Source organism: Bubalus bubalis, chromosome 17, assembly GCF_019923935.1.
Source record: "Bubalus bubalis isolate 160015118507 breed Murrah chromosome 17, NDDB_SH_1, whole genome shotgun sequence".
NCBI classification, from domain to species: Eukaryota; Metazoa; Chordata; class Mammalia; order Artiodactyla; family Bovidae; genus Bubalus; species Bubalus bubalis.
In genome coordinates, this window is record NC_059173.1 from 24504335 (window position 1) to 25657767 (window position 1153433).

Sequence of the window (1153433 nt, forward strand, 5' to 3'; positions counted from 1 at the left end):
TGATATTTCTCCCGGCAATCTTGATTCCAGCTTGTGAGTCTTCCAGCCCAGCATGTCTCATGATGTACTCTGCATATAAGTTAAATAAGCAGGGTGACAATATACAGCCTTGACATACTTCTTTCCCAATTTGGAACCAGTCTGTTGTTCCATGTCCAGTTCTAACTGTTGCTTCCTGACCTGCATACAGATTTCTCAAGAGGCAGGTCAGGTGGTCTGGTATTCCCATCTCTTTCAGAATTTTCCACAGTTTATTGTGATCCACACAGTCAAAGGCTTTGGCATAGTTATTAAAGCAGAAATAGATATTTTTCTGGAACTCTCTTGCTTTCTCAATGATCCATCGGATGTTGGCAATTTGATTTCTGGTTCCTCTGCTTTTTCTACCTGGTTAACCAAGCTTAGACTCTGAGCCCACCTGCTGGCTGGGTGCCCAGTAGAGATAGGAGTGCAGTCACTCAAGAACTCTCCAGGTGACCTCTGACCTCTGTGGCAGAAGATCCGCCACCTCCCTATACTGTTGACCAAGAATGCAGACAATGTGACCTCCCTGGTGGTTCAAGGGTTACGAATCTGCCTTACAATGCAGGGGACATGGGTTTGATTCCTGGTCAGGGACCTAAGATCATGCATGCTGCTGGGCAGCTAAGCCTTCACGCCACAACTGGAGAGTCTATGTGTTACAACGAAAGATCCACACGATGCAATGTAGATCCTGTATGCCACAACTGAGCCCTGATGCAGCCAAATAAGTAAACTAAAAAAAGATAATAATAAAATAAAACTTAAAAGGATCTTAAAGAAAGTATGCCCACAATGGAGTAAGATAATTGCAAAGGAGTTTGGAGTCACAGTGCGAAATGGGGTTGAATGCTATTGTAGCCCTAACCAATGATTCATGTTAGGAAGTCAAGAGAGGAGATTCAACCACTGGCTTTGCCACTTCCTAGCCATGTGACTCCGAGAAAATTCCTTTGATTTCTTGGGGGCCTGATCATCAAGACTAGAATCTCAAATGATCCACATCCTCCAACTTGAAGTATCTCAGATCCACTCAAGCAAGTGCAAAAGATGATTAATAGCTGCTGGTAATAGATTACCCTGCTTGCCAAGATCTATATATTGACACCTAGAGCTCAGGCATTTGTCTATTCAATTACACATCCAAAAAAAGGGAACATTTTAATTGATTTTGTCTCAGAGATTTGAGGGGCCTGGAGACAGACTGGGAATTTTCTTCAAAGCCTTCATGTACTTGAAAGCATCTCAGAATTTGGGAAGAAGCAGAGCAAGGTCTCCTGTGCTGTGAATAAGCCATCTAGCCATAGAGAGGCAGTGAGGGAGTCTCATCATCCCATTCTTGTGCTTAGGGACTTCCCTCACAGCTCAGTTGGTAAAGAATCTGCCTGCAATGCAGGAGACCTGGGTTGGATTCTTGGGTCAAGAAGATCCCCTGGAGAAGGAAGTGGCAACCCACTCCAGTAGTCTTGCCTGGGGAATCCCATGGACAGAGGAGCCTTGTGGGTTACAGTCCATGGGGTCACAAAGAGTCAGACACTTTTATCCTACTCTAAACCTCCTGAGTTTGAACCACAGATGCTCATTATCACCTTGGACTGTGTCTAATCACACAGCCCCGAGAATTGTGGACTTTCTAATGCTTCTCAATGACACAGATCTTCCAAACGAGATTGTCTAAGATGAATGTTGGCCCATCCAGTTCTCATTAAAACCCTTTCTTCTTGGCATGGTGATTTGGTTTCTGTTTCCATGGAGGAGGCAATCAAGTCATAGACTCATTATTTAACTCATGCTTTCTCTCGCTCGCTCCTCTCTCTGTCTCTCTCCCAACCACAGTTATTTTCAAACACCTTTTTTGAGAACACTGAGTTTTGCATATTCCTTGAGGCTTTTTTAAACTTGGAGGATTGAGATTTTGTTTACTTATTCATGGAGAAAAGTACAATTTGGGAAATCTTCTCATTTGTCGGTGCCTGAGTTCTGCCCCAGGGGCCCCTCCAGGCTAGGTGTAGAGCTCTCCTTTGTGGTAAATCATAGGTGACAGTCATGTCTGGGAGAACAGCTCTTGGAAACACAGAGATTCACACCGAGAGCAGCAAGAACTGCCTGGTGTAGTGTCAGAGGCAGCCACGGATGCCAGAGCAAGTGATGGCAGGGGACCAGCCAAGGAGGACCAGGAGATTACCCTCTTCAGAACAGAGGGGGCCCAGAATCATCCCAAATAGTGGAAATGGATGGTTCCATTCAGAGCAATGAAGATTTTGAAAAATTTGAAATATCAATGGGATATTAAGCTTAACCTGGTGACTTGATAGATATTCTTGGGTCTATATTTTCCTAAGATGGTGTAGGGGAAAGATAGGGCTAAAAGAAAAGCAAGGATTTCATCTTCTAGGACCTCCATCAATCTACTGGGAAGTTACAAAACTCCCCTTCCACCAGGGTCCAGGTTTCCTGGGCTGCAGCACTCTCTCACTGTTCTAAGGCTGAAAAAACCCATATCTGTTTTTGTAGATGATACAAGATTCAAACAGGTGGTTGGTTGGAGACCATGACCTTCTATAACTTCAGCTCTTGAAATATCTGTGGCGAGAGTGGTCAAAGGGAGAAAGAATTGGTGACAGGCTCATGGTCAGTCAAAGAGGATGCTACCTTGCAGGGTCCCCAAGGATACTCATGCCCCGTTCAAGACACTCCCCTTCATCAAGGGCTATTGATGTCCTTGTTTTAACAGCTCTTTCTGCATCCACATCAAGAAGAGCTTGCTACTCATCAAAGATGTCATGGATAACCTTACCAGTTCACCCCAATCATCTTAATGGGGCAGCTGTGGTCTTCTCATGACAGCCTTGCCTGTTACAGCAAGCCTTTGCATCATGGAACAGGAAGCACAGGAGAGGGAATGGAAAGAAAGGAAGCCTCCCACACTGTTGGTGGGAGTGGAACTTGGTGCAGCCACTATGGAGAACAGTATGGAGTTTCTTTAAAAAACTAAAAAGAGAGTTACCATATGATCTAGCACTCCTACTCCAAGGCGTGTAACTGGAGAAAATACTAATTTGAAAAGATATGTCCACCCCTATGTTCCCAGCAGCATGATCTACAATAGCCAAGATATGGGAAAAACCTAAATATCCATGGATAAAGAAGATGTGGTACATATATACAATGGAATATTGCTCAGTCATAAAAAAGAATGAAATGATACCATTTGTAGCTACATGGATGAACCTAGAGATGATCATACTAAATGAAATCAGGTAGAGAAAGCCAAGTATCATATGATATTGCTTATATGTGGAATCTAAGAAAATGATTACAAATGAACATGTTTATAAAACCAAAATGGCTTCCCTGGTGGCTCAGTGGTAAAGAAACCACCTGCAATGTGGGAGACACGAGTTCAGTTTCTGGGTTGGGAAGATTCCCTGGAGAAGGAAATGGCAACCCACTCCAGTATTTTTGCCTGGGAAATCCCATGGACAGAGGAGCCTGGTGGGTTACAGTCCATAGGGTCACTAGAGTTGAACACAACTTAGACACTAAACCACCAACCACCATAAAACAGATATAGACTCACAGATATAGAAAACGAACTTATGGTTATCAAAGGGGAAAGTGGGGAGAGAGGGATAAATAAGGAGTTTGGGATTAACGGATACACACTGAATGCATGTGTGTGCTCAGTTGCTCAGTCATGTCCAACTCTTTGTGACCCTATGGAATAAATTAGATAACCAACAAGGACATACTGTATAGCACAAGATACTCAATATCTTGTAATAACATAATGAAAAAGAATCTAAAAAGGAACATATATGTATTATATTCACATATTCACATGCACATTGTGTGTTGTGCTTAGTTGCTCAGTCATGTCTGACTCTTTGTAACCCCATGGACTATAGCCCACTGGGCTCCTCTGTCCATGAGGGTTCTCCAGGCAAGAATGCTGGAGTGGGTTGCCATGCCCTCCTCCAGGGGATCTTCCCAACCCAGAGATGGAACCCAGGTCTCCTGCATAGGAAGGCAGATTCTTTACCACCTGAGCCACCTGGGAAGCCTTTGGTTTTTTTATATGTAAAAAACCAAATCCTAATTTTAAAACATACAATTAAACAAATTTTAAAAAGTGAATCACTTTTTCTGTCCAAATGAAACTTTATAAATCAGCTATATTTCAATGAAAATTTTTTTAAATAAAAAAACTAAAAATAAGCAGAAAGCATAGATTCCAATCAACTAAATGGGGTCAGCTGAGGTCAGTAGGCAGGAAGTGAGTTTCTCTGGCTCCATTATGAAAAGGGTGGTCCCTCAGAAAGCAGCAGTGGGCACTAAGCAAAGCACAGGAGTGGGGTCCACAGAAACTCTTCCAGGCAGGACCACTGCTATATTGCCAGAGATACAGGGGTGCAGGCAAAGAAGTGGCCCTCAGCCAGGTGGCATCCTCTCCATATTGCAGGTCAGATGCATTGAGGCTGGCTGTGTCGGTTCCCGGATACCTTACAGAATCTGATCTTAGCAGCATGAAATGCTTCGAACAGCAGCAAGAGCGAGCTTCCCTGGTGGTTCAGCGAAGACTCTGTGATCCCAATGTAGGGGCCTGGTTTCCATCCCTGGTCAGGGAACTAGATCCCACATGCTGCGAATAAGAGTTCACATACCATACCTAAATATCCTGCATGCTGCAACTAAGACCCGGCACAGACAAATTCATTTAAACAGACAAACAAACATCCACACGGAAACACAGGAGATTTCAGGCAACCTCAGCTTTCCTCCCAGCAACTGAGGCCACGTGGAGATCTAAGCCTGGATGTCTGCCCACATCCGCCGCTTATAGGAGTGGGAGTTGGACCCAAGCTGCCTTCTGCTGTTTCCTGACCTTAAGCTGCTTGGTGGGTCTGAGCGGCTGGGACAGGAGCTGGGAGGGATGGCTGAGCAGAACTTGCCTCCTTAGGACTGTAGTACCCACATCCCCATGTATCACTGATATGTGTGCTTCAAACAGCAGCTTGGGAGCGCGGCCACCAGTGGAGCTGGGACAATCAACCAGCACAGAGGCCTTTGGGGAAGGTCAGGCTGCTGAGCGACGCTGTCACAGACAGAGCAAAGCAGAGACGCTCCTTTCTCAGCCGCCTAATTAGTTCACACCAGCCACGAGACACAGGCAAGAAAGTCCCTGGTCGTTTCCCTCAAGTTGGTGATAAGAAGCCCAATTAGGCCTCGAGAGACCTCGTCCCTCTCAAGATGCTATGCTTGTTCCGCTCCTTCAGGCCAAGCCTGCATGAGCATCCAAGTCACGTGGACCCTCAAAGGGGAAAAAGAACCTGGTTTGGCATGAATCCGGTCCCCCTCCCTCTGTGCTCCCATCTTTACAGGAAGGTCAGCTCCCCGGAATCCAGCCACTCAATAAGTCAAGAAACTTCTACCGAATGGCTAGTGCATTAATCAGGCAGGAGTAGGTACTGCTGTAAATAAACCAGAACAGCAGTCAGTGAAACAGAATAAAAGACTGTTTCTTGTCCAGAAGGGTCTGGGAGGGTCCCATCCTCTCTAAGGCCATGAACCTCCCATGTGTCCCTGGGTCCTTGGGGACCTGGGCTCCCTCCAACCGGTGGCGCTACATATCAGCATGTGTCTTCCCCAAACACCATAGGATGCCACTTATATGTGGAACCTAAAATATGACAGATGAACCTACCTAGGAAACAGAAACAGAATCGTGGCCACAGACAACAGACTGGTGGTTTCCAAGGGGTGAGGGTGTAGAGGGAAGGATTGGGAGTTTGGGGTGAGCAGATGCCAGCTACTATACATAGGACAGATAAACAATAAGGTCCTACTGTAGAGCACAGGGAACTGTATTCAATACCCTGTGATAAACCACCATGGAAAAGAATATGGAACAGAATATACATACATATATATATCTGAATTACTTTGCTGTATAGCAGAAATTAGCATTAGAAGTCAACTATATTTTAATAAAGAAAAAGTCCCCAAACATGTGTCTTCCCAGTCACTGAGGCAGGATAAGGGAGAGCACACACAGGTCACTCACCCTGGCTCCTGACTGCCCTGCTGGGAGCAACCTGTCATCACTGTTCACAGTCCTTGCCAGAGCTGCTAGTCATGCAGACCCAACTGAACTGCAGGGCTGGTTGGGAAATGTATTGAGCAGGTGTCCAAGCATGCCCCAAGGATGTGGGGGCTCTACACAAAGAAGGTAACCCCATTCCTTTCCTGGGGGATGTGAAAAGGCCAGAGAGATGTCATGTGTTTTTTTCACTAGACTCTGGAAATTCTGATTGAATGGAGCATGACTGGCAAGATTTTGACTCAAGTGAAGACCTCCGCACAGTGAGGTTGATCTGGGAAAAGGGGGGGGATGTTTTAATTCTTACCATGCTTCACTCGCAGAGGGCTAGGCCTTGATGGCAAGCCAGCAAGGTCTGTATAGAAACAGAGGACAAGGAGTATTGTCTTCTCTGCTCCTCTTGAGGGCAAGAGTTGCATCTAACTATTTTTATTGCCTCCAGAGTGACCAAATCTACAGACTCAGGGGAAGATGCTGGTGTTACATCCAAGTGGAAGCACACCCCCACTGTATTAAAAAAGCCTCTGGCATCAGTTTAGTTCCTGGTTCCCACCAGGTGCCTAGCTTAATATATCAGACTGTGTTTTTGTCATTCATGCTCTGCAAACCATTCATTGTCTCTTGCCCATCCATCCATTCATTCGAACATCCATCCATACATCCAAACATTTGTCTATCCTTTCAAGCATCAAATCATCCATCTATTCATGTGTTTATTCATCCAAACATCCACTCACTCAACCAACCATCAATCCATCCATCCATTCACTCACCCATCCAAATATCCACATATCCATCCATCTCTTTTCATCTATCCATCCAAGCATTCATCCATCCACCCAAACATTCATCAATCCATCCAAGAATCTAATCATCCATCTGTCCATCCATCCATTCAAACATTTGTCTATCTATTCAAACCTATAATCATCCATCTTCCAACTGTCCAAACATTCGAACAACCACTCACTCAAGCATCCATCAATCCATTCATCCGTTCACTCATCATCCAAACATCCATCCATCCAAACATTCATCCATTCTTCCAAACATCCATCCATCCAAGTATTCATCCATCTATCCAAGCATTCATCTGTCCATTCAAGCATCTAATCATCCACCCGTCCATCCATCTGTCCAAGTAAATGTTTACTGATTGCTGACTCTTGCTAGGCATGGCTCTAGTCATGGGGTATATAGCAGAAGACAGGTAGGACTAGATCCTTATTCTTCTGGAACTTATCTTCTACAAGGAAACACATATAGCAAACAAAGAAGCAAATACTTGGAAAGGACAAAGCCAGAGTTGTCTAGGAGATACAAAGACTGTAAGATGGGATGATAACTGGGGGGTAGGGGGGAGGGGAGGGACTTAAATGGAGGGGATATGAAGCTATTCTCAGGTGGCTAGAGAAGGCCGCACTGAAGAAGCAACCTATGAGCTAAGACCTGAATGGTGATGAGGAGTCCAGCCTGTGACAATCTGGGAGAACAGAGTTCTGGAAAGAAGAGGGAAAAGGGGCATAAGCTCCAAGGTGGGGATGGGCTTGTTTTGCCAGAAAAATAGACAAAAGCAAACCAGTGGGACTAGAGTTAGTGACCAAGTGTGGCTGTGGTGGGAATTGAAGGTGGGGTGATGGGCAGTGCTGGTAACAAAGTCCGGATTTAATTCTAGGATTTATGATCATCTATTGGAGAGTTTTAAGAAAGGAAGTGACCTGATGTGAATTATGTTTTTAAAAGGTCCCTCTGTTAATTTTCATTTAGCAAACATTGAGTGTCTGCTTAGTAGATTTGTTTAAGAGACATGAAATGTTCTGGAGGTAGGGGAAGCAGAGGAGAACAAGACAGAAGCTTTTAGAGTTATAAAACAAACATTGGCCATCGTGCTTTGAGTCCATCAGCATCACTGGTGGACTTGATTGAACATCAGGGGAAAATGGTCATGAGACATTCAAAGTCTGAAAGTCCTGGACAGAGGAGGTGACCCAGAGCCTGATGCCCCCAGGACTCTCTACTGGGCACCCAGCCAAGGGTGACAGATGGGTTTCCACGGTGGATTCACACAGTTTGCTTGTGAAGGGTGTTTGCTGTCTCTCCTTCAGCTTGGACCTCAATCTTCTGGGGTCCTGTACATGCCGTTCCAGAGTCTTCCTCAATGTCCAGAAAGCAAAACTCATGGGAATGGAATTGGGGTTGGGGAAGCCAGGAAAAGGCAGTGAAAGGAGGAAGGAGATCCATTGCTTTGCAGGGCAAACATCCATTTTTATTGCAAAAATATCTTGATTTTCCCTTGGAAGTTAGTCCTTTCTCACTTTACTTTTTTTAAACCAAGATTTAATGTACATTTATTCTGTTTACTTAAAGCTGAATTTTATTTATTTATTTTAAAATTTTGGCTGTGCTGGGTCTTCATTGTGGCATGAGGGGTTCTCTAGTTGCGACACTCGGGCTTAGTTGCCCTGAGACATGCAGGATCTTAGTTCCTTAACCAAGAATGGAACCCACTTCCCCTGCATTGGAAGGCAGATTCTTAACTCCTGGACCACCAGGGAAGTCCCTTATACATTTATTCTCAATGTGTGGAACATACAGTATAAAGGTTTCATACTGAATAAAAGATATTCTTTAAGCCAAAAAGGGAGGAATTCACATCAGGTTTTAGTTACCTTGTTTGCAATACAAATATGCAGATTTTATCACTGAAAGAAATCTCACTTGTGTTTCTTCATCAGAAACTTCAACTGAACCTAGAACTTTTCACACCTCAATCAGAAACAAAATAAAACAAAGATACAGGAAATAAAAAAATGTAAGTTGATTGTTGAGACAGCAAGGCACTAATCTCTCCCCCTGGCACTAATCGGGCTCCAGGGTTGGAGGAAGATGCCTGTGATGGAGGCCTGGACATTACATCTTGCAGGTGATAAATTTGACTTCTGTTCAGCTTGTGACTCCAGCCAGCCAATAGGGATCAATTGAAGGACTTCATCTGAAAGTGTCAGGACACTTACTGGCTTTAACTCAGAATTTCTTTCATGGGAAATTACCAAGGCTAGAGTTTCTGGAGGCCACTGTATGCAAGAGCTTTGCCTGAGCCTGAAGTCAAATAAGCAAAGACTGGGCCAAGAGTGGGAGAAGGGAAGAGATAAAAGCCTGGATCCAACCACTCCTGAAGCCAGCGTCACCCCTGCTTGTCCAGTCCTATGCTGTATGTGCTTGCTGCTGCTGCTGCTCAGTTGCTTCAGTCGTGTCTGACTCTGTGCGACCCCATGGACTGCAGCCCACCAGGCTCCCCGGTCCCTGGGATTCTCCAGGCAAGAACACTGGAGTGGGTTGCCATTTCCTTCTCCAATGCATGAAAGTGAAAAGTGAAAGTGAAGTCACTCAGCCGTGTCCAACTCGTAGCGACTTAGTCACATACAATTCTTTGAGGCTTCATGGACTGTATGTAGCCTTCCAGGCTTCTCTGCCCAAGGAACTTACCAGGCAAGAACGCTGGAATGGGGTGACATTTCCTTCTCCAGGAGATCTTCCTGACCCAGGGGTCAAACCTGCATCTCCTGCACTGGCAGGCGGATTCAATACCAGTAGCGCCACCCGGGAAGCCTGTTGTCCAGTCCTAGGGAGAAATAAATTCTGTCCACTGCCCCTATTATTCTTCCTGAAGTTTGGTTACAAAGTAATGCTTAAAATCACTTGCTGCAAAGATTTTCTTCAAAGCAAATACCAAAAAAGGACTTCTTCCCTCCTAACAGGACTACTTCCTCCCTGGAGTGGGTAGAATTGTCTTCCTGAAAAGATATGTTGAAATCCTAACCCTCAGAACCTGGGACTGCAGCCTTATCTGGAAAGACCATCTTTGGAAAGAGCTAAAGGATTCCAAAAATTGCTAGTGACCAGCAAAACCCAGGGAAGAAGCATGAGACAGATTCTTTCATAGCCAAGAACCAATTAGATTAACACCTTGATTCTGGGCTCCAGATTGGGGAGTAAATACATTCCTGTTGTCTTAAACCCCTAGTTTGTGATACTTAATGATGGTCACTCCAAGAAAAAAAAGTACACCTCTCAGAGGACATGTAGCCTTAGTCCTTTCAATTCTCTTATCTATAGGAGGCTAGATACACAGCTCAGCACTTTCCCCCATGTCTTGTGATAGACACAGCAACTGGAGCCAGGTGTAGGCAAAGTGTACCATAGAGAACTTAAGTGGAAGGCCTTTGGGGGCCAGGCAGGGGTCAAACTTGCATCTGGAACTCTGGCCATAGCATGCTCTTCGCTCCAAATCCCCTGTCCATCACCCCTCAGGTCATCAATGACAGCTGGGTTTGAGGAGCTGGTCCACCCTGTCAGAATACGCTTGCTTCACCCACATTTCTGCCAGAATCTCCATGGCTGCAGCCACAGCAAAGAGGGGGAGTGGTCCCCAGTGAGGAGCTAATGACTGCTAATGAGTGTGCCTTGGGAAGTGACACATGGGGTAATTAATTCACAGTTCTGAGCTTCCCCAGAGGGAAACAGAGAAACTGTTCCCTTGCTCTCCCAGGGTGTCCTTGCACAGCCTCATTTGTAAAGTGGGTGTGAAATTGAGGATGAGGTGAAGCTTTTCAAAATAAGACAGTTTCCTGGAAGCCCAGTGCCCTGGTTGGTCCATGGAGCAGTCAATTGCTCTCAGTCTGCTCACGAGTTTAGCTCCTTATACCTCTGGCCAGAGGCCAGTGCTATGACTTTATTTGTGCCCCTCACATTAATGGATTGAAGTCCTAACTGCCCAGTAACTAGACGTGACCTTGCTTGCAAATAGGGTCTTTGTGGATGTAGTTAGTTAAGAGGAGTCTTCCTGGAGCAGGGCGGGCTCAACTCCAACTTGCCTGGCGTTCGTTTATAAAGGGGAAATTTGGGGACCTTCCTGGCAGTTTAGTGGTTAAGACTCTGCACTTCCAGGTTTGACTCCTGGTCAGGGAACTAAAGGGGTTGCCCTGGTAGCTCAGATGGTAAAGAATCTGCTTGCGATGCAGGAGACACGGGTTTGATCTCTGGGTTGGGTAGATCCCCAGGAGGAGGACCTGCAACCCACTCCAGTATTCTTGCCTAGAGAATTCCATGGACAGAGAAACATGGCGGACTACAGCCCACAGTGTGGCCAAAAGTGGGACAGGATTGAGCGACTAGCACTTTCACTTTCAGGGAGCTAAGATCCCATGTGCCTCGTGGCCAAAATAAAAAACCCTGGTGACCAAAGAACCCGCAAAGCAGCTCTGAATGCAGACCTTCAGTCCTCTTCCCTATAAGAGAGAAATACAAATAAAAAATAAAATGAGGAAATTGGGACACGCACACACGCACATGATGTGGAAAACGCCATGTGAGCATGGAGGGAGAGATGGGGTGAAGCCTCTGCAGGACAAGAGCCACCACCAGGAGGCAGAGAGGGGCTGGATCAGAGCGCCGTAGAGCCTCAGAAGGAACCGACCCTGTGGACACCTGATCTCGGACTTCCGGCCTCAAGACTGTGAGCACATTTCTGTTGTTCAGGAGGCCGAGCGTGTGGAACTCTGTTCAGGCAATGGATCGTCTAACTCTGGGGCACTAAACGCTGCAGGAAGCCACGGGGTCCACCAGGGGGCGCTGATGATCCTGGTTTTTGTGGGCTTGGTGTTAAGTCTACTGGGTCGGAACTCACCAATTGGCGGGATGGGGGGCCCACGAGGGGTGGAAATGAGCAAGCAGGTCAGGCTAGGAGAAACTGCGCAGCATCCCTTATTTTATTCTTACCCCAAGACACCCTGTCTAAAAGTCAATTCGTTAAGGTGTTCATATCATTTCTTTCTCCGACTCTCCGGGCACACAGATCACATTATGAGCTGTGTGAGCTGTGTTTTGTAAATCAGCGGTCCCCAGCCTTTTTGGCACTGCTGCTGCTGCTGCTAAGTCGCTTCAGTCGTGTCCGACTCTGTGCGACCCCATAGACGGCAGCCCACCAGGCTCCCCCGTCGCTGGGATTCTCCAGGCAAGAACACTGGAGTGGGTTGCCATTTCCTTCTCCAATGGATGAAAGTGAAAAGTGAAAGTGAAGTCGCTCAGTCGTGTCCGACTCTTCGCGACCCCATGGACTGCAGGCTACCAGGCTTCTCCGTCCATGGGATTTTCAAGGCAACAGTACTGGAGTGGGGTGCCAGTAGGGACCGGTTTCGAGGAAGACATTTTTCCGTCGAAGGGGTGGGGATGGTTTGGGGATGTGTCAAGCGCATTAACATTTACTGACTTTTCTATTATTGTCAGCTCCATTTTAGATCATCAGGCATTAGACTTCTGAGACTGGGGATCCCTTTAGACAACAATCTCTATTTTCCTACCAGACACCGAGGATACTCTCTTTAACATAACAATATACTTCTCCTAATTTTGTCTAGAGAACACACAGCTCCCTCCATTTATTTTTGTTTTCAGCACTTCTGGGTAGAGACACAGCTGGGGAGAAATATTTCCTTATTAGAAGAAAAATGGTGAAATAGATGGCAAATGAAATTTGCCCTCTGGGTCAGGGAGACAATCTGGGTGTGGAGGGACCTGCAGGGGTGTGGAGGCGTCCTGCCTGGAGGCCACAGCAGTAAATTCAGGATGTCCAATTAGGGCCAAGGTGGATTCTAGGACCCATCTCACCAGAGTCTGAATTTTCGAGAGAAGACAGAAATTCAGATTTTTTTTAGGTGCAATGGCCAAAGTCTTAAGCATTGACCCAGTCTTTTTCTATACCATAACCTATTTTATTATCCTTCATGCAATGTATGATGATCTGAAAATTACATTGTTTGTTGTTAATCTCCTCCACCCCACACTAGAGGTCTTTGAGAGTAGGTATGGGTCTATTTACCACTCATCCTTGGCCTGCAAGGAGATCAAACCAGTCACTCCTAAAGGAAATCCACCTTGACTATTCATTGGAAGGACTGATGCTGAAGTTGAAGCTCCAAAACTTTGGCCACCTAATGCGAAGAGCCGGCTCATTGGAAAGGACCCTGATGCTGGGAAAGATCGAGAGCAGGAGGAGAAGGGGGTGACAGAGGATGAGATGGTTGGATGGCATCACCAACTCAATGGACATGAGTTTGAGAAAGCTGTGGGAGATGGTGAAAGACAGGGAAGCCTGGTGTGCTGCAGTCCATGGGGTTGCAAAGAGCTGGACATGACTGAGCGACTGAACAACAACTAGCATATAGTAGGTGCTCAATAAATACCAGTTGAATAAGAGAATGGTACATCACTTGATATTGCTTGCATGAAGACAAAGATTTCATGCAACTTCTTTTTCTGTGGAATCATCTTGGGACTGCAACTGATTATCAGAGGAATCTGAAAATCAGCCTTTAAAAAATTATTTATTTGGCTACATGAGGTCTTAGTTGCAGCACTTGGGATCTTCACTCTGGCAGGCACACTTCTCTCTAGTTGAGGTGCAAGAGTTCAGTAGTTGTGGCATACAGGCTTAGTGGCCCTGCGACACGTGGGATCTTAGTTCCCCGAGCAGTTACCGACCCCAAGTCCCCTGCACTGGAAGGCGGATTCCTAACCACGGGGCCACCAGGAAATTCCCTGAAAAAATCAACCTTAAAAAAAACAACAACAAAAAACCCAGCCCACAGTCACCGTGGGCATATACATCCTTCAGGAAATTGACCTCTGAACGTACAAGAGCGATCCAAAGAAATGACAGAGCCCGTTCGTTCCCTCCCTCCAGCCCAAAGGGAGACTGGGATACACGCTTGCCTGCCTGCCGTGGTTCTCACTTACCGCCATCAGTCAGCAGGCTTTTAGCAGAGAATTGCATGTGTGATTGATTTGCAAATCCTTTCAGGTCCTGAAGGAGAGATGCTTAGTACACAACGTACTTTGTCATCGTGTGTCAACATCGCCTCGATGCGGAGAGCGGCATTACACGATGTAAGCGTGTAATTGGATTGTTGCTGGGATCTTTCCATCTGCATTTTCATTTACCCAAAGCCGCAGCTTTGGAGGGTCATTTGCTGAGGATGCCAGCCACTGGGGCGGGGAAGGGGGTGGTGTGAGTGCGTAGAAAGACAAAGGACAGCCATAAGCCGCAGAAGGCAAACTTTATATTTACAGTCAGTAAGTTTATAAATATATATTACATTCTTATAATCTACAATACATTCTGCACGCAGACAGATTGGAGAGGGGGCATCAACAGTGGTATGAAAATGAGGGAAAGGCTGAAAGGAACAGGAGTGGGTTACTGAAAGCAAAGGATTCTCATTGAAAAAGGGTGACTGTTTAGTCACCCAGCCAGACAATGTAAGTCAACTTGGGGACAGGAGCAGGTGGCTGATGGCTCCTGGACTCTGTGTTAGGGCAAATGGACAGCACCTTAGTTTTAGAGAGAGTGCTGAAGTTGAGAGGATGAACTGGTGGAATTACACGCTTGATCTCAGGAGAATTCAATTATATGCACAGAGAGAGACTGAGACACAGAGAGAGAGGAAGCAGAGAGATAGGTTCAGAGAGACACAGAGACAAAGAGACAGAGAAAGAGAAATTGACCTTAGAACCCAATGCTCGAATAACCCAGCTCTCTGCCCCATAGGCAGGTACCATGGGTCCCTCTATCCCTCCAAGTTGGAGAAGCAGCAGCCTCATGTTCCCCCCACATGTGAGGGGGGCCAGATTTCCTGCCCGACCCTTGTCACACACACTGAATCTCAATTCTCCTCACCCTGTACCCCGCTATGGGCATGCCCAGATTTATCTCAGCAGTCTTGGGCCGCAGATCAGATGGGACTGTTGAAAGACCCATCACAGACCATCCCTCCCTTCTTTCCAGAAAAGCCAGGAGAATGAGCATCCTTGGGTGTCGTATTCCTTGTGAGCACTGCTGACCCCCAAAGACTAGCCTTTTCAAAGCAAGACACGTGTGAAGTTGGCCCCATGGGGCTTCAGTGTAGACTGATTGACACAGAGGCCACAGTGGAAGAGACTCAGCAAACAGTGACACGGCTCCCCACTGCCCATGAGTGATTAATGACTTTTGCAAAGGTGGCGATGCAAGGAAGGGTACAAATGTGAACAGATTAAATTTGCTTTAAAAAAAAAAAAAAAAAGCCTGGTTCTTTGAACCTGATTGAAACTCTATGCCCAGGATCCCTAGTTTACCAATAAAGGGATGCTCCGAATGGCTCAGAGGGTTTAGTTTCCTGGGTGTTTGTTCTTGACATCTAGTTACAAAGGTATTGGTGACCTGTTTGCCCTCTTGTTCCCTTTCAACCCCTGGTCAACAATTGCCTTGGTTTGTCAATAACCCGGGTTTACCCTGACCCAGCCTGTGGGAGATAATTGGAAATCATACTTCCCAAGAGCTGACTCTAGGTGGCGCTAGACTCCGCTTCTGCTCAGGCTCACAGCCAGGTGAGTTTCCATGACGCACTTCCTCCCATCCATCCCGCCCAACCTGAGTCTCCTTTTTTTCCTGTGGTCCGCAACATTGAATATTGCAGCCGTGTGGCTTTGGCTGTATCCAAATTGCTTCGATTAAAGAAAGAGAGATGGCAAGTGAGGGACAGTTTTTTCCTGGAGGCTGTCGGAAGCTCAGTGACTCAGAACTCATTTTTCTTCCAAGTTGAAAAAAAATCTCACCATGCGTGATAAACCTCTTTTCATCAACTGAGACATCGGACCCTGGAATGTGGACATTGATTCCAACTCGGGGCCTCCCTGGGGGAGCCAGGGTCGTTTTCTGGGGCTCTGTGGATAGTGTCAGCCTGATCGTGTCCCCCTTTTTTTTTTTTTTTGCCACGCCTGGAGGCATGGGGGACCTTAGTTCCCTGACCAGGGATCAAACCCACGCCCCCTACAGTGGAAGTGTTGAGTCCTAAACCATTGGACTGCCAGGAAAGTCCTCCCTGTCTTTGCATTCCCCCCACTGCGGTCCCCGTTGCCCCGAATCCCCAAGTTAAAGGCCGAAAGGTGAGTGAGAACCAATGTCTGCAAATGCCAAGTTTACACATCTTCACGTAATCCTTCCCTGTAGCCATGTGACTCTTGGCCTCCCCCAGGGTCCAGATCCTGGCCGACCCAGTTCACGGTATCCTCCCTGCTGGCCGCTAGGGAGTTCACGGCAGGGCATCCATCCTCCGGAGAGAGGGTGGCGAAAGTGGTGAATTTGACTCTTTTCCTTTTTGAGGTAGGGGACGTTGGGGGCTCGCTTTTCTGATCTTTACCATCCATGAGGGTGGGTCCTGAAGATCTGAACAGCTGCCCGTTGATGCTCTTTTGGGAGTCTGTGCAGAGCAGATACTTACTCTCTTCGAAATCCATGCCCCTGTCGATGGCGGTGATCTGTTCCTCTTGGGAGGAGGCAAAGTGGAGCTGGTTCTCCAGCAGTTCCGTCCGGTGGCTCAGGCCGACCCAGTCGTGGGAGTGAGTCATCCCTTCCTGTTCTTCGAAGGGGACCTGTTTGTGCCTGTACTTTAATGCAAAGGTCACACAATTGATGAGGAAGACCAAAATGGCCAGGCAGAAGACCCCCAGCAGGGCATACATTCCGATCTCCAGGTCGCTCAGCCCTTTGGAGGACTGGGGGTCATTCTCCTCTGTCTCCCCGTGGCTTCTGGGCAGGTCCACCTGGGCTGGGAAGCTGGTGAGGTCGATGGAGATGGTCTGCAAATGGCTGCCACCATCCAGAAGGCTTTCCTGGCCCCTGTTCTTCTGGAAGGTGGACCTCTCCGTTGTGGAGCCCCTGCCTTCCATGAGGCCCATGGAGGAACTGCTGTAGTACTGTCCCTCCTGACTCCCCCATTCCTGCAAGGGCTTTTTGGGTCTTCTGTCACTGATGTTATTATCCAGGGGACCTCCTGCCCCTGTGTGTCTGCTGTCACTGGTGTTGGGGGTGGCATCATTTTGGCCAAACTTCACTTTGATATTGGCTGTCCCCACAGCCAGCACGCTCTTCCGCTTGGATTTCTGGCACGATTCGCAAATGACCATTTCGACCTTCACCAGGGCCCCCTGTCCTTCAGCTTCAGCGGCGATTATAGGCCACTTGAATTTGGGGTCTTGGTGGATGGAGACCACCTTCTCATCCAGGGATGTGGCCATCAGGGAGAAGTCTTTTGCATCGTAAATATCCAAGGGGGTGACGGAGCCATCACTGAATTGGACCCAGCAACTGATGGCTGCTTCCTGTTGAAAAGAATAAGTAAGCTCATCAAAGATGGACAGAGAGGGGGAAGGGGAGGGTGGAACAAACTGAAAGAGTAGCGTTCACATATACACACTATCACGTGTAAGAAAAACAGCTGCTGGGAAGCTGCTATATAGCACAGGGAGCTCAGCTCGGGGCTCTGTGATGACCTAGAGGGACGGGATGGAGTGGGGAGGGGTGGGGGTGGGGTCCCAGAGGGAGGGAATACATGTATACTTATAGCTGATTCATATAATTGTACAGCAGAAACTAACACAACATTAACATTGTAAAGCAATTATACTCCAATTAAAAACTAAGGTAAAAAAAATGGGTCCCAAAGCTCATTGCACACAAAGACACTCTGTAGCAAAGAGAATGTTACAAGAACAAAGGGAAACCTGTTACATAGTATAGAAGTAAGAAGCACAAAAGGTATAAAATAGAATGAATTCTTGTAAAGACAAGAGAAGCTAAAGAAAACCCACAACAGTAAAATGACAACCACGAAACACAACCAGGAATAAACACCTCCTAATAAGATTTGCTTTCTTTCCCGAGGTGTTGAAAGAAAGATTTTTTTTTTCCCCCTTCGCTGGAAGATCTACTTCTGCACAATAATAGATTGCATGTCAAAGGAGATTTACTGGCTAGTGGGTCATTCACAAGTGTTACACGTTTAAATGAAACATATTTATTACATTACTTTTAAGTTGCTTTAATACCCAGTCTCTGAACATTACTCACAACACAGATGAAAGCCCTTGATCTACACAAGGGCGCCTCAGAGGTCTGGCTTTAGGCTTTAGTTGTTTCAGGTCCTGCCACACAAGCATCTAAGGATAGGCTTGTATTGGCTTGCGGACACAGTCCTGGCTTGGAGGTGAGGGGTAATGCTGTCCAGGCAGGGAGAGGGGTTGGGGTGAAGATTAAGGTTAGGAAGCTCTCTGTTGGGAGAATCTTTGTATTCTCATCCATCCTCCAACCCACCCATTGGGGGAAACTGGGAGACCAAAGAGTAGCCAGGGCCAAGGTTTCTGTACATCTCAATTTCTTTTCTTTTTACTTTGTTGCTTTAGATCTGATTTCCTAGGGACTAGTCTGACCAGAGAGATCATAAGAGATGAGATAATTTCCAGGCCTTCCAGTTCAGTGAAGATGTCATTGGCCTTGACAGCGAACTGGCAGGCCCGTTGCTCCCCACTTCCTCCTGTCTCCTGGAGAAGCTGCTGCATCCCAAGCCCAGAGGGGTGCTCAGCCCCAAGAAGCTTATGCCCCTGCCCACCTGGCCATAGCTGACCTAACCTGGAGAATGGCTGGTCAGAGCCATTCATCTCAGCAGCTCTGAGCCGGCTGGCATCTCCCCCTCCAGTTTGAAATAAGAAAGACAGGACTGAAGCACTTAGCTGTGGGCAGATGAGTGGGAGCTTGTATGAAACTGGAGAATGAAGTCTCACTTTGGAGAAACTGCAATGGATCGAGTACAAGCAAATGTCTGGGCTCAGCATTTATCTAATGAGATAATGGGTATGAGAGAGACTGCTGAACCTGTTTGGCCAAGTTCTTACAGCTGGGCTTCCCTGGTGGCTCAGACCATGGGGGATATGTCTGCAATGAGGAAGACCTGGGTTTGATCCCTGGGTCGGGAAGATCCCCTGGAGAAGGGAATGGCTACCCACCCCAGTGTTCTTGCCTGAAGAATTCCATGGACAGAGGAGCCTGGCAGGTTATACAGTCCATGGAGTTGCAAGGAATCAGACACGACTGAGCGACTAACACTTTCACAAAAGCCTTGCTAACCTTGTAGTAAATCCAGTGTTATTTCAACTTGCTTGAATGGATTTCTCTTTCTTGAAACCAAGGCACCCCCAACCACAACAGAGTAAGTTTTCCTGGTGGTATCTGGTCTTTGGAAGTGAGAAGGCAGCTTCTCACATGAGACTGGGCGCTTCTGCTCCTTCTTCCACTCAGTCGGTAAATCCTGACCTTGTTAGACATTGGCTTGGACTGGCTGCTGGGTGGAAAACACCACCATGAGACAGTGCAAAAGCCACTGGGCCATAACCCTGGTTTACAGGGTCAATTTTTCTTTTAAGCTGTGCCGGGTCTTAGTTGGGGCATGTGAACTTCTTAGTTGTAGCATGTGGGATCTAGTTCCCTGACCAGAGGTCAAACCCTGGCCCCCTGCACTGGGAGAACAAAATCTTAGCCACTGGATCACTAGGGAAGTCCTCTACTAGGGTCTTCCAATTGGCCATGAAATCATAGCAGGAAAGTCAATGCACACTGGATTTCTTGAAACTGAAATGTCAGAGCCAAGTTGCAGGCAGAGGCCAAGCTCCATCCGAACCAAGCACAGAACAAACCTCAGGGTTGCATAGCTTGCTCTGCTTGTGGGAAATGGATCAGCTCTGTGGCCTTATTCTAACTGTGTCTTATCGCTTCCTTAACTCCTCACTGGCCATCATCTGATTGGATCGCCCCAGGAAGACAGGAAGAAGCCTCAGGTTATTTCTCCTTTGCTATCTGGAATTTGCGTCCTGGCTGGCATTGTGCCCTGAGAAGAGGGAGGTTTGCCTTTGGCAAGAATTCATATCCGTTTCTGAGCTCACCCACTTTCGAGTGCTTTGTAGTCCAAAGCCTTGCACACAGAGACCAGAGAGAAAGGGCAAGCAATTAGCTAACGCCTGATGGAGGAGCATTCAGTGATGGATATGGGCTGGGGAAACTGCAAGACTGACTCTGTGCTTCCAGTGGAAGGTCTGGCTTAGCCCACCTTCCTGCCCGAATGTAGTCACAGCCTCAGCGGGTGCACAAGGGGGCCCAAGTCGTAACGCACCTGCTGAGCATAGAGCTGCTGGGAAAAGGGCTCTTGATTGACAAGGGAAATTGCCTGAAAACTCCCCACAAGGACTGGAGGTCTTCCAGCATCCCCTCGGGAGGACTGTCTGTCTCATGGGGCACAGAGAATCAGCAGCCTGAGACCACCGTCCTTGGGTGTTTGGTAAACAAGGCTCCTGAGAGTCACAATCCAGGTTATCTCTAAGAAATAATGTTTCTCCACCTCTGATGAGGGAGGAAATCAGATAACATTTTCAAGTGCCCTGTTTGGAAACCATGGCATCAACACACAAACATGCGCTGCACGATACACACAACATGTGCACAACACACAGAAAACACACACAGCACACACACACTTTCTATTAGCACATGCTGTTTTCCAGTAAAGAGAAAGAACTCCACATACAACGTAACCAGCAGTTTGTTACTTCTGCTCGGAGCTAAACAATAAATGTGGAAGCAACTCCTCCATTCTCCTTCTGACCCCCCTGACCTGTGGCCCTATCATAGAGGGGCAGGGACTTTACAGGAGTTTGGACACCTCCTTAGGGTCTGTTCCTGCCCTTGCCTTCACCCCACTGCTCAGGGAGGTCAGTGGGGTAAAGAGCCAGGACCATCATGATATGGAGAAACAGCAAATGCGATGTCCAGTGGGATGTGGAGCCTGCATTGAGCCCCTGGATTCTGCCTAGAATCCATCACGCATGGCAACCTTGTTGTTCAGCATCTCCATTTAGGGGGTAGGAAGCCTGAGGCTGAGCAGTCACTTCTTCACAAACCCTTTTCAAGACTAACAAGGACCTACTGTATGGCACAAGGAGCCCTACTCAGCACTCTGTAGTGACCTAATGGGGAAAGAATCTAAACTAAAGAAAAGAGTAGGTATATGTATATGTATAGCTGATTGACTCTTCTGTACACCTGAAACTAGCACAACATTGCAAATCAACTATAGTCCAATAAAATTTAAAAAAAATAACAACAACTGAGGAACACCCAATGTGCAAGCCCACTCTTTTGTGGGACCCCCCCCCCAAACTGGTGACTCAACCAGATGGGCAACCTCACCTGCTATGTGACCTCAGCTGGTGTGTGACCTCACTTGATGTGTGTGTGTGACGTGCTCAGGGCAGGACCCCACTCAGTGAATAAACCCACCGGTGTGTGACCCAAGCCCACCACGTGGCTCTGAGACACATAGGGTTTCACCCTGGTGTGTGACCCTCCCAGTCGTGTGACCTCCCCGATAGGTGACCCCTCCCCACGGTGTGCTGTTCCCACTCCCACACCTGTTTGGGCCTTTGCAGAAGTTCTTGAGCCACCGCGGTGGCGAAGATGGCTCTGTTGCTCCCTGGGCTGAGTTGCAGGGAGAGGGACAGTCCCGTCACCAGCTGGACCCCAAGGTCCGTGATTGTCACCTTTTCGTCCAGCACGGTGACCGTCTTCTCGGCCAAGATAGCGTCTGACAGAGGCGACAGGATCTGAAAGGCAGAAATGACATAGCTCTCTGTGGTTTCAGAAAGCCCCCGTCCTCCATGCGGGGAGGGAGAGAGAGAGACAGATGAGTGGGTCAACTGCAGGAATTTAAATCTTTTTTAAAAAAATTTATTTATTTATTTTAATTGGAGGTTAATTGCTTTAGAATATTGTAGTGGTTTTTGCCATACATAGACATGAATTAGCCATGGGTGTACATGTGTTCCCCATCCCAAACCCCCCTCTCACCTCCCTCCCCATCCCATCCCTCAAGGTCATCCCAGTGCACCAGCCCTGAGCATCCTGTCTCATGCATCAAACCTGGACTGGTGATCTATTTCACATATGGTAATATACATGTTTCAGTGCTATTCTCTCAAATCATCCCACCCTCGCCCTCTCCCACAGAGTCCAAAAATCTGTTCTTGACATCTGTGTCTCTTTTGCTGTCTCGCATATAGGGTCATCGTTACCCTCTTTCTAAATTCCATATATATGCATTAATATACTGTATTGGTGTTTTTCTTTCTGACTTACTTCACTCTGTATAATAGGCTCCAGTTTCATCCAACTCATTAGAGCTGATTCAAATGCATTCTTTTTAATAGCTGAGTAATAAGGAATTTAGATCTTTTGAGCAAAAGTCAGCTGTGAAGATTGCAAGCGCTTGTCTATGGGGCAGGTATGTTTTGTTTGATGTAGTACTTTAAAAATGGGATGAATGGCCATCCTTAAAAAATAGAGGATTTCATATTAACGATAGCTTTCTAGCTTTTCTGGAAAACTGGTAATATCTCTCCATGCTGGGCTCCCATTTGCCCTTTGGCAGCTTTTGGAGAGGAATAGCAGCCTCTTCATCACACTCCTCACCACTTCCTATTGTGCTCCTCGCATTTAGGTTCCAAATCAGTCATTGTCTTTCATCTGACACCCATCCTGATTTTCTCACTGATGGCTCCTTCTCAGCTTTCAGAGAGCATTGAACATGTGACTCCTGGGTCCCAGTTCAAAGCAATCTATTTTCCTCCTTGATAAAATGATCTCTTTTATTTTCACTATTTTTTTCCAGTGGAAAAAGTACTTTATTAAATTATATCATTTGCAAGTGGTTTCATAAGAATATCTAAAAGGAAAGTTATAAAACATTTTCAAAAAATATAGGGTTAACAGCAAAATTACATTTTCTTGATAATATAAATAAAAACATTTTGTTTCAATAGGCTGTCTGAATATTTTATAATATATGCCCCAACTGACAGCTGCAATAAATCTATTTTAATGAGAAGTCCCATGGTTAATTAAGTCATTTGTTAATAACGGGTTCAAAAATGATCTCTTTTAAATTCAAGCCCATTTCCCAGAGTGATTTAAATTTTCCACAATCCAATATAGTTTCACTTATAAGTCTTTGCAATGCCCAAATATTTTAGAAACCTCACTTGTTGCTTAAGAGGATGATCGCCTCTCCTACAAATGGGGCAGCCACTGAGGAATATTATTTGGTCTCAGACAGGAGGAAAATGACTAAACCCTAGTGGCCCTCCTAGAACCATGTCTTGTGAAAGTGTTTGCTTCAAAACTCCCATTCTGCACACTGGTCTACCCCATCCATTCCCAGCAGGACGTGCTCACAAGACCGGTGGAGTCACAGTAACTGTGTTCCTTCCTTCCGCACATTTCTGGAATGTGTGGGAGCTTGTGGCCTGGTGAGTGCAGCTGAGCATCACGGCAGGATGCAAAGCTTTCAGGTGACAAGGGTCAGTGAGGTAGACCGACAGAGCGAGAAGCTGCTGGCCACGCCCCGAATTCTAATGAGGTTAGTTCATCTCGAGGGCTTTTCAAATTTTGTTTTTGATTTAAAAATTAAAAATTTTTATTTTATATTGGGGTAGAGTTGATTTACAATGTTGTGTTAGTTTCAGGTGTACAACAAAGTGATTCAGTTATACATACACATACATTTATTCTTTTTCAGATTCTTTTCCCATGTAGGTTCTTACAGAGTATTGAGTAGAGGTCCCTGTGCTATATAGTAGGTCTTTGCTGATTGTCTATTTTATATATGTAGTGTGCATATTTTAACCTCAGATTCCTAATTTATTCCTCCATCTACCTTTCCCCTTTAATAACCATAAGTTTGTTTTCTATGTCTGTGAGGCTGTTTCTGTTCTGTAAATAAGTTCATTTGTATCATTTTTTTAGATGGTACAAATGAACTTAATATCATGATATTTGTCTTTTCTCTGACTGGCTTATTCCATTTAGTATGCTAATCTCTAGGTCCATCTATATTGTTGCAACTGGCATGATTTTGTTCTTTTTAATGTCTGAGTAATATTCCAGTGTATATATGTGTGTGTATATATATATATATATATATACATCTTCTTTATCCATTCTTCTGTTGATGGACACCTGGGTTTCTTCCATATCTTGGCTATGTAAATAGTGCTGCTATGAACACTGGGGTGCACGTATCTTTTCGAATTAGAGTTTTTGTCTTTTCCAGATATATGCCCAGAAGTACAATTGCTGGATCATATATATAGTGGCTCTATTTCTAGAGCTTTTGTCCCAAGATGGTAATGTCCACTGTGTCTTACAGACAAGTAATGTCTTGAAGTTTCAGACATGATTCAACCCAAGAAGTCAGCCAGTGTTGCTCAAATGAAAGGAATATGTGAGGAATTTAAAGACTTGTCACATTATTATACCATTCATGGTATTTACTTGACAGTTCCTTTCAACCTACTCACTCTGAAAATGGGCGTTGTCAAATAGTTACCTCATGATCCAGGGATAGCATTCCTGGGCAAACATCTAGAGAAAACTCTAATTTGAAAAAATAAATATACCTCTATGTTCACTGCTGCACTATTTGCAGTAGCCAGGGCATGGAAACAACCTGTCAACTGACAAATCAGTGGATAAAGGAGATGTGGTACATGTATGCAATGGAATACTACGCAGCCATAAAAAAGAATGGAATAATGCCATTTGCAGCAACACGGACAATCTAGACATTATCAAACTAAGTGAAGTAAGCCAGATAGAGAAAGACAAATAACATGATATTCATATGCGGAATCTAAAATATGACACATACCTATGTACTTACTACTACACACTACTATATATAAAATTGATAAACAATAGGGACCTACTGTGCAGCACAGGGAGCTGTATTCAACATCTTATAATAATCTATAAGGGAAAAGAATCTCAAAAAGAATAGATACATATGTCTGTATAACTGAATCACTTTGTTGCACACCTGAAACTAACACAATATTGTAAATCAACTGTACTTCAATTTAAAGAATGGATATTAGTCTAAGAGACAAATAACAGAGTTCTCCTCTGAGCTGTCTTACCTGAATGGTGGTCATCCCCAGTTCCTGGCCAATCAGGACTTGTCCCCCTTGCAGCTTGGCGATCCGGGGCTCCTCCACCTGCATGAAGTCATTTACCAGCTCCGTGATGTCCACCTGCCAATCGGAGCCTAGCAGGTGGGCCAGCTGCCCCCCGGGCTCAGCCGCTTCCGCCACAAACTGAGTCAAGACCCGCACCATGGCATGCTGGTATTGGAGCGTGCAGCCCCTGTTCCTCTTCTCGTCTTCATCCTCCTCCTCGCTGTCCTGAGCTGGCCTGTCAAAGGGGCGGTTCAGTTTAACAGATGCTGATTTGTTGGGTCAACGAGGGGGCTGGGTGTGAAACATGGCAGGGGCCGCAAAGGTGAGTGGGTGTAAGTCCTGCTGTTATGGAGTTCATAGCCTGGGGTGGGCTTTGACAGACATGCAGGGGTGATACTCAGAATATTTGACCACTGCTGTGGCCTGAGGACAGGCTTCCCCAGTGGCTCAGCAGTAAAGAATTTGCCTGCAATGCAGGAGATGCAAGAGACTTGGGTTTGATCTCTGGGTCAGTAAGGTCCCCTGGAGGAGGGCATGGCAATCTGTTCCAGTATTCTTGCCTGGAGAATCCCATGGACAGAGGAGGCTCGTGGGCTACAGTCCATGGGGTCACAAAGAGTTGCAACTGAGCACCCACCCACACTTATGGCCTGAGTACAGGCCTCCCTAGTGTCTTGGCTGTAAAGAACCCATCTGCCAATGCAGGAGACACAGATTAGATCCCTGGGTGGGGAAGATCCCCTGGAGAAGGAAATGGCAGCACACTCTGGTATTCTTGCCTGGGAAATCCCATGGACAGAGGAGCCTCACATGGCTACAGTCCATGGGTCACTAAGAGTTGGACGTGACTTAGCAACTAAACAACAACATGGCCCGAGTACTGACCAGTCAGAATGGACTGGAGTGGCAAGCAGAGGTCACTAAAACCCCCTCACCTCCTAGTATTCATTTTGTGAAATCCCCTTCTCCTTGAGTGTGGGTTGGACCTAATAAATTTCTCCTGAAGTAAGATAACTAATTGAGTTTTGCCAAGAAAATGGACTGGTCATAGCAAACACCATCTTCCAACAACACAAGAGAAGACTCTACACATGGACATCACCAGATGGTCAACACCGAAATCAGATTGATTATATTCTTTGCAGCCAAAGATGGAGAAGCTCTATACAGTCAACAAAGACAAGACCAGGAGCTGACTGTGGCTCAGATCATGAACTCCTTACTGCCAAATTCAGACTTAAATTGAAGAAAGTAGGGAAAACCACTAGACCATTCAGGTATGACCTAAATCAAATCCTTTATGATTATACAGTGGAAGTGAGAAATAGATTTAAGGGACTAGATCTGATAGATAGAGTGCCTGATGAACTATGGACTGAGGTTCATGACATTGTACAGGAGACAGGGATCAAGACCATGCCATGGAAAAGAAATGCAAAAAAACAAAATGGCTGTCTGAGGAGGCCTTACAAATAGCTGTGAAAAAAAGAGAAGCAAAAAGCAAAGGAGAAAAGGAAAGATATAAACATCTGAATGCAGAGTTCCAAAGAATAGCAAGAAGAGATAAGAAAGCCTTCCTCAGCTATCAATGCAAAAATTAGAGGAAAACAACAGAATGGGAAAAACTGGAGATTTCTTCAAGAAAATCAGAGATACCAAGGGAACATTTCATGCAAAGATGGGCTCGATAAAGGACAGAAATGGTATGGACCTAACAGAAGCAGACGATATTAAGAAAAGGTGGAAAGAATACACAGAAGAACTGTACAAAAAAGATCTTCATGACCAAGATAATCACGATGGTGTGATCACTCACCTAGAGCCAGACATCCTGGAATGTGAAGTTAAGTGGGCCTTAGAAAGCATCACTACGAACAAAGCTAGTGGAGGTAATAGAATTCCAGTTGAGCTATTCCAAATCCTGAAAGATGATGCTGTGAAAGTGCTGCACTCAATATGCCAGCAAATTTGGGAAACTCAGCAGTGGCCACAGGACTGGAAAAGGTCAGTTTTCATTCCAATCCCAAAGAAAGGCAATGCCAAAGAATGCTCAAACTACTGCACAATTGCACTCATCTCACACGCTAGTAAAGTAATGCTCAAAATTCTCCAAGCCAGGCTTCAGCAATACATGGACCGTGAACTTCTAGATGTTCAAGCTGGTTTTAGAAAATTCAGAGGAACCAGAGATCAAATTGCCAACATCCGCTGGATCACCGAAAAAGCAAGAGAGTTCCGGAAAAATATCTACTTCTGCTTTATTGACTATGCCAAAGCCTTTGACTGTGTGGATCACAATAAACTGCAGAAAATTCTGAAAGAGATGGGAATACCAGACTACCTGACCTGCCTCTTGAGAAATTTGTATGCAGGTCAGGAAGCAACAGTTAGAACTGGACATGGAACAACAGACTGGTTCCAAATAGGAAAAGGAGTTCATCAAGGCTGTATATTGTCACCCTGCTTATTTAACTTATATGCACAGTACATCATGAGAAACGCTGGGCTGGAAGAAGCACAGCTGGAATCAAGATTGCCGGGAGAAATATCAATAACCTCAGATATGCAGATGACACACCCTTATGGCAGAAAGTGAAGAGGAACTAAAGAGCTTCTTGATGAAAGTGAAAGAGGAGAGTGAAAAAGTTGGCTTAAAACTCAATATTCAGAAAATGAAGATCATGGCATCCGGTCACATGACTTCATGGGAAATAGATGGGGAAACAGTGGAAACAGTGTCAAACTTTATTTTTTTGGGCTCCAAAATCACTGCAGATGGTGATTGCAGCCATGAAATTAAAAGACGCTTACTCCTTGGAAGGAAAGTTATGACCAACCATATTGAAAAGCAGAGACATTACTTTGCCAACAAAGGTCCATCTAGTCAAGGCTATGGTTTTTCCTGTGATCATGTATGGATGTGAGAGTTGGACTGTGAAGAAAGCTGAGTGCTGAAGAATTGATGCTTTTGAACTGTGGTGTTGGAGAAGACTCTTGAGAGTCCGTTGAACTGCAAGGAGATCCAACCAGTCCATTCTGAAGGAGATCAGCCCTGGGATTTCTTTGGAAGGAATGATGCTAAAGCTGAAACTCCAGTACTTTGGCCACCTCATGTGAAGAGTTGACTCATTGGAAAAGACTTTGATGCTGGGAGGGATTGGGGGCAAGAGGAGAAGGGGACGACAGAGGATGAGATGGCTGGATGGCATCACTGACTCGATGGACATGAGTCTGAGTGAACTCCGGGAGATGGTGATAGACAGGGAGGCCTGGCATGCTGCAATTCATGGGGTTGCAAAGAGTCGGACACGACTGAGCGACTGAACTGAACTGAACTGATGGTAACAGCAGAAGTTACAGGATGTCACTTTCAAAATCAGATTTTAAGATACTTTCTTGTTTGGCTCTCTTTCCTTGGTTCTTCTCTCTTGCTTGCCCTGATGAAGCCAGCTGCCATGCTGTGGGAAGCTCTCTGAGGACATCCCACAGCTAGAAACTGAGCAGCCTCTGGCCAACAGCCAGTGAGGAACTGTGGCCCTCAGCTCAATAGCCTGTGAGGAGCTAAGACTGGCCAGCAACCATATGAGCTCAGTTGCAGGTCCATCCCCACAGAGCCTCATAATGAGACCACAGCTCTGACTGACAACTGGATGGCAGCCTGAGAGAGACCCAAGCCTTGCCTGGGTTCTTGATGCAGAACTGTGAGATGACAGGTTTTTCCTTTAAGCCACTTGGTTTTGGGATAAGCCATTATATCATGTCGTGGTAGTCAATACAATAAGGCTCTGGATGACCAGTGTAGCCCTATAAACCAGTACACAAGGAAAGTGAGCATTTCACTCAAGGTGTTTGGTGATGATAAATGTTGAAAGAACAAGGATGGCGGCCAGGAAGCAGATGTTAGTTGTTCCCTCATCATCTGATGCCTTATGCGCTCCCTCAGCCCTTCCCAGCACCATCACAATCGCCATCAAGCCAGCTGTTGATTCCTTGAAAAGTTCTGTGGCTGAAAAGTTGTGACAGCATCTGGACTGTCCATAAAGAGACTCAGCCAGTTCTTTCTTTTTCCTTTTTTCAGCCAAACAGCATGTGGGGTCTTAGTTCCCCAACCAGGGATTGAATCTGCACCCCCTGCATTGGAAACATGGCATCTTAATCACTGGGTCATGAAGGAAGTCCCCAATTCCTTGGTGAGTCTCTCTCTGCAACTGCCTGCCCTCAGGAGCATCAATAACCATGCTGAATTCCATTCTCCCAACTCAACATTAGAAACCCCTGTGGTTAAGAAAAAGATCATGTCTGAAACCATCTTCCAATTGCACATGGAACCCAAACCTCCATTTCTGAAGTCACACCCTCTCCCAGGGGCCACAAGAACTCAAAGGGGTGGACTTCCAAGGGTAAGAATGTGAAAGCTATCCCTCACATAAGTACCAATTCTCTCCTCTCTGTTGAGTACCCAGACTCCAGGAATATTTCCATGTCTAATTCTGCACTTTTGCCTTTCTACAAGTCACTTGTATGCGATTCTTTGAGCATGGGTCTCTCTGAGATGACAAAGTTCTCTGAACAAAATTCTCTTTTTATCTGATGCCCATTTATTTGCCTCATGTGGATAGTGCAGACTTGTCATTCCATCAAACACCATCAGAGTGATGCACCAGGCACATAGATGACAAGCTTTGGACTTCATCTCCCCAAGGGAAAGTAATGCCAGAGTTTCTGGGCTGGGGCACAAAAAGACTGCCCAGGTCAGGCAGCATCTGTTCAGACAGGTCTCTAGTGAACCTCTATGGCTTGGGTCCTCCCAGATCAATTCTCCCTTCTCCTGATATTGATCCCTTGGTTTAGGCAGGGTTGACCTTCTTTCTTTAGCTCCTCTGGCTCCAGCCAGAGGAACGTGGTTGCAGCCTAGCTGGCCAATCAGTTTATTCTATCTACCCCCCTTCTCCTCCTCCTCATCTACAGTGATTAGATCAGGCATGGACACACAACCCAAGTAAGAATAACACTTAACTTCAAGTCTCTAGTAGGAATTATTGGGGAAGAAAGGATGTACTTTTTGAAGAGTCACAAAGAAGGTAGACTAGAAGTTTGGAACCTCAGGAGCAAAACTTGATAGGGAATGAAGCTGATATAAAGCAAATTGGAGCTGAGAAGGGGATAGAGACACACACCCCTAGGCTACCCCTGAACCCCTGGAATGAGACATGCCTGAAGTTAGCGATCCTGTAAATTTCCACCTTTAGCCTAAGCGTACTTGACCTGGGCTTCTGCTGTGGAGCCTAATCAGCACACCCACCTCTTGTTGGAGACGATGGGGACTCTCCAGCCCTTGATCTGGTTGAGCTCAGTGTCCGAGATCTCGATCTGCAGGGGCAACCGGGGCACCCATACCGTCATCTCCAGAGGAGTGTTCAGGTGCTGGAAGGTGAAGTTCACCACCACGCCCACCTTGCCCTTCATTTCCTTCCCATTGACAAAGATGTAGTCACATCTGTCAGAAACCTGGAAGAAGAGAGAGAGTGGTGGGGGACCCATGAGTGAGTTTTTATCACACCACAAAGTGGTAGTGGAGAAGACTCTTGAGAGTCCCTTGGACGGCAAGGAGATCAAACCAGTCAATCCTCAGGGAAATCAACCCTGAATATTCATTGGAAGTACTGATGCTGAAGCTGAAGCTTCAATACTTTGGCCACCTGATGTGAAGACTTTGATGCTCGAAAAGATTGAGGACAAGAGAAGTGGGCAACAGAGGATGAGATGGTTGGATGGCATCACTGACTTAATGGACATGAGTTTGAGCAAACTCAGGGAGATAGCGAAGGACAGGGAAGCCTAGCATGCTGCAGTCAATGGAGTCACAAAGAGTCAGACGTGACTTGGTGACTGAACAGCAACAACACAGGAACAGCAAGAGAAAGCAGAGGAGAAACCTGAAGTGCCGTAGCTCTTTTGGGGTCCCGATCATGAGAAGTAAGTGGACACTGCTTTTTTTTGGCCACACCACATGGCTTGTGGGATCTTAATTCCAGACCAGGGATCGAACCACGCCCTTGGCAGTGAAAGTGCAGAGTCCCAACCACTAGGCTGCCATGGAATTCCCTGGATACTGGTTTTTGCTTTCTGATACAGCAGAGGCTACAACGACAGATACCATGGGCCCCACCCACCTCTCCTTCGAGCTCTTTGACTAGTTGAGGTCACTCATCCCCACCAGATGCAGGTGTTCTGCTGATAATTTAGGCTGCACCTCCTCTGGGAGACTGCTTTTAGGTGATGGAGCCTTACCTGCAGAGTTACTTGTGTGTTACATACCATCCATCCCATCCCATCCCATCACATCTCTTTGCCCAGTGATGACTCCCTGGTTTGCCTGAAGGAGGAACAAACTGCGTGTTAACACATCCAGGCACATGTTAGCTCATTTCATCCTCAGAACAACCCCAAGATGGGTGTTAGTCCCATATTCCAGATGAGGAAACCGAAAGTAGAGGAGTTTGACTATAGTCCCCTGCTGGGCAGGAGCAGCCATGAATCAGCCCTGGGGTCTGGTTTTGGAATCCACATTCTCCCCTTGTGCTCATGTATGGGACGGCTCCTCTCTGCCAACGTTTGAGAGAAGAGCCAAGTTCAAAGCCCCTTGTCCCCTCATCTTTGTGTCCCAGCTCTGCAGGGGAGCCCATGCTCGTCCTAAACAAGACTTGGGGCAAAGCTCTGGAGTTGTGCAGTAGGATGAATGATGGCCCTCAAAGATACCAAATCCTAACTTCCGGAACTGGTACATTAGTTTATTTGGCAAAAATGACTTTGCAGGTTTGATGAAGTTAAAGGTCTTGAGATGAGCAGGTAGTCCAAGATTATCCAGGTGGTCCCTAAATATAATCCGAGTGTCCTTATAGGAAAGAAGCAGAGGGAGATTTGAGAACCTCAGGCGGAGGAAGGCTGTGTGTTGCCAAAGCAAGATGCTACGTGGCCAGCTCTCTGAATGGAGGAAAAGGTCAAGGAGCCCAAAGAAAGCATTTTGAGGAACTTGGGGAGTCAGGGAACAGTTCTCTCCTCTAGAGTTTCAGGGTTCGGGAGGGGAGTGCAGCCCTGCTGACACCTAGTGAAGCTGATAAAGGGTTTCTTCTCTCAGAACGTGTGGGAGAATACACGTGTGTGGTTTTCAGGAAACTTTTTTTTTGACTTGTGGCATCTTAGTCCCCCAGCCAAGGATTGAACCTACGCCCCCTGCAGTGGAAGTACAGAATCTTAACCACTGAACCATCAGGGAAGTTCCTCTACATGGCTTTTTTTCCCCAAGATTTTTTGATGTGGACCATTAAAAAAATCTTTACTGAATTTGTTGCAATATTGCTTCCTTTTTTACCCCTCTGGCCACCAGGCATATGGCATCTCAACTCCCTGACCAGGGATCGAACCTGTATACCCTACATTGAGTCGTGAAGTCTTAACCCCTGGACCACCCGGGAAGTCTCACATGTATAGTTTTCAGTCATCAGATTTGTGGTCACTTTTCCCAGAAGCCACAAGAGATGGACACTGAGAGGGAGAGGAGGACAGAACCAGAGGCATGAGGGTGTCTTCCCTGCTCGGGGATTGGCTGGTTGAGCTTGGAGCAGGATATGAACTGGAGTGAAGCCCTTGGTTTACTGAGCACCTAACCTAATATGTGCCCAGCCCAGCAGGTGACCACCTCCCACATATGGACCCAGTTACTAGTCAGTCACAAGAACCCAGGAGGTGGAGCCATTACTGTCATTTCACAGTCCAAGAATTAAGTACCAGTTCCTAAGGACACTTCCCAGGTGGCGCTAGTTGTAAAGAATTTGTCTGCTAATGCAGGAGATGCAAGAGATGCAGATTCGACCCCTGGGTTGATAAGATCCCCTAGAGTAGGAAATGTCAATCCACTCCAGTATTCTTGCATGGGAAATTCCATGGACAGAGGAGCCTGGTGGGCTCCTCCATGGGGTCACAGAGTCAGACATGACTGAGCACACACACCACACACACACACAAAGGATGCATGGCTGGAAAGTGGAAAAGACCAGATTCAACACAAGTCACCTCTCAGCTGCCTCCTGCTTCAGTACAGGCATCATTCTTGCCTGGATGCTCTGTTGTGGTCTGTTTTTTTTGTTTGTTTTTTTTTTTTAAAGGACATAAACCTCCTTCCAGCACTTGGAGGGGCATGAAGAAAGCAAATGCAGAAATGACTAGGTTGTTCAAACATCTTAGAAACATCTTAGAAAGGATTGCTGATGATGGCTCCTTGATCTTCCTGGTGAGGCAACAAGGGGGCCAGGGAGGCTCATGGAGGGCTCGGCATCCAGGGGATGGTCAGTGACTTGGAGGGAAACGTGGGCTCGGGTCCATTTCTGAATGGAGCTGGTGGTCCTCCTAAATGTCCGCCTATAGTGGGAGTACTGAAATCTGATTGGAAAGTGGAATGGAACCAGCCCAGGTAGTTTTATTGTCATTTGTCCTGATCACTGACATTTCATCTTCAGGGCTGCCAAGTCTTGAATCTTAGACATTTTCTTTCTTTAAATATTTTATTCTTTTTGATGCTTTTGTAAGTGGAAATATTTTCTTTTTAAATTTTATTTTGGCTGCACTGGATCTTTGTCATGGTGCTTGGGCTTAGTTGCCCTGAGGCAGATGGAATCTTCACAGATCAGGGATCAAACCTGTGTGCCTTGCAATGGAAGGTGGATTCTTAACTATGGACCATCCGGGAAGTTCTAGCTTTTCGCTTTTAAGCCTTTCAATTCTGAATAAGGCTGAACTGCCAGAGGTAAGCTGAGAAACAGAGAGACTGAGAGACAGAGGGAGGAAGAAAATACTGAGAAGACTTGCTTTCAGAAAAAGAATCTGGGACTTTCCTGGTGGGCCAGTGGTTAAGGATCTGCCTGCCAATGCAGGAGACACAGGTTCGATCCCTGATCCAGGAAGATCTCATATGCATTGGAGCAACTAAGCCTGTGTACCACAACTATTGAGCCTGTGCTCTAACGTCCGGGCACCGCAACTACTGAGCTTACGTGCCACAACTAGAGAAAAGCCTGTGAGGCAACAAAGACCAAGCACAGCCAAAAATAAATACATAAATAAAAATTTAAACAGGCGTTAAAAAAAAAACAAAAAAGAAAAAGAAGCTGTTTCATGACTTTAATTTTATGGGCCCTTTTGTCAAATCAGGGCTTCTAAGGAAAGGTGCGTGAAGCTCATTGTGGGCAAAAAGCCCTATATCTTCCTGTGGATGAGAGATGCTTGGTGTGTTAGCCAAAGCTGTGAGTGCAAAAAATGAAGTCTGTGTGTGTTTTTTTTTTTTAAACTCAGTGTTTCCCCCCTGAAGCAATGAGGAAAAGTGGGATTTAGACTTTGATACAAAGGACAAGGAAGGAGAGCAGAGGGAGAGCAGGGTTTGACACCTAGAAGGTCACTCTTAGTAGAGATGAGTGGAGGCAACTGATGCTCGGACTTGGAACAGGAGTGCTAGGTAAGCCAGGCTGAGCACTGAGATAGAGACGGGGTGTGTGTGTGTGTGTGTGTGTGTGTGTGTGTATGTGTGTGTGTTTACATCAATGAATAAGGACAGCATCTGCATTTGATAAGAGGTTTGTAAGTTTGATTTAAGAGTAAACTCTAGTTATTAAGTACTTTTAAAAAGAAATCCAGAAGCAGCATTTTCCCCCCTGTGCAATCAAGTTACAAAGTTCAAAAGTGTTTCTTATGTTTTACCACTCAGTTTTTAGATGACATGTACCCCAATGTGCGAGCTTCCCTGTGGCTCAGACAGTAAAAAACCTTCCTGCAATGCAGGAGACCCAGGTTCGATCCCTAGGTTGGGAATATCCCCTGGAGAAGGGAATGGCTATCCATTCCAGTATTCTTCCCTAGGAAATTCCATGGACAGAGGAGCCTGGCAGGCTATGCGGTCTATGGGGTCACAAAGAGTTGGACACGACTGAGCGATTAACACACACCTGGGTGTGCATTGCAGCACTGTTTACAACAGCCAGGACATGGAAGCAACCTAGATGTCCATCAACAGATGAATGGATAAAGGAGATGTGGTGTATATATACAATGGTATATCACCCAGCCATAAAAAAGAATGAATTTGAGTCAGTTATAGTGAGGTGGATGAATGTAGAGCCTGTTATACAGAGTGAAGTAAGGCAGAAAGAGAAAAACAGATATAGTATATTAATACATTTATATGGAATTTAGAAAAATGATATCGATGAACCTGTGCAGGGAAGGAATGGAGACAGAGATATAGAAAATGGGCTTGTGGACACAGGACGGGAAGGAAAGAGTGGGATGAACAGAGAACGTAGCATCGACACATATACACGATCATGTGCAAAGCAGATAGCTGGTGAGAAGTTGCTGTATAACTCCGGGAGCCCAGCCTGGTGCTCTGTGATGACGTAGAGGGGTGGGGGGGGGGAGGGAAGGGAGGATCAAGAGGGAGGGGATATATGTATACTTAAGGCTGATTTGCATCATTGTATAGCAGAAACCAACACAACATTGGAAAGCAATTTTCCTCCAATTAAAAAATAAAAAAGATAGTAACTAGAAAAAAATCTCAGTTTTTAACTTTGTAAACCACATCTGAGAGACTTGGCACTTCTGCATTATCATGTTTAATTTCTTAGTTTTTTTCTGTTTTGGTTGAGGACAGTAGAAGAAGATTTTCTGGCATTCTTGTTCAGTTGGTTACATTTGTCTAAACTTAACGATTGCCAGTTGCTCAGATACCAAGTGACAAGGGAGAATTCTTTAAAGTGTTCAAGTTCCTTAAACCTGAGGCTAAATCCTGAATACAGTATTGAATTCTTTAATATTATGATGGCTAGCATTGACAGGTGCACATGCGGCATGCTTTGGTGTTCGGTTCTTTTTGGACTTTATTTTTCATTGCAGGTTTATATGGTAACTTACAGTAAATTTTGTAAACTTGCATCAAGTTTATGAATAAAGAATCAGTAAAAAAGCAAACGGCCCTTCTGGTTTTCCATACCCAGCCCCCGTCCTTGCTCTGGGCGTGGAGGCATCACTAAAGTATTTGCCAACCACACCTGGTTCTTCTTTGGTGACACAGTAGGGGAGGGAGCGGGGAAAGGAGGAGGAGGAAGGAGGCGGGGGAGAGAGAACCTTGGAGAATTCCTCTGGCTGGTGGGGGATGCCTGGTGGGGGTGGAGTCTTCCCACCCCTGCTTATCCCCTGGGCAGCCTGTGGCCAACCACTGGCTGTACGAACACACCTCAGGACAACATCTCTAGTACATTTCAAACTCCAGAGCTGGCGTGGGGCAGCAGGGTCTCTTGAACCGTATCCGTGGAAGACTGAATAATGGTTCCCAAAGATGGCAGATCCTGATCCTTAGAAACTGTAAATGTCACCTTCTAAGGTGTAATTAAGTCCAGGATTTGGGGATGAGAGCATCCTGGATTATGGGCCCTGAATGCAGTCCCAGAGTCCTTATCTGGGAGAGGCAGAGGAGGCTGGACATGGACAGAACAGCAGCCTGTGTGGAGAGGAGCAGCGGTGTGGCCACCAGTGAAAGCCGGCTGTGCTGCCACCAGCAGTTGGAGCCACTTCTCCCCTGGGGTTCCCAGAGAGAGCATGGCTTCAGTCTTTGGCCTCCAAGACTGTGAGAGAAGGCTGTGTTTTTTTAGTCTTTTTTTTTTTTTAAGAGTTTTATTTATTTGTTTACTTATTATTGGTGCCACTGTGAAGCATTTGAGATCTTAGTTCCCTTCAGTTCAGTTCAGTTCAGTCACTCAGTCACATCCAATTCTTTGCAACTCCATGAAATGCAGCACGCCAGGCTTCCCTGTCCATCACCAACTCCCGGAGCTTGCTCAAACTCATGTACATCGAGTCAGTGATGCCATCCAACCATCTCATCCTCTGTCATCCCCTTCGCCTCCTGCCTTCAATCTTTCCCAGCATCAGGGTCTTTTCCAATGAGTCAGTTCTTTGCATCAGGTGGCCAAAGTATTGGAGTTCCAGCTTCAGCATCAGTCTTTCCAATGATCAAACCCATGCCCCCTGCATTGGAAGGCAGAGTCTTAACTGCTGGACCACCAGGCAAGTCCCAAGGTGTGGTTTTAAGACTTCAAGCCTGTGGTCATTTGTGACAGTGGCCACAGGAATCTAATATACCATCCTGGCCCATCTCTTCCCTTGCCCTGTTCTGCCCTCTCACCCCTCATTCCCTTATTTCTTGGGGGGGGTTTCATCAATGGGTCTCATACACACAGTGCCTCAGCTACAGGGAATCTGATCTAAGACTTGGTGACTGTCAGTTGGGAAGACACCAGTTTGGTTTCCCAAGGGCAGACCTGGCCCCTGACCATTTCCTTGGCGTCTGCTCAGGACAGACGAGCTGAACTGTGTTCTCACAGGAGCTGATGGGGCAGAACTGGTCCTTCTACCTCGATATCCATCTTTTCCTCCATCTCCTTGGCCACTGAATTCTAGCATTAATTCCTCCTCCCCGAGGAGCTGAACCAGAGAAATAGGACAGTCTAGGTGAGCTGACAAGACCTATTCATTCCCTCTTGTTTAAATACAAATGACTGTACATGTCCAATAATTCATTAACTACCACTTTACAAGCTGAAGGTTTGAAGGAAGGATCCATTAAAACTCTTCAATCCCTCTCATAATACATTTCCAGCCAGCTGCACTGTTCCGTGACGGGAAAATGGTTAATATTTCTGACTCTGGGTGTGTACAATCTGGCACTTTCATGAATTTAATGCCATTTGCTTTTTTTCTGTTTAAATGCTGTACAAATTTAAATCTTATTTAAATATCACCAACATTTGTGGTGAAACGTATGTTCTTCTGATGTTTTTCTTTATTTTTTTTTCAAGAGTGAGAGCTAAGGATATTAAAATTCCATCCCCCTTCCCTTTAAATTTGGCAAAACGACACCGTCTGCAGGAGTATTTGTATCTAATTCTCAAGTTAGGCATTACCTTCCTGAGATTAGTGTTTATCTTGGACAAAAATGGTACCATTAATAATAGCAGTAACAAGAAAAGCAGTGACTGGTATTTACTGAATGCTTTTTGTATGCCAAGCACTGGGTTAAGCATCATTCCATTTAATCCTCATGATAAATCTGTTAGGTAAATGCTATTATCCCATGTTTCAGAGGAGAAACTTAGGTGCCGTGTCCTGCGGGCTTGAGGAACATTTAGTGAAGTGACAGTCACTCAGTTGTGTCTGACTCTTCGTGACCTCATGGACTGTAGACCATAGGCTCCTCTGTCTATGGGATTCTCCAGGCAAGAATACTGGAGTGGGTTGCCATTTTCTTCTCTGAGGAACATATAACACTGGGCTAATTAATGGGAAGAGAATTTCCCAAGCTTGTGACACTGGTTAATTTATTGGGAGACAACTTTGTCTACCTCAGCAGTGTCTATAAATGCATAATAGACACTTTTCTGCCAAGAGAAAAGTTCTACATGAACACACTGGAGGAGGAAGAGCCAAGGGAGGGAGTATATGCAGGTCCTGAGGCTGACACTCGGGTGGATGGAGGTGCCTGGTGTTGTTATTGTTTATTCAATAATTAGAGTCTGACCCTTTGCAACCCCATGGACTGCAGCATGCCAGGCTTTCCTGTCTTGCACTGTCTCCTGGAGTTTGCTCAGATTCATGTCTTTTGAGTCGGTGATGCTATCTAACCATCTCATCCTCTGTCATCCCCTTCTCCTCCCACCTTCAATCTTTCCCAGCATCAGGGTCTTTTCCAATGAATCAGTTCTTCACATCAGGTGGCCAAAGTATTGGAGCTTCAGCTTCAGCATCAGTCCTTCCAATGAATATTCAGGGTTGATTTCCTTTAGGATGGACTGGTTTGATCATCTTGATAGCTTGTAGGAAAAGGTTTTTAAAACAACACGAGGGGGTGAAGGTTACAAGGGTGAACATTGCTTGGGTCATTAGGTAACAGGGTGGTGTTTCAGGAATTTCATTCATCAATTTTATGGCTCTAACAGGTCTGGGGTCTATGTGCTGGTAGTTAGCATACAGTCAACTTTTTCCACCTAGTGGGGATTTTAGTAAGGATATGGTTCAAGGAAATGGCTCAAGATATTATCTGTAGCCCTTGAGAAGGAACTGAAGGTCATTGACTTGCTTTATGGATAAACCATTATTATTCTGTCTTGCTTGACTGCTTTCCTTGGTTTCTACATTTCTCTCACTTCTCTGATTAAATTTGCTCTTTGGAGATTGGGGAAAGACTAGGAGACTAAAGCTTTTCTATGAAGAGGCCAGGGATGTGGTGGAGTCTGCCCCCAGGAAGGTCCTGTAGGGTCCTATTTGGTTCCAAGGGTCCTATTTGGACAGAGCATCTGAGGTCCCTTCCATGTCACCACAATGAACCTCTTCTTGAACAGGGATATTTTTCACATTTTTGGAATCATTTATATTAGATCCTATTTTTCTTCCATTAATAAAACCCTAAATTTAAGTTCCCAAGAAGCTCTGTTATTTTTAACTCAAAACAGAACATTTTTACACAATGCTGCACTTTCCCTCTTTCCTGGGTCAGAAGGAATAACACATTCAGTGAACATTCTCTTTTCTTTGTTCTTGAAATTACCCCATATGGTCTGGGTCACCATTGTTTTCTCACAGTTGCCAATAAGCACTCTGATAGAAAAGAATTTTCATACCAACCCACACAAGAAGCTCTTGGCCTGTGCCAGTCTCGGCATTGTCAACATCTGGGGATGGATACTTCTTGTTACAAAGGGCTGTTTCGGGCATGCTAGCGTGTCTAGCAGCATCCCTGATCTCCAATAACCACATGCCAGTTATGACAATAATATTGTCTCCAGTCATTGTCAAATGCCCCCTGGGCTGAAAAGTCACCCTCAGAGAAGAACTGTCATTTTGAGCACTTCTAAATGATTCCTTTGAGCATCACAAGACCCTATGTCACAGATTGTGCAACTGTGTACAGAGGGGGGGACTCTTTCAATTACAAAACATTTACATGTTTCTACATTTTGCTTTTTAAAACCATGTGATAACGAATGTCCTTGTGCACCCTCCCTGTGCCCCGGTGCATGCTTGGCTCCAGGGCAAACTGAGAAGCTTGCCCTAGGGAATTCCACTAGGTCCTCCTGCCTTTCCCAGCAGTCCTGGGAGGTTGATGTGATGAAACTGATTTTTTTTTTCCTGGGTAGAGAACTTTGAGACTCAGGGATGTGAGGGAATGTGGTAGATTGTATTTCCAAAGGTGGCCACAATTTCTCACAGCTCACATGCTCTTCCCCATGGGGCCTCACTGTACCCCACAGAAGAGGTGGAACCCAATTCCTCACCTTGAGTTTGGACTGGTCTTAGTGGCTCTCTGGACTTACAGGATGTGACACGAGTGGTGACCTGTGACTTCTGACGCCAGGTCATGAGAAGCCGTCCACCTATGGTTCCTGAAATACTTGCCCTTCGGATGTTCCCCCTCAGAACTCATGTGCCAATATCCTAGGAAGCCTAGGCCAGGTGGAAGGCCACCTGTGGACTCTCCCATCTACAGCTAACACTGGGCTCCCAGCTAACCACCAGCACCAGTTGCTATATGCATGGGTGCTCCACCTTGGATGTTGGTCTGGTTCAACCTTCAGGTGGATCCACCCAGGAGCCACTGATAGCAACCACATGAGGTCATGAAAACCACTCAGCTGTGCCCAGTCAACCCACAGAACTGTGGTCTGTTGTGCAGATAACCAGAACAAGAAAGTATGTGTGGAAACCGAGAAACTGGCCTTGAACCAAGATGTGCCTTCCAATTCTTTGTTCTCAGAACCCAGGACAGCCATCAGCGTGGCTCCTGTCCTGGTTGTATCACATGCCTAAGAGAGCCTGCTCTCTTGGCTCTCATGGATAATGTTTCAGGAGCACAGAATCTTTGTTCTGGCTTTCCGTCCCCAATGTGTTCAGCACGTTGCTTCACCACATCCCACTGCGTCAGAAATTCCAGATTTCCCCTTATATGAATGCTGTCTAGTGCCTTGGGTTCTTGTCAGCTCTGCCCTACTGCCCTGTCTGCTTCAGAGCTCAGTTCCCCAGCCAGGCCTCACCAGTTACAACTCTTCATTGAGACTTCTGAAGCCAGAAGATCTAACATTGATACGTTCCAATGTCACGGTCTTTGTAGACCAGGACCTGGGGACTGGAGTCGACGAGAAGGATGCAGGGGACCCAAGTCTTGAGTGAAACAAGGGTGCTTTATTTGCAGAAATGCATATTTATGTATCTTCATACATGGCAGCTTTACGCAGTAAAAAAATTGAGCAAAAACAAAGCCAAGCAAATAACAATCTTCAAAGGGCCAGAAAGCATTCCATATCCTGAGTAAGAGGGGTATAACTGAATAGATTACCTTTAAGTAAAAAGTCACTGAAGGGGGTCACTGAAGGGGGTCACTGAAGGGAGTCACTGAAGAGGGTCACTGAAGGGGATCGCTGAAGGGGGTCGCTGAAGGGGGTTGCTAAAGGGAGGCACTGAATGGGGTCACTGAAGGGGGTCACTGAAGGGGGTCACTAAAGGGGGTCACTGAAGGGGGTCGATGAAGGGGGTCACTGAAGGGGGTCACTGAAGGGGGTCACTGAAAGGAATCCAAGCAGGTGCCCTTCTCATGATCTCAGTCCTGAGAACTGCATGCAGCTCTGCTTGTTCCTGCTTTCCAGGAACTGATAAGGAATAGGGAGTCCTTGAGAAACGACACACAAAAGAAGAAAATAACATACTGGATCCCTTAAAGTTGAATGTCCCCTAACATTCCAGGCTCTGCATTAACCAACTTACATACATTCACTTACATCTTATGATAATCTTCTACATAAACAGAGGAGCAGAAAGGGAGGCCTCATTGCTGAAGAGTTGCAAATTAAGAATACAAAATTTCTATATACTTATGGTTACCAAAGGGAAAAGGGAGGGGAACAGATCAATTAGGAACTTGAGGTTAACATATACACACTGGGCCTCCCTGGTGGCTCAGATGGTAAAGAATCTGCCTGCAATGCAGGAGACCTGGATTTGATCCCTGGGTTGGGAAGATCCCCTGGAGAAGGGAATGGCTACCCACTCCAGTATTCTGGCCTGGAGAATCCCATGGACAGAGGAGCCTGGAGCGCTTCAGTCCACAGGATCACAAAGAGTTGGACATGACTGAGTGACTAACACCATTGAACTTTTGATATACACTCTACTATATATAAAATAGATAACCAACACAGGGAACTATACTCAAATCTTAAAATAACCTACTATGGAAAAGAATCTGAAAAGAATATACATATACATACAAATACACACACATATAAACAAAACTGGATTGCTTTGTTGTATTCCTGAAACTAATATAAGATAGTAAATCAACTATACTTCCATAAAAATTAAAACAAAAAGAATACAAAATTTCTTTTTTTCTTTTCAAAAAAATTTTTTGAAGTATAGTTTATTTACAATGATTCAGGATTACAGCAAAGTGATTCTATTTTATATATTATATATATGTGTTGTGTGTACATATATATATATATATACACACATATGTATTCCTTTTCAGATTCTTTTCCATTATAGGTTAATACAAGATATTGAATATAGTTTCCCATGCTTACAGACTTGTTTATCTGTCTTATATGTAATAGTGTGTATCTGTTAATAACAAATTCCTACGTGCATACATGCCAAGTCACTTCAGTTGTGTCTGACTCTTTGCGACCCCATAAACTGTAGCCCGCCAGTCCCCTCTGTCCTTGGAATTCTCCAGGCAAGAATACTGGAGTAGGTTGCAATGCCCTGCTGCAGGGGATCTTCCCAACCCAGGGATCAAACCCATGTCTTCTGTGACTCCTGCATTGAAGGTGTATTCTTTACCGCTGAGCCATTAATCCCAAATTCCTAGTTTATTCCTAATTTATCCCTGTCCCTACTTTCACCTTTGGTAACTACAAACTTTTTTTTTTTTAATGTCTGTGGGTCTACTTCTTTTTTTAATAAATAAAAAAAAGAATTTTATAAATAAATTAATTTGTATCATTTAATCTGTGCTGCTGGGTCTTGGAAGAGAGCCCAGGTAAGGGAGAAGCCATCAAGCTTAAGCTGCATTAGCTTCACAGTAGATCTGCCTCTGGGTAAGAATGATTAAAGTTATGACCAACCTAGATAGCATATTCAAAAGTGGAGACATTACTTTGCCAACAAAGGTCTGTCTAGTCAAGGCTATGGTTTTTCCAGTGGTCATGTATGGATGTGAGAGTTGTACTGTGAAGAAAGCTGAGCACCGAAGAATTGATGCTGTTGAAATGTGGTGTTGGAGAAGACTCTTGAGAGTCCCTTGGACTGCAAGGAGATCCAACCAGTCCATTCTAAAGGAGATCAGTCCTAGGTGTTCGTTGGAAGGACTGATGCTAAAGCTGAAACTCCAATTATTTGGCCACCTCATGCAAAGAGCTGACTCATTGGAAAAGACTCTGATACTGGGAGGGATTGGGGGCAGGAGGAGGAGGGGACGACAGAGGATGAGATGGCTGGATGGCATCACTGACTCGATGGACGTGAGTTTGGGTGAACTCTGGGAGTTGGTGATGGACAGGGAGGCCTGGCGTGCTGCAATTCATGGGGTCGCAAAGAGTCGGACACGACTGAGCAACTGAACTGAACTGAAGAATGATTATTATCTCCAGTTTACAGATGAGGAAACTGAGGCATGGATTGTTTATTTGCCTTGAAAATATTTATGTAAGCTAGAAAATGACAGAGTAAGAACTCTGTCCCTAGAAGACTAACAAGCTGCCAACACCGAGTCACACCCCTTCTAGGCAGTGGTCTTCTAAACAGTGTTGGTCCCCAGGCAGTGGTGTGCTGGTAAGTGTAACAACTGGCTCTCTGTGAAATAAAGACAAGCCTTATTTATAGCGTGTGATTTCCATGGCATAAATGCTCCTGATGCTACGCTATCAACCTAAAGTCACTGGATGCAGACTTGAGAAGAGATGAGCAAGGATGAGTCGTGCTAGATTTACAAGCCAACTCCCATGTACCTCCATCCCCAGCACTCTCCGGTTCATGGGGTCCCACCACCCCCTATTGTCTTGCCACTGACATTGGATTGGCATTCCCAAAAAAGAGGGCATCACAAGAGGGAGAGAACAGCGATGCTACCAGACTTCAAACTCAGTTTTCCAGATGAGAGAACTGTCCAAAAGAGGAAGTCTTCAGGGCCATGAAGAATCACATACATTTCCCAGTGTCACTCAACCATTAAAATGTAGATACGAGATCTGACCCAAAGGTTTCCCTGGCCCTGGTGTCCTTGCTCATTTCATCATCTCATGCTGCTTTTCCCCCTTAGCCCTATCAGTGCAGTCCTTCCATCCATTTATCAGGAAAGAGCTATTCCAGAGAGAACAGCATTTGTACTGACAGTGAGAAATCGGAGGAGAAATGCTGATGGCAACCTAGATCCTTTGGCAACTTTCTGGTTATAAATGAGAACCAGTAAATACAAACAATGCTTACAAAAACACAGAGCAAGAGCTGGTCTTCTGGGCATGTCATTCATAAACCTCATGCAATCTCATCCTGTGCAAGTGATGAGGTCTGTGGATCAATGTCACTGCCTTCATTCCCCATAGAATGGAATGGACATGGGAACAAGCCAGCTTCAGGGCAGTGGAGGCCTTGAACGTGAGACTAAGAGGGTGGCACAAGAAGCTCTTGTCTGACTGATGGAGCTCTTGACTCCAACCTCATCGCCAAAGAACACAGAAAAGTAAACCGGTGATGTGTTTGTGAGTCGAACCAATGAACTGTCAAGAGCCATGCATCTAGAAAGACTCTGACCCATCTCTTTCTGGGGTATGTATAGACACACACTCATCCTTAATCACACACACACACACACACACACACGCAGATGAAAATATAGATAAAGAGGGGAAATTGGAAACCTTAAATCTCTAAATGGACAAATGCTTCTTTTGCTACCAGCTGCTGAGTTTTGTTTCCCTCCCTTGCTAAACCTTTCCTTAAATACCTTTATAAAAAATTATTCATGTATTTGACTTTGATGGATCTTAGCTGCGGGACTCGGGCTCTGGAGCACATGGGCTCAGTAGTTGCAGTGTGGGCTTAGTTGCTCTGCAGCATGTGGGATTTTAGTCCCCTGACTAAGGATTGAACCCACATCCCCCACATTGCAAGGCAGATTCTTAACCACTGGACCTCCAGGGAAGTTCCTAAATGCCTTTTAATAATAGCCCTTGAGTACAAACACTGCAGCCCACTTCTGGAAACCACCGCTCCTTTCTTTTCTTTTGGATCATACAACATCCTTGACATTGAAGCAGCAGCACAAGTGAACAGGGAGTTGATGGATGTTTTGTGTTTGGTCCAAGGGTCCATTTTCTATTTATGGTCTCTGGAACTCATGGAACCAAAGCCAGGTCTTGGGAGGACAGAGCCTGTGTCTCACAGCACATTTACTAATCACAAGAGAGAACACGCAGCACAGGAGAGACCAGCAGGTGCTGAGTTTTGTTTTGTGAAAACGAGATACAGGAGAATGTGAGGATCAGTGCATTGAGAAATGAAATGTTTTGGAAGGTGGTTATTGTTGCTGAGCTCAAGCTTGCCCTTCCATGTCCTGTTCAGGGATTCTGTAAAGTCAGCTGTGCTCTTTTATAGGTTTAGCCAATAAGATGATGAGAAGGCAACTTCCAGGTTGGTGGAGGAAGAGCTGGCTCCTTCCTATTTTCTTCCCAGGAGCCTGTCCTGTCTCCTGCTGGACCTGTGAGCATCACTGTAGCAATGCCTCAGGCCATAGCAGCTGTGCCTCCTCTGGGGCATCCAGCCCACAGCTCCTTTAACATTTCCAGAACCAGCCTCATCACACCTCTTCAAAGACAAGAGCATTAGCCAGCCAGCATGCTCTCCTCCAAGCTCTGGCTTTACAAATGAACTTATTTGCAAAACAGAAATATACAGACAGACATAGAGAACATGCTTATGGTTACCAAAGGGGAAAGAGAGGCAGGCATAAATTTGGAGTATGGGTTTAACAGATACACACTACTTTTCAGACTGTGGCCTGCCAGGCTCCTCTGTCCATGGAATTTTCCAGGCAAGAATATTGGAATGGGTTGCCATGCCCTCTTCCAGACACAGGGATCAAACTTGCATCTCTTATGTCTCCTACATTGGCAGGCAGGTTCTTTACCACTAGCGGGGAAGTGGGAAGGCCACTATATATACAAGAGATAGAAGTGGGAGGCTATTTTACATATAAAATTGATAATTAATAAGGACCTATTGTATAGCACAGGTAAGTCTACTCAGTACTCTGTAATGACCTATATGGGGAAAGAATCTAAAAGAGAGTGAATATTTGTATATGTATAACTTGGGTTTCCCTTGTGGCTCAGCTGGTAAGGAATCCACCTGCAATGTGGGAGACCTGGGTTCGATCCCTGGGTTGGGAAGATCCCTTGGAGAAGGGAAAGGCTACCTACTCCACTATCCTGGCCTGGAGAATTCCATGGACTGTATAGTCCATGGGATCACAAACAGTCAGACACAACTGAGCGACTTTGACTTCACTTCATAACTGATGCACTTTGCTGCACACCTGAAACTAACAACACTGTAAAGCAACTATACCCCAATTAGAAAAAAAAAACATAGCATCTAAAAAGGGTCATAAGGAGTAGACAAGTCTGCACACAGTTAGGGATGGCTACATCTCTGACCTCCTGTCTGGATATTAACTAAAAGCTTTCACGCTAGAGTAAAATTTTCAAAGATGGTTTTTGGGGACACTGAGTCCACTATCTCCCCCAGATTGCTGGCTTTCTGATTAAAAGCATCTTTCCTTTCTACCAAAATTTGTTTTTCTCGAGTGTTGATTTTTGAGCAGCAAGCAGCCAGACCCGAGTTCGGTAATACAGGTAGAGACCTTGTTTCTAGTTCTCATTTTTCTTTTCATTCCTGACACTCCCCACCTCCTTGACTTAAGCGTGGCTGTGAGATTTGCTTTGGCCAATAAGGCAGGAATGTGTTTCACTTCTGATCAGAAGCATTTAGGAACCAGTGTACATTCTCTGAGTCCTTTTCCCTGTCTGGGAGTCCCAAGATGCAAGTGCCCCCAGTGGAAGTGGTCTGGGAGGCTGTGCTGTTACTCCATGAAGAATACCTCCCCTGGGGAGCTGCCAGCTGCTGCCTCTGAGAGCGAGAGGAAAAGTCAACAGTGAAAACCTGCTGAGTTTCCGGTGCTGTTTGTTATCTCAGCATCTTCTAACCTATTCTGACTAATTGCCTGTTCATCCATTGTATCCACCGTGCCCAGAATTGCACCTGGCATGTCATAGGGACACAAGACAGAATTGTTAAATGAATAAATAAAAGAGAACCACTTTGCAAGAAAGTCTTAACTGCAGCTAAGATAAAGCACACACTTCCTAACACCACGGTTTTCAACCTTATCAGACATAATACCTCCATTGTTCAATGAATATTTTATAACGCCTTCAAAATTCCAAAGTGGAATTCACCGATAATGTAACCCATCTGCATGATCTTGTTATTAAGATAAATATAATGCCCTAACTGGATGTCACGTAAAACAAAAATTAATTTATAATAGAATGATACACATTTCAACAAGTACCTTCTTGTTGAAAGTATAATTTGCTAGGAAATGTAGAGAAGGCAGATTCTCCCTCTTCTCCTCTCCTCAATCGAGCCGTCATAAATGCTATGAGGGTGCTGGTACAGAAGGTGGAGTGGTTGGTGGGGAAATTTTCCCTGGTGGGCACACTCTTGGTAAAGTTACAAACCAACACAAAATATTCTTTTTAAAAACAATTTATTCGTTTATTTTTGGCACTGCTGGGCCTTTATTACTGCATGTAGGGCTTTTGCTAGTTGCAGCGAGCAAGCGTTACTCTCTAGTCGTGCTGCTTCTCACTGCAGTGGCCTCTCTTGTTGCAAAGCACGGGCTGTAGTCAGTATGCGGGCTTCAGTAGTCGTGGTGCACGGGCTCAGCTGCCCCTTGGCATGTGGGATCTTCCCAGACCAGGGACTGAACCTGTGTCCTCTTATTGGTAGGTGGCTCCTTCACCACTCTACCACTAGGGAAGTCCAAGTATTCTTTTGATTTACCCTGAGTTTGCATTACTGAGAAATTCCCAGTTGTGTGTACTAAGCTACTGTACAGATAATAACAGTTCCTCCCCCCACAGTTTGGAGGGACATCTAAAAGTCAAGAAGGTATGGAATAATTTTCTATAGTGCGGAGCTGTCCTGGACGTTACAGGACATTAGTACCTCTGATGTTTGCCTACTAACTATTGGTAATCCCTGATCCTTATGAACAATAACAAACTACTCTCACAAATGTGCCAGACACCCCTGGATCTCTATCACAATCCAGGGCCTCAGACTGAATATTTTAACCCTGGACCATGCCCAGTCACTGCCCCCTGCTGGGTCCATGTCTGGCACTCCATGACCATGATGGATGTGGCTACTTCTACTGTCCTTGTCCCAGTGACCAAAAGGAAGATGTAAGTGGATGTAAGGGGAAGAGGACCATCTCTTTTGGGTGCGTGGGCACAGGAGTTAGCAACAGTGCATTTTCATTCACCAAGTTCTGGGGGTGTGGAGGAATGGGCCAGGTGGAGCACTCCGTGTGCCTTATGTTTGGGTGGCAGGAAAAGAAAGAAAAAGAAGCTTCTGGGAACTGCAGAGAAAAAAACACACATCTCTCTTCCATGCAAACAGGAACAGGGCAAAGCTTTCCTATTAATGGCCATCCTCTCTCCATCACTCTCATCCTGACCTCCTCCTTTGTGATGTGATTGGCACAAAGCAACCACAAAATGGTCTCTTTACATTCAAGAAGCCAGCTCGGTCCCCTTCCCTGGATATCAGGAAGTGGCTGCTTCTGGCCCCTCTATTGGCAGAGGGTGCCCAGGTGTGACCCAGGTCACTGCTCTGAGTTTTTCTTCAGGAAGGAGAGGAGGGTCTGCTCTTCAAACCAAGGCATCCATGTGAATGACACCCTCCCACCAGAGTTCTGCAGTGCACAACCTATTCAAACATACACTGCAATTCCAGAAGGCAGTTCTTGACTTTATAACACCGGAAAACAATATTAAGTCATCCCATCACTGGTCCTTTTGCCAAATGCATCATGGACTCTTCTCGGTCACTTTCTTTCCCGGTGATGAGTCCTCCCACGCTAAATGTGCTGGGCATCCCCTGCAGTCATTCTGGCAGCTGCAAAGCACAGGGTTTCTGGGGCTTCTGTGTAGGATATGTTTTGGTTAATATTTACAAGCAAATAGAACTGCCCACTCTTGCTCCTGAAACCATACAGACTTTTTTTTAATCAGTCAACCTTTATGAAATAATGCCATTTGCAGCAAGATGGATGGGCCTAGAGATTGTCATACTGAGTGAAATATGTCAGACAGAGAAGGAGAAATATCATAAGGTACCCACACATGTGAAATCTAAAAAGAAATGATACAAGTTAACTTATTTACAAAACAGAAATAGACTCACAGACTTTAGAGAACAAACAGGGTTGGCAGTAGGGGTAAGAATGGTGGGAGGGGATAGTTAGGGAGTTTGGGATGGACATGCACACACTGCTGTATTTAAAATGCATAACCAACAAGGACCTACTGAACAGCTCAGGGAACTCTGCTCACTGTTATGTGGCAGCCTGGATGGGAGGGGAGTTTAGGTGAGAATGGATACATGTATATGTAAGGCTGAGTCCCTTTGCTGTCCACCTGAAACTATCACTACATTGTTAACTGGCTATACTCCAATATAAAATAAGTTTCTTTTTTAAAAGAAAAAAAACCATCCTTTGATGTTTAAAGGAGGTGTGGATGCAGAGCATAACCGATGTTGAGGGGCACGGCTCCAGAAGCGAGGAGTAATCAACGCAAACCAGACAGTTTACACCCTTGAACCAAGGGACTCTACCAGTCACCGAACAGCAAGACTTTCTTAGTTTTCCCCATGACTTTTCAGACTTTTAGGGGGAGAAATCCCACTAACATCCCAAAGAGGGCAGCAGTACAGAGAGGCAGAGTCGGGGCTCTGAACCCGCTCACAGATCTGGCATCACAAGCAAGTGCCCTCCCCTCTCTGCTCCTCGTCTGAGCTGATATTCACTTCAGAGGGATGGAGAGTCACATGGTGCCCTCATGGCACTTAGAGCAGGTCCAGAACATGGTGAAGAGCATACATATATTAATACTCAAAACTATGAAAACTCAGGCTGATCACCAACAAATCCAGAAGCCTCTGGCTTCCCCTATATCTTTACCCCAGGTAAGGCAGCTTTTCCTGAAGTTGAAAGTCTAGCCTGAACCCGTGTTGCTGCAGAATGTATTGATACCTACCTCGCATGCTTGGCCGTCATGTACCATCTGTGTTGTGCTTGGTCATTCAGTCGTGTCCGACTCTTTACGACCCCATGGACTGTAGCCCTACCAGGCTCCTCTGTCCATGGAGATTCTCCAGGCAAAAATACTGGAGTGGGTTGTCATGCCCTCCTCCAGGGGATCTTCCCAACACAGGGATCATATCTGGATCTCCCGCATTGTAGGCGGATTCTTTACCATCTGAGCCACCAGGGAAGCCCCACATATTGTCTCCCACACAAAAATGCCACAAACTCTCCAGGGGTCCTTCCTGCGGCCCTGCATTTGCCTTAGACTGTGTGGCTTCGAGGAAACTTTCTGCGAGTTCATTTCGGCTCTGATTTTGGCAGGTGGGCGTGACTCAGGCTGCTTGTCTCACATCCTGATCTGGTTTTTGGCAGCATTACTGGGTTTGGGAAGACGGCTCAGATCTCAAAGCCTTGGACAGTCTGTTTGAGTGACAGCTGTGTTGTCCGCCGGAAGAGGGGAGACCACACTGGTCAGGTTAATGTTCCCCCTTCCCCCTGAAGCTGAAGCTCCCCAACCCCCAGTCAGGTCCAGGGAAAGCCTGAGCTGCTTGGTTCGTGCAGGCTTTTCTGTCTCCTCTACCATTTGGGGGAGGACCTCTCTAGCCATCACTCACAACTGTACTATTTTCCAAACTCCAGCAATGCTCAATCCACCCACAGAATGACTACCAATCACACATCACCTACAGTTTACGGTTTTGATTAAACTGTTGACCTGCTGTTTTCAACCATTTGTTATGACAAATTTTAAACAAAAAAGAATGAAATCATACAGCAAACACTCATACACCCACCACCAAGCTTCTATCATCAACACAATCTGGATGGGCTGTCACACATCTATCCACTTCTCAGCCTGTAGTCCATTTCCTTTTATGATTCATTTCAAAAGAAGTTGCAAACAATCAGTTTTCCCTAGATGCTTCAACCTGCTTGTTAATAACTTAAGTTCAAGAATCAATTTTTTTCACTTAAACTTTGTACTATTGTCAGAGATGGAAAACTATCATCAGAATGCATAAATAGAATTAATTCCTCTTAAATAAGGATAATGAAAATACTACAGGGCTAGAAGAAACAAGAATTTGTTTAGAACTTTTACACGATGGAAAGGTCTGTGTGAGTTTTTACTTCTGGGTAAATCCCAAGGCAGTCGAGTTATCACTAGGTTCTGGATCCAGATGTTCTGGGCATTTTACATTATACCAGCTCCTTCATTCACTGGCTGTGTGATCTCGGACAAATCACTTAACCTCTCTATGACTTGGTTTCCTCACCTGTGAAATGGGAGTGGTGAAGGGTTCCAGCTTCATGCACAGTTTGAAGAGTAAATGAATTAATATACATGCAGTTCTGAGGCTTCTGCAAGCATACAGCAAACAATAAAACTATCGACCCCTGTTTGCCTTAGGGTCTACTCTGATGACGGTGGCAGAATAGATGCTCAGCAGTGGTGAGGAGTGCCCTTCAGATTTCCCTTCAGTGGGAGTCCACCATCGGGACTGTAATTTGCTGACTCCATCTGCCTGCAGGGCCCCCAACATCTGCCAGCCAGTGTTCAAACACCGTAATGGAACAAGGATGACCATTTTGACCCAGCGTCAGTTTCCCAGGTCATCTGCTTAATGGCCTGAGAATTTTGAGATTTGCTGCAGGCAGGCTCCTTCTCCTCTTCCTGTTCCTACCCCTCTCCTTTCATAGGGATCAAACCCTTACTGCATTCTGAAGCTCACTCTGCTAACGTCCACTCCTTCCCCACTTTATCCTTCCCTTTGATTAATCTCTTACACATCTAGCTCTGCCTGTTTGTAAAGAGGTACACTGATCTTGAAGGTGACCCACATGTTGGGATCTGAAACCTAGAGTCAAGAGAGGAAAGAGGAACCTCTTCCACCCTTCCAACCTCATTTAGAAAATTCACTATTAGTGATTCATTCCTTTGGCTATAGGGCTTATGGTCCATATTAACCACAGAGAGAGTCACACTTAAATCTTTAAAAAATTTTTCACATCATTTTCTGTGTAGTTGTAAATATAACACATACAAATGAATATTAAACACACAAATAGGGCTGCATGAATAATTATGATGCAAATTAGTATACTGCCAAGACAAGAAGTAACTATTTGTATATAAGCACCCTCATAATTTTCTCAGGTGGTACAGTGGTAAAGAACCCAGCCACCAATGCAGTAGATATAAGAGATGCATTTTAATCCCTGGGTTGGAAAGATCCTCTGGAGAAGTTAATGGCAACCCACTCCAGTATTCTTGCCTGGGAAGTTCCATGGACAGAGAAGCCTGGCAGGTTGCAGTCCATGAGGTTGCAAAGAGTCAGACACGACTGTGCTTGGACACACACATCCTCGATGGTATAATAACAATGCTCTGCCTTTTAGTCTTATCAGAGGTGTCTATGTAAGAGGAGAAGAGGGAGGGAAATGCTGACAGAGGAATAGGAGGACCAAGGATGTGCTCTGCCTGCTTCCTGACTCTGCTCAGTATCTCCCTGTTGGCACAGGTAATATGAGGGCCACGCTGCTCGGGTGGACCTGTGACCTTCTATTGAATCACACAGGTGCTAGCTGGATGTACACCTTGTGGGCTATGGACACAACACTGGTAGAGCAAGGGGCAGGCTGGTGCTCCGCCCACTGAAGTGAAGGGATCCAGGATGCATCCCGAAATGAGAAAAGCCAGTGCCCACACAGAGACCATCCTGGCTGACAGATCATCGAAAATCTCAACTGGATTCTAAATCATCACTGTCCTCAGTCTCCAGGTCACCCCTGCCACCCCTGGGATTCCTAGGGCTTCTCCATGGCAGAGCGAGGAAGGGGTTTCTCTGTCTTGAAAGGAGTCTTGGGAGTGAGATAAATTGGGAGATTAGTATTGACACATATACACTATGTATAAAATTGATAACTAATGAGAACCCACTGTGTAGCACAGGGAACTCTATTCAATGTTCTGTGGTGACTTGAATGGGAAAGAAATCCAAAAAAGAGAGGATATATGTGTATATATAGCTGATTCACTTTGCTGTACAGCAGTAACTGACACAACATTGTAAAGCAACTGTATTCCAACAAAAAATTTTTTAAATGACCAAACTGGTGGTTTATAAACAGCAGACATTTATTTCTGACAGCTCTGGGGATGGAAGTCCAAGATCATGGCTCCATCAGATTTGGTGCCCACTACCTGCTGCATAGATGAACGTCTTCTCTGTGTCTTCATGTGGTGGAATAGGCCAGGGTACTCTCTGGGTCTCTTTCATAAGGGCACTAATCCCAAAGTAAGGGCCCCACCCACCTGACCTAATCACCCCCCAAAGGCCCCACCTCCTGCCACCATCACATTGGGCACCAGGTTTCAACGTATGAATTTTGGGGAGGACACAGACCCTCAGTCTAGAGTATCACCTATGATAAGAGCCTATTTTTTAAAAAATATTATTTATTTATTTATTTTTGGCTGTGCTGGATCTTCATTGCTGGGTGAAGCCCTTCTCTAGTTTCAGAGAGCAGGGGCTTTTCTCTAGTTGTGGTGCATGGGCTTTTCATTGCAGGGGCTTCCCTTGTTGGGAAGCACAGGTTCTAGGTTCACAGGGTTCAGTAGCTGCAGCACGCAGGCTCGGTAGTTGCAACGTGCAGGCTCTTGGCATGCAGGCTTTAGCAGTTGCAGCACGTGGGCTCAGTGGTTGTGGTGCCTGTGTTTGGTTGCTCCATGGTATGTGAAATCTTCCTGGACCAGGGATTGAACCTGTGTCCCCTGCATTGGCAGGCAAACTCTTATCCACCGCACCACCAGGCAAGTCCCTATAAGGGTTTCTTAGTGTGTCTTTTCCTCCAGGAAACCTTTGATTTGTCTTGCTTTAGTGGAGAAGCGGAGAAGGCAATGGCTGCCCACTCCAGTATTCTTGTCTGGAGAATCCCAGGGACAGAGGAGCCTGGTGGGCTGCTGTCCATGGGGTCGCACAGAGTTGGACACAACTGAAGCGACTCAGCATGCCTGCATGCATTGGAGAAGGAAATGGCAACCCACTCCAGTATTCTTGCCTAGAGAATCCCAGGGACAGAGGAGCCTGGTGGGCTGCTGTCCATGGGGTCGCACAGAGTTGGACACGACTGAGGTGACTTAGCAGCAGCAGCAGGGGAGAAGAGTTCATATCAGCAGGTTCCTCACCTCAAATGGTCATGGACCAAGGTCATGGTTCTGATGGCTGAGTTTCCACTAACAGGGGGCTACATAAGATGAGGACTGCCTGAATGTCACTGTTATTTGAAGTCATGTGGACATATACCCAGATAAGGAAAAAATATATAACATATACAAATCCCTCGGATCTTTTGCAGATCTATGGTAGTGGATTGAATCCCTCCAAATTCCTGTCTACCCAGCAGCTCAGATTGTGACATTATTTAGAAATAGGGTCCTTGCAGATGCAATTAGTTAAAATGCAGTCAGACTGGATTAGGGTGGATTCTAAATCCAAGGAGAGTGTCCTTGTAAGAGACAAAAAAAGGAGACACAGGAAAGCAGGCCACATGAGGATGGAGGCAGAGACTGGAGGGATGTGGCTGTGGGTCCAGAATGCCCAGAGATGCTGGGAGCTGGAAGAGGCAGGAAGGATCCTTCTCTGGACCCTCTATAAGGAGCACAGCCCTGCCCACACCTTGATTTTGGAATTCAGACCTCCAGAATTGCGAGAGAGGGAATGAACTGATCCAGTTAGTGGCGATTTACTACAGTAGGCTCAGAAAGTGAGCAGACTTCCTAGGCGAGCCCTCCCAGTTAAGCCAGTGAATCTTCATTTTGACAGATGCTGTGGCTGATTCTCATTTAGTTGACAGTTGAGAGCTACTGATGGGAGGGTGTCCTGTGCCCAGAGAAGGGATAGTGATATTACTCTCTCGCTCCACAAAGAATGAGCTAATACTAGTAACTTCTTTCACAGATGAAATCCACCCCTCTGTTCTGAAAGGCTTGGGCTTTGATTACAAGTTCTATGGTGAATAAGGACTGATGATAAAAAACCTCCCTTCCTCTCAGTCCCTCAACAAAAGCTGTTTCCCTGGCTGCTTTGAGCTGGAAGATTCTCTGCTTAATATCCAGTGATGTTGGACAATAATCCTTACAGGGCTAACATGAATGCCATCTAAAACATGCAATGCAAATGCAGCCTGACGATGCCTCTGTCAGCTCAGTGTTACCTACTCAATGTGTTTACACACTGCCTCTGTAAGTGATGTTACTGGTGGTCCAGGGGCCCTGGACCAGCAGTTTAGGGGTGGAGATGGTGAGGTGGCAGTGCTATGGCTAGAAATGTCTGCTATGTCTCTGACATCCATCCATTCTTCCCTTGATCCATTCGTCCACCCCTCCCTCCATCCCTCCCTCCCTCCATCCATCTCTCCTTCCATCTAATCATCTCTCCATCCCTCTCTTCCTCCATCCATCTCTCTTTCCATTCATCCTTTCCTCCATCCATTTATCTCTCATTCCATCTATTAATCTCTCCAACCTCTTCCCTCTCTCCCTCCCTTAATCCCTCCATCTGTCCCTCTATCCATTCATCATCCCTCCATCCATCCATCTCTCCTTCCATCTAATCATCTCTCCATCCCTCCTTCCAACTCCCTCCCTCAACCTATCCATTCATCCATCCATCCATCCTTCCTCCATTCCTTCCCCTCCCCCCCTCCTTCCTTCCTCCCTTTATTATTTAAAAAATCTTGGGACACCCCTGGTGGTCCAGTGGTTAAGGCTCACACTCCCAATGCAGGAGGCCTGGGTCTGATCCTTGGTCAGCAAACTAGATCCCACATGCCGTGACTAAGAGCCTGCATACCACAGTTAAGACCCAGCACAGCCAAAGAAATGAATTTATGGAGAACAGTGTGGAGATTCTTTAAAAAACTGGAAATAGAACTGCCTTATGATCCAGCAATCCCACTGCTGGGCATACACACCAAGGAAACCAGAATTGAAAGAGACTTGTGTACCCCAATGTTCATCACAGCACTGTTTATAATAGCCAGGACATGGAAGCAACCTAGATGTCCATCAGCAGATGAATGGATAAGAAAGCTGTGGTACATATACACAATGGAGTATTACTCAGCCATTAAAAAGAATACATTTGAATCAGTTCTAATGAGGTGGATGAAACTGGAGCCTATTATACAGAGTGAAGTAAGCCAGAAAGAAAAACACCAATACAGTATACTAACGCATATATATGGAATTTAGAAAGATGGTAACAATAACCCTGTGTACGAGATAGCAAAAGAGACACTGATGTATAGAACAGTCTTTTGGACTCTGTGGGAGAGGGAGAGGGTGGGATGATTTGGGAGAATGGCATTGAAATATGTATAATATCATATATGAAACGAGTCGCCAGTCCAAGTTCAATGCACGATACTGGATGCTTGGGGCTAGTGCACTGGGACGACCCAGAGGGATGGTATGGGGAGGGAGGAGGGAGGAGGGTTCAGGATGGGGAACACATGTATACCTGTGGCAGATTCATTTTGATATATGGCAAAACCAATACAATATTGTAAAGTTAAATTAAATAAAATTTTAAAAAATTAAAAAAATAAAATAAATTAAAAAAATCTTTTTAGGAGCTCATTTTCTGTTGAACTTTATTATCTACAGATAAGTGTACACACCATGACTGTCCGCTCAGTGACATCTCACAGTGAACAAACTCATAACCTGAACCCGGCTCAAGAACCAGAGCACTGTGATTCACACTGGAAGCCCCTCGCACCCTTCCAGTCCTGCTCCACCCCCACCACCGGAGTAAAGGCGAACCTCTTTACTGATATCATAGCTTGGTCTTCCTTGTTTTTAGTCAGGAATAATGAGTCAGCACTGGGTGGACGCCAGGAGCCTGTAGGCACACCGACTTGGCAGGAAGGGTGAGCACTGTCCACAGGCTTGTGGAAGCCAGAGCCCAGGACAGTCAACGTCACAAGCACCAAGGTGGCACATGAGCACCACCTTGATGAGCTCCCGTTACTTCCTGGCAGGACTGGCTGCAGGCTTTGGTGCAGGGGGCCCTGCACATGGCAGGTGAGGGCAGCCACACCTCCTTTTGGCTGGACACACTCTTTTTTTTTGTTTCTACTTTTTATTTTCTACTGGAGTATATCTGATTTACGGGCTTCCCATATGGCACCGGTGGTAAAGAGCCTGCCTGCCAATGCAGGAGACTTTAGAGACGCAGGTTTGATCCCTGGGTCAGGAAGATTCCCTGGAGAAGGGCACGGCAACCCACTCCAGTATTCTTGCCTGGAGAATCCCCATGGACAGAGAAGCCTGGAGGGCTACAGTCCACAGGGTCCCAAAGAGTCGGACATGACTAAATAGACTTAGCACAGCACAGTACAGGACATAGCCGATTAACAGTGTGTGATAGTTTCAGATGAACAGCAAAAGGACTCAGCCATACATATCCCTATATCTATTCTCCCCCAAATTTCCCTCCCATCCAGGCTGCCACATACATAACATTGGGCAGATGTCCCTGTGCTATACAGTAGGTCCTTGTTGGTTATCCATTTTAAATATGGCAGTATGGACATGCCGATCCTGAACTCTCTAAACAGCAAAAACCAACCCTTGTCATTTATTAGTGAGAATGGCATTAGAACACTGCAAATCTAAATTTGCGTGACTGATAGAGAATAATAGTAATAGCAGCTAATGAATGTTCAGACAAGCAACAGGCTGGGAGAAAATTTTTGCACACATCTGATAAAGACTGGCATCCAAAATATACAAAGGATTCTTAAAACTTAACAATAAGAAAAAAAATTTAAATCAGTGAGAGATCTGAACAGATACCTCACCCAAGAAGGTATCCAGATGGCAAATAAGAATATGCAAAGATGCTCCATATGTCATCAGGGAATTGAGAATTAAAACAACGAGATGCCACCACACACCCATTAGAATGGCTAAAATCCAAAACATTAACAACACCAAATGCTGGCGAGGATGCAGAGCAAAGGAGACTCTCCTTCACTGCTGGTGGGAATACAAAACGGTACTCAGCCACTTGGAAGGCCATTTGGCAGTGTCTTACAAAGCTGAGCACATTCTTACAATATGATCCAGCAATTGTGCTCCTTGGTATTTACCCAAGCGAGCTGAACAACATATGTCTACATGAAAACCTGTGCACAAATGTTTGTAGCAGTTTTATTCATCATTGCCAAAATCTGGAAGCAACTAAGATGTCCTTCACAGCAGGTGAATGGATGACGAATACACTATGGCCCATCCAGACAAAGGAGTATTTAGTGCTCAAAAGAAATGAGCTACCAAGTCATGCAAAGACATGGAGGAAACTTACATGCATATTGCTAAGTCAAAGAAGCCAAACTGAAAAGGCTAGGTACTGTATGATTCCAACTCTGTGACACTCTGGGAAAAGCCAAACTGCAGACAATAAAAGGATGAAGGTGAGGAGGGAGAAGGAATAAGTAGGCAGAGGACTTTTAGGGCAGTGAAATTATTCTGTATGATACCGTGAAGGCAGATACATGTCATATTGTTATTGTTTAGTTGCTGAGTCATGTTCAACTCTTTGTGAATACATGGACTGTAGCCCACCAGGCTCCTCTGTCCATGAGACCTCACAGGCAAGAATACTAGAGTGGGTTACCATTTCCTTTTCCAAGGGATCTTCCCAAACCCAGAGATCAAACTAGAGTCTCCTGCATTGGCAGGCGGATTCTTTACCACTGAGCCATCAGGGAAGCCCACACATGTTACATACATTGGTCACAATCCACAGAAGCCACAATGTAGACGTTTCACCAAAAATGAAGGGAAGAAAATGAAATAATGTGATATGCAGCTACATGGATGGACCTGGAGACTATCATCCTAAGTGAAGTAAACCAGATAGAGAAAGACAAATATCACATGAGATCACTTACATGTGGAATCTAAAATATGATACAAATGAACCATTTACGAAACACAAACAGACTCACAGGCAGAGAAAACAAATTTATGTTTACTAAAGCAGATGGAGGAGAGAGAAATTAGGAGTTCAGGATTAGCAGATACACACTACTATACAGAAAATAGATAAGCAACAAGGTCCTACTGTACAGAACAGGAAGCCATTCACATATTCAATATCCTGTAATACACTATATTGGAAAAGAATCTGAAAAAAATGTGTATAAGTATATATAACTTTGCTGTATACCAGACACTAACACAATGCTGAACATCAACTATACTTCAATAAAAAAAGAGTGGAAACTATGGACTTCAGTTATTAATAAAGTATCAAGATAGGTAGAAAAAGTCCCCTAATGTTTATTATAGTATTTTCTATATTGCAGGCACTGTTTTAAGTGCTTTCCGTGTTTTATTGAATCTTCATAACAACTCAGTGAGGTAAGTATTTTTATCATGATTTTTTTTCATGATTATTTTTTTGAGAGAGGGAATTAAGCCCTGCATGGCCCACGTCACAGCTGGCAAGAACCTAAGCACTCTTGTTTCCTGGGGTTGTACTGTTAGGCTCTCTCCTATAACAGCCTCAGAACACACCAGTCAGTTCCCAAAGGACAGTCTGAGCTCGGACTCCACAGCCATGCAAAGAAACACGTCTATCCATGAGTACAGGTTTCCCTTCAGTGACTTTTTAAAATTCATAAAACTTGGTCATGTATTCTAAACATTTCAGACTGGGTTTTCAAGTTTGAATACCTCAATGGAGATTTTCAACTGTTACTTATTTTTCAGTATAAAAATGGAAAGTTGGTACAGGTTCATGGTTTAAAGTAAAATAGAACAGGAAGAAGCATTTGCAGTGAAACAAGCATAAATCCCTCCCCCTCCCAGCTGGAGCTCCCCCTACTTCCCACCCTGAAAGGAACCATCGTCAGCAGTCTCTTCAGCCTCCTTCCAGAAGAGTCTATGCATGTACAAGCATTTAAGTATATATACTTTTCTCATTTTTAAAAAATATGATGGCCAACATTCTATGTTCTGAGCTTTTCCCTTAAAAATACAGCGTGTGGGTAGTTCTAAGTCATTATCAGTCCATTTCATATTTCTAACATTCAGGAATCTAAGAATCAAAACCATACTTTTGAGTTGCCATATATCCCACTCCTGGGCATACGTCCAGACAAAACTATAATTCAGAAAGATACATGCAGCCTTATGTTCATAGAAGCACTATTCTCAATAGCTTAAGACATGGAAACAATCTAAATGTCCATCAACAGATGAATAGATAAAGATGATACGGCATATAGACACAATGGAATACTACTCAGCCATAAAAAAGGATGAAATAGTACCATTTGCAGGAATATGGATAGATCTAGAAGTTATCATCCTAAGTGAAGTAAATCAGGGAAAGACAAAGGTCATATGATATCACTTATATGTGCAAACTAAAATACAACAGAAAATGAACTTATCTACAAAACAGAAGCAGAATCATGGACAAAGAGAATGCACTTGTGGCAGTCGAGGAGGAGGTGGGTAGGGAAGGGATGGACTGGGAGTTTGTGGTTAGCAGATGCAAACTATACATATAGAATGGATAAACAACAAGGCCTTACTGTAAAGCATTGAGAACTACAGTATCCTGATAAACCATAATGGAAAAGAACACTAAAACAAAGAATGCATATATTAATATATGTATAACTGAGCCACTTTGCTGTACAGCAGAAATGAAACACTTTGAAGACTAATTATACTTCCATCAAAGACTTCATCAAAATCATACTTTTGAAGATGATGGTTAAATGGAAAATGGACACTAACTTTAATGCCCATGGTGAAGCCCCTAGCCATCTCACTCCCCTGGGGGAGGTCACTGCACCCCTTCATCACCTGCCCCTCCTGTAGCCCTGGTTCCCAGTACCCTGACTGCTCTGGTTTCCAGGGATGCAGAGATGCAGGAATGTCAGGCTGCCCAACGGCCCATTGGAATGGTGTGTGTTCTCTAACACCTTCTTTCTTTTTTATTTTTAATTGGAGTATAATCGCTTTACTATGCTGTGTTAGTTTCTGCTGTATAACAACGTCAATCAGCTATAAGCATACATATATCCCGTCCTTCTTGAGCCTTCCCCCCACCCATCCCAGCCCTCTAGGTCATCACTGAGCACCTAGCTGAGTTCCCTGTGTTAAAGAGCAGCTTCTCTGGTAACTTCTGCATACAATGATCAACCTCAGGGCCTTTGAGAGGACATGAAGTTAAACAGTGCTGCTTGCAATGAATGTCAAAGCAGAGTGGACTTGGGTGCTGCTGTTTGGAGATCAAACTAGATCTTTGTGAGATGCTCTGGAATGAGACAGGCCATGGAGTATACTCAATGATGTCCTGGCAACTCCAGGCAAGGGTCCATGTCTCACCAGCATCTCTCCTCTGTGGTGAGAGCTCTGATGCGTCATATACCACAGCTCGCACACAAGGGTGCCGCAGAGAAAGGGACTCAGGGAGAGCACAGCACCTACGTCTCTGCTGCTCAGATGCTCATAAAAGATCCACTTCTCTTTTCTTCTGTCTGCAGAGGCAGCCTCGCTGCTCTTACAAATGAGCTGTCCTAAAAGCAGGCTTCCTGAACTAACGCTGTCCCCAGAGAAAAAGAATGCAAACCACATCATCCTTGCTTTTTTTTTTAACTTTTAATTAATTTTTATTGGAGTATCGTTGATTGACAGTGTTGTTAGTTTCAGGTGTACAGCAAAGTGAATCAGTCATACATATATTCCCTCTTTCTTAGATTCTTTTCCCATATAGGTCATTATTTCCTGGTGGCTCAGAGGGTAAAGAATCTGTCTGCAATGTGGAAGACCCAGGTTTGATCCCTGAGTCAGGGAGATCCCCTGGAGAAGGAAATGGTAACCCACTCCAGTATTCTTGCCTGGAGAATTCCATGGACAGGGGAGTCTGGCAGGCTACGGGCGAAGTCACAAAGAGTCGGACACGACTGAGCGACTAGCGTACACACACACATACACACAGGTCATTACAGAATACTGAGTAAAGTTCCCTGTGCTGTACAGTAGGTGCTTATTAGTTATCTATTTTATATATAGCAGTGTGTATGTATGGATGTGAGAGTTGGACTGTGAAGAAGGCTGAGCGCCGAAGAATTGATGCTTTTAAACTGTGGTGTTAGAGAAGACTCTTGAGAGTCCCTTGGACTGCAAGGAGATCCAACCTGTCCATTCTGAAGGAGATCAGCCCTGGGATTTCTTTGGAAGGAATGATGCTAAAGCTGAAACTCCAGTACTTTGGCCACCTCATGCGAAGAGTTGACTCATTGGAAAAGACTCTGATTCTGGGAGGGATTGGGGGCAGGAGGAGAAGGGGACGACAGAGGATGAGATGGCTGGATGGGATCAGTGAGTCGATGGACGTGAGTCTCAGTGAACTCCGGGAGTTGGTGATGGACAGGGAGGCCTGGCGTGCTGCGATTCATGGGGTTGCAAAGAGTCGGACACAACTGAGCGACTGAACTGATCTGATCTGATCTGATATGTCCATCCCAGTTTCCCAATTTATCCCTCCCTCCTTTCCCCCTTGATAACTGTAAGCTTGTTTTCTACTAACGTGATTCTATTCATGTTTTGTAAATAGGTTCATTTTTTTTAGATTCCACATATTTTGTTTTAAATAATAGCTTTATTGAGACCTTATACTATACAATTCAGTTATTTGAAATGTACAGTTCAGTGGTTTTTAGTCTATTCAGAGTGGCACAATCATTGTTTTAAGCTATTTTTGTCTTCTTGTTGCCAGTGTTTTTTTTTTTTAACTTTATGTAGTTTTTAATGTATGTATTGAAGTCTAGTTGATGTACAATATTATATGTTACAGGTATACAAGAGAGTGAGTCACCATTTTAAGTTATACTTCATTTATAGTTATTGTAAGACATTGGCTATATTCCCCATGCTGGACAATATATCCTTGTAGCTTACTTTCTGCCTAATAAATTGTACCTCTTCATCTCCTACCCCATCTCCCCCCCCCCTTCACTGTCCCCATGAGGCATCACTAGCTTGTCCTCTGTATCTCCAAGTCTGTTCTTTGCTGTTATATTCACTAGTCAGTTGCATTTTTCAGATTCCACATGTAAGAGGTTTGATACGGTATCCTTCTCTGTCTGATTTATTTCACTCAGCATAATGCCTTCCAAGTCCATCCATGTGGCTGCAAATATGTTGCCCTTGTTTTTAAGCATCTTCCATAAGTTGTTCCATGACAGGAGACTGACCACAGTAATTGAGGGGATGCTGACGGGGGCCATAGGAGAGGTTGAACTTAAGCAATTGGTATAATTCCAGTGTGGGAAGACAAGGCTTAAAAAGGGTGTCTCTTGATCAGATTTTATAGGAAGGCATTATGTTATCAAATCTGGAGGTGCTAGAAGTAGGGGTCCCTTGGAGTCTGAAAAAGGTTGTTTGAATCGAGGAAATGAACTACTTGATCTGACGTTGGCTAGAGCTATGAACAGGATTAAAGGAATTCATTTATCTAACCAATGTTTTATGAGCATCTTTTGGGGGCCAGGTACTGTCCTCAACACCATAGATAAAGTGGTGAATGGTAAGTCAAACAGAGAAAGACAAATATCATATGATATCACTTATACATAGAATCTAAAAAAAATACAAATGGATTTATTGGCAAAACAGAAATAGACTCACAGAGAAAACAAATTTTTTGGTGTATATATGCACACACACATACATATATATATAACACCAAATTCACTTTGCCATAAACTGGAAACTAACACAATATTGTATGTTAACTATACTTCAAAAAAAGCAGTGGATGGTAGAGATTAAGCGTTTGATTTGAAGAAGCTTATAGTGGACTTCCCTGCTGGTCCAGTTGTTAAGAATCCACCAGCCAATGCAGGGGACACAGGTTCAATCCCTCGTCTGGGAAGATTTCACATGTAGCAGGGCTACTAAACCCATGCACCGTAATTACTGAGCCCACACTCTAGAGACTGGGAGCCCCAGTTACTGAAGCTTTCGTGCCCTTGAGCCTGTGCTCCACAGTAAGAGGAGCCCCTGCAATGAGAGTAGCCACTGCTTGCTGCAACTAGAGAAAGCCCACACGCAACAAAGAAGACCCAGCACAGTCGAACATAAATAATAAAAAGAAGAAACTTATGGTATCATCAGAGCAAAGACATGCATTCAGATAATGGTGGGATTTGAGAAAATGAAGTAGAACCCCACACTTGGCCACAGAAGAATGAGAAAGGTAAGAGAGATGGGGAAGGAGGCAATACTTTAACTAAGATCTGAATCCTAAGTCATAGGTCAACCATGAGAGGACCTGAGCAGAGGGTATTTAGGAAGAGGGAAAAGCAAGTGTAAAAGTCAGACAACAGAAATGAGCATGAAATCTCGAAGAAATAAACCAAATACAGAATAGGATGACTGAAGCGGAAGGGAGAGAGGCAATGTGGGTGAGAGGAATTTGGCAGGGCCAGATTATACAAGGCCTGAAAGGTTAAAGTGAGGAGGTTAGATTTTAGTAAAACCATACAAAACCACTGCAAAAGGCCATCAGGATGCTTTCTGCATGGGAGTGATACAGCTGACTTACATGTTTAAAAGCCATTTTGACTACTTGGTGAGGTGTGGATTGTGGGGAGGAAGGGCTGAAGGCAACATCCCTGGGTGATGTTAACGTCAGCGGGTGAACATCTAAGGAGAAATGGGATATTTGCATGGTATCAGGATACTACCCCGAGATTAATTGCAAAGGGAAAGAAGTAACTTCACGGTGGAGAAACCTGGCTGACACTACCTTAGCCACATAATCAAAGTGAACATCGCCGGGAAGAAAGCATACTGAAATCACATCACCTCATTTCTGTGCTGTGTTTGCCAGAAAGCAATAACCTCTAATCAGGAGAAATCATCAGACAGACCCATATCGGGAAACTCTCTACAACGTTTCTGACTGGGACCCTTCAAAAATGCCAAGATCATGAAAAATAAAGAAGGATGGAGAAAAAAAAAAAAAAAAAAAGAAGGATGGAGAGATTGTCCAAAGTGCCCACCTGGCCCCAGGAGGATCAGTGTCATCCACATCTTGGACCTCCACGTCTTACCTGCACACACAGGTAGTTAAAAAAAAAGTTGAGTCATAACTTACTACCTGAACATGCACACATCTTACCTGTACAACTCGGTGGATGCCTGCGTGTGTACACACCTGTACAGCCTCCCAACTCCAGATCACCGCAGCCCTCTCAAAGTCTCCCTCCACCTTCTCTTCATCACTCCCCAAACCGTTCACAATTAGTTTGGCTTTTCTTCCCAGGGATTAGTTTTGCGTCTTCTAGAACTCCCCAGAGAAGAAAAGATGCTGCGTCTCCTCTCTTCTTTCCAGCTTCATTAGCTCACCTTTAAGCCTGTGGGCTGTGTCCATGCTCACTGCTCTCTTTGAGCAGTGTGTTGTATATGAACCCACAGCTGTGTGTTTATCTATCCTCCTAAAGATGGGTGTTTGGCTCATTTCCAGCTTTGGGCAATCACACGTGATGCTGCTGAGAACATTCTCGTACACAACTTCTTTTTTCATCTCTTTTTTAATTAAATTTTTTTTTTTATTGAAGTGTAGTTTTACAATGCTGTGTTAGTTTCAGGTGTACAGCAAAGTGTTTCAGATTCTTTCCCTACATGAGTTACTACAAAATATTACACCATACAGTGGGGCCTTGTCATTTATCTATTTTATATATAGTAGTGTGTATGATGCTTTTGAACTGGGGTGCTAAAGAAGACCCTTAAATCCCTTGGGTAGCAAGGAAATCAAACCAGTCAATCCTAAAGGAAATCAACCCTGAATATTCATTGGAAGGACTGATGCTGAAGCTCCAATGCTTTGGCTACCTGATGCGAACAGCCAAGTCATTGGAAAAGATCCTGATGCTGGGAAAGACTGATGGCAGGAGTAGAAGCGGGTGACAGAGGATGAGATGCCTGGATGGCACCATCGACCCACTGGACATGAGTCTGAGCAAACTCCGAGAGACAGTGAAGGACAGGGAAGTCTGGTGTGCTGCAGTCCATGGGGTTGCAAACAGTTGGACGCGACTTAGTGGCTGAACAACAACAGTGTGTATCTGTTAACCCTAAGCTCCTAATTTATCCCCCCCTCCATACTCCTTCCCCTTTGGCAACCATAACTTTGCTTTCTTTTATTTTTTAAATCATTTTTTTTATGGCTGTGCCAGGTCTTCACTGAGTGCATGGGCTCCTCGTTGCAGTGGCTGCTCTTGTTGTTGAGCACAGGCTCAGTAGTTGTGGCCATGGGCTTAGCTGCTCTGTGGCATGTGGAATCTTCCCAGACCAGGGATCAAACCCGGGTCTCCTGCATTTGTGGGCAGATTCTTAACCACTTTTGGGACATCAGGGAAGTCCTATAAGTTTGTTTTCTATGTCTGTGAGTCTGCTTCTGTTTTGTAAAGTTCCTTTGTATCACTCTCTTTTAGATTCCACATTTAAGTGATATCATATTACATTTGTCCTTTGCGGTCTGACTTACTCAGCCATAGAAATGAAGGAAATAATGCCATTTGCTTCAAGATGGATGGACCTCGAGATGATCACACTAAGTGAAATAAGGGGTCTACAACTTCTGATGACATGCATGCCCTCATTTTTCTTGGGTGGATTTGCTCAGTTCTGGACAGGCCTATGTTTCATTCTGCAAACACCTTCCCTTCTCGTTTGGCCAATAAACTCAGTTTCTGCTCTGAGAGGAAGTCTGGTGCCCCCTATTAATGTAATTACATTTCCCCATCTCGTTACAATGACGTGGCTGCCACTGTAACTAATCCCAGGAGGAAGACAAGAGGAGAATGGACCGTTTGCCTTCGGGATGAAGCACATCCCGACAAGCCTGGGAGAGACGGGGAGATGCCTGATGTTTATTAATGATGCTTCATGCTCTTCTGTCGGTTCCCAAAGAGCGATAATGCGACCCAGCTCAGAAATAATGGGACGTGTTCCTGGAAGTATGCTCATTTCTAGAGGGATTACGTATGTTGATATTAGAAAAATCTAGACCCACCATTAAGCACTCTTCTGGGACATGATCTCCCAATAGAAATTCTACCAGAGAAGTTGAGAGCCACATCCCGTAAACTCGTCCCCAAAGTTTAGCAAGAAACTAGCTCAGTGGGTCTGAGCTGTGTCAACTCAGTTCTTTCAGCTCAGGGCTCCTTCATCTCTGTGTGATAAAGAAAGTTCATTTTTTTTTCTTTGATTTCCAATCTAGCACAGACTGACATTTTGGTAAAACACAATGAAAATGTATTTGGAATCTAAAAAGAAATGATATAAATGATCTTACTTACAAAACAGAAACAGACTCACAGACTTAGAGAAGGAATTTATGATTGCTGTGCAGAAGGCTGGGGGGAAGCGATGGTTAGGGAGTTTGGGATGGACCGGTACATACTGCTGCATTTAAAATGAACAACCAACGAGAACCGACTGTATGGCACTGGGAACTCTGCTTGGATGGGAGGGGAGTTTGGGGGAGAATGGATACATGTATATGTATGGCTGATACTCTCTGCTGCCCACCTGAAACTATCCCAATACTGTTAACCAGCTATACTCCAACATACAACAAAAAGTTTTAAAGAATGTGTTTGGAGGATGTGATGATGCTGAGTTGCTATAGCCTTACTGAGGCAAGATATGTGATGATGTCTTCTTGGCCAGAGAGTTCCTATGAAAACATCATTGACACGGTGTTCCTTGCCCTTCCCAATCTTCTGCTAATTTACACAGTGTCCGGGGCAGGTGACCCCCTGGAGGACATGCCTGGCTGCCCAGCTGTGCCCAACCCAAGCACACCCCTCTGTGAGGTAACAGGAGCTTGGAGCATTGAGTGCATCTTAACTTTCCTTTTCTTTTGCTCAATGAGAAGCAAGAAGTACATGGGCTTTAAAGTTATCCCAGGCCAGACATACAGATAGAATATTGAAATGCACTGATATTAATATCTATAATCGCTCTCTATATTTATATCTATATACTTTTATTCACGGGCTTCCCAGGTGGCACTAGTGGTAAAGAACCTGCCTGCTGATGCAGGAGACTAAGAGACTAAGTTCAATCCCTGGGTTGGGAAGATCCCTTGGAGGAGAGCATGGCAACCCACTCCAGTATTATTGCTTGGAGAATCCCATGGACAGAGGAGCCTGGTGGGCTGCAAAGGGTTGCAAAGAGTCGGACACAACCGAAGTGACTTAGCACACACATTCATATTCATGTAAATATCTGTGGTATCTATTTCAGTGGCACTCCAGAGCCAATTAAAAATCTTTGTATTCAGTCATAAAAAAGAATGAGGTAATGCCACTTGCAGCAACATGGGTGGACCTATGGATGGTCATACGAAGTGAAGTAAATCAGACAGAGAAAGACAAATACCATATGGTATCACTTATATGTGGAATCTTAGAAATGATACAAACGAACTTATATACAAAACAGAAAAAAGAATCACAGGCAGAGAAAACTAACTTATGGTTATCAAAGTGGAGAGGTTGGGGAATAAATTAAAGAGTTTGAGATTAACAGATACAAGCCACTATACACAAAATAGATAAACAACAAATAAGGTCCTGCTATATAGCACAGAGATACATAATAACCTATAATGGAAAAGAACATGAAAAAGAAGACATATACATACATATATATCTGAATCATTTTGCTGTACACTTGAAATTAACACAAGAGTGTAAATCAACTATGTGTTAAGTCGCTTCAGTCGTGTCTGACTCTGTGACCCTCTGGACTGTAGCCCACCAGGCTCCTCTGTCCATGGGGTTCTCCCTCCCGCATTGATAAGGATACTGGCGTGGGGGGCCATGCTCTCCTCCAGGATCTCCCTGACCCAGGAGTCAAACCCACGTCTGTTGCGTCTCCTACACTGGCAGGCAGATTCTTTATCATTAACGCCACCTGGGAAGCCCCAGCTATACTCCAATAATAATAATAATAAATCTTTGGGTGGTTCTGAGACCTTGGTTTTCTCTCTGTTGTTTCTACTTTTGCTTTTTCCAGCAAGATCTTGTTGCAGTTTCTGGCCCCCAGGCCTCTCCTCCAGCAGAAGCATTTGAATTAGGAAGGGACAGATCTCAGAAACAGCAAGAAACTCTCTGGTGGGTTTCTTCTATCTTAGTTTAATTAGCGTAGATAACATCTCGAGTATAGGAACCCACTCAACGCTGTAAGCCTCTCCGCTGTATCTAAGGGATCTGGCTAATTGAAGAACAAAAATATGCCAGTGCTGTCGGGCTGGTGGGTGAATGGTATGGGAATAACTACATCACAATATGTATGCATGTGGCAGGAATTTATATTAGGGAGTGAATTAGCATTCCTTGAATTAACTCAGGGTTCTAGTTTAATACATTTTCAAGACTCTGATAAAATGAGCTAGAACAGGGAGTTTTTCCTCTTAACAGCACTACATTTTTAAACTTAATAAAGAGCTTTTCTCTTCCTTATTAGCATCAGGCAGTTACAAGAGAGGACCAAGTTGTACATGAAAAGATGTGTCATTAAGGCTAACAGATCTGTCACTGGGATGCTGAGATGCCAAGAGTCATGAGAAAGACATCGCATCTGATTCTGGGGTGTGGGATGCCCTGTAGTTGCGGATGACATTGGAGGGAGGCAGTCTGAACTAACCTGGTGGCCTCAGAGAAACATTCAGAGGAAAAACATTTGGCACCGAGGAATGACAGACCTGTCCATCCATCATGAAGCCAAGAGGGAGAGGGACTCAGAAAACGAATGACATTTGCATTATATCCTGTCATACTCCCTAAAGGTACTGGTGTGCATGTGTACCAGAGCGTGTGTGTCCTTGATGAAGTTTTTCATATTTCCAATCACTTGCATGCCAAGAACACTTGTTCTCCACAACTTAGGATTTTTTTTTTTAAAGAAAGACTAGCTCATGGTGTGAAACAGTGCACAAACGTCTCCTGCCTCCTCATGCCAAATGCCTCACTAATCCCAAATCCAAACAGCCCCGGAGCATCTGAGGCTAATTTCATTATAGCGGTTGAGATTCAACAATTGTCAGATGTGAGGAGACTTGGCCTGTGCAGGTGGCTTCCAGCAGGTCCGGAAGGTTTCCCAGGAGCCAAATTTTGGTCCTTATGCATACATAGATGAAAGCAAATAAGCCAAATGCCCAAGAAAATTGGCCCTTCAAGGGTATGTAAACAGCCTACGCTCTAGGCATCTGCTAAATACTGGGGCTTTTGAAAATGCTTCTATTTTACCCTAGGTGCTTGGCCAGGTTGAAGCAGAAAGCCACAGAAATGGTCCTTGTGCCAAAAGAGCAGCAGCTAATTCAAACACAGCAAAACACATTTTTGCCTAATTGGTGCATCTAAGTTTAAAGGTTCATATAGTCAAAGCTGTGTTTTTTTCCAGTCATGTATGGATATGAGATTTGGACCATAAAGAAAGCTGAGTGCCAAAGAATTGATGCTTTTGAACTGTGGTGCTAGAGAAGACTCTTGAGAGTCCCTTGGACAGCAAGGAGATCAAACCCGTCAATCCTAAAGGAAATCAACCCTGAATATTCATTTGAAGGACTGATACTGAAGCTGACGTTTCAATACTTTCGACTCCTGATGGGAAGAGCTGACTCACTGGAAAAGACCCTGATGCTGGGAAAGATAGAAGGCAGGAGGAGAAGGGAATGACAGAAGATGAGATGGTTGGATGGCATCACTGACTCAAGGGACATGAGTTTGAGCAAGCTCTGGGAGATGGTGACAGACAGGGAAACCTGGTGTGCTGCAGTCCATGGGGTTGCAAAGATTCAGACACAGCTTAGCGACTGAACAAAACCAATACATTTCTAAATGAAGATGTCTGGCTGATCAAGAGGAAGGGTAAGAATGGCTGGTGTTTTGTACTGGACACATCCTGTGTCCTGTCTCATATGTTCTTGCCTGCATTTTAACCTTGGTGGTTGCTGCTGGAATCAGCATCCTGTAGGACTAGCCCAAAAGCTTCTCTCTGGTTGCCACCTGGTGCCTGGAGGAATCCATCCAAGGGGTGACCAATCATTCTGGGTTGCCCATGATGGAAGAGTTTCCTGGGATGTGGGACCTTCAGTGCTCAAACTGGGGCAGTTCTGGGCAAATCAGCTGGTCACCTCCTGTTTGGCCTTAGGAAGGCACATGCATACTTGAAGTGCAAGGGAGCTAACATTCCTGGTGGGCCCTGGACCAGTGGGGGAAGGAAGCTGGTAGGGAATTACTCCACTTCCTGGAGTCATGAACACATGATTCTCAAATGTCTTCTGCATGCCTCCTCTGAGGGCTCTGAGCAGGACGGAGCCCTGTGGTCCACAGCTTGTTGTGTTGTTTTAGTTATTAAGTTGTGTCTGACTCGTTGCAAACCTATGGACTGTAGCCTGCCAGGCTCCTACGTCAATGGAATTTCCCAGGCAAGAATACTGGAGTGGGCTGTCATTTCCTCCTCCAGGGGATCTTCCTGACCCAGGGATTGAACCCACATCTCCTGCTGATATGAATAAATGCATCCTTCACTCTTCCCAGTCCTCCAAACTTGTTCCTTGGGTTAACTCTCCAAGATGAAGTTCGTAAGTTTGAAAATCAAAGGTCTGTTTTGGGGTATGGGGAAACAGTTACTTTCTGAAGTAGTTTTGAGCACTGTGGTGCTTGCTGTGATGTGCCCCCCGACTCAGATCCCCATCTCCAGGAAGGAAGGAAGGGTGAGTTTACTCAGCTGCCAGTGATGCAGCTAGAAGATGGTCCCTCACTGTCAGCCCTCAGGGGATGGCTGCAGCCGAAGAAAACCAGCTCCCCCAAGGTGGCTCTCCTTCCAGGGATGCCTGTACCTGGTGACTGATCAGTGTGGGGGCATAGAGGTCCAGCCATCTTGCTCTAACTTAGCCCCAGGTCCTCCTGGGGGCCCATCACTGAGCCCTCCCGGGGGCTGCAATGCACCCAGCTTCTCCCTCCTCCCCACTGTGCTTCTGTCCCCTCTCTTTCACAGGTGTGGATCCCCAAGGAATATTCTGCAGGCTTACCTCCATCTTGGGGTCTTCTGAGGGGAGCCCAACCTGCTAAAGCACTTTCTAGAATGTTCTAGACACTTGAGACATAACAGCTGAAAAGTCCTGGCTTCATGGAACTTTATTCTAGGAAGGGGTGTGGGCAATAATCAGAGACAGACAGATTTAGGGGCTTTCCTGGTGGTCCAGTGGCTAAGACTTCGCACACCCAAAGCAGGGGGCCTGGGTTCGATCCCTGGTCAGGGAACTATCCTGTGTGCCATAACTAAGACCTTGTGTTGCCAAGTAAAGAAATTAATTTTTTTTTTTTTTAAAGAAAGAAATAGATTCAGAGCACAGTGTCAGAGAGTGAGAGGCTCTACGAAGATCAGTAAAGCCTGGTAGGGTGTGGAGAGTAATGGCTGTTCTAGGCAAGGTGATTAGGAGGATGTTCTGGGGGAGGGGCTATGCTTTAAAGAATCAGTGAGGCAACGCCTGCTACAGAAATTAGCAAGAGTCTCACACCTGCCGGTTATCCTGGATGCGTGCTTGCTGCTGCTGCTGCTGCTAAGTCGCTTCAGTCGTGTCCGACTCTGTGCGACCCCAGAGACGGCAGCCCACCAGGCTCCACCGCCCCTGGGATTCTCCAGGCAAGAACACTGGAGTGGGTTGCCATTTCCTTCTCCAATGCATGGAAGTGAAAAGGGAAAGTGAAGTCGCTCAGTCGTGTCTGACTCTTAATGACCCCATGGACTGCAGTCCATGGGATTTTCCAGGCAAGAGTACTGGAGTGGGGTGCCATTGCCTTCTCCGGATAAGTGCTTAGACACTGACTAAGACTAAAATGCTGGGTCTGAGCCCAGAGTGTGTTTTCCCACCCATTAAAATCATCTGGGCAGCTTTAAGAAGGCAAATTCCTGGGCTTCCCCAGTGGTCCAGTCATTAAGACTCTGTGCTTCCACTGCAGGGAATTCGGGTTCGATCCCTACTGGGGAACTAAGATCACACATGCTGTACAGAGCAGCCAAAAAAAAAAAAAAGCCAATTCCCAGGGCCCATGCCAACAGGTTCTGATTCAACTGGACAAGAGCGGGGTCCAGGCATGAGCATCGTAATGCCCCCAAGTGTTTTATGTGCATTTGGGTTGATACCAGTCACCTAAACACTTGTTCAGTTGATCTACCAGGAAGAGTGTGACATACAGATAACAAAAATTGCTAATGAGAAACTGAAACACAAATTGTGTCTTTCCATGGAATTACATTATATTTATAGTCATATTCATCACATGTATACATGCTCAAGTTACTTCAGTCATGTCCGACTCTTCGTGACCCCATGGACTATATGTAGCCCATCAGGCTCCTCTGTCCATGGATTCTCCAGGCAAGAATACTGGAGTGAGTTGCCATTCCCTTCTCCAGGGGATCTTCTGGACCCAGGGATCAGACCCATGTCTCCCGCATTGCAGGCAGATTCTTTACCGTCTGAGCCACCAGGGAAATCCATGTGTCACATACACGACTGCATAAGTGTGTATGAACTCAGAACACATTGGAACGGTATTCCAGATTCCAGTGCATTTTCCTGCTTTTGGGGTCCAAAGATGCCTGCTTTGAGAAGAAACTGGCACCCTCATGTTCGAGATTCTCCTAAAAATTGCAGGTGGTGAGCAGGTGTCAGAACCCAGCACACTCAAAATATGTTTAATGAAAAAGTCATGAAAAAGAAATCACCAAGCAACGCTGACAACTTTATGCTTAAATAACAACTAGCTCTATTTTCCTGAATTTTCATGGAGTCAATTAGACCCCAGTAACTTGCTCTAATAATTAAATTCCTACTAAGAGCACATAATCTTTGCTCTTGGACACTTTCAATGAACTAACCAAAATTAAAAGCAAATATTTTCTTAATATTTTCAAACTTTTGCAGGAGGACAAACACTGAATTTTTAGCTAGGCTTCACTTGAATGCTTTCTCATTTAGCCACCCCAAATTGTTGAAATCAAGACTGCAAAGATTCATGGGTATAGAGCAATTATGCTCTGCGTACAAAAGAGTTGAATTCTAAGTTTTATCCTATCTTCACTCTCGTTTTTACTTGCAATGAGTAATTTAAAAAGGATTTTTAAGAGAAAGAAAAGCTAGTATAATGCTATTGCTCTTATAGAAATGCTTTCCTTTAAATATGTTTGCCAGGAATCTGTTTGCAAAGTAATAGGAAAAATATGTACACACATTACTAATATATAATATATATATTATATATAATATACATTATATTGGGACAAATCTCTTTTTGTCTGTTTATTAAATATCAATGAAAATGAAAATTGTTGCTTTTAATTGACAAGAGAAACAATTACTCATAATTTAACTATTTTAAAATTGTAACTATGAGAACTGCATCCTATTTCCTTAAGACTGACTGCTATAAATTTAGGAAGTTGTATATATGGAAATATGTGTGTGTGTGTATATATATATATACACACACACATATTTAACTATGTGTGTGTTAGTCGCTCAGCCATTTCCGACTCTTTGCTACCCCATGGACTGTAGCCCGCCAGGCTTCTCTATTCATGGAATTCTCCAGGCAAGAATACTGGAGTGGATTGCCATTCCCTTCTCCAGAGGATCTTCCTGACCCTGGGATCAAATTCTAGTTTCCTGCATCGCAGGCAGATTCTTTACTGTTTGAACTACAGGGAGATCTCTCTATATATTACTATATACATGTACATATAAAATGTATAACATATCATATACACATAATATACATATAATAAAATATAAATTATATACTGTGTATATAATTGCATAATGTAATAATAATATAATAATATATCTCTATATAATACATTTATATTATATATATCTTACGTTCCTAAATTTATAGCAGTCAGTCTTACGGAAATAGGAATGCAGTTCTCATACTTACAATTTTAAAATAGTTAAATTATGAGCAATTGTTTCTCTTGTTAATTAAAAGCAACAATTTTCATTTTCATTGATATTTAATAAACAGACAAAAAGAGATTTGTCCCAAGCAAATGGTGAAAGACAGAGTAACCTGGCGTGCTGCAGTCTGTGGGGTCACAAAGAGTCAGCCACGACTTAGCGACTGAAAAACAGACCTTGAGTCCAAGTCTCAGTGACTGCACGTCCCATATTATATTCGCCCTCTTCAAGTCTGGTGTTCACCCCTTTCTGCCCCTACAATGCTCAGTGCCGCAGTGTGTCTTTCCACCTTTCTAATCTTCCTTGAAGATGCCTGCGGCTATGTGATACCTTTTGGACAATAAGAAGCAGGCTGTTCAGTTCTGGAAATGTTTTGCTTCCCTGATATAGCCTGTGCCCCTTCCTGCTTCATTCTTTTTCCTACTTAGAATGTAGACTTGTGGCTGGAGGTGTGGCAACCATCTTGTGACCACGAGGCAACAGACCTGAGCAACAAAACCATCATGCTAAAGACGGTGCTGCAAAAAAGGAGAAAGAGATGGCTCCCTGTTATCATTGCTAAACAGCTGCAACTCTGGACTCGAACCTCTGGACTCCTTGTCACAAGTCCAGCCCTAAAAATAGAACTTGGTTCTTCTACATGTTGCTATTGTCAGATCCTTGTTATTTCAAGCCACGTGTGACCCTAATCTGATCCCCAAATACAAATACAGCTTCCTTCTGTTTCAGGAATGCTGGTTTCTAAATTTTTCCCTAAAATTTTTAATTGAATTTGGGGGTCACCAAAGTCCAATAACTACAGAGAGTATATATACATAATATAAATAGACGAGTTAAGTGTAAACTAAAAAGCTCTCTCCCAGGCAGAAGAAGAATAGCTGTTAAGATTATCTGACTGTTGCCCTGTTAAAAAAAGGGGTCACTGTTGCCAGCTATTTTATTTTCTAAAAAAAGCTATAAATCCCATTTTAAATGCAACTTTTAATATAACAATCCCAGATTTCAAAATTTTGGCCAATATTAAAAACTTTAAGGCCGAACATGATGTGTGTATTGCCTGCACGTAACCCAAGGACCTCAAACCGGCAACCTCTGACTTAGAATATAAAGCTGGCATCGTGACATTTATTTAGTTTAGGATATTGGAGAAGAAAAGAGCCATAAGAAAGCAGGCTGGGACTCTGTGATCTCTGAACCAGCCGTAAAAACCAACAGCAAAAATATGTTGACAAATAGAATCTTCTCACACTGCCATTGTTCATCACCATCAGCACAGAGACTGGGAACCGTGAAATATTGTGATGGGAAGCCCCTTCTTCAACTTCTGCTGTGTCTCTAATCACAGCACCCACACCAGTGACCCCACCTTCATTCTGAAGACAAATGGCTGCCCCCAGACTTAAACTTGGGTGCTGATTTCTAGAGCTGTAAACAGCAGCCCTGACTATTTAAGCAAGAGCACATTAAAATCCTCCCCTTGCCCAAACACTGACTTTTTTTTTTGCATTATTGCTGAAGCTTGCAGGAAGCAGGAAAGATGAGTCCCAGTTCAGTTAGGAAAAGAGAGAGGGGAAAAAAAATATCAACTTTCCAAGGTCCTGCAGGAGGGAGTCTGATGCTGCCTGGACTTGGTTGCATGACTTAAAAAAAAAAATATATATATATATATATATATATTTAAATTTATTTTAATGGTAATTAATTTCTGTTGGAGTATAGTTGATTTACAACATTGTGTTAGTTTCTGCTGTAGAGCAAAGTGAATCACTTATGCATACACGTGTATCCACTCTTTAGATTCTATTCCCATCTAGATCATTACAGAATATTGAACAGAGTTCCCTCTGCTATAGAGTAGGTCTTTATTAGTTATCTATTTTATATACTGTAGTGTGCATATGTCAATCGCAATCTCTCAATTTATCCCCTCTGCCTGCCTTAGTAAGACAGTCCCTTGGACAGCAAAGAGATCAAACCAGTCAATCCTAAAGGAAATCAACCCTGAATCCTCACTGGAAATATGATGGATGCTGAAGCTGAAGCTCCAGTACTTTGGCCACCTGATGCGAAGAGCCCACTCATTGGAAAAGACCTTGAAACTGGGAAGGATTGACGGAAGGAGGAGAAGGGAGTGGCAGAGGATCAGATGGTTAGATAGCATCACTGACTCACTGGACATGAGTTTGAGCAAACTCCTGGAGAGAGTGAAAGGCAGGGAATCTTGGCAGGCTGCTGTTTATGGGGTCGAAAAGAGCTGGACATGATGGCAACTTATCAACAACCATAAGTTTGTTTTCTACTTCTGTGACTCTATTTCTGTTTTGTAGATGGGTTCATTTGTACCATTTTTTTTTTCAGATTCCACATGTAAGTGATATCATGATATTTTTCTTTCTCTGTCTGACTTACTTCATTTAGTATGATAATTATGTCCTCGCCCACTTTTTCGCTCCCAGAGGAAATTCCCTGGACATTTAATTTGGAACTATCCTGTGACAGCTGAGCGGCACTCCATTCATTATTTAGCTTTTCTGTTGTTGGACCCTTATCTACTCAAAGAGCTGATCAGTGGCCTGAGGGCTAAGATGGTATCTTCTCACCTTGCTTGGTACCCTCTCCCACGCCTAGCATCAAGGTTTCCTCGCCGAATTTCAATTAATGAAGAAGAGAAGTGGGCAGAAAGGAAAACAGGGATGCAGCAGGGTGAAGGACAAGCCTTAAAACTCCAGAACAAGCAGAGCGTGGAAAAGACACACCAGGAATTACATACGAGTCACGCTACAGCAGAAGTTGTGCTAATGGCCCCTAATCACTCACGCCCCCGGTGGCCAGATCCTTGGGCTTAGGGTCCCTTTCCGTATTGACTCTGGGCTTCATGTCAAAATGATGATTTTCCAACTTGTTCTGGCCAAAGTAGCATCGGCGAGCACAACACAGAGGCTTGCTAGGTGCCTGGAGAGGAAGCCCTAGTTGGGCAAGCGGAGAAGCCTGGTGCAGGAGAACCAAGGCCACCGGCTGACAGTCTGGCTGATGCTCAGACCTGTGAGGGGGCATCTGGGACCACCCAGCCCTGACTGGGCTGCTGGACGACTCTAGCTACCTGTGTGTCCACAGCAGAGGTAAGTCCAATTTGCAGTTATACCCATATTTATACAACTTAAGAGACTGAACAACAACAATATATGTAAATATATTTACATATAAATGATTTGTTGTTTGAAACCACTCTGGCTTTTCTGCAGTAATAGATAATTGATGCACACTCCATTTGCAATGATCTAAGGCAGTGTGTGTGTGTGTGTGTGTGTTTATATATCTGTATATATAAATACAGGGCTTTGCTGGTGGCTCAGAGGGTAAAGAATTTGTCCACAATGCAGGAGACCTGGCTTCGATCTTCCCATGTCGGGAAGATCCCCTGGAGAAGGAAATGGCAACCCACTCCAGTATTCTTGCCTGGAGAATTCCATGGATAGAGGGGCCTGGTAGGTAACAGTCTTAGGGTTGCAAAGAGTTGGACATGACTGAACAACTAACACACACACATATAAACACATATAGGAATTTATATGCATGCATTATTTTATATGCATATAGGCTGAAACACAAGTGTTCATATATAAGCACATATAACCAAAATGAAAGTTGTAAAAATAAGACTTGCTTCTGTTACATGCATGACAGTATTTTCTATGCCTTTCCTTTCCTTTATTCCATTCTTTCATTCCTTCTCTTTTTTCTCTAATTCTGGTCAAAAACCCACTGAATCGATTTCATAACCCACTAATGGCTCATTACTCACACTTGGAGTCCCTGACCTTGAGAAGAGCTCTTTAACTTGGACAAGGAGGGAGGGGCTTCAGGGATGACCTTCCAGGGTCATTCCTTAAATTTACATGAATATTTTTTAGTGCAAGTGGGCTTCCAGGAAAGAATTTCAGATTTCATCAAATGAAAAGAACCCGCTACTGATCTTCAGAGTCACCTTACCTGGTGATGTCATACACAACAGCATTGTCACCAAAGTGACGGTGATAACTCTGAGTCTCTGTCTCTGACACTGAGCTCTGGGTTCAGCCAACAGACCACTGGACATTTCCATCTGATGTCCTTCAGTTCAGTTCAGTCACGCAGTCGTGTCCAACTCTTTGTGACCCCATGAATCACAGCACGCCAGGCCTCCCTGTCCATCACCAACTCTTGGAGTTCACTCAAACTCACGTCCATCAAGTTGGTGATGCCATCCAGCCATCTCATCCTCTGTCATTCCCTTCTCCTCCTGCCCCCAAACCCTCCCAGCATCAGGGTCTTTTTCAATGAGTCAACTCTTCGCATCAGGTGGCCAAAGTATTGGAGTTTCAGCTTTAGCATCAGTCCTTCCAATGAACACCCAGGACTGATCTCCTTTAGGATGGACTGGTTGGATCTCCTTGCAGTCCAAGGGACTCTCAAGAGTCTTCTCCAACACCACAGTTCAAAAGCATCAATTCTTCGGCGCTCAGCTTTCCTCACAGTCCAACTCTCACATCCATACATGACCACTGGAAAAACCATAGCCTTGACTAGACGGACCTTTGTTGGCAAAGTAATATCTCTGCTTTTCAATATACTATCTGAGTAAGTGAGTGAAGTCGCTCAGTCGTGTCCGACTCTTTGCGACCCCATGGACTGTAGCCCACCAGGCTCCTCCGTCCATGGGATTCTCCAGGCAAGAATACTGGAGTGGGTTGCCATCATAACTTTCCTTCCAAGGAGTAAGCGTCTTTTAATTTCATGGCTGCGGTCACCATCTGTAGTGATTTTGGAGCCCCCCAAAATAAAGTCTGACACTCGTTTCACTGTTTCGCCATCTATTTCCCATAAAGTGACGGGACTAGATGCCATGATCTTAGTTTTCTGAATGTTGAGTTTTAAGGCAACTTTTTCACTCTCCTCATTCACTTTCATCCAGAGGTTTGATGTTCTTAGGGCACCCCAAATGCATTGTTTCCAAAATTTTTCAATTTTTTTATTGTGCAATTTTTGAAAGGAATTTAATACATTCAATTCTTTTTCTTCCATTTACGCTATTCATCCACTATAAAGTATTGTCCACTTAACAACATAAAACCATTTCCAGATAGTTGTTGGCTGTATCAAGAAGTAGGTAAGCTAAAACCAACAAATCTGTACAGTTGGGAGAAATGATGATAGCCAGGACCCAGCAGAAGCATTTTGAACCCTTCTGCCTCCACACTGTGGGCCAATGGAGTCATCTACAGCCTTTAGGACTTTTCAGGATGACAACTGGACATCCTCCACCCCAAACCAGCTCCTCCTGCCATTTTCCAAGCCAGAAGCCTGGAAAGGCATTCATTTAAAAAAATTACTGAAGTATAGTTGATTTCTCACATCATGAGAAATGCCAGGCTGGATGAGTTCCAAGCTGGAATCAAGATAGGCAGGAGACATATCAAAAACCTCACATATGTGGATGATACCACTCTAACAGCAGAAAGCGAAGAGGAACTAAAGAACCTCTTGATGAGGGTGAAGGAGGAGAGTGTAAGAGCTGGCTTAAAACTAAATATTAAAAAAAACGAAGATTCATTACTTCCAGCCCCATTACTTCATGGCAAATAGAAGGGGATAAGGTGGAAGCAGTGACAGATTTTCTCTTCTTGGGCTCTAAAATAACTGTGGATAGTGACTGCAGCCATGAAATCAGGAAATAATTGCTTCTTGGCAGGAAAGTTATGATAAACCTAGACAGTGCGTTGAAAAGCAGAGACATGACTCTGCTGACAAAGGTCCATACAGTCAAGGCTATGGTCTTCCCAGTGGTCACATATGGGTGTGAGACCTGAACCATAAAGAAGGCAGAATGCCAAAGAATTGATGTCTTCAAACTGTGGTGCTGGAGAAGACTCCTGAAAGTCTCTTGGACAGCAAGGAAATCAAATCAGTCTATCTTAAGGGAGATCAACCCTGAATATTCATTTATTGGAAGGACTGATGCTGAGGCTGAAGCTCCAGTATTTTGGTCATGTGATACGAACAGCTGACTCATTGGAAAAGTCCCTGATGCTGAGAAAGATTGAGGGCAGAAGGAGAAGAGGGCATCAGAGGAGGAGATGGCTGGCTGGCATCACCGATGCAATGGATGTGAACTTGGGCAAACTTTGGTAGATGGTGAGGGACAGGGAGGTCTGGCACGCTGCAGTCCATGGGGTCGCAGAGTGGGACATGATTTGGTGACTGAACAGCAACAATAGCTGATTTACAATGTTGTGTTCATTTTAGGTGTTCAGTTATGTACACATTCTTTTTCATATTCTTCTCCATTCTCATTTATCACAGAATTATTAAATATAGTTCCTTGTGCTACAAAGTAGGATCTTGTTTATCCACCCTATATATACTAGTTTGCATCTGCTAATCCTAAATTCTCAATCCTTCCTTACCCCTTGGCAACCACAAATCTGTTTTCCATGTCTGTGAGTCTGTCAGTTTCATAGATAAGTTCATTTGTGTCACATTTCAGATTCTACTTATAAGTGATATTCTATGATATTTGTCTTTCTCTTTCTGACTGACTTCACTTAACATGATAGTCTCTAGGTCCATTTGCTTTGCTGCAAATGGCATTATTTTGTTCTTTTTTATGGCTGAGTAATATTCCGTTGTATGTCTGTACCACATTTTCTTTATCCACTCATCTGTTGATGGCCATTTAGGTTGGTTCCATGTCTTGGCTATTGTGAACAGTGCTGCTCTGAACATAAACTTGCATATATCTTTTTGAGTTACAGTTTTGTCTGGATATATATGCCCTGGAGTAGGATGGCTGGATCATACAGTAACTCTATTTTTACGTTTTTTAGGGACCTCTGTCAGAGAAGGAAATGGCACCCCACTCCAGTGTTCTTGCCTGGAAAATCCCAGGGATGGCGGAGCCTGGTGGGCTGCCGTCAATGGGGTCGCAGAGAGTCGGACACGACTGAGTGACTTAGCAGCAGCAGCAGCAGAAGCAGGAACCTCTGTCTGTTTTCTACAGTGGCTGTATGAACCAACATTTCCACAAACAGCATAAGAGGGTTGGGCAGGCATTCTCGATGTTTCCTCACCACCCACCAAATCACATCACTCAAACTGTGCAGATTCTACTGACTGTATCTACTAGATATCTCCAAATCCTTTCCTCCCATTTGGTCTTCCTGCAGTTTCCCTGGCTCCAGTTCTCATTATCTGTTCCCTGGATGGTCACCATCCCTAACGACTTGCTGGCCTGTTATTTCGATTGGTCAGATCCATTTTCTACGATGGCCACCAGGGTGGTCTTTGAGAATTACAAATGTTATGCAACCACTCACCTGTGTGAAGTGAAGTGAAGTTGCTCAGTCGTGTCCGACTCTTTGTGATCCCATGGACTATAGCCTACCAGACTCCTCTGTTCATGGAATTTTCCAGGCAAGAGTACTGGAGTGGGTTGCCATTTCCTTCTCCAACTCACCTGTCTGGACCTACATTAATCACTCAAACGCTAACCACACTACAGAACAAGTAACAACCTTCCTTTGTGTGGGTGAGAGGCACTTCATGGTCTGGCTGCTCCTCACCTGTCCATCTTGTGCCACATCCCACCTCTCACTGTAGTTTTCAGCAACATTTCTTGCAAATCGGCAATGCTCTTATTGCACGTAGCCAGCTGGCAAACTTTGACACATCCTCCAGATCTCAGTTAAATGTTACCTTTCCTGGGGATAATAACACAGGTAGTAGCAGTTCTGATGAGCACAGAATCCTCTTCCAGAGGCTTCACATGAATTAGTTCATCTGAGCTGCACACACTCCAACCAGGGAGGTGCTGTTGGAATCCTTATTTTACAGATGGGTAAACTGAGGCTCAGAGGAATCACAAAATGGGCTGAAGTTAACAGAGAGAATGAGAGGGTACAGCTGAGACTCAATCCCAGGCAAGTCTGAGGTCTGAGTTCACACTGTGTTCATTAAAAATTGCTTTTCATTTGGAAATAATGTCAAGCTTATAGGAAAGCTGCAACAGTAATACAAAGAGGGCTTCCCTGGTGGCTCAGTGGTAAAGAATTCACATGCCAATGCAGGAGACACTGGTTTGATCCCTGGTCCAGGAAGATCCGACATGCCGCAAAGCACCTAAGCCCCTGCACCACGTCTACTGACCCTGTGTTCTGAGCCTACGGCTCTAGCCGCACTCTGGCAACAAGAGAAGCCACCACAATGAGAAGCCCGTGCACCCCAACTAGAGAGTAGCCACCACTCTCTGCAACTAAAGAAAAGCCTGAGGAGCAATGAAGACCCAGCATAGCCAAAAATAAACAACTAAAATTAAACAACAAATGATAATACAAAGAGTTTTCTTGACCTACATTCATCTACTGTCAATATTTCACCCATTTGCCATAATGTGTTCTAACCATGACTCTACTATCTATCATCAATTTATTAATCATCTCCTATTCATCTATCTATAATCTAACATCTATCCACAATTTCTTTTTGAACAATATGAGAGTGAGTTACATACATCATGGCCCATTGCTCTTAGACACTCAAGTATGAATTTGTCAAGAGCAAGGATATTCTTGAGAAATTCATATTTGAGTATTTAAGAGCAATGGGCCATGATAACTATAGTTATCAAATTCAAGAAACCATCTTTCACTTAAATTCATCTGATCTTCCATTCATATCCCAAGAATGTTTTCATAATTCTTTTTTCTCTCCAGGACAAGAGCCTGGAGTCTTAGATTGGGCATTGCTTTAGGTGTCATAGTTTTTTTTTAATTTGGAACATTTCATCATATGATATCACTTAAGTGTGTGTGTGTGTGCATGTGTGTGCACATGCTCATTTGTATTTGACTCTTTGAGATCCCATGGACTGTAGCCTGCCAGGCTCCGTTGTCCCTAGGACTTTCCCAGGGAAAAAATACTGGAGTGGGTTGCCATTCAGAATTTAAAAAATTATACAAATGAACTTATTTAGAAAGCAGACTCAGCAAATGAATGTATGGTTACAGGGAGGGAGGGATAGTGGTCGGGAGGGAGTATGGGATGGACAGTATACACACTGCTATGTTTAAAATAGATAACCAACAAGAATCCACGGTATAGCACAGGGATCTCTGCTCAATATTCTGTAATAACCTAAATGAGAAACGAATTTGAAGAAGAATAGGAACAACTTGGAACATTTCCTTGACCTTTTGTTCTCTTTCACAATATTGACATTTTTGAGGAATCTGCCAATTTTTAAAAATAGGATGTTCCCCATCTGGGGCCAATCTAACAGTTTCCTCATGATTAGATAACTCTACGCCTTCCCATCTGGGATGCTGCCCAGGGGATGCTGTATCCTTCTTGGGAGAATTCCATCCACAGGCATGGGATGTCCATCTGCCCCTCATTAGTGATGTTAATTTCAATCACCCCTGGTCAAGGTGTGGTTTGATTTCTTCACCCCAGACTTCCTACTTTTTCTTCTTCTTGTAACTTATAAGCGTTGTGAGACATGTAAGACCGTGAGAGTATCCCACTCCATCCAACACCCTCCTACCACCCTAGCTTTAGCGTGACTGACAATTGCTGTCAGAACTAACTTGAATGTGATCATTTCGAAATCATGACTTTCCATTTCTAGCACTGTCTCCACATTTCCTGGCCAGCACCTGCACAGATGCCATGATTCCTTTCATTCTTCCAGATTTAGGCATCCCATATTTACATCCCCGTGCTACTATGACCGTAATTTACTGCTTTGTGATTGCTTTGTTGCCCTAGCCTTTTCTCTATTAAACCTCTGAGCTGACTGAAGGCAAACACCCCACCTTTCCCTTTTTGCATCTGCAGTGCTTTTAAAGAGCCTGTCCTAAAATAAGCACTCAGAATTTGTTTTTTAAGAAACTGTTTATTTTTATTTATTTAGCTGTGCTGAGTCTTAGTTGTGGCACATGGGATCTAGGTCACTGTGCAGGGATTGAACCTGGAGCCCCTGCATGCGGAGGGTGGAGTCTTAGCCACTGGACCACCAGGGAAGTTCCAGCATTTGCTTTTGAATGAGATAAAATCTGTAGCCTAGTAGGGTGGACAGACGAATGCCTCCCCACCACCCCACAAGATGTCCACATCCTAAGCCCCGGAACCAGAGAATATATTGCTTGAATAGGAATGGGAACGTTACAGATGTGATTCAACTAAGGATCTTGAGATGGACAGATTATCTGTTTGGCTACCCCAGACCCCTTCCTGGGATCCTCCCTCTAGACATGCCCATTATACAGCAACTAAAGGTCCATCCTAAAGGAAATCAGTCCTGAATATTCATTGGAAGGACTGATGCTGAAGCTGAAACTCCAATACTTTGGCCACCTGATGTGAAGAACTGACTCATTGGAAAAGACCCTGATGCTGGGAAAGATTGAAGGCAGGAGGAGAAGGGGACAACAGAGGATGAGATGGCTGGATGGCATCACCGACTCAATGGACATGAGTTTGAGTGAACTCCGGGAGTTGGTTGATGGACAGGGAGGCCTGGTGTGCTGCGATTCATGGGGTCACAAAGAGTCGGACACGACTGAGTGACTGAGCTGAACTGAACTGAAAGGGAAGGCCAGGCTTCTGGCATTGAATCTGCTGTTGGCCTGTGCTTGGTTAACAAAGGCACCTTTGTAACATATCTGTATATCATCAATCCAAATCCATATGCCTTTAATTTCATTATTTAGTTACTCTGTGCCTTTTGTAATTTCCAGCTTTATCGAGGTATAATATTATAAGATATTAAAAGTACACATGCGGTGATTTGATATACATACACATTGTGAAAGGATTCTGCAATCTAGTTAATTAACACATCCATCACCTCACATATTTATCTTTGTTTATTTATTTATTTTTTTGTTGTGACCATTTAAGTTTCTACTCTCTTATCAAATTTCACGGATACAACCCCGTGTTGTCACCTGTAGTCACATTTTACCTTCAATCCTCACATCTCATTCGTCCTATGTACCTTTGAATCAAATTACTTTTGAAGTCAATTTGCTTTATGAATTATATGAAATATTTAAATTGCTACATAGTTTTCAAAAAATTTTTTTAAATATCTTTTTTTAGCTGTGCCCCCGGCTTGGTGAGATCTTATTTCCCTGACCAGGGATCTAACCTGTGCCCCCTGCAGTGGAAGCACAGAGTCTTAATCACTGGACTCCCAGGGAATTTCCTTAATCAATTCACTTTAAAGCAAACAAGCAGTGCACTCTGGGCTTCTGTAGATGGGCTGGGACTTTTCCTGTGAGGTGCTCCAGTCTCTGTTATGGGGTGACAGGGTGTTGAAATAGAGCATTTTCCCATATTCCTGCCACCTTGAAAATACCATCAGCTGAGGTGGTGATGCCTTGTCAATCTGCCTTTTGATCAGTGTCAGGGGAGGGGAAGCAGGGGCAGTTGGGTTGTTAATTCTGCAGTCCTCTTAACCTTCTGCCCAGTAAGGCAGGAGCACCGAGAATGTGCTCGAAAATCCCCCAAGTGGGGCCTGAGATAGGTCTGGGCTCCAGTGGGAAGGCATTGCAGTCGCCAGCACTTTGTCTTGGAATGGCTGCCCTTGTGAGACTCTCCAACCATTGCTGCAAGGGCGTTTTCTAACCAGGAGGTGAAAGAGGTCTCCCAGCCAGAGGGGTTCTGGAGCATCCAAGGGGGAGAATCAGGATTCTGGGAGGAAGGCTCTCTCTCTCTTGTGTAATGTAGAAGTTATATCCTGGGTGCCTGGAATTTCCTCCTATGACTCACTCCCCTGCTACCCCCACCAGCACTGCTCTGAATCACAGGTCTTTGCAAACCATTCCCAGGCTTCATGGTCAGCTGGCTTCCAAGTAGGTTCAGCCAAGTGGAGGCACTGGTGGGGTTGGAGAGGGATGGGGATACTGGGGGAGATCCAATAATATGATACAGGATTGTAACCTATAGTTACATTGTACCTCAAATCCTCACACCTCACTCTCTCTGTGCTCAGGACAGCATCTCTGGTAGGGGCTGGGTGACTCCGTGGTTCTGGAGATACCACCTCATCCATTCATCCTTCCAGACCTACTACTCATGGTGCTTGCTGCCCACAGCTGCTAATGTCTCAATTCTTTTGCGATCTCTGCTTGGCCCTTTCAGCTATTTGACAGCAGTCCCACACCTTAAATTCCCTCTGTGGAGGCTTTTGCCTTGGTTTCTGGTGTCCTGATTGCATGTGGCTTAATGCACCAACTTTGTATCCAGCCTGGTGCCCAGCACGGGGAGAGAAGAAGGATTCAGACCCGATGATGTATAGACCACAGAGATGGCTGTACAACATCCTTGGGAGAGTTGATGATCACCAATCGTGGACTTTAAATGTGGTGTTTCCTGTAGTATACAGAGTCTGAATATGATGGAATCAGGGATTTCTGCCTACATACATGGAAACAGATGTTCTGAAGCTTTTCTGTCTCCCCCTCTGAGGCTGGAGCTCAGCATTCAGGTCCCAGTGAAATGCCACAACCTCCTAGGTTCTGAAGGCAAGATTGGAAGGACAGCTGTGTATACCAATTATTTATTTCTACCTTTGACTTTTCTGTGCTTTCCTTAATGATTCTCAGAAGCTGACCTGGTGAGGAATTTTCACACTTGTAAACAGATATGAAAAGATTGCATCTGAAAAATTAACAAATGCTTTTCAAAACTGCCAAATCAGAAGGAAGGAAGGTGACTTTTCAAAGAACCCCAGGCTTGGCTGGTGGTGACCATCACTGCCAGCCAAGAACAGGAGTTCCTGGGAACCCGATCATTTTAGTTGAGAATCAGTGATAGAGATAGAGATATCAGGTGGAGTTTATTGGGATGACTCTGGGGGTGGGGATGGTGGTCCTGCACCTTCTCCTGTGTGCCCAGGATGATGTTGGCTCTTATTTCAGTTGGGAGTCATTTCACAGACTGGAAAGTGACATAGGAAATGTATTTTGCAGGAGTGGAGCCAATTAAAAGTCAGAAGATGATACATCACAGCTGCCCATTCTAGGCAAGACTTATTCAGAATATTTACTAAGTTTCTGGTTCTTCTCTCAGTGTCACAATTTTCTCTGAAAACCGTAATTCATCTTATATTTAAAATGCATGACGTCTGGGCTTCCTTGGTGGTCCAGTGGTTAAGAATCCATCTTGCAATGCAAGGGACACTGTTTTGACCCCTGGGCCTGGAAGATCCCACATGTTGCAGAGCAATGGAGCCTGAGTGCCACAGCTACTAACCCAGTGCTCTAGAGCCCTCAAGCCACAATGACTGAGCCCATGTGCTGCCACTACTGAAGCCTGAGAGCCTAGAGCCTGTGCTCCACAAAAAAAGAAGCCTCTGCAATGAGAAGCCCACACACTGCAATGAAAAGTAGCCCCTGCTTGTTTCCACTAGAGAAAGTCCGTGCGCAGCAACAAAGACCCAGCATGACCAAAAATAAATACATCTAAAAAAATGCATGACATAGTCACATGTCATTGCCTCCTTCTCGACAAATAGGGACAGTGTGATAGATTCCTGGGTGGTCCACAGACTGCAGTTTGAGACGTTCTGGGGATGCGGTGAGAGACAGTGAGTGAGAGACAGTTCTCCGGTGGGATTACAGTGTGGTAGGATAGTAGAGAGACAGGCTGGAACAGCATCCAGAGGACCACATGTATCATTCCCATCTGAGTACTGCCTGCCTTCCCATTTTTAGAAATCGTGGAAAATATGCTTAAGTTTCCCCAATTTTGCAATGTACATTAAAGAGCTAGGATGAGATGATATAGATTGATTCATTAATTCCACAAATATTGACTCTTTAGCACTGATGATGATTCAAGATATACAGAGTTGCATAAAGGGTGGGTTTTGTTTTGGGGTACAGTGTCTTCAACATTTGGCATCCTCAGATCATTTAATCAGTGTTTGGATGCAGAGTACAAGTTTATAAATAAGACATAATCTTTTGAGATTTAATAATGATGATACTAATATTACTAAGAATGATCATATTTCTGATGATTACACCTCTGAGTCAATGACAGATAGCTTACACCCTAAGCTTGCTTGCTTTCTTTTGCTCTTTCTTTCTTCCCCTTTTTCTTTCCTTCTTTCCTCTCTCCCTTCCTTCCATTCTTTCTTTCTCCTGGCTCATTAGAGACAGCAGGTAGAATGAATTAGTTCTAATACTTCTGGATGTCTGAAGTGACCACAGACTCAGAGCATTTGCTGTGGCTTTTAATTGCCACCTGCTTCCTGAGAGTTATGTAATTCCTGCCCCTTTTGCTGCACATCCCTTGAATGGACACATTCCCATTCCATCTTTGATCATATCTACACTTCTCTGACATTACAGAGTCAAGATCAGGTAGCATACTGTTGACCACAAAATAATGAACAGAATATGAAGTCATCTAATATTTCTTTCTGATACACGTGAGAAACAGCACATGCACTGAAAGCTGTTTTGTATGAAACATGCATTTGTAAAATAAAATATTTGCGAGAACACATTGATACAAGTTGCTTTTCTGCAGAGAAAGTTGTCTGATAAAGGAACTTACCAATACTGTACTGCACTCTCTCTCCAAGTATATCTGGTATTCAATTCGCATCTGACTTTGAAGCTTTCTTAGAACTAGTGTGCAAGGTACTCGTTTTATGCTACAAGGAAGACATACGTCTTTGATGGTGATTATGTAATTTTGATTTCTTTACCTTTAACCATGATGCTAATTTGGTATAAAACGCATTATGTTGCTTTTGCTATAAAACGATTATTAGAGAACTACTTCTTTTTTGAAATGTCACAAACATTTCCATGGCTTCCTGTCAGTTAAATAAAATCCTATTTTCAGGGAGTCATTATTATTCTTACTAGTTATTCTTTTCTTCTTCATGAAAGCTCATCATATTTTCAGATTCACTGGCCTCAGTACATTCAGATCTACATTTGGGATTTGGCCACTCTTTATGTTCATATCATCATTCTAAATAAAATACTAATATTACTATTTTAATCACTAAGTTTGATACTTAGTTAACCTGTGTGGAGTCACTGACCTGTTTTTATGATTTGGAGTATAATGACAACACGATAGAAATGATCCACCGTGCAAACTTAACAAATGCCAGCAAAAGCCACAAATTATATAAAAATACATCAGCTGATATTAATTCCACCCTGATCACTGAACATTCAGTGCAAACAAAACCCCAGACCATCTGGTCTTCGCAATGCCTATACAACTTTAAAGTTGTAATGATTATTAAGAACATAATGTAGTTTCTTTGATAATCACATTTCATCTTACATTTAAAATTTATGACATCTCTAACTCCATTGCTTTTTCCTCTGCAGCTGTCAACGCACTAGCTAGATGGCTGGAAGTAATCTACTAGGAGAAGAGGAGTGAAATTTATAGCACAGTGTGTTGGTGGAAGTGTAGTTCAGTTTGGCTGGAAAAATACATTTTGACAGGTGAATGGGGACAAGGTGGGAGAAGGGAGGGAAGCAGAGGCCAGATCGTGACATACTTTAGTGGCAGGGGGGGATAGGTGAGGTTTATATTTTAGTGGCTTGGAGAGGGTAAAACTGGGGACCCAAGAATGATGTAGGAAGTTGTTGTAGGTGTGCAGGTGAGAGGTGACGGTGGCTTGGTTGAGGAGTGTTGTGATAAAGAAGGAGAGAAGGACTTCCCTCGTGGTCCAGTGGCAAAGAATCTGCCTTGCAATGCAGGGGATGCAGAATCTATCCCTGGTTGGGGAACTAAAATTCCACCTGCCACAGAGCAACTAAGCCTGTACATTGTAACTACTGAGCCTGTGCACTCTGGAGTCCGCTTCACAGCTGTAGAGCCTGTGTGTCATAGCAGAGAGTCCATGCGCCACAAGGGAAGATCCCATGTGCTGCAACTAAGACCCAATGCAGCCAAATAAATCAATAAATAAAAGGAGGGAAGAAGACAGCTTGAAGATATATTAAGGAAGATAAGCCTCAAATCAGGGGTTGACTCCCAGTGATCAAGTACGTGTATGTTTTGCAGGTAGGAGGAGAAAACTGAAGAAGAAGGAGGAATCAGGAATGACTCTCCTTCTGAAACAGAAAATGCAGTTGGATGAGGAGGTTGGGGGGTGTGTGTGCACTTTTGATTCTGGACATTTTGCATTCAAGCGGTCCACGTGACAAGTGAGCAGGTATGTGGCCCAGACACTGGAGTTCAAGACAAGCAACTGGGTTGGAATTCATACTTGAGGATCACCAGTTGATGTATGACCATGGAAATGAGTGGGGACTCTCAGAGTGAGTGACACCATGAGAAATGAAGAGGCAGAGGATGGGACATCAGTCTTTAAGTTGCCGACTGAAGAATGTTGCCTGGCCACCGGCTCTATAGGGTTGAGTCATTTGCCACTGTGGTTGCTGACTTTCAACACACGCTGAAAGGAGTTCAGGGTGGAGATCAGGATTAGGGTCCTCTGTGCTCTGGAAAAACTGGCAGAACAGACCTTCTGATAGATATTTTCAGGATAAATTTTTTGTAAACCTGGATTCTTGCACCTTCCCCTACATTGAAAAGTACCAAAACCATTAACTAAGACATCTGTTCCTTATGACTAGCAGAAACCTTCTATCGAGATGTATGACTGATTGTTAAGTATCCCCTTCAGCAAAGTCACATATATGTTGACCTCCCCCCTTATCTCTTCAGACCAGTTTCTCAGAGGTACCTGAGAGGCTGTCTCCCTGGCTATAGTCCTCAGTACAATGCTGAATAAACTTTGCTCACAGCTTTTACATCATGTATTTTTCTTTTTAAGTTGACACAGTCTTGGTCAGGAGGATAAGAGCCAAATGAAGGACAGGAGAAAATCTGGAAGAATGTATCATGGAATTTCAGGGAAGATGGTTTTTCAAGGAAGAGAGAGTGGTCAGTTTTACTAAATGTTGTTGGGAGTTCAAGCAGGATGTGGATGGAAAGTGTGTCTTTTTTTAACAGTAACTATTTGGTTCTGTGACCCTGGCAGGAGCATTTTTAACCCAGTGACATGACAGATGACAGTGAGTTGGGGGTTGAGATTGAGTAGGGTATACGAGAGGACCTCGTGGGTGCAGACGATGCCTACAAGATTCTAAGCTATGAAAAAGCCCCAAACTGGCCACTAGCTGGAGGACACCCTACCTAGAAGGTCACTCTTTTCTCCCTTTTAACATGGAAGGAACTTAAACATGTTGATGTCTGGGGAAGAGAGAGAGATGAGAAAGACATATATCACATGACACTGTCTACATGTGAAATCTAAAAAAAAAAAAGATACAAATGAACTTATTTAAAAAACAGAAATAGAACCACAAACATAGAAGACAAACTGACGGTTACCAAAGGGAAAAAGGGAAAAGGATAAACTAAGAGTTTGAGATTAACAGATACACACTATCATTATAAAGTAGATAAACAATAAAGTCTTACTGTATAGCACAGGGAACTAAATTAAATATTTTGTAAGAACCTATAAGGGAAAGGGCTTCCCAGGTGGTGCTAGTGGTAAAGAACCCGCCTGCCAATGCAGCAGATATAAGAGAATCCAGTTTCATCTCTGGGTCAGGACTATCCCGTGGAGAAGGGCATGAGAACCTATTCCAGTATTCTTGCCTAGAGCATCCCATGGTCAGAGGAGCTTGGTGGGCTACAGTCCATGGGGTTGGACATTACTGAAGTGACTTAGCGCACATGCATAAGGGAAAAGAATCTGAAGATTTCATATGTATATTCGTGCTGTACACTTGAAACTAACACAACGTTGCAAATCAGCTAGACTTCAATGAAAGACGCAAGAGATGCAGGTTCAATCCCTGGGTCAGGAGGAGCAAATGGCAATCCACTCCAGTATTTTTGCCTGGAAAATCCCATGGACAGAGGAGTCTGGTGAGCTATAGTCCATAGGGTCTCAAAGAGCTGGACATGACTTAGTGACTAAATCACCACCACCACCCACACACAAAAAAAGCGCTACATGTGATATGCAGAATAGAAAAGGAGAATGAAAAAGACAAGGATAGTTGGGATTCAGAGAGAAACAGGTTCAACTACGACTCTAAGCAGAGGACGGCCAAATCATCCCTGTGACGAGGGAAGGAGGGTAGAATGACGACAGATGCAGGTGGGTGTTTTGATCTGACTCTTTCTGGTTTCTCTGTGGACTAAGTACTGAGTTGTTGCCTGAGAGGGGTGAAGTGGCAGAATCAGAGTAGAAAAGTGTGGGTCACATGTAAAATATCCACAGTTGTACATGAGGTGAACTGTCATCAATTAAAGAGTATATCACAGTTGACTGTGTTTCTGAAGGAATCTACACTTTGCTAGAGCATCAGTTCCTGGTGGATATTTGCTGGGCATCTGTTGTTTCACTCTGTACCAGCCCCACTGCATCCTCTCTTAGATACAGAATTCCTATTCCCCTTGGGGAATCACCTTTCTCCCACTCTCAGGCTAGGTGGTTCAAATGGCTCACTTCAAAAGTGGCATGCACCCATGTCTTGCCAGTCAATCAATCCCATTCTGTATGGTCACATGGATTGGCTCAGAGATGGGTAAATAACTCAGAATACACAAATCAGACTCAGTTCCAGGGTACTAGTTTGAATTATTGGAGAAAAGAATGTCTCTGTCAATTGTACTGCTGACTGTGTGGATCATGTAACTGAATCTGCTGACATCCATTTTATTTGAGAATGAGGCTGACCTGTGGGCAGCCAGAGTCGAGAGATGGGTAGAGACTCATACTGATGAGAGTGTTTGAAATCCTAGTTCAAGCCGTATCTGAAAGAAGCACCCCTGTATTTTCAGTTACACAGATTAACAATTCCATTGGGAATAAGTTTTCTTATCTTCCAAAGGAAGGGTCCTGGCTACTACAGAAGGATACGGCCTGATAGATTTGGGCACAGAATGGAAAGTTATCCGAGAAGAAAGAAACAGGACTTGATGACTGACTGGATATGAGAGATGGCAAAACGGGAGTTTTCCAGTGTGAGTGCCTGAAAGAACAGAGAGATGCTATTTACAGCAATGCAGATCACGAGTTGAGGGAGATAACAGATTCGGCTTTAGATCAGCTGGTCTGAGATGTGGTCGGATCACTGTAGGCAGACAAGTTCATGCTAACACAACTTGGAGAATTCAGGGGATGCAGTGTTTAATGGAAAAATTTGGTTCATTTCTCTTAGAAATGAGAAGTGAAGCTGCAGGAATGGATCAGTAACCTGAGGGAGAGAAAGAGAGAGGGAATAAGGCTGAAGACAGGACTTTTCGAGGTGTCCAAGTTGCAGGATGAATGGATAGATGCAGTTATAGAAGCAAGTGAGAAATCAGGGGTCCTGGCAAGTGGAAGGATGTGAATGCAGGCAGATATTATGAGAAGAATAAACAATTTACCAACAGCACCCAGAAAGATGGGAGAAGACAGATGATGGGGATGGTCTGAGGTGGGGGTATGGCAAAGAAAAGATTTCATTCGATGGTCGAGACAGCAACTGGCTGAAGGAAAAGAATAGGCTGAACTGCTGAGCAGAGGGTGTGTTCTGGGATCAGAGAGGCATGTTTAGAGTTAAGGAGCTGAAAAGTGGCACAGACTAAACAATAAGTTCAATATGTATAGAGGTCCTCTGCTGGGTTTTTTTTATTCCTCCAGCTTCATTGAGATTTAACTGACTTGCAGCATGGCAGAAGTCTAAAGTGTAGACTGTGATGATCCAACTGGTGTTTGTGTTGCAGAATGATGACCACAATACAATGAGTTAACATTTCCATCCCCTCATACAGGTGTCATTTCTTTTCGTTCAAGTATATGATACATTATTGCAACTATAGACACTATGCCATACATTAGCTCCCAGGACTTAATCTTCTTGTAACCAAGCTTGTCCCTTGGTCCCACATCTTCCCATCCATCCCTTGCCCCATAACTCCTGGCAAACACCATTCTACTCTGTTTCTATGAACTCTTTCTTTTTTTTTTTTTAAACAAAGAGTTTCCATGTAAGTGATTTCATGCAGAATTTGCCTTTATCTGATTTGTTTCACTTAGGGTAATGCCCTCAAGATTAATTGATTTTGTCTCAAATGGTGGACTTTTTATGACTGAATAATATTCCCTTGGATATATATACTACATTTCTTTATCTGTGCATGCATACATGGGCACTTAGGTTATTTCCACACCTTGGCTATTGTGAATAGTGAACATGTGGATGCAGCTGGGTCTTCAAGAGAGTGCTTTCCTTTCCTGAACACATGATGAAATGTACATTTATTTCTTATGCTTACTAATACTGAAAAAAAAAATCAGAGTGGAAGCATTTAACTGAGTACCTTAGACTTTTGGAACAGGCTTCCAAATATAAAAATCCAGAACTTTCTGGTGAGCAAAATTTCTGTGGACATTTAGCAGGACAACCGATTTATCTCAAGGTGCTATTTCAGAGGGCTGAGAAAAATTATAATAGATTCTTTTTTTGTTAACAAAATGAAGCATATAATATCTCACTTCTAAACCAATCCTTTATGCATTTCCAGTAATTTTGCAATCTCTTATGTAACTGTTCATGTGTAAGAAGTTAGATCATAATCCTACTCTTCTCTTCCAGCTTCTAGTAAAGCATTACTTCCTAAGAACTTGCTGGTTTTCTATCGAACTGCTAAGTTCTTCCTATATTTACCTTATCGTTTGGACAATTTCACTTTTTCCCTGACTTTTTATTTTTCACAGCACCAGCAATGCCAAGATTTTTGTTAGGATTTTGTTTAAAAGCTAAAACTTTAAGCAGCTTCTGAGAAGAAACATATTCTTCTTCCTTCATGTGTTCACAACTAGCTCCTTTTTTTGGGGGGCGGGGGATGAGTTTAATGTGTTACCTTTACCTTTTTAAAAAATTATTTATTTTTAATGAAAGATAATTGCTCTACAACATTGCATTGGTTTCTGCCATACATCAACATGAATCAGTCATACAACTAGTTCTGTCTTGTTACATCCTAAAGCCCCGTGTCATAAATTTCTCTTTGCTTCTCTCTACAACCTGGATTGATCTGACCTGGTGGGTACATTAATATGCTGGTTGGCTTCTGTTCCAGTTATTTGGTTTGTTGTTGCTTAGTTGATGAGTTGTGTTTGACTCTTTGTGACCTCATGGACTGTAGCCTGCCAGGCTCCTCTGTCTATGGGATTCCCCAGGCAAGAATACTGGAGTGGGTTATCATTTCCTTTTCCAGGAGATCTTCCTGATCCAGGGATCAAACCCATGTCTCCTGCCTGGCAGGCAAATTCTTTACTGCTGAGCCATCTTGGTACCTTGGCCATTTGGAGTCAGACGTGCTACCTTTGCATGGTGAGGTCCTGGTACACCTGGCCATTCTGGACCATGAACTGTTTTTAAATACCAGCTCTTCTATATAGGAACGAGCTAATCAATCCCCTGAATCCTCTGTCCTCTTCTTTCTCCTCAGGTCCTGGAATGAAAAACTTATACTCTCCTTTTGAAAATAGTTATAATAGACAGGAAACATCGAAACACCCCTCATTAAGAAACTGATTAAATAAATCATGATGCATCCATGCCACTGAATGCTACAGAGCAGTTACAGCAGAATGAGGCAATTCTATGCATGCTGGTATTGTGATTTATAAGAAATCACATTAGAAATATACATTTGGTCTTCTCCATGGTTCCTGGCTCATAGCCCCCCAGACCTTTGAGATGTCCTCAGCTACAAAAACAATGGGAGCATCTTTTGCTATAACACTTGGCCTCTTGTCCTCAGTTCCTGAAAAACTGCTTAAGAACCATGAAGATGTAATGAGTGTCTTATTATTCATAACAAGCCCCTCTCAACCTCAACAGTGTTCATGCTAATGAGGCAACTTTTGGAAATCCTTTAAAGATGGGGAAGCTGGTTGCCAGGGGAACCAACCTTGAATAGAAGGTTAGAACTTTCAGTCCCATCCTCTGATTTTCTGTAGAAAATGGGAGAGGGGCTGGAGGCTGAATCAATCACCAACAGCCATTGATTTTGTCAATATTGCCTGTTAAATGAAGCTTCCATAAAACCCAAAAAGGATGGGGTTCAGAGACCTTTCAGGTTGGGGTATCAGAACATGTTTTTATGCCTGCTGTTGGGGCTCAGACTCCCCTAGGACAGAAGCTCCTTTGTTTGGGACTCCACCTTAAATATCTCTTCATCTGCCTGTTGATTTGTATCCTTTAATACCCTTTGTAATAAACCAGTAATCCAGGGAATAAACTGATTCCTTGAGTTATGTGAGCCATTCTAGCAGAACAGTTGGACCCAAGGAGTAGGTGCAGGAAACTCTGACTTACAGACAGTTGACAAGAAGCACATGTGATGACTCAGTTGGTGTCAGAAGTGGGATGGGGGTGTCTTGTATGATTGAACCTTTAACCTATGGGATCTTATGTCCCCGGGTAGAGTGTGTAAGAATTGAATTGAAATGCAGGACACCCAACTTGTGTTGGAGAATTTCTTCCTGGTGGGGAATTCCACCCCACTCCCCCAACATGTACACACATTTGAACTGATTCCAGAACTTTTAGTATGCTAATCTGATGTGATCACTGAGTTTTAGGGTTGAGTAGAGAAAGCAAGATGCAGGACCCTAGAAATAGTGTTACACACTTTTGTATCAAAAAGGAGGGGGCTAGATATACAGAGGTCTAGAAGCTCACTGAGCATTTGAACTGGATGCTACGTAGAATGGGTGTCTCATGTGGATGAGCTGGGCACCTGGGTTCAGGTGTGTCTTTACATCATTTCAGTCATGAGAGGGCATTAAAGTCCTATACATGAGTTGATGTTAACACATGAGTCCTAGAAACAGATAGCTTGGGTACCAATCCCAGCCTCTTACTTACCATGAGTCACTGCACACAAGTTATTTAACCTCACTGAGGATCAGTTTTTCTATCTCTATAGTAGAGATAATAATAGTACTTACTTTATATGGTTGTCACAAAGATTATATGAATTAATGCATGATTTTTTAATTGGCTCATATTAAGTGCTATATGAGTGTTAATTATTATATGATCCCTTGCTGGAATGCTTTATCATAGACATGTAAAGCCTTTGTTAAATTAGAGGAAAATGTGTGAAAATAGATGAAGGCAAAAAAGTAAAACATTTCACACATAGACTTTGATTGGACTCAAAAGGACCTCTTGTCAAGCCCAGGAAATAAGTGATCTTTTCTCTTCACTGCCTGCCACCTCAGCTCCCAGCTTCACCAAAGATGAAAGCAGAGAGAAGCAAGGCTGCCCAGAGAAAAAGACAGCACTTTTGAAAAGGACTGAATAACTGTGTCCAGATGCAGTAAATGCCAAAGGAGATGGAACCCAGAGGTTCTCAAGTCAGGGGGCTCCAGTTGAAAGTTGACTTGAAAATTCAAATAAACTGGTTGGAGCCTCCATCCAGTCTTCTACGGTGAAACCTTCCTGGCCTGAGAAAAAATATCGAGGTCTTCACACTCTCCTGGTCAGTTCCGTTCTGAGCCAACTTCCTCTTTACCTTTTGGCCACGGCCCTGTGGTTCTTTTGTACATCCTGTCACCCCTGCGGAACAATGCCAAATTCCCTTCCTCCTCCTCCAGAATACCTCCATGAGGTAGCAAACACACCAGACTTTTTACTGATCTTTTGGAGTAAGAGCGAGGTCTGCTGGGCAGAGGACAGACCTTTACCCTTGCATCCTGGACATTGGGCCAGCACATGTAGTTCCAAGTCCAGCCACTGGGGGGCGTTGACTGGCCACCGAGCTCTATTTGTTTCTTCCTAGTCCTTTTTCTTCTCTTCCTTCCAAATGCCAGTCTCCAACCTCCACTTGGTGGCTTCTATGCTTACAGCACTCACTTCATATTCGTCCCCTCCTTCTAGACCATACCTTGTCCTTAGGGTTAAAGATGGTGGCAGGGAAAACAGTGCAGGGTGGAGAGGGGCACTGGCTTCTTTTCTGCCCTCTACCAGCTATTAAAGTGGTTTCTTAAATCTATCAACACTTTTCTGAACACATCTTCTCTGATATAGCTTTGCCTCTTTCTCCATCCCTCTAACAGGCAGAGATGTAGTTGGAGGACCATTGAAATGGTCATGGTACAAATTAGGCCAGCCTGTCCTATGCAATGAGTAGTAACCACAGGCCCCCTTGAGGATGACCTACTTTGCTGTATCAGAATCTCATCATTCTGAAAATGGAGCACTATGAAGCATCTGTTGTCCTGGAGAAAGCAGACAGTAAAAATTCTTGTGGGCTTCTGAAGCCGAGCCCTCCTAACACTCCTTTAGGAAGTGTTAGGAAGTGCTAGGAAGGAGGCAGATTTTTAAAATCAAGTGAGGGTATTGAATGATCAAAAGAGGGATGTTAACCAGTAAGGACAGCCTGACTTGGTGACTCAGGATTAGGACAAAACCTAATGGTTTGGGGACTTCCTTGGTGGTCCAGTGGTTAAGAATCTGCTTTGCAATGCAGGGGACCCGGGTTCCATCTCTGGTTGGGGAAGTAAGATCCTACGTCACAGGGTAACTGAGCCCGTGTGACTCAACTAGAGAGAAGCCTGACACAGCCAAATAAATAATAAAGTTTTTAAAAAGCCTAACGAATGATTTTGTTGCAGAGTATGTAGTCTCACCCTCTGAAGTGTCATGCTTTGAAGATTAACAGTTTTACCTTTAGACTACATTGTATCTTTCCCCCACCTTAAGTTCCTATATTGAAGCCCCAACTCCCAATATACTTGGAGATGGGTCCTTTAAGGAGGTGATTAATGTCATGAGGGTGGGATTCTAATTCAATAGGACTGGTGTCCTTAAAAGAGAAGGGGGAGACGTCAAGTCCTCCCGCCCCGCCCCTTTCCTGAATGCACAGAGGGAAAGCCATGTGAAGACACAGCAAGAAGGTGGCCCTTTGCAATGCAGGAAGAGAGAAAAGGGAAACCAGCACTGATAGCACCTTGATCTTGGATGTTCAGCCTTCAGAACAATGAGAAAATAAATTCCCGCTGCCCCGTCTCGGATATTTTGTAACATCAGCTTAAGGAGTACCGGCAGGGAACATGTGAAGTGAGTATTGATCTTGGAGTCTGTGCAGCCCTGTCTCAGCTCTGGGTTAAAAAGGTCTCCACCCCAACATCAGTCACCTCGCGGCTGACTCTGCGGACGCACTACTCGGCAGTGCCGCCAAGTGGCCGCAGGATGCAACGGCAGACGTGAACCCGTCGCGCGGAAACCTCCCCCGTGCTCCCCTTCTCCCATCCTCCTTGTTCTCTGCAAGCCCCTGTAGTTCTTGGACAATGCATGAGTGGGTGGCCATTGAAAGGAAGATTCTAGACATCCTGATAATAAGGCAGGTGCGTGCTTAAGAAATTAGTTTGCAACAATACAAGAGGTAAATTAATTGTATTTGTGTCCAAATTGGTGAAGCGTTTCATGAGATAACAATGCTAAAGCAGCTGCAGAAGTTATTGTTGCAAATAGCATTTTAATTTCTTCTTCCTACATCGAAGTAACAGCTTCTATGATTTCAATGAGCTTTGGGATTGCACCTTTTTTTTTTACTCTCTACCTCTCCTGATACATTCTCTGCCCTTCCCTTCCCTTGTCTTCCCTCAGGAAGTCAACTTCCATGAATCAGATCAATAGATTTCCTTTTTAAAAAAAATATCATTTTATTTATATATTTATTTTTGGCTTTGCTGGGTCTTTGTGGCTGAATGGGTTTTTATCTAGTTGCAGTGAGTGGGGGCCACCCTCTAGTCCTGGTACATGGGCTTCTCATTGCGGTGGATTCTCTTGCTGTGGAGGCTTCTCTTGCTGTGGAGGCTTCTCTAGTTGTGGAGGCTTCTCTTGCTGTGGAGGCTTCTCTTGCTGTGGAGGCTTCTCATTGAGGTGGCTTCTCTTGCTGTGGAGGCTTCTCTTGTTGTGGAGGCTTCTCATTGCGGTGGCTTCTCTTGCTGTGGAGGCTTCTCTTGTTGTGGAGGCTTCTCTTGCTGTGGAGGCTTCTCTTGCCGTGGAGGCTTCTCTTGCTGTGGAGGCTTCTCATTGCGGTGGCTTCTCTTGCTGTGGAGGCTTCTCTTGTTGTGGAGGCTTCTCTTGCTGTGGAGGCTTCTCTTGTTGTGGAGGCTTCTCATTGCGGTGGCTTCTCTTGCTGTGGAGGCTTCTCTTGTTGTGGAGGCTTCTCTTGCTGTGGAGGCTTCTCTTGCCGTGGAGGCTTCTCTTGCTGTGGAGGCTTCTCATTGCGGTGGCTTCTCTTGCTGTGGAGGCTTCTCTTGTTGTGGAGGCTTCTCTTGCTGTGGAGGCTTCTCTTGTTGTGGAGGCTTCTCATTGCGGTGGCTTCTCTTGCTGTGGAGGCTTCTCTTGTTGTGGAGGCTTCTCTTGCTGTGGAGGCTTCTCTTGTTGTGGAGGCTTCTCATTGCGGTGGCTTCTCTTGCTGTGGAGGCTTCTCTTGTTGTGGAGGCTTCTCTTGCTGTGGAGGCTTCTCTTGCTGTGGAGACTTCTCTTGTTGTGGAGGCTTCTCTTGCTGTGGAGGCTTCTCTTGTTGTGGAGGCTTCTCTTGCTGTGGAGGCTTCTCTTGTTGTGGAGGCTTCTCATTGCGGTGGCTTCTCTTGCTGTGGAGGCTTCTCTTGCTGTGGAGGCTTCTCTTGCTGTGGAGGCTTCTCTTGCTGTGGAGGCTTCTCTTGCTGTGGAGACTTCTCTTGCTGTGGAGACTTCTCTTGTTGTGGAGGCTTCTCTTGTTGTGGAGGCTTCTCATTGAGGTGGCTTCTCTTGCTGTGGAGGCTTCTCTTGCTGTGGAGGCTTCTCTTGTTGTGGAGGCTTCTCATTGCGGTGGCTTCTCTTGCTGTGGAGGCTTCTCTTGTTGTGGAGGCTTCTCTTGTTGTGGAGGCTTCTCTTGCTGTGGAGACTTCTCTTGCTGTGGAGACTTCTCTTGTTGTGGAGGCTTCTCTTGTTGTGGAGGCTTCTCATTGTGGTGGCTTCTCTTGCTGTGGAGGCTTCTCATTGCGGTGGCTTCTCTTGCTGTGGAGGCTTCTCTTGCTGTGGAGGCTTCTCTTGCTGTGGAGGCTTCTCTTGCTGCGGAGGCTTCTCTTGTTGTGAACCATGGGTTCTAGGCCATGCGGGCTTCAGCAGTTGCAGCTCCTGGGCTCTAGAGCACAGCCTCAGTAGTTGTGGTGCACAGGCTTAGTTTCTCCATGGCACGTGGGATCCCCCCAGATCAGAGACTGAACCCCTGTCTCCTGGATTGGCAGGTGGATTCTTTATCACTGAACCACCAGGGAAGTCCCACCAGATTTCCTTTTCCCACTAGATCCTGGGCTGGGTTTGACTAAAGGAAGACACTGACAGGAAGTTTGACTAGTGGTGGAGAAAGGCTGGACATTCACTCTCCCAGCTCCTCCCTGCCAGGCTGCTGATTGGTCCCTGCTGCCTTACTTCCTGTATCCACGTGCACAGCTGCTCCTGAGCAGTGTCTCTCCTGCTCTGACTTTGTCTGGGGCTCAGCACCAGCAACCTTTCCCTGGCCCTTTCCCCCAGGAGTTAACAGCTTCTCACTGTTACTATTTCCCAGGTTCTGCATCATGTTTGCCCATGCCTGTGAAAATGTCCTTCATTCAATTCTGTTCAGTTACCTCTGCAAGTCTCCTGCTAACCCTGAATGTTGTTCAGTCACTCAGTCGTGTCTGACCCATTGCGACCCCATGGACTGTAGCACATGGGGCTTCCCTGTCCTGCACCATCTCCCGGAGCTTGCTCAAAGTCATGTCCACTGAGTCGGTGATGCCATCCAACCATCTCATCCTCTGTTGTCCGCTTCTCGTCCTGCCTTCAGTCTTTCAGGGCCTTTTCTAATGAGTCGGCTCTTTGTGCATCAGGTGGCCAAAGTATTGGAGCTTCAGCTTCAGCATCAGTCCTTCCAATGAATATTCAGGACTGATTTCCTTTAGGAATGACGGATTTGATCCCCTTGCAGTCCAAGGGACCCTCAAGAGTCTTCTCCAGCACCACAATTCAAAAGCATCAATTCTTCAGGGCTCAGCCTTCTTTATAATCCAACTCTCACATCCATACATGACTGGAAAAACCATAGCTTTGACTAGACAGACCTTTGTAGGCAAAGTAATGTCTCTGCTTTTTAATATGCTGTCTAAGTTCTTCCAAGGAGCAAGCATCTTTTAATTTCATGGCTACAGTCACCATCTGAAGTGATTTTGGAGCCTGTGAAAATAAAGTCTGAAAATAAACCCTGAATGGTACAGGATAATTGACTCCTCATTCTACTCTAGTTCAACCATCTTTACTCTTTAATCTTCTTCACCCAAAATCTACTCTGCAGGAAAGAGAAATGTTTAGGTGAATCAACTGGATGGAAAATGACACCAAATGGATGGTCTGTTCTTTGTCCAAGCATGTGGTTTCTGTGACACTGCATGGCTTCCTGTGTGACTGAGGATCCCCAATACTGCAATCTTCTCTGGCAAGTTTCCCCATGGCAGCTGGATTGATACACAGTCAATCAATTGTGGGGAAAACCCATGATGCATGCCTAGGGCCTGGAAGCTGATGGGGCATTGTTTCAGCTTCCAGCTTTGTGTCCCCAAGAAACACATTCCCCGGTCAGCTGATGGTAAGAACTGGATATGATGCTTTTGTTCTGAACCAAGTCAAGCATTGTTGTCCCTGATACCCACAGCTCTGCTCTGTTCTGGTGGCTCCTTCACCACCAGATCTGACAGTGCACTCGCTGGAGTGGCTGCAATTAAAAGAGCTAAGAGCATCATTTAAATATTGCTTGGATGTTGGCAAGAACATGGAGCAACTTGAACTCAGACTTGGTGGGTGGGGAGTTTGGTTCTTTCTAATTGTAGGGCTTATGACCTAGATATTTTACTCATATTTACAGGAAAGCAATGAAAATCTTGTCCACATAAAGATTTCCATATGGGGCTTCCTTGATGACTTGGTGGTAAACAATCCACCTGCCAGTGCAGGAGACATGGGTTCCATCCCTGGTTCGGGAATCCCATATGCCTCCGAGCAACTAAGTCCATGCATCACAACTATTGAGTGCTTTCTCTAGAGGAAACCACAGTTACTGAAGCCTGAAGTCCCTAGAGTCCATACTCCACAACAAGAGAAGCCCCAGCGATGAGAAGCCCATGCCCCACAGCTAGAGAGTAACTCCTGCTTGCCGGAACTACAGAAATGTCCACATAGCAATTAAGACCCAGCACAGCCAAAAATAAACAAAGAAAATTATTCTTACAAGGATTTACATATGAATGTCCCTCTGTCCATGGGGATCTTCCAGGCAAGAATACTGGAGTGTGTTGCCATGCCCTTCTCCAGGGGATCTTCCCAATCCAGAAATCGAACCCAAGTCTTCCACTTTACTGTCTGAGTCACCAGGGAAGCTCCAAAATTATTTTAAAAAGGATTTACATATGAATGCCCATACCAGTACTCATATGAGCTAAAAACTGGAATCATCAACAGGAAAGACACAAACAGTGGGATATTCAGAGAAAAGAATGGAAAACTATCCAGCCTTAGAAGGAAAGAATTATTGATTCACATGATAACATGAATAAGCCTCAAAAGTATTGCACTAAATGAAAGAAATATTCCATACACGATTCCATTTATGTGAAATTTTCAGACAGGGAAACTAATCTATTGAGAAAAATCTCAGAATAGTGGTTGCGTCTGAAGAAGGCTACGGTTGACTGGAAAGAGGGATAAAGGAACATTCTTTTTTTCCTAATTTTACTTTCGTTGGAGTATAGTTGATTTATAATGTTGTGTTAGTTTTAAGTGTTCAGCAAAGTGACTTAGTTGTACAAATACAAACATTCACTCTTTTTTAGACTCTTTCCTCACATAGGTTATTCCAGAATATTGAGTAGAGTTCCTAGTGCTATACACTAGTTGAAGGAACTTTCTTAAATGGTGGGAATGTTCTGTCCTGACAAGAGTTTTGGGTACAAAGGTATATGCTTTTGTCAAAACCCATCACTTAAAGGGATGTTCCTGGTGTTCCAGTGGTTAAAAATATGCCTACCAATGCAGGGCACATTGGGTTCAATCACTGGTCTGGGAAGATCCCACATGTCATGGGACAGCTAAGCCCATGAGCCACACCCACTGAGCCTGCACTCCAGAGCCCAGGAGCCCGCATGCTGCAACTGCGGAAGCTTGCCTGCCTAAAGCTTTGCAACAGGAGAAGCTGCCACAATTAGAGGTCCAAGGACTGTGGTGAAGAGTAGTCCGCACTTCCTGCAACTAGAGAAAGCCCACGTGTAGCAATAAAGACCCAATGCAGCCAAAAAAAGTAAAAATAAAATAAAATGACTGTTTCCTTTAAAAAAATCACTTAGTAACAAAAACCTAAAAGCAAAAATTAAAAATCTAGAGTAGAATTTGGAATTTCAAAAATACAATGTTAAAGAAAAGAAGAAGGAAAAGAAAGAGAGAAAAAATGAACAAAGAAAAACAAACAAGGTCGCGAAAATTATAAAGAAAATACAGGTACAAAATTGATAACTAATACCAAAAAGCAAAAATTAAAAATCTAGAGTAGAGTTTGGAATTTCAAAATACAATGTTAAAAAAAAGAAGAAGAAAAATAAAGAGAGAAAACAAACAAACAAACAAAAACAAACAATGTCACAAAAATTATAAAAAAAATACAGGTACAAAATTGATATCAAATGCCAAAAAGCATAAATTAAAAATCTAGAGTAGAGTTTGGGATTTCAGATATACAATGTTATATAAAAGAAGAAGAGAAAGAAACATAGAAAGAAAAAAAGAAGTCACAGAAATTATAAAAAAAACTATAGGTACAAAATTGATAACATATACCAAAAAGCTAAAATTAAAAATCTAGAGTAGAGTTTGGAATTTCAAAAACACAATGTTAAAGAAAAGAAGAAGAAGAAGAAAAAACAAGGTCAAAAAAATTATAAAATATATATATATGAAGTTTGCTGAAGAAGAAAAAAATAAGGTCTTTTTTTTGCAAAGTATTAGGTTATAAACGTGAAAATTAAAGGAACAATAGAGGACTTAAAATTAAAAAAAAAAGAAAGAAAGAATGATCATAAAAATAGTAAAAATATATCTAGGACTTTCTCTGGTTTTGTTGTGAGTATTGTGGGTTCAGTTCATTTTTGGCTAGTTCCTTGGTCCGACTTATATTTCTCAAGATCTATAGGCCCCTTCCTATGTAGCCTGTAGTAACCACAGGGTTTTAATCTATTGCCTGTAGCTTCCAAGGCGTTTCCCTCTGTTATAGCTTCTTCTGTTTGCTGGTCTCTTCAGTGTCTGGTTTCCGCCCTGACACAAAGGGGACGGTGGAGGACACTTTTTTTTTTTAGGCTCACTTGTTCAGTTGCACTGTGGGGAGGGAGGGAGGGATGCTGCAAACAAATAACTCTGACGTGCGCTCGCAGTGCCTCAGCCACACTGGGTCTGCCCCCGCTCACGGCACGTGTAGCCTCCCTGCCCACACTGCTCGGGTTCTAGGTTGTTCCGCCGGGAACAATCCAAGGTCGGCCCTGGGCTGCATGCACCTCCCAGGTCCAAGCCACTCAGGTTCAGGCACTCGGGTAGTCCTCAGAGGCACAGGCTCGGTTGGGCCTGCGTTTTGTGCTCTTCCCAGGTCCGAGCAGCTCAGGTGATGAGGTGTTTGGCGAGCGCCAATGCTGCGACTTATCGCCTCCCCGCCACTTGGTTATCTGAGTGTAAAACCAGCGCACCTTCTCAGGCAGATGTTGACCGTCCAGACCCCCAAGAAGTTTTAGTTAGCAAAGAAGCCTGCTTACAGTTTTATAGATAATGTCTCTCTGGGGCTGTGATTGCCCCCTTCCGGCTCTGGCTGCCTGTCACCGGAGGGGGAAGGTCTGCAGCCGGCTATCTCTGTTCAGTCCTTTGTTCCGTGCGCGGGCCTGGCGGTGTCTTAGGTTAGGGCTGGCTTTTCGCGTGGTAGATATCCCACAGTCTGGTTTGCTAGCCCAAATTATTTCACTCAGATAGCGCTCAGGATATTCAGGCCAGATTCTTACTCTAAGCGATGCTGCCCGCGCCACGCCTCCCTGCCCAGCCCCCGCTTGCTAATGGTGTGTGCAGGTGTCTGTGCTGCTTCTCCACCGGGGGAGTTACCATAGGGCTCACAATCTGCGAGTTTTAATTGTTTATTTATTTTTCTCCCTGTTATGTTGCCCTCTGTGCTTCCAAAGCTCGGCACAGATTCGGCAGTGAGAAGGTTTCCTGGTGTTTGGAAACTTCTCTCTTTTTAAGACTCCCTTCCCAGGACAGAACTCCGTCCCTCCTTCTTTTGTCTCTTTTTTTGTCTTTTATATTTTTTCCTATCTCCTTTTGAAGAGTTGGGTTGCTTTTCTGGGTGCCTGATGTCCTCTGCCGGCATTCAGAAGTTGTTTTGTGGAATTTACTCGACGTTTAAATGCTCTTTTGATGAATTTGTGGGGGAGAAAGTGTTCTCCCTGTCCTACTCCTCCACCATCTTGGCTCCTCCAAAGAAACTAAAGACCTATATATAGAAAACTATAAAACACTGGTGAAAGAAATCAAAGAGGACACTAATAGATGGAGAAATATACCATGTTCATGGATTGGAAGAATCAATATAGTGAAAATGAGTATACTACCCAAAGCAATTTATAGATTCAATGCAATCCCTATCAAGCTACCAACAGTATTCTTCACAGAGCTAGAACAAATAATTTCACAATTTGTATGGAAATACAAAAAACCTCGAATAGCCAAAGCGATCTTGAGAAAGAAGAATGGAACTGGAGGAATCAACCTACCTGACTTCAGGCTCTATTACAAAGCCACAGTCATCAAGACAGTATGGTACTGGCACAAAGACAGAAATATAGATCAATGGAACAAAATAGAAAGCCCAGAGATAAATCCACACACATATGGACACCTTATCTTTGACAAAGGAGGCAAGAATATACAATGGATTAAAGACAATCTCTTTTAACAAGTGGTGCTGGGAAATCTGGTCAACCACTTGTAAAAGAATGAAACTAGAACACTTTCTAACACCATACACAAAAATAAACTCAAAATGGATTAAAGATCTCAACATAAGACCAGAAACTATAAAACTCCTAGAGGAGAACATAGGCAAAACATTCTCTGACATACATCACAGCAGGATCCTCTATGACCCACCTCCCAGAATAGTGGAAATAAAAGCAAAAATAAACAAATGGGACCTAATTAACCTTAAAAGCTTCTGCACATCAAAGGAAACTGTTAGCAAGGTGAAAAGACAGCCTTCAGAATGGGAGAAAATAATAGCAAATGAAGCAACTGACAAACAACTAATCTCAAAAATACACAAGCAACTCCTACAGCTCAACTCCAGAAAAATAAATGACCCAATCAAAAAATGGGCCGAAGAACTAAATAGACATTTCTCCAAAGAAGACATACAGATGGCTAACAAACACATGAAAAGATGCTCAACATCACTCATTATCAGAGAAATGCAAATCAAAACCACTATGAGGTACCATTTCACACCAGTCAGAATGGCTGCGATCCAAAAGTCTACAAGTAATAAATGCTGGAGAGGGTGTGGAGAAAAGGGAACCCTCTTGCACTGTTGGTGGGAATGCAAACTAGTACAGCCACTATGGAGAACAGTGTGGAGATTCCTTAAAAAACTGGAAATAGAACTGCCTTATGATCCAGCAATCCCACTGCTGGGCATACACACTGAGGAAACCAGAAGGGAAAGAGACACGTGTACCCCAGTGTTCATCGCAGCACTGTTTATAATAGCCAGGACATGGAAGCAACCTAGATGCCCATCAGCAGATGAATGGATAAGAAAGCTGTGGTACATATACACAATGGAGTATTACTCAGCCATTAAAAAGAATACATTTGAATCAGTTCTAATGAGGTGGATGAAACTGGAGCCTATTATACAGAGTGAAGTAAGCCAGAAAGAAAAACACCAATACAGTATACTAACGCATATATATGGAATTTAGAAAGATGGTAACAATAACCCTGTGTACGAGACAGCAAAAGAGACACTGATGTATAGAACAATCTTATGGACTCTGTGGGAGAGGGAGAGGGTGGGAAGATTTGGGAGAATGGCATTGAAACATGTAAAATATCATGTATGAAACGAGTTGCCAGTCCAGGTTCGATGCACAATACTGGATGCTTGGGGCTAGTGCACTGGGACGACCCAGAGGGATGGTATGGGGAGGGAGGAGGGAGGAGGGTTCAGGAAGGGGAACACATGTATACCTGTGGCGGATTCATTTTGATATTTGGCAAAACTAATACAATTATGTAAAGTTTAAAAATAAAATAAAATAAAATAAAAATCACTTAGTACTGTTAAGATCAGTGCATTTCATGCCATAAATTTCATGGAAATCAATTGAAACAAATACTGAACTCCAGTTAATGATAGACATACTTAAGTGTTCAGAGGTGAAATGGACGGATATCTGCAACTAACCTTGAAACATACAAATAAATAGGTCAGTGGTAGTAGGTATGAATAGATAATTAAAAGTATAATGAAGTAAGTTTAGCAAAATATTAATTGCAAAAATTAGACCTTTCCTAACATGGTTTCTCCAACATTATTCTCTAAATGTACTCCTGTGCTGTATGCTGTTTGAGTCGTGTCCAACTCTGGGTGACCCCATGGACTATAGCCCTCCAGGCTGTTCTGTCCATGGGATTCTCCAGGCAAGAATACTGGAGTAGGTTGCCATTTCCTTCTCCAGGGGATCTTCCCGACCCAGGGATCAAACGCAGGTCTTACAAATTGCAGGCAGATTCTTTACCATCTGAGCCAAAATTATGAACTGATGAAATGTACTCCTACCACCCTGCAAGTGGAAACAGACTGGCATCACAAATGTAGATTTGGCCACGGGCAGGGCAGTGTCAGAGCTTTCTACCCCTGCTCTTTTTTTTTTTTTTTTTTTTTGCCTGCAGAAGACATGCATGTTAGACAAAGCATTAGAAAAAGTTAAATAATGACACCAAGAACGCCATCCCAGAGAGCCTTGAATTCTTCTGGCTAGATGTTCCCTAGGTTGTTTCTCTTGGTGTGCAAGTACAGGAAAAAAAAATCATAAAACTGATGCCTGTATGATCACTGGCAGAGGCAGGCACTGCCATGGGATGCATAATTTATGACTTTTTCTTCCTTTAGAAGAATCATCCTACAGGGTCCTGGTAACTTGACAACAGCTAATGCTGCAGAGAGAAGTCAATTCTGATTCTGTGTCAAAACTGTTTCTTTGACTTGCTTTCTGTTGCTTTTGTTATAATCACACATAAAGGCCCACCTCAGAGAATCCTGCCCCTCTGCCTGATACTGTTAAGCTAAAGTGCCTTTGTCATGACCCTGTCTACCTGTAGATGGAGGGAAGGAAGAAATCAACACATCCCCCTGCCTGAGGCTTGCCATTCTAGGAGATATTTACAAGATTAATGGGCTTTTTCATTCATTTTCTCCCCTCCCAACTCCCATCTCTGATCCATAAAAGAACCTGGAATCCAGACCATGACAAGATGGTTATTTTGAGACTTTAGTCTGCCATCTTCCTGGTCAGTCAACTCTCCGACTAAAGCTGTATCCCTCACCTAACACCTCATCTCTGACTCATCAGCCCATCAGGCGGTGAGCAGAACTTGGACTCAGTAACACTAAGACCAATATCTGAAGCCAAATGATGATGTTCTTGATTAAGGGCTGAATATTTACATCCTTTCAAAATTCCTATGTTGGAGACTTATCCCTTAACATGTTGATATTAGGAGGTGGAGGCTTTAAAAGGTTTAGCTGAAGTCATGAGAGCAGGGCCTCCGTGATGGGATTGGTGGCCTTACAAGTAGCGGAGAGTGACCAGAGCTTGCCGTCTCTGTCCCCCAAGTGGAGACACAGTATGAAGATCATCTGCTAGCCAGGCAGAGGGCTCTCACCAGGACTGAACCTCCCAGGCTTTGATCTTGGACTTACCAGCCTGGAGAGCCTTGAGAAATAAATGTCTGTTGTTTATGCTGCCAGTGTATAGTATTTTGTCACAATAGACAGAACCAACTAAGACATTCATGACATTATTAATAGCGACATTCATTTTATAGCTTACTTTGAGCTGGGCACTGATTTATCTTATTCACATGTATTCTTTTTAATTCTCACAGCCACCATTTGAAAGTACAGTTAGTATGAACATCATTTTAGGAGTGATCAAAACGAGGTTCAGTGAGGTTATGTAAGTAGCTACGTCACACAGTGAATCATTAGGAGACTGGGATTTGACAACTAGTCTTTAGGATTTAAAACCCGGTGTCAGAAACTCAAATGCCTGCAGGGCTCAGGCAGGAAAAGAGAAGCAGTGGGCTTTGTGCAAAGCAGAACGCCAGTTCACTCTCACTTGATTCAGCGTTGGGGTTGAACTGGGGTTGGTGGGGACTGCAGCAAACCAGACCCCCCCGCTCTGCTTCTGTTTAAAGGGCCAGATTGATTTCAGCTCTAGTTGATGTCTGATGAGCATGTATGTATGTGGACTGGGTCTTGCAGGCTTTTTGGTATCTCAACTGATGCCAAATCTATATTCTGACCCAAAATATCTAAATACTTAAACATCAGAAATGAATTAAATATTAAAGTGCTGTAAATTAGCCAGTGTTACATTAACCTTGAAATACAGTATTAAAATATAGAAGTGTACATGCATGCATGCTAAGTAGCTTCAGTCGTGTCCGATTCTTTGTGACCCTATGGACTGTAGCCCGCCATGCTCCTCTGTCCATGGGATTCTCCAGGCAAGAATACTAGAGTGGGTAGCCATTTCCTCCTCCAGGGGATCTTCCTGACCCAGGAATTGAACTCTCATCTCTTACATCTCCTGCATTGGCTGGCAGGTTCTTTACCACTAGTGCCACCTGGGAAGCCCAAAATATTAAAGCAAAGAATAACAAAAAACTAAAACTTCTTTCTAAGCAGAACAGGGAACTTCTGTTGTAAGACTCTGGATGTAACTACTACATAAATTGCCAGGCATTTCTGGTCCTATGCAAAGGCCCACTTACGGTGGGTAGTGGCGGTCAGTGGCAGAGACACAAGGGACACCATGCTGTTGCCTGGGATTGCTGGGCAACCACGCCGACGCTGAGATGGGTAGCAGGCAGAATATTTCTTAAGTGACCTCAGGAACTCCATGTGTTCCTTGGCTAGCAGACTCACTGGGGCCCGTGGTTCTGGCCATTGCACAGTGGGAGGCACGCGGTAAACTCAACATCTTATGAGATCAAGGGCTTGTGCCCCCTGCCAGGAGGGGCGGCAGAGTCACTACCTACTAGGCAGCTCGATTCCCTGACAAGTCCTATAAATAACTGACTTCTAAAACCAGACTGCTTCTGTCTAGGCTGTCTGCTGCTCTACCAGCTGACTAGGTTGCCTCTCACCTGCCAGGTAAAAAGCACCTGCGGCAGCAGGAGTCAGGGCCCCTCTGCAGGTTCCCGCAGCCCTTGGTCTCAGCACATCTCTCCGTGGAATGAGGGAAGATCGGGAAACTTGCCTTCTCTAGCTGCTGCTTCTTTTTTTATTTTTTAATTTTATTTATTTATTTTGGCTGTGCTGGGTCTTTATTGCTGTGTGTGGGCTTTCTCGAGTTGTGGGGAGAGGGGGCCGCTCTCCAGCTGTGGTGCGTGGGGCTTTTCACTGTGGTGGCTTCTCCTGTTACAGAGCACGGGCTCCAGAGGGTGTAAGCTTCAGCAGTTGTGGTGCATGGGCTTAGTGGCCCAGCAGCATGTGGGACCTTCCCGAACCAGCGATCGAGCCCTTGTCCCCTGCACTGGCAGGCAGATTCGTATCCACTGCGCCCCCAGGGAAGTCCCTCTCTTGCTGCTCCTTGATTCATGACTTTCCCCATGAAAGCCCACCTCTGAAATACACAATGTGGAATTTCCACATTGACACTGTGGAATTTGCCTTAACCCATTTTGCACGAGAGTAGCCATAACATAGGTCTACAGGATAATGCGAGCATTTATGTAATGTTTAAATAATTGAGTTTTGAATTCAGATGGCAGCTGGTCAAACTGGGAGCCAGCCCACGTACTGCATTTGGAGTTACTAAGATATGCAAGCCTGGGGAAGAATTACCTTGACCCCAAATACTACAGAGGCTGCAGTGAGCACAAAGGGCTCCTGCACTTCTAGCTGCTTAAGGAAAGCGTGAGGATGGGTGGAAGAAGAACGCTGTCGAAAATAGTCTTTTTCATAGCGATTACCAAAACAATCAAGCTTTTTGCAAAAAGTAAAAATAATAGCCATATTCACAGAGATAAGATGACATATTCAGAGCTAATAGAAGGAAAAGTACCCAGTCATGATGATTCTTGGGAAAATGTATTCTTTTTTTGAAAAAAGCTAGGGCATTAGCAGCGGGAAAATTGCAGCTTTTTCTATGAGATAGCACCATGGTTTCTCAACAGAAAGAAAAGTCTTCAGCACGGGAAATGGTTTTACTAAAGAGTTTTCGGTTTAGGCTTTTCAATTTGTGCCCCCTTTTTCTTCCCCCCAATAACAGCTTTATTAAGATATTGTTTCCATTCCATGAAAATAGTCCTTTTAAGTGCACAATTAAGTAGTTTCAACCATATTCACAGAATTCTGTAACCATCACCTCTTCCAGTTTTCATCACCCTAACAGGAAACCCCCAGACCCATTAGCAGTTAATATTCTTTACCCTTCCTGCCAACTCTGGGCAACCAATAACCTACTTTCTTAAGGATTTGCCTCTTCTAGATCTTTCATGTAAATGGAATCCTACAACACGTGGCCTTTTGTGTCTCGCGCCCTTCGCTTAACAGAATGTTTTCAAGGTTCACCTGTGTCGTGACATTCCTAGAGCCATCCCAGGGTTCCCCAGCCTTACTATTGACATCTGGGGCTGGATAACTCTTTCTTTTGCGGTGCTGTCCTTTGTACTGTAGGCTGTTTAGCATCATTCCTGTCTTCCACCCCCCTAGATGCTAGTAGCGTCTCCTCTCATTTTAATGGCAACCAAAAACATCCCCAGATACTGCCAAAGGTCCCGTGGTGAGAGGAATTGCTCCTGGTTGAAAACCACTGATCTGATCAAACCTCTTCTCAAAACTCCCCCGGCCCTTGCACTCCTATCACCATTTAAATAAATGAAATTTGGGAAGTTAACTTAATTCCTATAACCACACAGTTAGCTAGTGACCAAGAAAGGGACCAGAACCCTAGCACTTGATAACCTACTTTATGTCTTTTTAGCATCTACCTTTCAAATTTAACTTGACTAAAATCAGGCTGCTTTGTACCCAAACAGCATTTTTCTAAAGCAGTGGTTTTTAAACTTCATAATGCAACCAAGGGTTTGTTAAAATACAGATTACTGGTCACCACCCTCAGAGTTCTTGATTCGGTTGGTCTGGGGTAGAATCTGAGAATTTGCATCTGTATGCAATTTCCAGGTGATGTTGACACTGTGAGTCTGGGGATCCTACTCTGAGAATCAGTGGCGGAGAGTAAACTCATCCTACCCTTTTATGGACAATCACAAATATCACACACAAATATCAATCACAAATATCTTCTCTGGCCGGGCAGGAAACATAACTATGGGACATGGTGGTGTGAGGATGTTGTGGTTGGAGCTGTAGCAGCCATTATGTAACAGTGAATAAAAAACCGAGAGAATCACTGGAAGCCAGGTTGAAGCCCCGATATCAGGGGCTGCTGACACAGCTGCATCTGGAACTGGCAACCTCTGAACATGCTGTCTTGTAGAATGGATTATCAGTTCAGTCAGTTGCTTAGTCATCTCCCACTCTTTGAGACCCCATGGACTGCAGCATACCAGGCTTCCCTGTCCATCACCAACTCCCAGAGTTTGTTCAAACTCATATCTATTGAGTCAGTGATGCCGTCCAACCATCTCATCCTCTGTGGTCCCCTTCTCCTCCTGCCCCCAATCCATCCCAGCATCAGAGTCTTTTCCAATGAGTCAACTCTTCGCATGAGGTGGCCAAAGTACTGAAGTTTCAGCTTTAGCATCATTCCTTCCAAAGAACCCAGGACTGGTCTCCTTTAGAATGGAGTAGTTGGATCTCCTTGCAGTCCAAGGGACTCTCAAGAGTCTTCTCCAACACCACAGTTCAAAAGCATCAATTCTTCTGCACTCAGCTTTCTTCACAGTCCAACTCTCATATCCATACATGACCACAGGAAAAACCATAGCCTTGACTAGACGGACCTTTGTTGGCAAAGTAATGTCTCTGCTTTTGAAGACACATTAGGTTGGTCATAACTTTCCTTCCAAGGAATAAGCATCTTTTAATTTCACGGCTGCAATCACCATCTGCAGATTTTTTATTATCTCTGTGTTTCCACTATCTAGAAGAAGGTCTGACATTCAGAGGGTATTCAAGATGTACTTACTTAATGAATGAATGAATTTACTGCTTACCCTTGCCATGCTTCAGTCAACCATGTATACCATTTTTACTTTTGCCATGTATCTAAGCACCATTTCTATTATTACCATTTTCTTTTTCTATTTTTTGGTTGCACCCTAGGGCTTGTGGGATCTTAATTCCCTGACCAGGGATGAATCCAGATCCCGCTGCAGTGAAAGCATAGTGTCTTAACCACTAGAGCACTGGGGAAGTCCCTATTACTATTTTTTTTTTTTACCCTAATCTTCTTCCAAGTAAAATATTTGCAATCCCAGTTTTGATATGTTACTTACAGTTTCTAAGAGATTAAATGAAACACATACATATTGTGCTTCAAAAGCATCCATCTATGATCTATGTACCCCTAGAATTCTTACACTAGCTATGAGTTGAATCATGTCCACACTTAGGGATACCCTGCTGGACTTCAGCCAGTCCTTAATTGGGTCCAGGGTGGTCTGACTTTTTCATGAATAATAAGGAAGTCTCCAAATCCCTTTCTCACTTAGAGCTGCTCTTTCTAGGTTAGGGGTGAAGCAATGAGGGGAGATTGTTTCTCGAATGCTCTTAGCGTATGCAAACTGTGAATAAATAAAAGATGATGACATCTGAGGCTGACAGAGAAGATCCTTGAGGCAGTAACTAATCACCAACAGATGTGAGGTACAAATTACAGTGAAGAGAGCAAGCAAATATGCCCAGGATTTATTGCTATAAAGATGAATAAACCTTGCCTCCTCCAAAAGTCTCTAAAATGGACTGTGTTTTAAGAAAAACTACTTGTGAGATGAAGGGCATGATACTTTGTGTCCCTGGACATTTCTCCTACATTGTACCTAAAAAATTGTAAAAAAAGGATGTTCTCTAATGAGACATCAAGCAGCCTGTTTCTAGCTGCCTCCTTTTGGTCCAAACCCTGCTTATTTCTCACCAAAGATTCCCAGCCTGGGGGACTCTTCATCCCGTGAGTATATGATCTTTTCAACATCAGCAGGACAGTTTCTGACTCTCACATTGCATTAATGCAACCTTCTTTTGTGATTTATATTTATGCCAATGTTCAATTCTTCCACTTTCTCCTTCCCACAGCCTCAATTTCCTCTCCAATTCTTTTCATCTTGATAATATCATTTTTGTAGCTAAGTCATAGGCTGTCACTTTGCATTTGTGAATGGAGACAGAGATGTGCGTGATTATTTTTATGAATGCCCATAATGACTAATGCATTGAGTGAATTCTGAGGGAGGGGCTTTAACTTCTGCCTAATGGACTGTCTCCTCCCCCCCATGAAATGCTCAGCTTTTTAACAATCTGCCTGTGTGGAACAGGTGATGAAAATCTGTCGTTCTTTTTCAGGGTTTTCAGAGATTGTGAAAAAAGCTAAGCCTATCTTCCAATTGCTTGAATTTCAGAATCACTTTAAGTTGTGGTTCAAAAGAAGAGGGAAATGCACTTCTATTTTAATAAGAATTGGACCAGAATGAGCTTAGCCTGGCTATATAAATACTCCTTCAAAGTCATAATTAGGCCATCTGAAAAAATGATGATCTGTTTTTCAAGGGAAAGCAACATGGTGGGCTAAGACGACCCCAGCACATGATATCCAGAGCTAGATTTCTATGTCACTTCTGACTTGGCTATCAGATACCAAGAATGTCATTTAACATTATGTGTTTCTGCTTCCTCATCTGTCTTACAAGTTTCTGTAAATGAGGAGAATACAAGAAAGTATTTGGAAACCTATAAAGTGCTATATAAATGAAATCATCCTAATAAAGCAAGGCTGCTTAACAAAATTGATTATTGTTACAAATGCAATGATGCTTTGTCTACCTAACATCCTGGAATTAGGATCCTTAGCCTTCCAAGTTTGTCCTTTTAAAAGAAATAATTTTATTTATTTTTGGCTGTGGTGGGTCTTTGCTGCTGCCGGGGCTTTCTTCTAGTTGCAGAGAGTGGGGGCCACTCTCTAGTTGTGGTGCGAGGGCTTCTCATTGTGATGGGTTCTGTTGTTGCAGAGCATGCGGTCTAGGGCGAGAGGGCTTCAGTAGGTGCGTCTCCTGGGCTTAAGAGCACAGGCTCAGTAGTTGTGGTGCATGGGCTTGTTGATCCACCACATTTGGGATCTTCCTGGACCAGGAATTGAACCTATGTCTCCTGTGTCGGCAGGCGGATTCTTTATCACTGAGCCACCAGGGAAGGCCCCAAATTTGTTTTTGTCATGCCCAAGAACCTTCTAGACTTAGCAGAATGAAATCTCCTATGGGGTGAGGATGTAAGGCAAAACATTTTGTAGAACGTACACCTCCCCTCCCCACTCATTGCAAACTCCTTTGAGAAGCATTGCATTGGACCCAGAGACTGTCTCAGTAATTCCAACGCGGTCCAGCACCCTCCCAGCTCTAGAATTGGTCATCATTTTTCGGATGAGCTCTGGATCCAGTGAGGGGGCTTGGGTCAGAGACCATGCTGTGTGAAACTAGGCATTTTCAGAAGCTACTGCAGGGAGATGCTCACATTCTGAGAACTGTCTGGGGAGGGAGATCATCGGGGAAGAGTAGACTCTGGCTCCCTTTTCCCCATTGCCCCCAGGAAGTGCCTCTGCATGTGGAAGGTGTGAAATCTTATTATTTGATTAAGACTTCTCTTTTGAGGGACTTCCCTGGTGGTCCATGATTAAGACACCAATGCAGGGGGCACAGGTTTGATCCCTGGTCTTGGAACTAAGATCCCACAGGCCTCATGGCACGGAAAAAAAAAAAAATTCTCTCTCTAAGCTCATGTGTGTACTTGAATTTCCATGACAAATTCACACATGATATGGTTCTACTGGGCTCAGATGCAGCTGCCATTTATAACTATGCTGCTGCTGCTAAGTCGCTTCAGTCGTGTCCGACTCTGTGCAACCCCATAGACGGCAGCCCACCAGGCTTCCCCGTCCCAGGGATTCTCCAGGCAAGAACACTGGAGTGGGTTGCCATTTCCTTCTCCAATCTATAACTATAACTCCTGAATATTCATTGGAAGGACTGATGCTGAAGCTGAAGCTCCAATACTTTGGCCACCTGATGTGAAGAACTGACTCATTAGAAAAGACCCTGAGGCTGGGAAAGATTGAGGGCAGGAGGAAAAGGGGGTGGCAGAGATGAGATGGTTAGATAACATCACTGACTCAATGGACATAAGTTTGAGCAAACTCTGGGAGATAGTGAAGGACAGGGAAGCCTGGTGTGCTACAGTTCATGGGGTCAGAGAGTCAAACACGACTTAGCAGTTGAACAACTTGAACTTCAGAAAATCTTCCCACCACATGGCTAAAGCCATAGAAGAAAGCAGGTCTCCAAGAGAAGTCTAAATATTAATTTAATTTTTAAAAGAAACTTATTATTTTTTTGGCCACACCAAAAGGCATGCACGATCTTCACTCCCCAACCAGGGATTGCACTTGTGCCCACTGCGGTGGAATCATGGGAGTCTTAACCAGTGGACTGCCAGGGAAGTCCCAAGACATCTAAATATTAGAAACATCACTTTTTTGTTCTCTGTGCTAGAACTAGGTGAATCCTGGTCTTCTGGAACTCTCCATCCCCTATTCACTTTGCTTGGATGACTCTTTCTGCAACCCTACAGAGAATACATTTCTTTTCATTACAGGCATTAAAATCCATTTTGAGGCTTTTGCTGGGGCCTCTGAGAAAATGTGAAGATCTCACTGTCAGTAATTAGCTTTGCTGAAGGGCAGACAGTGATGGCAGCCTGGCCCTGCCCATCACAGGTATGAGGACCAAATTCAGCAATGAGTGTCTGAGAAATACAGCTACTTTCCTAGACATGCATCTTGGGCATTGCCCAGTCCCAGCTGTGACCAAGCAAAGTGCCAGGCACGGAGGTGTATTCAGGCTGAGAATAAAAGCTGCCATTTGGGAAGCAGTCTGTCAAACGCATTGGAAGGGAAATATGCCAATAAAGCCAAGGGTTGCCTTCAGTGGCTTTGCCCAAATGCCATAGCTTTCTCTCTCTCTCTTTTAATATGTATTTATTTATTTGGCTGCATTAGGTCTTAGCTGTGGCAGGCAGGATTTTTCCTTGTGGTTCGTGTGCTCAGCAGTTGTAGCGCATGGGCTTAAGTGGCCCACAGCACGTGGGATCTTAGTTCCTGGACCAGGGATCAAACCCATGTCTCTTGCATTGGAAGGTGGATTCTTAAGTGCCAGAACACTAAGGAAGTCCCACTAGAATCTTCTCTTTAACATGGCACATGGTTTGGAGATTCCAAAGTCCTGAATATTATCTTGTTGGCAAAACCACAATAGGTGATATTTAATTCTCACAAAATGGGGAATTAATAGGATGAAAGGAAAAAAAAAATATCATTAGATACTTACAAGTGGAATCACAAGGAAGGGTTATTCTCACTTGTAAGTTGTCAATGAATTCATTCATTAAAACAAATATTTTATTGAGGACCTAATGCTTGCTCAATGAGAAATGTTCCTACATGGGCTCCATCAGTCAATAAAACAAAAATTCCTGTTCTTGTGGGGCATATATTCTAATGTGGGTAGAGACAATAAACAATCAATATGATAAATATGATAAATAAGTACACTATGTAGTAGGTTGGAAAATGATGAATGATATGAAAAAATCAACCAGAAGATGGAGAGCCCACGTGGTTTTAAATGAGTAGGGATTCTCTGGTGGTCCAGTGGTTAAGAATCCACCTTCCAGTGTAAGGGACACGGGTTTGATCCCCAATCAGGGAACTAAGATCCCGCGTGCCTTGGGGCAACTAAACCCACACACAACTACTGAGACCGAGTGCCACAACTCAGAGAGCCCTTGCACTGCAACGATGTCAGCGTCGACATACTGAGCTCCTACTGTGTGCTCTGCACTGTTCTAGGCATCCAGGAGATGCTGAAGCCAAGGAAGTCAGGTCTTTGCTTTCATGGATATCACAGGGAAACTTTTGGATAGCATGGCAATAGATGGGAAAGCAATGGAAACAGTAACAGACTTTATTTTTTGGGCTCCAAAATCACTGCAGATGATGACTGCAGCCATGAAATTAAAAGACGCTTGCTCCTTGTAAGAAAAGCTACGACCAACCTAGACAGCATTTTAAAAAGCAGAGACATTACTTTACCACAAAGGTCCATCTAGTCAAAGCTATGTTTTTCCAGTAGTCATGTATGGATGTGATAGTCATGTATGGATGTGAGAGTTGGACTATAAAGAAAGCTGAGCCCTGGAGAATTGATACTTTTGAACTGTGGTGTTGGAGAAGACTCTTGTGAGTCCCTTAGACTGCAAGGAGATCCAACCAGTCAATCTTAAAGGAAATCAGTCCTGAATATTCATTGGAAGGACAGATCCTGGAGCTGAAACTCTGGTACTTTGGCCACCTGATGTGAAGAACTGACTCATTGGAAGAGACTCTGATGCTGGGAAAGATTGAAGGTGGGAGGAGAAGGGGACGACAGAGGATGAGATGGCTGGATGGCATCACTGAGACGATGGACGTGAGTTTCAGTAGGCTCTGGGAATTGGTAATGGACAGGGAAGGCTGGCGTGCTGCAATCCATGGGATTGCAAAGAGTTGGACACGAATGAGCGACTGAACTGAAAGTGAACTGAAGGTCTGTGAAGGAAATGATGGGAAAGATTAAGTAGAGTAATGGGACTGCTTAAGATGGGGGTGGTCAGGAAAGGTCTTTGAGAAAATGACATTTGAGAGTCGAGTGATGGGAAGGAGGTAGCCAACCCCAGATGTGGGGTAAGAGCATCGCAGACAGGAAGCAGAAAGGGCAGAGAGCATAACTCCCTTCTGTTGTCTCCTGGCTCATCAAGCACTGCCCTCCAAAAGAAAAGGAAAGCAGACCAGGGCAGTCATAATCCGGTAAGGGGAACATGGTAAGAGTTAGGGTCAGATGACATCGAGCCTTATAAACCATGGAAAGGAGTTTGGATTTTTTTTTCCTGGGGGGGATGACAAGATACTGGAGGGCTTCAGCAGAGAGAGGACATGATTTGATGGACTTTATAGGATCATGGAAGGAAATATGGAGACCCATAAGAAGGATGTTGCAATTATCCAGGTAAAGGATGATGGTGCTGGACTCAGGTCATAGCAGTGCGAATGGGATTTGTGAGCTGACACAGGAAATGCTGCAGGCAGCACATATTCATTATAAACAAACTAAGTTCATTTCTCTTCAGATTTGTTTCTTCTCTTGCTTAGAGGTCAGGTGCTACTCTCCATCCAGAATTGTGGAAGCCATCTGAAATTCCTCCTCCTCCTTCATTTCCGATACCTGATCAGTCATCCAAGCTGGCAGACTCCATCTAAAATAGAGCCTCTAAAACACGTCCTCTTCTCTGTATCCCTACTTTATCATGTCTCACCCAGACTATTACAATGACCTCCAGATTGATCTCTCACCTCTGATTCCTCACCCTGTTTTGATTGATTCTGCAACATGAGGGAGAGTTTTCTGAAGTGGAAATCTGAGGATGCCATTGCGTTTCTGAAATCTACACAATGGCTCCCATCCCTGCAGGATAAAGCCCAAACTTTAGCAGGGCACATGTATTGCTCTCTAGATGATCTCCTGCCCGATTTCCCAGTGAGGTCCTAGCTCTAACTCTAGGTTAAACTGCCGGATGTAGGATCCAGGCTGTTTTCCCCTCTGCCTTGTGAAAAGCCATTTCCTTTGCCTAGGATGCATCTCTTCTAAACCACACACTGGATGAGACCCTGTTTAATCTCAGCTGATCCAGCTTCAGAGTCACTCTTTGATCACCCTCTTCCTCTGTGCAGCTGTGACCATTCCCTCCTGTGTGGACCTGTTACGCTCCATTCATTTTTCTATCATCTCCCATGTAATACTTTAGTGCACTGATTTGAAAAGCTGTTTTCCTTTTAGTGCAGACAGATTCCTCTGTTTCTTACTGCCACCATGTGTTCCATTCATCTCAGTGTCCCGAGCACCTAGCAAAGCTTCTGACACACATCAAACACAGAACCTAGCAGGGGTGGGCATGAGCGAAGGTATGAAGGATTTCTCTGCCGCCATATGAATGAAATGTGGAGCAAAAGCAATCGACCTTCCTGTTGAATAGTGGGTGCATCCTGCCACCACAAAATAAGCAAGACCAAAACCACCCACACTTGCCTTGGTGGGGTGGTGTATCAATCAGGGTTCTCTAGAGAAACAAAACTAGTGGGGTGTATGAGTGTGTCTGTGCACGTGTGACTCTGTGTGTTTGTATACATACATTCACATCTACTTCTATAGATATCAGTGGATATCTATATCAGCTCTCTATACCTTGTATGAATGCTCAGTCCTGTCTGACTCTTTGCGACCCAATGGACTACAGCCTTCCAGGCTCCTTTGTCCATGGAATTCTCTAGGCAGGAACACTGGAGTGGGTTGTCATTTCCTTCTCCTGGAGATTTTCCCAACCAGGGATCAAACCCATGTCTCCTGCTTGGCAGGTGGATTCTTTAGCACTGAGCCATGAGAAAAGCCCACCAATAAAGCTGTTACCCACCAAAAGAGAAAGATTTTACTCAATAACCTGGATTTCTGGTTTCTCTTGAAGAGTTACTAGCTCTGGCAGTACTGGGCCAGCGTCACACGGACAATTATTTGGGGCCGGGTGGTAAGAGAGTCAATTCCTAGGCAGGTTGATAAAAAGCCTGGGGGTCCTTGAGGAGAGAGGGGTTTGGGGTTCTCGAGGAGGAGATAGGGGTCTGGAATTCTCCAGGAGGAAAGGACAAACATTTTTTTTTTCTTTACATTCCTTAGTCTTGTCACATTAAAATGTTTTTTTTTCTTTAAGCCCGGAACTGATGATTAACAACAAACAACTTGGTTTAAACTCTGTACTAAGGATTATATAACAACAATGTATCCTGCTTGCGGACAGTTGCTCCTTCCTGAAAACCTTCTGACTAATCCTGATATCTTAGAACGTATATTATGGGAGTGGGTCTGGTAGGATCTTTCTATTGTTGAGTTCTAATCCTGTTATACTAAAATGTAAATTGTGGGAGTGGGTCTGGTAAAATTTTTACAACCTTGAGACATTCTTTTGATTTATTGTAACAACTAAATTAAAAAGTATGTAATTCCTTTCCTTGCTAACTCTAGCAAGGGGGCATTCTCCATCCCCCTGCTGATGTGTATGTCAGAAACTTTCTTTGTCCCTTTTCACTGTAATAAAACTTCTGCCACACAAAAGCCTTGAGTGGTCAAGCCTGGTCTCTGGTCCCGAAACTAAATCTTCTTCAGAGATGATGAATCAGACGTCGTTCACTGTAAGCTATCAGTGGTGGCTTCTCCCCTTTAGTGGGGACCTTCTCCCCAGTTTTACAGAAAGCCCTCCATGTTTTCCCTCTTAAAAGAAGTTACATGCTGGTTGCCATTTATTGTTGAGCTAAGGTTGATGTTTTTCTTTTCATAGAGGTAAATTTCCCTGTGGACATGGTTTTATTACAAGAGAGACAACAAAAGCTGCCTTGGGAGAACTGTGCACACACATACCCTCCACATCCCCACTCCCCAACCGCTCATGTCACCATGCTCCCTGCCACCACTGAGTCTGTGGTCCTCGGCAAGGCAGACTCTAACAGAGCCAGGCAACCATGCATCACGCCAGCAACAGGGCAGGGAAGACAGAAGGATCTGGATGGGCTCCAAGAGGACTAGGGATGCCCTCCTATCTCATGCCTCTCCCTGTGAGAATTCCTCACGTCCCACAAATAACCAGGACTGAACGCAGAGGCTGACTGTGTTTCAGGAGTGCCCGTCTGCTGTTGCATTTCGGTAGAGGACTGAGCTCTTCTGAGCTCCTCTCCTCTGTGGGCTGTGTTCTGTATGGGCTGTTCCGAAGCAAAAGAGAAGAGTACTGGCTGATGGGGTTTTGTGGGGCCAAAATGCTTACAGGAATGGGGGCTCAGGGGCTATGTCAGTCCTGGGCATATTCATGGCATCCCCATACATACAGAAGAGCTACACTTCATGTTAGTCTCTTCATGGCTTTATATGTGAAGTTCAAGACCATCCATCTTCAGGCACAATCCATTCTAAGAATATACACATGTGATCATATCTTTGGGACTATTTTTTTTTCCTTCTTTTTTCCCAATGACTTGTTCTCTTCAGCCCTGTATTATCTGGTGATCGAGAGAAGGTGCTAAGTCTGACTCAGAGGGGGCTTCATGCCCCTCCCCTTAACCTACTTCCTCTTTCCTATAAAAATCTCCTTTGGTTGTTCCATCAGAAATGTTTCATGCATTAAATTAGGAGGAAAAACAGGACAAGCGTTTGGGCAAAGCCAGGAGGTGGGAGCGTGTACTTCTGCTTCAGGTGACCTGAGCTGACCCAAGGCTGAGCCCCACAGGAGAAGAGGGGACTAATTTGCTAAACAAAGCAGAACCTGGGTGGAAATTATTTCACAGAACCTCAAGTCTAACACCAATGAAGGTGAGCTGGGTTGAATCTGGGCTGAACTTGTTTACTTTCTAAAACTACAGAATCGTCTTGGAATTGAACTTGAAGCTGATCAGGTTAAAATTCCCACTTCTACCTCCAGAGAGAGAAGATGCAGGAGCTTGTTGACACTGCCGCAAGGGAAGGATCAGAGGATACACATTGCATGGAGGAGGGTAGATGATCACCTACAGAGGAAAAAGCGTTTCTAAGGTTTCAAGAAGAGACAGTTTCTATTATCTGTCAGCACTAGGCAAAAGGGTATAGCAGGACAGAAAAAAGAATCGCATTCTCAATCAAAAGAGCATTTAAAACAAACAAAGGAGGACTTCCCTGGTGGTCCAGAGGTTAAGAATCTGCCTGCCAGTGCAGGGGACATGGGTTTGATCCCTGATCCAGGAAGATCCCCCATGCCACGGGATAAGTAACCCCATGCACCAAACAACTGAGCCCACATGCTGCAATACTGAATGCCGTGTATCTAGAGCCTGCCCTCTGCAACAAGAGAAGCCACTGTGGCCTATGCGCTGCGACTTGAGAGAAGCCCCTGCTCGCCACAACTAGAGAAAGCCTGCTCAGTGACGAAGACCCAGCAAAGCCAAAACTACATAAATGAATAGAAGGAACTGATGAAGACAAGTCATCACATTGCAAATTCTTGATGAATTTCTCCACCTAGAAAGTGAAGCTTTTCCCCCTAGTCATTTCCAAATATATCAACAACTGGGAATTTAGTATGTACAACATTCTAAGTTTGCTTCTCAAAATCGGTTGGTTTAAGACTTCCCAAAGGAATGCTTACACTTTCTTTCTGTCTATCTATCTAACTAAAAGAAAGTGAAAGTTGCTCAGTTGTCTTTGCCACCCTATGGACTATACAGTCCATGGAATTTTCCAGGCCAGAATAATGGAGTGGGTAGCCTTTCCCTACTCCAGGGGAATCTTCCCAAACCAGGGATCAAACCCAGGTCTCTTGCATTGCAGGTGGATTTTTTACCAGCTGAGCCACCAGAGAAGCCCAAGAGTACTGGAGTGGGTTGCCATACCCTCCTCCAGGGGATCTTCCTGGCCCAGGAATCCAACTGGGGTCTCCTGCACTGCAGGTGGATTCTTTACCAACTGAGCTATCAGGGAAGCCCATCTATCTATCTAATCACCTCCACATTGCTGAACTTAAGCAACTTCATTCTGAAGTAGACTGCATAGGAGGTTTCCCAGGGGCTCTAGTGGTAAAGAACCTGCCTGCCAATGCAGGAGACATGAGACACAGGTTCGATTCCTGGGTCAGGAAGATCCCCTGGAGGAGGGCATGGCAACCCCCTCCAGTATTCTTGTTTGGAGAATCCCAGGAACAGAGGAGCCTGGCAGGCTATAGTCCATGGTTGCAAAGAGTTAGACATGACTGAGGTGACTTAGTATGCAGCCATGCATAGACTGAAACAATCCAGAGGCCTTGGAAATGTGTCCTGTTTTAATAAATGATTTTCCTCTGACAACACTATGAAAAACCTCTCAATGGAGTTGCCACTAGAAATGCTCAGACCTGTGGAGGGTTGCACTAAAAAGTCAAGATTAGGTGTTGAGCCTGACTCCCATAAACAGCAGGGTTCAGAGAAGCTTGCAGTCTGCAAAAGGCCAGACCCTTCTGCAGGGTCTTGAGGAGCTGCTGGGAGCATCTTGGAGGGGCAGGGAGTAAGTCCAAGGGGGTTCTGCTTGTTCATCTATTCAGAGTGCAGAAACCTCTGCACATCTGAAGTCCAGGTGAGCCAAAGGCCCCTGTCTGGTGCACCTCTGGTTTAGGTCCTGCTTGTCGAGCCTGATTTGGGCAGTTGTGTTTTGTAGCCACGTTCAGGAACCCTCTGGGTGCACCTGCCTGTGCCTCAGCTTCACCTGCTCTTCTGGGGCTGGACTCCAATCTTCATTGCTCCCAGGCCTCTGCATATGGTCGTGCTCCACTGGAAGGGGTCCAGGAGTCTCCTGTGCAGCACAGGGGTCTGCTTCCTCCCTGCCCCATCCTTTGTGTGATCATCCACCCCATCCCTCTGCCGGCTGCACTTACTGCCTCCCCACCTCCTGAAAAAGGCCTCTCCCTTCTGTCTCCTCCTTCATCACAAACTGTCTTCATCTGTGATGAATATCCTGGTGAAGCCTGGGGCCAGACAGCCTGAGTCCAAGCTTGGGCACATACTCCCGGTTCCTCATCTATAACACAGGACCTTCCTTAGGGGGACATTCGGAAGGCAAAGTGAGCGATGGGTCTGAATGCTCAGGACAGTGCTGGGACCAGCAAGACCATGAGGGGTTAGTGTGTACTCATCATTACTTGCTAAACTGCAACACCAACTGCAGATTCATTGCAAAGGGACAACTTTATTTCTTCACAATTGATTTTGCATTTATTAGTATCTTTTTTTTTTTTTTGGCTGCACCATGCAGCATGTGGAATCTATGCTCTTAGACCAGGGATCAAACCTACACCCTTGCATTGGAAGTGTGGAATCTTAACCACTGGATGGCCACAGAAGTCTTAGTATAATATTAGTATCTTATGAAGGTTCAGAATTTATTAAAACCATGTTTATTCACAGCAGCACTATTTACAATGGCCAAGACATGGAAGCAACCTAAATGTCCATCAACAGATGAATGGATAAAGAAGATGTGATGTATATACACAATGGAATACTGGTGGTTTAGTCATCAAGTAATGTCTGACTCTGTGCAACCCCATGGACTATCGCCCACCAGGCTCCTCTGTCCATAGGATTTTCTGGAGAATACTGGAGTGGGTTGCCATTTCCTTCTCCATAATGGAGTATTACTTAGCCATAAAAAGGAATAAAATAATGCTATTTGAAGCCACATGGGGGGACCTAATGATTATTATACTAAGTGAAGTAAGCCAGACAGAGAAAGACGAATATATAATATCACTTATATGTGAAATCTAAGATATTATACAAATGAACTTATTTGCAAAACAGAAATAGACTCACAGACATTGAAAACAAACTTGGCCACCAAAGTGAGGGTGGGGGATAAATTAGTACAGGATTAACATATACACACTACTGTATAGAAAATAGATAATCAACAAGGCCTTGCTGTATAGCACAGGGAACTATATTCACTATCTTGTAATAAAGTAAAATGGAAAAGAATCTGAAAAAAAATATAAACACACACATATATATGTATATATACATGAATAAAAGAATCACTTAACTGTACCCCTGAAACACTGTAAATCAACTATACTTAAATTTAAATTTTTTTAAATGAATATTTAATACATTTTAGATATCATATTTTTATGTGTTATAAAAATCTGTGGTAACTCATACCTTTCTAACATGACACGTGTCAATTTAATATAAATAATTAGCTGCCTACAGGCTCTCCTACTTCTTTAGACCTGAGTCCCCTCCTCCCAGAGAACTTCTTTGTCAGTACACACCTAGCCTCCCTTGCACTTAGGTGAGACCATGTGACTGTGTTCCAGCCAATGACAGGAGAGCAGAGGCACACCACGCTCAGGCCTAGCCATCAACCACTGTGCGTGATTCGCCACGCTCCCCGCAGCTCCACCAGATGGCGCTAGAGGAGGCCCAGGGGATGGAGAAGCCACAAGATGGAAGGAGCTCCACCCTGAATCACCACGTGGAGGATGACAACCAATGCCAAGATTGTAGAAAGGAAAGTAAACTCTGACTGTGTTGTTGTTGCTGCTGCTGCTGCTTCTGCTAAGTCGCTTCAGTCGTGTCCGACTCTGTGCGACCCCAGAGACGGCAGCCCACCAGGCTCCCCCGTCCCTGGGATTCTCCAGGCAAGAACACTGGAGTGGGTTGCCATTTCCTTCTCCAGTGCATGAAAGTGAAAAGTGAAAGTGAAGTCGTGTCCCACTCCTAGCAACCCCATGGACTGCAGCCCACCAGGCTCCCCCGTCCCTGGGATTCTCCAGGCAAGAACACTGGAGTGGGTTGCCATTTCCTTCTCCAGTGCATGAAAGTGAAAAATGAAAGTGAAGTCACTCAGTCGTGTCCGACTCTAGTGACCCCATGGACTGCAGCCTACCAGGCTCCTCCGTCCATGGGATTTTCCAGGCAAGAGTACTGGAGTGGGCTGCCGTTGCCTTCTCCAGTGCATGAAAGTGAAAAGTGAAAGTGAAGTCGTGTCCTACTCCTAGCAACCCCATGGACTGCAGCCCACCAGGCTCCCCCGTCCCTGGGATTCTCCAGGCAAGAACACTGGAGTGGGTTGCCATTGCCTTCTCCGCTGATTGTGTTAGGCTTCTTAAATATGGAGCTTTATTTGCTACAGCAGCAAGTTTTACTGTAACAGATACAGATGGAGAAGGGGAGATAGGAGAATACTATTAATAAGTGAGTAGCATCAAGGTTCAAGCTTCAAGCTGCAAGGAGATCCAACCAGTCCATCCTAAAGGAAATCAGTCTTGAATATTCATTGGAAGGACTGATGCTGAAGCTGAAACTCCAATACTTTGGCCACCTGACGCGAAGAACTGACTCACTGGAAAAGACCCTGATGCCGGGAAAGATTGAAGGTGGGAGGAGAAGGGGACGACAGAGGATGAGATGGTTGGATGGCATCACTGACTCTATGGACATGAGTTTGAGCAAGCTCCAGGAGTCAATGATGGACAGGGAAGCCTGGCGTGCTGCAGTCCATGGGGTCACAAAGACTCGGACACGATGGAGCGACTCAACTGAGCTTCAGGGTCTTGGAAAATGGGGCTGGAGGGATTTAGGCAAGGGTGTCAGGGATGTGGTGGTGGTAATGGAAGGCTGAGTAGGGAGAAACTGGAGTGAAAGTCTCAGATTGTATTACTTAAAAGTATTTTTTAAATTTAGCTTAGGTTATAAACCTCTATCATAATCATGAAACTAGAACTTTTAATTAAAAAAATATATATTTATTTGGCTGCCTTGTGTCTTAGTCGTGGCACACGAGATCTTCAATCTTTGAGGCAGCAAACAGGATCTTTAGTTGCGGCATGTGGGATCTAGTTCCCTGACCAGGAATCGAACCTGGGCCCCCTGCATTTGGGACTGTGGTCTTAGCCACTGGGCCACCAGGGAAGTCCCCAGAGCCTTTAGTTTTTAAAAATACTAATAAAGTCAGCTATACAAAGTGGAGGTTTCTTTTTTGTACCACTGCATCCTCATAATTAGAATGATGACCTATAGTTCTGGCATTCTAGGAAGTGATGACGAATCATTGTATAACACTGGGACCTTACCCGTGTCTTTTCCTATAGAATCATACTTTTAATGAGTATGCAACAGAGCCATCTCCCACTTCCATGAAGAGGGTTACTCACGCTTATTGAAGAAAGTAACAATTCCTCCACTTTAATGCAATCGTATGTCAAAGTGGCATCATCTGATCCCTTGTGTACCACCTTCACTGTTTGTTATTCTTCCCACTTACCACCTGTATTATCATTTACTAATATGTTTCTTTACATCTTCTTTATACTAACAACTTTTTAAATTTAGTCTGGTCCCAAGGAAGAATATCCGTAAAATCACAGTTGGATGTCCCAGACATATGTTAGCCTAGTAAACATTAAAATAAATAGAAACTGCTAATATAGAAAGTGTTCTTCTCACCCTCTAGAAAAATGTTATATATTCTACCTTAGAAAACACTGCATGAAAGGATCCAGGACGTGAATTTTCCTTAAACTGAACAGCTCAGCGTGTGAACCCCAGAGGCCTTCCAGAATCGCTATCGTGTTCCTTCCAAGTCTAACCTCAAGGGTGACTTTTTCTTTGGAAATGGCATTCAATTATAGATTGCTATTCAGTGAGAGACTGCTTTCCGGCTTTGAGCCACAGAAAACACATCAGTGCTCACGGCTCAGAATTCTCGCCCTAAATATCAGATGCACCCCACCAGTGAAGCAAGCACAGCCCTTGGCTCCTATATGGGGTCATTGCACACCCTGATTTGCCTAGGACAAGTCAGCTTTACATCTTTAATCATGAGTACCATCTCCCTCCATTCTCAAAACTGGCCCAATGTAAGAAATATGCTAAATTACATTCTACCTATTAGCTGTCCTGATTACACTATTCCTTCAGCATCTGAAATATCAAACATGGCGTGGCTATACTGTTTGAACTTCACATCTCCTCCTGTCCCCACGAACCTGCTTTTCAGTATTTTGGTGAATGGAAACACTGTCCCCCAATAGGCTCAGGTCAGCCATGGATGGTCAATGAGGGGATTGGGATTGCAGAATAAAGGGTTGTTTTATTGTGGGAGGATAGTGTTTCTGAGAGGAAAATCTCTCTGGTCCTCAGGCCTCCAGGAGAGAGGAGAGGAAAGTCCTTGAGAGGTTACTGCCCATCAAACCATCAGAAGGAAGCCCCCCAAATACCTATAGCATTTGGAAGCATCCAAACTATCCCCCTTCACAATGTCAGAGGCTGGTGACCCATACTCTGAAAGTGTGGGAGCCCTTGAACCAACAAAGTGTCTGATATGCTTGGAGATAATGAAAGTGAGACTAAAATCGTGGTTTGAGGTGAAAATTCTCAAGTCTCCAACTGCTGAGAAGTAAGGGAGAGAGTTCCTGCTCAGGCTTTGGAATTAAAGCCCAGGGATTAGGTGATGGTGGTGGTGAGCTTGCAAGAGGCAAGAGGGACATGCAAAGGAATATGGCACATGGCCACCACCCACTCCTTCAAAGTGTAGCTGGATATGGAGGGCTGGGCTGGGCTGACCCAGTCCCCACTACAGATGGATAAAACGTGTGATGTTCAATCTGGAGGAAGGTGTGCATGGCCATCGCAAGCCACAGGAGACCATGTTTGGCTTTTCTCTCTCCTGTTGTGTCACCTTTAAGCCAGAGATGTTCAGGAGAAAAGGGTGTATGTGACACTTCATCGTCTAAATATCAAGAGAAGCACATCAGGTTGGCAGAGACGTTGGCAAGGTAGCCTGTGTTGGGCAGCACAACGTGCCCCCAAGGATGTCAACACCCTGCTTCCTGGAAACTGTACACAGATTGGGTTTCATGACAGAGGTTGTAGATGGAACCAAGTCTGTGATCAGCCAACTGTGAGACACAAAGACCATCCTGGGTGATTCAGGAGGGCCCAGTGTAGCCAGGGGGCCCTTGGAAGTGGAGGACAGAGGCAGAAAAAGGGAATCAGAGTGAGCACAGAGACGCAACTCTGCTGACTTCACAGATGGAGGGAGGAAGGGGCCACAGACAAGGAGATGAGGGTGGTCTTTAGCTACTTCCTTAAAGGCAGATTTTCAATTTTAAGTGGGGACACCTTTGAAGTATTAGCCAATATGACTCCTGCTTTGAGCATTTAGACACACCTTCCCTAAGGATACTGAAAAGTAAAACAAACAAAAAGAACCCTTTTAAGAATCTAGCATTTGCCTAAAGCAGACTTTGCAAGCCTAGTAGGATTCTGTCCCTAAGAAAAGGACTGAATTTCATCTGTCCTTAGACTGTTCTCGCCTTCTCTCTGTAACATCACCGAAACCAGGACACGCTTCACAATCAACAGTGTCAGCCTTGGGTCACATTTTACCTCCAGTATTTTTCTTTCTTAGCGGTATTTGAAATCAGTGTGAAAGTCAGCAAAGGATTAAGTCGGATGAAATATGAAAATTGATTTATTCTTTCATTTTTATAAGCATCATGAAGCCTTATTTAAGTTTATTGTACTTTATTACTTTGTTATTACAGCTATCGTGATCCTTCCTGTTTTTATGCATTTTGTTTTCACGGAGACAAAAAACCAGAATCACCCCTGGTTTCAATATTAGACTTGTTTTTTGCTCGCTTTCCCCTCCTTGCTTTAATGAGATGTACTCAACATGTAACACTGTGTAAGTTTAAGGCATACAACCATGATGATTTGACACATGATCCCACATGCCACAACTAAGACCCTGACTTAGCCAAAAATTAAAATTAATTGATTAAAAAAGATAAACTTTCTATAGGATGTAGATAGATTATATCGAATATATATATAAATATGCAATATGCATCTGTAAATAAACAATATGCAAACAGGATATTTACATATATATCCTATTTTTAACCTCCATGGAGAAAACCATGTATGTGAAACTACATATATATGAAAGTATATATACAGGATATATATCTGCCTATGCGTGGGTGTGTGCTAAGTTGCTTCAGTTGTGTGACTTTTGTGACCCTGTGAATTTTAGCCCACCAGGCTCCTGCTCATGGAATTCTCCAGGCAAGAATACTGGAGTGGGTTGCCATGCCCTCCTTCACGGGATCTTCCCAACTCAGGGATCGAACCCGTGTCTCTTATGTCTCCTGCATTGGCAAGTGGGCTCTTTACTGCTAGTGCCCCCTGGGAAGCCCATGTCTGCTTATATATGAAACTATATATTATAGGTTGTATCAGATATAAAATTTATAAGAAAATACCTCCTACTTTACTCCTCTGTAAAGTATATGAAATTATATTTGTGAAGAAATATGTATAAGATATAGGGGATATAGAATATATACGTGAAAATAGGATTTTCTTTTTTCCTCTTGAAATTATGGGGGCAGGACTCTGTTTTGCTCACTCCTGAATCTACAGCACCTGAAAACCATGCCTTCTGTGCATCAAAAACTCAGTAATTATTTGCTGAATGATTTATGTTTATAATTAAGCTCTTCATTAGACTAGTTATAAGCCTTTCAGTGCAGATTTAATTTTGAATACCATATGGTAGCCTCCACAATGTTTTCTGAACTTTGGGCCTCTAGAGTCTTAATCTGACTCTGGAAAAAAAAAAGATTTCCATGGGGAGTGGTGGCCTGAATGCTCACCTCTGGTTTTCATCAATACTTGAGCATTACCTGGGCTGGCCTCTGCTATTTCTTATGGCCTGAGTTGTGCCCAGACTGGAGAAGTCTGGGACCTGGGATGGATCTCTGAACACTCCAGCCAGTTCAGTGTTGCTCAGAGACTTGAGGGTCCAAAGAAGGTCTGCATGTGGGATCTGAAACCACACTGATTCTTCTCCTTGACTGTGACCACTGCCTCCAAACTGAGAAATCTGACTCACTAGTTTTACTTGCAAGGGCCCCAAGCTGGGTTTTTGTCTCAGTCACAAACACTCATTATGCTCCTGGCATTTTCTCTCCTCTTCTTGGATCAAAGATCATTCCCTCAGGGAAAAGCCAGCAGAAGCTTCTGTAACTCACCCTAAAATTAAAGTCAAGGCTTTGTGTCAAGTTCTTATAAGGCAGAAACCCTCAGTGCCAGGCCTGGAAAGACAAATAATGGAAAAAAAACAAAAAACAAAAAACAAACTTTACAACTTTTGGCTAAGTATAATATCAAATGTCAGATTTTGTATGTACATTTTTGCCGTTATTTCCACCCTCTATTAATTTTAACTCTGTAGAAGCAGAAGGTAAAGATGTATTGATGGGTTGGTACTAATTATCTCCTGCTGTCTTCATTGATGAGAGTTTCTGATGTGAGTTGGGGTTTGAATCACAGCAGTGTGTTGTACACTCACATCCATTTTAGATGTGATGTGAGAGCTGCTAGCTGTATGCCTCATTTTACTACCAATGGAGGTTTGACTCCTAAATCATCACGCAAAACACCATCGTTCTTATGTTGGGTTTCAAAAGAAGAGTGCAATGGCTCTGTGCCAACAACATGCACTCTGTACAGGACAGTGTTTAAATGTCTGAGCATTGACTCAGAGGATTTAAAAGGGCTTAGGACCTATAACTCATGCCTTAATGCACCTGTTGTCAATATGTTTTCCTTCTTCATATAACAATCTACTTTCAGTCACAGAATTGTAAGTCAAAGTAATAATATCTATCACAGAAATGGAGGGAGGTTGAGCCAAGATGGAAGAGAGGGAAGACACAGGGTCAGTGTCTCCCCACACCTAGGACACTCGCCAGATGCTGGTGGGGGACCTCTGACAACCATGTGGGCACGAGGAACCCCTGAGTGACCAGCACTGTTTACAATAGCCAGGGCATGGAAGCAGCCTAGATGTCCACTGACAGATGAATGAATAAAGAAGATGTGGTACATGTACACAATGGAATATTACTCGGTCATAAAAAGGAATGAAATCAAGTCCATTGAAGTAATGTGGATGAATCTAGAGCCTGCCATACAGAGTTAAGTAAGTCAAAAAGAGAAAAATAAATATTATATATATATATATTATTGCATATATATGGAATCTAGAAAAATGGTACCGATGAACCTATTTGCAGGGCAGGAATAGAGGCACAGACACAGACAATGGACTTGTGGACATGGTGAGGGGGAAGGCAAAGGGTGGTGAATTGAGAGAGCAGCATTCACATATACACACTACCATGAGTAAAACAGATAGCAGGTGGGGAGCTGCTGTATAGCACACAGGGAGCTTGGCTCAGTGCTCTGCAATGACCCAGAGGGGAGGGATGGGAGGATGGAAGGGAGGCTCAAGAGCGAGGGGATATGTGTATACATATGGCTGATTCACGGTGTTGCATGGCACAAGCTGACACAATGTTGTAGAGCAATTATATTCCAACTAAAAATAGAAAGAAATGGAGGGGAATTAGTTACTCTCACCCTTCTAGGCATTTTAGAATCCTGGAAGGTACTATGCTTGCAGCTGGGGCTTCTGCCTGACCAGGCAGTGCTCACCAAGAAACTTTAGCTCATAAAGAACATCTGGCTCCAGGTGTAGACAGATGATGCCTCTTGGCATCCAGCAAACAACACATCCAAAATCCAAATTTCATCAAGTATGTGTGTTCACAAAAAGACAGTGTAACAGAAAATGCTATGGCAAGGAAATGGAGAGGATCTGATACTTTGTGCCTCACTGGATGTTTATAATGCTCAATCCAAATCTATGTTTATTCTACCATTGATTCATTCCATTTATTTATTAAGAAACTGCTACATGCCAGACTCTCAGTTAAGTCCAGGAAGACAGAAATAAGTCAGAAAAGTCCCCGACCTAGAATGTGTCCAAACCTAACATGTAAATAACTGAGGATAACCACATTCCTCACAGAGTCACATCTTACCTAAGAGTTAAAGTCTAAAGAAAGGTGCATCCACCTAAAGTGAAAATTACTCTTGAAAATCTTTTAAATTGGGTTTTTTTGGACCACAAATGTATTGCTTGACTTCTAACATCTGACTTCTGTCATTTTGATCTTTAGCATCTTGGAAGTAACAGTGTACAATTCTCCTGCACAGTCTAATTGCCTACCCAGTGTCTGAGAAAGAACGCTCAGCCCCTGGCTTCTTGTTACCATTTAAGCTGCCAAAGAATCCTAATTAGCTGTCACAGTTCCTCCTTCATGTAGAAAACAGAAAATATGGAGGAGTAGCAATGGAGCTGGATCCCTTTATTTCTGACCTTGCCTTTACAGCCAAGGTATTATTCTCTCTGTAGCCACTCTCATCATATCTTTACTGTTTGCTGAGTCAAACTAACAGAGCCATTTAAATACAATTCTGAAAGCTGTCCATCAACTCATTATCCATCATCAATTGGAACTCCTGCATGTTTCCTCTTGGTCCTGGAGAAAATTCCCACCCACCATCCTTTAAATGATCTTGCTTTTTCATATAAAGGTTTGGAGAAATTCTGCTGCACAAATGAATATATAGGTGTCTCTTCACTTCAAAGAGGAGAATGCTGAGCTGGGTTACTTGCTGATTTTTTTTCCTACTGCAGGGAAGTTTCCCTTGGATATCCGAACCTTCCATGTCACAACCAAGAGAGATGGAGCTCTTCTCCCTCATCCACTTTGTGACTCCGTAGATTAGACCCTTCCTTTCAACAGTTATTGACAAAGCAGCAGGCATTGCTCTAGGCATTGGAAAATCATCAATGGTCAAACCAAGAAGGTCTTGGCCTTATAAAGGTGGACAGCGAATAGATGAACAAGATTATGGTGATTAAGTTCCAGGAAGAAAAATAAACCAGGAAAGGGTGGGGTGGAGAGTTGGGGAGTGATGGAGCTAGCTTATTGCCCTGTAAACTGGGGACTTTGGAGCTAAGTCCTGAAGGAAGTGAAGGGGTGAGCTGTGTGTGGATCTGGTAGAAGAGACAGCAGATGTTTGAAGGTCTTAGGTGGGAGCATGCCTGCAAGGTCTCTGCAATCTTCAGAAGGCAATCAGGCTGAAGGGAGAGGCAGGAAATGAGGTCAGGTGGTGAAGATCCATGGGGGAGGACGGGGAGATTGGATGGTCTTAGTGGCAATTGTAAGGCATTTTAGCTTTTATTTTGAGAAAATGGAGAAGTGACAGGACAATTTTGAGTGGAGGAGTGATGTGATGTGCCTCACATTTCTAAAGGAATGCTTTCACTGATGAGTTGAGAGTAGTGTTGGGGGTATTTTTGGAGAGTAGTTTTAGGACAAAATCAAGAGCAGTAACATGCTTGAGGAAGTTGTGGAAAGTTTATTTTACCTTCTAATCTTGACCCCACTTATTAAGTTCTAAATGAAACTTGAAAAGATTTTGTGCAGATACTCCTGAAGTTAAGACTGTAGCTCAGAGGCAAATCCCTACTTATAAAACAAATATACAGGTGATCAAAGTGGCTCTAATAGATCGCTTTCCCAACACAGTGCAGAATCAAATTTGTCATAAGAATGTTATATCCATCTTACAACTGAAGAAACTGAGGAAAAGGAAGTTTAAATATCCAGACTCGATCTCATTTATAAAGAGCTAGGATTTAAATCCAGACAATCTGACATGAGAGCCCAAACTCTTAAGCACCATGTGTCCACCATGCAATAATCGCACAGGATGTGGCATTGGCTGCACCTTTAGACAGGATATATGCTGCTCAGTTTGCTGAAGTCTCTACTACTTCCTATCTCCTTTACACGTTTTAAGTTATTGTGTGGATCCTGTTTTCTGTGGTGACGATCCTTGGTCTAAATGTTTTCCGAGATCCTTTGTGTAAATTCTAGGTCAAAGATGAAGAAGAGGTTTCATCTCTTAAATCCATGATTGATGGTGTTGAGAAGAGTTCCCAGGAATGTCTGAACATAATAGAAAGATGTGCTATATTTGACTGGTGATGCTGAGTATTTTGTATGAGGTATGTTTGCTGATGCTGCTCTTGGCTAACCCAGGATGGAAGGCAAGGTTGGTTTGCCCTCTCCGACCCAATCTATCCCATTTCCCCAAAAGGCGGAATATTTGCTTGTCCTGATTTTGACTACCAAAGAGCAAAATTGATCTAAGCAAGTTCATTCTGACAAAATTTTCAGGAAGGGATATATACACAGTCTCTCCCAGAAGTATGTTCCGTTTGACAAAGGAGTGCAGGGAGAATGAATGGTTAGTCCAATAATATGATGTCTTGTTGGAGGGATTGCAAGCATCCATGTGTGGAGGAGTTATTTTTGGCTGGGAGTGTGGGCTTTCCATGTGCCATGGTAAGTGATCACTCACAGAAGGAAAGCCTGATCAGAGTCCTTGAACAGAGGTGGGCAAATATTTTCTGTAAAGAAGTGGATGGTAAGCACTTTTGGCCTTGCGGACTGTGCGATTGCTCTCACAGCTACTCAGTCTGCCACAGCAGTGCTAAAGCAGCACTGATTAATGGATGGTACATTCCCAACTTGTTACCATGGCAGCCATAGTTTGCCAACCCATATTCCAAATGATGAGCGATAGAAGCAAAAGCAAAACAGGCCTTGGAAATGGGTATCATGGATCTCGGTTTCTGATGATGTGTTAAAATTCTGTGCATTCATCTTCCAAGAGAACTTTGCAGGCAGAAATCTTGCCCTAGCCCACTCCCAACAAAATCCATTTAGAAATACAAAAATCCAACCAGATTTAATCCAGTTTTAGAAAATCCTGAGCATATACAATTTTAAACATGTGGTTTCTTTAGAGAATATCTCAGGGTGGCACTAAGTACCTTCAGTTTCCTAAATACCTTTAATCTCTCTGCAAAGGGAAGTCAATATTCAATAATTAATGCTTTAGTATCTTATTTCATTTGGAAATGACCTACTCATTAAAAAAACTCCCCCCCCCCCAAATCCCCCCAAGAACAAGCAAAAAAACTGTGTGTTCACAGCAGCCAATTGACAAAAGGCTGAAGCAACCCAAGTTCCCACTGATGGACGAATGGATAAATGGTCTATCCATATGATGGAATATGACTCAGCCTTGAAAAGGAAGGAAATTCTGACCCATGCAAAAACATGCATGAACCTTGAGGATGTTACAGTCGGTGAAATAAGCCAGACACAGAGGACAAATACCGTATGATTCCACTAATATGAGGCACCTAGAATGGCCAAATTCACAAAGACAGAAAGTAGAATAGAGGCTACCAGGAGCAGAGGGAATTAGTGCTTAATTGGGACTTAGTGTTTAAATGGGTACCAAATTTCAGCTTTGCAAGAAGAAAAGAGTTCTGGAGATGGATGGTGGTGATGGTTGCTCAACAATGTGAATATACTTGACAATACTGCCCTGTACACTTTGGAATTGTTAAGATGGTAATCTTATATGTATTTTGTCACAGTTTAAACAAAAAACCTCTGGGTGCCTCAATATTCTTATCTGAAATATAAGATAAAAATAACACTATTTCTTGGGGTCATAGTGAGGATCAAAGAAATGCTACCTGCTGTGTAATGAACACCCAGGATACATGAAAACATTGCTATTTCTATTATTATTATAATACTTCTCATGTTTAACCTGGATCAGGAGTCAAGACCTACTGACAACTCTGAAATGATGCTTTATATATTAGAAACTGGCAAGTGGATAGAAAGGAAGAGAATCAGGGTCTAAACACTGGGTCCAGGTTTGAGGAAGAGAAATACTGTTTTCTCTAAGCTGAAACATTTACTCTCAATCAAGCAATAAAAATGTTCTGACACTAGTAAGTCAACTTCAGGGAAGGAACACCGTTATTTGGTGTCCAAATAGGATGCTGCCACATGAAGAGAGATGCCAGTAGATGTACATGCAGTTGATGCTGTGCAGCCTATCGGCTCTTTTTCTGCTTCTGCTGCTTCATTTGCATCCATGAGTGTCTCTACTGATGGTGGGGGGTGGGGACAAATATGAGGTCCAGACATTGCATCCAGCAGGTGGCTTCACCCCACTCTGTAGCTACAGATTCTATTCCTATATGTGAGGTTTATTTATTTTTTTGTTTTTTTTTTAATATAAATTTATTTATCTTAATTGGAGGCTAATTACTTTACAATATTGTACTGGTTTTGCCATACATTGACATGAATCCACCACAGGTGTACATGTGTTCCCCATCCTGAACCCCCCTCCCACCTCCCTCCCCATCCCATCCCTCTGGGTCATCCCAGTGCACTAGCCCCGAGCATCCTGTATCATGCATCGAACCTGGACTGGCGATTCGCTTCACATATGATAATATACATGTTTCAATGCCATTCTCCCAAACCATCCCACCCTCGCCCTCTCCCACAGAGTCCAAAAGACTGTTCCATACATCTGTGTCTCTTTTGCTATCTTGCATACAGGGTTATCGTTAACATCTTTCTAAATAACCACTGATACAATCTAAATGTTCATTGACAGATAAATGGATAAAGGTGTGGGATATTTATACAATGGAATATTACTCAGCCATGAATGAACTAATGCCATTTGCAGCAACATACATGGACCTAGGGATTATCTTACTAAGTGAAGCAAGCCACACAGAGAAAGACAAGTATCATATGATATCACTTATAGGTGGAAGCTTAAGAAAACAGATACAAATGAATTTATACACAAAATAGACCCACAGACATAGAAAATGAACTTATGGTTATCAAAGGGAGAAGGAAAGGGGGAGGAGGGATGAATTTGGAATTTGTGATTAACAGATGTGCATGCTCAGTCACTCAGCCGTGTCCAACTCTTTGAGACCCCATGGACGTTAGCCCACCAGGCTTCTCTGTCCGTGGGATTTTACAGGCAGGAATACTGGAGTGGGTTGCCATTTCCTTCTCCAGGGGATCTTCCTGATCCAGGGACCGAACCCATGTCTCCTATGTCTTCTGCATTGACAGGTGGATTTTTTACCTCTGAGACACCCGGGAAGCCCAATTAACAGATACACACTACTATATATAAACTAGATAACCAACAAAGACCTACTGTACAGCACAGGGAGCTATACTCAATATTTTGTAAAACTCTGCAAGGGAAAAGAATCTGATACACACACACACACACACATACACACACACACATACACACGTATACATATAACTGAATCAGTTTGCTGTACACCTAAAACTAACACAACATAGTAAATCAATTATACTTTGATAAAGATAAAATTAAAAAAGAACAAATGCTAAAAAATGATATTGAGGAAACAACAGCAACAAATAACTACCCATTACGTGCAAGATGGATTGAAGAAGGGGAATATTGAGAGGTTATTCTAATCTAACAGCCTTGCTCAATAAAGGAACTCAAGGGATATGTGTTCACCAAATGAAAAGTGCGTCGCCTCTATCAGTGCCTGAAAAGCATTACGCTCCTTCTTGGAGGATGCCATGTCCTACAGCCAAACCGCTTCCCAGGAGCTCTTCCCCTGCAAGTAACACAGGGAGAGCCTACAGAGGAGGCAGCAGGGCTGATCGAACAGGCATAGTCCACACGATTTCCCGATTCCTTGGTTGGTATTTAAGGAACCACTTGGGGGACTTTCCTGGTGGTCCAGTGGTTAAGAATCCACCTTGCAATGCAGGGGACATGAGTTTGATCCCTGGCTGGGGAGATAAAATCATACGTGCCATGGAGCAACTAAGCCCACACACAACTAGAGAGAATCTTCATACCACAATGAAAGAGCCTGCATAATGCAACAAAGATCCCATGTGCTGCAACTAAGACCCAAAAGAGCCAAGTAAGCAAATAAATAAAACTAAAAAAAAAGGAGCCACTTCTCTCTGGGAGGGGACAAAAATGATGAGCCCCAGTAAAAGATCAGCAGACTGAGAAAAAAAAAAAAAGAAGGGACTCAAGAGGATGCCCTCTCCTCGTGGCTCTCTCTGTGGCTGATCAGGTGACGGGAAGTTCAGCAGGGGTCCCCAAAGAGGGCTGCATGGGGGGCAGGACCCCCACTGCCCCCCTCTCCTCCTCTGGAGCCAGGCCACCACCAGGACAAGCCATAGCCTGAAGCCCACAGCACAGCGCCCCGCTGGGGAGGCAATCTCTGCTACTCCTTTCCTCTCTTGGAGTTGTTAAGTGTCTCATTCCAGTCCCGAAATCACCCTCCTTCCCCTGGCGGAGGCGGTCTGCTCCTGTGGCAGGAACACTTCTGTCTGGATCAGCCTTGGGAGAACATGTCAGGCTTGATTAAGCCCAGCTTCCAACCCTTGTGAGTTTCTGCTGGAAGCAGGGTAGGTCCTGATGCTGCCAGAGTGTCAGAAGGTGCTGAAGCAGGTTCACTGGATCCAGCTGCGATGTGCAGGGGCTGACCTCCCTTCACTGCTAACAGAGGACTTTTCTGCCATTTGGGGAAGATACTTGTCTGTTTAGGAGCAGTTAATGAACGCTTTAAAAACAACTCAGCAAAAAAAGAAACCTCCTACACTATTGGTTGGAATGTAAATTGGTGCAGCCACTATGGAGAACAGTATGGCGGTTCCTTAAAAAACTAAAAATAGAGCTACCATATGATCCAGCAATCCCACTCTTGGGCATATATCCAGAGAAAAATCTAATCTGAAAAGATACATGCACCCAAATGTTCACAGCAACATTACTTACAATAGCCAAGATATGGAAGCAACTCAGTGTCCTCCAACAGATGAATGGATAAAGAAGATGTGGTATATATACACTGAAGTGAAGTGTTAGTCGCTCAGTCCTGTCTGACTCTGTGACCCCTTGGACCCACCACGTTCCTCTATCCATGGAATTCTCCAGGCAAGAATACTGGAGTGGGTTGCCATTTCTCTCTCCAGGGGATCTTTCCAACCCAGGAATTGAACCTGGGTCTTCTGCATTGCAGGCTGATTGTTTACCTTCTGAGCCACTGGAGAAGCCCATATATACACTGGAATATATTAAAAAAAGAATAAAATAATGCCATCCGTAGCAACATGGATGGACCAAGAGATTATCCTACTAAGTAAAGAACTTCTACTGCTACTGCTAAGTCGCTTCAGTCATGTCCGACTCTGTGTGACTCCATGACGGCAGCCCATTAGGCTCCACCGTCCCTGGGATTTTCCAGGCAAGAACAAAAAGAGAAAGATAAATATCATATGACATCACTTATATGTGAAATCTAACTTTTGAACTTATTTGCAAAACAGAAACAGACTCACAGATAGAGAAAACAAATTTATGATTACCAAAGGGAACATGTGGGGTAGGGGAGGGATGAGTTAGGAGTTAGAGATACACACTGCTGTTGCTGCTGCTGCTAAGTTGCTTCAGTCATGGCCGACTCTGTGTGACCGCATAGATGCCAGCCCACCAGGCTCCCCCATCCCTGGGAGATACACACTACTATATATAAAACAGATAAACAATGAGATCCTACTGTATAGCACAGAGAACTATATTTAATATCTTGTAATAACATATAATGGAAAAAATGAAAAAGAATCTCTCTCTATATATCTATAAAAATATGTATCTCTCTATAGTCTATTACCATATATCTGAATACCTTTGCTGTACAACAGAAACTAACTCAACATTGTAAATCAACTGTTGTTCAGTCATTAACTCATGTTCGACAAGTTGTGTCCGACTCTCTGAGACCCCGTGGACTGCAGTATGCCAGGCTTCCCTGTTCTTCACTATCTCTCGGAGTTTGCTCAAACTCATGTCCATTGAGTTGGTGATGCTATCCAACAATCTCATCCTCTCTTGTCCCCTTCTCCTCCTGCCTTCAGTCTTTCCCAGCATCAGGGCCTTTTCCAATGAGTCAGCTCTTTGTGCATCAGCGGGGGTCAAACTATTGGAGCTTTAGCTTCAGCATCAGTTCTTCCAATGAATAATCAGAGTTGAATTCCTTTAGGATTGACTAGTTGGATCTCCTTGCTGTCCAAGGGACTCTCAAGGGTCTTCTCTAGCACCACAATTCAAAAGCATCAGTTCTTCAGTGTTCAGCCTTATTTATGGTCCAACTCTCATGTCCGTATTTAAAGTAAAAAAAAAAAACAAAAACTCAGCAAGCCTTTCAGGAGTGACTCTCGAGCCCAAATCAGTCTTCTTTGCTATGTGTAAAAGTGTAGTTTGGCTTTGCAGTACAGCCACTTCCCACAGGGCAACTTTGGGGCTCTTAAGGGTCCCTGACTCCGTAGCTCTGCCAGTCCTAAGTGGTTGCATGCTGCTACTGCTGCTGCTAAGTCACTTCAGTCGTGTCCGACTCTGTGTGACCCCAGAGACGGCAGCCCACCAGGCTCCCCCGTCCCTGGGATTCTCCAGGCAAGAACACTGGGGTGGGTTGCCATTTCCTTCTCCAATGCATGAAAGTGAAAAGTGAAAGTGAAGTCGCTCAGTTGTGTCCGACTCCTAGTGACCCCTGCTGTATATGCTGTTTCTGTTTCTCGGAGGCCCCCACCATCTTCAGTGGTAAGAGCAGGCAGAGTTCCTGGGGCGGGGGAGGGCCTGCTCCTCTCCCCACAACCCCTCCTTTTTCAGTTCGTGTCCTTTGGAGTGATGTAGGAGAAGGCAATGGCACCCCACTCCAGTACTCTTGCCTGGAATATCCCATGGACGGAGGCGCCTGGTAGGCTGCAGTTCGTGCGGTTGCTAAGAGTCAGACACGACTGAGTGACTTCACTTTCACTTTTCACTTTCATGCACTGGATAAGGAAATGGCAACCCGCTCCAGTGTGCTTGCCTGGAGAATCCCAGGGACGGGGGAGCCTGGTGGGCTGTCGTCTCTGGGGTCGCACAGAGTCGGACACGACTGAAGCGACTTAGCAGCAGCAGCAGCAGGCTTTGGACAATTGGTGTTTTAGGCTCTCTGAGCTTCAGGGATAAGGAGGTGACCTAAACAGGTCCCATGAGAGCATATCCCAGGACTTACACTGGACTGGCCCAGAGGACGTAGATTCTTTCCTGTTGGATTTGAATCGGTTCTGAGGCATCCATTTTGCTCCCACAAGGGCAGCCTCTGTCAGAATGAAACTCACCCACAAGAAAGTGTGGCTATATGTGAGGGGGTGGGAAAGAGAGAAAGAATGTTCTTGTGGTTCTGAACAAAACCCTCAGAAATTAGTTCTGACTGAACTCTCCAATGACGTCAGCCACACTTTTTTCCTATTTAAACTTAAGTCAGTGTGAGTGGAATTTCCTGTTATTTCCAACTCCTAAGAATCACAATAGATGTTCTCATCAATAACTGAAATGCATCCGTGAGGGACCTGCTGCCTTCTTAAAAACCCAGCAGCCTTGGGAGACACAAGGTAACATGCCTTCATGTAATTTATGATTCAGACCAAATGAGTTTTCCAGTGGATCTCCTGAGAGGTGGTTTTGTATGGAAGGAGGAGAATGCAAGAGCTTATTGGGCCTCTGACTAGGGAAGGAAGATAAAGCAATGAAAATAAAAAGATGTGGGGGACGGGGAGATGGGCTTTAAAGACAGACCTACTGCTCAGAGATTTCCCAGGAGCCTCTGAGCAGGTGTTGAGATGCTTCTCCAAGGATTCCTTGGTTTTCTTTCTCAAGGGCCTCCGAATGGCACCAAAACATTATCTACACCAGGTGATTCTCTTTCAGCACCTGTGATTCATAGAGCAGCACGGTGACAGCTGTGCAGGCTGTGGGGTTTGATTTTCAAGTTATTCACCAGGTGGTGAGGCCTGCGGATGGACGTGAAACTGAACACAGGAAGGTTTTGCACTTTCCTTGAGCCTCTGTATTTCTGACATCGATTTCATGGACTCCCGAGACGACCCAAGTCATCCTGTACTCTTTAGGGCACAAATATAAACCCGGTCTTCTTTGGTGACGGGTATTATAAGATAAACAGAAATTGCTTTACACAAAAAAGGACTCCATTGGTTTATATTTAGGCAGTAGTGCAGTGGGATTCGAGGTCTTGAGCAGTAGCATAAGTTCCTGGTTTTTTTGCACAGTGGTTCTGACTTCCTCTATTGTTTCTAATTCCCTGGAAGTTTCCTTTCTCAAGATGGAATCCAGACATCCCTGGTGGTACAGTGGATTAGAATCTGCGTGCCAATGCCGGGGACATGGGTTTGATCCCGGGTCCAGGAAGATTCCACATGCTGTGGGGCAACAAAGCCTGTGCACCACAGCTTCTAAGCCCACAAGCTGCAACTACCGAACCCATGTGCTGCAACTATCGAAGCCTGTGTGCCTAGACCCCGTGCTCCGCAATAGGAGAAGCCACTGCAGTGAGAAGCCTATGCACTGCAGTGAAGAGTAGCTTCCACTTGCAGCAACTAGAGAAAGTCTGCACACAGCAACAGAGACCCAGGGCAACCAAAAAAAAAAAAAAAAAAATGGAACTTAATAACTCTGGCATACCCTCTCAAGGATAAGGAGTAAGAACAAAAGCAGAGAAAATGTTCTCTTACAGGAGTTTCAGCCAAAGTCTCAGGATTGCCTCCCATTGATTGGGATTGAATACTGTGTCTCCCCCTGAGCCAATGAAAGTCTCTGGATGGATGCAGCGCTTTGATTGGCCACCGTGGGTCACATGGCCACTGGAAGCTGGGTTGGACACCATACTATTTAAATTGCATAGATTTAAAATAAATGAGGCATGGTTATGAAATACACAGCATGGGAATACAGTCAATAACTATGTAATATCTTTGTTGATGACATAGTGACTAGACTTACCGTGGTGATCATTTTGAAATATATAGAAATCTCAAATTACTCGGCTGCATAACACAAACTAATATGGTGTGGCGTGTCAATTATACTTCAAAAACAAACAGACAGAAAAGAGATCAGATTTGTGGTTATCAGAGGCGTGGGGTGAGGTGAGAGGGAATTGGATGAAGGCAACCAAAATACAGACTCCTAGCTATAAGATAAATAGGTGCTAGAGATGTAATGTACAACATGAGAAATAGAAGTAACACTGCTGTATGTTACACATGAAAGTTGTTATGAGAGCAAATCCTAAGAGTAAGCATCACAAGAAAAAAAATTTTTTTTCTATTTCTTTATTTATGTATCCCCCTGGAGTGAGAAGCAACTCACTCCAATATTGCCTGGAGAATCCCATGGACAGGGGAACCTGGCAGGCTCAGACCGACTGAGCACACAATTATGTATCCACATGAAGTGATGGACATTCACGAAACTTATCATGATCATCATTTCGTGACGTACGTAGGTTAAATCATTATGCTGGACACCTTAAACCTATACAGTGCCATATATCAATGATATCCCAATCAAACTGGAAGAAAAAATTTAAATAAATTTTAAAAAGCAAAAAATTCAAGACTCTCATACAGTGAAGTTAAGTCACAAAGAGGAAAGCAAATACCGTATATCACTTATAAGTGGAATTTAGAAAAATGGTACAGATGAACTTACTTGCAAAGCAGAAATAGAAATGCAGATGTAGAGAACACACGTATGAATACCAAAAGGGTGGGTAGGATAAATTGGGAGACTGAGATTGGCATATACACACTACTATGTATAAAATAGATAACTAATGAGAACCTACTGTATCGCACAGGGAACTCTACTCAGTGCTCTGTGGTGACCTAAATGGGATGGAAATCTAAAAAACAGCAGATGTAGGTATACATATAATAGATTCACTTTGCTGTACAGCAGAAACTAACACAACATTGTAAAGCAACTATACTCCAATAAAAATTAAAAAAAAAAAGAATTTGGTGGACAAAAAGGAAAAAAAATGTGTATGAATTTGGTGGAGGGATTTTTAGAGAATATCCAGTTATTGTTATCAGAAAAAAGGCAAATGGGAGCTGCAGGACAAAGCTCCCTGTCCACTGTAGGAATCAGTAGTACTTCCTAAAAGCGGCGCAAACAGGAAGAAACTCACAGTGGATGATTTACCTAATTCATAATAAATAGCCAACAAAGACTGTCTGGAGCATAAAATGCCACCCACAACGTTGCAAACTGGAAGCTGGTGCAAGTTTAAGCAGCAGACCTCCCCAGGGGTACTTATGGTTTCCGTGATCTTCCTCTTCTGTAGGTTCATCTTCAGAGTTCCCTTAGTGTTTTCCTGGAGCCATGATGGAGAGGACCCTTAATAATAATAAGCTAAATAATATGCTTAATAAATATAAGCTAAATAAAGTAAATAATGAGCTAGATCGAATGGCATATGATTTTTACAAAATTTTACAGAACTTACTCAGGGGGCTTCCCTGGTGGCTCAGTGGTAAAGACTCTGCCTGCCAATGCACGAGACACAGGTTTGATCCCTGGCCCGGGAAGATCCCATGGGCTGCAGAACAACAAAGCCCCTGCCCCACAAATCCTGAGCCTGTGCTCTAGAGCCTGAGAATGGCAAATACTGAGCATAGCCTGCAGGCCCTAGAGCCCACACTCCCCAAGAGAAGTCATCACAATGAGAAGCCTATGCAGCACAACTAAAGAGTAGCCCCTGCTTGCTGCAACTGGAGAAAGCCGGGGCACACCAACAAAGACCTAGCATGGCCAAGAATAAAATAAATGATATCATATATATCAAATGATATATATATATATATAATTTATTTATATATAAATATATATATATATATACATATATATATATATAAAACTTGCTTAGGAAAGACTTTAGCAAGAAGATAAAGGGGTGAGCATGCCTGAAAACCATCGAGGGGAAGAGAGTTAGGAGCTTGCGGAGCAGAAGGGTATCTGAACTGTTAGAGGAAAAGTGAAGTCTGCAGGGTGCTTGGAACAGAGGTGGTGAGAGGGAGCATGACCAGAGTGAGGTCTGAGTTGAGGCAGGCATAGCCAGCTGGGCTGTACTTCCCCTGTCCTGGTAAACCCTTTGGCTTTACCTTTGAGATGGGAGGAGGCCAGTGGATGGTTCTGAGCTAAGGAATAACATCACTAGGCTTCCACATGAATCACCCCAGCTGTCTCAGGAGACCACTGGGAAGCCAACAAGAAGGCACTGCTTTGATCCAGGGGAGTTATGGTGGCTGGGGCTGGGGAGGTAGCTGTGAGGACTGCTTGGCTCCTGGGTGTGTTTAGAAAGCACTGCCAATGGGATTTGCTGAAGGACTGGATGTGGGGAGAGAGAGAGAACAAGGAATATGGGATGTGCTAAGACACTGGTTTAAAGGATGTGCCAAGATTCTGGTCTGAGCCACTGGGAAGATGAATGTGCCATGTACTGAGGTGAAGGGAATGAAGGGTGGGATGTGTTGTATAATGTGTCACACGGCTCGGTCATTTTCTCACAGCACTGCCTTCTCTCTGAGAGACTAAAGACAGGGCTGTGCCTCTAACTTGTGGTCCCAGCATCTGAAACTGGACCCAGCGCTCAGCGATGACTCAATCTGCGTTTGTCCACTGCCTTCTCGTGGGTGGAAATGCTTCCCGGGGTTCAGGTGGGGTCAGAGAGGCCCTTCAGTCCCTGAGCAGAACAGGCAGGAAGGTTGGTGGGCTCTGACGAGTCCTGGGACCACAAGGATGGGAGGCCCCCGCCCTCCCCACTGCATCCCTCCCAGGATGGGGGCGTTTGCTGGGAGGCTGGCTCAGAGGAGGTGCCAGGAAGCTCTGTCTGCACAGTGGGTGGCAACAGCGTGACAAACCCTTTCCCCTGCTGACTGGCATCACACTGCAAGCTGCTTGGCAGAGCAAACTAGGCACCCCCTTCCTCCCCAGGCATCGCATCCCCCCAAAGGCCTTTGTTTTAGATCACTTTTGCATTCAGTTTAAAAGGTGAAAGAAGCAGCCAGAGAGAAGGAGGGAGTCTTCAGCATTTAAACCAGGGATGGGGGAGCTGGTCACCCCGTCCCTAACTCATGGAGAATCCTACTGGTTAGTTAGGGGAGTGGAGCTGCTTGTGAATCCTCACTGATCCTCCAAAAATGCTTTGTGCTATGAAATCATCCTACAGCGTGGCCGCATACACATCAACCTAGTTTCTGATGCTGCCTTCTCTCCCCTTCCCAACCTGTGCGGTCAGCGGGGGGTCAGTAAGCTCTATTTGGATGGTGGTCCCTCATCCCTGGGGGTGCAGAAGAGGTCACAGCATTTGGAAACACAGACGGTCAGGATCATCACTGACCAGGACTACCATTCCCCACCACCCCCTGAAGCACCATGTCCTTCTCATCCTGATCTAATCTCGGGCAGGGAATGGAAGCAGCAGGATAACCAGAGTGGGATGGGGGATGGGGGATCTCGGGGGACTCTGTGGTCCCAGCCGGTTGACGAGCACTGATGCTGACTCGACAGTGGATTTCTGCAGGGAGCCGGGGGTGTCAACTTGCCTTAATGACGTCTTCATCAGACGATCGACACTCCACAGACTTGAGATCTGTTACCGCGCCATCCTCCTCCACAGAGACCACCTTCACGGGCACGGCCACCGTCTTCCCAGTGAGGATGGCTGTGTTCAGGATTTCCGCCTCCTGGAAGAGCAAACATATTCTGCCATCACATTCTGACACGTGCTGACCTCCTTCCCTCAGGCACCCTGTGAAGAAGCTGTCCCCACTCAGGCTCAGGAAGCCTGGCATTCTGCACCAGCTGAGGGGTCACGGCGGCCCAGGTAATGTTCCTCCATCACCCAGACTTTCGAGGGGTTGAATATGATGGAGAGGGGGTATGGGATGCAGAGGGGGGGGAGCAAATTCATCATGAATATTGTATTTGACAAACTTCATCATGCACCAAGAACTGTCCTAGCACTGTATAAGTATGGACCTATGAAGTCTCACAGAATCATTTAACGTGCATTCAGATTTGCTCTACTATGTGGTTGGCACAGAGAGGTTTTGTTACTTGACACAGCTAAGAAATGGCGAAGGTAGAGGTGGAAGTAGAACCCAGGATGTTCAACCCCTGAGTCCACGTGTTCATGTTCCAATTGGTCTAAATTCACACAAAAGGATTCTGATGTTAACAGTCAACTGTTGGCCAGGGAACAAGATGCCTAATGTGCAGGACATAAGGAGACTGAGAGACTGTCACTCTGTATGCTGTGGCTCTTGCTTTCTTTCACTTCCTGTCACTTTTCCAAGGTTATCCCGGCCTCTGTATGTGTCTGGAATGCTATGATGACCTCAGTGACACCCCCAGAGCCCCATCAATGTGACACACACATGTACAACACTCACACACACACATTCACCCCAACGTGCATTTTCCCTGCTAAACACCTCCTCCAGAGCTCAGCTCAACATGTGTCCTTTGGGACCTCCCTGTTTGCCTCTGTTATTTGCTTTCAGAGCCAAGAACATGACAGTCCCCCAGGAAAGAAAGGCATGGGCTCTCCTTTGGGGCATCTGACACCACTGCGGTTTTGCTATTCCTTATAGTTGTTCAATCCTTTCATCCTTCTAGACGGTAAGCTCTGTGGGGCTGCCTCTGCTTCCTGCTCAATAGAACCTCACCCAGAGCCTGTGGAAAGCATGGAGAAGGACCCAGCAAGGGAGGAACTGGAACCCACACTAGCATCTTCATCTCCTTGTTCTGTATGTTAGCCTTCTGTGCGTAGGTCCCTTCCTTTTAATTTTTTATTTTTTACTGACATATAGATGCTTTACAATGTTGTGTTATTTGTGATACATGGCAAGGTGATTCATATATGTATATATATATATTACTTTTCAGATTCTTTTCCATTATTGGTTATTCCAAGATACTGGATATAGTTCCCTGTGCTATACAATAGGTCCTTGTCATTTATCTCTTTTATATATAGTCGAGTGGAAAAGGAAATGGCAACCTACTCCAGTATTCTTGCCTGAAGAATCCCATGGAGAGAAAAGCCTGGAGGGCTACAGTCCATGGGGTTGCAAAGAGTCGGACACGACTGAGCGACTAACACACACACACACACACACAGAGTAGTGTGTACCTGTTAATCCTAAACTCCTAGTTTATCCTTTCCCTGCCTTCCTTTTTGGTAACCACAGTTTGTTTTCTATGCCTGTGAGTCTATTTCTGTTTTTGTAGGTAAGTTCATTTGAATCATTTTTTTGGACTCCACATATAAGTGATATCATATGACATTTGTCTGCCTGAGTTCTCTCTTCTTGGCAATGGGTACCTTTTCTCTGTGTTGGGAAGATCCCCTGGAGAAGGAAAGAGCAATCCACTCCAGTATTCTTGCCTGGGAAATCCCATGGACAGAGGAGCCTGGTGGGTTACAGTCCATGGGGTCGCAAAGAGTAGGATACGACTCAGCGACTGAGCACACACGCGCCTTTTCCTGGACACTGAGCAAGAATCCTCACTCTGCACTTCTGCCTCCAACAAGCCTATGCCTTCTAGGGTTACTCTCACACTCTTGCGGTTTGTGAACTGGCCCAGTCCTATGGGATCCTGTGAGCCTATTTCTCAGGTGGAGAACACTGAGCCTCAAGCAATAGGAATCTCATTCCTCTCTGCAAGGATCGCCTCCTCTAACCACGTGAAGATAAAAATTCCCATATAAGCCTCAATCTTTGTACAACAAGACATTCGAGTTCTGTTCAATCCCCATTCATCACATGTCAGTTGTTCCTAAGAGATCTTATGTCAGCGTGCACGCCGAGTTTCTTCTATTCATCTGAACTTGACCGGCTGAGCCTTGGTACAGCAACACCACATCTGGACGGGCCTCAGGACCTAGTTAGGAAGCCTTTTACGTCTTTTAGAGACAGGCTTGCAGAGATTCTTGTTAATTTGGTTTTCATGTGAAATCAAAAACGCCCATTTAGCTGTATGCCAGAAGAAGGCGTAGAAGTTTATCAGCTTAAAATTATATAACCGTTTTCCTTATGTTAACTTTCTGTTTCTTATGTAAGATTTTACTTTTCCTTTATAGGACTCAGTTCGTTTTATAATTAGTTCATTTGGCTTAGCCTTTGGATATGATAATATATATATATATACACACACATACATGGATATATATGTGTGTATATATATATTGTGTCTTTAATTCTAAAAGATAAGACTACAGTTTGTAATGTTCCTGAATTTCAAAGACTATGCCTCAAACTGTCTGAATATGCATAGGCCTCCAAATGCCCCATTGCTTATGCACCTTTTTTCCCTCCCCTGTGGGTTTCCAGCGGATTTTTATTTTATTTTGGGTACAAACATAGTAAAAGAATGAAGGAAGCCAATCAGCATGGTGTTGCTATTTCCTGCTGCCTCTGGGGAAGAAAAAGGCCAGCCATATTTTTCCACTCTAAAGGGTAGAGATCAAAAGGAACTGCTCACACTTCGAGAAGAAGTGGAAAAACGCAATTTAACTCTTGGGCCCAAACTGGCTCATCTCTAAGGGAAAAAGCAGACTAGAGAAACAGCATTAGAACATCAGCTTCAGGGAAAACAATTTTGCACACCAGTGGTAGAAAAGTAAAGAGCATCTCTGCCCCAACAATAAAACTCAAAAGGCCTGGAATGCATTGCAGTCAGGTCAGCATTGTGGGAAATGACCCTGGGATAACCACTGAGCAGCTGTGATCCCACAGATCTGGGATGTTTTCTTATCCTCTAAACAGAATGCATCAGTCCATCTGCAAGATCTCAGTGGGGATTAGGGACCAAGCTTTCAAGCCTGGCATTTTCCTGCCTCCCCTGTGTGATTATTTGATATCAAGAAACTTCTCTTCACTCTGCTTAATATTCAGCAACAATCTAAATGGGAAAAGGATTTGAAGAAGAACAGACACATGCATATGTATCACAGAATCACTTGGCTGTATACCTGAAACCAACACAGCATCGTTAACCAACAATGTGTGTGTGCTCAGTTGCTCAGTCTCGGCCGATTCTTTGTGACCCCATGGACTGTAGCCCACCAAGCTCCTCTGTCCATGGAGTTTTCCAGGCAAGAATACTGGAGTGTGTTTCCATTTCCTATTCCAGGCTATCTTCCTGACCCAGGGATTGAACCTGTGTCTCCTGCATCAGTAGGCAGATTCTTTACCACTGAACTACCTGGGAAGCCAACTTCAATATAAAATAGAAATTAAAAAAGAAACCTAGATCTAATCCATGCAATAATTCATGGACTTCATGGTTATACAAAGCAATATATTCCCTACTGCTTATAAAAAAAAAAAAAAAACATTTTGAATTAGTTAAGTTTGGTTCTTTTGCTTGTATTAGTAAGGTTCTGAGGGACTTCCCTGGTGGTCCAGTGGTTGAGGATCTGCTTTCCAGCGCAGGGGATAAGGGTTCGATCTCTGGCCTAGGAAGATCCCACATGCCATGGGGGCAACGAAGCCTGTGTGCCACAACTACTGAGCCCCTGCTCGAGAGCCCATGCTCTGCAGCAAGAGAAGCCTGAGTCCCACAGCCAAGACCCAGCATAGACAAGAAAGAAAGAAGGAAACATAAAGAAAGTTCTGAGTAGCGCAAAAAATTAAAAAAAAGATGAAAAAAGAAGAGAGCCTTCTCTTGTGCATTGCTGACTTTCTCCAGGAGGTGACTGGTGTGTGGATGGCTCACAAAAGTCTCTGGACAAGAAGATGGTGGTGAATGTGCCTGCAGAGGCCTGGCGTGGGTTGAGATGTGATCCCATAAAACCCTTGAAGGCCCAGTTGCCTTATTGCCATTGAGTTCCCGTTATCACAGCCCCCTGAGCCTAGGATACAAAGGCAGGCATGTCTTGAGAAAGCCCTGTCTCAGTTCTTACTGGTAGCTCCATGCTTGTCTTCTGCCATCTGGACACTGTGTTCTTGCCAGTAAGTCCTTTCTGGGAATTGGACCACACGGCTGCAGAACTTGAGGGTCACCAGCGGCTAGGAGAGGGCAAGAGGGGGCAAGAGACGCTGACTGTGGCACCGGGAAAAGGGACGACCTCGTGAGTAAGGGTGCAGATCCTTTTTTGAAATGTAACTCATTATCCTCTATTGTCAGGCAACAATGACTGTCCTCGTTTTACTTGAGAAACGATGACCCGCATCTTAGTTTGGAAAGGCCCCAGAAACAGATGCTGGAATGAGGATTCAAGAGCCATTTGTTTCAGAGACTCAGGAAACTTCAAGAAGGGAGTGGGGAAGTGATACATGGAAAAATGGACAGCCAACAAGGATGCATGTCCTGCCAGCGACCAGAGTTGGGGGCTGGAGCTTAATCTTGCAGGGGTCGATCCCTATGATGAAACACATTGGTTATGTTACATATTTTAATATGTTGAAATGTTTTATCATATATTTTCCTGCGGGGGAAGCTATCTAAAAGACACAGCTGAGGGGCTCCCCTGGTGGTCCAGGGGTTAAGATTCCATGCTCCCAATGGAAAGGGGCCCAGGTTCAATTGCTGGTCAGGGAACTAGACCCCATATGCCCCAAACTAAGAACCCTAGTGGCGCAGCCAAATAAATTAAACACACACACACACCCCCCAAAATAAACAGCTAAAAATAATTACAGGGAAGGGAGAGGGAGCTGGAGTTTTACCCATCAGCTCCTGCAAGCTGACCATTCCCTGGCTCGTCCAGCTTCTGTGTGTGCAGACAGACAATCTCAACAAAAGATCCTGGCAGATGGTGATGCTAGGAATTGGTCTGGAGCACTCTAGCAGGGTGTAAGGGAAATGCACACAGCCCTGACAGTCTGCTGTGACGTAAGTGTGAAACACTTTGTCATATGGAGATCTGACGGATTGGAATCAACGTTAGAGTGTTTGTTTGTTTTTTTAAATTTCCTCTTGTTTCTAGGGTTCTGATTTTGTGTATGAACACAGTCATTTCTTCATGTGCACTCTTGAACATTATTTTTAAAACAGAGAAGAGGAAGATAATGGATACAGGAAAACACTACTTTTGAAGGGGGACCCTCTAAAACATGTCAAAAACAGAAAGAGACTCACAGGCATAGAAAACAAACTCATAGTTACCAAAGGGGAAAGGGGGGAGGAATAAATTAGGAGTTTGGGATTAACAGATACACACCACTATATGTAAAATAGATAGTCAACAAGGTCCTACTGTGTAGCACAGGGAACTATATTCAATATTTTGTAATAACTATAATGAAAAAATATTCTAAAAGAATATATATGTATGATTTAATCACTTTGCTGTATGCCTGAAACTAACACAACATTGTAAACTAATTCTATTTCAATAAAAATTAAAAAAAAACACATCAAGAGATGGATCTATGTGTTATAGGCGGTTTGTAACTCATCCAGTGCATATCCTGCCTTCCTGCTTACCTAACAAAATGCCAATTTCCTTTAAGGCTGTAAAATGCCCAGCTAAAATTATTACATCTTTTTGGCTGCCCTTAATCTGTGATATGGTTTTGGTCCATGAGATATAAATGGCAGTCTCTGGGTGAAGTTGCCAGGGAAGTCTGTTTTAAAAAAGCAGATTCTGAAGGTTTGTTTTGCATTTTCCTTTTCTTCCAGCCTACCATGCACAGTTGGGGCTGTCTCTTGCACCCCCAAAGGTGGAGCTTGCTGTTAAGACCCACATGGTTCATTGTAGTACAAAGGTTAAGAGCAGGGAGACTCTTGTAGGACCACTGGGTTCAAATCTCACTTTAGACACGACCCACTGGGTAACCTCAGGCAACCTATATAACTTTTTTTTTTTAAATCTCTTATTAAGTATGCTATTTTTTTCTTTCTTTTTCTTTTAACATTTTGGCTGTGCTTCACAGCATATGGGATCTTAGTTCCCTGAACCCACACCTCCTAAATTGGAAGCTCAGAGTCTTAACCACTGGACCGCCAGGGAAGTCTAACTTAACTCTTGGTGCCTAAATTTTCTCAACTATAAAATGAGGATAACAGTGTCCACCTCTTGCTTTTGACCTGGGTTTCAGTGGGTTAAGAATTGCCCGGTGCCTAAGAAATTCAAGTTGCAAACTTTCAAAGATGCTAACGTGCATTCCATCAATGTTAAGTGAGAGTGAAACTGCAGTTTGCCCTCCATCTCCTGTTGCTGACGATCTGCAGCTCTGCTATCTCCCACCTTCTCTCCCTCCTCCAGCCAGTAGCTCTTCTTGCCCGTTCACTCGATGCCAGCGCTTGTATGCCAGCTGTTGTACTATACTACTGTACTTTTCAAGGTCCAGTCCTGTAAGATTAAAAATGCTTTATTTTTTGTATTTTTTTCACATATTATTTGTGTGAAAGGTATTATAAACCTATTATAGTATAGTACTATATAGCCGATGCTGTTAGTTGGGCACCTAGCTGCCTTTGTAGGACTCAGGAACAAATTGGACTTAGCAATGTGCTCTCAGAACAGAAGTCACTCATATGTAGAGAACTGACTATACCCAAAGGTGCATGATGACTGCGATGGGGTGAACAGAGTCCCCCAGAGTTCCTTTCTACCCAGAACCTCAGGACATGATTTTATTCGAACAGAGAGTCTTTGCAGATATAATTAGTTAAAATGAGGCCATGTTGGGTTTGAGTGGGCCCTAATCCAACAACCAGTGTCCTCATAGGAAGAGAAAACACAGTCAAGAGGCACAGGGAGAATGGTCCTGTGAAGACAAAAGCAGAGATGAGAGGGATGCAGCTACCAGCCAAGGAGCATCAAAGATGCTGGCAGCCTGTGGGATCTTAGTTCCTCAAACCCACACCTCCTAAATTGGAAGCTCAGAGTCTTAACCACTGGACCGCCAGGGAAGTCTAACTAACTTAACTCCTGGTGCCTAAATTTTCTCAACAATAAAATGTGAGAAAGTGGAGGAAGCAGGAAATGTACTCTTCAAGAACAATCAGAGGGAGCGTGGCTCTGTCAACACCTGAATTTTGGGATTACTGAACTGTGAGAGCATAATTTTTTTTTTAATTGAAGTACAGTTGATTTACAACATTGTGTTAATTCCTACTGTATGGCACAGGGATTCAATTATACATATACGTACATCCTTTTTCATATTCTTTTCCGTGACGGTTTATCACAGGATACTGAATATAGCTCCCTGTACTATAAAGTAGGACCTTGCTGTTTATCCACTCCCTATATAGTAGTTTGCATCTGCTAATTCAAAACTCTCAGTCCTCCTTTTTCCTCTGCCTTTGGCAACCACAAGTCTGTTCTTTACATCTGTGAGTCTGTTTCTGTTTCACAGGTAAGTTCATTTATGTCATCGTCTAGATTCCACATGTAAGTGATATCGTTTAATTCATCTTTCTCTTTCTGACTTACTTCACTCAGTGTGATAATCTCTAGTTGCCTCCTGTTGCTGCAAGTGGCAAGATTGCATTCTTTTTTATGGCTGAATAATACCCCTTTGTGGGAGAAGGCAATGGCAACCCACTCCAATACTCTTGCCTGGAAAATCCCATGGACGGAGGAGCCTGGTGGGCTGCAGTCCATGGGGTCGCTAGGAGTCGGACACGACTGAGCGACTTCACTTTCACTTTTCACTTTCATGCATTGGAGAAGGAAATGGCAACCCACTCCAGTGTTCTTGCCTGGAGAATCCCGGGGACGGGGGAACCTGGTGGGCTGCCGTCTGTGGGGTCGCACAGAGTTGGACGCGACTGAAGTGACTTAGCAGTAGCAGCAGTAATACCCCTTTGTATACACGTACCACATCTTCTTTATCCATTCATCTGTCGATAGACATTTAGGTTGTTTCCGTGTAAATTTCTGTTGTTTGAAGGCACCACGTTTGAGGGACTTTGTTACAGCAGCCCCAGGAAACTGGTGCCATGACTGAGTCTCAAAGAGAAGCAGCCTGATGGTAGATGCCTCACAGCATGAAGCTCGGACTGCTTCCTCTGAACACATCTGGAGAGAAGACTGAGGTCCTGCCCTTTTCATTTTTTGTGTGTGTCCCTGTCACTCACAGATAATCACAGTCCTATCTGACACACCTTGGAAGGAAAAAATATTTATCAGTTTTCACAGCTCTTGGGCTGAAAGAACTAAGTTAAATTGCCTGTTGTTCCTAATGAGAAGAAAATGATTTGGGAACTTCAACATTACCGTGGCTTTGGGAAATCATGTTAATACGTGGTTTTGAAATGATACCACAAATGTTAACTCAATGAATGAGGTTGGAATAGAATAAATGTGGTGTTAGCTGGGTTCATTCCTTCTTTTCTAAACAGAAGCATCATAGACAGGGCTTCGAGTGCCCCATTGGAGGAGGGCAGAGAAGGGCAAACATCCTATAAAACAAACAGGATGAAGCACAAGTGGAAGCCGGCTCTCAGCTGGGATGTGGGAAGCCTGGCTTGGGGTCAGCATTTGCAAAATCAGAGGCTTATCTGATCAGAGTGCACAGGATCCCATCCCCTTACCTCCAAGCAGGGCATTTCACATCTTTTTAACTCAGTTAGAGAGAAATTTGAAAGATGGGCGTTATGAGGAGGTGGCAATAAAAGTGAACTGGCACACTCAGCTTGATTTTACTTAGATTTGCACAAAGATAGCATTTCCTCTGGGGGCTCATGAGGACAGAAGAAGAGCGTGTAAGCTCTCCAACAAATGGGGTTTGAGTGAAATATCAAAGTCAATTTCCTTATATTGACAAAAAATTTGTTCGGATTTTTCTGTAACATCTTTCGGAAAAAGCCAAATGAACATTTTAGCCAATGCAGTAATATTTTTAAAGAAATATAATGAGTTTCTGGGATGGACAGCCTTGATTTTCACCTGCCCCAAGTCCTTCTGCATAGTAGGACTTCAGTTTTCTTTTGGAAATACAATCCCTTCCTTTTTTTACAAAAAAAAGTATGAACATGATTTATTCTGGAGCTTCATACTGTGGATTAGCACTGACATAGGGACTGACAAGTACATCTATGTAACACACTAGAGAGCCTACAAACAGATTTCTATTATAAACAGCAATTTATAGTATTAATATAAATAAATTTCTATTTACTAGAAATTGGTACATGACATGGGTCGATTTAGAAATAGCCAGGGAATGGCTAGACTGGCTGAAACCATCCCTCTTTTTAGGACTGAAAATCAGCATAACCCTCTGCCCCCAGTGATCTCTGAAGCTCTGACAATCAAGCCCTCTAACCCTGGGATTTGAATTTCATTCAAGGAGACCGAGGCAAGAGTCAAGAATGTTTGGATTCTATTTGTTGCACTGGGGGCACCTGGAAAAGTCTGTCATTTGCCCTGTTATTTGTATTTCCACTAAGGTCCTGGTTCCTACCTTCTAAACTGTATTATCCATTCTCCAATGGAGCTGTATTCATTAGGTAATTACCTTTTTAGAGGGTAGTGAAAGTGAAACCAAAAGTGTTAGTTGGTCAGTCATGTCCAGTTCTTTGCAACACCATGGACTGTAGCCCACTAGGCTCCTCTGTTCATGGAATTCTCCAGGCAAGAATACTGGAGTGGATTGCCATGTCCTTCTCCAGGGGATCTTCCCGACCCAGGGATCAAATCTCTTGCACTGCAGCCAGATTCTTTACCATCTGAACCACCAGAGGGTACAGCGTGTGTTAAATGTCCTCGCCACATACATGAGTAATAATAATGACAATGATGACAGTAAAGGGGGAGGAGGAAACACTGAGAGGTGTTGGCTCTGTCCATGATCTTAGTGGTGTCGATGGCTTCACAGGTATATGTGTGCATTCTAAGTTTCTTCAGTCCTGTCTGACCCTTTGCAACCCTATGGACTATAGCCTGCCAGGCTCCTCTGTCCACGGAATTTTCCAGGCAAACATACTGGAGTGGGTTGCCACGCCCTCCTCCAGGGGATCTTCCTGATCCAGGGAACGAACCCACATCTCTTTTGTCTCCTGCATTGGCAGGCTGGTTCGTTACCACTAGTGCCACCTGGGAAGCCCTCACAGGTATATGTGCTGTGCTGTGCTTAGTCACTCAGTCATGTCCAACTGTTTGTGACCCTATGGACTGCAGCCCGCCAGGTTCTTCTGTCCTTGGGGATTCTCCAGGTCTGAATACTGGAGTGGGTTGCCATGCCCTCCTCCAGAGGATCTTCCCAACCCAGGGATCATACCCAGGTCTCCCGAATTGCAGGCAGATTCTTTACTGTCTGAGTCACCAGGGAAGACCAAGAATACTGGAGTGGGTAATCTATCTCTTCTCCAGGGGAACTTCCTGACCCAGGAATCAAACTGGGGTCTCCTGCATTGCAGGTGGATTCTTTACCAACTGAGCTACCAGGGAAGCCCAAAAGTACCGGAGTAGAATGTCTATACCTTCTGCAGGGGATCTTCCTGACCCTTCCAACCAGGGTCTCCTGCTTTGCAGGGCCATCAAAGGCATATCAGTTCAGTTCAGTTCAGTTGCTCAGTCGTGTCTGACTCTTTGTGACCCTATGGACTGCAGCATGCCAGGCATCCCTGTCCATCACTAACTCCCAGAGTTTACTCAAACTCATGTCCATTGAGTCGGTGATGCCATCCAATCATCTCATCCTCTGTCCTCCCCTTCTCCTCCTGCCCTCAGTCTTTCCCAACATCAGGATCTTTTCCAGTGAGTCAGTTCTTCACATCAGGTGGCCAAAGTATTGGAGTTTCAGCTTCAACATCAGTCCTTCCAATGAACATTCAGGACTGATTTCCTTTAGGATGGACTGGTTGGATTTCCTTGCAGTCCAAGGGACTCTCAAGAGTCTTCTCCAACACCACAATTCAAAAGCATCAATTCTTCAGCACTCAGCTTTCTTTATAGTCCAACTCTCACATCCATACATGACTACTGGAAAAACCATAGCCTTGACTAGATGGACCTTTGTTGGCAAAGTAATGTCTCTGCCTTTTAACATGCTGTCTAGGTATATGCTGCTGCTGCTGGTGCTACGTCGCTTCAGTCGTGTCCAACTCTGTGCGACCCCAGAGACGGCAGCCCACCAGGCTCCCCCGTCCCCGGGATTCTCCAGGCAAGAACACTGGAGTGGGTTGCCATTTCCTTCTCCAATGCATGAAAGTGAAAAGTGAAAGTGGATATCCCCAAACTCATTGAGTTGTATCCATTAAATATGTACAGCTTTTTACATGTCAATCATACCTCAAGTGTGGTTAAAAAAGAAAAATTAACCATCATTTTCTTTTGGTTACAAAGAATCCTAATTAATAAAGTTGACCAGGAAGGTAGTTAGATGAAAGCACTTTGGTTTACAAAGTTTCCTTCTACTTCTTATTGAGATGCAGACTTGGTGTTTCTTTAACCATTATCAAGCTCACTTTGCCAATGTGCAAACTGGATATTGCATTAGTCTGAGTTTTCCCCAAAGCAGAGCCTGAGCCAAGGCTCTGGATGAAGTTGATTTATTTGCAGGGGGCAGGAGTGAGGGGCGAGGCATGGGAGGTAGGAAAGAAGGGAAAGCTGACTGTAGGGTGTGTGGGGCAGCTTCCAGCTGTGGGTAGGGGGAGCAGAGGACTGGCCTCCCATAATTGGCTACTGGAATAGAAGCATATATCCCCCAGGGTTATAAACTGAACACCTGGGCAGAGGCTCCTGGGATGTAAGAAAAGCCCTGGACCAACCTGTGGGAAGTTGTCTGAATGACTCAAGGTGGGACCAGGTCCAGGGAAGTGCCCAGAGCAGGGCTGAGGGCATGTGCCAGGCCAGCAGAGGCAGCAGATCCAAAATGGACCCAGCTGTTAGAAAGTTACTCCCAGGTCGGGTGAGAAATTTCCCAGGATCAACTGTGGGACAAGCATTTCACTTCATATTTTAAAAAAGAAACACACCTGGACATTCTCGTTTGCATGGAGATATGTGTCACAAATTACGCTAATAAAGCTGAGCACCGAAGAATTGATGCTTTTGAACTGTGGTGTTGGAGAAGACTCTTGAGAGTCCCTTGAACTGCAAGGAGATCCAACCAGTCCATCCTAAAGGAGATCAGTCCTGAATATTCATTGGAAGGACTGATGCTGAAGCTGAAACTCCAATACTTTGGCAGCCTTATGCGAAGAACTGACTCATTTGGAAAAGATCCTGATGCTGGGAAAGATTGAAGGCAGGACGAGAAGGGGAGGACAGAGGATGAGATGGTTGGATGGCATCACCGACTCAATGGCCATGAGTTTGAGTAAACTCCGGGAGTTAGTGATGGACAGGGAGGTCTGGCATGCTGCAGTCCATGGGGTCACAAAGAGTCGGACACAACTGAGCGACTGAACTGTACTGAACTGGAACAGCAGGTTTCAGAAGTAAAACTCCTTCACTTGTCTGCTTATCACCCTTGGAGGGACTAACATATTCAATAAGGCTGTATCAAATGCTCCACTGAAGCAAAGACACAAACAAAATGGCGTCCCTATGGGTCATCAGGAGACGAAGAATTCACACACCCTGAATTAAGGATCCACACTGGGAGCCTTGGCACCATCTGAGGAGTTGACATGGCTCCTTTTGGAGTACAGTTTAGATCTACCTACAATATGCAACCTTCTTACTCTCCTCCTGATACTTCTGCAACTTCCTATATTGCTAAGAAATTTTTAAAACAGGTAGTTGATGTCTTAAAATATTTACCCATTCTTCAAAGTATCTTGGAAATGATGTTCAGTTTTGAGAAGTACTATGTGAGTCAGGGATCTTAGCTGCACACAACAGAATCCAATATAGCTCAATTCAGCTGAAAGGGGTTTGTTGAGTGTGGACAGAGCCCTGCACTGTTGACAGGATTGAAGGAACAGACTCCAGCCCCACCTCTGAAGCTCAACGTCTGGAAACACAGAGTTGGCCCACTTGCTGCTTCTGCCTTGATTAGGAAGCTGACAAATCAGGAAAATTGTTCTAGAATCTCACTGACTCTTAAGAAATCTCAGGCACACATCCTTTCTCATCGCAGCATTGGAAACAAAGCATCACAGGTACATCCAACTGGCAGAGACTAAATCATGATGCTAAATCCCCATGGACAGTTTGAGTGCACGCGTGCTCTCTCTCCATCTTTCAAGGGAGGCTACATGAAGCAGGTTTCAGAAATTTACCCAGAGAAGATGAGATTTACACTGTGGGGTACAAAGAGGGTACCCTTGGGGCAACTACAAATGATAGCTTTCCACACTACATGCACTGGTATTTTCCTGATGTTAAAATACAAAGAGTATTCTATTAAGTCTGTTAACACTCTTAAATTAACATTCTATAAAGGCATGATTCACCCTCTGCTCTTGATGATACCTCAAATGACACAAACAAACAGTATCTTATGATTCTTTGTCCAGAGCAGACTGAATTCTAGGACCTCCAATGTCAAAGGATATAAGGACTGAGAATTTAGGTTACACACTAAAATAAGCACACTGTTGAGTTAAAGATGGATGTCCAAATCAGGTATAGAAATGATTTTCCCCTTCTGCCAAAACATATCATATTCAAAAGTGACAAGTAAAATATGGACTGGGGCAGGGGTTCCCAGCCTCTGGGATCTAATGCCTGATGATCTGAGGTGAACCTGGTGTAATAATAATAGAGATGAAGTACACAGTAACTGTAATGAACTTGAATCATCCTGAAACCACCCCCTCCAACCCCAGTCCACGGAAAATTTGTCTTCCATGAAACCAGTCCCTGGTGCCAAACAGATTGGGGGTCACTGGGTGGAGGGACCCTAAAACACTGGGATGGCATGGGTACCAATTAATCAGAAGGGATGCCTGGCCAGTTAGACTGGATGTTGGTAAGTATGCCATGCAAGTGAATTCCAGTTTATGCCAGAAAAACAAGGCTCAGCCAATATGTCATTTGCTCTTTTATATTTTCTTTACTTTCTACCCCTGCAGATAGAGCTATGCGAACACTTACAGCCAAAAATGCGAGAGTCAATGTTATTTGCTACTTCTGGGTTGAGGCATTAAAGCTTTCATAAACAATTATCTGTTCTTTCTCATCACCTGCCCTGATGACTGAAAAGGCTACGCTTCCCAGCTGGTTCAGCTCCAAGAAGGCAGAGCTTGTTAGATCCAAGTTAGCATATGGAGAAGAGTTTCCTAGTGCCCCATGTAAGACATGAAGCAGAAGAAAAATGCTTTCCTTGTCTTAAGGCAACGAGATGGTGGAGCAACTCATTACTGCAATATAACGCAATCCACTCTGACTAATACACAACACTTCCCAATGTCATTTCAAAAAATATATATTCATTGAGTTCTGGACTGTGCCCCAGGCCGAAGTATTTTAATAGACAGCTCAGGTATGAAAACTCAACACTGCTGGGTGGCTGGCTCTTCATCTCCTGGTTGACTGTCCTGATTTTTGTTGAAAGGAGCTGGGGCAGACACAGAACAGGAACCTAACATCACCAATGCCATGCTTTTCCTCAATGTGATTCCTTCACTGTAGTTAATTTCTTACATCTTTTCAATTCACTTCCCAACAAAGATCAACAACCTAATAAATACAATAGTGACTCATCATCTTGTTGATCTCTTGCTTGCTTGGACAAGGTCTGTTATTCCAGCTCCCCCACCTGCACCCTTAATGAATACCAAACAGGCCAGTTCATACCACATTAAACAGAAGAGCCATTAGATGACCATGGAAATACTCTATCTCATTAGTGATAATGCTGCATCATGATAAATCACCTCTGTGCTTCTTTTAACAAGTGGGAGCATCAGTCAATTTGGCACCTGCTTTGCAAGCAAATTTATAAACCACTCTGCTTTTGAAGGTACATCAGCCCTCAGGCTTAATGGTATAGCGTGGTATGGAGAATTATTTTAGCAGCCATACAGACTGCTAAGAAAATAAAAATTTTCTCCCTCCCAGGGGGAAGCAGAGAAATGTCATACCACAGAGCCCACAGGAGACTGGCAGTCTGCTCATGCCTTTCACAGTTAGGCTGTCTTTCAGATGACATTAAGATGCAAACCCAATGCATGGTGTGTTTACTTTTTTATGTGAATTAAAATATCTTATCAAGGTTATATAACCTCATTGTTAAAATTTTGCATTTGTGAAAAGGTGTATCATAAAATACCATAAAAAGTCATCTCATCCATCCCACTTTCAACTCTTCCACTGTGTTAGGAAGGCTTTTCCCCTGTATATCTAAATAACAGTTTCTTGACATAGTACGCTCAAATATTATCTATTGATTTTTCTGGGATGACATGGATGAAATCTTTCTCCCTCTGCAATTTCTCCTGTCCCAGTCCACACAGCTAAGTTTCTGGTTTGATTCTTCTATTACCTGTCTTTTTTCTTTTCAGAAACAGAACCTTGCTGTATAGCAACATTAACTTCTTTTTTAAAAAATATTTATTTATTTGACTGTGCCAGGTCTTAGCTGCAGTATGCGGGGTCTTTGATTTGGCAAGTAGGATCTAATTCCCTGACCAGGGATTGAACTCAGGCCTCTGGCATTGAGAATGCAAAGTCTTAGCCATTGGAGCACCAGGGAAGTCCCTTGATAAGCTTTTTTTTTTTTTTTTTTTTTTTTTTCATTTTAAGCGAAACATACCTCTCATCAAGAGACAAAGTGTTGATTCCCAAGTGGTTTAAAAGTCTGCCTGCTCAGTTTTTGACTCTGCCTATGCAGAAGTGGAGTCTAGGGAGCCTCCCCTGAAGTACAGCCTGGACTTAGTGACTCACGTTCTGAAGCTGAGAATGCAAAGGAAGTTTTATGTTTTTTCCTGAGAGTCAGTCATCTAGAGCAATATAACTTCTAGTTTCTCCCTGGGGATCCTTGTTCTTGGAACTCAACCGCCATGCTGTGAAGGAGCCCAGGCCACATGGAGAGGGCACTGGCATGTAAGTGGCTGCCGCTGCTGCTAAGTCACTTCAGTCGTGTCCGACTCTGTGTGATCCCATAGATGGCAGCCCACCAGGCTCCGCCGTCCCTGGGATTTTCCAGGTAAGAACACTGGAGTGGGTTGCCATTTCCTTATCCAATTCATGAAAGTGAAAAGTGAAAGGGAAGTCGCTCAGTCATGTCCGACTCTTCACAACCCCATGGACTGCAGCCCACCAGGCTCCTCCATCCATGGGATTTTCCAGGCAAGAGTACACTGAGTCAGCAGCAAAAATCCAGCAGTGACCCACCAGCTACATGAGTGAGGAAGCCTTCGAGGGCACTCCCCCAGCTGAGCCAGATAGCTGAGTCCTGACAACTCCCAGAACCAGGACAGAAACAATATAAATGACAATCACCATGTTATGCCACAACATAACACTGTTCTTTCTAATGCAGAGAGAGGTAACTGAGACCCCACACACTTTATAAGATGAGAGTGTTAGCACGGCTTAAAGCCCCTTCAGCTCGTAATACCACATTGACCTCCAAGTTTTTTCATTTCTAACTGTTCCTTTTATCCTCTTCAGGTTGATAATATCTTTGTTGTGTCCTGAAATATAATAAAGCCTCCTTTGCTTGGCACAAAGGTTGAATCTAAAAGTTGAAAACTGGTAATGGATCTATTACACTCATACAAATATTGTTCATTGGGGAGCAGAAATTCTCCGTCTAGACTGTTGATGTTTGGGGCTAGAAAAGTCTTTGCTCTCAGGCTATTCTGTGCACTTTATATATTTAGCCACATCCCTGGGCTCAGCACACAGCATCATTCTCCTGTCGTGATGACCAAAAATGTCTCTAGACTTCTGATGTCACATCAGTTGGGAACCGTGGAACGGAAAAATACCGTACTACATTTCATTGCTTTCCATGCTATTGGTAATACTGGGTTGGCCAAAAAGTTTGTTTGGGTTTTACATAAGATGGGATGGAAAACCCAAATGAACTTTTGGGCCAAGCCAATATTCACAGATGCGGGTGTCTCTGAGTGCCTATTTCTTCTCTCGCCTTTCACAATTCTCTTTATCATAGCCTTAATTGTTGTCAAGCTCTTCACTGACTTCTCCATTCTCCTGGGAGTGTTCCCAGCAGAACTTTCCATGCTTCTGTTCCTGCTAACACATTCTCCAAGCCTACTGCATAGATTTAATTTGGGGACTTTCCTTTCCTAGATTCAGGCTTTAATAAATACATGCACCAAAGGATAGAAAAAAGTTTATTGTTAAAGCAGGAGGGAGGGAAATCCTTGATTTTCTTCATGTCAGCAACCATTACAATAGCACTGCTTATCTGTGGGAGATGTGCCTTTGAAAACTGAATATAAATTTGAAAAATCATACTTTTTGTGCCAGTGCAGCTCACTGTTAAGAGTGATCCTAAAATGCTAAGATCAAGGTCCAGCTCAAATGGGACATCTTTCTTAATCTCTCTGGGTAGAAACAATCAGTGTGCTATTGTGTAAAGTTTATTACAGATACTATAGAAAATAAATTATATATGGAGACAGTAGATCAAAAAGTGAAGAATACTGGCTCTGAAGCCAGACAGGCTGACTTTGAACCCCAGTTGAGCTATTTCAAATCCTGAAAGATGATGCTGTGAAAGTGCAGCACTCAATATGCCAGCACATTTGGAAAATTCAGCAGTGGCCACAGGACTGGAAAAGGTCAGTTTCCATTCCAATCCCAAAGAAAGGCAATGTCAAAGAATGCTCAAACTACTGCACAATTGCACTCATCTCACATGCTAGTAAAGTAATGCTCAAAATCCTCCAAGCCAGGCTTCAGCAATACGTGAACCGTGAACTTCCTGATGTTCAAGCTGGTTTTAGAAAAGGCAGAGGAACCAGAGGTCAAATTGCCAACATCCACTGGATCATGGAAAAAGCAAGAGAGTTCCAGAAAAACATCTATTTCTGCTTTCTTGACTATGCCAAAGCCTTTGACTGTGTGGATCACAATAAACTGTGGAAAATTCCGAAAGAGATGGGAATACCAGACCACCTGATCTGCCTCTTAAGAAACCTATATGCAGGTCAGGAAGCAACAGTTAGAACTGGACATGGGACAACAGACTGGTTCCAAATAGGAAAAGGAGTACGTCAAGGCTGTATATTATCACTCTGCCTATTTAACTTATATGCAGAGTACATCATGAGAAACGCTGGACTGGAAGAAACACAAGCTGGAATCAAGATTGCCGGGAGAAATATCAATAACCTCAGATATGCAGATGACACCACCCTTATGGCAGAAAGTGAAGAGGAACTAAAAAGCCTCTTGATGAAAGTGAAAGTGGAGAGTGAAAAAGTTGGCTTAAAGCTCAACATTCAGAAAACGAAGATCATGGCATCGGGTCCCATCACTTCATGGGAAATAGATGGGGAAACAGTGGAAACAATGTCAGACTTTATTTTTTTGGGCTCCAAAATCACTGCAGATGGTGACTTCAGCCATGAAATTAAAAGACACTTACTCCTTGGAAGGAAAGTTATGACCAACCTAGATAGCATATTCAAAAGCAGAGACATTACTTTGCCAACAAAGGTTCGTCTAGTCAAGGCTATGGTTTTTCCTGTGGTCATGTATGGATGTGAGTGTTGGACTGTGAAGAAGGCTGAGCACCAAAGAATTGATGCTTTTGAACTGTGGTGTTGGAGAAGACTCTTGAGAGTCCCTTGGTCTGCAAGGAGATCCAACCAGTCCATTCTGAAGAAGATCAGCCCTGGGATTTCTTTGGAGGGAATGATGCTAAAGCTGAAACTCTAGTACTTTGACCACCTCATGCGAAGAGTTGACTCATTGGAAAAGACTCTGATGCTGGGAGGGATTGGGGGCAGGAGGAGAAGAGGACGACAGGGGATGAGATGGCTGGATGGCATCACTGACTCGATGGACGTGAGTCTGAGTGAACTCCGGGAGTTGGTGATGGACACTGGCGTGCTGTGATTCATGGAGTCGCAAAGAGTCGGACATGACTGAGCGACTGAACTGAACTGATCTGTCCCTACTAGCTCTGTGGCTGTAGATAAACCAGTGCCTGCACTGTGCCTCAGTTTCTCATCTGTACAACGGGAGTGACAAATATTTCCATATTATTGAGTTGCTGTGAGGACTGTATGCATGAAAAGTACTTAGATCTGTGACTGGCTTGTGGCCAGCAAAAATGCATGCTAACTATGTCTAAACACAACTCTAATTCAAAAAGATACATGCCCCCCTATATTCATAAGCAGCACTACTTAAAATAGCCAAGACATGAAAGCAACCTAAATATTCATTGAGAGATGAATGGATAAGGGAGATGTGGTGCATAATGGAATATTACTCAGCCATAAAAAGAACAAAACAATGCCATCTGCAGCAATGTGGACAGAGAGGTAATCATATTAATTGAAGTCAGTCAGTCAGAGAAAGACAAATATCATATGATATCATGTCTATGTGGAATCTAAGATACGACATAAATGAACTAATTTACAAGACAGAAATAGACTCACAGACATAGAGAACAGACTTTTGGTTGCTAGGGTGGAAGGGGTGAGGGAAGGATGGATTGGAAATTTGGGATTAGTGGATACAAACTATTATATGGAGAATGGATAAACAATAAGGTCCTATTGTATAGCACAAGGAACTATATTCAATATTATGTAATAAAACATAATGGAAAAGAATATGAAAAAGAATATGTGTGTGCTTAGTTGCTCATTTGTGTCCAACTCTGTGCAACCCCATGGACTGTAACCCACCAGGCTCCTCAGACCATGGAATTTTCCAGGCAAGCATATCGGAGTGGGGTGCCATTTCCTGCTCCAGGGGATCTTCCTGACCCAGGGATTGAACCTGCATCTCTTGCATCTCCTGCATTGGCAGGTGGATTCTTTACCATTGTGACACCTGGAAAGCCTATGTCTATCTATCTATCTATCTATATATATATATTTTTAAAATTTATTTATTTATTTATTTATTTTTAATTTTATTTTATTTTTAAACTTTACATAACTGTATTAGTTTTGCCAAATATCAAAATGAATCCGCCACAGGTATACATGTGTTCCCCATCCCGAACCCCCCTCCCTCCTCCCTCCCCATTCCATCTCTCTGGGTCGTCCCAGTGCACCAGCCCCAAGCATCCAGTATCATGCATCGAACCTGGACTGGCAACTCGTTTCATACATGATATTTTACATGTTTCAATGCCATTCTCCCAAATCTTCCCACCCTCTCCCTCTCTCACAGAGTCCATAAGACTGTTCTATACATCAGTGTCTCTTTTGCTGTCTTGTACACAGGGTTATCTATCTATATTTGAATTGCTTTGCTGTACAGCAGAAGTCAACAAACACTGTAAATCAACTACACTTCAATACAATTTTAAAAAATAAAACAGTTATGTAAAGTTTAAAAAATAAAATAAAAAAAAAAAATAAAACAAAATCGTGAATTTATGGCCATATTTATTCTTCATGCAAATCCACATCAGGTTTATTCCTGGAGAAAACATCTGGGCAGGACTGCAGAACCATGTGCTCAGACCTGGAGCATTTTTACTCATGTCCATTTTTCCTATTGAGATTTTTCAGAGCCTCCAAGTGAGAGCTCACACATCTCCAGGGACAGGGCAATTCTTATACAGTTTGCTCTTACCTTGAGTGACATTGTCTCTTGATCCAGACATATGTCCCTGGACTTGGTAACTCAGGGTTGTGTGTGTGTGTGTGTGTGTGTGTGTGCTCAGTCATGTCCAACTCCTCTTGACCCCACGGACTGTAGCCCACCAGGCTCCTCTGTCCATGGGATTTTACTGGCAAGAATACTAAAGTGGGTTGCCATTTCCTACTCCAGAGGATCTTCCCAACCTAAGGATCAAACCTGGGTCTCTGGCATCTCCTGAGTTGGCAAGTGGGTTCTTTACCACTGCACTACCTGGGCAGCCCTGGTGTCTCAGGACATGGTATCAAAGCTCTGGTTTCAACCAGCCTGGGAGGTGATGATGGTGACATGAGGATCCTGGTTCTCACATCTGATCAAAAATGGGCAGTTTTAGCTCCAGCTAAGGGCTATCATGTAAAAATGTGGACCTGGGGTTTGCATGTTTTCTGATTTTCCAAGAGACACCAAGAATCAATATTTTTATGTATTGTTGTTGTTCAAGCTCTAAATCATGTCCGTATCTTTGCAATGTCATAGACTGCAGCATGCCAGGCTCCCTTGTCTTCCACCATCTCCTGGAGTTTGCTTAAATTCATGCCCATTGAGTCGGTGATGCTATCTAACCATTTTATTCTCTGCCACCCCCTTCTCCTTCTGCCTTCCATCTTTCTCAGTATCAGGGTCTTACCCAGTGTGTTGGCACTTCGCATCAGGTGGCCAAAGTACTGGAGCTTCAGCTTCAGTCCTTCCAATGAATATTCAGGGTTGAGTTCCTTTAGGACTGACCGGTGTTTATGTGAGATCTGATTTTTTACCTTTGGTGAAAACCACCAGGAAGCCCAAACAAAACACATTTACCAGTTATGTTGACCTATGGGCTCCAATTTGTGACTTCTGTCCTAGTAGATAATAATCATTCCTAACAGAGAAGTCCCTTTGGGATAAAAAAGGGGAAAGTTCGAACTCTATACTTGTCCACACTCCCCAGTGGGGTAAGCATTTTCCCAGGACCCCAGTTCATCTCTCTGGGTCACCCCATGACCCCTACTGGCTGTGAATAAGGTCCCTTTTATTCTGGGCCATGAGAAGAAATCCCCTGGTATCACAAAAGCACTGCTTATTTTTGCATCACTAATTTCAAATCTCATTTAGCATCAAGATTCAGAATTAAGAAACTAAGTGACAGCTGTTTAATTAACTCCTTAAGCTGATTAGACAGCATTACTGAAATCCCCTCAAGGGGGAATGCATAGCTGTATGGAGAACGTAGGACCATGCTGCCGTCACTGTTTAAATTTTGAAAGATGCTAAAATTGGCCAAGCGTTCTTGACATCCCCAAGGATGTGGTCAAACAGAGATTTTTATTTATTACATTAAGTGCTACAGAACACTCCAAATGATAACAATAACATGAACTTATTTATATCTGCTAAGCAAACGTGTCTTGCATGTGAAAAAGAAAAGGAAAAGGAATGAATTGGGGGTTTTCAAAAAGCACTTTAAGACGCAGAGAAATCCCAAGTGTTTAGTTGTGTTGTTTAGAAGGATTTGGATTAACCCTTGGTCCTCACATAATGGGCTGTATATCCTCCTCCTGATTTATAAGACAAAGCATATTAATGAATTTAAGACTTTAAGCCAATTTTGTCCTTAAGATTTCTGTTTCTAAAGTGAAATTTTCAAGGAAGAGAAGAAATCGTCATTTTTGCCTGATTTTACATGTGAGTCTGAGGTTGGTTGGACTTCCTAGCCCTGGAGAAAGGGTACAAAACAATGGATCCCCCCACCCCATTTTCTAATCCCTGTTTGGGCAACATTGAGCAGATGACAATGAGAATGTCAAAGATCTTGCAGACAAGAGTCTAGCAGAATAAACTGTCATTTGCCTAAACTTTTCAGAAATAGATAATTTTAGCTTCAATTAAAAAAAATTTTAAATTGAAGTATAGTTGATTGACAATGTTGTGTTAGTTTCCGCTGTACAGCGATTCAGTCAGACATGTATGCATGCAGGCTCAGTCGCTTCACTGACTCTTTGTGATCCTCTGGACTGAAGCCTGCCAGGCTCCTCTGTCCATGGGATTCTCCAGGCAAGAACACTGACATGGGTTGCCATGCCCTCCTCCAGTGACTCTTCCTAACCCAGGGATTGAACCACGTCCCCTGTGGCTCCTACATTGCAGGCAGATGTTTTACCGCTGAGCCACCAGGGAAGCTTTCTACATGTATTCTTTTAAAAATTCTTTTCCATTATGGTTTATCACAAGACACTGGATATAGTTCCCTGTGCTCTACAATAGGACCTTGTTGTCTTGTCTATCCATTCCATATATAATGGCTTTTATCTGTTGTAAGTTTAACTTTTGAATTGAGTTTTAGAAGGATGTTCCCAAGAGGCTGAGGACACGTGGTATGATGCAGATATGGTGGGCTGGTTTTGTATGCTGAAAATTTCAGTTCCTTTTTCAAGGCAAAGAGGTTTTTGTTGTTATTTATTTTATAAATGGGCTTCCGTGGTGGCTTAGTGGTAAAGAATCCACCTGCCAATGCAGGAGATGTGGATTTGATCCCTGGGTCAGGAAGATCCCCTGGAGCAAGGCATGGTAATGTACTCCAATATTCTTGCCTGGGAAAGCCCATGGACAGAGCAGCCTGGTGAGCTACAGTTAACAGGGTTGCAAAGAGTCAGAGAGGACTAAAGAACAACAATTTTTCAGACAGCTTCATGGAGATGTAATTCACATATTATACAGTTCACCCATTTAAAATGTACTATTCTTTAGTTTTTAATATATTCACAGGTATTTGCAACCATTACCATTTCAGTCAATTTCAGAACATTTCTGTCACCTCAAAAAGAAACCCTGTATCTTGTAGCTTTTTTCCCCCACCTCCTCCAATCACTACCCCTACTCTGACCCTAAGCAATTACTAACCTACCTCCTGTTCCTATGGATTTTCCTGTTCTGAATATTTCATAGAAAGGAATTGAATTATGCAATGTGTGATCTTTCATTTCTGCTTTTTTAACTTGACTTTTATCCTTTTTAATTTTTAAGAATTGATGTACAATATTACATAAGTTACAGGTGTACAATATGGTAATTCATAATTTTTAAAGGTTATACTTCATTTCAGTTATTATAAAATATTGGCTATATTCCTCATACTGACTCATTGAAGAACTGACTCATTGGAAAAGACCCTGATGCTGGGAAAGACTGAAGGCAGGAGGAGAAGGGGATGACAGAGGATGAGATGGTTGGATGGCATCACTGACTCAATGGACATGAATTTGAGCAAGTTCGGGAGTTGGGGGTGGACAGGGAAGCCTGGCGTGCTGCAGTCCATGGGGTCCCAAAGAAGCAGACATGACTGAACGGCTGAACTGAATTGAATATTCCTTGTAGTGTACAATATATCCTGGTGGCTTATTTTATACCTAATAAGTTTTTTTCTTAATCCCCCACCTCTGTCCTACCCCTTCCCTCACCCCACTGGGAACCACTAGTTTGTTGTTTATATCTGTGAACCTGCTTCTTTTTTGTTACATTCACTAGTTTGCTGTATTTTTCAGATTCTATATACAAGTGATACCATATGGTATTTGTCTTTATCTGCCTGACTTATTTCACGAAGCATAATATTCCCTAGGTCCATCCCCATTGCTGCAAATGGTAGAATTTCATTGTTTTTTTAATGACTGAGTAGTATTTCATTGTGTATATGTATCAATCTTCTTTTTCTATTCATTTGTCAGTGGACACTAAGGTTGCTTCCATATCTTGACTATTGTGAATAATGGGGCTATGAACATTAGGGTGCACATATCTTTTCTTTCTGCTTTTGTTTGGATAAGTACCTAGGAGTGAGTGGAGTTGCTGAATCATACGGAAATGCTACTTTTGGTTTTCTGACGACCCTTCATACTCTTCCCCACAGTGGTTGCACCATTTTACATTCCTACTGACAATGTATGAGGGTTCCCTTTTCTCCACATCCTTGCCAACATTTGTTGTTTGTGTTTCTTTTGATGACAGTCATTTTGACTGGCTTCTTTTACAAAGCATAATGCCATCAAAGTTCATCTGTGGTGTAGCGTATATCAGCAAGTTATTCCTTTCATGGCTGAATAATATTCCTCAAGGCATGGAGTTTTACTGTCTTCCATTTTGTAAAAGTTAATTCTGAAAGTGAAGTTGCTCAGTCATGTTTGACTCTTTGTGACCCTGTGGACTATAACCTACCAGGCTCCTCTGTCCATGGGATTCTCCGGGCAAGAATACTGGAGTGGGTTGCCATTTCCTTCTCCAGGGGATCTTCCCAACCCAGGGATTGAACCTGGGTCTCCCGCCTTGCAGGCAGACACTTTAACCTCTGAGCCACCAGGGAATGCTGTTCAAATTAGAGTTTGTAAATTTGGGCTCTGTGGACTGATTCCAGCCCACAGATATACTTTGCTTGGATTATACATATTTAATTCTTTTTAATAGATCACAACATCTAAAAATTGGGAGATATGCAGAAGTCTGAATTTCTGATTTGTCTTGAAAAATGAGACGTGCAGGCAACTCTGGGGCATCTTTCAGTGGGCATCAAGTAGTAACTCTCCATTTCACTAAGGTCCACTTCTCCTTTGTACAACATAGCTGGCTGCAGGAGGCTTTGAAGCTGGGCTCACTTGTTTAGATGTTTGGAGACTGGCAACATGTGTATAAATCCCCAATGCCAGGATACAAAAATTGCCCAAGCCCAACAACTAAAGCTAAAATGTATAGGAAAGTATGAAAGGCACAATAGTTAAGCACTCAACTTCCTTTATAACACTTTTTTGAAAAGCAAATGATAAATCCAGTGATTCATTGCCCTCTCTGGTAAGACAAGTCTGACATATGACAAAAATACTACGGAGTGTACTTAGCAAAGATTGACAACTCTGGATGTTGGTGAGGGTTCTTCTAAGAAACTTAAACTTCATTTACTTCATTTATAGCCTCCAAACAGCAATTCCATGAAACCTGGCATGAATATTTAATTTATGTCTGTTGATAGAATCCTCTTGATATCATAAAGAATTTGCTTTTTGAAACTAGGGGAGTTTTTGCCTGTAGCCCTGAATGAAACCAGCTGTTGGACCATTTTCCCTATCGCTACAGAGAAATGCATGTCAAATTGTCAAAGGCAACAGAATTTTCTGTAGGCTGGAAGAAGCCTACTGGTTTTCTGAAACTAAGGAATTAATTCAGTTAGTGTGGAAAGGACATACAAAATTAAGAAACATGAAAGGACTTCATTTCACTGAGTGGGTGCACCTAAAAGTGGGTCTAGAATCTCAACCCTCCAGAGGGACTGTGAGTGGTTCTGAGTGCTTTTCTGACCTGCAAGCTACAGGGATCTCAACAAGACTTATTGGTGGGGCTTGGAGCCCAGCCTTGATGATCTATGCTAACGAGGATTCAGCGGTACGCCTAATTTGAGATGGTGTAAAGTCCAAAAGTCATTTGCAGTTTGGCCCCAGAATACATTATGTGCTTTTTCTTTTTTTCCAGCAGACAACTTCTTAATTATGTTTTTCTTAGGCTAATATAAAAATGAATTTTCATGTCTTGAGCCCAAACTAATTAGGAAGAGAGGGATGCAATTAACATTATTTTGGGAGGCAGGGGACACTCCATTTGGGATTTTTAAATTGGCTACAGTCACCCATGCATTGACTTCAGTCCCATAATGTCTTGGCCCTGAAAATGCTTCTCAGGCATTGGTGGTGGCAGTGGTCGCTGCTACCTTTGAGAGGGACAAAATCAGTATGCTGTCATTTTGTCTTTGTATCTTTCAGTCTTTTCTCAGTATGTAAGCCTCGGATTCTATGATTCCTGGGTGTGGCTGCCCTCAGATCAGAAAGACAGATGAGGATCACAGGAGCTAGATGCGAATAAAGATGCTTACAGACCCTATTTCAAAAGGAAGCTCTATGATCAAGCTCATGAACACTGATCTTACTCTCAACCTGTTTGAAAATACAGAGAAATGTGTGATCCTTTGTGGGCCACATTGCCATGGAAGACAGCACCGTGGAAGGTGATGTCATCCAGCCCCAGGATATTGAAACCAAGCAGGACCTTGTGGGTCTCCTGATCGCAAAAGCCCTTCTCTGTTCCCTTCCTTAAGTTCCAAAGGGTAGGTTCAAACAGTTGCCAACCAGGAAAGGAAGGGCATATAGAGGCACGGGAAGGGCAGTCAAGAAACAGCAGTGCAGCCTTGGGGCAGGGTCCTGGTTACACCTTAGAGGATACACAGAACAGTATCTTTGAGCTCTTCTGCAGAAATAAAACCTTCCCCAAGTCGGGTTAAGAGGTTAATTTCCTGATGAAGCATTCTTCAAGCCAGAAACCATCACAGTTTGAACATCACCACCCGATACCCAATGATCTCGAGATTGATCAGCAATCCTGCCCCTGGACTATAAAACTCCTGACAACCACCTCTCTACCCGAGGTGTGAACACACAGTTTTGAGGGCATTAATCCACTGTAACTGCTTTTGTTTGGCAAAGCAATAAAACTATTCTTTTGTATTTCACTGAAACTCTATCTCTGAGATTCAATTCGGTACTAGTGTACGAAGGCTGAATTTTTGGCTACAATATTCACATTCTGTTTATTTCCAGATTATGTCTCCAGCTCTGACCTCTCCCATGAGCTCCAGACTCAGATGTTCCCTGGCTATTCGACCTCTCTCCCAGGGTGTCTCAAACTCTCTGTGTTGTAGAAGACAGATCCCTTCCTGAGCCCAAGAGTGGGCTCTTGTCTAACACTTGGAAATGAATTGTCTGAGGAGACACACATGGTGACAAAGCAAGAGACTTTATTGGGAAGGGTAGCCCAGACAGAGAGCAGGAGGGTAAGGGAACCCAGGAGGACTGCTCTGCCACGTGGCTCACAGTCTCAGGTTTTATGGTAATTCGGTTAGTTTTTGGGTTTCCTCTGGCCAATCACTCTGACTCAGGGTCCTTCCTGCTGGCATGTGCATCGCTCAGCTAGGAGGATTCTGGGAGGTTAGAAGGACATTGAACTGGCATCTCCTCTCTTTTTTTAATATTTCCTGAATTCTCTTGGTTGGTATTAACTTATTAGTTCTGCAGTTCTTACCAGGATCTCCTGTTGTAAGATAACTAATGCAAATGGTTACTATGGTGCCTGGCCAGGGTAGGTGGTTTTGGTCGGTGTTTCTCGTAACATCTGGGTCCAAGATAGAACTCATGATAGCCTCCCTCAAACCTGCTCCTCTTTCAGTGTTCTGAACAGCAAACTGTGCCACTGGGCACCTGGATGCTCCAGCCAGAAACCTCAGAAGTCATCCTTCACTTTCTTCTTTAGCTCATTCCCATACCTCATCCATCCGTGAGGTCCTGTGAGCACTGTCCCAACACGTTCTGTCCGCCCAGCCACTTTCTTCCACTGCCATCACCTTAAATTAAGCACCATGATGTGAATCCAAGGTTATGAGAAAGTCTTTGAAACCACTCATCTTGTTTATTTCACTCCATTTAAGAGAGTATTTGTCCCTCTCAGAAATTGTTTTTCCCCCTATGAATTTATTGCCTGTTTGACCAGATCAGCATAAAAGCTCCAGAAGGGCAGGGCTTTTGTGTGACTTCACATGCAACCCAGAGCTGACTCCAGGAGGCAAGTGGGACTCACATGTCAAACTTCGAAGCGTCACATGCTTAACGAGGGACTCATCAGTATACCTGGAGTCAGCATCTGAAGTCCTTCCCTCAATCCATCTTCAGCAGATACTCTGTATTACAATCAGGTTTGCCGCTCCCCCTCTCTTTTGTCTTTTAAATGATGGGTATTTTAAAATTTATTTACTTATTTATTTCTGGCTGCCCTGGATCACCATGGCTGCGCACCAGCTTTTTCGAGTTGTGGTGCATGGACTTGTCCTTGCAGTGGCTTATCTTGTTGTGGAGCACAGGCTGAGGATGCACAGGCTTCAGCAGTTGTGGCACGTGGACTCTAGAGCATGCGCGGTATGGTGCACAGGCTTAGTTGCTCTACGGCATATGGAATCTTCCTGGACCAGGGATCAAATGCATGTCCCGTGCATTGGCAGGCAGATTCTTTACCACTGGACCACCAGGGAAGTCCAGCCAGATTCTCTTTGCTATTTTGTTCCACAGTGAACACTAAATACATCCTTAGTGGACCCTTGTAGAAACATCTCTAGCTCTCCACAGTTCCTGGCTGGACTTGGGAAATCCTGTCACATCCATACACCTCAAAGTGAAAAATGAGTCACACATTTAAAGCAACCAGACTTGGTCCAATTCAGAGCAAGAACTTAAGGCAGGGTTACCTCATTTGCTGGAATCACCATATTATCACCAGTGTGTGTCATCATTATTATCATTATTTTTTATTTAATTGAGCTGGACTTTGGAAGAAGTCTTCCAATTGATGGGCAGCCAAGGAAGCATCTGTCGCTGATGAGTTCAGCTGGTCAGAGCACGGTGTTAATGAGTCCAAAGCCACGGGTCCATCCCCACCTGGCTGTAGGTTTGCTTAAAATCAGCCAGCTGAGATGATAACAGTAACTCTGGCCAACAGCTTAATGCATAGAAGAGGAAGCATGGACACATAAGAGCCAAACTGTCTTGTCTTTAAGGCTCTGGGGCACCTGAAGTTGGGTCCAGAACACTGCTTCTCAACCAAGGCCATGGAAGATAATCCTGCAGGGAGGCGTGAAAAATACCAAAGCCAGGAACCTATCTCAAACCAATTATATTACCATCTCTAGGAAGAGAGGGACTTCCTAGGTGAATGGTAAAGCAACCGCCTGTCAATGGGGGAGATGCGAGTTCAATCCCTGGGTCGGGAGGATTCCCTGAAGAAGGGCATGGTAACCCAGTATTTTCCAATATTCTTTCCTGGAGAATCCCATGGACAGAGGAGCCTGGTGGGCTGTAGACCGCGAGGTCACGAAGAGTCAAATATGACTGAGCACAAGCATGAGGGACAGAGACTCAGACACCAGTCATCTTATATCTTCATGGGTAATTCTAACCTAATGGTCCTCAAACTTTGCTGCACATTAGAATCACCTGGGGAGACTAAATATACTGATGCTGGATCCTGTACTTAGGGATTCTGATTTAATTGTTATGGGTTTTGGTCTCAATTTTGAGAGGTTTCAACTCCCCCCAGAGTTCTCATGAGACCCGCTGAGAATCATCTCTGTCCATAAAGGATGGTCACTTCACCAGCCCACTCCATCCAATGTATAAAACACATGCACACACCAACATGGCCCAAGACAAATGACTCGACAGAGAGGGCAATCGGCAAAGCAGTGTGAGGCAGAAGGTTTACTGCTCAATGCTCAAGGAATATTAAAAGAGAGTGATGGTGCCATAAAGGAAACACAGAAGCAAGGAAAGTTGGCTGAGCATACAGCTAAATTCAGGAAGAATCATGTGGGCTCGGACTTGCCAGTCCCACCCAATCTGGTCCAGAGATTCCAAGATGTATCCTTGGGAGGCAAGATTTCAGGGGCGAGGCACTGCTTCCTTCCCCCAGTCCTTTATTCATGTTTTCATTCAAATATCATTGCCTCAGAGGGGCTTCTCAAACTGATCTACAGTTAGTTGCCTCTGTCTCTGGCTCACAACCACCACCTCTCCATGAGGATGCCTCCTTTTTTGTTTTACCTTGAAAATAATCTTATTTTTACATATATTTAGTTTTAAAATGTAATTCATTAAATTAAATATTATTAAAGGTCCATCTAGTCAAGGCTATGGTTTTTCCAGTAGTCATGTATGGATGTGAGAGTTGGACTATAAAGAAAGCTGAGCACTGAAGAATTGATGCTTTTGAACTGTGGTGTTGGAGAAGACTCTTGAGAGTCCCTTGGACTGCAAGGAGATCCAACCAGTCCATCCTAAAGGAGATCAGTCGTGAATGTTCATTGGAAGGACTGATGTTGAAGCTGAAACTCCAATACTTTGGCCACCTGATGAGAAAAGCTGACTCATTTGAAAAGACCCTGATGCTGGGAGAGATTGAGGGCAGGAGGAGAAGGGGAGGACAGAGGATGAGATGGTTGGATGCCATCACCGACTCAATGGACATGAGTTTGGGTAGGCTCCTGGAGTTGGTGATGGACAGGGAGGCCTGGCATGCTGTGGTTCATGGGGTAGCAAAGAGTCAGACACGACTGAGTTACTGAACTGAACTGAAGTGACTGAAACATAAAAGTAATTTAAATGATCAAATAATTCATTAAGATGAATTATTTGAACTTTGAAAGTTGTCTGCCTTCTATGCTAGACTTCAAAATGTGTGAGCACAAGGATGGTGTGTGTTTTGCTCACCGCTCTGATCCCATACAGGATGTAGTGACACCCAGTGCTGGCTTTCAATCATCCTTGTGTGAATGGATGGATGAGTGTTCCCACAGTTTTTAGAAAAAAAGATTCTTTTCCTCCCTAGGCTTATGCTTCTTTTTCATACTCAGATCCCCCAAACGGTAATTTATCTTTTAAAAATGATGTCCTGTTTTAGTGGTTTTGAAAGCTCTTATATCCGGTGTCATTATAGGATATATTTTTGGTGAGAGCAGGATTTATCCTATGAAATATGCTTCCTAGTGTACTGGAGAAACTGAAGCAAACCAGGTGATAGAGGGAGGTGTACCTTGGGAGGACAGACTGAAACCATAAAGTGATAGATAGTACTAATTTTATTTTAACGTGATTGGGTCTCTAGATTTCCAAGGGTCAGTGGATTAAAATTAAAAGAGCAAAGTACATATTTTAAAAATCATGACCTGGCTAATTGTTGCAATAAGTAGTCTAAGCAAAACAGAAAGAAAGAAAATGACACTGGATATAAATGTGTCCCATGACTTTCAAGCCAAATCTTTAATGAGGGTTGTAAAGGGGTCTTTATTTTCCAGACCCCTAAGTCAGACCCTAAGTCAGATATGTGCATAAATACAGGTTTTGAAATGTAAACTCTGTTCAGCCTGTGGCAAAACGTGACTTTAGGAGTTTGAGGGTTGAGACGAATTTCTAAAAGTGATTGTAGAAGAAAATTAAACCCACTCCATATCATCTCTATTGCCATGCAGGAAGGTTGCTCAGAAATTAAAGAATGGAAATTAAAACAAGGGAAAATTATGGAGATCATGCTGCTGGTTATTTGCAAATCTAGGGAGGTTTGGAAATGGGGAATTGGAGAAGCCATTATGAAGAGACAGAATCTGTCTTGCAATAACATTCTTAGAAAGTCCTGATAAAGGCTTGCAAGCCTTTCTCACTGTAGGCTCTGCAGCAACAGTTAACCAGCTCATCTTTTCCGACTGCTTCCAAGAGAATTTATGTTAATGCTCACTATGTGCTCAAGAAAATAAATCTGAGCTTGACTTTGGCTTTCAAGCCCATGCCTTGAAAAATCTACATTTCTCCAAAATCTGATTTATAATGACCTGTAATCTTGTTCTCACCTGCCCTGAACACAAAACCAGTATTTCTTTTCTGATCCTTTACCAGAATGAAGTACATTTTGTGAAATATCCTACTTTATCTAAATCTCTTTAAAATACCATAGGCACACAGAATCACAAATCCATAAAGAGAGCCAATAGTAATGACTTCTTGTTTTAATTGGATAGGTTTTTAATAACTGATAGAAATAGAAGTACTATTATTATGGATGAAATAATGATTTTTATTCACAAAGGCAATCTATGTGAGTGAAATCCATTATCTTAGAAGTATTTTGATAAGAATAAATCTATGGAGAAAGGGCTATGTATCTTGCCTGCAATTGTTAAACTCCATTAAACACGCTTAATAATTAGTTGGCCAAAGAATCTCATTAGATGTACATTAAATGTGTATTTAAGGCCTATTTGAGACACTTCATTAAGAGTGACATGGTAAACTTTACTGCAAGACTTTAATAAAAATTCTAGTCAAATTAAAACTTGAATTTATGGTCAGTCTTACTATAGCTTTGAGAACAGAATACTGCCTTGAATTCTGTTTTTTTTTTTCCCTCCACAAGGACCAGTCCTGGCCATAATACGTATTTCATAACTTCTATATTTAGATATAATTTACATATGATAAGGGCTTCCCTGGTGGCTCAGATGGTCAAGAATCTGCCTGTAATGCAGGACACCCAGGTTCAATCTCTGGATTGGGAAGATCCCCTGGAGAAGGAAATGGCAACCCACTCCAGTATTCTTGCCTGGAGAATTCCATAGACAGAGGAGCCTTAAGAGCTATAGTTCTTGAGTCAGACACAACTGAGGAACCAACACTTTCACTACATACAATTAAGTCAATGACTTTAAAGAATTTGATGTTTTTGTAAAGTATACAATTTTGCAACAATCACCATAATCAATTTCAGAACATTTCCCCAACCCTAAAAAGTTCCTTCAGCTCCCTTAGTAGTCAATCCTGACTCCCAACCCACCACTCTGATTTTTTTTCACTAGCTTTGCATTTTCTGGAAATTTCTTATATGTGTCTTCATACAATGTATCGCCTTTTGTGACTAGTTTTATCTTAGTGTAATATCTTCATGTAATCTGTGTAATGTAACTTTTGTTGCTGTGTATGTCTGAAGGTCATTTCCTTTTTCACTGCAGAGTAATATTTCATTATGAGGCTATATCACAATTGGTTCATACATTTGTCAGTTAATAAATATTCTGGCTGCCTCCTTTGGCTCTGATAACTTTTTTGTGGGGGGAGGGGGCCTGTGCCATGCAGCATGTGGGCTCATAGCTCCTGACCAGGGATGGAACCCATACCCTCTTCAGTGGAAGTTTGGAGTCTTAACTACTAGATTGCCAGGGAAGTCCCTTATTTGGTTATGATGAATAATACCTATTTGAATATTCACATACAAGTCTCTGTGTGAACATATGCTTTCATTTTTTTTTTGTTTGTTTTTGGTTGGGTAGAAATGCTGGATCTTATGGTAGTTTATGTAACTTTAAAATTCTGCTAACTCTTTTCCAACAAGGCTATACCATTTACATTCTCACCAGCAAAGATATGGGTTCTAGTTTCTTCACGGCCTTTCCAACACTTGATATTGTCGATCTTTCAAATTTTACCCATTTTAGCAAGGGTGTAGTTGCATCTCATTGTGGTTTTACTGTGCATTTACCTAACAAAAATGATGTTGAATATGTTTTTGCATACTTATTGGTCACTTGTATATCTACTCTCATGAAGTGTTTATTCAAAAAGTTTGGCTATTTCTATAGGATTTTTTGTCCTGTATTCTGATTTATAGGATTGACAATGAAAAGTGTTTTTAACACACACTGGATACAGGTTCTCAAAAAGATGTCATTTTCTGAGTCCCTTTGGTGTCTTTGTGTGGCTACAGTATTAGTAAAATCCTGGCCTTGTAAAATAAAATGGAAAATTATTTTTAATCTTTGTAAGGATCACAGATTGGTATTAATTTTTTTTTTAATTAAACATCTTTCTTGGGGTGTATATGTCATGTTCCTGTGTGCTAAATCACTTCAGTTGTATATGACTCTTTGCATCCCTATGCAACCCCATGTAGCCCACTAGGCTCCTCTATCCATGGGATTCTTCAGGCAAGAATACTGGTGAGGGTTGCCATGCCGTCCACCAGGGGATCTTCCCAACCCAGGGATCGGACTTGCATCTCTTGTGTCTCCTGTGTTGGCAGATGGGTTCTTTACCACTAGCACCATGGTCACTTGTTTATCTATATATGTCATGAAACCAACCACATATATTTTAAGTCCACTGTTAAGTGTTGTATGTATACACCAGTGAAACCATCTCTACAAGCAATCAATACAATGAACATATCCATCAGCCTCAAAATTTCCTAGTAACTGTTGGTCATTTTTAACTTACACCTCTCTGCTACCACCTCTGTTTCCCACCCCATCTCCTGGCAAGTATATCTGTCCCTATAGATTAGTGTGAATTTTCTAGAGTTGTATATAAATGGAATCATGTAGTATTATTGTACCATGAAACTGAGTTTGAGAACACCCCCCAAAAGATATGTCCCAATCCTAATCTTCAGTTATCTATGAAGCTTATTTGGAAATGAGGTCATTTTTATGGAATTAAGGTGAGTTCCAACTGAATGAGAAAAAGTGAGAAGTGTTAGTTGCACAATTGTGTCCGACTCTTTGCAATCCCATGGACTGCAGCCCACCAGGGTCCTCTGTCCATGGGATTCTCCAGGCAAGAATTCTGGAGTGGGTTGCCATGTCCTTCTCCAGGGGATCTTCCCAATCCAGGGATTGAACCTGGGTCTCCCCCATTGAAGGCAGATTCTTTACTGTCTGAGCTACAAGGGAAGCCCTGACTGAATAAGGGTGGACCCTAATCCAATGACTGGTGTTCTTGTGATGAATGGGAAATTTGAACACTGACACAGAAAAGGGGGAATATCACGACAGCTTGGGCAGAGACTGGAGTAATGCATCTACAAGCTGCTGCTGCTGCTGCTAATGCTGCTAAGTCGCTTCAGTCGTGTCCAACTCTGCGACCCCATAGACGGCAGCCCACCAGGCTCCGCCGTCCCTGGGATTCTCCAGGCAAGAACACTGGAGTGGGTTGCCATTTCCTTCTCCAATGCATGAAAGTGAAAAGTCAAAGTGAAGTCACTCAGTCGTGTGCGACTCTTAGCGACCCCATGGACTGCAGCCCACCAGGCTCCTCCGTCCATTGTAGTTTCCAGGCAAGAGTACTGAAGTGGGTTGCCATTGCCTTCTCCGAACTACAAGCTAAGGAATGCCAAAGATTAGAGTCAGGGTTAGAGAGGAAAGGAAAGATTCTTTCCTAGAACCTTCAGGGAGAAAGCATGGCTCCACTGAATTCAGACTTCTTTCTCTAGAACCTTCTGTTGCTTTAAGACACCCAAATATGCAGGAATTTGCTAAGGTAGCCTTATGTGTGTGCGTGTACATGTTCAGTCATGTGCAACTCTTTGCAACTCCAGGGACTGTAGCCCTCCAGACTCCTCTGTCCATGGGACTTTTCAGGCAAAAGTACTGGAGTGGGCTGCCATTTCCTACTCCAGGAGGTCTTCTTGACCTCAGGATCAAATCTACATCTCCTATATTGGCAGGCAGATTCTTTACCACTGAGCCACCTGAGAAACCCAAGGCAGCTTTAGGACACTAACATACTTCATTTTGAACAATTGTGGTTTCATTGCTCTGGATCTGGACCCAGATTTCCTGAACATACTTCCTCTCAATAGCTTAACAAAATTGGTCTTGTTTTAGCCAGAAGGGAGAAATGACCATTAGGTCAGTGATCAATGATGCCTGCCTTCCTGTCCAAAAAGATGGACATCCTGTCTTTTGCATTAGTGATAAAAGTTGACTCAGCATGAAAATTGTAGAACATTTGGAAGCTACATAGAAGCATAAAGAAGAAAACAGACATAAGCAGGAATCCATCCTGACAGAACCTCTGTTATTTGCCACTGCATATCCTCCAGGACTTCCAACATGTAAGAATATTTGTTGGTTTCATGTATAAAATGACTCCTTAGCCTGGTGTGTCACGTGGATGCCTCTCATTTCCTATTCTATTGCTAACGTACATTTCTTCAATTCTGGTCCAGTAAATTGGTTTGAATTTCCCCCAGGGTAGTAATGATTATGACACTCAAGTAGAGGTTATATCACAGAGAGACTGAGCTAGCTGGGACCTCGTCAATTCTCAGACAATTTGTGTTGAATGAACAAGAACTTTAGAATTGTTCCAAATGACTTCCCTGGTAGTTAAGTGGTTAAGACTACACATTTTTAATGCTGGGGGCATGGATTTGATCCATGGTTGGGGAATTAAGATCCCACATGCTGAGCAATCAAAAAAAAATTAAAAAATAAAGAATTGTCCCAAATGAGAATGTATGCACTTAGACAATGTAATGTCTCTAAACTATAATATCAAGAAGCAGAAGAATGAAGGGAGTTATCAGAATCAGCATGCAGAATAACCTCTTGATCCACAATTTTTTGAAAAAGGCTTTGTGATCTGTGAGTATTGAATCCACCTGTGTCTTCATTATATTTTTATGGGTATTTTCTCCCCTAGACTGAACTCTTCAAGGTCGAGGCAGTGAGCCTTGTTTATAATATTTACATGGATGCCCAATCTCTAAGGTACCTACATCAAATTCAATATATGCATGCCTATGAACTGCCCCCATAAACTTAGTACACTTGAATTTTTCTCATCTTTGAGAAGGACATTCCCTTCTCTCCAGGTGTTCAGGCTATCAGCCTAGGAAGCTCAAAGACATCCCTTCACCTCCCTGTCCATCCATCACTGTGTCCTGTCTCCATTCAACCTTCTGAATCTCCCCCTATCCCATCCCCTTCTCCCCATACCCATCCTATCCATCCCAACCCACAAACACCAGCATCCAACCCCCATGTTTTCCTGCCTGGATTTGGGCAATAGAGTGGACTCAGTCATTGGCCCACCCACCTCTAACCCACCCATCTCTAGCCTCAAAACCCCTTCTCATCTCCTGGTTCCCCGTTCCCCTGCCCTTCTGCACCTCCAGCCACAAACCAACTTCAATACGTTCAATTGCTCCTGGAACAGAAAATCTTCCTTGATCTGATCCACAAGGCTGTTTATGACACTCTCCCTGCTCTCTGTTCTCCAGTCTTAGTCCTGCTTCCAGCAACCCTGTAAGATGCTCCCTCCTGCCTCAGGTTCTCTGCATATGGTATTTCCTCACCCTGGAACATGGCACCCTGCTCTGGGACCCTGGTTCCTTCACATCCACCCTTCAGATCTCTAAGCATCGCTTCCTTGGAGAAAGCTCCTCCGACTTCTCTTAACAGGTCGGTTGACCTGAGGTTTCAGTACTGTACCTCTTCTAGTACATTCTCTCTCTCCTTTATAGCACTTGTCAGAGATAATTTTTATATTTCTTTGTGTAATTATTTGATTAGGATCTATATAGATCATCGAATTCTGTGGTCCCCGGGGGCAGAGACTGAGCATGTTCTGTTTTCCATTCTATCTTTGGAGTGTAACAATGTGTTTGGAAAAGGGCAGATAACTAAAAATATTTCCTGATTAGATGATGCATGTCCTCAGTTGTGTCTGACTCTTTGCAACCCTTTGGACTATAGCCCACTAGGCTCCTCAGTCCATGGGATTGCCCAAGCAAGAATACTGGAGTTGGTTGCCATTTCCTTCTCTAGGGGATCTTCCTGACCCAGGGACTGAAACTGCATCTCTTGTCTCTCCTGCTTTGGCAGGCAGATTCTTTAGCATTGTGCCACCTGGGAAGCCCCCATACAGATGATGCATATAAGGTGCCAATAATAATAAAGAAGGATGCATGAAGAGAGAAAACCAAACTTACTTAAGGAAAGAAAAAAATCCATTATCCCCTTCGACCTCACTATTCTGAGTGAGAGAGAGAGAGAGAGAGAATAAGGGAGAGAGGCCTTGAAGACTGATCCATTGATCCTGAGCTGTGCTCTGTGACAACCATTCCTAGTGTTCAAATGGGTCTCAATTGGGACACTAGGGTCTTTCAACCAGAATGTCATTGAAAAATGGCTGTCAGCTCTATTCTTTTCTTTTTTATTAATTTTTATTGCAGCATAGTTGATTTACAATTTGTGGTAGTTTCAGGTGTACAGCAAAGTGAGTCAATTTTATATGTATATATATATATATATATATATGTATATACACACACATATACAGATAGTCACTCTTTTTTAGATTCTTTCTCCATATAGGCCATTACAGAGTATTGAGTAGAGTTCCATGTGCTATTCAGTGGGTCCTTATTACTTATTTTATATATAGTAGTATGTATATGTGAGAGGAGGGAATGGCAACCCACTCCATTACTCTTGCCTGGAGAATCCCATGGACAGAGGAGCCTGGTAGGGTCACAGAGAGCTGAACACAACTGAAGTGATTTAGCAGGCAGGCAGGCATGCAGTGTGTATATATCAAGCCCACTCTTACAATTTATCCTTCAGCTGGTAAAAAAGTTTGCCTGTAATGAGGGAGACCTGGGTTTGGTCCCTGGGTTGGAAAGATCCCCTGAAGAAGGGAATGGCTTCCAACTCCAATATTCTGGCCTGGAGAATTTCGTGGACTGTATAGTTCATGGGGTCACAAAGAGTCGGACACGACTGAGCGAGTTTCAGTTTTCACTTTCACTTTTCCCTTTGGTAACCAGAAGTTTGTTCTCTACATCTGTGATTCTGTTTCTATTTTGTAAATAAGTTCATTTGTACCTTTTTTTTTTTTTTTAAAGATTCCACATGTAAGCGATATAAGCCCATCTCTGGAGAGTGGGGTTTTATAGCCTCTCCCATTGACTTGTTCTGGAAAATCCCATGGATGCAGGAGCCTGGAAGGTTGCAGTCCATGGGGTCTCTAAGAGTCGGACACGACTGAGCAACTTCACTTTCACTTTTCACTTTCATGCATTGTAGAAGGAAATGGCAACCCACTCCAGTGTTCTTGCCTGGAGAATCTCAGGGACAGGGGAGCCTGGTGGGCTGCCATCTGTGGGGTCACACAGAGTCAGACACAACTGAAGTGACTTAGCATAGCATAGCATTGACTTGTTCTAGAGTTTAATCCTCCTCCACTTCAGGAAGGTTTCCTTATGTCCAATAAATTTGCTTTTCATCCCAGGAGAGGAATAAGGTTTCAGAAGACTATTATTTTTGATGAAATATATATGAATGCAGAAAGGGTATAGAATGCATATATGTGGGTACATAGATGGATAGATAGATACATCTACTTACACTTTTTGCTACAAAATCTATTCATTCGATAGTTATATACCCATACTAATTTTCTTTTAACTAGAATTTGCTTTATATATAATTTCCCAACCATCTACTTTCAATCTTTCTTTGTGTGTATATGTTGAATGTGGGTGTTCAGTAAAACCATATAACTGGAGTATTATATTTTTTTAGGTAGTCTTATAATCATGGTCTTTAATGGCAGAGTTTAATTCATTTTTATTGGTTATAATTATCTATATATTTGAATTCATTTATTTCATGCTTTGGGCTTCCCAGGTGGTGCTAGTGGTAAAGAATCCACCTGCCAATGCTGGAGACACAAGAGATGCGGGTTTGATCCTTGGGTTGGGGAGATCCCCTGGAATAGGAAATGGCAACCCGTTTCAGTATTCTTGCCTGGAAAATTGCATGGGCAGAGGAAGCTGAGGAAATGGCAACCTGCTCCAGTATTCTTGCCTGGAAGATTGCATGGGCAGAGGAGGCTGAGGAAATGGCAACCAGCTCCAGTATTCTTGCCTGGAAGATTGCATGGGCAGAGGAGGCTGAGGAAATGGCAACCTGCTCCAATATTCTTGCCTGGAAGATTGCATGGGCAGAGGAGGCTGAGGAAATGGCGACCCGCTCCAGTATTCTTGCCTGGAAGATTGCATGGGCAGAAGAGGCTGAGGAAATGGCAACCCGCTCCAGTATTCTTGCCTGGAAGATTGCATGGGCAGAGGAGGCTGACGGGCTACAGTGCATGGGGCCACAAAAGTTGGACACAACTGAGCAGAGCACTTTTGTGCTTTATGTATTTTGTGTTTTCTATTTGCCTAGGCTTTTAAAATATATTTGATTTCTAATTTTTCCTCTTCTTGCTCTTTTTTTTTGGTTGATATTTTCTCCCTTCTTTCAATTTTTTCCCCTCTATTTTCTATACCTTTATCTCCCCTCATTCCAATTTTCAGTAATTACTCCAGAGATTTTATTTTTAATGGTCCACTGATTTGTTCTTTAATCATTTAATTGTTACTGAACTGTGATGAAACGCCAGACCCCGGGAATGTGAAAATAAATAAAGCATCCTTGAAGACACGATCATTCAGTGAGAAGGGCAATAGTTTTAAATCAGGGTCTACAAGGATGGCATGGAGGCTGGCTTTCCCAAAGCTTGTGTATGGAAACACTATTTTTAACTTTTTATTTGTTTATTTTTAGGCCACACCATCAGGAGTGCAAAATCTTAGTTCCCAGACGAGGAATGGAACCTATGCCTGCTGCAGTGGAAGTGCATATTTTAATCACTGGACAACCAGGGAAAGTCCTTGGAAAACACTGTTAATGGGATGCAAAATCTAGACTTCCCTTCATGATTCTCTTAAAAACCAGTGGTTGGATTTAGCCCTTCAGCATAGTCTGAAGAAGCTAAGCAAGCACATGGATGCACCTATTCACACATTTACACGCGTACTTTTGCCACCTCTGGTCAGAATGGATAAACCATAGTGCAAATCACTAGATGCTTTTTCAAATATGATATAAGCATATGGAGCCTTACAGTTGTAGTTAAAAGCACTTTTACTTGCTCACAGCTTTTCCCCAAGGTTGATAATTTTTTTCATTTTCTATCCTTTTTCTTTAACTTTATTTTTGGCTGTGTGGGGTCTTCTTTGCTGCCCATGGGCTTTTCTCTAGCTGTGGTGACTGGGGGCTACTCAGTTGCAGCGTGTAGACTTCTCGTGGCGGTGGCTTCTTTTATTGTTGAGCACGGGTTCTAGCCACGCAGGCTCAGTAGTTGTGATGTGCAGGCTTAGTTGCCCTACGGCATATGGGATCTTAGTTCCCCAACCAGGCATTGAACCTGGCTCCCCTGCCTTGGAAGGCAGATTCTGTTTCACAGAGGCTTCTGATTCCATTTTACAGATGAGGACTTGCGAGGTTAGTAGTCAGGAGAGATGAACCCAAGATTTATGAACAACATGGCCCTCTTTCTATTCTACTGCAGTTGTTGGATAAGCATAATTTGCATAAAGACATATTTAGATGATATTTGCCTTGTTGTGTGTAGGCTGTAAAACTGTATATGGGTTTGAAGCCCCTAGGGAGGGGGAGCTGCAAATCTGGCTCAGTGGAGTCCTACTCTTCGCATACACATGCAACTGCCGAAGCAATATGATTTTGCACCCTAGATTAGAATAGCTGGAAAGATTATGACCTTTGGCTGATTTCTTTGTCAACACAGGGCTTTATCTCCAGGTATTTTGTGAGTCTCATTCTTGTCATCAGGTGAGATTTGATTTTCATTCTTGTAAAGGTGAGTTTAATGCAAAGTAAATTAGATTCTGTAATGGGATTTTCTTTAGCATGAATGAGAAATAGAAAAATGTCAATATCAAATAGCAAATTATTCTTGATTAATTTTTTAATGGGTTTAGCTAACAGCCGATTGAATACATCTTAGATAATTACTTCTATGACTCCTGCATCTTGGAATTTTAATTAACTGTTGAAATGCTCTCATTTTGATGGATTTCATTTTTTTGTTTTTCCTTGGGTAAATGAAGCAGGTACCTGGCTTAGTTCTACATCTGGAATCTTAACACCCCTCAGCTAGGGAGTACTAGGGACTCCTATAGTCACAGTCACTGTTCCCCCAAGGACAAGGACAGTGGTGAACAATGAGGGGGATGGTCACAGAAAGTGACCACCACTGACTACAAAACCAAGGACAAATATTTCACTGTCTGCATGCATTTTGAATCTACCATGGAGAAATTAGAAAAGGGCAAGAAATGAACTAGAAACTAGGAAAAATGAAGAGGGTGAGCTTAGAAAGATTGACTTATTGTGCCTGAAAATAAAAATCTTAAGAGCAACTTAATATTATAACTCTCTCTTAAAGCACTGAATAGTATTCCATTGCCTGGATGTGCCGCGGTTTGACTTATTCACCTGCTGAAGAATATCTCGGTTGCTTTCAATTAGGGGTCAATTATGAATAAAACTACTATAAACATTTGTATGCAGCTCACTTCTTATTATATTAGAACATATTTCTGGATAAAGAAGTTTTTGCCCTCGGTCAATTTCTGATGTCAGCTTGTATATTAATAACTTACACTTCCCATATTTTGGGGGGGTTGCAGTTTGTTTATAAAGGACAATGACAGTGAGTGAAGTGGGAAACTGGGCATTGATATGGCTACAAAGCCAGTAGAAGGCAAAGTGTCAGAGAGAGAAGAAAGTTGACACAATATAAAACAGAATGTGAGAACTGGCATCCCAGAAGGCAGACCTGGCCTGCAGACGGGTTCTGTTTAGCCTGCCTGGTTTTTTTTTTTTTTTTTTTTTAATAAGAGAGTTACTTGCCAACTTATAAAAATTAGGAAGTTTCACAGAAAAATAGAAAATTGGGACTTTTATTGAAAAAAAACTGGAGAATCTGTCAGCTTGAGGTACTCTTCTGGAAGGACATTAGCTGACTGATTTGAGAGGCAGCTGTCTCCTCTTAGCTAGAATATGTATTGGTGGACTGGTCATCTTTCCTGCGTGACCCTTTTCATAGCATCCACTGACCTCTACAGGCATTTAAGTTTTTCATTTCACAAAGCAGGTTACCATGTTCATAGACAACTTCAAGCAACTCTAAGTCCTTTTAGAGGGAAGATCACTAGAAAAGAAAGAATGGTGTAACCACAGCAAGACAGCACCAAGCAGAATCACCAAGGCTGCTTTTTCTTTTCAACATACAAACCTGAGCTGGTAGAAAAAGACATGGAAACCTATGGAAAGAGATCAGGTAACAGCTCAACAAGGTCACAACTGAGGAACTTCCTGGTTGTCCCATGGTTGAGTCTCTGTGCTTCCAATGCAAGGGGTGCAAGGTTTCATCCCTGGTGGGGGAACTAAGATCCCACATGCTGCATGGCCAAGAAAGGAAAAAAAAAAATGAAGAAATCGGATAAAAAGATGCTCTACATCCAAAGACAAAGAAGAAGCTGTCTTCATCATGACTTACTTCGTTTGTCTTTGAATGTAGGGTATCTTAAAAAAAAAAGGTCACAGATGAGACTGTACATAACAGGATCAAAAGTTCTCATGCCCAAGACGTGCCAAATATATTATTAGTGATAGGCCAGTTCTGTTTATTTACTGGAGTTGAAGGGTCTTTTATGGTCTAGAATAAATTATATATTTATGCAACCATTTTTTTCATTAAGTTGGTATCAAAGGTGAGAAAACTGTAACTGCTATCATATGGATTTCCTTTGTTTACATCCCTTGTTCCTTAATCAAAAAGATGCTTCAAAAACTTTCTAAGTAGCTCATTTTACTTTCTTGAAAAATGTTTATTAGCAAATCGCTAAAGCTAAAAATCTGGAGGTCAAGGTAGATTTTCTTCGGGAAGTGGACACATTGTTATCAATTTATATGTCTCTAATTCTTCAGATTTGGGCTTAGTCATAGAGGTTTTTCTGCATTTCAGGCCAGACATAAACGAACAGACCTCACATGAGCAGAGGGCAGGGATTGGGGTCAACATGTAAAATAATGACATTTAAAAGAGATATACAGACCAGATTGCCAGTTTCTCCCTCTCTGGTTTTCAGAATTACAACATATATTAAGCTATCAGCCTCCTAAAGTATTATTGAAATAGGTCATGCTCTGGATTTGGCAACTAAATGACATTTTCTGGTATTTAGATGACCACAAAAACCAAATCCTGAACTGCTTTCTCTCCTGTAATATTTTTCTGTGCTTTCACTCTTTTTCACAAACAGGGAACAAAATTTTAATGTAAATTGTCCTGATAAGATTCATACGAATGTGGAACAAAGATAGACACGATACTATTGAATATAACTACACACAGTTCTATCTAGAATAATGGTAGATAATATTGTCTAGAATAATGAGGCGGAATATTATCTAGAATCACTGAAATTGTCACTAGCTCTCAGGAAAGTTTCCTCATTGTGGATGAGATGTTTCAAGTCAAGGTATGGGGTTGGCTAATGTGGAAACTGAAAATGGTTTTGCCTGGTTAGAAAGGTGTCACTGAAATTGGAGGCTTTCGGCCTCAAGGAGCAGTTTTTTAAGATAAACCTGAAGAACAGGAAACTTGTGCTTTTAAGCAACAAATTTCCAAGCTAGCAATGACATCTTAATAGATAAATACAATTATGTAAAGTTTAAAAATAAAATAAAATTAAAAAATTAAAAAAAAAAAAATAATAGATAAATAAGATTGCATTGATTATTTACATACCTATAACATAAAATTCACGTCAAATCTTTAGTTATTCTCTATCTCAATATCATGGACAACTTCTGCAAGTCTCTTTGCAAAGAAGGGCAAAATGTCTTCATATCAAATTCAAATGCCTAATAATTCAAATCACTTTTGACTTGTGATTTTGAGACAAAGGATGATTGCTGAGGAATCTACCCATGTTGAAATGTTTGCTGAAAGAAATAGCATTTCTTCACTTAATGCTGAAACTGTGTCACAGGTGGTTGATTTCCCCTTCAACTTTGTGCCAGAACTCAATATAATCCTCTGATCTCACACTAATTAACTCAGCTATCACAAAAGGCTGCTGCAGATACTCTTAATATTATAAAATAATGAAGATGTTCTGCCTTGCAAAATCCATTCTACAAGTGAAATGAAGACAACTCTAATGGATTCATTTAAAAATCGAATTCAGAATCCTCATTGTGGTGTAGCATAGAAATCACTGAAAGTGCTAAACGAGAACCAAATAAGTGGCTATTTACTGCCACACAAAGGACTTAGAAACTAATGAGAAGAGAGGGTTGTTTTTTTTTTTATTAAAATGTCTGTTTTAAATTTCTTTTCAGACAAGATCAGTATTACGGAAGCTATCTCATCTTTAAAATCCCACGATGCTATAAGACAGCTCATTAAGCATAATAAAATCACCTTACGATCATGGAGGTACTTTGTCATGTTTTAGAATACTGAATTAACTTGAAAAATCATGATTATAATCAGTGCTTCCTGGGGAAGCCCTAAAATGCTTTCCAAATCTCTGATTATCTAAAGTACCGTGTCACATCCAGGCGTCATACAGTTGCTTAAAGAAGGTCTTCTTAGCATTGAGAACTACTCTCAATTAATATGTTCACTTATAAGTTTACTCACTGTCCTGCCCCCCGAAGGAGGCACCAACAAAAAGGGGCTGGAGAGTACACTTGTTTGTGAAGGGTGGAAGCATGAGGTCACTGTGGGACAGAGGTGTTGCTGTGGTCCTGGCTGCCAAGCCTCCTTCTGGCTGCCTCCACTGGCCTTCTCCTATGCCCCCTTCCAGATGGAATCTCCCTTCTTCTGTCCTTGCTTGGTGACCTGGGTAGTGACTTGTATGGAGTCCTTTTGCCTTACTGGCTTCTGGTTTGGTTCCTGGGTGGGTTCGGCCCATGGGAAGCACCAGAGAAGACCTGATGGAGGGAAGTTAGCACCTGGTCCTCCTCCTTGCAAGGTGTCCCTGTTGGCTCCATCCTTTTTACTGAAGGTCTCAGTAGTTCTAAGTCATCTTTGACCACACAACTCTCTCTGTCTTCCAATCCTGGTAGTTATTTTCTCTTCTCATCCAGTCAAGTCTCAGGGGTCTGTGAACATCTTTGCTAAATTCTTTGTTAAACTTGCCTCAGATCCTCCTAATGTGAGTGAGCCATCTGTTTTCTACTGGGTCTGTGAATAATCCGCTGTCCAATTTCTAAATGTGGTTCTAAGTTTTCCCTCTGTGATTCTTTGAGCCATTCAGTATCTTTTAACTTAAACTCCTTTTCTGTCTCTATCAGCCAGGGGGAATATCTGTTATTGCAACTGAGAGCCCTGATGGACATAGAGATTGGTCACTCCACATGGGCAAGACCCTGGCCCATATTACCTGCACCTGTTATGGGGACTGCCAAATAGAAGGAACTCAGTATATATTTGCTGAATGACTGAATGAGTGTGGCCAATGAAAGAAGACTGAGGGTTCAACATATGTCACAATTATATGCAATGCATTCTGGGACCTTCATAGTTGTTCCTTTGGAAAGTCATCCATTTATTTCATTGCTCAAAGTATTCTTGGAATATGATGTGACTGACAGGGTTTAATTCCCAAAATATACAAACAGCTCATTCAGCTCAATAATGAAAAACCAAACAAGCCAATCAAACAATGGGAAGAAGATCTAAACAGAAATTTCTACAAAGAAAACAGATAGATGGCCAGTTAGCACATGAAATGCAAACCAAAACTACATTGAGATATTAGCTTATGCTGGTCAGAATGGCCATCATTAAAAAGCCTACAAATAACAAATGCTGGAGAGGGTGGTGGGAAAAGGGAACCCTCAGACACTGTTGGTAAGAAGGTAAATTGATGCAGTCACTATGGAAAACAGTATGCAGGGTCCTCAGAAAACTAAAAATAGAATTGCCATGTGGTTCAGCAATCCCACTCTCAGGCATAGATCTTTTCTTGGGAAAAGATTAAAACTCTAATTTGAAAAGACACACGCACCTCAATGTTCATAACAGAGCTAGTCACAATACCCAAGACATGGAGGCAACCTAAATGTCCACTGACAGTTGAGTGGATAAATAAGATGTGACACATATATACAATGGAATATTACTCAGCCATGAAAAATGAAACAATGCCATTTACAGCAACATGGATGGGTCTACAGATGATCATACTAAGTGAAATAAGTCAGAAAGAGAAACACAAATATCATTGTCTTGATATTCTTTATATGTGGAGTTTAGAAAAATAGTACAAATGAACTTACTTACAAAATAGAAACAAACTCACAGAAATATAAAATAAACTTGTAACAAAGGGGAAAGAGGTAGTTCAGTTCAGTCGCTCAGTCATGTCCGACTCTTTGCCACCCCATGAATCACAGCATGCCAGGCCTCCCTGTCCATCACCAACTCCCGGAGTTCACCCAAACTCATGTCCATCGAGTCGGTGATGCCATCCAGCCATCTCATCCTCTGTTGTCCCCTTCCAGTAATGCTGAAGAAGCTGAAGTTGAATGGTTCTATGAAGACCTACAAGACCTTTTAGAACTAACACCCAGAAAAGATGTCCTTTTCATTATAGGGGACTGGAATGCAAAAGTGGGAAGTCAAGAAACACCTGGGGTAACAGGCAAATTTGGCCTTGGAATATGGAATGAAGCAGGGCAAAGGCTAATAGAGTTTTGCCAAGAGAACGCACTGGTCATAGCAAACACCCTCTTCCAATAACACAAGAGAAGACTCTACACATGGACATCCCCAGATGGTCAACACCGAAATCAGATTGATTATATTCTTTGCAGCCAAAGATGGAGAAGCTCTACACAGTCAGCAAAAACAAGACCGGGAGCTGACTGTGGCTCAGATCATGAACTCCTTATTGCCAAATTCAGACTTAAATTGAAGAAAGTGGGGAAAATCACTAGACCATTCAGGTATGACCTAAATCAAATCCCTTATGATTATACAGTGGAAGTGAGAAATAGATTTAACGGCCTAGATCTGATAGATCGAGTGCCTGATGAACTCTATGGACAGAGGTTCGTGACATTGTACAGGAGACAGGGATCAAGACCATCCCCATGGAAAAGAAATGCAAAAAAGAAAATGGTTGTCTGGGGAGGCTTTACAAATAGCTGTGAAAAGAAGAGAAGTGAAAAGCAAAGGAGAAAAGGAAAGAGGTAGAGGGAGGGATAAATTAGGAGTTTGGGATTAATAGATACAAACTACTATATATAAAATAGATAAACAACAAAGTCTTACTACATACCACAGGGAATTGTATTCAGTATCTTTAGTAAACTATAATGGAAAAAATATATATGTGAGCATATATTCACATATATTATATATATATGTGAATCAGATTGCTGTGCACCAGAAACTAACACAACATTGTAAATCAACTATACTTAAATAAAAATTCTTGGAAACTCTTCCTTTTGGAATTATCTTTAGAGTAAAACGGTTCATCATTTGTGTAAGTTGCATGGAGGCAAATGCTTACTTCAATTTGTTCAACAGCTCAAATCCTTCTCTACTCCAGTATTTCTGGATCTCTGATAAGGGTCCAGAGCAGACAGAGTACTTCTGCACAGATTAAACAAAAAAAGAGGCAGTTCAGTTCAGTTCTGTTAAGTCGCTCAGTTGTGTCCGACTCTTTGCAATCCCATGAATCACAGCACACCAGGCCTCCCTGTCCATCACCAACTCCCGGAGTTCACCCAAACTCATGTCCATCTAGTCGGTGATGCCATCCAGCCATCTCATCCTCTGTTGTCCCCTTCTCCTCCTGACCCCAATCCCTCCCAGCATCAGGGTCTTTTCCAATGAGTCAACTCTTCGCATCAGGTGGCCAAAGTATTGGAGTTTCAGCTTTAGCATCAGTCCTTCCAATGAACACCTAGGACTGATCTCCTTTAGGATGGACTGGTTGGATCTCCTTGCAGTCCAAGGGATTCTCAAGAGTCTTCTCCAACATCACAGTTCAAAAGCATCAATTCTTCAGCGCTCAGCTTTCTTCACAGTCCAACACTCACATCCATACATGACGACTGGAAAAACCATAGCCTTGATGAGACGGGCCTTTGTTGGCAAAGTAATGTCTCTGCTTTTGAATACGCTATCTAGGTTGGTCATAACTTTCCTTCCAGGGAGTAAGCGTCTTTTAATTTCATGGCTGCAATCACCATCTGCAGTGATCTTGGAGCCCCCCAAAATAAAGTCTGATACTGTTTCCACTGCTTCCCCATCTATTTCCCATGAAGTGATGGGACCAGATGACATGATCTTTGTTTTCTGAACGTTGAGCTATAAGCCAACTTTTTCACTCTCCTCTTTCACTTTCATCAATAGGCTTTTTAGTTCCTCTTCACTTTCTGCCATAAGGGTGGTGTCATCTGCATATCTGAGGTTACTGATATTTCTCCCGCAATCTTGATTCCAGCTTGTGCTTCCTCCAGTCCAGCGTTTCTCATGATGTACTCTGCATAGAAGTTAAATAAGCAAGGTGACAATATACAGCCTTGATGTACTCCTTTTCCTATTTGGAACCAGTTTGTTGTTCCATGTCCAGTTCTAACTGTTGCTTCCTGACCTGCATACAGATTTCTCAAGAGGCAGGTCAGGTGGTCTGGTATTCCCATCTCTTTCAGAATTTTCCACAGTTTATTGTGATCCACACAGTCAAAGGCTTTGGTATAGTCAATAAAGCAGAAATAGATGTTTTTCTTGAACTCTTTTCCCTTTTCCATGATCCAGCAGATGTTGGCAATTTGATCTCTGGTTCCTCTGAATTTTCTAAAACCAGCTTGAACATCTGGAAGTTCGAGATTCACATATTGCTGAAGTCCGGCTTGGAGAATTTTGAGCATTGCTTTACTAGCATGTGAGATGAGTGCAATTGTGCAGTAGTTTGAGCATTCTTTGGCATTGCCTTTCTTTGGGATTGGAATGAAAACTGACCTTTTCCAGTCCTGTGGCCACTGCTGAGTCTTCCAAATTTGCTGGTATATTGAGTGCAGCACTTTCACAGCATCATCTTTCAGGATTTGAAATGGCTCAACTGGAATTCCATCACCTCCATTAGCTTTGTTTGTAGTTATGCTTTCTAAGGCCCACTTGACTTCACATTCCAGGATGTCTGGAAGGCCCCAAATGCTCTTAGACCAATGGTCACTCTTAGACCAAATGTCTACTTATGTAGAAAATGAGTGATTCATTCATTCTCTTTTTGGGGTGGTTGAAAACAATTTAATGATAGAGCTGCCCAAGTTTCCCAGGAGTATTCCCTGATACATATAGGCTGCTGGTGATGGCTGGCCCTGGGGAGAATGACCAGATTCTCCAAGGATAAGAATTCAAGCCTAACTGGAGTCAGGCTCTCGTCCATTGGGGAAGGATCATGCACCCCATGTTCATGAGTGGGAAGACAGTGTAAGAGGCTAACTCATAGATTTCCACCCCCAGATTTCCTCATGCAGAGGGGTTATATTTTACATAAGAGGTAGTTTTGTCAGCAAGTGCATAAGGTAACGCTGTGTGTAATCAAAAGAAGTTCAGAAAATCAGCTTTGTTGCCCATAAATTTCAACTTCTAAGGTTTAATGTGTGCAACCCTGCACAAACAATTCTCATGCACACTGAAGTCTGGAAGCACTGAACAAGACAAAAGGAAGGAGTGGAAAGGTAGCTCCAATGTCGTCATTGAAATTCCTCTGCCCTGAAGTTAACTATCAAATCCCTTGCCTGGACGAAGGATGTACAAATATTTCTTAAGTGTTCTGCTTGTCAGCAGGAAGTCCTTCATTTTACCTTATTATAAGCCTCTACAGAGAAGGCAATGGCACCCTACTCCAGTACTCTTGCCTGGAAAATCCCATGGATGGAGGAGCCTGGTGGGCTGTAGTCCATGGGGTCGCTAAGAGTCGGACATGACTGAGCAACTTCACTTTCACTTTTCACTTTCATGCATTGGAGAAGGAAATGGCAACCCACTCCAATGTTCTTGCTTGGAGAATCCCAAGGACAGAGGAGCCTAGTGGGCTGCCATCTATGGGGTCACACAGAGTCGGACACGACTGAAGGGACTTAGCAGCATAAGCCTCTAACTTTTACCTATTTACATTTTTCTTGAACACTAGAACTGAATATGGTGTTAAAGTGTTAAGGTCAGTGTTTTGGGCACAGATTCTAATCACCTACCTTCACTCTCCCCTTTTTTCTAGGACACAAGGCTGGACTACATTTCCCAGCTTCCCTTGCTGCTGGGTGTGGTCATGTGACTTAGATCACCAATGAATGAGTTGAGATAGAATAACTTCATGGGACATAGATGGGGAAACAGTGGAAACAGTGTCAGACTTTATTTTTCTGGGCTCCAAGATCACTGCAGATGGTGATTGCAACCATGAAATTAAAAGATGCTTACTCCTTGGAAGGAAAGTTATGACCAACCTAGATAGCGTATTCAAAAGCAGAGACATTACTTTGCCAACAAAGGTCCGTCTAGTCAAGGCTATGGTTTTTCCAGTTGTCATGTATGGATGTGAAATTTGGACTGTGAAGAAAGCTGAGCGCTGAAGAATTGATGCTTTTGAACTGTGGTGTTGGAGAAGACTCTTGAGAATCCCTTGGACTGCAAGGAGATCCAACCAGTCCATCCTAAAGGAGATCAGTCCTAGGTGTTCATTGGAAGGACTGATGCTAAAGCTGAAACTCCGATACTTTGGCCACCTCATGTGAAGAGTTGTCTCACTGGAAAAGACCCTGATGCTGGGAGGGATTGGGGTCAGGAGGAGAAGGGGACGACAGAGGATGAGATGGCTGGATGGCATCACCAACTCGATGGACATGAGTTTGGGTGAACTCCAGAAGTTGGTGATGGACAGGGAGGCCTGGCGTGCTGCAGTTCATGGGGTCGCAAAGAGCTGGACAGGACTGAGCGACTGAACTGAATTGAACTGAATGAATGTTCTTTGGAACATCTCGTTTAAGAGAGAAAGGGTGCCTATTCCATGTTTGTTATTGACCATTGTGCCTGAACACTGGATGTGATGACTCCAGGGACATGGCAGAGACACAAGATAGAAGGAACCCAGGCCCCTAAATCTCTACTTGGATGAGAGCTCCTTGGTAACTGGAAGTGTCCACCTGTTCACCTTCTACGTTTATGCAAGTGAGAAATACTTCTATCATGGTTGTGTTGCTGCATTTGGGGGCTTATTTGTTTCAGCAACTTAGTTTCCCTCACTAATACAAAGTAGTCAAATCATCCGCCTATTTACTAAATATCTATGTATCTCCATTTGATTTGTAGCACAGAGCCTCCCTGACTCCTCTATTTCAAATTTACAAAATCTTAGAAAATGAGAGGATTGTTTAGAAAACAAAAGGAGAGACATAGGCCTAAGATATCAGGTGAATAAAGAAAGAGAAGAACCAGAATATGGATACAGTGTTTTGTCCAGAAGTAGAGGACTGGGTGTGGGATCTGCTTGTGCCCCTGAGATGGAGGGCTGTTTTCCTGGGTGTGTATGCTTGGCTGTATCTTTCGGTAAGGAGGCAGGGGGCAGGAGGATGGGGCACCAAGAGAGAAGCTGATTTCTGACTTCAGGCTTCTTGCTGACACTGCTGTGGAAGCAACAGGAATTCATAGACCCGACTGATGGCGAAGCCAGGCAGAGGACCACGGGTTGCCCCCTAGAAGGATTCCAGGTTCCCAAGCAAGGCCTGGAATCCTCAGAGAACCCCCAGTTCATGCTGCCAAGATGACTGAGGCAATGGCCACCCAGAAGCACCCTCACAGGGCAGTTGATCTGAGGATCTTATGGGCCCACACCATCCAAAGTCCCAGTACTCTCTGAGTTCATTCACCACACATTTCAATGACCTCAGAAACAAACCAAAAGACACCAGGGTTAACTTTCCTGCCAAACCAAAAATAATGGGGTCTGGGAAAAGTAATTAAGTTGAGTTACAGAAAAACAAAGAAATAAATATTTCTTGATGACTTGAGCCTGTCCACTGAGATTTATAGCCACTGGAGTCGGACTTTGGGTGTTGAAGAAGACCTCAGACCTACCAGCCAGGAGCGAGTTTTCTGTTGCACATCTCAACTGAACTCAGCCTGTTGCAAATGGCAGGTGTCACAGAGCAGGGATACATTGAACAGAAGTGCAGATTTAGCTGACTCCTTTCTGGAGCCTTCTGAGGACTACCTCCTATGTTTTCACTTCTCTTTGTGGGAGGTGGGGGGACCGAGTTTCCTGCAAACTCAAAGACTCCTAGCTGAGCATCTGCACTTCTAGGTGAGGTGGGATCTGGTGATTCTTCCCACGGTAATAATTAGGAAGAGAAATAAAGGCGCAGTTGTGAAAAATTAATTTCCTAGTGAAGCCATTTGAATCAAAAAGGCTCTTTGAAAAGAGGTGGGAGTCAGTGGGCAATATAAAAGCTGCAAACAAAACCCATAGACTCTCTTAGAGTCATAGATTCTCTTAGAAGTGATCAGACTTAGGGACGTTGGCTTTCTTGTCATAAGTGGAGGAACCGATGTCGCAATGAGGCCAATTATTATTGTACTGTGGGAGGTGTGGTGCCCAAAAGATCTGCAGGCACAAATCCTTCAGCCAGGGCATCCTCATCCTCTGGGAAGTTGTGGGAAACTCCCCAAATGAGAAAGTTGCATAACGAAGCTATACTCAAAACTGAGGAGGGTTTTTTTTTTTTTAATTTAATGTTTTCGTTATTGTGGTAAAAGTCATATAATATTAAAAATACTATTTTAACCATATTTAACTGTACATTTCAGTGGCACTAAGTACATTCAAATTGTTGTGCAACTGCTACCATCATCCATCTCTCGAATTTTTCACCTTCCTAAACTGAAACTCTGTCCCTATTGAAGACTAACTTCCCATCTTTGTCCCCCCATCTCTCACCCCCAGCCCCTGATATCTACCAATATACTTTCTGATTCTATGCATTTGATTATTCTAGGTACCTTTTAAAAAAATTTTTTACAATATTGTGTTGGTTTCTGCCATACAACAATGCGAATCAGCCATAATTATACATCTCTTCCCTTTCTCCAGAGCCTCTCTCCCTTCCCCCCTCCTATGCCTCTAGATCATCACAGAGTGCCAAACTGGGTTCCCTGTGCTACATGGGAGGGTTTTTAAAATGGTGCTGATGCTTCATAGCATCCCTTAGAAGAACAGAGAATTTACGGAGGAGCATGGAGTTAGGTGGTCTGGTTCAATCCCACTCTGCCACTTGCTGTATCTGGGACTTAGCAAATTAATCTTCTCTGATTAATCTATCAGATCCCTCAGTAATCAAGTGGAAATAAATAAGAGTATCTAAATTGTAGAGCTGCAGGGAGGATTCAGTGAGATCACGTCTGTAAGGAGCTTATTCGCAGTGCTTGGAGCATTCAAAGGCTCAGTGAATATTATGGAGCTTTGTTTTTCCTCAGAGGGCATGCCTGTCAAGGACAAGGCTCTTCTGACCACTTCTGGGATGGGTTCTACTCAGGGACACTTCCGCGAATCCCTTTTCTCATTCTCTCCCACCACCTGCCTCCCCTTCCCATTTATACATATCTTTATGTTGTTGTGTGTGTTTAGTCACTATACAATATTTGAACATACTTTTCCTAAAAAAATATTTTTTTTTTATCTGAAATTCAGTAAATTTTACTTGCTAACCACTTCTGGGATGGGTCCTACTCAGGGACACTTCCGTGAATCTCTTTTCTCATTCTCCCCCACCACCTGCCTCCCCTTCCCATTTACACATATCTTTATGTTGTTGTGTGTGTTTAGTCGCCATACAATATTTGAACATACTTTTCCTAAAAAAAAATTTTTTTTTATCTGAAATTCAGTAAATTTTACTTGCTAACTCTTGCAACCTTATAAAGCTGATACTTGGAGATGGAGAAGAATCAGGTCCCTACAGAGGGACAGTTTGAGCTCCTGGATCAAGTCTTGCCTGAACACATTCATTACAAAAACAAAAAATTCCCTTTCAGGTTAAGATTGAGTTGGGTTTTCTGTGGCTTGCAGCCAGAGTCCTGACTATTTTACACAGATGATGTAAAGGGAAAGGTGAGACTTCTAGGCTAAAATGACTGGATTGCAACCTGGTTAAGCTCAGTGGTGAAGAATCCATCTGCCAATGCAGGAGACATGGGTATGATCTCTGGTTCAGGAAGATCCCCTGGAAGAGGAAATGGCAACCCACTCCAGTATTCTTGTCTGGGAAATTCCATGGACAGAAGAGCTTGGTGGGCTACATACAGTCCATGGGGTCTTAAAGAGTCTGACATGACTGAGTCAACACACACGCATGTGTATAGGTAATATGCAAATACTACACTAATACTACATAGGCAATACTACAGATGGATATATGACCCAGACAGAGATATCGAAGTGTAACGATTTTGATTTTCTAGGAGATGATTTTCTGGAGTTTCTGAGAGAGGCCACTGGAATTGAGTCCAGGAGGACTGAACTTGAACTACTGTAGGCATCCTGACACTACATAGCTATGTATGGAGCTATCTGAGAATGGAGCTGGCTCAAGGGATGCAGAGAAAGCAGATCCTAGTGACCTTGTTTGAGCTCCTGGATCAAACCATATCTGAAGTCAGTGCCCCCAACTGTCCTATTACACACTATTTACATGAACTGTACAGTTATGTGAGCCTTTTCTAAGCCATTTTGGGTTAGGTTATCAATCTCTTCCAGTGAACAAAGTCCTAACTGAGACAACAATTAAGACAGGGTGCACAGCCTTTTCACACCCCACTGTTTAAATAGAACACTTTTTTTTTTTTTCATAAAACTAGACACATGTGTTTGAATTCTATTCTAGTCCCTTCTGGATGGCTCATCCTGGCCAAGTCATTTAAACTCTCTGAGCTTCAGTAGTCTCACTTACAAAGCTGGGCTAGATCCCACTTAATTTACAGAGTTGTTTTGAAGATTAAATGAAGTCATCTATGTAAATCAGATAGTACATACATGAGCCATTGTCAGAACACTCTATCAAGGGTAATTATTATTATCAATGTCATTATTAATAGTAATTGAAATATCCTACATACATGTAGGTAGGGTGACTATTCTGGATCTTCTCTGCAAAGATGGCACACTCCATGCTTACAAGCTGCTTATTCTCAAATTAAGGAATAAATCATTCCTAATATATATTGGCTTATAGACAGCCATTGGGAGAAATCATTTCTGAATGGGAAGCTATGTGATGATCCTAAATGAATTCCGACTGACATCTGTAAGGGGAAGGATAATGACCCCAGCCATGTGTTCACTTTTTGCCTTGGTGCCAGAAGCCAATCAATTGACTAGTCAGTCACGCAAGACAGGCTGTCTGCTTTGCATGGGCTCATTTGTTCAATTTTTCATTTTCTCATGTAATATTTCTGGGCACCCATTATCCACCAAGCACTGTTCTGGGCTTGAATGGCATTGGACATGGATCTCCTCCTTTCACAGAACTTACAGTGAGAGAAAAGGACAGGAAATAAGCAAACAAATAAGTCAACTGGATAAATTCAGAATATGATCAGTGATTCCCAGTGGCTCTGCTGATAAAGAATCTGCCTGTCAATGCAGGAGATACAAGAGTCTCAGGCTTGATTCCTGAGTTGGGAAGATTCCCCTGGAGAAGGAAATGGCAACTCACTCTAGTATTCTTGTCTGGAAAATCCCATGGACAGAGGAGCCTGGTGGGCTATAGTCCATGGGGTCGCAAAGAGTTAGACACAACAGAGTGCACGTGCTTGCACACCCGCATAAAGTAAATAAATAGGATAATGGGATGATGTGTGTCTTGGGTTCAGTTTCCAGAAGCAGAGATAAGGTGTGTGAATTATCAAGGGTGTGGTCTTCTGGAAATGCCAAAAAGTAATGAGGGAAACAGGTGAGCAAGAATGTGTTTCATGTAGAGAACGGACCTGTGGACCCAGAGAGGGAAGGAGAGGGTGGGACGAATTGAGAGAGAAGCACGGACATATACACAGTACCACATGTGAAGTAGACAGCTAGTGGGAAGCCGCTGTATTGCACAGGGAGCTCAGCTCAGGGCTCAGTGGTGACCTAGAGGGGTGGGAGGGAGGTCCAAGAGGGAGATGATATATGCATACTTATAGCTTATTCATGTTGTACAGCAGAAACTAACACAACACTGTAAAGCAATTATCCTCCACTTATTTAAAAAAAAGAATGTGTCTCAGGTGGAGTCTAGGATTGGTAGAGCCTCACGTGCTCTTGGGGCATCAATCATACAGCATGAGTGTCCACAACTGAGATCCAGACATCAGCCATCCATTGACTCTGAGCCACCTTTGGGAGGACCACTGCCTCCCAGGTTAAGTGAGACCAGATTGTGAGGGGTGGGGATCAAAAGTCTCATCTGGCCATGCTGAGTCTGAAATGCATCTGACATCCTCGAGGAACTATCCAGTAGGTAGTTGGAGGCAAGGATATGAATGTCTGTGGAGAAGTCGGGCTTAGATTTGGAATTTCAAGCTTAACAATGAAAGGAGAGAGCTGTGGATGGATGCCTGAGATGCTCTAAATTGGGGAGCTGAGCAAAGCTATCCAAGGAGACTGAGAAGGAGTGGTCCTGAAGGTGGGAGGAGAAAAAGCAGGAAAGCCTGAGGATAAAGATGCTGAGACAACAACAAGTGTCTGGAGGCTGACGGAGGCATCCACCATCTTAATTCCACTGAGAGGCGGGGTGAGATGAGAACAGAGGAGCCACCACTCGACCAGGCACACTGGAGTTCCTTGGCGGCTGTGAGAAGAATGGTTTCAGTCAAGTGGTTGGGGTCATAGCTGACTCAGACCACATAGAAGAAAGTAAGAAATGAACAAGTGATGGGACTTCTCTGGTGATCCAATGGTTAAGACTTTGCCTTCCAATGCAGGGCGTGCATTGTTGATCGCTGGTTGGGGAAGTAAGATCCCCACATGCCTCAGGGCCAAAAATCCCAAAGTTAAACAGAAGCAATATTGTAACAAATTTAATAAAGACTTTAAAAATGGCCCACCTCCATAAACCTTGAGAAAAAAAAAAAGAAGTGAGCAAAGGATTTAGATATTCATTTAAAAATATTTCCAGGAAGGTGGCTTGTAGCTTGAGGAAGAGGGGAGGTCTAAGGGAGGGTGTTTTTAAATTGAAGTCTAGTTGCGGCACCATATTATATGTTTCAGGTGTACTATAGATTGTACTATTTATTGACTGCGTCAAAGCCTTTGACTGTGTGGATCACAACAAACTGTGGAAAATTCTTCAAGAGATGGGAATACCAGACCACCTGACCTGCCTTCTGAGAAATCTGTATGCAGGTCAAGAAGCAACAGTTAGAACTGGACATGGAACAGCAGACTGGTTCCAAATAGGGGAAGGAGTACGTCAAGGCTGAATATTGTCACCCTGCTTATTTAGCTTCTATGCAGAGTATACCATGTGGAATGCTGGGCTGGAAGAAGCACAAGCTGGAATCAAGATTGCCGGGAGAAATATCAGTAACCTCAGATATGCAGATGACATCACCCTTACGGCAGAAAGAGAAGAAGAACTAAAGAGCCTCTTGATGAAAGTGAAAGAGGAGAGTGAAAAAATTGGCTTAAAGCTCAACATTCAGAAAACTAAGATTATGGCATCTGGTCCCATCACTTCATGGCAAATAGATGGGGAAACAATGGAAACAGTGAGAGACTTTATTTTTCTGGGCTCCAAAATCACTGCAGATGGTGACTGCAGTCGTGAAATTAAAAGACACTTGCTCCTTCAAAGAAAAGTTATAACCAACCTAGACAGCATATTAAAAAGCAGAGACATTACTTTGCCTACAAAGGTCCATCTAGTCAAAGCTATGGTTTTTCCAATAGTCATGTATGGGTGTGAGAGTTGGACTGCAAAGAAAGCTGAGCACTGAAGAATTAATGCTTTCTAACTGTGGTGTTGGAGAAGACTCTTGTGAGTCCCTTGGACTGCTAGGAGATCAAACCAGTCCATCCTAAAGGAAATCAATGCTGAATCATTGGAAGGACTGATGCTGAAGCTGAAACTCCAATGCTTTGCCCACCTGATGTGAAGAACTGGCTCATTTGAAAAGACCCTGATGCTGGAAAAGATTGAAGGCAGAAGAAGGGGACAACAGAGGATGAGATGGTTGGATGGCATCAATGACTTGATAGACATGAGTTTGAGCAAGCTCCAGGAGTTGGTGATGGACAGGGAAGCCTGGCATACTGCAGTCCATGGGGTTGCAAAGAGTTGGACACGACTGAGAGACTGAACTGATATAATGATTTACAGCTTTTAAAGGCTAAACTTCATTTATAGTTATAAAATATTGGCTATATTCCCTGTGTTGTACAATATATCCTTGTAGCTTACTTTATATAAAACAGTTTATACCTCTTTCTTCCCTACCCCTATTTGCCCCTCTCCCAGCCTATCCCCTCTGGTAACTAGTGGTTTGTTCTCTATATCTGTGAGTCCTCTTCTTTCTGTTACATTCACCACTGTGCTGTATTTTTTTAGATTCCACATATAAGTGATCTCATACAGTATTTTTCCTCCTCTGACTTACTTCACTTAGTATAATGCCCTCCAAGTCTGTCCATGTTGCTACAAATGGCAAAATTTCATTCTTTTTTCGATTGAGGAGTATTCAACTGTATATGCATCGCATCTTCTTTATCATTCATCTGTGGATGGACACTTAGGTTACTTCCATATCTCGGTTATTATAAATAATGCTGCTGTGAGCAATGGGGTGCATGGATCTTTTTGAATTAGTGTTTTCCTTTTTTCAGATACATATCCAGGTTTGGAACTGCTAGGTCCTATAGCAGCTCTATTTTTAGCTTTTGGAGGACCCTTCATTCTGTTTCCCACAGTGGCTGCACCATTTTATACTCTGTATAAAATGTACAGCATATGACAAGGGCTCAAAGGGAGGGGTTTGTAGTAGTCTGTGTCAGTGAAGCTCGACTTCAACAACACAAACGTGTGTTCTCGCAATTCTGGAGGCTAGAAGTCTATGGTCAGGGTGTCGGCAGGGCTGGTTCCCCCGAGGCCTCTCTCTTTGGTGTGTAGACGGCCGTCTTCTCCCTGTGTCTTCAGTTGGTCACCCCTCCGTGTGTGTCTGTGTCCTCATCTCCTCTTCTCGCAGGGATACAGTCATCAGGGTGCGTCATCAACTCAATCACCTCTTTAAAGCCCCTATCTCTAGTTACATCATCTTCTGTGGTGCTGGAGTTAGGATTTCAATATATATGTTGAAATATAAATTTGAGAAGATACTCTTCATTTCATTATAAGATACTAGAGCCTATTCTCTTGATGAATAAAAGGGAGAAATGGATGATGCAACAGAGAGGAAATTGTCTCAGGTGGCCATGTCCTCAGGTGGGTCAGAGGGGATATATCCAGGGGCACCAGTACAAGGGCTGCTCTTTTCCTAGAATCCATTTCCTCCAAAGCCTATGCTTGTATATCACTGCCTGTCATGGCTGCTCATGTACTATTTGTTAAAAGGATTCACCAATAATGCAGAGTTTCAGCTAATTTCTTATGGTGATCAAGGCAAACGACCTTAATTGAATAAGCAATTAGCTTTGAAAATATTAGTGTGCACAAAGGCATAACAAATGAGTTTTCTAATTATTCTTTCCTGCCAGAAGCATCAGCTATTTTGGTCTTTGACAGGAAGCTTCTAACTCGTGTAGGTAAGATATTAGCTTCTAGGTAGCTACTGAGTTGGAGAAGGCAATGGCAAGCCACTCCAGTACTCTTGCCTAGAAAATCCCATGGATGGAGGAGCCTGGTAGGCTGCAGTCCATGGGGTCGCTACGAGTCGGAGGCGACTGAGCGACTTCACTTTCACTTTTCACTTTCACACAATGGAGAAGGCAGTGGCAACCCACTCCAGTGTTCTTGCCTGGAGAATCCCAGGGACGGCAGAGCCTGGTGGGCTGCCGTCTATGGGGTCGCACAGAGTCGGACATGACTGAAGCAACTTAGCAGCAGCAGCAGCAGCTACTGAGTTCTGGGCATGAAAAAGCTTTAAGGCAGATGTCCCAAACTCATGTGTCTGCTGGGTTGGGAAGGTAGTGATGGGGTGAATGACCACAGAGAGTAAGAGCTATGAGATTCGAGAAAGTACACATTGCAACTAAAGAAGTAATTGTGGCAGAACGTGGGCTCAGGGCCACCTGTTGAGTCTTTCACAAAAAAGGCTGCAGGACCCAGGTAAACAATGAATGTATACTCATTGATATGACCCTAGAAGCTCCAGTGTGCCATCTCTGATCTGGGGTATCACCACCCCTTTCAGAGGTTTATGGTCCAGGTGGGGAAGGTTGGGGTGGTTAGCAAAGTCCATCCATGCACAAGGTGTTCTGAGCACAGATTAGGACGAGACCAAAGAGTAACAATAACTTCTACTCATGTTCTAGGTACCTCATCCTCCAGATTAGTCCTACCATTCCCCACCATGCTCAGTGACCTGAGGCTGACCAGTATGGGCTATCCATGTCTCCTTGATCTTGGGTTTCCAGTTGGTTAGTCCAATGGGGAGCTCCAGCAGCAGACCAGAGACAAGGGACAAAGTAAATCTGAAGATTCATTCCCCATTCCCCTGAGCACCTGTTCTCTGCAGGGTCACTGTGGGCTGGCTCTGTCTTTTGTCTGAGGCCACTGCTCCTGCCCAGTGACCCTCTCCACATAGTGTCTTTCTGGGTTTGAGTAACTGCATCCTCTACTCATTTCTTGAGATATATGTATGGAAATGGTTCCATGTTGTCACAAATCCTGATACATTACACTGTGCTTTGTTGTTTCTCTACATCCCTTTATTATACTCTTCTCAAATGCCCCAATTTGGTTATTCTTTCTTTTTTCTTTTCTGATGGTGTCTTAGAAAATACCGGCAATATGGTTGACAATGTTCTAACTGGTTGGAACTCACTTCATCAAATGTTGTATCATTCCTATATTGCAGATGTTAAGCCCGAGGTGTAGATTTGCCCAACGTCACACAAATGGTAAGTGATGGAGCTGGAGTTTGAACCAGGCAGTCTGTCTCTAGATTCTGTGCTCTTGACTGATATTCAGAAGGCAGTCATTTACACCAAGATAGCAGGAGGTCACAATGATCAGGAAAATCTTAAAGATCAACTATTTTAACAGTGTCTAGAAGGATGGATATATAGGCAGAGAGGGAGAGAGGGAGAAGGAAGGAAGGACATACCAGACATATGACTGCTGTGAGCAGAAAAAGGGATTCTGTAGATGTGTCAAGGTGCTGATGAAGCACCTCTTTTCACCCAGGAGTAAAATACCAATCCTTAAAGAGAGGAAAAGGAAGCAGAAGGACAGGACATGTAGGGCTCTTCAGAACAAAAAAGAAGGGTCTGAATCTAAGACAGGGAGTGTATATACTCACCGTTGTATCAGATTCAAGTAACAGGAAGTCAGTTGAAAATAGATTAAGAAAAAGGAACTTGTGGACTCATGTGACTGGAAGTCCAAGAGGAGGCTCAGCTTTGGGGTGTGGGAGTCAGGATCTGTTTGAGAAATAAGCTTTTGTGCTGCATGTGATGTGTAGAGGTCTATACATGACTGATAATCTACAACGTTGCCTAAAACATCGGTATGCCCTTCCTCACCTTAGTCCTTCCCCATCTCCCTTGGAGTCACACCCAGTGATGTTCCTATGACCTGCGTAGCTAAACATGATGGGTCATGCTCCTCCTGCATCTTCACTGCTTCCATGACTCCATCTCTACTCTCCTCCCCTTGGTACCTAAACTCCAGCCACCGTGGCCTCCTCTGTGAGTCTACATCACTCTTGTGCAGCAGGTGTTTGTACTCAATACCCTCTCTGTTTGCAGAGCTCTTCCCCAAGAAACCCAGATGCACAATTACCATCTTCTATCAAACATCACATTCTTAGTGAGGTCTCCTTAGACCACTCTAACCAAAAATTGTAACCCCTCCCCTAGCTCCTTGGAAGAAAGGCTATAACAAACCTAGATGGCATATTAAAAAGCAAAGATATCACTTTGCCAACAAAGCTCCACACAGTCAAAGCTATGTCTTTTCCAGTAGTCATATGTGGATGTGAGAGTTGGACCATAAAGAAGGCTGAGCACTGAAGAATTGATGCTTTCGAACTGTGGTGCTGGAGAAGACTCTTGAGAGTCCCTTGGACAGCAAGGAGATTAAACTAGTCAATCTTAAAGGAAATCAACTTTGAATATTCATTGGAAGGACTGATGCTGAAGCTGAAGCTCTAGTACTTTGGCCACATGATACAAAGAGCCGATTCATTGAAAAAGACCCTGATGCTGGGAAAAATTGAAGGCAGGAGGAGAAGAGGGGTGACAGGATGAGATGGTTGAATGGCATTACCGGCTCAAATGACATGAGTTTGAGCAAACTCAGGGAGATAGTGAAGGACAGGGAAGCCTGGCATCCTACAGTTCATGGGGTCACAAAGAGTCAGACGTGACTTAGTGACTCAAAAACAACAACCCCTCCCAGACACTGGTGTCCCACTTGCATGCTTTATATTATTATTCTCTTTAACGTTCATCACTAATAGAGCATGCTGCTAAGTCGCTTCAGTCGTGTCCAACTCTGTGTGACCCCATAGATGGAAGCCCATGAGGCTGCCCCGTCCCTGGGATTCTCCAGGCAAGAACACTGGAGTGGGTTGCCATTTCCTTCTCCAATGCATGAAAGTGAAAAGTGAAAGTGAAGTTGCTCAGTTGTGTCCGACTCCTAGTGACCCCATGGACTGCAGCCCACCAGGCTCCTTCATCCATGGGATTTTCCAGGCAAGAGTGCTGGAGTCGGGTGCCATTGCCTTCTACATCTACTTATTTATCATAGTTATTATGTCTTTCCAATGATGATGTAAAACAAAGACATTTTGTTTGTTTTGTCCATTGCCTAACCTGGAATGCTCAGTTGTGTCTGACTCTTTGCAACCCTATAGACTGTGGCCCACCAAGCTCCTCTGTCCACTGAATTTCCCAGGCAAGAATACTGGCGTGAGTCCATCTCCTTCTCCAGGGGATCTGCCCAACCCAGGGATCAAACCTGCATCTCCTGCATTGACAGGCAGGTTCTTTACCACTGAGCCTCTAGGGAAGCCCCTCATCAATTCTTTACCTGGTATCATAATGAACTTTAAATAGCTACCCCACCCTCATTTAAAAACCTCCAGTGGCTTCTGATCACACTGTATAATCAAATGCAACTTCTCACAAGTCCTGAGATAAGGAACCTCCGAACCTTCTTGGATGTCCTGTTTCGTCCTCTGGATCATCATATTCCAGTCATAAGGGCGTTCCTTCTCTCTTCAAACAGGCCTGATTCCTGTTTGGGTTTTTCCATCAGCTGTGTCCCCTTCTAATTACACCTTTTTCCTTATCTTTGTATAACTGGCTCTTTCATCTTACTCAGATCTCAGACTACATCAAAGGGAAATTTCCCAATCCTCCAGTCAAAGGGCGTCTTTTGTATTTCCTTAGTTTATGTCCTTTCCCGAACAGTACTTATTCTAACATTCTTTACCCACTCCTTTTTTCCCTCCCTCCCCTCCTTCCTTCCTGATGTCTGTTCCACTGGATTGTCAGTTACACGAAAGCAGGGATTTTTACATGAAAGCAGGGACTTTGCCAATCTTGGACTGTGTTCCATTTTCCCAACCCTAAAAAGGTACTTCATATGTCAGACACATCAATAAGTATTTGTTGAATGAATGGATGAGTGTATGAATTCCTTAGGTGTTCATGGACAACATGGCAGACAGAATGGGGAGGTGGGCTATCAGCATAGGATGACGGCAAAAGGAGAAGAGATAAGACTGGCAACTCCATACTTAACAGAATCCTCAGGGATCCGTGTTCTCGGCTCTACTTCAGCTCCTTCTCCTCAGTCCCACTGCCAGTCTGGTCCTTTGTGTCTCGTTATTGGGTCAGAGTTAGAGCAGACCTCCTCTGAGCAGTGACTTGATCTAGTTTTCATGCTGTATGCAGAACCCAGCATCTTGTTAGTGAAAGTGCCAGAACAACAGGGCTTCAGCTAGTGCCACTTAGTGATGGATGGTATGTGACCAAGCTCCTCCAAAAGGGAAGGTGGAGGCATGAACTCAGGGGGTACCATCTGGTGAATGAATGACACTGACATCTGGGTCAGATTGGGACAATCCAGCGAGCCAGTCAGGGAAAGCTGAGGAGGAGAGGAAAGGGTCTCATAGGAATCTGATGCACTTTGGCTTTTTGGAATCACGATTTGTTAAGTCTTGATTTCTGTTCTCAGTGCTGGTGTCCTGTATGCAGACAAGGTCATGCTGGTTCTACGTCTGCTCTGTTTTCTCATTTTTATTCCAGCAATGATTTATCATCTGTGTCTCTGCCAGAAGGGTAAGTGTTGTCAAGAGCAGGTCCTGTAACCAAAGCTGAAAAGCAGCATCAGGACAAGAAACCAGGCCCTCGCCTATCTGGCCTTGTTACCATAGAAACCGCCTAGAACATAGGGTACCACCTGAGTTTAAATTCTCAGAATTGAAGAGACATGGATGACTTCTGGAAAATGAAAGTATATAGACAAGCTATTCAAGAACTGTCTGCATCATTAAGCAAGGTGGCACAGCCGACGCATGTCATCTTGTATTTCCTGTGAAAACAAAGCTTTGCAACATACCCTACTTAAACGCCATTAGAATCCAGTCTAGACAAATCTCCATCAGGTGACAGAATGTGAAATGCAATTGCATATTTAGAGGGCTTCCCTTTGATCTTTGGAAATGCCTTACATCCTTCATGGTCAAAATCCCACGTGGTTGGCGTGAGTGTGAGAGTGTGTGTCGAAGGAATAGGTGTGTACAGCCAACGGCTCAAGTTGCAAAAATACATACTTTCTGTTTTGCTAGGCAAGTGAGAGTCTAAAGTGTTCAGCTAACAAAAGGCTGTGATGTTTTCAAATTAGTCCTCATCCTCCAAGTTGGTCACATGTCAAAATATTAGCATCCCTTTAGAATTCATCAGAGATAATTATAGGCATGACAAGGTTTAATATGCATTTTAAAACTGGTTGTTGTTGAGTATCTTACTGGAGCATCTGTGGGCCTGGCTTTCTCATAGGCAGGGATATTTTTGACCTACATGGTGGTTCCCCATGACAGCTGCCTCAAAGGCTTCATTGTTGAGAGCAAATAAAGGACTAATGCTCATATTTTATAATGTCACAGAAGTGCACAAAGGTTTTTTGTTGTTGTTGTTGTTGTTGCTTTGTTTTTGGAGTGTATTTTCCTTAAAGCTGTAGCTTTTGAGTTGTGTTTGTAAAGCTGATTAAAAAAAAAAAAAGACCAAGTCATGTTTTGCTGATACTGAGTGATGCTGTCAGGGAAAACAAGACAAAAAAATACAGCCAGCCTACTCTCCGAAGATTGGGAGCTCTTTTAAGTGGGTATTCAAGAGGACTGTGATTCTTAGCTTTGTAACATCACAGCTAAAAGCAGGGTTAGAGAGCTTTCTTGCAATAATCTGACTCAAAACATTATACCTCTTCTGTGCAAAGAGAGATCTCAGGAAGATTTTCCTTCTCCAAAGTTGGGATAGTCAAATGTCAGGTACTAAAATATCTCAGGGGTGATAGGACCAGAAAGCAAAGGCCACCTCAAGTCATGTAGCAGTTGGCTCTTCCAAGGAAAGTCCTTAGGGCACCAGAGATAACACCATCCGGGAGTTTTCCAGCAATGCAGAGTTCCAGGTTCACTCAAGACCAACTCCATCAGTCTCCAGTGTAACCAGATGGCCAGAGACTCTGTCTGCACATCAGATCTGGGAAGCACTACTCTAGTGAGTCAGGGGATTGAGTCACCAATAACCCTTGGTTGTAATGCCAGAGGATCAACTGCCAGCTTCATTAGATGAATTCATTGGCAACATGATTCGTGACTAAATCTGTAACAGAAATCCCACAAATCTTAACGTTGGGGTCCCACGAGGCTCTTCACAAATTGGATATTTCTTTTTTATTGAGACACAGTCTTGTCCTTAGGCATGTTTGCATCTGACTTCTAATACAGGACTGACCATGTCTTTATTTTGCCAGGTATGGAGACGTGAAAAGCACACCTAATTTAGACACATCCTGTATCTGCCACGTTTAAGAAGATACATTCTCTGCTGTGCTTCCTATCACTGTGGAATAAAGGATGGACTTTAAATGGCCAGTTTTCGCCATAAAATTGGGAGCTGGGTATGAATATTAGAAGGAATGGGGCCTTGTCTGTCCATCCCATGGGAATAATTTTACTCAAAACAGTGGACTCTTCAAGTGTATTGAAAATAGGACAGAAAATTACCATGAGATATTGCCTCACACCAGTCAGAATGGCCATTATAAAAAATGCTACAAACAATAAATGCTGAGGAGGGTGTAGAGCACAGGAACCCTCCCACACTGTTGGCAGAAATGTAAATTAATTGGTGGAGACATGATGGAGAACAGTACAGAGATTCCTTAGAAAACCAAAATTAGAGCTACCGTATGATCCAGCAATATGGGCATATATCCTGAGAAAATCTTGGTTTGAAAGGACACTTGCATCCCAGTGTTTGTTGCAGCAATATCTATGATAGCCAAGACATGGAATCAACCTAAATAACTATCAACAGATGAATGGATAAAGATGTAGTACACATATACAATGGAATATTACTTGGCCATTAAAAAGAATGAAGTAACTCCATTTGCAGCAACATGGATGGACCTGTAGATCTTCACACTAAGTGAAGTAAGTCAGACAAAAATAAATATATGATATAACTTGATATATGATTTGTTCAGAACCTAAAACAAATGAAACAAATGAACTTATTTACAAAACAGAAATAGACTCACAGACTTAGAAAACAAACTTATGGTTACCAACAGGAAGACGAGGTAGGCGGGATAAATTGGGAGTTTGGGATTCACATATATACTAAGCTATGCATAAAATAAACAAAAAGGACTACTTTTTAGCACAGGGAACTTTGCTCAATATTCTGTAATGACCTAAAAGGGAAAATAATTTGAAAAAGAATAGATAACATAATGTATGTATAAATGAATTACTTTGTTGTATACCTGAAACCAACACATCATTAATCAACTCTAGGCCAATATAAAATAAATGTTGGGAAAAAAAGGACAGAGTCTGCTTCTGCAACAGATGTTCCTGCAGCAGAATTCTTGGGTTTAGAGTTTCTCAGATGATGGCACTGGGCTAGGTTTCAGCATGCATGGATGGCAGGAAAAAAACAGAAAGAGATGTTGTAGGGTCCACCTCTTCAACCACCACCCCCAGTGGTTCTGGGGACATTACAGAGTTTGATGCTGGTGTGACCATCCTTCAGACACTGCCAATTCCTTCCCCACATTTTTTTTTCTTTTAACAAAGAGCAAGATGCCTTTTCCTGGCAAGGAGATGCACTGGGATTGTTTGCTTTATAATAGCATTATTTTTACAGTTACCTTATTGCAAGCAATCAGAGCAATAAAAACAATACAAAGTATCTTTAAAAACATTTGTTAAATGAAGAGTTGAGTCTGTGTGAAGAAGAGCACAAAGCTGTTAGCAGAAGTAGGAATACAGAACCACCCAAAATCATGCAGGTTGAACTTGCATAGCTGAAATTGGGGCAAGGCTGCTGTGATTTAAGCAATAACGGGTTTATTCATTATTTGGTATTGGTTTATTTCAGTACCACTTGCCAGATTTGAAAAGAAGCTAAAAATGCAAACCACATGCTCAGAAAACTCAAACCCCACATAGAGTGGAGTTTCCAAAATAAATTGTTCAAGAGGGACACAGAGCAGCTGAAACACCGCACCCCAGGGGTAGGGAGGACACAGCGGTGAAGGGCAGAGGGATTTGTGTTCCATCTTTGTTCATTCTACAGCTGCTATCAGACCCCCCCCTCCCAAGCCCCAGTGAAACGGAGCAGGGGCCTAGGGTTCTTCCCCCACCATGTCCTCCACCTGCCTTCTGTCTTCAAAAAACTTTAGGCAAAGAATAAATTTAATCGGAGAAGTGAGAAAATGCAGGAACAAAGGAAAATAGTCCAACAAGACTAAATAATAATTTAGTACATAAGCAAACTCAAGGACCTCTAGTTCCTTCTCAAGGGCTAAAGATAATATTCTGAGCCATCTCTTGTGAGCCGTCTTATAGATACTGAAACCCCCATCCAGGGAGAAGTTAACTACATGATGACCAGACTGTAGCCATGATGTAAGCTGCCACAATTCCAAGAAATGGTCTCAAGGAAATGGAAGCAAACTGAAGATGAACTGTACTTCAGCAAGATGATGCTGGTCAGATCACAGATGACCAATTTTAAGAGGACTGTCAGAGCTGACTGTGCTGCTTCTGCACATGGCCCCCTCCCTCTGTCTAGAAAAGCTCTTGTCCACTGACTGACTGGGGATGGCGGTGGCTTTTGGATAGGCGTCTGCTCTCTCTGCAGGTTACCAGCATACAAAATAAAACAAGCATTTCTTTCTACCAAACTTCCCCCTTTAATTGCTTTTGAGGGGCAAACAGCTGGACCCCACTTTTGGTTATACCAGGTCCCTTGTAAGTCACTAAAACCATTCTTCAGATCAGGGACCTTTCTTGACCAAGAGGAGTAGCATCTATAAGAGTATGAGCCTAACCATTGACTGGCTTTTTTAGACTCTGTCCATTTAGGAATATAATCCCTGATCACTCTTCCAGGCAAACTTTCTCTTTGAATTGCTACTCAAAGATAAAATGTTTGCTACCCAAGGCACCATTTCATTGAATAGCACCTTTTATCGGGAACTAAGTCATTGGCAACTCTGAAAACTATACTGTTAATCTGTGGGGAGCATGCAAAATTTTTTTTTTTAGAGATAGCTTTCAAGGACACTGATGATAAATCTATGAAAAGAGCTCTTACAAGCCAGGGATTTATGGAATTTGCCAGTTATTTGTGTCTTTGCTTTTGTCAATAACACTACAATCTGCTGTTGGTGTGGAATTATCCACTGACCCAAATCCTAGCAAGCTATCAAAATCTGTTTCTCAGCTAAAGTTGTGCAGGGGGGAGATACATTTATCAGTGCCAGGCAGGTGGCCACTCCACAGAGGGGGCTATTTGTGACTCTTTTCAGTGCCGGTCGAAACGGAGAATAAGGGATAAATCACAACCCACTTATACAAATAGTTTTCAACCATTACTAAGCACTCATTGTTTCAAAAGTACCATCACAGAAAGGCTGTCTCCTGGTTTCCTATGAACTTTTAAAGGATAATGCACCCAATTTGTTTATCTAATGCACAGCCCTGAGAATTACTGACACGGCCAACATGATTTATTGTTCTCACATTATGCAAAGTGCTTTGGGGAGATCATGGCTCATTATGCAAAATCAAAACCATTGCTGTTCACTTCAATGAGTCTCAATGTGTCACTGCCAGGTGCCCTCCTTGACTGACGACCGTGTTTGTCAGCGACCTGGTGCCTAAGAGTTCAAGGCAAGACTGAAATGCCAAGTATAGAGTCTTATGTGGGGAGATGCCAAGTTGGACCAAAATCTGGTCCAAATAATGAAAGGCAGCACATAGGTGCTCAAAATGAAAAGGTGAACCTCAGGGTCTTAGAACACAAATCAGAGAGAAAACAGTGGCAGCGTTTGACACAAAAACTTGAGAAAAAATGCTGGCTTTCTCCCTTTATTTTTCTGGCTAGAGAGAAGTGGACTGTGTGCTTCCGAGTCTCTCTTTCTTTTTAATTATTTATTTTTAGTTGTACTGGGTCTTCATTGTGGTGTGAGGGCTTCTCATTACGATGGTTTCTCTTATTTCAGAGCACAGGCTCTAGGCACGTGGGCTGCAGTAGCTGTGGCCCATGGGCTAGTTGCTCCATGATATGTGGGATCTTCCTGGACCAAGGATTGAACCCTTGTCCTCTGCATTGGCAGATGGATTCCTAAGTACTGTACTACCAGGGAAGTCCCCAAGAGTCTCTTTAAAAAAAGAAATTTATTCTTCTCAACTACCAGACCCGAGTCTTAGTGGTATCTATGTCAGATTAGAGCTTCATTGTTACTTTGAAATAGTTACTATAAAATAGTTCTATTAGTTTAGAGATCTACTCAGATTATCACAAGAGATTTCAGCATTCAATTTGTCAAGAGAAAGAGACATAGTTTCAACTGATGCAAATTTTTGAGTGCTTGTAAAAATGATTAAATGTATTTTATTACCTATTTATCAATGCTGACTATCAAGAATTTGAAAGGCTCATTAAAAAAGGGTTTGATGCGACCATTTCAAGAATGAAACCAGATAGTTAAAAGTTATGCACAGGCACGTCAGCTAAAGTTTCTCATTAACAAATTTAAAAGGTTGTTATTTGGAAGTTATAAACAAATTTAGCACCTAACTTTTAAAATTGCTTGTATTGTGTTTTTTTAAAATCATAATCAGATCATTGTAAGAAACACACCACTTTTTCACGGGCCCCCATATATTCTCTGAATCCATATATTCTCTCAATGCCCCAGAGCTGCTCAAATTTGTGTGGATGATAAAGTTTGGGATGTGTTGATCCCAAGAATGATTCCATAGGGTTAAGAACACTTCTCTCTTTGTATCATCTTTGAAAACTCCCATCTCTATGTAGAGAGAAATGTCCAGACCTTAGCTGAATATCAGCTTTCTGGTCAACCCTCTTCCATTGCAATGAGAGAATCCAAGCCAGAGTGAGAGATCAGAGAACTCAGGAACAAGTGGGCCCAACAGGTAAGAACTCAGATACAAGGTGGGGTCAACAACTGGTCCTCCTCAAGACAGATCTGGTCTTATACCAACTTGAGTTTTCTTCTTTTAATTTTATTGGGTTACAGTTGATTTACAATGCTGTGTTAGTTTCAGGTGTACAGCAAAGTGATTCCATTATATATCCATTCTTTTTCATGTATGCATATATCCATACACATATCCATTCTTTTTCAGATTCTTTTCTCCTATGGGTTATCACAGAATATTGAGTAGAGTTACATGTGCTATACAGTAGGTCCTTATTGGTTATATACCTTATATACAGTAGTGTGTGTATGTTCATCCCAAGCTTCTGATTTATCAGTTCAGTTCAGTCGTTCAGTCATGTCTGACTCTTTGCGACCCCATGAATTGCAGCACGCCAGGTCTCCCTGTCCATCACCAACTCCTGGAGTTCACTCAGACTCACATCCATCGAGTCAGTGATGCCATCCAGCCATCTCATCCTCTGTCGTCCCCTTCTCCTCCTGACCCCAATCCCTCCCAGCATCAGGGTCTTTTCCAATGAGTCAACTCTTCGCATGAGGTGGCCAAAGTATTGGAGTTTCAGCTTTAGCATCAGTCCTTCCAATGAACTAACCCCTCCCAAATTTCCCCTTTGGTAACTATAAGTTTGTTTTTGATATCTGTAAGTTTTTTCAATAAGTTCATTTGTATCACTTTTAAAAAACTTAAACCCCACATATGAATGATACAATATGATATTTGTCTTTGTCTGATGTGAATGTAAATTGGTAAAACCATATGGAGAACAGTATGGAGGTTCCTTGAAAAACTAAAAATAGAACTGTCTTATGACCCAGCAATCCCACCACTTGGCATATATCCAGAGAAAACCACAACTAGAAAAGACATATGCATCCCAATGTTCATTGCAGGACTATTTACAATAGCCAAGACATGAAAGCAACTGAAATGTCCATGGACAGAAGAATGGATAAAGAAGATGTCAGTTCAGTTCAGTCACTCAGTCATGTCCGACTCTTTGCGACCCCATGAATCACAGCACACCAGGCCTCCCTGTCCATCACCAACTCCTGGAGTTCACCCAGACTCACGTCCATCGAGTCAGTGATGCCATCCAGCCATCTCATCCTCTATCGTCCCCTTCTCCTCCTGCCCCAAATCCCTCCCGGCATCAGAGTCTTTTCCAATGAGTTAACTCTTCGCATGAGGTGGCCAAAGTACTGGAGTTGCAGCTTTAGCATCATTCCTTCCAAAGAAATCCCAGGGCTGATCTCCTTCAGAATGGACTGGTTGGATCTCCTTGCAGTCCAAGGGACTCTCAAGAGTCTTCTCCAACATCACAGTTCAAAAGCATCAATTCTTCGGCGCTCAGCCTTCTTCATAGTCCAACTCTCACATCCATACATGACCACTGGAAAAAACATAGCCTTGACTAGATGAACCTTTGTTGGCAAAGTAATGTCTCTGCTTTTGAATATGCTATCTAGGTTGGTCATAACTTTCCTTCCAAGGAGTAAGAGTCTTTTAATTTCATGGCTGCAGTCACCATCTTGCAGCGATTTAGTACATATTAATAGATACAATGGAATATTACTTAGCCATAAAAATGAACAAAATAATGCCATTTGCAGCAACGTGTATGAGCCTAGAGATTATCATACTAAGTGGTGTAAGCCAGCTTGAGTCTTAACTGTTCTCTCCTTTACATCCCATCCCTGCTCCTCCCAAGCCCTCAACTGTAATGCAAACTAGCAGCACATTTCCTTGAGATCCCTATTGCCTCTGTGGGTTCAAGACAGCAGCAAACTTCGTATCACAGAGATGGATGTCAAATGAGTAATGAACTCAGATCTGGGGTGGGGGATTCAGGGACTGTCATTCCTGGGAATGACCCAATGACAGTAGCTGGACACACACAGCCCCTGGGTCATGCTGCTATATTACTGCTGGGAGAAGGTTAGTGAAAAATTTGGAGAGGAATTTTTCAAAGAAGGGAAGGGATTAGTTCAGAAGGGAGCAGTAATGATTTCATTCCAAACCAAGCACTCCAAGGCTCCATTTTAACACTAATCTTTCATCTGGGTCACAGCCACGCTTGGCTTCTAGAGGACAGAGCAACTCTGCCAACTTTCCAGGGTCAAGTAGCCATTTTACTGCATTTGGATTCCTCTTCAGAAAACTAGATAACCACTGCTGTTTGAAAAAGTCACCTGTGGCACAAAGGCTTCTGTGGATTTTGGCTCTGGGAAGAATAAAGAGAATTTGGTTTTAGAAAGAATCATGCTTTCCTTCCTTCAAAGAAATCTATTATGTGGTCATAACGGCCAGCCCTGAATGGTATATAAATAAGCAGAAGGCTCAATGAATGTTGTGTACATGAACAACTTGCTCAATCTGGGACAATATTTATTTAGACATCATTTTGCAATTGTTGCTGTTTAGATCAGAGGTATCCCACAAATGGGGCCAAAATGGAGTGGATTGGGTGGGTCCTGAGGTCAACTGGAAAATGCAGTTCTGAATTGGAGAAGCTTCAGCAGGCTGTGACCAAGCAGGGCTCTCATCTGCCTGTCAGTTTCTAGTTTTATAAGAGAACTCAGAAATCCAGAATTGACATAAAGTTTGCTGATGTTAAACCTAGCAATAAAATTTACATATTTTTCTTTTAGAAAAAAAATCTCTGTGAGTAATCAAGATAACCTTCAGTAGGTGAATGAATCAATAAGCTGTGGTAATTGTTTGTAGATTTTTAATGATGGCTGGTCTGACTGGTATGGGGTGATACTTTATGGTAATTCTGATTTGCATTTCTCTAATAATTAGTGATGCTCAGCATCTTTTCATGTGCTTTTTGGTCATGTGTATGTCTTCTTTGGAGAAATGTCTATTTAGGTCTAGCGCCCATTTTTGGATTGGGTTGTGGTTAATAATGAAATATTGCTCCTCTGTCCATGGGATTCTCTAGGCAAGAATAATGGAGTGGGTTGCCATGTCCTCCTCCAGGAGATCTTCCCGACCCAGGGACTGAATCCATGTCTCCTGCATTGCAAGTGGATTCTTTACCGTTGAGCCACCAGGGAAGCCCATGAAATATTATTCAGGAATTTTTTAAAAAAGAGCTATCCTTGCATCCCTGGGATAAAGCCCACTTGGTCATGGTGTATGATCTTTTTAATGTGTTGTTGGATTCTGATTGCTAGAATTTTATTAAGGATTTTTGCATCTATGTTCATCAGTGATATTGGCCTGTAGTTTTCTTTTTTTGTGGCATCTTTGTCAGGCTTTGGTATTAGGGTGATGGTGGCCTCATAGAATGAGTTTGGAAGTTTACCTTCCTTTGCAATTTTCTGGAAGAGTTTGAGCAGGATAGGTGTCAGTTCTTCTCTAAATTTTTGGTAGAATTCAGCTGTGAAGCCGTCTAGACCTGGGCTTTTATTTGCTGGAAGATTTCTGATTACAGTTTCAATTTCTGTGCTTGTGATGGATCTGTTAAGATTTTCTATTTCTTCCTGGTTCAGTTTTGGAAAGTTGTACTTTTCTAAGAATTTGTCCATTTCTTCCACGTTGTCCATTTTATTGGCATATAATTGCTGATAGTAGTCTCTTATAATCCTTTGTATTTGTGTGTTGTCTGTTGTGATCTCTCCATTTTCATTTCTAATTTTATTGATTTGATTTTTCTCCCTTTGTTTCTTGATGAGTCTGGCTAATGGTTTGCCAATTTTATTTATCCTTTCAAAGAACCAGCTTTTGGCTTTGTTGATTTTTGCTATGGTCTCCTTTGTTTCTTTTGCATTTATTTCTGTCCTAATTTTTAAGATTTCTTTCCTTCTACTAACCCTGGGGTTCTTCATTTCTTCCTTTTCTAGTTGCTTTAGGTGTAGAGTTAGGTTATTTATTTGACTTTTTTCTTGTTTCTTGAGGTATGCCTGTATTGCTATGAACTTTCCCCTTAGCACTGCTTTTACAGTGTCCCATAGGTTTTGGGTTGTTGTGTTTTGATTTTCATTCATTTCTACGCATATTTTGATTTCTTTTTTGATTTCTTCTGTGATTTGTTGGTTATTCAGCAGCGTGTTGTTCAGCCTCCATATGTTGGAGTTTTTAATATTTTTTCTCCTGTAATTGAGATCTAATCTTACTGCACTGTGGTCAGAAAAGATGCTTGGAATGATTTCAATTTTTTGAATTTACCAAGGCTAGATTTATGGTCCAGGATGTGATCTATCCTGGAGAAGATTCCATGTGTGCTTGAGAAAAAGGTGAAATTCACTGTTTGGGGGTAAAATGTCCTATAGATATCAATTAGGTCTAACTGGTCTATTGTATCATTAAAAGTTTGTGTTTCTTTTTTAATTTTCTGTTTAGTTGATCTATCCATAGGTGTGAGTGCAAATCAATCAATGTAATACACCACATTAACAAATTGAAAAATAAAAGCCATATGATTATCTCAATAGATGCAGAGAAAGCCTTTGATAAAATTCAACATCCATTTATGATAAAAACTCTCCAGAAAGCAGGAATAGAAGGAACATACCTCAACATAATAAAAGCTACATATGACAAACCCACAGCAAACATTATCCTTAATGGTGAAAAACTGAAAGCATTTCCCCTAAATTCAGGAACAAGACAAGGGTGCCCACTCTAACCACTACTATTCAACATAGTTTTGGAAGTTTTGGCCACAGCAATCAGAGCAGAAAAAGAAATAAAAGGAATCCAAGTTGGAAAAGAAGAAGTAAAACTCTCACTGTTTGCAGATGACATGATCCTCTACATCAGATCAGATCAGATCAGTCGCTCAGTCGTGTCCGACTCTTTGTGACCCCATGAATCACAGCACGCCAGACCTCCCTGTTCCTCACCAACTCCCAGAGTTCACCCAGACTCACGTCCATCAAGTCAGTGATGCCATCCAGCCATCTCATCCTCTGTTGTCTCCTTCTCCTCTTGCCCCCAATACCTCCCAGCATCAGAGTCTTTTCCAATGAGTCAACTCTTCGCATGAGGTGGCCAAAGTACTGGAGTTGCAGCTTTAGCATCACTTCTTCCAAAGAAATCCCAGGGCTGATCTCCTTCAGAATGGACTGGTTGGATCTCCTTGCAGTCCAAGGGACTCTCAAGAGTCTTCTCCAACACCACAGTTCAAAAGCATCAATTCTTCAGCACTCAGCCTTCTTCACAGTCCAACTCTCATATCCATACATGACCACTGGAAAAACCATAGCCTTGACTAGATGGACCTTTGTTGGCAAAGTAATGTCTCTGCTTTTGAATATGCTATCTAGGTTGATCATAACTTTCCTTCCAAGGAGTAAGCATCTTTTAATTTCATGGCTGCTGTCACCATCTGCAGTGATTTTGGAGCCCAGAAAAATAAAGTCTGACACTGTTTCCACTGTTTCCCCATCTATTTCCCATGAAGTGATGAGACCAGATGCCATGATCTTCGTTTTCTGAATGTTGAGCTTTAAGCCAACTTTTTCACTCTCCTGTTTTACTTTCATCATAGGCTTTTCAGTTCCTCTTCACTTTCTGCCATAAGGGTGGTGTCATCTGCATATCTGAGGTTATTGATATTTCTCCCAGCAATCTTGATTCCAGCTTGTGTTTCTTCCAGTCCAACATTTCTCATGATGTACTCTGCATATAAGTTAAATAAGCAGGGTGACAATATACAGCCTCGACGTACTCCTTTTCCTATTTGGAACCAGTTTGTTGTTCTATGTCCAGTTCTAACTGTTGCTTCCTGACCTGCATACAAATTTCTCAAGAGGCAGATCAGGTGGTCTGGTATTCCCATCTCTTTCAGAATTTTCCACAGTTTATTGTGATCCACACAGTCAAAGGCTTTGGCATAGTCAATAAAGCAGAAATAGGTGTTTTTCTGGAACTCTTGCTTTTTCCATGATCCAGCGGATGTTGGCAATTTGATCTCTGGTTCCTCTGCCTTTTCTAAAACCAGCTTGAACATCAGGAAGTTCACGGTTCACATATTGCTGAAGCCTGGCTTGGAGAATTTTGAGCATTACTTTACTAGCGTGTGAGATGAGTGCAATTGTGTGGTAGTTTTAGCACTCTTTGGCATTGCCTTTCTTTGGGATTGGAATGAAAACTGACCTTTTCCAGTCCTGTGGCCACTGCTGAGTTTTCCAAATGTGCTGGCATATTGAGTGCAGCACTTTCACAGCCTCATCTTTCAGGATTTGGAATAGCTCAACTGGAATTCCATCACCTCCACTAGCTTTGTTCGTAGTGAGGCTTTCTAAGGCCCACTTGACTTCACATTCCAGGATGTCTGGCTCTAGGTCAGTGATCACACCATCGTGATTATCTGGGTTGTGAAGATCTTTTTTGTACAGTTCTTCTGTGTATTCTTGCCACCTCTTCTTAATATCTTCTGCTTCTGTTAGGTCCATACCATTTCTGTCCTTTACCGAGCCCGTCTTTGCATGAAATGTTCCTTTGGTATCTCTGATTTTCTTGAAGAGATCTCTAGTCTTTCTCATTCTAATCCTCTACATAGAAAACCCTAAAGACTCCACCAGAAAATTACTAGAGCTAATCAATGAATATAGTAAAGTTGCAGGACATAAAATCAACACACAGAAATCCCTTGCATTCCTTACACTAATAATAAGAAAATAGAAAGAGAAATTAAGGAAACAATTCCATTCACCATTGCAACAAAAAGAATAAAATACTTAGGAATATATCTACCTAAAGAAACTAAAGACCTATATATAGAAAACTATAAAACACTGATGAAAGAAATCAAAGAGGACACTAATAGATAGAGAAATATACCATGTTCATGGATTGGAAGAATCAATATAGTGAAAATGAGTATACTACCCAAAGCAATCTATAGATTCAATGCAATCCCTATCAATCTACCAAGAGTATTTTTCACAGAGCTAGAACAAATAATTTCACAATTTGTATGGAAATACAAAAAAACCTCGAATAGCCAAAGCGGTCTTGAGAAAGAAGAATGGAACTGGAGGAATCAACCTACCTGACTTCAGGCTCTACTACAAAGCCACAGTCATCAAGACAGTATGGTACTGGCACAAAGACAGAAATATAGATCAATGGAACAAAATAGAAAGCCCAGAGATAAATCCACGCACCTATGGACACCTTATCTTTGACAAAGGAGGCAAAAATATACAGTGGAGAAAAGACAATCTCTTTAACAAGTGGTGCTGGGAAAACTGGTCAACCACTTGTAAAAGAATTCAACTGGAACACTTTCTAACACCATACACAAAAATAAACTCAAAATGGATTAAAGATCTCAACATAAGACCAGAAACTATAAAACTCCTAGAGGAGAACATAGGCAAAACACTCTCTGACATACATCACAGCAGGATCCTCTATGACCCACTTCCCAGAATATTGGAAATAAAAGCAAAAATAAACAAATGGGATTTAGTTAAAAGCTTCTGCACAACAAAAGAAACTATAACAAGGTGAAAAGACAGCCTTCAGAATGGGAGAAAATAATTGCAAATGAAGCAACTGACAAACAACTAATCTCAAAAATACACAAGCAACTCCTACAGCTCAATTCCAGAAAAATAAATGACCCAATCAAAAAATGGGCCAAAGAACTAAATAGACATTTCTCCAAAGAAGACATACAGATGGCTAACAAACACATGAAAAGATGCTCAACATCACTCATTATCAGAGAAATGCAAATCAAAACCAAAATGAGGTACCATTTCATGCCAGTCAGAATGACTGCAATCCAAAAGTCTACAAGCAATAAATGCTGGAGAGGATGTGGAGAAAAGGGAACCCTCTTACCCTGTTGGTGGGAATGCAAACTAGTACAGCCACTATGGAGAACAGTGTGGAGATTCCTTAAAAACCTGGAAATAGAACTGCCATATGACCCAGCAATCCCACTGCTGGGCATACACACTGAGGAAACCAGAATTGAAAGAGACACGTGTACCCCAATGTTCATCGCAGCACTGTTTATAATAACCAGGACATGGAAGCAACCTAGTTATCCATCAGCAGATGAATGGATAAGAAAGCTGTGGTACATATACACAATGGAGTATTACTCAGCCATTAAAAAGAATACATTTGAATCAGTTCTAATGAGGTGGATGAAACTGGAGCCTATTATACAGAGCAAAGTAAGCCAGAAAGAAAAACACCAATACAGTATACTAATGCATATATATGGAATTTATAAAGATGGTAATGATAACCCTGTATGCAAGACAGCAAAAGAGACACAGATGTATAGAACAGTCTTTTGGACTCTGGGGGGGGGGGTGGTGATTTGGGAGAATGGCATTAAAACATGTATAATATCATATAAGAAATGAATCACCAGTCCAGGTTTAATGCAGGATACAGGAAGCTTGGGGCTGGTGCACTGGGATGACCCAGAGGGATGGTATGGGGAGGGAGGTGGGAGAGGGGTTCAGGATGGGAATCACGTGTACACCCATGGCGGATGCATGTTGATGTATGGCAAAACCAGTACAATATTATAAAGTAAAAAATAATAATAATAATAAAATGTATTTTGTGATAACCTAAAAAAAAAAAAAAGAGCTATCAAGCCATGACAAGACATGGAGTAACCTTAAATGTACATTACTAGGGTGAAAGACTCAACTTGAAAAGGCTACATACAGCATGATTCCAACTATATGATATGAAAAAGGCAAAATGGTGGCGAAAATAGAAAGATCTGTGGTTTCCCGGGGTGGGATGGCGGGGGGGATGAACAGGGAGCACAGAGGATGTTTAGGGCATACTAAAATACTCCATATGAGACCGTAATAATGGATATATTTCATTATACATTTATTCAAACCCATAAAATGTACAACATACAAGTGAACCCCAATATAAATTACAGACTTCAGGTAATAACGGATGTCAGTGCAGACTCATCAGTTCTAACAAGTGTCCACTTTGGCAGGGAATGTTGACAATGGCGGTGTGCTTATGTGGGAGCTGGGGGGTGAATGGGAAATTTCCCCTCAAGTTTGCTCTGAACCTAAAATTGCTCAAAAAAGTAAAAAAAAAAAAGGTCCTGTGTAGCCCAAGCACCCACATATCTGACTAAGAGGACACCAATTTGCAACTTTTGATTCAAAGGGAGCAGTTACTACCATCTATTTGGGGGTTTCTAAGGTGGTTCTGGGGCTTCCCTCATAGCTCAGTCAGTAAAGAATCTGCCTGCAATGCAGGAGACCCAGGTTCGATTCCTGGCTCGGGAAGATCCCCTGGAGAAGGGAATGGCAACCCACTCCAGTATTCTTGGCTGGAGAATCCCATGGACAGAGGAGCCTGGCAGGCTAGTCTATGGGGTCGCAAGAGTTGGAAACGACTGAGTGACTAAGCGCACACGCAAAGTGGTGGTTGTGGTAAAGAAACCACCAGTGCAGGCAGACATAGAAAACACGGATTTGATCTTTAGGTTGGGAAGGCAACCCTGGAGGAGGGCATGGCAACCCACTCCAGTATTCTTGAGTGGAGAATCCTATGGACCGAGGAGCCTGGTGGGCTGAAGTCCATAGGTTGGCACAGTTGGACAAGACTAAAGCAACTTACCACGCATGCATGCAAGCCCTACCATCTAATTAGTATGTAATTAAGACACTTAAGAAAGTAGGATTTTCTCTTGCTAATAATGGACCTCGGTAAAATAATAAATGTTGTGGCAAAGTGGCAGATGTTTTTTCCACTTCCTCTGCTTCCTAAAGAAATTTTTAGGAATGAGAACTTTGTACTCATTTAGGAGAGAATTACCAGACAGCTCTGGCAATTTGTGAAACATCATCTTAAAACTGCAAACCTGGAATAGAAATCCTAACCATGCTTTGCACTGTTTGAAAAAAAAAAGTGTGAAAATTCCCTAATGGCTGCAGTCTTTAATATTTGATATTTTTACCTTGAATTTATTTTTTTTTTTTTTTGGTAGAAAAGCCCCAACCTAGAAAACCTTTTACCAAGAGTTTAAATAATGAATTAGAGCCAATCCTTTAAGGGCACTAAGTCACTGGGAATCCCACCATCTCTTAAAAAGTGGAACTCCTGGTCTCATGAGTGAAAACTGAGAAATTGTGAAAAAACAAATGTTTGGTCCACCCTTCCTCATGGCTCTGTCACATGACTAGGAAAATCAATAACAGTACAAGCATCCAATGATGATCTCATTTTTTTTTTTTTTTTTATGGAGCTGCGTCAATTCACTGCTAAATGATGGCACTTCATAAAGGACACAGTCAGATAATTCCATTGTATCTGAAGTCGAGTACGTTAATGTAGCCTGAATTAATTTCCCTGGTGTTAAAGTGCAAACTGGGCTAATAAAAGTGACACATTGACTTTTCCAGAGAATAATGTGCAGCTTATGAGGAATGGCAGCGTAAATGAAAATTAGCCTCAAGACAATGTTAATTATCCTCTACCCATTAGCAGAAGGGGAATTGAATGACTCATTTTACAGCAAAGAAAACCCTGCTGGCTTCGTAAAGGGAAACTATAGTATTTAATGTTCTAATTAAGGCTAACAACGTGGCTGTATAGAGAGAAGAAATAGTGAAATACACACAGTACATTTGAGATACAAACTGTGAGTGCCGTCTTGTTGAGTTCTTATAACACGCTCATCTTCCCTCTGATTTCTAAGAAACTGCTTCATAAAAAGCATTCAAGACAGGTATTGCGGACTTCCCTGGTGGTTCAGTGGTTAAGAATCCACCTGCAGATGCTGGGGACACAGGTTCTATCTCTGGTCTGGGAAGATCCCACATGCTAAGCCCGTGCACCACAACTACTGAGCCTGAGCTCTAGAGTCTGGGAGCAGCCAGTACAGAAGCCCTCACACCTAGAGCTTGTGCTCCACAATAAGAGAAGCCACCGTAATGGCAAGACCACTCACCACAACTAGAGAGCAGCCCCCGCAGAGCAATGACGACCTAACACAGCCAAAAATAAATAATTTTTTAAAACATTTAAAAAATGAGAGGTACTGTGATGGCAATCATTTCCATGACACACATTGACCCTGGGAACACACAAAGCTAGTATATTGTTGCAGATACAATTGAAATCAAGTAATTGCATTTACAGTGTACACATAATACAGTATCTGTTTTTTTCCAGAAAAAGAATATAAAATGATTGATTTTTATAAAAAACAGACAGACATCTCCTTAGTTTTTTTTTAATATAAGCAAGAGGTTCACTTTTAATTGTTAACTGTTGTCCGACATTTTAGAAAATAGAATACAAAGAGAAAAAATTTCAGAAAGTATGCCATAGCTCTAATGGGTAGAATAAGAAGCAAATAGTTAAAAATTTGGAGATCTTACTCTAAGTATTATCATTTTAAACTTTTTCTGTAAAACTCAGTTACTGCATGCATGCCAATGAAGTTTAAAAAGAGAGAGTAAAGTTTAAGCAGTAAATGCTGTGAACATTTAAATAAATATAACATGTATGTACATATACAGCTTTCTAGTAGGTATATATCATTTCTGCCTGGTAATTTTCTCCCTCCCCTCTGTGTCTTCCACTTCAGCACAATACAATATGACAAAACAACAGCAATGGAAAAAGAAAAAAAAAAAAAACTAAAAATAGAACTACCATATGACCCAGCCATCCCACTGGGTTTTCCTTAGGTCTTTCACCAAAAAGTGGAAGTGAAAGTTACTTAGTAGTGTCGGACTCTCTGAGACCCCATGGACTATACAGTCTATGGAATTCTCCAAGCCAGAATACTGGGGTGGGTAGCTGTTCCCTTCTCCAGGGGATGTTCCCAACCCAGGTCTCCCGCATTGCAGGCAGATTCTTTACCAGCTCAGCCCCCATGTCTTCTATCAACTCCCTACTTTGCTGTAGAACTGCAGGAGCTGGCTTAGATGGGTTCGTGCCATAGCTGCTGATGGATACATATAGACTTCCCACTAGCTTGAGCCTGAATTTTGTGGATGGAGAGGCATTTGTTTTACAAAATTTGAAATCATGTGGCTAAACGAGATTTTAACTCACTGAGTATGGAAAGAAATTTCTTTTATTTCCCTGTTTTTATTTCATTCTGGAATATTGCCAATTAACAAAGTTGTGATAGTTTCAGGTGGACAGCAAAGGGACTGAGCCATATAAATACATGTATCCGTTTTCCTCCAAACTCCCCCTCCCATCTAGGCTGCCCCATATCATTGAACAGAGTTCCCTGTGCTACAAGGTAGGTCCTGGTGGGTTATCCATTTAAAATATAGCAGTGTGTACACATCCATCCCAAACTCCCTAATTATCCCATCCCCTGCTTCTGCCAATGGAAAGATCTTCCTGATGCTCAGTGGTAGAGCATAGTGCTCAGATGTATCCAGTTATCTTCTATCTTCTTTGTCTAAATAAACAGACCGTTATTGACACCCCCATCCCAACTCTGAATCTGCTGCTGGGGTTGATGCTAATAGCTTATAGTTCAAGAATCCTGAGAACTACCTTTGGACAGTGGGAGCTGCCTCCCCTGGTATTATCTGCAAGATTCTGCTTTTCCTGAAAACCACCCCAAACCGTGGCCCATGCCAGACTGATGGGGAAGACAAAAGACCGTCTTCCTTGCCCCCTGGGGGCCTCCATTTAGTGACGCATTCGCTAGGACAGCAGTCCCCAACCTTTTTGGCACCAGGAACTGGTTTCATGGAAGACAGTTTTTCCCCGGACTGGAAGCGGGGAGGTTTGGGGATGATTCAAGCACATATGTTTATTGTGTACTTTATTTCTAAACTAATGCTGCCAATATTCTGACAGGAGGTACCAGTATGCCACCTGGAGGTTGGGGACCCCTAACCTAGAGCTTCCCATGGGGTCAGGCTGAGGATCGGCTTCCACAAAGCTGATATCAGATAACAGATAGCCCGGCTATCTGTTCCCCTCCCGCTTTCCTTATAGTTCTCTCCTGAGAGCACCTCCTCAATTAATCACTTATTTGAGAAACTTCATCCCACTTCTAGAAAACCCAACCTAAAACAGAGTCATAGCTGTGATACCATAACTCAGAAATAAAGTGAACAGAAAGCTGAGGGTTCCTGCAACCTGACTCCATCCTGGGCTGAATTGCAGAAGGAATAATAACACCTTCAGGTAAAGTGATGGCCCAGATGGTAAAGAATCCGCCTGCAACGCAGGAAACTCAGGTTCAATCCTTGGCTCAAGAAGATCCCTTGGAGAACCAAATGGCTACCCACTCCAGTATTCTTGCCTGGAGAATCCCATGAACAGAGGAGCCTGGTGGGCTACAGTCCACGGAGTCGCAAAGAGTCGGACATGCCTGAGAGACTAGTATATTACTATATTCAGGTAAAGTTGGGACTAGGAGAGCAGAGGGAACACAGCCATCTGCCTAGTTTTGCCCCACAGCATATACTGGGAACTGACATGGTTACCTTCTGAAGACAGCAGCTGAAGTATTAAAATCTGCACGAACAGACTTACAGACTTAGGAAACAAACTTATGGTTACCAAAGGGAAAAGGTGGGGGAAGCAATACATTTAGAGTTTGGGATTGACAGACACACACTGCTAATATTTAAAAGATAACCAACAAGGACCTACTGTATGACGCAGGGTACTCTGCCCAATATTCTGTAAGTAATCTAAATGGGAAAAGAATTTGAATAAGAAAGGGGCCTTCCCTGGTGGTCCAGTGGTTGAGAGTCCAGCTTCCAATGCAGAGGATGTGAGCTGGATCCCTGGTTGGCTGGGGAACTAAGAACCCACATGCTGTGGGGAAACCAAGCCCGGGTACTACAACTACTGAGCCGGAACGCCATAACTAGAGAGTCCGTGCGTCCTAACTAGAGAGTCCGTGCGCTCTAACTAGAGAGTCCGTGCGCCGTAACTAGAGAGTCCGTGCATCGTAACTAGAGAGCCCGGGTGCTGCAACAAAAAATCCCACGTGCTGCAACCAAGACCTGATGCAGCCAAATAAATGAATAAATATTTTTTAAAAAGAAAGAAAAAGAATAGATACATGTATAACTGAATCACTTTGCTGTACATCTGACAGTAACACAACATTGTTAAACTATACTCTAATATAAAATAAAAATTAAAAAAATAATCTGAGTGTAATTAAGGTTTGAGACCGCTTGGGAGCATGCTACATCTCCCTGTGGTAAGGCAGTAGAAGGGACATGGGCATGGCTCAGGACCATGGCATCTCTATAGACAGCAGTGGTCCAGACGAAGACCAGTAACACCTGGGTTGATTCACAGCCCCAGGAGGAAAAAAGGACTGATACAGAGGTTCGAGGACCTCCCTTGAACCCAAGGCATGACATGGCAAATAAGAAAGTCCCTAGAATTTCTGTCAGATCCTGGAGAAAGAGAGAGTTGAAACTTTGGGTCACCTGAGATATAGGAGGAATGCAGGAGAAATGAAAATCAAGTGGAGAATTAATAATAGAATAATAGATACATTTACATTTCTTGCATGGGTAAGGTACTGAGATGATGGTCACACCTGAAAAAAAATTGAAAAGTGAAAGTGTTGGTTGCTCAGTCATATTCGACTCTTTCCAACCCTTATGGACTATAGCCCACCAGGCTCCTCTCACTCTTCCCTTTCTACACCAGCAGTATTCTCCCTTCTGATTCTCCAGTTTGTCCCTCAAAATCTTCTCGTCTAATCTAGATTTTTCTTTAGCCATAGTGTGTTATAGAAACAATGTAACTTTACTAACCACATCTCACAGTTTCACATTTCTATTTATTCAGATCAGATGCTTGAAAAAAAACCATGTTATGAAAGCCTCTTGTTTTCTTATTGCTGACAAGAGAGTTTTATTTTAAATGAACAGTTTATAGAAGGCTGTGGCCACCAACTCCTGAGTCCAATTATGGAGAGAAGGTTTCTGCAGTTTGGGGTTCATTCATTAGGAAAAAAGTCAAACTAAAAATAAAATAACTAGAACCTGAGTTTCAGACATGCCAGCTTGCCACAATCCACTTTAGATTGTTTTACAGGGAAAACAGCTGACGACACACCCGAAAAGAGTGCAGAACCCAAAATACAAGTGGGCCATGGTGTTTCACTTTTGGTGGTCAATAAGATTCAGAAAACATCACCATGGCCAGATTTGAAGCTGTCCTGATCTCCTTATGGATCAGCTGAGATATTTTTTAGTGACAACGAACATGGATAATCTACTGGGACTGTGACCAAGGAGACAGGCTTGGAGGATTACATTGCAGGGTTATTTTTAAGAGTGAAAAGTTGGAAGCCTAGGACATGGGTAAATGCAGAGGGCTCAGCACACTCAGCGCTACTGTAATGGCAACAGCACCACGTGCTCATCACATTGCATCCTTTCCTGGGTATTGAAAATGTAAGATTTCTCGGTCTCCCTGATCTTAGGTTGGGAGTGTGTGACCAAGAGCCAGCAACTGGGAATGAGAGCAGGGGATGAAGCATTGTGTCTGTCCCAAGACAGCACATGCCCCTAGAACCCAGATCTTGGAGCTAAAATAACGTCTTCAATAAAAGGAACCGGGATCCTTGGAGAAATGGCAGATGCCAGTCTGCAACATGACAAGTACACGATGAGCCTGAGATCTCTTCTGAAAGTGAAAGTGTTAGTAGCTCAATCATGTCCGACTCTTTGCGACCCCATGCACTGTAACCTGCCAGGCTTCTCTGTCCATGGAATTCTCCTGCGTTGCCATTCCCTTCTGCAGGGGATCTTTCCAATGTAGGAATCAAACCTGGGTCTCCAGCATTGCAGGCAGATTCTTTACCATCTGAGCCACAAGGGAAGCCCAGGACTCTCAAGGTGGCAGGCAATTTAAAAAGTGCTCAAAAAAAGAAAAAAAAGGATAATGGCATCCTGAAAGGGCACAAGGACCAACTGAAGGAGTTTTAAATGGACAAATCTGGGATAATTGGAGCAAGAAACTAAATCTTGAGAAGGACGGATTGTATTCCACAGAATAAAACAAATATCCATGGTTCCATAGCTGATATAAACACATAGTGGGATACATAAATGAACTGCAGTTAATAAAGATAGAAAGAAGGATGGAAATAGAAAATCAGCAGAGGTGAACACTATAGTGGTGACTGTTCTGGAGTTGAATCAAGGGGTGCCACAATTTGTAGGCAAAGTATGACAATTAATAGGATATTTACATAGTCTCCAAGTATCTCTATAGTTGTTTAATACACAGGAGAATACAGAAAGGTCACAGTGCATAAGTCTGGAAGATGCTACCTTAACCAAACGCTCCAAGCTAGCCTCCCCCGTAACAGGATATAATGATGCCATCCACCTGCCAGTACAACTCACCAAGAAGGGCACAGATAATTTCCATGGTATTCATGCCAGAAAAGGACATCCTGAATTTAACCACAAGGAAACATTAGCCAAACCCAAACGGAGGCACATCCTACAAGATAATTGACCAGTACTCATTGAAGGCAAAAGGAGAAGGGGGTGGCAGAGGATGCCATGGTTAGACAGCATCTTTGACTCAATGGATGTGAATTGGAGCAAACTTTGGGAGACAGTGGAGGACAGAGGCGTCTGGCATGCTGCAGTCCATGGGGTTACAAACAGTTGGACACAACTTAGTAACTGAACAACAACAACTCATTAAAAATGGCAAGGTCATGAAAAACTAAGTATAAGGAATTATCTCAGAGTAAGAGTGTGTGACTCATGCCAGAAAAGGGCATTAATGGGACAATGGCAGAATCCAAATAGGTCTGTATTGATTCACATTCCCATATCAATATTTATTTCCTGGTTTTGATCAATTGCACTGTGGTTATGTAACATGTTGACATTTAGGGAATTTCAGCAAAGAGCCTATGGGAATTCTTTCTATTATTTTTGCAACATATTTTTAAGCCTAAATGTATTTCAAAATGAAAATGGAACAAGTAAGGCCCATGTGTTTCCTCCACCCCTCTCTTTCCTTTCCATGCTATTCTTGGAAACGATGCATTGAAGTGGGAGCATCACAAAATGGAAAAAGCCTGGATCCCCAAGTTAGCAGATAAAAAAACTCCTTGCCAACCTGATGGTAACTCTACATGAGTGAGAAATACATTTTTGTTGTGCTAAGACCCTGAGATTTCCAAGAACATTGGTTACTGTACTATAACCTACATTATTTTGGTTAACATAACTGTGTGACAGGTAATGGGAATAACTGGTTTTATGTGCAGAGACATGGGCAGATCACTAGAAATGTTGCTGCTGCTGCTAAGTCACTTCAGTCGTGTCCGACTCTGTGCGACCCCATAGACAGCAGCCCACCAGGCTCCCCCGTCCCTGGGATTCTCCAGGCAAGAACACTGGAATGGTTTACCATTTCCTTCTCCAATGCATGAAAGTGAAAAGTGAAAGTGAAGTCACTCAGTCGTGTCTGACTCTTAGCAACCCCATTGACTGCAGCCCACCAGGCTCCTCCGTCCATGGGATTTTCCAGGCAAGAGGACTGGAGTGGGTTGCCACTGCCTTCTCTGAGAAATGTTACTGGTGAAGAAAAAAGGAAGTTGCAAGGCAATAACTTCAGAATGACAGCTTTGATGTGGAAACAGAATCTCCAATGTCCACTATAGATTTCACATGTGCATGAATGTGTATGTGTATAAGATGTGGACTAATGTATATGATATGTGTATATTCTACATGTGCATGAATGGGCATATAAAAGCCTAGAACAAGGCTGAAAAGGACACATGGTTAAAAGAGTGGTCATTCCTGACTAGGGGGAGGGGTAGAAGACAGTAAGATGGGAAACTTCTATGCAATACTTTAAAGGTAATAATATGTTCAGCCATCATTCTTACAATTAAAATTCACAATAAAAGCAGGCCATTAAGTTGTTGACCTCAACCAAGTGATGTGTCAACCCATAGCAAAGATGTATTTTCCTAGCAGACATCATTAGTCTGGTAGGGTCAGACTCTCTATTTATTGTGTAATGAAGTTGTGTTTCCCTAGAGGATTAAGCCTCAGAGTCAGAGCAAGACAGAAATGGCATAAAGTTCATTACTTTAAAAATTTTCCTTAATTGTCCATAAAGTATGGTGTAGGTGGTTTAATGTGTCCAATCAACACAGTGATCTTTACAGACTTGAACGTTGAAAAATCACTGGGCTAGGACTTCCCTGGTGGTCTAGTAGGTAACAATCTGCCTGCCAATGCAGAGGACATGAATTTGATCCCTGGTCCGAGAAGATTTTACATGCCTTGAGGTAACTAAGCCCGTACTCCACAACTATCAAGCCAGCGTGCCCTGGAATTCACGCTCCCCAACAAGAGAAGCCACCACAATGAGAAGCCTGTTGCATCACAGCTACAGAGTAACTCGAGCACAGCAACAAAGACCCAGTGCAGCCAAAAAGAAATAAACCAATAAGTAAAAGTTTTGAAAAATCATCGAGCTAAAGAGAGAAACCAGACCAAACTCCAGGTGCAGACATCTAGGATAACACCCTCCAATGTTAAGTACACAATTCCTATGAGCCAATGGCTGGAGAAACATCCTTACACGATTTCTTCTATTCTAATATTTTGTGTCTCAAGTTCAAAGCATGCGAAAAGATATGTCTAGTGTTGCAGAATTAAGTAAAATAACAAAGTTTCATCTTCCTGGGGTTCATTTCCAAAGATAGTTCTTAAATTAATTACAGCCCAATTTCATTTTACAAGGCTTTCTTTCTTTTAAAAAAAAATTTTTATTGGAGCAAAGTTGATTTACAATGTTGTGTTAGTTTCAGGTGTACAGCAAAGTGACTCAGTTATACATATACATATATCTACTCTTTTTTAAGATTCTTTCATCATATGGGTCATTACAGAGTTTTGAGCAGAGTTCCCTGTGCTATACAGTAGGTCCTTATATTAGTTATCTATTTTATATATAGTAGTGTGTATATATGGAGAAGGGAATGGTACCCCACTCCAGTACTCTTGCCTGGAAAATCCAATGGACAGAGGAGCCTGGTAGGCTGCAGTCCATGGGGTCGCTAAGAGTCAGACATGACTGAGCGGCTTCACTTTCATGCATTGGAGAAGGAAATGGCAACCCATTTCCCAACACTCCAGTGTTCTTGCCTGGAGAATCCCAGGGACAAGGGAGCCTGGTGGGCTGCTGTCTCTGGGGTTGTACAGAGTCGGACACGACTGAAGAGACTTAGCAGCAGCAGCAGCAGCATTATGTATATATCAATCCCAACCTCCCAATTTATCCCTTAGTAACCAGGAGGCTTTCTCAACAGAGACTACATCTTGTCTGTAATCTTTCCATTTGGCTCTTCCTCACAATGATCTGGAATAATTACAATTCTCTTGTTTTCTTCTTTTTTTTAAATTTTATTTTATTTTATTTATTTATTTTTTTTAATTTTATTTTATTTTTAAACTTTACACAATTGTATTAGTTTTGCCAAATATCAAAATGAATCTGCCATAGGTATACATGTGTTCCCCACCCTAAACCCTCCTCCCTCCTCCCTCCCCATACCATCCCTCTGGGTCGTCCCAGTGCACTGGCCCCAAGCATCCAGTATCGTGCATCGAACCTGGACTGGCAACTCGTTTCATACATGATATTTTACATGTTTCACTTTTTGTCTTAATCTGAACTGCTGAATCCAGTCTGCCATCTCTCCCCACCTCCCCTACCTGGAGGGAACTATTTTTAAGAAACATATTCATTACTTTTATACCAGCAGGTAGGCAATATAAGAAGATGCTTAGTAACATTTGGGGGCTTAGGCTATGAAGTTGGAACTCAAGATCTTTGCAGGGTTGGTTTTGACTTGACTATTAAGATGGTCTGGGCTTCCCAGGTGGCTCAGTGGTAAAAGAATCTGCCTGCTGATTCAGGAGAAGAAAGGGATGCAGATTTGATTCCTGGATCAGGAAGATCCTCTGGAGGAGGAAATGGCAACCTACTCCAGTATTCTCACCTGGGAAATCCCATGGGCAGAGGAGTCTGGTGGGCTACAGTCCATTGGGTCAGACACAACTGAATATGCAAGCATGATTAAGATAGCCCATGGGCTGCAGAGTCCCTTCCAGTGGCTCTAAGACTCCCTCTGGGGTCTTGTATCACTGGGAAGTGGGAGTTGGAGGGGCGAGAAGATCTTTGGGAGAAGGGCTCAGAAATGGCTATGAGGTTATGGTAGAGCAATGATTCATGGCCTGAGAAGTGGCTGGGAGGCTGAGGAAGGTCAAAGTAAGTATCACATCAGAGGAAGAAGGTGGAAGAATTTGCTGCAGGGAATCAGAAAGACAGATTGAATGGGTTTGGAGAAGCCCAGGTGAGAAAACCAGAATGTTAGGGGAGATGGGGGAAGAAGGTCTTTAATATGATTCCACAGTACAGCCTGTGGTGGGGAGGAAGAAATGCAGCTGAGATGATTAGAGCATGCCTGTCACACAGGATGGGGTTTATAATTAGGATTGACTTATATACACTACCATGCGTAAAATAGATAGCTATTGAGGATGTATATCACAGGGAGCTCAGCTCGGTGCCCACTGGAAACCCAGTGGAGTGGGATGGTGGGGGTGGTGGGAGAGAGGTCCAAGAGGGAGGAGATAAATGTATACATATAGCTGATTCACTTCATTGTACAGCAGAAATGAATACAACATTGTAAAGCAGTTACACTTCAAAAAAGGAATGCAGGAGTCACAACATTGTAAATCAACTATGTGCACGCTCAGTCGCTCAGTCTTGTCCGACTCTTTGCCATCCCATGGACTGTAGCCCGCCAAGCTCCTCTGTCCATGAGTTATCCCAGGCAAGATTACTAGAGTGTGTTGGCCACTTCCTCCTCCAGGGGATCTTCCCGACCCAAGGATCAAACCCGTGTCTCCTGCATCTCTTGCATTAGTAGGTGGATTCTTTACCACTCCATCACCTTGGGAGCCCCCAAATCAACTATACTTCAATAAAATTTTATAAAGAGACATGGGAGAACATTAATAAAGGGCAAACTTATTTCGACTGGTGCTATTCACATTCTTTGTATGACTCAGCAAACAAACTCATTTTCATCAGTGAGAGGAGAGATGATGCTTCCTCTCCCACTTCCCAAACGTAGCCCTAATGTGGTCAGCAGAGCAAACAATGGAAGAAATCCATCATCATCTTCCCCCTGGCCCGCCTCAGCAAAGCAGATAATGATGCCTGGGCAGACAAAGCTCCTCATAAAAAGAGGGAGCTACCCACATACGCCTCTTATTGCCAGTCAAATCAAACCCATGAGAGTGAATGAGGGTGATCCATCCTTTAAAGAGATTCTTTAACTAGAGAAAGGCAGGGTTAATTACCAAAGGAAAAGGACCAGCAAGCACACTTCAACCTTATTCTTGAGCATCTCAGTTCCAGACTCAGATTTATAAACTTTACTTCTGGTTCCTTATATCCTGCACCACTTGTCCTTGGTATAGACAAACACAGAAAAATGCAAGTAGAAACACTCAGAGAGTTCAGTTGGTATTAATGAGGATTATAAAGATATTATTTTTTAATAATGTATAATTATGAATAATAGAGACACACACGGACTTCCTAGGTGGCACTAGTGGTAAAGAACCCACTCGCCAATGCAAGAGATATAAGAGATAGGGTTTGATCTCTGGGTCAGGAAGATCCACTGGAGGAGGGCATGGCGACCCACTCCAGTATTCTTGCCCAGAGAGCCCACAGACAGAGGAGCTTGGCAGTCTACAGAGTCTGGCATAACTGAAGCAACTTAGCACTTACACAGGCATGCATAGGCATACACATGATTAACTATGGCATTGTGTGGAAGAGATGTGCAAATAAAATGTAGAGAAGAAAGCAAAATAAAGAGAGACAATTTTTTACTGACTTCTGATTTCCAAAAGTCTACACTGGAATAGAAAAAAAATACAGCCAATGTTCAGGTTTGAAGGAATACTCAGTGAGTAATGTCAAGTGTCCTTCAATTTCCTGAATTTGCTTCCTCTAGCCAAGAAGAGGGGAAGACAGTCAGTGACGAAGTGGGGTGGGTTTCACACAGAGTCTTAGACTTCAAGCTAAGGAGAGATGAGTGTGAGAGCAGTGAAGTGGCTCCATTTCTTGCTTCCTGAGGCAGTTCCCAGGGATGTGAAGAGTCTCCAAAGATAAGATTTTCTTGAGATTTCACTAGGCTGACAGAGTATCTTGGACATGTGCCATGCCCTGGGTTGTAGAGAAGCAGCAGAAATATTCTCATGTGCCCAGGAGTAGCTTGGAAGTAGCCAAGGGAGTTTCTGGACCTGAAAAGATGCTTCACTATATAGATGAGGGTAAAAAGCTTTTCCTAGTGGATTGTTTGCATGGAGACATTCATGGACCAATGTGTAAAAGCCAGATGGGAGAGTTGGCATCTCAGAAGATGCTTGCAAGAACACGTTCTATGCATTCAGATGTCCTCATCTCCAGACACTTTGGAATATATATTCTGGGACTGGAATATATATTCTGGGACTTCCTGGTATGTCAACAACCCAAGAAGAAAAGGGGAGGTTGATGAGATCAGATTTCTGATAACTAGCCTAGCAGAAACTTGAAAAAAGATTGCTTATTGAAAAGCAATAAAAAATATTGATCTTGCATCTTGACGTTTATGGCTCAGGACACTATTTCCATGGATGGATCATGAACATTTATGTAATCAGAATACAGTGAGTGATATGGATCCAAATTCAGTGCTTCTACCATGATTTAGAACACACTGTAAGATTTTCAACACCTTGAATACAAATTATATATATGGGGAAATCAACAGCTGGCAGATCTTTATGTCTATTTCCTAATCTGTAAAACAAAGTCATTAGAGGAAATATTTTATGAAGTGAAACAATCCAATCAAGCTTATCATAAAATTCATCAATTGCCTGCCGTGTGTTAGGGACTTGGGGCTCAAACAATGAAGGCATCATGAGGAGGCATAGGGCCAGAGTTGTTCTCACTAACTCTGTCCAGACAGCCAACCTTTATTCTCACCATGGGGGCTTGGTGGACAGTTGACATGAGCAAGGACTACAGGAGGGACTCTGGGAGAGCTGAGCATTTCTCACAGAAAACACAGAGTTTTGATGTGTTTTCCTGCTCTCAGCACCACCTCACACTGATTTCTGAGATGCCTGGAACATCTAAGTCCTAAGCAATTTTATTCACTCTCTCTCTCCACCCTGCCTCTCTCTCTTATCAATATATCCCCCGGCCCTTCTGCAGGTGGTTGGCTATCTCTGGTCTGCTAATTCAGTTAGCACCTGACAGTCATCTTTCCACTTTTCAACATTTTGTGCAATCTCTCATATGACTGTTTACCTTTTTCTTCAGTTTGATGGGTTTTTTGAAAAAAAAAAAAAAAAAAAAAAAAAAAAAAAAAAAACAACAACTTAACTGTTGTGATGGTTAATTTTATGGATCAGCTTGATTGGGCTTTGGGGTCCCCAGATAGTTGGCTAAACATTATCCTGAGTGTTTCTGTGAGAATATTTTTGGATGAGATTGACGATGAAAGCAGACTGCTCTCCATAACATGGTGGGCCTCATTCAATCAGTCGAAGGCGTGAATGGAACAAAAAGAACGGCCTCTACTGAGCAAGAGAGAATTCTCTTGCACACTGCCTTCAGACTTCATTTGCAACAACAGCTCTTCCTGGCTCAGCAGAAGACAGCCTCTAGACTCAAACTGGAACACTAGCGGCTTGTATCCTCAGTCTGCTAGTCTACCCTGCAGATTTCAGACTTGCCAGACTCCATAATTATTCTTTATTATAAGTCTCTTCATATATATGTGTATATATACATATATAATTCAGTGTGTATATATATATATACACACACATATAATACAGTGTATATATATACATATATATATACACACACATATGCATATATGTATAAAAGTAAAAAGTATACGCAGCCACACCTCATTTCATTCTGCTTTGTTTTATCGTGTCTTCAGATACTGTTTTTTTTTGTTTCATTTGTGTGTGTGTGTGTGTGTGTGGTTTTTTTTTTTACAAATTCAAGGTTTGTGGCAACCTTGTATTGAGCAAGTCTGTCAATGCCCCCTTTTTCCAATAGCATTTGCTCATTTTGTGTCACTGGGTCCCCTTTTGGTTAATCTCTCAATATTTCAAACTTTTGCAGTATTATTATATTTGTTACATTTATTTGTGGTCAGTGATCTTGGATGTTATAACTGTGACTTGCTGAAGACCCAGATGACCGTTAACATTTTTAGAATTTTATTTACTTTTGGCCGTGCTGGGTCTTCACTGCTGCTCTGGCTTTTCTCTGATGCAGCGAGCGTGGGCTACTTTCTAGTTTCAGTGCACAATATTCTCCTGGCTGTGGTTTTCCCGGTTGCAGAGCGCTGGGCTCTAGGGTGTGGGGGCCTCAGCGGTTGCGGTTCCCGGGCTTTAGGCCTCAGGCGCAATAGCTGTGGCGCATGCGCTTAGTTGCTCTGCCGCATTTGCGATCTTCCCAGACGGGGGACTGAACCCGTGTCTCCTGCATTGGCATGTGGATTCTTTACCAGTGAGCCGCCAGGGAAGCCCCAGAATTTTTATTAATAAAGTATTTTTGAATGTATGTTCAGTATTATTTTAGACATAATGCTGTTGCATACAGTAGACTACCATATGGGATAAATATAACTTACGTAAGCACTGGGAAACTAAAGAATTCATGTGACTCACTTTACTGTGAAATTTGCTTTATTGCAGTGGTCTGGAACCAAACCCACAATATCTCTGAGGTGTGCCTGTATATATACTATTCGGTTCTGTTTTGCTGGATCACCTTGACTAATACAATAGTAAATGCAAGTAAACAACCTGCCATAGAAGTCTAGATTTGGTAACAAGAAAGCCTTTGGATTGCATTGTATGTGTTGGGAGAATCTGAATGCATTATCCCACTTAAACCTCCCAATGGTGTTGTAGAGAGATGCTTAGATTGGATAACTGGTTTGCCAAAGGGAAAATGGCAGTACAGATATTTTTTATATTAAAAATGTTTTCAGCTGTATTGAAGTATATTGAATATAACTACAATTGTAGTTATATTTAAAGTGCAGAAAATGATGATCTAATGTATATATAATTGTGAAATGATTATCACAGTCAAGCTAACACATCTATCATCTCACACAGTTACCTTTTCTAAAAAAGGATACTTTAGATCTATTCTTAGTATAGTTCAAGTGCACAACACATAATTATTAACTATAGTCACCCACTGTCCCCAGAACTTATTCACTTAATAACTAGAAGCTTGGACCCTTGGGCCAACATCTTCCCATCCCCCACCCCTAGACACTGGTAACCACCATTCTACTCTCCGTTTCTATGAGTTCAACTCTCCTTTATTTCAGATTCCACATATAAGTGATAGCAAACAGTGTTTGTGTTTCTCTGTCCAGCTTATTTCACAGTCTCATACCCTTGGAAGGAATGCAAGTTGGTACAGCTTTTATGAAAAACAGAATGGGGGTTCCCCCCACTCCCCAACTTAAAATAGACCTACCACTTCTCTCCAGTGATCCCACTTCTGAGTATACATCCAAAGGCAACAAAATCAATATCTGGAAGAGATATCTGCACCCCTGTGTTTACTGCGGCCGTATTCACAACAGCCAAGGTAGGATGCAACCTAAATGTCCACTGACGGATGAATGGATAAAGAAAGTGCACTATATGTACTCAGCCATAAAAAAGTAGGAAATTCTGCCATTTGCCACAACAGAACAGATATTTTAAGCTAAGTACACCACACCTGAGTTACCTCTCTGATCACCTCTAACTCACCTTTACGTTCTATTCTAGGAGCAACAAGATGTCATTTGGGCAGAATCAAAGAATCTCCTGTGTTATGTACTTTGACTTCATGCTTTTCACAGCCATGCAGCCTCATTAGCGGACAAGTATTAGAAGCTTCCAAACCATCCTACTGTTTCTACGGCTGAGGTGACTCTGGATAAAACCTGTAACTTTGTCTTACTGAAGTTCCCTACACCTTCCCCAACATTCGATAGTGTCCTGGGTGTGTAAGGTACTTTAAGGTGTCTGAGAAAGAAAAGGCATCCACTTCTTCCAAATGAATCATAATCATTCAACCTGTATTCTACAGAAAACCTGAGGCAGAGGTTATGTGCTGTGAAACAAGAGAGTATGCTAGCCCCTGGACAGGAGTGCAGAAAAAGGGGGAAGAAATAGGAATGAAGGAAACTGGTATGAACATGCATGATGGAGCTGGTCAGTGTTTGATGTCAAGCATGACAAATTGCTCAAAGTTGCCAGCCTCTCTTCTGGGACCAGACCCATGGATGCTTCTCAGATCCATCCATTTGGGGAGCGATTTATCCACTGGTTTCCATCTTTTATTGGTCAAAGATGTGTCCTGAAGGATGCTAACTCCTCTTTGCTTCTGGGTACCATGTGTATACTTGAATACAAAATCTTTTACATTTCAGAATGAACAAGACAGTTCTAGGGCAGGACAGCACAGGTCTAAAGTCAGAGGCTGGTCTGTGTGTGTGTGTGACTCTCTGGAGTCACTAGGGAGTTTGTTACTACTGTATCTAGAAAGAATGGCCCAATGCCCCTGCATCAGGTAGAGCTGAGAAGATCTGAAATGGCACAAAGATATACAACTGATACAAATTCTTTAGTCCAGCTCTCATTCCCTGTTCACCGAAGCCCATGCTGGGTGATTCTGGCCTGGCTAAATCTCCTGGTGGGTACAGAACAAGCATCCTGATGATACTGCTTAAGCTCCTGGATCAAGCCATACCTGAAATCTATGTGCAGACTGCTTCTTAAGAAAGTCAACCAATATCTGTCTTTGGTTTCACCCAGTTGACTGGATTTCTGCCACACGCAACAAAGAGTTTTGACAGCTTAACACTGGACTGATGTTTCTCCAAAGCACATTTTGATCCAGAACTATATAAAGAAAAACTTAGAGAAAGCTAGGGCAGCTCAGAAAATGTATTATACATGACAACTCCTCTCGATTTCCCCCACCCCACCTCTCATCAAACTGGAATTACTGAACAACTGACATTTTTTTAAACTCTTGGAACACGCAGACACTATAAATAAGAGATCATGTTCACATCTTCATTGACACTAGATTTAATTCACTGCTAAGACAAAATGGAAGCATTCGCTACATCTTTCTCAGATGTCCTCCAGGATGGTCTCACAGTGGTGCTAAAGAAGAGGAAGCCATCATCTCTATGAACCTTTTGGTGCTGTAAAGTTAAGCAGGTTTCTCCAATGAACCATCCCATTCTGACAGCTCTCCAATCGTGCTCCATCATTTTCATAGGCAAGTTTCAGACCTCAAGCACTTTCCTTGTGCTTTCAAAATCTGAAATTAGTCAAACACACAAAGATAACTTGAGCTCTTTAAAGGTTGACAAAAAAAAAAAAGAGTGCAAAAATGAAGAAAAAAAAATAAAACCTCACACCTTTTCTCTTTTTCAAGTCTGTTCACATTTGGAGTTTGGGCACAAAGAAGATTCATAGAATAATGACTGCTTTAATGGGCCTTTCAAGACATACGGGGGAGCCAGCTAATCTCAGAGGCGATGGTGAATACTTGAGCAGCTACTTAATAAAGATGCAGGCATGTGTGGTGTGAGTCCAATACTCCCAAGGCCAATCAATGCTCAGAGAAACTATCAACCTACAGAGCAAGGCACTTTGCCACACAGTTATCCTGTAAAAGGAGAGAATTCTAAAAGTCATAAAAACAGGAATGTGGGACTTCCCTGATAGTCCAGTGGTTAAGAATCTGCCTTGCAATACAAGGGACCCCTGGTCCAGGAAGATGCCACATGCCGAACAGAGCAGCTAAGCCTGTGCACCCCGACTGCTGAAGCCCATATGCTCTAGAGCCCATGCTCGGCAACAAGATAAGCCACTGCATTAAGAAGCCCATGCAGGACTAGAGAGTAGTCCCCCTCGCCGCAACTAGACAAAGCTCATGTGCAGCAACAATGACCCACCACAGCCAAAATAAATACATTTTAAGAAAGGAAAAAAAAAAGGGAATGTCATTGATTCATTCAAATAAAAAAGTCATTCGATGTTGTTGGTAGCCAGGGCTATGAATGGAAGAAGAGTGCTACAGATAACCCCAGGGTACCTGCCCAACTTAAGACCTCACTCAGTTGAGTCTGACTCTTTGTGGCCCCATGGACTGCAGCCCGCCAGGCTCCTCTGTCCATGGAACTTTTCAGGCAAGAATACTAGAGGGTTGCCATTTCCTCTTCCAGGGGATCTTCCCGACCCGGGAATTGAACCTGCATCTCCTGCATTGGCAGGTGGATTCTTTACCACTAGTACCACCTGGGAAGCACCACTTAAGAGCTTACACACGTACAAGCACCTGTTAAGGTCCCTGTATTACTTTGCTGTTGCTGCTGTAACACATGGCCACAAGCCTGGTGGCTCAGAACAACGCAAACAGATTCTCTTTCATTTTCACAGGTCAGAAGTATAAAAGCAAAGTGTCCACAGGGCATGTTCCTTCTGGAGGCTCGGGGGAGAATTTGTCCGCTTGCCATTTCAAACATTAGAGGCAGCCACCATTCCATGGCTTGTGGCTCCATTCCAACACCACTCCAACCTGTCGCTTCCCTCCAGCCTCCTTTTGAAAAATCCCCACATCAGAGTCCTCCTGTAGCCAAATTCTGCTGTTCTCTTCTATCAGGACATTTGTGATCACATCCATACTGATGATCAGGGCAAACCCCCTCATGTCACTTTCTTAACAACACCTTTAGAGCCCCTTTTGACACAGAAGTGTACATTCTCAGGTTCCAGATCCAAGGACGTGGATATCTTGGGGCCATTAAGTCCACACAGTCTTTTTTTTTTAAGTATTTGTTTGTTTATTAAGCTGTGCCAGATTTTAGTTGCAGCACATGGGATCTGGTTCCCTGACCAGGGATTGAACCTAGGCCCCCTGCATCGGGAGCACAGAGCCTTAGCCACTGGACCACCAGGAAAGTCCCTCCCACACAATCGTGAAAGTAGATGATGGAAATCAATGCACAAACTCCCATTTCAGAAAGGACTGTCCCATTGGAACAAGCCCTGGGTTTTGCTGTGTCATTTATTCAAGCTTCTTGCTAATGCTCGATTGTTTTCCAGAGTTTGGTTTCTTAGGTCCCTGTATTAAAATTTTTAATATCTGGATCCTCTTTCACATGTATACTGCATGACCCTGTATAGAGCTTGGCGGGTGGGGCGGGGTCGGGGGTTGGCTCATGGCATTGTTGCAGTTCTTTTCTAGCTTAACATTTATTCAGTAATGTTGAACAAAGACCTTTCATGAGATGTTGAAAGAAAAGATTCATACAGGAGACTGAAGTGTCTGTGGTAATTTACTTCCTCATCAAATTTGTTTCCAAAGCACAGACATTCCTGGGACTTTCCTGGTGGTTCAGTGGCTAAGACTGTGTGCCCCCAATGCAGGGGGCCTGGGTTCAACCCCTGGTCAGGGAACTAGATCCCACAGGCCACAACTAAGAGTTCGCCTGCTGCAGTGAAGACAGAAGCTCCTGTGTGCTGCAACTAAGGCCTGGTGCAGGCAAGTAAATAAATATTTTTTTAAAAGCACAGATGTTCTTCTTATTCTCCAGACTGAGAACCAGAGTGCCCCTGATGTCTGAGGCATGGTTCTGGGGGCTTTTGTGCATTGTTTTGCTGTCATTTTTAAAAATTCTTATTTTATATTGGAGTATTGGGCTTCCCTTGGAGAAGGCAATGGCACCCCACTCCAGTACTCTTGCCTGGAAAATCCCATGGATGGAAGAGCCTGGTAGGCTGCAGTCCATGGGGTCGCTAAGAGTCAGACACGACTGAGCGACTTCACTTTCACTTTTTCACTTTCATGCATTGGAGAAGGAAATGGCAACCCACTCCAGTGTTCTTGCCTGGAGAATCCCAGGGGCAGGAGAGCCTGGTGGGCTGCTGTCTATGGGGTCACACAGAGTCGGACACAACTGAAGTGACTTAGCAGCAGCAGCAGCAGTTACAATAAAATTCAAATTCCAGATCATGCTCCAAAAGACCCCATCTTCCCCAAGGTCCTGCCAACCTCTCTCATGTCATCTTGTCACCATCTCCCAACCTGACTTCGTGTCCCAAGCATACCTGCATCTTGTCTTTTTTTTCCAGCTCATGACTAAGTTATTTATTTAAGCCATCTCCTGCTCTAAGCAAAGGGAAGATCAGTATAAAGGTCATCAAATATGTGTCCACGTGCATGTGTGCTAAGTCACTTCAGTTGGGTGCAACTCTTTGTGACCCTATGGACTGCAGCCCACCAGGTAATGATCATCAAATATAATGGCCATCACTGGATATAAGAAGCTGAGCTATCGATCAGATAATTAAACATTTCCAATAAATATCTTAAACAACAATGAAAAAGAAGGTAGGCTCTAGGTCCCATACATTCTTCTGGCTCATGGGTGCAGAGCAGTGGTCCAGGTTAGCACTGTGGTCCCCACTGGGTGGTGGTCCAGGTTATCTTTGTTTGTCTTCATAGCTTGGATCTGATGTGCCCATGAAGGTTGGTGATGGACTCGGGTCTCTCCTCCTCTCCGCAGTGAGACTTCAGGAAGAGTTCAGGTTGCTCACTCCCACCCCTGGGAGTGCAACGGAGTAGGTGAGGGCCTTCCACACGCAAGCTGAGCCCTCCTCAACATGGGCATCATTGGAAACAGGCTGACCCAACTGCAGCCCAGAACGATCTAGCAGCTCAGAAACCAGCTGCCACTGCCACCTTCCACCTCCATCACCGCCTACCTGGGTTTTCTAATTTGTTGTTAGAACTTGCTGTGCTCTTTATTTGGGGTCACTGTGACCCTGGGTCTTCACACTGCTAACCCCTTGATATCCACATCTCTTGAGGGCTAACTATGGTGGTTCAGTGGTGAAGAATCCGCCTGCCAATGCAGGAGATGGAAGTGGCGGTCCTTGGGTCAGGAGGATCCCCTGGGGAAGGAAATGGCAACTCACTCCAGTATTCTTGCCTGGGAAATCCCATGGACAGAAGACCCTGGTGGGCTACAGTCCATGGGATCGCCAAGAGTTGGACATGATGGAGTGACTAAAGAACAACAATGGTACCTGCAAAATCACACCCCCCCGCCACAACCCCTTCAGACTAAACTGTTCTTATGTTGGTATTATTTGGTGGTGCCAGTTTCTTCCTTAGAAAGAAACTTAACAGAGCAGGGACCTTATCAGCCCAATTTACACTGTGCCCCAATAGCAAGCACAGTGCCAACTTATAATAACAGCTCCCTAAATACTGTGTTGAACTAGAAAAATGATCAAACAGAGACATCAAAACAAGAAACTCACACGTGGAAAGTTGCAGAAAGCGATGCTTCGTAGAGATCACTGGACACTAAAGGAACATTGCTCCAAGTCTGAGCTGCTCATTAATGTCGGCTCATGCTTACACGCACCGCTGATATTTGGGAAATGGAAGTTTGATTGAGTTTCACAGAGTTCAAGGGCCACTGTGCTTTCTGAGGCTTGGTCAAGGGTCTTACGTAACCCCCAAAGAGTAGAACATCAAGATCTGTGTTAGTTACGAAGTCAAGGTAAAGTAAAAATGCATTCTGATACAAAGTAGGTACAAATACTCTTCAATTCCCCCTTGAACAAGATACCCAGAGTAGTCAAATTCATAGAGTCAGGAAGTATGATGACAGATATCAGGGGCTGGGGGTGGGGTGGGTGGTGGGGAGTGGGGGTTAGTGTTTAATGGGGACAGAGTTTCAGTTTAGGAAGGTGAAACATTCGGGAAATGGATTGGTGGTGAGAGTTGCAAGGCAATGTGAATGTAGTTAGTGCCACTGAACTGTATAGTTAAGTATGGTTAAAGGAGTATGTTTCATATTATATGACTTTAGCCACAATAAAAATCATTAAAAAACAAAGTCAAGGTCATGTATGTCTGAGGACAGACAGTTACGTGATGTACTGCTAAGCTGATGAAAGACAGCCTGATAGGAGTCTGAGCTTTGGAGCTGACCGTCTGTGTCAGAATTTGGTTAGTTTCTTCCCTCTCTTAACCTCAGTCTCAGCATCATTAAAATGAGGATAATAATAGCCCCTACTTCCTAGGCTATCATGAAGATAAAATGGGTTAGTTCATGCAAAGCCCTTGTGAACACTGCTTGGTACATAGTAAGCAATCCATCTGGGTTGGCTATTATTAGTATAAATAAATATTAATTTGGATCAAATTGTAGATACAAAGTGGGGAGAGAGAGGGGAAAAAATCATAATTAGAGCTGTTAAATAACACTTGTTATAATTTGCCTGTGGTGCCTTCTCAAAATAAGGTCCTCTGTAAATGCCACTTCAAATCTCAGAACTCAGCAACTCACCCACCAGCCAGCTGTCGGAAAATGGGTTTAACTCGTAAAAGTGGTTCTGTTCAGCCATTTCTTTTTCTCTGACAATGTGATCTCAGGGTTACCCAGCAGAAAAGTTATACTGCTTATTATAACCATAGTACAAACAAGGCCTGGGATTTATGTAACACCTCGGATACCAAAAGCTAAAAAGCCCATCTAAGTCAGCCAGTCCTGTCTCTTTTCACAACATCCATGCAAAATCAAGAGCATTTGATAATATGGTTCCCTAAGCAGATAAAGAGATCAAGAAGAAATCAAAGAACTCCTTCCGGGTGACCCAGGAGAGAAGTTACATAGCTGAAAAGAGGTCTGAAAACCAAGGTTAGCATTGCAAACCTTCTGTAAATTACCTGACTTTACATTTTTGATGTTTACTTATATTTCATCTCTTTCCAAAAAAGGAATGGGGACTTCCCTGGTGGTCTAGTGGTTGAGAATCTGCCTTCCAATGCAGGGGACACAGGTTCCATCTCTGGTCAGGAAGATTCCACATGCTGCAGGGCATTTAAGCCTGTGTACCATAATTACCGAGCTGCACTGTAGAGCCTGTGCTCTGCAACAAGAGAAGCCACCCCCACAAGAAGCCTGCACACCACGACTAGAAAGTGGCCCTGCTTGCTGCAACTAGAGAAAGATTGCAAGCAGCAATGAAGAGCCCGGGTGCCACAACAAGCACCTGATGCAGCCAAATAAATAAGTAAGTATATTAAAAAATAAGAAAGGAATTGGAAATATATTTAATATGTCAAGTAAGATACCCCAAATTGCATCCTATAGAACAATTACAGATGGTGGTGATGGTGACTTGGGAAAAATCCACTGGCAAATAGGATTCCATGGTGAAGAACATCTTAATCCCCTTCATACAGAAAAGGGTCATTATTTACAGTTCTGAGTCACCCGACTGCAGAGAAGCCTGCTAACTTTGGTTAACCCAGCATTTTACATCCCTGGCAAAGCATTTTTTTAAATACAAAATCAATACTCTGCAGAGTGCCAGTGTTCCATGGATCATCTGTTTGGAAAATGCTGACTTGAAGAAATCATGGTACAGAGAAAAATAAGGATGATAACAAGAAATCCAGGGTTGGGCAAGTGCATGAGTCCAAACCACCACTGCCTTGGCATCCAGTGGCGATAAGCAGGCTGCAAATGTGTCCATTAGCATCCTACAGGCCAAGGAAAAGGTAAGAATATCAGCGATTCTAAGCATCAGGTTATGAACAAAAGATAAATCTTGAAACAGCTCATTTTGGGGTGTTTGGTGAGCCTTTAACCCCGGCTTCTTCTTCAAATATTTTAAGATTTGAAATAAAGAAGCAACACAGGACAGTGAGCAAAGACTACCCTGGCTTTCTTTTTCCTAAATAAATTTAGCAATTCCAAGTGCAACGCATGACATTCATAGAGGTACTATTTAAACTTGTTTTAAAATTAGTGCTACTAGTTTGAAAATGATAGTGTATGTTAATGCAGAAAATTTTCAGACTTCCTAGGAGAATTAGAGAGAAACTTGGAAACACTATGGAAAGGATAATAATTTATACAAATAACAGTAACTATGCTGCTGCTGCTGCTAAGTCGCTTCAGTCATGTCTGACTCTGTGTGACCCCATAGCCGGCAGCCCAACAGGCTCCCCCATCCCTGGGACTCTCCAGGCAAGAACACTGGAGTGGGTTGCCATTCCCTTCTCCAATGCATGAAAGTGAAAAGTGAAAGTGAAGTCGCTCAGTTGTGCCTGACTCTTAGCGACCCCATGGACTGCAGCCTACCAGGCTCCTCCATCCATGGGATTTTCTAGGCAAAAGTACTAGAGTGGGGTGCCATTGCCTTCTCCGACAGTAGCTATAAGTCATCTATAATGCACCTAACAGAGACTGGGTATTTGGCAAATGACCCCCTGACATTATTATTACTGCTATTAAAAAAAAAAAACTAGTGGAAATGTTGTAACTGAAGCTTCAGTGTTGTGTTTAGTTGCTAATTCAAGCCTAGAGATCCTTTTTGGCAATGAATGCATGATTTATATAAAGGTTGTAACCTTAACTCATCTTCCTATTGAAATGGAGCAATGAAATGGTCCTTGCCCACCATGGCCTCCACCTGCCTTCTGTCTGTGGAAAAACTTTAGCCAAAGAATAACTTTAATCATAGAAGTGAAAAATGTAGAAACAAAGTAAAACAGTCCAACAAGACTACATAATAGTAGTTTAGTCATTAAGTATGTCTTCCCTGGTGGCTCAGATGGTAAAGCGTCTGGCTACAATGCCGGAGACCCGGGTTCGATCCCTGGGTTGCAAGGACCTCTAGTTCCTTCTCAAGGGCTAGAGATAATATTCTGAGCCATCTCCTGTCCACTGTCTTATAGATGCTGACACCCCCACTGGGTAGAAGAAGTTAACTACATGATGACCAGACTATAGTCATGACATAAGCAGCCACAATTTTGAGAACTGGCCTCAAGAAATGGGAAACAAACTGGCCCTGGAACTGAAGATTAACTGCAGTTAAAACAATCAATATGACACTGGTTAGGCCACTGATGACCAATTTTAAGATGACCGTCAGAGCTGACTGTGCTGTTTCTGCACGTAGCCCCCTCCCTCCATCTATAAAAGCTCTTGCCCACTGATTGTCAGGGAGAGGAGTTGGCCTCTGGACAGGAGTCTGCCCTCTTCCCTGGTTGCCAGCATCCAAAATAAAGCAAACTTTCCTTTCCATCAACCTGTTCTTTTTAACAGCTTTTGAGTGGTGAGCAGTTGGACCACATTTTTGGTTACATATTTTCCAAGTACTCCCAAATTTACATATCAATAACTAAATTTTTGATTTCTCCTTGAAACCATGTCATCTGCTTCTTCACCTCTCCAGTTTGCAGCAACACCTCCTTATTTCTATTTATTTGAAATCAGACACGGACTTCTCAGGATCCTCTTTTTTCTCTAAATGCCCACATGATCATCCACCAGCAAGGCTCAATGGCTATTCCTCTTATGATAACCTCAGGTATCTTGACTCTGCCCCCTTCTCTCTACCCCACCCTCTTCCATCGTTTCTCTGCAGGACGCTGTAAAGTAGTCCACAGGTGGTCTTGCTGTCTCCATCTCTGCTCTGCTCCAAAACAATCCCCACTCACAAAGTATTTAAAATCCATAATATATATATATATATTTATATTTAAAAATTCTCTAAATGACACTCTCAAATTCTAACCACTGCACTTGAGATAAAATCCAGATAGTCATTTCAAGATCATTTTGAGATACTTTCCTCTGATTTCTTGCCTTCTGGCCTCGCGGGTCACCTTGAGTCCTTTTTCACCTTAGACTCCACTTGCAAAAGTTTCCTTCTGTCTGCAGTCACATTCCTTGCACTATGCAGGAGTAACATACTTTTATCCTGTAAGCCTCAGTTTTTTAATTTTTACTGGAGTATATTTGCCTCCCACTGGGCTTCCCTGATGGCTCAGCAGTAAAGAATCTGCCTGCAGAGCAGGAGCTGAGGGTGTCAAGGGTTCAACCTTGGAGTCGGGAAGATTCCCTGGAGGAGGGCATGGCAACCCACTCCAGTATTTCTACCTGGAGAATCCCATGGACAGAGGAGCCTTGTGGGCTACAGTCCATAGGGTTTCAAAGACTGAAGTGACTGAAGTCCATAGGGTCGGACACGACTGAAGCGACTTAGCACACATGAAGTATAATTGCTTTACAATGTTGCGTGTGTTTCTGTGTGTACAGCAAAGTGAGTCAGCTACCCGTACACATATATCCATTTCCTTTCAAGTCACCACAGAGCACTGACTAGCATTCCTGAGCTACAGAGGAGCTTCTTATTAGCTATCTATTTTATACATAGTATGAATAGTGTATATATATATCAATCCCAATCTTCCAATTCATCCCACTCCCACTTCCCCTTGTGGTATCCAATATGTTTCCATAAGTCTTAGTTTAAACACCACCTCCTTAAGGCTGATTTTCGCTAATATTCCAAACTAAGTACCCTCCCTTCCACAATCCTGAATTCTCTATCATGATATTCTGTTTGATAGTTTATACTATGCTGTCTGATACTCACAATGTTTACTTATCTGTTCTTTACCTGTTGCCTATGTCTTTACTGCTAAATTCATGGGATTGGGATCTATGTCTGTTTATTTACCAAACCTTACACTTACCTAGTATATTTAAGGCATGTAAACACACACACACACACATTTGTAGAAAATATGCATGATTGAATGAGTGAGGAAAACACCACAAAGGATTCTTTATGAAAAAGGAATATAATTTGAATTCATGGTACATTATGTTGATGATTTGCAAAACATCCATGAAAGGCCGATTCATTAATTAATTCCATTTTTCTCTGCCACAAAACCCACTTTGGCCAGCATATCAAAACACAAGCAGACCTTGCTCACTATCATTTCCCTTGAAAATAATCAGTGACCCTTTGCCTTGTTTAGAAATCATAAATTGATTGCAGCAGCAACATAAAATAATTCTCCAGAAAGAGCAGAATACTGCTTAGTTAACTCTCAAGTGAATAATAAAACATGATAAACAGCCTATGTCAGTTGGATGGATTTATTAACTAGGGTTTATGGAAAGAAAGAGCACTTTTAATTCAGACATTCTTTCTGGACCAATCCCAGCTACACATGGGCAGATAATATTTGATGGAATGAAAATGTCCTAGGTAAGTGGTCTCTATCTGCCAGGACGGGACCAATAGTGGACTGTAGGTGGATACTGATTAATTTGCCATTTTAGATGTTAATCTAAATGACATTCTTAAAGGTACTATCAATATAATGGAAGTAGGTAGTCGCTAGGAAGGGAGTATCTGTAGCTTTTGGGCAAAATTTGCAAGGAAAATTACATAAGGGTAAGTAGCTAATGCTAACTTACTCTAGAATACACATGGTCTTGGCAACCTCAGTTTCCCCATCCACTGGAGGAAGATCAGCCCTCCTTCTCTCTATGTCATTCGTGTAACCTCCTGAACACACACATTCAGAAGCCAGTTATAGAGTATAGCCATTAATAGCAAAATCTATCATCAATATCGTCTCTAAAGATTGAGAAAAATGATACAGATGATCCTATTTGCAAAGCAGAAATAGACATAACAAATCAAGGGGGAAGTTCATCTGACTAGAGTGGGATGAACTGGGAGACTGGGATTGACTTAAACACACTACTGATGCTATGAATAAAATAGGTAAGTAGTGAGAACCTCTTGTATAGCACAGGGAACTCTACTTAATGCATTGTGGTGACTTGAAGGGTGAGGAGGCCCAAAAGGGAGGGGATACATGTTTGTGCCTAGCTAGTTCATTTTGCTGTAAAAACTTTTGCAGTAGAAATTAATACAACATTGTAAGGCAACTATACTCCAATAAATTTTAAAAAGTAAACACACACACACACAAATCTAACTTTTCCTGGGTTCCTCATCATACATTCCCTCCGGTTCTTTCTGAAAGTTGAGTTGATTTTTCTAATGTTCTTTTTGTGGTTGCTGGTGACATATTGTTGTTGTTAAATGCAGAGGAAATAAACTGTCCAATTACCTATTTAATTACTAGTCAGTAATTACTTTATCACTACTTAGGTACCAAATTATCTCAATAGCTTGTGTTCCAAGATCTGTCTTGGAACAAATCTTCTGGGATTTGTCTCTTTAATACATTGGGTTGACCAAAAAGTTCATTCGAGTTTTCTTTTTTTTTTTTCCTGTAACATCTTATGCAAAAAGCTGAAGGAGATTTCTGGACAATACTTGTGGCGCTCTCTCTTTCCACATGTTAATGTGGATAGAGTCATTATGGACGAAAGTAGGACTGGGATTGAGGTGTTCTGTGACTGAAGATGCTTCATAGGCGACGGTCCAACCTGCTGTCCAGTTTCAGAGGCACTCCCAGCCTGACCATCTAGGGGAGAGCTGGACTTCAGGCAGGACCCATGAAGTCTGACCCTCCTCTTTGTCCATATTTGTTAATTAGTCCACACCCATTAAGAGGACAAGGAATCCTACAGCCTGAACAATTAAGATGTGCTCAGGGGCTTCCCTGGCGGGCTCAGTGATAAAGAATCCACCTGCCAGTGCAGGAGACATCAGTTCTATCCCCGGTCTGGGAAGATCCCACATGCCTCGTAGCAACTGAGCCCATGTGCCACAACTACTGAGCTGCATGCTGCAACTCCCAAAGCCCACACATCCTAGAGCTTGTGATCTGCAACAAGAGATGCCACTGCAATGAGAAGCCCGTGCCCTGCAACTAGAGTAGCCTCCGCTTGCCACAGCTAGAGGAAGAGGGGGAAAACTGAAATTCTGCATTCAAAAGGCAAATGACTGATAGAGGAAGAAAAGCCACAAACATCTGAAGGTCTAAGTTTGACCAAGGAAGGGACAGGTGGGAGTCTTGTGGTGAGAAGTGGGTCTTTTTAAAATCTTTTATTTCTTTTTCAAGGTGAATATTTAAAAAATTATTTATTTATTTATGGCTGTTCTGAGTCTTTGTTGCTGCACAGACTTTTCTCTAGTTTTGGTGAGCAGGGGCTACTCTCCAGTTGCTGCACACAGGCTTCTCACTCCGGTGGCTTCTCTTGTTGCAGAGCACAGACTGTAGGTGCAAGGGCTTCAGTAGTTGTGGCTCCCAGGTCTGGAGCACAGGCTCAATAGTTGTGGGCAAAGGGCTTAGCTGCTCTGGGACATGTGGGATTTTCCCGAACCAGGGATCAAACCCATGTCTCCTGTATTGGCTGGTGGATTCTTTACCACTGAGCCACCAGGGAGGTCCAGATCTTTTTTTAAAATTAAATTTCTATTGGAGTAGAGTTGTTTCACAATATTGTGTTAGTTTCTGATGTACAGCAAGGTGAATCAGCTGTATGTATACATATATCCACTCTTTTTCCGATTTCCTTCCCATTTAGGTCACCACAGAGCACTGAGTAGAGTTCCCTGTGCTGCAAAGCAGGTTCTCATTAGTTATTTTATACATTGTTGTATACATGTCAGTTCCAATCTCCTTGTAAGAGGATTCCCAGGGCGTCAGTCAGGGTTCCAATAGAAAATAGGACAGGTTGAGAAGGGTTCATTTAGGAAGGTGGTGACACAGAGGGACCATAGAAAAACCATCAGTAATCTGGAGCCAGCACCAGGCTGCAGCTGCCACCCGTTGGCTAGAGGGGAGGAGGGATGTTGTTGGGAGGACCAGAGATGTTTGGTAGATGGACCCCCTCCTCCAGGGCCTGCCCCAGCATCCTGGGAAACTTGAAGAGAGGCAGTCAGGAGGGAAAATATTGATACGACTCTGCCTCCCTTCACTCCTGCCATCTGGACTCCTGCTGGAGCCTCCAGAGACTTCTCTCTGGCCAAGCCTGGCGACAGACCAGAGGGTCTTGAAGTCCTTTAATGTAGAAAAGGGATGACAAAAACAAATGGGTCTGCAGAAGCAAAAAGATTCCAAGCGCACACATTCAGGAAAAGGAAGGCTTTCAGAAAACAGTATCAGCTACCAAAAAGCCTCATTCCCATTTGTGCTTCCATTCTGTTGTCAGAGAATCGTCAGAGCAGAAGTGAGAGTGGTTAAGAAGGAACTGGACTCCCAACTGGATAAATAATTTGCAAGCCATCACTGAACCTTTTTTTTTTTTTTTTTGGCCCCCACAGTGAGCCTTGTAGGATCTTAGTTCCCCGACCAGGAATCAAACCCAGGCCCCACGGTAGTGGACTCATGGGATCTTAACCATTGGACAGCAAGGGAAGTCCTTCACTGAGCCTTTTAAAATGAGATAAAGCCTTCATAATTGAATGTACCACTCTGGAGGACAGACAGACAGACTTTGTAGTGTTTTTACTGAACTTTGAAGAATCATAAAGAGGCAGAAAAACCCCTGAATAATTTCCAGTGAATAAAAATGTACAGGACAGAAAGTTGATTATGAAAACTGCAGATAAGTAAGCCTGAAGTCAACAGAGACATGGGTGTAGAACAGGTGATCATGGATAAAGAAAGCATGGTATGTATAAACAATGGAATATTACTCAGTCATAAAAAGGAATGAATTTGAGTCAGTTGTAGTGAGGTAGATGGACCTAGAGCCTGTCATACAGAGTAAAGTAAGTTAGAAAGAGAAAAACAGATATCATATATTTAATGCATATAAATGGAATCTAGAAAATGGTACTGATAAACCTATTTGCAGGGAGGGAATGGAGACACAGACATAGAGAACGAACTTGTGGACATAGTGAGGGAAGAAGAGTGTGGGGTGAATTAAGAAAGTAGCACTGACATATATACACTACCATGTATATATACACATATACATGGTAGTGTATATATACTACACTATATATACACTACCATGTGTAAAATAGATGGCTAATGGGAAGCTGCTGTATCAAACAGGCAGTGTGGCCATCGGTGATGACCTGGAGGGGTGGGATAGAGGCTCAAGAAGGAGGGGATATATACATATATATGTAGTTATGGCTAATTTGCATTGTTGTACAGCAGAAACCAACACAACACTGTAAAGCAATTTCCCCCCAATTTTAAAAAAACCTGACAATCAGTAGAAGTTGCTATGGCTTCATAAGGACATGCCATGTCTGAATAACCTCAGGTATTAATTGGTTGGATGTTATATGCATCAACATTTAATCATCCAACAAATATTTTGAGCCCCTACCATGTGAGAGTTAATATTCAAGATGTGTGGATACCACATCAATCAACATGGACAAGCACCCTGAGCTTAGGAAGTTTAAAACCTGTGTGTGTGTGTGTGTGTGTATGTGCATGCATACTAAATTGCTTCAGTCATGTCTGACTCTTTGCAATCCTATGGACTGTAGCCCACCAGCCTCCTCTGTCCATGGGATTCTCTGGGCAAGAATACTGGAGTGGGTTGCCATGCCCTTCTCCAGGGGATCTTCCCAACCCAGGGATCTAACCCGCATGTCTTGTGTCTCCTGCATTAGCAGATGAGTTCACCAGTAACATCACCTGGGAAGCCCTTAAAACCTAGGAGGGGAGAAACAAACTCGTAAGTCGATATAAAAATAGGGAGGATAATTTCAGACAACTAAAGATAAAACAAAGCAGATAAACCATGGGATGGAATGTCTTGATGGTGGTGGAGGCAACACTGATTTCTTCACTGATTGAAGAAAGCTTATAAAGAGAGGACAGGTTGAGTGATGAGTCACCTGGAGACATGCTTATGATTGAGACTTCCAGGCAGAAGAACAGCTAGTGCAAACCCACTGAGGTCAGAGTAAGTTTCAGGAAGACCAGAGAATGGGATTGTGAAGCTTACCAGCAAGCGAGTTGGTTTTAGGAAATGAGGTCAAAGAGGCAGGAAGGGATCAGACAATGAAGGAGTCTTTAGTCTTAGTAAGAACATCATGACTCAGATAATCACGATGGTGTGATCGCTCACCTAGAGCCAGACATCCTGGAATGTGAAGTCAAGTGGGCCTTAGAAAGCATCACTATGAACAAAGCTAGTGGAGGTGATGGAATTCCAGTTGAGCTATTCCAAATCCTGAAAGATGATGCTGTGAAAGTGCTACACTCAATATGCCAGCACATTTGGAAAACTCAGCAGTGGCCACAGGACTGGAAAAGGTCAGTTTTCATTTCAATCCCAAAGAAAGGCAATGCCAAAGAATGCTCAAACTAACGCACAACTGCACTCATCTCACACGCTAGTAAAGTCATGCTCAAAATTCTCCAAGCCAGGCTTCAGCAATATGTGAACCGAGAACTTCCTGATGTTCAAGCTGGTTTTAGAAAAGGCAGAGGAACCAGAGATCAAATTGCCATCATCTGCTGGATCATGGAAAAAGCAAGAGAGTTCCAGAAAAAACATCTATTTCTGCTTTATTGACTATGCCAAAGCCTTTGACTGTGTGGATCACAATAAACTGTGGAAAATTCCGAAAGAGATGGGAATACCAGACCACGTGACCTGCCTCTTGAGAAACCTATATGCAGGTCAGGAAGCAACAGTTAGAACTAGACATGGAACAACAGACTGATTCCAAATAGGAAAAGGAGTACGTCAAGGCTGTATATTGTCACCTTGCTTATTTAACTTCTATGCAGAGTACATCATGAGAAACGCTGAGCTGGAAGAAGCACAAGCTGGAATCAAGATTGCCAGGAGAAATATCAATAACCTCAGATATGCAGATGACACCACTCTTATGGCAGAAAGTGAAGAGGATCTAAAAAGCCTCTTGATGAAAGTGAAAGAGGAGAGTGAAAAAGTTGGCTTAAAGCTCAACATTCAGAAAACTAATATCATGGCATCTGTTCCCATCACTTCACAGGAAATAAATGGGGAAACAGAGGGAACAATGTCAGACTTTATTTTTCTGGGCTCCAAAATCACTGCAGATGGTGATTGCAGCCATGAAATTAAAAGATGCTTACTCCTTGGAAGGAAAGTTATGACCAACCTAGATAGCGTATTCAAAAGCAGAGACATTACTTTGCCAACAAAGGTCATCTAGTCAAGGCTATGGTTTTTCCAGTGGTCATGTATGGATGCGAGAGTTGGACTGTGAAGAAAGCTGAGCACCGAAGAATTGATGCTTTTGAACTGTGGTGTTGGAGAAGACTCTTGAGAGTCCCTTGGACTGCAAGGAGATCCAACCAGTCCATTATAAAGGAGATCAGTCCTAGGTGTTCATTGGAAGGACTGATGCTAAAGCTGAAATTCCATTACTTTGGCCACTTCATGCAAAGAGTTGACTCATTGGAAAAGACCCTGATGCTGGGAGGGATTGGGGGCAGGAGGAGAAGGGGATGACAGGATGAGATGGCTGGATGGCATCACCGACTCAATGGACATGGGTTTGGGTGAACTCTGGGAGTTGGTGATGGACAGGGAGGCCCGGTGTGCTGCGATTCATGGGGTCGCAAAGAGTCGGACACAACTGAGAGACTGAACTGAACTGAAAAACTCTTAATTTTATTTTAAGTGTGGATGGAAGTGCATGCAATGATCTCAAGCAGAAAAGATAGGTAGATGTCTTGTATTTTATACAGATCTTCCAGCTGATATGAGGAAAATGAATCAAGTGGGGGTAGGGGTAGAAAGAAGTGGAGGAAAGGAGACCATGTAATTAGGGCAAGACATTGAAATGTCTTGAACTTAGGGAATAGCAGAAGAGATCAAACTCAAGGATATACTTTGGAGACAAAACAAAAACTGGGACTTCTCTGGTTTGATCCCCGGTTGGAGAGCTAAGATCCCACATGCCTTGCAGTCAAAAAACCAAAACATTAAACAGAGACAATATTGTAACAAATTCAATAAAGCTTTTAAACATGGTCCATGTTAAAAAAAAAATCTTAAGAGAATAAAGTTCTAAAAACTAACGTGGTTATTGCTTGGCTTGTCAGATAAGAAAAATCAGTACCACAAGAACTCAGGTTTTGTGTTGAGAACAAGGTAGATTGAATTATAATTTATTGGGATGCTGAAGCCAGGAGAAGAAAAGGTTTAGGGAAATTTTAATTAATTTTTAGAATATGATAGGCATGTTTTACCTAGGATATTGGTCTGACTGTGATAGAATAACTCACTGTGTCATTTTGGACAATGAGAAGTCATATGAAAACCCTATGGGCAGAGGAGCCTGGTAAGCTGCAGTCCATGGGGTCACTAAGAGTTGGACATGGCTGAGTGACTTCACTTTCACTTTTCACTTTCATGCATTGGAGAAGGAAGTGGCAACCCACTCTAGTGTTCTTGCCTGGAGAATCCCAGGGACGGGGGAGCCTGGCGGGCTGCCATCTATGGGGTCGGACAGAGTTGGACACGACTGAAGTGATGCAGCAGCAGCAGCAGCAGCAGATGATGATATTTAACATCACAAGAAAGGTGCAGTCATCAGAGGAGTCAAAGTAGCCAGGAAGGAAGGCTGAAGACTTCCCAGGAGCAGAGCAGGTGGGTAGATGAGAAGGAATGGTGAAAAGGGAGGGGGGAGGTCAGGAAAGTAGCCCACAAGTCAGGAGGAAAAGCTGGCACGTGTGCTATCGCAGAAGCTGTGGAATTCCACAGAGGGTGCCGTCCTCATCCCTTTTCTGATCAGAATTCCAATTAATGAACTAAATAAGGATACTGACAGAAAGCTAATTACAGTCATACATGACATTAAGCTGAAACGTATCATCAAAATGCTCCAACACAGATTCAGAACCCTAAAATATTTCAAGGGGCTGAAATGATGATGAACTGCATCTAATGAGGTTAGATTTGAGAAAGAAATGCCACTTTTAGCTTCCTGGATCCAAACCCTCACTGATTCAGAACAATCATAGATAAGATGCGCTGAGGACCCATTTGTGAAAAGGACAGAAATCTGTGTAACTAGGTGTCAGCAATGCCATGAAGCTTCCCAAGAAAGGTCATGGCAAATTGGCCATGATTCATGGGGATATGGTGACCCCAAATGAGATATTAGAGCCAAACTCCACTCTCTTGCCAGCTCACGCCCTGAATGCTATTTTCAGTTCCAGGACTACAAATTAGTCCGGGATCAAAACTGAGACTCAAGCATAATTGAATGCTGAAAAGAAGTGGAGCAGTCATCTCCAAGGACACTAATAACCCAAGGGTATTTAGAGAAGAATGCCTGACATAGTTAGAGATTAATAACAGTTGAAAGAACTGAGAGATATTTAAACCCGAGAAAGACTGAAGACTGTGCTGTGGATTTGCCAGCTCCTTCTTAGGCAGAGAAAACTACAATTTCCAATTCTCTTGCAGAAGAAAACGATGTCAGAAGAGACTGGAAAGGTAGGTAAGACGTAGGTCACAGACAGTAGGCTTCACGTGCCATGTTAAGCAATTTGGTGTCTCTTCCCAGAGCAATAAGAAGTCATTCAAATGTTTCAAGCAGAAGTAGTGACATCATCAAAGTTGTTTCTAAAAGATTACTCTCTGCAGTGTGGAGAGTGAACTGGAGAGGGATTAAAAGTGATGAAACATGAGACTTCCCTGGTGGTCCAGTGGTAAAAAAATCGCCTTCCAATGAAGAGGATGCAGGTTAGATCCCTGATCAGGGAACTAAGATCCCACATGCCTTGGGATACCACAATTAGAGAAGTCTGCACATTGCAAAGAAGAGCCCACGAACTGTAACAAAGATGCAGCACAGCCAAAAAAAGAAAGAATAAATAAAATATATCAATAAAAAGTGATGATTTACTGTATAGCATAGGGAACTATAGTCAGTACTTTGTAATAACCTATTATGGAAAATAATTTCAAAAATAATATATGTATATTTGTATAAACGAATCACCATGCTGTGTGCTGGAAACACTGTAAGTCAATGATACTTCAGTAAAGTATTTATATGAAAAGAAGAGTGATGAAATGTAGGTGATGACTAGAAATGAAGGTAATTTGATACAACGGTGGCAGTACATATGGGAAGAAATGGATGGTTTTGAGAATTAGGAGGTAAAATAAAAAGTTCTTGATATTGGGTTAAACATGAGGATATGGGAGAGAGGAGAGTTGAAGATGACTTGAGTGGGTAGAAAAATGGCAAAGAAGCCATCTACTAGGGGTTGAGCATTACAAACCTCTCTCTGTGTGTCTTCATCTGTGTATCACTTATAGCTAAATTATCTCTATCACCCATATTCATATTCATACTTTACCCATGTCTTTCCCTTCACCAATTATGTCTGTAGATGGGTTTTCCTAAGACATAGTGCATTACTCTCTATACCCAGAGAGGATCAATAAAAGCCTATACAGGTCCCTGGTGAGGAGTGCCGTAAGGGAAATTCTATCTTAATATGAAAAACTCACAGGTTGTTGTGAAACATACTACCACGGATCTAACAAAATGTCAAGAATTCTCTTCAGTGGATGGGCTCAGTGTGGCATTATTTCATAGATAAGGAAAGGGAGACACAAAGACAGAAACTTGCCAAAGTTACTGTGAGAAGAGGTGAGAGTGACATGGGTTTTCTTTCGTGGGAGTCCCATTTATTTCCTCCTGTCATTCAGAAAGCTCCCAACATCATCCGTCTACCATTTAGCCATACCATAGCTTTGCTTTCTCGTCTTCTATTTTGAAGAGAAACATATCTGGGACCATTGCATGAAGTACGCCTTTACCACCCATCCAGGTATGGGATCGATGTTTTACATTTGCTTGTCCTAAGGCACATAGGTACATCTTATGTCCCATGTCCCCATTCAGAGGACAAGGGATGTTTCTGCATATTCTTAGTGGCATAATTCCACATTTAAACCCTGCTGGTTAACAAGTGCCGGACTTTTTCTAACTGTGTGACTTTTGGTAACTTATTTTCTTTCCATGATCCTCAGTTTTCCCATTTGAAAAATGGCCATGATGCTTCTCATGGTATTGTGGAGCATAAATAGGATCTAGAAAAATGGTACAGATGAACCTAGTTCCAAGGCAGGAACAGAGATGCAGATGCAGAGAGTTGACATGTGGACACGGGATTGGGGAGAGGAGACGGTGGAACAAATTGGGAGATTAAGACTGATGTATATTCACTACCATGTGTAAAATAGAAAGCTAGCAGGAAGCTGCCGTATAACACAGGGAGCTCAGCTCACTACTCTCTGATGACCTAGAGAGGTGGGGTGCGGGTGAGAGGGAGGTCCAAGAGGGAGGGGATATACGTATGGCTGATCTACTCTGTTGTACAGCAGAAACTAACACAACATTGTAAAACAATTATATTCCAGTTAAAAAAAAATAAGTTTTGTAAAGCGCCTACATGGTGACCCAGGTAATAGAACACAATATAAATACTCAATAAATCAGAGTCTTCTTCTTCTTGCATGATTGAGCTCTTTTCTTACTAATTGAATTGCATGCTTATTATGATTCTGCAACTTCATTAGCACAAAGGGAATTTAAAATCAAGGACAGATTTTTCTAGAAAGACATGGGAACTAGGTTCCATCACTCTACCTGGATTCATAGACTGGAAGGCTAAATTTGCCTCCTGTCTTGTATCTCAGAAATGAGTTCAACCTTTTTCCGTTTTTTAAAAAGATGAATCTGGTATACACCATAAGAGGTAGGTAATACCTAATGCTCTGATAGTCGTTAAAAGAATTAACTGGCTAGTCACACACACATTTTCAAAATGGAGAAAGACAAGATTTACGGATAGAACTTGCAGATCTCTGGTAACATGCCTAGCAAAATCCTTTTCTTAATTATTCCATTGCCTTTCCATATGTTAGCTTATTATACTTGCATATAACTACAAATTCATAAGGACTGATGGCCTCCATTTCCATTTCACATTGTCAGGTAAGCAGATCTGCCTGGAATGCACAGAGCAGTTTAAATACTTCCTGTCCCACAGTTTGCTGCAGACAGGTCTAGGAAAAATAAGTTCTGTTAAAAAAAAAGTCACTTTCAACTATAAGTACCACATCCCTCAGATAGTAATTTTGAAGAATTTTGCTGCAGGGCAATCATTGTGATGTTTTATGGTGTAGCTCCCTTTTTAGACAAGGCGTGCAAAAGTCCCTTCTTCCTATTACTGTTAATATTTCTCATGTTTTTTACAATTAAAAAAGCTTAAAGGCTAACTTCTTCCATCTTTTCTGATCTAGTCATGATTGTCTCTGACACATATGATCATTCTATTAGTACAAAAATGAATACACACCCACTTGCTATGGCCCTGGAGATGAACACCAAGCTTTGCGAACATATTCCAAACAGAGAAATAAACAGACAAACACGATCTAGCATTAGATGAATTAATAAACCAAAGACTTACCCCTGGTGAGCCATAGAGAATTAAATTGATTCTGAAGAAGAGTGCTGATTTATTAGCAAAGTATGCTTAGAGGCAGTTTGGACTGGAGCTTAAGATGGTCAGCTTACTCTGCTACGTTTTGCTAAAATCCCTTTTGATGGGAAGTTCACAGATCATAGATAAATACATTGCAAAGCTTTAAACCTTGGCTGAAGCTCAATCTTCAACTATTTTACTTTTTTAATTGAAATATAATTGATTTACAAAGTTGTGTGTTTCTGGTGTATAGCAAAGGGATTCATATATATGCACATATTCTTTTTCAGAATTCTTTTCTCTATGATATATAGTAAATCCTTTTCATTTATCTATTTTATGTATAATAGTTCATATGTATCTGACAATCCTGAACTCTTAATTTATGTCTTTCCCCACTTTCCCCTTTGGTAACCATAAGTTTGTTTTCTATGTCTGTGAGTCTAGTTCTGTTTTGTGAAAGTAAAATTCACTCAGTCGTGTCTGACTCTTTTCGACCCCAAGGACTATACAGTCTATGGAATTCTTCAGGCCAGAATACTGGAGTGGGTAGCCATTCCCTTCTCCAGGGGATCTTCCCAACCCAGGGATTGAACTGGGGTCTCCCGTATTGCAGGCGGATTCTTTATCAGCTGAACCAGCAGGGAAGCCCAAGAATAATGGAGTGGGTATCCTACCCCTTCTCCAGTGGATCTTCCCCACCCAGAAATCAAACTGGGGTCTCCTGCATTGCAGACAGATTCTTTATCAGCTGACCTACCAGTTCTGTTTTGTAAATACATTCATTTTTATTCTTCATATCCCACATACAAACAATATCATGTATCTGTCTTTTTCTTCCTGACTTACTTCACTTAGTATGATCATCTCTAGGCCCATCTGTGTTGCTGCAAATGGCATTATTTCATTCATTTACTATGGCTGAGTAATTCAGTCCTCAACTTTTAATATTACTAACCAAGCATTTTATATCAGCTATTGTGATGAACTATAGCAAGACCCTTATGGTTGCTTCATTAAGGACCACAGTACCATTGGTGGTATCCCAAAGGTGGGGACTAATTTGTTTCATACTGTACGCAGGTGTGTTTCACTAATGAAGGATGGTGTGTGGGTTCTTCCTTCACAAGTCTATCATTTTGATTTTTCAAGCACCTTCTCTATTGAAAAGTTTTCACTGTTTTTGGTTCTAAGATGTGTTTTGTACATGATATGGAAAGATAGTTTATCTCCTTTCACCCAGAACTCTATGTGATAATATTTGTCCTGTGTTTTTGTGCTGGAGATTTTCCAGGACACCTCCATGTCACATGTTCCCATTCTTTCTTCCCTCCTGCTTATCAGAAACCTGGTTTTAGTTGAATACCCATCCTTACTTACAGCTAGTGGATTCAGAGAATGCTGACATCAGCTTCCATCATAGCCAAGCATCGCAGTACTATTCCCTTGGCTGGAATGAGTTTAGACAGTCAGCCTCAAACTTTTCATAGTATCTGGTGATTGTTTCGGGGGCAAGTGATCAAGATTGAATCTGGCATGGGCTGATCCAGAGGAAGAACTTCCATTGGATAGCTGCAGGAGAGCTGCGCTTCTTTCTCTGGCTGAATGTGAGCAAAGAATCCCTTTGCCCAGGGGTTTCATGATACCCATGAAGGCTGCATGGAGGACGAGCAACAGCAGAGCAGGACTGAGAGAAGTACAGTGAAACAGAGTGCGCACCCTGGACTGGCCACCGCCCCAGAGACTGCTGCCCAAGACTCCCTGGGAGGTGGCATGAGACATTTGATCGTGGTGTTTGCATGTGTGAACTAGGTCCCCTGATTCTCGCATTCTGAAATCATCTCAACTGATGACATACTGATACCTCGTAAATGCAGTAATAAGGTCCTTAGGTGGCCCACAATCTGTTTAAGCTGGAGACCTGCGAGAGCTGGCGGTATAAGTCCAGGCAGGGTCCATAGGTCTGAGAAGCAGGGGAACTGGTGGTACTAATCCTAGTCCAAAAGCAGGATGAGATGAGATATCCCAACTCCAGCAGTGAGGCAAGAGACAAGGCAGTAAATTTCCTCCTTTTCTTAGTGTATAATGTAATATTGATATAAAGAAAAGGAGAATAATAATATAATTATATTACATATATACACATATGGATATAGATATATATCTATGTATCTATTTCTCTATCATCTGTCTAATATCTATTTATCTATTTACCTATCATCCCCCTGTTATTTATCATGTTATCTATCTATCTGGGTGTCCTGGGTAGCTCAGTGGTAAAGAATCCACCTGCCAATGCAGAAGATGCAAGAGACATGGGTTCGATCCCTAGGTCGGAAAGATCCCCTAGAGAAGGAAATGGCAACTGACTCCAGTATTCTTGCCTGGAAAATTCTATGGACAAAGGAGCCTGATGGGCTACAGTCTACAGGGTCATAAGGAACTGAACACAACTGAGCAACTGAGCACATTTATCTATCATCTACCATCCATCTATTGTCTATCTACCTACCTACCTACCTATTTATCAGGTTTTCTCTGGAAAACCTTGACAAATACAGGAGGAGAGAAAGGAATAGGGGAGAGAGAACAGGAGGAGAGAAAAAGGGAAAAAATAGTCTCTTTCACCAAAATTAGAATCAAGAAAGCATGTCTTCTGCATTTGTATTCATAATCTCTTTGAAGCAAAAGAGAAATTGCATTTAAGGATAAATCAATCCCTTTTGCTTAGGCTAAATTTAAGGAATAATTTAACCACACAACTGAAAAGACTGGTTTATTCCAACTGAAAAGACAGATTTTTTTCCCCTAATTTCCCCATATTGCAAAGCTCTAACTCTGCATTTACCACCCGTCACACAAAGATTAATAGAGCAAAGAGCTTGTGGAAATGTTACTTAAAAAGGAGTTTTCTTTAATTCTACACCAACTCAAATTTTCAGCATCTATTGAAATTTCCAGTTTTCTTAGCATCTGTCAAGAAAATAATGCTTTTTGGTGATCACTTCTGAGTTAAAGAACACTGGGAAAATAGTTAAGCCCCACATGAGAAAACCACTACTTTTTGAAAATACATATTTTAATGTGCTCTTTAGAAAAATTTTTCAAAAATTTAATAATATTCTTTTTTTTTTTTTTTTTTTTTTTTTTTTTTTTTTTTCTGCTGGGGAGAAGGTTTATTTTTTATTTTTTTTTTTTTTATAAATTTTATTTTATTTTTAAACTTTACATAACTGTATTAGATTATTCTTTTCTCATGACTGACACATAATTACCAGCATGTTTATATTTAGACTCTATGTTTTGTATGAGAGTTCTCTGCCTTCCCTTATGCTTTACAGCCAACACTGTGAATGCAGAATGACTTCTTATTTAAGATAAACATTATCTAAAAGAAAGAAACTAAGGTATCCTCAGTTCAGTTACTCAGTCGTGTCCGACTCTTTGTGACCCCATGAATCGCAGCATGCCAGGCCTCCCTGTCCATCACCATCTCCCGAAGTTCACTCAAACACATGTCCATCGAGTCAGTGATGCCATCCAGCCATCTCATCCTCTGTCGTCCCCTTCTCCTCCTGCCCCCAATCCCTCCCAGCATCAGAGTCTTTTCCAATGAGTCAACTCTTCGCATGAGGCGGCCAAAGTACTGGAGTTGCAGCTTTAGCATCATTCCTTCCAAAGAAATCCCAGGGCTGATCTCCTTCAGAATGGACTGGTTGGATCTCCTTGCAGTCCAAGGGACTCTCAAGAGTCTTCTCCAACACCACAGTTCAAAAGCATCAGTTCTTCGGCACTCAGCTTTCTTCACAGTCCAACTCTCACGTCCATACATGACCACTGGAAAAACCATAGCCTTGACTAGACGGACCTTTGTTGGCAAAGTAATGTCTCTGCTTTTGAATATGCTATGTAGGTTGGTCATAACTCTTCTTCCAAGGAGTAAGCATCTTTTAATTTCATGGCTGCAGTCACCATCTGCAGTGATTTTGGAGCCCAGAAAAATAAAGTCTGACATTGTTTCCACTGTTTCCCCATCTATTTCCCATGAAGTGATGGGACCGGATGCCATGATCTTTGTTTTCTGAATGTTGAGTTTTAAGCCAACTTTTTCACTCTCCTCTTTCACTTTCATCAAGAGGCTTTCTAGTTCCTCTTCACTTTCTGCCATAAGGGTGGTGTCATCTGCATATCTGAGGTTATTGATATTTCTCCCAGCAATCTTGATTCCAGCTTGTGTTTCTTCCAGTCCAGCGTTTCTCATGATGTACTCTGCATATAGGTTAAATAAGCAGGGTGACAATATATAGCCTTGATGTACTCCTTTTCCTATTTGCAACCAGTCTGTTGTTCCATGTGCAGTTCTAACTGTTGCTTCCTGACCTGCATACAGATTTCTCAAGAGGCAGGTCAGGTGGTCTGGTATTCCCATCTCTTTCGGAATTTTCCACAGTTTATTGTGATCCACACAGTCAAAGGCTTTGGCATAGTCAATAAAGCAGAAATAGATGTTTTTCTGGAACTCTCTTGCTTTTTCCATGATCCAGCGGATGTTGGCAATTTGATCTCTGGTTCCTCTGCCTTTTCTAAAACCAGCTTGAACATCTGGAAGTTCATGGTCCACGTACTGCTGAAGCCTGCTTGGAGAATTTTGAGCATGACTTTACTAGTGTGTGAGATGAGTGCAGTTGTGAGGTAGTTTGAGCATTCTTTGGCATTGCCTTTCTTTGGGATTAGAATGAAAACTGACCTTTCCAGTCCTGTGGCCACTGCTGAGTTTTCCAAATTTGCTGGCATATTGAGCGCAGCACTTTCAAAGCATCATCTTTCAGGTATCCTAGAGACTCTCTTATTTGGGGCTGTTCTTCACATGCTATTCTATTACAGGAAATTTGTATTTTCAAGTCTTGAGTTCTTATTAAAAAGACACCAGATGCATACTAAGTTAACCTTAAAATGCATTCCAATATATAGTACATGCCAGAGAAGGCAATGGCAACCCACTCCAGTACTCTTGCCTGGAAAATCCCATGGACAGAGGAGCCTGGTAGGCTGCAGTTCATGGGTCGGCAAAGAGTTGGACACAACTGAGAGACTTCACTTTCACTTTCACTTTCAGGCATTGGAGAAGGAAATGGAAACCCCCTCCAGTGTTCTTGCCTGGAGAATCCCAGGGATGGGGAGCCTGGTGGGCTGCCCTCTATGGGGTCACATAGTGTTGGGCATGATTGAAGTGACTTAGCAGCAGCAGCATATGGTACATGCAAATGAATACTGTTTGATTCCCCTTACATAAGGTATTGAGAATAGTCAAATCCATAGAGTCATATAATACACTGGTAAATGCCAGGGGCCAGGGGGTGGGGTGGATGGGGAGTTAGAGTTTAGTGGGGACAGGTGAAAAAGTCAGGTCATGGATGATGGTGAGAGTGGTACAGCAATGTGAATATCCTTAGTGCCACTGAACTGTACAGTTAAATATGGTTAAATTCGTATGTTTTATTTTATGTGACTTTTACCACAATAAAAAAAAATTTTAAAAGACAACAGATGCCATTTGTCATTCATGTCAAATGTCAAATGTCATTCATGTCTTGACAATATTTTTGGATGGTAGCATTACTAGGTTTCTTAGAAGCTATGCAGTCAGAGATCTGAATACTCAGTCTTGTCTAATGGATTTGCATGCTTCTTTGAAGAGTAAGTTTTCAAAATCTATGCGAGTTCACTTTGCCTGAGCAACATAAAGAGGCACAGTGGAATCCATGTGTGCCCCTGACAGCATCTGTGTCTTTCTTCTTGCTTTAATAGTCAGAGACACTTCTTCGAAGAACCATTTCTCATCCTTGGGAAATGGACTTGGGAAAATCAGGATTTGAGGCCTGCATAGTCCTCAACATTGCGCTACCAAGAGGAGATTAGCCTGAGGGTGAAGCTGGTTCCTGGGTGAGAACCAGTACGAGAGAATTTCAGGGAAGCAGACTCAGATCCTGGGTGATATCACATAAATTTTGGAGTAAAATTGGTCAGAAGTCAGTTTTCTTTGAGTTTGAGGTTATGTATTTGAAGTTAGTATTTGAGGTTATGTGTTTCCAGAAGACTTGGCTCATTGCTAGGGACATCTGGTCTACCCATTTCCTCAGTACTGGAGCCTCAGTTTTATTTAGGTACAGACTTGCCATATATTGCACACCCCCAGAATTGTACTATAATGCAGCCCTCTTTCAGAACCCCTGGACTCAGCCCAAAGACTTCATTTCCCAGTATTCCCAAATATGACCATATGATTATGTTCTGACTGAGGAGATATAAGCAGAAGTGTAGGGGGAGGCTCCTTACAGGAAGCAGATTCTGATATTCGGTGAATTTTTGGTTCCTTTCCTTCTTCCTCTTTAAGTCTGTAACTCAGACTTGATGGCTGGAGCTTCATTAGCTGTTTTGGATCATGAGGTGATTTGAGAATGCAGTCACATGGTAGAGGGACAGATTCAGGTGGCTCCTGGAGCCCTGATAACCAGGAAGTCACCATATGTGTCTCAAAATGCCTACCTCTGGACTTCTTTCCGATGCAAAAGAGATAAACTTCCATTGCTGTTATAGTCACTGTGTTTTGAGGTTTCTTGAATGCAGCCAAATGAATCTAATTTTATACAGTGAGTCAATCAATTATGATTTCTGCATAAACCAATTTGGACTGAATTTGACTATGTCCTAACAGATTCATCATTGTCATCCTGTGCCCACATAACTGTTTACTTAAGTCTCCATGTACAGAACTTAGCTATTATTACTTACTATTTTTTTCTTATTTTTTAAATTGAAGTATAGTTGATTTACAATGTTGTATTATTTTCAGGTGTACAGCAAGTGATTCAATTATACATATATATTTGCTTATGGCTTAAAATGTTAAAGTCATTGCATTTAAAATTGAGTCATTTCATCTCTATAGGACATTCAAAGCTTCTTTTCCCATAATTTCTTGGAAAACTTGTAGAAGAATAATATTGAGAAAATAATAAATACTTCAGTATTTTGTGCTAATATCCACAAACGTACCTTCTTATGATTATGATTCTTAATAGTAGTGAGATTATTTATTGTACAGTCACTAAGTGCCAGATCCTGTGCCAAATATTTTATTTTGACTCATTAAATTTTACATCACCCTATAAGGTACCTTCATTGATGAAACCATCATTATCCCCACTTTCTAGATAAGAAAAGTGAGGTGCAGAGAGGTAATTTAATTTGCAAAGGGTCCACACAGTTATAAACTCTCATGCCTGGAATACTAATTCAGCTCCATCTGATTCATTCTATATCATAAGCATGTTTATAGAGACTCTACTGTGGGCCAGACACTGGTCTAAGTGCTACAGATCCAGCATGAGCCCCACAAGCCATGCCTCTGTTTCCTTGGTGTTTGTAGGTTGAACAAAACCAATCTATGATATATTAGGTGTCAAGAAATACCTTGGAAAGAAAGAAAATAAAGATAAGGAGGTCAGAGTGAGAGAGTATGCTCTTTAGATAGGGTGGTGGTGGTTGCTGTTGTTTAGTTGCTAAGTCTTGCTTGACTCTTTGTGACCCATGGACTGTAGCACACCAGGCTCCTCTGTCCTTCAGCATCTCCCAGAGTTTGCTCAAATTCACCTCCACTGAGTTACTGATGCTATCTAATCACCTCATCCTCTGCCTCCCCTTCTCCTTTTGCCTTCAATCCTTCCCAGCATCCAGGTCTTTTCCAATGAGTTGGCTCTTTGCATCAGGTGGCCAAAGTATTGGGGCTTCAGCTTCAGCATCAGTCCTTCCAATGAATAGTCAGGGTTGATTTCCTTTGGGACTGACTGTTTGATATCTTTTCTGTCCAAAGGACTCTTAACATACAGTGGTGGAGGAAGCTTTCCTGATGAAGTTGGATTTTATGGACCACAATCTGGACCATGTGGTATATAATGCCAAATTCTGACCCTAACATATAAGCAGGTAGCTAGTATCTCAAAAATACATGGATCCTAATATCTTCCAGGAGTCCGAGTTGGGTTTAGGTCATCTCTTTTGTAAGAAAAATATCAAGATTCACAGAGAGACAACAGTGGCTTGGCTGTTGGCATAAATGTCTGAAAAGCCCATGGATCATCTATGCAATCCTGTTTTCTGAGAGGTGTTTTCACCTTCTTTTAATTGCTGCCAAGATTGTGGGGGTCCTGGAGTGAGCCAGCCCTTAACAAATAATTCAAGAGGCAAGGAAATGTTGACGCTGAGATTTAGTGGCAAGCATGCCCTTAGATCAGTTACCAGCTCTCTTTTTCCTGTACCACCTTCAACTCTTGGATAATGAGGTTAATTGGAAGGTTAATGGAAGCAGTACAGCCAACAAATTTTGATATCATCCAGTGGAAATCACCAGAGGAAGACGATGAAGTTAACCAAAGAATGTGAGGAATATTAGGCAGATTTAAGAAGAATAAACATCATGAGTGTGGGGTGGGGGGTCTCCCAGGATTCTGCAAAGATGGAAGGCATTCATTTGATTCTAAGTGTCAGGAAGGTTTGTTTCACTCAGGAGGGGAATTAACAAGTACAAGGCCAAGTAGTCAAAATTGAGATGTTGAGAGTGTGATCATGGCTCAGACTTCCTGCTCTGGTTACCCTGAACCTTTTGGAAACTCTTTATGGAGTGGCATATGGTGGGAAATGTATCCATGTTTACTGTAGAAAATACACTTTGCTTATGTTAATGTTACTATTTAAATTTGTTTTTATTTTTAGGGAAGCTTTCATGCAAAGTGGTTTAGTCACTAAGTCCTATTTGACGTTTGCGACCCCATCAACTGTAGCCCTTCAGGCTTCTCTGTCCATGGGACTTTCCAGGCAGGAATATTGGAGTTGCCATTTTCTTCTCCAGGGGATCTTCCCAACCCAGGGGTCAAACCCTGGTCTCCTGCATTGCAGGTGGCAAAAAGGTCAAGCCTTACAGCATAACTGGACTCCAAGGGAGGGGATGTTCTCAACTGGCAGAAGAAGAAACTGAGACAAAGGTAAGAAGAGACTATGTCTACATTAGATCAGCAATGGGCAAATTATGGCCAGCAAGCTATAGTTTTTGTACAGCCTGCAGCTAAGAATAGTTTTTATATTTGGGAGAAAAAGACAGTTTTTACATTTGGAAAAAAATCAAGAGAAGCATACTTTTTTTGGTGACACATGTACATTACATAAAATTCAAATTTCAGTCCCCAGAAATAGTTCCACTGGAACTCAGCCACGCCCATGTGCTTACGTGTTATGGCTACTTTTGAGCTACAAGAATACGGCTGAATTGTTGCAAAAAGACCGTATGGCCTGCAAACCTGAAAATATTTACTATCTGTGCCCTCACAGAAAACATTCGTCAGTGCTATTGTTTTTGGCCCTTTTGAGCTATTGCTCCTTTTACATAACAAATATAGTAGTGCTGACTTTATTATCCAAAATAAGAACCATAATGAATATAATCTTCCAACACACATGCTTAAAAAATACAATATAATGTTGTAACTGAATTATAAAAGCAGAAATAAAAGTGAATTGTTTATAATAAAATAATATGTACTTCAATGCATGCATTTGAGGGCAGGAACTATACAAAAAGACATAATGGTGCATTCAGGTTAATTTCACCTAATTGTTGAAGGAGTGTGAATAAGACAACTATTAGTGCAGATGGACACTGATGCCTGTATTTGCAACACAAACTCCACAGCTGGTATTGATGCAGTTCCTTAACCACACTTTTGACTGACAGGAGCTGGTGCTATTGATAGAACAACACAGTCATTGAGAAATGGTGGCTCATCAGGGAAGGAAGTAAGGGAAAACAAAAGCCAACCTTTCTTTTCACCCAATGATCTTCTTCCATTTACTGGACCCAACCAGTGGACAAGACAGCCCGCTGTCTTGGGGTGATCCATACAAGAAACACTCCAAGAGCATAGCGCAGGGTGCAGAAGAGTGGAGTGTGGGTCCACAGACCATGTGGAGAAGGTACAGAACACCATCTCAAAAAACAGCATCATGGCCCTCTCAGTTTCCCAAACCAAAAGTTTAGCACTGTACTGTCTAATCTGATAGACACTAGCTCATAGGAGTATTTAAATTAATTCAATTACATGAAATATTCAGTTCCTCCATGATACAAGCCACCTTTCCAGAGCTCAATAATCCCATGTGGCAATGGCCACCATATTAGATGGCTCATATTTTAGAACATCTCAGGGCTTCCCAGGTGGCACAGTGGTAAAGAATCTGCCTGCCAATGCAGGAGAAGTAGGTTTGATCCCTGGGTTGGGAAGATCCCGTGGAGGAGGAAATAGCAACCCCCTCCAGTAATCTTGCCTGGAAAATCTCATGAACAGAGGAAACTGGCGGGCTACAGTCCATGAGTCACAAAGAGTTGGACACAACAGTGACTGAGCAACAAGAGAGTCCTATTGGACTATAAGAAAACAGTGACTAATCTAGGCTGTTTTTTCTCCCCATCCAAACACACTCCTTATCTATAAGCAGTTTCTGAAGGCTATACTGAGAAAGGACAACCCAAGACCTTCCACTTGTCTTCAATATCGCCATTATCCTAGCCCATGTCCTCATCCTTTTCTACCTGGACCATTAAAGTAGCCTCCAGTGTGATATTTCCATTTTCATTGTTGCCCCCCTTCCAAATTTGTTCTCCCCTTGGTGTTCAGAGTGATATTTTAAAAACAGATCATGAATCAGATGACATTTAAACACAGAGAAATCAGAAATCCTACTGCATGCATCATGGCTGATAAGGTACCTACTCCAGTGTCTGCCTGCCCTGACCTCATCCCCCCATCTCACTGTTCTCCAGCTTCACTGGATGCTCTCTATTCTAAGGCTCATCAGGCTGGCCTTGCTTTGGGCTTTGGCATCCACTTCTCCTTCTATCTGGAAAGCCAGCTCTTCTCAGATCTCTCCATTTGGGTCCTTTTTGGCAGCTCAAATATCACCCCTGCAGAGATGGCCCCATCTCAAAGAGCTTGCCCAGCCAAACCTTCTCCTTCCCAAACTTCTGTTCTATTTTCTCCTAAACATAGATCAGTTCTGAACTCACCTTGGTCAATTATTTTTTACTTATTTTTTAAATTGAGCTATGCTTGGTTTGAGCTTCCCAGGTGGTACGAGTGGTAAAGAACCCTCCTGCCAGTGCAAGAGACATAAGAGGCATGGGTTTGACCCCTGTGTTGGGAAGATCCCCTGGAGGAGGGCATGGCAACCCATTCCAGTATTCTTGCCTGGAGAATCTCATGGACAGAGGAGCCTGGCTGGCTACAGTCCAAAGGATCTCAAAGAGTCGGACATGACTGAAGCAACTTAGCATGCATGCTTGGTTTACAAAGATGTCTTAGTTTCAGGTATACAGCCAAGTAATTCAGTAATTCAGATATTTACATATAAATATAAAGAAAATATCACTGACCTAGAGCCAGACATCCTGGAATGTGAAGTCAAGTGGGCCTTAGGAAGCATCACTACGAACAAAGCTAGTGGAGGTGATAGAATTCCAGTTGAGCTATTCCAAATCCTGAAACATGATGCTGTGAAAGTGCTGCACTCAATATGCCAGCAAATTTGAAAAACTCAGCAGTGGCCACAGGACTGGAAAAGGTCAGTTTTCATTCCAATCCCAAAGAAAGGCAATGCCAAAGAATGCTCAAACTACCGCACAATTGCACTCATCTCACATGCTAGTAAAGTAATACTCAAAATTCTCCAAGCCAGGCTTCAGCAATACGTGAACGGTGAACTTCCTGATGTTCAAGCTGGTTTTAGAAAAGGAAGAAGAACGAGAGATCAAATTGCCAACATTCGCTGGACCATGGAAAAAGCAAGAGAGTTCCAGAAAAACATCTATTTCTGCTTTATGGACTATGCCAAAGCCTTTGACTGTGTGGATCACAATAAACTGTGGAAAATTCTGAAGGAGATGGGAATACCAGACCACCTGATCTGCCTCTTGAGAAATTTGTATGCAGGTCAGGAAGCAACAGTTAGAACTGGACATGGAACAACAAACTGGTTCCAAATAGGAAAAGGAGTACGTCAAGGCTGTATATTGTCACCCTGCTTATTTAACCTATATGCAGAGTACATCATGAGAAACGCTGGACTGGAAGAAGCACGAGCTGGAATCAAGATTGCCGGGAGAAATATCAATAACCTCAGATATGTCGATGACACCACCCTTATGGCAGAAAGTGAGGAGGAACTGAAAAGCCTCTTGATGAAAGTGAAAGAGGAGAGTGAAAAAGTTGGCTTAAAATTCAACATTCAGAAAATGAAGATCATGGCATCCGGTCCCATCACTTCATGGGAAATAGATGGGGAAACAGTGGAAACAGTGGCTGACTTTATTTTTCTGGGCTCCAAAATCACTGCAGATGGTGACTGCAGCCATGAAATTAAAAGACGCTTACTCCTTGGAAGGAAAGTTATGACCAACCTAGATAGCATATTCAAAAGCAGAGACATTACTTTGCCAACAAAGGTCCATCTAGTCAAGGCTATGGTTTTTCCAGTGTCATGTATGGATGTGAGAGTTGGACTGTGAAGAAGGCTGAGTGCCGAAGAATTGATGCTTTTGAACTGTGGTGTTGGAGAAGACTCTTGAGAGTCCCTTGGACTGCAAGGAGATCCAACCAGTCCATTCTGAAGGAGATCAGCCCTGGGATTTCTTTGGAAGGAATGATGCTAAAGCTGAAACTCCAGTACTTTGGCCACCTCATATGAAGAGTTGACTCATTGGAAAAGACTCTGATGCTGGGAGGGATTGGGGGCAGGAGGAGAAGGGGACGACAGAGGATGAGATGGCTGGATGGCATCACTGACTCCATGGACGTGAGTCTGAGTGAACTCTGGGAGTTGGTGATGGACAGGGAGGCCTGGTGTGCTGTGATTCATGGGGTCACAAAGAGTCAGACATGACTGAGCGACTGATCTGATCTGATATATATTCTTTTCCATTATATGCAATTATAAGATATTGAATATAGTTCCCTGTGCTATACAGAAGGTCCTTGTTGTTTATCTATTTGATATATAGCACTGTGTGTATGTTAATCCCGAATTCCTAGTTTATCCCCCCCTTCCCCTTTGGTAGCCATAAGTGTGTATTCTATGTCTGAGTCTATTTCAGTTTAATAAATATGTTCATCTGGATCATTTTTTTTTAGATTCCACACATTAAGAGATATCATATGATTTTTGTCCTTTTCTGCCTGACTTATTTCACTTAATATAATGTCTAGGTCAATCCAGGTTTTTGCAAGAGCATTATTTCATTCTTTTTTATGGCTGAGTAGTAGTCCATTTATTAATACAACACACACCACACTTCCTTTATCCATTCATCTCTTTATGGACATTTAGGTTGCTCCCATGTGTTGGCTATTGTGAATAGTGCTGCTATGAACATTGGGGTGCGTGCGTCTTTTCAAATTACAGTTTTGTCTGGATGGATGCCCAGGACTGCTAGATCATATGGTACATTTTTTACCAGCCACATCCCATGAGTGTGATGCACGCTCTGTTATCCCCTTCTCACAAGGGCCAGTGCCTGGCACATAGAGGGAAACTCAGTAAATGCTTCTTCAATGGACTGCCTTTCTGGGGTACCTGCAAAATGAGTTACATCATGAGCATTTGTTCACTGAGAACAACCAGTTGTACAGTCTCTGGGGCTGTAATAACCACACGACTAAACAACAATAGCAGTAAGTCTCCCGATTTGTTTTGCACCATGTACCTTTAAAAGCACCGAGGTGCAGCTGCTGCTGTCTCATTATAAATCACCTCTGGAGAGGACAGCTCATTAGCGAGCATCAAAGGTGACACAGTGGGCTGAAAAGAAAAGGCAGTGGCTTTGTGCGTAATAAATAATTCATTTTCAGATGACTTTTCCTATTTCAGTTAAGACTTCTCAATTTCATATTTTTACAAGTGCACATTCTTGCATTTGCATTTTCCAAAGATCTTTCCACATATTGAACTGATCAACAGCCTTAACTGTTTTCAGGGAGGTGCAGCGCACAGGTTGCGAGCACAGACTCCGCAGCCCATCTATCTAGAATCTAATTCCAGCTCAGTGTCTCAACTGAATCGCTTGGCGCCATTCTTCAAACACTGCGTGCTCTCATCCATCTGTGAAATGGGCATAAGAGTAGTCCAGGGACATCCCTGGTGATCCAGTGGTTAAGAATCTGCCTGCCATTGCAGGCGTGGACATGGGTTCAATCCTTGGTCCGGGAAGATCCCAAACCTGTGGGTCTTAGACTAAGCCCATGCGCCGCAATTAATGAGCCCGTGTGCTTAGAGCCTATGATCTGCAACAAGAGAAGCCAGTGCAATGAGAAGCCCGCACACCACAACTAGACAGCATCAATGAAGACCCAGCAGGGCCAAAAATAAATAATAAAATAAAAGTAAATAAAATTTGAAAAAGAGCAGTACCAACATCAGTGGGTCTCTTAGAACTGAATGAGTTAATCCCTGCAAGGAGGAACCTAGAGGCATATCTGGTACATAATAAACAGTAAGGACCTAGAATCATTATGATTGACGGTGTTTTGGGGAGTCAGTGACTCAACAGACACACAAAGGAAAGACTGCGTCTTGGAGCAGAGATTTTTCTCAAGGCCTGTTGCAGCATCTTAATTTGCACTTGGTTGAGAAAGTATAAAAATGAAAGCAGTGCTATGCCATCCAATGTGATTGAATTTTCAAAAAGTCTGAGGAAAACAACAGAGGGTATCTGGCATATTAATTAGCAGGCTGACACAGGAAAAGGATATCATGAAAAGTCAAATAAAAAAAGAGCCAAGAAATCTGCTTTGATGACAAAAATAAAAAGAAACTTCATTACTGGAGCCAGGAGAGAGAGTTTTTCTTCCATAATTTGGGAGCCTTATCTCAAGTTCAGATCTCAGAAGGTGACGGTCAGGGCACATGACCTGTGCTAAGTTCACAGTTGATGGGGGATAAAGCAGCTGGTGTGACCCTACAAGACCCGCACGGCTCTAGTGAGTGGTAAAACTGTTCTCCAGGCTTCTACTATGGGTGGTACCATGCCTTCAGCCAGGAATACAAATGTGAAGGGCACATGGTTTAATAACAACCACAGTGTTCGCAGATCATCCAGGCAAGGTGGTGTGCAAGAAGATTAACTCCTGAAGATCCTAAAACCAGGGGAAGGTATGGGAGATGAAAGGGCAGTTCTTTTGCTTTAAGGAGACAAATGTATTCAATTCAGGAAAGCTTACTTAAACTGCATTTATTTCATCAGGAGCTTTACAATAGCAAATTATATGGTAATGAGCGTGGGGGTGAGTTTTGTCTCTAAGGTTTACAGAAATGGAATTTTGCTGAGTCCTGGATTTAGGAGGACATGCCTTGATTGGTAAGATTTAAGAAGATGCAAGTGAGATCAGGAGGGAAGAGGTTATTTGATGATTACTTTCTTGAAATCCCCAAAATTGTAGAAGAAAGAACTCAGGCCTCAGTCAAAGAAGAGAAGGATCTGGCTACGTCTAAACTTCATGGTTCCCTGGGACTTCCCTGGTGGTCCAGTGGCTCCCAATGCAGGGGGCCCAGATTCGATCCCTGGTCAAGGAAGTAGATCCCACATGCTCCAAATAAGAGTGTGTGTGTCACAACTAAAGATCCTGCGTGCCGCAACTGAAACCCAGCACAACCAATATATAAATAACACAATTTTTTAAATGGCTGCTACCTGCTCTTGTCTGTCTTATGAGGCCCTTAACTAAGGCAAACTCAAGAGAAGAAGGCATTTGGTTTGGACATAAATGGTAAGTCAGGAGTGGCGCCCTGGAGTCTTGCTCCTACTTTGGAAGAGGGACCTGGAGATCAGAAGGATTTAGGTGGAGTTCAAACAATAAGATGACATAAGGAAGGACTTTGAAGGTACATAAAAGGACATTCAGAGTTTATGTCTTTCCAAGCATCTTGGGTACAGCTCTTGCTCCCAATGGTGTGATCTCAACCCACAAAAAGAACTGAAGAGTGTTTGAATTCCCCAACTTGATTGTTACCCTCACAAATCACATGGTAGTCACAGCAGAAGGTCCAATAAGAATCATGTCGGGCTGTGACGATCCAGGAGGACTCCCTGGAGGAGGTGGCAGGGGAAATGGGTTTATACAGAGAATTCTGAGTGATATCTGTTCTCCCATGAGTGTCATGTTTGAAGAAAGGTTTGGAATATATCAAATTGCACTTCATAAAGAACACATGGCACATCTGACTGTTTTTGCTTAAAAACTCAGTTGGCCTTCCCCAAGCATCTTCAGGGCTGGGTCTGGCAGACACATCTGAACTCTTATGTCATCTTATGTAAATGCCATGGAACATCACCATCACCAAGTCACTTTTGGTTATTTTCAAGGATAACTGCCTGTCCAGACTGTATCTCGTGATTAATTTTTATCTAAACTTCCAACTCAATTCTAATAACTAAAATTCAGGGACTTCCCTGGTGGTCCAGTGGCTAATACTCCATGCTCCCAATGCAGGGGGCATGGGTTCAATCCCTAGTCAGGGAACTAGATCCCACATGTGGCAACTAAGAGTTTGCAAGCCGCAGCTAAAGATTTCACATGCCTCAGTGGAGATCGAAGATCTCGTGTGCCACAACTAAGACACGGTGTAGTCAAATAAATAAATAAATATTAAAAAATAAAATTCAGTGGTCAAGGCTGAGACACAGCAAAATCAGAAACATCAGAAGCTCAGCATTAAGAGGAGGGTGTGCCCTTACAATCCAGAGGAGAGCTGAGTCACCCACATGCATCCTACATTCAGAACAGCCATCACAGTTATGGTACCCAAATAGCTACCGCCCAGCATGAATGAAAACACTGTTTGTTTTATATTAAAATAAAGAACACATGTTAATAGGTTTGAAAGGATATTCAACTAACTGATACGGCATTCAAATTGATGAATATCAGTCTCATCATCTTTGAATCCCCACAGAAGTTCAAAACACTTGTTTTAGCCAAAACACAGGAGGCAGATAGGACAGAATGATAAAGAACCTTGAGAAACTGGGTGCCCACTCCCCACCCCTGGAAGAATATTTTCTGACAAGAAATGCAAGAAATGGAAGAAATGCAAACATGCTCCCCAGAACCCAACAATGACATGCAGTTACAGACAAACACTAATTAGATTAATGGCAATGCTCATTTACTGACCTTTTCTTCAGAATTTTCTCCCAAAGGACCAAAAAAAAAAAAAAATAGATTTACTCACGAGATAGTAAGGGATCATTTACTGAACAGAAAAAATAAATACTGTAATAACAGAGAGATACACGAATGGATTTAGGAAAAAGAAATATACAGGTTTTAAGGCCATAGACATCAGGAAAAAATATGCAAAATATTGAGAAAGAAATAAGCATCTTTTGAAAAATGAACTTTGAATGGAAGGGGTTAACTGCGTGTCATCTCAAAGCTTTCCTGGAGATGAAGTTACACATCTCAGAAAGAACAGAGGGGCTGTGTGCTCACCCCATGTGTACAGGAGTCACAACTGCACTTACTTTTAGCATTGTTTTCTGGTGGGGGGACATTTTAATATTTGGAGGTTTTATAAGAACACAAAAGACAGGCACGATTTTTCCTCTTGGTTACAATTAGGGAGAGAGAAAAGATTTCCACTATGGAAAAGATCAGTAGATTTGACTACACAAAAATTAAACAAATACCCACAAACTTCTGCATGCTATAATATATACAGTAAGTGACACCAGAAGACAAATGGTAAACTGGGAGGAATATTTACAGCACTATGATCAAAAGGCATGAAAACAGAAAGTAGAAGGCGTTTCTAACGGCTGGGAGGAGGGCGGGGTGGGGCTAGTGTTCAGTGAGTTGCCAGGTGAAAATATTCTGATGATCTGTGGCACAACAGTGAAAATATTAAACACTAATAAACTGAACAGTTAAAAGGGACTGGGGTTTCCAGGTGGCGCTAGTGGTACAGAACCTGTCTGCTAATGCTAGGGACATAAGAGATGCAGTCTGTGGGTCCCCTAGAGGAGGGCAGTTTGGTGGCTCTTATAAAAAAATAGTATATAGTACTGCAAAGTTTTTGATTCCCATCCTTTGATTCAAATGTATTTCTAAAAGTTTATCAGAAATGTGGGCAAAGAATTGAGGGTGAAAATGTAGACCACAGGAAATTTTATAATAGAAAATCTTTTTAAAAAAACACTTTTAAGTTTTTGTGGTGCTATCATATAATTACTGCAGATGGTGATTGCAGCCATGAAATTAAAAGACACTTGTTCCTTGGAAGTAAAGTGATGACAAACCTAGATAGTGTACTAAAAAAGCAGAGATTTCACTTGGCCAACAAAGGTCCATATAGTCAAAGCTATGGTTTTTTCAGTAGTCATGTACAGATGTGAGAGCTGGACATGAAGGCTAAGTGCCGAAGAATTGATGCTTTCCTACTGTGGTGTTGGAGAAGATTCTTGAGAGTCCCTTGGACAGGAGGGAGATCAAACCAGTCAATCATAAAGGAAATCAAACCCTAAATATTCATTGGGAGGACTGATGCTGAAGCTCCAATACTTTGGACACCAGATGCAAAGACCTGACTCACTGGAAAAGACCCCGATGCTGGGAAAGATTGAAGGCATGAGGAGAAGGGGACGACAGAGGATGAGATGGTTAGACAGCATCACTGACTCAATGGACATGAACTGGAGCAAACTCCTGGAGATAGTGGAGGACAGAGGAGCCTGGCATGCCACAGTCCATGAGATTGCAAAGAGTCCGACATGACTTAGTGATTGAACAACAATCATATATAGGGAACTTTAGGGTTGGGTCTAAAATCAGACTCATCTTTCCCCCCACATCCTTCCTTCACACCTATAACCAATGTATTGAAAAGTCCTATCATTTGCCTGCTAAGATGTATCCTAAAATGGTCTACCTCTGCATCTTTCCATGGAGATCACCGCAGTCCACTGGGGTGGTCCAGAATAACCTCAGTGTCTCCCCATTATACATCTACATATATACATTCCCCATATACATTTTCACCAAATATATCTATAGCTGGACACAGGGGCTCCTGTGATAAAACTCACTCTCCCAGCCTCCCTTGCTCTGGACGTGATCGCTCAGCTGAGTTCATAGGCTGATGGGATGGGAGCAGAGGTGGTGGATTCAGAGAAGGGTCATGTCCTTCGTGGAGAGGGGCACACCCTCCCCTTGCACCCTTGTCCTAGTCCTGTTGGCTGCCACATGGACACATCTGTTATTAATCTGAGGCCATGGGGATAAGGTCAGTGTCTTTGGTGTCACTTGGCAAGAGGATAGAAGGATGCTATATTCTACCCCTTGGGGCCACCTGGTGACGCTGCTCACATTCAGATGGGAGAGGTGGGGACAAGCAAACGCCGCGGTTCTTAAGTCACAGTTATTTTACAGCAGCCAAAGTAGTCCTCTCTGATGTCCCTTTGCTCTCCCAAATCCATTCTCTACATACAGCCAGAGTGCTTTCTAAAAACATTCATCAGCACAGCGGCTGCTGTGCTGAAAGCCTTTCAGTGACTCCCTATCACACTGAAATATCCACCTCTGTTCTCTAGCTTACAAGCCTCCATATGACCTTGAGCTCAACTCAAAGTATTCTCTCCTGATGGACTCATTATGGTCCAGGTGAGCTGGCCTTCCTTCTGTCTCTAACATCTCAAAAAAGGTAACACATGTAAGTGATATTATATGGTCTTTGTCTTTCCCTTTCTGGCTTACTTGACTCAGTATGATAATCACTGTGTGCATCCATGTTGCTGCAAATGGCATCATTTCACTCTTTTTTAAGGCCGAGTAGCATTGGCACCCCACTCCAGTACTCTTGCCTAGAAAATCCCATGGACAGAGGAGCCTGGAAGGCTGCAGTCCATGGGGTCACTGAGGGTCAGACACGACTGAGTGACTTCACTTTCACTTTTCACTTTCAGGCATCAGAGAAGGAAATGGCAACCCACTCCAGTGTTCTTGCCTGGAGAATCCCAGGGACGGGGGAGCCTGGTGGGCTGCCGTCTATGGGGTCGCACAGAATCGGACACGACTGAAGTGACTTAGCAGCAGCAGCATTCCGTTGTATGTATGTATCACTTCTTCTTTATGCGCTGATCTGTGGATGGACATTTAGGCTGTTTCCATGCCTTGGCTGTCGTGAATAGTGTTGCTGTGAACATAGTGGGGCGTGTATTTTTTTGAATTATAATTTTTTCTGGTTATATTTCCAGGAGTGAGACTGTTGGATCTGGCACAGATGAACCTATCCATAAAACAGAAACAGACTCACAGACATACAGAACAGACTTGTGGTTGCTAAGGGGGATGTAGGGGAGGGAGAGGGGTGGACTGGGACTTTGGGATTGGTAGAGGCAAAGTACTGCATTTGGAATGGACAAACAATAAGGTTCTCATGTACAGCACAGGGAACCATATTCAATATCCTGCCACAAACTATAATGGAAAAGAATATAAAAAGAATGCCTGTATGTACATAACTGAGTCACTTTGCTGTGTAGCAGAGATTGGCACAACAGTGTCAATCAAACAAACTTCAATAAAAAAGAATATGCAGCACAAATGAGTAGATGACAGAATGATATCCGATTTCAAATACCTCTCAACAAACATGTAATGAACAAAAATAAAGTAAAAATAAAAATATACAGCAAAAGGTCTATTTAATGACCACTCCTCTAAAAACAAGTAAAGTTTTTTCCAATCAAGTCAAAGGTGAAATGATGCAACTTTCTCTGGAAAAGGGACTCAAAACGCTCCAAATACAAAAACACTGGGGAGTCAGGACCATGAAGACTTTAAGTTCCAGAGGAAGATGCTCAGAAGGTACTAGCAAAAAACTCTTCAGACCACATATGTTTTAATGCAATTTTAATGCAATTCATTCACTTCCATTCAAGAATTAGAGAACATCCCCCAATATTCAGAGCAGCATTATTCACAATAGCCAAGACACGGAAACAACCTAAGTGTCCAACCACAGATGAGTAGATAAAGGAGATGTGGTGTATATAAACAAAAGAATATGCCTCAAGACACAAAAAGGAACACAATTTTGCCATTTGCAGCAACACAGAAGAACTTGGAAGGCATTACGCTAAGTGAAATAAGTCAAACAGAGAAAGACGTATATTGTATGATATCACTTGTATGTGGAATCTAAAACAATACAACAGACTAGTGAATATAACAAAAAAGAAGCAGACTCACAGATCTAGAGAACAAACTAGGGTACCAGTTGGGAGAGGTGGTGAACAGGGGATATAGGGGTAAGAGAGAGGGAGGTATGAAGTATTGGCTGTAAGGTAGGCTCAAAGACTTACTGTTACAACATGGGGAATATAGCTGATACTTTGTAATAACTGTAAATGGAGTGTAACTGTTTAAAATTGTTAAAAAAAAAAAAAAAAAGAATCAGTGAGCATATACACACTGCCTGCTGCTGCTGCTGCTAAGTCGCTTCAGTTGTGTCCAATTCTGTGCAACCCCATAGACAGCAGCCCACCAGGCTCCCCCATCCCTGGGATTCTCCAGGCAAGAACACTGGAGTGGGTTGCCTTTTCCTTCTCCAATGCATGAAAGTGAAAAGTGAAAGTGAAGTCGCTCAGTCGTGTCCGACTCTTAGCGACCTCATGGACTGCAGCCTACCAGGCTCCTCCATCCATGGGATTTTCCAGGCAAGAGTACTGGACTAGCACTCTTCTTATCTTGGGAAACATGGGGACTAGGAACATTCCCTTTCCTGAAAGATTTTACAACATAATTGCTAGAGAATTATTTATCTTTTGCATTTAGTAACTAAGTGATTGTAACAAGAGCAAACATTTATTGTATGCTTGACTTCACTGGGCATTCTTCCAGGCCCTCTTGAATTATCACTGTCTCTTACATCAACCTTATGAGTATTATCTCTTTCACCCTTTGTAGATGAGGAAACTGAGCCAGAGTGAAATGAAGCATGGATGCATAGCTAATAATGGCAACTCACTCCAGTATTCTTGCCTGGAGAATCCCAGGGACAGAGGAGCCTGGAGGGCTACAGTCCATGGGGTTGCAAAGAGTCGGACATGACTGAGCAACTAAACAACAATAGCTGGTAAGGGAGACTAAGATATACGTATATTTTCTTTTGCTTCCCAGGAGGCTCATAAACATGAACACAGAATGGAAAACAGGTGCCAGGATGAGGAACCTCTCTGAACCTCAGTTTCCTCATCTGGAAATGGAGAAGGATTGTTTCAAATACTGCTCATTGCCTTGCAATATTTAATCTCTTGTTGTTTCCTTGTAACAGAACCTGAGCAAATGTGCCATGCTAAAAAGTAGACTTCCAACTAAGTATCCATATAACCAAGTTCTTGTTCATTGGATACACACAGAAATATTACATTGGCTTCTTATGACGACTTCTTGAAAGGGAAAAGGAATGAATCCAATTCTATATCTCTTCCTTTTTCTGGCTGGCAGAATATGGATATGCTGGCTGGCATCCCAGCAGCCATTTTGGACCATAAGGTAACCATAAGGATAGAATGTATGCCTTCGAGTGCTAAAGCAGAAATAAAGATGAAGACTGAGTCTCAGATAGCATGGGGCAACGTACCAGCCCTGCACTACAAACCTTAAGAGTTCTTTTACATTAAGGAAAAACACACTTGTATTAAAGTGACTACTGGCCAGGGCAAAGTGGAGTGAGTGGGGAGGGCTAGGTTTGGGGTTAAGGTTAGGGTGTGTTTTCAGCCAAACGCAATTCCTAACTGATAAAAACTGAGATTCTTCTAGCTCTGCCATTACACACACTTCTACAATTACATGTATCGTAGCCAGAAAGGGTGATGCAAGATGAGAACAGTTTCAGAGACCAGGAGAGGACAGAAAGTGGATTCATGTGAGCAGGGATTCATGTAGGTTATGAAAAACAGTGGGGTCTGAAACAGGCTGACAGTCTAGGCAGAAGAAATGCTGAACTCAGGAAACCAAGCAGTCTGTCTGATGCTGAGCCAAGCAACAGAAGCCGTGCAGTGTATGGCTAACAGCTCATCAGACTAAAGGTGCTGAAAAGGGGAACAAATTCAAATAATTACTTATTCAAGACAAACGGTCTTGCCGTTGCCAGTAACAGAACCACTAACAGCCTAAACTAAGGAGTGCTGCTGTTACATATGAAATAATGTACCAGGGGAGATCTGGCGCCTTTAAAATATAATAAAAGAAATAGTTAATAAGAGCCCTTATCAACTGAAGGAACCCAACACCTTTACATCGCCTAACGAACAGTATAATAACCAACTTAGTGTCACTAGGCAACTGTCCATGTTACCTTGTATGGAAAGATTGATTCCTGACATCCTTTCATGGCCCCATAATAACTCTTGTCAATAATTCCTAATAGATGGTGAGGGGGAGACATGAGGCTGTCAATCCTTCACTTCCAACAGTAAAAGTACTTTTGTAACACGAGGAAGCTCAAAGTACTCTCAGCAGACTCTCAATCCCAAGCATTTGCACTGTGAAAACTCACATCAGGAAAACGTATTATTCCTTTGTAGAGAGACCCTGGGAAAAGGTGAGGCTAGATAAGGCATCGGTGTGTTTGTTGAGCTCAACCTGGGTGCTTAGTCTTCCCACAGGCAATGTGGTCCATTGCATAGCAACCGGGGGCGGGTCCTTCTAAGGATGAAAACCCATCTCTGTTCCACAAATCCTAGGAAACACATGGACTGACTTAGAGACCTAAATCTTTTACAAGTTGCAAATAGATGGCCTGTGAATGGATTATAGCTAACCCTTTCCTAGACAAGCTTGATTTAAAATAAAATTAGTTCTAACAAGAAGTTGATGGTTCACACTAAAACTATATGGATGTTTTCTGTTGAAAAGTCAGTAGGTCTTAAGAATTCAGACTTTTCCTTAGCTTTCCTTGAATTTCCTGCATGGCTTTCCTGTTGGCTAGGCCTTTTCACTGGGTAGGTATTTGTCAAGTCACTTGTCACCTTTCACTTAGATGCTAGATCTGTTTGGTCTCTGCAGGTATACATGTTTAAGATCCTTGACTAGTCTCCAGTGTATCATACAAACACCTTGATAAAATCATCATTACTTTTCTTATAGTGGAAGACCCAAATCTAATGCCTGGATTTTGGTTATTTTCTAAATAATATTTTAAAGATATATATAAGTATGTATTTAGAATCAGCAATTTGAAGTAACTTTGTCAGTTTTCCCTGACCCTGGTTCTGGGCTCACTGACATTTTTCCCATGCGTTTAGGTCATGTGTGTGATGCTTTGCCTTTCCCTGAGGTCTGTATTAACAGCCCAGGGCAGGGACTGTCTTACCATGGCCAGTGGGATGACTCCGATCAAGTCTTTCTGACTCACGTAGATCTTGGAGACACCCAAGTCAGACGTGATGTCTCCTGGATATTCAACCTGCCATGTGACAAGCTGTGTGGCCGGCGGGTCACCGGGTTCTTCTATTTCTACGTCGATCTGCATGACTTCATAGGAGGCACCGTTAGCACTGGACAGAAGGAGAGAGAAGGAGAGAACAACACTGAGGCCTGGGTGGGCTTGCCTGGAAGGCAATAGACAATTTCCACGCGCACTTATACTATCGTTCAAAGAGTCTGTCGGAAAAGTAACCTTCGATGACCATGGACAGATGAATGGACAAAGAAGATGTGATATATGCACATATATAATCTATATGATATATACATATATATTATACATATATTTATATATAATAGAAAATTACTCAGTCATAAAAAATGAAATAAATGCTATTTGCAGCAATGTGGATGGACCTAGAGATTATTATACTAAGTGAAATATGTCAAAGACAAATATCATATGACATAATTTATATGTGAAATCTAAAAAAAGATATAAATGAACTTGTTTACAAAACAGAAATAGACTCACAGACATAAAAAACAAACTTATAGTTACCAAAGAGGAAGGGGTAGGGGATGGAGGAGAGATAAATTAGGAGTTTGAGATTAACAGGTACACACTACTGTATATATGATAGATAAGCAATGTGGATTTACTGTATAGCACAGGGAACTATACTCAATATCATGTAATAATCTATAATGGAAAATAATCTGAAAAGAATAGACACACATATATATATGTATAACTTAATCACTTTGTTGTACACCTGAAACTAATACAACATTGTAAATCAACTATATACCAATGAAAAAAGAAAGGAAAAAAAAAAGATATTCAGTATCCAAAAGAACAGCCTTTAAGAAGATTCACAGCCTTGGCCTGGCCTTAGACACCATTGCTCAAGCTTCCCAACCCTTGTTTCTTGTGAGCTGCTCAGAGTCCCCAGAACAGGTGTTTGTGGATGAGTACATGAAGTGCTGATTTAATTTCCTAAATATTTCTTCCCTGAGCTCCATCTAGGAGGACAGGATTCTTTCTCCCACTCCCAGAAATCTTTTTGCTGCCTATATTAGATTTTCCAAAGCCACAGTCCCTTCAAGTTGGATGGACAGAATTTTAAAGGTGTTTGAGGGTGATGTGGCTTTTTATTTCTGGTGGGAATGAGAAAGAAGTGCAGAGAATCAGAGATGAGCCATGAACAGAAGACTGGGGCTATGGGACCCACACGGATGAGCAAGGAGAAGTAGCCAGATGTTACCTGGAAACAGGAGTGATTATGACAATGATTAGTTTTCAGACGTCTTGGGTTTTCTGTAAACACGTATCTGAAAATGAATCCAAGTCAGAATATCAGGATGATTTTTTTCAGCTATTTTGGTTAGTTTAATTCACTGGCTACCTCTTCTTCTTTTTTACAGTCAGCTTTTATAAAATGTCTGCTTTTCTAAGTGACAGGCGAAAAAGATGCAGATGTGGTGCCAGCCACTCCCTGAGGGAAGATGTGAAGAAGTACAGGTGAGGGTTCACCAAGCAGGCAGCAAGGAGAGATGCTTTTTAACCCTACGTGACCAAAGCCACTTCCACCTATCAGATCTGTCTCTAGAGATCGGAATTTCATGTAACTGCAAAAATGATCACTGACCTTGACATTTAAGAGGACAAGAATTGGCCTTTAAGATATGAAAAAGCTATTGAAACATTTATCATACCATCAGATCCATGCAAATGTATCAATAAGAAGCTCGGAGATAAATGGTGGGGAATTTGGAACATGAGGAGGAGGAGGGCAAGAAGGAGAAGGAAGATCAGAAGATCTTCCCAAAGAGAGAGCACCAGTCACAGAGGTAAACTCCCTGCATGAGCAGCGGCCTCTCACATGGAACAGGAGTAGCTACAGTGAACCGTGGGCAATGGTGAGAGCAAAGTGGCACTGGCTTTTATTTTATGTAATTAGTTAATTTATTCTTTGTTTAAATTTTCTAGTTTTTAATGGAGTATCGTTGATGGACAATGTTGTGTTAGTTTCGGGTATACAGCAAAGTGAGTCACTTATAAATCCATAATTCGAAAAGTTACAAGCACTCCAGTGTTCATAGCAGCACTATGCACTAGAGACAAGACACGGAAACAACATGAATGCCCGTTCATCACTGGCAGATGAATGGATATGTGGTGCATATATACAGTGGACTATTACTCAGCCATAAGAAAGAACAAAACAATGCCATGGCAGCAATATGGATAGACCTAGAGAAGGCTATGGCACCCCACTCCAGTACTCTTGCCTGGGAAATCCCATGGACAGAGGAGCCTGGTAGGCTGCAGTGCATGAGGTCGCTAAGAGTCGGACACGACTGAGCGACTTCACTTTCACTTTTCACTTTCATGCATTGGAGAAGGAAATGGCAACCCACTCCAGTGTTCTTGCCTGGAGAATCCCAGGGACGGGGGAGCCTGGTGGGCTGCCGTTTATGGGATCGCACAGAGTTGGACACGACTGAAGTGACTTAGCAGCATCAGTAGCAGAGATGATCATACTAAGTGAAGTAAGTCAGAGAAAGACAAATATGTATCAGTTATATGTGGAATCTAAAAAAAATGTTACCAATGAACTTATTTACAAAAGAGAATAGCACCTGGTTTTTAAATCCTACAAGAATCACTCTCTCTTGGCTTCTGAAAGAAAGACGATGAACTCTTTAAGAAACAGTGGCTGTGATAAGAATTAGAAACAAATTGTGTCAGCCACTGTGGATTGATACCCTGTGTAGATTTCTTTTCCTAAGACGCATGCCATTGCCTTTTTGGAACTCTGAACGACAGTTTCCACAAGCATAGGAAACTTGGGAAAGTGATACTAGAATGCATCTTGGTTTTTATATTTGGAATTCGCAAGCATTCCAGTATTCCTCTCCCATTCATGAAATGGGATAATCCTTCTTTTGGCTGTTCTGAGCCTTGCCTTCTATGTTTAGTCACAAGGAAAGGGAAATTCACAGAGCAGAATTGGTAAAAGTTGAATTCAGAAACAACTCCACAATGAAGGCGCTTGGGAATTCCTTCAGAGTAGTAATTCCTTGTATGCAGTATCGTGACCCTTCTCCATACTTTATACTGTTCTCTTTTTTTCCCCCCCTTCCAGGTGCCCTAACCTCAACAAAACTGAACAATTCCAGATTCCACTGGAATATGGGACTTTTCTTACTGCCACATCCCCAACTTTTACTCACAGAGTTCACTTTATCAGAAATACCTTTATAAATCTCTTCATTTGGTCAAATTCTTCCCATTCTGCAAGACCCATCTAAAATAACATCAGATATATATATATATAACTTATTGGGATATAGTTGTTTTACAATGCTGTGTTAGTTTCTGCTATACAAAGAACTGAATCAGCTATAAGTATACATACATTCCCTCCTTCTTGTATTTCCCTCCAACCACCCCCCTCATCTTACCCATCTAAGTCACCACAGAGCACCAAGCTGAGCTCCCTGTACTATATGGTAGCATATAATTAGTCATCTATTGTATACATGGTAGTGTATATGTGTCAATCTCAATCTCCCAATTCATCCCACCCCTTTTCCCCCAACCCCATGTTCATCCATCCATTCTCTAGGTCTGCATCTCTATTCCTGCTCTGCAAATAGGTTCATCCATGCCATTTTTCTAGATTCCACATATATGCACTAAATATTTTTCTCTTTTGGACTTACTTCATTCTGTATGACAGATTCTAGGTCTATCTAGAATGAAATGACCCAATTTCATTCTTTTTCATGACTGAGTAATATTCCATTGTATATATGTACCACATCTTATCCATTCTCCAAAGAAGACAAGCAGCACATGCAAAGATGTTCAATATCACTAATTATTAGAGAAATGCAGATCAAAACTACAATGAGGTACCATTCCACACTGGTCAGAATAATAATAATGTTTAAAGTGCTCTATTTACTTCTTCTAATTTTACTCCTTCAGTAATCTTGCACCATTCTCCTATCAAGTCTGATTTTCTTTTTGCCCTTAGATCCCTTGCCTGGCCAAAGGGTAAAGCAAACAGTTTCTTTTGAGCTAACTTTCGTCTATTTGATTTGCTGATGAAAACAACCTACGTTGGAAACTCTTAACCTGGCAGCCAGAGCAAACTCTAGGAAGGTCACGTTTTCTGAAATTGTGTGTTTTTCTTGAATGGTTCCTTAGCATGCAGGAGCTTCTCAGTATTTCTGATGCACTAGGGTGTGCACCAGGTCCCCGACAGTTTCCTCTGTAAATTCTGCATATGGTGATCTAGCTTTGGAAGAACTCACCTTGTGTGTCTTAGCAAATCACTGGAAATTTGAATTTTAATAACTTTTTGTAAATATTTAGCACTTGAGAGTTTCCAGAACTCTTCCATATTTGGCACTATTTATCACTTCTTCATGTTTAACTGGAAAGCTAAGGACTGTATCTTTGCAGTTGGAGTGTTTGGGTGTTAGCCTGAAATACTCTGAAAAGAGTAGTCATCCTTAGGCTGTTCCCAGAATGCCTAGTGCAGAGGACAATACATGGTACCTACTGTGTTACAGGAGACAAAGTACTGTGAAGTAGAAGCTTATGAAATATGTCTGCATATATCATATGCAGTGTTTCTCCACTTTACCCAGGGATTAGAAATACCTGGAGAGAACTTCACAAATAAACTAATGACCAGGCAACACTCTGAGTTCTGATTGTTTCTGAGTGGGGTGAGGCATAGATGCTGTTTTTTCTTTTCTCTTCTCCTTTCTTTCTTTGTCATTTCCCTTTCTTTCTTCCTTCTCCTCTTCCACCCCTTTCCCTCCGCTTCCTCCTTCTCTCTCTCCCCTCCCTTCCTTCCTTCCATCCTTGCTTCCATCTTTCTCTCTTTCCTTTTATCCAGGTCATGCTATCATACCACCAGATCATGAGCAACTATGTTAGAAGTTTTAAAATTTAATTATATGGATACCCACACTCTTGGAAATATTTTGTATATAATGGTATTTGAAATGGAATGTCCTAACTGAGCAGATTTGGGAAATATGATCAGTAAAATCTGTGAAGACACAGATGAACCAATGAAGAAGAAGGAACATTCAGGGTTTCCAATGTCCATCAGTGAGAGAATGAGGAAGGAAAAGAACAGAGCTCCAGCCAAGGGTGCCTGGGGGTCTGGAGCAGCGTAAAGCATTCAGATGCCACTTTCAGTGGCCCTAGACCCAGCCCCAACCATTCTTCCTCCTTCTTCTCCTTCCCTCAGTGTTAGCCGCTCAGTCGCATCTGACATTCTGCGAAACCATGAACTGTAACTTGCCAGTTTCCTCTGTCCATGCAATTGTCCAGGCAAGAAAACTGGAATGGATAGCCACTCCCTTCTCCAGGGGATCTTCCTGATTCAGGGATCAAACCAGGGCTCCTGCGTTGTAGACAGATTCTTTACCACCACCAGGGAAGCTCCCTCCCTGCAGAGACCAAGTTAAATAATTAGCAACAGGGATGGGCAATGCTTTATGCGTGAACTCCATCTGGAAGGCAGTATCGCAGTCGAGTTTGAGCAGAGTTTGCATGGAAGACAGTGCAGTCACCCATGGAGAGGCTCAGTTCTGGATCGCAGACCTCAGAGCACTGTGGGCATGGAGCTGCCTGCAGGTTTAGGTTCTTCCACTGGTGTGGCTCCTACCAGCAGGGGAAGCCAAGAGCAACCTTCCCGCCCTGTCTTGCTTGTAGCTGTCCTTTGCACACAAGACAGAAACGGAAGCAGCGGTGTGGTAATGCACCCTCTTAGGGACTCCTCAGATCCCTACTGACTGGTTCCACCTCAGTTGGCTTGGAGGCATCTCTTAATAGTTCTCTTTCACAGAGAAGTTGAATAATATATCCTTGATTTGAGGAACTCTTCTTATTTGCCCATAGCTTCCCCTACATGGGCCACTTGGTGCATTGGGTTCAAAATCTCAGCCTTTAATTTCTTAATTTTTAAAAAGTTTTATTTATTTATTTATTTTTGGCTGTGTTTGGTCTTCACTGTCACACTCGGGCTTTCTCTAGTTGCGGTGAGTGGAGGCTACTCTTTGTTGCAATGCACAGACTTCTCATTGCAGAGGCTTCTCTGGTTGCAGAGCTTGGGTTCTAGTGCATGGGCCCAGTGGTTCTGGTGCATGGGTTTAGTTGCTCCTCGGCATGTGGGATCTTCATAGACCAGGGATCGAATTCATGTCCCCTGCACTGGCAGATAGATTCTTCACCATTGGATCACCAGGCCAGTCCCCAAATCTAAGCCTTTTAGATAAGCAATAAGGACCCAATGTGTGGCACAGGGACTGATATCCACTATTTTGTAATAACCTCTAATGGAATCTAATTTGAAAAACATTGAATCGCTATGCCGTACACCTGATACCAACATATTGTAAATCAACCATACTTTAATAAAAATCTAAGTGTTTTTCACCTTTAAAGACACATGGTTGTTGACATAGCCTGCTGTTGCTCAGTTGCTAAGTTGTGTCTGACTCTTTGCAACCCCATGGACTGTAGTCCGCCAGGCACCTTTGTCCCTGGGATTTCCCAGGCAAGAATACTAGAGTAGGTTGCCATTTCCTTCTCCAGGGGATGTTCCTTACCCAGGGATCGAACCCACATCTCCTGCATGGGAAGGTGATTTCTTTACCTCTGAGCCACCAGAGAAGCTCTGCCATAGCCTGAGGCTTCCCCAGATTTAAGGAAAAGAAAACACCCTTTCAGAAAACAAGGCTCTGGGTCAGCTCAGACAGTCAATGACCACATCCTCCAGGATCAAATGGAACGACCCCAGTGCATCCCAAGGTCAAGGAAAGGCATCACTTTCAAGCAAAAAGAAAATCTTCTTTTGGATGGACATGCTTCTTTTCCCAAAGTGATGGAATAATTACCACTGAGTATTTTGAATGTGAGCTGTTTTAAGGGCATTTTATGTCCTACCTCTTGCTATCCTCACAGTATTCCAATAAATAGCTATTATTTACTCCCAGTTGGTGGATGAGGAGTTTGGGGTCAAGGAGGGTAAACCATCTTTCCAAGGTCACCCAGCTACTGAGAAAAGGATCCAAGAGATCTGGGTACAGGATGCCCAGTTTGCATCCGTGGGTTATAAACCCCTATCTCTTTTTCCGCTGCCAGGACAGGTATGCTTATTAGCAATAAAGATCAGTAAAACAACTTTTCAAACCCCGAGAGAAACACAAGTCAAGGCATTACACAGCACTTCCTCAAGACCCCAAATTGGATGCTTCGAGTGAATTCTGTATAACCAAAGCTGGAACATTTTTTGTAACAAGATGCTTTGAGATGAGCTTGCCTTTAGGGTCTTCAGCCAACTATTTTAAGTTCCACAATGTGTCCATAAATCAGAACAGAGATGTGGAAACAAGAGTATTAGATACGGAGGCCTACCATCATCATTTGGAGAGATGAGAAACCATGCAGACACGGACCTCCCAGCATTAGAACAGTTAGGAGCTACGTATTTGAGATGCAAGTCAATGCATGTTGAAGTTACCTGTATTTTTTTTTTTTCCAGCTTAGAAAATCAACATATTATGGTAAAAAAAAAAAAAAGTGTGCCAACGATCAGAGTGCATTCTGTAACCAACCACATGGACAACTGGTTTCCACCACAAGTGTGAGGGTGATCTGGTGGGGTGGATGGGGGGAAGCAGAGAGTGGCATTTCATTTGCAACTTAGGTTTCTTTTTCCCAGATGGCACTCTATAAGATAAATAGGTAAAACTGCTAGAAACAAAGGAAAGCTGGAGAGAGAGCACATCTAGTATCTGAATGACTGCCCTTAGGAAAATTGTTCCAGATGAGTTCTAAAAACTTCAGGACACTTTCTAGAGGTCGTGTGAATGACAGCCACTTATGACCGGGGAGCAAATGGTGATGGACAGTGTCAGGGTTCCAACCAAGTCTCCTCATATCTCTTCATTTCTACATGCCTTACTCCTGGCTTCTAAGTACTTTTTCTTTTTTAAATTATACTTTTTTTAAATTATTTACAGAATTTTTAAAGGTTACTGTCTATTTATAGTTATTACAAAATTATCAACCATATTCCTTGTGTTATACAGTGAATCCCTGAGCCCATCTTCCACTCGATAGTTTATACTATCCACCCCCTCCCTCTGTATTGTCCCCCCTTCCCCCTCCCCACTGGTAACCACTAGTTTGTTCTCTATATCTGTGACTGCTTCTTTTTAAAATTATATTCACTAGTTTGCTGTAAATCTTTTTAGATTTCAGATATAGGTGATATTATATATTATTTAGGAGAAGGAAATGGTGACCCACTCTAGTATTCTTGCCTGGGGATAGAGGAGCTTGGCGGGCTATAGTCCACAGGGTTGCAAATGAGTCAGATACGACTTAGTTACTGAACAACAACAACATACAGTATTTGTCTTTCTTTGACATATTTCACTAAGCATAATACCCTCTAGGTCTATCCATGTTGCTGCAAATGGAAAAATATCATTCATTGTTATGACTGAGTACTATTCCGTTAGGATTTTCCAGGTGGCACACTGGTAAAGAATCCGTCTGCTAGTGCAGGAGATGCAACAGACATGGGTTTGATCACTGGGTCAGGAAGATCCCCTGGAGGAGGGCACGGTGACCCACTCCAGTATTCTTGCCTGGAGAATTCCATGGACAGAGGAGCCTGGCGGGCTATAGTCCATGGGGTCTCAAAGAGTCGAACACAACTGAGCACGCACACTTATACTGTACCATTCCACTGTATGTATGTACCACATCTTCCTTATTCATTCATCAGTTGAAGGCCACTTAGGTTGTTTCCATGTCTTGGCTATTGTAAACAATGTTCCCATGAACATTGGAGTGCATGTATCTTTTCAAATTACTGTTTTTGTTTCTTTCAGATATATCCCCAGGAGTGGAATTGCTGGGTCATATGGTAGTCCTATTTTCATTTTTTGAGAGCCTTCTATACTCTTTTCCACTATTGCCGCACCAGTTTACATCCCCACTCACAGTGTAGGAGAGTTCCCTTTTCTCCACATCTAAGTGCTTTCATTTGTAATGATATCTACCTGTGACTTTCCCTGGATGGCTTTTCTTGAGTTTCTGGAGCCAACTTGCCCACAAGTACAAAAGGCTGCACGTGCTGTAGAGATCACTACCCTTGGAAGCTGCCCTTGGGCAGAGCTTGATGGTGCAGAAGGTGAGCCCTCACCTCCAGCTGAATCAGTTGGAGGCACTGAGCATGCTCCATGGGCTCCCTATGGGGTTAGGCTAAAACCACCCTGCACGTGACTTCGAAAACAGCACGAGTGCCTGGGCTCTTCTCTCCTTCTTCTACTCTCCCTGACCTCTTATTGATTTATGGGGGACACTTCCTTTATAAATCACACACAGTCTTGGCTCAGGATCTGCTTGTTGGGAAACTGAAGGAATTTTTCAAGTAAAGAAGACACCACTGGCAAATGACAAATGCTGTGTGGATGATTCTATCAATGAAAGAGACATGAGGAATGAGTGAAGGGGTGGAGGAGCCATTAGTCCAGGCACTAACCCTTCCCAGCTCCACCTGCAGGTATCCTTTTGACCAAGCCAGTATTTGTCTGCAGTGGCATTTTGGAACTTTGTATCAAATCCAGACATGGGCAACCAGATGTCTCCTAAATGCAAGTGCCATGGACTTCTTTTTCCTTCCCTTCACATCTCATGTTCAAGATTAAAATAAGGCTATTATTAAAAAAAATTGCTTTTCTCAAACATTATCACAGGATGAAGGTTTTCTATTACTAACATCTTTTTTCTAACTTTTTCATTAACATTTCAGAATAAAAACCTCTCTTTAGGAGGAAAAATAGACACGATCCTTTTAATGTATGTACTTTATAATTAGGGCTTCCCTGGTGGCTCAGTGGTAAACAATCCACCTGCCAATGCAGGAGATGTAGGTTTGATCCCTGGGTTGGGAAGATCCCCTGAAAAAGGAAATGGCTACCCACTCCAGTATTCTTGCCTGGAGAATTCCATGGACAGAGGAGCCTGGCGGGGTACAGTCAGGGGTCACAAAGAGTCAGACAGACTGAGCGATTGAGCTTGCACACACTTTATAATGAAGTTTTTGTCCCCATAAATTTGTCTTCTCATGTCCTCTGTTTCTACCTTATAATACTCTGAGGTTGGGTAACCAGAGTACTTCTAGAGAAGCAAAATTGAAAGCTTGCAGCTTGAATCAAATTATGCTGCATTTCCTCCTTTTATCTATGCTTAATTGCTTTCCCTGCCAATATTTACTTTATTCATTCATTCACTCAAGTGATATGTCAGGAATTCTTCTTATTTATTGGACACTGCTGGGTGATAGAGATGCAGATACAAAAGTTAGCTTAAAAAGATGGAGATACAGTGGTTGCCCAGGCCAAGCTGATTCTAAACATCTCCTTCTACCTCCACATGCACCGACATATTTTAGTAGCTTGACTTTGACTGGAGTAGAAATACTTTCTTTTCTAAAATTTTTTATTGGGGTATAGTTGATTTATAATTTTGTGTTACTTTCTACTGTACAGCAAAGTGCATCAGTTATATATGCATATATATCCCCCCCTTTTAGATTCTCTTCCCATATATGCCATTACAGAGTATTGAGTAGAGTTCCCTGTGCTGTACAGTAGGTGCTTATTAGTTATCTATTTTACATATAGTAGTATGTATATGTCAATCCCAATCTTCCAATTTAACCCTCCTCTGCTTACCCTCTGGTAACCATAGGTTTGTTTTCCTCATCTGTAATTCTATTTCTGTTTTGTAAATAAGTTCATTTGTATCCTTTATTTAGATTCCACATGTTCAGTGCAGTTCAGTTCAGTCGCTCAGTCATGTCCGACTCTTTGCGACCCCATGAATCGCAGCAGGCCAGGCCTCCCTGTCCATCACCAACTCCTGGAGTTCACTCAGACTCACATCCATCAAGTCAGTGATGCCATCCAGCCATCTCATCCTCTGTCATCCCCTTCTCCTCCTGCCCCCAATCCCTCCCAGCATCAGAGTCTTTTCCAATGAGTCAACTCTTCACATGAGGTGGCCAAAGTACTGGAGTTTCAGCTTCAGCATCATTCCTCCAAAGAAATCCCAGGGCTGATCTCCTTCAGAATGGACTGGTTGGATCTCCTTGCAGTCCAAGGGACTCTCAAGAGTCTTCTCCAACACCACAGTTCAAAAGCATCAATTCTTCGGCGTTCAGCCTTCTTCACAGTCCAACTCTCACATCCATACATGACCACTGGAAAAACCATAGCCTTGACTAGACGACCTTTGTTGGCAAAGTAATGTCTCTGCTTTTGAATATGCTATCTAGGTTGGTCATAACTTTCCTTCCAGGGAGTAAGCGTCTTTTAATTTCATGGCTGCAGTCACCATCTGCAGTGATTTTGGAGCCCAGTAAAATAAAGTCTGACACTGTTTCCACTGTTTCCCCAACTATTTCCCATAAAGTGATGGGACCGGATGCCATGATCTTTGTTTTCTGAATGTTGAGTTTTAAGCCAACTTTTTCACTCTCCTCTTTCACTTTCATCAAGAGGCTTTCTAGTTCCTCTTCACTTTCTGCCACAAGGGTGGTGTCATCTGCATATCTGAGGTTATTGATATTTCTCCCAGCAATCTTGATTCCAGCTTGTGCTTCTTCCAGTCCAGCGTTTCTCATGATGTACTCTGCATATAAGTTAAATAAGCAGGGTGATAATATACAGCCTTGACGTACTCCTTTCCCTATTTGGAACCAGTCTGTTGTTCCATGTCCAGTTCTAACTGTTGCTTCCTGACCTGCATACAGATTTCTCAAGAGGCAGGTCAGGTGGTCTGGTATTCCCATCTCTTTCAGAATTTTCCACAGTTTATTGTGATCCACACAGTCAAAGGCTTTGGCATAGTCAATAAAGCAGAAATAGATGTTTTTCTGGAACTCTCTTCCTTTTTGCATGATCCAGCAGATGATGGCAATTTGATCTCTGGTTCCTCTGCCTTTTCTAAAGCCAGCTTGAACATCTGGAAGTTCATGGTTCACATATTGCTGAAGCCTGATGGTGTCATATGAGTATTCATCTTTATCTGTTTGATTTATTTCATTCCGCATGACAGTCTCTAGGTCCCTCCATCTTGCTGCAAATGGCATTACTTTGTTCCTGTTTATGGCTGAGTAATATTCCATTGTATATATGTACCACACCTTCCCTGTCCACTGCTCTGTCAATGGACATTTAGGTTACTTCCAGGTACTGACTATTATGCATAGTGCTGCAATGAACATAGGGGTGCATGTATCTTTCCAAATTATAGTTTTCTCCAGATCTATTGCAGAAGCAAATGATGACCCACTCCAGTATTCTGGCCTGGAAAATTCCATGGGCAGAGGAGCTTGGCAGACTGCAGTCCATGGGGTCACAAAGAGCTGGAAACAACTGAGCACACACACACTTGATACAAGCCCAGGAGTGGGACTGAGAGATCACATAGTAACTCTATTCTGTTTTTTAAGGAACCTCCATACTGTCCTCCATAGTAGCTGCACCAATTTACATTCCCACCAACAGTGTAAGAGGGTTCTGAGGATGGGGGGAATAGTCGAGCCATGGAAACTGGCAAACGTCATAATCCAGGGTTCCCTCTTAGCCCCCAAAGAGCAGATGGATAAAGATTCTTGCTTTTCCAGAGCATACATCCTAGTGAGGAAGATGGATATGAAATAAATGATCCAGTCAGAAAATGTAATTAGCCACTGTAAGAAGAGGTGAGAGACAGAAGCAGCTGGTGAGATGAGACCAATGTTAGAGGACCCTCCTGTACTCAGGGAGACAAGGATGCATTTCCTGATGTAACAAGCCTTGGCCTGTGATCTCCAGGCCAAGTTCCAGGCCGGTTTCCAGGCAGAAAGAACTGCACATACAAATGCCCTGAGCTCGGAGGGAGCAGGGTGGGTTGAAGAAAACAAAAGAAACCAGTGTGACTGGAACATGTAGAGGGCTTGGAATTGAGGCATGAGAGATACAGCTGAAGGGTGAGTAGAGGGAGAGAGTCTTTGTAGCCACATTCAGAGTTGTTGTTTATTTTTTTTTTTTTTCAGAGTCAGCAAACTATGGTCGGTGGTCATATCCAGCCAAAGCTTGTCTGTGCATAGATCCTGGGCTAAAAGCAGCTTTACCATTTTTAAACATTGTTTAAAAAGAAACAAGATTATGCAGGCTAGAAAGCATATGGCCCACAAAGCCAAAAATATTTACTATCTTACCCCTTATGGGAAAAGTTTGCAAATCTCTTTATCATAAGGGAAATGGGAAATTATTAAACCTTAAAAAAATAATAAGCTAACATTGATTTCAATATGTAAATGCTTGGAAATAATCATCAGTGGAAGATATTAGGGGGTGGGGAAATATTTATTCCCAAGGATGAAAAATAAATTTGGATTTAAGAGTTGATCTGAGACTGTTCGGAATCAGAAAAACAGGAAACGAAAAAACACAAGTGTATGCACAAACCCTGGAATAAAAACTGTATACCTAGGATAAGAATTCACAGACCAGATTTATTGTTATAAGAGAACTAAAAAAGTACAGAATTACACAGAGAATTATTTTCAATACCCTATGATAAACCATAATGGAAAAGAATACTAAAAAAACAAAGAATGCATATGTATGTATACCTGAGTGACTTTGCTGTATAGCAGAAATTAACACAACCCTTTGAGTCAACAATACTTCAATTAAAAAAAAAAAGTACAGAATGATCTTAATTGAACTAGGAACAATAAGTCAAGCTAAACTATAGATCTCTGAAATAGGGAAAAGTGAAAAAAGTCACACTCTTTCAGATGAGCTATGAGTCCTACAAAAATGTCTGCAGAACATTAGAATTTCAAACTGTGTAAGGGACATTCTTCATTGTGTGGAACCATCTGTCATTCTGGGCCCCACCTACAGGTGCTGAAAGCAAGCCCCAATCATCATGATGACTATTACTATGCTAAACCACACTCAACACTCTCTAAAGAGAAGTACAGGCCTGCTGTGTGTCTACGATCCTTCCGTATTTTTTCTGTCTTTAGGAAGTCCTTCTGTAAACCCGGTGGGGTTCAGAAATGGTTATTTCCTTTCTTTTCTTCCAGTTGCACATCCTGTTTTTAGCACTGAGAGCCTTGATGTAAAAGTGTGAGTGTAGGGAAGAAGTTGGGGAAGGGATGACACAAGAGGAGGCCTTTGGATGGGGGAGGCAGTGATTACTTGCTCATATCACCATGTGGCAGGGGGCAGGTTCCCCTGAAACTCATGACCACTCCTATCCTCCATCTGAGCACCCAGGGAAGGTTCTTGACCAGAGTATGCTGGGTGGGTTTGCAGTGGGAATGCAGATGGAGGGTGCTCCAGATCAGTCGATGATGGGTGGGGGTCAAGAGAGCCTGCCATAAGGAAGTCAATCCATGAAGTGAGGACTCCCCCGGAAAAGTGGCCACCACCTTCTTGATCAAGCCATTTCTGATCCCTCACCTGGATGCCTCCCACTGTAGAGTCTGGCTTTTGTCTTCATTGTTCTGATGACAAAGGTGACTTGTAGAGTCTGCATGTCAGCATATAGCTCCTTCTTGGATAGGCCTATTGCTGGGGTCTGATGGAAGGGACTTTGGGGTCAAGCATTCAAACCATGAATGGGTTTGTCTTTGTCTAGAAACACAAGTTTCCATGGTGGCTCAGATGGTAAAGAATCCACCTGCAATGCAGGAAATCTGGGTTCAATCCCTGGGTTGGGAAGATTTCCTGGAGGAGGGCATGGCAACCCACCCTAGTATTCTTGTCTGGAGAGTCCCATGGACAGAGCAGCCCGGCAGGCTACACAGTTCATGGGGTCACAAAGAGTCAGACACAACTGAGTGACTAAGCACACACAGAGAAACACAAACGAAGTTTTGTAGTCAGGGCATCCGGGGGCACACCAGGACATTACACCTGCCAAAGCAGCCCTAGAGTCCCAAGTCTAAATAGGATTCCATCATAAGGGGGGATGGTTTGAAAACACCACGATGGCTACAGTGCTGAGAATGGATCACAGGTGAATCCGAGAATACCAGGTAGACATTTAAAGAAATAAGGCCATGGAAGAGACACACTTAAGCTTGGGTGGGCAGTGGGAATTTGCAGAACTGAGGCTCAGGGTGTATATATATGAATTTCTGTCTTGAATTTTTTAGTTTTTTTCCATTTTATTAAACTTTTTTAAACTAAAATTTTTTATTTTGTACTGGAGTATAGCCGATTAACAACGTTGTGATAGTTTCAGGTGGACAGCAAAGGGACTCAAGCCATACGCATACACGTATCCATTCTCCCCCAAGCTCCCTCCCACCCAAGCTGCCAGCTAACACTGAGCAGAGTTCCCTCTGCTATGTTGTTCCCTGGTGGCTCAGTCAGTAAAGAACCCACCTGCAGTGCAGGAGACCCGGGTTCTATCCTTGGGTCAGAAAGATCTCCTGGAGAAGGAAATGGCAACCCGCTCCAGTATTCTTGCCTGGCGAATCCCATGGATAGAAGAGCCTGGGAGGTTAGAGTCCATGAGGATGCAAGAGTTGGACACAATTTAGCAACTAAACCACCACCACCACCCTGCGCTGTACAGCAAGTTCCTGTTGGTTATCTACTTTAAACATAGCGCTGGGCACCTGTTCATCCCAAACTGTGTTGATTTTTTAAACTCCTGTTGATAGAGTCACGATCTTCCTGCTCAATGACTGTGAAGACACTAGTTATCACCTACGATTGCAGGTTTGCCCGTAAAAAGATACACCACAAATACATTCACTGCTCCTTATAACCACAAACACACAAAGGCATACAGACCAGGTTTCCCTACAGCAAGGAAGGGAAAATGAGAAAACAGAAGGCAGGGAAGATAGCAGAAGAAATATAGGGGCTCCTTGTATCTGGACAAGGGCTCTGTGATGCCATTGATGGAAATGTAGACCTCATTCGGTGATCTTTCCACACTCAGCATCTGCATCCTAAATGTCCATCATAAATGTCACTGTTGTGTGAACTCTTATATAGAGAATGCATAAACAACAAGTTCCTACTGCACAGCACAGGCAACTATATTCAATATCCTGTGATAAACCATCATGGAAAAGAATATGACAAAGAATGTATAAATGTGTGTAACTGAATTACTTTGGTATACAGGAGAAATTAAATCAAATTTTGAAGTAAAACATTAAATGTCATCACTGATGGCTATTTGTATATAGAACACAATCACATGCAAACACCATGCAAATCTACTGCAAAGGGATATTTTTAATTTTTTAAAAACTGTCATATTTAATCAAATCCACCAGTGGAATTTTGAAGACAATTTCTTGCATTACTTGATTCACACATGAAATGATTGACAAACAAAGGCTTGGTAGAGTTAAACATGTTAAGAGAAAATACACAAGGATGATGACAATTTAGGAATGTTGAAAACATACGATGTAACAAAGGCACAAGTCTTTGAGAAAAGTTAATGAAAACCTAGATTACTTTTTAAAAATTGATCAAAACTGAAAGTTCCCCCTCCCCCAAAGATTACTTCTCCACTCAAGGAATACTGGTTTCAGTCTTTATCTGAGAACAAGACCATAATTCTAACTTTTGCATATTTAAGGTGAAATAACCTGATCTTCTGTCTTAAGCTTCATTTATAAATTGTAAGTTCCTAATCAAATGCATTTTAAACTACTTTTACTATGACATTTCAACCTCTATTTGACATAGATGGACTTTCCTGGAAGTAGAGTTTATTTACAAGGTTGTGTTAGTTTCAGGTGTACAGCAAAGTGAATCAGTTATCAGATCAGGTCAGATCAGATCAGTCGCTCAGTTGTGTCCGACTCTTTGCGACCCCATGAATCGCAGCACGCCAGGCCTCCCTGTCCATCACCAACTCCCGGAGTTCACTCAGACTCACGTCCATCAAGTCAGTGATGCCATCCAGCCATCTCATCCTCTGTCATCCCCTTCTCCTGCCCCCAATCCCTCCCAGCATCAGAGTCTTTTCCAATGAGTCAACTCTTCGCATGAGGTGGCCAAAGTACTGGAGTTTCAGCTTTAGTATCATTCCTTCCAAAGAACACCCAGGGCTGATCTCCTTCAGAATGGACTGGTTGGATCTCCTTGCAGTCCAAGGGACTCTTAAGAGTCTTCTCCAAAACCACAGTTCAAAAGCATCAATTCTTCAGCACTCAGCTTTCTTCACAGACCAACTCTCACATCCATACATGACCACTGGAAAAACCATAGCCTTGACTAGATGGACCTTTGTTGGCAAAGTAATGTCTCTGCTTTTGAATATGCTATCTAGGTTGGTCATAACTTTTCTTCCAGGGAGTAAGCATCTTTTAATTTCACGGCTGCAATCACCATCTGCCGTGATTTTTGAGCCCCCCAAAATAAAGTCTGACACTGTTTCCACTGTTTCCCCATCTATTTCCCATGAAGTGATGGGACCAGATGCCATGATCTTCGTTTTCTGAATGTTGAGATGTAAGCCAACTTTTTCACTCTCCTCTTCACTTTCTGCCATAAGGGTGGTGTCATCTGCATATCTGAGGTTATTGATATTTCTCCCCGCAATCTTGATTCCAGCTTGTGCTTCTTCCAGTCCAGCGTTTCTCATGATGTACTCTGCATAGAAGTTAAATAAGCAGGGTGACAATATACAGCCTTGACGTACTCCTTTTCCTATTTGGAACCAGTCTGTTGTTGCATGGCCAGTTCTAACTGTTGCTTCCTGACCTGCATATAGGTTTCTCAAGAGGCAGGTCAGGTGTCTGGTATTCCTATCTCTTTCAGAATTTTGCACAGTTTATTGTGATCCACACAGTCAAAGGAGGAATAGAGGGTCAGAATCCATGAATAGGCCCTTCCTCATTGTCCAGCAGCTAAGACTTCGTGCTCCCAATGCAGGGGGCCCAGGGTTGATCCCTGGTCAGGGAATCAGATCCCACATGTGGCAATGAAGACCTGGCACAGCCAAATTAAATTTAAAAATAAATACTAAAAAAAAGGAGCCATTACATGTCTCTGCTCAGAATTAGGAAAGAAAGGCAAAATTCTCTCTGAAAGTGAAATGTTCTTGGAGTGATCCTAGAAGCACCTCCCCCACCCCTCCTCCCATCAGAAAGTATTTTCCACACATGAGTTGGAAGTGCTGCTGCAGACAATACAGAAAGGAAAATACAGTAAACTCTTTCCTCTCCATAGCCTGACATTTTCTTAAACACATTCACTTGCAGAGGGAGAGATATTTTATGTATATATTGTTGTTGGGAGTATTATTTTTTACTTAAAAAATCCGATTTGTAGGGCACAGACACATTAGCATCCTCGCCAGGACTGCAGACGGGTAGAGATCACAACTCGTCTGCATACACAGGTAATGAGAATGCCATCAACTCGGTCTGCTCAGCATCTCCGATGAAACCCTAGATGCGCTTTGGGCAGAACACACAGAACCAGAATACGGCGGAATTGGCAGGGAAGGGAAGCAACACAGTTAAGTGCAATTAACTCTAAATGTCTCATTCTCTCCTCTTCCGGGGCTGGGAAGAGGATCCATCTGAAACACCAGCTCTGTGCGCAGGTTCCTTCACCCTTCTAAGTCAGACTGACGACGGTCCACGGTACAGCTTTCTCCCTCGTCTTTGTCCTCAATCATTTAAAAAAAATCTGTATATGTAGACCATTTTAAAAGTCTTTATTGAATGTATTACAATATGACTTCTGTTTTATGTTTCTTTGGAATTTTGGCCACGAGGCATGTGGGATCTTGGTTCCTGGACCGTGGATTAAACCTGAACCCCTCTGCATTGAATGGCGAAGTCTTAACCACTGGACCACCAGGGAAATCCTTGCTCTCAATAACTTTCAATGAAAAATATTTCCGCTTCAATCTACTGTATAGCACAGGAAACTAGATTCACTATCTTGTAATAATTTATGATTGAAAAGAATCTGAAAAAGAATACATATATAATATATATAACTGAATGACTGAACTACTTTGCTATACATCTGAAAGTAACAAATACTGTAAATCAACTACAGTTCAATATAAAAAAATTTCAAATTAGTATTTCAAAAATTTAAAAAAAAATTCCTCTAATTCCTCCACTTTAATGCATTTATTTGTTAAGAGAGCACACTAAGAAAAAACTGTCTATTAAGACTCTGTCTCTGCAGGCTATGTCACCAGACGGGTCAAAGGAAGACATTTTGGGATGAAATTCTTTGTGTCTTGACAGGGCTTTTAGTAACTCATCTTAGGGGCAATGCTACAGCTCAGAGGTGATGGCCAAAGAACTGCTTCATCAGAAAAGCAAGGTTGGACTCTCTAAACAAGCACCTCTGACAGTTACATTGCATGCAAAATCTTAGCGGAAAAATCTAACAACATCAGCTTGATCCTGGAAGTCACGATAACCAGAGAAAAATTTTCATGATCTCTTTAAGCATGCAGCTGAATTTGTGGAGTAGAATCTCCATTCATGTGAAAATGTAAACAGGACTATTAATTGATAGAGACTGGCTCTCCCAGTGGTTTTCTCAACTCCCATCTGACATGACAAATGAAAGGTGAGAAGCTCAAATGTTTTATTCTTTCACAACAAAAAATAATTCAAATACGTATCTAGTGAATTTCTCCTCTGCAAGCAGGGGGTCTGTTTCTTTAGGCTTAGCCAGTCGATTCCCACATGACCAAGCCACACCACATCCCATGATCAATTTGTAACTGTGCTCCAGCCCCTCACATGCTCTAGGTCTGAGGTTGAAGAATTAATTTGCTGATCGAGGTTAATAGAATGTCAATGAATTTCTCAGTATAAATGTCAATACATTCAGTTAAGCTTCATGATTTAAATATAATTAAAGACAAACTTTAAGTCAGTGTTGCCTTTCTGGTTTGGGGCATGATGGGGGATTTGCTAAAATCTCGCAAAGCTGCCATGAAGGAGAATTTCATCAGGAAATTTGTTTTTCTCACAGAAGCACTTAGATGTGTTTGTTATCAGTTTCATTTGAGGAAAGAAAATCACTTACATTATTTTATCAAAGGCTTCAAACATCCACCTATTAACCTTGACAGTTGAGGCCACTCCCAGAGGGATTTTACAGCACGAAAGTTTATTTTGTCATTGTGAACATTCTCTAGACAAGATAGTAGGCAGGCAAATATAGTAGTTGACAGAATGGAGTTTGGAGTGAGTTACACTCAGAAAAGAATCCTGACTGCTATTAGTTACGAGACCTAATTTTTAATCTCCTTAAACCTCAAGTTTCTCAACTCTAAAATAGTCAATAATCACAACTCCCTCTGCACACATGATCCCATTTAACCAACATCACCAGTGCTAGGGTTGCCGCATACATCGGTGCAGGTACCGCCCAACTCAAAGACACACCACACTGACTGTGAATGATGTCCCTAGAATAGTTCAGTGCACATCTGCACACTGCATTCTGAGGGCTGATCACCACACCAAGGGATAGATATGAGGTTGATTAATTACTCATTTACATATCCATTTCTCATAGCAGAGAGTGAATGTTTTGAGGACAGGAAGTATTCTTTCCTCTTCTCGTTTCCTTCCATCTTTCATTCCTTTCTTCCTTATCTCTTTCCTCTGTCAGTCCCTCCTTTTTTTAAATTCCTTTCATTTTCACTGTTGCTGTTACTCAAACCTTATAGATCCCCATAGGTTCTAGGTACATGAGTATTCAATAATGGAATGATTCAATAACTGTGTGACCAATGTTGGATCTACAGTAAGTTCCCTACATACAAATGAGTTATGTTCTAAGAGAGCATTCGTTAAGTTCAATTTGTTCATAAGTCCAACAAGGTTAGCCTAGCAGGGATGGTAAAGAATCTGTCTGCCATGCAGGAGACCCAGATTCAATCCCTGGGTCGGGAAGATCCCCTGGAGAAGGGAATGGCAACCCACTCTAGAAGTCCTCCCTAGAGAATCCCATGGACAGAGCAGACTGGCTGGCTACAGTCCACAGGGTTGCAAAGAGTTGGACATGGCTGAGCGACTAACACACACAGATACCCAACAAAAGCAACCAGCTATATAACACTGTACTGCAATAGGTTTATAATCCTTTTCACACTAATAATACATAAAAAACAAACAAACACGAAAAATAAAGAAAACAGTTTTGATCTCACAGTACCTTGAAATGCACAGGAGTACAGTACAACAGCTGGCATACAGGGGCTGGCACTGAGTGAATAGGCGAGAAGAACTACTGACTGGAGGAGGGAGGGGGGGTGGGAGATGGTAGAGCTGAAGGACTGTCATGTGTATATTTCTGGAAATCTATTTTGTATCTTCCAGGAAACAAGATTTTTCCTGATAGAGAGCTGGAATGTCAGAGGGCATATACTTTTCACCTTCCCCACTTTCTCTTTCTTGCCTGGAATGCACATGTGATGCCTGGAGGTGCAGCTGCCCTCTTGTGATGGTGAGACGGCACAGCAGGAAGGTACAAGGAGGAGCCCTCAGTGGGTCGTGCAGCCATCATATCAGGCACAGAGTACCTAACGACATCTTTTTGTTATTTGAGATACACAACTCCAGTGTTTTAACGGTAACTATCTCCTCAATCAACAACCCAGTTTTAAAAAATCTAACTTGATAAAAATTATCTGTTCCTCAGGTTTTTTTTTTTAATTCAGATATCAGTCTTGCTGTATTAGCAATTCTATATCTGAGCATTGTCAGGTGAGTTAGATAGGAAATTCAGCAAATGGCACACTACACTAATCTTTGCTAGAATTCTGGAGAATACAATCACAAGATCAGCCCATCGAGTCTAAATGCTCACAGGTAGCTGGATCAGATCCACAGGGGCCAGTGCCCCTCTTTCATTTATTCTTTAAATGTCCCACCTCACTGTTCAGAGGCAACTTGGGGCAGATCTAAATAGTTGGGGCTCTATCTGCCAGAAGGCTAATTTGCAAAGATCGCTGCAAGATGAAAGTGATATGAAACATGACAACTGAATTTTCCAGCAGCAAAGAGAATAGCCAAAGGCACGAATAGCCATCTTAAGCTAAAAACAGAGAAAGGGAGGGGAAAGCTTCTCTTAGGAAAAGATTAAAGCCAGGTGAGATCAAGTAAGTTTAGCGTGCTTGTAAGCTCCCTTTGTATTTGACACATATAAGGGTATCGTATTGGGAAAAAGAACTCCAGTTTCAAACACTACAAAGACCAAACAGGTCACACAGTGAGGAGGCACAGTGAGCTAAAGGAAAACAGTAGTGGTAGAGACTGTTGACAACTGGAGGAGGTTCTGAAAAAAAATGCAGTATTGGTAGATCTTCTAATCCTTTTAAAAGAAAAATCCATTAAAAAAATTGAAAGCTCCTTATTATTAAACATGGATAACTTATTAAACATGTATAACTTTTTTCTTTTTTAATTTCTTAAAACCAACATGCAGGCCAAACAAATACGTCTTCAGACCAGGTTTGGCACAAATGGCTTGCAATGTCTTCAAGGAAACTTAGAGACTGGATGTTTCACTCTATATTGCTATGAAGCTGGGAAAGTGATAAAGGTTTCCAGAGAATCCTCCTGGCCTTTGACATCTTGGGCTCTGAGCAGAGCTGGTCTGTATGGCGCTTGTGTGAATTAGTGCACTGCTCCCTCTCTCTGAAGTGACAGCTCATGTCAGCCACGGCACTGGCAATAGAATGAAGTTGGGGTTCAGAGCCCCTTCCTGTAGAACAACTTAAACCATCAGCCTTGTCCATGAAGGGCCTCCATTAGGTCTTTTTTTAAAAAGAACTGGAGTGTAATTACAATGTTGTGTTAGTTTCTGTGCAACACTGTGAATCAGCTATATGTATACATATATCCCCTATCTCTTGAGCCTCCCTCCCACCCCAGGTCTTAATCTTAGTAGACGAAGTATATGCTCTTCCTTCCAGATTTTATGAGTTCGCTTTTCTACATAAAAGTTTTACAAAATAAAGTAACACTAACCATCTGATCTTTTAAAAAAAGATGATTTTGATCATGACAATGATGATGACGAAGGTGGTGGTGATGATAACTGATAACCGTGAATATGACGATGATGGTGGTGATGATAACTGATAACCGTGAATATGACGATGGTGGTGGTGATGATAACTGATAACCGTGAATATGACGATGGTGGTGGTGATGATAACTGATAATCGTGAATGTGACGATGATGGTGGTGATGATAACTGATAACCATGATTATGACGATGATGGTGGTGATGATAACTGATAATCGTGAATATGATGATGGTGGTGGTGATGGTGGGGGGGCACTGATTAGAAACAGAAAAATACTGGAGTCTGTACGTCTCTATACTTAGCTGCTAAATGTGGGTATCAAGAGACATTGAACTACTTATCTGCCCCCACATTATCTTGCCAAGTCATGATCATGAGCAGTAGGGCACTTCCTATTGGGCCAACATACATTCTGCAGCCCAGACTCTACTACATGTTTGTTTGGGTGGTAGTTAATGTATGGGCCACTGTGAGCATGTGATACAATGTATCCCTCAGTGGTTGAGAAGAAAGAAAGGGGCTGTTGCTTTCAGCCCCTTGGCAGGCTTCGGGAGCAGGGAAGGTCTGCTGCTGGCTGGGGCCATGGATGGATGGGTGTCACAGGCAGAAATGAAGATCGTGGGGTATGTAGAAAAGAATGCATTACTGCTTTTCACTTTCTTCTCTATCATATCCCCAATATTTCTTTCAACTAAGAACCAGTGTGGTCAAGCTGAATAACAACCCCCAAATATATCTACATCCTAATCCACAGAACCTGCAAATGCTTCCTTATATGGCTAAGAAAGATTTTGCAGCTGTGATTAAGTTAAGGCTCTTGAGATGAAGAGATGATCCTGGATTATCTAGCCAGGTCCTAAATGTCATTACAAGTGTTCTCCTAAGAGGGAGATTTCCCCACAGAGAGAGAGAAGGCCATGTGACAATGAGAGAAACAGGAACTGGAGGGGTGAGCTTTGAAGATGGATGGAGAGGTTATAGGCCAAGAACACCGGGGCCTCTACAAGCTCAAAAAGACAAGGAAACGGTTTCTCCATCAGACTCGCCAGAAGGGACCAGCCCTGCAGACACCAGTGAGACTGACTGCAGCCTCTGACTTCTGTGAGGTCTGTGAGAGAATAAATGTCTATTGCTTTAAGTCTCACTTTAGTGGTAACTGGTTACAGAGGCCATAGGGAACAAATACAAAGGAGGGACCCTCTCACTGTTAGAAAAACCAACCTATGAAGGCACCATTCCATTGCAAATATTTAGAAAGTCAAATGCCAAGTGCTGCAGACTGAATGTCTGGGGCCCTCCAAAATTCATCTGCTAAGCCCTAACCCTTAATGTGATGGTTTTAGGAGATGGGAACTTTGGAGGTGATTAGATCATGAGGGAAGCCCCCCATGAATGGGATTAGTGCCCTTTTAAAAGAGACCCCAGAAAGCTCCCCGGCCCCTACCACTGGTGAGGACACAGCCAGGAGAAGCCATCTACAAACCAGGAAGAGAGTCCTCACCAGACACTGAATATATTGGTGCCTTGATCTTAGTCATTCCCATCTCCCAAACTGTGATAAATAGATGTTTATTGTTTAATCCCAGTCTTTGGTATTTAGTTGGAGCAGCCTGAGAAAAGTAGCACACCAAGTTTTCTTTAGGTTGATACATGTATCTGAATGTGGAAAATGACTTCATCTCATCACTTATGTGAACAAATCCTTCCAGCCTTCCACCAGCTTCCCTGGTGGCTCAGATGGTAAAGAATCCACCTGCAATGCAGGAGACCCAGGTTTGATCCCTGGGTCAGGATGATCCCCTCGAGACGGAAATGACAACCCACTCCAGTATTCTTGTCTGGAGAATTCCATGGACAGAGGAGTCTGGTGGGCTACAATCCATGGGTTTGCAAAGAGTTGGACAAAACGGAGTGACTAACCCTTTCCTTTTCCTTCCAGCCTAAATTATTATCCCTCCACTACCCCATCTGTCAAGCCTCTTTCCAATCATAACTGTATTTAAATGATAAACATTTGGGCCTCATAAAAATAGAGAAATTTTATAATGAGCATCATAAATTTGCTAAAAAAAAATTAGGTAGAAACTTCTTGGCATGTAATAAACACTTCCTATTTCTTATTGGTGTCATCTAGGTCACATTTATATTAACTCTAGAAAGCAAAGATCTGGTTCATCCATTTTTTTTTTTCTTTAAATAGGCTTTAGTTTTTAGAATAGTTTTAGATTTACAGAAAAATGGAAAACACATTTCAGAGAATTTCCATGTATTCAACACTGAGATTCCCCAACAATTAACACCTTAGATTACTAAGGTATATGTGTTACAATATACCATACTGGGAAAGATCAAAGGCAAAAGGAGAAGGGGGCAGCAGAGGATGAGATGGTTGGATGGCATCACATACTCAATAGACGTGAGTTTGAGCAAACTCCGGGAGATAGTGAGGGACAGGGAGGCCTGCATGCTGCGGTCCATGTGGTCACAAAGAGTCAGACCTGACTTAGCGACTGAACAACAACAATAATTTGTTACAATTAATAAACCAATATTGATACATTATTATTAACTGAAGTCCATCTGCTAAGTCACTTAAGTCCTGTCCGACTCTGTGCAACCCTGTAGACGGCAGCCCACCAGGCTCCCCCGTCCCTGGGATTCTCCAGGCAAGAACACTGGAGTGGGTTGCCATTTCCTTCTCCAATGCAGGAACGTGAAAAGTGAAAGTGAAGTCGATCAGTCATGTCCGACCCCCAGCGACCCCATGGACTGCAGCCTTCCAGGCTCCTCCGTCCATGGGACTCTCCAGGCAAGAGTACTGGAGTGGGGTGCCATTGCCTTCTCTGAACTGAAGTCCATAGTTTCTCCGTATTGCAATCTAATGTTCTTTTTCTGTTCAGGATCCGATCCAGATTTCTACAAAATATTGAGCTTTTGCATCTCCTTAGCTCTTCTTGGCTGTAAGTTTTTCAGACTTTTCTTGCATCTGATGACCTTACCAGTTTGGGGGCATACAGGTATAATATTGTGTAGTATATCTCCACTATTGAAATATGTTTGACGTTTCTTCTCATGATAAGACTAGAGTTTTTGATTATGAGGAGGAAGACAGATTGTTTTATACATTTGTAATATAGTTAACTTGTCTTGTCACACTCTGCATTCCTTCCTGAGATGCTCTGACTTCCTACATGATTTAAGGCTCACTGTGCTGTAAGGCTCTATAGGTTCTGACAAATGCGTGTCATGGATCCACTCGGACAGTATCATACATGATACTTAAGGACTACAAGGTACAAAATGAAGCCAAGCCACCTGAGGATTATGGTAGGGTAACATTTTTTTTTTTTTTTTTACAAGTTAACTGGCTATTTTCTTGATTTTTCTCTTTCCTTCCTTTCACTCTATCAGGCAGAGAGACTAGTGAGTGCTCAGTGCTTCTGAGAAACAAGAAAGAATGGAGTTTCCTTCCTGGCTGCTAAATTTCAGAAGTCTAGAGTCTTAGGGAAATATTTTAAAAATAAATGAGTAAAAGAAAGAAATGAAAATCTTAAAGAATAAAACAGAATGTGCACGAATGCGTTTCCCCCAGTCCCTGAAGAATTGACCAAAGACAACTAACCCTGTCAGATGAGGGCTCTACTCTTATGACCTTACTTGACTTTAATTACCTATTAAAGCGCTGTCTTCAAGTACAGTCACAGTGGGACTGAGGACCTCATCATGAATTTTGGAGAGGGAGGGACATCATTCTGTCTAGAGTAGATGCTTTGAGCTGAGAGTAGAAGGGGATTCAGAGATGGTAGGAACAAGAGGTCTCTAGGTGAGAAGTGAGGACCAGTGCTGGGGAGAAGAGAGTCATGGAACAGACTCGAAGCTTTGTTTTGAGAAAGTTAAATTGTCACTGGGACCCAAGAGCTGTGCTGGGCATTTTCAGGTTGCCTGTGGTTATTTCCTTTGGATGACTGCATCATAAAGCCTGATGAGTGACAGCAAGAAGGACACTCATTTTGCCTCAAGCCTGCTTACCTAGTTTGGCTTAAGAGATGTAAACAACCCACTGACTCAGTATTTCAGGAAGCATTAGAGAAGAAGATAGAAGCTGGTAGGGTAGCAGTGAAGTGGAGTATAATACTTCAAAACCTCTACTTGGGCGGGGCTTCAGGTCACCCCTGGGGAACCACTAAAATGTACCCCAGCTCCAGGAAATATCATAACAACTCCTACCTGGCACTCCCTCTACCTGGGCAGACCAGCAGTACTCCAGCCACTTAGAATAGCTATGCCGGAACTTCCCCAGTGGTACAGTAATTAAGAATCAATCCCTGGTCAGGGGACTAAGATCCCACATGTTGTGGGGCAACTAAGTCCCTACACTCTGGAGCCCATGCACCACAATTTGAGAGAAGCCTGCATGCTGCAACTAGAGGAGCTTATTTGCTGCAACTAGGGAAGCCTGCATGCTGCAACTAGAGGAACATGCATGCTGCAACTAGAGAAGCCTGTGTGCTGCAATTAGAGAAGTCTGCATGGTGCAACTAGAGAAGCCTGTGTGCTGCAATGAAGATCCTCAGTGCCTCAATCAATACCCAACACTGCCAAGTAAATAAATAAACAAATAAATATTAAAAAAAAGGACAGCTTTGTCCTTGCATGGCCAACCAGAGGAATTCTCAAAGTGACATAAATGTCAACCACAGTGCAATGCACAGGGAATGTGGGTGCCCCTCAGCTTCCTTTATCTCTCATCATTTCTGCCACAGTCGTTTGCCACTTCATGTAAAGGAGATGATAAATCAACATCAAATGTACTATGCTCAGCCTTATAATAATTCAATAAATTATTCAGTACAGCAGTCAGTAAACACAGAGTACTTTACAAATAGCCCAATCATGAGAGACTGTGATTCAGGCCAAACATCTGCAGTTGTGTCTACACTGCAGACTCAAGATGGGTGTCGTTTCAGAACAGAGGTTTATGACGTGGGCCGCATGTTGGGGATCACCTGCATCGCCAGGTAATACTGATGCCTCCCATAGAGTTTGATTTAATCTTTCTGGAGTGTGCACTGGGCATGTCTCTGGGTTTTAAAAAATTGCCTTGCATCAATCAAATATAAAGTCATGATTAAGAACCACCATTTTTGAGTACAAGGAAACTGAACTGCTTGGACCACTTAATCCAATCAGATTTGTGAACAAAGGGTGGCAAAGGGGCCACTTAAACCAATGTCCTGTCCTGAAGAGCGTATTAGAATCACCTGGATCAGTTGAAGCCTCACCTGAATTGGAAGTCAGTGTCCTCTTCTCCCATCCCCTCCTCCCCTACTTTCTAATAAATGTATTTCGCAACTGGCTCACCAGTAAAACTTCTGCAGTCAACTCTTTTCCTTAAAGTCCATTTCCAAGGAAACCTATCTAAGAGAAAAGCTCTGAAGAATACATAACAAAGGGAGGGGATAGAGGCCCCACTTTTTATACGGTAGGCATAGAAGATGCTATCACGATCACAGAAAACTAATCAAAATGATCACATGGATCACAGTCTTGTGTAACTCAAGGAAATTATGAGCCATACCATGCAGGGCCACCCAAGAGGGACAGGTCACGGTGGACAGTTCTGAAAAAACGTGGTCAACTGGAGAAGGGAATGGTAAGCCAAGCTGAAGCTGAAGGTCCAATACTTTGGCCACCTGATGTGAAGAGCTGACTCTTTGGAAAAGACCCTGATGCTGGGAAAGATTGAAGGCAGGAGAAGTGGATGACAGAGGATGAGATGGTTGGATGGCATCACTGACTCAGTGGACATGAGTTTGAGCAGGCTCCGGGAGATGGTGAAGGACAGGGAAGCCTGGTATGCTGCAGTCCATGGGGTTTCCAAGAGTTGGATACAACTTAGAGACTGAACAACAAAAGATGTTATGAGCTGAATGATGTCCCCTCAATTTTTGTATATTCAAGTCCTATCCTTCCCACTCCCCAGTACTTCAAAATGTGACTCTTTGGGGAGATATGGTCTTTAAAGAAGACATTAAGCTTAAATGAGGTCTTTAGGGTATTCTAATCACTGCAGGTGGTGATTGCAGCCATAAAATTAAAAGACGCTTACTCCTTGGAAGGAAAGTTATGACCAACCTAGATAGCATATTAAAAAGCAGAGACATTACTTTGCCAACAAAGGTCCGTCTGGTCAAGGCTATGGTTTTTCCAGTAGTCATGTATGGATGTGAGAGTTGGACTATAAGGAAAGCTAAGTGCAAAAGATTTGATGCTTTTGAACTGTGGTGTTGGAGAAGACTCTTGAGAGTCCCTTGGACTGCAAGGAGATCCAACCAGTCCATCCTAAAGGAGATCAGTCCTGGGTGTTCATTGGATGGACTGATGTTGAAGCTGAAACTCCAATACTTTGGCCACCTGATGTGAAGAACTGACTCATTGGAAAAGACCCTGATGCTGGGAGGGATTGGGGGCAGGAGGAGAAGGGGACAACAGAGGATGAGATGGCTGGATGGCATCACCAACTCGATGGACATGGGTTTGGGTGGACTCCAGGAGTTGGTGATGGACAGGGAGGCTTGGTGTGCTGCAGTTCATGGGGTCACAAAGAGTCGGACATGACTGAGTGTCTGAACTGAACTGAACTGAATCCAAAACAACTTGTGTCCTTATAAAAAGAGAAGACTGGGAAATAGACACACTCATTTAGAGGAATGACAACTGAAGACAGAAAGAGAAAATGGCTGGGTACAAATCAAGGAACAAGGCCTCAGAAGAAATCAATCACTGAGTTCATATTTCTAGTCTCTAGAACTATGAGAAAATAAATTCATGTGGTTTAAGCCACCCAGTCTGTGGTTCTTTGTTATGGTAGTTCCAGGAAACTAACACACAAACCTTTTCTGGACGTCAGGCATTTCAAATAAATCATAATTCTAGAGAGATATGAACTATGGGACATCTGAGAGAATAGCATTCTGGAAAAGAGCAAATGCATTACGTTCTCACCCTACATTAAGAAATGTTAAATGAAATGGTAGAATTAAAAATGAAATATTCTTCCAATATTTGAGATGTTGCCAAGGGCACGGTCCACCATATTCCATAGTGTCCCTTCTCTGAAGATCAACATAAAACCTCCACCCAGATCCTGTTACCAAGAGAAGTTGTGCATCCCTGAGTTACTGGTTTGGATTCATTTTGTGGTCACTTTGAATCTTTTACTTGATTACATTCTTTTTTTTTTTAATTTTATTTTATTTTTAAACTTTACAATGTTGTATTAGTTTTGCCAAATATCAAAATGAATCCGCCACAGGTATACCTGTGTTCCCCATCCTGAACCCTCCTCCCTCCTCCCTCCCCATACCCTCCCTCTGGGTCGTCCCAGTGCACCAGCCCCAAGCATCCAGTATCGTGCATCGAATCTGGACTGGCGACTCGTTTCATACATGATATTATACATGTTTCCATGTCATTCTCCCAAATCTCCCCACCCTCTCCCTCTCCCACAGAGTCCATAAGACTGATATATACATCAGTGCATTCTTTGATCTGTTGACCATTAGGATTTTTAGAAAGAAGCTCTGATTTACCACCTGCAACTGTGAAGAACCACGTGGTGTTTATTTCCATTATGAATCCCTACTTAACTTTTCTGTTTCCATCTGTGTTTTCCTTTCACTCCCTAATTCTTTATATTTTATCTTTTCTATGATTAACTATGGTCATCAAGCCACTTTAAGTCATCTTAAAGTGGGATGAAGTAGGTATAAATACATGAACAGTGAAGTGTTCACATTATAAGAATGTCTGAACTATAGTCACCATCTTCAAAGTCAACATTATTTTGCAAACTTATCAGTTTCTGTTCCTGCTGCACAGTGTCCTGAAATATCTACACACGTCTCTCTTCATGACATTTAACGATCACTACAATCTCTTTTCTTTTTCAAGTTCACATCAAAATAATCATTTTCTCAAAGTGAAACTTTAAAATATAGTGGAGAACAATCAGGTGCCCCAAACCTCAAAGGGTATTTTAATTAAAATTGGTGACGGTATTTTAAGGGCAAGACCATGCACATCATATATTCAGTTCTGCAGAGGCAGGCAAGTCCAGCCTTTGAGGCCATATTCTAGGTCTAACATGGATATTCCAAAGTTGATCAAAGCAACACTACTTTCAGTTATCCAGCACTTTGAGGGCAGTTCTGCCACCCAGCACTCTTCAAGCTAATTGAAAGCTGTGGTCAGGCTGTGTCCTGATACACACACACTTTCAAAGTTCTCCATAGCTAAGAGTCTATTTTTCAGGAGCTAATCAAAAGTTTTGGGGGGAACCTGAGACAAATAATGTCAAAGGCAGCTGAAAGCTAAAGAGCTTCATCTGAAACAGAAAATGAAATAATAGGGTCTCTCTATGCTCTGCTAGCTATCCCTGAGGGCTCTCTGCCCTGAAGCAGAACAGGCCAGCTCTAAATGGAAGAATGCCGCCCCCTTTCTCCATTCAGCTATGTGCAGGATCCCATTTCCTCCCTATAGAGGCTCGGTGAACTGTGGCAGAATGGAGCTATTTTCAAAGGTAGCCATCAGCACCATTATTGCTGGCTGAATATTTTCAGTGAGGACTTGCATGCCTTTGGAAAAGTTCAGTCGACACAAACAGCAGAGGTGGATGGAGTGAATTTTGAAATAAATGTCTTAAGCAGCTTCAGAGACAGAAACAAATAAAAGCAATGAGTGTTAGTTTCAATCGCAACATGCCTTTGGATTAGCAGGGAGCTAATTGCCTGGGAACATTGGTGCGCTCAATCTGATAGGTCTCCTCAGAATACGCCTTTAATTCAATCAATGGATTACATTTAATAAACCTGATTATGGGTAATAAATGATGAAAATGCGTTATCCTGGAGATGGTTTTCATTGCAACATGTGATTTAATGTTGTGGAAACATTCTTTCAGTCCTGTTCAGTCCATATCTGAATTTGTTCACAGCCCTGCACACAATTACACGCAGACACACACACAAACACATGTGGATAAGTGTAGGCGGTTAAATTACAGGCTTAATAGTTTGCATTCAATAAGAATAAAAAGAAGGTAAGCCATTCTGCACAGTTTTCAAACCTGCACCCCCTGCATCGAAAGGTGGAGTCTCGATCACTGGAAGCAATTTTGATATAAGTCAACTGGCCTTTTAATCACCCATGTAAGGTGATGAGAGGTGGAAGATACAATGGAAACTCATGGTTAATTCCAGAAGCTTAATGTGTGGGAAAGAGTCCAAAGAAGACCCAAGAGATGCAGGTTCAATCCTTGGGTCAGGAAGAACCCCTCAAAGAGGAAAAGGCAACCCACTCCAGTATTCTTGTCTGGAAAATTCCAAGGACAGAAGAACCTGGAGGGTTATAGTCCATGGGGTTGCAAAGAGTTGGACACAACTGAGTGACTGAGCACACACACACACACACAGAGACACACACACACACATACACATTGTGTTTGAAATCATCTTTTGAACACCTGTATTTTATTTTTGCAACACAGTTATCTCTAAGCCCAACTATGCCTTTTGGTATTTGACTTCTTGTTACTTTCCTCATAGAAACTCATAGACAAACCAATAAACAGTTACCCAGATAAAGTTACCCAGAAAACCTAGCAAATGCGGGCGATTTGGCTCTGGATGACTCACAAAAGGATTATCTGCCTCTGAGAACACTGGAAATCACTTCTATCCTTTCAAACAATCACCTGACTTGGAATTACAGCTTTTCATTACAATTAGGTTGCTGACATTCTGTTGTTGTTTTTTTTTCATTGTTGTTCTTTTTTTTTTAATAATTTATTTGCTTCTACAGTGCTTGCTGCCATCTCTGAGGTAGATTTTGCTTACGACTCCCATTTTGCATGTAAGCAAATGTAAACCCAGCACGGTTACAAGAGTTTCCTCAGGTTCTGTGGCTCTGAAGTGAAAACCCAGTATCTGATTCCAGGCAGTCTGGCTCTGGTGTTGGTTTGATTCCCTTACAATTGTTTAAACTTTGTCACGAAAGTCCACATGGCATAGAGGCAGAGCCTGACAAATTTTCATAAAATTAGTCAGGTAGTTAGCAACTGAATCAAGTAACAGGAAATTAACAACATCCCAGAAGTTCCTCTCCAGAAACTGCCCTTTTGCCCAACAGTAATCATGCACCTGGCCTTTCAAGGGATGAGTGTGTACCTGCTACACCACTTCAGTCGTGTCCAACTCTTTACAACCCTGTGGACTGTAGCCCGTCAGGCTGCTCTGTCCATGGGATACTCCAGGCAAGAACACTGGAATGGGTTGCCATGCCCTCCTGCTTCAAAGCATAGATTCAGTTCCCCTGTTTCGGTACTTCATGTAAATGAAATGACAGAGCGTGGACTCTCCCATTAACATGAGCTCATCCCTACTGTTGAGTACAATCATGGATCGTTAATTCTCATGGTGGTATTGTGTTGCATTGTGTGACTACACTGGAATTTATTCATCCTACTCTTGAAGGGTATTTCAGTAGTCTCCCAGTTTGGGCCATGTTCTATGTACCTTCTAGTCCATATCTTCTGGTAACATACATGCACCCATTTCTTCTGGAGTATAATTCACTCAGGGGTGTAATTGATGGGTCAGAATCCATCATCTTAAACACGGCACCATGTTCTTGGAAAAACTTGTTGGTGGTTGAAGTACTGTAAAAGCCTATGAGATTTCAATAACAATCAAAATTTCCATTCTGCTAACTGAAAAATAACTTCTATGCTAAAATATTCAAGAGTCAGTTTAAATATCAAACCCTTCTAGCTGATAATCAAATGTCAATTCAGAAGCCAGTTTACAAGACTCTTTCTTTGAAATTTACCACTTTTCAAGCCACTATCATTTAAGTCAAGGTTAGAACATCAGATCACAGTTTTTTGAGCACTTAAATTCTTTCCAGCCCATTAAACTGAAAAGGGGTATTCAATTACCAAGTATTACTGTAATCATCCCTGAAAAATCATTTCTAGGCAATACTTACAGTATAGAGACTTGCTCCAGCAAAAATAATAATTGTCACTTGTCCATCATATTGACCAGTAGTGCTGGACTCGAGATCCCTTTAGCAGGGCAGTTTACAGGTAAGGTGATTTGTGAAGTGGAAAAGTACAGGCTACCCACTGTTGCACTGTACTGCTTGATAGTAGAAAACATAAAGTCCTAAACCTCAAGTATTAAACAAAATATTGATTCAATTGAACCAGAAAGAAGAGGAGACCCTAATTATTAACCCTAGGAAGCACTATTAACTAGAAATCATTACTTTTCCATGATTATATGCATCACGTTCATTGTAGGTAAAAACGCTAGGCTAGGTCAATTTTCACACCATGGCATCTTGAGTTTGTCAACCTTGTATGTAACTTAGAAAATTGGCCACTTTTCACGATATGGAGTTTTTTGAAAGAGTGAAATATGAGAGTTCAGGTGAAGACATGTTTAGACTGTACATTCCCCCAAAAGCCAGGTGTCCAGGGACAGAAGAAATTCTAGTTTTCAGACTTCCCTGGTGATCCAGTGGTTAAGAATCTCCCTGCCAACACAGGGCACATGGGTTTGGGCCCTGTCCAGTGAAGATTCCACATGCCGTGTGTCATGGTTCGGGTGCAGGTTGGAAAAGAATTTCCAGACATGAGACAGAATGACAGGGAATAAAGTTTATCAGTGTGGGAGACACTGTTAAAACAGCTGCCCAGCTCAAGGAAGAACTGACATTGAACACGGGTCCTTAGTCCACTTTTATAACCAGGGTACAAGGAGTGGGATGGGGTCTTGTGGGTCGTTTGCTGATTGGATGAGGCACGTATACTGGGTTGGGGAAGAGTAAGGCAAATACCTTCTCCCTATGGGATAGGAAAGGAGACAGGTTATACTGATCAGGAGGACATGAAATCTGTTAATAGTTACAGCATGGGGGAGGGAAAGATGATAAGGGTCTGGTTTTTTTCCTGCATTCCAAGACCCTCCTTGGTTTTATCTGCTCTTTCATCCTTGGGTCACTACCCCATGGAACAACTAAGCCTGTGCGCTATAACTTCTGAAGCCCATGCTCTAGAGCCCGTGCTCGAGAAGCCACCACAATGAGAAGCTTGAGCACCACAACTAGAGAGTAGCCTGCATGCTGCGATGAGGATCCAGCACAACAGCAGCAAAACCAACAAAAGTATAGAATTTCATAGAATCAAACTCCAGACCAAACGGCAAACAGAGATGACACACCAATACAGAGATTCAACAACGTGCTCCCAACACCACATGCTCATCCCGAGAAACACGGAGGTGCAAAGAGTTGTACTGAAAGAATTTGGGGGATAGCTTGATTAGTAAAACCTCATGTATGAAAGAGCAACATTCAGGTGCCAAGTCAACTACTGAAAATTTAACAGAGCTTATTGAGACTTTAAGAGTGACTTAAAACAAAAAGGAGTAAAACAAACAATGGAAAATAGACAAAAGACAGCTGGCAACAAATTGCATCACAATAGGAAGGGCTCCACAAAGCTGTCTGGGTGTAAATCTCCAAGAAATTAACATTCAGTAGAACTCATGGGGATTTGGACCATGCTTTTGTCTTTTCTGCAGGACAAAATGTCTCAAAAGTCAAGGTGATCGGTGGGTTCCTAGAAAACAGATGACATGGCAACACTTTGTTTACCTGGCTCTATTTATGGATAGAAGGTACACATCAGGTCATCATTCCACTTTTTCCTCAAGGACGAACCTTGGCTACTCAGTGTGTGGTCCACAGACCAGCATCTCTTAGAACTGGTTGAAAAGAATATTCTCAAGCTTGCTCCAGACCTCCTGGATCAGAGTCAGCATTTGAACACAATCTCTTGGTGATGTGTACATACAAAACAGTCTTAAAGCACTGGGAAAAAAGTTCCTATATTTCCTGCCATGTTAGAGTGCAAGTGTTTATGCTTCCATTTTAAGGTGTCATGTTCTATCTTAAATTCTTGGAAAATACAAAAAAGAAGCCAATTATCGCTCTTTCCCAAGACAGCATGTGTAGATGGACTCATAGTCAGAAACCATTCCACTCATCTCAAATTATCTGTAATATACATACATCATCTGAAACTGCAGCTTTGTCCCTCTCTGCATCCCAATGAGCATTTTAAATGGTTAAAGGGCTTCTTAAACTTACTGGATTATAGATTTAGTGGGACATTTGGGGGAAAACAGTTTTGTATCTTTGTTATTCCCAGCGACCTGAAAATAAACAGATTATTCATTCATCTCCTACCCACCAGACTATCTGGTTGGTTTTTAAGAGAACAAGACTGCAATCTCCCTCTTCTTTAAATATGCAGCAAGAATTAGTCGAAAACACAAATCAAATTTCCCAGGCACTGACGGGAGAGTTAGGAGACAAGATTAACTGCTAAAAATGTCTCTCTTTCTTATTTTCAGGTTTAATAATTTAGAGCTTGAATTGTTTGCTCAGAAGGCAAACAATATCTTCTGTTGCATATTTTATGACTGTGTATTACAGAGAGCAGCGGGCCAGCAGCCAAACCATTGGTGCATACTTAACAGACTCCCCGGAGAGAGAATCTCTATTAGGAAAAGAAGAGGAAGAGGCTGGGATCAACCCTGACATGCTGGCTCAGAGGCTCAGAGAGGATCAATGATGCATCTGGGTGAATTTTAGAACCTCTTAATTAATTTCCACCGGAGACAGGCCACTATGCGGTGTACACAGTTCCCACACTGTTCCTGCAGGTCTCTGTCTCTGATGGTCTCCCTACACAATGGCCAGTTAGGACAACCCTTCCTGATAATTTACTGTGGCTCAGTCCTGTGTAATGAACTGATTTATGAGATGCACACAGCCCTAAATCCCCTGTTACAAGAGGGTTTCTGATGCTTGCAATGGAACATGCTCCTGACCAATCATGGAAGCAGGAACCAAAGTGTAGAGTGACTGTTTCTCAGGACTGGTGCCATAATACTAATATCAATACCTACTTAATACTGACCCTGACTCCAAACCCAACACTGATACTAATACTGACCCTGGCGCCAAATCCAACGCTAATGTTAATACTAACTCAGACCCCAAACCCAATACTAATACCGTCACTAAACTTGACCCTAAACCCAAAACTAACACTAATGCAAATACTAACACTAATTATGATACTATAACACAAGTACTCAGAGAAGGCAATGGCACCCCACTCCAGTGCTCTTGCCTGGAAAATCCCATGGACAGAGGAGCCTGGTAGGCTGCAGTCCATGGGGTCGCACAGAGTCAGACACGACTGAAGCAACTTAGCAGCAGCAGCAGCAACACAAGTACTAACCCTAATACTAACAGCAACACTAACCCCAACCCTAACCCTAACCCTAACATAATATTAACACTGATTCTGTTACCAAAAGAATGTGTGGGGGTCCAGCTACTCACTGCTCAAAAGCCAATAAACAGGCCAGGCTGGTGGAAAGGAAAGTTTGCTTTACTTCCGATGCCAGTGCTGGGGCAGGGGGAGGGCAGATGTCTGTCCAAAGGCCCAGTCGCACCCTGTCAACCAGTGGGCAAGAGGTTTTCTAGAGAGTAAGAGGGGGCTACGTGCAGAAACAGCACAGTCAGCTCTGAGAGTCATCTTGAAATTGGTCACTGGTGCTCGGATCAGCATCATCTTGGTTATTTTAGGTACAGTACCCACTCAACTATCCTTGCCTGGAGAATCCCATGGACAGAGAAGCCTGGTGGGCTACAGTCTGTAGGGTCACAAAAGAGTCAGACCCAACTGAAGCAACTTAGCACGCACACAATCTTCAGTTCCAGGGTTCATTTGTTCCCATTTCTTTAGGGCCAGTTCTTAGAATTGTGGCAGCTTCTGTTATGGGTACAATCTGGTCATCATGTAGTTAACTTCTTAAACTTTTTCCACCTGGGGTTTCAGTATCTATAAGACAGCACACAGGATATGGCTCAGAATGTTATCTATAGTCCTTAAGAAGGAACTAAAGGTCCTTAATTACTACATTATTATTACTTGGTCTCCTTTGACTTGTTTTCCTTTGCTTTTGTATGTTCCCATTTCTCTGATTAAACGTATTCTTTGACTAAAATTTTCCACAGACAAAAGGCAGGCAGAGGACATGGCCGGGGGAAGGGGCAGCAAGGACCCACAGGGCCCTGCTGTGTTTAAATTCCAACAGAACACAAATTCTAATACTAACCCTAATACTGATATGAACCCTAACACTAATATCAACTAACACTAACACTATATACCAACACTATCCCTTACTCTAGTCCCAATACTAATACTAATGCTAGAGTTCATGCTAATATTGTACTATATTTATACCAACACATTCATTAATACCAGGCTTCCCTGGTAGCTCAGCTGGTAAAGAATCCGCCGGCAATGCAGGAGACCCTGGTTCGATTCCTGGGTTGGGAAGATCCCCTGGAGAAGGGATAGGCTACCAGACTCCAGTATTCTTGGGCTTCCCTGGTGACTCAGATTGTAAAGAATCCGTCTGCAATGTGGGAGACCTGGGGTTCCATCTCTGGGTTGGGAAGAGCCGCTGGAGGACTGCATGGCAACCACTCCAGTATTCTTGCCTGGAGAATCCCATGGACAGAGGATCCTGGCAGGCTACAGTCCATGGGGTTGCAAAGAGTTGGAAATGACTGAATGACTAAGCACAGTGCATTTATTAATACCATGTTAATATTGGAACTGATGATATTCTATAAATAAAATTATAAGAGCTAACAAAGTTTGAGCATTTACTATCTGCTCTATGCTATACAAAGTATTTGATCATTTAATTCCTAAAAACCTCTTGGAAGTAGAGATATTACCATTTCCAGGAAATGCTGAAGAAAATTAAGCAGAGAGTGGCTAGGTTACTTGTCCAAGGTCAAAAGTATGAAGAAAAAGGATGTAAAGACACACAGCCTGATGACATAATTGAGGATTGTAATTCCTCTTCTACTACAGGAAATTTCAAGAGTAAACCCCACCAACAAGTTTCCAAGAAATGTTATATTCAGTCTGAATGGGAGGGGAGTTTGGGGGAGAACGGATACATGTTTTCCTATGGCTGAGTGCATTCGCTGTTCACCTGAAACTGTCACAACATGGTTGATGGGCTACAAAATAAAATAGAAACTAAGAAATGCCATATAGGGACCATTGCCATCAGCGACTATCAAGGCCTCCTCCTGGAGCATCAGGACCACATCTCCCACATCTGAATCTCACCACCAGCTGTGATGCTGGAGGACCAGCTGAGGAGGAAAATGACTGTATGACAGGGATTATCATGCTGTGGAGGCACGGATGCTCCTGTACATTCTAACACCAACAAACTCCTCTAGAATATAGTCTACACCAGAGGCTGACAAACTAGAGGCAAGAGCAAATCAGGCCTCTCTCTGTTTTTGTACATAAAGTTCTACTGGAACACAGCACATGCACCTGTTTACAGAGTATGTGTGAATCTTTAGGGTCACAACAACTGAGATGAGCAACTGTGCATTTCTTTTTCTTTGTGATGGTTCTGGTCACTGCCTTCTGTACAACGTTAAGAACCTCTGTCCACAGTTCTTCCAATACCCTGTCTGCCGGATCTAGTCCCTTGAATCTATTCATCACTTCCACTGTATAATTATAAAGAATTTGATTTAGGTCATACCTGAATGGCCTAATAGATTTTGCAATAAGGAGCTCATAATCTGTGTCACAGTCAGCTCTCAGTCTTGCTTTTGCTGACTGTACAGAGCTTCTATATCTTTAGCTACACAGAACATAATCAATCTGATTTCAGTACTGACCATCTGGTGAGGTCCATGTATAAAGTCATCTCTTGGGTTGTTGGAAAGGGGTGTTTGCTACGACCAGTATGTTCTCTTGACAAAATTCCATTAGCCTTTGCCCTGTTTCATTTTGTACTCCAAGGCCAAACTTGCCTGTTACTTTGGGTATCTCTTGACTTCCATCTTTTGTGTTTCAATCCCCTGTAACGCAAGGGACATCTTTTTTGGGGGGTGTTAGTTCTAGAAATGGAGAAGGAAATGGCAACCCACTCCAGTGTTCTTGCCTGGAGAATCCCAGGAACAGCCTGGCGGGCTGCCGTCTCTGGGGTCGCACAGAGTTTGTCATGACTGAAATGACTTAGCAGCAGCAGCAGCAGTTCTAGAAAGTCTTGTAGGTCTTCACAGAACTGTTCAGCTTCTTTGGTATCAGGGACTGGGGCATAAAGTTGAATTACTGTGATGATGAATGGTTTGCCTTGGAAACGAACAGAGATTATTCTGTCGTCTTTGATGTTGCACTAAAGTACTACATTTCAGACTCTTTTTTGACTGTGAGGGCTACTCCAGTTCTTCTAAGGGATTCTTGCCCATAGTAATAAATATAATGATCTTCTGAATTAAATTCTCCCATTTCTATCCATTTTAGTTCACTGATTCTTAAGATGTCAATGTTCAATCTTTCCATCTCCTGCTTGACCACATCCAATTTACCTTGATTCATGGACCTAACATTCCAGGTTCTCATGCAACACTGTTCTTTATAGCATCAGACTTTACTTTTACCACCATACACATCCACAACTGGGTGTCATTTCTGCTTCAGCCCAGCTGCTTCTTTCTTTATGGAGTTATTAATAATTGCCCTCTGCTCTTCCCCAGTAGCATACTGGACACCATCTGACCTGGGGAGCTCATCTTCCATTGTCACATCTTTTTGCCTTTTCATACTGTCCATGGGGTTCTCCAGGCAATAATACTGGAGTGGGTTGCCATTTCCTCCTCCCATGGACCAGTTTTTCAGAACTCTTCACTATGATCCATCTGTCTTAGATGGCCCTGCATGGCATGGCTCATAGCTTCATTGAGTTATGCAAGCCACTTCACCATGACAAGGCTGTGATCCATGAAGATGAAATCAGATATATGTATACATAGATCACCTTTAAAAAAATGTTTTCCTTTTCATTTAGGTCACTGGAGATCATTGAGTTGAGTTCCTTGTGCTATACAGTAGGTTCTTATTAGTTATCTATTTATACATGGAAAATACATAAATGTCCATCAACAGATGAATGGATAAATACAATATGGTACATACATACAATGGACTATTACCCAGCCCTTAAAAGGAATGAAATTGGGTCATTTGCAGAGATGTGGATGGACCTAGAGATTGTCATACAGTGAAGTACGTCAGAAAGAGAAAAACAAGTATCCTGTATTAACACATATATGTGGAATCTAGAAAAGACAGTATCGATGACCTTATTTGATGCTGATATTATGTGTGGAAGGAATCAGAGATTCCTGATGTCCTCTCTTCTCTCCATGGTTGAGCCATGAGTCAAGGCAAGCCTCCAGAGGAGAACTCAGGTGTACTCACTGGCAGGGCAGGTACAGATGCTGGAAGGAAATCCAAATGACTGTCCATTCTCACCTCCTATTTTCGGATTTCAAAGGACCATCCTTGGTCCTCATGCTTCTTCCTGGTGATTCTGTGATCACCAGTCCCTAACCCCTATGTCACTCGATCTCATCTGGGTCAACCTTTTCTATCTAGAGTATAGTATAAGAGAAGAGGGGGGGGACTTCCCTGGTGGCTCAGTGGTAAAGAATCTACCTGATAATGCAGGCGATGCGGGTTCGATTCCTGGGTTGGGAAGATCCCCTGGAGAAATAAACAGTAACCCACTTCAGTATGCTTGCCTGGAAAATCCCATGGAGAGAGGAGCCTGGTGGGCTACAGTTCATGGGGTCACAAAAGAGTTAGACATGATTTAGTGACTAAACAACAACATCAGAGCAGAGTACATCTGTTGAAGATAGGGATCAAGGAGCCAGGCTGTGTTCTTAACCTCAGCTCCAAACTAGTGTTGGGGTGTTGAGAAAGTTACTCAAATTCTTCTTATCTTAGCTTGTTTATTTGTAAAATGTGGGTCTTAATATCACACTATGGTGTGATTTGTGTGAAACAATTATTTAACATGTCCTAAGACTCAAATAGGAACAACAGACTGGTTCCAAATAGGAAAAGGAGTATGTCAAGGCTGTATATTGTCACCCTGCTTATTTAACTTCTATGCAGAGTACATCATGAGAAATGCTGGGCTGGAAGAAGCACAAGCTGGAATCAAGATTGCTGGGAGAAATATCAATCACCTCAGATATGCAGATGACACCACCCTTATGGCAGAAAGTGAAGAGGAACTCAAAAGCCTCTTGATGAAAGTGAAAGTGGAGAGTGAAAAAGTTGGCTTAAAGCTCAACATTCAGAAAACAAAGATCATGGCATCTGGTCCCATCACTTCATGGGAAATAGATGGGGAAACAGTGGAAACAGTGTCAGACTTTATTTTTGGGGGCTCCAAAATCACTGCAGATGGTGATTGCAGCCATGAAATTAAAAGACGCTTACTCCTTGGAAGGAAAGTTATGACCAACCTAGATAGCATATTCAAAAGCAGAGACATTACTTTTCCAACAAAGGTCGTCTAGTCAAGGCTGTGGTTTTTCCAGTGGTCATGTATGGATGTGGAGAGTTGGACTTGGAAGAAAGCTGAGCACTGAAGAATTGATGCTTTTGAACTGTGGTGTTGGAGAAGACTCTTGAGAGTCCCTTGGACTGCAAGGAGATCCAACCAGTGCATTCGAAAGGAGATCAGTCCTGGGTGTTCTTTGGAAGGAATGATGCTGAAGCTGAAACTCCAGTACTTTGGCCACCTCATGCGAAGAGTTGACTCATTGGAAAAGACTCTGATGCTGGGAGGGATTGGGGGCAGGAGGAGAAGGGGATGACAGAGGATGAGACGGCTGGATGGCATCACTGACTTGATGGACATGAGTTTGAGTGAACTCCGGGAGTTGGTGATGGACAGGGAGGCCTGGTGTGCTGCAATTCATAGGGTTGAAAAGAGTCGGACACGACTGAACGACCGAACTGAACTGAATACTCATACACCCATATGTACCATATGTGTGTGTGTGTGTATATTCTAGCACATTGTAAGTTCTGTATACTGTTGATTATTATATCTGTGGATTAATAAGACCATTATTCTTTCCATGGTTACTTTTTTCTCTTACCCTACGAAAAGTGAATCTCAAGGTTCTGCCTTAGCATGCTTCTTGTCATTTCACTATTTTCCTTCAATGAACTTATTTCTACTTGAACACTGACACAATAATGACATAATAATATTATTATTAGCAGATGATATGGTGTGCTTGCCACTTGTCTATGTGCTCAGTCACTTAGTCATTACAGATTGTTTTGATTTTTCAAGATGCTGGAAGCCTAGATTTTCATCTCAAAGCCCTTGATTTTTCATCTCAAAGCCCTTGATTTTTCAAACAAGGTGTGTAATGAATTTTCATGAATCACATCCTGGTAGCAACCTAAATGTCCATTGACAGACAGATGAATGGATATAGGTGTGGTGCACGTATATGATGGAATACTACTCATCTAAAGAAGAGAATGAAATAATGCCATTCGCAGCAACATGGATGAATCTAGAGACTATCACACTAAGTGAAGTAAGTCAGAAAGAGCAAGACAAATACCATAGGCTATCACTTCTATGTGGAATCTAAAACATGTATAAATGAACTCATTTACAAAACACAAACAGACTCACAGACATAGAAAACAAACTTATGGCTACCAAAGGGGAAAGAAGGTGGAGGAGAGATAACTTGGGAGTATAAACAAATACAAACTACTATTAACATATATAAATAGATAAACAACAAGGTCCAATGGTATAGCACAGAGAACTATATTCAGATCAGATCAGATCAGTCGCTCAGTCGTGTCCAACTCTTTGTGACCCCATGAATCGCAGCACTCCAGGCCTCCCTGTCCATCACCAACTCCTGGAGTTCACTCAGACTCACGTCCATCGAGTCAGTGATGCCATCCAGCCATCTCACCCTCTGTCGTCCCCTTCTCCTCCTGCCCCCAATCCCTCCCAGCATCAGAGTCTTTTCCAAGGAGTCAACTCTTCGCATGAGGTGGCCAAAGTACTGGAGTTGCAGCTTTAGCATCATTCCTTCCAAAGAAATCCCAGGGCTGATCTCCTTCAGAAGGGACTGGTTGGATCTCTTTGCAGTCCAAGGGACTCTCAAGAGTCTTCTCCAACACCACAGTTCAAAAGCATCAATTCTTCAGCGCTCAGCCTTCTTCATAGTCCAACTCTCACATCCATACATGACCACAGGAAAAACCATAGCCTTGACTAGATGGACCTTTGTTGGCAAAGTAATGTCTCTGCTTTTGAATATGCTATCTAGGTTTTGAATATGCTATCTAGGTTGGTCATAACCTTCCTTCCAAGGAGTAAGTGGACTATATTCAGTATCCTGTAAAAAACTGTAATGGAAATGGCTATGTATATATAGAGATATTCATGTATATCTATTATCTATATCTATATATACATTGTTAGTTACTCAGCAGTGTCCAACTTTTTATGTATGTATATATACATATGTGTGTGTGTGTGTGTATATATATATAAAACCACTTGGCTGTACACCAGAAACTAACACAACATTTTAAATCAACTATACTTCAAAAGAAGAAAATCTCACTGGACAACAGAAGTGCTATCTGTGGGACACACTCAGCCAGTGGATGCGAGTTTCCGATTTCTGATCTAGATTGTCAGAGTTTCTGGAAGGAAGGGCTATGTCATATGGACCATTTTTGCCCAGGGTGTGTGACTGCAGAGGTACAAAAGTGTATCTAATAAATGAGTGAATGAATCAATGCAGGTGAGCGAATAAACCAACCAGCTCTGTGTTGAAAATGTCCATCAGCCCTGCTGTGTCAGTTTGTTTCACTGGTCAGCATTTAGATGCAGTGACTTCCGGGGATGTTTCCTGTCTTTTTCCAGGAGAGTGGTGGTTGTGTCTGAGGAGTGGCTCCGAGTATGTTACAAGGTTTGCTGAGAGCATACTTAACCTTCTTCCATTGGGATGGCACAGGGCCAGACTGCAGCCTTCATGTTCTCTTTTTGAGGGGAGCAAAGTTCACATACTTGCCGTAGGCTGCTTCTCAGAAACTTGGCTAAATTGAAAACTACTTTCTTTTACCTAACCCTGAAAATCTTTTCAAAAGCCCCTCTGGAAGAGTCTTGAGTGGCTATACTTTCATGAAGATAAATAAGACTCCAGCTGGCTCAGAACCTCAGCCAGCAACTCATGGCAAACTGAGTACAGTAACATCCATCACTCAAAAATGCCCATCACAACCCACAGTGACACGTGTACACGGAAGGAGCAAAGCAGCACTCTCTAAGTACCAACCACGGTCACGCTCTTCCCTGGGAAACATAAATTGTTGTTGTTCAGTTTCTAAGTCATGTCTGACTCTTTTGCAACCCCATAGATTGTAGCCTGCCAAGGTCCTCTATCCATGGGATTTCCCAGGCAAGAATACTGGAATAGGTTGCCATTTCCTTCTCCAGGGTATCTTCCCAACCCAGGGATCAAACCCATGGCTCCTGCATGGCAGGCAGATTCTTCACCACCAAGCCACCAGGGAAGCCCTGGAAACATAAATATCATCCCAGAATTCAATCACTTATCTGTCAGGCTTCTCCAAAGAGACATCCACCTCACAACCAAATAGAAATACTTTTCTTGACAGGACCATCATTTAAAATTAATATTGAAATAAGCAGCAAGGCTTTTCATCATCACCTCGTTAACAAGGCAGAATTACAAATTGAATTAAACGGCTTCCATCTCAAAGCAATTTTGTGGCACTGCACATTTTTCAGTAACAAGCCGAGAACGCTAAACCATTGATCAAACTCTGCCATCTCGGAATGATGGGCGGGGAAAGAAATAACACTGGCCTCTGAGCTGGGAGTTGTAGCTATTACTGTCAATTACGGTTTCTGCTGAGAAACATGAAGAGATTTTATCCCTGCTGGCTGCTGCTTCCTTCAATACATTTTTGCAAGAACTGGGGATACAAACCCGGAACATGAAAAGAGGTGATTACGACTGCCTGCTAGGCTGAAATACTACTCAGAAACTCAAGGATTGGACCCGGTTGGTCGATAAAATTATTGAGATCAGTTGGCTCAGAAATGACAGTAAGTGTTTTTCTCCCTGATCACTAACTAAAGAAACAGATACATCTCTGAGAGTGTGCATTATTTCTTGGAAACTTCTGTGGAAGATTCTAGGGGTGATAAAGAACTCCCAAAGCTGGGTCACTCCAGAGTTGGAAGAAGTCAGAAGGAGTTTCCCAGGGGAAGGAGTTTAGAAGCAGGGAACAGCATTTGATGATGTTTTGAGCTTGGTGCCTCTGTTGTGCTAAACTGTGCACATAAGATGCCCTAAAGGAACTTCCCTGGTTCCAATGGTTGAGAATATGCCTGCCAGTGTAGGGAACCTCAGTTCAATCCATGCTCAGGAAACTAAGATCCCACACGCCTCTGGGCAACTAGAGAAGCCCATGCACTGCAGCGAAGAGTCTGTGCAGCCAAAAAAACTTTTCTTTTAAAAATTAAAAAATTTAAAACGATGCACTAAACACACTCAGTGACATGTCACATCACACCAGCTAGAAACACAACAACATTGAAAAGACCACATATTATGTGATTCCATTTATATGAAATGTCCAGAAAAGGCAAATCTCTAGACAGAAATTAAATGTGTAGTTGCCTGGGGCTGGCGGAGAAGAGGGAGATTGGCTTTAAAGGCTCCCCGTGATCTTCTTGGGGTGATGGAAGTGTTTTAAAATTGGATTGTGGTGATGGTTACACAATTCAGTACATAAGCCAAAATGTACACTGAATTGTACACAAAAACAGGGAACTTGACAGAATGTAAATTATACATCTGTAAAGTGTTTAAAAAACATGACACCGAGGACTCTGTCATCTATTCACTGTCCTCTATGTAAGCACCCCATCGAGGGTATGAGTACACCAAATCGTCTAAGAATTTCTACCACCAAGTAGAACAGGAGATTCAAAATAGAAATTAACTTTTATTATGAAATATTTGAGGTACTATTTTTTTATCCATTTGCATAGTGTGCATGCTCAGTCATGTCTGATTCCTTCCCACCCAATGGACTGTAGCCTGCCAGGCTCCTCTGTCCATGGGATTTTCCAGGCAAGAATACTGGAGTGGGGGCTGATTGTGACTTTTGACAGTAAGGAGAGCAAGAATGAGGAAGTGGTATTCTAGTGTAACTTGGCGGGGTAGTGAGTTGCTAAGACCACACTGGGGAGGAATTATGAATATGTGTTATATGCTAAGTCACTTCAGTCATGTCCAATTCTCTGCGACTTTATGGACTGTAGCCCTTCAGGCTCCTCTGTCCACCAGATTCTCCATGCAAGAACACTGAAGTGGTTGCCATGCCCTCATCATATATGAATATGGGTATGGATTAATCTCAAAAACAAATTCAGTGAAAGGAAAAACTGCAAAACACTATGTTCAGTATCATTTATGTAAAGTGAAAATTAATTCACATTCGCATAAAAGAGATGCACACCAAACAAAGGACAGAGGTGAGTCATGGGACGGTGGGGAAAAGGATGAGGCTGGAGGAGGTGGTTGTGGAAGAAACTGCTAATTGTCTCCTCCAATTCATTTCCCTTTTCCTGCTAATAATAGGACCTTGATTCATAAGCTGAGTTTATGATCTGCTATATTCATAACATCAGTTCAGTTCAGTCGCTCAGTCATGTCCAACTCTTTGCGACCCCATGGACTGCAGCATGCCAGGTTTTCCTGTCTATCACCAACTCCCAGAGATTGCTCAAACTCGTGTCCATCGAGTCAGTGATGCCATCCAACCATCTCATCCTCTGTCGTCCCCTTCTCCTCCTGCCTTCAATCTTTCCCAGCATCAGAGTCCTTTCCAGTGAATCCATTCTTCACATCAGGTGTCCAAAGTATTGGAGCTTCAGCTTCAGCATCAGTCCTTCCAATGAATATTCAGGACTGATTTCCTTTAGGATGGACTGGTTGGATCTCCTTGCAGTCCAAGGGACTCTCAAGAGTCTTCTCCAACACCACAGTTCAAAAGCCTCAATTCGTCAGTGCTCATTGGTTGTGAAATGGCCAAACCTGAACAAACTTTCTGGCCAACCCAATACCACTTAGCTGTAGACATGTGACTAAGTTGCATCCACTGGAAGATGAGAAAAAAATCACCTGTGTAACCCCAAGATCACATCTATAAGTGGAATTTCCTTAACGGCCACCTGTTCTTTCCTTTCCTTCTAACTGAAAGAAGGACTTGATGGTGCTGGGCCATTTGTTTCCATTTGGACAAGGGCACTGTCCTAGAAAACAAGACACTAGAAAGAGTCTAGGTCTTGAACAACCATGTAGTGTGCTTCTGCCTTCCTAGCCTGGGTAACTAGGCAGCTTGGATTTCTGTAGAAGAAAAGAATAAAGTCTTTATCTTTTTCACATTACCAATGATTCTTTCTTAAAGCACCTCAACTCAACACACAACATAAGGTCCTATTTAAAAATGATGTTATACCTGAACATTTTTATTTCTTAACAAATCCAAGAGCAAATATGATAAAACCATATTGTTGTTCATTTTGATGGAAATAAGCTATGTCTACAGAGTTATTTCTACAAATGTGTTAGTTTTTATGCTTTCCTGAAACTTTTATCTTTGTCCAGGAAAATATAAAGACAGTCACACTGCTTGCACACTCAAAATTGTAATTTAAGATCTGTTTCCAGGGACCTTCCTGGTGGTCCAGTGGTTAAGAATCCAAGCTTCCACTGCAGGAGCCTGAATTCAATCCCTGATTGGGGAACTAAGATCCCACATGCTCTGTGGTGCAGCCAAGAAAAAAAAAATCTGTTTCCACAAGGTATCTAGGGTACCTATCCCATAAACACACTTATTTGACTCTTTTGTTTGTGGGTTGCTGCTGTTCAGTCGCTAAGTCGTGTTCAATTCTTTGTGACCCCATGGACTGCAGCACACCAGCTTACCTTCACTATCTCCCAGAGTTTGCTCAAACTCATGTCCACTGAGTTAGTGATGCATCCAACCAACCATCTTATCCTCTGTCACCCCTTTCTCCTCCTGCTGCCAATCTTTCCCAGTGTCATGGTCTTTTCCAGTGAGTGGGCTCTTTGCATCAGGTGTCCAAAATATTGAAGCTTCAGCTTGTGGGTAAGTTTATTTAATAACTCATATCTTCTCCCAAGCCCTGATCAGAAGAATAAACCGATTCTTAATCTTATAGGAATATTGCCAATATACTCTTAGTTTTTTTAGTACTCTGGGGTGTAAGAACCTGTATTCCACTTTGAGCATCTCACCTCACACAGTGCGTCTCAGTATAGAAAATGCAATGAATGTTTATTGACCTCTCCAAGTGGCCTTTAATAAATTCGTCTTTGCCCTGTGAGCTTTCTGAGGAGTCTTGCTTGTCTGGGAGATGGAATTTTCCATGCCCATCACTCACCAAGTGTGTGGCTGTGTTATTTAGGGTCAGAAACTAGATTAATTGTGTTCTTGATGAACAGCATTCTTTACAACAGAACCGATCCTTAACTGTGTTATGCATTTAACCTTTCCAACAAACACCATAAAATATAATGAAAAATAGCCCTAGAAGGCAGTCAGAGTAGTATCTATCAAAAACTTGGTTGAACATTTTCTCATTTCTTGATTCTATTATGCCTATCCTGGGACTGAGGATCAACAGAGAAAAGAATCTGGAAGCTGAGAATTCAGGAAAACTGCAGTGTCAATATCTTCATTCATCTTTCTCCATGTCTGGGAATGTATCTGATGCAATCAGTGATCATTCTGGGGTGGTTGAATGATTTCCCACTCAACAAATAATTCTACTCTTCTGTCAGCCAACATTCTTTTCCCTAAAATGGCCTTGAATGGAAAGCATAGCTTAATAGTGGCATCCAGTCTGGACAATCCACATCTGGCTTCACTGAGCTCTACTTTGATTCATCTCAGCTTGTGGAACCAGAAGTCTCGCAAGAAGGCAAAAGTCAACCCACAGATGTGGAGTTGACAGACCCCTGCAATCAGGGCCTTTTATTGAGGGCCAAAGCTTTGGTTCCTGCATGGGAACACCTTAGGGAAATAGTATATGTAATACCTGAAAGTCACAGAGGATGAGAGGAGAAGGGACTGGGGAAACTTGTACCTCAGGAGTTATGAGGGAAACCCAGAATGCAGACTAGGTGAAAAGACCAAGTTCAGGGTTAGTGGGAATAAACTGCTGCTGCTGCTGCTAAGTCGCTTCAGTCGTGTCCGACTCTGTGCGACCCCGTAGACGGCAGCCCACCAGGCTCCCCCGTCCCTGGGATTCTCCAGGCAAGAACACTGGAGTGGGTTGCCATTTCCTTCCCCAATGCAAGAAAGTGAAAAGTGAAAGTGAAGTTGCTCAGTCGTGTCCGACCTCAGCGACCCCATGGACTGCAGCCTTCTAGGCTCCTCCATCCACGGGATTTTCCAGGCAAGAGTACTGGAGTGGGGTGCCCTTGCCTGAAACAGGCTGGGACTGGGAAGCTTTGCTGCAGTGCTTGTACCTGGACAAACAACTCCTCGAATAACAAAATACAAAGAAATTATAAGGGACTAGAAATAACTCTGTGCATGTGCAGTTGGAGAAAATTATGGACAAGATACAAAATGATCAAAAAATCCAACTGCTGCTTCTGAAGAGCTGGGAGCTAAAGCAAAGGTTCAGGAGCTAAAGGAGGGTACTGCATAAGCCCCCTGCAAAGGTAGGCAAAATACCTAAGCCACCTCTCCAGCTGAACCTCAGGACACATCCCTCCCCTCTCCCCATATGAGGAACCAGCTCACCCTGACTTGGGAAGTGAGAGCACAAGGGAGCCTGTTATTTGCTCTCTCTCTCCACTGCTGCAGGAGGGGCCCCAATAAAGCCCTGGCTGAATTTTTTTTCTAGTCTCTGATAAGTTTCTATTGATTAAGGAAGGCCAAGAACCCTGCTTGGTATCACAGATGCAGGCACATTAGTTAACAGAGAATCCTTTTAGTTTGAATCTGTAACCTATGCTGGGTTGAACCATAGTCCTGCCAATGAGTTTACGTGGCCCACACCTCTTTATATGCAGGGCCACCTGGGCTACTTCGGCAGTGAAATTGATTCATTTTGCATCTCCAAGTTCCAATCAATGGACCGCAGGGTGCAATCCACTCAACACTGATGTTTTCAAATCAGTATGATGGGAAGGGAGTTGTATAATTTGCACTTTCTGGAAGAAAAATTCTTGGGTAAAATATATAATCTGGATGCCAAGTTACATATGTAATATTTTTTGCATTAACTCTCAGTTGTTCCATTTGAGTGGGAAAACTACCAAGAACTTTGTGGGAAAAACGTGAGTCACAGCAGGTTGGTCATTTAGAAATTATTCAACGAAGGAAAAAATACAGCATAATTTCTTTTAGTCTGACTTCCCAAACATGAGCAAAGTTCTGAGCATGCGTGCAGTCCTCTTAGGCTATTTCTCCATCAGATAGATCTAGGGTGATGCTTCTCTTCCATTACACCCCTCAAGTTTTCACTGAAATCCACTGTTGGTTTAATTTTTCTGCACTGAGTTTGGCTGTGAGGGAGCTGTGTGATTTGGGCTGCAGAATGACAGAGGGACTCAGAGGGACTCTTATAGCTCATCTTCTTTTTGGTCCCCAGAGAAAATGTCATTGAACTGGAGCTATACAGGCAATATAGCTATACAGGCTATTGAAGCCCCAGCTTCTGGCTTGAGTCTGGGTGCCCTTCCCTCTACTCCTCCACCTCCTCTGTCCTCTTCAATCTCAGTGACCAGAATAATCTGGCTCTCTATAGACACCCGCAAGTGTTTAAGGATGTGAACTGATCCTGTGAAGTCAGCCTGTGGACTCAGTTTGTCTTCTCTTGATGGGTCCACTAGCTCTGTGATGGTGGATGCATCAGTCTCAGTACCACCAGCGGAAGCGAATGGAGGGAGATGAGTTCACTGAGAAGCCCAACCACGGAGGCTCCAATTCCATCCCCTTCTACAACCCAGCATCTCCAAGGGCAGAAAGCAGCTACCCTCGACTCCACGCGAGGCAGGAGAGGGCGGATTAGTTTCTTGACTAGCCAGGTTTCCCATGTGTGCATTTACCATCTAGTTTTGGAATTTGTTGTTGCTGTTGTTTGTCTGGAGGATGACCAAAGAGAGAAAGATTAGAAACTCTTAGGGGAGTCTTGACAAACAGCTTTGAACAGATTTCCTAGAAGTCTGCCCCTAAGGCTTCATAAAATAAATCAAACTCATGGTGGTAGCTAGAATCCAACATTCATTTGAGCCTGTACAGCTCCAGTTCAATGACATTTTCACTGGGGACCGAAAGGAAGATGGGCTATAAGAGTTCCTCCGAGTCCCTCTGAGAAGATGTCTGGGAGGTAGAGCTCACTGCCTGTCACACGGGTCTATGAGCTTTCTTACTGGGGTTCTCAACCAGAAATGTTAAATCTCAGCTAATCAACATGCCTCAGCCCTTCAGTTCAAGGACAAGAGGTGATCCATCCATTTCATTCTGTAATTGATAGGGTAAAGAAAGTGTTTATTTTCCACCGGCCATGAGGCTGAGAGGATGGCTGGGGAGTCTGGTGGGACAGCTGGTGAAGAGCAGAGAGATTGAGGATCTAGTCCTGGGGGTGTATTTCTCTCAGCATCCGGAGGCAATCTTATTTCTGAATGTCCACGTACTTACATGGATGAATTCTCCTTTGTTTACTAGTTTGAATTGTGTTTTTCAGCCATGGGTTATCAAAGAAGACCCATCCCATGGAATCATTTACCAGGATTGTGGTTGGCTCCTTGAAAGTCCCAACTGAGTGCCAAATACAAATTATTAAAGGACTTTGTCATAAATAAACAATAGTCTTCACTTAGCAGTTCCCTCCAAGTCACCTCAATTACCCAAAGGATAAAGTTCCCATGGCTTGAGTAATTTTACTGCTTGTTATCAAAGACTTGTCAGGCAAGGTGACTGCTACAGTGAGTCTCCGTGTGATTATTAGATTCATCTGGAATGCTGAAAAGCAGCAAGTGGCTTTAGAAAATGCTCCCAGGCATGTCTCTCTTAGAAGAATGTAGACACATCCTTTAGAATACACACGTATCTCCTTAAAAGGAGTGTCGTAAGGAGGAAATTCACAAAACAGATGTTAGGATGTGATGGCAGAGCATTCACGTGAAGTGAATGATCTCAAATAGAAAACTGCACTAATGCATTTTAAATAGATTTTCACCTGCAAAAATTCAGCTCATATGTAACTGCTGAAGAACACATCTGCTGTGGAAAGTGCAATGCACTTGTAATGGGGAAAAAAAATCAGACAAAAGCAAAGACCTCTCCTGAACAATTTGTCACTGTTCATTTATGTATTCAATTGCTATCTTTGGAGCATCTACTACTTGTCAGGCAAGGTTGTAGCAACTGTGGATATAGAGGAACATGAGAGGGAAAAGGTCCCTGCTATTGGCATTCTGCTGAGTGAGTGACGTTGTATTAGTCTTTATTTTTAATTAAAATTTTTAAAATTTAAACTTTAATTAAAAAATAATTGAAAATAAATAATTGAAATATAATTGATTTACAATGTTGCTTTAGTAGCAAAGTGATTCAGATATATATATATATTGTTTAGTCGCTGTCTGACTCTTTATAATCCCATGGACTGTAGCCCGCCAGGCTTCTCTGTCCATTGGATTTCCTAGGCAAGAATACTGGAGTGGGTTGCCATTTCCTACTACAGGGGATCTTCCCAACCCAGGGATCCAATTGGCATCTCTTATGTCTCCTGCATTTGCAGACAGATTCTTTACCACTAGAGCCACCTGGGAAGCCATATATTTGTTCTGGACAAAAGATACAAAGAGACAAAAACAAACAAACACCTAACTGAAGAGCCTGGAGCAAAAATCGGGGTGTTGGGAGCAAAAGTAGAATACTGCCCATGCCCTCTGCACACAAAACCACCAGAGGGGTGTGCAAACTACCTAAGCCACGCCTCCTGCCTGACCCTTGCACACACCCCTACCCTCTCTCCATTTAAGGAACGAGCTCACTCCCTCCTTGGAGTGAGCAAGGAAATCTGTTGTTTATTCTTCCTACCCACTGCTGCAGCAGAGGCCCCAATAAAACCTTGCCTAAACAATTTTTTTAATTGAAATAAGACTGATGTACAATATTGTTTTCATTTCAAGTGTATAGCAGAGTGATTCATTCATATATATATATATTCTTTTTATAGATTCTCTAAAACTCATAGGTTCATGATGATATGTAAAGTAGATGGAGAATAAAGAGAACATTAATTAGAAAGATTGATCAGCAAAAGCTCTTTGCAGAGGTCACATTCAAGAAAGGGGCTGGATGAAGTGTAAGAACCAGCCAAGGGAGAGCAAAGAGAAGTGTGTTCCAGGTGGGGGGCAGAGCACGAGCAAAGGCCCTGAGGTTGGTGTGTGCTGGGCATGTGTGAGGGATGGTAAGGAAAGAGAAAGTGGGCCAGAAACTGTAAGGGCTTTCTCTCTGATAAAGATTTTGGATTTTATTCTGAGTGACACAGGAAGTCACTTTACTTCTTTAGCACAGAGGCTCTCTGATTTGAACGTTAAAAACAGCACTCATTTTTTTTGAAATGTAAAAATGGATGGAATATAAAAATAAAGGTATAACATTCTAATTGTGGGACCATGGTGTGGCCGTGAATGAAATGGGGAGAAGACATCTCAGTCTATATATTTCCATGTCATTTTGTTATTGGCGTCTAATTGCTTTACAATGTTGTGCTAGTTTCTACTTTACAACTCATTGAATCAGCCACATGTATACAAACAGCCCCTTTCTCTTGGGCCTCCTGCCCACACTCCCCACATCTCATCCATCTAGGTCATCAAAGAGCACTGAGCTGAGCTCCCTGTGCTATACAGCAGGCTCCCACTAGCTGTCTGCTTTACACATGGTAGTGTACATATGTCATGACCCAGAAATCCTGGGCATATATCAGGAGAAAACTCGAATTTGAAAAGTTACATATACCCCAGTGTTAACTGCAGCACTATTTTCAATAGTCAAGACATGGAAGAAACCTAAACGCCCATCGACAGAGCGATGGATAAAGAAGATGTGGTACATATACCCATCATTTTGATTTTTGAAAAACTTAAATGTTAGTTATTGAGTAAGACCAAACATACGAGATTTACAAGAATCTCCCTGGATGTCGGGTGAAGAGGAGGCTGTGGGGACAAGGGAAGAAGCAAGGAGTGATGTTGGGGGAGGTGAGCTGACAAGTGGCCAGATTCATGGTTTCTTTCAGAGAGTAGACCCAATGGCATTTGCTGATGGATTCAGAGTGGGCCTTGGGTGAAATAAGAACATCAAGGATGACTCCTTCAAAGACCGCCATATTTCTTTATGAAGATGAATCCCTCTTCCCCACCTCCCATCCTCCCACAGTTCATCACCTGTAGGGATATAGTGTAAGTAGATAACTTCCTTTGAATCTTACAAAAGAGGAAAAATGAGAGTTCGTGAAAGTGGGACTTCCCTGGCAATCCAGTGGTTAAGACTGTGCTTACATGTCACAGGGCATGGGCTCAATCCCTTGTCAGGGAACTAAGATCCCGTGTAGCCAAAAAAGAAAGAAAAGAAAAAGAAAATTTCTTGAATTGAATAAAAATGAAAATACAACATATTGACTTAAAAATCATTTAAAAAAAGAATTTATGAAAGATACCAGATATTTTTCTTTAGAATTTCTTTTTTCTTCTATAAGGGAAATTTAATCAAGTTCTCATTTTTTTAGATAATGGTTTATTAGACTAAATAGTCTAATAATTTGTCTAATTAAATTATTAAAATCCCCAAATTTCCATAGAATCCAATTAGTTTGATTCACTCAGTTCAGTTCAGTCACTCAGTCATGTCTGACTCTTTGCAACACCATGGAGCACAGCATGCCAGGCTTCCCTGTCCATCACCAACTCCCAGAGCTTGATCAAATTCATGTCCGTCAAGTCAGTGATGCCATCCAACCATCTCATCCTTTGTCATCCCCTTCTCCTCCTGCCTTCAATCTTTCCCAACCAGGGTCTTTTCCAATGAGTCAGTTCTTCGCATCAGGTGGCCAAAATATTGGAGCTTCAGCTTCAGCTCCATCATCAGTCCTTCTAATGAATATTCAGGATTGATTGCCTTTAGGATGGACTGGTTGAATCTCCTTGCAGTCCAAGGGACTCTCAAGAGTCTTCTCCAACAACACAGTTCAAAAGCATGAATTCTTCAGTGCTCAGCTTTCTTTATGGCCCAAATCTCACATCCACACATGACTATTGGAAAAACCATAGCTTTGACTAGACGGACCTTTGTAGGCAAAATAATGTCTCTGCTTTTGAATATGCTGTCTAGGTTGGCCATAGCTTTTCTTCCATGAAGCAAGCATCTTTTTATTTCATGGCTGCAATCACCATCTGCAGTGATTTTGGAGCCAAGAAAATGAAGTCTGCCATTGTTTCTATTGTTTCCCCATCTATTTGCCATGAAGTGATGGGACCAGACGACATGATCTTCTTTTTTTGAATGTTGAGTTTTAAGCCAGCTTTTTCACTCTCCTCTTTCACTTTCATCAAGAGGCTCTTCAGTTCCTCTTCGCTCTCTGCCATGAGCGTGGTGTCATCTGCATATCTGAGGTTATTGATATTTCTCCAGCAATCTTGATTCCTGTTTGTGCTTCATCCAGCCCAGCGTTTCTCCTGATGTACTCTGCATATAAGTTAAATAAACAGGGTGACAATATACAGCCTTGACAGACTCCTTTCCCAATTTGGAACCAGTCCATTGTTCCATATCCGGTTCTAACTGTTGCTTCCTGACCTGCATACAGATATCTCAGGAGGCAGGTAAGGTGGTCTGGTATTCCCATCTCTTTAAGAATTTTCCATAGTTTGTTGTGATCCACACAGTCCAGGAAGGCTTTGACATAGTCAATAAAGCAGACGTAGATGTTTTTCTGGACTCTCTTGCTTTTTCTATCATCCAACAGATGTTAGCAATTTGATATCTGGTTCCTCTACCTTTTTAAAATCCAGCTTGAACATCTGGAAGTTCTTGGTTCATGTACTATTGAAGCCTAGGTTGGAGAATTTCAAGCATTACTTTGCTAGCATGTGAGATGAGGGCAGTTGTGTGGTAGTTTGAGCATTCTATGGCATTGCCTTTCTTTGGGATTGGAATGAAAACTCACCTTTACCAGTCCTGTGGCCACTGCTGAGTTTTCCAAATTTGCTGGCATATCGAGTGCAACACTTTCACAGCATCATCTCTTAGGACTTGAAATAGCTCAACTGGAATTCCATTACCTCCACTAGAATCACTCAGAAACCTCATTAAAAAGAGGAGCATCCTTCTTCATAAATACATTCATTAATATATTATAAATACATTTTTCATGATGGTTATACAAAATAAAATTTCAGAGTTGTCAAGAATTTAGTCAAATATTTGTGTTTTAGAGTAATTCAACTTTAGTCTTACAAACTATACTTTTGGAAAACAGTGTTTGTTTATATACTTTAACTGAAAGTGAATTAGGAGCAAAGAAAGTTTTTAAAGCAGACTTTTATGTATATTTTTACAAAATATGTCCACATATACATATTTATACACAAATATTTATACATATGGGCTTCCCAGATGGCTCAATGGTAAAGAATCCACCTGTCAAGACAGGAGATTCGGGTTCAATCCCTGGGTTTGGAAGATCCCCTAGAGTCGGAAATAGCAACCCACTCCAGATTCTTGCTTGGGAAATTCCATGGACAGAGGAGCCTGGAAGGCTACAGTCCATAGGGTCCAAAAGAGTTGCACAATGACTTACGAGACTAAACAGCAGCAGCATTTATACAGACATATACAAACGTGTAATTACACATGCATGCGCCTATATGCATACATATGTCTTGTATGTATTAATTCATACATGGATATTTATGATAAGTAGACACACATGTCCATACACCATATACACACTGCACATTAGGTTTGAATCTGAAGTTTCAGCAGTGAGGCAAATGAGACCATTGCTTCCTATGCCTCACAGGTGGTGGGTCGTATATTTAGACTCTTGTGTGAAAGCATCCTACTCACCTCAAACTGTGCAATATACCAACTATGGTCCCAGGAGTAGCGTTCTCAGATACAGACACAGAATACAGAGTTCTGTTCAAGCCTATTAATTTTTCTCCTTGCCTCTATTCCTCCAACACACACTGCATGTTAATAACAGATTAATTTTCTTTTAACATGTCCTTATTAGATAAAGCAAAGGTCCCCTTGATATAAGAAAAATGCTACCAGAAAAGGCAACTTGAAGTGACTTTTCCTAAATCAGGGTCCAACTTTTCAAAATCAACAATGAATGAAAAAATTAAGCCTTGATTAAGACCTAATTTAGGAAGCTAAAGTTATTAAAATGTTTGCTATATATCACTTTAGCAAAATTTGGGTTTTAATTGCAATTACAGAGTGATTCGCAGGAAAAACAGAATGCAAGCCAAGTCATTTTCTAATTAACACAATTTTACAGAGGTTAAAAATGTTAATTTGCTAAGTATAAACCTTTAAAATACAATATGACACTTGTAACTGTCTTTGCCATTTCTTCATCAGTTAGAATCGTGGAATTCTTACAAATGGGAAGTGACCCTGGCACTCTCTGTCTCTCAGAAGCTCAGAGAAAAAGTCGTAAGATTGAACTTTAAATTCATGTATTTAGGTATAAATGGTCTTGTCTGCAAAGCATAAATAGAGACCCAGACACAGAGAACAAATATATGGACACAAAGGGAGAAAGTGAGTGTGTGTGGCATGAATTAGGAGACTAGAATTGACATATAATACACTACTGATACTATGTATAAAATATTAAAAGATAACTAATGAGAACCTACTTCATAGCACAAGGAACTTTACTTAATGCACTGTGGTAACCTGAATGGGAACAAAGTCCCAAAGGGTGGCATACATATACACAGATAGCTGATTCACTTTGCTCTACAGTAGAAACTAGCACAACATTGTAAAGCAACTGTACTCCAAGAAAAATTAAGAAAAAAAAGTCCCCAGGGAAACCAAAGGTAAAAATAATGCCCCACTTAACCATATAATGTGCCTGGACCTTACTTAGGGCAAGGCTGATTAACCCAAAAGGCAATGAGTATATGTATATCAATTCTAACTTTTTAATAATAATCAATAATACTTATACTTATTGAGATTTTCTAACAAGATTTGTTCTAAATATTTCGTACTTTTCTGAGTTTTTAGTGAATAAAAAATTTTCTTTACAAAAAAATCATGTATTTATTTTATCAGAAACAATTACAGAAACATCTAGACAACCATGGTGGGATGATCTGAAATATCACCATGAATAGATGCTAAATTACTAAAATAAACTAGTTCATTTCTGGATTTGAAAGAAATTGACCATTGTGCCATTGACCTATTGTTCTTAGAGAAACCTTTTCTGGCAATCCATCCGATTTTAGCATTGTATTTTTCCTGAAGCACCACCCTTTACACTGTTTTATTTTTACCATCACTCTGTCTATAAGATAGCATTTTCTCCTCCATTTCCACACACTAGAACATAAAGGATCTTGTCTTTCTTGCTTAATTTCAGCACTTGGACAGTGCCTGGCATCCTGTATACTCACTGAGTATGAATTTTTCCATTCTATTTTTTTCATGATGTAGTTATTAGCATGTAGGTTTATAATTTATTTGCAGGATGTATCTTCCTTTTTTGAAATATTTTGGTTATTTCATTACTTCTCTTTTTTGAAATATTTTGGTTCTTTTAAGAATTCTTTTTTCTAGATGAATTTGAGAATTATTTGGTTATTTTTTTGACCACCCTGTAAGGATTTAAATGAGCATAATACTGCATTTATAAATTAATTTGCTGTGAATCTGCCACTTCTTGGTATCAACTTTTTTTTTTTTTAATCATCCAGGAACATGAATAAGACTTCAATGACGGAAGTCTTATTTCTTATCCCTTAGTTGAGTTTGAGGATTTTTTTCCATAATGCTCCCAAACAACTGTTCTTGAGTTTATTCTTGGGTGCCTTATATTTTTACACACGGTCATTTAATACCATTGAGAGATGGTCAGAGGAAAAGTAATAAAGCATGCTCTGGTCAGTGGTTCTAAAATTTTGGGGTCACTAATTTCTTTGAGAATATGAAGTTCATGACATTTATGAACTCTCTGTACATATAAATGTGTTTATGCGTGTGTGTCTGAGTTTCATGGGTTCCATGAACATAGGTTGACCATAAGTAGGTAAACCTTATGACTTTTAAACGAATTTTTATTTATTTTGCTTTACTTGGTCTTCATTGCTGCATGTGGGCTTTTCCTAGTTGCGGCGAGCAAGGGCTACTCATCATTGCAGTGCATGACTTCTCATTGCGGAGCACAGGCTCTAGGCGCATGGGCTTCAGTAGCTGTGGCTCTCAGGCTTAGTCACTCTGCAACATGTGGGATCTTCCCAGACCAGGGATTGAACCTGTGTCCCCTGCATTGGCAGGCAGATTCTTAACCACTGGCCCACCAGGGAAGTCTTGTAATGACTTTTTAAGTACAGAGACTGATAGACATTCAGAGAGAAATCCACTTTTATTTAAAGGAAACATTATGTCTGTATGTCTCTACTCCAACTTACCTATGTCTTTCTTGGGAAAAAAGAATGTGTAAGAAATAGAAGTGAATTAAGATAGAAAGTCTGTCTGTCTGATACACACACATACACAGACACGTTTTCGTGAACACAGGTTCAGAAGAAGACAAGCAAAGCAATATGAATATTTTACTGGATTCTCTTGGAGAAAACATAAACATTTTCTGTGTCTTTAATCATTTCTGTTCCAGTGACAAAAACACCACGGGAGAAAATTTTTCATCCTGTGGATGCTGAGAACCTAGTGGGTGAACCACCTGTAGGAAATGTGAATGACAGTGGTCAGCAGTTCAGGAGATTATTTTGCCAGCAATGTTCTGACATTTCCCTATATTGTTCCAACTTCTGTAAGATAAACAGAAGCATTTCTTTACACATAGAGTGTGAAAGCACTGGGTACCTATCAATAGTAAATACACATATTTGAACACTACATTATTTCATATTTATATGCCACAGAACTCTGATGGTAGAGCTTAATGCATATAAAATAGTAAACATCATTCACTCACTTTGATACAAGCACAGAAACACAACTGAAATGCCTGAATGGCCCAGAAAGTCAAGCATGTTTATAAATGGATAGAAAAAAACAAAAACAAAAACTAGAGGAATGTAAAATCTGCCAACCTCAGTAATACTCTGGGAAGTGGACATGCTTTTAGAATAAATCTTTGGTTTTTGAAAATATTTATTTATTTTTGGTTGTGCTGGGTCTTTGTTGCTGCCCATGAACTTCCTCTAGTTGCAGTGAGCGGAAGCTACTCCCTAGTTGTGGTGTGTGGGCTTCTCATTGCGGTGGCTTCTCTTGTTGCAAAGCACGGGCTCTCGAGCTTGGTAGTTGCAGCGTGTGGCTTGGCTGTTCAGAGGCATGTAGGATCTTCCCTAGACCAGGGATCAAATCCACATCCCCTGCATTGGCAGATAGAGTCTCCACCACTGGACCACAAGGGAAGTCCCAAATCTTTGAGTTTCTTAATACATTTTTATTAAAAGTATTTTTATAATGAACATACATATAAGAAAAATCATAATCATCACAAGCAATACAGCTATTTCCACTTGGAGAAAAAACATAGAGGTTTCTAACACTAAAAATGTGGCCAGTGTGACTGAAATCGCTTAAAATTTTAATTTTTTTTAATTTTATTTTATTTTTAAACTTTACATAACTGTATTAGTTTTGCCAAATATCAAAATGAATCAGCCACAGGGGTCCAGTGGTGTCCATAATGGACAGTGTAAGTTCACTTCCATGGAACAATAGTGAGAAGCAAGAAAATAAAGACTATATGGATTTAAAATACCTGGTTTATTTATATTTATATTATTATATATTCTCCTAAGAGAATACCATGGACAGAGGAGCTTGGCGGGCTGCAGTCTGTAGCATCGCAGATCCTACATGACTGCGAAACTGAGCACACACACCAGACTGGTCCTAAGGATGACTGTGGGATGCCTGAGGCACCCTCAAGCAAGCAGGCAGGCTCCTTTATTCTTTCATTTACCTCCCAAGTCCTACTTGACAGGTTCTTTCTTTCTGCAAGTTCTCCCAATCCATCTCCCAATTCCTCTTTGCAGATGGAGCTCACAAAACAGGTGTTACTATGGCAAACTACTGTTGATATCATTAGCAGGAGCAGGGGGCAATGAATGAGGGCATTGCAGTGGTACCCGAGTGGTTCAAATGCAGGCAGAGATCACCTTTCAGGGGTGAATTCCACACATCTTTCCCTATGACAAACAACCTTGCAAGATGCATATCCATCTTTTCGTGTATTAATATTTGACAGTGTCCATTGAAGAGAGATCTCTTGACCTGGAATTGCTGGTCAAACAGCACATGCCTGTCTAATCATTGGGATATCATCAAATTCCCTCCCTTAGGAGTTGTGGCATTTTTAATTCATCTGCTCACTTCCTCACGGCTATGCCAAAAGAGGATGCTATGAAACATTTGATTTTTTTTTATTAATTTGGGGGTGGGGGTTGAGATGTGGTATCTCCAAACACTTTTAATTTACATCTCCTTGTATATGAGCAAGAGTGAGCATATTTAATATATTGAATGACCATGTGCTTTTACTTTCTGCAAACTGTTTATACCTCTGAACGTTTCCCTTTAGGGCCAGTGACCTTTTTTCTCTCTGGTTTTAAAAATTCCTCATAGGTATATGGTTAGGTCTGTCCTACAATTTGTAGATATTTTCTGAAGTTTGTTATGTTTGCCTTCTGGTGAATTTTTCCCCATTCATAGCTTTGTTTATGTCATCCTATTTGTCTATCTTTTTTTCTCTCTGAATTTTGGGTCCTAGAAGGGTTTTTTTTGTTTTTTTCTCAGATTATGGAGGAATTTCAGATTATGGAGGAATTCATCCATATTATCTACTAGTATTTGCATTTATTGCTTCAATGTGTTTTGTTTTTACATTTAAATCTCTGATTCATGTGTTATTTACCCTGGTATGATATGCGCAGAGCAGCTCCAATCATGTCATTTTCGCAAGGTGTATTCAGCTATTCCTATACCTCTTATTAAAAAGTTCATCTTTTCTCCACTGATTTGTAATGCTTTCTCATAATAAATTTCAGTATGATAAATTTTTTCTACTATGACCTATGGATTTATCTCACTACCCATGTAACAATACTACAAAGACCAATACTATGATCCTGCTTTAATTATACAAGATTTCTGACATGCTTTTTAATTTTTTTAATATTTATCTATTTGGCTGTGGCAGGTCTTAGTTGCAGCATGCAAACTCTTAGTTGCGGCATGTGGGATCTAGTTCCCTGACTAGAGACTGAACTCAGGTCCCCTGGGTTGGAAGCATGAAGTCAGCCACTGGACCACCAGGGAAGTCCCATCTCATATGTTTTAAGATTAGGTAGGCTTCCCTGGTGGCTCAGATGGGAAAGAATCCACCTTCAATGCAGGAGACCTGGGTTTGACCTCCAAGTTGGGAAGATCCCCTGGAGGAGGGCATGGCAACCACTCCACTATTCTAGCCTGGAGAATCCCCATGGACAGAGGAGCCCGGTGGGCTACAGTCCACGGGGTCACAAAGAGTCGGACATGATTGAGTGACTAAGCACAGCACAGCACAGGTATACTGCACCGTGTTTTTCTTGTTCAATATATTCATGAATCTTCTTGTTCATTTAGTTTTCTAAATGAACTTTTAAAGCAACCTGTATAGCTCCAGAAAAAAAAAATATGATAGTAATTTTATTAAAAATCACTGAGTTTATTATTTTCAGGAAAACTACCTTCATGATGTAAAGACTTCCTATTCAATGACAGGTATATCTTTCTATTTTGAAATAGGGTTTTCATTTTTCTTTTGAACTTTAAAGAAGGTTTTATAATTTCCTACATTTTGGTTTTGAATTTTTTTTCTAAGTTTGTGCTTCAGCACTTTATGTAGATTTTGCTATTACAAGAGCAGTCTTGTTAATAAAAATAAAAAGTTAAGTCTTTGTTGTCTGCATATAGAATGCCTATGAGTTTTGTGCTGATTTTTATAAATCCATTATTTCATTAGTTTGTCATACTATTTTTCTCAGTTTTCCCATTGATTCCTTGGAATTTTCTGGATATATAACTATATCATCTGCAAAGAGAGATGCTCTCATGTCTCCTTTTCCAATTCTTATGCCTCTAATTGCTTTCATTTGTCTAGTTAATGAAGTAATATCACCAACACAATGTTAAAAGTTTGGGAAGAGCACGGACATCTTTATTTGGTTCATGGTTTTAGTGAATGCCTGTGCTTTGGTTAACTGGCTGTAACACTAGCTTTCTGCTAGACTTGATATTTTTGAGTCCTAAGCTCTCTGAGGTTCTGTGGGGACACGCAGCCCTTTAGCTGTTCATCCCTACACCTGGGGCCACGCTGCCCCCAGCCCCCTCCAACCACACAGATCCCCGCATTCCCTCTTCCCAGTCCCCCATATCTCATCTTTCTCTGTTCTGTGTTCATAGCTTTTTCTTTTCTTTTCTATATTTTATATGGTACCTTGGCAGGGAAGGATATAATATGTGTGTATGAAACTGAAAGTTGTGCAGTCGTGTCCAACTCTTTGCGACCCCATAGACTATACAGTCCATGGAATTCTTTAGGCCAGAATACTGGAGTGGATAGCTGTACCCTTCTCCAGGAGATCTTCCCAACCTAGGGACTGAACTCAGGTCTCATGTATTGCAGGCAGATTCTTTACCAGCTGAGCCACAAGGGAAGCCCAAGAATACTGGAGTGGGTCACCTATCCCTTCTCCAGCAGATCTTCATGACCCAGGAATCAAACAGAGGTCTCCTGCATTGCAGGTGGATTCTTTACCAACTGAGCTACTATGGAAGCCCATGTATGTTTAAGCTTCACCTTAAACTAGATTTACCAAACGAGAAGTTGACTGAAATGTAGTACTCCCGTCAACCACCTTTTTTGTTGTTGCTGTTCATTTGCTTTGAAAATTAGTTTCTTATCAACAGTCTGCATTGGAACAATTAGCCAAAATGTCAGAAAATCTCATTTGAAAGACAGTCTATATATATAATATCAATATTTATTTTTCAATGTATTTATATTTAAAATATAAGTGTATTTAATAAACATATATTATATACCATATATAATAATACATATTATATATCATATATACAACATATGACATATATATAATGTATATATATGGCAGACAAATTCTATGGTAAATGCTACAAAATAGAGGTTTTAGACAGTGAGCTAAAATTTACAAAAATACTCATTGCTTTTGAAGAGTCTAAAGTCTATTTTTTAGAAAATAAAATATGACTGAGCTCTCTCTCTGAAGCAGGAGCAGTTTGAATAAACTGACTTGTTTACTCAGGAACCCTGTGTGGATGACATTGCTAGCCGTCTATCCAAAATCCATTTCCCTTTTTCTCTTATTATAAGAGCCTCGATTTTGCTTGAGTTGGCAGTGATCCTAGCTTTGATAAACACAAACAAGGACTTCCCTTGCCTTCAGGGTGGCCAGGGCACAGTTCTGCCAGGCATTTAGGAAGCAGAAGTCTGCTGGGGATTCTGAAAACACTTAGCTTTCCTGCTCTACGTGTCACTCCTGCCTCATTCTTCCTTCAGAGAAGGAAGGAGGGGGAAGAGGTGTCTGAAAACCAACAAGGAGAAAGCCATACTTTGGGGACAGGATAGTGGAAAGATGGTGCCAACCTGGGACATCGAATGCATCAGTCCTGGACCATCTTCCACTGGGCTAATTTTCTTTATGAGAAAACTATAATCCTCTATTGGGTTAAAAAGGTTAAACTACAGTAGTCCAGTTTCAGCCACACAGATTCAAACAATATCTAGTGAATGCAGATTTCTGTACATTTAATATCATTAGTTTGAGATAGAAAATTCCTCTAGAAAGTAAGCTATGCTATTTCCTACAGTTTGGGCATCAAACCCATTTGGGAGGATGGGGTGATTTTTGTACCCTAAGAAATACAGGTGATATTAGAAAACATTAGATAAATCCCCTTTCCAGCAAGCACCATTCTAGAACCTTTAGTCTTTGGAAGATGGTAATACATCTTCAAGGTTTCAAGTTCCACAAATATTTATTGTGCACCAAGTACTTCGCTGAGTGCAACATGAATAGGAAACTCTTATTTTGACCTTGGAGAGATTACACTTTATCTATTCTAGGAGACAGACAATCAAACAGTATGGTAAATACTGTAATAGAGGTTTTGGACAGTGATCTATTGAAATACAAACAAGGAGTAATTATTCTTTCCATGAAGTCATATGAATTAAGTATTAAAAACATCTTAGCTGGCCATGAATGAACAATGTCTTACACCCAATAAGCCCTTACAAAATATTTTCTAAGCAGAATTAAAGCATTTCACTATGCCTCCAGTGAGAACACAATCCACACATGCCCTTGAGTGTCCTAGCCCTGTGATGTTGTATTATAAAGAATCAAAATTAAGTCACTGAACTTCCCTGGTGGCTCAGACAGTAAAGAATCTGCCTGCAATGCAGGAGACCCCGGATGAATCCCTGGGTTAGGAAGATCCCTGGAGGAGGGCATGGCAACCCACTTCAGTATTCTTGACTTGGAGAATCCCATGGACAGCGGAGCCTGGTGGGCCACAGTCCACAGGGTTGCACAGACTTGGACACGATAGATGAAACTTAGCACAACATGGTGTTAAATACTGGCCCTCAAATAGTCGTGTCTACAGACTTTATGATGATGTCAAAGTGATATGCATTTAATAGAAACTGTACTTTGAGTTTTGAATTGTGACCTTATCCCAGCCTGGTGATACGTGATTCAATCCTCCCTCGAGATTCTGGATAGTGGCAGCTACATCTCGCATCAGCCACATCATGACAGGGTAAACAACTGATACACTTACAACCATCCTTGACCAGACAACCATTCTGTTTTTCACTTTCAGTACAGTATTTAATAAATTACATGAGACATTCAACACTTTATGATAAAATAGGTTTCGTGACAGGTGATTTTGCCCAACTGCAGGCTAACGTATGTATTCTGAGCAGGGCAAGGCTAAGTTACGATGTTCAGGAGTTTAGATGTATTAAATGCATTTTTGACTTACAATATTTTCAACTTAAGATGGGTTATATTAAGACATATTGAGACATAATCTCATTGTAAATCAGGGAAGATCTGTACTTGGAACCTGAGAATGTGACCTTAAGTAGGGTCTTTGCAGATGTAATTAGTTAAGATGAGGTCATAATGTATTAGGGCCCTAAACTCAACAGCTGGTGTCCCTAAATCCAATGGCTGGTCGCAGAAGCAGATAAAAAAGCCATGTAAAGGTCCAGTGGTGAAGAAAGTGTCTGCCAATGAAGGTGACACAGGTGCGATCACTGGTTTGGGAAGATCCCACATGCCACAGAGCAACAAAGCCCACATGCTATAACTACCGAAGCCCACACACCTAGAGCTCTGGAGCCACAATGAGAGAAGTCACCACAATGAGAATCCCAAGAGTTGCCCTTGCTCACTACAACTGGAGAAAAACCTACAGCAACGAAGACCCATCACAGCCATAAATAAATATACATAAATAAAATAATTTTAAAATAGCCATGTAAAGACACAGGGGCAGATACACACTCAGGGAGAAGGTCATGTGATGATGGACGAGGAAATTAGAGGGATGTGCTACAATCGAGGAACACCAAGGATTCCTGACAATACCAGAAGCTTGAAGGAAACAAAGAAAAGTCCTACCCTGGAGGTTTCAGAGGGAGCAGAGCCCTGCCAACACCTTGACTCCAGATTTCTAGTCCAGGGAACTGTGAGAGGATAAATTTCCATTATCTGAAGCCACCTAGTTTGTGGTGCCTTATTCCTGCAAATTAGGTGCAGGAAACGAATCCACCATCTTTCTTGTATTTTCCTTGGGGAGCCACCATTTCCCAGCTTCACTCCCAGGTTCAGGAGGTGCTAATGTCACATCCCCAAGTTTCCATGGTGTAGGATGTAGACCTGGCCAATCAGTCTTGGCTGTGATGGGGTCGCAGGGAGGAGGGATGTGACCCAGTTTTGGCCAAAGAGAGAGGACTGAATTCCAGAAATTCCATGGAAACTCCTGAAGCATTTCTATTTCCCTTGGATGCTCTGGGATAAAGATGTAAGTTCAGGCGCAGCAGCAAGTATTTTGCCACCATGAGGGAGACAGGCACTGACAGAAGACATGTGTGGAGCTTAAAGACAAAGGCTTCCACAGAAGTAATATGGCAAAGAAGATAGAAACCCTGACCCTGGTGATGTCATTCAGGGGAATTAATGAAGCTTTGCTTCAAACTGGAACCACCACTCAACTTTGCAGTGATGTGAGCTAATGTTATAACCAAGAAAATCCTAAATAAGTAAATAAATAGTATATATATATATATACACACACACACACATACAGTATACATATACACTATATATGTATATATATATACATACTATATATATATATATATATACATATAAGCTATACTACACTACGTTTTCTTCACTGCATCCACAGTTAAACCCTACCACATATGAATATAAAATGCAAAGTCCACAGTCTTTCACTTCACAGGTAGCAAGTAGCCATTAGATTTTATTTAGTCATATATTTTTTAAAAATGTAAATGTATATTGTATGATATCACTTATATGCAAAATCTAAAAAGAAATTATACACATGGACTTATTTACAAAACAGAAAGAGACTCAGACTTAGAGAACAAATTTATGGTTACCAGGGGGCAAGGGTGGTTGGTAGGGGAGGGATAATTAGGGAGTTGGGATGGACATGTACAAACTGCCATATTTAAAGTGAATGACCAACCAGGACCTACTGTACAGCACAGGGAACTCTGTTCAATATTCTGTAACAACCTAAATGGGAAAATAATTTAAAAAACAATCTATACATGTATATGCATAGCTGAATCACTTTGCTGTACACCTGAAATTATCACAGTATTGTTTATCAATTACACTCCAATACAAAATAAGTTAAAAAAATGACCTGAATGGGAAGGAAGTCCAAAAAAGAGGGAATATATGTATGTTGCTGCTGCTAAGTTGCTTCAGTCATGTCTAACTCTGTGCGACCCCATAGACGGCAGCCCACCAGGCTCCCCCGTCCCTGGGATTCTCCAGGCAAGAACACTGGAGTGGGTTGCCATTTCCTTCTCCAATGCATGAAAGTGAAAAGTGAAAATGAAGTCGTTCAGTCATGTCCAGCTCTTAGTGACCCCATGGACTGAGGCCCACCAGGCTCCTCCGTCCATGGGATTTTCCTACTCCAGCAGGAGTAGGATGGCCGGAGTAGGGTGCCATTGCCTTCTCCAGAATATATGTATACATACAGCTGATTCACTTTGTGGTACAGTAGAAACTAACATAACATTGTAAAGCAACTATACGCCAATAAAAATTAATTTTAAAAAACTGCCAATCATCTCCACACACATCCTGCCGCTGACAGTTCCAAATCATGCCTAAGAAAGCAGACTGAAGTTTCCTGTGCACAGCATCATGGCAGAACCGTCCAATAAATGAAGAAAACAGCAGGGGAAAAATGCGAGCCAACAGGACAGCCAGGAAAACCGAAAGCAAATCTATTTCTTTTGCTAGACTGTTTATGTACTTTCTCACTAAGCTCAGGTCCTGCAGGAAGTCACAAAGGCAGATAATCATCCCTGCTGCCAAGAAGCTGTCAGTACAACCAACAAAACGGTGAAGGATAAAGGCCCCCCATCACCCCAGTAGACACCCTCGTTTCTGCCTCCCTCCAAAATCTATCTCCAACTAAACCAACACAGAGTAGGTGCAGCCTCCAATATTTTTTGAGTACTGACATAGGATACCCAGTATAAACCTACTAATTGGTGAAAGATTCCAGGAACATTTTTATATTTCCATATTTAAGCATTACATAGGGTGTCTGATGTGGAGTTTTGGTATCTAGTTTGGTATCATATAGTTAAAAAAAAATTCTCATCCATTCCTACAACTTGAGCTTATTGTGTATTTTAAAAATCAAGAAATGGCATTAAACTTTGAGACATTTTCTTCAGATGTTTATAAGACATAAAGATGATCACATGTTTCTTTTTTTATTCTACTGATCAATGATTTTAACCAGTGTTTCTCATGTAGGGGAGATTTTGCCACCCAGGGAATATCTGGCAATTTCTGGAGATATTTTTGATTGTCATATATGATGGAGGAGGTTACTATGATATCTAGGTAGTAAAGACTAGTGAAAAAGTGAAAGTGTCAGTCATTCAGTCATGTCTGACTCTTTGTGACCCCATGGACTATATATAGCCCAGCTCCTCTGTCCATGGGATTCTCCAGGCAAGAATACTGGAGTTGGTTGCCATGACCTTTTCCAGGGGATCTTCCCAACCCAGGGATCAAACCCATGTCTCCTGAATTGCAGGCAGATTCTTTACCATCTGAGCCACCTGGAAAGCCCAGTGGAGGCCAGAGATGCTGCTAAACACCCCTCAGTGTCCAGGACAACACCCCCTGGACCCCTGAACAAAGAATGCTCTGCTCTAAAATGCAATAATGCAGAGACACTGGAGAAACTCCTAAAGCTGATCCACTGATGTCCTAATGTTGAATACCTACTGAATTATATTCCAAAGCAATCTCTACTTGGTCATATTTTTAATACACTGTTGGATTTGATTTACAAATATTTTAGGTAAGATTTTGGCCCCTATGCTCCCAAATGAGTTGACCCTTATTTTTCTTTGTTTTTCAACTATTTCAAATTTTGTCATCAGGGTAAAGCTAGATTCATATAAAGGGAATCTTTTCTCTCATGAAACTGATTATGCTCAATTCACATACAGTACAGTTTCTTCTTACTGTGCACACTTCTCTGAGTTTCGACAAGAGTATAGTTTTATGACCATCACCACAGTAAAGATACAGAGGAGTTCCATCAGTGTCACCCTCACCCCAAAACGATTTCCTTGTCCTGCTTCTTCATGGTCAAATCCTCCCTTAACTGACTTTCATTTTTCTGTTGCTTTTTTTTTTCCTTCCCTCTCTCCTGCCCTCCCTCCCTTCCTTCCTTCTTCATATTTTTAATTTTCAAATTAATTCATGCTCATTCAATTGATCAAATCATATAGCAATTTAAATAATGCTTTTCTACTTTTCTCTTATTCTCACCCCTTACTGGCATTAATCCTAGTGTTTAAGAGAATATTTACATATTTGGGGATCATGAACTGTCATATAAAATAGAAAACAATTCACATCCATATAACTGTTTAACTTTTGTTGGTGAAAGGCACCATCAACAAAAGCAAAAGAGAGATACATGGTAGCTGTATCATTGAACGGAAATGTCACCATCTTGACACAGGACAAGGACACTTAAGGATAATAAGGTGCCCTTGTTATAAGACAAACAACAAGAAACAAAACCCTTAGCATATATGTACCACAATTTCTTTATCCATTCATCTGTCAGTGGACATCTAGGTTGCTTCCATGTTCTAGCTATTGTAAATAGTGCTGCAATGAACAATGGGATACATGTGTCTTTTTCTATTTTGGTTTCGTCAGGGTATATGCCTAAGAGTGGAATTGCTGGGTCACATGGTGGCTTTATTCCTAGTTTTTTGGGAATTTGCTGTATGGCTCAGAAAACTCAAACAGGGGCTCTGTATCAACCTAGAGGGGTGAGATGAGGATGGAGATGGGAGGCAGGTTCAAAAGGGAGGGGATATATGTGTTCCTATGGCTGATTCATTTTAAGGTTTGACAGAAAACAACAAAATTTTATAAAGTAATTATCCTTCAATAAAAAATAAATTAATTAAAAAAACTCAAAACCAGAAAATTGCAGAGGAAGGTAAACTTCCAAACTCATTTTATGAGGCCACCATCACCCTAATACCAAAACCTGACAAAGATCCCACAAAAAAAGAAAACTACAGGCCAATATCACTGATGAACATAGATGCAAAAATCCTTAATAAATTCTAGCAATCAGAATCCAACAACACATTAAAAAGATCATACACCATGACCAAGTGGGCTTTATGCCAGGGATGCAAGGATTCTTCAATATCCGCAAATCAATCAATGTAATACAACACATTAACAAATTGAAAAATAAGAACCATATGATTATCTCAATAGATGAAGAGAAAGCCTTTGACAAAATTCAACATCCATTTATGATAAAAAACTCTCCAGAAAGCAGGAATAGAAGGAACATACCTCAACATAATAAAAGCTATATATGACAAACCCACAGCAAACATTATCCTCAATGGTGAAAAATTGAAAGCATTTCCTCTAAAGTCAGGAACAAGACAAGGGTGCCCACTTTCACCATTACTATTCAACATAGTTTTGGAAGTTTTGGCCACAGCAATCAGAGCAGAAAAAGAAATAAAAGGAATCCAAATTGGAAAAGAAGAAGTAAAACTCTCACTATTTGCAGATGACATGATCCTCTACATATAAAAGCCTAAAGACTCCACCAGAAAATTACTAGAACTAATCAATGACTATAGTAAAGTTGCAGGATATAAAATCAACACACAGAAATCCCTTGCATTCCTATACACTAATAATGAGAAAACAGAAAGAGAAATTAAGGAAACAATTCCATTCACCATTGCAACGGAAAGAATAAAATACTTAGGAATATATCTACCTAAAGAAACTAAACACCTATATATAGAAAACTATAAAACACTGATGAAAGAAATCAAAGAGGACACTAACAGATGGAGAAATATACCATGTTCATGGATTGGAAGAATCAATATAGTGAAAATGAGTATACTACCCAAAGCATTTAATGGCTGAGTAATACTCCATTGTGTATATGTACCATAGCTTTCTTATCCATTCATCTGCTGATGGACATCTAGAGAAATGCAAATCAAAACGACTATGAGGTACCATTTCACACCAGTCAGAATGGCTGCGATCCAAAAGTCTACAAGTAATAAATGCTGGAGAGGGTGTGGAGAAAAGGGAACCCTCTTACACTGTTGGTGGGAATGCAAACTAGTACAGCCACTATGGAGAACAGTGTGGAGATTCCTTAAAAAACTGGAAATAGAACCGCCTTATGATCCAGCAATCCCACTGCTGGGCATACACACTGAGGAAACCAGAAGGGAAAGAGACATGTGTACCCCAATGTTCATTGCAGCACTGTTTATAATAGCCAGGACATGGAAGCAACCTAGATGTCCATCAGCAGATGAATGGATAAGAAAGCTATGGTACATATACACAATGGAGTATTACTCAGCCATTAAAAAGAATACATTTGAATCAGTTCTAATGAGGTGGATGAAACTGGAACCTATTATACAGAGTGAAGTAAGCCAGAAAGAAAAACACCAATACAGTATACTAACACATATATATGGAATTTAGAAAGATGGTAACAATAACCCTGTGTAGGAGACAGCAAAAGAGACACTGATGTATAGAATAGTCTTATGGACTCTATGGGAGAGGGAGAGGGTGGGAAGATTTGGGAGCATGGCATTGAAACATGTAAAATATCATGTATGAAACGAGTCACCAGTCCAGGTTCGATGCACGATACTGGATGCTTGGGGCTGGTGCACTGGGACGACCCAGAGGGATGGTATGGGGAGGGAGGAGGGAGGAGGGTTCAGGGTGGGGAACACATGTATACCTGTGGCGGATTCATTTTGATATTTGGCAAAACTAATACAATTATGTAAAGTTTAAAAATAAAATAAAATTTAAAGTATCCTGGAGAAAAAAAAAAAACTAACCCAAAACCTTAGCATAGGGCATCAACAGGCACATCCCCAAAGAGAAGCTGCCAGAGGCCAGGAAACATCTGGAAAACACTCTTCCTTATGAGCAGTCAAGACAAAATAGAACCACAAAGATTACACAGTTCCTCATCAGATTAGGAAAAAATGAGCTAACATCTAAGTCCAGGGAGCTTGTTGCTAAATAAGAACTTTCACAAAACGTTGTCAGACAAATGAATTGCTTTGGCGTTCTGAAAAATAATTTGGCCTTGCTTATTATCCTAAAGAATTAAATATTCTTTGACCCATAAATCTCAATTGGGATTTTATCTTCAGTAGTAAAATCACCAGTACATAAGGATGTGTGCATAATTATTCACACTGACAAAATATTGGGAAGAGACTTACCTGTCGGTAGGTGAATGGCTGAATCAATTATAGTAAAACTTTCCTTTTGATTATCATGCAGTTTTTTTTTTTTTTTAAAGAAAGAAGTAATTCGGTATATACTGATGTGGAAGAAGAAGAATACACAGAATATATACCTTTAAGCCAAAATATGTTAATCTTTTATGAAAAACTATGCATATATACAAACATTCATTTAGATAGTATAGCTGACATTTCAGGCTTCCCTGGTGGCTCAGTGGTAAAGAATCCACCTGCCAATGCAGGAGATGTGGGTTTGATCCCTGGGTCAGGAAGATCCCCTGGAGAAGGAAATGGCAACCCGTTCTAGTATTCTTGCCTGGAAAATCCCATGGACAGAAGAGTCTGGTCGGCTATAGTCAATGGGGTCACGAAGAGTCAGACATGACTAAAGTGACTTAGCACAGCTGACATTTTAACTGAAACCATATTATTTGATAGTTTCCTTTCTTTGTTTTACCTCTCCTGCACGGAAACATGAAAAAGCGTTCTGCAGATTATGGCATTCCAGTTGAGATATTTCAAATCCTGAAAGATGATGCTGTGAAAGTGCTGCACTCAATATGCCAGTAAATTTGGAAAACTCAGTAGGGGGCACAGGACTGGAAAAGGTCAGTTTTCATTCCAATCCCAAAGAAAGGCAATGACAAAGAATGCTCAAACTACTGCACAACTGCACTCATCTCACACGCTAGTAAAGTAATGCTCAAAATTCTCCAAGCCAGGCTTCCACAATATGTGAACCATGAATTTTCAGATGTTCAAGCTGGTTTTAGAAAAGGCAGAGGAAACAGAGGCCAAATTGCCAACATCTGCTGGATCATGGAAAAAGCAAGAGAGTTCCAGAAAAACATCTATTTCTGCTTTATTGACTACGCCAAAGCCTTTGACTGTGTGGATCACAATAAACTGTGGAAAATTCTGAAAGAGATAGGGATACCAGACCACCTGACCTGCCTCTTGAGAAATCTATATGCAGGTCAGGAAGCAACAGTTAGAACTGGACATGGAACAACAGACTGGTTCCAAATAGGAAAAGGAGTACGTCAAGGCTGTATATTGTCACCCTGTTTATTTAACTTATATGCAGAGTACATCATGAGAAACGCTGGACTGGAAGAAACACAAGCTGGAATCAAGATTGCCGGAAGAAATATCAATAACCTCAGATATGCAGATGACACCACCCTTATGGCAGAAAGTGAAGAAGAACTAAAGAGTCTCTTGATGAAGGTGAAAGAGGAGAGTGAAAAAATTGGCTTAAAGCTCAACATTCAGAAAACGAAGATCATGGCATCTGGTCCCATCACTTCATGGGAAATAGATGGGGAAACAGTGGAAACAGTGTCAGACTTTATTTTTTTGGGCTCCAAAATCACTGCAGATGGTGACTGCAGCCATGAAATTAAAAGACGCTTACTCCTTGGAAGGAAAGTTATGACCAACCTAGATAGCACATTGAAAAGCAGAGACATTACTTTGCCAACAAATGTCTGTCTAGTCAAGGCTATGGTTTTTCCTGTGGTCATGTATGGATGTGAGAGTTGGACTGTGAAGAAAGCTGAGCACCAAAGAATTGATGCTTTTGAACTATGGTGTTGGAGAAGACTCTTGAGAGTCCCTTGGACTGCGAGGAAATCCAACCAGTCCATTCGAAAGGAGATCAGTCCTGGGTGTTCATTGGAAGGACTGATGCTGAAGCTGAAACTCCAATACTTTGGCCACCTCATGTGAAGGGTTGACTCATTGGAAAAGACCCTGATGCTGGGAGGGATTGGGGGCAGGAGGAGAAGGGGACGACAGAGGATGAGATGGCTGGATGGCATCCCCGACTTGATGGACATGAGTCTGAGTGAACTCCGGGAGTTGGTGATGGACAGGGAGGCCTGGTGTGCTGTGATTCATGGGGTCGCAAAGAGTCAGACACGACTGAGCGACTGAACTGAACTGAACTGAAGGATATGCGACAGAGGATGAGATGGCTGGATTACATCATCAACTCAATGGACATGAGTGTGAGCAAACTCTGGGAGATCGTGAAGGACAGGGAAGCCTGGCCTGCTGCAGTCTGTGGGGTCACAAAGAGTCGAACACAACTGAGCAACTGAACAACAACAACAAAACAATGGAAATAAGCCACAGTGGACTGACTTACATGACTGAGTGCGTTGCAAGTCTTTGCACTGGTAACAGTCAGTGTCCCTGTCCTGTCTTGTCACAGAAAGCACACTCTCTTTCATGACATTTTGGTGACATTCTCATTAGGGGGCCTGATTCTTCCAGAGTTGGGCTAGCAAATAGATTGCATCTCAAGAGCAAACTTGGGTGATTGGTAGTGGCAGTCTGAAGCTAGGTCAGGGCTTAATGGAAAAACATCATGATTAATTACCAAAGCCTTCCTTTCACCAGTGGAGGTGGGGACTGTTGAAGCAGAGTCTGAATTTGACAATCTAGTTATAGATGATGTTTAAGACAGGTGTTCTGGGTGGTTCAGTGGTCAAGACTCTGTGCTTCTACTGCAGGGGGCATGGGTTTGATCCCTGGTCAGGGAACTAAGATCCCCACATGCTGTGGTATGGTCAGGAAAAACAAAAAAAGATACAAAAGGAAAAAAAAAAAAAGACAGGTGTTCTGTGATGGGAAACAGAAATCACGGTGTCCATTAGTCGAAAAGCCTAATACCAGATACCTTCAGAAAGTCTCCACACATAAATATTAACTTGTAATCTGTTGACTTGAAATAGAAAGATGTCACAAATTTTGATAAGGAAAGCCCACTACATCCTAATTTTTAAAACATATTTTTACAATCACAGCCATTTAGGGCACGAAATCCAATTCATTAAAGCCAAACAGATCATAAGTGTGAAATTCCTTCGATTTATAATAGCCTCATGGGTGAGTCTCCTGGGCAGCTTTGGCTGATGAAATACTTGACATTTCTAGAAAATTACATAACAATTTTACAACCTTCAAAAAAAACTTTACAAAGATGTATTATTTTCTATGAGTATTACATCTGTTTGATACTAATGACACTTGGATGATGATAATCAAGAAATTTAGAAGCATTTCTGTACACGGATGACTTACTTCCCAAAAAGTTACGTGTAAGTGCTTTCATTTGTGTTCAAGGTGAGTCTATGACAAAACTTTCTTAATAGGATTTCCACTCTTTTTACCATGAAGTTTCCCAATAATGTAGTTTTCTCTCAACATCACACCAACAATGTAGGTGTTCAATATCGGGGCTGACTCTCTAATACAACATTCACAGTTTCTTGTACCCCATCACCCTTCCCTTTCCTCACCCTAATTTTATCTTAGCCAAGGCATGTCTACCTCTTATTTGATAATATGCTAGCCTTCAGAATTCTTCCTATTTTCCATTGACTCTTAAAATACACAAAGAATTCTTCACCATGAAACAGCTTTGGGGTTTTAAAACATATGTATTGAAGTACATTTTAAATACTATTTAATACAACCATTGCTGGTGTATATTTCAATCACTGTAATTACATTTCCCAAATTGTGCGATCCTCTAGACCATTTTGAGGGTATTTCCACCATCCTAGCAAGATCCCTCATGCTTATTTACAGTTAATCTCCATTTCTATCCTAAGCCCCTAGCAACCACTAATCTACCTTCTGTCTCTGTAACAGTTTGCCTTCTCTGGACATTTTTCATGTAAATGGAATCATGCAATATGTGGTCTTGCGTCTGCTGCTTTCACTTAGAATAATGGTTTTGAGGTTCAGCCCATGTTGCTATCTTTATTAACAGACCATTTCTTTTCTTTTTTTTTTTAATTTTATTTTATTTTTAAACTTTACATAATTGTATTAGTTTTGCCAAATATCAAAATGAATCTGCCACTGGTATACATGTGTTCCCCATCCTGAACCCTCCTCCCTCCTCCCTCCCCATACCCTCCCTCTGGGTCGTCCCAGTGCACCAGCCCCAAGCATCCAGTATCGTGCATCGAACCTGGACTGGCGACTCGTTTCATACATGATATTTTACATGTTTCAATGCCATTCTCCCAAATCTTCCCACCCTCTCCCTCTCCCACAGAGTCCATAAGACTGTTCTATACATCAGTGTCTCTTTTGCTGTCTCCTACACAGGGTTATTGTTACCATCTTTCTAAATTCCATATATATGCATTAGTATACTGTATTGGTGTTTTTCTTTCTGGCTTACTTCACTCTGTATAATAGGCTCCAGTTTCATCCACCTCATTAGAACTGATTCAAATGTATTCTTTTTAATGGCTGAGTAATACTCCATTGTGTATATGTACCATAGCTTTCTTATCCATTCATCTGCTGATGGACATCTAGAGAAATGCAAATCAAAACGACTATGAGGTACCATTTCACACCAGTCAGAATGGCTGCAATCCAAAAGTCTACAAGTAATAAATGCTGGAGAGGGTGTGGAGAAAAGGGAACCCTCTTACACTGTTGGTGGGAATACAAACTAGTACAGCCACTATGGAGAACAGTGTGGAGATTCCTTAAAAAACTGGAAATAGAACTGCCTTATGATCCAGCAATCCCACTGCTGGGCATACACACTGAGGAAACCAGAAGGGAAAGAGACACGTGTACCCCAATGTTCATTGCAGCACTGTTTATAATAGCCAGGACATGGAAGCAGACCATTTCTTTTTATTGCTTACCGTTTCTTTGCATGAATATCACACATTGGGCTTACCCATTCATAAGCTGATGGACATTTGTGCTGCTTCCAATTTTTTATCATTGTTAATAATGGTGCTGAAATCACTCGTGTGCAAGTCTTTGTGTGGACATAAAATTTCATTTCTTTTGCATACATATCTAGTATTGAAATTGCCAGGTCATGTGGTAAAGCTATGTTGAGCATTGTAAGACAAAGTTTTCCAAAGTTGCTGCACCTTCTTCCATTTCTACCAGCAAGGCAGGAGGCTTCCTGTTTGCCATATGCTTCTATTGTAGGTTTGTTTTTAAATTCCTACATTTGTTTCATTATAATGGAAGTTTTTATATTGCAGTTTGTTTTATACTAATTGACATTATAAGATTAACATACATATGTCCCAACCTTCATAGCAGCTCTATTTACAATAGCCAAGATACAGAAGCAACCCAAGTGCCCCAAAACAGACAACTGGATTAAGAAGACGTGATATATACATGATATAATATTACTCAGTCATAAAAAGAATGAAGTAATACCATTTGCACAACATGGATGGACCTAGAGAATATTATGCTTAGTGAAATAAGTCATACAAAGACAAATACCATATATCATTTGTATGTGGACTCTAAAAAAATAATACAAATGAATATATATACACAAAACAGAAACAGACTTACAGATATAGAAGACAAACTTCTGGTTACCAAAGGGGAGAAGAAAGTGGGGAGGGACAAATTAGGGGTATGGAATTAACAGATAAAAACTACTATGTATAAAATAGATAAGCAACAAAAGGATATGGTAGAGCACAAGGAATTATATCAAATATCTTATAAAAAACTTACAATTTTATCTAATCTGCAAAAAAAAAAAAAAAAAAACTAAGCTAAATCACCATGCTGTACACAAGAAACTCATATAACATTTTAAATCAACTACAGTGCAATAAAAACATTAATCTCTTTTGAAAAACACTCTGGAAACACAACAACATCCAGATGACTAAACAAACATGGTGGTCAAGAAAAAGTGACCATGAGACTTCCCTGGTGGTCCAGTGGCTAGGACTCCACACTATCAATGCGGGGGGCCCAGGTTCGATCCCTGGTCAGGGAACTAGATCCCACATGCCACAACTAAGAGTTTGCATGCTGCAACGAAGACAGCAGATTCTGAGTGCCACAACTATTAATAAGATCTGTGTAGTCAAATAAACACATATTTAAGAAAAGTAAAATTGACTACACACACATATCCTGACATAGCTTAATCACGTCCTTCTTTTTGAAGTAGAACTTTGTTCCTGTTTATATAGTTAAATAGAAGTGAGTTTCTGATACTGATGTGAGGTGGGCAGGATATGGTATTCATAGTTGCCATTCACCGAACATGTTTCAAGAACAGGAACCAACTGTGATCATTTCCAGCTTTATCGTGTGTGGTTTAGAACAACCCAGTGAAGCAGCTTTGATTGTCTCTATCTACACTCAGAGACTAGTATTTGGAAAGTTTAGCACATTCCTCAGGCCTGCACAGGCAAGGCAGGACTGAGATGACATGTGAAGCCTTGCCATAACATGTGAAGAGCTCATGTTCCAGCATGAGATCATTGGGAGGAGAGCATGACAATTGGTGTACATTTGAAGAAGAATGGGATGTGGCTGTTTGGTGCACACATTTTCAGGGGCCCAGAAAACTGGCAGCTGAGAGACACCCATCTCTCTATCTAGGTCCACTGAAGGCCACTGTTAGTATTGGCTAGAAATTGTGCTCAGGAGCTTGAAAGTGAAACCATAGAAGTGATTCCTTTTTCTCAAACAGCCACGAGTCCAGAAGTAGGCACTTCAGGTTTGCATAACATCTTGCATCTTCATGACCTAGTGCATGGCCTTCCTCTTATAACTGCCTCATTATCACAAGATGGCTGCACCACATCCTTCCTTCAGTCAGCAATTCAGGAAGGGAGATTATGAAGGAGAAAACAACAAGGAGAAAGAAAGCTCCTAGAGCAGAAAAGGAAAACCTTTCCAGAGATTGTTTGGAATCCCTTTCATAAGACCCCACCTAAGACCAGAGGAGGCTCAGAAATGTAGTCTTATAGCTGAGACAGTCGTTCCTCTGCAGAGAGTCAGGATTCTGTAAATACGAAAGAAGGCAGAAGGAGGATGAGGAAGGCAGTGAGTAGCCGTTGCCACATTAATGTTTAACTGTCTCTCATCTTAAGAGAAGCTCAACACACTCCCTCTCCAATCCTGTCTCAAATTGTTAAAATATTGGAAGAACCACTTGCTGAGCATGAAATTTCTAAATAATAATAATGATAATAGCAGCAGCTAACAAATAGTGCTTACTGTGAACCAAGTCCTCTTCTAAGCTCTTTACATATATTAATTACATTTATTTAATTTTTATTGGCGTATAGTTGCTTTTTTTTTTTTTTTTTTTGCCACACTCTGCAAGCATGTGGGATCTCAGTTTCCCCACCAGGGACTGAACCTGCAACCCCTGCAGTGGAAGCTCAGAGTCCTAACCACTGGACCGCTAGGGAAGTCTCAATATATTACCTAAATTTAAATCCAACAATCATGTGAGGGAAGCAGTATGTGAATATCATCACCATTATTCAAATGGGGACACTGAGGCACAGAGAGGTTGGGTAATTTGCCTCAAGCCACACAGTCTGGCAGAAGTGGGAGGAGCCACGGGTGCAGTGCGGCTGCAATGCACATGACATTTTCATTCATCTGACGCTCTTTCACAAGCAGAATGTGTGGTCTCGTTTAGAGACCTATAACCTCTTAAGAGATACATGACCTTGGCAAAGTCACTTTCCTCTTGCTGAAGTTTTACTGCTCGCGTGCCACGAGGGTGATGACAAAAACCTCAAAGGATGTTTGTAAGGCATAAGTAAGACCTCATATATGAAGCACACATACCAAGCAAGCTTGGCATCATCAGTGCTTCTGCTGAAATGTTTATCATCTCTGAGATTTGAATCTCATTTAGGGTGAAAACAATAATGTGTGTGTGGATGGTAGGAGATAGGGAGGCGGATGACCTAGGGGGTATACTTGCCAGGTTTGGCAGAGGGATAACACTCCATCATTTCTTCTCTTGGTCAGAAAATAAAGCCTAGGGCTTCCCTGGTTGGCTCAGTGGTAAAGAATCTGCCTGCCAATGCAGGAGACGTGGGTTCAATCCCTGATCTGGGAAGATCCCATGCGCTGAAGAGCAGCTAAGCCCATCACCACAACTACTGAGCTCGAGAGCCACAACTACTGAGCTCGTGAGCCACAGCTAGTAAAACCCGCATGCCTAGAGCCCGTGCTCCGCAACAGGGGAAGCCACGACAGTGAGAAGCTGGAGCCCTGCAACTAGACGGGAGTAGTTCTTGCTCGCCACAACTAGAGAAAAAGCCTGTGCAGCAACGAAGACACAGCACAGTCAGCAGATACACAAACAGAGGAATATAAAGCCTACCATTAAGGAAGCCTCCTCTGCTTTTCATTTGATCCCAGTCATTTTGACTCCCTATGCACCCCAGTTTTTTTTAAGAATACTGATAAAATTAAAAAGCACTTAGAAAAATAGCATTTCTGGGAGAAAGTGAACCTTGTGAATTTCCTACAGGGGGAAAATAAAACAGTGGATCTGAGGATGCCGCAATGCAAGAGGTATTAAGACTTCGAGTTTACTTCAAGGGGGATTTTCACTTTAATTGCTGTATTAACAGATTTTCCAGGTATTAAGTCCCACTGAGCTGATCTCAATCATCTTTTCACATCCTGTCTCTGCTCTTATTGCTGTGTTTTCAATCCTCTCTACAATTAATGGAAATTTGTAGATGGGTCATTGAAGCTTCTATAAAGATGTATATACAATAGTAAATGTTTTCAATTACCAGATAAACAAAAACACAAAATCCATGAAGGGAAGAGTGAATAGAGGGACAAAAAACACAGAAACACAAAGAGGAGAAAACCAAGAATACGGCAGGTCAGATGTGACAGAATTGGGGACAAGAGATTGGTTTCTTTTAAGTGAATTTAAAAATCAGTTTTAAATTGGATAGTTCAGCATCCAGGTGTACTTTACAACTATGTCACAACACAACAACATCTTGTTATAGAACATCAAAACACTTCCTTTAAAACAAAAACAAAAGGAAAAAAAAAAACAAAACACAAAAACCCTTCAGGGCCCAAGTGTGAAATTTGAATGATGAAGACCAAAGAGGTGAAGTCTTCAAATTTGCATTTTTCTATTTTGTAACTTTGTGGTTAATGTGATCCATGTTCAAGAATTCTTAACATGTGTTATTACTGGGATGAGGGATTCCATTGCTTATATAAGATAGAGAGGGTTCAAATAGAAACTTTGATTTTTATTTATTTTTTTGGCCCTAGGACAAAATCTAGTTTTCCTTGGTAGAGAAATGGATTAGCCATGGCCAGTTCTCAATTTTCCATATTCATGAAGGCTGACATCAAACAGCCAAAGACAACCCAAAACAAAACAGAAAACAATATTTGGCTTCAGGAGGCATTATGCTTTTTAATGGAAATACATGTCTTGGACATTTTCTCAAGGGAAAAGCTATTACCTTTCATCACCTGGTCCTCAATTCTTACGAAGGCCCTCGAGAACGATGAATTCCTCTCACTACTGAGGGGGAGGGGATGGAGAAAATGCCATCAGCCATGGCTAGAGGTTCTCCTTGGGAAATAAGCCTCCTTGAGAGCAGCTGAAGAAATGTGAATTTTGCCACTTAATTGTATTCAACAGCTCATCATTACTCATTGGAAATCTCTTAGGTTGGTCTGGCCAAGTGTTTGGGAATTGCGCCCTAAACTCTACTGGGTGCTGAATTAGATGAGCTGGGTCTGTCAGTAGGGGTTCAGCTGCCATTCACAGAAAGCCCCCTCATCGTGATACACAGAAAGGAGGGCTACTAGATGGAATGACTTTACAAAATCATTGTCAGATTAATGTGATTAATTAATCAAGAGCTGGAGAAACCAGCTCCAGAGTGGGATTAGAAACCCATAGAGAAGGACCACCAGGGAGTGGCTGCAGCCTCTGCTGATTAGGAATTCAGAAATTCAGGAAACACCGTCCCGCCAGGGGCTCCTGGAACACACTTTAGCTCTTGTTGGGGAAGTTTGGCCAGAACTGCTGGATCCAGAGCAATGACACTGGCCCTTGCTAGATCCACACCAGGTAAAGGTTGCTTCAGCCTGCTGCTTATCACCTTATAAGGTAGTTCTGAGGTTTGACTGTGTTTGAGAGCATCTGATGGACAGATCCCTAATATGCAGGATCTTGGCTTCCTGGGGGTCTGCAAAGTACAGTTTTTAGATTTTCCATCTATAAAGTCTCAAAGGATGTTGACTGGGCCAGCTGACCATTCCTAACTCATCTAGGTTTAAACCCAGCTCTGCATCTTGCCTGTGGAGCCCTTAGACGCCACTCTGCCTTATTTTTATGATCTGTAAATATCGATAAACTATCTCATGGGGTTGATTGTGAGAATTAAATCACTATAAAGCCCATGACAAAGTGCAAGCTCACAATAAATGCTGATTAGCCCTGACTCCCCTGACCTTTTCCCATGGGTACTATCTTCCAGCTGGCAACAAGAGATGGAGACATACAGGAAGGAAAATGTCCTTGCTCCTTAAACTTGGGGAGGTAAGGACGGATATTGCTAAGGAGAGTGAAGGAGACAGGCATATGTCTCAGCCAAATTAGACTGAATACCCAGTGCATACTCTGGCTAGGCCTTGGGTGCATGCCTGGTGGTGGGAACCTGGCTTGAGATGAAGGATCAGGGACAATCCCAGGACTCAGTCATGTCCAGCTCTTTGTGACCTCATGGATCATCACCCACCAGGCTCCTCTGTCTGTGGAATTTTTCAGGCAAGAATACTGGAGTGGGTTGCCAAAGCCCTCCTCTAGGGGATCTTCCCGACCTAGGGATAGAACTTGCGTCTCTTGCATCTCCTGCATTGACAGGTGGATTCTTTACCACTGTGCCTCCAGGGAAGCCCCCAGGTTCATGTTCTTCTGGCTTTATTCTGGGGAGCTTCCAAGAATGGAAACTGGTCCTGCACTTCCTTATCACAGCAAGGAGGATGGATGCCTCCCACCTCTATCTCATCAGGTACTCACAACTTCCCCTTGTGCGGGCCATTGTCCTTGTCCCATATTCGCAAAAAAGGACACCGAGTTTCAGAGCGATTCAGTGACTTACTTGATGATCCCAGCAGCTGAGTCTAGTGCTCATATGTTTCTGCTTCAATGTGCTGCTTATCTGGATTTCCCAAAGGATTATTCTTCTGGGCCTCAGATGTTCCAGAAAGTCAATTTTCTTTCAGTTTACCTCTCATGGGAGATGAAGGGCAAAGACCCATCTGTCACGTCTGGGCTGAGAGCCTAAGAACCCAGCTGCCTGGAGTGTCTCTCGTCTTCTCCAAAGTGATGCACATGGGATTCCTTTTGGGTATTGGATCCGATCAGCGGGTCTTACTTTACACACCAGATCTGGGTTCCAACCACGTGTTCTCACCTTTATCACTCTTGCTCTGCTGGAAGCCATCATCACCTCCTCCCAAAGAATTATCGGGTTGGTAAAAAACTTGGTTCAGGTTTTCCCGGAGATCTTACAGAAAAAGCCAAATGAACTTTTTGGCCAGCCCAATACAGTAGCCTAAGTGGACATCCTGCTCCACTGTGACCCCTGTAATTTTATTGTTCATGTAGCAGCCAGGAAGAACTCAGAACAGGCCTCTCATCTCCGCTGGTTTCCCATCTCACTGTAGACAAAACTTGAGTGCTCATCACCTGCCCAAGTCCCCACTGGTTCTAGGCTCCTTGGTTGACTCACCTCTCATTCCCTGCTACTCCTCTGCTCCATCCCATTGGCATCTGCACTTTCCTAAAGCACAGCAATTGTGTGCCTGCCCCAGAGCCTTTGCATCTGCTATTCTCTCTGTCTTTTCTCCTCCCACATACCTATAGAACAGTCAGGTCTCTCTCTGATGTGACTTCTCCCACCATCCAACACAAAATTCCACTGAAACTTACTTCATCATCTTGCTTTATTCATCTCCAAGCATTTATCCATACTCACAGGTTAAGTAGCTAGGTATGTTTGGATTTTACTTCCTCCTACTAGCTTTTGAATTGTGCTGGAGAATACTCTTTACAGTCCTTGGACAGCAAGGAGATCAAACCAGTCAATCCTAAAGAAAATTAACCCTGAATATTCATTGGAAGGACTAATGCTGAAGGTGAAGCTCCAATACTTTGGCCACCTGATTCTAAGAGCTGACTCGTTGGAAAAGACCCTGATGCTGGGGAAGATTGAGGGCAGGAGGAGCAGGGCATGACAGAGGAAAAGATGGAGGGCATCACTGATTTAACATGAGTTTGAGCAAACTCTGGGAGATGATAGTGAAGAACAGGGAAGCCTGGCGTGCTGCAGTCCATGGGGTCGCAAAGAGTCCAATGTGACTTAGCAATTGAACAACGAGGATGTAAGCTTCTTTTAATGACATGCATAGGTCAGAATTCCTTTCTACTTTTTAAAAATGTATTTTATGGAAGGAGAGTTGATTTACAATGTTGTGTTCATTTCTAGTATATAGCAAAGTGACTCAGTTAAATATATGTACTTTTTCATGTTCTTTTCCATAATGGCTTATCACAGGATATTGAATACAGTTGCCCATGCTACACAGTAGGATCTTGTTGTTTATACATTCTCTATATACTATTCCATCTACTAATCATAAACCCATAATCATTTTATATTTATCTATCTATTGATATATATTTATATCAATATATATATTGATATGTTTATATATATCACATACATCTTGTTTATCCATTCATCTGTTGATGGGCATGTAGGTTGTTTCCATGTCTTGGCTATAGTAAACTGTGCTACTATGAACATAAGGGTGCATGTATCTGTTTGAATTACAGTTTGCTCTGAATATATGTCCAGCAGTAGGATTGCTGGATCCTATTGAAACTCTTTAGTTTTTTTGAGAAACCTCTATACTGTTCTCCATAGTGGCTGCATCAATTTACATTCCCACCAACAGTATAAGAGGGTTTGCTTTTCTCTATACCCTCCCTAGTATTTGTTAAATTTGTAGATTTTTTTAAATGACGGCCATTCTGACTGGTATGAGGTGGTCCCTCACTGTAGTTTTGATTTAAAACACATGCATGTTTCTGACAAGCAGAAAATTCTGAGCTCACCTGGTACTTAGTACTTGCCACTGGAGGTTGCTGCTCACGGAGCCAACACAACTCACAGCCACCCTCACCTGGCCATCTTTCACACCTTTACGCTACTCTCCTGGCTACTTCAGCAAATGAAGGTGATGTTCAAATCAATCCTAAAGGTTGGTTTCTTACCTCCTTGCTTTTCCCATACCACCTCTCTACCTTAAATGTTCTCCACTCCATTTTCCCTGATCAACTCTCGATTCTTCTTTGGGTTTACCTCCCCAGGAACCTCTGGGGACCCCTTGGTTTGTACACTCTTACTCAATGCTCAAAGAAGGCACCTGTGCAGACCTGTATTCCTGCCCTTTCCCCATCACTCAAGCCTCCTGTTAGGACCTAACTGGAATTGCTCTACAAATATTACATGTAATTTACTCTTTTTTTTTTCAACTGATGTTTTTATTTTATTTTATTTTTTATTATTTTATTATTTTTTTTTAATTTTATTTTATTTTTAAACTTTACATAATTGTATTAGTTTTGCCAAACATCAAAATGAATCTGCCACAGGTATACATGTGTTCCCCATCCTGAACCCTCCTCCCACATCCCTCTCCATACCATCCCTCTGGGTTGTCCCAGTGCACCAGCCCCAAGCATCCGGTATCATGCATCGCACCTGGACTGGCAACTCGTTTCATACATGATCTTTTACTCTTTCCAACAATCCCACAAGGAAGTGTGGTTCATATCATTACCAAAAGCATCTGTACAAAGGCTGACTCCCTCCAGCTAATAATCAATGGGCAAAAGATTTTATAGACAGAGGGAGGGGGCTATATGCAGAAACAGCACCGTCAGCTCTGACAGTCATCTTCACATTGGTCATCAGTGGTCTGACCCGTGTCACTCTATTTGTTTTAGGTACAGTAATCTTCAGTTCCGGGGTCAGAGTCTTTCCATTTCTTTGAGGCCAATTCTAAGAACTGTGGCAGCTTATGTCATGGTGACAAGCTGGTCATCATGTAATTAACTTCTCTCCCTGGTGGGGGTTTCAGTATCTATAAGACAGTTTCACAGGATGGCTCAGAATATTACCTACAGCCCTTGAGGAGGAACTAAAGGTATTTGACTGTGCTTAATGAGTACATTATCATTATTATTATTATTATTTGGTCTTGACTGTTTTCCTTTGTTTCTGCATTTTCTCACTTCTGTGATTAAACTTATTCTTTGGCTAAAGTTTTTCCACAGACAAAAGGCAGCAGGGGACATGGGGGTCAGGGACCAGAGAGTCATGCTCCATTTCAGTATCATCTTTATTTACATTAGAGGAAACAGGACCGAACAAGCCTGGCCAAGAACATTCACCCAGCACATGGCCAAGTCAAGATTTAGTATCAGGTTGCCTGGCTTCAGACTCCAGGATTCTGTTTACTATAGGAGACTATCTCTTCTGTACACTGGAGTTTATTTAATGAACTGTCTCCTTCATTAGTGAGAGAAATTCTAGAAGGGAGAAGATCCATCTCTTTCATCCTCTCCTGGTTGCTGCATCTCCTTGTCTGAGCTGAGAAGAATGTTTTCATTCTATAGCAACTCATGTCTACTGTAAATGAGACCTTAGAATGTCATTCAGGTGTGTGCAACCCTGGAACAAATATCAGGGATGGTATTCCAGTTGGGTTTTCCCCCAAAATATTGCCTAGTGACACTTCTCTTGTTCCTTGGTTACTGGGTACAAACTTAGGATCATAAAATGAATTGTGTAAGAAATATCAGTATATCTGTTTGTGTGTGTACTAAGTCGCTTTAGTCATGTCCGACTTTTTGCAACCCTTTGGACTCCTCTAGACTCCTCTGTCCATGGGATTCTCCAGGCAAGAATACTGGATTAGCTTGCCATGCCCTCCTCCAGGGGATCTTCTGGACCCAGGGATGGAATCCTCATCTCTTATGTTTCTTGCATTGGCAGACAGGTTCTTTACCACTGCCCCACCTTGGAAGCCCACGTCTCCTTACTGCAACTCAAATCACTTTTTAATTCCAGAACCCATCAGTCTCTCTGGTGGACATTTAAACTCTACTATGCTCAGGAATTTTCCCCCAATCTTTTTGTTAAAGTGTTTTAAAAGAATGAAAACATGGTCATACTTGTGTTTAGAAAAGATCAAAAAAATCAACTCAAAAAAAAGACCTTTTGATGATGTCAAGTGTTGGTGAGGATATGGAATAACTGGAACACTCCTACGCTGCTGGGGAGACGAGTGGAACTTGGCATAATCACCCTGAGAAAGTGTGTGCCAGCGTTCGTGCTAAACATACCTACTCTACACAACAAATGTATGGATACCAAGGGGGAAGCGGGGTGGGATGAACTGGGAGACTGGGATTGTTATATATACACCACTGTTATAAAACAGATAACTAATGAGAACCTACTGTATAGCACAGGGAACTCTATTCATTGCCCTGTGGAGACTCAAATGGGAAAGAAATCCAAAACAGGGGATATATGTATATGTATAGCTGACTCACGTCGCTGTAGAGTAGAAACCAACACAACATTGTAAAGCAATTATACTCCAATAAAAAGTAATTTAAAAAAAAAAAGAAAAAAAGAAAACATGTATCCTTACAATATCATAGATAAATCTCACCGATACAATTTTGAGCCAAAGAAGACAGACACGAAAGAGTGTATGCTGTATGACTTCATTTCTGTGAAGCTCAGTAACAGGGAAGACAAGTTTATGATGAGCGAGGTCCGAATAACTCTTCTCCTCCAGTGGAGGCGGGTCCTGGCATGCAAGAGTGAGAGCATCTGTTGGGATGATGGAGAAGTTCTGTATTTAGATCTGGGAGGCGGGGACCTGACTTCACATGTGACATTTCATCACGATTGACACTTACAACTTTTGTACATTTACTGTATATGTTAGAATTTGCTAATTTTAAAAATTATATTCTTCTATGACCAATAAAGTGCTGAACACAAATAAACTGTAATTAAAGGGTAACTCCGACATAATATGACAGAGCAGTATGTGTTTTCAGAATCAGTTTACTTGTCAGTTCCATGTATAGTATGCCATATGGAATCTGCTTTGAACATTTTTTTTAATTGCAATTCTCAATGGAATCGCTTACGCAATAGCTTCTGGCCACTGTTTTCTCATTCCAAATACCCAGGTTTTATGCCTGGTACAGGATTAAAAATAGACCAATAGCTACAGGATTCATAACTCCCTTTTGGGATTTTCCTCCTATAAACATTCAATTCAGTTCAATTCAGTTCAGTCGCTCAGTCGTGTCCAACTCTTTGTGACCCCATGAATCGCAGCACGCCAGGCCTCCCTGTCCATCACCAACTCCCGGAGTTCACTCAGACTCACATCCATCGAGTCAGTGATGCCATCCAGCCATCTCATCCTCTGTTGCCCCCTTCTCCTCCTGCCCCCAGCCCCTCCCAGCATCAGGGTCTTTTCCAATGAGTCAACTCTTCGCATGAGTTGGCCAATTTCTGGAGTTTCAGCTTCAGCATCAGTCCTTCCAATGAACACCCAGGACTGATCTCCTTTAGGATGGACTGGTTGGATGTCCTTGCAGTCCAAGGGACTCTCAAGAGTCTTCTCCAACACCACAGTTCAAAGGCATCAATTCTTCGGCGCTCAGCTTTCTTCACAGTCCATTGCTGCAGGAAATTAGGGGGAAAGCACACTACAGCAGGAATTGGGATTTTGGGAATTACTCTTAAGAAAGACATTAACACATTAATATTAAATACCCCAAACTTGAAATGTACAAAGTTAATCAGGTTTACTTTGGGGATCAGATTCCTTTCTTTAGGGGCTCTGAAACGCAGTACAAGAGGTTCTGTTTGGGTCAAATATCCCTACCTGGTAACAGACAAATCCCGCCAAGAATAAGGTCAGTCCAAACACCTGATGGTCAATACTCTGCTTGCATACATGGCAAGATCATGTTTTTTAAAAAATTTTTAATTGAAGTATAGTTGATTTACAACATTGTGTTAGTTTCTGCTGTACAACAAATTGACGCTGTGATACATACATATATATCCACACATTCTTTTTCATTGTGGTTTATCACAGGATATTGAATAGAGTTCTCTATGCTCTACAGTAGGACCTTGTTGCTTATCCATCCTGCATAAAACAGTTTGCATCTGCTAACCCCAACCTCCCAATTCATCCCTCTTCCACCCCCTGCTCTCCTTCTTGGCAACCACAAATCTGTTCTCTATGAGACTATTTTTTAAACATTAGCTTAGGTCTGCCTTACTCCCTGCTTTTGTCTCTTAACCCACTTTCTCTTCACCATTCACCCATAATCTAGTTAGTTCTGTTCTTAATGTTCAGCATAAGGGCAGACACAGACTGTTTCCCAAGCAGTGAAATTTTCAAAAGTATGGCAGATTATTCAATTGTTTCCAAATACATGCTGGCCCTCCCTTTGGTAGGCTTCTGTTTTTCTGCCTATTGATATCAAGCTTGGACATGTGACTTGCTTTAACCCATGAAGTTAACAGAAGTGACATATGGCACTTTGAGACAGATGCTTAAAGAATTATGATGTGTTTCCAAGATATTTCTTTATCCCAAAACAAAGCTGTCCTCAACAGCAATGGAACATAGATAGAATGGAAAAGAGGTGCCCCATAGCTACTTATCACCAAGCATGGACTGGCAGAGAGAGCAAAAAGCAAGCTTTGGTTGGCATGAGCCCCTGAGACTTCAGGGTCATCCATTACCTAAGCTGACTTGCATAAAACATAGTTCTCCTAGGAAACAAGAAGGACACAGGTGCACAAAAGTAGAAATGGATTTTGAAGTATCCATGATAATGTAAGAGTGAAGCATCCAGTTCTTAAAACAAAAAATTGTTTATTTTTTTTAAATGAATTTACAAGATAGATATTTGAAAGGAAAGCAAGGAATGAGTAGAAACTGTGGACATCTGAAAAAAAAATGGCCAGGTCTGTCTCCCTAAGTCTCAGAGAGAGAAGGCTGTAGACAATGAAGAGATTTAGGGATTGACGAACCATGGAGACCATGACTCTATCTCTTAAAAAGAAACAAGAACCCCGAGAGGAAATGATTGTGCAGTGTGATGAGGCAAAGGATTCAAACAACAGAGTTATTTTTCCAGATTCAGTGATGTAAGGACATGATGATAAACATCTCACATGTCCCAGAGAAGCAGCAGAGTCTTTGAGGCATCTCTCTGTGTTGGAATCATTCTCCATGACTTGTAGAATGAAAGATTCATGATGTAGAAAAAGCCTAGACAGACCCACACCTGAAGCCCAGGTACACCTCAGACATCTCAGATGTTAGCTGGCTAAGTGATGACCAAATACACTTTCCCTTCACTTTCCTCTTGAACCCTTGGCAACTGCAGATCACTCAAGACTTAGATACAATTGTGCAAAGCAATTGGAAGCCTGGATCAGGAGGGTGAAGTATGTAAAAGAACCTGACATGATTGAGAGTGAAGTGCCTTCATCCAAAAGAATGGAAGTTTGAAGCAGATACTAAGATCAACTATAGAAAAATAATATTAAGTCTTGCCCATAGGAGTTTTTAGATTGGGATTTGTATTCCTCTCTATTCTATTTAACAATTATTTTGAAATTTTCATTTATCTAGCTTTGATTATGGGTTTAGAATCCAGTCAGGAAAACAGTCTTTGTCTGGAGTTAACAGAGTGAATTTAATCCAGGGGATTAGTTTAAAAGATGTTGGATGTTCATGAAGATGTACAAAATTACATGCACTTAACTGTATACATAATACATTTTAGCAAAAACTTCAAAAGGTATTGGAAGAACCAAAAACCATAAAAAGAAGCAGTGAGGCAACTCAGGAAAGCAACTAACATCTCCAGGGATGGAGGTGGCCAGAAGGAGGTGGTCTTACTAGAGTCAGAAATGGAAGCCACCTGTTAGGAGCTGGAGTCATGGTGGAGGATGTTTGGTATGAGACGGAGCCATAGGGGAGGGAAGGCCACTGAGTGAGATGTTGCCCACAGCAGAGACAGAGAGACAGAAAGAGACAGAGACAGAAATCCTGGGTTCTCCATTCTTCCTGCTCTCAAATCTCCTAACCTTTCTTCCATTGACTAAACCTTATGAGCACCCAGTGGGCTAGGGAGCTTGAAATATGGAATTTGGAACAATCAACCCTTTGTGATTGGAAGTAGAGCAAGGAAAGTGTGAAGAAGGGGTCTGTGAACAACTTGCCAGAAATACCTGGTTCTACATGTGCATCCCTAGTGGCTCAGAAGATAAAGCATCTGTATGCAATGCAGGAGACCTGGGTTCGATCCCTGGGTTGGGAAGATCCCCCAGAGGAGGGCATGGAAACCCACTCCAGTATTCCTGCTGGAGAATCCCCGTGGACAGAGGAGCCTAGAGGGCTACAGTCCATGAGGTCACAAAGACTCGAACATGACAGTGACTAAGCACATTCTTAGCTCTCTCTTAGGAGAGAGCCCCATGCCTCTGTGGTAAAGTAGAAATGATCCTGGACTTAGATGTCTCAAGACTCTTCCCTTTCCCCCTGCTGTGTAATTCTGGGCAAGTCACTGAACAGTCCCCATGTACTGAGATATTAAAGCCAGGACTCAACAAGCTGCAAGGCAGTAGAGGAGTCTTCAAATTATCCACCCAATTCCCCTTCCATTTTGTCCTGGTGCCTCTTGAGTGGTACAGACAGGTTTGGAACAGGGTGCTGGAATTGACTGTAGCCTCAAAGCACAGCAAAATCCTGAACACACATCTGTGTTTGACGATGCCAGAATGCACACCCAAGGCAGTACAATTGCATCTGGATTAGATGCGGGAATTTCCTTCTAGGAACACAGTCAAAACAAGTAAAAGGGAAGAGCCACCTGCATTTCATTCATGATCCAAAGTCCTTCCAATTCCTTACCTTTATTGAGTAAATAAAGCATATAATGGGTTTCCCCAATGGCTCAGTGGTAAAGAATTCGCCCACAATGCAAGAGATGTAGGAGACATGGGTTTGATCCTTGGGTCAGGAAGATCCCCTGGAGGAGGAAATGGCAACCACTCAAGTATTCTTGACTGGAAAATCCCATGGACAGAGGATCCTGGTGGGCTACAGTCAACAGGGTTGCAAAGAGTTGGACACAACTGAAGCGACTAAACACACACCATGGATGTCCTGGGGTGCTTTATCTGCCCTGCTTCCAGATGAAGGCAGGGATCCCCAGCTGATTGGCACATTGGGAGTGGACAACTTCTAGGAACTGCCCCCATATGAACAGACCCACCAACCCACTGCCTCCCACCCCATGCCAGGTCATGCTTCCTTCCAGACAGAAGCTGCTATTGAAAGACTGGTCGAGGCTGATACAAAGATCTGGTACCCTGGCTTCACCCCAACCTCAGAGCTCCCCTAGGGATGGACTGAGACCTTTGCTGAAACCACACTGAATATGCTCAGTCCTGCTTCCTCCATAACCTTTTCCCAAGGACACACCCCTAAATACCTCCTGCACACACAAATCTCTGAGATGGAGCTTGCTTCCTGGGGAACCCTGGATAAGATAAGGGTGACCTTCAATAATGGGATTGTCAAGGTTATCTAGGTTATCTACCTCCTCCACTGTCTCCCACATCTCAAGGTCTCTATAAATCCATGAGCCCTGCAGAACTCTAGGATTTGCAATGTTACATCCCATTCTGTTATCACCAAAAGCTGCTTTGCATGATCTCTGATTTGATGATAAAGATAAAAGCGAGGTTTGGTGAGCAATGACTCATCCCACAGATGCGACGCCCAGGTGTCCTTGAACGCCATCTCCCTTGGTCTCCCTCCCTTCTGCCTTCTTCTTCTTCTGATTCTGCCTCTCCCCTTTTCCCCTCTCTCTTCACCTTCTCTGTTTCCTCTTTCTTCCCCCTCTCGTCTTCCCAACTACAGTTAACATGTTTAATTTCCATTCTCTTGCTTAAAACTTCTCTCTCCTCTAGAGAGCCTCTGTCCTCCACTACTGGTCTATGTGGTCCAGGAGCTGTGTATGCTTTCCTCCTCAGATCCAGAAATGAGCATCTAAATCAGGCTTGGTTAATAAACATATTTCATATTCTTTGTCCATAGAGATTGCTTGCAGAATGACCATTTGATCCAAATGACTGCAATGATCTAAATCCAGAATATATACATTTTTTTTCTGAACTGACAAGAGAAAGATTTTCTTTCTTTTAGAATCCAAAGTGCTAAGATCTAAGCTTCCAGTTTTTGGAGGCCATCTCCTCAATGCCCAAAGTATCTGCCTAAGACTGAAACCAACCCAGAGAAAAGAGGAGATAAAAATGGAAACTGATTAAATGATGGTGCAATCATATGAACCCCTGGATCCAGCCATACCTGAAGCTTCCTCCACTGTGATTTTATCAGTGTATGAGTCAGTCAATTACTATATAGGTTTAAGTCATTGTGGGCTGAGTGTCTATCTCTTGCAGCTTAAAATCCTGGCCTTCATCCAAATAAATCAATCCCAGCAGAACTCACTGAGTAGCCCACGTGGGACATTTTTATTGTTATGCATTGCAGGTCAGGTTTCCCAAGAAGTTGACTCTGAGATAGATTCACATGCAGAAATTGTACTGAGGAGTGTTACTGGGGTAAACATCTCTAGGGGAGGGAAGGAAGCAGAATGGGACAGAGGGAAAAAATCAAACTGTGATGCAGTCACAGGGAGCCTATCCCCAGGGACGTATGGAGCTGGGACGGTCCTTAAAGCATTGCTCCAAATTGAAACCAGGGCCTGAACCTTTATACAGCTGTGTCCTCCAGTCAGTGGACGTATGCTGTTCCAGTAAAGGAGCCAGATAGCCTGAATGCTGCTCAGGGCAAATTCAGAAGAGGGTATAAGCTGATAGGTATTGGTTGACTCACCCTAGCAGCTAGTGGGGGAAGAACCTCAGGGCTGGAGCAGAAAATGTGGGTGGTGCACCAAGACACCCACCACGAGTGCAGCGAGTCCTTCAGGGAAGAGAGAATGGGAGACCTTGGAGAGAATATGGTGTGACTTGGTCAGTGCTTCCATCCCTGTGACCCAGGGTTGCAGGATCGCTGCTTCCACTAGACACGGCTCAACTTTCAGGGCTGTGCACCTTAGCTGCCCTGCTGGTGCCCATGCAGAAATGACTTATCTATTCATTCAAAACTATGTGCTGAGAATACAATGTCCCAGATGTGGGAGGTCCAGCATTGCATGAGGGAGACAAGATTCCTGCCCTCACAGTAGAATAAGACATTGAATCAGCACATGAATATACGTATGGATGTATTTGTGAATTGATGCTTAATGTCTCCTGTTGACATGAACATTTCTCAGATCTCTGCCCTTTAAAGAGCCCAGCCCTCCCTTGCCTTCTGAGCCTGGGTGAGCAGTAAATGCATCCACTGTTCCACATTTGGCCTAGTGAGGTGTGTGAAACTGATTTAAAAAAGGCAATTGAAAGCTGGTGTCAATGATATCTTTCAGGCTTTGGTTTTTCTCTTTCTGTCACTTTAAGAAGAAAAGATGCTGTAGGGAGTAAGTTCTTCATTGTGTTTGTTTGTGGTTGTGCTTAGTCGCTCAGTCGTGTCTGACTCTTTGCGACCCCATGGACTGTAGCCTGCCAGGCTCCTCTGTCCATGAGGATTCTCCAGGCATGAATACTGGAGTGGGTTGCCATGCCCTCCTCCAAGGGATCTTCCCAACCCAGGGATCGAACCCAGGTCTCCCACATTGGAGGCGGATTCTTCACCATCTGAGCCACCACTGGAGTGTGTAGCCTATCCCTTCTCCCGGGGGGGGGAACTTCCTGACCCAGGAATCACACCAGGGTCTCCTGCATTGCAGGTGGATTCTTTACCGGCTGAGCTACCCAAGTCTTCATTAGAAACAGCAATTGCACCTGCCAAGCTTTAATCAATTGCCTGGCCATGAGACCAGGCTGGCATTAGCTGTCTTCCCCAGAAATGAAATGTCTCTGATTCTGACCACACAGCAAAGTCCCGAAGTGGACCACACATGGCATTATTTAACCATATTTGAAATCTAAAATAGGCTAATCTGCAGTGATAAAAGCCTGGAATCCCAGGTGCTGAGTTTGTCCTTCTCAGACATAAACTGACAATTTCTCTGTTTCTCTTCTCATCTTTCCTGACACAAGGAAAGTGACTTTTTGGCACAGAAGCCACAGAACACATGCACAATTCGCTTTTCCAACTACTATTCAAAACGCAGCACTTTCTCCAATTTTATCTTTTCTTGAAAGAGTTATTTTTAGCTCAGTAAATAGTCTGGCTCAGGGCTTTTCTGCTTCAGTCATTCTGGAATCCGATGTTTGCTCCATATGCATGCAAGTGACACTTAGGCAAACTTAATATTTTTATTAAATTGACTTGCTTTCTTGACTTAAATACATTCATTTGGAAAGCAAGTTTTATTGCACGGCTGTTAAGTTAAAATGGTGCTATTTGCCATAAATAGAAGGCAGTCATAAACATAACCAAGGAGAAAATAAACAACATGATTAATTCTAACTCTATACTATTGCCTGCCAAAGGCTCTGCCTCTGACTTGTACTTCACTGTGAAAAATGAGAGAAGCAAATACAGGGATTTAAAGACACCCAAGTATGAATGGATAAAGAAGATGTGGTATATATACAAAGGAATATTACTCAGCCATAAAAAGAATGAAATATCATTGCAGCAATGGGATAGACTCAGACATTATCATACCAAGTGAAGTAAGTCAGATAAAGAAAGGCAAATATCATGTGATATTGCTTGTATGTGGAATCTAAAAAATGATGGAAATAAACACATTTACCAAATTGGGGGGGGACGCGGGGAACCTCACAGACATGGAAAACAAACGTATTGGTTTCCAAAGGAGATGGGGGGAACAAGTTAGGAGTTTGGGATTAAGAACTTCCCAGGTGGCTCAGACGGTAAAGCATCTGCCTACAATGCAGGAGACCCGGGTTCGATCCATGGGTCGGGAAGATCCTCTGGAGAAGGAAATTGCAACCCACTCCATAACACACTACTACATTACTAAATATAAAATAGATAAACAACTAGGACCAAATATATAGCACAGGGAACTATATTCAATATGCTATAATAACCCATAAAGGAAAAGGATCTTAAAAATACACATATATGCACATTATATATATATATACACATATATGTATATATATACATAAATCACTGAGCTGTACACCTGAAGCTAGTAAAACATTGTAAATCAACTATCTTCAGTAAAATAAAAAAAAGATATTCTAGTATCAAATAGAGCCTTTCTACATGGGACCTGTATGGTGGGAAAAGAAAGGAAGAGACTCACATTCTTCCCCTGTGAGTTATTGTTATCTAGTTCTATGTCCATGTTCCTCCACTGCAGCACCTTCAGCTTTCCTAGATACACAATAATGCAAATACATGGTCATTCATTTGGTGACATGGAAGCAACATCAGAATCAGGAGCCCTCAGTTCCTGGTCTCTGCCACTAACCAGCCGTGTGAAGCTACCTAATCACTTCACCCGTCTGGGTACCACTCATCTGAGTTGTAATAATCTTTAAGCCTGACCACCAGTGAACTGTGAGCTCCTAGAAGTTGAAACACCCTGTGCATTGCGATCTTTCAGGCAGGCAGAAGAAGAGAGGAGCACTTTCAGCATGATGCTCAGTGCACTGTGGGTGCTCAGTGAATTTATGTGTGCTGAATGTCTGGGCACCAGGCACTTTACACATTAATGACTTTATTCTTGACAATTACACAACAGAGTATCCATTCTCTGAGTTTCACAGATGAGGAAACTGAGACTGACTTTGGTTAAACAACTTCTTCAAAGGATGTACCAATATGTGGCGAAGTATATAGTTTTTAAAACTTTTCTTTTTATTTTTTTTATTCTGAAACACTTGAAGTTCACAGGAAAAATAGAGGGAATGACATCATGAAAGCTTGCATATCCTGCACCTGGATGTAAACAGCTGTCTGTACTCTGTCACATTTGCTCTGTCTCATACTAAAAGGCAAGAGTACTTGAAAGTAATGTACAATAAATCCCCTACATACGAACCTTCAAGCTGAGAACTTTCAATGATGCAAGCATACGTGCCAGCCCCTCCATGACAGCTGTTATACTATATTACTGTAGTATTCAAGGTACTGTACTGTAAGATTAAACGTGCTTCCTTTATTTTTCTATTTGTTTGTCTTTTATGTATTATTTGTGTGAAAAGTATTATAAACTTATTGCAGTACTATAGAGCCAATTGTGTTATTTCGGTCCCTGAGCTAACTGTGGAATTAAAAGATGCTTGCTCCTTGGAAGAAAAGCTGTGACAAACCTAGATAGCATATTAAAAAGCAGAGACATCACTTTGCTGACTCTATCTAGTCAAAGCTATGGTTTTTCCAGCAGTCATGTATAGATTGAGAGTTGGACCACAAAGAAGGCTGAGCACCAAAGAATTGATGCTTTCGAACTATGGTGCTGGACAAGACTCTTGAGAGTCCCTTTGACAGCAAGGAGGTCAAACCAGTCAATCCTAAAGGAAATCAACTCTGAGCATTCATTGAAAGGACTGATGCTGAAGCTGAAGCTCCAAAACTTTGGCCACTTGAGGCGAAGTGCCAACTCACTGGAAAAGACCCTGATGCTGAGAAAGATTGAGGGCATGAGGAGAAGGGGGTGATAGAGGATGAGATGGTTGCATGGTATCACCAATTCAATGGACATGAGTTTGAGCAAACTGTGAGAGATAGTGAAAGACAGGGAAACCTGGCATGCTGAAGTCCATGGGGTCACAAAGAGTTGGACATGACTGAGGGACTGAACAATAACAGGCTAACTTTGTTTGACTTATGAACAAATTGGACTTATGAGCCTGCTCTAAGGACAAAACTCATTTATATGGAGGGGACTTACTATAGTAGTTTCTTATTCATTCCTACACTATACTGCTATAGATTGAATATTTGTCACCTCTTCCTCCACTAAAAAATTCATATGCTGAAACCCAATGTGCAGTGTGATGGCGTCAGGAGATGGGGCCTTTGGGAGGTGATCAGGTCATGAGGACAGAGCCCCCATGAATGGGGTTAGTGTCCCTATTAAAGAGGCCCAAGAGCTCCTTCTCTCCTCCTACCATGTGAGGATGCAACAAAAAGTTGGCCCTCTGCAACCCTGAGAAGCACTCCGACCAGAATTCACCCTCACTGCCCCCTGATCTCAGACTTCCAGGATCTAGAATGGTGAAAACTAAATTTCTGTCCTTTGCAAGCCACCCAGTCTGTGGTATTTTGCTGTATCAGCCCAAACAGACTAAGTTCCTATTTGATGTAATGCCAGTAACATATCACCACTCAAATATTTTCAAAAGGCTGAATGTATCAATATTCTGTGCTCTAAATCTGTTAAAAGAAAGATAAGGGACCCCAGTATTCCATTTAGCCATTAGTCACCAATCAAATAGTGATGAAGATTTCAAAGTTCTCTCTCACATCCATATGACTTGCCTGTTTTTTATCTTCTGATAAGTGAGATTTCATTGTTCACAGTGGGTATGGAATTTGGTTTGGGGGTTGGAAAGGGTGTAGGAACCAGCAGAGCTATTGGCGTTGGGAGGTCTAAGGTTCAAATCCCAGGTCAGTCACTTCATCAGTCTTGGGCATTTATCTATTAAATGGTTACAATTTAAAAAATCAGCTTCATAAAAAAATGCTTTGAGAATAAGTTACTTGATGACAATGTTTAACCCTGCCCAGCATTCAATCAAGGAGCTCACTGATCCAATGGCAAATAAACTTGCAGGGGATGGTAAGATTGCAGTGTGAGTTTCCACCACACCCACTGGGGCTCCAGAGGCTTAGGCGAAGTCTCTGAGGTGTAACACATCTTTACACCTCCAGATTTTGTTGGAGGAGCAACCATTATATGACCTTGCCCTCCCAGTCAGCACCCTAAGTGTGGAACAGTCCTTAGGTGGAGGCTAGACGGGAAGTTTCATTCGGTCCATATTCTTCTTCCAGGTTGGAAAAAAACACTTCTGCTGTTCCAGGCACACAGTAAACTTCATAATATTGACCAAGAATGTGGTCATGTGGCACCTGACATCAACCCCATCAGTGTATCTGCCCACCTTGGGGAGGAAGTGGGTCTTTGTCTGCAGAATGAGAGGGGTACCTGCAGCCCATCAGTTGGTGGGAGCCGTTAGGAGGGACCCATCACTTCTTCCTGCCAACTGGTGCCTTGTGTGTTAAGCCTTCCTTGGCATCTCCAAGCCTGGAGAGGATGCAATGGCTCAGGTCTGTGGGTGTCTACTTTTTGTGCTTGGCATCACCGGGATCTTTTTCCTTCACTTGGTGGAAGACCTCCTTTGGGGTTGATAGGTGAATCTTCCAGCCTCCCCTGGTCATGCTAGACACTAACACAAGTCCTGCAGAATCTCAGCATATGTGTGGTTACTTATACAAATGCAGCTTCAAATGACATTGACAACCAGGCTGGTCGTCCATCCAACTGATCAGCACCTTGGACAGTGACTCGATGGGCGGCTTGAATATGCTGTCTTCTAGAATCTCACAGTATGAGAAATCTCAGCACACCAAGTATGAGTCCAGGGTGTGAAAATGTACATTTTCCTACAGCGTGATCCTTGGTGTCAGCCAACCAGCGACTTCTTTGGGTACCTCAGAAAAACAAAACAAACCTCCCAAGCTGGAAATGGTAATCTGCTCAGAGCTGGGGGATAAACAGATATGTTTGATTAGTTGAAAGTGAGTATACTTGTCTTGTGATAAGGATTTTCAAAAGTGATTTTGATTCTAAGTGATTTTCAATGATGCTTTGATTTCAGTCTGATCCTTATGTAAGTTAAGATCCCAGGTTTGATTTTTAAGTAGCAGTGAAACGTACTCCTATTAGAAAAGAAAAAAAGCAAACAGTGCTATGCTTTGCAAAATTATTAGCTATAATGTCCTGATAGTAGCATCAGCCGTGAAACTTGCAAATTACTCTGCTTCTTTGCAAATAGCAGGTATTAGGACTCATTAAAGAAATCACTTGGCACCCAGACAGGCATTTCTGCCCTGGGAAGTTTCCATAACTTCTTATCAAGGTTTCTTGGGCTTTCTGGCAAGTGTGTCTGACTTTTGCTTCCCGATGCAGTGAAATTCAAATCATGGTTCACAGATACTCTGTCTTCTGTGAATGTTCACTTCATGGGTTTCCCACGAAGTGACTAAAGCTCCTCAATGTTATCAAGGAAAACAAAATTCACAGATGCTGGCAAGAAGGTCAACATAAATTTACCACCCCCCCCCAATATGCTGGAATTTACCCAGCTGGCAACACAGACCTCTGATAAACAGGCATTAATCATGGTAGAAGCATCGTTAAAACTCAGATCTGTATTGCTGCATAGCTGCCTCCCCCTTTATGCATCTTGTTTCCCTGTGTAAATATTTTGCTGCATATCTGGTGCCTGCAGACTGCACATTAGTTATAGCTTCTACGGAATTCACACAGAAGTTTGAGTGGCAATTACAGGGCAATAAATCATGTAAACTAACTCAATGTTCAGAAAGAAGGGGCCCAGCATATTGATAACCGAGCAGAAACATTTTGCAAAGTACGTAAAGCCAAAGAAAGAACTTTAAGAACAAAGCAGAGATAAAGTAAATTCATTAAAGATGTCAAAAATCAGAAACCTGACTATAGAGGTTTGTCAGTTTAATGTGACCTGCCCAAATTAAGGTTCTTCTCTTATAACAAGTAATCCAGATAAAGGACAGCCAGGGGCTTTCCTGGTGGTTCAGTGGTAAAGAATCCACCTGCCAATGCAAGAGACACACGTTCAATCCCTGGTCTGGGAAGATCCCACATGCTGTCGGGCAGTTAAGCCCATGTGCCACAACTGTTAAGCCTGTGCTCTAAAGCCCAGGATCCACAACTCCTGCAGTCCACCTACCTAAAGGCTGTGTTCCACAACAAGAGAAGCCACCGCAATGAGAAGCTCACACTCAGCAACTAGAGAGGAGTCCCTGTTTGCCGCAACTAGAGAAAATCCTGTGCAACAATGAAGACCCATCACAGCCATAAACAAACAAATAAATAAAATTATATATATAAGGACAGCCAGGTCTGAGCAGCAGCTCAGTGATAAGAGGAACCCAGGCAGGAGGGGAAGTATATCCTCCTAAAAGCTCCACCTGGAAAATTCCACCTGTACTTATTACAAAAATTGTGTCACATGACTTCTTAGTGGCAAAGATGTCTAGGAAGGTGGTTTCACCTAGAACACTGTTCTGTCCCACGTTGAGTGCAGAGGAAGGGCAGAATTGACATTAAGCAGACAAACAGCCATCTGCCACAGTGACATAAAAGGTTGGAACAAATAGTTCATCTTGAGTCTGGGTTCCTTGAGGTCACTATAAAGAGATAAAATGCTGTCTCCCAGCCCTGGTGAATGTTCCTCTTTTTCCTCATTTCCTCAAAGACATCACTCAGGAATCATGATGGATGATGCCTCCAGCTACCTCATTCCACATGGCCCACTTTTCAGAGCCGAGAGAATAATTGTGGCATTTTGCTTGAAAAGAGGGCAATGTGGAATAGTGCCTGCTTGGGGAAAGAAATAGTGTGTGGACCCTGGAAAGAAATTCTCTCTGTTTATTGCAAGGATAACTATAAATGGACATGAGTTGATGGAGAATGAAAAGTCTTCACACTTGCTTTCTTGTCTATCAATAAAACTTGGAAGTCATCTCCAAAAGGAAGGATGCTGTTTTCATCAATCACATGCAAGATGAAATGCTGATTGTATTCTTTCTTCCTGCTCTCCCTGCATGTTGACTTAACTCTTGTCATGGTTATTATCTTCATCACAACCCAAGTCTCTGCTTATGTTTCCCAGCCAGTGTCTGCAGAAATGAAAGGGCATTCACATCGGTGGTGACACTATCCTAACAGAAACATCCTGGGAACTCATGAGTTGATCATTTTTACTTTTAAACCTTTGTTGAGCCATGGTTTCTGAGTACTTTTTTAGAATGAAGGATGGATGGGAGGGAGAGAGGGAGGGAGGGAGGAAGGAAAGGAGGGAGGGAGGGGCAGAAACCTGTTATTTATCCCTTGTTTTCTCAGATTCACTCATCCCCCCATCCCCCACGCTCTGCAACAGTTTAACCAGGATGCAGTGTACAGATTCTTTTGCCATATTTTAGGATCACCTTTGCATTCTAGCTCTTAGCACAAACCCAGGCATATTGTAGATGATCTGAAAATCTTTGCAGACTAAAAAGCGAGTGTCCGTATCTGTTTGTTTCTGCCTCCTGGCTTCTGTGTGTGGCAGTCCTTGGCCTGGAATTTCCTACTACAATATTCAATCCTTTCTAAAGGAATCAAGTTGTATGCAAAGAAGGGGTTAAAGCTGCTTCCTCTGACTGAACAAGACTCTTTCCAATAATCATCTCTGCTGCTGCTGCTAAGTCACTTCAGTCGTGTCCGACTCTGTGATCCCATAGACAGCAGCCCACCAGGCTCCCCTGTCCCTGGGATTCTCCAGGCAAGAACACTGGAGTGGGTTGCCATTTCCTTCTCCAATGCATGAAAGTGAAAAGTGAAAGTGAAGTCACTCAGTTGTGTCCGACTCTTTGCAACCCCATGGATTGCAGCCCACCAGGCTCCTCCACCCATGGGATTTTCCAGGCAAGAGTGCTGGAGTGGGGTGCCATTGCCTTCTCCATCTCAGTTGGTTGCAAATACTAGAAACCTTAAACTAACTAAAGCTAACAATAATCATTTTAAAAAGAATGTATTCACATGCAATGAAACAGTCTAGCAGTGGGTGGACCCAGGGGTTCAAACCAGGTGCCCGCATAGCATAGCTACTTCCTCTACCTGTTTCTGTTTGTTTTCTAGCTTTACTGAGGTGTAACTGTCATATGTTTCAAGTATACAACGTGGTGATTCTTCCAGCTCTTGACTGCGTTATCTGTCTCCTCTGTGACTCCATTCCCTGGACAGGCCCTGGGAGCTACAGGCTTCCACGCTCAGTGCCGTTAAACCCAGGGGATTAGAACCGTCTCACCTTTAAGGCCTACCCAACAGCCCTAGAATTAAATCCTGTTGCCTTGGCGTGGGTCCTGCACTCACACTGGAGCTAATCACTGTCACTACCGTCTGTGTGTGTGTGTCTCGTTGTGTGTATGCATGTGTGTCTGTGTGTGTCTCTGCATGTGTGTCTGCCTTTGTGCCTGTGTGTCTGTGTGTGAATCTGTGTGTTTGTGTATATTTGTGTGTCTGTGCATATGTGTGTGTATCCGTCATGTCTCTATGTGTATCTCTGTGTGTTTTTATTCACGTGTGTGTGTCTGTGTATATCTCAGTGACTGTGTCTGCATACGTCTCTCTGTGTTTGTATCTGTGAGTATGCCTATGTGTGTCTTTGTGTGTACATGGGTGTGTATCCGTGTGTGTCTGTGGCTGTCTGTGTATATGTGTGTGTATCTCTCTGTGTGAATCCATGTGTGTCTGTGGGTGTATCTGAGTATGTGTTCATTTGTGCATGTGTCTAAGTGTCTGCGCATGTGTGCGATTCCCTGTTTGGTTTTCCTTTGTTCTTACATCCCCTCCCCAACTCCCACCCCTAAGCCAGTGTCCTGTCAATTACTCCTTAACCACATAATAGGAGAGATAGTTGGAGTTCTATTTCTAAAATGGCTACTAAGTAGCAACCATAATGCTTCCTCTCTATCACCACTCATGATATACTTTGTTGAATAAATCTCTGTAGAGTTCGATTATCCCTCAGGCAAGAACATAACTCCTCCAGGTCACATTCTGTGTCTTTGAGCTTGTTTCCTGCCAGTGCTAAACGGAGTGCACAACCATTATGCATCGCACTGAATGACAGTTTTGAGCATCATTATTAGTATTGAAGAAGAACCTTCAATTCTTCTTAAACTATTACATTGGAGACATTAAATTACTCTTAATATTGAAAATACACTATGGGGGCTTCCCTGGTAGCTCAGTGGTAAAGAATCTGCTTGCCAATGCAGGAGACATGGGTTTGATCCCTGATCTAGGAGATCCCACATGCCGTGGGGTAACTAAGGCTGTGCACTACTGAAGCCTACCACCTAGAGAAGCCCGCATGCTGCAACTAGAGAGTAACTAACCCCTGCTCGCTGCAACTAGAGAAAAGTCTGCAAAGCAACAAAGACCCAGCACAGCCAAAAATAAATAAATAAATAAATTTTTTTAAAAAAAGAAAATACACAATGGAATTTTAGAAAAGATGAGACTTCGGATGTAGGGCTTTCAGTGTAAGGTCCTCCCCTGAGCAGTGGATGTGGTGCAAAGTGACTGACTCGAGAAGCAAAGTCAACAGGGGCAGTAAGATCTGGGAGGCACCAAGACACATTCCTGCGAAAGATTTTCCCTGTGAGGACATCATACAGGCGGTGCCACTGACTTTAAGAGGTCTCCCTTTTTGCTTCTAGCTGGGGGATGAAAGAGCTCTGTGATGGTTAATTTAAGGCTCTCTAGGCACAATGATACTTCACTAGCAAGTGAAAAATGTCTTTACCAAAGTGCTAAACCAAATAATCCTTCAGTTGGCATAGGAGCATCACATTTGCCCTCCAAATAGGAGCTTTCTCCCCAGAAATCACCTCTTCAGCCCTTGCATTAGCCAAGGATGGTACCATCTAAGAAGGAGTTGATTCTCCTGCAAGAAGGTGTACTTCCTGTCTCTCTCTGCCCCTCCTCTCCAGCTCACAGACACTGCGTCCTGAGCCATTGTCTGTGACTACCATTACAGTTCAAGATAGCAGGCAGTCTGTCTGCCTGTTTGTTTTTCTCCAAGAACTCCATGGCTGCAAACACTGGATGTGACCTCCCATCTCTCATGCATGACAACCAAAGTTAAGTGCAAGAAATTCTGCTAATTAACAGCTGACCTTTAAAGAGTTTGAAAAGAGTCCAAAAGGCAAAGGGGACTCATAATCCAGCATGCTTCCTCAGAACCATAGGCAACATGTCTAAAGTAGACAGGTGTAGGTATGGGAGCCTGAAAGCTCACAGGGTTCATCAATCAACAGCCAAGTGTCTGGGCTCTGGCTGCTGATTCCAGGAGCATTTATCCAATAAACATGCATTTGGGTTTTATCACGGTCTAGAACTATAAAAGTTTAGGGCTTCCTGTGGGGGCCTCAGTGGTAAGAAATCCACCTGACAATGCAAGAGGTGTGTGTTTGATCCTTGGATAGGGAAGATCTCTTGAAGAAGGAAGTGGCAACCCACTCCAGTATTCTTCCCTGGGAAATCCCATGGACAGAGGAGCTTGGTGTGCTAAGGTCCATGGGGTCACAAAGAGACAGGACTTAGTGACTAAACAACAACAACAAGAAGGGTAGTCAGAGATAACCATACAAAGCCATGGGATATGACATACACACTGTAGAGACACGAGTGATGCTGTAGAGCAGTAAGAATGAGCAAAGCTAGGGGCTGGGGTTGACATCCTGGCTCTAACCCACCTTCAGCACTTAAATGCTGTGCATCTTTGGACAGAGTACTTGACCTTTCTAAGTCTCCACTTCCCCAACTTGAATTGAGGATAATCATACACTTGTCTCACCAGGCTTTTCTTTTTTAGTACTACTGGAGGTAATACGGACGATTGTGTTACTGTTTTAAAGATCACAGATTTGAGGTAGAAGCTGACTCCAGCAATGTGATTACAACACGTTGTGATGACAAACATAATGAGGAGAAAGGGTAGAAGAGGAGGACAAATAACCAAGAAGGAGGGAGCTTGTAAGGAGAGCATCATTTCCCTGGGTGCTGAATTGTTACTAAGAATTCTCCACATGGGGGGAAGGAAGAAGGGAACTACAAGCAGAAATCACAGCACGTGCGAAACCATCGAATGTTCCAGTAGGGATCTGATACACGGCTGCAGCTTAAAGGGCAGAAAGCAGTGCCTAAGGAGAAGCTTCTGGTGAGAATGGTTTGGATGGTCTTGTGATGATGACCTTGCCTCGGGACGAAATGGAGTTTGTACTTGCCCTCCGGGGAGCCAGAGGTTTTCAGTTCAGGGGACAGTGGCTGTGTTTTTTCCCAGAAGGACAACTCTACTCTTTGCATGTAGGAGGGGCTTCTCAAAAGGAGAGACGGGACAAGCAGGGAAATGATTTAAGGGCTCAGTGCAATCACCCAGGAAAGACATGATGGCGGGAGGTGAAGAGTTCAAAAGATGCTTAGTAGACAGAACAGACAGAACCACATTATTGATTGGACGTGCAGGTGAAAGGATATTGCAGAAGTTAAGAGAAAAACAAGGATATATAAGGATACATATACAGGCTTCCCAGGTGGTGCTAGTGGTAAAGAACCCGCCTGCCCATGCAGGAGACATAAGACATGTGGGTTTGATCCCTGGGTCAGAAAGATCCCCTGGAGGAGGGCATGACAAGCCACTCTAGTATTCTTGCTTGGAGAATTGCATGGACAGAGGAGACTTGTGGGCTATAGTCCATAGGGTGGCAAAGAGTTGAACATGACTGAAGCGATTTAGTGTATATATCACAGGGAACTCTGTTCCAATATTATGGAACAACCTAAATGGGAGGAGAACTTGAAAAACAGTAGATACATGTATATGAATAACTGAATCTCTTTGCTGTACTCCAGAAACTAACACAACATTGTTAATCAACTTCAACATAAAATACAACTTAAAAAAAAAAAGAAGTTAAGAGAAAAACCTGGAGACTCAAATAGCGCCAACCTCAGATCCTGAGTTTGCCACCTAATCACTCTGTGTGGATATATTATTACGCCTGTGTACACCGTTTCCTCATTTTTCAACTGGAGATGATTTTAGTGGCTCTTTTATTTTTTTAGGACCATCAAGAGGATTAAATGAAAGAACATTAAAAGTTGTTAGCATAGAGCCAGATTCATGGAAAGCATCCAGGAAATGTTAGTGGCTATTATCACTGATTTTATTACCATTGTCATTATAATGATCGTGGTGACACTGGGGGGGGGGGAGGGCAGAGGCAAGGCAAGAGGGGTGGAGGCTGGGGCGGGGAGGAAGAGGAAATAGACTGAGTTCTCCCCACTCCTGGTGAGCCTGTCTCAGGGTCCCCTGGCTTAGAAGCCGACCCCAACATCTTCCCTTCTTTCCAGTCACCGACTCCCCAGTATCTTCAGATTCCTCCTGGAACAAATTGATCTGGCCTTCCAGATGGCCCCCTCTCTGCAGACATAAAATAAACAGTCCCTGTGTACAACACCAAGAGCTTGTGCTTGTCCCTGAAAATCGAAGTGGTGGGGCTACCACCTGTTTTCTTTTAGGTTGAAGGTGAAGGAGCCCTCTTCATCTGCTCCCTTTATCAATAAATGATTAATAGAGCTGGGTTTTCTCTATTCATATCCCTCCCCCACTTACCCATCTGTCACCCCAGTTCCACCCCCCTTCCTTCTGCTCTGTTCTAGAATCCCTAAGGGCTACAGCTCTAAGATCCTTTATTTTCTGGCTTCTGGTTAGTTTTGGACAAAAGACAGAGGAACAGAGGGGAAGGGATGTTTATTCCCCAACTCTCCCCTGATCAGTTGCCCCATTTCTGACAGCAGTTGAATCTCTCTGGGCTAACAGCTCTTATCCTGGGGTCCTTCTCCAGGAGTCCAGTTCCACCTTCACTCTGGATATTGTTTTCTCTCTTGGCCCTCAGACCCAGGGAGGTAAGAACTTCCTGCTGCTTTAGTCACTTATTGGGCCTTTCTCCCTGCCCACACCTCTATGAATAATTTCTCTGTAACTCTTTCTCTCCACTCTCACTGTATCTCTTCTGCTCCCTGCTGTGACTTCAGCTGTAACAACAATAAATGGAGCAAAAACTCAGCCAGGCTGACTCTTTTGGGTATAAGTCCTCTCCACTGCAGAGGATATTAAAGGGAAAAAAAAAAAAAAGCATAACAACAACATAATAGCATTGCTATTTCACAAGCTAGTATTTGCCTTACATCTGAGTAGGAAGAGGTTTGTGTTTTATTTTATTTTTCTCAAGATGGGATTTGAGTCCACTGATAATGATACCACAAGACACAAGCTAAATTCATTACAATTTTCTTCCTTTTCTACTAAAAGACCTTCTGATGTGGTTTAATCAGATGCCTCGGAGAAAGATAATTACACAGACAGCTTTGGGCATCACACAGAGAAGGAAATAGATTTGAAAGACCTGCTGATGAAACTCTGTCCCTAAGGGGACTTGAACTCACAGTCTTTCAACCAGGAGTTAAGATGTTCCAGGAAAGAGGCAACAAGCTAAACAGCAGAGTTCAGAAGGAACACCATGGACTTCCTTGGAGGTCCAGTGGTTAAGAGTCCACCTGCCAATGCAGGGGACACAGATTCCATCCCTGGTCCAGGAAAGATTCCACATTGTTGTTTTTCAGTAGCTAAGTCTTGTCCGACTCTTTGCGACCCCATGGACTGCAGCACACCAGGCTTCCCTGTTCTTTATTATCTCCCAGAGTTTGCTCAGACTCATGCCCTTTGAGTCAGTGATGCCATCCAACCATCTCATCCTCTGTTCCCCCACTTCTCCTCCTATCCTCAATCTTTCCCAGCAACAGAGTCTTTTCCAATGAATCGGTTCTTTGCATCAAGTGGCCAAAGTACTGGAACTTCAGCTTCAGCATCAGTCCTTCCAATGAATATTCAGGGTGGATTACCTTTAGGATCTACTGGTTTGGTCTCCTTGCTGACATGCCTTAGGGCGATTAAGCCCCTGAGCCACAACTACTGAGCCTGAGGACCCTAGAGCCTGTGTTCAGCAATAAGAGAAGCGACTGCAATGAGAAGCCTGTGGACCACGATTAGAGAGTGACCCTGGTTTGTTGAAACTAAAGAAAACCTGTGCGCAGCAATGAAGACCCAGCAGAGCCAAAAATAAATAAATAAATAATTTTTAAAGAAAGAAAGAATACCAGGTCGCTGTTAAATTATTCCCCAAGAGAGGCTCACAGTAGTTCTGTAATTCATCAGCTACAACCTAAAGTAAGACTGGAACTGAACACACACACACATAAGTCAGCTTTCTACTCTGACAGTTTCACCCAGGGAAGTTGAGAGAGGAGACATCCAGCTCAGGGTAGGCAGGTAAGACCCACTGAATCCCCTGGGAGCTAGAAGGCAGCTCAGAAACCATGGTCTCCACTCTCTCCCACTTGACAGAAAAGGGAAAGACATTTTTCTCAATTACCAAGAAAAAGCCCAGGGCTAGTGTTTCCTGTCTGAGGTTTGAAACGTCACAAGTTTCCTGAATGAGCCCACTGGGGCTCTTTGCTCAGTAGGTTGTAATGACACCAGAAACACCTCCCCGTGTGTTCTCTGAATATCTCCAATGATGTTCCTGTCACCTTGGCACCTGGTGACACTTTGCTAGATGGATATCCTGGGGAAGCTCAGAAAATCACCCGGAAATGAGGATGAGCTGCAGGCTGGTAGTCCTGCTGATGTCCATAAAAGGATTTCTTCTGCAGTCAAAATCAAGAAAGCATCCATTTTCTTCAGTGACTAGGATCAGAACACTCTTTCCTCATTTGCAATGCTTTGTTTTTGCACAGTGTAAACGACTGGCCATGCTAATTCAGTCACAGATCCATCAAATGTCTACTGAGCCCCTAAAACTTGGCAGGAGCTGTTCTTGGTGCTGAAGTTACGTGGTGGACAAGGCAGACAAGATTCCATGATGGCGGGCAACACAGACTATAGGCAAAATCATCGCCATTTGTAATGGTAATATGGGTATTTTATAAAATGTGAATTGTATGGCTAGACATATTCTAGAACACTGGCTAAAAGCAAGACTTCATGCAGGTTGGTGCTCTGAATTCTTATACAATATGAATATTTGGAACTCACAAAAGAGAAACTGAATGTCCCAGGAATTCTCAGAGGATTTTTAAAATCATAGGTTATTCCTAAAATACTATCAACACTTCACACCCTCTACTCATTATTATGGATAAATAAAGTGTGTCTAATAAGTCTTACTTTTAGTTGAATTTATAGATAACGATATTCCATGGTGAATACTGCAACTCTATAAAACACTAGTGAACATTTTGGGGCAGTCTATGAATAATTTTACATTAATATTTCATATTAGGGTGAATGGCAATCACAGAAATGGCCAATTTAAGGACTTAATTTGCTTTGAAGATGTGTTATTTCTTGATATGTTATTCCAAGGGTTGATATAAAGTGTGCTGTGTGTACAAACATATTGTTATTTCTTTTATTAGCAATAGTGACTTACTGTTAACGGAAGTCAGGGCCACAAGCAAATATCAAAAGGGACACAGTTACAGGAAAGACCCATTAGATCACAAGGGATTCACCCCTACATACTGCAACCTCAGTGTTCCCAAATGTTCATCTTACCCTTCAGTGCCACTCCCAGTGTTCCCGCTCTTGTTTTCACCTTGACTTTGGGGAATTTTCCTGAAGCGGGACATCTCTGTGTGGTTTGTTAAGCTTGAATACTTGTGTAAGAATTGCCATACTTTTTCTCCATTTCCCACTCAATTTTCTCAGGATTCAAGATTTGAAGCATCTCAAGATGTTTCTCAAGACAGGGTGGGAAGAAATTCCTGCCTGGGAACACTAGCTCATGCTGTCTGTGTTCAAGGAGCAGCTGTGTTATTCACTGACACAGATCAACTTTTCAAGTTTGGATGTTTCACTAGCCTTCTATGGGACTCCATCTCCTTGTCTGAAAAGGGCATAATAATTAGCACCTATGTCATAGAACTGAAGTGAGATTAGATTCTTGAATGGGTAGAAAGCAGTGAAAACAGCATTTGGCATGTAATTAGCACTGAATAAATGTTAGCTGTTGTTAAAAAGGTTACAGTTGGGATTGCTGACGACTGCATACAGAAAACGAGGGATGAATCAGTGAAGACTTATGTGTTTGCATATGTGTGTGATGAGTCGCTACAGAATTCAGTGAGCTGATTAGGAGAGCTATACAGAAATGCCTAAGGTGATTATAAAGACCTTACTTCTCATTGGGTGCTGAGGACACCCCCATTTTCAGATACCCATGCCTATAAGGCAAACCCAGACTGCTAGAGGTCCCCCCAAAAAATGAAAGTGAAATTGAAGCAAGTGCATGAAGCATGTTACTGAATACCGAACATACATTAAATGAGAGAAGTTAACTCGGGCTGGCCAGATGTGAATGGAGGTGGTCCTTGAATGAAGGTGGTCCTTGAAGAGGTTACAGGCTTTCTGGTTATGAGTTTGATGGCAGAGCTGGAAGTTTTACAGTGACGCTGCTGATCAGGGTTGAAGGTGATGGGAAGTCTGGTCAATATAACTATGAACAGCAAAGGCGTAGAAGAAATCAGTTGGATGGAGGAAATAGAGACAAGAAAGCACAGAGGCTGGCAATTAAGGAAGGTTTATTTTTCTGGAAGGTTCCATTCAGGAATATGAAGCCTGAGCCAAGAGAAAGACCAAGAACCAGAATGGGGACTTCAGGAACAAAGGCATGTGTGACTGCTGACCTGAGCTTTTCAGTGGATGCAGGGAAAGAGATTCAAATGGAAGCTCTTAAAGGGCAGAAGTATAGATATGTGGATTGAGAAAAAAGACCAGAAGATTCTGTTAGTGCAGTGGCCTGACAGGTAAAAGGGGTGTTTGGTTTGTAGACAGACATAGATGGACTCAGATGAAAAAAGTAAAAACAAGAAAAACAAACCCAGGGACTTCTCTGGTGGTCCAGCGGTTAGGACTTTGCTTTTCAATGCAGGGGATATGGGTTCAATCCCTAGTCAGGGAGCTAAGATCCTACATGCCTTGTGGCCCAAAAACATAAAACAGAAACAATATTTTAACACATTCAATAAAGACTTTAAAAATGGTACACATGAAAACAATTTCAAGGGAAAAAAAAGAAAAAACTCAAAGAAAATGCCGGTAGGTGAGATAAAATCTCTATCCTTGTGTTTCATGAAAGGATCAGTCTAAAAATTCCACCTTCCTTCTGACTCATTCGTCTTTTTGAGGGTCTTCACATGAAACTGGAAAGGCTAGAGGGGCTGAGCAGATGTGTAAGCTCTTTTGCAGGGACCAAGAAAGAAGAGAAGACAACCAGTTGATGGATGATTGATAGATTCATATAGGTAGACGTGTCCATACAGACATGTTCCTCTCAAAGATGGAAGGCTCAGTTCAAGAAGACTGAGTAAGGAGGCATCAGAGGCTAGACATTCCAGGAAACTTTATCTCATTTAATTCTCCAAAATTCTAGAAGGGAGGCATTGCTAGCTTGGGTTACAGATAGAATGTTTGAGGGACTTCCCTGGTGGTCCAGTGGTTAAGAATCTGCTTTTCAATGCAGGAGAAGGGGGTTCGATCCCTGGTTGGGGAATCAAGATCCCACAAGCCTGCAACCACTGAGCCTGTGTGCTCTAGAGCCTGTGCTCCACAGTTAGAGGAGCCCCCATGTGTCACAACTAGAAAAAAGCCCACACACCACAGTGAAGAGCCTGCATGCTGCAATGAAGACCCAGTACAGCCAAATAATAATAATTTGAGACAAGATAAAGAAGCTGTGGTACATATATACAATGGAATATTACTCAGCCATTAGAAGGAACACATTAGAGTCAGTACCAGTGAGTGGATGAACCTAGAACCCATTATACAGAGTGAAGCGAGCCAGAAGAAGAAAAACAAATATTGTATATTAACACATATATATGGAATCTAGAAAGACGGTACTGATGAACCTATTTGCAGGGCAGCAATAGAGACCCAGACATAGAGAACAGACTTATGGATGTGGTGGTGGGGAGGGGAGTAGGAAGGAGAGAGTGGGACAAATGCAGAGAGTAGCATGGAAACATATACACTAACGTATGTAAATTAGATAGCCAATGAGAATTTGTTGCATGACTCAGGGAATTCAAACTGAGTCTCTATACCAACCTAGAGGGGTAGGATGGAAAGGGTGAGAGGGAGGTGAGAGGGAGGTTCAAGAGGGAGGGGACATAGGTATACTTATGTCTGATCTATGTTGATGCATGGCAGAAACCAACACAATATTGTAATTATCCTTCAATTAAAAAGTAAGAAAAACAAACCAAAAATGTAATTTGAGCAGGAAGAAAGAGTTAAATGACTCACTCTGAGTTTCAGAGCTGAGATCTGAACCAGATCTGAATGACATTAAAACCCAGGGCCTTTCTTCTTAAGGGGTAGGAGAGAAGAGAAATTCACAAACTGAGGAGAAATGAATCTTTGCAGTGAGATCACTGTAGAAGCACTTTTTTCCAAAGTTTAAAGAGAGGGATGAATGGGAGACACTGATTAAGGTTATGCTTAGGAGGGCATTCCATAGACAGAGAGAAACAGAGACAGAGAGACCAATGGAAGGAGGTAGAGATAGAAAAAAAAAATAGAGAAAGCGGGGGACATGGAGAAAACCTGAAAGAAAGGACGGGGACTTGATTTTCTTCTTAAAATGGACAAAGAGTTTGAGGAATTGAAATGGTATCACAGACCAGAATAAGAAAAATGTTACAATTTTGAGTTACAAATCTGAGTTGTAATTTTCACATTTGTATGACAGAACTAAAATGGTGCTTAGGACAGGGTTTTATGGCTGACTTTGCAAAGGAAATTATTATGAAATCTATGCGGTTAATAAACACTATTCACATTACCAGTCTCTCAGCCCTCTGACTATTGTGGGGGTCGAAGCATAACACACCCAATTAATTTTACAACAGCATTAAATATCCCTCTTTGTTACACAGAAATTGCCTGCACAAACAAGGCTGCAGCAATTAAATTTTGGCTACCCTTGGGATATGGTAATAAAGAATTCTTTTGTCCAATTAACAACCTCAAATTGATTATAAACGGGACTTTGTAAACGGGAGGTCAAGGCAATAGAGAATTAACCCGTTGAATTTTAAACCTTCAATGGAATGAGATGTGTAGTCCATACCCTGTTCATCTTATGCTTTCACCACTTTTATGAGAAGCAGGTCTTGGCAAATAGGCTCCATCAACTTTGATTCAGGGAACGCATCCAGGAATTTCACAGCACACGTTCGTGCATACTTGTTGCTTTAGTCATGTCCAACTCTTTGTGACCCTACGGACTGTAGCCTACCAGACTCCTCTATCCATGGGATTCTCCAGCAAGAATACTGGAGTGGGTTGCCATGCCCTCCTCCAGAGAAGAGCCCACAGCAAACCACAAAATCTCAAGCTGATAGACACATGAAATTCTTATTTTAAGAAGTCTGATCTAAAGAGCACACAAAAGGATATTGGATCCAGCCAACATCACTTATTCCTCAGATACAGTTGATCAGATTGTTTTGAACAAGAGCTCAGAATAGAGACAGTCCTTCCTGGTTTTCCCTCCTACCAGCCTTTGAGTACGCATATTCACTTAACTAGAGGATAAACTGGAGCCTTGTTGGTACAGGCAATTTCTGTCTATCTGGATGAACTTGGTCCCTTAGCCTCATTTCCTTCATTTTAAAAATGGGGACAGTTTCCTGGTGGTTCAGTGGCTCTGGGGCTTCCCTGGTGGCTCAGTGGTAAAGAATCTACCTGCAATTCAGGAGACATAGGAGATGTGGGTTTGATCCCTGGGTTGGGAAGATCCCCTGGAGAAGGAAATGGCAACCCACTACAGTATTCTTGCTGGGAAAATCCCATGGACAGAGGAGCCTCGTGGGCTACAGTCCATGGGGTTGCAAAGAGTCAGACATGACTGAGTGCCTAACCACTCACTCACTCAGTGTCTAAGACACCAAGTTCCCAATGCAGAGGGCATGGTTCAATCCCTGGTCAGGGAACTAGATCCCACATGTCACCACTAAAGATGCCTCATGTCACAACTAGAACTAAGTAGAGATAAATAAATAAATAAGAACAAAATATGAAAATGAAAATGAGAATATTCATAATTTCTGTATCTCTGGATTACTATCAACAGTGATTGACACAATGCAAGTAAATTGCTTAACACAATTCCTAGCACCAAGAAAGCCTTCAGAAATAACAAATCATTGCTGTTAAGAATATTTTTGTTATCATTTGCTACATGCCCAATCCAATCAAATGACAAAGGCTGTCATGTCTGGTCTCTCATTCACAGTTGGTTTGACAGGAAAGACTAGTATAACACTGGTTGGTTGAGCAGACTTTTAATTTTCACATAACAATTTATTTATCTGAGCCTCAATGAATCATTCCTTCTCACAGTAGCTGTTATAAATTTTCTATGACCTGTAACAGCACTTGACAATGATGTTCACTCATTAACTCACTCACTCACAAACATTCCTTCGGGAAAGCACTGTTCCTTAGGTACTTCAGAAATCAGCTGGGGGAATTCCCTGGCGGTCCAGTGGTGAAGATTCAATGCTTTCACAAATACCATATATTCATGCATTTATATGGAGTTTAGAAAGATGGTACTGATGGCTTTATGTGCAGGGTAGTAAAGGAGATGCAGGGGGCTTCCATGGTGGCTCAGACAGTAAAGAATCTCCCTGCAATGCAGGAGACCTGGGTTCAATCCCTGGGTTGGGAAGATCCCCTGGATAAGGGAATGGCAATGCACTCCAGTATTCTTGCCTGGAGAATCCCACGGACAGAGGAGCCTGGTGGGCTACAGTCCATGGGGTTGCAGAGTTGGACACGACTGAGAAATTGACACTAAAGGAGATGCAGACATAAAGGACAGACTTTTGGACATAATGGGGGAAGAAGCAGGTAGGACGAATGGAGAGAGTAGCATGAAAACATAAAATAGATAGCCAGTGGGAAGCTGCTGATTAATGCAGGGAACCCAAAGCCAGTGCTCTGTGAAAACTTAGAGGGGTGGGATGGGGATGGAGGTCCAAAACGGAGGGGACGTAAGCACACCTATGACTGATTCATACTGATGTATGGCAGAAACCATCACAATATTGTCAAGTAATTATCCTCCAGTTAAAAATAAAATAAAAAATTTTTTAGAAGACTCCACACTTTCGATGCAAGGGGCACGATTTAGATTCCTGATCAGAGAGCTAAGATCTCACATACTGTGTGGTGCAGCCAAAAGAAAAGGGGGAGGGTATCAGTCAAGAACATTGGACAGTCTCCCTGCCATGATGAATTACGTGTTATTTTCTCCCCAAATCACTATACACCCTCTTATTTGTTCTCACATATTATTTCCTTAGCTTGGAATGCTTAGTCCCTGCTGATCTGGTAGGAAACTCTTATTTATTCGTCAACATCCAGCTTAAATGTCACTACCTCCAAGACGTCTACTCAGTTATATCTAGAGTTATATACTGAGTTATCTACTCAGTTATATCTGGATTTGCAGGAACAAGGCAGATTCTCCGAAGTGTCTACTAAGCTACTCTGCACTGCTGTAATTATTTACATCTCCCCCATTTAGTTGGGTCAAGAGCCCTTAAGAGGCAGGAACTGAACTCAGTGCCTGATAGGGAATCTGACAGATACTACATACTTCATAAAAAACGGATGTTAACTGAATAATCAAAAACAAAATTTAAAATATGCATCCATGATTATAATCCAGCCAAGAAAATAAATGTTACTGCTTTTATAAGTACCTAAATAAAAAGTCAGTAACACAACTCTGGATTAGATCAAAAAGAGAATAATTTATTGGGTTATAGTCCTGGGAAATTCAAATGGTGGGTCTTAATCCAGACCCAGTTGAATCCACAGTTTAAATTCTGTTACCAGAATGTGCTTTGAGCCTAGCTTTTCTCCATCTCAATTTTATTCCCAAGCAGGCGCTCAGAGATGGTAGAGAGCACTTCCAGGCTTATGTGATACCAGCTCTGTTCTCGCCCTAGAAAGAGACGGATTTGCCTAGTAAGTCCAGCCAAAGTCCAGGGATGAAATCTCATTGGCTATACTTGAATCATATGACCACCCCCAGCCAATCACTGTGGCCCAGGAGAGTGGGCTGTTCTGATTGATGGGGCCTCAGTTACCTGCCCACATCTCTCAAAGGGAGCACATTCTCCTCACATACTCAGTAAGAAGAGGCAAGGATGCTGGACAGCCAGAGGAGCAAACCTCCACCTTACAAACCTTATAAAGAAAATGTGATATCTCCTAGGAATTTGGAAATGATGACAGGGCAGGCATGGAGGGGTCAAGGCATGTGTACATGGCCTTCAAACCAGGAAGGATTTAGACAAGTAGACGGGCCTTCTATCAGAAGGCACCAAGGGTGATGGGTCCAGCTCTGTGCTTGAACAACTTTGTTGTTCAGTTGCTCAGTTGTGTCTGACTCTTTCTGACCCCTTGGACTGCAGCACACCATGCTTTCCTGTCCTTCACCATCTCCCAGAGTTTGCTCAAACTCATGTCCATTGAATTGGTGATGCCATCCAACCATCTCATCCTCTGTCAGCCCCTTCTCCTCCCGCCTTCAATCTTTCCCAACATCAGGGTCTTTTCCAGTGAGTCACTTCTTTGCATCAGGTGTCCAAAGTATCGGAGCTTCAGCTTCAGCATCAAACTTTCCAATCAATATTCAAGGTTGACTTCCTTTAGGATTGACTGGCTTAATATCCTTGCAGTCCAAGGGACTCTCAAGAGTCTTCTTCAGCACCACAGTTCAAAAGCATCAATTCTTCAGTGTTCAGCCTTCTTTATGGCCCAACTCTCACATCCATACCTGACTACTGGAAACACCATAGCCTTGACTAGATGGCCCTTTGTAGGCAAAGTAATGGCTCTGCTTTTTTATACGCTGTCTAGGTTTGCATAGCTTTTCTTCCAAGGAGCAAGCATCTTTTAATTTCACAGTTGCAGTCACCATCCACAGTGATTTTGGAGCCCAAGAAAATAAAATCTGTCACTGTTTCCATTGTTTCCCCACCTATTGGCCCTGAAGTGATGGGTCGGATGCCATGATCTTAGTTTTTTGAATGTTGAGTTTTAAGCCAGCTTTTTCACTCTCTTCTTTCACCTTCATCAAAAGGCTCTTTAGTTTCTCTTCACTTTCTGCCATAAGGATAGTGTCATCTGCATATCTGAAGTTACTGATATTTCTCCCAGCAATCTTGACTCCAGCTTGTGCTTCATCCAGCCCAGGATTTCACATGCACATAAGTTAAATAAGCAGGTGACAATATATAGCCTTGATGTACTCCTTTCCCAATTTTGAACAATTATAATGGGCTAGGCATTTGGGAATACAGTTTAGAACCAGTGCGCCAAAGACCTTGCATGCTGGACTGCAGGAGCTGAATTTTCTTGAGAAGCCAGTGGAAGACCACTGTAGCTTTTCACTTGCAAGGAGGATGGAACCAGTTGCTGCTTTAGAAAGCTGGATCAGGCAGCTGCATGAGCTATGACTGGGGAGCATGAAGAGAGAGGTCATCCAGGGAACAGATAAGGAAGGCCAGGCATTCTAAGAAAAGCACATGGGACAGTAGGGTTCGGGAGTGACTGGGAAAGCAAGGGCTGCTTCTGGAGTAGTTTTTCCGCACAGAAAGCTCCTCACTTCAGCCACTTGGCATCTAGGGATGGCATTTAGGAGAGAAAGCAAAGATGTTTTCAAGGGCTAGCATATTAGGCATTACACACAACTACTTTTGTGTTTTTTTTCCTCTGGCTTCTGTCTCCCAGTAATTGCTTTTTCTTTCTCTTGCAGAGAGAAGAGGGAGATGAGCCAGGAAGGCGATTTCTGTTGCTCTTGGTGGTGCTCTGACCCTGAGTGAGGCAACTTGTGGCTGATTCCTCTGGGCCGTGATGACTGGAGACAGAAGGTGGGAAGCCCACATTCCTGGTTCCCTTCCTGGACACATGAACATCAGCATCCATTATCACAAAGACAACATGGAAGGTGCTGATTCAAATGTGGCCCACCCATCATTCCTACATCCACAGCAGAACAGTGAAGCAAAGAGAACTTGTCACCAGCCCCAGCCTCAAAGAGGCTCCAAGCATCTACCCAACCTCTTCAGAAACCTTCCATCGATAGCTTTTGGTTTTCATTTTTTACCTTTTTGGCTTTCCAAAATGCAGTTCATGAGGCCTTCATCAAGAATGCAACTTGGGCTTCCCTGGTGGCTCAGTGGTAAAGAATCTCCTGCCAATGCAGGGGACATGGGTTCAAGCCCTGATCTGGGAAGATCCCTCCTGCCAAGGGGCAATGAAGCCCGTGTGCCACAACTACCCAAGCCCAGGTGCCTGGAGCCCATGCTGAGCAACAAGAGGAAGCACTGTAATTAGAAGCCCGCACTCTGCAACTAGAGAGTAGCCCCCGTGCGCCGCAAATGGAGAAGGCCCTCGCACAGCAACCAAGACCCAGGGCAGCCATAAATAAATCAATCTGTAAAAAAATGCCAACTAGATCCAGAAATATTTCCCCAATTGTATCTTGGTGATTACACTTCTTTGAAACCCCCCTCAGCAGCCTCTCCTGTTCTGTCTTCACACTTCAGGAAATAATATTTTCCATGCGATACTTTGCAAACTGCTTTTTACCCTGACAGTCATATATTTCTAATTACACCAAGCAGAGGGTGCGTGCTGCATTTTATTTTGCTTTATCTTTATGATTGGATAAATCAATTTTAATGTCATGCCTTTAAAAATCTGGCTTCTTCCAGCTGGAAACAGATGTTTTGTTTTCTTGATGATACCTTAACGGGTTGTTCTTTGAAAGAGGCCCCAGTGGTAAGACAGGCTCCTTAAACTCTCCTATCTTACATGGTGCTCCAAACCTGCATGTCACCTAACACATTAAAACAGCAAGAAAACAAAACATCTCCTCCCTGACTTAATGAAGAAAAATAGCCCACAGACAAGGGACCATAAGATCAAAAAGAAAGACCTTGATTACATGCTCTAAAGATACAAGAGACTGTACCTTTTTTTAAAAAAAATTTTATTTTGTACTGGAATATAGCCAATTAACAATGTTGTGATAGTTTCAGCTTCACAGCAGAGTGACTAAGCCATATATACACATGTATCCATCTTCCCTCTGGTGGCTCAGACCATAAAGAATCTTCCTGCAAGGCAGGAGACCTGGGTTCAGTTCCTGGATCAGGAAGATCTCCTGGAGAAGGGAATGACAACCCACTCCAGTATTCTTCCCTGGAGAGACCCATGCACAGATGGGCCTGGTGGGCTACAATCAATGAGGCTGCATAGAGTTGGACAAGACAGAGGGACTAACACATTCTCCCCAAAATTCTTCTCCCATCCAGGTTGCCACATAACATTGAGCAGAGTTCCCTGTGCTATACAGTAGGTTCTTGGTTATCCATTTAGAATACAGCAGTGTGTTCATGTCTATCCGAAACTCCCCAACTATCCTTTCCCCCACTCCTTTACCCCTGGTAACCATGAATTCCTTTTCTAAGTCTACGAGTCTGTTCTCAGTTTTGTAAATAAGTTTATTTGTATAATTTCCTTTTAGATTCTGCATATAGGGGATACTACTACTACTAAGTCGCTTCAGTCGTGTGACCCCATAGACTACAGCACATCAGACTTCCCGAAAATAGGTATAAAACAACAAGGACCTAATGCATAACACAGGGATCTATATTCAACGTCTTGTAATAACCTATGATGGAAAAGAATCTGAAAAAATAATACACATACACAAATAAATATACATATATACATACATAAATATAAGAAGAAAAGCTATGACCAACCAAGCTGCTGCTGCTGCTGCTAAGTCGCTTCAGTCATGTCTGACTCTGTGCGACCCCACAGATGGCAGCCCACCAGGCTCCCCCATCCCTGGGATTCTCCAGGCAAGAACACTGGAGTGGGTTGCCATTTCCTTCTCCAATGCATGAAAGTGAAAAGTGAAAGTGAAGTCGCTCAGTCATGTCCGACTCTTAGCGACCCCATGGACTGCAGCCTACCAAGCTCCTCCACCCATGGGATTTTCCAGCCAAGAGTACTGGAGTGGGGTGCCATTAGCATACCATATTTCCCTTTCTCTGTTTGACTTACTTCACTCAGTATGACAATCTCTAGATCCATCCATGTTGTTGCAAATGGAGATTGTATCTTTTTAAAAGATTTCAAAGTAATACATGCTAATTGTGGAAAATTAGGAAAATGAAAATAAGTAAAAAGATGATCAGTATTCTTGCCTGGAAAAAATCTCACTACCAGAGAAGCTTGATGGGCTACAGTCCACAGAGTTGCAAAGAGTCAGACATGACTGAGTACGCACACACACACAAAAAGATGATCAAGCATCAGCTACAAATATTGCACTCACATGTAAGTTTTTTTAATATAAAATAATTTTGGTGTTTTCTTGCTTCACTTTACATCGTGTACCTGTGTAATCTATCTACCTACCTGTCTATCTATCATCTGTCCCTTTGTCAATGTCAGACTATATTGTAAATAGTTTCCTTTATTTTTCATCTGACAATACATTATAGATAGCTTTAACAGAATGACTTTCAGGTGGTCCTTTTCTTTTCTCCCATTCTCTTTCATAGACTGGCCTGATAGCTCTTTAATACAGTGCATTCATTTACTTTGAATTATCAGATATGTTTTTTAGAAGTGTTTTGTGAACCACCTTGTTCTAAGTGCAATTGGTTGATGAGGGATTTTAATTGAGAAAATTTCAAGGCAGAAAGAGAAAGCATAAGCAAAATGACCCAGAACTAGAGAAGTATTAACTAGAAACAAGCTAATAGCTTTTGAATTTTTTTTCCTGATTTAAAAAAAAAAAAAATCAAACCACTCCAATTCCCAACTTGTCTCCGAGCTCTTGTGATTTATATTTCAATTCAACTTCAACTATTCATAAATTGCTATTGTAAATGTACTCCTGTGGCTGACACATGGCCCTGTGTTTTCACAGAATGAACGCTTTTTAGATATTTACTGCATATTTCACCCATAAGAGACCGAGCAAGACTGCAAGAGCAAGACCGAGCAAGAGAGAGGGCAAGACTGCTCCTTTTTTGTCTTCCATTGGTACAACAGCTGCCATCTATGGGCTGCACAGAGGCGGACACGACTGAAGCGACTTAGACGTAGCAGCAGCAGCAGTACAACAGAAATTTATTCATTGCCTTGCATCAAAAGAGTAAACATGTCTGTCTTGAAAGGATAAAGAAGATGTGGTACAGAATGTACAATGGAATATTACTCAACCGTAAATAATGAAATAATACCATTTGTAGCAATATAGATGGACCTGGAGAAGGCAATGGCACCCCACTCCAGTACTCTCACCTGGAAAATCCCATGGGCGGAGGAGCCTGGTAGGCTGCAGTCTATGGGGTCGCTAGGAGTCGGACAGGACTCAGCGTCTTCACTTTCACTTTTCACTTTCATGCATTGGAGAAGGAAATGGCAACCCACTCCAGTGTTCTTGCCTGGAGAATCCCAGGGACGGGGGAGCCTGGTGGGCTGCCGTTTATGGGGTCGCACAGAGTCGGACATGACTGAAGCAACTTAGCAGCAGCAGCAGCAAAGATTACCATACCAAGTAAAGTCAGAGAAAGACAAATATCATATGATATCACTCATATGTCAATCTAAAAAAAGATATACAAATAAATTTATATAAAAAAACAGAACTAGGCTAACAGACATAGAAAACCAATCATTGGTTACCAAAGGGGAAACAAGGGAGGGAAGGGATAAATCAGAAGGTTAGGATTAACAGATACACACTACTATATATAAAATATATAACAACAAGAACCTACTCTACAGCCCAGGGAACTATACTGGATATTTTATAATAATCTATAAGGAGAAAGATTCTGAAATTGATTTTATATATATGTATGTATATATACATATATATCTGAGTCACACTGTTATAAACCTGAAACTAACACATTATAAATTAACTACACTTTAATTTAAAAATGTCTGTCTTTTCTAGCTTCTATGCCTGTAAGACATTTTTTGTTTTTGAGTCTACAGATGTTTAAAACAATTAAGGGGCTGAAACGTGATAGGAGTTCTCGAAGTGTGTCCCACCACCTGGGAGCTTGTTAGAAACACAAATTCTCCAGACTGATTAAATCTAAAATTCTGAGAGTGGGCCTAGCAATCTGTGTTTTAACAAGCCCTCCAGGGTGATTCTGGTAAGTGTTAAAATTTAAGAACCACTCCTGTAGGGTAACTGAGAAATTAAAAATTAAAACAGTCTAATGATAGAACAGAATGTTCATTCCATCCATCATCACTAACAGAATTGCTGATCATGTATTCAGTTCAAGATACAGGACACTGACCACCCCACCAGGCACAGAGACTGTGAATAATATTCATCATCATTGCTGTTGTAGTATAGTTGTTTTTTTAATGGAGAGAATGTAGGATCTATGAGCTTATTAATAATTGCATTTCTTTTTAAAATATTTATTTATTTAGTTTTGGCTGAGGCAGGCTTACTTGATCCACAGCATGTGGGATCTTAGTTCCCTAACCAGGGATTGAAATCACCTCCCTTGCACTGGAAGGTAGATTCTTGACCACTAGACCACCAGGGAAGTCTCTGTAATATAGCTCTTGCTTTCTTACAAAGTCAGACAGAAATACCTCCCTCTGTTTCCAAAATTTACTTCAGGGACTTCAGATTACAAAGATCCAAACATTGTAAATAAACAATAAACACAGGTTTATCCACTGGGGTAAACCTGTGCAAAGGGAAATAAGAATTTCCCCTATGAAGCTGAAAGGACAGACTTCAGCCTATATCTTCACATCACTTTGAGTTGTTGCCTCTGTCAAAACCCTAGAAGCACCTCTAAAGTGAAATCACAGAAAACGTTTGACAAGGTGATGTTGGGAAACTTAAACTGAACCCCCCCGCACCCCAGCCCCTGTTGGATGCAAAATTAACCTTTATGAACTGCCACTCCCAAAGAGGAGGTGAACGTTTGGGGCTTCCCTAGTGGCTCAAATGGTAAAGAATCTGTCTGCAATGCAGGAGATCTGGGTTTGATCCCTGGATCAGGAAGATCTCCTGGAGAAGGGAATGGCAACCCACTCCAGTATTCTGGCCTGGAGAATTCCATGGACAGAGGAGCCTCGTGAACTATAGTCCACAGAGTTGCAAGGAGTCAGACACGACTGAGAGACTAATGCTTCTCACTGGGGTCATAGTCCCCTTCAAGCCTTGGTGAAACATGCTGAGCGGAAAAAGTATCGACTATGTAATTCTGAAGAGGGATGGAATGTGGCTGCCTGGCCTGAAAAGAGTATGTGAATCAACCTGGAAGCTATAGATGGGAAGATACTGGGCTGATCAATCTTTATTCCCAGGCAATCAAGCAAGGTAGCATCTTTAGTTCTCTCCACTGACGGCTCATAAAATAGGGGTATTGATCAAGGGGTCTAAATTTGTCATTTTGACTATAAAAGCAATTTGTTTTTGTGGAAGGGTCATAAAAGATGAATGCATTTGGGTTCCGAACTTCAAAAACTATTCCTCTGGATAAGTTTGCAAGGTTTTGCCGGAGGTTTCTTTGGGAAGTTACCAAGCCGTCTTCAAGTATTTTTATGGGTATGTGCATGTAAATTACTTTAGGTGATTGAAGTGCCTACCAACACATCTGGAAGCGTATTTCATACAGAAGATCATACTTTTCAATCCTCTGAAAGACATAAGCTAGCATTCATTAAGGGTTCCCTACTTTGTGTCGGGCATATTATGAGGATTTTGCTTATGATTCCTGATTTAATGTATCCTCCTGATAAGTCTATGTGTGGGATATTTGGGTTTTTGTCTTTATTTTTTGGGTGATGAAACTTTTGCTACAACAGTGATGTAATGTGCTTAAGGACACATAGCTAGGAAGCCAATAATGGACTCAGGGCTGTTCCTTTCGAAATCCTGTATTCCTTAAGAAGGTTGAAAATATTGTGGAAAATGTACATGCGGGTTCCAGGCCACATAGACCACAGGCAAAGATGTATACAATTTTAGAAACAGCTTCTTTCCTCCAAAACAGACATTTATGAAACAAGTTGCTACTTCACTGAGCTAAAAACTGGCCTATACCTTGTCTTAGTTAGCACCTTTTGTCTCTAGAAAAGTAGAGGAAGATTGTAATTTGTAGTGAGAATTTGGAGGTAATCAGCAGTATATGTAAACGCACATCAGTAAATGATCCTGGTGGCTCAGATGGTAAAGAATCTGCCTGCAATGCAAGACACCCGAGTTCAAAGCCTGAGTCAGGAAGATCCCCTGAAGAAGGGCATGGTCACCCACTCCAGTATTCTTGCCTGGAGAATCCTATGGACAGAGAAGCCTGGTGGCTACTGTCCATGGGATCACAAAGAGTCAAGACACAACTGAGCAACCAACACTTTCAGCCGTACATGTAAAGTACATCAGTAAATGATCAGAGAACTAGTCTGCAGTGTAAGAAGAAAAAAGTAGAATGAAATAGAGATGATAAGTCATGAGGACCCAGAGAGACAGAGATGAGAAAGCAGGTAATCGAGAATTTTCAGGACCTGTGAAAGCTGAGCATGTGTCTTCCACTAATTTGTAACAATCTGGATCTTCACCATAAATCCTCCATGACATAAACAAGCATTTGTAAATTTCTCTTTGTGATCAAATAGACACTTAACCAGGATATAAGCTACTGTCTATGAGCTACAAGGAAGCAGATATCAAATCTTTCTTTTCCACCATTGTTTACACATGCCTAGTATAACACCTGGCACATCATAGGTACTTCAACAAAAACAGACCAATGAGTGAATTAACTCCTTAAATATATGTTGTTAGAAACTGCATTCCTGTGCAAACAACACACAAGCCAACTCTATCCCCAAGCTGTACCTTTTTGGGTGAAACTAGAGACTTAAACAACAAGGCTTTTCAAAATGCAGAGACTAGCAAAGTGAATCACTTAATCCTTTTTTTTTTTTTTTCTTTTCCCTTTCAAAGATCTCTCTTCTGGGGAGTTCCTGGTGGACTAGTGATTAGGACTCCAGGATTTCACTGCCATGGCCTGGGTATAATCCTTGATTGGGGAACTGAGATCCCACAAATCCTGTAGTGTGGCCAAATATATATCTATATCTATCTATCTACACACAGGTATAGGTATATATATGATAGACATAGATATATATCTATATATGTAGATGGGCTTCCCTAGTGGCTCAGATGATAAAGAATCTGCCTGTAATGTAGGAGACTGGGGTCATATCTCTGGGTTGGGAAGATCCTCTGGAGAAGGGAATGGCAACCCACTCTAGTATTACTGCCTGGAGAATTCCATGGACAGAGGCGCCTGATGGGCTACAATCCACAGGGTCACAGAGAGTTGGACACGACTGAGTAACTAACACACACACACACACACACACACACACACACATGTATCTGGTAGCTCAGTTGTAAAGAATCCACCTGCCAATTCAGGAGACGCAAGAGACGCAGGTTCAATCCCTGGGTCAAGAAAATCCCCTGGAGAAGGAAAGGGTAATCTTCTGCTCCAGTATTTTTGCCTGGAAAATCCCATGGACAGAGGAGCCGGGTGGGTCGCAAAGAGTCAGACACGATTGAGTGACTGAGCATGCATACTTCCCTTCTAACAGTTCTGATGCCTGTGTTAATTCAGGTCAACGGATGACAGAGTTGTTTCTCAATGCTAATCCTTCAAAGACATCTTCAGTATAGTAGAGGATTCTGGGATACAGTAGTTCTCAAAATTGTAGAAATACTATAGCGACATGTATGCATAGATACATTCTCTTCTAACATATTACCTATTAATTTGCTGAGTGCTTGCTCTGGTCCAGGCCTAGTGGTGCTTTAGGTAATTTATTATGTTTGATTCTCACATCAATCCATCACTCCAGTGAGGCAGGTATGATTATTCTCTTGTTCAGGTCAGTTCAGTCGCTCAGTCGTGTCAGACTTTGCGACCCCATGAACCGCAGCATGCCAGGCCTTCCTGTCCATCACCAACTCCGGGAGTCTACCCAAACCCATGTCCATCAAGTCGGTGATGCCATCTAACCATCTCATCCTCTGTCATCCCCTTCTCCTCCTGCCCTCAATCTTTCCTAGCATCACAGTCTTTTCAAATGAGTCAGCTCTTTGCATCAGATGGCCAAAATATCGGAGTTTCAGCTTCAACATCAGTCCTTCCAATGAACACCCAGGACTGATCTCCTTTAGGATGGACTGGTTGGATCTCCTTGCAGTCCAAGGGACTCTCAAGAGTCTTCTCCAACACCATAGTTCAAAAGCATCCATTCTTTGGTGGGCTGTACAAACTAAAGCTCAAAGGTAAGATATTTTGCATAATAAGCTCATGGATAATAAGTAGAATCACTGGTGCCAAGTGATGTCCATGGCACCAAAGTGTGCAGGGCTGACATTTGGCCCACTTCCCTTTTGTGCAGACTAAACTGGTGTCTCTACTGACCCACTGTTCAAAGTAGAAGGGATTTGGTGACAGACACACCAAACATTGTGTCACACCAGCAGGTGAAAATTCCATCAAGGTGCACAGCTCATGTTGACCACATCTAACCTACTGGCCACAACAGGGCGAAGACTAAATCATAGGATATCTCTACTGGCTCAGTCTGCTGGGCCATCTTGTCCAGCTCAGGTATCAGACTATCAGACTGAGATATTTTCTGGAATGTGTGACATTGGCCTCACGAGGTTAGCACCATAGTCTAGCTTTTAAATATCTGAGAGACGACAGAAAAAGAGAGAGAAAGGACTTTCTTGGTGGTCCAGTGGTTAAGAATCTGCCTTCCAATGTAGAGACAAAGGTTTAATCCATGGTTTGGGAACTAAGATCCCACACACCATGAGGCAACTAAGTCCATGCATCACAACCACCCAGTTTGTGCTCTAGAGCCCAGGTTCCACAACCAGAAAGCCACTTTAATGAGAAGCACAAACACCGCAACTGGAGAGTAGTCCCTATTCACCACAACTAGAGAAAGCCTGTGAACAGCAAGAAAGACCCAGAGCAGCCAAAAATAAAATAAAACAAATATTTTTAAAAAGAAAGGTGACATTAACTGAGATGTAAAGAATAAGCCGGACGCTGCTTGATAAGTAGCAAGGGGCCAGCAAAGATGAAGGCCCTGGTGTGGAAATTGCTTGGTGTTTCAGGAACCTCAAAAAAGGTCACTGTGGCTGGATGTTCCTGGATGATGAGAAAGTGGGATGCTGGAGTTAAGTAGGCATCTCGCATTGCCCATCCTTGTGTTAACTCACTCTGTGTACATGACCCTTCATGAGGCAGGGCCTACTAGAATAAGCTTGCCTCCACAAACTGCTTCCTCAATTCGGGGCGTATAGGAAAGAACACACACAAAACACAGAGAGGGAAAATAAAGGGGTCATATCTTCTCAAAAAAGTGGATTTTGCTTGGAATCTGTCCAGGACAGTATTTTCAATGCCCCTTCTTTATAACAATCGTTGTGTTTTGTCCTCTTTCCTCTCTAAAATGAAATTCATACATAACAGGATTATCTACATGCATAATTCAAAAGAAATATAATGACTTATCCATAAGGTAATGAACCCATGAAAGGAAAGTGATTTTGAATGAAACAATATGCATTTCAATGTGAAGATGCGTCAACATGACTACTCTGAAAGGCACAATGAAATCATCAAAGGCTTTAGCCATTGGAAGAGATATCATAAATGTGGTACCATACAAAGTGATAGACTTCTCTAGAAAGCTTAATAACTTTTGAAACTGCTCTGAACTCAACAGAATGCAATCTTATCTTGATTTTCCCACTGATTGCATCCCCCAAATTTGGTGTATATTGAAATGACACAAAATATTGTATTTATATATCAATGGTGTCAAGCAGTAAGACCCACTATTTATATATAGGCTTCCCTATCTATCCTCAGACTTCCCTGATGGCTCAACAGTAAAGAATTCGTCTGCAATGCAGGAGCTGCAGGAGACGTGGGTTCGATTCCTGGGTTGGGAAGATCCCATGGAGGAGGGCATGGCAATCCACTCCAGTATTCTTGCCTGGAGAATTTCATGGACAGAGGAACCTGGCGGGCTTCAGTCCATGGGGCTGCAGAGTCAGACACAACTGAAGTGACTGAGCATGCATGCTCGCACTCATCTATCATTACCACTGTCCTGTGCAGTATTTGAAAACTGACTTGATTCTCTGTTGGTTGAACAGCCCCATCCCATCACTATAGGAGATTAAACATCCCTGGTCTTTGTCCACTAAACATGAATGGCATCTCCCAGCATGTATGTTGACCAAAAATAACGCCTCCCACACATGATGAGGTGTGTGCATGTGTATCCGTGTTTGCATGCAGTGGTGGCGGGGGGACTGTTAGGAAAATCTGTGGGGCTGTGGCTTTTGGTTGGGGACTCAACCATGCTAAGAAGCAATGCTCCTTGTGACCAGAATTATGAAGATATCAGCATGACTTCCTAAATTGTACATGACCAGGTGACCCACAGCCATATTTACATATATTTGTGTATTAATAAAGGGGAATGAAAACAGCATGATAAATGAAATGTTATATTCCTGGAAGGAAAAACTCATGATCTCAAAGATGTCTGTCCTCCAACCAATTAATCTATAAATTCATCACCATTCCAATCCACATATCAGCGGTATTTATTAGGGGATTTTCCAGACAATTTTTAAATCCACACGAAGGAGGAGGGATCTGTAAGAATAACCACCACGATTTTGCAAATGGTGAACCATTAGGGAGGACATGTGGTACCCACTATCAAAGACAGAAGTATAATGTTCACATGATTAAAAGAGGGTGATATTTGCTCAGTGGAGCGGGGACCGGGGATGAAACAGAATAGTGAGTCTAGAACTAGATGGACTGGATTTACATGCAGTGATCAGTACACACCAAAATCAGACATTTCAGATCAGCAGGAAAATGAGATTAGTTATTCCATAAATGGTCTTAGAATATTTTGGATATCCAGGGCAGAACAGGGGGAGGGGGTTCTTTAAGGTGTCTGTGAGGTTAAAAAGAAAAATGAGAAAATTTACGTGAAAGTGTTATGGTAGAACAGGGACTTCCCTGGTGATGCAGTGAATGGTTAAGACTCAGCGATCCCAATGGGGGGGGCCTGGGTTCCATGCTGGTCAGGGCACTAGATCCCACTTATCACAACTAAAGATCCCACGTGTGGCAACTAAGACTAGCACAGACAAATTAATTAATTATAAAATGAATTTGTTAAAAAAATTACTGAAAAAAAAGAAAAAAAATTACTAATACTAAATTACTAATATAACATTAGATCCAATGTGAAGAATGACTGTCATCCCCAAATGAGCCAGTGTTGAAGTTCAGGATGAAAGGTTGCATGATAATTAAAGGCTTTAGTGCCCTGACCATTCATTTTTCAAAAGATTTTAGCTTCCTCTCAAAATGAAATAAAACATAATAAATGAATTAATAAAATATAATGATATGTGTATTACAGAAATAAAAGATATTATAATTTATAGTTATATTATTATAGAAATAGAAAAATAAATTCTAATTAATTCTCTAATTGATTAGTGGATCCACTGCACAAACACTAAACTAACTTCTGAAGAGTAGTCTCTCTGACTATGAGTGTTCCACACCTTGCTTCGGTCACAGTGTTGTTCAGGTCTGGAGAACCTGGCCCAGGTTACTCAGACCTTGATCTTCCCATCACTCTCCGGGGCCAATGGATGCCACCTGTTGCTCAGTTTTATGCTAAAGCTTACATTCTCTAAATTAATTAAGAGCACATCTCTGAGCTTGCCATGCTGAAATACCATCAGGCATAGTTTCTCAACCTGGACAGCTTGGGCCAAATAATTCTCTGTTTTGGGAAGCCCTTCTGTGCCCTGTAGGGTGTTTAGCAGCATACTGGGGTGGCATCTAACCACTGGATACCAGTAGCGAACCTGTCTCCTACAAAAAAATGTCCCTGCCAATCTACCCAAGCTGAGAACCACTGGAGTAAAATGTAATATTTGATTTCTTTTGGTGTTACCAAAAACGGGATCCAGCTGCATGCCATTCAACAGTCAATAAAGAGGCCAAGTTGGTGGAAAGTTAAGTTTGCTTTATTCTGGATGCCAGCAACTGAGGGTTGATGGGGAGGGCAGATATCTGCCCAAAGGTCGACTCCCCCCACTTAAAATCAGGGGTCAAGAGCTTTTACATTACAGACGGAGGGAGGTGGGTCCATGAGAAACAGCACAGTCAGCTCTGACAGCCATCTTGAAATTGGTCATCAGTGATCTGACCAGCATCATCTTGATTGTTTTAAGTACAGTTAATCTTCAGTTCCAGGGACAGTCTGTTTCCATTTTCTTGAGGCCAATTCTTAGCACTGTGACAGCTATGTCATGCCTACAGTCTGGTCATCATGTAGTTAACTTCTTCCACCTGGGGGGGTTTCAGTATCTACAAGACAGCTTCCAAGATATGGCTCAGAATATTATCTTTAGCCCTTAAGAGGGAACTGAAGGTCCCTGACTATGGTTACTGACTAAACTACTACTATCTGTTTCCTTTGTTTCTGCATTTTCTCACTTCTCTGTTAACTTATTCTTTGGCTAAAGTTTTTACACAGACAAAAGGCAGACTGAGGACACGCCGGGCAAGGACTGTAGGATCCCGCTCCACTTCACTGATAGACATATGAAAAGACTCTTCAGCTGTCTTAAGATTCCCCTTGTGCTTTACAAGCCTGACATGCTGAGATATTCTATGCTAACTCTCAAAACTGCCCCTGGCCCAAATAGAGATGCTAAGGGAGAGATAAAAATATATATATATAATTTTTTTAAGTCTTGCCTTCTCTTCGCTAGATCATCATCTTCTGTTCCATAAGTATCACCTCCTCTTAAACCTGGTCTCTGCCTCAAGGTCTAAGTTTGGAGAGCATCAGATTAAAATATATATATATATATATACTGGACCAAAGTGACAAGGCTGGGGTGTGTAGTGGCCCTTCATCTGTGGGGCGGTTCAGAACATACAGGCAAGTATTTCATCTGAAACTAGACAGAGGTACCCACAGTGTCTTTCCATCCCACTTCCCAAAGCTCCTTGGCTGTGCTGAGAGAATTTCCCTCTTGGCTTCAAAACTGACTACACATTTAGCTGTAAGGGATGCAGGATGCTGACTTCAAATTTTAGAATCTGAGCTTCATAAAGAAGTTTCCTTTGAACAAGACTGAAGGTACAATAAAATGTGACTACTTGCCCCTTTTTCATTTTTCAGTTTTTTAGGGTTTGGTATTCTTCCCTGATAGCTCAGCAGGTAAAGAATCTGCCTGCACCGCAGGAGACACAGGAGGCATAGGTTCAATCCCTGGGTTGGGAAGATCCCCTGAAGAAGGAAAATGGCAACCCAGTCCAGTATTCTTGCTGGGAAATCTCATGGACAGAGGAGCTTGGTGAGCGATAGTCCAAAGTGTAGCAAAGAGTTGGATACAACTGAGCAACTATGCCCACATGATTCTGCCCTTCAATATCACAATGACTTAAAGTGTTAGAAATACATACAAACAGAAACCAACACATATGAATGAGGACATATTTGCTGGTCACTGCTGGAGCAGAATTCATCATTTAATCCTCTCTGTTCTCTGCTCTCTGAGGGGTTTCCAGTGACTGCATCTTCAATTTACATCCAGTTGGTTGGGACCATCTCAAGAACTCAGTGTTGAGAACAACCCTTTCAGACAAGGGTGTTAGGTCAGTAGCCTTTGAATCCTCAGCACCCGAAAAAGTACATGAAATGAATTTGATTTCATTTTGATAAAAAAGTCTGCTGAAAACCAGTCCTTATTATTAAGGGAAGCAAGAAGAGATTCCACCATATGGATAAGCCTGGGCAAAGAAAAACGAAACCAAACCTCTATTTTGTTGCAAATTTAAGGACTCTATGTCTAAATTGGGAATAAAGAGAATGATCTCCTTTACTGGTTAAGTGTCTAGCCTGGAGATCAGAATCCAGGGTTTCTGGGAGGTTGGAATCCCAACGATCACTACTGGCCTTCATGCTGCTATTGTTTAGTTGCTTCAGTCATGTCCGACTCTTTGCAACCCCAAAGACTGTAACCCGCCAGGCTCCTCTGTCCATGGGATTTCCCAGGCAAGAATACTGGAGTGGGTTGTCATTTCCTTCTCCAGGGGATTTTCCTGACCCAGAGATTGAGCCAGGGTCTCCTGCATTGGTAGGTGGATTCTTTACCACTGACCCACCAAGGAAGCACCTCTTAAATATTTATTGAACTTCCAAGATGTCCCAGGTACTGGAGGTACAGGAATAAAACAATAAAAAGTAAAATAATATCAAATAAATGATCTAGGGTATAGCTGAAGTCTTCTCCAGTGGTCATGTATGGATGTGAGAGTTGGACTGTGAAGAAAGCTGAGCGCTGAAGAATTAATGCTTTTGAACTGTGGTGTTGGAGAAGACTCTTGAGAGTCCCTTGGACTGCAAGGAGATCCAGCCAGTCCATTCTGAAGGAGATCAGCCCTGGGATTTCTTTGGCAGGAATGATGCTAAAGCTGAAACTCCAGTACTTTGGCCACCTCATGAGAAGAGCTGACTCATTGGAAAAGACTCTGATGCTGGGAGGGATTGGGGGCAGGAGGAGAAGGGGATGACAGAGGATGAGATGGCTGGATGGCATCACTGACTCGATGGACATGAGTCTGAGTGAACTCCGGGAGTTGGTGATGGGCAGGGAGGCCTGGTGTGCTGCGATTCATGGGGTCGCTAAGAGTTGGACACAACTGAGCGACTGAACTGAACTGAACTGAGAGATCTAATAGAACAGTTCCTATTGAACTAGAACTTAAGGAAGAGCTTAATACACAAAAAGATTTCCCCCAAACTATACAACAACCTCCTATATAAAAATGTAAAACAGTTTGCAGAAGATGTGAGGGATTCGGCCGAACAGCAAATATGTGAAAAGATTCTCAATCTTAGTTTTGGTAAAGGAAATGGAAACTAAGCAGATACCAGTTTTCACCTATAATATTGTTAAATTAAAAAATTAACATTTACTATGTGCATCAATTTTGGAAATGAGCTCTCATAGGTTCCTTGTGATAATGTTAATAGCCCCACCTTTTTGTAAGGTGATTTGCAGGATTTACTAAGATTAAAACTGCATATACCCTTTGACCAAGTAAAATTGCTCTTGAGACTTTGCTGGCAGTCCAGCGGTTAGGAATCTGCATTTCCATTGCAGGGAGTATGTCTTTGATCCCTGGTTGGGAACTAAGATCACACAGGCTGTGAAACAGAGTTAAAAAAAATAAGACTGCTCTTAGGTGGCTCCAGGGGGGCATTTCTCCCGATAGTCATACCATTCTGTACCCATCCCCTGCACCACACACATGCAGACATTGGACTTGACCATGACACTTGCTCTGGCCAATGGAACGTGAGGATGTATGAGGCAATGACAAGGCTTGGATCATTCCCTCTTGGAGACCTAAAAACTGCCATGTTGTTATACTCCAGCCATATTGAGAGACCTCTGAGACAGAACAAAGTTGTCCAGCTGGTCAGCCAGAAGGAGGTCCCAGACCTACAGCCTTAGAAGAGCTGGGTCAGTTACACCCTAGCCATTCAGGCAATCCTAGCTGAGACCTCAGATGTCATGCCCCAGAGTTGATCCATCTCCACCATGGTTGTATCATTACTGCAGTGAGTGGAGTGGTGAAAAACAGATGCAGCCAGAAGGTCTACCAACAGGGGAGGGATGAAGGACCCATGCTACAACCATTCTATAGACTCAAGTGTGAGGACCACAGTAGAAAAAATCTTCCACCTGCCCATCTGAATACATACCATCCTATGATAAATGGAAAACGGCAGCATTGTAGACAATCCTAGTGTTGTAAAAGTACATTCAAATCCTTAAGTAAATGCAAAGTAAATCTGAGTATGAACAGGAAAAATGTGGAAGACTGTATTGGGTTGTTGATACGAGCTATTTCAGGAGGGTGGGAGGAGGGATGGTGAGGTGGAGATTATTGCCTTTTTAAATCTTTTTAGAGTAATGCAGTCATTACATGCACAATTCTGGTAATTAAAGAAAATCTAATGAAAAAATGGGAGCACAAACAGCGTTTTAAAAAGATCAGTCTCTGAAAAAAATCAACATCAAAGGAAAAAAAAAAAAAACAGGGAGAGTAATACTAAGGGTGCCTGCAAGAAGGTTCTTTCACAAATTTTAAATGAGAACTATTTTATTTTTTTTGGCCAGCCTTAAATTCAGATTAATTCTGTGAAAAGTTTCAGTAGCCTTTTCCCACCTGGGTTTTCAAGATTCGTTTACTATGATTATTTGGCATTTTTCCTAGCAAGTCCCACTGGAACGCGAAAACATCGGGTTTGATCTCTGTGAACATACTTACTGTGTGTGTGTCTGTATGTTGCAGGAAGTGCGCTAAATGATCAATTTAAATCCTTTTGCTCTGGAATTCAAATGATCTGGAAGCTTAAGAAAATATTTTGTCTTCTAAATATCATACACATGGAACAAATGATCCCAAAATGTTGCTGTCTGATACCTGTCATTGTGTTTCTTTTTTTGTAGGCAACTCCTGCATGTACAATAGAATCTAGACAAATTCATGCCAATATGCTTGACTTTTTCCTTCCTTTGTCTAATACCATGGTTCTCCACTTTGTCTTCCTATTGAACACTTCTAGAAGGCTTTGAAAACACACAAGTGCCTGGATCTCACCCAGAGATTTTGATTTAATGTGGATGAAGCCTCGGCATGAGCAGTTGGGAAAGAAACCTCAGGTGATTTTAATCTGCACTCAACATCGAGAACCACTGGTGTTACAAAGAGCATGAGTAATAATTATTCTCAATGAACACTTAACATATTTTTATCATTTCTTTTGAATCCATGACAAATTGAATACTATTTCACAAAGTTTTAACATGAATTGTACTTTACGGGAGTTGAGTTGTTTTGAAAACTGGTAAAAGAAATGATAATTTAATTAAAAAATTCTGCTAACCAGGAGTATCATTTAATGAGAACACAAGTCCTGCGTGAATTACAAGAGGTTTTCAGAGGCTGGCATGTGTGTTTCCATATCAAAATATCAAAGCCTCACTTGATAGTAACATGAAATAGTGTTTAGGACTTGGGGCTATAATTAGGTTGGCATTTTATAGCTGTGTTGTAATGTTTAATCAGGTTGTAGCATTTCATTCACAAAATTCCTTCCATGAGGTAACCTCTGATTTAAAAAAAAAAAAATCTGTGTTTCACAATGATTTTTCTCTAATTTAGGTTGAACTTAACAAAACATATGTGGACAAGCTCCCTTTAAAATTGTGAACTTAGAACAGCATTGACATATATACAGCAACTTTTGTAAAATAGCTAGCTAGCAGAGACCTGCTGTACAGCACAGGGAGCTCAGCTCGGTACTCTGTGATGACCTAGAGAAGTGCACTGGGGAGATGGGAGAGACGCTCAAGACGGAGTGGGTATATGTATACATACAGCTGATTCACACTGTTGTACAGCAGAAGCCAACACGACTCTGTAAAGCAATTATACTCCAATTAAAAAGATACACATAGAATCATGAACTTGCCTTGAATTGATCTTCACTCACTTCTTTACTCTTATAGGCATCTTTGAGCAGTTGATTTTCTGCCTCAAACGCTTCTAAACTCTTCCCCTGGGCTGTACACTTCTCCAGGGTACAGAAAGTTTGTGTTCGCAGTGCTAGGCACATAATAGGGTAATTAAATGCCTGTTCCCCTGGTTAATCATTTTTGCTCACCAATTTTGTTTGCTATAAAATATCATCCCATGCACTAGAAAGGTTGCCAAGATTCTGGCATATTGAGGAAAAGTCATCAGCTCCCTGGGGTTTTGACAAGTAGTATATTTACTCTATGAGTGGTGAGACAGACTTTATCTTGTTGCTTTTCTCAAAAGGTCTAATGTGTTCTCTTGTGACTCTTGGGTCTTCATCAGCCCAGTACCAGCCCACCATAACAAAGAACCCCAGACTGGGTGACTTATAAAAACCAGACATTGATTTTTCACAGTTCTGGAAGTTGGAACTCCAAGATGTCAGTGCCAGTAAGGCCACGATTGGGTGAGAGACCTCTGCTAGATTGCAGCCTTCTTATTGTGTCCTCACATGGCTGAAAGAGAGATTCCTGGCCTTCTCTTGTGTATGCATGCATGCTAAGTCGCTTCTGCTGTGTCCAACTCTTTGCCAACCCACGGACTATAGCCTGCCAGGCTCCTCTGTCCATGGGATTCTCCAGGCAAGAATACTGGAGTGGGTTGCCATGCCCTCCTCCAGGGGATCTTCCCAACCCAGGGACTGAACCTGTGTCTCTTATGTATTGGCAGGCAGGTTCTTTACCACTTGCGCCACCTGGGAAGCTCTTAGAAAGAAAGTCAAGTCGATCAGTCATGCCCGACTCTTTGTGACCCCATGGACAGTAGCCGAACCAAGCTCCTCCCATCCATGGGATTTTCAAGGCAAGAGTACTGGAGTGGGTTGCCATTTCCTTCTCTAGGAAGCTCTTATAAGGGCACTGATCCCATTCATGTGAGCTCCACCCTCATGATCTATTCACCCTCCAAAGGCCCCACTTCCTAATACCATCACACTAGGAAATAGACAATGACTTCTGGGGGTCGTTTGGCCACTGTGAGGTCAGCTTTCATGGGCACAGTAAGGACGGAGGCGCTAGCAGTCAGGCACTATCAGTGTTCATCACCTGGGGACCCTGAAAGCTGTTGTCTCAGTGGACCAAACCCACTTCTGCATCTGCACATCCTCTTCCCTGGATGCATCCTCAGTGAACCCACATGGGTCCACTGCCCATGTGTTTACAGCCAGACCCAAGGGGTGGCGAGGGGCAGCTCTTTGCAGAGGGCACTGAAGATGCTCTCCAAATGCCTGTGTATGCCCCTCATGGTTGGCCAGGTGGGGAGGCTTGGAAGTGGGCCCAGGTTGATTGTGCCATGGGACACAGATTCCAAGGCAGAATCTGAGGACCTGCATCCAAGAATTCTGGATCCTAATGTGGCAGCCCAGGTAGTTACAAAGGTAGATTAGCCATGGTGGGAGGACAGAGCATCTTTTATTTATCAGTTTGTTTACTTGATTTATAACTCTTGAGTATGGAGACATATGTTGTGTGCAGCAGATGCTGAGGGTGCCCCTTGCCCCTCCTCGTGTTCCCAGGCTTTCCCACTCAGGTGCACTCACCCTGATTTCCAATTGTCAAGACTGCATCTCTGTGCCTCGGGGCTTCAGGTTCCTGCTGGAGTCTGCTCTGCTGCCAGAACAGCAGGTGGAACATGAGAGGAATGGGTCTCCCAGGAGCAACTTCCAACCAAAGACCGATGGGCGTTGGGACAGAAGTACCCCAGGTTCTCCACCCAGGGTTGTTCACCCTCAGTTACCCCATCAGGGGAAGTCTGCCATCATCCACATGACTGACACGCTTGATGACATCTTTTATTGGCTCTATGCCCTTCCTTGTCTTACTTCCCCTCCCCTTTTTGTCCACAAAATATACTTGCATTTCAATGCTTGTTTCAGCTGCTGCTTCTGGGAGAATCCAAACCAAGATGGTGCACAAGCTCCATTTACGTGCTTGTCCCAAGTCTACAAATGTAAGGGGGTGGGCCTGGTGTGACCACTTTGTCTCCCTCATCTTGACTCCTCTCTTCAGCCAAATGAACGAGGTTGTGATGATCCCCATTTGAAAAGGCTTTGAGCATGAAAGTCATTTGTCCAAAGACATAAGACAATAATTAAAAGTGTATATAATCTCATTTGTGCAGATGGCATCTGATGCACAAGATGGAGATGATGGGGAAGTCGTATCCATCTGAACTATTTACTGGGCTGCTGCCAAGGTCCAGGGAGATGATGGCAGTGAGAGATCAGATACACTATGAATTGCTTTCTTCTCAGGATTATTACATCCACACTGCCCTAACCTCAAGACAACAGAATTGGGTTTCCACCTCTTCTCTACCTCTTTATCAATTTCTTATTTCTTCTTCCCTTTCCTCTCTTCCCTTCTGAGACCTGAATGATAAGAATTAAGATTTTTTATTTTATGACAATCATAATTATCTAGACTCAAGTAAAAATATAACACAAAATTGTCTCATTGAATGTCCCTCTTTTCCAGTATAACTTCAGTTGAACAAAAACTAAGGTCTTTACTGTGGGCTCACTGCTCTGCTAGAACCATGGAAACATCAGACATTAGTGTCCCTAGTCAAAGAATCCAGGGGCTTCCCAGATGGCTCAGTGGTAAAGAATCTACCTGACAATGCAGGAGACTCGAGTTCAATCTCTGGGTCAGAAAAATGCCCTGGAGAAGGAAATGGAAACCTCCTCCAGTATTCTTGCCTGGGAAATCCCATGGACAGAGGAGCCCGGCGGGCTACAGTCCAAAGGGTCGCAAAGTGTCAGACACGACTGAGAGACTAAACAACACAAAGCCAAAGAATCCACTAGCTCTTGGGAATACATGTCATCTTTAATCAATGTTTATTGGTTCTCAAACAGTATTTGAGCATCGAAAAACAAAAAACACTATTATGTAAGGTTCTGTCTTGTGTTCTTGCTAAGTTGCCTCAGCAGGGCCCAACTCTTTGTGACCCTGTGGACTGTAGTCCACCTGGCTCCTCTGTCCATGGGATTCTCCAGGCAAGAACACTAGAGTAGGTTACCATGCCCTCCTCCAGGGGATCATCCCAATCCAGGGATTGAACCCATGTCTCTTAAATCTCCTGCATTGGTAGGTGGGTTCTTTACCACTAGCACTACCTGGGCCACCTAAGATATTATCTTATTTATTTAAAATAAAATGATCAGGGATGCTTTTGAATGTATATGTGTCACGTGTATATGTTAAGTGACACACATTCCTTGGCCCTATAGTTTTGACAAGTACAGTTGTAAATGTTATTTGGCCTTGACCTTTTAAAGAATACCATTTTTATGTGCTATATTCCTGTGAGATCATTTGAGGGAAATGGGAATCATTAGGGTAGAATATAATTATCTCTTTAAAAACTTTTATTATTTTCTAAAATATGCAAATAGTATTCTTAAACACTAGACGAGTTCATAATTACAGACACGCAAGTGGATTCTTAAAATCATCATTATAAAATCCCACCATCCAAAGAGAATTAACATTTTGATACAGATTCTTTTAAAGTCTTTTGTATATAATACAACAGTTGTCCACGTGACTAGCTGACCCATTCTTTCAGTACAGAGACTAAGCCCTCCTTCCCATTGCTTATCTGCTGAGAGAGAGAAAGCGTATCTAGGCAACCAGAGGCCCATGGGGACACAGGCTAAATCCATGTGCCTCTTGAAATTAGAGTAAGCAGATTCTTTCTTAAAATGCTTTGGACTTAAACATATACCAAGGAAAGCTTTCCAACTATTTCATCATATCTAATGACCACACAATATTCTGTTTAATATAGCTACTATAATCCATTTGGTCAATTTGGAAGGACTGGGTACTTGAGCTTCTTTAGTATCAATCTACTATATACAATACTCATAAATAAATAAGTTTCTACACCCACTTCAGGGCACTTGACATAATTTGCCAATCTGTTTGCTTCAGGTCTCTGGATACCCACTTGGCTTTGTAAGACCCATCAAAACATCAGTTCCTTCAATCTTCAGCTAGAATTTGCAGACCGATGACCCACAGATGTATTCTGTTTGTTCTAGATGATATTGTCAATATTTGAAAACTCCACCTGAGTATATGAATGTCTTCTTTCTCAGAAAGAACTCTGGCCACTCTAGATCCATAACCCCATATAGCAATAAGCAGCAGGGTCTGAGTTTCAGGGCCTCATTAGTCTGTACCCCGGTTCCCACAATATCCTCCTCCCCACACCCCCACTCACAATTTGTTGCTCATTCATATCTCCTGCCCGCCCTCACTCCTCAGGCATTTCAGTGTGACCATCTGTTGGTCACCATGGATTTCTTAGTCATTGAATGGCACCTACCTGTGTTACCCTATAAGCACTGGAATCTGGGCTAAAATGTAACATCCCAACTCTAAATTTAAGAGATGTGTGACTTTAGACAACTGAGTTTCCCAAAGACTAAATTTGCCCTCTGATGATATAACCTCATTAACTCATGATCCTTATGAATATCAAATTAGATAACTCATGTTGAAAGCCCCTTGAATACAGCACAATCCCCAACAAATGTGCACTATGATTATCAGCCCATGGGAGAAAGCTTCCTGTTTCATTAATATGTCCACTCTGAGTGCAAGATAAAAATGAGGGTAAGGATAGCGCAAGAAGGCCAATTAGACTATTAACCCACAGTAAAGAATAACAAAACACCAAATTTACATTACTGGTGTCACCAACACTCATTGGCTGTTCACCAAAACCATTTCTTATTTGTGGCACTGAGATAGACTACATTTCCCAAGCTGTCTTGCTACATAGATGGTCATGTGACTGAGGTCAACAGAATGTGAACATAAGTGATGTATGCCACTCAGGTCTATCCCAACAGCCTCTCCCATGATCCTCACTGTTTTCTTCCTCCCTTCACTTCATCCTGATAACTTTGGTAATCTTGGAACCTATGTACCAAAGGCAATGGGATGAAATTGGATTTGTCAATCTTCGCTTAATGAGAGCTATCTATTAGCAATATCTGTTTGCTAATATTTTACATGCAATAGAAATGAATGTCACGTGTATAAGCCATTATCAATTTGGGTGTGTTTGTTAACAATTTCTATTTTTAAGGGATAATTTTCTGGTGGTCCAGTGGTTAGGACTCCACACTCTCATTGCTGAGGGCTCAGGTTCAATTCCTGGGCAGGGAACTAAGATCCCACGGCCAAACAGTTCCTCAAAAAAAAAAAAAATTGTTCCTTAATAAAGACTGTTAATGGAAATAACCAATAAACCTACTTGTAGTAGGAATTTTAAATGAATTTTAAAAGAATTTTTAAAAGGATTTTATTCACTCCAAACTGAGGACTATAGCCTGGGAGACACAGATTCAAGAAGCACTTGAATTCTATTTTGTTGAACTACAACATGAAGGAGGCTTAGAAAAAGCAAAAACTGCAAAATACATAAGCTGTTTGTCAAGAATTAGGATTGGAGCTGGCAAGAAGTAAGGTGCTTGTTAGGCAAGGGTTGGTTGGGGTCTGAAATGGTTGCTTAGTTACAAAAGGAGGCCTTGAGATGCAGCTGGCAGCTGCTCACAGATACTGTTTTGAGAATGTCTGGTGGTGTCCTTGAGTCTAATCGAGTTCAGAAAATTTAAGTTCTCAGTATTATAGGAACATGTCTACAACTATGTCCACAATGGCCACCCAGCTCCATTTTTGATGCATGAATGCATTCTTTTATTTAATGGTTAAAGTCTAAGCACAATGCATGTTTAATAGGCTACAAACAGGCTATTTTGTTTACCCTAAAGTCTACATGGGGCTTTTCTGGTGGTTCAGTAGTAAAGAATCTGCCTGCAATGCAGGAGATGTGGGTTTGATCCCTGGGTCAGGAAGATCCCCTAGAGAAGGAAATGGCAACCCACTCCAGTATACTTGACTGGGAAATCCCATGGACTGGCAGGCTACAGTCCATGGGGTCACAAAAGAATGGATGCGACTTAGCAACTAAACAACAACAACAAAAGCTGAGGTGAGATCATGTAGAAGTCAGAATGACTTCCCCAGGGGTCAATGTGTGAAAATTCTTTCCATCAATAGTTGGCAGTGTCTGAAATATTATAGGTCAAAAAACTTCCTGAATCTAGTTATGAATTTCTTATCTTTTTCTGCCTTTTATTTTTTGAGTTAAAATCAGTAAGAAAAAAATAGCAAACGTCAGTTTCAAGCCAATTAAGGATACTTTTGGTTACAAATGCAGTACTTGGAAACTGATTATGAAATACTTCCTGGGAGACACATCTTCTTGCTCACAGAGTTAGCTGAAAAGCAATTAATTTTTATTTTAAGAAAACATGAGAGAGCTTTTCAGTACAAAGCAGAGAAATAAAGAAAGAAATGTGTCTATAAAGTGATAGAACATAAGTGCACTTAGATGGATAGCAGAGAACATCTAATTATATATCATATCATTAAGTACACTGTCACAGAATCACAATTCATGCACAAAATATAACTAGATGCAGCCCCCATATTTCTACATTGCACACTCCACTCATTACCTAAGCACGACCTACAATTTTCTTTCTGTCACTTTACTTATTAGAAGGTCTTTTACCTCGGATGCCAAAGGAAATGCAGTATACATGCAAGACAAAGTTGACTTTGTCTTTCATGCAATGATAGAACATTTTTGTTTTTTGGGGGGCAATGACACCTTACATTTTGTGGGAGGGTTGGCTGCAGTCCATGGGATCGCGAAGAGTCGGACTCGACTGAGCGACTTCACTTTCGCTTTTCACTTTTATGCATTGGAGAAGGAAATGGCAACCACTCCAGTGTTCTTGCCTGGAGAATCCCAGGGATGGGGCAGCCTGGTGGGCTGCCGTCTATGGGGTCACACAGAGTCGGACACGACTGAAGTGACTTAGCAGCAGCAGTATGTATTACCCATTCTTTAGGTTCCTGAGAGATTGCCCTATTCTCACGTACATAAGGCTACCATGAACCAAGCCTGGACAGTAGGGCCTGTCTTTTTAAGGCTTAATACTTAGAGAGGATACATGGCCCAAGGAATATCAGAGAGATGGACCTTTTGCTGTGACTCTTGTGAATTAGTAATCTTCATTCTTCCTGAGATTATAATCTAAATGGTGGGCCCAAGCCACTGCATGGAGTCTTCTGAGAACAAGATGATGTGAAGAACGCTGAGTCCAGTGGTGGAAAAACCATGCCCTCATGACACCATTTGTGTCCTCACATCCAGCTGAAGCTATGTATGCTGGGCACCTGTAGGTCCTTGAGCCAATAAATGCACTCTCTCTCCCATTTTGTTTTTGTTTAATTTTGAGTTTGGATTCCATCACTTGCAATCGAAGAGTCCAGATTAATCCAACAGTGAATGGAAAACTATTTTCTTATAGCTACCATGATTAACTATCTATTCTATGACAGGCATCAAATTTGGTAAGGCACAGACCCATTTGAATCTCAAAAACAATATTGAGGGTGATGTCAGTTAATATCTATTAGGTACTTGCTTCATACTGAGCAGCACTCTGTGCAATTTTCATTGTTGGAATAATAATCAATACATATGGTTCAAAAATCCAAACAGTACAAATTGGTGTAAAGTTAAAATCAAATCTCTTCACTCTCCCAGACCTCATTCCCCAGTTCTCTGGCTCAAATACAGTACTATAGCCAGCTACTCTGTAATCTCATGGGATAGTCAATATAAATAAATGTGCATAAGAATAAAATGGATGTGAGGGTGTATTCATTTTTAACACAAATAGCACCAGCTAATAATAAAAGACTGGCTATCATAGACTAGGTACACTTTTAAACACATGACACTTATTTAATTAAATTTTATTTTAAATGTAATTTATTATTAAATTTAATAATTATTTAAATTTAATAAATTAAATCTTATTTAATTATCATGAGACTCAGGACATGAGTCATCCTATGAGGAAAATGAAACATGGATAAATCAGGGAAACCAAGCAAGCCTTCTGAGCATGAACTCTGTGGATGTGTTAAGGGATCAGTAGATAACATGCCAGTTTTCCACCTGAGTCTGCAAGAAATTGCAAGGTGAAGCTCAACTCATGCCATCTTGGAATCAGAGTTAGGCTGTAGGAAGCAGCTTGGGAATACAGTCATGTTGGCAGTGGCGGGGTGGAGTTCTAAAACCTTTCCCTCCCACATGGGGAAAAGGGAACCCATATGTACTACCAGTGGTAATGTGAACTGTACAACCACTATGGAAAACAGTATGGAAAAAAGCTAATAGCAGAGTTTCCATATGATCCAGCAATTCCACTTCTGGGCATATACCCAGAAAAAACAAATTCAAGAAGATACAAGCATTCCAGAGTTCAAAGCAGCCTTATTTACAATAGCCAAGATGTGAAGACAACCTCAGTGTCCATCAACAGATGACTGGATTAAGAAGATGTGGTACACAATAAGAAAGAATGAATTCTGCCATTTGTGGCAACATGGATAGACCTAGAGATTATCATACTAGGTAAAGTAAGAGAGAGAAAGACAAATATCATATGATACCACTCATTATGTCAAATCTAAAAAATAATACAGATGGATGTATATACAAAATAGAAACAGATAGATATAGAAAACAAACTTGGGGTTTCCCAAGGGGAGAGGGAAGGAGGAGCTGGACAAATTAGGGGTTTGGGGTTAATAGATACAAACTACTCTGTATAAAATAAACAACAAAGATTTACTGTATAGCACAGGGAACTATACCCAGTATCTTATAATGACCTATGAAAGTGAAAGTGTTAGTCACTCAGTTGTGTCCAACTCTTTGTGACCCTATGGGCTGGGGCCTGCCAGGCTCCTCTGTTCATGGAATTCTTCAAGCAAGAATACTGGAGTGGGCTGCACTTTGCTTCTAAAGGGGATTTTCCTGACCCAGTAATCGAGCCTGGGTCTTCTGCTTTGCAGGCAGATTTTTTACTGTCTGAGCCATATAATCTGCAAAAATACCGAATCACTATGCTCAACACCTGAAACTAACAAAATACTGTAAAGCAACTACATTTCAATAAAATCTTTCCCTCTCTTTCCTACTCCCACTATCCAGCCTAGAGTTTGGGGCAGACCCCCTCTTGGAAAGTTAAAATCAACAGAGGCAAGCTCATCCAATATTCCTGCCTCACCCTGTTGGGGATGGAGAGGAAAATTAAGAGAAAATCTTTATGGTTCAGGCATTTAATAGAAACTTGGATTTAGGTGGGAAATTAGGTGGATGTCACCTACCTAGTAAGTAAGAGGACAGAAGTGCTCCTCTAGTGCCTGTATATGGACTCATGCTTGGATGCTCAGTTGTGTCTGACTCTGCAACCCTATGGACTGTACCCTGCAAGGCTCCTCTGCCCATGGGCTTTTCCAGGCAAGAATACTGGAGTGGGTTGCCATTTCCTCCTCCAGGGGATCTTCCCAATAAAGGGATCAAATGCCCTGTCTCTCATGTCTCCTGCATTGGCAGGCGGGTTCTTTACCACAAATGCCACCTGGGAAGCCGACATGGACCCATGAGGGGGTGAGTTATTCATGTTTTCTTTAGCATCCTTAGTCAGTTTATGAGGAATTGAGGGTCAGAGGAGTTAAGGAATATGCCTAAGTCATACAGCTAAGCGTCAGGGCTGGAAAATCTCTGGCTCCAAAGTGTGTATAAATTCACTACCATGAGCTGCCTCCCAGAGACAAGCTGCATTGAAAGACAGGAGCCGCCTACCTGCAGGCACACCTTTTCTTTTTGACATGACTCATGAATCTAATTTTCTTAACATTGCAAGCATATGCCTGCTGGGTGGACAGAATATGTAAATGACTTGTTTACATTTGCATATTAAGAAATGTACAAAGAAGTATAAATCGGCTTATATGTAATGGATTTTTCAGCTTCAATCACTGGCATTGCCTTGAATTATGTCCCTGTGCCTCTGCTGGTCTTTGATAATATTTTATTGTAGAATGATGATCTCCTCCCTTAAAAAAAAAAAAAGGACAAAGCATGACATATCCTCCTTCAATCTCTTAAATATCCTCATCACTGAATCAAACCAGATGTCCGTATCTTGGCCTTGTGTCTGTCTGTCTTCTCCTTCTCTCAGCTCTAAGCATCCTGGCCTCTTGCTGATCCCCAAACACTTCAGTAGTCAGCCCTGTGTTCAACAGTGGGTGTCCAGTGTCTAGAACAGTGTTTGACATGTGGTACATGCTTAGGCATTGCCAGCTGAATAAATGGGCAAGCATTTCTAAGCAAAGCAATGAGCACACACAGAGTCCCAGGGTTTGAGGCCAGCGTTTGAGGCCAGCAGGGTGGAATGAGAGTGGGCAGAAGTGGACTTGGGCATTTTTTTAAATTATTCTTTTTATTTGACTCCATTTCGTGGCATGCAAGATCTTAGTTCCCCAACCAGGGACTGAACCCATGCCTCTTGCAGTGGAACCTCAGAGTCTTAACCTCTGGACTGTCAGGGAAGTCCTTGATCGTATTCTGAAAAACCTAATTTTTTCTACAAAGGGGTAAGGAACTTAGCAGTAAGATAATATGTGTTTTGATGATCAAAACAGATTCACACACACAAAAGAAGATGAAAGCCATCATCAAGCTTTACCAATAATTTCAAAGGATACAAATGACTGATTGATACTGGCAGAACAGAAACAGCTTCAGAACAAGAGGGTCAGGCAATCAGATCTTTCTCCCCGCTTTGTTTTTATTTATTTTTACTTTTATTTTCTAATTCTCATTTTCTTGGCTGTGCCGGGTCTTCATTGCACCATGCAGGCTTTCTCCAGTTGAGTCCCATGGGCTTCTCTTGTTTCAGAGCATGGGCTCTAGAGCACACAGGTTCAGTTATTTGCAGCACGTGGGCTCTCTAGTTGTAGTTCACAGGCTTAGCTGACCCTGGCATGTGGGATCATTAGTTCCCCGACCTAGGATTGAAACTGCTCCCCCTGCATTGGACGGCAGATCCTTAACTGCTGGATCACCAGAAAAATCCATTTCTCCCCACTTTGCACAAAGCAGCCTCACATGAACATCTGAAATCTCCAAGTGGTACATGTACATGGTGAATGTCACTTCAAAGAAAGTTGGCAGTCACCAAGCATCTCCGTTTTATTAATATAGGCAGATGGTCACCAGCTTATGTGATTGTCCTATGAGGCATGACATAACTCCATTGATTCCAGCTTTGTTTGTGTGGAAACTTTGTTTTGACCATCAAGACACTGCAGCCACCCCTGAAGATGCATGCACTCTGGGGGGATTCAGATGGAGACAAGTAGGATACTGGCCCCAGACAGATGAGGTGTATATTAAAGGAAAGATTTCAGTGAGCCCAGATTATTGCATCTTCCCATACATAGAAAAACACTAAAATCATTAACCTGAGATGTCTGGCTTTGTGACTAGCTGTCATCTTTTGAAGTTTCACTACATGTTTTGTTTGTTTGTTTGCTTGCTTCCCCCTACCCCACCCCCCAGCAAAACCTTCTATATATCCTGGCTCCCTCTTCGGAGCAGCCCCTCAGATTGATCTGAGAGGCTGCCATTCTGTGCTATTGCCCTCAATAGGGTAATGGACTAAAACATAGTTCTCAATTTTTAGGTTGTTTTTTTTTCTTTTCTCCAGTCTATACTTAACTTTAGCAATATTAGGCTTAAAGCATTGTCAAGATAAGGGTACTCCTGACTGCAAACACTAGGGAGTCTGTTATTAAGTTACTGAACTGGTTGACTTGGACCTATCCCCAGGGTCCTAACCCCAGTTGAGACCCCCTGTGTTGGCCAGAGAGATTCTTTTTCCACTAGGATTTGCCCAATCAATAATGAAACCAATGCAGAAACTGGAACAGTAGCTCTATTCAATGGTCAAAACATGAAGAAATGAGAATTTAATTCACAAGTCAAATTCTCAACCCGATTTGAGAGGGAAATCACATATATAGGACGGTCGAGGTAAAAGGGAAGGAATTCTAAAGAATGGAAGGAATATTCATTACTTATCCAAAAACAGAGGTGTGGTTTGGACCCCAAACTGATACAACTCTCCTTTCCAGTCCTTGCCTGGGCTTTTCTGGTGGTTGATATGGTAAAGTCAACTGTAGTGACATCCATGGGTGTGTCATTTAGCTAAGATATTACAATGAGCAGGTGAGGTTCAAGGTTTACTGGAAGTCAAGTCTTCTGCCATCTTGGACCTTGGACGTTCTAACCAGTTTTGCTTTTCTCTTTGCAGCTTTCTCTTGAAACTGAGATTAGAGTAACTGGTTTCCATTTGAGGGAGGGGCAGGGGTATGGTCCTACCGTGATGGCCTTGGTAACAATTAGTGTGAACAGAAGGTGAGATGCGACCACCTTCCTTCTTTCTGGTGGTGTCCCCACCACTCCCTCCTTAACCTAGGGAGAGAATTGTGAACCTGCTGATTAAGCCTTCCATTTCAAAACAAAATCTGATAGAGAGCTTTGAAGGGTTTTATAAAGAGAGTGACTCGTGACACAATTAGACTGTCTTTCTATTATGAAGTTGCTTCTGATCACCTTCTAAAGAGAAGGGCACTGGTTTAACATCCTCAGGGTGGGGACTCACAGCTTAGTTCTTTCTGAATCTCATTTCACTCTGGGGTAAAAATGCCAATCTCTCAACAAATGGTTTTTGAAGTGATTACAAAATAATGAGGAGTCTCATTTTGCCTTTTACAAATGTATTACAAAAGAAGATATGATAAATAGAAAACAGAATAGGAAGGGGGTCTAGAAATTTATGATGAACACAAAGAGAACAATATTTGTGCTTTTTTTTTTTTGGCAAGAGATTTATTTGGAAGCTCTGTGAGTTGAGAGATTAAATTGTTTCATTCATCATCATACCCCTCACATTTAGTACAGTACATCCATACAATTAATATTTTCTTGAATGAATTTATTGAATGAATACCTACAAAAAAATTGGAAGTTATTGAGAAGGATAATGGCTATATTGAGAAGCACACATGGAGGGGTGTGGCAGCAATAAAATTTAAGATATATATGCACTCAGAGAAAATTACTAAGCCCTTTAGGAGAGAATTGGAAAATTCAGGAGAGTAATTCTGAACTAGTTTTGGCAACAATGGGAAAAAAAAAAATCACTAATGATGACAAGGCTAGCTTGTGGAAGAAAGAACATTGCTTGGCTGACTCAGTCTGGACCCCCTGATGTTGAAAGAGGAAGGCCTTAAGCAGATCACAAAGCAGGAAATTACACTCATCAACGTGGGAAAAGATGTTGGCGTGAATAATGATCAGGGTAAGGATACATTTTGGAAATGTTCCAAAGATGGTAAAAGGCAACTCCCCAGCCAGAAATATTCATGTGGGAAGAAAGGAAAATATGGATCTCTGTACTACTTATAATATTATATTTCCCAATTGCAACTTATAGTGGGGGGAGAGGGAGTCATGAACCCCCAGTGTAAGGAGAGGAAGAAGAAAATCCTAAAGGTTTCCATGGCTTTCTTGAAAGTAAACACTACACATTGACTGAACCTGAAATGTAGAAGTCTATTGAAAGTCATGGTGCACTGATTATTTTCTATTTATCTCTTCTTTGGTCCAAGATTCATTCTCCACCTCCTGTGAACCCAGGGGCTGACTGAGATGGACCACATCACCCAGGGGCTCAGATCAAGGTCCCCATTAGCCTTCAGCTTCCAACTGGGCTTGCCAATGGGATTTTCCTGGCATGAGAATAGAAGATGGAGGATAGGTATCGGTCTTCTTTCCCACTTCTCTGCTATATTCCAGATTGCATATGGCTGCTGTATTCCTTCAAAACTCTAGCTTGTGACAGGTGGTCCCTTATCTCTGAGTCTACCTCTTACTGGGCCCTCCTCCCCTCGTCAAGCAAGAGTCGTGGCTTGTAACCACCCTTGGGAGTCTGAGGGAACTAACACTGCAATTTGCCTTACTCCTGCTCACACCTCATTCCTCACTGAAGTTTCTTCCATTCCAACCATCTGGAGTTTCCTGCTGGAACCCTGGCTCATATGAAATTATTCAGTTTGTTTAATAAGGTATTTGAACACATCTAAGAATTCCAAAATAATCTGGGGGTGTCAACTGGCTAGAGCTACAAGTCAGAAACTAACTATCCATTGGTTTTCAGAAAGTTTTTAAAAAGTCCTATTATTTGAGATTACTTAGCCACAAAATTTCCCAGGCTTGGTTGTTGGGGTTCCTCTTTGAGCAGCACATATTAAATAGATAAAAAGAAGTAACACTAACACCATTCCCCCCGTGGCTCACCTTCCCACATGAACTCAGACAGGAAACAGGACATAGGATGCCCAATAATAAAATGTTCCAGGGGCTTCTTGGTGAGAAGAAGGCACTGTCAGAATGAATAATGCAAAGGTATGCTGTAAGCTTCAAGATGAGACACGACATACCAATATCTTGATGATTAGAAACAGTGCTATTTGCAATTTCCCAAATCCTTCTCAGAAATATACTAGTTGGCTTGGGTCAGAATGCAGAGTTTTGAGTACATAACAATACAGATACACATTTAGGCAAATAAAAGTAAGTCTACTCAGTCTACAGCAGTGTCTCTATTCAGCATCTCCTACTTGCCTTTATCAAATAAGCTTCTTTAGCAGCAAGAAAAAGAGTTTGACTCAATATTGTTTAAGAAGAAGGAAATCTTGGGACTTCCTTGGTGGTCCAGAGGTTAAGACTCTGGGCTTCCACTGCAGAGGGCTCAGGTTCCCAACCCTAGTCTGGAAACTAAGATCCCGAGGGCCTCGCGGTGAAGCCAAAAACACCCCCACAAGTCTCACACGAGAATATAGGACCACCCAATGGAATCAAAGACTGGGGATATATAGAGATTCAGATAAGAACTGAAGTTAGGAGTCCATATGCGTTAAGAGCTCTCTCTCTCTCTCCTCACCTAGGCTGCTCCCCAAGTATCATGTCCACTCTTTCTCTATTTCTCTAGCATCATCTTCTGTTTCTCTGCCTTCAAAGAATATGTCTGCCAAATTCAGGAAAATGAAGCTTGCCTTTATCCATTCACTCATTTAAAATACTTATAGATTCCTTATCACGTATACTGTATTATTCTAGGAGCTGGAGAAACCATGGGGAGAAAAATAGGAAGGTGACAAAGTTACTGCTCTCATAAAGTTCGTTTTTCAGTGGGAGAGACAGGTCATACTTAAGTATATATATATAGTGTGTGTGATACTGAAGTATGTGTGTGCGTGCCATTTTATATTTTAGCTAATTTAGTATCATGTCATATAAAGATACAACATGGGATTCCCTGGTGGCTCAGATGGTAAGGAATCTGCCTGCAATGTGGAAGACCTGCATTCAATCCCTGGGTCAGGAAGATCCCCTGGAGAAGGAAATGGCAACCTACTCTCACATTCTTGCCTGAAGGAACCTGAGAGGCAACAGTCCATAGGGTCACAAAGAGTCACACAAGGCTGAGTGACTGACACTTTCACAAGTATACAACATGATAAAAGTACATCCTAGAATATGTAAGGTTGACCTTGGGAAGATGGGTTTATATCATAAATTAAAAACCCTGGAAAGAGGTCCTGGGTGACACTTAATCAGAACAGAAATACACTGCACTGGAGAAGTGAACGGAATAGGATCAGAATTAGTGTGTTACGTGAAAAGGTATGAATACAAGGTTAAGCATGCTTCAAGTATTCTCTATGTTTCTAGAGCAGAAGAACAGTGTTCATCCAATTGACCTTGGTCTGTGAGATCAATAGCCAGGACAGAGGTATCATGAAGAAGATGTAGAGTTTTTACCTTTTTGAACCCACAAGAGCACATAAACTGAGTATACCAGTGGAATCAGTCCCAGTATAACAATCATTCTTAATGTTCTGATAAGAGGCCTCTTCTCCATGCTGGTGACATCATGAAGAAAATGAAGCAAAATGGATAGGAGTGAGGGATTATGTGCTACTAGAAATGCTACTAGAAATGGTCCAGGGACCATTTTTGGGGGGACCTTCACTGTAGGGGAATCACTGGGTAAGTTTGAAAAGAAATCTGAGTATGACCTCACCAACAGTGAGATCATACATGGGAGGTCATGGCAGTATTCCTTAATGTTTCCTCCACCATGAGATCCTCTAGCAGGGTTTAGAGGAGCTCCCCCACCTGGAGGGGAGACCACCCCAGCCTCCCTATGGCTGCTGTGAGTTGCCTGGATCACCAGCAGTTGAGTCTGCATTTCTACCCTTGGCTGCTGTTAGAAGATGTCACATGAGGTGTGCCCAGAGGACACGAGGTGAGGTCTTCCCAGAAGGTTCAGTTCAGTTCAATCGCTCAGTCCTGTCCAACTCTTTGCAACCCCATGGACTGCAGCATGCCAGGCTTCCTTGTCCATCACCGGCTCCTGGAGCTTGCTCAAATTCAAGTCCATTGAATCAGTTATGCCATCTAACCATCTCATCCTCTGTCATCCCCTTCTCCTCCCACCTTCAATCTTTCCCAGCATCAAGGTCTGAAATGAGTCGGTTCTTTGCATCAGGTGGCTAAAGTATTGGAGTTTCAGCATCAGTCCTTCCAATGAATATTCCCAGGCAGAGTGAGGCATTTAAGTGCTCAGTCCAACCCTTGATGAACAAAGTATGCTATTGCATGTACAAATACCACCTGAGTGCCCCACTTCCCTTCTCTCCCTGCTCCTGATGGACAAAGAGAAATTCTATCACGGATCACATGAACATGTCTAATGAAAGCAGCTCTTTTGCCCTTCCCCACCTTGCTCTGACCTTAAAAGAACCTAATTATACAAATTAGCTCAGTAGGCAATTTAAACGAACTCCTGACCATGCTCTCCTGAATGCACACCATGCCGTGCCTAACCTGTTGATTCTTTTCCGGGATTCAAAGAAGTCCGAATGAAGAAGGAAGTAGTTAAAGAATGACTAGTTCTCCACACCCAGCGGCCCGCTTAGCAATCCTGCAGGCAGATCACATGGGTATGATAACATCTGAAGAGAGTCAGCCAGTCTGCATGCAGTGGAGAATAATGCAGAACCCCACCTCCTGGGAATTCCCTGGCTGTCCTGTGGTTAGTACTCTGCTTTCATTGGTATGGGTGGGACAGGCTGACACATGTCTGGGACCCTTTGCTGCAGTGCACGCACTTCAGCACACCTCGCCTTGAGCAAAAATTACAAAGAGAGCTATGGAATGAGATTCAAGACATTGTACAGGAGACAGGGATCAAGACCATTCCCATGGAAAAGAAATGCAAAAAAGCAAAATGGCTGTCTGGGGAGGCCTTACAAATAGCTGTGAAAAGAAGAGAAGCGGAAAGCAAAGGAGAAAAGGAAAGATATAAGCATCTGAATGCAGAGTTCCAAAGAATAGCAAGAAGAGATAAGAAAGCCTTCTTCAGCGATCAATGCAAAGAAATAGAGGAAAACAACAAAATGAGAAAGACTAGAGATCTCTTCAAGAAAATCAGAGATACCAAAGGAACATTTCATGCAAAGATGGGCTCGATAAAGGACAGAAATGGTATGGACCTAACAGAAGCAGAAGATATTAAGAAGAGATGGCAAGAATACACAGAAGAACTGTACAAAAAAGATCTTCACAACCCAGATAATCATGATGGTGTGATCACTGACCTAGAGTCAGACATCCTGGAATGTGAAGTCAAGTGGGCCTTAGAAAGCATCACTACGAACAAGGCTAGTGGAGGTGATGGAATTCCAGTTGAGCTATTCCAAATCCTGAAAGATGATGCTGTGAAAGTGCTGCCCTCAATATGCCAGCAAATTTGGAAAACTCAGAAGTGGCCACAGGACTGGAAAAGGTCAGTTTCATTCCAATCCCAAAGAAACGCAATGCCAAAGAATGCTCAAACTACCGCACAGTTGCACTCATCTCACATGCTAGTAAAATAATGCTCAAAATTCTCCAAGCCAGGCTTCAGCAATATGTGAACCGTGAACTTCCAGATGTTCAAGCTGGTTTTAGAAAAGGCAGAGCAACCAGAGATCAAATTGCCAACATCCGCTGGATCATGGAAAAAGCAAGAGAGTTCCAGAAAAATATCTATTTCTGCTTTATTGACAATGCCAAAGCCTTTGACTGTGTGAATCACAATAAACTGTGGAAAATTCTGAAAGAGATGGGAATACCAGACCACCTGATCTGCCTCTTGAGAAATTTGTATGCAGGTCAGGAAGCAACAGTCAGAACTGGACATGGAACAGCAGACTGGTTCCAAATAGGAAAAGGAGTATGTCAAGGCTGTATATTGTCACCCTGTTTATTTAACTTCTATGCAGAGTACATCATGAGAAACGCTGGACTGGAAGAAACACAAGCTGGAATCAAGATTTCCGGGAGAAATATCAATAACCTCAGATATGCAGATGACACCACCCTTATGGCAGAAAGTGAAGAGGAACTCAAAAGCCTCTTGATGAAGGTGGAAGTGGAGAGTGAAAAAGTTGGCGTCAAGCTCAACATTCAGAAAACGAAGATCATGGCATCCGGTCCCATCACTTCATGGGAAATAGATGGGGAAACAGTGGAAACAGTGTCAGACTTTATTTTTCTGGGCTCCAAAATCACTGCAGATGGTGACTGCAGCCATGAAATTAAAAGACACTTACTCCTTGGAAGGAAAGTTATGACCAACCTAGATAGCATATTGAAAAGCAGAGACATTACTTTGCCAACAAAGGTCATCTAGTCAAGGCTATGGTTTTTCCTGTGGTCATGTGTGGATGTGAGAGTTGGACTGTGAAGAAGGCTGAGTGCCGAAGAATTGATGCTTTTGAACTGTGGTGTTGGAGAAGACTCTTGAGAGTCCCTTGGACTGCAAGGAGATCCAACCAGTCCCTTCTGAAGGAGATCAGCCCTGGGATTTCTTTGGAAGGAATGATGCTAAAGCTGAAACTCCAGTACTTTGGCCACCTCATGTGAAGAGTTGACTCATTGGAAAAGACTCTGATGCTGGGAGGGATTGGGGGCAAGATAAGGGGACAACAGAGGATGAGATGGCTGGATGGCATCACTGACTTGATGGACGTGAGTCTGAGTGAACTCTGGGAGTTGGTGATGGACAGGGAGGCCTGGTGTGCTGCGATTCATGGGGTCGCAAAGAGTCGGACAGGACTGAGTGACTGATCTGATCTGATCTGAAAAATAACCACATGCATGTGCACTTGGACAAAAAGACCAAAAAACTCAACTGCAACTTCTGAACAGCCAGAGCAAAAACAGGATGTTAGTAGTAGTAGGGCTCAGAACATGACCCCTGCACACCGTGCCATCAGAGGGGTGGGCAAATCATCTGTGCTACCCCTCTGGCCAGACCCTTGGACACACCCCTACCCTCACCCCATGTAAGGCAGCAGCTTGCCCGTCCTTGCCCACCCTCCACTCTCCTTACCCTGGCCAGGGAGCGAGCAAGAGAACCTGTTACTTGTTCTCACTGCTCCTGTTGCAGCTGGAGCCTCAGTAAAGCCTTGCCTGTATTTCTTGCCTGGGCTCGTGCGTGCACCTGTGGTCACTTCAGTCATGTCAGACTCTCTGCCACCCCATGGACTGTGCCCACCAAGCTCCTCTGTCCATGGGATTCCCCAGGCAACAATACTGTACTGGGTTGACATGCACTCCTCCAGGGGATCTTCCCAACCCAGGGATCGAACCCACATCTCTTAGTCTCCCACACTGGCAGGCGGGTGCTTGACCACAGCACCACCTGGCGGCTGTCGGGCCTCCAATGAATTTCTATTGGTTGGAGAAGACCAACAACCCTAAGAGTATAGGTTCAATCCCAGGTTGGGTGCAGCCAAAAAGAAAAAAAGAACCCAGCTTCCTTAATGATTCACTGAGATTCTGCACAGTCTTTGGAGATGGCCTCTGGACATGAGGTCACTTTCTCCCCTGATTACCAGCTTTTCTGACTAAAGCAACTTTCCTTTCTCCTGACACTTGCCTCTAGAATTACCAGCTTTTGAGTGATGGGCAGCTGAACCTGAGTTCAGTACTGCTTGTTCCTGAGTTGGATTCATCTCTGGCAGGAAAATGGACACTCTGCTCCTGAACAGCCACCAAGACCCAAGTACCTAATTGTGTTTATGCTATCATGCATCTCATTTCCAACACCGATGACCCTGGTCCTTTATGGGCATCTGATAACACATCACATGGGAGTGATAATAAGCATTTCATGGTGATTCCAATGGTTCACAAGAAAACGGGGCTGATAAAATGAGTTTAACTTCAAAACATTATAATTTCAATTATGACAGCATTTGTTTCTTTTCTGTTTTCTCCCTACAGTCTCCCCGGTTAATGAAGGTACAGTTTGAGCACCTTTTGTCTACCCCAAAGCACAATGCCCTACATAGAGAACAGAAGCTTGAAATTACAGCATCAAAGTAGAATTAAATTTTAGGCTATAGATAGAGGAGCAAAATGAAATAAAGCTTTCAGGATTAAGGGGAAATTCATACTTAAAATGACAACCAAAGTGAAAATCATTTCACAGAGATTGAAAGACTCAAGATCTATCTCCTTAGATTAGAAAAATGAGGCAGGGGAGGAGAGACGGAGGTTTACTTAGACAATCCTAAAATACAATCTCACATCTCATGATTTCTGAGGCTGCTAAGAAAAGTAGCTTGGGGAACCACCCTGCAATTTCTCTTCTGAAAAAAAAAAAAATCTGATCATATCCGAGAGACGTCCTTATTTCTCATTTAAAAACTTTCTAAAATCTCCAGACTTCTGAATATCTTCAAAGCAATACATGCAAAGAACTATCAAAAGTTTGCAGCAGATCCTAAATTCAACTAAGGCTAACTCCCAGATGGGAATTGGTAATGATAAATGCCTTGAACATCCTGAGACCTGGATTCTAATGATCCAGGCTCAGAACAATTTCTCCATCTGTGAAATATATGTCTTAGACCAAACACTCCTTACTCACAATTTCTGTGATTTTCTTAAGTGATGTTGGTAACCACGGGAGAGATTAAATACCAAGTATTAGATAATATCTTTGTAATTTGGCCAAAGATGCAAAATCACAGGAAAAACAGATGCTAATATATTCCCTACTTGAAGCCACAGATCAAATGAAGAGATACTCAGAGGGCACCCTCCCAAAGATTTAAAATTTTTTACATAAGAAGTACTCATATTTAGAAACCTAGTAATTTCAAGCTCTATATCTTTAGTCATTTTAAATAAATGCTTTTGCACACTGGCTGGAACCAGTTCTTCTTTTTGTGCCATTGTTGCAATTCCATGACATGTATTCTAAAATAAAATTTGACATTTTTATACTAATTTGTGGTATATAAGCAGAACGGTAATCTGGTGTATAAGACAGGTCTGCAAAGAGCAGAAACCCAGCTTCAACTGGTTTTTGCCAATAGACATTATTGGCAAGTGTATGTGACAAATCCAGGGAAAGTACTAACTTCAGGTAAAGCTTGATTTAGGTGTAAAACATGGCTATCTAGACGACACATCTAATATTATGTCTTTCTCTGTGCATACTATTCTCAGGAAGAGTCATGCCACATTATGGCAAATTAATTACCAGCAGCTCTGAGTCTGCATCCTACCATTCCAGGTAGAAGGAGCAGAAGAAAACTGAAAAGCTTATTTCCTGTAAAAGTTGTGGAAATGGAGACTTCACTGGTGGTCCAGGAGCTGGGACTTTTCCCTCCCAGTGCAGAGGGTAGGAGTGGAGGTTCATTCCCTGGTCAGGGAACAAGATCGCACATGCTGCAGCTGAAGATTCCACATGCCATAGCTCAAAGATCCTGCATGCTGCAACTGGGACCCAGCACAGTTAAATAAATAAATATTATTTTTAAAGTCATGGAAAATGACATTCAAACATATCTCTTTCATCTACCTAGACCAGGGGAACTATGTGGATTTGGACCATGTCCCTCTCTCCTCTAGAGTCAGAGGGTGGGGTTGGTTCTACTCTAAGCAAGTGAACTGAGAAGTGGGGAGGACTGGTCCCAATTTTATCTAGTTATGCATTAGTCTGTCTTTGGCCCCTAGAATACAAGCTCCATGAGGGCAGGAAACTTGTCAGTCTTCTTTATTACTGCATCCCTAGTACCTATAATGCCGAATATCACATAATAGGTGCATAACGAGTATTTCATGAATGAATGAAAAGAAGAATAGATGACGGTCAGCCAAAAGCAACAGAAGTCCAGTACCCTAGGATACTTTGTAAATTCATAATAAGTATTGAGTATCTGGTCATAGTCAACAAATCTGTAAATCAACCAAAAGAGACACACGGATATCAAAAGCAAACTTCTAGTTACCAAAGAGGAAACCTAAGGTGTGTGTGGTGGGGGAAGGGGGATAAATCGAGAGCTTGGGATAAACAAACACACGCTACATAATATAGATAACCAACAAGGACCTACTGTTTGGCACAGGGGACTTTACTCAGTATTCTGTGATAACCTATATGAGAAAAGAATCTGAAAAAGAACGACTATATGTACATGTATAACTGAAACACTTTGCTGTACATCTGAAACTCACACAAACCAATGCATTATAAATCAACTATAATCCAATAAAATTTTTAAAAACCACCCAAATCTGTAAATCACCAAGAGTGATTTTCCAGTTGCTTTAATATTTACGTGTGACATGCAGAGTCTACAGAGGAAGTCTAAAGATTCCCCAAGTCTGGAAACAGAGACAAAAGTCCCAAACAGCAGCGTATACACACTGTCATTGTTCAGTCACTAAGTCGTGTCTGACTCTTTGTGACCCCATAGACAAGCACATCAGGCTTCCCTAAAATAGGTGTAAAACAACAAGGACCTAATGCATAACACAGGGATTTATATTCAACGTCTTGTAATAACCTATGATGGAAAAGAATCTGAAAAAATAATACACATACACATATAAATATACATATATACACAGATAAATATAAGAAGAAAAGCTATGACCAACCTAGCTGCTGCTGCTGCTGCTGCTGCTGCTAAGTCGCTTCAGTCATGTCCGACTCTGTGCGACCCCGTAGACGGCAGCCCACCAGGCTCCCCCGTCCCTGGGATTCTCCAGGCAAGAACACTGGAGTGGGTTGCCATTTCCTTCTCCAATGCAGGAAAGTGAAAAGTCAAAGTGAAGTCGCTCAGTCGTGCCCGACTCTTAGCGACCCCATGGACTGCAGCCTACCAGGCTCATCCGTCCATGGGATTTTCCAGGCAAGAGTACTGGAGTGGGGTGCCATTGCCTTCTCCATGACCAACCTAGACAGCATAGTAAAAAGCAGAGATTACTTTGTCGACAAAGGTCCATATAGACAAAGCTATGGTTTTTCCAGTAGTCATGTAAGGATGTGAGAGTTGGGCCATAAAGAAAGCTAAATGCTGAAGAACTGATGCTTTCGAACTGTGGTGTAGGAGAGCACTCTTGAGAGTCCCTTGGACAGCAAGGAGATCAAACCAGTCAATCCTAAAGGAAATCAATGCTGAATATTCATTGGAAAGACTGATACTGAAACTGAAACTCCAATACTTTGGCCACCTGATCTGAAGAATTGACTCACTGGAAAAGACCCTGATGCTGGGAAAGATTAATGGCAGGAGAAGGGGATGACAGGATCAGATGGTTGGATGGCATCACCAACTCAATGGACATGAGTTTGAGCAAGCTCCGGGAGTTAGTGATGGACAGGGAAGCCTGGCATGCTACAGTCTGTGGGGTCGCAAAGAGTTGGACACGACTGAGTGACTGAACTGAACGTATATATGTAAAACTGAATCATTTTGCTGTACTCCTGAAGCTAACACAACATTGTAAATTGACTACACTTCAATGTAAAAACACAATAAAAAATGAATAAAATTTACAGTGGTTGAAAAAGAAATCTAAAACAGCAAATGAACAATGGTTAGTGTGTTACGGGAGCAGAGAAGAGAAACAGTTCCATTTATCTTTGTTCAGGAGGCTAGGGTTGAAGACACCCAGAAATGAGGACATTTAAACTGAATAATAAAGGATGTGTATATTTGGATAGAAACCCAGGTTCGATCCCTGGGTCAGGAAGATGCCTTGGAGGACGGAATGGCAACCCACGCCAGTATTCTTGCCTGGAGAATCCCATGGACAGAGGACCCTGGCGGGCTACAGTCCAAGGGGTTGCAAAGAGTTGGACACGACTGAGCAACTAACATTTTCACTTCATATATCTGGATAGGCAGAGAGGGGAGGGAAGGACACTGCAGGCAAAGGAAACAGGCAAAGGAAACAGCATATGCAAATGCAAAGAGAATGTCTTAAAAACCTATCTTATATATTGTATACACACATTTTTAATCTAGAAATTGATGTTGTTTTATAATGGAATTTCTCAGCATCATAACCTACCCCCTGAGTGATAACCACCATCAGCTGTACAGTCAACTTTTTTTAAAACCTACACAGGAATACCACAGGAGAAAGCAATGGCACCCCACTCCAGTACTCTCACCTGGAAAATCCCATGGCTGGTGGAGCCTGGTAGGCTGTAGTCCATGGGGTTGCTAAGAGTCAGACACAATTGAGCGACTTCACTTTCACACTTTTCACTTTCATGTATTAGAGAAGGAAATGGCAACCCACTCCAGAGTTTTTGCTTGGAGAATCCCAGGGACGGGGGAGCCTGGTGGGCTGCCGTCTATGGGGTCGCACAGAGTCGGACACACTGAAGTGACTTAGCAGCAGCAGCAAGAATACCACAGAGGGGGGTTGAGATGCGGGTAAAGAAAGATGGGAAACAAGCCAAAAGATGGACCCAAGTTTCTGGAATGTTTCTTCTGTCTGAAGTTGCAGCTGAGAGTTCCTTTTTTTCCTTCTCCTTTGAAACATAATGGTCCAGATTCCTGTCCTCCCCTTCGCCCCCTCTTCTTCCTCCCCCTCCTCCTTCTTATTCTTGTTTCCCTTCCCTTCCTCCTTCATAATCTGAGCCCTCATCAGATGGTTCTCTTATCTCTCTGGAACCCCAAAGCTTCCACACCCACTGCAACTTCATCTACAAGCCTGTTAATCCCACTTCTCACACTTCATCACTGAGGACCTGTTCTTCTCTGGCTCTTCAATTCTATTTGGTCCACTGCCCGTCAGCATCATGGTCTTCCCACCGTCCCTCTTCTGTGTACTCTTGGGTACACAATTCAGCCCACCAGCTTTGTGAATGACTGCTTATTCTCTCCTTTGAGAGGACGGGGTCAGCTCTGATCAGCTTGAGGATGGCAAGTGGTGCTGGTGTATCTGTGGACCAAACATGCTGAAAGGACAGTGAGATTCTAGCATCTGAAGGGTTCTCAAGAGCATGCTACAGAGTCTTGTTTCTATTACATAATATTCTTTTCAGTTTTTAAAATGGTGTATGATACATGAAAGGTAATGCTTTGGAACGCTTTTTTCAAGAGTTGACATGGAGGGAATATTTGATTAAAAAAAAAAAAATGAAACAGGGAAAGGAGGTGACTTCCCTGGTGGTCCAGTGGCTAAGGCTCTGAGCTCTCAATGCAAGGGGGCTCGGGTTCAATCCCTGGTCTGGGAAATAGATCCCACATGCTGCAACTAAGACTCAGCGCAGCCAAATAAATGAATAAAAATGAGCGAAGGGGCCTGGGTCTCAGGGCTGCATACTGATGCAAACTGGTCTGTGATTTCTTCTACAGAGAGTAAGCCCTCCACTTGCGCTGATTGCAGTCACAGCCCAGCAGACCGAGATCATACCGATTTGCGGGAGATGCAAAAGTCTACATTTTGAAGTGAAATTTTCCAAATTCTAAAAGAACAGTGTGAGGGAAATAAAAAACGTGTACGGAGCCCTGATCTGACGGGTGCTTCACCCTATCGCAACCCTTGATTATACAGATTGTTTATTGAAGCTACCACTTTGCACAATCAAAACAATTGAAATGATTCAGAACCTCCCTGCCTGCTGTACAGAAATGTCTAAAGCTCAAATTCTCCAATGCCATTTGAGAGGACTTCACTTCCACTCATCACCAGAAGGCCGTCTAAACCCTTGAAAGGTCAGAGGAGGCCATAGTGAAATGTTAACTTACTTTTCAATGAAATTTATTGAAGTACAATTTGCATATAATAAAAAGCCACCACTTGAGGCATATAGTTAGACGAATTCTGACAAATGTACACAGTCATGTAACACAATCAAGTTATAGAATGATCCATCAATGCAATAAGTCCCTTATGAATCCTTGGAGTCAATTCCCAGCCTTTCCACTGCCCTAGGTAAGGCCTAACATGCTTTCTGTCACTATCATTTAGCTTTTCCATTTATCAAGTTTCATATAAATAAAACAGTACACTATGCACTTATTTGTTTCTGGCTTCTTTTACTCAGCAAAATGTTTTTGAGATCCATCCATGTTGTGTGCATCGGTACCCCATTTCTTTTAATTTTTGAGTCTTATTCCATTTATAGATATATAGAAATGTATTCACCAATTAGCCTGATGACAGACATTGGGTTATTGTGAATAAAGCTGCTATAAATAAATGTAAGTATAAGCTATCCATCTTTTAAAACTTCATTCTAGTGGATATGTGTGGTACCTCACTGTAGTTTAAATTTAGGTTTCTTTGATAACTAGTAGTGAATTTTTTTTTCATGTGTTCATTTACCATATGTATATATATTTTTGGGAAACCTCTGTTCAAATGTTTTGTCCATTTTTCAGATTGGTCATTTGTCTTCTCTTCTGGATACTGGTACTTTGTCAGCAGTATGATTTGCAAGTATTTTCTCCCAGTCTGTGAACTTGGTTTCAATATTGAAAACAATATTCTGTACTTCATATATTATTTCCACATACATCACCTCTCATCCTTAGGGTAGGGTGCAGGGGGGACTTGCCAATAGAGAGAAGAAGGTTGTATCTTAATTTTTCAGAGGAAAAAATGAGAAGAATATGACTTATTCTGGGTCACACAGCTGTTAACTTGATAAATATTGCACCATTAGTTAGATTTGCAGTATTTTTAACCACCTCAGAATTAATTTGCTGAAATGTAAAGCAATACAAAATGGAAATTTTTGTTCTTTTTTCTAAGCCCTGATGTATCCTCAGGGCTTAGAATTGTGCCTGCACATAGCAGTCGTTGAAATAATTGTTGACTAAATTCCTCTCTCTTTTCATAATAAGACCATGTTCTGACTGGATAATTGCCTCGCATCCTGCCTTTTTCTGTGTTTCACTGACTAAATATTCCCTCTCTCCATCATGGAACCTAGGTCCCAGCTCCACTGATTGGTCCAGAGAGAGGCACATGACCAAGGCTGGTCCAATCAGAGTAAGTCTCAGGATTTCTGGAGGAATTAACTGGAGAGACACTTTATCATGTCTTTCCTACTGTAAAATGAGATGATTTGATGTTGGAGCAGTTGTAATCAACCTGCCATGAAGAGAGGTAACCTTTCTGAGAATGTAGCCAGCCCAGAGAAGAGTCAGGGATTAGACAGAAATTCAGGACTGACGCCATCTTCTAAACTACAAATCCAGATTGGTGTAGCATAACAAGAGTAAATGTTTATCATTCTCATGTTCTCTGGGGTCACAGATTTTGGAGTGGCTCAGTTAGGTTGTTTTGGCTCAGAGTCTCTCAGAAGGCTACAGTTAAGATGTAGCTAGGGCTGCAGTTACCTGAAGGCTTGACTGGGGTGGAAGACGGACTTCCAAGGAGCATGATGCATAAGACTGGCAAATTGGGCTGGCTGTGGCCAGGGTGCTGTGTTCATTCCCACATGACTTCTCCATCGGCTACTTGAGTGTCTACATGTCACGGCAGCTGGCTAGCTTGTGCCAGAGTGAATGCTTCAACAAAGATCAAAGTAGAAGTGGTGATGTCTTATGATCTAGCTTCAACCATCACACATCATTAATCTGCCATGCCCTATTCATTAGAGAAAAATAACTGAGTCTGACCCACACTTAGAGGGAGGGTTATTAGACTGTGCCTTTTGAAGGGAAGAATGTCAAAGAATTTCTAGAAGCTTAAAATTTTTATTTTATCGAAGTATAGTTGATTTACAATGTTGTGTTACTTTCTGCTGTACATCAAAGTGATTCAGTTATACATACATATACATACTTTTTCATATTCTTTTCCACTATGGTTTATCACAGGATATTGAAAATAGTTCCCTGTGCTATACAGTAGGACCTTGTTGTTTATCCATCCTATATATAATAGTTTACATCTGATGATCCCAAAATCTCAATCGTTCCTCCCCTTGCCACCCGACCCTGGGAACCAGAAGTCTGTTTCTAGACATATTTTAAAACCATTACACCAGCCATACTTGAAGCTCCACATTAAGACCTGTTTCATGAGCTGATAATTCCACCACCATCATCTCCACCAAATCTCCTAGTTTATTTTTTATTTGTATCTTGAGTAAACTAGCTGGACTTGGGTTTTCTGACACTTTCAATAAGAGACTCCTAGCTGATATAGAAATCAGAAAGACGTTTTCTCACTCTAAATGTAGTGTTCCTTCTGATACACCACAGTAGTCAAATTATAGTCTGATTTTTGACACTGATGGGCTAGGTTTTTATGTTTTGTAGAGAACACTGGGGCTTCTTTAAAAAAAAAAAAATCAATAGTTCAGTGCTCACATCACTCATCTTGCTCACCTCAATGAAATGACCTGATTTATCTGTGCCTGTGAGCTGCATGAACATGCAAGGCTGTATTTTATTATCTTTGCATCTCCAGTGCCTAGCAAAGTGTCTGCTGTAAATTAGACGCTTAATATATATTTGCTGAATAGGGCAAAACTGATTGCATTTCACTGTGTGAAATGAGTGCCAGTATTTAAGATGGTTAGAATTCTGCTTTTACGATACATTCTTTTCATAGCCATGATTTGTTGGAAACTGGAGCCCTCCATCAGCAATGCGACCCTCCAATTGCAGTGCTGTTCTTACGGGAAAATATGGTCCAGTGTGAGACAATATGCTATATGATTAGCGATGTTCCAGAATGCCCAGTGATGGAAAACAAGGACTGCCTATAATAGAATTGCTCTTTAGTCATTTGGAGAGACTCATTTAATCAAAGCCTTCCAGCACCAACTGCTGCTCTGTACCATGAGAGGCAGTTTCCAAAGAACATTAACCCTTGCATCTCCCCAGAACCCCAATTCAGCATGTTTGGAAATCAGCAAAAAAAAAGTCAAAGTGTTGGTTGTTCAGTCATGTTGGACTCTTTGTGACAACATGGACTGTAGCATCTGTCCATGAATTCTCCAGGCAAGAATACTGGAGTTGGTACCCATTCCCTTTTCCAGGGGATCTCTTCAACCCAGGGATTGAACCCAGATCTCCTGTATTGCAGGCAGATTCTTTACCATCTGAGCCAGCAGGGAAGCTCCAGGGAAATCAGTTTATATATATCTCATAATAACCATAGACACAATACTACCCACTTTATTTCACTTATCAATTATCTACTTGCTTATCAATTTTCCCAGTGTGAAACCAGGTGTCCATACACATAACTCTCCCTAAAAATCAAAACTCTGTCTCATGACTATCAGTAACTTGGCTTTCAGCCTTTCACTGTCTTTTAAAATTCATTCCAGGAAAGACTTTTTGGACACACACCTACCTTCACATACTAGTTACAAATAGAATAAATACATACTGCTTTATTTAAAATGTATAACCCACAAGGACCTTCTGTCTAGCACAGGGAACTCTGATCAATTTTATGTGGCAGCCTGGATGGGAGGGAAGTTTGGAATAGAATGGATACATGGATATGGATGGCTGAGTCCTTTTGCTGTCCACCTGAAACTATGACACATTGTTAATCAGCTACATTCCAGTGCAAGATAAAGAATTTAATAAAAAATAATAAAATGATTGTGAATGAATGAAGAGTCCAAGAAATGTTATTGAAGCTTCACACTTGAAAACTTAATTGGCCTTTCAAAGTCTTCATGTGCCTTCTGTTACTAAATGTGATTGTGACATTGACCATGAGATAAGAATCTTGTAAAGTGCTTTCCAGACATCAATTCCTCCATCCTTAGGATCCCTAAATGCATGTGTGACTATCACGTCCATTTCTCATGTGAATAGTGAGATTAGGAAGCCATATATCTTGGCCAATGCCACACAGCTGCCAAGTGCCAGGACGGGGACTCTGTTCATTTAACCACTAAGCATTCATAACTTTAGGGGACTTAACTTGAGTCAAATGATCTTTAAGTGCAGCACTATGGCTAAAAGCTCCAGCCTAGGGACTGTCTCCCTTGAGTTTGAGACCTCATTATACCATTACTGCAGGAGTGAAAGAAGGAAGTGTTCTAGATTCCTGCTGCTGCTGTAACAAACTACCACAGACTGAGTAGCCTAAATCATACACATCTACTCTCACAGTTCTGGAGGTCAGAAGTCTGAAATCGAGGGTCAGATGGACTAATTCTGAGGTTTGGAGACATCATTGGAGAATCCACTGCCTGCCTTTTTCAACTTTTAGAGGCTGCTTGCATTTCTTGTCTCCCTGTCTCTTTTTGAATTCATCAAACATCTAATTCCATTGTCACTTCTCTACTTCTGTAGTGAAGCTTCCCTCTACCTCCCTCATATAAGGACAATTGTCAACACATTAAGTCTACCAGGATGTTGCTGTTGTTAATACAAGAGTTGTTGTTGTTCAGTCGCTAAGTTGTGTCTGACTCTTTGTGACCTCATGGACTGCAGCATGCCAGGCTCCTCTGTCCTCTACTATCTCCCAAAGGACAGAATTTGCTCAAATTCACATCCATTGAGTCAATGATGTGATCCAACCATCTCAGCTTCTGCTGTCCCTTTCTCCTCTTGCCCTCAATCTTTGCCAGCATTAGAGTCTTTTCCAGTGAGTCAGCTCTTCTCATCAGGTGGCCAAAGTACTGAACCTTCAGCTTCAGCATCAGTCCTTCCATTGAATACTTAGGGTTGATATCTTTTATGACTGACTGATTTGATCTCCTTGCAGTCCAAGGGACTCTCCAGAGTCTTCTCCAGCACCATAATTTGAAAACATCAATTCTTTGGCGCTCAGCTTTCTCTGTGATCCAACTCTCACATCTGTACATGACTACGGGAAAAACCATGGCTTTGACTATGCGGACTTTGTCGACAGGGTGATATCTCTGCTTTTAAATACACTGTGTAGGTTTGTCATAGCTTTCCTTCCAAGGAGCAGACGTCTTTTAATTTCATGGCTATGGTCAGTGTCCGCAGTGCTTTTGGATACTAGGATAACTGGATAACTACCAGAATAACTCGCTGTAATCTGCCCATCTCAAGATGCCTAATGTAAACACATCTGCAAAGTCTTTTTAACCTGTAAGGTAACAAATTCACAGACTCCAGAATTTAGGAGATAGACACATTCTGCAGAGAGAGAAGGAGGAAGGCATTATTCAGCCTACTCCAGGGAGTCATTTAGATTACCAAAATTTAGCTGGGTCTCCACTTCATGATGCATAAAATGAGGATGATATTTTTACCTGTAGGGTTAGGAAGATGAATCAAATGAACTAACTGTACAGTAGTATAGGCAAAACACTGGAAGACATCGGATCATTACTCATCTCTTAATAAGTGGAAGACATTAGCAGTCAAATGACTGTTTGGAGGGGTCCAAAAATAGACAGTAGACTGTAATGAAAAGGGCTTAGCTGAGATCCTGGGAGTATCTAAAAATGGAAGAGATGAGGGGAGGGATAAAGACAGACAGCAAAGCCATTAAGGTTTGAGGGACCACAACTGCCCTCCCAGGGTGGGGTGAAGCTGGGGGTCATCTTCAAGGGTGTCAAGCCATCTCATTGCCTTATGTTAAAACAGCACTTGACAACAAATACTAAGTGAAATTTCCCTTCCCCATGCAAAATTCAATTCACATCTTCTCATAAATCCTGCCTAAGGCTCCTGCTACAATTTCTTAGGCTATAACCCCATCACAAGGTCACTCTGAAATTAGTTTGGAGGAGATTTTCTCTGTGGCAAGCATGGGCAAATAAGGAATGGGGGAAATTGTGCTTTTTTTAAAAAAAATATTTTCTGTTTTAAAAAGAAAATTGAACTTTTGATGCTATCCGTTGAATCACAATTTGTTTATTTCTTTTATCTTATATTATTTTGATATATGTCCTAAGAATATTATATAATAGATCAATTCCAATATATCTTACTAAAAGATAAGTGAGGTACGGCATGAGTATTGCAAATATTTTCATTAATCCAATCCAGAGTGAATTTAGCTTTGTGTTCTTAAATGTAGACAGACACAAAAATGCACAATGTATGTAATTACCAAGATAATCAAAAGGCAATCATTTTCAAAGACATTTCTTTTCCAAGGAGAAGAAACGATTTCACAAATACCTGGACAGCTCCCTTCAAGCCAACCCTGATATCCTGAAGAAAATGTGTGTATTTCTCTATAGCAAGTTTGGAATAACAAAACTAAAATTTCTGGAGAGGGCATTCCTTGGCAGTTCAGTGGTTAAGGGTACCTGTCCATACAGGGGACACAGGTTTCATCTCTGGTCTGGGAAGATTCCACGTGCCCCAAAGCAACTAATCTCACAAGAGCCCAAGCTCTGCAGCAAGAAAAGCCACCATAAGGAGAAGCCCACGTATCCCAGCTAGAGAGTAGACCCTGCTCCCCACAGCTAGAGAAGCCCACACACAGCAACCAAGACCCAGTGCAGCAAAAAAAAAAATAAATAAATAAAGACTTCTGGGTATTTTATGTAATTATTAAAACCAATCTAAGTTCATTGTAAAGACTCACAAATGTCAACAAATTAAAAACAGACTTTAAGATCCACGAGAACAGATGCTCTGTTTTGTTACCATTGAACTCATGTACAATCCAGTACCACACACATACTGCTGCTGCTGCTGCTGCTAAGTCACTTCAGTCGTGTCTGACTCTGTGCGACCCCAGAGATGGCAGCCCACCAGGCTCCCCCGTCCCTGGGATTCTCCAGGCAAGAACACTGGAGTGGGTTGCCATTTCCTTCTCCAATGCATGAAAGTGAAAACGGAAAGTGAAGTTGCTCAATCGTGTCCGACTCCTAGTGACCCCATGGACTGCAGCTCACCAGGCTCCTCCGTCCATGGGATTTTCCAGGCAAGAGTACTGGAGTGGGGTGCCACTGCCTTCTCCAAGGTTCTCAAAAAATAGTGTAGAGATTGGATTGAGGACAAAATAAATATGACCTATAATCTCACTGTTATTATAATTTTGTATTACAAATTCCATTTTTGTAGCCTTTAGACAATGCTGTATGTATGTGTGTACGTGTGCGTGCGTGCTCAGTCATGTCACTCTTTTGTGACACCATGGACTACAGCCTGCCAGGCTCCTCTGTCCGTGGGCTTTCCAGGTAAGACTACTGGAGAGGGGTGCCATTTCCTCCTCCAGGGGATCTTCCTGAGCCAGGGATCAAACTCATGTCTCCTGTGGTTCATGCACTGGCAGGCAGATTCTCTACCACTGAGCCACCTGGAAAGCTCCTTATATTTGTACACACACCAGTCAAGTAAAAGCATTTTCTGGCATCAGTAAATCTTTAAAATAGCATTCTATTGACCCTGTCATATTCTGCTATGTGAATATCCTCAAGTTTTATTTTAATCACCCCCATCCTTAATATTTAGTGAGTTCCAAAATTTTTATTAATGCTATTAATTAAAGTGTGAAGATCATGCTTGTGCACAATATTTGCGATTACTTATTTAGAACAAGTTCCTAGAATATAGGACCAAAGGGTGAGTAACCATTTTAACAAATTCTGGCACATGCAGATATATTATTTTTCTGTATAAGAACTTTTGTGAAGACTTTTTTGTTGTGTACATCCAAGTGTACTAAAATATACTTTTCTATATTTAATGCAGCATAGAGAGGTTTAGGTTTTGACTTGTTACAAATATTAAGTCCTTGAATTTATGTCTTACCTCATTTTAAGAAACCTAAACTCCTTTTTTTTAAAAAGAAACTATTCTTTTATTTATTTTGGTATTAATTGACCTGCATCAGGTCTTAGTTGTGGCCCTCATCCTCTTTGTTGTGTCACGCGCAATATTTCATTGCGGCACACGAACTTTCTAGTTGCCGCTCTCGGATACAGTAGTCGCCACATACAGGTTTAGTTTCTCTGGGGCATGTGGGATCGTTGTTCCCTAGTCAGGAATCAAACCCAAGTCCCCCGCACTGCAAGGCAGATTCTCAACCACTGGACCACCAGGGATGTCCCTAAACTCCTTTTAAGGAGGGCTCATTAATCGCGTGCTCAAGGAGATGAAATTCAGGGATGCTGGAGTAGAAAAATGTACCTTTAAATTAATTCATTCAGTCTTGAACTGAAATTTAGCATAGCCTTCAAAAATGAATGAGGGCAACAAGCAAAGTGGTAATGATGGTAACTTCCAGCACCCAAAGTCACGGTGATCTTCATATCAACTGTATTTGTAAAAGAGATTTCAAAACGTATTTTGCCCTTCACACTTACTTAAAAAGCATAGTACTTATCAGACATGCTGCGAGTCTTTCTTATTTTAAAATACTTATTTATTTATTTGGCTGCACCTGATCTTGGCTGTGGCATGTGAAATCTTCAGTTGTGGCCTGTAGGATCTAGTTTTCTGACCAGGGATTGAACCCAGGCCCCCTGTGTTGGGAGTGCAGAATCTTAGCCATTGGACCAGCAGGGAAGTTCCTTTCCAGGGTTTTATTAAGGAAACACATACAATAAAAAATATTTTGAAAGATGTAAAAGAAAAGTCTACGCACACAACCATGAAGCTGTGCATGTTGACAAACATGTTCATTCCTCCAACTTCTTATGGTATTTAACACTGACATTCATTCTCTCCATGTAGCCCCTTCAGAAGCCTGTGCTGTCTCATTTCTTTCCTAGGACTTCACACAGGTTTTCTCTGAGAGGATTTGTTATAACAAGCACCTGCACACCACGCAAAGTGCTTCTCTCATCCACGTTCCGTTTGGCTCCAGGAGTGTGTAATCAAAACCACATTTAGCAAGTATCTCAGACTTCAAGAGATCCACAAGCAAAACGCTGAGTGGCTATAGACAAGCACAACATCCATCACAAAAACTGATGTTGACTGAACTGAAAGAAAACCTTGGTATGTTTAGGCAGTTCCCATGTGATTTTTGCGCATTGTGAAATTGATCCTAATACAATTACATCTATAGGTATTCTGTCTACAACGGAAAAAAACAGACATTTTTTTTCTTCTGAAATATTTCAGACTTCAGATTATATAGCAAAGGGGTCACTGACTTTGCAGTGTGAGTTAAAGTCATCCTTAGCATCTCATTTCTATGACATAAAGACTTGGATCTACCTTTATGACAAAGATCAATGATCTAGAGTTCCCTGCATTTATTGATTGGCATCTTTTGTTTCAAGAAACAAATCTCTTCAAAATAGTGAGATGAAAGCTTTTCATATTGCCTGTAATTAGAATGGCTGGTCAGTGGGTCATTTCTTCTCCTGATGACTGTGTGTGTGCTCAGCTGTTCAGTCATGTCTGACTCTTCACAACCCCATGAACTGTAGCCCCCCAGTCCCATGGCTCCTCTGTCCCTGGGATTTCCCAGGCAAGAAAAATCAAATGGATTGCTATTTCTTTCTCCAGGGGATGTTCCTGTGGACTTCCCTGCTGCTCAGTGGTAAAGAATCCCCCTGCCAATGCAGGAACATAAGAGATGCAGGTTCAAATCCTAGGTCGGGAACATGTCCTAGAGAAGGAAAGGGCAACCCACTCCAGTCAGTATTCTTGCCTGGGAAATCCCATGGACAAAGAAGCTTGGTGGGCTACAGTCCATGGAGTCATAGAGTGGACACAACTGAGCGCGCACAGACACACACACACACGCACACACACACACACAAATATATATGAAAAAGTGAAGTGAAAGTGTTAGTTGCTCAGTTGTGTCTGACTTTTTACAACCTCATGGACTGTAGCCCACTAGGCTCCTCTGTCCATGGGATTTCCCAAGCAAGAATGCTGAAGTGGGTAGCTATTCATTTCTCCAGGGGATCTTCCTGAACCAGGGATCGAACCTGGGTCTCCTGCAATGCAGGAGGATTCTTTACTGTCTGAGCTACCAGGGAAGACTGTATATACACGTACATATAGTCATTCCTCAATATCTGTAGGGATTAGTTCCCACCACCACCCCTGAGGCTACCAAACTCTGAGATGCTCATATCCCTTTACATACATGGTGTGGCATTTGCATATAATCTACACATCCTCTTATATACTTTAAATCATTTCTAGTTACTCACAATACTTAATACAGAGCAAATGTTTCGTAAAGAGTTGTAGATACAATATAAATGTTATGTACATAGTTGCTGGTGTGAGCAAATGCAAATTTTGCTTTTTTGGAACTTTCTTGAATTTAAAAATTTTTGATCTACAGTTGGTTGAATTTGTGGATGTGGAACCTGCAGATATGGAGAACTTATTGTAAATGGACTCATTGAATAGGTCATTTCATGTGACTGGCTCCTTCCAATCAGTGTAATACTTCTGAGTTTTTTCCAGATTTTTTGTTTGATTTTTCTTTTTTATTCCCCCACACTTCATGGCTTGTGGGATCTTAGTTGCCTGACCTGGGATTGAACCCTGAGCCCTTGGCAGTAAGAGCACAGAGTCCTAAACCCTGGACCATCAGGGGATTCCCTAACCATATTTTTTCATGCATCAGTGGCCACTTCCTTTTCATTGCTGTGTAGTATTCCATTGCTAAAGTGTAGCACAGCTTTTAATCCACTCACCAGTTGATACATATTTGGATTGTTTCTGACTTGAGCTATTACAGAAAAAGCAAAATTATGGATTCAGAAAAGAGACAAGTGGTTGCCTGAAATTGGTGAAGAAGTGGGGTTTCATGGCAAATTGGTAAAAAGGGACTTTTTCCACAGATGGAAGTTTTCTTAAACAAGATGACTGGATAAAAAATTTTTTTTCTAAAATTCATTTAACTGCACACTTAAAATGGGTGCATTTTATGTTACATAATTTATAACAAAACTTTTTTTTTAAGAGCTCTAGGTAGGAATATAAAGTCCTGTGCCCCATCACTAATTTTTCCAACTATATCTCAGTTCAAGTACAATTCCAAAGAAGACAAGGCCCACCAGACTAACTGCTGACCAAATCAATCACCAGGGTTAAAAGACTAATAAGTTACCAAAGAAACTTTTTAAACTGGCACCCAGCATGGAAGATGAGCGCTGTCAGAAAAAAAAACGAGTTTAGAAATGATAGCAAATCCAAAACATGTGCTCTTAAAAATAAGACATCCTGGCTGAAAAAACAATAATCAGAGTGAAATTTTTAGAACATAAGAAACAAGATGATACTTTTCACAGTTGGACTGTAAATAAAGCTTCTTTTGATGGATCCCATAATTTTTCTTTTGTTTCTTTTTTAATGTTCCATGAAATACTATTATCTTTCTAAACTGCTCCCCAGGCCCTCAAGAAAACAGATAATTCAAATATAGCTTTTGCTTCTTCCAGCTAAGCACACAGGGAAAACCTGGGGATTTTGAGAGGCTTGGTAGGGTGCTGACAGCAAAGGCTTGTCATTGAGGATGAATGCACAGATCAGAGACTGTGGAGGCTCGTACAGGTAAATGATCCAAAAAAAAAAAAAAAAAAAAATGACCTTCCCAAAGAACTTGGCCCCTAGAAAACATCTAAGTTATGCAGTGCACCATTTCTGCAATGGATACTTAGCAAAACAAATTTGACTACAAAAGCTCATGACCCTTTCAAAATAAAAATAATTTTATTTTTTGCGTGATGCATATTTATTATGCATACATGTGTAATTATAAACTTAAACATGTATACGTAAGTTATCAGTATGGATATATATGAAAATACAGATGCAGAGATAAAGATATACAGATATATATATATATCAATGTAGATACAGACTTGGTTTTTTTCCTTTAAGACTTCTACTGATAATGTTCTCCATGTTTGGAAGGAAGGACACTAAGGACTATGAATTTGTGGCTATAGACACACACATACACACGTGTACACACACATATCCAATGAAGTTTCAAGTTCAGAAATTTACTATTTAATATTGTATTTAATTTACTATTTAAATTTAATATTGAAGACAAATATTAGCCCATGGTTTTCTTGATGGGATATTACATGTCACACCAGATACTTCTGCTACTGCAGACATTTTTCATCATTTCAGTGAAGGAAGAGGCAATATATAGTGGCTTGGTAGGACTTTGTGAAATCACAAACCCTGGGCAACCCAACATTAGCCATGATCTACAACCCTGGAGTGTGCTTATGAAATATTCTGATGAACACCAGCCAGTGGCATCATATAATTATTGCTGCTATTAGGTTATTATTTATGCTCATTCGTGTAGCTCTAGCAGAGAAAACAATTGGCATTTTTTTATTATAGCACCCTGGATATCCTACCCAAAACAAAGGCAGATTCTCCAGTAAAGATGTACAGCGGTAACTCACATTGTTCCCTGCCGAAAGTGGGTGTTTAATAATTTAATTCTAAGCTTGGTACTCTACTTGGAAATGGGAGATGTTAAATATAAAATATATGGATGTAATAAAAGTAAAGCCACACCAGGGTACATTAAGGCAAATCTCACACTCCCCCCTGCGACCACCTAATAAGATGATGTATGTGTCAGGAAGTGGTAAATGAGTCAGCCCAAGGTATAAAATCATTGGGAATTGGGCTCGTAATTTTCCTTCACTGTAATGCCATGGGCTTGAAGGATTGCTGCCTCCTTTCTCAGTCTGTTTCTAGAGGAAGTGATACAAATAAGCTTACCTTTCCAGGGACACAACTAGGATGCTATTTTAGGAAAATCTTAAAGCTCTCCCCTACATGATGCCTGCCTGACACCCTCACACACCTTCCTCTGGGTTATCTTTCAATGGTTGGTCTTTTAAGAAGCAGCCATGGCTCATCCCATTTATATCTGTATTAATCCAGATTAATACAGATAGAATGACTTGAGTAGAATCATACTCTACACATTATTTAATTTTATTTTTAGTTGGAAAAATATTACTTTACAATACTGTGATGGCTTCTACTATATATCAGCATGAATCAGCCATCAGTTCAGTTCAGTTCAGTTCAGTCTTTCAGTTGTGTTTGACTCTTTGCAACTCCATGGACTGCAGCATGCCAGGCTTCCTTGTCCATCACCAACTCCCGGAGCTTGCTCAGACTCATGTTCATCGAGTCTGCGATGCCATCCAAGCATCTCATCCTCTGCCTTCAATCTTTCCAAGTATCAGGTTCTTTTCCAATGAGTCAGTTCTTCATATTGGGTGGCCAGAGTATTGGAGCTTCAGCTTCACAGTCCTTCCAATGAGTATTCAAGACTGATGTCCTTTAGGATTGACTGGTTTGATCGCCTTGCTGTCCAAGGGACTCTCAAGAGTCTTCTCCAACAGCACAGTTCAAAAGCATCAATTCTAGCCATAGATATAAATATGTCCCCACCCTCGTAAAGCCCCTTCCCACACCCTCCCCATCTCACTCCTCTAGGTTGTCACAGAGCCCCAGGTTGGAGTTTCCTGCTTCATACAGCAGATTCCTGTCTGTCTATGTTGCATATGGTAATGTATATGTTTCAGTACTAGTCTCCCAAGTCATCCCACCCTCTCCCTCCCCACTGTGACTATAAGTCTGTGTTTCGCATCTGTGTGACCTCTGCTGCCCCGCAAATAGGATCATCAGTACCATATTTCTAAACTCCATATATATGTGTCAATATACGATATCTGTCTTTCTCTTTCTGACTTAACTTCATTCTGTATAATAGGCTCTAGGTTCATACACCTCATTAGAATGGATTCAAATGCATTCTTTTATATAGTCGAGTAATGTTTCATTATGTATATGTATCACAATTTCCTTATCTATTCATCTGTTGAGGCACCTCAGCAACCTCTCCAGCTGGACCCCTGGATACACCTCTATCCTCACCTCTTATAAGGAAACAGCTCTCACGCCCTCCAGGAGTGAACATGGGGGCCTGTTACTTGTTCTCGCTCCCTCCTGCTACAGCAGGGGCCTCACTGAAGCCTTGCTTGAATGTTTTGTTTGGCCTCTTATCCATTTCTATTGATTAAGGAAACCAAGAACCCTGGCCTATCAAAACGAATGTTAATAAACATTCATTAATAATTACATGTAGGTAATTCATAATTGTTGTCTTATTGCTTCATAATTGTTGTCTTATTGCTGCATAGATTTCAATTAGATAAATGTACAATTTTAAAATCAATTTATCTTTTGATGGATATTCAGGCTTCTTTTAACAGTTAGCTGTTTTTCAAAAATGCAATAATGAATACTCCCGTACCCATCTCTCCATATCCATGGCTAAGTGTTTATCTGGAGAAGTATCTAGACCTGTCCTTTCAGGGTCACATGGATGCATGTTTTAAACATGCATCAATAGCCAGTAGGTCCCTGCTGATTATCTATTTTATATATGGTAGAGTGTTTATTTTTATCTCAACCTCCTAATTTATCACTCCCCCCACCTTTCCCCTTTAGCAACCATAAATTTGTTGTCTATGTCTGTGACTAAGAACCTACTGTATAGCACAGGAAACTATATTCAATATCTTGTAATAACTTAGAAGAGAATGTGAAAAAAGAATATATATGTATAACTTTGCTGTACACATGAAAGTTGCTGTTGTTGTTTAATCGCTCAGTACTGTCTGACTCTTTGCAACCCCATGGACTGCAGCACACCAGGCTTCCCTGTCCTTCACTATCTTCCTGAGTGTGCTCTAACTCATGTCTATTGAGTTAGTGATCCTATCTAACCATCTCATCCTCTGTTGCCCGCTTCTCCTCCTGCCCTCAGTCTTTCCCAGCATCAAGGTCTTCTCCAATGAGTCAGCTCTTCACATCAGGTGGCCAGAGTATTGGAGCTTCAGCTTCAGGATCAGCCCTTCCAGTGAATATTCAGTGAATAATTCAGTGAATATCCAGTGAATAATCCTTTAAGATTGACTGGCTTGATCTCACTGCTATCCAAGGGACTCTCAAGAGTCTTCTCTAGCACCATAGTGAAGTAACACATTGTAAATCAACTATATTTCAGTAAAAAAAAATTTTTAAGTCAATAGCTGGATACTGACAAGTATTTCTCCAAGAAGGACAAATTATTTTATAATTCCTTCAATGGTGTATGAGGATTCTGTGTTCTTCCTCATTCTCAGAAAAATATTTCATTATTTGTATCTTTGTTTTGCCAATATAATTAGGACAAAGGTCCATATAGTCAAAGCTCTGGTTTTTCTAGTAGTTATGTATAGATATGAGAGTTAGACCACAAAGAAGGCTAAGCACTGAAGAGTTGATGCTTTCAAACTGTGGTGCTGGAGAAGACTCTTAAGAGTCCCTTGGACAGCAAGGAGATCAAGCCAGTCAATCCTAAAGGAAATCAACCCGGAATATTCTTTGGAAGGACTGATGCTAAAGCTGAAGCTCCAATACTTTGGCCAGATGAAGCAAAGAGCCGGCTCATTAGAAAAGACCCTGATGCTGGGAAAGACTGAGGACAAGAGGAGAAGACACCGACAGAGGATGAGATGGTTGGATGGCATCACTGACTCAATGGGCATGAGTTTGAGCAAACTCTGGTAGATAGTGAAGGACAGGAAAGACTTGCTGCTGCAGTTCATGGAGTCACAAAGAGTCAGACATGACTGAGCAACCAAACAACAACCACAAATAACAGCTAAATCACTATGTTCCACACCTGAAGCTAACACAACACTGTAAATAAACTACAGTCCAACATAAAATATAAAAAAATAATAAAGACAGGGGAAAATTTTCTTCATACTCAAGTATGAAGCTCCATATACAACTCAAGCTCCACGTACAACTAACATAATTCATCTGGTATATTGAAGAATTTTCAGTTAGGCTATGGAAATAAAGCAAAATCTTTCATGATCAAGGAGAACTTGGGCATGTGTTCTTTTTAAAATATATATATATATATTTTTTTAAATATATATATTTTAAAATATATGTATATATTTTGCTGCCCTGGGTCTTCATTGCTGCACGCAGGCTTTCTCGAGCTGTGGTGAATGGGGGCTATTCTCCAGTTGCAGTAAGAGGGCTTCTCATCGTGGTGGCTTCTCTTGTTGCAGAGCATGGGTTCTAGGCTGTGTAGGTGTCCGTAGTTGTGGTGTATGGGCTTAGTTGCCCCATGGCCTGTGGGATCTTCCTAGACTAAGGATTGAATCCATGTCCCTGCCTTGCAAAGTTGATTCTTAACCACTGAACCACCAGGGAAATCCAGGTATGTATTCTTGATTATTTCAAAGTGTGTCTGTTCTTGTTTAGGATTACATGAGATTCTCACAACTGTCCAGTGAAGGCTGACATTGATAGGGTTGATGTTACAAAACAAGATGTTTAACCTTTTATTGCCTCTTTGGTGAACTGCAAGATGGCCAGGATAAAAATGAGCAATGAATATTAGATTTCATGAATCTTAAATCTGTATCATTTATACTCTTTGTAAAAGAATTATCATTCAGATGGTAATACGTATTACCATTATAATCCATAACAGCCAACAATAAGGATACTGAAAGCATTTACGGCATCAAAAAAAAATCACACTTTCCACAAGAAAGACATAAAATTTTGATAACTTTATATCATTGTCTCAGGTCTTGTTGTTAAACTCAAGTTCTGGATGTCAGAAGACCTGAATTGCCTTGCCGAAGAGAAACTGCTAGAAAATAACTCTAATCAAATCATTACATTAATAAAAAAAAAAAGATCTTTTTATTTCTATCACTTGATCTGTCATCCTGACATTGTCAAGTAGCTGTAAATTGCAATCATTAAAACTTCGCTTTCTAAAGCAAAACTGAACATTTTTAACCAATCTATAACATCTCTATTACGAGATTTTTGCCTGGAGCCAAAAAGAAGGGCCAGCTCTCTCTGGCTTCAAATTTGGACAAGTCAGCAGATGAATAAGGCATTGCTAAACTGTCAATATTCCACTGCACAATGACAAGAGAGATGTACAGACTATATTAAACAATTTTCCTAGCCACAGTGCATTACAACTTTATTTTTTGTTGTTTGTTTTCCATATCTGATATTTTCCTAATTAAAAAAATTTTACATTCACCACGGGAATTTTCAGAAATACATACTGAGTCAATGAAGGGGACATTATGAATCACAAGTAATGTTGCCATCTGGCAACATCCTGATTGAATATCTGCTAAATTTTCCCTCTCCTATATTTATTGATAAAATTGGTCTTATCTCATTAGCTTTTTTGTAATCAACTGACTTTATAGCAGATTTATCAAGATATAATTCATATACTATAAAAGTCACCATTTTAACGGTGGTTTAAATCCAGAGGTTTTCAGTTGAACAACCAGCATGAGTGCATGTGTGCTAAAGCTGCTTCAGTCCTGTCCAACTCTTTCAGACTCCATGGACTATATAGCCCATCAGGCTCCTCTGTTCATGGGGATTCTCCAGGCAACAATACTGAAGTGAGTTGCCATGCCCTCCTCCAGGGGAATCTTCCTGATTCAGGGATTGAACCTGCATCTCTTACGGTTTTCACATTGGCAGGCGGGTTCTTTACCACTAGCACCAGCTGGGAAGCCCTGAACAAACCTCAGCACTATCTAATTTTAGAATATTTTTTATTACTTCCGAAAGAAGCCCCATATTCATGACCAAAATCTCTCCATTCTCGCCTTCCCAGGCAACCACTAATCTACCTTCTTCCTTAAAAAAAATTTTTATTGGAGTATTGTTGGTTTACAATGTTGTATCAGTTTCTGCTGTATAGCAAAGTGAGAGGTATACATATATTCCCCCCCCCTTTTTTTTTATTTCCTTCCCATTTCAGTTACCACAGAGCACTGAGTAGAGTTCCTTGCATTCCTTTGCACGGATAGATCATGTGTTTATCTGCTCATCTACTAGCTGTGATAACAAATGCTGCTGTGAACATGTTTGTACTTAGTTCTTGTGTGGACATTTGTTTTCAGTTCTCTTGGGTGTAGAACTAGTCGTGCCAGACCTTATGGTAACAGGTCATCTTCAGCTGTACCTGTGGTCATTCTTTCTATATAGTTTTGTTTGATTGGTTTTAGGGATTTCTTTCTTATTTTCAGTTCTTTTATTCTCTCTTCTGAAAATTCTTTCTCCCAGAGTTTTCTCTCAAGTTCACTGACTTCATTTTAAGAATTTTTAAAAAATGTACAGCATTTTTAAAGTTTTTATTGAATCTTTTACAATACTTCTTCTTTTCTATGTTTCAGTTTTTTTGGCGTGAGACGTGGACTCTTAGCTCCATGACTAGGGATCAAACCTATACCCCTTGCATTAGAAGGCAGAGTCTCAACTGCTGGACCACCAGGGAAGTCCCTGATTGCATTTTCTACAGTAGCAAGTCCAAAAGTTATTGAGTTTCTCACTCCATCTTTCTTACCTCACGGACTTTTTCTCCTTGCTGGCTTCATCTGTCTTTAATGACATCATGCTTATTTAGAATCTGAGACCACTGGTCAGTGTTTGAAATTATCTCTATTTCATGCACAAAATTCTGTTTCTGTCTCTGATTTTTAAGAATTTTTCCCAAATTTCTTGAGGTGATATTTTTAAATGCCTATGGGTTTTCTGCAGCTTCCCAAGTGGTGCGGTGGTATTGAACCCACCTGCCAATGCAAAAGACACAAGAGACTTGAGATCATGTTGGGCACATCTCCTAGAGTAGAAAATGATAACCCACTCCAGTATTCCTGCTTGTAAAATTCCATGGACTGAGGAGCCTGGCAGGCTACAGTCCATGGGATCACAAAGAGTCAGACACGACTGAGGGACTGAGCACAGACACAAATGGGTTTTCCGCCTGCTTGAGTACCTGCTCCAAAAGTGTGATCCTCATCCAGTAACTGCCTTTTATTGTTACCAGTCCAAAGAGGAAATCTTACTGGCTTTGACATGTCCATGTCCACCTGTACCAGCCCCTGCTGTCAATATTAAGAGATAGTCTTTATTTATTTATTTATTTTGTGTGTGTGTGTGTGCACCTGGATCTCCTCTACACAAATTCCTGGTCCTTCTCTTTTTTTAATTAATTTATTTTTTATTGAAGGATAATTGCTTTACAGAATTTTGCTGTTTTCTTTGAAACCTCAACATGAATCAGCCATAGGTATACATATATACCCTAAGGCACAATTGAGATTGGCAATCTTGGTATCTTCCTTCAGTCCAGTCTTGTACTTTTCATGAATATGCCTGTACATTTCTAACATACGCATGATAATTTTTTCCTATATGTATGTACTTATTTATTTAATTGGAGTATAGCTGATTTATAATGGTATGTTAGTTTCTGGTGTACAGCAAAGTGATTTATATACATATATAGACATATGTGTGTATATGTATATATCATTTTTCATATTATTTTCCATTATAGTTTATTACATGGTATTTAACATTGTTCCCTGTGCTATACAGTAGGACCTTGTTATTTATCTATTTAAAATATAATAACTGAAAATTTCCATGGAAACCTGGCAGAATGAAAGGAATGGTTAGGTATCATGTCCTTTCCATCATTCTATTGGAAATCCCACAAGATTTACTTTTTATAAATTGCTGAGATCAAGGCTTCTGGTCCCTTAACCCATTCAGTCCACTTTTCTCTTTGGAGCAGAAAACTGATTCTGACTCAAGTATACTGCTGCCTGCAATACAAGATGTTTCTTACTTCCCTTTGAAGTCTGGTTAGGCCATGTGATTAAGTCCTGACCAATGAGAAGCAGGAGAGTATTGGAGGTTGGCCTAAGTTTCTAGAAAAGTTGTTTATACGGAACTGATCCAGTGGAGAAGGCCCTTTTCTGTCAGTTTTTGGGTTTTTTTTTTTTAGCCTGCAATGCAGATATGATGGCTGGCACTCCAGCAGCCATCTTATTCTATGAGGATAAGAATCATGCATAAACATGGTGTTAAAGAAAAATAGGTGCCTGGGACCCTGACGGTACTGAGGAGCTGCCAGGCCATCTATGGCCTGCCTGTATCACGGTTTCTCCTATGAGACAGAGAAGTAAACTTTTACTTTACTTAAGTCATTTTATTTTTGTAAGTCATTCATTGAATTATCAAACTTAATACTAATAAAAGTATTATGAGATGGATTTATCATTCCAGCATATATTTTTTGAACATACATTCATGATTGTAATCATATCTGTGTATCCTTTAAATATTACTTTCTACTTATGGTATGTCATACTATTACTTAAGCTATATTTGTTTTAAAATGAAACATATTGTTACAGGGAAGAACAAATCTGACTCCATATTGGATCTCTTTATTTTTACTTTAACTTCTGTGTTCTATTGCTTTTGCTACAAGTTAAGAATTTGCCTATAGCCTGAAATATACAGCATACTCCATTCTCAAGGCTCTGATCTTTAAAGCTTTAATACTTTATAGAGATTAAAAGGTTGCAGAATGGGCTGTAAGGTTGCAACCTGACTTACATGGATAGTTCCAAGAACAAAGGATTCCTGCACCAGAAGTATGCAACAGTCAACACCGCCCCCCCCCGCCCCCCCCACCCCCTTTCCCATTTTAGTATAAAAGAAGCTTGAATTCTAACACAGGTAAGATGATTCTTTGCAACACTAGTCCACCCATCTTCTCAGTCTGCTGGCTTTCTGAATAAAGTCACTATCTCTTTTCCCAACAACTCATTCATCAATTTATTGTCCTGTCATGTGGCAAGCAGTATGAGCATGAAGTTGTAACAAAATTACCTATAATAAATGGAAAAGCAGTATCTTATGAAGTAAATGGATAATCATGAGAAAGGATTAAGCCTAACTATGTACTCTTGCTTGTCTACAATCTATTAACAAAGGATAGAGACTTTTAAGACATATTAGCCCCTAAAAGAGATGAATTTCTCTTCAATTAAAAGTCTTGCTGGATAACTGGAAAACACACACATTTTTGTCATTTAAGTTTATTTGATCCTGTTTCTTTATACCACCTAAAATCATTTAAATAGAAACTATGGCAAACTTTGGAAAACACTCATCTATGCAAAGAAGAGCAAAGAAATAAAAAAAATACATGACTTTTGTTACACATTTATCTAAGTTTACAAAGTACTAGAGTGAGCAAGATTTAGAAAATGCCAAATGGAATTTGATGGATGGAGCATAATTAGTTATTCTCCTTCTGTTCCATAATATTTCCTGGCAATGCTTAGTCAAAACAGATCTGATAGCTGTGGGTAACATTCATATGTTAATACTCTGATGATAAGGCTTTGAACAACCACAGTTCTTTAAAAAAATGAAGGATGTAGTTCAACTTAGATAAGAGATCTTCACTTACTCCTGTTGAGTTCATCACTAGACAAGCGTCTCCTTAATCCATAAAATTACACCTGTCACAGGAACTTAACTTCATTAATGCACCTTCACAGTCCACGGTAAATTATTAGCAATTCACAACCCATGATTCTCAAGTTCATTAAGACTGACTCTTTTGCATCTTTATGATCTGACTCTGACTCTAAGAATAACGTATGCATTTTCCTGGTGGTCCAGTGGTTAAGAATTCACCTTGAAATGTAGGGGACATGGGTTCGATTCCTGGTCAGGGAACTAAGATCCTACATGCCATGGGGCAGCAAAGCCCATGAGCTGCAACTAGAGAATCCCTGTCCCACAACGAAAGATCCCACATGACACAACAGAGATCTCTCATGCTGCAACTAAGACTCAGCGTAGCCAAAATAAGTAAATAAATAAAGTCCAAAAGAAAAAAAAAAAAGAATAACTGAAAAACATTCAAAGAGAGTAGGGAGAATGTATAAAGCAAAACTGCTTCTGAAGCAAAACCTAGTAACATGAAAACATCCAATCCATCATATGTTCTCCAATTATCCTTCAAGGAAAAGGAAACGGATCTTCTGGTGTGCTCACTACCCCCAAGAGTGGAGCATGATTCTTCTGCATTTAACTCCATAAAGACAGAAGCAAAATAAAAAGAATTTAAAGGGAGGATAAAAGTTGAACATAGAAATGAATATATCCTATTCAGAAAAATCTATTTTAACTGTATACATAATATTAGATGGTAATACATGCACATATTAAAAAAAATCATAGTCCAAATGGCTCACAGTAAAAAGTAAATTACATTCAGCTTTCTTCCCCAACTTCCCAGCTCATTCCAAAAGAAATTACAGTTGCCAGTCCCTCTGCTGAAAAAGTGTCCTTTTCTGGGTTTTCCCTCAATAGGTCATCAATGCAGATGCTGTTATGGACCTTACTTGATATGAACAGGTATGCCAAGAGACTATTAAGTATGTGTACTTACAGATTTGCATCGTAATACATAAAGTAATGGAGATATAGTCTTATTCTAGGATGTCACTAAAGGAATATTCATGGAGACTCTCACATGTAACACGTGTTGCTGTAGGGTCTGGAAACAGCTACCAACCAGGCCGGTGTGGTTTTCCATCTAAAAGAGCATGCATTTTACAGCTTCCTCATGAAGCAAAGCCTTCCTGGCTGTAGTGTAACAACTAGAGTGAAAAACACTGAATAAACTTCTGCATCATAACATACTTTTCTATTTCCTACTGTGGGTCCAGATGATGAAAGAAAGCATATGTACTCATGCAGACATACACAAATACACATAAGTATGTCATGTATACATGCAGATACTGAAACACCTATATCCCTTATATGTCTTATATACATATACTATATGTATGACATATTAAAAAGACATGTAATATACTGCATGTGCACATACATATAATAGTCTACATATGCACACAAATATAACATATTACAGATATAGAATTATGTGTGTTTCTGTATGTCTATATTAGTCCACATGCTTTCTTTCATCATCTAGACCCATAGTAGGAAATAGAAAACTGATATCAGAATCTACAAATGGATAAGGAATAGTCTCCATAGTGAGTGGTATATATCAGAACTGTGAAGGAGTAGCTTGACAGTCCATTCAGCGAATTTGTTTCTTAAAGATACTGATACAGATGAAAGGGGGGGAAATGGCAAGCACCATACATTTGTACGTTTCGATATGTCCTAGAGCTGTTGATTTTCTGTTTCATCTGAGGAAGTGTTAAAGCCCCTTGGGAACGCCTGTCTTGCTGCTGCTGCTGCTGCTAAGTCGCTTCAGTCGTGTCATAAGGCAGCTTATACCTTACATCTTAATGGGAATGAGCTACTCTTGGAAAATTTCCTTAATTTCTCCATGCCCAAGACAGACTGAATGAATGCTTAGCCAGAAAGTCAATAATACGTTTCAAATCTCTTTGCATTTCATACATAACACTACAATCACTGCTACTCCCACTAATCCATACAGTAAATGGCAAGAAGAAACAAGAAGGAAAAAAAGCATCTTGGTTGGGATTTCTCCCAAGTCTCCCCCAGACACCTGAAACTTTCTGGTAAAGAAAAAAAAAAATATGTCTGTCTATATATCTATCTGTATCATTTATCTATGCACCCATCCATCCATCACATTATCTATTATTTAACTAACTATTATCTGTTTATTATTTATCCATCTATCATTATTCATCTACATACCTATCTATCCTCCTAATTTTTGCTAACATTACAACACAAAGGAAACCCTTAAGGGAGCTGGCACCTTACTTCCCAAACCACATCACTGGCACAGATACTTTTGGACGTGACCTTATTTATAAGTTCTTGAAGGTACTCCACGTGGCAGACCATTACTAGGTAAAGACTTAGGGCAGAACTCAGATACATATCTCTTCTTCTCTGCTCTCATTTGCTCTACAAGCAAATCTTCAAGAAAAAAAATTCTTGAAACACTGGTCACAAGAGGAAAGTCTTGACAGAGCTTGACAGTTGATAACCCAAATCTCAGAGCACCCACGTGAAACAGGAGCATGGAGGAAAATCCACACCATGTCACCCCCAAATTCTCATCAAATGCTCTTTGGAAATAAATCCCCAAAGGCAAACTAGAGATCAGCTGAGATTCGTGACCTCCATATTAGAATAAACAATGGAAAATAAACTTTCTCTAAACATGGAGCTAGAAGTTTAAAAACCTGACTCCAGAAATAATGCTGTATAGGTATGGTTGGTCCATTTATTATTATTTCAATTGCCGGTAATACAATGAGCAAAAAAAACCCAACCAACCCCAAAGTGGCAAAAACAGGTGACCAGACCAGAAATATTTTGGAATCACAAATGCTGCTGCTGCTGCTGCTAAGTCGCTTCAGTCGTATCCCACCCTGTGGGACCCCATAGACGGCAGCCCACCAGGCTCCCCCGACCCCGGGATTCTCCAGGCAAGAACACTGGAGTGGGTTGCCATTTCCTTCTCCAATGCATGAAAGGAAAAGTGAAAGTGAAGTCACTCAGTTGTGTCCAACTTTTAGCGACCCCATGGGCCACAGCCTACCAGGCTCCTGCGTCCATGGGATTTTCCAGGCGAGAGTACTGGAGTGGGTTGCCACTGCCTTCTCCGGAATCACAAATGAGGTTTCAGGAAACAGAAATAAATCAAGAACCACTGAGTTTCCAAGTCTCTCTGCCCAGCTGTGAATCGACTGTTTCTAATTTGGTGAGTATGAGAGACAAAGTCACAATTCCCTATAATTCCACAGCAGATTGTTCACATGCCCATCAGAAAATGCCCACACAAAATGCAATCCTTGCATTATATTTAAATGACACGGCAAATGTGGAAGGCACCTTTTCAGGCCAGGAAATCTACCAGCTTTACTCGTTTGTTTGTTTGCTTTCTCGAGAAACTCTTGTTTGGAACACTTGCAAACTGAGCCCTTTTATCAGAGCTGCCCAGACTTTCCGTTTTCCCTAATCGTACAGATTAGAAAGAGGTCGCGTTGCTGCGTTAACATCATTTGGAGATTAAACTCCATCTGCATGGAGTAGTCCCTGCAGGTGACCCAGAGCTGCACTGGGACTGTAAGCAGGTGCACCGTGAATAATAGCTCACCTTTTTCCAAATGAAGGACTTCATCCATCTTACCTAGAAGCGCTAATAATACAGACGCACAGCGAATGCAAACCGCAGTGAAAGTGGCTGTTAACGATGTGGGGGGAAAGGAGGCCGCCTTCACTGATAATCTGAATATACGGCAGGCCGTGGGTACTCACCTTTTTTCCGAGCCAGCCGATTTCTTCTGACAAACAATGACAGCAGGTGTGTACTTCCCAGCGTAATCTGTGCTCTCCTTGACTTCCCACACGGAAGGGCTGCTGGCTCTCACCCCAATGATGTTCATGCCTTTCATCACCTTTACCCTGTTGGAGACAGCAAGTGCACAACTGAGACGCCGGTGGGCATCCCTGGGTTACCTCTGCTTCTGGGGACACCCAGCACTTAATGGCACATGGTCGCCTGGCAGGTGTAACCCCATGTTTAACAGAATTTAATCACACATTGGCAATTCCATTCCAATCCATCCATCCTCATTTTTTCTCCTGGTCATTCCTTCCTTTAACAGAAACAGAATAGTGACACAGGCAAGGATCAGTCACGTAAAGAAATAATATTCTGATTGATAGTGGATGGCTTTAATTAAAAAAAAAATTACCTGAATACCCACAGACTGTTAAAATTAAATAGAAAAAAGAAATTCATTCAAACTGCAAAAGTGAATTAATAATAACAATGCACAGTTTAGGAATGTCTTTTCCATGCCACATACTGATGGGCCCTTTCTCTGTATTATCTAATTTCCCAAGCATCGTTCCAAGTTCAAGGGTGGAGGAAGGCCCTGCCACTCAGACAGTTTTGAGAAGCATGCTAGTTCATAGGAAAACAGATGTTGACAAGGTACAGAGGCATGCCTTAATTCCTTTTTTTAAAAGATTTTTTTTAATGTGGACTATTTTTAAAGTCTTTATTGAATTTGCTGCAATATTGCTTCTCTTTTATGTTTTGGTTTTTTGGCCGCAAGGCATGTGGAATCTTAGCTTCCCAACCAGGGATGGAACCCGCAACCCCTGCATTGAAAGGCAAAGGCTTAAGCACTAGACCGCCAGGGAAGTCCCTGCCTGACTTCTACTCTTGTGTTCCTCCCACAACATCCTCATCATCAGCATTGTCATCACCAGGACCATCATTCCATCATCATCACTATCACTTATCGATTCCTTTCCACAAACTGGGTGCTCTTCTGAGTTCATGACAGTTTTATTTCATTTCACTCCCACGTATGCCCTGTGAGGTCAGGATCATTTTAATTTTCACTGAGAAGCTGAGCAACCAGGGGATCTGGCTGCAGGTGATGCAGGATTTGAAACGGTTCCTGAATCACAGTGTGGGTCCAATGAGTCTCAGGGCTTTCCTTGGCATCACATAAAACTTCCTCGTGCTGAAGCCACTTATTTGAGCCGGTTGATTTCTTTGTTAGCCAACACTGGCCAGTACCTGTCCTGAGATCTAACATCTTCTCAGACCTAATGACAAATTTGTGAAAGCAGGTGAGGCCGCATACCAGACTGCTTATTATTTTTCTCCTTCCCTGGTGGCTCAGGCAGTAAAGAATCTGCCTGCAATGCAGAAAACCTGGGTTTGATCCCTAGATTGGGAAGATCCCCTTTGAGAAGGGAAGGTATCCACTCCAGTACTTTTGCCTGGAGAAGGAAATGACAACCCACTCTAGTATTCTTGCCTGGAGAATTCCATAGACAGAGGAGCCTGGTGGGCTACAGTCCATGGGGTCGCAAAGAGTCAGACAGGACTGAGTGACTAACACTTTTACTTTCCATTCACATATTCCTTCTTTCATTCATTCACAGAAATGGACAGATGACACGCTTGCAAATTTTCCCCCCAGATATCAGAGAAGCAGGATGAGAGGCAGAGAATGCAAGGTGGAGCTGGTTTCCTCATACACCCTTATTTTTCTCTAAGAGATTTCAAGTGAATAAATATATGAGAAATAGAAAGGATATAGTCAAAGGACAACGCAATAAATTGCAAACAGTTGGACGCACAAACTGCTGGGAAGAGTCATGCTTCCTGTTGTGTCTTCTTTTCTTAGTCCCTCGAGGAAAACATGAATGGATCTGAAGCAAGAAGGCCAGGGGACAAATGGGGCAGGCTGATGGGTGACCAGGTGGAAGATGCTCCCAAGAGGGGAGCCCCAGAGGTATGCTCCCCAGATTTATGGCTGTGGTACCTGTAATGACACAGAGGCAAGGAGGTGGGCTCTGAGTCTCCATCTCTAAAATCCTCACTCTTATCACCAGATGAGACAAGCCAGGTCACCCCTAATATTAAGAACAAAGTGGGAAGAAAAGATGCCACTTTTAGGAATGGGGCTTGGTGAGAAAAGGACTTGCCTGCATGCACTAAGAATGGAATTTCCAAAGAAACAACTTGAAGACAGATTGTGCAAAGAAAAGTGAACACAGCAGGTCTGAGACTGCCCCCCTAGAAAGGCATGCTGGCAAGGTTGCCCTCTGGTATCTGGATTTTGAAAGGGGTTTCCTCAACTCTTTAATAAGGGGCTCACTAAGTCTAAATTTTTTGTACAAGCAATATAGTTGATGACGGACTCCTGCTTTCTTTCTGGTGGTCTGAAGTTACCGTGCCTGCCAGGCAGGTGGTGTTTAGGAGACCTGCCCCCAGTGAAAAATGCTTGGCTCCCAGGCTTGGATGAGCTTTCCAGAGAGGCAACTCTTTATCCGTGTTGTCATAACTCGTTGCTGGAGGGATGAAGGGCATCCTGTACAACTCCCTGAAAGGGGACTTTCCCAAGCTTGTGTCTAGTACCCCGAGACTCCAGCCCGTGTCTCTTTTCCTTTTGCTGAACTTGCTGTGTGTCCTTTTGCTGTAATAAATCTTAGTCCAATTATGACTGTATGCTGAGTCCTTAGAGTTTTCCCCGCAAGTCATCAAACTCAGGGGTGGTCCCGGGGACCCCAAAACACATACTACTTTGCCTCATCTAACAAAGACAAGAGGAATCACTTCTTACATTTGAACCCCAGGGCTGAAGTTAGCATTTGTAGGTGAGCGCCATGCACCGCATTGCTTCTAGAGGAAAAACAATACAATGCTTTGTGTCATAAATAATCCAAGTAGAAACCAACATCTTGAATGCAGTCACTTATAAATTGGGGATTGTATGCACAGACTAGGAAGCCATCTGACCTTCTGGTGACAGAGCTAGGATTCCTGCCTTGCAGGAACTTATTTAAATTGTAAGCAACCAAGATGGTTGATGAAAAGAAGTTCAATTCACTACGGACAGCTGCTATTCTGTGAAGATGAATTCTAAGGGCTGTTCCAATTACTGTGCACTGGGATTTTATTGAGTCAAATTTACTTTAAATAAATAGGTCATCATCAACTTGGATTTGGCAATCTTTTCGTGATACAGGAGTTATTAGTACCTAAGCTTTTTCTGATTATAGAATAGGCTCTTATTTTTCTTAAATTTTATTCATAAGTAGGTTATTTAGAATTCAGATACTGTTTCTCCAATGAATCATTTTTAAGTTCTTAGGAAAGAACATGGTTGCTTATTTAACCCATGAAGTACCTAATATCTGTTGCCAATAATTCCAGTGCAGCTACCCGAACCTATAATTTATAGCATTATTTCTAAAGGGGGATTATGAAATTGAGCACTGGGCACTAAGAAATGGTGCTTTGTGGACATAGAATGTTTTCATAAGAGAAGACACATTTCTATAGCATATTTCAGATGTTCTGAATTGGGCAAGAGGTCCCTGCTCAAGAAACATCCGTGAATAGAGTACAAACATCAAGAACGAATGAATGTATGAAAGAAACGAGAGTGGTTGTTTCTCAGAAACACATCTGTGGTACACACTGAACATGGTTTGTGTTGGGAGCATCATTTTGAAACATTCATCTCAGCGCTGTAAGTAGCAGCGTTTTGGAACTATTAAGATAATTCTCAGAACACATGAAATTTGGCTCTGCTGGGTCTGAACCAAATGCTACTTCCTTCTTTTGTTGATGACAACTGGGTTACTTACATTCATTAGTGGAAATTTTATAATCTACTTGTGGTTCAATAAATACAGTTTACACTGACAGCTTTACTACATAGAGATAAACACAGCACTTGATTTCCAAAGACATTTACTATATATTTACATTTAATAGTATGTCTACTCTAGTGGCTGGAGAAAAAGCCATAATTTCCCCCCACAGAATGCACATGGACTGTGGACTGGAATAAACAAACCCTGCTTGGCTTAAAGGTATAGTTTATTTCAAAAACATAACAGAGTTATTGTATTTATATAGGTATACACACACAAATATATCCATAGATAGATGTAAATACATATACAAACACAAATACACATACACGCATATAAACACAAATATAAATGCATAGATATACACATCATATATACACACATGGACATGTACACACACACAGACATATACAGATGCATATACACACATATACATACACAACAACATATGCACACATGTGCACACACAAATATACATGTATATACACATAGACATATTTGTGACAATATATGCACATTACATATACACACAGGTATATATACACATATTGACATACACAGACATATATACATGCACATAAACATACTCATATATACACACAGTGACATACACAAGCACAAATATAAACATATATATATACACACATACATGCATGCACACATAGATACACACAGAGACATATAGAAACATGATACACATATATACATACACACATATGTATATACACATATATCTCCTGCATTGCAGGCAGATTCTTTACCATCTAAGTCACCAAGGAAGTCCATATATACACACACACACACACAGATATATATAGACACATATAAACAAATATTATGTATGCATATATGCATATGTTTATATATACATATAGACACATACCCATATACACACATGCGTGCACATGTGTGCTTGTGAGTGTTTCAAATACAGTATCCAGTAACAGTTGAAACAGCCAGCAGCCTGGGATCAGAGCTGTGGTGTGCACCTGTTATTTCTGCTCTCCCTCATCCCATCCCTCATATCCTGGGTAACAGAAGGATGCTACACGCTTCCAAGTGCTGTGGATTTGGTTAGCGGCATCCTTTCCAATTAACTGATGGGAAACCTGTCACTTCTCATTGGTTCATAGCCCAAAACACCCCTTTGGTTCAAAATAAAGCTGTTTTGAATTCCTCCCTGTCTCCTTACTTATCTTCCCTCATTAATTATGGAAAAGAATTAAATATACTGTGTTTTGTCATACTCAGTAACTTTATTGTAATATTAATAGTCCACAATAACTCAGTATTCTAATTTCTAATTGATGAGGATCAATTTATGACCATATTATGTCCCACCAAGACCACATCTTTTATAGCCTATAACATTTCATTTAAGAACCATTTTCAGACAAACACCATATGATATCACGTAGATGTGGAATCTAAAATATGACACAAATGAACTTATTTACGAAACAAAAACAGACGCTCAGTCATAGAAAACAAAATTATGGTTACCAAAGAGGAAAGGTGGGGGAGAAGGGATAAATTAGAAGTTTGGTATTAGCAGATACAAATTCCTATATATAAAATATCTCGAAAAGGTCCTACTACACAGCACAGGGAACTCTACTCAATATCCTGTAATAAACCATAATGGAAAAGATTAAAACATAGAACAACTTTCAGCCCCATCCCTATATCTTGGACCTGCCCCAGCCAAAAATTATTTTAATGTGATTATTTATGATGTAATTAACAGTCTTTTGTTAATCTTGTCCCATTTTCCCTTCCTGTGACACTGGGCCCCTCTTCCCATCACTGGAATGTACTTTGCTGAATTTCTCTGCCACGACTTTGGGACTAACCTAATATATGCAGTTCAAGGCCAACAATGCTACACACGAGTGAACCCTAGTTAAAGCTGTAGTGTGAATTGGCAGGTTCTAAATAATTTCTTTTAAAACCAGGAACTCATATCAGTAAATTATTTTTTAGCATTTCACTTTAATATAAATATATCTATTTATCAAATTTATACTTGAACTACTGACATAATAACATGCATGCTAGAAAATATGCAGAAAAATATAAATAAAAATGATGAGATTACAAAACAACATGGTGAGAGGTCCTATTTTTGCATCATTGCAATTTTTTTAATCACTTTGCATATCCCTTGGGGTGCACACACCTCACTTACAGGGAATTGCTCAAATCTCTGGAACCTTTAATTCCCAAGCGTGACATGAATAAACATAATGAACAGAAGTCCTGTTATATGGAAGCAGGTAAATAAATGCACATTAATAAGGAGATAAAACTCTACTGCTGATTCCGTGTGTTCCTATAAGTATGAAGAATCTGTTTCCACACTGCTATTTTGGTAAAGTTAAATTCAGAATGAAGGCCAGTCACTTCAAGGCAAGTCGTTTTTGATGTATTGCTATCTTGAGGCATTGAAAGTCCTAGGCTGACACAAGGCGTGTGTACCATCATCCCAGCTGTCAAAGGACCACACTCTGAGGGGGATTAAAGAGCGGAAGATCAAACATGGAGTAAATCTGCATCACACAGGAAGGGGCATTCCCCAAAACCCACAGTGGGAGAAGCCAACAGTGGAGGAAGAGGGGGACATGGCTTACAGGAGCCCCTGCCAGCCAGATGGGAGGGAGGCGGACACTCTTTAGTCATTGGCTGATCAACTGAATTTTCAAAGGCCGTGGAAGTGGAGATGATGTCATTCCTTATAAAGTGCAAACTTAAGGAGGGTTGGACAACTCAGACTGTGAGCCCAGGCCTGGTGTTGCCAAGTCTTTAAAACATTGAAGGGAGGGCAGAAATTCTCAGATGTATGTGAAATTCCAAAAATGTAAAAACACCATCTTCACTAAGCAAAGTCATTCAAGGATTGGAAGCTGCCCAGCGTTTGTGACCTCTGTTAGCTGGAACGCAGTAAGATCAATCCATCATGAATGAGTGAATGAATCAATGAGGCTTGTGACGTCACGTTACCTCAGAAGTATCACTGAGGTCTCCAAGCGCAGAAAAGCACACCAACATCTTGCCCCTCCCCACATGCACACTGGACACAATTAATACCTTTATCATTTTTGTCCTGATTAAGGGGTTGGGATATGCTCACTGTAGAAAAACACTGAGTAATACACACAGGTATAAGAAAAAAGTAAAATCTGCCTGAACTTCCATCACACTGAACTTAGATCATCAAAATTTTAGTCATCATCCTGCTTTGTTCACACCTGTGGATAAAGAATGTCACCTGCCATTTCAGTAAACAAAGGACGCTGTAAACATCAAGCCCTCAGCTCCTGCAGCCACCCTGACTGTTCACCCTGAGGGGACTCAGGATGGAGAAAAACAGGATACTGGCCCTGGACAGCTGTAGTGAACATCAAAGGAGTGATTTCAATGAGCTCAGACTCTTGGATCTTCCTGTACAAAGAAAAGCACCAAAATTATTCACTTGAAATGTCTGTTTTTGTGATTAGCAGTAATCGTTCAAAGTTCAACTACTTTTTTTTTCCCCAGCAAAAACTCCTATACATCCAGTTCCTCCCTGATTTCTTTGGAGTAGACCCTCAGAGCAATCTGAGAGGATGTCTTCAAGTCCATCGAATAAAACGCAATTCTTGACTTTGAGGCTGTATTTTTTTTTTTTTACAGTTGACACACCCAGGTTATAATTCTATAATTTTCTATAAATAAGATCATGCCCAGGATTGTCATACGGCCATATAACTTGTGCCCTGACCAACTCCAGGAAGTACCATGCATAGAAATTATGACGTGAATCGGGCCTCGTAGAGTTGAGCAGTGTACAATCTCTACAACTGTCTGTAACGATCCCGATCACACAAAAGATGCTGCTTTATTCACAGATCACCCTGGCCGCTCTTCTCAACCGACTCCGAGGACAAATTAATAGCTGAAAGCAGGAAGCAGGCTGGCCACCAACCAACTCAAGAGAGCCCAGTGAAGAGAAAAGCCAAAGCAAAAGAACTCTGCATCTTGACCCAAAGGGTGAGTGACATGTGATGCCAGTCTCTGGACAGGCTGGCTGCTGGTGCAGAGGCTGAGGACTTGCTGTTTCTCCTGGAACTTCCATGAGTCACCACCTTTCATCCCAGTAAACTCAACCTGTGGGCTACCTTTGCCAGCACAAAGAGATGCTCACTAACTCTTTAAAAGCCATCATAGAGCTAAATGCATTCTATGCATAGTCCTTAGTCTCTCCAAGTACCTGGTTTTCCTCTGACTCTCATTCACAGAAGGTTCCAGAGACCCATCTTTTCTATGGGCACGTGTCCCAAACAGATGTGGTGAGTAGAAACGGGACAGGAAGGACTGCACACCACATGGGAAGCACACCAACAGGGCGAGTATGGGTGCTAACTGTTAGAAGCTTTGGAGGGAGACTTCCCTGGTGGTCCAGTGGCTACGACTTTGCACTTCCAATGCAGGGGGCCTGGGTTCAATTCCTGGTCTGAGAACTTGACCCTGCATGCCAAAACGAAGTGTTTGCATGCTGCAACTAAAGATTCCACAGTCAAATAATAAAACAAAAAATAATATTAAATATTTTTTAAAAAGAAGCTTTAGAGGAAGTGATGATCCCCCTCCTAGTACCTCCCTTCCACCAAAATGTTCAGATATAAATGCCTAAAGCAGGTCATGAATGTAATGAGTAACACTAGGTGAGTAAAACAATCCTGTCTCTTTGTCTGCTTCTTCAGTCACTGATTCATTCAACAAACACTGAGTCCCACCTGTTCTCCAGGCATCATTCACAGTCCAGGAAGTTTGTTAGGCACAAAACATGCATACTTCCTATTCACAGGGAACTAACATTCTTGGGGAAGAGACAAAACACGCACACACAAACCCACACACGTTTCTTACATTGATAAATTCTAAGAAGAAAAAAGAAAGCAAGACACAGAGATGGAGATCTCAGGACGAGGATGACTATCTTACACAAAGATGGAGATCCCAGGATGTGAGTGACTATCTTAAAAAGACTTTGTTACACATATAATACAAAATGGTAAAGCCAGGAACCAAAACATGTGGGAAAGTAGAAGGGAAATATATATATTGGGGGGAAAATTTGCCAGCCCAAAATGTCTCTGGCATGCAGATTATTTTCAGATGAAGACAATCACAGACCCAAAAACTCAGGAAGAAACTTTGACCCTTCCCTAACTGCCTGAAGAATTTCAATAGTGGTCCTATTGCAGGAACAGAGCTATCACCAGGGATAGAGGACCTGAGAAGAACAGAGACTAGGTGTGGTGGAGGGAACTCTTAGAGATCAGAGATGTCTCTGTGTCCCACGGTCTCTGCCTGGCCCAGCAAACATTTGTTCACCAAACACTTGCTTTTCCATCTCCATGTCAGTTGCTTTCCTCCCCACCAAAGTACCAAACCTCTATCCCCAACATCCTTTTCAGCCATTAGCTGAAGCTGTTGTTGAAGGTGAAGATCTTGGTCTTTTTTCGAGTTAGTCAATTTTCCTGGTTTCTCCAATGTATACATGTGATTACACTTTTTTTTGACGTTCTCCTGTTCATCTGTTTCATCTCAATTTAATTCTTGAACCAGCCAGAAGGACCTAGAAGGGGTGAGGAAACTTTCTTCCTCCCTCCAAAATACACATATGAATGTCTTCTAGATGTGATTTGATCTTTGCCTGGCATGTGAGCAGGAAGTACACTTCTTGTTCCTACTGAAAAATGGCAGACCACCATCCAACCATCAAGGATGCAATTTAAATATTTCATAGCTTATTATGTGAAACTAGTATCTAACATACAGGACTTCCCTGTAGCGCAAACTGTAAAGAACCTCCCTGTGATGCAGGAGACCAGGGTTTGATCCCTGGGTGGGGAAGTTCCTCTGGAGAAGGAAATGGCAATCCACTCCAGTATTCTTGCCCAGAGAATCCCATGGACAGAGAAGGCTGGAGGGCCACAGTTCGTGGGGTTGCAAAGAATCGGACAGGACTGAGCAATTAACAAACAATATATAACGTTATATATATGTTGACAGAACTTGATAGAACTCTGTATGTGTTACTAGAATACATAGATTGGGGCTTCCTTGGTGGTCCAGTGGTTAAGAATCTGCCTGCTAATGCAGGAGATATAAGAGATGCAATTTTGAGCTCTGGATCAGGAAGATCCCCTGGAGAAGGAAATGGCAAACCACTATAGTATTCTTAACTGGAAAATTCCATAGACAGAGGAGCCTGGAGGGCTACAGTCCATAGGGCTACAGTCCATACAGTCACAAAGAGTCAGACATGACTGAACACACACGCGCATGCACAGCGTTTATGGATTCCTTTGAAAAACCAAAGCCTTAGTATAGACAAGGTCCTTCATCACAGCTTCCCAGTACATGATGGCTGAGTTCAGAGGGGTAGCAAAGGCATGCAGAAGGCATGCCACATGAGCACATCACATTTCTGGAAAAGCAGGAAAAATTATTTGCCTCATTGTTACCAAAGCAATAAGTGACCACACTCTGTGAACTGACCATATGTCCATGAATTAGGCCACCTCATTCTTTACATGCTATTGAGTCTCTTATCACAGAGTCACAGATACATCAGCAAATACATCAGTCAAATACATCAGCATTCATGCAAGAAAAAAAAGTCCTATTCTTTGTTGAACATAATGAACTCTACAAGATACAGTGTGCACCACTATACTTAAAATGGATAAAAAATAAAATAACCAACAAGGAGCAAGTGTATATCACTGGGAACCCTGCTCATTGTTAGGTGGCAGTCTGGATGGGAGGGGAGTTCGGGGGAGAATGGTTACATCCATCGCTATGCTACGCACCTGAAACTATCACAACGTAGTTAATCAACTATAATATAAAATTGAAAGTTTTTTTAAACAGATACAGCGTGCCAACTCCATAATGTCCACTAAAAATAGTCTATTATTATTATTACTATTACGATTATTATTTCCCTTGTTACATAAAAGTTTACTAGGTGAGTAAATCAAACTGGTCTCTTTGTTTGCTTCTTCGGTCATTGATTCATTCAACAAACACTTCCTGAGTCTCATCTCTTTTCCAGGCACCATTTTGAAAGCTGGACAGCTATTTTTGAATCAAGTTTCACTCTCTTTCCATCTCATCCGTACAACAGTCACTACCCAATGGCCTGGTTTTCCTAAAAAACCAAAACAAAATGAAATGAATCTGAATCCACACTGTCCCGTGGGAGGTGGAAGATGCGGAGTCAAAGTTCACGTCGGTCTCAGGAGTTCCAAATTCCCAAGGGCAGAATCGCAGCAGAGCAAGCACGATGAGTATCTGGAGCACAGCAAGCCTGGTGGCCTTCCTCGGTGACTTGTGTTTGGAACATTAGTCTCCCGACTCTGTTCCCGGGGCACCGATATGCACTGGGGGCTGGGAGGGGTCTGGCTCCCGGGGTTTGGAATAAGACCTAATTCTCTTATCTGTTATGAGCCCCAACCCTCTAATTTCACTACAGCACATAATAGAACAGGATGGCTGTTTCCTTCAGCTTTCAAGGTTACCAGGGTTTTAGAGGGATTGTTTAAATATACTTCTTTAATTAAGGAAAACATTCTAAATCAAAACCAGAATTATAGTTAACAAACTCGTATTTTCAGAGGCTCTTTTTGGAGGGATTCAGTGTTAATTAACTTTTTTTTTTTTTCATTGAAAAGAATCATACAAGCATGTTGGTAAATATTTCAACATAACAAAGGCAGAAACACAAAAAGTTTCACTGCAGACTTCTCTCCCCAGACTTCTCCCCAGTTCAGTGCCCATTTTCTAGGAGATTAACACATTTAAAAAAGTAGATCTTTGGAGATGTCCTTGTGGTCCAGTGCTCAAGACTTCACTTTCCAATGCAGAGGGTGCAAGTTCAATCCCTGGTGGGGGAGCTAGGATCCCACATGCCTTGTGGCCAAAAAAACAAAAAGATGAAACAGAAGCAATACTGCAACAAACTCAATAAAGACTTTATTAAAAAAAAAAATAAAGAAGTATAGATCTTTTAAAAATACCAATGGCAACATACTGTATACACTTTTACACATCTTATGTGTCATTTCAGTTCAGTCACTCAGTTGTGTCTGACTCTTTGCAATACTGTATCTTTTCATACATCTATATCAGTGTTTATATTCCCACTTCCTTCGATGTACTACTTCAATGTGTAGATTTATTTGAATAAAATTTAACTGCCTGTTGGCCATCTGATGGTCTTATAGGAGGTGTCCAATCTTTGCTACTATAACCAGCACTTCAGAGAATTTCCATACACTCACAGCTTTGTAGACACATACAAGCAGGTCTACAGTAACAGTTCTTAAAAAAGAAATTGCCAAGTCAAAAAAGATGTCCATGTTCAATTTTGATAGAACGTGCTAAATTACCAAAAAGATTCTACCAATTTGCACGTTCACTGAGAATGTATTAATGTGCCTTTTGATCACTACAGATCTAATACAAACAATACTTCATTAAGTTTGAGTTTCACTGAATATTTTTCATATACCTATAACTTTTTTTTTTTTTTGCTAAATATCTATTCAAATCCTTTGTCTACTTTTCTGTTGTTTTCTTGGTCTCGGAAGACTCTTGAGAGTTCCTTGCACAGCAAGGAGATCAAATCAGTCAATCCTAAAGGAAATCAACTCTGAATATTCCTAAGAACTGATGCTAAAGCTGAAGCTCCAATACTTGGGCCACCTAATGCAAAGAGCTAACTCACTAGAAAAGACTCTGATGCTGGGAAAGATTGAGGGCAGGCAGGGAAGGGGGCAACAGAAGATGAGATGGTTGGATGGCATCACTGACTCAATGGACATGAGTTTGAGCAAACTCTTGGAGATAGTGAAGGACAGGGAAGCCTGGTGTGCTGCAGTCCATGGAGTTGCAGAGTTAGACATGACTTAGCGATTGAACAACAATAAGAACGTGTATTAGTAAGGAAGTTAGTCCCTTGATCCACCAGGAGTTCATTTTAGTGCGAGAAGTTAATGAAAGAGAGATCTTCCTTTATCTTTTCTCTGTATGGGTTTTACCAGCATGTGGTTTATTAAATGATTCCCTCAGTACTTGATTTAAAATGCCATCTTCAATATGCACTAAATTCGCCTTTTTATGTTTATTTTTGGCCTCTCCACTTACTTTCATCGATCTGTCTGATCTGTCTTCACATGAGCTAGTACCCAAATGTTTTACACACAATAGCTTATGACGTTTTAATATCTGATAGAGCTATTTCCTTCTTCTTCTCCCCATTTTTTCAGGAGTATTTTGATGCCTATTTCAACAAGAATCATTTCTGTCAGCACATCTTCAAAGATGGCCTTTCAGCTTCCAAGAAAAAAGAAAAATGTGCTTTTGTAATATCCCTCTCTGAAACTGAAGTGCATACACATCAATCAGTTAAGACAGGTGATGGCCACAGCAGAAGTTATCTCTTGCAAAGATAACAGGTATGTGTCTTAGCATTAGGGTGACAGCTGGATTCGAACACGACACTGGCTGCTTCACACACCAGGTTTTCGAGGACAGTGATAGCCTTCCAGGGATTTGTGGTTTGCCTTGAAAGTATTCCAATTCTTTGGGAACAGCCTTGGGTCCATGTGTCCAATGGATCACAGTGGTGTGGTCCAATCAGACTGATGGGCTCAGGAATTTTCCCAGAGCAGCAAGAAAAGACTATACCTCCACCTCAAAAGATCCTCACTAGCACGTGCGTTGTCATATAGGACCCTTTGTGACCCTTATTTGGGACCCTTTAGACTGTAGCCCTCTGGGTTCCTCTGTCCTTGGGATTTTTTTCAGGCAAGAATACTGGAGTGGGTTGCCATTTTCCTCTTCCAGGTGATCTTCCCTAACCAAGGATCAAACCCAGGCTTCCTGCATTGGCAGGAGGATTCTTTACCCACTGAGCAATCAGGGATGCCTGACCTAACCAGAGCCTATTTTTTCTTTTCATTTTCATCTTTACTTTTTTAAAAAAGCAGTAAGAACAATTAACTTGATATCTACTCCATTAACATATTTTAAGCGCACAATACTGTATTGGATTTATTCTATTTAAAAAGACTCTATTTCCAAATAAAGTCACATCCACAGGTACTGTGAGGTAGGAATTGAGGGGGACACAATTCAACTCACACCAAGGTCAGTTCGGTTGGTTCTCTGCAAACTCTAGCGGGCAGCTCTTAATGCAATTTCACCCAAACATGATGGACTATTAAAATTTGTTCTACATGATATTCTCCAACTAGAAAGCATTCAGTGAATAAGTTAGTGCACGGGTCCTTGCTTAAAATTTTAATGTTGAACCAGCACTTTTTAACAAATTAATAAACTTTATTTTTTAGAGCAGTTTTACATCAACAGCAAAACTGAGCAAAAGGAGAGATTGTTCAGGTACTCCTTGCAAGCTCACCACACACACACACACACACACACATACACAAAACCTCTCCATCATTGACATCCCAGAGTACAGTGGATAGACTACAATAACACCTCATCATCACATCTCATATTGTGTTTCTGGAGAGAAAAATCAATACACCACATAAAAGAATCTTGTCCAACATAGAGAATAGACATACAGTTGCCAAGAAGGAGGGAGAAGGGAGTGAGGGATGGGTTTGAGTTTAGGGTCAACAGATGCAAACTATCATATATAAAATGGATAAACAACAAGATCCTACTGCAAGCACAGGGAGCTCTATTCAATATCCTGTGGTAAAACATAATGGAAAAGAATGCAAAAAATAATATACATATGTGTATAAGTGAATCAGTTTGCTGTACAGCAGAAACTAACACAACATTGTAAATCAAATATACTTTCATTAAAAAAAATCTTTTTGCAAAGTCTTCTGTAAATGTCTTATCATACTTCCATAATTTAAAAAGTAAAAAAGAAAAAAAATTCCTATCTGAAAATGGTATAATTTTTCAAGGGTGCTTATGGAGACAAGACGTAGCCTTATTTTATAGATGAAGACTGAGGCACAGGGAAATTAAGCAAGTTGCTTAAAGCCACATGGCTAATAATGGCTCCAGGAGCCCTACTCTTACCCACTATGTCCTATTGCTCCTTTTTTCTCCCTGTAGGATATCCCCTGGCTAAGTTGACAGTCCCTGCCCTCAGCTCCTCCCCTGCCCCTACAAAGACACATGGGGACTTGGTCCTTGGATATGCTATCCCACACTATCACAATTGGGCTGACATAAATTTAGACCTGGGCTTACCAAACACTGACGATTGAGTCATTGTGTAATCCACCACTGAGGCAACTTCCTTCCAGAACCTAAATGCTACTTGCTAGCAGAGGTCCTTCCGCCCTTGGAGTTCCTAATGACTTTTCTGGCAAAGTCCTGTCACCCAGGTCAGATTTTCTACCCCACTGGGGGCAACACAGACATGCAGCTCATCCTGTTTCCACTATTTCTGGCCCTTTTCTTCTTTCCACAGTCCCTTAGGACCACGTTTACATCTGCAGAGGTGGGATTTGGTCTTTCTACATCCTCTTCTCCCCATTCTGGCCCCTGCAGTATAGCAGAATCTATTAATATTATCTGCTGGGCCCCCATCTTAGTGGGTTGCAAAGTGGGGGATAAAGAAGGTTTTCAAGAGATTTTTTTCTCACTCCGTAAACCTGGCTTCCCAATGAATCATCTAAGGACAAGAGAATCCCACTTTGGAAATTAGAATCTGAACACTGACCCTTTCTATTTGTCTCTTTAACTTTCAGCTGTACCACTCTCCCTTAGGACACCACAGGGTGGCTTCAATTCCTCAGACTCCCTGCTGAATTCCACATCTGTCACTTCCTCTCACATTTTATTGGCTGAAGCAAGTCATGTGACTATACCTACCTTCAAAGCGGGGGTGGGAAAAGTTGATTCTACCTTCTGCCACACTTAGACAAGGGATTGCCTTGAACGAAGAAGAAAGCTATTTTCCCCCCATGAAAGTATTTCCAAAAGTTTTTCAACTTTCTCATTGCACAATGAGAAAACCAAGATTTAAAAGAGATTAGAGGGACTTCCCTGATAGTCCAGTGGTTAAGAATCAGCCTGCCAATGCAGAGGACATGGGTTCAATCCCTAGTCCAGGAAGATTCCACATGCCTCAGAGCAACTAAGCCTGTGCATCACAACTACTGAGTCCGTGTGCCTAGAGTCCATGCTCCACAAGACGAGAAGCCAGAGCAATGAGAAGCCACGGACAGCACAACTAGAGTAGCCCCTAATCATTGGAACTAGAGAAAGCCCAAGCGCAGCAACAAAGACCCAATGCAGCCAAAAACGGACAAATGAAGTTTACAAAATTTTTAAGGTTTAAAAAATATTTTTTTAAGAAGAGATTAGAAAGATTGGCTGTTTCCTTAGAACACCTGATGAATTATTAGACACACAAAGAAAGGGAAACTTAGGACATGTACTGTCACTTGCAGAGAGTGGCAGTTGCATGACTTTCCTGTTTTTTCTTCCAGGTGCGTGGTATGATTTATTTCTCCACCTCTCCTTGAAGTGAGATCTGGGTTTGTGGCTCTGGCCAATAAAATGTGGGCTGGAGAGACATGCATCACATTTGGTGAGGTTGGAGCATGCTCAGTGTGATGTCTTCCCCTCCCTGCCAGAGACAGTGAGTATTCCAGGTGGTGACTTTCCCATCATCCCAGATCCCGACTGAGGACACACCAAAGCAGGGGCACCAGCAGATATGTAGTGTGACAGAGAAATAAAACCCGCTGGCCTCAAAACACAGCAGTCTAGGGGCTGTTTGTTATAGCAGCATAACCTGGACTATACTCTCTTTTAGAGAAATTCTACTCTGACTCCTTTTCCTAGGAACATACAAACAGAAAGCTTGAGTAAGAATCTGTGAATGTTTCTTCAGTTCTGATTAGACAACAAATAAACTGATCAGGCAGTCATTTGAAAGATCTGTTCTTTGGGTGAAAGAGAGAGAATTTTCCAGATTCAATGGCACTCACTGGGTGAAAAAAGGATAAATCCAGTCTTAAAAAAATTTATTTCATTGATATATAATTGATTTACAATATTTTGTTAATTTCTGATATACAGTAAAGTGGCTCAGTTATACTTCTATATACATTCTCTTCTCTTTGAATCGTCTTTTCCATTATGCTTTATCACAGGATACCAAATAGAGTTCCCCATACTCAAGAGAAGCACTTTGCTGTTTATCCATTCTCTATACACTAGTTTGCAACTGCTAACCCCAAATCCCAACTGATCCCTCTTCCATTTCTTCTCTCTTGGCACCCACAAGTCTGTTCTCTGTATCTGTGAGTCTGTTTCTGTTTCAGAGATAAGTTCACTTGTGTCATATTTTAGATTCCAGATATAAGGGATACATTTCATTTTCGAAACTAATTATTATTTCATTCTGATGTGTTTTTTCATATTTTTATATTTAAAAAATTCTGACAGGGACTTGCCCAGTGGTCCAGTGGTTAAGACTCCGCCTTCCACTCCAGGGGTTGCGGGTTTGAGCCCTTAGTCTGGCAACTAAGTTCCCACACGCCGTAGGGTGTGGTAAAAAAAAAAAAAAAATCCTGATAGAGAAACTTGATGTTGAAGCCTTGGGAGCCAAGGGTAAGGATTTAATTCCTCTGCTTTCACTACTGAAAAGTGGGATTTATTCAACAAAGGGAAGGCCTGGTATTCATCCTCCCTGATTGCACCTCTGAGATTGTTCTTTCCTGTTGCGATCCATGAGGCTCTTGAGTGACAGCAAAGAGGGATCCTCAGCTCACATGTGAACCAGCATCTCTGTTGACACTGCGCGGCGGCCCCTTCCAGCCCACATGCTGCAGGGCTGGTATTTGTCAGCAGCCAGCTGTTTCACTTTCTACAACACTTAGGTAACAATTTCACAGCCATTACCAGCCTGCAATCACGACTCTGGCTGAAAGCTAAGTGCTAAGCCGGTTGTAAACTACAAAGCCAACCAGGGGAGGTGAACACAGAGGCGCTGATAAACAGGAAGAGACAGCCTGTACATTTTAATGGCTTGATTTAAATCTCTGTTCAGCTTTGCTTTCATCACCTCAGTCCACTGGTTTTTAGCAGATAGGGAAGGTTGTCTTGTCCGAAAACAACCCTAAGAGCATCTATCTCTTCCTTCAGTGTGAGCTTGTCTGATTAAGCTGATGAATACAAAACTGGAAAGAAGAAGTAACACACACGGCCAGAAACAACAGTAAGTCCTCCTCTGATTGAGAAGTTCTTGTTACAGGGATTAGTAGGTTTCTCTTCTGCTCTGAATTCCTTCCCATCAGATTGGAAATGAGTATGTCTGTTGGGGCCTGAGAGTAAATGAACAAACTGTGTTCAGAAAGAAACATCACAAAGAAATGAGGAAGGTAAACCTGTGTATTACATGGAAAACTTCCAACAAAGCCATTTAAGTGTACGAAGATTGGCAATTGAAAGATTCAATTTGCAATGGGAACGTAACATTGAAATGGTGTTATCTTCCATATTAAATCCTATCTACCTATTTAACCATATGTCTGTCTTTCTACAGAGATGTCTGTCCTACAGACAGAGGGTGAGATGGTTAGATGGCATCACTGACTCCATGGACATGAGTTTGGGTAAACTCCGGGAGCTGGTGATGGACGGGGAGGCCTAGTGTGCTGCAGTCCATGGGGTCGCAGAGTCAGATATGACTGAGCAACTGAACTGAACTGTCTTTCTATTTTCTTTCTATGTACCTGTCTACATATCAATCATCTATCTACATATCTATCAATTGTCTATCTACCTACCTACTTAGCTTTTATTTATCTACTTACCTACCTATCAATCATGTATTAATTATCTATCATCTATCTATTGATTATCTATTTATCTATCACCTCTTGTCATTAACTGTTTCCCTTCTAGTTTCATGCATGCTCCTTTAATTGTGTTCTCTTTTCTGAATCAAAAAGCCTTATCCCTGCCCCATCTATTACCACCTTCTCTTGACTATCATCTCTCACATCAGTTCAGTTCAGTTCAGACGCTCAGTCGTGTTCGACTCTTTGTGACCAAATGAATCACAGCACACCAGGCCTCCCTGTCCATCACCAACTCCTAGAGTTCACTCAAACTCACGTCCATCAAGTCGGTGATGTCATCCAGCCATCTCATTCTCTGTTGTCCCCTCCTCCTCCTGCCCCCAATCCCTCCCAGCATGAGAGTCTTTTCCAATGAGTCAACTCTTCGCATGAGGTGGCCAAAGTACTGGAGTTTCAGCTTTAGCATCAGTCCTTCCAATGAACACCCAGGACTGATCTCCTTTAGGATGGACTGGTTGGATCTCCTTGCAGTCCAAGGGACTCTCAAGAGTCTTCTCCAACACCACAGTTTAAAAGCATCAATTCTTCGGTGCTCAGCTTTCTTCATAGTCCAACTCTCACATCCATACATGACCTCTGGAAAAACCATAGCCTTGACTAGATGGACCTTTGATGGCAAAGTAATGTCTCTGCTTTTGAATATGCTATCTAGGTTGGTCATAACTTTCCTTCCAAGGAGTAAGTGTCTTTTAATTTCATGGCTGCAGTCACCATCTGCAGTGATTTTGGAGCCCAGAAAAATAAAATCTGACACTGTTTCCACTGTTTCCCCATCTATTTCCCATGAAGTGATGGGACCAGATGCCATGATCTTCGTTTTCTGAATGTTGAGCTTTAAGCCAACTTTTTCACTCTCTTCTTTCACTTTCATTACTTTTAGTTCCTCTTCACTTTCTGCCATGAGGGTGGTATCATCTGCATATCTGAGGTTATTGATATTTCTCCTGGCAATCTCGATTCCAGCTTCTGCTTCTTCCAGCCCAGCATTTCTCATGATGTACTCTGCATATAAGTTAAATAAGCAGGGTGACAGTATACAGTGTTGACGTACTCCTTTTCCTATTTGGAACCAGTCTGCTCTTCCATGTCCAGTTCTAACTGTTGCTTCCTGACCTGCATATAGGTTTCTCAAGAGGCAGGTCAGGTGGTCTGGTATTCCCATCTCTTTCAGAATTTTCCACAGTTTATTGTGATGCACACAGTCAAAGGCTTTGGCATAGTCAATAAAGCAGAAATAGATGTTTTTCTGGAACTCTCTTGCTTTTTCCATGATCCAGCGGATGTTGGCAATTTGATCCCTTACATAGAGACCTATAAAATGTGACCATGCACTGAATTTGATATTCCCCACCAAGTAACTCTCCTTTTATGAGGAAGAGAAATCTGGAGACCTGTATCCAGGGGGAATACAACCAGCTTCCCTGTAGGAGGCAGACTGTAAGGCTTATGGTGCTTAAGATGGTAGTACCTGAGTTCAACTTCCTAAAATTTTTCAACGATATGCACTCAGGCTAGATCAGACCCTCAAGTCACCAAGCCTATGATTTTGAGATATTGATGGTCTGATCTCTGGTGCTTTCTCCCTATTCCTGATGAAGTTCCAGTCACTTGAATAACCTTTCCTCTAGCCTTACTGTGACTTAAAGCATCCAGTTTTCCAAACAGTGTATCCTCCCCAGCTATTTTGCTGTCTCTCTCTGTCCTTCCAAGACACCAAATATCCTGCCAATTCTTAGGCTGCTAGTGAAAACATGCCAACAGGAACTGCACCACGTCACTAAAGCCATCACAATGTCTTCTTGTCCCCAACTTGGAAAGAGAAGCTGTTTATACAGAACTTAAACCCATTGTTTACTGGAGTTTGACAGCCCCATGGCGTTGATAGAGAGCTGGGAGGGTTATCAGCCAGATTGGATGCCTAAGAAAATATTAACCTATCATAGAGCACATTTGAATTTGAGGATGCCTTAATGAAAAGGTGGATCTGTTCTAGGCAGTATCTTTCAAAGAACAAGCTGCCAGGTGGCATGACCTGGGTCTGCAGCCACAGAATTAAGCCTGGGTTGACCCCTTAGCAATTGATGACTTGAGAAGAGTTCATTGTTTACTGTGCAGAATATGTGTGAAATGTATACACAAAAAAGCTAGAGAAACAAAAGACATTTATTTTAAAGTCATTGATCTAAAAAGGATATTAGATCATCATCAGAAGATTTTTCGGGCCTTTGAAAACGTATTTTGCCTTTCATATTTTATTTCTACTGGAAAATAATTAGCAGAAGAACGTGGTTCTCATAATCTGACAGTGCCTAGGACTTTTAAGGTTCTTAATGTGATTCTGCTAATCTATGTCATATCTCCCCTAGAATCTGAATACAGTGAAAACAAAAGAAGAATAAAGAAAATAAACTTATGATATAGATTTAAGTGAGCAGACTTTCTGACATTACAGTTTTACTTGATATGTTCCTCCCTGTAGATACTATAGATGAATGTGTAGATACGTATCAGATGGCTGGGCATATATGTCAAAATTGAGTAGTGCTCTTGGGCAATTGGGTTACAAGTGATTTACATATTGTGCTTTGTACTTCCTCCATAAAGACACTGGTTTTGTCTCATGAATATTCATGAATTATGAATGAAGGCAAAGTTTAGAGGATGTCGCAGGGAGTTTTACATTTCCTTTCTGCCTTCATTGCTTGTATATATAACTGGCTTGAATACAGCCTTGAGGAATGTGCAGGGCAATGGGAAAAACGTTCACTTGTTTTCTGAGATGTTCATCCTTGAATTTAAACACCTGCAGCAGTCCACACCCCCACCGCCCCCATCACTGGCCCATGTATCAAAGTGAGAGGAGGAAGTGCTATCTCTATCTAGACCACCACTTCTGCCAACAGCAAACCACTTGGCACCCAGATCCGCACTGGGTTGAAAGAAGTCTCTGAAACTCCACCCCATCAGTCCAAGTTGAGCCAGATCCCAACATATCCTTCATTGCAATGGGGATGCCTTTCACTGGACTTCCTCTGGCAATGGAATGGAGCTTTATCTTCCACAGGTGCTGAAGTGAGAAGGACCGGGTTGTCTCTGTAGAGGTTAAAAATTGCTGAACATACCTCAAGTGCTTACCCTTCTTTTATAGCAGTGAATGTAAATAATTTCACAATTTTACTTGGCCCATTTTTTGCTAGTTTTTAAAGTTTTTTTTAATGGTTATTGCAGTATAGTTGATTTACACTGTTGTTAGTTTCTTCTGTACAGCAAAGTGAGCCAATTAAACACGTACATACACGTATGGCTCTTTTTTTCCACCTGATAGCCCATAACCTATTTGCCTGGCTTGCACAGACCCTGAAAATGCACTATTCAAAAAGTTAGCTCTTGGTCCTGTGAATCTATTTAAATTTAAAATTGTAGAGACTGGCACTTCCCCAGAGGTACATTGGTTAGCACTCTGAGCTTTCTCTGCTGACAGAGCCCAGGTTCGATCTCTGATTGGGGAAACTAAGATTCCTGCAAGCTGCATGGAGTGGCCAAAAAAAAAAAAAAGTAAAGATAAGATAAATTCAGTTCCTCACGGGCATAACCATAATTTGAGAACATAACACATGCAGATAGGCACTACTCTGTAAGCTAGGATAGGTAGAGAACATACCCATGTCATAGAAAATGTCGTGGGATAGTAATGCTCCAGAATAATTTTTACAAAACAAGGTCTCTGCAGGCACATTTGAAAGTTGGCATTTAAAACTTTCCTTCTCAGCGGCAAAGGCTGAAATTTTCAGTATATTGTAACCATTGGCATTTTAAAATTAAACTGCTATATCAAAGTATTCACTGGAATCTAAATATTGTAGTGATTTGATACCTCCCATTATTTGTTTAAAAAAAGCACACAGACCACCTGTTCTTTACCAGGCTTGAATTTTATATTTCTTTTTTCTCTTTTAGTTTGCATATCCATTTTATTTCTTTCACAGAAGTTTACTCTAATGTGTTATGTTTTCGTGCCTGAAAGTTTTTTATTGATTACTCTGTCACACTTCTTTGCAACAGATATATGTATATAAATTCAAATTTATTTTTCCCTGTGTCCATGTCGCTAAATGTGGTTTTTAAAATTCTAGACTGAGATGCATTACAATTATGTTCAGTATACATTTAAGAATATATATATATGTATATATGTATTTGAAAGAATAATTATTCAACACAAGACAGTGAAGGATTATCGGGAATGAATTGATTAATAACAGGAAGGGGGTTCTATAGTCAGGAGAGTCCTTCTTATGCTGATGCAGCAAACAACCCTGATGCTTACTGGCTTAGAGTAACAGATTTATTTTTTGCTCAGATCCACCTGCCAATGCAGCAGACATAAGAGACGGGGGTTCGATCCCTGGTTCAGGAAGATCCCCATGGAGTGGGCCTGGCAACCCACTCCTGTATTCTTGCCTGGAAAATTCCATGGGTAGAGGGACCTGGTGGGCTACAGTCCATAGAGTCACAAAGAGTTGAACACAACTGAAGTGACATAGCATGCATGCGTGCAGACAGGGAAGAATTCAGACTGATGGCGCTTTAGAATTTCTCAGCCAAAGGAAGATAGAACATGAAACATCACCCCATGTTTCATACTTTCTTCTACATGGAAGCGACATACATCAGATTGGCCAAGCAAGTCACATGACTGCAGCATACTCCATGGGAGCAGAGAAATGCAGGGTTCCTGTGGGTCCAATCAGGGTAGAAGAACTGAAGCAAGTCCAAGTGGAGAGTATTTAATACAAGGAAGCAGAAACTATTGGCAACCTGGAAATAAGGGCTGGAAAGCCCCTTCCAACTATCTCTACCATCTGCTGCAGGAAAATGGATGATTCCCAGTACTAGCTCCCCAGCTTCTGGGAATATCTGGAATCTTCAGAAGCCACACAGGAGAACAATGCCTATTCTCTTCTACTTTCCAAAGCCTCATACCTCTGCTTGGCAGACTCTAACCCAGCAAGACACGGGGAAAGGACATCTGGAAAGCATAGGTGCAGGTTTCTGCTCTGAGATGAAGAGAAGAATACAGAAGGGGTAGCAATTACAGCGAATGGATAAAGACGTTTTAGTTCAGGAACCTTCTTCCTGGGTTAGCACATGTCAGTGGATATGTTTCACATCATAGGATGTGTTTCATGAACTGCAAGAATGAGATGGTCAGCTTCCACTCCAATCCTGCAACTCAACATCACAGGTGTGGTCCAGGGCACTTTGTGACAGGGATGTCACTCATGGTTCTCAACTCTTTAGAAGAGAAACACCAAATCGTGATTCATCGTCATAGGGGATGTTTAAAGATCTGACAGTGTGATCAGAGCCTCTTCTCCTGCTTTGTTAAAAGCAAAGGATTAGAGATTCTGTTATCTCTAATAAAGGGATTTGTTATCTAGTCATTAGAATAATCTGCTTTCTCAAAGGCACTAATATCACTAAACTGTCTACAGCTCCTAAGCCCTTACCCAGTGCAATCCATCCAAGTGAGATCCTAGATGGGTGCATAGAACAAAGAAGAAGCTGATGGCTACCTTCATGGTACATCAACTTCAAGAAAGACAATGTATGGAAGTAGAGAACTCAGAAAACAGATTCCATTTTTAAGAGAACGTCTTAAATGTTCTCTTTAAGAGAATGACTTATTTCTATATACTCTTTGAATGGCGTGGCATAACATCAGGCATATATGTGCTCCAGGCTGAAGACCTTTAGAATTTAAAACTGTCTTCAAAATTCCAAAAGAGGAACGGAGCTCTGGTAGATGAATAATCACAGACAACCAACACCTAACTGAACACACCAGCTATTTTTTCCAGCAACTACAAAGACTCTGAGTTTTCTGCACATGTAATATTTTATACATGTTGTGAGGTTAGATGAGGTAATACCTGAGAGAATAGACAGGAAATCTATTTTAATTTTCATTCCTTTTCACCTAACATGCAGAGGTTATGATTTAACCTAGAATACTTCTTCCTCCCTAAATCAGAAGTGTTTATTAATAGTCTTTCTACTTTGGGTTCAATGTTGGAAGACACCTAGAAAAATGTCAACTAGACAGATTCTTTGATATGAAGCCCACCTAAAAAGACTTCAATTTCTCTATAATATTTTTTGATGTAGAAAGAACAAGTGTAACTTTGCTTCCTGTCATCTGAATCTAATCTAAAAGATATAAGGAAAGTTTTCATATTGAAAATCTACTGGTAAAATAAGAAAAGACATGAGCATGGGTTCAAGTAAAATGAGAAGTGTGAAGTGAAGTGGGGTGTAGGTGGGACGTGAACACCTGAGAGGCCAGAGAAAGGTAGAAACATTGAAAGGAGGTGCATTTTGGTTCAATATTAAGAGTGTCTGAGCACTCGAAGCTAATTGAAGCTTAAAGAGGCAAACTTGTAAGTGCAGCCATATGTAAATTTCTAAGAATGAGCCCAGGTCTCCATTGATGAGATCCCAAGGGTTTTATTTGTAAATTAAAAACATATACTATGCATCATCTGTGTACCTGGCCTTGTTAATTGCTAGGGGTACAGTGGAACACAAAATAGTTCCAGTTCCCGCTCTCATGGAGCTTATCAAGTTAATGTGAATGAACTGTCAGGTTAGGGCATGTGATGCTGCAATAACAATTCATGCCTACGAAATAAATGACACAGGGTTATTTCTCATCTGTGCACCTGCTCACCCAGGTCAGTGGATCACAGGACACATCATCCCCCTCAGGGAGAGCCAAGAGAGGCTGTACCATCCGGAATGTTGGCAGACCCCCACTAAAGAAGAAAAGATGGAAACAAACCTTTTACGTCAGTTTGCCCTTGCATCCGTGGTGGAGTGACATGTCACTGTCACGTATTTGTCTTTAGTCTGAGCGAGTCACATAGCATGCCTACCTTCACGGTTATGGGGAAACATAACCCAGTTCTCTTCCTAAAGTAGATATTAGTCTATGACTGTTGTTGTTTTAGTTGATAAGTCGTGTCTGACTCTTTGTGATACCATGGACTGCAGCCCACCAGGCTCCTCTGTCTATGGGATTGCCCAGGAAAGAATACAGGAGTGGGTTGCCACGTCCTTCTCCAGGGGATTTTCCTGACCCAGGGATGGAACCCGTGTCTCCTCATTGGCAGGCAGATTCTTTACCACTGAGCCACCTGGGAAGTCCCATTAGTGGTTGGTAGCAATGGCCAATAAAGGAAGACAGATGATAAACAAGTGATTACATGATGACGGATCATGGTGAATGGACTGAAGAAGTCTCAGGTGTCATGAGAAAGTAAATAGGGGATCTAATTGATGTTGAAGGATTCAGATAATGATTCTCTGAGGGATTGAAAAGGGGTAAGTTAAGATCCTAAAAATTCTGTCCCACTTTGAGAGTCAATTCTAACTAGGCAATAAAAGTGAAAGTCACTCAGTCATGTCTGACTCTTTGTGACCCCATGGACTATACAGTCCATGGAATTCTCCAGGCCAGAATACTGGAGTGGGTAGCCTTTCCCTTCTCCAGAGGATCGTCCCAACCCAGTGATTGAACCCAGGTCTCCCGCACTGCAGGCGGATTCTTTACCGGCTGAGCCACAAGGGAAGCCCAAGAATACTGGAGTGGGTAGCCTTTCCCTTCTCCAGCAGATCTTCCCGACCCAGGAATTAATCTGGGGTCTTCTGCATTGCAGGCGGATTCTTTACCACCTGAGCTAATCAGGGAAGCCCCAACTAGGCGATACCTATGACTAATTCAAAATAAACACTCCGAATCATTCATCTAACAAATGTCTGAGCACCTACTAGGTGAAGTTCATTCCTGATGACCATGTGTGAAAGCCTGTGTGTCTCCTCTCTACCTGTGCTGCTATTCACCAGGGACAGTGAGCATGGCTAGTTTCTCCAGAACTAATCTCATTTATGGAACACTAGGCATGCAATCAGTGCTGTTCTTCATAGAAGTAGGCTCAGAGTTGCTTCATGTCACACTAATAGTCTCAGTGATTGAAAATCCGCAGCAGACAAGAACTAGGAGTCCCCGAGATACTGCTGGAGTTAGAATAATTTATGGAGAGCAGTCTAGCACAACATAAGCTATTTAGAGCTGCATAATATACCCGAAAACTCTTATTAAGGGCTGTGGTTTTCAACCCTAGGAGACAGAAACCAGTTATCATTATGCATCACCATGAAAGCAGATTAAAATTAAATCAATTTGTTTATCTCTGGGTTCTCCGCACAATTAACAGTTCAGAAAGAAAAGCATTCTGTCCAGATATCAGGACAACCCTCATTCAAATAGAGATATTAAAAATATAAATCTCGGGAGGTTTCAGGGCTAAATTCAGTTATGAAAAGGGCAGAAAACTAGTTTATGAATGATTTGTACTATGAGATAGAGCTGGAATTCTTGGACACCATCCACTTGGATTAATGGTAGGTAAAAGTTTTCTATATATAATGATTACAATAATATATAATAATTCAGAATATTAGTAGATTTCTCTCTAGAAATAGAAAAACCACTTTATTTTGATGGCTTTATACATATACATATACACACATATTTCTTGAAAAATGTTTTACAGTGAAATATTGAAACTTTGGTAGAATAATCTATGTATTTATTAATAAATTCATAAAGTTTACGGAGGACTTTGGCTTCAACTGGGCTTCCCTGGTGGCTCAGATAGTAAAGAATCTGCCTGCAATGCAGGAGACCTGGGTTCAATCCCTGGTTGGGAAGATCCCCAGCAGAAAGGAATGGGTACCCACTCCAGTATTCTTGCATGGATAATTCCATGGACAGAGGAGCCTGGCAGGCTACAGTCCATTGGATCACAAAGAGTCAGACATGACTGAGTGACTAAAACTTTGGCTTCAACTACCAAGGATTTCCTCCCTCTGAGTGTGGATAATCTTTTATAGCTTGATTTCAATTGGACAGTCCAAGTCCAGGTAATTCTTGGATTCCCAAATCATGTGTTTGAAAGATGACATTGAATTTAGCAATTTTTCCATGGTAGAATGTAATAGGTTGAGAGCATAATATACTCTCAGTCAGAAAGCTAATGCTGCTTCAGACCAATTAACCCAGTTCAAAGAGCCCTTCCTACTAGCCAGAAACCCTACTTTCCATCAAATGAGTTAAGAAATCTTTCATAGACAGGTAGCCAGACAACAAAAACTAGATTAGACCAGAGAGGCTGTGAGCAGGCCCTGAGTCCCCCAGACCTCTTGGAATCTCATGGAATAGTAGATATATCCCCATCCTTGTAGAAGGAATACCCAGATTCCAGCTCAAGAACAGGCACTCACCAGCCCTGTTTTCTTGGACAATGAACGTGACAGTCTTTCTGGCCCTGAACGTCCTCTTTTGAGATAACCCAACTGGGTTATCCCAAATTAGTCTCAAGAATCAGCAAAGCCTATGTGTGTATAAGAACTCAACCACTGCATCCTCTGCTATTCCCCAAGGTACCCCATGCTCCCATCTGGGTGTTTAAATGCTCATGCTCTTCCCTGGTATAGAACCGGGGTCCCTAATTCCCAGGCCACAGACTAGCTACCAGTCTGTGGCTTGTTATAAACCAGGGCACACAGCAGGAGGTGGGCTCCAGGCAAGCCAGAGAAGCTTCACCTATATTACAGCTGCTCCCCATTGCTTGCATTACCACCTGAGCCCTGCCTTCCAGTCAGTCAGTGGCAGTATTAGGATTGGGAACACTACTGTGAACTACAAATGCAAGGTATCTAGGCTGTAAGCTCTTTTTGAGAATCATCCCCAAACCATCCCCCATCACACAACATCTGTGGAAAAACTGTCTTCCACGAAACCAGTCTCTGGTGCCAAAAAGGTTGGGGACCTTGTCTACAAGGTACTTCAACCCTTTTCCTCATCTGGATAAATCTCATGCTTCCTTTGTGACCTCCTTTATAGCAAGTCCTCTAGTGAAGTCATCCCTGATTTATTCTTCTTTGACCAAGTCCTATAAACTTCCCTGTTCTCCACAAGTACTTCTATTAGGCATCTACTGCCTTGCCTGTAACTGACATGCAATCAATGTGTCATTTATCATACTAAGTAGCAAACTTCTCTATCTATGTACTTCTCATCAAGATTGCCCTAGCCTCTAACAGAACCGTAGGCATAGGAAGTGCTCAGTTAACAGGGTGACTTATCATATGGATTAATTATTTCAGGGGGTGCTTTCATTTACTGAAGATATAAAACTAAGATGCTAAAATTACACAATAGAGAATAACCACAAGCTATAATGTCCCAAAATAACATTTAAACAGACAGTATTTCTCTGTCTTCTCCAATCCTCTGTTCATCTTCACATGTATACCTGTGGCGGATTCGTTTTGATGTTGGCAAAACTAATACAGTGTTTGAGGTTTAAAAATAAAATAAAATTAAAAAAAAAATTCCAAGACCTTGTTCAAGGACCATGGTGACATAAAGGTCTACCTTCCTTAAGATGGTAACATAAAGGTCCACTTTTTCAGAATGCACACAGCTTTGCTTTGCTCTTTTATATATTTTTGATCCTGAGTGCTTTGGTTCTGTGTAAAGTGTACCTGTGCATAGTTGAAAATATTTATGGATATTTCCCCCATCCTTCTTTCTTTTACCCCTCCCCACTTAACCCTTCTTGAGGGGTAGAAGGATAACAACCCAATTCTGCTACAGAGACCCAGAATTGGTCAGCAGAACAGAACAGTTAAATTATGAGGAACGTTACAAAAGAGATGCTCATTCTTCTGGTAGGTATCTCATTCTGTAAAATCCGAAGGACCTAAAGCCCTCATCCTGGACTGAATGTCACAGAGCAGCTAAGATTGTCCTTTCAGAATGAATTCCTGGAGACCCTGGGGGAAGAACAGCCTGACTGGGAAAAGATATAAGACTGTCAAGGAGGAAAGAGAGAAGGTTAACCTTATTTGAATGCCCATCTGAGATGATGTCTTGTATCCAGGGAGTAGTAATCAAAGTTTTTTTTTTTTTTTTTAACAATTGGTATATTACTAAATCTGTCAGGACAGCCATGAATTCTTTTAGTTGCCCTGACTTGGGATGGTGTGGAGTGTAAAAGGAAATGACTAAAGAAAGAATCAAACCCTTGGCTGATCTGATATGAGGTAAGTGGTGTCTATTTCTGAAGACAGACGATAGGTACTTCTACACACTGGTAGTATTTCAGGTAGACTGACAGAGTTAACAGATCAAAAGGAACGTAATACAACAGCCCAAGGCATTTCACAGGATTTTCACTTGTTTCTCCCAGAGAATCTGGTCTATGCAACAATTTAGTGATGATCTACTCAACCTGCCTTATTTTTTAGACAAGAAGACAGAAACAAGAAGTTGAACAACAGCCCAAAGTCAAAACTGCTGATCAGTGGCAGTGCTGAATTCTATTCTCCTTGACTTGTTGAATTTATTGAAATAGAAGCAGGCATTCTTCTGATGGGTCATGTGACACAGCTGCAGTGTGGTTATAGGATCTGACAAAGTTAACAGACTAAAAGGAACATGAACCAACAGCTTGGTGCCTTCTGGCAGGACAGGGCTTGAATCATCTGGACCAAGGTCGTCTTCTTGATCCTTAGGAACTTTGTGGACAAAGGGTCCCATGACCTCCTTGGACAGTTGTCTGAAGCATCTGCTATTTTATTTAATATTTATTTATTTGGCTACGGTGGCTCTTATTTGTAGCACTCAGGATGACGAATTTTATAGTTGCGACGTGCAAACTCAGTTGCCGCATGTGGGATCTTGGCTTCCTGACCAACAATTGAACCCGTGTCCCCTGCACTGGGAGCACAGAGTCGGCCCCTGGGCTACTAGGGAAGTCTTGCATCTGCTATTTTTGTCACTCTGCTTTCTTTTACTCTGACTCAGATGGTAAAGAATCTGCCTGCAGTGCGGGAGACTCAGGTTCAAACCCTGGGTGAGGAAGATCCCCTGGAGAAAGAATGTCAACCCACTCCAGTATTCTTGCCTGGAGAACTCCATAGACAGAGGAGCCTGGTAGGCTACAGTCCATGAGATAGCAAACAATTGGACACCACTAAGCAACTAACACTTTTGTTGAAACAGTACATTTTTGTCTCTCCAGACAATATTTCCCTGTGATTTAGCGGAAATGACCCATCTCTCAGTTGTAACCAGGGTTCTTGATGGCTTCCCTCTTTGATTCTCAAAGTACAGCTTGGGAACCCCCGGGGAATCCTTCAAATGTTTTCAGGCACTCTAAAAAGGCAGAACTATATCCATAATGAAACCAAGATGCGACCCACTTTTTTTCTAAGTTGTCATGTGTAATAATGTTGCAAAAGCAATGCTGGATAAAACTGCTGTCACCTCAGCATAAACCAAGGCAATGAGATCGACCTGTACTCCTAATAATGCTATTATTCACGGTAACACACTCAAAGTAAAATGCCAATTTTACTGGAGGATGTCCTTGATGGAACAGTAAAAATGACTGTTTTTATTAAATGTGTCTTTGAATACATGTCTTTTTTAAATATTCTGTGTGACAAATATATACACACTTATATCTCTCTTTTTAAAAATTTTTGGCCCTACCAGGCACAAGTGGGATCTTAGTTCCCTGACCAGGGATCAGACCTGTGCCCCCTGCATTGGAAACATGGAGTCTTAATCACTGGATCACCAGGGAAGTTCTATAGATACATATAAACTTCTATTACATACTGAGTTCTTATGGTCTTCTTGAGGAAACATGCATGCTATTCTCTGAGCTGTGAGTTACGCTGGCTACTTTTTTTTTCTTATGGAATATGATTAAAAAAAAAAAAAAACGAACAAGCTATGGGTATTCAGTTTGGGTATTTCACAAACAAATATGACAAATTGAGCTTGCCACTTCAAGAAAAACATCTAACAGTACTTGTTACCAGTGAGCCAATGACAGTTTTCTAGCAAAAAGTGGATTTTGGAAAACTAGTATCTGCCACTGTGATTCTGAAGTGTCACAGTGGGTACAGGCTTTTTCTGATGTTTAAAAGAAGATGTGAATTTTTAATGCTGTGCAATAAATTGGTCAGCATTTGAAAGTTGTACATAACCAGTGAATCAGTATTTTCTAAATAACCAATGCATGATTTTATAATTCATGAGTGCTTTTTGAACCATTCAAAAGTTTTAGTATCCACATTGAAACTAAGAAACTATATGACAAGTTTTGGTGTAGTATTAAAAGCACACACACATATACACACACAATGATCTGAAAGATGATTAAAAATTCCTCTCTTTTCCAACTAAATCCACATATGAGGCCAAACTCTATCTATACATCAATAAAAACAATGTTATCACCACAGCTTGAATTCAGAAGCATATATAAGAACCCAGCTTTTATTTGTTATGTCAGATGTTTAAAAAAAATTGACAAAAATGTAAGAGTGCTGCCTTTCTCATGAATTTTATTTGAGCATGAAAAGTAGAGTTGCATTTCATAAAAATATACTGTTATGTTCATGTGCATTGGCTTTACAACTCTTTTTTTAAATAAATTCATAAATACACATTTTTTGCATTTCTCAGTTTTAATTTCTAGTGGGGTAAGTATTAATGGGTACAACTTAAATAAACAAATGTTTTTTAGAGTCCTCAATAATTTTAAAAAGTGTAGCCTGAGACCATAAAGCCTGAGAACTTTAAGCCAGTTAATGCATCCAAATGTCTGATCATTGTAGGTGGTTTTAGGGATGAACACATGACCTGAATAGAACAAAAGTTAAGAAGATGTTCTAAGACCTTTGGAAGAGCAAAAAATTAACTTTATCACCCACAAGGGCTTCCAGGAGGTGGGTGTCTGCTATGGGCCCTTCAAGGGAAGAGCAGACAGGAGCTTGGGCGCTCCACACAGCCAAGTCCAAAAGCAAAGTGCTTGAGGATATTGTTTGAAATGCTAAATTGAACCTCCCTAAAGCCTGGTGTTCTGCAATTCATCGGGTCACAAAGAGTCGGACACGACTGAGCAACTAAACTGAACTGAACTTCAAGCCACCCTGTGGGCTTCTCTGGTGGCTCAGACAGTAAACAGTCTGCCTGTAATGCCAGAAACCTGGGTTCAATCCCTGGGTCAGGAAGATCCCCTGGAGAAGGAAATGGCTACCCATTCCAATATTCTTGCCTGGAGAATTCCAGGGACAGAGGAGGCTGGCGGGCTACAGTCCATAGGGGTCGCAAAGAGTTGGATCTGACCAAGTGACTAATATGTCCACTTAACAAAGCCATCTTGCACTTGGAAGTTTTCGTTTCACAAGTCATATATTCCCTCTGCTGTTAAGTCAGTTTGAGTGTTTTCTGTCACTTGCCACCAGAAACCTAACTTATACAATTGGTTCAAATGATAACCTATTACCTGATAGTCAATAATTCACCACACTGACACATCAAACTCCCTTATTCTAGAAGCTGAGGAGAGTCTTATTTCTTGGGAAATGAACATCACCCCAGAGTACTCATGAATCATTATTTTATGACATAATTTTCCATACTATTGTGTTTTAGACATTAACTTTGATTGCCTCGATGTTATATTTAAATGTATCTGTTGTATTTTAAAATCTCAAGTCAAATTGTTCTCTTCCCTATGAAGTCCCACTGCACATCTGTGGAAAGGCAGGTCATTTATTAAGAAAATTAGTTTCTAAAAAAAATCTTTCAAACATATTAAGCAATGCATTAAGCAATAGAAACTTCTTATATTTGTTTCATTATTTTATTGTATGTTATATCATATTAATACCTTATTACTACTAATATTATATTAGCATAGCATGATATTGTTATTTTATTTTTAATCCATCATATGTTTGAAGAGAATCTGATTAATTTTTTTATTGTTCAGTTGATTCAACAGAAAAGAAAACAAAGTAGGTAAAGGTATATCTGTGGACTTCTTTTTAAAATATTATTGAAGTATAGCTGATTTACAATGTTCTGTTAATTTCTAATGTATAGCAAAATGATTGAGTTATACACACACACACACACACACATATATAGATATATTCTATTTCATATTCTTTCCCATGATGCTTATCACAGGATACTGAATACAGTTTCATGTGCCATACAGGAGAACACTGTTGTGTATCCATCCTATATATGCACTGTGTTCAGTCTCTTCAGTCGTGTCCAACTCTGTGACCCTATAGACTGTAGCCTGTCAGGCTCCTCTGTCCATGAGATTCTCCAGGCAAGAATACTGGAGTGGGTTGCCATGCCCTCCTCTAGAGGATCTTTCCGACCCAGGGATTGAACCCTCGCCTCCTGTATTGTAGGTGGATTCTTTACCTGCTGAGCCATTGGGGAAGCCCCCATCCTATATAGACTAGCTTGCATCTGCTCAACCCAAACTCCCAATCCTTCCCTTCCCCACCCACCCTCTTGCCAAACCTGTGGACTTCTACAGTAACTAGTTCTACAGGTCAGGAAGTTCAATATAGTATGAACAGGGATACACTGTCCGCTGCTAAAGCAGTGGTTCCCAAATCCTGGCACACATCAGAATCACACTGAAGGCATCAAATTACTGGCTCCTGCTGTCGTAGTCTCTGCCTCAGCAAGGCTGGAGAGCTTGCAAGTCTCCACTGCCAAGTGACCCTAGAGTGACTTAGGGTCATCTCACATGACATGGCTAGTTGAGTTCTACCAGTTAGATTTAGAAACACTAGAGGAGTACAAAGGGTCAAGGTAGGACAGCAACTTCATTCATAAACAAATCAGTAAGATTTCACACGGATGGTCCTTTGATTACAACATAACAGAGATTATCTGACTTTGATCAATGTACCTATCATGACAGCAGCATTAAAAGTGCAAAAATGGAGGAGTTCCCTGGTGACCTAGTGGTGAGGATTCTGAGCTTTCACAACCATGGCTTAAGTTCAGTTCCTGGATGAAGAACTGAGCTCATGCAAGCCACATAGTATGGCCAAAAGTAAATAAATAAAAAAAAATCAAATGTAAATAAATAAAAGTGCAAAAAATGACCTATTGTATAACATAGGCAACTAAACTCAGTATCTTGTAACAATTTATAATGGAAAAGAATCTGAGAAAGATAATACATATATTGTATATAATACATATATATAGCATATAGGAGACTATATATTACATTAGTGTATATAATACAGATATATAGTATACATAACTGAATCACATTGTTGTACACATGAAACTAACACAACATTGTAAATTAACTATATCAATTTGAAAAAAAACCCAGATGAAATGAATAAAAAAAGTGATCAAAAATATGTGACTACCACATTGTAAAAAGGGTACTGAAATTTTCACCAGTTGTATGATTGCAAACTTTTCTCTTAAAACATTCTTTAATCTTCTTTTTAAAATTTTCATCCCAATTTTTCAGAAGTTTATTAAACTTTATATTGAACAAAGAAAAAAGTCCAATAAAATACGAGGTTAAAGGTAAACTTGGACATTTGGGGGCATTTTCCATACTTAGGCACAAGAAAGAGATAATGGTTTTCAGATTGGCATTACAGTACGGTGCTTGCCACTGGCCGAAGCACTTAAACAAATGTTACCATCTTCTGGATTTGATCAGTGATTTCAATTGCCGCTAATACTCTCCTGCGTGCTTGATACTATAGGAAGGGCAGGGTGGCAGAGAGATAAATATGTATAAAAGAGCTCCTCCTCTGTATGACACTGTAGAGTGAAAAGATTGCAGTATGTAAAATTTTAAATACAGATTTATTTGACTTTCCAAAACTACATTTGTGAAAGGTGTAAGCACAGAATGAAAGTATTGCTCAAGGTTATACAACCTGCCAATTTCCGGAACACGCATCAAAGCTGAACCTGCAGGCTTTGCAAAGGAAGTCAAATGAAGCAACAGCTTCATCTCAGCAAGTGGCACTGGGAGATGACTGCCTGCTGGAAACGGAGACCTGGGACCGACACTCAAGGTCGATTACCACACAGTTGCTGCTATCATATAGGGAAGAGGAAGCCTTTTATTTTCATGGTTGCGTTTTTGTGGGAGGTAGATGAAACCGTACACTGAGCGTTTTTAATTAAAGTGGACATAGCTAACGACAGCTTGTCATCCCCGTAAGGCAGTTGTGTGTGTTTTTCACTAGATGGCAAATAAAGCCAGATGTTTCTTCAACTCTAAAGGAAACAGCTCTTAGATAAAAAGAATGAAATGATGGCTTTTGCAGCAATATGGATGGAACTGGAGATTATTGTACTAACGAAGAAAGTCAGACAGACAAACATCATATGACATTACTTATATGTGGAATCTTAAAAAATAAAACACACTTCTTTACAAAACAGAAATAGACTCGCAGACTTAGAGAACAAACTCTTGATTACCAGGGCTGGGAGCGGGGGAGAGTGGGACTTTGGGATTGACATGTATACACTATTGTATTTAAGACAGATAACCACAAGGACCTACTGTATAGCACTGGGAACTCTGCTGCACACTCTGCAATAACTTAAATGGGAAAAGACTTTGAAAAAAGAACAGATACATCTATGTGTGTAACTGAATCACTGTGCTATACACCCGAAACTAACACAGCATTGTTAATCAACAGAACTAAAATATAAAAGACAAAGTTTATTTTTATTTTATTTTATTTTTTTTTAACTTGAGAACTAGAATATTTTTTTATGGTGAAAGACAACTTAGTTTTATTTATTTATTTATTTATTTTTTTAATTTTATTTTCTTTTTAAATTTTACATAATTGTATTAGTTTTGCCAAATATCAAAATGAATCCACCACAGGTATACATGTGTTCCCCATCCTGAACCCTCCTCCCTCCTCCCTCCTCCCTCCCCATACCATCCCTCTGGGTCGTCCCAGTGCACCAGCCCCAAGCATCCAGTATCGTGCATCGAACCTGGACTGGCAACTCATTTCATACATGATATTACACGTGTTTCAACGCCATTCTCCCAAAACTTCCCACCCTCTCCCTCTCCCACAAAGTCCATAAGACTGTTCTATACATCAGTGTCTCTTTTGCTGTCTCGTACGCAGGGTTATTGTTACCATCTTTCTAAATTCCATATATATGCGTTAGTATACTGTATTGGTGTTTTTCTTTCTGGCTTACTTCACTCTGTATAATAGGCTCCAGTTTCATCCACCTCATTAGAACTGATTCAAATGTATTCTTTTTAATGGCTGAGTAATACTCCATTGTGTATATGTACCATAGCTTTCTTATCCATTCATCTGCTGATGGACATCTAGGTTGCTTCCATGTCCTGGCTATTATAAACAGTGCTGCGATGAACATTGGGGTACACATGTCTCTTTCCCTTCTGGTTTCCTCAGTGTGTATGCCCAGCAGTGGGATTGCTGGATCATAAGGTGGTTCTATTTCCAGTTTTTTAAGGAATCTCCACACTGTTCTCCATAGAGGCTGTACTAGTTTGCATTCCCACCAACAGTGTAAGAAGGTTCCCTTTTCTCCACACCCTCCCAGCATTTATTTTTTTTTAATTTTATTTTATTTTTAAACTTTACATAACTGTATTAGTTTTGTCAAATACCAAAATGAATCCGCCACAGGTATACATGTGTTCCCCATCCTGAACCCTCCTCCCTCCTCCCTCCCCATTCCATCCCTCTGGGTCGTCCCAGTGCACCAGCCCCAAGCATCCAGTATCGTGCATTGAACCTGGACTGGCAACTCGTTTCATATATGATATTTTACATGTTTCAATGCCATTCTCCCAAATCTTCCCACCCTCCAGCATTTATTATTTGTAGACTTTTGGATCGCAGCCATTCTGACTGGTGTGAAATGGTACCTCATAGTGCTTTTGATTTGCATTTCTCTGATAATGAGTGATGTTGAGCATCTTTTCATGTGTTTGTTAGCCATCTGTATGTCTTCTTTGGAGAAATGTCTATTTAGTTCTTTGGCCCATTTTTTGATTCGGTCATTTATTTTTCTGGAGTTGAGCTGTAGGAGTTGCTTGTATATTTTTGAGATTAGTTGTTTGTCAGTTGCTTCATTTGCTATCATTCTCTCCCATTCTGAAGGCTGCCTTTTCATCTTGCTAATAGTTTCCTTTGATGTGCAGAAGCTTTTAAGGTTAATTAGGTCCCATTTGTTTATTTCCACTATTCTGGGAGGTGGGTCATAAAGGATCCTGCTGTGATGTATGTCAGAGAGTGTTTTGCCTATGTTCTCCTCTAGGAGTTTTATAGTTTCTGGTCTTACGTTGAGATCTTTAATCCATTTTGAGTTTATTTTTGTGTACCATGTTAGAAAGTGTTCTAGTTTCATTCTTTTACAAGTGGTTGACCAGATTTCCCAGCACCACTTGTTAAAGAGATTGTCTTTAATCCATTGTATAGTCTTGCCTCCTTTGTCAAAGATAAGGTGTCCATACGTGCATGGATTTATCTCTGGGCTTTCTATTTTGTTCCATTGATCTATATTTCTGTCTTTGTGCCAGTACCATACTGTCTTGATAACTGTGGCTTTGTAGTAGAGCCTGAAGTCAGGTAGGTTGATTCCTCCAGTTCCATTCTTCTTTCTTAAGATCGCTTTGGCTATTCTAGGCTTTTTGTATTTCCATACAAATTGTGACATTATTTGTTCTAGCTCTGTGAAGAATGCTGTTGGTAGCTTGTTAGGGATTGCATTGAATCTATAGATTACTTTGGGTAGTATACTCATTTTCACTATATTGATTCTTCCAATCCATGAACATGGTATATTTCTCCATCTGTTAGTGTCCTCTTTGATTTCTTTCACCAGTGTTTTATAGTTTTCTATATATAGGTCTTTAGTTTCTTTAGGTAGATATATTCCTAAGTATTTTATTCTTTCCGTTGCAATGGTGAATGGAATTGTTTCCTTAATTTCTCTTTCTGTTTTCTCATTATTAGTGTATAGGAATGCAAGGGATTTCTGTGTGTTGATTTTATATCCTGCAACTTTACCATAGTCATTGATTAGTTCTAGTAATTTTCTGGTGGCGTCTTTAGGGTTTTCTATGTAGAGGATCATGTCATCTGTAAATAGTGAGAGGTTTACTTCTTCTTTTCCAATTTGGATTCCTTTTATTTCTTTTTCTGCTCTGATTGCTGTGGCCAAAACTTCCAAAACTATGTTGAATAGTAATGGTGAAAGTGGGCACCCTTGTCTTGTTCCTGACTTTAGAGGAAATGCTTTCAATTTTTCACCATTGAGGATAATGTTTGCTGTGGGTTTGTCATATATGGCTTTTATTATGTTGAGGTATGTTCCTTCTATTCCTGCTTTCTGGAGAGTTTTTATCATAAATGGATGTTGAATTTTGTCAAAGGCTTTCCCTGCATCTATTGAGATAATCATATGGTTTTTATTTTTCAATTTGTTAATGTGGTGTATTACATTGATTGATTTGGTAATGCCTTCTTGATGAGTATGAAGCAATTTCTTTTTTGGCCATGCTGTGTGGCATGTGGGCTCCTATCTCCCTGATTAGGGATTGAACCCATGTACCCTGCACTGGAAGCATGAAGTCTTAACCACTCAACCACTAGGGAATTCCCCAGAAATTTCTTACTGTGTGGTGGCTAAAAGTCCCTATGAATGCTAAAAGTTATTTGCATATTACTCTTCAGTCTTCATTCAAATATTAATTCAAAATTTAAATGTGTGTGGGGAATGGAGGGATTAACAGATGCCAACTATTATATATAGGATGGATAAATAAGGACCTACTGTATAGCACAGGGAACTATATTCAACATCTTGTGACAAATCATAATGGAAAAGAATATATGCTGAATATATATCAAAGAATCACTGTGCTGCACACCAGAAATTAACACATTGTAAACCAACTATATTTCTATAAAATAAAATTTAAAAAATAAACATATAATAAAGTCTTGCTATATGTGCACTATTTGAAATGGCATTTAACTGACTTGATATTACATGTTAAATGATGTGGAGTTGGCAGGTATAAGGTTGTTCAGGTGTTTTCCCTGAACAAATAGGTGGGGTGTTGCAGACTGTAGACTAGAGTGAGAAGGTGCGAGGAATAGGGGGAGACAGATGTGGGTTGAGGGCAGCAGGGTCTCTATGAACTGGAGGTACACCCACTGCAAGACTTCCATCTCAAAATAATCACTCCTTGAATACTGCTTCTTGGATTCTGGGGAAAGCTAGTTGAGTGCTCTTTAAGTCTTTTCTCTCTCTCTTTTTTAACTGAAGTAGAGCTGATTTACAATGTGTGTTGATTTCTGCTATACAGAAAAATGAATCAGTTATACATATATATATGTCTTTTTTATTCTTTTATAGTTTATCATAGGTTACTGAATATAGTCCCCTGCAATATACAGTAAGACCTGTTGTTTATCCATGCTATATATAATAGCTTACAACTGCCAACTCTAACTTTTCTCTTTTAAATTAATCTGATGGCCACAGAAGAGCAAAGCAGCTTTGTGTGGAGGCCTTGGGATGACTGAATACCCAGGGTGGCAGCCTTGAGGACCCCATACCTATATGGAGTGGCCAGTTCTTATCAGAGGACAATGCTTCAGCCAGTGGGCCAGATTCTTTTTTGGGATCCTGATTTTGAAATGCATCAAAAATAAGATGGATCAATAAATGCAAAGAAAGATACATTGATGGATGTATGATAAAGGAGACATTATTAAAAAGTCCTTTGTAGGGACTATCCTGGTGGTCCAGTGGATAAGGCTCCATGCTCCCAATGCAGGGGGTCTGGCTTCAATCCCTGATCAGGGATCTAGATCCCACATGCCATAACTAAGAGTTCACCTGTGGCAACTAAAGAAACTTCATGCCGTAAAATAAGACCCAGTGTAGCCAAATAAATACATATATTTAAAATATTATTTGAAGAATTTTGATGAAGGATATAGGTGTTAAATCTAACATTTGATTAATATAACTGCATAGTTAAAATTTTTTATCAATATAATAAAATGTTGGGGGGAATATATATGCCTGAACTCTATCCAGTTTGAATCAGAATCTTTCGGGATATTAAAACTCCAAAATCTTAAAAAAAAAAAATTAACAAAAGGCCAAGACACACTGTTTTTCTTGGGAGGGAATAATGCTACACGAACAGAAGTGGCAGCCGTGTGCAGAACAAATCCCATTACAAAAGATGCTGACACCCGTTCACTTGTCTGACAGCGGAGGTGGTGGTTTAGCCACTAAGTTGTATCCTACTCTTGCGACCCAGTGGAGTACAGCCCGCCAGGCTCCTCTGTCCATGGGATTCCCCAGGCAAGAATACTGGAGTGGGTTGCCATTTCCTTCTCCAGGGAATTTTCCCAACTCAGAGATCGAACTTGGGTCTCCTGCAGTGCAGGCAGAATCTTTACTGACTGAGCCATCAGGGAACCAGACAGTACAGGGGTGGGACTTCATGGATGCCCTTTTGAACAGAAAGGAAGCTGAAGCTCAGAGAAGGAAAGTGATGTGTCTAAGCGCCCTCAGCAAGTCAGCAACTGAATTCAAATGAAAATCTAGGAATCGAGTTCACAGCCCTTTCCAATATTTGGGAACCTGAGGTTTGCAGTGTTTTCTGATATCAGATGACAGATGATAAGATATGAAATGAAGTAAATAAGAAAGACTTCCAACTAAGGAAGCAGCAAAGTCAAAATGAAAGAAGCTAAGAAGAAGCTTGGTGTCAGAGAAGATGAGATATAGATGCCAAATATTCCCCCAGGTTCAGCAGCCTCTGTGTCGAGATGGAATCAAAGAAACTGTAAAGCCAAGATTCTACAGGAGGGCAGCTCACTTCCTCATCACATCTGCAAGGAGCTACATTTGAAGTCTAAGCAGATCCCTCAGCCACCCAGAGTGTGTAGGGAAGTTTCTCAGAAGAACAGGTCATTGAAATGGAAGCTCTTAGTTTCCCAGAAAACTTTGCTCACATAAGCCTGGTCCCTGCATTATTATGGCTTTCCATTTGCTACTCGTTGAAATTATTTAATGCTCTCTGCTTCCATGAAGTAGTTAGAAATCTCTCCCTAAATGAGCGAGCTGCTGCTGCTGCTAAGACACTTCACTCGTGTCTGACTCTATGCGACCCCATAGATGGCAGCCCACCAGGCTCCTCCGTCCCTGGGATTCTCCAGGCAAGAACACTGGAGTGGGTTGCCATTTCCTTCTCCAATGCATTAAAGTGAAAAGTAAAAGTGAAGTCTCTCAGTCATGTCCGACTGTTCGCGACCCCATGGACTATAGCCTACCAGGCTCCTCTGTCCATTGGATTTTCCAGCCAAGAGTACTGGAGTGTGTTGCCATTTCCTTCTCCCAAATTAGTGAGCAAATAACTCTTTATGGACAAAAGTGAAATGATTACTGAAGCTGAGCTTGGTGTCAAACAGGAAATAAGAAGTGATGGCACCGATTAGAATGGCTATCATCAAAAAGTCTACAAATAATGAATGACAGAGAGGGTCGCACTTTTGGTGGGAATGAACGCTCCCACAGTGTTGGTGCTGCCAATATGTAGAACAGTATGGAGGTTCCTTAAAAAACTAAAAACAAAGTTACCGTATGATCCTTCAATCCTATTCCTGGACATATATATGGAGAAAACCACAATTTGAAAAGATACATGCACCCCAATATTAATTGCAGTACTGTTTTCTACAATAATCAGGACATAGAAGTACAATGGAATATTACTCAGCCAGAAAAGAGAATGAAATAATGTCATCTGCAGCAACATGGATGGACCTAAAGATTATCAAACCAAATGAAGTCAGACAAAGACAAATATCATATGATATCTTTTATATGTAGAATCTGAAAAAAAGATACAAAGGAACTTAGACACAAAACAGAAACAGATCCACAGACATAGAAAACAAACTATGGGTACCAAAGGGGAAACAGGGAGGGGAGAGATAAATTAGGAGTTTGGCATTAACATATACACACTACAATCTATCTACTGTTTACATGAGTGTTCAGTTGCTTCACTTGCGTCGGACTCTGCAATGGTACCTGCCAGGCTCCTCTATCCATGGGATTCTCCAGGCCAGAATACTGGAGTGGGTTGCCATCCCCTCCTCCAGTGGATCTTCATGACCCAGGGACTGAGCTCACATCTCCTGCATTGCAGGCAGATTCTTTATCCACTGAGTCACCAGGGAAGCCCATCTATCTACAAAATAGACAACCAACAGGACGACTGTATATCACAGGGAAATATATTCAATATTTTGTAACAAACTTTAATGGAAAAGAATTTTAAAAAGAATCACTTTGCTATATAGCCCTGAAGCTAACACAACATTGTAAATCAACTGTACTTCAATGAAAATGTTTTTTAAAAAACATATTTAATCACTGAAAATAGCTGTTATGCAAACAAGCAATAATATAAAAGTAATTTGTAGTACAGAAATGTAAAATAAAACCCTTAAAAGAGGAAATGGGAAGTGATAGGAATGTGTGCCCAACTGGATTGCTAAAACCAGTATTGGCTAGAAAGGTCCAACCAATTTTTGCTCAGTATAAATGTGGACAGAATGTTGTCAGATCTAAGTTTTTGATGAAATTAAAAAATTCAGTTTTATCTGAAATCTGTACATATGTCAGAGATTAATTCAATTACACTTACTTATAAAGTTTTCAGGCCAGTTTTCCCGTTTGTGAGTCAGTTTCAACCTACAGACCTTTGTGTACAAACCTGACCATTTTTTCTCAACAGAGAATTAGCTGTCTTCACAATAACACTGCCTAAAAAACCAACACAAAATGTAGCAGCTCAAACAACAATAATTTTTCCTGAATGTCACCTGAGGGTATTTCACTATGATTTTTATCAATTTTTCTGAATTTCTAATTGAAATAGACCCATACAATGAGCTCCCTGAAAATAGCAATTTTGTCTTATCACCATCATAGTCCCATTACCTAGAATAGGACTTAGGTGTGGAATATCTGTTGAAAAACTAAATAAATATATGCCTCTCTGATTTTAAATACAGTTTTCCTGGGGAAAAATCCATTTTAGATCATCAATGCAAATCCTATTCCACTTTTCACCCCTTTTAAAGACAGAAACATCAGATTTATTGACAATATTACCAGAAGAGGAAATTGGAATGATTTCAACGAAATTTACCTTCCTTCACATGTTCTGAACATTTACAGAAGAGTTTTTCTGTTAGAGGCATCTTAGCTTGAATTGCTCCAGAAAGAAAGTCAAAGATAAAGTCTGATCACACTGATATGGCAGTGTGATCTCAGGGTGTGGAGTCAGGGATAAAAGCGTGAGGAAGAGGAGAGAGTAAACAAGAGATGTGTTATCGAATCGGCAATCAAAGACAACAGTAGTTTCCTGACCAGGGAACTCTCTGAAAGAGAGGAGGCAATGCAGAGCCAATGCTGGAGAAAGAAAGAAAAGGTGATGTGCTTGCTTCAGTCCCCTAGTTATTCAAGAGTTTCCCCAAGAGGCATATGTTTTTCCCAAGTTTCTGGGAAGCACACACGTCAATGTCAAGTGGTTCCTTCAAGGTGAGAGAAACCCTGGGGTAGAAACACATACAACATGTGTGATCTGGGAGCCTGTCAGACAGTGTCTGGACCAATCGAATTGAAGCCCATGTAGAACTAGTCTCTGCTTCCATGCCTGGAATAAGAGCTGAATTTGAGAGACTTTTCCTAGTGGCCCCATGGTTAAAAATCTGCCTTCCAATGCAGGGGATGCAGGTTCGATCCCTGGTGGGGAAACAAAGATCCCACGTGCCGCGAGGCAACTGAGCCCACATGCCACCACCAGAAAAGCCTGTGTTGCATAATGAAAACCCAGCACAACCAAAATAAAAAAGGTTGAACTTGACAGAACTTGAAGGAGTGCCCCAGAGGTGCCTCATATACAAACGTCTTGTGTTATAAAAGAACACCCCTCACATAAAATATGGGGGGGACGTATGGGGTGGCTAACACAATTTTCATTTACTAACAGAAGTCTTTCTAAGGCCCACTTGACTTCACATTCCAGGATGTCTGGCTCTAGGTGAGTGATCACACCATCGTGATTATCGATAGACATGAGTTTGGGTGAACTCCGGGAGTTGGTGATGGACAGGGAGGCCTGGCATGCTGCAATTCATGGGGTCGCAAAGAGTCAGACATGACTGAGCGACTGAACTGAACTGAACAGAAGTCTACATTCTTCCAGGCATTGCCTTAAAAATTTCCAGATATGAACGCTAGAAAGACTTACAGTTTGTCTTGACCTTTTTTTGTTCATGTAAATTAGATTGGCAGAGTCTGTTATTGATTTTTAGAAACTTCAAATGACGGGCAGGATCTTGGTGTGAAAATGTCTGCCTCTAAAACCGGTACCAGGTAGACAATGGCTGGTTGGCAGTGATAGCAACTGATGGTTCCAGATTTTTGGATTTGGGTCATTCTCCAGTGCAGTCTGACAAAGTTTGTGGTTAAAAATAAACTCTGCTTTAACATCATTTGCCAAAAACACCATCCCTGATGGGTTTTTTTAATTTAATTTTTTACATGGATAAAGGCATATATGCTGATGGGAAGAGTGTCAGCGAGACAGAGCTGGAACAAACCAAGTGTTCATATTGGATGAGTTATGCCAAAGGGCTCACAGGTCCTCTCTGATTTTATTTCCCATCTCACTGAAAAAATGTTGAGTTTTGACCTCGTGGCAGAACAAAAAATTGTGGTTCACACTTCACAATTTCCATGGCCAATCTCATGTGCTATTGACATTTCCCCCGCTTTAGCCAGTATTTTTTAATTGTTCTTAATTGACGTAGAGTTGATTTACAATGACTCATGTGTACAGCAAAGTGATTCAGTTATAAAAACATATATATACACACATTATATACATACATATACATATGTGTATTCTTTTTCAGATTCTTTTCCATTACAGATTATTACAATATACTGAATGTCATTCCCTCTGCTGTAAGTAGGCCTTGTTGTACACCTATTTTATACACGGTAGTGTACATCTGCTAACCCCATACTCCCAATGTATCTGTTCTTCCACTTACCCTTTTGGTAATCATACATTGGTTATCTGTGTCTGTGAGTCTGTTTCTGTTTTGCAAAGAAGTTCACTCGCATCATTTTTTAAGGTTCCACATAAAAGTGATACCATACATTTGTCTTTGTCTGACTTACTTCACTCAGTGTGATAATCTCTAGGTCCCACCACGTTGCTGCAAGTGGCAGAATTTTATTATTTTGAAGGCTGCGTAATATTCCATTGCATATATAAGCACTACATCTTCTTTATCCATTCATCATCTATTAATGGGCACTTAGGTTGCTTTGGTGTCTTGGTTATTGTAAACAGTGATGCTATGAACACTGGGGTACATGTATCTTTTTGAATTCGTATTTTTATTTTTTTCCAGATATATACCCAGGAGTGGAATTGCTGGATTATATGGCATCTCTATTTTTAGCTTTTTGAGGAATCTCTGTACTATTTTCCACAGTGGCTGCACTGGTTTACATTCCTGCCAACAATCCAGAAGGGTGCCCTTTTCTCCACAGCCTCACCCACAAGTCTGTCATTTGTAGGCCTTTGTATGATAGCCCTTCTGAAAGGTGCCTCATCCTTTTTTTAAAAACTAAATTTGAAATATGTTCTTTTTACTGCTGTTAGTAGTCCTCATTCTAAGCATGGTAGACGCAGGGGAAGTACTTGCTTTCACAGAAGTTACATTCTGGAGGGAACAGAGCCGTAAACAAGGAAGCAGGGAAACTGGTGATAAAAATAAAATGTGATAATGTAGTAGGAAATGACCAGTCTGGGCACGTGCCTGTTTTAGAGAGTAGTGAGACAGCTGTCTCTGAAAGGGAATCAAGGTCAGACTGGAAGACTAGAAAGAATCAGTCACATGCAAAATTGGGGAAAAGCTATGTCAGCTTTATTACACTTATAATAACATGCTAGGTGTTCTCATTTAATAATGTCTCCTGATTCAAGAGCCCAAAGGGAAAAAAAAAAGGCAGCTGTCTTTGTTTTATCTTTTTCTCATTATTAGTTCAATAGACCACTCTTACACATTTTCTATTTTATAAATAAACATTTCATTTTTGAAACTCAATAGCTTTTGTTCAATGTGAAAAACGATTTTCTCATTATAGCTTCAGTTAGACATGGTTTAAAGGTTAGAAGTTTTAAATCACACTCTGTTGTAACTGGAAGGGAGACAAATAATTTGCTGATAACAATTTATCCCTGTTTTTTCAAGTTTTGACTGAAGGAGCACATAGCAAGAAATTCAGATTGTCATAAAACTACAAAGGAGAAAAATAAAACCCCTTTCTCTTTTGCCAGTCTTCAGATGCAACTTCTATTTCTAGCTTATTATTAACATAAATGATAGCTTTCTCTCATTCCCTCTGCTATTATTTTTTCACTTAATAATATACCTGGGAGATTGATTCAGATTGGTCGATTTATACACTGATGCTTTCCCCTTTCAGCACACACTATCCTATTTTAAAGTAGACCATCATTTATGGAAACAGATGTTTTTTGATAAGCATTCACCTACTCCCAGCCTTTGAAAGTATAAATGATGCTACATAAGTGTCCTTTATACAATCTTCAGAGGCCAAGGCTCTAGGTTATGTCCCTAAAATGGAATTTCTGGGTAAAAAAGGATGCTTCTTTGACAAATCCTGAGGGAGGTCAAATTGCCTTTCAAGCTGATTGTACCAGTTTCAACTTCCAAGAAAAATGTGGAGAGAGCTTTTTTTTTTTTTTCACATCCCTGCCAATACTTTTCTTTAAAAATCTTAGTCCTGGGCATCCCTGATGGTTCAGTAGTAAAGAATCCACCTGCCAATGCAGGAGACACGAGATCAAAGTCTGGCCTGGGAAGATCCCACATGCCACAGAGCAACTAAGCCTGTGGACCACAGCTACTGAGCCTGTGCTCTAGAGGCCAGAGGTTGCAACTCTTGAGCCCGCAGGCCGCAATTACTGAAGCCCGAGCACCCTAGAGCCCATGTTCTGCGACAAGGTAAGTCAATGCAGTGAGAAGCCCAAGCACCGCAATGAAGAGTTGATCCTGCCTGCAGCAACTAGAGAAAGCCCTCACAGCAAAGAAGACCCAGTACAGCCAAAATTGAATAAATAAAAATTTTTAAAAAGAATTTTGATTCTCACTAATCTGTTGGATGAAAATTTACACTCCTTTTCTGAGTAAGGCAGGGTACCTATTTAATGCTTGAAACCACATGTAGAGCCTCATGGTAAATTTTCTGTTCCAGACATCTGACTCTTTTTATATTGAATTGTTAGCAGTTTTCTTATTGATTTCTTAGAGTTCTTAATATAACGAAGAAATTAGCTCTTTCATCCCATATTTACATGTGATAGTTACTCTGTATGTTCAGTTAAAGGATGTTACCGCTTGATTCAAGTCCATTTGGTTCCCCTTCCAATTTATAACCTTTATATCAGGGGTTGCCAGTTATAAGTGGATGGGTCAAATCCACTGACCATTTGGTGTTTTTTAACTTTTTATCTTGTATAGTATAGCCGATTGACAATGTTGTGATAGTTTCAGGTGGACAGCAAAGTAACTCTGCCATATATATACATGTATCTATTTTCCCCCAAACTCTTCTCCCATCCAGGCTGCCACATAACATTGAGCAGAGTTCCCTGTGCTATACAGTAGGTCCTTATTGGTTATCCACTTTAAATACAGCAATGTCAATATCAATCTCAGTTTTTTATTTTATCAAAGTATAGTTGCTTTACCATGGTGTGTTAGTTTCAGGTGTACAGCACAATGATTCTGTTATACACACACATGCAGATATGCTCTTTTTCAGATTCTTCTGCCATCATAGGTTATTACAAAATATTTGGTATAGTTCCCTGTGCTACACAACATGTCCTTGTCAACCACCCATTTTTTAACAGCTTATAAACTAAAAAAAAAAAAAAAAAAAAAAATTACATTTTTAATTGTTGAAAACAGTCAAAAGAAGAGCAATATTTCATGACATATGAGACTTACGTATCATTCAAATTTAAATGTCTACAAATAAAATTTTATGGGAAAGATGGCCACATTGAATTCATGATTCCTACATTGACTCCAGTTGCTTTCCCACTAGAATTCAGGGGCTGAAGAGCTGCCGGGAGGACCATATGGCTCACAAAGCCTCAAATTTTAGTATCTGGGCCTTTACAGGAGATGTTAACGTAGACTGGAATTTATAGCTAATATTGGTACTTTTTTCTAGTTGAGCAGGAATTCTCTAACAGACTCAATTTCAAAATGTTGCTGCTGCTGCTACTGCTAAGTCACTTCAGTCGTGTCCAACTCTGTGTGACCCCATAAACGGCAGCCTACCAGGCTCCCCCATCCCTGGGATTCTCCAGGCAAGAACACTGGAGTGGGTTGCCATTTCCTTCTCCAATGCAAGAAAGTGAAAAGTTAAAGTGAAATCGCTCAGTCGTGTCCGACTCTCAGTGACCCCATGGACTGCAGCCTACCAGGCTCCTCCATCCATGGGATTTTCCAGGCAAGAGTACTGGAGTGGGGTGCCATTGCCTTCTCCAAAATGTTGCTAGACAGACATTAACCAATTGGTCAAGTTCAGCACAAGTGATAAAATTCATCACCACCGGGGTCTAGGTTCAACTATTTCTATCCTTTCTTTACATTATTTCATTTAGAAATTTTCATACAAGGAAAGTTCAAAAATAGTCTCTTTTGAGACAAACCCAAATGCTCATAGAAAACATTGTAGTCATCTTGCTAGAAATCTTTTATTGACTTATGTGCAAAGTCTTTTAAACTCACTTTCCCACTTTAAAAAAAATGCATTAATTTATTTTTTGGCTGGGTCTTCATTGCTGCTCGGACTTTGTTCCCTAGTTGCGGTGAGCGGGGGCTACTCCTCACTGCAGCGTGCAGGCTTCCCACTGCGGTGGCTTCTCTTGTTGTGGAGCAGGGGCTCTAGAGTGTGGGCTCTGCAGGTGCAGGTCTGGGGCTCTAGAGCACAGGCTCAATAGCTGTGGCACACAACACTAGTTGCTCCATGGCGTGTGGGATCTTCTGGGACCAGAGATCAAACCCATGTCCCCTGCACTGGCAAGCAGATTCTTAACCACTAGACCACCAGGGAATCCCCACCTTCCCACTTTTAGATACCTTTCTTTCTCAGTTAGAATTTTCCATCCCAAGAACTGCTAACTTACCAAGATGAGTATCTTCCTTGATAAGAGAAGTATTTATGAGGAAGTAATCTGTCTTATTCACCAACATTTTCAGACATTTGTAAAAATTCAGGTTTTTAAAAAAAACTTTGCTTCCTTTATGTGCATGCAAGTAAGGGTCATTTTCAACAGAATGCTTTCCAAAATAATATTTTTACTTTGATATGAGAAAACTAACCATCCACACTAACAAAAGATAACATCTACCATCTTTGAATTTCTGCCATTGACCTATATACAATGGATTCAATATTTTAAACCAACATTTGAGAAGAAGGTAATAAAATGCCCCAGACTTGCCATAGGATATTTTCTGAGATTTTCTCCCTGTGGAATCACAGTACGATCATAAACTTTGGTATGAATTTAGTAAACTTCTAGTGGATTCCAGTTAGTACATTCAGATGAGAATTTTCACCTGGTTCCTCTGATAGTGTCACCTAGACATTATTTCATATCCATTTACTTTCTGTGAAGAGGAAAAGCAAAACACATCATTCATGTACTTTCTCAAACCTATCACCTTGCAAACTCACAGGAAAGGTTTTTCTGGAGAAACAGTTTTAGGTAGCTTTAAAAAATTCTATTAGTGTTTTCCCTTACTCTCTGAGAAAGACATTTTCTGCTCCTTCTGTATTTAGAAATGCTATCTTAACAGCAGAATAATGGAAGGCTGTCATCGATGTTTATCCCCTCTCTTTAAGAGAATCATGAACAATTTAATATTTTTAAGTTTGAAATTATTGTTACTGTTTTAAGAAAGCTTCTGGAATAATGTATCCTAAAGGAAAGTAAAGAAACTTTGAAAAGTATGCTCATATGAGCTCCCATCAAATAAAATTTCTGAAACACGACTTCTACAAAGAGTTGGCAGAGATGCTCCTTATTAGAAACAACAAAAATACTTTTATTTCATGTTATGTAGTTTTACATTTTTTCCCTCTGTGTGAACCATTATACTGAACTGTGAAAACTGGCATCTTGTTGGATTTTGTTTTTGGTGACTCAGGAAGTAGCTTGAGCTTTGTGTTTGTGCTCATATTTATTTTGTCTTAGCAATACTCCAAAGTTTTTGGCTTAGGGAAATCTGTCTGTGTTTTTTAAATTCCAAGGATAGTATTGGCATTGTTCCTGAAATGAATATATGGTAGGTGAAATTATCATTTATAAATAATATCCCACTCTTTCCAGAGAAGAAGCATATTTTGCACCTTACTGATCTTTGAATATGGCTACATGAATTCCTTTAGGAGCTCCCCCAGAGGCTCAGTGTTGAAGAATCTGCTTGCAATGCAGGAGATGCAGGTTTGATCCCTGGGTTGGGAAAATTCTCTGGAAGATGAAAAGGAAACCCACTCCAGTATTTTTGCCAGGAAAATCCCATGGACAGAGAAGCCTGGTGGGCTTCAGTCAATAGGGTCACAAAGAGTCAGACATGACTGAGCACGCACACATGCACACGAATGCCTTTAGCCTCATGAGGACGGCGGTCACTTCCTCATCGAGTGCCTTTGGGCTCTGCCATGTGACTTGCTTTGGCCAATGGGATGTGAGCTGGTGTAACATACGCAAGCCTGAAGTAGGGTGTTATGACTGGACTTTGTCTATTTCACTTTAACCATCACAGAGAAGTACCTTCCTTGACTACCCTCCATGGTCCAAGTAGCCTAAGAGAAACAGCCTAGGTTGGGCACCACAAGGCTTGGCTTCCAGCTGTAAGTTGGGTTCCTCGCATTGATTCAAATGACTTTCTGTATTTATCAAAGATGGGAATGTTCCAGGAGATTGTGGAAAAGATTAAGGCTTTCTCCAGTCACTAAACATTTATAATGAGATAGATAATAGTAAGAAGAAAGAATAACTCTGAATTTCTGTGTAAGCTACCCAAAGAGAACTGAAAGGGAATGTCATTCCATGAGTGGAAGAAGCGTGGGAACAGAGCCTGAAGACTGGAAACTGAATATCGGCTCTGGGCTTGCAGTTTGAGAGACCTTCAAGATTACTCTCTCTGTCCCAGTTTCCACCCCTGAACAATGACAAAAATAATAGTGCCTACTTCACACGTGGATCTGAGGATGAAATATATTGATGCAAAGAAAACAATGAGAATGCTGTTGACACATAACACACGCTTAATCAACAGTAGCTTTGTTGTTATCATTATTAATTAGATAGAAGTTTAATTAGTCATTGAAGAAGACTTCATCTATATTAAAGAAGCATGTGTGATCACTGGAGTGGCAGAGAAGTTTAAAAATGATTTCCGTAAGATGCATGAAAAGGCTTAGTTGCTATGAATATCAGTGGAATATTTGAACAACTGCAGTTTCCTTTCAAAAGAGTCAAGGGTGAACTAGATACATTGTCATGCCCCTGTCTTGCACTTAGTGGGGATGAGGTTTTGAGAAAAAGAAAGCATATCCTCACACTCTCAGATCTATCAGTTTGTCCTGGATTGCAATTTAGGAATCTGAAAACAAGATGAGCAATTTTTTAAAACATTTGAAAATGGACCAAACCCATGGCAGGCAGCAAGCTCTGCCATGTGTTGGACAGACGTTGAACCAAGGGTCCCTGGGCATGATTTACCATGAAGGAGAGACCCTTGCAGGACTGACTGACAGATCATAATCTGTCCCCAGTGATTCTTCAATGCACAAGGGCTTGGTGAACTGTGAGATCTGTTCACATGGATTTCCACATCTGATTTCTTTCTACTCCATTAAATAATGTTATCACAGGATAACTGTCCCACAAATTCTTTCAAAGGGACTTTGGGTTAAAATTGCAGGTATTTTTGTTTTGTTTTCAAAATATCAGCAACTGAAGGAAATAATGAATAATATATAGATATTGATGTTTCTCCTCAAAATGAAAATATGAATGTAATACATTTCCAATCAAAATGCCAATGAGACTGTGTGTATGTTTGTGTTGAGAATATCTTCATTATTTTATTAAATAAATTTATTTGCATAAGAAAAGCCAGGAATATTTAAGGGAAAAAAGACATAAAATAAAAAGATTTTTTCCTACTCTATGTCAAAATGTACTGGAAAAATGTAATAATAGTCATTAAAAGAGAACTGTGCTAAAATAAGAATAGATAAATAGTTCTTTGGAACAAAATGGAGCATCTAAGATCAGAACCATGCATGTGATGGTCTAGGGTTGAGATACTGCTACATGCTCACCAAAGCTTCTTTTCTCCATATACATACAGGATGAATAAATCTCTAAACATTCTCTGAAATTAGATTGGAAACATGCAACTGAGTTTTGCCTATGAAGGGTGGCAGAAGTCACATAAGACACATCTAGATTTAGCACTTAAACTCATGTCTTTGATTCTCCAGCCCATTTCTGACCTATAGCATCCAACTTGAGGGCCATCTCTTCATCTCTTCCAGATGGCATAACTTTAAGATAGAGGAGGATCCCATGACCAACCTCAGAGTGAGCTGGGTATGGCAAACACGTGTTTATAATGCTATGCTAATGATTTCCTAAAGCTTACAGTGCTACAATACCATAGCCTGGCCTATCTCGACTAATACAGGCAGATAACGTGTAATAAAGGTCACAACAGCATTTACAAGGAATAAGGAAAGAATCGATTACTCAGTAGATAATGTTCAAATAATTAGTCACTTTGAAAATGAAAATATGAGAGAGATACCAAGAACCAAATGTAAAAATTAATTTTGTTGGTTTCCCACAACAAAAATGTATTAAGAGCTTCCCTGGTGGTCCAGTGGTCAAGAATCTGCCTGCCAGTGGAGGGGACATAGGTTCAATCTCTAGTCCAGGAAGATCTCACATGCCAGGGAGCAACTAAGCCCATGCACCACAACTACTGAAGCCTGCACTCCTAGATCCGTGCTCTGCAACAAGAGAAGCAACCATGATGAGAAGTCTGCACAACACAATTAGAGAAGGCCTGTGTGCAGCAACGAAGGCCCACCATAGCCATAAGTAAATAAATAAATTTTTAAAAAATATATTAATTCCTCCCAAGGCAATCAGAGATGGGTCTAACGACCATGAAATAAGTTGGAAAATACTCATTAAATACCAAATTAAAAATACAGATTTTAAATAATATTTATGTAGTAATATCAACCAGGCTTCCCAGGTGGCTCAGAATCAGTGGTAAAGAATCCGCCTGCCAAAGTAGGAAACACAGGAGACTGGGGTTTGATCCCTGGGTCAGGAAGATCCCCTGGAAGAGGAAATGGCAACCCATTCCAGTATCTTTCCCTGGGAAATTCAAGGCACAGTGGAGCCTGGCAAGCTATAGTTCATGGGGTCACAAAGAGTCAGCCACACAGAGCATGCACACACAGCAACACAGTAATATCAACTAGAATAAAAGTTATCACTGAAAAGAGAATCAATGCAGAGATCTCAGAAACTACATTTGCAAACCTGCAAATAAGGAAGGATTTGTATTTGGACAGATGCCCAGTTTTGTCCAGAATCACATTTCCATTAAGACTGCACACCCGCCTTGGTGTACACTGCCAGCCTGGACAGCTCTCACTATCACAATTTCCTCTATTCAACAGGTGGTTTGCACAAAGAAGAACTATTTTAATCAATGCAAAAGGTTATGACAAAAAGCAACTAGAAGGAAAAAGTCATACCTTCAAGGTGACAGAAATGCTCATCAGTATTAGTTTCCTGCTGCTGTAATAAATTACCACAACCTCAGTGGCTTAAGAAAAAATAACATGAACTAGCCATCTCACAGCACTGAAAGTCAGAAGTCCAAATTCAGTCTCCATAAGTTAAAATCAAAGTGGCAACAGGCTGCATTTGTAGGGGAAGGATCAGGAATTCTGAGGCGGCACTAGTGGTAAAGAACCTGCCTGCCAATGCAGGAGACAAAAGTGATGAGGGTTAGATCCCCAAGTGGGGAAGATCCCCTGGAGGAGAGCATCACAACCCACTCCAGTATTCTTGCCTGGAGAATCACATGACAGAGGAGGCTGGTGGGCTAGAGTACATGGGGTCGCAAAATAGACACGACTTAGTGACTACTGAGTGACTTCACTTTCACTTTCACTTTCATGCATTGGAGAAGGAAATGGCAACCCACTCCAGTGCTCTTGCCTGGAGAATCCCAGGGACAGAGGAGCCTAGTGGGCTGCCGTCTATGGGGTCGCACAGAGTCAGACACGACTGAAGCGACTTAGCAGCAGCAGCAGTAGTGACTAAACAACAACAACAAGATACTGGGGTAAACATAATTGCTTTAAGACAAATAAAAGGAATGGAAGAAAATACACCTGAGGTAACATACATAGAGTTGCAAGAGTGCTTGAATGAATGATGAACTGTGTCTTCTCAACCCCATTTTCATTTTTTAATAATCAGCTACACTCGTATAAAGACAAATATATCTTACTTTAAATATATTAATAATGATGACTCTAGAATCACACCTAAAAGGGAAAATAGCTAAAAAAAATCACAGCAAAGGAAACTACAAGCAAGGTGGAAAAACAACTCTCAGAATGGGAGAAAATAATAGCAAATGAAACAACTGATAAAGGATTAATTTCAAAATATACAAGCAGCTCATACAACTCAATACCAGAAAAACAAACAATCCAATCAAAAAGTGGGGAAAATGACCTAAACAGACATTTCTTCAAAGAAGACATACAGATGGCTAACAAACACACAAAAAGATGCTTAACATCGCTCATTATTAGAGAAATGTAAATCTAGACTACAATGAGATATCACCTCACACAGGTCAGAATGGCCATCATCAAAAAGTCTACAAATAATAAATGCTGGAGAGGGTGTGGAGAAAAGGGAATGCTCTTGCATTGTTGGTGGGAATGTAAATTGATACAGCCACTATGGAAGACAGTATGGAGACTCCTTAAAATACTAGGAATAAAACCACAATATGACCCAGCAATCCCACTCCTAGGCATATACCTTGAGGAAACCAAAATTGAAAAGACACATGTACCCCAGTGTTCACTGCAGCACTATTTACAATAGCCAGAACATGGAAGCAACCTAAATATCCATTGACAGATGATGGATAAAGAAGTTGTGGTACATGTACACAATGGAATATTACTCAGCCATTAAAAGGAATACATTTGAGTCCGTTCTAATGAGGTGGATGAACCTAGAGCCTATTATATAGAGTGAAGTAAGGCAGAAAGAGAAAGATAAATATCGTATTTTAATACATATATATGGAATGTAGAAAAAATGGTACTGAAGAATTTATTTGCAGGCAACAGTGGAGAAACAGACATAGAGAACAGACTTACGGACATGGAGAGAGGTGAGGAGAGGGTGAGATGTATAGAGAGAGTAAGATGGAAACTTATATTACCATACATAAAATAGATAGCCAACGGGAATTTGCTCTATGGCTCAGGAAACTCAAACAGGGGCTCTGTATCAACATAGAGGGGTGGGATGGGGGAGGCAGATGAGAGGGGGGTTCAAAAGGGAGGGGACATATGTATACCTATGGCTGATTCATGTTGAGGTTTGACAGAAAACAAAATTCTGTAAAGCAATTATCCTGCAATAAAAATAAATCAATTTAAAAAAATCACTTATCATTAGTATTCATATAAATATTACCAGAATGAACTTCTAAGTGTGGTTCTATAATGTAATATCAATTTTTTAAATAGGAAACTGCCCTGTAGCAGCTCAAATGGTTCAAAGTATTCAATCTTTCAAATTTTTTAGACAAGGGAGAGATCCTTGCCAGAAATTCTTTATTTTCTGATGAATTTATTTATTTTTATTGAAGTATAGTTGATTCACATTGTGTCAGTTTCTGGTATACAGCAAGATGACTCAGTTATTTATATAATATATATATAATTATTATTATTCTATATAATAATATATTATACATAATTGTATGTATTTATAATAATTAATATATATTATATACAACTGAATATATATGTGTGTGTGTATATATATATATATATCCTGTTTAAGATTCTTTTCCATTACAGATTACAAGATATTGAACATGGTTCCCTGTACTATACAAGAGGACCTTGCTGTTTATCTATTTTATACATAGTAGTGTGATTCTGTTAATGCCAAACTCCTAATTTATCCCTTCCTTCCCTTTTCCCTTTGGTAACCATAAATTTGCTTACTGTATCTGTTAGTCTGTTTATGTTTCTTAGGTAAATTCATTTGTATCATTTTTTTAGATCCCACGTTTAAGTGATATCATATGATATTTGTCTTTCTCTGACTTCACTTAATATGATCATCTCTAGGTCCATCTATGTCGCAGCAAATGGCACTCTTTCTTTTTTATGGCTGAGTAATATTCCATTGTATATATGTACCATGTCATTCCTTATCTATTCATCTCCCCATGAATACTTTGGTGGCTTCCATATCTTGATTATTGTAAATAATGCTTCTATGACCATTGGGGCACATGTATTTTTTAGAATGACAGTTTTCTTCATAATTTTTCTCCTTGGGAAGTGTGGGAGAGGAATTGGTGTCTGGCTACAGATTCAAGAACTAATATTCCAGATATATAGATAATATATCTTTGTCCAGCAGTCCTTTTTGCTATTTCCTACTCCAAGTCTAGATCCCTACACAGATTTCCACAATCAACCAGCATGGCAGGGAAAGAAGATTCAAACAGCTAATACATATTCTTGAGGAAAGCCACCTGGTTGCCACGTGGTTCTTCTGGGCTCGTGGAGCAGACTGATCTTCATGGCTGGTTTAGTAAATTTACTGGCACAGTCCCACAGTGAGCAGAGAGCAACTACATCTCAACATAGAAGCATTTATCCCATTCTCACCAATAGGATTAAGTCCATTAGGCGCTGAATCTTCCGCGGCAAGACTGGTGTGATCAGACGGAGTTCATTGCTTGGATTGCTCCCTGGACACTTGGAGTACATTTCTCTTTTCTGAATTTCACTTCCTTTCCTCCTGGGTCAATGACATTAAATGATTCCTTCCTGTCTTTGTCACGTCAAGACTGTATAGTTACCATGAAAGATACATATTTAGTTGGTTTTATCTTCCTTCATGAATCAGTTTCTTCAGTATCCTGCTTCATGTGTTGTTCTTTTTGCCTTTTATTTTTCATCTAAAACCCCCTCTATTTGCGTGTGTCTCGATACTGGGGGAAAAAGATCCCCTGGAGAAGAAAATGCAACCCACTCAAGTGTTCTTGCATGGGAAATTCCATGGACAGCAAAGCCTGGGAGGCTACAGTCCATGGGGTCACAAAAGAGTTAGACACGCCTGAGGATGTACACACCTTCTGAGAAAAAGGTATCTCAAATGAAATGCATTTCTCCAGTTTCCATCTGATTTGTGAGACTGAAATGTTTGTCACAGCTCCTGACTCACCAAGAAATGCCAGATCAGGACGGGCCCTTACCTGACACAGCCACCACTGAAACAGATTTCTTTTCACACACGGCCACCCCTAAGTCTGAAAGCATGTGAGTCCCCTGTACCCACCAATCACCCATTTTTCATATCACAAGTTCACTTTCAGGTACAAATTCTTTCAAATACCATTTCATTTTTTGCCCCTGGTTCTCATAATTCTTGCAGGAGTCTGGCCCACATGCCCAAAGAAAAGGAGAAAATTTTACTTCCGTTCTTCTTGGCTGGCTGTGTGAGGAAAGATCAGAATTGTATCGTTTAGGGTAAAGTTTCAGCAGCTGGAGCAGAGATCGAAAGTAATGGTAGTGTCAGTAAAATAAAATAGCAGTTTATTTTTTATTCTTAATATTTTTTGTTGAAGTAAAGCGGCACTAGTAGTAGAGAACCCACCTGCCAACGCAGACTCAGGTTCGATTCCTAGGTTGGGAAGATCCCCTGTACAAGGGCATGGCAACCCATTCCAGTATTCTTGCCTGGAAAACCCCCATGGACAGAGGATCCTGGTGGACTACAGTCTACAGGTTCACAAAGAGCTGGACACTACTGAAGGGACATAGCACACACACATAGTTGATTTACAATGTTGTGCTAATTTTCGGTGTACAGCAAAGAAATGCAGCTACATATTTACACACACACACACAAATATACGAGTGAGTCAAAGTTGCTCAGTCGTGTCCAACTCTTCATGACCACATGGAGTATACAGTCCTGGAATTCTCTCAGCCAGAATACTGGAGTAGATAGCCTTTGCCTTCTCCAGAGGATCTTCCCAACCCAGGGACTGAACCCAGTTCTCCTGCATTGCAGGCAGATTCTTTACCAGCTGAGCCACAAGGGAAACACACACACACACACACACACACACACACACACACACACACATATTCTTTCTCAGAGTCTTTTCCCATATTGGTTATTATAAAACACTGAGTAGAGTTCCCTGTGTCATACAATAGTATCTTGTTGTTTATCCCTTTTATATATATCAGTGTGTATGTGTTAATCCCAAACTTCTAATTTATCTCCCCCCACACATTTCCCCTTTGATAACCATAGCTTGTTTTCTATGTCTGTGAGTCTGCTTCTGTTTTGTAAACAAGTTTATTTGTATCATTTTTATAGATTCCATATATTTGGTTGAATGCTCCAACCAAAAGACAAAGACTGGCTGAATGGATACAAAAACAAGACCCTTATATATGTTGTCTATAAGAGACCCACTTCAAAACAAGGGACACATACAGACTGAAAGCGAAGGGCTGGAAAAAGATATTCCACACAAATAGAGACCAAAAGAAAGCAGGAGTAGCAATACTCATATCAGATAAAATAGACTTTAAAACAAAGGCTGTGAAAAGAGACAAAGAAGAATACTACATCATGAGCAAAGGATCAAAGAAGAAGCGATAACAATTATAAATATATATGCACCCAACATAGGAGCACCGCAATATGTAAGACAAATGCTAACAAGTATGAAAGGAGAAATGAACAATAACACAATAATAGTGGGAGACTTTAATACTCCACTCACACCTATGGATAGATCAACTAAACAGAAAACTAACAAGGAAACACAAAATTTAAATGATACAATAAACCAGTTAGACCTAACTGATATCTATAGGACATTTCACCCCAAAACAATGAATTTCACCTTTTTCTCAAGTGCACATGGAACCTTCTACAGGATAGATCACATCCTAGGCCATAAATCTAGCCTTGGTAAATTCAAAAAATTGAAATCATTCCAAGCATCTTTTCTGACCACAATGCAGTAAGATTAGATCTCAATTACAGGAGAAAAACTATTAAAAACTCCAACATATGGAGGCTGAACAACACGCTGCTGAATAACCAACAAATCACAGAAGAAATCAAAAAAGAAATCAAAATATGCATAGAAACAAATGAAAATGAAAACACAACAACCCAAAACCTATGGGACACTGTAAAAGCAGTGCTAAGGGGAAGGTTCACAGCAATATAGGCATACCTCAAGAAACAAGAATAAATAACCTAACTCTACACCTAAACCAACTGGAAAAGGAAGAAATGAAGAACCCCAGGGTTATTAGAAGGAAAGAAATCTTAAAAATTAGGGCAGAGATAAATGCAAAAGAAACAAAAGAGACCATAGCAAAAATCAACAAAGCCAAAAGCTGGTTCTTTGAAAGGATAAATAAAATTGACAAACCATTAGCCAGACTCATCAAGAAACAAAGGGAGAAAAATCAAATCAATAAAATTAGAAATGAAAATGGAGAGATCACAACAGACAACACAGAAATACATATACAGAGTGAAGTAAGCCAGAAAGAAAAACACCAATACAGTATACTAACACATATATATGGAATTTAGAAAGATGATAACAATAACCCTGTATGCGAGACAGCAAAAGAGACACAGATATATAGAACAGTCTTATGGACTCTGTGGGAGCGGGCGAGGGTGGGATGATTTGGGAGAATGGCATTGAAACATGTATAATATCATATGTGAAATGAATCGCAACTCCAGGTTTGATGCATGATACAGGATGCTCGGGGCTGGTGCACTGGGATGACCCAGAGGGATGGGATGGGGAGGGAGGTGGGAGGGGGATTCAGGATGGGGAACATGTGTACATCCATGGAGGATTCATGTTGATGTATGGCAAAACCAATACAATATTGTAAAGAAAAAAAAAAAAAAAAAGAACTGAACATGGGACAACAGACTGGTTCCAAATAAGAAACAGGAGTACATCAAAGCTATATATTGTCACCCCGCTTATTTAACTTATATGCAGAGTACAGTTCTGAAATGCAGTTCTTGGGTGCAGTCTCAAAAATGACAGATTGATCCCTGCTTGTTTCCAAGGCAAACCATTCAATATCACAGTAATCCAAGTCTATGTCCCAACCACTAATGCTGAAGAAGTTGAAGTTGAACAGTTCGAAGAAGACCTAAAAGATCTTCTAGAATCAGATCAGATCAGATCAGTCGCTCAGTCGTGTCCAACTCTTTGCGACCCCATGAATCGCAGGACGCCAGTCCTCCCTGTCTCTCACCAACTCCCGGAGTTCACTCAGACTCACGTCCATCGAGTCAGTGATGCCATCCAGCCATCTCATCCTCTGTTGTCCCCTTCTCCTCTTGTCCCCAATCCCTCCCAGCATCAGGGTCTTTTCCAATGAGTCAACTTTTCGCATGAGGTGGCCAAAGTACTGGAGTTTCAGCTTTAGCATCATTCCTTCCAAAGAAGTCCCAGGGCTGATCTCCTTCACAATGGACTGGTTGGATCTCCTTGCAGTCCAAGGGACTCTCAAGAGTCTTCTCCAACACCACAGTTCAAAAGCATCAATTCTTTCTCTTCAGACTGTATAAATCTTCTAGAATAAACACCCAAAAAAGATGTCATTTCCATTATAGGGGACTGGAATGGAAAAGTACGAAGTCAAGAGATATCTGGAGTAACAAGCAAATTTGGCCTTGGAATACAAAATGAAACAGGGAAGAGGCTAACAGTTTTGCCAAGAAAATGCACTGGTCATAGCAAACACCCTCTTCCAACAACACAAGAGAAGACTCTACACATGGACATCACCAGATGGTCAATAATGAAATCAGATTCATTATATTCTTGGCAGCCAAAGGTGGAGAAGCTCTATACAGTCAACAAAAACAAGATCAGGAGCTGACTGTGGCTCAGATCATGAACTCTTTATTGCCAAATTGAAACTTAAATTGAAGAAAGTAGGGAAAACCACTAGACCATTCAGGCACGACTTAAATCAAATCCCTTACGATTATACATTGGAAGTAACAAATAGATTCAAGGGATTAGGTCTGATAGAGTGTCTGAAGAACTATGGATGGAGCTTCATGACATTGTACAGAAGGCAGTGATCGAGATCATCCCCAAGAAATGGAAATGCAAAAAGGCAAAATGGTTGTCTGAGGAGGCCTTACAAATAGCTGAGAAAAGAAAAGAAGCTAAAGGAAAAGGAGAAAAGAAAAGATATACGCATCTGAATGCAGAGTTCCAAAGAACAGTGAGGAGAGAAAAGAAAGCCTTCCTCACTGATCAATGAAAAGAAATAGAGGAAAACAATAGAAAGGGAAAGACTAGAGATCTTTCAAGAAAATTAAGAGATATCAAGGGAAGATTTTATGCAAAGATGGGCACAATAAAGAATAGAAACAGTATGGACCTAACAGAAGCAGATGTTAAGAAGTACTGGCAAGAATACACAGAAAAAGTATACAAAAAAGATCTTCATGACTGAGATATCCACAATGGTGTGATCACCCTCCTGAGCGCGACATCCTGGAATGTGAAGTCAAGTGGACCATTACAAACAAAGCTAGTGGAGGTGATAGAATTCCAGTTGAGCTATTTCAAATCCTGAAAGATGATGCTGTGAAAGTGCTGCACTCAATATGCCAGCAAATTTGGAAAACTTAGCAGTGGCCACAGGACTGGGAAAGGTCAGTTTTCATTCCAGTGCCAAAGAAAGGCAATGCCAAAGAATGCTCATGCTACCACACAATTGCACACACGTCACACACTAGCAAAGTAATGCTCAAAATTCTCCAAGCCAGGCTTCAACAGTACGTGAACCGTGAACTTCCAGATATTCAAGATGGATTTAGAATAGGCAGAGGAATCAGAGATCAAATTGCCAATATCCGTTGGATCATCGAAAAACCAAGAGAGTTTCAGAAAAACATCTACTTTTGCTTTATTGAGTAGGCCAAAGCCTTTGACTGTGTGGATCAAAATGAACTGTGGAAAATTCTTCAAGAGATGGGAATACCAGGACACCTTACCTGTCTTCTGAGAAATCTGTATGCGGGTCAAGAAGAAACAGTTAGAACTGGACATGGAACAACAGAGTGGTTCCAAATCGGGAAAGGAGTAGGTCAAGGCTGTATATTGTCACCCTGCTTATTTAACTTATATGCAGAGTACATCATGCGAAATTCCATGCTTGCTCCTTGGAAGAAAAGCTTATGACCAATCTAGACAGCATATTAAAAAGCAGACACATTACTCTGCCAAGAAAGGTCAGTCTAGTCAAAGCTATGGTTTTTCCAATAGTCACATATGGATATGAGAGTTGGACTATAAAGAAAGCTGAGCACGGAAGAATTGATGCTTTTGAACTGTGATGTTGAAGAAGACTCTTGAGAGTCCCTTGGACTGCAAGGAGATCCACCCAGTCAATCCTAAAGAAAATCAGTCCTGAATATTCATTGAAAGGACTGATGCTGAAGCTGAAACTCCAATACTTTGGCCACCTGATGCGAAGAACTGACTCACTGGAAAAGACCCTGATGCTGGGAAAGATTGAAGGCAGGAAAAGGGGTGACAGAGGATGAGATAGTCGGATGGCATCACCCACTCAATGGACATGAGTTTGAGCAAGCTCTGGGAGTTGGTGATGGACGGGGAGGCCTGGCATGCTGCAGTCCATCATGTCATAGAGTTGGACACGATTGAGCGACTGAACTGAACTGAATACAAATACTTGTTAGAGAATTATCTAGCTTACTTTCAACATACTCTCATTAAAAGAAAAGAGAAATAGAGCAAAGAATACATCACCAAATTGGGTTCTGACCAACATCCAGACTTAGGCATGGTAAATCCCTTGTAACAGCACATCTGGAGTTCCAATTGGGAAAGGGTCCCAAGCAGTGCACCCTCTCCATGGGTGAGACTTCAAAGATTGCAGTTCATTCTCACTTATAATCCCAAGAGGGTCACAAACTGAGATCTTCATCAATCTGTGACAAATTGCAGCTCTGGTTTCATGTTAATGCTGTTTGTTTTCTTGTGTAAAACTTAGAATGTAGTTAAGCCTGGGGCTTGGTTGGCCAGGTCCCCTCCAGGGTCTCAACAATCTCAAATTCCTCCCCCATCTTACCTGTGGTGCTGCAAGCCTTGCACTCACAGCAGGCCTTCACGCCCAGTGTCCAGGCCGGTTAGAAGCAAGGTCAGAGGCCTGCTCTGCTTTGGCTCTGAAGCCTAAACAAGACTATTCATTTAATTTCCCTAACAGGGACACAGGTTCAATCCCTGGTCTAGGAACTAAGATCCCATATGTCGTGTTGTATGGCAAAAGATTTAAAAAAGAAAAACAAAACCTGACCAAGTTTAATATTGATCTCACATTTGAAAAGAACTAAAAATGGTTTGCTTTGTTCTAAATCACATTATTTGTTCTATTTCCCATTATAAAAAGTAGAGTATTTCATTGACTCTAAGACCTGGGTTCGACCCCTGGGTTGGGAAGATCCCCTGGAGGAGGGAACGGCTACCCACTCCAGTATTCTGACCTGGAGAATCCCATGGACTACAGTCCATGGCATCGCAAAGGGTCAGACACAACTGAGCAACTTTCACTTCACTTCACTTCAAGACACTGCTGATTTGCAAGACATGCCATGGTTCATGTATGATTCAGTTCAGTTCAGTTGCTCAGTCATGTCCAACTCATTGTGACCCCATGGACTCTGGCACTACAGGCCTCCCTGTCCATCACCAACTCGCAGCGTTTACGCAAACTCATGTCCATTGAGTCGGTGATGCCATCCAACCATCTCATTCTCTGTCGTCCCCTTCTCCTCGTGCCTTCAATCTTTCCCAGCATCAGGGTCTTTTCCAGTGAGTCAGTTCTTCGCATCAGGTGGCCAAAGTATTGGAGCTTCAGCTTCAGCATCAGTCCTTCCAATGAGCATTCAGGACTGATTTCCTTTAGGATGGACTGGTTGGATCTCCTTGTTGTCCAAGGGACTCTCAAGAGTCTTCTCCAACATGTATGATTAAGAAAACAAAAACACCACTGAATCTAATTGTATGCCATCACGAGTATAACATCCATCTGATTCCAGGGAGTGAGAAGAGAAAGTGACTTGGAACTGGTTAAAAAAAAAAATGACGAAATATCTTACTTTCCTGTTCTAGATGGTTCTCTGTCCCCAGTTCTACTGATCAGCTTTCTAGATGGAACAAGAGGTTATAAGAAAAACAATAAGGCATCCACAAATTACAGGCTGTTTAAAGATAACACTTACCTATCCTAAGCACTATGAAATTAGCTTTGCTTTGAAGTCTCCCATTTCATAGGATAATCCAATAGTCTTATAGAATTTGGCAATATTGTTCTTTTGAGCCAACTTCTTTTTAAAAAGTTTTTAAAATTAAAAAAATTGAAGTATAGCTGAATTACAATATTGTGTTAATTTATGCTATACAACAAAATGATTCATTTTTTATACATTATTAAAGGACAGTGACTGCGGCCATGAAATTAAAAGATGCTTGCTCCTTGGAAGAAAGGTTATGACAAACATGCTAGCATATTAAAAAGCAGAGACATCACTTTGCCGACAAAGGTCTGTATAGTCAAAGCTATAGTTTTTCCACTGGTCATGTACAGATGTGACAGCTGGACCACAAAGGCCGAGTAACCAAGAATTGATTATTTTCAATTGTGGAAAGACCACCTGACCTGCCTCTTGAGAAATCTGTATGCAGGTCAGGAGGCAACAGTTAGAACTGGACATGGAACAACTGACTGGTTCCAAATAGGAAAAGGAGTACGTCAAGGCTGTATATTGTCACCCTGCTTATTTAACTTATATGCAGAGTACATCATGAGAAATGCTGGGCTGGAAGAAACACAAGCTGGAATCAAGATTGCCGGGAGAAATATCAATAACCTCAGATATGCAGCTGACACCACCCTTATGGCAGAAAGTGAAGAGGAACTAAAAAGCCTCTTGATGAAAGTGAAAGTGGAGAGTGAAAAAGTTGGCGTCAAGCTCAACATTCAGAAAACGAAGATCATGGCATCCGGTCCCATCACTTCATGGGAAATAGATGGGGAAACAGTGTCAGACTTTATTTTTCTGGGCTCCAAAATCACTGCAGATGGTGACTGCAGCCATGAAATTAAAAGACGCTTACTCGTTGGAAGGAAAGTTATGACCAACCTAGATAGCATATTGAAAAGCAGAGACATTACTTTGCCAACAAAGGTCCGTGTAGTCAAGGCTATGGTTTTTCCTGTGGTCATGTATGGATGTGAGAGTTGGACTGTGAAGAAGGCTGAGTGCCAAAGAATTGATGCTTTTGAACTGCGGTGTTGGAGAAGACTCTTGAGAGTCCCTTGGACTGCAAGGAGATCCAACCAGTCCATTCTGAAGGAGATCAGCCCTGGGATTTCTCTGGAAGGAATGATGCTGAAGCTGAAACTCCAGTACTTTGGCCACCTCATGCAAAGAGTTGACTCATTGGAAAAGACCCTGATGCTGGGAGGGATTGGGGGCAGGAGGAGAAGGGGACGGCAGAGGATGAGATGGCTGGATGGTATCACTGACTCGATGGACATGAGTCTGAGTGAACTCTGGGAGTTGATGATGGACAGGGAGGTGCTGCGATTCATGGGGTCGCAAAGAGTCGGACACGACTGAGCGACTGAACTGAACTGAACTGAACTATGGTGTTGGAGAAGACTCTCAAGAGTCCCTTGGACAGCAAGGAGATCAAACCAGTCAATTCTAAGAGAAATCAACCCTGAATATTCATTGGAAGAACTGGTGCTTAAGTTGGAGCTCCAATACTTTGGCCACCTGATGCAAAGAGCTCACTCAGTGGAAAAGACCTTGATGCTGGGAAAGATTGAGGGCAAGAGAGAAGGGGATGACAGAGGATAAGATGGTTGGATGGCATCACTGACTCAGTGGACATGAATCTGAGCAAACTCCAGGAGACAGTGAAGGACAGGGAATCCTGGGATGCTGAGTTCATGGGGTTGCAAAGATCGGGACATGACTTAAAAACAACAACAAGAAGGGCGCTAGGCAGGTAAAACCATGTATCTGAAAGGAGAGACCCAGGGAAAAGGACACAGCTCAGACACTGGATTATATTGGGAGATGTTAGAAAGAGGATTATTTTAATAGTACACACCTTTGTACTTTATAATTTTTTGATCTGCCTCTCTCTCTCTACATATATATATATATTCTATATGTATATGTGTATATATATGTGCTATATGTGTGTGTGTGTGTGTGTGTGCGTGTATATATATATATATATATATATATATATATATATATATATGCTGTTCTGTGCTTAGTCGCTTAGTTGTGTCCAACTCTTTGTGACCCTATGGACTGTAGCCCCCCAGGCTCCTCTGTCCATGGGGATTCTCCAGGCCAGAATACTGGAGATGGTAGCCTTTTCCTTCTCCAGGGCATCTTCCCAACCCAGGGATCAAACCCAGGTCTCCTACATTGCAGGTGGATTTTTTCCCAGCTGAGCCACCAGGGAAACCCATATATATGTGTTGCCAACTCAATACTGATGATGAGGAGGCAGAGGAAGGGGACAAGGAAAAGGGGATGAAACCAGAATACATTCCCCAACTGCTGTGACATCAGTTGTGAAGAAGTAAAGGGTATACATTAGTCAGGGAAATTAAATACTTGGAGGGTCTCTTGTTCTGACTTACAGTGCAAAGTGGGCAAGGCCCCAGGCAGCACAATGATGGTAAAGGAACCATCCCTTAATGGCACGTTGGTAAAACTACACCAGCTCAAGACAACAGAAGATGAAAATGCCACATGACCCAGATATTTTATAGCCATAAAAATTCCATTACCAGTATGGGAGCAAAGCAAGTAAAACTGGCCACATACGTTGGCTGGATTCAAGGGTGTTTTAATATATCAATGAAATAAATCAGGTCTCAGACACCTGAACCCCAGGAACGGCTTGGACAGATTTCAAATGTACTAGAAAGTGAATGGTAGCAGGAGGCAGAGAAGGTTTAAAAGCTGAGTTAAGAGAAAATATATTGAGGTCAAACACTAACAAATTTATGGTTTTGGCCTTGGGAGGAAGACCAGCAATTCTCATGAAAAAATGAAGACCAATTTCTGAGAGGAAGAGGTTTTTCCTTTACTTGCTCAGTATTCACTATTTTGTGTTGTGCTGTGCTTACTTGCTCAGTCACGTCTGACTCTTTGCAACCCCATGGACAGTAACCCACCCAGATTCTCTGTCCATGGAGATTTTCCAGGCAAGAATAGTGGAGTGGGCCTCCATGCCCTCCTCCAGGTAATCTTCCCAACCCAGATATTGAACCCAGGTCTCCTGCATTGCAGGCAGATTCTTTACCACCTGAGCCACCAGGGAAGCCCATTCACTGTTTTAGGCCAAGATAAATTAGCATGGTGCCAATTGAAACACTACAATTTGTACCTTCAATTCTCAGGAGGTGAGACCACCTGATCTGCCTCTTGAGAAATTTGTATGCAGGTCAGGAAGCAACAGTTAGAACTGGACATGGAACAACTGACTAGTTCCAAATAGGAAAGGGAGTTCATCAAGGCTGTATATTGTCACCCTGCTTATTTAACTTATATGCAGAGTACATCATGAGAAACACTGGACTGGAAGAAACACAAGCTGGAATCAAGATTGCCGGGGGAAATATCAATAACCTCAGATATGCAGCTGACACCACCCTTATGGCAGAAAGTGAAGAGGAACTAAAAAGCCTCTTGATGAAAGTGAAAGTGGAGAGTGAAAAAGTTAGCTTAAAGCTCAACATTCAGAAAACGAAGATCATGGCATCTGGTCCCATCACTTCATGGGAAATAGATGGGGAAACAGTGTCAGACTTTATTTTTCTGGGCTCCAAAATCACTGCAGATGGTGACTGCAGCCATGAAATTAAAAGACGCTTACTCGTTGGAAGGAAAGTTATGACCAACCTAGATAGCATATTGAAAAGCAGAGACATTACTTTGCCAACAAAGGTCCGTGTAGTCAAGGCTATGGTTTTTCCTGTGGTCATGTATGGATGTGAGAGTTGGACTGTGAAGAAGGCTGAGTGCCAAAGAATTGATGCTTTTGAACTGTGGTGTTGGAGAAGACTCTTGAGAGTCCCTTGGACTGCAAGGAGATCCAACCAGTCCATTCTGAAGGAGATCAGGCCTGGGATTTCTTTGTTTTTTTGTTTTGTTTTTTTTTTTTAATTTTATTTTATTTTTAAACTTTACATAACTGTATTAGATTTGCCAAATATCAAAATGAATCCGCCACAGGTATACATGTGTTCCCCATCCTGAACCCTCCTCCCTCCTCCCTCCCCATTCCATCCCTTGCACTGGGATTTCTTTGGAAGGAATGATGCTAAAGCTGAAACTCCAGTACTTTGGCCACCTCATGCAAAGAGTTGACTCATTGGAAAAGACCCTGATGCTGGGAGGGATTGGGGGCAGGAGGAGAAGGGGACAACAGAGGATGAGATGGCTGGATGGAATCACTGACTCGATGGACGTGAGTCTGAGTGAACTCCGGGAGTTGGTGAGGGACAGGAAGGCCTGGCGTGCTGGGATTCATGGGGTCGCAAGGAGTTGGACACGACTGAGCGACTGATCTGATCTGATCTGATCTGATAGTAAAAGCAAGTGAAGCTGTGATGAAGTGTCACAGGGAACTCCTTAGCTTGATCTAGATTTTTCTAAAATAATAAATTCCTTGAAGGTCCCAGAGTTTTATCAATGGAGAAGCCCTGACTTAAACCTGCAAATCATGATGTGCTTGTTTCCTGGGCTTCGCATGATAACCTGCTGTAACTGGCTTCCCAAGTTCCCCAAGGGCTTTCTTCTGTTTTTAGCAGAAGATGATATATTTAAGGTGATGGCTTTGGTCATCTCAGGGAGTGACTCAGTCTTCCTTCAAATCAACCCTGTATAAAAGAGGTATACATGTTATTAAACTTCTGGTTTTGTCCTGGTTTAAAAAGAAAAAAGCTTGCAGGATTTTTAAAGCTTGCATGATTTCAACTACTGTTCACCAGTGCTTTTCCTTGCCCCCACCTTTTATCACCCTGATCTTAAGCCACCTCCTATGATGTATCATTTGATGTCAGACTAAGAGAAATCCTTAGCGATTCCATTTTGACAGATTTCCAAGGCATAGTATAAAAACAAGGGGCTTGCTTCTGTGCTTTCATGGTTCATGTTTAAGCGATGAGTACATGTCACTTTGACCTGTGGATACACCAAAGAAAGAGGAATGGCTTAATGCCAGAAACACAAAGCACTTCCTGGGGCTTCCCCTCCATATTCAGAAGTGGTTTTAAAAGCTTTTGTAAGCTGACTCAGCTTAGTAACTCCATAAGCCACATGACCTTGATTAAAACCATAATTTGCTTCTATGTGATTTTTATATTTAAGGTTCATCAAGAGATTTTATTGACGTTTATCAGATAGATTGCCAGCTAAATGAACATTAATGGTCATGTCCAGAGGAAATTAATACATTTGTTTACCCAACTGTCAGGAGGAATGATGATTAAGAGAGGTTCTCAGTAATACACAGCAAGTTGCCTTCAGTTTTCACTGGAAGACATGTAAAAAGGGATATATCACATATTCTACGTTTAGCCAAACTATGGAGAATACTTGCGCTTCCTTGGTGGTTCAGACAATAAAAAGTCTGCCTGCAATGCAGGAGACCCAGATTCGATCCCTGGTCTGGGAAGATCCCACATGCCCTAGAGCAACTAGGCCCACGCACCATAACTGCTGAAACCTGCACACCTACAGCCTGTACGCTGCAATAAGAAAAACCACTGCAGTGAGAAGCCCGCAGACCACAAGAAGAGTCGCCCTTGTTTCGCCACAACTAGAGAAAGCCCACTTCAGCAATGAAGACCCAGAGCAGCCAAAGATAAATAAAAAATTTTCTAAAGTGGCTACAATAACTTCCCACTGAGACTAGAGATGTGTGGCCAAAAAGAGTTGCAGCAATCACATTCAGCCTTGCACCAATGCTCCACAGCTTTCCTAAATCCTCTATAAATTATTCCTCAGTATTGTACATTCTACCTTTTCACATCAGTGTTTTACATTTGCTATTCTCGTAACTTTCTTGGAGCAGATTCCTTGGCATGCTAGTATATCCGGTCCTCCATCTCAAATACACTATGAGTATTTAGTATGAACATGACTGACACTTGCTGAAAAGCTTTCCATATCTGGGGCTGCTGCTCCGATTGTGGACAGATCATTTCCTATGGCTCTAAGAATGAAAGCAATGTAAATTTACCTTATTCAACAGACTCAGGGTCTATCATCAGAGATGGAGAGAATTGAAAGCAAAGTAACAAGCCATAAAAGTTAATAGTTTCCTTTTACAGACTGAAGAAAAGAAGGCTGGAGAGAATTAACTTGCTTCTAGACACAGATTGTGCTCAAGGCGGACCCTGGATAAGAAATCTGATCTCCTAATTAATTTCAGAGAAATCAGATACAGTGCACACATAAATGTGAATAGAAGCTGACATTTAAACCTGTCCTTGATGCAAGAACACTATATAAAGTGCCCACTTTGTACTTACACTGAATCTTATATTAAAGGGAGGTGAGAGGAAGTAATATGGAAACAAGATAACTTTAAGAAAGGAGAAAGTAATATGGAAACAAAATAACTTTAGGAAGTAAAATGCAGTCTTGTAATAGGGAAACCCCTGCTTGAAGATAGAGTTCACTTCTGTGGGGCATCTCCAATGAACTAGTGAGAAGCTGTCAGCCAGGATGGTAATGTGAGTTACTGGACCCAATTCTTCACCCAGTTCTTAACGTTTGCTATACAACTTCACAGCTGTATAAGAGGGGCAGGGACATTTCTCCACCATTGACTTTGAATTCAGTTCATGGGACACACTTTGGTCAACAGAATGAGGTAAGCATGCCTTTGAGTCAGTTCTCAAGGAGTCTTGTGCATTTCTACTTACCCTCCTGCACTTCGGCTCTTGCCATGAGAATATCCCTGGGCTGGCCTGCTGATCCTGGGAACTGGAAGAGAGGCATGTGGAAAGCAGCCAGCCCCAGAAGAGCCAGATGGTTGCAGATGTGTGCATGAGAACAGTTGATACCAGCCCAGCCACTGAACTAAGCCCAGCCTGGATCAGCCAATCTCCAGTGGACCCTCAGCTGCTGCTGCTGCTGCTAAGTCACTTCAGTCATGTCCGACTCTGTGCGACTCCATAGATGGCAGCCCACCAGGCTCCCCCGTCCCTGGGATTCTCCAGGCAAGAACACTGGAGTGGGTTGCCATTTTCTTCTCCAAAGCATGCAAGTGAAAAGTGAAAGTGAACTTGCTCAGTTGTGTCTGACTCTTAGCGACCCCATGGACTGCAGCCTACCAGGCTCCTCTGCCCATGGGATTTTCCAGGCAAGAGTACTGGAGTGGGGTGCCATTGACCCTCAGCTATCCTGTAACATAGGACCGATAGAAAGGCAGACTCTTTCATGCTGCTCATCTTTAGGGGCTGTCCGCTCTACAGCACGGTGCCGTCAAAGCTGTAATATATTTGCACACAGCTGCATTCATACACTGGAAACAGATGATTCCAAAAATGGAACAACTTCAACGATTCCAAGAGAAGTACGAGTCAGACTTTGAGAAATAGAAAGGGGTCCAGTGTGACTGAGCCACTCATTAAATGCTTGAAAACTTGCAGAATGTAGTTTCAAACAAATAGAAAAGGGCTAGGTTCAGTGTGGTCCTATGGGACAAGGTGGAGATTTTATTACAACTACAATGGAAAAATGTTGAAAAGTTATAAAACTAGTAACTAACAGAATCTCTTTATCTTGTTGATACATAACTGGATACTCTGCAAGCATCAGATACAGGCTGGTGAACAGAGAAGAAGGTAGATGAAAGGGGGCTATTTCATTAGTTACCATGAGACAATATACTTCTTGATGTCTCTGAACAAGTATATTATATATGTGTGTATACATGTTGAGTGCACACATATATAATACATTTATACATTTAATTATACTACATTACATATAAAATCATACTTACAAATGCATATATTATCTATATACTATATTACATATATATTTTATATATTATGTATTATATAATACATACACACATATAATTATATATATAAATATATATAATATATAATAATATAATATAATATATAGTATATATACACTATATATAATATATAATCACTTTTATCATATATGATATGTATCATACATACATACTATATATATATAGTTAAATCTGTATTTAATAGTGGATAATATTATCAAGCTAATGGACCACAGTTGTGCTGCTATCAACTAGGAGGACATTAAAAAGAATAGTGATATAATCCTCTCCAATTTATTTGCATAAATTGGTGACCAGAATGTCATAAGATATTTTTCAGGTCCTGAAACAGGTACATTTAGAAATAAAATATAACTCAATCTTTTATAATGAACACCCAGTGTTTACATAAAACAGAGCTATAGAACTTCCCAGGATGATAACTAAAATGATGTTATAAAGAGAAATGTTCCATCAGAATTCCCCAGAAGCAAATAACACATCCATGCGGTCCAAGTAGGAGTGTCCCCTGAGAAGGCAATACTACCTCTCAATTCATCCTTTACACAGGTTCCCTGAGGCAGTCCAAGGACAAAAGTCATTCCTCTTAGATGAACATGGAAAAATTCTTTAAAAAATAAAAATGAATAGCCAGGAAATCCAAATATCATGTTAAAGAGTCTTAACTACAACGTAGTTGTGTTTAACCACAACTACCTTTCAACCACAATGTAGCATTTGAACTTGTAGCTATATTGGCTGAACCATTGTCTGCAAATCACAAAATGCCTCAAAGGTGGGCCTGCCATTATTCACAGATCAACCATTTCACATCTGGCTTGGACCACGGGTAAAGTTCAGACAACCTCAGAATATCCCAGAGTTCAAGCTGGTCCTACATTAGATGTACTTTATTGGGGGGTGATGAGTCCCTTCAAACACGTTTTTTAAAATGCTATTTGAATAAGGTCAGAGACATATCAGAATTCAATGAAATTAGTAGGGAATATAAGAATTTCAAAGGTGGAAACCCAGTCATGACATTCTTTGCAAAAAAAAAAAAAATATATATATATATATATAGACACACAATAAAATTCTGTCACAGGGATTTCCCTGGCGTCCAGGAATTAGATTTCAACTTTCACTGAAGGGATGCAAGCTTGATACCTAGTCGGGGAGCTAAGATCCAATATGCCTTGAGGCCAAATAAAATGAAACATAAAACAGAAACAATATGTAACAAATTTTTAAAAAAGACTTAAAAAATGGTCCACATTAAACAATTTAACAAAATATTTGATCACAAATATAAATTACATGTATCTTTGAGGGGTAGAATCCTGGCACATGGTAAGCCAGATTTCTAGGATAGATTCTTAGGAAACACAGGAGTGTTTTCACACATTTCAATCTTCCATGAGAAAAATGCATCCTATAAAATGCTCTTCATTCCTTTCTGAGCTGTTGAGCATAGTGTAGCCTGGAATGACTCTCAGAAGTGGCTGAAAAAGGGCTGTAAAAATAGACTTCTTAGGTCAACCCTCAGACCACCTAAACACATCAAACCAGACTGACATCTGAGCAAGGCATCCAGATCTGGATTTTCTATGATTTTTCTTTACCCCAAATAGAATCATCACTCTCTCTCTCTAAGCCAAAGGTTCCTACTGCTGTTGCAAAATTAAGATAGACTTTGTATGTGTTTGTTTTTTCTATTGTCGCTATAGTTCCAGGTGTGTATTGGCGCTAATGGCAGAAAATAAGCAAGAAATGGTACAATCAAGATAAACGTAAGCCAAAGGAATACCACCAACAGAGGAACAATAAAAATACAAAACAACAAAGATGGATGGAAAAGTCACAGCTTACAAAAACACTGCTTTGATTTCTAGATAATGGTGGTCATGGGTACTAGATACCAGTTTCCCTGTTTTCCAAGACTTGTTCTCCCTTTATCTCATGCTGGGGACTTCACTGATGGTCCATTGGTTAAGAATCTGCCTGCCAATGCAAAGAACATGGGGTCAGCCCTGGTCCGGGAAGATTCCACATGCTGCAGGGCAACTAAGCCCGTGGACACAACTACTGAAGCCTGCGTGCCTAGAGCCTGAGCTCAGCAACAAAAGAAGCCACCACACCGAGAAGTCCATGCTCTGCAATGAAGAGCAGCCCCCACTTGCTGCAACAAGAGAAAGACCAAGTGCAGCAATGAAGACCTAGCACAGCTAAAAATATAAAAGATAAATAAATACGTTTAAAAAAATCTGATGCCAGTAGCATCAGTTTCCACTTCTTCTTCATCCAAAGTCCATGTGGTTTGGTGGGGTGAGTCTATCCCAAGCTAGGCTGGGCATTTGATCAAGGTAGGACCCTCATACCTTTTCATAGCATTGCATCGTATTTGACTCGAAAACTCATTTTGTATCATGTATTTGGATACCTGATGTGATTAAACCAGCCACAGGAAATCCCTAGGCTTCTGAGGGATGCTGGGGACTACTGACTTTCCCCGCAACTGTTCAGGGACAGAATGCAGGCTTGGGGTTTCTGGAAGCCATATTTTATCAAGAAGGGGAAGCAATGGAGAAAGGAGAGCAGGGCTGAGAAGCAGAGAAAGATTTATTGCCCTTGGCTCCTAATCCTAGAACTAGCCATGCATGAAAGCAGGGCCACCCTTGGAATTCCCAGTTTTATGAACCAATAAATCCCTCATTCTGCTTAATCTGGTTTCAGGAGGGTTTCTGTCCCTTGCAATTAACACATTCACAACTGATATATTTTGGTGCATATGACTGTCATTCTTTGTGTATAATCCAAGGAGAAAGTAATAATAAACATGTAACTTGGAGATACAGAAGCTTTTAAATACCAGTGACTATACAATATTCATACAAAAAATTCCCTGCCAGTCAAATAAGAAAGAATTTAAAAACAATACATGACTACTGCTATCATATAATTTGTTTCATCAGTTGGAATGTATAATTGCCCCCAAAGAGGTTACATTTTAGTTTTATTTTTTAATTATTTATTTATTTGACTGTGTCAGGTCTTAGTTGTGGCACACAGGCTCTTCATTGTGTTCTGCATTGCATGGACTCTCTAGTTGTGGCGCATGGGCTCCAGAGCATGTGGCTCAATAGCTGTAGTTTGTGGCTTAGTTGCTCCTCAGCATGTAGGATTTTAGTTCCGGGAACAGGGATTGAACCCACGTCCCCTGTGTTGCAAGGATTCCTAACTACTGCACCAACAGGGAAGTCCCAAGATGTTGCATTTGAAACCACAATTCAGAACCACCAAAAAGCTCTCCATCATGAATCAGTGCAATTTCTCCTGTATTTTATACTTCGTGCATTTTAAATGTTCCATCTATATCTTGTGAATGTTGTCGTGATCGCTTGTACTGAATGGATTATAATTATTTATTTCTGCCTCCCCAGCTGGAGTCTATTCAAACTTGTAAATTCAGTACCTAGGACAGCACCTGGCAAAGCCTGTGCTCTGTCAGAACATCTTTAAGGGCCAACTGACAACATTAAAAACCAGGGAGAGAGGTTAAAGGCGAAACCTGAGCAGCTTATCTCTGTTTATTACAACCACACTGTATAAGTTAAGAATATGCAAACACCTACCCATATTTCCAAAAACAGTGCACCAAAAAACAAATACTGATGCCAGAACAGATTAATGAAGCTATCAACAGTCAGTTCAACTTCTGTTTTTAAAAGCAGACAGCAGTTATGCCTGGATGCTACTGGCTTATTTAAATGTAGGCAGGAGACGATGATAAAATGAAAAGTACGAGAAAACAGTAAGAGAAAATAAGTGAAGAATAGGAAAATAATAAGAACATGAGAGGGAAAAGAGAAGTTGAGATAAAACCAGAGGTTTATACAGGTCACCTCCAGCTCTCATGACATCAACTTTGGGGCCCACTGACTGCAATTCTTTGGGCCTCGTATTGATTTTAGTCACATGGGCAAATGCCATTTTTGATTCAGAACATCACAGATGTCATCATTTCCAGACCTGACCCAACTGTCTAGCCTCCAGTAATTGTTTTCAGTTGAATGAGGAAAGAACGGACGCATTCAAATCACTATAATGCAACTAACCAATTGGAAAATGACACAGACAGGAAAAAACTCCCTCCCTCATGCCTGAAGCACTATCATACTTAGATGCTGAAGCATGAGATTTCATTATCATTATCGTTATCTAAGCTTGACTAGCTGCAAATGAATTTCAAGTTCCGGGTACCCAGCCAAGGCACAAAATGAAGACGCAGTTAGCAGACAATATTAAACAATACAAATGCATACCTTCCTAAGAAAATAGTTTTAATTAAAACAGCTTTGCCCTTGAGGGAGTAAGGGTACGGAATGAACACATTGAGATGTGAGATGACCATTTCAGAGCAAAGTTCCCTCCCAACAAATTGAGTGACCTATCCACATATAAATTTCAGAATTTTCCTCTTCATACTGTAGGTATTTATACAAATGAATCATTTGCCCTTAAAATATACTAGAGGTATAAATCCAAGATGACTTTGATGGGTCTCACTCTTAAAGGTTCTCATCATTGGTCCCCTTCCAGATTTTCTTCTCAAGTATTTTGTAGCGTGTGTTCTGCTGTGTCACACACAAACACCCATCACTGTGTCACTGAAGACTTAAATATGATGGGTATGATTATTAAAATGATATGCACTTGTGGGGACATGACTTTTTATCATGGCGTTGTGGATTTCCTCTCCTACCGAGTCATCCCTAAATGGGCACATACCAAATACAAAGTAACAGGCAACTGGAAAGGAATACAGATGCCCTCACTTTAACTCCTCAACAGTCATGAGGGCTCTAGCCTCTCTTTCACCTCCAGGAAAAAAAGACCTTGTCTCATCTTATATTCTCCTGAACAGTCCTTGAGTGACACTGGATCTAAGGGTCAGAAAATTCTCTAGTTTCTCTTGCAATATCTTCATGCCTCCTACATAGCCTTTTGATGATTATGGGCAATTAGGGCTCCATGTAGAGAAGTTGTATTTAGGGAGAAAATGTGCTGATTGGCAAACACTCATTTGGGAACCTTGAAGATCACATTGTCCATTGTAAATCAATAACTAGGCAATGCAGTTTTTCATATATCCTTGTTTTTATGGGTTGGTGTTCTTGGTTGCCGTCAACAGCTGCCATATTGAATCTGTGAAGGCCAGATAAACAGGCTTAGTTGCTGGGAAGCCAGAAACAAGGCAGCCAGGAAAAACGCTCAACTCTGCCCCAATGCTGTTGTGACGATATCACAGCAGATGCTCCTACTTCTGTGCAGCTGTCCATGTTAGGGATCGGACGACACACAAACCAACAAAGCTGGCTAGGAAGGACCAGTCCCTCAGCCACCCAGCTTGATAATTTCCCTGCACAGGGTAACCTGAGCTTATATAGTTACCCACTCACCTCTCCTCCTTGGTCTTGTGAGTGGTGTCTCCTTGGGAGAACAGGTTATAGATGGACCCCAATTATAAAGGCCTTTAGGAAATATCATTTTAGCCTATTTTTCACCCTTCACAGTATAAAAGGAAAGTTGGAAGTGAGTCACAGTGGGTATGGATGAAGACAAACTACAGATGCCTCTACAGACTCTCTTGAATAAAACCTGGGAAGATGGAGGAAACTGACAAGGAAGATGTAGAAGGATGAGACAAGTCATCATACCCAGGTGCAGAGACTCTAAGACAGGCCCAGAGTTTGCCAGGGTCCCCTAGCCATGTGGGAAAGCTGCTAAAATTCCCCTGTATCCAAGAGACGGTGTAGACTGGCTCAGTTACCAGCCCAGCTAGAGAGAAGCCTGCAGAGAAACACAGTAAGGTCATAGCTTTGGTGGGAGTGGATGAACACCCGAGGACCTGAGACCACACCAACCTCATTCTCCATCACTCTCACCCAAAGGCAGGTACTACCAAACTGCCTGAATCTTAGAAGCAACTACCCAGAAAAGGCAGAGAACTCAGAATTGACCATAAGAACCATATTGAATTACCTGACTGATTGAAATAAATTTTCTGCTGTTTGGGTAAAAAGTAGGGAGAAGAAAAAGAAATTACCTTAAATTTGGAGGAATACAATTGCATTTCTTACACACCTAAGTATATAACTTGATGTAAGCACCCTCTACAAAATACTTAGGGTACAGTGTAACTCAGAATGCAGCCTTATCCCAAACAATGCATTTGGAATAGAAAGGGCAGTAAGTGTACTGGTTCCCTGGTATACAAAGAGCCTTTATTATGCTCTTCCGCCATTATTGGTTTCCTTTTCTCTCTTGGAAATGAAGAAAGAGACTTTGTTCTCATCTCTGTGTCTCCAGCTCTAACATAGTCCCTGACTTTTTGAGCAGGCACTGAAATACAGGAGGTCCCCAGGTTTATCCTGAATAAGAATTAACTATACCTCAGCAAACTCAGTAAAGCTATAATACTCCCAGTTATGGTTTATTACAACGAGAGAACACAGATTAAAATCAGCAATGGGGGAAAACGCATAATGGCAGGGTCCAGGAGAGACCAGGTGTAAAACTTTCTGTGGTTCTCTTCCAGCAGAGCTGTGCAGACAATGCATATTTCTCCCATCAATGATGTGTGATAATATGCACAGAGTATTGTCAAATAGGGAAGCCCAGGGAAGCTTGGTGTCCAGAGATTTTATTGGAGTTTGGTCCTATAGGCATGGCTGATCACCTGCATGGTTGACCTTAGTCTCTAGCTGCTCCAAAGATGGAGTTGGTATCTTTTGGATGAATCAAGGGCTCCACCATAAATCATATTGCTGCCACTGACTATCTGGCATGACCCAAGGTCCTCAGGTAAACAAAGATACTTACCAGGCAGAACATTCCAAAGGCGGAAAGGTTAAACCCCAGGAGCTGGGGACCAAGGACTTGTCTGTCTTCTGGAGACATTAATCTTTTAGTGCATCTTTCAGTATTTGTTTAATAAACAGAATGGCTGATAAAAAAATGAATGACAATTCCACTGTTGCTGTCCAGTCACTAAGCTGTGTCCAGCCCTTTGTGACCCCATAGTCTGCAGCATGCCAGGCTTCCCTGTCCTTCACTACCCACCAAGATTCACTCAAATTTATGTCCATTGTGTCAGTGATGCCATCCAACCATCTCATCCTCTGCCATTCCCTTCTCCTCCTGCCCCAATCTTTCTCAGCATCAGAATCTTTTCCAATGAGCCAGCTCTTTGCATCAGGTGGGCAAAGTATTAGAGCTTCAACTTCAGCATCAGTCCTTCCAATGAATATTGAGGGTTGATTTCCTTTAGGATTGACCCACACGATCAGTATGAAAAGGCAATTCTATAATAAATATGTATTTTTAAAAGCCCCTTTCTGTATTTGTGGGCACTCAGGTGTCACACAAGCTTTCTCCCACAACTCTCAAAAGATATAGAGGTTCCTTGTTGAGTTGTTCAAGGCATGAATTCATCTTTTAATTCTACCAATCAGCTTATAACATGCTTTACCAGGCCAGAATCACTATCGTCCAAGTGTACTGCATCAGATAATGATTTCCAGACCCCAGTGGGTGTACCGGATGGGGTCGGGGAGGCTGACAGACAAAGAGTTGTTTCTACTAGATTCTATGAGATATTGATTGCTATGGGGAAACCAGATAACACACTGCAAGAAGAACAGAATAATCACCCACGAATCCCTGGCTTTTAAATGGAAATCACTGTGAAGGAACAGTGAAGTGGGGTTTAAGGAGTTTTAATTCAGCACTCTTGACCCTGCAGTGGCAGAAACAAAAACGCTGATGTTTATTCACTCGAGACGCACTGGCTTGCCACTTAACAGAGTAGAGGAGTCTGTAAAAGCTAACAAAATGCCAACGTTGCTGCAGGGAGTGGGCTGAGATGCCCAGCTGGGGAGACTAAAAGCTCTCTTTTGAAACCCATCTTCATTCTATCTAGATCCAGAGTTGTTTTTCATCTGCAAAGATGGAGCCTAACTATGTCGATGATGGATGAAGGTTCAAATGTCACCAGAAAAGATAAGAAAACCACGAGGCAGGAGAGCTCTTAGATAAGCACAGCTCGCATTTGACAAATGATGGATGCTGTTAATGAGAGACCAGTTCACTGGATGGAAATGTAATTGATTTTTTTTTTTAAGATTTTTTTTTTAATGTGGACCATTTAAAAAATCTTTATTGAATTTGTTACAATATTGCTTCTGTTTTATGTTTTAATTTTTTGGCATGTGAGATCATAGCTCCCTAACCAGGGATCAAACCCACACCTTCAGCATTGGAAGCTGAAGTCTTAACCACTGGGCCACCAGGGAAGTCCCTGATTTTCTTTCTGAAACCTGTACAGAGAGTCTCCTTTTAACACTCTGTTTCTGGTGGGAAAATACAGAATTTGGAGTTAGAGAACAAAAACTGTGTGCCCTGTAGAAAACCAGGTGATTTCTGTTAACAGATAAATCCAAAATATCAGTTTATTGACCCATCAGCTCCTGTCTTTCTCCCTCTCTCTGCATCATCCTCATTCCTTTCCATCGCACAATTTCCAACCAACTCCCCTCGTATTTTGTCCACAAAGAAACCCATCAGAGAAGTGGCTCTCAAAATTCAAGTGTACCCCAACCACCTGGTGGCTTGTTAAAACACAAACGGCTAGACTCCCACCCCCAAATTTTCCAGTTCAGTTGGTCTGGGTTGGGGTCACCCAATATTCATTTCTAGTTTAAGTTCCCAGGTGTTGCTGATGCTTCCCAGGTGCTGCTGATGCTCTCAGCTGGGAAACTATCCTTGAGAAACACTCACGGGTAGTATTAGAGTCTCATCAATATATCACTCAAAAGAAAATTAGGTGTCTTCAGTTAGGACATGGAGGTAAGGCACAAGGGCATCATGAAAAGGAGCAGCAGAATTGAACTCGTCTGACCTCTAAGAGTCTTGTTGAAGATCCATGCCTCCTTCCTCCTCTGGGTGTGAGTGGTTTCCCAAGAAAGATGGTGGCCTCTTGCAAGGTTAGAGGAAAACTGACAGTGGTTCAGTAATTGATCACAGTCATTGACAAGCCTAGGCTCTGTCCCCTTGAGACCAGCTGGGACCTGGGATGCTTTGCTGCAATGCTTGCACTTGGACACACATTTTCTCCAACAACAAAATACAAAGAAACTATCTGGAACTAAACATAACTACATGCATGTGCAGTTGGGGCAAATTCTGGACAAAAGATACAAAAAGACAAAAAAAAAAAAAAAAAAAAACCCACTTCTGAAGAGTCAGGAGCAAAAGTTGAGCGCATGCCCCCTGCACTCAACAACACCCAATAGCTCAATAAACCACCTAAGCCACTCCTCCAGCCTGACCCCTGGACACAACCTTGCCCTCACACCATATAAGGAGCAACCTCACTACCCGCCCATCCTGGGGAGCAAGCAAGCAAGGGAACCTATTGTTTGTTCTTAGTCCCCCCTGTGCAGCAGGGGTTGCAATAAAGCCTTGACTAAATTTCTGCTCTGGCCTCTCAGTTCAGCTCAGTTCAGTTCAGTCGCTCAGTTGTGTCCGACTCTTTGCGACCACATGGACTGCTGCATGCCAGGCTTCCCTGTCCCTCACCAACTCCCGGAGCTTGCTCAAACCTATGTCCATCGAGTTGGTGATGCCATCCAACCATCTCATCTTCTGTCATCCCCTTATCCTCCTGCCTTCAATCTTTCCCAGCATCAGGGTCTTTTCAAATGAGCAGTTCTTCACGTCAGGTGGCCAAAGTATTGGAGTTTCAGCTTCAGCATCAGTCCTTCCAATGAACATTCAGGACTGATTTCCTTTAGGATGGACTGGGTGGATCTCCTTGCGGTCCAAGGGACTCTCACGAGTCTTCTCCACCACCACAGTTCAAAAGTATCAATTCTTTAGCGCTCAGCTTTCTTTATAGTCCAACTCTCACATCCATACATGACTACTGGAATAACCATAGTTTGACAAAGACCTTTGTTGGCAAAGTAATATCTCTGCTTTTTAATATGCTGTCTAGGTTGGTCATAACTTTTCTCCCAAGAAGCAAACATCTTTTAATTTCATGGCTGTAGTCACCATCTGCAATGATTTTGGAGCCCCCAAAAATAAAGTCTCTCACTGTTTTCATTGTTTCTCCATCTATTTGCCATGAAGTGATGGGACTGAATGCCACAATCTTAGTTTTCTGAATGTTGAGTTTTAAGCCAACTGTTTTCACTCTCCTCTTTCACTTTCATCAGGAAGCTCTTTAGTTCTTTGCTTTCTGCCATAAGGTTGGTGTCTTCTGTGTATCTGAGGTTATTGATATTTCTCCCAGCAATTCTGATTCCAGCTTTTGCTTCATCCACAATCTGGAATCATCTCTGGCCTTTAGTCAAGTTCTATTAATTGGGAAAGGCCAAGAACCCAGGTCAGTATCACTCTGATCACACCAGGAAGAGTCTGGTTCTCCCCCCAAACCAAATGCTGGGCTGGCAGGTTGGGCACAAGATTCTGCCATCACTCGTGCCACTTATGCTCTGGCCCCAGATCATGCTGGAGGCAGAGCCAGTGTTTAATTTTTGAAGCTGAAGAGTTGGGAGCCCTCCCTTTTAACCCTGTAACCATGCTAGGTCTCCACACACTGCTAAGTGAAAGTGAAAGTCAAAGTGTTAGCCGCTCAATCCTAACTGACTCTTTGCAACCCCACTGACTGTAGTCTGCCAGGCTCCTCTGTCCATGGAATTTTCCAGGCAAGAGTATTGTAGTGGCTTACCAGTAACACAGTGCTGCTAACACAAAGCTAACAAAGACCCACACACCTGCCACTTCTCCTGTTTCTGTGATTCCCCTCCATCCCCTGACAAGCTGTGTTCTACAATTTGGTGTATGAGCCTCTTGCCCATTTGCCATTGTTTTAAAGACAACTAGAAAAAACAATGGTCCTTTATTGGGAAACACAAAAGTATGATCCAAAGCATTTGTCAGAGGCAACAGCAAAGTTAACAGGTTTTTCTCCCTGGTTATTTTGTTCCTAGGCCTATTATTGCAATTATATGCATCTCTTCAAACACAGTCGCTCCAGTCGTGTCCGACTCTGTGCAACCCCATAGACGGCAGCCCACCAGGCTCCCCCGTCCCTGGGACTCTCTAGGCAAGAACACTGGAGTGGGTTTCCATTTCCTTCTCCAATGCATGAAAGTGAAAAGTGAGAGTGAAGTTGCTCAGTTGTGTCTGACTCTTAGTGACTCCATGGACTGCAGCCTACCAGGCTCCTCCATCCATGGGATTTTCCATGCAAGAGTACTGGAGTGGGGTGCCATTGCCTTCTCCTCAAACATAGTGATTTTTTTTAAGAGTAAAGATTATGTGCTCAGTCAACAGTTCTCAATGTTGTGGTTAAAATGGAGATTCAGATTCTGTAGGTCTGGCGTGGGGTCAGAAATTTTATGTTTCTAACCAACTCCCAAGTGACGTGGTCCAAACATACGTAGTGCGGTCTTAGCTCACATTTTTCTCTTTTAATCTCATGACTGTAGAAGAATAACACAGTGGGCCGCAAATTCAATAAACACTTCTTTAATAGGAATATATAAGCATTCTACTTCTGAATCAGTCAAAATCCTTAGATGCAAGCAACAGAAAGCAATGCTGGTTAACTGCAACAAGAAATAACCAACTGCAAGGACACTAATGGTCTACAGAACTGATGAGCGCTCTGAGGATGTGCTTCCCTGGCAGCTCAGTTGGTTAAGAATCTGCCTGCAATGCAGGAGATCCCCGTTCAATTCCTGGGCTGGGAAGATCCCCTGGAGAAGGGATAGGCTACCCATTCCAGTATTCCTGGGCTTCCTTGTTGGCTCAGCTGGTAAAGAATCTGCCTGCAATGAGGGAGACCTGGGTTCTATGCCTGGGTTGGGAAGATCCCCTGGAGAAGGGAAAGGCTACCCACTCCAGTATTCTGGCCTGGAGAATAAGCCCACGGACTGTATGGGGTTGCAAAGAGTCAGATACGACTGAGCGACTTTCACTTTCACACTTGAGGATGTGCATGAGGTTAAAAGAAGGAGTAATAGGGAGAGATTAGAAGCAGGAATGGTCTGCTTAGAATCTTGTCACTCAGAGGGCATCCTAACCATCATCTCTTCGTGCCTCTGTTTCATATTCCTAGTTCATGGAAGGGATGTCTGGCTGACTTGGTTTGAGTCGTATGCCTGCTCCACATAGGAAGATGAGCAGCCCTTGATCTATCTTCCTAGACTGTATCCAGTTGGTGAAAGTAATTCAACTGAAGGAATCAGGGATGCTCTGAAAAAAAGAAAATGCCTGATGGATGTGGCAGAGGGCACACATCCTCTTAATTCAAGAGAAATTAAAGGGACCACGTTGAAAATCATTAGTTCATGTCCTGAGTCATTGCTTTTAAATAAATCTGTGTTGACCAGTCTTGAAATGTTAGCATCATAAAAAGAATTTATCACAAGAAGTTTTATAGACACTTAGAAATCAGCCCTGTTAAGTCAGAGTATAGAAATCAATAGGTTTCTGACCTTAAGCAAGTTACTTCACCTCTGAATTTGAATAATAAGGATAATAATACAGGATTTAAATCTTATTGATCAAGTGCACATCAATGGATCAATGGATGAATGGATAAACAGGATGTAGGGTTTATAGACAATGGCACATTATTCAGCTTTAGAAAGGAAGGAAATTCTGACACACATTATAACATGGATGAACTGTAAAAAGAGTATACTAATGAAAGAAACGAAACACCGAAGACAATCATATAGAATTTTCGCTTATGTGAGGTTCCCAGAGCAGTCACATTCATAAGGCGAGAAAACAGAATGGTGGTTGCCAGGGGAAAAGGACAAATGAGGAATTATTGTTTAATGGACATACAGTTTAACTTTTGGATGATGAAACTTAACACAACACTGTAAATCAACTATATTTCAATGAAGTTTAATGGATAGTGCTGACTGTCCAAAAATGTCACAGTACTTAATGCCACTGAACTGTATATTTAAATATTGTTAAAATGGTGAGCTTTATGTTGTGTATATTTTATCACAATAGAAAAATTTACTGTAAATGGGAAAGTGCACATGATCAGAAAGCATTCAAAATGTAATGGGTAGCATTTAATTTTTATGTTCACTTAAATACCATATGATATCACTTATAGGTGGAGTCCCAAATATGACACAAATGAACTTATCTGTGAAACAGAAGGGAATTCCCAGGGTAGCTCAGTGGGTAAAGAATACCTCTGCAATACAGGAGACACAGGAGATGCAGGTTCAATCCCTGGGTTGGGAAGATCCCATAGAGAAGGAAATGGCTACCCACTCCTGCATTCTTGCCTGGAAAATCCCAGAGGAGCCTGGCAGGCTATGGTCCATAGGGTTGCAGAGAGTTGGACATGACTGAAGTGACTAAGCACGCACACGCATGAAACAAAAACAGACTTACTGACATAGAGAACAGAGCTGTGGTTGCCTGGGAGCGGGGCGGGAGGTGAAGGAGGGATGGATTGGGAGTGTGGAATTGGGGCAAAGTAGTATATACAGGATGGATAAACAACGTAAACAACAAGGTCCTACTGCACAGCACAGGGAACTATTAATATATTTGATGTGATAAATCATAATGGAAAAGAATACTATATATATACATATATATATACACACACACACATATCTGAGTCACTTTGCTATACAGCATCAATCAACACTACATTGCAAATCAGCTATACGTCAACAAAGTTTAAAAAATACATAAATAATTCTTATGTCCACTTAACTAATAGAGAGTTTTCTATGGTCTGTGTATCCTATGAACTAATCAGCATTAATTCACCCATTTATTCTATGTCTGCCCTGGTAGCAAAAAGACAAATGAATAAGACACAGTCATGAGACCAAGGAAATGCTCTCCAGCGGGAACTGATCTCTCAGTTCCTGCCTGAGACAGGAGCTTCTGCTAGAGCTCATGAAGACAAAGGCACATTCCTCTCCTTTAAAAAACAGATAAAGAGAAAGAGGGGTGAAATGCAGTAAGCTGTCATCTTGAATGGACACCTGTGTTGTCCTTTTTGCCTCTTGAAACTTATAACCCAATACCTGTAAAGAGCTTCAGCAACAGCACTCCCTTACACATTAGTGAATCTATTCCTTGTTCCATTACAAAACTTTGACTTCTTTTTCTTCGTCACCCAGTTCAATAAAACAATGAAACAATTCAAAACACCTGAGACTCGTTTTCTAGCAGTCAGGCAGTCAGTTTCCTGGAGGCTTGGGGATTCTCTTAAAGATGCTCTGAAAAGCTGTTGTCCAGCCAAGCAGAACAGAGCAAAGAGTTCCGACCACTTCATTGCACAGTGCATGTCCAGCATCGCATAAAATTTCAAATGTATGAATTTGGGGGCTGTATTCCTCAGGTTACAAGCAGGCAAGCGATGGATGATGTTAATAGAAAGAAAACAATAATATTAGAACGTGGCTCTGTTTATCCATAAATGAATTACAAACGTGTTCATAGGACGTGTTAGCAAGTAAACAGCACATAATCCGGGGGATTTACAGGACGATTAGGTTAAGTACCGACAAAAGTGCATTAGTCTGACACTGCACTAATGTTCTGATAACAGACCTGCGAGGCACTGGTCCAAATTGCCACCCAAGGGGAAGCTCCTGTTCACCTAGGGCCAGGAAGAACAGTAGAGCTCACTAATCCCCAATGTCAGAATGGCAGCTGCACCCCAGCTGACAATGCAGGAGTCAAAAATTCTGCAGTAGAATTCAAAGCAGGATAGCTTACAAAGTATCAGAAGATTGCTCTCTCTGTGTCTCTCTTCCCCTCTCCTCTCTCTCTCTACATTTACCATGTATGAGATACTGTCCAAAGCTCTTCATATATGCATTACATAACTCTTGCAGCCCCCCTGAGTTAGGTACTATTTTTGTTGTTCAGTCGCTGAGTATCCAATTCTTTGGGACCCTATGGATTGCAGCATGCCAGGCTTCCCTGTTCTTCACTATCACCCAGAGTTTGCCAAACTCATGTCTATTGAGTCCATGATGCTATCCAACCCATCTCATCCTCTGTCTAGATTTACAGCTATACATCTAATCCTCTGTATTAAAGTCTAGATTTCATTTATAAGGAAACTGAGGCAAGGAGAGGTAGAATGACCTGCTCAAGCATGACCATAATGCTGGTGTCTTTCTAAGGTAATTAACATCAACTGCCATCAACCTTTCTGCCCTGATCATGCTACTCTATTCTCTTGTCTGCAGCTGACATTTGCTTCTGGATTTGCGTCTTGGCGGGTTTTCCTCTCAGGTATCTCCCAATTACATCTGCAATGAAGGTGGAGGAGCTGAAGAGCTGCACAACTTTCATAGCTGTTCCTTTTTCCTGGAACCTTGGGCACCCAAGGTTTACTTTAAGCCTAACACAACAAAACTTTCCTTCTCGCTCATACCAGCTCCAGTGTGTGTTGACTGGCGGTGTCCTCCATCCAGTGACCCAAGGCTCCCTCCATCCTGTGATGCTATCCTATCAACTCACGGCTTCCAAGTCCATCCCACAGTGGGAAGAGAGGGATGGGGGAGGCACACAGATGCTGGTGCTTCCTGGACCTATATGCCTGGGATTCAAGGTGATGTACTGTCTTTTTACACCCCTACTTGCCAGAACTCAGTCCCACTGACCCATCTCATACCACAAAGGAGGCCAGGGATATAGACAGGCAGATGGATGGCAGATATGCACGGTCATCTCAGCAACAACTAGAATGCAGAAAAGCCAGTGTTGATAGCCAGACAATGTGGCTCCAGAGACAAAGCTCTTGGACATTCATCAGTTAGCAGTGTCAGTTCAGTTCAGTCACTCAGTTGTGTCTGACTCTTTGCGACCCCATGAATCGCAGCACGCCAGGCTTCCCTGTCCATCACCAACTCCCGGAGTTCACTCAGACTCACGTCCATCGAGTCAGTGATGCTATCCAGCCATCTCATCCTTGTCGTCCCCTTCTCCTCCTGCCCCCAATCCCTCCCAGCATCAGAGTCTTTTCCAATGAGTCAACTCTTCGCCTGAGGTGACCAAAGTACTGGAGTTTCAGCTTTAGCATCATTCCTTCCAAAGAACACCCAGGGCTGATCTCCTTCAGAATGGACTGGTTGGATCTCCTTGCAGTCCAAGGGACTCTCAAGAGTCTTCTCCAACACCACAGTTCAAAAGCATCAATTCTTCAGCACTCAGCTTTCTTCACAGTCTAATTCTCACATCCATACGTGACCACTGGAAAAACCATAGCCTTGACTAGATGGACCTTTGTTGACAAAGTAATGTCTCTGCTTTTCAATATGCTATCTAGGTTGGTCATAACTTTTCTTCCAAGGAGTAAGCGTCTTTTTTAGGTACAAATAACAGGAATACAAGCAGAGTGGCTTAACCAAAGAGGCATTTCTTTTTCTCACAAGACAGAAAGTCCAGAAGCAAGCTATCTCTATGATAGTTTCAATAGCTTTTGATGTCAAAGCCAGACTGAGTCATCCCAGCTGTAAAGAGGCTGGGAAGGTGGGTGAAAAGTTTGTCATGAGTGAGCTGGGTCAACCAGAGTTTGGATGCAGAGGAAGAAGATAAGGCCACAGTTGGCAGTCAGCAGGGGCATATCCAATCATTCTGTCCTACTCCCTCTTGCAGCACCCCTGAGTTAGATACGATTACTATCTAGAGTTCATTTGTGAGGAAACTGGGGCTTGGAGAGGTAGAATGATCTCTTGGTTGGAATACCGCTACCCCTGGAGCTAAAACTCCAATCACATGCATCTAAAGTATGTTGGCCACTGTGAGCTATGGTACCAGATGATGCTAAAAGAGAGCTGAACTTGAAGAGTCACAAACTCCAGGGCCCACAGGGGCCAGGTGGATAGAAGGAATGAGCAAAACAGACTGGGTGGGGAAAACTGAAACATGGCGGGTGGCAGCTCCCAAGTGTCAGCAAGTCACGGGCAGGCGAACCACATCAGGCCACATCTTCTGGGGCTGCAAATGACAGCAGAAATGGGGATTTTTGTGTGACATATCCTGATTCTAAATGGTTGGCACTTCCTAATTAATTTGTGATTTACATTTTGGTCCCCAAACCTAGAAAGGTTCTGTGTTCCTAACCACAGCTGAGATGCTAACAGAATAGATCTCATCAAGCAGGACCGCTGGGATTCAGAGAAGGACAAAAGTCCTGATGGACAGGAATCCCCACCCCCAGTCCTAAGATCACAATCCTGTTAAGGGACTACTGGAGCCAGGCAGATCTTGCTTAATGACAGGGAACAAGGTTAGAATTCGGGGTTGAATTTACGACCCAGGCCAAAGGACCTCCAGGATATCTGCTGATGCTGAAAGAGTCACTTGCAAAGAACCCATGATATCACCTCACCTAAAGTGTAAGGAGTGACCGAGTCCTGAATTCCACGCTTGTGAGACTTGGACCTCAGATAAGCACTCATGCAGCAAAGCAAGACCAGGGTGCCAACTGCTCTGATATTCTAGAAACATACAGTTTCAAGGCTAATGCAGCAAATGAATGATAGAAAGACTAAAAGAATCTATGAGAAGAGATTCTAGACCCCAGACTCAGGCAAGAGAGGGTTCATCTACCTTCCAATCAATCATTGGCATCAGGTCTTAGATTTCCCCTTCACCCTCTTACACCTCGTTCTCCATCTATGGGATGAGGATGTGGCTTGGGAAGCAGGCTGGCTTCATTCAACATCTCAAGTCTGATCCATCCTGACACCTCCTAGCTGTATGGCCTTGGGCAAGTCATTTTACTTCCCTGTGTATTAACTTCCCAGCCTGTAACAAAGCTGAAAGGAAACCTATTTTGTACGGTTGTTACGAGGACCACAGAGAAAGCAGGAAAACTGCCCAAAACAAGGCCTGCAGATGGTGATTTCTAAATTAGATAAAACAATGCAAAAGGACACAAGTAGGAAATACGGATGCAAAGAAGGCTGAGCACAGAAGAATTGATGCTTTTCAATTGAGAGTCCCTTGGAAACCAAGGAGATCAAACCAGTCAATCCTAATGGAAATCAACCTTGAATATTCACTGGAAAGACTGATTCAGAAGCTGAAGCTCCAATACTTTGGCCACCTGATGCGAAGAGCTAATTCATTGGAAAAGACCCTGATGCTGGGAAAGATGGAAGGCAGGAGGAGAAGGGGATGACAAAGGACAAGATGGTTGGATGACATCACTGACTCGATGGACATGAGTTTGAGCAAGCTCTGGGAGATGGTGAAGGACGGGGAAGCCTGGCGTGCTGCAGTTCATGGGGACGCAAACAGTCAGGACGCAATTGAGTGAGTGGACAACAACAACAGTGGCCATGTCACTTTTAAAGGTTGTGCCCTGTCCGCTTCCCTCCTGTTTCATACAGTTTCTGTCCTAACTACTGTATTCAAGTTAAACTCGATAACTGAGAGAGAAAAATATCTATACAGTAATATTCAAGTCCTTAAAATTTGTGCAGTTTCAATAATAATTTAAGACAACATAGGTTTTTTTCTGTATTCAGTAAATTTGCTATTATCACTCTTTTTTATTTTTATTGAAATATAGATGATATATATATATATATGTATTTTTTTTTCAGCTTCTTTACTACACGTTACTACAAGCTATTGAGTATAATTACCTCTGCTATACAGTAGCTTGTTCATCTATTTTATATATGGTAGTGTGTATCTGTTAATACCATAATCCTAATTTACACTCCCCCCACCTTCCCCTTTGGTAGTTATAAATTTGTTTTCTATGTGCATCTATTTCTGGTTTGTTTATTTACTAGTTCATTTGTATCATTTTTTTAAGGCAATATGGATTTCAGATTTTGAAATACACACACACACACACACACACAAGAACAGATATACCTATGTCCCCAAAGAAATTCAATATGAACACAGCACCCTATAAGGGACAAGTTTCATTTCTCTGTGACACCCACATCACCTCTAGCGGGGGACTCCACCGAGACACAGTGTATGTACAGGAATGTTTCTGCCAATGAAGGACTTATTACTTAATTAAATATGCAAACACTTAGCCCATTTCCCCACGCTTAGCTAATGTCCCAAAGTGTTTCCATTCATAGGCATTCCTCTGTCCTGGGTTATCGCAACCTCTCTACCACCGTTTGATTTTTTAAACTTTAGCCAAATTGCCTTAATTTAAACTCAATTAACTTCTGCAAGGAAAGGTATCACTGTAATCCCATTTGCTGAACTAAACTCTCTTAATGTTCCCATTACCAATTCCTGTTTTCAGTGTTTTAAATATGAGGATCATCTGACATTTGGTGTAAAGGTCTCCATCAGTGGTGTTAATGAAAATCATTAAATGACTTGCTTTGATTCAAACTGAGTTACAGTCATCGTTTTCTTCTTAATTTAAACACTGTTAAGATTTTCTTTTTAAAGGACATTTCATTTTACAGTTGAGTGCATTCCCCTAACAGGAGAGGGACATTTAGGACATAAAAACCAAACTCCCCTCTAGAAAGACATCCAGAATTAGTTGTATTTGATTACAGAACCCTAAAATAGCCCCAAGTTACCCAATCCAAGGCATCAGTGTGTCTCTACTTTATACATATTCATTTCTACTTTTGTCCCCAAGCGTGTTCCACCTACAAAACTGTCTGCCAAATCTTTGGGGTCATCTTAGACTACGCTCCCTCTTTCTAGCTCACAATCCACCCACTGGCAAATTCTGGCAACCTACCCTTTGAGGCTGACCCAACATCCAGCCACCTGTTTCCCCCTCCCCTGAACACCCCTGGGGAGAGCCACTCTCGCCTCATTGCAACGAGGCAGGAGATTTATGGGGCCCCAGCGCAAACAGTTGGGATTTGTCCTCTGTGGATCGATGGTCCAAGATGAAAACAGCAGGACAACTGAGAGGAGGAGGGCCCTGCCCAGATAGAAGATAAGAGACCACATATTTCTCATACATGAAGTCAGGAGACCGCCCCTACTATGCATGTGCAGAAAGGCTTCTTAGAAGTCAAAGAGGGATGATGCTAAGTGATGCTAAATACCCATACGCCTCTGGGGTAGAATCCAGCTTGGCTGAGAGATGCAGGCGCACATGTGGGAGGATTCTGAGGTCTACCAAATACGGACCCAGAACCAGGCAAATCAGAATGACTGGCCAAGGAAAACCGGAAGAAATGCTCCACAAAAGTGATGTACGTTCCACAAGGGTGTGACTCAAGGACTCTCTGAGCCCACCTGTGTGTCTGTCCACATGTACTGTACTCTCTTCTTCTGAATAAACACTTTACTTGTTTCACCACTTTATGTCTTTGTGGGAATTCTTTACTGCAAAGTTGAAGGGCCAAGGCCTGGTCACTGACCACTGGTCTAGTTCCTAGGATTTGGTACTCTCACTGCCATGACCCAGCCTCAGTTTCTGGCTGGAAACCAAAGACCTGCTTTAAGGAGCTGCAGGCTGAGGCCACCTGAGATCAGTAACAGCTTCTTCTATTTGTTACCAAACACAAGATCATGTGCCCGATGCACAGAGAGGCCAAACAAGCCCAAACATTATAGTCTGGAGCACAGAAAGGTTCACTGCAGGGTATCACAAAGAGAATGAGTGGCTCCTGCTTAAAACTCCTGAACTCCCCAGGAATTTTCAGGGAGTTTTCACAGGCAAAATTTGGGGTGAGGGCCGCAGGGAGTGACTTTCTTCTGGTTGGTTGGTGTTGAGGTAACAAAGCTCTATTCCAGCAGTTTTGTGCTCAGCCTGAAGCTACCATCCTTCATCTGAGTGGGAGCCTGAATTCTGGAAGAACTCACAAGTATCATTAGGTGTATACCATATATACTTGGGACAGACCCAGAAAAACTGAATAAGTTGCCAAGATGGCTGAAGCCCTCAATTTAAATACCATCTTCGGCTAAAGACAAAAGAAGATGCTGGGGATGGTGGTTTAGGATCTCAGAAGGAAGGAAGGCAATTCACATGGAGATGGAAAGCAAATGTTTGGTGAACAACTGTTCTCTGGTTCGGAGACCATGGGGCGCAGAGTGGACTCCATCTCTCCCTCATCATGCCAAGACCTTATTCTTCACAAAGATCTCTGGTGATCACTCTATTCCAGAAACAGCCCTTCTATCTAAATTCTTTTAGGCAGTTAAGCGGGGATGGAGTGGAAGTTTCTTCCTGTGTCTTTTCAGTCTTGATTATTTTCAGCCTGAAATATCCATGTGCCAAAGAGGCATTTGGGGCTGCCAAGTTTTGTTCCCCTACAAATGCCTTTACAAGTTTATTTTCTCTCTTGACTAGAATGCACATTTCACGAGGTAGGGACCTTGTCTATCTTTTCAGTATTGGATCCCCACCAGCCATAACTGCATGCTTGGCACCGTGTCTGTATCCAACAAATGATGCACATGAACGAGGCTCCTGGTCTCTGGCTTTAGTATCCTAATAAAGTAAGATGATGCCGAGGGCCTGCTAGCAGGTGCCAGGCATGGTCCCAAATCTTTGAAAGATTCGCATATTACATCTTCCAACTGTGGGAGATAGGTTCATTATCCCATTTACCAACAAAGAGCCTGAAGCCCAGAGAGGCAAGCAAACTTGCCTGAGGACACACAGCTGCTTGGCAGAGGCAAGCTGTGAACACAGGTGGTCTGGGTCCAGGGTGCTTGTGCATAACTGTCCACGGCCACTCCTGCTGAGTGCTGTTATTTATCTATTCATTGTATTTGTCTATGCTACGTTCCATCCTTTACCCAACACCCACTTGACTTTTTGGAAAAGTGAAGAAGGTTGTACTTTATGTGACTTAAAAGCCTGAAAGGTCATCTGTTCTCAGAAGGAGATGCTCTGAGCCATAGAGAGGGATCTTGTTTTAGCTATGCTCGCTGAGTCCAATGAAGGTGGAAATATTGAGAACAGGAGTCTGCTAGACCCTGAAGGTATAATGCCAACAAGGGAGGCAGGCTGTGCTCTCAGATCTTCATTCCCAATAGGGAGGCCAGGACCAGAAACCTGCAAATACATTAAAAATAGCTATGATCCTGAAAGTCTACCAACATGCCAGCACACAGGAGATGCTCTATATGCAAATGCAAAGGAGCCCTTCAAAATCTTAACATATCATATGGGCAACTGACCGTGAATAAATTTGGGGGAAAGTATACCTAGGAAAAGGTTCAAAGGTCAGACACTGAAAAGGTGTTCTGACCACCTATATCCTATGCCAGATTCATCTTCTCAAAATATGAAAAAAACAAAAAAACACAAAAAACCTTAATCTCCCAGTGCCCTGAGGTGGGAGAGGATCCATATATCAATTAATAGGGCTTTACCTCTTCTCTGCACTCCTCTACTAAATGTTCTTGTAAATATCATGAGTCATTGTCTACTTTTGTAGGGGAGATGTGTCTGCTTTATCTCAACACCACCCTGTCTTATCTATGTGGCACTAGCAGGGCTGTCCATCATGGAACCCTGCCCTCTAGTTATGGGAGTGATCATGTGACATGGGATGGCCAATCAGAATAATCCATTCTCACTGTCCTGGTGCTTGGCTAGGCTATGGGCAAATGACCTAACCCAGGATGGTAAGAGCCTTCCTTTGGACTCTGTTATAGCTAGTGGGGGTAAGCCTGGCTTTGGCTAGTTGGGGAGTAAAAGTTAAGGCTGGCATAGGCATTTCCCCAGGATATATGATGCAAAGGAAGTTCATCAGTAATAGCGGAAAGTGAAAAGAACACACAGACAAGTCAGAGCTGAGAGGAAGGTAAGAAGAAGATGGGGAGAGAAACAGAGATCTAATGATAGCACTTGACTAACTGGATCCAGCTGTCCTTAAAGCCAGAAGCATGCTTTCTTGCTTAAACCAGTTGGATTTGGGTTTTCTTTCTTATTTAACAGCAACCAAAACAAAGGTCTGTAAAGTCAAAGCTATGGTTTTTCCAGTAGTCATGTATGGATGTGAGAGTTGGACTATAAAGAATGCTGAGTGCCAATGAATTGATGCTTTTGAACTGTGGTGTTGGAGAAGACTCTTGAGAGTCCCTTGGACAGCAAGGAGAACAAGCCAGTCAATCCTAAAGGAAACCAATCCTGAATATTCATTGGAAGGACTGATGCTGAAGCTGAAACTCCAATACTTTGGCCACTTGATGCAAAGAGCTGACTCATTAGAAAAGACGCTGATGCTGGGAAAGATTGAAGGCTGGAGAAGGGGACGACAGAGGATGAGATGTTTGGGTGGCATCACAGACTCAATGGACATGAGTTTGAGCAAGCTCTGGGAGACGGTGAAGGACAGGGAAGCCTGAAGTGTTGCAGTCCATGGGGTTGCAAAGAGTCAGACACAACTAAGAGACTGAACAACAAAATAAGCTCACTGTAACACATCAACAGGTGGTGCTAGTAGTAAAGAACCCACCTGCCAACACAGAAGACATAAGAGATATGGGTTCGATCTCTGTGTCAGGAAGATACACTGGAGAAGGAAATGGCAACCCACTCCAGTATTCATGCTTGGAGAATCCCATGGACAGAGAAGCCTGGCAGGCTACAGTCCATGGGGTGGCAAAGAGTCAAGCAAGACTGAGTGACTAACACACACACAACACATCAACAAGCTAAATGACACACCCGTGGGTGCCATGACAACTCCAAGGTCAACCATCAAAGACCAAATAGTGGGTGGTGACCCAATTACTGGAAATCTCTGTCCCTTTTCCCCAAATAGTTGGAATAATCCTCCCACTCATTAGCCTATGAAATTATCCAGCCCATAACAGCTAATCACATCAGATTTCCAGGCTACTCTTGCCTTCAAATGGCCCACACTCTGCATGTGGAGTATGTTTCTCTAAATAGATCTACTTCTTACCTATCACTGTCACTGAATTCTCTCTGTGAAAAGACATCAAGAACCTGAGCTTCGTTAAGTGCTGAAACCAGGTGGGGGGGGGGGGTGGTCTCAGTTGGAAGACGGTGGGTTCAAGTCCCAATCTGAGGTGCACAGTTTCATCACAAACTACTGCAATATCCTTTTGAGGATTGCCCATTTATCTTTCGGGTATCCATCAATTTTCCATGACTTGTGGGGAGGTCTTTATATTTTCTAGATTGTACTGAGCCATGTTTTTTAAGATCATCCAGTTCTGGCACTGGTACCCAGTGTTATTTAAAGTTTCAAGAAAAAGATACAGAAACATAATTTTCCCCAATCAAGTGACATTATTCTCTGAACTGGTTTTCACTTTTTAGAAATTACTGTTCTACTCCACCCTAGGAACCCACACTCCAAAGGTTTGCTTTTGTCATGTCAGTACACAGAGGAGCTATTGAAGCTATTGAAAAACAAAATCAGAGAAGCCAATTCTATCTCCAGGATCAGAATGTTTGCATGAGTCTGGTCTCCCCAGTAATGAGCACCTCCTCTGTTTCATACTGCTGTTAATCTTACAGTTTTTGCAACTGCTTCAGCCCACAGACCTGCAAAACAATTACCATGTCTCCAACAGTTAGAGTGTGGATAGGCTCCGCCACACTTTAGAAACACTAGGCAAACATGAGCTATTTCAAAGAAAGCCCTGCACAGTAGGTGCATTATTTAAAGACAGGATTTGTTACTTACAACACAATTAGTTACTGTACACCCACAGGAACTTCTTATCCCCTCCACTTGTGAGGTTGCGATTAAACAACACCTACTCAGAGCGGGTATGTGAAGTCTCAATTTGGGATGTTTAAAGAAGATTGCTGTTATTGCAAATTACATAAATAACTGTCTAACTTTAAAAGATTTAACTTGGAGACTGCTCTTCGTGTTGAAAAGGATATAATTCACTGCAGCTGTAAGTGGTCCGTGGCTATTATAAACTTATCAACTTACAGTTGTTTCCCAATTGTCTTTCCTCGGAACACTAGCTTCTAATGGAATTTTAATCAGTATTAGGCTGAAAACAAAAAAGCTCCGTGGTCGATTAATTTCGAGAAACACAGAATTAAATAAAGCTACACAGGTTTCTCCTGTGTGCCTTCTCAGAGGCTCTACTGGTCCAGGGCTTTGAGATGCTCTGGAATAAAGATGTAGGATGCAGTGTTCTCCAAACCTATTTTCTGATAACCTGTGTAATGGACTGCCTGTGTTCCTCCAAATGAGTTTAGAATGTCAACTTCCAGAAGTTTCAGAAAATCTCTGATCAGGAAAGAATAGGCTGCTGCTATTTATATGATGCTTCACATTTTGCTGAATGTTTGAAGGACAGGTCCAGGAAAAGGGCAAAGTGATATTGCAGGAGGCAGGAAGGGTGGATGGATAGAGTGTCTGTTGAGTAGTGACCCCTGGATGTCACTGGATATCTTACCAGTAGGTGGAGTTGGCTGTATCACAGACAACGTGGTTGTTAGGCTGACAGCCTTGGCCAGTCACTCATACACTTTCCCTACACTCAGGAAATATATACTAAGCACCTACTCTGTGTCTGGAACTGTGCTTGGCACTGGAGATTCAGCAGTACACAGGAAGGACCTGGTCCCAGCTTTGTGGAATTTACTGTCTAATTGGGAAACATACAATGGGCAAGTAGATAAGTAAATGAACAACGCAATTGCAGAAAGGGATGTGTGTCACTTGAGGAGCATGCAAAATGAGCACATTGGGTGTGATCACATCTCACACCTCACATCTCTTTCATCCTCTAGTGAACTTCCTTCACTTACTTCCTATCACCTTAAGAAAAAAGTCAGAATCCCTTACCAAGGATAGAAGACCACAAGGGGTCTTGCTCTTACTACGTTTCTATTCTTATCAATTTCTCTTTCTCTCTCACACACACAGACAGACGTTCTCTGTCTTTCCCTCCATCCCTCTGTCTGCTCTAGTCAAGCTAAAGCCCACCTACAATCCTCTGCTCCACCACAGTGGCTTTGCACATTCCAAGTCCATCATCTGGCACATTCTTTCCGCCTCTCTCCCCTAGATAGGCTTTTTATTTTTCAGATCTTGCCTAGATCATCTCTGCCCCTGGGGAGGTTCTCTTTACACTCCCTCAAACCTTCTCAGAGTATCAGGTAAGGCTCTTTGGTGGCAGGTACCAGAATTATAATGGTGATTTAGAATGATTTGGGAGAAGGCAATGGCACCCCACTCCAGTACTCTTGCCTGGAAAATCCCATGGACGGAGGAGCCTGGAAGGCTTCAGTCCATGGGGTCACTGAGGGTCAGGCATGACTGAGCGACTTCACTTTCACTTTTCACTTTCATGCATTGGAGAAGGAAATGACAACCCACTACAGTGCTCTTGCCTGGAGAATCCCAGGGACAGGGGAGCCTGGTGGGCTGCCGTCTATGGGGTCGCACAGAGTCGGACATGACTGAAGTGACTTAGCAGCAGCAGCAGAATAATTTAGAATTAGAATGGTGTCCGCATCTGCTCACCATTGTAGCCCTCGCACGTAGAGCAGCGCATGATATACAGTTATGCTGGGCAAGTTTCTGATGAATGAATCCATCAAAACTCAGTTCATGTGTCTTCTCCCACCCCCTCCTCCTACCTGGAAGACATTATCCTTAATTCCCTTAATTTATCTCTGCCTCTTCTGTGATATCTATCTGCCACCTTCTTCCCTAGAGTTACTAAAGCTCATGTCTTGTTTCCTATGACTTTATTTGTGCTGTTGTATTTTACTTAGGAATTAGATCCTCCAACGAATTCATAAGAAAGAAAAAACTATACAATCAAAGTCATCCTTGAAAATCTCCCCAACAAGGTCAGTATTTATGACTTTGAACACAAACATGTGACCATATATTGTCCCTCAGTGTGACCAGAGAGAAGGGGCAGACTGCTGGGTTTCAGGAGAGCAACCAGATGGTGTAGTGTGGCTTGTGTTTAGGATACACTTTGTTTAAAAATATGGGCACATATAGTTGAATGTATGAAGTTAACCATTTATTTGGTAAAAGTGCAATGTATTCAAAGGGAAGAGACACATTGTGGTATGGGTTTAAGAGGTAAAAACTACTAGGTCTAAAATGGATAAGCAACAAGGATATATTATACAGCACAGGGAATTAAACCATTGTCTTATAATAACTTTTAATAGAGTATCATCTATAAAAACACTGAATCACTATGCTCTACACCTGAAGCTAATATTGTAAGTCAACTGTAATTCAAGTTTTAAAAAGTGCAATATATTCTTGAAAAACAAAATTTGTTTCTGATTTATCTTTGGGTCTAGATAGACAGCAATGAAAAAGAGTTTTGCACATAGCAGGAAGTCAATGCATGTCTGCTGTGTAGCTGGTTAAATAGTTTTTTGAAAGTGGCATATTTGGATACACACCAAATACACAAAACATGTTTGTGTGTAAGGTCGACATGTTTTTTTTCCAGATGTCCAGTTGGCCTGGAAGCTGGGGTTTACTCCTGTTGTCTTGATATAATAATGGGTGCTGTCTGTTTTCAATTGAAAAGTGCTCTAGTTTGGAACATAATGTATATGTGGCATGTGTGTGTTGGAGAAAAACAGACAGATGGAAACTGTTCAACTCAATGGTTTATGTTTGGAGTTCAGGGCAGTCACCGTGGAGGAAAAAGAAAAGAGGAAACTACACTGCAAAGGTTCAAAAGACATCCAAGAATCAGATGGGGAAACCGGGAAAATAAGAAATGACCAGGCTGTTCATTCTTTGTACAGGGATTACCTTGGAATAAACTAAAACAATCTGAATGTTTCCCATGTCATAGAGAAATGAGGTCTCCCGGAACATTTCTAAGAAGCAAGAGTTTGGAACACTGAAAGAAAGCAAATAGAGACAAGGCAGTTAGCCTGATCCAATAACTGCCACCTAATCTACTGTTCTAGTTATCAGAGTAGCTCCTGATAAGAACTGATATTTACCTGATATTTACCAAAAGCTCGTGACATGTGGCTCAGCTGGTAAAGAATCCGCCTGCAATGCGGGAGACCTGGGTTCAATCCCTGGGTTGGGAAAATCCCCTGGAGAAGGGAAAGGCTACCCACTCCAGTATTCTGGCCTGGAGAATTCCATGGACTGTGTAGTCCATGGGGTCGCAAAGAGTTGGACACAACTGATGACTTTTCCTTTCCTTTCCATGACATATCAAGCCACTGGTGAGTCCACCCTAGGCTTCTTCTCTTCCAATGACTATATGAGGTATAGCACTATATTTATGATCATGACACCCATTTTACAGATGAGAACACTGGAACTCAGAGATGTTCATCAACTTGCCCAAAGCTACCAGGGGAGACATTGGAAAAGCCAAATTCAACCAAGGGCTGTGATGTCAGAAGTAGCTCTTCTTTCAGGGCTCCTGTATGCTTGTTCCTGGAGAGAGGGGAAAGGTTAAATGGTCTGCACAAAAGTCCTGCAATATCCAGACATCTCACCCAGGACTGTCTCATGATAAAGAGCAGAAAGCAGCAAAGTCCAACCTTAAGAGTAAAGGCTTCATCAGACCATCAAAAGAAGCAGAAAGGATTTCAAGGTACTCATTTCACAAACCTCCCAACCAATAGACACAGCCAGACATGGCTTTAGAAACATGCTACCTATGAACAAATTCGTGTCCTAGAGAGAATGATTGAGGGAAATTCTGAACATCCAAACTGAAAGTTTAGAAACACACACTTAGAAAAGCAAAGAAGTTTTCTTCAGGAGTGAAATAAAGGGAGTGGGAAGGAAATCACAAGATTGATGATCCTTGGTAACATATTTGACAAACTCTTAGCTGGGAAAAGATCATTTGAAAAGATCAAAATGAGATGTCAGGGTTCCACAAAGTCTCACCTCTCAGACAAATGAAACTTTCACCAAAGAGCAGCGAAACTGTTCACATCTTTTTGATTGATGGTCATGCTCAGTTGCTAAGTCGTGTCCAACTCTTTACGACCCCATATAGCCCATCAAGCTCCTTTGTCCAAGGGACTTTTCAGGCAAGAATACAGGAGTGGGTTGCCACGGCCTTCTCCAGGGGATCTTCCTGACTCATGGATTGAACCCATATCTCTGCATTAGCAGCTGGATCCTTTACTATTGTGCCACCAGGAAAGCCAATTTGGAATGGTACAAATTTGGTGAGCAATGTCATTCTGAGGAAGAATCCCTTGTTAATAGTAGTGAATGTGACTTGTGGACAATCACAGCTGCCATTTCAGTGAACAAAGGATGTTGCAGCCACAAAGCCATCAGGGTCAACAGCAACTCCACCCCACCTTCACCAGGGTACACCCTGAGAGGAATTCACGATGAAGAAAAACAGGATACTGTCCCTACATAATTAAGGGGGATGTCAAAGGAATAATTTCAACAAGCCCAGACTCTTTTATCTTCCCATTGTTTCTGAGAAATTAAACAGCTGATCTAAGAAAAAAATGGAAAATTCTACCTGAGCCAAATCTAAGGATTATAAGCTGGCAAGAGCATCTTGGAAAGCTTCCAGAACCATTCTGCCCAGTAGAAGTCAAGGCACAGTTATGTAAATTTTTTTGAGACAGAGGGCTGTACATTAAATGACATATCACTAACAGTTTACACAATCCATATCTAAGCATCATCGTGGCCCCTTACAAGATCCAGAAGGAATGTTATCAGTTAAGGAACTGTGAATTTGATGCTAAGAGAATGTTGCTGTCTATGGCTGAGCAGGTATTCCTGCCAATGGGGGAGGTTTGGTGGATGTATAATGCAAATATACAGTGTGCTATGTTGGGGGAGAGGAGGCCAAAGAGCAGATAAATTTTTACTTTTCAAGTTTTCTTGTCTTGAAGAATTCTCTTCAAGAATACGAATTTGATTTCACAATTTTGTTCTTTTTTTTTTTCATTAATTTTGTTCATTAATTTTTTGTTAGAAAGCATTAAATGATCAAATATAGTTCCTCAAAGCCTGGGTGGCTCCTATTCCAAACATATCACACAAGAACCTTAGAATTTAAGACTAATACACATACAAGAAAAAAGGGAAAAAAGGAACTATTTCTAGGAATAAAAAAAAAATGCCAACGAAAATGACATGAAGATGTTTGCTACAGCATTATTTACAACCAGAGAATCAGACAAGCAACATCAATCCACTGTGACTAGGAAGAGTCCTTTCTCTGCCTCCTGTTTCTTGTTTGCAGGTCAAGGCATATACATAAAACAACATCTTTGAGCTCTTCTGCAGAACTAAACACTCCAACAAATGGAAGATGCTAACTACTTGATGAAGCATTCTTCAGAGAAGTTCAGGAAACCACTTGAGGCCAGATTAAAGGAACCACAGAAGTTCAACAGGAGACCACCCGAGGCCAAATTAAAGGAACACAGGCCCTGCACACACCCCAGCATCAACCCTACCCTGGATCCATTGCTGTAAAGCTCCTCACCAAATGCTCGCAGGTTGGGACACATCGTTTTCCAGGGCATGAGCTCACCATGTCCCCCTTTGCCTGGCAAAGCAATAAAGCGATTCATTTCTACTTCACCCAAAACTGTCTCTGAGATTTGAGTCCTAGGGCACAGAAACTGAGCATCCAGCATCAAATTTTTGAGCATTTCGCTGCTTACTTACAAAAGATTATTAAGGGCATTGAATGTTATAATTAGAAAGTTTAGCACACTGGAAAACAGTTACATATAAATGGGAAAAGCTAGACCTGAATTGTATCTGTATACAATTACGATGAGATAAATATCTTGCCCATTATAGCCAAGGACTGACTGAGAAAAAGAACACAGAACCAATGCAAACTTTGCTCAGTCCAACCTCAGGGTTGGAGGTTTTATTTGATTTTCTTAATGCTTTTTAGGAAAAAAGAAGAGAGAGAGACGAGAAGGATGAAAAAGAAAGAAAAACAGAAGAAAGGGAGGTAGGAAAAAGTAGAAATACTGTTCTCAGCTCTGATGATGTTAACCCTCAACTCAAAATTCATTTATGATCCTCTGTTTCTCTCTCTCCTTTATATAGAGTTGGACCCAATCTTTGAAGCTTAATCTTAGAGCCGTTATGTGTGCATGTTAGACATTCAGCCCTGTCTGACTCTTTGCAACCCCATGGACTGCAGCCCACCAGGCTCCTCTGTCCATGGAATTCTCCAGACAAGAATACTGGAGTGGGTAGCCATGCCCGCCTCCAGGGGATCTTCCCAACCCAGGGATCAAACCCAGGTCTCCTGCATTTCAGGCAGAATCTATTATAATTAGGAGCTAATCTCTCATTTTATACTGTTTTCATCCTGGCTGTGTTTTACTTCTCCTGGATCAGCCTCCAGGCCTAATGATGAGCCTTGAGGAAACTGAGGTTAGAAACAGGATGCCCACCATCCAGCTCTCAGCCACTGTAGCCATCCCAGATAATGTACCCAAAGGGACCCAAGATGAGAAAACACAGGATACTGGCCCCATATAGCTGAGATGCTTATCAAAGGAATGATCTCAGTGATCTCAGATTCATATCTCCCCATACATAGAAAAGTGCTGAATTCCTTGAGATGCCGGGTTTTCTTTTGCTGTTGGAGAAGACTCTTGAGAGTCCCTTGGACTGCAAGGAGATCCAGCCAGTCCATCCTAAAGGAGATCAGTCCTGGGTGTTCATTGGAAGGACTGATGTTGAATCTGAAACTCCAATACTTTGGCCACCTGATGCGAAGAGCTGACTCATTGGAAAAGACCCTGATGCTGGGAAAGATTGAGGGCAGGAGGAGAAGGGGACGACAGAGGATGGGATGGTTGGATCGCATCATCGACTTGATGGACATGGGTTTGGGTGGACTCTGGGAGTTGGTGATGGACAGGGAGGCCTGGCGTGCTGCGGTTCATGGGGTTGCAAAAAGTCGGACATGACTGAGCAACTGAACTGAACTGAACTGCACTGAATCTCTAGATGTTCCAACTACCTGGTCTTTGTTGAAGAAACTCCCCTCTTGCTTCTTCAGCACAGTCCCTCAGAGCTAAGATGCTGTGTCTTGTGCTTAAGTCCTCAGCTTTATTCACTGAATAAAACATAACTCTCAACGTTTAGGTTGTGGGTTTTTTTTTTTTTGGTCAATACCCATTTTGGGACAAGTATAGAGCTCAGCTTATAACAGCAGGCAATTCACATGAAGATGGAAAAGTAAATGTTTGGGAAACAAAGTTTGCTGGGCCTGGCAGAGACCTTGGGACACAGAGAAGACTCTGGTCTCTAGGCTTGTTCCCCCCACCACATTCAGCCCATTTTCTTTGCTAATATCTCTGGTGATAGCTTTCTGGGAACAAACTCTCTAAGTATTTTTAGTAAGGTAAGGCCAAGGTCAAAATTTCTTCCTGAGCCTATTGGGGCTTTGATTGTTGTCATCTTGAAATAATCTGCTTGTTAAAGAGACATTTGGGGATGACATATTTTGTTCCCCTACCGCCCCTCACGCACACACGTTATAAATGAAACAAAGCCTTGGACCAAGAGATAAGCTTCCTCCCCATGGGCTTTGGCTGATTTGTCTCCTGTATTTTCTTCACCAATGTCTCACAACACTAAATGCATCAGGGAATCAACCATCTACAGGTATTCTGAAACTAGGCAAATTCAAGGTTTCAAAAGTCACATACTTGCCGATTCTTTTTTCTTTTAACTTATTTTTAATTGAAGGATAATTGCTTTACAATGTTGTGTTAGTTCCTGCTGTACAACAACGTGAATCAACTCTACGTAAACATATATCAGCTCCCTCTTGAGCCTCCCTCCCACTCCCCATACCACCCCTCTAGGTCATCATGGAGCACCCAGCTGAGCTCCCTGTGCTATACACAGCTTCCCAATAGCTATTTACACAGCATCCAGTTATTACAAAGGGTTTCTTATCTGTTTAAACTCAAGAAACAATATAAAGCCAGTGATCTGATGTTGGTCTAAATTACAGAGATGCTGGAGATTGGTAAGGAAATCTGATCTTTGGGAGAAACTTCTGGGTAATACCTGGGCAGCAAGAAAACTCACAACATGTTTTATTTGTCACCTAAAAACAAACAGAAGCACTAACATCTGAATTCCACAAAAAAATGGCGCCTGCTAAGGGTTCAATGAACACAGACTCTATGGCTTCTATTTCTTTATGGGGTTAATCCAGTTTGAAGTCCAGGGGACCAGGATTAATGCAAGACCTAAGCTTTTTTTAACTGGATTCATTTTATCAGCTTTTTGGGAATTTAAGTACATCCAAATGGCATCTCCCACTCCTGGTACAAGTGTGATGGATGAGGGCAGAGTGACAGCAAGGAAGCCTGCTCACACGCTGTCAGGACTCATCGCATCCACCATCCATCTCCTGTTTACCCCCGGGCCTGACAGCCTTCTTTCAAATTGGTTCATTTTCTTATTGCTGAAGAACCACTAATGCGTTCTTCCTGGATGCTAGGAAGCTAGAGAAACATAACCATGGTCACTTTGGAGGTATTTGTCCCTGAAACTAAAAAATATTCAGTCAAGAGCAGGTAAGCCAACAAACTTCCGAGTCTTAGGTTTCCATCTAAGTTAATAAATAGAATAATTTAAAAAAAAAATTTTTTTAAACCCTTTCTCCCCTAAGATCTGTCTCTGTTACAGAAGAGGCAATGAACTTGTGCTGAAACTATTATGATTCTCAGAATATTATCTATTCTGCCCATCTCCCTTCCAACTGCTCACCTCTCCCTTCCCTGAGGTTGTCTAGTCCTGTGGGAGGGGCGACGGGGGCCCTCCTAGAGGTGCATCCTTTCTGTTCAATTCAGTACCTTGAACTGAACTGTCCACCATGGACACTTTTTTTTTTAAGTTTTAGGTTTATTCATTCTCCTGTAGAACTTCAATTCTATCAGAATCTTGGATGCAAACCTGATGCTTTTCATGTCTCTATCTTGGACTTTACTAAACGGTTCATGGGACTGATCATTTCGTGTTTAAATGTCATGCAAAGAAAACAAAATTTGGACATGTCAGTATCAGAATGTTATTTTTGAAAATTTGTTTAAAGTATTTGCTTTGTAAAAAAAGAAAACTACATCATTCATATTATCTTAGCATCTTCTGGGCTTGCACGTTAAAGTAAAAACAAGAGGTTTTGCCTTTTAAAAAATGTGCATTAGAGGTCCATTAACACCTAAGAGATTATGAAAAGAAACAAATTTAAGCCAGTAACCTCTGCTTTGCAATTTACTTATTTTAGAATGTTCTACTGCTTTGGGAAGCAGAAACCATGTTTAGGAAAGAATTTGTATTTCCTGGGCTTCTGCAATTCCTTTATTGAAAAGTTTAAGTTTTCAAACCAAGTCTACAACTGTATTAAAATGCTTTCCCATAAGGTATCTCCTGTTACATTTACATATACATAAGGTAGACTGAATTATGAAAGAGAATACTTTTTTTACTCTGCATTTCTTTTTTTTTAACTTTTTATTTTATATTGGAGCATAGTTGATTAACAATATTGTGTTAATTTCAGGAGTACAGCAACATACATATTCATTTATCTATTCTTTTTCAAATTCTTTTTCCATTTAGGTTGTTACACAATATTCAATCTCCCTGTTCCATACAGTAGTTCCTTGTTGGGTATCCATTTTAAATATAGCAGTATGTACACGTCCATCCCTAACTATCCCTCCCTTCCCTTCTCCGCTGGGAACCGTAGCTTGTTCAGAGAACATTTCTAAACCTCATATCTGATGGTGACCCTCACCTTCCCCCACGGTCCCAGCAACTGTGTATTTAGATGTGGCATCTACATTATTTGCTTTAAAAAAATGTTGGTGGCTTAGAATTCAAGTCATTTCATCTTTGCACATATCTCTACAACAGTAAGTCCTCAAATTACTGAAACAAACAAAGGGAAAACAGATTGCCCCACAAAGAGATGGAAGCAAAGAAGGACAAAGAAGCCTCAGAGAAAAGGAAAAGAAACCCAACCAGTCACCTGTCCGTCCCTATGACCTCCATTCCCCACAAGCACCAGCTCAGTAAATACCTTCCCTCCTCTAAGTATCTTCACTCCAAGCAACAGCTAAAATAGAAACCATCACTCAGAAGACAAGTGCTTAGTTTTCATTTGATGGCAAAGGGCTCTCATCATGCAGAATCAAAGCAAGTTTTAATTGATTACGTTAGGCAGAGATGACAAATAAATATTTAGAGAAGTAGTCTGTCAACGCAAAGCGTTGTCCAAATCCCCAATCTGTTTGTTCCTTGGCATTTTCCCATGGGGTGATCAAGTAAGTATCTTTGTACAGATGCAGAGTGAGTGTGTGAGAGAGAGAGAGACAGAGAGGAAGAGGAAAGGGCAGGGGGGAGATGGCTTGAATTCAAAAGTCAAAACTGTTAAAAAGAACACCACAAGCCTGGACTTCTCTGGTGGCACAGTGGATAGGAATTCACCTGCCAATACAGAGAATGAGGCTACGATCCCTAGAGAATGAGGAAGATCCCACATGCCTCGGGGCAACTAAGCCCGTGCACCACAACTGAGCCCATGAGCTGCAAATATTGAAGCCCCTGTGCTCCAGAGCCCATGCTCCGCAACAAGAGGAACCACCACAAGGACACACCCGTGCATTGCAACAAATAGCAGCCCCCGCTGGCCACAACTAGAGAAAGTTCACACACAGCGACAAAGACCCAGCACCGCCATAAATAAATAAATAATTTTTTTTAAAAGAAAGAAAACCACAAGCCCAAGATGGAGTCACATATGTGAGGCCACCAAACTTGGGCTTAATATATAACTTATCTAACTGAAGCCTCAGCTTCCAAAAATGGAGTCTGAACCTGTCACTCAGCAAGAATGAAGTCACCTGTCACAAGAGCTCTTTCCATCCCCCAAAAGTAAATGGAGTATCTGCCACACAGAGTCCTTCCTTCCCTGTGGGTTACCTAAGCCTGACACACTCTTTTTTGCTTTGTATCTCCTTGTCTTGCCTTTAGAAACCTTCCCCTTTCTTTAACCCTCTGGAGATGCCCTCTTCATGCTAGATAGGAGGGTCTCCCATTCATGAATAGTTCAATAAAGACAAGTAGATCTTTAAAAAATACTTGGTTGAATTCCATGTTTTGTTTTTTTAAAAAAAGTCACAGCTGAACCTCCTTTTCATTTTTCTCCATTTTTTGGACAATTGAAGACCATATCAGGACTTAGGACAATTGTGGATCAGTTCTAACACAGCTTTGCATTTATCAAGTACCCATCATGAGAAAGGACCTCAAAGATGTCACATACATAAAACGGCTGGGGACCAAATCCTGCAACCCTGACACACACCCAGTGCTGCCATACGAATTTCTCAGCACTAAATGGACTCGCACACACACAGGTCAGATTTCCAAAGCTAAGATGACTCAGGTATGCATAACCACCCTAACTGCTTTGGATAAAAATCCCCATGCCATCCTACCATAGCTTTTTTTCTCAAAAAGCTTTTATTTAACTAAAATAGACTTTTTGTAAAGCTTACTCCTTCTCTATGCAAATGACTCAGACATTTTTTCAGTTAGTTACATTGTATTCAAATCTATAATTTTTCTCTAAAACTTACACTGAAAAATGAGTTTGCAGACCTGCTATTCTGTCGGATAGTCATAAAAGGAATTATTTGAATACCTTGGGAAGATCATTATTAGGAGGTTTTCTAGGGGGGTTTTTTTCCAATAAAAACCATGGATTATATTGATCATTGCTCTTCAATTTACTTTCCAAAAAGATCTAAAAATTCTAGGATGAGGTTTGCATTGTGGAAGGTGTGGTTCTGAGCGTTGTGTCCATGACCCAGAGGGCTTCATACTTGCTCAGCTTAACTACACCTTAGCCAGGCCTCCCCTGCCCCCAGCCCTTACTGAATCCAGACAGCCTATCCAATGAACCCCTCTTTTTTTTTTTAGAGCACGCACTTTAGAAAACTTGTCACCAGTAAGTTCTTTCTCCACCCCTTTGAGATGTTTTACAATCTTTTTGAAAGCCTCTTACCAGGGACTTCCCTGATGGTCCAATGGCTAAGACTCCAAGCTCCCAATGCAGGGGGCCTGGGTTCGATCCCTAATCAGAGAACTGGATCCCACATTCTGCATCTAAAAGACCCTGCATGCTGCAATGAAGATCAAAAATTCCTGGGAACCACACCTAAGACCTGGAGCAGCCAAGTAAATTTAAAAAAATAATTAAAATAAAAAAACAAAGTCTTTTGCCAGTTTTGCAACCCAGCAATGTCTTTCTCAAGGACCTAGAGGCCAGCCCTTTGAAAACTTCAGGGGAAACAGTGCCACCTGCCTACTGGTTTTCTAAGAAGGGAGGAGCCTAAAGTGGGTGGGAACTTTGCTCTGAGTTGTCAACCTCCCTCCTGTGGGGAAGAGGTAAGAAAGTTAACTTTCCTTTAGATTAAGCTGATTAGCACACACAGTATCAGTATCAGTTCAATCACTCAGTTGTGTTCAACTCTTTGTGACCCCATGGACTGCAGCATGACAGGCTTCCCTGACCATCACCGACTCCCAGAGTTTGCTCAAACTCGTGTCCATCGAGTCAGTGAAGCCATCCAACCATCTCATTCTCTGTTGTCTCCTTCTCCTCCTGCCTTCAATCTTTCCCAGCATCAGGGTCTTTTCAAATGAGTCAGTTCTCCGCATCAGATGGCCAAAGTATTGGGAGTTTCAGCTTCAACATCAGTCCTTCCAATGAATATTCAAGACTTATTTCCTTTAGGATGAAGTGGTTGGATCTCCTTGCAGTCCAAAGGACTCTCAAGAGTCTTCTCCAACACCACAGTTCAAAAGCATCAATTTTTCAGCACTCAGCTTTCTTTATAATCCAACTCTCACATCCATACATGTCTACTGGAAAAACCATAGCTTTGACTAGATGGAACTTTGTCAGCACAGTAAAGTCTCTGCTTTTTAACATGCTGTCTAGGTTGGTCATAGCTTTTCTTCCAAGGAGCAAGCATCTTTTAATGTCATGGCTGCAGTCACCATGGCTGCAGTGATTTTGGAGCCCCCCAAAAATAAAGTCTGTCACTGTTTTCCATTGTTTCCCCATCTATCTGCCATGAAGTGATGGGACCAGATGCCATGATCTTTGTTTTTCGAATGTTGAGTTTTAAGCTAGCTTTTTCACTCTCCTCTTTCACTTTCATCAAGAAGCTCTTTAGTTCTTCTTCACTTTCTGCCATAAGGGTGGTGTCATCTGTGTATCTGAGGTTATTCATATTTCTCCCAGCAATCTTGATTCCAGCTTGTGCTTCATCCAGTCTGGCATTTCATATGATGTACTCTGCATATAAGTTAAATAAGCAGGGTGACAATATACAGCCTTGACATATTCCTTTCCTAATTTGGAGCCAGTCTATTGTTCTATGTCAGGTTCTAACTGTTTCTTCTTGATCTGCATACAGATTTCTGAGGAGGCAGGTCAGGTGGTCTCGTATTCCCATCTTTTTCAGAATTTTCCACAGCTTGTTGTCATATACACAAAGGATTTGGCATAATCAACAAAGCAGAAGGAGATGTTTTTCTGGTATTCTCTTGCTTTTTCAATGATCCAACAGTTGTTGACAATTTGATCTCTGGTTCCTCTGCCTTTTCTAAATCCAGCTTGAACATCTGGAAGTTCACGGTCCATGTACTGTCGAAGCCTGGCTTAGAGAATTTGAGCATTACTTTGCTAGCATGTGAGATTAGTGCAATTGTGCAGTAGTTTGAGCATTCTTTGGCATTGCCTTTCTTTGGGATTGAAATGAAAACTGACCTTTTCCAGGCCTGTGGCCACTGCTGAGTTCTCCAAATTTGCTGGCATATTGAGTGCAGCACTTTCACAGCATCATCTTTTAGGATTTGAAATAGCTCAACTGGAATTCCATCACCTCCACTAGCTTTGTGCATAGTGATGCTTCCTAAGGCCCACTTGACTTCACATTCCAGGATGTCTGGCTCTGGGTGAGTGATTAGCACACACAGCTGGCCTCAAATCTCCCCACCCCAACTCATACAAACCCTTCCACCCTTCTTCAGTGGAGCTGAGCTCAGACTGCATCCTGGTCTCTCTCTTCTCTGTTACAATAGTTTTGAATAAAATCCTCTTGCTTGTTTTAACTCCATCCAGTGCAACGTTTCTGCTTAGATACCTGTTTTAATTCATTACTTCCTACAACAAAATTGTGATCTAAGTATTACTGCTTCTCTGTTTTACAGGTAAGGGGTCATGACCTACCCCAGATCCCACCAAGTGTAACTCTTGCGATTCACATCCAGGTTGAGATTCAAATTCTACAGCACACTTCTTTCCCTACACAGATTAAGAAGATATGCTTCCATGGAAATATTTCACAGGTTAAATTTCTTAATTCTCACACTCAAGCCAACTCCTTCACTTTATTAATGGCCACGCCTCTTCATTTGCAAAATTCAAGGTGAAAAAAATCAATATTAGCTATAAATCTGCGATGCTTCTATTAAAAAGACTCCAAAACAGTCCTGTGGTGGGTTTTGTTTTGTTTTTGTTTTTGTTTGGTAGACTTTGAGAAAAGAGTAGAGTGTTAACATAATGCCTCTTCTCAAAGAACTTCTCTGTACCCAAAATGACACAGGGGTTAGCCTGCCAGCCAGGAGCTTGAAGACATTCTCTATCCTCCCATAGAAATTTCAAAGCACACAATACAGCATAAAGAAGATGACAAAATAGCTGGAAGCTTCTGTCATTATTTGGTTTATTAGTTTGATTTTATACTACTATCTTATTTCTGGAGCAGTGCTTGAAACAGCCCCAATAAGTGAAAGTCAATCAGATTGCAAGTTATCTGAAATTCTCAGTCTTCCTGTATCCTGGTTTTTAAATTCCATGAAGACACACATTGTTCTAGAGAAGAAGGAATCATCTAATTTTGAGGATGATTTCTCCCCTGATACCAAGGCATAAGAGCAAACCCCACATTGCATGGGAAGCCCTGATTAGCTGCCTGGTGGCTGATAAATGACCCTCCAATCTTCATCCACAAATACTAAGGCACATCTAAGGTAAGAGGGGGAACACTGTTCAGTCCAACCACTTGGATGAGTCTGAGAGTAGAGGTATGTAAAGACCATACCTGGAATTTTAAAATTACATTTATTCGCTACCAAAAGTTTAACCAAAGATATTATTTCTGCATCACTGAAGGCACATGGAAGGTGGAACTATCAAATCTCTTAACAATTGTGGATAACGTGGGTCCCTCTTTACAGAATGTCTTCTCGGCTTTGGACGGGAAATTTATCAACCGCACAGGTGTGATGCTTGTGAACATCATTCCTGGGTAAGCCTAATGTGATAAGCACTCTCTGCAATTATGCCTCTAAACCATAATTAACGCTGAAGGTGTCCACATTGCTTCCTCACTTAGAATGGCAAGGGTGCAGGCACATTAGATTAAGTGGAGATTCCTGGAGCCCTGGATAAGTCAGGAGTTCCCAACAGCACAGCAAAAACAAAACACAGGGGTGATGTGTCCAAAAACAGGATGCATTTCTAATCATCATTCTAGCCCTTGGGTAGCAAGAAGTGCATCACAAATGGATTTCAAATGAGCTGGCAGTTTCTAATACTGTATGAAAAGTAATAATTTTGAGAGATACTGCTCAATCACTCAGTCGTGTCCAACTCCTTGTGACTCCATGGACTGTAGCCCACCAGGATCCTCTGTCCATGGGATTCTCCAGGCAAGAATATTGGAGTGGGTTGCCATTTCCTTCTCCTGAGAGATACTATGCATAAGGAAATACTGATGCGTTTCAACTGCGGTGTTGGAGAAGACTCTTAAGAGTCCCTTGGACTGCAAGGAGATCCAACCAGTCCATTCTGAAGGAGATCAGCCCTGGGATTTCTTTGGAAGGAATGATGCTGAAGCTGAAACTCCAGTACTTTGGCCACCTCATGGGAAGAGTTGACTCATTGGAAAACACTCTGAGGCTGGGAGGGATTGGGGGCAGGAGGAGAAGGGGATGACAGAGGATGAGATGGCTGGATGGCATCACTGACTTGATGGACTTGAGTCTGAGTGAACTCCGGGAGTTGGTGATGGACAGGGAGGCCTGGCATGCTGCAAATCATGGGGTTGCAAAGAGTCGGACACGCCTGAGTGACTGAACTGAACTGAACTGAACTGAAGTCCAAATCATATGAACCTTCAAGTTGTGAACTGTCAGAGATGCAAATGAGCGTTCACATGTCCAATCACAGAAGTTAGTCTGATGTCTGACATACATTGTCATATGCATGCATCCTCTGGACATGTGGTTGTGCTTTTGTGTACTTATTGTACAGCACTGTATAAAGTACCATAAGACAGTATCTTTATTTCAAGCCCAGGATGTCCAGGAGCAAATGTAAAAGCAGCAGTGATGCAGATGATACTACTGTACTTTCCAAGGTCATGTAATGTATGATTAAAAGCGTTTTATCTATTTTTGTTTGTTTTTATGTATTATTTGTGTGAAAAGTATTATAAATCTATTACAGTATAGTGCCATTTGGCTGATTGTGTTAGTTGGGTAGCTAGGCTAACTTTGTTGAACTTACAAACAAATTGGACTTATGAACATGTTCTCAGAACAGAACTCATTTGTATGTAGGGGACTTACTATATTTCTATTGTTTCATATATACCTGCACAAAACGTCCTTGTTTGAGCTCTTGCCCATTTTTATTCTTGATAGCCCTCTGCTCAGCTCATGGCTCTGGTGGCTTAGGCTGCTGTCAGAATATCCTACCTGAGGTCCACGCCAGCTGCCATGTATGGATGTGAGAGCTGGACTATAAAAAAAGCTGAGCACTGAAGAATTGGTGCTTTTGAACTGCAGTGTTGGAGAAGACTCTTGAGAGTCCTTTGGACTGCAAGAAGATCCAATCAGTCCATCCTAAAGGAAATCAGTCCTGAATATTCATTGGAAGGACTGATGTCGAAGCTGAAACTCCAATACTTTAGCCACCTGATACGAAGAGCTGACTCATTTGAAAAGACCCTGATGCTGGGAAAGACTGAAAGTGGGAGGAAAAGGGGACAACAGAGGATGAGATGGTTGGATGGCACCACCACCGACTCAATGGACATGAATTCAAGTAAACTCCAGGAGTTGGTGATGGACAGGGAGGCCTGGCGTGCTGCAGTCCATGGGGTCGCAAAGAGTTGGACATGACTGAGGGACTGAACAGAACTGAATTGCTCTTAATACCGTATTCTACAAGGCTACCAGCAAGAAACATCTTTAAAAATGTAAACCACACACACACACAAAATAGAATTGCCATGGGATCCAGCAACCCCACTATTGGGTATACACCCAGACAAAACTATAATTCAAAAGGATACATGCACTCAATGTTCATAGCAGCACTATTCAAAACAGCCAAGACTCACATGAAAGCAAGCTAAATGTCCATCAACAGCTGAATGGATAAAGAATAAGTGGTACATAGATACAATGGAATATTACTTGGTCATAAAAATGAATGAAATTATGCCATCTCAGCAATGAGGATGCAATTAGAGATTATCATACTAAGTGAAGTAAGTCAGACAAATATCATATGATACCACTGATATGTGGAATTTAAAATGGGCTTCCCTGTGGCTCAGATGGTAAAGAATCTGCCTGCAATGCAAGAGACCCAGGTTTGCCTATGTATGAAACAGAAAGAGAATCAGGGACATAGAGAACAGACTTGAGATTGCCAAGGGGGACGGGCATGCAGGGATAGAGTGGGAGGTTGGGATTGGCAGATGTAAGCTTTTAGACACAGAATGGATAAACAACAAGGTCCTACTGTATAGTAGAGGGAACTCTATTCAATATTATGTGATAAATCATAGTGAAAGTGAAAGTCAGTCATGTCCGACTCTTTGCAAGTCCAGGGACTATACAGTCCATGGAATTCTCCGGGCCAGAAAACTGGAATGGATAGCCGTTCCCTTCTCCAGGATATCTTCCCAACCTAGGGATTGAACCCAGGTCTCCTGCATTGCAGGCAGATTCTTTACCAGCCGAGCCACCAGGGAAGCCCCAATAAACCATAAAGGAAAAGCACATGAAAAATTATGTATGCATATGTATAACTGAGTCATTTTGCTGTGCAGCAGAAATTAACAAAAACATTATAAATCAACTATACTTCAATTAAAAAGAAATTAAAAAAATAATCTGGTGGCCTCCTGCATTTCACGTGATTTCCAATAAAGCTGTCAAGACCCATCAGGAAACTCTGCACCCCATTGTGTCCTGACTCAAGTGAGCTTCTACTGGAGGAGGCTGATTGTAGCCACAGACCCCGAGACCCTTTCCTCTCCTGCACCTGCTCTGTCTGGACTCCAGTGACACAGAGCCCTACCACACCCACCTGAGGAGCTATTGTCATAACATCTGGAGCAGAATCGGGGCCGGAGGTGGGCAGAAAGACAGGCTGAGATTCATTCCACTGCCGTTATCGTTCAGATAAGTTCGAGCAGCTCAGAATATGCTTTTCCTTGTACAATGGCAAGTCCTGCAACAGTGCCTTTTAAGAGCCCATTATTCTATTTTCAGATTTTAACTGTGCAAATGTCTCATTGCAGCTCATTTTGTAGCTTACTGAGCTGTGTTATATCATGAAAATTCTCCAAGTACAAACTGAACATGTCTCAGTGAACACGATTACAGCTCCATCCCATCTTAAACCAAGCAGAAAATCCAGTGGTTCAGAGGTGTGAGGATGGCAGTGTTGTAAAAGACAGAGGAGACGGTGGCAAGAGGTCTATAGGCTATATGGGTAAAGATTAATTGGGTAGCTCTGAATTGAAGCAGTTTCTGCTGTTAGAAAGAGAGAGATGGAGACAGGTGAAATTTCATCACACTCTTTGAACAGTCACAACAGCAAACACATTAGTTTACCTTTTGTAACTACAGAAAATATTCCCAAGTTTCACTTTCTGTGATTGTAAAAACAAACTCATCAGATCCCATGCAAGAGAGGGCAAAAAGCCCTCACACACAGCAAGTGTTGTTATAGATGTTGGCCCTAGACACAGGGGCTGGTTCGTGTCCAGTGAGAAAGAATAGCCCCGGGACAAAGTACAGTAAACCATTGACTGTAGCCACAGTCGCTGCTTTACAGATGCCTAGACCAACCAGGTCAACCCTCTCACTCCATCCTCTCACCGTTTGCACTCTGACCCCTGAGTCCAGCTCATCCTGGGTTCTTTAACCATCCAAACTCAAGCCAAGCTTCCAGCCCCCAGCTCACAACCAAGGTTCTCTCTAAGATGGATTTGTACCCAACTAGTTCCATGGTTTGTGGTCAGCTACCTTGCTGAGCTTCATTTTCTTCAACAACCATAAAATGTGGAATTTGGACAAGAATTGTGTCTTTCACACCTCAGATATTCAAGCAGGCCCTTTGTGATTTTTTTTTCCAGAATGTATATACCACCAATATTGTAATAGAGTAAATATTACCCTTTAAATCAACTCACTTTAGAAAAAAAATCCATTTATTTTGAAGAGAAACCTCATATTATTACTGCATACCCCATTAGCCCTCTAGAAGAAGTCTTAGCTTGGTGGCAGCTTATCTTTGCTGTCTATCCTTGCTGCAATCAGAAATTTTCAAGAGTTAGCGACATGTTAAACGCCTTCTGATCACAATTGAGCAATTCTCCTTGACATCACCAAAAGGACTCACAAATAGTTTGAAAAGGAATGACTCACTCAACTTGGGCTCAAATATTATGTGTGCTGAATCACTGAACCACCTCAGATCCTTTCACACACCCTGATGAAGGGGTTGGCAAACTGCAACCCCTGCATCCAATCATGCCCACACTGCCTGCTCTTGTAAAGAGTTTTATTGGAAGACAGCCCAGTAGAGTCATTTATGCATTTTCTATGGCTGCTTCCGCTATACAACGGCAGACTTGAGTAGTCACAATAGAAACTGTATGACCCACAAAGCCAAAAATACTGACTATTTGGCTTTTTACCGAATGTTTGTTCACACCTGCACTGATGGATGGATGCAATTTGTAGAACATTGGTGTATATATAAAGCTCCTTGCCTGTGTATATTAAGCTCCTTCCCTTTACGCCTCGAATCCATATCTGATACAACCTCTTTACTGCCTTAATTGTTTGTCTGTGCATCTTCTGGCTTTAATAGACTATCAGGTCCCCAAAGGCAAGAAGGGCACAAAAAGAGCATTGCCATGGGAATCAAGAGAGGGCGAAAGTGTGAACAAGGCCAAGTGATCACCCTCAGGAGCTAAGGTCTGGCTCCTATTATGAAAGGAAGAACTATAATAACTATTTTGACAATTAAAAATAATTTAGGTCCAGAGAAAAAATCTAATTCAAAAAGATACATGTACCCCAATGTTCATTGTACCACTATTCACAATAGCCAAGACATGGAAGCAGCATGTCACATGAATGGATAAAGAAGACATGGTAAAAGAATGAAATAATGTCATCTAGCAACCTGGACAGACCGAGAGATTATCATACTAAGTGAAGTAAAGTCAGAAGAGAAAGAGAAATACCATATATCACTTACATGTGGAATCTTTAAAAATGATATAAATGAACTTGTTTACAAAACAGACATGTATTCATAGACACAGAAAACAAACTTACGGTTACCAAAGGGCAAAGGAGGAGAAGGATAAATTAGGAGTCTGGGATTAACATATACACACTATGATTTATGAAATAGAAAACCAACAAGGACCTACTGTATAGTACAGGGAACTATATTCAATATCTTATAATAGTCTATAATAGAAAAGAATCTGAAAGAGAAAATTAAATATACACATATAAATACATATCTGAATCACTTTACTGTATGCCTGAAATTGACGCAACATTGTAAGTTAACTATAATTTAAAAATGGTTAAAAAAGAATAATATAGGTAAACCACCAAGCACAACCTATCACATTCAATGAGTATTTTGAAACTAAATGAACAAATCTGTAAATCAATGTATTTGTATGTTGGGGGCCAGAGTGAGGTACTCCACCCGTGGCAAAGGTCATGAGGAAGGAGGCTCGACATATGCAAAGGTGGGATTGAGCCTCAGGAGTCCCCCTGGAAATCCTCGAGCATCTACCCCCATAACCAGAGCCTGCCTACTTTACTACTTTGTGCTCTCACCTACACCTCTGACTTTACGGAGGGGGGTGTCCCCCACCACCTCTTTCGGAGAAGGAGTTAACCTAGAGCTCCAGTTAATAAAAACTCCTGGGCATGACAAGAGTGTTTTAACCTACAAACTCCTCTGAAGATTCTCTAGCCTGCCTGACAGGCTTGTCCGGCCACATGTGATTGCTCACAGCCTCCCAACCGTGAGAGGCACGAGATGCTTTAAACCTTCTAAAAACAGGTTCCTTAGAAAAGTTAGAAAGCTATTAGTATAAGTATAATGGGCTGATTAGAAATTGTATTGGTGAAGGGTTTTTTCATTTGTTGAGCCAATGTTTGTTGCTAAGTCTCCATATCCCCTGCCCTTACACACATTAATGAATATATAGAAGAAATAAGTATTAACCTTTGATATAAATCACGTTAGACCTTAGGCTAAGTAAATTCTTTCCTTAACTAAAACCCACTATACCCTCACCCTATAGGAATGTAACTTTATTTGGGTGGTGTCTGTTTAAGAATAATCACCCCTGGAGAAATAAGTGTCCTGGTTGACTGACCGCTGTCACAAGGAGAGGGTCATAAATTGTCAGCAGGCCTCCCTGGCCAGAAGATGATGTAACACCCCTAAGACCTCTGTATATATTTGTATGAAGCACCTGACTTTGATAAAAGTCAGGACTGCTGACCCCGCGTGACTTTTGCATAACATCTCAGTGTATAAAAGTAGACCATGGAAAATAAAGAATTGGGATCAGTTTCTCGAAATACTGGTCTCCCCATGTCTCTCTCTCTCTCACTCTGGTTGAGTCTCCATCTGGAGCGCGGAACCCACCAAGCTTACTAATTTTGCCTGGGCTTCTAAGATCCGACCGGGGAGGCCTCAGTGTCTCCTCTCCTTCTGGAGAACGGAAGGACGCCTGCGGCCTATGTAAGTGGTGCAAGCTTCTTGTCTTGAAGTTTTATTGGTCCCCCGTGTAAACCAAGCTACTCAGCCTCTTTTCTCCACTGAATTTTCCTACTGAGCTATCCTCATTCTATTACTCCTTACATCTCTAATTAATATCTAATTGAAACTATTGTATCCTGATCCTCGCTGACGCAGTCCCCGCTTCGAACTCCCTGGATCAGCGGAGGCTGGACCCCGGCATTTGTAACATACTGATTTTTTCTTCATTCCAAGTTTAAAGCCCTTAGATCTGGTTTGTAATTAGAACTGTTTGCAATTATATCCAATCAATGTTAGCATAGTCCTCCAGGGCTGCAATGTCCAATAAGGTAGACACTAGTCAAAGAAAAGCAGGGCTCTGAATTGAGCTGTGCTGTGAGTGTAAAAGCCACACTGGATTTCAAAACCAAGTACAAAAAAGAAGAATGTATCATGAATATTTGTATATTGATTATATATTGAAACAAACATGATTTGAGTTTCTTGGATTCAATAACCTATCTCACTAAAATTTATTTATTCTGTTTGTTTTTGTAGGGTGGCTACTAGAATTTTTTCTATTATTTGTTTTGTTGGAGTATATCTGATTTACAATGTTCTGTTAGTTTCAGGGGCCCAGCAAAGTGATTCAGTCATACATATACATGTATCAGTTCTTTTTCAGATTCTTCTCTCATATGTTATTACAGAGCACTGAGTAGAGTTCTCTCTGCTGTACAGGAGGAAATTTTAAATTCTGCACGTGGCACACACTTGTGGCTCACACTGTGTTTCTCACAGGCAACACTGCTGCAGAGTTGACAAAGTTCATTTCTCCATCATTGTTCACAACTACCATTGAGAAGGAATGACCTTGCCCATTTTGCAGAATCAGATGCTAAGCATCCAAGAAGGTAAGTATTCTATCTGAGGAGGCCTTGCTCATAATTGTTGGTGCCTGGACTCCCACTTGTGACCTTTCCACCACATAGCCGAACCTCTCTTGGTCATTTAGGTCAGCACTTCGTAGGACTTTTTTACAGCATCTCTTCATGTCCACATAAGGGAGGGACAAGGGCTTTCATATCAGGGAATATTTCAGGAATACAAGAGATGTCACTGTCTTAGAGTCAACAACCATGTTGCCACCACCCACTTTGAGAGAAACACTCTTTCCAGATCCCACTGGACTCTCCTTCCCTCAAAGCTACTACTATCATAAACTTGCACTTACCACCACAACTTGTGTTTATCATTCCTAGATGTGATTTTATACAAATATATGTATGCTTGTAAATAAATTTATATAAATATGCATATACATGCATACATACATGTACATGCATATAAGCACACAGATACACACACACACATGACACGTAAGGACAGGGAAGCCTGGCATGCTGAAGTCCATGGGGTCGTACAGAGTAGGACATGACTGAGAACTGAACAACAACATATGATATAAAATGTATGCATATGTTTTTAATATGTATACACACACAAGCCACAGTATTGCTTTGCATGTCTTTTAAATTGCTACAGAGTCATATCATACCTTTTCTACAACTTACTTTATTTCCTGTTTGTTTGTATTTTGAGAGGAATTTATCCATTTTGATGCATAAGTTCTATTTTAACTCACATACATTGTATGACTGTATGCATAAGTCACAAGGTTTGTGTTTAATTCTTTCCTGGGTGGAAGTTTAGAGGGTTTATAATCTTTCTCTAGGGCTTCCCAGGTGTCTCAGAGGTAAAGAATCCACCTGCCAATGCAGGAGATCCAGGAGACACAGATCCCTGGGTTAGGAAGATCCCTTGGAGGAAATGGCAACCCACTCCAGTATTCTTGCAGGGAAAATCCCATGGACAAAGGAGCCTGGCAGGCTACAATCCATGGGGTCACAAAGAATCAGACGTGACTCAGCCCCCACACACAATCTTTATTGCAATGAGTGGACATCTTTGTAGCTGCCTCTGGATCCAGATGCCAAGAATTTCACAAGTGTCTGTCTAGCAGAACTGCTGGTCACAGAGGAAAACCTTCTGCTTGGCTTTATTGGCAAATTGCTCCCTTGAGGAGAGACACCAATTTACACACCTGTCCCCAGTGGACCCCAGTGAACCAGCATGCCCATTATCCCACTTCTTGTCAGAATTCTCTTTCCACCAATATGATAAATGTGAAACAACATTGTGCATTTTGTGTTTCCCTGATTCCTGAAGACAGAGCATCTTGGGGGCTGGTGACATTTTTTTCCTCTGAGAATTGCTTACTCATGTCGTTTGCTAGATTTTCTATCGTGTTGTTTAGTTTTTCCTTGATGATTTGCATAAGATCTTTAATTATTTGAATCTTTAGTTATTTTTACTGTTTCAGACTGAGTCTGCTTTATGATTCTCTTGTCATATACTTTGCACATAGGGTACCAAGCACATGGCCTATGCTTTTAAAAATGAGAATTAATGATGAATTGGTTTCTCCCTTAAGGATGCATCTATTTATGTTCAATTGTGATACAAGTCAATTTTATTTGCAACAAATCCTCAATGCCCTGTCTAACAACTGCATTTTATTAACAGATAATTTGATTTCAATGAATAATGCATCACATAAATGGGAAATTCCATTCTAAAATTTTCATATGATACACATTTTCACTCCATCAAGATTTATTAGAAGAGGGTTTTACCTTTATAAATTCATATGTATAATTGGTAAATGAAAACCCCAGGATGAATGAACAACAGAATGCAAAGCAAAATGGACAAGTCTTCCACATCTAATGGGAAACACATTTCATATGGACTCACTGAGGATGACAGGAAGGAAGATATAAATACCTACTGCGGGTGAGCATAACACTGTGTGTCTCTTAAATGAAATGAAAATGAGTCCATCTTTCATTTAATCTCCACAAGAATTCCGGAAGGTAGTGTGGGGTAATTTGGGGTAGCTAAGCTAAGTCGTTTCAGTCGTGTCTGACTCTGTGTGACCCCATAGACGGCAGCCCATCAGGCTCCCCCGACCCTGGGATTCTCCAGGCAAGAACACTGGAGTGGGTTGCCATTTCCTTCTCCAATGCATGAAAGTGAAAAGTGAAAGTGAAGTCGCTCAGTTGTCTCCGACTCAGTAACCCCATGGACTGCAGCCCACCAGGCTCCTACGTCCATGGGACTCTCCAGGCAAGAGTACTGGGGTGGGGTGCCATTGCCTTCTCCAAATTTGGGGTAGGCTGCCCCCAAATGTGCCTCGATGGCACATTATTTTGAATTAAAATTACTTAAGAAGTGGCCAAGGCAAGAGAGACACTCTAACCCTCCATTGTCGTCTCCCTGAAGCAAGAAGTAAATCTCCCCAAATGAGGAGATTTGTGTCTGTATGCAGAAGGACGCCTTATCACCAGAGATGGAGAATTCAAGTCAAGAAGCCTACATAAAGAAACCTTGTTCCTGCTTTCATTGACAACTCCAGCACCAACTCTGTTTGGATTCTTCATTAACTGAGCCCCAAAACCTAAGTTTGTTTGTCCTGTCAACTCTTTACCAACTAATGGTTTCTTTGCCTAAAACGTATGAAAACTGTCTGCTTTGGCCAATTCTAAAGTCCCGTCTCTGTACGACTGAAACCGAGCAGGCTCCTGGGTACAAAAGCCTTTCTGTGTTCCCCATTTCTTGATTACAAGAAATAGGCTTCATTCAGCCTCCATAACTGTCCCTGAGTCCCAAAAGGACTGGTTCAAACAGATGCTAATCAGGGGAGGGAGGTGATGCAGAGACAAGGGAGAACTCAAGAAACAATAGTGCAATCTCAGGGCAGAGTCCTGGTCCCCCCTCAAAGGATGCACATAACATCTTTGAGCTGTTTTGCAGATACTGAAACCCTCACCAGATGGGAGAAGTTACCTGTCTGCTGCCCACAAGCATGTAGACCTCAGACCAGATGGACCAGAAGGTTGATGATGCTGACTCCCACTTAGCTTATCAACAACCAAACAGAAAAATGTCCATGAGTTGAACACACCCTCTTTGAGCCATGACGGTAAAACTCCTCACTACCCTCTTCTGGGGGGCACACACAGTTTTGAGGGCATTAGCCCCCTACGGCCCCCTTTGCCGACAAAGCAATAAAGCTATTCTTTTCTACTTCACCCAAAACTCTGTCTCTGAGGTTTAATTTGGTGTCGGGGTACAGAGGTCACACTTGGCTTCAAGACCTCCATGTGCATGATTCAAATATGTTTGTTTTTCTCCCATTCATGTGTCTTTCATCAATTTTATTATTAGTCCAGCCACAAGCACTCAAGAGGAGTAGAGGCAGAAATTTCCCCCTCCCTCACAATAGATATTATTTTCCCATGTTTTCAAATGAAGAAACTAAATACTCAGAAAGGAGAAGAAACTTTCCTAAAGTCACACCCTGAGTGAAACAGTTAGGACCCATAGCTTTTATTACTTATTCAACAAGATCTTTCTTCCAGAAACTCAGTTCTGAGAAATCAGATAAATGGGGAATCATCACTAACCTGGCTTCCAAATGCTTTCTCTTGTGATCCATCCCCAGATGTTGAGGGTGGTAGTGGGTAAGCTTGGAGTTGCATTGTCAGCAATTTAAGCTATGAAATACCCTATGTCCCTCTGCCCCTGCTTCCCTGCAAAGTCATCAGTTAGCTAAATACAACCTAAGCGTAAAAAAGCACTTTAAAACGTTAGACAGGGCATAGGATGAGACAGAAACCTTTTGTATCATTTCATAGTGAATTTGTTATCACCCACCACTCTACAGTCTTTGTGAAAGAATTATGATGAATAGAACTCTTTCCGCCTAATCTCTGGAGAAAGCTTACCTCTAGAAAATGTGGTTTCAGATACAAGTAAGACATAGGTACCTAGCACTCAGCTGAAGAAATAAAATGTTCAAATGCAACTGAAGTCCCCAGGGAACTCTTCCTCCTACTGTTCTACAGTTGTTTCACCTCACTTCCCCTGCCCCTCCCCACAGCCAGGTGCCATCTCTTACCCTGTGCCTGGGGTTGCCATTCATATGTATATAGTTATGCTTTCAATACACACGTAAATCTTCATGTAGGTTTATATATAACTATTTTACAAGTTAATAGAAAGTACACCATATTGTCCATGCCTACCTAGAATTTTACCTTTTTCCCTCACTATTGTGTGTGATATTGTATTAATAACAGGGAAGAACAAAATCTGACTCTGTTGGATCGTTTCTTTTCTTTTAACCTTTACTTTCCACTGCTTTTGTTACTACGATCACTAAAATGATGCTGTCTATAGCTATAAGCATACATAATGGCCTGTCTCCTGGAAAACTGCCCCCTGCCTGAATGTTAAAGTGCCTTTATTCAGCTCACAGAGAGACATGACCTCGTCCACCTGTAAATGGCTGCAGAACAAAAAGAAATTAACACATCCCCTCCCCGATGTTGGCCAAACCAGGAGATATTTTACAAGACTATGGCCCTTTTACTTTACTTCCTCACCTCCTCCCCCATCTGCTTAATAAAAGAAACTAGCATCCAGACCCCCTTAAGATGGTATTCTAGGTCTCTAGTCCACTATCTTCTCAGACACCCAGCTTTCTGAAATAAGTCACTGTTCCTTGCCTCAACACCTCATCTCCAGATTATTGGTCTGTTGTGTGCACAGCAGACAGAGCTTGGACTCAGTAACAATGCTGATTCCATTGTAGTGCACTTACTTTCTCTGCTGTGGAACACACGTTGAATAAGCATTTGAAATATATACGTTACTTTTTTTATGCATTACTTTTTGACAAACGTACGTTTGTTTCTCATGTTTTTCTATTAAAAGTGATGCTGTTTCAAACAGTCTTGTATTTATCCTAGTTTAGATGACCAAGAGCTTCCTCTGGAACAGATCATTAAAGAACAGAAAAGAACTACTGGGTCATTTAGATCATGCATCTTCAAATTAACTCTATGTGGCCAAATCACTTTTCAAAATAGTTCTAACATTTGACCCTCTCACTGGCAGAACCTTGGAGTTCTCATTGTTTCATTTTATTTCCAACAGTTGGTCTTGTCACACTTTTTCATTTTGTCAATCTGACAGGGTTGAAACTGTACCCTGATGTGGTTTTAATTTTCCATTTCCATGATTTTATTTCACTTTATTTCTTTGTGAAATTGAGCATCTTTTCTATGGCCATTGACAGGACAATGCAGGTTTCCTCTCTTAGGAATCACATGTTCATGTGTTATGGTTTAGTCGCTAAGTCGTGCCCAACTCTTGAGACCCCATGGAATATAGCCTGCCAGTCTCCTCTGTCCATGGAATTCTCCAGGCAGGAATACTGGAGTGGGTTGCCATTTCTTCTCCAGGGGATCTTTCTGACTCAGGGATCGAACCCAGGTCTCCTGCGTTGCAGGCAGATTCTTTACCAACTGAGCTACGAGTGAAGTCCCTCCTGTTCACATACTTTTTCCATTTTATTTTGAGTATTCTTCATAATAGAGCAGCTGCTAATGACTTTTACACATTGAACACTTAATAAATAAGTTACTACTATGTTTGAGCTTGAATGTTGGCTGACTCATAGGTAAACAGGGAAATCAGAAGTAAGTATATATAAAGCCCCAGGGCACCCCAAATTCGCTTTGTTTGCTTCACTATCTTCAACCCAGCATCCCCACATAGGTATCAGCCTCTGCGCCTGGTGTTCCTTATCTATTCCTTAACCCCAGGCAATGAAAGTTTTTGCCTGGTCAACCTATTCCTTTCTAGATATGCTGGTGTATTTCTGATCATTTTGGGTTTTGTGGGGATTTTAAAATTTTTTTTTAAAGGAAGCTTTACACTGCTAAAGATAACAGAAAACCTGTATCAGTGGCCGCCAACAGAAGGTGTCTTCAGAAATAAACACGATGGAAAGAAAAAGCTGTTATGAGAAACCAGCCTTGATGGCATTCCTTGGCTGTTCTTATGTTTGTTTTGCTTTTTGTCTTTTAATTTTTATTTTATAGTGGAATATATAGCTCATTGACAATGTGTTAGTTTCAGGTGTACAGCAAAGTGATTCAGTTACACATGTATCTACCCACCTTCTTGCTTGGAGGATCCCATGGACAGAGGAGCTGGCGGGCCATATATAGTCCATGGGGTCGCACAGAGTTGGACATGACTGAAGTGACTTAGTGCATTTTTTTCAAATTCCTTTCCCATTTGGGTTATTACATACAGACTACTGAGCAAAGTTCCCTGTGCTACAGTAGGTTCTTCCTCGTTATCTGTTTTAAATATAGTAGTGTGGACATATCAATCCCAACCTCCCATTCTATCCCTCCCCACCCCCAACCCTGTAACCATAAATTCATTCTTTAAGTCTGTGAATCTGGCCCTGCTCCACAAACAAGTTCATCTGGATTTTTTTTTAATTTCAAATATAAGGAACATCATAGGATATTTGTCTCTCTCTGTCCAACCCACCCCATCCAGCATGGCAATCTCCAGTCACTGTATTCCTTTCTGGGTGTGCTGATATGCTTGTGGTCATTTTGAATACTTAACCCTCTCTCTCAGCTAGGAGAGTCACTGTGATGCCAAAAGCAAGGACTTAATCACTTTGATTCAAAGGTAATTCCCTGATTTATCTGAATTTATTCTCTTCCTTCATGACTGAGCCTCATTAATACTTTAAGGGATGAGGACAGTGCATACCTGTGGTTCTCAATTTATTTCCAATCTTGGTTCATTTAGACGAAACAAAAGATCCATTTCTTAGGCTGTTTCCCCACCATTTTCTATTCCCCAATGGGGGAAGGAGGTGGATTTAACCAGTACAAATAACCACAATTTTGGGAAACAAACATACTTTATGTATTTAATGTAATAATACAACCTATATAACATATAAATATATTTAATATAATATATACTATGTATTTAAGATAACATACATTTCCCAAAATTGGACTTCTTTATTTATATACATTGCATTTAAATTTATATACATACTTTAAGCAAACAGTTATATTTAAACCACAGCATGTCTTTAAGTGTAGCTAATGGAAAGTTCCAAGTTGTTACAGAAATAGTTTCTCCAGCATCACAATGACTCTGAAGCTAAACAGACAACCCATAACAAATTAAGTAGATAATGTTGAGGGTAAACTGAACAGTCATTCATAACTGAGAAGCAAGAGCAGCAATGACTGAGAACTGCAAACAAGCCAGGACATCCTCTCCCAGCTCTCCTCTGGCCACTCATGCCCACAGTGGGGACCCTGCAATATTACGGAGGTTGTGCGGCTGCAGCCTTCATAGGAGAATAACAAGGTCTTCAGCAAACTGCAGTGAAATATTGATTTTAGTCTTTGAATTCCAAGCTTCTGTAATTTTGATAACTCACTTAGTCGATTCTTCGGAGTAAGCTTTCAGTTCAGTTCGGTTCAGTCGCTCAGTCATGTCCGACTCTTTGTGACCCCATGAATCACAGCACGCCAGGCCTCCCTGTCCATCACCAACTCCTGGAGTTCACTCAGACTCATGTCCATCGAGTCAGTGATGCCATCCAGCCATCTCATCCTCTGTCGTCCCCTTCTCCTCTTGCCCCCAGTCCCTCCCAGCATCAGAGTCTTTTCCAAGGAGTCAACTCTTCGCATGAGGTGGCCAAAGTACTGGAGTTTCAGCTTTAGCATCATTCCTTCCAAAGAAATCCCAGGGCTGATCTCCTTCAGAATGAACTGGTTGGATCTCCTTGCAGTCCAAGGGACTCTCAAGAGTCTTCTCCAACACCACAGTTCAAAAGCATCAGTTCTTTGGCGCTCAGCCTTCTTCACAGTCCAACTCTCACATCCATACATGACCACAGGAAAAACCATAGCCTTGACTAGATGGACCTTTGTTGGCAAAGTAATGTCTCTGCTTTTGAATATGCCATCTAGGTTGGTCATAACTTTTCTTTAGTCCCATGTAAAAGTGGAATCTATGGCCTCACAAATCATTTAAAGAATCAAAGCAAGGATGTGTACCTTTAGATCAGTCAGCTTGTAAGGGGGCTCTGATAATCTCTACCAAGTGCTTTGAAACCCAGTTTAGACATCAACAATCCCAGGGACGGGGGAGCCCGGTGGGCTGCCGTCTATGGGATCGCACAGAGTCAGACACAACTGATGTGACTTAGCACCAGGGTAACACATTCTTTGAATCAAGGTAGCTCATGGGAATCCTTTCTTGGTTCTCTCAATGGAGAAGAGGATCATTTATTTTCAAATAAAGTTCACTACGAGATTATGGGGCCACCTTTACGTAAGAACTTTGGTTGTAGAACACTCATTCATTCACTTATCAATTCATTCAACAATAGATTGCTGTCATTTTGAGCACTGCTGGTAAGCAGTAAAATAGCCCCCAAAGATATTCATGTCCTATTCCCAGGATTCTGAGACAATGTTATACTAGTAGGCAAGGGGGATTAAGGTTGGACTTCTCTGGTGGTCCAGTGGTTAAGAATCCACCCGCCAATGTAGGAGACATGGATTTGATCCCTGGTCCAGGGAGATTCCACATGCTTTGGGGCAACTAAGCCCATGTACCATAACTACCAAAGCCCGCATGCTCAAGGGCCTATGGTCCACAACAAGAGAAGTCATCACAATGAGAAGCTATACACTGCAATTAGTGATAGCCCCCACTCCCAACTAGAGAAAGCCCATGCACAGCAAAGGAGATCAGCACAGCCAATATATAAATAAAGAGGGATTAAAGTTGCAAATGAAAGTAGTTGTCAACCAGTTGATTTCATGTTGAGATGACCCTGGATTATCTGGGCAGTCTGATATAATTATAAGGGCCCTTTTTATGTAGAAGAGGGAGGCAGAAGGTCAGAGTCAGACAGAGTTTTAAAAATGCTATGATGATGGGTTTCAAGATGAAAAAAGGGGTTACCAGTCAAGGAGCATTGACGGCCTTTTAGGAGCAAAAAACTAAATTCTTCCCAAAAACCTCTCAAAAAAACACAATACATCCCTGATCATACCTTGAAGTTAGGCCAATGAGATCCATCCACTTCTGACGTACAGAACTTAAAATATTAGTTGTTTCAAGTCATCACGTTCATAATCATTTGTTACAGCAGCTACGTGAAACTAATACAAGCATCACTGTCTGCCAGGCATGAACTAGGAGCTGGATGCAGAGTGATGAGCCCAGTGCGTCTGTTCACCTGTCTCTGTCCACCATCCCACTATCAGTCAGCAGTCTAAGGCAGTCATTAAGAAAATAAATTATAATATATATTTTAAGTTGCCTTAAATCTTTGAAAGAAGTCAACTTGATGTTAAGGAATAAAGTAAGTTGACACATTATAAGTCAGAAGGTCAAGGAAGCTCCCCTGGACACGGTGAAGGCAACCAGGTGAAGCTTGAAGGTCATGATGGTTGGTGACACAAAAGGAGAAATGGCCAGAATGGAGTTGGAGAGGGAGGCAGGGCCCAGAAAATGCCAGGCCTGCTTGGTTTGGCTTCAATTCTAAATGCAATGAAGCCACTGGAGAACTTAGCCTGATGTCAGCTTGCAACTGAAAGTGGAATCCGGCTGCTCACCACTCAAAAGCCACTTAAGAGTCAGGATGGTGGAAAGAAAAGTTTGCTTTATTTTGGAGTCTGGTGATGAGGGTGGAGTGGGACTCCTGTCCAAAGGCCAACTCCTTCCCTCTACCCCCACCAGACAATCAGTGGGCAAGAGCTTTTATAGATGGAGGGAGGGGGCTCCATACAGAAATGGTAAGAACTCTGACAGTCATCTTAAAATTGGTCACACAGTGGGCTGACCAGCATCTTGATTGTTTTTAGGTACAGTTAATCTTCACTTTCAGGGTCAGTTTGTTTCCATTTCTTGAGACCAATTCTTAGATTTGTGGCAGCTTACTTACGTCATGGCTACAGTCTGGTCATCATGGAGTTAACTTCTCTCACCTGCTGGGACTTTCAGTATTTACAAGACCGTTCCCAGGACATCACTCAGAATATTATCTATTGCCCTTGAGAAGGAACTCAAGGTCCTTGACTTTGCTTACTGGCTAAATTACTATTATTTAGTCTTATTGGGCTATTTTCCTTTGTTTCTGCATTTTCTCACTTTTCTGACTAAACTTATTCTTTGGTTAAAGTTTTCCTACAGACAAAAGGCAGGTGGAGGACATGGATTGGGGGCAAGGGGGAAAGAATAGAAGGTCCAGCTCCGTTTTAAGTTTCTGTTGCAAAACAGGCAAACAAATGCATCGTGAAAGATACTTCTCCATGGAAGAAGCCTCAAGTTATCTTGCAGTTCGTTCTATTTTGCTACTTTTACTTTAAAACTAACTGATCAAGGGAGAAAACTGAGAGTAGGTAATCTTGGATAAGACTAATCCATATCAGAAAAAGCCAGCAGTCACTTTGGGACTGGAACTGAGCCACCCACCAGGATAAACGGTGCCTCCAACTGCAACCAGCTGCATTTCTCCATATTTGTCTCCAGATCAGGGTTTCTCGGCTCTTATTTTTTCATTATTGCTCCCTAGGGAGACCTTTTTAAAATAAGCTTTGCAAAATTTTAGAACCATTTTAGAAAAATGGCTAAGAAAGTACAGAATGTTCTCCCCAAATCCGGTTTCTCCTATTTTACAGCATCTTCTATTCCTACAGTACATTTGTTACAAATAATGAACCAATACTGGTACATGAGTAACTAAATTCAAGAAGGTATTCAATTTTCCCGTTTTTAAACTAATGTTTCCACCCTCCGCCCCCATTCCAGGATTCCATCTGGGGTTATCACGTGACATTTACTCATCAAATCTTCTTGGGCTTTTCTTGGCTGTGACTGGTATTCAGATTTTCCTTCTTTCTGATGACCTTGACAGTTTTCACAAGTACTCACCAAGTATTTTGTAGAATGCTTCTTAAATGAAACTTAATGTTTTTTCCTCCTGATTAGACTGGGGTGAAGTATCTTTTGAGAAAGACCATACATGTAAACCGGCATTTCTCTTATATCACATCAAAGGTACCTGCCCAGCTGTGGCCTTTGGGGCCTTTTTCCAGGGGCCTCCTGTGTCTCTAGCATGTTCCCATCTGTGTGTGTGTCTGTCAGCGCTTCTTTCCTTTCTGCCACTAAAAAGTGCTCCAGGTCTGATACTATGTATAAAATAGAGAACTAATGAGAATATACTGTATAGACAGGAAACTCTACTTTTTTTCTGTGGTGATCTGAATAGGAAGGAAGACCAAAAGGGAGGGGATATAACAATATATGTATGCATAGCTGATTCATTTTGCTGTACAAAAACTAACCCAACATGGTAAGGCAACTATACTCCAATAAAAATTATTTTTAAAAATAATAATTAAAAAAAAGCAAGATGCTCCAGGTCTGAGAAGCTCTGTCACACTTACATTTCCTAATCATTTTTTCCCACAAAACTTTAAGCCCACAGATGTCTTGAACATCTGTTAAGTACTATGAATATATCTGTATTTTCTGCATAGTAAGGGTAAGATTCTTTTTGTCCCCACCCTCCCACCAAAGTAACAACTATATGCCCTTGGAGGTCAATCCAACTGCACTGAAAATGCATGATCTATACCTATATTTACACTTTTTAAAAAGCTATCACAATAGTGCTGCCGGGTCACCATATATAGTTTCCAGCCTGCTCCTTGCAGAGGAGACAATTGGATAAACCCTTGACTCTTATCTAATTTAGAATTACTCCTTTTTTTTTAAGGGCTGCTCCAAGACTCAGGGTATTTGACATCTGACAGAGAGGGAAATGTATGTATTTTCAAGAAATAAAAAGGGTACCACCGAAATGGAGGGAGAGACTCTAAAAACCAAAGAAACAAACAAACCAAAGCCCCTCTGATCTCAAACACTTCCCTTCCATTTCTGTCTCCTCTAATTTCCTGTATTCCGCTCCTACTCTTCCTTCAGTGTTGGATGACTCTGAGTTTTCAAACTTCACATGAGGACACCGAGAGCTAACTTCACAAATCGTGAACAGCAGTATTCATCACCCCAGCGTGGTCGCAAAGCCCTTCATTTGTTCTGTAATCTGGCTAGAGCAGCAAATGAGCTGCTGACAGCTGAACCGGAAAACAGCATCATCTTAAAACAGCCATTTCTGGGATGGGGCTGCATTTTGTCTCTCTTTGGATAATGCAATATTATGAAAGGAATGAGAACACATAGAAGCAAGTGTGATGACTTTCTGCGTGCTGAACCGTCTGGATACAGGCGAAAAAGTAGATACAATTTTAAGTCAACAAACTTCTCATTCGATTTCTCTAGCCTTCAGACGGGCTCCCATGAATCCAGGCTGTTCCAATGCCAAGAGAGACCATCTCCCTCTCCCCCAAGAGCTGGCTCTGATTGCTTAGGTAACAACAGGTCAGAGCTGACCCCACCTTTCCATCATCAGTAGGGAAGTAAAGTCTCTAAGCAGCCCTTTAACCACCCCTCAAATATATTTTTGAAATTAAAATAAATTCTGAAGGTCATCATTTCAGAAGGCAGCCTCCCCTTGGAACAGCAAAGCCTTGAGGTCTATAAAATTGCATGGGTAAGTTAATGGCAATGAATGCAGTGGGCCATTTGCCTTTCTCTCATTTTCAAAGCACTTGGCATATGGTCATGGGTGGTGGGGGTCTGCAGGAAAACAGCTGTGGTTAAAGGAAGGAAAACTTGAAACTGAGACGCTGAGGGTGAACATGAGTCAGTGCTAAGAGACAATTTCCTGAGCTTGCAGCCAAATCATATGGGCTGCTGAAAACGAGGCTTGGTACCTAGCATTTTCCTTTGCGTGTTCATTTATTTATTTTTGGTTGCGCTGTGGGATTCTCTGGCCAGAGTTTGAAGCTATGCCCCCTACACTGGAAGTGCAGCATCCTAACTATTGGATCACCAGGGAAGTTCCCTGTGTTTGACTATTAATTCAGAACATCAAGAGGGCATCACCAGCTGGACTGGGCCCAGAGCTGGGTTGTAGGTGTGAACCAACCAACCAATTCAACCTGCCTTTCAGCAACTTGGGACAAAGGACCAACAAACTCAAGTGATACACATAAATAATGCAATTTCAGATAATGATACATGCTCAAGAGAACTGCCATGGAAAGCATACTTCAGGAGGTGATATTTGGAATGAGACTTGTTCCCGGGAAAATCACAAACTATGCAAAGATGATAGGGAAGGAACAAACTTTCTAGGCTAAGGGACTCACCAGAACCCAATAACACCTGGTGATGACAATAACCACTAGTTTAAGCAATTTAGATAAACAGTTGCAAATAACTTAGATATTAACTCAGAAGGGTCTTAGAAGGTCTTCTTTCATCTCTCTCTCAAACCTTCAATAAACCTCCTTCATCTAATGGGGGAATTTAATCTTTGTCATTACTCAACTATTCATGGTTTTCTCTCTTCCCTTAAATTCATTCTATGGTTTCAAGGTTCTCATCCTAGAAATGTCAGCTCCAAAAATCTGCATTTCAGACTATCAGGGAAAACAGTAGCAAACATCACATGGTTGAACTAAAAATGGCTCCAAATTCTTTGCTACACCTGCCATTGGAAGGTGATGTCTGATTCCCTTGATCTGAAACCTGGACTGGCTTCTGTGAATTGCTTGATGGACAGGATGGCTTCTGAAGCTAGGTCCTAAAAAACACTGAGGGACCTCCCTAGTAATCCATGACTAAGACTCTGAGTTCCCAAGGCAGGGGGCCTGGATATGATCCCTGGTCAGGGAACTAGATCCCACATCATGTAACTAAGGGTTCGAATGCCACAATTAAAGATCCCACACACTGCAACAATGATCGAAGACCCTCTGTGCCACAGCGAAGACCTCGTGGGTCAGATGGTAAAGAATCTGCCTGCAATGAAGGAGACACGGGTTCAGTCCTTGGGTCGGGAAGATCCCCTGGAGAATGGAATGGCTACCCACTCCAGCATTCTTGCATGGGAAATCACATGGACAGAGGGGCTACAGTCCATGGGGTCACAAAGAGTCAGATATGACAGAGAGACTAACACAAGACCCAGGTGCAGCCAAAGTAATTAATTAATTTTTTTTTTAAAGACTGAAACTTTGGCTTAGTTCCTTGAAACACACAACTTTGGAAGCCAGCCTCTAGGTAAGCTGTGCGACTGTTCTAAGCCCACCAACCTGTGTGACGATTGGGGATGGAGGATGCAAGGTCATAGGTAAAGAGGTCAAAGGCACCACGGTTCAGGTATATGGGTTTAGGAGCCACTAAGCAGTCAAGCAGTGAGTACTGCCCCATCAGCTATCCCACTGATACCCCCTGGAGCTGACCTGAGCCCTTCCTGAGCTTCTGACACAAAGACTGTCAACAAATGCCAACAAATTTAGTGCTGGTTTAAGTCACTAAGTCAGGGGTGGTTCCTTACATAGTAATAGAGACTCAAAATACATGTGCTTTTTTCTTTTTTTGGTCAAGAATCCAAACATTATCAGATTGATTGCTATACTGGGAAAGTGTTAGTCACTCAGTTGTGTCCAACTCTTTGCAACCCCATGGACTGTAGCCCACCAGGCTCCTCTGTCTATGGGATTTCCCAGGCAAGAATACTGGGGCAGGTTGCCATTCCCTTCTCCAGGGGATCTTCCCAACCCAGGGATTGAATCTGGGTCTCCTGCATTGCAGGCAGATTCTTTACCATCTGAGCCACCAGGGAAGATTCCCTCAGAAAAGGAAACTTCCTAAAATGTTGGCCATGGGGGCGGAAAAAAGGTCATTTTCTTATATTCCAGCTACTTAGAAATTTCCAAAACTAATGTGTTTACTCATGCCCCTTGCTCTAATAAACTAGAAAGGATCAGTCAGCTTGAAAAGTTATTTTGTGAAGTGAGAACAACTTGATTTTCTCCTAATAATGGGTAAAATAACAGGTGAGTAAAAAAAAATACAAAAACAAAAACCCTGTTGTTCTTCTCTGTTTTGTGCAATTAACCTTAAGAACAGAGAATGCCTTTTTTGCAGATTATTATAAATAGCTTTAGCAATATTATAATATATGACAGGGTGGAGTAGATTTTAATTATGACTATTTTCTTATGAAATGCAGTAGAGCTCTTTAAAAAATAATAGCTATTTCAAAGAATGGTTCAGTTGGAATTATTGAATGGTATTCTCTAAATCTTCAAAATAGGTCTAATTTCCAGCTAATCAACAAAAGGGTTCCTGTCCTTTTAAGTGAAGACCAAGGAATTTTATTTGGAAATGCCTGTGAATTAAGAACAAAGTGGATGGGATTACCAGGAGCATTAAGCAGATGACCCAGAAAGAATGTTATCTGAGTTGTCAGGAGAATTATCGCTGGGACATGATTCAGAGTCTCCATCTCCATTCCCAGAAAAAGAGGAGTTATGCTTTACAGGAAGGGTGAGAGTAACGGGTTGTGGAGGTGGATGGAGGCTAGTGGATGGGATAAAATACATACCGTAAAAAAAGAGATATGCCCCCAATTCCTGGAGGTGATACAGTAACACTATATGGATATATGAAGAAGTGACAAACAGATAAGAAAGGCGATTCATTCTGTCCCCAGATGCTCTGAGACCTCCTGGAGGTCTTGTGTCTAAGTTGTAAATACAGCTCCAGGGAAAGTTATATTCATGTTGCTTTCTTCTCACCTCTGAGCAGGCCTCTCCTGCTTCTTTTGCTTGCATCTCCTATTCATAATAATCCAGACAGTGGTCTGGTTGAATTGGCTTGTGGCCATCCAATATGGAGAACCACGTTGGGTGGATGGTTATGACCAGCGCTGTACTGAATACAATTTTGACATGACTTTGCTTAATGTTGGCTTCTGTGTTGATCCCAGCCTTTGATCCAATCAAGGGGGTAAGAATGAAAGACTCATGTGGCATAAAGTGCCGCCTGATGCTTTCATTAAAAAGAGAGCTGTCCAGGACTTCCCCGCTGGCACAGTGAATAAGAATCCACTGGCCAAGGCAAGGGACATGGGTGTGATCCCTGATCCAGGAAGATCCTACATGCCATGGAGCAACTAAGCCCATGCGCCGCAACTACCGAAGCCCACGTGCTCTAGAGCCTGTGCTCTGCAACGAGAGAAGCCACCACAATGAGAAGCCCGAGCACCTCAAGGAAGGGCAGCCCCTGCTCACCACATCTAGAGAAAGCACAATGAAGTAACAAATAGCCAGCATAGCCCCCCCAAAAAATAGATTAATTCATTTTAAAAAATAAAAGGAGAGAAATCATAGAAAATATGCTTTAAAAAACGAGGGCTGTCCTATACAGAGCAAGGAGCAGCTCAAGCCTGGGGGGCACAAGACCTGCTCACACACTTTGTACCAAAATGTAGCACCTTGATTCCCCTGTATGTGGTGCTGAGGATGCGCCATGTGCTGGCAGGAGATACACCAATGGATTTGTCAAGTGAGTCTCCAAGACAGATAGTTCTACCTTAATTTGTCAGGTCAACATCCTCTTGACACAATTTGGCTAGAACATCACTGCTGCTGCTGCTAAGTCGCTTCAGTTGCATCCGACTCTGTGCGACCCCAAAGACTGCAGCCCACCAGGCTCCCCCGTCCCTGGGATTCTCCAGGCAAGAACACTGGAGTGGGTTGCCATTTCTTTCTCCAATGCATAAAAGTGAAAAGTGAAAGTGAAGTCACTCTGTCGTGCCTGACTCTTAGCAACCCCATGGACTGCAGCCCACCAGGCTCCTCCGTCCATGGGATTTTCCAGGCAAGAGTACTGGAGTGGGGTGCCATTGCCTTCTCCGAGAACATCACTATCGCCACCATTATGACTGAGGAAGCAGGGCCCTGGGGGACCAGAACCCACTACCACCAACGTCTCTCTCTGGACTAAGAATGACACCCGCCCCCATCAGTAAACAAGCCGCCAGCCGCTGCAGCTGCCCCGCCCTCAAATGCAGACCCTGTGGGGATTCAGGATGGAGAAAAACAGGATTTCGGCCCTAGACTTTTCTGGTGCATAATGAAATCGAAGGAATGATTTCAACGAGCCCTGACTCTTGCATCTTCCTATCCATAGAAAAGTGCTAAATTCTTTAACTCGCATTGTCCAGTTTTCCTTAATTAACAGTACTCTTTTGATATTCTGACTACCTGGATTTTGTTGCAAAAACCCTTATATATCCTGGCTCCTCCATTACCACTTTGAAACAACCCCTCAGAGCTCTCTGAGAGGCTGTCTCCTGGGAATGAATCCTGAGAAAGTCCACCTAATTTAATTCTAAACTTTTAGCCTGTGCTTTTCTTTTTCCAGTTGACATCCCCTCCAATGTTGATATTTTCCACAGCTCTATTTATTTCCTGAATCTTATTGAACCATTCAAACACCACTGCTAAAATACAAGCCGTAGTGTAGCAAGTTGAGAAAGCAGTACCTAAAAAAGAAAAGAAGGGACTTCCCTAGCAGTCTAGTGGTTAAGATGTCTCCTTCTAACGTAGGGGGTGCAGGTCCAATCCCTGTTAGGGAGCTAAGATCTCATATGCCTTAGAGCCAAAAATAACAAAACATTAAACAGAAGCAATGCTGCAACAAATTCAAGAAAGACTTTTAAAAATGGCTCACATCAAAAAATCTTGAAGGAAAGACAGAAAAGGTTGGGGGAGAAGTGGCTTGCATGTCTGGATTAAAGAAAAATCTCCCACCAATGGCCAAGTGTCTCTTAACTTGCAGCTGATGTTTGAAAGCCAGAGACACAGGCACAGCTGAGTGGCTATCCCAAGGCCACTTATATTTTCAAGGAAATGAAGCTTTACTTCTGCTTTTCAGGGGCTTCTGGAGTTGACAAATACAAACAATTGCACTGAAAAGCTAACTTTCAAGACTGAAAAACATTTCACAAACGGAGGAGGAGGTGGAAAGGTTATTTGGTGCTCTGAAAATACAGCGTGCTGATGATGAGCTAAGCAACTAGTCCCTGCAGCCCCATTAGCCAGGAAAGTCGTTCTCAAGTCTGTACCTCCATAAAGGCCAAACTGTAGTCCACCAAGCTCCCCATGACTGCAGGGTGATCCGATGAATCTGATAATTCATCTCAGATTGTAGGTGAGAGCAGGGTTGCATTTGCCTTTAAAACATTCTCTCCAGCTGGGACTTTCTGTTCTCACTTTTTTTTTACCTCTGAACGCTGCAGTACTGCTAAATGAGCAAAGAATGAAAGCACATGATTACTTGTATATCTATGGGTATACACACATGTGGCTAGTTGACAAGTAAACAAAACATGTCACTATGCTTTGGCCAAAATATATGCTCCCCTATGAATCACACCCTTCTTGTCATCCAGGTTAAGGAGAAAGAGAAATACAACATCATTGCAGCAAAGATAGAGCTGGCATTGTCTCTTCTCTGCTTCGTGAGTATGTCCCCATTGGACGGCTCGGATAGCACATTTAATTATGAACTTATTTATTTTATTTTTGGCTGCACTGGGTCTTCCTTGCTGCGCACGGGGCTTCTCAAGTTGCAGCAAGCGAGGGCTACTCTCTAGTTGCGGCGCACAGGCTTCTCAGTCCGGTGGCTTCTCTTGTGGTGGAGCACGGGCTCTAAAGCGCAGGCTCAGGGGTTGTGGCACATGGGTGTAGTTGCCTGATGGCATGTGGAATCTTCCTGGACTAGGGATCAAATCCGTGTCCCCTCCATTGGCAGAAAGATTGTTAACCACTGGAACACCTGGGAAGTCCCAGATAACACAATCTGACTGAGTCCACAAATCAGTATCAGGCTAAGTATGTCCTGTGGAATATTCAAGTTATATAAAAAGTCTATGATATCTTCATAGATAATAAACTGGAAAAGTAAATACAATAAATATTTGAGCAACAGAAGGAAACAAGCTCTAGCATGTGATGCACATCAGAAATGTAATGAAAGTGCAGGTGAGGGAATATTCTCAGGTGAGAGCCAGTGGATTACCTATTCTGATAGACCGCAGGCTAAGAGCCTTGAGATCAAACAGCATCCACGAGCTGGATGTAAGTGTGAGCTTTCTCTTTGTGCTACCCAAGCCATACATCTTACAAAGAAGATAAGGATAGGTCTAAATTTTGCATTAAACTCAGAGGTCTCTTTAGAATGAAGACAGTACCAATGCATCTTCAACTTGTATGTGAGCTGTTTCCACTCTGTGGAATCAGCTGGCTCATCCATTTGTGGATGGTCTTTTACCTGGTCTGTCTCTCCTCCCTGAATTACTCACAAGGAGCAGCCACGTTCAAGCATATCTGTCTTGTAATTCAACAAAGCTAATAATTTATGCAAATAGAACACACCATGTTGGCTCTTTCTGCCCAAGACTCAAATCAATTGACCTTGTAAGACAAGTAAAAATACGAGTCATTAGGGACTTCCTTGGTGGTCCAGTGATTAAGAATATGCCTGTCAATGCAGGGGACATGGGTTCCACCCATCCCTCATCTGGGAACTAAGATCCCACATGCCACTGGGCAACTAAGCCCGTGTGCCACAACAACTGAGCCTGTGAGCAGTAACGAAGATCCAGCACAGCCAAAAATACATAAGTAAAATGATGAAAAAATATGAATCGTGAACAGTGAGGGCTACACTGGGCTACATACAGGTCACAGATTTAATCACAGCAGTTTAAAAAAAAAAAAAAGAGGGGGAGATCATTTTCCCATGAAAAAGAAATGCAGATGAGAGGCAAGGCTTAAGCCTTGAACTGAAGTGGTTATCAAGGACCCAGGCTCCTTCTAGCTTCCTGCTACATGTCTAGGTCATGACACTTAGACTCGTAGTCTCAAATTTTATTCTCTACACCCATCCTTAGGACACCGTGCCAGGAAGGAAGAAGGGTGAAAGGCAGACGGTATGTCCTACACCATCTTGGACTAATCAGGAAGTAAAGACTTTAGCAGGACACTGCTCCCCTGAATTAAATCAGAATTTTATTAGCAAGGAATAAGGGGTAAATGAAGCTGCTAGGCAACTAGCAGCTCTGCATGGCAGACTGACCATGAATTAATTCTAAATAATTGATAGCAAATCAACATACAGTCCATCTGTGACTATCCAAGTAAAGGAACAAAATCTCTGGCAATGGATATAGTCCCCTCCCCCAGATATTTATATTTGGATTATGAGATTCCCTTGGGGGAAACTCTCCTCCACACGATTGTGTTGTGCCTTTTACTTTCTGTTCTCACAGGCACAGATCATACAGAACATTTGACAATTATTCTCAAATGAGAGAAAATCACTCTTCGGGGGCCTTTTTCAAAAGTTAGCCTATAGTATTTGTCTTTCTCTGTCTAACTTCTTTCACTAAGCATAATGCCCTCCAAGTCCATCCATGTTGCTGCAAATGGCAAAATTTCATTCTTTTTTTATAGCTGAGTAGGAGCCATAAAAAGACAAATACTCTATGATATCACTTCTGTATGGAATCTGAAAAAAAATACAACAAACCAGTGAATATAACAAAAGAGAAACAGACTCACAGATATAGGGAACAAACTAATGGTTACCAGTGGGGAGAGGGCAGTGGGGAGGAGCAAGACAGAGGTAGGGGATTAAGAGGTACAAACTGCTAGGTAAAAAATAAATAAGCTACACGCATACATTGTACAGCACATGGAACAGGGCCAAACATTTCTTTTTTAATTGGTCTACATATTCAAGAGAAAGGATGACAAATGTAATGTTTACACATCTCCTTCATGAAAACTTTTGTGATTGGAAATTAACTATTGCTTGCTTTTTAAAATTTCTATTAATGAAAAAAAAGAATTATAGTGAGAAATTTTCCCTGAGACTTTAAATGGAGGTAAGAAAACTGGAATTAGATGCCATTGAGGGCTCATTAGAGGAATCTAGAAAAAATCAATACAAGATCTGGGACCACAGCCCTCCTGGAAGGGTGATGGACCTCTCTCCACATCCATGGCTCAGGCCAACAGTCTGGGGACCTTAGGACAATAAAAGGATTTCGCCTCTAAATGCTAAGCAAATAGCAACTAGCTCTAGCTCGGAGCCAGATTTGTGAGGCAATAAGAGAATGTCTGTATGCAGGTCAGGAAGTAACAGTTAGAGCTAGACATGGAACAACAGACTGGTTTCAAATAGGGAAAGGAATACATAAAGGCTGAATATTGTCACCCTGCTTATTTAACTTATATGCAGAGTACATCGTGAGAAATGCCGAACTGGATGAAGCACAAGCTGGAATCGAGATTGCTGGGAGAAATATCAGTAACCTCAGATATGCAGATGACACCACCTTTATGGCAGAAAGCAAAGAAGAACTAAAGGGCCTCTTGATGAAAGTGGAAGAGGAGAGTGAAAAAGCTGGCTTAAAGCTCAACATTCAGAAAACTAAGATTATAGCATCTGGTCCCATTACTTCATGGTAAATAGATGGGAAAACAGTGGAAACAGTGGCAGACTTTATTTTTTTTTGGCTCCAAAATCACTACAGAGGGTGACTGCAGCCATGAAATTAAAAGATGCTCACTCCTTGGAAGAAAAGTTATGACCAACCTGCTGCTGCTGCTGCTGCTGCTGCTAAGTCGCTTCAGTCGTGTCCAACTCTGTGAGACCCCATAGATGGCAGCCCACCAGGCTCCCCCATCCTGGGGATTTGCCAGGCAAGAACACTGGAGTGGTGCCATTTCCTTCTCCAATGTATGAAAGTGAAAAGTGAAAGTGAAGTTGCTCAGTCGTGTCCGACTCTTAGCCATCCCATGGACTGCAGCCTACCAGGCTCCTCCATTCATGGGATTCTCCAGGCAAGAGTACTGGAGTGGAATGCCATTGCTTCTACATGACCAACCTAGACAGCATATTACAAAGCAGAGACATTACTTTGCCAACAAAGGTCCATCTAGTCAAAGCTATGGCTTTTCTAGTAGTCATGGATGGATGTGAGAGTTGAACTATCAAGAAAGCTAAGCACTCAAGAATTGATGCTTTTGATCTGTGGTGTTGGAGAAGACTCTTGAGAGTGCCTTGGACTGCAAGGAAATCCAATCAGTCCATCCTAAAGGAAATCAGTCCTGAATATTCATTGGAAGGACTGATGTTGAAGCTGAAACTCCAATACTTTAGCCACCTGATAGGAAGAGCTAACTCATTTGAAAAGACCCTGATGCTGGGAAAGATTGAAGGTGGCAGGAGAAGGGGACAACAGAGGATGAGATGGTTGGATGGCACCACCACCAACTCAATGGACATGAATTCGAGTAAACTCCGGGAGTTGGTGATGGACAGGGAGGCTTGGTGTGCTGCAATCCATTGGGTCGCAAAAAGTCGGACATGACTGAGCGACTAAACTGAATTGAAGATAATGTCCTAATCAAACAACTAAGGGACTTCCCTTGTGGAATGCAGGGGAAGTGAGTTCGATCCCTCGTCAGGGAACTAAGATCTCACATGCCGTGCAAGGCAACAAAGCCCGCATGCTGCCACTGCTGAGCCAACATGCCTCAAGTACAGAGACGCCTGTGCCACAACTATAGAAATCTACGTGCTCCAACAAGATTCTGTATCCACAGTGAAGATCTGACACAGCCAAATTAGTTAATTTAAAAAAGCATACTTTAATGGTTGGATTTAAAAAAAAATAAAAAGGAACTAAAACTCTGTGAACTACTTTGTGTCTCTTGGTGTTACACAATTAAAAAAAAAAATCTCAAAAAATGAGGCTTGTACAGAGAAGCTAGGAGTCCTCAATTTTAGTCAGTCCTGAAACATTCTGGCATAAAACTATGGACATAAAACCATTCAGCCCATGAACATGACAAAAACAATGTCAACAGCATTAACAAGAAAACTAACATGTACGGAGTACTTACTATGTACATGGCACCATTCTAAGTGATTCGGATGCATTCATCACTATGAGGGGCGGATGCTACCTCTATTTTGTGGTTGAGGAATCGCACGTTTAGAGGACCCAGGCAGCCTGGACGCCTAACTATGGCACCACAGTTGCTTCTTTACACATAGAAGTAGTTACACGTGGTTACACAGTTAGTTTTCTCTGGATATAGGTACAGGAGTGGGATTGCTGGATCCTATGGCAGCTCTATGGAGTTGGATCCTATGACCTAAACATAACCCAGGTATAAAACGAAGAACCAGAGGGATGTTTAGATGTATCAGCCTTGGGGCGTGCTTGTGTCACCCATGGAAGATGCAGCCCTGAGAGTGATGCAGGGCTCAGTTTCGACCTGATCAATACGAGAGAAAGTCAGGAAACCAAGGCACATGCAAGTTCAAATAGGACAAAAGGCAGCAAAGCACGGTACTCACGGAAAATAGAAGCAGAAAGCAGAGGAGCTCAGAAAGGGACTTGTGTGATGTTTCTTTGTTTGCTTTGTTTTGATTTTTATTTCATATTGGACTAGAGTTGATTAACAACATCATGTTAATTTCGGGTGTACAGCAAAGTGATTCAGTTATACATATACATGTATCTGTTCTTTTTCAAGTTCTTTTCCCATTTAGGTTATTACAGAATATTGAGCAGAGTTCCTTGTGCTATGCAGTAGCGCCTTGATTGTTGTCTATTTTAAATGTAGCAGTATGTATACGTAAATTGCAAACTCTGTTTTAATATGCTATTTAAAATATCGACCTCTTTCAGACACAGAATAATTGAACATTTCATCATTTCTGATGCATTTACAAATAGTTTCATAAGGATTTTTTAGACTTTCTAACTAAGATATGGAGAAGGCACTGGCAACCCACTCCAGTACTCTTGCCTGGAAAATGCCATGGATGGAGGGGCCTGGTAGGCTGTAGTTCATGGGATCACTAAGAGTCAGACACGACTGAGCGACTTCACTTTCACTTTTCACTTTCATGCATTGGAGAAGGAAATGGCAACCCACTCCAGTGTTCTTGCCTGCAGAATCCCAGGGACGGGGGAGCCTGGTGGGCTGCCATCTCTGGGGTTGCACAGAGTCAGACATGACTGAAGCAACTTAGTAGCAGCAACTAAGATATGGAACTTTCCTGGTGGCTCAGATGGTAAAGCTTCTGCCTGCAGTGCAGGAGACCTGCGTTTGATCCCTGGGTTGGGAAGATCCCCTGGAGAAGGAAATGGCAACTCACTCTAGTATCCTTGCCTGGAAAATTTCATGGACTGACGAGCTTGGCAGGATATAGTCCATGGGGTCGCAAAGAGTTGGACATGACTAAGCTACTTTCTTTCAACTAAGAGGTGGGTAGAGATGGGTACCACTAAACCTGTGATTCCTCAACCACAATATAAACATCTATGGGTAGAGATGTTTACATTACCATTTTTTCTACAAATCATATATGTAGGACCACATATAGGACCACCATTTCTGTACATATATCTATAAGTATTTTTTTGCACAGAGACAGGCAGACAGTAGATAGTCAAATACATTTTGATTTATTACCTAATAGTTCAGAACCTCAAGGCATTAATCTGTTTTAGCACGTTTTGAAAAAAAATCTGCAAAATTCATGTTCGAAGACTTTCTTCTGCATTTGATAACTACCCGGGTTGAACCTGGGAAGTCTTGAGGAACCTTCAATCACTCTCTCTTCTAATATGAAGTGCATTCTATTTTAATTCTCTTGAATCAACTTTACAAAGAAACAGAACTCATTTCTCTCTTAAGCACATTATTGAAACCATGGCTCAGAAGTCCTCCCCATCATGCCACCAGAAATCTGAACTAAGGTTTGAGCCAGAGGGAGCCAAGAGCTGGGGGAATATTGGGAAGACACACATGTTTACATTTGGCAGGAATCTGTGCAATATTTCTTCCCCATTTGGCAAAGCAAAAGAAAAAAAGTGGAATTTGGAAGCTTTTGTTTTAAAATCTTGGAACTCTTTCTGATGTTTCCTTCTCACTGGAATGACGAGGTACTAAACATTTGTTTGGCAAAAGAGAGAGGAAGCAAGGACAAGGTAAATACTGAGATAATGCATAAAACTATTGTTTCAGAATACTCCTTGTAAAGACAATAGAAGAGCAAATGTTGACAGCCAGAGGAAAGAAGCCACACATGGAACACTTTTCATACTCAGGAATTTGTATAACTTTGGAGAGAAGACAGTAACTTAAAAGATCACTGGTGGATCACACTTTGTGGACGAGAAGAGTTCCAGTCCCTGTCAAATAAAAAATGAGTTTCCACTATGTTCAATATCCTGTAATAAACCGTAATGGAAAAGAATATACACACATATATATAGATATATGTGTATATATATGTAAGTGAATCACTTTGCTATATATACATCAGAAACTAAAGTAACATTGTAAAACAATTATACTCCAATTAAAACATAAATACATTAAAAAAAATCACTGCTGGATATCGATTTGTGGAATAAATGTGCTCTAATCCCTGGTAAAATGGTTGCTTCCAATTGGTTTCCAATATAAAATAAAAAATGAGTTACTACTACATTCAATATACGATAATAAATCATAATGGAACACAATATTATATATACATACTAATATATTATGTATAATATATATGAAACTGAATCACCTTGCTGTCCACCAGAAACCAACACAACATTGTACATCAACTACACTTCAATTCTTAAAAAGTTTCCATAAAAATGTACCCCAGTAAATTAAGGTGAGTGCATTTTTAAATAAGAAGTAAATATGGCTGCTTTCAAATTGTGGTGCTAGAGAAGACTCTTGAGAGTCCCTTGGATGGCAAGGAGATCAAACCAGTCAATGCTAAAGGAAATCAACCCTGAATATTCATAGATGGCATGGTGCTGAAGCTGAAGGTCCAATATTTTCGCTACCTGATGCGAAGAGTGTACTCATTGGAAAAGACCCTGATGCTGGGAAAGACTGAGGGCGGGAGAAGAGGGTGATGGAGGATGAGATGGTTGGATGGCATCACTGAATCGATGGACATGAGTTTGAGCAAACTCTGGCAGATAGAAAAGGACAGGGAAGCCTGGCATGCTGCAGTTTCTAGGGTCACAAAGAGTCAGACACGACTTAGCAACTGAAAAACAACAACAGATATGGCTAGGACTCTGGCCAGGGAAAGCTTTATCATCACTGTCAGAAATCAGAAGATCAGCTATTTAAGTTAGTTAAAGAATGTACAATATTGGTTTAATACCAATGGGAATGCAAGAAAGTGAGAAAACAGAGCTGGCTTAAGGAATAAGGGAAGACTATATAGGATAGATAAGATTATGAGGCTGAAGCATTTAAACAATTTGGAGCAGGGCTGGGGAACCAGGCATGATGCCAGGAGTGGCCGGGTAAGATCACAAGGGAGAGGAGATTCCCAAGGAATCACAGACACAATCCTGAGTGGAGATACTGCCTTCCGTGCAGCAGCAGGAGCAAGGCTCCCTTAGATATTGAAACAAAGAGTTCATTTATAAATTTAGGAGACACTGTACCTCATCTGACCTGGAAGAAATGAGACGGAAAAGCAAGGTAGCACTGAGTTTGATATCAGCTGTGGGTTTCTCAAAACTATCCTGTATCATATCGAGCACTTTCCTTGCTGTTCCTAGCATCTTGAGAACTTTTATCAGGGGAGAAATTGGATTCTGTCAACTTCCTTTTATGTGTAAGTTGAAATGATCATTTGTTTTACTTTGTCCTTTCATTATACTCATGTCATGTATTATACTGGTTGACTTACTTTTGGTTAACCCTCCAAGTATAATTAGAATAAACAGTATTTTATGATGGCAGAAAAAACAATAAATAAAAGCAAAGTAGCAAAACAGCAGTGCCGCATGGTTAATATTCCTCTAAATCACAAGACTAAGAGTAGACAACAGAACAGTGGGGAATCAGACCACCGAAGACGAAGAGTAAAATGTCAAAAGAAAGGTTAAGAAGTGCTTAATGTCACGATGTACTTCCCAACTCGAGGTTGCTGTAGTGACAGAATTTCCCCTTATACGGTGATGTTGGATGTTAAAAAATATTCCCACGTCATAGTAATGACATGATAATGGGAGAAAAATTCAAAAGAGGTAGACCGTGATTAAGGGTAAAGTGCCATGTTATCTACCTTTGGGCACCAATAATATAATTATAAGGGATGTAACAGAGACGACCACAGACCAAACCATCATTATCCGAGTGCACAGCCAGGTCTTGTGTTTTCATGGCCTATGAGTGATGTGTAACCATCTGACCAGTGGAATCTGACCAACAGCATCACAGAGAAAGTGATGTGCGTTTCCAGGAGGGTCACAACTCCCTACATGGCCCTCCACACTTAATGCCCACTGGCTGGAAGTGAAGGACTTAATGTCCTGTACGAAAGCAGAGGCTCAGAGAAGCATGGGTCCCCACATCCTCCGTGGATCCTCCTAGTGAACACTGGACTCTGTGTGAGCAAGAAGCACACATGTATTGTGAGAGGCATCTGAGATGCAGTGGTTGGCTTGTTCCAGCATCTGAAGATACCTATTCTAACACAAAGAGGAAGACTAGGATTTAGGTCGGAGAAGGCAATGGCACCCCACTCCAGTACTCTTGCCTGGAAAATCCCATGGATGGAGGAGCCTGGAAGGCTGCAGTCCATGGGGTCGCTGATGGTCGGACATGACTGAGAGACTTCACTTTCACTTTTCACTTTCATGCATTGGAGAAGGAAATGGCAACCCACTCCAGTGTTCTTGCCTGGAGAATCCCAGGGACGGGGGAGCCTGGTAGGCTGCTGTCTATGGGGTCGCACAGAGTCGGACACGACTGAAGCGACTTGGTAGCAACAGCAGCAGCAGCAGCAGGATTTAGGTAAGCAAAGCTAACCAGAGACTGTATACTTGAGAAGAGATAAAAAGAAACCATCAATGGGACTTCTCTGGTGGTCCAGGGGCTAAGACTCCGAGCTCCCAATGCAAGAGGCCCAGGTTCAATCCTTGGTCATGGATCTAGATTTGGAATGTCCTAACTCCGGGAGATGGTGATGGACAAGGAAGCCTGGCGTGCTGCGATTTGTGGGGTCACAAAGAGTTGGACATGACTGAGCAAATGAACTGAACTGAACTGAACTGAACTAAGACTTGGCACAGCCAAACAGTAAAAAGAAATCTTAAAAAGCAAAATCAATTTTTCACCATTGAAGATAATGTTTGCTGTGGGTTTGTCATATATAGCTTTTATTATGTTGAGGTATGTTCCTTCTATTCCTGCTTTCTGGAGAGTTTTGATCATAAATGGATGTTGAATTTTGTCAAAGGCTTTCTCTGCATCTATTGAGATAATCATATGGTTTTTATTTTTCAATTTGTTAATGTGGTGTATTACATTGATTGATTTGAGGATATTGAAGAATCCTTGCATCCCTGGGATAAAGCCCACTTGGTCATGGTGTATGATCTTTTTAATGTGTTGTTGGATTCTGACTGCTAGAATTTTGTTAAGGATTTTTGCATCTATGTTCATCAGTGATATTGGCCTGTAGTTTTCTTTTTTTGTGGGATCTTTGTCAGGTTTTGGTATTAGGGTGATGGTGGCCTCATAAAATGAGTTTGGAAGTTTACCTTCCTCTGCAATTTTCTGGAAGAGTTTGAGCAGGATAGGTGTCAGCTCTTCTCTAAAATTTTGGTAGAATTCAGCTGTGAAGCCGTCTGGACCTGGGCTTTTGTTTGCTGGAAGATTTTTGATTACAGTTTCAATTTCCATGCTTGTGATGGGTCTGTTAAGATTTTCTATTTCTTCCCGGTCCAGTTTTGGAAAGTTGTACTTTTCTAAGAACTTGTCCATTTCTTCCACGTTGTCCATTTTATTGGCATATAATTGTTGATAGTACTCTCTTATGATCCTTTGTATTTCTGTGTTGTCTCTTGTGATCTCTCCATTTTCATTTCTAATTTTATTGATTTGATTTTTCTCCCTTTGTTTCTTGATGAGTCTGGCTAATGGTTTGTCAATTTTATTTATCCTTTCAAAGAACCAGCTTTTGGCTTTTTTGATTTTAGCTATGGTCTCTTTTGGGTTTTTTTTTGCATTTATTTCTGCCCTAATTTTTAAGATTTCTTTCCTTCTACTAACCCTGGGGTTCTTCATTTCTTCCTTTTCTAGTTGGTTTAGGTGTAGAGTTAGGTTATTTATTTGACTTTTTTCTTGTTTCTTGAGGTATGCCTGTATTGCTATGAACTTTCCCCTTAGGACTGCTTTTACAGTGTCCCATAGGTTTTGGGTTGTTGTGTTTTCATTTTCATTCATTTCTATGCAAATTTTGATTTCTTTTTTGATTTCTTCTGTGATTTGTTGGTTATTCATCAGCATGTTGTTCAGCCTCCATATGTTGAAATTTTTAATAGTTTCTCTCCTGTAATTGAGATCTAATCTTACTGCATTGTGGTCAGAAAAGATGCTTGGAATGATTTCTATTTTTTAGAATTTACCAAGGCTAGATTTATGGCCCAGGATGTGATCTATCCTGGAGAAGGTTACATGTGTGCTTGAGAAAAAGGTGAAAATCATTGTTTTGGGATGAAATGTCCTATAGATATCAATTAGGTCTAACTGGTCTATTGTATCGTTTAAAGTTGTGTTTCCTTGTTAATTTTCTGTTTAGTTGATCTATCCATAGGTGTGAGTGGGGTATTAAAGTCTCCCACTACAAGACAAGGGTGCCCACTTTCACCACTACTATTCAACATAGTTTTGGAAGTTTTGGGCACAGCAATCAGAGCAGAAAAAGAAATAAAAGGAATCCAAATTGGAAAAGAAGAAGTAAAACTCTCACTATTTGCAGATGACATGATCCTCTACATAGAAAACCCTAAAGACTCCACCAGAAAATTACCAGAACTAATCAATGATTATAGTAAAGTTGCAGGATATAAAATCAACACACAGAAATCCCTTGCATTCCTATACACTAATAATGAGAAAACAGAAAGAGAAATTAAGGAAACAATTCCATTCACCATTGCAACGGAAAGAATAAAATACTTAGGAATATATCTACCTAAAGAAACTAAAGACCTATATATAGAAAACTATAAAACACTGATGAAAGAAATCAAAGAGGACACTAATAGATGGAGAAATATACCATGTTCATGGATTGGAAGAATCAATATAGTGAAAATGAGTATACTACCCAAAGCAATTTGTAGATTCAATGCAATCCCTATCAAGCTACCAACGGTATTCTTCACAGAGCTAGAACAAATAATTTCACAATTGTATGGAAATACAAAAAACCTCGAATAGCCAAAGCTATCTTGAGAAAGAAGAATGGAACTGGAGGAATCAACCTACCTGACTTCAGGCTCTACTACAAAGCCACAGTTATCAAGACAGTATGGTACTGGCACAAAGACAGAAATATGGATCAATGGAACAAAATAGAAAGCCCAGAGATAAATCCATGCACGTATGGACACCTTATCTTTGACAAAGGAGGCAAGAATATACAATGGATTAAAGACAATCTCTTTAACAAGTGGTGCTGGGAAAACTGGTCAACCACTTGTAAAAGAATGAAACTGGAACACTTTCTAACACCATACACAAAAATAAACTCAAAATGAATTAAAGATCTAAATGTAAGACCAGAAACTAAAACTCCTAGAGGAGAACATAGGCAAAACACTCTCTGACATACATCACAGCAGGATCCTCTATGACCCACCTCCCAGAATAGTGGAAATAAAAGCAAAAATAAACAAATGGGACCTAATTAAACTTAAAAGCTTCTACGCAACAAAGGAAACTATTAGCAAGGTGAAAAGGCAGCCTTCAGAATGGGAGAAAATAATAGCAAATGAAGCAACTGACAAACAACTAATCTCAAAAATATACAAGCAACTCCTACAGCTCAACTCCAGAAAAATAAATGACCCAATCAAAAAATGGGCCAAAGAACTAAATAGACATTTCTCCAAAGAAGACATACAGATGGCTAACGAACACATGAAAAGATGCTCAACATCACTCATTATCAGAGAAATGCAAATTAAAACCACTATGAGGTACCATTTCACACCAGTCAGAATGGCTGCGATCCAAAAGTCTACAAGCAATAAATGCTGGAGAGGGTGTGGAGAAAAGGGAACCCTCTTACACTGTTGGTGGGAATGCAAACTAGTACAGCCACTATGGAGAACAGTGTGGAGATTCCTTAAAAAACTGGAAATAGAACTGCCTTATGATCTAGCAATCCCACTGCTGGGCATACACACTGAGGAAACCAGAAGGGAAAGAGACACGTGTACCCCAATGTTCATCGCAGCACTGTTTATAATAGCCAGGACATGGAAGCAACCTAGATGTCCATCAGCAGATGAATGGATAAGAAAGCTATGGTATATATACACAATGGAGTATTACTCAGCCATTAAAAAGAATACATTTGAATCAGTTCTAATGAGGTGGACGACACTGGAGCCTATTATACAGAGTGAAGTAAGCCAGAAAGAAAAACACCAATACAGTATACTAACGCATATATATGGAATTTAGAAAGATGGTAACAATAACCCTGTGTAAGAGACAGCAAAAGAGACACTCATGTCTAGAACAGTCTTATGGACTCTGTGGGAGAGGGAGAGGGTGAGAAGATTTGGGAGAATGGCATTGAAACATGTATAATATCATGTATGAAACAAGTCACCAGTCCAGGTTCGATGCACGATACTGGATGCTTGGGGCTGGTGCACTGGGACGACCCAGAGGGATGGTATGGGGAGGGAGGAGGGAGGAGGGAGGAGGGTTCAGGATGGGGAACACATGTATACCTGTGGCAGATTCATTTCAATATTTGGCAACACTAATACAATATTGTAAAGTTTAAAAATAAAATTAAAAAAATAAATAAAAATAAAAGAAATAAAATAAAAAAAAAAGAAAAATCAATTATTTTAAAAAACAGAGAGTGAGCATATGGGTAAGACTGACAACAGCAAGCTATTAGATTTTTTTAGATATATGGGGTTAAAAATAGATAGTGTTTCGTACAATTAAATTCATCCATTTGACGTGCTTATCGAGTTCTGACAATTTTATAGACCCATGTGATGAGGCAATGTACATAGATGTGTTTCTGTATGTCTGTACATGTATATAAATATTTTGCAGTCCACTGCTATGAGTTTTCAGACCTGTATTGATTCAGGCAACCACCCACACAATCAAGGTATAGATGTTTCATCAGCCCCCAAACCTCCCAACTGTTTCCGTTTGCAATGAAAACACCTCTCCTCCCAATCTCTAGCAACAATTGACCAATTTTCCATCCCCATACTGTGCCTTTTCCGGAATATCACAGAAAAACAGGAGCACACAACACCTGGCCTTTTGTAGCTGACTTCTTCCACTCGGCATATTGCCTTTAAAGTCGATTTTTAAGAAATGTTGGTGAGAGGGGGAAATGACACAAAAGTGGTAAAAACTGGCAACCAATGGATCTGGGAAACTGGTAACTGGAGGCTCATTAATTCATTCTCACTACTTTCACATGTGTTTGGAAATTTCTATAATAAAAGAAGGTTTCAAATTTTGAAAAAAAAACAAACAAACACGTTTTCTCTGGTCGTATATAACCATTTGCTGCTTAAAAGAAATCTAAAGACAGGACTTCCCTGGTGGTCCAGTGGTCAGGACTCCATGTCTCCATGGCAGGAGCCATGGGTTTAATCCCTGGTTGGGGAACTAAGATCCCACAAGCCACACAGCCAAAAAATTAATAAGTAAAAACAAATAAATAAACTAGTATGTCTTAAAAAAAAAAAAAAAAAAAACTGAAGAAACAAAAGACCCTGGACTGAGAAAAAGCCTGGACTCATTCAGTTCAGGCCACCAGATATTGGAATTATGCTGGTACCCTTGCAAGAGGCAGGCAGTAAATAAAACAGTTCCTGAGTCTGCGTATTCAGGATTTTACTGTTGCCAGCATCTGACAAAGCCAAGAGGCAATGTCCTATTTCTCCAGCAAAAAACCAATATCAAACCTTTGCTCTTTACCATTCTGAGAATCTCTTAAGTTTCTGATTCAAAAGCTCCATAAAGCAGAAATAGGGCAGGCTCCTTCTCTAGGATGAAACTTACCAAAATGAGGGAACCTACTGCAAAAATGGAATTTGCCCCCTTTTCCCAGATGACACAGATCTGCCAGGAGAAAAGACCTAATTTTAGGCATGAGGACTGTCACCACATCAGCCCAGCACAGAGAAAACTCCTGCCTCCTGTCTGCAGATGAACAGGGGAAGCCTTAAATCTGTACCTCCCAGATCCGCTCCATTTATACTTGTCTGAAATATAAGCCCTCCTGAGTTTTCTTTGCTGTTACTATAGTCAAGAGTTTGAAAAGTAGAATTAAAATAAATCTTCCTCAAACCAATGGAAAAGGGCATCAGGTGCTAATTCTGGAGGCAACAAGGAACTGAAATAAGCTTTGAAAAGGGCACATTTTCTGAGCAGCAGGTTGGAAATCCAAGCAGTCCTGCCATAGGTGTCCCTTCTGGCAAAGAAAATGGATAAATCCAGAGCTTTTCAAGCACTTTGATTTTTACTTAGGTAGAGAATGTCAGATATTTTATTTTCTTCTGAGAATGTGTACTTAGTTTCACCAAAGTAAACTGCGTTTTCAGACATCTTTTCCCAACAAATCATGTCTACAGAAGCACAGTGATTCCCTTGTTTGATCAATTCTTGGTTTAAAAGATACTTCAATACTGAATTTTTAACTCGACATTTATTTTACGTTTTAACCCTAAACCACATCAATTCTGGGGAATTTTCCACATAAAAGATGATGCTGAATTTTATGATACAGAATCAAAATTACTCTCTACCATTCTGGCTGCTTTATTTTTCTAAATATTTACTTATTTGGCTGCACTGGGTCTTAGCAGTGGCTTGCAGGATCTTCCATTTTTGTTGGCATGCAAGATCTTTAGTTGCACCATGTGGGATCCAAGTTGGGGCATGTACAATCTAGTTCCCTGACCAGGGATTGAACCCAGGCCCTCTGCATCAGAATTGCAGAGTCTTAGCCACTGGACCGGCAAGGAAGTCCCTCTGGTTGCTTTTAGCATGTAAGTTTTGGTCCCTCAACAAAGTTTCCTTCTGTTTTCTTTCAACAGTATCTAGAGAGTGCTAATATATGTGTCTTCAGAGCCAAATGAGATTGTTCACCATGACAAATGAGGAAATGCCTAGAAAACACCAGAAGATTATGGTAGAAGTTAAGTCATGACAAATCAAGGTATCAGTGAGAAGATGGAAATAGATTTCATTGAAAATAACTGTGTAGGTTAGAAAGGGAGTCTGTAATTCAACTAATATTTCATTCCATGATAAGAAAATGTTTCCTTAGGATAACGGTTTCAGCTGAGGGTGATCTGGACTTCTGGAGATATCTGTCAACCACAACTAAAGGAGAAGGAGGGCTACTAGTGGCGAGAGACCAGGGATGCTGCCCCAAATCCTACAGTTATTAGACCACCCTCTCCCACCCCCCAACTCCTTACATACAACAAGAAGTATGTGCTAGGGATCAGAAACCCTGCCTCAGGATAAGACCTGGGAAAAACTGAAGTACAGAACCTGAGATGTAGGACCATAGGTAGGTGGCACTAGTGGTAAAGAACTCGCCTGCCAATGCAAGAGACAGAGACACCAGGGAGTTGGTGATGGACAGGGAAGCCTGGCGTGAAGCAGTTCATGGGGTCACAAAAACTCAAACATGACTGAGCGACTGAACTGAACTGAAGAGACACCAGTTCAGTCCCTGGATTGGGAAGATCCCCTGGAGGAGGTCACGGTAACCCACTTCAGTATTCTTGCCTGGGAAATCTCAAGGACAGAGGAGCCTGGCCAGCCACAGTCCATAGAGTTGCAAAGAGTCAGACACAACTGAAGTGACTTAGAACACACACACAGGTAAAAATTCATCCAGAATTCCACATCAGCAAACCTGGGCTCTGTCAACATACAGAGAATCTTTCAGGGCCTTTAAATTTGCCATGGTTCCTGGCTTTACATGAATCAAAGCACTCGATCCCCAGAGATAAACTGCGATCGACTATGTATCAGAAGCTGCACTTGGGTTTTGAGGATGCACAAGAAAGGAAAGAGGTCTGCTCATGTGGAGCTCACAGGAAGAAGAGCAAAACGGTCAAAACACAGAGACCTAAACAGCTGAATACCAGGCAGTGGTAAGGTCTGCTGCTGCTGCTCCTGCTAAGTCACTTCAGTCGTGTCCAACTCTGTGTGACCCCATAGACGGCAGCTCACCAGTCTCCTCTGTCCCTGGGATTCTCCAGGCAAGAACACTGGAGTAGGTTGCCATTTCCTTCTCCAATGCATGAAAGTGAAAAGTGAAAGCGAAGTCGCTCAGTCGTGTCCGACTCTTCGCGACCCCATGGACTGCAGCCTACCAGTCTCCTCCATCCACAGGATGTTCCAGGCAAGAGTACTGGAGTGGGGTGCCATTGCCTTCTCCATCTACTGAAGAACAAATTAAAGAAAGATGATGATGGGAAGAAAAGGACCCGACTTGAGTTGCAATAGTTATAAAAGACCTCTCAATGTCTATTATCTATATATGATGCAATAAAGTACACCTGCAAGTATCTGTGTACCTACTCAGGCAGCCAACCAGCCATCATTCACCCACCCATCCACCCACACATGTAACCACTGATACATGCACCTTAGTATCTGTATATCTAGCTACCTACTTACCTCATAATCTACTTATCCATCCATCCCTATTTATCTATCTATCCATCATCTATCTATATATCTGCCTTCCCATCCATCCATCCATCCTTTATCTCTCTCCCTTTCCATCCATCCATCCATTCATCCTCTATCTAACTAGCTATCACCATCATCATCATCAATCTATGACCTCTATGCCTTTCCATCTGTCTATCCTATGCCATCTTCTGCCCTTCATGTTTCTCACCTAATGTTTTGGAAAATTTTCATATCAAAAAAGCTAGATAGTCTTTTGTGAACAGTATAATGCAAATTTAAAATAACTGATATCCCTTTAATGAGCACTTTAGTCACTTGCAGATATTGCTCTATTATCTTCTGCACTGATGCCATGGAATGTTTCTGTGGAAAAGTCTAAAAACAGCCTGAAATTTTTCCCCTGGTAAATGACAAGTGACTCATTTTCTTTACAAAGCATTTTGAAATCTGGAATGTATCACTCACATACATACACCAATGTACATAAGTATATATAAAGCTTTCACTGAAATTACATATATGTAGATTAAAGAAAATACTATATACCATACACAGACATTTTAAAAGACAATAGTAATCACTACTGTAGTAGACCCCAGGTTAAGAACTAGAATATACCCAGTATGTTGAAGCTTCCAGCATGTTTCTCCTTATTAATATCTTCATCCTTCATTCTGAGACCGATTACTCTAAGTTTTATGTGCATCGCCTTGTCATTTTTTAATAATTTTACCTAAGTGAATGTATATATCCATCATCCATCAACACTTTGCTAATTTATGCCTAGATTTTAATCTTTACATAAACACATTTTTCTGAAACTTTCCATTAAATTTAATATTCCAGATCAGAGGTTACCCATAGGGATGTAATTGAATCATTTTTGTGAATGTATAGGATTCCACTGTAGGAATATGTCAACATTTATTTATCCATCCTCTCAATGGTCATTTGGGACATTTCCAGTTTTTTCCTATTAGAACGGCACTGCTATGAATATTTATGAATGTCTTCTGGTGATCAAATATAAGAGTTCTATACCTTAGAAGTGTAAATTTGGGGTCATAGTGTATACATATCTTTGATATAGCTGGGTGATTCCATATTATTTTCTAAAGAGCTTGCATCAATTTTGCCCACCAGCAATAAAGAAAGTTTCCTTTGTTCCACATCCTCTACAATTCATATTATCAGACTTTTGGAAATCTGGTGCACATACAAATGAAATGTATAATAGTATTCATTTGTTCTTCTCTGATTTCTAATGAGATGCGGTATCCTTGCTATTCATTGACTACTTTTGTTTTTTCTTCTGTGAAATGCCTGCTCGTATTTTTTGCCCACTTTTCTTTTCAGTTATTTTTTTACTGAATTATAAGCATTCTTTATATATTCTTCATCCTAATTCTCCATCAGTCTTTACATGTTACAAATACCTTCCCTCAAATTATGGTCAATTTTTTATTGTAAAAACAGTACTTATTTTAAAACATAGCCATTTGTATCATTTTTTCCTTTGTGGCCAGGGTTTTGGTGTCTTGTTTAAAGAAATTCTTTCATCTCAGAACTTGTAAAGATATCCTTCAGTATATTCTTCTATATTGATTTTTTTTCCTTTGAAAAAAGAATCCTAACTGATCTGGAATTGATGTCTTAGACATCTGATTCCGTTTTTCTCGTTTGGATAATCAATGTGCTAGTGCCATTTCTGAAAAATGCATCTCTTCTCACTGATCTGTAATTTTAGTTCCATTACACCAACTCCCCTTTATTTATTTGGCTGTGCCGAGTCTTAGCTACAGCACACAGGATCTTTAGTTGCAGCATATGAACTCTTAGCATGTGGGGTCTATTTTCCTGACCAGTGATTGAACCTGGGCCCCCTGCCCTGGACATGGAGTCTTAGCCACTGGACTACTGGGGAAATCCTCACAAAATATCCTTCTTCTGTTCATTATTCTATTCACCTATTGTGTTCCACTATCACACCATTTGAATATTTATGACTTTTAAAGAACCCATCAATGTTTTTCTTTGCTATAGTTACCCACCAATTCTTGACATTTTGGTCTTCGTATATATTTAAAAATTAATATATCAAGTTCCTTGAAAGGTATTCCAGCTGATAGTTTATTGCAATAGCATTGACTCTAATGATTAATGTGGGGGAAACAGCTTGCTTTTCAAACTGAATATGGCATATCCATTTCTTCAGAGTTTTGATTGAATACTTGTTCTACCCGAATAATTAGTTGATTATTTCACTAAGATTGAAATTTCATAATTAGGATATGTCTTGGTATTTACTTTTGCATTATTTTCTTTTTCTGTAACACAAGAATGTCCTTTGGATCTATAGATTTAACTATTTCTTAATTTTAGAAACAAATATATTTGTGAATTTTGCGGGGGGTGGGGGGGTATTCATTCTGTGGGATTCTCAGCTCTAGGACAGGAATCATCCTTATATTAGATTAACTTTCTTCTTCATGTCTATTATTTTCTTCTTAGTCCTTTTTTCCTTTTTATTTTTTGAGTTACAATCTACATACAATTTACTTTCTTTAATTGCACAATCAGTGATTCTGGTATACTTACAGAGTTGTGTGACAATCACCACAGGCACAGATTTTGGGTTTTTTTGGTGGTGCAGCATGTGGGATTTTTGCTCCCCAACCAGGGATCAAACCCACTCCCCCTACATTGGAAGCATGGCGTCTTAACTGCTAGGCCACCAGGGAAGTCCCTCTTCCTAATTCTTTACTTTTTCATATTTCCCTAGCACTCACCAAGATTGCCACCCTGCTTACTTAACTTCTATGCAGAGTACATCATGAGAAACACTGGGCTGGAAGAAGCACAAGCTGAAATCAAGATTGCCAGGAGAAATATCAGTAACCTCAGATATGCAGATGACACCACCCTTATGGCAGAAAGTGAAGAGGAATTAAAAAGCCTCTTGATGAAAGTGAAAGAGGAGAGTGAAAAAGTTGGCTTCAAGCTCAACAATCAGAAAATGAAGATCATGGCATCTGGCCCCATCATTTCATGGCAAATAGATGGGGTAACAGTGTCAGACTTTATTTTTTGGGGCTCCAAAATCACTGCAGATGATGATTGCAGCCATGAAATTAAAAGACACTTACTCCTTGGAAGGAAAGTTATGACCAACCTAGATAGCATATTCAAAAGCAGAGACATTACTTTGCCAACAAAGGTTCGTCTAGTCAAGGCTATGGTTTTTCCAGTGGTCATGTATGGATGTGAGAGTTGGGCTGTGAATAAAGCTGAGCGCTGAAGAATTGATGCTTTTTGAACTGTGGTGTTGGAGAAGACTCTTGAGAGTCCCTTGGACTGCAAAGAGATCCAACCAGTCCATTCTAAAGGAGATCAGTCCTGGGTGTTCATTAGAAGGACTGATGCTGAAGCTGAAACTCCAGTACTTTGGCCACCTCATGCGAAGAGTTGACTCATTGGAAAAGACTCTGATGCTGGGAGGGATTGGGGTCAGGAGGAAAAGGGGACAACAGAGGATGAGATGGCTGGATGGCATCACTGACTCGATGGACATGAGTTTGGGTAAACTCCAAGTGTTTGTGATGGACAGGGAGGCCTGGTGTGCTGCGATTCATGGGGTCACAAAGAGTCAGACATGATTGAGTGATTGAACTGAACACCAAGATTGCCTCCATCTTTTCTATATATGCCAATAATTCCCCTTTAAACTATGTCTATCCTATTTCTTGTTTAATTTCCATTTTTCACTTTTGGATCCTCAATTCATGTGTTAGCTCTCTGGTCTACCTTATCTTTATTTTCTTTTTATATTTTAACTTCATTTATTTAGTTCATGTCCTTTTAGAATTTTTTCTACCCATTTAAACACTCACAGAAAAAAAAATTACCTTAAATTTATGTTTCTTCCCAAATAAATTCCTCTTCTCTTATATTGCTGTATTTCCTTCTATATTCCTTTCTTTCTTCCTTTCCCTTCTGCAATATATTTACATAGATGGATGGCCATGTCTTTTGCAATCTGATTCATGTCCAACTTGGACAACTCTGAGCCACCTATTCATGTGGAATGTGGATGAATTTTACTTAACAAGCTTTATCTTGCAAAATATGTACCAACACCTGAGTTTTCAATGGCCTGGGATTTACCTAGAGAGGGTAGAGAGGAGGGGAGTTGGGTCAGGGCCTTGATGGGTGGGTTAGGATCTGTCTCCTCTTTCTGCAGGTTTTCAAATGCTCTGTGCCTGAGTCCACTCAATGCTTTGTGTGTGCATTTGTGTTGAGATGGGGAAACGAATGGGAGAGGGTTAGCATTATATTGGGTTGGCCAAAAAGTTTGTTCAGGTTTTTTCTTGTGTGTGCGTGTGCGTGTGTTTTCATACAATGTAACAGAAAAACCCAAACGACCTTTTTGGCCAGCTGCAATATTTCTTCCATCTACTTGGGCTTCAGATTATCCTTCCAATTCTTCTCTGGGTCCAGGATCCTTGCTTTTCATAAAGACAAACATCCCTAGATAGTCTTTTATCATCATCAATCCTTCCACCAGCCAAAATGAGAATGGGGAAAGAAACAGAAATGTTGATTTTTCACTTTTGCATAAGGAGTTCACAGACTGGACAGAAAAGTAGTATCTCATGTCTCCGTGTTCTCTTTCTTCTGCCTCTTGGTCTTTCGAAAGCTGTTATCTTGTTTATGATGTTTTCTGTTAGAGTAAATTCATTTCTGCATTGCTTATGACCCTTCTGCCTTTGCTCCCAGCTGAGGTCGACACAAATGACAAACCTCCATGACTGTCTCGGCTTTTGGTACAATTCTTGCCTGGAGAATCCCAGGGATGGGGGAGCCTGGTGGGCTGCCATCTCTGGGGTCACACCGAGTTGGACACAACTGAAGCGACTTAGAGTAGCAGCAACAGAGTTGATCAGAAAAGATAGTCGGCTTTCATAAAAATTATCTTTTCCGACTGCTGCTACACCCACAGGGTCAAGTCAGGGGACAGAAACCACAGCAGATAAGTGACCAGAAGCACTTGTGACAGAGGGGCTGAAATTACTGACAAAACAAGTAGATGATGGTGATGCAGCCGTGATGCTATTAACCACAGGAAGTCTCTTCTCCTCGGGTCAGAAGGACAAAGCAAGGAGGGGGATTCTAAGGGGCCATCAGTGAGGCCTCACTGAAGGGTTTGGAGCCGTGGCACCGGTTGCCTGGCAGGAGCTTGAACCATGGAGGAGCTTTCTGGCCTGAGTAGGGACCGGGAAGCAAGGGAGAAAACTATCCTAACTTTTCCCATCTTCCAGGCCATAAGAGTCCTGCCATGGAGTCACACTGGTCGAACCCAGTTAAAAGCCAGATCTGGATAGTGTAGGGCATCTGGAAGATGCAGGTTACAGAGGTGGACTTAATCACGGCAGAGCAGGAGAAGGGTGAGGAGTAAACGTCAGAGCAAGCAGCTCCAGGGCATCACCTCTGCACTTTTGCAAGTAAAAGTGCAATGAACTTTTGCAAGTTCATTGGAAATCTTTTTCTTGATTATTATTGGATTGGCCAAAAAGTTTGTTTGAGTTTTCCAGGTTAGGGAAAAACTCGAAATTTCTGGCCAACCCAACAGTTACTGAAAACTCCAGCTAACAACCTACCCCAAAACGTAGTGGCCTAGAACACCACAGTTTTCATGTACATCACGATTTTATGTACCAGGAGTCTAAGCAGGGCTCAGCTGTGAGATATCTCCACTCCACCTGGAGGTGGTGAGGTCCCCTGGTGGTTCTGAGCTGTCATCTGGCTGGTCTACAGCACCCAAGGCAGCTTCACACACGTGTCTGGGATCCGGACAGGAATAGCTAGAAGATGGGGTTCACCAGGTCTCCCCTCTCTCCACAGAGCAGCAGAGCCTCCCATGGGATCTCCCAGAAGATGAGCTGTACTTTTTACAGGTGTCTCTGGGCTCCCAGAACAAGTGTTCCTGGAGACTGAAGTGGAAGGTCACAGCTTATGTCTCATCTCAGATGTTCTGGGTCCTCATTTCTGCTGTCTTCTACCAGGAAAGGGACACACTAAGTCTAAATTTAAGTGGATGGGGAAGAGCACACAAGTATGCAAGCACAGTCAGTTTGTTATTGCCGCTTGAAGAGCCACTGAAGGAAAAGAAACTACACTTGTGATCTGTGATCAGATCAGATGCACTGAGCTGATTTTTGCACTTCCATCAGTCAGCTGATTTCCGTCTCACTCTTGAGCCGATGTCTGCCCGAGTCCTTTGCTTGTACGTTGATGTTAGCATTATTTTTGCTGGATTTTTTTAAAAGAATCAGCTTACTTCTATTCCTTCAGATTTGGGAGAGAGGATTCTGACATCTGGGTCCACTCTCCCGTCTCATACTGGAAGATGCTGAGTCAGTTGCTTTCCAGAGTTACCCAAGATAATGCCTCCTCAGCAGCTTCAAACATGCGCCTTCTTTTGTTTCTTCTTCATAGTTTAAGTCAGAGATGACCTGCTCCTTGTGTTAACATGAGCCCCTTTCAGAATGAATTGACACTGTTCAGGGTGAAGTGACCCGAAGTCATCTGTTTGCATTTCAGAGGACACCTAATACATCCCTTGACTGATTGGTTATTTCCTAAATGCCTGATCTGGAGCCTCACAAACTGCTCAAGGCTTACCTGTCATCTTTTATTTACACTAACAACACCTGGAATGGTAAGAGCCCAGAGACTGAAGCTCGATGACTTTCGATGACCTTCCCAAGGGTGCACTGGCAGTGAGGATGCCAAGAGAGGTGACCATGGTCTTGGCCCCATGACCTGTCTTCTTCCTCATAAACCCATGTGGTCTTCAAGAGGTCAGTTCTGCCCCCAGATCTGAAACTGTCATCCCACGTGATAATTATCAGTGTCTGAAGTCCCTGGAAAGACCCATGAAAATCCATCTAGCGTTCTTCAGAGCTCTTTAATCTGCAATGACTGGTAAGCCTAACAGATGTTCATGACGGTGGACATACCTTAGTCTGTCTATGCTCCAAAGCACTGTCTGAAGTTGGCATCTCATCCCCAGAAAAGACACCTTAGGTTCACATTCACAGCACCGGCCACTCGTTACAAGGCTGTATCCATGTTTTATTCTCTGTTAACATCCCTGGCACCAAGCATCACACTCAAGAAACATCTGCTCAATAAGGGAAATGTTTCAGGTAATTCATTTCCTTAAGTGCTTTTATAAAAATGAGATTTCAGAGTATCTGTGTCTGCCTCTCTGCCTGGCACTGATGAAGATAGATTTTCCAAAACGTGTGCTCGGCAGTATAAGTCAGCAAGGGTGAGTTCTCAGGACCTCAAAGTAGATGTGGTATGAGCACAAGGGCATCTGCCAGGCTGTCCACCTCTTGTGTTTCTGTTTCCACTTCTGGAAAATCGAGGTGATAATAGTACCTACGTTGTGGGGTTGTTCTGAGAATTAAACATGTGAAAAATATTTTAAGCAATTAGAAGAGTACCAGGCACAAATGCACAAACAGATACTTAATAAATGCTTGTTATTATACTATCATTCTTATTATCACTATCATTATCATTAAAATGATTATATTCAGCAATCTCTCCCTCAAACCTCCTAGCCCCTGCACATTATTCTTGTATTCCCATGAGTGACCCAGAAGAGGTACACAGAAAAACCACGTCTGAAGGTGACTGGCAAAGGATATGAAGATATTCGATCAACAGCCTCTGTGGCCTCCTGACCAAAGACCACCTGGGAAATGGAATCTCCATGGATACCAAATGCACGGATGACATCAAGGACCAAAAGCCATCCCCGACTCCTCCCCATTAAGGTCATATAATCCTTCACCCAGTCCTTTCCCTCTGGCTGCTTGCAGTCTGGTTGAAAAGGAGACCGTCAGGTGGGTCTAGCATGCAGGGGATGTGAAGAGGTCCTCACACAGAGACAAAGGTCAGTTCAAGGTTACAGAGTACAAACACCAGTGACCAGATGCTGACACAGTCAAAGAAGATCACAGGGAGCTTTGGTTGCAAGACAACTTTTCTGTGTGTACATCTCTAATGTAACAATAATTTTTTTTTTAATACACAAAGGCTAAACATACTGAAAAAATTATTTTCATAAAAATCACTGCACCCACCCCACAGTCAAAGGATATAATGGCAGCCACCCGGCTCATACCCTTATATTCTTTGAAAACCAAACCTCACATAATCACTTCTCAGAGAAACTTCTAGAACTATATGCAGAGAGGAACAGCCATGTCCATTCATATCTTTTCCTCTTCCACATTTCTTGGATGCTGCCTCAATAGACAGGGACTTGAGAAAGAATGTCATGACCCTCCTTCCTGGGGCCCCCATTACCTGCCCTACTCCAACTCCCAGAAAAATATAAAGATTGTGAGCAAAACACTTCCCTGTGGTTTTTTGTTTTCTCCTTCTGGCTCTTTTCCAAGTCCAGTGAATATAGGAATTTCACACTGACAGCCACCTTTTGGCTCCCATGAGGTTTTATGTTTTGAGGCAGGGAGGAGAAAATTGTTCCTTTCAAGAGGGGTGGAGATAAATTAGGAGTTGGGGATTAACAGAAACACACTACTATTTATAAAATAGGTAACAATGATATCCTACTGTATAGCACAGGAGACTACATTTAATAGCAGGTAATAACCTATAGTGGAAAAGAATCTGAAACTGTACACCTGATACTAACACAAGATTGTAAATCAACTGTAATTTAATAAATAAAAAAAGAAATTGAAGGCATTAGATGAAATGTTGCAAATTTATTCTATCAGTGTTTGGTGTATCCTGGCCACCATGGTGAGCAAAATGACATTCAGAATAAGCGGAATTTGTCTGCAGATGCATTTCATAAGGGATTTTGTTTTTATCCTGAACAAAGATGAAAGTGTCACGTGATGTAATGGGTAATGAACAGCCCCACCTATAATGAAAAAGAATTCAAAAGAGAACATGTGTGTGTGTGAATAACTGAATCACTCTGTTGTGCACTTGAAACTAACACAACACTGTAAATTATCTATAGCTCAATTAAAAAATTGCTCCTTTCAAACATGCTTCTCATCAAGCCTTGAAGGCAGTGTCCTGAACACCACACGATCATTCCTTAGAGCCCCCGGGGCCTTGAAGACACACAACAGTTTCCTGTAGCACCTGCATTTTCTGGACCTGTCAGAAAAGTAAACAACACACACACACACACACAGTGGACTCTAGGGGATTTCAGGCAACACTGCACAAACCGTGAGGAGGAGTGTGGAGGTATATTCACCCTGCTCTTTTTGTGCTTGCAAATTAATTTCATTTCATCTCATCCATGGGGATGATAACCTTTCCCTGAAGGAGTATGCAGCGATCACATGTCCTATTTTGGCTACCAGCCTCTCTGCCCTCTTTCTGGAAGCCCCCTGAGTTCTGAGTCAGGGGATCAGTGGTCTCTCATTGGGACTGGTCAAGGAGGGATGGTAAATGCAGCACCTACTTCCCTCCCAAAAGTTACTGAGGGGGTCACATATTTTCTCTCACTGCTCTGGCATGGCCAAGGGGTGGACACAGGACTCAAGCTTGAGAGAATGACCTCCTCCCTAGGTTGGTGAGGTCTAGGCTAGAGATAAAAGAATGGAAGAAATGTACGAAGAGCATTGATTTCTGCAGGAGCTCTTCCTGTTACAGAACAGCTGCTTCTTGTTTCAACTCCAACCCCCCAGAATGGCATGGATCCTACTTCATTCAGCATCTTTTCTCTAGTCCTTTCATTGATTTCTTTTTGTTTTCTGGCTTTCTTGAGATGTAATTGACATATAACACTGTGTAAGCTTAGGGTGTACAGTGTGATAATTTAAAGTGTAATGTGTAATATATATGACACACATACATAGTGTAAAATGATGATTTTACATCAATAAGGTTAGTTTATAACTCCATCATCTCATTTAGTTATCTCTTTTTTCGTGATGAGAACTTTTAATATTTACTCTCTTAGCAACTTTCAAGTATGCAATACAGTATGATTAACTGCAGTTACCATGCCGTACATTAAATCCCCAGAACTTGTTTATCTCAGAACCAGTAGTTGGTACCTTCGGACCAGCATCCCTTTTCCGCCTTCCTCAAGCCTCTGGCAACCATCCATCTATTCTCTGATTCTAGAAGCTTTCATCAGATTCCACCTGGAAGTGACATTATTCAGAATCTGAATTTCTTGGACTTATGTCACTGAACATAATACCTTCAAGGTTTATCCCTGTTGTTGCAGGAAAAAATGAAATCACTGTCTCAAGGAGATATCTGCTCCCCGCTGTTCACTGCAGCATTATTCACAAGAGTCAAGACATGGAAACAAGCTGAGTGTCCAGTAATGGATGAATGGATAAAGAAAATGTGATGTATATACACGAAGAAATATTACCCAGCCATAAAAAAAGAAAGAAACCCTTCCATTATCTTCAGAACTTCCAATTCTGCCAAGTTGGCCAAAGTCAACTTCTTTTGCTCATGAGATGAGCCTCCTGCTAGAATATGGCAAAGAGATTCAAGGACATCTCAAGCAACAGCCCCAGTATAAATATCAGAGCACAGCTCGTACCACAGTTGGCATCTTCCTTCTTTCCTCTCTTCCCCAAAAGAATCAGAGCCATAAGTTTGTTTAACACAAAAATGGATGTATAGCCATCAGCCTGGGGCAAAGGGTAGTGCTAGTGGTAAAGAACTCACCTGCCAATGCAACAGACACAAGAGATACAGATTGGATTTCTGGGTCAGGAAGATCCCCTGGAGGAGGGCACAGCAACCCATTCCAGTATTCTTGCCTGGAGAATCCCATGGACAGAGGAGCCTGGCAGGCGATGATCCATAGGGTCACAAAGAGTCGGAAACAACCGTAGTGACTTAGCATGAACACTTGGTTAAAACACAGTATAGCTGGAAAGGAAAGGGAGCTATCAGCGGATGGGGGGATTCTTGAGTTGGAGATCACTATGGATTGACGTCTTGAAATGTGTGAAGCTCGTGAAGCTGTATGCAGAGAGGCTATGTGTATTGTTACACAGTGGAGTTTGCACAAAAATTCGTTAAGCAATGTGATTCAATTATATAGTGGGAGAGAGGAACGCGAGCAGTTTAATTAACTTAAATTTCTAACTTCACCATTCGATTTAACAAGCATTGACCAGAATAGCAAGAAGGGTGACGTGAACCCAATGGCTCCCAACTCCAACTGCAAGTTCGTATCTCTTGGAGAGGTTTTTGAAAATGCCAGTACCAGGGACTTTTCTGGTAGTCAAGTAGTTAAGAATCCACCTGCCAATGCAGGGGATGCGGGTTCGATCCCTGGTCCAGGAAGATCTCACATGCCAAAGGGCAGCTAAGCCCGCTTGCCACAATGACTGAAGCCTGCATGCTCTAGGGCCTTTGAGCCACAGGTACTGAGCCCATGTGCTGCAATCACTGAAGCCCACTAGAGCTTCTGCTTTGCAACAAGAGAAGCGATCGCAATGAGAAGTCCATGCAATGAGAGAGCAACCCTGAGTACCCACAACCAGAGAAAGCCCGCTCATAGGAATGAAGACTCAGCACAACCAAAAATAAATAAATAAATAAAACAGAAAAAATACTAGCATAATACATGATATTATAAATCAACTATATTTCAGTAAAATAATAATATTAATAAAAGAGATAATGAAAAAGATAGAAGAACAATTTTTTAAAATCTATTCACAGTATAGGTTTGGATTTCTGTTACCTTAGGGTACATGAATTATAACAGATGGATAAATTACTTAAAGAAAGAAATGTACATTCTTTTAGGTTCATGGATATGTGTGCTCAGTCACTCAGTCATGTCCAATTCTTTGCGACCCCATGGACTGTATCCCACCAGGTTCCTCTGTCTATGGGATTCTCCAAGCAAGAATACTGGAGTGGATTGTCATTTCCTCCTCCATGGGATCTTCCCGACCCAGGGATTGAACCCACATCTCCTGTGTCTCCTGTATTGGCAAGAGGATTCTTTACCGCTGAGCAATCATGGGTATTGTTGTTACTAAAAAAAAAAAAAAAAAAAAAATTTACTAACACCAAGGCTTCACCCCAGACTGTTATGGAGGCCAGAAGATCCTAGAAGCTGTCATTGTTGGAAACAATGGCCTCAGATCATCTCAGATTGGGGTTCCTCTTACAGTGCAAGTATCTTAATAGGACTACACCTGACTCTGTTATTTTATATTGTTGCTATTGTTCTTTAGTTGCTAAGTTCTGTCCAACTCTTTGCGACACCATGGACTAGCTCACCAGGCTCTTCTGTCCATGGGATTTCCCAGGCAAGCATACTGGAGTGGGTTGCCCTTTCCTTCTCCAGGGGGTCTTCCTGACCCAGGGATTGAACCGAGGCCTCCTGCTTGGCAGACAAGACTCTTTACCACTTGAGCCACCCGGAAAGCCCATTATTTTGTATACATGGCCTTGAAATACACACCAGCCACTTCATCTCAAGTCTAAATGAAGAACCTTCTCTCTGGTCCCCTCCTAAACGGAAGATACATGGAGTGAACTCACGGAGACTGTAACTACTACTCAATCCTCCAACAGTTAATGAGTGGCCTTTTAGGCCAGATATTGTATGAGAAATGAAGAAACAACAGTGAGCAGATGGAAGATTCTGCTCATCTCATGATTCAAGATTCTCATGGAATACATGCTCAGGTGGAAGTAAAAACCATATGTTGGGAACATAAGGGATTTTCAAGAAAAATTTGACTCCACACAGTATTTATTTATTCTAAACCTGGTATCTTCCTCTCTGTAAGAGCTGAGCTTTTTAATTTTATTTATTCTTTTTTTTTTTTTTTTGCTGTGCTAAAAGCGAGATTTCTCTGGTTGTGATGAGCAGGGGTTACTCTCTAGTTGCGGTGCCCAGACTTCTCATTGTGGTGGCTTCTATTGTTGGGGAGCACAGACTCTAGTGCTCAGGTTCAGTAGTTGTGGTGCACAGGCTTAGTTACTTCAAGTTATGTGGGATTTTCCTGGAGCAGGTATTGAACCCATGTCCCCTGCATTGGCAGGTGGATTCTTATCCACTACACCACCAGGGCGAAGTCCAAGAGTAGAGTAGTTTCCCAACAACCACAGTCATAATTTTTCAGTTGTAAGGGTGATTCCATCCCCACCCAGGAGATATTAGGAAATATCTGGACCATCTTGGGATATCACAATTCAGGTTGTGTATATAGTGGGTCAAGTCAGAGATGCAGTTACTCAAACTACAATGTACAGACCAGACGGCACCTCTCAACAAAACATCATAAGATCCAAATGTCAACAGCCAAAGACTGAGAAGTGTCTATTCTATGGGATTATAACCCAAACTGCAAAGTATTAACAAATATCCAGATGTCCTTATTGAAATCAATGATTGAATAAATATATGCATGAGGGAAAATTAACAAATTTCCCCCACAGAATTCCAAATGATTTACAGAGATACACCACTGGCAAGAAGGCACACTATAATTCCATAACTGTGAGCTGTGGATAATTACTTCCTTTTGGAAAATACTGTATAGGACGTGTTGAAAAATCAACTTTACAGTGGAAAAACCCAAGAAATATCACCCCAGCCAGTGACCAAAGTTCACATCAACAATGACTAAGTCAGATTGGGAGTAAATATCCTTGATATGATGAAATGAAAATGGCACTTTATTTTTATGTGTTTATTTTTTGTTTTTAAAAATCCCATTTGGTTTTTATTTCAAAATGATTGGGGATAAAAGAGCACAGAGATACACCTGATGTCTTTGTGTTTTTATCTGTACTGTTCCCTTTGCCTGAATTTCCTTTCTTGGAAAAGAGAAGTACTACACAAACAACAAGGATCTACTGTACAGTATAGGGAGCTCCACTCAATATTCCACAATGATAATATGGGAAAAATAAAAAAAAAAAACCAGATACATGCATATGCATGACTGAACCTCCCCATAGTACATCCGAAACCAACACAATAAATCTGCAAACCAACTACACCTCAATACAAAACAAAAATCAAATTAAAGTGAACCACTACATATTCTCCACTCTCCCAGGGCAGGGCTCACTCTCTCATGCTCCTGTCCCTCAAATAGGAGTCATTTTTCCTTTTTACTCATCTGTGTACTTCCTGACATCCTCAATCAATGTTTATTCAATGAAAAGGTGAAAGAGAGTAGTTTGCAGACAAATACAAAACATTATCTCTGTGGTTTTTTCTTTTTTTTATCCCCAAGCCCACTCTTTGGTCTTATCACAAGAAAAACATCAGATAAATCCCAATTGAGGGACATTCTTCAGAAAGTCTGAACAGGACGTCTCGTAGCTGTCAAGGTCAACAGAAAGCAAATCTGAGAAACAGTCACAGACAACAGAAATTAAAAAGACATGATGATTAAATGTGATAGCCTGAGCAGGAGCCTGGAACAGAAAAGGGGGCATCAGGCAAACGCTAAGGGAGTATGAATGAGTGTGGACTTCAGCTAATAATAATAGTGGAGCATTGATCGTGACAAATAAATGAAGCTAATGTCAGGTGTTAATTACAGGGGGAAGCTAACCACGAGGCACCTGGCACTGTCCTGTACTGACCTCACAACTTTTTCCTTAAATCTGAATCTATTTTCAAACAGAAGGTTTATTGAAAAAAGGTGGATTGCCCTCCTTTCTCTGTCTGCCTCGCACTCCAGTCTGCTCCAGAAGCAACTCCCTGAATCCATCAGATGATAAAGGGAGACGCAGTGCCAGGCATGGATGACATGTCCTTTGTGGGGTTTGGAGATAACCAGCATCATCCTCTTCCTTAAAAGCACCCCACTTTTCTCAGGAGGGAAATACCACCTCCCCTGGGATGTGCTCTTGGTGACAGGTGACTCCAGAAGCCCACCTCTCATTCTGGAAGCACACCAGGTAACTCTGCTACCCTGGGCTCAGACAGCAACTAGGTCTGTGAGCCACTGGGAGCTTCCCAAGAGTCTTTTTTAAAAATCTGAGTGAGTATTTTATCTTGTTTTATTTTGTACCACCTATTTTATTCTATATTTATGTGACCCAAGATTAAGTAACTTGCATGACTGTCTTAATCTCACAGAATCTAATTCACTGTTTTCCTGCAGGCACTGCCTATATTTTCCAGATATATTTTTCCAAAGCAAATAACAAATAAAATGAAAGCTGTTTTCATTCTTAAAATATACTAGAAATCGCATCTCTTCTTGCTTTCTTTATGATCTAAATCAGTTAAACTTCATTCAGGTCTTAAAGCAGTAATTTTTCCACATCATGAGTTTTCTTGCTTGACAATACTTCATCCATGTCCACTTTGCCTTGTTGTTGCTCTTAAGTTGCTCAGTTGTGTCTGACTCTTTGTGACCCCACAGACAGCAACATGCCAGGCTTCCCTGTCCTTCACTATCTCCCAGAGTTTGCTCAAACTCATGTCCATTGAGTCAATGACGCCATCCAACCATATCATCCTCAATCATCCCCTTCTCCTGCCTTCAGTCTTTCCCAGCATCAGGGTCTTTTCCAAACAGTTTGCTTTTTGCATCAGGTGGCCAAAGTATTAGAGCTTCAGCATCAGCAACAGTCTTTCCAAAGAATATTCAGGGTTGATTTCCTTTAGGATTGACCTGGTTTGATCTCTTTGCAGTCCAAGTGACTCTCAAGAGTCCTGTCCAGCACCACAATTTGAAAGCATCAGTTCTTCAGCGCTCAGCCTCCTTTATGGTCCAACTCTCACATTTGTATATGACTACTGGAAAAACCATAGCTTTGACTAGAAGGATCTTTGTTAGCCAAGTGCTCCCTGGTGGTCTAGTGGTTAGGATTCAGCACTCTCCTGGCCGCAGCCCCCATGGGGTTCTATTCCCAGTCAGGGAAGCCTTTCATCTCCCTCTCTGCCTCCCACTTTTCCTTATTTTGCGCTAATCCATGAAATTTTGGACTCTATTCAATACATTTCTTTGTTGTCAATGCAGTTCATTTTAATGTTCAACTTCATCAATGGGATTAACTTCTGTAAACATCCTGCCATAAAGTAGGACATATTTAACATTTAGCACATGAGAACCCTGAGCCTTGAGATGGTTGTGAAATTTCTACAACCACATTGGCAACAAAACATACTACAGAGTCAAACTAGACTATAGCTCCTGACTGTTAAAAACCTTTTTATTTTATATTGGAGTATAGCCAATTAACAAGGCAAAGCTACAGTCATCAAAACAGTATGGTACTGGCACAGAACAGAAACACAGATCAATGGAACAGGATACAAAGCCTAGAAATAAACCCATGCACCTATGGTTAATTAATCTACAACCAAGGAGACAAGAATATAATGTTGGAAAGACAGTCTCTTCAACACAAATGGTGCTGGGAAAACTGGATAGCTACAAGGAAAAAAATTAAAATTAGATCATTCTTTAAACACCCAAGAGTCTTTGCACCTTTGATTATAATAAGAACAGAGGGAACTTTTGGAAGAATTCATTATGCCAGGTGGGGAAGAGGTGCTGGGCAAGCAGGCTGTTGCCTCTAAACCAAGGGCATCCTCCGCCTCCCACACTCTGCATTGTCAAGACAAGTGGTCCCATACCTTATTAATTCTTAAGACTAACAACATACATTCAACTAACCCTTTCATTTATTTATGTTCTTAAATTATGTAGGCTGGGATTTATGGCATGCAACTAAGAATATTATTCGGTATACCAGAGCATACTTTACCTGCAATAGAATAAGGAGAGACTTTTTCTGCTTCAAGGCAGCATCAAAGGCTACATCATTCAAGTGACTCAAGTTCAGGGCCAAACCACCAAAAAAACACCACATATTATTTCTAACAAGCTCAAAACCTTCTGCAAAGCAAGCTTCCCAAACCACCAAAAAATACATTTGAGCCTTATCAACCCCAGGCCCACTTTGTCCTCTTGTCAATTATTCTTATTTTGGTTTTTTTCCCTCTTTTATATCTCTCATTTTTGCAAGAATAGTGAATATCTACTTCTTAATAATGCCTTATTCAGAAACCTGCTCTGAGACCTGACCACCTTCTGAGCACAAGATTCTTAACAAATTCTTGAAGATTTAGCATATAAAACTGCAAAGACTTCAGCAAAGTATATGCATTTGTTAATAATTAACAAGACGTCTAAACTTTCCAGGTGGCTTGGTTGGTAAAGAAGCCACCTGCAATGCAGGAGATGTGGGTTCGATCCCTGGCAAGATCCCCTGGAGAAGGAAATGGCAATCCATTTCAGTATTCTTGCCTGGAGAATCTCATGGACTGAGGAGCCTGGCGGGCTCCTCCTCCACGGGGTCACAAAAGAGTTGGACGTGATTTTGTGACTAAACCACCACCACCAAGACAGCCATTCATTCATTCATTCATTTAACCAATCTTAACATATCTCTGACTTTGAGAAAGGCACCCAGACAGTTCTGAGTGCTGTATCTCTGATTTGGACCTTTCCACCTCTTTTTCCTGGATTGTCAGGGAGCCAAGCTAATACTATGCAAATATTTGGCTCCAGGCTTACATTCAGATCAGACAACCAGAAGCCTTTGAAACTGACTTCTTGTGGGAAGAAGCAACCAAAGAAAGGTGGGGGAGATGAGCAAGAAAGAGTTCTTTGATTCTCCAGACACATAATCAGGTGATAAGAGACCTCGGATGCTTCTGAAATTGACTCTCTGTGGGAGAAGGAAAAGGGATGGAGTGGTGAGAATGTGCAAAAAAGGTCCACGTGCTGGGTGATGCTTTTGTTGTCCACTGGAAGGAAAACATTTTCTGAAATTAAAAGGGATCCTTAGATGTTTAAAGAATCAAAGTGCTTTCCTTTTCTTCCTTTGTGAAGGTCTGCTTTGGAAGACTTGGGCTCCAGGAGAGAAGAGAACTTCTAAGATGACAAACAGCCCCATCCTGGTTTTCCTCTTTGCAATGGCTAATGCACACACCCAGCTATTTTTGTAAATTGCCCTTGGAGATAATTTGCACCACAAAACTTGATTCTCAGGATAGAAGACAAGCCTCTGTGTGTCAGCTAGAAATGAGAGCCACAGAAGTGACAGGGAAGCGGCAGTTTTTAGGTGGTTAATCACTGTCTGCAGCAGGGGTCCTCGATCTGGATGGGTTCCCTTCTGTTGCTGGCAGTTAATCTGGTCCCCTCTCCACCCTGGCCATCCTTAAGTGGAGAGCTATGTCCTACTGGCACCTGACCTACAAAACATGAACCCACTGTGGACTTCATTAGCACTGTCACCCCTGAGACTAGAAACAAGTCACTATTGCAGAGGAAAGCACCCAAGGATACATGGTTGTATCCTTCAGGGTTTTATATACAGCAGATGGCTAGATAGAGCTGGGGCTTCCTGGTGGCTCAGTGGTAAAGAACCCACATGCCAAGGCAGGAGATGTGGGTTTGATCCCTAGGTTGGGAAGATTCCCTGGAGAAGGAAATGGCAACCCACTACAGTATTTTTGTCTGGGAAACCCCATAGTCTGACAGGCTATAGCCCATGGGGCTACAAAGAATTGGACACGATTGAGTAACTAAGCACAGAACACAGCAAAGCCATCAGTTCATGCTGGATATTACAGAAATGCCTCTAGTCATTTAACAGATACCCATAGTATTTTACTTTGCCAACAAAGGTCCATCTAGTCAAGGCTATGGTTTTTCCTGTGGTCATGTATGGATGTGAGAGTTGGACTGTGAAGAAGGCTGAGCGCCGAAGAATTGATGCTTTTGAACTGTGGTGTTGGAGAAGACTCTTGAGAGTCCCTTGGACTGCAAGGAGATCCAACCAGTGCATTCGAAAGGAGATCAGTCCTGGGATTTCTTTGGAAGGAATGATGCTAAAGCTGAAACTCCAGTACTTTGGCCACCTCATGCGAAGAGTTGACTCATTGGAAAAGACTCTGATGCTGGGAGGGATTGGGGTCAGGAGGAAAAGGGGACAACAGAGAATGAGATGGCTGGATGGCATCACTGACTCGATGGACGTGAGTCTGAGTGAACTCCGGGAGTTGGTGATGGACAGGGAGGCCTGGCGTGCTGCGATTCATGGGGTCGCAAAGAGTCGGACACAACCGAGTGACTGAACTGAACTGAACTGAAATGATAGTATTTTATGGATATATTAATACATGTATGTATGTGTACACACACATACACACACACATATGGGCTTCCAAGGTGGCTCAGTGGTAAAGAACCTGCCTGCCAATGCAGGAGATGCAGGTTTGATCTTTGATCCCTGGGTGAAGAAGAACCCCTGGAGAAGGAAATGACACCCTACTTCAGTATTCTTGCCTGGAAAATCCCATGGACAGAGGACCCTGGCAGGCTACAGTCCATGAGGTCACAAAAGAGTCAGACACGACTTAGCATCTAAACAACAACAGAGCAGACCCAGGCTAATTCTAAATACTTGGAAGCTGTGCTAAACAAGTGTCAAATTGACTTCATTAAAAAAGATACACAGCTTCATTATTTTCTAATTATGAGAATTCCAACTAAAGGCTAATGACATTGCCAGATCCAGGTTTCCCACCAGCTGTTTTCATAAACAGATAAGACTCATTCGTAATTAGTGTGTGTTAAGTATTCAGCAGGCATATTATTAATGCAACTTTTAAAGAGATGGAAAGCGTGCTACTTTACCAACTTAAATACACATTTGTAAAGTATTTACTGATTTATTTTACTATTGTCTTAAATGGAAAGCACCTTTCTAATTGATGGACTCTGAACAAACACACTTTGGCTCTACATCCAAAATTTTCCAATCTTTTGACTTCTAAGTAGCAAGATGCTTATTTCTGAATCTGCAAAGCTGTGGATCCCTCAGAATACATAGCCCAGAAACGAACCTCTCCTGGCCATGGCACAGCTTGCCAGTGGCAGGGCTGCCCTCAGGATGCATGTGAACACGCTAGTGGGCAATGGATTGTGGTCAGATGCACAGTTTTCTGTGAAATGTAATTCTACACTGATAGCTACTTCCCAATAAAGGCTGATGTGAATATCATCTACTGGAGAGTTAAAGCTTTAGGAGATTCTAGTTTGTAAACCATGGGTCCAGGAATTCAACAAGCAGTAGCTGGCAAATGAAAAAAAATGGTAGATTATGAAATTGTTTGACTTCTTCTTATTCAAGACCTTGAGTTTCCATTGGCAAAGTATTTCTCTATATAGGCAGTCATCTCTACAAAGAATATTATATAAATGTGTCGAGCCTGGGAAAACCAAGCACAAAGCTATACATCAGGCAGAGGGAGGGCCCATGACCAGCTGAATCTAGGTCTGATTTCCAAAGGACAGAAGGGAGCAATCACGAGGTCTCAGTCCCACAGATGTGTCGTTCATACTAAATCCCTGTGTTTAATCCCCAGATGCACCCCCAACCCCGGCTGAAGGTTTTTCCTGCCAACATCAGCCAGGTCCGATCATGAGGTTAATGCTGTCCATTGGTTTCTGTGTCTTTGGTTGAGATTCAAAGGAAATTCCCAGCACTAGGTCACAATCAACAAAACTGAAATGTGCAAAGTATAAGCAAGAGAATGATTTCTTTCTTAAACTCACCCACCTCCTTAACAAACACAGAATTTTTTTTTTTTTTTTAAGGAAAGAACAGTGGGGGACTTCAACATCCCACCTACACAATGTAAGTGGGATCATCCAGACAGAAAATTCATAAGAAAACACAAGCTTTAAATGACACATTAGAACAGATAGACTTAACTGATATTCATAAGACATTCCAACTGAAAGCAGCAGAATACACTTCTTTCTCAAGAGCACATGGAACATTCTCCAGGATAGATCACACCTTGGGTCACAAATCAAGGCATGGTAAATTTAATAAAACTGAAATCACATCAAGCATCTTTTCTTGATGTGAGATGCTATGCTCACAATGCTATGAGACTAAAAATAAATTATAGGAAAAAAACTGTAAAACACACACACACACAAACATATGGAGGCTAAACAATTTGTTACAAAATAATCAATGGATCACTGGAGAAACCAAAGAGGAAATCAAAAAGTACCTAGAGACAAATGACAACAAAAATACGACAATCCAAAACCTATGGGATGCAACAAAAGCAGTTCAAAGAGTGAAGTTTATAGCAAGATCATCTTGACTCAAGAAAAGAGAAAAATCTCAAATAAACAACCTAACCTTACAGCTAAGCAACTAGAGAAAGAACAAATAAAACTCAAAGTTAGTAGAGCAAAAGGAATCAGAAAGATCAGAGAAATAAATGAAACATAGACAAAGTAAAAAAGAAAAGAAAGAAAGAAAAACAGCTATTGAGCCCCAGGGGAGAGGGACAAGAGGACTTTTCATTGTTGGATAAGCTTTAAAAACCCACATATAAATGTGGTCCCATGTCCAGTAACACTCAGGGGTCATACCAAACTTGATTAGATGGCACTTCAGGTCAACTTTCTGGATTATGTAGCAATGTGAGGACACTTTTAGTGATCTAGTAACACACGAAATAGCTGTTATAATCAAACTCATGCATGTTTAAAACAAATGAAACAACAACAAAACTGTAATGAAAATCCAATCAAGCCAAGCTTCCCTCACAAGCTACTGTATGTTTCAAAGAGAAAACTCACCCCTTCTTTTTTTCTTAAATCCCACAGGACTCATTTTAAATGCCTCCTCTTGGTATAATTTTTACATAAGACAATCCACAAACTCTACTGGATATCTTCACACTTTCTGCTCTTTTATATTTTGAACACTAAGGTCTATTTCCAGAGAGGAACAAAAGGGTAACTTTGAGGTTGGTGCCACAGAGTGTACTTAGAACTCACATGCTCCGAAGACATTGTGAGTTGGCAACACTGTATCCTCTATCCTCCCTGACAATTTTTGCCAACCCATTTGCAGAGTTATGTCAACTCTGAGCCATTTAACTCTCCTAAGACCTGCTGAGAACCACCTAAGCCAGGTCCAAGATAGAATATCAGCTTGCTCCTGACTTTTCTGGGACAGCCCAGAAAATCTATTAACAACATCTTCACCGAATCAACTGCCAATTCAGAGAGCTCTAACTGGTCTTTCTACTTGACAGTAAACATTGGAGTCCGCAAAAAGTGGAGGGATGTTTCTACCCTGGCCAGCGCTAACACAGATCTATGCATCACACATAGGGGAAGGGTCTCAGAAGCGCCCTTGACCTTGGAGGTGCTACCAGAAGATAATGAACTCACCTTAACGTGAAGCGGTCCTCGGTGGAGTTTTTGGAGATGGAGACGGGAAAAGTCAGCACGTCTCCCTGCCTGACTGTCTTTGGCACGTACTGCACAGCCACGTGGTTATCCAAGCGCAACTCTCTCAGCGGTGGCCGGCTGGGGGTCTGGTAAAGAAAAACACTCCCGATCCTGTGCAAGGGAGGCCCCGACTCATCGATGTCATTACGGCCCGTCCGCATCCCGCCGGCTCTCCGGGCATCCTCCTTGGCACAGTCTCCACGCTCGTCCCCTTGCTGCACGGCATAGTAGAGCTCCACCGGGCTCCCTTCGGGGGGCTCCAGCGCCTTCTTCCTCCCGGCCACCACCGTCGGGGGGCCGAACCAGCTGGCCGGGAGCTCCAGCTGCGCCACGCACAGCCCCAGAGCCCCCCGCAGGCGGCAGCTGCCTCGTACCTCCCGGGTCTCCCGGAAGGCGAACACCCGCAGGCAGGGCAGGCTCTGCACCGGGCCAGGGTCGTCCCAGTCCCTGCCCACCACGTGGAACAGCACCTGCACGCGGGGCCGGGTCAGGTAGATCTTGTCCCGCAGGATATGCGCCTTCAGCTTCCAGTTCAGAGAAAACGTGCTGGTGAATCCAAAGGGGCTGGAGGGGAGCATCAAGTCCTGGGGTACCACCTGCTCAATGGCGAAAGGCCCATAGCTGGCATTCAGGACTGGTAGCCTCTTGGATTTGTAAATCAGAAAGGACTCCACCCTCGACTGTAGACTGGAGTTTCTCATGATGTCCTGGTTGGCTTCCTTGAGGAAGAAGGACACGTCTGCGTGGTGGATGTGGTAGGTCACCGGGAGGTAGGTGGGCAGCAGAGAGAACCTCTGGATACTCTCCAGTATGCCTCGGCTTTCAGCCACTGTTGGGAGGAATCGGGGTTCAGGGGTTAGAAACTTAAGGGCAGTGGTACCAATATTTCAGACCTCTTTGCACCCCCCCCTTTATAGTGGATTGCCCTGCCTTAGCATTAATTAAGCAATTCTTTATCCAAAATGTCTTAAATCAATTCATTTTATATTAAATGTATTTCTTTAAAGAAAAATTGATGCCACTGGAGTAAGTAGAGAACCAGCCACCAGCCTCATTGGCCATGCACAGAAGCTAAGCGAGCAAATACAAATAGAATATTACTCGGCTGTAAAAAAAAGAACAATTTTGAGTCAGTTGTAGTGAGGTGGATGAACCTAGACCCTGTTATACAAAGTGAAGTCAGAAAGAGAGAAACAAATACCATATATTGAGGTATATATATGGAATCTAGAAAAACAGTACCGATGAACCTATATACAGAGAAGAAATGGAGATGCAGGTGTAGAGAATGGACTTGTAGACACAGCAGGGTAAGGAGAGAGAAAGGAGAAACGAAGTACAAATTGACAAAGTAGCACTGACATTTATACACTATGCTAAAGCATTTCAGTCCTGTCTGACTCTTTCTGACCCCATGGACTTTAGCCCCCCAGGCTCCTCTGTCCGTGGGATTCTTCAGGCAAGAATACTGGAGTGGGTTGCCATGCACTCCCCCGGGGGATATTCCCTATCATGTGTGAAGTAGATAACTAGAAGGAAGTTGCTATAGAACACAGGGAGCCCAGCCTGGTGCTCTGTCATGACCTAGAGGGGTAGCATGAGGAGGGGAGGTTCAAGAGGGAAGGGTATAAATATAAGTTTATAATTATACATATTAATTATATATATACATAAATAATTATGTATATATGGGAAAGGGAGGCTCAAGAGGGAGGGGTATATATATATGTATACATATATACACATATATAATTATGTATATATGGGAAGAGGAGGTTCAAGAAGGAGGGAGTGTATGTGTATGTATATATATATATGTATGAGGGAGGGGTGTGTGTGTGTGTGTATACATATAGATGTATGATAGATGTATGGCAGAGACCACCACAACAATGTAAAACAACTATCCTCCAATAAAAAAGAAAGAAAATTCAAAGTAATGCCTTTAATTTTCAACTAGCAGTCCTCATGCCTTTTAGGGGGTGATGGCTTATGCCTAAGACTTGCTCTCTTTCAGTTAGAGGGAAAGATCCTCATGAGAAAGGTCTTAAGAAACTGCTGGCATCCAGCAGAGAAGAGTGCTCCCATTAGCTCCACCAGATGGACTGAGATTGGAAACAAGACTTTCTCAGCATGTGGCTTGATGCTGTGTCCATATTTTACCCAATACTATTTCCTGTTCCACCAGATACATACTCTACCCTTGACACATTTACCATAGGAACATGATAAAAGATGGACAATCATAAATCACTTGCATATCATGTACTTTCCTCGGGGCTAAGCTGAGAGATGGACAGAAAAGACCTTGGAAAGATTCTGCTGGAAGGAAACCTTCTGAAATAGATGGGATGAGCCAACCCCATCATGTCGAGTCCATGTGACCCTAAAAACCCAAGAAGCAAGGGAAGTCCATCACTTTTGTGACCTCCACATCCTTCGTGAAAGCTGTGTTGACACCATTGCACAGAAAGTCTTTTTCCCCCATCCCCTTCCTGAACATTTCCCGCCCTCAGGGAGAAAAAGAATCCAAAAATGTTATTTTTACAATGTGCCTTATATTCTGTAAGAAAAACACAGAAACTGAGATTACATAATTCAAGAACCAATTTAAGGGGCTTTAGAAATGGAAATTACTGGCTCTGGAAACACTGACTTTCTAGGCAAAGCTCCACAAATTATCCAGACCCCTTCTCATTAGCCCTGTCACTCTCTCTGGTTATTTTGCAATAAAAGCAACTCAGGCCCTGACATTCATCAGGTGGACCTGTTTCAGAGGCCCATGTGAGCACATTTTCTGATACATGACGCCTACAGGAGTCCAGACCCCTCCTGGCAGTTGTCTGTGAACAGAGGAGAAAGCAAAGAACTCGGAGAAAGGAGTCTTCACCATGGCTTTGCTGCTCAGATCTCGTGAGAGAACGGGCAAGTCCCTCAGCCTCTCTGCCTCTCCGGGGCTGCTCTGTAGGAGGGGCCCGACCAGAGGGCAGAAGCCTCCATCCAGTTCTAGCAGCGCAGGGCACTCAGCTAAAGTCCATCCTACCCTGGACAAGGAGTCAGTCTGGCATAAACTCATCCTGAGTTGATGGACAACCCCTGAGGGAAGGGCTCCCTCCATTCCATGGCATCACCCAGCTCAGGCCAGGCTGAGCTCCACTTCAGCAATGAAGGCTTCCATAGGCCTGAACCATCTGAAACCTCCAATATCTTGAGGAGTTCTGATTCACCCAAGCACTGATTTCATATGACTCAACCTAATAGCTAGGAGGAGAAGGCAATGGCAACCCACTCCAGTACTCTTGCCTGGAAAATCCCATGGATGGAGGAGCCTGGTAGGCTGCAGTCCATGGGGTCGCTAAGAGTCAGACATGACTGAAGCGACTTAGCAGCAGCAGCAACAATACCTAGGAATTCCTTTTTCAAACATCAAAATATAATGGACTTCACAAGAGAATGGAGAAGGCAATGGCACCCCACTCCAGTACTCTTGCTTGGAAAATCCCATGGACGGAGGAGCCTGTTAGGTTGCAGTCCATGGGGTCACTAAGAGTCGGACACGACTGAGGGACTTCACTTTGACTTTTCACTTTCATGCATTGGAGAAGGAAATGGCAACCCACTCCAGTGTTCTTGCCTGGAGAATCCCAGGGACGGGGGAGCCTGGTGGGCTGCCGTCTATAGGGACGCACAGAGTTGGACACGACTGAAGTGACTTAGCATAGCACAAGAGACCTCATTCCTTAGGAGAATTACATTTTTCTTAACATTCTGGAAATCTCTCAGGATTTATATTTTCAATAAGAGTGCACCATCACTTGTGAATTTTCATGCAAGTGAAGTACAGGGAGTGAATTTTGTGCTCATGTTCAGGGTTGATGCTTCCTCCTTCGTCCCTTCTCTGGGTACCATCTCCCCTCCCCGACTCTGCTGGGACATCGCAGGCTGCGTCGTAAAAGTCACTTCTCTTGACTGCACGATTCTGCATTATATGCCCCACTGATGTCCTCCTGTAGATCTTATACTTTCCTATCACAGGACTTTATTCTCCGCTGCAATTCCCTCCGTGCCCCAGTAGGTTATATGCAAGTGAGCAGAGATGACACATTGGCCTTTTTTCTGTTTTATTCACAGTCCTTAGAAGAGCACCTGGCAAATATTAGGTTCTCAGTAAATATTTGAGAAATGAATGAGTCAATGAATGCGTGGTGCTTTCAGTATTACAAAAAGCTGATTATATTTTTACATCGGGACTTTATACTCTGCCTCCTCTGTTGCATCCCTCTATAATTAGAATCCTTCATTCTTTTACCCCATGAGGAGCTTCAAGTAATTGTGATGATAGGGGACTAACGAAGGGAGGCACCTCTCTATGGAATAAGGTCCCTGGTTCTCTTTTATAAATTTTATTGGATTATATTGATTTATAATGTTGTGTTGGTTTCAGGTGCACAGCAAAGTTATACATATTTTTATATATATTCATTTTATTTCAGATTCTTTTCTCATATAAGTTATCACAGGATACTGAGTAGCATTCCCCATGCAATACAGTAGGTCATTGTTGGTTATCTGCCATATATATAGTAGTGTGTATACGTTTATCCCAAGCCCCTGATTTATGCCTACCCCCACCACATTTCCCTTTTGGTAACCATAGGTTTATTTTCAATATCTGTTAAGTCTGTTTCTATTTTGTAAATAATTTTTAAAAAAAAAATAACCACTGATTAAGAATCCACCTGCCAATGCAGGGAGCATGGGTTCAATCTCTGGTTTGGGAAGATCCCACATGACGCAGACCAGCTACACCCAGGAGCCGCGTCAAGAGAAAGCCCCCATGCAGCAAGGTCAAAAATAAACAAATAAATAACTTTTAAAAAAATGATACAGATTAACTTATTTACAAAATGGAAACAGACTCACAGATCCCGTGATTCTTAAAAATACGTCTTGGCACCACCTGGAGCGGTTATTCTGGTTGTCATCACATCAGCCTGTCATTCATTGTAGACACTGCTGAAGCCAAATAAATGGTCAGGTTGTAAATAAGGAACAATATCTGACACTGAGGCTCCCTGAACTTTCCTGTTGAACATCTGATCCCTACTACTTGAGAATACCTAACTTTATTGTGCAACTAATTACATATCCCAAAGACAATGGCTGTGGGTCCCCTGACTCTATTTGGAAAAGCAATCAGGGGTTACCACGGGCATCATTCAAAGGGAAGTAATTTCTAAGCTGCATTCTACAAATGGCCTATTTGTCTTTTCACCTGGTTATCTGACCTCGATGTTTATTGCTTAAAAATGCTCCAAGTTGACCCAAAGCTAGTTGTTATTTCCTTTTCCAGTCATTCCTTTTTAAAAAAACGAAACTGAAAAAAACAAAAACAAAAAACCCAGTGTTCCACAATGCACAGAATGGACTAAGAAGTAAAACTGAATATCCTGGAATCCCCATGGGGATGACTATTATAAACGAAGAACACCATTTCCATGTAAAAAAAAAAGAGCAAGGTGTCAAATAACAAAGAAGTTGCATGTGGCAAATCTCAGTTAATAATCTATTAAAGAAAAAAAATTACATTTGATTTTTGTGCTGTGACTTACATGCTTATTTGAAAGGAAGTGACATGTTCCCATCTTAAAGCAACTCAAGCAGCCTCACAGAGATTTTCTATTAATTTTAACATTTTGAAAAAAAAATAATTTCCCCTAAATAATACCTTTAAGAAACCTGAGGAAGATGGCAATTTGAGCACAGACCTTTAAAATTTCCCCTGAGTGGACTCAAAAGCAGTAGCTAAGAGAATATGGTAATAAGTAAAAATCGGCATCTGTGCTGAACATTCAAGGGCAAACTGCAAGCCCTAGCCTGGGAGAATTCCTGAGAAATTGCATGAGATGCCAACACCTCATGCAGAAAAAACAGCATGGTGAGGGTTGCCAGATGAAATGGAGGAAAATCAACTATGTTTCCTTTTCTAATTTACAGAAAGGTTACATGGGGGCATGCTTATAATTAAGAACAAAAACAAAATTTGTCAGGTATCTGAAATCCAAATGTAAACAGGGACCCTGTATCGTTATTGGCTAACTCTAGTAGCCCTAAGCATGACATCATAAAAGAAGGTAATAGCCTGGTAGAAATAACCTGATATTTCTAAAAGCAAAGGGCATGCATCCCAGGGATGCTCTGCACTTGGTAATGCTTCCCGATGCTGACTGCCGACAACATTTGTAATCAGCCAAATTGAATGACTCAAGAGTGAGTGTGACCACACAGTGCAGAAAACCCCAGAAGCAGGGCTTCTTGCTGACTTGGAGCGGAAGGTGTGACACAGCCTTGCTGTGGACTGAGTCCAAGCCACACCAAAACGGTTTACAGGAAACTGGCCCCAGTGCAGCAGCTGTACCAAACTGAGAGAAGGGCTGTTCTAGTGACAGTCTGGGAATATCAGCAATCCCAGTGCATCCCCGCGCTGCTCCAGCTGCAGCGCCACGGATACAGGAATGTAGGACCAGTGGCCCTTCCAGGTGGACATTTCCTGTACCGCTCTAACAGGAGCAGGTGAAAACCGAATGGAGAAAAGAGGAACCCACTCCACTGTGCCAGGGAAATGCCAAGGCACAATGAGATGACCCTCATTCAAGGACGAGACAGAAGGCAAATATAGACGGAAAACAGGAGAATAAAATGTTTTTTTTTTCATAAATAAAAACTGCAAAATCAAAGAAAGACGTTTCAAAGGGCAATGAAGAGGTAGTTTCAAGAGTAGTTACTGCAGAGTATATTTCACACAGAATAACTTTTACACTCTCACTAATCAAGGAAATGCAGGCCCTTTGTTACTTTATAATGAAATAAGACCAAGATGGAAGAAGATATGGCAGTATTAAAAGTAAGGGATTTAAAATGGTTTCAGAAGCAATAAAATAGATATGCAAAAGCAGAAAATTGAATTTATCCTAAAAAAAGGAGAATTTATGAAGCTTTCCCTAAAGCTAAATGGCAAAGACAAGAAATGAAAATGATCAGTGGCAGACTGCAAACAAATATGAGACACATTAGATATATATACAGATAATAGAACTTCTAAAAAAAATAGCAGGAAAATGCAAAAGAAGAATTATTAAAAGACAATAGAGAAAGGAAAACAGTCCTGGGGTAAAAATAAATATTCCACTGAATTCCAACAAAAACTGTAAACATCAGCTTTTAGATATTTCCTAAAAACATTTCTTAATGCCACAGATAATGAATAATTCTATAAGTGCTTATTTAAAAATAAAACTTTTAAAAGAAAAAAACTAATGAAATTGGTCTCAGATATGCCCACTGTACAAAATTAAGTATTATAAAATAACAAGTATTTCCCCAAATCTTATGGGGAGTGTTCTAATTGAACAATTAATTCTCTAAACTAGAGATTGTCCTGATAATATGTGAAGATAACACAAAGATGCAAGGTTACATCCTATCTACCTTTCCTTACAAACATCACTGAACCAAATTAGTCAGGCAACCAGGAAGTGAATCAAAGTATAATATTCAGTAACAAGAAAATCATAGCATAAATACAAAAACATTTAAGCATAGAATAAATTCAAATAAAGTTTAAAACATAGGCAAAACAAAGAAGTTCAAAATAGTTATTGATCAAAAAGATTCATAACCCAAGTATTGTAGCTTTTAAAAATCATATACTTGGTAAAAATCCCAAAAGAAGCATGAAAAGAAAAAAAAAAGTAAAAGTGTACTAATTTTGCAATAGAAATGGCTTTATTTTTGTCAACAGTAACAAAATAAATATATATTTAACTGTACTCTTTTATAAGTTTAAAATCAAGCTGTTTGGCTTACAAACTGGGAAGGGAGAGAGAGAAAGAGAGAAAACAGAAACAGCTCATCAAGTGATATATTGAAAATAAAGAACATTGTTCATCAAGAAAGAAAATTGATAAAAAGTATAAAATATGATGAAAGGAATAAGAACAAATTTGTTAACTATGACACTAAATATAAATGAGTTAAACTCTCTTGTGAAAAGAAAGACTGACAGATGACTCAAAAATCATAAGAAAGTAAGTTTAAATTGTCTGCAAGAGAACTCCTAAATAAAGCGACTGAGATATTTTTTTAAAAAACCTAACCATAGATATTTCATAGGGGGTAAAAAAAATAGCACAATTTTAACATCAGAGGATAAGGTAAATTCCAGAGAAAAAAATAACTACCTGGGTTAAAGGTCTTAATTTTTGTGGAAGGATACAATTCATAGTGCATATGTAGTAATAAGTATTCTAAGCAAAAATATATCTCCAAAATTAATATAGCAAATCTCTTAAAGTTACAATTGGAAATTGACAGCTACTAATTTTTTGAAAACTTTATATACCTTCTTTTCCAACCTCTGACTTAAGAAGGATGAAAAAATAAGGCTATGAAGATATAAATAATATGAATTATGAAGTTGTAATCTCTACAGAGGATACTCTTATATATACTATTCATGACCCTTGCCAAACATCATATATAAAGTCACAAGAAAAACCAAAAATTTCACAAAAAGAATTTAAATTGTAGTCCATGAGCATATGTATTAAAATATAAATCAATAACAACAGAGAAATAGAAACAATGCTACTCGCTTGGGGAAAAAAACTACTAAACTGTTCTTGAATACAAAATTAAAAGAAAGCTTTTAATTGCACTATATTTACAAATCCTAGTAACGATGATAGTACACATCAAAACATATGTGAAGCAGCCAAAGTGTTGGTTGCTTGGTCATGTCTGATTCTTTGCGATCCTGTGGACTGTAGCCCTCTAGGCTTCTCTGTCCATGGAATTCTCCAGACAAGAATACTGGAGTGGGTAGCCATTCCCTTCTCCAGGGGATCTCCCTGACCCAGGAATTGAACCCACGTTTTCTGCATTGCACACAGATTCTTTACCATCTTAGCCACTAGGGAAGCCTGTGAAGCAGACAAAGATGTAATCAAAAGGAAAGTCATACAATCTTCAATACTATCAGTATTAAACAAAACAGAAGGAAGCTGGTAAACTAAGCATTCTACTGAAGAAAAGAGAACTCCCAAACAAAACAAAAAAATTATAAGGAAAAAAAGATAAAACCAAAGGTAAGAAATAATAAAATAAAAAATAACAAAATTGAAAATTAAGCCAAAAAATGCTAAATATAAAAAAATAAACATAAAATGGATTGTTACAGATGGCAGATTAAGATTATTCATTTACATATTAATTACAGAAAATCCTCATGAAACGGCCTAAAAGAAAAAATAGGAAAAGCTGGTATAAATTTGGAAAGCAAATATACAATATCAATGGGCCAGAGATACTGATAAGTTCTAAAAGATATCAGAAGGATGAATTGGTCTGTGGTCTTTTGGTAACTGTACTCTCAATTTTACTACAGAATCTCTTAGTTTTGTCTGCTATATTTGTCAATGTCTGAGAGGGGTGTGTTAAATTATTTCCCAGGGATTCTGAAATGGTTAGGTTCTTATATTTCAAAAACACAAGACCACACCTGTCCTCAATATGTTAGACACTACCTAAGGAATCATGACCATGATAAATTCTTGTGTATTATGTCTCCTGTTGCTAATAATAAAAACTTTTCTTTGGTCCTTCTTAATGTTTTTGGCTTTGAACATATTTTTTTTCCTGAAATTAATACAGACATTCATCTCAGATTTCTCTGATTCTTGTAAACATTTTCTTAATGCAACGTTTTGCCTACTTTTATTTTCAGTGATCTGTGTATTTTCTTTAGTGTTGATGTCTAAATAGATTTTGATTGTAAGCCTTTACTTGATTGATTTGTTTGGATTTATTCCTGCTATCTTATTTTATGTTTAAATGTCCCACAATACTGTGTGGGTTGTTTTTTCCATTTCTTATCCTTCACTGGATTTATTCTTATATGCCTTTATTTTTTTCTGTCTAGTGATTGGAAAATGCTAAAGAAGTTCTTTATTGCCAAGGAAAAAATATGCATTCAACTTGACTAATGATCAAGGAGAAAATATACAAATTTGAAGAGATTCATAACCTTATTACTATGGGAAAATATTTTGGAATTTCAGTTTAATAAATCAAACTGAAGGAATATTAGCTCCACTGCGGTCCTCTTAAAAGTCAGTGAAAATAACAACAAAAACTTACATGAAGGATAGAAAATTTTCTTTCTCCAATATAAGAAGAATAAGAATGCATTCCAAAACCCACAAATCACAATGTCCAACTTCACCTGAATTGGATAGCTTTCCCCAAGAGTGAAAGAAGGTCTCTTCTTGGACCAGAAGGGTCTCAGCGTGCTTAGAATGACAAGACCTTATTACATAGCAGACCCCACAATCACTGTGGTTTTGGGGAAGCCTTGGCACCTCCTGTTTCCTGTGCCCTTATACTGGGTCACAGACCAATATGTCAGAGATGGGACGGAAAGCAGATGGCTTTTACTGAGAGCTGGGACACGCTAGATACCCTGAGTTTCACTAAGTTCCTAAAGGCCCCAGACTGAGACGAGAGGTGTGCCCTCTGAGAACTTGGATTAGAGAGTATTTAACACACAAACTCAAATCAAACTTCCAGATTGGCTCAGCTCACCCACTTTGCTCCTTCCTACTCCTGAGTACCAGGGCTGCCCTACACAGAGATGAATAATCAACAGTCAAAATCATATCATCCCACTGAACCCCAACACATGTTCAGCTGATGACTTACACTTCAGAACCACCAGAAAGGAACCCTCTCCTCTTCTCTCCAGAGAAGCTGCCAGCAACTTAGAATTTGTTACCTGTCTTTGTCTGTGATTATAAGCATCTCCTTCTCCTTCAAAAACCAGTCTTTACAGTCCACTTTTCCCTCTCAAGCTTTCACATCATCTATTTCTGCCTCTCAACTGAATAGCTTGCCTCAGTTTAAAAGCATGGTATACTCAAACTTCAAAATCAAACAAGCAAAACTGGTCCTTGACTCTAAAGCCTCTTCTATTTTATCTCTCTGCTCCTTTGTCTCTACATGAAACTGAAAGTCGCTCAGTCAAGTCATGGACTGTAGCCCTCCAAGCTTCTCTGTAAATGGAATTCTCCAGGCAAGAATTCTGGAGTGAGTTGCCATTCCCTTCTCCAGGGGGTCTTCCCAACCCAGGAATCAAAACAGGATCTCCTGCATTACAGGCAGATTCTTTACCATCTGAGCCACCAGGGAAGCCCTTGTCTATACATATTAATGTACAATATATAGACACTATTATACATATGCTTGTAGACATGTTTGTATTTATGCCAATGATTGTAAACAGATCCTCAAACACTTGTGCACGTGCACACACAGTTGTCCCTGGTTACTGTCATGGGCTAAAAAATACCTCCCTCCGAAGATATCCACGACCTAACCCCAAGAATCTGAGAATATGGGACCTTCATAGCAAAAGGGACTTTGCGGTTGTGATTCAGTGAAACCTTATGAGATGGGGAGATGATTTTGGTTCGTCCAGTGGAACCAATGTCATCACAAGGGTTTTAATAAGATAATGTCAGGAGGTCAGAGAAGGAGATGTTTCTTGCTGGCTTTGAGGATGAAGGAAGGGGCTGTGAGTTCAGGCATGGAGGCAGGGAGCTTTAAAGGCAGGGAGACGACTGTCCTCTGGGACAATTGCTGGGACAACACTACCCTGGGGAAAAATTTTACACTTCTGACCCCACTGCCTTTCTCTTTTTATAACTGCAAATGTCATTTATGTTGTTTTACATTATTCTCCTCCTTTTGTAGATAAGGAAACTGAGAGTCAAAGGGATTGACCTCCTGACCAGGGTCACACAGCTAGTCAGTGCCTGGGGGACTGGAGGAGGTAGGTTCAGTCAATGGTGTGCTGGACCTGGCAGGTGCAGACTCACAAGAGCTGATTCTATGCACCGCCTTCCAGTTGGGTCCAGGAACTTCAGGAGCCAATCGCCCATGCTGAGAGTGTTCACACCATGGACACTGGCAAACCCTCCCGACAGGTGTCTCCTTCCCTTGCACCACACACCAGCATGTACCCTGTTGGTCTGCTGCCTGGGTTGGAATTCCTCACAGTCTACTGTGTCCCTGTCATGCTTTCTGTTATCATTAAAAAAGATGTCCTTAACTCTTCAATGACTTCCATGTGAAATTTAGTAGCTCATTCAAAATCTCTGGGTTTCTATTCTCGCTTCCCAGCCTCAGGATCTTGCTGTCCGCTACATCAAACCTATGCCCCAACCAGGCCAAACTGCTGGTCATGCATCAAATGCAATCCTAGGTTCCCTCCTCTGCTGCTCCCACCCTCCAGGTTGCCATGGCCTTTCCCCCAAAGCAAATCTCTAGCAGATAAATGCTCATCTGCTCTAGAACATTGCATATTAGGGCTTCCAGATCTAAGAAACCCTCCCTAGGAACCCCAGTCAAATGGTATCTCCACATCTATGCAATACTTCGATTCTGTGCTTCTCCTTGGGTAGGTAGCAAACTGCTTTGTATCACAGTTAAGTTATGAAATTATTTATTTAATGATTACACTTACTTCATTCTGGACACTGTTTTACACGCTCTAGAATGACCAATGAATGTAATACTCCCAACAACCCCATGCATTAGGTGCTTTTTATCATCCTCACATCACAGTGAGGAAACTGAGGCTCAGAGAGGTTAAGGGACTTGCCTTAAGTTATACAGGTGGTAAGTGACAAAGAATTCTAATACAACAGTCTTGACTCCTTTACCACAAAGCAATGCAGCCCTCAAGGATTCATTCAAGGGCCCAGACTCACTGGGTTCATCTTTCCAGATTCAATCAGGCTTTTCCCAGAATATGGCTTGAGTATCAAGGACATCATGATTAGTTAATTCACAGTGGTACACAGAAAAACATTTTTAAAATTTGTAACTGGCCGTGCATCTCTCTTTTAAAAAAAATAATTTTATTTATTTATTTTTGGCTGTGCAGGATTTTCATTATTGGGTGAGGTTTTTCTCTGGTTGTGGTGAGTGGGGGCTACTCTCCAGTGCAGTCCACAGGCTTCTCATTGAAGTGGCTTCTCTTGGTGCGGACCACAGGCTCTTGGTGCACAGGCTTCAGCAGTTGCTGCACGTGGGCTCAGCAGTTGAGGTTCCCAGGCTCTACAGCAGAGGCTTAAGAGTTGTAGCACCCAAGCTTAGTTGCTCCACAGCATGTGGGATCTTGCCCGATCAGGGATAGAACCTGTGTCTTCTGCACAGGCAGGTGGATTCTTTACCACTGAGCCACTGGGGAAGCCCCATGCATATCTTAATGAATACTGGAAAAATATAACTCACACATCAAGTCCAAGAGTCATAACTGTTAAAGCTGAGGTTGACGTGAACGTAGGTACTTCTTGGTGACTGGTCTACAGTGGCTGCTCGACTTTCGGGTCCAGGGCTTACAGGACATGCTGCTGTAGCACAGATTGGAAGATGACAAGTGTCATGCCCCCAGGACCCAGCACAGAGCTGGACACATGTGGGGGCTTGTCATGTCGTCTTTAATTGAGAAAATGTTAACTCCAGGAAAAGACACAGGCTATCCTTTGGGATTTGCGTCAATAGAAGGACATATTTTGAAGACCTTGAAAAAGCACGGTATCCCTCCCCCTACTCCAAGGACACCATACATGAAGTATAGGAGAAAGGTCCAGCTATGCAGATGAACAGACACATTTACTTTATTTTTTTAATGACATCAAAGATATTTAAATATAAAACATGCAACTGCATTGCCAAAATAGCTTTTTTTTCCAATTTTTTTTCAAATTTATAATTGTTGAAATTTTGACACAAAACATTAACTCTGATATCCGTTAATTACTCTTTAAAAACTTTCATGATGCCCCAGATCTTTAGAATAACACAGAAGAGAATTTTATAAATCTGGAACCAACATACTTTTCTAGATTAAATTATCCTCACTAAAAATTAACCAAAATGGACAATTAACCATTTTTCTAACTTCATATGGGAAAACAGACTTCATTGAAGGAAAATTTCAATCTCTGGGGATTATGCCCAGAGATATTTATGCATATTTTGCTATTACAATAAAAGATCTTGCTTCCTCATCTTCTCTTATTCCAGGCCCTTCATACTTGTCCCTTCTAGATCCAGTCCCTTCTAGACAGATCCATCTTCTCTTTTCTCCTTGGGATGAGCACATTTACTTTATACACATGGCTCTTAATTTGTTTCTAAAACATTGAGTTTGTTGCTTCTGATATTTCAGAAGGGAATTTGTCTTCATTTCTCAAGCACATTTTCTTTCATACTTTGAATGATTCAGGAAGCTGGTATCTGACTGCAGCTTCCCCAAGGAGTGTAACAACTAAAGACTGTAGCCGGTGGCAAATGCAGCCGATTTAAGTGTAGATTTAAGTGTGAGAAGCACTCTAGCTTAAAGAATAATTTGTTATGAGAAATATGTTTGGCATCTGTAGAGTTCTTTTAAAAGCAAGATACCTCTCTGCCTTTATTCATATTGTCATTCACGGCACGAATAGATGTGTCGGGTGCTGTCCACAGTGCTGGAGAGATGGAATTAAATAGAAAGAGTAATATCCCTATCCTCATGAGGCTCACATCTTAGTGAGGAGGGCAGATTAAAACACAAGTAAAGAAATAAACCCACGTAATGTAATTTCCTGCAGCAGTAAGTGCCATGAAGAAAAATAAACCAGGGTACACAGATGGAAGCATGGCCAGTCAAGTAGGTCTGTAACCTGAGACAGGACGGCTGTGAGGAGAGTTATACATTCCCACATATATTAATCATATTTAGTCCCTGTCAGCCTTTACATTTCACTAGCTAAGTGCAAAAGCCAGGAAATTAAACAGAAATTCCGACAGTCTTAACCAAGGTCTTTCCACCCCAGCACTACTGAGGATAAGTCTTTCTGCGGATGGTACACTGTTGAATATTTATCAGCCTCCTTGACCTCAACTAGATGCCAGAACTCCCCTGTCCAGTTATGACGACCACAAATGTCTCCAGACAGTCGCAAATGCACCTCAGGGTAAAGCTGCCTGATAAATACAAGTGAAGTGAACTCGCTCAGTCGAATCCGACTCTGCGACCCTGTGGACTGTAGCCCGACAGGCTCCTCTCTCCATGGGATTCTCCAGGCAAGAATACTGGAGTGGGTTGCCGTTTCCTTCTCCAGGGGATCTTCCCAACCCAGGGATTGAACCTGGGTCTCCCGCATGGCAGGCACATGCTTTATCCTCTGAGCCACCAGGGAACTCAATAAATACAAGACACCCATTTAAATTTGAATTTCAGAATAATAACGAGTACTCTTCTTAGTGTAAGTGGCTCCCAAATATTTCATGGGCCATTCAATGTTTATTTGAAAATCAAATTTAGCTGGATACCCTGTATTCTTATTTGCTGTGTCTGGCAACCCTAATTGGGAAGAAAAATCATTCCCATTAGAGAACCACCACTCCAGTTTTACAATTTAGGAAACTGTACATATGTATGCCAGGTACATATATATGCATGCCAGTGACATATATATATATATATATATTAGGCCACTACAAACTTGCTGACCATCCACAGGAACGAAGACACAATTGCAATGACCTTCCAAACAAAGTGAGTGTAGGAGACCCACTTAGATGGGATGAAGGAGACCAGGATCTGTTATTTCCAGATTCTGAAAGTAGAGATAAAATTCATGTCATGCTCAATACATCTTTCCTTACAGACTTGATGAAGCGGTTTTAAAATCACAATGAACAATGCTTCCTGGAGTTTAGTCATCACTATGCTCTTATACCAGAGAAGGCGATGGCACCCCACTCCAGTACTCTCGCCTGGAAAATCCCATGGACGGAGGAGCCTGGTGGGCTGCGGTCCATGGGGTCGCTAGGAGTCGGGCACGACTGAGCGACTTCACTTTCACTTTTCACTTTCATGCATTGGAGAAGGAAATGGCAACCCACTCCAGTGTTCTTGCCTGGAGAGTCCCGGGGACGACGGAGCTGGGTGGGCTGCTGTCTCTGGGGTCGCACAGAGTCGGACACGACTGAAGTGACTTAGCAGCAGTAGCATGCTCTCATACAAAGCTTGAGTGGAAACATAACATGTGTCATATTTCCAGAAGAGAACTTGACAATATCTAAGAGAAGTTTGGAGTTCCCTTTCTCTCTGCCCCATTCAGTGCACACTTTGGAATCTATTCCTAACATGAAAAAATAAACAAATGCTCAGAAATGTTTATATTGAAAGAAAATTCAGTGCACTTCAGGTTTAAAGTTTAAAAAAAAGGAGCAAACTAAATATCCAACAAAACATCTATATAACCACTACACACCTCATGAAATAGCCAGAATCCAAAACACTGACACATCAAATGCTGGCGAGGATGTGGAGCAACAGGAACCCTCATTCAGTGTTGGTGGGAATGCAAAATGGTACAGCCATTTTCAAAGGCAAGTTTGTCAATTCTTGTAAAACTAAACGTGCTTTTTCTATACCATCCAGCAATCATGCTCCTTGATATTTACTGAAAGGAGTGGAAAATTTATGTCCACACAAAAGCCTATATGGGAATATTAACAGCAGCTTTACTCATAACTACCAAACTTGGAAGTAACCGAGATGTCCTTCAATAGGTTAATGGATAAACAAATAGTGGTTCATGCAATACTGAGGAGGAATAGCATGTTAGAAAGACAGGACAGCGAAGGTACAGTTTCCAGACGACCCGAGAGCCACCACATTAGCTGGGACATTTATGCAAGTAAGAATAAATTTCTAGTTTATTTCAGCCACTGTTATAGTTTGGCTTGTTATTCACAGCTGAATCTAATCCCATCTTTAAGACAGAGTCATAGCTTTTTGAACTCTGTGTTCCAGCAACGGGAACTCCACGTGTAGTCCTGGTGGTACTGGCAGCATCAGCATCACCTAAAAATTTGTTGGAGATGCAAATTCTCAGGTCCTGCTGCAGCCCCGCTGATCCAGACACTCTAGCTGGGACTCAGTGATCTTTGCTTTTACAATCTCCCAAGGGATTCTGTTAAATGCTACAGTTTGAGAACAACTATTCTAGCCAATTTTGGTAAAAATGGTTCTCCTATATAATGTGTAAACATGCATGGATGACTGCAAACATGTAAAAATCCATCTGCAGAAGAATTTTTTAAAATAGTCATAACTGGGTCCCCTTTAAAGCACCCTGTTTTTTTAAAAATGTAATAAATTTCTTTTGGCTGTGCTTTGGTTGCTGCATGCAAGCTTTTCTATAGTTGTGGCACATGGGGGCTACTCTCTGGTTATGGTATGTGGGTTTCTCCTTGTGGTGGCTTCTCTTGTTGCAGAGCACAGGCTCTACAGCAAGGGCTCAGTAGTTGTGGCGCATGGGCTTAGTTGCCCCATGGCATGTAGGATCTTCCCAGACCAGGGGTCGAACCTGTGTCACCTTCATTGGCAGGTGAATTCTTAACCACTGGACCACCAGGGAAGTTCTCTGCAGAGGAATTTTTTGTGTTTGTTCAAATGGAGGTCGCTCTTATCTCAGAGAATTTTTTTTCTAATTAAGAAATTGCAATACTACTTTAATGTGTGTAAAAGCTCTTTTAGGAAGAAGGGGGAAATGATAAATCCAACTTAATTTTGAAAAATCTAACTAGTCAGGCATCCTAGACAATTAGATGAGAAGGTTTGGTCCCATCCTCACCAGTCAGGTTTCACTTGAACTTTTGCATACAAATTCCATAGCTACTGTAAGCCATTAAATTAAAAGACAGTTCCTTCTTGGAATAAAAGCTATGACCAACCTAGACGCATATTCAAAAGCAGAGTCATCACTTTGCCAACAAAGGTCCGTATAGGCAAGGATATGGTTTTTCCAGTAGTTGCATACGGATGTGAGAGTTCGACCATGAAGAAGACTGAGAGACAAAGAATTGATGCTTTTGAACCGTGGTGCTGGAGAAGACTCTTGAGAGTCCCTTGGACAGCAAAGAGATCAAATCAGTCGATGCTGAAAGAAATCAACCCTGAATATTCATTGGAAGGACTGATGCTGATGCTGAAGCTCCAATATTTTGACCACCTGATGCGAGGAGCCAACTCACTGGTAAAGACGCTGATGCTGGGAAAGATTGAGAGCAAGAGGAGAAGAGGTGACAGAGTATGAGAAGGTTGGATGACATCACTGACTCAGTGGCCATGAGTTTAAACAAACTCTCGGAGACAGTGAAGGACAGGGAAGCCTGGCATGCTACAGTCCATGGGGTTGCAAAGAGCTAGACACAACTGAGTGATTGAACAACAATAAAAACTATGAAGACTATATCTGGCAAATATGGCTGAAAGGGGAGGTGTGTGAGTTCTGACCATAATTTTTAAGCCTGCAAAGAAGCAGAGAAACAAAACCCTCTTGCTGTCATTGCATACAAGGGTTCTCACCCTCTGGTCAGCATTGGGAATTACTTGGAGGGCTTGCTGTGGTGGGGTTTCACCACAGAGCTTCTGATTCAGAAGGAGTAGGTCTGGGGTGGAACCAAGAATTTGTATTTTAACAGGTGAGGTTGATTCACCTGGTCCAGGGGCCACACTTTGAGAACCACATACTCACTGCCTCCTTGACCTGGGAACTCATCTGAGAACTATTCAGAAGGAGAATAAGGCTGAACAAAGCAGATACCTTGAGATACCATGCAAGACAGTCTTGCATGACACAGCTGTGACCTCTGTCTTCCACTGTAACTTTCCCCCACTCCCCAGCCCACATCCATCCACGCCCTTAATGCCCTTTTTCAAATGCACTAACTCCTGCCTCAGGGCCTTTGCAGTGGCCCCTTCTTCCTGAAATGCTATCTATTCTGCATGGCTAGCTGTTTTTCCTGGGACAGGTCTCAGCACAAGAAGGACCTTGAAGTGGCCTGTCTGGTCCCTGCCTCCTGCCCTGCTTAGTTTCTTCCCATCTTAAATTGCCTTTTCTATTTGTTTTCTTGATTAAACCTGAAGACCCCACCTTCTTTGCTGGGAACTTGGAGGCAGACATCTGACACGACTTGTTCATAGCTACTGATTCAGGACCCGGAACAATACCAGGGCACAGAAGGACGTTAAGTAAATGCATGAATGAAAGAATAAACAAATGGATAAATGAAAGAATAATGGACAAATAGCTCAAAGCCAATCTCTTGGTCTCAGGGTCAGCAACTCATTAACCCCAGACTTTCCCCTGAGATGGTCATCGCTGTTGAACCCCCACTGAAATACACTCTAGTAAGGAAGACAAGGCCTGAATACAGAGCACTGACTTCATCTCTAACCTCTGACCTGTCAATGTGTAAGCATCCCCAGAAGCCTGGGTGCACACACTCAGTATGCAGGGAGTGTGCTTCATTAAGTTGCTTATATTAAAATTGGTAGAGTGTCACATCTCATAATTTTGAAAAAACTTGTTTATATTAATATTTAATTAGTTCAGGGATTAAAAACCCCATAAACAACTTTTTCCTCCCTCTCTTGTTTTCTGAGGGCCAAGTGGATTTGAGATTTTTAATCAGGATACCAAATTCTCTGAAAAGAGGGTAAGAGATAGCAAGGGAACAAGAAGGCAAGAGGAAAGAGAAGGAGGAGAGAAGAGGAGATGGAGAAGGAGGAGGGGGAGGGAGGAGGGAGGGGATGAGGGAGGAGGGAGGGAGGAGGGCAACGGGGAGGGGGCCCCCCCGGCAAGAAAAATAAATACCAACAGAAAATAGCAACCACTGCCGTTCACTCCTGCCTGAGGTTCACAGGCCAGCAAACGAAGACCTGCAATCAGAGAAGAGTCAAGAGTGCCAAGAGTGATACAGGCTGCTCAGAGGAGAGTTTATCTAGTAGAAATTGGGGCAGAGACAGAACTCTGTGCTTTTGTGGAAACTTTTCATGCCATTCTAGATTTTCAGAGTGTGATGCCATGGGAACTATTTTATAAGGCCGTAGATAACAGAGAGTAATTCAAAATAAATTTTGTCTATAGGAATGCACATCAGCTCTCTCTGGCAGAGGGACCACCCCTCCCCCACTACTGGAAAAGTCAGGTTTGTGTCTGCAGGTGTGAATTTTGACATTCCTCCTGTGCTTCTCTGCCTTCTCCTTGGGATCAGCTATCACATCTGCTGGGTGTCCCCATTTCATTAATGAGCTACATAAAAATTTTAACGTCTTCATTTTATATCCATAAGACAGTCAACGACTTTATCTCTTTCTGAAAATTATCTTTTAATGGGGAAGAAGAAAAGAGGCTGGGGGTGTCTTCCAGGTCCCATGCCTGTGAGGATATGAAATTTCAGTCTCACTCAGCCCACTCCTGCCAGCCACCTCTGCACTCTCCCGCAACGGCTCGCATTAGTACCACTGGGATGTTCCACAAAGACCCAGCACAGCATCAAACAAAGAAACCGAATCAGAGAGCATACCATGTGTAGGAAGTCATCATGACCATCCCAGGAAAAAAACTGAAAACCTCAACTGAAGAACAGAACAGATATATTTCCAAGCAGAAGATGATCATTCACTTACCACATTGCAATATCCAAATTACCAGAGGTAAGAGTTCCTAATTCTTAAAGGGCAGATACAGCAAGGTAACCCAGAAAGATGCCAGCCTCGGAAAGATTCGGGTATTACTTCCCTAGCCTAAGCAGCTTCAGGTTGGCAGTCTCAAGTGTGATTTGAATACAACTGTAAAAACGTGAAATCTGTATGGACTGAAAACAATGCATCTGGGGAAAGGGCCATCCCCTGAATCAAAAGGACACAGCAGGAAGAATGAGATCCCCCAGGGCAATGTTCTCATTCAGTTACCTGGAAAGTGAGATGAGTTCCGATTGCCCAGCTGCATAGAAAAATGGTTCCTGATGTCAAGTGAGCAACAGGGGCTGCTGGTGAGGGTAACAGTGACTCTCCCTACACGAGAGCATGTGCCTGTTTGGAAACAACGTCCATTGAATTTAGCCCAGAAATTAAAAATCTTAAAACAAGTCCGGGAATAATTGACCAAATTTTCTAAAAAATGTAGTAGGTGGAAGAAGATTCCTCCCAAGAGTCTCACCTGACTCCAGTGCTTGTGAACATGTGCCTGACACAGCAACAGGAGCTCTGCGGATGCAATGATGGTAAGGACCAGGAGAGGAGAGGTCAGTCTGGAGCATCTGTGTGGGTGCAATGCCATCACAGGGGGTCCTTCAAAGTGAAGACGATCTATCCACTGATGTAAAAGGGGTGTGAAAGTCCCATCTAATATCTATTATTGTACTCCTGTCGATTTCTTTCACATCTGTTAATACTTGTCTTACATGTTTAGGTGACTGCCAAGATATGGAGGCAACCTAAGTATCACAGATGGAAGGATAAAAATGATATGGTATGTACATACAATGGAATACTGTGCTGTGCTGTGCTCATTCACTCAGTCATGTCCGACTCTGCAATGCCATGGACTGTAGCCCGCCAGGCTCCTCTGTCCATGAGGATTCTCCAGGCAAGAAGATTAGAGTGGGTTCCCATGCCCTCCTCCAGGGGATCGACCCAACCCAGGGATCCAACTCAGGTCTCCTGCATTGCAGGTGGATTCTTTATCATCTGAGCCACCAGGGAAGCCCAAGAATACTGGAGTGGGAAGCCTATCCCTTCTCCAGGGGAATCTTCCGGACCCAGGAATCGAACCAGGGTCTCCTGCATTGCAGGTGGATTCTCTACTTGCTGAGCTATCAGGAAGCCCATCAAAATACTACTCAGCCATAAAAAGAATAAAATTCTGCCATTTGCAACAACATGGATAGACTTGGAGGCTATTCTGCTAAGGGAAGTAAGTCAGAGAGAAAGACAAATACAAATTAGTAAGCACTAATATGTGGAATCTAAAAAACTACAACCAACTAGTGAATATAACAAAAAGAAGCAGACTTACAGATACAGAGAGCAAACTAGAGGTTACCTGTGGGGAGGGGGAAGCAGGACGGACAATAAAGGGGTGGAAGAGTCAGAGATACAAAGTATTAGGTATAAAATAAGCTACAAGGATATACTGTACAACACAGGCCAATATTTTATAACCATAAATGGTATATAAACTTTAAAAATTGTGAATGACTGTATTATACACCTGTAACATATAATACTGTACACCAACTATACTTCAAATTGTTAAAAAGTGGAAGAGGGAGGCAGAAATGGAAGCTGGAGTGATGGGATATGAAAGACTCAACATACTGTCTTGGATGTTGAAGGAGGTAGTGAGCCAGGAGCCAAGGAATGAAGGCAACTTCTAGAAGCTGGAAAAATCAAGGAAACATTCTCCCTTAAAACTTCCAGAAAGGAATGCCGCTGCAATGACACCTGGTTTTTAGCTCAGAGAGACCTGTGTCAAACCTACAGAACTGAAAGATGACAACTTTGTGTCATCTCAAGTCACTAAAAGCAATAGAAAAACTAACACAACTGTCAATGATGAATTAACATGGGGACCAATCCGCATGATCATAGCATCTAGTTTTTAGGGACATTTAGCATCTGGGTGTAGTAATGGAGCAGGTTAACACCAAGGTGGAGTTCTGCCAGGCCTGAAACTAACTAACATACAAAACATTTGTGTAATTAGATGGCACCCCACTTCAGTACTCTTGCCTGGAAAATCCCATGAATGGAGGAGCCTGGTGGGCTGCAGTTCATGGAGTCTCGAAGAGTCGGATACGACTGAGCGACTTCACTTTCACTTTTCACTTTCATGCATTGGAGAAGGAAATGGCAACCCACTCCAGTGATCTTGCCTGGAGAACCCCAGGGGCAGGGGAGCCTGGTGGGCTGCCGTCTATGGGGTCGCACAGAGTCGGACACGACTAAAGCGACTTAGCAGTAGCAGCAGCAGTCCCTCTTCCCAGGCCAATACAGGCTCATGATAGCCAGCACAGTTCACTGAGCGCAACACAGACTGGCCTTTAGCTCCACGATTCCTCTAACATGAGAGCATTTGCACAGTGCACAACCTAAACAACCATACATGGCAGCCCATAACAGGGATCATGAGCCATTTCATCATGGAAGGCTTTTTCTCTCCATGAAGATGAAGGAACTTAATCTGCATTCTAGAGAAGAGGGTGCACTCAGTTTCTTACGTGCCATGAAACCTGTCATTGTGCACTTCTTGACAGAGTCCTTTGGAGCTCTCATCTGATTTTGCCCATGCATGCTTTATGTCTCAGATCAAAAATATGCACATAAATGGGGACAGGACCCACATTCTCAGGCGTTTGGTAAGTGTTGCTTACTTGCTTATCTGCATTTTTGTAAAAGCTGTTTAAAAATCCAAATCTATCAATTTAGGCAAGTAAGCAATTTCTTTAATCTAAAATCTAAAAAGTCCAGAAGCATGAAAAGTCAAGGTTCAGGCACACTAGCAGTACCATCTCTTGTAACTGTTTCCTACAAAATGAATGGATCTATTTTCAGGGTGACTCACTCAGTTCAGTGGCCCCTAGCAGCTCCTGGCTTATCATCTCCCAAGGACAAATCCACTTAAAGTGGTAGTTTCTTTCTCTTCCTTAAACACTTTAAAATCCCAGACCTGATGATCATTGGCCCAGCGCAGGTCATGTGCTCACAACTCAACCAATCACATAGGCCAAGGAAATGGAGTATGCTAATTGGCCAGGCCTGAGTCACGTTTCCACCTTGACACTGTGGTGGATTCAATCCCATATGTGTCTTGGACTAAGGGGTTATGGTAGGAGATACAGGAGGTTCCCCAGAGGATGTCATGGAACGAATAAAAACAGTAGTGTCTGCTACCTCAGGTTTGCAGTGAACATTTTATTCCTAAAGTACAAAAAGTGGCTTCCCAGGTGGTACAGTGGTAAAGAATCTGCCTGCCAATGCACGAGATGCAAGAGATGTGGGTTTGATCCCTGGGTCAGGAAGATCCCCTGGAAGAGGAAATAGCAACCCACTCCAGTATGTTTGCCTGGAAAATTCCATGGACAGAGGAGCCTGGGGGCTACAGTCCATGTGATCACAGAGTCGGACACAACTGAGCATGCACACACAAAGTAAATAAAACCTGAACAGCCCTGTTGTCCTTATGTTATTCTTTCTGGTATTTACACGCTTGCATTCTGGTTTCTTTGGAGGAAAAGTGAGGGAGAGAAAGTAACATCTGTTGTGTTTTTGCCACGTGTCAGACACTTTATTTACTCATGATATTGTTCAGTGTTCATTCGATATTGTTTAGGGTTTCCCTGGTGGCTTGGCTGGTAAAGAATCTTCCTGTAATGAGGGATACCTGGGTTCGATCCCTGGGTTGGGAGGATACCCTGGAGAAGGGAATGGCTACCCACCCCAGTATTCTGGCCTGGAGAATTACAGGGACAGAGGAGCCTGGCAGGTTACAGTCCATGCGGTTGAAAAGAGTCGGACACAGCTGAGCACCTTCCACGTTTACTTTCAGTGTTCATGTTATACCAAGGTAAGGAGTGTGTTGTCCCCATTTCGCAGTTAGGAAAATTAAGGCCAAGACAATCGAAGATGCTTGGCTCACTGAGCTCAAAAGTACCTGTGCCTGTATTTGAAGGAGCCTGCCAGATTCCAGAATGTGTGCTCTTAACCTCTAAAATGCCTGGCTTCACAGCAAAATGGGAACTGATTTACTGTCAAAGCACTAATTAGGGCATTAGGAAGAAGAAGTAATTTCCTCTCTATGCATCTCTGAGCATAAATATGAGTTAGAGAAACTGCCACACCCCAACACACATAAATACTTAATTCATTTTCCTCTCACTTCATGTCCTTTTAATATTAATGAAACAAGGAATAAACAGCCAATAATTAACTCATTTTCTACCACTACTTTAAGAAAAAAATTGAACACGAAAATCAGGCAGTGACGGGCAAGTTAAGAAACAGGTTCTAAGGAACTTCCCTTATAGTTCAGTGGTTAAGAATCTCTGTTGCAATGCAGGGGACACGGGTTCGATCCTTTGTCAGAGAACTAAGATCCCACATACCACAGGGCAACTAAGCCTGCGTACTTCAACTACTGTGTCTGCTCCTCTAAACAAGACAGCCTGTGCACCCCATGGAAGATTCCGCGTGCCTCAACTAAGGCCCAACACAGCTAAATAAATAAGTTTTGTTTTTGTTTTTTTAAAAAGAAAACAGGCTCTGGGTCAGGTGGCCTGGGTTTCTGACCAGGTTATATTGAAGCATAACCCTTCAATAGTTTTCTGTCTCCTTGGCTTGGTAACTTTAGGAAATCATTTAAATTCTCTTAAATTCAGTTTCTTGAATCTATAAAATGGGGGTGATAACAGTATGCACCTCATACAATTGTTGAGAAAATTCCATGAGCTATTTTGTAGAAGTGTTCAATACACATGCGTGAATATATTAATCTTACTGCTTTCAGAAATGATAATCTGGCCATTCTATTGAAAAAGCCACCAAAAGCTACCAACATACTCAAGATGTAGCCTTAAAAAAAAAAAAAAAAAGAGGTCAACTATATGCCAATACAAAAGAAAATTTAAAAGAAAAGAAAACCTAGCTATGCACAATGGACCAGAAGCCCTTGAGGGACCTATAGACTTATTAAAAATGCAGTGGTAGAGGTCCCACTCCACGCTTACTAAATCAAAATTTGGATGCTAGTAAGATCCCCAGGTGATTTATACATTAAAGATTGAAAAATACTTTCTTAGATATTATCGGTTTTGCCCAAAATGTTTAGAATTCTTTAGCAACAATCAGATACAACACAACCACCTGTGTACAAGATGCTCGTTTCTTTTCTGTTGGAATTCAGACACTTACGGTGGCGCGTTTACAATGCTACGTGCTGTGCTGTGCTGTGCTTAGCTGCTCAGTCAGTATCTGACTCTTTGCGACCCTGTGGATTGTAGCCCGCCAGGCTCCTCTGTCCATGGGATTCTCCAGGCAAGAATACTGGGGTGGGTTGCCATGCCCTCCTCCAGGGAATCTTCCCAACCCAGGAATCAAACCAGGGTCTCCTGCATTGCAGGTGGATCTTTACCAGCTGAGCTCCCAGAAAAGCCCTAACAATGCAATACTCCCTTGTTAATCCTTTTTAAAATTTTAATAAGCCAACAAGGGAAAAAAATAAAGAGGTGAAAATTTGTTAGAACCAGCTCAGTTCTAGAGTATAAAATGTACTTCCTAGAATGGAAAAAATGCTCGAGTCTAAAAACAAAACTAGAGGGACACCATGGTTCACAACAATATTACAAAATTTTTTCAGTAGTCCTCTCTGCTGCTGCTGCTGCTAAGTCGCTTCAGTCGTGTCCGACTCTGTGCGACCCCATAGACCGCAGCCCACCAGGCTCCCCCGTCCCTGGGATTCTCCAGGCAAGAACACTGGAGTGGGTTGCCATTTCCTTTTCCAAAGCATGAAAGTAAAAAGTGAAAGTCAAGTCGCTCAGTCGTGTCTGACTCTTCGCGACCCCATGGACTGCAGCCTACCAGGCTCCTCCGCCCATGGGATTTTCCAGGCAAGAGTATTGGAGTGGGGTGCCATAGTCCTCTCTAGAAAGGTCTAAATCCACACGAATGACAGATGCAGGGAAAGCCTTAATGATTTATTTTTACCATCAGATGTTTCTTCAGATAGTACATGTTTCTGGAAGCCTTAAGAAACATACAGTGTTCCCATCAGGGAAAAAGCACTCTTTAAAGTACTGAGTTGTGCAAACATCGGGTAGCTGAGACGCTTTGAAAATGATTCCGTTAAGTTATTTATTCAATCAGAAAGTGCTTATTTGAGAGCCCTGGGTTATTCTGTGGAGTATTTGCCTAAAGCAGTACTCTCCATTATTTTAAACTTTTGATTAAATGTTATGCCTCCCGGTGACAAGCTGATTTCACCCTGACAGAGGAAATACATGGTTCTATATGTGCATCTTTAAATAGAGCTTCTGGGACTGACTTGCTTGTTTGTGGACTGCCTTCTTCCAAGCTATTCAGTGGCTGGAATTTGCCAATAAAATTTTATAACCAGTAGTCTGGACCCATGATCCCACCAAAAGCAAGAAGAGTCAACTGTGCCATTGAGGATTCATAATCAAGAATACAGTAAGTATTCTAATAGGACTAGATTTTGGAGTCATCTTCAGCGTGGAATGGATCCCCACTAGACGTGTGACATATCATTATGCTTTTTAAAAAACAATTTTATTTATTTTTATTTTTGGCTGTGCTGGGTCTTCATTGCTGCATGCAGGCTTTCTTTAGTTGCAGCATCCACAGGCTGCTTTTGAGCTGCAGTGCATGGGCCTCGCTCATTGCAGAGCACAGGCTCCATGGCGTGGGCTCAGGAGTTGTGGTGCATGGTTTAGTTGCCCCGAGGCAAGGGGGATCTTCCCGGATCAGGGATCAAACCTTTGTCTGCTGCACAGGCAGGCAGATTCGTAACAACTGGAACCACCAGGGAAGTCCAGTAAAGGCAGATTCCCAACCACTGGACCACTATGGAAGTCCACACCATTCGTTAAGACAAGGTATTTGTAAAAATGCTGCTCACGTGAATGATGCCAGGCTAATCTCAACAGTGTTCTAAATGAAAGTGTTGACATGACTCTGCAATGATGATAACTCAGATGTGTGGAGAACACATCCATACCTAGGATGGTCCTATTCATTGAAGCATCCAATCACAAGAGGGTTATATCCACGTAGCGCCTTGCATGAAATTTGATAGGAAATGAAAGGGGGCAGGGAGGATGCCCTGTTCAAGTCAAGTGATAGGGAAGAACAAATCTCATTCCATATTGAATCTGTTTTTATTTTTTTTAACTTTAACCTTTGTATCTTATTGCTTTTGTTACAAGTTAGAAATGTTGCCTATAGCTTGAAATACACCGGAGAACCATTCTCAAGGCTTTGACCTTTAAAGGTATAACACTTTCCCATTCATAGAGAGTTAAAAAGTTGCAGAACAGAGAATGCATTTGTCTTGCTGGAGATTTACTGGAACATCATGAGGTGACCTACGTGGACAGTTGTAAGAACAAAGGATTCCAACACCAAGATGCCTGCAACAACCAATCCCCTCCCTCTCCCCCTCCACCCATCTTGCCTTTAAAAATGCTTTGCTGAAGCACTTTGTGGAATTTGAGGTTTGGGGGCACGAGTCACCTGTCTCTTTCTGTGGCCCTGCAATAAACCTTTCTCTGCCCCAAACTCCAAACTTATGGTGTGGCCTCACTCTACATCTGGCACACCACTTGCATCTGGTAACAGTCATGCCTCTTCATTAGAAAAGACCCTGAAAGGGTTTCTAAATACAAGCCCTCAGAAAGAATGAGGGCAGGAGGAGAAGGGGGCAACAGAGGATGAGATGGTTGGATGGCATCATCAATGCAATGGACATGAGTTTCAGCAAACTCTGGGAGATGGTAAAGGACAGGGAAGCCTGGTGTGCTGCAGTCCATGGGGTCGCAAAGAGTTGGACACAACTGAGCCTCTGAACAACGACAGTGCCTCTCCATGCCCAGGAATAAGCCATGTCATTGTGTTTCTTCCCTCACAGCTCAGTTGGTAAAGAATCTGCCTGCAACACTGGAGAGGAAAATGGCAACCACTCCAGTATTCTTGCCTGGAAAATCCCATGGACAGAGGAGCCTGGCAGGATGCAGTCTATGGGGTTGCAAGAGTCAGACACGACTTAGCAACTAAACCACCACTACCACCATCATGTTTCTAAATACAAGACCCTAATTACAGGCTTGCCCAGAGAAGAGATGGTCATTCTAGTACGTCCTTGACGCTTGCTATTGGGATCTAACTGCAGGCACTCTGTGGCCACGGGGAGCTCGCTGACACACATAGAGGAATCATAGCCCTTCCCCGGTTGATCACCAAGAATAGGGTCCCAAATGTGCCAGCTGGGAGCCTTCAGTGACAAATGACTGTGGGGATGGGAGTGAGACACCAGACCTTAGGACCCATCGTGTATCCTCAGAATGCACCCCATTACGGGGTGCATTAGGGAGAAACTCCCACCAGAGGGTTTTCCCACTGGGCTTTTGTGCCTATTGCCCACCAGTGTATGCAAAAGGTATGTGACAAGGAAGAAAAAAATATGACTTCATGTTGGATCTGTTTCTCTTACTTTAACCTTTGGTCTCTATTGCTTTTATTAATGTCATAAATAAAATGATGCCATCTATAGCTATAAGCTTACATACCGGCCTGCCTCGGGGAACCTGCCCTTCTGCCTGGATGTCAAAAGCCTTTGTTCATTTCATAGGGAGACATTCTGACCCTGCCCACCTGGGAATGGCTGTGAGAAAGAAATAACACATCCCTTCCCTGATGCTGGCCAAGCAGGATTTACTTTGAGAGACTTACGGTGTTTTTACTTTACTTCATCTCCTCCCCTTCTCTGTTCTCTAAACAAAAAACTGGCATCCAGACTCCAAAAAGATAGCACTCTAGGACACTATGGTGCTAGCCTGCCATCTTCTAGGATGCCCGACTTTCTGAATAAAGTCACTATTAATTACCTCAACACTTTGTGCTCAGTCATTCAGTCATGTCCAACTCTGCAACCCCATGGACTGTAGCCTGCCAGGCTCCTCTGTCCACGGAATTTTCCAGGCGAGAATTATTGGAGTGGGTTGCCACTTCCTATTCCAGGGGATCTTCCCGACCCAGGGATTGAACCTGCATCTTCTGTGTTGTAGGTGGATTATTTTATCACTAGCACCACCTGGGAAGTCCACCTCAACACTTTATTTCCCAATTATTGGCCTGTCATGTGGCAAGCAGACCAAGATTAAATTCAGTAACAGGTATAAACTTACATCACAAACCTGAGGCCCTGCAAATCTAATTTTCTTAATTTGTCTACAATACAATTTCATTGCCTCTGTGTGTCTTCATTCTGTTATGTGGTATATGCTGAATTTCAGTCCACCTGGAGTTTCTCAAGATTGTGTCCAGTTTCCCTTCTGTGTGTTCAGCTGATAAAATCCCCAAGAACCCAAGTGACTAATCATCTATTTCAATCCCAGGCTGTTTTTCGTATGTCAACAAAGTAAAAAGGGAAAGTGAAAGTCACTCAGTTGTGTCCAGCTCTTTGTGACCCCATGGACTATACAGTCCATGGAATTCTCCAGGCCAGAATACTGGGTAGCCATTCCCTTCTCCAGGGGATCTTCCCAACCCAGGGACCGAAACCAGGTCTCCTGCATTGCAGGCAGACTCTTTACCAGCTGAGTCACCAGGGAAGTCCATGTTGACAAATATGATTGATTTCTTTGTCTCCCTTATCAATAAGCCATTAGTTCCTAATTCCTCTCATCCAGTGAGAAACAATGGGGCCCCTGAAGGGCAAACTGCAGCTGAAAACACAACCTTGGCTTGAGAATCCGTCCAGACAAGGCAGAGAGCACCAATGGTTCACAGCTGTAACAGCTGGTGAAAACTGAAATGCCAAATCCTTGTCCCTCTTTCCCCAGCTGGTGCCACACACACCTGAGATTCCCCACACCCTTTAAGCATCTGTCCCATTAGTGACAAACGCCATGTATGTTTTCTACAAAAGGCTCTTCCATATCTCCTTCACCACCAGACTATCAGACTGTGAGAAGTTAGCATCGTGAATATCTCAGGGGCAATTTTAAGAAATGCATGGTCTTCCATTTCTGAATCTAGATGTGTCCCCCCACCTACCCCCACAATCCTGACACAGCCTCCCGGGGTAGGGAACATTTAAACAGAGACCAAAATGAAGACAGGAAATGGCCAAGAAAATCCTGCTGGAGATGCTTTCCAGGCTGGAGAAACAGCAAGTGCAAAGGCCCTGAGGCAAGAGCAACCCTGCCAAGCTCATCAAAGGCACTGAAAAGTTAGGGTATCTGGATAGAGATGGAGGAGGCACCAAGAAGGGAAGATGAAGTCAGACACAGGCATGGGCCAGACCAGGCAAAGTCTTTGGGGCCATCATGAAGACACTATACTTTATTCTGTGATTGATTAAAGCCCATGAAGCACTTGGGGCCATACTGAAGGGATTACTTTGATGACCAAAAGGTTCTTTCACTGCACAGGCAGCCAGGTTAAGAAGCAACAGCAGTACCGAACCCCAGTGGTTTAGTGTGGACGGCAGAGGTGGGAAGATGTCCTTGAATATGGCAACTTCGGCAAATTCAGAGAGGAGATCTGGGAACCCTTCCTTCAGTTCAGTCACTTAGTCGTGTCCAACTCTTTGTGACCCCATGGACTGCAGCATGCCAGGCTTCCCTGTCCATCACCAACTCCCGAAGTTTACTCGAGCTCATGTCCATTGAGTCAGTGATGCCATCCGACCATCTCATCCTCTGTCATCCCCTTTTCCTCCCGCCTTCAATCTTTCCCAGCATCAAGGTCTTTTCAAATTAGTCATCTCTTCACATCAGGTGGCCAAAGTATTGGAGTTTCAGCTTCAACATCAGTCCTTCCAATGAACACCCATTACTGATCTCTTTTAGGATGAACTGGTTGGATCTCCTTGCAGTCCAAGGGACTCTCAAAAGTCTTTTCCAACACCACAGTTCAAAAGCATCAATTCTTCAGCACTAAGCTTTCTTTATAGTCCAACTCTCACATCCATACATGACTACTGGAAAAACCAGAGCCTTGACTAGATGGACCTTTGTTGGCAAAGTTAATCCTTCCTTAGCTGAATGCAGCTCCATCTCCAGCTCTGACACTCAGGTATCAGCATCCCTGACTCCAAATGACAGGACTAAGGCATAGCAAGATTCTCAATCCTGGCAGCAGGTTGGGCCATTTTAAAGAAATATTAGTATCCAACCACATATCCATGCTGATTTCTTTGCATACATGTGACCCAAATATATAATTTTAAAATATATATCTGGACATTTGTTTCCTAAGGCCATTTCATCTATCACTGTCAGAGGTGGGATCACATGTTTCAGATGTGCTAAGATATAATCCAATACCTTGGTATGAATAAAACATAAATATTGACACACACACAAAAAAAAAAATAAATAAAATATATATATTTTTTTCCTGGTGGGGCTTCCGTGGTGACTCAGTGGTAAAGAATCCACTGGCCAACGCAGGAGACACAGGTTTGGAAAGATCCTGGTCTGGGAATATCCCACATGCCACAGAACAACTAAGTCCATGTGCCCCAACTGTTGAGCCTGAGTTCTAGAGCCATGGAAGTGCAACAAGAGAGGCCACAACAATGAGAAGTCCCTGCATCACCATAGCCCCCACTTGCAGCAACTAGAGAAAAGGCCATAGAGCAACGAAGACTCAGCATAGCCAAAAATAAATAAACGAATAAAATTATTTTTAAAAATTTCCAAGTGATCCTAAAGTGCAGCTGAGATGAGCAGCCCCAACCAAACGGTCTCCAAGCTTCCTTTTTCAATCTCATATGACTACAATGCAATGGTCCTCATCTGAGTGACTCAAAGACCAAGACTGAAAACAAAACAAGGCAGAACAAAGTATCGGGGATTTGTACGTCCTGGTCCAAGAGACAGTAAGAGGGCTGGCTGGAACCATGTGAGTCTCTCCACTAGCCACCCCAAAACCACTTAGTGGTTTATATCACTAAGATCTCGTTACTCAGCACAAGCTATTTTTTCCCTAAAGTGACTTATAATCAAATGAAATTAACAGCTCAAATGTAGAACGTTAAGTGTGGGAGAATGAATAGGAATCACTGGAAGAAATTTTGAAACCACAACCTTAAAGGCCTGAATATTTTTTGAACTGATGGGGGGAAAAGAGCAGGGAGACGCCTATTAGCACTGCAGACAGCTAACCCTGCCTGGTTTATGCAAGCTCCTTACCCTCCCTCACCCATACTTTCAATCAGGAAATTATATTCTTCGTGGATCACAGAGCTGTATCCAGCTTGTCAGCATTTCTCTTCCAAGGCCATTATGCTGCCTCTATTTCTGCATCTCTTTTGTATAGCATTAAATATTTTTTTTGAAAGATAGAGTAAGAAACCAGAAGGATGGCAGCCCATTGATGGTATTGTCGGGGGGAAGAGGGGTCTCCCAAGAGTCTTCCACTTCATTGAATTATAAAAGAAGAATATAGACACAGAAAGTAAAGGACGCAATATGACATGGTGGCAGAGGAAATTCATTCATACAGAAGCTTCCCTGAAGCCAGAACAGAATTAAAATATGCCCTGTTTTCTTTAAAGTGTTATCAACGACATTCACATATAACAAGTTTTGTTCTTGTTTCTCAATTCATTTCCCAACAAGTTTTGTTTCTGAGTGAGCGCAGCTCACAGTTTTATTGTCGGTGGCACCAGTGGTAAAGAACCTGCCTACTAAAGCAGGAGACACAAGAGACACGGGTGCGATTCCTGGGTTGGGAAGATCCCCTGGAGAAGGAAATGTCAACCCACTCCAGTATTCTTGCCTGGAAAATCCCATAGACAGAGGGGCCTGGTGGGCTACAGCCCATGGGGTCACAGGGAGTCAGACACGACTAAGTACACACACACTAAGAGTAATTATAATTAATGTGCAGCTCACTTAATTTTGCCTGGAAATTCTGCTCCAGCTGCTTTGTCTTGTGAGAACACCAGGAGAGGGACAGCACGGAGCAAGGAGCAGTCAGGACCTGGGAAAACCTAGCAGAAGCAGCAGTCTGTGAGACGTGGCCCCTGAAGCAGGTCAGAAGCCTGAGAAGCAATGGGGCTTTTACTTTTTGGAGTAAATTATGTTTCCCTGAGTTCAGGTTCTGGCCACTTGGAAAGGAAAAGAGTCAGTTTCGAGTCCCTTTTTAAAAATTCTACTCACTAGAAGTAGAAGAGGATCTAAACAGACATTTCTTTAAAGAAGACATACAGATGACCAACAGGCACAAGAAAAGATGCTCAACATCACTAATTATTAGAGAAATGCAAATCAAAACTACAATGAGGTACCACCTCATACCAGTCAGAATGGACATCATGAAAAAGTCGACAAATAATAAAGGCTGGAGAGGGTACAGAGAAAAGGGCACCCTCCCACACTGTTGGTTTGAATATAAATTGGTACAGCTTCTATGGAGAGAACACATGGAAGTTCCTCAAAAAAATAAAAATACAGTTGCATATGATCCAGCAATCCCACTCCTAGGCATAAACCAGAAAAGACAAAAACCTTAATTTGAAAAGATATATACACCCCAATGTTCATAACAATATTACTTATAACAGCCAAGACATGGAAGGAACCTAAATGTCTATCAACAGAGGAATGGATAAAGAAGATGTTACATATATTTTCTAATGTAATATCAGTCAGCCATAAAAAGGAATGAAATAAAAAAAAAAAAGGAATGAAATAATGCCATTTGTAGCAACATGGATGGACATAGAGATGATCATACCAAGAGAAATAAGTCAGACAGAGAAAGATAAATAACATGACATCACTTATATGTGAAATCTGAAAAATGATACTAAGGAACTTATTTACAAAATAGAAATAGACTCACAGACATAGAAAACAAACTTCTGGTTACCAAAGAAAGGGAGGCAGGGAATAAATCAAGAGTTGGGATTAACAGATACACACTGCTATATACAAAATAAACAAGAACCTACTGTAGAGCATAGGACTAACTCTACTCAGTATCTTGTAATAATCCGTAATGGTAAATAATCTGAAAAAGGACACCACATAACTGACTCACTTTGCTTTATACCTAAAACTAACACAGCATCGTCAATCAACTATGCTTCAACAAGAATTCTATTGTTTTGAAAAAAATTCTACTTGTTAAATTCCAGGGTAGCTTTCATCTGGGCAAAGGGCATCTGCAGTCATAAAGAGGGTTATAGGTGGCACTTGTTCTACAATAATCTGAGAATAAATCGTCATTTCCCCAAACTCATGCTGCAGAGGGAAGCCCAGGTAGATGATGGCAAAAGGGCATCCTCCCAGGTCTTACTTCTTGTTTTAAAACTCTCCCAATGCCCACAGCAGATTTTGTTACCTGGGTTGAATCTGGCTTCAAAGAATTTTAATTGATTCTTCATGGCGTTACTGAAATTCACAATTAGCTCTTAATGCCCAATACCGATAAATGATTTCACATAAGAATCTGTTCCACATTTTTCTTTAAAACACTGCAACATGTGAGAAATCAGGGAATCCGTCGCCATCCAGCCACAAACCACAGAGCTGTGCCCTGGGGCAAGAATTCACTAGTTGGCCACAGTCCCCACCCAGCCCTTATGCCTCATTTAGGTCACATACTTATCCCAACAGGCATTTGATTTTTTTAATCTTTAGGCTGCAGCTGTTTACTTTCTATGTATTTTTTTCAGTTTTACTGAAAAATAATTGACATGCATCACTGTGTAAGTTTAAGATACAGCATGATGGTTTGATTTACATATATTGTGAAATGATTACCACAGCAAGTTTAGTTAACATCCATTTAGTTAACATCCAGTAAAAAGAAAAAAAAAACTTATCGTGATAGATCTTAGGATCTACTCTATTAAGAGTTTTCCTACGTAGAGTAACTGGAATAACTATTGTCAACATGTTGGACATTACATTGCTAGTACTAACCCTAGATGTTTAAAATGACCTGGCTACTACAGGGAGATTAGATGGGGGTGGGGGTAGGACAGATGAAGAAGAAGGACTAGACGGGGAATGCAGCAGCAATCCAGACTAGAGAGGATGGTGATTTGGGCCAGGATGGCAGCGGTGCTGGTGATAGGAGTCCATGATGTGAACATGTTTCAAGATACACACCTTGTTGATGGATTCGATGGGGTGTGTAGGGCACATTGTGCACTCGGCCAAGTCAGTCTTGCCTATTTTACCTCCCATCCCATCCTCCCCAGTCCTCTTCCTCCCTCACAAAGCATAGTGGAAGAGTCAGGAGATAAAAAGCAAGGCAGCTGGCCTTCCAATGTCAGAGACGATGACTCAAACAGTTTGGCACTAAGAACATTGGTCATTCATGAGTGAAGAAGGACAACAGTGGCCAGCAATAGGAGACCCAATGCCAGCTCCCCTGATGAATAAAAAATCACAATACTTAATTACCCATAATTAGGTATCACGGTTGTCTACTCATGCTGCCCTTGCATTTGGACCTCATGAAAATGTAAGGTGTCATAGATAAAGAGAATATATTTACAAAAGCCACAAATGATGTCCAGAAAAACTCTTCACCTATTGTTTTAAGGTGTTTCAGCAACCTGAAATGAGCTTTTGCCTCTATCATCAAAATTCCATTTGGAATATAAAGAATCAGGTCAAATTCCACCTCTTCAGTGAAGCTTTCTTTCTGATCACCCCATCTGATCCTATTTTTCCCTGAACTTCTACAGCAATTATTATTTGTTCCATTCACTGTGCAATTAGCAGCTAAGTTCCATGCAACAGCCCTTCTATTATTGTGGAACTGCTATTTAGATTGTTAATTGTTATGAACAACAGAATACTTTATCAAATCCATAACCCTATAAACCCAATCAAAATCAAGTTTACCACAAATGAGATCTTATATTCTTTGGTATATAAGATTTTGTTTTATACACTGATAAATTGGAGATTATTTTGTTTAATTTAGAACTTAATTCCCAGAAAAGTCTCCACTTCCATCCACCCTCTGTGTTCTTAGGGCTTGAAAAAAAAAAGATGAAGCTCTAAAATGATGAAGAATTTGGTTTCTTTACTCACAGAAAGGTAGACTCAGACAAAAGATATCATAACTTAAATTTCTGAATCTAAACCAACATCTAGTTTCTCAGTGGTAAGATAGTTCAGAGACCAGGAGATAATCAAAGAACAAAGAAAGTGCATATACTCTAATCCTTGCAAATAAAAAGTATCAAGAATCAATGCTATTTCCATAGTCGCTAAGGTATTAGATGCTAGAATAAATGAGCCACCCTGTAACAGGATGACAACAAAAAAATGAAAAGTTACAAGGATCTGAAAGTGACACACTCCAAATATTATAATTTAGGAAAAAATACTAAAGGTTCACAGTAATTGTTTGGCCGCCACCTAATTACATGGCAATAGGAACTGTTAATGGAGAAGGCAATGGCACCCAACTCCAGTACTCTTGCCTGGAAAATCCCATGGACGGAGGAGCCTGGTAGGCTGCAGTCCATGAGGTCGCTAAGAGTCGGACACGACTGAGTGACTTCACTTTGACTTTTCCCTTTCATGCATTGGAGAAGGAAATGGCAACCCACTCCAGTGTTCTTGCCTGGAGAATCCCAGGGACAGAGGTGCCTGGCAGGAGGCCGTCTATGGGGTCGCACAGAGTAGGACACGGCTGAAGCGACTTAGCAGGAGCAGCAGGAACTGTTAAATGAAATTGTGTTAACATTCCCTATCTCAATTTTTATCATATTTTGCATTCTTGCTTTTTTAATTATCTGTGAAAGGCAAGGACTTTATTCTGCTCATATTTATCCCCAGATTTTTGCCCACTGTCTGACACTTAGAGAGCCTTTATCCAGTATGCAATTGTGGGGTAAAGCACAACTGCTATATAAATTAGGCAGCTGCTCAAAGGACACATTAGAATAAAAACATTTAATGGTCTGGAGATATTTTCATCATACATATATGTAAAAATATACACTGGTATTACATTTTTGGCAACAAAAATGCAGAACCCTGTATATTCATGCATATCATGGTGGTATTGCTGTTCTTTAGTTGCTAAGTCATGTCCAACTCTTGCAGTACACTCTGTCCATGGGCTTTTCCAGGCAATAACACTGGAGGGGGTTGCCATTTCCTTTGCAGAAGTTCTTCCCAACCCAGGGATCAAACCCACATCTCCTGCATTGGCAAGAGAGTTCTCTACCACTGAGCCACCAGGAAAGCTCACTTAATACATATAAACAGGGCTAAACGAACAGAAGAGTACAAAACAGAAAACCCAATAAGTTAGGCAAAACATTGGAACAGACATAACAACCAACAGAAAACTCATGAACATCATGTAGCTGTAAGAAGCCATACGCAAACAGCTACAGAGTATAGGATGCTACTTGCATAAAACTCAAGAACAGGAAAAAGCAAAGTATGTTCAGGTAATGGCTACCTTTGAGAAAATAAAGACAGTAAATGGAAGAGGGTGACAGTAAGTTCAGGGATGCCAAGAATGTTCTCTTTTTTTCCTTTTTCAGCTTGATGAAGGTATAACCCACATATAAAATTGCAATATATTAATATATGAGCATGGAAGGTCTACCCTCTTAGCAAATTTCAGTTACATAATACAATATTATCATCCATATGACCACTGCATTAGAGGCTCAGATTACTGTTTCACATTAGATCCCTGAACTTATTCCTCTAATAGATGAAAGTTTGTACCCTTTTCCCCAACCTCTCCCTCCTTCCCCATTCCCCAGCTCCTGGCAAGCACATTTCTATCCCTTGATCATGGAAATGTTACATATAATGATTCGTTTCATTATCTTCATAGACGTTATACTTTCAAAAATAACATTTATTTAAAAATATTGATATGGGTTCTCACTGGATATCAAGTCTATGACTGATTTACTAATTTTCTTTTTTACAATATGTATTTGTATTTTATTTATCTGGTTGCACCAAGTCTTAGTCGCACTACGCAGGATCTTCAGTTTTGGCATATGGGATCTAGTTCCCTGACCAAAGATAAAACCTCAGCCCTCTGCATTGGGAGCATGGAGGCTAAGCCATTGGACCACCAGGGAAACCTCTGTTTTGCTGATTTTCTTATTTTTGCCCATCATTTTTGTCTTCTATTTTCTACAGCAATCAAGTATTACTTCTTTTTAATCTAATTTTTATTTATGAGACAGTTTTCCATACCAGTATATATCAATCACATTTTGTATAATAATGTTCTAGTACATTTAACTCACCAATCCTGTACTGGTAGACTTTTGGACTATTTCCAATTTTTTTTTTTTATATATAACATTGTTGTGATGAACAGTCCTATGTAGGTATCTTTATATAATTGTGCTGTTTTCCATAGGATGACCAAGGATCGGTTTCAGAATAATACTTCCATAATATTTTAAAAAGTATTTTATTATAACTATAGTATTTTTGACTACTATTAAGTCCCACAGATCAGCATACAAGAGTAGGGTCATTGTGGAGCTTTTAAAGCAGCAAAAGCCACCAAGGGAGTTGCAGTACTTCAGATCATCACTAGAGGGAGCCACCATCGCCTCGAGAGGAAGCCCACTGTGAGGCCCAGAGAAACAAACCTGGCCCTTTCTCCTCCCTCCTGCAATCCTTAAGGATCAACCTCCTGGGGCACCAGGCAGACAGAGAAGGCAGGAGAGTGAATATGATGACTCAGCAAACAGAAAGTAATCCTTCCCACTATGTGGAATCCCTGCCCCAGTCCGTAATCTCATCTTCTCTGTGTCCTCTGAAACTCATGAAAGGCTGGGTCCGTCTCTCTCTCTCTCTCTTTCCTTGGAATGTTAACTCACCCGCCTCTGGATTCCCACTTTTACAATCACATTATTCTTTGGCATCCACTATTTTCTTCCATTTAGGTAACAGACCACCTTAAAGACAAACTTTATTTATTGCTGTTTCTTTAAAGAAGTATGTGCCCAACAGAAGTCACCCTCTTTATAGACTGTTCACTTATAACAGTGCAATCCTTCTTTTTTATGGTACAGCTAGTTTCCCTTGATGCTGGTTTCACAGAAGCAGGAATAAATATTCTTTTACTCATGGTAGCAATACAATTCACATGAAGAAAAATATATTTCATATCTGAAATGTCACTCTATCCAAGTATTTTCATAAGCACTTTACACATAATATAAAACACTGGATAATTCTGAAACAAATATACTATATTTCAGGGTTAGTGAAGAGACCAGTAGGAAAAGGAATCAGGTCACTGATTAGAGAGGAAGGAAGTCGGCAGTGGGTAATGGAGTGACAGGCTTCCTGAGGAATTAGTGTTTCAACAAAGAGCAACAGTAAGTTTTTCTATTGAAAAAAACTTATTTACCATATATAATCCCTTAGATAAAAAATGCTCTGAGACAGATGACAATGGCCTTTTGTTGTTGTTGTTTAGTTGCTAAGTCATATCCAACTCTTTGCGAACCCATGGACTGTAGCCCGCCAGGCTCCTCTGCGCATGGGATTCTTCAGGCAAGAATACTGGAGTGGATTGCCATTTCCTTCTCCAGGGGATCTTCCTGACCAAGGAATTGAACCTGTGTCTCCTGCTTGGCAGGCAGATTCTTTATCACTGAGCCACCTGGGAAACCCCAACTATGGCCTTCCTTTATATAAAAATGAATTTTTACTTCTTAAAAGTGAAAGAAAATCTTCGAGACAGCTATTTAGAGAAACATTCATACACTAGGTGGTCCATGCTCAAAATCAAGCTAAGTTACTGTTGTCTTACAAACAATTTACATTGTTAAACTTGTGCATTACGTTTTATTTGGGGCAAAATGAGGACTACAGCCCAGGAGTCTGTGTTTCAGATAGCTCTGAGAAATGCCCCAAGGAGGTGAAAGGGGAGCCAAGATATATAGGAGTTTTTCACAACAAACAGCAGGTAGTTGGAACATCAAAGGATTACCATTAATTAAAGAAAACCACATATCCCAAGTTAAGGAACTTAGGGCTTTTCTATATATGTGAAGATGCAAAGTCTGTGCTCACTGAAATCATTCCTTTTGTATGCACCTCAGCTTTCTGGAGCCAGTATCCTGTATTTCACATCCTGAGTTTCCTCATGGCTCACCATCAGGAGTGGCTACAGTCTGATGGCTGCTAGATGGCAGGTATTCTTTACTTTCCTGAGTTCCCTCAGGGTTCACCAGTTCATATTGGAGGGCTGCAATTGCTGATGAGTATGGAGATCAGTCCTGGGTGTTCTTTGGAAGGTCTGATGCTAAAGCTGAAACTCCAGTACTTTGGCCACCTCATGCGAAGAGTTGACTCATTGGAAAAGACTCTGATGCCAGGAGGGATTGGGGGCAGGAGGAGAAGGGGACGACAGAGGATGAGATGGCTGGATGGCATCACCAACTCGATGGACAAGAGTTTGGGTGAACTCCGGGAGTTGGTGATGGACAGGGAGGCCTGGCGTGCTGCAATTCATGGGGTCGCAAAGAGTCAGACACAACTGAGCGACTGAACTGAACTGACTGATGACATCCTTGCATACTGATAAGGCAGGAAATATTCCGCTTCTCAATATGGTTTCTCAACAGACACTGAAGGCCGGATAATGTTCTTTGTGGTGGGGGCTGTTCCGTGTGATGAAGAATGTTTAATAGCATCTCTGGCCTCTACCCAGGGGCCAGCAGCATTTCCTGCAGGTGTGACAATGAAAAATGTCTCCACACATTACCAAATGTCCTTTAAATATTTTTTTAATTAGTTGCCTACAATGAACACTTGAGATATTTCACAAGGAAATTTCAACTTCTTACACCTCTTGAGTTATCAGAAGATAAGGAGTCCCTGAACTTTTGGGCTGACTGGTTTGACACAATTAGCAGCTCCCTTTAGAGGGTGCCCAACCTCTCGTTCATCGACAGTCCACACCACTCCCTATAGTTCTTCAACGACAGTGTCCATTGCCATGCACTATGTGTTTCACACTATTTTTTCCACTTTACACTTGTTAGTTTCACTCAGATTTCACCTTGGCCACTATAAAATCTGAATTTGCAGCATCTCCTCCAATCACAAAGGACCTAGGAATTTCTGCTGTGAACAAGAAAGTAACTGATTTTTACTCCAAATAAAATATAAATAGCAATAAAGAAAATTACCTAAAGAGCAAGGTTAAAAACAGTCATCGTGGTCTCACCGAGACCCAGGGCAGTGGCCTGTTATCTGATCTGTAGGGGAAAGCTAGCCCCACCCTCTGTTCTTCTTCAGTTTGTAGCCATTGTGACAACATCACCATGAATCATTTGCAACCAAAACTGGCATTAAAAAAAAAAATTGGTCACTCATCCCCCTCCCAGTAATCCACATGGCCATCCATCATGTGACAGAGTCTGCAGCATCTCTATACCCAATAATGCACTGTATTGATCGATCATTACTGAACAAGCAGATTAAATGACTCCTGCGTTCATTTATCAAAATCTTATTTAAATCGCCTCAGCTATAATATCTGACCAAATACTAAGAAAAATCAATGAGATTAGAGATCTTGCTGCGAAACCTAAATGACCACGTTAGTCCTTGCTGCGTAATGGATGGAATTAATGTAATCACTGTCTGCAGCCTCAGTCCCACCAGACACGGGGACAGAAGAGATGCTTTTTGCAGGAGAAAAGAAGAATGAACAGAAACGAGGGTAGATGGGTGAGAAGGGGAGGGAGGGCGGAGGGAGTCTGTGTGAACACAACACGCACCAAACATTTGATATACAGCCTTTTACTAGAGACTCCAGAGATTCAAAAACAAGAAAAAAAAAATACCGACACATTATAGCAAGACATGGGGACACCCATGTGGCAGGGCAAGCTATTCTCCCGCTACTATGAGAACAGCTCTTCTCAGAGATGGAGCCTCTGCCCTAAATGACTCAGCCAGACCCAGCTCCTTGACTCTCTGTCTTTTCTCACAAAAGCAAACCCAGGTCAAAAGCAAATTCTCCTGAGCACAGTCAAACCAGGGATTTTAATTTCCAAAAGGATAGGGTCATCTGAAGAGTAGAACACAATTTCCCTCTGCAAGAAAATTCCATTAGAAGACAATTCCCCTGTCCCAATAGGCTCTGTTCACCCTACATGACCTAGGAAGAGGAAAAGGGAGTCAGAGCTGGTAGGGGCACTAGCTGGTCCAAGTCCTACCTGCCCTCCACCCCCGCCCAGGTGATGGGGCCAGAGGCGGCTCCATCCCTTTGCAGGAGGGCACACAAGGTTCCAGTCCTAAGGCAGGGTTTCACACCTCCCTCTCACCCCGCCCAGTCCCAGAAGGTGCAAGCGGGTGGGTGGGTCATCCACAGACGCACACAAGTCCCAGCCCTGCACCTGCCCTGTTCTGCTTCGGAGGTTTACCTGGCCTTTCAGAAAAAGAACTGCTTCAACTTCATCTGAGTTCACACTAAGGGGGACAAGTGATGGAGAGTACTCAGTGGGGAGGAATTTCTGCCTCCCAAAGACTCTCATCTGAGGTAAGGGGTGTGTAGGTGGGGGACCCAAAGAACAGCAAGGTGGAGGAGGCACTATAGCCCCTCCAGCGCACATGGGCCTCCCCGGAAAAAAGAGAAGAAATACTGAGAAATCCAGTTCCCTTGGAGTTCTCTCTAATATAAGAGAGGAAGAATAACTCTCTACTGGGGACAGAGATGGGATTTCCTGGGCCACAATCATCATGGTCCATTGAATTCACACACAACGACCTCTACTTTGGATGCAGCATTAGGAAACTACATTTAGTTAACCATCTCAACTAACGAGTTGGATGCTCTGCTTGCCCATTCATATTTGTGCAGCACGAGTCTGCTCTGTGTGGACTGGACAACATCTACTGGTCATCACAGCTGCTTCAGCTGAGTGCAGGCAGTGGAAGTGACCAGCAGGAGATGTGGGAGGGGAAGCAAAGAAGTGGGGAATTTCCTCTGTCTTCACTCCCCTTTGAGACCCAGCTTCAGTGGAATGACCTGGCTCCTGCAGGGACCTCTCCTAGTCCCAGGATCAAACTTTCCCTCCCCCACCCCACCGCGGGCCAAGCGGCAGTGACTCCACCCAACTTGTGCTGCCCCCCAGGTTTCATCCCTTAACTCTGACCACACTTGTATCATTAACCCCACTAACACATTCCCTGCAAGCACCCATCTGGAGTATGTTACCTATTTCCTGCTAGGATTTCGACTCATGTGCTGATGCAGAAGAATTCCGTGACTTTGATAGTTGAAGCTTTTAAGATATTCATATATCTTTTCCAAAATAATTTTATTTATTTATTTTGGCTATGCTGGGCCTTCCGTGCTGTGCAGGCTTTTCTCTTAACTGCCTTGAGCATGGCTCCTTTCTAGTTGTGGCGCACTGGCTGCTCACTGCGGTAGCTTCTCCTGTTGCAGAGCACAAGCTCGAGGGCACACAGGCTTCAGTAGCTGTGGCATGTGGGTTCACGGACTCTAGAGCGCAGGCTCAGTAGTTGTGGGGCATGGGATTGGTTGTCACCCAGCACGTGGGATCTTCCTGGGCCAGGGATCGAACCCACATCTCCTGTGTTGGCAAGTGGATTCATTTCCACTGAGCCACCAGGTCAGCAGATATTCATATTATCTTATCAACACTTCTATAATTCGTGTGGCAAACATCCACACCTTTAGTGGTTATTATATACCAGGGCATCATTGCTGGACCAGGGAAATCCAAATAAATAAGACATGGTATCTACCCAGAGTCATTTTCAATGCCGTCAATCTCTCTCGTTTCTGATGTGTCCATTTCTACCCCGGCAGCTGCAGGAGTTTTCATCACTCCAGGTATCCACACCCTTGTTCCTCGTACACAGACATATCCTCCTGATCGACACCTAATTATTGACAACTGAAAAAAAATATTCTACAGCTTTTGAAGATCTCAACCTGACAGAGCATACATGAAAGCATGAGAGAAAAACACATTATATTCTGGCTTGTGCTACAAAGTCTTTTTTGTAACCATCACAAAATCATTTTAAAACCACTCAATTCCTTTAAAAAATAGGTGATTCTATTATAAGATGAATAGAGGGTTCACGCTGGAAAAGTCAGCTGATGGGATGGGAATGGATTTGTACATTTCTGCTGCTTTCTGTTATCTCAAGGATTCATTCTGTACACCATTCAGTTACCCTCAGCCGTTCCAATGTAATTATGACATTAAAAATGGATGGTGTCATTTTCATATTTGGGAGTTCTGAAATGAAGTCCAGTGTACAGTTTTTGTTGAAGAACTTTGGAAAAATCGTGGTTTAGAACATGTTGACTCCAGTGTGACCTCCCAAAGAATTTTTACCCTGGCTTAGTTTAAGGTTTTTCTGATGTGGACATTTTAAAAGTCTTTATTGAATGTGTTACAGGACAGCTTCTGCTTTTTGTTTTGGTTTTTTTGGCACCGAGGCAAGTGGGATCCTAGCTCCACAACCAATCATAGAACCCACACACCCCTGCATTGGAAGGTGAGGTCCTAACGACCGGACCACCAGGGAACTCCCTCTATCCTGGCTTTGATGTCAAGTGTCCCCCAGGTGGAAGAGCACAGATTCTTGAAATACCAATGGATATGACTTCATGTCTCATAAACACAAATATACAAGGCGGATGTACCAGGCTAATATTTGAAGCATGAAGTGGATCTCCCCCTCTGGAAGCCTGAAAACCCTGGGTACCCTAGCCCCTGTTTTCTGCCAGGAAATACACCATTTCCAGCTATTTTCTCAGATGAAGGCTGCTGCTGCTGCTAAGTCGTTTCAGTCGTGTCCAACTCTGTGCAACCCCCATAGATGGCAGCCCAAGAGCCTCCCCCATCCCTGGGATTCTCCAGGCAAGAATACTGGAGTGGATTGCCATTTCCTTCTCCAATGCATGAAAGTGAAAAGCGGAAGTGAAGTCGCTCAGTCGTGTCTGACTCTTAGCAACCCCATGGACTGCAGCCTACCAAGTCGCCAATCCCAGTCCATGGGATTTTCCAGGCAAGAGTACTGGAGTGGGGTGCCATTGCCTTCTCCACAGATGAAGGCAGAGCCCAAGAATTTCTTCCCTGTTTTTCACTGTTAAAATGCGTGCGTGCTAAGTCGCTTCAGTCATGTCCAACTCTCTGCAACCTTATGGACTGTAGCCCACCAGGATCCTCCATCCATGGGATTCTCCAGGCAAGAATACTGGAGAGGGTTGCCATGCCCTCCTCCAGGGGATCTTCCCAACCCAGAGATTAAACTCATATCTCTTACATCTCCTGCATTGGCAGGCAGGTTCTTTACCGCTGGTGCGACCTGGGAAGCCCCTTGTTAAAATGAACTCCTTTCAAAGACAGAAAAGGATTCATCATGTACACCACCGATGATGAGTGCCAGTGAGGCATCCAGAGACAGAGATGGAAAAAAACAATGCATAGATATTGACAGGGCCTCCCTGGAAGGGATCTGGCCCCTGCCCCTGGAGTAAGCCAGGCCTGAGCTTTTTTTTTTAAGTTCTGAGAGATCTTTCTTTTTTTTAATTTTTTTTTACATTGACTTATAGTTGATTTAAAACGTTGAGTTAATTTCTGCTGCACAGCAAAGTGATTCAAGTGTACCTATTTATATATATATTCTTTTCCATATTCTTTTCCATGATGGTTTTTCACAGGGTATTGAGTACAGTTCCATGTACTCCACAGTAGGGCTTTGCTATTTATCCAGTCTATACGTAATAGTTGGCACCTGCTAATCCTAAAATCCTAATCCATCCCTCCCTGAACACCTCCCCCTCAGCAACCACAAATCTGCTCTCTACGTCCATGATTCTGTTTCTGCTTCATTGATAAGTTCAGTTGTGTCATGTATGATATCATATGGTATTTGTCTTCCTCCTTCTGACTTACTTCATTTAGTATGATAATTGCTAGCTGCATTCATGTTGCTGCAAATAGCATTATTTCATTCCTTTTTTATGGCTGAGGAGTATTTCATTGTTTATATGTACTTCGTCTTCTTTATTCATTCATCTGTCTGTGGATATTTAGGTTGCTTCCAGGTCTTGGCTATTGTGAACCATGCTGCTATGATTATAGGGCTGCATGTATCTTTTCTGTCTGGCCAGGCCTGTGCTTTGAATGAGGGTAGGCCCTATGGAGAGTGGAAACTGAAGACTCAGAAAGGCAACAGCAGCCTAGTGCTTGGAAAACCTCCTAGACTCTCCTGTGCCTTAAGCCAGGACCCAGCTGAGACAGGCACTAGACCTCCTCATGCAAGTGCGGGGAAACCTCAGCAGGAACCTATGTGGATGGATGTGCAAGCATTAGGGAGGATGATGAACATTTCGGAAGACGCAAGTGCAGGCAGATGACATGAGGAACCCAGACGGCCACCCCAGATACTCCTGGGCACAATGCGTGTTCCCCGATTCGAGACAGAGCCTTGGCACCAGACCAGCTGGGGGCTGGCTCCTGCCACCCTCCTGAAATAGGGTTCAGAACAGAAGGTGACTGAAGTTACAAGCAAGGACTCTCTGGGGCAGTCAGATCCTGACCTCAGATCTTCAAATCTCATTTCCATCTTCTGCTCATTCTGTGACTTTAGTGGCCTGTCTCGCCCTTTCTAACTGGTTTTCTCCTCTGTCAACTATGGGGATTAGCAGCAGCCATATCCTATAGTTGATGGATTTAATGTGTTGATCCATGAAAACTAGTGCCCAGCACTTTGTTAGTTCACAATAAATAGAAGCCACTGTTACAAAACAATAATGGAAGGCACATTCATTTGCCAGCTGTTCCTCATATGAGAAAGAATAACCAAGTCTCAAAGGATTCTTAAATCACCAATAAGACATTGACAAAGATCAACAAGTCAATGCAAAATGGCAGTAAGTTTGGAGAAAAAGACCATCATCTCTCAAGATGGCAGGAAAAGCACTTCAGCTGTGACTCAAATGAGAACCACGTGGGAGGACCACTGGGGCCATCAAGGTCGAGTCTTTTCTCAAACTCCTCTGAATCAAAAATTAGGAAATATAATTGTAAGTCCCGTGTCTGTTGCTTTGGATGAGCCATGCAAGATCCTGGAGACTTCCGTAGCTTATCTACAAAATGAGAACCATCTTCAAGGTGCTGTTTTACCTTTAAATGTCTGAGATATTGACACAATGGGCAGAGAGTCTTGATGTTTTCATCCTTGAGAAAAAGTGGCAAATAACTACAGCTGACCTTAGACACTTTTAAAGAAAATAGATTCCAAGACCATGACTGGGATCATTACTTTTCCTAAACTAACAACATCTGTATCTTCAGCAGATCACAAAGTATACACAATGATGACCTGAGGGTATTAGTCAGGGTTCTCCAGAGAAAGAGGACCAATAGTAGATAGATAGATAGATAATTGATAGATAGTAGATGATGGATGGGCTTCCCTGGTGGCTCAGATGGAAAAGAATCTGCCTGCCAATGTGGGAGACCCGGGTTCGATCTCTGGGTTGGGAAGATTCCCTGGAGAAGGAAATGGCTACCCACTCCAGTATTCTTGCCTGGAGAATTCCAAGGTCAGAGGAGCCCAGTGGGCTACAGTCTATGTGGTCGCAAGGAGTCAGACACGACAGAGTGACTAGCACCATGCCACCAGATGATGGATGGATGGATAGATAACAGATGTGATTAGTCACTCAATCGTGTTTGACTGTCTGTGACCCCACGACTATAGTCCCCCAGGCTCCTCTGTCCATGGGATTCTCCAGGCAAGAATACTGGAGTGGGTTGCCATGTCCTGTTTCAAGATGATAGATAAATAAATGATAAATAGATGAATAGATAGATAATAGATGATTGATGGATGGATGGATAGAAAGATAAGTAACAGATACTATATGATTGATTGATGGATGGATGGATAGATAGACAGACAGACAGAGACGAGAGAGAGAGACTGATTACAGACACTGGCTCATGCAGTTAGAAGACCCATGAGACCTCTGCAAGCTGGAGGCCTGAGAAAGCAGGTGATGTAATTCATTCCAAGACAGAACATCTGAGAGTCAGGAGCACTGATGTCTGAGAGCAGGAGAAGGTAGACAGATCAACCCAAGAGAGACAGAGATGGTTTGTCCTTCCTCCCTCTTTTCGTTCTGTTCAGACCCTCAAATTGGTAAGATGCCCTCCCACATGGGTAAGAGTGATCTTCAGTTCACCAATTCAGATGCTAATCTTTTCCAGAAACACCCTTGCAGGCACACCCAGAAATCTTGTTTTACCAGTTCTCTGGGTGTCCCTAAGCTCAGGCAAGTTGGCACCTGACATGGACCATCACATGGGGTAGGAGAATGTTAAAGGCTTTTGTGGGGGCAAAAGAGAGGTCCTCTGCAGCAAGTACATTAGAATGACTTCCGACAAAGTTTTTAGTCAAATACTGAAAAGTTTCATCAACAGCTTTCTGAGAAAAGGAGGCCACACAGAAAATACATTTATTCTGCATCCTTAAACAAATAAGATTTGCTCCTTGTAAAGTTAACAGAAAATGTATTCTACTTGAACAAAACCTGCAGTGCTCTCCACGAGGAGTCGATTTCCCTGGGGTGCCTGTGATCTTCGGTCCCTCAGAACCCTTTAGAACAAATTGTCATAGGCCGGCACGCTGGGTGCAGCCCTGCGTCTTCCAGCTCTGTGACTCTGCTGATACCCTCCATCCCTGAGACCAAAATTGATGAAAGCCCCATTCTTTGAAGCACTGGAATGCAAGAATCTCATCAATTTCAATTGCCCTCTGGCTTCCAGAAGAGGAACCCACTGGGAAGTTAGACCGAGGACTCTGACCCAGCAATATTGAGAAAATGAACACATCGCCTTTGTTTAAAGTGACTGAGGATCCACCGGGGCATCACACTGTGAAGGCATCCTGAGAGGGCTTCTAGGACTTGCCGTGCAACCCCAGGGCAAAAATCCAACTTCTTGTCCTATGTCTTTTATCACAACCACCTCGGCGCATCTCGATTCGGGCACCCGCTTTCCATGTCTCTGCTTGAGACAGGCTTGGACCTGGGACCTTTTGTTGCAATGTATGCGCCTGGACACACCTCTCCTCCAGCAACAAAATACAAAGAAACTATATGGGATTAAAAATAACTGGAGCAAATTCTGGACAAAGGATACAAGAAGACCAATAGACACCTACTGCCGCTTCTGAAGAGTCTGGAGCAAATGCAGGCTGCTGCGCAAGTCCCCTGCACACAACATCACCAAAGGTGGGGGCGAAACACCTGAGCTGCCCTTTCAGCCTGACCCCTGGACACACCCATACCCTCACTCCCATGAGGAACCAGCTCGTCGCCACCTCAGGGAGCAAGCCCTGTGCAGCAGAGACCCCAGTAATGCCTTGCCTGAATTTCTTGTTTGGCCTCTAGTCAATTTCTATTGATTGAGGAAGGCCAAGAACTCTGGTCAGTATCGTGAACATAATTAGAAAACCTGCCCACCACGTAGCCTCTCTGCTGTGTCGGAAATTTCCTCCTTTGTTCTTAGCAATTACAGTAGACAAAAGAATGACTTCCCTCCTCTCCACCAACAAATTCACATTCAGATCCTTGGAGCATGTGAATATGCCACCTTACAGGGCAAAGGAGCTTTACAGATAAGATGGAGTCAAGACGCTTGAGATGGGAGATGCTCCTGGATTATTAAGGTGGGCTCTACGTGATCCCAAGGGTCCTTATCAGAGGGAGGCAAAAGGAGCTACAGTGATCAGTGCATGTTAGACCAGGAAGACCGAGAAGAGCCAGGAGCCAGAGGGCAGCTTCTAGAAGCTGAACAAGGAAGGAAGCAAACACTCCCCTGGAGCCTGCAGAAGCAGTAGAGCCTTGCTGACACCGTGATTTTAGCTCACTGAAACCCATTTCAGACTTCTGACCTCTGGAAATGCAAGAGGGAAAAAAACATGTGTTTAAAGCTGTGAAATCTGTGGAAATTTATGAAGCCACATCAGGTAATTAATCCAGGTATTTACCATGTTGTAAATTGTCTGAGGGCTATGAAGTCAGACTACATGTTGTGTGAGTAAATAATTTCATCTCCAGTATATAAACACTGAGAATATACAAAATGGAGTATTACTCAGCCATAAAAAAGAATGAAATAAGTGACTTGCTGCAACATGGATGGACCTAGAGATTATCATACTAAATGAAGTAAGACAGAAAAAGAAAGACAAATATCATATGATATCACTTATATTTGGAATCCAAAAAAGTGATACAAATGAACTTATTTGAAAAAAAAAAAAAAAACAGATACACAGACATAGAAAACAAACTTATGGGTAAACAAAGGGGAGAGGCAGTAGGGTGAATAAATTAGGAGTTTGGGATTGAGAGGTATAAAAACAGATGAAGAGCAAAGTTCTACTGTATAGCACAGGGAACTATACTCAACATGTTTCAATAACCTTGGTGAAAAACAGAATCTGAAAAAGAATATATATATATGTATACACACACACACACACATATATATACAAACTCAATATATATATTGAGCAAACTCTGGGAGATAGTGGAGGACAGGGAAGCCTGGCATGCTGCAATCCACTGGGTTGCCAAGAGTTGGACATGACTTAGTGACTGAACTACAACAACATACACATATACAAGACTGAATCACATTGCTGTACACCTAAAACTAACACAACATTGTACACCAACTATACCTCAATTAAAGAAAATCATCTTCCTCATCTGTGCAATGGGAATAATAGCAGTTGCTAGCCAATGGGCTATTTTAAAGATTACTGGTGGCGTTAGTGGTAAAGAATCCACCTACCAATGCAGGACATATAAGAGACATGGGTTCGATCCCTGGGTCAGGAAGATCCCCTGGAGAAAGGCATGGCAACCCATTCCAGTAATCTTTCCTGGAGAATCCCATGGACAGAGGAGCCTGGCGGGCTTTGGTCCACAGGGTCACAAAGAGTCAAGCACGACTAAGCAACTTAGCTCATGGCACATTCTTCAAACAATGCCCAGCACATATCAAGCACAAAATAAATGTTAACTATTACTATTCTACTGAATGTCAATTTTCACTGTTTAATATTGCAAATTCTACAAAGTTAGGATAGCTCAGGGATGTACCTTCCTCAGCTCTGTGCTGAAACTATTATTGTTACATTTCAAGATTCTACTCCAGGATCTCATGTGCCTGGATGATTCCTATTTAATGATTAAAAGTGGGTGGGGAGGGAGATTTTATATAGCCCGCAGCAAGAGGAGACAGGCTGAAACGAAGCCTGTGACAAATATATATGTCTGTGGGTAATTGGAAACTGCAGTGCTAAATGTAGAGATTACGTATTTGCAGCCTTGCATATATCCCAATGTCTAAAAGCTCTCCAGGCTTTAAGAGCTGAGCTCGAGTGAGACAAGTGGAGGGTCCAGGTTCAAAACACAAGGAGGCCTCCACTGCCCAGCACAATCCCTGGACTTCAAGAGCTGGACTGAGTGCCAGGGCACCGTATTGGGCTCACCCTGTTCCCACCCTGAGCAGACCCCAGTGAGGAGGAAATCCCCAAATTGGAGACTCATAAAGACCTAGGGGAAAACACGCAATGGCATCCAGACAGGGAATTTGGATTCATCTACATAACATCACCTTCAAAACCAATCAGGAGAACTGGCTGGAAGTGTTGGGTAAGCAAAGCTCTATCACAGCATTTGCTTATCTTTAGACAACTCCCTTGCAATAGTGATGCTTACAAATGGATGATAGATAGATAGACAGACAGACAGATACGTTGTTATTGTTTAGTCCCTGAGTCATACTCTTTGGCAAACCCATGGACTATAGCCCACCAGGTTCCTCTGCCCATGGGATTTCCCAGGCAAGAATACTGGATTGGATTACCATTTCCTTTTGCAGGGGATCTTCCTGACCCAGGAACTGAACCCATGTCTCCTGTCACTGCAGGCGGATTCTTTACCACTGAGCCACCAAGGAAGTCAGATAGATACATACATACACACATAGATGATGGATGGATGGATGCAAAGGCAGAGATATAGATGACAGTCAGATGCATAGATGGCTGGATAGATAGATAATAGAGGGATGGGTAGGTAGGTACATAGACAGATAGATAAGATAGACCGATAGATACACTTCCCTGGCGGTACACTGGTTAAGACTCGGTGCTTCCACTACATGGGGCATGCATTCAACCCCTGGTTGAGAAACTGAGATCCTGCATGCTGCAAGGTGTGGCCAAAAAAAAATATATAGATGATAGATGGACAGATGGATGGACATATGTATAGACAGATAGATAGATAGGCAGATAGACAAGTGGATGTCTATCTATCTATAGACATCCACAAACACAGATCTGGTCATTTTCCCAAGACCCCAGATGGTCCAGCCCAGGGATCTGGGGATGTCTTCCAGGCCATGTGGTAGTCGTTACCTTCTCACAACCAGCCCACCTGGATGGCCCTCTCACTCCACCCATTCCCCAGCATCTTCTTGTCCTGCTGCTCTAAGCTAGGAGGTGGAGCCCAGACTGCATGGATCCAGCTTTCTGGAGCTCTCTCACTAATCTAATTGCTTTTTCTTCATTTAAAAATGGAGATCCTAACAGTGGCAAGATGAAACCACACAAGTTAAGGTCTGTCTGTGTCCAGGGCTTACAGTCAGTTCTGGCGTGTGAATGACAGCTGGCAAATGTCAGCTATTAGTACCATCATAAAGAACAGCAGCTGGGCTGCTCCTGCCTGCAGGTCCCTCAGGACAGAGAACACATGGAACACGCTCAATATGACATATGCTAAAAAAAAAAAAAAAAAAACAAGGAGCAAATTAATGAGCTTGAGGCATGACTTTCAAAGGTAAGGATGATGGAAATGGTTCACGTGCGTAGAGTGAAGGTCTCTGATTCTTTTAGCCCATAAACCATTCTTCCCCACCTCCAAACAGACCTACCCAGCCCCACTGAGTAAGGATGCTGAGGACACTCTTAGGAGGGCCAGGGGTGGGCAGAGCTCACAGAGGGCATGCCCATCAGTCAGGGACCTGCCCCAGAGGAGTGAGTGAGGCCAAGGAGCCAGCTTTCCAAGACTGAGAACAACATCTACAGATGAATGAAAAGAAGTCAACTAATCAACTTTTTCAGGTAGAGAAGGGACACTTACAAGGGCTTTGGTGAAACAAGAGGTTTGAACAATCCAATCAGGGAAGCCAGGATGACTGGAACACAGGGAGGTGGGCTGATACCAGCTCATGCACAACCTTGCAAGTCAAGAACCTGCATCTTCTCTTGACCACAATGAAGTCATCAAAGGATGACTTCTGGAGATGACACTGGAGACAGAGTCTTCCCTGGTGGTCCAGGGATTAAGAATCCACCTTGCAATACAAGGGATATGGGTTTGATCCCAGGTCAGGGAACTAAGATCCCACGTGCTGCATAGCAACTAAGCTGAGTGTGCCAGCTACTGAGCTCACACAATCCAAAGCCCGTAAGCCACAATGAAGACCCTGAATGTCACAACTAAAACCCAATGCACCTAAATAAATGAATGGGAAAGAGATTTGATTTCATGTACCCTGAAAATCACTCCTGCTGCTGGGAGGGGAATGGGTTGCAAGGAGCCAGGAATAGAACTGGGGTGGATCCATGTGGACACTAACAAGGAAGAAAGATGCCAACAACCTATACCAGTGTAGTGAAACTGGATATAGGAAGATGTCATTGGGCTCACAGCTGACTCGTTGGAAAAGACCCTGATGCTGGGAAAGATTGAAGGCAAAAGGAGAAGGGGGTGGCAGAGGATGAGATGGTTGGATGGCATCACCAACTCAATGGACACGAACTTGGGCAAACTTCATGAGATAGTAAGGGACAGGGAGGCCTGATGTGCTGCAGTCCGTGGGATCACAAAGAGTCAGATGCGACTGCGCGACTGAACAGTGACAACAACTTTGGGCTCAAAACACATTAAGAAGAACTCAGGACTTGAAAAGAACCCTAAAGCATGGGAGCAGGCAGTGGGTTGGGAGTGCTTTGTAATATTGAACAAAGAATGTTCTATTTTCTTCTCTCTCAATCAAGAAACATTATTTCTCATGTATACACACAAGCCATTTTTGCCGGGAGGAAAGAGGTTTCATCATTTATGTAATCCTTTACTGAAGGCCTCCCAAGGCTGATGATGAGGTAATGAGGGCAAAATGCTTTATACTCTAAAGAGCCCCTGTATAGTGTGGGAGAGACACATGGTCTGGGGAACTTCAGGAAACCACCTGGTCACCCCATGCCTGAACCTGCTTCTCCTGCAGCCTCCCCAGCTTTGTGGACAGAGCCCCATCCTTCCCTCAGTCAGGGCCCTCAAACACTCTTGGTCTCAGTCAGTCAGTTCAGTCGCTCAGTCATGTCCAACTCTTTGTGACCCCATGGACTGCAGCACGCCAGCCTTCCCCATCCATCACCAACTCCCAGAGCCTGCTCAAGCTCATGTCCATCAAGTTGGTGATGTCATCCAACCATTTCATCCTCAGTTTCCCCCTTCTCCTCCCACCTTCAATCTTTCCCAGCATCAGGGTCTTTTCCAAGGAGTCAGTTCTTCGCATCAGGTGGCCAAAGTACTGGAGCTTCAGCTTCAGCATCAGTCCTTCCAATGAATACCCAGGACTGATCTCCTTTAGGATGGACTGGTTGGATCTCCTTGCAGTCCAAGGGACTCTCAAGAGTCTTCTCAAACACCACAGTTCAAAAGCATCAATTTTTTGGTGCTCAGCTTTTCTTTATGGTCCAACTCTCACATCCATACATAACTACCGGAAAAACCATAGCTTTGACTAGATGGACCTTTGTTGGCAAAGTAATGTCTCTGCTTTTTAATATGTGGTCTAGGTTGGTCATAGCTTTCTTCCAAGGAGCAAGCATTTTTTAATTTCATGGCTGCTGTCACCATCTGCAGTGATTTTGGAGCCCCCAAAATAAAGTCTATCACTGTTTCCATTGTTTCCCAATCTATTTCCCATGAAGTGATGGGACCGGATGCCACGATCTTCATTTTTTGAATGTTGAGCTTACTTCAGCAACAAAATAGAGGCTTGTAAATCAAAAGAGGCAGGGAGCAACAGTGGCTTTCTCTGCCTGTTAAAATGAAATGATGTTTCAAAATACAGTTGAGTCCAAAGCATCTCCCTATGGTTCTGATTCACATTTCTCTTAGGATAAATGATGCTGAGCATCTTTTCATGTACCTGTTGGCCATTTGAATATTTCCTGGTTAACTTTCCAAAATCAAGAGTTTCAAGTTTAGAAATTGTGTCAGGGCCCCGTTCCCACTCAGCCAGGACTGAACACCCGCTCCTCTCATGGGCATATTCCCCCATCCTTCACATGTCCCATCACTTCCTGCCTTTCCCAGGCACCCTACACTCATCAATTTCCTTGTAGGCATGGATTCAGGGCCCTGCCTTTTAAATGCTGGTTGGAAGTCAGTTGCCAAGGCCGTTATCACTCACACACACAGAACTGCTTGTTTGTTTTTGCATTACATGTGGACTAACAAGACTATGTCTGCATCTATTGAACAGGATTTGCAACTTCAGTAGAAACAGCGTGATGATTTTGTTAGCAGAAACATTGGCTGAAGCCACTCTCCCTACACAGGCACCGCAGTAACCATTTACATGAGTTATTCTACAAAAGGAGATCCTGGTAAGGAATATGGAACTAACAAGCCACCACCAACCAGAAGAATTCGGAAAAGGTCAAAAGGAGATGCCACATGTCTTACCAACCTCCCAGAATCCTCCTCACTGGAATCACCTTGGCTGAGTGATGTGCACACCACGAGGAAGGACCCTGAGTCACAGTGATTGGCCAGAGACCACCTAGAAACTAACTCTATCACCATAAAACCCAAGGCTGTGAGCCATGTGGCAGAGCAGTTCTCCTGGGTTCCCGTACCCTGCTGCTCTCAGCCCAGGCGCGCCTTCCCAGTGAAGTCTCTTGCTTTGTGAGCACAAGTGTCTCCTCAGACAATTCATTTCCAAGTGTTAGACAACAGCCCACTCTTGGGCCCTGGAAGGGAGGGCGTCCCCAGCTTCCTGCAATAATTTTGTATTGTGTTAAAGCATTTTCCTAAGAAACCTTAAGGGCACTTCCAAATAGATTTGCTGGACAGAAAACTTGTCTTAGTATAATTTCACTCTTTCACTTTGCTGTCCTCACTCAGCCTTGTGATCTTAATTAAAACCAATCTCATCAGAGACTAATTCATGCATTAATCTTGCATGATGCGTCGCCAAACTTCAGTTATTATTTGCTTGATAGAATCCTAATTCTTTAAAATGATGAGGAGAGAAACATCAATTTGAAGCTGCTCTGTCCCTGTACCACCCCCCTATGACATTTCTGCTAAGATTTTTTTAAGTGGATTATAGTTCACCTTATCAGATATGGAGGGGGGGGAACAGATGACTTCAGTATTTTTTAAATATTAAAAGGGGGGTTAAAAGTTTACTGTATTTTAAATGCTTAACTTTACAATTTTACATTCCTACACACATACACAATGTGCGTGTTCCATCACTGGAAGATAACTCAAAATATATCAAATGTAACAAATACCAAGGATGCGAGACTTAGGTCCAGTGGCACCTCATATATTGTCCTCTTACATCCTAAGAAAAGATGTCAATATCTTAACAGCAGGAATAAGAGCCAGCAAATCAAACTTTCATGCCTCAGAACATTGGGAAAAATAAACTTTAAACTCTCTGTGGCCAGATAAGCTCTATCAAATTACCCTTTGACACTATTTGGAAACTTCAAGACTCTCTAATATTGCATCCAGAGGTTTTGGCTGACTTAAACACAACTCAGGACACTCTGGCTGTAAGCAGGAGCAGCAGAATCCCTAACGTGCAAATCAGAGAGATTTGAAAGGCTCCTGGGGTTGGTCACTGTTATACTGTTATTTATAAGAATAAATATACATTTGGCCTTTCTCTACATTTCTGGCATAAAGCTTCTAAAACTCCTGGAATTTACTGTTAGAAGAGGTGTAAAGATATCTTCTGTTATTGATCTATTAATGAGATGACTTTGGGACACATCTAAGGGTGGTGGCTGGTTACCAGTGGAGCCAACCATCTGACTGGAGGATTGGGGCTCTCAGTCTCCCTAGCATCCCCTTCACTTTCACTTTTCACTTTCATACATTGGAGAAGGAAATGGCAACCCACTCCAGTGTTCTTGCCTGGAGAATCCCAGGGATGGGGGAGCCTGGTGGGCTGCCGTCTATGGGGTCACACAGAGTCGGACACGACTGAAGCGACTTAGCAGCAGCATCCCCTACCCAATCCTGACTGCAGGGAAGGGAGAGAGGTTGGAAGTTCAGTCAGTCATCAGTGGTCAATAATTTAATCAATTCTGCCTGTGTAATGGAGCTTCCCTGGTGGCTTAGTGGTAAAGAATCTGATTGCAATGCAGGAGATCCAGGACACATGGGTTTGATCCCCAGGGTTTGGAAGATCCCCTGGAGGAGGGCATGGTAATCCATTCCAGTATTCTTGCCTGGAAAATCCCATGGACAGAGGCACCTGGTGGGCTACAGTCCATGGGATCACGAAGAATCAGACATGACTGAAGCGACTGGGCACACATGCATGCCTATGTAATGTGTGCTGTATGCTGTGCTGAGCCACTCAGTTGTGTCTGACTCTTTGCAACCCCTAGACTGTAGCTCGCCAGGCTCCTCTGTCCATGGGGAATGAAGCCTCCATAAAAACCCAAGAGATATGTATATGTATGTCTGAGTCCCTTCACTGTTCACCTGAAACTATCACAACACTGTTAACCAGCTATACTTCAATACAAAATAAAAAAAAAAAATTAAATAAACACAAGAGGACTAGATTGGGAGAACTTTGGGGATGAGGAACACTTAGAAGCCTGGGCATCTCGGTGCCTGAAGAGCTCTGTACCCTTCCCCCATTCTTGCTCTGGGCTCTTCAGTCTGTCTGTTCCTGAGTTATAGCCTTTTATAACAAACCAGTAATCTATGAGTAAAATGTCTCTCTGGATTCCATGAGTCGCTCCAGCAAGCTAATTGAGCCCACGGAGGAGAGGTGTCATTGGAACCTACAATCTATAGCCAGTCGGTCACAGGCACAGATGACCTGGGGTGGGGCTGTCTCATGGGACTGAGCCTTTAACCTCTGAGGTCTGATGCTGTCCCCCTGGTAGATAGGGTCAGAACTGAGGTGAACTGCAGGACATCCAGCTGGCGTGGGAACAACTGCCACCCCAACACACTCTTCCTTGGAACTGGTCTCAGAACAGCAGTCACGGAAACAAAACTCCACCTGGAAAGGACAGAACCCTGAGCAGCTTTGGATATTCAGGCGTGAGAACCGAAGAAATCATGTCCAAGATGCCCCAGTTTCGATAAAATAAAGCCCTACCACTTCTGGGTGTTTTTTGTCACTCCACTGGGAAATAACGTCTTACTGGTCCAGTGGTGGCAAGACTAGCTGCCCTGGCCAGGAGAGGTGCGGTGTCTTAATAATTCCACCAAAAATAATAATAATGATAATAATAATTCCACCAAGCCTGTATCTGAAGGAGACAGTATGGTACCCAAAGCAACTAGTCAGAGGTTGTTGGATGAACGGAGCATGGATGTTGGACAGGCAACAGCCACAGACCTCCATCAACCTGTCTGTTAACATTTAACTTTCAGGACCCAAGGGTATGGCTACTTGTTCTTTTTTTATAAAGGAATCTTTTATAAAAAATCTTTTATAAAGAAAATCTTTTATAAAAGATTTCACGTATAGTTGTTGTGAGTGCATGTCCAGTTGTGTCTGACTCTTTGCCACCAGCCCGCCAGGCTGCTCTCCATGAAATTTTCCAGGCAAGAATACTGGGGTGGGTCACCATTTCCTACTCCAAGAGATCCTCCTGATCCTGTGTCTCTTGCATTGGCAGGCAGATCCTTTTACCACTGAGTCACCTGGGAAGCCCATATATATATGCATATATGTATAAGCTGTATGTATTACATGCCTTCAGAGAAGGCAATGGCACCCCACTCCAGTACTCTTGCCTGGAAAATCCCATGGATGGAGGAGCCTGGTGGGCTACAGTCCATGGGGTCGCTAAGAGTCAGACACGACAGAGTGACTTCACTTTCACTTTTCACTTTCCTGCATTGGAGAAGGAAATGGCAGCCCACTCCAGTGTTCTTGCCTGGAGAATCCCAGGGACGGGGGAGCCTGGTGGGCTGCCGTCTCTGGGGTCACACAGAGTCAGACACAACTGAAATGACTTAGCAGCAGTAGCAGCATAAGCTGTAATGCATAGCATGTGGAATCCTAGTTTCCTGATCAGGGATTGAACCCATGACCCCTGTGGTGGAAGTACAGAGTCTCAACCACTGGACTGCCAGGGAAATCCCACGGTTTCTTGTTCTTGATGAGGGTTTGCTCAAGGCAAGCAGTAGTGAAATTTCTCTCTAAAAAACCTAGAGATGGTTATTTAAACAGAGGCTTCTCTGTAAACCCAGATTTACTGGAAACATTTCTATCAGTGCAGCTATCCTCAGAACTTAAGGATACGATGCTTCCAAGTTTCCTTTGATTTGCACCTCGCACGAACATCAGGGCCCGCTCCCCGCAACAGACTGAATACCCCACAGGCATCCTTTCTCATCATCATTGCTCTTGTCTGAAAAGTGCCAAAAGCATTGCAATATCGAAAAATTCACAAAACACAATGCAATATATAAAGTCCTTTAAAGCCAATAGCTCTTACATTATTCAGATCTGAAAGAAATCAGAAAGAATCTTTTCCCCTAAACTTCATCCAATTGATTTAAAGAAAGAATTATTTTTTTTTATAGGCCTTCCAAATGTCCTCCAAATTACAAAGAGATTCCGGTAAAAATACAGCAGATCAAATCCTGGATTTTCACAAATCAGTAAGCACATTTATTTAAACAATTTAGAATAATTTGAAATGCTTTCTTTCCCTGAAAAATAAGGGTAGACTGACAAGTTAATTGAAAAAAGACATACACACTCATACACAATCACACAATGTTCAGCAAGTACTGGAAATGACACACTTGGAATTCATCAGTTTCAACAAAAGGAAATTAAAGAAGCCCATTTCCTGTGTGTTTTCTGTTATATAAGGCACATTTATTCACTTGATGACTATATATATAACTCTCTACTGGTGCAGGGCACTCTGGTAAGTGTAGTAGAAAAATATTTTTGATCGTTACTTGATACATCCCTCCCTATAATTCTTTTCTCATCTTTGTCATAACATTTTATTTTATTCTTTCCCTTGGTGCCTCCCTCCCCCCCCCCCCCCACACACTCTCTCTCTATCAGATCCTGATACTACCAGGCCACAAATTCCCAATTCACTTGCAGCATAAATGCAATGAATAAAAGCAAAACCTTAGCTTCTGAGTGTGAGAAACTCAGGTCAACCCAGCCCTATACAATAGATTTTGAAGAATCGGTCCTTTATTCAAACAATTAGAGGATAATTTTCTGATTCAAGGAAGGGGAACGGATACAAAGCAAAGAAGAAGAAAATATACATTAGGAAGAAATTCAACGAAATGGTATTTGAATCTGCCTGCTCTTCAGAATTGCCTCAAAGGGCAGATGGAGTGAGGTGAGATAGAATCTCACCCCGCTTCAAATATATTGGAAGATCTCTCAGCAGAAGCCATCTGTGCCTTAAATTTCTATGGAAAATCTTGGACGTCCAAACCTATCAGAATCCCCTACTCTTCCATGGGAAGAAAACCAAAGAACTAATACAAACAGCTGTTAAGTAAGGAAGTTTGGGAAACTGAAGCAACACCACTAACAGTCTGTTTGACCCCAAAGAAGAACAGGAGAGCTAGTCCCCAAGGGGTTCATGCTCTGCTGGAATAACGAGTCTAGATGAAGGGACACTATGGTAGAATGAGATCTGGACCAGGCAGCCAGAGAGCAAACACGGAGATGATGTTCTCAGAAGATGCAAGTATGGATGCAGAAGTGCTAAGGGCTGAAACCCAGCTGAGATAACATGCATCTAGCTGAAGCCCCATGACCTGGGACTCAGATCCCACCCAAGGGGAAAAAAGAGGAGGCCGGAAAATCTTCAAGGATTATATATACTGCAGTGCTTCTACATTTGGTGAAGTAGCCTGAAAAATCACCTCCATTAAAGGGAGTGGGATGAACATAAAGACTAAAGAGACAGGGATTCTGCCTTTAGTAGCCTATCATCTAGACGAAGACCAAGCACTTAAAATCGAGAAACATTCTAACTTAACACTTACACAGGGACTGGAGGCATCTTGTGATATCTTAAGTAAACAGAGCAGAAATGAGTTTAGGAAATCTGCCACATTTTTCAGCAGGACAACACAGAGACATATGGGCATTTTCCAATAACAATGATACTTCTGTTATGAAATACTGTCCAGGGACTTCCCTGGTGGTCCAGTGGCTAAGACTCTGTGCTCCCAAAGCAGGGGACCTGGGTTCAATCCCTAGTCAGGGAACAAGATCCCACATGCTGCAAATAAGACCTAGTGTAGTCAAATAAATAAATTTTGTTTTCTTTAAAAAGAAATATTGTCCAAAACCTGGAAACAAGACAAGAGCATGACTTCTGTCCTTCCATTATTATTGGTTAACAGGCTCACCTGAGGGCTGTTTAATTTTCTAGAAGGAGGCACCTATGTTTGGCTTGGCTATTTACTGCTGGTTTGGTGTCTGTATACAGTGAAACTATATATTACTTGGGGTTACAGCTTATTTGCCCTGTAGGGCATAAACCCTCCTTGCAGCTAACTCAGTAACTCGATATAACATCCCTTTATCAAGTTATCTATAAATATCCAGCTTTTCAAAGTTGACCTTCAAAGGTCCTGAAAGACAACCTTGCCACCTATCCGGTTCCCTCATTAATGAACGAAAGGGATCATGCTCATGTTACAGTTGACACATGTTCATGCATGTTTTACTTCTGGGGCCATGCTGCACAACTGGTAGGATCTTGTGTGTGTGTGCTCAGCTGTGTCCAGCTCTTTGCAACCCCACGAACTGTGGCCCACCAGGCCCCTCTGTCCATGGGATTTCCCAGGCAAAAACCCTGGAGCAGGTTGCCCTTTCCTTCTCCAGGGGATCTTTCCAACCCAGGGATCAAACCCAAGTCTTTCACATCTCGTGCACTGGCAGGTGGGCTCTTTACCTCTAGGCCACCTAGGATCTTAGTCCCACTTCAGTATTATTGCCTGGAAAATCCCAGGGACAGAAGAGCCTGGTGGTTGACAGTCCATGGGGTCACAAAGAGTCGGACGCAACTGAGCACATACACGACAGACAGATGTGTCTGTCACGCACAGTGAAGTCAGTCAGAAAGAAAAAAACAAGTATCATATATTAACACATGTATGTGGAATCTAGAAAAACAGTACAGATGAACCTATTTTCAGGGCAGGAATAGAAAAAAAGACTTGTGGACACACAGGGGTAAGGGGTGGGTGAGATGTGCTGGGAGAGATTCGGACTGACATATATACACTTATGAGCATAAAACAGATATCAAGTGGGAAGCTGCTGTATAGCACAGGGAGTCCAGCTCTGTGCTCAGTGATGACCTAGAGGGCTGGGGTGCAGTGGGGAGGTGAGAGGGAAGTCCAAGAGGGAGGAGATATATGTCTACATATAGCTGATTCACTTCACTGTACAGCAGAAACCAATACCACCTTGTAAAGCAACTATACCCCAATTGTTTTTTAAAGGCTTGAAATGGTAAATTTTATGCAATGCATATTTTACCACCATTAAAAATAAAAATTCAAAAAGAAAACAGAAAAAGAACAAGTGTTCTAAGGAATGATGTTACACGGTGCTAGAATAATTCAAATCAAGTTTATCACTCACCCAGCTGTCCAGCATGAGGTTCACAGAGCTCCACCATCAATAGTCAGCATGCCACCCTCTGCCTCCTTCTGCGTATGGCTTTGACATTCCCTTCCTTAGTGCACACCACTGTCCCTCACCCTCTCCAAGCACCTCTTCCTCCTCCTCTCATCTCCCCTTCATCCCTTTCCCAACTGATGGCTATTACTTAAAAGACTGCTGCTAAGTCGCTTCATTCATGTCCAACTCTGTGCAACCCCATAGACGGCAGTCCACCAGGCTCTGCCGTCCCTGGGATTCTCCAGGCAAGAACACTGGAGTGGGTTGCCATTTCCTTCTCCAATGCATGAAAGTGAAAAGTGAAAGTGAAGTCTCTCAGTCATGTCCAACTCTTCGCAACCCCATGGATGCAGCCTACCAGGCTCCTGCACCCATGGGATTTTCCAGGCAAGAGTACTGGAGTGGTGTGCCATTGCCTTCTCCTACTTAAAAGACACTAGGTCTTTATTGAAACAGACATGTGGATTCAACACACACAAGAATTATTTTTAGGGGGCAGATTCTTTTTATTCTTTCAATTTAATTTCTATTTCCTATTTATTTCATATATCATATTTAATTTTTATTTCATAGTTGATTTACAATGCTGTGTTAGTTTCAGGTGTACACCTAAGTGATTCAGTTATACATATAAATGCATCCATTCTTTTTCAGGTTCTTCTCCCATGCCCGTTATTAACCAATATTGAGTACAGTTTCCCTGTGCCATACAGTAGGTCCTAGTTATTACTCTATTTTTTATATAGCAGTGTGTATCTGTTCATCTCAAATTCCCAATGTATCCCTCCTCCCCATCTTTCCCCTTTGGTAAGCTTAACTTTGTTCTGAAGTCTGTGAGTCTGTTTCTGTTGTATAAATTAGTTCATTTGTATCATTTGTTTAGATTCTACATATAAGTGATGTCATATGATATCTGTCCTTCTCTTTCTGACTTATTTCACTTAGTATGATAATGTCTAGGTCCATCCATGTTGCTGCAAATGGCATTACTATGTTCTTTTTTATGGCTGAGTAGTATTCCATTGTATACATGTATCACATCTTCTTTATCCATTCCTCCATCAATGGACATGTACATTGCTTCCATGCCTTGACTATTGTGAATAAGGCTGCTATGAATATTGGGGTGCGGGCATCTTTTCACACCACACACAAAAATTTGGTTGCCATAATCATGAAAACGAATGCAAGCCAAAGTCAGAGTCAAGGGAAAAGCAGACCACTATCCAGATGTGCTATTTAACCTATCATTTATCAGATGCTCTCTAAAGTTTTCACTTTAAAAATGAGCTTTAAATGCAGCCCCCATTTTCCAGGAGGGAGATTCTGCCATTATCTAAAAAATTAACAGCACCTATGGGAAAACACGATCTTGGTATTAAGAATAATCCAGTATGAGATGTCTTCTTTTTTTTCCTTTCATCTCATGCTTTGGCAAAGGGGTCATTGCTGAAAGGTTGCCAGTTTAGTTTGTTCTGACTATATGTCTGTGGATTCAAATACCATCTATATGCCAATGATTCAAAAATTCAAAATCTCAGCCAAAATCCTGCCTGTGAGCTTCAGACCTTTGTATCTAGCTGCCTACTCGTCAGCTTCTTCTGGATGTCTTGCTGGCATCCCAAATGCAACTTGTCCAAAGCCAGCCTCAAGATTGCTCCCGCCCCCACCTGCTTCTTGGCCAAAGTTTGTTGTCTAAGCAGAGAATGGGAATCTTGGGGACCTCCTTGTCACTTTCTTTTCTTTCAACCTCAGCGTCATTCATTTGCCAAGTTCTCTTAAATCCATCCAGTCCTCTCCACTGTCATCACCCCGATCCAAATTGCCTTCCAATGCAATGAAAGTAAACTATTGTTTCTCTCTCTCCCCTGCTTTTTTTTTGGCCACACCTTACAGCTTGTAGGATTTAGTTCCCCAGTTCAGTTCAGTTCAGTTCAGTCGCTCAGTCGTGTCTGACTCTTTGCGACTCCATGAATTGCAGCACGCCAGGCCTCCCTGTCCATCACCAACTCCCCGAGTTCACCCAAACCCATGTCCATTGAGTCAGTGATGCCATCCAGCCATCTCATCCTCTGTCGTCCCCTTCTCCTCCCGCCCCCAATCCCTCCCAGCATCAGAGTCTTTTCCAATGAGTCAACTCTTCGCATGAGGTGGCCAAAGTATTGGAGTTTCAGCTCCCCAACCAAGGATCAAATTTGCACCCACTGCAGTGGAAGCAGAGTCATAACTACTGGACTTCCAGGGAGTCCCTGTTTGTTTCTCTTTAAGGGAAACATGATCATGCCTCAGTTTGCTGAAAAGCTTGCAACAGTATCCACAGCTTAGGAAAAAGCCAAGACGCATCCACCCTGCACTTCCTGTGCCTCCTACTAACAGTCCTTCTCACCACCTGCTCCCCCGCCCTCTCTGTGTTACCTACATGGGCTTTTCTTAATTTAAACTATTTCTCTATTTCTGAGCTCAAATAGCTGAATTTGTGTAAATTTTTATTCCTTTATTTTATTGTTTTTATTGAAGTATAATTGATTTACAATGCTGTGTTAATTTCTGCTATACAGCAAAGTGATTCATATACACAAATATATATATGCATGTATATATATATAGATAGAGAGAGAGAGAGAGAGAGACAGAGAGAGAACCATGGAAGCAACCTAAATGTCCGTTAACAGATGAATAGGTAAAGGAGATGTGGTACATGTACATAATGGAATATGATGGAATATTACTCAATCATAAACAAAAACAATAATGTCATTTGCTGCAACATGGATGGACCTAGAGATTATTATACTCAGTGAGCTAAATCAGCTAGAGAAAGACAAATATCATATGATATCACTTGTATGTGGAATCTTAAAAAAAAAAAATGATACAAATGAACTAATTTACAAAATAGAAACAGACTCACAGACTTTAAAAACAAATTGATGGTTACCCAAGGGGAAAAGTGGTGGGGAGGGTAAAATTAGGAGTTTGGGATTAACAGATATGCACTACTATATATAAAGCAGGTCACCAACAAGACCTACTATATAGCACAGGGAACTCGACTCAGTATTGTGTAATAACCTAAATGGGAAAAGAATCTGTAAAAGAAGAGATATGTGTGTGTGTGTGTGTGTGTGTGTGTATATTTATATATATAAAACTAAAAAAAGAAATTAATTAGGAATGCAACTTGGTTTCTGCTTCCTACACTAGAATAAATACCCCATGAGGGGTTGCTGCTGCTAAGCTGCTAAGTCACTTCAGTCGTGTCCGACTCTGTGCGACCCCATAGATGGAAGCCCACCAGGCTCCTCTGTCCCTGGGATTCTCCAGGCAAGAACACTGGAGTGGGTTGCCATTTCCTTCTCCAATGCATGAAAGTGAAAAGTGAAAGTGAAGTCACTCAGTCGTGTCCGACTCTTCGTGACCCCATGGACTGCAGCCTACCAGGCTCCTCCGTCCATGGGATTTTTCAGGCAAGAGTACTGGAGTGGGGTGCATAAGGGGTTACTCTTGTTTAAATCACCTCTGTAATTCCAGAACATCTAAATGCCTGGCAAGAGACAGCCATAATATACACATTTGTTGTATAAATGAGTGAAGGAATGATGATAATAACATATATCCAAAGTGGTGCCAATTCCCCTAATAACAGTTATGAAATTTAATTCATTTGGCAGCTTTTATACTTATTTAAAAATCCTTCCAACCTAAATATTTTCTGGAAGCCTCCATAACTAGAAATATTGGAATCTCAATGCCTTGGAACTTTCTGGAAGGGTCCAGAATTAGAAATATTGAAATTTCCATGCCCTGGAACTTTCTAAAGTGTTATTTTTGGAAGACATTTTTTTGGAATTTCTGAGCATTCCAAGTCTCATATCTTTCAAGGTGATCTACTAATTTTATAGAAGTATGAACCGAATCTCTAGAAGGACAGTGAATCTTCAGTAAACCTCAAGCTTGCAGCACTCCTTTCATTTCTTGGCCACAGAGCCGTGTTCCCACACTGAGACTATTTCTATGGACAAAATTTAAGAAAAACATTTGTTGGAGTTGGGCCTTTGGTTGTTTTTATATGCCGTGAAAAAGTGTAAAGTAATATAATCTTTCTGAAGAGAAACTGGCTCTGAAGTCCAAAGACCCTTTGAACCAGCAGAGAGAGAGGAAGCTTTGCCCTCAGGAGACAAGAACTCAAAGGCTGGACCAACTCATCTGCAAAACGGAGATTATTACAATGTCCTGCTCATTAAATGAGAGAGCATCCAAGTATTACAGAACCAGACACACACAGGAATTAAATTTCTGTTATTATTTCTATCACTCCTACATGCAGGGATTTATCCAAAAGGAAAAATCAAAGATAAGCAAAAGTTGATGTGTATCTCCATGGTTACTGACACACCATTGACAACAGTGAAACATCAGGCACAAAGTCACTTTTAGGCAAATAAACCAGTGAGAGAAGACCAGATAAACTGCTAAAATCAGATTCGACAGAGACCATTAAATGTGGTTGTGGACAATGACATTTCCTCTCTCTGGATGCATAGGAAGTTCACCCTGAGATTCAGAGAGGGGTCATGTGTCTGAGATTTAGTCCAGGGAATGGACAGAGGCAATTAAGCCAATTCTAAACCTGGACCTTAAAATGGTGCCTTTTTGTTCCTGGGGGAAAAAAAAACTAAACTAAAAACCGAGTTGTCATGTGACCCAGCAATCCCATCCCTAGGCATATATCTGAACACAACTCTAATTTGAAACGATGCATGCACTCTAACATTCATAGCAGCACTATTTACAACAGCCAAGGCACAGAAGCAACCTAAATGTCCATCAACAGAGGAATGGATAAAGAAGACGTGGTCCATATATACAATGAAGTACTACTCAACCATAAAAAAAGAATAAAATGCATTTGCGGCAACATGATTGGGCCTAGAGATTATCATACTAAGCGAAGTATGCTAGAAAGAAAGAGACAAATATCAGATGAGATTGCTTATATGTGGAATCTAAAATATGATGCAAATCGGTATGTCTAGGAAACAAAAACAGACTCACATACATAGAGAACAGACTTGTGTTTGCCAAGGGGCGGGGGAGGGGGTTTGGGAGAGGGGAGAATTGGGAGTGTGGGATTAGCAGATGTAAACTGTTGTACATAGGATGGATAAACCACAAGGACCTACTGTACAGCACAGGGAACCACATTCAGTATCCCGTAATAAACCATCATGGAGAAGAATATGAAAAAGAATATAAATGCGTGTGTGTATAAATGTATAACTGACTCACTTTGCTGTCAGCAGAAGCTAACAGAACATGTAAGTCAACTGCTCTTCCATGAAATATCAACTAGAAAAAAAATCACTCCCTTTTGGACGTGCAACTCTCTCTTCTCTTTTTACATGGATCCTGGAAACCGTATGTTCCAGAAGGATCAAACAACCCAAATACTTGGTCAATGCTTGAAAGAGTTTCTCAAGAGAGATGCTTCAACCAGAAACTTTAAAGGAGACTTTGCATAAGGATGAAATATACATTTGCTGTAGAAAACCACTAATACTCACAATTTATGAGTTACTGCAACCAAACCTCTCCTATCTTGATGAATAGCTATGCCAAAATGCATACATAAAATGGAAAATAAATCTGTTCATGATCCCAGATAAATAACAATTCAAAAACATGCATAGAAAAAGGGAAAGATATTTACCAAAATGTCGACAGTTGCTGCATCTGAATACAATATTGTGAATTTTATGTCCATGTTTTCCTATAATACTGGTCTTAGGAATAGCACTCATAAGCCATATTTAATTTCAAAATAAAATTTAAAATAGTAAAAACATATAGTCAAGCAGCCAAATTCACTCTGGGGATTAAGCTTTTGTCATTGACTTTATCTTGATCATCATATCGAGACACATTGAGAGAAATTATGTATGTGGCTATGATTATGGAGTGGGGAGGAATACAAGCTTTAAATACAGGGATTTAGCAAAATAAGCGCATTCATCCTGAGCCCATTTGTATAAGTGTATTCAATAGCATCTGGCATAGTGCATGGCACATTGAAGGCATTTAGAAAACACTAATTTTCCTATGGTTTGTGTATCTTCACTCTTTTAGTCCATTAGGAGATAAGTGCCTTATAAATGGTAAGAATAACTCAGTAAACATGGGCTGACGGATCCAACTGTAACATCTAAATATTGTTTTGCTCCTAGTACATGTCTGCTATAATGTTAGAAGGAGGAGAGAGCTTTATTCTGGAGCAGACACTCCCACTCTCCAGCATGGGGCTGGCTGCCCCACACACAGGCCTCGTACATGTACCCTCCTCCTAAATATCGGATGACACCCCTTACATGTGGAATCTAAAAAGAAATAATACAAATGAACTTATTTTACAAAACAGAAACAGACTGCCAAACTTAGAGAACAAATTTTTGGTTGGCAGGGGGAGGATGGGGAGAAGGGGTATTTAGAGTTTGGGACTGCCACGTACATACGGCTATATTTAAAATGAATAGCAAACAGGACCTACTGTATAGCACAAGGAGCTCTGCTCAATGTTATGTGGCAGCCTGGATGGCAGGGGAGTTTGGGAGAGAAAGGATACGTATATATGTATGGAGGGCTTCCCACGTGGCTCAGTGGTAATGAATCCACCTGCCAAAGCAGGAGATGCGGGTTCGACCTCTGGATCAGGAAGATCCCCTGGAGAAGGACATGGCAACCCACTCCGGTAATCTTACCTGGGAAATCCCATGGACAGAGGAGCCTGGCGGGCTACAGTCTATGAGGTCAAAAGACCTGGACATGACTTAGAGGCTGGACAACAACAGCAACATATGTATGGCTAAGTCTCTTTGCTGTTCACCTGAAACTATCACAACACTGTGAACTGGCTGTATCCCAATATAAAATGAACAGTTAAAAACATGTACCCTCTCCCCTGATCCTCAGATGGAATCCCCAAGCCTGAACTCTGTGCTCAGAGCCTAGATCCCAAGATAAGCCCCAGGGCTGGACCACCCCACATGAACCTGGAGAATATGGCTTCCCCCACCACCTGTGAAGTAACCCAGAGCACTGCCATGGATTTGCCTTCCCAAGTATCCTCCCGGGAAGAGTTGATAACATCTGGAATTGCAGGGGCATTTCATCCACTAATAACTGGGAGTCAATAAAGAATTGGCAGATAGATCCACTTCCATCCTCCCAGTTGGACTGCCAAGCCCCACCCAAACACACAGAAAAGTGAAGGCATGCAAGCTTTGTCTCAGGGTCTGCTTTTTAGGGCTTTTTAGGGAAGGTGGGCTGACAACCCTGAGCACCCATGTCTCTCCATGTCCTGTTTTAACTTCCAACAACTTCTGTTTGCAGCTATGACAAGTTCATAGAAGCTGAGTTAATATCCCTTCCTGAGAAAAGAACCTGCCGTCCTGGGCTAGGTCATCAGACTATTGCATTTTCTGTCGACCATGATGGGTACACAAGTGAGTCCATGGCCAACATGGATCCCAACAGGGTAACCATCAAGATACACTACTCAAAGGCTGGACTAATGTGCTCGCTTCCCTTCAGGACTGGGGTCAATGCAGTGATTTTTTTTTCTGTCATGAGACACTCTAGCCTAAGGAGGAAGCAAGCCAAGAACAGAACTGGGACAATCCGAAAGAAGTGAAGCCAGAGCTTCCAATGTACAGTTATACCACTGGATCAATCTATACCCGAATCTGACAATCCCTAAGTGTTTCAATTACATGTGCCTATAAATTCTTCTCATTGTTTAAGTCAGTTTGATTTGTCTTTCTAGTCATTTGCAAACAAAACATGCTCAATGAAGGCAGGGATGGATATGTGACTGCAAAAAATAGCTCAAATCTAAATCTCCTAATGAGAGGGACAGAGTAAAGAGACAAACTGGGTGATAAAATAGTTAATCCCACCAGGGGACTATAAGTAGAAAAATATGGGAGACCCCCATAAGTTAATGATTACTCAAGAGAGGTTTGCTTAAAGGCAAAACCAAGCAGGCTTGCTTAGCAACAAAACCACGTGGCAGAAGCATGAGACATGCCCCCAAACTGTAAAACAATGAGACCCACATCCTGCACAGTGAACTTAGTATGTTAATGATCCCTAGGGCACACTCTCTGCACACATGAATGACAATCATCTGTGCACCCAGCTTGACCATGTAGAGAGAAGAAAACCTCCATGCTCAACCTGGAGAAAGAACTGATGACAGAAGCGTGACATCTATTCTGAGAAAGACAAAGATGGTCTTGTCCCCATCCCCACTTTTCCCTTGATTATAAAACCGTAGCCTAGTAAGTTCTCAGGGCGTGGCTTTTCTCAGCCACCCACTTGTAAGTCTCAGAAGCATCCTAGTTTAATAAATCGCTTTTTATCTATCACTTTGTCTCCCAATGAATTATTTTCTACGCTGAGACATGAAGGACTGAGGTACCAGAGCTCTCCGGAGCTTTCGAAATGACACCCAAAAGGTTTCACTAATCCCAATGATAACAAGAGCTGACAACTTGTGCCTGCTTAAGATGAGCAGACCGAGTTCTTTTAAAAATCAGCAATGCTTCTCCAAAAGGGTTGGGCTTTCTAAAATCCTAGAATCAAGCTATATTGCAGTGACTATTCCATCAGAATACAGAGAATTATTCCAACGCTGCTCACAGTCCCTATTCTGTGCAAGGATTTTGCCTCTGTCTCCTTCTCACCCTCCTGAAGTCTCTGGCAGTTGTACTCATTTTAAGGGCAGCATTAGCATTCTGCCTTCATAAGCAAGTAGGTGAGACAGACAGTGCTAATGGCTGAAGATGCCTCATCAAAGCTGCAAACTCCAGGGGCCTCCTGTCATGCATACCTTCTCCTGACTTAAGAGCCTGGCCCAGTTCACCAGAGTCGGGCAGACTGTTTCTGGAGTCTTTAGCCATTGATTGTGCAAATCAACTGGTTTATCCCAGTTTGGGGAGATGGATCGAAAAGCAATCGTTTTCACTCTCACAGCCCTGTGCATCAAGCCACTGAAAAAGCAACCCGGTGCGTTTTGTGCCATCCAGGCAAACACACTAGGGTGGGTGGAAATACATCTATTGAATTCTTACAGTTGTTTTCCTACACATTGCTTGAAAAGTACAAAAGGATCCTTTCTGTGCAGATAAAATTAACAGGCCGCTAACTCACAGGGGACAGTTTTTAGCAATTACATTTTAGTTACCAAAGTAAAGGCTGAAAACAGGCTTAAAGGTGATCTATATTAAAATGTTTAAAACGATTTTTTAAATTGTACTAGAACTCAAAATTTTAAAATAATTTCCACATGGACCTCTAGACTTTGGGCTTTTTTTCTAAAATAGTAAAACATCAGCCACCCTGGGTGTGGCACCAGAATGCCAATCGTGCATTGGCAAGGAGTTATACAGGCTCTCTTGTTTAGTTGCTAAGTCGTGTCCAGTTGTTTTGTGACCACACAGACTGTAGCCCGCCAGGCTCTTCTGTCCATGGGATTTCCCAGACAAGAATACTGGAGTAGTTGGCATACCCTCCTCCAGGGGATCCTCCTGACCCAGGGACGGAACCCACATCTCCTGCAGTGATTGGCAGGTGGATTCTTTACCAATGAGCCACTAGGGAAGCCCCACAGGCTCTTACTCCCACTGTTCTATACCAGCCTGCTTTACATATACGGGTCACCTAACAGCAACCCACTATTCTGAGAATTTGTAAAACTTTCTTTTAAAGCATGTCCTTAGAGAACGAGGTGGGTGGGATAGGGATGGATTGGGAGTTTGGGGTTAATAGATGCAAACTATTAGAGTTAGAATGGATAAAATAAGGTCCCACTGTGTAGAACAGGGAACTGTATTCAATATCTTGTGATAAACCATCATAGAAAAGAATATGAAAAAGAAAGTACATATATGTATAACTGAATCACTTTGCTCTACAGCAGAAATTAACACATTCTAAATCAACTATACTTCAATAAAAAAATTTTTTTAAATAACTAAAGCATACCTTGTTTTTGTTATGGTTTCTAGATTTTGAGAAACTGTTCATGAAAATCTTCCCAATAAGACACAACAGTGTTGAGAAAAGCTTTGAATAAATGAAACCCTTTGTGTTTACAATGCAAACTGTGATCATCTCATTCTTTTTTTTTTTTCTTTCTTTCTTTAGCCTCCTAAGAATTAGAAGCCTGTAACATATACTAACACAACGCACATGGATAATCAGGACAGGAAAATAGGAAACCATACAGTCCTTTCTTTCCTCCTGAATTTCCACTCCAAATTCAAACTCTTATAAAACAGTGGGGTCGATAAAGGTGAAAAAGCAAAATTACTTCCACACAACAGAAAAATAATTTGAAAAAGAACTTCACAAATGATAGACTTTTCTCACCAGGGATCTTTTCAATGGATATAAACAGGTTACAAATATTCTAGCAACAATCAGATTCTAAGAAATCAATAATGTATTCATTGTGGAGAAAATACTAACAAACACACACACATATTCACATGTGAATGTCTGTGTCATAAGGCAACACGGCAGACTATTCATTGGCTGCTAATAATCAACTTCTATCACTTCCTTGAAAATAAACACTCTACCTGTTCAGGTAGTAAAGATATATGGGTTCCTCTCAGGCAGTAGCCAACCCTACACCAGCCCCTCTGGTCTAATTTAACAAGGGAGAACCGATTCTTGGCCTGGGATTGGCCTAAAAGCAGGCATGTGATCTGGTTCTGGCTACAGGAAAATTCATGTACGCCTGTGGTGAAGTGTGTATTGTCTAGATTCTAGAGGGAAGTCCTGGGGTCATTTGATTTTATGGAAGCTATTTTGCAACTCTAGGTGTTAGATAACTTATCCTCAGGAGTGCCCACTCCCATTCCCCAATAAAATGGCAAAGTCATTTTAGAATACCCTGTGTGTGTTTCTTTATTTCTGTGTTTTATTTTTCTTATTTTTAATTTTTTAACATTTTATTTTATATTGGCGTATGAGCAGCTTCCCAGGTGGTGCTAGTGGTCAAGAACCTGCTGCCAATGCAGGAGCTGTAAAGACGTGGTCTGATCCCTGGGTCGGGAAGATCCCCTGGAGGAGGGCACAGCAACCCACTCCAGGATTCTTGCCTAGAGAATCCCATAGACAGAGGAGTATGGAAGACTATGGCCCATAGGGTTTTATAGAGTCAGACAGGACTGAAGCAACTTAACATGCACACACACACAGCCAATTAACAATGATGTGATAGTTTCAGGTAGACAGCAAAGAGACTCAGACCTACATATGCATGTAGCCACTCTCCCCTAAACTCCCTTCCCATCCAGGCTGCCACAGAACATTGAGCAGAGTTCGCTGTGCTATACAGTAGGTCCTTGTTGATTATCCATTTTGAATATAGCAGCGTGTACATGCTGACTCAAACTGCCTAACTATCCTTTTACCCCATTCTTCTTCTCCAGGAACCAGAAGTTCATTCTCTAAGTCTGTGAGTCTGTTTCTGTTTTGTAAATAAGTTCATTTGTGTCATTTATTTTTAGATTCTGCATATAAAAGACATCACACAGTACTTCTCTTTGTCTGACTTCACTATATATGACAATCTCTAGGTCCATCCATGTTGCTGCAAATGGCATTATTTCATTCTTTTTAATGTCTGAGTAATATTCCATTGTATATATGTACCACATCTTCTTTATTCATTCTTCTCTCAGTGGGCATTTAGCTTGTATCCACGTCTTGACTCTTCTGAATAAGGCTGCTATGAACATTGAGACACAGGCATCTTTTTGCAAATACACACAAAAATTCAGTTGTCACCCATAAATAGGGCTTTCTAGTTTTTTAGCCAAAAGCATTCATCAGGTAATAAGAGAGATACAAAGGATTTTCAGCAAACTTTTAGGATATGTTGGGGTCACATCCTATGCTGGCAATTTAGTTCTGAAGTCACCAGGCAAGGAGGAAATCACATTTGTTTTCAACTATCTTTGAAAATCTCCAATACACATAAAATGCAGTCAACAATATGGTGGACATAAGTAAGGCTCTATAGTTTTGGCTGGTACAGAGGAAAAGATGACTGACTTGGGATTGGAAAAAAAGACATTTTCATTTTATGAGAACCATGCTGATGAGCTAGAAGAGGAGATGCTTGTCAGCCAGAAGCTGGTGTCCCCTCCCCTGAGTTCCTAGTTCAGTTCAGTTGCTCAGTCGTGTCCAACTCTTCACGACCTCATGAATCGCAGCACGCCAGGCCTCCCTGTCCATCACCAACTCCCGGAGTTCACTTAGACTCACGTCCATGGAGTCAGTGATGCCATCCAGCCATCTCATCCTGTTGTCCCCTTCTCCTCCTGCCCCCAATCCCTCCCAGCATCACAGTCTTTTCCAATAAGTCAACACTTCGCATGAGGTGGCCAAAGTACTGGAGTTTCAGCTTTAGCATCATTTCTTCCAAAGAAATCCCAGGGCTGATCTCCTTCAGAATGGACTGGTTGGATCTCCTTGCAGTCCAAGGGACTCTCAAGAGTCTTCTCCACCACAGTTCAAAAGCATCAATTCTTCAGCGCTCAGCCTTCTTCACAGTCCAACTCTCACATCCATACATGACCACAGGAAAAACCATAGCCTTGACTAGATGGACCTTTGTTGGCAAAGTAATGTCTCTGCTTTTGAATATGCTATCTAGGTTGGTCATAACTTTCCTTCCAAGGAGTAAGCGTCTTTTAATTTCATGGCTGCAATCACCATCTGCAGTGATTTTGGAGCCCAAAAAAATAAAGTCTGACACTGTTTCCACTGTTTCCCCATCTATTTCCCATGAAGTCATAGGACCGGATGCCATGATCTTCATTTTCTGAATGTTGAGTTTGAAGCCAACTTTTTCACTTTCCACTTTCACTTTCATCAAAAGGCTTTTGAGTTCCTCTTCACTTTCTGCCATAAGGGTGGTGTCATCTGCATATCTGAGGTTATTGATATTTCTCCCGGCAATCTTGATTCCAGATTGTGTTTCTTCCAGTCCAGCGTTTCTCATGATGTACTCTGCATAGAAGTTAAATAAGCAGGGTGACAATAGACAGCCTTGACGTACTCCTTTTCCTATTTGGAACCAGTCTGTTGTTCCATGTCCAGTTCCAACTGTTGCTTCCTGACCTGCATACGGATTTCTCAAGAGGCAGGTCAGGTGGTCTGGTATTCCCATCTCTTTCAGAATTTCCCACAGAGTTCCTAACACAGTCCAATTTCAGGCTGTTTTATTACTTGAGGGCACAAGACTCCCCTTCAAGAACTGCTTTGATTGCAGAGAGAAGAAAGACCTCTTCACACTTGAAAAGAGAAGATTACGAAAGATGTGTCTTGGGAAGGACTCCTCTGGAAGCTAACCTAAGAAGGCCATTAGAAAGGGGTGTTGCCCACATGCATCTGAATGAAGGCCCAGTACTCATCCAGGAAGAGTTGGAGGATCTATATTAGAAGATGTAAAGAAATCATATAGTTGGGGACTTCCCTGGTGGTCCAGTGGCTAAGACTCCACATTCCCAAGGCAGGGGGTGTGGGTTTGATTCCTGGTTAGGGAACTAGATCTCATATGTTGCAATTAAAGAACCCAAGTGCCATAACTAAGACCACATGTAGCTAAATAATTTTTTTTTTAAAGAAAGAGAATAATTCACACAGTCATCCAGGGATGCAAAGCACTAAGGATACAAATCGGGAAGATTCCCCTGGAGTAGGAAATGGCAGCCTGCTCCAGTATTCTTCCCCAGAAAATTCCATGGACAGAGAAGCCCGGCAGGCTACAGTCACGAAGTCACAAAGAGATAGCATGACTGGGCAACCAAGCATGCAAACACACAGGTGAGTAAGGATACACAGAGTGGAATTCTGCTGATGATGGATGGGCTGACTTCCTTATTTCAGTCACATTCGTGTACCATGTTGGAGATAGAAATTCTCTCAGTGACATTATAATATGACATGAAAACATGCCACTGGGAACCAGCTGCAGTAGGTGTCTTATGTTTAATTAAATAATTACATCTCACTGAGATCTGAGAGATACACAGCACCAAAGGCCTCTGAGAACACAGCTCATTTTTCCCTCCCAGCTCAACCTCCTTCCAGGCTCCATGTGCAGAAAGAAAGGAGGGTGACTCTCTTCCAAGAGTATACATCACTAACTTCATCCAAGGTAAGCATCCCACGGTAGGATCCCTCTTCTGGGCATTCCAGGTCCCAAGGCAGGTGACAGAACTACTTGATTTTGTATAGACCCACACCTGAGAGGCAGGGCTTCCCTGGTGGCTCAGCTGGTAAAGAATCCACCTACAATGCAGGAGACCTGGGTTCAATCCCTAGGTCGGGAAGATCCCCTGGAGGAGCTAATGGCAACCCACTTCAGTATTCTCGCCTGGAGAATCCCATGGACAGAAAAGCCTGGTGGGCTGCAGTCCATGGAGTCACACGAGTCAGGCATGACTGAGTGACTAAGCACACCTGAGAGGCAGCATGGACTAGAATTTCAAATCCCAGCTCTTCTCAGCTGTGTGGCTCTGAATAGGTTTAACCACTGTGCTTCCGTTTCCCCATCTGTAAATAAAATGTAATATGAGGCACCTGCCTCAGTGGGTTTCTGTAATGATAAAGGGAAGGAAAATAGATGGTGTTTAGTAATTGTCATATCAGTGTTTGCTATTGCTATCAACATGGTGAATCATAGCAGCATGTCTTAGTAACTATTGGAACCAATGCAGCTACTCATCTTACCTCAGTTGGGCTTACGTGTGTGTATTAGTCGCTCAGTTGTGTCCAACTCTTTGCAACCCCATGCACTGTAGCCCACCAGGCTCCTCTGTCCAGGGATTCTCCAGGCAAGAATACTGGAGTGGGTAGCCATTCCCTTCTCCAGGGGAAATTCCCAACCCAGGGATCAAACTCTGGGTCTCCTGCATTGCAGGTGGATTGTTTACTGTCTGTGCCACCAGGGAAGCCCAACAGACTTGCACAAGAAGACCATATATGAGCTTCAGAATAATTCAGTGTTTCTGTCAAAGCCACCAAGTTCCTTAGCATCAAAGTCTCAAGAGAAAGAAAAGTATCGAGTTCACACTGTGATCTCTGGAATCTAGTTCCAGATACTGAGCCCACTTCAATAATCCCCTTAACCACTGGATGTTTCTACTAGTTGCATGTTGTACAGTGTAGAATCTCTGGCAGCTGGGATTAGGGTAAATCTATCAATCACACTCACATGAAAAACTTTAACTAAACATTTAGTACTTTACAAATACTAGCTCATCAATTTGCACAACTCTATGAGGTCAGTACTATTATCCCATCTTCCTCGAGTGACTGCCAAAGGCACAGACACAACGGATGATGCTGATACTAACCTGGGGCGGTGGGATGGGGGGGTCTGCATTTCCACCAGTACCAACAGGAGGAGATAAATGGACTGAGGTGTACCTTTTGTGATTCACAAATGGGATCCCACAGGGACATAAAATGTGTCTTTATTTCACTTAATGAGTCCTAAGACTATTTCTGCTTGAAAAACTATAAAACTGCCTCATTCTTTTTAACAGGTGCACAGTGTCCCAAAGTATGACTGTAATAGGATTTTTTTGAGTAATTTTATAAATATATATGTGAAATATAATAGGATATACACCAAAAATTTATTTTTTTATACATTTGAAGTAAGAAAGAATAATTTTTGTCAGAAAACAAAATTTGAAGGTTTTTTTTTTATAATTATTTGGATTTCAAACACTTGGAATGATTTGAATTTGAAATTCCAGATGATTTAATGATTTGGATTCCACATACCTTCAATGATTTAGACTTGGAACTCCAAATGATTTAATGCTTTGGATTCCACGTACTTGAAGTCACTTGGGCCATTTAATTTGAAAACAAACAAAAAAAAAGTCAAAAGATAAAAGATGCAAGTGCAGTATTTCAAAGAAAATAAATGTATACACTCAGTCTATACCTCAAATATTCAAATCCTGCCCACAACTTGCAGAAAGGACTTCACATCAAAATAACAGTTGCATTCAATCTCTGTTTCTAAAAGGCAAAGGAAGTCCTATCAGAGCCTGAAAGGAGACAATTTAAGGTAGCAGAAGCACAGGACCATGTAACTGTGTTGCCGACAATTCCAAGGTCTGGGTGAGCCCAGGTTCCTGGACCCGTAAGAACAGAAGCATCATGTACTTAAGCCAGTCGAAGCTGGGACTTCTCCCCCATCATTTATCTTCCTTAACATCTTAGAGGAATGGAGGAGACACAGACGCTGACAGAGTACACAAGATTCATGGCTGTGCCACTGAGAAAGGGAAGCAAGAGGACACAGAACTCTTTTCATCTCCGGGGCTGAGCAGCAGTAGGGAGGAAGAGGCAGGGGATTGTTTGAGGGAGCCTGAAGGGAACACAGGCTGCTTTTTTGTGCATTGGCCATGCCGGGTGCCTGGAGATCTTGGGCACAAATGCCCTCTGGGCAGAATAATCCCATTCCTGGGGGATTCATTCAGATGAAACACTTGTATAAAAATCCAAAAATGTATAGTCAAGCAATCACGTGTTCAGCATGGAAAGCCTACTGAGTGGTATGTACTGTACCAGGGCTGCAAAGGTGAATAGGCAGATGTGCTGCAGTGGAGGGAGGGAGGCAGACAAGACGGAGAAAGCAGCAGAGGATGGTAAGTGCTATAAAGACAACATAAAATGAGAAATGAGCAGTAGCAGGTAAGGGCATCCAGTTTCGATGGACTCAGGAAAGCCTTGACCAAAGAGGTGGAATTTGAGCAGAGGGCTGTCTATCAAGAAAGAGTTGGGTGGGTGAAGATATGGAAGTAGCAGAATGTTACAGGCAAGGGAACAGCTAGTGCAAAGGCCCTGGGGTAGGGTTAAGTTTGTCTTCTCTCAAGAACAGAAAGGTTTAAGTGGTTGGAGTGTGTAGGTTAACAGCATCTTTGGAGACTTCCCTGGTGGCACAGTGGATAGGAATCCACCTGTCAATGCAGGGGACACAGGTTGGATCCTTAGTCCGGGAAGATTCCACATGCAGTGGAGCAACTAAGCCTATGCACCACAACTTCAGAGCCCTCTACTCAAATTCCACCTCTTGGGTCAAGGCTGTCCTGAGTCCATCAAAACTGGATGCCCTTACCTGCTACTGCTCACTTCTCATCTTATGTTGTCTTTATAGCACTTAGCATCCTCTGCTGCTTTCTCCGTCTTGTCTGCCTCCCTCCCTCCACTGCAGCAGATCTGTCTACTCACCTCTGCAGCCCTCAAAGGTACAAAGCACTCGGCAGGCTTTCCATATTGAACATGTGATTGCTTGACTATACCTTTTTGGATTTTATGCAAGTATTTCATGCTCCAGGGCCCCTGAGCCACAACTACGGAGCCTACATGCTGTAACTACTGAAGCTCTCATGCCTAGAGTCTGAGCTCCTCAACAAGAGGAACCATTGCAATGAGAAGCCTCTGCACCACAACAAAAAGTTGCCCCAGCTCGCTGCAACTAGAGAAAGACTGAGCACAGCAAAGAAGACCCAGTGCAACCCAAAAGAAATTAATTAATTAATTAAAACCCTTTTTTTTAGAAAGAGTATCTTTGTACACCCCCAAAGATGTCCAGACTGTGATCATCCAGACTAAGGAAGAATGGAACCAATCTAAATGTCCATGAATGCAAGAAAGTTTAAACAAACAGCAGCACATCACTGGATACAATGTTTCTGTATTAACCTTGGACACCAGTCAGATGAATGGGATGTCAATTCCAGCCCCACCACTTACAATCCACCAGGACTTAGGCAAATTTCTTAATGCCTCCATTTTCTCAGAAGTTAAATGGGGATAATAATGTTGCTCTGTGGGTTATCGTGAGTTTTAAGTGCTTATAAAAATTGTGCATGGTGCTGGGAATATAGTACACCCTCAGTAAATGCTGGCTGTCATGAGGTGGGGGTTGGTGATCCTATAGTGAATAAAAAGGAGAAGAATATTGATCAAGAAATCACACAATCAATGGAAAATTGCATCTGTCCTAATATCTGTGGTTGAGAACTGCAGGGCACTGTGACAACATCAAGAAGAGCACTGATCCAATCAGGGAGGTGTGAAAGGCAGGTGTGCCCAAGGAAGTGACAATTTCCCAAGCTCACGTGGGAACACATTACATTACACGTGTTCATAGGCTCCATTTCCTGTCTTTCATCTCCACTGCTTTGGAACTCAGATTTCTTTTCTCCATTTATAGACCCATGTCCCTTTACTTCATGGGCCCATCCTATAGCTCTTCACAAATTACTGGCCAGGGGATTTCTGCAGAAACTAACACCTGTGGCTAGTGATTTGTTATGTAAAAGAATACTGAAGCACTCTGGTCAATAATGTTTGGGGAGCAAAAGATGTATTCATATGTCTCTGTTCATATGAATTCATATGTCTCATATAAGCTGTTAAGAAAATCCACCTTGGGTCACAAATAATGGCTGCCCACGGGTCTTGGTGCCAAGTCTGTGTTTGCCAGGAAAAGACTTCCATGGATGCTACCTAAGTCGAGCATTATCCCAAGGTGAGACGGAGTGTCACTGTATTTGCTGTGCTGTGGCTGAAACCACTGTTGCATGGGGTGGAGAATAAACAGGGATGGAAAAGCAAAACCTGATGGTAAAAATTAGGGACGGAAGTGTAACCTGGGCTAACAGTCTAAATATATGACTGCTGTTGTTACACAGATTATAATAAGAACAGAAATGTAGAGTTTCTAATAAAATGAGAAGTGAACAAAAGCAGAAAACAAACTCACACAATATTTTTGTGTACCCACAATAAAACATACACAGATGTGGGCAAAAACTAGGAAGGACTAGATGAAAACAGGAGACAAAGTATTGCACTGAATCTGTTACTGGCTCAGTCTCTAGAATCGACTGGATTCCAACCAGTCCCTGCCGTGCTCTGTGGATGGCCTGGGCAAGCTGAGTGATCCCTGTGCCTCAGTTTCCCCACCTGCAAAAGTGGGGGTAATGACAGCATGTTCCTCACTGACCAAGAGCATCAACAGATGACGAGGATAAATAAGGGGCAGAGAACAATGCCTGCGTTCATTTGGAAAGCATGAGTCAGTGCTAGCTAGCCCTGAATGCCAGAGCCCTGGAATTAATTGGACTGCAGCTTCCTTTTCTTTCCTCAAGTTTTTCTATTTTTTTGGCTTGAAAAACAGAAAGAATACTCTCCATACATGCTTAACTTTAATTCCCACCAAAGTTCAATAATCCAAAGAAAAAAGACCTGTATTCTGCAGCTGTTGAGAGGTTAGAGAGGAGTTAGAGAGGTGTGGCTATTAACATAATTCTGATGTATATCCTGACTTTATTCAAGGCATCCCTTCTCTTCTCCTGCACTCTTTCCTACCACGAACCCCCACCCTTCTGCAACCAGGGCTCTGTATAAGCCGCACCCTCACAAAATCAGGCATCGATCTTGCAAAGTATCTGGCTGAAGGGAACATCCTAATTCCCCAAAGAATCAGCCTTCTGAAGCCCATCCAGGCTGCACAGAGGGATCGCTCTGAGGCTGCTGGAGAGAAGTACAAACGGCCTCTGTTCCAGGCTCAGAGTCGCTAAGGGATTCTCGGGGCTGTCACATTTCTGCTGCCATTAGCATTTCTGTGACAGACACTGAGACCAATTAACAAAGCAACCCGGGTCTATAGAAGAGATGGGGGCAAATAAATACAAAAAGGAAAAGCGCAGGAGACAATCAAGGGAGTGAGAGTAAAACCACATAGACAACATCAAGTGGCACTCTGTTAAATGTGATTTCATTCTCACCCCCAGGGACATTCCCTCCCTTTGCACTCTTGCCATATAGCAGCTACCAAAGGCATTAAATCCATCACATATACAAACACACACACTAGTTGCAATTATGGTAAAAAAAAAATACATGCACACACACAAATACATATACACATATACAAACACACACACACATATACAAACGTATGTGTATGTATGTGTGTTCATGTATCTGTATATATGTAAGTGTGTCTATGTGTATATACACACACACATGTGTATATTTTTTGACACTGAGTACTCTATGCTATGCTACTTCAACAATAAGGAAAAAAATTCTCTCCTGTCTTGGTGAAAAACCAAGATTCAACAACTAATGAGCCTTGAAACCAAGCTGTAATGAATTTTGTATTTGTGCTGTGATTTGAAAAAAAAAAGTCATTCCAGGAAGGCTGAAAAAAGGCATATATCTTTAAACTCTTTGCTCTGTAAAAGTAAGACCTCAGGAACGAAAAAAGGAAAAGATGATATTCTTGTGCGGGGATGCTGTGAATCTCCTTTAAGATGCCAAATACTCCATAATCCGTTGATTTTATAATCCGTTGATTTCAATCCCAGGGACCATGAATCACCTAGTTGGGTGAAAACTCTACCCCTAGGGTACCTGGTTTCACAGAGCTGATGCTTGAGTTCAAAGGGTTAGTATGGAGGAGATTTTAGGATTGCTGTTTGCGAAGTCTTTTCCAGAAGCTGAGATGGAAAAGCTCCACTCTTTTCAACAATTTTGTTCTTTCATTATTTCAAATACTAGTGACCACGCCACCCACTGTCCTCATTCCACCCCCAATTTCCCAAAGTCTCTCTTGGTTCTTTCTCAGGTTCTTCTTCTTTTGGTTCTTTCTCACGTTGACTGTGGAGTGAGCCAAGATGAGCTCTGAATACTTCCTGGCTGTGAGTCCATGGGGTGGCAAACAGTGTGTGCGGGCACACACACACACACACACACGCATGCACACACACACATACACACTCACTACTAGTTAAGAAAGCAAGGCATTAACCTGCCATTCCTGATACATCACAGAAAAATGTCGGCCTTACCTTGCTGCTTCTATTTTGCTAGCTGTTTTGTAAAAATGGCTCAATTCATTTTTTCAAGCAGACTTGGTGATAAACATATTTAAATTGGATACTTAAGAAGGAAAAGACTGCATTCCTTCATCATTTATGCAAGTTCTTGCTTCTTAACTAGGAAAAAAAGTAACAAGAACAACTTGTCAGGTCTGCAGCTACATTTTTAGATAATAGGCTTCAAAAAAATTTCATCTTTCCAAGGAGGGGAAAAAAAAGACATCTTCTTTAATCATCAAGTCCATTGCTTCATTAGCTGCTCTTAATCAACCTTTACACACTTGAGTAAGAAAATAAATCTATACCTTTGAACAGTGGCATTTCTAACAACAAAGTCAGACACCAGGATGTCTTTTTTATTAACAGAGGTGTTTTTAAATATCTGCCATATACATATGTTCAATTCAGACATTTTAGAAAACCCTGGAGAATAGCAGAGTTGGGTCTATACACTGCTAGGCTGCCCCAAGGCGAAGTGTCTTTTGTGATGTTTCTTACTGTTATTACCTGTGGCATTTAGCTCAGCAGGAATAAGAAACCCAAACTCCTATGGGTTCAGGGTGAGTCTAATATTGTGCAGGTGAAAACTGAGTCAGGTAGGAGCTGCAGAGTATTGGAGCTCATGCCCCATTTCAAGAAGTTAGGACTCTGCTGATCATTATACAGAAGCCAGACACCCTTTTTCCTTCTATGGGACACCGATAGATTTTTTCAGTTCAGTTCAGTCTCTCAGTCATGTCCGACTCTTTGCGACCCCATGAATTGCAGCACACCAGGCCTCCCTGCCCATCACCAACTCCTGGAGTTCACTCAGACTCATGTCCATCAAGTCAGTGATGCCATCCAGCCATCTCATCCTCTGTCTTCCCCTTCTCCTCCTGCCCCCAATCCCTCCCAGCATCAGAGTCTTTTCCAAGGAGTCAACTTTTCACATGAGGTGGCCAAAGTATTGGAGTTTCAGCTTTAGCATCAGTCCTTCCAAAGAACACCCAGGATTGATCTCCTTCAGAATGGACTGGTTGGATCTCCTTGCAGTCCAAGGGACTCTCAAGAGTCTTCTCCAGCACCACAGTTCAAAAGCATCAATTCTTCGGTGCTCAGCTTTCTTCACAGTGCAACTCTCACATCCATAGATGACCAGTGGAAAAACCATAGCCTTGACTAGACGAACCTTTGTTGGCAAAGTAATGTCTCTGCTTTTTAATATGCTGTCTAGGTTGGTCATAATTTTCCTTCCAAGGAGTAAGCGTCTTTTAATTTCATGGCTGCAATCACCATCTGCAGTGATTTTGGAGCCCCAAAAAATAAAGTCTAACATTCTTTCCACTGTTTCCCCATCTATTTCCCATGAAGTGATGGGACCGGATGCCATGATCTTAGTTTTCTGAATGTTGAGCTTTCAGCCAACTTTTTCACTCTCCTCTTTCACTTTCATCAAAAGGCTTTTTAGTTCCTCTTCACTTTCTGCCATAAGGGTGGTGTCATCTGCATATCTGATAGAGTTTTTAATGGCAAGTAATCCAAACTTTAAAAAAAAACAACAACTCTGAGCAGGGCAAATAAAATACATCTGTAAGACTTCTGGTTACCAGAGAGGAAGAAAAGGGGAAAGAGACAGGGAGTTTGAGATAGACATGTACACACTGTTATATTTAAAATGGATAACCAACAAGGCCCTACCGTATAGCACATGGAACTCTGCTCAACGTTGTGTGACAGCCCGGATGGGAGGGGAGTTTGAGGGAGAGTGGATACACGTACATGTATGGCTGAGTTTCTTTGTTGTTCACATGACACGATCACAACACTGTTAATCGACTATACCTCAATATAAAATAAAAAGTTAAATACTCTGAGTTATATTCAGCCTGTACATTCTCAATTTCAACCTCTAATCAACAGGTTCTCCACTGGACCAGAACCGTCATCTGGCATGCCCCAACCCATCTCTGACTTTTCATCATCAGAGGCACCAAAGCGTGACCATTTCACATCCTGTGAATATGGGACCATTGGGGAGATTTCATAAAGTGCCTCTCAAGAACTTTCTTCTTTTCTTATAATACACCGAGTTCTTACCACTCTTTCAGAAAACACAAGGGCATCATCAACTATCACCAAGAGCACCCCAAATAGCAAACAAAAACCCTCAAATGCAAAAAAATTTAAATGTGATTAAATACGAAGGGCAAAATGAAAAATGACACGTTAAAATCACTACAAAGCATGTATCGTTTTTAACAACCTAAGACAAAAAGGAATCTATGCAAAAGGGCAAATCAACAGAAATCCTTTCTCCTCGCCCCAGCAGAAAAGAAAACTTGTTTCATCAATTGCCCTCTTTAAAAGACTAATGCCATTTGCAGCAACATGGCTGGACCCAGGTAGAGGTGATCATACTAAATGAAGTCAGTCAGAAAGAGACAGACAGATACCATAGAAAATCATTTACATGCAAAATCTAAAATATGGCACAAATGAACTTATCTATGAAACAGAAACAGAGAACAGACTTGTAGATGCCAAGGGGCAGGAAGGTGCAGGGGGAGGGGGATTGAGAGTTCCGGGTTAGCAGATGCAAACTATTACGTATAGATTAAACAAAAGTCCTGCTGTATAGCACAGGGAACTACATTCAACATCCTGTGATAAGCTATAGTCGAAAACAACGTGAAAAAGAGTATGTATATATAACTGAATCACTCTGCTGTATATTAAAAATTAACACAGCACAAATCAACTCTACTTCAGTAAAATAAATTTTAACATAAACTCTCCTCTTTCAATTTTAAAAACTTTCCCTAATTTATGGTGCAAGCTTAACCACCCAGACTATACCGTTCCCAAGCATGATGCTCAGACAACCCAGGGTAGACTCTGATGTGTGAATTCTCAGTCGCTCAGTTGTCTCTGACTCGTTGTGACCCCATGGAGTGCAGCCTGCCAGGCTCCTCTGTCCATGGGATTTTTCCAGCAAGAATCCTGGAATGGGTTGCCACTTCCCATTCCAGGGCATCTTCCCAACTGAGCAATGGAACCCATGTCTCCTGCTTCTGCTGCATTGGCAGGTGGCTTCTTTACCACTGAGAAATTAACTTCTCAAGACTTTTATAGGATTGTACAGTCTGGGCTCAATCCCATAAAAGTCTTGAGAATATGCATTGATCTAAAATGAACTCAGCTGCCAGCATACTGGTAAAAAGCATCTGGAGAATTTGTCAGTAGTTATTCCCAGCTGTTTATCATTCCTGGAAGACTCCTCTGCACACTCGGCACCATCAAGTTAGCATTAATATGACTCAGTCACCCCACTGGGTACAGTAAATCCCATGCATCAAAGATGCTTTAGAAAATTGTTTGCAAGTCGCTTGTTGCACTGGGATGATTTCTGACAATCTGAGGCTTTTACAGTAAATAAATGTTTGGAACAGGTGACTATAAAAAATAGTAGCTTGAATCCTGACCCAGATATAGTTTTATTTTTACTTATTTGGGGATGCAGTGCTGTGTGGAGGAAGGTGCTATCTATAATTCTAACACTGAGGAGCTTAAGGTTTTATACATTTTGAGGGCTTTTAATTTTTTCTTTTTTTTAATTTTGGGATGGGAGTTCTAACACTTTCAACCACCCCTGGACTGGCCCATCATTATCAGACGACTCCTTCAATTGCACATGACAACAGACTCCACGTGTGAATGAAAGAACAATAACAGAGGCCAAATGAGCAAAAAATGAACCGTGGTTTCAACAAGTTTACCTGTCATGTAAATGCCATCTAGTGCTAAGCATTCTAGGGCTATAACTGTGTCTTCATGATCAGAAAGGAGCCTGGCTCCTTTCATCTTTTCCCACATAGGTCTTTAAAATTCTTATGAAACACAGTGGTTGCAACAGCTCCAGCCATCACATCCAAAATCCAGACAGCAGAAAGGAGAGAAGATTAAAGAGAGGCACTTGCATTTTAAGGACACTATTGGACATTTCCATTTGACACTCCTGCTTACAATCAAATGGCTATACCTAGCTACAAGGAAATGGGACATTTACACCAGGTGGCATGTGCTTGTTGTAAATTAGGGTTCTGTTTTTAAGGAAGGAGAACATATACTGGGAGAGACAATGAGAAGGATCTCATAATAAAGGTTCTAGCTATTTTACATTGCAGCCCCTGTGCTGGCAAGTCTCATATCAGTACAGTTCAGTTCAGTTGCTCAGTCGTGTCCAACTCTTTGCGACCCCATGAATCGCAGCACACCAGGCCTCCCTGTCCATCACCAACTCCTGGAGTTCACTCAGACTCATGTTCATCGAGTCAGTGATGCCATCCAGCCATCTCATCCTCTGTCGTCCCTTTCTTCTCCTGCCCCCAATCCCTCCCATCATCGGAGTCTTTTCCAATGAGTCAACTCTTTGCATGAGGTGGCCAAAGTACTGGAGTTTCAGCTTTAGCATCATTCCTTCCAAAGAACACCCAGGACTGATCTCCTTCAGAATGGACTGGTTGGATCTCCTTGCAGTCCAAGGGACTCTTGAGAGTCTTCTCCAACACCACAGTTCAAAAGCATCAATTCTTCGGCGCTCAGCTTTCTTCACAATCTAACTCTCATATCCATACATGACTACTGGAAAAGCCATAGCCTTGACTAGACTGCTTATGGTTTATTATTATTACTATAATTGTTGTTGCTGTTATTGTTCAGTCAGTCATGTCTGACTCTTTGTGACACCATGGACTGTAGCACACTAGGCTTCCCTGTCCCTCACCATCTCCTGGAGCTGGCTCAAACTTATGACCATTGAGTTGGTGATGCCATCCAACCATCTCATCCTCTGTCGCCCCCTTCTCCCCCTGCCGTCAATTTTTCCCAGCATCAGGGTCTTTTCCAACGACTCGGCTCTTCTCATCAGGTGGCCAAAGTTTTGTAACTGCAGCTTCAGCATCAGTCCTTCCAGTGAATATTCAAGGTTGATTTTCTTTAGGATGGACTGGTTGGATCTCCTTGCTATCCAAGGGACTCTCAAGAGTCTTCTCCATCACCACATTTCAAAAGCATCAATTCTTCGGCACTCAGCCTTCTTTATGGTCCAACTCTAACATTCATACATGCCTAATGCAAAAACCATAGCTTTGATTATATGGGCCTTTGTCGGCATTGTGATGTTTCTGCTTTTTAATATGCTGTCTAGGTTGGTCATAGCTTTTCTTCCAAAGAGCAAGCATCTTTAAATTTCATGGCTGCAGTCACCATCCAAAGTGATTAATAATAATAATTATTATTATTATTAATCACTGAATATTGAGACTACATGCATTTACATGTAATTCTTAGAACCATCCTCCAAGGTAGCACACTCAGCATCATCAGGGAGGAATCTGGGGCCCAGAATTTGGAGCTGCACAAGGTGACACAGCAGGATGTCTGGAGAGCTGAGTGTCCCATCCAAGGTGAGGAGCATCCTGCAGCCTAAGAGATGCCCTACAGTGTGCCGCTTCCCGCTGATTCTGGTCCTCACACACCTGGCCTCAAGTCAGCTTAGATGCATCTTGCCCAGCCTGCCCAAGCCTGGGGACTCACTGCTTTTCTGACGTTTAGGTATCATATACCCAGTCTCACTTGAATGACGTGATTCGACCCATCAAGTAATTATTCAGCCTGACTATGTGCAGGGCACTGTGATGAGCTATGACCTTTTTATCCATTAGGCATCTGCAGGCCAGCCAGTCATAAATAAGCCGCCAGGGTTTTAATTTAGCTCACAGTTTATTGGGGGGTGGGCAAAATGTTTTAAAATCCTTTTGTGAAAATTAGTTATTCACCTTTAAAAGTCAGGTTTTTCATCAAAATCTGCATGCCTGTCTTCTCTTAAGAGGATGGTTCAGTAACCCTGGGTCTACACTGCAATCAGGATGGAGAACTGGCTGCCTCCTAAGCCAGGATGCATCTCCATGGAGACCAAGTTTCCACCTGGCCTGCTTCACTTAAATTTACTCTTCCTGCCTGGCTCTGTGGGCATTTGAGTTTATGACCCATGGGAAGGGGGGAAATTACACAGGGAGCTAAGCTCCAGGCAAAAGGCTGTAATAACTGAATTTCAAGCTTCCACAAACCCCAGTACCTGCTACATAGATAAATAACTAAAAAGCACCTCAGGGCTATTAATCCAGGACCTTTTTATCATCATTAAATTGAAGAGAAAATTGAAACAGTGGCTGAAATCTCTCTTTGATCTACAGCAAAGGGATGTTAATAACTACGTTTCTGGGGAGAGAGCTTATTAACACAGAACTTAGTGGTATTCCTGTAACAGCCATTATCAGGAATGTTCCCAATAAATGAATTTCAGACTAGCTTGTGAATATATGAATGAGGGGGTTCTTTGGGTTGCTATGGCCATTCACTCCCAGCAAGTGAAAGCATTTTGAGTTTTGTGAGCTCAAAGGCATATTTGAGAGTTGCAATGTGAATACAAAGGGCTATTTAGTCAAAGGCTCTGTTGCAAAATACATTTTTAAAAATATATAACATTTAAATAAATATATAAAAAATATATAAAATTCTAAGATCAGGGTTTGGTTTTAAGTTTCTTAAGGATCCTAGTAGAAACTAACAGTACAGAAATTACCACATTTGTTTTTCTTAGCCTTTTATCTATAAACATTGAAGTGATTCATCTGTCTTAATTCATGCACACCTCACAAAATTTCTAACTTGTGTGTGACAGAAACAGTTCCAAGCATGAAATGAGAGAGACTGTGCAAAGCAATCTGGGAAAAATTCTACAGATGGCCAGACTTGAGGCATACTTCTGAGTGTACCACTTGGGGTACAACACAAAAGTGACCCTCCAATATAGCAGCTTATACAAGACACAAGTTTACATTTTTTTCTCACGTATAGAGTCCTGGGCTAGTAAGGCAGGTCCAAACTCTTACCATGTGGCTTCTAACTCTGGGTCCAAAGTGGCTGCTTCGGTTCCCACCATCACATCTATATTGAGACAGTGGGAAGCAAAGATCCAGGAAGCACTTTAAACTACTTCTCATATCTCTCTGATAAAAGTGTAATCCCTGGAGTTCAGTGAACTGTAACAAAGGTCAGGAAATGTAAACTTGAGCTACATCAAAGTGCCTAGCTAAAACTTGGGAGCTACATTATTGAAGAGAGTGAGAAAAGATCCTGGTAAGCAATCACCAGTCACATTCATACTAGAGAAAGGAGCTATTTCTAAATTTAAAACACAAAAAGTCCAAAACATTCATAGCCTTTCTGAATACAACCTCATATGCAATGCAATAATAACTCTAGAAAAAGAAGACAGATGGCCATTCAAGAAGAGATTAATGCATCATGTGATCCCCAAGATAAAATACAGGGAACCATGTGTAACAAAGCACTTCAGACCAAGCACTCTGCAGTTGGACCCTTTGTATCGGGGTTAGCAGATATTTGGTCCTGTTAAAATGCACATAAGGCATTTGATCAACTCCAAAATGTCCTTAATATTTAGTCCTGTCCAAAACCATTTGCCATAAGCCAAATATGCTCATGGACATTTTGGACAGGACCAAAGTTCAAGGGCATTTTGTGTGCTTAGTCATTCAGTCATGTCCAACTCTTTGCAACCCCATGGACTGTAGCCCACCAGGCTTCTCTGTCCATGGGGATTTTCCAGGCAAGAATACTGGAGTGGGTTGCCATGCCCTCCTCCAGGGGATCTTCCCAACTCAGGGATCAAACCCAGGTCTCCCACACTGCAGGTAGATTCTTTACTGTCTGAGCCACCAGGGTGTGAACCAAATGTCTTAGGGACATTTTCAGTCAGTTCATCTCAGTTGCTCAGTCATGTCTGACTCTTTGCGATACCATGGACTGCAGCATGCCAGGCCTCCCTGTGCATCACCAACTCCTGGAGTTTATTCAAACTCTTGTTCATTGAGTCAGTGATGCCATCCAACCGTCTCATCCTCTGTCATCCCCTTCTCCTCCTGCCTTCAATCTTTCCCAGCATCAGGGTCTTCTCAGATGAGTCAATTCTTCACATCAGGTGGCCAAAGTATTGGAGTTTCAGCTTCAGCACCAGTCCTTTCAATGAATATTCAGGACTGATCTCCTTTAGGATGTACTGGTTGGGTCTCCTTGCTGTCCAAGGGACTCTCAAGAGTCTTCTCCAACACCACAGTTCAAAAGCATCAATTCTTTGGCACTCAGCTTTCTTTATAGTCCAACTCTCATATCCACACGTAACTACTGGAAAAACCATAGCTTTGACTAGACAGACCTTTGTGGGCAAAGAAATATCTCTGCTTTTTAATATGCTGTCCAGGTTGGTCATAATAACTTTTCTTTTCTTCCAAGGAGTAAGAGTCTTTTAGACAGGACCAGGTGTCCTGCAAGATGTATTTGAGTTCTGCTTCCACTCCTTTTCCTGTTGTTTGACCTTGAGGAAGTGATTCAACCTCTCTGTGCCTTTATTGGCAACCGCATAATGCTTGCCCAGCTATAAAATCATGCCTCACTTCAATCCGAAGCATCCTGCCCATCTCCCAGACAGTGGGAAAGAAGGAAGAAAGGAACCCACACTTATTTCTTACAAATCAATGTCCATGGTGAGACATGTGTTACTCTCACTCACATCTTTGTGGCCAGAAATGAGTCACAGTTTCACCTAAGTTGGGAAATGAAGTCTTGACCTATTTTGTGCTCTGAAAATTCCAACAGAGTCAAGCGCTCCATAATGCAGCTCAATTCCTGCTCCTGAGAACCCCCAATTCTATTTCCAGGCTGTGCACTTTTTCGTTTGTTGTTGTTATCTTGGTCGTTGTGGTCAGTAAGTGAAGTCTTTGCTAGTAAGTGTCACCCTAAACTTGGAAACTGAGTACCTTTATGCTTCTCTGAAATGGTCATTTCCGTTTCTAAAAGTTTTGCAGCTTGAAGATTCATGTGAGAGCTTTCTGGAAAGAGCCACCCTGTCAGATTCACAGGTTTTCTTTCCCGAGCCCTCCAAACAGACAACTCTGAGATCCTGGGGATAAATCTGATTCAACCTTTGGTTCACAGTTAAGTAAAAACTAGGGAGCTTTGGTCTTGTCTCCTTTTTTGGAATATAATTGCTTTACAATCTTGTGTTAGCTTCTGCTGTACAACAAATTGAATCAGCTACATGTATAAATATATCCCATCCTTCTTGAGGTTCCCTTCCACCTTCCCCCATCCCACCCATCTAGGACCTCATAGAGCACTGGGCTATATAGCAGCCTCTCACTGGCTGTCTATTCTATATACGATGGCATAGATATGCTCAATGCTACTCTCCCCATTCATCCCACCTTCCCTGTCCCCAGCCCGACCATCTATTCCAAGTCTATTCTCTACATCTGCATCTCTATTCCTGCCCTGCAAATAGGTTCATCTGCACTGTTTTTCTAGATTCCATATACATGTTAATACACAATATTTGAAGACCATAATTCAAAACCACACATGTACCCCAATGTTCATTCAGCACCATTTACAATAACCAGGACATGGAAACAATCTAAATGTCCATCAGCACATGAAAGTATAAAAAGTGGTTCATATATACAATGGAATACTACTCAGCCATAGAAACCAATGAAACTGAGTCATTTGCAGTGACGTGGACGGACCTAGAGTCTGTTATACATAGTGAAGCAAGTCTGAAAGACCTGTGGTCTCACCTTAGAGGACCAGCAGGGTTAAAAAAAAAAAAAACCAATAAACATGTCCTATGTTCAAAGACGCAAATTGTCAAAAATAGGATCATAAATACGATCTCATTCTGCAAAGGATGTTGTTGGTAATAAATTGCTTGCTTCCCATCATCCATGTTCTATTCTCAGGACAATCCCACAGACATGATACAGTTTGGAATCACCTTTTTCTCATGGAAAGTTACAGGGCTCCTGTGTGGTCAAACCAGAATTCTATTCCAGGTTCCAGTACTTTCGCTGTAGGGTGTCCAGGGCAACTGCTGCAGACGAATGCAACTGGGAAAACAGCTTTTTGTCTTCAAGTTCTGAAAGTTGTTTGCATTTGAACTCCATGTTTGGAATAACTTTAATTTTGAGTATTCTGGTTGGAGTCAAAAGCTCAGTATTTGATGAAAAGTAAAGTTAGTGGATAGCACTAGAGCCAGTGTGAAAACAGTACAAATAATCAAACTACTTAACAACCGATTGAATGGTGCTTGCTGGTATCCTGTGCCAAGCCTGAAAGCAAAGATCATTTCTGTCTGTGAGATAAGACAGCATCACAGATTATTTTTGAAATCTCTCAGCAAGGCTCATTATAAATGATCAGGATGATGTCTTTCCATAATTCCAACAGAGTAAGAATCTTCCTGTTTGCTTTTATCCACCTTTTTCCTCTTCCAAGATCAGAGGAGATGACTGTTTCTTTAGCACATCTCCAGGTAAAGCCACTGGCTGGCATTTAGTGCCCGTTTTCTAGGAAAAACTCACCTTGAAATCTGAAAATTACTCTCTGAGTAGCAGGAAGCTCATTCCAGGAATGTTAAGTGGGAACTTAATATCAAAATAGAGAAAAATGAAGCAGCTTCCATTTGCTTGAAAAGGGTGTAATTGCCCTTATTGGTGGTTTTTATTTTTTTCATCTTCCTTGTTCAGTTCTTAACTCCTTAAAATCCATTTCATTTATCATTCATGTTTTTCAAAAGTATTTATTCTCATGGTATTTTATGGCATGACTCTTTATTTTCCACGGAGCTAAGGTAATAAACCCACACCCAGCCAGTGTGCCGACCATGGATTTTTTTTCTCTTTCTCTTATCTTTGTTGTGTCCAAAAACACATATTTAAACTCAAAGTCAATGAACTTGAAAAGTGTCTGATTTAATTCCCTCCTATTAGTGAACAACCTCTGGGTGAGCTGAAGATCGATCCTTTTACCTCGCATCATTAGGAGGCTTATCCTGCAGCAAACGCTCCACAGGGTCCAGAGCAGGGGGGTTGCATTTCCACCCCATAAACCACTGTGAGTCAGGAAGTCGCCCTGTGCTAAACATCACACCACGTGTGCACACAAGTAACTTTCTGCAGAATGAGCCACAGCCTTCTAGCTAATCCTCAAAAGCCATCTCTGGCACCAGCCACATGACAGAGAGCTGAAACACTGGCAGGGTGAATTTCATGAGACCCATCACTGTTTCTACTTGAATAATGTAGAATAATGTAATCTGGAACTGTGAACTTCCAGATGTTCAAGCTGGTTTTAGAAAAGGCAGAGGAACCAGAGATCAAATTGCCAACGTCTGCTGGATCATCAAAAAAGCAAGAGAGTTTCAAAAAAACATCTACTTCTGCTTTATTGACTATGTCAAAGCTTTTGACTGTGTGGATCACAATAAACTGTGGAAAATTCTGAAAGAGATGAGAATACCAGGCCTCCTGACTTGCCTCTTGAGAAATCTATATGCAGGTCAGGAAGCAACAGTTAGAACTGGACATGGAACAACAGACTGGTTCCAAATAGGAAAGGAGTATGTCAAGGCTGTATATTGTCACCCTGCTTATTTAACTTCTATGCAGAGTACATCATAAGAAATGCTGGGCTGGAGGAAGAACAGGCTGGAATCAAGATTGCCGGGAGAAATATCAATAACCTCAGATATGCAGATGACACCACCCTTATGGCAGAAAGTGAAGAAGAACTAAAGAGCCTCTTGATGAAAGTGAAAGTGGAGAGTGAAAAAGTTGGCTTCAAGCTCAACATTCAGAAAACGAAGACTATGGCATCCAGTCCCATCACTTCATGGGAAATAGACGGGGAAACAGTGGAAACAGTGTCAGACTTTACTTTTTTGGGCTCCAAAATCACTGCAGATGGTGACTGCAGCCATGAAATTAAAAGACGCTTACTCCTTGGAAGGAAAGTTATGACCAACCTAGACAGCATGTTAAAAGCAGAGACATTACTTTGTCAACAAAGGTCCATCTAGTCAAGGCTATGGTTTTTCCAGTGGTCATATATGGATGTGAGAGTTGGCCTATAAAGAAAGCTGAGCACTGAAGAATTGATGCTTTTGAACTGTGGTGTTGGAGAAGACTCTTGAGAGTCCCTTCGACTGCAAGGAGATCCAACCAGTACATCCTAAAGGAGATCAATCCTGGGTGTTCATTGGAAGGACTGATGCTGAAGCTGAAACTCCAATACTTTGGCCACCTGATGCGAAGAGCTGACTCATTGGAAAAGACCCTGATGCTGGGAAAGATTGAAGGCAGGAGGGGAAGGGGATGACAGAGGTTAAGATGGTTGGATGGCATCACCGACTCAATGGACATGGGTTTGGGTGAACTCCGGGAGTTGGTGATGGACAGGGAGGCCTGGCGTGCTGCGGTTCATGGGGTCACAAAGAGTCAGACACGACTGAGCAACTGAACTGAACTGAACATCACATCACTGTTTCTACTTGAATGTACTTTCAGCCCACTTACTGGCAAGTTTATCTTTGTTGCTGCCCATTTACTGAGAGCTTTCAGAATCAACAAGCTTTCACACGAAATTTCCTTGCACCAGTGGCCTCAGAAGCCCTTTTCAGCTATGATGTATCACTGAGTGCCAGGCACTGTCCAAGGTGCTAGGATTACCGTGACGAGCTGAGCTGAGGACATCCGGGCTTCTTGGAGCCCCCAGTCTAGCCGATGCATCCCACAGCCAATCTGATCCACTCATTGACATCATCTTCCTTGTTCTGTAGGCTCTCAGGTCAGCCCTGACCCTCACTGAGTGTGATGTCTGAGCACATACAACCTTTAGGGGACCAGGTGTTTTCAAGAGTAAAATGGAACTAATAGGACTTCCCTGGTGTTCCAGTGGTAAAGAATCCACCTGCCAATGCAAGAGACACGGGTTCGATCTCTGATCCGGGAGGATTCCACACACTGCGGAGCACCTAAGCCCATGTGTCACAGCTTCTGAGCCCGCACGCCCTAGAGCAACAAGAGAATCCACCGCAATGAGAAGCTCTCCCACCTCAGGGGAGCAGTCTCCACTTGCCACAACTAGAGAAAGCCCAAGTGCAGCAACAAAAACCCAGTGCAACTAAAAAAATTAAGTGAATAAATAAATTATGAAAACGGAAATAATAGTATCTACCTCCATAGACTCCATCAGAATTAAGGTAACACACAGGACTGCCTGGTATGGGGATGGTGCTAAATAAATGGTGTTTCCTGACTTCAATCACACTCTTATCTGCTCAGTTGCTAAACATGCCAAGGAACATTGCATACATGAGACAGAGTGGCCTTAAGAACCCCAGACTGTTCAGATTTATAGCTCTTCTCATGCAGAATGGGAAGGCTTTTATAAAAGGTGGCTTCGTCTTTCATGGCTGCCATGGACTGAACTGTGTCCCCTCAGATGCATCCATTGAAGCCTTAATGCCATCCCCATGATGTGTTTGTTAGTGGGCCTTTGGGAGAGAACTAGGCATAGATGAGGTCACAAGGGTGGGGCCCCATGAAGGGATTAATGTTCTTTGGTGGGGGGCATGTCCTGAGGCCTGTGAGATCTTAGTTCCCTGACCGAGGATTGAACCTGCAGAGGAAGCACGAAGTCCTAACCACTGGACCACCAGCAAAGTCCCAAGGGACTGTGTGTGCTGTGTGCTCAGTTGCTCAGTCATGTCTGAATCTTTGTGACCCCATAGGCTATAGCCCATGAAGCTCCTCTGTCCATGAGAGTTTCCCGGCAAGAATACTGGAGTGGGTTGCCATTTCCTACCCCAGGGGGTCTTTCCAACCCAGGGACCAAACCTGCGTCTCCTGCATTGGCAGGCGGGTTCTCTACCACTGCACCACCTGGGAAGCCCTTTATATTAATAAGAAGAGGAAGAGACAGCAAAGCGCTCTCTCTACCCTGTGAGGACATGGTGAGAAGGTGGACGTTTGCAGCTGGGAAGGGAATCCTCACCAGAACCCACCAGCCTGGCACCCAGACTTCAGACTCCCAGCCTCCGGAACTGAGAGAAATAAATCTTTCTTGCTTCAGTCCAAAGCTTTATGGTACTTTGTTACGGCAGCCCACCTGGATGAATCCAGTATCTCATATGGGATAGATATTAGCTGAGGGATGCACTATGCTCTTTCCTATTGTAAACATTTAAGTTGCCTCTTTAAAATAAGTGTGACTGTCAAATAAAGTGATCTGTGGAAAGGAAACAGACTCTGATATAGAGAACAGACTTGTGTTGGCCACAGGTGAAGGGGAAGGTTTGGGACTTTGGGACTAGCAGAGGCAACCTTATATATAGGATGGAAAAAAAAAAAACAATGTCCTACTGTATAACACTGAGAACTACCTTCAGTACCCTGTGATAAACCATGATGGAAAAGAATATTAAAAAGAGTACACACACACACACACACACACACACACACATATGTATAGCAGAATCACTTTGCTGTACAGCCAAAGTTAACATGTAAATCAACTATACTTCAGTAAAATAAATTTTAAAAAAGAACTACTCAGTAATGTGTTTTTTATCCTCATCTACTTCTGACACTACAGGAAGCCCCAAGCTCCCTGGCCATCCTACATGCATTAAATCCACATGCATTAAAACTGATACAAGTGTGAGTGTCTCCCAACCCACCCCACTTCCTTCCTATTTGCCTTCACCAGACTATATGGTCCATGGGGGCAAGGATTTTTATCTCTTTTGTTCAACTGGTGTGTATCCAGGGCCTAGAAAAGTGCTGGCATGTAGTGAGTACCAAAGACTATGCAGTGAATGAATGCGTAAATGAATGACTGCAGGAATAAATGGATCAGTCAATCAGTCAGTTCAGTTGCTCAGTAGTGTCCAACTGTTCATGACCCTATGGACTGCAGCATTCCAGGCATCCCTGTCCATCACCAACTCCCTGAGCTTGCTCAAATTCATGTCCATCAAGTCGGTGATACCATCCAACCATCTCATCCTCTGTTGTTCTCTTCTCCTCCTGCCTTCAATCTTTCCTAGCATTAGGGTCTTTCCCAATGAGTCAGTTCTTCGCATCAGGTGGCTAAAATAAGTGGATGTGTAAATCAATTATCTTGTGAACAATGCATGCATGAATGCTGAAATAAATGAACATAGGTGTATGGGTTCACGAAAGAACCAGGAATGAACAGTGAAAATGAAAGTAGCTCAGTTGTGTCCAGCTCTTTGCGAGCCCATGAACTATAGACCACCAGTTTCCTCTGCCCATGGAATTCTCTGCAGGCAAGCATACTGGAGTGTATTTCCAATTCCTTCTCCAGGGGATCTTCCCAACCCAAGGATTGAACCTGGGTCTCCTGCATTGCAGGCAGATTCTTTACCATCTGAGCCACCAAGAATAAACAGATGCATGCATAAATCAATGCACTGGATGATGCCATGAATTTAAACCTGGGGTTTAAAGCCCACACTTCTTCAGTGGTCCGGTATTGGGCTTTTGTGGATAAAAGGTATCAGGATGAGTGGATAAACATGGCTCCCATCACGTGCACCAGAGCACGCCCATTTATCTTTCTATTAGAGACTGGTGTTTTGCATTAAGATTTTAAATGAAAACTTAAAAACTGGTACTCATATTTTAAAAGCGTGAACCATCGCTGTCTGAATTGAGTAAAACTGAAAAGAGAAAAAAATGTTATCAAACACAGGCATGAACACACAACCCAAGTTGGTGAGAAAGGTATAAATTACACAACTCCTTCATGAACAATAAAATACAATATGATGGGGATGAGCTATTCAAAAAGCTACGCTCTTTCACCAGTTCCTAAGAGACAACAGGGGCATTAAAAATACAGATTTTTGACCTGAAGGTGTTTTGCATAACTGCAACCCCTGAAATCCCAGCCCATCTTTTTCTCTCTTACAGAACTTGCTCAAGAGGGCAAGCCTATGAAAGTACACAAGATTAAAAGATTCCATTTCACTTGGTCTGAACAAAGCATAAAGTCTCAAGGGTAAAGGAAAGCATGCCCTTCTCCGCAAACTTTTCAACATGTCCCTGACTTCCCTGGTAATCAGAAATGAAGTTAATTCTTATTGAATTTCCTGACAGCTAGCCTCATCGAGATTTTAAATTTTACTGACTCTACTTATTACATTCATGTATCAGAATCTATTTTATCCATTCTATCAGAAATATGTGGGTTGTAAGTTTCAAGGCTGATGCTTGTCAATCAGAGCTGCCAAGGAGTGGAAAGGACCCCATGTACCAGAAAGAAACCTACAGAAAAGGACGTGCAATCAATCAGTTCCCTGACAGGAGAAAAGACAAACTTCCACGTGCACTGTGTCTTCATGTCATGTCTCTTCCTTCACTCCAGGGCAATGATTTCATCCAACTGGAGGGGTTCCTGTTATCACATAAAATAAAAGAGGGTAAGGAAAATAGTGAAGATGGAGCTCTGAGTACATCTGCATGGGCAAATTTGAGAATGATAAGATGCTGGCCAGGCCAATGGGGTCTCTACTCACACAAGAAAAGAAGGGACCAGGCAGGACACACAGAAAGTGAAAAAAAAAAGTGAAAGCATTAGCCGCTCAGTTGTGTCCAGCTCTTTGCAATTCCATGGACTGTAGCCCACCAGGCTCCTCTGTCCATGGAATTCTCCAGACAAGAATACTGGAGTGGGTAGCCATTCCCTTCTCCAGGGGATCTTCTCAACCCAGAGATCAAACCTGAGTCTCCTGCATTGTAGGCAGATTCTTTACCATCTGAGCCACCAGGGAAACCCACACAAAAGGCAGAGGAAGTGACTTTGGAAAGCTCTGCCTCCCCTAGGTGAGGGGAGATCAACCCAGAAAACACTACTTCCCTTCCTTGTTGCAATCTCTACCAAAATAAATAAATAAAAATGTGAACCATGTTACTAAAAAATGCTTTCATCTTATTAAAGAATGATCCTAAATTTACAGACATTAACATTTTGGCTACTGATGACTTGATGGAAGGAAGGAGGGAAAGATGGAGGGAGGTAACAGTGAGGCATAAAGCAGATGGGCCCCAGGTTGAGCAGCTGGAATCTTGTCCGCTGTGGACAGATACTTCAAGACTAAGATAAGATAAGAGCAGGAGCAGAGAGGAGCTTAGTGCTGCCCAGATAAAAGACCACACATTTCTCATCCCGGAGGTCAAGGACACCCAACTACACATGCACAGAGAGGCTCCCCGTGGGCCCAAGAAAGGAGGGGTGCCACCCCACTGTAGGTGGTGTCAACCTACCCATAGGCCTCTTCACTAGAATCCATCTTGGCTAAGAGATGTGTGTGCACACAGGGGAGGACTCTGAGATATACCAAAGATGGGCTCAGAGTCAGACAAAGCAAAATGATTGGATAGAGGTAACCCAGAAGAAATGCCCCATATAAATGATTCAGACTACAGTAAGTCCCCTACATATGAATGAGATCCCTTGTGAGAGAGCATTGGTAAGTCCGACAAAGTCACTCTAGGGACCTAACTAACACAATCAGCTATATACACCTGCTTTTACGCTTGCTCCTGGACATTCTGGACTTGAAATAAAGATGCTGTCCCACGGTACTCTATATGGTACTGTGGGCTTCCCAGGTGGAGCCAGTGGTAAAGAACCTGCCTGCCAATACAGGGTACACAGAGATGTGGGTTCTATCCCTGGGTCGGGAAGATCCCGTGGAGGAGGGCACGGCAACCTACTCCAGTATTCTTGCCTGGAGAATCCCATGGACAGAGGAGCCTGGCAGGCTACAGTCCACAGGGTTGCACAAAGTCGGACATGACTAAAGTCATGACTTAGCATGCATGCATACAGTACTGTGCAGTAAAGTGCACAAAAGCACAACCCCTTGCACAGGAGGTGTGCACGGGACAACATACACCAGATATGTGAACTAACTTAGGTGACTGGACATGTGAACACATGTTCGCATCTTTGAAATTTCACAACTTGAAGGTTTGTATGTAGGGGACTTACTGTACCACAAAGACACAATTCTCTCTCCGACTCTGCGCGTGTGTCTATCCACACATACTCTTTTCTCTTCTAATAAACACTTTATTTGTTTCACTTCTTTCCATCTCGTTGTGGAGATTCATTTCTACACAGCCAACAGCCCAGGGCCTTGTCACTGGCCACAGGCCCTCATGGTCTAGTGGTTAGGATTCAGTACTCTCACTGCCATGGCCTGACTTCAATCTCCGGCTGGGAACAAAAACTCTGCTTCAAGACCCTGCTGGCCAAGGCCACCCAGATCAATGAGAGGGGAGGGGGAGAGAGGGGACAGGTCACGGAGGCAGATGAGAGAGGTCACGGAGGCAGATGAGAGAGGAGGAAGGAATGAAGTAAGTAAAAAGAGTACCTTCCATTGACGGGGCCTTCCCCCCTTTACAGATGGTTTTAGGATTCTCTCTGAACTCTAACTCCACCCAAGACTGGTGTTGTGACCTCGGGGATATCTTTTCTCTTTGCTGGGCCTCTTTCCTCCCAGTATATGGAAGCATTGCACTAGATGTTCTCAAAAAAATTCTGTAGCTCAATCTTATTACAGAGAAAGGGGAAGTTTTACTTGTCCAAATTGATCTGAAAGTAGAATCAACATTTAACTGATTTCTCAAAAAAATTCTGTAGCTCAATCTTATTACAGAGAAAGGGGAAGTTTTACTTGTCCAAATTGATCTGAAAGTAGAATCAACATTTAACTGATTTTTCCCTAAAACCTCAGTCCTGGGACTTCCCTGGTGGTCCAGTGGCTAAGACTCTGTGCTTCCAATGCAGGGGACCTGGGTACCATCCCTGGTCAGGGATCTAGATCTCACATGTCAAAACTAAAAGTTCACATGCCACAACTAAGATCCAGTCAAATAAATCAATAAATATTAAAAAAAAAAAAAAAAGAAAGAAAGAAAGAATCAATCCTACGCACTTCAGGAAGGGTCGCTTTCCTCCAAAGAGCAAAAACTATTCCAGATGCTCCTGGTTAAGTGTGTAGTGGGTTTATCTCTGCTCTCCGCTCACCCAAAATCCTATGAACATGAGCGAATGGAGTTCGAGAAGGAAAAGGAAGAAGGCCACCAGGACAAAGAGAATGCAGGAGAGACGGCATCAGATGGATGATAACTGCCTGAGGAAGACAAAACACTGATGAAGCATTAGGACAACTGGGTTTCTGGAGCAGAGGAGTCAGCAGCCAAGATGCCCACAGAGAGGGGTGGTGCTGGAGGAGCGAGAGGATGGGCCGGCTCATCCCAGAAAGATGCAGAGGCAGAAACAGCAGGTATCAAGGGAGGTGTGGGGTCAGGCAGGGGCCTGAGAACAGGAAAAATGATTCAAGATGTGTGCGCTAATCCAGACATCCCCCACCCACCACCTACTCCCCTCTCCCCGCCCCAGGGACCCAGGTGACTGCCCTCCCCCACCCACTCAGGAAGCAAGGAATTCACACAAGCTTGAGCATAGCTAGACCCCCTTCGCTTCTCAAGGGGTTCTTCCTGACCCAGGGCTTGAACCCAGGTCTCCTGCACTGCAGGCAGATTCTTTACCGTCTGAGCCATCAGGAAAGACGATGAAGGAAACCAAGGCATTCACACAGTGCCTCCTCTCAGCTCATTGATAGATGGTGAGACAAAACCATGAGAAAGGTCAGCACATTGTCAGATACGGGCACTCCCAGAGATGCTGATGTAGAGAAAAGACGTGTGGACACGGGGGTGGGGTGGGGGCTGGGATGAATTGAGAGATTAGGATTGACATATATACAATACCATGTGTCAAATAGAGAGCTTTAGTGGGAAGCCGCTGTAGAGCACAGGGAGCTCAGCTCAGTGCTCTGTGATGACCTAGAGGGTGGGAGGGAGGTTCAAGAGGGAGGGAATATATGTACACATAGAGCTAATTCACTTTGTTTTACAGTAGAAAGTGACACAACATTGTAAAACAATCATAATCCAATTTAAACAATGGGTATCCCTTTTCTCTCTTTCACAAAAAAGCCATTCAGGGAATTGGATTTTCTTGACAAGTAGCTTAGAGTAGACCCCCCTCTAGAATTTTTGGTTCAAACTACTATTTCCTGTGTTCTAATGAATATCCTTGGGATCAATTCAAAGCACTAGATTAGAAGCTATGTGAGAGTGGGAATTTGGTCTTTTGAATACTAACATCCTCAAAAGTACATAGCATATGAAAGAGATGGGAATACCAGACCACCTGACCTGCCTATTGACCTATATGCAGGTCAGGAAGCAACAGTTAGAACTGGACAACAGACTGCTTCCAAATAGGAAAAGGAGTACGTCAAGGCTGTATATTGTCACCCTGCTTATTTAACTTCTATGCAGAGTACATCATGAGAAACGCTGGGCTGGAAGAAGCACAAGCTGGAATCAAGATTGCTGGGAGAAATATCAATAACCTCAGATATGCAGATGACACCACCCTTATGGCAGAAAGTGAAGAGGAACTAAAAAGCATCTTGATGAAAGTGAAAGAGGAGAGTGAAAAAGTTGGCGTCAACCTCAACATTCAGAAAACTAAGATCATGGCATCTGGTCCCATCACTTCATGGCAAATAGATGGGGAAACAGTGGAAACAGTGTCAGACTTTATTTTTCTGGGCTCCAAAATCACTGCAGATGGTGATTGCAGCCATGAAATTAAAAGATGCTTACTTTTTGGAAGGAAACTTATGACCAACCTAGAAAGCATATTGAAAAGCAGAGATATTACTTTGCCAACAAGTCCATACTAAAGGACATCAGTCCTGAGTGTTCACTGGAAGGACTGATGCTGAAGCTGAAACTCCAATACCTTGGCCACCTCATGCGAACAGTTGACACATTGGAAAAGACCCTGATGCTGGGAGGGATTGGGGTCAGGAGGAGAAGGGGATGACAGAGGATGAGATGGCTGGATGGCATCACCGACTAGATGGACATGAGTTTGAGTGAACTCCGGGAGATGGTGATGGACAGGGAGGCCTGGCATGCTGCAATTCATGGGGTCGCAAATAGTCGGACACAACTGAGCAACTGAACTGAATTGAACTGAGTTGTATAAAAACAGGAAGAATGAATCAAAGATTGGAGGTTCAAAGTCAAGGATGGGAGATTATGGCTCATTCTATTTTTCGAAAGAAAAAACCATTATTTTTCAGCAAGATGGACAGATACATAAGTACACATACACACACCAAGATCACCATACTCAACTTAGAAGACTGCTCATACACCTAACTCAAGTCTTCAAGAAGACTTTTTGCACACAAAATATTTAACCAGATTATGATTAAACTCAGGAGGGACAAATATAACCTAGGGTATGAATTGGTCTATCCATCCACAGAACAACATTTATGGAGCATGTACTTTGCACTAGACATTGTGCTGGGTTTTGGGGGATTTGTCAGTCACCAGCAAGGGAGCCAACATTGTCTCTGAGGAGTTGGTATTTAAAGGACAAGCGATCCAGCTATGGAAGGAGCTGGGGAAAGAGTTTTCCAACTGGATGGAAGACCAAAATAGACAGACAGGAGGTTGGTATTCATAAGGAATAGAGAGAAGACTAGTGAGTCTTGACCACTGTGAGGAATGAACAAATGATTGAAGAAGTCTGGGAGGTAAAAAGAGATCAGCTCCTGTAGTGAGTCACGGTAAGAAGTTCTAAATATGATTACACACCATGATTGCAATCTTGTTATGTTTATACATTGACAGCTCTTTTCAATGAATGATTAGAGATGAGTGTGGAGGACAAGGGTTACAGCAAGGAGTCCCAGTAGGAGGCTGGGGCACTAGCCAGGCAAGGACATAATGGCTTGGGGATGGATGGGGTCAAGGAAACAAGAGAGGTCAATGGACTGAGGATCTATGGCTGTCTACTGGGTGTCTTCTATGTTTTTGTACTATAACCACAACATGTATGTGCTATGTGTTCAGTCATGTCTGACTCTTTGCAACTCCATGGACAGCAGCCCGCCAGGCTCTGCTGTCCATGGGATTTTTCAGGCAAGAATATTGGAGTGGGGTGCCATTTCCTTCTCCAAACCCACAATATGAGGAGCCTCAAAATCTTTTTAATTTTTTAAATTTTCTTCCATTATAAAATCTTTTTCCATTTAAAATCTTTTCCATTATAGGTTATAGCTAATATTGAGCAGAGGTCCCTGTGCTATACACTAGGTCCTTGTTGGTTATCATATATATAGTGGTGTGTATATGTTAATCCCAAACTTCTAATTTATCCATCTCTCAAGATCTTATAACCATGGAAATCTCTCAATAACCCTGAGAAAGCCACGAAGAAACAGAATGGGTCGTTCACCCTGGGTGGTCCATTCAGATGGCATGTATCTATGCTCCATAAGTGAGTACACTGAAGACTTTTTGCACTGGCTATACCATCATCACGATTCTATTTTCTCTACAAATAAAACATCTTAGATCCCCCCCAGCAAGCCCAGAGTCTGAAACACAGAGAATGCTTCATAGATACTAGTTGAACTGCATCTTAATAACTCTCCAGAGAGTCAGATTATCTTGCTTTAGGAGTTTCTGAATTTGTTTTCAACAGGAAAAAAACAAAATTGTAAACCGGCAACCTTCCAAGAGTCAAAGATACAAAGACCTTTAACCCAGGATTGCCTTTCTGTCATCCATACTCTGCTGACACATTCCCATTTCCATCTCCACTGGACGTGTTGTGAGTTTAATGTCTATTGCATACATTTCTTTCATTTCAATAGTTTGCGTAAACTTCCTCGCAAGACACAATCAAATTTGCGATGTCTGGTAAAGACAACAGGAGAGACAGACAGTAAAAATCAGTGGTCCTGTCTCATTAGACTCACAAAGGCTTACATTTTTCTGAGCTGCTCCAAGGAACAAGGTCTTAAATATATTGATCAAAAGCAATATGGAAATAAAATTTATGAAAGTATATCTCCACACTGATGACAAAAGAGAAATTGACCTTTAACAATTAATTATGTGGAGCATTTGAATAATACAGAAAATTATATAACCAGTTTCATCTTTTTTTCAAGTAAAATGTTGCTTCTAAAGCAAAGCAATGGAGAAAAATAAAGCTACTCATTTTGAATGTCAAGCAAGAGAGGTAGTGAAAAATGGTTCAAATGGCTTAAGAAACTATCATTGCCTTGAACTCTGACCACGTTAGAACACAAAGGAAAATATTCTAATTTAGATATTTTCCTGGTCCAATCACAAACATCCCCTCTTCCTTGGGAGGAACGACTGAATTAACTTCCACAGTATCTAATCTATGCTTCCCCACACATTTCAAGAACCAAGGTCATGATTTCTCAAAATCTAATTACCAAATGAATCTCTCCATTTCAGGCCAGCTTTGAGTTTTTTTTAGCCACTGATGCCTGGAAGCTTGGCTGAAAAAAAAAATCAATTTGAAAAGCAAATATTCTAGCAGCCATCAGCAGAGTAAGAAAATCCACAGATCATTTCAATAAAGCACCTATTTTGCTACATATTAGGACAAAGACCAAAAGAAGCTATCAGATCAGATCACATAAGTCGCTCAGTCATGTCTGACTCTTTGCAACCCCATGAATTGCAGCACGCCAGGCCTCCCTGTCCATCACCAACTCCCGGAGTTCACTCAGACTCACGTCCATCGAGTCAGTGATGCCATCCAGCCATCTCATCCTCTGTTGTCCCCTTCTCCTCTTGCCCCCAATCCCTCCCAGCATCAGAGTCTTTTCCAATGAGTCAACTCTTTGCATCAGGTGGCCAAAGTACTGGAGTTTTAGCTTTAGCATCATTCCTTCCAAAGAAATCCCAGGGCTGATCTCCTTCAGAATGGACTGGTTGGATCTCCTTGCAGTCCAAGGGACTCTCAAGAGTCTTCTGCAACACCACAGTTCAAAAGCATCAATTCTTCAGTGCTCAGCCTTCTTCACAGTCCAACTCTCACATCCATTCATGACCACAGGAAAAACCATAGCCTTGACTAGATGGACCTTTGTTGGCAAAGTAATGTCTCTGCTTTTGAATATGCTATCTAGGTTGGTCATAACTTTCCTTCCAAGGAGTAAGCGTCTTTTAATTTCATGGCTGCAGTCACCATCTGTAGTGATTTTGGAGCCCAGAAAAATAAAGTCTGACACTGTTTCCACTGTTTCCCCATCTATTTCCCATGAAGTGATGGGACCAGATGCCATGATCTTAGTTTTCTGAATGTTGAGGTTGACGCCAACTTTTTCACTCTCCTCTTTCACTTTCATCAAGAGGCTTTTGAGTTCCTCTTCACTTTCTGCCATAAGGGTGGTGTCATCTGCATATCTGAGGTTATTGATATTTCTCCCGGCAGTCTTGATTCCAGCTTGTGCTTCTTCCAGCCCAGCGTTTCTCATGATGTACTCTGCATAGAAGTTAAATAACAGGGTGACAATATACAGCCTTGACGAACGCCTTTTCCTATTTGGAACCAGTCTATTGTTCCATGTCCAGTTCTAACTGTTGCTTCCTGACCGGCATACAAATTTCTCAAGAGGCAGATCAGGTGATCTGGTATTCCCATCTCTTTCAGAATTTTCCACAGTTTTATTGTGATCCACACAGTCAAAGGCTTTGGCATAGTCAATAAAGCAGAAATAGATGCTTTTCTGGAAGTCTCTTGCTTTTTCCATGATCCAGCAGATGTTGGCAATTTGATCTCCGGTTCCTCTGCCTTTTCTAAAACCAGCTTGAACATCAGGAAGTTCACAGTTCACATATTGCTGCTCCCCCTTGAAGAGGAGAGATACCCTATTTTTTTCCAGGGTGCTAGAAAAGTGTTTGTTATTTATTATGGTGCTAAGTTACAGGGATAAGAGAATTGACTGACCTCAGAAGGTGCCATCAGACTCCAAAGTAAATGTTTGAATCACTCTGGGAGAAAAGTCCCACATCAGTGATTTCCAGACAGACTAAACATCTCAGCATAAGACATGATTCCCCCATGGCAGCCTAGCTCACTTTATGTGCACTGCTATTAAGTTTCCTTTCCAGTCTGTCGGATATTGGAGGGCAAAGAAGTCAAAAGCCCCAGTGTCAGAGTTCATTCTAAATTCCCCTTCTGACCATCTCTGTAATCTTCAATAGATTTTCATTGAAATCTTTCATCTCAATGAGCCTCAGTTTCCTCACCTGTAAAATGGGAGCCATTTATACAGGGGTGTTACGGGAATGAATGAAACAAGACATGTTAAATGAATAACACATGAGAAGTATCCCATAGATTCCATAGGTGTTAGCCATTTTAATGAGCATCCATTTATTCATTCATTCTTCATCCAGTAAATCTTTACTGAGAACCTGTTAGCTGCCAGGTGCTAAGTACAATGTACGGGAAATGACCAGACACAGTCCCGAGGAACACGGGCTCACGGTCTAGTGGAGAGGGATAGGCACTGAACAAATCAGTACACCAATAAATACAGAAATAAAATCTGTCATAACCGCTAGAAAAGAAAAATGGTTCTGTAAGAAACTTCCTGAAGGAATCTCACTCAGGTTGGGGATTTCGGGGGTGGGGGAAAGCTCTTTTAAAAAATTACTTCAGAAGATTATCCTGGTGTTTCAGTGGCTAAGACTTTGTGTTCCCCAGGCAGTGGGCCTGGGTTCAATCCTTGGGCAGGAAATTAAATCCCACATGCCCCAAGGAAGACCCAGTGCAGCCAAATAAATAAATAAAAATATTTTTTAAAAAGAGTGACTTCTTTTTGGAGTATAATTGCTTTACAATGTTGTGTTAGTTTCTGCTGTGCCACAGTGTGAATCAGCTCATATATATACAAATACCTCCTTCCTCTTGGACCTTCCACCCATTCCCCATCCCACCCCTCTAGGTTGCCACAGAGCACTGAGTTGAGCTCTCTGTGCTATAGCAGCTTCCCCCTGGCTGTCTATCTCACACATGGTAGTGTAAATATGTCAACGCTACTCTCTCAATTTGTCCCAAGAAAGTGACTTTAAGAGGAAGCCTGAAGGATGAACATACATTATCAGAGGGAAGAGTCAGGAAAGCTCACGTATAGCGCTTGTTTTTCTGAATGTAATTTAGTACATTTTCACTAATACAAGAGAATATAGAAAAGTACAAAGAAAATTAATATCACTCATGATCCATCACCAGGAGGCAAATGGGTATGCATTTTACCAAATGTTTTCTCTAGAAAATATATATTACAGGACATGATATATGCCCACGCACATGAATTCCTAGCCCTGTATATGAATGTGTGAATTAGAACTATCATTTTTACTTACAAATATGTCTTGAGCCCTTCCCCATGCCCTCAAAAATTCTCTAATGAATAAATATGTGAAAAGTATATTTGCAAATCATCCAATTTTATTTCCATAGGAAAAATATTCCAGCTGGGCTGTGGTATGAAACAGCAGGAATGTTTTAATGTCTCTCCTAAGAACTGCTAAACTGTCTTTGAAACTTTTGTTTGATTTTCCAAGCTCCACTCTCACCACGAGTGTGGGAGCATCTTTTTGCTCTACTTCATGGTAGGTCCCTAAACCTCTGTCAGGGCATTAGGGAAAAGCAGTCCCACATCATTCTAATTCCTTCCGTTTAAATAAAGATGACAGTATTTTTCAGATGTTATTTTAAATTATTTTGTGAATTGCCTATTAATAGCCAACCTGACTTCTGTGTCAGTGTTACTGCGTGTCAATGTTAGTCTACTTGTTAAAAGCACAATGTATGTTGTCAGGTATTTCGAAAATGTTGTTACAGGTCAGTAAGTCAGCAAAGACACTTGCTCTTTGGAAGAAAAGCTATGACAAACCTAAACAGTGTATTAAACAGCAGAGACGTTACTTTGCCAACAAAGGTCTGTATAGTCAAAAAAGCCATGGTTTTTCCAGTAGTTACGTATGGATGTGAGAGTTGGACCATAAAGAAGGCTAAGAACCGAAGAATTGATGCTTTCAAACTGTAGTACTGGAGAAGACTCTTGAGAGTCCCTTGGACTGCAAGGAGATCAAACCAGTCAATCCTAAAGAAAATCAACCCTGACTATTCATTGGAAGGACTGATGCTGAAGCTGAAACTCCAATACTTGGGCAACCTGATGCGAAGAGCTGACTCACTGGAAAAGACCCTGATGCTGGGAAAGATAGAAGGCAGGAGGAGAAGGGGACAACAGAGGATGAGATGGTTGGATGGCATCACGGCTCAATGGACATGAGTTTGAGTGAGCCCTGGGAGATAGTGAGGGACAGGGAAGCCTGGTGTGCTGCAGTCCATGACATCACAAGGAGTCGGACATGACTGAGCAACTGAACAGCAACAAATTCACTTTTAAAGTCTTGAATACAGTGTTTTAAATATACGTATTTTTTTGCCTGTAAGTAATCAGAGCAATAAATGTTTTCAAAGTTGTTCTTTTATATTAAATGCATACACATGACACACAGACACTATGACCGGCTTTCTGTTTTAGTCTGTTAAACTTCTCCTTCTTAAGCTGCTACTGCAGTATTTTATTTATTTTGATAGGGTGTTTTAATATCTTACAGTTCAGTGTCTTCAAAATTATTCTTCCTTCAAATATCTGCCTCATTACATATAGTCGTACGTTTTACTAAATAAAATTCAAAATTACTTTGCCAAGTTATCCTTAAATAAAACACTGCTAGTTTGATTGGAAAAGTAAGATCACAGATTAATTTCAGAAAATTACACTGTATAATACTGTGCTCAGTAGCTCAGTCATGACCTACTCTTTGCAACCTTTTGGACTGTTGCTCACCAGGCTCCTCTATCCATGGGATTTTTCAGGCAAGAATGCTGGAGTGGATTGCCATTTTCCCCTCCAGGGGATATTCCCAACCCCATGTCTCCTGCATTGCCAGTGGATTCTTTACCACTGAGCCATAGGGGAATCCCCTATGATATCGATCCTCCCATAATTTCACATAAGTGGTCTTTTTTGTCTTCATTTACACTTTGTAGATTTTAGTTTTGTGAACCAGTTAGTTCAATTTTGTACGTTTTTGTTAAGTTCTTCCTAGATCGTTTATATTTTTGTTATTTTCAAGTGGGATCTTTTTTCCGTGTCATTTGCAAAGTAATTGTTGCTATTTTGGGGGCAAAATGACAGATGTCTGAGTTTCTCAAATTCCCTAAAATGATATCACATTATATCTTCTCTTAATAATGATTTTCCTCTCGGGTAAATAAAAAAGAATACACACACATATATGCACATGCATTTCTGGAAGAAACTTAAAGAAGAGTACTAAACTATTTCATGTGAACAGGCAGGCTGAAGGAACGTGTCTTTGCTTTCCTATTTGTCACCAGTGCATATATTTATATTAATTTGAGTAATACTACTTGCACGTGTTACTATTATTATTTTTAACACGAGGGAAGTTTACCAAAGGAAAGTGAATTATTGAATTGTATTCTTTATACCTCTTCACATTAAAGACATTAATAACAGCTTACAATCCTTTTCATCCTTTCCAGTGGTTAGTCTGATCCTTTTTTGACTCATTGCATAACTGTGATGTGATTGTTTTAAATATTGATCTCTTTGGCTGCACTGGGTCTCATTTGCAGCATCTTTATTTATGGCATAAGAACTCTTAGTTGTGGCATGTGGGATCTAGTTCCCCGACCAGAGATGGAACCCAAGGCTCCTGCATCGGGAGCGTGGAGTCTTAGCCACTGGACCACCAGGGAAGTCCCAATATAATATGATTCTTGATTGTTTTCAGCCTCTGCCCTGATAGAGGATGCTCACAGGCCCAGAACATCCCCAGGCATGCACAGTGCACCTGAAATGCAGACACTGCAGGCAGAAGCCACAACTCTCAACCAGACAATGGCTGGGTAGGAAGGACCAGGTTGTTCAGGTACTACATCCTCTACAGTAAATCACTTATAAACGTTGATAAACACACACAGTAATCTAAAAAAGCATTTGACCAACCTCACAAGTAATGCTCACAAAACAGTATTTTATGGCACCGAAGCTCACAACAGCACGGCTACATCATCGTGTCCACAGCCCAGCATCCAACACTGTCTTTTACTTACATTTTTTCCTTACATGTAACCTAGTTACTGGACTCAGATAGACACAGTGTGTAACTCTGAGAAAGGATCACCCAATTCCTATAATACTGCTTCTATTTCTTTAAATCGGATACACCTATTGGATTTAATCAAAATTATTGATATAAATCAAAAAGTCAGCTTTACCCTTAGAAAACTAAAAATCGAGTTACCATATAATCCAGTAATCCTACTTTGGGGCATCTATCTGGAAAAGAGAAATACTCTAATTCAAAAAGATACATAAATCTCAGAGGGGCACTGTTTACAAATAGCCAAGACATGGAAGCAATCTAAGTGTCCATTGACAGATGAATGGATAAAGAAAATTATGTATGAAATACTACTCAGTCATAAATAAAGAATGAAGTAATTCCATTTGCAACAACATGGATGAACCTAGAGATCATCATACTAAGTGAACTAAGTCAGACAAAGAAGGACAAACATCACTTATATCTGGAGTTCAAAAAAATGATACAAAAGAACTTACAAAACAGAAACAGATTTACACACATAGAAAACAAACTTATGGGGGAGGGAGGGAAATATTAAGAGTTTGGGATTAACCGATACACACCACTACATATAAAATAGATAAGCAACAAGAACCTACAGTATAGCACAGGGAACTATTTCAATATTTTGTAACATTCTATAATGGAAAAGAATCTGAAAAAGAATGAATCACTTTGCTGTACCCCTGAAACTAACACAGCATTGTAAATCAATTCCACCTCAATTGAAATTAGTCACCTTTACTAACACATTTCTTAATATTATACCATTCTTGCAGATTTTTTAAAAGTTTTTGGCTTTATTGATGTATTGTATTACTCCACTTGACATGTCAGTATTTTATTGAGGATTTTTACAGCTATTCTTATGAGTGAGATTTTTTTTTTAATTTCTTTTACTATTTTTTCGATTTTCATTTGAGGATTATGTGGCCTCATAAGATTCACTGAAAGAGTTTTATTTTTGCCTATGACTTATTTATATTTCCTTTCCATTTATTTCTGTTAATGTACAATGGAAATAAACATTTCTTTTACATTTACAGGAAAACATAAAGCACCTAGGCCCAATCTGTTTTTTTCAGAGTAGGAAGATTTAATAATACTTTGGGTTTTTGGTTACAAACTCATTTATTACAATTTGTGTTTTTGTTTTAAAAAAATAGTTTACCTACAACAGCATTTACTGTTTCTGTAGTTTCCATTTCTGTAAACACTTTTCCTATCATATCTAGCTGTTCTAATTCTTGCTTTCCCCAATTGCATCCAATTCTGTTACCTTATCTCAACATCCAGTTCTTACTTTGTAAAGTCTGCCTTTCTCAAATGCTAATGTGATGTCTTCTAACATTTACTTGTCTTGTGCATCAACATTTTCTTTCCAAACCATAAACACCCTGTGCATCCTTAACACCACACTCTTCATCTATTATGTAATCAAATCATTCTATTCTGTTACTGTTTCATTTTTCAACTTTGATTAAAATTCCTATCCAGCCCAGGGACTATTTGGGTGATGGAAGATCTTTTCCGAAGATATTTTACTGCTTTCCTCTTTGCTTTTCAGATCCCCTACTTACATCTTTTTCTTTTCTTTTTCAATAAGAACTTTAACTTTTTAAAAATTTTGTGTTGGAGTATAGCCAATCAACAATTTTGTGATAGTTTTAGGTGGACAGCAAAGCTACTCAGTCATACATACACATGTATCCATGCGTGTGTTAGTCACTCAGTCTTGTCCAACTCTGTGACTGCATGGACTGTAGCTTGCCAGGCTCTTCTGTCCATGAAATTCTCCAGGAAACAACACTGGAGTAGGTTGGAGTACTGCACTCGCTTCTCCCTGGGATCTTCCAGATCCAGGGGTCGAACCCAGGTCTGCATTGCAGGCAGACTCTTCACTATTTGAGCCACCAGGGAAGCCCACACATGTATCCATTCTCCCCTAAAATCTTCTCCCATCCAGGCTGCCACGTAACACTGAGCAGAATTCCCTGTGCTATACAGTAGGTCCTTGCTATATATAGCAGTGTGTACATGTCAATCCCGAACTCCCTAAGTATCTCTACACTCATTCTTCACCCCCTAGCATTTTTTATGTCCATGAGTCTGTTTCTGTTTTGTTAAGATCATGCCTATCATTTTTTTTTTTTAGATTCTGCATTTAATATGATATTTCTCCTTTCTCTGACTTGCTTCACTCAACTTGACAATCTCTAGCTCCATCCATGTAGCTACAAATGGCATTATTTCATTCTTTTTCATGAGTAACATTCCATTGTAGATATGCACCATGTTTTCTTTATCCACTCCTCTGTTGATGGACATTTAGGCGGCTTCCACGTCTTGGCTACTGTAAACAGTGCTGCAATATGTCCTTTGGTCTAACCCACTTTAAATGTTTTCAGTTCCATGTTCTGGGGGCATCTGTTGTCCTTTGGAATAATTCCCTAATCCTGTAGTACTTTTTTTTTATAGTACTTTTTTGAGAAACGTTAATTTCCTATCAACACGGCATACCATTATCAGCTACTCCCTTCTCAAGAGCACCCAGGGCATCCTGTTCCCATAGACCTTCTGGGTTCAGCTTTCACCATGGCTGCTGGTACCTTTGTCCACCTGCACAGATGCTCCATTACTTCACTGACTACAATCTCAGGTTAATAGGAATGGAGGATTCTGGAGTTGAGGAGGCTAGGTAGGAGAAGTCTTCAGAAGTATCTGCTGTGCATTTATCATTAAAGATCGCAAGTGTTTCCAGGCCATTTGTTATAAATTATAAATGAGTTATGAAAATTCACAGTCTCCTCCCATAGCATCCTATAACCACAAAGAAGCCAAGATGGCTGAGGGCTTCACCAAAGCTCTGTCCAGGAACACTTTCCTTGACAGCCCAGAAGGCTACATATATTCTAAATTCTGGGTCCCATGCCTATCTTGGTAAGAATACCCCATTCGCTGGTAGTGTTTAAAAAAAAAAATGTTCAATTTCTGCATCACCATTGGATTCATTCATCCTGTATGAGAAAAACAGAGTAACACATTATTTCAAAAATCTCTGCAGTTTGGTAACAAGACAGGAACATGATTAAATTGACATGTTATATTTATTACTCTAAACATTCTGTAGAGCCAAATAGGTTAAGTGTTTTTAAGTTCTGTAAAAGAATGAAAAGAGCTACAATAATTAGTAGTAACATATCTAAGCTCATTGAATTAGTAGTAAGTTAACTGCATGGAATTAGCCCAATTAAAGAAAAAAAAAAAAAGTTAGGTAGAGCAGCACAATTCTCGATCAGAACCCCATCTAGTTTGTGCTTGCCCTGGAAGAAGCAGGGAATGGGAGCCAGGCTTCCAGTGTGAACTCAGGGGATCTTGCCGCCCAAGGTCGCTCTAACCTGGTGGAGCATCTTTGAGAGGGAATGAAGAGAGGTGAGTGGGTGGGGGTAGGGAGGGCAGATTAAGTCTGACTTTCCAAGGACTGTGTTTCCAGGGTTCTTGCCTTCTGGCTTGAACAAAAGTTGCAAACCGATGACCACATCCAGCATACCCAATGGTTTTGTCTGGTCTGTACAACATTTTTTCAATAAAAATGTTTTTATGTTTTTAAGACTTGGAAGATTTCAGGGACTTTCCTGGCGATCCAATGGTTAAGACTCTCTGCTTCCACTGTAGGGGGCACAGGTTCGATTCCTGGTTGGAGAACTAAGATCATATATGCCACACAGTACAGCCAGAAAAAAAAAACAAAAACAAGAATTGGAAGGTTTCACATAAAAATAGAGATATCAGGGACTTCCCTCGCAGGTCCAGTGGTTAGGAATCTGCTCGCCAGTGAAGAGGACACAGGTTTGATCCCTGGTTGGGGAAGATCCCACATGCCGCAGAACAACTAAGCCGGGGAGTCGCAACTACTGAAGCCCGCACACCCTTGAGCCCATGCTCTGCAACAAAAGAAGCCACCACAATGAGAAACCTGCACACCACAACGAAGAGTAGCCCCCTGCTCGCCACAACTAGAGAAAAGCGCACGGCGCAACGAAGACCCAGCACAGCCAAAAATAAACAAACAGAAGATGTCAGGCATCCTTCGGATATGGGAAGTTCTGCCAATGTTGGGCCTGCGTTCCAGATCAGCTGTCACCTGGGGAAGGTGGATCCAGACTCTGGTGGGACACAGCGCCCTCCTCCACCTGGCTCCTCCCCATCAGTTTTGAGTCCCTGGGTCTCACACCTGCCCGCATCACTCACTCTCACCATCTGCCTGGTCCCTACGAGTGTGTGTGTTTTTCACTCCTGCTGCAGGGAAAGCAAGAGACCGTGATGTTGTGGATTATCAGGATAACAGCCACAGGTCTGTCAAGAAAAGTGTGAGCCTTCTCCCCGGCCTCCGGGAGGCTGACCCAGGGTAGGGTGGTACTTGTCCTCTGAAGGTCCTCTGTGCTCAGCTCTGCAGCCTGGGGCCTTGGACTGTGCCCCTCATAGAAGGCTTTTTGTATGAGCCCTCATTCTACTTGTGTCAAAACTCATTTCACCCTGAGATGCTGGCACAAAAACACTCTGGTCACAGGACATACCGCCTCAGGCTTACGTGTTGATTTGTTATACCAGCTACAGAATGGAAAGCATCCTTGGTGATCATCAAAATCCAAGAGAGCTTTCTCCATGACATGACGCCCCACCCCCAATCACCCTACTGAGGCCCGCATGTTCCCAAGAAGAAAGCCCATCATTAAGAAAGTGAATACGAGGCTTAAGAGCAATCTCTCCAGAAATGCTAAGATACAGACTTCACGAGAGATGACATCTTGCTAGTGACAAAAGAAATGTTCCCATGTTGAGGGACAGAGAAGTCATTCTTGCTTATCCATGAGTTCACTTGAATTCGACACTAATTAGCCTGTCAAACATGCATTGTCTATCTGCTTTAAATATTGAAGAAGAGGGCACACTGACCAGAAGTAAAGAATGCCCATGTTAAAAATATAGACTAAGAGCGGGGAATGAATAGGGAGATTCCAGGAAGATGGTGAAGACAGGAAGCCTGGAATGCTGCAGTCCACGGGGTTGCAAAGAGTCAGACGCGACTTAGCGATGGAACAGTATAGCTGATTCACTTTGCTGGACAGCAGAAACTGACACAGCAGTATAAAGCAGCTATAGTCCAATGAAAAAACAGTACATTAATTAATTTGAAAATAAATAAAGACTAAATCGGAGAAGGCAATGGCCCCACTCCAGTACTTTTGCCTGGAGAATCCCATGGACGGAGGAGCCTGGTAGGCTGCAGTCCATGGGGTCGCTAGAGTCGGACATAACTGAACGACTTCACTTTTACTTTTCACTTTCATGCATTGGAGAAGGAAATGGCAACCCACTCCAGTGTTCTTGCCTGGAGAATCCCAGGGACGGGGGAGCCTGGTGGGCTGCCATCTGTGGGGTCGCACAGAGTCGGACACGACTGAAGCGACTTAGCGGCAAAGACTAAATGCCTCCCTTCCTGGGACACCTGTGCTGGTTCTCCTTCAATGATAAGACTCCCTCCCCAGATGTCAAGGCCGGGCTGATTTACTGTAAACAGCTAACCAGTTTGTTTTTTTAAACTTGAAGGGATTATATCTCTGACTTGTTTGATGGTCTTTGTTCTGAGAAGACATAAAACTGCTGAAAACCCTGATGTGGGGGAAGGAGCAATTCCACAGAGCTATCTGAGGGGCTGTTTTCCAGGCTAGAGGCCTCAGTTTGTCTCAAATAAACCTATTTTCTACACCTACTATAGACTGCTTATTGATCACTTTCATCAACATTATTAATCTTTCCAAGATTTTAAATGCAGGATGGAGGGGACAGTGGGGAGGAATGTGTAAAGGAAGAGGGTGTATTTAGAACCCAAGCCTATATATAGACTGTACCTGTGTGCTTAATCACTTAGTCGTGTCCAACTCTTTGCGACCCCATGGACTGTAGCCCACCAGGCTCCTCTGTCCATGGGATTTCCCAAGCAAGAATACTGGAGTGGGTTGCTGTTTCCTCCTCCAGGGGATCTTCCCAACCCAGGGATCAAACCCATGTCTCCTGTGTCTTCTGCACTGCAGGAAGATTCTTTACCCGCTGTGCCAGAGGGCAAGCCCCAAGCTTTTAGTCTAAACTCCTAAATTAAGAGGAGGGAAGTTCAGAAATGAGGCCCAGGGTGGAGACAATGGAAAATTAAAGTAACAAAGGAAAAATCGTTCTTCTTCCAACGAGTCTATTTTGAGATCATTGCACGTCAGGCCCTGAGCCATACTCTGAGGCCCCCCGAGCTCTCGGATCTCTCTTTCTGGAGTTGTCTGGCTAGGACTCCAGATATGAAACCAGCAATTCTGTCTCGTTCACGGTACACATAGAGGAGAAGTGGCGTGCAGGAGCCTGCAATCAGGCAGCCACGTTTATAGCTTCAAGGAAGGAGTGACAGGTACACACCGCCCCCTGAGCAACTTGACAATGGCCAGAAAACGCTTTGGCCTTTAATCAATGTAGCCTGTGAGGCCTACAGACATGTCTGAACATGTAGAACTTGGTAAACAGTGGATTTTCCCCACCTCTGGGTTTAAATGAATTGCCAAGTGAAAAGGGAGAGTTTTACATGACGATGCAGATTTTGAGTTCTCTTGGCAACCAAGACTGAAAGACCTAAGCAGGACGCAGCTGGTGGTCCAAGTGGTTAAGAATCTGCCTGCCAGCACAGGGCACACGGGTTCGATTCCTGGTCTGGGAAGATTCCACATCCACTAAGCCCAAGTGCCACAACTACTGAGCCCACACGCCACCACAGGAGAAGCCACCACAATGAGAACCCTGCACACCACAACTAGAGAGTAGCCCCCGCTCACTGCAACTAGAGAAAGCCCATGCAGCAACAAAGACCCAGCGCAGCCAAAAATTAATTCATTATTTTAAAAAAAAAAGACCTAAACACAATCCATTTGCTGTGACCATCATGACCTGCGACCTGTAGCCAGGGCCAGCCTGCTCCTAGAAATGAAGCCCCTGCCCACTCCTAGCACATCACCCTGGGCTCTGTTCTGCGTTGTTACTGCCTGAGCAGGAAGTATTGTGGCCATAAATGCCCACTCCCCTCCAAGGTGGCATTCACACAGCAGACACAAGACTCTCATCCTTCCACTGAAGTTAACAGATGGGCAGACATACTTTTCCACCCCCAACCCCCACTACACACCCAGTCCCTACAACACTACTTCATGGAAAAGTAAAAACGGAAAATTGTTTCTCAATGGGTCATACCATGCAATCCTTTTTCTCTCACAGTCCTCGGGTAGAAACTGCTTCTATTTGGCACTGCTGCTGTTAGCTGTTATAGCTTATTTTTGTAAAGTTAAGAGCAGAGATCCTGTTGGTTGTTCAAATCCATCTTTGGTTTCTCCTTGTGTTCTACCTGAAAACAATTCACGCTGAACTGATTCTGATTAGGTTGTACCACTGGGGATGAAAACAGCTCCATGAGACTGAGGTCCAAGAGTAGCTGAAAAACAACCAAATAGCCATTTGCTTACAGCTGCTCAACATTATTTCATTATCACTCTTTTTTCCAGCAATCTGTGCTATCTTAGATAGCACTCTGGCTTAATATTCAGCGTCATCTGTGGAGGTTGACTTAAGGGTGCTGACTTAGACAGAACAATGAACTCCAGAGCAGCAGGAAGTCTCAGGAATTAGCATGAGAAAAACCTTGAAAATGTAATTATTTTGGCTAACAAAACTCATACTGTCAGTCTTGGCTTCTGACTTAATACCATGTCATTACAAAATATAGGACTCTATTGAGGAAACAATGATTTCAATTCTCAGCTGAAAGGAACGAGGTGCATGTGGAATATTACTGTTAATGATGAAAGAAATTTAAATCACACAAATATTGTACAACACAGCTTAATCACAGACATCTACAGACAACTACACTCTCCTACCCTTTCTGCCTAGTGAACGCTATTCTTTATCCAAGTCAAGGGAATAGCAGAATTAGATCTGGAATAGAGACGTAGCATAAAAACAAGAGATCTCAAACTGCCATAATTCACCTGTTATTAACAAAAGAAAAATACTGTCAAATTGGGTCAGAAAACAAAATATACCTCGGTGAAAACTGCAAAGGGTAAAAAAATAAAGATTGAGCACAGGTCAGTCAATCGAGAAAGCAGGGGTTGCAATAGGAATATGAGATAAAGTTAAATTCAAGATCAAAAGAACGAAACAAGGCAAAGACAAGTTATGAATACAAAGAGTAAAATGTACAATGTCAACACAGTGATTATAAATGCTTAAGGGCTTACTTGCGTAGCACTGAAATATTGAAAACAGAATTATATACTGAAATATATAAAGCAAAAGTGGATAAACATAGAAATAAGGAGAACCTGGGCAGAACTCAGTAGAAACAAGAAATACTTAACATACTTACATTTACTTCTGGCAGATTATGTGCATGAAAAGGAAGAAAAGAGCTACAGAGAATGTGGAAACTGTAAGTAACAAAGTTTAGTTAAAGCTATCTCTACACTTGAAGCTAAGTATTACAAGGACTATTGTACTTTTTCTTTTTTAAAAACTGACTTTTAATTGAAAGATAACTGCTTTACAATGTTGTGTGCTATACTTTTTCAAATGTGCCATACCATTTAGGAAAAATGTTCACAAGAAATGTCAATAAATCCCTGAAGAAGAAATAAGAGAATAAACTTTTAGACCACAATCTAGTGATTCTGAAAGCAGCTCTTCTGCCCTTTCCTGTTTGCCTATTTCTGTTCCCCTCTGACCTTAAAAGAACCTAATAATTGGAATGAGTTCACTAGGTAATTGACATGATCTCCTGAATGAAAACCATGCTGTGCCTAACCTGCTGATTCTTTCCCAGATTAAAAGAAATCAGAATGAAGTATGAAGTAGCTAAAGAATGACCAGATCTAACCACAGGAGCCACCTTATCAAACCTGCAAGAGATTACGCGGGCAAGATAACATTTAAAGAGAGAGCAAGCCAGTCTGCACCCAGTGGAGAAGCAAGTCGAACCCACCATCCTGCCTCCATGATTTCCTGAGATTCTCCCCACTATTTTTTCCCTTCTTAAAACTATCATGCCAAAGCAGGTTAAGTTTGAAGTTGGTTTTAGCTGCTTTCACATGAAAGCAATGTTCCTTTCTGCCAATACTTGCCTCTCAAGGACTGGCTTTTGAGCAGTGAGCCGCTGAACTTGAGTTAGGTAACAATATTCTGCTACTATAAAATAGGAAGAAAATAAAACCAACAAGCCAACTACTTAGAACTCTTCAAGCAAATCTTGGGTCATAGTGTAATCAAAGGCAATTGTAGACTGGCTAATAAATCATTTGGATGAGAACAGGATGTATGGAAGCCTACAGGAGACACCCCTGGTATCTCACTCCATGAGTCACTGAAGGAGGGTCCACTGAGTTGGCTGGAAGACAGTCTCCTGCAGAGAAGTAGGGTAGAGTTTTTCTCTAACACTTACTGTGTAATAAATACATCATCAATATTACCAAGCCCTTTGTTTTTGAAAACCTACTGAGCCTCAATGTAACTCAGTTATAAAGTAGATTTGAATCTCTGGGGAAAATGGTAGCAGATGTGTATTTTCTTTAAAAAAAGAATCCTGTAGAAAGACCAGTAATAAAAAATGCTAAGCCACCAGTTAACCTAATCTAGAAAATGTGAGCAGAAAAAACAAATGATGAAAATTAAAAATGAGAGTAAATAAACACAGATACTCAGGAAATTTAAAGGCTTATCATACTGTGTAAATTAACCCAAAGTTAATAAATTTGAAAAGCTGGAGCAAAGGGATGTTTCTAGGAAGCTGGAAAAAAACAAAAACGGACTTGGGGAAAAAGATAAGATTAAAATGTAAAAATAAGTGTCTAATACGTTATAAAACTCACTGAGGAACTGTTCCTAAGAAAAAGCATTTGTAATTAAAAGAAGAGGAAGTGGAGCACCAATAATAGGAGGCAACTCTCCAACCTGCAGTCTACCAAGACCTACAATCAAATACAAAACTCATCTTAATGGTGAAACAAGACCAGCATTTTTATCAGGAAGAAGGGCAGAATACTTCTATCATCAGCATTGATCACTAGAGATCTAGTGAAGCAAGGAAACAAAAATAAATAAGCAAGAGACATATCGGATATGAAAAAAAACCAAACATTATCCTCTGCAAAGTATTCATGTATTTTTAAAAGTCTAAGCTACTCCACAAATTTGAAATACTGTTTTTACATATTTAAAAAATCTAAAGAAAAAAAAACACAAAATGTTAACATTTCTTCTATGATGGTCAATAAAAAAAGGGATTGTTAGGCTGCTTCTGGTTGTGTGTGTGGTCCGTGTCTTTGTCTGTGTCAGTACCTATGTGTGTGTGTGTGTATATATATATATATATATATATATATACATGTACGTATGTGTGTGTGCTCAACATTTAGCAAAGAAAGGGTAGCAGGGGATGGAAATCAGACTCTTGGCGGTTTCAAATGTAAACTGTTTTACACGTTCAAGGAACACCATCACTTTTTAATCTGTTCCCCAGCACATAGAAAGAACATTCTAGAAAAATACAATAAGAAATGTATCAAAGATAGGACTTTAAAAAATCAAATTAATTTTAGCAGGATTATATCTAAATGGAACCATTCAAGGACATGAATAGAGTGAAGAAGAAACACGCAGACCCATTTAACAAAAATCAAAACATCCCTAACTAAAAATGAAATCCTAACTAAGCAAGATAAGAGCTTTTCTGGTGGCTCAGAGGTTAAAGCATCTGCCTACAATGAGGGAGACCCAGGTTCGATACCTGGGTTGGGAAAATCCCCAGGAGAAGGAAATGGTAACCCACTCCAGTATTCTTGCCTGGAGAATCCCATGGACAGAGAAGCCTGGTAGGCTACCGTCCACAGGGTCGCAAAGAGTGGGACACAACTGAGCGACTTCACTTTCACTTTCAAGCAAGATAAAAGAAATAGGTAATCTTAAAGAAAACAACATTGCATGCATGGAAAATCCAATCAAAGCTACATGAAAATATTGCTCCTTATCTTTTAATGTCTTTTAATAAACTATAATACAAATAATCTGAAAATATATATATCAGTCAGTTCAGTTCAGTGGCTCAGTTGTGTCTGACTCTTTGAGACCCCATGAATCACAGCACTCCAGGCCTCCCTGTCCACCACCAACTCCCAGAGTTCATTCAGACTCACATCCATCGAGTCAGTGATGCCATCTAGCCATCTCATCCTCTGTCGTCCCCTTCTCCTCCTGCCCGCAATCCCTCCCAGCATCAGAGTCTTTTCCAAGGAGTCAACTTTTCGCATGAGGTGGCCAAAGTACTGGAGTTTCAGCTTTAGCATCATTCCTTCCAAAGAAATCCCAGGGCTGATCTCCTTCAGAATGGACTGGTTGGATCTCCTTGCAGTCCAAGGGACTCTCAAGAGTCTTCTCCAACACCACAGTTCAAAAGCATCAATTCTTCAGCGCTCAGCCTTCTTCACAATCCAACTCTCACATCCATACATGACCTCTGGAAAAACCACAGCCTTGACTAGACGGACCTTTGTTGGCAAAGTAATGTCTTTGCTTTTGAATATGCTATCTAGGTTGATCATAACTTTCCTTCCAAGGAGTAAGCGTCTTTTAATTTCATGGCTGCAATCACCATCTGCAGTGATTTTGGAGCCCAGAAAAATAAAGTCTGACACTATATATATATATATATATACACACACACAATTTAACCAAATCACTTTACTGTACATCCAAAACTAACACAATATTATAAAGAAACTATAGGCCAATAAGAAAACAAAGCTACAGGAAAGGGATGATAAAAGAAAATATCAACATAATTAAAACACAAAATCAGGGAACTTCTCTGGTGGTCCGGTGGTTAACAATCCGCCTGCCAATGCAGGGAGCATGGGATCAATCCCTGGTCGAGAAAGATCCCATATGCCACAGGGCAACTAAGCCTGTGCACCACAACTACGGAAGCCCCGTAGAGCCTGTGGTCGGTAACAAAAGAAGCCACCGCAGTGAGAAGCCCACGCACCTGAGCTAGAGAGGAGCCCCCACTCCCCACAACTAGAGAAAGTCTGCATACAGCCACAAAGTCTTAGCACAGCCAAAAATAAATTAATTAATTTGTTGTTCAGTCGTGTCCGACTCTTCATGACACCGTGGACTGAAGCACACCAGGCCCCTCTATCCCTCGCCATCTCCCGAAGTTTCCCCCCAAGTTCATGTCCATTACATCGGTGATGTGATCCAGCCATCTCATTCTCTGATGACCTCTTCCCCTTCTGCTCTTCTAATTTAATTTAAATTAACTAATTAAAAAACCCACAAAATCAAGGACTTTTTAATAAGAATACATGAGTGGTTATAAATGCAGTGACAGAAAGATTCCATTCATAATTTGCAGAGAAAACTACAACTAGATTAATAAGAAATTTGTCAGACCTCTATAAGAAAATGTTTACATTCTACTGAAGAATATAAACTGTCTGGTCAAAAAATGACAGATGTCAGTTCCTTTCTAAAGTAATCTGTTTGCTCCTACATTCAGTATTCCTCAGGGCAGGGACTGGGATCAGCTTGACCTGTGGCCCCATCCCCTTCCTCTGAGGCGCCCACCAGTTGATGATACCCCACGTCCCTCTGGGGTCCCTCGCCCCATCCTTGCTTCACCTGGATCCTCAGTGCCTGTCACATCCACAGTGACCTCAACAGTCACAAACGTGAGTCTCCCACCTCTGGGCTCCCAGTTCCTTTGCTCCACCTTCACCTCCTGGGCTGGGCAGAGTTAGGGACTCCCAAGAAGATTTCTTGCCCTAATCCTGGGGATCTGGGCTCCCAGTTCCTTCAGTCCACCTTTACCTCCTGGGCTGGGCAGAATTAGGGACTCCTCAGAAGATTTTTGCTAATCCCAGGGACCATGAGGATATTGAGATACCATCTGTGACCACGTTGCCTTACATGGCAAAAGGGACTCTGCAGATGTGATTAAGGTTACTGGCTCACTGACTGTCTTTAATAGGGCGGTCACTCTGGATCATTCCAGCAGACTCCGTGTAATCCGGGGAACCCTTAAAAGTAGATGCAGGAGAGGAAGTCAGGCTGAAAAGTGAGAAGGCAGCACCGTGCCAAGGCTGACTTTGAGGATGGAGACAGGAAGGTGGGAGATCCCAGGTAGCAATGGGGACCTCAGTTCTACCCCTCCCAGAAACTGGACTTTTCCAACAGCCTGACTGAGTCTGGAAGCAGATGGTCCCCCAAAGCCTGTAGTCGAAAGCCCAGCCTGGCAGACACCTAGCCTTGTGAAACCTTGGGCAGAAAACCTAGCTGGTTTTCTAGCTGGTTTTTCACCGGGACTTCTGATGCAGAGAAACTGGGGTAACACACTGAAGAAATCTCATCCACTCTGCCATTCATTCCCACTCAGTCTTTATAAGAAAGTGCACCAGACCTCAAATGCCCACACTCTCACCATCAAGTCCTGCCCGAAGTTCTCCCCCTCCACCAGCACCCCTCTTCTGCCCTAATGGAGGCAATTCTCTCCATCTTGGTGGTGTTTCCACAAAAAGCACCTCTGTGCTATGAATGAGCATGATTCCTGGCCGTGGAGTTTCAACAACCCTCTGAGTCTCTGTGTATTGCAAAGTTTCTTTTAAAAAATCATTCTTCTGCTTAAAGTTACCAGGGTGGCTTTGCTCATCGGTATCAAACAGCCCAGCTCACACAATCATGTCCTACTATTCTGCATCTTCAAAAAAAATCCCTTTTCCATTTTAAATATCTCGTTCAGCCCTCTTCGTCAAACCTAAGAATCGTCTCTGGAAGTTGGCTCTGTTTCCTTCAGCTCAGTCCTCCAGATTTTCCAGTTTGGTTTCTTTTTAAATAGTTTCTTTATTGATTTGACTGTGCCAAGTCTTAGTTGTGGCACGCGGGACCTTCCATCTTCATTGTGGCACGCAGCATCTTTAGTTGCAGCGTGCAGGATCTATAGTTGCCACATATAGGATGTAGTTCTCTGACCAGGGATTGATCCTGGGCCCCCTGCATTAGGAGAGTGGCTCTCAGCCACTGGACCACTTGGGAAGTCCCTCCAGTATGGTTTCTGTCTCCACCTCACCTGCCAAGATCACCAGTCATCTCGTCTCTGAATCATCGGAGCAGGATCTATCGCTTCTGGACTTTCAACAGCATTTGGTAGTATCAGCCCTTCTCCCAGCATGGAAGTATCCTTCTTTCTGGGGTACCACCAACTCTAGGTATTCCTTTTACCTCTCTCTCTGGCCACTTCTCAACTTCTTTGCCTGGATAATGCTTTGCCAAACGAATACTAAATGCGGGCATCACTCAAGGCATCGCCCTTCAAGTTTCTCTCTACTGTCTCCCGAGAAGAGCGCATCCATTTCCTGAATCTAAGCACCATCCACAAGTTGTCCCTTCCTGAACATATACGCCCAAGTCTAACAATTCCACAAAACCCTGGATTTGTAAATCCTGTGCCTATTTGACAGAGTCACTCAGAGGTCATCCAAGTTTATCAAAAGTTCAAAAATTGAGCTCATGCATTGATCCTCAACTCTCCACTTTTCCCATCTCCATCAGTGGTACCTTCTCAGTGATAGTTGCTCAAACCAGAAACAGTTGAGTCATTTTTCATGGCTTCCACTCCCTCACCAGTCAACCCTTTGAAAACTTGACAATTGGAGATACTCACTTGCTAAGTATCTCCCAAACTTGTCCACTTCTCTCCAGATCCAGTCACCACCCTGGTCAGACTCATTCTCATTGCTTTTGTGGACCATGGCAAAGAGGTACCATTGGTTTTGTTCCTTCATCCCCTCCAATTCATGCTTATCAGCTGTCAGTGTGAACTGAGAAAAGTAAGATCATCTCATTTCCTGTTTAAAACCCTTCTCTGGCTTCCTAGCATACTGTGAATATAATCCAAAGTCCTTGGTCCAGTGGTCCTATAGGCACTGAACTCTAGGTTAGCTTCCCAGTGGCTTTTCCAAGGTCAAAGCCTTTCCCAGTTATCACCCACTTTACTAGCAAAGCACTGATCATGCCAGTCAGCGTTCAGTCCCTCTCATGATCCTCTTCCTTTACCCAAGATCAGAGCTCTGCTTTCATTCTACAATGCCTTTCTCCTGCTATTCATTTAACTGACACCTTCACATTTTCCATGATTCAGCTTAAACTTAACAGGAGGCTGCTCCAGAAAAGCCTACCTCAAGCTCCTCCATCACCTGTTATTCTCCACCAGATTGCCTTTTCATTTCCTTCCGTTTGTAATCACGGGCGCCCCTGTCTTTCCTCAGACTCCTCTACTACTCTAAGAGTTTCAAGAAACTGAAGATTTTTCCTAGAATACTCAAGATGCATAATGGCTGTTTACTGTCAAACTATTCGAGATGTAAACAAGGGTGTTAATGGTGCTGGAATGATTCACCTAAGGGCATCTGTTATATAAATCTTAGCACATACATACACAAGATGAGCATGCAGCCATTAAGAGAGTGATTTAGTTACTGGTTCTATAAGAACATGGCAGAATCTAGAATATATTGCTGAGTGAAAACAGCAGGTTGCAAAACAGCAAATATGATATGATCCTTCCAGGCACCACGTGGGAGAATTGTTAAGCAACATGACAAATAAATAAGTCCCTGCCACCTCTCCAGGTGGTTTGCACATGGACACAGCAAGCAGGACCAATCCACGCCTGCACCTATTCAGACAGATGAATGTTTTAGGTCTGCTCCCACCCTCCAGAGCTCTAGTTGCATCACCAGAAGACCATTTTATCAATACTCTATCAGATGACTTCAAGCACTTCTGTTCAAACAGGTGCATTTGCAATAGCTGTCAGGGGCTTAATTTTTGTTTCTAAGCATAGGCATGTGTGTGCTTGGGTGTGTGTCTGTCTTTCCATATGACTGTGGGAAAGTGCCCCCAAGCACGGTGGTGGGATTTTAGATACTATTTGTTTTTTTTGCTTTAGGCCTGCCTGCACTGTCTGAATTCCTTACAATGACTCTGTATTCCTTTCCCAATTAGAAATCAGAGTTCCTTTTCTTTGGAAACAAAGACAATGACTGAGAGATGGTTTGAATTCAGTGTCAGCTCAGGAAAGCTACTGACCACTGAGAAGCATCAGTTAGTCACTACAAACCAGATGATTCAGAACGATTTGCTTGGTTTGACTTTCTCTCTCCTCTACACCAGACCACGGGCAAAGGATAGGATGGTAAAGGAAAGTCAATACAGGAATCTGCACTGACCATGATCACCTCTTGCCTACCTGCCTCGTACAAGAAAACCTGCCAAGCAGGAACCGAAGGTCAGACTCTTTTTCAAGAAAAGTGCCTTATTCTACCTCGACACTTCAGAATATATTTTCTAGAGCTCTTGCCCTCTTTTTTGTTTTTGTGGTTTAGTCACTAAGCTCTGTCTGACTCTTGCGACCCCATGGACTGTAACCCACCAGGCTGCTCTGTCCATGGGATTTCCCAAGCAGGAATACTGGGGTGGATTGCCATTTCCTCCTCCAGAGGATTTTCCCAACCCAGGGGTTGAACCCTGGTCTCCAGTGATGTAGGTGGTCTCCTGCACTGCAGGCAGCTTCTTTACCGACTGAGTTACCAGAATGCAAAAAAGTATCAGCCAGAATATAAATCTGTACACATGAGACTACAAATATAAACTTCACCCTTTTACAAATATGTTTTGAATTTCTCACCATGTGTTGAAATATCTGTCATTTATAAACCACACAAAGAAGCAAGAACACAGGGAGGTACTAGCTCCATTTTCCAGATAGAAAAACCAAGTCACTTACTATGTCCGGGAGCTAACCAATGCTCCCCTCTTAGACACTGTGGGACTAAGTGATTGCAAATGGCATACACGATCTTCCAACCTGCTTGCATCAGAGAAAAACTAAATATTAATTACAGAAAAACAGGCGCAAAATAAAACACACACAAACAGGAAAAGTCCAAATAAAAGAGAAGCAAATTCTATCTCTGGGCCATAAAAGGATGATAAAAATGATGAATACCACAATTAAGATGAAAGGGGAGAAAGATCTATTTTGTAATCATCAGTCTTCCCAAGTCTAGGAGAAAGGTTTACTTCTAAGACACGTCACGGGCTCCTTGTGAAAACATCCTAAGATGATTTATTCTGTAGCCTCAGTCTCTTTGCTGATACGAGGCCTTTGATTACAGCATTTGCCAAAACACGTGCATGCGATGCTCTCATGCGTGAATGATGACCTCTAAAACACTGAGCTCATTTAATCAGAGACAAAAAATCTGAAAAAAATCACAAACAGGAACATAAATAGGTACCATCGTTTCCTATTCAAATAATGAGTAGCTTTTATTACTGTCATCCAATTTGATTCAAGAATAGCACTTGGCTAATTAGACAGGAGTCAATTTAATAACTAGCTGACATTAATAAGAAGAGAAATGGATTACATGAAGAAGTGTTTACAACTGGAAAAGAATGGTTAAAAACTGGTACAACATTGTATGAAACTGGAGGGATTATATGTTCATTTCTTATCAATATGCAAGGGCTACAGTGAAAATTCCTGGCAGTAAAAACTTCATGGCACCTTAATATATTCATGCATTCATTCACCAAATGTGTATTTATTAAAGACCTACTAAGTGTCAGACATTGTTAGGTTTTTCTAATGTTTTCTTTCTGTAGGAGACAAGGAACTGAATGCTTTAGCAGTTAGTGACCATAAGTGAAAGTCACTCTGTCGTGTCCAACTCCTTCCAACCCCATGGACTATACAGTTTATAGAATTCTCCAGGCCAGAATAGTGGAATGGGTTGCCATTCCCTTCTCCAGGGGATCTTCCCAACCCAGGGATTGAACCCAGGTCTACAACACTGCAGGCAGATTCTTAACCAGCTGAGCCACCAGGGAAGCTCAAAGACCATAAACTTCTTGGTAATCAGTCTTCACTGGGAAGACCAGAAGCAAAAGAGGTAACAAATTCACAGAAGCAGAAATTAACAAATTCAGGCACTATGTTGAAGAGCTTGGGAAAATCAAGCTGGGTTTTGACCAACCAAGCATCTTCTATCTGGGAAGCCTCAGAACGTTCTGGCTCCATTTTCAGTTTAAGAAGTGAAGGAGGTGAGAGAGTCAGTTCCTGGGCAGGTTGATAAGAAGTCCACGGTCCCTGAGGAGGAGAGAGAGGTCTGGGGCTTCTGAGGAGGAGAAAGGGTCTGGAATTCTCAAGGAGAAGGAAAGAACAAACATCTTTTTTTCTCTGCAATCCTTAGTCTTATCACTTAAAACATTTGTTTTTCTTTCTTTCTTTAGGCCCAGAACTGATGATTACACAACTCAGTTTAAACTCTGTACTAGGGATTACATAACAACAATGTATCCTGCTTGAGGACAGTTTCTCCTTCCTGAAAACCTTCTGACTAATCCTGATATCTTAGAATGTATATTATGGGAGTGGGTCTGGTAGAGTATTTCTATTGTTAAATTCTAATCCTGTTATCCTAAAATGTAAATTGCGGGAGTGGGTCTGGTAAAATTTTCACAAACTTGGGACATTCTTTTGATTTATTGTAATAACTAATTAAAAAGTACATAGCTCCCTTGCTAACACTAGTAGGGGGGCACTCTCTGTCTCCCTTCTGATGTCTATGTCAGAAGCTTTCTCTGCCCCTTTTCATACTTTAATAAAACTCTGCTACACAAAAGCTCTTGAGTGATCAAGCCCGGTCCCTCTTCCCGAAGCTAAATCTTCTTCAGAGATCAAGAATCCGACATCGTTCATTGTAAGCTATCAGAGGCTACATTTCACCCAACAGGAAGAATAGAAGAAATCAAGACAAAAAGTGAAGATAAGAAGACATGCATGTTTATGGATTTTTCCAAGATGGTGTATTGGCTTGAACCCGCCATGTTGGAAATATGGTCTTTAATACTTGAAGGCTATATTGATAAATGTACGCATTTATGTACACACTCTGCACATGGGTTCATGGGACATAGAGTAAAATGTGTGGTTCTCATTCCTTAGGAGCCTCTGGAATTTATCTAACAACCTGTCCCCACCCTTCCTCTGTCCACTGCATACAGTTCTTACCTTGCTGAAGAAAGCCTTCACATGGAATGAAAACACAGGTTCATGTCATCAAATACAAAAGTGCTTTCTTGTAATATAATTTGTTTAAAGACAAGGAAATTTGTCTTATTCTTCTTCAAATCACCCCATCCCAGAGTGCCAAATAGCACACTTCATTCATAGAGGCTGACTTATCAAGAACAAGAGCTAGAAAGGACAGCCAACCTCCAGGTTCAACTTTCATAAAAAATAATTGGGTAAATAAAATATGCTGAGTCTTCCATTTCAAGACAGTGCAGTAGAAGGATGTGCATCCATTTCCTCCTGCAAGAGCACCAAAATGGAAACTAGCTGTTGAACCATCATCGACAGGAGGACACTGCAACCCACCAAAAAAAGATACCCCTCATCCAAAGACAAAGAAGAAGCTGCATTGAGATGGTAGGAGGGGCATAATCACAATAAAATCAAATCCCATGCCCACCAGGTGGGTGACCCACAAACTGGAGAACAATAATACCAAAGAAGTTCTCCCACTGTTGTGAAGGTTCTGAACCCCACGTCAGGCTTCCCAGTCTTGGGATCCGACAAAGGACTGGGAATCCTTTGGTCTAGGGAATCTGGTCTTGAAGGCCACTGGGATTTGATCACAAGACTTCTGCAGGACTGAGGGAAACAGAGACTTCAGTCTTGGAGGGCACAAGCAAAGTCTTGCATGCACCAAGACCCAGAGGAAAGGAGCAGTGACCCCACAGGAAACAGAACCAAAACTACCTGCTAGTGTTGGAGGGTCTCCTGTGGAGGCAGTTGGCAGGGGCTCACCACAGGAACGGGGTAACTGGCAGCAGCTGTCTGGGAAGGTCCCCTTCGGCATAAACCGCTCTTGGAGTTTGCCATTAACCCTACCATAGAGTCCATAGACCCCAGGCCCCGGTGGCCTCAGGCCAAAAAACTACCAGGGAAGGTGCCCCACACATCAGCAAATAATTGGGTTAAAGCTTTACTGAGCAAGGTCCTGCCCACCAGAACAAGATCCAGTTTTTCCCACCACCTGTTCCTCCCACGAGGAAGCTTACATAAAACTCTTAGCCTCCTCCTTTAGAGGGCAGACAGAAGAAGTAAGAAGAACCACAATCCCACAACAACTAATACAAAAACCATGTTAAAAAAAGTTAATCAGCATGAAAAGGCACAAAGTCATGTCCCAGATGAAGGGACAAGATAAAACCCCAGAAAAATAACTAAATGAGGTAGAGATAGGCAATCTTCCAGAAAAAGAATTCAGAATAATGATAGTGAAGATGATTCCGAATCTCAAAAAAAGAATGGAGGCAAAGACTGAGAAGATACAAGAAATGTTTACCAAAGACCTGGAAGAACTAAAGAACAAACAAACAGAGATGAAAAATACACTAGAAGGAATCTATAGCTGAATAATTGAGGCAGAAGCATGGATAAATGACCTGGAGGACAGAATGGTGGAAATCACTACCTCAGAATAGAATATAGGGAAAAAAAAAAAAAAAGAATGAAAAGAAATGAAGACAGCCTAAGAGACCTCTGGGACAACATTCAATGCACTAACATTTGTATTATAGCAGTCTCCGAAGAAGAGAGAGAGAAAGGATCTGAGAAAATATTTGAAAAGATAATAGCTGAAAACTTCCTGAACATGAGAAAGGAAATTAAATCAATCAAGTCCAGGAAGTGCAGAGAGTCCCAGGAAGGATAAACCCAAGTAGGAAAACACTGAGACTCATAGTAATCAAACCAACAAAAATTAAAGACAGAGATAAAATATTAAATGCAACAAGGGAAAAACAACAAATAACATACAAAGGAATTCCCATCAGCCTATCAGCTCAACAGAAACTTTACAAGCCAGAAGCGAATGGCATGACATACTTAAAGTCATGAAAGGGATGAAACTACAACCAAGAATACTCTACCTAGCAAGACTTTCCTTCAGATTTGATGGAGAAATAAACGTTAAAGGAACTCCTTTTAGGCAGAAAACAAGAGAAGGAAAGCCCTACCTACAGAAAATAAACTCAAAACAATTAAGAAAATGGTAGTAAAATCATCTATATCAATAATTACATTAACTGTAAATGGATTAAATGCACAAACCAAAAGACAGACTTGCCAAGCAGGAAGAAACATGCACTTTCACTTACCACATTACTCTGCTTAACCCTCCAGATTGTATGAAATTATGTTACATTGTTAGGTTAATCACGTTCCCATGATGACTTGAGATTGTAATTATCAAGTACAGTAGAAAAGTTTTTGTATACAGATATATAAATAACATGTATAATATATATATTTTAGAAAACTAGCAAATTTTTGCCTAACTAAAAAATTTATGACATTTCAATTCCATTTGTTTGACTTAGTATGAATAGAATGCTATATTTCTAATTCAAAAAAATAAATAAATATGCAACAAGCAACAAAAGTTTACTGTATAGCATAGGGAACTATATTCAGTATCTTGTAATAACCTGTAATGGAAAATAATTTCAAAAATAATACATGTGTATCTGTATAAATGAATCACACACACACACACAAAATTCTACTTTTTGAAATTTAGTAATGTTTTATCTTTTTGCCAGTTTTTCTAAATGTCCTATGGATATCTAATAAAAATGTATGGGATACAGAATTTTAAATATATTTTGTGTAGGATTAATATAAATTAAATATAAATCTATTATATTTAAATTATTAATGATATCATTAAAGATCCCCCATTATTATTTTTTCTGCACTTGATAAAATATTCTCAGAGACATGTTAATATGTCTCACTATGATTATATATTTTTTCTTTTCCCTTATATTTCTTCTGACTTTTGCTCTATGTATCTTTGTTTCTTTGTTAAGAAGTCTAATGGTTTACGATGTCTATCTTCTTTGTGAATTGCATCTTTTATCATTAAAAATATTCATCTTTTTTTCATTTAAAATAAATATCAAAAAATTTCATCAAAAAATATGCTAAAAATAGTTTAATACCATATAGACATTAACTTAGCCACTGGTGGGGAATCTCTAGCTCTTGAGATGTGGATAAAACTGATTTAAGCCCCAATTCCACCATATATGAAGGTATGAATCCACCCTAAGGTCCGTGTATGTGTGTGTGTGTGTGTGTGTGTAGACTCTGGAGCCTGTGGAATGTGACCTACAGCAATTTTTTTTTAACCTGCCTAAAATTCCTTCACCTGTGAAGTGGAAATAAAAACAGTGCTTATCATTGATAATAAGAGTAACCTGCTTTGAACAGTGCCTGGTACATGCTAAGAACTAACTAGTACTGGTATAACTACTACTATGATCATCACTATTGTTTAATTCTGTATTTTCTTCTCATTCTTGGTACTTTTTTTAAATAGTCAAAAAGGAAGTTCTACCCACCCAAATGTATTCACGAGTGTGATACACAGTATTTGGGGGCTGAGGCTGAAGATGAGAAGAAATCCCAAGACTTAACTGGAAGCAAAAGCTCCCAGTGGTACCCCGGCCACTCCTGTTCTCTGAATCTTTCTGACACTATCTATGGTTTCTCAGCCTCTCCTCCATGAACAGCCAAGAGTCACTTCCTCTTCTGGCTCCTCTCCCCTCTCCCCTCACTCCTTAATTCTCCATCCTCTGAAATCTTGGACACAGCAGAAATCAGCTCCCTCAAGTACCTGAATTCTTTCCAAGATATATTTTTCCCTCTTCTGAAGACCGTGAGTTTGGGTGAACTCCAAGAGTTGGTGATGGACAGGGAGGCCTGGTGTGCTGCGATTCACAGAGTCGCAAAGAGTCAGACACAACTGAGCGACTGAACTGAACTGAAGACCATTCTCCCTCTACAAGGAATTCAAGAACTGGTTGTTGGAAATGTATTTCAACCTCATCATAAGAATATACAAAGTTTTTTTCCCTCTGTTGTTTCATTGGCACCTCCCAACAACACTGTCAGTTTAGTGGGGATCCTGAATGGCCCTTTGCAGGTAAGGCAATCAAGGGTGGGGAGTCTACAGGGTTTACTCAAGTGTGGCAGAGCTGGGACACAAACCCAGGGCTCTTCACACAAATCTAGCATTGTTTTCTGCTCTGAAACACTTGCCTGTACATTATATGGAGCTCGCAGACAGATTTAATCAAGATTTTCCAAGTAGAATGTTCGCAGTTCATTGGAGGTAAACCAGAAATCCATTTAGTTCAAAATATACTTATGTTTTATGCCCAACATTTTGTGTTGTACTTTGAGAGTTCCAACTGTAAAGAAAATACATTTGAGGGCTCCCCTATGAAGGAGCTTATATTCTAGGTTTAAAGATATGACCCAGAGTGAAGTGAGTCAGAAAGAGAAAGATAAATATCGTATTCTAACACATATATACAGAATCTAGAAAAATGGTACGAAAGAATTTATTTACAGGGCAACAGTGGAGAAACATAGAGAATAGATTTATGGACATGGGGAGAGGGGAGGAGAGGCTGAGATGTACGGAAAGAGTAACATGGAAACTTACATTACCATATGTAAAATAGATAGCCAATGGGAATTTGCTGTATGGCTCAGGAAACTCAAACAGGGGCTCTGTATCAACCTAGATGGGTGGGATGGGAGGAAGTTTCAAAAGGGAGGAGATATATGTATACCTTTGCTGATTCATGTTGAGGTTTGACAGAAAACAGCAATATTCTGTAAAGCAATTATCCTTCAATTAAAAAAAAAAAACTAGAGCAAAAGACAAAATTCAATTTAGTAACTCTCAATTTTTAAATAAATCTGAAAAGAGTCAAGACAAGCTCGGAACTGTCTTACACATAGCCAAGTGATTGCAGCCTCTCTGGTCTGTCCTCTACTCTTCTCTCTTCCCTCTCCTCCCCTCTTCCCTTCCTCTGTCTCTCCAGCCCTCGTCCCTACCTAAACCCTTTCTAACCCTGCTCCAAGAAGGGACTGAAATTAACCACCCCTAAGATGGCACGTTCTGGGTCTGATTCTGATCTATACATGCCACAGTAAAAGCAGTCCATGGTCAAAACCATTTGGGAAACACCGGGCTCAACACTGGAGAGGATTTTCTCCCTGTGGGATTTCTTAGAATCTTTAGCCTAACAGCATGTGCTGTAAGTTTACATTTCTCAAAAGCATTTGACCACAGAGGACTTCATTTCATGGAGAAGCTCATAGGGTTGGTTTTCTCAGAAATATATCCACAAATACAAACGAGATAGAGAATGACTGAAGAAACTAGAGGGCTTCCCTTCTGAGAGTTTTGAATTTTAACAAGTGAAAATGACCAAGCAAAATGGAATCTGCATCATCAAAATACAGGCCAATGGAGACCAACAGGGATTTAATTTCCAAAATATACCAAAAGCCCATGCAACTCAATAACAAAAAAAGCAAACCACTCAATAAAAAATGAGCAGAATACCTAAATAGACATTTCTCCAAAGATGACAATCACATGGCCAATAAGCACAGGAAAAGATGCTCAACTTTGCTGATTATTACAGAAATGCAAATGAAAACTACAATGAAGTGTAACTTCACACCAGGCATAATGGTCATCATTAAAAAGTCTGAAAATAATAAATGCTGGAGAGAGTTTAGAGAAAAAGGAACCCTCCTACACAGTTGGTGGTAATGTCAGTTGGTGCAGCCACTATGGAAAATAGTATGCAGGTGCCTCAAAAACTAAAAATAGAGTTGCCATATAGCCCAGCAATCACATTTCTGGGCAATATATCTGGAAAAAAACTATAATTCAAAAAGATACTTGCACCCCTATGTTCATAGCAGCACTATTTACAATAGGCAAGACACAGAAGCAACCTAAGTGTCCATCAACAGATGAATAAAGATGAAACATATATATATATATATATTTTTTTTTTTTTAATCACTTTGCTGTATACCTGAAGCATACAGAACACTGTAAGTTAAGTGGAAGAAAAAAGAACTGGATCCTCCTGCAGACCAAGGATAAGCTCCTAGCATGAGTAAGAAAGGAGTTTTCTTTGGGGTGAGCCCTTCCTGTTTTGTGGCTGTTTGTTGATACAATGTAACAGAGCCTGGGTTTCCCAGGCACACTAGTGGTAAAGAACCAGCCTGCCAATGCAGGAGATGTTAAGAGACCTAGGTTTGATCCCTAGGCTGGGAAGATCCCCTGGAGGAGGAAATGGCAACCCACTCCAGTATTCCTGCCTGGAGAATCCCATGGACAGAGGAGTCTAGCGGAATACGGTCCATAACGTCACAAAGAGTCAAATACAAGTGAAGCAATTTAGCATGCACACATGCACAACAGAGCCCATTTCCTCCGGAAGGTGACAAGGAGGAGTGTGTGACCCCCCATGCCCCACAGCACCCCTCAATGTCGATCTTTGTCATTCCCACGCCTCCTCCGATGTTTCTAGATGGTGGAAAGCACCCAGAACTCAGCCTGATAAAAGAACACAGAGCCTTTTATCAACAGTAATGAGGTCTTCTCCTTTGAACTTGACGCTGGAGAATGTAGCCACTTTGGATTGAAGGAAGTGCTGGGACTCCTGTACCACATGGCCACCACTCACGGTCAGGAAAGACCACCCAGGTGCCCCACATGGTCACATCACACAGGAATTTCAAAAGCCAGAGTAGAGGGGTGGGACTTGACCTCACAGGGTGAAGAATACTCAGCCTGGTCACAAGGCACTGTGGGGATCTGAGACAGGGAGCCCCCAGAATACTGTCATGAAATAGGGAAGTGTTGGGGTCCTTCTTTAAATAAAAACCGTATATACTTAAGGTGTGCAATGTGAAGTTTTGCTCTATGTGTACAAGGGAAATGATCACTATCATCAAGCTGATTAATCTGCCTTCTCTTCACAGAGGTTCCATCTTGGGGTGGCTATGAGCACTGAAATCTCCTCTCTTGGTTAGCTTCCAATATTCAATACAGTATGACTGGGACTTGCCCAGTGGTCCAATGGCTAAGACTTTGAGCCCCCAATGCAGGAGGCCCATGTTTGATCCCAGGTTCAGGGAACTAGATCCCACATGCTGCAACTAAGAGTTCGCCTGCCTCAACTAAGATCCAGCCAAATAAGTTTTAATTTAAATAAATTTCAAAGATACAGTATGATGGCTGTAGCTGCCAATGCTGTCCATTCCTCTCTAGACTCCTGCACTCCACACAACAGCAAGTCGGAACTGTGACCAGCACCTCCCCATTGCTCACCTCCAGGATTGTTCACAAGGGGTGCCAACCATGAAAAGGAAGAAAGAGATAAAATAAAACAAAGCTATGGTTTTTCCAGTAGTCATGTATGGTTGTGAGAACTGGACTATAAAAAAGGCTGAGCACTGAAAAATGGAAGCTTTTGAATTGTGGTGCTGGAGAAGACTCTTGAGAGTCACTTGGACAGCAAGGAGATCAAATCCGTCAATCCTAAAGAAAATCAACCCTTAATATTCGTTGGAAGGACTGATGCTGAAGCTGAAGCACCAATACTTCGGTGATCTGATGCAAAGAACCGACTCACTGGAAAAGACCTTGATGCTGAAGAAAAAATGAAGGCAAAAGGAGAATGGGGCAAGAGAGGATGAGATGGTTAGATAGCATCACCAATTCAATGGAACTGAATTTAAGCAAACTCCGGGAGACAGAGGAGGACAGATGAGCCTGGTGTGCTGCAGTCCATGGGGTTGCAAAGGGTCAGACACAACTGAGCAAGTGAACAACAAGAAGCAGCAACTGAATATCACATGGCAATAAATATTAATGCTAGAAGGTAATAATTGAGCACGTCTCTCCTTTTCCTCTTTAAAAAAAAAAAAAATATTGATTTGGCTGGGCCGGGTCTTAATTTCAGCATGCAGAATCTGTAGCTGTGGCAAGCAAACTCTTAGTTGTGGCTTGTGGGATCTAGTTCCCAGACCAGGGATCAAATTCATGCCCCCTGCATTGGGAGCTCAGAGTCTTAGCCACAGGACCATTAGGGAAGTCCCTTTCTCTTTGCTCTTATGCTAAGCTCTATGGATGCCTGACATCCTTAAATCTTTCCTGTGACCCTATGAAATAAATACGATTACTAGCATCCCCATTTTCAGATGAAGATATTGAAGCTTGATGAAATCCTGTAACTTGCCCAATTAGTACCCAGTTAACAAACAATAAAATCTATTCTTTCTTGGCCCAAAATTCATGCTTTCATCCATAAATGGTCAGAGAACTGAGAACTCTAGAACACTGGATAAAAAATACAAACAGTTGTACCAATACTTCCTTACTCCTTTTTAACTTTGTTCTCATATAAGCAAGGAATAAAATTTGCAAAATACCATTTAGTGTAATTGAAGCTTTATGATTTATTAAAGAGAGTCCATAGTAATTTCTGTCCATCCTAATTAGTCATATTAGTTGTTAGAAGCCATCTTCTGAGCAAGGAACCTCCAAGGAAACCAGCATTTCTTGTTTCCTATTCTGACATTTCATGAAGTTAAATTTTAAAACGTTGCTCGCTGTAGATGGAGATATCCTTAAGCAACAAATTAGAGCAACCCTCAAGTGTAAAAAGGTGTCTGAGGAACTTGTTGTTTGTCACTGGAAGAAAAAAGTTCCTTTTTAACCCCCCTCACCTCAATTAAGTGCATTCTGAGCTAACTGATGCAAAGTGCCTGGATTATGTTTTTAATGTGAATATGGAAACTGAGAAAGCACAGCCATTAAAAAATAAAATATGTAGACGCTGCCTGCTACATTCACTAAGTGACTAAAAACGCAATCTTCCCTAAGAAATGCGCCACATATTTGTTTATATTAATGTTAATAACTTGCTAACTAATGATAAATGTATGATAATTTATTCTAAGTGAAATGAAGTGTGCCCTAAAGACAGACTCTGTAAATGAAAGCTTATGCTCACCCTAGTTTTGAGCGGGCATATGAATAACTGTATTCTTTCACTGCAGTGAAAATGACTGTATGCAAATTATATGCAAAGGTACCCACAGTCTCCAAATAATGACAAAGCAGGGGGTTGGGAGGGGTCTGCAAAGCGGCAACTACTGCAAAGACTCTGTGAAATGATCTTGGCCTCTTTGCAATGACTCAGAAATTCCTCTCATAAGGCAAGAGAATTTTCTAGAGTCTGTTCTATGGGCATATTAAAGATTCAGGATTCTCAGTCTTGGTTTCTCCCTAAATGAACAGCATTAATAAAAACCTCTTAATATGATACTGTGTGCATTTAGAAATCATTAAGCCAAATTATTTCTGTGAATTTAGAAATTATATAATTACCCATATAAATAATGTTAACAATTCTAATTTATCCGCGCGGCCACATCTCAAAATGTCTATTAGCATTTACAATGGTCTTTCTTCCCCTCTCAACATCATAGCCATCATCTATGATGCTGGTACCATACGACGCACAAATTAAATCCATGGTATTTTTTGTGGCAAACGTGGGTGGTGAGTAATCCAAAGATCCTTAGCCTCCCTCTTTGCTGGAAGGGAGGAAAGAAGGAAGGGAGAGAGGGAGAGAAGGAGGGTAGCAAGCACCCATGTCAGTGCTCAGAATGTCACAGCAAACACTGTTCAAAACTCCAGCTATAATGCCAGGCTCTAAGTGCATCTCCTTTCGGGTTAAGTTTCATTTCTTACTTGTGCAACACAATTCAGTGTGCAATCTCACTAAGTTGTGTGCCTTTCTGGAACAGAGTGGTCCAGCGATCAGGCTACATTGCCTGCCAGCACCTCCTTTTCCAACTATAAACTTAGGGTAAAATCTTATCCTGGTAATAATCTCATGCTACTCCATGCAGTTGTTGGATGGATTGAAAGAGGAGACAGAGAAGGACAGAGGACAGAGAAAAGGAGAGAGAGATGGGTGGGTAGATGGATGAGGCACGCACATGTCTTCTAGAACAGCACATGGAACACAGAAATTATTTTATCAGGCATAGGTTTACTTATTATTATTACAACCTCAGTGTTTTAGCCAGAATTCTCAGTAACTGGTGACAGAAAAGTCAACTTATTTGGACATAGCCGAGGAGTGATTTTCACTGCTTATATGTTACTTAAATTTCTAAGTGGCAATGGGTTCAAGTGTCCAAATGGTCTCAGTATTTTCTTTCTTTCCCTCTCTCCACCTCCCTCATTTTCTCCTCCCTCTCAGTCTCAGATTATGAGTCAGCTCCACCCACAAGCAGCCCCTCTGTTACCTTGACCTCGGAGGGATCAAGGTGAAGGGAGATGTAACAGACCATTTGTGATTTGCAAAAAAAAGAAAACTATTGAGCCCTTATTAGGAAAAGTCTGCCGACCTCTATCCTAAACCAACAGGAGCTTCTTTACTCATGACATGGAGATAACATCTATCCCATTTCTGGCACAGAGCAGCAGGAGAACTAAACCAGATGATGTTTTGGAAGTGCCGTGTGGCTTACCCATCAGCAGATAAACACCAGCATTTTCTCTCTGCCTTCCGAGTCTCTGTCACCTGCAGGAAGGACAGCTGAGTAGCTAAGTTCAGATGCAGCTGAGTCTGATGCCAGAATGTATTCAGCTCTGCCTGCAACTGTTGCCCCAGACCTGACCATAAATCCCCCAGGAAACTTCCTTTACTGAGTCATCACATCTCTGAGTCCCAGGAAGTGCATCGTAAATGATGACGCGAAAGATCCAACTTTCACCTCTCAGGCAGCTTTTGCCCATGTGGGCCAGACCTTCTACTGCACATCTTTCTCACAAAGAACTAGAAAATTCCTCTGAAGCTTTCTATTGTTCAGCATCTACCCCAACTCGAGTTGGTCACCAGCAGAGAATTGCTCTTGATACACAGCATTCTTCACAGGGAAGTCACTTGTAAATTACAAACAGCTCTTGCAGATTTCCACACCTTGTTCTGAAAAACCCTCCTGCCTCAGTTTAGGTTGCCCTTTGGTTTCTATGTACTTTGACCCCTGAGACATTTCTCTAATTATAGCTATCCTCGAGTATATTTGTGAAATTTGCAATGGAATTATTTTTAATATAGACCATACTCAATCACACACACACCCAAATGCAAGCCTATTTCCCTTAACACACCATTAAAGAATGTTTCCTGTTTGATTCACTTATCTATTTTCACATTTTTCATTGTTGTTGTTTAGTCGCTAAGTTGTGATTGATTAGTTTGCAACCCCATGGGCTATAGCCCAACAGGCTCCTCTGTCCATGGTATTTCCCAGGCAAGACTACTAGAGTGGGTGGCCATTTCTTTCTCCAGAGGATCTTCCTGATCCAGAAATGGAACGCTCATGTCCTGCATTAGCAGGTAGATTCTTTACCACCAAGCCACCAGGGAAGCCTGTTTTTATATTTTAATTGAATTAAAATATAAATTTAATTTTAATTTTTTAAATCAGTGCTTTTTATGAATAAAATTACACCAATGGGATGTCCACTCCCCTGCCCCACAGAAACCTTCCAAACACAGCATGAATTTCCATCCTCTCCCCTAAAGCAACACATCAAATCACTTGGTGTGTGTCTTCAAGAAATACAGACGTCCCAGCCAATACAAACATCAGGTCTGTGGATCTCTACCGCTGTGTCCAAATGCCCACAGCCCTAAAACTAATGAGATTTTTTTTTTTTAATTTCTGCATGCAGCATAGTGGGGGTTAGGGGTGTGTATGCCCAGAATTCTTTACTTTGGAACCAAACTCTCCAGAAGCTCTGCAGCTCAGGCTGCTTTTAGAATCACTGGCGAGGGTGTCAGCCCAGTTGCCCTCTGCCCAGTGGGACTTTGGGAAGCTGGTCAGAGTCTGGAGCTTGTCTGGAACTTTTCCTGCACCAAAGGCAATAGATCCACAGAGGGACTGTGGACCAGCACAACATTTTAAATAATTTGAATCCAGCCATCATAAGATGGTTGGATGGCATCACTGATATAATGGACATGAGTTTGAGCAAATTCTGAGAGATAGTGAAGGACAAGGAAGCCTGGTGTGCTGCCATCCGTGGGGTCCCAAAGAGTTGGATATGACTTAACAACTGAACAACAACAATCATAAGTGGAAATCGCATGCTCCATGAGGAGTTCCATACCTAGGTCACAGGTGCGAGGCCCTTCGTGAAGGCCACAGAAATGGAGTCCGGAACCAAGGTCATCTCTGTAATTGACTGAGCCCCACTAACCACTGCCAAAATCCCCCCAGTCCTTACTGGCCAGCTTCCTGACACCATGTTAGGCAAAAATGTATGGTACTCACCCTACAGCACCCTAACTAATCACCTAATGCCACCTTTCCAGAATGAATTTTGTCTTGAAGCTACAAAAATTGGCTACTAACTCATGAGAAGAGATGACTCATTGGAAAAGATCCTGAAGCTGGGAAAGACTCAGGGCAGGAGAAGTGAACAATACATAGACAATGAGATGGTTGGATGGCATCATCGACTCAATGCACATGAGTTTGAGCAAACTCTGGGAGATAGTGAAGAACAGGGAAGCCTGGTGTGCTGCAGTCCACAGAATCACAAAGAGTCAAACATGACTGAGTGAACAACTACCCACAAAAAGCCTCAGCTCTCCCTTGAGCCCACCCACAGTTGTAAGAACATCTCCCGCTCCAGTAAACTCTATTCTCCCTTCAGTTGGTTCTCCCTGGCTAGTCAGGAGGTCAGCCCACTATGCTCACAGCACCCACATTATCTCTGCTCTTTGTTCTTAATAAACTCACTCTCTTCTTCAATACTCTGTGTCTAGAAATTCTTTTCCAACCCCCACTCTGACTGCCACGACACTCTAGTTTTCCACAAGCTGCACACTGGACCATTTTATTCTCCAAGACCTAGAGGTTGAGCTTCCCAGGTGGCATTCATGGTAAAGAACCCACCAACCAATACAAGAGATGCAGGTTCGATCCCTGGGTCCGGAAGATCCCCTGGAGGAGGGCATGTATTCCTGTCTGCAGAATCCCATGGACAGAGGAGTCTGGTGGGTTAAAGTCCATAGGATTGCAAAGAGTCGCACATGACTGATGAGACATAGCACACACAGAGGTTTTCCACATTCTACCAGAAGATGATAAAAATGGCAAATGAATGCTACGGACAACCAAACAAAAGTTTAGATAAACAACATGCCTAAATCTTAAAATATACCAGGTAAAACAATACGAAACAAAAGCAAGGATGTAAGATAATACCCATCAAATGCCTTAACATGTACCTACACACCATGAGTACGTATTTTACAAAGATACATAATATTGGCAACTCCACATCAAGTGTGTTAGGACAGGAGCCCATGGGGAAGAGAAATGGACTAGGGTTGGAAGGTAAGGGAAACGCAGAAAATAAAGCAAGAAGGGGTCTTGCTAGGGGTTAATGACAGTCTGACCTTAAACTGTTAGGTTAACTCAATTTTCTGTACTTTAGGTTTTTGGTTTGTTTTTATAAAGACTGTTCTTTAGAGCAGTCTATGAGTTTGGACAAATGGACAATGACATGCAATCCACCATTAAGGCCCCAAACCTCTCTGGGCTTTGCCAAATTCATCCTTTCACCCCCACCCCTGGCCACCATTGATCTGTTCCCTGTCTCCACAGTTTTCCCTTTTCCACGATATCATAAATCTGGAACCATACAGCATTAGCCTTCTCAGATTGGCTTCTTTCATTTATTAATATGTATTTGATATAAAGGGCTTCCTACGTGGCGTTAATAGTAAAGAACCTGCCTGCCAATGTAAGAGACATAAGAGACCCTGGGTTGAGAAGATCCCCAAGACTCTTGCCTGGAGAATCCTATGGACAAAGAAGCCTGGTAGGCTACGGCCCACAGGATCACAAAGAGTCGGACATGACTGAAGCAACTTAGCATGCATGCATGGTAAAGAATCCACCTGCGATGCAGCAGACCCTGGTTCAATTCCTGGGTCAGGAAGATCTGCTGGAGAAGGGATAGGTTACCCACTCCAGTATTCTTGCCTGGAGAATTCCATGGACAAAGGAGCCTGGCAGGCTACAGTCCATAGGGTCGCAAAGAGTTGGACACGACTGAGTGACTTTCACAAGACAAGATGCATGCATCTGATATAAAGTTATAAACGCAAAATCACACAAAAGACTATTCTATGAAAAAATTGTATTGATTAGAAAAGTGAAAAAACCTTGAAATCTACAGTTGTTAAATTACATGGAAGGACATTTGCTGAAGGACAAATAACCATGTAATTTTCCCATTTCTCCAGCACCTCTGTGTACATGACCAGCTATGACCAAGGGTTTCCACAGACCATGGACATGATATTACAACTGAGCATTACAACTGATCTTTCAACTGAGCATGATCTTACAACTGAGTCTTACAACTCAGCATTGTGGACCTGGTGTGTGACCAGGCACACTCTTCCCTGCCACAGGGAGCCTCTGAGCCAGAGGGTACACCAACCAGCTGTCCAAGATTCCACGAGCCTGGACCCTGCACAAGGGGACTCTATCAACCTGCAGGAAATGTGTAATGAGGGTTAGAAATAAACCATGTTCAGTCCTGAACTGTATTCAACAGGTCTCAAGAGTCCCAACTGATGTAACTGTAGGGACACATCATTTGTGATACAACTATTATATTTTTATCTATTCATCATATTTAACTGGAGAAGGCAATGGCAACCCACTCCAGTACTCTTGCCTAGAAAATCCCTCGGGCGGAGGAGCCTGGTAGGCTGCAGTCCATGTGGTCGCGAAGAGTCGGACACGACTGAGCGACTTCACTTTCACTTTTCACTTTCACGCACTGGAGAAGGAAATGGCAACCCACTCCAGTGTTCTTGCCTGGAGAATCCCAGGGACGGGGGAGCTTGGTGGGCTGCCGTCTATGGGGTTGCACAGAGTCAGACACGACTGAAATGACTTAGCAGCTGTAGCAGCAGGAGCATATTTAATGAGGAGCAAGCGGGTTTCATATAACTGAGAAGACAGAGGTGAAGCCAATAAGGGTATGGATGCTGCCAATTCCTTAAAAGTCTCTGGTACTATTATTTCACACCTGTGTGTGTCTGTCTGTGTGTGAATACCAACTCAGTTCAGTCACTCAATCATGTCCAACTTTTTGCGACCCATGGACTGCAGCACACCAGGCCTCCCTGTCCATTACCAACTCCTGGAGCCTGCTCAAACTCATGTCCATTGCATTGGTGATGCCATCCAACCGTCTCATCCTCTGTCGTCCCCTTCTCCCGCCTTCAATATTTCCCAGCATCAGGGTCTTTTCCAATGAGTTGATTCTTTGTATCAGGTGGCCAAAGTATTGGAGTTTCAGCTTCAGCATCAGTCCTTCCAATGAATATTCAGGACTGACTTCCTTTAGGACGGACTGGTTGGATCTCCTTGCAGTGCAAGCGACTCTCAAGAGTCTTCTCCAACATCACAGTTCTAGAGCACCAATTCTTAGGTGCTCAGCTTTCTTTATAGTCCAACTCTCACATCCACACATGACTACTGGAAAAACCATAGCTTTGACTAGACAAACCTTTGTTGGTAAAGTAATGTCTCTGCTTTTTAATATGCTGTCTAGGTTGATCATAGATTTTCTTCCAAGGAACAAGCATCTTTCAATTTCATGGCTGCAGTCACCATCTGCAGTGATTTTGGAGCCCCCAAAAATAGTTTTTCACTGTTTCCATTGTCTCCCCATCTATCTGCCATGAAGTGATGGGACTGGATGGCATGATCTTAGTTTTCTGAATGTTGAGTTTTAAGCCAGATTTTTCACTCTCCTCTTTCACTTTCATCAAGAGGCTCTTTAGTTCTTCATTTTCTGCCACAAGGGTGGTGTCATCTGCATATCTGAGGTTATTGATATTTCTCCCGGCAATCTTGATTCCAGCTTCTGCTTCATTCAGCCAGGCATTTCGCATGATGTACTCTGCATTTAAGTTAAATAAGCAGGGTGACAATATACAGCCTTGACGTACTCCTTTCCCAATTTGGAACCAGTCTGTTTTTCCATGCCCAGTTCTAACTCTTGTTTCTTGACCTGCATACAGATTTCTCAGGAGGCAGGTCAGGTGGTCTGGTATTCCCATCTCTTTAAGAATTTTTCACAGTTTGCTGTGATCCACACAGTCAAAGGCTTTGGCGTAGTCAATAAAGCAAAAGTAGGTGTTTTTCTGGACTACCGACTGGGAGCTGGTAAATTACACAAGTACATTCTGCGTTTCATAAATGTAAAGACATATACATTAGCTCTTTATCAAGCAAGAGTAGAGCTTACCTACCAGAATAATGGCATTATTTTCCTTCTATGGACATAAAAGCACTTCCCATAAATCACTAAAATCAGAAAAAGGGTCCCCTCCCCAACACTATAAAAAGAGATGAATGACCGCAGTAAAACCACTCCCTGGCTGTCTATTGATGTTTACATACATTGTTAGCAAAATACAGCACTCTGAAGCAATGATTATTATACTTATATCTCTACAAACCTAAAGATTCAGGCAGTTTGGAAAAAATCACTTTGTGGTTGTAGCTATTAGCAAACTAATTAAGGCAACCGTTAACAAATCTATCCCCCTAATTGATTCCAAATTTTGCAAAGCAATGAAGAAAAAGCAAATGAAAAGGGGAAAAAAATATATTCTTCACCCAGAGGGAAAAGAATTTGATTCAAAGACACTTGCTAGGAAATGAAAAACATGACTTCGGTGTTTCATGTTTGTGACCACTGCCACTTAAAGTAATGTCTCCGAGGGGAAATTATGTAATTTATACAGCAACAGATGTGCCAACCAAATCTGAAAATTATTTTTTTAAAGGCACCGCTTGCTTCAATTGAAATGTGTACATTTGAGGCAAATACTTTCTGATAATTTTCTCATCTGACATCTCTCCCAAAAGACTTTATTCTCAATATTACTTTTTAATGGGAAATGAATCTGGAAATACCCAAACTAAATTCAAGCCCTGAGTGTTAATTTCCAAGGTGGGGAGTTGAGTGGTGAAGATTTGAGTATAAAATTCACACATGCAAATGAGTTTAATTACTAGGTTTACAAACAAAGTGCCTTCTAAAGTTTTCTGTAGTAGAATCAGGTTCCAAAACAGCACCTTGATTTTGTCTTCCTCCATGAGGCAAGTTCTCTAAACAGAAGCATCTATGCTTTCGATGGAAAAATAAAGATGGAACCGTACTCCTACTCCAAACTTGCTCAGACATTACTAATACTGATTTCTCCACCAAACAAAAAGTTCTGGGGCTTGCTGTTAATATTTTTAACCCAAAACATAAATGCAGACAATTTATTCCCCCATCACGTGCCCGCGTCTGCTTCAGAACAGTGTCTGCTTCAGAATGAATGGGCTGAGACCTCACATTACTGCGCGGACTTTTCTGGCTCTTTGGAGCCCATGAAATATACATGAAATGGTTTCATGCCACCTGCAAATGAAAAAGTCAAATAAAATTTACAGTGTGGAGGCAGAACTCCAAAAGCCTTGTTAAGGCTAATTTAATATATCTGTCATACAGAATTACACACAAAATGTAATCCAAAACACCTATTTTTTCCCCCCTCTCTTCAGACAAAAAATAAAGCAACTTCCCAGATTTCGAATTAAACAGCTGTCCCACCAAACAAAGATACTCACCTCTGACGTTTTTATGAACTAATAACCTCTCGTTCAGGCTGCTTTTCGGGGCAGTGGTTCGCTCCATTACATAAATTGCTGCACTGGATTCCTGCTCTTAAACCATAGCCATAAATCAGGATTAAAAGCCATGGGTGAGCGGCTATTAACTCAAAGATGTCAATACCATCTTCCCTAAATCACTCATCAGCCCAGATAAAAATAAGTAAATAAGACTGCCCTGAGGTATCCTGTACAATAGGAAAGCCCTTTCTAATCTTCCTAAAAATTGGCAGTGAAAGACTGCCAATCCCTTCTGGACCCAAACTCAGTGAATTCAGCAACCTCTCCGTCTGCAGAGCTGGAAGCCACATCACAGAACTCCACCTGCAGCAATGACTAATGCACCCCTTGCCATCTTTCTTAGGTCTGTTTCCCCATCAGCCTCTCAAATTTTCAATCAGTCCCTCCTTACTGAATTATAAGGGAAGGTGGTTTTTTTTTTTTTTAAAAAAAGACCAGTTTAACATAGATGCAGTTCTGAAATTATTGCTAACCTCTCTCTCTATATATATATATCACACATATATATGTGATATATTTGAGCAAGGTTGTTCTCAACACAAAAGAACCTCTAATTTTTTAAAAAAGATGGACACCCCAACAAAAATCAACCTAGGATATGAAGATGCAAAGTTGATTCCCAAAAGAAATAAAGGGGGAAAACCAACAAGATGATTTAACCTACTAGCAATCAAAGATATATAAATGAAAAGAATTTGGGGACCTCCCTGGTAGTCCAGGTAGGCTTCCCAGGTGGCACAGTGGTAAAGAACCCACCTGCCAAGGCAAGAGACACCGGAGACACCTGTTCAACCCCTCGATCTGGAAGATCCCCTGGAGTAGGAAACGGCAACCCGCTCCAGTATTCTTGTCTGGAAAACTCCTTGGACAGAGGAGCCAGGTGGGCTGCAGTTCATGGGGTCACAAAGAGTCGACACAAGCATGCATGCACAGGCACTGGTAGTCCAGTGCATAAGACCCTGCCCTCGTGTGCAGGGGGTGCAGGTTCGATCCCTGGTTGGGGAACCATGATACCACATGCCACAGGGTGCTACTAAAAAACAAATTTAAAAAGGTTTTAAAAAAAAAGAATAAAGAGATATCCTTTTTCCTCTCATCATGATACCAATATAGATAAGGGGACAGGGAACTGAGATATATACACAAATAAAAGCAGTGGAGATGTCTGCAACATTTTGGAGGCAAATGTAGAATAGAATTTTCCAAAATGAAAGACTTTTAAAGATACTCTTGGCCCCCAGAAATTCTACTTTTTGGGAAAATGCCTGTTTAAAAGATTGGACAAATGTTATGGAATATGGATATGAAGAGAGTTATCATAGCACAACTCACTACTGCAGCAAAAACAGAAATGAGTGAACAGCTTTTGGCATATACCAGCCAAACAGGCCTTCAAGAGTTAAGCAATCTGGATTACTTCTTAGCTGTTACTACTAACAAACACTTGTGGCTGGACTTGTCTTTAACAAAGCTAATTACTCTCTGACTCCATATAGATGATACACTGCATCCGGCATTCTTCTCCCCCTACACTCTCTTGCAGCATTCTGCGTCTCAGAAAGAAGGTCAGAGGCTGATAACTTCAGGGACGCCACACCTGATTGCTGAGTTGCCAGGCTATGGCCATTTTGAAATTCTGCAGAGGAAAAAAAAGTAAGACCTTCACTGGGATATAAAACCTCTCCCTATTCACCCAGAGGGGCGGCACAATTCTATGTATTTCCCTTTGCTAGGCAAAGATAAAGGCATTTTTCTCATTCCTCTGAAACTCTCTGTATTCCTTTTGGTCCTCGGTGCACAGAGGGTGAAGAATTTTGGCAACATGCAGAAAGATGAGAAAGCCCGCACCAAACTGCAGGAGCTCACCTGGAAAGTCTGAAGGCAGAGAGAAGCATTCCAGCACGTCCTCTACAGACACATAAGGGGCGCTCAAAAGAGTGTTTAAGCCCAGGGTGAATCTGATTTTAGCAATAAAACATGTGAGGGCACCCCAGGCCAAACTTTCCTGAATTCTAGACTCACACACCAGGCCAGCAAGGGTTCAACCCACCAGCTTCTGAATTTTTCATTGTAAAATCAAATGCACTCTGGAAAGTAAACAGTATTTTAAATACCCACTGTGTGTATGTCTGTGTGTGTGTGTGTATCTGTGTTTGTGTATAAACTTAGTCACACATTATTCTATATAAATATATTCTCTACATAAGCATATATACTCTATACAACACATATAGAGTGCAAGAGTATATTAGTACAGCAGTATATCACATAATTCACACAGAAGCAATATTTATATATATCTTTATATATAAGTGGGCCTCCCAGGTAGCGCTAGTGGTAAAGAATCCACCTGCCTACGCAGGAGACCCAAAAGAAGCTGTTTTGATCCCTGGATTGGGAAGATCTCCTGAAATAGGAAGTGGCACCCCACTCCAATATTCTTGCCTGCAAAATCCTATGGACAGAGGAGTCTGGCAAGCTACAGGCAGAGGCCACAAAACTGAGCAAGCGAGTGAGCAAGGGAGCCATATATATGTGTATACCAAATATTCTGTGCTATATAGGTATACATGTATATAATAAAATATTATATACTTATATTTTCCCTTATATGTGAATTAGGTACACAAAGTACTGTAATAAGATATTACGTTCATTACAAAATGGAATCACAAAATTTTTCTATCCTGTGATAAACCGTAATGGAAAAGAAAACGAAAAAGAATGCAGGGACTTCCCTGGTGGTCCAGTGGTTAAGAATCCACCAGTCAATGCAGGGGGTGCGGGTTCGGTCCCTGCTCAGGAAACTAAGATCCCACAGGCTGTAGGACAACCAAGGCCCCACAACACAACTGTTGAGCTGGCATGCTGCAACTAGAGACAGAAACCCATGTGCAACTAAGACCACATGCACCCAAATTAAAAAAAGACGTATACATATGTATAAATGAATCACTTTGCTGTACAGCAAAATATATTGCAAATTAGCTATACGTCAATAAAGTAGATTAAAAATCCCTTTTTCTAAACACTGTTTGTTGCTGTTCGGTTGCTCAGTCGTGTCAAACTCTTTGTGACCCCAAGGACTGCAGCACACCAGGCTTCCCTGTCCTTCAGCATCTCCAAGTGCTTGTTCAAACTCAAGTCCATTGAATCGGTGATGCCACCCAACCATCTTGTCCTCTGTCAGCCCCTTCTCCTCCCGCCTTCAACTTTTCCCAGCATTAAGAGTCTTTTCCAATGAGTCAGTTGTTTGTATCAAGTGGCCAAAGTACTGAAGCTTCCGCTTCAGTATCAGTCCTTCCAATGAATATTCAGGATTGATTTCCTTCAGGATTGACTGGTCAGCTCTCCTTGCAGTTCAAGGGACTCTCAAGACTCTTCTCCACACCACAGTTCTAAAGCATCCATTCTTCGGCACTCAGCTTTCTTTATAGTCCAACTCTCACATCCATACATGACTACTGGAAAAACCCAAGCTTTGACTAGAGGGACCTTTGTTGGTAAACTAATCTCTCTGCTTTTTAATATGTTGTCTAGGTTTGTTATAGCTTTTCTTCCAAGGAGCAAGCGTCTTTTAAATTTCATGGCTGCAGTCACCATCTGCAGGGATTTTGGAGTCCAAAAAAATAAAGTCTGTCACTGTTTCCATTGTTTCCCCCCATTGATTTGCCACAAAGTGATGGGGCAATATGAAAATATTGTTTAGGATAATATATAAATTATATGTAAAGAGAAGCTCCACTATTTTCCTTCCACAGCCCCCACCCCTATCCATCACTCTTTGGAGAACACTCCTCCTTTCAAATGTAGCTGGTGTCCTGGAAAAGCAGTGAGATTGGTAAGGGAAGATTCCTGGCCAGCAGGTGGGCTTGGGCAGTGACACCCCTGCCCCTGGCCCCCGCAGGCTTCAGTCCTCTTATCCATCAGGGTCCAAACAGCGCCCATCTCACAGGCCCGGAGTGACGATCAGGGATGATTAGTGACACGCATGTATCAAGTTTCTGGTGCCCAGGGAGTCTTTTATTTGAATACTTTGAGTTCTCAGTACATAACAAGTAGAAATAAAAAAGAAAAACATTCCATGTTCACCCAGGAAGTACATAATCCTTAGACAAAAGTAAAAACAGAAGGATAATGCAGACTTTTTAAAATGCACAAAGTGGAAATAAAATGTCCAGCTCCCTGTGTTGTACAAATAGCCCCCAGGCCTTTCCGAGGCCTCAGTGGGGGCTTGAAAAACAATTCCTCCTCCAGCAACTGCACAGGTGGGTCCAGCTGACCTCTCACCACCCAGGGAGTAGGCAAGCCACTGATGCTCTTAAGTCTCTCTCCCTAATCTGTCCGCACAGATGACAGAGACCAGCCCCCCACAAAAGACCAACACCCAAAAGACCCAGTGTATAACACAGGAAGTATGTGTGTGTTAGTTGCTTAGTCGTGTCCGACTCTTTTCAACCCCATAGACTGCAGCCCACCAGGCCCCTCCATCCACGGGACTCTCCAGGCAAGAACACTGGAGTGGGTTGCCATTTCCCTCTCCAAAATGAACTATAGAAAGAAAGAAAGTGAAGTTGCTCAGTTGTGTCTGACTCTTTGTGACTCGATGGACTGTAGTCCACCAGGCTCCTCCATCCATGGAATTTTCCAGGCAAGAGTACTGGAGTAGGTGGCCATTTCCTTCTCCAACAGGAAGTATAGTTATACTCAATATCTTGCGGTAACCTAGATAACCTACAGTGGAAAAGAATATCAATGTATTGATACTTAATAGCTTGTCATAACCTACAACAGAAAAGTATCTGAAAAACAACACATATATACTCACAACTGAATCACTTTACTGTACATGATACTGTAAATCAACTATGTTGTTGCTGTTATTTAATTGCTAAGTCATATCTTACTCTTTTGCAACCCTATGGACTGTAGCCTGCAAGGCTCCGCTGTCCATGAGATTTTTCCAGGCAAGAACACTGGAATGGGTTGCCATTTCCTTTTACAGGGGATCTTCTCAACTATATATCAATAGAAAAAAAAAAGTTATTGAAAAAAAAGACAACACCCACTACAAAGGCTAACATGCAGTACAGGTTTAAATACTTGAAAGGATTACTGTTACTGTAATCACTAAATTTAAAAATAATCATTCATTGAGCTTGTTTGGTCACGAAACTGTGGAAGTCTTTAGGAATAGTATAACTTAGGCTTTATTACAATGCAGGGGTACAAATTTGGAAACAACGTTATGGACCTAACAGAAGCAGAAGAAATTAAGCAGAGGTGGCAAGAATACACAGAAGAACTATACAGAAAAGATCTTAATGACCCAGATAACCATGATGGTGTAATCACTCACCTAGAGCCAGACATCCTGGAGTGTGAAGTCAGGTAGGCCTTAGGAAGCATCACTACGAACAAAGCTAGTGGAGATGATGGAATTCCAGTGCAGCTATGTCAAATCCTGAAAGATGAAGCTGTGAAAGTGCTGCTGCACTCAATATGCCAGCACATTTGGAAAACTCAGCAGTAGCCACAGGATTGGAAAAGGTCAGTTTTCATTCCAATCCCAAAGAAAGAAATGCCAAAGAATGTTCAAACTACCGCACAATTGCACTTATCTCACACGCTAGCAAAGTAATGCTCAAAATTCTCCAAGCCAGGCTTCAACAATACGTGAACCATGAACTTTCAGATATTCAAGCTAGATTTAGAAAAGGCAGAGGAACCAGAGATCAAACTGCCAACATCCGTTGGATCATACAAAAAGCAAAAGAGTTTCAGAAAAACATCTACTTCTGCTTTATTGACTACGCCAAAGCCTTTGACTGTGTGGATCACAACAAAATGTGGAAAATTCTTCAAGAGATGGGAACACCAGACCACCTGACCTGCCTCCTGAGAAACCTATATGCAGGTCAGGAAGCAACAGTTAGAACTGGACATGGAACAACAGACTGGTTCCAAATCGGGAAAGGAGTATGTCAAGGCTGTATATTGTAACCCCGCTTATTTAACTTCTATGCAAAGTACATCATGCGAAATGCTAGGCTGGACGAAGCACAAGCTGGAATCAAGATTGCCAGGAGCAATATCAATAACCTTAGATACGCAGATTACACCACCCTAATGGCAGAAAGCAAAGAAGAACTAAAGAGCTTCTTGATGAAAGTGAAAGAGGAGAGTGAAAAAGCTGGCTTAAAACTCAACATTCAGAAAACTAAGATCATGGTATTTGGCCCCATCTAAATTAAAGTGAAGTCGCTTAGTCGTGTCCAACTCTTTGAGACCCCATGAAATGTAGCCTACCAGGCTCCTACGTCCATGGGATTTTCCAGGCAAGAGTAAAAGAACAGGTTGCCATTTCGTTCTCCAGGGGATCCTCTCAAACCAGGGATCAAACCCGGGTTTCCCGCATTGCAAGTAGATGCCTTACCGTCTGAGACACCAGGGAAGCCTGGCAAATAGATGGGTAAACAATGGAAACAGTGACAGACTTTATTTTTTTGGACTCCAAAATCACTGCAGGTGGTGACTGCAGCCATGAAATTAAAAGACGTTTGCTCCTTGGAAGAAAAGCTATGAAAAACCTAGACAACATATTAAAAAGCAGAGACATTACTTTGCCAACAAAGGTCCATCTAGTCAAAGCTATGGTTTTTCCAGTAGTCATGTATGGATGTGAGAGTTGGACTATAATGAAAGCTGCTGCTGCTGCTGCTAAATCACTTCAGTCGTGTCCCACTCTGTGCGCCAAGGAATTTGATGCTTTTGAACTGTGTGGTGTTGGAGAAGACTCTTGAGAGTCCTTTGGACTGCAAGGAGATCAAACCTATCCAAAAGGAAAGCAACCCTGAATATTCATTGGAAGGACTAATGCTGAAGCTGAAACCCCAATAATTTGGCCACCTGATGCAAAGAAATGACTCACTGGAAATGACTCTGATGCTGGGATAGATTGAGGGCAGGAGAAGGGGAGGACAGAGGATGAGATGGTTGGATGGCATAACTGACTCGATGGACAGGAGTTTGAGCAAGCTCCAGGAGTTGGTGATGGACAGGGAAGCCTGGCATGCTGCAGTCCAAGGGGTTGCAAAGAATTGGATATGACTGAACTGAATATATATATATATATTTATACATATACATATATATGTATATGTTTCTATATATCTACATATATGTGTATATATATTTGTGTGTGTGTATATATATATGTATATGTGTATATATGTATATGTGTATATATGTATATGTGTATATATATGTATATATACACACACACAGAATATATATACACATATATGTATATATATAGAAACATATACATATAAAACACATTTAAGATCACATAATACATATGCTGTATACACATGCATACACACGTGTGCATGTATGTGTGTACACATATACATTATATACAAATTTTATACCTACTATATTTTGCAATGCAAAGATGATAAAGTAAAAGAAAGGGGGGAAACACCTATTGTTCACCCAGAGGGGAAAAGAATTTGATTCAAAGACACTTGCTAGGACATGAAAGACATGGCTTTGAGTGTTTCATGTGTGTGATCACTGCCACTTAAAGTAATGTCTCCACCAAGGGGCTTCCCTGCTGGCTCAGATGGTAAAGAATCTGCCTGCAACATGAGAAACTGAGGTCAATCTCTGTGTGGGTAAGATCCCCTGGAGAAGGGAATGGCTAGCCACTCCGGTATTTTTGCCTGGAGAATCCCATGGACAGAGGACCTTGGCAGGCTCCAGTCCATGGGGTCACAATGAGTCGGACAGGACTGAGCAACTAACATTCAGTATATTTTGATATTATATGTTTTAAAAGTGTCAATAATGTAGCCACAAAAATTTTTCAAGGTGTGAAGAATCATGTGTTTCCTCCATGGAGATTACCAAATCGCAACTGAAGGAAAAAAGACTCTGAAAATCCACTTCTAAAATTAAAAGAAGAAAAAAATCAGCATAGGTGGGTGTTTGGAAGCCCCCATAAGACTGTCTAATTAGACTGAATGACTTTTCGTCTCTCTCATAAGAGCTGTGAGATGCTGGAAATCCCAGTTTAATCAACCCTAAGCCCCCTGCTCCTCAGAGGGAACTTTTTTTCAAAGCCATGAACTTGAGCCAAGAATGTGTTAATTTTACCTTTTGTATTTCCTGCCCTCCTCTATGGTAATAATGAAGTGCGCTGAAATGTTAATGCTATTTGAATTTTCATTTAAAGTCTTTCTTAAACTTTTGCCCCAAGTTTCCTCCTTTTAATAGACTAAGTTAGGATTCACAGGGAGTGGCAAAGAGAGAAAGCAGGAACAATGAGAAGCTGAGAGATGAATCCATCAACACTAAAATATTAATTGTATTTAAAGGAGAATCCCCCAAAGTACAAAAGCAATAATCTCAAGACTATTGTGTTGGATAATAGTCCCTTTAATAAAAATTAAAGTAAGATATATGAGAAGTAATAATATTAATGATTATATATTTACATGTGCATACAGGCTAAGGCACTTCAGTCGTGTCTGACTCTGCGACCCTATGGACTAATCCTGCTAGGCTCCTCTGTTCATGGGATTTCCCAGGCAAGAATACTGGAGCAGGTTGCCATTTCCTCCTCCAGGAGACCTTCCTGACCAGGGATCAAACCCATGTCTCCTGTATTGGCAGCTGGATTCTTTACCACTGAACCACCTAGGAAGCCCTAATTAGGTGTCTAGTCCCTTTAATAAAAACTAAAGTAAGATATAAGACAAGAAATAATATTAATGATTATATATTTACATGTTCAGTTCAGTTCAGTCACTCAGTCATGTCTGACTCTTTGCGACCCCAAGAACCACAGCACGCCAGGCCTCCCTGTCCATCATCAACCCCCGGAGTTCACTGAGACTCACGTCCATCGAGTCAGTGATGCCATCCAGCCATCTCATCCTCTGTCGTCCCCTTCTCCTCCTGCCCCAGTCCCTCCCAGCATCAGAGTCTTTTCCAATGAGTCAACTCTTTGCATGAGGTGGCCAAAGTATTGGACGTAACTATACATAATTAATATAATTCTATATTGTGTATTGATTACAATTAATAAAACAGTAACAATAATCATAATGCTAATATTCATTAAGTGCTTACTCAGAGCCAGATCCTGCACCTTTGTGTTTTAACTTTATGTAACTTAATATGACAAGATCCCGTTTTCCCACTGAGTCTGACGGGCACCCCTGAAGGTCCACTCAGGGATTTCAGGTAGGTCACACACAGGCATCAAACAGGACAAAGCCCCACCAGGAGGAAGTTCTCCTCTCTTCCACGGCTCTCCCTCCCTCCTGTGCTACATCAGAGCATTCTCTTCCTGCTGCTGTGCCTCCGGTCTCTCTCTGGTTGCTCAGATGCCCTTTGAATGGAGCTAGAACAGATCATAGAATCTAATGAGAGAATCTTCACCTGGTGTCCTTTCACTGTGTTTAACTTTATTTCCGTTTTTCACAAATAATTCAGGTTTCCCATTTATAGTTATAATACAAATTAATTTATAAAATTAATTTTTATTTAAAAAGTATCTCAGGTTTCCCATTTATATTTATAATACAAATTAATTTATAAAATTAATTTTTATTTAAAAAGTATCTCTCTACCAAAAAAAGAACATTAAGCTAACAACAGTACTTTGGGTTTCAGACAGGATAAACATTGTAAAGATGAGACACAAATAACTCAACTTTGGAAATCTTTGGCCAGGCTCATGAACGTGTGTAGTGTCTGAAAAGTACCGTCTCCAACAGATTGCTTCACCGTGACGGCATTTCTTCAAAATACACGATGGCAGGACCCACTTTGTAAAGAGGAATCTTTAAAGACTGATCCACACCGTGTCCCTAAATCAGTCCTTGTAAGACTTTCACTTCAAAAAAAACTTTTAAAGAAGCTAGATTTATTTATTTTTATTTACTTATTTAGTTATTCCACATGGCTTGTGGAATCTTAGTTCCCTGACCACGGACTGAACCCAGCCCTGGCAGTGAAAGCTCCAAGTCCTAACCACTGGACCTCCAGGGAGCACCCGTCATTTCAGAACATTTTCTTTTTTTTTTTTTTTTTTTCCAGAACATTTTCAAACATAAAAAATAACATGTTTTAAATAAAACAGGAATATGACTCCATAATAGATGAAGATTTTTAAAAACACACCTATGGAAAATATTCGCGTCTACAAATACGTATTTTTCAAACAGGAATCACATTCATACCATCATGAAATATTTAAAAACCATGAGTCCAGCTCATAAGTCATTATAATTTCCCTGGAAACCTAAGACGTAGTTCAAATATGAGGAATGGAGAACAACACAATAAATGACCCAATGAAAACCGTCAAATGCAGAAATGAATGATATTGACAAAGTACTACAGTCAAAGGGGAAAGGATCGAAATTACCCGAAGAAACAAACAAAAAAACAGCTCTGGGGTCTGCAGGCAAGATGCTTGGAAGAGAAAAGTTGAAACTCAGATTTGAGGAGTTTGCTGCAGTTTCTGGACTTTAAAACCTCTCCATTTTTCATTCTTATGAAATACTTGGTCAAATCGATGCTGTGTTTCTGTTAGAACTGAGTCCTTTCTGGATAATGTGAAGGGGTGCTGTCCCTTTTCTAAGCAGGAACAAAGACCACCTACAGCATGGGTCCAAGTGACAATTTGCATATTTAAAACTTTATTTTTTTTATTGCAAATAGATTGTGTTTGTAGTAAGAAAACACCTTTGGTACACAAAAAAATGACTACCGATAAACTAATAAAATAGAACCTGAAAGATACTTTCATGACCATCTAATTAATAAGTGACCTAGAATCTATCAGAACTTATCCATTCCACAGAACGGGTATCTTTTTCTATCTTGTCAATATGAAGATGCACATTTTCATATATCTGAAAACAGGATAAATCTTACAGGATGACATCTTATTTTCAGTGAAATACAGCAACTTAAACCAATTTCATTTTATGTGCTTGTAAAATTGAGAGGGAGAGAAAGGCAGAATAATTTAAAAGACGCAGGTGCGTGCGTGTATGCTCAGTCACCTCCAACTCTGCGTGATCCTATGGACTGTAGCCCACCAGGCTCCTCCTCTTGCCTGGGATTTTCCAGGCAAGAATACTGGAGTGGGTTGCCATGCCCTCTTCCAGGAGATCTTCCAGACCCAGGGATCGAACCTGTGTCTCTTGTGTCTCTTGCATTGGCAGGTGGATTCTTTACCACTGGCACCACCTGGGAAGCCCAAAAGATGCAGATAAGCCTGCTAATTATTCTGCTAAACAAGCCTCTGTCCTGGCAGGAGTGTGAGATAAAGACACATACACCTACCCTTTGTTCAGACTGCTGAGTCCCCCATACCTCTTAGACAGCACATACCTTGCTGAAACAAGTGTGATCCCAACATTTAGGGACAATGTTATTGTTGCTATTAATTCTTTAAAAAAAAAAAAACAATTATTTATTTGGCTGTGCCGGGTCTTGGTTGCAGCATGTGGGATCTTTAGCTGCAACACATGAACTCTTAGTTGTGGCATGTGGGAACTAGTTCCCTGACCAGGGATTGAACTCGGGCCCCTGCAGTAGGTGAGTGGAGTCTTAGCCACAGGAGCACCAGGGAAGCCCCTAGAGTAAACAACCTGCCTACCAGTGCAGGAGACGTTAAGAGACGTGGATTCAGTCCCTGGGTCTGGAATATCCCCTGGAGGAGGGTTTGGCAACCCACTCCATTTATTCTTGCCTGAAAAAACGTAGGGACAGAAGAGTCTGGCAGGCTGCAGTCCATAGGGTCACACAGAGTCGGACACGACTGAAGGGACTTACCATATATGCACAGTCTAAGCAGCTGCCTGAAGCCCACAGTGGTGAAATCATGTTCTTCATTCCCAAAGAGCCATGCCCTCTCCCTCTTACAGTTCCAGAATGCATCCATCTCTTAGCCAAGGGACTGAATCCCAGCCCTTTACTGACTAACAATAGCATGTCTGGTTAGAATGCACACTGCATTTTAGCTTTAAGTGGTGTAAGCCACACAATGCGCTTCCATTTTAAAAAGGACGGAGTCACCCAATTCATGAGACGGGAGGGACAGTCAGGACACTGGGTCATTGTTATGCTCCATCGTCAGCTGGCACTGACCTCCTTCACCACTGATGTCAGGTCAGTGAGAAAGCTTGGGACTTCCTGACAAAAACTCCCATGGACGAAACAGGTGAAGCAATCTAAATACTCCCTTTCTCTGTGTTCTCAAACAAGAAGTTTACCTGTTGGTAGAGAGAGAACTGGTTAGGTCAGCCACTTTCCTTATTCATTATTTTTCAATAGCTGGAACAAAATATTCAAACTACCCAGAGGGTAGTTTGAAATAAACATGAAACTGAATATATCTATTTTGTTTATCTACAGGATGAGATGGTTAGACAGCATCAATGACTCAATGGACATAAATTTGAGCCAACTCTGGGAGATAGTGGAGGACAGGGAAGCCTAATGTGCTGCAGTCCATGAAGTCGAAAACTATAGGACATGACTTAGTTAATGAACAACAGAACAATATATTTTAAACATGCATCCAAAATAAATCTGTTTTGTAGCTAATATTTCAGCAATGGCTAATCGTCAAAACTCTTATAATAATGTTGAGATGCAGAATAAATTGCTAAAAAATAGCCCAGTCTAAGAGTAGCTTCTAAAACAAAAGTAAGCTTGAATGTTTTTCCCTCATGTTCTAGAGCTATTTAAGACTAGCATGTCTCAGTCAGAAATCAATAAAAGAAAACCATTTATAACCATTTGGGGGAAAGCAAAAGACAAGAAGATCATACAGATGATCACCACAAATCACCCTCTATCTTACTTACAAAATCCTGAATACTTTGTATTCAAATATCCCCACAAAAACCAATCAGCTGCCCCACACAGGCAAGGCATGCCTCCAAAGTTAGTTACAAATGCATATTACATTTATGCCAAAGTAAGATGATTCTCAAGAGCAAAATCGCAGTGTCATAAACAGATTTTATGTATGTGCTCAGTGGTGTACAACTCTTTGCGACCCCAGGAACTGTAGCTCGCCAAGCTCTTCTGTCCATGGGATTTTCCAGGCAAGAATACTGGAGTGGGTTGCTATTCCCTTCTCCAGGGGATCTTCCCAACCCAGGGATGGAAACCCTCCTTTCCAGCCTCTCCAGCACTGGCAGGTAGATCTTTACCACTGAGCCACCTGGGAAGTGATCAACAATTTCTAGTCAAATTCAAATGATATAAAAAAGGTTTCTCATTAATACTTTGTATGGCCCGTTGTCATTTCAATTGCCCACCTATCTACCATCACTCCATCACCGTCTGCCTTTGTATGCTTCCCACTGTGAATCATGCTCCTTCCAGTTGAAAAAATACGTTTAAGCATCCCTTTCACAGCAGGTCTGCAGTGTCAAATTCTCTTTGTTTCTGTTTGTCAGAAAATATCATTATTTAGTCTTCATTTTTGAGTCATATACTTTTTATATATCAAATCCTAGGTTTTAACAGTTAATTTTCTTCTGTACTTTAAATACATGATTCCGCTGTCTTCTGAATTTTATTTCTATTGAAAGTCAACCATAAGTCTTACTATGGTTTCCTTCCATTTAAATGTCATTTTTCTCTTTTTAGCAGTTTGATGATGATATACTTAGATGTGATTTCCTTTGCATCTATGCTGGGGGGTGTCGTAGCACTTCTTGAATCTATATCTGTGGCTTCATGTGTTTCACCAATTTTATAAATTCCTTTCTCCCTCTCCTCTTGGCTCTTCACAATATTCTGTGACCCGTATTTCAGTTCTGAGTGCTCAGTCGCTCAGACATGTCCGACTCTTTGTGAACCCATGCCCTGTAGCCCACCAGGCTCCTGTGCCCATGGAATTTTCCAGGGAAGAATACTGGAGTGAGCTGCCATTTCCTACTACAGGGAATCTTCCCGACCCAGGGATCAACCCACATCTCTTGCAGCTCCTGCGCTGGCAGGTGGACTTTTTACCCCTGGGTCATTTGCTGATTGGATGAGGCACATATACTGGGTTGGGGACAAGTAAGGCAAATATCTTCTCCCTATGGGATAGGAGGGGAGACAGGTTATACTGCTCAGAAGGACCTGAAATCTGTTAATAGTTACAACATGGGGGAGGGAAGGACAATAAGGATCTGGTTTTTCCATTCCTGCATTCCAAGACCCTCCTTGGTTTTATCTGTTCTTTCATCCTGGGTCACCACATGGATCACCCTGGGTCTCTTTCTGCCCCCTCGACTCGTGGTCCTGGCCTCTGGTGTCCCTAGCAATTTTTTGATTGAATTTCAGACAATGTATATGAAAATCTGTAAAGACCCTGTGGAATATGTTAACTTCCCCAGAGAGGACTTATTTTGCTTCACAAAGGCACTTAGAGTAAGGGCAGATGATCTTATTCCAGCCTGCTGCTGAACTATTTCAAGGCTGATGCTGAGATTTTGTGAGGGTTAACCTGTCTCTGGTGCACTCTTATTCTTGGCCTCTGGTGCACTGGGAATCCCAACTAAAAGCATGTTTATGGGCCCAGGTTCCTTGGCAGGTTCTGAACTGCATCTCTGTCTCTCCCGAGCAAATGCATAATGAGACTGCTGAGAGAGACCTTGCCTATCAGCTTCATCAGCCTCTGAGTCGCCACTTTCTCTTCAATTCCTCAGCCTTTCAACTGCTGCTGTTAGTTGGCAAATACTTAAAGAGAAACAGGAGAAGCAGTGATGCAGAATGTTGGGCTCACTTCTAAGCTTTTCCCTCCTGCCTGGTTTCTTAATCTCAGTCCCTGCTGCCTTCACAACCTTGAACCTCAGTTTTGATCCGTCCAGGTCCAGAAGACTTCCAACAGCTGTGATCTACTTTGTTCCTTCTCAGCTGGGGCTCAAAGTCAGGACGTGCCTTGAGTCAAAAAGTGGTTCCGAATATCAGGGATGTTCAGTGCACGAGTGCATGTAGTTTTCGCCATGGGTTATAGACATCTGCACATCCATGAAAAAGTGAGGCCTGCCCTTGAAGCTGGGCAGGTTCTGTGATTGCTTTGACCTATAGACTATGGCTGAAGTGATGCTCTGACATGCTCCAGGCTCAGGCCTGAAGAGCCTGGTACCTTCCCCTGCCTGTCTCTTGGGAGTAACTGCTCTGGAAGAAAAGAGGTGCTTCTTAAAGAGGTCTGACTACCCTAAGACCACCAAGCTTGAGGAAACCCAAGTTTATCACATGAACAGACAAGACATGATATTGGAGAAGACTCAGTAACTCCAGCATTGGCCACCATCTGCCTGTAATGGTATTGGGGACCCCAAGCAAGAATGACCCAGCTGAATCCACCAACTCCAAGAGCCATGAAGGATAATGATAAAATTAAAAAAAAATTTTATTGGAGTAAAACTGATTTGCAATGTTGTACTAATTTCAGGTGTACAGCAAAGTGAACCAGTTATACATATACATAAATACACTCTCTTTTTTAGATTCTTTTCCCATTGGAGCCATTACAGAGTATTGATAAATTATTGCTTTAATAGTTTAACTCTGGGAGTGGTTTGCTTCTCTGCAACAGATAACCAGACATCTTCTTTCTTCAAGTTTTAGCCTTCTGGTAGTCTCTCCAGCAAGAGAGAGAAAGTGTGTGTGCACACGTGTATGTGTGTGTAGGGGTGGGGGTGGGTCGGTGGGTGCGTGAGTGGGTGCACAAAATATTATTCCATGTCATTGCTTGACCTCAGTAATTAGACCTCAGTCTAATTCGAGACATCCCATCACACAGCTGGAAATAGAAGTCGTGTCCATGACAACCATAAAATCATTCATTAAGCCTTCAATGCCAACAACTTTCACGGTGTCAAAGTAAGAGACACAGAACCTTGTGGCTGGCCTTCTCATTCCATTCAGGCCTCTCATCAAGTTAGCTCCTCAGAGATGCACTTTCCAACTTTCCTCTGTTGAACAATTATCCTCTGTCATTTTTCACTCCTTTCACCATCTTTAACTTTCTTCACAGTGTTCACCCCCACATCACACATCTGTACTTCTCTCCACAAAGTCATTTCCATAAATGACATGCAATTTCACAATGTCTGGTTCCCATTTTCCTTCCTGGCATATGCAGTAATTCACTTCCCTACCCTGGCCATGTGGTTGGTCATGGCCTATGAAAGGTGAGAAACTGACGTATGTCCCTTGGGCTTGAAGAGCCAGGGCACACTTTGCTACCCTCTCTTTCCCTCCACTATGTGAACAGCCTGGGTCCCAGGGTGAGAATAGTGCCAGAATCCACAGCTGAAACTCAAAGAATGCATAGAGTGAAAAGACATAAATCTTTTGTTGTTTTATTTTCTACAGTTCAATATATGTGTATTCTTTTAATCCATTTATTTTTTATTGAGGTTGACAGTATCTTAACCTAACAATATCATATTAGTTCCAGGTGTACAGCACAATAACTCAGATATATATAGATATAAATATAGATATAGATATTTGTAGATTCTTTTCTACAAAAGAATGGTCCCTTATAAGTTATGACAGAATTTTGAGTATAGTTCCCTGTGCTGTACAAGTTGTTGTTTTGAACACCAGAAATTCAAGGGGCTATTTGTTAGTGTAGCATATCACAACTCATACTGATGGCATCAAGCAGAACTTCCTATGTTATGATCACTGCCGGAGACCAGTCCCCTTAGTGACTAGGGTTTTACACAGAAGTAGCCAAAGACGGTGAACAAGTTTAAGAAACTCACATCCTGATGTATTGAACATGCAACTAAGTTTTATAGATGACAATTCTCTGATGATACACTTCAAGCCTAAGAGTAGAATTCCATTGAAAATCCTCATTCCCCAAGTTCAACATTATTTTACTAGATTCTATTCATTAGTAAATCATCATCCAAACATGACATTTTCTCCAAAGCAAGTCGTTCACCTTCAGTCACCCAAATGATGATGTTTTTAAAGAAGGAAAAACAGAATATTATCTGCAACGAGTGTGCTGGCTCTAAATCAGTTAGCATTACGTGCAATTTGTGGCTCAGCCATGACTTTGCATCATCTGCACATTATTAATCTATTCAGAGAACTTGTAAATCAGCAAAAGTTGACTGCCTTCTGGATGGACCACGAGCATCATAACTCATTCCAGGAGGATTTCACCTCTGAGCTACAGGTATTTTTCTTTTTATTTGATATCTGACATACTCAAAGGTAATTTCCTCATGGTTCCTTTGAACATTATCACAGCAGTTTTGTAAAGACTTCAGGTGAAAATGGTCCCTTAAGGATCTGCCCTTAAACGAAACTGAGGAGGAATCAAGACACAGAAGTGACAATTTTTGTTCCTTGACATATAAAAAGAACTGTCACCTGAATTGTCACTGAAGTGTTTATGTAAACACTTCAGCTTAGTCTTAAGATAAAAATGGCTTGTTTGGATGAGTTGATCCTAGCAGCAAGGAGATTTGAAAATTTAAAACAAAGTTTTTTCCAATGAGGAAAAACGAAGAAAAATATCCTATGAAGGTAAAACCAGGCCACGTGACTCTCAACCAGGACAACTGGCTTGGGCAGAAGCATGGAGGAGGCACCTGCAAATGAAAAGCTTTATTTTAGGAAAATTTGAGCACTTTGGTTTCAGTTTAGTTTGACTGGTTACTTCGATTTCTTCAATTTCCCATTTTAAATCATGAAGATTAAAAGTAATTGTGAGTGGCCATTTGAGTCATCACCCTCAAAAGATTCAACTGACTCTCTGAGTATTTTGAGATGATGTCAACCAGTTTTAAGGTCCCTTCCCTGATGGCTCAGCAGGTAAAGAATCCACCTGCCAATGTAGGAGACAGTAGGAGGTGCTGATTCAATCCCTGGGTCAGGAAGACCCCCCTGGAGGAGGAAAATGGCAACCCACTCCAGTAGGCTTGCCTGAAAAATCCCAGGGACAGAGGAGCCTGGTGGATGACAGTCCAAAAGGTTGCAAAGAGTCGGACACAACTGAGCAACTAAGCACCAGCAGCACCCCATGTAGATCAGCACATCCCGGAACCAAGAACCACAAGGAAGAAATAAGACTCCCATGTTCTCACACATCTTCCTTTTTTTTTTTTTTGGCTGCACCATATGGCATGTGGGATCTTAGTTCCCCTGCTGCTGCAGCTGCTGCTAAGTCGCTTCAGTTGTGTCTGACTCTGTGCAACCCCAGAGACAGCAGCCCACCAGGCTCCCCCGTCCCTGGGATTCTCCAGGCAAGAACACTGGAGTGGGTTGCCATTTCCTTCTCCAATGCATGAAAGTGAAAAGTGAAAGTGAAGTCGCTCAGTCGTGTCCAACTCCTAGCGACCCCAGGGACTGCAGCCTACCAGGCTCCTCCATCCATGGTATTTGCCAGGCAAGAGTATTTGAGTGGGGTGCCATTGCCTTCTCCACTTATTCCCTCTACCAGGGATCAAACCCATGTGCCTGCAATGGAAGTGTAGAGTCTTAACCAGTGGACCACCAGGGAAGTCCCCACATCTTCCTTTGATGCTTTGCTCAGTTTCATCCCATTGTCCTTATCAATACCCCTTTTCTTTTTATACTCCAGCCATCTTTCTTCCTGCCCCTTATAATTGGAAAATTATCATTTTCAGGTTGCAAATCATTCTTGCCCCAGACTGGAGTATGGACTCAGTAATTAAAAGGCAGATGCTCCAGAGGGGAAAAAAAAGTTATCTGTGCAATCATGGGTAGGAGTTTGTAATGCAACAAATCAGACTATAAGCATCTCTGGTTTTCCAACTTTCATCTTTACAAAGGGACATCTCAAAGTCCTTTGGTAGTATGGCCACATCTGATCCATTTTCATGTTCTAAACTCCAAATTATTTCATTTTTGTCATTTTTCTGTATAAACATATAGTTTTTTTCATATAGCTTTTTAAAATACTACTTTGAAGGATATAAATGAGCTCTTCTACAATGTATAACTAAATACCAAGCACATACAAGCATAAAACCATATTTCTGTTTGTTAGAGGAAAAAGCAAATCCCTCCTTTTGTTTAAGTCATGAATCTAAAACCAAACCAAGGCCAAAAATCTTGGAATGGAGTATGCTTTGACTTTACAAAAAGCTAACTGTTTTATTTATATAATTAGATTTGGTTTTACTACAGTTGTGTGGATATAGTACCCATGATACATACATACACAATTACTAAATTACAACATCACTGACTACCCCCCAAATATAAGTTTTACCACTTAGAAAACCTATTTGGTCTAGTTGGTCACCACGTGAATGTTACTGATCAGGGAGGCTGGCGACAAAGTAGCAATAAGGAACTGATTTTTATGGAGGTCAACTCCTTGCATGTACCAAGTTCAGTATTTCCTACATGATGACTCATTTGAATCTTGCAACATTCCCATGATTAACATATCCGAATACCCATTAAGCATATAAGAGAACTGAGTCAGAGGATGTTCACGCTGAACAGTTAATACATAAGCAGAGCTGAACTATTCATAATCGCCAAAACATGAAAGTAACCTAAATGTTCATTGACGAATGGATAAAGAAGATGTGGTACATATATATAATGAAATATTACTCAGCCATAAGAACAAATGAAGCAATGCCAACTGCAATAATGGATGGACCCAGAGATAATCAAACTAAGTCAGAGAAAGACCAATACCGTATGATATCACTTGTACGTGGAATCTAAAACATGACACAAATGAAGTTATCTACAAAAGAGAAACAGACTCTAGAGAAGAGGCGTGTAGTTGCCACTGAGGGTGAGGGAGGGGTAGATTGGGAGTTTAGGATTAGAAGATGCAAACTAGTATATATAGAATGGATAAACAATAAGGACCTACTGTATAGCACAGAGAACTATATGCAATATTCTGTGATAAATCATAATGGAAAAGAATATGAAAAAGAGTATATACACATAACATATATATAACTGAATTACTTTGTTGTATACCAGAAACTAATACAACAGTGTAAATGAACTCTACTTTAATGAAGTAGTTTTTAAAGGAAATATGCAGGAGTTCCCTGGTGGTCCAGTGGTTAGGAGTCTGCCTGTCAATACAAGGGACACAGGTTCAATTTCTGGCCTGGGAAGATTCCACATGCCTTGGAGTAACTAAACCCACGTGCCACAACTATTGGGCCTGCATGCCTTACAGCCAAGTTCCACAACAAGAGAAACCACAACATCTGAGAAGCCCATGTGCCGTAGCTAGAGAGTAGCCCCAGTTTGCCACAACTAGAGAAAGCCTGCGTGCAGCAACAAAGACCCAGTGCAGCCAAACATGAATACAATTTAAGATAAAAATGGTAAAAAAAAAACATAATCAGAGCTGAAATTTTCCCTTGTTACCGAATGACCACCTGAACGCACCCACAGGCTCTCCACAATGCCACACTGCACACCACTTCTGAGCTTGTCAAGTAGGGATACATGGGAATTATTTGTAACAGCCAAGAGAAAAGTGCTAACAGACACAACCACAGCCTTCTGTTTGCGTAAGAGCTTTCACCACAATAGAAGCTTCCATGTATTAGTAGCTCTGAGCTTTGAAAACTCAGACCTCTGACTTATTTTTGGAGTTCTTGAATATGAGAACTGAGGAATGTAGATGCCCAGATCTGAAAGGCTCTCTCCATTGACATTGTTGGGGTCATGACGTGGAGCATGACTTGAAGACAGAGGAGGGACCAAACCAACAGACAACTTTCATGTAAATATGAGATGTGCAGTGTTTCGGGTATGGGGAGTTGTTGTTGTTCAGTCACTCAGTTGTGTCTGACTCTGCAACCCCATGGACTGCAGCATGCCTGGTTTCCCTGTCTTTTACCAGCTCCTGGGTTTTGTTCAAACTCATGTCCATTGAGTTGATGATGCTGTCCAACCATCTCATCCTCTGTTGTTTGGGGAGTGTTGAGCTATTAAACATTGTTTTGATTTCTCTTTGTTTATAGAGATCGAGGTGTGAACAGCACATCTTACAAACATGTTTTCTGTAGAAACCAGATGTTTTCTCAAATACTTCTGTGAGTAAGGAGCCTGATGGGTCATTTCATGAGGGGAACTTTCTGCAGATGGATTAGAGCTTTTTAGGAAGGTTAGCAAGTCAACAGGCTGAGCTACATATTTGGTATTGGTTTTGCTATGTTTGGTTTTGGTATGTTTCCAAATTTCAGAATTTGGAAAATTCTGAAAGAGATGGGAATACCAGAATGAGAAAGACTAGAGATCTCTTCAAGAAAATTAGAGATACCAAGGGAACACTTCATGCAAAGATGGGCTCAATAAAGAACAGAAATGGTATGGACCTAACAGAAGCAGAAGATATTAAGAAGAGGTGGCAAGAATACACAGAAAAACTGTACAAAAAAGATCTTCATGACCCAGATAATCACAATGGTGTGATCACTCACCTAGAGCCAGACATCCTATAATCTGAAGTCAAGTGAGCCTTAGGAAGCAACACTACAAACAAAGCTAGTGGAGGTGATGGAATACCAGTTGAGCTATTTCAAATCCTGAAAGATGCTGCTGTGAAAGTGCTGCACTCAGTATGTCAGCAAATTTGGAAAACTCAGCAGTGGCCACAGGACTGGAAAGGTCAGTTTTCATTCCAATCCCAAAGAAAGGCAATGCCAAAGAATGCTCAAACTACCTCACAACTGCACTCATCTCACACACTAGTAAAGTCATGCTCAAAATTCTCCAAGCAGGCTTCAGCAGTACGTGGACCATGAACTTCCAGATGTTCAAGCTGGTTTTAGAAAAGGCAGAGGAATCAGAGATCAAATTGCCAACATCCTCTGGGCCATCGAAAAAGCAAGAGAATTCCAGAAAAACATCTATTTCTGCTTTGTTGACTATGCCAAAGCCTTTGACTGTGTGGATCACAATAAACTGTGGAAAATTCTGGAAGAGATGGGAATACCAGATCACCTGACCTGCCTCTTGAGAAATCTGTATGCAGGTCAGGAAGCAATAGTTAGAACTGGACATGGAACAACAGACTGGTTCCAAACAGGAAAAGGAGTACATCAATGCTGTATATTGTCGCCCTGCTTATTTAACTTATATGCAGAGTACATCATGAGAAATGCTGGACTGGAGGAAGCACAAGCTGGAATCAAGATTGCTGGGAGAAATATCAATAACCTCAGATATGCAGATGACACCACCCTTATGGCAGAAAGTGAAGAGGAACTAAAAAGCCTCTTGATGAAAGTGAAAGAGGAGAGTGAAAAAGTTGGCTTCAAGCTCAACATTCAGAAAACTAAGATCATGGCATCCGGTCTCATCACTTCATGGCAAATAGATGGGGAAACAATGGAAACAGTGGCTGACTATTTTTCTGGGCTCCAAAAATCACTGCAGATGGTGACTGCAGCCATGAAATTAAAAGACGCTTACTCCCTGGAAGGAAAGTTATGACCAACTGAGACAGCATATTAAAAAGCAGAGACATTACTTTGCCAACAAAGGTCCGTCTAGTCAAGACTATGGTTTTTCCAGTGGTCATGTATGGATATGAAAGTTGAACTGTAAAGAAAGCTGAGTGCCAAAGAATTGATGCTTTTGAACTGTGTTGTTGGAGAAGACTCTTGAGAGTCCCTTGGACTGCAAGAAGATCCAACCAGTCCATCCTAAAGGAGATCAGTCCTGGGTTTTCATTGGAAGGACTAATGTTGAAGCTGAAACTCCAATACTTTGGCCACCTGATGCCAAGAGCTGACTCATTGGAAAAGACCCTGATGCTGGGAAAGATTGAGGGCAAAAGGAGAAGGGGACGACAGAAGATGAGATGGTTGGATGGCATCACTGACTCAATGGACATGAGTTTGAGTAAGCTCTGGGAGTTGGTGATGGACAGGGAGGCCTGGCGTGCTGCAGTCCATGGGGTTGCAAAGAGTTGGACATGACTGAGCAACTAAACTGAACTGAATTACTATGAACTATGAGTTATTAATAATATGGAAGTGAGGATACACAAACTGAGGATCTTTTCATGGCAAAAACAAAACAAATACTTTTCTTAATTGTTGTTGTTTTTCAGTTGCTAAGTCATGTCCAATTCTTTGTAACACCATGGGCTGTGGCACATCAGGCTTCCCTGTCCAGTATCTCCAGGAGTTTGCTCCAGATCATGTCCATTGACTCAGTGACGTCATCCAACCATCTCATCTTCTGTCGCCCCCTTCTCCTCCTGCCCTCAATCTTTCCCAGCATCAGGGTCTTTTGCAGTGAGTCAGCTCTTCACATTAGGTGGCCAAAGCTGAGCTTCAGCTTCAGCATCAGTCCTTCCAATGAATATTCAGGGTTGATTTCCTTTAGGGAAATCCCTTTGAAAGAAAGGGGCCATCAAGAAACAGCAGCAGCCACTCTGATGGCTTCTAGCAGATTCCGTCATGATAAAAACCCATTTCATGAGCAGTTACTGGTGCACGTTGATCTCAGCACTGAAATAAGGGTGAAACTCAGGTCGATTATTTACCTTGGAGATAACAACATCTCAATATTCATGCAAATATTAGCGCCGTTCAGAAGATACAGTCTCTATTCTGGATCCTTTTGTCCAAATATCCAGCTTAGATGTAGACAAAGGCAGATGTTGCTACCCGCAGGGAAAACCGACTTCTACATAGGGAATCAGGACCCAATTTGCATATGGAGCTAATCCAGGCACGTGCAACAAGATACTTTCTCCATGCTAAACAGTTTCCCCATTATTTGGAAATGAGTTGACTCGCTTTTCACATTTACAATTTGAAAACCTCCCAACTCATTATAGACATTTTTCTCCTTTTTTCGCCACTCAGAAGAGATTTTCCTCTCTCAGGCTGCCATCATAAATAGTAAATTGAAAAATTGTTCATTTATCACAAGTTGCCACATTGCGGATGACATGGTACATGTGCAGGTATTTATACTGCTCTCGGCTGGAGATCACTGTAACTTTAGAAGCATGCAGAAGCTGATCTAAAACAACAAGGATGTTGACTACAGCATTATTTGCCATTGTGAAAAACTAGAGACAAGCAAGCAGTGCTGTGCCTTGCAAGTCGCTCAGTCGTGTCCGACTCTTTGCGACCCCATGGACTATACAGTCCATGGAATTCTCCAGGCCAGAATACTGGAGTGGGTAGCCTTTCCCTTCTCCAGGGGATCTTCCCAACCCAGGGATTGAACCCAGGTCTCCCACATTGCAGGCAGATTCTTTACCAGCTGAGCCACAAAGGAAGCCCAGAGACAAGCAAAGTGTCTGCTTTTATAAAATAAATTACAGGATGACAGCATTGTTTGATTTTGTAAAAGACGTGTACGTCTACATGCCACTTCCATACAGATGTGCATGTTGGGCACTGCACAATTTCACCAGGCATCCACATAATAGTCTATATCATGGGCAGGAACTCTTTCAGAAAAGGACCAGATAAGTCAAGGTTCTGGGCTTTTCAAGCCATAATGTCAATTCCACAATTACTCAACTCTGCATGTGTGTGTCAGAGAAGGCAATGGCACCCCACTCCAGTACTTTTGCCTGGAAAATCCCGTGGACGGAGGAGCCTGGTGGGCTGCAGTTCATGGGGTCGCTAGAGTCAGACATGACTGAGTGACTTCACTTTCACTTTTCACTTTCATGCATTGGAGAAGGAAATGGCAACCCACTCCAGTGTTCTTGCCTGGAGAATCCCAGGGACAGGGGAGCCTGGTGGGCTGCCGTCTATGGGGTCACACAGAGTCGGACACAATTGAAGCGACACAGCAGCAGCAGCAGCGTGTGTGTGTGCTCAGTTGCCAAGCTGTGTCCAACTCTTTGTGACCCCACGGACTGTAGCCCACCAGGATCCTCAGCCCATGGGATTTTCCAAGCAAGGGTACTGAAGTGGGTTGCCATTTCCTCCTCCAAGGGATCTTCTCAACCCAGGGATTGAACCCATGTCGCCTGCATCTCCTGCAGCGTCAGGCAGATTCTTTACCAGTGAGCCACCTGGGAAGCCCATTCAACTCTGACACTGTAGGAAAAGCAGCCAAAAGTACTACTGAATGAGCGTGGCGACATTCCAATAAAACTTTTTATCCGGACACTAAAATGGGAATTTCATCTAATTTTCACCTGGCATGAAATATCATTCTTTTGATTTTTAAACCATTTTCAAATGTGAAAACTGCTTTTAGTTCAAGGGCCTCCAAAAAACAGGTGTCAGACTGGCAATGACCATTGACTGAAGAGCCACAGATGTCTCACCCCGATCTGTGTGAAAGTCAAAAGTTGCCAAATGAACTTGTGTTCAATGCACTGCCTGACGTGAAAATCTTGTTTTGCTGAAACAAAGTTGGAGGATTTTCACACCTAAGTGTGAACACCTGTTATCTCTAAAACCTTTTGGGGTTGGGATACTGATACGAATTTGTAAGTTTTGCCTTAGTTGCTGAATGTATCTATTTTTCTCAGTAGAAATACACAACCAGTTCTTTCCAAAGGCTATAACAGGAGAATCTAAAGCTGACCGCTTGGGGTCCACACTCAGGTAAAAGTGACTCCCCTGCGTGTCTGAGTAGCGGCATCCGCCTGGAGATGGACAGGAAGAGCTGTGTTTAAGAAGCAGCGCACTGGGATTACAAGGTTTCCTATGTTGTCCTGTAAGGTGGTTACACAAAGCAGTGCTTTATCACAATTCACGAAACTGTCGTTGATGTTTTATGAACTTTTCAGTGTGTCTATAACAGCGCATGATGGAAAGATGAAAAGATTCCTGGAGAGACTAATCTTTCTGCCTTTCAGTACTCTCCAAACTTCCCTAAAACAATCAAGAGGCTGAGTCTGGTCATTTCAAATTAAAAGAAATTGTGCAGTAATTAAATAATCACATCTAAAATACCACCCTTAAGCCCACATCACTGCCGCAAAGCCTCCTTTCACTATGATGGAAAACAGATGGACAGATATTTTTTCCGAACGGGGTAGAAAGATCTGAGATCCCAATCCCATCACAGTTTAACAAATGCCCACTGAAAAATGACTCCACAAGAAGATTTCTTTGTCCTGTATCTCACCTCTATCATGCTTGCTGGAACTGGCAGTTACAAGAGAAAAGTTACAAAAAACTGCTCTGCATAACCCACTCTGGTGTACATTTAACTTTGGAAATCAACACTTCTTTTTTTTAAACTTCTTGACTGTACCTCACCAGCATGGAAGATCTTAGTTCCTCAATCAGGGATCAAACCCGTGCCCCCTGCAGTGAAAACACAGAGCCTGGACTGCCAGGGAAGTGAACATTGTTTTAAAATGAAAGTCAACATTGTTTTTAAATAAGAGACAAGGGCTTCCTAGACACCGGACAAGGATGCTGCTGCTGCTGCTGCTGCTACTAAGTCGCTTCAGTCCTGTCCAACTCTGTGTGACCCCATAGATGGCAGCCCACCAGGCTCCCCAGTCCCTGGGATTCTCCAGGCAAGAACACTGGAGTGGGTTGCCATTTCCTTCTCCAATGTGTGAAAGTGAAGTCTCTCACTCATGTCCCCTCTTCACGACCCCATGGACTGCAGCCTACCAGGCTCCTCTGTCCATGGGATTTTCCAGGCAAGAGTACTGGAGTGGGGTGCCATTGCCTTCTCTGGACAAGGATGCTATGGTGTCCTAAAACAAGGATGCTATGGTGTCCTAAACCTCCAAAGAGAAGCACAGAAAACACAGACCAAGGATAAGGGGGACAGTCAGCTGGCAGGAAGGACAGAGCTATGGGGTACCACATACAAAGGCCCCCAAGATCAACTCCTCACCCAGCCATGAGCCTAAAGAGGAGAGATCTCATGGAAAGTAATGACTCTTCAAGCTTTAGTGGGCCTGGTGTCAGAAGCCCGGACACTGCTCCCCGTTCACTGTAGACTGAGCCTCATTCTTGAAGAGCCTGCTGTGGGATTGATTGGGAATCTGGAAATAGAAGAGGCTCTGGGGGTTCTTTGATTGAATCCCTTCAAAAGGACCATCAGCCTCTGTCTAGGAGGGCAGATGCCCACTGCCAGCCCTCCGCATCCATTCCCCTACTCTGCCCTCAGCTCCTTTAGGATCCAACGATGCATCTCATCTTCCATGCAGTTTTTAAAATCACTCCAGATGCACTGGTAGTTCTGTCTTTTTCTAACATTTATTTATGTGACAGACTTGTCTCTTTCTGAAAATCACTTGAAGTGTCCTGCCACTGGCGGCCGCTTGGTTATCACATTCTGGGCATCTCACAGGTAGGGTTAGGACCAGCACGGCCCCAAATCATTCTTTCTATCTGTGTGTGTGTCTACTTCTTCACATGTTAGATTACTCTCTCCTCTCCTCTTTCCTCTTTCTAATTCTGATGCCTGTTTCTGTGTTCTAGCTGTATGAACAGCTATTTCTCCACCCCTTGTTTTAGAGTTCTTTCTGGAAGAACCAATTTCTCAACCTCTCTCACCCCTTCTCTTCCTCCCTCCCTCTTCCTCTTCCCTCTGCCTCCTCTTCCTCTTTCTGGATCTACCACATCTCACTCAGGATGGCAAACATTTACAGGAACCAGTAATAAACCTGCTGAATTTACTGGGGCAGGTATTTTCTTCTGAGTCTTCAGAATGAATGTGATTTAAAATATCTTCCCTTCGCTCAGTCATGTCCGACTCTTTGCGACCCCGTGGACAGTAGCCTACCAGGCTCCGCCGTCCATGGGATTTTCCAGGCAAGAATACTGGAGAGGGCTGCCATTTCCTTCTCCAGGGGATCTTCCAAACCCAGGGATCGAACCCAGGTCTCCTGCATTGCAGACAGACACTTTACCGTCTGAGCCACCAGGGAAGCCCGTGATTTAAAATATACATATATATATATATTTATTAATTTTCAGCTGTGCTGGGTCTTTGTTGCTGCACAGGCTTGCAGTGAGTGGGGGCTACTCTCTGGTTGTGGCGCACTGGCTTCTCACTGCGACAATTTTCTTGTTGCAGAGCACGGGCTTCTCTTGTAGAGCACGGGCCTCTCTTGTTGTAGAGCACGGGCTTCTCTTGTTGCAGAGCACGGGCTTCTCTTGTAGAGCACAGGCATTCAAACCGAGCGCATTCAGGTTTCAGCAGTTGTGGAACGTGGGCTCAGTAGTTGTGGCTCCTGGGGCTCTACGGTGCAGGCTCAGGAGTTGTGGCCCACAGACTCAGCTGCTCCACAGCATGTGGGATCTTCCCGGATCAGGGATCGAACCTGTGTCTCCCGCATTGGCAGGTGGATTCTTTACTGCTGAGCCACCATGGAAGGCTCAAGTGTGATATTTTAACTCAAATAAACAGCCCATGGAATAGAAGTAAGGAGGTCTGGAAGACACAGAAGTAACTTATGCACAGCCATAGAGAAGGACACAGATGAAGATTCCAGAATATAGCTGGACCACCTTCTGCTTTGTAACTTTTGTCTTTTAAGGATGTTTCCAGATTTTCTGATATGGAGAGATCCTAGACTCTGATATTACTAAAAACATTTCCACTGGATAAAAGAGAATAATTTTCATTTATTTAATAGAACATCTGTGTGTCTCAGGCCCCCAACGTTTACCATGTGAAGTGGAGGAGAGAGAAGAGGTGAGAACTTCATTTACTCTGTATGACAGAGTGAAATAAAACAGAAAGAGAAAAACAAATATAGTATATTAACATATATGTGGAATCTGCATGCGTGCATGCTAAGTCACTTCAGTCGTGTCTGACTCTTTGTGACCCCATGAACTGTAGCCCACCAGGCTCCTCCATCCATGGGATTCTCCAGGCAAGAATACTGGAGTGGGTTGCCATGCCCTCCTCCAGGGGATCTTCCCACCCAGGGATCAAATCCAGGTCTCCTACATTGCATCTTTACCATCTGAGCCACCAGGGAAGCCCCATGTGGAATCTAGAACATGGTATAATGATCTTATTTGCAAAGCAGAAACAGAGACACAGACGGAGAGAACAAATGTGTGGACATCAAGGGGGTAGAGGGATGTGGGATGAACTGGGAGACTGAGATTGACATACGTACACTATTGGTACTATGTATAAAATAGATAACCAACAAGAACCTACATTACAGCACATCAAACTCTACTCAGTGCTCTGTGGTGACCTAAATAGTAAGGAAACCTAAAAAAGAGGGGACATGTGTATATGCACAGCTGATTCACTCTGCTGTATAGCAGAAACTAACACAACACAGTAAAGCAACTGTACTCCAGTAAAAATAGAAAAAGAGGTGAGAATATAAGGTAAAAACTGCACATACTCCAGATCATCTTGAAAAATCCCTTAAGCTTCCAATAACACACAGTACATATTCTAGTGCAGAATTTTCATGCCTTCTGATGTGTCAGAACCACATGACGGACAAAAGAAAGGTTATACACAGATACCTTGCAACCAGCCTTCTGCCCCAGGCTGGCTGTCACTATCTGGGGGCCATCGCTGGTGACCAACACTCAAGTTGGCCTGCCTGTCCAGAAGTTGCACATGTTCTGCATTAACCAAAGCTTCTATACAATCTAAAGTCAGTTTCCTTTTTTAAAAATTTTATTAAGGTACAGCTGATTTACAATGCCATGTTAATTTCTACCATCCAGCAAAGTGACTCAGTTATATATACATACACATTCTTTTTCATATTCTTTCCCATTATGGTTTATCACAGGATATTGAATATAGTTTCCTGTGCTATACTGCAGGATCTTGTTTATCCACTCTGTAACAGATCTATTTTCTTCTTTTTTAAGAGTTTTGTGTATGTGAACCATTTTAAAAGTATTTGTTACAACATTGCTTCTGTTTTATGTTTTGGTTTTTGGCCTCAAGGCATGTGGGATCTTAGATCCTGGAGCAGCGATCAAACCCATACCACTTGCATTGGAAGGCGAAGTCGATACTAGACTGCCAGGAAGTCCCACAGATCTGTTTTCATAATACAAGTCTTAACAGAAAACCTAGGCTTGGAAGCACCTGTCAGATGCTTTGCACGCAGGCACTGGGTTGACACTGCCAGGTGTGAATTCTGCCGAGGTCCACATGCAAACTGTTCTGTTCTCTGCAGAGTTACAGGAATGAACCCTTTCGCCCTTGGTCTTTGGTCCCTGCCAGATGTGCTGTCTACCGGAGATTTGCATCTTATTGGGGATGGAAGTATGTTCTGGGTAAGGGAAAGGTTTTGTTTGGTACCCAAAAGTAAGGAGAGCACACTTACATCTCCACTGACACCTCACAAGGAATCGAGAAAAACCCAGAGCAACTTCCAAGTAAGAGCGTTCCATCATGTTGCACAGGCATGACACTAGGTGACCATCGTGACCAAGCAGAAAAGTAACTCAATGATACAAACTAAGAGAGTCACCACGGGTCGGGGTGGGGGGGGGCTGGCCTCAGTTTTCTCATCTGTAAAATGAGCTAGCTCTCAATCAAGTCCTCGTTCCCCTCCCCTCCCAGAACCAACTTACATCACACTCTTTGAGTGTGTAGTATGCACGGCGAGCTGATGAGGCTTCAGGGTGGTCCTGGGGGGGCTCTCATACATCACCTCATGTATATCATCTCTCATACATCATGCATCACCTCTCATACATCATCTTACCCATCGATGCGGTAAACGCTATAGTCACCCCACTTTACAGAAGGAATAATGAGATGGAGCTCCAGGCAATAGGATCAGGGATGGGCAGGAGGAGGATTCCACCTGTGCCAAGAACAGCAGGTGTTTCCTGGATCTGTAAGCATCTCTCCACACTCTAGAGCCCTTCCGGAAAGACACTCCAATGTGATGAAGCAAAGTGCAAGAGAAACCAACCTCATGGAGCAAAGCAAAACCATAACACATGCTGTCCACCTGGAGAGAGTCTTGAAATCCTTTTCCCCCCATGGCACACAAGGTAGCATCTACTGGGTGCCAGGCACGCCCCTATTCATGGATGCCATCCTCACCTTGTAACTGAGTAGGACCCTATCAGGTCTTCCCAGAATAAATTCCCTCCCATGTACTCCACCTGCCTTTTGTTTAGTCAAAGAATAAATTCAATCAGATTAACGAGAAAATGCAGAAAGGAAAACAGTCAAGCAAAACAAAAGAATAACAGTTTAGCTATTAAACAAAGTCAAGGACCTTTAGTTCCTCCTCAAGGGCTATAGATAATATTCTGAGCCAAGCCCTTTGAGTTGTTTTGCAAATACAGAAACTCCCACTAGGTAAGAGAAGTTAACCGTCTTCTCCCCACCAGCACGTAGACCCCAGACTTGTTGAAATCAGAAGGTTGATGATGCTGGGTCCCATTTACCTCCCCACCAACCAATCAGAAGAATGCTCAGAAGTTGATCACATTCTCCTCTTTGAACCATTTCTATAAAACTCTTCCCTAAGAAAGTAGGGAAAACCACTAGACCATTCAGGTATGACCTAAATCAAATTGCTTACAATTATACAGTGGAAATGTCAACTAGATTCAAGGCATCAGAACTGATAGACAGAGTGCCTGAAGAACTATGGACAGAGATTCATGACACTGTATAGGAGGCAGTGATCAGGACCATGCCCAAGAAAAAGAAATGCAAAAAGGCAAAATGGTTGTCTGAAGAGGCCTTACAAATAGCTGAGGAAAGAAGAGAATCAAAAGGCAAAGGAGAAAAGGAAAGATACACCCATCTGAATGCAGACTTACAAAGAATAGCAAGGAGAGATAAGAAAGCCTTCCTCAATGATCAATGCAAAAAAATAGAGGAAAACAATAGAATGGGAAAGACTAGAGATCTCCTCAAGAAAATTAGAGATACCAAGGGAACATTTCAAGCAGAGATGGGCACAATAAAGGACAGATATGCTATGGAGCTAACAGAAGCAGAAGATATTAAGAAGAGGTGGCAAGAATACACAGAACTATACAAAAAAGATCATCATGACCCAGATAACCAAGATGGTGTGATCACTCACCTAGGGCCAGACATCCTGGAATGTGAAGTCAAGTGGGCCTTAGAAAGCATCACTATGAACAAAGCTAGTGGAGGTGATGGAATTCCAGTTGAGCTCTTTCAAATCCTAAAAGATGATGCTGTGAAAGTGCTGCACTCAATATGCCATCAAATTTGGAAAACTCAGCAGTTGGCCACAGGACTGGAAAAGGTCAGTTTTCATTCCAATCCCAAAGAAGGGCAATGCCAAAGAATGCTCAAACTACCACACAATTGCACTCATCTCACATTGAGCAAAGTAATGCTCAAAATTCTCCAAGCCAGGCTTCGACAGTACGTGAACTATGAACTTCTAGATATTCAAGCTGGATTTAGAAAAGGCAGAGGAACCAGAGATCAAATTGCCAACATCCTTTGGATCATAGAAAAAGCAAGAGAGTTCCAGGAAAATATCTACTTCTGCTTTATTGACTATGCCAAAGCCTTTGACTGTGTAGATCACAACAAACTGTGGAAAATTTTTCAAGAGATGGGAATACCAGACCACCTTATCTGACTCCTAAGAAATCTGTATGCAGGTCAAGAAGCAACAGTTAGAACCAGACATGGAACAACGGACTGGTTCCAAATTAGGAAAGGAGTACGTCAAGGCTGTATATTGTCACCCTGCTTATTTAACTTCTGTGCAGAGTATATCATGTGAAATGCCGGGCTGCATGAAGTACAAGCTGGAATCAAGAGTGCCGGGAGAAATATCAATAACCTCAGATACGCAGATGACACCACCCTTATGGCAAAAAGTGAAGAGGAACTGAAGAGCCTCTTGATGAAAGTGAGAGTGAAAAAACTGGCTTGAAACTCAACATTCAAAAAACTAAAATCATGGCATCTGGTCCTATCACTTCATGGCAAATAGATGGGGAAACAATGGAAACAGTAATGACTTCATTTTCTTGGGCTCCGAAATCACTGCAGATGGTGACTCCAGCCATGAAATTAAAAGACACTTGCTCCTTGGAAGAAAAGCTATGACCAACCTAGATATCATATTAAAAAGCAGAGACATTACTTTGCCAGCAAATGTCCGTCTAGTCAAGGCTATTGTTTTTCCAGTAGTCATGTATGGTTGTGAGAGTTGGACTATGAGGAAAGCTGAGTGCCAAAGAATTGATGTTTTTGAATTGTGGTGTTGGAGAAGATTCTTGAGAGTCCCTTGCACTGCAAGAAGATCAAACCAGTCAATCCTAAAGGAAATCAGTCCTGAATATTCACTGGAAGGACTGATGCTGACGCTGAAGCTCCAATACTTTGGCCACCTGATGCGAAGAGCTGACTCATTGGAAAAGACCCTGATGCTGGGAAAGATTGAAGGCGGGAGGAGAAGGGGATGACTGAGGATGACATGGTTGGATGGCATCATTGACTCATCACCAACATGATGGACATGAGTTTGAGCAAGCTAAGGAGTTAGTCATGGGCAGGGAGGCCTGGCATGCTGTAGTCCATGGGGTCGCAAAGAGTTGGACACAACTGAGTGAGGACTGAACTGACTGAATTAACAGACCACCTCCAGGGCAGGGTACACAGTCTTGATGGCTTAGCCCTCTGCAACATGGCATGCTGTGCCTGGCAAGGTACAAGCTATTCTCTTCTACTTCACCCAAACTCTTGTCTCCAAGATTCAATTCAGCATCAGTACCCAGAGGCCAGATTTGGTAACAGCCTCACCAGCGAATGACAAGGTATCCAGTTACCACCCATTAGAGCATCTTCACATAGTAAGCAAAACCCAGGGTTGGATGTGAATGGACCATTCTACTCCCTAGCCCCTGAATCTCAGCATTCTCCCGACTGAGCCAGAGCAGGGTCTAGTCAATCACCTTTCAGAGGCATCATATGGCCCTGTTGGGGCCCAGGGCAGGCTGCCCCAAAATGTGTCTCAACAGCATATTGACTATTTTGAATTTAAATCATTTAAGAAACATGTGGTTGCCAACGAGGAGGATGGGGAAGGGAGGGAGTGGGAGTTTGGGGTTATCAGATGCAACTATTTATATATAAAATGGATAGACAACAAGGTCCTACTGTGTAGCACAGGGAACTACATTCAATATCCTGTGAGAAACCATCATGGAGAAGAATATGAACAAGAATATATATTGCATAACTGAGTCAATTTGCTATATACACACACACACACGCACAGAAGTCGCTCAGTCGTGTCCGACTCTTTGCAACCCCATGGATTGTAGCCCACCAGGCTCCTCGGTCCATGGGATTTTCCAGGCAAGAGTACTGGAGTGGGTTGTCATTTCCTACTCCAGAGGATCTTCCTGACCCAGGGTTGCCGGGCAGAAATTAATACAACGTTGTAAATCAATTACATTTTAATAAAATTGAAAAAAGAAATGGCCAAGGCAAGAGGCACACTCTGACCCTCCTCTCTGTCTCCCTGAAGCAGAACATAAAGGTCCCATGAGAAAGGTGCCCTACCCTTACTTACATGTAGAAGGGCACCAGTGTTACCAGAGATGGGGGATTCAGGTCAAGAAGCTTGCATACAGAACCGTGTTAGCTCTGCACTTGATGACCCCAGGCCCCAACTCTGTTTAGATTCTCTGCTCATTGAGCAGCACCCACACCTAAGTTTCTTTTTCCTGCCAACCTCAAAATGTATTGTTTCTTGGGATATATGTAAAGACATAACTGATCCACTTTGCAGTACAGGGGAAAGTAACACAACACTGTAAAGCAACTATACTCCAATAAAAAAAAATAAAATTTCAAGAAAGGTATTGTTTCTTTGTCTAAAAAGTATAAAAGCTGCCTGCCTTGGTCACTTCTTAGGTCCCATTTCTATGAGACCTCCATGCACATGAATTAAAATGCATTTCTTCACACCACCCCCCACCCCCGCTCATTTGTCTTGTGCATATTTTATTATTAGTTCAGCCACTAGCTCTCAAGAAAGGTGGGGGTGGCAAGAATCTCCCCCTCCCTGACACTCACATACATTATCCATTTTTGTTAATGAACTAGTTGCCCAAATTTTTAAAATTGGGACTTTTCCCATGAAGACCTGGATTGACATTTTCTTGTGGGCGCTTGGAAGTCCTAGCTGCCCTGCACCTGGGAATGAGTCCCTGGCTATGAGTCAGGGCCTTCACACCCCCCGGTCACCACCGTCACTCTGCCTCCTTTCCTCCAATCTTTCCATCACCCCATCTGCCTTTACAGAATGCAACCTGCTAAGATAAAGTTGCACAGTTTGGAAGTAAGGCAACAAGCTCACCGCGTGCCCTTTCAAGATCAGGTGAGAACATTCAACAGCCACAAGAAAATGTCACGGGATCCTCCCGGGAAAGAGGACTCCACTGCACTCACTGTTTACTATTGATCAGGGCCCAGACTCTGTAAATAGAGATGTTAAGTTGCAGAAGACTGACAAGCTGAAAACGACTTTTGTCCAGGAGAGATGCAAATCATTTCTGCCACATGGAAAAGAAAACCTCAGAAGTGATTTTTTTTAATGCCCAGGGGGCGTCAAACTTTATAATTCTATCCCAGCATCCTTTTACTTTTTCCACTGAGTGTGTGTGTGTGTGTATCAGTTTCTCACAATCCCCTTTTCTTTAGCTCTACCATGTCACCGACTCCAAATTTGGCTTATTTTGCTCCATTATATTTCGAACTTTTGAAAATGTTACACTTTTGAACTGTGGTGCTGAGAAGACTCTTGAGAGACCCTTGGACAGCAAGGACATCAAACCAGTCGACCCTAAAGGAAATCAACCCTGAATATTCATTGGAAGGACGGATGCTAAAGCTGAAAGTCCAATACTTTGGCCATCTGATGCTAAGAGCCAACTCATTGGAAAAGACCTTGATGCAGGCAAAGATTGAGGGCAGAAGGAGAAGGGAATGACAGAGGATGAAATAGTTGGATGGCATCATCAGCTCACTGGACATGAATCTGAGAAAACTCCGGGACATAGTGAAGGGCAGGGAAGCCTGGTGTGTTGCAGTCCATGGGGTCGCAGAGTTGGACATGACTGAGTGATTGAAAACAATGTTTTGAAAAATCACACTTTTTAGAATCTTCTACTCTGACCAACCTTTGACTTTTCCAATGGAATAAAGCTAGAGATGTTCTCCTCGCAAAGCTGCTTTGAAAAGACTGACTTGGATCCAGACCTTTCCCAGAACACAGAAGAGGAGGAAACACTTTCAAACTCATTTGACAAGGCCAGTCTTCCCCTCATAACAAAACCAGCAAGGCCACCACAAAAAGAGAAAATGACAGGCTAATATCCCTGATGAACACAGATACAAAAATCCTCAGCAAAGTATTAGCAAAATGAAATTAACAACATAAAAGAATCAGAGACCATGATCAAATGGGATTTATTCCAGGGAAGCAAGGATAGTAAAAATAAACAAATAAATAAATAAAATAAGGGACTTCCCTGGTGGTCCAGTGGTTAAGACTCCACACTTCCAATGTAAGGCGTGAGGGTTTGATCCCTGATCAGGGAACTAGATCCCACACGCCACAACTAAGAGATCACATGCAGCAACTAAAGATTCTGTGTACCTCAACTAAGACCTGGTGTAGCAAATAAATAAAAATAGAAAATGTATATACATACACACATATATAGCTTTTAAATAAATAAATAAAATAAAAGACTGACTTGGAAAGCCACAAAAAGCAGACACTCACCCCTATATTTCAGGCCCCTAAATCAGGCAGGAATTTCAAGTTCAATAACCAACAGGTGAGATCTTAGTTCCCAGACCAGGGATTGAACCTGCACACTCCCGCAGTGGAAGTAGGGAGTATCAACCACTGGAGAAGGAAATGGCAACCCATTCCAGTATTCTTGCCTGGAGAATCCCATGAAGAGAGGAGCCTGGCAGGCTACAGTCCATGGGGTCACAAACAGTCAGAACACGACTGAAGCGACTTAGCACTCAAGCACACACGGGCTGCCAGGGAAGTCCTGATGCTGCATATTTATGATATGCTCAACGCATGTGCTCCACCGATAAAGCACAAAATACACCTGTCCTTTCCATTTACTCCAAGCCACTAGTTCAATCTATTCCTTCTGTGCTGTCTGAACTTTTCATTTCCAATAGATTCAGACTAATTCACCACAGCTACCGAAGTTGATCACTTGTGCCTTCTCCTCACATCCCGGGGTGCTACCTGCTGACATCCTTAAGAGAATTTAGAAATAAATCTAATAGAGGGCCTTTCACGCCAGAGAACTGTTTATTTGAATTCCATCAAGAGGGGACACAAGTAGAATCCAAGAATGGGTCTGGGATTCAAAAGCACTTAGCTAAGACATTTACCTATGCACTGTCTAGAACCATTCCATGGTAATAAAATAAAAACACCATTGAAAGTTGACACCGCCTAGGCTAAATGCTTGCTGTTTGAAGATGAAGCAAGATGAGCTTAGTTTAAAGCCACAGTAGCCAAGCTAGAAGACTGAAGCACCGGACAACACACCTGCTTCTCAATGAAAAGAGAGGATACCAGTGGATACAGACCAGCAATGGAGGAATTCCAGGGCAGATTGAAATGGGGCTCCAAGGCCACTCATCCATCCATGCCAAGAATCGAGGCATGGAAAAGGAATTTGGTTCATCAGCACCCGTCTTTCTAGATTCCATATATATGCGTTAATGTACGATATTTGTTTTTCTCTTTCTGACTTACTTCACTCTGTAAAACAGGCTCCAGGTTCATCCACTTCAGTTCAACTGACTCACATTCATTCCTTTTTATGGCTGAATCTATTTGCAGGGCAAGAATACAGACACAGATACAAAGAGACTTGTGGTTACAGTGGGGGAAGGAGAAGGTGGGACGAATTGAGAGTAGCATTGAAACATATACATTACCATATGTAAAATAAGTAGCTAATGGAAAGCTGCCGTATAACACAGGGAGCTCAACCCAGTGCTCTGGGACAATCCAGAGGGGTGGCATGGGGAGGTGGGAGGGAGGTTCAAGAGAGAGGGGATATATATATACTAATGGCTGATTCACGTTGTTGAATGGCAGAAACCAATACTAATGGTAAAGCAATTATCCTCCAATTAAAAACAAGTTTAAAAAAAAGAAAGAAAAGGAACTGACTTGGAGCGGGCAACAGGAAGGTTGTCAGACAAATACGAGCTGTGTCACATGAAAGTCACTAGAATTTTTTGATTGGGCAAGAGTCTTAATTACAGACTTTGTGTCTGTCTTAGAAGCTGGGTTTAAAAGGACGTGGTTCTATATAGCTACACGGAAGCTGCTGTATAGCACAGGGAGCTCAGCTTGGTGCGCTGAGATGACTAGAGGGGTGGAATGGGGGATAGTGGGAGGAAGACCCAAGAGGAAGGGCATATATGTACGCCTGCATGCGTGCATTCGCTCCAGTCATGTCCAGCTCTTTATGACCCTATGGACTTTAGCCCTCTATCCATGGGATTCTCCAGGCAAGAATACTGGAGTGGGTTGTCATGCCCTCCTCCAGGGGATGTCCCCAACCCAGGCACTGAACCCCTGTCTCTTGTGTCCCCTTCATTGGCAGGTGAGTTTTTTACCACTAGCACCACCTGGGAAACCCAGATATATGTATAGATATAGCCAACTCACTTTGCTGTACAGCAGAAACTAACAAAATATTATAAAGTAACTATGCCCCAATGAAAAAGGAGATGCTTCTTCTATGGGAATGCTGGTGGGGAACATTGGGAATCCTTCCAAAACAGAAAAGGATGGATCCTGTACCACTGCTAAAGGACCAGCCCAGAGTCACAGAAATCAGCAGATGCCCAGAGGCAAAACTGCATCCTTCCCAAGAAACTCCCAGGTGCTCCCCTTCCTTCCTACAGGGTTACCCTTGCAGAGACTGGGGTGCAGAGTGCCTGACATTTCATGTTAACATGGGGAGTCTGCTATTTTAAGTAACCTGCTGGTCAGCTCTTTTGTAAAATGAAGAGCCTTAGTTTACAGAGCCTAATGCTCCCACTTCACAAGGATGGAGTTTTATCTTTGTTTTTTGTGTATATCAAGTTTGCTACAGCAGCCCTTACATATATGCACCCAAGCAAGACATCCATGAGCCTGGCTAAGTCCTGCTTCAGGATAACGCATGTGTCCTAACAGTTATTAGAAAGTCAGAGCACAGGGAACTATGTCTAGGATCTGACAATAATCTATAAGGGAAAAGAATCTGAAAAAGTATATATATATACACATATATGTATATACACACACACATATGTATATAAACTGAATTCTTTGCTGTACACCTGACACTAGCACACTGTAAATCAACTAGACTGATAGTGAACACAAGTAAATAAACAGGGCTTCGCTGGTGGCTCAGCGCTAAAGAGATCGCCTGCCAAGGCAGGAGACATGGGTTCGATCTCAGATCCAGGAAGAGCCCACATGCTGTGGAACAGCTAAAGCCGGTGCGCCACAACGACTGAGCCTGTGCTCTAGAGCCCAGGAGCCGTAACTACTATACTCCATGTGCTGCAACTACCGAAGCCTGTATACACCCTAGAGCTCGAGCTCTGCAACGAGAAGCCCCCGCACCACAACTGGAGAGTAGCCTCCCGCTCGCTGCAACTACAGAAAATCCTACGCAGCAGTCAAAAATAAATGAATAAATTCAATTAAAAAACAAATAAACACATGTAAAACATATATATATATATATATATATATATATTGGGGGGTTGGTGGAAAATTAGTGGCTTTCCCCAGAGAAGAAGAAAGTCTGTAGCCCTAGCATATTTCAGTGTATAAAATACTCAGCATGGTGACATCATGGTTTGGGGGGTTTTTCCGGGAAGGGGTATAACAGAATTTTCCCTTTTGTCCTTTGCTGGTTTCAGCACTCCCATGCACTGCCGCAGCATCAATCACCAGAGTCCAGCAACTGTGTTTAGTCTAGGGCTGTGGTGGTTTGGAAATATGCCTGTAAATTCTTCTACCACTCATCGTCTTAAAGTCGCAGCCTGACTGTACCATTGGCGGCCCCAGTGAGGCTGGAACTGCTATTACCTTCCAAAGAGCAGCACATGGTGACCCCAGCAGAGGTCACAAGGGACATCGCTGCTCCCAGCCTGCCCTCTCTGGGGGAACCAGTGCCACCCTGGAAGAAAACCAACAGCCTTGACAACTGGCCCAGTTGGGAAGGAGCCAAGAACAACTTGCCAGGAGAGATGAATGATTCTCCAGCTCAGCCAAGTCTTCAAAAGATTGCAGACTTCAGGCTTCAAGTCTCCCAGCTCAGGACCCAGACATCGTAAAGCAAAGACAAGCCACCGCCACAGGGCCTTGCCTGAATTTCTGTCCTACCTGAAATGATAAATGCTTATCTTGCTTTACCTTACTGTCACCATCTGGAGGTTGTTTGTTCCTTTCTGTCACTGTTATCGTCCAGAGGCTGTATGTTATTGAGCAATTGATAAGCAACAGAAGGGCTGAGCATACGCCCACAGGCTAAGCAACACAAGGGCTGAGCACACGACCACAGGCAAGCCAACAGGAGGAGGAACTTTCTGTTGTAAGCACCAAAAAAGAGGTGTTTTTCCTGCTGAACATGAGGTTTGCTGCTGTCACTTCAGTCGTGTCTGACTCTGTGCGATCCCAAAGACGGCAGCCCACCAGGCTCCCTCGTCCCTGGGATTCTCCAGGCAAGAACACTGGAGTGGGTTGCCATTTCCTTCTCCAATGCATGAAAATGAAAAGTGAAAGTGAAGTCGATCAGTCGTGTCCGACCCTCAGCAACCCCATGGCCTGCAGCCTTCCAGGCTCCTCCGTCCATGGGATTTTCCAGGCAAGAGTACTGGAGTGGGGTGCCATTGCCTTCTCTAGAACAAGAGGCTTGGGGGGATATAATTCAGGACCTACTGGAGGACACCATGTGAGCAGACTGCCTGAGGAAAAGTCAATCCAGAGAACAAAAACAACACATTGGGAGAGACTGAGTGTGGATGATGTCATCTGAGCTCCTGGATCAAGCTATACCTGAAGGCCACTCTGGAATTTTTAGTTGCTTAAGCCAATATATCTTCTCACCACCTGTGCTTTTACCTTAAGTCAGTTTGGGTTGGATTCCTCTCATTAGGTGTTCAAAAACCCCTGACTCTACACACTCAGTGTTCCCTGGGCTGCCCCTAGCATAGTAGACTAGATAGCATACTTGATCAGCCATGTCCTTCTGAGGTAAATGGGTAGGTCCAAATGTTTGGAGCCAAAACAACCCTGCTACATTAGCCACAACCAATTAGACTAAGGATTAAGGAAAGACAGTCCAGAACAGGTGAGGTGTATCCAAACTCCCTGTGAGTTCCTTATAGAACGTGCTGTCATGAACTTCTGCTCCTAACAGGGAGCAGACAATGGGAACAATGACAGAACCTATTTCCCAGTGGGAGGAGACAGAAATCCAGAAAATAAGCAGACACACAAAGAAATAGATAAGATAATTCCAGGGGTAGATGCGTGCCATGAAACAGAAAAGTGTGTGGCCCTGGGGAGCGATGAGCACAGACTGGGCAGGGAAGATCCCCTCACTGCATGACAGTCAGGCTGGCACTGAATGCAAAGGTGTGAAGGCTGGGGAAAGATTTCCAGGTAGAAGAAACAGCAGGTGCAAACCCCATGGGAGTGAAATGAACCAGAAGCTGGGCTTACACAAACAGAAAAACGTGTCCAGTGTAGCTAGAGCATAGAGAAGGAGATGGGATGCCAGGAGTTGACTCCAGGAAGAGAGAACGACCACATCTGCAGTGAACAGTAAGAATTTGGGCTTACTGTACATGTAATGATTTCTTTTGCATTTCCTTTTAAGCATCCTGGCTGCCGTGTGAAGAATCAATTGTCAGGAGTTTGCGCCATCAGGCTAATACACAGGCTGCACTGACATGACACCTGATGGGATTACTGGGGCTTCCTCTGAGCCCACTCCCTGGTGGGCTTCTATGGTGACTCAGACAGTAAAGAATTTGCCTGAAATGCAGGAGACCAGGGTTTGATCCCTGGGTCAGGAAGATCCCCTGGAGGTAGAGCATGGCAACCCACTCCAGTATTCTTGCCTGGAGAATTTCATGAACAGAGGAGCCTGACGAGCTACAGTCCATGGAGTCACAAAGAGTTGTATGCAATTGAGTGACTGTAACTTTCTGAGCCCACTCTAAGCGCTTTATGGTATCATTTCACTCAATTCTCAACAATCTCACAAAGGAGGCATTTTCTAATTTGCATTTTGCAGTCAAAGGAATGAAGGAACACCCTTCCCTGTGGTCAGATGGCTAGTGGGTTGAGGAGGCTGGATTTGAACCTGGGCAGTCTGGCTCCAGATCCCGATTCCTGAGTGACACTTCCCTTACTGTGTTTTGGGACAGGGGTTGTCTCGCTGTTTCAGATCGCGTCCACCAACAACCCAGAGGCCATTGTTAGGGGATGAGTTGAGCTTTCCTATCACACTTCTGTGGCTCCATTCAACACGCCTGGGGTTAAAAACGTTATGTTACAGACAAAACCAAACCTATGGCAATAAACAGGGATGTGGTAGGGTTGACATCCAGGGGGTAGAAGGTACTTCTTGGGATGACAGAAATCATCTATATCTTGATTGTGACAATGTTGACATAGTGCATATGTGTGTTAAAAAGTCAATAATTATACACTTGAAATAGGTGTGTTTGATTGTATGCAAATTACACCTCAATAAACAGATTTAGAATTTGTTCAGCCTATGTTCACTTCTAGTAAATAACTACTTCTTTGGATTTCAGTCCGTATATACTATATACACAATGAAAAGCCATCTGATAACCTCCAGGAGGGACTCCTGGAAGATGTATGCATGAGAAAATGCTGTTTCGATCAGTTCCTGAGGTCCCAGCAAACTCCATCCATGCAGGATTTCATGTAGCGAAAGTATCTGGACTGATCCACCCCATCCCACCACTATCTCCTGCACACCTGTGAGCAGGTGCCAGGTGTATGCACAGCTGATTCCAGCAAAATCTGGCCAAATGTTTCAGAACCCCAAGACTGCAGGACTGGCCTTTTAAGGCTACAACAAGCTGATATTCTGGAAACTCACTTCTCAGGCAGCTCAGGATGTAACAGACTGCCCCTCCCATGCCAACCCATGCTGCCCCCAGCACTCTGTCTGTCCTCCAGCAGAAGGAGTGAGTTCAAAGATGCCTGTCTGGCAGAGACAAATCAAGGAGCAAGGCAGGAGCCCCCAGCGACATGGCGACAGCAGCTTGACATCGAAGATCCAAACTTCCAGGGACCTGGACCCTGCTTTACCTCTCTGTGGGTTGCAAACCAGCCCTTACTATACCCAGCCCTTAGAACTCTTTTCAGCATCACAGTGCTTCTCTTTTGCTTTATCTATTTTTGGATGTAAATGTCTTAAGGCAGGACAAGACTCTCCAGCACCACGCACCCCATTATTCTTTGTCCTATGCCCAGTCAATCCTCGGAATAAAACACCTCCTGGTGCCTAAAGATATGTGTCCATCAACTCCTTTATACAAACCACAGCAAGCAAACACCTGCTCAAAGTCAGCACCAAGGCATGGAGTGGCCTGTCTTTTTCAGCTTCATTTTATGCACCAAATTAAATATAGTAAATGAGAAAACATAATTCTTTTTCAAAGTAGGCACAAAAATCCTTTTTCATCTGAATTAGGAGCAATTACCTTGCTATGCTTCTTGAGCTCTGCATTTCCCAGTGGAGATTTATGGAAGAAAGAGTTTAATGATGAACTGTTCCACCAATGGGTTTGCAGCACAAGACGAATGTACACACACATCTATATCTATACCCATATATGTCATACCCATACTTAAATCTATATCTAATATAATAAAGACTCTACCTGATCTCAGTCTGAGTTCTTGTCAGGAGCTTCAAAAACCCTTGGAATTTGCCTCAGTGATAACAGGCTTTGTTATTCGCAAGCACAGACATCACTTTGCCAACAAGGTCTGTACAGTCAAGGTTATGGTTTTTCCAGGAGTCATGTATGGATGACAGTCCATGCGGTTGCAGAGTCAGACATGGCTGAGTGACTGAACAACAGCAACAACAATTCACAAGCTTATGCTAATGAGGTGATTTGTGGGTGGACCCTTAGAAAACACCAGTGGAGGAGCTGCCCAAAGCAGAAACAGCAAGCAGGACTAAACTTTCAGCTCACACCTCAATCTCTGGGAGATAAGCAGACCAATGAGTGAATCAGCCAAACCTATGTACTGGATTCCATATAATAACCCTGGACCTTGGGACTTCCCTGGCAGTTCAGTGGTTAAGATTAAGACTCCATGCTTAAACTGCAGGGGGCACAGTTTCGATCCGTGGTTGGGGAACAAAGATCCCACATGCTGCATGGTGTGGCAAAAAAAATAAAATAAAAACTATACAAAACAAAAAAATCCCAGACCTCTACACTCAGTGGAACTGCCCATGGAGGAACCCATCAATAGCTGAGATCATCTGCCCAGATTCCACAAAGAAAGTTCATCCCAGCTCTGCATCCACCCCCTAGACCTTATCCTGTGCCTCTCTTCCATTTGTCTGTTCTTGAGTCGTGGCCTTTATAATAAGGCAATCATTGGATTGATAAGGACAGTTTTCTGGATGAGTTCTGTGATTCATTCTGAAACCGAGCAGGACCCGGGGCCGGGGGGGCGGGGGCGCTACCAGGCAAGAACACCTTTTTGTCCCCTGCTTCTTGTAGGTAAGACTCCAGCCTCCATGACCTTCCCTGAGTTCCAAAGGGCAGGGTTACTGATCAAGGGAGGAGCTGTCAGGAAACAACCTGAGGCAAGATTAAAGGGACCAGAGAATCTAGCCAAGAATAAGATACTGACCGCCTGACACCCTGCACACAGCCTAATCTTGTCAACAAACCCACCCTGGAACCATTCAGATAAAAGGCCTCATCAAGTCCCCCCAGGTTGGGACACACACTTTTCCAGGGCAGGAGCTTCCTGTGTCCTCCCTGTGCCTGGCAAAGCAATAAAGCTATTATTTTCCACTTCACGCAAAACTCTGTCTCTGAGATTCGATTTGGCACTGGTTTACAGAGGCCATCCTTTAGGCATCAGTTCTAGCAAGTTATGAAACCTAAGCAAACATCATAGGAACCCCCAAATTTGTAGTCTGTTGGAGAAAAGTGCAGGTAGCCTGGGGAGTCTCTCTCGCCTTGCAGCTGGTGTCTGAAATGAGGGAGGGTCTGGTTGGAACTAAGCCCTTAACCTGAGGGTGTTCACTGACTCTGGGGAGTTATTTGAGACTGAATTGAATTGTAGGACATTCAGTCAGAAACATGATCAATAACCACATCTCCTGCCAATGCAGGAGACACAGGCTTAAGCCCTGGGTTAGGAAGATCCCCTGGAGTACTGGCAACTCACGCTAGTATTCTTGACTGGATAATCCCATAGACAGAGGAGCCTGGTGTGCTACAAACCACAGGGTCACAAAGAGTTGGGCACGACTTAGCAACTGAACAACAGCAACCCCATTTCCAGCCTCCATAGGTCAGGTCCCAAGAACTGGAGGGGAAATGGATGGGTAAAAAATGCAGCATCAAAGCCACATCTGTTGGGTCTACAATCACCACTGAGCTGCCTCCCTTTTTTACCGTCTTGACTCAGACAAAGATAAGGGCTCCCAAAGGCTCAGATTCTTCAGAGCTGCCTAAACACACGCTGCCAAGCTCCTCCCAGCAATTTCCACCGAACACCAACACAAGACCACGTTCTAACTGAGGGAGTACTCACCATGGACAGCAGGCTATACACACAGGATAAAATATTGCTCTGCTGATATTGTTAAAGAAACAGACAGCAGAACCTGTTTTAATGCCTGTTCTCTTTTGTCCTGATAGGAAGAACTCTCTCCAAGAAAAAAAATGGGAGTTGAAAGGCTCAAAATCCCTAATCCAGTTTGTACAGGGAGTGGAAAAAGGGAAGACATTTACAGCCCGGGGAACATGAACTTTGTGATCAAGCAGCCTTCTTGATCTCCAAATTGAACAACGCAATCCACCGCGCTACAGCCTCCGCTCAGGGCCCCTAGCTGCAGTATTATCTCCCCAGCATTAGCTGTTCAAAAAGCCTTTATATCTGTCTGCAGGATAACTTAAGAACTTATCTTCCTCCCAGTCTGAAAGCTTTAAAGGTCAAATCTGCTCTGCTCAAGGAAGAAAACAAATACAAAGAAGTTGTTTAGAGGTATGTTGTTCGTGTTATGTGTCCATCTATAAGATAAAACTGTGAAAATTTCACAGCAAATGCCAACGAACAACGAACAGTTCTAAAGCCAAGCAGGACCCTGTTAGGCTCCTGGGCACAAATCTTTTTGTGTCCCCCTTCTCTCCCCGCTGCCCCGGCCCAGCCCTGCTATTTTCTTGTTTGCAGAAAATAAGCTTCATTCAGCCTCCAGGAGCTTCCTTCCCCAAGTTCCAACAGACAAGTTCAAACAGTTGCTAATCAAGGATGGGAGGGGATGCAGAGACAAGGGAGAAGCAGTCAAGAAACAATAGTACAGCCTTGGGTCAGGGTCCTGGTTCCTCCTTAAGGGATCAGTTCAGTTCAATTCAGTCGCTCAGTCCTGTCCAACTCTTTGTGACCTCATGGACTGCAGCACGCCAGGCTTCCCTGTCCATCACCAACTCCTGGAGCTTACTCAAACTCATGTCCATTGAGTCGGTGATGCCATCCAACCATCTCATCCTCTGTCATCCCCTTCTTCCACCTTCGATCTTTCCCAGCATCAGGGTCTTTTCAAATGAGTCAGCTTTTCGCATCAGGTGGCCAAAGTTTTGGCGTTTCAGCTTCAGCATCAGTCCTTCCAATGAATATTCAGGACTGATTTCCTTTAAGATGGACTGGCTGGATCCCCTTGCAGTCCGAGGGATTCTCAAGAGTCTTGTCTAACACCACAGTTCAAAAGCATCAATTCTTCGGTGCTCAGCTTTCTTTATAGTCCAACTCTCACATCCATACATGACTACTGGAAAAACCATAGCTTTGACTAGATGGACCTTTGTTGACAAAGTAATGTCTCTGCTTTTTAATATGGTGTCTAGGTTGATCATAGTTTTTCTTCCAAGGAGGAAGCGTCTTTCAATTTCATGGCTGCGGTCACCATCTGCAGTGGTTTTGGAGTCCAAAAAAGTAAAGTCTGTCACTGTTTCCCCATCTGTTCACCACAAAGTGATGGGACCAGATGCCATGATCTTAGTTTTCTGAATGTTGAGTTTTAAGCTAACTTTTTCACTCTCCTCTTTCACTTTCATCAAGAGGCTCTTTAGTTCTTCGCTTGCTGCCATCTGCATATCTGAGGTTACTGATGTATCTCCCAGGAATCTTGATTCCAGCTTGTGCTTCATCCAGCGCAGCATTTCACATGATGTACTCTGCATATAAGTTAAATAAGCAGGGTGACAATACACAACCTTGACGTACTCCTTTCCTGATTTGGAACCAGTCTGTTGTTCCATGTCCAGTTCTAACTGTTGCTTTTTGACCTGCATACAGATTTCTCATGGTGGTCTGGTATTCCCATTTCTTGAAGAATTTTCCACAGTTTGTTGTGATCTACACAGTCCAAGACTTTGGCGTAGTCAATAAAACAGAAGTAGATGTTCCTCTGGAACTCTCTTGCTTTTTTGATGATCTTGTGGATGCTGGCAATTTGATCTCTGGTTCCTCTGCCTTTTCTAAATCCAGCTTGAACATCTAGAAACTCATGGTTAACATACTGTTGAAGCCTGGCTTGGAAAATTTTGAGCATTTCTTTGCTAGCATGTGAGATGAGTGCAATTGTACAGTAGTTTGAAAACTCTTTGGCATTACCTTTCTTTGGGATTGGAATGGAAACTGACCTTTTCCAGTCCTTAAGGGATACACAGAACAGTATCTTTGAGCTATTCTGCAGATACTGAAACCCCTACCAGGTGGAAGTAGTTAATTGTAAGCTGCTCACCAGCACGTAGACCCCAGACCTGTTGGAACCAGAAGGTTGTTGAGGCTGACTCCTGATTACCTCACCACCAACCAATCAGAATAGTGTCCATGAGCTGATCATGCCTTCGTCTTTGAACCATTTATGTAAAACCCCTCACTACCTCATCCAGGGCAGGACACACAGTTTTGAGGGCATCAGCCCACCCTGACCCCCTTTGCCTAGCAAAGTATTAAAGCTATTCTTTTCTACTTTACTGAAACTCTGTCTCCCAGATTTAACTGGGTACAGAGGCTGAATTTCAGCTACAGTTCTTTGTGCACCATTCTCAGATACCTCTATGTCTATAGGGTGTAACTTTAAACACAAGTTTCTGGGTTAAATGCTGAATGGGATATTGACTGTCCATGCTTGCATAGTGCCTTTCAATAAACATCAGAAAGCATACTCCACAGAGGCAAAGGTTTCTTCTTTCAGAACAGAGTAGGCAAGCTCTACTGGGAATACTTAAATCTTCCTCTCGTCGTGTGGGAAGACACTAAGCCAGTCAGAGCCAGATCTGGCCTCTGATCACTCTATTACAAAAAGAAAGTTGGAGAAACTCTTAAAAATTCTTGTACTACAATTGTTGTAAAGGAGGCAATATTTTGATTGAATAGTTCAGACAGTTATTTTTCCTTTAATTCACTGCATCAGACATGCAACAAAGACTATTTATCTTCAAATTTCTTTGTCTCTCCTTCTAAGATCTGATAGGAGAGGGGCCCTCTGAGCAGATGCACTATTCTGATTGTGATTAACAAAATGGAAAGGAGCCCTGCATGCCAAGAGGGAAAAAAGCTGTTGTGATTGTCATTATCACACCATTTCACTGATTTACTGCAACTCCAATAAGGGCAGAAATGAAGACAATTAAAAGAGAACCAGACTGCTGTCGCCTACTTGATTATAAAAACAAACAATAGGAATTTAAGCTGATTTGTTAAAAGCAGCAGGAAGTTTCAACAAAAGAATTTTTAAAAGCCCGGCTCTTTGCTAACTATTCCGATGGTGAGACTCTAAACCAATGTGAACCCCTTGCACAAAGAAAGATGTAGCTAGCTCCTTAAGTGGAGAAGGCAATGGCACCCCACTCCAGTACTCTTGCCTGGAAAATCCATGGACGGAGGAGCCTGGTGGGCTGCAGTCCATGGGGTCGCTAGGAGTTGGACTTGACTAAGCGACTTCACTTTCACTTTTCATTTTCATGCTTTGGAGAAGGAAATGGCAACCCACTCCAGTGTTCTTGCCTGGAGAATCCCAGGGACGGGGGAGCCTGGTGGGCTGCCGTCTATGGGGTCGCACAGAGTTGGACACAACTGAAGCAACTTAGCAGTAGCAGCTCCTTAAGATGCTCTGAACGTGAAACTGTTAGTTGTTTAGTTGTGTCCCACTATTTGTGACCCCACGGACTGTAGCACCCAGGCTTCTCTGTCCATGGGGTTTTCCAGGCAAGAATACTGGAGTGGGTAGCCATTCCCTTCTCCAGGGGATCTTCCTGATCCAGGCATCGAACCCAGGTCTCCTGAACTGCAGGCAGATTCCTTACCATCTGAGCTACTAGGCAAGTACCTTGTTTCAAATCAGCACCTTTACAGACTCAAGGAGCAGATAAATTACAGACAATCAAATCCACCAACACTTAAACTTCACAAAAGCAGAAACATACCCTTGTTTTCATCTTTGTGGGTAGAAAAAAAAAATAAAAAACAGGTTCTTTTTGAGGATAAATTTTATATAATTTGAGAGAGAAAAGTATTCCAGGAACTTAGGAGTTAAGGCGACGGTAAACTTTTTGAAAAATGTAAATTGGATCATGTCTTTCTATTTTTTGAAAACTCCCCAAAAAGGAGCTTGAGGGATACGGCTGAGTATCCTTTGCTGCCCAAATGAAACTACTACAACATGGTTAATCAGATATACTCCAATATAAAATAAAAAGTTTAAAAACTCGCATCGACTGCCCATTGATTTACCCTCTGTGAACTGTTTTCTACCTGCATCTCAGATTGCACTTCCTACTGTTCTCTGTATTGGCTACATACCACCCCCAGCAACCTGTTTACAACAGGGGTCAGAAAATCAGGGCTCTTGGATCAAATTCAGACTGCTGTTTCCATATAGCTGCAAAGTGAAAATGGTCTTCATGCTTTTAAATGGTTCCAAAAAAAGGAGGCGGGGCGGGGGGGGGTGTGGTGGAGAATATTACCTGGTATATGAAAAAGCATATGAAATTTCAATGCTAGAGATTATAAGTAAACATTTATTGGAACAGAGGCAGGGACATTTTGTTTACATAATGTCCGGCTGCTTTCACACATTGCAACAGAGATGGCTAGTTATGACAGAGATCGCGGGGCCCACAAAGTCTCAAAAACATGCTAGTTTGCTGAACCTGGCTTAGCACATCAAGTTTACTCACACTTTAGGGCCTGCCTTCACTAGGACTCTATGAAGTTCTGGCTCAGTTGGTAAAGAATCCGCCTGCAATGCAGGAGACCCATGTTCAATTTCTGGGTCAGGAAAATCTGCTGGAGAAGGGATAGACTACCTACCCAGTATTCTTGGGCTTCCCTTGTGACTCAGATGGTAAAGAATCCGCCTGCAATGTGGAAGACCTGGGTTTGATCCCTGAGTTGGGAAGATCCCCTGGAGAAGGGAAAGGCTACCCACTCCAGTATTCTGGCCTGGAGAATTCCATGGACTGTATAGTCTATGGGGTCTCAGAGTCGGACATGATGAAGCGAATTTCACTTTCTTTCACTTCCAGATATCCTCACAAGGGCCTCGGGTCTTGGCTTAACCAGTTCAGGCGGCCATGACAAAGTGCCATAGATGGGATGGCTTAGAAAGAATATAAACGTATTCCTTACAGTTCTGGAGGTCAAAGTCCAAGTGAGACAGGAAGGGGACTGGGCAGGAACTTTAACTTTTGCCCAAAGACAGTACAAAAACTGATTAGAACCAAATAGATCCAAGACGGTGACTAGCTGACTTCCATTGTAACGTATCAGCAAGATAAATGACACATCCACAGAATCCATGCAGTTCTAAGGGGGACAAAGGGAAAGAGGGCAGTGGCCCAATTCCTGGAAATTCCCACTCCTTCCCCATAACAGCTGGAACATTCCTCCCCCTCATTAGCCTATGAGATTGTGAAAGTGAAAGTCACTCAGTTGTGTCCAACTCTTTGTGACCCCATGGACTATACAGTGCATGGAATTCTCCAGGCCAGAATACTGGAGTGGGTAGCCTTTCCCTTCTCCAGGGAATCTTCCCAACCCAGGGATCGAACCCAGGTCTCCCACATTGCAGGTGGATTCCTTACCAGCTGAGCCACCAGGGAAGCCCCAGCCCATAAAAACTGACAACCCTATACCCTGGGGCCTCTCTTGCCTTCCCAGATGGGCCACACTTCCATCTAGGAGTGTGTTACCTCCTTGAATAAATCTTCTTTCACATTACCATGGCTCACTCTTGAATTCTTACCTGCATGAAGCCAAGAACCTACATTTGGTGGCCATTCCAGGGACTCAGCCATGACCTGGGATGTGATCATCCCCTGGCACTACCCACCCCCCGCCCCCTCTTTCCTGCAACCCAAGATCAGGGCACCAGCATGGTCCATTTTGGGGAAGACACTCTTCCTTCCAAGTTGCAGGGGACCATTCTTTCACTGTATCCTCCATGGTGGAGTGCAAAGGCAGGATGCCAGCCCTCTGTCACTGGTAAAGGCTCTAATCCTATCTTCAAGGGCCCAAGCTTCACAACCTCACCTAATCCTAATCACCTCCCAAAGGCTCCATTTCTTAAGACCATCACATTTGGGGGTAAGGTTTCAAGATAGGAATCTGGGGGACACACAAACATAACAGGTCTCTACTTAAATATCACCTCTATGGGGACATACCTGACCACCTCATCCACAGACTGGCCCTCCTCACTCTTGACTCACTCTGTATTATTTGCTTCCTAGCATATAGCATTTCTGAAATTACTCGACATACCACTTTTTTTTATTGTCAGCCTCCTCATTAGAACATAAGCTCCATGCGGGCAGACACTTCTGTCCTGTTCACCACCCTGTACGGGTAGGCACTCATCAAATATTGAATGAATGAACAAACTTATAGCAGAGAAAGCACCAAGATAGCTATTTGGCCTGAACTCCATTCCCAAAGGACTTACTAGGAAAATAAACATTTAATATTGCTTACAAATGAGACCTGAAAGGTGCAGTATGTGTTTTTTTAAAATATGTATTCATTTATTCATTTAGTTGCACCAGGTCTTAGCTGCCACTCATGAGATCTTCAGTCTTCATTGTGGCACGTGGGGGTCTTTAGTCTCAGCATGTGGGACCTAGTTCCCTGACCAGGGATCAAACCTAGGCCCTCTGCACTGAAAGCATGGAGTCTTAGCCACTGGACCACGAGGGCAGTCCCCAAGGCACATTATGTTTATATGTGTATATGTGAGTGCACCGAGCAGGACCCTGTGGGGCTCCTAAGCATGGAAGCCTTTTAAACAGTTACTAATCAGGGAAGGGAGGGGATGCAGAGACAAAGATTGTCATTCAGTCTCTCAGTCGTGTCTGACTCTTTGCGACCCCATGGACTGCAGCACACCAGGATTCCCTGTCCTTCACTATCTCCCAGAGTTTACTCAGACTGATGTCCACTGAGTGAGTGACGTCATCCAACCATCTCATCCTCGATCACCCCCTTCTCCTCCTGTCTTCAATCTTTCCCAGCATCAGGGTCTTTTCCAATGAGTTGGCTCTTTGCATCAGGTGGCCAAAGTATTGGAGCTTCAGCATCAGTCCTTCTAATGAGACAAGGGAGGAACAGTCAAGAAACAATAGCGCAGCCTTGGGGCAGGGCCCCGATTCCATGTCAAGGGACACATGTAACAACATCTTTGAGTCCTTTTACAGAGCTAATTCCCCCAACAAATGAAGGATATTAGCATTCTTCATTCCAGAGAGAAGGTCATAATTTGATAGCCTTGGGAACCAGAAAAGTTTATCAGGAGACCACCTGAGGTCAGAATAAAGGGGTGCAGGCCCTGCCCACACACACCCTGATCCTTGTCAGCAACCCCACCCTTGAACCATTGCTGAAGAACTCCTCAACAAATCCTCCCAGGATGGGATACACTTTTGAAAGGCAGGAGCCCGCTGTGTCCTCATTTGCCTGACAAAGCAATAAAGCTTTTCTTTTCTACTTTACCCATAACTCTCTCTGAGAATCAATTAGGCACCAGTGCACAGAAGCTGAGTTTTCAGCATCAAGAGAACCATTAATTATTAGATGTAAATGTAAATGCATAATAGAATTTGGGCATGTCTTTCATTTCTGGTCCTCTTCCATATTCTTCTTAAATGTAATACCAGTCTCAAAAACTCATGAAATGATGCTGTCCTGACTCACACTTAGAAAGGCCTTGTGCTGCTGCTGCTGCTGCTAAGTCACATCAGTCGTGTCCGACTCTGTGCAACCCCATAGACAGCAGCCCACCAGGCTCCACCGTCCCTGGGATTCTCCAGGCAAGAACACTGGAGTGGGTTGCCATTTCCTTCTCCAATGAATGAAAGTGAAAAGTGAAAGTGAAGTCGCTCAGTCGTGTCCAAATCTTAGCGACCCCATGGACTGCAGCCTACCAGGCTCCTCCGTCCATGGGATTTTCCAGGCAAGAGTGCTGGAGTAGGGTGCCATTGCCTTCTCCAGAAAGGCCTTGTAGGTTCAAATTAAGACAGTGTTAAGGGACTTCCCTAGTCATCCAGTGGTCAAGACTTTGCCTTCCAATGCAGGGGAAACCAGAAAATAAAGCAGAAGCAGTATTAGAACAAATTCAATAAAGATTTTAACATATATGTAACATATATTTTTTAACATACATATGTAAAGACAGTGTTAAAGGGAAGACAGAGGGACATCGAGCAGGCACAGCTCACAAGAGAGATACTGCCATCCTGACAACTCAAAGGCTTGGAGTGCAGTTCAGGGGTGAAACAGATAACAAAATGAGTGAGACTGGCTTCGTGGAGTGTATGAGGCAAACAGAGGTGTGCACGCATCATCAAAAGGAGGAAGCAGCCTTTCAACCTCCACTGAGAGGGGACCATGGCAATACCAGCTCCACCTGGACTTACGACTTTCAAAGTCACCAGAAACCCAACGGCACGTGAATTCTCCCGATTTGAAAATGTTGACAATTTAATTAAGAAAACAACATCTATTGATCCATCACATGTCCATAGGCAATGTCTGACGTATCGGCTGCCATTTTGTCAACTCTGGCCTGGAGATTTCCAAATTAATCAACCTTCCTATATGCACTCATTCATTATTTACCAAGAGCTTTGCAAGTCCTTCTGCAGCTATGCTCTCAGCATTGGTAAGTGGTGTCCCTCATGCTGTACATGAATTTTCAGAACTAAAAGGGCAAGATAAGAGCCCAGAAGTGTTCATTCTATTCCAAATACAACTGTTTGGTGATTTATACTAAGCCCTAAGCATCCTCATCAAATCATTATTTCCAACTCAGCAAGAACTCTCACTTAGAAGTTTGTTTTGAGATTCAGTAGGAAAAACGGCTGGGGATGATGTGATGACTGGCATTTCTCCCAGCTGTCTCCATGACTATGGCTGTACTCCCTCCATGAGTATATCTGTCAGGCCTCTTTTAGCAACAAATGATACAAACTTAAATTAGCTTAAAGGAAAAAAAGAGAGAGATTTTATTAACTTATGTAACTGAACAGTTCTGGAGTCAAGCTGGGGGATTCAGGCATGGCTGGATCAAGCCTTAAGCAACCATCATGCTTGCCTTCTCTCTGTGTCTTTGTGTTGGCTTCATTCTTGGGCTCTGTGAAGTGGCCCCCAACAGCCCCAGCTCACATCATCCTTACTGCCAGTGCATCCCCACATAATGTGAAATGGGGTAGGACACAACATTTAAAAGAATGACAAAGCCCAAGGAAGCAACATGAACTGATTAGAACCAAACAAGTCCAAGATGGCAGATGAGTCAATGTCCACTAGACCTTGAGTCTCAGTGTCCTCTCACTGTAGCACATCAGTAAGCTAAATGACACACCCGCAGGCATCATGACAGTTCTAAGGCCAATCATAAAGACTAGAGAGTAGGCTGGATTTAGAAAAGGGAGAGGAACCAGAGAGCAAATTGCCAATATCTGATGGATCATCGATAAAGCAAGAGAATTTCAGAAAAATATCTACTTCTGCTTCACTGACTATGCTAAAGCCTTTGACTGTGTGCATCACAACAAACTGTGGAAAATTCTTCAAGAAATGGGAATACCAGACCACCTGACCTGCCTCCTGAGAAATCTGTACGCAGGTCAAGAAGCAACAGTTAGAATCGGACATGGAACAACAGACTGGTTCAAAACTGGGAAAGGAGTACATCAAGGCTGTATATTGTCACTCTACTTATTTAACTTATATGCAGAGTACCTTATGTGAAATGCCGGGCTGGATGAAGCACAAGCTGGAATCAAGATTGCAGGGAGAAATATCAATAACCTCAAATATGCAGGTGACACCATCCTTATGGTATAAAGCAAAGAGGAAGTAAGGAGCCTCTTAATGAAGGTGAAAGAGGAGAGTGAAAAAGCTGGTCTAAAGCTCAACATTAAGAAAATAAAGATCATGGCATCCGGTCCCATCACCTCATGGCAAATAGATGGGGAAACAATGGAAACAGTGACAGACTTTATTTTCTTGGGCTCCAAAATCAGTACAGGTGGTGACTGCAGCCATGAAATTAAAAGATGCTTGCTCCTTGGAAGAAAAGCTATGAAAAACCTAGACAACATATTAAAAAGCAGAGACATCGCTTTGCAGACAAAGGTCCATATGGTCAAAGCTATGGTTTTTCCACTAGTCACCTATGGATGTGAGAGTTGGACCATAAAGAAGGCTGAGAGCCAAAGAATTGATGCTTATGAACTATGGTGTTGGAGAAGACTCTTGAGAGTCCTTTGGACTGCAACGAGATCCAATCACACAATCCTAAAGGAAAGCAACCCTGAATATTCATTGGAAGAACCGATGCTGAAGTTGAGGCTCCAATACTTTGGCCACCTGATGCAAAAAGCTGACTCCTTGGAAAAGACCCTGATGTTGGGAAAGATAGAAGGCAGGAGGAGAAAGATATGACAGAGGACGAGATGGTTGGATGGCATCACCGACTCAATGGACATGAGTCTGAGCAAGCTCCAGGAGATGGTGAAGGATAGGGAAGCCCAGCGTGCTGCAGTCCATGGGTGGGGTCGCAAAGATTCAGACATGACTGAGCAACTGAACAACAATAACAAAAAGAGTAGGCAGTGGCCCGGTTCCTGAAAATTCTCCCCTCTTCCCAAAATAGTTGGAATAACCCTCCCACTCAGTAGTCTATGAAATTACCCAGCCCATAAAAACTAACCATGCCATAGTTCAAAGCTGTTCCTGTCTTCTCAGATGACCCACACTCTGTCTGTGGAGTGTGTTTCTCTCTAAATAAATCCATTTCTTACCTATCACTTTGTCTCTCACTGAATTCTTTCTCTGATGAGACATTGATAACCTTAGCCTCATTAAGTCCTGAAACCAGGCATGTGATCTCAGTTAAAAGACCATGGGCTGGGGCTTCCTGGTGACTCAGAGGTAAAGAATCCACCTGCCAATGCAAGAAATGGGTTTGATCCTTGATCTGGAGAGATCCCACATGCTTAGAAGCATCTAGGCCCGTGAGTCACAGCTATTGAGCCTATGCTCTAGATCCAGGGAGCCCCAGCTACTGAGCCCACATGCAGCAGCTACTGAAGCCCTCATACCCTTTAGCCCACGCTCTGCAACAAAAGAAGCTACCACAATGAGAAGCTTGCGCACTGCAACTAGAGAGAAGTCCCCACTTCCTGCAACTAGAGAAAAGCTTGCACAGCAATAAAGACCCAGCACAGCCAAAAATAAATAAATATTTTTCTAAATAGCCAAACTATTAAAAAAAAAAAAAAAAAAAGGCCATGGGTTTTGGCTGGGTTTGAGTCCCAAGCACATGGGTTTAAATTCCAATCTGAGATGCACAGTTTCAAATGTGACCTTATCTTTTTCTGATGTTTCCACCAAAAGCTATGAAATGAACCTGTCTCTCCTTTACTGAAATTGAATCAGGTACCAAGCCCCTGCTCAATCACTGTGGTTGGATGGATGGAATGTGGTGACTGCCTCATTCCGGGTCCATGTACCCACCTCCGGAACAAAGCTCACTCTATGAACTGATACTAGGGATGGAGTTTTGTTGTTCAGTCGCTCAGTAGTGTGACTTTTTGAGATCCCATGGACTGCAGCATGCCAGGCTTCCCTGTCCTTCACTGTCTCCTGGGGCTTGCTCAAACTCATGTCCATTGAGTCAGAGATGCCATCCAACCATCTCATCCTCTGTCATCCCCTTCTCCTCTGCCTTCAATCTTTTCCAGCATCAAGGTCTTTTCTAATGAATAGGCCCTACACATTAGGTGGCCAAAGTATTGGAGCTTCAGTTTCAGCTTCAGGGGATGGGGTGATTTCCCCCAAAAGGAAACCAGATGATGTTGTAAAAAGTGGAATTAAGACTGGGTGTGCAAGCACACTTTCTGTCCACATCGATAGATATGAACCTCCTGCCCACTCCAGAAAGCAGAGTATCTTTATGAAGAAACAACCTCCTTCTGCCCGTGAACAGGAAGAACAACAGGAAACTACCACTACTGTCCAGAGCTGAGACCAAGTGAAGAAGAATGTTTGCTACGGTGCACACACATTTGCACAAGCACACACGAGTGAGACGAATTACAGAGCAATGCTGTGACCTTTCCTCAGCCCCAGCCATTTCCTCCACACGTGTCATTTCCAGGAACCCAGCTGATCAACAGCTGATTCTACAAGGCACTTGAGAGCAGAGTGGGGGCATATGCCCCACTGGCTCAGCTAAGAAGCATCCTGAAACACTCAGGACAAATAAGGTCAGGGAGTGTCATTCATCTGCCTCCCATGGTCAGCCTGCAAATAAACAGTGGCTAAACAGCAGGCACCTCTTACTGAAGAACAGCAGCCTAATTCTACCTGTTAACCACACACACACACACACACACACACACACACACACAGAGCAATAACCTAAAGCTTCATCCTGCAGTCTCCCCACAGAGCTGTTAGCACTGATGACAATCCATTTCAGAAAGCGGACTCCTGGGTATCTGTGATTTGGCTCAGAAGTAGCTGTTTCTCCTCCAAGCACACCAGAAGTTATTCTAATGTCTTCATATCAACCACTCACTAGAACATACATGCGTGAGGCTGCACTGATTTAGTTTCAACCCCAGAGATGACTGAAACCTAGAATCTATCTTACAGATGGGGAGTGGCAGTTTCTGTCCCTTTTGTCCTAAGAACTGAGACCCTCAGGATCCCCAAAGCTTAAACAACACGACAAATAAGAGATCATCTATATCAAAATGGCTTTACCATCCATTTCAGGAAATTCCCATTCAGGAAGATAAGACTATGAAATAATACATAACCTCATTGTTTGGCTGCAGGAGATTCCTGGAAACTGATTTATGGAAACCATCTATTGCTCATATGGGCAAAGAGGCCCCCTTTCAGAGCAAGAGATGGCTCACTTGGCCTCAAAACTCACTTATAAGATAACTGGGGATCCAGATTCCCCACAAGCCCCTCACTTTGCTATCTACATGATCCCCAAAGTGAAAGAATCACCTTAAGCTACTGGGGCCTGGGCCCTAAAATTCTAAATATCCATCCCTGACCTCCCTTTTCTGGGATACTACTAACAGTCTGGAGAGATGATTTTGGGGTATGGGGTGCCACCCCACGTGGCTTGCAGGATTTTAGCTCCCCAACCAGGAACTGATCCCAGGATCCAGCAGTGAAAGTACCAAGTTCCAACCACTGGACCACCTGGAAATTCCCAAGAAGTGCTTTTTTTAAACTTTATCACAGTAAGTAATAAAGTTTTCTTTGCCTAACTAGGCAGTTATCTAGGAGGTCTTTGGTTGATGAACAGCGGCCACCTCGGGGCATCTCCTTAACTATTGCTGTTCTGTTCTGCCTTGTAGGTGGACTGACCCCTGCAGCTTGCATTCCCAGGCTTCCATGCCAGCTGGCTGTAGGCAGGGCTGGACCAATGAAGGCCACTGGCAGGAGACAGAAGGGTAAAAGAGAGAGAGGCCAGGGCTTCTGTCCCCCTCACACTGGGGTAGCTTCAGAGGAGTCAGTTGCATCTTTTTTACTGGCAGTTCCAGAAGGTAATACTTGCCCTGGAAACAGGACTGAGGGGACACATCTCCTCCCCTTGTCCCTTCTGCCTGGAGATGGCAGGGGTCCCTGCCATAAGAAATCTCTGAACTCCCTGAGCTTCCCCCAGAATGAAACAAGATGGTGCTGTGAGAGGTGGGATGGAGGCTGGGTGTGCAAACACACTTTCTGTCCATAACGATGGGAACAAATCTCCTCGCCACTAAGAACGGAATACATGTGTATGAAGAAACAACCCCCTTCACCGTCGGAAAGAAAGACCAACAGGAAACTACCACTGCTGTCCAGAGCTGAGACTGAATTTTTTTTTCTACTAAACTGATGTCTTCTGCTAAATTCCCCGTGTGGACAATATTTTGACATGTTTTCTGTTCTCCTGGTTAAACCAAAAGGGATACCTAAAATAGCTGCACTAGGGAAATGTCATGACATAAATGCCAAACATCAGACTTTGCACCTCATCCCCACATCACAGCCCCACAGCATTTGAGCCTCAGAATCAAAATTACTGGGAGGCATTTAGAACTAGACCTTTGTCTGGGCCCAACCACAAATCAAATAAATCAGAATCTCTGCATCTGTTTTTTGGGGTTTTTTTTGTTTTGTTTTGTTTTGTTTTTAAGTTTTTGCGTAAGAAGCAGAGAATGGGAAAAAGGACTGAGCCCATCCTAACAATAACAACAACAGCAACAGAAAACACTGGATAAACCACCGACTAATAGAGTTTCTGGGACACATCAAAGAGCTGAAGTTGCAGAGAAACCAACTAGCCTGAAATCCAGGAGAAAAAGAGAGGTTCCTTCAAGAAGACAATAGACATTGGTTCACTTGGGCCAAAGATTGGGTAGGAGACACTCAGGGTGCTATGCAAGTAGGTTCTGGTGGAAAAGGTTGACAACTGCATGCCCACATGGGCAGTCTGGGCAAAGAGAAGGAATAAGAAAATGTCTGGATGGAAACATTAGAAATAACATAACAATGAAAACCCCACACAGTCAGACATGAAGAATATCTTCAATGGGTTTAGTCATAAACTAAAAATGGCTAAGAGAAGAGTCAGTGATAGAAAAACAGGTCAAAAGTAGCCTCTGAAACAGAAACACTAAGTGAAAAAAGAGAAGAGTGAGAAAACAGAACACGCAGGAGCTCAGGGACAACATGAAAAAGTCTACCACGTGTGTAATTGGAATGGTAAGAGAGAGAAAAGAAGGAATGACTGAAAACAGAGCACATGCTATTTTCCCAAAATAATGAAAGTTATTAAACCACAGACCAAGAAGCTCAGAGAATCCCAAGCAGGATAAATAAATCCGAAACAGCACGTCTTGGGATTTCCCTAGTGGTCCAGTGGCTAAGATTGCACATTCCCAACACAGGAGGCCCAGGTTCAACCTCTGGTCTAGATCCCGCATGCCACAGCTAAGAGTTCACATGCCAACTAAGGATTTTGCACGTTATAATGAAGATCCAAGATTCCACATACCACAACCGAGGCCTGGCACAGCCAAATAAGGGAATAAACATAAATAGAGACAGACAGAAACCATCTTGACACATCATATCCAAACTGCTGCAAGAGAAACATAAAGAGAAAGCTTAAAGGGCAACCCAAGAAAAAAAAAGACACATTACATACAGAAGAACAAAAATGAAGATTTCAGTAGACTTCTTGTCAGGAGCTATGTAAGCCAGGAGACAGTGAAGTGACATCATGAAGCAAATATTTTTGGAAATAAAAATAAAGATATTTTCAGAAAAGTAAAAGCCAGGAATGCCTTACCATCAGATCTCTGACAAAAAGATATGTTACAGGATGTTCCTCAGAAAGAAAGAATATGTTACCAGGCAGAAACTTGGATCTACACAAAGAAATGAAGACTTCCAGAAGTTGTTAAAATGTAGGTAGATATAAAATCCATTTTTTTCTTATTTACAATTGCTCTAAAAGATGAGTGCGTGTATGAAACAAAAGTAATAACAAGAAAAAGCATAAAAATGCCTGATATCATGACCCATGATAGATACTAAATTCATTTCTTTCCCCATTTCATTTTTTTCTATTAAAGAAAATATGTTAAAAAATAATAACAACAATATACTGTGGGTTTATAGCATGAATAAAAATTTAAAATGACATCAATATAACTCAAAGTGAGAAAGAAAAAAGTGTAAATATACTGTTTAGAGCTTTTTACACTCTATGTGGTGTAATAGTATTTGGAAATTAGTTTTGTGATAATTGAAGAGTCTGTATTCAAAACTCTAGAGCAATCACTGTAATGAGTTTTTTTAAAGGTACAAGTAATAGCCGAATAGTAGAGATAAAACAGAATTATAAATAATGTTTCATTAACTGAAAAACAGTCAAGGGAGGGCACAAGGATCAGAGAGTACATCATAGAACTAGGAAGATGGTAGATTTTAACAGTTAAATAAGAAATTACACATGAAAATTGTCTAAATACACCAATTAAAAAACAGACGGCTGGAGTGGATATAAAGCAACAGCCAGCTAGATGCTGTCTATAAGATACACACTGTAAATACAAAGGTATTCACTGGTTAAAAAATTTAAACCAGGAGAAAGGTAACATGCAAACACTAACCAAAAAAACTGAAGGAGCTACATTAATGAGAAAAAACAGACTTCCAAATAAGCACTAATACAAGGGGAAAAAGTATTATATGCTCATAAAGGAGTCAATTCACTTACTATATGTAACAATCCTAAATGTGTATGCACCTGGCAACAGAACTCTAAAATACATGAAGCAGAAACTCACAATCCTAATAGGAGAAACATAAAAACCCATAAATTTAGTTGGAGAGGTCAACACTCACTATTGGAAGGAGCAGGTAGGCAGAAAATCAGTAAGGATATAAAATATTAGACAATAATATAAATATAACAATCTTTTCAGGAACACACAGAGTAGGTAGCACATAGACCATATTCTGGAAGATAAAAAAAATACTCAAAAACATAAATGAATTAACATGCTACAAACTATATTCTGAGTAAAATAGAATTAAATTTTAAAAAAACTAAGATCATAGCATCAGATCTATCACTTCATGGCAAATAGATGGGGGAAAATGGAAACAGGGATAGACTTTATTTTCTTGGGCTCCAAAATCACTGCGGACAGTGACTTCAGCCATCAAATTAAGACACCTACTCTTTGGAAGAAAAGCTATGACAAATCTAGACAGTATATTAAAAAGCAGAGACATCACTTTGCCTACAAAGGTCTATATAGTTAAAGCTATGGTTTTTCCAGTAATCACATAAAGCTGTGAGAGTTGGACCATAAAGAAGGGTGAGCCCCAAAGAACTGATGGTTTTGAACTGTAGTGCTGGAGAAGATTCTTCAACATCCCTTGGACAACAAAGAGATCCAACCAGTACATCCTAAAGGAAATTAGTCCTGAATATTCATTGGAAGGACTGATGCTGAAGCTGAAACTCCAATACTTTGGCTATCTGATGCAAAGAGCCGACTCACTGGAAAAGACCCTGATACTGGGAAAGACTGAAGGCAGGAGGAGAAAGCGGAAACAGAGAATGAGACGGCTGGATGGCATCACCAACTCAATGGACATGAGTTTGAGAAAACTCCAGGAAAGAGCAAAGAACAGGGTAGCTCGGTGTGCTGTAGTCCGTGGCGGTCACAAAGAGTCAGACACAACTTAGTGAACAAGTCAATAACAGAAAGGTATTCAGAAAATTCTCAAATATTTTAAAAGTAAACAACAAAAAACCTAAACAATATATGAGGCAAACAAGAGGTAACCAGAAAAATTAATTTAAAAAATATAAATTGTATGAAAACAAAAGTATAACATAAAAGTTTGAGAAAGAAAGTGAAAGTCTCTCAGCCATGTCCAACTCTTTGCAACCCCATGGAATTCTCAGTCCAGAATACAGTCCAGTATTCTGGCATGGGTAGCCTTTCCCTTCTCCAGGGGATCTTCCCAACCCAGGGACTGAACCCATGTCTCCTGCATTGCAGGCAGATTCTTTACCATCTGAGCCAGGAGGGAAGACAGAGCTAAAACAGTGCCCAGAAGAAAATGGGTAGCAGCAGATGCCTATGTTAGAAAAAAAAAAGTATCTGAGAAACTGATCCAAGCTTCCAGGAGAAGAGACTATATAAGGAGGAGAAAATTCAAGTTGAAGTCACCAAAGGAAATAATAAAGATTACCACATAAATCAATAAACATACTATAGAAAACTTTCATGCACTGGAGAAGGAAATAGCAACCCACTCCAGTGTTCTTGCCTGGAATCCAAGGGACGGGGGAGCCTGGTGGACTGCTGTCTATGGGGTCGCAGAGAGTCAGACACGACTGAAGTGACTTAGCAGCAGCAGCAGCAGAAAACAACAGAAAAAAAAAAAAGAAAATTGAAATCTGTTTCTTTGAAAAAACAGATAAAAGTCTTAAACCTCTAGCCAGACTGACCAAGAAAAAAGAGAAAAGAACATACAACTGCAGGAATGAAATAAATGGCATCACTACAAATCACAAGGCATGAAAAAGGCTAGTAAAGCAACACTGTGAACATTACTTCCACAAATTCAACAATTTAGATAAACCAGACCCATTTGTAAAAAACATAACTACCAAAACTCAATAAGATAATCTCAACAGTTTTAACACTATTATATTGAATCTGCAATTTAAAAGCTTCTTTAAAAAAATCGCTAAGCACAAGCAATTTCATCAGAAAATTTAAACCAAACATTTAAAGAAATAGTAGCACTGAATTTATACAATCTCCTCCAGAAAACAGAACAGGAGGGAATGCTCCACACTTCCTTTTATAAAACTGGTATTACCCCGATACAGAAACTAGACAAAACAGTACTTAAGAGAAAAGTACAGAAAATAACTCAGACACAAAAGCCCCAAACAAAATATCAGCCAAAGAAATACAACAATGCATTAAAAATTATACCATGACTAAATTGGGTTGGTACAAGGAATACGGGGTGATTCGATATTTGAAAAAGCAATGTAATCCACAGTATCATCAGACTAAAAAGTAAAATCAGCTTGTGGCAAGTGATGCAATAAAAGGATTGGACAAAGTTCAACATCCATTTATGATAAAATCTCTCAACAAATTAGGAAGAGAGCAGAAGTTCATCTCAATATTTTGTGAAATTACATATTTCATAACATATATATTCATCTAAAAGAAACCTCCAACATCATAGATAGTGGTGTAAGACTCACTGTCTTTCTCCTAAGACTGGGAAAAGATAAGGACGAAAACTCTCACCACTTTTACTCAACACGAGAAATGGAATATTTCCTGCCATATCTGTAAACAAAGGATGTTACGGTCATCAGCAATTGCAGCCACTATGGCTGGTGAGCTGGCGAGCCCCGAGGAAACTCAGGATGTGAAAACAGTCTCCAGATAGCTGAGGAAAGATTTCAGTGAACCCAGACCCTTGCATCTTACCATACATAGAAAAGCCCTAAATTCCTTAACTTGAGATATCTGGTTTTCTTTAAGTAACAACAATATTTAGACATTATTGACTACCTGCCCTCTGCTGCAAAACTCTTACATATGCTAGCTCCTCCCCTTACCTCCTCAGAGCAGTTTCTCAAAGCTATTTGAAATGCTGTCTCCCACACTGAAGGACTCATTTTGCCCCAAATAAAACTGAACCTGCAACTCTTACCTTGTGGAGTTTTTTTTCAACAAACATCATACTGGCGGTTCTAACTGGTACAAAGGGAAGGGCAAGGGAAGGGAAGGTGTATCGATTGAAAAGTGGGCAATAAAAACTATATTCACAAATGACATGACTGTCCATAAAGTGTCCCCAAAAGTCTACCAAAAAAAGTTATTAAATGAAATAAGTAGCTTTAGGATATAAGGTCAACATATGAAAACCAATTTTATTCTGTATGTTTGCAATAAAAGTCGTATGTTTAAGTTTTAAAAAGAATACTATTCTATTCATGAATAGTACCCCAAACCCTGGAATACTTGGGCATAAATCTAAAACTTTTGTGTGGTATCTGTGTGCTGGAAACTATAAAAGAGTGATGATAAAAAAAATCAAAGAAAGCATAAATAAATTGTTAGATATTTCATGCATTAGAGAGTTCATTACTATTGAAATGAATGTTCTCATTATTATGAAGGTGTGTTTTCTGCACATTCAGTGCAATCCCAACCAAAATCCCACCAGGATCTTTTTTCAGAAATCAAGAAACTAGTTCCTAAATTTATATTGCAAATTGCAAAGAGACTAGAATAGTCAACACGATTTAAAAAAAAAAACACAAAGTTAGATGATCCCCATTACCTTATTTCAAGATTTATTATAAAGAATAGTAATCAAGACAGACTGGTACTGGTGAAAGGATAGACACATAAATCAAAGCAATAGACAGACTCCAGAATATGCCTACCATGCATAGTTAAATGATCTTAACAAAAATATATGAAGCCAATTTAAGAGAGCAGTAACAGTCTGTAACAATGAAATACGCTGGATCAATTGGTACATTCATATGTAAAAAGAGAAAACACAACCCATACATTGTACCATTTACAAAAATTAACCCAAAGAATCATAGCCCTCAGTGTAGAACCTAAAACTATTAAATTTATTAGAAAATTAAACAAGAGGAAAGCTTTGTGACCTTTCTTTGGGCAAAGATACCTAAGATATGATGACAAAACCAATTCCATTAAAAAAAAGTAAATTAGTCTTCATCAAAATAAAAAGTCGGGGGACTTCGCTGGCAGTCTACTGTTTAATTCTCCACACTTCCAATACAGGGGATATGGGTTCTAGTCCTGGTCAGGTAACTAAGACCCCAAATGCCATGGGACTCAGCCAAAAACTTAAAAACACTAAAAAAATTTTTAATAAAAAACTGTTTTAAAGTCTACTCTGCCAAACATCTGTTAAAAGAAATGACATGTTACAGACTAAGAACAATATTTTCAAACCACATATATAAGACATTTATATTCAAGATATACAGACAATTCTCAAGACTGAATAAGATAACCCAAATTAGTTGCCCATTTTAAAACAGAAATGATTAGATCAGATACTTTACAAAGAAAAAAAAAGATATACAGACGGCAAATAAGCCACTAAAAACTGCTCAACATCATTAGTGATTAAGGAAATGAAAATTTAAATTACCAAGAGATATGATTACACGTGTATTACAGTAGCTAAAATTGAATCGCAAGGTGAAAACATCACATGTTGGCAAGGATGAAGAACAGCTGGAACCTTATACAGCTCTGGTGTAAATGCCAAATGGTTCAACCATTCTGCAAAACAGCCTGGCACTATCTTAGAATGTCAAACATGCAGGTTCCACATTTACCCAGTAATCTCATCCCCAGATATTTACCCACAGAGAAACGAAAACATAAATTGACACCAGAACTTGTCCACAACCACTTAAGAGTGGCTTTATTCATGATAGCCAAAACTATTAGCCACTTTGGCATCTGTGCCCTGGAGAACAGATAAACTAACTCTGGTACACCTGTGCCATGGCATACTACTTAGCAGAAATGAACTCCTGACATATCTGTAACAGAGAGGAACAAACCTGCCTCCATATTGGATCTATTCTTACTTTTGTGCTCTGTTACTCTGGCTTAGTCATGCTGGTTCTGCATCCTCTGTCTTGTCAATCAGTGCCTGAAACATACATAATAACCCTTTCTCAAGTCTTTGCCTCCCAGGCTTGACCTTTAAAGGTATAACCTTTTATATGCATATAGAGAAAAGCTGAAGAACAGAAATAACAACTGCCAGTGTTGAAGGTTTAAAGGGACATTGTGACCAGACCTAGATGGGCTGCTGCAAGAACAAAGGATTATCACATTTCTTCAGGGTCTGGCCTTACCAAGAGGTTTGCAACAACCAGCCACACCTCCTCCCCTTTTAGAAAACAAATGTTGGAAAGCAAGTGGAGAAATGGGAACCCTAGTTCACTTTCACTTTTCACTTTCATGCATTGGAGAAGGAAATGGCAACCCACTCCAGTGTTCTTGCCTGGAGAATCCCCGGGACGGGGGAGCCTGGTGGGTTGCTGTCTGTGGGGTCGCACAGAGTCAGACACAACTGAAGCGACTTAGCAGCAGCAGCAGCAGCAGTACACCATCTGTGGAAATTTAAATTGATGCAGCTACATCTGGTCCCATCACTTCATGGGAAATAGATGGGGAAACAGTGGAAACAGTGTCAGACTTTATTTTTGGGGGGTCCAAAATCACTGCAGATGGTGATTGCAGCCATGAAATTAAAAGACGCTTACTCCTTGGAAAGAAAGTTATGACCAGCTTAGATAGCATATTCAAAAGCAGAGACATTACTTTGCCAACAAAGGTCCGTCTAGTCAAGGCTATGGTTTTTCCACTGGTCATGTATGGATGTGAGAGTTGGACTGTGAAGAAAGCTGAGCGCTGAAGAATTGATGCTTTTGAACTGTGGTGTTGGAGAAGACTCTTGAGAGTCCCTTGGACTACAAGGAGATCCAACCAGTCCATTCTAAAGGAGATCAGTCCTGGGTGTTCATTGGAAGGTCTGATGCTAAAGCTGAAACTCCAATATTTTGGCCACCTCATGCAAACAGTTGACTCATTGGAAAAGACCCTGATGGTGGAAGGGATTGGGGGCAGGAGGAGAAGGGGACGACAGAGGATGAGATGGCTGGATGGCATCACCGACTCGATGGACATGCGTTTGGGTGAACTCCGGGAGTTGGTGATGGACAGGGAGGCCTGGAGTGCTGCAATTCATAGGGTCGCAAAGAGATGGACACGACTGAGCGATTGAACTGAACTGAACTGTGGAAAAGAATATGGAGGTTTCTCAAAAATCTAGAGTACTAAAAAGAGATCCAGCAATTCTACTCCTGGGTATGTATCTGAAAAAAACCCAAAAACACTAACTTGAAAAGATACACTAATGTTCAAAGCAACATTATTTACAGTTGCCAAGGTAAGAAAGCAACCTAAGTGTCCGTCAACAGCTGAATGAATACAGATGATGTAGTATATATACAATTGTTGTTGTTTAGTCACTAAGTCATGTCTGACTCTTGTGACCCCATAGCCCGCCAGGCTCCTCAGTCCATGGGATTTCCCAGGCAAGAATACTGGAGTGGGTCTCCAGTTCCTTCTCCAAGGTATATTCCTCACCCAGGGATCAAACCCGCTATCTCCTGCCTTGGGAAGCTGATTCTTTACCACTGAGTCACCAGGGAAGCTCCAAATGTATACAATACTCATCCACAAAAAAAGAATGAAAGTTTGCCATTTGCAACAACGTAGATGGGCTTCGTGGAAAAGGAAATGGCAGCAGCAGCAAATAGATTTGGAGGGCATTATGCTAAATGAAATAAGTCAGACAGAGGAAGACAAATACCATAGGACAGCAGTTATATGTGGAATCTTAAAAATACAATAAACCAGAGGATATAACAAAAAAGAAGCAAACTCATAAATAAAGAGAACAAACTAGTGGTTACCAGTGGGGACAGGGAACAGGGCGGGGGCAACACAAAGGCAGAGGAGTGGAAGGTAAAAACTATTAGGTATAAAATAAGCTAAAGGGAAAAAAAATAAAATAAAATAAGCTAAAGGATATATTGTACTACACAGGGAATATAGCCAACATTTTGTAATAACTATAAATGGAGTATAACCTTCAAAAATTTTGAACCATAATACTATATATATATAACATCTAATATTGTATAGCAATTATACTTTAATAAAATATAGTTTATCAAGATTTATTTTATGAAAAACTTTTAAACTTTCAAATTTAAATCTTTTTTTAATTATTTAAAAAGAAGTCTGAGGGCTTCCCTGGTGGTCCAGTGGCTAAGCCTCCACATTGCCAAAGCAGGGGGCCCAGGTTCAATTCCTGGTCAGGGAACTAGATTCTGCATGCCACAACTAAGACCTGACACAGCCAAATAAATAAATATTTTTAATTAAATAAAATGCTAACTCAAGTACATCACTCAAAAAAAAAGAAGTGATCTGAATTCTGTCTTGGTAAGCTGGCTCTTTGGAACACAGTGTTTTGGATTTCCTGACTTTCTGAATAAAGTCGCTATACCTTGCTTCCTCTCAATTTATCATCTCACCCTGTGGTGAGCAATAGGAGCTTGGACTTGGTAACATACCCAACAACCTGGAAGAATACGAAATGCACTGAACTAAGTGAAGTAAGTCTAACTCAGAAAGTTACATAAGGTATGGTACCATGTATATAACATTCTGGAAAAAGCAAAATTTTATGGACAGGAAACAGCTCTTGGTTGCTACGGGATGAAGGTGGAGAGAGGGACAAGCTAAACCGTAGGAGAAAACTTGGGGTGGGTGGGTGGGGGATGGAAATGTTCTGCATCTTCACAATCTTAACTGTGGCAATGGCTACAAGACTACATGCATTTGTCAACATTTACAAAACTGTACAAAGAGGTGAAATGTATGCCCTGCAAACTGGCCTCATATAAGCTGACACCCACTCCACATCTCTTCTCAGGAGATTTCAGTGCAGCCAGATTTCAGAATCTGTTTACCTCTTCTCTGCATGGACAGATGACTTTCTCTTGATGTTTTTGTTTCATGGTTCTCAGCCTTGATTTCTCAAAACCCCCAAAGCTTGAATGTGACCCAAAGATATTCTGGTTTCCTCAGCCAACAGTGTTGAAAAGGTTGAGAGGCAACTGTAATGTGTAACCCAGGCTGAGATCTACTATTCGAAAGGCAATGGTCTTCCAAGAGGATTGTTCCTCTCTCTCCTGGGAGAAAACTTCTAAAACTATGTAGTCACTGGTACATTTTAGAGAGGGCAATGGCAACCCACTCCAGCATTCTTGCCTGGAGAATCCCCATCGACAGAGGAGCCTGGCATGCTACAGTCCATGGGGTTGCAAAGAGTCGGACATGACTGAGCAACTAAGCTCACACTGGTATATTTAAAAACTGATTTCTAATAGTTTTCATCAGAGTTTCAATAGTTGCTAAGGATAAAGTTTGCAGTGTATTGTAAATCTTGACATTTAAAATGAAACTGTTACATCACTCTTTTAAATGCATCTATTGGAATATAAATAACAGAATGACTCCACACCCACCACCATCCATTTATAAAATCTTTTAAAAATCTTCATTAACAATCAAAATGTTACACTGCTCCTTTTCCCCCTAAACTCACATTTCCATTCTGATTCCTTTACAGAATTTTATCCTAATGTAATATACCTTTTTTAATTCAATTACAGTGGATTAACAATGTTGTGTTAGTTTCAAGTGCACAGGAAAGTGACTCATATATATATATATATAATGTTAATAAATATAATATTTTTCAGAACCTTTTCCCTTATAGGTTATTACAAAATATTGAGTATAGTTCCCTGTGCTATATGGTAGGTCCCTCTTGATCATCTATTTTATACACAGTTGCTGCTGCTGCTGCTAAGTCGCTTCAGTCGTGTCCAACTCTGTCCGACCCCACAGACGGCAGCCCAACAGGCTCCCCCGTCCCTGGGATTCTCCAGGCAAGAACACCGGAGTGGGTTGCCATTTCCTTCTCCAATGCATGAAAGTGAAAAGTGAAAGTGAAGTCGCTCAGTCGTGTCCAACTCTTAGTGACCCCATGGACTGCAGCCTACCAGGCTCCTCCGTCCATGGAATTTTCCAGTAGTGTGTATCTATTACAGAGAATGCAGTGGCAACCCACTCCAGTACTCTTGTCTGGAAAATCCCATGGGCGGAGGAGCCTGGTAGGCTGCAGTCCATGGGGTCGCTAAGAGTCGGACACGACTGAGTGACTTCACTTTCACTTTTCACTTTCATGCATTGGAGAAGGAAATGGCAACCCACTTCAGTGTTCTTGCTTGGAGAATCCCAGGGACGGGGGAGCCTAGTGGGCTGCCATCTTTGGGGTCACACAGAGTCGGACACGACTGAAGTGACTTAGCAGCAGCAGTGTGTATCTGTTAATCCGAAACTCCTAATTTATTCCCCACCCCGTCATTTCCCCTTTGGTAACTATAAGTTTGTTCCTATGTCTGTGGGCTTTATTTCTGTTTTGTATATAAGTTCTTTAAACGATGCTACCACTAAGGTATTAATGTTCAAAGTATAATGTTCAAACAACTTATACAGCTCAATATTTTTAAAAAATCCAACCAACCTAATAAAAAAGTGGGTAGAAGATCCAAATAACATTTCTTCAAAGAAGACATACAGAGGGCCAAAAGGTACATGAAAATATGCTCAACATCGCTAACAATTAGAGAAATGCAAATCAAAACTACAGCGAGGTACCACCTCACACCAGTCAGAATGGCCATCATCAAAACGTCTACAAATAACAATGCTGGAGAAGATGTGGAGAAAAAGGAATCCCCCTACAGTGTTGGTAGGAATGTAAACTGGCACAGCCACTATGGAGAACAGTATGGCTGCTAAGTCGCTTCAGTCATGTCCGACCCCATAGATGGCAGCCCACCAGGCTCCCCCGTCCCTGGGATTCTCCAGGCAAGAACACTGGAGTGGGTTGCCATTTCCTTCTTCAATGCATGAAAGTGAAAAGTGAAAGGGAAGTTGCTCAGTTGTGTCCGACTCTTAGCAACCCCATGGACTGCAGCCTACCAGGCTCCTCCATCCATGGGATTTTCCAGGCAAGAGTACTGGAGTGGGGTGCCCCTTCTCAGAACAGTATGGAGGTATCTTTAAAAACTAAAAACAGAGCTACCGTAGGATCCTGCAATACTGCTCCTGGGCATGTATCTAGAGAAAACTATAATTTGAAAAGATATATGCACCCCAATATTCACTGCAGCACTATTTCCAATAGCCAAGACATGGAAATATCCTAATGTAATATACTTTTAATCTTGAAAGTAATGTATACCCATCACCTTTAATACATTCCTACAATAAAAATATAGGTGTGGATACTGAACTTAAGTTTTTTTCATTTCTTCTTAAGACTGTAAAATTCTCAGTATTCACAAACTTCATCAAGTTTGTTACAATCATGATTATGATACAATATAAGTATATTACACATTTCGATAAATAATTTTTTTTAAATAAAAAGTAATTCTCTTCTTGTAAATATACCTCTCAAATCAGCTATGTGGGGGGAGTATTATGCTGCACTGGTTAAACTAATTACTAATTTTGCTGGGGGGACTGAGGAGGGTTTAACACCTGGGAGAAATGCATCATAGTAAGACATTAGATGGATGAGAGGTTAAGTTTTTATTGTAAAATCAAAGAAGATCTGTGTGTGCAATGTGTGAGTGTATGTGTGTGTGTGTGTGTGTGACAGTGTGGGAGAGAGAGACAGAGGAAGGGAGAGAGAAGATGAACAGTGTAACTGCAAATTAATATACGGATGTCAAGTTTAAGAGTGAATACATACATAAGTTGAGGATTTGTAAATACATCTCCTTTAAAATATCTCCACTTACATACCCCTCGGAAGGTCTTTGCATGACCCCTCCGTGCATATATTAGAATATATGTCAAGGGCACTGCTCCAAATAAATAAACAATGTAAAAACAAAGCAGAACACAAAATCAAACAATTCCTGGAAATTAAGGTAAATATGATCCAGCAGGGACTGTCAATTCACACATCTCCAGAGCCCAGCAAAATAATATAAATGAGTGAAGCTCTGTGGATTCAACAAACAGAGGGATTCCCATCCAGAGTTCATTTCCCCACTTTTGACAGACACCCAAACCCAGGGTACCAGTTCTCTAGTAGTTCAAGTCCAGGGATAATGTAACTAGGAAAAGAGATGTGTACTAAATGCACCCAGGGCAGAGCAACAGGAAGGAATAGCAGATGCCCAGCTTGGAACCACTGTTGACATGCAGAAATATCAGGGCTGCTCACCATTGAAAAGAAACCAGAAAATCCACACTTTATGAAAATCTATCTCAAAATATTGACAGGACATTCACCGCAAAAGCCACATATAATGTATTTGCAGGCCACATGTATCACCGCACTTATCTGTCGATCAAAAGGCACACCTCTACCTAGAGATTATCACAATGAGTGAAGTAAGTCAGATAAAGGAGAAATATTGTATGAGACTGATCATATGTGGAGTCTAAAAAAAAAGACACAAATGAACTTATTTACAAAATAGAAACAGACTCACGGATTTAGAGATGGAACTTAAGGTTACCAGGATGGGGGGAAGGGACAGTTAGGGAGTTTGGGATGGACACTTACACACACTGCTATATTTAAAATGGATAACCAGCAGGGACCTACTGTGTAGCAACAGAGAACTCTGCTCAATGTAATGGAGCAGTCTGGACAGGAGGGGAGTTTGGGGGAGAAAGGATGCATGTACATGTATGGCTGAGTTCCTTTGCTCTCCACCTGAAACCATTACAGCATTGTTCATTGGCTATCAGTTCAGTTCAGTCGCTCAGTCGTGTCTGACTCTTTGTGACCCCATGAATCGCAGCACGCCAGGCCTCCCTGTCCATCACCAACTCCCGGAGTTCACCCAAACCCATGTCCATCGAGTCGGTGATGCCATCCAGCCATCTCATGCTCTGTTGTCCCCTTCTCCTCCTGCCCCCAATTCCTCCCGGCATCAGGGTCTTTTCCAATAAGTCAACTCTTCTACTCCATCACAAAAAAACAAGTTTAGGAAAAAAAAAAAAAAAAAAAAAGCCACACCTCTGACATACAAGTACAGGAGGAAATCTGAAGGCTTTTTAAAAAGACTCTCAATAGCTTATAATACCTTATAATGGAAGAGAATGTGAAAAAGGAATATGTACACACATATATACATATGTATGTATAACTGAAGCATGTTGCTATACACCTGAAACTAACACAACATTGCAAATCACCTACATTTCAATCAGCATTTTTTTAAACAAAGCATTTTTCCTTCCCTACCAGTTAAAGGCTTATGGCACCCTATCGCTTTATTTGTTTTGCATCCTTTAGATTCATGAGGCCTGCTTTTAAATTTCAATCATAAAAGAATAGTAATAATGTCCTTTCCCTATTAAACATCTCTTTACCACATCCAAAACAATTCCAGGAAAATAACTTTAGGATAGTAAAAAGGTGACATTTGGCCCAAATGTGCACTGCAAGCTTTGGTCTGTTCCGAAATGTAAATATTAGGTTATCCGTAATAACAGAATGCCCTGGAAACTGTTTTTCCCCTTTGTTTTAAGGTTACATTTATCTGAAGTACAGGCAAAAACCCAACTCCCTAATGTGTATTACCTAATTAAGGAAATCAAGCAGAACACTAGCTTTATGGGAACCAGATACGCAGAACTTAAAGGGCTAAGGCAGAACTCAGTGGTGAGCTGCTTTTACATTTCTGTACATCAAAATCACTGTTTTCCCTCCTTTTGTTGGCGCTGCTCCCTTGAAAATGTAAATAATATGATTTAAGCTGCTCTCTCTCCCTTTCAATAGAATTCTCAGTCATTTCACTGATCTCACATTTCAAAATATTGAATGCTTGTAAAACAAGCAATTGTGTGTTTTGATGCTTGCTTTTAACAGCCCATAATGCAAATATTTATTCACAATGGTAATTTCCATTGTGCATAGTTTTTACATCTCATTAAGGACTCTGAAAAATTACAATCATTGGAAATGAAAGCGTACATTACATTTAAACAAACATTCAAAGGACAAAGTAACTTATCAGAGAGGGGACAGTTCTGTACTGGGAGTTGTCATCTGTGTGAGAATGGATGCCTTCGAACTGTGGTGCTGGAGAAGACTCTTCAGAGTCCCTTGAACTCTAAGGAGATCAAACCAGTCCATCCTAAAGGAACTCAACCATGAATGTTCACTGGAAGGATTAATGCTGAAGCTCTAATACTATGGCCACCTGATGCAAAGAGCCAACTCATTAGATTGGGAAAGATTAGCTGGGAAAGATTGAAGGCAGGAGAAGGGGGTGGCAGAGGATGAGATGGTTGGACAGCATCACCGACTCAATGGACATGAGTTTGAGCAAACTCCAGGGAGATGGTGAAGGACAAGGAAGACTGGTGGGCTGCAGTCCATGGAGTTACAAAGAATCAAACATGGCTTAATGACTGAACAACAACAAAGGAGAGAACATGTGAATATTTTCATATTAGGTTGGAAAATGAAAATGATCCTAACAGTGGAATGCTGCTATCTATCAACCAGCCAGCATCCATCTCCCCAATTTGGCAAAATAATTACTTTGCATAACCTGCCCCTCATTTTCATAGCAGGTGGTCTCGGTGGGTTCCTCCTCCAGGCCCTAAAGGGGGAGCTTATTGGCTAAACATAAGCCAATCAGGCTGCTCTATCCCATCCTTCTGTGCTCAGTGACTGATGCAGGAAGGCTCATGGAGTACTATGTGGGCCTTTAACAGTCAGGACCAGAACTTTGATGGAAGTGTTAAGAGAACACTCTAATTACTAAATTTAGGGTTAAAAAAGGTGTAATTCTGAGCTGGTGGAGCATCTTGCTTAAATGAAGGGCAGTGTGTCTTAGACTAGAATGAATATAGTTAAAGAAGAGCAAAGAAATTTCAGGCATCATGTGAGCACCTGGATCAAGCCTTGCCTGATGCCCGGAATTTCAGCTGTGCGAATCAGTTCATTTCTCTTTTCCTTAGGCAGAGACTGTTACTGTTGAACAGCTATATACATTCTTCTCGACATGTCCCAGTCCTCCCTGCGGTTAGATGGAGGCTCTGTTTCTAATGCTGATCAATGGGATGTGAGTGCAATGAAGCCATTTCCAAATCTGGACCTTAAATGCATCCCACAAAATCCCCTAGCTCTCTCATCCCCTGCTGCCATGTGTCCAAAATGGCATAACCACAAAGTCAAAGAGGATTGACTGGACTCTAAGTGAACAAGAAATAAATTTTTGTCAAATTATGCCACAGAGACATGGACATTTATTCATATATCAATATGAGTATGTATAATAGATGTGTGTATGTATAATGTATGTATCGAATATATTGACATATATGCAATATATATATTTCATTATAGCCTACCCATCATTCTAGCCCATCCTCACTAACGTATTCCTCAGGCAATTTTAGATTTTTGTTTTGTACCTGCAACCAAAATATGTCTAGTTATTCATCACAGTATTTCCTTAAATAAATCACACTCAAGCAGAATTCTCCCATCCAACCCATGGCTTCTTGGGGATTCTCTTACACTTTGCTTCCTAGTTCAAAAAAAGGATCCTCACAGCTGAAGACCCACTTTGATTTCTCCCTTCACAGCATCTGTTAAAGGCTGACTGAAGACAGTAATCTAGAGGCCTTTGGGAGGATAAAACAGTATCTTCTCTTGAGAGCCTCCAGTTCAAAGAAACCCAAGGAATACTTTCAAATCCTAGAAGCCTGTTTAGAAAAATCAAAATGGAATCAGCCCATTCACTGAGCACCTGTCCACCAACATCATGACCGTGAACATGAGAAACACACATTAAGGTCTGTGTTTCCTTCCCACAGTCCTCTTGGGAAGAGAAAAGGCACACAATTGAGATACTTTAACACGACTTTTTGCAATGTCATGAAAATCAATTTTAACAAGATGAGAATTTCTGTAGATAGTGAAGACTGGTACATTTCACACCCATTGCAGATCCCTTCTGCTGTGCCTTTCTGAACCAAAGAGACTGGAGTCCTGATCGCAAGGTTGGCAGGAATCTCTGGGTTTCTGAGAACCAGAAAAGCACATAGAAAAGATCTCTAGGAACTTCCCCTGTGGTCTAGTGGTTAAGGCTCTGCGTTGCCCCTTCAGGAGGCCAGGGTTTGATCCCCAGTCAGGGAACTAAGATCCCACATGCCATATGGCACAGCCAAAAAAAAAAAAAACTCTAAAGGTCTTTAAGGGGAAACCAAAGCTGCTTTCCTTCCTTTCTCCACCTTATCAATGACTTTTCCTTATCTGCATTCAGCTGCTTACTACAGACAGGTAGGGGTTCACATCTCAGTCTCCCCCACTTCAAGGGCAGAGTTGATTTCATATTCATTGCTATATATTCGGAGCCTGTCTCACTGTGTTTATAATTTGACCTCAAAAAATAATTGTTGGATAAATAACTCAAAGCCCTTGGTGCTCAGTACGAGTGACAGTCCCAGTTGGAGACAAAATATGAGAACTAGGTCAATCTTGGGGCTGAACTTGAATATTTTTTGCTGTATTTAGGCAGCGGGGGACCTTTCAAATTCTATCAACATCACAGAATCAAGGAATTCTGGGTTTAAATGTCCACCTGCTGTTTCGCTTCTGTTCTATAATGGTGATTCACAAACAGCTCGCCCTAGAGGGGCTTCATCTTCCCAGGTAACTAAATCAAATCCTTCTTACTCCATTTCTAAATGCATTTTCATTTTCCCTCGTCACCTTGAAGCCACAGTATGCCTCCATGATACCTGTTGACTGAGGTCCTCTGAGCAAAGCATCCCAGGAAGAACCCTCTGTACGCAACTCTGCGTCTTCCCCACTGGCCACAGACTGTGACTTCATCCACTGCAACCCCGCAGCCCTTAGACGCAAAGCATCTCAGGGGGCTCGACCACACTTCAAGGAAAACATCTTCAGGCCCATAGAAGCCACGTTCTTGATGTGACTCCCTCCATGTCGTCTCTTTTTTAAAACAACAACAAAAATCTTTTTATGTTACATTGGGGTATAGCTGATTCATAATGTTGGGATAATTTCAGGTGGACATCAAAAGGACTCAGCCATACATATCCATGTATCCATTCTTCCCCAAACTCCCCTCCCATCCAGGCTGCCACACAGCATTGGGCAGAGTTCCCTCTGCTATACAGTAGGCCCCTGTTGGCTATCCATTTTAAATAGAGCAGTGTGTACGTGTCCATCCCAAACTCCCTAACTATGCCTTCTCTCATCTTTCCCCCTGGCATCCATAAGTTCTGTCTATGTTTTGAACACTTTTCAGGGCCACCAAGGCAGTCTACAAAGATTGTGGGAGTACAGCAGACACCCACAGTGCCATCACTAAGGGCAACAAGGTTCAACATGATGGTCGCTTTCAGGTATCATTAACACCTGTACAAAAAGGTGAGCCCTTCTGGAAAAGAATTTGGCAGCAAATCTCTATCTATATTCTTTGGCTCCGTCATTAACTAACTGTGATTCTAAGAAAGTAACTCAAAGGAAAAATTATGCACAAAGATAATGATTTCCTCACAATAGCAAAAAAAAAAAAAACAAAAAAAAACATAAATTATATAATTGTGTAGCAAGAGTTGAAAATTTTAAGCTATAGCAAAGACATTAAAAATATATTCGTGATACATCTTTAAAACATGAGAAATATGCTTACATAAACATATGAACTCAAAAAAGTAAAAAACCAATTATGTGTCCCAGAGACCGTGTGAACACAACTGTTTCAAAAATTCATAGAGAAACAACCAAAACGAAAGACATCAAACTGTTGCAGCAGTTATCTTCAGGGAGTGAGATTATTTATTTTTACCTCTCCCTTGTGTCAGGATTACTTTGAAGTAGCTTACAAAAAATAAATGCACTGGGATAGAAAAAGTAGGCAAGGAGGCAGACAAGAGAGACAGAATAAGGAAAATAAAATAAAGCCAAGGCTGCAGCTGAGTCACAAGATGTGTCTCTTAAGTTCCTAGACTTATAAATAGCAAAGTTGGCTCCGAGACTCCTAGGAGTTCAAGCAAAGACAGACAATTGGAAATTCACTTAGAAAATTCATGGTGTTCTTAGGATGAGGTGTAAACTATCTCTCAGGATAAACATAGCTTTTTTTCCTTTTTTTTTCCTGGTACTAAGGCCTAAGAAGGATTTCTTAGAAAAGCAACTTGGAAAGGAGACAGATTTGTTTAATATATTTTATTTATTTGACTGAATCAGGTCTTAATTGTAGCACCTGGGACTGTCGCAGGGCAAGGACTCTCTAGTTGGCGCTCACGGCCTTAGTCACTCCAGGGCATGTGGGATCTTAGGTCCCCAGCCAGGGATCGAACCCAGGCCCCCTGCATTAGGAGCATGGCGTCTTAGCCACTGGATCGCCAGGGAAGTCCCTGTGTCCAGAATCTGAGAACCTCAGCAAGTTGTGTTATAATTTAAGCATCCCCCACAACCTACTAACATTGTTTTCCTGACCAATCACAGAAGCAAAAACAACAAAAGTGAAATCTAACTGCCACCTTCTTTACTTAGTGAGTCTGCTCAGCAACTCTCCCTAAAATGTTTTTCACATGGAAAATAACTAATGTCGCTAATGGCTAAAAATTCTTTGCGAATTCCTGTCTTTTCAACTGTATATCTCAGTCTCACTTCTAGGCTTTGGTTAAGAAAAAGAGAGGGAGAAAAGTTTTATTCCCTTTCAATTCTTTCAAATGTATTTTTCACCTTGGTTACTGGTGTCCTGTCATGACAATATGTGCTTAATCTCTTTTTGAATGTATTTCACAAATTTGTATAAGTTCAAGGGCTTTCCTTCCCTATAGATTCTTAATTTCTGAGAGTTAACAGGACAGACATATTGGATGATACATTTGTATAAAAGGGACCCTTGAAACCCTCCTACACTGTTGGTATGAATGAAAGTTGGTGCAGCCACTATGGAAAAAAGTGTGCAGGCTCCTCAGAAAACTAAAAATAGAATTACCATATGATCCATCAGTCCCACTCCTGGGCATATATCCAGATAAATTATAATTCAAATAGATACATGCACCCTGTGTTCATAACAGCACTATTCATAAAAGCCAAGACATGGAAACAACGTAAATGTCCATCAGCAGATGAATGGAGAAAGACGTGGTATGTAAGGGAAGTCACTCAGTCGTGTCCGACTCTTTGTGATCCCACAGACTGCAGCCTACCAGGCTTCTCCGTCCATGGGATTTTCCAGGCAAGAGTACTGGAGTGGGTTGCCATTTCCTTCTCCAAGTGGAATACTGCTGCTGCTACTGCTAAGTCGGTTCAGTCGTGTCCGACTCTGTGCGACCCCATAGAAGGCAGCCCACCAAGCTCCCCCACCCCTGGGATTCTCCAGGCAAGAGTACTGGAGTGGGGTGCCATCGCCTTCTCAGCCATAAAAAAGACTGAGATAATGCCACTGGCGGCAACATGGATGCACCTGAGACAAATGAAGTAAGTCAGACAGAGAGACAAATATCATATGATATTACTTATATGTGGAACCTAAGATATGACACAAATGATCCTATCTATGAAACAGAAACAGACTTATGGACAAAGAGAAGAGACTTGTGGTTGCCAAGGGGAGGAGGGGGAGTTAAAGACTGCGAGTTTGAGAATAGCAAATGCAAAATATTCTATGTGGGGTGGATAAACAATAAGGTTCTATTGTATAGCCCAGTGAACTATATTGAATATCCTGTGATAAACCATAATGGAAAAGAATATAAAAAAGCGTGTCTATACGGATTATACGGATATAACTGAATCACTTTGCTGTACAGCAGAGATTGGCACAACACTGTAAATTGACTATACTTCAATAAAAAATAATAAAGATTTTAAGAACATATCAGTACCCTGACATTTAAATTTTTTAAATAAATAAGATTCTCAAAGTTGCCAAATCTTGAAAAACAGTAAAATTAAAAAGACCAAAAACTTTTTTTTTTTTTAATAAATAAAAGGGACCCTTAAAACTGACATTGAAATGAATGCAACCCTGGCTTTAAGCTATTGGGTGCTCCTCTTAATGCTTCCTGCAGATTTTTAAATGAATGATAAAAGTGATATCAAAATATCTTGAGCCTCTGGTCTCATGTCATGACAAATCCATGCTGGTTTCCCGTGATCACCACTCACGTCTGCCAGAACCCGCACAATATTCTCTCCCCATAACTCATTCAAGCTTGTGGTCTGGCATCATAAGTTAAACTCGCCAATCCATATGTTCACAGAACCTAACATTCTCCTTTTGGAAACAGGAAAAATATTTGTCTGCCTTCATGCTGCATGCCTCTTTCTCTTTTTTTACAATAGTACGAAAGAGTCACCTGGGTCCCCTAGAGGTTTAGTCTTGTTAGAACAGAGGTCATGTCAGTCTCCCCCTCCACCAGGACCCATGCGTGTTAGCTGAGGTGATGAATGAATGATGGGATCCTGGGATTCAGGGAGCACAACCGAAGATGCATCCTGGCCTCAGAGACAACCACACCATGACTCATCATCTCCTCCACCCTTGTGACAGCCTTGGGATTAAAATCTATGTTTTAGGGGCTTCCCGGTAGCTCAGCAGAGAGGAATCCAAGTTTGCCAGTGCAGGAGACACGAGTTCAACCACTGATCTGGGAAGATCCCACAAGCCACGGAGCAACTAAGCCCATGAGCTGCAGTTATTGAGCCTGTGCTCTAGAGGCCCATGGCACAACCACTGAAGCCCTTGTGCCCAGAGCTCCACTACAAGAGAAGCCACCATACTGAGAGGCCCATGCACTGCAACTAGAGATTGGCCGGAGCAGCAACAGAGACCTAGCACAGCCAAATAAATAAATAAAATTATATTTAAAATCTATGTTTTAATCCTTTTTTGCTATCTTTCCCAATTGCTGTTGGAAAAATGAAGACTGAGAAAATTAAAAAAAAAAACAAAAAACAGGATATTCATTTATATTCATTTCCAGCAACAAATAATGAGCGCCAACCACATCCAAGGCTCGGAGCTGAAATTCCAGGGAAACCACTCTGTACACAAAGTTTATCAAGTCCAGCACCAGACGTAATTTTTGCCTGGCAAAGGGATTCATTTTAAGTAATATACATAAACATTAGCAGGATGTAAAACAGCTAACAGCGAGGAGCTTCGGCATCAGAATTCAGACTGTGCTGCTTTAGTTGTAAGATCTTGGACACTACTTCTCCGAGTCTCCATTTCTGCATCTACAAAATGGGGTGAATAAAATCCATCCTACTGGGTTTATCTGCGAATTCACAAAAACCATTTTCATCAATCACTCAGCTCAGTGTCTGGCATGCAATAATTACTTTAAAATTCGCTGTTATTATTATCAACCAAAGTATGTCCTGGGGCACTTTGAATTACTGGAGAAAAAAACAAAACCAGCATCAAACTATTTTACTGTCGCACAAGTTTCTTCTAACAATAATTTACAGTCCTGCTGCTGCTGCTGCTGCTACTACGTCGCTTCAGTTGTGTCTGACTCTGTGCGACCCCATAGACGGCAGCCCACTAGGCTCCCCCGTCCCTGGGATTCTCCAGGCAAGAACACTGGAGTGGGTTGCCATTTCCTTCTCCAGTGCATGGAAGTGAAAAGTGAAAGTGAAGTCGCTCAGTTGTATCCAACTCTTTGCAACCCCATGGACTGCAGCCTACCAGGCTCCTCCATCCATGGGATTTTCCAGGCAAGAGTACTGGAGTGGGGTGCCATTGCCTTCTCCGATTTATAGTCCTAAGGATACTTAAAAACTTATTGTGCCTCTCCAGGGTTCAAAGCACTATACTAAGTACTGGAGAGAAAGCAGATAGAAAAATACACAGATGTTGCTTCTAGAGGTAATGAAAACTTTAGAGGAGACAGAAAATAGTTTTAAAATGTTACCCCTGTAAAAAGTGCCCTCCGAAAGATATCTATATGCAAATCCCTTGAATCTGTGAGTGTTCCCTTATTTTTAGGGGGAAGGGAGGGGGTCTTCGCAGATGTGATTACAGTAGAATGGGAGACAGTCCGGATTATTCCCAGGGATCCCTAAATCCAATCACTTGTATCTTTATGTAAGGGGGAAGCATAGGAGGTTTGACACAGAAGAGAAGGTTTGAGGATGGAACAGAGAGAGATGGGAAGATGGCAACCTTGAAAATTGCAGTGATTCTGCCATAAAGTAAGGACTACAGGCAGTCACCGGGACCCAAAAGATTCTCCCCTAAAGCCTCTAGCCGACACCTTGATTTTGGCCCAGGGACATTGATTTTGGACTACTGGCTCTAGAACTATGCTAGAATGAAGTTCTATTGTTTTAAGTCACCTTGTTCGGGGTAAGATGTTAAGGAAGCTACAAGAAATTTACAGACCCTTGATTAAAGTCCGTCTGTACCTGACATCTGGGCTTTCCCTGGTGACTCATGAGTGCATGCTAAGTCACTTCAGTCATATCTGACTCTTCCACACCCCATGGACTATAGCCCGCTAGGCTCCTCTGTCCATGGGATTCTCCAGGCAAGAATACTGGAGAGTGCTGCCATGCCTTCCTCCAGGGGATCTTCCCAACCCAGGGATAGAACCCGCGCCTCTTATGTCTCCTGCATTGGCGGGTGGATTCTTTACCACTAGCATCACCTGGGTGGTTCAGACGTCAAGAATTCACTTGCCAATGCAGAAGACTAGGGTTGAATGCCATAGATACCTCCACACCCCATCTGGCTGCTGCCTGTCACCAGGTCAGGGTGACTGGATCCTGTCCCTTCATGCAGTACCACAAGCCCCACTGCTCTCTTTGCCCAGCCACACTGCCCTCTGGAGTCCACGTACGTGTCTGTACCCTCCCTCTCATATACCAGCTCTGTTAACACTAAGCCACTCCCCAGATGCGCTAAGTTCAAGGCCAGCGTACCTGTACTCAGAGATGATTGCTCTGTGCCTCTAGCACATCACAGTTGAAAGCTGGCATTCCTTTATATAACATTTTTATGTAATGTATAATTACTTTTTTTTTGACTGTGCCAGGTGGCATGGGAGACCTTAGGTCCCAGACCAGGGATCAAACGCATGCCTCCAGGATTGGGAGTGCAGAGTGTTAACCACTAGAACACCAGAGAAGCCTTACAATTTTATACAGTTAAGCACTTTTTTCTGTCTCCTCTATGAACTGCCAGTTCTGGAAGGACAGTAACCTTATCTGTGTGGGTTCTTCTCACTGCTGTAATCCTACGGCCAGCATAAAGCATGTAATAATACAACTGGTGCTCCAAAAGCAGCTACTGTGATAAAATAAGGAAGCAGAGGGAACCAAGAAAAGCAGAAGAGGAAAGGAAGAGGGACCTGAACACAGAACGGGAGGGGTTTGAGCTCACATCTTAAAATCGTGGATGATTTGTGCGCTTTACAAGCTAGAGAAACGGCCAGCAATGACTTTACACCTTCCTAACCCTGTGTCCTCAGAACACTGGCAAATAGTTCCTGCAGGGTTCTGTGCTCTTTGAAACTTTTTTGAATTACCAAATTTTTTAGACTTAAGGATGGATAGGTGGCTACATAGATGAAAGAACGGAAGGATGGATGGACACATGGATGAAAGGATGGATAAATGGAGGGATATATGGATGAATACATAGATGGATGATGACTGGTTGAATACACTGGTGAATGGATAAATGGCTAGATGAATTTTAAAAATGTAAAAGTCAAGGGTAAAGTGCAGAAGTGTAAAAATGTAAAAGTCAAAAGTCCATATAGTCAAAGGTATGGTTTTTCCAGTAATCATGTATGGGTGTAAGAGTTGGACCATAAAGAAGGTTGAGTGCCAAAGAATTGATACTTTTGAACGGTGCTGTTGGAGAAGGTTCTTGAGGGTCCCTTGGACAGCAAGGATATCAAACCAGTCAATCCTAAAGGAAATCAACCCTGAATATTCATTGGAAGGATTGATGTTGAAGCTGAAGCTCCAATACTTTGGCCACCTGATGCAAACAGCCAACTCATTGGAAAAGACCCTGATGCTGGGAAAGACTGAAGGCAGGATGAGAAGGGGGCGACAGAGGATGAGATGATTGGATGGCATCGCTGACTCGATGGACATGAGTTTGAGCAAACTCTGGGAGATACTGAAGGGCTGGGAAGCCTAGGCATGCCACAGTCCATGGGGTCTCAAAGAGTCAGACAGGACTTAGCGACTGAACAACAAGTAAGCTTCTGCAATAGGGTATTTTTGGAGTTTTTGTTTTTCATTTTCCCTTGGCTTTCAGAATTGAACTAAATTAAGCAGATCTCAATAGTTAGAATTCTAACTTTCTATGTATTTAAGTATTTTTTATAAAATCATATTTAGCATTTAACTTTTTAATTCAGGAAAAATGAAATTTCATGGTCTCCCCATTTCTTAGCCTTTTAATTTTGTCACTGTTTAAATGTAAGCAGTGAAGTCTAGTCTGTCTCTGTCTCTCTCTCAAACATACATACACACCCCAAAATGCTCCCTCCTGGAATATGCCTTCCTCCCCAAGAGCCCAGACAAAGTGTCACTGTAAACCGAAGCTCCTTCCAGTCCAGAAGGATGGGATGTGGGAGGATATTCTTAAATAAGAGGTGATGCTTGGCCACCCAGACACTTCAGTTCTGACCTAAGAAGAAAGCTCAGTCCTGGATGTTCACTGGAAGGACTGATGTTGAAACTGAAACTCCAATACTTTGGCCACCTGATGCGAAGAGCTTACTCATTTGAAAAGACCCTGATGCTGGGAAAGATTGAGGGCAGGAGGAGAAGGGGACAACGGAGGATGAGATGGCTGGATGGCATCACTGACTCAATGGACATGAGTTTGGGTAAACTCTGGCAGTTGGTGATGGACGGAGGCCTGGCGTGCTGCGGTTCATGGGGTCGCAAAGAGTAGGACATGACTGAGCGACTGAACTGAACTGAACTGATCTGATCAAGGTGGAAACATTCTGCAGAAGGTGACCTCACAATGCCACTGCCCAGCAGGCTGGCTGTACTGCTCTGGATGCAGGTGGAGCACATGACTGGCACAGGCTGAAGACGGTGCCCCATCACCCCAGCAGTTCCTCTCCCGGGATCCCAGGCCTCTGAGTGTCTGCTTCTTATTGGCATTTGCAAGAAAACACAACTCCGGGGGATGCAGGTCAGGGTCATGACAAGCAACCTACATGTGGCAACCTTCCTGATTTTGTATTGAAAGCCTTCCCAGCTCTTTGCCCATCACTAGTCTTGTAAGTCTGGTAGCTCAGATTTTGTAAAGAATCTGCCTGTAACGCAGGGGACCAGGGTTCGATCCTTGGGTCGGGAAGATCCTTTAGAGAAGGAAATGGTAACCCACTCCAGTGTTCTTGCCTGGAGAATTCCATAGACAGAGGAGCCTGGCGGGCTACAGTCTATGGGGTCACCAAGAGTCAGACACGACTGAGCAACTAACACACGCACAGTTTTGTAAGAGAAGGAACCTCTGGAACCTTCCTGGGACAGGCCTTTCCCCATATCCTCTGCTTTAGCTCCTCTCTGAAGTACCTAAATAATAGTATTTGATGCACATTTCCGGAGTTGTTTTGCAGACAAGAAACCCAACCACCAAATGGAAGATGTTAACTACTTAAGGACCGAGAGCACATAGCCCCACAACCCTTGGAGTCTAAGGATAGATAAAGTTAACCCCTGTAACCCCGCCCTGTTCCCTCATCATCAGCCAGAGAACTGTGCACCATTTGATCAGGGACCCTGTGACCCCCACCACCACCTCCCTTACTTGGCTTTTAAAAACGCTTTGCCAAAACTCTTCAGGAAGCTCGAGGCTTTTTAGGGCATAAGCCACCTGTCTCCTTGCATGGTCCTGCAATAAACCTTTCTCTGTTCCAAATTCTAACGTTTCAGTTTGTCTGGCCTCACTATGTGGCCGACAGGTGAACTTGCCCTAACAGTCTCATTAATTTGTCTTTGGGCCCCTTTCCTTTCCATGCCCTGCCCCCTTCCACGAAGCCAATAGCAGCATAGTAAACCACATTCGCAAGCTGGCACAGCTGTAATCTGCATGAAGTTTTTAAGTAAGTTAATATCCTAAACTTAAGACACAAGCCCTCTGATGACTTGACATAAAGATCATTCTCCAGTGAAGGCTGGGACCGCCTGACGACAGTGCTGATCAAACTTTTTGTGTCATAGTAGAGTTCCCAGTTCCCAAGGGATAGAAGTGCAAGCAATGACATTTTATTTTTACTTGATTTTCAAAAGATCTATGAGGTTGCTCTATGTCCAATCACTTCCTGTGTATAAAATTTAAACAAATGTGAAGTTCAAAGACCTTAGCCTGTTGTTAAAATGTGCACATCTGTTCCTTTAAAGCTTCATCTTTAGAAAGAACTAGAGCAATGCAGTAAAAACAATAATACACTGAAGCAATATTTAGTATTTGGTAACAATCTCCATCTTTCCTTTGGACCCAGATAAACTGGGCACTTTGGATGGGTGTGTGTCTATGCATATGTTTTCTTCCAATCAAAATCCTCTGAAATATAGTCCATCTTGGATTTCAAGCTGGTTCAGAACTTTCAGGCAGTCAGAGGATCTGAGAGCGCAAAGTGACTTGAACATAATGGAAAAAGAACTGCACGGTCCCTGCATTTAAAACACCATTATTATCTGCACCAGGAAATTTTATAGGACAGAATGGTTTTAGGGGTGTTCAACTCAAAATATGCCATAGGCTGGGCTTATAGCATCTTTCCACAAGCCAAGACCTTCACATCAGAGTTTCTCATTTTAAGGACATTTTCAGAGTTTCCACTTGAAAAAGTTCAAGAGACTATCAGGGGAAATACATTTCTTTTCAACCCTGCTCAGTCTAATAAGGAGATCAGTAAGAGAACTATGTACCTAACCAAGGAAACACAATAGTTAGGTCATATTTACAAAGCAATTCTGTACCTATATTAGTAAAACCTTGATACTGCAGCATAAAACACAGGAGTCCATTCCTACTATCAAATCAAGCGACAACCAATAAAAAACATGCCTCGTAGCGAAAGGCAAGCCTGCTGGGCTGCTGTTGCTGTGGATTCAGGTTTTTTTAACCTCACGTTTGCCTGGGTTGGCTTCACCAAATTCATCAACCTTTTCTTGCTTCTTCTTGTGCACATCAAAAACCCCCGAGGCTCTGGCCCTCAGAATTGCTCTAACTCATAATTAGGAGACATAAGCCCTTTAGACCACACTTGAAAAGACAGCCAAGCAGAGTGGGCACGGGTCACCCTGTTCCTAAATCACACCAGCACAAAGGCCGGCTATTGTCAGATCTAAAGCAATGTAACCTCAGCGATGCCGGAAGGGCTCTGAGAACAGAAAATTCCTGTAATTAAAAAGCTCTGTGCATGATAATTGGCTTTGAAGTTTCTAAGAGCGATCTCATCTCGGAAATCTTCTCCGGAGAACAAAAATCTGTTTACAGGGTTTTGGGGACACACATGGGAGACTGCTAAAAAGCTCCACGTTTCTTCTAATCTCTCTCTCTCTCTCTCTCTGTAGGAAAGAGGCTCTTGGGAGAAGGAACCACACACAGATAGAGTCCTGATCAGTAAGCAGGAAGAACTGCTGATCCTTTCTACAACCTCACGTGTGAATCAAACAAATCAATCAAATCAATTTCCCTTCAAGGAATTCGTGTCCTGAGCATTCCAACTTGCTGCACCAATGACAGAGAGGGATACAGACAGAAGGGAAGCAGATGGGGAATCCCGGCTTTTCTGGCAGCTGCAATCAGAGGCTCTGCTGGGGGAACGCAGGTGATAAGCACGGTTTAAACTCTGCTCCCAACCCTCATGGATGCTGCCCTCGGACAAACAGCCACAGAAGGCAAAGGAAGAGAAGCCTGCCCCCAAAACCTCTCTTAGAGAAACTCAGGGCCACCTCTCCAGAGCTGGCCCCATCTCATAGGCGTCGCAGCCGACGAATGCACTCAACTGCATTCCCATACAGAGGCGCGCTCTGGAATTATATCCTCACGGGTGCCTGCCAGCAGAAAAAGTCAAGTCCAAATTCCAGAACCTTTTCAGGAGGTCATTTCAATCCCTTCCTCGGACATCTTCCTCAGCCCTCCCAGGGCCCACGTCTCCTTTCAAGGTTCTCTACGCGACCCCCTCCCCGAGGCTGCCAGGTGGACCGGGCTATTTTGCCGCCCTTGGCACTCTCACTCAGGGCCTCCCGCCCAAGTCTTCCCGGGAGGCACCTGCTGCAAAGGGGCCGCTGAGGACCTTGGCTGCCGCACGCGCGCGCGTGCACACGCATCAACGCACACCCACACCCACTCTCCTGGCCACCCCCATCCACGCACACCCTCCCACACACTCAGTCCCAGCAAAGTTCGTCCCGGGGCCCCAGGTGGCGGCGGCGGCGTCTCCTCACCTTTGGAGAAGAGGGCGGCCAGGCTGATGAGCACGGGGGACCAATGGTGCCACAGCGTCCCCATCTCAGACGCGCACATCCCGGAGACCCGGAGCGCAGATCCTCGGCTCCCCGGTGCCGTCTGGGCGATGAAGACACGGTCGCCAAGCTCCCCTAGGGTCGGAGCGGGGCGGGAAGGCGAGGAAGCGCTGGGCTAGGGGCGCGAGCGGCCGCGGCGCCCTGCGCCTTCCTCCCGCCAGTCCATGGCCGGCCGGGAGGCGACACCGCACGCCGCTCCGGAGTTGCTCTCCCGAGTCCAACGCGCGCGCAGACAAACCCCACCTCCCTTTCACCCCCACCAGGATATTTTTATTTTCATCCACACGAATTTGTTCCTTTCCGTTTACCCAGCGAGGACTGGCTCCCAGGTGGCCCCCAAAGGGCGCCTCCGGGAGCGCAGGGACGCGGGTAGGCTAACGGGCGGCGGGGCGGCCAGGGTGCGGCGCCCGGGGCGCGGGCGGAGGCGGCGCGAGGACCCCCGGCCGGGTGGCCCGGCGCCCGGAACGGCGCGGGGCGCCCGGGCGCGCGGTCCCCATCCCGCCCGGCCGCGCCCCGGGGCGCGCACCGGCGCCAAAGTTTGGCTGGGAGCAGTCACTCCCCGCGCCGCCCGCCCCGGCCCGGCTCCCGCCCGGGCTCAAGCTCGCGGGGACCTAAGCGCGCGGCGCGCACCGCCGACTCCGAGGACGCAGGGCTGCCCCCGCCGCCTGGGGGAGGCGCGCTAGCCGCACGCGGAGGAGGACCCGCGGGCCCTGGGACCTCGCCGCCCGCGCACCGGCCGCGCTCCGCCGAGACTGCATCCGGCACGGACGCGAGCGCCACGGTGCCGAGTGCGGACTCGGGGTCTGCCTTAAACATTTGTCTTTTTTAAAAAAGCCCCACCCTTTCGGAGTGACAGCCGCAAGCCCCAATCCGCACAGTCAATCCCACCTCTCCGGGTCTGCCCCTCACCCACCCTCCCGGCCACCCCCTCCCTGCGCGCTGGAGCGGGAGTGGAGAGGCTGGGAGGCGGGCTAGTCCTCGGCCGGCTCGGCCAGCGCGGAGGAGGCGGCAGGGAGCTGCCCACTCTCCCAACAGGTGTCAAGAAGGCCGTTTACCTTCTCCTGCTAGTCAGACCTCACGCTAAGAGCAGGTCCTCTGTCCTGGGGGTTTCTCATGCTCTCCGCCTGCCAGTAAACGAGAAGATGGCTGTAAAGGGCCCCTCACCCCCGCGCTGGATCTTCCCCACAATATCTAGGGAGGAAGACTTGGACTTGCCAGCCGTCCTGAGGGTCATGCTGGCCTCACCCCGCCTCTACCTTGGAATGACCACCAAGTCACTGATCCTAAAATAATTCCGTCCTGACTCCCCTCTGGCCCATTTGGAACTGGGAATGGATCCATTAGGGGCCAACTTGGCCTTGAGAAGATAAAAGACGAGTTCTTCATTTATCCTTCCTGAATGCCTAATTAAGACACACTGGAAACCAAGGCTACAGAGCATCAGCCTCTGATTTTAGCCCAAGGACTTCTCCATGGGAGCCTTTGAATTACCCGAATCAGAAATGAGAGGGAAGGAAAGCGGTCTGAATATTTAAAGAATATTGTAAACCGACAACAACCAAATCAAATGAGGTGACTTTACCTCAGTAGGTAAAAATGGGTCATTATCATTCAGCCAAGGGAGCCACAGAAGTTTTATTATATATGCCCGTCAATGCAAAAATATATCAACACTTCGGGTGCTTAGCTTGCAAATTTTCAAGAGTGTCTGTCTGGATTTCATTCTCTATGAGGTGTGGCTTCTATTTTATTCTATATTTACTTTTTTGAATGTCTGTCTTTCTGGATGGTTTTGTTGTTTGGGTTTTTTTGTTTGTTTGTTTGTTTTCATTTACTTTTTAAACTTTCTGCCTTTTCACTTTGCATCTCTCCTATAAAACTCTAAAGAGTTAATACAGCAAAGAACCTAAGAGAGTATGTGTTTCAGTGCTTGCAAAATTTGAGTAAGTATCAACATCACCCAGGATACTGAGTCCTCCATCGCCACCCCTAGAGCCTCTTATTTATCAAGTCTAGGACTTAGCAGCAGCAGCAGCAGGTGACACTCAAGAATCTGTGTTTCTAACAATTGCCAGGTGATACTGATGCTGCCCATCCAAGGACCACTGGTCGAGTCCCCTCCACTTCAATGATGGGGAAGCTGAGGTTTAGTCCCTGGCACATCTCCATCTGTCTTCTTAATGGCGGAGCCAGTAGATTGCACAAAATGCCAACTCCAGATTGCCAGAGCCCGTTTCAATGTGAAACGGAGTCTATTTCTAAAACATTTTTCAAATGTATTGACTAGGATCTAATGATCCTATGCTTTATTAAAAACAATCTTTTTATGTATTCTAATTCAAAATGTGGTTTTTGTTTTTGTTTTTGTTTTTCAGAACTGCAATCACCAAGTACATTTTGGGGGGAGGATGGGAGGTATGTCATGGCAAAAAATTTTCTCTATCTGCATCCTCAGGGCAAAAAGTAGCTAACAGATTCCAGGGTAAACCATTTCCCCATTATACACAGATGACTCACAAAAATTTTTCCTACTCTTTGGTGTTCAAGTTTTGGGAAGCTGCAACTCCAAGTACTGGATCAGTGGCTGAAATATGATGGAAGCATGGCTACTCACTCTCCAAGACGCTGTTCTAGCTAATATATCTAATCTTCTTTGGGTAATTAGCACAACTAATCCTGGGAGAGGCAACACCTTAGGAAGGCTTTAGAGAAGTAGGCTGAGGCCTACTAGCTCTTAAGTAGCATCCCAGGCCTCTGGGAGCACTTCCCATCTGAAGAGCCTGCCTCAAATTAATTGTGAGAAATCTGCTTTCCTCCAAGAATATCTGTTTCCTCTGTAAGGCCATAAATCAATCTGTAAGCCTAATTCTGTCAGTAATTAAACAGTACTAACTGTTCCCACTTTGTGAATTAAGCTGGGACACCAGGCAGTTTGAGTTGGGTCAACTTTCCATAAAAACAAAACATTTTTCTGCAGCAGTTTCCTGAAAGACCAGGAAATGATGAAGGTGGAATTCCAGGATGAGTGGATCCCACGGGTGGATATAGGAGGCTTCTGGATACCACAAAGATGGGGCCTCCTCTAAAATGGAATCAGTTCCTCTTCCAACCTTTCTAATCACATCAAGGAGAAAGGCTGAGACCTAAGCAACTCTTAGGACGACTTTTCACGATTATAAATGCCCTTGGTTCCAAAATAGGAGGCATATTTTTCTGTGCAGAGTGATGGTGTCTAGCTAGAATTTTTGAATGCTGGTTTTATTTTTACTTTGACTATTAATGTGTTTGATGTCTCAGTTTCCCTTTAGTGATGTAAGTTGCATTTTCAATTAAGTTACCTAAGTTTTTGAAGCATTGGGCTTATTTCAAGGAGAGCATTGAATCACTAGTAACACAAGGACATTTGTCATCATCCCCCCTTGACAAAACTCATAAGGATGGTGAGAAATGCCTGAAGTTTGAGAATCATGGGGATGACACGCAAGCTACCAGCTCAGTCCTTCTTGAGGGTGCAGAGGAGCCTTTCCAAAACTTCTATTAACTTTTTTAAAATGTTTATTTTTCTTTATTTATGTTTGGCTGTGCTGGCCTTCGTTGCGGCAAGCAGGGGTTGCAGTGTGCAGGCTTCTCACTGCAGTGGCTTCTCTTGTTGCGAAGCACGGGCTCTAGAGTGCATGGGCTTCATTAACTGTGGCTCCCAGGCTCTAGAACAAGGGCTCAGTAATTGTGACGCGCAGGTTTCGTTGCTCCGTGGCGTGTGGAATCTTCCCGGATCAGGGATTGAACCCGTGTCTCCAGCATCGGCAGGCAGATTCTTTACCACTGAGCCACCAGGGAAGCCCCCTGAAACTTCTTTTCTTCTCAGTTTCTCAAAATTCGTGGGCTGGCCTGGAAATAGAATGGCCAGATCCAAGGACTTGTCTCTTTCGAGAACAGAGACAGCATTCCGATGTGGAGGGCACTGTGTGCAGCAGCTATGCCTCTCACCCTTCCTGATGAGGCTGGGCAAGGTCATCCCTCCAAAAAGAGCATCCTGGAGAGCCCCCATGAAGTGCTTTTGAGGGTGGTGCAGGGTCTGCTGTTCTCAGCCCCCCCTTCAGGGGACCAGTAAAACACTAGTGGAAATGATGAGGGCCCTTCTGAGATGAGGCAGTGGCAAATCACCTGTGATTGTCCACTCTGCACCTCCCCACATCCCTGCCAAGGGGGATGAATAGACTACATGCTTGAGATGGTACAGCTGCTCCAAGACAGGGACCCCCCATCAGCTAGCCCAGCAGCAGGCCTAGGGAGGCAAAGCCCCCCTCCAGGTCACATGAGACATCCAGCAGGAGAAAGGAATCGCCATTCTGTAGTTCTGGGGTCTTTTGGGTCACCAGAGTGAAATGTAGACTCTTCTACTCTTCTCCTTCTGATTCATGTCCTCCCAGGGGTCCACAAGCAGATGTTAAAAAACCAGGTGACTCCTGGTCTTGCCAGGTAACCCCAAAGTGAACCTAAAGGTGTAGACTCTTTAGCAAAGATTAATAGTAGGGTGCTCCTTTTGCCTTATTTTACTGATTCATGGATCAATACAGAAAGCTCAGCGGTGCCTTAAATAGTCTTCTTTGAAGTTATACGCAGTGCTGCCTGGAAGAAATCCTGCATTTCTACCTGTAGCCTCACCAGCCCCTGAGAGCCCTTCCATCAGGGCTGAGGCCTCTTCTATCGGAGGGCAAGGAGAGCCTGCAAGGCTGCCTCTCCCATGAACACACCATTGAAAGACCTCCTGGATGTTTCACTCACTTGTTCACTCACGGGAGCTTGATGGATGCTCCCTGTTCACTAAAACCCCCTTTATCTACCTGTAGCCAAATCAGGTCCCCTGGCCTTCCTAAGGGCTTCCCTTGTGGCTTAGCTGGTAAAGAATCCACCTGCAATGCAGGAGACCTGGATTCGATCCCTGGGTTGGGAAGATCCCCTGGAGAAGGGAAAGGCTACCCACTCCAGTATTCTGACCTGGAGAATTCCCTGGACTGCAGCCCGTGGGATTGCATTAAGTATGGCTATAGATTTGAGTTGTGGCCAAAGGAATGTGGGCGGAAGTGATGCCCATTCCTTCCAGGAAGAGCCTACAGTACCTCCACCCGGTGTGACTCTTTTCCTCTATTTTCCAGGTGGAGACGAAAGTCCAATAGGGAACTGAGAACAAAGGCCGAGTGATGAGAAGGAAGGAGGCTGGGCCCCCTAAGTGTGAAAGGCCTGGATTTAGCACATTCCAACACTGAATTTAGGGCCAGCAAGAAATAAGACTGTATCATGTTGGGACTTCCCTGCTGGTCCAGTGGTTGGAAATCTGCCTTCCAGTGCAGGGGATGGGACACGTGTTCAATCCCTGGTGGGAAACTCAGATCCCACGTGCCGTGGGGCAACTAAGCCCAACTGCTGAGCCTGTGAGCTCTAGAGCCTGTGCTCCAAACCCAAAGAAGCATGAGAGCCGCAACTAGAGAAGCCCCCCACACAGAAACTGGAGAAAGCCCACAAGCCACAAAGAGGACCTGATGCAGCCAAAATAAAAAATTAACTAAATAAAAATAAAATTTAACAAGATTGTGTATCATGTTAAGTCACTGGAGTTTGAGGGCTTGTTTGTTACGACAGCTGATGTGAAAAATCCTAACCAATACACCTCCATTGATCTCAGCCTGTCTCCACAGAAGCAGGAGTGGTGTGCAAGCAAAGCATAAAATAAAACCCACACCCCTCCAACTCTACTCACCAAGAAATAGCTTAGAGTCCAGTGGAGGGAACCATAATTGAGCTTTGGATCACTTATGATACGTATCAGGAGATCTCAAAGGAGGAAGGTATGGTTTTGCATTGAAGTGAAGGCTGCACCAACCACACTAATTAGTGAACATGTAAGGTGCTCTGGGTCCCACACCAGGATGCAGTGTGGAGCACCATGCCCCCTTATACTTGAGTCTATGTTAACCTCTTGGGATCTTTAGAGTGTATCACAGAGAAGAAGTGCTGGAACTTCCAAGAGAGGGTCCTCATGGCTGGGGTACTCTGAGGAAAGGAATTTATATGGATCCCATTCTCCACTGGGGAGAAGGCAATGGCAACCCACTCCAGTACTCTTGCCTAGGAAGTCCCATGGATGGAGGAGCCTGGTGGGCTGCAGTCCATGGAGTCCCAAAGAGTTGAACAGGACTGAGGGATTTCACTTTCACTTTCACTTTCATGCATTGGAGAAGGAAATGGCAACCCACTCCAGTGTTCTTGCCTGGAGAATCCTAGGGACGGTGGAGCCTGGTGAGCTGCCGTCTATGGGGTTGCACAGAGTCGGACACGACTGAAGCAACTTAGCAGCAGCAGCATTCTCCATTGAATATGTATTTACTATATGCCTATTATTGGCCAGGCACTGGAGGCTTAGCAAGTGTAAAAGCCACCACTGAGCTTATGTTCTCCTGAGGATGGACAGACAGAAGATAAGCAAATAGTGAACAAGATACTTTCAAAAATAGCCTAAGAAGACACTCAAACAGGACAGTATTTACTTCTACTCAGAGGGGTCAGACGAGGCTTCTCTGGGAAGGTGACCTTAGAAAGGGGACCCCACTAGTGAGAAGGACCCTCCATGTGCGGATCTGAGTCCTAAGCATGTCTGATGGAGGGGACAGTAAGTGCAAAGGCCCCGAGGTGCAAAAAAATCCTGCGAGAATCAGATAGAAGAATGTGGGGCTGGGGCTGAGTGAGCCTTGGAGAGCAAGGAAGGAGGTGAAGTCAGGGGACAGGTGGGAGACAGATGCACAGCCTAGATTTGGGTTGGTGTAAGGCAATAGGGAGGCCTGTATGAAATGTCAAGTCATATGAGCCAATTCACATTTCTAGAAGGTCTCTGGATGTTCCAATAGCGCCTATAGAGGCAGGGGCCAAGCATGAGCTCTCCGGCCTCTCATCTTCTCCTGGAGCCCACACCTTCCTGCCTTCACAACATGGAGGCTCTGTGTGGTCATGTGGGTTCCAGGGAGGCTGGAAAGTTAAGAATCACATACACAGAACCAGATCAGCTTTGCTGTGCCCAGGGTGGCTGAGTCCTTTCCCGCTTTCCTGTCTGATTTCAGGTCCCTGTGTTCTGGCTTGAAAATACCTGTGTTCATTCCTCAGCTATCAAGTATCAATCATGAGGCTCAAATACATGCTCTGCACTGGCTGTATTATCCTCCAGGGTGGAGAAAACGGGCTGATGAGCTGATTAGCATTAAAGTCCAGGCCGGAGCTGGAGATCCATCTGACCGTGTCTTGCTGGGCAGCTGGTAGCCACCACCATATGGAGCTCCTACCTCTGTGGTCCTTAGGAGCAGCCACTTCTTAGCCTGGTTCCACGAGGCTTCTCAGTTGAGAGTGGGCTGAGCACACCATCAAAAAGAAAATGAGGGTGTCAGACTGAAGGTCTTATTCCAGAGAGCATCCTTCCCAGAGAAAGAGCCAGTCCCCACCTACTCTTCAAGAGCACTTGAAAAGTGAAAGTGTTAGTCACTCAGTCATATCCAACTCTTTGTGACCCCATGGACTGAAGCCCACCAGGCTCCACTGTCCCTGGGATTCTCCAGGCAAGAACACTGGAGTGGGGTGCCATTGCCTTCTCCAGGGAATCTTCTGGACCTAGGGATCAAATCTGGGTCTCCCACATTGTGGGCAGATTCTTTACTGTCTGAGCCACCAGGGAAGGACTTGATCACGGATGAAAGAGAACACTGGTGTCTGTATGGCCTGAACCAGCATCCCATGGTAAGTCTGAATCTGACACGTCGAAAGGACCCATTTTCTCTTCTGAGCTCAGCATCAAATGGTCTGATTTCTTTAACCCCTTTGAAATCAGTGTTTCCAATGGGTTTGAAAGGCTGGGTCTTGGGTTCCATACACCGTTATCAGGGAGCAAATGATCCCCTTTGCAGACCTTTGAATAAGATGTTACACATCCCAGGTTGTGATGGAAGGAGATGGCTTCCTGCCCCCCTGCCCCTCTGCCAAATGCTTATGAAAATGACACAGAGGGAGTTGATCTTGCCCCAGAGGAACTCAGAGCAGCCACGGAGGGAACGCTTTATTTGGCAATTTGTAGAGTTTGCCAACATCAAAGAGAAATTGAGTGCCGGGAGTTGTTACAAGCGAACATTCCACAGCTTCAAAGCTGAAATCTGAGGATGTTTTCAACGGACTAATTTGGAAGTTATTTAAGGATGCTTTGGGGAATAAACAAATGGAAAGAATAGGGCTGGGAAGACTTCTGGCTTAAAAAAAAAAAAAAAAAAAAAACTCTACCTTTCCTCTTAATAAAAGTCCTCTAAGATCACCGAGTAAATCGAGTGTACGCTCCAGTTTCTTCCCCACGGCTAACTTGTCTCAACAGTACAGAGTTCTCTTCTGGGGATTTCAATAACTTGCTTTTGTCTCATCTCCCACAAATTTGTTGGTCCAAATCAGGACATAGAGTCCCTCCTCCAAACAGCCACAAAAAGTCTTTCAAAAGATTATTTCTAACAATTCTCAAATAGTTTTCCATTTTGTCAGAAGGTCTCTGTCTGGTGTTTAAACTGATCAGCGTAGGAGTCATCCAATGTGATTAAATACGATCAGTTGTTTTAGATTGATCTTTGTCTTATCAGATGAGACAGGTCCATCTCGAAAAAATAACCAGTGACATCAGTGAGCTCTTTGGATCTTAAATGCAGTGGCTGATGCTATAGTATCATTGAAGGAATGATTTTAAAAATCATTTTCAACTATTACCCCCAAATAATAAAATATATGTGACACTGGATAAATGTTGTTTTTGTTGCTATTTTAATACCTCAGAAAGGCTGCAAAGCAGCACCTGGAAACAATCTCTCAAGATTTCCTTTTGCACAGCCAGCAAGAACAGCGGTGCAGCGCTCTGGCGCTGGGACCCCCTGGGCGGCCGGCTGCACCACCGCGCGGACTCACAGCATCAGTGGGCCTGCAGCGACCCCTAGTGTTGAAGTGGTGGCATCTCCTTTTGTTCTCCCATCCAAGAACAAATGAGTTCTCTCCCGCTGCAATCAGCAGTCACAGGCTGTCATGTTTTAAATTATAGCCAAATTATATTTTCTAAAACTGGAAATTTAATTTATTACATCATTTTAAATGAAAAGGGTGGCCAAGCACATGACTGCGCTGAAGGAAATTCTGAATCTGGTCTTGTGGAATGAGAGTCACCACCTTGAGCCTTATATGCTCCTAAAAATGAAAATAAAAACATTGTGGAATTAACTTAAAAATGAAAACTTAAGTGTTCATACAGCATGCGTCCACTGTAATACTTGAGTTGAACTTGGGTTGTTCTTTAAAATCCGCCAGTGTGTTAGTCACTCAGTCGTGTCCAGTTCTTTGCACCCCATCAACTGTGGCCTGTCAGGCCCCTCTGTCCATGGGATCCTCCAGGCAAGAAAACTGCAACAGGCAGCCATTCCCTTCTCCAGGGTATCTTCCTGACCCAGAGACCGAACTTGAGTCTGCTGCACTGCAGGCAGATTCTTTACCGTCTGAACTACCAGTTCAGTTCAGTTCAGTCGCTCAGTCGTGTCTGACTCTTTGCAACCCCATGAATTGCAGCACGCCAGGCCTCCCTGTCCATCACCAACTCCCGGAGTTCACTCAAACTCACTTCCATCGAGTCGGTGATGCCATCCAGCCATCTCATCCTCTGTCGTCCCCTTTTCCTCCTGCCCCCAATCCCTCCCAGCATCAGGGTCTTTTCCAATGAGTCAACTCTTTGCATGAGGTAGCCAAAGTACTGGAGTTTCAGCTTCAGCATCATTCCTTCCAAAGAAATCCCAGGACTGATCTCCTTCAGAATGGACTGGTTGGGAAGCCCCCAAATCTGCCAAGTAACTGATAATTTTAAATAGGTATAGGCAACCATGTTGATTATTCAAATGAATGTTTCCAAACAAGAGGGAGTTGGAAGCCTCCTCCATTTTCTCAGGACCAAATGTGTCTCTTAAGAAAAGGCAAAATCTTTAGAGGGAGTTTAAAGAGTTGCATAAGGTGTGTTCATAGCTGCACTATTCACAATATCCAAGACATGGAGCAGGTGAATGGATAAAGGACATGTGGTGTATATACAATGGAATACTACTCAGTCATAGAAAAGAAAGAAATAATGCCATTGCCAACAACATGGATGGACCTAGAGATGATCAAACTAAGCAAGGTAAATCAGAAAGAGAGAAACAGATGCCATATGATATCACTTACACGTGGAATCTAAAATGTGATGTAAATCCATATAACTATGAAACAAAACAGACTTGCAGACAAAGAGGCCAGACTTGTTGCCAAAGGGGAGGGGAGGGATGGATTGGCTTTTGGGATTAGCAGATGCAGACTAGTACATAGAGAACAGATAAACAAGATCTCACTGTATAGCAGGAGGATCTATATTCAATATCCTAAGACAAACCATAATGGAAAAGAATATGAAAAAGAAAGTGTGTGTGTGCGTGTGTGTAAAAAGAGTTGCATAAGAAGAAGAAATCTCAAATAGGGAGCACCTTTGATCTGACTCCTGGAGAAGAGAACTTTATGTGTGATGGTTTAGAGCCTTGTGGGTTTGCGAGATGTCCAGAGTCACACCATTGCCATTGACAATGGCAATGACCAATTAAAATAGAAAACCTTAGAGCTGGGGCAGCCCAGCATCTCCTGCTTCAAGCCTCCCATGTTGAATTTGAGCAAATAAAGACCAGACAGAAAATTCCTTAATTTAGTTATTGCTGCCTTTTAAAAACTTTGCTATGAGGATAAAATAATTTAGGAAGTAGAAATCTGAGCATAAACCACTTCTGATCCTCAAAATTGGCCCCTCCGAGTCATCATTTTCAGTTAGATCTGAAAGGGACTACTAGGGAGTATCTGCAGGTGTTATACGTTTCAAGTAAACTAAAATACAAATTGTTGGGATTTCTTTTCTTTGTCTTTGATTCTGGTGTTTTTGTACTGGGACCACTACGGAAATGACTTCTAGAAAATCCACTATGAGACCTGTGTGATTAAAACATATGTATTTAGCAAACATTTTAAAATTCTTTCTGAACTTAGCCTTCAAGCAGTTACTGTTTTGTGGACTTCCCTAGTGGTACAGTGTCCCTGACAGTGCAGGGGACCTAGGTTCAATCCCTGGTCCAGGAATATTCCATATGCTGTGGAGCAACTAAAGCCCACATGCCACAACTACTGAAGCCCACTTGCCCTAGAGCCTGCGCTCTGCGACCAGAGACGCCCCTGCAGTGAGAAGCCTGCATACTGCAACTAGAGAAAGCCCCAGCGCAGCAAGGAAGACCCAGCACAACCAACAAATAAATAAAAAAAAAAAAAAGAGGCTACACTTTGGCTAAAATTTCCATGCTAGCAAAACTAGAGTTAGTCACATATGTACGCACCCTGAATGGATGCTTTTTAATAACTGGCAGGTTCTCAAACCATGTATCTTGTTGGCGTATCTGGCACTGCTATGTTTCAACCACACGATGCCTGTCTGGAAGGGGCATCTAAGCCCAACTCATCACAGCCCTGCCCCAGGACATTTGCATGGGAAGTGAGGTGTGGAGGAAGCCATCTCCCTACATGATGCAAGACTGAGAAGTCACTGGCCACGCTTCCCACTCCGAACAATCTGGGGGAAAGCAACACGAGGAGAACAGATTTAAGAGACAACATCTGTCTGCTGTTCCAGTCCCTTATTCTGATCATTTCTAACCTTCTGTGAATTATCTTAGTTTCACATAAACTCAAAAAAATACATTTTTTTTTTGACTGTGTCGGGTCTCAGCTGTGGTACGCGGGACCTTCATTGCGACACTCAGGCTTTCAAGTTGTGGGGCACAGGCTTAGTTGCCCCGCGGCATGTTGGATCTTAGTTCCCAGACCAGGGATCAAACCCACATCCCCTGCATTGCAAGGCAGATTCTTAACCACTGGTTCACCAGGGAAGTTCCCAAACTCCACCTTTTAAAGCTGGTCTAGGTTGAGTTGGCTCCTCATTACTGGAACTCCTCATTACTCTCCTCTAACCTGACCCACTGGTTGAGCTCCTTCTTCTCCTCTGGTCGAGGACAGACGGAATCAACCCTCGCCACTCTTCAATCATTCCCTCCTGTGGCTCCCATTCCAGTGAAAAGCTCAAGTCCCCACAGTGCCCTTCAAGCTGTTGGTGGGGTGTCCATCCCCCTCCTCCATGCTCAGTGGTATCCCCTCCTCCTCTCCTGCTTCGGCCAGCCCCGCCCCTGCCTCCACCATACAAGACTTGTCCCAATGCATGGCCTTGCCAGGCTGCTTTCTCTGCCTGGAACATGTGTTCATCAGATATCCATACAGTTTCTCCCTCACTTCACTTCGGGCTCTGCTAAGCATCCCTTCGCCTCCCTTAGACGCAATGCTTAAGTAGCAGCCTCCATGGATTTCTCTCCTCTTATCCTGTGCTGTGTCTCCTGTCATTGGTCAACACCTGTCTCTCTCCGCCACCTGGAGTGCAAGCTCCCTGAGAACAATAGCTGTGTTTGCTCACTTCTCTATTCCCACCGCTCAGAACACTACAGAAAAACCCAGTCCTTCAGTAACATTTTTAAAAGCAAGTAAATCAAAGAAAGAAATATAATACCCTATCACTTATACACGGAAAGTAAACCAAAGAAAGAGCAATATCATGTGATATCACTTACATGCAGAATCTTAAAAAAAACGATACAGATGAACTTATTTACAAAACAGAAGGAGATCACCCAGACTCAGAAAATAAACACATAGTTACAAAAGGGGAAAAGGGGGAAGGAGTAAATTGGGAATTTGGGATTAATATATGCACACTGCTAGGTATAAAACAGAGAAACAACAAGGACCTACAGTATAGCACAGGGAACTCTATTCAAAATTCTGTAATAACCTAAATGGAAAAAGAATGTGAAAAAGAATAGATATACGTATACCTGAATCACCGCTGTACCCCTGAAACTAACACAACCATACCCCAATTGTCGTCAACTGTAAACCGTAAATCAACCATACGCCAGTATAAAACTTTAAAAATCAAGAAATGAATCAGCTACTCCTTCCCCACCTTCCCCAGCCTGAGGGAATGTGCATTCTCCTTCCTATTTGAAGAGGACGCTGTTTAGGGACTGTTTACCTGCTATCTTTGGGCCGAATAACTGGTCAACTTAATGAATTTAACATTGAATTCCGGCTTGAAGCTCAGTTAATTAGACCAGTCCTTTCACTGGTAAGGAAACGGATACTGAAAGAAGCAATGTGACTTGCCTTGTCTATATTTCCTCTTCCCAAAGGAGCAAAAGGGGTCGGTTTTAATATGAAACTCACCACATGGCTATCTCCTAGGTCTCCTGTCTACCCAGTACCATTCTGAGGCAGGGGTGGTTAAAGCAAAGTCTGTGCTTGGATCTGAATTAATAGCTGTGTGACCTTGGTCAAATTACTTAACCCCTCTGAGGCTCAGTTTCCTTAACTTAAACAATCTAGGCTATTGTATCACTTGATATGTCGGGCTGTTACAGAATTGAGAAAACCCATATATAGCGTCTACATGATACTCGCATCCTAGAATATAGTCAGCATTATAATAGAGAGCTATTGCTAGTCACTGTTTCCTGTGGGAATAGAAGTGTATTTTTTTTAATCTTTTGGCCACACTGCATGGCATATAGGATCTTAGTTCCCCAACCAGGGATTAAATCCAAGCCTTCTGCATTGGCAGTGCAAACTTTTAACCAATGGACCACTAGGGAAGTCCCAGAAATATATTTTTCTTTCAAAATGTTATATTTATCCTCGTCCAATTACCTGTATAACTATGCACATAATTCATTGGGTTTCTGCAGGGTCCAAGTCAGGAACAGATTTTCTTAGCATGATGTTAAATCAGTATGTCTGATCCCTGAGGATCAGACTTATGAACAAAAGTCTTGTTTGTTTCATGCCCACATGAGATCTCTTAAAAAACACCAATCATTAAGCGAGAGAAACAATGCATATAAATCAACTTTACTCATCTTGGAGTTTAAGAATCTTGCTCTTTCTCAGTTAAAGCTTTTCTTTTCTCCACACACACACAAAAATTCCAAGTCTTGGAAAACAAAAACAAACTAAGACACCTTATGTACTTGCACATTTTTCCAAGATGAAGCATCTGCAGGTGTAAGCTCTGTTTGTTGATTTTTCATCTTGGTGCACACGGTCAGGAAAAAGTGCTGACGGGGATGCAAACTGTTCTGTCACGTTGCATTTCCAGGTTTCATTCCTGAGTTGTTGCACCTCCAGGTTCAAGTTGAGTGTCAGACTTGCCATTTTAAAATGGTGTTGCTGGGGTGTGTATATAACTGTTTCGCAGTGTAGCAAGAAAACAGAGTTGCTCACCTGAGCTTGGGGATGGCGCCTTTCCTAAGCTCAATGCCAGCCCCGCCCCCACAGTCAAATGACTCATTGGAGAAAGGAAAACTTTCTCTTCGTCTTCTTCCAAGGTCAGTACAGGTGCCTGCTTCCTCCTTCCTCCTCCAAAATACACTTGTCCTTATACGTTCTACCTTCAAGCTGGTTGGGGAAAGCAAGACCACTTAAACTAATGCTAATAAATAATGGTGGTGGTGGTTTAGTTGCTAAGTCGTGTCTGACTCTTGCAACCCTGTGGACTGTAGCCTGCCAGGCTCCTCTGTTCATGGGATTCTGTAGGCAAGAATACTGGAGTGGGTTGCCATTTCTTTCTCCAGGAGATCTTCCTGACCCAGGAATCGAACCCGGGTCTCCTGTATTGCAGGCAGATTCTTTACCAATTGAGCTACAATCATTGCTAATTCCAATCATTTACTTCATCCAATATGGCCAGTCTCTCCCCATCACCCTCCAAATAAACACCTTATCCCAAACTATGGCATTGTGTCTTCCAAAGACAGCCACAACCATGTCCCCAACCACCTGATCTTTTCAATGTAATCTTAACTCCCTCCCCCATCAGGAGGTGGGGTCTCTACCCCTTTCCCTGGAATCTACATGGGCTTGTGCCTCCAGGTAACCAATAGAAAAGTGATGCTGTATGACTTCCAGGGTGAATCAGAGAAAATAGGTCACCTTGCTCACTAGAGCCATTTTTCCTGGAGCCTTGAGGTGCTAACTGCCTGTGGCCTGGGACAGCTGGGTCACATGGAGAAATTATACATCATTCCAGGGAGCAGTCCTAATCTTCAGGGTCTCTAGCTGAGACCCCAAATAGACAAGTGTAAGAGCCTTCAGATAATGCCAGTCCCCAGTTAACTGGTCAACCCCTACTCAACATGTCCAAATGAGTCCCTGGTCAGTGTGGAATAGAGATCCAACCCTACAGTGTGAATTCCTGAGCCACAAAATCTGTGACCTTAACAAAAGAGATTGTTATTTTATGCCATTGAGTTTGGGTGGTTTGGTACGTGGTATGGGTAACCAGATCCTTGCTAATAGCAAAGTAGTCCTTTGTTCATTTCAGCACAATTCAATAAACACTAACTGAACACCTACATTCTGCCAGACATTAGGGGTACAGAAATCGTAAGTGGTCCCTGTCCTACATCAGTGAAGTTCAGTTCAGTTCAGTCGCTCAGTCGTGAAAGGAATCCACAAATTGAAAGTTTGATGGAGAATCCTTCAGTAATGGCTGGATCCAAGTGGTCACCCAGCCTTAGTCTCTCTCCACATCCAGGCTTGACTTTCTTTGGTATTGACATCTCTCTCTGGCAGCCTCTCCCCACCCAGTGGCCCCTGCAGCTACTCTCTTACAAATCTACAGGCCCAAATCTAGGTGAGAGGGAACTCTTTTTCTGATGATTCTGACAATATATCTCAGCCTGACTGTCAGCATCTCAAATAGGACCACAGACCCATTGCTTAGGGATAGCCTGGCTGAACTGGATTTGAGGTTGTAAAGCTACCCAAACCACAGGTACTGAGAGTAGGAAGGACTGTTTCACCAAGGATAATCCTACTGTGGTTATCAAAAGGAATGATTTGTGGGCATCCGCTAACAGCATGGACATCCAATAACAACACAGGTCTGTACATCATTCTCCAGTGGAGGGGAAAATGCTTATCTATGTGCTCAAGAATATCCAAGAATATGAACACAAAAATTCTGGGGACTTCCTTCTGTTTTTTCAGATAAAGTCAAGACACAAACACTGCAATGGCAAGTCCAAATTGCACATGTAATTGGCAGCAAAGTCGACTAGATACAGGTCTCCCAGGACCCAGTGCCTGGCTCATTCTACCACCCTGTCCCAGACCATCAATTCCACATACTTCAGACACACCCTTGCTTTCTCATCTCCAAATGGAAGGGATTTAAGCTCATTATTTTTTTTTAATTAAAGTATAGTTGATTAACAATATTCTGTTAGTTTCAGGTATAAATAGTCCTGCTATGAACACTGAGATGCATGTATCTTTTCAAATTAGACTTTTTGTCTTTTCCTGATATATGCCCAGGAGTAAAACTACTAGGTCATATAGTAACTCTATTTTTAGTTTTTAAAGAAACTTCCATATTATTTTCCATAGGGTAAGCTCATAATTTTGATTCCAACCTCAGATAAGTGTTAGTTGCTCAGTTGTGTCTGATCCTGACCAAGGGATGAAACTCCAGTCTCCTTCATTGCAGGCAGTTTTTGTTTTTTTGTTTTTTTAACCATCTGAGCCACCAAGGAAGTAACCTCAGATAAATAGAAAAGCAAATCAGAAATGTTAGTTTTTCCTGATTTCTACCTTGTCAAACTCAAATACTTAAAGCCCCCAAATCTTGCAAAGTGTGATATGTGAATGGTAGTGTTGTGTCCGTCAGACAGATGGCTCACAGCTCTGCTCCTCTTAGAGTAGACATGGCCACAGGCAAGGTATTGGCCCATAAATGTAAATGGGGGATTGGGGGTGAACATGAGTCTCTGAGCCTAAGCTTTGTTTTTGAGTTCACGGGATGGGTGAGACACAGCATTTGTTTTGCATGGGTTGACTTACAAGGTGTGGTGGGACTGGTCAGAAAGGTTTTCTGATCAAGCACATCATGGTAGGGGTGGGAAGCTGGTTGCAGTCATAGGTGTGTTTTCCCAGAATCTCTCTGAAAATCCTTCTATAACTGCTTGTCCCAGACATCAAATTGGGTCTGTGGTCTATACTGAACCCAACATACCAGCTCTTCCCTCTTCCTCCAGGCAACATTGACTGGCCCATTGAAGGGATACGTAACCCAGGAGGCAACAGTGACTGATAGATAGAATGAATGGATGTGAAACCCAGTAGGGCCAGTAAGAGTCCTTCCCTGAGAATTTTCAAATTGGATCTCAGAAGTAGAAGCTCTTTTTTCTTCTTGCTGAAAGGCTGAAAAGCTGTGGGATCCTGGGACTTCCCTGGCAGTCCAGTGGTTAAGATTTCCCCTCCTGCTGCAAGAGGTACAGGATCATCGCTGGTCACTGGTTGGGGAGATAAGATCCCAGATGCCCTGCAGCCAAAAAACCAAAACAAAACAGAAGCAAAAGCAATATTGTAACATAAAATTAAATAAAAGAAAGAAATGTCCCACTTAATGATTGTGCTGATGTTTACACTATTACATAAATTTGTCAAAACAAACAGACCTGTTCATTCAAAAAGAGTGAATTTTATTGCATGTAAAATATACCTTAAACCTATTATAAAAAAAAAAAAAGAATGAAAGAATGCCATTTGCAACAACATGGTAAGTCAGACAAAGAAAAATATAATATGATAGCACTTCCATGTGGACTCCAAAAGTGATGCAGATGAACTTGTTTATAGCACAGAAACAGACTCACAGACTTAAGAGGTGGGCTTGTGGTCGCCAAGGGGGAAAGATGTGGGAGGGATGAATTGGGAGGTCTTGACTGGCATATGCACACCTCTATAATGTAAAACAGATAATCAACAAGGACCTACTGTACAGCACAGGGAATTCTATGCAATACTCTGTAAAGACCTATATGGGAAAAGGGTCTGAAAAAGAATAGATATGTGAACATGTAAAACTAAATCACTTTACTGTATACCTGAAACTATCGCAAATTGTGAATCAGCTATGCTCCAATATAAAATTTTTTAAAAAGCAATATAGTAACAGATTTGATAAAGACTTTAAAATGGTCCACATCCAAAAAGAAAGCTGTAAGGTTGTTAGATTCAGAGCCACCAGTAACTGGGTCCTTCACATGGTAGAAAGCAGATATAAGAGAATGAAGCCAATGTTTAGTAAGCAAAAGAAGTCCCAAGGGACTCTTGAGAGCCTGCCTCCAGTTTCCTTGACATCAAATCTGTGCCTCCACTTTAAATCATTTTATAACATGAACCAATGAATTACCATTTTGCTTGGGCTGTTTAGAGATGAATTGCACTGAGTGATGGCCAACACCATAGAGTCTTCTCCAACTCTACCCAAGAGCCGACTCCTAAAAGAAGTAGTGACAAGTAAAGGGAGAGCCCAAAAAGTGAAACTGGGGGATCGATGTCCATGGCCTCATTTGTTCTCAGGGACAAGGACCCTGGAGTTATAAGGATGGAAGAAATAAAACAAGAGATGGAAAGTTTCTGGCTCATAAGAGTTATTCAATAAACATTAGCTCTCTTGATTGTACTTAGCACATATGTAAGCACCTGCAATTTGCATCAGAATATACAGTTCCCACTGCAACAAATGTTCAATTTTGATTATTAATTTTGTCATTATTCTGCATGTGTGTCTAACATTAAATCTTCTGAAGAGTAGAAATCTCTTTCATTAATTGGTTGTAGAGTACAAATAACCATTTATCCTTCATTGCTAGAATCCAGGGTTCCTGTTGAAAATCTCTTTTGTCTGCCAACACTAAATAGATTTTTCACTCTTCAGCCAACTGCAATTTATCTTTTCCCCATCAGTCTGTGGACACGATTTCCAATCATGTCACAGGTGACCTACTAATTAGGAATCTCAAGGATGTGTTTAATTTCTCATCTGTCTTATTTTTCCATAACACTTAACATGACCCACTTCTTTCCTCTTGAGGCTATGAGCTCATGGTTTTGTCATTTTTTCCTCCTTTTCTGATTTCCTCCTTAGTGTTAATCTGTGGGGTTATTTCCCTCTTTACCTACCTCTTAAGTATCCTCTGGGAATATATTCTTTCTTCAATTCTAAGTACACTCCTTGGCATCTTATGGACACCACAACCTCCACCAGCAACTATGAAAAGATGGCCCCATATTTATCCAAGAAGTTGCACCTGAGATCCAGACTGAATTCCCAAGTACCTATTGGACACTTTCCATAAGCAATTAACATTTAATTTTTTATAATGTCACAAAATATATACCTTCGATTTCTTTTCTCTGCCCCTTGTAGCTATAAAATGGTCTTTAAAATTCCCTAGTTGCTCTTTGCATTTGAAAATCTTCTCAAAGCCTTACCTACTCCTTACTCCTTACCGTCTACATAGAATTAATCATCAATCTCTACTGACACCTCACCCTAAATACATAAGGATTTTCTCTTCCTTTCTTCCACACTGCTACCACCCTGGTTCAGATCTCATCTGTTTCTCACATAGAATATTGCAGGAATCTCTCAGTTATTTTCTTTGCTTACCTGCTTAATGTGTGTGCATGTGTGCTCAGTCATGTCCGAGTCTTTGTGACCCCATGGTCTGTAGCCCTCCGGGCTCCTCTGTCCATGGGATTCTCCAGGAAAGAATACTGAAGTGGTTGCCATTTCCTACTCCAGGGGATCTTCCCAACCCAGGGATAAAACCTGCATTTCCAGCATCTCCTGCATTAGCAGGCAGATTCTTTACCACTGCACCACCTGGGAAGCCCATTTACTGATACAGAGGTGTCATTTTCCATCCACAGTTTCTTCCAATAGCAATGCAAGTGAGGCATTTAAAAATGCATCCTCCAGCTGCAGACAAGCCTTCAGATGATGCAACCTCAGCTGCCATCTTGGTAGCAACCTTGTGAGAGGCTCTAAGCTAGGTCCACCCAGCTGAACAGACTCACCTGGAATTCCTGAACCACAGAAACAAAGAGATAAGGAGCTTTGCTTTAAGCCAGTTAATTTGTGGCTTGTTTTATAGCAGTAGATAACTAATATAACCAAAACTTACCATCCAGCACCAGTTTGATAATTGTCCTGGCAGTCTTTTTCTGTGCACATTTATACCCCACTCCTCTCCTCGCTTCCTAAGCTAAATATTGTTTCATAGCTAAACACTTTGTGTACATTGGTCCCGGTTTTATTTATAGTTATAGAGATCCCAGATAACAATGTTACTGTTCTATACCAAACCACTCACTCCTTGCTGCTGGAGATTATGTGATTTATCATTGTTTGCAATTAAAAACAAGCTTTGAATATTATAACACATTCAAATGTTAGTGCTGCAGACTTCAAAAAAATGCAAAACATGAGAGTTGCCGGTTAAGTTTTTTGTGGCAAAATGAGGACTGCAGCCCAGGAGAGAGCACTGATAGGACTATAGCCCGGGAGATAGCTCTGGGAAACTGTTCTGAAGAGGCAGGGGGTAGATCAGATCAATCATTCAGTCGTGTCCGACTCTTTGCGACCCCATGAATCACAGCACGCCAGGCCTCCCAGAGTTCACTCAGACTCACGTCCATCGAGTCAGTGATGCCATCCAGCCATCTCATCCTCTGTCATCCCCTTCTCCTCCTGCCCCCAATCCCTCCCAGCGTCAGAGTCTTTTCCAATGAGTCAACTCTTCACATGAGGTGGCCAAAGTACTGGAGTTTCAGCTCTAGCATCATTCCTTCCAAAGAAATCCCAGGGCTGATCTCCTTCACAATGGACTGGTTGGCTCTCCTTGCAGTCCAAGGGACTCTCAAGAGTCTTCTCCAACACCACAGTTCAAAAGCATCAATTCTTCCACACTCAGCCTTCTTCACAGTCCAACTCTCACATCCATACATGACGACAGGAAAAACCATAGCCTTAACTAGACGAACCTTTGTTGGCAAAGTAATGTCTCTGCTTTTGAACATGCTATCTAGGTTGGTCATAACTTTTCTTCCAAGGAGTAAGCGTCTTTTAATTTCATGGCTGCAGTCACCATCTGTAGTGATTTTGGAGCCCAGAAAAATAAAGTCTGACGCTGTTCCCACTGTTTCCCCATCTATTTCCCATGAAGTGGTGGGACCGGATGCCATGATCTTCGTTTTCTGAATGTTGAGCTTTAAGCCAACTTTTTCACTCTCCACTTTCACTTTCATCAAGAGGCTTTTTAATTCCTCTTCACTTTCTGCCATAAGGGTGGTGTCATCTGCATATCTAAGGTCAGCATATATGTGATTTTGGTGAAGAAGGAATACATGCGATCAAGCACATATTCTTTTGCAGTTTCTGCTAGTCATGAGGAGCAGACATCACCATGAAGGATTTTGGTGCTTTTTTAGATAGGAGGAGATACAAAAATTGGGCTCATAAAATCAGCTTCTGACAATATCTAACTATCCAAAAACCTGCTCTGCCAGGTTTTCCAGGACACAGAGAGCCTCATCTCTGTTTTCCACCCTGAACTTCTTTCTGAGGATTTTGAAAACCAGCAACTGCAGCAGCACATAATTTAATCCTTGTAGAAGTGGATGGCAAGTGCCAATGGCAAGCCAATTTGTAGTTGACAGTGCACAGATACTTTCCTCGGGATAAATGCTATGAATATAACTGCTAGATAAGAGAGGATGTATGTTCTGAGGTCTTTTAATACATATTTCCATGTTTCCTTCCCAAAATTTCTCTGAGCCAGAAATGTACAAGACTGCACATTTCCTTGCAGTCTAACCAAGTGGGAAATTTTGGGCCCAAGAGGATATGGGATATTGTCTGGAGACCTTTCTCAGGGTCAGAGGGAGAGGGTGCAAGGGGCATCTGTTGGGTAGAGACTCAGTGCAGGATGTTGCCCCCCAAACTCAGCCTCTGTTCACTGGTGCCAAATAGAAATGCAGAGACAGGGCTTTGGAGGGGTAGAAAGGAGTAGCTTTGTTACTTTGCCAGGCAAAGAAGGCCACAGACTAATGCTCTCAAGGCTATGCCCCACTTCCTGGGAAGCTGGAAGAGGTCTTACATTTTAGAATGGAAAACAGAGCTGTAGATAAGGATTGCGACTGATGCAGTTCTTGCATTTTTCTCCTTCTCCTGGGGGTATTGAGATCATTAGGGCTGGTGTCAGGTGATTCCAGAACATGTGGTCCTCAAGGTTTTCCTTCCCTGATCTTCTTTCTGAAATGAAGAATGCTCCTAGGGGAAAGGAGTGTTGGGGAGTATTATCTTGGAGGGGTAAACATCAGGTACATAGTGCAACCTTAGCTAGAGGGCAATCATTTTCAGAGTGTGATTAAGCAAGAAAGAAAATCTATAGTTTGCATGAGTAGAGAGAAAGCACTAACATAATGGGGTACCTCAGTTAATTTCTGCTACAAGGATAACCCTTCCCCACAAATAATCATCCAAAAATATTACATAGTAGTGCCAAAGTTGGGAAATGCTGTTTAATGGTGTTATTTCCAAAGTGGTTTGCCAGTTGATAGTTGAAAAGCAGTATCTCAATGTTTTAGATTGTTTTTTTTTATTTTTTGTTTTTACTACTAATAAACATTTTTTCCACAAATTTTCAGTTCTGTTTGATCGCTTGCCTACTCACTCCTTTTTTCTCTTTCTTCAATAATGTGTGAGACTGTTAAGGTGGTTGGTATGAGTCCTTAATGAGATTTCAATGCTTTGTTGTACTTAGTAAGTATTTTCCCCCAGTGGTTCATTAGCTCTTTAATTTTATTTATGGTCATTGGGGCATGTATAAATTTGTTTTTATTTTATGTAGTTGAAACCATAAACTGAACCTTCTTCCTTGGCTCTTGGGCTTGGGAAGGCTAACTTCACACCGATAACTACTAATATACCAGCTCTGTTTTCTTGGCTTCATTTCCTTAGATTTATTCTTTCTTTTATCTGAAATTCATCTCACTCTATGGTGTGAGGTGAGGCTGTAATTCTTTTCTACATCAATAACCAATTGTCCTGTTGCCAGCGATTAAACAATCTTTGTCTCCCCTCTGAATAGAAATATAAACATAATAGAAATATATACAGTATGTTTGAACTTCTTAAGAGCCTAAAAATAACACTTGTGAGATCCTAGGTATCATGAGGCAATAAGTCAGAATTTTCCTTATGCATTAATTTGTCTTAATCATGAGAAAATATAAATATAGACATATGCTGAGTGTATTTTATCTGAAATGGTACTTCACATGAATGATTAGGAATTTAATATTTGGCAGCCAATCCAAAACCAACCCATTTTGCCTTTCTGGTGTAAGGTTACTAATGAAAAGGAATTACTTTGTTCCAAGTAATGCATTGTTGGCTACTATACAGCATGAACACATACAACAGAATCTTTTTCTACTTCATGGAGTTTTAATCAAACCTATTTCATGTGCCATGGCAGAAATAAAGCTTTTTCTTCTCAATCTCCATTGCAGGATTTTAAGAGCCATATTTAATCTTAGTTGAATAAGGAAGAAGGAACACTCCCCTCCCCGACCCCCAACCAAATTTACAAGTGTCCTCAGAAAGCACTGTGGGATCTTGTTTCATTATTAAGTTTTCTATCGACTGGACACAAGGCTGGTAAATGGTGCAGTAAAAAGGATTTCATTAAAGTAAGGAGGTAACTTGCCAGGTAAACTGTGTCTTATTGCCATTTTTATTTTCTTTATTATGCATTTATATTTCCAAGTGCATTTATTTATTCCTTGCTCCCTGGCAACTAGGAACAAGGTGATGCTTGTTTCAGAGAAACATGGCCTTCCCCCAGGAACTCTTAATCCATATGGAGAATGGCCTTGTGGAAGATGGGTTTATGAGAGCCCTAAGCATTTACAACCTGGACTGAGGAGTTTCATGAATAATTTGGGCCACACTTGTAGTCTCCCTCCCACTGTCTCAGGCTCCCCTGGAACCCACCAAGTCCTCTGCACTGCTCCATCCTCAGAGGACACAGCTCCCCATGTAGTCCTCAGCCTCAAGAATGCATGGTTTCCTTTACTCTCACACTCTCTCTCCTCTTCTTTCACTCTGCCACTTCTCCTCCTCATCTTTGTTTCCTTTCGCTCTTGAAGAAACATCCTTTGTGGTATCAACATAAGTCCAAAGGGTGCTTTAATCTATCACTGTGTGATGGGCTCCTGGCAACTACGTTTCCACAGTACGAGACTTTTCTGTTGGCCACTGTTTATTAGACCATTGGTAGGTCCCTGTTGGAGAAGGCAATGGCAACCCACTCCAGTACTCTTGCCTGGAAAATCCCATGGATGGAGGAGCCTGGTAGGCTGCAGTCCATGGGGTCGCACAGAGTCGGACACAACTGAAGCGACTTAGCAGCAGCAGCAGCAGGTCCCTGTCACAAGCCAGATCTTTCAGAGAGCTTCCCTACAGGAGCATCTTAGGACCTGCAGAAAGGTGTCTTCCATCTGCTGCAGGAGCGAAGCCTCACAGGAGGGCACATCACAGACAAAGAAGAGCAGAACTCGTATGCACAGAGCAGTGGGCACAATGCAGAGCTCTTACAGCTGTATTCCATGGGAAACTCCCCGGCACCGATTTTACATTGGTTCAAATTCTCATGAGGTTTCTGTCATCTGTGCTCAGTCCCTTCAATAATATCTGACTCTTTGTAACCTCATGGACCATGGCCCACCAGGCTCCTCTGTCCATGGGATTTTCCAATGGAAGTAGATTGCCATGCCCGCATCCAGGGGATCTTCCTGACCTAGGGATCAAACATGTGTGTCTTGTGTCTCCTGCATTGTAGGCAGATTCCTTACCACTGAGCCACCAGGGAAGCCTGGTTTCTGGTTTCTTATTTCAGGAAAGCCATCACGCAACCTCTGATAGAGGTTTCTGTTACTTCCATCCAAACACACAAAATTCCTCACAAAAATCTTCCCACCATAAAAAGATGAATTTAGCTTTCTTATTTTTAGGGGTGATATTAGGATTATTAGAATGATTAAGATTGTCACCAAATCTATATTTTGTACAGATTTTCTTGCTGTGTGAAGAGAATATTCCATTGTGGTCTAGATGAGGGTTTATGTATATGTTTATTTGAATTGGAAATGGGACTCTATAAATTTAGAAACAAGAAGCTAAATAATGGATAAAAATAAAATGTAAAGTCCAATAGGTAAACATAAAATTTTAAATTGCAAGAAATAATCTGTGAGCAAGGGAGAAAGACAAGGGAACCAGATCAAGTTGAGGAACCCTCATATATTCATGGTAGAATTTTTTAATGATGCTTCAGCCATAAAAAGAAATGAAGCACTGATGCAGGCAATAACATGGACAAACTTTGAAAACCTGATACTAAGTGAAAGAAGCCAGATGCAAAAGGTTACATAGAGTATAATTCCATTTATATGAAATAGCCAGAGTAGATAAATCTATAGGCACAGAAGGCAAATTAGTGGTTGCCAGGAGCTGGGCATGGAGGGGCATTGAGGGGTAACTGCTAATGGGTATGGGATTGCTTTGGGGGTGATGAAAATATTCTAGAATACATAGTAGTGATGATTGTAAAATCCTTTAAGTATGCTAAAAAGTACCAAATTGTACACTTTAACATGGTGAATTTTATTTTATATAAATTCCATGTCAATTCCAAAATAGAAAAAGAAAGCATCCAGGAAGGAAGAATAAATGCTATTCGCCCATTAGACTGAGCCTGTGGCTCAGAGGTTAAAGCGTCTGCCTCCAATGCTGGAGACCCGGGTTCGATCCCTGGGTCGGGAAGATCCCCTGGAGAAGGAAATGGTAACCCACTCCAGCACTCTTGCCTGGAGAATCCCATGGACGGAGAAGCCTGGTAGGCTACAGTCCACGGGGTCGCAAAGAGTCGGACACGACTGAGCAACTTCACTTTCACTTTCACCAAGATCTCGCCTTGCTCAAACACCCTTCTGCTTACAGTTCTCCACTGGAATGGTCTGTACAAGAGTCTGCTTTTCATGATAGCAAGGGTGTGAACTCCTTGATGTTGGAGGGTGTGTCTTGGTATCTCTCTGTTGACTGGCTGACTGTTAAATAACTGATTCCATGAGAGCCCTAAATACCCAGCCACTTTGAGTAGGACAGGAATGTTACTTATGCAAAATTGAAAGACAAGACAGCAGGTTCAGGCAGGAGTGTGATTCCTTGGTAATCAGGGGGTGAATCTAAATAAAAAGGCACGTTTTGGGGGCTGGAAGTAGAAGAAATAGGAGCCATTGAACAAGAAACAAATTTCTCCCAGACCCAGACAGACACTGAGCTGGGAGAAAAAAACCACGCAGTTCTCAGTCCTCTCTTTCTTCCAAGATGAAGGAAACTCCATTAAAGAATCGTCAGCATGCTCTGAACCAACAACTCCTTCTCTCCCCAGAGGGGCTCCTCAAGTCTTTAAGTGATAGTTGAAAAAATGAGAAGAGAAAAAAAAAAAGATAGCTTAAGTCTAGGATTTTATCCTAGTTTGATTCAACCCCCTTAAGAACAGCAGCAGCAGTGAATCACACACAGAACACACTAAACCCAAAAGAAATAAGACAAGTCTCCACCCACACCCAGGCATCCTACATGGATCTTGACACAAAGACAATGGAGATTGCTAGAAGCCTCTGGAAAGTGACTCAAACACTGAGAGCAGAAGATATAATCAGAAGTGACAAGCGTCCTCAACAAGTTTCTCAAAATTCAACAAGTGAACAATGCACTTAGGTGTTTTGCCTGATCTGGATTTGTTCTTTCAAGACAACCCACCTTCCCCAGTCAAGCCAAGCAGTCTGGCTGGTGCTAGTTCACTAGGGCGCTCAACCCTAGTCCTGGCCTAGGTGTGTGGACCAGGGATGGATCATCAAAGCGTCATACTCCTCCACTGCAGTGATTGGCTAAATGATGAGCACATTATCTCATCTAAGCCCATCATACCTCTTCCTAGGTCTTTTGCTCAAGCCACCAGAAGGGCACTAAAAAAATTGGGAGGTGGATCTGAGCTGCTCCATTTGCCATCTCAACACCAAAAGGGAATATGCTCCCTGGGAACAAAAATAACCCAAAAGACTGGAAATCTTAGTAGCGAAAAGAGATCAGTCCATTGTTTGAGTGTCTGAGTCCAGCCATACCTGAAGCTAACATTTCCTATCAACTTTATGGTTTTTTCAACCAAATTCCCTTTTAATTTTTGCTTTTGTCAGTTTGAATTGCACTCCTGTCACTTGCTACCCCGAGTCCTAACTAGTAAATGTCCACAGCGTTAAAAACAAAATGAATTGCAGGATCACTAGGTGACGTTGTACCTTTTTTCAGAAGTAGCAAGATACCTCTCCACTGCTGCATTTCTTCATTGGTTCACAAAATAAATATTACCTGGGATTTATGATTTGTTGGGCTTCCCAGGTGGCTAAGTGTTAAAGAATCCATCTGCCAATGCAGGAGATGCAGTATTGATCCCTGGGTTAGGAAGATCCCCTGGAGTAGGAAATGGCAACCCACTCCAGTCATCTCGCCTGGAGAATCCCACGCCAGCGGAGCCTGGCGGGCTACAGTCTGTGGCATCGCAAAGAGTCGGATGCGACGGAGTGACTAAGCACAAGCACATAATACATTCAGAGGAGATGATTAATGGTTAAAATAACAGGATCTTGAATGGCCAGAGCCAGCTATGAGCTTGGAGTGCTTTCTTAGCCCTGGATCACAATGTTATGGTGAGAATTTAATCAGATTGTATTTGTAATCCACACAGCATAGTATCTTACACATAGTTTACACCCTTAAAGGTTAGCCAGCATTTGTAAAAAGTTCAAAATGTGGCCCCTGCTCCCAATCAGCATAGAATCTTGGAAACTTTTTTTGCATGAAATAGTTGCAGTCAATTTCCTTGACAGAAAAAAATAAAAAAAAAAAAAGCCACACATGGATTTCAAAGCATCTGTACAATCATTTATCTAAACAGAAACTATGACCACAAATGAAAAGAAATCCAAAAAAAAAAAAGAATATTAAGCCCACTGCTAATGAGATATCTGCTGTTGTTTCATTTAGGGATGGCTAATTGACTTCTGGCAGCCTCAATAAAGGAGGAGAAAATGACACACAGACTCGATATAATCAAAGTCCCTCAAAATTAAGCAATTCCATGAATAATTCACTCTCAAACCTGTTTAATAGGAATAAAAAATGGAAAATAATGGTCTGTTTCCCAAATGACATCAGACACAGACTGAAAACACCCTAGTTATCAAATTAAATAAGCACCATTAATAAATAATTTGAACTGCATTGCTTAATGTGTTGAATAAACAGCATTTGCATCCAAAAGGCTCAAGGGCCCTCAATGAAGTCAGAAAAGAAGGAAATTCAGATTCCACGGGGGCCTGGTTAATATTTGAATAATGTATGACCACAAACACTGCGTTTTTCTTTTCTATTTAATTATTATCTAATAACAAAACATTTGGGCACTAATGGGATTTTCAAAAGTAATTTTTCTTTAATTGCATCCCTTCCATCCATGCCTCTTATTCTCAGGCAGAGAATTGAGCTCAAGCTTTTCCAGGCATGGGATGTGGTTTCTCCTCGCCTCCCGCTGCTCACCATCCTCAATCCTGCATCACTGAGTTTGCTTTCAGACCCAGTCCCAGATCCGGCCCCGCCCTCTTCTGCATCTGTGAGGCTTGATCCTTGAGGTTTACTTTTCCCAGGACCCCTGGTCACCCGGTTTCTCACGACGTTGGCCTACAGGGACTCAGGTGGCAGGAAAGATGTCCCCAAGGCACCAGTTCTCTCTAGGGGGCCTCAGGACTGTCCCTTCCCTCTGTGTCCTCCAAGCACTAGGATTTCTGGTTTCCTCACCATGCTCTGTTGGGCTCTTCCTCCCTGCCCATGATTTTGGCCAGTGCCCCAGATCATGCTGTCCTGGCCAGTAGCTGGTGTGGACTCTATTCCTAGCCAGAATCTGACTAAGGCACCATCTCTCATTCCTCTTCCACTCACACTTATCCCCTTATACCTCCTGATGCCTCATGATCAGAAGATGCTATTTCTTCCTCCTTGAGACCTTCCTCTCCCCCGGCAGCACCATCTTCAGAGCAGCCCTCTAGGCTGGACGTCTATTCAGTGATCCTCAAAGGGTGTTTCCATCTTCCAGTTCATGGTGTTCAGACAGAAAGCATCTGCTGAAGTTCACACCTGCACATTCTCCACTCATCTTGGCATCTCTTTAATTTTAATCTTTAAGACAACCCACCAGTTTTATGGTGGATTATGAGAGCTGGTCAGAGAAGGCAATGGCACCCCACTCCAGTACTTATGCCTGGAAAATCCCATGGATGGAAGAGCCTGGTAGACTGCAGTCCATGGGGTCGCTGAGTCAGACACGACTGAGGGACTTCACTTTCACTTTTCACTTTCATGCACTGGAGAAGGAAATAGCAACCCACTCCAGTGTTCTTGCCTAGAGAATCCCAGGGACGGGGAAACCTGGTGGGCTGCCATCTATGGGGTCACACAGAGTCATACCCGACTGCAGGGCTTAGCAGCAGCAGCAGCATGAGAGCTGGTCCAAGGCACTTTTCTAGTGTTGCTTTGGGGCACTTCCATCTGGGAGCCTCGTGTGATGCTCTGCCCTCTTTTTCCCTTTACATACTCACATTCTAGAGGTTATGAAGAGGAAATGCATCCCAGCTCTATTGATAGTGCAATCTTGAGCATGTTACCTCATATCTCGGAGCCTGGTTTTCTTATTCTTACACTAAATTGTTCCTGAAGTCCTACTACATACAGGAAAGTAGTAGTAAACAAGATTACATCAAAAACTATGTCTTATTGCAGTTTTATTCTAGCAGGAGAGAAGCAGTACAATTAATTTTCCTTCTGATGCCACTAATAATTTAATTAGTATTGTGATAATACAAGGGAAAAATATAAGAGCATATTACAAGGGGAACAAATTTTTATATGTTTATATATATGGGCTTCCTTGGTGGCTCAGATGGTAAAGAACCCGCCTGCAATGTGGGAGACCTGGGTTCGATCCCTGGACTGGGGAGATCCCCTGGAGGAGGGCTTGGCAACCCATTCCAGTATTCTTGCCTGGAGAATCCTCATGGACAGAGGAGCCTGGAGGGCTACAGTCCATAGGGCCACAAAAAATTGGACACGACTGAGCTGCTAAGCACAGCACAATATGAATTCATATGTGTTTTTCCCGAAGCCACCATCTTCTCCCTTGGACCTTCCAACCACAATGCCTTGGGATTAGAAATCAACTACAAGGGACTACCCTGGTGGTCTAGTGGCTAAGTCTCTACATTGCCAATGCAGGGGGCCTGAGTTCAATCCCTAGTCAAGGAACTAGATCCCACATGCCACAAATAAGACCTAGCACAAGTAAATAAGTAAATAAATATTTTAGAAAAGAAATCAACTACAAGGAAAAATAAGCTATAAAAACCACAAACACATAAAGGCTAAGAAGTATGTTACTAAATAACAAAAAATACCTGGAGACAAGTGAAAATGAGAACATGATGATCCAAAACCTATGGGATGCAGTTAAGCAGTTCTATGAAGGAAGTTTACAGCAATACAATCTAACCTCAGGAAACAAGAGAAATCTCAAATAAACAACCTAACCATATACCTAAAGCAACTAGAGAAAGAAGAACAAACAAAACCCAAAGTTAGTAGAGAGAAATAAATCATAAAACTCAGAGCAGAAATAAATGAAATAGAGATGAAGAAAACAATAGAAAAGATCAATAAAATTAAAAACTGGTTCTTTGAAAAGATAAACGAAATAAACCTTTAGCCAACTCATCAGGACACAAAGGGAGAGAGCTCAAATCAATAAAACTAGAAATGAAAAAGGAGAAGCTACAACTGACACCACAAAAATACAAAAGATCGTAAGAGACTACTACAAGCAACAGTATGCCAATAAAATGAACAGCCTAGTAGAGATGAGCAAATTCTTAGAAAGGTACAGTCTCCCAAGACCCGACCAGAAAGAAACAGAAAACACAAACAGACCGATCCCAACTACTGAAATTGAACCTATGATTTAAAAAATTCCAACAGACAAACCCTATTGTCGGTTACTAGTTAAGGTGAAAGCAAACCGTGTCTTGTTGCCTTAGGACTCGGTCTTTTCGCTCTCTGCACAAATCAACGTCTGCCCTCAAGCACAGTGACGCCAACACTTACATCTAGGTGAACTCAAAGGGCAAGACTGCAGGTGGTCAAAGTTCTTTTTTATATATATATAAATTTATTTATTTTAATTGGAGGCTAATTACAATATTGTATTGATTTTGCCATACATCAACATGAATCCGCCACGGGTGTACACGTGTTCCCCATCCTGAAACCCCTCCCACCTCCCTCCCCATACCATCCCTCTGGGTCATCCCAGTGCACCAGCCCTGAGCATTCTGTATCATGCTTCGAACCTGGACTGGCAATTCGTTTCTCATATGATATTATACATGTTTCAATGCCATTCTCCCAAGTCATCCCCCCTCTCCCTCTCCCATAGAGTCCAAAAGACTGTTCTAGACATCTGTGTCTCTTTTGCTGTCTCACATACAGGGTTATTGTTACCATCTTTCTAAATTCCATATATATGCGTTAGTATACTGTATTGGGGAGAAGGCAATGGCACCCCACTCCAGTACTGTTGCCTGGAAAATCCCATGGACGGAGGAGCCTGGTGGGCTGCAGTCCGTGGGGGCGCGAAGAGTCGGACACGACTGAGCGACTTCACTTTCACTTTTCACTTTCATGCATTGGAGAAGGAAATGGGAACCCACTCCAGTGTTCTTGCCTGGAGAATCTCAGGGTCGGGGGAGCCTGATGGGCTGCCATCTATGTGGTCGCACAGAGTCAGACACGACTGAAGCGACTTAGCAGCAGCAGCAGCATACTGTATTGGTGTTTTTCTTTCTGGCTTACTTCACTCTGTGTAATAGGCTCCAGTTTCATCCACCTCATTAGAACTGATTCAAATGTATTCTTTTTAATGGCTGAGTAATACTCCATTGTGTACATGTACCACAGCTTTCTTATCCATTCATCTGCTGATGGACATCTAGGTTGCTTCCATGTCCTGGCTATTATAAACAGTGCTGCGATGAACATTGGGGTACACGTGTCTCTTTCAATTCTGGTTTCCTCAGTGTGTATGCCCAGCAGTGGGATTGCTGGGTCATATGGCAATTCTATCAATAATTAACACAAAGGGCATTCAACCAATAAATGGACCACCTTTTTTCCTTCATATCAAACAGATAGTTCAAGCCATCCATCAATCTTTGCCCATTTGATGTCTCACTAAGAAATCAAACTTTTACAACCCAACCCAAGTAGGCAGAAGGAAAAAAATGTATTAGACCATGTAACTAGAAAGGCTCAGATCTGGCTTTACATATGGCTTAATCTGAGTTCAAAGGATGACATAGAAATCTGATTTCTCTCTCTCCCTTTCAGCTGTACTTTGATGCAAACACCACTGTCTGCCATGCTCTCTCCTCCTGGTGGCACAATGGTTGCAGGAGTGTCAGCCCACATCCTCCCAAATTCAAGTTAGGGTAATCAGCAGTCTTCTTTTTCAGTGGATCTTACAAAGCCCTGAGCTTCGTTCTGATTGGACCTGCTTAGGTCACCTGCTTGTGCTTGAGCCAATCAACTCATTTGGAGGATGCTGTGTTTGGTTGCCTGGACCACTCATGCTAAAACTGATAGAAGGGAAATTGGGGGTTGTGGTTGACTGACATTTTTAGGGGTCCAGAAAGCCAAATCAAAATGACTTCCTGTACCTCAAAAGAGTGTGAAAGTGGAAAATTTCACCATTGCTTCTGCAAAGTTCTTAATCTCTAAAAAATAAGAAGTCAAAAATTAATTATATGTATTAATTATATTATAATATATATTATTGTATATATTAATATAATATACTACATAATTATTGGAGAATAAACTATTTATATTATAAATAATTATAATATGCTATACTAGATAATAATAGGATTGATATGATTATATATATATTACTCATACATATAAATTAATTTATAATAGGTATCATTAGTTCTGGCTCTTACATGGTAGCTTGTCAGTGTCACTGAACTTCTGTTTGCACTTCTGCAACTCTGAGCTCAGTGAAACACCAGAGCAGCCAATGAAACCTGCACAGCAAACCACCTTTTTAAAAAAGCATCACCTGTTTCCTACTGACCTTTTAATGATGTAAGCAATTAATTCACAAAATTTTCTGGACAATTAATCTTACATACAGGTTCAAAAAGCAACCGGTCTGCCTGCTTGCTAGAGTTAAAAAAGAGAGAACTTCTGAAAAACAAACAAAAATAACCTTTAATACATGTGAAAGTTCCCCAAACTTCTATAATAGGACGCACTGTCTATTCTCAGACAGGAATTACAGGGACTGTATTAGTTTGTCAGGGCTGCCATAACAAAATAACACAAGAAATTAATTTTCTCACATTGCCAGAGGCTCTAGGTCCAAGATCCAGGTGTCAACAGAATTGATTTGAGACCACTCTCCTCAGCTGGCCGTCTTCTCCACGTGTTCTGATGGTGTTCCATCTGTGTGTCTGCGTCCAAATTTTCTCCTCTTCTCTACTCTTCTCTCCTCTTCTCTACCAGTGCCTTGTGGTGACCCAAATGGGAAGGAAATCCAAGGAAGAGGGGATGTATGTATACATGTGGCTGATTCACCTTACTCTACAGCAGAAACTAACACAACATTGTAAAGCAGCTATACTCCAACAACAACAAAAAATTTCTTCCTCTTATAGGACACCAGCTATATAGGATTGGACCACTCATATGACCTCATTTTACCTTGCGTGTGTACATGCTAAGATGCTTCAGTTACATCTGACTCTTTGCGACCCTGTGGACTGTAGCCCACCAGGCTCCTCTGTCCATGTGAGTCTCCAGACAAGAAGAGTGGAGTGGGTTGCCGTGCCCTCCTCCAGGGGATCTTCCCCACCCAGGGACTGAATCCGTGTCTCTTATGTCTCCTATATTGGCAGACAGGTTCTTTACCACTAGCGCCATCTGGGAAGGCCTCATTTTCCCTTAATTACCTTTATAAAGACCCTCTATCTCCAAATACAGTCACATTCTCAGGTACTGAGGGTTAGGACCACAACAGATGAACTTGAGGAGGAGTGCACAGTTCAGCCCATCCCAGCGGCTTTGCACTGTTGCTGATAAGAACAGTGCTCTTTCTGAATAAATGAGAATGAAACTCATGATACATAAAAACCCTATAGTTGTATATTATTGCCCTCAACATCAAAATGTGAACATATTTTAACCATCTTCTCCCCAAAGGAGACTGCAAGTGAAGAGATTCAGATCCCAAAATCTGGAAACTTCAGTTCAGACCATGTGGGACCAGCAGGAGAAGGACCTGAGTGGCCAGCTGTTGCGTGTCCATCTGGCATTGTTCCACCTGCTCTGGGAGCTGTACCTGTTCTCCTTGGGAGAACCAAACCCCACCCCCAGGCCCTGGTTGCATGTGGCCTCTGTAGGCCTGTGACCCAGGCTAAATGCATCAGATCTTCTCTTTCCCGAATCCAAATCTTGAGCTCTGTGACAAAGACAGGAGATGGTGGGGGTGGCTCCATGCTCAGGTGTCTGAGATCTTGCTTACAGCCCTCTGTCCCCTGAAATCCACCTTCTCTGACTTGTTAACAGCTCTTTGGAGCTGCTTGTAGGACATTATTTATACCCGTGTGGATCCCAATGCTGGCAACACACCCACCCACCCAAACCACCTCTGTGTACTTTACACTAGAAGACTCAAAGTGCAGGAAGAAAATGCAACCGAGCATAGGACCCCATGGGGCCCTTGAGGCAGGGGTGGGGGGCAAGACTTCCGCCATATCCTCCACTTTATCTCCTCTCAGAATTAACTAAGTAATAGTTTCTGATGCACATTTCCTGAATTGTTTTGCAGATGTGAAAATCCCCCCTACCACATGGATATCAACCACTTGATGACCTTGAGCACAGAGCCCCAGGCCCCCTGCGCCTAAGGACTGATAATGTTAACCCCTGTGACACTGCACTGCTACCCTACCATCAGCCAATCAGAGACTCATGCACAAGCCCATCACAGACCCTATGACCACCCCCCTCCCCCACACCTTGCCTTTAAAAGTGTTTTGCTTTGGGGAGCTTGAGGCTTTTTAAGGCCTGGGACACCCATCTCCTTGCATGGCCCTGTAATAAGCCTTTCTCTGCTCCAAACTCCAGCATTTCAGTTTGCTTGGCATCACTGTGCTTCGGGCACATCAACTTGCCTAAATGGAACCATTTAAGAGAAAGGCCTGAAAGGACCTGTCTTTTTGTGGGAATGTACCTCTGCTGTTTATTCCTGAAGAGCAGCTCTGAAGGACACACCTGGGCCTTCAGAACCTGAGACCTGCAAGGCCAGCTCCAGCCAAAACCCTACGTGTGATCTTTCAGGTCCATCAGAAGTCATTGTAAGGCTTTGACAGACAGGCCCACAGGGGATGCTGCCCTCCCCACACCAGATTTGGTAAACAGCCAAGAACAGCCTTTCTGAGTTTTCTGAAAGGATTTCCATCAAGGACTCAGGTCCCCTGGGCCGGCCATGCCCAGGTGACATCCACCTTCCTAGCGCAGGCATCTGCGTGTGGAGGCCTTTTAGGAGGCCCTTGGCTGGGGCACTTTTGTCTGCTCTGACCCTCTACTTTCCCACCCCCAGCCCTTCCTCTCCTGCCCCTCCTCATCCCCTCACTCCAATCCAGAGCCTTTTGTGGGGGTCTTCTTAGCACTGAGCTCATCTAACTGACCCTCATCCCATTGCAGTTCTGTGCATGTATGCTCTGTCGCTTCAGTTGTGCCTGACTCTGTGCAATCCTATGGACTGCAGGCTCCCAAGCTCATCTGTCCATGGCATTCTCCAGGCAAGAATAGAGGAGTGGGTTGCCATTTCCTCCTCCAGGGGATCTTCCCGACACAGGGATCGAACCCAGGTCTCCTGTATTGCAGGCATATTCTTTACCGCTGAGCCACTGGAGAAGCCCTGCAGTTTGGTAGGGAAATAAAAAACATTGAGAGCTGGAACATTTCAGTGTTTATCTTTTCCTCTTGCTTGCACTATTGCAGGGCTTCCCTGGTGGCTCAGCTGGTAAAGAATCTGCCTGCAATGCGGGAGACCTGGGTTTGATCCCTGGGTTGGGAAGATCCCCTGGAGAAGGGAACAGCTACCCACTCTGACTTGGTGAATTCCATGGACTATTCCATGGGGTTGCAAAGAGCTGGACATGACTAATCTTGCTCATCACATTATCATTAGCCTTGCTGTCAGTTTGGTTCATGGTTCTCAGTGACCCCTTCAACACCTGGAAGCTTGACAAGACCCCCTCCTAAGGTGGTCTTCTTCTGATTCCTGCTCAGTTAGCCCACCTCCTCCGAATGGCGGTGACCAAGGCTGTGCTGGCCACCAGGCTCTGAGGACAGATACTAGGAGTTACGCGATGCTCAGAATCAGCAGGAAACATGGAAGGCACACCTTGCAGCGGTCACCACTGGAGTTCCTGGTGGCAGAAAGTATTTGGATGGGACTTCCCTGGTGGTCCAGGGGCTAAGACTCTGCATTCTCAATGCAGGGGGCCTGCGTCTGATCCCCGGTCAGGGAACTAGATCTCACATGCCACAAACTAAGAGTTCACATGCTGCAACTAAAGATCCCACACCCCACAAATGGAGATCAACAATCTTGTGTGCTGCAACTAAGACCTGAGACAATAGGATAAATAAACGAATAAAAGTATTTGGTTATCATGCTCGCTTTGACAGCACGTATACTAAGCTGGAATGATACAGAGAAGATTAGCATGGCTCTTGCACAAGGACGACAGGCAAATTCATCAAGCATTCCATTAAAAAAAAAAAAAAAAGGTATTTGGTTATCTTTCCAAGGTCTTTCTGGAAGCATTCATTGGTTCCAGTCCCTCTCAGTATTCATGATCTGAATTCCAGGGAAGGAACTCGAGACATCCCCCAATGCACTCGGAAAGAGTAGGTCGTCTGGGTTAGCAACCCGCTGGGCAACCCATGTGACACTGATTATTTCCCAATGGGGAAATCAGGGTGCTATTTCCCAAAGTGAGTAGAGGCTGAACTGCCACGAATTAAAGGTACAGTGAGTGAGACACCTGCAAAGGAAAAATCCCAGGGCCTGAGAAGGAATGTTCTACAATGAGGTTCTCATCCACAGCATTTTCCGTCTTATGCCTGGAATAAACTGATGGGGATCTAGACCACGGAGACACTAAGATAGACAGGAAGTGGGGAAAGAGTGTATTAGGACTAAATCAGGTCAAGCTGTGGGAGCCTGAGTGGTGGTCCTAATACCACTCATAATTATCTCATGTCTTCCTGGGAACCATAAGATGAAGTGTCCTCTGGCCTCAGCCTGAAGCCAAATTCAACCCCAATACTGAATTAAAACCTGGACACAGAATTTTGGATAAAGTGGAAATGAATAGCTTTGTTGCTTTGCCAGACAAAGGAGGCCACAGGGGGCTAATGCCCCCACCTGGAGGGGGAATGAGGAATTTTATAGTAATGGTTCAAAGAGGGTGTGGTCAGCTCGTTAATATCCTTCTGATTGGTTGGTTGTGATATACTCTGGAATCAGCATCATCAACCTTCTGGTTCTAACAAGTCTGGGGTCTACATGCTTGTGAACAGAAGACAGTTAGCTTCTTCCACCTGGGGTGGGTTTCAGTATCTGCAAAACAGTTCAAAGATATTGTTCTGTGTATCCCTTGATGGGGAACAGGACCCTGCCCCTCTTTTCCCTGATTAGCAACTGTTTGAACCTGCCCCTTGGAATTCAGGGAAGGTCATGGAGGCAGAATGAAGACTATTTTCTATAATCAAGAAACGAGGGACACAGAAAGGCTTTGTGTCCAGGAGCCCCACAGGGTCCTGCTTGGCTTCAAGCCTTCATGCTGCCCCCCTTCAGAGACACTGGTTCACTGGCTGGTCCTCCTCCATCCCCATCCTCACCCATCACCTCAGCCCACTCCCATCATTGGAGACTCTCCTTTTGACCTCAGGGGAACCAAAGTTTCTCCTTTTAACTGCAGCCTCCTGGACAAGCTCCCTGCTTTATTCAGCACCCATGGCTCCAACTTCTGGAGTTCAAGTCACCCTTTAGAGAGTCATGGCGCATGCCTAAGACCTTAAGCTTGGTGGGAGCAGGAACCTGGGTCTGAGTCCTGACTCTACCACTTACTGGCTATGTGACCCAGAACAAGTTATTTGACCTTTCTGAGCTCATTTTCCTCTTGTATGAAATGGAGATGATAACAGAACCTTCCTTAAAGGGCTGCATGAGGATTAAATGAGAAACTATAAATTAAATACTTAGCACATAGTGTTCACTAGGGAGCATTAATTGTTAATGATTTACTGTTACTAATATTATCCAGCTAGCCTATATCATACAGCGGTACAACAAAATAATCCACTCTTCTGGGTCATTTTCTTCCCTGGAGGGATTCTAAGATGACTCAGAAAGGACCTGGAGGACTTTGAAGGTAAGCAGGGAACTTCCCAGTGGAACCGCAAAAGGCTTACAGCTTTTCAAGTTAGCTGTAGACTTGCAACTATATATAAACTATAAATTACAAAACCCCCCACAAAACCAAGTAATGCTTCAACAAAGAAACTAGGTTTCCAGACCTGGGAATAAAGAGAGAACCCACGTTGCCCGAGCTGGCAATAGATTCACGTTGACACCAACAAAAATCTCTGAAAAACAAACAGGAGCCCCCCCACACAGATTTCTGAACTGCACACAGCAGACTGCAACTGGGAAAGATAATTCATCGTCATAAAAACAAACATCCATTTTACACTTGCATGGCAACGAGGATGTTCTTATTTGCATAATGATGGTGATTTGCATATGATAAAAATTTGCCTGAGTGAGTCTCAAGCTCGAAATACATTCAAATATGATACCATCGGTACAATTTTCTCAAGGATCCCAATTTATACTATTTATCTAATGAAAGGAAAAAAATAAATATTGGCTGTAACATCCCATTATGCTCAAGAGTTGGTTTTAAATTACACTTAAGAAAGCAAGTGAGTGTGTTTGCCTTTCTTCATGGACAAAGTAAAGACTATTATCTATAGGTGAGAACACCTCCACTCAAAATGGAGACTTTCAGCCACACACATGCAAAATTATCTGTAATAAGCATTTGATGCATATTGACGTAAAAAAAAAGCACAACGTGAGAGTTGCAAGTTAGGTTCTATTTGGGGCAAAGTGAGAACTGCAGCCTGGGAGACAGCACCTCAGAGAGCTCGGAGAAACTGCTCCAAAGAGGCAGGGGGTAAAGCTTAGTACATATATAATTTTGGGGAAGGGGGAATACATGCAGTCAAGCACATATTTTTCCAAAAGGCTTCTACTAGTCTGGTGAACTTTGATAGTCACAAGGAACAGTCATCACATGAAGGATTTTGGTGCTTAATGAGGAGATACAAGAATTGGACTCGTAAAATTGGCTGAGAATATCTAACTATCTGAAGACCTGTCCTGCCAGTTTTTCCCTGAGCACCGAGTGCCTTATTTCTGTGCTCTATGCTGAATTCAGCAGCTGCAGCAACACATGATTTAATCCTTGTAGAAGTAGATGGCAAGTACCCATGGCAAGTGCCAAGCTGTAGGTGACATGCACGAACACAATGCTTGCACTGTAGGTTAGGTGCCAATCGAGAGCAGGAGATGTGTCTTGAAAAGATGGACATCCTCAAGGAAAGGGAAGACAAGGGAAGGGAAGAAGAGAAAAGATATTCTTAAGGTGCATAAAAGGTGGATAACTTTCAAACCTGCAGCACACACAAAAACTGAAGTACAGTGAACTGGTTTCTAGGCTCCATGTCTTAAGAGTGAATGGTATGGGAAACTATCTTCCATCTGGCTCGGCAAAATAGAGAAATGCAGTGTGAGACTTTGTGGGTCTGATTGCTCTTGGGAAGTTTCCCATGTGACTCTCTAAAAGATGCTTGTTCCTCTCTGCTTCCACCTGCCTCTGAGGGTGGGTGGACAGAGCCTTCCTTTAATTTCAGTCTCTAAGAGAGGATCTCTGGGGCAATCAAAATCAAAATAGTATTTGTCTAATGCCCACATGATTACAGCACGAGGCGGGTGACCACACACTGTCCCCGTCACTGTCCTTCCCACTCAGATGGGATGTTGCTGATGGGATGTTCTCTGAGCACAGCTGGGGAGGGCTGGGATGGGGGCAAGGGTGAAGAATCCTTTCCATATAATATATGCGATTCACAGCAGTTTTCTTTTACAGATTTTGACTGCAACCCAGAATAAGAAATAGATTTGACATTACCTGAAATATACAAATTTGTGTGTCCCGGTGAATCACAACTGAAACACAAGCATCATAACTGAAACACAATTTCACAAAATGATACTTTTCCTACTGTGCTGGTGGTGCTCAGTTGTATCCGACTCTTTGCGACCCCATGGGCTCTAACCCACCCAGGTGCCCCTGAGCATGGGATTTCCCAGGCAAGAATACTGGAGTGGGTTGCCATTCTCTTCTCCAGAGGATCTTCCCAACCCAGGGATTGAACCTGCCTCTCCTGTGTTGCAGGCAGATTCTATACTGCTGAGCCATCAGAGAAGTCCACCTTTATTTATGTGAAGCATCTCCTTATTTTCTATTCCGTCCTGTCCCGTGTCAGTTTACATTAAACCCTGGTATGTGATGGCCTCTGATTTCTTTTTAAATGATGACCGCATTTCTCTACATTAATTTCAAAACCGACAAATGAACTAAAACAACATTGATTGAGATTCTAAAAAATGGTGGGGGTGGGGTGCAAATCTTAGGATTTATATGTTAAGGACAAACTCATACACCCTGTTCCAAGTGTTGCAAGTTCATTTCTGCTGTCTACTCATCTTCCTTCTTCCCTGCCTTTAACAGAGAGAAGTCAGTCCTTTGGACCTATTATCTGTGAGTTATTGAATGACCGTGCAAAGTCTTACAGGAAAACTAAGGTTTACACTTAGAGAAATGAGATGGTGTCTAATAAAGCTTATCAAAAAATAAACAAAGAGCTTCTTAGCCAGAACTGTGGTAAGCATAAGAACTCGCCTGTGGATCTGGGAACTAATTTGAGCTTTTATCTTTAAAGGAAGGTGCATTTTGAGCTGATAAGTGAGAAATGTCGTCAACTATACTTTAAATATCTATATGTAAAAAACAAACCTATCAATCTAACCATCTGAAACTGCTTAAAGCCATTATTCCAGTGGGGTCAAATTTGTAAGAAGTGTGATACTATTCCTTACCTCTCTACCCACAGGAGACATCAGTAGTAGGTCACGCTGGAACTTCCCTAGTGGTCCAGTGGTTAAGAATCCACCTTATGCAGGCTTGATTCCACATGCCACAGAGCAAGTAAGCCCACACTCCAGAGCCCCTGTGCCACAACTAGAGTTCATGCATTGCAACAAAAGATCTGCATGAGGCACTGAAGATTCTGTGTGCTGCAGCTAAGACCCAATGCAGTCAAACAAACATATAAATAAATAAAACATTTAAAAAGTAGTGGATCAGACCACTCATGGCCTGTGAACCCAGATTAGACTTCAGAATCCCTCTCCCTGGAAGCCCCCACCTGTCAACTTTAGTTGGCAAGGTTGATGAAATGTACATGAACCTCAAGTCGACACAAAGACAAGTGTGAGGGCTTTCAAGTAAAGATCTAGATGGGTGACAGGTCCTTATGTAAGTGAATATTTCACTTTTCATCCAGGACAGTCTGGTCTTGATTAATCATGGCTAATGTCTGAAGTGTCTTTTTTATTCTTTATGAAGAAAAGAGAAAAAGATTGGTTTACTGTAAAAGTTCTGGGTGGCAAGGAAAAGAACTTCCTCAAATATTACTGGCAGTTGTTCAAAGTTATCTTTAAAATTCCTTGCAGTTTTGGTCTTTAATAATTAAATAATAAATCAAAAGCAGTTGATGATTTTAGTTTTACCAAGTCCTAGCACCAGAAAAATACTGCTTAATAAAGAAAGAAGATATTTATTTCTAAATGGCAACCCACTCCAGTGTTCTTGCCTGGAGAATCCCAGGGACGGGGGAGCCTGGTGAGCTGTCGTCTCCCGGGTCGCACAGAGTCGGACACGACTGAAGCGACTTAGCAGCAGCAGCAGCAGCAGCAGCATGGCTTCAACAAGTATGTATTAAGCATTTACTAGGATAAATAGATTAACTGGTTTATAGTCATCTTTCTAATGATGGAATGAAGTAGCTAAAACTTCTATAAAATAATAGATGTATAGATTTTTATAAGAATATTTGGAGAATGTAATAACAAAATGAGCTGCCACCTCAAAGATGAGAAATCAAGACTTCCCTGGTGGTCCATTGGCTAAGACTCTGCACTCCCAATACATTGGTCTCAGGTTAGATCCCTCATCAGGAGACTGCATCCCACATGCTGCAACTAGATATCCTGCATGCTGCAACAAAGACAGAAGATTCCACAAGGTGCAGCTAAGACCAGTGAAGTCAAACAAACAAATAAATATTTTTAAAAAGAGAGAGAGAGAGAAACTACCAAGGCAGAAAACGCAGCTGCACTCTGTGCAGTGTTTGTTGACATTGGTATCCCCTGGGGAAGGGGACTGAGTTTGCCCTGAGATGTCCATTCACAGAGTCAACTAGAGGCTGCTTTGATTTAATTTAAGTAAGACCTACCATACTGATCAGCCAAGTGAGCTGTTCAGAGTCTCCCCGGGGGGATTTTTCCCCTAGCAACATCCATTAAGATGTTCTATCCATCTTAACCATTGACACACCTAGAAATAATGTTGAACTACATATCTGGTCATCCTGCACCCTGGTCAAGCTTTATATGTATACATACATTTAATATATTTAAGTATCATGTAGAAAATTATCACATATAGAGAATATATATCATATATAGAATATATCATATGCATAAGATATATGACATATATGTAATTGGAAAATAAGGTCTGACATATAAACACTGCCATGTGTAAGATAGATAGCTAGGGGGAAGCTGCTATACAGCACAGGGAGCTCTCAGCTCGGTACTCAGTGATGACCTGGGTGGAGGGATGGGGGGTTGGGAGGAAGGTTCAAAAGGAAGGGGATATATGTATCCCCTTTACAATGACTCACTTCATTATATGGCAGAAACTAACACAGCATTGTAAAGCAATGATATTCCAATAAAAACTTTTTTTAAAAAATGCAATGTGATATGCTGAATGGGATCTGGGAACAGAAATAAGACAATAGTGCAAAAATAGTGAAATTCAAGTGAAATTGGAAAGTATAGTTAAGGGCTGAACCAATGTTAATTTCGTAGTTTTGATAATTATATTATAGTTATGTAAGACATTATCACTGCAGATGGTGACTGCAGCCATGAAATTAAAAGACACTTACTCCTTGGAAGAAAAGTTATGACCAACCTAGATAGCATATTCAAAAGCAGAGACATTGCTTTGCCAACAAAGGTCTGTCTAGTCAAGGCTATGGTTTTTCCAGTGGTCATGTATGGATGTGAGAGTTGGACTGTGAAGAAAGCTTAGCGCCAAAGAATTGATGCTTTTGAACTGTGGTGTTGGAGAAGACTCTTGAGAGTCCCTTGGACTGCAAGGAGACCCAACCAGTCCGTTCTGAAGGAGATCAGCCCTGGGATTTCTTTGGAAGGAATGATGCTAAAGCTGAAACTCCAGTACTTTGGCCACCTCACGCGAAGAGTTGACCCATTGGAAAAGACTCTGATGCTGGGAGGGATTGGGGGCAGGAGGAGAAGGGGACGACAGAGGATGAGATGGCTGGATGGCATCACTGACTCAATGGACGTGAGTCTGAGTGAACTCCGGGAGTTGGTGATGGACAGGGAGGCCTGGCGTGCTGCGATTCATGGGGTCGCAAAGAGTCGGACACAACTGAGCGACTGATCTGAACTGAACTGAAAGACATTAGCATCAGTAGAAGCTGGGTAAAGGGTATATTAAAAAAAATCCCTGTACTTCCCTTGCAACTTTTACTGTATTATCTCCAAATAGAAAGTTAACAACAAAATGAGAATATATGTATCATCTTTAAAATACATATGTATATAGAATATATCATATATAGAATATATAAGTAGAATACATGTATCTGATATAGAATATATGCACCATATATAGAATATATCTATCATATATGGAATATATGTATCATGTAGACTATATCATAGAAAATGTATATAGAAAATATATATCATATATAGAATATATGAAGAAAATACACCACATATAAAGAATAAGGTGGCATAGTGGTAAAGAATCCGCCTGCCAATGCAGGAGACACAAGAGACATGGGTTCAATCCCTGGGTCAGGAAGATCCCCTGGAGTAAGAAATGGCAACCCACTCCAGTCTTTTTGCCTGGAAAATTCATGGACAGAGGAGCCTGGCAGACTACAGTCCAAGGGGTCACAAAGAGTCAGACATGACAGCACATATGCACCATGCATTGCATATCATATATAGAATACATGTCATACGTACAATACATATCATATATAGAGCATATATATACATAGAGAGAGAGTATATATGTGTGTGTGTATATATATATATATACTCTTTGGAGAACCCTAACTATACACCTCCTCTGTCCAAAAGGTCTCAGTGGCTTCCATCTCATGCAGCATAAAATCCACATTCCTTGCAGTGGTCTACATGGCCCCGCACAATCCCACCCCATCATCTTGATGTCTTCACCTCCCCCACTCTGCACTCTCCCTGTGAAGCATCCAAACTGGCCTCCCTGCATTCTGTCCCCCTCTTTGAACCTCTTTTCCCCCAAACTCTTTCTCACCTTCTCCAACTTTTTTTTTTTATCAAATGACACTCTCTGTAAAATATCCCTGGAACCTAAGCCCAGCACCCCACCATGACAGGGGTGTACACCAGTGCTGTACCCCTGAAACTAGCACAACATAGTCAATTATACGCCAATAAAAATTTTTAAATGATTGTAGGTCTACCAGGCAGTTGCCACTCTTGCGTCTTTTGAAGACATCCCGGCAGCCTTTGAGCCACACACCGGTTCCAACCCAGTGTCGGCAAGTCTGTCATGACCAAGTCCTCCTTCATATAAACAGCTGCCTCTTTCTTTAAGGCCTTTGTTACAATAAATGTACTCGGAGCTAACAAATTATTTAACATGCTATTTCCTTAACATCTCAGTAAGAAAGATTATGTCATATAGTTTTCTTCTAGCCAGAGAAACAAAGTTTAAGAGGGGAGTATGAAAAACGTCCTTGTCTCTCCCCAAAAGATTCACTGAACCTGTCTTGCGGGACCTTGCAAGTCCACTAACAGGACGCCGCGCCCTCCCGAGATGTACACATCCGGGGTTCAGTCGTCAGGCGGGATGACTTCCGTGTTTATTAGTATAAAAGAGAGCAATCAGCTGAAACCCTGGCACCATCTGGAGGAAAATCGATGTCTCTATATTTAGACCAGCTGGGAGCCCATTCAACCAAACCAAATGCACATGTCTATGCAAGTACGTGTCAACCGCACATTCGACAGACACCTCACATCTCACTTCTGCTATTTATCAGCCTGGGAAAACAAGGGCTACACCCAGACTTGGGGGAGTCCCCTTGTTTATAAGGAATGAAGAGAGCAACCCATAAAAATAAGAAGAGATGTGGACGCAAACAGCACCCAGCAGACATCACTGGAAAACACAGCTTTCATATCCTACCCTAAGCTCTGTTTAAAAGGAATCCAGCGGCCAGCTCCTGCTTCATAAACAAAGGACATTATGCTGTCCTTTGGACCTCATTGTCCTTGTTCAGACTTGAGTCATTAGAGCTCCGTGTCAGTTCCATGGATACTTAACTGAATCCCTGGTACTCAGGAGATGTTTATTAATTTCATCACTTATTCAGTGCAACCAACATTAATTGTCAGCTGTGAGCAAGGTGGCTGGATTAAGTGTCTGTAGTGGACAATTGTATTTTTTTAGCTTTATTGAGATACGAATGACAAATGAAAATTGTAAACATTTAGGATATACAATACGATGTTCTGGTCTACATCGTGACGTGATTACCATAATCAAGCCACTTAACAACTTATTGACCAGAGACCTACTAATAAGAGTTTTGTAACCTGAATATTATTGACTGGGGACGTTCCAATATTCAGTTACATAACAAATTTCCAGCCAGAGGTGTTAGTTTCTGCAAAAATCCCCTGGTCAATAACGTGTTAATGTACTGATAGGAATGGCAACCCATTCCAGAATTCTTGCCTGGAAAATCCCCTGGACAGTGGAAGCTGGCATGCCACAGTCCATGGGGTCACAAAGAATCAGACATGACTGAGTAACTGAGCATGGATGCATGCATCAGTAATTTCACAGTTACACTTTTATTGTGCTGCGAACACTTGCGATCTCTCAGGGGGATTTATTAGGCTTTGGCGTTGCAGTCAACAGGAAGTCTGGCTAACTGAAGCAGAAAAGAGACTGAGAAAATCTTGGGTAATTCATAGGAGCTCTATGTGCTTCCCAGGTGGTGCTAGTGGTAAAGAACCCACCTGCCAATGCAAGAGACATAAGAGACGTGGGTTCAATCCCTGGGTTGGAAAGATTCCCCTGGAGGAGGGCATGACAACCCACTCCAGTAATCTTGCCTGGAGAATCCCATGGACAGAGAAGCCTGGCGGGTTAGAGTCCATGGGGTCTCAAAGAGTCGGACATGACTGAAGCGACTTAGCAGCAGCTGTGTGTAAAAACCATACAGAGAGCAATGCTGCCCAATGCTGTGGTGTTGAGGATGAGGTGGGAGAAGACACATGTGTCCCAACTGCTGTGAAGATGCTGTTCTGCCTGTGTGGCTGGTGTGGCATCTCTGATCCACAGAGAAACGGAAATCTGCCCATTTTAAATCTCTCTTCCTGGAGCAGCACAGTGTGTGTTTGAGAATGCTAACCTCACCCTCTGGCATTCCTTCTGGCGATGGCACCAGCCAGCTCTTGGCTTACCTCTCTTTTCTGAAATGATGGGCACACATGCATTTCCTGACCTCCCCTGCCTCTAGCTATGGCCATGTGTCAGAATACCAGCCAAGGAAATATGGGGAAGCGGCACACCCAATCCCAGGCATGCACCAGAAACACTGCTATGCCTGATCATCTTTCTCTGCCTCCATGCACTGGCTTATAAAGAAGATCTGGAGGAGGACAGAGCCAGAGGATGCAAAGGACTTGGGTCATCGTCTTCCAGAGAAAAGACTGTATACCAACTCCCACTGGATTGTGACATGAAGGAAAAATAGACTTAGTGTTAAGACACTAAGAGTCTACAATGTAGCTTATCTGTTTGACCAGCCATATTATTTATCTTAATTAATATAGGGACATCATGGGAAGTAATCCATTCCATATTCCAAAAAAGTTAATAGGTTTTTGTTCTTTTATTTTTTCACTTACAGATTACCAATGACTTGTATGTATTTTCCTGAGTTTTTCTGTTTTCTGAATCTTTATAAAGGAAATGTTCTCAAATATGGGAAAAGTCTAATAAGTTTGGTTATGAAGAATTTACAAAAACATTCATTCAGCAATTACTACATTCCTGCTGTCATATTACTCTGTAATGGAAAACTAAATAATAACCTTTATTAAAACTTTAAAAAGGGACAAAAAGAGACCCTCTTCCTCCCACCAGAAGTAATAATATTGGGACACAAATTACTTGAGACATTAGGAAATCCATTGAGATTTCAGCAAGAAAACATTAAACTAATGTGATGTTGAGATATGGATGACATAAAAGATGCTATGATTGTATTAAATATATATATATATATTTAGCCCCATTAAATATATATATATCCATAAAATATTATTGATATCTATTAAAATGTCTGAGGCATTTCTGTAACATCCAATGTAAATTGATGGCTTTGCTAGACCAATATAAAAAGAGGATCATCAATAATCATTGCACACCTGAGTATTCTGTATTTATTATTTATTTAATCTTCACAGGGCCACTTAGTTAACCTCAAATCCATTTACAAATTCCCTTTCTTCTGCTGCTTTCAACAAGAATGGAAAACCAAATATCCCAAGGGAGGCCTTATAATACTGTACTGGCCAATAACTCATAAAGAGAAATTTAGAGCATAGGACAGGGTAAGGTAGAGGCAAGTCTGGTAAACCTTGTGTGTGTTTTTTTCTTTATTAAAAAGCAACATATCTGGGAGAAAGGGAAAGGAAAGGAACCCCACAGCTACCACCATCCCCAAATAATTCTTGCCTTGACCCCTGATATGATGGCAGGACCTCCAGCAGTCATACTATGATCATGAGGTAAAGATTAGGAGAATCGAAGACATACGCTTTGGAAATGAGTAAGCCACTGAACTGATACATCAGGACTTCTTTTTGTGAGAAAAAGAACTCCCTACTTGTGAAAATTACTAACAATTCACATGTTTCTAATTAATATATCTTATCTCCATATTGTAGATGAGGAATTTGAGGCACAGAGAGATTATGTGACTTTCCCAAGCTAGTGAGCCACTAAGCCAGCATCAGATCCTGGTCTGTCTGAATTCAGAATCTGTATAATTAGTTGCAATCCTGCAGTATAGAAAGAGCAGAACAGGCAGTCAAGAATATGAATATTTGTTCAATTTTATTTAGGAGCGAATTATGTTAACTTACCTGAAAAAAATTGATCACTAAAAACACTTTCTATAATGAAGCAGGAGAAATTCATCAGGTATTTTTTCATAGCTTCGATGAAATGTCCTTCAGGATAATCTATCTTCCTACTTGTCTCTGTATCCATGTATACCAGACCTCTCTGCTAATGAATTAGCCTAGGAAGTGGCATTGTGTGGGCCTCTAGAAAGTTCTAGAATGTCACAGAGGAGCTTTCTGCTGTCTTTGGAGCCTGGGTATGAGGGCTGATGCATGTGTCCACAGCCAGGTCCCCCATGGATAGCTGATTTTTATCAAAGCTGAGAAGCAGAACTTGGTGAAGGACCCCTCTCCACTCAAAAGCAAAGCCGTGAGTCCTCAGTGCTGCTGAGCATGGCTGAAATGAGAGCAAGAGACAATTACTAGAGCAACGCCCTTCTAGAACATTCTGTCATGAGAAACTCAGGCTGTAGACACAGAGCCAGTCTTTTACACTCTCCTTGAGTGGAATACATAATCCAATATGTATTTCATAATGATGGAGTGATGTTGTAGGTTCAGGAGAGGCACAGTAACCTTGAAAATGTTAAAGCAGTTAGCTGGCTTCTCTTACATCTTTTCTTGCCAAAAAAGCTGAAATTCTTAAAGGCACCAGGGATTGCTTTGCTTCAGCCCAGATTTCAGAGACAAGGGTAGAAGCTGTTGTGTGGTTATTTAGTGATGAGAGACGACTTCCTTGTAATTCCTGTATCTACACTCCTACAACACGGCTCACTGGAGTCCTTAAATTAGTCAGGACCCTTTTCTGCAAGATGGGAAATATACAGGCTCATGACTCTGATGAAGGAGTGGGTGAGTAACAGCAGGAAGGGCATGAACGTCAGGAAAATCACGAGTGGGATTTGAAAGACAGTTGGATCCTTTCTTCCATGTCTCATCTTTCTCTATGCAAATCAGTTTATTCTCTCTCTCCAGGGACCTGAATTCTCTGTCCAGCGGGAAATGTGGCTGCCAACAATTCCCAGGTTTTATGGATAATGGTTCCACTGACCTCAGAGAGACAGCAGTGGGCAGTGACTTGAATCGAGATCTTAGTTCCCTGTCCAGGAATTGAACCTGGGTGGCCTGGGTGAAAAACAGGAATCCTAGTCACTAGTCCACCAGGGGCTAGAGGCTAGAGGCAGAGTTCCACTGGCTCTAGGCCCCCCTTGAAAAAAAATGCATTTCCCAAGGAGGCAAAGACTGTACAAACAGGTACAAAGTTTATTATTAGAGACACAGCTCAAGGAGGAGAGCACACAAAAAACGGCTTGTTAAGATAGAAGCAAGGTAGGGGGCTTCTCTGGTGGCTCAGTGGTAAAGAATACACCTGCCAAAGCAGGAGACATGAGTTCAATCCCTGGTCCTGGAGGATCCCACATGCCTCAGAGCAATGAAGCCCATGCACCTCAACTAACTGAGGCTGTGCTCTAGAGCCCACAAACTGCAACTACCGAGTGTGTGCGACAACTACTGAAGCCTGAGTGCCTACAGCCTGTGCTCCTCAACAGGAGAAGTCGCCACAGTGAGAAGCCGGCACACCACAGCAAAGAATAGCCTCCACTCGCCACAACTAGAGAAAGCCCTCATGCAGCAGTGAAGATCCAGCACTGCCATAAATAAATACAATTATTATTTTTTTTAAAAAAAGAAGAAGAAACAGGCAGAGATGCACACGTGGAGAGAAAGGATGTGGGTGGCACCTCTGACAAGCAGCACATTAAAGAGGTGGTCAAATCGTTTATGCAGGGCAGTTCTTCTGGGTCTTTGCTTACCTTTGGCCAATTATCTGGTTTCTTTTTCCATACCTGAACTGCCATAGGACCCCTCCCAACATGCGTGCTCAATTTTTTCCAAGATGAAATTCCAGGGCAAGAGGGACTTGACATCTCATGTTATGGGTTGGTGCCACCTCCTTTTGATCTCCCAAGAAGCCTTTCTGCCCATGTGCAGTGTCTCCCTTGCCCCCAAAGATGAGAACTATGTGACCTCCTGGTCTTTTCCTCAAGGTTTAGCCCCCCTTTACCACTGCCATGGCTATTATCTTAAGGTGCCCATAGGAGACAAAGTCCTGCTATTTACCCGGTTCCTGTTATTTTCATCTCCGCGTGCAGACAGGAGGCTGGTTGTAAATGTCTAACCTAGAGCCCACCTGCCTCCTTCCCCAGGAAATGTAAATAGTAGTCTAGTTGTAAATGCCCAGCCTGGAGCTCGTCTGTCTTCCGCCTTACCATTACCATCAGGAATTCTTTCTCTGTTTCAGTTCTATACATCCTCCTCTGATGGGTTTCAGTGGGGTTGGTTGGGTGCCATGGAGTAATCCAATGTGGCGGCATAGACGGACGGCAGGTGCAAACGTGGCCTCTTCTCTAGGATCTTATGGTTTAGCAGGACCCAGAAGGAAATTGTTTCTACAATAAGGGAGATGCTGGCAGCAAAACAAAGTGTCTTTACATCCCCTGAGGCACGCATGGGTCAAGTCAGGTGAGAGCCTTTTCCTCCTCCATCTCTGCTGTCTCGTAACTCTTCAGCTCCTATTTGTCTCCAGGCTACTCACATAAGAAATGCTTCATGAATTCAATCCAGAGTACAGAGTGCACGATCTACAATGACAAGTGTTAGCAGCCTGTGTTGAGTGAGCTATTTCCAGAAAGCCTTTGGCCATCTCTTGTGTTAAGAATAAGAAAGAGTCTTAATCTCACAGAACAAGTCAGAATCAGGGTATGACATCATTAGCTGGTGTTGCCATTTCTTTCCCCACCCCCACCACACACACAATTATGTTTGGTTTTCTGATTTATAACCATGAGTATGTGTGCTAAGTCTCTTTAGTCGTGTCTGACTCTTTGTGATCCTATGGACTGTAGCTCTCGAGGCTCCTCTGTCCATGGGATTCTCCAGGCAAGAATACTGGAGTTGGTTGCCATGCCCTCCTCCAGGGGATCTTCCTGACTTAGGGATCAAACCCACATCTCTTACGTCTCCTGCTTTGGCAGCATGGGTGCTTTACCACTAGGACCACTTGGGGATCCTGATTAATAACCATAGTATTTTCATTTTTTATTTATATATTTTAAAGAGAAAAATTTTAAATACTATTTTAAAATTTTTTATTTACTTACTTACTTTTGGCTGTGCTGAGTCTTCATTGCTGCTCGGGCTTTTCTCTAGTTGCGTCAAGTGGGGGCTACACTGTAGTTGCGGTACATGGGCTTCTCAACATGGTGGCTTCTCTTTTTGTGGAGAACGGGCTCTAGGGTGCTCGGGCTTCAGTAGTTGTAGCACATGAGCTCAGTAGTTGTGATTCCTGGGCTCTAGAGCACAGGATCGTTAGTTATGGTGCACGGGCTTAGTTGCTCCGAGGCATGTGGGATCCTCCAAGACCAGGGATTGAACCTGTATCTCCTGCACTGGCAAGCGGATTTTTTTACTTCTGAGCCATCTGGGAAGCCCATAAACATTTCTTTTATTTATTTATTTGGCTGCACTGAGCCTTAGGTGCAGCACGTGGGATCTTCGCTCTTCGTCATGGCATGTGGAATCTTTAGCTGCAACATGCAAACTCTTAGTTGTGGCCTGTGAGACCTAGTTCCCTGACCAGGGATAGAACCCCTGCATGGAAAGAGAGGAGTCTTAGCCACTGGACCACCAGAGAAGTCCCACACAGTAATTTTAAATTAAATTTTAATTGCTGGGAATGCATATATTTATACTGCTTGTAAGAGGCTGAAATTCAAGGATAGCACTGAAGTGCACATCTACTTCTCCCTCAAGTCCAGATTCTTTTCTTTCTTCCCTAGAATCATTCATTGCTGTTTGTTTTGTATCTTCTTGGACTTTTTTCTATGAATTTCTATGCATGTATCAGAGCAGAAGACTTGAGAGGTGTGTGTTTGTTGTATCAGCCCAGGTTTATCATTAAAAGTCAATAAATTTAGGTCTCATTACATCATTTTTTTTATTCAACAATATATCATGGAAATATTTATACATCACTATGTGTAGGATTGCTGCATTCTTTCAAACTACATTTTTCTTTCTAATGGGTATTTTAGGTTGTTTCCAGTTTTCCCCGTCTTAACCTAGGATGAAATAAATATCCTTGTGTGTGGAGGGGAGAATTATTCTAGCAGAAAGTTTTGAGATATGAAATTGGTATATGCTTTTAAAATATCAATTTATTCTGTTATCAGTGGCATACCTGTTTCCAACATACTCACCAACACATGATACTAATACTTTTTTTAACTTTTTATTATCATTTTCTTGAGTGGCAGTTTTAAAACCTGAAATGTGGTCCATGAACATTGGGTTTGTATATTATAGCAGCTGATGGGCACTTCCAAGACACAGAGATGATTTGAGGAAAGCATAGCATTTCACTAACAAAAGATGACTTTGTGAAATCAAATAGCCTAATAGTTGCAGGATTTTAGCCATTCACTCGTCTTAACAGTTATTTGTAAAATTGACAGTCTTTGTAAAGGGCACACACTTAGATACCAAACAAGGTGTCATTAAGAGGCTTCATTTTACATGGGTGATGGAACAGCAGCTGTTTCTTTGCCCACAAAAGAACAGTATTTTTTAAGGGCCTTAAATTAAAGTCAGAAAAACATTCACGGATATGATTCTGTAATAGATGGCACTTTGGATTCATGTGTTGGGTAGAAAATTGGGCTGGGAGAAGTTTAACATCCTTCTCAACTTTGAGAGTCTGTGTGTCTGTGATTCACTGGGTGATTCTCAATCAAGAGGATGACTCATTCATTCAACGAATTTTGATTTCTTTTCCTGCCATCTGCCAGCCCTGCTCTGGATCTTGGGAAAGAAGGAGGGAACAAGATGGTCATGGCACCTGCGGTGAGGGCTGGGAGGAAACATGCAGGTTGTCGCGATGGAGGGGGAGAGAGAGTTTAGGGTGCAGGACCAGGGAAGGGCGCTCAAGCTCAGCTGCTGAGAAGAGACTCATTTAGAAAGATTTAAAGGAACTAAATTCTGGGATGAGGTCCTGAGGGAAGGTCTAGAGCCTACCAGTCTGTCTTCCAGGACAGGGAGGACCATCAACTTTATCTAAAGGCAGGGGACTTGGAACTTCCCTGGTGGTCCAGTGCTTAAGAATCTGCCTTGCAATGCAGAGGATGAAGGTGTGATCCCTGGTTGGGGAACTAAGATCGCACATGCCAAAGGGCAACTTATACTGCAACTACTGAGCCCTCAAGTTGCAACTAGAGCATGCGTGCACCGCAACAAATGATCCCACGTGATGCAACGAAGATCCAGTGTACCAAGACCCAACACAGCCAAATAAATAAATAAGACCCCAGTTTAACAAACAAATAAATAATAAAGACAGGACACAAAGCATCCCTTCCAGCTTTGGATTTTTCAGCTTTCTAAAATAATTAGCAAATCTAGTATAATTGAATCCCTTTGCATGCAGAAGAAATTAACATAACATTGTCAATCAACTACACTTCAATAAAAATTTTGAAAAAATAGAGACGTAATGAAAGATCTAAATAAATAGAAACATATATTTAAAGAAATTAACAAATCATAAACCTTAGCTTTTCTCTCTGTGGACCCAGAGTCCACGAACTGAATGATATGGCAGCTCAGGGCAAAAGAAACAGCTTTCTTTGTGTTTCATGGGTTTATTCAGTTTGGCGAAAGTGAAATGAAAGTGTTAGTCCCTCAGTTGTGACAGACTCTTTGCGACCCCATGGTCTGTAGCCCACCAGACTCCTCAGTTCATGGAATTCTCCAAGCAAGAATACTGGAGAAAGAATTCTTTCTGGGCCTCAGTTTCCTCATTGGTAAAGTCCTCTAAGGGACTTCTCTGGTGGCTCAGTTGTAAAGAATCCTCCTGCCAATGCAGGAGCCGTAGGTTCGATCTCTGGGTCAGAAAGATCCCTTGGAGAAGGAAATGGCAACCCACTCCAGTATTCTTGCCTGGGAAATCCCATGGACAGAGGAGCTTGGCAGGCTACAGTCCATGGGATCACTAAAGAGTCAAACATGACTTCATGACTAAACAACAACAAAAGTCTTCATGGACTTAGGAAGGATCAGCTACTTATCCATTTAAGGCCCTGGATGTCTGGTACATGATAAGCATGTAATATAACCAAACAAACTTCTTCCTATGTCCAACGTGGCGTCAGGGTTCCCTGGGGAGATACATAATGGGATACAGGGCCAGGTAGGATGTCCTCTTCCCTGTGTTTGCAGAGATGGCTTCTGAGATGACTGCTGAGTAGGTGAGCATTTCCCTTTAGGCCCACCCTTGACATACAGCTGTATCTCCAGGTTGTCTGTTCATGGTCTGCCAGGGCTCCATCTTCCTAATCATACCTTGTGCCTTCTTTCTCTGAGGTCTTGACACCTTCACACCAATGCTAGACGATCCATAGAGCTGTTGGCCTGTGGAAAGCCCCTCCATAGTCCTTCCTGCTTTTGAAGTCAACAGTATTTGAGACAGGCCTGGGACCTGGAATCCTTTGCTGCAGTGCTGCAAAGCTTGCACCTGGACACACCTCTTCTCAAGGAACAAGATACAAAGAAACTATAGGGGACTAAAAATAACTATGTGCAGGCACAGTCAGGGTGAATTCTGGACAAAAGATACAAAAAGACCAAAACACCCAACTGCCATTTCTGGTGGGTGGGCAAAACACTAAGCCATCCCTCTGGCCTGACCCCTGGACACACCGCTACCATCATCCTATGTAAGGAGTGAGCTTGGCCCACCTCAGGGAGCCAGTGAACAAGGGAACCTGTTACTTGTTTTACCTCCCTCCTGTAGCCAGTGCGGGAGTCCTAACAATAAAGCCTTGCTTAAATTTCTTGTCTGGCTTCTAGTCATTTCTATTGATTGGGGAAGGCCCAGAACCCTGGTCAATATCATTGATCCCCAAGTTCCCTCTCCAAGAGTAATAATTTGAGATCAAATCCAAAGGATTTCCCAGGCCATTTCTGCTTTATTCTCCATCAGGTCCTGAGATGTGGATGGTGCTCCAAAGGGGAGGTTGGGGAGAGGTTGGTAAAGAGACCATTGACAAAGGTGAGGGCAAAATTACAGGAACCAGACAAAACAGGAGGCCAGGGACAAAGAAGCCTGAGGCCAACTCAGGTCCTGCTGGCACAGGGAACCTTCCCTACAGGAGCTGAGAAGATCGGTGGACAGGTGCAGCCAACTAAGGGTGACCCTGCTGGAAAAGAGCCAGGGGATCAGTCACCCCATGCTCTGTCTCCCTCTGCTCTGTCTTCTGCCAGGGTGTCTCCTTAAGCCAGTTTCAACCATAAGACAACAAAACCACTGATGCCATTTATGAAGTTTAGTCTCCCGAGGAATACAGCAGCACAGAAGAATCTGGAAGGACAGATGGGAAATGCCTAGTCCAACATGCTTCTGTCAGACCTGTGGTGATGGACACTAGGGTCTTGGCTGGAAAGAGTTTTTGTCACACTTGATGTAACTTATACATTCAGGGGAACAGACTGAGAAATTCAATCTCTGCACACCCCTGACTCCCACTAGTGAAAAGTTGGCTGATTAGGAATACATGTATAGGGAAAGTACCACTGTGGTGACAATTACTGGTACCCTCAGTGGTGGAGAAGGGGCAGCCACCGATGCACAATGTTGTCTGAGGGATGGGCTTTCTATTCACAGATCGAATCATATTTAATCACAAGCTGGAGAGAAGATTTTGCCACCTCACATCCCATCCATAAATTATCCCAGTATACTTAAGAGTTGGGCTCATTGATTTATAATACAGTTCATTTATAAAAACCAAACTTATTTCACAGATGACAGCAGAGGCTTGAAACACTCTTTAAAGTGAAGGTGGCCTACAAATTATCCAGTGGTTTCAACTGAAACAAATTATTCATGAAGAATGCAGTGTCAGCAGAAAAGAGGCTACATATTAATCCCCCAACAGGAGGAGACCATATCGGTATCTGATAATTATTTCAACACTTCAAGATGCGAATACAACAGTTTGATGGGGAAGGGGGAGTGCCAAGAGAGGTGACAGATCCACAGTAGCAGAGAATTGTCATGCACAATATATTAAAAAAAGCTTTTCAGGGGCTACTGATTTTCTTCTTTACAAGAGGCAAGGTGAGTATAGTCATTGCTTTGTAACCAATTATTAGGAATTTAGGACCTAAAAGGAACTCACTTTTATTATCTCAGTTTCTGCAAGGGAGGAGTGCGGACGTGGCTGGGCTGAGTCCTCTGAGAACATAATTAAGGTTGTCAGTTGGGATGAGGTCTCATCTGAATACTGATGGGGAAGGGTCTGTTTCCAAGCTCACCTTGGGTGTTGGCAGAGGTTTCTTCTGGCTGTGCTTGGCTATTTGCCTTGTATGCCCCCAGTATGGCCACCTGCTTCATCAAGCCCACAATAGGATCTTAGCAAGATGGGTGTTACAGAGACTTCCCCAGTAGTACAGTGGTTAAGAATCTGCCTGCCAATGCAGGGAACATGGGTCTGATCCCTGGTCCAGGAAGATCCCACGTGCTGTGGGACAACTAACCCTGTGCACCACAAGTACTGAAGCCCACATGCCCTGGAACCCAGTGCTCAGCAACAAGAAAAGCCACCACAATGAGAAGCCCCGCCAACCACTGGAGAAAGCCCATGCATGACAACACACGATCAGTCCAGCCAAAAATAAGTAGATAATAACAATTTTTTTTAAAGATGGATGTTACAATACTGCATAATATACATATGTATTTCCCTTCACTGACCGTCTGCGATCTGGTTAGAAACAAGTTGCAGTCCCCACTCCCCACTCTTGGGGAGGAGAGCATACAAGATGTGAATATTAGGTGTGAGAAGGGGCCCCCTGCAGATTGTGCCCCAAGGAGAAAGGCAAAAAAGGGCGCTGGAGGGGGAAAAGGAAGCTGAGAAGAGAAAAAGAGAGGGATAGAGATAAAAGTTGCAAGAAAATAGCTCAAAAACATTGGTTCTTTCTGGATATCTTAGACTCTGGTGCAAAGTAAAGGAATAAGACAACGGTCTTAACAAACACCAGGGAACCTCCCTGGTGGTCCAGTGGTTAAGAATCCACCTTGCAATGCAGGGGACATGAATTTGATCCCTGGTCACAGAACTACGATGCCACAGGCTGTGGGACAATTAAACCCACGTCAGCAACTACTGAGCCTCTGTGCGCTAGAGTCCACACCACAACTAGAGAATTCACATGCCACAGCGGAAGATCCTGCATGACAGAACAAGGATCCTACACTCTGAAGCTAAGACCTAATGCAACCAAATTAATAAATATTTTCAAAAATACATTAAAAAACGCTAGGAGGAAAGCTCAGCTCTTATTTAATTTAGTGTAAAACAGTCCGGCACCAGGCGCTAACCAAAGAAATTCCCACTGACTTCTTCCCAAGAAAGCCTGGTCAAATATTGTTTCCCTCACAGTCAGTTCTAAAGGGAATCAACCCTGAATGTTCATTGGAAGGACTGATGCTGAAGCTAAAGCTCTAGTACTTTGGTCACCTGATGTGAAAAGTTGACTCACTGGAAAAGACCGCGATGCTGGGAAAGATGGAAGGCAAAAGGAGAATGGGGTGGCAGAGGATGAGATGGTTATATAGCATCATTGACTCAATGGACGTGAATTTGAGCAAACTCCAGGAGACAGAGGAGGACAGAGGAGCCTACTGGGCTGTAGTCCATGGGGTGGCAAAGAGTCAGACATGACTTAGAGATGGAACAGCAACAATACTAGTACACATTTTTATCTCAACCCTCCGAGATGCACATGAACTCTACACAAACAGACCTGCCCCTCCTCATCTCCTGTAATAGCTGAGCGATCTTGCCCTAGAATGGTAGTAGGGAGCCTTGGAGAGAGACTGCAGATAGAGACATCTGAGCTGTTTTCTGAAGTTCCCATGGAGTTGTTGACAGGGAGGTCCAGGAGCCTGGCCTGGCCCCAGGAGCCTCACAGTGTCAGCCTGGTGCCAGAGTAAGAGGTGATGAGGACATAAAATGAAATTAATGTCGATGGAAAGCCCAGAAGGGAGGAAGAGCTAGCAGGGCACAGAGAACAGGGAAGGAAGAAGGCTGGTGGGGATCAGTAGAAACACTGACATAATCCTAGGTACCCTAGGTGACCAGATCTCCCATCTGAGTCTGAGTTACTGATTCAGTGACTCAGTAACTTAGTCAAAAGAGTCTCAGGCTAACCAGCCCAGCTTTGCTAAAACAGCAAGAGCACCTCCCCTCAGCATGTCATGCTCACAACACGGAGATGCTCAATTTTTGAGACCCTTTTAACTTCATGACCACTGATGGCCATGAAAAAGGGCTTCACTTTGGGAAGATGGCTTCCAAAGAGCTTCCTTTTATTTTTGGCTGCACTTCACGGCAATATTGTTAATTCCCTGACCAGGAGTCAAACTCACACCCCCTGCAGTGGAAGCATGGAGTCCTAACCACTGGACCACCAGGGAAGTCCAGAGAGTTTCCTTCTCTCTGAACCTTGCGAGGAATATCAGGACATTGCTACCCCAAAGCAGGACACTACACCTTTGGGTCTATGTGGCATAATTATATCTCACAGTGAAAATAGTTCTCTTTTGTAAACCCTCTAATTAATTAACTCTGTGGGTAGGTTGGCTTCTTGGGGATACATTCAATATATGGAACTGCAAATTTGGTCTTTGGGTTTTCACTCAGAAATCACTCATGTTACAAGATCGGGGAATCACCCACCCTGTTTCCAACTTTCTAATTCCTTTTTAAATTGCTGGGTATATACTCAGCAATCCCACTCCAGAGTGTATACAGAGAGAAAATCATAATTCACAAAAAGATACATGCACACCAATGTTCACCGAAGCACTGTTTATAGTAGCCGGGACATGGAAGCAGCCCAAATATCCACCAACGGACGAATGGATAAAGAAGATGTAGTACATAGATACAATGGAATACTACTCAACCATAAAAAGGAAAAAATTTGTGCCATTAGCAGAAACATGGATGGACTTAGAGACTGCCATACAATGAAGTAAGTCAGAAAAACAAACATTGTATATTAACACTTATATGTGGAATCTAGAAAAATGTATAGATGAACTTATTTGCAAAGCAGAAATATAGACTCAGATGTAGAGAACAGATGTATGGATGCCAAGGTGGAAGGGGAAGTGGGATGAATTGGGTGATTGAAATTGACATATATGATAGTGATTTAGTCACTACTTCATGTCCAACTCTTGTCATCCTTTGGACTGTAACCCATCAGACTTCTCTGCCCATGGGATTTCCCAGGCAAGAATACTGAAGTGGGTCACCATTTCCTTCTCCAGGGGATCTACCCAACCCAGGGATGGAATCTGGGTCTCCTGCATTGCAGACAGTCTCCTGCATTGTTGGCAGATTCTTTACGGACAGAGCCACTGGGGAAGCCCTGACATATATACACTGCTATGTATAAAATAGATAACTAATAAAAACCTACTGTATAGCAGAGAAGTCTACTCAATGCTCTCTGCTGATCTGCATGGGAAGGAAATTTTTTAAAAAGAGGGGATAAATAGCTGATTCATTTTGCTGTATGGAAGAAACTAATATAACATTGTAAAGTAACTACACTCCAATAAAAAATAAACAAAAAAGATAAAATGTCTTTCATTCTTTGATTCTCTGGGCAACTTGAAAATAAGCATGGAATTCACTGTCATGGGTTACACATGCCCTGGGCAGAGATTTTGGAGCAGGTGAAAAGATTCATGAATCTTCTATGAACAATATTGGGAGAGTTGAGTTGGGTGGTTATGGCAGGATATTAATGATTTCAAGCTCAGTCTCATAGAAACCCACTTCTTTTACCAAAGGTAGCTTCTTCAGGGGTCAGAAGGACCTTTGTCACTGGTCACAGGAAGGCAAGCACATGACTGATTTGATATGACCCAGCCAACAGGGGTCAAACAACTCAGAGCTGGGTTCCCAGTTGAAGGACATTCTTCAATCCCCTTAATCAGGCACAAAGAGCAGCCACCAGTCATTTCATCTGAGCCATGGCAAAAAGGAGATGATGTTTTCCAGTGTCCAGGAGGATGACGTGAGCTGGCATCAGCGGGTAATTTGATGTCAAGAGCGTGGGTCCCATGGGCAGAATCAAGCCAAGGAACAGCACGGAAGCTTCAGGGATTGTTTTTAAAAAATGACTTCATACAGCTTTGCTGCATTCAGATTCAACGTGTCTAAAGTAACAATCACTACATTTTTTAAAGTCTGTGAAAGAAACCCATTCATGGTCATCGCCCAGTGTCAGTATTGCTGGTCTGCCTCTCAAGAACACAGCAGCACTGCCCTTCCTGGTGGGTCCAAGTTCAGTTCTGACCAAGCACAAATGCCATGGGGACTCTTCCCTCATGGTCATGGTGAGCAGCAGAACTGGCAACACCACTGATAAGAAGACCAGCATTAACCAGCTTTTATCCCCACTGTGAATTTTTACCAAATATGGAGGAAGTTGAACTCCTCCTGTTACTTCCTGGTTTGAATGAGATGCTTAAGTTCAGAGCTTCTCTTGGAAATGAGCCTGCACTGCACTACACTGACTTATAGGAAAAGAGACTGCAATCCATAGCCACACAATAGGAAATTGAACATTAAGGTTATATCACAGTAAGGGACACTTGGAATAAGATCCATTCAATTATCTCCAGTTCAACTTTAATCTGAAAGAAGCTTCTTAATTGCCTTGGCTGGACAACAGGTAATGGAAAGGTTAAATTGGCTTCAGACTTTTATTTTATTCATTGTGAGATAACAGATTTCCAATATTGAACTTCCTTCAGAGGAACAATAAATTACTTTTTGAAATATAGATTATGCCAATAATGGATGAGCTGGATATAAATGGAATTCCAGCATCTTTGGAATGTATCTTGTGTGCATTTTTCTAGAAATTGGAAGAAAAGAGAGTACTACCATGGTGAAATAAAACAGTATCGCTGACATATTATTATACACTCTAAAAATGAATGGCCAGTGCTGATTAAACAGAACAGAAGTTGAGTATGCTCAAGGAGATGAAATCTTCAAACTTAAAAGAATGAAGAAAAATATTAACCTTCTAGTTTATGAAATAACTGAGTGCCACCACCAAGAATATAAAAGACCATTTTTTTCTGGGCTCTTTAAGATTTTCCAGAACTAGACAGTGTCTTGAGAACACTGAGAAGGTAGTTAGTAGCTTCTATAAACAGGCTTTCAGGGGACTTCCCTGGTAGTCCAGTGGTTAAGCCCCCACATTCTGAAGCCAGGGGGCACGGGTTTGACCCCTGATCAGGGGGCTCAGATCCATAGGCTGTACAGTGCAGCCCAAACAAACAAGAGACAACACGCTCCTGTTACAAACACAGACTCGATGTTCACCATTTTATTCTGTTTTCTAAAGAAGTGCAATCAAAACCCCAAAAGAAAATACTGTCTGAAAAGAATACACATTGTTGATCCTATTTGCTCCATGGATGCAGGCAGAACTCATCAGTGGAATGCAATTTCTTTCCTTGGTTTGAGAGTAACACTTCATGAGACGTTTGAGACTGACCAAAGTGAAATAGAGTTTATTCTAAAAATAAGAAGTGAAGATAGAAGTGCCAACTACTATGCTTAAAATTTCATTTTATCCATCCAGAAAACACTTATGGAGTGCTGACTATGGACCTGGGCACTTCTCCATACACGTGGGAAAAGGCAGAACACAAAACGGACAAAACCAACATCCCGTAAAGCTTAATCCCTAATGGAATGGACATAATGAAAAGATGTCATAGCACAAGTAAGTTCCATTCCAAGACTGCATTTTTAATTCCCATTTGTTCATTAAGTCCAACAAAGTTAGCCTAGGTACCTAGCTAACAAAATCAGTTGTATGGTACTGTACTGTAATAGGTTTATAATACTTTGCACACAAACAATGCATAACAAACAAACACACACACAAAAGAAAACATTTAAAATCTTTTTTAAATTTAAATTTATTGATTTTAATTGGAGGGTAATTACTTTACAATATTGTATTGGTTTTGCCATACATCAACATGAATCCGCCACAGGTGTACACGTGTTCCCCGTCCTGAACCCCCCTCCCACCTCCCTCCCCGTACCATCCCTCTGGTTCATCTCAGTGCACCAGCCCCAGGCATCCTGTATCCTGTATCAAACCTGGACTGGTGATTCTTTTCTTATATGATATTATACATGTTTCAATGCCATTCTCCCAAATCATCCCACCCTCGCCCTCTCCCACAGAGTCCAAAAGACTGTTCTCTACATCTGTGTCTCTTTTACATTTTAAATCTTACAGGACAATACCTTGAAGATTATAGTAGTACAGTAAAAGAGTTGGCATCCAGGGACTGGCATCGAGAGAATAGACCAGAAGAGTTACTGACTGGAGGAGAGAGAGGTGGTGGGAGATGGTAGAGCTGAAGGATCATCAGCAATAGGAGATGGAGGGCAAGCTGCAATTTCATTCATGTTTGTCACTGATGGAACACATGTTTGCATCTTTGAAAGCTCCTGACTTGAAGGTTTGTATATAGGGGACTTACTGTCTGTTAAAAAGTGATACATGCTATGTAGAAAAATATATTGGAGAGGGTGTCAGGAAGTGTTTGGATGAAGGTGGAGGGCTGCAACTTTAGAAAAGATGGTCAAGGAAGTTCTGGCTGAGAAGATGACATTCAAACAAAAGTGGGTGCAGAACACTACACGGAAATCTAGGGGAATGGATTTTGCAGAGAGACACAGGTTTTTCTCAGATATGGCATTAATGTGGAGAACTGTCCTATGCATTGTGGAGATTTAACTGCATTTCTGTCTTCCATCCATTATACATCAGCAGCATCTCTCTCTAGTTGTGAAATCTTAACCACCAGCCTGCCAGGGAAGTCCCTGTTTTCTTCTTTTAAGGACAATAGCTATTGGATGAGGGCCCACCCTGACTGAGTAGGACTTTATCTTAGCTTGATTACATGTACACATGTAGATTTCCAAATATGGCCACATTTGTGGTACCAGGGGTTAGGATTTGAACATATATTTGGGGCTGGCGGTGAGGGACAGAATTTAACCTATCACAGGGAAGATGAACTATGTGATCCTCTCTTCTTTGTGATTAATCTCAGATACATCCTACTGCAAGGAAAGTTTCTTTTTCTCATTTTTATTTTTTATCGGGGTAGAGTAGCTTCACAAAGTTGTGTTGGTTTCTGCCTTACAATGAAGTCTATCAGCCATGTGTATGCATATGTCCTCTCTCTCCTGGACCTCCCTCCTAATCACCCCCATTCCACCCCTCTAAGTCACCAAAGGGCATGGAGCTGAGCTCCCTGTGCTACACAGCAGCCTCCTGCTAGCTGTCTATTTCACACATGGCCGTGTACATATGTCGGCCCTATTCTCCCAATTCATCCCACCCTTCTTCCCCACCATGTCCAAACACCTGTCCTCTATGTCTTCATCTCTATTCTTGTGCCTCAAATCAGTTCATCTGTACCATTTTTTCTAGATTTCATATATATGCATTTATGTGTCTTTGATCCATATTATAACAAATTTAATAAATTTTTAAAAAATGGCCCATATCAAAAAAATCTTGAAAAAAAAAAAAGAAGACATTTGAATACAGAGAAGCAGACACAGAGGGGGAAAGATGGCCTTGTAAAGACAGAGACCTTAAGCAACTACAAGCCAAGGAATGGCAAGGATTAATGGCCACTGTCAGAAGCTGGAAAAACAAAGGAAGCAATCTCCTCCAGAGACTTCAGAGGGAGCATGGCCCTTTGGCACCTTGATTTTGGATGTCAAGGCTCCAGAACTATGAGAGGGTATGTTTCTATTGTTTTAGGCCTCCCAGGTTGTGGTAATTTATTATGGTAACCCTAGAAAACTAATACATCTCATTACACAGAGAATCCTAGTTTGACAAGTTACTGAAAGAAATGTGAATTGGCGCACAGTTAAAGCTTGACTGACATTGTCTTTTCTCTCCTCCTTGTTCTTGTAGGCAGAGATGTAGAGAGAAATCCAGTAACAACAGAATACACGGAAGATTCCAGAAATCATGCTTCAGGCAATGTGCAATGGAAAAAAATAAAACACCTAAGATATAATAGCTAGAAACTTTGAAGGAGGTGAAGATGATTGGATTAAGGAGAAAAGGTCAGTTTTAAGGTGGAGAACTTTTTTCTAGCTGTACGTAGATGAAGCACTGTTGCAGACAAGGGCAGAGATGGACATTCTCCTCCCTACCCCCCAAACTCTACCAATAAATAGAGAAATTTACCAAAATCACAGAAAGATGTATTGAAAATCTCGTATGTGGCAATTATCCAATAGAGATACAAGTAAGCACCAAACACCTCATTTCCAGAAAATCCATAAAAAATAAGTGCACGCTTTTCCTGGGCAGTAGAATTAGAGTGATTTTCTTCTTTATATTATGTGTCATCCAAAACAATGGACAATGGTTACTTTTATGATCAGAAAGAACTGTAAACTAAGTGGCCCATCTGTCTAAACTGGAGTACAAGCAGGACTGGGCATCTTGCCCAAAGAACTTGAGCAAGACATTGCCATGAAAGCACCTAAGTGGCTTCCTGTGACTCAGCACACTCACTGTTGCTTCTTCCCTTGCGATGCTCTGCTGGACATCTTCTCTTTGTCCCTCCAGATCCAAGCTCTACTCTTCTCGGTCTGACTGAACCCTTACGTATTGCATCAGTGGGCTCCCTTAGTCTCTGGCTTCTTGTTGGGTTTGGCCAATGATAGCCAAGAGATTGGGGAAATCCAAGGTATTTGTGCTCACAACTCCCTCCCTGCTGGTCACCATGGGTTATCTGCTCTTCCTCTGCCAAAGATCACAATCCCTATCAGGTGGCCCTCTCTAAAGCCACACTGTCTGGGTTCTGGCACCACTTCCTCCCCATAGTCCTACAGAACATTCATACATTAATTTCATGCACTTTCTAAACCTAGGAAAAATGAAAAGTTGAGCTTACCCCAGTCTTCCTAGGGTCTCCTCCCCCTACAAGGACATGTTTTACACCTCTTTTCTGCCTGATGCTGCTAGCTTCAGAATTTTCTTAAAGAAGCAAACAGAAGCACACAACAAAGAAACACATTTGGCTTTTAAAATAAACCTTGTTAAATAAAAAGGCTTCCAACAAATTCGATAGCTGGAGGCTTTCCGCCATGTTGACAGGCACCAGAAACATGATGGCAGCTGTTTCTGAAGTTTGCAGCTTTTCAAACTTCTACAGGGCAGATGACATTCCTGGAAGCTCATCTGCAGCCTGGGAGAGGTCAATATTTCCATTTTGTGCCTGTGGTACTCTAATTCCAGGGACCATCACCAGCAGACATAAATAAATAAATGAAAGCAGGAATTAGAGTTCCTGCCTATAGGCAGGTAATTTGGCATGAGAGATTTAGACTAAAGGTTTGGGAAAGGAATCCAATGGCTTAAAGTTCACAAGGCAAGTATTGACCAAGCACTTTTTTTTCTTTTCTGATAAAGTACCTAAAATGAGTCATAAGACAGGAGGAAAGCTAAGGTAACGTATTCAATAATAATGATATTATAGGCTTTGAGTCCAACGGGATAAGGATTTGGTTGAACATGAGAGACTGTTGTTCATATCACCTAGTATTTTCTGACCATTAGAAATTTAGATTTCCACTTTTGCAAAGATGGATTAGATGTACTTTTTCCTAGGTCTTTTCCTATGTACAGCTAAATTACATGGACATTGTATATGTAACAAACACAAAGAGATTCTTTGTGTTTGTTACATATACAATGTATATGTATATTCAAGAGAAGAGAACAGATTTCACACAGACCTCAGGACCCAAATAGGTCAACAGAATGGTCATTTTCCTGGGTTTTCTTTATGGCTCATATACCAGATTGTTTAGTACTAAAGAAGCTGGTAACCAGAAATGCCAATGGATGTAGACAAAAGGCCCCTAGAACAGGAAAATAGAAAGAAAAGACCCCCAGAACAGAAAAGGAACAGCCCCTCAAGATAGAAAACCTTCAGACAATTACTACTCTGCTCCAGCCACATACCACAGGAAAAAAACTGTGGCCTCATTTTCCAATCTGCCTGCAAAATTTGAGTGGGGAGCCTAGATTTCCAGACTCACCTGGTTGAAACAAGGTATTCCAATGCCTCTGTTGGAAGAGTGTCAGAGAAGGTCAAATGCGGGCCTACACATACACAGCTTCCAGGGCTAACAAGGCCAGCCTCCCCTCACTGGCAATGCATGAGGCGCGGTAGGGAGGCAGCTCTCCCCCTCCTTAAAAAGTGCTATCGGTAGAGCCTAGCAGAGCACGTGAATTCCCACCCCCACCCAGCAATAATGAGGGACTCTTCCCCCAGGTTTCAAAGGAGGTTGAGTGAGGAATCTAGACAGAAATGAATACTACTTGCTCCCACTCCATTGGAATTTTGTCAGAGGAGTCCTGTTAAAACAGAAGATTTAAACAAGATCCAAAGTATTACCTAACATGACCAGATTTTGATAAAAATCTTCTTTCATACAAATAATTAGGAATACATCAACTTGAAAAGAGAAAAAAGAAACACTCAATAGAGGCCAGCTTCTCCTAGACAGGACAGGATTTTAAAGCAGCCATTGTAAAAATGCTTCAACAATCACTAACAGACTTGAAACCAGTGAAAAACAGAAATCTTCAGCAGATGGATATAAAGTCTCTGCAAAGAAGTAGAAGATGTAGAGAAGAGCCAAACAGAAAGTTTCCAACTGGAAAATACAATAAATGAAATTTAAAAGCTCAGTCAATGGGCTCAATAGCAGAATGGACAGGATAGGGGAAGGAATCAAGTGACCACAAAATAGAACAAGGGAGATCATTCAATCTAAACAGAGAGAATAATAGAATAAAAATAAATAGAGATAGCTGGGACTATAACAAGAGATTTCATATTTGTGTCATTGGAGTTTTAGAGAAGAAAGGTGAGGCTGAAAAAGTAATGGCTTAAAAGGTCTTCAATCTGGCAAACCAGAAGAAACAAACAAACATCTGGCCAATCTTATAAGGATGTCAGCTCTGAAATGAGTCACTTCAACTACATCCTTTTCATGTATTACTCTGCTAAAGACTCAAAGTGCTGAAAAAGAACATAATGACACACTAGAATGGGCTCCTTGCTCACTGCTGGTAAGGGAGAACCCCACGCAAGGCCACATGCAATAAGGAAGAGCGCATTTAAAAAAAAAAAGAAAGAAACTATAGTGTGTCTTAGTCCATCAGGGCTGCTCTAACAAAAATATCATAGACTATCACAGTGGCTTAAACAACACACATCTATTTCTCACAGTTCTGGAGGCTAGAGTCCAAGATGAAGTCACCAGCAGATTGTATGTATGGTGGGGCCCACGTCCTGGTTCATAGATCCCATCTTCTTGCTGTGCCTCACCTGGTGGAAGGGGTGAGGGAGCTCTCTGGTGTCTTGTTCATAAGGGCACTAATCCCATTCATGGGGGCTCCAACCTCATGACCTAATCACCTCCCAAAGGTCCTCCCTCCCAACACCACCACATTAGAGGGTGGGATTCCAGCATATGAATTTTGCAGGAAGGAGGGTGGTTAGGGGGACAAACATTCAGTCCATAGTAGAGAGCTACTGCCCGAAGAACTGGAATGGATACTGGTGGGCTAAAGCAGGCTGTCCACACAATGCAGGAAACATGTCAGTGCGACCAGTTATCATTATGCGAGTCACCCGCTGCAGGTCATCTCTAGGTGAGAGATGAACATCTTCAATAGCTTTACTAGTTGGAAGGACAGGGATTTAATACAAATCAATGACTTTCACAGCTTCGTGTGCCTGTAAAAAAAGGCAAAGAGGAAAAAGGAACATCATAAAAACAGGATTGCCTTTTTGCTTGCCAGAGGAGTTTTCTGTGGCAGTTGTTAAGAAACTAGTTTGTCGGTTGTTCCAGATGAAATACCTAATCTCTTCCACTGTCCAAAGCATCATATGAGTCAAAGATGGTGACAGAGAGGCAGAACAGAGGCAGAAAAGAGATGGGAGGCAGAACAACAAGAATAACAAGATGGAGAGATACAGAAGCAGAACAACACTCACAACAAGGTCTCACAGTAATACATATTTATTTGTATCTGTCTGTCCAGTTCCCATTTCCCCTCCTTCTGGAAACAGGATCCCTGGGCTTCTGGTTGGCATAATCTACATGGGAAGGCAATCTGCCAAATGCTGAACCCCCAACACCCAGAATAGTACCTGGAGCTCAAAAAACGTTTCTTCAGTGGATTATCTGCATGAATACCCAAACTGACAAGTTGTAGTCCCACATTTTTATTTATTTTTCTCGTTTCCCATTTATGAGATTCTTTTTTTTTTAACTTTTAATTTTATACTGGTGTATAGTATAGTTGATTAACAATGCTGCGTTAGTTTCAGGCATACAGCAAAGTGATTCAGTTATACATACACATGTATCTATTCTTTTTAAAAATGTTTTCCCATTTAGGTTGTTACATAACCATTTATTAGATTCTTACAGGTTCCTTAAAACTGGGTATAATGCTTGCATAGAAATTAATCTGTACCACTTTCCTGCTTAAGAGATCTCTAGTGAACTGCTAGTCTCTTATCTTAATAACCACATGGCTAGAGATTATGAACCTTCTTTTTTCTCTTCTTTTCTTCCTTTTTTCCTTCTTACATGACCAATGTTATGATAAAATGTGGATCACTGATTTTTAAATCGTTCCTCTTTTGCTATTTCAATGAAGCTTGAACTCTTTTATAAGGTTCCCACCTTAGAGCCCATAGAACAGAGATTCTTGCTGCTGTAGTCCTTTCCACAAATCCACTGACAACTCTATTAAGGCTCAGTTCAGAAAATAATTACGCATTGGTTCCCATCTCTTGGAAACCCAAAGAAGTCAATTTGGCTGGCATTACAATGCCACTGGGCTGTGACGCTCACATTGCCTTTTTTCTCCTCTTGAGTGAATCCCTCAGTTAGCAAAGTGCACTTCTTTGCCGCTGGATTTACATTTATTTCACAAGGCTTGGAGAAGACCTGATGTCAAATCTGGCCTCTGTACACTGACACCGAATTAAACCTCAGAGGCAGGGCTTTGGGTGAAGTAGAAAAGAATAGCTTTATTGCTTTGCCTGGCAAAGGGGGCCACAGTGGGCTAAAGTCCTCAAAACTATGTGTCCCAACCTGGAAGGAGTAGTGAGGAATTTTATAGAATGATTCAGTTTCTATAACATGAAATAAAATGAAACACCCTCAAAGAGGGTGTGATCAGCTCATGGACATTCTTTTGATTGACTGGAGGTGAGGTAAGTGGGAGTTAGCATCATCGAGCTTCTGGTTCCAACAGATCTGAGGTCTTACATGCTTGTGAGCAGCATATAAGTAACTTCTTCCACCTGGTGGGGGTTTCAGCATCTGCAAAACAGCTCAAGATATTGTTAAGTGTATCCCTTGGGGGAGGGGGGGCAATGGGGGTGGGGACCAGGACCCTCCCGCAAGGCCGCACTAGTGTTTCTTGACTGCTCCTGCCTTGTCTTTGCATCCCCTCCCTCTCCTGGTGGGCTTCCCTGGTGGCTCAGAGGTTAAAGCGTCTACCTGGAATGCAAGAGACCGGAGTTCTATCCCTGGGTCGGGAAGATCCCCTGGAGCAGGAAATGGCAACCCACTCCAGTACTCTTGCCTGGAGAATCCCATGGAGGGAGGAGCCTGGTAGGCTATAGTCCATAGGGTCACAAAGAGTCAGACACAACTGAGCGACTTCACTTTCACTTTCCTCCCCTGATTAGCAACTGTTTGAACCTGTCCCAGGGAAGGTCTTGGAGGCTGAATGAAGCCTATTTCCAGCAATCAGGGAACAGGGGACACAGAAAGGTTTTGTGCCCAGGAGCCCCACAGGGTCCTGTTGGTTTCAGACTTGCAAAGCTGAGCCGGTTTAGTCCCTTCCCAATTATGCAAGGGGGGCTGCCTCTCTGGCACCGTGTCCTAAGTCCAGCCTTCCTCTGTTCCTTGGTCTCTGGGTCTAGTGTGTCCTATTATAGCACAAAAGTGAGGTTGCACCAGCAGCTGAGGGTGAAGGAGCCCAGTCCTCTTCCCAGGTGAGCTGAAACTGAGGTCAGGTCTGGACATGGGGTGGAGAATTAGACAGACTCCCAGCTGCTGTAGAAAATAACGCTGGGTTATAGGTGGCTCTGGGTGTGGGCAGCTCCCCAAGGGGTGGAAGGGGCCCTGGAGTCTTGCTGGCTACAAACAGCCTTGTTTCATCCCAGCTAACCCTCCTAGCAATTCTCCTTCTCAAAGGGAGACTTTTTTCCTCTCAGTGGTCATTTTGCTCTGTGGAGTGGTTCTGCTTTTGTGATGCAAAAGGTTTCTCCGCTGTCAAATCCAGTCCCTGTGAATTCCTTCCAACTCAGCCAATTTAAGAAATGAGATGACGGGAATCAAAACAGGGGGAGGGAGAAGTGTGTCGCGGAAAGAAGAGAACAAAGCACGAGCATCGCTTTTCTTCCCACTCTGTGAATATCCTGAAATTTGCAGAAACGTGTTTTTCTGGGCGTGTGTGTGAAGCGGGTGAGACGTTCCTGTCAGTAATTTGAATCCAAACAGCACCTCACTATCAAGCCCATAATAGCCAGTATCTGAGGAGCCACTATACTGTATCTGTTAAACGAAGGCACTGGGTTATTTGGGAGAGAAAGTTTCTTCACCTCACTCACCATATCTGAAATGATAGAGTTGGTTTTGAGAGGAGATTCAAAAACTACAAGAAGCTACTGCAAAAGGGGTTGGTGGCAGCTAGTGTAGATGAATATGGTGGTGGTGGTTTAGTCACTAAGTCGTGTCGGACTCTTGCGGCCTGCCAGGCTCCTCTGTCCATGGGATTCTCCAGGCCAGAATACTGGAGTGGGTTGCCATGCCCTCCTCCAGGGAATCTTCCTGAACCAGGGATCAAACTCATGCCTCCTTCGGCTCACGCATTGGCAGGCAATTTCTTTACTACTAGCGCCACCTGGGAAGCCTGGATGGGAGGGGTGATTGTGTCTTTTGTTATGTTAATGAGGCGACGTTTGGAAAATGCCTGTGTAGAGGGGGTGGATACTGGTTGCCTGTGAAGCCTCCTTTGAAACCTTTCCTTTCAGATTGGGACTCTAACCTACGTGGTTGGGACTCAAAACTAGCCAAAACCCTGCGTGGGACTCCAACCCATGTTTTTTGGTTTTGTTTTTTTTTAGAATCACTCACCTGGTACCTGAACTTACTGAGGCTCAGATTCTTGATGTCTCATCACAGAAAGAATTCAGTGAGAGACAAAGTGATAGGTAATAAGTGGATTTATTTAGAGAGAAACACTGCACAGAGGGTGGGCCCTCTCAGAAGGTAAGAGGGACCTTGAAATCTGATATCGTTAGTTTTTAAAGGGCTGGGTAATTTCATAGGCAGGCTTCTGTGGTGGCTCAGACAGTAGAGAATCTGCCCGCAATGCAGGAGACCTGGATTTGATCCCTGTGTCTGGAAGATACCCTGGAGAAAGGAATGGCATCCCACTCCTGTATTCTTGCCTGGAGAATCCCATGAACAGAGGAACCTGGCAAGCTAGTCTGTGGGGTTGCAACCCCAAGACTTGACTGAATGACTAAGACTAATTTCATAGGCTAATGAGTGGGAGGATTATTCCAATTATTTTAGGGAAGGGATGGAGATTTCCAGGAATTGGGCCACTGCCCATTTTTTGACCTTCATGATTGGCCTTGGAACCATCCTGGTGCCTGTAGGTTGTCATTTAGTGTGCTGAAATGTTAGAGAGTGTGTATACTGAGGCTCAGGGCTTCCCTTGTGGCTCAGCTGGTAAAGAATCCGCCTGCAATGCAGGAGATCTGGGTTTGATCCCTGGGTTGGGAAGATGCCCTGGAAAAGGGAAAGGCTACCCACTCCAGTATTCTGGCCTGGAGAATTCCATGGACTGTATAGTCCATGGGGTTGCAGAGAGTCGGACATGACTGAGCAACTTTCACTTTTCATACTGAGGCTCAAGGTCTAGTGGAAGTCCACTTGTCTGCCATCTTGGGCCCATTTGGTTCTAATCAGCTTATGTTGTGTCCTCAGGGCTATGTCATTCTTTTAAAGTTTGCCCTGCACCCTTCCCTCCTGTTTCATTGTGATTAGAGAGATGGACCTTTCAGCCCCAAGCCCCTGACCTCTGGGAGGGGAACATAGGCTGGAGACTGAATCAGTCACCAGTGGCCCATGATTTAATCAATCGTGCCCATGTAATGGAGCCTCCGTAAAAACCCAAAAAGAACCCCCAAATGGTGTTAGTTCCCAGGTGAACAGATGAAGATAAAGGGAGAGTGGAGCCCAGAGCTTGGAAGCCCCGTGTCTTTCCCCATGCCTCACCCCATGCATCTCTTCCATCTGGCTGTCACTGAGTTATAGCCTTTAACCTAGTAAGTAATATGTTTTTCTGAATTCTGTGAGCTGACCTAACAAATTAATCAAACCCAAGGAGGAGGTCGAGGAAACCTCTTAGAGTCTAATCAATATTCGGTTGGTGAGAGAAGCACAGGCAACAACTGGACTTGCCATTGGCATCTGAAGTGGGGGCGGGGGGCCATCGTGTAGGACCGAACTCTCAACTTGTGGGGTCTGATATTGTCTCCTGGTAGAGGGTGTCAATTGAGTTGAATTGTAGGACATGCAGCTGGTTTCTGAGAACTGCTCTCTGATGGGGAAAAACCCACACATTGTAATTGGTGTCAGAATTGGATCTTCTGTTAAGAACAGGACACCTGGGACATTTTTAAATGGAGTTTCTAACACCGAGCAGAGCCCTGTGGGCCTCCTGGGTACAAAGCCTTTCTGTGTCCCCTGTTTCTTGGATTATAGGAAACAGCCTTCATTCAGGCTCCATGACCTTCCCTGAGTTCCAATGGAAAGGTTCAAGCAGTTATTAATTAGGGAAAGTAGGAGATGCAAGACCAGGGAGAAAAAGTCAAGAGCAGCCTTGGGGCAAGGTTCTCTTTTCCCGTCAGTAGATACACACAATATCTCTGAGCTATTTTGCAGATACTGAAACCCCCGCCAGGTGGGAGAAGTTAATGATTAATAATGATATGTATGCTGCCTGCAAGCATGTAGACTCCAGGCCAGATGGACCTGGTTGATGATGCTGACTTCTACTGTCTTCAGCACCAACCCATCAGAAGAGTGTCCATAAGCTGATCATGGCCTCTTTGAACCATTACTATTAAACTTCTCACTATCCTCTCCACGTTGGGGCACACGGTTTTGAGGGTATTAGCCCGCTGTGGCCCCTTTTGTCTGGCAAAGTAATAAAGCTATTTTTTTTGTACTTCACCCAAAACTCTGACTCCAAGGTGAGATTGGGCACTGGTGTACAGAGAAGGTGAGCTTTCAGCATCATTCTCGGAAGGCAGAATGAAGAATTTTAGTCATTAAAGATTGCCTAGGAATTGCACTTAAGAGTTTGGGGATAGCGGGAAGAAGTTCTAAAGGGTCTTAGCTGGAGGATGCAGGGGGGTGGGGGTGGGAGGTGAGGTGGAAAGACCAAAAGAAAAGAAAAACACCTCATCTCATTTCTCATTCTTCTTTCTATTTTTCCTTTATAATTTTAAAGAAATCATACTCTGAAGAGAAAGACAATTTAGAGATAGAAACTCAATTTACATACATTTCCTTTGAGGGGTGGGAGGTGGCAATGCAAATGCATCTGTAAATCGTGGTGGGGGGACCTTACCTGTCAATATTCTAACAAAAATAACAGACATGGAACTTATTTTCACTCAACAGAAAGGCATACTAGAGTTTAGTGACTAACCAGTTTCTAGCTACTGGAATGTTTCAACTCTGACTAAAGATTCCCCCCTCCCTCCAAAATTTTGAAGACAGAATAAGTAAATAAATATATATATATAAGTTTAAACATATGAATTTTTTCCCAGGTGGCACTAGTGGTAAAGAACCCACCTGCAGATGCAGGAGATATAAGAGACTTGGGTTCGATCCCTGGGTCGGGAAGATTCCCCTGGAGAAGGAAATGGCTACCCACTCCAGTATTCTTGCCTGGAGAATCCCATGAACAGAGGAACCCAGTGGGCTACAGTCCATGGGGTCACAAAGAATCAGACATGACTGAAGCAACTTAGCAGGCAGGCATATGAATTTTACTCTCTTCTTTGATGAGGTTTATTTCAGTTGGGGTTAATTCCATTTTTGTTTCATTAGCACCACCGTCTCTCCAACAATTCTTGTCTTTTGTCACATTCAGGACACAGAAGAGAGATATTCTTCTCATTGCATTTTGCCAAATCTCACATTATTTTAAAAGAATTCTTGAAATAATAATTTTACTTCTCCCACCCAGACCCTACTTTCCTTTCAAAATATTTATTTATTTATTTGGCTGTGCCTTCTCTTTGTTGTGGCATGTGGGATCTTCTGTCTCCTTCTGGCATGTGGGATCTATTTTCCTGATTAGGGATTGAAGCCCCTGCATTGGGAGCATGGACCCTTAGCCCCTGGACCACCAGGGAAGTCTACCAGGCCCCACCTTTCTGAATGTTGCTAGATTACCAATTGTACAACAGTCTCAAAATAGTAATAATGAAGTTCTTCCTTTATAGTTTTCTTAGCTATTGTCAGTTAGGGTCACTTAGAAATTTGACTTGTTTGAACAAAGCAAAACCAAGTACTCCACAAACATTTTCCCCTACATATGTGATCACAGTGGAATGTTTGTTTTTTCTTAAAATCTACAGCACAGGCAAGTTAATGGTGGGGCCAGGGGACTCCAAGAAATCAATGAGCTGAAATACTGTCAGATAAATGGTGTGCAGACATCAACTACATCCTCAATTATGGATAACACAGAACTCTAAGCAGCTTCCTCTAGAGGTTATTAGTGACTATGACATTGCTGCCTTTAATTATGCCTCTGCTGTCTATTCCAGAACACTAACTCCTTAGAAAAGGAATGCATGGAAATTCCCTGTTAATCACCAGTGCGAGCTCCACTTGCCCAAACAGTGGTTGTAGTCTGTTAATGTGTTTACTTCCTGAGTGTTGAAACCTGTTAAGAAATCTGTTTATGGGAAAACAGTTTGACAGCTAACACCAAATCCATTCTAATGGTGTTGGAAAGTTTTGTGGTTACTAAGGGCTGAGCTTTTCTGGTGGCTCAGTGGTTAAGAATCCACCTGTCAATGCAGGAGACGTGGGTTCATTTGATCCCTGGGTCAGGAAGATGGCTTGGAGAAGTAGATGGCAACCCACTCCAGTATTCTTGCCTGGGAAATCCCATGGACAGAGGAACCTGTGGGCTATAGACCATGGAATCACAAAAGAGTTGACACAACTTAGCAACTAAACAGCAACAGCAATTATCAGCCTTGCAAGAAAGAGTTGGGGAGGGTAGAGGATGTGAGTCTGTGAATCCATTTGCTACGGAAAGAGGGACCCCTTCCAGGGCCTGAGAGCGGACTCTTGTCTAACATTTGGAAATGAAGCGTCCGAGGAGACGCACGTGCTGACAAAGCAAGAGACTTTATTGGGAAGGGGCACCCAGGCAGAGAATAGGAGGGTCAGGGAACCCAGGAGTACTGCTCTGCCCCGTGACTCACAGTCTTGGGTTTTACTGTGATAGGATTAGTTTCCAGGTAGTCCCTGGCCAATCATTCTGACTCAGAGTCCCTCCAAGTGGCGTGCACATTGCTCAGACAAGATGAGTTCCAGGGAGGAGGATTCTGGGAGGTTGGTAGGACATATGAACTGGAGTGTCCTTTTGACCTTTCCCAAATTCTTCCAGTTGGTGGTGGCTTGCTAGTTCTGTGTTCCTTACCAGGACCTCCCCTCATCAAATAACACATGCAAATGGTTGCTGTGATGCCTGGCTAGGGTGGGCAGTTTCAGTCAGTACTTCCCCTAACACACGGAGGGGAAGGCTGTCTACTGCATGTCACGGTATCCATGTTGGGGGACTAACAGTTGCTCGGGGAGGGGAGTGCAGTCACACTGGGATGCTGCAGACTGAATTCACACCTAAGATTATTTCATCTCCAGTTCCGTGGAAGGAGATGTAGGTGAATAAATCAGTGAAGGCTCACCTATTCAGATCCGGAAGTGTGTGCCTGAAGCAGGGGAGTGTGAAACAGGAGGAAGGGGGAGCTTGTGGGAAGATGAATTTATTTCTTCAGAGGAATAAGAAAAATGATCTTTCCTGAAAAGGTAAAAAGAGAATGGGAAATATGAGATGTGACAATATGATGAGCAAAGCTCCAAGGCACAATTAGGTGCACCCTACAAGGTAAGGCAGATTTTTTTTCCCCCAAGATGGCCTTAATGACATTTCCTTCCCATGTGATTATCTATACATGGTCCTTGCACTTGACACAAGCTTGAGTCTATTTTTCCCCCGCTTGGGGTTCAGCTGGGCTTCTGATTGTACAGTGGAAGTGACACTGGCTTTCACAAACACGCACTCAGTTGAAATAGTCACATTCGGAGCCCTGAGCCACCATGGATTAAACCAACTGGCCGCCATGCTGTGGGGAAGCCACGAGTAGGCATGCAGGCAGCCCTCCAAGTCCTCAAGTGCTTCCAGCCCAAACACCTTGAGACTTGAGAGTGAACAAGCCTTCTGATAACTCCAGGTCCTGGCCTCAAAGTCTTCCCAGGTGAGGCCCAGATTCATGGAGCAGATAAAAGCAATCTGCATGCCACTCATTCCAAATTCCTGGCCCTCAGAACCCATGAGCATAGAAAATAGCTTTCAGTTGCTAAGTTTTGCAGTAATTTACTACTCAGAAATAGTAACTGGGGGCTTCTCTGGTGACTCAGTGGTAAAGAGTCCACCTTGCAATACAAGGATTGGAAACCTGGTCTGGGAAGATCCCACACGCCAAGGGACAACTAAGCCTGTTGCCACAACTACTGAGCCTGTTTGCTGCAACTACTGAAGCCCATACACCCTGGAGCCCATGCTCCGCAGCAAGAAGAAACCGCTGCAATGAGAAGCCTATCCACCACAACAAAGAGGAGCTCCTGCTCACAGCAACTAGAGAAAAGCCTGCTCAGCAACCAAGACCCAACCAGAATAAATAAAATATAATAAACAAAATAAATAAAAACCAAACATATATATCTAAATTAAAAAAAAAAGAAATACAAACTGAAAAACAGGGATTTCTGGTCTTCCCAGGAGGGAAAGCCTAGTATTGTTTTGGAAAACTTTGTAACATATGCTCACTTCTCAGGCCAGTAGATTATAAATTCAAAAGGACAATATTGAAGAAAGAGAAGGTAGGAAACATGTAAAACATTTTTTTTTAATACTCTAAAAGATACTTGAGTACATTTTGGGAAATTAGAATATGGGCTGAACATTAGAATATATTATGAAATTAATATGAAATTAATATGAAATTAAAGTTATTTTGATAAGGCAATAATAATTTCATGTTCTATGGTTATGGAGGATGAAATCCATCATTATTCTTAGGAGATGCATCTTTAAGGATTAAGAGGTGAAGCAGCCTTTGTCCCAATGTCTGTGGTTTACTTTCAAGTGGTTCAGTATTGGCAACAAATTTGAGAGAGAGAGAGAAACACACACACAAACACACATACACACAGAAGAAAACAGAGTAAAATGTTGACAGGCCTTGATCGAGATGGAAGGTATTTGGGATGAAAATTAAAAGTGGAGGGAAAAAAGTGAGGGAATGATAATGTTCAAGTGACCTTTTAGACTCATGAGAAGTAAAACAACAAAAAAGACTGTGGAATAGAGGGGAAGACTAAAGACTCCCGTGGCATTCCTATTAGTCCTGGTCCCTTATGCTGATCAGTTTATTTGGTGACAGATGACAGGTAATTAGCTATATTAATAGCACCAGGAATTTAGCAAAGTAGCCAATTAGTTCAATAACAGTGATCAAAACAAGGGCAGGAGTTTCTCCTCTCACAATTCCGCAGCTGCAAATTGGAATGCCTACAGGGTCTAGGAAAATACCGAAAATGAGGGAACTCAGTGTTTAGATAAGAATGAATGAAGGCTGATGTTCTGTCTACAGAGGCAGCCTGCATATAGCTCCAGTCCACTGCTGCCATTCAGAGACAGGAGCCAAGCATGGTCTGATCTTCCTTTTTAAAATTTTTTTTAGACGCTGCTTCTACTGCTAAGTCGCTTCAGTCGTGTCTGACTCTGTGCAACCCCAGAGACAGCAGCCCACCAGGCTCCCCTGTCCCTGGGATTCTCCAGGCAAGAACACTGGAGTGGGTTGCCATTTCCTTCTCCAATGCATGAAAGTGAAAAGTGAAAGTGAAGTCGCTCAGTTGTGTCCGACTCTAGCGACCCCATGGACTGCAGCCCACCAGGCTCCTCTGTCCATGGGATTTTCCAGGCAAGAGTACTGGAGTGGGTTGCCATTGCCTTCTCCATTTTTAGAAGCTAGAGGTCAGAATTGTTATGTGAGACCTGATCATGTTTTTTTGACATTATAAAGCTATTGATTAATTGAAAATAGAGCTAAAACATGAGTATGGACTCCATAGATGAACTATTTTGCCATCCTAAATATATATTTTTAAAATTTTTATTGAATTGTTGTTGATTTAAAGTGTTGTGTTAGTTTCAAGTATGCAGCAAAGTGACTCAGTTGTACATATACATATATTCATTCTTTTTCAGATTTTTTCCTCATATATGTTATCACATAATATCAAGTATAGTTCCCTGTACTATACAGTAGGTCCTTGTTGGTTATCTATTTTATATTCAGCAATCTGTGTACACTAACCCCAAGCTCCTAATTTACCCCCCGCTTCCCCTCCAGTAACCATAAATTTGTTTTCTATGTCTGTGAGGCTGTTTCTGTTTTGTATGTAAGTTCATTTGTATCATTTTTAAAAGATTTATTTATTTATTTCTTTTTACTGGCTGTGCTGGGTCTCTGTTGCTGCACGTGGGCTTCCTCTAGAGCAGCGAGCAGGGGCTGCTCTTGGTGGCAGCGCACAGGCTTCTCATTATGGTGGCTTCTCTTGCTGTGAAGCACGGGCTCTAGGCACTTGGGCGTCAGTAGTTGCAGCGCGTGGGCTTCAGTACTTACAGCATGTGGGCTTAGTTGTTTCACAATATGTGGGATCTTCCTGGACCAGGGATTGAACTGGTGTCCCTTATACTGCAAGGTGGATTCTTAACCACTGGACCACTAGGGAAGCCCTGTGTCCTTGTTTAAAAATTAGATTTCACACAAAAATGATATCATATGGTATTTCTCTTTGTCTGACTTCACATAATATGGTAATCTTTAGTTCCATCCATGTTGCTGCACATGGCATTATTTCATTCTTTTTTATGGCTAATATTCCACTGTATATATGGAATATTTATGGCTAATATTTCACTGTATATATTCAGTTTTGGACATAGCTAATATGAAAACTGTCTAGGCCGAAAGGGTGGTGTTCTGCTCTCATTATGTTATCTTCCTCCCTGATGGTGAGAAGGAGTATGGTTACACTTTCTAGAATCAAAGTCCCCCACATACAGATCCCTGGACTCTCCTCCACTCCATAACACCTTCCCACCAAATGTCCAGGACCTCCTCTGGGCCTCTGTAGGGTAAGTTCCCATACAGAGTAAACTGATCCAAGTCTTAGGGAGAGAGGTGTCATTGTTGAGGCATGGGTGAGTGATGGGTTGAAGGATGGACACCAAGGGTAGACATTATTGTGGATGTCTGACGGAGACCAGTTTGCCTGAGGATGATATTTCTAGCTCTGTCCTAAGAGAAGGTTGGGCTCATAACTCTGTCTCCCTTGTCACTTCTCTTTGCTCCCTACTTTCCCAGGAAAACAGTATCTATCCTTAAAGGGAGCCTGGATGTAATGCATTGTGTTCATTTTATACCCCAACTCCCCTCAGAGGCCAGGTTCTAAGGTTTGTATTCTTTCTTCTGCTGCAACGTCCTTTCTCTGAATCGGTGCCAGGGGCACAGACCTGCAACCAAAGGCTAAGGTTGAGAACGAAGGAAAAACACCATGAAGAAAAAAAATATATATATTAAACATATCATCTTAAACCATACATTGTATAAACATGAACAGAACAGTTGGAAAGGAATAAAGGATTTAGATAAAGAGAAATATAGAGGAGAGATTCATAAAATTCATGAAGTGAATCCAGGGAAGAGATTAGTCCACAGAAAGACTCCCTGTGATTATTACCTTGGAATGGGCCATCAGTCAGTTCAGTTCAGTTCAGTTCAGTCGCTCAGTCGTGTCTGTCTCTTTGTGACCCCATGAACCGCAGCATGCCAAGCCTCCCTGTCCATCACCAACTCCTGGAGTTTGCCCAAACTCATGTCCACTGAGTCGGTGATGCCATCCAACCATCTCATCCTCTGTCGTCCCCTTCTCCTCCTGTCCTCACCACCACATTACCTCTAAGCTTCCTTGAATCTACCTTAACCAACCATGAGGTTAGGTGCCTGTCAATGCTGTTGTCTCTTCCAGATATAAATCAGGTTCTTGGCAGTTGGCTGATTGAAACTCTATGAAGATAGAATTGGATAGTGGTAGTAACTTGCTGAGTGTTGCCCTTTTTGTTGTTTTCCATTGCTTGGAGAAGAAGGGGATGGTTGCCGCAATGGCCCTAATGGGGAGTCCAGAGATAAAAGATGACTTGGTCTCCTGTGCCATCTGCTGAAGTGGGTGGGAAGGAAAGGCTCCTAGGTCAGTCACCCAACCAAGTCAAACCTAGATTTATCAGTCGGCTTTTTGACTGGTATTTGGTGACTTTGTCTTCTATGAGACCGTGCTAGGCAACAACCATGATTCATGGGATACTGTCGGATCTGTTCTACTAATACATGTAGGCAGTGGTTCCACTTGTTCAGACACGAGAGTGACAAGGTTGGTGTGAAGTGAGCCTTTTGCTCATGGTGCCAGTGTCAATGGCCCCTTGACTTACATTCACAAACGATAGCTGGTTCCCATGTTCATTTTCAAGTTCTAGCACTGGCCCGATTATTACAAGGTTTTCTTCCCTCTGGGAAATTGCAGACACGGGGTAGGCAGGGACTTGCCTCTGTGCCTTTCTGATGCTGACTTTATGGTTTACATTTCTCATTAAGCCTATAAAAATGGACCTTATGAAACTATATTTACAAAGAGATGCTAGGTTACAGTAAGATACCTATATAGATATTATTTCTCTTCCATGTTTCATTACAGGTGAAGCTCAGGGTGTGGGCTTCCATGTTGATGAGGGGGAGGGTGTGGGTGGCCATTTGAAGGGAGAGTATGAGTGGCCATGTGAGGTGATGGGATGATTTGAATTAACATTTACAATGTCTTAATCACATTGGGCTCACATCCCACTACCTCATATGTCCCCTTTCTCCTTCCCTTACTAAAGATGAAGTTGCTGATGTAGCAGTCTTCTTGCAACCACAATATCTTTGCTTTAATCATCTTTTTGAGAGAACAGTATTAGAAGGGCCCTGTAGATACCTTAGTGAAGGTCGTCCAAATGATGATAAAAAGCTCCATAGAAATCATAAAGCTCCTGAGGGAACAGAAAGTACCAGGCACTTTCTTGCTGAAGGGACTAATAAACCAGTAAATGACTGACCCTGGCCTCATCCCGCCAGCCTATTTGTTGCACAGATGATGGAGAAGTTTTGGTATTTGCCATGACAGAGGCAAACCACAGCCTAATGGGGCCAGGACGGAGGCTGTGTAGGGCGTCATGGTCTGTGGCACTTGGTAGCTGTACTCCGCTTCTAGTAGAGAAAGCCAGCAAAGTTTCTTCTGAGACAGAAGTCAGCAAAGTTTTCCTTGAAAGGGCCAGAAAGCACACGTTTAGGCTTTAAAGGCCACACAGGCTCTGCCACAACTACTCTGCCTGCGGTAGCACAAGAATAGCCATAGGTATTAGGTGAATGTGCATGACTGGGTTCCAATAAAATTTTATTTACAGATACAAGCAGGGGCCCTGATCTGGTCTATTCATAGATTACTGATTCTTTTTCTAAAGCACCACTAATTTCTAGATATTTTAGGAAGGCAAAATGCATATTTCCAGGTCTCACCCAGCTGGGCTGCATTGTATAAAGGGTAGACAATTGTTGTCTTTTTATTTCAGTTCAGTTCAGTTCAGTTGTTCCATCATGTCCAACTATTTGTGACCCCATGGACTGCAGCATGTCAGGCTTCCCTGTCCATCGTCAATTCCCAGAGTTTACTCAAACTCATTTCAGTTATTGGCCACTAATTCCCATTTTGAATGCATTCATGCTGTCTAGTCTAAATTTTTTATTTTCATCACTAATGCAAAACCAGGCAAGGTGATCAAAATCACAGAGTAGAAATTCAAAAGGCCTGGGTCTACATTCTGATCAGAGGGTGGAAATCTCAGACTTTCTAAGAGTTGCCCAGGTATAAGGTGTCCTCCAAAATTAAATGCCTCTATCCAATGAAATTATTTATTTTTTAAAAAAGGACTTTCCTGGTGGTACAGTGGATGAGAACCTGCCTGCCAATGCAGGGGACACAGGTTCAACCCCTGGTCTGGGAAGATCCTATATGTCAAGGGACAACTAAGTCCATGAGCTGCAACTACTGAAGGCCATGAGTTTAGAGCCCAGGAACTGCAACAAGAGAAACCACAGCAGTAAGAAGGCCATCCACTGCAACTAGAGTTAGCCCCCACTTGTCTCAAGTAGAGAAAGCCTGTACACATCAGCAAAGACCCAGCACAGCTATACAAAATTATACATGCCTCTACCCTCCCAGGCAGGAGTGCACCCAGCCTGGCCACGGAAATTAATCTCACTGAGGCAAACAGGAAATCCTCAGAGGAAGGCAGCCTATAGCTTCTTGTGTGTGTTTTCTTTTATTTTATAAAATCAGCGAGCCATGTGCCTGTGTATATCATGCCATAAGATGGCAATTCATAAAAATGAAAAAACTGTCACTTTTCAGAAATCAGAGTCTTGAATGATCGCAGCACTCCTCCTAAAGATGAATATTTCCAATCATTATACAAGCGTAATACCATTTGACAGATGCATGGGAAACACCACGGAACCAAAGAGTCATTTGTCACTGCTGGCATTTCAGTTGTCAAAGTCTGGGAGTTCTGTTGGACCTTAACCTTTTGCTGCTGCACTTTCAGAAACAATAAAATGAAAAGTGCAGTGTTAAAAGTACAGGAACCCATAGAAATGTACAGGTGTCCTACTTTTTCAAAAACTTACCAGGAAAATCCACATGTCCACGTTGGACGGTCCCACTTTGGAGTTCAAATGCTGAAGGCATTGCTAGCATTGTTCTTGGTGAACACACGGGTCCTTTTGGGGTCAGATCAGGAACATTTTAAGCTGTGGCCACCAGTGATCCCAGAAAAGACTCCTTTTACAGGCAGGAGGCTGATCCTGGGATCTAGGGCTGGAAAGAGCCCTAGTGTCTGTTTACAGATTCTGGGAAAATGGACGACAGGTGCAAGGATGAGGAAAAGGCTGTATTCGATCACCTTGGCAATAAGAAGGGCCTTTCCATTTACTATTTCTGTGACCCTGAGAAATTCACTGCTTTCAACTCAATCAGCCCAAGTACTTAAAGAATATAGTTTTAATCCTACACCACTCAAGATTCAAGTTTTTTGTTCCCTTCTCTGCCTCACAGAAACAAAAATATTATCCTTATAAGTCAAATCAGCAATCATCTTTAAAAGATACACATCCAATGATCACAAAGAAATGAAAACTGCTTGACAGAATTGTTCTCTATTCTCAGTAGGGCTTCCCAGGTGGCTCAGTGGTAAGAATTTGAGTGCCAAACAGGAGACACAGGTCCGATTTGTAGGCTGGGAGGATCCCCTGGGAAGGAAATGGGAACCCATTCCAGTATTTTTACCTGGGAAATCCCATGGACAGAGGAGCTTCGCGGGCTACAGTTCATGGAGTCACAAAAGAGTCTGACACAACTTAGCGACTAAACAAACAACAATATTCTCAATAAAAATGGCCTCTCTAGGTTTGACAGATGAATTTAACTGATTCATCAAAAGAAAAATGACAAAATGAGGAAAAATTTGTTTCATAAATATAAAAATAAGGCTAAATCTCTGACATGTAAACATCTTTTACAAATCAATAACAAAAAAAGTCCAAACCCCCATAAGGCTATTCCACAAAAGCGATTCAAGTGGAGAACACATATGTTATCTAGGACCACACATGAGGCACCGCATACGAGGCACATGCTTGCATCCATGTACATACAAAGAGGGTTGTCATGGCTCTCCGTTAAGTCCATGGGTCTTTGTGTAAGGCAATACGGGGTGGGCAAAATCAGTTATTCCTCCTATGAGGATGTTTGTGCTGTTGAAATTTTGGCTACTCCACTGGTTTCACAGACAGAAAAATCTCATCCTAGGGCCACTGAGAAGTCCAGCTGCCAGAGCTAGACTCTAGAATTGAGAGTTTTAGCCAAACTGGTTATTATCCATAAGGCACACCAGGTGATTTAACTTGTCTCTTGGCCAAAAGCATTGGATGATTAGATGCTGTGAAATACAGTCTGAGTTCTACCCAGGGGACAAAACCAACCAGACAGCTGTTCCAAGGCAGGGGGATGGGAAAGGTAAAGGGTTCATGGACATCTGGTGTCTCCATGACAAAACTCACACAGAAATGTGGGTCAGATCCCTTGGTCTCTGATTATCTGTAAAGTGAAAGCATTGTCTCAGTCCTTTGACTTATCTGAGAATGTACATCAAAATGACCCAGAGAGCTCTTTCAAAATCTGATTCCATTTTTCTAGATTCCACATATATGTGTTCATATATGATATTTGTTTTTCTCTTTCTGACTTACTTCACTCTATATGACAGACTCTAGGTTCATCCACAATACTACAGATGACCCAATTTCATCCCTTTTTATGGCTGAGTAATATCCTATTGTACACATGTACCACATTTTCTTTGCAAGGCAGGAATAGAAACGCAGACATAGAGAAAGGACTTGTGGACAAAAGCAGGAAAGGAGAGGGTGGAATGAACTGAGAAAGCATTCACCTATATACACTACCCTATGTAAAACAGATAGCTAGCAGGAAGCTGGTGTTTGGCACAGAGAGCTCAGCTCCGTGTTCTTTGATGACCTAGAGGAGAGGGACAGGGAGGAAGGAGGGAGGTTCAAGAGGGAAGGGATGTATGTACAAATATAACTGATTCACATTGTTGTACAGTAGAAACTAGCACAACATTGTAAAGCAATTCCACTCCAATTAAAAAAAAAAAAAAAATCTAGTTCCAAGAAGCCACCAGGATGGAGACATTGCATTTCTGATTTCAAAACTCTTCCTCAGTGATTTTTAGGCAAATTGAGGTTGAGAAAAATTAAACTAGGTGATTTCTAAACCATCTCTCATCTCTTATGTTCTTTATTTCTGTGCTTTTCTTTTTTAATCTACAGGTAAAGAAACACACGGAGAAGACTCATGCTCTGCCACTCCTCTGCCATCCATCACTGAAGTCTTACGATTCTGTGTTCTTTCCAGTAGAAGCTTATTGAGATTTCCATGTCAGATCCTCTCCTGACCTCACTCTGTTTTATATATTGCTTGAGTAGGAAATGGCAACTCACTCCAGTATTCTTGCCTGGGAAGTTCCATGGTCAGAGGAGCCTGGCAAGCTACGGTCCATGGAGCCACAGAGAGTCAGACATGACTAAGCACATCCTTCTATAGTTTCTGATTCACCAAAGCTCTACCCCTTGTCTTTGCACCAGAATCCTACCTGGAAAACCAGTCCTCTCAACTGCTACAGGTTTTCATGGGACCTTAAATGAATTTACTTCCTTCTCTCCCTTTGACGAGTCTCATAGTTATCAATAGGCATTTAAGCCTCTATATCTAAAATATTGGAATGTCCGTAATGTTTTGTTCAATAAAACACACAGAGAACTTTCTTACTGTGTCAAGGTTTGTGAAACTTTACTTGAATTGATAGATCACTGGCACAAACTGATAAACGTGGTTGCACTGAGTCAGAAGAAAATGGTGATTTTTTTTTTTTTACTTGAAACTTTCTTTCTTCCTCTTTTGAAAGAGTTTTGCCTATTCTCTTCAACATTTTCTTTCATGAAATTAAATTATGCAGACTATTAATAAATAAATGACCAAAACAAAAAACATAGGGGTTATGAGAGTTAGGAAGGGGACGCACAGGCTAATTTAGGACTATTTAACAAGAGGACTTGGGACTTCCTTGGAGGTCCAGTGGTTAAATCTCTACACTTTCCACTGCAGTGGACACAGGTTCAATTCTTGGTCAGGAAACTAAGATCTCACATGCTGCACAGCATGGCCAGAACAGAAAAACAAACAACAAAACACAAAAAAACCTAAACCCAAGAGGACTTGTCTGGTCTCTGGGTTCTAGGATGCCCTTTCTGAAAAATCTAATCTGAGAATTAATGATGAGAAGTTGGCAAAGGGAAAGGTGAAGCTTGGGTGGGATAGAACATAGGCTGTGTTTCTCCTTGATCTCAGTCCTATTCCTACCCTCCCGTGCTCTGCTCCATTATAGGGGGCTAAGAGTCGGAGAACTACATGTCCCGACTTCCACATCCAGCCCCTTCCTGTTAGGTTCCACCAATGGGAGCTGAAGTTGTGAGACTAACCGGAAGAGGAAGAGGAAAATGGTTCTCCTCCTGCTTCTTTTCTGCTGCAGTTAAAGACAGGACAATAGTGGCAAGAGTGCTAGGGGCAACCATAATGCTGGTCCAGAGAACATCTCTTGGAAAGGGGCCTTTAGGGGGACTGATAAGCATTGTCCAAGATAACACCCTTGAATGCTGATTCCATAAGTATCTGAAACAACATTCAAGGCACAAGAGGACATCTTCCAATCAGTGATGGGAAAGAGCTCAATTACTACCACCAACCCTCCCACATAGTCTAATCTTCTATGTCTGGTTTCTGTAGAGTGAAAAGCAGACATTTCTCAAAAGATATCTAAAAAGAGAAGAAAAAAAAGTATGACTTATATGGACTGGAAATAGCAGATATGCCTGGAATGGAGAAAAAAATGTGTTAATTTGTCTTGGACTAACTAAAGTTTTAAGATAGCAGTCATAGAAACCGTTGATCCTGTGTGGATTGGCAAGACATGAGCCTTCTCTGTGTATTTTTTTACCTGTAGATTAAAAAAAAAATCACAGTTAAACACATGAGGTGGAGGAAGGTTTTTTTTTTTCTGCTACAACTTTATATTATTATTTTTTAAATATAAATTTATTTATTTTAATTGGAGGCTAATTACTTTATTTTTTTTTAATTTAAATTTATTTATTTTAATTGGAGGCTAATTACTTTACAATATTGTATTGGTTTTGCCATACATCAACATGAATCCACCACGGGTGTACACGTGTTCCCCATCCTGAACCCACCTCTCACCTTCCTCCCCATACCATCCCTCTGGGTCATCCCAGTGCACCAGCTCCGAGCATCCTGTATCATGTATCGAACCTGGACTGGTGATTTATTTCACATATGATATTATACATGTTTCAATGCCATTGTCCCAAATCATCCCACGCTCACCCTCTCCCACAGAGTCCAAGAGACTGTTCTATACATCTGTGTCTCTTTTGCTGTCTCGCATGCAGGGTTATTGTTACCATTTTTCTAAATTCCATATATATGTGTTAGTATACTGTAATGGTGTTTTTCTTTCTGGCTTACTTCACTCTGTATAAATTTAGAAATCACCTAGTTCATATTTTCTATTTGTCCGTAATGATGGAAAGGTGTTTAGTCTACAAAAATCTTAGTTCTCACTCTCCTACTCATCTCTCATTTTGACATATGTAATCTTCTGGTTGAAAAACATGGATGGCTGGCAAATAGGCACATTTTATCGTTGAACAGGAGCTAGATATCTCCAAACCAAGGAAATGACAGAAGCAACAGGGATGCAGCTGGGACTCAGAGAAACTGGAATCAAGGACTTGAATCCTGCAGGGAGATTTATTTTTGTGGTTGCTTCTTGTCCCTATCTCTATTTTGTGAGCTCTGTCAGCTTTATTTGTCATTCTTCCTGCCTACCCAGTTGCACCACTCTCTGAGTCCCATTCCTTCATCTATTGAAAGGTAAAATAAAACAACACACATGACTAATGTGCAGACTGAATGCAATAGCCTATGCAGAGAGCTAGGCATACAGCGGATGCTCAGTAAATGACAGTTAATCACTCAGTTGTATCTGACTCATTGTGGGCCCATGGACTGTAGCCCACCAAGCTCTTCTGTCCATGAAATTCTCCAGGCAAGAATACTGGAGTCGGTGGCCATTTCCTACTCCAGGGGATCTTCCTGACTCAGGGATCAAACTCAGGTCTCCAGTACTGTTGCTGCTGCTAAGTCGCTTCAGTCGTGTCCGACTCTGTGCGACCCCATAGAGGGCAGCCCACCAGGCTCCCCCGTCCCTGGGATTCTCCAGGCAAGAACACTGGAGCGGGTTGCCATTTCCTTCTCCAATGCATGAAAGGGAAAAGTGAAAGTGAAGTCACTCAGTCGTGTCCAACTCTTAGTGACCCCATGGACTGCAGCCTACCAGGCTCCTCCGTCCATGGGATTTTCCAGGCAAGAGTACTGGAGTGGGGTGCCATTGCTTTCTCCACTCTACTACTGTAGGAAAGGTGAATTATAAATCACTTTATTATTTTTGGCTATGCTGGACAGCTTGTGGGATCTTTGTTCCCTGGCCAGGGATTGCACTCCTCAGCATGAAAGTGTGGAGTTCTAACCACTGGACTGCCAGGAAATTCCCATAAATCTCTTTTTAAAAAAAAAAAAAAAATTGAATTGTTCAGTTCAGTTCAGTCGCTCAGTCGTGTCCGACTCTTTGCGACCCCATGAATCGCAGCATGCCAGGCCTCCCTGTCCATCACTAACTCCCGGAGTTCACTCAAACTCACGTCCATTGAGTCGGTGATGCCATCTAGCCATCTCATCCTCTGTCATCCCCTTCTCCTCCTGCCCCCAATCCCTCCCAGCATCAGAGTCTTTGCCAATGAGTCAATTCTTCGCATGAGATGGCCAAAGTACTGGAGTTTCAGCTTTAGCATCATTCCTTCCAAAGAACACCCGCAGCTGATCTCCTTTAGAATGGACTGGTTGAATCTCCTTGCAGTCCAAGGGACTCTCAAGAGTCTTCTCCAACACCACAGTTCAAAAGCATCAATTCTTTGGTGCTCAGCTTTCTTCACAGTCCAACTCTCACATCCATACACGACCATTGGAAAAACCATAGCCTTGACTAGATGGACCTTTGTTGGCAAAGTAATGTCTCTGCTTTTCAATACGTTATCTATGTTGGTCATAACTTTCCTTCCAAGGAGTAAGAGTCTTTTAATTTCATGGCTGCAATCACCATCTGCAGTGATTTTGGAGTCCAAAAAAATAAAGTCTGACATTGTTTCCACTGTTTCCCCATCTATTTCCCATGAAGTGATGGGACCAGATGCCATGATCTTTGTTTTCTGAATGTTGAGCTTTAAGCCAACTTTTTCACTCTCCTCTTTCACTTTCATCAAGAAGCTTTTTAGTTCATCTTCACTTTCTGCCATAAGGTGGTGTCATCTGCATATCTGAGGTTATTGATATTTCTCCCAGCAATCTTGATTCCAGCTTGTGCTTCTTCCAGCCCAGCGTTTCTCATGATGTACTCTGCATAGAAGTTAAATAAGCAGGGTGACAATATACAGCCTTGACGTACTCCTTTTCCTATTTGGAATCAGTCTGTTGTTCCATGTCCAGTTCTAACTGTTGCTTTCTGACCTGCATACAGATTTCTCAAGAGGCAAGTCAGGTGGTTCATAAGTTTATTCCATCTCTTTCAGAATTTTCCACAGTTGATTGTGATCCACACAGTCAAAGGCTTTGGCATAGTCGATAAAGCAGAAATAGATATTTTTCTGGAACTGATCCAGCGGATGTTGGCAATTTGATCTCTGGTTCCTCTGCCTTTTCTAAAACCAGCTTGAACATCAGGAAGTTCACGGTTCACGTATTGCTGAAGCCTGCCTTGGAGAATTTTGAGCATTACTTTACTAACGTGTGAAATGAGTGCAATTGTGCAGTAGTTTGAGCATTCTTTGGCATTGCCTTTCTTTGGGATTGGAATGAAAACTGACCTTTTCCAGTCCTGTGGCCACTGCTGAGTTTTCCAAATTTGCTGGCATATTGAGTGCAGCACTTTCACAGCATCATGTTTCAGGATTTGAAAGAGCTCCATTGGAATTCCATCACCTCCACTAGCTTTGTTTGTAGTGATGCTTTCTAAGGCCCACTTGACTTCACATTCCAGGATGTCTGGCTCTAGATGAGTGATCACGCCATCGTGATTATCTGGGTCGTGAAGATCTTTTTTGTACAGTTCTTCTGTGTATTCTTGCCACCTCTTCTTAATATCTTCTGCTTCTGTTAGGTCCATACCATTTCTGTCCTTTATCAAGCCCACCCCTGCATGAAATGTTCCCTTGGTATCTCTAATTTTCTTGAAGAGATCTCTAGTCTTTCCCATTCTGTTGTTTTCCTCTATTTTTTTGCATTGATCACTGAGGAAGGCTTTCTTATCTCTTCTTGCTATTCTTTGGAGCTCTGCATTCAGATGCTTATATCTTTCCTTTTCTCCTTTTCTTTTTGCTTCTCTTCTATTCACAGCTATTTGTAAGGCCTCCCCAGACAGCCATTTTGCATTTCTTTTCCATGGGGATGGTCTTGATCCCTGTCTCCTGTACAATGTCACGAACCTCAGTCCATAGTTCATCAGGTACTCTATCTATCAGATCTAGGCCCTTAAATGTATTTCTCACTTCCACTGTATAATCATAAGGGATTTGATTTAGGTCATACCTGAATGATCTAGTGGTTTTCCCTACTTTCTTCAATTTAAGTCTGAATTTGGCAATAAGTAGTTCATGATCTGAGCCACAGTCAGCTCCTGGTCTTGTTTTTGTTGACCGTATAGAGCTTCTCCATCTTTGGCTGCAAAGAATATAATCAATCTGATTTCAGTGTTGACCATCTGGTGATGTCCATGTGTAGAGTCTTCTCTTGTGTTGTTGGAAGAAGGTGTTTGCTATGACCAGTGCATTTTCTTGACAAAACTCTATTAGTCTTTGCCCTGCTTCATTCCGTATTCCAAGGCCAAATTTGCCTGTTACTCCAGGTGTTTCTTGACTTCCTACTTTTGCATTCCAGTCCCCTATAATGAAAAGGACATCTTTTTTTGGGGTGTTAGTTCTAAAAGGTCTTGTAGGTCTTCATAGAACCGTTCAACTTCAGCTTCTTCAGCGTTACTGGTTGGGGCATAGACTTGGATTACTGTGATATTGAATGGTTTGCCTTGGAAACGAACAGAGATCATTCTGTCATTTTTGAGATTGCATCCAAGTACTGCATTTCAGACTCTTTTGTTGACCATGATGGCTACTCCATTTCTTCTGGTGAGGTCAATTCAAATCATGAACTGAGTGAGAGAGAAGCAGGAGTGCATTCCACACAGATAAGTCAAATCCATCCTCTCTGAAGAAAAGGAAATGGATGGTGGAAAACCAAATACCTATTATCTGCTATAACCAACCCTCCACAAAACACACCAAAACAGGAGGAATGGTATAGATATACATTTTTGTCTACTTAACAATCCCCTCTGCCTAAGAACAGTAATCCCTTTGGGAATGTTAGCCCTTTTCTGAAAATTTTCTCTTTGTTACCTGCAAATGGCTTTTGGCTTACATGGGAATTGACAAGTTCATTTTTTTTTAACAATCTTTTTTAATTGTGGTAAAAGTCAAGTAATATGAAACATACTATTTTAAGAATAATTAACTGACTGCAGCCATGAAATTAAAAGACATTTACTCCTTGGAAGAAAAGTTATGACCAACTTAGACAGCTTATTAAAAAGCAGAGACATTACTTTGCCAACAAAGTCCATCTAGACAAAACTATGGTTTTTCCAGTACTCATGTATGGATGTGAGAGTTGGACTATAAAGAAAACTGAGGATTGAAGAATTGATGCTTTTGAACTGTGAAGTTTGAGAAGACTCTTGAGAGTCCCTTGGACAGCAAGGAGATCCAACCTGTCCATCCTAAAGGAAATCAATCCTGAATATTCATTAGAAGGACTGATGCTGAAGCTGAAGCTCCAGTACTTTGGCCACCTGATGTGAAGAGCTGACTCATTTGAAAAGACCCTGATGCTGGGAAAGATTGAAGGTGGGAGGAGAAGGAAATGACAGAGGATGAGATGTTGGATGGCATCACTGACTTGAGGGACATGAGTTTGAGTAAACTTTGGGAGCTGATGATGGACAGGGAGGCCTGGTGTGCTGCAGTCCATGGGGTTGCAAAGAGTCAGACACAACTGAGTGGCTGAACTGAATTGAACTGAACTGTATAGTTTCTTTTTAAAAAATATTTATTAAAAAATATTTATTTTTATTTATTATGTTTTTATTTGTAAATATCTATGTAAATATTTATTTTTTGACTGTGCTGGGTCTTAGTCATGACCTTGGGATCTTTAGCTGTGGCATGTGGGATCTATTTCCCTAACCCTAACCCTAATTGGGAGTGTGACATCTTAGCCCCTGAACCATAAGGGAAGTCCCTTAACTGTATGGTTTCTTAACATAATCCAACACCTATGGATACCTGGTTGTAGCTATGCCAGTAAAGTTCCTCCTACAAAATTTTATCCTTAAAAGGAAGAAAATTCAGTTCATTTGTCTTGGGATGACTAAAGTTTCAAGATATTAGTCATAGAAACAGTTGATATCCATGTGGAGAAATTGTGTACGCAGAAGGAATAGCAAATAAAGCTGACACACAGCTCACAAAGAAGAAACAAAGAAAAGCAACAACAACAAAGATAAATCTGCCTGCAGGATTCACATCCTTGATTCCAGTTTCTTGGAGACCCAGACGTAACCCTGTTTCTTCATCACTTCCTTGTTCTAGAGCTATCTAGCCCCCTTCAACTATAAACATGTCTATTTTCTGGCTACCCATGTTTATCAACCAAGAGATTATGTATGTTAAAATGAAAGATGGGGAGGAGGGCGAGAACTAAGATTTTATAAACCCCTTTCCATCCTTAGGGACGAATATGGTTTTATTACTGGCTTCTGCCTTCTGATCAATGTCCACAAAATGGTGGATAAACGCAGATCACCATGGAGGTGATCTCATTTGTATCTTGACCCAGTTTTGAGTCCATGACTCAAACTTCCACATCTTTCACTTCGTCTGTGGGGAAATATATTTAGCACACTCATCGCTAAGCTCCTCTTTGTAAAGAGAAATGTTCTCCGTTCAGGCGGTGGGAATGTTTTTAATTCATTTTTACATTTTATTTATTTCAAAATTTAGAGACAGGAGAAATCCTGCTTATGGTGTACATTTCTAAGAGTGTGACAAAGGCACGCAGTTGAATAGCAATCACTGGAGACAAAACACAAGAGTTCCATCAGCTTCACCGTCTTGCTTGTGTTACCCATTTAAAATCAACTCCTCTCAAGCTCCTAGCAAACTCTGATGTTTTTTCTTTTAATTGTGGCTATGCATTTACCTTTCCTAGAAGGTCATATAAATAAAATTCTACAGCATGTAGCTTTTTTCAGCCTGACATTCACCTGCACAATGCATTTGAAATTCATAGGGTTGTCATGTACATAAGTCCATTCATCTTACAGCTGAGTAGTGTTCCATGTCATGGATGCATCATGGTGAGTTTATCTACCCATTAGCTGAAGAGCATGAACATGGAAATAGGAAGCAGATGGATCCGTCTTGGGGAGGCGGGGTCGGGGGGTGGGGTCCTGGTAGCACAGAGGGAATTTGAGTTTTCACAGAACCACCCATCACAGTTGTGGCTGGAGTCGGAAGTGGGCTGGGGGTTATGAAAAGGACACCAGTGGTGGGTGGGACTCTGGGGCAGACAGTATTGGTTTCCTATCTAATATCCATCCCTCTCCCCTTTCTTTCTCTCTGCCAGAACCCACCAGATATTCAATTAGAAGTTCAAGTTCTTCACAACTTCTCCCATTGTTTCAGCTGGTCATGGACTTTATTTAGCCACTGCTGCCTACTCATTCCTTCCACAGATATTTATTAAGCTGCAACATGCCTAAAGCAGCAGAAATAGAGACACAGACATAGAGAACAAAAGAATGGACATCAAGCAGGGAAGAGGAGGCAGGATGAATTGAGAGACTGGGATTGACATATATACAGTACTATGTACAAAACAGATAACTAATTAGAACCTATTGTATAGCACAGGGAACTCAACTCAGTGCCCTGTGGTAACTTACATGGGAAGGAAATCCAAAAAAGGGGATATATGTATACCTATAGCTGATTCACTTTGTTGAACAGCAGAAATTAACACAACATTGCAAAGCAACTGTACTCCAATACAAATTAATTTCAAAATATGCCTTAAACATGACTGGAGACTCTGGGGGGCAAAACAGTGACTGAGAGAGGTTGAGAGTCTGCTTGTTTGATCACACAGACTTGCACATTAGGGACATCTAACCTGGCTAGGGGGCTTTGCTGGTGGCTCAGTGGTAAAGAATCTGCTTGCCAATGCAGGAGACATGGATTCAATGCCTGGGTTGGGAAGAACCCCTGGAGAAGGAAATGGCAACCCACTCCAGTATTCTTGCCTGGGAAACCCCATGGACAGGGGAGCCTGGCAGGCTACAGTCCATGATCGCGAAAGAGTTGGATACAACTTAGCAACTAAACAACAAGAACCAGGCAAGGGGGCATGACAGCGGGCTCCACAAGCTACTGTGGGGAGACAGACATCACAGGAACACCTGTCCTTATCAGGGACATGGGCACAAGGGAAAGAAGTTTAAGCTGAGCCTCACAAAACGAAAACGGTCTCCCAGGGAAGACAGGTCCTGGGGTCATCTGGTCCACTGCCTCACAACATCTTTTGTTTCCTGAGAGAAACGAAAACGCTTTTAAGGGCAGCATTTTAGGAAGCTGGCAGCCCTGTCTGCTCTGCTCTTTTGAAGAGCTGAGGAAGCACATTTTGTTTCCACGCGAATGATCTGACAACAATCCACCCAACAATTATTTTTTCTTACAAGCATCATAAAGGAACTGAGCTTGGGTCGTTATGGAAACTCCACCTGAAGTTTTAACACATCCCAGGTGGCAAGACAGGAGTCAGAATCTGCCTGGTGTCTGGTTCCTGGAACAGGACGCGCTGGGAGGGGGCAATGGGGCCAAGGACCAGAAGGGCAGGTGTGCGGCTCTCCCCAGGCCACATCTGGAGAAAGTCTCCTTGTTGTCCAGAGAGGCTGAAGCACTCCAGATCCTGATCCATCAAGAGTGTCAACCAGCTGCAGGCCTCAAATGTGTGCATTGGCTCTGGGGACTACTTATCCACCTTACAGTCAAACAGAGAAGAAGCCAAAGCACAGTAGAATGAACCTTCTCTGGGCAAAAAGCCCAGGCTGACTACTGCATAGCCAGACCAGGGGACTATTTTCAGAGACAATTAGGAAGTGGAAACCAAGTAGCCATGCAAGAGCATCATTTCTGGAAGTGCCTTGGGACTGAAAGTACTCTCAGGTGTATAAGAGTCCAAGATAATGCATCATTAGTCACCTAACCAGTATGTGGGGAGCCTTGACACGTGCCCAAACCTTCCAGACACCCACCTCCAGACTCAGCAACACAGAGTTCCAGACAACACTGCTTTAAGAGCCTTTCCAAGCGTTTTCATCATTCCTGCAGTTTGTTAAACCTTCTCTGTGGAACATTGTCTCAATCTTGGCAGCCATCCTGTGACTCAGGTCATCACCAGGATGCCCGTACAGCCTTATTTGCCCAGGGGTGGGGATCTTCCATTTACGCCTGTTGTCTCAGTGTCATTATTTTTTAATTGATTTATTTTAGTCACTTTTGGTTGTGCATGGACTTTCTCTAGTTGTGGCGAGTGGGCTTTCTCTAGTTTCTTGTTGCAGAGCACGGGCTTCAGTAGTTGCAGCTCGTGGGCTCAGTAATTGTGGCACACAGGCAGAAATGTGCCCCCCGCCCCCTCAACACATGTAGAATCCTCACTGACCAGGGGTTGAACCATGTCCCCTGCATGGCAGGTGGATTCTCAACCACTGGACCACCAGGAAAGTCCTCAGTGTGCTTATTAACAGTGCTCCCTTTATCTCACAGAAGTGTTCCATTTTGGATGATAATTTGTATGTCCTTCTAACTATCATCTGATTTTATTTATACATATGAGAACATATGAGAATACAGAGCCCTGGAGTTGTCTCTAGGAAGCAGTGCCCCAAGCTAATAGTATGATTTGGATGGAGAAGTCCCTGGCTCCTGAAATGAGCACTGTCCACTCAGAATTTCCATCGTCCTGGCTCCGAGGGTTGTGAATAAAGAGGACTGGCCCTGGACTGAAGCCAACAGAGGAAAACAGAGCCAAGAGAACCAGAGACTTCCAACACCTCTATACCGCATCCCCTCAGGTCATTAACCCCTGATCTTTTCAGTTAGGTGTGCCATTTAACCCACACCACCAGTTTGATTGGGTTTCTGCATTTGACAAACCTAGACAGCATATTTAAAGGCAGAGACATCACTTTCCTGACAAAGGTCTATATAGTCAAATCTACGGTTTTTTCCAATACTCATGTACAGATGTGAGAGTCGGACCATAAAGAAGGCTGAGAGCCCAAGAATTGATGCTTTTAAACTATGGTGCTGGAGAAGACTCTTGAGAGTTCCTTGGATAGCAAGGAGATCAAACCAGTTGATTCTAAAGGAAATCAACTCTGAATGTTCATTGGAAGGACCAGTGCTGAAGCTGAAGTTCCAATACTTTGGGCACCTGAAGCAAACAGCTGACTCTTTGGAAAAGACCTTGATGCTAGGAATGATTGAGGGCAGGAGCAGGAGAGGGAGACAGAGGATGAGATGACTGGATGGCATCACTGACTCAATGGACATAAGTTTGAGCAAATTCTGGGAGATAGTGAAGGACAGGGAAGCCTGGTGTGCTGCAGTCCATAGGGTGGCAAAGAGTCGGATGTGACTTAGCGACTGAAGAACAACAACTGCATTTGAAACTGGAGGAATCATGACTAATGCAATGATGTATACAGAGAGGGTCAGGGGCCACAGACTCCACCCCCGACCTACCTGAGGATCCTTTCCAAGCCACTACCATTCAACCTCTGGGCTGAGGACACTCGCCAGCCCCAGGTTCCCCTCTGGTGTCCGTCCAGCCCCCGCCTCACATCAGTGCATGAAGGCTGCTGATTGGGATTTATTTTTAAGTGAGAAGGACGCATACAGACCCCCTCTGGCAGAAGCTGCGGTCTGAGCATCTCACCCTCCGTCCCTTTCCCCTCCCTGCCCCCGCCCTCTTGTGTGCCAGGCTCCAGATAACTTGGCAGCAACGTTTGACTTCCAAAGACAGCCCAATCAGGTCCCTTTCTTGAGGTAATAATGCTTCATTTTCTCTCTTTTTGTAGGAAGGAGCTCATCTCCTACACCCTCCTTACCAGCTAAGCACATTATCAAAATTTAACTTCCTGCATCTGTGTGAGATAAATAAGGCTTTGCAGAAATGGGCTGCAAACCAATATTCATCTCTGTCTCCCCCTCCCTGCAAAAGGACACCAGCCAATAATTTCCTTTTGAAGGGAGAAAAGGAAAGACGAGACGAACAAGCCACAGGAAACTCACAGTTGATCTGCGCTCTCCAAGTCACGGGAAGGGGTGGGGGAGGAAAAAAAGGGTGGTCATGAAGACCACCACAGTCAGCAAGTGATCAGGCAAGAGAAAACAAAGACTTTCATTTTCCTGAGCACCATTTAAATGAAGTGGATCATCTCTACAAACTTTACATATTGTAATTATCCATCAGCTCCTAGAACTATAGAATGCCACTCCAGCATCATTCCCTGAAAGAGATAACACACTTGATTTGATTTTTTGCTTCTTCATAGTCATTTATTTTAAATATTGAAAACATATCTAACAGACTCACAGACTTGGAAAACAAATGTATGGTTACCAAAGGGAAAGGTGGGGGAGGGGATAAATTAAGAGGTTGAGATTAACTGGTTCATACTACTAAATATAATATAGACTATCAACAAGGACCTACTGTATAGCACAGGGAACTCTACTCAGTGCTCCATAATAACCTATATGGGAAAAGAATCTGAAAGAAAATAGATACAAACTAAATGACTTTGCTGTACACCTGAAATGAATACAGCATTGTAAATCAAACATACTCCAATATAAAATGAAAAATAGCCGGAAGCTGCTGTATAGCACAGGGAGCTCAGCTTGGTCCTCTGTGATGACCTAGAGGGCTGGGGTGGTGGGGGGAGGCTCAAGAGGGAGGGGATATATGTATACATATAGCTGATTCATGTTGTTGCACAGCAGAAACCAAAAAAACATTGTAAAGTAATTATCCTCCAATTAAAAATAAATTTTAAATTCCATGTATGAAACGAGTTGCCAGTCCAGGTTCGATGCATGATACTGGATGCTTGGGGCTGGTGCACTGGGACGATCCAGAGGGATGGAATGGGGAGGGAGGAGGGAGGAGGGTTCAGGATGGGGAACACATGTATACCTGTGGCGGATTCATTTTGATATTTGGCAAAACTAATACAATTATGTAAAGTTTAAAAATAAAATAAAATTTAAAAAAAATAAATTTTAAAAAAGAAAAGAAAACATCAACAAAGCATGATCCAAGAGATAAAAGATGTCACCCCCTGCCACCCAGTTCTTCAAAATGCTGGTAAACATTTCAAACTATCCAGAAGCATAGAAAGAGAAAAAGGGGACCCTCCTTTCCTCACCTCTGACACCCCTCTACCCCCACAGTTATTCAGGTAACTGCCATATTTTAAGGGCTCCCATGGCAGTGAACACAGTGATGAGAGCTGAGCCACTGCAGGATACTTGCAGTCGAGGTGTCCCAGGGCTCATTCGAGAAGAAAAATATGAAATATGAAAGCCCCAAGTAGATGGTGAGGCAGAAACGGCTAGATGTTAAAATCTCTCCTTCCCCTTCCAGTGTGAGCCCAGCTGGCTACCACAGTGCCTGGCTAACCTTCAACATCTTGGTCTTGCTAGTAAAAGGGGCCAGCATGTCTGGGGGTGACCTGTTTCTCCTCCACCTTCTCTCATGGGCCTGCTGTCCAAGGCCATCCTTAGTCCCATTGCTGGGAGTCAGAAGGCAAACTCCCATTGTGAGAAGCCCTGGGGGCCTGCTTGTTACGGTGGCGAGTGCAACCATAACCCACCAAGGTGCTGCCTCTTCCTCCCTCGACACACAAGTGGTCCAAGCACAGGTGACTTTCCTTCAGTCTCTAACAGTGTGTACACAATCCATTTATTTTATTTTTGGGGCAGTGCCCCACGGCATGTGGGATCTAGCTGCCAGACCAGGGCTCATACCCACGCTTAACCACTGGACCCCCAGGGAAGTCCCACAATTTTTTTTGTTAATCTTAAACTTCTGCAAAAATCTGCTCCATACAGGTTTGCTTTGAAATATCCTGTTACAAAACCACGAGTTCGATTCTCCCTTAAGCAAAGTGACAATGGCTCAAAGCTTGGTGTCCTCAAGCCTCAGGCTTCCCCTTGGGTATATGACCATATGCCTGTGTCAGTGAGGGATCTCCGGAGACTTGGAACTAACAGGATATATTGACTCATTGGAAAAGACTCTGATGCTGGGAGGGATTGGGGGCAGGAGGAGAAGGGGACGACAGAGGATGAGATGGCTGGATGGCATCACTGACTCGATGGACTTGAGTCTGAGTGAACTCCGGGAGTTGGTGATGGACAGGGAGGCCTGGCGTGCTGCGATTCATGGGGTCGCAAAGAGTCAGACATGACTGAGCGACTGAACTGAACTGAACTGATATAGTGTTGTTGTTTAGTCACTAAGTCGTATCTGACTCTTTGCAACCCCGTGGACTGTAGCCTGCCAGGCTCCTTTGTCTATGGAATTTCCCAGGCAAGAATACTGGAGTGGCTGCCATTTCCTCCTCCAGGGGAACTTCCCCACCCAGGGATGGAACCTGCATCTCCTGTGGCTCCTGCTTTGCCTGTGAATTCTTTACCACTGAGCCACCAGGGAAGCCCATATAGATATAGATATATATATATAAACACATATAAAAGTATCTAATATACACGTGTACTTCTGTTATAAATAGAATATATATATATACACTATATATTATACATGGTATACATAAGATACATACTATTTAAAAAAATTTTATTGAAGTATAGTTGCTTTACAATGTTGCATTAATTTCTTCTGTACAGCAAAGTGAATTAGCTCTATGGATACATTAATAATGTTGTTGCTGTTTAGTCACTAAGTCATGTCTGACTTTTTTGCAACCCCATGGGCTCTAGCCCACCAGACTTCTCTGTCCATGGGATTTCCCAGGCAAGAATGCTGGAGTAGGTTGCCATTTTCTTCTCCAGGGGATCTTCCTGACCCAGGGATCAAACCCATGTCTCCTGCATTGGTCGGCAGATTCTTTACCACTGAGACACCTGTGAAGTCCCACATATAATAATACTTATAATACATATAGGATAAAAAAGATAGAGACTAAAATCTATAGGGCAGGCCAGCAGGATGGAAACCCAGGATTTCTATGTTACAGTTTCGAGGCAGAATTTCTTCTCTGGGGAATCTCTGTTTTTGCTTGTAAGGCCTTCAACTTACTAGGTGAGGCCCACCCAGAGGCTGGAGGGTCATCCCCTGACTTAAAGTCAAATGGTTGAAACTATTAGCCACATCAACAAAACACCTGCCCATGAGAGTAGAATTTGACTAAAGAACGGGGCACCAGAGCCCAGTGAGGCTGACACATAGAGGTGATCATCACAAAAAGCCTCATAGCATTTCGGACTCTTGGGACAGGTGTGGTGTGAACCATGTGAAGATTAATCAGCAGTCACTGGACTCTTTGCTGTCTGAGCAGGGTGAGGAATACATGGCTGGGAGATGATTCATGCCGTCAAGCCCTTGATAGAAATATCAGTTTTCCTTTGCATGGGATTGGGGACTGGGTGGATGCAGGTCCTTGACAAAGGTCATCAGAGCCTTCTAATCCTGGAAAAGGGTCTTCGTGTCTTTGGTTCTTTCCACCCCAAAATGAGGGGCTTTGGACAGGGGCTGGAAAGCAGCAGAACTGAGAGAGAGGATGTGAAGGAGAGAAGGAAGAGGATGGTATCTTGAAGACAGGGTCACTCCAAGGTCAGGTTACAGTGAAGGAGATTGGGAAAGAAGGCAGTGGGGGTCAGGGTATGAACGAAGCACCTGTGGAGGGATCCGGGGAACCCAGAGAGGCAGCAGCTGTGGTGCAATGCTGCCACCTAGTGTCCATGAGCAGAATTGTTGCCATAAGGTTTATTGAATTCACCAAGCTTGTTCCCTGCAGACCTTCTATAGGAATGGTTTTGCTGTTAGCAGAGAGATGCAGGGCGAATTAAAAAATGCAAGCACTAAATAACCACCCAGAGAGCAATAAAGAGACGCACACCCTTATATTGTTACATGGGTTCTATCCCTGGGTCAGAAAGCTTCCCAGGAGGAGGGCATGGCAACCCACTTCAGTATTCCTGCCTGGAGAATCCCATGGACAGGGGAACCTGGCAGGCTATGGTCCATAGGATCGAAGAGTTGGCCATGACTGAAGCGACTTAGCATGTATGCAGGGAATCAAACTAAGTGCCCATCAGGAGGTGAAAGGATGAAGTTACCATTCCACACAATTGAATATTTGCCATAAAAAGAGAATGAAATTCTGCCATATGCAGCAATGTGGATGGATCGAGAGTATCATGCTTAGTGAAATGTCAGGCAGTGAAAGACAAATACTCTATATTGTCACTTATATGTAGAATCTAAAAAATAAACCCAATATATATAACAAAACAGAAACAAACTCACAGATGTCTAGAACAAACTAGTGGTTACCAGTGGGGAGAGGGAAGAAGGGAGGGGCGTGATAGGGGTAAGGGATTAGAAGATACAAAGTGCTATGTATAGAATAAATAACCAACAAGAATGTATATCACAGCACAGGGAAATACAACCATTATTTTGCAGCAACTTTAAATGAAGTAGATAACCTATAAAAAATATTGACTCGTTATGCTGTATACCTGATGCCAATATAATACTGTAAATCAGGTATCGTGCTCGCACGCTCAGTTGCTCAGTCGTGTCCGACTCTGCGACCCCATGGATGGTAGTCCTCCAGGGTCCTCTGTGCATGGAATTTTCCAGGCGAGAATACTGGAGTGGGTTGCCGTTTCCTTCGCCAGGTGGTCTTCTTGACCCAGGGATGGAACCCATGTTCCTTATGTCTCCTGCTTTGGCAGGAAAATTCTTCACCACTGCACCACCTGGGAAGTCCAAATCAAGCATACTTCAATGAAAAAAAAGAACAACTCTATATTTGGTACAGATTTTCTGATGACTTGTGATTCCAATCAAAACTGTGTGAGTGAGCACTGATTTGAGACTTGTGATTTTAGGTTGTAAAGTTTAAGAAAATGTAAGTGTAAACCTAGTTAGATGATTTAGGATTTTTTTTTTTTTTGAGAATCTAAGATTCATTTCACTTTTAAGAGTTACTTAAATCCCTGAAAAAGTATGTTAAAAAGAAAACTATTCTTTAAAATATGAGATTATTCTGTTTACATGTGCTGTTGAAATAGTGAATGAAATTTACTTAATAAAGGTGCAAATGTTTGTTTAAGATATAATGTTGAAATGTGCTAGGTTCACATATAAACTAATATGATTTATAAGATGACCTTGCAACACTAAGGAAAAAACTGGGTTTTGTTGTTGTTTGTTTTTAATTTATAACATAAAAAAGCCAAAAAGCTGCTTCAAAGACACCACAGTAAATCCAGGCTTAGGTATTGACAGATCCTTACTCCCAAACCCACCTTGCCTCCTGAAAAGCCAAAACAAGGCCCAGAAGTATTACTGGGTCTGCCAAAAAGTACTTTTGGTTTTTAAGCAAAAATAAAAGACACATTTTTCAATTTCACCAAGAACTTTATTGAACATGTTCACCGTTTTGTTCCAGTACTTTCTGCTGTTTTTCAGGCAACTTCATAATTTCATCTTCCCAAAACTTTTCATCTTTTTGAGCAAAGAACTATTCCAGGTGCCTTTTACAGCCTTCCAGGGAGTTGAAATTTTTTCCATTAAAAGAATTTTGTAAAGACTGAAATAAACAGAAATCCAATGGTGCAATGTCTGGTGAATACGGTGTGTAAATCGAACTTCCCAGCCAAGCTGTGATAGTTTCTGCCTGGTCATCAGAGAAACATGTGGTCTCGAGGTATCTTGATAGAAGATTATGCGTTTTCTGTTGACTCATTCCTGACACTTTCCGTTGAGTGCTGCTTTCCGTTAGTCCAACTGGGAGCAGTACTTGTTGGAATTAATCATTCATTTTTCTGGAAGGAGCTCATAAAAGAGGACTCCCTTCCAACCCCACCATTTATACAACATCACCTACTTTCAATGAAGCCTGGTTTCCGGGGTGTTGGTGGTCGTTCCCTTCTCTTGCCCCATGATCTCCTCTGTTCCTGTACATGATAGTACAGTATCCACTTTTCATCACCCAACACAATTTGTTTTAAAAACAGAACAAGAACATTTCATTACATTTTAAGTAGAGAATCACATGTGGAAATAGAGTCAAGAAGTTTTTTGGGTTTTTCTGCTTAACTTATTTGGAACCCAAACATCAAAACAACTAACATAACCAAGCTGATTTTCATTTGGTTGACTTGGATATTCTGAGTATGTCGGCTGTTTCTTGCGTGGTATAAACATGCTGCTGCTGTTGCTGCTAAGTCGCTTCAGTCGTGTCTAACTCTGTGCGACCTCAGAGACGGCGGCCCACCAGGCTCCCCCGTCCCTGGGATTCTCCAGGCAAGAACACTGGAGTGAGTTGCCATTTCCTTCTCCAATGCATGAAAGTGAAAAGTGAAAGTGAAGTCGCTCAGTCGTGTCCGACCCTCAGCAACCGCATGGACTGCAGCCTTCCAGGCTCCTCCATCCATGGGATTTTCCAGGCAAGAGTACTGGATTGGGGTGCCATCTCCATTTGATCGCTATCCTCTTCAGTCGGTCTGCCTGACCACAGAGCATCCTCCAGTGAGAAATCTCCAGCATGAAACTTCACAAACCACTTTTGTCCCTTTCCATCAGTTACAGCGCCTTCTCCATACACTGCACAAACCTTTTTTTGTTTTTTTTCCAGTTGCATTTTTACCTCTCTTGAAATAATAAAGCATAATATGCCAAAAATGTTGCTTTTTTCTTCCATCTTCGATATTAAAATGGCTACACAGAAGCTCACTAACTTGCTAAGTTTTTTTTTTATAACGCATGGTGATATGACAATTTTCACAATACAATCCAAAAAAATTGTTTCAAATGAAGTTAAAGACAACTAAGGGCTGCTGCTGTTGCTGCTGAGTTGCTTCAGTGGCATCCGATTCTGTGCAACCCCATAGATGGCAGCCCACCAGGCTCCCCAGTCCCTGGGATTCTCCAGGCAAGAACACTGGAGTGGGTTGCCATTTCCTTCTCCAATGCATGCATGTATGCTAAAGCACTTCAGTTATGTCCAACTCTGTGCAACCCCATGGACAGCAGCCCACCAGGCTCCTCTGTCCATGGGATTCTCTAGGCAAGAATACTGGAGTGGGTTGCCATTTCCTCCTCCAGGACTAAGGGCTACTAGAGCCATTTTATGGAAAAAAAAAATGAAAGAACGTTTTGACCAACCCAGTAATAAAGTAAATGTATTTTAAGGAGGTTTAGAGGGAGAAATAAGAGAGGGATTTACATCACAATGCTGAGCGATGTTTTAATACAATCTTTCTTGGACATCTACGTTCCTCTCCTCCGTGTTTCTTCCCTTTACAATCATTTCACCTCACACTGTCTTTTCATAGTTATATATGGACACAAGCTTTATGTGGACTTCCACATAATTTTCAAGAAAGTTTATCTATTTCCTTGAACAGAGATTTGCATTGGAATTCCACTGAATTTAATTTGAGAAGATGATCTTTTATCTTCTGCCACATGTAGCCTACAGAATCCTAGGGAAAACACATCTCTTCTTCAAAGGTAGTTCTTCTTTGTAATCTCAGAATTTAGCCCAGTGCCTCGTGTATAATTTGTGCTTGATAAATACTGGTGGTCTGAGACAGGCTGAGGCCTGGGACCTGGGACCTTCTGCTGTAATACTTGTACCTGGACAAACATCTCCTATAGCAACAAACTACAAATTCTGTGTGTGTGTGTGTGTGCTCACATGGGGTTTTTGCAACCCCATGGACGGTAGCCCACCAGGCTCCTCTGTCCATGGGATTTCCCAGGCAAGAGTACAAGAGTGGGTTGCCATTTCCCTCTTCAGGGGATCTTCCATACCCAGGGATCAAAGCTGGGTCTCTTGCATTGCTGGAGGATTCTTTACCACTAGTTCTGCACAGTTGGAGAATATTCTGGACAACAAGATACAAAAAGACAAAAAAAAAAAAAAAAAAAAAGAAAAGCCCAAAACCCAACTGCCACTTCTGAAGAGCCCGGAGCAAAACCAGGCAGTCGGGAGCAAAACAGGGTTCTGCACATGTCCCTTACACTCAAGACCACAAGGGGTGGGCAGACCAATGAAGTCATCCCTTTGGCTCAACCCCTGGACACACTCCTGCCCTCACCCCCTGTAAGGAACCAGCTCACCCACACTTGAGCGAGCAAGCAGGGGAAACTGTTACTTGTTCTCGCTCCCCCTTGCTACAGCAGTAGCCCCAATAAAGCCCTGCCTGAATTTCCTGATTGGCCTCATCAATCTCTACTGATTGGGGAAGGCCAAGAACCCAGGTCAGTATCAGACTGAGTTAATTTAGGAGTCGGTGGCCTGGCGCCTAACCCCATCTGACAAGAAGTCAAGGCTTCGGATAAACCCCTCTGCACCTTTGATAACTTATTACAGGCAGTTTGGCCTCTAGATGTCTGTCATTCACAGCCTGAGACCTGAAAATACAGCTCACACTAAGCCATCTGAGAAGAAAATGAACAGGGAATAATTGAGGAGATGAAACGGGCAGGGCTGTGGACACTTATCACTGTGTCTGAAACACTTCTTCTCTGGGACTGGGGTGAGGACGGGACATCTAAGTTTAGGAATGCAGGGACCATTTATCAACCCTGGACTTTGATGTAAAGTGAAATAATGTCATTAGCTTGTAAAATAAAGGATTTTGTTTTCCCTACATCTGTCCATCTGTTTGATGGTTGGTTCAGCCCTGCAATAAAACATGAAGGATTTAGGATGATGGCTGGATTCACTGCTCTTAGAATACACTTTCTGAAATAATGGCTGTGTGATATGGCTGTTAGGTCCCAGTGAAGAACTTTTTATGCAGATTGGGCCTTCCAATAGCCTTCTAGTTCTTGGGCTTGACTGTAGCCGGAGTACCACGAGAATGTACGTGCAGCCCATTGAGTGCTACCTTCAAGCGACCTCATATATAGGAGACAACTCATGACAACGTTGTCTGATACAGCATGGATTTAAAAAGAGAGAGAGAGCAGTTATGCATATCAGCATGAATTGAGCTCAAAATGTTATTCTGAGCAAAAGATATCAGACCAGCCAGAGCTTACATATTTTATGATTCCATGTATACAAAAATCTAGAAAAGGCAACTCTAATCTATAGTGAGAGAAAACATACTGAGTGATGGGCGGGGACACTGCCCTGGTGGCTTGGTGGTAAAGAATCCGCCTGCCGATGCAGGAGACGCGGGTTCGGTCCCTGGGTCAGGAAGAACCCCTGGAGAAGGAAATGGCAACCCACTCTGGTAGTCTTGCCTGGGAAATCCCATGGACAGAGGAGCCTGGTGGGCCACAGGCGATGGGGTCACAAGGAGCTGGACACAACTTAGCGACTGAGCATGAGCATGATGGAGAAGGAATATAAGAGAGCTCTTTGAGGTGATGGAAATGTTCTTCCATATCTTTAAAAAAAACCTAATTGTTTATCTGGTTGGCTGTGCTGGGTCTTGGTTGCAGCATACAGGATCTTTAGTTATGGCATGTGGGATCTAGTTCCCTGACTAGGGATCGAACCTGGGCCCCCTGCGTTGGGAGTGCAGTTGTAACCACTGGACCAGCGAGGAAGTTCCTCTTCCATGTCTTTATCGTTAAGATAGTTCCTTGAGTGTATTCATTAATCAAAACTCACGGCCCATGAAGAGAAGTGCAACATGGCTAATCATCAGGAAAACGCAAGTCAAAACTGCGATGAGATGTCACCTTACACCCATCAGAATGGTTCTTATCAGAAAAGAACACAAGCAACAAATACTGGAGAGGGTGTGGGGGAAAGGGAGCCCTTGTACACTGCCGGTGGGGATGTAAGTTGGTGCAGCCGCTGTGGAGAACTTTGCTGTTTTGACTGCCTGGATCATTCTTCCTCCAATTCCCCCCAAGGCATTGGGAGTGTGGAGGCTTAGCCTCTGGACCATCAGGGAAGTCCCTGGGTTGCTTGTTTATTTCAGTTGTTGAGGATGTGGCTGGTACATGGTAGGCTTCACTCAATATTTGTGGATGGATGAATGAGGCAATGAATGATGAAGAAATGATGCAGGTCTGCACTGAGGTCACTCAGAGCTTCATAGGAAGTTGGGAAGAGGGTCTTTAACCAATTTTTCAGCCCCAGCGTCATCCTGCATGTTTTCCTTTTAACTCTACACATGGAGAAAGATCTGGTGCTTCTCTGTGAAGCTGTTGCAACCTGGGTTCCTCTATCCCTCCTCGGTCCACCCTTTTTGCTGGCCCATCATAGCAGCCCCAGGCCAGGTACCCTAGACAGAGCCAGCACGGGTCAGCCAAGTCCCCATGGGTTTCAAGGAGCTGGAGAGTGAAGGGCTTATGGGCCCCCAAAGATGACGAATCCAACACGGCATATTATGTATATCACAAAGCGGGCAATTGACAAGCCTGATTTGAAACCCAGTGTCCCTGGCTCTCTCCCTGGGCAAAATCCAGAGGGTTCTTGAAACAGCACAAAGATTGCATGCCTGGAAATGAGACTATGAGAGGGGACTCTGAGAATCTGAGACTTGCCCAGGGGATGCATCTGGACAATGACCTCTTCCAGGGTGGTGGGGGACATTTCATATACAATGAGACCCTACATACAAACGACCTTTATTCCAAGAGTGCATTTGTTTGTGAGTGCATTTGCTCATAAGTCTAATTTGTTCATGAGTCCAACAAAGTTAGCCTAGGTACACAGGGGCTGACAGGGATGCTGTGCTGATTAAATGAGCTGGTGGTGGTTACGCTCTCAGAGCTGTGCCTGGACCAAACGTGCACTCACTGGGTGCTGGCTTTACCATCAGGATGCATCCATGATGGTCTGTGCTTTCATTCCTGTCCACCGCCCCCTGGCATTTCCTCTGCTGTAGCCACACTGCCATCCTTCCCCAACCCCTTCTCCATCCCCAGGGCTTCTCTGGTGGCTCAGAAGGTAAAGAATCTACCTGCAATTCAGGAGACCTAGATTCGATCCCTGGGGTGGGGGCAGATCTGCTGGAGGAGAATATGGCAACCCACTCTAGTGTTCTTGCCTGAAGAATTCCTTGGATAGAGGAGCATGGCAGGCTACAGTCCATAGGGTCACAAAGAGTCAGACATGATTGAAGTAACTTAACATGCAAGCCCATCTGGACAGAGAATCAGAGCAAATACTGTCTGGGATGCCAGGGCATGCTGATCCTTTCCCTTTCTGCCAGTCTGGAAATCCAGAGCAAAATGATTCATATATACGTAACATCTATCTAATGGGAGCCCCCGTGTGCCCTGTGATGCTTTAGTTGCTTGGGATTTATAAATAAGCCATTTAACACCATCTTTTGACTTCTGCTCACTAAGCACGGAATCAGGAAACTTGTCACCACCTGTCATCATCACAAGAGACTGTCCACATTAATTAATCTGGGGGAGGTACCACTATGTGGATCATAAGGCAATCTACAAACCTCCTTTTGATCTCATGAAGATGTAAATGAATACATAAATGACTAGGCCTGTGGGACAATGCTTCTGGATTTTAAACTACCTACCAACTAGTCTGGAATGTCTTGCAAGTGGAACTAGAAAATGCCTACTCTCTCCTCCTACTCAAAGAGGGAATTGTTAGCATATTCACTCCAGGGTGTAGAGCACTCCTGATTTCTAGCCATGGATCTGCAGTTGACAGCACACACGCCACTTCTTGTTTCTGTAAGTTTTTTAAAACAAACTTTTAATTTTGTTATGGTATATCATTGATTAACAATGTTGTGTTAATTTCAGGTGAACAGGGAAGGGGCTCAGCCATACACATGCATATATCCATTCTCCCCCAAACTCCCCTCTCATCCAGCCTTCCACATAACATTGAGCAGAGTCCTCTGTGCTATACAGTAGGTCCTTGCTCGTTATCTATTTTAAATATAGCAGTGTATACAATGGAGAAGGCAATGGCACCCTACTCCAGTACTCTTGCCTGGAAAATCCCACGGACAGAGGAGCCTGGTAGGCTGCAGTCCATGGGGTCGCTGGGAGTCGGACACAACTGAGCGACTTCACTTTCACTTTTCACTTTCATGCATTGGAGAAGGAAATGGCAACCCACTCCAGTGTTCTTGCCTGGAGAATCCCAGGGATGGGGTAGCCTGGTGGGCTGCAGTCTATGGGGTCGCACAGAGTCGGACACGACTGAAGTGACTTAGCAGCAGCATTGTATACAATTCCACCCCAAACTTCCTAACTATCCCTTCCCCTCCTCCACCTCCTACCTGGCAACCATAAGTTCCTTCTCTAAGTTTGTGAGTCTCTTCTGTTTTGTAAGTAAGTTCATTTGTATCATTTTTTAGATTCCATATATGAGGGATGTCATACAATATTTCTCCTTCTCTGTCTGACTTACTTCACTCAGTATGACAACCTCCAGATCCATCCATTTTGTGGCAAATGGCATTGTTTCATTCTTTTTAATGGCTGCATAGTATTCCTTTGTATATATGTACCACACCTTCTTTATCCTCTCCTCCATCAATGGATATTTAGTACAAATAAAGACTAATTGGAACACAGCCACCCTTTCATTTCACATGTTGTCCGGGGCTGCTTTTACCATACGATGATGGCAGGGTTGAGTAATTGCAGTGAGGATGGCAAGTCCCACAAACCCAAAATTATTGACCATTTGGCTCCCTGCAGCAAAAAGTTTGCCAACCCTTGATCTGTGCTGATTGTCTGTTCGAGTTAGGACTCGCTTACTGGAAACAGAAACCACCCTAGTTATTTCAGGCAGAAAGGGATTTCGTGCAGGGAATCGGATACCTCTGAGAGCATTGCAAGGGGTGGGAAGCAGCAGACAGGAACCAAGACTTCCAGAGCAACCCACAGACCTGACCCACGAGGGGAGTCCCTACCTTAGCTACATTCAGCACAGTGAGCAGCCAGGACACAGTCAAGGGTCAGGAAGCCATTTCTGTTGCCCCAGAGCTGCCTCGGGACAATTGTGAACTCAGTGACTATGCATTGGCCACAGGTGCAAAAAAAAACCCCAAACAAGTACAGAAACAAAATGCTGCCTTATCTTCCCTCTCGTCATGCTTGCCAGTAGAAACAGCAGAAGCAGGGACTTCTCTCGTGGTCCAGTGGCTAAGACTCCAGGCTCCCAATGTAGGGGGCCAGGTTCTATCCCCGGTCAGGGAACTAGATCCCACATGCTGTGACCAAAACGGTCACATGCCAGGACCTAGTGAAGGCAAATACTTGAAAAAGAAGAAAGAACAGCAGAAGCATCAGCAGGCTAGCCTTCTCTAACAAATGCAGATCTAACATACATCCAGACTCCTCGCATTGGGGAGCTAGGGGTTTTCAGCCATGGTGCAGGACAAAGTGAGTGCTGATTGTCCATCCAAAATGGGCTTCCCAGTGAGACAGTCAATTCCTAGGCAGGTTGATAAGAAGTCCAGGGTCCCTGAGGAGAAGAAAGGGATCTGGGGCTCTCAAGGAGAAAAGGACAAATGTTATTTTTCTACATTGCTTTGTCTTAGTCAATATAACAATGTATCCTGCTTGAGGACATGTTTCTCCTTCTTGAGAACCTTCTGACTAATCCTATTATCTTAAAATGCACATTCATGGAGTGGGTCTGGTAAAATCTTTCTATTGTTAGTTCTAATCCTGTTATCTTAAAACATAAATTGTGGGAGTGCGTCTAGTAAGATCTTTACAACCTTGAGACACTTTTGATTTATTGTAATAACCAATTAAAAAAGTATATAACTTCCTTTTCTCTGTCCCCCTTCTGAGGTCTATGTCAGAAGCTTTCTCTGTCCCTTTTTATACTTTAATAAAACTCTGCTACACAAAAGCTCTTGCGTGATCAAGCCTGGTCCCTGGTCCCAAGCTAAATCTTCAGAGATCATGAACCCAACATCGTTCACCGCAAGCTATCACCAGGTGGCGCTAGTGGTAAAGAATCCGCCTGCCGAAGCAGGAGACAAAGAGACGTGAGTTCACTTCCTGGGTTGGGAAGATCCCCTGCAGGAGGGCATGGCAACTTGCTCCAGTATTCTCGCCTGCAGAACTCCATGGACAGAGCAGCCTGGCAGACTGCTATCCATGGGGTTGCAAGGAGTTGGATGCCACTGTAGTGACTTAGCATGCGTGTCTATCCAAAATATCTATAGCAATGCTGATGAAACAAAGCACAAACCGTCTTCTTGTGAGAAGATGCCCAAATGAACACAGATATTAACACAAGGCAGTTCCCTTCCTTCTGTCTCCTCCAAGAAAGTTTCCCAAACTTGTTCTGTGCCCATGATGCAATAAAAGGCACAGAATGAAATACGAAAGGTGATGGACCAGAATGCCTCCCAAGAGAGGTGTCAGCAACACAAACTATTTCAGCAAAGACGCTGGTTTGACACCCTTTCCACATTTTTCTTAACAGAACCGACAAGCTATAGATACACAACTAATCAGAGGTGGAGATTAAGTTACAGTCCAACGTTAGGATTTAAATTCATGACTGCCATAATGCATGACTCACCAGCAACATCATGGTAAGTGTGATCTTAGATTCAAGCTTAATGTTACCCTGTTTTGAAAGAATAGGGTAATAAAGCTATTCTTCAGTCCACCATCGATCTGAAAAACAAGAGACTCTCTTTCCATCAGTATCCTTGAGTCCTAAGCATCTTATAGATGAATTCAGTTTAGTTCAGTGGCTCAGTTGTGTCCAACTCTTAGCGACCCCATGAACTGCAGCACGCCAGGCCTCCCTGTCCATCACCAACTCCTGGAGTTCACTCAAACTCAGGTCCATTCAGTCGGTGATGCCATCCAGCCATCTCATCCTCTGTGGTCCACTTCTCCTCCTGCCCCCGGATAAACAAACAACAAGTTTAGAAAACTATTGAGGCTGCTGCCCCCTAAAGGGAGTTCTCGGAACAGGAACTCTGAAGCCAAAGTAGTTTTCCTATCCTATGAATGACATGAAGTTAGATGATCACAGCTGCAAATACTCTTGGTTTAGCCGTGATCAAAATTAAGAGTAGAATTATTTGCCACAAGTTTTTAATCACTTGAGACAATAAAAACCAACTGCTTCTGCTGTGCTATGTTCAGCTGTGTCAGACTCTGTGAAACCATGGACCCACCAGACTCCGCTGTGTTTACATCTGTGTAGTACAGAAAGTGAAGAGGAACTAAAAAGCCTCTTGATGAAGGTGAAAGAAGAGAGTGAAAAAGCTGGCTTAAAGCTCAACATTCAGAAAACGAAGATCATGGCATCTGGTCCCATCACTTCATGGGAAATAGATGGGGAAACAGTGGAAACAGCGGCAGACTTTATTTTTGGGGGCTCCAAAATCACTGCGGATGGTGACTGCAGCCATGAAATTAAAAGATGCTTACTCCTTGGAAGAAAAGTTATGACCAACCTAGATAGCATATTGAAAAGCAGAGACATTACTTTGCCAACAAAGGTCCGTCTAGTCAAGGCTATAGTTTTTCCTGTGGTCATGTATGGATGTGAAAGTTGGACTGTGAAGAAGGCTGAGCACTGAAGAATTGATGCTTTTGAACTGTGGTGTTGGAGAAGACTCTTGAGAGTCCCTTGGACTGCAAGGAGATCCAACCAGTCCATTCTGAAGGAGATCAGCCCTGGGATTTCTTTGGAAGGAATGATGCTAAAGCTGAAACTCCAGTACTTTGGCCACCTCATGCAAAGAGTTGACTCATTGGAAAAGACTCTGATGCTGGGAGGGATCGGGGGCAGGAGGAGAAGGGGATGACAGAGGATGAGATGGCTGAATGGCATCACCGACTCGATGGACATGAGTCTGAGTGAACTCTGGGAGTTGATAATGGACAGGGAGGCCTGGCATGCTGTGATTCATGGGGTCGCAAAGAGTTGGACACGACTGAGCAACTGAACTGAACTGAACTGAGTACAGTTCATCTTCCTATAACGCTCCTTTATGAAAAGATTCCTTTAAAATAAACAGCAAAAGTGTTTAGCCAAAGAATTCCTTTAAAATAACATATTGTTTTCTATTTTCATCCCTTTCAATTGCATTTTGAAAGAAAATCTTTGAGGACCCACTTACTTCTCAATCCCTCCAGTGGAAATAATTACAGAACAATTGGTTCATACTTTTGTTGTATAATTTATCACAACCTCCCCCACATCAGAATTATATCTGTATTATATCTATATATCTGTGTTATATCTATGTGTCAGATGGGTTCCATCCCCTCTCTTTGTGGACCTCGGAGAGGGCTCATCCTCCCCTGCTTCTGTTTAAATCCCTGTCAACCCCTAAACTCAGCTGTTTTGCACCGTGAGGCATAGGAACTTCACTGCCGGTTGAATTAATTGATCATCTTGATGAGGCATCAGCAGTGGTGGTGCTGACAATCTTCTATTCATTCAGAGCAATCTTCATCTTCCAGAATTCCCAGGTGATTCTTTTCACAGATTGAAAGGACAAGAAAAGTTGTAGTGAATACTTAAGAAGCATGGAAATGCTGATTTTTATATCGAGAGGATTCTCAGAGGTGACCTTCCAAGGTCAAGACAGAAGATCAGAGAAGGAACAAGAGTTGCATGGCCAGGAGCCAGGGCCAGTTCACAGCTTAACTGAGTCTCAGCGTGACCTGTGGTCACTTCTCTGGCCTCGATCATATTGGCATTGCTGAGCTGAATGTGTACAGGTAGGTCTGCTGTTAGTCACTCAGTCGTGGCTGACTCTTTGTGACCCCATGGACTGCAGCTCTCCAGGTTCCTCTGTCCATGGGATTCTCCAGGCAAGAATACTGGAGTAGGTTGCCATATCCTTCTCTAAGGGATCTTCCCAACCCAGGGACCGAACCCAAGTATCCCACTTTGCAGGCAGACTTTATTGTCTGAAACCTAGGTGTCCATATCTAAGAAGGGGAGCCCCAGGCCCTGAGGATATGCACTGCCGGATATGAATGTGCAGAATGCCTGCAACTCACTCTGAAGGTGGGTGGTGACAGACTCCTTGGTTTTAAATTCATTCATTTATTTGTGGTTGTTCTGGGTCTTCATCACTGCCTGCGGGCTTTCTCTAATTGCTTCTTCTTATAGTGGCCCCTCTTGCTGCAGAGTGTGGGCTCTAATGTGGGCTCAGTAGTTGTGGCTCATGGGCTTAGTTGCCCCAAGCATGTGGAGTCTTCCCGGACCAGGGATCCAACCCAGGTCCCCTGCATTGGCTGGTGGATTCCTAACCACTGGACCACCAGGGTCTGATTCCACAGTTTTGTAAATCTGAGGGTTGTGGTTGTTGTTCTTTGTTGTTGTGGAAATCTCGAAATGGTAACCTGCTGGCAAGAATCAGCTTGGACACAACTTTTCTTTGCCCTGGACATTTTTTTTTTTTCTCCTTGACCCAACTTTTTCAAATTGGGAGAGTTCCTAAATAAATAAGGCTTTTGGTTTCTCTTTAGAAGTCAGGATATCTGACAACAAGGGCTCACATTTGATATTTAGGCATGATTGCCAAGATCAGCAGACCATGGCCCACTGGCCAAATCTGGTGCAAGACTTGGTATGCTAAATAAAGTTTTACCTGATTTTAGCCTCATCCCTTTCTTTTTCTGTTGTCTACTGCTGTTTTCCTGTGACAACAGCCAAATGGAGTAGTGGGTCACAAAGCTTGAAATGTTTGCCCTCTGGACTTTTACAAATGTTTGTGGAACCCTGGTCTCCAGCTGGTAGGGCTGTCCTTAGGTAGGAGATCTACACTCTAGTTAGCCACAGTCCCCACCATTCCCAATTATCTCTATAATGCTGACAAAGATGTCAACGGCCATTTATTACCATGCACTTTAAATTTTTTGTTATTTTATTATTCTCTTGTAGGAGGGACAGTTTCCCCTTGAGTCAATTATTTATCAAAATGAACTACAAAAGATAAAACTGCTTTACAAAATAAAAGCAAGCATATAAAGCTATTTCATGACAGAGCTGAATAATAACATCAAATATTAACAGGCAAAAGATGTCTGTGCTCAGAAAATAACACATTTTGAGGATATTTCAGGGTTTGCTGAAATATCCAATATTCAGGGCTTCCAATGTTTGCTGAAGCTTTCTGGCTCCTGAAGAACTGGTGGTTGCTTCTCTGTCCTTATGTTAATTAACATCTACTAAACCTCAGTCCTTGCATCTCCCTAAGCAGTATTGTAGTGTTAGTCGCTAAGTCCTGTCCGACTCTTTACGATCCCGTGGACTGTAGCCTGCCAGGCTCCTCTGTCCATGGGATTCTCCAGGCAAGAATACTCAAGTGGGTTATCATTTCCTCCTCCAGGGGGTCTTCTCGACCCAGGGATCAAACTCGAGTCTCTTATGTCTCCTGAATTGCAGGCAGATTCTTTACCGTCTGAGTCACCAGGGAATCAAAGGATCTCCCTAAATCGGCCCTTATTTATACAATTTTCCAGGATTCTTGGAATATTATCTCCATTCCAATCTATCACTGAGAGGATGTGGGGCAGAGTACAGATATTAAACCTAAGAAATTCTTTGCCAGGAAGCATCAGAAAGCCCGTTGGTAATTCTCCCCTGCAGACCCCAGGATGAATAGCGATGAACCGTGGGGCTGGGGAGCTCTGACTTTGCCTCATACAGGCGCTCACACTGTGGACAGAACCACCCGCATCTGTGCCCTCCAGTCTCATCCCCAGCCCCTCACTGCCGGAGGCGGAGTTCCGAGGGGCCGGGGCTCAAATGTGAAGAGCTGGTCCTTTCCGAAGGGAGGCGATGGTGGGAAAGGTGAAGGCAGCCACTTGATTCAGCGAGCATCCTCTCTGCCTATTAGGGCCGCTCACCATGAGCAGGCGCACCACGCGCACTGGGAGCGGGGCACACAGAGACCCATCCTCCGGCCAAGGTGGCCAATTGGTGGCTGGTTTCCTTCCAGGCTGAGAGCGCCTGCCAGCTTCCTGTGTTAACAGCATCCTTGCCTGCGGCTCAGCTTCAGTCTGGGTGCAAAGAGCAGTTACCCATGAGGAGGGTCACTGGGGTTCAGGACTCCCCGGAGCATTTCCTCCCATATCCACTGATCACAGGGAGGAAGGAGGGCCGCAGGGCAGAGGTGGCCACACTGGGGAAATCACCTGCAGCTGATCCCTTGAAGAAACCCACAGTGAGGCCCTCAAGATTGTGTGTGTGTGTAGGGGGGGCGGTTATTTTGTGTTTTTACTTTGCAGGACATGACAAATTTCCCCAGGTACTATTTCTTTCCCTTCTATGGGTGAACAAGGAGGGATGCAGTAAACAAAATATTAGTCCTCTTGAGAAATCTGTATGCAGGTCAGGAAGCAACAGTTAGAACTGGACATGGATCAACAGAACTGGTTCCAAATAGGGAAAGGAGTATGTTAAGGCTGTATATTGTCACCCTACTCATTTAACTACCCTGCTTATTTAACTTATCTGCAGAGTACATCAGGAGAAACGCTGGCCTGGATGAAGCACAAGCTGGAATCAAGATTGCTGGGAGAAATATCAATAACCTCAGATTTGCAGATGATACCACTCGTATGGCAGAAAGCGAAGAAGAACTAAAGAGCCTCTTGGTGAAAGTGAAAGAGAAGAGTGAAAAAGTTGGCTTAAAGCTCAACATTCAGAAAACTAAGATCATGGCATCTGATTCCATCACTTCATGGCAAATAGATGGGGAAACACTGGAAAGAGGGATAGACTTTATTTTCCTGTGCTCCAAAATCACTGCAGATGTTGACCACAGCCATGAAATTAAAAGATGCTTGCTCCTTGGAAGAAAAGTTATGACCAACCTAGACAACATATTAAAAAGCAGAGACATTACTTTGCCAACAAAGGTTCATCTAGTCAAAGCTATGGATTTTCCAGTAGTCATGTATGGATGTGAGAGTTGGACTATAAAGAAAGCTGAGCACCAAAGAATTGATGCTTTTGAACTGTGGTGTTGGAGAAGACTCTTGAGAGTCCCTTGGGCTGCAAGGAGATCCAACCAGTCCACCCTTAAGGAAATCAGTCCTGAATATTCATTGAAAGGACTGATGTTGAAGCTGAAACTCCAATACTTTGGCCATCTGATGGGAAGAACTGGCTCGTTAGAAAGACTCTGATGCTGGGAAAGATTGAAGGCAGAAAGAACAGGGGATGGCAGAAGATGAGATGGTTGGGTGGCATCACTGACTCAATGCACATGAGTTTGAGTAAACTCTGGGAGTTGGCGATGGACAGGGAGGCCTGGCGTGCTGCAGTCCATGGGGTTGCAAAGAGTCGGACATGACTGAGTGACTGAACTGAACTGAACTGAACTGAGTGTCTTCTTAAGAATCATCTGTCTGGAAAGAAAAGCTTCACTCTTCCCTCTCTGCATTGCAATAAATCTGGGGGAGATCTTCTGGGAGAAGGAATTGAATTGGTGCAGATACATGGGGGCAAAGACAGGTGAGATATAGAATAAGACAAAGTTGTATCACACAGTGGGATCATGAGTGCTTGGCAAGTTCTAATTATTTTTCTACAACATTACATGGGATTTTTTAAAAATTACTTGTTTTTGGTTGCACTGGGTCTTCGTTGCTGCACCTGGGCTTTCTCTAGTTTCTCTAGTTGCGGCAAGCGTGGGCTACTCTTTGTTGTGGTGCTCAGGGTTCTCACTGCAGTGGCTTCTCACGTTGCGGAGCACAGGCTCTAGGCACATGGGCTTCAGTAACTGCAGCTCGGGCTCAGTAGTTGTGGCCTTCGGGCTTTAGAGCACAGACTCAGTAATTGTGGCTCACAGGCCTAATTGCTCTGTGGCACGTGGAATCTTCCCAGACCAGGGATTGAACCCCTGTCCCCTGCATTGGCAGGCATATTCTTATCCACTGTACCACCAGGGAAGTCCATACATGGGAGTTTTAATAAAAATTCTCCATGGAGGGACTTCCCTGGTTGTCCAGTGGTTAAAACTCAATGCGTCCACTGCAGGGGCACAGGTTTGATTCCTGTTCAGGGAACTATTAACAGATACCACATGCTGCATAGGGTGGCAAAAAAAAAAATTCTTCATGGAAATTTATTGGAATTTAGGATCCAATTTTCCATAAACAAAAAGGAGGAAAAATAGAATAATGACCTATAAAAGGATCAGGCATCCTACCCATTAGAATGGCTATGATGGGAAAAAAAAAAAAAAAAAAAGAAAATAACAAGTGTTGGAGAGGATGTGGGGAAATAGGAACGCCCGGGGACTTTTGGTGGGAACGTAAATTGGTGCAGCCACTGTGGCAAACAGTATGGAGGTTCCTCAAAAATTAAACAGGATTGCCATATGATCCAGCAATTCTATTTCTGAGTGTATATCCACAAAGACTGAAAGCAGAGATTCAAAGAGAGATTTGTTCATCGAGGTTCAGAGCGGCATCACTCACAATAGCCACAAGCAAACCTAGTGTCCACCGATGGATGAATGGACAAGCGAAATATCGTCCATCCATACAATGGAGTATGACTCAACCTTAAAGACATCCCCAAGGTTCATTCATGCTGTACCAGAGGTGTGCATAGGTGATTAGACAATCACAAAGAGCAAGTACTGTATGACTCCACTCATTTGGGGTCCTTAGTGTAGTCAAATTCATCGAGACAGGAGGTAGGATGGTGTGTGCCAGGGGCTGGGGGAAAGGGCAGGGGGGCTGCTGTTTAACACGGACAGAGTTTCCATTTGGGAAGATGAAAAGGTATGGAGATGATGGTCATGATGGTTGCAAGACAGTGGAAACACTATTGAACTTAAAAATGATTAAAGTGGTGAAATTTACATTATGTACATTTTATTAAAAATTAAAAAATTTTATTTGCACAAAAAGTGTTACAAGCCAGTGCTACTTTTGGATAATTCATTGCCATTATTATGGACAATTTACTGTATCATTCCATCTCAGGTGCATCAGAAGGATTAACAGATATAAATTACTATGTGTAAAACAGATAAGCAACAAGGATACATTGTACAGCACTGGGGATTAGAGCCTGTGCACATAGGATAATGTTACATTACCTCATAATAACTTTTAAAGGAATATAATCTGTAAAAATACTCAACTACTATATTGCATACCTGAAACTAATATAATATTGTAAATTAATTATGCTTCAATTAAAAAAGAGAAAGAAAAAGAAGCAAATCTTCACATGCACTCACATATATAGTAGCGGCTTAATGCATTTTTTCTCTATTTACAGCCAAGAGAGGATGCAGGTATGTAAGCACAGAACACAGCATTGAGGAATGTACAGGGTCAGCTTAACCACAAAGCCAGGAAGCATTTCTCTTGGGATGGATTAAAGAGTGAAGTTCAGAATGCCTCTGATGACCTTTAATATCAGGTTGTTGTCTCACAAATCTTCACTCCATTTCTTTGGAACAGGGTATTTTTAATACTTCTTGCTCCTTTATTTCATCCCCTTCCCCCAGCCCCTGCACCCACCATCCTACATCTTGTCTCTATCAATATGACCACACTAAGTACCTCACTGAGTGGAATCACACGGTCCTCGTTTTTTGTGATTGTCTTATCACATATGCAGACCCATGGTCCAACATGAATGAACCTTGAGGGTCCGTTTTAAGATCGAGTTCATATTCCATTTTATGAACTGACCATATTTGCTTATCCATTCATCCATGGTCTTGGTTATGTGACTTGCTTTAGTCAGTGGAATGTGAGCAGATATGATGCAAGCAGAAGATTCATAGGGTCACACGGTTGGCATGTGCCCCTGCCTTCCTGCCACCCACTAGGAGAAGACAACGCCAGGGCTCATCCCAGGGAAGACCCAAACCCACAGCCTGAAGTCTGGGGCTCATCCCAGCCTAGCCTAACTGAGATCAATCACCCCCCTATATCAGCAAGAGATATTATGTATGTTCTTGGAAATCGAAGAGATTTGGTGCTTGGTTGTTACACAGCCCAAACTGACTGATACACTTCCTATAACACTAAGCAATTTCATAACATGTCACCATGCTCTGCATAATGTGGTCCTTGCGTACGTCTCCAACACATGCACTATTCTGTGACTCAGTTGGCTTCTGCCTGTTACCTCAATTCACCAAATTCCTTTCAGCTTCTGGATCTGTGTGCTTGCTGTTACCTCCTCCCAGGAAAGCTTTTCCTTACATCTTGCCTCAACTGGCCCTTTCTTATGATCATAGGTCCCAGCTCAATCATCTTCCTCCTCCAAGAACTCTTCCATGACTCCTCTGTGTAATGGTGAATCCTCTAGTTCCCCTCTGTCCACGGCCCCATTTCAGGTCCTTCATGGCCCTCATCACTACCAATCTTTAAAATGTATTCATGTATTTACTCTTTGTCATCTGTCTCCTCCCTACAGACTATAAGCATTCAGAGAGCATAACAGGGCTCTGTCTGATCCCTGCTGCTATCTCCTGAGCTCATAGTAGCTGTTTAATAAATTTATGTTCACCTGAACCTTGACTGATTTCCATCTCAAATTTCATAAGGAGAGGATGTGGTTATTACACCCGTACATACACCCACCCGATCGACAAACACCCCAGTGCATGTGCTTTTGTAAAGTCCAAAGAGAAGATTATAAAAAGAATCAAGACAAGGTGTTCCCTGGAGAGGTGCCATGAAGTATTCAGAAGAACTCACCCCACGAGATGGATGGGTGTGGAGTTCTGAAGGCAGGACGGGAACCTACTTCCTAGCAGGTTAGGGCCTCCAGTTTTCATGCAAACTGGTGAGTGACCTGGAATAAACTTCTCAGATCTCTGTCCTGTTGGAGAGCTTTGATTGTTTGGATCAGATAAGAAAAAAAATTTTTATTTATTTATTTATGGCTGTACTGGGTCTTCATTGTCGCATGGGCTTTTCTCTACTTGTGGTGAGCGGGGGGCTACTCTCTAGCTGGGGTGCACAGGCTTCTCATTATTCTGGCTTCTCTTGTTGTGGAGCACAGGGTCTAGGGTGTGTGGGCTCAGTAGTTGTGGCCCACAGGCTTAGTCGCTCTGTGGCGTGTGGGATCTTCCTGGAGCAGGGACTGAACCTGTGTCTCCTGCATTGGCAGGTGCATTCATTACCACTGAGCCACTAGGAAAGCCCCCCCCCCAAATCCTTTCTTGATGGGAACCCAAGAGACAAGGCAGCCTTCAGACTGGGGATCTCACTGTACCTGCCCCGTCAGTGAGAAAACACGAGAAAGTCTCTCGGGAAGTCATAATCTAGTTAATAACATGCTTGCCTGATGCTATTCCTTTCATCTGAGCATCTCGGAGCATTTAGAAATATTAATGATTTAATGAGCGCCACTGGGATGGGAAGGCCTTCTAAAGCAGCCTGTATCTTGATTCTACATCTGGGAACTGGCTTAATATGATCCATTATAATGACAGCCCGGCAGGAAAGGTGTTATTAGACTGTCTCACCACTTTGGGGGAGGGAGACACAGATGATGTTAATAACCATGTCACCTACTTTCTGCCTCACAGGGAACGTCGTACTGGCCGATATGTCATGGGAGTCCCTGGCTGGGGGGGCTCGGGAGTTAGGGTCGTGACTTAAGAGAGAACCAGGACTTAGTGAAGTCCGGTGGGTGGCATCCAAGGGATGATTGACGTGAACAGCAGAACAAAAGCAGCTCTTTCACTCCATAAGGATGCGCTGAACACACAACCCAAGTTAAAAGTGGGCAAAGGATTTGAATAGGCTTCTCTCTAATGAAGATGGACAAATGTCCAATAAGCACATGAAAAGATGCTCAGCATCATTAAGTCATCAAGGAAATACGAATCAACACCATCGATTAATCACTGATTACAGCTGCTCTGCATTGTTGTTTGAATCATCCTGAAACACTCCCCGACTCTGTGGAAAAATTGTCTTCCACAAAACTGGTTCCTGGTTCCAAAACGTTTGGGGACTGCTACACTAGAACAGCTATAATTTTTTTCCGTGGCTGCATCGCATGGCGTGTGGCATCTTAGTTCCCTTACCAGGGATGGAGCCCAAAGTAGAAGTGCAGGGTCTTAACCACTGGACATCCAGGGAAAGTGAAAGTGTTAGTCGCTCAGTCATGTCCAATTCTTTTCGACCCCACTGAGAGTAGCCCATCAGGCTCCTCTGTCCATGTGATTCTCCAGGCAAGAATACTGGAGTGGGTTGCCTTTCCCTTCTCCAGGAGATCTTCCCAACCCAGGGATTGAACCTAGGTCTCCTGTATTGCAGGTGGATTCTTACCGTCTGAGCCATCAAGGAAGTTCCTATAATTTTTTTTTTTTTTTTACTAAAATAAGAAGCACTGGGAGAAGGATCTGAAGAAATTAGAACCCTCCTGTGGCTGGTGGGAAGGGAGAAGGGGCAGTCGCCGTGGAATGTAGTTGGTGGTTTCTTAAAAACTTAAACACAGAATTATTCTTGGACCCCAAGACTCCACTCCCAGGTATAATCCTCCCAGATTGAAAGCAGGTACTCACACAAATGCACGTGCCCACATGTTCACAGCAACACTTCACCACAGTCGAAAGGTGGAAACAATCTGTGTTATAAACAGTGATGTACTCCTACAATGGGGGAGGAAGGAACGTTGTCCTGATGCTTGCTCTGTGCTGGATACACCCTGAAAACATTATGTTAAGAGGAAAAAGCCAGACACAAAAGGCCACCTATTGTATGATTCCACTTATATGGAGTGTCCTGGATCACTTAATCCGCACAGACAGAAAGCAGATGGGCGGTTGCCCGGGGGCTGGGGGCAGAGGGCAGTGGGGAGTGACTGCTAATGGTTTGGAGGTTTCCTTTAAGGATGGGGATAATGTTTTGGAAATAGTCGGCAATGGCTGTTGTAAATGTGCTGAATGCCACTAAATTGTTCACTTTAAAACAGTTAATTTCACGTTACACGGTTTCCATTCCATTCTTCAGAAAAGACGGCAATGAGCTCCTTTTCAATAAAAACTGTAACAGCTGGCATTTACGGGCACTGACCATGGACCAGGCTCCATCCTGGGCTGGGGAAGCGCACTTAAGCCTCACCCCAGCCTCAGGCGAGGGGGCTCCTGTCAGTTCCACTTACAGATGAGTGCACAAGGGCTTGCGGCGTTAATAAGGCACCCAAAGTTAATGAGTGGCGCAGCCTAGATGGTACCAGGCATCTAAAAGCCAGAGGTCCTATACTGAAGCTGTGACCTCTGCTGGATGGGCTCCGGGCACCGGAAATTCACCAGGACCACAGTGACTTGGGGGCTGCTTTTGAGTTCCTTCTATCAGAGAGGTGGCAGGGCAGAAAGTGAACTAGTCAGTCACCAAGAGCCCTCCATGTGATCAGCCCTGGGATGTGGGGGAAGAAGGGGAGGAGCCCCAAATGACTGTGGCCCCCTTGGGGGGCTCCCCTCAGGTCTTCACTTGGGCTGAACCCCAGATGCGGAGATGCTATTCTGTGGGGTGGGGACTAGTGGACCCGCAGATGACACCCCACACACAGACCCTGGGGGCTGAAAGGAGCCCGGCAGACTTGGGGAAGCGAAGGAAAGAGCAGCAGCAGGGGCTGGGCTGCCCAGCCTGCAGAGATGGGTGAGGGGAATTGGGTCCACAGGTCTTTGGACCAGGCGGATCAACAACTGGAGTCAGAGGTCTTCTTTGGAGCTGGGGGTGCAGGGGGGTCTGCTGACCTCAGAGGATGGACAGACAGCTGCTCTTTCCCACTTGCCTGCTTGCCTGGAGGACTCAGTCTGTCAGGGCAGATGGCTGTCTGATGGTTCCTCTAGTGCCCTAGGCTTCCCTGAGGGGAGTCAATGGTACCCAGACCTCTAGACGCTGATCCACAAGGATCCTTCCCAAGTGGTCCCCAGTGTCTGCTCATTAACAGACTCAAGAATAGCCTGGTCCCCCTGGAAGGAACCGGGGAGCAGAGAAGGTGGAAGAAGCTGGTGGGAGGGGCGGTTTGAGAGAGTCAGTTGGAAACCTGGTAGCAAACAGGCCAGTGCCTGGCCAGCCCGGCAATGGATTGGGACCTCCATCAGGCTGGGACCCCGGGGAGCTCTTCCCTGCCAAACCAGGCTCCCCTTTAGATCCTGAGTTCCAAGCTTCCAGCCCCTGGAGCAGGCCTGGAGAACAATCCCCTGTTTCACACTCACCGTACTCGCTCACATAAAGGAAAACACCAGCCAGGGCTCCACTGGAAGCACACTTTCTCAGTCACAACCAGAGGTTGGCGAGGGACTCAGGAGTCTGGTGAAAACAAAAAGAATTCTATGAGAGTTAATTGTTTTTAATGGAATTTATATATAGAATGGTGTATTTTTTATTCTTTGTAAACTGTGTGCTACACACTTATTACATCTGTAAAATTATTATATATGTGTATAATGTGTATGTGCATGATGTATATAACATATATAAATGTGTATATCAGTCAGTTCAGTTCAGTCGCTCAGTCGTGTCCAACTCTTTGCGACCCCATGAATCACAGCACACCAGGCCTCCCTGTCCATCACCAACTCCCAGAGTTCACCCAGACTCACGTCCATCGAGTCAGTGATGCCATCCAGCCATCTCATCCTCTGTCGTCCCCTTCTCCTCCTGCCCCCGATCCCTCCCAGCATCAGAGTCTTTTCCAATGAGTCAACTCTTCGCATGAGGTGGCCAAAGTACTGGAGTTTCAGCCTTAGCATCATTCCTTCCAAAGAAATCCCAGGGCTGATCTCCTTCAGAATGGACTGGTTGGATCTCCTTGCAGTCCAAGGGACTCTCAAGAGTCTTCTCCAACACCACAGTTCAAAAGCATCAATTCTTCGGCGCTCAGCTTTCTTCACAGTCCAACTCTCACATCCATACATGACCACTGGAAAAACCATAGCCTTGACTAGACGAACCTTTGTTGGCAAAGTAATGTCTCTTCTTTTCAATATGCTATCTAGGTTGGTCATAACTTTCCTTCCAAGGAGTAAGTGTCTTTTAATTTCATGGCTGCAGTCACCATCTGCAGTGATTTTGGAGCCCAGAAAAATAAAGTCTGACACTGTTTCCACTGTTTCCCCATCTATTTCCCATGAAGTGATGGGACCAGATGCCATGATCTTCGTTTTCTGAATGTTGAGCTTTAAGCCAGCTTTTTCACTCTCCTCTTTCACCTTCATCAAGAGGCTTTTTAGTTCCTCTTCACTTTCTGCCATAAGGGTGGTGTCATCTGCATATCTGAGGTTATTGATATTCCTCCCGGCAATCTTGATTCCAGCTTGTGCTTCTTCCAGCCCAGCGTTTCTCATGATGTACTCTGCATAGAAGTTAAATAAGCAGGGTGACAATATACAGCCTTGATGTACTCCTTTTCCTATTTGGAACCAGTCTGTTGTTCCATGTCCAGTTCTAACTGTTGCTTCCTGACCTGCATACAGGTTTCTCAAGAGGCAGGTCAGGTGGTCTGGTATCCCCATCCCTTTCAGAATTTTCCACAGTTTATTGTGATCCTTAAAGTCAAAGGCTTTGGCATAGTCAATAAAGCAGAAATAGATGTTTTTCTGGAATTGTCTTGCTTTCACACAAATATGAATGTGTATACACACACACAGAGGCTTCTCTAGTGGTTCAGATGGTAAAGAAATTGCCTGAAATGCAGGAGACATGTTCAATCCCTGGGTGGGGAAGAACCCCTGGAGGAGGAGGGCATGGCTACCCACTCTAGTATTCTTGCCTAGAGAATGCCATGGACAGAGGAGCCTGGTAGGCCACACTCCATGGGGTCACAAATAACACTTTCACTTTCTTTCTCTCTCACACACACATACATATAAATATATCCACATATATATTATTTTCCCCAGAGAGCCTGTTATTAAGCATTTTCTAGCAAGAATATTGCACAGGAACCTCTACCTTCATGGAATTCACAGACTTTTCATTCTGCTGGCAAACACAGGGTGACGGTATAGGGACAATGGAAGAAAATTCAGCCTAAAGAAAAATACGTGGATGTGAACCCAATGGAGAAAGTTAGAGAGAAAAAGCAGTTAGTATCAGAATCCCTGGGTTGCCATCCTGACTGCAGTCAACCCAGCAGTGTGAGCTTAGGCAACTTACTGGATCTCTCTAGGACTCCTCCTCTGTAAAATGGGAGTGTGAGCGTAACCACTCAGTCATCATAAAGATAAACAGTCATTAAAACTAAGAACCTGACTCTGAACTCATCATGGCAGATGAACTCATTGTCTTCTATGAGGCAGAGAGAGGCAAGGACAATTTGCCTCCAGGACACAGAGCTATTGAAGAGAGGATTTAGGCTCTGAGTCCCAGAGTCAGCACGCACACCCCAGATCTCTGTGTTCAGCTGCCTGGGAACATGCCCAGCTCAGAACAGGTCGGATAAACACGCCTGTTCACTTTCTCTGAACTTTTGTCACTTGCCTCCTAAACATGAAATCCACAAAAACATTGATAAACGTGGCTCATCGGAGGTCCAAGAAGATGCCAGCAGCCTCCTGGAAGAGCCCACAGCCAGAGGAAGAGGATTTTCCCATCAGGCATGACAAGGAGAGGGCTTCCCAGGTGGCGCCAGTGCTAAAGAATCTGCCTGCCAATGCAGGAGATGGAAGAGATGGGGGTTTGATCCCTGGGTCCGGAAGATCCCCTGGAAGAGGGCATGACAATCCACTCCAGTATTCTTGCCCAGAGAATCACATGGACAGAGGAGCCTTGGGGGGGCTACAGTCCATAGGGTTGCAAAGAACCGGACACGACTGAAGCGACTTAGCACTCAGGCAGGCACGCATGGCACGCATGGCGTCGTCTGCCCGGGCCTCCGGCAGAGTCTCGAACAGGCCACCAGGTGGCAGCATTTGCACGAGTTACACGAAAGTTGGCTCTGGGAGCCACCGCAGAAACTCCTGAAGTTGAAAACTTGCCTTTTCCCACTTTGCTCCCTTTGTTCCCCGAACCATTCTCTGGAAGCTTACCAGACCTGGTGCTCAGCGTCCTATTCTGTGATGCCCAGACAAGCTCCTCTAGTCCTTTGCTGTCTCCACCCTCAGAGGTCTCCTCAGTACTCACATCTCTGCTGACTCACCCCAGCCCAGGAATCCTTTCCACCCAACAGCTGGCTCCAAAGGAAGACTGGAGCCTGACGTCCAGGGTTACCAGAGCCCAAGAGAAGCACCTGCTGTGGAGCCAGACATGGCCAGAAAGACCTGGAGGGGCTGTTGTTAGGAGATCACCCATCCCCACATGACCTCCCGTGTACACACATGTGCATGTACACACATGCAGATCATAGACATGCACCCACTCTTATAGGTGCATACACACTTGCACACAATGCACACATGAATGCTCATATACACATTCACACTTGACAGGTACGCACGCACATTTAACACAAGGACACAGATGGACACAGGCACACATGCATGCATATGCACACACACACACACACAAAGCCTCCTAAACAGCAGGCAGAACCTACAGAGTTGAATAAACAATTTTTTTCTAGTCTCAACAGGTGAGAATGACTACTTATTATGTAAGGGTACAACCTCCGTCTTTAAGAAATAGCATTAGTCGTACAACTGTTAGAAAAGATCCACCGTGAGTAGACACTACTATATGCAAAGTCAGCTTTTCATTTGTTTTTGATTTTGTTTGTTTTCAGTGGTGAACTCCATTTGTTGTTAGAATGTGGTTTTATCACAGCATTTTCCAGACATAAGCTCCACTTATTTTAAGCTGATAGGAAGCTACCTATTCTAGAACGTAACTAAATGCTTATTTTCCAGGTAAAACCTAATTTTGCGTTTTAAAATATTAAGTATCATATATTTTTAGTTAGATAATTAGGATATACTCATGAAATGCAGTCAAAACCATCACTTCTTCCACAGTTACATTAGGAAAAGAAATTGTCACATGCTCAATTAATTGAGTGAACGGAGATCTACATGGAGTCACCGTGGCTGCGCCCCCTCCTCCCCAGGGCCCTTGAACCTGCCCTTTTCTGGCCTGTTTACTACCTTCTCACCTGGCAAATTCTATTAGACCAGCCCTGGCAATGGTGGCCCTGCAGGACGCACGTACCCACAGATGCTTCTACTGTGGTCCGCCGTGTGCTAACAGTCGTGTGTGCTGTCAACAGTTACAAGCTGGGAGATTCCACACACACTCACAGAAGTCCTGTGGTCTGGGAAAATCAGAGACCTGGCGAGATGAGCCGGCGTCCCACCGCCCAGCAGTGGAGCTAGCCGAGCAGAGGCCGTCTCTCTGGACAGGGCTCACCTTTTCCACTGGACTTCATCCATAGGACTTCATACCTGCTTGTCGCCTACAAGCTTCTGGGTTTGCAGCCCCTGATTTCCACCTTACCTCCTCTTCCAGGAAGCCCACCATGAACATGTACTCCAGTGAGCTTTTTTTTTTTTTCCATCAAAGATAAGTTTTGTTTACACAGGCAAACCTTGGAGATACTGGAGATTCATTTTCGGTCTACTGCAATAAACTGAGTTACCCTTTTTTTTGTTTTCCTGTGCTTGTCAAACTTATATTTACACTACACTGTAGTCTCTTAAGCATGCAACAGTCCTATATCTTGGGCTTCCCTGGTGGCTCAGACAGTAAGGAATTCCCCTCAATACGGGAGACTTGGGTTCAATCCCTGAGTTCGGAAAATCCCCTGGAGGAGGGCATGGCAACCCACTCCAGTATTCTAGCCTGGAGAATCCCCATGGACAGAGGAGCCTGACGAACTATGGTCCAGGAGGTCGAAAAGAGTCAGACACGACTGAGTGACTAAGCACAGCCAAGCGGAGTATGGCACTGCCCTATATCTTACAAAAGCAGGGCACATTCCTTAATTTTAAAATCACTTACTGCTAAAATGTGCTAACCATCCTCTGAATCTTCAACTAATTATAGTAATCACACTGATCACAGATCACTGTCATGACAGTTTAAAATACTGAGAGAATCACCAAAAATGTGACAAAAACATGAAGTGAGCAGAAGTTGTTAGAGAGATGGCACAGATAAACTTTACGATGCAGAGGTGGTCACAGACCTTCAGTTTGTAAAAAAAACACGCTATTTGTGAAATTCACGAAGTGAGGTCTGCCTGAATTTCCTTTCGTTTTCTACAAAGGGGACTGATGTAGGGGTGTTAACGATAGCATCAATCCCCTGCCTGCCTGTCTTCTGTTTCCCTTCTAGGACCTGGCAAAGCAGAAGACTAGCCTAGTCACAGCAGGAAACACCCGGGGGAACCCACACCTCCCAGGCTCTGTTCTAAGCCCTTTCCGAAACTGGGAACGTTTACAGAGAAGGTGACAGAGTACAGAGAGGTTAATCGACCTGGCAAGGCCAAAGGGCTCTGAACTACTGCCTTATCTGGCTCTTTGCTGACCTCAGGTGCACCTGGGGGCTACAGTCCACTCCAGTACTCTTGCCTGGAGAATCCCACGGACAGAGGAGCCTGGCGGGCTACAGTCCATGGGGTTGTAAGAATTGGACACAACTGAAACGACATAGCAAGCACACACGTGGTGTAAATATTCCCACCATAGCCAATTTCAGTCTAACTGCTGAGACATCACTGAATGAGGATTAGGAAGAGGTTTTCAAAAGCACAGCTTCAGCTTTAATTTCACCACAGGGATTCAATAGACAGAAATCACCTCGAGAGAGTAGATAGTAGGAAAATGTAGCAAAATAGTTAGGAGCTGATAAATTTCGATATTGATCACCTTCAGTGAAAATAGAATTCATTGTAAGTTAATATTGTTGTTTTAATGAGACATGTCGTCTCTTTCTGCTTCTGTTTTTAAAAAATATTTTTATTTATATTTTATTGTCTTTTAAAAAAATATTTATTTTGCTGTGCCAGGTCTTAGTCGCAGCTGATGGGGTCTAGTTCTCTGAACAGGAATGGAGCCTAGGCCCCCTGCACTGGGAGTGTGGAGTCTTAGCTTTGGACTGCTAGGGAAATCCACCCTTTTTTTAAATTAATAAGGACTGTGCTTAACCAGTAAATACTAAAGGAAATCAGTCCTGAATATTTATTGGAAGGACGGATGCTGATGCTGAAACTCCAATACTTTGGCCACCTGATCGAAGAACTGATTCATTAGAAAAGACCCTGGTGCTGGGAAAGATTGAAGGCAGGAGGAGAAGGGAATGACAGAGGATGAGATGGTTGGATGGCATCACCAACTCAGTGGACATGAGTTTGAGCAAGCTCCGGGAGTTGGTGATGGACAGGGAAGCCTGGCATGCTACAGACCATGGGGTTACAAAGAGTCAGACATGACTGAGTGACTGAACTGAACTAAACTGTGTTTAACAAATGGTGTGCAAAATTCCTGAAAATGTGTCTGTTGGTTCTTGAAACTGCTCTGAACAGTCTCCAGAGCCCCCCAGGCTGACATATGCTGCATCCCTGGCTCCCATCCGGCATCTCTCTTGTGATATGCACTCCATTAACCCATGGCCATTCTTGGCCTCGTGGAACCAGAGCACCCCAAGTGAGCCCACGTGCCTCAAAACCCACCCTTCTCTCAGAAGCTCAGAGAATGTTACCACAGGAAAAGAGCTACAAAGTAATCTGATCCTGTACTTAAAAGAGTGATCCACAGAAAACCAAGGGTGCACTGGAGCTGCTGGAGAAGACGAGGAACCCTCAGCCCAAGCGGGGCAATTCCAATACATCCACTCCCTGTGCTGAAGTTCTGGGCTGAAAGACACATGCATAGTGTGTGTGTGTGCTCAGTTAGTGTGTGTGTGCTCAGTTAGTGTGTGTGCGTGCTCAGTTAGTGTGTGTGTGTGCTCAGTTAGTGTGTATGCTCAGTTAGTGTGTGTGCGTGCTCAGTCCCGTCCGATTCTTTGAAACCTCATGGACTTTTTTTTGCAGAAAAATGAAAAACTGAACTCTAGCCGGCTTCTGAGCCTGTGTGCTCCCAAGTGTTGGACAAATCAGCTTCATGTGCCTGTGTGTGTGAGGGTGTGTGTGTGTGAGGGATTTGCTCTAGGATTTGCTAGGCAAGAATACTGGAGTGGGTTGCCATTCCTTTCTCCAGGGAATCTTTCTGACCCAGGGATCAAGCCCGTGTCTCTCGTGTCTCCTACAACGGCAGGCAGATTCACTACTACAGGCCCACCTGGGGAGACACAGTTCGGGGTTCCACTTCCTTGCTCCTGGGTGGGGAAGATCGCCTGGGGTAGGAAATGGCAACATATTCCAGTATTCTTGCTTGAAAAATTCCATGGACAGAGAAGAGCCTGGCGGGCTGTATAATCCATTGGGTTGCAAAGAGTCATACACAAATGAGCGACTAAGTACATGCATAGACACACAGGCATATGCATGCATATGCACACACACACTCACACACACACACCCTTACACACACACACCCTCACACACACAGGCACATGAAGCTGATTTGTCCAACACTTGGGAACACACAGGCTCAGAAGCCAGCTAGAGTTCAGTTTTTCATTTTTCTGTAAACCTTGTCTCTGGCCCCCTTTCCCTGTCTCTCTTGCCAGAGCCATAACCTCCACATTCTCTGTACTTGCACACCTCGAATCCTTGACAGCTGATGCTGCCCCATCTTGGCCTGCATTTCAACTGCCTGCAGAGCTCACAGTTGATAGAAAATGCATGGAAATATGGGGTGGGGGTGATTCCGGCTGACATCCGTGATGTGTGGTCCATCCTTGGGGGCATCTTATGTGGCTGGGATTGAATGCTGGGGCAGAGAAGGGATGAGGGCCGAGGAAGATGAAGGAACCGGAGTCCTTGGGAGAAAAAGAAGCTCCCAAGGTACCACCCCCACCCAAAGTCACCAGCACGACATTCGTATCAGCATTTCCAAGGAGAGATGCTGTCAAGGAAACGGTGTGCATGCCTATCTTGCTCCTGCCGTGGGCTGAAGCAGGCAAGGCGAGAAGGTGGGAATTTCTAAGGCCTGGATCCCTCCAGGTAGTGTCTGAATTGACCTGGACTCCGGAACAAGGTAGATTAGGAGTGGGAAAGGCATGGCCCCCATCAGTCACATGTCTGTGGGCAGGGATTCGTGGTTGAGGTCTGCACTCCCAGGGACCAGTTGGAAGGGGTAGCCCCAGATCCAAGGACGGCTCCAGCCTCCCTGGAAGCTAGTGGAGAAGCTTCTGAGGGCTTCGTGAAAAAGGCAGAAAGTTCAAGATCCTTTTAATGAGTTTACTCAGCCTGTGGAATATCAAGTATTTGTTTTCTTAAGACTGGAAAGAAAGGGTCAACAGCCGGCCCCCTCCTGGGCAGCCCAGCTGGTTTGTCCTCAATTTGCTTGGGCCTCCAAAGAGCTCACGGTCATCAAAGGCCTCTCGCACCTGAGGCCCCATCACCCCGCCGCCTGCAACACAGGGTTGGGTAATCCGCTCAAATCCCCAGGCCAAACACTGGCACCAAACAGCCCTGCCCCAGTGTCGCTTTGAACTTCCATCCCGGGAGGCGTTCTGGTTTAAGCAGGATGGTCTTTGAAGAGGAAGTCCCTGTCCGTCCTCTGTGGGGCGGTTGGGAGTACGGACCCGGGCGGGGCTGAGGTGTGGGTTTACCTGGTCGGTTCCCCATCCTCCGTGGACTGCCCACCAGCCCCCCTTCCTAGGGCTGCTTTATCCCTTTAAGGCTTTTTGTAATGCTGAATTTTTAAAAACAAACAGTTTTATTTCTTTATTCATTTTTGGCTTGCAGTGAGCGAGAGCTACTCTTCTTTGCGGTGCACGGGCCTCTCATTGCGGTGGCCTCTGTTGCTGCGCAGCACAGGCTCTAGGCGTGCAGGCTTTAGTAGTGGCGGAAAGTGGGCTCTAGAGTTGTGATTCCTGGGCTCTAGGAGCACAGGCTCAATAGTTGTGGCATGTGGGCTTAGATGCTCTGAGGCATGTGCAATCTTCCCAGACCAGGGATCGACCCATGTGTCCCGCACTTGCAGGCAGATTTGTTACCACTGAGCCACCAGGGAAGCCCCTATAATGTTGAATGTTGACATACTTTCAGACTTACAGAAAAATTGTAAGAATAGCACAGAGAATTTCTGGATACCCTTTATTCAGGTACCTTACACAGTAACATCTTAACACATTTTTTCTCTCTCCCTTCCACACACACACACATACATGCTGAGTCACTCAGTCATGTCCAACTCTGAGGCCCCATGGACTGTAGCCCACCAGACTCCTCTGTCCATGGGATTTTTCTGACAAGAATACAGGAGAGGGTTGTCATTTCCTCCTCCAGGGGATCTTCCTGACCCAAGTATTGAAACCACACCTCATGTGTCTCCTGCATTGCAGGTAGATTCTTTACTCTCTGAGCTAACAGGAAGCCTATCTATCTATCTATATACACGTATGTATGTATATATACATACTATATATGTATTATTATACTATACATAGTATATGTATATATATAGTATACTATATATGTGTGTGTGTGTGTGTGTGTGTGTGTATATATATATATATAATTTTCCTTAAGCTTTCGAGAAACTAATCTCTAATGATATAAAGTGAAGTCTTTCCAGGCACAGGTGGTCCCTCTTGGCCACGCCCCCTCCCCCTTGCTCCCCCTGCCGCCTCCCCAAAGGAGCTTTCTTTCCCTCTGCGAGCGAGTGGTACATGTGACTGGAGTGATACAGCTGATCTTCTTGTACCTTGTTTCCATCCGTCTGCACCATGTTTTTCTACATCCTGCAACTTGTTTCGTTCACTCAACGATTTATCTCAGAGATCTCGCCAAACTGGTACGTAAAGTCTGCATCATTCTTTTTTAACTGGTGCCATTTATTTTTTCTCATTGGACTGGCCAAAAAATTAAAGTTTGATACTATCAAGTATGAGGGAATGTGTTGGGGAGACATGCTCATTGGTGGGAGTGTAAATTAGTCAGAGCGGCTTTAGGGCAACTTGGCAAATCTACTGAAATTCAGAGTTTGTCTGTTGTCTGACCCATGACTGTAGCTCTCTGGGTCTGAGAGATGCGGGCGCTGGCTCACAGGGGCACGCAGCAGTGCTCGCCCACAGCCTGGCTACCCGCCAGCTTGGACGCCGAATCACACTTCAACAGGGGATGACAGGGGCAGGGGCAGCTGTGGCCAGGGTAGCTGCCTTCCCTGGCTGGCCATGAGGACCCCGTGGAGGTGATTTCACAAAACAACATACTCAGGTCACACCTCCAAAAATTCAGTTTCACTTGGTTTTTGGTGGGATTTGGGTATTAGTATTTTTTAATGGCTCTTAGGTATTTCTACTGTTCAGCCAGAATGGTGAACCACTGAAGTCCTCAAACCCAGAAAGGAGTCTCCAAAGAGCTCAACATGTAGCTTCCTTGTTGGCCTGCAGAAGGCGCAGATGAGCAAGAAAAGCCAGAGTCACTTGATTATTTTCATTACTCTGGCACTGCTTCTATACTGGATGGAGCTCTTCATGTAATGAGAACTGTTCAGATTCCTTGGTTTAGTCCAAATCCCCACTGACCACAGACCAGTGCGGAGTCTTCTGATGGATCTTCAGCCATGTCCCGTTGAGCAGGTTGTATACTGCACAAAGATAATGATGATGGTGGTGATGGTGGTGATGATCCCTCTGGTAGCCAGAGTGGCGCCTTCTCTATGTGACCAGACCTAGGGGTGACTTCGGACACCCACCTTCCTGACTGTGGAAAAGGTGACAGTCTCCAAGTGGGTCCACGCTGCAGCTCTGCAGGAAACCACACTCTAGGCCTTCCAATGAGTTTGCAAGAGCCCAGTCCCCTGTGTTCAATCCCTTCCTGCTCAAGATATCTGGACCTGTTTCCATTCCCAATGACTGAATCTGGACTGGTAAGCTTCCTCTTCCACTTTCTACGTCTCAGCCTTACCGACACTGGTCTCACACTTTCTCCAGTAACACGGCATTCCCCCAAGGCAGGCCTGTGCTACTCCTTCCTGGAAATCCCACAACAGCAGTCTCTGGAGTCACCTTGCCTCTGGCTCTTCACATTTTAATTCCAGCCCTTCACATTTTAATTCCAGCCCCTGCAAGACCTCAGAAACCCCATGATGTCCCTCCTCTGATTAGGTTCACAGCTGCCGAGGAAGAAAACACTTGAAAAGATTTAAACATTTAAAGAATTGATTTATCTTCAAAACCCATGGCTGATGTTTGTTATCACCTGTTGAGCTTCATCTTAAGACATTGCTCCACTGCTTTGTCCTAAGAACCCTTTGAGATAGTTACAAGTATGATCTCCCCTTCTTATGAGGAGTCTGAGAAACAGAAGAGATAGGTGATGAGGCTTCTCATATACTTAGGGAAGAGGTGGGCCTAGGAGTCAAGGTCAGGCTTTGTCACAGCAGAGAAAGGAATTCATCTTATATCATGGCCCACATCCATCAAATGAAACAGACACCTCATCAGCTGTTACACTTGGCAAGTATTATGCACTACAATATTTTCTGATCAGTTCTCTTCTGTCCTATTGATCTTATTCTAGTTTATTTTATCCAATCCTATTCTATTTCATAAACTCTGTTCTATTAATGTGCATGGACTCTGATACTGTCTATTCTAACTTTTTGTTCCATCCTCTTTTCATCACTTTAATTCTTTTTTAAAAATTTTTGCTAAGCCATGTAGGCTTAGGATCTTAAGTTCCCCAACCAGAGATCGAACCTGCAACCCCTTCAGTGGGAGTGCAGAGTCTTAACCACTGGACTGCCAATAAAGTCCCATTCTTTCCGTCTTAATTAGGATAATAAAAGAAGTAACCCTGGCCCCAGCCTCTGCTATACATAAATAATTAACTTACCCTCGGCATCTCCAAGGGTACCAGTTGTATTGCATACTTGAGAGAATTGAGGAAATGTTTACAGATCATTTTGATGCTCCCAGATCAGATAAGAAGCCCTGGTTTGGAGTCTACAGTGATTTTACACCACTGCTGGGTCACTCAACCCATCTGTCCTTCGGCCTCTTAGGTGCTGAGAGAGTCACATCCTGGCAGGGCTGACATGTCAATACACCTCAGGTTTTTGCAACACTGAGCATTTGTTTGCTTTTTTTTTTTTTAAAGTACCAGGAGTTCCCCAAATTGATTGGCCCCCCTACCCATCTCAATCTTCAAGATGTCCAACCCCTCTATAAACATTTTCAATGGCTCCCTGCCCCTTATAAAATACAGCCCCTGCATTTTGATGTATAGGATGCTTCGTGGCTCGATTTCTAGCTGCTGCCCAGCCTGGTGACCCCACCCCTCCTCTCTGTCCTCTGTAGCTGCACCCACCCCACCTCTCTGTCCTCTGACCACACTGCTGCTTCTGCCAGGCTTCCCTCAGGGACTACACCTGGCCTTCTAGGCCCGGCTCTGGTAGAGCCTCTCTCCACACCCTTCATTCCTCCAGGGGGAAGGGGCAGCCATCTGTCTGTCCTTCTGAAGCCGTTTAAGCACCATCTCGAGGTCGCATGTGTTAGACCTGGTGCTAGGCTGTGGAGATGCATCAGTGTAAAAAAAGAAGATACTGGTCTTTGTGCTCATGGAGCTCAGAGTCACATTAAAGAATATTCATGATTGATAACATCTTTACATTGTACTTACTAGGTGTCAAATATTGCTCACAGCGCTTTACACTTGTGTGCTCACTGAATCCTCAGAACAATCTCATGAGGCAGGTCCCGCTGTAACTCCCATTTTGCAAATGAAGACAGAGGCAACAGAGAGGGTGAGTCATTTTTCAAAGGCCACAAAGCTTTCAAGTTGCCACATTGGAACTGAAACCTTGCCGTCGAGGTCTGCAGCCCATGCTCTGAAACACTTAGTTAAAAACCAGAGTCTGCACCCAAAGGAGAAATACAGAGACAATCCCGGGGTCTTGACTTGGTCTGTGCACTCCAGAGAAGATATACTCTGCCCCAGGTTGATTTTGTCCAGATTTGTTTGCTGATGACTCCAAATTTACCTCTCAGACTTATTTGTGCAGCTGCCCCCTTGATATCCCTACTGAGATGCCTAATATGCCTATCAAACTTTACATGCCCCCCAAAACTCATCATCTTCCCCTTTCCCCTCTCTCCATCCCCATCCTAGAACCAGTAACCTGGTCCTTCCCTTAGCTTGGCCCCCAAAGCCCAGCATCATCTACCTCATTCCCTCTCACGCACTAGTGGAATCCATCAGCAGATTTTCAGATTACACCCAGCCTTCTGCCACACTTGCCTTCTGCCACCACTGATCTAGCCTCGGGGCCTCTCCCCAGAGTTTGCCCAAGTCCTAACCAGGTACCCTGGTTCCTCTCTCAGTTTCTTTCCAACACAGTAGCCATAGCGCTCATACTATGATGCAAATTAGAAAATGCCACTTCTCCACTCAAAACCCTTCCATGCTCAAACATGTGCACATGTGTTCAGAGCAGCAATGTTCATAGTAGCTAAAGGATGCAAATTGCCTCTGTCCATAAACAGATGAATGAATAAGCAAATTCCATTTATCCCCATGGTGGAATATTACTCAGCTATAAAAAGGAACAAGTGACTTCCTCAACAACATGGATGAACCTCACAAACATGATGCTGATGAAAGCAGCCAGTCACAGACAGTTGCATATTATATGATTCCATTTGTATGAAATCTCCAGAATAGGTGAATCCTTGGAGACAGACAGCAGGTTGACAGTGGCTGGCATCTGGGGGAGGAGGCCTGCGAAGGAACTGTTTAATGTGTGCAGTTTCCTTTGAAGATGATGGTCATGCTTTGGAACTAAAGTGGTGGTTGCACGGCATTGTGAATATACTAAATACCAACGAAATGTTTCCTTTAAAGTGGTTAATTTCATATTATGTGAATCTAACCTCAATAAATTATTGTTTTTAAAATATCCTCAATGGCTCTCTATTGATCTCAGAGAGAAGTTCAAATCCTGACAGTGCTCACAGGCTCTGGACCTCGGTCCTGAGGCCCTTGTCTCTTGCTTTGAGCCCTTGTCTCCTCCCCATCCCTCCATTCCCCTCCTAACACAGCAGCCTCCACTCCTCCAAGAGGCCAGGCATGCTCCCTGCACAGGGTTCTGCATTCTTCTTCCATTTTGCTGGACTATCTTGTCTGAGACCCACTTAAGATTCCCCTCGCCCCTGGTGGGTCTGTACTGATGTCTCTCTTTCTCCAACCGCCATGTTGAAAATGACAACTTCCCGTGTGTCATTCCCATCTGCTCCCTGCCAAGCCCTCCTCCTCACTAAAGACATGATGCTCTTTTCTTATGTCTCTTGTTGACAGTTTCCCCCACCCAACCAGTGCTTCTGTGAAGGCAGAGAGTTTTGTCTGGGATTTTTGTTTTCATTTGTGCTCACTGCTGTCTTCCCAGCATTTAGTTCAGGGCTGGGCAATTGTTCTCTGTTGGGGTTAAGATAATAAATATTTTTTCAATGCAGACCACAATACAGTCTCTGCTGTAACTACTCTGTTCTATGGGTGGTGGTGGTGGTTTAGTTGCTAAATTGTGTTCAACTCTTGAGACCCCATGGACTGTAGCCCCCCAGGCTCCTCTGTCCATGGGGTTTCCCAGGCAAGAATTTTGGAGTGGGTTGCCATTTCTTCCTCCATCTGGTCTATGTGGGGTAGTTCAAAAGCACCCACTTATGGTGTGTGAGTGAAGGAGCTTGGCCATGTGCTAAGCTAAAAGACTTCATTTTAAAAGTATGTATTTATTTATTTGGCCGCATCAGGTCTTAGTTGCAGCAGTGGGATCTTTCATTGTCTCAGGCTCCATTGCATGTGAGCTCAGAAGTCCCTCAGCACGTGGAATCCCTGTTTCCCGACCAGGGATTGAACCCTCATCCCCTGCATTGGAAGGCAGATTCTTAACCACTGGACCACCCAGGAAGTCCCTAAAACTTTGCTTATAGACACTGAAATTTGAATTTCATGTCATTTTCATGCATCATGTAGTATTTCTCTTCTTTAGACTTTTTTCCCAACTATTTAAAAATGGAAAAATAATCTTTTCCGGAGGGTCATGGAAATGTGTCAGTTGGATTGTCCCTCAGGCTATAAGGTGCTGACCCCTGGTCTGAAACAGAGACTAACACATTGTAGGTGCTCAATAAATCTTTTCTGAATGAATGAATGAAGTGACTTTTGGTCTCTGGCATGAGGGATAGTGGCTTCCCAAGTGGCTCAGTGGTAAAGAATCGGCCTGCCAATGCAGGAGACACAGGGTTGGATGCCTGAGTCAGGAAGATATCCTGGAGGAGGAAGTGGCAACCCACTCCAGTACTCTTGCCTGGAAAATCCTATGGACAGAGAAGCCTGGTGGGCTACAGTCCATGGGATTGCAAAGAGTTGGACATGACTGAGCATGCAGTCATGCACAGATGCACATGAGGGATAGAGGGATTAACCAGGTAAGGAGGAGAGAGAACCATTGAGACGGAAGGGATAGGATGGGAAAAGTTCTGATACAGAAAGGGAGGCAGGACTTCCCTGCTGGTCCAGTGCTTGAGAATCTACCTGCCAATGCAGGGGACAGGGGTTGGAAACCTGGTCTGGGAAGATTCCACATGCCTCAGGGCACCTAAACCCGTGAGCCACAACTACTGAGCCCATGAGCCACAACTACTGAAGCCCCAGCACCTAGAGCCCATGCCCTGCAACAAGAGAAGCCACCACAATGAGAAGCCTGTGCTCTGCAACGAAGAGCAGCCCCTACTCGCCACAACTAGAGAAAGCCCGCATGCAGCAACAAAGACCCAGAGCAGCCAAAAATAAATCAGTAAATTAAAAAAAAAAAAGAAAAGAGAGGAAGGCGGCTCAGCTCAGGGCAGCTGAAGTAGAGAAAGCTGAGTGCTGGAGATGAGGATGGAGAGGAGGCAGGGCCTTTGTTGCCGGCTATTGTCACAGTGCTTCTGGGTAGTGATGACTAATGCTGGTCCAGGGCTGACCTGGACGGGACACCCTTAGACATGCTTCAACAATAACTTCATCCTTCCAGCTCTCCCGTGGGGCAGGCACCATTCTTATCTTCAATCGAGGATAGTGAGGCAATTGAGGTACATAGGGGTTAGGTAACACACCCAAGGTCACACAGCTTGTAAATGGCCAAGGTAGGAACCAAACCCAGGCAGTCTGCCTCCAGAGCCATTCCCCCAGGCACTGGGCTCTCACAGCTAAGCAGGATCACCTTAGATAGCAAATAAAATGCAGGAGCCCCAGTTAAATACAAATTTCAGATAAACAAGGAATAATACTTTAGTGTATTTTTGTCTGGTACAATATTTGGGACATACTTGTGCTAAATGGGTGGGTCAGACGGTAAAGGATCCGCCTGCAATACAGGAGACCCAGGTTTGTTCTCAGGGTCAGGAAGATCCCCTGGAGAAAGGAAGGGCAATCCACTTCAGTATTCTTACCTGGACAATTTCATGGACAGAGGAGCCCAGTGGGCTACAGCCCATGGGGTCACAAAAAGTTGGACAGGACTATGGGACTAACACTTTATGCTAAATGTTTCTCCATTGTTTATCTGAAATTCTAATTTAACCAGATGTCCTGTATTTTACCTGGCAGTTCTATGGCAGAACCAAGACAGAGCAGAGCTCAGTAAATGCTGAGTATAAGGACTGGACTCTCTCTTGTCAATCTGGCCTGTTGTGCTCCCAAGAATGCCAGCAGTGGAAAGTGCAGGCATCCCAAGTGTGGGGTGGTAGCATCACATTTAATGACCTCAGAGATGCTCAGTGCAAAGGAGCAAGCTGGAGATGGGGGGCCATACTGAGAGCACCCCAACCCCATGCCTACCTGTGAGCACCCTGGCTGAGAGTCAGACACCCTGGTTCCTCTGTCTTTTTTGGTGATGTTTCACTCCTTGGGCTTTGGGTGAGAATCGGAAGCCACCTGGTGACCTGCACAGGGAGGTCTGCAACAGGACAGGAGGCAGAGTCCACCTGGCTTCCTGCTGTCTGCAGGGTGTGGTGACTTCTACTATAATTCAGAGGAAAACTCATCCTTGCAGCTCAGGTCTTCACTAAGGAGACAGAGAAGAAGTCTTCTCTGCCACTTCCTTCTCTGCAGCTGCAAAAGAGGGCTGGACGGTGGTGGGTGAGCTGCAGTCATCATCCAGAAATGTTTCGGGGTCCTTCAACTCACCCAGCTTCTGAATTGAAAGGGTGGGGGATAGGGGTGATCATGAGACTTTGATGCAACAGACACATCTTCTGTAAGCAGAGCCTTTGCTAATGATGTGAACAGTATACTCGCTGATTTTAGTAATATTCTCTGTTTATTTTGTGTGTTGGGAGGAGAAGAGGTGCAGGCTGGGCCATGTGGCTTGCGGGATCCTAGCTCCTGGACCAGGGATTGAATTCAGGGCCAAGGCAGTGAAAGTGCTGAGTCCTAACCACTGGACCACCAGGGAACTTCAATACACTCCTTGAATCCACCCTTTCCACTTGCTCATTAGAATAGTTTTTGCCCAAACTTACAACTGTTGAACAGTTTTGGGGGAAGAGTGCCAGGCATGGCCTGGGGAGGGGCCAGCTATCACCTTCAGTGTTTTCTCTTTATGAGGATCCAGGTGATAAGCTTGGGGGTGGGGCTTTGTGAAGGGGGCTGGGAAACCATACTTATGTAGAGCAAAGCGGCTTAAACCTTGAAAAAGTTGGAAAGTACTAGGTGTGTCTATTGGAATCAGGCGGGTACATGATTTAAGAGAACCTCATGTGTTACAGAGTCGGATACGACTGAAGCAACTTAGCAGCAGCAGCAGCAGCAGCATGTGTTACTATAGGGAGTAGTGGGGACTGGGGCAAATTGGAGACTTTGTGTCTCATCTGAGAGGGAGACTGCTACTTAACCTTGCCTGAAAGTTGCTGTTGGTGAAAGTGTGTCAGAAATTCCAACTTTTCAACCTATGTTGGAAATCTAGATTTTTTAAAATGTAGGTTCTCCTAAATTCTAAATATTGTTGACTAAACAATAAAAAAAAAATGTATGGGACTTCCCTGGTGGCCCAGTGGTTAAGACATTGAGCTTTCACTGCGAGGAGCGCAGTCTTGATTCCTGGTCCTGGAACTAAGATCCCACGTGCTGCACAGTGTGACCAAAAAAGAAAAAGAAACAAACAAAAGAAACGTAATATCATATAAGAAAACAGAATACATCTGTGGGCCAGATTTGACCTAAGGACTGCTAGTTTATGATTTCTTATTAAAATATACTGCAGTCTCGGTGTGTACCAAGAGCCAGGACTATAATTCACGGGCGTGTAGAGAGATGTGAGGTGCAGTGGATAAATACAAGTACACTTACACAGGTGCACACAGTGAGAAAAGACAGGTTGGAGAAATTTTATTTACAATTGAGCAATCAGAAAATCTAGATGGAGAGTAGTATACCCCTGCTGCTGCTGCTAAGTCACTTCAGTCATGTCCGACTCTACGCAACCCCATAGACGGCAGCCCACCAGGCTCCTCCGTCCCTGGGATTCTCCAGGCAAGAACACTGGAGTGGGTTGCCATTGCTTTCTCCAATATTATATCCCAGAGTCCATGATTAACTCTAACCGCAGGCTGACTTACAACGTAAGCGCTCTTACAGTGAGCGCTTACTGGGTGACCAGCTGGACTCTTGAGATTGTATCTGCTCCCATCCCATCCTCAGGATCATCCTGAAAGGTAAGAGCTGCTATCATCAGCCTCCTTTTGCAGATGGGGAAACTGCTTTAGATTTTCACCGGCCAAGCATCCCCATCCACTTCTTAGAAGGGCAGAGGGAGGAGACGTGCTGAGAAACTCACCCAGGGGATGTTCTGACTTGAAGGATGCTACTATTTCCCTCCTTGGAAGATACTGACCCTGGGCTTCTGTGGTGGCTCAATCCACCTGCCAATGCAGGAGACACGGGTTCGATCCCTGGTCCGGTAAGATCCCACATACCACAGAGCAACTAAGCCCATGTGCCACAACTACTGAGCCTACAAGAGCCCGGGAACCACAATTACTGGAGCATGTGCTCTGCAACAAGAGAAGCCACCACAATAAAAAGCCCATACACTGCAAAGAAGAGTAGTTCCCGCTCATCACAACTAGAGAGGTGCCTTGTCAGCAACAAAGACCCAGCCAGCAGAGCCAATAAATAAATAAAATTATAAAAAAAAGAAAAGAAAGGCTCTGATCCTACCTGGAGGATCCTGAATGCCAGTGCATGTGACGCACCCTCTCCTTCTACGAACTGCTGAAAGCTGGTGTGTATGTTCCTAGGTGTGTTTAGGCCAGCTGCATCTGTTACTGTCAGATCATGATTTAATAAAATAGACTCTCAACCAAGGAAATATGAACGCAAAATTGTTTCTGTGAAAAATACTTGGCATGCTTTGGAAAATTTTAATCAAAGCAGGTTGCCCAAAAAATGACCTTCAAAGTCAATGTGGACTAGACAACTTAAATATATGAGCAGTAAATCACAGGATGCATAAAAGAATCCTGGGCTTGGATTGTTCCTGAGATGCCTTTGTGATCTCATTGCCCATTACAGACACGCAAAATCACACGAGTGCCTTTTGGACAGGGTTTTGTAATTTAGAAAGTAGAAGACCTGTCAGGAGACGCACTCTCAAGAAGGGAACTCATTCCTGCATCAAACTGTCGGCAACTAAATGCACATTTCCATATTTTTAAGTTAAAGGAAATGATTTCTGTCTTTTTGCATTAACTCAACATCATATCAGATGATTTGGCTTCTGGTTGTTCTCAAATTTCCACAGCTGAAATAATAATGAGTCGGATATTTGTTTTTGCTGTTCAGTTGCTCAGTGGTGTCTGACTCTTTGTGACACCAGGCTACCCTGTCCTTCACTATCTCCTAGAGTTTGCTCAAACTCATGTCCATCGAGTCGGTGACGCCATCCAACCATCTCATCCTCTGTCGTCCCCTTCTGCCTTCTATCTTTTCCAACGTCAGGGTCTTTTCCAATGAGTCGGCTCTTCACATCAGGTGTCCAAAGTATTGTAGCTTCAACTTGAGCATCAGTCCTTCCAAAGGATATTCAGGGTTGATTTCCTTTAGGATTGACCGGTTTGATCTTGCAGTCCAAGGGTCTCTCAGGCGTCTTCTCTAGCACCACAGTTTGAAAGCATCAGTTCTTTGGCTCTCAGTCTTCCTTATGGTCCAGCTGTCATATCTGTATATGATTCAGACATGGGTCACATAAATTATTTTTGAAATTCAACAAGTCTACATCCAGGCAGATCTCATTTCACTGCACTTCCCAGATTTTTCATTTTTATAAACAGAAGTTCTGTGGCAACTCTGCCACAAGTCTATGTTTGTCATTTTCAAAAAAAAACATCTGTTCACTTCATGTCTGTTGCTGCTGCTAAGTTGCTTCAGTCATGTCCGACTCTGTGCGACCCCATAGACGGCAGCCCACCAGGCTCCCCAGTCCCTGGGATTCTCCAGGCAAGAACACTGGAGTGGGTTGCCATTTCCTTCTCCAATGCATGAAAGTGAAAAGTGAAAGTGAAGTCGCTCAGTTGTGTCCGACTCTTTGCGACCCCATGGACTGCAGCCCACTAGGCTCCGCCATCCCTGGGATTCTCCAGGCAAGAGCACTGGACTGGGGTGCCATTGCCTTCTCCGTCACTTCATGTCACGTTTTGAAATTCTCATATTTCCATTATTATTATATGTGCTATGATGACCTATGATCAGTGTGATCTTTGATGTGATTATTGCAAAAAGATTATGACTCATTGAAGCCTCAGATGATGGTTAGCATTTTTTCTTTTAGCAATAAGTGAGTTTTAAATTAAGATGTGTATATTTTATTTTTTTTGTTTGTTTTTGTTTTTTAAGATGTGTATATTTTAAATTAAAAAAATTTTTTTTGATGTGGGCCATTTTAAGAGTCTTCGTTGAATTTGTTATAATATTGCTTCTGTTTTATGTTTTGTTTTTTTGACCTCTAGGCATGTGAGCGGAGAAGGCAATGGCACCCCACTTCAGTACTCTTGCCTGGAAAATCGCATGGACGGAGGAGCCTGGTAGGCTGCAGTCCATGGGGTCACTAGGAGTCGGACACAACTGAAGCGACTTAGCAGCAGCAGCAGGCACGTGAGATCTTAGCTCCCTGACCAGGGATTGAACCTGCACCTCCTGCATTGAAAGACAAATCTTTACCACTGGACCACCTGGGAAGTCCTTGTACATGCTTTTTTTAGACATAATGCTATTGTGCATTTTCAGACTACAATTTAGTATAAACATAACATTTACATGCACTGGGAAATGAAAATATTCGTGATTTGCTTATTGTGGTATTTGCTTTTTTGGAGCAGGGTCTGGAACCAACTTTGCAATATCTCGGAGGTCTGCCTGGATAAGTGAAAAGGAGGCTCCTTGAGTTTCTGTCAAAAGTACTCTGTGGGAGATTTTGTTGCATAACTGGGTTTCTGCTACCACATCATTTGGTCCTCTGTTCTCCCACGAGTTGTTTCAGTGTACCATTTTCATCTTTTTGGTATCCCCACCTGCCTGACTCCTGTGACCTGAATGCCCTTCCCCCATCCACCTGCAGAGACGCACTGATGGCTTTTGATCAGGACACAAGATGCATCTGGTCAGTACGTGCTGATCTGAAGAGCAAAGGGTCAGTTTGCAAGGAAAAACTCTCTATCCCAGCTGAATCTCATTAAAAATACAGAATGAGGGCAAGAGGGCAAGCTGTCTTATCAGGTTTCCTTTGGAGGGAACTGTCTCAAAGAATACTAACTAAATCCACAATGTTATTTTTTAATTTAATTTTTTATATTGGAGTATAGTTGATTTACAATGTTGTGTTAGTTTCAGGGGTTCAGCAAAGTGACTCAGTTATACATATATGTAGACCCACTCTTTTTTCAGATTCTTTTCCCATTTAGGTTATTATGGAATATTGAATAGAGATTTATGTGCTATAGAGTAGGTCCTGTTTATCTCTTCTATCCATAGTAGTGTGTATCTGTTAATTCTAAACTCCTAATTTATCCCTCCCCCCACCTTTCTCCTTCAGTAACCATACGTTTGTTTCTGAAGTCTTGTGAGTCTGTTTCTATTTAGTAAATAAGTTCATTTGTGTTTCAAAAAGTCTACAAACAATAAATGCTGCAGAGGGTGTGGATAAAAAGGACTCCTCCTGCAATGTTGGTAGAAATATAAATTGGAAAACAGTATGGAGGTTCCTTCAAAAACTAAAACTAGAACTACCGTATAATGTAGCAATCCCACACCTGGGCATATATCCAAGGAATATCCTAATTTGAAAAGATACATGCACCCAGTGTTCATAGCAGCGCTATTTACAATAGCCAGGGCATGGAAGCAACCAACATGTCCACTGACAGATGAATGGATAAAGATGTGGTACATATATGTAATGGAATGCTACTCAGTCATTAAAAAGGACGAAATACTGCCATTTGCAGCAACATATATTGGATCTAGAGATTATCATACTAAGTGAAGTAAGTCGGACAGAGAAAGACAAGTATCATATGATATCACTTATATGTGGAATCTAAAAAAGTGACATAATTTTCTTTAATATTAGTCTATGAATACATCAGGGCTTCCCTGGTGGCTCAGTGGTAAAGAATCTGCCTGCCAATGCAGGACACATGAGTTCAATTCCTGAGTTGGGACAATCCCTTGGAGAAGGAAATGGCAACCCACTCCAGTATTCCTGCCTGGGAAATCCAATGGACAGAGAAGCCTGGTGGGCTACAGTCCATGAGGTTGCAAAAGAGCTGGATACACTTAGCAACTAAACAACAGCAGCAATGAATGCATCACCTGCCAGTCCTCTAGGACAAGCTGCCAGTGTCCATCCTCAAACTTCCAAGTCCTCCCTTTGAATCTGGCTGCGGATTCAGAAGGTACTTATTAGGGCCATAGTTATTTTCTAGGAAAAGCTGGGGGTGAAGTGGGGTGGGGTGGTCCCTGCTTCATTTCCTCTGCTCTCTGTCTTGCTGATAAAGATGTGTACTAATAAAGATGTGTCTTTTCCATCCAACAAAGCTTCAGACGAATGTAGCTCAGACGCCACAGTCTGAAACAACTTAAAGACTATTTTTAAAGAAACACATAGATGAAAAGCTCATTACCTTCCATGCTGGACTTTATAGGAATGAGATTGAGGACATCCACATCAAAAGGGTTTGGGCGTGTTAAAAATCAAGGAGAGGGACTTCCCTGCTGGTCCAGTGGTTAAGAATCCACCTTCTGATGCAAGGGACATGGGCTCGGTTCCAGGTAGGGGAACTAAGATCCCATAGGCTGCTGGGCAGCTAAGCCATCACACCACAACTAGGGAGCCCATGCAACACAATGAAGAGCCCATGTGCAGCAGCTTAGACCCAGCACAGTCCCCAAAATTAAGAAAATTTAAAAAATTATAAAAACTTTTTTAAAATTAAAAAAAAATTAAGGAGAGAGATAAAAGTCTGTTATGTGGCCCTATATTTGCAGAAATGTCAACCTTTCCTCCTTGCCCTCGTACTACAGGAAGTCAGTCCTCTGGTACTGGGTTGAATAGCACCCTCCTCCCCCACAAATCCATGTGCACCTAGCATCTGCCAAGATGATCTTATTTGGAAATAGTCTCTGCAGATGTCATGAGTTAAGGATCTTGAGATGAGATCACTTGGATAAATCTAATGACGTGTGCCTTTATAAGAAAAAGGAGACAGCGATTAGGACACAGAAAGATCCAGAGATGAGGGCATGTGAAAACCAAGCCAGAGATGGGGTGATGTGGCCATAAGCCCAGGAGCCCGGGGCCACCGGCACCTGGGAGAGGCAGGCAGTCTCCACCCCCGGAGCCTCTGGAGGGAGCGAGCTTCTGCTGACACCTTGATTTCAGGCTCCAGGGCTGTGAGAGAGTAAATGCCTGTTTTTGGAAGCCCCTGTCGTTGTAGTTTGCTTTGCCAACCTCAGAAAACTAATATAGCACTCTGGTCTGCGGTGTAAGCCTCCCAATGCTAAAATACGTCTAATTTCCGAGAGCCCTAGCCACCTCCTGTTGATATTTTTCTCCTGGTTCTCTTTATACTTTGGCCTGCTTATCCTTCCAGATAAAATCTAGGGATCACTCTGTCCCGTGGGCAGGAGCACTGGGGTCAGACCGGGTCAAATTCTGATCTCACCGCTTAGGAGCTGCTTGATCCATCTCGCTGAGTCCCAACATTCTCATCTGAAAATGGACATAAATGAGAACAGTCCCCAACTCAAGGATTTGTGTGAAGGGTACTATGGGACCACGTGAGCCTGAGTGGGTGGAGTGTCTGGGGCTTGGCGAGTGCTGGTGAGCAGTGATGATAACAGTGGTAAGAGTGGGAGATGACAGAGTTGTTCCCTCCATCTGTAACACAGCACCAGGGTAAGAGGACCCTGTTCCAGGCCCTTCCTCATGCTCCAGGTGAACACAGTGGGGAAAACCCACCCATCCTCATCCAGAGACGTTTTGGGCAGAGGCTGGAGGGTGCTCCTGACTCAGAGCTCCCTTGGACCTGTTCCCTCAGACTTCCCAGCACCCCAGGGGAGGCTGCTCAGACTGCATCCTCCAACTCAGCAATCCTGACTGCCCACCCCAACCCCGCCCCACCAAAGCTCCAGGGCCACTGCCCATGGGTGTGGTGGTTCCAACTGGCCTTTGTTGGGACCTGTCCAGATTTACTGGCAGAGCTGAAGGGAGGGAGGGAGCGCTGGGCTCAGATAAGCATCTGTTTGCAAACAAACAAGCTGGGAAGGTTGGCTCAGCCTCACCGCCTTCCTGGTGCTATCGCTGCCCCTGCAGGTGCTTTGAAGTACTGCCAAGGTCTCTAGGGAACAGAGAGGTGAATCCCTGGGTCACCCGGCAGCGACTGTGGCACAGCACTTTTTGTCTTGGGCTCCCTTGGGTCCAGTTCAGGAGGCGGGCAAAGAGCAGAGGTGGCCAGGCATGGACGTGTGGACCCTGGGGTGGGCAGAAAGGGAAGTAGCAGCCTCATGGGTGTAGCCAGCCAGGCAGAGATCTCAAGGGGCAGCCACCAGGGACAGGGACTGTTGCCCGTCCCTTCTCACTATTGCCACCTGCAATTTAGGGGGTTAGAAATGCTTGCAGAGCCTGTTAGATTGTTCCCATGAAGCAGAGACTGGAGCCAGGGGACCTGTGGGGCAGCTAAGATGGACAGAGCATCAGTGTGGTGCGGCCACAACTCCTGCTCAGCCCAGGTATGAGGCTCTGCTGGGTGGGATGAGAGGGTGAGAGCCAAGCACCAGGGAAGTGGGGAGGGTCTGTTCTCCTGGCATCAGGCCCAGGAATGGAGAAAGTGAAAGTGTGAAAGTGTTACTCACTCAGTCGTGTCTGACTCTTTGTGGCTCGCCAGGCTCCTCTGTCCATGGGATTTTCCAGGCAAGAATACTGGAGTGGCTCGCCATTTCCTTCTCCAGGGGATCTTCCCAACCCAGGGATAGAACCTCCATTTCTTGCATTGGCAGACAGATTCTTTACCACTGCCACCTAGGAAACCTATATTCATTTATATATATATATATATATAGCACCATATATCTTGTTGGTTGTATATAACCATATATATATATGTACGTATGTATATGACTTCCCTGGTGGCTCAGACGGTAAAGTGTCTGCCCACAATGCAGGAGACCTGGGTTCAATCCCTGGGTTGGGAAGATCTCCTGGAGAAGGAAATGGCAACCCACTCCAGTATTCTTGTCTGGAAAATCCCATGGACGGAGGAACCTGATAGGCTATATAGTCCATGGGGTCGCAAAGAGTTGGACACAACTGAGCAACTTCCCAAGTGGCTCAGTGGTAAAGAACTCACCTACCAATGCAGGAGACATAAGAGATGCAGATTCAATCCCTGGGTCAGGAAGCTCCCCTGGAGGAAGACATGGCAACCCACTTCAGAATTCTTGCCTGGAAAATCCCAAGGATGGAGGAGCCTGGCAGGCTAAAGTTCACAGGGCTGCACAGAGTCAGACATAACTGAAGCAACTTAGCATGCGGGCACATATATAATACCGTATAGTTCAGTTCAGTTCTGTTCAGTCAGTCAGTCATGTCCGACTCTTTGTGACCCCATGCACTACAGCACGCCAGGCTTCCCTGTCCATCACCAACTCCCGGAGCTTGCTTATAGCAACTATACTAGAGTTGCTTTACTATGTAGTGTTCATTTCTACCGTGTAGCAAACTGGAGGCTCTGAGTGAAAGTCTAGTCCAGGCCTCTTCCTGGCTCTGGTGGCTGCCTGATCCTGGGTATCCCTGGACTTGTCTCTTCAGACTCTGTCTTCACATGGCCTCTCCTCTCTGTGCCTCAGATACTCCTCTTCTTTCTCTTATAAGGACATTCATCACAGGATATAGGGCCCACCCTGTAACTCCACAGTGACCCTTAACTAATTACATCTGCAGAGATTCTATTTCCAAGTCAGGTCCTGTTCACAGGTACCAGGGGTTATAATTCAGACTTATCTTTTGGGGGGACTCTATTCAATCCTATTTAATCCACTACAGTTCCCATGACATCAGTATTAGTGTTATTCACTGGTCCAATTATCTACTTCTGCATAATAAACCACTTTCTGTGTACTGGTGTAAGACAGCAACTGTTTCAAGACTCAGGGATTCTGTGGGCTAGGAATTCAGATGAGACACAAGAGGATGGCTTTTCTCTGCCCGTGATGTCTGGGGAACCAACTAGGGAGTCTTAAAGATTGGGGAGGCCTAAACAGCCAGAAGTGGGAAACGCCCAGAGGCTTTCTCACCTGTTTGTCCAGTCCCTGGACTGCAGCGACTCAGAGGCCAAGGCCCCTGGTTTTTTCTGTGAAACCTCCATGTAGTCTCCTCGTGTGCCTTGGGCTTCCTACATCGTGGCAGCCACAGGCCAAGACGTCGGCTCCTGGACAGACTCTTAGGGAGCTGAGGTTCCAGGTGGGTGCTGTGTGGCCCCTGACCTGGCCTGGTTTCAGGCGGTGTCCCTTCTATCCTATCCCTTTGATTATAAGAGAATCATCATGGCCAGCCCAGATCCAAGAGCAGAAGAATTAGGCCCTGTGTCTTAATGGGGAAATGGCAGAATCACACTCAGGGAAGCTCGTGGGGTGAGAAGTACTGTGTGTTCACCTTTGGAGAACAGAGGCTGCTGCATCTCAGAATTAAAGACAAGAAATTGAGGTATTTGTTGTCACTGTTTAGTCCCTAAGTTGTGTCCAGCTTTTTTGCGACTCCATAGACTGTAGCCTGCCAGGCTCCTCTGTCCAATGGATTGCCTAGGCAAGAACACTGGAGTGGTTCGTCATTTCCTCTTCCAGGGGATCTTCCTGACCCGGGGATTGAACGCACGTCTCCTGAACTGGCAGGTGGATTCTTTACTACGGAGCTGCCAGGGAAGCCCAGTGAAGACATTCGGAGGTGAGAGATGTTCCTGGCCTCCCACGACTGGGGTGGTGGGGGCAGGCTTCTGCCTTCAGAGCCTGTGTTCCTAACGAATGTGGTAGTTGCTCCACCTGGGGCCACCTGCCCTGCATCACCCTCTGTGTTGGTTCTGTGGTTGATGGGAGGAACTGGCACGTCTCCTAAGATACTGCTTTGCTGGCCCACCTGGCCTTATCCATGAGGATGGGGGACCCCTGACAAACTGGGGACTTCTCAGGGGAAGCCTTGGTACCTTGGGGAATTCTGAAAGGCAGGAAGGATTCTGATTCTTTAGTTGAGAGCAAAACCAGATACTTCAAACCTGTGTATCTGTCCCAACCTCCTCAGATGATGTTTTAGCAGTGAGGTCAAGCCCTAACAGGAAGCTTTAGGTGTTTAGGTAAGAATTCATCTTCCCTTGTGTCCAGCCTGATTCACCACCACGTCCTACCACAAATGAGAGTGGAGAAGGTGGCCACAGGGCTAGTGTCATTTCTATAGCGCCTCTGTGCAAATTAGGAAAAAATAAACCTTTGGGGCTGACTCAGCCACCCCAAAATGAGGGTTAGCTAGCAAACAATGGTTTGTGTGGATTAGAAAGGAGTGCCCCTTCCTCTGTCTGCTTAACTAGTGCCTTAGGCAGTGTGCAACCTGCTCAGCAGCACATAGCAACCCTGAGTGATAGGAATCCTGGCTTCCTTTCCAGCTTATGGGACTTTGTAAAACCAGGGTGACCTTGAAAGTCCCCATACCCTCAGAGGTTCCTTAGAGTTACTGAGATTCAGAATGTCTGGGTGGGAGGCCCAGCTAAGCCTGTCCTGGTCAGGTTTCACACTGAAGCCACCATTACAAACATGAGACAACACTGGAAACTCTCCTTTGCTATGAATTATCTTGTCTTTTTTTTTTTTTTTTCATTTTTTTCTGGCTTAAATGTTAAAAAAGAATTGGCATAGACTCAACTCATCGTTTTATTTCAATCACCAAAGTACTATTCAAAATGAAAACAAGAAGTTTTGCACTAAATAAAAGGATTTGATTAATGTTTCATTGTGGCAGACAGGATGGGTGGAAAATAAACCAGCATTAAAGACTGAGGGGCAGCAGGGCCCTCCCAAATGGCTCACATCAAGTGTTAAATTTTTAGGAATTTTGTGAACCAGTTGATATCAAGTTGGCAGCCTGAACTTGGCCATGGTTGGAGTATTTATACTGCGGATATTGACAAGTGCTTCAGAGGAGGGCGATTGTTTCGTAAAAACCGTTGTTAACCTTGCCAGCCCATCAGCAGCTCAGGGTCAGAATGCCTGCGTCCCGGTTTTGGTTGTGCTATGAATAGTCACCAGGGCAACTCCCCTTATTCGCGTTTACAGTAGGAATAAAGGGACTTCCCCAGTGGCCAGGTGGTTAAGAATCCACTTTTGCAATGCAGGGGAGGTGAGTTCAATCCCTAGTCAGGGAACTCAAATCTCATATGCCTTACAGCAACTAAGGCAAGCCTCTCAACTGCTGAGTCTGCACACTGCAGCTAAGACCGACACGGCCAAGGAAATAGAGAGATAAACATTAAAAAAAAAAAAAGGAATAGAAATAATTGACTCCACCTGCAGAGAATCGCTGTTAGAAGCTGATCTGAGGAAGTGCTTTGTTTATTAATTTTTTGTTTTAACTTAAAAGATGCATAGGAAGGAGGTAGAGGGCGTGTTTTGAAAGAGGAGTCTTCAGGAAGTCTGAGAGTGAGTCCCCAAGCCTCCAAACAGCGTATTTCTCAAGACAGATCTGATTTCTCTGGTCACCACATGGCCTGTCTACACCACCTTCTGGACATCCAGGCACACCCTGCTCTGCCTTCTTTCTGGTCCCCACCAAGACCCCAGCCCTGAAGTGTAATTAAAGCAAAGGTTCCCCAACACTTGAACCTGAGCTGAATGGTGTCAGTGGCTTGGAAGGATCCAGGATGGAGATCCTTGGCAGATCACAAAGCACAGGATCCTGGGCTGGGCTCAGTCTCCCCAACCTGTTTCTTCATCTTCAAAGCGGGGAGAGGTGATATATTTCAGCATACCTGTCATCAAGAGCATGTGCACGCATCTCGGAGTGGGCTGCATCCCTGGCAGGTCTGGGATGGGTCTGGTTGGCAGGACAGCCGGCTCCGTCTGCTTCTGCAATTCCACCAGAAGGCCTTGCTGCTGTGCCCTCTCCTTGTGTGTGTGTTTTTTAAATTTATTTATTAAAAAAAGGTTTTGGCCTCTTCGTTGCTGCATGCAGGCTTTCTCTGGTTGTGGTGTGCGGGCTTCTCATTGCCAAGGCTTCCCCTCTTGTTGAGCAGAGGCTCAGTAGTTGCAGTACACGGTCTTAGCTGCCCCACAACATGTGGGATCTTCCCGGACCAGGGATCAAATCCATGTCCCCTGCATTGGCAGGCAGACTCTCAACCACTGGACCACCAGGGAAGTCTATCCTTGTGACTTTAATTCCGAGAAGTTGGCGATTTTGAGGCTGGAAAGGAGGCTGAGGAAAAGTCACCTTTTATCATCTTGATGGTAACTCACAGAGCTTATGGAGACACCGAGGCACTGGGAGGGGGATGTGGGTGGAGAGAGAGGGAGGGGGTCACTGACCGCCTACCTCAGGGATGGAGCCCAACCTCAATGAGGGGACCCAGCCCAGGGATTCTTACAGACACCCCCACCTCTTAGAATGACTGAGCTCAATGGTTAGGGTGACTAAGCCCCTGAGTCAGCACTCCTGGAACAAACAGAGCTTTGAGCTCTCGGAAGCCCCCCGGTGTTCCCTGTGGCCACTCCCTCCGAGTGGATGACTATTCTATTCTGGCTCTGTCACCATTGCTAGTGGTCCCCTCCTGTGAACCTGGCATCAGTGGAAACACACAGGAGTGTGATTTACTCATGTGTGTGTGGTTTAAGAGCTCAGTCTCCCTGCCTTCTGTGCAAACACATCACGATTGACCCACCCATTCTAATTCCTGATTGGTAAATGTGTTGCTTCCAGGTAAGGCTTGTTTGGTAAATGTGTTGCTTCCAGGTAAGGCTTGTATGTGGGTTTCCCTTGTGGCTCAGATGGTAAAGCGTCTGCCTACAATGTGGGAGACCTGGGTTTGATCCCTGGGTCAAGAAGTTCCCCTGGAGAAGGAAATGACAACCCACTCCAGTATTCTTACCTGGAAAATCCCATGGACGGAGGAGCCTGGTAGGCTACAGTCCATGAGGTCGCAAAGAGTCAGACACGACTGAGCGACTTCATGTCACTTCACTTCAAGGCTTGTATGTATCTGTTTGTTCAGGGTTTCAGTAACAAAGAAGCCCAGGCTGGGTGGCTGACGAGAACAATAATCTGTTTTCTCACAGTTCTGGAGATCGGAAGTTCCAGATCAAGATAGCAGCTGAGTCTTCTCAAGATAGTCTTCTGAGTCTGAGGGAGATCAAGATAGTCTTCTGAGTCTGAGGGAGAGTCTGACCCAGTTCTCCTCCTTGGTTTGTAGACGGCTGCCTTCTCCCCTCATCTCACATCATCTTTTCTCTGAGTGTGTCTGTCTATGTATCTGTATTTCCCCTCATAAGAACCTTGGTCACATTGCATTAGCACCCATCCTAATGACCCCACTGTAACTGGATTTTCTCTGTACAGACCCTGTCTCCAAATCAGATTGCATCTTGAGGTGTTGAGGGTCATGATTTCAACATATAAATTTGGGGGATGGGGAACACAACAGGTCTCTTACAAATCAGATGGCCCACGGTCCATGTGTATTTTCTTTGGTGAATGAATATATGCCCTTCCGTTGGGTAATGAGTTTGTTTTGAGTTGAAAATCATGGTTGTTTCCATTAAAAAAAAAAAATGTATTTGGCTTCACTGGGTCTTCCCAAGTGTCACTAGTGGGAAAGAATCTGCCTGCCAATGCAGGAGACATGAGAGATGCGAGTTCACTCCCTGGGTTGGGAAGATCCCCTGGAGTAGGGCATGGCAACCTACTCCAGTAGTCTTGCCTGGCAAATCCCATGAACAGAGGAGCCTGGTGGGTTACAAGTCCACAGGATCGCAGAGTTGGACATAGCTGAAGCAACTTAGCACTCACTCACGAACTGGATCTTACTTGCAGCACCTGAAATCGTTGATCTTTGTGAATCTTTAGTTATGGCATGTGAGATCTAGGCCTGACCAGGGATCAAACCCGGGCCCCATGCACTGGGAGTGGGGAGTCTTAGCCACTGGACCTTCCCTTAGCCACAGAAAGTCCCAGTTATTTTCATTTTCAAAGGAGATTAAAAGAGTTCAACTCCACCTAGAATGAAAATCTATAAACCTCGAGACTCAAGGAGAGTCCCAAAGCCTTAACCTACAGAAGCTGGGTCACACAGATGCTCAGAAATTTCTGGGCTGTGGAGCTTTGTGTCTGAATGGGCATGAAATCCTTCTGACCAATGACCAACTTTTAAAACTAGCTAAAATGTATTTATACATTTTATATACTATAAAATATATATTTTATATATATTATATATATTTATATATATTATATGTATATATTATATACTATAAAATATATATAATATACATTTATATATATATATATATATATATATATATATATATAAAATAATATACTCTTGAGAGTCCCTTGGACTGCAAGGACATCCAACCAGTCCATTCTGAAGGAGATCAGCCCTGGGATTTCTTTGGAAGGATTGATGCTAAAGCTGAAACTCCAGTACTTTGGCCACCTCATGCAAAGAGTTGACTCATTGGAAAAGACTCTGATGCTGGGGGTGATTGGGGGCAGGAGGAGAAGGGGACGACAGAGGATAAGATGGCTGGATGGCATCACTGACTTGATGGACGTGAGTCTGAGTGAACTCCAGGAGTTGGTGATGGATGGGGAGGCCTGGCATGCTGCGATTCATGGGGTCGCAAAGAGTCAGACACGACTAAGTGACTGAACTGAACTGAAAATATATTGAGTGCTCACTAGTGGGTAGGCACTGTGCTAAATGCTTTCTTCCCAGCACCTCCTATAATCCTATCAGCATCCTGAAGATAGATGAAGACACTGAAGCTCAGAGAGGCTAAACATCATGCCTGAAATTACACAGTAAGTGAGCAGCAGAGCAAAGACTGGGACTCAGTTCTCTCTAACTCTAAGCCTGGGCTCTTACCTTGGTCATAATGTTCTTACTGCCACATATAACAGGAACTGACTGCAAGAAAAGGAATACACAACTCAAAAAGGCATGATAACTGGATATTTATTATTTCACATTATGCTTGCTTGCTTAGTTGCTCAGTTGTGTCCAACTCTTTGTGACTCTATGGACTGTAACCCGCCAGGCTCCTCTGTCCATGGGGATTCTCCAGGCAAGAATACTGGAGTGGATTGCCAGGCCCTCCTTCAGGGGATCTTCCCAACTCAGGGAGTGAATCTGTGTCTCCTGTGTCTCCTGGGTTGCAGGCAGATTCTTTACCCACTGAGCCATCAGGGAAGCCAAAGACCACAAACAGATTTAGGGTTGGTCATCTCAGTGGAGCAGGGAACATCAGCTTCTTTGCATCATCCTCAGAGTGTTGGCTTGTATCCTTAGATATGTCTTCTCAAGGTTGAAAAATGGCAGCTCCAAGAATCATCACCTCAACCAAGAGCTTCCAAAGATCTGAAGGGGAGAGGTCCCTCTGTGGGTCCCTTAAAGAGCAAGGGAACCTTTCCTAGGAGAGCCCCCACCCAGCAAACTCCTCCCTGCCCTTGGTTAGAATTATGTCGTGTGCCCATTCCCAAACCAGTCATGGTTTGAATTACCATGACTGACTCAACTAACTCAACTCATAAGATAGGGAGGGGCTGGAGATGGGGTTCCTGAGCACAAGCACCCATGTCAGAACGTGATTTGGTAAGCTCCCTCTAATGATTGCTTATATGGTTATATAAATATTCGGTGGTTTAAAATTAGCTTTATTTTTCAGTTCAGTTCAGTTGCTCAGTCATGTCCAACTCTTTGCGACCCCATGGACTGCAACACACCAGGCTTCCCTGTCCATAACCAACTCCCGGAGCTTGCTTTAACTCATGTCCATAAAGTCGGTGATGCCACCTAACCACCTCATCCCCTGTTGTCCCCTTCTCCTCCTGCCTTCAATCTTTCCCAGCATCAGGAAAGTATTCTTGCCTTGAGAACTTTATTTTTATGTCAGCCCATATGTTAACATGTTCTTTTCCTAAATGAATCAGAATTATAACAACTGACTGCAAAGAGTCTTATACAAGAATAAGCAGAGGTAGAATTTGATCCAACGTATTTTGCATATTGATCACATATTTTGGAAATCTTTGCCTTTTAGAAAAATAAGCATATTCTCAATGTGATTTGGTTCATGTCAACAGGGAGAATGGTGATGCTGAGGCCCCAGCCATGGAGATAAACTCACAAATATGAGCTAATCTCATATTCACAACCTGACCTCATGCTCAGCCTGGTTGCTGAGATGAGAAGGCAGGAGAAAAAAACACAATGCGTGACCCAGAATGCACCCGCATCCTGTTCCAACGCAAACAAACGACTCTCCAGGCTGGCTGTGCTCTGCGCATGCTCAGGTTTCTATGCCAGCAGAGTAACTATGAATCTGGCAGTTAGGTGTCGTCTGTGCCGCCCACATGGCTTCCTGACATGTCTACAAATGGGTACGTGTGAACTTGGGGGCAAGTTCCAAGTCCACAGTCAAGTGTGGACACTAAAACACTTCACATTGTGGATCACCCTCCCCTACTCCCGAGTCGCCCTTCTCTTGGGTGCTTGCCATACATAAGGATTAATATTTGATGAACTAGGAAAATGTCAGTGCACCTAAAAAACAAATTGGATTTTCCGGGCTTCAGTGCTTGGTGAGTTTCCATCTCATTTCTGAATATCACAAGGACAATTAATTCATTTACATCACACACAGGGAAGTTTCTTAGAGGCAAATGGAAAAATAAGCTTTTTGTTGAGAACACCCATGGGCGTTTTAGCTGTTCTATGACTATCATGGTGAACAGCTTTCTTAATTTTTTTATATTCCATTTTATCTTATTTTTAAATTTAATTTTAATTTTATATGAATGGAGTATAATTGCCTCTTAGGTTGTGTTAGTTTCAGGTGTACAACAAAGTGATTCAGTTATGCATATGCATATACACATTCTTTTTCAGATTGCTTTTCCATAGAGGTTACTACAGAATACTGAGTAGAGTTCCCTGTGCTATATAGTAGGTTCTTGTTGATTATCGATTTTTTCTTTTGTTCTTGAATATGATGCCTTTACTCAAGCCATACAGATATTTGGTCTTGGTCATAGGAGGTAAAACTCTAAGAAATGTGGACCCCTTGTGATTCTCTTTAATTTGTGGAATACCCACTGCTACTGCTGCTAAGTCGATTCAGTCGTGTCCGACTCTGTGCGACCCCATAGACGGCAGCCCATCAGGCTCCACCGTCCCTGGGATTCTCCAGGCAAGAACACTGGAGCGGGTTGCCATTTCCTTCTCCAATGCATGAAAGTGAAAAGTGAAAGTGAAGTCGCTCAGTCGTGTCCGATTCTTAGTGACCCCATGGACTGCAGCCCACCAGGCTCCTCCGTCCACGGGATTTTCCAGGCAAGAGGACTGGAGTGGGGTGCCATTGCAGGAAGCAAAAGAAAGGAAAATTGGAAGGAAGTTGTCCAGTGGATTGTGGCAGTTGAGTAATAAGGCCCTTTAAAGATGCTGTGATCCCAGTCTTGTTGGAGATAAGCCAAGAACAAGTGAAATGGAAACCAGGCTCCTGATGACAGAAGTAATGTTTGGGGACCACTCAATTTTAACCATGGAAAATGGGAACTACAAATATGACATAAAAACAGGCATGAGTGGGACTTCCATGGTGGTCCAGTGGTTAAGATTCCTCATTTCCACTGCAGGGGGTGAGGGTTTGATCCCTGATCCAGAACTAAGATTCCACATGCCACTCAGTACTCCCACCACAAGCAGGGAAAAAAAAAAGGACTGTGGTTCTTTATGTTATTATTTTTATTATGTAGCTAAGTTATTTTTATATCAGTACCCTCAGATATGCAGATGATACCACCCTTATGGCAGAAAGCAAAGAAGAACTAAAGAGCCTCTTGATGAAGGTGAAAGAGGAGAGTGAAAAAGATGGCTTAAAACTCAACATTCAAAAAACTAAGATCATGGCGTTCAGTCCCATCACTTCATGGCAAATAGATGGGGAAGCAATGGAAATAGTGACAGACTTTATTTCCTTGGGCTCCAAAGTCACTGTGGACAGTGACTGCAGCCATTAAATTAAAAGGCGCTTGCTCCTTGAAAGAAAAGCTATGACAAACATAAACAGCATATTAAAAAGCAGAGACATTACTTGGCTGACAAAGGTCCATCCAGTCAAAGCTATGGTTTTTCCCGTGGTCATGTATGGATGTGAGAGTTGAAACATAAGGAAGGCTGAGCACTGAAGAATTGATGCTTTTGAACTGTGGTGTTGGAGAAGATGGAGAAGGCAATGGCACCCGACTCCAGTACTGTTGCCTGGAAAATCCCATGGATGGAGGCGCCTGGTAGGCTGCAGGCCATGGGGTTGCTAAAAGTCAGACACGACTGAAGTAACTTAGTGGTAGTAGTCATAGTTGGAGAAGACTCTTGAGAGTCCCTTGGACTGCAAGGAGAATAAACTAGTCAATCCTAAAGAAAATCAACCCTGAATATCCACTGGGAGGACTGATGCTGAAGCTGAAGCTCCAGTACTTTGGCCACCTGATGTGAAGAACTGACTCACTGGAAAAGACTCTGATGCTAGGAAAGATTGAAGGCAGGAGGAGAAGGGGATGACAGAGAATGAGATGTGCTTGAATGGCATCACCGGCTCCATGGACATGAGTTTGAACAAACTCCGGGAGTTGGTGATGGAGAGGGAAGCCTGGCATGCTGCAGTCCATGGAGTCACAAAGAGTCAGACATGACTGAGTGACTGAACAACAACAACAACAAATTAGTTTTAAAGCTCATTTTCAAAATAACAAAAATCACATGATTTTTTTACTTTTCTATGAGGAGGAGATGACTTCTCAAGCCAGTCAATGCTACGGTCTAATTTTAAACTGCAAACAGTCACTGGGCTCTACCTACACAAGATATTAACACAAAATTGAAAAAAATACAGCCAATTGTCTTCATGCTTTCAAAAAGGTGGCTACAAAGTAATAAATGTTTATATGGATTACATATTTATCTTGTCTCAGGCACTGTAAGCAATTTACATGAATTAACTCATAGAACCCTCACAACGAATCCCCTACCTAGTGCTGCTGTTATGAGAATTTTACAGATGTGGAAACTAAAACAAAGTGGGTGTAGGAACTTGACCATGTGGTCCAGCAAGTCCGTAACTTTGAACCCAGGTGGTCTGCTTCCAGGGCTACCCTTTCAACACTACATCCTAACCTGTGGCCCTTGTGAAAATAGTGTTTCTTTAATCGCTTCTGTTTTTAACCAGAATCATAGCATCACATAGTAACATAAAGCAGGCATTTGTCTAAAATATGATTTGTGTAGTAAGTGACAATTCCACAGAATGACTAGTCCAACTGGCAAAAAAAAAAAAAAAAAAAAGAGTTCAAACCCAAATTTGCAACTTCCTGGCTGGGTGACAAGGGAAAGCCACTGAAGCTGTCTATATCATATTTCTCTTATCTCTAAAGTGAGCAGAAGCCCAGCTACACCTGGACAACCTCAAAAGGCAGCCATGATGCTCAGGTGTGGCAGTGCACAGGGTCACACTGAGGAGCTCAGGCCAGCTTTTGAGGGCTGGCCCCACAGTGACAACCACTGCCCCTATTTCCAAAAGGCAGGTACCTCTGGACTCCATCCCAGACACATGCTTGTGAATGGAGCTGAGAGCGGGGCAGAACCTTCTGGGTGGTGACTTGATGGAGCCCCCAGCTTACTGCTGAAGAGCCCAGGAGACACCAGGAAGCACTGGATGAGAGAGGGGAGTCCTGACACCACGCCTGTGTGGAGCATAGCACCTTCAAGGCTGCAGGAGTGTGGCTCTGTCTCAGCCCTTTCATTGGAGACCTCGGAGATTCCCGATCATCAGCATGGCCATGACGGTCCCCAGCAGTGCTGCTCAGCAGGGATGGAGGTCTGTCCTGGAAAGAAAGTGATAGACGACTAATGAATACTTACTTCATGGGCTTCCCTGGTAGTCCAGTGGTTGAGAATCCACCTGCCAATGCAGGGGATGAGGGTTCAATCCCTGGACCGGGGAAGATGCCACATGCCCCGAGGTATCTAAGCCCATGAGCCACAACTACTGAGCCTATGTTTTAGAGCCGTGCTCTGCAACAAGAGAAGCCACTGCAATGAGAAGTCCAAGTACCACAACTAAAGATAGTCCCCACTCCCCACAGCTAGAGAAATCCCGTGGGCAGCAATGAAGACCCAGGGAAGCCAGAAAAAAGGGATACTCACTTTGTGCCAGGCATTGTGCTGAGAACTTTAGATGTATTGCATGTGTGCATGCTAAGTCACTTCAGTTTCATCCAACTCTTTGCGACCCCATGGTCTGTAGCCCTCCAGGCTCCTCTGTCCATAGAATTTTCCAGGCAAGAATACTGGAGTGGGTTGCCATGCCCTCCTCCAGGGAATCTTCCCAACTCAGGGATGGAACTCACATCTCTTATGTCTCCTGCGTTGGCAGGCAGGTTCTTTACCACTGGAGCCACCTGGGAAGTCCCTTTAGATGTATTATTTTAGTTATTCCCCACAACACCCCGGTAGATGTTATTACCCACATTTTGGTGGCAATGGGATCCCAAAAGGGCAGAGGTAGGTGGTCAGTGGGCACGTCAAAGGAAAGCATGTCAGAGATGCCGGACAGCAAATAAGGCTGGGGGTGGGAGGGTGGTCCCAGACATCTAGAGATGGTGTATTGGGTATCCACCATTTTGGAACAAGTCCATCGCCCCCAAACTTAGCAGCTTAAAACAGCAAGCATGCATCGTTTGTTTCCTCAGAAGAGAAATGTGAGAGTCTGGTGCAGGGTAACCCCAAGGCTAGGCTGAGTCCTCTGAGGGAAGGGTAGAGGACCCGTTTCCAAGGCGAAGTGCTGTTGGCAGGAGGTTCAGTTCCTTGCCTCTCAGACTTCTCCGAAGGACTGCTGTGTGTCCTATGACATGGCATCCGGCTTCCCCTAGCATCAGTCATCTCAGCAGAGTGGGGAGGAAGGTGGGGTGCCTCTGGGACCTGGGCTCAGAAGACCCACATTGTCACTGCTGCTATTTTTTATTTCTTAGAAGTGAGCCTCTAAGCTGCTCTCACTCTCAGAGTAGAGCAGTTAGTTTCCACCTATTGGGTAAAATGTCAAAGAGATTGTGAATCTATTGTTTTACCACCTGAGATCCTTTTAGGGCTGGGGTCTCCACAGAAGCATCTGGGAGTAACAGGCTGGTGAAACACTCCTGCAGAGCCCCCCTCTTTCACTGGGGTCACATGGACACAGGCACCAGAGCCAAGGTCTCTTAAGGAACAGTTTTTGTTGTTTAGTCATGTCTGACTCTTTGCAACCCCACAGACTGTAGCCTAGCAGGCTCCTCTATCCATGGAATTCTCCAGGCAAGAATACTGGAGTGGGTTGCCATTTCCTTCTCCAGTGGATCTTCTGGACCCAGGGATCAAACCTGCGTCTCTTGCATTGGCAGATGTATTCTTTACCACTGAGCCAGCAGGGGAACAGTACACAAGCTTAAAAAAAGATTTAAAGATGCAATACTATTCTACTTATTAACAAAATGTGACAGAATTTGCCTAAAATCCACATAGGTAAGGCAATATTCCTTCTTCACATGCTGTGGAGTAAATATAGTATAAACTCCAGTTTCCTCATCTTAAAACAGCATCCTATTACAACACTGTAGATAGATCAACCATACTTCAACAGAATAAATTTTAAAACAAACAAGAAAGCAAAACCTAGCATCCTACGGTCAGCCAAGTAAACGATGAGAGTTCTTTCAAAGGTTCCCTTTGACTTTCTTTTGTTTTCAAAGAGTCCAAAGACTATTCTTTGTTTTCTCTCATTAATACTTCACATCCCTAGTAAAGCAAAACCATTTAACTCACACTGAACCCATGGCCTTTTAACAAAATGTGACAGAATTTGCCTAAAATCCACATAGGTAAGCCAATATTAGATCATACACTTGGTCTCAGGACTTAGTGAAGATTAGGTTCTTGATGTCATCACAGAAAGAATTCACCAAGAGACATCAGGTAAGAAGTGGATTTTTTAAGAGAGAAATATACTTCACAGACAGAGTGTGGATCATCTCAAAAGGTGAGAGTGACCCCAAAATGCAGAGTGGTTATTTTTTATGGGCTGGATAATTTCATAGGCTAATGAACAGGAGAATTAATCGAACTATTTTGGGGAAGGGGTAGAGATTTTCAGGAACAGGGGTAGAGATTTTCAGGAATCATCCACATTTTGATCTTTGACGGTTGGCCTTGGAATTGTCACGATGCTGGCAGGTGTGTCACTTAGCTTGTTGATGTGTTATGTTGAGTATATACTGAGACTCAGGATCCATCAAGGTGTAGCAGAAGTTGACTCATCCTCCATCTTGGACCTGTTTGTTTCTCCTACGTTTATGTCTTGTCCTCAGGCTATGTCATTCTTTTAAAACTTGTGCCCTGCCCCCTTCCCTCCTGTTTCAAAAGTAGATCTGCTATAAAATCACTCTATTGCTTTTGTTCCTGGCTATAAAAGTAATACACATTTATCTGAGAAATAATCACTAGTAACAGCCTGGTATGTTTCCTTCTCATCTCTCTTTCCCTCAGAGCTTATGCAAGTGACCATTTGTGTGTATGTGTAACTGAAAATACTGTAATTCATGTCCAGAGTGAGAAGTGTACCTTAAAGAAGAGAGAAGCTGTCTCATAAACATGAGGAGATTGAGGGTCCCGGCTGCTCCCAGACAAAGGCAGTCCCAGAGCCCCTTGGATGCCAATGCTGCCCCGCTGGCCACCCCACACTTCCTGGAGGCACGGTGACAATTTCCTCTCCTCTTTGACCAGACGGATGACATCATCATCCACTCAGCCCTTTTGTTTTGCTTTGTTTTAGACTGTTTTTGAAAGTCTCCAGGCTTCCTGTAGACTTGTTTGTTTTCTAAACTTTTGCTGCCCACTCTCCTCTCCCTTAATTGCATGGATCCAAGCAACACTCACTCTCAATGGATCCCATCCCTCTGGTTCTATTTAATGACGAGCCAAGTCTATCCTAGGGAAAACGAAGGTCCTCAGACAATCGTGATAGTGACCATGATGATGATTGATGGCAGATAATCCATTTTCAGATGCACTTACTTGCCAGCTGCTGTGTTGAGAGGGTTCCATGCATTCAGTCACTCAGCCCTCATCACAATGGCCATTTTTCAATTGGAGACACGGAGACTTAAGCCATTTGCCTGAGGTCACACAGTCGGTAAGAAATAAGCACTAGTCTCTTTGACCCGAAAACCCTTATTCCTAATCACTTATTAATATTGCCTCCAAGATGGTAAAGGAAAAAAGAGATAGGGAAAAAAATAAAGAAAAACAAGGGAAGATAGACACATCGATGAAGAATGTCTCTTAGATAAGACAACCAATAAAACCAAGGGGCTTCTTTTGCCTTTGCTCAAAAGCTGATTGTATCAATGGTCCAGGAAGTTGCCTGGTAAGCCAAGCAGTTAAATGGCAAAGCAGGGCAGAAAGCAAACACCAAAAGAATGTTTGACTAAAGTTACCAGGTACAGCGATCAATAGAAGTATGGGGCGAAGAGTAAAGGCTTCTTGAGGTAGCTATGAACCAAGTTTTGGAGAATGAAGAGGTCTTAGAAGAGTTCTTTGATAACCCTCCGATGAAGAGAGGGTGACTGTTATCTCCCCTTGAATCCCGGCTGGCTTGTCACTGCTTCATATCACGTCATGACCACAGAAGTGATCCCTGAGGTTTGGTCCCCAGAGGCCATACAGCTCTCCCCTCATCCCTTGAAGCACCCTCTGTGGAGCCCCTAGCTGCCACATCAGCAGCTCAGCTTCCCTGAGACCTTCACACTGCACAGTTTGACGGACAGTCCCAGGAAAGCCCAGCTCTGCTGAAGCTTTTAGAGCCAGATTATTTTGTACTTCAACAGTGAGGCTATCAATTGCCAGCTTTACAAAATACACGGCAGAGAGCAAGACTACCATGTGAAAACATTATTTCTGGATTATTTGTTCTCACAGAGTTTGGGTTTGGAGAGACAGAAGAGATTGAAGTGTTAGAACTAATTATTGTTACCTAACTTACTAGTTTATTTTTTCTAGTGTTACGAGGATTCTGGAGGCAGCCTGCCCTAAGTGCACTAGAGACCAAGTTCTTCCTCTCACCTTGCTCCACTGTTTTTATTTGTGACTTTTGTCCTTATGGTTGCTAGATGACTGAGCATTAAATCATACTCCAGGAGGTGAAAAATTAAGTCAACAGGCTGTGCCAGCTCAGCCCACCTCCCTTAGAAGAGTTTTGCTGGAAGCCCCACTCACTAGCATCTGTTTCAATCTCATTGGTCAGGACTGATCACATGACTTCCACTAGCCCTATGGGAATCTGGGAAATTAAGCTCTTTAGGTGCCTCCAAACAAATTGGATTTCTGCTAATGAGGGAGAAGAGGAAACTGAATATTGTTGACCAGTCCTTTGAAATGATCCCCCCTGGATTATTTCGGTCCAAGTACCGTCCACGAAAACAGGGGTCTTATGCTCTGCTCTTCTTTCCAGTGAGCTAGAAGGGGGCTTGGCACATAGTTGGGCTTCCCTGGTAGCTCAGCTGGTAAAGAATCTGCCCACAATGCAGAAGATCTGTGTTCGATCCCTGGGTTGGAAAGATCCCTTGGAGAAGGGAAAGGCTACCCACTCTGGTATTCTGGCCTGGAGAATTCCATGGACTAGACATGGGTCACAAAGAGTCAGACACAACTGAGTGACTTTCACTGGCACATAGTTAGGGGCTTGACAAATCTTTGCTGCATTTAAAAAATAATTTTATTTATTTATTTTTGTCTGTGCTGGGTCTTCATTGCTGCACAGACTTTTCTATAGTTGCAGCAAGTGGAACTACTCTCTAGTTTCGGTGCGCTGGCTTCTCATTCCAGTGGCTTCTCTTGTTGCAGAGCACAGGCTCTAGGGCATGAGGGCTTCAGTAGTTACAGCTCCCTGGCTCCAGAGCACAGGCTCAATAGTTGTATCGCACGGGGTTAGTTGCTCCATGGCATGTAGGATCTTCCCAGATCAGGGATCAGACGCACATCTCTTGCACTGGCAGGCAGATTCTTTACCACCGAGCCACCAGGGAAGCCCTTATTTGCTGCATTCTGCCAAGTGAGTCCATACTAAGGTTCTGTCAGTGGCCAGACTCAGTGGTCAGGGGACGAGGAAGACCAGTTCAAGGCTGAGAGGGGAGGGTGGAGCACCTCAGACTCAGGAGCCCTGTTTTTTTTTTTAACCTGTTGATTTAAACTCCCAGCTTTGAAAAGCCAAGAAAGTACAAATGTAGAAACAACAAATACCCTTATAACCTATGAGTCAGAAACAAATTCAGGTCAAGTTTGTTGCAACAGATCTAGAGAAAGAAAGACATGTTGCTTCCAAAATGCACTTAAATAATTAAGAGAAATGGGGTTCAAAGACCCCAGGAGGCTCCAGCCCCATCCTCTGCTGGAGGGACATCTGTTTCCTTACAGACGTCTTGTCTTTCCCAGTGGGGATGGAAGCAGATTGCTGCTGAGAAATAAGTCTTCAGAGGCTAATTGATTTCATTCTTGGGAAAATTATCCTGACAATCAGCCTCAAGTTTCCTTTCCTTTCATCCTCTGGTCTCTAATCCTGCCTTCGCGGACCAGCATGAACAATGGGCATCCCTCCTTGATGTTTGTCTTGGGTGATGTTTATCACATCTCTCTTTGCCATCAGCTGCCAAGCAGCTTTAACGCTTACAGTGTAGGAGACATATCTGCCCCAAAGGCTGTTAAGCTTCATTGGTGGTGAGAATCGGGAGGGGGCTGGGAAGCTACCAAAAGTCATTAAAAGTAATTTCATTCCAGGTAACAATTACGACCCAGCTGCATGGCTTTCTTCCCACCCACCCAGACAGCTCTAGGCACTCTCCCTGCTGTTCTAGGAGTAGGGTCCAGGAAGTCCCAGGGGAAGAAACTGGCGGGACAGAGAATGACGGCAGAAGCCTAGAGCAGGGATGAAATTCTGAATGTGAGGTTTGTAATCCTCTTGCCCATGCTCGAATAAAGCAAGCAGAGGTGAAAAGACAGGGATGCAGGGTTTGATGGACACCTCCATGGACCACAGTGGATCCTGTTACTCCTGGATTCAGTCATGATCCCTGAGTGTGTGCCCCACAAAACCCACACTAGGGGTTACAATGCCTGATTTGCCTAAAGAGGGTGCTGTTACCCAGCCCCTGCCAAAAGTTATTCTAAAATGATGAAGGTGCAAAGTAGCAGAATATTGAATTTTTTTCAAGAAAAGGAGGAAGTCAAAACATTTACTTTACATTTCCTGGTTTTTTAAGTATGGCAGTTTAAATGATTCAAACACTGTGAAAGTCAAACACATATCTGAGGACAAATTTGGTCCACATGCTACCAGCAGATAACCTCCACCCAGCATCCATCATCTTGATTTAGGACATTTGTGTCCTGGAATGCCTTTCTGCTGCAGCTGAAGTTTTTTTTGTTTGTTTGTTTATTTTTTGATATCGCATTTTGTTTTACTATTTCAAGTTCTGATTGACCTCTATATGTTTCCTACTGGTTTTACTTTAAAGCAAAAATATTTTACATATGGCTAACATTTGTGCTTTTAAAAAACATTAAAGACTTCCCTGGTAGTCCAGTGGTTAAGAATCTGCCTGTCAATCCAAGGGACACAGGTTCCATCCCTGGTCCGGGAAGATCCCACATGCTGTGGGGCAACTAAGCTTGCAGGCCACAACTACTGAAGCTCTTGTACGCCTAGTGTCTATGCTCTGCAACAAGAGAAAACACCTCAATGAGAAGTCTGTGTACCACGAGAGAAAGCACACAGGCAGGAACAAAGACCCGGTGCAGCCAAAAATTAATAAATAATTTTTTAAAAGATGTTAATACCTTTGAAGAAGACGTTAATATCTTTCAGCACATTCGGTCTTCACAAAACTGGAGGTAGAGTAGGTTATCCCACAGCCAAATAAAATGTAAGCAACTTTAATGACTTAGACAATGCTCAATAATTGCAAGATCCATGTCTAAACCCAAGGAGTTCGTCTATTCCTGAAAATAGAATTGATGGACTTACAAACTTCTTTCCAAGTTATCCTAAGACTTATAGTCCTGGGCCCTTTCTACTCAACCACACCAAATTTCCATTTTCAGGATTTATTCTCATGAAACTGACCAAGGAAGACCCAGGGAATACTTAAGAATGACACACAGCTATGGCTAGAATTTCCCAGTGCATCTTCTGCTGGCGTGACATATTGTCAAGTTGGGTCAACCCAAATTCCTCAGAGTTCAGCTCCCCATGCCAGTGAGCATTCTTTGTTTGTTGCTTGTCACAACATCTTTGTCTAATTAAAGCAAAGGATCGTTTACTGGAACTCTACAAGGGAGCTCCCATCACGCATGGGAAGGCCTACAGGACTGGACTTGGAAAAAGAAAGTGGCTCCAGGGACCTCATAGCAGGAAGAGCTTGGAGGTCTCATTGGCTGCCACTGGGATTAATCTGCTTAAATTCATTAAAAAAATGAAATAAAACACTTTTATTTTTCTCTTCTGGCAAATGTCACTAAGATTTAAAAGCCGTGGGAAAAAATCTGCTGCCCACCAGTGCTGGAATTTTGATGACCTGTTGGAAAAGATCTGGGACTGTCTGAGACTAGGGAAGCTTTCCACCAAACTAAAGACCAGTGGCCAGGCCACACATCCCCAGTGGTGGATGCCTTCCTCCAGGGCCACGGTGGAGGATTTCTGCATGAAGATTCACAAAAATTTATCAAATAATTTAAATATTTTAATACCCTCTGGGGTGGGATCTCTCTGTGAAACATAATCTTCAAACAGTGGGTACAGACCATATGTCAGAGGGAGAGGATGTCATTCAGACTGTGAGCAAGTGACACAGCGCCCTTCCCATCTGCTGGGCCAACTATAGGAGCTTTCTCCATAATCAAATGCCCAGCTCTAAGACCCTCCTGGCTTTGGCAGCCACTGGATCAGGATACAAGGGAGAGAGATGGAAGTACCTGCATTGGAACTTCACTTGTCTTTTTTTTTTTTAATTATTCTATGATATTTTAATATAAAAATTGTATAGTTATTAATAAACAGCCTAATATGTGAACTTTGCTTGTCTTAATTTGGTGTTCCCTTCTATGTTGAGCTACATAAAGGATCTGATAGGGCAAAAAAAAAAAAGTCCAGTTGGTCAAGTTTGGATCACATGCCCTAGTACCTTGGTTAGAGAAGACAGAATGACTTGATGTATAGACCCACAAAGACAGCACTTTGAGGGCAAAATCCTTAAGAGCCTGCTTTTTTTTTTTTTTTTTTAAGTCTTTGTTGAATTTATTACAATACTGCTTCTGTTTTATGTTCATTTTTTTTGGCCACGAGGCCTGTGGCTCATGGCCACATGAGCATCATGGCTGCATGAGGCATCTTAGCTCCCAGACCAGGTATCAAACCTGCACCCACTGCATTAGATGGAGATGTCTAAACCACTAGGCAGCCAAGGGGTCCCAAGAGGCTGCTCTTTGAAATCCATTCTCCCCTCCTCCTTTCTGGCAGAGAGCCACTTCTGCACTTCCCAGCCCCCTTTGCAACTAGATGTAACCGTGTTCCTCAGTCCTGGCCAGTACAATGTGAGCAAAGGTGATATCACCTAGCTCGTGAAACACCTCATTGTCACCAGGCTCTCTCTACCAATCAGCTCGCCAGAATGCTGGATGCGGTAGGTGGTCTTCAAAGCTGTGTGTTAAAGGTGGTGGAGCCATGCTTGGCCTGGGTCCCTGAATGGCCATATGGAGCAGAGCGCCCCACTCTCCACTGCCTTGTGCTTGAAAAAGCCATGAATTTGATGGGGCTGAGTGATGCCTGTTGTCTATTTGCTACCACAGTTTGACGTACCTTATCTCTGGTGGCTCAGACAGTAAAGAATCTGCCTGCAATGTGCGAGACCTGGGTTCGACCCCTGGGTCAGGAAGATACCCTGGAGAAGGGACTGGCTACCCACTCCAGTATTCTTACCTGAGAACTCCCATGGACAGAGGAGCCTACAGTCCAAGAGGTCGCAAATAGTCAGACGTGACTGAGTGACTTTCACTTTTTTCAACCTATAAATGCTATTACACAAATAAGGATAAGTGGTTGTTTGGTGATCAAAAAACAAGAAGCGTCTGCTGTGTTCACAGAGAAGGGATACAGGAAACTTACATGCCTGACATGAAAGTACCAACTCTCCTTTTTTCAACACATTATGAAGAATTTGGGGAATTAGAGCGGCCTGGCTTCTCAAGGACCATCTGTACCAGGTCGCATGTAACTCACACACTCCTCAGAGACCCTCCAGGGAGCCAGATATAGAGATCATGGGTCCTCTCCTGCCCCGCCACCCCAGCTGGTCTAAGAATTCTCATAAACCCTGATTAGCAGGGCTGGTCTCCCTGCTAAGCATTTTGACTTTTCTCTCCTCCCCTGGCACGTTCTTCTGCCTAATCCTGCGATAACAGCAAGCTAGAGGATTTCCCCCACCTTCTGCCTTGCCCTTGAGGTTACTGAAAAACATAACTCAGAAACCTGGCCCCACTGGGGGCCTGACACTCTGACACAGAGCCACAAGATCTTTTCTGAATGCTTGTGGGAAAATCAGAGAGAGAAACGGCTGGCCCGTGCAAGCATTCCAAGCCTAAACACAATAATGAATTTTGCACACATCAGTGGGTTCTGACTCTGTTGCCAATTAAAACCTCCGTGGGGGGCAGGCAGTCCACTTAATCTTCGCTGCCAAAGACACAATCCCCCCAGATACCACAGGGATGGGGGTGGGCGGAGGACTGGAAACTGTATTACAAAGATGACCCAAAATCCTGCCCTACTTCTCTGAAGTTTTCCTCATTCTTTTTCAGTCTATTCACCCTTGACTCTGCTCATCAGTGAGGAATGACCAAAGACATGGAGGGGAATGAGTCCCCCCATGGACCAGCATTATCAGAAGTGGAAATATGTGTTTATAAGGTGCCCAAAGGGTGAGTGTGTTGTGTAACACGAATTCAAGGGAGCTTCTGAAGCAGTAATGAAGGGGATTTGAAAGTTACACAAGTTGCGGTATGAGATTTTGCCAATAACGTCATTTAGAATCAAGTGTTTGCGTTTTCTTTCCTTCTTTTAAAAAATTAGAACACCCAAGGGGCTAAAAAAATCAAATTTATATTTAAAATAATCTTCTTTAAAAAAGAGCTTAAAAGAAAAACTGACTTCAATTTTAATGATTGCGCTGGAGGCAAATGACAGCCTGGGAGAAGCCCATCACTGGAAATAGGGCCTCCTGGGTTCAAGTTCATCGATGCCCTACACTTAGCTCTTTATCCTGACAAAATGCTGGCTGCCTCAAGCCTCAGGTTTCTCGTCTGTAAAACAAAAACAATGATTTTAAAGAGATTGTATGAACTTCAATAAAACAAATTAATGGAAAGAAAAAAGATTGTAAAGTTTCTGGCACATAGTAGGAGATTATTACATGTTAGTTATTACTATTATGAGCAAGGATGTTTAGACAGAGCTCAACTTGCATTTCCTGTGGGGACTTAATTAACTTCTTGGCTTTTAAAGAAATTGTTGTGGTTGGCCTGGAAAAGTCTGGTAGAAAGAAAAAAATACTAACCAGCCTTTGTATAATATTGCTATTTATACATGCAGAAGATTCTTGTACAGAGCACTGTGTTTCTCATTACCACTCGATGAGGAGAGGAGAGTCTAAGTATCCTCTCATTTTCTCTTTATTTTACAGGGGAGGAAACTGATTCTATATTAGACATATTAGGTATATATGATTTTATATACTATATTTAATATATAGAGGCTTCCCAGGTGGCGCTAGCAGTAAAGAACCCACTTGCCAATGCAACTAGATGTGAGAGATGTGGGTTCGATTCCTAGGCCAGGAAGATCCCCTGGAGGATGACATGGCAACCCACTCCAGTATTCTTGCCTGGAGAATTCCATGGACAGAGGAGCCTGGTGGGCTATAGTCCATAGGGTCGCACAGAGTCAGACACACCGAAGCAACTTAGCACACACGCACGCATGCACTTCATATATAATCACTTTCTTCTCTGTAAAATATATTTTACATATATGAAGGTATATGCACACACACGTGTGTTTATATGCACACTACATGTTTGTACATCATGTATGTGCACACATGTGTTCTATATGTACATGTGTGTGTGTTGTGGGTTTCCACATGTATCATGTATATGTGAGCACACACGTTTGTGTGTGTGCTGGGCATGTGTGTATACATGTGCTTGTTGTCATATGTGTATGAGTCTGGACACCTGCATGTACAGGTACACATGCGTGTATACTCACATACACACCAAAGTCAAGTAGATGACAATAGTTAGTAGTGACCATTTACTCACTGAACAAAGAGTATTTGAGCTGAAATTGAAAGAATGTGCAGAGCTGGCACAAGCAAGCAGTTTTTAAACAGGAACAGAAAACAGAAGACACACAACTTGATACGACTGAACTGAAAACTCTGTACAACTTGAGTGACCTCAAACCAAAGAGAAGTTAGAAGAGGAAGAAAGTGCTTGAAATTTTATCAGAGGTAGAGGATCCTTAGCCCTGAGAGCCCATGGCCCATGCAGGGGGAGACACACAGCAGGAGATCCAGGGGACGGGGCCTTGGGAGTTGGGAAGAGCCGGGTGGTGGTGGCTGCAGTCACCAGCCTGGCCAGTGGATGAGAGGGGTGTGCAGAGAGTGGGGACAGCCCTGATGGCCCAATGGTTAAGACTCTGCTTCCACTGCAGGGAGCATGGGTGTGATCCCTGGTCAGGGAATTAAGAGCTTTCAACAACAACAAAAACAAAAAAAAAACAGTGGTTGTGGGGGGATCCCAGCCAGGGCAGAGGTTGAAGGGCAGGATCTTAGAAGGGAGAGATGGGGAGGACAGAAGGGAGTGAAGCAGCAGGGTGGGCGATGGTAAAGCAGGAAGAAGAAGCAGGGCCACCTTCCAGGGCAGTAAAGGGAGGGAGATGAGAGCCATGGGGCCGTGGTGTTTTGGGAAGATTTCTCTGTTGCCAGGGGTAGATTTGGTTTTGTTTCGAATAATGCAAGAGGCTTAACCTCTTCCTACCCTGCAAGGAGGTGGACCTAGGGACCACAGCCTAGAAGCCTCAGCCATCAGCCCAAACTTTAGTCTCTTTCTATAGAAAGACACTGTCTTCATAGGACGGTCTTTTCTCAAGATCAAGCAGTCCTCAGGACAGTGGGCCCCAGATAGACCATGAAGTAAAGTTCTCTTTCTGGGGGAAGGAACAAGGACCCAGGGTCTGATGAGACACATGTTTACCCACCTGCCCACCTTGATGAAATCACAGGTGCCTGCCAGTCAGATTTGAGGCTAGAAAGAAATATTGGCCTAAGTGATGGGAAAACTCTGAGACTCCCACAAAGAGAATCTGGGAAGATGTAAGTCCTAAAGCTTGGCCTGTGCCAGGACCCCAGGGCATGCTAAGGGGATGGTACCTGGCAGACCCCAGCATTACGAGTTTAGATGTGACTATCCTATATTCTATATAGGATATAATATATTTTGTATTCTATATAGGATATAATATATCCTATACTAATACTACATGCATATACTTAAGAATCAAAGCGGTACCTTGGCTAAAGAGAGACAGGACAGTGGTGTGGCCGAGCACCAGCCCAGGGCCAGACCAGCAAGTTCAAAACCTGGGCTCTGCCCCTGCAGCCCCTTGGGTCCTTGTTGAGAACTTATCTCTTCTCTACTTTCTTTTCCCATCATTAAAATGCAGTCACCTCACAGAGCTCCTATGAAGATTAAGCAAATTCCCACACATGAAGCACTTAGAACAGAGCCTTGGCATAAATATTAGCTACTCAAAAAACAGTAACACCAAGAGGGCCTCAAACATCTTTTACCATCATCCCCAATATGGTGCTGCACACTTTCCCATGGGAAACCACACTTGCCCATTTCATGGATATTCTTTCTTGACTGATTTCCACGGATATATGCACAAGAATATGACCTGGTAGATTTCCATTTTTACCTGAATGACATCGTATCCTATAAATCAATATGATTAATATTCTGCCACGATAGCAGGTCTTAGAGAGTGGTCCCTGCACCAACACTTGAATCTAAGCAACTTGCTGAGTGTTTTTCCAAGTGACTTTCTTTAATCACAATAATCCACCCTGCGACTCTACCCAAGCTGAGCCATCTTTGGTCACCTGGGTCAATTCGTTTGTCAGAGTTTCAGATACGTCTGTAATATCCTTGTTCCAGACTCTTTAAAATGATAAAACATTACAACATGAGCAAATGTGAGACCTAGCAAAACGTATGGCCCCAGCCTCCAGATTCAACCACTACCACCATTTTATTGCAGGAACTTCATCCATCTGATTCTCTCCGTTTCTCCTGTCCTGTCTCCCTTTTCTTTCTCTCTTCTTTGGGATATATGATTTTAAAGCAAGGACTTCCCTGTAGCTCAGATGGTAAAGAATCTGCCTTCAATACAGGAGACCTGGGTTCGATCCCTGCGTCGGGATGATCTCCTGGAGACAGGAATGGCAACCCACTCCAGTATTCTTGCCTGGAGAATCCCATGGACAGAGGACACTGGCAGGCCACAGTCTGTGGGGTTGCAAAGAGTCAGACACGACTGAGCAACTAACGCTACACCATTACATTTTAAAGCAAATCCCTGACAGCATGTCACTTCACCCTTGATTTTGCTCCCTAAAAAGGAACACCATCCACTTCTTTAAGGTGATGGAGGTGGATGAGGGGTGGTTTCAAGAAAGAGAACCCCATTTCTCATCCTGGGAGACAGATCTCTTGGCGGTTGGTACTCTGATGCTCTGTTCAGCAGGTTGACAGATGCCTACGCAGGTGAGAATTGCCATTGTCATGATCACTGCTGGAGAATGTGCCCCAAATCATGGGAGGAAAGCCACAGCTCTCTCTTAACTTTTGGGGGCCTCGTATTCCATCACAGTTGTTTCAGGTGTTTCAGAAACTGGGACTTCAGTTTCTGAAACTCAGACCACCTGAGTGCACTGGGTCTCCTCCATTGTCAGCTGGGCTTGGTAAATCCCTGCCAACTCTACAGCACCTTCTGGCACCCAAGGAAGAAGCTCCCTCAGATTTGGCAGAGATGAGATGGGTGTTCAGTATGTAGACATGCCCTTCCTTGCTGGGGATGGGAGGATGCTTGCTATCAGTAACGCCATTCCCCATATTTTTAAAAAGCTAACAAAACATCGCAGTTGGACACCCGGGGAGCTTTCGGATGGAGGGAGACGACATCACTCGGCAGGGACCCTTGGTGGGTGGCAGTCACTGCTGGATGAGAGCTGGGCCACCTTCTTGCCCAAGAACTCAGAGATCAGCAGTGCTGATGCCCTTGGCATCGAAGTTCTGAAACAGCCTCCCTCCCCAAAGAGTCAGGACAAGGGGCGGTTGCCCAGTCTAGGGGCCTGTCTGTCATCCTCTGGGCAATGAGACTCTTTCCTCCATAAGAGGGCTCCAGAGCCCGCCTGAGTGGGTTCAGCTCTGAGTTTTCCTCATGCGCCTCAGTGTTCCTAGCTGGACAATGGGACAACAGTGTACCTGCCCCCACCCCAGCCCCGCCCCACTCCATGCATTTATCATTGAGTGAATGGATCCAGAGCAGAGATATTGTTGTTGTTGTTCAGTTGCTAAGTCATGCCCAATTCTTTGTGACCCCACAGACTGCAGCAGGCCAGGCTCTCCTGTCCTCCGCTATCTCTAGAGTTTGGTCAGTTTCATGTCCATTGAGTCAGTGATGCTATCCAACCATCTCATCTTCTGCCACCCTGCTTCTCCTTTTGCCTTCAGTCTTTCCCAGCATCAGGGTCTTTCCCAATGAGTCAGCTCTTTGCATCAGTTCAGTTCAGTTGCTCAGTCATGTCCGACTCTTTGCGACCCCATGGACTGCAGCATGCCAGGCTTCCCTGTCCATCACCAACTCCCGGAGCCTGACCAAACTCATATCCATCCAGTTAGTGATGCCATCGAACCATCTCATCCTCTGTCGTCCCCTTCTCGTCCTGCCTTCAATCCTTCCCAGCATCAGGGTCTTTTCCAATGAGTCAGTTCTTTGCATCAGGTGGCCAAAGGATTAGAGCTTCAGCTTCAGCATCAGTCCTTCCAATGAATATTCAGAGTTGATTTCTTTTAGGATTGACTGGTTTGATCTCCTTGCAGTCCAAGAAGCTCTCAGGAGTCTTCTCCAGTATCACAGTTTGAAAGCATCAATTCTTCCGCTCCATTCTGCAAACGTTCGTGGATATGCATCTGCTTAGGAAGATGGTGGGGAGTGGGGGGGACACGTGAGGAAGCTATTTTTCTCCTGACAAAGATTCTTTGCCACCACCCAGAGGCTACAGGGAATTGTTGACCTTTGGATTCACTAGAATATTCCAAAGCACTGTCGGCCTTTCCTGCCGAAGCAGAAGGAAAAGGCCAGGAAACTCAGGAGCACAGCTGACCCAGGTCCAGATCTTTGAGGCTCTGGTGGCTGCCAAACTCCAGGCATTCTTGAGTCTGTTCTGAGGCTACTGCAAAGAGCAGCAACTGTATTCCTGCCCCCGCTTCCCCCCCCCCCCCCCCGAATTTTGCAGTATCTCGATGCTCCCCGCCCCCTCCACCCCCCAGGAAGGGCTGAGAAATAGCTCCATAGCCTCGCATCCCATGAAGCGGCCGGTGTTTGCTGCCACCCCCATCCGAAGCCACGGCTTTGCACAACTTCATATGAAAAAAAAAAAAAAAAAAAGATAAAAAAGGAAACCCTTAAGGAAGATAACAGCTACACAATGCCGCGCGTCCAGCGCCCGCCCTCGTTCAAAGGCCGTTTGCTTGATTTTACGTGCGTTTCCTGCGCTCCTCACATCCTCCTCCCCGCTTTGTCTTTCATGTCCGAACTGCAGAGATTCGCGGGGACCCATTAGGACTTTCTTCCGAGGTGAGATCAAAGGATCCGTGAGCGCGCCTGCTTGTCTTTTTCTGACAAAGCAAACTTCCCAACATCTGTTCTGGCCGCCGGACGGACAGCCGGCTATCAAGTGGCTGCAGACCCGCCGGACTTTCCGGGCGGATTTTCACACCCTGCCCTCCCCGGGGGGAGGTAAGAGTTGAGCTGGAGAAATGCGGGGCACGGGTCTGGAAGCTGAAGATACACCGGCAAAGAGGGCAGGCCTGCGCTGGTTCCCATTCCACCAACCGGCACACACCTGGAGCGTGACGTCATGCTGTTAACAAAGTGATGCGTCCCCGGGTACCAGGGTGGGCTTCTGTCTTCTAGAAACCAGCGTATATGAATCCCACCTGCACAGCTCGAAGAATCTCTCCACGTGGACATCCCCGAAGTCACCAGCATCCTGCTCGACCTTCAGAAATTGAGATTATCTCTCTGACCCTTGGAAGCTGCTTTTGGCTCTGTACCTGTTTCCTGGAGGTTTAAGTAAAGTTTGTTTAGTCGCTAAGTCGTCTCCAACTCTTTCCTAACCCATGGAAAGACATGGAGGTTAGGAGCCTGTAGCCAGCCAGGCTCCTTTGTCCCTGGAATTTCCCAGACAAGAATACTGGAGTGGGTTGCCATTTTCCTTCTCCAGGAGATCTCCCCGACCCAGAGATTGAACCTGCGTCTTCTTCATTGGCAGGTGAATTTTTTTTTTTTTTTTTTAGCACTAAACCACCTGGGAAGCCCCTGGTTTACCACTTTGGGGCTGTGGGACAATAATAAAAGCGGCTGTGTTTTCTTTTATATCAATTTTAATTTTATATTGGAGTATAATATTGTGTTAATTTTAGGTGTAGAACAAAGTGATTCAAATAGATTCATATACATGTATCCTTTCTCAAATTCTTTTCCCATGTAGATTATTACAGAATATTGAGCAGAGTTCCCTGTGCCATACAGAGGGTCCTTGTTGGTTATCTATTTTATATATAGAAGTGGGTAGCAACTGTGTTTTCTTATTCTACAGTCTTGAGTTCATCTCCAAGATTTGTTCCAGAGGCCCTGGGAAGGAGTGTGGGTCTATATGTCTGCTCTGTATGTGTGTCTATACATGTGTCTTTTTTAAAATTAAAAATATATATTATTACTTATTTATTTTTGGCTGTGCTGGGTCTTCCTTGCTGCACGGGGACTTTCTCCAGTAGCAGTGACCAGGGACTACTCTTCGTTGCAGTGCGCAGGCTTCTCATTTCAGTGGCTTCTCTCGTTGCAGAGCACAGGCTCTTGGTGCTCGGGCTTCAGTAGGTGTGTCACGCGGGCTCAGTAGTTGTGGCAAAAGGGCTTAGTGGGCTTCGTTGCTCCAGGGCATGTGGGATCTTCCCAGACCGGGGATTGAACCCGTGTTTCCTTGCATTGGCAGGTGAATTCTTAACCACTGCACCACCAGGGAAGTCCTCCCGATGTCTTTTGTATGTGTGCATGTGTCTGTGTTTGTGTATGTCTGTGTGTATTTGTATGTGTTTGTGTGTGTGTGGCGGGGGGTGTTTTGAAGAAAAAGGCAGTGTTTGCCCTTCTTCTTTTTCGAGTCAGATGTTGTGGAAAGCGCTTGCTCTTTCAATCACAGCCCGAGCCCTTCGTGTCTGAATGGCACTCAATGCCCTTGTTCTGACTTTCTCCACCCCCCCAACAGGCCAATCACCACAGGAAAGAGAAGAAAGATACAACATCCTGATGCTTTATTTAGCATCTCCTCTCTCAACAAGGCTGCTTGCCTCCTTCGCTTACTGGCATCCTCCAGGTTCCTTTGATCCAGGCAGTGGCTCCTGATCACAGCCAGGAAAACAATAGGGCCCTGAGTTGACCTGTTAGGGGCCCAGGACCCCTGGGAGAGACCTACTCTCTCCTAGCAGGTCCCTGAGTTACACTGGGCCCACAGACCCAGACTCTAGTCTCCACAAGTCCCGCATCCAGCCAGGGTTCACACAAGTGAAAACCCCTCAAAGATTTGCCAGAGTTTTCAGTCAGGCTCTGTAATTGTTCCCCACCAGGGTTCTTGGCCGCCTTAATCTGTAGAAATGGACTGGAGGCCAGACAAGAAATTCAGACAAGGCTTTATTGGGGTTCCGGCTGCAGCAGGGGGAGCAAGAACAAACAGGTTCCCTCCTTGCTTGCTGAGGAGTCTGGGGAGCTGGTTCCTTATATGGGGTGAGGGTTGGGGTGTGTCCAGGGGTCAGGCAGGAGGAGTGGCTCAGGTGTTTTGCCCACCCCTGAGGTGGTATTGTGTGCTGGTACCTGCTTTTGCTCCAGGCTCTTCAGGGGTGGCAGTTGGGTTTTTGGTCTTTTTGTATCTTGTCCAGAATTTGCTCCATCTGCATATGCAAGCAATGGCTTAACAGGTCAAGAATCCACCTGCCAACGCAGGAAGCCCTTGTTACAGTATTGCTTCTGTTTTATGTTCTGGGTTTTTTTGGCCCTGAGGCATCTGAGATCTTAGCTCCCTGACTAGGGGTCAAACCTGCACCCCCTGCATTGGAAGGGGGAGTCTTAAGCACTGGACCACCAGGGAAGTCGGGACAGAGCAGTTTAAACAACAGTTTAAACAACAAAAATGTACTTTCTCACCGTTCTGGAGGCCGGAGGTCCAAGATGGAGGGATCAGCAGAGTTGATTCCTTCCAAAGGCATCGAGAGAGGGATCAGGTCAAGGCCTCTCTCTTTGGCGTGGAGACAGCTGCCTTCTCTCCCCATATCTTCAGGTCATGTTCTCTCTGGACGTGTCAGTGTCCAAATCCCTCTTGTTACTAGGACCCCTGGCATGTTGGATTAGGGCCCCCCACATAACCTCATTTGAACTTCATTACCTTTGTAAAGGCCCCACCTCTGGACTTTGCTGGTGGTCCAGTGGTTAAGACTTCACTTTTCAATGCAGAGGGTGTGGGTTTGATCCCTGGTTGGGGAACTAAGATCCCATATGCCTCAGGGCCAGAAACCCAGAACATAAACAACAGAAGCAATATTGTAACCGATTCAATAAAAAATTAGAAAATGGTCCATTTAAAAATATATATATATTAAGAAAAACAACCCATCCCCAATACAGTTATATTGTGAGTCATACTGTGAGTCTACCCCACCCTGGAGGTCAGGACTTCTGTGTGAATTCTTGAGGGGACCCGATTCAACCCATGAAACTACTCTGAGAAATTGCTTGGCAAGTTCTTAAAAAGTTAAACATATACTTACCATACCATCTACTAGTTCTGCTCCTAAGTATTTACCCCAAGAGAAATGAAAACATATGTCTCCACAAAGACAACATATGAATGTCAAAGCAGTTTTATTCACAGTGGCCCCAAACTGGAAACCAATGCCAACTAATGGCTGAATAGACATACTTCACGGTCTGATCCATACTTCATGGATCAGAACTCAGAAGAAGAAAGGGACTAGAAGTTTCAATCAGTGACATGGAAGAACCTCCTGAAGGATTAACTTGCTTCTTTTATATGTCCAGGCATTTACAAAATGTTTTAGTGGGTAAAATAAGGGAAAGACTAGACTCGGTGAGTTATCTTATTCTTTCTGATTTGCCAATTCTGAACTTCAAGATGGCCTTTGTACTCATAACGAAAACATCTTCTATTAAAAATATCAAACAGGATGGAGAAGATGTGTGCTCTCCAGGGCCCCCAGTCCTGTGGGTGTAAGAACAATGGGCTGGAAGGGGGCCTTAATGGGAAAGGAGGAATGGCAGCTCTGGATCAGAAGAAACAGCAGAAAAGCTTCCATAACTTAAAAGCCTGTGGATACTTGCAATGAAACCACCAGTGAATGTGTCTGCAGGGAAGAGAGTGCATGTGTGTGTGCTAAGTCACTTCAGTCATATACCTTTGTGACCCTATGGAATATAGCCCGCCAGGCTCCTCTGTCCCTGGGATTCTCCAGGCAAGAGTACTGGAGTGGGTTGCCATGCCCTCCTCCAGGGGATCTTCCCAACCCAGAGATCAAACCTGCATCTCTTACATCTCCTGCACTGGCGGTTGGGCTCTTTGCCACTAGTGCCACCAGAGCCCACAGGGAGGAGAAATGTCAGTGCAGTTCTGTAACTTAAATAAGAGCCAGTAATACAGCTTCCCTGGTGGCTCAGTCAGTAAAGAATCCGCCTGCAATGCAGAAGACCCAGGTTTGATCCCTGGGTCAGGAAGATCCCCTAGGGAAGGGGATGGCACTCCAGTGTTATTGCCTGGAGAATTCCATGGGCAGAGGAGCCTGGTAGGCTACAGTCCATGGGATGTCAAGGAATCGGACATGACTGAGCAACTAACACTTTTCTTCACTTTCAGTAATATGGGGAATAGCAGTAGTCCCTGGTCATTGAGTTTTCTTTTCCAGTAGGAGTGCCCTATGACATAATGGATTCATCTACTTTTTTAAAAATTTTATTTAATTTTGGCTTTGCTGGGTCTTTGTTGCAGCTCTTGGGCTTTTCTTGTTGCAGAGCATGGGCTTGGTTGCCCCGTAGTTTATGGGATCTTAGTTCCCCGAAAAATGATTGAACCCACATCTCCTGCATTGGAAGGCGGATTCTTAACAACTGGACCACCAGGGAAGTTCCCTCATCTACATGTATTGTAAGAATATGTGTTCCTGTTAATAAGACACAGAATGCTGACCAGTTATAACGTGGACACTTGCAGGGGAGACACAGAAATTGCTTCCTACAATTGGAGGTCACAAGCCTGAAGGTTAGCTGCCAAGGTGATGAACAAGTAGAAAGGTAGTCATTTCATTTACTATCAAAGGTTGTGTCATTAAGAATCGGGGGTTGTGTTTAGAACAGCGAACTTCTTCCCTGAATGTTCTCTCAGCTCCAGCCAGATCTAAAGTTGTTTTTTTTTTTGTTTTTTTTTTTGTTTTTTAATTTATTCATTTGGCTGTACTAGGTCTCAGTTGCAGCATGTGGGATCTAGTTCCCTGATCAGGGATTGAACCTAGGCCCCCTGCATTTGGAGTTCAGAGTCTTCGCCACTGAACCACCAGGAAAGTGCCCCAGACCTAAAGTTTGACTGTGCAGCCACCCTCTTAACTCCTGGATCCTTGCCCACACCAGCTCCACCGCTCCCAGCTTTTCCCATCACAATGCTGCTTGTATTATAAGTGTAAATGCCTCCTCCTCCATGTAGCCTTCCGGATTTCTATCATAGCAGCTGAAGTACATCACTGGTTATTGGGAAGCCACACAGATAGCCCTGGGTCCACTTCTGGCCCACAGACACGTCTCTGACTTGTTATTTTATGTTGAATCTGAACTATTTACCAACATTTTACAAATAGGGGTTGTCACATAAAAAAAAATCCAAATTTCCAGCTTCTCTTAAAATATACGGAAATTTTGGCAAGAGTGGGACATATTTTATTGAACACAGATTTCTGTAGATCTTTCAATGCACCAGGCAGTTTTTAATGCTTGGGTTTCTAACCCTCCTTACAACCCTGTAACCGGGGACTGTAAAACCCCATTCTGTGGCTGAGGACACAAAATCAGAGAGAGTTTAAATAACAGCTCGGGCATGGGTAACCAGTAGGGATAGGAACCCGGGTGGTCCTCTCTGGGGTCCATGCTCTTAAATTATCCATGATTCTGTGCAGCTTCCTACATGGCTGTGTTCCCTGGGGCAAATATTACTGTTTCATGTCTCCATCCAAAGGGGGACAGAACAACAGTGTAGCCACCGTGGAAAACACTATGGAGGTCTCTAAAAAAAATAAACAGAATTTCCATAAGATTCAGAACTTCCACTTCTGAATAGAGACCTAACTGAAAGCAGGGTCTAGAAGAGAGATTTGCATCCCATGTTCAGAGTAATATTAATTCACAATAGCTCAGAGGAGAAAGCAATTTTAAATGTCTTCCAAGAGATGAACAGATAAAGAAAATGTGATGTATATATGTGCAAGGATGTACTATTCAGCCTTAAAAAGGAAAGGCGTTTTAGAGATGCAGATGCAGAGAATGGATGGGGATGATTTGGGAGAGAATGGTAGTGGGGGCAGGGAAGAATGGGGAGATTGAGATTAGCATATATACACTACCATATGTAAAATAGATAGCTAGAAGGAATGTGCTGTACCGAACAGGCACCTCAGCTCTATGCTTTGAGGTGATCTAGATGGGTCGGATGTGGGCAGTAGGAGCTCAAGAGGGAGTGGAAATAAGTCCATATATAGCTGATTCACTTCACTTTATAGCAGAAACTAACACAACATCGTAAAGCAACTATGCGTGCTAAGTCGCTTCAGTCACGTCTGACTCTTTGCAACCCTATGGACTGTAGCCTGCCAGGCTCCTCTGTCCACAGGATCCTCCAGGCAAGAATGAATACTGGAGTGGGTAGCCATGCCCTCCTCCAGGGGATCTTCCCAACCCTGGGATTGAACCTGGGTCTCCTGCACTGCAGGCAGATTCTTTACCACCGAGCCACCCGGAAAGCCCCAAAGCAACTATACAGAAATACATTGTAAAAAAACAAAACAAAACAATTTTTTTTTAATTTAAAAAGGAAGGGAATTCTGACCCATGCTCTAACATGAGTGAACCTAGAGGACATGATGCCAAGGGGAAATGAGCCAGTCACAGAAAGACCAAAACTGTGCTTCTGAGGAGATTGAAAGTCCAAGAACTGATTGTTCTTCTGAGATGTCTCATCCACCATCTCTCCCCTAATGCAGAATGCAGTGTTTGGGCCACAGGAGATGCTCAACAATGAACCAAGAAATGCCAGCGAAATGGTTGGGTACAAATACGGTCTTCAGGTAAATAGAAGGTTATTTGGGATGCCTTAAACCCAGGTCTACCGCATTGCAGGCAGATTCTTTACCAGCTGAGCCACAAGGGAAGCCCAAGAATACTAGAGTGGGTAGCCTCCAGCAGATCTTCCCGACCCAGGAATCAAACTGGGGTCTCCTGCATTGCAGGTGGATTATTTACCAACTGAGCTATCAGGGAAGCCCGTTAAACCATCAGGAGTTATTTAATAAACATGTACTTCTAGTTCTTCCCAGGTCTGGAGATGTGACATGAGCATTCACGTCTGTGGTTCCCATTAAACCTGGGATATGATGCTGTCTACAGTCAACATTCTCGCATGAAGGCAGCCTTGCAGGAGCTGGGCAGTGGCTGCCCTTACTGACAGAGCACGTGCCCTCCCATTTGCCACCGTCTTCACCTCTCAGCCTTGGGCCACTCAGCCCATACTGTAACCTCTGGTGTCACCAAGCTGTACCTGGGAGCACTTGCGTTTGTAACCCCTGCTCTAAAAGATGAGTTAGGAGTCCTGTAAAATTGGCAACAGTGCCTCATAGAAGAGACCCTGCTTTTAGTTAAGATCCAGCTTCAGCTTAAGGGCACACCTTGGTTTTGTTCTGGTAGAATGACTTTTCAGAGAAGCAATACCACTCCTCCCATCTGTGGGGTGACTCCCCCACTATGCCCAGAACCCCAGCCAAGCCAAGGCTGTAAAGAGACAACGAAATCTGTCTGCAATCTGGTCTCTGATTTAAGAAATGTCTTGGTGTCGTGAGTTGAGACCTCCAGCACTGGCCTCCAAAGAGAGTCCTGCCTCACGAGCTGCGGTGAGATCCAGAGGGTGATGCTCGAGAAAGCAAAGATTCTAGGGGGGTCATAGGTTCTGGATGAAAAGCTGAAGCAAGCAAAATTATATGCTTTAGCTGCACAATGAATGGCTTTTGATTGTAGCAATTGAAGACAGGGAAAGAAACCAGGGAGGATGGCATAGAAAGCTGGCAACATAGCAGTGTGGAAGGTGGATCTTAATGTCATCAGACTCTTAATGGCTTGGACATTTAGTGATTTACAAAGTAATTCAAGATTGATTCCTGCAAGAATCTTTGATTGTCAGATTGATTAAAAGTCTATAATTTGCTCTAACTGGCCCAGAACTTTGGCAGCTCCACTTTGGACTTAATTCGGGCTCTCATTTTCCCTGTCCTCCATCTGCACCCCATCAAATAGCCAAATTGCTTTTTGAATCTGAAGTTGGCCCAGCCCTTTCTGAAGGCACTTGAGGGGCCAGAGAAAAACCATCTTGTGCACACCTTGAGCTGTTATCTACCTCTTTCTGGGTTGACATCTTGGACTAGTCAAGAGACTTTCCTGAAGATGTCCCCCCCATCTGTTAATTGGGGATAATTATGCCTCACCAGGAAATTATTTTTCTTAATATTTATTTATTTGGCTGCGTCAGGTCTTGGGTTGCATCATGGGGGATCTTTCTTTGTAGCACACAGACTCTAGTTACAGTACAAAGGCTTAGTTGCCCTGAGGCCTGTGTAATCTTAGTTCCATGACCAGGAATCAAACCCACATCCCCAGAATTGCAAGACAGATTCTTAACCTCTGGACCACCAGGGAAGGCCTTCACTAGGGTATTATGAGGATCAAATGACCTAACAAAAAGGCCAGTACCCAGAGATTGACCAGTCCCAGTTACTGCTGGTGGAATACTTGTTGGGGAGGGAGAGGGAGAGGGGTCCAGGCTCTAAAGGCAGAGGTTCAAGTCCCACCTCTGACATTGTCAAGCTGGGTAGCTTTGTCTCCCAGTTGAAGAAACAGGTGTAATAATAGGATTCAGTGAGAAGAATTCCTAACTCCTGAGTACCTACTATGTGTTTTGTTGGTCTGAAGCACTGACCACACCCCATCAATGCAGCCCTCGATCTGGCCCTCTGAAATACAGGCACTCTTACACCTTGGGAGGAAGGTGAGCCACAGAGAGGGCCAGTGATCCAGATAAAGCCTTCCAGCCAGTTGTTGATGGAACCAGAAGTCAAACCGGGGATGTTCATTCCAGGACAAGTTGTCACGTGGTTTTCAGTGAAGGGAGACATCATCAGCCAGAACACCCAGGGAAACAATTTGTAGACACAGGAATTGAGCTTAACCCAGATTCTGTTGTTTTGAATTATTAATTGTGCCCTGCCTGCTCCCCTGAAATCTCTCCCCACACAGAAAGCAAACTGGTCATTTGCCCCAAACTAATTTGCATCTCTGCACTGCTGTGTGCCATAGACCAGGAAGAAAAGTCAATATCTTAATTGGCTTTCATAAATGTTTAAAATGAGAATAATTCCATTTAGGGACAATGAATACCATCATTAATTCACCAGAATACACTTCATCTAATACAGAGATCTTTGCAAATTTATCTCTGGGCATATAATTCAAGCCAAAGGAACTATTTGATGGCATTCATTCCCTTCCTTCCCATCTCCTACCTGCCCCTCTCAAATGCACACATCCTTATAAACAATTCCAGGGCCTTCCCTGGCTGTCCAGTGGTTAAAAATCAGTGCTTCCAATGCAGAGGTCATGGGTTTGACCCCTGGTCAGGGGAACTAAGATCCCACATGCCCCATAGCTCAGCAAAATTAAAAAAAAAAAAAAAAAACTGCACACATCCCAAATTATTTTGCCCACCCTAATATATCCCCAACGGCCCTTACATTCCCATAGCAACAGTCTGGAGAAAGTAAACTTTTAATTATACCACATTAAAATGGAGAGCTCTTTTGAGTCATCGTCTCTGGCACTTTCTTTTCGTGTAAATACGATTCCAGGTTCCATGGGCGGTCTTGATTTTTAAGAACTCCAGATGTTCAAAGGAAGGCAATCGTCATACTTCCCCTCTAAGTGTCTTAATGGAAAGTTTGCATCTAGTGTGTTTCAAAGTCCCTGAAAGAGAAGCTTTCATACTCCAGAGCAAAGTAACTGAATTCAAAACTTTTATTAATAATGTAAAAGGCTTGTGCGACACACAGAAGCTAGAAAAATATGGGGAAATCAGAGGGGACTTTGCTTTATCAAAGAGAGGCCAGAATAAAGGTTGGTCTTGATTGGAGGGAGGGAAGGGGCTGTGGGGGATGCGGGATGTCAGCACGGAGGAGGTCAATGTCTCAGGGTCTTTCTCTTGCTAAAACCTGAGTGCTTATTCAACTTTGAGGCCAGGGTCTGTCCTGGGGAGTGCCTGGGGGCTTTGTAAGGACACTGTGGGTTTTGATTTCCAATCCTGTTCAGCGGGCATCCTTTCTGGGGGCATTGAGGCTGTTAAATGTTTTCCCTCGATGCCTAAGACAGACCCTCAGCTTGTACTACCAGGTGAAGAGGCATCATTTGCTTCTTCCTCTTTTTGAAGGGGGAGGGGGCTTCCCTGGTGGTTCAGCGGTAAAGGATCTGACTGCCAGTGCAAGAGATTCAAGTTTGATCCCTGGATTGGGAAGATCCTCTGGAGAATGCAAGGGCAACTTACTCCAGCACTCTTGCCTGGGAAATCCCATGGACAAAGGAGCCTATGTCTACAGTCCATGGGGTTGCAAAGAGCTGGACATGACTTAGCAACTAAAACAAAACAACTTTAAAAACAGCTATTTATTTTTGCCTGCACCGGGTTTTAGTTGTGGCGATTGGGGGCTACTCTCTAGCTGCGGTGCATGGGCTTCTCACTGCACTCTAGGCACTCCGGCTCAGTAGTTGCAGCTTTTGGGCTTAGTTGCCCTGTGGCATATGGAATCTTCCAGGACCAGAAATCAAACCTGTGTCCTCTGCATTAGCAAGTGGATTCCCAACTACTTGACCACTTGGGAAGTCCCTTCTTTTTATGCTTAAAGCAGCAAATTGCCCACATTAATACCAGGTGCTGACTGATAGGATCTTCCAGACTTCCATAGCTGCTTTCTCCAGATCCTTAGTTTGTTACTGGAAGTGGAGTCTGGCTACTTGCGCCTCAAAAGCTAATACTTGAGAGGCAAGGTTGGTGAAAAGGAAAGTTTGCTTTATTTTGGAGGCTAGCAAACAGGGTGGGGAGGGGGGAAGGCAGGCTCGTGTCCAGAGGTCATTCCCCACTGACAATCGGTGGGCAAAAGCTTTTAAAGGGGAGTTTCAAGGGTGCACAGGTGGAGGGAGGGGGCGCCGTGCAGAAACAGCACACTCAGCTCTGACAATCATCTTGAATTTGGTCATTGGTGGTCTGACCAGCGACATATTGATTGTTTTAAGTGGTTAATCTTCAGTTCCAGGGTCAGTTTGTTCCCATTCCTTTGAGGCCAGTTTTTGAATCTATGGCAGCGTATGTCATGGCTACAGTCTGGTCATCATGTAGCTAACTTCTTCCACCTGGTGGGGGTTTCAGTATCTGTAAGACAGTTCACAAGATGTGGCTCAGAATATTATCTCTAGCTCTTGAGAAGGAACTAAAAGTCCTTGACTTTGTTTAATGGCTAAATTATTATTATTTTGTTCTGTTTGCTTTTCTTTGCTTCTGCATTTTCTTCCTTCTCTGATTAAACCTATTCTTTGGCTAAAAGTTTTTCTACAGACAGAAGACAGATGGAGGACATGAATGGGGAGGGGGACAGGGACCATAGGGTCCTGCTCCATTTCAAGTCTGATTTCAGAAAATGTGAATGTTTGATTTCACTTTGGATGTCTCCAAATAAAAGGTCAGCTAACCAACCTTGATGAAATTTACTGAGTTATTGAAGTTAACTCAATAACTATATTAACTTATATCACTCTCCTCTTCTCCCCAATCCAATGTTAGAATTATTTTTATTCTAAGGAATTTTTTTCATAGGTATCTGCAATTAGGAAACAAAAAGAAACTCAACTATCTTTTTTTTTTTTTTTACTTTATTTGGTTAGTCTGCTTGCAGAAACTTAGGTAAAGGCCTGATTCTGTTTGATTTGATTTCTATTTGATTTTACTCAAATAAATATAGCATCACATTAATAAGAAAGTCCTAGTTTTGGTAGCAGATGTTTTTTTGAAGATTACATGTATATTATTTCTATGGGTACTGCAAATAGAATCCATCCAGGGAGAGAACAATTACTAGGCCCTCCCAGGCTTTTCATGCTAAGCATTATTGTTATATACTGTTTTGACCACACTGCATGGCATACACACCCTAAGTTCCCTGACCAGGGATCAAAACCATGTCCCCTGCAGTGGAAGTGGGGAGTCTGAACCACTGGACCACCAGGAAACCCCTACCTAAGTATTTCTTGTGGAAAAAGGACAGGTAGCCTGTTCAAATCTTAACTTTTTATTAAAGTGTAACGTACAAGGAAGTGTCAAAGTCATCAGTGTGCTACTCAAAGAATTTTCTCAAAGCGAACACACCTTTGTAACCAACACCACACTCATAAAGAGAATTTTGTTATCTTCCCAGAAGTTCTCCTGTGCTCTGGTCACTAACTCCCACAGGTTAACTGTACTTCTCACTGGTATCATACTATGGATGTTGCCAAAATTGCTTCCAAACTGCCTTCACCAGTTCACACTCTCCCTGTGAGAATCAAAGAGTGTATGTCCCCCACACCCTCCCTAGCCACAGCTATAGCAAAACTTTTTAATCATTGCCAATCAAGAGATCAATATCACCTTAATTTGGACTTTTACAATGATTAGTAAAGCTAAGGCTTTTTCCCCTTGTTTATTGACCTTTTTCTGGGACACATCTGAATTGCTGTCTTGTTACAACAGAAAAAAAGAGAAAAAGGAAAAACTAACAAAAACATCTGGTATACCCATTAAAGGGAAGTGAAGTCGCTCAGTAGTGTCTGACTCTTTGCGACCCCATGGACTGTAGCCTACAAGGCTCCTCTGTCCATGGAATTTTCCAGGCAAGAGTACTGGAGTGGGTTGCCATTGCCTTCTCCAGGGGATCTTCCTGGCCCAGAGATTGAACCTGGGTCTCCTGCATTGCAGGCAGATGCTTTACTGTCTGAGCCACCAGGGAAGCCATGGTATACCCACTGGGATCTGGCTAAATAAATTATGGGAGTATACTGGCAAGATATGACACTGAAGTTACTTGAAAGAATGAACACAGCTTTAATTGCTCTACAAAATTATTACCCAGATATGAATGAAATGAAGAAGACAAGAAATCAAAGTTTGTATGATAGAATCCAATCTTGATTAATTTTTTTTAAAGTATGCATTTCACAGAATTCTGGATGAATACTCCAGAAATTGTTGACAGTGGTTATCTCTGTCTACTGAGACCAAGGAGAGAAGATGGAAGATTTTTAACCTTTCATTTATTCTTAGATAAATGTTTTATTTGGAAAGCTTTTGATTTACAGAACATTTATAAAGGTAATACAGAGAGGCTAGGAACCTAAAACTGGTCTAAAAATGAAAGTGTCCTCATTTTGTAAAAAGTAACAAAGAGATTGTACCTTCTTCCCCCACCCCCACCATTGTGCTATACAGTAAGTTCTCATTAGTTATCTATTTATACAGAGTGGTGTATATATGTCAATCCTAATTTCCCAGTTTATCTTACACACTCTTTCCCCACTTCATGCCCACACGTTTGTTCTCTACATCTGTGTCTCTATTTCTGCTTTGCAAATAGGCTCATTTGCCCTGTTTATCTAGATTCCACATACATTCCACTTATATGAGGTATGTAGAACAGTCAAATTTAGAGTCAGAAAGTACCTTAGTAGATGCCAGGGACCAGGCGGTGTGGGAGGGTGGGAAGAGGCAATTGGGACTCAGTGTTTAATCAGGACAAAGTTTCAGTTAGGAAAGTGAAAAATTCGGGAGATGGATTATGTGAGAGTTGCACAACCATGTGAATGGACTCAATGCCATTGAAATGTACAGTTAAATAGCGTTAAGATAGTATGTTTTATAATATGTGACTTTTACCACATGAAAAAAAAGTATTACAGAGGGTTCCTGTGTGTCCTTCACTCAGACCCATTTTCCCCGTGCTGGCATCTCTCATTACCAGGCACATCTGTCAAAGCTAAAACGCCAACCCCAGGACATTCCTGCGGCCTGGACTCCACACTCTGCTCAAATGTCATCACTGTCTTCACTAATGTCCCTCTTCTGCCCCAGCATCCCATCCAGGCCCCACAGCAGATGCAACCCCTGGATCCCCTCACTCTCTTCTCACATCTGTGGGCATTTGAATCTTTCCTCCTTTTCCAGAACCTTTGCTGATGGTATAGAGGAGTGTTGATCAGGAATCCCTCAATTTGGGTTTGGGAGATGGCTTTTTCATGATGAGACTGGATGTGGGGAGAATGCGGCAGAGATGCTGGATCCTCCTCTTTGCAGGGATACAGGACATCCACCTGGTACCCTGAAGATGTCACCTTTGACACCTGCAGTGCCTCCACAAGGGACACTGCTTGTCCCTTCTGCATCCTCTCCTCACAAATGAATGTCTATTAGATTCCACAGAAAAGTGATATGATATTTATCTTTCTTTATCTGACTTATTTCACTTAGTATGATAATCTCTGGCTCCATTCTTGTTGCTGTAAATGGCATTGTTTCATTCTTTTTAATGACTAAGTAATATTCCATTGGGTATATGTATCATATCTTCTTTATCCATTCTTCTGTTCCTGGATATTTAGGTTGCTACCACGTCTTGGCTATTCTAAACAATGCTGCAATGAACACTGGAGTATATGTATCTTTTCAAATTATAGTTTTCTCCAGATATATGCCCAGGAGTAGGATTGCTGGCTCATATGATAATTCTACTTTTAACTTTTAAAGGAACCTCCATACTGTTCTTCATAATGGTTGCATTGACACAAATGAACTATTTTTACCCAAAACTCACAGATCCTGGAATCCAACTTAAGGTTACCAAAGGGGAAATGTGGGGGGAAGTGATAAATTAGAAGATGAGGATTAACATATACATATTACTATATATAAAATAGATAACTAACAAGGACCTACTGTATAGCACAGGCAACTTTACTGAATACTCTGTAATAACTTATGGGGGAAAGAATCTGAAAAAGAATATATATTTATTGCATATATAACATTGTATATATAACCGATTATATATATATAACTGATTCACTTGGCTGTACTCCTGAAACTAACACAACACTGTGAATAAGCTATACGCCAATAAAAAAATTTTAAGTTTAAAATATTTATTAAGCAAAAGAAAAAAAGAAAGAAAGAGAAAGAAATGAGTCTCTAGTGCAGCCCACCCTGGAAGGATGGGGGCAGGGGCCAGAAGGGCTCCCCTCCCGGAAGGGGAAGATCCACAATATTTCCCATCTTTCTTTTACCATGAAGCCTTTCTGTAGCATCATCAACCTGTGCACGGTACTCCTTCTATAATTTAAAAATACAGTTTCAGAAGCAAATGGGAACAGCTGATCAAAAGTCAAGGGAAGGGCTCCTTCATATTTTGCCAAAAGCAAATCTTTCTGTTCTCTGGAGAAAATACACACAGTTCACTTCCCGATAGATCCTGGGCAGGGGAGATCAGGATGACTCCACCCATCTGTCACGATGGGCAGGCAGGTGTCCCAGATGAAGAATCAGTTGAGCCAAGACCCCAACCCTAGGCTGGAGAAGGCTTCCAGCCAGCAATCCAGGGACCTGCTGGAGGGGCCACATGTGGAATGCGGAAGAGGAGGAGAGGCACTGAGGCGCTGTCGGGAGCACGGAAGAAACCAGAAACTCATTAGCTGCAACCCCAGCTGTGACCTATGCCCCATATGTGACCTTGAAAAATCCTCTTAGCCTCCATGGCCGCTTCCGTGGGGATCAAGTGAGCATTCCGAGTCCTGCCTGCCTGCGTGGAAAATATCTTTTGATGATTGATTAGCTAATGCTTGGAAACAGCGCCCGCGCTAGAAGCCAGTTCCCCAGAAAGTGCTAAGCAGTGTTATTAAGGGATCAAACAGGAGGGCTTTTGTGTGTGATGCCAAGATGATTTTGTTAAATTATGAAACTTGCTTTGATAAACTGCCTGGAGGTGCCATCTGTGACATGCTTAATGTTTTTTTTTTCCCCACTTCCCTGAGCTTATTGAATTATTTGTACACAATTTATTTTACTTTCATAGGGCATTAAATTACTCTGAGACCTTGAAATATTTTATAGCCAATTCAAGAGATCTGGAGACTGTCAGGAGAGTTTTTTCAATTTTTTGTCTTTAGGAGATGAAAGAGTGGGAAGGATTCTGGAAATTGAGGGGGACCCATGGCATGGAAAAGGAGCTTTCAACTCTGTTGGATGTGGGTCCTTTAAATTTGCAGCTGCTGCCGAAATGTTTTCATGAACTAGATGAAGGCATCCAAGTGCATTTTGTCATCTCTGTCTCTTAACCAGAAATGTTGATTGAAATATTTTATTTTATATATATATGAAATTATATATATATATATATATATACACACACACAAACATGCTCAGTCGTGTCTGACTCTTTTGTGACCCCATGGACTGTTGCCTGCCAGGCTCCTCTGTCCATGGAATTTTACAGGCAAGAATACTGAAGTGGGTTGCCATTTCCAACTCCAGGGGATCTTCCTGACCCAGGAATTGAAACCGTATCTCCTGTGTCTCATGCATTGGCATGCAGATTCTTTACCACTGTGTCACCTGGGAAGTCCATATGTATGTAAGTGTGTATGTGTGTATATATATAGGAATATAATGAGTCCTTGTCTGTATCATACAGCATCAGTGATCAGCAGCTGAAGTTCAACCTCATGTTATCTCTACCCCTTCTCATTCCATCAACCCCATGGGTTATTTTGAAGCCAAGTCCAGATATCACAGCATTTCATCTGAAAATAAAAGACATCTTTTTTAATCTAAAAGAGCAGTAGTCACATCCCCCTGGGATGTGCCACCCGTGACTTTGAACAAAGCCCGGGTCTGTCCCTGGCAAGCAGTTGAAACCGCTATGAACCCTTGTTTTTGTTCTGGTGACCCTGAAGCAGCTCGGTGGCTGGAACGATCCAAGCATTCAAAGGGCACTGTGGCCCTGGCTGCTCCACTTAGAGAGAGGGATGTCCCGACAGGTGGGCGAATCCCTGGGTAACCCCGCCTCACGCCCACGCTGAAGCCCCGGTCCTGGGAAAGTGAACAGAAATGTTTTTCTTGGATCACATGTTATCTCACTGAGCTGGCCCTCCCTACTCAACTGTGCTAGCCTATGACCTCTCTTTTTTCACCACCTACCTGCGAAGCAGCCTTCTCTACTTTTCCTCGGCTATGACTTTCAGAAGCTGATAGCAGTACTTTGTCCTAAGCATCACAGCTCTCAAACTTTTCTATGCCTCAGGATCTCCCAGGCATCTGGTTAAAAATCTTACTGACATATACACACTGCTATTTATAAAGAGATAACCAACAAGGTCCTACTGTAGAACACAGGGAGCTCTACTCAATATTTTGTAATAACCTATAAGGGACAAGAATCTGAAAAGAAAGAGAAAAAAAATTAGATACAGATGTATGTATAACTGAAATCACATTGCTGTATACCTGAAACTAACACAACATTGTAAATCAATTATATGTCAATCAAAAAAATAAAATCTTGTTTACTCTCCCAACATCACTGATGGAAGTGTCCATTAATGCTACAAGCTATAGGTAGAGTGCAATTAATCCAAAACGATCACAATTTTAATATGCACATATATTTGACCCTGAAAGAGGACCCTGTCTTAGGAATACTTGCCCATGTGTGAATGACATCCATGTGGCAATTTTTCTCATAGTCAACGACTGGAAGCAACCTACTTTGCCTGTGGCATAATAGCATAAGTGATCCATCCACACAGGGCAGTATGGTACAGGCATTCAAGAGAAAGGGACGTTCCCAGAAGTGTATGGTTACATGAAAGATCCAAGGTAGGGAACTACAGAAATAGAATGTTGCCATTTTAGGAGGGAAATAGAGTATATGTGCATGTATTTATGTGCAGATACAGATATATACACATGGACACATATATCTACTCTCACAAAGAAGACCAAACCTATTTATATACATTGGTTATGCACACAAATGTTTTATAGACACAGGCTTGCATATGCTCATATCTACTTTTTACACTTGATCTTAGCCAAAAGGCCGAGAAGCGATCATATCTACTTTTTTAAAAACATACATGTATGTTCTGGAAATGGGAGCTCACTAGTGAGGATCAGGGACACAGGTAAGAGGGAAGCTTACTTTTCATTTTATATTTTCTGCTCCTGATGAATCTTCACGCTAAACATACATGACCTTTTCAAAAAGATAAATAATCTGTTCAATGAAGCGGCATGGACCCATTCCCCATATCTACAGAAGGAAAATTTCAGCTGTGGGATCCAGGAACTCATATTTTTAACAGACCTGCTCTGGACTTTCTGAATGTACTCTGACGCTGAGAATCTCTGCCTTCTGGCTCTGCACTTCTGGTGCACCTAGAGCCAGACATCCTGGAATGCGAAGCCAAATCGGCCTTAGGAAGCATCGCTATGAACAAAGTTAGGGGAGGTGATGGAATTCCAGTGGAGCTATTTCGAATCCTAAAAGATGATGTTGTTAAAGTGCTGCAGTCAATATGCCAGCAAATTTGGAAAACTCAACAATGGCCACAGGACTGGAAAAGGTCAGTTTTCATTCCAATTCAAAAGAAAGACAATGCCAAAGAATATTCAGACTACTGCACACTTGCAGTCATCTCACACACCAACAAAGGTCCATCTAGTCAAAACTTTGGTTTTTCCAGTTGTCATTTATGGATGTGAGTTGGGCTATAAAGAAAGCTGAGCACCAAAGAACTGATGCTTTTGAACTGTCATGCTGGAGAAGACTCTTGAGAGTCCCGTGGACAGCAAAGAGATCCAACCAGTCTATCCTAAAGGAAATCAGTCCTGAATATTCATTGGAAGGACTGATGCTGAAGCTGAAACTCCAATACTTTGGCCACCTGATGCAAAGAACTGACTCATTAAAAAAGACCCTGATGCTGGGAAAGATTGAAGGCAGGAGGAGAAGGGGATGACAGAGGATGAGATGGTTGGATGGCATCACTGACTCGATGGACATGGGTTTGGGTGGATTCCAGGAGTTGGTAATGGACCGGGAGGCCTGGCGTGCTGTGATTCATGGGGTCACAAAGAGTTGGACACTACTGAGCAACTGAACTGAACTGAACACACACCAGTAAAGTAATGCTCAAAATTCTCCAAGCAAGGCTTCAACAGTATGTGAACCGTGAACTTCCAGATGTTCAAGCTGGATTTAGAAAAGGCAGAGGAACCAGAGATCAAATTGCCAACATCCATTGGATCATTAAAAAAGGAAGAGAATTCCAGAAAAAGATCTGAGTTCAATTCAGTTCAGTTGCTCAGTCATGTCCAACTATTTGTGACCCCATGGACTGCAGCATGCCAGGCTTCCCTGTCTATCACCAACTCCTGAAGCTTGTTCAAACTCATGTCCATTGAATAGGTGATGCCATCCAACCATCTCATCCTCTGTTGTCCTCTTCTCCTCCCACCTTCAATCTTTCCCAACATCAGGGTCTTTTCTAATGAGTCAGTTCTTTGAATCAGGTGGCCAAAGGATTGGAGTTTCAACTTCAGCATCAGTCCTTCCAATTAATATTCAGGAATGATTTCCTTTAGGATGGATTGGTTGGATCTCCTTGCAGTCCAAGGGTCTTCTCCAACACCACAGTTCAAAAGCATCGATTCTTCAGTGCTCAGCTTTCTTTATAGTCCAACTCTCACATCCATGCATGACCACTGGAAAAACCACAACTTTGACTAGACAGACCTTTGTTGGCAAAGTTGGCTTAAAACTCAGCATTCAAAAAATGAAGATCATGGCATCTGGTCCCATCACTTCATGGCAAATAGATGGGGAAACAATGGAAACAGAGACTTTATTTTCTGGGCTCCAAAATCACTGCAAATGGTGACTGCAGCCATGAAATTAAAAGACGCTTGCTCCTTGGAAGAAAAGCTATGATCAACCTAGACAGCATATTAAAAAGCAGAGACATTACTTTTCCAACAAAGGTCCATCTAGTCAAAGCTATGGTTTTTCCAGTAGTCATGTATGGATGTGAGAGTTAGACTATAAAGAAAGCTGAGCACTGAAGAATTGATGCTTTTGAACTGTGATGTTGGAGAAGACCCTTGGACTGCAAGGAGATCCAACCAGTCCATCCTAAAGGAAATCATTCCTGAATATTCATTGGAAGGACTGATGCTGAAGCTGAAACTCCAGTACTTTGGCCACCTGATGCGAGAAGTGACTCATTAGAAAAGACCCTGATGCTGAGAAAGATTGAAGGCAGGAGGAGAGGGGGACGACAGAGGATGAGATGGTTGGATGGCATCACGGACTTGATGGACATGAGTTTGTGCAAGCTCTGGGAGTTGGTGATGGACAGAGAAGCCTGGCATGCTGCAGTCTATGAGGTCGCGAAGAGTCAGACAAGACTGAGCAACTGAACTGAACTGAACTGATAGCGTGTGCAACAAAAGATCTTTTCAAGTAGGTATGCTTTGTCTCCCCAATTACTCCCCAGTTGCCTAAGGCAGGGACCAATTTTTACATCCGTGCATGGAAGATAGGAAGGTTTCAAAATGCACTGACTTAAATAAGTGCCCAAATGCAGAAAGACTATAGCCTAGCACTCACATCACTTCTTGGTCCATGTGGGATAGATAAGGAATGACTGAAAATTCGTTGCTACTCCTCCCGTTGAGTGATGGAATTAAAGTCTCCTTCTCTTGAATATAAGCTAGCCTTATTGATTGGCTTGATCCATAAATATGGTAGAAATAATGAGACTTCTAGGACTTCATGGTAAGAAGCCTTGCAACTTGGAACACTCACTCTGGAGGAAGCCAACCACCTTATCATAGACCAATCTACCACAAGACCACCATACTCTGAGGAAGCTCAATAAACTCTAGAAGAGATACCTGCAGCCAACAAGCCTTGTAGAGCTCCCAATCAAGAGCCAAGACCATGTTCCACCCATATAGGCTGAGTGAGCCTCTTGGAAATGGATTCTCCAGCCCTGACTGATTTGTGACAGCCAGTAGTGTGTAGAGCTGAGACTATTCAGTCCAACCATCTTCCACTCAAATTGCAAAGTCATGAGCAAAACAAATGCTTGTTTTTTGTTTGTTTTTTTTTAACCACTAGACTTTGGGAGTAGCTTTTTGTTCAATAATAGATAACTGGAATATTCTATGTTCATGAGGCAATTGTATACAAGTGTTGATTATACTATTTTAATCAAAAAGTTCTCTGAGGTCTGATGAATAATTGCTCTCAAATTTGAATATTTACTGTATGTCAACCTCTATGCCAAGTACTCTCAGGAAAACCTGTAATTATCCTATTTTGCAGCTTTGTCAGGTAATATGGAGAAAATAAATGTGAAGCACAGTGCTAACTGCAATGTCTATCCAGCTGTCCCTCTTCCTCGAAACAGATCCCTCAACCATATGGATGCAGCAGCACGTGATCAATAATTGTGTTGGGAGAATATGAGTTGTCATCTAGACAACTGCTGATGGAACCAGGAAGGAATGTTTTACCTGAGCTGGACCACAGTTCCTCCTCTGAGAATTAGGAAACAGAACTAAGAGATTGTCAGCTCAATCTGACTTGAAGACTTGAAAACAGGAGAGAAGTGAGTGGCTTTACCATCACATGGACAAAGAAGTGATGAGGCTCAGGTCTGAACCGCAGCAGACATGCCTGGGTACCACTGAGATAAGACTAGGACACAAATACCCCCATAGCAATCCTGGTCTGAGGTCCAAGTAGTCCGGAGGCATCTGTCTTCTTGGAGTTTCCCAGTAAAGTTTCTATTCTTTGTTTCTGGTGGCTCTAACTGGTTTTTTGTTGACTTGGATAAAAATAAATACTATGAGGTTCAAAGAGAATCATTTTCCTCAGGCCCCAAAAGTCACAGCTCTCAAACTTTTCTATGTACCAGGATCTCTTGGGCAACCAATTGAAAATCTTGCCTGCTCTCACACATCACTGATGGATGTGTCCATCCATTAATGCTGCAACCCATGTATGTGTTAGTTGTTCAGCTGTGTCCCACTCTTTGAGACCCCAGACACTATAGCCCTCCAGGCTTCTTTATCCATGGAATTCTACAGAGAAGAATACTGGAGTGGGTAGCCTTTCCCTTCTCCAGGGGATTTTCCAGACCCAGGGATTGAACCTTGGTCTCCCGCCTTGGTCTCCAGGCAGATTCTTTATCATCTGAGCCACGCTGCAACCCATAGTGAGTATAATTAGGCTGAAATCATCACAATTTTGGAATGTGCACACCATTTGACCCTAAAAGAGGACCCTGTCTTAGATTTTCCCTTGTGTGAATGACATCCATGTGGCATATTTCTCATAGCCAAAGACTGGAAGCAACCTACATGAATTGAGACATGATAGCCTAAGTGGGGTTCCATCCACACAGAGCAATACATGCAGGCATTCAAAAGAATGAGGACCATTACCGGAAATGTATGGTTAAGATCCAAGGTGCAGAACGCAGAAATAGAAAGTTTCATTTAAGGAGGGGAAACAGAACATATGTGCAAAATGTAGATACATATATATATGGATACTTATATATTTCTACTTTAATAAAGGAGACCAAACACATTTGTACATACACACATAAATTTTAAGACATGTGCTCACATAAACAGATAGGAAGGTCAAGGTGAAAACCTGGGTCTGTGTTCCTGACTCCTTAATCACCATGGCAGGCTGGTAGACTTTCTTCTCCTCTCTCTATGACTTAACGCCAATATCAGCTAAATTAAAACACCCACAACAGCACTCCCCTCTCATTTGACTCTAGGAGTGCAGCCATCTCGCCGTCCATTCAGCTGATGTTTTGGATACACTTCGGAGTCAGTTGCAGACATCAATATCCTCCACCCCTAAACAGGGCAGTATGCAACGTTCTAAATTTAATCTTCTGTTCCAAAACCTTGCCACATGCATCCCCATGACTTGGTGTTTACAAAACTTGCTGATTTATCCAGCCAAGTGAGTGGTGGAAATTTGTTACAACAAATTATTAAGAGGCGATGTGGTTATTGCCCCAGAACTTTCATACACAACAGTTTATGACAAAAATGTTAAACGGACAGAAACGTCGAAAAACTCGCCCAACATGTCTATGCACCTACTATCTAATTTCTACTATTGATATTTTCCTAATTTGATTTACCATATCTTTCCAGTGATTCGACTCAGCATTAGCACATCTTTTAAAATGCATTTTCCGGTTGGCTGCTAACATGAGGATCATCTACCGCATCCCACAGCCAGCACCAGACCTGTCCTTGACTGTGATCTGTAACCAAGGCATCTGATGCTCATACCCACCATCACCACGGTTATCAGTAAATTTAAAAGGAGAAGGAAAAAAAGTCAACTTTGGGCCATTAATTTAGAATAAACTGTGATGTTTATCATTATGTCAGGAAAGATCATTAGTGGCCTCTGTTTCTCAATTACATTTCTTCCATGCTAAATTCTCCCCGTGAACACAGACAGTGAAGTAAAAGGAAATACAGCATAGTTTTGGGTCTTTAACATTGCCTGGAATTCAATAGCAGATCTGATTTTTTTTTTTAATTTGCTTGTATTTACCTATCAGCTGAATGACACGCCTGTTTCTTTCCCCTCTAGGGAGCACTTTTATTAGTTACTAGATCTCTAACATAAAACATGTGGCTGAGAGAAAAATAGTCTCTTCCTTCCTCCCCGTGTCTGAGGTCTGCATCTACAGACTGACAGAGATTAATGGACAGTTAACCACGTGTGTTTTCTCTCAGCTTCATGCCCTGCAAGTTTTATTTTTCCAAGCCTTTGTCAACTTTTGGAGATCAGATACACCAGTGGATCTTAGCAGTGCTGGGCAAAGATAAGAGTGAGAAATCAAACGGAGAATTATAAACACTGATAATAGTACTAAGATGTATTCAGCAATCACTATGTGCCAGGCCCGTTGCACATTCAATCCTGTCGACAGTGCCGTGAGATGTACCACAAGCAGTGAGCCCTCTTTAGGAGGAAAGGCTGAGCAAGTGAGCTGAAATTTACATGAACATAGAGCATCTCTCTGTTGGGTACACAAAGCCCAGCTTAGGAATTTTCATAAAAATGAATTCTTAAGGGTGGACCTCGCTTTGGAAAGAGTAACAGAATATTCATGGTGCCGTGCTATATCCCAGGCGCTGACTGAACACACAGCAACCTGTTGTCTGAGTTGACTTCTGTGATGCTCCGAGGGAGGGCTTATTATTTCCCCCCATTTTACACATTGGAAATGAGAATTACAGAAAGTTGAAAGGATGTCAATCTTTCTGGAGAGTAAATATTTCAGAAATGGGATGTCTACAGGTCCAGATGATGCTGAGTGTGAACAGTTCAGGAATTTCATTGCTCAGCTCAGCAGACACACTGATGCAGGGCCTGCATTGTACCTGGGGCCAGGGTCAGGAAGCCGAATAGTGTACAGCCTTACCCACCCTCCTTGATCATTTAGTGTCACTAGATGGATCCATCAATATTCCACTCACTCATTGTGTGATTGGCCCCAAGAAGAACTGGCCAGATGGTCCAAAACCACGGGACATGAAATCAAATGATGGCTGTTGGGGCGATGGCGTTACATGGTAGAAGGTGCGTGGACAGCAGCTCTGTGGGAAGACAGCACCAGATTGGGGGAAGGCCAGAGCTGAGCTGAGCTGTAGTCCTGCCACTCAGAGCTTGTGCCATCACTCAGGAGCCCTGAGGCTGGGATGGCCCCGCAGGTTATCCCACACAGGGGCACAGGACATGCCTGCAGGCCCCGGCATGTCCTGGTCACCAGATGCCTGCTGGCCCTGTGGAGCAGTGTGATCTTGGGCCAGGAGTTCTCTGTAGCCTGGAGATTGCAGGGCACTCGCTGGGAAGGGATGATGGTGAGCTGTCAGTCATCAGCTGAGGGAGGAAGGGTTTCTGTTCAGAAAGGATGGAGTCTGTCCGCTCAGGCCCTGGGCACGCAGGACGACTCTGATTCCTTTTCAGCGGTGTCTGTCAGATCCATGCAGACCCGTGGTTACCGTGATGGAGGGCGCTCACTAAGGAAACAAGCTGGCCATTCCTCAAACGTTAAGCAGAGGGGCCATGTGACCCAGCAGGGCCACTAGTTGGGTCCAGGAGAAATGAAGCCACGCATCCACACGTGTACATGAACACTAAGAGCAGCATCATTTGCAATGGCCCAAAGGTGGGAACAACCCCTGAGTCCCTGCACTGATGACCCGACACACACAGTGGAAGGTGACTCAGCCATGAAAAGGGACGAGGCACCCACACCGAGGTACCGCGTACCTTGAACTTCGAAAACCTTGCACTCAGTGAGGGAAGGCTGTCATTGTGAGTCCATTTACATGAAGTATCCAGAATAGGCAAATCCACAGGGCAGAAATGAAATAGTGGTTGCCAAGGGCTGGGGTCGGGGAGTGACCATTCCTGGGTAGGGGCTTTCTTTTGGGGGCAATAGCCATGTTCTAACATGAGACAGTGGTGATGTTTGGATAATTCTGTGAATATGGTGAAAAGAAATGAAAGTGAAAGTTGCTCAGTCGTGTCCAACTCTTTGCGACCCCATAGCCTGTACAGTCCATGGAATTCTTCAGGCCAGAATACTGGAGTGGGTAGCCTTTCCCTTCTCCAGGGCATCTTCCCAACCCAGGGATCAAACCCAGGTCTCCCACATTGCAGGCAGATTCTTTACCAGCTGAGGCACAAGAGAAACCCTGTGAATATGGTGGAAACCACTAAATTTTACACATTTCAAGTGATGATGGTAAATGGATTCTCTTTGTATATGTATATATATTTATATTATATATTTTATATTTATGTATCATCTATGTTTATATATTTAGAATATATATATACACACACACAGTAAGTCCTTGAAGGTTATATATGAACCTTCAAGATGTGACTTTCAAAGATGTGAATGTGTGTTCACATGCCCATCACACAAATAACTTCACATGTCTCATGCTCGCATCTTCCACAAGTTGTTGTGCTTTTGTTTCCTTCGCTGTACAGCACTGGGTAGAGCATAGTCTGCAGTGTCTTTATTTCAAGCCCAGGATGTCCAGAAGCAAACATAAAAGCAGCAATGATGTAGTTTGTACCAGTAGGAAGCATCTGCGGTTGTACTGTACTACTCTACTTTTCCAGGTACTGCACTGTAAGATTTTCAAAGTTTTTTTTTGTATTTTTTAATGTATTGTTTGTGTGAAAAGTATTATAAACCTATTATAGTACAATACTATATAGCTGATTGTGTTAGTTGGGTACCTAGGGAACTTACTGTACATGGAAATACGATTTTTTTTTTTTTTACAGAGCCAGATTAAGATGTTAGAGACCAAAAGTTCAGAAAATATTATGAAGGCTCCCATATTGTATTCAAAAGTAAAACTGTACTGAAATGCTTATAACTAGTCTAATGAAGAGCTTAGTTATAAACATAAATCATTCAGCAAATACTGAGTTTTTGATGCACAGAAAGCATGATTCAGATGCTTTAGATTTAGCAGTGGGCAAAACCAAGTCCTGCCTTCATGATTCAAGGAGGAAAACAGGAAATCCTACATTCATGTATATATATATCTCCTATGCTGTGTGTTGGAGAAGGCAATGGCACCCCACTCCAGTACTCTTGCCTGGAAAATCCCATGGACGGAGGAGCCTGGTAGGCTGCAGTCCATGGGGTCGCTAAGAGTCGGACACGACTGAGAGACTTCACTTTCACTTTTCACTTTCATGCACTGGAGAAGGCAACGGCAACCCACTCCAGTGTTCTTGCCTGGAGAATCCCAGGGACGGGGGAGCCTGATGGGCTGCCGTCTATGGGGTCGCACAGAGTTGGACACGACTGAAGCAACTTACCATGCTGTGTGTTACTTGTTCAGTCATATCCGACTCTTTGCAGCCCTCTGAACAGTAGCCCACCAGGCTCTTCTGTCTATGGGATTCTCCAGGCAAGAATACTGGAGTGGGTTGCCATGCCCTCCTCCAAGGGATCTTCCCAACCCAGTGATCGAACTTGGGTCTCCTGCATTGCAAGTGGATTCTTTACCATCTGAGCTACCAGGGAATTACAAATATAGTTTCTTTACAATATAGTTTCATATATATACTTTACAGGGGAGGAAAGTAGGAGATATTTTCTTATAAATATTATATCCTGTATAACCTATAATATATAGTTCCATATACAGGCATTATATACCCTATATATATACTTTCACATGCTTATATAGTTTCACATGTATAGTTTCCTCCATAGAGGCAAAAAATAGGATATCTGTGCAAATATATAATTTGCATATCATTTATTTACATATTAACATGTATATCACATGTATGTATGTATATTATATCCTATAGAAAGTTTCACTTTTTAAAAATTAATTAATTAATTAATTTTATTTTTGGCTGTGTCTGTTCTTAGTTGCAGTACCTGGAAACTTTCGTTGGCAGCCTGGGTTCTATCGCTGCTCAGGGAGCTAATATCCCACAAGTCGTGTGATATGGTGCAAAAAAAAAAAAAAAAAAATGCAGGGGACTTCCCTGGTGGTCCAGTGGTTAGGACTCTGTTTTCCCAATGCAGAGGGCCTGGGTTCATTCCCTGGTCAGGGAACTAGATCCTACATGCTGCAACTAAAGATCCCTCTTGCCACAGCTATGACTCAACACAGTTGTATAAATAAATAAATAAAATTTTTAAAAAATGCAGGAGTCATAAGAGACACAGGTTCGATCCTTGGGTCGGGAATATCTCCTGGAGGAGGGGATGGCAATCCACTCCAGTATTCTTGGCTGGAGAATCCTGATGGACAGAGGAGCCTGGCGCGCAACAGTCAGTAAGGTCACAAAAAGTCAGACATGACTGAAGCGACTTAGCATGCATGCACACGTATGTATATATATACATATATATATTTTTTATTTTTGGCTGTGTTGGATCTTCAGTGCTGCGCAGGGCAGGCTTTTTCTCTATTGTGGTGAGGAGGGGCTACTCTTCATTGCAGTGTGGCTTCTCTTGTTGTGGAGCACAGGCTTCAGGGTGCACAGGCTTCAGCAGTTGTGGCACACCGGCTTAGTTGCTCTGTGGCTTGTGGGATCCTCCCGAATCAAGGATCGAACCCGTGTTTCCTACATGGGCAAGTGGATTCTTTATCACTGAGCCACTAGGGAAGCCCCTGCAGATTGCTCTTTTAAAAACTGTTTAGATAACTTAGTTATTTGCCTAAATGTTTTAAAAGGCCTTAAATGGAAATAAAATGGCCCTGATTTTATTTCAGTTACTCTAAACAAAGATATGAACTGTAAGTTATCACTCACAGATCATAGATCGTAGTAAACGTGGGGAACTCAACACAAGCCTACAGAAGAATAAAGTCTTAAACATTTCAATTGCTGAAAGATTGACTGGGTTCTGTGTAATTATTAGTGCTATAAAAAGTATATAATATTTACCTGGCCATAATAGAACTGTATAAAAGTCACTTATCTTTCCTGTCACATTTCTCACAGTTATTAAAAAGAATGAAAAGAAATCTTGTAAATGACCTTTAAACACTGCCTTGTAAACGAAACCAGCAATTAATAATAACGATAATGATAATAATAATAATGGCTATAATTACCAGCTCAGTGCCAGGGATGAAGTGAGCATTTTTCTAGTATTCCCTCTTTAATTTTCACTCTAGTCTTAGAAGATAGACAGGATGAAACTCCCCTTTAGGACTTGGAAAAAGCAACTTCCTCCAGCTCACACACCTAGTCAGAGACAGAACCAGATTTTAAACTCATAGCTGAGAAGGTCCCTGCAGGTGGGGTTTTAGGGAGCTCAGCTCCATCCCTGAGCCTCACACAGCCTCTGTCGTGCACACAGGAGGGGCTCAAAGAATACTCTGTGAATGAATGAATGGATATCTGATTCTAGCCCATCTCATGCAAATGTTCTTGGAGACAAGCCATTATTACATGAAAAACCCCCAAAGAAGGAAGGAGGATACTGTGGAATGCTTGTCCAGGCTTAACTCAGCTCCACATGTGCCAGCGAGCTCAGCTGAAAAGTTATCAACTCTAACTCCACCCCTGGGTGCAGCCGGCCATGTCCTAGTCCAGCGACTGCCACCTGCCATCAGCAGCCCCTTCTGTGCCGACCAAGCAGGTCGTGGCCTGAGCTGTGCTGCCAGCCCAGGGAGCTGTGCATGGCTTCACACGTCCATCCTTGTGTGAGCTGCTCACGGGCGCTTTGCTTGTGAGCAGCAGGGGTGAGGTGGTGATGATAAGCTTGTGCAAAGAGCAGGGAGCCCAGACAGGGCTGCACTCTCCGGGGCTCCGTCCCAGCTCCTGGCTCCCTGCCCGGCAGGTCCCCAGGCGGGGCAGAGCCTTTAAGCCCCCGTAGGGGTCACAGACCCCAAGCAAAGGCCCGGCCTCGGCCCTGGGTTCCCCGCCGGCCACTGCTCTTTTCTTTCCCTGGAAACTCGCTCTGAGATGCTGGGGTCACAGGAGGAGGGGGAAGAGGCCCAGGCCAGTCTCACCCCTCAGGGGTCAGCAAAGAGCACTGCCTCTCATTGTCTGAACTCCAACACAGTCTATTAAGAAAGGAAGCCTGGGGGCCTCAGGACCGTGCCATCTTTTATTACTCTAAACTCAAAGAATGTAACAGTTAAGTAAATGTGGCCAATCCAGACGGTCAGGATTTCTCCAGAAAAGTAAAGGCAATTTTCTCGAGAAAATGCGATATGGCCCTAAAGTTAGCTATTTGCCCTTTATAACACAGAGGGTGAATTCTGCCTAAGTGCTGGCTACCCCCAACCCCCACGTGTAACTTGCTAGGCACCACTGTGCTGCTTGTAAGATAGCCACACGGTTTATTTTATAAGTACTGACTTCTGGTCCGTACTGAGTACTCAGTACTGAGCTCAGCCTGATAGAATGCAGCCTTCCTTCCTGCAGGCATGTTTGGGGCCGTGGCAGGACCCCATTTGGGGCCCGTGGGTGTGTATGCTGGAGGTCTTTTCTGGAAGCAAGCTCTTGCCAGGCTGAGAAGAAGGAGGGGTTGGGGGTGGGGGACTCCATGAACCCTCCCAGCTGGGCCAGCTCTGGTCTCCATGACTACGAAGAATATTCTAGAAAAGCCAGGACAATGTTCACCTCAGGGCAGAAGGCCTGGTGAGCAAGCTGCCCATCAAACTTCTTATGTTGTGGGTTCAATATGAGCAAAAGTGGAAATTCCCAGGAACCCCTTCAGGGACTGAGACCTCCAGCGCTGGGATAGGGGGAGCAGGAACTTGGGCATGGCCCTCCCTCCCCCAGCTTCCTAGGGTTTGTGTGCCTGTATATTTTTTATTTTATTCCCTAGAAAACTGCTGTTTTCCAGGCAGCTTCAATTAAAACCGGGGCCCCTTACCTCCAGTAATTACACTGCTGACATTTCAAAGGCCTGATCCTCTTGTTCAGTTGATGTTTTTTCTTGAAGGATCCTTGATGAAGAGCATTTGTTTGGGATTATTTCTGAGCAGCAAACGAGTTCCTCCAAGACAGTCAGACTCTGTGAGACGGGCCTCCTGGCTCCAGCAGGGGGCGAGGGGACCTTGGCAGGGTGGGTCAGGGCCAGCCCGTTAACCTCTGCCTCCCCTTGGCTGGGACACCCAGGCCTGGCTGGAAATCTAGGACGTATCACCATGGGTGCTAAGGGAGCAGGCCGGGAGCAAGTTTTTGGTGGTAGGATGCAGGAAACACAGAAAAACTTGGTTTTCTAGTGGGCTGTTTGGGTTTTGAGTCTGTGATTCTGAAATAGGAGGAAAGAGGACAGGGCACAAACTTTAAAAGAGTAACATGGTTATAGGGCATGACAAATTGGTTAGAATCGGGACTTCCTTGCTGGTACAACAAGGATAAGAATCCGCCTGCCACTTCAAGGGACATGGGTTCGATCCCTGGGAAGGCTCCACATGCTGTACAGCAACTAAGCCCATACACCATAACTACTGAAACCCAAGTTCCTAGAGCCTGTGCTCTGCGTATGGGAAGCCACCACAATGAGAAGCCTGTGCGTCGAAACTAGAGCGTAGCCCCCACTAGCCACAACTAGAGGAAGCCCACACGCAGCAATGAAGACTCAGAGCAGCCCAAAATAAATAAATTAAAAAACTGATAGAATCAACTAGGGCCAAGATGGTGGAAAATTTGACTTCCAGTGGACCTTGAGCCTCATTATACACTCATTGTAACATTGCTGTTGTTTTTTAGTGGCTAAGTCATGTCTGACTCTTTGAGACCCCATGGACTGTAACCTGCCAGGCTCCTCTGTCCATGGGATTTTCCAGAGAAGAATACTGGAATCGTTGCCATTTCCTTCTCCAGGGGACCCTCCCAACCCAGGGATCAAACCCACATCTCCTACATTGGCAGGCAGATTTTTTTTTACCTCTGAACCACCAGGGAAGCCCTCATTGTAACATACCAACAAGCTACACACCCACCACTGTCACGGCAGTTCTGAGGCCAGCCATCAAAGATCAAAAAGTGAGTGGTGGCCCTTTTCCTGTAAATTTCTGTCCCTTTCTCTAAATAATTGGGATAATCCTCCCACTCATTAGCCTATGAAATTACCCAGCCCATAAAAACTAACCACGTCATATTTCGGGGCCTCTTGCCTTCTGAGATGACCCACACTCTGTCTACGGGATGTGTTTTTAAATAAATCTACTTGTTACCTATTACTTTGTCTCTCAATGAATTCTTTCTATGACTGAACATCAAGGATCTGAAAGTCACTGGGACCAGGTCCCCCTGAAAAATGTTTATGTCCTGATCCCCAGAATCCCTGACTATGGGGCAGGAAGAAGGCATTGCTGGCATGGTAGGCTTGCAAGAGGGTAGTCACCTGTGGAGATAATGAGATGGGCAAGAAAGTGGGAAGAGGAGGCAGATGTGGTAACACAAGCAAGAGGTCAGAGCTATTTCTGGAGGGGCTTGAGAGCTAAGAGATGTTGGCAGTGGCCTCCAGAGCTGGATGAGGCAAGAGAACGTTTCCCCCATAATAGTATTCTGGAGGGACACAGCCCTGCCCACACACGATTTTATTTTATTAAAAAAAAATGTTATTGGAGTACAGTTAATTTACAACATTGTGTTAGTTTCAAGTGTACAGCAAAGTAAATTGGTTATACGTATATATATATATATATATATATGTGGATATATATATATATAGTGGATATATATATCCACTTTATATATATATATATATCCACTCTTTTTAAGATTCTTTTCCCATATATATATATCCACTTTTTATATGTATATATTTCCACTCTTTTTAAGATTCTTTTCCCATATAGTAATAGGTTAATACAGAGTATTGAGTAGAGTCCCCTGTACTGTACAGTAGGTCCTTATTAGCTATCTATTTAACACACACACAGTGTGTATGTATCAATCCCAATCTCCCAATTTATCCCACCCCCAGGCCCCCTTTACCCCCTTTGCCCTCTGGTAACCATAAGTTTGTTTTCTATGTTTGTGACTCTGTTTCATTTTTGTAAATATGATCATTTGTACCATTTTTTAGATTCCACATGTAAGTGATATCATGTGATTTCTCTATCCGTCTTACTTCACTCAGTAGGAAAATCTCTAGGTCCATCCATGTTGCTGCAAATAGCATTATTTCATTCGTTTTTATGACTGAGTAATATTCCCTTCTATATATGTGCTACATTTTCTTTATCCATTTCTCTGTCAGTGGACATTCAGGTCATTTCCATGTCTTGCCTATTGTAAACAGTGCTGCTATGAGCGTTGGGGTGCATATGTCTTTTCAGATTAGGCTTTTGTCTGGATATACACCCAGGAGTCCAATTGCTGGATCCTCTGGTAACTCTATTTTTAGTTTTTTAAGGAACCTCCATACTCTTCTCCACAGTGGCTGTACCAACTTACATTCCCACCAACAGTGTAGAAGGGTTCCCTTTTCTCCACACCCTCTCCAGCATTTATTGTTTGTAGATGTTGTGATGATGGCCATTCTGACTGGTGCGACATCTTAATTTTAGCCTGGCAAGATGGGTGTCAGACTTCCGGCTCACAGAGCTGTATGAGAACAGACTTGTGTTGTTTAAGCCTCCAGGCTTGTGGATGCTTGTCCAGCAGCCAGAGCAGACTGATGCAGACAAGGTCCTGTCCCATCCTGACCTTGACCCTGCTCAGTGCCCCACAGCCCACAGGAAGCCCTCCTTCCATAAGGATCCAGCTGGAAGGCAATTAGCAGACACAGCCTCAGGACTCTACAAGCAGGAATTCTTAGCCATCCCCCATGCAGACACAGCTTTGGCTCCCAAGAAACTGGGATCCAGAGTCAAGGTGGTCTCCAGCTGGGCATCCAAGGCTGTCTCTGCCACATTCAACCCCACCCCCACCCCCTGCAAACCCACTTTGGACTCACTTTCCCCTCCCCCTCCTTTCCCCTCTCCAGTTGACCCGAGGTCCTCCAGCAGAACTAATCAAGAAGATTACAGGGCAGGCCGTGCGAGAGGAGTCCTCAACCCTGCTCGCAGGGAGAAACCAGAGGAAAATCCCCTGGCCTCATTTCTCCAAACTTTGCTTTGATATATTTTTTTTTTCCTTCTTCATTTTTTTCCCCAAAAGTTTCTTCATCATGGATTTCCGGAAGCATCGTCCCTGGCAGCTCACGCAACAAGTTTTGGCAAAAACCAAAGTCTTAGTTTTCATTGGGCTGGAGGAAGTTCGAACCATGCCCCCTCCTCCACCAGATGCACAAAGGAATAAACTCCCCCAGCCCAATTAAGGAGCAGGGGCTGGGATGAAAGGAATTCCAGCCTGTTGACAAACTGTATTTCTCATTTTCACATAAAAGTCACAAGATGGAACTTGTTGGCTTGGGGCAGGGGGTGGGGGTTGGCGCCCGAGTTGGGGTTTAGAAATGTCGGGGGCAGGAGGCTTACAGGGGAGGTGGAAGCTGGAGCATCACCAGCTGGGGCCCAAGCTGCCCATCTCTGCCTGGCTGTGTTACCTGCGCTGTGGGTTCCCATCTGACACACTCCAGCCCACTTCACAGAGCAAGGCAGGTGTGGGGTGGCTGGGGCGACAGGTTCCTAACTCTTTGCACGCTTAGTCATGTCGTGTGTAAGGCAGGGACGATACCACCACCCACTTGTGGGCTATGAGCAGGTTCAAGTGATATCGGTGTGAAACACAGCTTCTGGCAGGAGGGTGCTCCCGGAAATAGTAGTGGTATTGGCCGTCTTTGCTGTGGTTACTTATTCCTCAGCAGCACCACTCCCACATGCCACCCTCCTGGATTAGGAAAACTAGCTCCCCTGCTTCCTCCTCATAGAGCTTCCCAAGGCCCAGGGGAGAGCTGGGCACAAAATAGGTGCTTAATAATGGTTCAGTGCTGCCTGGCTGCTGGGGGTTGCATTTATGTTGTGGGTCCCATGCTGCATGTCCCCAGGTGTGGGTGGCTGTCCCTGTTAGAGGCTACATGACCAAATCGCCTGGGGCCTGAATCTGTGCCCCTTACACATGCCCTCCTACACACATTCATGCACTCACACACACACACTCACATGCTTGCCCACACGTTCACACAGTCACATATTCATTCACATACACTCACATGTTTGCACACTCACACATGCCAACACTTGTTTGCATACATATACACACACGCTCATGCAATCACACACATATACACACTCCTGTGTGCTCACACTCTAACATTCACGTGCTCATGCATTCACACATGTATGCACACTCCCAGGTACTCACACTCGCACTTGTTTGCACATGTCTGGACACTCTCCCACTCACATACATCCTCACTCACTCACACCCCTTAATGCTCACACACAGCATGTACACTTGCCCACACGCTTCACAGGACCAGCTGTGCGGCCTCTCCAGAGGCACTTGCAGGGGGCCGGGAAGGGGCCACTCCACTGGCTGCCCAACATTCCTCAAGGCAGGAGGCCTGGCCTAGGAAAATTCCAGTCCCTCCGGCCAGCTGACTCTGCCCTTCTTTCTCTGGCGGCCTGATCTCGTGCTGGGGACGCTGCCCACAGGCCGGCCTGGGGACGCCATTCCTTCCTGAGCCTTCCCGGGGGCCCTGGGACACATCTGCTGCTCGCAGAGCCAGCCTGGGGCGGATCTGACACCTGGTCTAGAAAACCAGGCACTGGCCCATATGGCATCCATGCCTGTCACGCCGGCAATTCCTCCCATGCTCTTCTCAGCGCCACAGGTCACATCCCAATTGAGGGCCACAGTCTACTCACAATCACTTTTCACAGACATTCCTAGAAACTGCGTCTTTTTGGGAGCCCTCAAAGCAGCCACCCTCACCATCCTCTCCACTGCTGGCCTCTCAGGGGTCTTGATGGGTGTGTGCAAGCGAGGGCCTGCTCATACCCGCCTCTCCCCCACAGTAGTCATCACGCCCAGGGCCACAGCCAGAAGCTGAACCCAAGTGAACCCTGGAGCCTGGTGACAAGCTGGTCACCTGAGGGTGGGGGTGTGACTCTGCAGCTGCTCCTAAGGCCAAAGCTATTCGGAGGAGGGGGAGTCCTCCTGGAACATGGCCTCTCCCAACCTCTCTGGAGTCCCCATCAGATCCAGGTTTTCAGGGACAGTGGGGACCAATTCTCTCAACAAGCCCTACGAGAGCCAGCTTCTTGGTGACAGGGGGCAGAGCTATTTCTGAGCAGGCTTTTAAAACCGATCTCTGTGGAGACAGCCCACATATCCATCAATGGATGAGTGGAGGCACACATGTGGTCCATCCATACAATGGAATATTATCCAGCCTTGCAAAGAAACAAAATATTGCATGCTACAACGTGGATGAACCTCAAAAACACTAGGTTAAGTGAAGGAAGTCAGGCACCCAAAGCCACCTATTGTAGATTGGATTTATAGGAAAATGACCAGAGGAGGTATATCCATAGAGACAGAAAGGAGAGTGTTGGTTGCCAGGGTCTTGGAGGAGGGAGGGCTAGGGGGTGATGGCTAAGGGATACAGGGTCTCCTTTTGGGGTGATGATAATGTTTGGGACTAGATAGAGGAGGTGGTGGGCTTCCCAGGTGGTGCTAGTGGTAAAGAATCTGCTTGCCAGTTCAGGAGATATAAGAGATGTGGGTTCAATCCTTGGGTTGGGAAGATGCCCTGGAGGAGGGCATGGCAACCCACTTCAGTATTCTTGCCTGGGAAACCCCATGGACAGAGGAGCCTGGCAGGCTATAGTTCATAGGGTTGTTAAGAATCAGACATGACTGAAGTGACTTAACACACAGAGTGGGTGTTTGTACAACATTGTGGATACTAAGTGCCACTGAATTGTACACTTTAAAGTGATTTATTTGGTCACATGCATTTTACCTCAATTAAAAAAAAATCTGATCCCTGATTTTTAAAAGGATATTCATTATTCCAGAGGACACATTCGACAACAGGAAAATCTATTTAATTTATGGCCCAAACACTTAGAAGTTAGGAGCTGTGCCCATCGTGGAAATTTCATAAATAACTGGGCATTGGTTTTACTTGGAAAATTGGATCAGGCTGCTTCCTTGGCTGTTAACTTAGTTATGTATTACACGCAAAGGGTTGGAAACCTCTAACTCACGATTTCAGTCAAGTGGGGGAAATGAAGCCGCAGCAGCCTACATTACTATGTTAAGGTGGAATCCTTTACCATGCTTTTCCAGAGGGCCCTTGGTGAGGGGCACCTAGCCTGTCTTGTGACAGAAGAGGGGAACACGACCACCCAGAATGTCGGTGTGAAGGGCAGGTGGTGAGGGACCTGGAGACGGGCACAATTAAGAAGAAAATGGAAACAGAGCCGTTTGACTCATGCAAGATTTTCCTGTTGTGTATTTGCTGAATGTCTTCCAGGCATGAGAATTATTCTAGGTGCTGGGATGGGGGAAAGTTAAGGATAATGGTCACCATGGCCCCAGCAATAATAATAACACCAATATTGATAATGCCCTTTACCAGGGCATTTACACATCAGCTTCTGCAGTAACTGGTATGACACTGGGTGACCCAAATGATCCTTCTAAGTCTGCGTGTCCACATCTGTACAACAAGACAAATAACAGTGTTCACGTTGCTGTTATAAATATTAAACTAAGGCTCAGTGACAAATAGTCCATTTTTTAACAAAAGGTTCAACTCACACTGATTGTCAAGCATTAATGTCATCTGGGTCCAGTTCAGCTCTGCTGATAGGAGAGACATGCATTCATATGACACAATATTTCTAGAGTTTCACCTGCATTTGGCAAAGTGAAGATGCAGTCACTAGTCTTAAGTGAGGTTGGGCTTTGTAGCCTGAACGATAAGAGAATGCAAAGCAAAACAGATAGTGCAAAACTAAGTAGATAATATGAAATAAAATAGTACTCTAATAAAACTATGCTATTTCCAACATGGTCATGGGAAGGCAATTTCTAGATTACTGTCCCAAGCTGAATTTAAAATGTCTACTGAAGGTAGAAAGAGGAGGGTGGAGGAAACAATGGTGGACATGGACCAAGAGCAGGAGTGTGAAAGGACACGACATGGGGAGAATTTGAACACTCTGGGAAAGGCTATAATACCACGCTCCCTGCAGACCTGGCCGAGGTTATGAAATGCCCTCCAGGCAGAAAGAGCCCTAGGCAGAGAACTTGCTAGCCTCAACTGAAGTGGAATAGTTAGTGCAGCGTGGGCAGGCAAGGCACATTGGGGGGGAAAAAAACCCAAAAAACCAGTTCTATCATCATCATTGTCATCATCACGGTCACCATCAGCATCACCAGCATCACCATCACCGCCATCATCACCATGGTTCTCACCATCATCAGAGGAGCCTGGCGACTATAGTCCGTGGGGTCGCAAAAGAGTCGGACACAATGTAGCGCTAAAAACAACAGCAATCACCACCATCATCGTTAATTTCTGAGCACTTACTCAGTTCCAGACGCAACATGATGTACTTCATTTGCTTTATTCATTTAATCCTCCCAACAGCCTCACGTTGCAGGTTCTACAATGGCCCCTTTTAACAGATAAGAAAACTGAGGCTCAGAGAGGCTAACTTGCCCAAGATCAGACAGCTGGGAATAGCAGGATCAGGACTTGCTGGAACCTGGGTGTTGTAAACACACGTAGGCACTGTAAGTGTTCAATGATTAAGCGCCGTGCAAGGGAAGCTGCGTTCTCTCTATGCCGCCTGGCAGGGGGTATTTTTTGCTGGGGATAATTACCATATGTGATTCTGCCAACTCACTGCATTTTACTAATTCTAAGACACATGTTTTTCATATTTTAACATCTTTGAAGTTGGGATGGTGTGTCATAGTTTGGTCTTGGATGACATACAATAATGGAATCAATGATGTCTTCAACTCAATGAAAAGTGAAGACTTAAGTTCCTGGAACAATTATGTTTCCTTCTCATGGCAGACACTGATTGTGGCGTTGTTGCCATTGGACTTAAACATTAAAAAGAAAAAGCAACTCTTAGATTAACTGTATATATAAATGATTTGTTGTTGTGTAACAAATAATCACAAAAGTTAGCAGCTTACAAAACCATTGTATTTTATTTTGCAATTTGGGGGGCTTAAGCTCATGTGGATGACTTTCTTTTCTACCTGGCATTGACAGTTTCCTTGGAGGTATTCAGCTATGGGAAGGGGTGTTCCTGAGGGCCCAAATGATGTCACTCACACCTTGACAGGGCTGGCTGCAAGGCTGGGCTTAACTAGCAGCATTGACCAGAGCACTACCTGTGGCCTGTGTAACATGTTGGCCCCAAAGTAGAAGGGCATCTTCCATAGTGGCTGAAAGCTTGTGTTTCAAGACCCCAAAGCAGAGCTGCAAGGTCTTTGATGGACTAGTCTTGGAAGGCAAGTGACATCTCTCTGATTCCATGTGGGAGAGAAGTTTGTGAGGGAGTGAATGCTGGGAGGTGAGGCTTGGACACCGTCTTGGAAGCTGGCTCCCACCCTAGGAATGAATATGGCCTCCTTCACCTTCCACTATGGATTCACTCGGGGGCTATTATTGGACCTACTCTCTGTCAAGCATTGTCCTCAGCAGCAAGTAAGCAAGAGGCACAAAGTCCTGTCCTCACAGAAATGACGCTGCAATGGGGGTGGAGTAGAAAAAAGTAGAAAAAAAGGCATCAGTAGGGGAGTTGGGAGTAGTGACCACCATTTTAAATAAAGATCTAGAGGGAATTCCCTGGTGGCCCAGTGGCTAAGACTCAGCACTCTTATTGAGTGCTAGTAACCTAGGTTCAGTCCCTGGCTGGGGAACTGAGATCCCCGTAAGCCATGTGGCACAGCCAAAAAAAGAAAAAAGTCTTAGATAAAGTATAGAATTATGATTGCTCTGAATGATAAACAGGAAGTGAATTTGTTGGAAGAGCATTATGGGTGAGGGGAACAGCATATGCAAAGGCTGTAGGGTGGAAAGGCGCTCAGGTTTTCAAGGGACAGAGGACAGGCCAGTGAGCAGTGACATGTGGGTAGCTGGGGTGAGCAGCAGGAAGAGCTTTAGAGGTGGGAAGGCCAGACTGGGTGGCACTGGGGACCATGGTAAATGGTGAGGACTTTATCCCAAGTGCGTTGGAACTGATCCAAGGACTTGCCCCAAGGCGCAAGTCACTGGGTAATTAACTGAGTTCTGTGCGGTTTGCAAGCAGCTGGGCACAACCAGGGGTGAGGTGGTTCAGCAAGACGAGCCTGCCCTTGGCACAACTGTGACACAGGTGAGGCCCGTCTGCTGCACCACTCATCTCCCAGGCCCTCCCCAGTGCCTGGGTTACTCCCTCCTGGGGCTTGGCACTCCCGCCTGCTCTTGGGTCATGCATCTCACACCCACACCAGGAAACCATATGCAGGGCCTCAGTTAGCCAGGCAGGGAGAAAAAGGTGCTGAACGAAGTTGATGACACGAAAAGAACCGAGAGAAGGCTGCCAAGCTCAGTCTGGGAAGGATTCCTCCAGTCTCTCTGTGTTATTTCGGATGTGCCTTTCAAAAAAAATCAAAGAAGGAAAAAAGTAACTCTTGTTCTGGCTGTCGGCAAGGAGCCCCAGGGTTGCTCCTAAGTTCAGGGGAAGCAGTTCAGTTTTCAGAGTTCTAAACACATCAAACCTTCAATCATGGGAACCTCTGAACCTGTTTTTTCACTAAACTTTCTTGATTTGATTTTTTACTTTTTCATAACCCCTTTAGTGGGCTTCCCCTGGTGATTCAACGGTAAAGAATCTGCCTGCCTATGCAGGAGACACAGGAGATGCAGTTTCGATTCCTGGGTTGAGAAGATCCCCTGGAGGAGGAAATGGCACCCACTCCACTATTCTTGCCTGGGAAACCCCATGGACAGAGGAACCTGGCGGGCTATAATCTGTAGGTGTCACAAAAGAGTCAAACATGACTTGGCAACTAAACAACAACAAATCCCTTTAGCCCTCCCCAAAGAGCATGGTATACAACCGATGAATAATAAATGCTTGAATAACAATTGTGTGATTGTGGTAGGCAGAATAATGTCCTCTCAGCCCCCTCACTCCCAAAAGATGTCCACATCCCAACCCTGGACCCTGTGGCTATGCTACCTTCTAGGATAAGAGGGGACTTGGCAGATGTGATTAAAGTTAAGGATCTTGGGAGAGGAAATTTTCCTGGATTATCCAGGTGGATCCAATCTAATCACAAAAATACTTTAAAATGAGGAACATTTCCCAGCTATGGTCACAAAGAGATAGGATTACAGAAGAAAGGTCAGACAAGAGAGACAATGATGACTTTGAAGATGGAGGAAGGGGGCATGAGCCAAGGGATGTGGGTACCTCTAGGAGCTGGAAAGGGAAGGAAATGACTTCTCTCCTAAAACTTCCAGAAGGAACACAGCTCTACTGACATCTTGGAAACCCATTTTGGACTTCTGACCTTCAGAACCATAAGAGAATAAAAACTGGGGTTGTTTTAAGCTACTACATTGGTGATAATTTGTCGTGGCAGCCATGGAATCTTGTCCAGAAATTCTAACTCATACCTCTTTCTTCTGTTCTGTGACCATCATTTTGGAAGATATGTTATTTTTGAGATGGCATAGGTTTTAGCCAGGACTTTTTCATTTGTAAGCCCCAATTCAAAATGGCTTACGAAATAAACAAACAAAGGAGTGTATTGACTCATTGTAATGGGAAGTTAAGAGTCTGGGGCATGGTTAGACTTGAGTGCCATCATCAAGATGTGATAGATCCATACAATAGAATATTACTCAGCCATAAAAGGAATGAAATAATGCCATTTGCAGCAACATGGTTGGACCTAGAGATTATCATATAATACTAAGTGAAGTCAGTCAGACAGAGAAAGATATCATATGATATCACTGATGTGTGGAATATGATGCAAAGGACTTATGAAACAGAAACACACTCACAGATTTAGAAAACAAATTTATGGTTACCAAATTTCCAAAGGGAAAAAGGGGAAGAAGGGATAAATTAGGAGTTTGGGATTAACGTAAACACATCACTATACATAAAATAGATAGCCAACAATGTATAGCATAGGGAACTATACTCAATATTTTGTAATAACCTATAAGGGAAAAAATCTGAAATATATATATACATATACATATGTATCGGAGAAGGCGATGGCACCCCACTCCAGTACTCTTGCCTGGAAAATACCATGGATGGAGGAGCCTGGTAGGCTGCAATCCATGGGGTCGCTAAGAGTCAGACATGACTGAGTGACTTGACTTTCACTTTTCACTTTCATGCATTGGAGAAGGAAATGGCAACCCACTCCAGTGTTCTTGGCTGGAGAATCCCAGGGACAGGGGAGCCTCGTGGGCTGCCCTCTATGGGGTCGCACAGAGTCGGACACGACTGACGCGACTTAGCAGCAGCAGCATACATATGTATGGACTTCCCTAGTGGCTCAGACAGTAAAGCGTCTGTCTACAATGCAGGAGACCTGGGTTTGATCCCTGGGTAGGGAAGATCCCCTGGAGAAGGAAATGACAGTCTACTCCAGGACTATTGCCTGGAAAATCCCATGGACAGAGGAGCCTGGTAGGCTACAGTCCATGGGGTCGCAAAGAGTCGGACACGACTGAGCTACTTCACTTCACTTCATACATATGTATATGTGTGGGTGAATATAACTGAATCACTTTGATGCACACTTGAAACACATTTTAAATCAACTATACTTCAATGAATAAATAAATCTATCTCCCCTCCTGCCCTCTTCTGTGTGTCCCCCAAGCTCAACATATAGCCTTGCCAGGCATCCCTAACTTAGAGTCCCCAGCTGACAACCTCTGTGCTTTAAGCCCAGTGGAAACAAAACCTTCTCTCCCTCATGGGTGTGAATTGAAGTTCTCAGCCTGATGGTTATTGGCCAGGATTGGGCCCCACAACTATCCCTGAACCAATCATGAGGCCAAAAAGATACAGTGCTTTAATTGGCCAGGTTTGAGTTCCATGACCATCCCCTGCAGTCAGTGAATGATGGAGCATAAATGGAGAGGGTTTCTCAAAAAATTTTCATAGACTGTTACCCAAAGATGGAGAAATGGGTGTTAAGTGCCAAAACAAATATCTACTACAGAATGCTGGGCTTTCATTTGTTCACTAGAAGGCCAACTGGTCGACCACTGTGGGCCGACCCTTCCCTGAAACAGTGTTTAGGAGATATATTTGGGCATAATTTGTAGAAACCATACTTGCAGTGACCCCTCAGATCCACCCTTCCTGGCAACTCCAGCATGAGAAGAGAACATGTCACAGACGCTTTATTCCCATGTGAAAGTTTACCTCTGGATCCCGAAGCGGGCATTTAACCTTGGGGTCTTTTCCAGTTTCTTTGCAAACAAGTTTCCCATCCTGCAGCCGCCCTCTTGGAATCCCTCCTGATTGTCTTCTGTCATGCTGGGACTGGGAACATTCACTCGTGTTTGTTTTCACAGAGTTTGCAAACTTGAGTCTTGGCCCGAAACCAGGGAAATAATCGGCTTTTTCCATCCGCCCACCGCCATCCCCAACTGGCCTCCAGAAAAGCCCTGGGAACACTGTGGGCAGGACTTCTGATGAGATAGAGAGAAGGGTATCACAGTCGAAGCTTCTGAACAAGCTAGGCTTGTTTGCTAGCCCTTAGCACCTGCCCATCATGGTTGGACTCCATGTCTATTGCCTAAGCTGAATCCTTTCCCATGAGCGAGGATTTATCCTGTCCCAGAGATCCTGGTACCTTGTCAGATGCTCAGCAATGACTCCAAAAATGGAGATTCCATTGGTACATAGATCCCAGGTCCCAGGACCCCTCATGTTTCTCTTAAGTCTCTGTGATATCACCCCCACCTTCAAGGTCAGACACTACAGACCGAAGGCCAAAATACATTCACCCCAGGACGTTGGTTCTTCAGTTCAGCAACAGAATGAGTCACAGATAATTCTGCTTAGGCTACACTCAGTTGGCACAGCCAGACCAAAATACTTTGGGCTAATTCATTTGGCAAGAGCATCAAAGCCCAAAGAGGATTGAGTCCAAGTTTTCTCCTCTTTTAAAAATAAAATAAAACAGAAACAAAAACAAACCCTGGCATGAAGAGAAGCAAAACTCTGATTACCTTTCATCTTCTGCATTTGTTAGAACATAGGTGCCACGAGGGCACGACTCCTGGCTGGTTTTGCTCACCATTATACCCCCCACCCCACACTGAACATCATCCCCGGTGCATAGTAGGTGTTCAAGAAGTGTTAGCTGGATGCTGTGTCAGTTACTATCGTTAGATAAGAAACCACTTGAAACTTAACAACCTTTTATCTGTGAGTCTGTGGGTTAAGAGTTTAGATACGGGGACTTCCCTGGTGGTACAATGGATAAGAATCGCCGGTCAATGCCGGAGACATGGCTTCGATTCCTGGTCCATGAAGAGTCCACAGGCCATGGAGCAACTAAGCCCATGCACCACAACTACTGGGCCTGTGCTGTAGAGCCTGAGCTCTGCAATGAAGGGTAGCCCCACTCTACTGCCACTAGGGAAAGCCCATGTGCAGCAACAAGGACCCAGCACAACCAAATAATAATAAAAACATAAATAAATAAAAATGAATTACAGTAAAAAAAAAAAAAAAAAAAGAATTTGGCTATGGCACAGCAGGGATGCCTTGCCTCCGCTCTACAGCATCTAAGGTCTCAGCTTTGAAGACCCAAGGCTGGGGGGTGACTCAAAGGCTGGAGACTGGAGTCACCTGGAGATCTTGTCACTCAACATGCCTGGTGTTTGCTTTCTGTCAGTTGGGAACTCAGCTGGGTTGTCAGACACAACACCTATATGTGGTCTCTCCACGTGGTCTTTCCACATGGGTAGCTTGAACTTCCTCCAGCATGACAGCATCTTCAAAAGAACCAGGAGGAAATGGCATCACTTTTTGTGACTTATTCTCAGAGGCCCAGTAGCATTACTTCTGTCATCATCAGCCCGCTCAAATTCAAGGAGAAGGAACATTGATTTCTCCCCTTGATGAGAGAATTTGGGTCAAAGTCACCCTGTGAGAAGAGCGTACGGGATGGATGGTGATGCTTCAGCCGTTTTGTGACATATGGTCTGCCTCAGATGGTGAATGGATGAGATAGTCCATCAAGGCATCTTTGCAGTGACATGCTCAACCCATTCCACTCATGTTCAACTTTTTAAAAGTAGCCTTAAGCATAATAAAATAGCCTTAAACATCAACAGTGGACAGATTGATCTCAGATTCAGTGTTGGATTCAAAGCACCTTCCTGAAGAGAATAACATATCAACCTGGGTGGTAACAGTGTTGGGTTAAAAGTGAAGCCAATTCCATATCAATATCCCAGTCATAATATTTTGCTGTAGTTTTACCAGACATTATCGTTACTGAGGAGACTGGGTAAAGATACACCAGATCTCTCTGTGTTATTTCTTATGACTCTCCAATTATTTCAACAAAAATTTCAGTGAGAACATAAAGCCAGGCTCTGGGGATTCGAATCCTAATTCTGTCACTATTCACCTGGGTCCATGCAGACCCACAGTCTAATATATCTGTGCCTAGTTTCTCACCTGTAAGATGGGGCCAAGAACAATATAGACTCCCTATAATGGGATAAAATGCCTTTCCATTGGATCCACAGGCATTCAAGACAACGCATACATTCTGAACAATTGGAAAGAGAAAGCTAATGCCTACCCTGGAAAGATTACCATGCCAAAAGTTTTGCCCCAGACATCCGCTGAAAAGTTGTCTGTTAGCAGGCTGATGTTGACTGTAGGCATTGCCTGGGACATTAGTGAAAAGAACCAGGGTGAGAAAATATAGCATATGTTTAAAATATCTGGTCTGGGACTTCCCTGGTGGTGGTTAAGAATCTGCCTGCCAATGGAGGGGACCTAGACTCAATAGCTGCTCCAGGAAGATTCCACATGCCAAAGAGCAACTAAGCCCGTGTGCCACAACTACTGAGCCTTTGTGCTGCGATTACTAAGCCTGCGTGCTCTAGACCCCAAGCTCTGCAACAAGAGAACCCACTGCAATGCGAAGCCCACACACCCCAACTAGAGAAAGATTGTGGGCAACGACAAAGACCCAGCGCAGCCATAAATAAATGCAGAAATAAATAAAACACCTAGTCTGTGGCCAGGGAGTCAGGACACATGCAACCCCACAGAACGACTTGACTGAGAACCTACATACTCACCTATTCCCAGATGCCGAAAGGCCTGTGAGTGAAAAATAGAACATCTTAGTTCAGGATCTAGAGGCCCATGTGATGTGTCAAGCTCTTTGGCTCTGGTCTCCCATCTTATACTTAGAACAGCTTATAAGACACTCATGATTTCCCCCTTTTGATAGATTAGTTCATGGAGGCTCAGAGAGACTGCCATGTGCCTAAGGCCACACAGCTCAGATGTGGACCAAAACACAGTTGGAAGCCAGCCGGCTGGCTCAGAAATCAGGTTTCTTCTGCTGCTCCTCCTAGGCCTGCTCCTCCTTGTCAGAATCAGAGACAATCCCCTAGGCGCTCTGCACACCAGGCTCCGACCTGCCCCAGAGGAGCCTTGCTGTTAACTCCTGTGCTTGCATTTTGCCTGTAGACATGCTCAGATGGGAGCCTCTCCCCTGCCAGGCGCACGGATGCTGCAACGGACAGCGACAGAGTCCCTCCGCACCCCGCCCCCAGAGCTCTACTGGGGTTGGCTGTGCCTGACAGTGGTCACACACATGTGCCAGAGAGGGTGACTCCAGAGAGGCATCCAGAAGGCCTCTGAAGCTAGACCACATGCATTTAAATCCCAGCGGGGCAATTGTGGCCTCAGTTTCTCCGTATGTAAAAGGGAGCATCACAAGAACGCCAACATCATGGGACCCTTTTGCGGATGAAACGAGATGATTTCTGCACAGAGATTTGGGTTTCCAAGAGGGAAATCTAAAGTGAGCAAAAGAAAGGAAACACAAAGCATCACATTCAATGGCATGTCCTTCTTGGACTGTCCATCTTATGAGGGGGGATTCGAAAGCCTTTTCAGGACCCTTCCAAACAAAGGTGGAGGAGTTTGTTTGCTCTCAGATCCTGTCTGCAACCTCTCCATCCTGCTGGCATTAAAGCAAGCTTCACTTCTGGGCTCCCTTGCCATCTGGCTTAGGGTGGGTTCCAACAGAGGAAGATGGACCATGGCAGGCAGAAGTCCGGAGGGCGGGGCAGGGTCTTGCTCCCCTTCCCTCTGCTCTGGGAGGTGTAGCTTTTCCTCCATGGCTTCAGCACCACCGGAGGGTCTCTCCTCCTGGGTCCCACTGCTATCTTAGAAACCCCTGCCACTGGCCCAGCTCCAGCTGGTTTCCCAGGTCAGGTGACATGGTCTCCTCCTGTTGTCCCTCCTGCCCAGGCAGGTGGTAGCTCCCTGCCCCTGCCACTCTCTGGGTTCTGCGCATGCCCGATTGGGATGCTGCTGGATCCTCTGGGGGCAGGGATGGGATTTGAAGCCAGATAGCCATGTGAAGTCAAGAACCACTGGTCTTGGATCACAGCATCCCTGACCTAACGAGTCCCTCCCCAACAAACCTCAGATACTCTTGGTCGGGAGTTGAAGGGTGTCTCCCCATAATGCATGTTCACCCAGAATGTGACCTCATTTGGAATAAAGGTCTTTGCAGATGTCATGAACGTGAGGCGTGAATGAGATCACACTGGATTAGGGTGCCGGCCAAGTCACTTCAGTCGTATCCGACTCTGTGACCCTATGAACTGTAGCCCACCAGGCTCCTCTGCCCTTGGGATTCTTCAGGCAAGAATACTGGAGTGGGTTGCCATTTCCTCCTCCAGGGGATTTTCCTGGGGATTGAACCCATGGCTATTACATCTCCCTCATTGGCGGGTGAGTTCTTTACCACTCTGCCACCTGGGAAGCCAGGATTAGGGTGGGCCCTCTATTCAATGAGGGATGTTCTTAAAGAAGAGGACAGACAGAGACACATGATGACAAAGGTAGAGACTGGGATGAAGGTTCTACCAACCAAGGAAGGCCAAGGACTGCCAGCCACACCAGGAGCTGGGGAGACAAGAACAGACACCTCCCTCTTCCCAGAGGTTTCACCAGGAACCAGCTCTACGGACACCTCGGTTTTCAGATGTATGGCCTCCAGACCTGTGACCCTTGGGCCCTTCCTCTGGGATCTGATTCCACTGGCCCCTCGACCAATACAGTGCCCCTGGAAAGTGGGCTCTCGACGAGGGCCAGGTGCAAAGTGTACACTTGCCCTTTAAATACATGAAAAGGGATCCTGTGAAGAGTGAAAACAAATAAACCTGATGAACAAGATAAGAATTCAACTTGAAAGATGGGTAAAGAACAAGATGAAGCTGGGATGGGCAGAATCCACCCAGCTCTACTCGCTCTGCCTCAGGCCATAAACGAAGGGCGATCCCGGGAAAACAGCTCAGCAAGGAAGGCTCCTCCCGTGTGGGTGTCTGGGGCCTGTGCCTGCCCAGGCCCAGCTGTCTGTGTGGCAGTGGCAGACACTGTGGCCCACAGCCCCGACCCCAGGGCTGAACACACGGAGGTTGCTTCCTGCTCATATCAAGGTCTGATGGGGGTGGGGCTGTAATGACAGGTGTGTGTGTGTGTTTCTGTGAGCGTATATTTGTGCAGGTGGGCAGGGGTATGTATGTGTGAGCATGCATGCAGGTATTCACATGGGATGTGTGAATCTGTGTATATGCATATATATGTGAGTGGATGTGCGTGCATACATTTGCATGCAAGCATACACGTGTGATGTGTGTACATGTATGCATGTCTGTGTTTGTGTGTGTGCATGTGTGGTGTGCATGCATGTGTAAGTGTGTGTGTGTGTGTGTGTGTGTGTGTGTGTGTGTATGGGTCTGTTCCTTCCACCCAGTGGTTCCACCATGCCCTGGGGCTCTGAGACCCCACCAGTTCTCCATATGTGGCTCACAGGTAAGGAAAGGGAGGGTACATCCAGGAGAACTGGAGAATTCCCAGGGTCCACCCTGGACATGACGTCACTACCTCCCAATGCCATTGGCCACACTGGGTCACATAGCCACATGCAACTATTGGGTAGCAAAAATTTCTTTTGGGGTTTTCCATAACATCATATGATAAAACCTGAATGAACTTTTGGCCAATCCAACACAAGGGGACCGAGAAGGGACCCTTTCTGCATCCCCAGAGGAAGGGGAATGGAGCCTGGGGGGGTCACACAGCACTGCCTCCACCACCCGGCTCTGACGTTCCCATTCTCAGTCCTTGTTTCAGGTTCAGGCAGTCTCCTGCCTCTACCAGCTTTGGGGTTGAGGGGAGAGGGCCGGTCACAGGACCCAGGAAGGCAGCCAGAGCCCTTGACCCACTAGACAAAAGCAGGGCTGATGGAAAAGAGTGTGAGTTGACCTGATCAGTCAGAGTCAAGGAGGACTGGGTCCCTGGAGTTTTGCTGGAACTACTGGGGAAAAAGTGCCCTTATGTCCACTCTGTTCCAAATGCAAGTGTGTAGCTGCCAAAAGCAAGCTTGCTGTCAACAGATAGGAGAACAGAACCCAGAGAGAAGAAAGATAGATTCTTGATGTCATCCCTTGAGACCCTGGATCCACCCATACCTGAAGCTCTCCCTGTGGACTTAATGCTGGCTCAGCTGCTAAAGAATTTGCTTCAACCCTGGAGACCTGGGTTTGGTCCCTCGGTTGGGAAGATCCCCTGGAGACGGAAATGGCAAGCCACTCCAGTATTCTTGCCTGGGAAATCCCATAGATGGAAGAACCTGGCAGGCTATAGTCCAAGGGGTCGTAAACAGCTGGACATGAATGAGTGACTTCAAATTCAGGGGGCTTACCTAAGTTAGAATTTTCAGGATTGTCCCTCATTTGCCACCAAAGAGTTCTCATGAAGGTGATATGAGGTGTGGTTGGCTCTACTTTGTTCTAATCTGAAGTATGAATTTTTCCTCCTTGGTAGAGTGTCTATTGCACCACCTTGCTGTCCCTCCCTCCGCCCCCCACCCCCTCCACCATGAACATTAAGATATGGGGATGCACGGAAAAACACAACCAGACTCAAAAGTCTTTTCAGCCAGTCTTCCTTGAGAAGGAGAAGACACTGTTGAATATTGTATGGGGTTTTTAAAAGTTTAGCAACATGTAGGTAGGAGGCAGGGGAGGAAGCCCCAGGACAGCTGGCCCCAAGCAGGCCCCTCACCGGGACAAGAAGATTTATCAGTCTCCTATTGCTGCTGTAACAAATGACCACAAACATAGTAGCCTGAAACAACAGAAATCTATTCTCTTACAGTTCTGGAGGCTGGAAGTCCTAACTGAGTCTAACTGGGCTAAAATCTGGGTGTTGGCTGGGATGTGCTCCTATGGAAACTCTAGAGGAGAATCTGTTCCTTGCCTTTTCCAGCTTCTGGAGGTTGCCTGCCTTTAATCCATGGGCCCTTCCCCGTCTTCAAAGTACATCCCTTGGACTCAGCTTTCATCACCATGTCTTCTCTGACCCTGATCCCCTGGCTCTCTCCTATAAGGGCCTAGTGATGACACTGGGCCCACCCAGATGATCCAGGATAATGTCCCAACTCACTTCCTTTCTGTCATCACATCAGCAGAGTCTCTTTTGCCAAGAGGCAGCATCTTCACAGATGCTGGGGATTAGGACACCGGCCTCTTTAGGAGGCCACTCTTTGGTCGACCACAGAAGTGGTCCATGACCTCCGGCCCTCCACTTCTTCCCTCCCACAGTCAGAAAAAACAAAATACAAAGTTTTTTAACAAAGTCTCTTTTGTTACCAAGATATATAACGTGGGCAATCTCACACCAAGCCCTAATGCACAGCATCTGCTGAAAAATCCAAAGATCCAGCCCGCCTGAGTTGCCTTTCTCCATGGTGAGAACTGGTTGGAATTGTACAGGAGTTGCTTCTTGCAATGAAGTGTGGACTCTCCAGTGTGCCCCAGACCTCACCACTCCCTCTCATCTCTCAGTCCCTGAGACCAGAAGTCAGCTGACACTTATAGCAAACTGAGGCTTCCTTTTAAAATGTCTTCTATAGAGGAGATAAGATGAAAGCAAAATGTTTCTTGCACACACATCTTGACTGCAGGGCAGAAATCCCAGCTGGAGTTCTTACACATGGCTGACCTCCCTGACAGATGCTCCCAGTTGAGCCCTACAGGCATATTCATTTGTGATCTTCCCACTGAGTATTTGTCTGTCTTGCTGTCTGCAACCAAATCCTTTGTCTACCTTCTAGCCTGACTGCGGACCTCCCATTTTTAATGGAAATAAACAGTTAAGTGTTTCAAGTTGAACTATGCCCCCTCGAAAGGATTAGGTTGGAGTCCTAAACCCCAGAATCTCAGAAGGTGACTAATTTGGAAATAAGATCGTTGCAGATTAAAGGATGCTTGCTCCTTGGAAGGAAAGTTATGACAAACCTAGACAGCATATTAAAAAGCAGAGACATCATTTTGCTGGCAAGGTCCATATAGTAGAAGCTATGGTTTTTCCAGTAGCCATGTATAGATGTGAGAGCTGGACCATAAAGAAGGCTGAGAGTTGAAGAATTGATGCTTTCGAATTGTGGTGCTGGAGAAGACTTTTGAGAGTCCTTTGCACTGCAAGGAGATCAAACCAGTCAATCCTAAAGGAAATCAACCCTGAATATTCTTTGGAAGGACTGATGTTGAAGCTGAAGCTCAACATCTGTTGTTGTTCTTCAGTTGCTCAGTCGTGTCCAACTCTTTGTGACCCCATGAACTGCAGCACGCCAGGCCTCCCTGTCCTTCGCCATCTCCCAGAGCTTGCTCAAACTCATGTTCATTGAGTCAGTGATGCCATCCAACCATCTCATCCTCTGTTGTCCCCTTCTCCTGCCTTCAATTTTTCCCAGCATCAGGGTCTTTTCTAATGAGTCAACTCTTGCATCAGGTGGCCAAAGTATTGGAGCTTCAGCTTTAGCATCAGTCTTTCCAATGAATATTCAGGATTGATTTCCTTTAGAATTAACTGGTTTGATCTCCTTGCAGGGCAAGTGACTTTCAAGAGTCTTCTCCAATACCATGGTTCAAAAGCATCAGTTCTTTGGCGCTCAAGCTTCTTCACAGTCCAACTCTCACATCCGTACATGACTACTAGAAAAACCATAGCTTTGACTAGACAGACCTTTGTTGGCAAAGTAATGTCTCTGCTTTTTAATATGCTGTCTAGGTTGGTCATAGCTTTTCTTCCAAGGAGCATACAACATTTCAAGGCTGCAGTCACCATCTGCAGTAATTTTGGAACCAGAAAAAGTCTGTCACTGTTTTGTCTCCCCATCTATTTGCCATGAAGTGATGGGATTGGATGCCATTCATTCTTTGAATGTTGAGTTTTAAGCCAGCTTTTTCACTCTCCTCTTTCACTTTCATCAAGAGGCTCTTTAGTTCCTCTTTGCTTTCTGCTATAAGGGTGGTGTCATCTGCATATCTGAGGTTACTGATATTTCTCCTGGCAATCTTGATTCCAGATTGTGCTTCATCCAGTCTGGCATTTCACATAATGTACTCTGCAGGTAAGTTAAATAAGCATAATGACAGTATACATCCTTGATGTACTCCTTTCCCAATTTGGAACCAGTCCGTTGTTCAATGTCCAGTTCTAACTGTTGCTTCTTGACCTGCATACAGATTTCTCAGGAGGCAGGTAAGGTGGTCTGGTATTCCCATCTCTTGAAGAATTTTCCACAGTTTGTTGTGATCCACATAGTCAAAAGCTTTAGCATAGTCAATGAGGCACATGTTTTTCTGGAATTCTCTTGCCTTTTCTATGATCCAACAGATGTTGGCAATTTGATCTATGGTTCTTCTGCCTTTTCTAAATGCAGCCTGAACATCTGGAAGTTCACGGTTCATGTACTGCTGAAGCCTTTCTTGGAGAATTTTGAGCATTACTTTGTTAGTGTGTGAGATTAATTCAATTGTACAATAGTTTGAACATTCTTTGGCATTGCCTTTCTTTGGGATTGGAATGAAAATTGACCTTTTCCAGTCCTGTGGCCACTGCTGAGTTTTCCAAATTTGCTGGCCTACTGAGTGCAGCACTTTCACAGCATCATCTTTTAGGATTTGAAATAGTTCGGCTGGAATTCCATCACCTTCACTAGTTTTGTTCATAGTGATGCTTTCTAAGGCCCACTTGACTTCACATTCCAGGATGTCTGGCCCTAGGTGAGTGATCATACCATTGTGGTTATCTGGGTCACGAAGATGTGTTTTATATAGTTCTTCTGTGTATCCTTGCCACCTCTTCTTAATATCTTCTGCTTCTGTTAGGTCCACACAGTTTCTGTCCTTTATTGTGCCCATCTTAGCAGGAAATGTTCCCTTGGCATCTCTAATTTTCTTGACGAGATCTCTAGTTTTTCACATCCTATTGTTTTCCTCTATTTCTTTGCACTGATCACTTAGGAAGGCTTTCTTATCTCTGCTTCCTATTCTTTGGAAGTCTGCATTCAGATGGGTATATCTTTCCTTTTCTCCTTTGCCTTTCTCCTCCAAAACTTTGGCCACTGTATGTGAAGAGCAGACTCATTGGAAAAGACCCTGATGCTGGGAAAGACTGAAGGCAAAAAGAGAAGGGGATGGCAGAGGATGAGATGGTTAGGTAGTATCACCGACTCTATGGACATGAATCTGAGCAAATTCCGGGTGATAGCGGAGAACTGAGGAGCCTGGCGTGCTGCAGTCCATGGGGTCCCAAAGAGTCAGACATAATGTAGTGATTCAACAACAACAAAGATAATTAGGTTCATAGGAGTTAAACTGGAGTAGCTGGGACTCCTAATCCAATATATATGATTTCCTCATAAGAAGAGAAGAGACACGTGGGAGAAAGTCAAGTGCAAAGGGGGCTAGACATTGGAGTGATGCAGCTTTCAGCCAAGGACCACCAGCATCCAAGGAAGAGACCAGGAAGAGACAGGACAAATGCCCCTTAGAAGCATCAGAGGGAACACGGCTGTGCCGACACCCTGATTTCAGATCTCTGGCCTCCCAAATTGTGCGAGAATAAGTGTCCGTTGTTTCTAGCCACCCAGTTTGCAGTATGCTGCTTTGGCAGCCCTGTAAAATGAGTACATTCAGTAAATAAATGTAATCACATCATGTTCTCCATCTGAACTGAGATGATTGCCAGCTGAGTACAGACAGTTCACTGACATCTGAAAACAAATACTGTCCACACTGCAGTAAAGAGCTATTTTTAAAAAAAAATTCAGTTAAAGCCTCCAGGCCAGTTTTCCTAAATGGGATGCAGTAAATGTCTTGTTGGCACTTACCTGCAGCAAAAGCCCACGACAGGCCCATGCAGCATCCCTAAGGTCATGTGATGGTTTGCGCACTGAAACAGTCCGGGATCAGCTGTTCCAGGAGACAGCCTTCCAGGTCGTCAGGACTGCCTTTGACCTTCCAGTAGCTTGCAGGGCAGAATGATGACAAACTAAACAGGGCACTCTCCATATTGCAAAAGTGTACATTTAAGCCTAAAAGCTATGCAGTGTGTTTACTTTCTCAGCCCGGCCTGCCTTGGGTATGCAGTGAGCCCTGTCTCAAAGATTACTGGCACACTTGCTACCCAAAACAGCTTAAACTGGCCCAGTTGCCAGTCCAGGACATTAAAAAAAAAAAAAAAAAAAAAGCATTTTCTATGGATGATTCAGACTCTCCAGGTGTTCTGGTAGTTTGTTGTTGGAGTTGAAGAATAAGGAAGCTCAGACTCGGGACAAGCCATGGGCAGCTTCTAGGATAAAAGTGCTCAAGGGCAGGGCCAGGTGTGGGATGGACCAGGTGGGGAAGGTGTACCTGGCTTCCAGGTCTTCTCAAAGCAGCTGAGAGTATGGCAGAGGGTTGGTCTGAAACTCAGGCACTGGGGAGGCCACTTTGCTTTGAAAAAGCCTGATTGGGGAGGGACGCAGGAAAGGAGAAGGACACAGGAAGCTTGCATGGCTGATCTCCCCCATTGGTGACAGAAGTGAATAAGAATGCACCCCAGCACATGGGGTGTCTCCTGAAATCTTCTTGCTCTCAGGTATGATTTCAGAATCCAATGTGGTCATTAAAGGGAAAAAAACGCTGCTTTCTGTTTTCTTTAGAGTGTGTCCCCATGACAGCTTTCATCCAGACAGATAAGAACCTAGTTAGGCAGGTTCCTTACCCAAGTTCCCCCAAAGAATCTGATATCCATGTGCTCCTGGAAATTAATTTTGTCTGTGGTTGTTAATTTTGTCTGTGGAATGTGTGTCAAGCTCTCTCCTTCAACTGGCATCTTAAAGCCAAAAATGTAGACTTCAACTTGACTTAACATAATTCTGCTTCTCACTGTCATTTACTGAAGAGCTATAGTGTGTCTGGACCCAAGGCTAGATCTTAGTAGATTGACTCATTGAATTCTAACTGCTAGCTCTGGGTATCAGCCAGGGTTCCAGAGAAAACAGAACCAATAGAATATAATGGATACAGGCATAGATATGTTAGGGGAAGCACACTGATTGAAACCGCCCACCCTGGCCAGGCACCATAGTAACCATTTGCATGAGTTGTTTTATGACAGGAGATCCTGATAAGGAATACGGAACTAATAAGCCACCACCAACCGGAAGAGTTCAGGAAAGGTCTAAAGGAGACACCACGTGTCCGTCCACTTCCCAGAATCCCTCTTGCTAGCATCCATCTTGGCTGAGCAATGCATGCGCCACCAGGAAAGACTCTGAATTTGAATGATTGGCCAAAGACCACCCGGAAACTAATCCCATCACCATAAAACCCGAGCCACTCGGCAGAGAAGTTCTTCTGGGTTCCCTTACCCTACTGCTCTCCACCCGGGTGCCCTTTCCCAATAAAATCTCTTGCTTTGTCAGCACATGTATCTCCTCGGACAGTTCATCTCCTAGTGTTAGACAAGAGCCCAGTTTCGGGCCCTGGAAGGGGTCCCCCTTCCTACAACGGATATATATGTATTTATTTAGATAGATATTAGATTAGATGGATCGGTAGATGATCTATCTATAAATGAATAGATGGATAGATGCATGGATGGATGGATAGATAGATGATAGGTAGGTAGATGCTAGATGCTTGATAGATATTTATTTCAAGGAACTGGTTCATGCAGTCGTGGGGGCTGGCAAGTCTAAATCCTTTGGGCAGGCCAACAGGCTGGAGACTCCGACACAATTTCTACATTACAGTCTTGAAGCAGAATTTCTTCTTCTTCAGGAAATCTCAGTGTTTGCTCTTAAGGCCATCAGCTAATTGCATAAGGACCACCCACATTACAAAGGATAATTTCCTTAACTTAAAGTCAGTTGGTTGTAGATGCTAACAACGGCCATGAAGGAACTTTGCAGCAACACCAAGACTAGGGTTTGACGAAACCCCTGGGTAGTCTCACTGAGTTGACACATAAAACTGATCATCACATGCTATGTTTTTCAGATGAGAAATTAGAGGCTCAGAGAGGTCACTAGCCTGCCCAAAGTCACAGAGCTAGCAATCAGTGGAGCAGACTGGGTGGCCACATCTTTGGGTCTTTGTTGTCTGTGCTTCAAAACCAGCTAAGTGTTACTTACAAAAAAGAAAGAGACACAAAGAATTAGAGAACAAACTTATGGTTGCCTGGGGGAAGAATGGAGGAAGGGATAGTTAAGGGAGGTTGGGATGGACAAGTACACACTGCTATATTTAAAATGGACAACCAACCAGGATCTACTGTATAGCTCATGGAACTCTGCTCAATGTTATGTAGCAGCCTGGATGAGAAGAAAGTTTGGGGAATGGATACATGCATATGTATGGCTGAGTTCCTTCGATGTTCATCTGAAACTATCACAAATCATTTGTTAATTGGCTATACCCCAATACAAAATAAAAAGTTGAAAAACAAACAAACAAACAGTTAAGTTTCAACCATCTCAACTTCTGTTGACCTGAGTCCCAGGTGTGGGGGATAAGGGTGACCCCAACTCCGAGGGGGACCCAGAAAGGCAGAACCTCCACCATTAAGCACACATTGTGGCCAAGAACTCTGACTTTCTTCCTGAGAAGTTCCTCCGTGCAAGGGGATGAAGGGGGTGGTGACCCCTAGGAGATCACGGTGGTACCCCAGCCCTGTCCTAGCTTTGCAGACCACCCAGAAAGGTCTCCCCTGCCTCTTCTCCTGAGCCCTCCTGCCACACCCAACCCAGCCCCAGCTAATGGATCTCTACAGTAAGAGAAGTTTTCGGCAAAACACCATCTCGTAATCCTTTTAAGAGGGGCCCTTGCAAAAGTAGGCATGCAACAACACTTAGCTCTCAAAAGCAAAGCAAGAAGAAAGCATCTGTCCCCACAGCTTCCACAGATCCTCCCTCGGGGTCTCCATGGGTTGTCATATTGTTTCCAGTTGTGTTTATGGTAAACTTAGGACCATAAAATGCCTCCATCATAGTAAAAAGATAGAAGGAGCCTTAGGAGACAAATTTTCATTCCAAACCTTTTAGGCGCATTTTCCAGGTGGTAGATTGAAACAGAAAACAAGAAGCAGCTCAGTTTTTTTTCCCCTCAGAGCCACAGATTAAAAAGTGAAAAGCATTAGGTTAAGATGGAAAGGTAGAGAGAGATTTTGCAAATTGAATGTATACAGCTCCCAAGGAAAGGGCTTGGGGTTTAGCCTATGGAATGTTAAAAAACGCTCCAAACACAGGCAGAGATGGGGAGGGAGCGTTGGGGGATTGGCTTCAGAAAGGCTGATGCATAGCTTCTGGGTTGCGAAGAAGAATTCGGCAGAGACCCTATTCAGAACTGCCAAAGGGAGGTGGAGGTGCTTGTCACGGGTGAAGCTTGAGGACTGAGTCCCAACCCCGGGGGGAGCTACCCCGGGGCTCTGGCCATCACTTGGCTGTGTGCCCTGGGGTTAGTGGCTCCACCTCTCTGGTTTTACCTCGTCTCACCCCTGGAAACCTGTCCATCCAGATGGGAGATTGGGGTTGCATGGGGCTTGCCCCCTCACACCTTCTCAGCCCAACCTCAAAACTAGATGAACAGCCAACTGGCATGCTGCAGCAGAAACAAAAATCAAGCTTGCCTTGTGTGCACCCTACACCAAAATTCAAAAATCAACCTCCTGTTGGCCCAGAAACCCAATCAACAAGTGTTTCATGGAGAACAAAATCAAAGCTAGGGTGATTTTCCAAAATGATACAAATAAGATATTGAAGATTAAAAGTTACATTGAAGGCTTCCCTGGTGGCTCAGTGGTAAAGAATCTGCCTGCCACTGCAGGAGACATGGGTTCAATCCCTGGTCTGGAAAGATCCCACATGCCGCAGAGTAACCAAGCCCGTGCACCACAACTACTGAGCCTATGCTCTAGAGCTCGGGAGCTGCAACTACTGAGCCCCTGTACTGTAACTCCCGAAGCCCGTGTGTCCTAGGGCCTGTGTTCGGCCATAAGAGATGCCACTGAAATGAGAAGCCCGCGCACCAAAACTGGAGGGTAGCCACAGATCACCGCGACTAGAGAAAGCCCACTCAAAGCCACAAAGACCCAGCAAAGCCAAAAGTAAATAAATAAATAAAAATTTAAAAAGCAACTTTAAAAATGTTACTTTGAAAAGTAAGAAACTGGAAATTATCTACATGTCCAGTACTGGGGAAAGTCATAAAACAGTATGACACAAGGGAGTATGGACTGGCCATCACAATGAACTTTTAAAAGAATATTTCATGATAGGAAACGATTTTCATGGTGTCTTATTAAGTAAAAAGTAAAGCAGTAATGAAAAGGTAGGTACAGTAAGATCACACTTATGGAGCCATGCAGCATGAGGTAGGTAGCCTTTCAAAAAAAAAAAAAAGACCCAAACCAAAAAAGAAGGCTACCATGAAACAGCAAAACCATGGGGGTCTCTGAGGGGTAGATCCCAGGGGATTTTCACTTTAATCTTTTCGCTTGTATTTCATGTTTTACACACTTTATCTACTAAAGTATTTCTTCTATGGCCAGAAAATGTCTATTATTATTATTAGGACAGCTTTGTAGAAGGAGTTTCTGGGAAGGATCAAATTTCGAGTGCCAGTTTCATGATAGCTCCATTAGGGACGTCCGGTCCCCTCCCAGGGTGCACGGCCAAGGCCACCCTTGGTCTGGATTCCCGCCAACATAATCATAACCTCGTCCCTCCGTCCTGTGGCTCCACCCACCGACCCACCTCCCTGTGACGTCAGCAACCACCAGGCAGGCCCGACGGAGGACACCCTGGATGAGTGATAGGGAGAGCCACATGTGTGTCTCAGCCGGCACCCGTGGACCCAGCAAGCCAATGAGAGCCCAAAGCCCCCAAGTCCCAGAGCTGGATCAAGCCATCGGGGTGCCCCGCCGCCATGGGTTCTCAACCGCGAAGGGAGATAACAGTTTCCAGGGCTACATCAACGCAAACTGTCCTTGTTTTTTTTTTAACCTGTAAATAGCTTAGACGTCAAACTCTTGACCAGTCCCTTCAGGGGCTTTTTCCTCCCACATAGCATCAGCAAAAGATGACAATTACAGGGTTCTGGAGGCAGTGGGGTACAGGCCCCGCCCCATGGCTGGCTCTCAGTGACCTTGAGCAAGTTGCTCAGCCTTCTCAGCCTTAGTTCTCCAGGCTGTAAAATGGGGACAGCAATGATCTACCTCTGGCTGTTGTAGGGAGAATTAGATGATGTCAAAACACAAGAAAGGTTTTCTCTCCAAGGAGGGAGCATCTTCAGAGGTCCAAGTCAAAGAGCAGAGGACAGCTCAAGCCACATGCAACAGAATGACCCTGATGGGAGGAGAGATGGGGGAGGGGACAGTCAGCCAAGGTTGGCAGAACCAGGTGCTCGGCTGTGACTGTGGGACTGTACAAAGCAGGAGTGGGGAAGTTTAATTACTGTTTGTGAAGCTCCACGTGGTGGCTGGTTTAGGGAGTGTGGGAAGGGCTCCCATCGGGATTTTGCCTTTGGTTCTGGCTCTAAGCTACACCCAACCGACCTCACGGCAGTATCTGCATGCTGTGTCCAAGGACAGACTTTTTAATTAAGTGCAGTCACCTCCCTGGCACCATCGCTGTGCCCTCCTGAACCCCCACAGGTGACTTAATGGGGACCCAGGCGGTACCCTCCTTAGTAAGCTGCTTCCACAATGCCAGCCTGAGGCCTGCTTTCTCCTTTCCTGCCTTTAATGTGGGCACAGGGACCAGCAGAGCACAGCCCATGGGTCCTTAGGGCCCTGGGGGGAGGCAGGAAGAGCCCCCCACAGCTTGTTCACTGACCTCCCTCCATCCATCCATGCAGGGGCCTCCTGAAGGCCTCGCCAGTCCCCAAGTCCAGAACCACCACCATCCTGGCCAACAGCCAGCCTCCTGGGGCAGAAAACAGGCAAGGCCCCCAGCAGAGCCCGCGTTCACATACGAAGAGGATCTTCCAGGGTGAGACAGCCACTTCAACCTTCCCACCTGGCGGGGGGTGGCCCGGGGGCGGGGGTCTCCTCCCCTTTCATCCAGAGTTCCCATCTGGTTAGGGTCCTTTTCCTTTCTGGAAGGTGCTGAATGATCCCAGGGCAGGAGGGTTGCCCCTGTCTGGTCCTGAGGCAGTGCTGGGAGACCTGGCTGATGATGGGTGGGGACCTCAGAGGAGCGGGCATTTGGAGTCCGAGTATTAATTATGCTGCTGTTGGCAAAGTGCCCTGTGCACTTGAGACATCCATCTCCATGGTGCGTTTGAGTTGAAGGTCTGAAGAAAGGGGGGCATCCTTTCCCAGACCCCTTCCAGAGTACTGGGCCCCAAGGCTCTTATAGGGGAAAGCCCAGGAGATTCAGATGAGCTGCTCAGCCCTAAGTTAGGGCAGGCCACCTTCCTGCGAGGCCGCTGCAAACAGCCCTCTGTTTGTGTTGGCGGGGCTGCCTGCATCCATTAACCCGATGACTCACCTGGGTTTAGCTTGGAGCCAGAACCAAAGGCAAAATCCCGATGGGAACCCTTCCCACTAGCCCTAAGCCAGCCACCACGCAGAGCTTCACAAACAGTAATTAAACTTCCCAACTCCTGCTCTGTACATATAATTATGCCCACTTCACACATGGGGAAACTGAGGCAGAGACCTCTCCTGGCTTAGTCTTGGGGATTAGGTCATCTCCCGAGTGATCTTGTCTCAGTGTCTAGCCTGGAAGAAAGGGTCATCCTAGATGAACTGGGACGTTTTTCTCCCAGCCTGGGATCAGGGTCAGCCATCACCTATTGTAGCCCCAAGGCCACACCCTAAATGAGAGTCTCAGCAGTGGGGTGGGGCCCAAGGAGAACTGGACCCTGGGGGTCTTGTCCACAGGGACAGTGACCACTGTCTCCAGCCCTATCCATGCCCAGATCTGGAGATTTCCTGAGACTCTGGAGATTTCCTGAGACTCTGAAATTTCCTTTGAAAACAGGGCAATGTTGTTCATTTACTAATCAGTTAAAATTTCTCTAAAACACTGCACAGGCTAAACAAATCATGTGTGTGGAGTGGATTTAGAAACATGTTAACCCTAACCTTGTTTAGGGTAAAGAATCTGCCCGCAATGCAAGAGACCTGAGTTCGATCCCTGGGTGTTAAGGAGATTCAGCACAGTCTGATGGAAATGTGATGTGGGCCATATACATGAGTCTACACATTTTCTAGTTGCCCCTTTCGTTTTTAAATTATTTATTTGTTTGTCTTTGGCTGCGCTGGGCCTTGACTGTGGCAGGCACGGTCTTTCTTTGCGGCATGTGGGCTTCTCACTAGTCGTGGTGATCGGGCTCCAGAGCGCCTGGGGCTCACCAGTTGTCCCACAGCATGTGGGATCTTAGTTCCCTGACCAGGGATTGAACACACATCCTCAGCTTTGGAAGGCAGATACTTAAACTCTGGACCACCAGTCAAGTCCCTAGTTGCCACTTTAAAAATGGAAAGGTAGGGAGTTTGCTGGTAGCCTAGTGGCTAGGATTCCAGGCTTTCACTGCCATGGTTCGGGTTCAGTTGCTGGTTGGGGAACTGAGATCCTACAAGCTGCGAGGTGTGGCCAAAAAATTAATAAATAAAAAATAAAAAAGTGAAGGTAAATTACAGGTACAATTAATTGTGATAATCTTTTGTTTAACCCAATAACGCAAAATATTATCAGTGCAATGTGAAATCAGTATAAGGACTGTCAATGAGAGAGTTATGTCCTTGAAATTCTGGGTGACTTTTCCCTTACAGCAGTGCTCCCCAACCTTATTGGCACCAGCAACTGGTTTCATGGAAGACCGTTTTTCCACAGACATGGGCTGGGGATGTTTTCGAGATGATTCAAATGCATTACATTCATTGTGCACTTTATTCCTGTTATTATTACATGGTGATATATAATGAAATCATTATACAACTCATCCTAACGCAGAATCAGTGGGGTGATCAGCACTGAGCTTGTTTCCCTGCAACTAGATGGTCCCATTTGGCGGGTGGGGGATGGGAGAGCAGTGGGAAGTGGCTATAAACACATATGAAGCTTCACTCCTCGCCACTCCTTTCCTGCTGTGTGGCCTGAACGGACCGGCAGTGGTCTGTGGCCCGGGGGTAGGTGACCTTTGCCTTAGACCACATCTTCTTCTGGACTAGAACCGTCTCAAGAGAGGGCGATCTGGACAAGTTCCCAAGGGGCCTGTGGCTGCCCTTGGGGACAGTTTGGCTTGAGATTCCCCTCCTATGATTAGTATCTATGATTAGTATCTTCAATAGTCTTCTCCTCCCCAGCACACTTTGCACCCAGCGCTCAGGCCAGAAATTCCTTTCTCCACGATCCCCATCTCTTCCACCATGCAGAGTATTTCCAAATGTTCCTTGAATACATCTCTTTAAATAAATGTCCTCACTCTTTTTGACCTAAACTATTTGAATGCATGTGTGTTCAGTCGCTCAGTCGTGTCTGACTCTTTGCAACCCTATGGACTGCAGCCCGCCAGGCTCCTCTGTCCTTGGGGATTCTCCAGGCAAGAATACTGAGGTGGGTAGCCATTTCCTCTTCCAGGGCATCTTCCCGACCCAGGGATAGAACCTGAGTCTCCTGCATTGGCAGGTGGATTCTTCACCACTGGCCACATGATACCTCCTAAACCCACCTTCTGTCACTACACCCTTAGCCCCAAGTCCTTCACAGCACTGCCAGAAGGACCTTTGGAAAGCCAGCATCTGACCTCATCAGGCACACAAATAAGTCTGCTCCCCAAACATGCTACAAAGTGCTACAAAACTTTGAGACACTGTCTTTGTGTGTGCCCTTCCCTCTGCCTTGCATGCCCTTCCCCATTGCTCAGTCTTTGGAATTTCTACCCACTTTCTAAGACTGTTGAAATGTTGCCTTTTCTGGAAAACTCTCTCCCGTCTTCCAAAGCGAAGCATGTGCTTTATCCTCCCAGCCCCCTTTAGGACACTTGCCATGCAGTCCTGCACCTTTACATGTGTTCTCTCTCTTCCACTACTAGTCTGGGTAATTTGAGCCCTTGCTGTGTGGGGCTGCCACCTGCCTGGGGTGAAGTTGATGTGAACTGCACCCCTAGGGCTGTGTGGTACACAAACTGTGTAAGTAATGGAGTGTTCTTCATACCAGACACTGCCGTTTGCCTTTACATGTTAGTTACCATGGCTCACTGAGTCCTACTATTATCATTTCCCATTTTGCTGTTAAGCAAACCAGTGCTCACAGAGGTGAAGCAATTTGCCTAAGGTCACACAGCACTTAAGTGGTAGAGCTGGAGTTCAAACCTGGAAATCTGATCCAACCACTGTGTTAAGCCACTTGTGAATTCCTAAATGGCAACAGGGACTATGACTTTGTAATATTCTAGCATCATGACTGGCACCCAGAATGCGTCATGTGCTTATTGAGTAAGACCCACAGGACGGCGTACTCCAAGCCTCAGTGCTTGAAACTTTGCCTGCCAGGCTTGTTCTTGTCACCTACATTCAGGACAAATGTTACCTCTTAAGAGATCGTCTCTCACCACTCCACTGAGGTAGTCACTCTCCCCTCACTCAGCAGGCTCCAATATATCACAAAGTTAGGACAAAGTGCAAGAAGACTGGAGAATCTGCCCAAAGACAGGCAAATAGAATTGTGTGTCTCTGGGATCAGCCTCCTGCTTCAAGAGCCAGCAAAGGCTTTCTTTAAAGGTCGAGATACTTTACACCTTTCGCTCTAGAGGCAACAGACTCTGTTGCCATCACTAACCCTCATTATCTTGGGAGTATATCTGCAAAATGTCAAGGAGTGGGTGTGTTTCATAAAACTTTATTTACAAAAGCAGGCATTGGGTGGACCAACTCCTTGCCAACTCCTGCCTCCCCAAAGGAAATAGCTTTCATATAAATAAAAGAACCAGCAGACAGCTAGCACTGCATTTAAACATTATCCTAAAATATAGGGCAGAAGCATTTTATACAGAGGATTTGTTAATGAAATCTTGCCTTTTGCAAATCTGCTGCATAATTCAAGGCTAATTTTTGCAAAGAAGTACATATTGAGAAGGACCTTTTCAGTATTTCTAGCTCAAAGGGGTCAGAGCTGCAGCAGTAGAGTAAATACAGTTCAATATTAACTTAATCTGCCAGGTTTCACATGATTGGATTTTTTAATTGAATTTTAAAATTGAGTGTGGGTACTACTATATATAAAACAACCAGTGAGGACCCAGTATATGACATGGGGAACTCTAAGCAATAATCTGTAATAACCTCTGAGGGAAAAGAATCTGAAAAAGAAGTTATGTATATATGTAAAACTGCATCACTTTACTGTACACCTGAAATTAACACAACATTGTAAATCAAGTATACCCCCAAAAAATAGAGCAAAATAAAACGGGGGTGTAAATGACATTCTTCTCAATTTTGTTTTAGTGAATCTATATTTTTACCTTCTGTAACACCCTTGTTGAAATTCACATGATGTGAATTTACATAAAAGGCAGCCACGTGGCATCTGCCCCTACCCTACCATGCAGGCATATGTGTGTGCATGGGTACATGCGGTTGCTTCAGTTGTGTCTGACTCTGCAACCCTGTGGATTTCAGCCTGCCAGCCTCCACTGTCCATGGGATTCTCCAGGCACGAATACTGGAGTGGGTTGCCACGCCCTCCTTCAGGGGATCTTCCTGACCCAAGGATCGAACCGAAGTCTCTTACATCTCCTGCATCGGCAGGTGGGTTCTTTACCACTAGTGCCCCCTGGGAAGCCTGCCTCACCATCCCCCACCCCTGGCCATAAGCTCCTAAGAACAAAATGTCCTCTTCCTATCACCCCTTTCCTCCCTGTGGGGGTCCCATGCAGGGTGTGTGGCAGGCACTCAACACACACGTGCACACACACACACACACACACACCCAGTGATCTGAATGGAGGATCTAAGAGCAATTTAGGAAGGAAAAAACTTCAACTGTAGCCGTGGTGATTTCAGAAAGATGTTGGTGCTTTCTGATTACAAGGAATATTGAACGCTGCAACTTCTGGTAATTCTGCAGTCTTTTTCCCTGAAACTCTGCGAGTTTGTTTGTTTTCTAACAGCTATTCATGTCAGATGGCATAAAGACCCAGTCAGGCAGGAAGCACAAGGAGGGAGCAGAAAATATTCCCAACCTCTTTCCAAACTTAGGATCCAGGATCTGAAATTTCCTTCTCTACAAAGTATGTGCCTTTTTTTCCCCCCCAAAACTGCACCAAGCTCTAAAAATTCACATGTCACCATGGCCTCATAACTTAATAAACCACATCAAAAGCATTTTGCAATGATGCTTCTTCCTCTATGAAACCTGAAGCCATAAGTGGACCTGCTATTAGGCGGGTAATTAAGCCGCTCCCTGGGCCCAGTGGATATGCATTCAAGCTGCCAAAAGATGATGAAACTCATGCCTTCCTCAGTGGGATCCTTGGGGCCTGACTCCCATGTTCCCCCAGATACCTTGCTCCAACAATGAGTGCAGTCAGGGAGATACCAGCATGTGAAACTCGGTTTCAAGCACACTCTTTCAAAACCCAACCGACTCCAGCAAGCAGCTTACCAAATAGCCATGGGGGAGACCAAAAACACAGCTTTCCACTGTGCTCCTGAGGAAAAACCAGCCAATGTAGTCACAATGCTGCCTGCCTCAGCTGGCCTCTGAGAAAGCAAAACAGACCCTACAGATGCCTGTCTGACCCTGTCCATCTCCTCCCCTGCATCCAGGCAGAGCTCTGCTTGGGTAACTGCTCTCCTCCACAGGACTCCAGGGCTGCATCCTGATGGTCTATGCCAATCACCAGGCTCTTAGGTCCCCAGCCTCTGCCAAAGCATCACCCTTTGAAATCCCAGATAGAAGAAACTTCTCTAGTTTAAGCCAGTTCCAGATGAGTTCTGTCACTTGCTAAGGAGATGCCTAATTAATGCAATGAGAAACAAAAGCTCTAACACTGCATGTGTGTGTGTGTGTGTGTATGTGTGTGCATGTGTGTGCATGCACATG

The 1153433-nt window shown here is 42.7% G+C and overlaps 1 protein-coding gene and 4 non-coding genes across 6 annotated transcripts; 3 read left to right on the plus strand and 2 right to left on the minus strand.

Annotated features, from left to right (window-relative positions):
- Positions 1-14216: 14216 nt before the first annotated feature.
- TMEM132D (transmembrane protein 132D) lies at positions 14217-908013 on the minus strand. Of its 2 annotated transcripts, none has more exons than XM_044930298.2 (9): positions 907604-908013; positions 667215-668103; positions 487515-487661; positions 296421-296604; positions 151268-151408; positions 30354-30559; positions 25013-25286; positions 21452-21643; positions 14217-17317 (listed from the first exon to the last, which is right to left on the minus strand). In XM_044930298.2, the coding sequence occupies exons 1-9, from the start codon at positions 907680-907682 to the stop codon at positions 16136-16138; spliced, it is 3294 nt and encodes a 1097-aa protein (XP_044786233.1). In that variant the 5' UTR covers positions 907683-908013; the 3' UTR covers positions 14217-16135. The 2 variants fall into 2 exon arrangements, with proteins under 2 accessions (XP_044786233.1, XP_045019057.1); XM_045163122.1 differs by lacking the exon at positions 907604-908013 and adding an exon at positions 688153-688294.
- On the plus strand, positions 376992-377064 carry TRNAD-AUC. Its single transcript has one exon. It is a non-coding gene; the product is annotated as a tRNA-Asp (tRNA).
- Positions 908014-944662: 36649 nt separating the features above from the next.
- Positions 944663-944768, plus strand: LOC112580052. Its single transcript, XR_003104407.2, has one exon. It is a non-coding gene; the product is annotated as a U6 spliceosomal RNA (small nuclear RNA).
- A 160378-nt stretch (positions 944769-1105146) lies between these two features.
- LOC123465064 lies at positions 1105147-1105340 on the minus strand. The gene has a single exon (XR_006640129.1). It is a non-coding gene; the product is annotated as a U2 spliceosomal RNA (small nuclear RNA).
- Positions 1105341-1114883: 9543 nt separating this feature from the next.
- TRNAG-CCC lies at positions 1114884-1114956 on the plus strand. The gene has a single exon. It is a non-coding gene; the product is annotated as a tRNA-Gly (tRNA).
- Positions 1114957-1153433: the final 38477 nt, after the last annotated feature.

What these genes read in the sequence shown, in the direction of transcription:
- TMEM132D (XM_044930298.2), bottom strand. Translation starts at nt 907,682, where the DNA reads ATGTGCGCGTCTGAGATGGGGACGCTGTGGCACCATTGGTCCCCCGTG. An exon ending in TCGGCTGGCTCGGAAAAAAG is followed by an intron (nt 296,605 to 487,514) that starts GTGAGTACCCAC and finishes CCTTCTGTCCAG; the next exon opens with TGCTAACGGTGCCTCCTATG. An exon ending in TGGGGATGACCACCATTCAG is followed by an intron (nt 21,644 to 25,012) that starts GTAAGACAGCTC and finishes TCTGCCTTTCAG; the next exon opens with ATCCTGTCGCCTCTGTCAGA.